Source organism: Cetorhinus maximus, chromosome 6 (assembly GCF_964194155.1).
Source record: "Cetorhinus maximus chromosome 6, sCetMax3.hap1.1, whole genome shotgun sequence".
Classification (NCBI taxonomy): Eukaryota; Metazoa; Chordata; class Chondrichthyes; order Lamniformes; family Cetorhinidae; genus Cetorhinus; species Cetorhinus maximus.
Genome location: NC_135884.1, coordinates 118694797 through 119839367, shown reverse-complemented (window position 1 = coordinate 119839367; position 1144571 = coordinate 118694797). Strand labels below are relative to the sequence as shown.

Below are 1144571 nucleotides of genomic sequence, written 5' to 3'. Positions count from 1 at the left end.
TCCCTCAGCAGACTTAGACAAGTAAATTAGGATGGAATAATGCCATTGGATATTTGGCTCTACATATCACATATCTGTTAACAATCCCAATTCACTCAAACTGTATCACAACCTAGTGTTTCATTGAGCAACCACTCTTCTGCAAGAACATATCACTGTCTCTAGCTACTATTATTTTTTCTATCTATTCTTGCCAGATCCTGACAAAGACCCAAGCCCCATTGGCAGTAGTGGAGGAAGAAACTGCAACAAGCGAATGCATTGTCAACTCATTCTTACATAGCAAGCACCAGATCAGGAACTGGCACCCAGTTACCAGTGCCTCAGAGGGGTCAACACTGGGTGATTCACTGAGCATAAGTGTGTTCTGACAAGGGAAGGAAGAGAGGATGGTTTAGAACATAGCTTATCAGAGGATGAGTTCATTTCTTAGCCCTGCTGTAAAGGGTAGAAGATGATGGCTTCTAGTACCAAAACTTCAAAAGGTGAATATTAGCTGTGCACTATGAACTGCCAGGGAGAGTGGATTCTCTGTCAAGGGAGCTGTGCAACATGTTGAACAGTGTCTAACACTCATGCATGATATTGAGTCACTGCAGTTATCATGGAGCCTATGGGCACCTCTATGCAGTGCGCAGTTAGACCCAGTAACCAGAGGCCATTAAAAACAGTGATAGTATTTCTCAGAGATGCTCATACTGACACCATGCAGGATGTGCGGTTTAACAATTCTACCTGTTCACTGAGCTTGAAGACTATCCGATAAGAGGGGCATTCTCACTGAGCCTAACCCTGTTCTCATTTGAGGTGTCCACATGCATACTTGCCAAGGTCCCCAATGTCAGCTTAGGCCCCGATAAAAACTGGGCCCAGTTGTTTCAGGTCTTCAACAGCTTAATCAGTAGGCCACTGGAGGCTGCCACAAAAGAAACATGGAATCTTATTTGTAATTTAGTTTCTCCAGAGTTAGGAAGAGCAGCAGGTATCTTCTTGGTGACACATAGATACTGTGGGTTGATGCAAACCTAGGCTCACCTGCACTCCAGCCCCTACTCTGTGTCACCTACCCCTATCCTATGACCTACTAGCAAGCCAGCTTGAAACTGGACCCAGCTGGCAATCCTAAGACCATAGCTGGCAAGCTGCAGTAGGATGGCACAATGGCACCCTCAGCTCACTAGTTTCATGCAAATGAGGATTGAGGTCCAATTCCAATCTGGCCAATTTTTGCGATTGTGCCATTTTGCACCGTGAACCATCACTACTTGAACTTCCTCCTCCAATGATCATTGGTAGACCTGCCTCACATTTTAATGGGCAGACCAATTGAAAGTACTGGGAAATGGTCAGATTATAAATTGTCCTGGCTTCCCAAATTTTGGATTACTTTTGCGTCTTCAGGTTCAGAGTTCTCATTTGATGCAAGTTCCTCATTTTCCAATGTAGGGTTAGATATTTTGGTTTCTGCATGGGGCTTTACCTTTGAACTATGGGCAGCATGAATACAATTCCCAAAACATATCAGGCAAGTACAGAGTTACCAGAATGAGATTGATCTCCCTGAGTATGCAGACTGTTTAAGAGGAAAATGGAACACAGGAGCTTCTCACTGGGCCACCAGAGGATTGATGTCCTATATCCAAAACATAACAGGCAAATCAGGCACCCTATACTACACCCTAACCTAACTTGGCTACCAAAAAACTGGGGTCATTACTGTTGTATATTTTATACCTTAGATCTATGAAGAGAGACTCCAGTTTCTATGAGCAGAATGTTACGCTCGGTGTACGGGCGTGCACCCGACACGCGTGAGTGCAAAATGATGTGCGATGACGTCTGGCGGGCGTCCCGACATCATCGCGCATCATCTCGCGATATTTCGTTCAGCGGGCGTGCGCCAGAGTCGGCAGCGCGCCCGCCGACAATTAAAAGGCCTATGAAGGCCATTAAGAAGCTAATTAAATTCAAATTTACGCTGCCCGTCCAACCTAACGGTTGGCGGGCAGGCGAAAAGGCCAAGCAGCCTTTACATTTTTTAGGAAACTGCATCCACGAGCGGGATGAGGTTTCCTAAAGCAAATAAACATCAAATAAAAATTTTTATTTTTGAATTAAAAACATATCCCACCTCATGCGACAGAGTCACATGAGGGGACATGTTTTATGACAATTTTTATTCCCTTTATTATTATTTTTAAACCATGCCTCAGGGAGATTGAAGCGCACTTTTGCGCACATGTGCGAAGATTGCACTAGGCCTGCTCGCCCTCTTCCCCCCCACCCACCACTCGCATTCTACACTGAGTGGGCCTTAATTGGCCCACCAGCGTGAAATCACGGTGAACACTACCACTACCTGTTCTCCCAACTAAATCCCAGAATGATGAGTGACAATGAGGGAGAACTTCCACACCGCTTTTGGCATAATTTCAGCACATAATCAGGGCAAGTGACTTCTTATGACAGCAAAATGGGACAAAAGCTCAGTTTGTTGACTTCCCAGCCTCTTCTTCACTGATTTTCCAGCCTCCTCTTCAAACTCCTCCAAATTTTCTTGTGTATTTTGGCCCTTTCTGCTGAGTCCCCAGTGACTTCATTTAAAAAAATTATAGTGAAGGGAAATGGCTTTTACTCTTGCAAAGCACTCAAGCTAAGTTAGGCTGAGAATTATAAGGTGCGGCTGTTTTTGCCAGGTTCAGCTAAGGTGGATGGAAATGAGAAGTTCCTGAGCCTGGTGAATATGGAGAGTTTCATTAGCAATTTCCTCAGCTGGGAATTACTTCTTGCTGCATTCTGCTTTACTATTCTGGCTATATAGACCTGAACCTGCCTCTCACCGCATCTGAGAGTGCAGGATTACCAGGGGGAGTTATCCCCAGCCCACAATGAGAGCTTCTCAGGAGCACATAATGGTATTCCCTATGGACATATCCTGTGTACACTAGTATAATTAAAGAAGAGAAACAGCGCAGGATAGGAAAATGGAGAGTCAGGCAGGCAGCATTTAAAGAAGATGCACCCCTTCTGGTATTATCACCCATTAGATTGCACAGGTAATATAGGTAATACAGGGAAACAAAGCAGCAGGTTAGCGTGTGGGGAGATGGATTCAACTTCATGGAAACTTATTAAAAAACTGAAAAGAAAGGAGAGCCCAGGAGAGGCTATTAAAGTCTCCAGAACACAAAATAAGACAGAGTGTTTGGAAAGGGCTAGGAATCTAACTTCAAGCACATCGGATAAAGGGACGACAATGAGAAAGGGGACGGGAAATACAGGACTGAAGGTGTTGTATCTGAATGCACGCAGTATACGAAATAAGGTAAAAGAGCTTGTGGCGCAGATTGAAATTGACAGCTATGATGTGGTGGGCATTACGGAGACATGGCTGCAAGGGGATAAGGACTGGAAGCTAAATATCCAAGGATATATATCCTATCGAAAAGATAGGCAGGTTGGCAGAGGGGGTGGGGTTGCTTTGTTAGTAAGAAATGAAATTAAATCGATAGCAAGAAATGATGTAGGGTCAGTTGATGTAGAATCTGTGTGGGTAGAGTTGAGGAACCGCAAAGGTAAAAAAACCATAATGGGAGTTATGTACAGGCCTCCGAACAGTTGTCAGGATGTGGGGCACAAGATACACCAGGAGATAGAAAAGGTGTGTAAGAAAGGCAAGGCTACAGTGATCATGGGGGATTTCACTATGCAGGTAGACTGGGAAAATCAGGTTGGTAGTGGATCCCAAGAAAAGGAATTTGTGGAATGTCTACGAGATGGTTTTTTGGAGCAGCTTGTGGTGGAGCTCACTAGGGAACAGGCAATTCTAGATTTAGTGATGTGTAATGAGGCAGTTGTGATAAGGGAGCTTAAGGTGAAGGAACCCTTAGGAGGAAGCGACCATAATATGATAGAATTTACCCGGCAATTTGAGAGGAAAAAGCTGGAATCAGATGTAACGGTATTACAGTTGAATAAAGGCAACTACAGAGGCATGAGGGAGGAGCTGGCCAGAATTGACTGGGAGATGAGCCTAGCAGGAAAGACAGTGGAACAGCAATGGCAGGAGTTTCTGGGAGTAATTTGGGAGGCACAGCAAATATTCATCCCTAGGAAGAAGAAGCAAACTAAAGGGAGGACAAGGCAACCATGGCTGACAAGGGAAGTCAGGGACAGCATAAAAGCTAAAGAGAAAACATACAATGCAGCGAAGAGCAGTGGGAAACCAGGGGATTGGGAAGCCTACAAAGACCAACAGAGAACAACGAAAAAAGAAATAAGGAGGGAGAAGATTAAATATGAGGGTAAACTAGCCAGTAATATAAAAGAAGATTGCAAGAGTTTTTTTAGATATATAAAGGGTAAGAGAGAGGCAAAAGTGGACATTGGGCTGCTGGAAAATGACGCTGGAGAAGTAGTAGTGGGGAACAAAGAAATGGCGGAGGAACTGAATAGATACTTTGCGTCTGTCTTCACAGTGGAAGACACGAGTAACATCCCCAAAGTTCAAGAGAGTCGGGGGGCAGAGGTGAGTATGGTGGCCATTACCAAGGAGAAGGTGCTAGGAAAACTGAAAGGTCTGAAGGTGGATAAATCACCTGGACCAGATGGATTACACCCCAGATTTCTGAAGGAGATAGCTGAAGAGATAGTGGAGGCGTTAGTGGTGATCTTTCAGGAATCACTGGAGTCAGGGAGGGTCCCAGAGGATTGGAAAATCACTAATGTAACCCCCCTGTTTAAGAAGGGAGTGAGGCAAAAGATGGGAAATTACAGGCCGATTAGCCTGACCTCGATTTTAGAGTCCATTATTAAGGTTGAGATTTCAGAATACTTGGAAGTGCATGGTAAAATAGGGCAAAGTCAGCATGGTTTCATCAAGGGGAGGTCATGCCTGATAAATCTGTTAGAATTCTTTGAGGAGGTGACGAGTAGGTTAGACAAAGGAGAGCCAATGGATGTTATCTACTTGGACTTCCAGAAGGCCTTTGACAAGGTGTCGCACAGGAGGCTGCTCAGTAAGATAAGAGCCCATGGTGTTAGAGGCAAGGTACTAGCATCGATAGAAGATTGGCTGTTTGGCAGGAGGCAGAGAATGGGGATAAGGGGGTCCTTCTCAGGATCCTTTTCAGGTCCTTTTCAGGCAGCCGGTGACTAGTGGAGTTCCGCAGGGGTCAGTGTTGGGACTACAACTTTTCACTTTATACATTAATGATCTAGATGAAGGAACTGAGTGCAACCTGGCTAAGTTTGCAGATGATACAAAGATAGGTGGAGGGACAGGTAGTATTGAGGAGGTGGGGAGGCTGCAGAAGGATTTGGACAGGTTAGGAGAATGGGTAAATAAGTGGCAGATGGAATACAACATGGGGAAGTGTGAGGTCATGCACTTTGGTAGGAAGAATAGAGGCATAGACTATTTTCTAAATGGGGAGAGAATTCAGAAATCTGGAGTGCAAAGGGACTTGGGAGTCCTAGTCCATGATTCTCTTAAGGTTAACTTGTAGGTTGACGCAGTAGTTAGGAAGGCAAATGCAATGTTGGCATTTATTTTGAGAGGACTAGAATATAAAAGCAGGGATGTGCTGCTGAGGCTTTATAAGGCTCTGGTCAGACCACATTTAGAATATTGTGAGCAATTTTGGGCCCCGTATCTCAGGAAGGATGTGCTGGCCCTGGAGAGGGTCCAGAGGAGGTTCACGAGAATGATCCCAGGAATGAACAGGCTTTTAACATATGAGGAACATTTGAGGACTCTGGGTCTATACTCAATGGAGTTTAGAAGGATGAGGGGGGATCTGATTGAAACTTACAGAATACTGAAAGGCCTGGATAGAGTGGACGTGGGGAAGATGTTTCCATTAATAGGAGAGACTAGGACCCGAGGGCACAGCCTCAGAATAAAGGGAAGACCTTTTAGAACAGAGATGAGGAGAAACTTCTTTAGCCAGAGAGTGGTGAATCTATGGAATTCATTGCCACAGAAGGCTGTGGAGGCCAGGTCATTGAGTGTATTTACAACCAAGATAGATAGATTCTTGATTGGTAAGGGAATCAAAGATTACGGGGAGAAGGCGGGAGAATGGGGTTGAGAAACTTATCAGCCATGATTGAATGGCGGAGCAGACTCGATGGGCCGAATGGCCTAATTTCTGCTCCTATGTCTTATGATCTTATTACCTGTGCAATAGGGTCTTATTGCAGAGATATTTTTGTGAGCTCCTCTAAAAGGGCAATAGGTCAGATCTCCCACCAACTGTTTGAGGGCCTGCAGAAATGGGAGTCTGTTCTTATCTGTGTCTGTGAAGATGGCCACCACACTCAACTTTTATGGCTTAGGATTATTTCAGGCAGACACTGGGATCTTGGTGATATCAGTAAGGCTCCAGTATGGCCATACATTCATCAGATTATCTTGGGAAACCAAGATAACTCAGCACATTTAGCATCAGAAAAGGGCAGTGGCGAGATAGGGAAATCGAGATTTTCAGGGTTACAGTTTCCAATCAATGGCATCCACGTTGCTTTGCGAGCTCCTACAGGAAACTCCCTCTGCTACTTATTCAGGGGTTTCTGTTCCCTGAATATACAGATGATGCATGACCAAATGTAGAGGCTTCTCTACATCAATGCTGGAAGCTGTCATAGTGCATTTATGCATCAAAATTTAACCTTCCCTGCAATAAGAAATAGGAGCATGAGTAGGCCATTCGGCCCATCGAGCCTGCTCCGTCATTTGATAAGATCATGGCTGATCTGATTGTGGCCTTAACTACACTTTCTGCCTGTCCCTCCCATAACCCTTAACTCTCTTGTTGATCAAAAATCTGTCTAACTCACCCTTGAATAGATTCAATGACCCAGCCTCTGCTACTGTTTGTGGAAGATAATTCCAAAGAGTAACAACCCTCTGAGAGAAGCAATTGCTCATCACTGTCACCTTAAATGGAAGACCCCTCACTTTTAAACTGCACCCCCAGTTCTATATTCCTCCATGAGACCAATCATCCTCCCATCTATAACATCAACCCTGTCAAGCCCCCTCAAAATCTTATGTTTCAATAAAATCACCTCTCATTCTTCTAAATTCCAATGAGTATAGGCCCTCTGTAGTTAAGAAAATCAGCTGCAAGATCTCAAGCATCTAACTTAAACTTCCCTGAGTCAGACTCTGGGCAGAGACCTGGACCTTGCTGGTATCTCACCCACCTCCCAATTAACGATGGTGGGCATGTTCCTGAGACTGCAGGCCCAATCATAGGGCAGGAGGGCGCTGCTACTACTGCTGCAGGATGATGACCTCCATCTTGAGGCACTCTCTGACAAGATTCGAATTTTTTTAAAAAGAAACTCTCGCCACCACTGCTAGGTGACCCCTGCAGACGCCCCGCAAATAGGCAGTTAATTATTCAAATTGACTACTCACGGCAGACGGGCCTCCTTGCTGAGGGCAAAACCTGGCAGATGCCTAGAGGTGGCTTGCCAGCAACTGGTCAGCGTGGTTGTGGTGGATCTTTGGTGCTGGGTGTGTGAAGCCTCCTGTTTTTACCTCCCCACAGGAGCAACATTGATCAAAAGCCGCAGCCGTGGTTGTCGGCCATCCTGTGGCAGGTTTTCCCCTCATAAAAGTGGCCTGGCCTGGCAGTTGCCGGTGAAGGCCCCCTTCAGAAAGATTGCCCGGGGGCAGGAACACATAGGACCACTGACCCAATTGCCAGGATATTTTGATTTTCTCCCAGTTCCCACCTTCAAACCCATCCCCGTGGTACCTGGAAGATCCCCCCTGCGTGCCTCAGTGAGAATTCTTCAGTCTGATTGGTTGAGGAGATACTAAGTTGACTGCCCTGTTCACACAGATCCCAGATCCCCGGTACAGTGTCCCATGCTGATTTGCATTTCTAATCACAGCGAGTTCCAGTGCAAAACCCCATGGAAAGTCTGTGGACAAGTTTAAGTTGAAGGAATTGCTGGTACTATTCATTCGCTATTGATCACAAATTCCGGTCTAACATCCCTTACCTACCTGATGCTCCCCCATCCTGCTGCTGCAATCTCCAGCTAGAGTTTGCTTCTTAAAGACTCTTCTGTGCCCGCAACAGATTAAAAAAGAATGCCTTGCATTTAAATAGCACCATTCACAGCCTCAGGGTGCCCCAAAGCACTTTACAGGCAATGAAGCACTTTAGAAATCTAATGTTGAAAATGTGATGGCCAATTTATGCACAGAAAACTCCCACAAATAGCAAAGTGATAATAATCTGGTTTTTTTATGGCATTTATGAGGGATAAATATCGGCAAGAACGCCAGGGAGAAAACCCTGCTCTTCTTGAAACTAGGTTACACCCCTTGGGAAGGCAGACAGGAGTTTTGTTTAACCTTTCATTCGAAAGCAGCACATCAGACTGAGCAGTACTCCCCAAGTACTGCAATGGAAAGTCAGCTTAGGTTCTCAAGGATTGGATTTTACCAAATGAGTTAACAGCCCTTCGCAGAGGTCATTTGTGGGTCACATGGTCACACATGCAGGTGGTCGGAATGCAACCAATTAGAGTCCAGCCAGCGGGCAGCCGTCCAATTACAGGTGGCGGGTGGGAGCCATGTTTAAAAACCAATCTGCAGCTTTCATACAGGCTGCACTCAGAGAGGGCAGAGCAGTGGGTACAACAGTGGAATGAGCCTGTGCAGGAACGGCTGGAATCAGAGAAATGCTGGCTCCATGTTTAAGCGCCACCTCTCTGGAGGTGCTCCTCAGCCGGTGACCGAACAGAGAGAGAGGTTCTGTTCCCAGTGAAGGGAGGAAGACGCCAGCTAGCCTCATGAAGAAGACAAAGCAGGACATGGTCAAGGAAGTCAGCAGTGGGGGATGGTCGCATGAACATGGGTGCAGTGCTGGAAGTGATTCAATGACCTTGTGAAGCCTGGCATGGTGAGAGGCATTTGTGATGGCAAAGTAACAGCCCTGTAAGCCTCACATGATGCTCCTGAGAGGCAAAGTGGCTGACCCATGCATAGGGAATGACCAATGAATGAGCACTGTGCACAGTGAGCCATAGAGATCATGGTCAGTCCGATTGCTGCAATGACAAGACTGAATAGTTATTTGCAACTGATATCCACATGACATGATTTTGGACATTTAAGTAACACAGACTGATAAGCACAGCTGGACCATGAGACAAGCGTGACTGTGGGTGGGATTTTCCGGTCCCACCAGCAATGGGAATTGTCATGGGTGGGACTGGACAACTTGGAGAGAAACCAAAAGTTGACTCTTGGCCGCTCTCCAAATGTTTCCGTCCTGTCCAAGACGATGGCAGCCACTGGCGGGACCGGAAAATCCTGGCCTGTGTGTTTCTGTCATTGCAGGAGAAGCAAGCTCATAATGAAGCAAGTGGAGATACATGGGAGTTGGTATGCCCTTCATTGCTCTAATAATGCAGATGGAGGGGGAAGCGATCGAGATTGGATGGTTTGCAGCAGGGTAGCCTATTGTAGAGGGTACGTCAGGTGTGGAGCCCACAGGGAATAACTAAAGCGATGATCGAGGCACCAAATCTGATGAGCATTAGCACAGGCATCTCTGTGGCCCTTGATGACCTCAGGAAGTTCCAGCTCAAGGTCAACAGGAAAATGTGCGTGGGTGCGGATGTAGTTAACAGCGCTCTTGTCTCTCCCGCAGGACCAGGAGTGGATGAGATGCTGCTGATGCCATCAGACCCACATGAGACATCAGAGAAGGAGGAGCCGTCATCTGATCAATCCAGCATAGATACTGTCATGTCAGTGGGCATTAACAGGCATTTAACATGGTTAGCGCCAGTTGGTGAGTACAGCACACACATGTATAGGAACCATGGAGACAGCGTTGGCCATTCCCCTTTAAAGTTTTGAGGATGGGCCCAGCAATTCTCAGCTTCCCACAGATGCTGAGTCCCCTGAGTTCTCATTGAAGTGGCAGATACTGGAACAGCAATGGGAAATGTTTTGATATCCGTCAGAGTGCCAAGAGGCTGTTCACTCCCATGGGCAGACGATGGAGAAATCCTTCAATGCCAAGGGCAGGATTTTCCTTTTGTTGGGTGGGCGTGGTGGGCGGGCCTGGGAGTGGCCGTGAAACAGACCGCCACCCGCGATTGGGCCCCGACCATGATTTCACACTCTGCACTGGCTGGGAAGGGTCGTGCAGGGGAGGGGGCCTGTCGGCTGCCGGGTCCAATGGTGACCTGGCGGCCGGTTTATCAGCAGACTAGGCAATCCCTGGAAGGCTGCCACGGAGGGTGTTCCCTGAGCCGGCACAATGGACCTGAGTGCAGCTGGACACGGCAGGCGGGAGGGCAGGTCGGGTTGGCACTTGGAAATTACGCCCGGTGGTCCTCCAACGTCGGGATGGCCCTTCAGGGCCTGGAGAGCGAATGCCTGCTGGTGAACCTAAAAGGGAGAAGAAGGACATGTCATTAGTTAAAGTCATCACGATGTCACTGTGCATCCCAGGTACCCTGGTGGGACAACAGGCTTCTCTGATGAGTGACTTGCGATCCTCTCGGAGGAGGTGGCAGCCAGGAGGGACACCCTTGTCCCCAGGGATGGGAGGAGGAGGAGGCCACCGCACCTCACCAAGAGGGCATGGGAGGAGATGGCAGCGCTGGTCTGCAGCCGTGATGTGATGCGGCGCTCCTGGGTGCAGTGACGGAAGCACTTCAATGACCTGCTGCGCTCAGGAAGGGTGAGTACCATGTTGGCATGGGTAGTATGCAGAAGTGTTAAGTTGTGGCTGTCCCCCTGTGAACCTCTGGCGTGCTAGAGTCTGAGTGCCAACTGTCAGTGACGCTGGAGCTGGCCAAGGAGGTGAACCATGGCTCCTTGGACTGAGTGCCTTGTAATCAATGCTCCTCTGTTCTATCAGGAGAAGACTGCCCACAACAATATAGAAAGGTTGCGGACTAGCGGAAACCCTGCTAGCCTCCTAGTCTTTTTTAGGTATGAGCAAGAAGCCCTGCAGCTTCATAGCCGGTATTCCCCATGTGCAAACAGGCGTGGAGAGGTGGGGGTGCCAGACGAAGGTAAGAGCGCAGTGCACAGAAGTGAGTGTTTCGGCTTGTGCAACCATTCTAGTGTAGTCTTTTCATTGATGTGAGCCTCTAACCTGGAGACCCTGTTGATCATTGGAAGACAATGGCACCATGATGCAGATCTCTGTTGTCTCACCAGGGTACCTGGGATGCACAGTGACAGTGTGATGACTTTAACTAATGACATGTCCTTCTTCTCCCTTTTAGGTTCACCAGCAGGCATTCGCTCTCCAGGCCCTGAAGGGTCACCCCGACGTTGGAGGACCGCTGGGCGTAATTTCCAGCTGCGTCACACCCGCTCTCTGAACCAGTGGAGATACCAGCACCTCAGTGGGCATTAGAGCGGCGATTAGTATATCGGTGTACATTGGTGTGGGCACTTCACAATCGCTTGAGGTGCAGGTGGAGGCGGAGAGTACCCAGGGTGCCGGCAGTCGGAGGACTGCTGGAGACCAGGACAATGCTCAGTCGAAGGCTGATGATGACCCTCTGGAGTCGTCGATTAAGTGGCACTGCTGGATGTCCAGTAAGATGTGCGGGAGGATCTCGTGGAGATCCATAAGGGTCTGCGTGCCATGGTCTCCGTGATGGAGGAGTCCATGCGAAGTGTGAGCACAGCATTGACTGTCATGGCCCAGCGCACTGCCTCCTCCATTCCTCACATTGGCGCATGAGCTGCCTGTCATCTCTGTGGGCTCCTCTCAGGGCGTTTTGGATGATGGCAGCAGCTCCTCCACTCCTCCGGTAGTGACTGTGGCATCTGATGAGGCTGCGGCAACTGTGGAGATGCCAGTCGTGGCACTGGCCGCTCCCTCCCAGGCGAGGCCAACACAGGCTCCACTGGCCAGAGGCCGATTGCCAAGGTCATCAAGGCTGACAAGACAGCAGAGTCAGCAGGCTGTCTCCAATGCTGCTGCCAGTGAGGGGGAGTACCAAGACATAGCACCTGCAAACGTAATTTAAAGGCAACATGAGCACAATAGGGACAGGTCAAGGGTAATTTTATGTTCATTTTTGTTAACTTTATGTATACTGATCCGATGTTGAATACCAGAAATATTTCTGTTAAGATTAATGAATTGTCAGAAAGACATAAATTGTGTTTTTATCTTCATGGCTTGAGTATGCTTCACCTTTTTATTTTATTGGTGCAGGGAACACCAGTATGTAATGCTAGATGTCGGTGGCTCTGAACTTTATTGCACAGGCACTGAGTGTTCTTTGTGTTCAAATGAAAGGGTCCTTTCAGACATCTGGGTTGGAGGAGGCAGCCCTGGCATGAGTTTGAAGCTGATTTTTTGTAACCTAGCTGAAGGAGTGTTGGATCAAGGTGTCCCTGGTGTCCCTGCCTTCCTGGAGGTTACCGAGGTCTGGCTCCACGCCCTCAGCGTTCTCCTCACCGTGCTCATCTTCAGACTCACTACTGGACTCATCATCTGTGGCCTGTGCAGCTGCCTCAAGATCCTCTTCCTCCAGTGGGTCCCCCCTTGCCAGTGCCAGATTGTGGAGAGTGCAGCATGTGACCACAATCAGTGACACCCGCTCTGGGGGGTATTGTAGTGGACCCCCTGAATGGTCCAGGCATCGGAAGCGCACCTTGAGAAGACCTATGGTTCTTTCTACCACCGCCCTTGTGGAGACATGGCTCGTATTGTAACCTGCTATAATGCCTCTGTTCTTGGGTTGCAGAGAGGCGTCATGAGCCACCTCTTCAATGGATAGCCCTTAACAGCCAGCAGCCACCCATCCAGTCGGGCTGGAGCACTGAAGAGCCTCGGCACCTGGGAGTGTCTGAGGATGTACCCATCATGGGAGCTGCCAGGGTAACTTGCAGAGACTTGCAGAATATGCATCCTATGGTCACACACTATCTGCACGTTTATGGAATGGAATCGCTTCCTGTTGATGAAGGAACCCGGCTGACCCGTTGGTGCCTTGATGACCACGTGTGCAGTCGATGGCACCTTGGACACGGGGGGACCCTACAATCGCCGCAAAGCCTCTGGGTCACTCAGCCTGGCTGGCCTCCTTCATAACAGTAAAGAATAAAGGTCAGTACCGCCTGAACAGAGTTTCTGTCATCAGCTTTACGCAACTATGCACAGCTGATTGGGAGACTCCACAAAGATCCCCCACTGAGCCCTGGAAAGAGCCAGAGGCATAAAAATTGAGGGCCACTGTGACCTTCAGAGCCACTGGCATGGGGTGTCCACCCACACAGTCAGAGCTGATCTCAGGCCCGATCATCTTGCAAATGGAGTTCACTTGTGAGACGGAGCCTCCTTCGGCATTGCACCTCAGACATATTGAGGTAGCTGCATCGCTGCCTGGCAGCAGGATAGTGGAGTCTTCTGCAGTCCCTTCCGCTTTGGACATCCTGTTGGCCCTGCGCCCCTTGTGCCTGTGCCTCTCCTCCCACAGGTCCCTCCCCTGGATGCTGCATGGGGTCGCCTGGCCTCCTCCCCCTTCTGCCCCTCTCTTCCTCCTCAGAAGAGGTGCCTCCACAATCCCCATTACCAGGGTAAGGGAAGGCTGTCTGATATCTGGAAGTGTTCACACGGTCTGAATCCTCAGGGGGCCTGGCAGACAGCAAGGAATCCTGAAATGAGGCCTGGAAATGCTAACAATGAAGCCCCGAATAGAGATGAAGCTGCCAAGTACCAATAAGCAACCAGCTGCAAACTATCTCCAAAACTCCTCACTGCTCACACTGGCAATGCTGCTGATCCTTTTTATCCCGCTCTTGGATGAAGTTTGTGAAAATGTTGGCTGGCCGCCTGCCAGTTTTCCCCGTGCAATGAGCTGGAAATCACAAGGGCAAGGAAAATTCGCATTCAATTGTGCTCTTAAGGGCCTTAAGTAGCCGCTTAATTAAAGGCGGGCGCTGCTCCGGCACCCACGCGTGCCTGCTGAGCGAAATATCACGCGAATACACAATGATGTCAGGTCGCTCACCCAATGTCATCGCGTACTATTTTACTCCCGTTCAGGTCGGGCACATGCCCGCCCATGGGACAAAAAATTCTGCTGCCTGAGTAATGCCATGTCTCTGGTGTGGCGTGCAGGGCCTCTTCCACTGAGTGGCAACCCTCATTGTGAGTCACCTGCAACAGACCACCCAGTGCATCCAGGAGGTTTGCACAAGCCTCCATGGGATACTCTCATTTATGAGCTGTGTTGAGTGATGGGTAGGCGAAATGGCCTAGAGACATGGGGACCTATTGTCAGGGGTTGTCCCACTCCAGGTAAGCAGGGGAGTGCAGCTGGGCCTTGAAAGAATGTAGGTCCCCATTTGTGAAGGCTATGGGACTCATCTCAAGGCACTCCTTACATTGATGGTAGAGCTTCGGCTCTTTTGATAGGAATGTGACTGCTGCATGTACTCCCGAGGTCCGAGGCTGCCCCTGCACATATGCAGGTAGCACATCCTGTGTTGGGCCCCTCTAGGGCTCAGCCATCCAGAGGCCATCCTTTGCAGGCACCTCATGCACGGGACCTGCAAAGACAGCAGCCTTCTCCCATCTCAGTTACAGCCACCAGGAAAGCAGAGGAGCAGCTGAAAACTTCACATAAGGGCACCTAGTAACACTTGGAGTGTCACTGTGTGATATGTGTTTGCTGGATGCCACTGTGACATTGCTTTGTGAACTTCAAAATTTGGTCAAATGCATCCTTTGACGGCTTGTCTATTTATTTCTACCCCAATGGGTCATTGCCAGATGATGGGGCATTGAGATGAAAGGTTTGAAATGGTGGATGCTGAATGTAGGCCAGTGGTGAGTGGAGGACCTGGAATGGTCTCATGACAAGGCCAGTAACCTGCTTAGGACATTTCATGAAAGGTTACCATGGCTACCACCCTATTTCCTGTTCACTGACGTTACAGGGAATCTCAAGAAAAGTGTGCATGGATGAGGGAGTCACATGTCTCGCTGGCACACATATCAATGGCCATGGCCATCAGTCTCATAAGTGCATAGCCATTGGCTGCCAGGTGCCAATGCCCATGCCCCTCATCTTCCTCAGGGTCGGAGGCAGACCTCTCAATGTGGTCATCCATCTCCAAGGCAATTACCGTGTTGGATAGGGTGCAGCATACCACCTCAATTCAGGTGACTTTGATGGGGCATGTTGGAGAGCTGCCCCGGATCTATCTAAGAATCATTCTGCATTTTTAGCAATCCAACTGCCTGTTTTCTGGTCACACTTGCAGTCACATGGCAGCAGTTGTAGGTCTCCTCTGTACCGGTGTTGAAGTTCCTAACTGGTATAAGCAGCCATATATTTATATCTCTTGTCACTCAGGACCCAGGCATGAAGGCATTCAGGTGGACTGAAGAATTGAGGCACTTGGGTTTACCTCATGATGACCCGTCACAGCAGCTTCCCGAGAATCTTGCACATGCTTAGAGGATTCTTTTCTTACACTTCTAAACTATAACTTGTACGTTAACCAGTTGACGAACTTGTTTTTAAAAAGTAGTTTGTTTTATGATAGATCTGTTATTTCTTTGTATTTACCGAAAGAAGCCTGATTAGAGCATTTTCTGGTGGTCACAGTCAATTTGAACAATGAGCATGTCAAACTCCTTCCTGCTAATTAATGTGTGTGGCTGATCTGAGGAAGCCTTAATAGGCACATACATGGGGTCTATAGCCCTTGGACTTCAGGAAATCCTGCCATGGCCTCGAATCCAATTTCCCTCTCCACCTGACTAGCCTAATTGGTGTGAAACCTGATGTATTGCCCTGCCCTCTGTACAAGGCATCTATCGCCTGCTTGATGCAGTGGTGAGCCACTGACTGAGAGATCCTAAAAATGTTTCCAGGTGATCCCTGAAACAAGCCTGATGAGAGTGCCATTCGCTGTCACCTTCAGTGCCACAGGCAATGGGTGTCGAGTGGGCAGCACTGCAGCAACTTGCCAAGGCTCCTTTGACATCACCTTCCAAACCCACACCTCTACCACCTCAAAGGACAAGGGCACCAGATGCATGGGAACACCACCACCTGCAAGCTCCCCTCCAAGCCACACACTATCCTCACTTGGAACTATATTCCTTTACTGTCGTTGGGTCAAAATCCCTGGAACTCCCTTCCTAACAGAACTGTGGCTCTACCTACATCACATGGACTGTAACAGTTCAAGAAGGCAGCTCATCACCACCGTCTCAAGGGCAACTAGGGATGGGCCATAACTGCTGGCCCAGCCAGTGATACCCACATCCCATGAATGAATAAAAACAATGTGGCCCAATTCCTCCTCCAGCATTCTGCATAGGTCAACGACAGCATGTTTTGTCAGATGCTGATGGCCTGACATCTCCATGCTAAACATTTGTATACTCTTTGAGGTAGATAACACTTTATTTGAACATTGGCCTGCCTTAGTACCCCCATGCACCCTCCCAGCGTGCCATCGCAGCGTCATGTCTCTGCTGCTGTCTCTCCCCATTTGATTGAAACTATTCTTTCACGGGATGTGGGCATTGTTGGCAAGGCCAGCATTTGTTACCCATCCATAATTGCACTTGAGAAGGTGGTGGTGAGCCGCCTTTTTGAATGCTGTAGTCCATCTGACATACATACACTCACAGTGCTGCTGGGAAGGGAGTTCCAGGATTTTGACCCAGCGACAGTGAAGGAATGGCGATATAGTTCCAAGTCAGCATGGTGTGTGGCTTGGAAGGGGACTTGCAGGTGGTGGTGTTCCCATATGTCTGCTGCCCTTGTCCTTCTAAATGAGTTGATGCAGTGCATCTTGTAGATGGTACACACTGCGGCCAATGTGCAGTGGTGGTGGTGGGAATGAATGTTTAAGGAAGTGAATGGGATGGCAATCCAGCAGGCTGCTTTGTCCTGGATGGTGTTGAGCTTCTTGAGTACTGTTGGAGCCACACTCATTCAGGCAAGTGGACAGTTTTGCCCATTCACTTGACTTATCATTTTCTCTTTGTAATGTTATGCTCCCATCTATACTGTTTACAATGCCAGCTATCTTGGTGTCATCAGTAAATGTGGATATGTTACTTTCTGCCTTATCCTCTAAGTTAATAAATATGACTAGTTGAGGCTTGACATAGAAACTTGCAGAACACCACTAGCCACAACTGCCAATTTGAACACTTCCTTACTCTCTGCCTCTTCTCGTCCAGCCAATTTCCTAACCAAGTCAATAATTTGCCTTCAATTCCATAAGCCTCAATTTTAACTAACAGTCTCTTATGAGAGACTTTAGCCAATACCTTCTGGAAGTTGATATAAATCACATCTATAGACATTCCCCTGACCACTACTTTAGTCACCTCTTCAAAAAAAATTAATCAGATCCGTTAGGCATGACCTCACCTTTACAAATCTATACTGTCTCTCTCTCTGATCAGGCGAAATCAGCACAATGTGCTCAGTCCCCCCAACATTAATTATCGACTTTAGTCATCAGCATCCTTCCATCTGTGAGAGATGACGGACATGCAGCAAATCAAATCCGTTGATGATGGGGTGGTTTCATATGGTGCACTTTTGCTGATGGTTAAAGGGACCAATCCATGAGAGGCAGATTCTGCCAAAAGTGTCACATTTTAAGTGGTTATCAGGTGTTGTTACAGGTTGTCGTTTTCGGTGTTGGTGACTGTTGCCAAGTCGCTGTAGCCACTGATCATCATGATGGCGCATGTTGGATGACCTGTGATGTTGCTATTTTCCTCTGTTGTCAGCTAATGCCTCCCAAATATGAGAATCAATGTTTAGGGCCTTCATGTCACACTTATAAGTATCCTTGAAGTGGAGCATTAAGCATCCTGACAGTGTGATTGCTGCCCTATAATTAATCCTGGAGGATCTATCAATTTCTGTATGTTTGAGGTTAATTTGAGTAGGGAGAACTTAATTCCAAGTCTTAAGGAAAACTGATAATACCAAAAAAGAACACATCCTATCAATTAAATACTGCAGACCGTCAAAATGGTCATTTGTCTATTATTTAGAAAACAAAGAAGTTCAAACTATTTTTAGTTCATTATCATTCTCGGTTGGAAAGGTCCTTCATTGTTTCAGAATATTTGGAAATAATGGACAAAATTTTACCATCATAGTCCCTGCCGCAACCACGGGATCATTTTCTGGTGTGGAACCCAACTCTTTGCATGGTACACCCAGCTGTTTATCATAGCAAACCAATTGACTTCTCACCTCTGGGCTCCCTGGTCAATTAGGGGAGTGGGATGGAATGACGCAGCCATTCTGTCAAAGGAACGATTTATGATTAAAGAGACCACGGCATGTATCAGAGAAACTCACCAGCACTTGGATTTTTCATGCTGCAGCAATCGGAATTGGGAGGAGAAGGAGGGCTGCCCCCTGGATCACTCATTCTGAGCTGGAGGTCCAGTGTGGGATCTGAGGGACTGCAGTGAGGTGAGCTCTAAAAAGCAGGGGTGGAAGAGGACAACCTCTCCAACCAAGCAGACATGGATGGAAGTGGCTGAGGAAGTCAGCAGCAGGTGTGTACTCCCTCTAATCTGGACACAGTGCAGCAAGAGGATCCAGGACCTCAGGAGGGCATGACAGGTGAGTGGCACAACACTTGTAGGTGCTAAGCCCAAGCATTCTCCTCACAGCACGCCTCAGGGGAACACACCTTATAGCCCCACTCATTTGCCTCCCTGCAGGCACCTCATATCCCCATCTGATAAGCAAACACTCAAATTCACCCTCAGGTCGTTGTCTTCTCGCACCCAACAGTCAACCTCCATTAATGTTGTCATTCACTTCACTCCAAACACTCACACCTCTCTGCTTTCTAACCTTTCAGGAGAAGACAGCACATAACTTGGTGAGAGGCAGAGACTGGGGTTGTGGGTGGCTCCAGTGACTGGCACCTTGTCAGCCATTGGCAATGCATGCCCGCCTGGCCCACTGGGAAGGAGGTCTTGTTCCAGGAGTTTGCAGATGTCAGCTGGGACTTGTCGTGAAAGCCTGAGACACTGGTGCTCAGTCATGTCAAAAGAGCTGACTCTCTGCCTGTAGGCCCCCTGTTGGGAGACTCGACTCCTTCCAGCTCGATCTCGTTGCCCATCCCCTCCTCCCTGTGGAAGGGCATGGGTTGAGGAGAAGGCAGCTGTTCTGCTGCTCATGTTGCTCCTGCTGTTGCTGGAGCAGTTGGTGTTGGTGTGGCCTCTGCTTTTGACACTCATCAGAGGTGGAAGGTGGAGCTGCATGAGCTGCTCCTATGCTGGCAGCAGGATTGTGCCACTGCAAGTGAATGAAATGGTAGATAGGTGAAGTACCTTCCAAGAAGTACAATCACCTGTGAAGCCGTGAAAGCACTCTTTGAGAGAAAAACGTGCTTTGAACAGCAGTCACTCAATGGCCATGGCTGGAGCTCTTCAGTGCAACTGATCAAAATCTTCCCAGCTTGTTAGTTTCACTGAAGAAGCTCTTAGTATGAACATATGAATTAGGGGCAGGAGCAGGCCACTCAGCCCCTCAAGCCTGCTCCACCATTCAATAAGATCTTGGTTGATTTGATTTTAACCTCATATTCCTGCCCACCCCCGATAGCCTTTCACCCCCTTGCTTATCAAGAATCTATCTACCTCTGCCTTTTGAGGAAGAGAATTCCTGCTGTGCATTCACATCAATGACCCTGGGAGTTGCCGTCAGGTCAAAAAACAGGTTTCCTGCTCTGCACTCACCTCAATGGTCCCGGGAGTTGCTGACAGGCCATAAAACAGGTTTTGGACTGGAAATTTCAGGATTCAGGGCTAACACACAACACAATTGGCTTCTGAATAATCTCAATACTTACAGAATTTTACTTAGCTGGTAGATCCAAGGAGGTTCCCTGCTTGCCTTCAATACCACCCTGGGGAAAGCCAGAAGAGGGTGGGATCACAATGGCAGCCTGACCTGATGTCAATTCCTGGGACCTTCCCACCCCGTTCACCCTGAAACCCCTTCCAATGAGTTGAAAAAACTTTATTCAATTTGTTTCACAAAACTGGATAAGATTTGTACTGCTCTAATGGTTGTAGTTTTAACAAGTTGTTGGCCCAAAATTGGATTATGCATGAATTAAGAAATAATCCGAGCTGCGCATGCCTAATGTGGCTGCTGGTAGGACCATACAATTCTGATTGGCCAGCCTCATTAACTTACCATCACAGATTATAGGCACAGTCATGATTCCAAATGTAGCAAACAGTTTTGTCAAGTGCTGAGAATACTGACCATTACATGAACAGTGTGCTCTATTGTCAGTCAGACATGAAGTTTGGAAAGGGGGGCCTCAAACAGACCTTATGCAAAAGCTAACACCCATTTGACCCTAGATGTCTATAAAGGAACCATAGTCACCATTCCTTTGCCAGTGACTTCACCCCTTCCTTGGACAATAACTCAGGCTCAGTCGGGTTTCAAACAACTCATTGCATGCATTCATCCTGACCTAATTTTTCATCACCAAAATCTTTATCCACACTTTTGTCACTTCTGTGTTAATTCTTCCAGTGACACTATTACTTCTCATTATCCAACATTCATAAACTCCAACTCATCCAAAGCTCTGCCGTTTCCACCCTGTCTCATGAAATCCTACCTGCCCATCACTTTAGAACTCACTGAGGTGTCTTCTACTAATTGAAGGTAAGCTTTTTTGCCTTCAACTTCAAATCTATGCATCATCAAGAGCCACCTGAACCTGTAACCTCCTACAGATTTTTATCCTTTTCTGATCCCTTAGATCCTCCAACTCTGGCTCTCTCTGCACTACACCTTGTCTTTACCCACTTTTAGTGGAATAGCATTCAGTTGTTCTGTCCAAATTTCTCAGGAACTCCGTCCCTAAACTCTTCCATCTCTACTTTTCTTAGCATCTTTAGAAATCTTCCAAAGCTCCTCTTTGTAGTTACGTTTCCAAACTCTCCCCCCACCACCACCCCCACCACGCCCCACCATGGATCAGTATGTATTCTTTGAATTTTTGCTTTCTGTAAAGCACTTTAGAATTTTTTTTCTAGATTAAATTGCTATATAATTGTAAGGTGTTCAAATTGTTCTCCTTCGGTTCTCACTCTTCCATTTCTTACTGTTTACACTCCCTCCCTTTAACTCTTGCTCTTTTTCACCCTCTTCCTTTGCCACTGAAATGAAACAGCAACAGGACACAGCTGCATAATTTTACTCTCCTGTTTCACCCAGAAAGTGCAAGGGATTATTGATAGCAACTCCTCTTCTGCCATCACCAGTTGCACTTTCTCCCTGCTGCACTGTAACTCATTTAATGCTACCACCTCAGGCTCCTTATCTATATCCTTTGAGATGTATATAGCTTTGCTGGTGCTTGCAATTGATGATGAGAGGGATATGGGGCATTTGTGGTGCTGTCTTGCCATGGTCCAGTTACATGCTGGTCAGCTGTTCAGTAAAACTGTAATGACAGAGAAATAACAAATTTTAGAAACTATCTACACCACATACCTTCAAACTGAATTTGCATTGCTACTAATTGTGTGGATGCAAATATCAATTTGGTAATGTGTGTAGAGTGGTATAGAAGACCTGGATGGCATTAACTCTGAACTTCGCTTTGTGTCTTTGGTTTCCATTATATGTAAAGATATCAAGAGTGGGTTCTAATATGAGATTTGAAAGCTTGTGAATTCCAAACCCTTTCCCAGTTCAGGTATGTTCTCTTATTTATTAACTTTGCTATAAACATTCAAGAAAAATTGGGATTACACAACATATAGCATAATTATATCTGCCCCTATTGTGCCAGGAACTGTGCTGAATATTCCGTATACCTTCTACATTTCCTAGACTCTCTATACATGTAAAGTGATCTCATTAAGTCAGCCCTACAATTTGACTGGCTGCCAATTACAAGACCTGGTGCAACAGCTACAATGGCAGGTGGCACTGGTACTGAGTGAAAACTCTCATTCACAGGATTGCAGACCAATGCTGAAACAACTTAATTGACACCACCAGGAAAGGTAAGGTAACACTATAATCCCGTTTTTTTGGCTAGCACATTCTTCATCCTCTTAAAGGAACATTTACCCAATTAACTTTTTGCATCACAATCTGGTTACAGGGATTCTAACTTGAAGTCTTGCCCATCTCCATCAATGGTAATTACTTATATTTACAACTCTAAAACCCCTTTCACCACCTATACAAGCTGATAACTTCACATCTCTTACTTCAGCTCTTTGGACCACATTGCACACACTCCCCAACATATAGGCTTCCCCTCATTTGTGCAAAATTGGTGCAATATATCCGTGAGTGGCAGGCAACTGGAGTGGGCATCCCCAACATAAACCACCTCATGTCCTATGATGAAAAGGCCATGGGATTCATGCAGAGACACTCTTCTGTAGTTTAAGGAGATGGTAAGGTAGGGGGCTATTACCAGTGCTAATTAGTGATTGAACATTGATGTTGTTATCCCGGCATCCCTGCAAAGCACCATTCAGACACAAGTTCCCACTGCCTGTGCATCTTTTTAGTTCCAAGGTGTTAATGCTCAGCCATTCTTGGCCTCTTCCCTCCTTTCTTTTTGATCCACCACACCAACAATGTTCACAAGAGAAGGAATATGATGACAAGGAGAAAGAACATTAATACCTCCTTGTGAACTATGATGATGATTAGGAAGGTGAGAAGTACAATGATGAAGCTGGAGTTGAAGAATATAAATTTGGATTCAAGTACACCCATGACTTCATGAAACAATCTCTCACTCATGTTCCTCAAGATATTTCCTCTTTTTTATTTCTCTTGGGCATTATTAAAGGATGCACTGTAGTGAATTTCCTTTTGTCTTATTGTATATTCTTTTCAAAGTGAGGCCCAAGCCACAGTGGCAGCTGAATTTCTTTCTTATCATTGTACATTGCTTGAAGTAGTCCTCTTACCTACAATCAGCCATCCGCTAGCAAGCTGGAGAAGGTGTTTACTGAATTTCGGGGAGAGGTATTAGGCGAAGCATGTTGTCAAGTTACAAGGAACAGATGGAGGAGGCAGGAGAGGAAAAGTACAGATCTGACCAAGTTTAAAGTCTATGTTGGTTCCATGATGGAGGGGGATTGGAATATGGCTGAGTCTGTCTTCAGATGTAGATTGATGCAGGACGATAAGACCTTCAATGTTCACTTTGAGAAGCATACAGCAGCTGTCTCAGAAATGCAAGATAGCACCTGGGACTTTACTGTGGTACTGAGGATGAATTTACTTAAACAGAATTCCATGGAATGAATGACATCTATATGGTCATCTAAGAGGAGCCTTAAAGCAAAAGGGACCAATTGCAGATGAATGTTCATTTATGAACATCGTGACTAACATCAAAATACTGGACTCCATCATTGCCAGACAGGAAGTGATGGAAAATCATTTTGCTATGTTTATTAATCCATTTGGAGCTGCACATGCTTATTTAGTCTAAGCTGGGTGGATTTAGGTATACATTTATCCTACATGCTTAAAACTATGCTTTTGTTGTATTTGTTCTCTACTGATGTTTTGTTGAATGCAGTAATCTCCCCAAACAAATTGTTTAAGTTACTTCCCCATTTCTTTGAAATTAGCCATTTTAAAGTTATATGTTCAGCTCCTGGTCTTTGGTATTTCAGAATCTTAGATCATTTTGTGGTCACACTCTCCCAAGGGTGCCATGACTTAATAATGTGTATGTTGTCTGGGTCATTTGTGAATACCAGGTCGAGATGAGCTTCCCAGATGCCCTGGATTATGAAGCAGGCCTGCAGTATATTTAACAACTCCCTGACTCTAAAGCGCTGGAGTTTTTGCAATTTATGCTAGCTTTATTGAAGTTGTCTGTTGGAATGAGCATGTTTCCTGCCATATTGCATTTGCCTCTTCTGTCGATGTCCAGGCCACGACCAGAATCATCTAAAACTCTCATTATAATACTTAAATAAGGCTCCTTAGCTTATTGTAGGACCCTTTTGTGATATTGGTTCACCCCAGTGCCTGATTTGCAACATGAGAAACTCAGCAGACCCTTCAGCTTCGCTATTTAAAGGGCTCATCCAATCCATACATGTTAGTCGCTTGTTTTTCGTTATGGGCTGTTGGCTAACTTCTGGGCATTTTATACCTAGTTTCAGCCTCCTACAATTGATTTCTAACCTGCTCCGAAGATTCTCCTGGTGCTGGATTGCTTTTCTCTGCCTCCATAACAGTTTACTGCTGTCACGGGTGGTCTGATTGGTCTGTATTTGGAATTGGAGGGAGAGGAATTGGTGGCAGGAAAGCAGCATGCCATCATCCTAAGAAAACACAGCAGATTCCTCTCTCACGGAGCAAATGCCACTCTCCCAGTACTCTCAGACTCTATGCGGGAACAAAGTACATGACTGATATGTGGCTCTGGAGGTCACTGTCAACACTGACCACCAGATGCAAAATAGTTGCTATCTGAGTTGCCATAACAACAGTGTGAGTTGTCTGGAGAAGATCCATGATAGCGGGCACCAATGTTATGCTCTTGTGCGATGTGCCAATGGCCACTCACTCTATATTAGGCAGAATGGTTTCCAGGCTCTGAGTAAATTCCTGTAACAAGTTGGAGCTGGATTCTTCCTTCCTCTGAGCCATTGCATCCAAGTTCACTGCCCAGTACACTTAGCATTTCCTAGTGTATGCCAATCACTCTTGTTCAGTAGCCTAGGTCCTCAAAGTCTGCATGAGACCCTTGCGCCAAAGCTAGTATCTGACTTTGCTCTCCAGCGAGCTGGCAGCCACAGTGTCCAATCCCCTTGCACCTTCTCTACCTTACCCTCTAGAGTACATGTGGTTCTGGTGCATGTGGAGCTGTTTGAGGATTGATGCAGCTGGAGGATGGACAGCCTCCTGTTCCTGAAGAGGCAGTGGTGTCTCCACATCTACATCACCTAAAGTGAAAGACATGGACAAGGGTTAGCTTTTAATGTGAAGGGAGGACAGAAAGAGAAGGGGATGGAGAAACAGCTGTACTTTGTCATTGTTTTGTGGGATAGAACGATGAGGCAACAAAGAGGATAATTCAACAAACCATGAGCAGCATCTTCTCCAACGTTGCATTCATCATGGCCGTGACTCTCACCCTGCCTCAGATGGTCAGCAGCATGTTTTCTACAACGGAGTTCAGGGTGCGCAGGCAGGCTTGTCTTCCTCCAGGCGCAGCTGTCACATATTGTGCAAGACTTTTCTCCTGCAAGAAACAGACTGTGCTCCTCTCCGCAGATACTGCCAGACCTGCTGAGTTTTTCCAGGTATTTTTGTTTTTGTTTTGGATTTCCAGCATCCACAGTTTTTTGCTTTTATCGAAATGTATTAATGTTGACCCTTGCAAGATGTTTGGAGAAAGTAACTCTCATGGTAAATAGTTTGTAAGTAGTGCATACACGCGAGATGAGAGTTAGACAGGATTGCAAAAATGGTGAGAATAAAACATGCAGAGTGTGTGAGCCTGAAGAGAAGTTGATGGATTGAAATGTGGTGCAATAATTGGAGGGTGAAGTGAAGTGGGGCAGGGAAGTATTATGAGTAATGAGGCTGGAGGTTTGAGTAGTGAATAAGAGAGCAGGATTGTTATCTTGATAATTCTGGTGAGGTCACTGAATGTTTTTCTACATTGCAACCATGTTCTGGAGGCTGATCTGTCAATGGCCACCTCTGCAACCTCTTCCCACTGGCAACAGACGTGTTGCCTAGAGCACTTTCTTACCAGCGGGTAACAGAATCTCCCTCCTGCCTGGACTTGTACCTCCAATTCTTGAAGAATTAAGTGGGAGCCCAATCCACAGGTCTTGCAGCCACTTCCTTCTTCAGGTGCCTTTTTTACTGTCTGCATCCAGACTGTTCCTTCCCTTTAAGAGGTGTCTCCTTCTTTTAAGTAATCAATTTCACCCGTCACCCCACTCAAACAGGCAGGCACAATCACTAACTAGCGCAGGTAGCACTGGCTGCATGCCTCAGTCATTATACTAGGCTGGTAGTCCCTACGACCACGTGAACAGCAGCACCCCAATCCAACATGCCTGATTTAGGGCACAATCAAAGTTTTGGGCCATCAAGCCTGATGGTCCCCAATTTCCCTGCTGCTACTTGTCTTGATTCAGCTATTTGCCATTTTAAATACAAGTGCAATGCTGGATGAATAGTAATTGGGAAAAAAAAGGCGGCAGCAGGGAACCAAAATAAAACAAAATACAAAGGGGTAAATGATCATGTCCAAACTCGTGAAATTGAGAGTGAGACCTGATGACCCCGATTTTAATCCCTGCCGCTTATCAGAAGGCATGGCAGTTAAAGTGAAGCCAGTTACTTAACCCCTCTGATCCCAATGCCTTCCCACCCTATCTCAATCCTAATCAGCTCCTTTGAACAGGTGTGTGGGATACCTGCAGGAAGGCAATGAGGTCCTACTCTAAGTGTGCAGGCCCTTACAATTAAGCCAAAGATCTGAGTCGGGGAAGAGTGATGGCTTCCCTGTCAAGCTATATCTGCCGGGCGCTGGATCGTGGACTGGAACAGGCCCAACAAAGCAAGCTTTCTTTGTAGGCCAGGAAAAGCAGGACAACAATATTGGGGTTTGCACACCAGATTGTGCAAGCAACGAAATAAAAGCAAAACACTGCGGATGCTGAAGATCTGAAATAAAAATCAGAAAGTGTTGGAAAAACCCAGCAGGTCTGGCAGCATCTGTGGAGAGAGGAACAGAGTTAATGTTTTGAGTCCAATACGTTTCGGTCCCGAAGAAGATTCATATTGGGCTCGAAACGTTAACTCTTTCTCTCTGCACAGATCCTGCCATACCAGCTGAGTTTTTCTATTCTTTCTGTTTTTATTTGTGCCAGCAATGATACTGGCGTAAGTTGAAGCAGCAGATACACAGTTGGAGATATATGCCCAACCTCCAGCCCAGCAAAGTAGCCATGCATCAGGGTCCTGTTAGGTTGTATTAATGATTTGATGTGTGAAAGATTGTCCTTGTCAGGGATTACAACTATAAATTTCAGCTTGACTGTGTGCAGCCTGGTAGCATATGAGGTCACATGAGATGCAATAAAAGATGTGTGGACTTTGCATAGCTGAGCAGGAAATGTGGAACTAGTTGGCAGGCAACACTTAATGACCTACAATCCTGGGCTAAAGACCTGATATACATTACTATTAAGTAGTCTTACCTCGCCTGATTCCTGAAAGTGTGCTACCTTCTCCTGCACTGGATATTGTTCATAGTTGTGCCTGGTACTATCTCCTGCCAAGCATGGCCCACTTGAGTCCTCTAGGAAGAGAGCACTGGAGATTCAAAAAGAATAGCTGTCCTTGGTCCCATCAGTCACATCATTTGCCAACCACCAAACAGGGTTCAAATGTTGCTCTGCTCCGACATTTACCAACTAGCTCTGTTTGTGTTTTCAAATTTATTTTGCCATAAGATTTTTTTTGTCTTAAACAGTTTGTTTAAAGGCTAATGTGTACAGTTTATATCTTAAAGCCTTTCTAAAAAGTAACAATATGTATTTCTTTATGTGGCTAAATCTATTTAAATTTCTCAGCTGCCCCCCAAGGGCTCCAATTTCACTTGAGGTTTCATGCTGCCTCCACACCTCCCCCAACCCCACTACCCACCCCTTGCTTTGGAGAACACATGCCCACATGTGAACATTTTGTTGGGTGTTTACCTATACAGGTCTTATTTTACAAAGTCACATTTGGATGAAAGTGTTGCCTATTGGCTTCCTCCTGGGAAATCATGGGAGCTGCCTACAGTTTCCTGATCTGTGCTCCCAGTGGGTGAGACTATGCTGCAGGAGTGCACGTTCATAAAATTGGCCTCATTATATAAATGACCTGACCTCGCAGAAGGGGTTTGCTATTTTTGGCAAGCAATGGGGTACAGCAATTCAGTCAACCTTAATGACCTACCGTATTAGCTGGAAGAAGTTGTATTCTTTTTTCCTACCCTCCCTCAGTGCTTATGATTCAGCCTCATGTAACAGCACAACACCATTTGGATATCAATCAGATATATCAATAGATTAACTTTGTTCAATGTTTACATTTAGTCTGAAATAGTCAGAAATCAGGAGCAAGTCCACAGCAACTATTAAGATCCGGCATTCCAGTTTATTTGGGTTTCAGCTTTTGGAGACTTGTTCCTGAAAATGGAAGCTTGAAGTTAAGACAAGACATCAAAACACAAACTATTTGAGGCTGGACTATAATAAGTGCTTGTTGAATTATTTTTTGTTACTTCTGTCCATTATACAAAACTCTGCACATAGGTAACTCATTCTTTTATATGGCATTGTCATTTATGCTACAGAATGATGATGGGCAGGTTGAAACAGTGATATATCTTTCACACAATGAAAGTGCTTTTTCTGCCTTCCTGAAAAAGAAAGGTAAGATTTACTATCATTTGGACATAAACACTTTAGTCTTCAAGAGAGACATCAGCTTGTTTCATCTGGAGCAGGGGTAAGATTTTCCATGATTTGGATATGCCCTACAATCTAAGTCTATCAGGCAATGGTTTCGCTAATGTGAGAAGCTTGCAGCCAAAAAAAACACCATTTAAATGTTGAGATTATAGGATAAATAGTGCTGTTTGACACTCCTATTTGCTGAAATGGATTCATGAACAATGCAAAGAATAAGTTAAAAACATTGACATTTTATCTTTAAAGGCTTGTCAAATGTTCAATTAATGATAAGTCTTACAACATGCCAAAGTCACACAGCTATATCAAATATGTATATCATACCCCAGCAAAGGTGAAGATTCCAATGTATCACTAGGCACTGGCTGATAGATCCATTCTGTGGCCAGTATTGAGGTATGGAACACACTAAGAGAGAAGTAGGTAAAAATAAGTTAGAAATTCACAACATTCACCTTGAAAGCAACTGGCTAGTAAGAGCAGATTATTTTATGTCCCCAGCAGAAAATTTAGGTCTTTAACTCTTTACTACACTTCCAATATCCAGCAGAAACACTTTAGAAGGCAGTTCAGTTTTCTGACTGGTCCCACCTCTTGTGCCCTCAGCTATCATGCACCTGCCAGAAGCAGTTATACAGTACCTTGCAGGGTAGAAGTAAAGCTTACAGGACTGTCTCAGATTAGTTTGAAGATCTGAGATAGTCAGGAGTCTGGGGCACTTGGGCAGCATTCATTCTGCAAAGGGGTTGATTCCTTCATCTTCCTTAAACTTCAACTGGATCTACCATCTCTGCCCCCAAGTGGTTGGCACGAGTTGCATTTAGTTGACCACTACCCACTCAATGGGTGACACCACCCCATTCCCCCCCGTGTTCATATAGCCTGAGCACCCGTTAGTTGCATTCAAATCGCCTGATGCTTTTTTAAATTTATGCGTTCATGGGATCTGGGCATTGCTGGCTAGGCCAGCATTTATTGCCCATCCCAAAATGCCCTTGAGCAGGCGGTGGTGAGCTGCCTTCTTGAACTGCTACAGTCCCTGTGGTGTAGGAACACCCATAGGATCCTAGGAAAGCCTATGAGGTTAGACGCTTCGGGGTCGCATCAGAATTCCAGCTCCACCATTGTTACGGCAACAAAGTGAAACTTGGATTTTCAAGATCATGTGTCAAAATAGTTTGATGTGGCTGCTATATAGGAACTGCTTTCAGTGTCAAAAATTAGCCAACCTTGATGAGGAAAGTCAAGAGTGCTGCTAATAGTCTGAGCACATAGTGCCTCGTGGGTAAATTAGGATTTTCTTATTTGATATTCAGCCATTTCCTACAACAAGTTGCACATTTCCAGAGCTGGATAAATGAATTTTGTAATATCATAAGCTTCTTGGGAAGCATAGAATGATTATTACAAATGCATTATTTTATGTTGCCACTAACAAAATTATATTCAAGAATTGAATGTTTAAATCATGCATTTTAGCTAACATAAAATGAATTTCAGCTTTTTTTTTATATAGAAATAATACTCAGACCCCATATTTCTTTTCCTGGATTTTGATTTAGCACTGCAGTAATATTTAGGTGGAATTGTTCTTTCTCATTGTATGCTGTTTGCTTTCCGGTCACTCAGCAGGCCTGCTCCAAACATCACTATCTTGTACACATCACTGATGCCATGTAGTCAGGACTGGCTGAACAGCAGTTTGTTTATTTGCTGGGGTGTAGTAAATATTAGAATAAAATAAAGAGTGCAGCTGTATCTCTGTTAGCTGTCTTTGTACCTCCTCAGCAGCTAAATGACAGCTCAAGTAAAGAGCAAAGGGTCCCTCCTTTGCCAAGTAAATTTAGCCTTGGGAAGGATGAACATCATATAACTCTTGAGCTGAGATTGTTGATGCCAGTCGATAAATCAGTCAGATTTTAATTATCAGACGCATGACAGGGAGCTGTGACAGGCTGCAGTCCACTGGAGAGCATTCCTTTAGAGGTTCTGTACAATGGAACAGTGCACTGAAGAAAACCAGGGACTCAAAACAAGCCCATAAGCATTGAACTGCTTTTAAACTTCAAGCCTTTTTTTAGCTTGGGATTTTAAACAGTCAGAGAAACTTTCAGAACTGCTTCTGAAACAAATAGCTTCAAAGAAGGCACGGTTCAAAGCTCGACAGGAACAGACAGAAATGAAAGATGAATTGCAAATATCACACAAAGGGTCTCTTCTTTATTCACTGTGTAAACATTCAGAAATGATGCAAATGAACAATCAGTTTCTCCAAATGCAAAGGGACACATGAGAAAGAGCTAATTTTACACCATTGACTCTTTAACCTTTTTGTATCAGTGGAATTAGCAGCTGATTAATCAGCCTTGATTAGCATTTATTCCAATCTGCAATGTGGGTGCATTGTGTTTTTCCAGAATTTAGCAGTTTATAATACATTAAACTGCCAGTCCGTCAAGATGACAGGGTCATAGCTTTTCTTTATGGACTTTGAAATTAATAATACAGTTACGTTCCAACATGCCCTCGCCACCACAGTGGAAGCTGCCTGTTTAATTGTAGAGGTGGCCTCTCATGGCCAAATGTTCTCGGTGTTTAGTAGGTTTGAAAATATGGCTGTTAGAAGAGAAACTGACAGATGGCTGACAAGGCATTTTCAGTCATAACACACCAGTAAAACTTTAGCTCGGAAGATTTAGCACTTTTGCATTCTGCTAAGGGAACTGCAGTCATGTGCCAATTTTATTTTTTAACTTCTAAACTGACGGTTTTGCAAGCTAATCATAAACAGGCTTTATTGATTATGATTTTAAAAATTGAATGTGCCAGTCTCATTAGGTGGAAGCATTTTTAACAAAGAGAAAAAATGCTGCACAGATAAACAAGCTGCTGGAGCGCCATGCACGCAGATACACGTCCATCAAGATTTAATGTGTTATCATGCACACACCATTACTGCAAGATTTTCCACTGTTTTGCCAAGTGTTCCTAAATAACAGTTTCATCATGAATCTGACAGCAGCCATAAAAATTTCTAAGCATTCCATATCAATGGTCCTCTTTGTCTGAAGTTATTAAAACATTAAATTTTTATTCTTCATTTGTATTCTGTTATGCAAAATAAGCTCTTTGATAAGATGTGTCTTCTTAATTGGGCCCTTGATGCTTCTTGGATCAGAGTTGTCAGATTAGCTGGAAAAGCAGCTTCACTATTGAGCCAACACTATGCCAAGAGACCAATAGCTTTGTAACAACGATATTAACTTAGTGGGGCCAAATGGAGGGCAGGATGAGGCTCAGGTGAGAGTTTGCATCTGTGCATGTGTTCTGCTCAAGCAGTTTTATTCTAGCATCAGCGCCAATGACGAAAATGGGTTTGTTTGTTGTTTAGTGTGCAGCTGTGGATTCAGCTACGTGGGACTTTCAGTGATTGAGTCTAAAAAATTAAACACTGCTCAAGTCAGCATGTCATTGAAATCTAACTGTTGGGCACTGCGTCATGTAACCTCCTTATGGCCACAAAACGGGATTTTAATTTGCAGCTGCCCTGACCTGTCTTTCCTCACAAACTCCATCCTGTCCTGGCATTGGCGCTGAGTGAGATTAGTGGGCTGATGTTTCACTTGTCATTGACCAGCCTCGATCGGCTACCAAGGCAGCTCAAGCATTAATTATAACCGTACCAACTGTTCTTGACAGAAAATAGTGGAGGACAATATTGTGCAGTAAACAGGGGTGTATTTAAAATATTTTAGAGCTCTTTTCTCCTTATGTCAGTGTGTCTCTGTGTGTGGCATCTGCAGGACTCACTTACAAATATCCTTTTATAGATTCAGTTTTAATGTTAACAGAACAAAATAGTTATCGTTTCATGTTAAAATACTGTAAAAATAAGTGAATGTTATTTACAGTGCTAGAAATAGACATCTGTCTAGTGGTACTCATCCTAACATACTGTAATCACATTTTATCCTTATTAGGTTTTTAAACCAGAGTAGCCCAGTGATATTGCACATTTCATTAATATTGACACCCTAAGAGGAGCAATAGAATGGGCAACTATTTGTGGGCCAGCCTTGGCAGCTCTGTAACTAGGGTTAACAATCTGTGTCATGTGATGTTTATTATCCATGAGGACATGTGACCTTGAGAGCAACAGAGTAGCATTTTTCTAACACTGGACTGGGGCCTCAGATGCCACTTACTGCATGGGTTTGCCCTCAGATCCACTGTAGCATTAGGAAAATCTGTGGACATCCTGGAAAAAGTGCCATAGATCCTGCTTCTCTGGGGCATCAGCAGTTCTCCTGCCCCAGCACATATACCTAGCACATTCTCTGAGTGGGTTTTAGAACCTGAAACACTGGAAGCAAGAGTGACCTTCTAAGCTGATCAGCACCAAAGATGCATATATTGTTTGCTTTTAACTGAACCCCAATGTTAGGTGGCCATTTGTGTAACTACAAGGAGCATATAGTCCTATGGCTGGATCACACCACAATATTTGGCAAGAGGCTTGAAATGGTGGAGTTGAAAGACTAAAGTAGAATAGTGAATGGAACCCCAAGGACAAAACTGAAAGAAAAAAATCTTTAAAATTAAAGCTATGGTGGCAGTTATTGAACATTTGCTGTACTAAAGATGTTGGCTTTTGACTGAAAAAGCATCACCAGGCGCAATTATGATTGGCTATTTAGCAGAGGAACTGGAAGTTTTTCCACTGGTATTTTTAGGCCTGCTTATTGTTTCTGTAGAGCTAATATAGTTTCTGTTTTGTTGCCAGGTAACATATAACCACTGTTCTAAATGGATTCCTGATTTTAATTCAGAATTCAAATGTTGTGCATTATAACCCAGGCATTGCAGTTGAAGTATTTCAGGCTGCTTTCAAACTTTAACAGTTGCAGGTTTTATCAACAGTACTTGTGGACATCTGTGGTTGCTGACCTCATAGCACTGTAATTTTGTAGTTGATTGCTTTTATTACTGTGAAAATTAAAATAAATAATTACATATTAAAATGTATGGCCATTTTCATTGTTAGTGAATTAGGCTATTTTGAATTTGTAATTAAAACAAGGTTGCACACTATGTTGAACATAAAATTTAGTTGACAAATTCATTAAAAATGAACAGTAATGACATTTTACTGCAATATTTTGAGTACTCTGTACTTATGAAGCCAAAACAATTTCACTCCTCGGTATTATTTCCTTATTGTAACCTGTTGGAATTTGGTAGACTAGCCTGAGGGCTTACTTTTCAAATAAATAGAATCGAGAGAAATGGGGTGCATTATGGAATTTATAATAACCCAACATTATACAGTCTCAAGTGCCATCAAAAGGTCATTCAAGGGACAGTACTGCTGTTTGACTCTGAATTAGCATAAAAACATGGACACAATTCTGCAAATGACTTACACGGGTACCATAGTCCATTCTGATAATATCACCATTGTCAGACTATATACCTGGATCTCATTCAAAGAAACAGTGTTAAAAGGAGACAAGTAATATAACTGCCATGCAGGCTACTTCCCTGCCAAAATATGTCAGTATGTGTCAGGCTCATCACTGTAATGATTCTGCGGGTAGGGTAAAATGAGACAATTATGCTAACTTCAGGTGAAAATTTAAACTACATCCAGCAGTATAGACTGCAAAAGTGAAAATGGTGCAATTTAAATATTCACGTCTTTGAATATTTTAGAGATTTATGAGTTAACACCAGGTACATTTTTCTGAATAGAATCCTCACATTTAGCCTGATTTATGTATATTTTTAATGAAGGTTTTCCCAGTGTTGGGTCAACTCGGGTAAAAATAGGATTTGGAAACCTTCAAAAAATATTTGTTGATCAGATTTTGTAGCTGGTAATAGCAGACATGAAGGTAATGTCATTGTGTGGAGCATTACATCTAGAACATGAGTTGAAACCATTGCAGTCAATTGAAAATGTGAAAAGAACTCTAAAAATATAAATCCAACTTAAAATTAATGACTTAAATAGCTATATTCACATTGTATTTTGCCCATATAGACCATGAGACATAGGAGCAGAAATTAGGCCAATCGGCCCATCGAGTCTGCTCCGCCATTCAATCATGGCTGATAAGTTTCTCAACCCCATTCTCCCGCCTTCTCCCCGTAACCTTTGATCCCCTTACCAATCAAGAACCTATCTATCTCGGTCTTAAATACATTCAATGACTTGGCCTCCACAGCCTTCTGTGGCAATGAATTCCATTGATTCATCACTCTCTGGCTAAAGAAGTTTCTCCTCATCTCTGTTCTAAAAGGTCTTCCCTTTACTCTGAGGCTGTGCCCTCGGGTCCTAGTCTCTCCTACTAACGGAAACATCTTCCCCACGTCCACTCTATCCAGGCCTTTCAGTATTCTGTAAGTTTCAATCAGATCCCCCCTCATCCTTCTAAACTCCATCGAGCATAGACCCAGAGTCCTCAAACGTTCCTCATATGTTAAGCCTTTCATTCCTGGGATCATTCTTGTGAACCTCCTCTGGACCCTCTCCAGGGCCAGCACATCCTTCCTGAGATATGGGGCCCAAAATTGCTCACAATATTCTAAATGTGGTCTGACCAGAGCCTTATAAAGCCTCAGCAGCACATCCCTGCTTTTATATTCTAGTCCTCTCGAAATAAATGCCAACCTTGCATTTACCTTCCTAACTACCGCGTAAACCTGCAAGTTAACCTTAAGAGAATCCTGGACTAGGACTCCCAAGTCCCTTTGCACTCCAGATTTCTGAATTCTTTCCGCATTTAGAAAATAGTCTATGCCTCTATTCTTCCTACCAAAGTGCATGACCTCACACTTCCCCACGTTGTATTCCATCTGCCACTTCTTTGCCCATTCTCCTAACATGCAGAGAAAGTTCCCTAAGACTGTCTGCTGAATTATGAATAACTCATTAGTATAGAAATGGCTATTGTCTCTAGTAATTTTGGCCCATTTCTGTAATGGTTTACATATTTTCAGTTTCCCTTCTGATTTGTTCCACTATTCTGTAAACACCTTGAACCACTAAATCTCCAGATTCAATAGCCTGCAGCAGTTCACACTTCAGCTCAATTGAAACTGAGCCAAAAGATGGGTGAAGGAGCATTGAAGGCAATATTCTCCACACACCAATACTCTCTCTGTCCATCCTGGGAAACCATGAAGTAGAGGAAAAGAACTAAAGTTGATCTGAATTGCATATCACCTAAGTCAGAACTGTATTGCTGATTAAACAGCGTGGCCTAGAAATTCATCCAGGCTGCATTGTTTTCTAGCTGCTAAATGGCCTCCTCAGCCTCCAATATAGTGGGCAGGTAAAGGTCAAAAGTTGGTCTGCAATGCCCACTCCTGAAACAGATGCTCATCTTTCCATATGCAAAGTAGGAATGGAGTGAGGCCCACACTGCAGGATTGGTTTTCCTTGAGGCAAATGTTGCCAGCTGTTTCAGAAATCCAGGTCCACATGTGGCCTCTGACACCCACATATAAAGAACATTGGCTGCTATCCCACTGATCATCACCACTACCATCCTTCACCATTTACCAGCACCCACCCCACTAACGCCCCCCCCCTGTTGATTGTAAGCTCTAACCTCAATCAGCCCTGGTCATCAACCACCCCCGCCCCTGCATTAACAAGCCTCCCCGATTGCTCCTCAAATTGTCACCTCCACAATTGTCACCACTCCTTGATCATCACTGCCCCCCCCCCACCCCACCAACCCATGCCCTGCCAATCACTGCTAATTCTTTTCTGCATGACCTTCCTACCACTCTCCACCTCCAGCCACTATTTCCTTTCTGACCCAATCATCTCACTTCATCACTCTGGACTGCTGCTGGTGTCACAAGAGCCCAAGCTTTGACCCTGCTACATTGGCCAGCTGCCTGCCTGAATGTATTGAGGCCTGAATCCCAATATCAGGCAGGCAATGGGCCACACCAGGGACTGAACCGTGCATCTATTTCTTGCACCCAAAATTGGGCCAATATTTGCAGACAATTGGCTAACGTATATTTGCTGCAGTATCTGTTTAAACACAGAAGCACAGTAGCTTACTTGCCTTTTTTTCTCCTCCACCACCCTTCATAGCAATGGCTTGTACAAACTAAACTGAAAAGTTATTATTGGAACTCTGTGACAACACAGTCCTTCTAGTTGGCTCAGTGTTCTCCCTACCAATACCTTTTGCTGCATATTCTGTGATAGATATATCCATTTCATTAGTTTCAGTAGATTCCAGTCGATAATTTGTGACAGATGCAGTCAGCTAGGTAATTAAGACTGGAAGAAATACAGAGCAGGGTGGGTGAGCTATGAGCACGTGGCTAAGAAAGATGGTGTAATGAACATCAATTTGAGCTATCAAACAGAAGCATCTGTGTTCCTTTTTTAACAGCAACGTTAATCACTGCAGCTTATCAGGGGGAAACAAGATCGAGAAGGATTAGGGGGCACTAGAATAGCTATTAAAAATTATATTCATTTTTGATTTTTCCAAGTATCCTTTAAAAGAAAAAGGGAACATTTCATTCTGATTCAAAAATACAAGTACATTAATAAAACTCCTTATACCAAATTGTACTCTCCAAGCCCAGTGCAATGATCTACCATATGCAAACACATTTGGTAAGAAATTACTGTTGGTGATGTTATCACACAAATGCTTAATGTTCTCTATCAAAGTCCTCTCTTTGCTATTTTAATAGAGGCATTAGCCAATTTATCTTAAATTGGTTAACATCTCCATTACAATATTCAATATTTGTACAATAGCATCACCATTTGCAGGCTACTGTGTCAATTTGTCTATGTATGTAGACAGCTCCAGCAAAGGCTCAGTGGGTAAATACCCTGTGTGATAGTGCACTGGGCCCTGTAGGTAAGGAAGATGCCAGATTTAGTTCTCAATCTGTCTGAGTTGCCTTTGTTCAGCTAAGCTGGCAGTAGGGATGTTGTGATTGTCATCACTGTCCCTGATTTACGGAGGACAAAGTTCAGCCAGGGCTTCATTATGTCACTGCTACCCAATGACCACCACGAGGAGTTTACTCTTAAAGCCAACAGCTTGTTCAATGCTCGCAGTCTGAGCTCATTCTTGAAGTGTGACTTTTTAGGTGAGTTATTGGTAGCCTGCAGATATCCATGAAACTTCACCACAGCTTACCTCACTGCCTGCAAGAGAGGGTGGGAGAACATTGGGGTTAAGAAAGGAGGTAAAAACATAAATGTTTTCCATATGGCCACATGATGGCTCACTGCTGACCATAAGAAATTTCAGGTTTAGGTTTGATGAAATTTATACCTTTTCTGGTGAAATCACATGAAGCAGATAGTACAATGGCACAGATGGTATAATGGAACCTGACATTGGAGCAGCAATTTGTGGCTGTGTGGAACAATAACATCTAAATCCAATTGTTGACCCCCCTGCTTTCTGCTGCAATGTTGTATAAAGCTGCTGAGTAAAGGGAAGCTTTTTCAGTTCAACGTGAAGGGCAAATTAGTTCATGAACCTTCAGCAACCAGCTCTTGCCCAGCTCCTTCTAGTTGGCTGCATGAGGTGCATGGCAGCAGGCCATTTAAACCCCCTCTGTGAACCACAGAAGGTGCATGAAGGCGCCAGATGGGGGAAAAAAACTCAGGGGTATACATAGGATGTGGACTTAGAAGATAATCATCTTGGCTCCAAGAATCAGGACTGCTTACAAATGTTTTGGATGTCATCGAGATATGTAAAAGAGAGAAATATGCCAGTGTATCCACTACATGCAAATATACTGACTGAGAGTTCAAGTTAGAAAAGAAGGTTGTGCAAAGTTGACAGTCAAAGTGTTCTAAGGCCTTTGACAAAAAAGGTAAAATGTGTCTGTGCAGTACATCCATGAATGTAAAAGATACGGCAAAAATCTGGAATTGAATTTACTTGCTTATGAGTTCTGTCACTTCATTATAAGTCTAGGCCCAAATATGGAGAATATAGATACCAAACAAGTTTTATATATGACTCCCTAGATATTCTGGTTTTATAAGGTCATGCATGCAAAAATTGCGTAGTATTAAATCAGAATGCTGTGTGCAAATTAGCTACAACCATAGATATTCATGGAGTGGTCGTGGTTTAATGTAATAGAATTCAGTCAGCCTTTTAGTAACATAAATAATGATCTTGATTGAATAAAACATTCTCTCTTCTAAATGTAGGTCATTATCACATGGAATCTCTTGAAACATTTTTGTAGAGGAAAAATAATGCATAACACTATTCACATTGCATTTAAATTACTGATGATTGGTGTCATTGAGTAATTTGCACCAGAACATTGGTGAAACAATCCCTAGTGTGAATACAATATCCACTTTAAGTATGGATGAAGAGTTAGCAAACCTGCCTTGGAATGAACTAGGGACATGTTCTGAATTGAACCTAAATAGACTTAACTTTTGGGGTGTGTGCGTGTGTGTGTGTTGGGTGGGGGTGGGGGGATGAGTGTGCAGTGGAGGGAAGGGCGGCTATCAATTAAGGTCTAATTTAGAGATTGAGAAATGAATAGGCAGCCACTATATAGGAACATAGAAACAAGAGTAGGCTATACATGCCCTTAAACATATTCCACCATTCAGTCAGATCATGACTGATACGTACCTTAACTCAATCCACTTGCTCACTTTTGACTTATAAACCTTGATGCCCTTACCTGACAAAAGTCTATCGATCTCACTCTTGAAAATTTCAATTGGCCCAGCGTTCTTCTGAGGTAGAGGGTTCCAGATTTCCACTAGGCCTTGTGTGAAGGAAAGTGTGTCCTGATTTCACTCCTCGATGGTATAGCTCTAATTTTAAAGTTGTGTGCCCTTGATCTTGGCTAGAGGAAATAGTTTCTCTGTATCGACCCTATCAAATATCTTCATAATTTTAAACACCTCAATTGGATTACATCTCAGCCTTGTAAACACCAGCCAAGTTTTTGCACATGTCCACAGGTCCAATTTTTTTTATTGGGAGTGAGAATCCTGATCCAAATTATAATCTTGAAAAGGACATAACTGTAAATGTCAATAAAATATTTCCCAAGTGATTGTATTGACTATGAAATATCAAGCAAACCAATAGACACACCACTCTTTTCTCTTTCTCCAAAATTAATAAATATTAGCTGCAAGCATGCTGGTGTCAGCTTTCTACATTACCCAGAATTTTAAATGCACTACTTTTTTGTAATATGAATAGATTCATGGTTATAAATCAATTCACAGATTAGAGTAGTAATTTTTCACAATATCCCATAATATAAAATATATTACAATGGTGAGATGTATACTACATAGCCTCTTATTTTCCTCCTTCAGTTGACATATTTACTTAGGCACCATTATTTTGTAATATTCTTCCAAATAACTGGATATAGCCAAATTGTCCCGAAATCACAATGCACCATTCTACTCTAGTCAGCCCATAACTAGTTATGGATAATCTGGGCAAAATAACAAATGCTTTGGTCATGTTTGCCTCATAGCTTTATGGTGTGTCATTTAAATGACTGTAATTGAATGCCTGGCTCTAAATTGTGGTTGTGCAATAATATTTTATAAAATGAGGTGACAGCATGAACAACAGAACAAATATGGAAAAATACATTCAGTAATGCCTACATCTGTAATAAAACTGTTTCACAAGAACTTTACTGAGTTTTTCATTTTTGACATGGAACCTTAATTGTGGTAATAATTTCTTAAAATAAAATGATTACCTAGAGTAGTATATCTTTGTACTAGTTTATCTATGTATAATTCTCCACTATGCTAATTCAAGTGTATGCCAAAGAATTTATGCCCTTATTCCTAAAAAGCAGCAACCTCCATCATCCAAAGATTTAGAAAAGCAATGTTTAACATTGTTTTTAAAGCCGTTTTCTTCAAAGTAACTACTTGTTAAAATGCTCAAAGTGCTATATTAGTCTATATTATAGTGGCTGTACTAGTTTTGACAATCCCTGTCCTTCTTTAGGGCAATCCCAACTTCAAGATTGGGGAATATTGAATTATTTATTTGACAGTATCCATTTTGCTTGCTTCAGTTATTTGAATTCCTCTTTACCTTTTGTAGTCTTTGGAGAAATATCATTTATTCTACTGCTACTGTAACCAGTTGAATAAAAAATATTACTTTTGGAGATTGTAACCTTTGAATGACATGTTTTGTACACCACATATAAAAAAATCATGGTTTAGAATTTATTCACAGTGTGCAGCTTACGCTATCAAGTTAAAATCAGCAAATACAGTATACACATCACAGGGCAGTGGTTCAGACTACAATTTTTATATCATCGAGTGGCTTGACCACATAACTCACCGGTGCAAGTGGATTATGTTATTTGGGGTCATGGGCAGTATAAAAGCCATAAACCATAAGCTGATTTGTATTCTGTTTATGTCACAGCTTTGCAGTTTTTCATTTTATTATGTTTGGATTTATTTGTAATATATAATCTCAATTCCGGTGTAGGGATTGCATAATTCAAATGGTAAAGAGTTAGGAGTGCACAATGAGTAGTATGTGGGTAAGGTTATCATGTTTTTTTATAATGATATAAAGGCACCAACCATAGACTCATAGACGTTTACAGCACAGAAGGAGGCCATCTGGCCCATTGTGTTCGCGCCGGTCAACGAAGATCTGACTACACTAATCCCCTTTTCCAATGCTCGGCCCATAGCCCTGGAGATTCAAGTGAAAATCTAAATACTTCTTAAATCACTCATAAGGAAATGTGTGAACATGTTGTGGATTTATTTATTAAGACTAGGCACATGTAAACAGATATACATGGACATAAAGCTTGAAGACATCAGCAGAGCTGTGTCTGTGTGCTCTGCTGAAAACAAAAATGAAACTAAAACTGGATCGCATGACACATTTCATTTCTAGTGATGTCATACTGCAATCCCTTAAAGGCAAAGCACAACATCTCCCTTTTTAAATATACTTTCCCCTTTCCAAAGAAGTATAACTATTTATAATTCATGCTCATGTTTAGTTAGCATTATATAAGTGTATAGAACATTTGAATCTATGAGTCTCTAAAGCATAGAGGTAATTTGCTGGTATGCCCAGATCTTGCATTGGTAACCTTGTCTGGAAGTTTCTTTAATTGTTCACAGTGATCTGTGGGATTGTCATTCTTGGATGTTGTTCCTGGTTGCGTTTGGGATCTTGTCCTCTTTGGACTAGGACCGCATGGTAGTTGAGGAGCGGGAATTTGTCCTTGGTTATGCCTCAGCCTTTGTGTGTAATGACTTCATAGGACCTTGGTTCTGAACAAATCCTTGTGAAGATTGCTTCATTCTTACATCCATCCTTGAGTAGCTCTTTGATGCTATACATTTTGGTCTTGTCTAGGAGATCTTTTTGGAATTCTTCCATGGGAGTGGAAGCATTCACCAACTCAACAATTCTGCCTGTTCATTCTATGTCTTAAAAATCACACTATGTATCCTTTTCTCTGCATCTGTTGACAAATTGGTCTATGGATTCTGTAGGCTGTTGTCGAAATGTCATGAACTCTAGACGATGAATACGAGTTTAACCTGATGTTGAATCTTTCAATGTAATCCGTATCGTTTGGGGAGGCTTTAGCTCTTCTGCTGCTAATCCTGATGTGTTCAACCTGTTTAGATTTTCTTTCCTAATTGCTAGTTAAATTTTTATGGCTTGCTTTTCTGGTTCAGACACACTTGAATTAAGAAACCATAGCTCTGCACGCTGTTTAAGCGTTTTGAACCTGGATAGTAGGTCAGCTGCATCCCAGTTCAAACTGGGGAATTTTGCAGACATTTTGACAATATCCCTTTGACCTTCCTTCTCCTATAGTACCTGGGATGAGTGTCGCTGAAGCTGCTTTTGCATGCTTTTCCAAAGCTCTGCCCACTTTGATCGTAACCTTCTCTGGTCCCATTTTTATGAAGGCCTTGGGCTGTTTCTGTTTGACTGTCCCACGCTCACTATCAATCCAACCCAAAACCAGGTGCTGCTCCTCTCGACTCACTGTCTTACTCACTGAACTGACAGGCTATGCTCTGCAATCTCACCACAGGGGATCTGTTTGCTTACCAGCTCTTTATTTGAGCACTATCCCAGCACTCTGTCTTCAAAGCTTTTCTGCACATTCAGCATGCTGCATCCTCAACACTCTCTGATGCTTCGATTCCGTTGCGGTCTGACCAAAACGTCAAGGGTCATCTCATGCCACGTAGCATGATCTAGGACTGTTCACCGTGTCAAGCCTGTACTGAATCTTGCTGCCAGGCTGAGCACCATGTCATTCAGAATACAGGCCAGGCAAGCATTACACACGGGCCAAAAGGGACATGCTTGGTGTGTGCATGGAGCCTGTGCAGCCCAGTCATGGCAGATAGTTACTGGATTTTCCAGTTGTATGGGGCAGGTTGGCACCAGAAATATGGCCACAGTAGCATGAAAACTCACTTAACCCGTGCAAAGTGTCCTCCCACTGACCCAGTAAATGCCAGCAAGGACAGCACTGGAGGGCACCTCTGTAATCACTGGAATCACAAACCATTGACATTTGGGACAATAGTTCAAAAATAAGTACTGTGATGCTGGATTCTCGCTTTGACAGATGAGTGTTCAGCAAGTAAAAAAAAAACGTTGGTTTACAGCCGAGGTTGATGTTGTCTCATGTGTACTGATAGACCAAGTCTCGATTTGAATAATCAACTGCAAATACTGCATATGACGTCAGTGTTGGAGGGATGTTTGGAGGAATAGGCTTTGCACCATGCTCGCTTGTCCTGAAGCTTGACTCTGTTCTCTTCAAATGTCGAAATCACTTGATGACAAAAACTTCTCCATTTGGGTCTGTCCAACGTTGTTTTTTTCCCATCTACTGGGATCCAGATTTCAAGGCCTGAGGTTGGCTTTCAGATTGTTTGTTTTCTTTTCTTTTTTATTCATTCATGGGATGTGGCATCACTGGCTAGGCCAACATTTATTGCCCATCCCTAATTGCCCTTGAGAAGGTAATGGTGAGCTACCTTCTTGGACCGCTGAGTCCAGGCAGTGTAGGTACATCTACAGTGCTGTTAGGAAGCGAGTGTTTATTTCTAAGTTTGGCATGTCTTGTGGTGCGGGTTCCCATGCTCAGCTGGCTACAGGGTACTACATTTAGTATGTAAAAATCCTCCATGTGAAACGTATGGCTGGCCCAGAAAAACTGAGCTCTGATGAGCATACTCCCAATGCCAGGTATGCAGCATTTTGCAAGAACCTCACTGTTGGGGATTTTGTCCTGCCACCTGATGTTACAAATAGATCTCAGGCAGCGAAGGTGGAATGCTTCTAGCTGTTTTGTGTGATGCCGGTAGGTTGTCCAAGTCTCACACACATAAAGACGTGATGTAAGAACCACTGCCTGGTAGACTTTGATCTTTGTTCTGAGAAAAACTCCATGTTCTTTCCAAAGTCTGTGTGGGCGGAACCTTCCCAGATTTGCACTAAGTGCAGTAGTGGGTGGGAAAAAGGACGTTTTACCCGCTGCCTATAATGGCAGCTTTTCACGATGTATCGTCCCAATCCTGCCTCATTAATCATGCATTCCCGAGAAACGTGCCGGGTTGCTGTCCTCTCATTTGCCTGCCCCACCATCACATCAGACCTTCAGTAAACTGGACACCATACTTAAAGGCCGCCCCTGCAAAGAACTAGCACTCTTCAAGGGATCGGAAACTGCTGTGAACTGATGGCTGCCAAACGCCCTGGAAAAGAGGACAGCCAACCAGTGCAGAAAGAGGATGAATGGTCTCATCCGTTCTGCCAGGATAAGTCACTCTTCTCATCACTGTCAACTCACGCACTCACAAACCCATCACACATCCACAGGGATCTCAAACCTCAAGGGGCAACAACACTAACTCTCACACACACCATCTTCATCAGGCTCATATCCTTTGGAGCTCGAGTCCTCATACCGCCTATGGCTCCGCTCACCACACAAACATTCCATGCAGTGCCATGTGTCCTGCTCACACTCTCTCCATCTGTTTTCATGCAGGAGAAGCTGGCTCACAACAGCAGGGAGGGCGGAGTAGCCCACATTAGGCCCTTCATTCACTTCGAGGAGTGTGCCATCATGCTGACTGGTGAGGACAATGGACCATGCCTGCGGTGATGCTGAAGTCAGCGGTGAACACCCATGTGAGGATCCTGCACACATCATCCCTCCTCAATGCAACTGTGAGTGCCCTCTCTCCTGATTTTGATTCTGCTGCCATGCACCAATTATCTCCACTTTGGTTCACACGGAGCTCTGCCAAGCGACCGACACCCTCAGCCGGCCAGCCCCTCAGCTCCATTCAGGTCATCACCAGCCAAGAGGACAGCTCCTCCACTGAAGAGCTGGAAATAAGCAGCCTGGAAGACCTGGCACAGCGCTTACCAACACCATCCACCAGCGCAGAGACACACACCTTGGTGGGACCTATATCTAGAGCAGGCTTGAGTTTGCAATCCGGTGGTCACCGCACGGACATGTGCCAGCAACAGGAGGCAGGTACAGCTTAGCTCTCCGGCACTCGGAGGACTACTGAGGAAGAAGCATCTGTGAGGTCTGAGTCAGGTGACGAGCCTCTGGATTCGGCCTTCCAACTCATTGTGGAGAGTCAAACAAAGGTGGGGAACATCACGCAGAGCTGTTGGAAGCCCGCAACAGAGTGGCACATGAGTCGGAGGAGTGCATCTGCCTGCTCTCTGAGGAAGTGGTTCCTAAATGTGCATGAATGGAATGCATGGGAAGGATGGTGGACGCCATTGAGACCGTGGTCCAGCAGAACATGGAGATGCGCACAGACCTGTACTCCATCACAGTAGCAATGGGTGAGTTTCTGCAGTGGCAATGCAAGAGGGTAATGGGACTCCCTTGACGTCCTTCCAGGTGCTCCATCCCCTCAAGGAGTCAGGCCGGGGCCCTGGGGCACCTGAAGGGAGGAGGAGCGGCAGATGGAAACCAATGGGCCATCCGCTCAGGAATCTCAGAGGCTGTCCTCTTCCTCTGAGTCCCTTTTGCCTGTGACACCTTCAATCTCATCCTCTCCCACTGCAGAGGGAGCAGACAAAGCAAACGGGGGCTGCCAAGGCCTCAGCTCTTCAGAGGGCCCATGCCGAAGTCATCAGAGGCAACAGGGCCAAGCGTTGCACAGGCTGTCTCCGATTGGTGTAGGGCTCCAGCATCTTCCGCTCCGTGGATGTCTGCGATGTGAACAAGGCCCTGATGGTAAGTCCTGACTTCTGCATGTCACACTTGTCAAGACGCGTTCTGCACCGGCATGTTTTCCTGCCAAGGTGGGTGGTAATTTTGACATGGGGGGACGAATCCGGTGAGCAGGGCTTATAATGATATGCAGATGTATTAAGATGATATTCCCACCGTGCGGCAGTGGGAAACATGGCCTGCCATTGACAGACGAAGCGGACAATCATAAACTGGTTTCATGACGTTGTGAAACCGATTTTTTGGCCTTCATGCCATATTGTCTGCACACGCCCACCATGAAGCCCAACATCAATGGGCACAGAAAATTTCACCCTGTGAGTGAGCCTGCCAAACACTGAGCTTGCTTTTTCCAGATCTTGGTTGATTTTCTCATCCAGCATCGTGTTATTGGAGAGGATATTCCCAAGATTGCAAAACTTCTGTACTGAATGGAAGGGTGTGTTGTTGTTAGTAACTGTGGGGTCTTGGCATACATGGCCAGGGGCGGATTGATACAAGATCTCCGTCTTCTCCAGACAGATTGTCAGGCCACAATGTTCTGAGGCTGCAAAGTGATCAACAAGCAGCTGAATGTCCTCCTGAGTATGTGCTGAGAGCGCATACTCTGCGAAGAAGAGTTCACTCAGTAGTTGTTCAGTAACCTTTGTGCAAGCCTTGAACCTTTACAAGTTGAAGAGGTTACCACCTGCCCTGAATTGAATGTGTATTCCTATGTCAAGATCTTTGACTGTGTAGTGGAGGACGGTGAGGATGTGTGTGGCACACAGAGCTGGAGACAATGCACAGCCTTGCTTGGTGCGTTGCTGACAGGAAAGGTATCTGATAATGTACCACTTTGCATTATGCTGGCCATCATGTCATTGTGAAACAAGTGAATGATCATTTTTTCAGGGCAGCTATATTTGGGGGAACCTTCCACAGACCTTCCTGGTTTACTGTATCAAAAGCCTTGGTCAGGTCAATAAACACCACATAGAGGCCTTCATTCTGTTCACAGACTTTTCTTGAGTTTGACATGCTGCAAAGATCATGTCCACTGTTCCCCATCCTGCATGGAAGCCACACTGGATTCTGAGTACACAAAGTCAATGAGGTGAGCGACAATCCAATTAAGAATAACCCTTGCAAGAATTTTTCCTGCTGTTGAAAGAAGTGATATTCCACAATGATTGTCACAGATGGACTTGCTCCCCTTCTGTTTGTAGAGCTGAGTTATGGAGGCATCCATGTAGTCTTGGGGCACAGTGCTCTCATTCCAGATCAGGCAGGAGAGACTAGTCAGTTTCCTAACCATGTGAGTCCCTCCATACTTGAATACTTCAGGTGGGATGTCATTAGTTCCTGGCAACTTGCCCATAGAAAGCTGCTTGGTGGCCTTCATGACTTTTGCATGAGAAGAACTGATAGCAGGCTGTTCCAGAGTGTGGTGCTGTGGAAGTGACTCAGTGGTACCATTGAACACATTGGATTGTTCGTTTAGGAGACTGCTGAAGTGCTCTGCCCAACAACTGAGAATCTAATACCTATTTGTTAGGAGCTGATTGCCATCTGCTGAGAGGTTGGGTGTCAAACCCTATTGCTTTTGGGGCCGAAGACTGATCGCAGAATACTAATTTTGAATTATGTGTTCTAATTTAGACTCAACAGCATTTAAACGTTACTATGTATATTCAACAGGTATACTAAGTATGTTTTAAGAGGCTTAGTACTGAATATAGCTATGAGGCAGTTCCACAGTATACCAGAGCTGATGTTCTGCAAGGTGTCTTGGTCATGAAGTTACAGTGGATAAACATATACAGTAGACTTAGTACCACTGCAATAAATTCAAACAGTTCCACTAGCAACAAAGAACACTTGCAAGTCATCTGCCAAGTGAAAACTAAACTTGGCAACACTACATAAGGCATTGTTTCCTATCAACTTGAGACAGGCAAGCATTTTTCTTTTCATCCCCAAACAAACACATTCTTGAAAGGTGAATATTCAGTGGTACTGATGGTGAGAGCCATCACAACAAGGGCAACTAGCTCTGTGTCAGCCTCTTTTTTTAAGACAAAGGCAGTCATTTGCAAAGACCCAACTCTCATTGACTGAATGAAGTTATTTAGTAAAACACATTAACCAGATAACTTGATAATGAGTGGATACAGCATTAATGATACATTTTATTTTAAAATAAATCATAAGCTGAGCACAAGATAAGAAAATAGGTGAATGTTTTCCTGCTGAATATGAGTGTAAAATCAGGTTTGCACTGCTGTCAAATAAATTGTGAAGCCAGTCACTGTGATAACTGGGGATCTCTTCCCTCCCTTCTGTCAATTGGGGGTCATGTGATGTGCTGAGGGGTCACCGACCAGTGGGCTGAAGTTGAACTTCTTAGATTTTTCACCTGTGTGCCAAACAAATTAGAAATCGGACAAACAGAGGTCCAACATTATTGAAAGTCAGAGGCTTTGTCTTAAAAGAATGGCCACAGTTGCCTGTATCTGAAGAATTGAGACCATTCCATTGAGACCAGACAGACGGAATTGAGTTGCCAAGGCGAGATTTTGTTGTGGGAGTCAAGAGTGGTGGTCCCACCACAAGACAGAGAGCCACTCTTAACAGAGCTCCATAGTGCACATCCAGGCATATCAAAAATGAAAATGCTTGCGCGAAGCTATGCATGGTGGCCCAGCAATGATGGAGATTTTGAAAACTTGGTCAAGCACTGTCTCCACTGTCAGCAAGAACAGAAGTTGCCTGTCCCGGCTCCCCTCCATCTGTGGGAGTACCCTGGTCGACCCTGGACTTGATTACATATTGATTACATAGGACCATTCTTGGGTACCATGTTCTTGTTAATTGTAGATGCACATTCCAAATAGTTGGATGTATTTGAAATCAAGTCAACAATGTCAAATGCAACCATCGAGAAGCTACATCACAGTTTCAGCATATGTGGCCTAACTGAAATTGTCGTTTCAGATAATGGTGTCGCTTTTACCAACACAGAGTTTTAGAAATTTATGGATCTGAATAGAAACCAACATATTAAAACAGTCCCTTACCATCCTTCATCGAATGGCCTAGCCATGAGGGCAGTACAAACTTTTAAGTCTGGTATGAAAAAGCTATCTGAAAGCACTCTGGAATCTTGACCGGTTTATTTTCAGTTATCATACAACGCTACATTTGACTATGGGTTCAATGCCGTTGGAGTTATTAATGAAATGCCATCTGCTTACATGTCTACATCTTGTGTTTCCAAACTTAGAGAAGAAGGTGGTGCAGAACCAGAGTAATCAGAAGTTTAACCATGCCATACACTGTAAATCTCACACTTTCAGTGCAGGTGACATGGCATACTTATGGAATTTCGGCAGTGGACCTTGTTGGGATCCTGGAGCCATTGTCTCAGAGACTGGTCCACTATCCTACCAAGTACAAGTGGGAGATAGAATACTCTGAAAGCACGTAGATCATATTCGTGCCAGAGAGACATTCCAACTGTGATTAATGTCGAACCGTCAATTCCTGAGGTATCTGATCGACCTAAAATAGACATGCAAAATGTCTTTGCAGATTTTGCTAAATCCTGAACTGCCACATTCCGATGATGTGTCTCATACTGTAGTTCCAGACCCTGTCGATCCTGTTCAGGAACCTCCAGTGTTAGAGTTACGCTGCTCCAGTCATATAAAAAGAGCACCTCAGAGACTTGATTTATATTCACCTGAAATTGTATATATGTTTATTGGATTGTTCAAATGTCTTCCTGTAAATAGAAATTGTAAAAAACTAAAGGGGGAGGGAATATGGTAACTGGGGGTATAGTCCCTCCCTTCTGTCAATCAGGGGTCACGCGATGTACTACAGGGGCTACGACCAGTGAGCTGATAGCATGAGCAATCTAGGGTGGGGGGGTGCGAAGCTTCAGAATCACAGAATTGTTCCGGCAGAGAAGTAGGCCATTCAGCCCATTGTGTCTGCATTGTCCCTCCAAATGAGCATCATGACTTAATGCCAACCTCCTGCTTATTCACCGTACCCTTGCACATTGTTTCTATTTAAATAGTCATCTAATGCCCTCTTGAATGCCTTGATTGAACCTGCCTCCACCACACTTCCAGGCAGTGCATTCCAGACTTGAACCACTCATTGTGTGAAAAAGTTTCTTCTAACATCACATTTGCTTCTTTTGCAAATCACTGTAAATCTGTGCCCCCTGGTTCTCGATTCCTTGACAAGTGGGAACAGTTTCTCCCTATCTACTCTATCCAGCCCACTCATGATTTTGAACATCTCTATCAAATCTCCTCTTAGCCTTCTCCTCTCCAAGGAGAACAGCCCTAGCCTCTCCAATCTAGCTTCCTAACTCAAGTTTCTCATCCCCGGAACCATTCTTGTAAACCTCTTCTGCAATCTCTCCAATGTGTTCACATCCTTCCTATAGTGTGGCGCCCAGAACTGTACACAATACTCCAGCTGAGGTCTAACTAGTGTCTTATGTAAGCTCAGCATAACCTCCCTGCTCAGCATAACCTTCCTCATGAGAGGCCTGGTCGAGCATGAAAACACCTGTAAATCTCTTTGTGATAAAGTGAACTGTTTTTTGATGAAACCTGTCTGCTCCATTGAGTCATCACAGTCGCCATTTCTATGTCAACGATGCTGGCACATAACAAAATGTCATGGAAAATGTAGAAATAGTGTTGTGAAATCTTTAAAAAGTCTACTTGGCCCAGAGGCTGGAGAGGTTGTAGAGATAGATACCAAATCTGAGACCCTGACATTTATGGGGAGGGGGAGAGGGAGTGGGTGGGGGTGGGGGCCAATTTTGTTGTAGGGAAATCCAAGAAATCCCTTGGATTCTGATGAATTTAATGGCAGTGCCTGGTTACCATTTTTGAAATCCATTTTTGAGCCTTACACAACGAGATTGAGAGCCAGGCTGGCTATCAGATGGGTAGGCCTGTGGCAGTAGGCCTGTAGCACCAGGCTGCAACCAGGTAGTGACAGCTCTGGGCTTGGGCCTGGGAACTTCAATGGGGGTTCAGAGAGAACAGTGCAGATAGGTAGAAGATCACAGAAGGTGCTGGAGTAATTGGGGCAGAAAGAGAAAAGGCCATGAAGGATGGATCGAGATATCGGGGAGGAGGGGATAAAATCATGGAGGGCATGAGGGGAGGCATGGTGGAGATTTCAGGCTGGGGAGGACATCCAGAGGGCCTTGAACCACAGGGGCAATGGGCAGCAGATTACTGTCAAGCAATGAAGATGAAATGTTACCCCACTGTAAGCACAATTTCAGCTCTGCCACAGATTTACTTTTTTTGTATTTTCAATGCTGGAAGAAAATTCAATTCCAGAAGAAACAAAAAAGACCTGAAATCATCCAATTCTGTTGGAAAGAAAAATAGAAAAAAACTTAAACCTAAAAGACCTCTTCAAATTACTGTCCTTTCTGAATTGTAGACAAAATGCAGTTTTGACACTGAGTAGCAAGGAAAGCCACTTTTTACATATAATTTAAATGAAACATTTACTGCCCAGTGCATATGGAGTGAAATAGATTAAATTCCAATTTTAGTTACAGTGTAAATCAGATGCAGTTGATATTGAGTATGGCTTGTGATATACAAAATACAATGTCGGGCCTGTAAATCAGCAAGTTCCTCAACGCTAAATACTGTTTTACAGCAGAGAACAAAGGTGAGATACTAATGGAACTATGCTTAAAGAACAAAGGCATTCCACGTGAACAGGATGTACAAAGTCTTAAAATATCCATATTTAACAAATGAAAATTAACACCCTCATTTAGTATTTTGGTGATCTAAGCCATTATGACTGTGCATGATCTAACTGTCTGATTTTGACTTACCTCTGTGAATGCAAAGTCCTTTGAACTTGTTTGATTTTTATTTCCAGTTTTTGCTAAACTTGATGTACTTTGTAAAGTTCTCACCAGATGTTTGCTATTTCACGTGAGGGTTAGTCAAAATGTGGGCAAGACAAAAATAGCATCTCAGTTTTAAAATGAGTTGACAAAGTCACATTTTAGAGGCAGGGAAAGGAGTAGGATTTGATGCACCACATTCCTGCATGGTAAGCATTCAATATGTGCTCACATGATTTTTTGACCCCATGCACCCCTCCCCCACCCCAAAAATGAAATCTTGCTTCAAGTCTTGAGTAGCTCAAAGCAACAAAAGGGTTATATCAAGACTATAAAATTCAGTTATAGCTATAAATAGCAAAACACCAGTATTCATAAGAAGCTGAATTTTGTGGCAAACGTTGAGGCAAAAAATGGGTCCCAAGCCCACAGCAGCCAGACTGACTTGGCAATTTTACCTCCTAATTGACCCATCCGTCAATTAAGGATGGCAAGCATGATGCTGCTGGCTCAGTCAAAAGGCCAGCACCTCGGAAGCCTCAGCAGCCCCACTGGGAGAGGTAGTTGCTGCTAAGGCAAGTTGGAGACCAAAATGGAATCACCTCCTGGTGAATAAATTAAAAATAAAAAAAAACTCAAGGTGGTTGAGAGCCAGAGGGAAAGTCCTATCAGGAAGATCTGTGGGACCCTGAGAGCTGCCTTCCCTGCCCACAGCCCTTTCTTTGGGTGAGGCAGCCTCTATCTCTGATGGCATCCCAGGCTATTGAGAGTGGCCACCTCCATGAAGCTAGCAACCTCCCCACATGCTGGGGAGTTGCCCCGTCATTAGCAAAATGCCAATGGCTCCATAAAATTGTCCTCAATAGGGCATTTAATTATAAATTAGCTGCCCACCTCCCTAGAAAATTCCCCAGTGGTCGGAGAGCCGTTCTGACTTGGCTCCTGTTATTTTAGCAGCCTCCTTGTCTCCCAGCCAGTCACCCTGGAACTGGTAAAATTCTGCCCATGGGTTCATATCCGCCTCTCATAGATGGGATGATGATCTTGCAGTGTCAAGGAACTGTAAGGGGAACCCTATGTTGTAATTAATATCACAGAATTTTAATGGCACAAAAGGAGGCCATTCGGCCCATCATGTCCGCACCGGCTCTCCAAATTAACATTATGACCTAGTGCCATTGCCCTGCCTTTTCCCCATACCCCTGCACATTGTTTCTATTCCAATAATCATCTAATGCCCTCTTGAATGCCTCGATTGAACCTGCCTCCACCACACTTCCAGGCAGTGCATTCCAGACCTGAACCACTCGTTGTGTGAAAAGGTTTTTTTCTCGCGTCACGTTTGCTTCTTTTGCAAATCACTTTAAATCTGTGCCCTCTCATTCTTGATCCTTTTACGAGTGGGAATAGCTTCTCCCTATCTACTCTGTCCAGCCCCCTCATGATTTTGAACATCTCTATCAAATCTCCTCTTAGCCTTCTTCTCTCCAAGGAGAACAGTCCCAACCTCTCCAATTTATCCTCATAGCTGAAGTTTCTTGTCGCAGGAACCATTCATGTAAACCTCTTCTGCACTCTCTCCAATGTGTTCACATCCTTCCTATAATGTGGTGCATAGAACTGTACACGATAGTCCAGCTGATGTCTAATGGGTGTCTTATATAATTTCAGCATAACCTCCCTGCTCTTGAACTCTGTGCCCCCAATAATAAAGCCCAGGATACTATATGCTTTATTAACTGCTCTCTCCACCTGTCCTGCCACCTTCAATGATCTATGCACATATACACCCAGGTCCTTCTGCTCCTGCTCCTTCAAAACATCACCCCTTATTTTATATTGTCCATCCATATTCTTCTGATCAAAATGTATCACCTTACCCTTGTCCACATTGAACTTCATCTGCCTTCTATCTGTCCACTTCGCCAACTTGTCTCTGTCCTTTTGAAGTTCTACACTGTTCTCCTCTCAGTTTACAATACTCCCAAGCTTCGTATCCTCTGCAAACTTTGAAATTGTCCCCTGCACACCAAAATCTAGATCACTAACATATATCAGGAAAAGCAAGGGCCCCAATACCGACCCCTGGGCAACTCCACTACAAACCTTCCTCCAGCCCAAAAAATGTCCATTGACCATTACTCTTGTTTCCTATCCCTCAGCCAATTTTGTATCCACATTGCTGCTATCCCTTTTATCCCATGAACAATAACTTTTCTCACAAGTCTGTTGTGTGGCACTGCCTTTTAAAAGTCGATGTACACCACATCAACAACATTGTCCTTTCCTCTGACCTCTTGAAAAAACTCCAGCAAGTTAGTTAAACACGATTTCCCCTTTAGAATTCCATGCTAGCTCTTCCTTATCAACTCATATTTTTCCATGTGATGACTAATTTTATCCCGAATAATTGTTTCTAGAGTTTTGCTCAGCACTGGTGAAACTGACTGGTCTGTAATTGCTGGGCTTATCCTTGCAACCTCTTTTGAAGAAGGGCGTAATGTTTGCAATTCTCCAGTCCTCTGGCACCTCTCCTGAGTTTAGGGGAGACTGAAAAATTGTGGCCAGGGTCCCTGCAATTTCTACTTTCACTTCCTGACCCTGCAATTTCCACTCTCACTTCCCACACTTAATAAATAAACCACTGCTATCAACTGAGGGCAAAGAAGTATGTCTGATTTGTGGATACAAATGAGAGAAGTTTCTTCCACAACCTTGGCTTGCCTAAACATGATTGCTCCATTTTGCAGCAATCTTATCTTTCCCTCTGGAGCGCACAAAGGCAAATACTTAGATCAAGGGGTTGATGATTTAGTATGGACTGGTAACATTTATTGAAATGCTACTGGAACTCAAAGTCCTGTATATTAATAGTCAATAACTTACACAATAGCATCTTCATGGTAGCTTCACTATGTATAGGCTCACATGGAACATAAGCAAATGGCCTGTTTCTGTGCTGTAAATTCTATATAATATATACACAGTGAATTGGTTGAGAAGGCATCAGTGGTAGGTATCAATGGATGACACAACACTTTGATTAAAAAGAACTCTCAAGCTATGATCTTGAAGAAGGTAAAGCAACAACTAGATGTTCATATTTTTCAGTTCTCCACTTCCTTTTGCCTTTTCTCAAGTTCGCTAGTTTCCTGTTCTCCCACCATCATTTTTTTTCTATATGTCACATGCATCACATGATGTGATCAAGGCTAAAAATTTAAGGCCGGTTTTTTGGAGCAGGGACCATGATTTGCAATCTACCTGTGTCAGATCTTGTTGAGGCAGGCAGCATGTAAATTTGGTACTGCCCCCTAATTAAGATGATTGTAGCATTGGCCCGTGCAGATCTTGTGCTGCCAGCTGCCAAAGAGCACAACAGGGGCCAGAGCAAGGTGTGCTGGTATCACATGGTGCAGCTCATCTGCTCCTCTTAAAGGAACTCTGCACCTCTTAAAGGAAGCTGTACTCAGTGGAAGGGAGCTGCTGCTGACTACCTCTACCAAAATTGACTGCAAGTAGGAGGTGCACCAGGGGGGACAGAGGGCTCCTAAATTTATAGATGCAGTGCTGGAGGTCTTGGTGGTGGAGGTTGACAGCAGGAGAGAGGTTATGGTGCTGCAGAGGCCAGAATGCCCTCCTGAAATACCCTCTGAGAGAAATGGGAGCATCTGGCCAGGGAGGTTAATGCCTGGAGTCTGGCCCCAATGACCTGGCAACAATAGCACAATTAAGCTCAATGCCCTCACGTAGGTGTCAAGGTCAGTGAAGGCATCTTCAGATCACATTTCTTACCCACCACGCAACCAATCTCCTATGCTGCTGAATGCACCACACTTCATCACTCAACAGTCAGCAATCACTAGCACTCATAACTCAGGTCTAATACTCCACCTCATCTTCACACACATTCCAATGATATCAGCCTTACGCCCACCTCTGGCTGCTTCCACATTCCTCCAGCTCCTTAGCTCTGGCAGGCACCCAGACACAGTGCAAAATAGTCACTGACATTCTGCTCTCTCTCTTGCAGGACAAGGTGGCCCATAACTGTAGGGAGCAGAGCAAAACCAGTGGGGGACAAAAAAGCCTGCATTTCCTGCATTCTATGGAGGAGATGGTTCTCTTCATTATGGAGCTGGCTGTGACAGGACCAGTGGCATCTAACATCATTGAGAACATTGAGGATGACAGTATGTGCCTGTCCTTTTAAACTTCCACCTTACCCTCAAGCTGCCACATGGCATGGTGAGCAAGCTGCTGATGGCAAGACTATGCACCACTTACTTCCCACCCACCTCCCTTTCCTCACACCAACCTTCCTCAACTTTTTCCTGCTTTTAGACAGCCAAGAACTGGTGCCTGCCCAGGCACAGCAGCCTCAGGAGGAGGATCAAGAGTAACACACACAACCATCATGGTTGCAAAGCTCAGAGGTCAAAGATACTTGCAGGCACATCTAGCAGTTTGTCATCCAACAGATTGCTAGGTTTGCTGAGATGCTTCCCCTTGGGTTGGGGGTGGGGGGTGGTGGGTGGAGGGGTTGGTGGCAGTGGCTCCATGGAGCATAAATCTGCTGTCCTCTCCCAAGTTGGCTGCTGCTGCCTTGTCAAAGTGGACTCTCAAGGTGCAGAGCTGCTTGAGGTGATCTGCAGACTCCCCCAGTGAAAGTCAGTAGCCTTCCACCCTGTTGTCACCCTTATGTGGACAAGTCATCAAATCCTCTGACCTCCATGTTAGGTGGGTGAGATGTGATGCAGCAATACTCCCGGCCAAATCTAACAACTCACCACAACACCTCCAAATACTCCACGGTACTTCCATAAACTTTCTAATAGCAGAAGTTATTCATGAGCACTTCACCTGAAGGTTGAATGACTGGCACTTTAAACAGCATCAGTGAAGCTTCACTCTGGCAGCTAAACACATGTTCAGCTTTGTGATAATCTGAGATGTAATAAACCTTTAAGAAACTGTGAGCAGATTGACCATGTGACTGTAAGACCCAATAGCTGTGTAGCATGGGCTAAACATCAGTCTGGAGTAGGGTCTGGCTGGAGAAGCACACATCATGTTAATGCTCCGTTGTTTTATAAGTAAATAGTATATGCTTCATTTCATACTGGTCTCTGCGTCAGCCGTATATTGTAATCACTCGCCTGCTGACAGAAAAGCGTGCAACCTGTTCGTGAGCAGAGCGACCCATAGTTGAAAGATAACAAATCTGGAATATGTGTATCAAATCAGCTGGAACAGCTGGTTAGTATCGCAACTTGGCCAGTTGGGAAGCCTCCAGTGCACACATGGCATGCCCATGCCAGTGCCCTTCCTGTCAGGGAGTGCCACATGGGCTGTGGTAGAAGCGGCCGGAAGAACTGTATGCCCCACATGAGGTGCCTTTGGCTTCTGTAGTGCTGGCTCTAGTGGTGTTACAGAGCCAAACTTCTCAGCCTTAATCTTTTAAGTCTTTATTTCTGTGCCTAAAAACCATTGCATTGTTCTAGGTTGCTAGCATGGCCAAAGCAATGTAGAGATATTGACCAGGATTTGTCACAACCAATTAAATAGACAGAATTACCTCACACTCACCACTGCCTTTGGCATTTAACCATGGCTGCTGGATTAAAAGACCACACTCACTGCTGACACTCTTTTCACACATCTAACTGCAGTTTGAACCTCGGCAAAGCTAGGCTGAATCCAAGCATAGGCATGATAGTAAAGCATGAAAAGGAACTACCAATTAAAGAAGAAACCAAACTGGATGGTTTTGTTGCTAATATAGCTAAATCTACACCACCCTGCCTGGATCCAGTCATTATAACTTTTATGTTTTAGGTTATCAGGTTCGCTCTGTCCAGCAAATGCGAGCTGCGCCCTTGATATTAACACATTAGTTGGTGTTTGAAACAATATAGGCAGAGAGACCAATTAACTGAACAAACACTGGTGGTTTATTGGAACTAAGAACAGAGCACTAACACAATGTGTGCTTCTTCAATCACCTCCAGCTCCAGGCTTCCAGCTACTCAAGTAGCTCCTGCTGTATAGCAAGTGGTTGATACAGTCACATGGTCAGTTAACTATATTCTCTTAAAGGTACATAGCACTCCACTTTACTACAATAACACGATATGCCAAAGTACACTACAAAGTCTTTGCTTTTGAAATTGCATGGCCTTGTGATTGAAAGTGAGTTATCTTATAAAGTGGGCAGTCTCCAGAACTACTATTCTTTAGTTTCATTACATCTAATATCTCACAATGTACATTAGCCTTGCTGCTTCTTATTTATAGAAATTGAACAATTTCTTATTTAAAAGATGGTTCCATCTAAAACCTTCTCCGGCTTCTCTATTATAATACAATCCCAAAACAGAATATTGACTCCTACTAAGAAGAGCTGCCAAAATTGGTTCACCTCTCTAACATAATCTGATAAGAACACATGTAATGGAACAATATTTCAACACATTTTTAAAAAATTCATTTACGGGATGCAGGCATCACTGGCCAGGTCAGCATTTATTGCCCATCCCTAATTGCCTTTAAGAAGGAGGTGGTGAGCTACCTTCTTGAACCGTTGCAGTCCCTGTGGTGTAGGTTTGCCCACAGTGCTGTTAGGGGGGGAGTCCCATGATTCTGACCCAGTGACAAGTGAAGGAATGGCGATATATTTCCAAGTCAGGATGGTGAGTGGCTTGGAGGGAAATTTCTAGGTGGTGGTGTCCCCATGTATCTGCTGCCTTTGTCCTTCTAGATGGTAGTGGTTGTGGGTTTGGAAGGTGCTGTCTAAAGAGCCTTGGTGAATTCCTGCAGTACATCATGTAGATGATACGCACTGCTGCTACTGTGCATCGGTGGTGGAGGGAGTGAATGTTTGTGCAAGGGGTGCCAATCAATCAGGCTGTTTTGTCCTGGATGGTGTCAGCTTCTTGAGTGTTGTTGGAGCTGCACTCATCCAGGCAAGTGGGGAGTATTCCCTCACACTCCTGACTTGTGCCTTGTCGGTGGTGCACACGCTTTGGGGAGTCAGGAGGTGAGTTACTCACCGCAGATTCCTAGCCTCTGACCTGTTCTTGTAGCCATAGTATTTATATGGCTAGTACAGTTCAGTTTCTGGCCACTGGTAACCCCCAGGATGTTGATAGTGGGGTGTTCAGGGATGGTAATGCCATTGAATGTCAAGGGGCGATGGTTAGGTTCACTGTTGTTGGAGATGGTCATTGCCTGGCACTTGTGTGGCGTAAATGTTACTTGCCACTTGTCAGCCCAAAGCCTGGATCTTGTCCGGGTCTCGCTGCATTTGGACATGGGCTGCTTCAGTATTTGAGGAGTCGTGAATGATGCTGAACACTGTGCAATCATCAGCGAACATCCCCACTTCTGACCTTATGATGGAAGGAAGGTCATCGATGAAGCAGCTGAAGACGGTTGGGCCTAGGGCACTATGCTGAGGAACTCCTGAAATGATGTCCTGGAGCTGAAACGATTGACCTCCAACAAACACAACTATCTTCCTTTGTACTAGGTATGACTCCAAGCAGTGGTGAGTTTTCCCCCTGATACCCTTTGATTCCAGTTTTGCTAGGGCTCCTTGATGCCACACCTGGTCAAATGCTGCCTTGATGTCATGGGCAGTCACTCTCACATCACCTCTGGAGTTCAGCTCTTTTGTCCATGTTTGAACCAAGACTGTAACGTGGTCAGAAGCTGAATGGCCCTGGTGGAACCCAAACTGAATGTCAGTGAGCAGGTTATTGCTAAGCAAAAGCACTGTTAATGACCCCATCCATCACTTTACTGATGATCAAGAGTAGACTGGTGGGCGGTAATTGGCTGGGTTGCATGTGTCCTGCTTTTTGTGCACTGGACATACCTGGCCAACTTTTCACATTGCCAGGTAGATGCCAGTGTTGTAGCTGCATTGGAACAACTTGGCTCGGGGCGCAGCAATTTCTGAAGCACAAGTCTTCAGTACCATTGCCAGGATATTGTCAGGGCCCATAGCCTTTGCAGTATCCAGTGCCTTCAGCCATTTCTTGATATCACGTGGAATGAATCGAATTGGCTAAAGATTAGCATCTGTGCTGTTGGAGACCTCAGGAGGAGGCCGAGTTGGATCATCCACTCGACATTTATGGCTGAAGATTGTTGCGAATGCTTCAGCCTTATCTTTTGCATTGATGTGCTGGACTCCTCCATCGTTGAGGATGGGGATATTTCTGTAGCCTCCTCCTCCAGTGAGTTGTTTAATTGTCCACCACCATTCACGACTGGATGTGGCAGGACTACAGAACTTAGATCTGATCCGTTGGTTGTGGGATCACTTAGCTCTGTCTATCACTTGCTGCATATGCTGTTTGGCGTGCAAGTAGCCCTGAGTTGTACCTTCACCAGATTGACACCTTATTTTTATGTATGCCTGGTGCTGCTCCTGGCATGCTCTCCTGCACTCTTCATTGAGCCAGTGTTGATCCCCTGGTAATGTGGTGATGGTAAAGCGGGGGATATGCCAGCCCATGAAGTTACAGGTTGTAGTTAAGTACAATTCTGCTACTGCTGTTGGCCCACAGTGCCTCATCGATGCCCAGAATTGAGTTGATCGATTTGTTCAAAACCTATCCCATTTAGCATGGTGATAGTGCTACACAACATGATGGGGGGTATCCTCAATGTGAAGGCAGGACTTTATCTCCACAAGGACTGTGTGGTGGTCACTCCTACTGATACTTTCATGGACAGATGCATCTGCAGCAGGCAGGATGGTGAGGATGAGGTCAAATGTGTTTTTCCCTCTTATTGGTTCCCTCACCACCTGCCGCAGACCCTACCTGGCAGCTATCTCCTTTGGGACTCGGCCCGCTTGGTCTGTGGTGGTGCTACCGAGCCACTCTTGGTGGTGGATATTGAAGCCCCCCCCCCAGACTACATTCTGCACCCTTGCCACCCTCCGTGCTTCCTCCATATGGTGTTCAACATGGAGCAGCATTGATTCACCAGCTGAGTGGGATTGAGGGCTGGGGTGAGGTACGTGTAATCCAGGACAAAGCAGACAATTTGATTGGCACCCCTTCCACAAACATTCACTTCCTCCACCACCGACGAACAGTGGCAGCAGTGTGTACCATCTATGAGATGCACTGGAGAAACTCACCAAGGCTCCTTAGGCAGCACCTTCCAAACCCACGACCTCTATCATCTAGAAGGACAAGGGCAGCAGATACATGGGAACACCAGCACTTGGAAGTTCCTCTCCAAGCCACTCACCATCCTATATATAAGAAATATATCACCGTTTCTTTATTGTTGGTGGGTCAAGATCCTGGAATTCCCTCCCTAACAGCACTGTGGGTATACCTACACCACAGGGACTGCAGCGGTTCGAGAAGGCAGCTCACCACCACCTTCTCAAGGGCAGTTAGGGATGTGCAATAAATGCTGGCCTAGCCAGCGACGCTCAGTGAAATGAATTTTAAAAAAACAGCAGGAGATTTCCTTGCCCAAGTTGAGACTTCATGGGGGCCAGGGTCAATGCCAGGGATTCCCAGCAGCTCCCTCCCAACTGTATACCACTGTGCCGCCACCTCTGCTGGGTCTGTCCTGCTGGTGGGACAGGCCATGCCCAGGGATGTTGATAGTGGCATCTGGGACATGATCTGTAGGTTATGATTCCATGAGCATGGCTATGTCAGGCTGTTGCTTGCCTAGTCTGTGAGACAGCACTCCCAATTTTGGCACTATCCCCCAGATGCTACTAAGGAGGGCTTTGCAGGGTCGACAGGGCTGGGTTTGACATTGTTGCTTCTAGTGCCTCGGTCGATGCTGGGTGGTTTCATCCCATCCGTCTGACTCCTGATACCAGAATGGACTTGCTCCTAAGTTGTTTGGCTGCACCATTAAGTTTCAAACATTAAAAAGCTTTCACACCCTTTGCATTACAGGATAGTATATTTGCTTTTTAGTCCTCATGGTAATGAAGATTTCCTTAACAGTTGTCCTAATAAATATGATGCTTTGCAGATTCATCTTTCTGCACTTTAAGAGGCTGATGTGCTACTTTACTATTTAGTTTCCTTCTTGTTAAGAAGCGCTAAAGGGTAGCCTTTATTTACATGGTACATGTAGTTTGAAAGTAAAGGCACCAACAGCTTGGTGGATACACTGACAGTGAAATTTATTTATGTAGGAATGATGAATTCAGGCCAAGTAACAGTTGATTGCTGGACTGTAACCAACTGAGTATTGGGTGAAGTCAGCTTCAGGCAAACTGCTGGTCGATAATCCTTTGTTCTTCAAGTGGCTGAATCATGCTGCTTTTAAGAGTTTTTTGTTTACTTCAAAAATCCAAGATTTAGCAAAACAAAGAATGTGCATGAGTCCGGGTATCTGCAAAATATTTCAATGGTGACTTTTAGTCCCCATTCGCTAATGATGGTTCACTAGGACATAGATCACACCAAAGGACATTTCCCTCTGGATAAAACTGAAATAAAGGAAGCAACCTTATTACAAAATTTCTCTCTCCTTCATTATTTATGATAGTACGAATAATGGTTCCCTCTCCTATGATCATTTTAACTCTATAATTCCAAGGCCTGTACTATACCAATTTTCTGGAGGAATTTAAGTGTCCAACTGACACTTGGTTGAGCTTGTTATATTCTAAAACTATAATTTGCTGAAAACTTATTCTGTTCAACTCTCTCTTGAAAACTAAGTGCAGGACCTGATAATGTTCCTGCCCTACAAATATATTTAATGGTAATGAGTTTGGAACTGTTGTATTATGTTTGCTGCCACCGCATATTGTATTATGGGTTCTTGAGATGTTTGGATGAGGAGTCCTTGAGACTTGCATGTTTAACATGAACTGTTTATTGGTAGTATTTAACTATTCACAGATCCCAGATTACAGACATGCATGGTTCTGCTCCGTGCAGGCCAGCTGCTTACTTCCAAGTGTTGTTTCTAGACTGCTCTCCCAGTCTATTACCATGTGACTCTATGCAACATACCATGGGCGGTGCTATTCTCCAGTCTCCTGTTAACCCTTGCTCTGCTGAGCACTTTTACATTACACTGCCGGGCAGGCACGCACTACGACAGGGACCAAATCAAACAGCCAGTAGTCAATGTATGCTTTACCCTTGAACCATTGTGATAAGTTGTCAAGTCTTGGCACTCTTAGTGAGGTATATGTCATGCAGTAAATTTTAATAATTTAGGGAGGTTACTCATTTTCCCTCTTCTTTTCAATGATGGCAAACCTCTGGTTCCTGTTTAATAATTAGCTTTCTGTGTTTTTAAGCCTATAGATGCCTTTACCAATTAGCAAAGCCTTGTCCTATCATTTGGAATGTTATAGCAGAACAAATCAGATGGTTAGATATCCTTCCTTCTTTGCTTCCCTTCACCCGGATGAGAAGTTATCAGTGAACTCAGGAGTCTGGCCTCTCAAGCATTTATGATGGAAAGTTTATTTCTTTGTTGCACATTTTATAATCAACCATAAAATGCAATAATGATGCAGATTAGATCTTAAACTGCATGGATAATCTGGTTATTACATTACAATACACTGTTCCTTTGTTCAATTGCTGTATACCATTGTTCCTTGTTATATTTTCTTCCATATCTTAAAATAAATTTATGTAAAAAAATTGAAGGCAGATTATTATCAATATGCTGTTGATTGCAAAACGCAAAAAGTGCAGCTAATTCATTGTGCTGTACAGCAGACGTTTACAGTTGTTATTGCAATCGCCTTGTAAATTACTAAAAGAAAGAGTTACATGTGCTTTATATTACTGTAGCATGTGAATTTTTTTCAAAACATTGTTAACCCATTTATATGTAGGCAGTTAGGGATTTGTCTCAGCTAAAACAACTATACCCCTCTTTGATATTGATTATGAAGTGAAACAGGGAGATATGCTGGTGAATCTCAGCATGGGGGAATCATATTATAGACTATAACTTCACACTAAGGAATAAAGCTCATTCTTGATGTATAAAATCCTTTCTAATAAATTAAAAATGTGACAGGTTTGCCTTTTTTTTTCCATTGCTCTGTTGCTAAGTTAGTTGTACATAACAGCATACTCCAATTTGTCACGGCAAACCCAGTGTCAATGCTACATTTGGGCCTAAAGTACCATCGACATGAAAAGCAGATGGATGGTTATTGGTGTGTTAAGGAAAACATGTAGTACATACAGTTTCATTATTGTTTGGTGCAGCTCGGATCTTGTGATCAGCAATTCAGAGCACATGATTCATCAACAAGACATTTTTAACCATGCAAGAGGAATGCTGTCTGATCCTTCAATCTTACTGACAGGTCAAACATGCTGATTAATAGTTAATCTTTATGATATGACTTTTTAATTTATTTTTATCCTTTACACTGCCTGGGAGAGCCACAAACATAAAGACCATGAGCTGCATCCTGCATGCGGCATCGATATGAGGCCACCAGTTAATATTTTTTAAAAATCTTAAATCTTTACTGGAATGTAATTGAGCCTAATCCAATTGTATAATACTTTTGTTTTTAAAGCAAGACAATTGGCCCTATTGTGCTTCCTTTTAAGGCATACAGCAACTCCAACTAATTTCTGTATGCTGAATATTTGGTTAATTGGTAAATACAACTGAGAAACTGAATCAGATCACTGAAATTGATTAAATTGCCCCAATGAGTAAAAAAAATATTTTTATTGTAGATGCAGGAATGTTGTTAGTTGAAAACATATTTTTTATTACTAATTTTGTTAAGCTGAGTACAACAGTTTATATTTTCATTCATATGTCAGTGGAGCTGAGCTCTGCTGACAATATCCTTGTCTCAGAGTTAGCAGGAAGTGATTTCAAGTTCCATTCTAAGATTTGGATACATGAGCCATGGTATCTTTGGATGATAATGTAAAATGGCTGGTATGGAATTGACAATACATTATACACCTCTCCTAATATTGGATTCCATTTGGAAATTGGATGGATGTATAATATTACCCAATTTACACTATCAGTCAAAGTCAAAATGATCCCCATAATATAAGCTGATTTCTTGGCGCAGTACTAAGCAAATGCTGCTTTGCCAGAGCTGCTATCCATCCGATACTTATTCTTAGTGGACCAATAAGGGTAACGCCGGGTTGTCATGGTGTTACTAGCAGAAAAACAGCTTTACAAGTGCCCCCTCATCTGAGAAGGTACCACTAATATATTAATTTAAATATAAGGTGTAATTAAACTAAAATAAATTTATAATACTCAATTATGATATTACCCATGCCAGTTAGGCAATCTATGCACTGCCACCAGTTGTGTAAGTTCTCCTGTTTCCTGGTGGACACAGCTTGTTCCCTTTCCAGGGGCAACCCAGTACAGACAGGACATTATGAAGAGAGGCTGCTAACCAGCCACGTAGTAAAATAAGGGCTATAGCCTCTCACACTCCATTTACACACAAAACACGGTTTCTTTACAAGTGGCTTGGTGTCTGTAAAGTAGCTTAAAATCATATTTGATGCCACTGCTCTATGCAACACTTTGCACCTCAGATCCCCATTGGTTCAGGGGAGAACATCTGTATAAATGAGTCCTCACCGAGATCCCCAGCAAGGGGACAGCAAGATATAATGCCAGGGCATGGCTGGACAAAAGACAAGATCGAGGACATGGAGAGCGTGTAGAAGCAGCCAATCTAGGAAAACCCTGTGCCTAGGATAGAATGACATGGAGGGAATTCACAAGAGACAGCTCAGATTGTGGGCTGGAGGTTTCTGAGTGAGGCTTCATGAGCCTGAGGCCAATGAGAAATTCTGCCCGATCAAGGGTGAGTTTGGGTGGGATCACTTCATGCACTTGAGCCTTATCTTTCAGATCAAGATTGCACCAAGGTCCCGTCTCCAAATTTAGTTGTATGTTAAAGAACCTATAGCACTAGATCAGAAGAGCAGAAGTGCATTGTGACTGATATTTCTTTCTTTGTCAACACTATTTTTAATGGAATAGTAGGTCATTGCTTCTTCTGGGATATTACTGTGTATAACAATTACACACTGAACAACATTACCAGCAGACTGTGATCCATAACTGCAAGTTCTTTCAATTTTGTAAACATCTGTAACAAATTTACTAAATAACATGCTTAATCCAATGTTAGTCTATCAAACCCAGTAATAATGTGAAAATGTTCTTTATGTATCAGTTTTACTATACTCTTAACTGAGGTACTAACATCTCACGTAAAAGTACCATTAAAATATGCTGCTTTAATGTGGCAAAGTTTCAGTAATGAATTGGAAACTACCTGACGACCGAGTACAATGATTCTATCAGAATTCTACATAAAACATAATATAAACACTATGGGGCCTAAAATGTGGCTAAAATATATGTTTTCTACAAATAGTAACTAAATTTATAGGGATTATTTCATTTTAGCAAAAAGACCACCCTGCAAAACATAAGGTGCTATTTGTAAAGTTAAATGAGTATATAGTTACAGCTTCCTTTTGTGATATTTGGGTAAATTCCACACATGAAAAAACAATGAGAAGTCCTGTGTTGTCAGCCGACAACCACACAATCAATTTTTTGCCTCCTCAATAATTTTCAGCTCTCAAACCCAATTTTTTAAAAGCATCCTGGATAGATTAATGTCTTTATTGCCTGGGTGTTAACCACTAGCTGGATATTGTGCAGAAAGGAAATGCTGGTGTGGTAGAATGACATGGCCCTTCCAAACCTTCCATTCATTTCAGTCAGGTTGGTTCTAGCGCTGCTGTGCAGATTTTCCTTACTGCTCTCCCGCCTGACCATATTTAATGTCTAGGTGTAGGTAAAGACAAAATTCTACCCCCTTGACTTCTCTATATTCTCACAAAAATGTAGCATTCATGTGTGTGATGGATTATTTCTTGTTAGTCACACTATGCATGGGGTTAAGACTAAGTATTGTTAGTCTGTTCATTGTAAGCAGGAAAAATCCATTAACAAAAGCATTTTGCCTCGGAGTTTCCTCTTGCTTTGTGCCCAAGTATCCAGACCTGTTTAAGTACATCCATTGAACCCTGCTTCCGATAAGAGTCCCCAGCCACAAAACTGACCACACACCCAGCACCACAATGCAAGTTATGGAATTATAGAATGGTTGCAGCACAGTAGGAGGCCATTTGGCCTGTCATGTCTGTGCTGGCCCTCTGTAGGAGCGATTGTCCTAGTGCTACTTCCTTTTCCCCCGTAGCTCTGGAAATTTTGCCTTTTCAGAAATTGATCAAATTTGTTTTTGAAAACCTCAATTGAACCTGTCTCCACCACACTGTCAGGAAGTGCATTCCAGATTCCGACCATTCACTGTGTGGGACAGCTTTTTCTCCAATTCTGCTTGTTTGTGGGGGTTCAGTATATTTCAAAACCTAAAGGAGGGCCAATCTCTACCTGCGTCACTGTTATTTTTAACGCTGGATGAATAGGAGGAAGGAGAGGTGAGCGAACTCTGGAAACTCGAGGCCCAAAGAGTCAAGTGCCACAGGTAAAGACCGCACCTCACTTGCAGGTACCCTGCCTTCAGTGTGCAGGCCTTGAATGAGTTATGAGGAGATGCCTGATGAGCTGCCTGTCTGAGGAGTCTACTATTCATTAATGGTGCTATCCGCCAACTGTCTGAATTCTACAAAAAAACTTATGCCTTGATCCACAAGCTGTAGGGCCATAATAGTGGGGATGAAGGTCACCAAGGCCTTAGGACAAAAACTTCTACAGGTGTGGATCATTCAAGGTATCCACTCCAGACCTGTACTGGATCAGCCAATGGGCAGTAAGGGACAGCGTTCCACAGGTGACTAATGCCCTGTTCTGTAAGGCTGGAAATGTCCCCGATGGAGTAAAGATGAAAGACACTGACCTTCTATTGTGTAGCTGGCTCCTCCAAGGTGCTTACAGCAATTAACAGGAGGCATGCAAAACTGAAGGCACCTCTTGAAAGAACTACATGAATAGAAAGGGTTTCCACTCCCTCTGTGTGCAAATTGTCCACAATGCCTTCTTCACATCCTGCACAATAATACACAACACGCAAGTATCTGTCGTGCTCGAGCATAATGGGACCCAGTCAATGTATGGTTGGATAAATGGTTGAAACACCTTGGGACTTTTACTATGTTATGAATGCTATATAAACGCAAGTGGTTGTTGCCAGTAGATGGCTTATTGGGCACAAGGCCTACCCTCCGGCTGCTGTAGTTTAAGGTACTGTTTCAGGTAACACAAATCAAGGACAAGGAGGAGAGGTACAATGAGGCACTTATGTTCATCAGGCAGGTTGATAAGAGAACATTTTAGCTCTGGATGGCTGATTCATGTGCCTGGAGAGGTCTGAGGGTCCATTACAGTATTTCCCAGAGAGAGAGAGAGAGAGTGGTTAGTATTGTGATGGTGCGCTGCACCCAGCTGGCACAAGTTCATGTATGTTGGTAGAAGGTCAGGGCCTGTGGTAATCTGATGTGTAATATATCTTTAAGAAGAATGTTATGATGCAAGATCACATGATCTTAGTAACCAATAGCAGAGTAGCGCGGGCTACCTCTGCAGTTAGTAGTCTCTAGTCAGTAGTTAGTAACAGCAGTAGTATAGAGACAGAGTTTGAAGTGATAGTACATGTTTAGTTGCTGCTGAGTATCTTTGTAAATAAACACAGAGTTTCTACCTATGAAGTGTCTGCTACTCAACTCTATCATTAGTATCAAATTGGCCATCCCTTACAACAAGCTTGTGAACAGGATCCAACAAACTGGTGACTAGGATCCAACAAACTGGCGACGAGGATTTAACAGACCTTGACATTCCAGCAGAGGAGCCGATTCAGATGGAAGGCACAGCCCTGCAGGATATGGAGCAGAGAGACGTGCTGTTTGCTCAGGAAGCAAGCATTTGGCAGGGTTGTCAGAGCCTGACTTGTGGTGCAGGTTATCACACAATGAGCCCCATTCCTTATTTAGCCCCTTGCCCCCAGGTGGTGAGCAGAAGAAAAGTCAAACACTGTTCGAATACTGTTCAAGTTCAAAGAGATTTATTAGAAGGCGTTTAAGTCTCCAAATTTCAGTGATAAGTGGAAAACATTAAAAAATGCAGGTCTTAAAATATAACCATGTACTAGTGCAAGCATTTACCTTATCAATTTGTAAGACTAAACAATGCAAACCTTTTAAAAGTTGTTCAAAAATTGTATTATATTTGAGCATTTCAAGATGAACAAGAGTAAGAAGGAGTAGTATTTGTGACTGGGCAGCAGCATGGTTTATAGGTAATAGATCATTTTTTAAAAATAAAAAGCTCAAGCGATTATACATGGCCCGTACGGAGGCTGGGGAACAGGTCCAGCACATCTGTGTAATCTCTATGCTGTAAACGGAAGCAGGCCAACCAATTCCACTGAGAAAAGATATGCTTGGTGAGAGTAGCACTTTGGATAAGTGCAATACTTATATTAAAAGATCGCTTTAAGGTTTAAAATTGCCATCTTGTTAATATATTTATAGAATTGTTGGGAAAAATGGCTGTGGCACTTCCACCATTCTTGATGTGGCATTTTCTAAATAAAAATATAGAGGAACTTACTGACAATGAGATTGGCAAACGGAGGGCTATATTTACACTCTAAATCAGCAGCCTCGCCATTGCAGGAAAATCCACGCCACTGTCTATTTAACCCAGAATCTCCTGCCCAAAATAATAGCTGTGATATCTCACTGGACAATTAGTAATTTCCTGCAATTGAAAGTTGATTGAAGTGTTTGGAACCAACCTATTGGTTAATCAATTTCAATCAACTCAGACTGGCTAAGTGATTGACATCTTACGGATCATGCTAGAGTAGTAGATTTGATTGACAGCTATATCTAAGGTGAAGATGTATGTCAGTGCCATCTGATTCTTTGTGGTCCCGCTGACAGACAGTCCTGGAATCAGAACCTCTGATTGTAGACTTATATGTCGCTGTCTGTGCTCCACTCACCAGTTAGCCTGATGTTATCAGGGGCACAAGTATACCCAAAGGACTCTTTGGTAGTCAGCAGCTACATAAGGAGCATTTATCTGTGTGCAACAATATGTGTTGGTTTAGTATTATACTGAACAGTCATACAGTAAGATTCATCTTTGTGGTATTTGACATTACAAGAGTAGTAAAAGTAGTGTAAATATGCTCTTCATACCGACACTATTCCTTTCTCTATTTTTTGTTCAATAGATTTATCTAGTAGTTAATAAACTAAACCATAGTATGCTAACATGTTATTCTTATGCTTGTCAGCAAGATTACATGGTGACGCATGGGGCTGAATTTTACGCGCCTGACCCGATCGGGTGTGAAATCTCACGAGATGACATCGGGCGAGCGTTCCAACATCATACCGTGCTTGCGCGATATTTTGGTCAGCGGGCACACGCAAAAGTTGGAAGCGTGCCTGCCGACAATTAAGAGGGCAATTAAGCCCATGATAACACAATTGTCTGTCATTTTACATAGCCCATCCAACCTTAAGTTGGCAGATGGATGAATTGGCCAGGCAGCCTTTGCATTTTTCAACAAACCTCATCCACGGGTGGGAATTCTGTGATGAAATAAAATATAAATAAATTTCTGTGGACAGCATTTTCATAAACTAAATTTCCAGGTGACTGAGTATGATGCATGGTCACTTTTTTCAGCTTTTGAAACCTTTATTTTTTGCTGTTTCAGGTTTTCAGCTCCCTGAGGCAGCTCTCTGCCTTCAGGAGCTTTCTGTCAGTGCTGGTCTGCGCCCGTGTTGACATCATCACCTGCCCTCTTCCCGTCCTCACCCTGGCAGCGCTGAGCTTTTCAGCGCGCGTTTCACGCTGGCTAGTCATTAATTGGCCAGCCAGCGCGAAATTGCGGTCGGAGGCTGATCGCAGTCCGTGGTCCGTTTCCCAGCCGATCCCAGGCCCGCCGATCGCACCCGCCTGCCCAGCTGAAAATTCAGGTCATGATGTGCCAAATAAGCCAAATTATAATAATACGGTTTCTTGTTTGATCCCCAGGTCTCAAAATGGTTACTCTAGGTATGCTGGACAAGTAAAAGTCTAGCATCTAGGGATTTAAGGTATGCTTATGGCAGTCAGCAACACTAAATCATAGGGAAATATCCTGCATAAAATCCTAAAGATATATATCCAGTATATTAAAAAAACTGTGTCTGTCAGTTGATTCCCTTACTTCTAGCATCCAGCTTGTCTCCATCAGTGCCCATTCCTTATTTCCCGTGTTATTGATACCACTATGGTTGGTTGTCTCTAAGCTCTCTACCATCTCCTCGTTTCTCTCCCTGACTTATACCCCCACTGTGTTGAAATCAAGAAGTATCCCATCTGGATTGTATTTCAACTTATTACCTGAGTGAAAAACTCAAACTGCTGATTGGTTGCAGTTTAGAGAAACTGCCTGATTTTCATTTCACTGCCAAATTGTTGGAAGTTCTATCTTTCAGATGAGAAAGAGGCTCCTCCTGCCAATCCACATGGTTGTAAAAGATCCCAAGGCACTACGGGAAGAAGAGCAGAGAGTTCTATTAGCAACCTGGCTAATATTCCTCTGTTGTACATCAGAATTTTTGACATAAGTTAAATTGAATTCACATAGAGTTAACATTGTTTCTAGTAAGACTGAGGGCTGATGAAGAAATGCTTGTCCTTCAATTCACCTTTGTCATTCCTATAATTTGAGTCATCTCCAAATTGAGGAACTGCTTACTGTGTCATGTTCAAAGTGACCACAAACCTTCACATGCCAAAATTTGCAAAAAATTTGGTTAGAAACTTTCAGATCTTTGAAGGCCATCATCCTGGCATTCTGCTATTTATTTCACATACTGGCAATTGTCCCATTATGACGTCAACTGCAATTCCTAAAAATTGTAATACATTAGTAAAATCAATTTGATAGGAGCATTACCCCATTTTATATACTTTTTTCTAACAATCAATAAGCTTATTTGAAACTTTTCAATGGTTACAGAATAGCTTATTTTTAAAAATCTGCACAGATAATATCTAAAAGATCATAGATGACCCAGTTCCCAAAGATTCATTTCTTCAAAAAGACTACCTGTTGTATGAAACCCAACGTGCAGTGGGCCTATTGTGTAAAGCTACCTTGAACATAGTTCTGGAACCATTATTAAATCTACTATATTAAATCAACTTTTTGTAAGTTTACTATTTGGCGTGACGTGGTTCTGACTCACTCTCATTATTATACCCTGCTCTATATGTGGTTTGTAAGCTACTGATTTATTTATATTGTTTGTTTATTTTAATCCAGAAGAAAATTTTATCACGTTAGATAAATTCTATTCCCGAAAACCCACAACTGGGCTGAATGCAGATGCATTCTCCAAGAATGGTCAGTTTTATGAGGAAAAGCTGGACAGGTTTGTATCCACTGGAGTTTAGAAGAGCAAGAGGCAACTTGATTGAAACATAAGATCTTGAGGGGACTTGACAGGGTGGATGAGGAGAGGATGTTTCCTCATGCAGGAGAATCTAGAACTCGGGGGTCAGTGTTTCAAAATAAGGGGTCATCCATTTAGGACAGAGATGAAGATTTTTTTTTCTCTCAGAAGGTTAGGAGACTTTAGAATTCTCTTCCTCAAAAGGTGGTTGAGGCAGGGTTCTTGAATATCTTTAAGGCAGAGGTAGATAGATTTTTGATAAGCAAGGGAGTGAAAGGTTATCGGGGGGTAGGCAGGGATGTGAAGTTGAGGTTAAAATCAGATCAACCATGATCTTACTGAATGGTGGAGCAGACTCAAGCGGCTAAGTGGCCTATTCCTGCTCCTAACGAGTACGTTTGTACAATTGGTCAAAGCTGGGCCAAAAATATGATGTTCAGTCAAATGTAGATTGACCTTGGATCACTTTTATTCATCATGATCTATCTTTTGACAAACAGGTGCATGTACAGATGCAGTAGGGCAATTTTATCCTACAGTGCAGCTTTTGGATGTTCTGCATTGTTGCGATGATATTTTCTTTGTATCATAAGGAATAGGCATTTCTAGCTGCCTCAAGGCTTCCGGTGGAAGCTTGAAAAGAGCCCTTTGAATATCTAGCATTTTAATCTTTGACTACAAATCTATGTACTGATATTTGTTTCCATGGTGGGAAAAGATGCCCAGTCTCTGCTTCCTAGAGGGATTTGTATCCAACTTTTTCCTATATTTTCTCTCTGCATTCATCTGCAGAATTGACAGAAAATATCCCTCTGAATACCTGCTGGTTGGTGGTTTTGGGTTTACAAAGCAGCTTATATTTTTGGTGAATCTCAGATGAAATGAGGACCGGGATTTTTCGGATGGTAGGGTTGCCCACCCTGCTACCTAAGAAGTCAGTAGGGAACGTATCCCTGTTTATACAGGATGCCCCTCAGCCAATTAATGCTTTAAGGAGAGTTAATTGTCTGGAGGCAGGACTTCTGACCCTCACTTGAGAGGAAGTCCCGCCCCAGGTAATTGAAGAGTATGCCATCACACACCGGACTTATGTTTTGTAGATGGTGGACAAGCTTTGGGGACTCAGGAATTGAGTTACTCTCTGCAGTATCCCCAGCCTCTGACCAGCTCTTGTAGCCACGTTATTTGTATGGCTAGTCCACTTCAGTTTCTGGTCATTGGTAACCCCCAGATGTTGATAGCGGGGGATTCAACGATGTAATGCCATTGAATATCAAGGAGAGATGGTTAGATTCTCTCTTGTTGGAGATGTGCACTTGTGTGGCACGAACATTACTTGCCACTTATCAGCCCAAGCCTGAATATTGTCCAGGTCTTGCTGCATATGGACATGGAGCACTCAGTATCTGTGGAGTCACAAATGTACTGGACATTGTGTAATCATCCATGAACATCTCCACTTCGGACCTTATGATGGAGGGAAGGTCATTGATGAAACAGCTGGAGGTGGTTGCCTAATACAGCTACCCTGAGGAGCTCCTGCAGCAATGTCCTGGGACTGAGACGATTGATCTCCAACCACACCCATCTTTCTTTCTGCTAGGTAAGACTCCAACCAGTGGAGTGTTTTCCCCCTGATTCCCATTGACTCCAGCTTTGCTAAGGCTCCTTGATGCCACACTCTACCAATTCCGACTTTGATAACATGGGCAGTCACTCTTACCTCACCTCTGGAGTTCAGCTCTTTTGTCCATGCTTTGACTAAGGCTGTAATGAGGTCAGGGGGCTGAGTGGTCCTGGTGGAACCCAAAATGAGTGTCAGTGAGCAGGCTGTTTCTGAGTAAGTGCCATTTGATAGCACTGTTGATGACACTTTCCATCACTTTGCTGATGATCGAGAGTAGACTAATAGACAGTAATTGGCCAGGTTGGATTTGTCCTGCTTTTTGTGTACAGGACATACCTGGGCAATTTTCCACATTTACGGGCAGGTGCCAGTGTTGTAGCTGTACTGGAACAGCTTGGCTAGGGGCATGGAAAGTTCTGGAGCACAAGCCTTTTGTACTATTGCTGGAATGTTGTCAGGGCCCATAGCTTTTGCAGAATCCAGTGCCTTCAGCCATTACTTGATATCACGTAGAATGAATTGAATTGGCTGAAGTCTGGCATCTGTGATGCTGGGGACCTCAGGTGGAGGCTAAGATGGATCATCCACTCAGCTGTATGTGTAATGCCTAAGTACAGGAACTTCACACTGATCAATGTAATTGAATGGGGAGCCAGACACCAAGATGTCATTTTAGCAAAGCTAGTAACAGAGTGGTGTATCTTAGACTTTTCACTTTTCATGTTTAATCACAAATCTACTCTTGCCTGATGTTGCTGTGCTATTTGCACATAAATAACGGCAAGTGCTATTAGTCGCCCCATTTTAATTTTTTGGCAGCAAATTTTGAGTCATTATGTATGAATGTTTCAATTGTCAGAGAAGCGGAAACAAGTATAAAACATTAGGGGATTATTAAAGCCAATATTAGGAATGCAAAAATGGAATTAGGAAAAATGGATAGGGGGATAATTGGAGGAGAAAAGGCTTTCTTCAGTTAGAATTCAAAACACAAATGAGTGCTGCCTAGATCCTTTAAAGAGTTTGCCAGGACAGGTTATGAAGATAAAAATACAGCTGCTGAGTTAACTAGATACTTTCAGCAGAATGGCAGGACCATTAGCAGGTTGGAAATACAGTGAAACCTCCACTGGGCTTTGCCATGGCTCTTTAACAACACCACAGCATTAGCATCCCGTTTTTGGGTGTCCTGACCAGAAAATCAGGGAAAGTGGGAGGACTGACACACTGAATCTGTCAATATTAAAGGGAATCTGGCATGTGTTACAATGGTTCAACTGGACATGGATTTTTTAGGCTGCAACAACCACTGAATGGAGAAGAGACCAAGGAAAGCTGAACTCTGGGGTCTCTCACTCTCACTCAGAGATATTCCAGTGGCATCTGAGAGACTGTAGTGATGTGAGCTATCAGGAGGATGGGAAGAAGAGGACAGTCTCTGCAACCAAGCAGGCATGGATGGAAATGCCTGAGGATGCTAACAGGAGAAGTGTGGTCCCTCCTACCTGGAGAGAGTACACCTAGAGGATACAGGACCTCAGGTGAGTGGCATAACACTTTAAGGTGGCAAGAACCACAATGGCATTCCCAGCATTTCTGCACAGCAAGCCTCAGGTCAACACATCTAACATTCTCCACTCATCCCTCTCCCTGCAAGCACCTTATTTGAACATCCTTAACTGACAGCTGCTTCATGGGTTCCCTGCTCACCTTCAAGCCTACCCAGGTGAAGCCTGGATGAGGGCAGGATGATGCCAGGATCCTGACCCAATGTCACTTTTAGTAAAGTTATCTCCTTCACACACCCAAACCTGCCTCCCCTTTGCCTCAGTTTTCACTTCTGATGATGACACTATGTACCCAGTCTTACAGGATGGAGTTAGAGCTAAAATTAATTCTTTAGAAGTTAACAGGTAAATGCTTCAGAAAATGTTAATGCACTTGCAATTGATAGTGCTGCAGACCTCAAAGCCATTTATGCCAGAGTGTTCAGGGATATAGGGCAGTGTGGACCACTGGCTCATATATTCAATAGCTCATTAACATCCAGGTAAGAAATCAAACCCAACGTAGACCTGTGTGTTTAACTTCTCTAGTTGAAAGGCCATTAGAAAATATTGATCAGGATGTGATAGATGGTCACTAAGAGAGATTGGCAATAGTTATTGATATCAAGCATGGTTTTAGGAAATATAGCTTCTATCTCAGTAACCTGACTGAGTTCTTTGAGGTAGTAACTGGAACGGTGGAACGAGATATTCCAGCTGATACTCACTCACTCACTTTTCCAGAACCACTTCATCCAATTCAGGGTTGCAGGGAGTCAAAGCCTATCCTGACAGGCAATAGTGCACCCAGGATGGGACGCCAGTCCATTACAAGGCACACACTCACATGCACACACATGGACACGCACACTGGGGGACAATTCCAGTTGATACTGAACACCTCAACGCCCGAAAAGCACTTAAAGATGTACCACACGTTTAGGAAACATAGGAATTGCTAGACAATCTATTTTGTCTTCTTTTCTAGAAAATTTTGAAATTTATGATCCTTTAGCACTGACTCCTCAATCAAAGGAAGTAGTCTTTTCTGATTTACTCAATCTAAATCCTTCAGTATTTTTAAACCCTCTATGAAATCTCCACTTAGTTATCTTCTGTTTCAGTGGAAAATTCCGAGAACCTAAAGTCGCACCTCATAACCATAATCTCTCACCCTTTGTGAGTCTATGTTGTATGCTCTCGTATGATTTAAATGTCCATTCCATAATGGGGTTCCCAAAACAGGACATAGTACTCCATCTATGGCTGAACTATTACCTTGTTCAGATGTATCATTACCTTATCATTTGTTCTTAAATTCTATCTCCTTATATGAAAACAAAACTGTGTTTGACCATTCTTCTGGTTTAATCTACACTCACAGAATCAGAATTAGAAAAATAATGATACCAAGCCAAGGAAGGAACAATTAGGAGGGGGTGATTAGAACTGTGGCCAAAGAGATAGAGATGTCAAGGAGGGTCTTCAAGAAGGAGAAGAAGGTACAGAGACAAAAAGGTATAGGGAAACAATTCCAGAGCTTAGAGCCAAGAGGGATGATACAAAGTCCATTAGGCAGTCAGTTCGATGTTTAATTTTCACTGTAATTAAGAAAATTCCAGAATTGTGCTATAGTGGCATTTACCACTCTAATGACAGAATATGATCACCATTGGCTATAAGGGAAATTCAACTCATTTGCTTTACGTATTTCTGTTCCATGTGTTAGAAAGAAGTTGTATAAATTGAATTAAATATGAATGTTGACTTAAAACACAATAAATCAATTCAGAGAGTAAACAACTGCCCTCTTAATATCTCTCCATAACTTATTTCATTGGAAGTTTTTATCTCTTTTTATTTATTGACTATATGCAGCGAGGGTTAATTATTTTATGAGACAAAAGGGATATAACAAGAATATATGACAAGCATCTGTTAGGTACCAGATGAATCCAACAGGCATATTTGACAGAATAAGGTCATTATGATGCATAAAGGCTGGAAAAATCTAGGTCATAAGTATACAACGAATGAAACCGAATTAGCAGAAGAGACCTGGGAATGATATTAAACATGTCACTTAACTATCAGGGTGGAATTTCTCCCTGGTTGAGCCCAAAACTGGGGGTGGAGGGAGTGGGGAGGTAGTGGGAGAAAAAGCTGGAAAAGTAAAGCAGTGAGACCAATGCTTGCTTCACTGCTTGACTGGGATCTCCCTTCCCTCCTTACCAGGCTGCTGTGGCATAAATCTTCCTTGGCTGCCATATGTAAATGATAGCAGTGTCCTGGGATTCCTCAGGTATTGGCAGGCTGCCCTTTGACAGCAAGATTGCCATTGGAGGCCCACCATGCATTTCTAATGAACCCCAACTAAGAAAATTGTGTTGGAGCTCACATGGACAAAGAGGAGCAGGGCAAAGGTTGCCCTGTTAAAACAATGCCCCTTAAAACAAGAATCCAGGCCAGAATATGTGGCAAAACAATTAAGAGGGCTATTAGAATGTTAGAATATCCAGCTGGAATAGTAGAGTTCAAGGCTACAGAAGTTATAATGGGCAGAATTTTGCGGCAGTGGGATTTTTACGTTCCTGCTGAAGTCAGTATGGCTCGTCGCATTTTATGGCCCCGCCCTTGCCATGACGGGACCGTAAAATTCCGGCCAATGTTTTACGTGCAACCAAAGTAAACATAAAGTAGTCTGCTCATTTTTAATCACCATGCGACAATATAAATATATGCGCATTGGAGGCAGTACAGAGAATAAGGCTGATTACATGCAAGTCAGTGAATAAGGAAATATTAGATAAAGTTAATAAAAACAGAAAATGCTGGAAAAACTCAGCAGCAGGTCTGGCAGCATCTATGGGGAGAGAAACAGAGTTAACGTTTCGAGTCCGTATGGCTCTTCTTCAGAGCTAAAGCTGAAGAGTCACATGGACTCAAAACATTAACTCTGTTTCTCTTCACAGATGATGCCAGGCCTGCTGAATTTTTTCAGTATTTTCTGTTTTTATTTTAGATTTCCAGCATCCGCAGTATTTTGCTTTTATATTAGATAAAGTTAATCTTTATGGTCTATATTACAGTATATTACAGGTTAAAAGGAGACCCCATCAAAATGCATTAAATATTGTAGATAAACGTAAACTCAGATCATTGCTCAGGAAGTTAGAATCAATGGTAATTATTATAAATGATGCCCATGATTTAATTATTACACACACTCTGTGTCTACATTTTTTCTCATTAGATCTTAAATATAAAGTTAATATTTAAAATATGATAGAAAATTGAACAGTAAGAGTTAAGTTGATTCACATTGTGAAATGACACCATGATGTCATTGAGTAGTGTGAGGTTATAAATACAACATTACAGCTGAAGTCAGTATTTTGATCTCCTATCATACCTCTTGCCACATGAGGAGATGAACAATGCAATGGTATAAATCAAAGCACTGCATTTAGAAGAATGCCAAGCAGCGATGTATAATCACTGACATAACGGTAGTTAATTTGATAACATATCACCACACTCAATAATATTTCATGAGTACCTTAATATATATTCCAACAAAAGGCAAATGTTGGTTGGGTGATCATGTGGTTTTCTAAAGAGGCACTGTCTTTATTTCATCAGTCAGCAGTTGGAGTGAGATCTGAACCAGACCTCGCTGAACTGCCTCGAATTGGGGTGCATTAGTCCCCATAAAGCTGAGCATCAATCTGAGGGGTTGACATGCATCTAATTTATGTGCAGCCTGGTAATAGTCTGGCAGTGAATTATATCTGGTTTCCTCTGATGTGCCTGCAGAGTTTTACCTGTCTAAAATTGTAGCAGTCGGGTTGCGATCTTGAGGTGCGAGGAGGGGAGGGAATTGCATGTGCTTAAAATGTCTGGTGGTGTGGTACTTTTGGAGGGAAGGAAAATTATACCCATCTTATTCCCTGGTAATGCTGGCTGCAATATATGCCTCATTTCTTTCTGATTTGGGGTTTTCTAAATAGTCAAAAGATTTAGCGAACAAAAGTTATTCATAAAATTGCGTTATTGAATTTTTGTACAGAATGTGAATATTGCTGAAAAGATTGCTGAAGCATCTTGTCTTGTACTCATGAGGACAAATGCAAGAATGCTAACTTTCAAACTATCACAAGAGTTTATACAACAGGAGAAAAGGGTGCTGACTGCTTGGCAAGTCGACTGATTGGCCGGGGTGTTGTCATGGAGAAAGCAATGGGGAACTATAGGCCCCAAGCTCCCAGGTACTTCAAAAAAGGCACAAGGCTCAGGCATATTCCTTTTGTTTGCAGAGAATGGGTCCCTGCATATATCACTTCCAGTCTGCATATGAATGTGTATCGCTTCCAGCAAGCATAAATAAGCCACATTATGACTGTCCTTGGCTTGCTGCATTGTTCCAGTGAAGCCCAACGCAAACTAGAGGAACAGCACCTCATCTTCCGACTAGGCACTTTACAGCCTTCCGGACTGAATATTGAATTCAACAACTTTAGATCTTAAACTCCCCCTCCCCCCATCCCCACCCCGTTTCCTCCCTTTTTTTTCAATAATTTATATAGATTTTTCTTTTCCCACCTATTTCCATTATTTTTAAATCTACAACTAATACCTTGTCAGTCTTTCCACCCCACCCCCACTAGAGCTGTACCTTGAGTGTCCTGCCATCCATTCTTAATTAGCACTTTTCTTAGATAATATCACCACCTTCAACACCTCTTTGATCCTTTTGTCTGTGACATCTTTTTATTATCTGCTCCTATCACTGCTTGCTTGTCCTTACAACCACCCCACCCTCAACTTCTCTCCCCCCGGCCCCCACCTTAAACCAGCTTATATTTCACCCCTCTCCTAACTATACTTCAGTTCTGTTGAAGGGTTATGTGGACTCGAAACGTCGACTCTTTTCTTCTCCACTGATGCTGTCAGATCTGCTGAGTTTTTCCAGGTAATTCTGTTTTTGTTTTGCACATTATGAACTAGGCTGATTACGTTAAATTGGTTAGATGTGATCTCATGATTGGGTAGCTCTTGCTAAACAATCCTGAGTGTGCTAATAGCTATACTAACAACCAAATTTAAAATAATCAGTTCAGCTCATCACATGACACATTTACACTTGCTAGAAGTGACATACGTTCATTCGCAGGGACTCGTTCTCTGAAAACAAAAGGAACATGTTCAAGCCATGCGTCTTTTTTGAATTACCCAGGAGCTTTGGAAGCCTATAGTTCCTTGTTGCTTTCTTCATGGCAATACCTCTGCCAATCAGAGTCGACTTGCCAACCAATCACCACCCCTCTCTCCTGTAGTGTAAATTGTTGTGATCATTTGAAATTTGGCATTCTTGCATTTGGCCTGATGAATGCAAGATGGAAAACTGTGACAATATGTTTCTCTTTTTAGCAATATTATTAAATTACTTACAACACTTCTTAATGTGAGGATATTCTGGTGAATCTCTTAAGTTGTAAAAACTAAATTGATTATATTTGCACAAACATTTGAAAAACATCCCACAGTATGAATTTTTACATACCTATGTAGAAAAATGTATTTCAAGGAGATCACTTTCAAAATATAAGTCCATGCACCTTTAACATAGTAAAATATCCAAGTTGCTTACATCTACTATCTGTATATGTATCATTGAAATGTATAATGAACACTTTGAGGCACATATGCATATTATAAAATGAGATTTCATAAGATTTATAATTAATATAAGGTAACTGAATAACAAATTTCAATGATGTAAACTTTAAAGTGTTTACCTCTGTTCTATAATTTTTACAAACCAAACTACCTATGACAAGAAATAGGACCAAGACTTTGTTATAAACCGGACATTGCCAATGTAAATTAGGTGTTAATTGTTGTTCTGAAGCAGGTTGTCACTGTGTTAACCTTAACCTGCTGTTGGGAGAACTGAAGACCTGAAGCTGCCTCATTTAAATATGCCAGATTGAGTATGCAGATTTCCCATTTAAAGGTCCTTCAGACACACGCTTTAGGAACAAGTATGCAGTATGGCTCTTGTTCCACTCTGTTTATTCTTAGTAAGGCCCCAGGTACCGAAAACCCCATCAAGAAAGAATTTAGTAGATAAGACTAATAAGATAGTCATTCAAAACACCTGGATGTAGTGCAGATGGAGCAATTGCTATCTCCAGTATTACCAATTAAATCCCGCCCTTCCATATGGTCAGCCTCGATGGCCTTGATTTTGAGTCCCTGTCTGCTCTAAAACAAACAGTGCAAGTCAACATGTTGCATATGCAGTTTTACACTGAGTACTTTGTGTTTCTGCTTATCTGTCAGTTTGCTCTCATTTTTGGAGAACATATGGTCAACTGCGGTAGTTTAGAAAGTCTTATAATGATAATAGAACTTGCCAAAACTGATGTGCCCCTTTCCATGGAAATAGTACATTATACCCAGTACAGCAGTTAGTAAAACAACATATTGTTGAGGTCATGATTCTTCCATCACATAGCTAGCAAGCCTTTGCTGGATATTGCCAATAAAATCAGAGGTAATTAAAATAAGTTCCACAATAGGAATGCTTTATTAGACACTTAAGGTGCACAATCATAAAAACAGTTGGTGATGCTTTGTGTTTCTTAATTATAATGTGGGGAACCATTTCTTCTGTCCCTATATGCAAGCAGTCTAAATCCTATAAGGCTCTGTGTATTTCTATGTTGTCATCCTGTGCTCCCTAAAGTTTCAGCTTTTAAGTCACCACTAGCTGTAGTGCTGTGTACCTTCTTGTTTCTGCTCAGGCTAATCAGTTCATACGGAGTCAATGCGTCTTCAAGTATCATGTGTGCTTGAGAAAATGTGCCATGTCACTTACATATTCTTCAGGTTTTATTCTTGGCAAAGTGCACAGTATAGAAATGCTGGTGCATTGCTTCTGTCTGTTCTCATTATTGGGTCTTTGTGTTTCTTTCTGCTTGTCCTTGTCTATTCCAACCATTCGATGAAACTATGCAGTACTGTCTTAAGACCTGCCCACCTGTCCTTTGTCTTCTGTATTAGGCAGAGCTAGTTAGTTGAAAGGAACTGAAAGCTAGTGGGTGTTGGATCTGCCTAGTGCAAGATATTCACCGCTAATTGCTAGTCCTAACAGGCACAATTAGCCACTACAAGCCCTCAGAGATGGCCCTGGGATTCTCTCAGGTAACAGCCGTCACTAGATAAAGGTTGAAATATGCTCCATTTATAGAGAGATTTGCAGACAAAGATATCACATCCTGCCAATTATACACTACTACTATGCACAGCATAACTTCCAAGATAAAGCAGTTTAGCAGGATATTTTCCCCTTTCGATTCTAACTTTTTAAAATCTTTTAATTAGTGTAAACCAGTGGACCTATCCTTATCATTTCCTCCCAGTTGAAATGAACATTCTGATAACAAAATATTTAGTAACTTGATAATAAATCATTTCATGATGTACAGATCACCAATATTTAATTCAGTTCTCATAAAAAGTGCATTCCCACATGAATCTCAAGTAAAGCTGCACAGTTTAAAAATATGTATTTAGTGATGTATCTATAGCAGAAAAGATTAATTATTGCCCACTATGAAAGATGTTGGGAAATTTGATTAAAAGGTATGACAGTAGATGAGCAAAGGTGAACACGTAAAGAAATATTTCATAATTCTTAATGAATTTATATTCTACTGAGAAATAAAAACTCCATGGGAAAAGAGATCCATCCATAGTTAACTAAAAAAGCTAAGGATAGTATTAGATTAAAAGAAGAGGTTTATCATGTTGCCAGGAGTAGTATTACATCATAGGATAGGGAGAGTTTTAGATAACTGCAAAAGATGACCAAAAATTTATAAGGGTGAAAATAAGGTGGGAATATTAGAGTAAACTAGCCTTAAATATAAAAAACAGCTTATAAGAACTTCTACAAGTATATAAAAAAGGAGGAACATAGTGAAAGTAAACTTGAGTCCCTGAGAGGCTGAGCCAGAAGAAATTATAATGGTGAATAATGAAATGGCAAAGATGTTAAACAAATATTTTATGTCTGTCTTCACAATAGAAGACACACAAATTCTAGAAATAGTGGGTAACCAAAGGCCTAATGAGAGTGAGGAACTTAAAATAATTAATGTTGGCAAAGAAAAAGTACTGGAAAAATTTATGAGACTGAAAGCCACCAAATCCCCTGAACCTGATGATCTACAGCTGAGGGTACTAAAGGAGGTGGTTGCAGAGATAACAGATGCACTGGTTGTGATCTTCCAAAATTGCCTGGATTATAAAATAGACTCTGTGAATTGGAAAGTAGCAAATGTACCACTGCTAATTGAGAATGGAGGGAGAGAGAAATATAAGATTCTGAGGAGGCTTGACAGGTTGGATGTTGAGAGGATGTTTCCCTTCATGGGAGAATCTAGGGTGCACAGTTTAAAATAAAGGGTCTCCTATTTAAGACTGAGATGAGGAGGAATTTCTTCTCTCTGAGCGTTATAGTCTTTAGAATCTTTTTCCACAGACAGCAGTGGAGGCTGGGTCTTTGAATATATTCAAGGCTGAGTTAGACAAATTATTGATCAACAAGGGAGTCAAGGGTTATGGGGCACAGGCAGAAAAGAGGAGTTAAGACCAAAGTCAGATCCACCATGACCTTATTGAATGGCAGAGAAGGCTTAAGTTGCAAAATGGTCTATTCCTGCTTCTATTTCTTATGATCTTATAAAAATGTAAAACTATAGGCCAGTTAGCTTGATATCGGTCGTGGGGAAATGCTAGAATCCATTACTTGGGAAATGTTACCAGGACACTTAGAAAATCTTAATATGATTAAGCAGAGTCAACATAATTTCGCGAAAGGGAAATTGTGTTTGATAAACCTATTAGAGTTTTTTGAGGATGTAACCAGCAGGAGAGATAAAGGGGAACTAGTGGATGTAACGTATTTGGATTTTCAGAAGGCCTTTGATAAGCTGCCACATGAAAGGTTATTGCACAAGATAAGGGCTCATGGGATTGGAGATAATATAGTAGTATGGATAGAGGATTGGTTAAAGCACAGAAAATAGGGAGTAGGAATAACATTTTCAGATTGGCAAACTGTATTTGGTGGGCTGCTGCAAAGACCAGTGCTTGGGTCTTTTTGATTTACAATTTATAATAATGATTTAAATAAAGGAACAAAATGTAATCTATCAAAGTTTGCTTATGATGCGAAGCTAGGTGGGAAAGTAAGGTGTGAGGAGGGAAACAAAGAGCCTGCGAAGGTACATCGATAATAAGTGAGTTGACAAGAAGGTGGCAGCTGGAATAGAATATGGGAAAATGTGAAGTTGTTCACTTTAATAGGAAGAATAGAAAAGCTGAATATTTTATAAATGATGTGAAACTATTAAATGCTGATGTCCATAGGGATTTGGTTGTCCTTGTACTTAAAACACAGAAAGTAAAGCAAACAATTAGGAAGGCATATGGTATGTTAACCTTTACTGCAAAGTGGGTTGGAATACAAGAATAAGGAAGTCTTGTTGCAACTGTACAGGGCTTGGATAAGACCACGCCTGTACCTTGTACAGTTTTGACCTCTATACCTAAGGAACAGCCTACTTGCCTTGGAGGGGGTGGCAATGGGGGAGAGGGGCGGTTGGGGGGAAGATGCAAGGAACGTTCATTAGATTGAATGCTGAGATGAGAGGGTTGTCTTATGAGGAGAGTTTGAGCACAATGGACTTATACTCTCTGGAATTTAGAAGAATGAAAGGAAATCTCATTGAATCATTTAAAATGCTGAGAGGGCATGGCAGGGGAAAGCTGACAGGCTGTTTCCCTTGGATGGAGAGTCTAGAGCTAGGGGACACCATCTCAGGATAAGGGGATGGTTATTTTGCACTAAGATGAAGAGAAATTTCTTCTGCCTGTTGTGAAGCTTTTGAGTTTACTAACCCAAAAGGTTATGGATGCTCAGCTGTTGAGTATATTGAAGACTGAAGTCAATAGATTTTTGTACTCTAAGAGAATCAGAGGCAGGAAAGTGGAGTTGAAGTCAGGGATCAGCCATGATCTTACTGAATAACAGGGAAACTATCTTTTGATCCTATTTCTTAAGTTTCATATGAAAGATAAACACCCTGAGTTGATTGGTCACCAACATGAGCACAATCTTCATTATGAGGTCACATATTTGAACCTTACTTTTGTGCTGGATTACATTTTTTTTTCTTTTAGTTGCTAATCACAGAACAATTAAAACATAGAAAATGCTGGAAAAACTCAGCAGGTCTAGCAGCATCTGTGGAGAGAGAAACAGAATTAATATGGATAGAAGGCCAACTAGGTGGGGACAAAGGAGAGACTGACAAAGATGTCATAAACTAAAGGACAACACTTTCTTGCCTTTGCCACTATCAGCACCTTTTTTTAGCCCTTACCATTACCATTAACACTCCCTTTGTCCTTTAGTTCATGACATCTTTGTCAATCTCTCCTTTGTCCTCACCTATCAATGGCCTTCTATCCAGCTTCACTTGCTCCACCCCCCTTAAGTAGTATAAATTTCATCACATTTCCACTTCTCTCCAGCTCTGAAGAAGAGTCATACAGACTCGAAACATTAACTCTGTTTCTCTCTCCACAAGTGCTGCTAGGCCTGCTGAGTTTTTCCAGCATTTTCTGTTTTTGTTGCAGATTTCCAGCATCCGCAGTACTTTGCTTTCAAATTACAATTAAAATATAGCGGGTGCCCTATTCATTCTCCATATTAAAGATACTAGGGCAAATAATGCAGTTTGTGCCTGTATACAACTTTGATCTCCATGTTCCAGATTGACAAGGAATGCTCCCTCTTTGCTTCTTCCACCCTATGCTGCTCCACATGGAGATTCTCAAGGAATCGGTCACACTTTGCTTATGTGCAAGTCCTCAAGCTCCACACTGGAAATTTCCAAATGTAGGGAGATGTATATAATTGGGATAAAGACTTGGGGGAAGATGTAGAGTAAAGGCTTAACATTAGGAGCACCTGATACTGATGTAACTGCTGATGTAACTATGATTATCACATAATTAAGTAACTGAGATCGGGTGGGAAGCAGGAGTACAATCTTATGTACAGTACTGAGATATACATAGATCTGTAAATAAACAAGAATGGTTTTCATGAATAACAGTCTACGGTAGCATTCTTAGGGTAGCAGACCCAAACACAAGATGAAACACCAAGGAATGGTCTCTTGCCATGAAATATCTGGAAACCATAATTGCAAAAAAGTATGAGTACAGCATAGATAGTAAAGAATTTGAGTTATACAGATTTATTTACTTATTCAAGGTAGATATTCCAAGTGTTGGGAATAAGGATACCCTAGATAGCTATGCAATGCACACATTTTTTGCATAATTACCAAAGGTCCATTATATGAGGACATGTTCAACAATTCCAGCTCCTATTTGCAGCATAACAACATGACCCAGCAGTCAACAATTTGCTGAAATCACCCAGTAATGCCTGCAGCCCCATTTCCTCCTTGTGGTGGGAAATCCTTTGATTGGCCCTCGAGCCACTGACTGCTGACATAGGACTACTCTTTGGGATGGCACTGGGAAGATTGGGGTTGTTAATGCCTAACTTCTTGTAACTGGTCCTTAACCTCTGATGTCAGGTTCAGTTGATCACTTGCAGTTTCATATTTGAACCACTGAAGTGTCGATTTCCTGTTAAGCTCCAATTCCTTTGCTTACTTGCATCACTTACATAGGGAATGCTGTAAAGTATGAAATATTTGAACATCCTTGCTTGTATTCACTTAATGTTGTAAGTTCAAACCTAGCTGTCAGCAGCAATGCTTTGACCAAGGATTGTTCTATGTTCACATTTTTGAAAGCAAGGCAAATTATTTCTGTAAATGATTTTGGCTCTAAGGATTGATAGGTAAAAATTCATATGCAGCCTGTGCACTGCTGGAATTGGGGGCAGGCTGAAATGTCAACTTGCCCTTTGGTCCCACCAAGACTCTGCCCTAAATTTCTGTTTTGCATGATTATTAAAAGATAAAAGTGTAACATTCTGCAATAGTCCAGCTAAATTACAGTACACTTCAAAAAAAATCAAAAATCAAAACTCCCTTGAGGCTTGCCCCAGATTCATCATAGTAAATAGATATTTTAAATCATCAGAGTTCAATCCTCCCTTCCAAAATTTCTAAATCCACCTCAGCTAAAAATTGCAATTCTGTACACTTTAGTTTCCCCCTGATAGAATATGGGTATTGCTGCAGTCTAAGTCATGCTGAGTTCATATCCTAATGCACTGTGTACTGAATACACACATGTAAAGCAATTGGGTTTCAGTATTCACAGAAAAGAAAAGGAAAAACTGAAATGCACAATAATCACACAATGTTAATGAGCAGCCTGAAACCGAATGCAATAAGAAGGAATGTAATTTATTCAGTTGCCTTGGTATTAGGCCTTATTCACTGCTGCTTTTCAGTTGTACATTGGTTTTTAAGTTGTCAGCTTTTTTTTGAAGCTGTTCATCAGCTTTTCCGAATCTTGTAAGTTGGTATGCATGTTGCTGTCAATTCTACTCCCACGTGTAATTTACGATAGTTAATAGAAAGTAAGCTGAAGTTATTCAAAGACACCACTGTAAAAGTGGAAATGAGACAACTGAACTTTGGGAGTGAAGGTAACTCTGTCAGCAAGTAGCAAAAAATAGTGACTATATAGAATGCAAGGAGAACTCCCTGTTTTAATGAAACCAGAGGTTTCCTGTGGTTAAATAATGTGAAATATTAAAACCTTTTTCTGTAAGCAGTGCAATAGCACTGCCTACATTAGAGGGCCTTAGAATTGCTTGGTCAGCAAAGGATGCAATGCATGGTGTCTTAATCTTCACTGTTCTTATAGAATCATATAACAAAGGAGGCCATTCAGCCCATCATGTCTGTACCAGCTCTTTCAAAAAGTAATCAATTAGTCCCATATCCCTGCTTGATCCCTATAACACTCCAAATTCTTATCCGTTTAAGCATTTATTCAAATCCCTTTTGAAATTTCCTATTGAATCTTCTTCCACTATCCTTTCAGGCAATACATCCCAAATCATAACAACTCACTACGTTTTTTTGTTTCTGGTTCCTTTACCAATCATCTTAAATCTCTGCCCTCTGGTTACCAACCCTACTGCCACTGGAAACAGATTTTCCTTATTTACTCTGTTAAAGCAATTCATGATTTGAACACCTCTATTAAATCTACTCTTTACCTTTTCTATTCTAAGGAGAACAACATAATTTTCTCTAGTCCATCTACATCCTTGAAGTCCCTCAGCCCTGGTACCATTCTAGTGAATCTCTTCTGCACCTTCTCCAAAGCCTTGACATCCCTCCTAAGGTGGAATGCCCAAAATTGAACACAAAACTCCAGCTGAGGCCTAACCAGGAATTTATCAATTTTAGTGCAACTTCCTTGCCTTTCTACTCTATTCTTCTATTACTAAAGCCAAGGATCCAAATGCTTTTTAACAGCCTTCTCAACTTCTCTTGCCACCTTCGAAGATTTGTATACATACCCACTCAGGCCTCTGTACTCCTGCAGCTGCTTTAAGATTGTATTACTTAGTTTATATTACCTCTCCTTATTCTTCCTACCAAAATGCATCAATTCACTGTCATATGTCTGCCCTTTTCACCAGCCTGTCTATTTCCTCCTGAAGTGACTAGAGATTGGAAAAGTTGGACTGTTCTCCTTGGTGAAGAGAAGATTAAGATGAGATTTGAAAGAGGTGTTCAAATTCATGATGGGTCTGGACAGAGTAGATAGACGGTTCCCATCGGCAGAAGGATTGAAAACCAGAGGACACTGATTTAAGGAGATTGGCAAAAGAAGCAACGGCAACTTGAGAAACAACTTTTTTTTGCAGCAAGTGGCTAGGATCTGTAATGCACTGCCTGAGAGAATGGTGGATGCAGATTCGATCAAGGCCTTTAAAAGAGAATTGGATAATTATCTGAACAGGAAAAAAAAATAAGGGCTATGGGGAAAAGGTGGGGGAATGGGGCTAGGTGAGCTGCTCTTTCAGAGAGCCATAACAGGACATAACAGCACAAATGACATCCTTCTATATTGTAACCATTCTATGATTTGATATTCCTTATCATTTATTACATTTGTGAGTTTTGTGTCATCTGCAAACTTGGGAGTTATGCCCTTTATACCAGGTCTGGTTCATTAATATATATCAAAAAGAGCTAATACCAAACCCTGGGGAAAACCACAGTATATTTCCTCCCAGTCTATTCACCATTGTTCTCTACTTTCTCTTCCTTAGCCTATTTTGTATTCACACTGCCACTATCCCTTTAATCACATTGACTTCAATTTTGCTAACAAGTCTGTTACGGGATACTTTGTCAAATGCCTTTTGCAAGTCCGTAAACACAACACCAGCCATACTAAAATGAAAATAAGATACTGTGGGTGCTGGAAATCTGAAACAAAAACAGAAAGTGCTGGAAGTACTCATCAGGTTTGGCAGCATCAGTGGAGAGAGAAACAGAGTCAATGTTTTAAGTTGAATATGACTCTTCTACAGAACCCAACCACCCCACCCTCATCGACTGTTTTTGTTATAGCTATAGTATCTATGATTCAATGAAGTTGAATGTTTTATATCTGTAAACTTGAAGCTGAGTTTGCAGACAGAAAAATATCTTAAAGTTTAACAGGAGATTGTGTTTTATTGTTGGCTAGAAGAATTTGTATTTGTGTATTGCAATATAAATAAGCTCAGACACAGGAACTGTTACAGCACAGAAACAGGGCACTAAGCTCATAAAATCTATAGTGACATGTTTTCACTACATTAGTACCTTACTTAATCCTATTCTCATGCTCATTTCCCATAACCTTTAATAGTCCACTTTTTCAAGCAACTGTCTAATTCCCTTTTCAAACAACTTGTGGATTTTGCACCAACAATAGTTTCTAGCAGTGACCACACTTTATAAAATAATTGCTGGCTGCAAAGGGTAATATAAAGCATTGTATATATACAGGCTCTTTCCTTCCTCTTGGTTGGCATGTTTTCAAGTGGAGGTAAGTACAGCACAAGGACTGTATTAGGAAATTATTTACCTGCTTATATATGATATTGGAAGGTGGTCTGGATAGTATGGAGATATTCACTGGTATATTCCACATGAGCGAGGTCATGGAGCACCAATCAACCCACTGCTGTCAGTTCTGAACATATAGCAATATTAGAGACATTCACTTCGGAGACCTGAATTATGCATTAGGAGCATGTCTTGAAAATGCTTCAGTTTGAGTAGAGATAACAAATAGCAAAGGTAAGAAGTCTCTTGTGAGAGTAGTTTAAAGGTTTCCTAACAGTAGAGTAGCTACACTATAGGACGGGGTATACAGGAATAAATAATGGAGGCTTGTGAGAAAGGTACAGTGATAATCATGGGTGATTTTGATCTACATATAAATTGGATGAATCACATTGGTAAAGGTAGCCTGGAAAATGATTTCATAGAGTGTTTTTGGGACTGTTTTTTTAGAGCAGCACATTCTAAAGCCAGCCAAAGAGCAGGCTGTCCTAGGTTTGGGGCAGGACTTTCCCATTGTCGGGTGGGCGCAGTGGGTGGGCTTGGGAGCGGCCGTGAAACCGACACCGCCCACGATCAGGCCTTGACCGTGATTTCACGCTGGTGGGCCAATTAAGGCCAACCCAGGATGAAATGCTGCTCCACACTGGCCGGGAAGTGCTGAACGGGGGCAAGGGCCTGTCGGCCACCGGGTCTAATGGCGATCCGGCAGCTGGTTTAAAAGTGGCCCAAGCAGCCCCAGAAAGGCTGCCAGGGAAGGATTTCTGTCTGCCGTTCTAACAATGGACTCGAGTGAAGCTCCAAACGCCAGGCAGGAGGGCAGGTCAGGTGGGCACTCGGCCCCCCCGCTTTTCTGATGAGTTCCTAACTGTCCTCCTGGAGGAGGTGGCAGCCAGGAGGGACACGCTTGTCCCCAGGGATGGGAGGAGGAGGCCACCGCACCTCACCAAGAGAGCATGGGAGGAGGTGGCAACCCAGGTGAGCAGCCATGAGGTGGTGCGGCGCACTTGGGTCCAGTGCTGGAAGCGCTTCAATGACCTGCTGTGCTCAGGAAGGACGAGTACCGTGTTGGCATGGGTCAGTGTGCAGAAGTGTTAAGGTGTTGCCATTCCCCCCGGACCTCTGGGATGCTAGAGTCTGAGTGCCAACTGTCAATCACGCTGGAGCTGGCCAAGTGGGTGAGCCCTGGCTGCTTGGACTGAGTGCCTTGTGGCTCGAGGGCCATGACTCAGATGTGCCCTGGGAGGTGTTCCTCAGCTGGGGTTGGCCAGGCTGCAATGGCGCTGCAGGTAGAGAATGGACTAATCAATGCTCCCCTGTTCTTTCAGAAGCCATAACCAATCAGAGAGGCCACGTACAGGCGGAGGCCCGCCCAACCTCCTGCTGCTTAGGATGCCCTCAATCTTGAGAGCTGGCATGCTCCCCCTGCAACCAGACATGGAGAGGCAAGGCAGCCAGATTAAGGTAAGAGCGCAGAGCAAAGAGGTGAGAGTTTCAGATTATGTAACCTTTCTAGTACAGTCTCTTCATCAATGTGAGCCTCGAACCTGGAGTCCCCATTGGTCATTGAAGGATGATGGCACCATGATGCAGATCTCCATTGTCTCACCAGGATGCCTGGCATGCACAGTGACAGTGTGATGACTGTAACTAATGACATGTCCTTCTTTTCCCTTTTAGGTTCGCCAGCAGGCGTCCGACCTACAGACCCCGAAGTGCCACACCTGACACTGGAGGACCACCGGGCGTCACTTTCACCTGTGTCACACCAGCTCTATGAAGCAGGCACCAGCGCAGGTACCAGCTCCTCGGTGTGCATTACAGTAGTGGCTTGTATCTCAGAGCACATTGGTGAGGGCACTTCACAGTCGCTTGAGGTGCAGGCAGAGGCAAAGAGTGCCCGGGACACCGGCAGTCAGAGGAAGGCTGAAAATGAGCCTCTGAAGTTGTCCGTTAGGCGGCAGATGCTGGATGTCCAGTGAGATGTGCGGGGGGATCCGATGGAGATCCATGAGCGTAAGCGTGCCATGGTCTCCATGATGGAGGAGTTCATGTTGACTGTCATGGGCAAGTGAACTGCCTCCTCCATTGAGAGTGTGGTGACTCATGGAGAGGCAGCTCCAGGGACTGAATGAGGGGTTCCTGGGGTGCCCAGACCTGCAAGCCCTCACACAGGCACTGACCTCAGGTAGTCAGTGTCAATGTGGGGGATGGATGAAGCATCCAGTGTCCTTGCTAGGTGCCCGTCAATTACTGATGTGCAGAGACGACCAGAGCGACCTCACGTTGGCACGTGAGCTGCCTGTTGTCTCTGAGGGCTCCTCTCTGGGTGCTCTGGATGATGGCAGCAGCTCATCTGCCACTCCGCCTTTGACCTTGGCATCTGATGAGGTTGTGACGACTGTGGGGAGATGCCAACCTTGACACTGGCCGCTCCCTCCCAGGCGGGGCCAGCACAAGCTCCACTGGCCAGAGGACGACCACCAAGGTCATCAAGGCCAACAAGACAGCAGAGTGAGCAGGTTGCCTCCAATGCTGGTGCCAGCGAGAGGGGAGGACCTAGAGGTAGCACTCGCAAACATAAGTTAAAGGCACCATGGGCACAAGAGGGACAGGTCACGGGTGATTTTATGTTCATATCTGTTTACTTTATCTATACTAGTCTGGGATTGAAGACCAGAAATGTTTATGTAAATAGTTTTGAAGTGTCACAAGGAGATAAAATTTGTTTTTGCCATCATGGCCTGCGAATGCTTTACCTTTTTAACTTATTGGTGCAGGATACACCAGTGGTAATGCTGGATGTAGATGGCTCTGAACTTTAGTGCACAGGCACTGAGTGTTCTTTGTGTTCAAATGAAAAGGTCCTTTCAGACATCTGGGATGGAGGAGGCAGCCCTGGCATGTGTTTGAAACTGATCTTTGGTAGCTTAGCTGAAGGAACGTTGGATCAAGGTACTCCTAGTGTCCCTGCCTCCCTGCAGGTTACTGAGGTCTCGCTCCATACCCTCAGCGTTCTCCTCACTGTCCTCATCTTTGGAATCACTACTGGACTCATCATCTGTGGCCTGTGCAGCTGTGTCAAGATCCTCTTCCACAAGTGGGTCCCCCCTTGCCAGTGCCAGATTGTGGAGAGCACAGCATGCACCCACTATCAGTTACACCTGGTCTGGGGGGAATTGTAGTGCTCCCCCTGAACAGTCCAAGCATCAGAAGCGCATATTGAGATGCCCTATGGTTCTCCCTACCACCGATCTTGTGGAGGTATGACTCATATTGTAATGTTGCTCTGCCTCTGTTCTTGGGTGGCGGAGAGGTGTCATGAGTCATGTTTTCAACGGGTAGCCCTTGTCACCCAGTAGCCATCCATCCAGTCAGGCTGGAGCACTGAAGAGCCTTGGCATCTGGGAGTGTCTGAGGAAGTAAGCATCATTGGAGCTGCCTGGGTACCTTGCACAGACTTGCAGAATCCGCATCTTGTGGTTACACACTATTTGCACGTTCATGGAGTGGAATCCCTTCCTGTTGACGAAGGCACCTGGCTGACCGTTGGCGTTTTGATGGCCACATGTGTGCAGTCGATGGCACCTTGGATGCGGGGGAACCCAGCAATCGCTGAAAAGCCTCTGGCTCGCTCAGCCTGGTTGACCTCTTCCGACAGTAAAGAATAAAGGTCAGTACCCGCCTGACCTGGTGAGCATCTGTCACCAGCTTGACACAAGTGTGGACAGCTGATTGGGAGACTCCACAAAGATCACCCATTGAGCCCTGGAAAGGGCCGGGGCATTGAAGTTGAGGGCCGCTGTGATCTTCAGAGCCACTGGCATGGGGTGTCTACCCACACAGCCAGAGCTAATCTCAGGCCCAATCACCTGACATATTGAGGTCACAGTTTCCCTTGAGAGACAGAGCCTCCTTCGGCATTGCACCTCAGACATATTGAGGTAGCTGCATCGCCACCTGTGAACCCTGGCAACAGGATAATGGCGTCTTCTGCGGCCCCTTCCACCTTGGACTTCCTGCTGGCCCTGCACCCCTTGTACCTGCGCCTCTCCTCCCACAGGTCCCTCCACTGGAAGCTGCATTGGGACACCTGGCCTCCTTCCCCTTCTGCCCCTCTCCTCCTCAGAGGAGAAGGTGCCACCAGCAGAGACCACAATCCCCATTACCAAGGTAAGGGAAAGTTGTCTGATACCTGGGAGTGTTGACACGGTCTGAATCCTTCGAGGGTCTTGCAAGCAGCAATGAGTCCTGAAATAAAGCCTGGAAATGCTAAGAATGAAGCCCCGAACAGAGAAACAGAGATAAAGCTGCCAAGTGCTAATAAGCAACCAGCTACAAACTATCTTCAAAACTCCTCACTACTCACACAGGCAATGCTGCTGACCCTTTTTAACCCGCTCTTGGATGAGGTTTGTGAAAAAGTTGGCTGGCTGTCTGCCCGTTTTCCCCTTGCAATGAGCTGGAAATCGCACGGGCAAGGAAAAATCGCATTCAATTGGACCCTTAGAGGCCTTAAGTGGCCACTTAATTAATGGCGGACGCCGCTCCGGCACCTGCGCATGCCAGCCGAGCAAAGTATCACGCAAGTGCATGATGACGCCGGGATGCTTGCCCCATGTCTTCGTGCACTACTTTAGGCCCGATTGGGTCGAACATGTGCCCACCCGCCGGACGTAAAATTCTGCCCCAGGTATTGTGGAATGAGTTAGGATGAATTAATAACCTTATAGTAAAGGCGCCCCTATGTAGCAGTGATCATTACATGATTGAATTTTGCATCAGTTTGAGGGAGAGAAGAATAGGCCTAAGACTAGTGTTTTAAACTTAAATAAAGGCCATTGTAAGAGTATGAAGACAGAGCAGGGAAATTACATTAAAGGATAGTAGAGTGGAAATGCAGTGGCAGACGTTTAAGGAGGTATTTCATAATACTCAGTAAAGATTAATTCCAGTCAGAAAGAAACACTCCAGGGGAAGGACACAAAATCCTTGGCGAGTTCTGTCAAATTGACAGAAAAGGGTAAAATTCCATGAAGATTAGTGGCAGGTCAGAAGATTGGACAAAATATAAAAAACAGCAAAGAATGACAAAAAATATATAAAGAGGGAGAAACTAGAGTATGATAGAAAGCTAGATGGGTGGTAAGAGTTTCTACAGGTATTTAAAAGAAAAAGAGTAACCAAAGCGAGTGTTTGTCCTCTAGAGAGTGAGTCTGGGGAATTAATAATGGAAAATAAGGAAATGGCGGATGCATTGAACAGATATTTTGCATCTCTCTTCACTATGGAAGACACAAATAATATCCCAGAAATAATTGTAGATTAAGAAGTGAAAAGGAAGGAGGAACTTGAAACAGTTACTATCACCAGGGAAAGAGTACTGAGAGAATTATTAGAGCTAAAGACTGACAAGTCTCCAGGTTCTGATGGATATCATCCTATGGCCTTAAAAGAAGTGGCTGCTGAGGTAGTATGTACAATGGTTTTAATCCCCCAAACTCCCTAGATTCTGGAAAGGACCCATCCGATTGGAAAATAGTGAATGTAACTCCTCTCGTCAAGAAAGGAGGGAGACAAAAAGCAGGAAAATACAGTCAACTTACCCTAACATCTGTCATAGGGAAAATGCTGGAATCTATTATTAAGGAGGTTATAGCAGGGCACTAGAAAATCTTAATGCAATCAGCTGAGTCAACATGGCTTTGTTAAAGTGAAATCACATTTAACTAATTTACTGGAGCTCTTTGAGGAAGTTACAAGCAACTTGGATAAAGGGGAACATTTGGATATGGTGTAGTTGGATTTCAGAAGACTTTTGACAGGGTGCCACATCAAAGGTTACTACACAAAATAAGACCCCATGGTGTAGAGAGTAACATATTATCATGGATAGAGAAGTAGGCATAAATGGGTCATTTTTTGGTTGCCAAGATGTAACAAGTGGGGTGCCACAGGAATCAGTTTTTTTTAATTCTTTCATAGGATGTGGGAGTCACTGGCAAGGCCAGCATTTGGACTGACTGGCTTGCTAGGCCATTTCAGAGGGCAGTCAAGAGCCAATCACGTTACTGTGGTCTGGATTCACATGTAGGCCAGACCAGGTAAGGACAGCAAATTTTCTTCCCTAAAGGAAATTCGTGAACCGGATGGGTTTTTAATAAGAATTGGTGATGGGTTCCATGGTTACCATTACTGAGACTAGCTCTATATTACAGATTTATTCAATTGAATTTAAATTCCACCAGCTGCTGTGGTGAGATTTGAACCCATGTCACTTGAGCATAAACCTGGGCCTCTGGATTACTAGTCCAGTGATATTATTGCCACATCAACATCTTCCCCTTAAAGGTAGCTATATCTTATAGACCTTATAGATTTCCAATCCATATCAATGACTTTCATGAATGTATGGTTGCTAAATTTGGTGATAATGAAAAGCTAGGTAGGAAATTAAGCCAGCAAAGAGATACAGATAGGTTAAGTGAATGGGAAAAATTTTGACAGATGGAGTCTAATGTGGGAAAATGTGAACTTGTCCACTTTGGCAGGAAGAATAAAAAAGCAGCATATTACTTAAATGGAGAGAGCACATGAACATACGAATCAGGAGCAGGAGTTGGCCACTCGGCACCTCGAGCCTGCTGTGCCATTCAATAAGATCATAGCTGATTTGATCGTAACCTCAACTCCACATTCCCGCCTACCCCTGATAATCTTTCATCCCTTGCCTCTCAAGAATTTATCTACCTCTGCCTTAAAAATATTCAAAGACTCTGCCCCACCTTTTCAGGAAGAGAGTTCCAAAGGCTCACAAACCTCTGAGAGGAAAAAATTCTCCTCATCTCTGTCCTAAATCGTCGATCCCTTAGTTTTAAACAGTGGCCTGTAGTTCTAGATTCTCCCACAAGAGGAAACATCCTTTCCACATCCACCCTGTCAAGACCCCTCAAGATCTTATATGTTTCAATCAAGTCACCTCTTACTCTTCTAAACTCCAGCGGATACAAGACTAGCCTGTCCCGCCTTTCTTCATAAGACAGCCCACCCATTTGTTTTATTATTCATTCACAGGATGTAGGCTTCACTGGCTGGGCCAGCATTTATTGCCCATCCCTCATTGCCCTTGAGAAGGTGGTGGTGAGCTGCCTTCTTGAACCGCTGCAGTCCATGTGGTGTAGGTACACCCACAGTACTGTTAGGAAGGGAGTTCCAGGATTTTGACACAGTGACGGTGAAGGAACGGCGATATATTTCCAAGTCAGGATGGTAAGTGACTTGGAGGGGAACTTCCAGGTGGTGGTGTTCCCATCTATCTGCTGCCCTTGTTCTTTTAGATGGTAGTGGTCGTGGGTTTGGAAACTGCTGTCGAAGGAGCCTTGGTGAATTCCTGCAGTGCACCTTGTAGATGGTACACACTGCTGCTACAGTGCGTCGGTGGTGGAGGGAGTGAATGTTTGTGGATGTGGTGCCAATCAAGCTTTGTCCTGGATGGTGTCAAGCTTCTTGAGTGTTGTGGGAACTGCACTCATCCAGGCAAGTGGGGAGTATTCAATCACACTCCTGACTTCTGCCTTGTAGATGGTGGACAGGCTTTAGGGAGTCAGGAGGTGAATTACTTGTTGCAGGATTCCTCGCCTCTGACCTGCTTTTATAGTAACAGTATTTATATGGCTAGCCCAGTTTAGCTTCTGGTCAATGGTTACTCCCAGGATCTTGATAGTGGGTGATTCAGTGATGATAATGCTATTGAACATCCAGGGGCGATGATTAGATTATTTTTTGTTGGAGATGGTCATTGCCTGACACTTGTGTAGCATGAATGTTACTTGCCATTTGTCAGCCCAAGCCTGGACATTGTCCAGGTCCTGCTGCATTTGGACATGGACTGCTTCAGTGTCTGAGGAGTTGTGAATGGTGCTGAACATTGTGCAATCATCAGTGAACATCCACACTTCTGACCTTATGATGGAAGGAAGGTCATTGATGAAGCAGCTGAAGATGGTTGGGCCGAGGACACTACCCTGGGGAACTCCTGCAGTAATGTCCTGGAGCTAAGATGATCGACCTCCAACAACAACAACCATCTTCCTTTGTGCTCAAACCAATTCCAGGTACTAGTCCAGTAAACCTTCTTCGAACTGCTTCCAATGCATTTAATCCTCCCTTAAAAAAGGAGATCAACACTGTACACAGTACTTCAGGTGTGGCCTCACCAATGTCCTGTACAACTGAAGCATAATCTCCTTACTTTTCTATTCAAGTCCCCTCGCAATAAACAATAACATTCTATTAGCTTTCCTAATTGCTTGCTGAGATTACAGAACTCTGTGGTACAGAGGGACATGCGTGCCCTGGTACATGAATCGCAAAACGTTAGAATGTAGGAACAGCAAGTGATTAGGAAGGTAAATTGAATGTTATCATTTATTGCAAGGGGAATGGAATATAAAAATACGGAAGTTTTGCTACAGTTTGCAGGGTACTGGTGATACCACATAGAGTACTGTGTACAGTTTTGGTCTCCTTGTTTAAGAGAGGACATAATTGCATTACAAGCAGTGCAGAGAAGGTTCACTCGGCTAATTCCTGAGATGAAGGGGTTGCTTTATGAGGAAAGTTTGGACAGGTCGGGCTTTTATCCATTGGAGTTTAGAAAAATGAGAGGTGATCGTATTGAAACATATAAGGTCCTAAGGGGACGTGACAGGGTGGATTTTGAAAGGATGTTTCTCCTGATGGGAGAGCCTAGAGCTAGGGGACACAATTTAAAAATGAGGTCTCCGTTTTAGGACGGAGATGAGTGAATTTTTTTCTCTTAGCGGATCGTTAGTGTGTGGAATCCCCTTCCCCAGAGAACAGTGGAGGCAGGTTCATTGAATATTTATAAGGCTGAGTTAGATTGATTATTGACTGAAAAGAGAGCCAAAGGGTAGGGTAGGGTAGACAGGAAAATAGAGGCCACAGTCAGATCAGCCAAGATCGTATTAAATGATAGAGCAAACTCAAGGGGCTGAATAGTCTATTCCTGCTCCTAATTCTTATGTTCATGTAGATAAAAGCAAAATACTGCAGATGCTGGAAATCTGAAATAAAAACAGAAAATGCTGGAAAAACTCAGCAGGTCTGGCAGCATCTTTGGAGAGGGGAACAGAGTTGACATTTCGAGTCCGTATGACTCTTATTCAGAGCTGTGAAGAGAAGGTTGAGAGGAGAATTGATAGAGGTGTTCAAAACCATGAGGAATCTGGACAGAGTAGATAGCGAAAAACTGTTCCCAGGGCGAAGAACCAGAGGAGACCAATTTAAGGAGATTAGCCAATGAAACAACAGCAACAGAAAAGCTTTTTTATACAGCGAGTGATTATGATCTCAAATGCGCTACCTGAGAATATGGTGGAGGCAGATTCAACCGTGGCTTTCAGAAGGGAATTGGATTAAGCACCCAAAGAGAAAAAAATATCCCAGGGTTACAGGGAGAGGGCGGGGGATTGGAACTAGGTGAACTGCTGTTGCAGAGTGTTGGCATGGGCGCAATGGGCTGAATTGCCTCCTTCTGTGCTGTAACCATTCTGCAAATTTCCAAAGTAAGTCATATTTTGTTTGAAAGCAGGTACAGGCAGACACGACACTGGAATCCAAAACCTCACAGATCAGCAGTGATTCATTCCACTAGTGCCAAGAGTCAGCTCATGTAAGAAGTTCTATTCCACCAAGCACATATGCTGCATGCCTCTGAATGCCCCTACAGAACCACAATCCTCTGACACTGATACATGTCCATCAGGGTTTGTTTTGGATACAATTAACTAGGCACTGTGTTCCCTGTAGCTTCACAGTTGGTTAATGAGTCATTGCCATTCCTCCCTTTAGACATAGCATTAGGCCAGCATACATGCCAACTGCAAGTGTTTCTCACTGAAAAGCAGCTTTTTGGGGTCCAGTCAGTCTGTATGTATTTACTGGCAAACTTAGTGCAGACTGGGCCTCTCTCTTATCAGTGTCTGGTTGCTATCACATTGGATCAAGTCCATTTCTCCTCTCAGCTCTCATTACTAATTAGAGAGATTGTAACATTTATGTACTGTAGGCAGGAACTATAGCAAGGACAGCAAAGAAGATAACCGTTTTGAAAATCTGCCACTTGTGCAATATTAACCATCTCGCTGATCTCTTCTTTTACACTGTGTGGACATGGGTTGTTATGCTCCCAGCATCATTTCATGATTTGTATGGGTATTTGTGCCTTTTCTCACCCTAGTCAACCTTTTGAAGCCCTTAGAATGTTTCTGGCACTATATTGCTATTCATGGGGTGGGGAAGGTGGGCATTGACTGCTAGAGCTGCCTTTCTCCATACTGCTTGGACTACCCTTTTCTGTGATTTGCTGTTGTTTGGTGCTAAAATGCCAAGGTGCACATTTCTCCTTGCCCCTTCCCTGCCAACGTTATTGCTGCATAAGCTTCTGAGAATCTTGGGTCTTTGGTCATGGCAACAAACCTCAACACCCACCCCCGCCCCCATCCCCACCCTCCAGTGTCACTCATCCTGCTAATAATCCATTCCTTGTGCCTCACACCACCTCTTTTCTATGCTTCTGAACCTGTAAACTGCAACTGCTTTTTAACTGCTGTAACTAAACCAGATTTTCTTCCCTTCCTCGAAGCTTTCAGCCAATTCGGAGAAGGATTTATACTTTAAACTCACTCTGTCTATTAAAGTAGCTCCACTCCCCACTCTTGCCACCCTCAACCGAAGGAAAATGCCATCAGTTGCCATAAGCAAGGTCATGTGAATGTGTGAAAGTTTAGCTCCACCATGTTTCTGATGAGCCCTGAACATTCAGATTGTTCAAGGCTTAGAAACACCATGGCATAGTGCTGGTTTATCAAGCACAAAATAACTGCTAAGCATCCAATATGGCAGGCAGGGGTGTGCGCACTCATGAGACAAAAGAAAGGTATTACAAACCACTTTGAATCAGGCTTTTCTATTGGCGTTCATGGCATTAGCCAGAAGCATTTAAAATAATAAATGAAATATTCAAACTAGGGCCCTATGCTTGTTATAGGATCTTTTTCTGATATTTGTCACCCCAGATATGGGCTTGCCATGTTATGTGGGAATGGTTGTATATGTGGTTATGTTACTGGACTAGTAATGGGGCAATTTGGACTAATGATCTGGAGGCATGAGTTCAAATCCCAACATAGTGGCTTGTGAATAGGATAAATAAAATTTCTTTGAAAAAAATTACATTTGAAATTGAATTTATTAAATAAATCTTGAATAAAAAGATAGTATGAAGGTCTGCAGTTGTTGGAAAAACCCAATTTGTTCACGAATGTCCTGTAGGGAAGAAGATCTCTCAGTGTTAGCCAGTTTGGACTTTATGTGACTCCAGACCCACATCAATGTGGTTTACTCTTTAATGGCCCTAATATCACTCAGGCAAATCACCTCCAGCTTCTGAAGGGCAATTAGGGTTAGGCAATAAATGCTGGCCTAGCCAGTTACTCCCACATCCTGTAACTCAAAAGTAACTCTTGCTGCTAAATGGCAGGAAGAGTGTTTCAGTGACACTAATTAAAGGATTCATCCTCTACTTTCAGCTTAATTGCTGATTTGTCATTGAAGCTGCTAGTTAACTTCTTTGTAGTTTTAGGCTTTCCCTCACTGCAAACCTAGATGGGATTCTGAGCCCCCACTGGGGCCAGGAATGGAGGTGGCCAGGGGTAAAATAGCCCTGACAGTTGGCAAACTGATTCCATCTCGCCTCTGAGCCATTTTTGCAGAGGCGGGATGGGAGGGAGTGACAGCACAGTTACCCATCCACATGCAGCTAAAAGTTGACACTGCTCATTTAAGAGCCTTTTAAGGGCAATTAAACGGCTTTTCCAGTCGGCCTCCAGGTTCTCATAGGTGGCGGGCCAGATTAGATGACTGGAGATGGCCTTCCGGCGGAGATTGGGACCAGCACTCCAGGCAGGTTTAGAGGCCCTCCCTTTCTGCCTGGGTGCAGGAGCAGCCACAGGCTGCCCTTTAGAGGGGTTCCCGTCCCATAGCAGTGATCTCCATTTCAAACTGCCCTCCCCCTTACTTACCTTCTGTTGCAGACGGCTACTCCTTTCAAGGTGAAGGCATCTGATTGACCCTCCACCCTTGAGGGCCTGTCCACCGTCCATAATTAGATAGCGCCCCACCCCAGGGTGTGTTTGGAAATGGTCCCAACTCCTGTTTCCTAACCGCAGAGGGAAAATCCTGTCCTTTGAATCTGACTCCTGGGGCTAAGCCTTTGGCTCGGCGAGCTGGTGCGGGGCCCGCTCACCAAGGTGTCAAATGACGTGTGGTGACGTCGGGCGTGCGCCCAGACGTCACGATGCGTCGTTCAGACTTTCAGTTCGGCAGGCACGCAGCCGACTCGGGTGCGCGCCCGCTGAACTGTCAAAGGCCTATTAAGGCCATTTAGCCCTCAATTAAAATAATTAACGGAGCTGCCCATCCAACCTTAAGGTTGGCGGGCAGGCAAAGAGCCCAGGCGGCCTTCGCATTTTTCATGGAACCTCATCCACGGGCGGGATGAGGTTTCATGAATGATTTTAAATTTTGACAAAAGTTTTTATTGAAATTAATGACAGTTTCACACGAGGGGACATGTCATAAACATTTTCTCGCCACTGTGTTAAACCTTTTGGACTTAAAACTAATCTCCCTGGGGAGATTTCTGTGGCGGACTTCCGACTCAGGCAACCCCCACCCGGCCCGCACAGGGAGCGCACAGCGCTTGCAGGTGCGCGTCACGCTGGGCGGGCCTTAATTGGCTCACCCACGTAAAATGGCGGTGTGGACCCGATCGGGGGCGCCAATCGGGTCCACGCCCACCTGCGCCTGTTCCCGCTCCACCCACCCAACAGACAGAAAATTCTGCCCCTGAGAAAATGCGACTGCCTTCAAACAGCTGGGTCAGCCGTTTCCTCCCTATCTGCACCCTGTGATAGTCTTGCAAAGTGAAATTTTAGCTCAGGTTTCCACCCAAATTCATTAATATATCGCCAAACCTGAATTCTGCTGTGAACCAGCACAATCAGGCATTTTTTTACATATTGCGTTAAGGAAAATTCCTTGATACTGTTAACACTGGTAACTAGGTACAGCTTTATCAATCCAACTGAAAATGGATTCGCCACAAAACATAAGGGCCTGGATTTTCACCAAGCCAGGGTGACTCGAGGGCACTTTAAAAATGGTGGTCGGGACCCGATTCTGGGATTCCCAACTCTGTTCCCAAGACATCCAATTTTCACCAGTGCCTTTTAAGGGTTCAGGCTGGTTCAGATCACGTGCCCGCACCATGCACTCCCAGCCTGGTCTTATCCATTGCAGGAATAGGCACGTCCTAGCCCTCTGCAGTTTTCATGGAGTCGGGCCAGGTTTTCAATGAGTACCATTTCACTGCATCTCAGAGGTGTCGTGAACATAATCTGCATGAGGGGACCTTTTGAAAGGTAAGTGCCAAAGGTCCTCCTCATGCCCCCATGCCAAGGTATGTTCCCCACCCATCCCCTGTGGGCCTTCATGTCCTCAATGTCAAGGTATGCCCCCATCCACTCAATATTGCCCCTCATGCCCTCATGCCAAGCTGTGGCACTTAAATCTTCATTCACCCACTAAACACAGTATAGAGTGTTTTCCCTGGTGCTCAGGTTTTTGGTACTCTAATGGATATTTAGGCTCTCAGCCAAGAATACATAGTGAGGCTTGGCTGAGAGCCCAGAAATCCATTAGCCTGTTGAAACACCTGAGCCCCAGAGAAAACATTACTTGATTCACAGTTCTGGGTCTTTGACCTGTGCTGTCAATTTTACAATGCTTATTTAGACAACAAAAGAGGCTTCAAGTGCTTGCAGTTCCAGCTATTGATACTTTAAAGGGTCCGGATGACTGGCTAAGAAAGTGGGAAGTTATCAATGGATGATGCTTTTTTAAAGCTTTTTTTACACATCCGACTATCACTATAGGGTTCATTGCTCCTATATAGTTTATGGTGGGTGAAAGGATATGCAAGTGCCATAGTTTGGCATGGAGGTCATGATGGTCATAGGGGTTATTTGGGAGTGCATAGTTTGGCATCGGGAGTAGGAGGGGCCATATGGCTATTTGAAGGACATGAGGTGGCATGGATGGGGCATGGGGAGTGTGTGAAGGGTGAGGGGGTCTGACAGGTGAGGGCTGAAGGACCTTTGTGTTTTTATTTTAACTGGAGTGAAGTCCCATAGCACCGAGGTGGGTATTTTAAACAGTCTGCCTCTTCATCCAGCAAAACCTGTGGCTGCCTCTGAGCTCTTCCCCATGTCGACTGGTCAGAGTCCAGCCCGCACCTGCCTCCCCACAAAGAATATCCAGTCCTTGTGGATACTTTCATCTGAGGTGGGTGGGCCAAGCAAGGAACTTTTCCAATTCCTGCTACTTGCCTTGAGTATTGCTGAAAGAAAGAGACATGTCTAAGCTTTTCATCTTGCACTCATCAGGACACTGGCAAAAATACCAATATAAGGGGGAAAACAACAACTTATACTGTACGTGAAGAGAGTGTTAATTGGCTGGCAAGTGGCATTGCCATGGAGAATGCACCAATAATTATGACTGAGAGTTAACTGCCAAGCGTTGTTTGAAATTTAAACCAGGCAGCTTGACCCTGATTGGTCAAGGCATTGCCCTGAGGAATGAGTCAACGAATGGCTGTCACTTATTTTGTTTAGCAGAAACAGATGCAATGTATGTACATGTTCTTTCTGTCTACAAAGAACAGGGTCCTGTATATTAATATATGTAGCCTCCAGTACATGCAAATGCACCACATTGTGAGCCCGACTGACAATCTTAAATTGGTTGTCAGTGTAATTCTTAGCACATTGAGGATTATTTAGCAAATGTCCAATCGCAGAATCACATCTAACACGTTTTGAGTTTTGCATCAAAGACAGCTAATCCATTAATAAAAACAAAAAACTACTGCGGATGCTGGAAATCCAAAACAAAAACAGAATTACCTGGAAAAACTCAGCAGGTCTGGCAGCATCGGTGGAGACGTTTTTTCTTCTCCACCGATGCTGCCAGACCTGCTGAGTTTTTCCAGGTAATTCTGTTTTTGTAATCCATTAATAGCTTCTTTGAGCTCTCAATCAAATTGTCGAACTTAGCATCCACTACTGAAGTAATTATAGGTTATGAAAATCAGCCAAGCATTAATAATGACATCAGGTTAGCCCTTGTGGTAATGTTAATAAACAACTATTGCAACTGCAGAAACATTTTTTTTCAACTCTCACTGACACAGGCAGCCTTTTTCAAAAACAATTTAAAGGGCTGGGGGTTTATATAACTTAAAGGCTTGAGTTTCCTTACCTCTCACTGACACAGGTTGTTTTTTATTTTTTAAAGGACTGAGGTTTTAAATAACTTCACATCATGACAGTTCTACAAACCGTATTTGCCCTTCAAAAGCAGTATGTTGAGGGAGCAACTAGGGAACAGGCTATTTTAGATCTAGTATTATGCAATGAAAAAGGACTAATTAATAAATAACCTTTAGCAGAGAGTGACCATAATATGAGAATTTTTCCATTAAGTTTGAAAATGATGTAGTTCAATACAAAACTAGGGTCTTAAATCTAAACAAAGGAAACTATGAAGGTATGAGGGACAAATTGGCTGTGGTGGATTGGAAAAAAACATTAAAAGTTAGACAGGAAATGGCTAGCATTTAAAGAATCAAAGCGTGCTTTACAACAAATATACATTCCTTTAAGGCACAAAAACCCAGTGAGTCAATTGTGCCTAACAAAGGAAGTTAAAGATTGTTATAATACAATTAGTATTCAGTGCATACATTTATTGTGAGCTGTACAGCCCAAGGGTACTATACCTTTCCCAGCCCCTCAGTGTATTATGGCAGAAAGGTCTTAGACAGCGACCTTTCCCCATTGCGCCTTTGCGGTGGCTGCCCCAAGCTTTACTGCGTCTCTCAGCACGTAGTCCTGGACCTTGGAATGTGCCAGTCTGCAACACTCGGTCGGGGACAACTCTGCACTGAAAGACCAACAAGACCAACAATTTCTCTTTAGTTCTGATGAAGAGTCATACGGACTCGAAACGTTAACTTTGTCTTCCTCTCCACAGATGCTGTCAGACCTGCTGAGTTTTTCCAGCAATTTTTGTTTTTGTTTCAGATTTCCAGCACCCACAGTATTTTGCTTTTAAGTTATACATTGTATTCAATCCAAGTAATAGGATTATAAAGCTGCCAAAAAATAGTAATTCTGAGGATTGGGAGCATAATAGGATTCAGCAAAGGAGGACCAAGGAACTGATAAAGGGAGGGAGAATAGAATATGAATGTAAATTAGCAAGATACATAAAATTGGACTGTAAAAGTTTCCATGGGAAAGTCAAAAGGAAAAGATTGGCAAAGCCAAAGATGGGTCCATTACAGGCAGAGACAGGAGAATTTATGATGGGGAATAGGGAAGTAGCAGAGAAGCTAAATAATTACTTTGTTCACGGAGAAAGATACAAGGTATGTCCCAGAAATAATCGAGTTCCAAGGGACTAGTGAGAATGAGGAATTGGAAGAAATTGGTATTAGTAAAAAAGTACTATTGGTGAAATTAAGGGGAATTAAAGTTGATAAATTCTCTGGACTCTATGATCTACATCCCAGGGTGTTGAAAGAGGTGGGGTTTTAGTGATAATGAATGCATTTCAAAATTCTATAGATTCTGGAATGGGGCCTGCAGATTGGAAGGTTGCAAATGTGACCCCACTATTTAAAAATGAGGGAGAGAGAAAACAGGGAACAAAAGACCTCTTAACTTGACGTCAGCAGAAGGGAAATCTATTATGAAGGATGTGATAACTAGTCACTTCGAAAATATTGATCTGATTGGGTTGTGTCAACATGGATTTATGAAATGGAAATCATGCTTGACAAACTTGTTGGAGCTTTTTGAGGATGTTAATAGCAGAATAGGTAAGAGGTAACCAGTGGATGTGTTGTATTTGGATTTTCAGAAGGCTTTCAATAAGGTCCGACACAGGAGGTTAGTAAACAAAATTAGAGCACATGGGAGAGGGGGTAATGTACTGGCATGGACTGAGGATTAGTTAATGGACAGAAAACGGAGAGTAGGAATAAACCAATCATTCTCAGGTTGGCAGGCGGTGACTACTGACGTACCACAGCGATCAGTGCTTGGGCCCCAGCCATTCACAATACATTTAAATGATTTGGATGAAGGAACCAAATGTAATGGCCCATAACTTCTGTGCTCCCCAGCATCGGATTTGTGGGGTACCCCAAAGATGCGCTGGGGAATCCCTCTGGCAAGTTCCCATGTATGGGTTTACACAGTAATTGCCCAAAAGTGCTAACTTCCTCTGGAGAATTGCGCTGCACTGGGAAACATCTGAAAATGCAATTTAAATCGTAAACTTCAGATGGTTCCGCTGGGGTTATAACAATAGTTATTCAGAAGAGGTTAGAAGAATTAAAACCTCTTCTAAATGCTGGGTAACTATTGTAAAGACCCAGATTGACTCCACGGGATTCCTCCCCCCACCACCGCCGACCTCCAACAACCCCACCTCAGCCCCTCACCAACTTTCCCACTCCCCTCCCCCGACCACGGGCTCCCACCAACCCTCTCTCCGGACCCCCCCAGCCCCCAAACACCGCCCCCCCGAACTCCAGACACCCCCAATCCCCCCAGAGCTCCAGACACCCCTCAACAATCCCTGACCCCCAGGCACCCCCAACCCCCCGACCTCCAGATACCCCAACCCCCCTGGCCTCCTGACACCCCTACCCTCCATCCTCCAGACACTCCCAACTCCTCCAGACCTCCAGACACCTTCAACCCACCCGACCTCCAGACACTTCCAACCTGCTCGAACTCCAAACACCCCCAACACGCACTCGACCTACGGATACCCCCAACCCCCCACCCCCGACCTCTGGGCATCCCCAACCCCACCCCGCCAGCCTCCAGACCCCCCCAATCGACCTCCAGACACCACTCCTGAACATCCAGACACTCCCAACCCCACTTGAACACCCCCAACCCTCCCTGAGCACCCCCAAACCATCCCAAATGCACCTCCCAACCGAATCCTACCTACCAACCTTAGATACTTACCTTTCCCTGGCCTGCCAATTTCCCTGGCCCTTTAAACTTCCCTGCTTTATGGTAGCTACTGCTGTAAAAAAAGTGGGTGTGGCCTCCTTGAGTATGCTGGATCTAGACTTCGCTGGGGCCTGCGAGGAATCTTTTGATACAGGCCCCGAGGAGCTCTGGTGAACAGAAGTGGCAACACAATTTCCAAGACCAGGTAAGTTTGCATTTATTTCTCCTAATTTCTATGTGCCAGCACTTTCTGACGCTAGACTGAAGTTATGGCCCAATGTTTCCAAGTTTGTTGATGATGCAAAACTAGGTGGGAATGTGTCTTGTGAGGGTAATGTAAAGAGGCTTCTAGGGGATTTGGACAGGCCTAGTGAAGGGGCAAGAACATGGCAGATGGAATATAATGTGGATAAGTGTGAGGTTATCCCCCTTTGTTTTGAGGGATGGAGGTGTGGGGTATTTCTTAAATGGTGAGAGGTTGGGGAATGTTAACGTCCAAAGGGACCTGGGTGTCCTTGTTCATAAATCACTGAGAGCTAACATGCATGTGCAGCAAACAATTAGGAAGGCAAATGGTATGCTGGCCTTTATCACAAGAGGAATTGAGTACACGAGTAGAGATATCTTGCTTCAATTGTATAGAACACTGATTAGACGGCATCTTGAGTTTTGTGTGCAGTTTGGTCCCGTTACCAAAGGAAGGACATACTTACCATAGAGGGAGTGCTGCAGAGTTTCACCAGACTAATTCCTGAGATGGCAGGACTGTCCTATGAGGAGATACTGAGGAGACTGGGCCTGTGTTGTGTAGAGTTTAGAAAAATGAATGATGATCATTGAAACTTTAGGGGCTGGACAGGGTAGCAGCAGGAAGGATGTTTTTCCCACTGGGGTATATGGAACCAGGGGACACAATCTCAGGATAAGGGGCAAGTCATTTAGGAAAGGTGAGGAGGAATTTTTTCACTCAGAGGGTAGTGAATCTTCGGAATTCTCTAACCCAGAGGGCTTTGGGGTCTCAGTCATTGAGTATATTCAACATAGAGATCGGTAGATTTCTAGATACTGATGACACCAAAGGATATGGGGATAGTGTGGCAAAATGGCATTGAGGTAAACGGTCAGCCATAATTTAGTTGAATGGCGGAGCAGGCTCAAGAGGCTGAATGGCCTACTCCCACCCCTATGTTCCTATTTACAACTATTCTAACAATTTGTAACTCCCACACTGCCAGTTAAGCCTTTCCCATGTTGAAAACAGGGTCTGTTTGAACTCAGCACTGAGTTCAAATGGCCCTGCTGAGTTTGGGTTCCCTGCCTCTGTGAATCAAACCCCGCTCCCTTTCCCCTACTGGTGAAAATGGGATCTGTCAGAAATGGGGATGGGACTTCTGCATCCGGGTGCCACCCAATTCCAGGCCTAAGTATTTAGTATATACCATACAGTCTATACCCAAGTATATACCTGTGAGTAAGCAGATTTTTTAAAATGGAAACTGACATTAAAAGAACCATACAGAATCATTTACTTGTTACATTGGTGTACAGTAGTGAATAAATTTAAAAATAAATACTTTTACAAATGCGCTTATTGGCCCTTGTGTCTGAAGAAAAAACTTAAGTTTAAGATCTTCCTCAAAGCCCCAGGAATGAGCACGTTGAGCAGAAAATCGCAATTCGATCTGGGGGTGTGGCCAGTATTGTGGGCAGGGCCTGCTTCTCGTGCAATGATTTTTAAACCAGTGTCATAGGTGGCATAAATTCAATTTGTGCTTAGCGTAAATTGTGCTTAAAATTCTTTGATCTTATGAGCTGATTTGGGTAACTTCAAGCAAATTGCACTGAAAAAAAAAGTGCATTTCCTGCCTGACATGCATGAATAATGGTTAAGTGAGTTAAACTTAAAATTCAAGATGCAAAGAAGAAATATACTGGTGTAGTTTCTGCATTTGCTTAGGTCCCAAATGTTTACACTGATTCTGCTGTTTTATGTTCATTGTAATTTCAGAGAATTTGGGAGAGTATTTGGAAATAACTTGATAACAGCAAACTGGGTGCAACATAGGGTGCTTTTCCAAGTCAAACGTTCAGATTATATCCAGGGAGGAAACTCCAGGCCTCATTCTACAGTCACGGTTGTTCTAACATGGTTATCTTTGGGACAATAGAAAGAGGAGGAACAGCAAGGAAGGCAGGAGAGAGCACGAGCAGCTCACAAAAGTGAGAGGTCTACCCACATTGGTTCTTCAGGGAGTACTACTCCTTCCTGAGGAGCCAATGACTCAGGTGCCTCCATTCCACAAAGCAGCCTATCACCAAGTGATGTCAGCTGCTGCAGCCACAACACATATACAGGGCATTGCCAGCAGCCTCTGGCCCTTAACTATTGTGCTGAAATCTCCTTTCTGTTTGCAGTGGTGACATCAGTGCAGTCCAACCCTCTTATCAGAGAGGTGTCCTGACTCACTGGGGATAGTGCGCTGTCATATCGAGCCCCACTGTTCTCCAAGCCGCAACAAATGTGAAAAGTTTGACCTAACCACCAGATTGCCCCAATCCTACCTAACTGTTTAATTTAGGTTAACAGAATATGAGCAGCAGGTTTGTAAACTTAATAAGTAAATAAGTGCTTATTGAACTTTAGCTCATGGCAAAAGAAAGAAATATGAACACACACACACACACACACAATGGATTTTAAGGGTGGGATAAAACAGCACCAATCCGGAGTAGAGGATTCAATGGGTTGATTTTGATCGATGCCTTCCAAATTCCTTTCAGTTCTTGTTGATGACACGAGGTGGTCTTCCAGCACTTTCAATATTTAGTTCACTGGTTGAGAACTTGCTTTTCATTGTCTCTAACAGTGGTTTTGCCCTTTTCCTTTTTACAGGGGTTTCCTCAGAGAGAGAACAGGTTATAGAGATATGAGGAAAAGTGATTTTAGATGTTTTCTCTTTGCAGGCCAAGAGCTTTCGGCTCCCCTGCTCTTCACACAAAATCCTTGGTCACCTGGCTCGGAGCCAATTAAAACGGCTGTTGTCAGGCAGCTCTCTTGGTCCAGGACTCCTTTCCAGCACCATCCTGTCTTTCATGGCACATTCTGTTCCAGGACTGCAACATTGTATATATCTCTCATCCTGTTCTAGTGGACATGTCTTTCAACCTGCAGCCATTGTAATTCTAATCCACAGTTCAACAGAAAATAAAAAAGATATGTTCTTTACCACAGTCCAACAGAAATAAAAAGATATGTTCCTTACAGAGGCCACCAAAAACTCTTCACATTAGAAGGAATATTCATATCTGCACTCTTACCCATGGTCCAAGATGCCTTTAACCGCATCCACATTACCTTGTAAACTCCCAATCATCAGCCTGGCATCTTTGTCAATAGAAAGGGATTTCTTTCCCTCAGTATCCAGCTAGTGCGTGACCACATCCAGTGCATCATGCCACTCTGAGCCTGATTTCTTGGCAGCAGTCATGACTAATTCATCATGCACCAGTCCTCTGTGCTGCCTTTATTCCAACCATGCTATCAGGTCACAGGCTTGCTACTGGGGGTCTGGATTTGTCATCATCTGCTGCACGCTATGTATCTTCACTATTTTGTGGGACCAACCTGGGCAGTAAAAAATACAACAGGAGGAAGAACAAGGGGAGATGATTGAGGAGGAGAAGGAAGAGGAGGAGCACAATTAGTCATTTTAAAGCTAACCAAGAACAGTTCACATGAACCATTTCTCCCATCCACAATATACTGACAGTTCCATATTTCCTAATAAAAACATTCTTACCACCATCATCCCAATGCAGTATAATCTTATGGGTCTCACCATCATTTAACTACAAATAGGAGCACCAGCACCAAATTCATAATTGAAAATAATTTACCTAACATTTCAATTCCATCTGTACCAAACATTCTACAGTAATAATTAAGAATCACTCTTGTGTCTGCTCTGTGCACTTGCCTACCTGTCCTGCTGCTCCTATGAGGTGTATCCACCATGGTTACCATTTGTGAAATAGAAGTCTGCTGAGCTTTCATTGAGGACACATCAGATAGCTGTGGCGGGTGACCCTGAGCAGCTCTGGGCCCTGAGTTCCTGACTGCAGATGGGAGCCGATCATTGTGCCAGTTCTTGAGAGGGATGAAGCCAATGCTGGTGCTTCTAGAGGAAGATTACCCTCTAATGAATGATGTTCTACAGGCTTCAGGAGCATCCCGGTGTGAACCTGAGCAATCCGGCCCTCATGGCTATGTGGCACTTATAAGGGTCCTGGAAGATTGGGTGGCGAAGGAGCAGACATGCTGTCATCCTAAGCAGGGCAGCAGGTAAGAAGGGAAAAACAGTATAAACTGGGAAATAAGAACACTGGTCTGAACTGGTCTTGTACACCTTAAAATGGAACACCAGCAAAAACTGGGAATTAAGTGTACTGATCTGAACTGCTTTTTCCCTTCTGGGTTACCTCTCCCATGGTGCCTCTGGGGACTGCACCTCATTACTTCGACAGTTCTTTGCAAAAACAGAATGTAGGAATGATGCAATGCTGTAGAGCGTCAGGTCAGCCTTGTCCCCCAGAAGCCAAGAGAACTTTCAGGGGAGAATGGAAATTGGTATGGAGGCTATCAAAGCTGTCTGCAGAGGCTCCATCATGGTGGACCTAGACAAAGATGGAATGCTAAGGGTCAGTATGGCAGTGAGAGGCTTGCTAGCTAGTCAAATAATTGACAGCACTATGCAGCTCCAGGCTGCCCCATTGTCTGAACATCTGATTGCTTGAGAAAAAAGACGAAGTAACAGGCAGACACCCTGCTGCTAGTACCCACCAGCCTCCCCATCACCAACACTCCTTTACGTTGCTTGTCCCTGAAGATGCCCCATGGTTTCTCCCTCCACCTCGGCAAGAGCCAGCATAGAACTCGTTTCTTGTCCTCTCACTGTTTTTGTAAGCCAGCTCCTACACAAAGAGAAGAAATGAGCTAGCAAATGATTATATAAAGGGCTGTGCAGATGTGTGAGGCGACAACAATTTACATTTATATAGCACCTTTAACATAGTAAAATATCCCAAGACACTTTGCAAGAGCATTAGCAAACAAAATTTGACACTGAACACATAAACAGATAACCTTCTGTAATGTACATTTTTCAATGTTACTATGACCAAAAACGATGCCAAAGAGGTGGGTTTTTCGGGTTTTCTTAAAAGGAAAAAGAGGTGTATTAACATTTAGGGAGGGAATTCTAAAACTTAGGCCCTCAAAAGTTGAAAGCACAACCAGGAGTGGTGAAGATATTAAAACAGGAATGTGAAAGAGGCCAGACTTGAAGGAGCACAGGGGAGGGTTGTAGGTCTGGAGGAGGTTACAGTTATCTTCATATAAGTACATATGCTGAGAGGGAGGATTGGCAAGTTGTGAGTGGGACAGGTAAGTCAGGATGTACAAGAAGGTTGTTCCAGTACAAAGTGTAAAAGCAATCAGCAGAGCAATTAAGCACTAGCAGTTGCTAGCAGGTAAATAGTAGACATAGTCTGTGCCTGTGTAAAGGCAGCAGCCAGGATTAGTGTTTGGTTGGAATGGGGATGCGATATAATAGAGTAATCTTGTGATAGGTGGAGAAGCACATGATACAAAGGAGAGAAGCATTTGGAGTTCTGGGGATGGGGGAGTGCTGGGCCCAAGTGTAATGCTGAGCAATAGAGATAGAAGGACCCTTGCTAATTCATGTTGTCTGGGTCAGGTTGATGATGCCCTCCTGGTAATGAACCCACATACTGGAGGTAATGATGTGAGCATTAATATTGTCAGTCCAGGCCTGCTGCAGCTTTCTGCTATCTGAAGGGAATATCACCTGTTCCACTTGTCCCTCTATTTCTGGATCCAAGAAGTGAGTTGCTCTTGCCTGATGTGCAAAAACTGCCTGACATAAATTTGAACTGAGTTTTATGACACCATACAAGAGATGCTTTAGCACTTTAAATGGCAGTGAATCCACCAGAAATCCCAGCGGGGCCCACCAGAAATCCCTACCTCCCTGAGGCCATGGGATGAAAACTGGATGGACTCTACAATGGGTGATTGGTCCCTTCTGCCAGGGGGTGAAAATGAGAATTTATCCCAGTGGATGTGAACACAGGCAAAAATACTATGGACTGAAGGAGCACTCCTTCAAAAATGTAGGCATGATAATTATCTTAAAATCTTAATTACTTTGGTTAAATTGTGAATTATAAATTTAAAATCTGAAATAATAAGACAGCAGAGAATAAGGTCTAAGCCTATTCATTTTATGCAATTGGTAACCAGTTCTTAAATGTTTTATCACATCAAAACATTTATACTGTTAAAACCATTTAAATGTCAAATATTCCATTTCCCAGGAAGTATAAGGTATAAAATTTTCAGTACGAGTACAAAAATATTTCAAGTTAAGCAGCCACTTGTGAACACCTGTCAAGCCGCAGTACTCTTATGTGTGTCCTTCATATCCTACAATGGTACTTACAGACAAAATGAATGTAGTAGATGTAGACAAAATGATGCTGTAACACACTTAAAGAAAGCTTTTATACCAGTGGCAATTCCCTCAGTATAACAGTAACACTGCAGGCATAAAATGAGTGAGTTGTAGTCTCCAACGTTTCCAAACCTCGGGTAGTGACATTCAGAGTTGGGAGATAAAGACAGCTTGATCGCTTCAGAGAAATGCCTTATGATATGTGCTGATATAATTACTTTGTCTTTATTGGCAATTTACTTTCTGCTTTTAGGGACATTTTAGAGCAAATGTAGTTTTCTTCCTTCAAAGAAACGTAGTGGTATTTCTTTTTTCCCTTGGGTTAAGGCAAAAATTGAGTTGCAGGATCATTAGATATGTGACATTGTTATAATATGCCTTATGTCATTGAAAACTTAGCATACCTTACTACTAAATGGAGACAGTCTTTCTACTGATTTTAGTATTTAGAAATGCTCACATTAATAGATCATGTTTATTGGATATTCATTGTAATAGTGTTACAGGATGCATTTCTCATTTTGGTTAAAATCTTTTAAGTGCTATGGCAGAATTCTCAAGATGACTGGCTGCCTTTAGAACAGGAATCATCAGCAGATCTGGAAATATTTTCATTTCACTGCAGCTTGCGTATGTCTGAGGCTCTGCACCAGAACGAGTGCCTTTGTCCTACTGAGGCAAGCTCATCCACCAGATAGTCGTCAGTGGCACTGTTGCATCACTGAAAACTGCAAAGAGCTGATTTGACAGAGATTATGCACCACATTAGAGACCAGGTTTAGTCAAGCCTGTTCCAAGGCAAATTAGGTGTTCGACTGAGTCTTAGTTCCATCAACTGATCACATTTTTACATCCTTTGATACTGAAATACTGTTTGAGAACTTCTTTATTTTAACAATTGTATGATCTTCAACAGTAGTGGCCTTTGACAAAAAAATGCCTGCTGTAACTTTGTTAAATAAGCATTTGGATATGGTGGCACAATTCCTGTTGTCCCTTTTGAGTGTGTTGAGGCTGAGAATATGCCAATATTGGAACAGCATTGGGTAGACAAGTAGGGAAATGTAAGGGGTAACCATCCAAAAAAATAATTTTGCTGAAAAGGGGGACATGTTGCCAGAGCTTTGCACCTTTCACGCAAAGACAAGAATGCCAAGTCTCAAACAATCACAACAATTTATACTAAAGGAGAAAAGTGTGCTGATTGGTTGGCAAGTTGACACTAATTGGCTGAGGCATTTCTATGAAGAAAGCAATGAGAAACTATAGGTGCCCAAAGCTCCTGGGTATTTCAAAAAAGAGGCAAGGCTTGAAAATATTCCTTTTGTTTGCAGAGAACGGGTCCCTGCATATGAATGTATGTCTCTTCTAGCAAGCGTAAATGAGCCATGTTATGGGCTCAATTGATTTTCTTCAACTGGTTGTTAGTGTAGCTATTAGCGCACTCAGGATTGTTCAGCAAGTGCTGCCCCATCATGGAATCACATTTAACAGTAGACGTTTTGTTTTGGATTTTGCAAGCGCGGTTTGGTTGAGTATGGTTTGTACTTACGAACAACTGCAGAAATATGCTGTTTGATTCAATTAGCCAATCACTGGGAAGTATGGCCTATGCATCAGCACTGAAATTCATACACAATGTTGCTCAGTTGTGTGATAGGCAGAATGTCTTTTTGGACTGAAGGCAGCATTCTGTTAGTGGAAAATACCACTCTACATGCTATCAGATTGGCCTGATTAGCAATCTTAAAATAGGGTCCTAGCCATTTTCTCACCTTGCAAGCTTGACTCAGAAATAGAGTTCATCAAGGGTATCCTGCACGACAATATAGCTATCCTGATTAGATCATTTTTCACTGTGTATTATGCAAACTCACAAATGGGCCAAGGCCATCACTTTCAGGCCTGGAAGGTTCCTGGTCTACCTCAAGTCACCCTGAAAAGCAAATTACCTCAAAAATTTGAATAGCAGATGAAGGAAGCCACTTCATGCTGCTACTATGCAGTGGTTGGGTCATTTCCCAATAACAGGGTGCTGCAGTCAATCCAAAAAGACATTCTACCTACCATACAATTGAGCAATGTTGTGTATGAACTTCAGTGCTGGGTCAATGCCTGGTATGTAAGCTGTACATCTCAGTGATTGGCTGATCAAATGAAACAGAATGTTCCTTCGGTTGTTCCTAATAGGCAGAGTACAGACCATACTCAACCAGAACACGCTTGCAAAATCCAAAACAAAATGTCTGATGTTAGATGTGATTCTGCAATTGGGCAGCACTTGCTGAACAATCCTGAGTGTGCTAATAGCTACACGAACAACCAATTTAAGATAATCAGTTGAACTTGTAACATGGCTCGATTCAGCTTGTTAGAAGTGACATATGTACATATGCAAGGACCTTTTCTCTGCAAACCAGGTTCAAGTCTTACACCTTTTTGAATTACTTGGGAACTTGGGGAGCCTATAGTCCCCACTTTGTTCTCAATGGCAATGTCTCAGCCAATCAGAATCAACCTGCCAACCAACCAGTACCCTTTTGTCCTGTAGTAGAAATTGTTGTGATCATTTGAAATTTGGCATTCTTTCATTTGTCCTGATGAGTGCAAGACAAAAAGCTTCAGCAACATGTTTCTCTTTTCAGCAATATTCAAGCTCTGTACCACCAAATAAAGAATTAAAAGAAAGGTTTAGAGATGAATGTTGACATTCAGAGAGTGCAAGAGTGAGAGCAGAGAGTTAAATATGCCCATGATAGTCAGGAGCAGACATAAGCAGACAGTGCAGCTGTATGAAGTTATTGAAATCATTGTTGAGGCACTCAGGCGCATAACTATCTTAATCCTCTCACACTTAGGAATTTTCCGGTGTGACCTTTTTGGTTCCTAGGATTTAGAGTTAACTCAGTGAGTCCACATATCCCTGCCAAGATTAAGACAATAAAAATTTTGAGAGTCTCTAATTGTAACAATCAGTATGAAAGCTGTACTTACAGTGAAGAAAAATTAAAAGCACAGTAATTGATTCTAAAATGTAGAGAAGGATGTGATCATACAAAGATTTCTGTTGCTTCTTTGAGCATTCATGCCTATCTTAAACTAGCAAAAGCTGAGCAACAGCTTCAAGAAACCAATAGAGCCCCCAACAATCTTGAAGATAGGTTTATAAACCTGAGTGGATAATTACATAAAATTTACAGCACAGAAACAGTTATGTGTTTATGCTCCACATGAGCCTCCTCCCACTCTAGTTACTTCATTTCGTCCCCTATCAATATAACTTCCATTCCTTTCTCCCTCAAGTAATTATCTGTATTCCCCTTAAATGCAACTGTGCTCTTTGCGTCAACTACTCCATGTGATAGTGAGTTGCACCTTTTCACCACTCTGAGTAAAGAGATCATAAGCTTCTTGTAAATTAAGTTTCAAGTATTCCCAACATTCATCACTTATATTGAAGGCAAAAAGAACAATGAGCATTTTGCAGCAGTGGCGCTTCTGAAAGAGGTGTATAGATGCCAAATGTTCACATTTTGTGTGGATGATCAGTGTTGCACCCAGGTCCAGGGCATCTCAGTTCAGGCTTCAAAATCACTGCTGCTCCTCCACTGAACATTTGGTCACCCTCCCCCTCGTTATTTGCCTCTCCAGTCTGGGAATAGCAAAGTCAATTGTAATTTCAGCTTTGCAGTAAAGAAGAAGAAGGAACCAATGCATTAAGACTGAGCAGCTTGGAAGAGTGGGGAATCGTGCAATCATATCAGATGGAGGCTATTTGGCCCATTATGCCTGTGCTGGCTTTTTGAAAAGCAAACAATACCAAACTGCTTTTACTGTGGGATAACTCATCATCGGCGCTTTGCAATCATCAGCATTTCTCCCATATGATGTTGTTCATAACTCATCTGGTGTCTGGACGCTGGTTGTGATATTTGGCTGCTATCTTGGCTTGTTCTTTTAAGGCCACTGCACATTAAAGGCAAATTCAGGTGATTCTTTTTCTTATAAAGAACTGAGGTTAATCAGAGGGCATTGTGCCTGCTCACAAATTTCAGGCTTCAGGTCGATGGCTGGCTGTTTTTCTAATTTCTAACAAAGCCTTCTGCTTCATTTTGTGATGTGCAATGTGTGATGAACATCTGTTCTGCTGAAGGGTCATGAGGACTCGAAACGTCAACTCTTTTCTTCTCCGTCGATGCTGCCAGACCTGCTGAGTTTTTCCAGGTAATTCTGTTTTTGTTATGCATTGCATAATGGTGGATAGGAGGAATTCCTGGTGGGATTCCCTGGAATTACACTGTAAACAAAATTACAGCAGATGAGCAGAAGAACCTCAGTGGAAATCTACTACCAAGATATATGTTAACATTGTTGGGAGGGAGTTGGTTGCAGAACAGCGTGTCTCAAAGAAGTCTCCATAGTCTTTTGTCGCTTAAAGTCTTTATTACCTACTAGAACTATTCACACATGTACTGTTAAGGGTAAAAGCTATGAGCTGTCTCCATGCTTGGGTCTTTACACATCTCTGCTGAACACCACACTGACCCTGGGTCTAGGTCATGTGCCCTCTTACATCTTTGTGTGGACGGTACCATACTCAGTCCCACGTTAACCCTATATATGCCAGACTCTTATACTACAAACATCACATGCACTCAAGCAGCTATTTTCCACATAGCAGTTTTACAATTGGCTCTGAGTAATGCAAACACACCCTAGAATATTGGTTTAAAATCACAGCAGTGTTGTAATTACTGCTTAGAGGTTGACCTAAATTAAAGGCTGGAGTTATTCTGTAGCAAAACAGGATCAGAATTCTGGAGCGTAATTGTTGACACTGCACAGGTTGATGCGAGATTCTGCTGTCACCGAACTGCTAGCAAACAGCTTGCTTTCCAGTGCATGATATGTTCCTGTTTATTCAAATTTAATTCAATTTGCAAATTTTGGGTTGTTATCTCAATGGCTGGATAATTTGTTAATTATTCAAAAAAGTCCTGAAGCGGGAATGTTGTTGAGATTGAGCAACAACTGACCACAGAAATGATGACTGAAGATCTGAAGATAAGGTGACCACTTAGTTACCGGTTCAATTATTTGCTTAAAATAGTTTGCCAAAATTTACCAATGCATCCACTTGTCTGATTCAAGATTGTTAAACTGCTTTAATTCAACAAGAAATGTCCCTTTTTGAATTCTGTGCTGTGATATATGTACATGTCAGTTTAAACCTAATAATGCAATAAAAGGATTCATTCCATATGGAGGGGCAGATCAGGCCATTTAGCGTGTGAAAGAGTTAATTTGCAACATTTTAATTTTGAGTAATTGTTTTAGTGTTAAGGAAGCTTGCAATACCTCTGTTAATAGTATGAGAATAATTTGAATTATTTGTAATTTATAGAAACTGCGATAATTTAATCTGAATTCATTCAATGTGCTTAATCAGTCATGGTTGTTTAATATATTTCCTCAACCTCTCACTGAACAAGAAGCTGTGACTGAATATCTAGCTATTTTTCCTTTCCTTTTAAAACAAAAACCTGTTGTTGTGGCATGCAGGACATTACATTCCACGAATGCTGGGAACATGCAACACTAAACGATGTGTTTAGAATTGGTGAATGAGGTTACCGTGATCATCAAATTCAGATTTTAAAGATTTTTCTTCCATTCGGTGTTTGATGAGAACTGAGCTTCTGACAGGTGAAGCAGAAAGTCATTTTTCAACTGAAATGCCAAGTAGCTGTACATCATTTATATTCTGTCAAAAATTAACCAATAAACATGTGAACGGTTCCTTGCAAAAGCACAGTATGTACTGTGCTGATTGAGCCTTTTTTGCGGAGGGCTGGGGTGGGGGTTGGGGAAGGGTTTATGCTTCTGTTTTGCAAAATGTAACTCATTAAGTTCTACATTTAGGTACCAACATTGCACCACGAAAAGAAGCATGACCAGGCCTGTCATTTACCTTTTTTGTAATGTTTCTAATAATGGGGAAGGGTAGCAGGGGGCTGTGCAGTTGGGTCTGGAGATACTTCGACAGTGGAGCCCCTCTACATCAAATGTACCAGGTTATACAAAAAAACTTAAAACCCAAACTCGATTTAGTAGGATTGAATGCAGCAGTATGATATCCACACTGTCAAAATTGCCCAGGCTTTAGGGTTGACATGTAAATGAGTTTTAACATGATTTTGTGTTGCGTATGCTGTGAGTCAGAGTTAAAGCTGAGAAACCAGCACTGGCCCCACAACTCAGTCGCAACACCAATGTCAGAGTAACATTGCCTTGAGATTATTTCCATTTCTATCATTAACCCTTTCAATTGTACCCCTCAATTTGGATAGTTATGCATTATGGATTCATACTGCTGGCGCCTTTACGGCTTCAAGAAGAAATCTTCATATTTCTCTGGATTGTATTGCAATCCAGGTTATTAAATCTAACCAAATTGAAATGCAGTGACTTTACAACTGCATCCACAATGTTGGGTATTGGGAATTCAGGTAGGTCTCCACTGGCGTCCTGATTGTGGTCTTTCTTTTGGAACCAGTTTGGTGACTTTCAAACAAACATTCACTGAAGAAACCCATGGATGCTGAAAATCTGGGGAAAGAAAATGTTCAGTTTACACAATGGGTTCAGAGAAACACATATCAGGTATAAACTTCAATGGAGTTCATTTGTATTCTGTTGAAGAACTATACCAATCACATTAACTGATCTTTCTCTTTCAACTGCTGATTAGTCTGCTGCATATTTCATATACTTTCTCTCTTTATTTCAAAGGCGTTCTGATTTGGATTCACTTATGTGGTGGACCAAGACCAAACTATCACTGGAAAATGTACAATCGGGAAATTATGTCACAGCGTCCTGGCACGCTCATGTAAACGTACTGCTTCATTGAGTTCTGCAGTGCTGGCAATCACTGCCTTGGTGCAAAGGTTTTGCTGCCCCCTCAGTCTGCCCCATCTGAGTGTAGTTTGGCATTTTCAAACAAGTCTATTGCTTCGCAGATCAATTGAAACGTAGGCTGAAGACAGCATGTAAACCCACTGAATTTCATTTTCAAAGAAACAATTTTATATGCTGAACTCCCCTCATTCAGGCAAAAGTACAAGATGTTACTAATGGAGATCATTGGTTTTTTTAAATCACGTGCAGCGCCACAAATTTAGTTCCTCAAAATGTATTTGAATGAATTGGCATTTCGAATCCCTCCAGTTATTTAAAAATAAACAGAAAAATAACTTTTTAGAAAAGGGTACTTGTGTTGTTTGGTTGTAGAAAATACCATTTCCCTTGCCGCATATATTGGTAATTAGAGAGGAACGGCATTGGTATTCTTTGGGATGATTCTATCCGACAACTCCATTAATGGGGTCAAGTCTTGAAAATAATTCAAGACAGACCTTTACTGAAATGTATAGGCTAGCCCTAAGCCACACCTTTCAATCATATAATTCTCATTTCAGACCTTGACATCCTAGTTCATGTTTGAAAAAAGTCTAAGTTCCATGTCAGTGGCTGACTGTGCAGCTGAATATCCGTCCTGCTTAAATCTGCTGGCAAATAGCTGGAGGTGACATAACCTTTCATGTAATACTGCTGTGTACATATACAAATAATTGAGGCTCTTGACCCTGTCGACGTACATACAACTGTAAGTACAAACCTGACATTTTGATACTAAGCGTAGCCTTTTCACTTGTTATTTTCTGTTTCAATAAACCATTGTGGATTATAAAATGAAAGAAGGAAACAGGACTGATTAATGCGGTCAAAGAAAGGTAGTTATGAGAAATCTAAGTTTTTTAGTGAATATTTTCAAAATGAAGTGTACTTTGAACAACTTAACAGATAAATCAAAAAATACACCCCAAAGTTGTAAGGCATCCATTTAACCTTAAAAAAACAGTTTTCTGTCCATACTGGACTCCTGGACTTAATATATATTTTTCAAATCATATTTTGCACAAAAGTAATGTAAAAAAAGGGAACATGAACATTTATCAATGCTAGTGGCTCATATTGAATAAACCCAAGTAAAAATCTCAAAGTGCTTTGAAAGCCCTCAAAAAGTTGCACTTAGAATAAACAAACAGCCTCTACTCACTTCATCTCCAACACAGCACATTCATGGAAAATAATTGCAATGATTTTTATGCAACAAGGTCATTTTGATCAGTCATTGAACCAACTGCTGTGAGCGTTACAGTCTCCTGAGTGGTTTTATCCACTCATGAAAACTGGTAAAAATCTTAAGCACGATTCATGGAAAAGGGGGTGAGTGGCCTTGTACATGTGCAAAATTGCTGCTGAAGGTCAGGAGCACACAATGCCCAGGTAAAATTGCAGCTGATGTGTGACTGTACAGGTCCTGAGTGATTGCCATACTGGCAGCTGCTCTAAGTGTGCTCCTCGTCACGCAGGAAACTACATGTTGAAGAGCATTAAGTATGGAAATGTTTCAAAATGTTCAGAAAAGGCTGACGCAGAGCAAGGTTACATTGAGATTGCCAGGCAGGGCACCAATATAGGAAAGAATAAGAATAACTATCACAGACCAGCATTCAGTTTTAGAGCTTCCTTGAATTTTTAAAGCTAGATGACCTGTATCCTTCTACAGAGACCAAAAACCAGACTATACATTTTGCACATTTCCATAAATGTATCAGCCTATATTCTGTGTTGCAGCATTTGGACACCTATGTTGATGCTGGTTTAATTCCATTTAGATTAGCATCTTATCAAATAATTTAAGCATTTAAAAATGAGATGCTTTTTACATTATTATTCACACTTTTCTGTTCACTTTTGGCTTTTCGACCATGAAATAATTTAACATTTGTCATTAAGTATAATGTAAGTAATAAGACGACCAAAAATTTTCTGGAATAATAACAATCGCTCCTCTTCAAAAGTACCACATTGTGTGTTAAGATGCTGTAGTGCAATAAGATACTAAATAATACAGGTATGATATTATAAGATTATTGCACAGTGATGACTCAGGATTCTGATTACTCATGACAAATGCGGTTGGATTCACAAGACCTACATGCCCAGAAAATGAGAAAATGTGGAAAATTCTGCTGAGTTATAGGGATCAATGTCAACAAATATTGGATTAACAAGTCATCATTGAATTGGCATGAGTTGGTTTGATTTGGTCTGAAATGTCTTTGCTCTAATCGTGGAGATAAGTGTTTTTAAGTGAGATTCTTCAAAAGCTACTTCTAGCCACACTGCCAAAACAGCTATTTTTAAATTTTACACATATTTGCCTAATCAAACCTTCTTTACTTAAATTAGATTAATTTTTCCCCTGCCTTAGCTGCTCCATATAATCACTCATATCAATCACTGTAAAGGTAACTTAAGTAATGCATTCTCTTAATGGTTTATTAAACAAATTAAATAATATTTAATTACTTATTGAGAGCAAACAAGTACATTCAATTAATTGCTATTTTAGCTACCTTTAATTTTAATAATTTGGTACCTCGGCCCAGCAGCAACTAAAAGAAAACTGAAATATCTAAATGCTGGTCTTATTGAATGAAAGACTGCGTGCATAGCCCAATTACAAGACCCTGTATCGAGAGACAAAGTCCAGAAATCTTCCAATTACTGTTAACTGGTCAGAAATGTGTCAAAAAACAAGTAGTCTTCCTCTGCATAGCGTCTTGGTCCCCTTTTCAACCCAATAATGACAACTCACTTGTTTACAGTCAGCAGAAAACATTCCTAAAGGTGTCCCAAATGTTTGTTAATTCAGGGGTTACCATTTCAGAAATACGTCTTTTCTCCAAACCTGAAAAAATGTTGCTTATATGTCAACTCTTGTGGAATTATGTTGAATTCAGTGCTTACAAACCAAGATATAAGAGAAAAGCTTTTGTTTGGTTCAATATCAGCCAATACACACCAAGCCAAGACAAGGTTTGTTGACCAAAACAGCATGGGTTGAAGTATTGTTTGTGTAATTCAATGCCATTCTGGAAATAAGCTTGACACTTTCTTCCCCAGTACAAATATTGGCTCCCTTTTGTTTCATGACTTAATGGAGCTCTACTACTTCTACATAACAATCTTCTGAATCTGATTTATTCAGTTGTTACAGAGTAAAACTTCACTGGCATTCTTAATTCACAAACAGAAGGACAAAAGCTCTGTTTCAATTCAAATTTCTTTCAAACCAAAAGAAAATACCTGCACCATATTAACAATTGTGATCGATTCCCTGTTAGAAAACAATGGGCACTGCACAAAGAATATAATTAGGGTTCTGTAAAACACTTAAGTGAATATTTTATATGTATATTTCTGTCAAGTGAATTGAAAATAAAATACAATTTTCTTTTACTTATATCCAATTGCATTTCTTCTTTTCATACACCAATGTTTAGCTGAAAATTGCTGCAATATCTTAAAATGTATTTTACTAGATTACAAATTTACTGCATCTATTGTGTAAATAGTCATTCTTCCTCACAGCCTATAGGACAGGAGTGAAAACGATTTTCAACATGCTACCAAAATAAAGCTTGTTAAAACTATGATAATAATATTACTTTATTATGTATGTCTTTTAATTGCATTTGGATGAAAACCAGTAAGGCCACTGTGATTTCAATCTGAATTCTTCTTTGGTAAATAATTTCAGCCACATAACTTCTGTTTGTCCCATTTGGATGAGGCTGCAGGTTATTTGCATACAGTTCTTGATGCGGAAAATAAATCTGGGAAAGGATTTGTTAATTTTTAAAACCAGATTTCAAGTTTCAATGATGTAGATTTTGAGTATTGCTGAAAAAAGAAATATGTTGTTGAAGCTTTTTGTCTTGCACATATCAGGAAAATAGCTCAAGAATACCAAATTGGAAAGGGAACAACAATTTATACTTCACTGACATAGATTTAGTAAATTATTCCTTAGAACTGCTGCTAACAAATATTCATCCTTGCTTTACATCATTGCAATACACACCTTCGTTGCATATCAGATATCTGCAATGGATAAACATATATTTAATTTTGCATTTGGGAAGTTGAAGGATGTTTAAATTGGAGTAAAATTAATCCACAAGATTAAAGTGTCTCTGTTAAGAGGGATAGGCTTTACAATGGAACACAATACACACCCATACCAGTGTCAGACTGCTAGGAATCAATCTCAACCTACCCCCTAATATCCAAATTTTCAGCGATCAGGCACATCGGGAAAACTTGTGGTTTGGCCTCCGATGAGCATGACATCAACAATGTGATCATGGCGCTCCCCCAGTGGGCCAGACAGGAGATTTGAATCACTCAGTTTCAGGCCTCATTAACATTTTGTGGGTGAGCCACTGGCACCAAATGGATGCTCCACTGTTGGTTTCTTGAACTGGAAAATAGGCTGATTATTCCACACTTCTGGCCTGCAAAGTAAGGGCTGTTGGGAGTGGGGGAAAGTAGATGTTGGGTGGGGCAGGAAGAGTCTGGCAGTGGGCTGAAAGATTGTTGTGGGGCCCAGAGGAACATTTTTACTCCTGTTAGTCCCACGAAAGTCTTTAAAAAAGCCTAAAAGCTTGACTTTTTGGAGAGGGCTGCAGCAATCCCTTTAAAGGCTTGCTAGTTAGGCCTCTCAAAAGCATGAAGAAAATGATGCTGGCATGCACCATGCAAAGTCTGTCCATTTTTTAGGATCCTCCAACATAGGTAGGACCCCAACTTATGAAACAAAACAGCTTCATGCATATTTTAGATGGGAGAAATGGAGGCCCATTTAAAAGCCTGCCTGAAAGTTGATTCAGGTGGGAAAATTGATGCACAATGTCCCGACCAGACTGTCAACTGCCAGTTGCTTGTTTTCAGGTGAGAAATGAGATGCCAGCAATTTAAATTCTCTCCCATGTCACACATGCATATGTACTAGAGTGAGTTGGTTGAAACCACTACGAAAATATAAATGCAAGGAATAACCTTTTACAGGAGCCACTCTTGGGGCAGACACCCGTCAGATTTAAACTTGCAGCTGTGACAGAAAATGACAATGCATGTAATCCAGGGGTATTTTGTCATTCTGCACATCGGCAGTACAATTGATGTTAAATAGACAAGCAAAATGCTCTTGAATATTCATTATATCAATTCAAAAATGTCTGAAGTAATATGCATTAGACCAGTTTAGATCAGTTCAAAATTAGAACTTGGAAATAGCTACTGGTCCCTATTATTTATTTGTATTATGAATATTGGTTATGTTAAATACTTTCTTACTTTGCTTCCCTCATTGGAAGATATATTTTAAAACAATAGTTTTTTTTAAAACATTTTACTTTACATTTAAAATGTTAAGCTTGAGACCCAAAATGTGAAATGTTCATTGTTTACAATGCCATAATTTCTTATTTTGTGTTAATAGTGCAGTATAGAATCACACAGCAACAACACTTAAAACTGGATTCTACCACTTTTAAAGATCTGTTGAAATCACTGACTTAGAAAAATCTTAAAGGGATGGAAGGTAAAAGGCATGATTGGAACCTTGTCTGCCCAGCAGAAACCAGAAACATGCAGATGAGACCCAGAAGTTAAGATTGCTCAAGCCTCATGTTGCCGAGGTCAAGAGGTTATGGCCGTGGTCCCCACCCACCCAATTCCCACTCTTTGAGTTAAAATCAGGCCTAGAGTGTTTAAGGTACACTGTCACTATACATCTAAACATCCTTGAAACCAAGCTGTTTTCAACAACTCTCAGACTTTAAATCACAAGACTACATGTGAAACATTTGTGAATGAGACCCAAACAAATAGCTTGAGATAGTGTAAATATGTTTAATAATTGTCCCCCTAGTTTTTAACCACTCAGTTAATATTAGCCATTCAAAACTAATTTTTGGCCCCTTCTTAGAAATTTAGAGGTTCTTAGGGTGGAATTTTATGGCCCTGTTGCAGCGGGGGTGGGGCCATAAAATGCAGTGACCCACTCAAAACTCCATTGACTTTGACGGGACCGTAAAATCCCATTGGTGTAAAATTCTGTCATTAGAGGCTCTAAGAAAATTTATTTTAGTTCACAAATGACATATAACCACTTTGGCTTTGGTGAAGTACTGCTAGATTATTGCATTAGCGTTGCACATTCCAGCATATCACAGACTTTAAGAGCAGAGGACCAAGGGTAGGGAATTAGAAACAAAACTAGAAACAAAAACTAAAAAGAATATTTAGCCAGAGAAATCTCCTTTCTTTAGGGCATTTTTGTGGGAGTCCTTAATGATACTACAGAAATACAATAAATGCAGGCATATTACATGTTAGGTAATGTGAATATTTAAAAGTACAGGATAAAAATAAATATCCATTTAGGTATGGCTTTTTCATTGGGATAAACATTTTTTGTTTTATTAATGGGTATTAGTCACATTTCTTATACAAGACATTGACTCATTTTATTTCTGTTGTACCTCCCGTGATTCCACTAACATTCTCTGAACGTGTCCAATGAATAAGCTGATGGTAAGCCCACTTGTAAGGCAAAGGCACTTCAGTAGTCTAGGAATGTTCTTAAAGATGCAAAGCTCCAGAATACAATGCCAAGCACTGAAAAGAGAAGGATAAAAGTCCAAGAGCACCTCAGCAAAACACTACAGAGAACTGTGCAGCAAATAATCAGAATCAAGGTGCACTGGAAGAGATTAGTTCTGATGTGTGTCTCGGGCACTAGAGGACAAGCAGGACCACAGCCAGACAAATTAAAGTATAGGTGAACTGAGTCTGAATACAATGTTTTGCATATAAAACTCTGGTGTGCATTTTGGTGAAAATGTTCAAGGCAATTTCTGCTTCCGACATAGTAGTGCCTTAATCATACGATAATTTCCGATAAAAATTGGTTTGCAATATTTGTTCTTTCCCATTATAAAACATCTCACAAACATCTGAAATGTGTTATTTACTAATGAACTATTTACAGCGTCAAGTCTGAAGCTTTTTTTAATTAATAGCCCCTGATAATTAAACCCAAATACTTTTCAGATTTCATAAAGATATTTATTTACATAATGGAGGAACTACTACATTCCAGTTCATCAACCTGTCCTCTTAGCTAGAGGATAAGAAAAGTCTCTGAAGAAGAGTCATACAGACCCGAAACGTTAACTCTGTCTGTCTCTCCACAGATGCTGTTTGACCTGCTGAGTTTCTCCAGCATTTTCTGTTCTTGTTTCAGATTTCCAGCATCCGCAGTATTTTGCTTTTATCCTCTTAGCTACTTTACCAAGTATATTCCCCATCTTTCATTAAGTTGAGACATACATTCCTTAACATTTTAGCAAGATCTATTTTTTTTAACTGTTTTAATGTGGATATCCTAATTGTGCAAGTGGCAGTTGTTTGAAATATTTTCCATTCCTACAATACACGCATCTTTGGGTTATCAATGAGAATGTGGAAAGTGTGCACAGAGGCCAATGTATTTTCCTCCGCTTCAGGTATGTTGCACTATAGCACAGCTCACGTAAAACATGAAAACAATATGTAGCAAGGAAGGGATGGAGGAAGTAGGAAATGGGACATATAGCATTGGAATTTGATGGAGTTGGGGAGACGCTGCGGAGGGGTGTAAATGGTGGTTGGGACCCTATTCTGGGCTTCCGGATCCCATTCCTGGAGTATCTGAATTTTAGGAGTGCCTATTGAGGGTGCGGGCTGGTTCAGGTTGTAAGCCCACACCCTGCACTCCTGACCTGGCTGACTCCGTTATCTGCAACCTTCATGGAGTCAGGCCAATTTTCAAGGAGTCGTGGTTCACGCCAGCTCAGAGGTATGTTCAGATGATCCTCCTCATCCTCCCATGACGAGGTATGCCCCCCACTCACCTCTTTTGGCCCCTCTTGCCTCTGAATGCCAAGGTATGCACCCCAAACAACCGTCTTATTGGCCTGAAGTAGAAAGAAGCTTTTTTTAAGGAAATGGAAAGTTATTAATGAATGACTTTTTTAAAGCTTTTTTTTACACACTCTATTGTCACTATAGGGTTCATTGGTTTTGTACTTTGGAGAGTGGGTGAATGGGCATGGAAGGGGCTTGGCATGGGAGGCATGAGGAACCGTAGGGTGTGGGTGGCATACCTTGGCTTGGGAAGCATAAGAGCCCATAGGGGGTGGGTGGAGGGCATGAGGTGGCATGGATGGGGCATTGCGAGTGTGTGGGGGTGAGGGGTTGTAAGGGGTGAGGGCTAGAGGGCCTTATTCTTTCATTAATACAGGGACGAAATCCCACAGCACCATGGAATTCCTTTTAAACAGCCCGCCTCGGCATTTGGCAGCTCCTGTGGCTGCCTCCAAATTATTTCCCGAGTTGCCTGGCCCAACTGCAGGTCGCAGCCTCTTCCCCCACCACGCAACCAACCCCACCCCCCCCACCCACCAACTCAACTCCCCCAGTGAAAATCCTATCTTTCCTGGAACTTTCTCCCAAGTCAGGTGGGCCGAGGCGGGAATTTCCCCAACTCCTGCTACTCTCCTCGAAGATGAAAATTCAGCCCATAATGAGAGAAGATTGGAATAGTGAAAGGAAGGAATAATATTTTGGAACAGGAATTGGTGTAGACAGTGGGTTAGTTGGCACAAGTACTACTGCTTCAGCTATTGAGGGCAGTTTGATGAGACTTACAGCAAATGGCTTTTCTCTGTGGTAAGAAATTTTTAAGATTATAGTGAAGTCTCTCAGGCTGAGTGTGTTTCAAGCCTCCACTCTTAATTAAAAGAGACCTGGACTGCACTTGTAGAACAGTTAGGTGGTCTTCAGCCACAAAGAAATAACAAAATAATTGATCTCTCTGAAGGTTAAGAACAGATATAGCCACTTCTTAAAATCCATATACTCTTAAGTATAGGTTAAAAAAGAAGCAAACAGGACTAGGATTAACATTGAGAGAGTTCACCAACCTTTCCAAAAGCCTTAACCTTGAGCTGTGATAGTGAAATTATTATACCTCAGTCAATGCCTTCTGGCAACTGAAGGAGAAAAGCACATTAACATTAATAAAAGCATACTGTATCTAGATTTATCTGATGTACTACAGAATAAGCAAAAGGAATATAATAATATTAAATGAGTACTACTTAACATACTGAAGCAGGCAAGGTTGTTGTGGCATTGAAGTAGAACAAAAATATAACATTTAATACATCAATGACATCCTTAACTTTTACTTCACATGAGTTCTCATGAATTGTCAATGCATTCAAGGAATTATTGAAAGAATAAGGAGTTAGTAATCTTTTTAATGTTCTTTTTTCTTTAGATAAGATGACTCAAGCTTAGGAAATATACTGAAAATTGTCTGTTATTTCAACAGTAGCATTAACTTAGTTAAACAGATTAATGCAAAACAAAGACTCAAAGTAATTCTATAGGAGCATATAAAGCATTTGTACATTAATATCCCACAGCATAAATTCTAGGTTTCTATGGGCAGAATTTTACATTCGGCGTGCGGGCGCGGGCCCGACATGCTGGAACGTAAAATGATGCACGATGACGTCGGGCGTGTGTCCCTGTGTCACCGTGCACCCTTGTGATATTTCGCTAGGCGGGCGCACTATGATGACGGAGGCACACCCATCATTAATTAACAGGCCAGTTAAGGCCCTTGAGGCACCAATTGTCTTTGATTTTACGCAGCCCGTGCGGTTTTCAGGGTGTTGCTCGGGTGCAACGGGCAGGCGGGTAGGCCACATTTTCAAAAACCTCATCCACAGGCGGGATAAGAGGGGTGAGTGAGCTCACTAATGTGAGTTGTTAGTACTTTAGCTTATAACTTACTGCTACTTGCTTGTGTGAACAGGACAACTTCATTTCGCTTCCGGGCTGCTTTGACAGAAATAACAGGTTTCAGTTCAGGACTCTGGAGGAGTCATAACACTTGGGACCTTCCAGGTATCAGACAGCCTTCCCTTACCCTGGGAATGGGGATTGTGGTCTCCACTGGAGGCACCTCCTCTGAGGAGGAAGAGAGGGCCAGAAGGGGGAGGAGGACAGGAATCCCTATTCAGCCTCCAGGGGAGCAACCTGTGGGAGGACAGGCACAAGGGGCGCAGGGCCAACAGGAAGTCCAAGGTGGAAGGGGCCGCAGAAGACGCCACTATCCTGCTGCCAGGGTTTACAGGCGGCGAAGCAGCTACCTCAATATGACTGAGGTGCATTGCCGAAGGAGGCTCCGACTCTCAAGGGAAACAGTGACCTCCATTTGATGGATGATTGGCCCTGAGATCAGCTCTAACTGTGTGGGTGGACATCCCATGCCAGTGGCGCTGAAGGTCACAGTGACCCTTAGTTTCTATGCCCTGGCTCTTTCCAGTGGTTGGTGGGTGATTTTTTTGGAGTCTCCCAATCAGCTGTCCACAGTTGTGTCAGGCGGGTGACAGATGCTCTGCTCAGGCTGCATTGACCTTCATTAACTACCGCACGGATGAGGTTAGCTAGGCAAAGTGAGCCAGAGGCTTCGCGGCCATTGCTGGGTTCCCCCGCAGCCAGGGTGCCATCGACTGCACACATGTGGCCATCAAGGCACCAGCAGGTGAGCCCGGTGCCTTCGTCAACAGGAAGGGCTTCCACTCCATGAACGTGCAGATAGTGTGTGACCACAGGATGCAGATTCTGCAAGTCTGTGCAAGGTACCCAGGCAGCTCCCATGATGCCTACATCCTTAGACACTCCCAGGTGCCGGGGTTCTTCAGTGCTCTAGCCTAGCTTGATGGATGGCTGCTGGGTGACAAGGGCTATCCCCTCAAAAGGTGGCTCATGATGCCTCTCTGTCACCCAAGAACAGAGACCGAGCAGCAGTACAATGGGAGCCACGCCTCCACAAGGGCGGTGGTAGAGAGGACCATCGGTCTTCTCAAGATGAGCTTCCGATGTCTGAACCGTTCAGAGGGCGCACTGTAATACCCCCTAATTCGAGTGTCACTGATAGTGGTCACATGCTGTGCTCTCCACAATCTGGTGCTAGAAAGGGGAGACACAGTGGAGGAAGAAGATGTTGATGCAGCTGCTCTGACAGCAGACGGAGATTCCAGTAGCGAGTCCAAGAACGAGCACGGTCAGGAGAACGCTGAGGGGATAGACGCAGACCCGGGCAACCTCCAGGGAGGCAGGGACACCTAGGAAGCTTTGGTCCAATGCTTCTTCAGCTAGCATACCAAAGATGAACTACCACCACATGCCAGGGCTACAGGCTCCATACTCGATATCTGACAGGAACATTTGCTTGGTGAACAACATACACTATGTGCCATTTCATAAAGCTCAATGACAAACAACTCACTCATAACATCATGGGTTACCCTTCACCTGCAGAACTAATGAAGCACCCAGAGGCTTGTTGAAAACAAACACATTTACTGGTGTGGTGCTTGGCATTCATAAATCAAATTAAATGTAAAGGTGTTCTCCGTCACAACAACTTATAAAGAACTTAAAAGTGAGGTTAAAAAATAACACCAGTGATAAGCCCATGTTGTGCCTAAGGTGATTTATGTTTCCATTTACGGGTGCTACATCTAGGCACTCCCCCATCGCTGGCACCGGCATTGGAGACAGCCTGCTCACTCTGCTGTCCTGTTGGCCTTGATGACCTTTACGGGCGTCCTCTGGCCCGTGGAGCCTGTGCTGGTCCCGCCTGGGATGGAGCAGCCAGTGGCACGGCTGGCATCTCCCCAGTCGCCGCAACCTCATTGGGTGCCACAGTCACTGGCAGAGGGGTGGAGGAGCTGCTGCCCTCATCTGGAGTGCCCTGAGAGGAGCCCACAGAGACGAGAGATGACAAACAGCTCGTGCGCCAATGTCAGGTCGCTTTGGACCTCCCTGTTCACCACTGATGGACGGGCACCTAGCTAGGACATTGGGTGCCCAATCCATCTTCCACACTGACAGTGACCACCTGAGGTCATTGCCAGTGTGAGGGCTTGCAGGTCCGAGCGCATCCCCAGGAAGCCCTGATTGATGTCCTGGAGGAGCTTCTCCATGAGAGTCGTCACTTTCTCCATGGGGGTCATTGCATTGTTCATGCCACTTTAGGACTCCTCAACAATGGAGACCATGGCATGCATTTCCTCATGTATCTCTGCCAGATCCTCCCACACACCCTGCTGGACTTCCAGCATCTGCTCTCACAGGGACGACTCCAAAGGCACATCATCAGCCACCGACTAAGCATGTTCCTGGTTCCCAGCAGTCCTCCGAATGTCAGCGCCCTGGGCACTCTCTGCCTCCACCTGCACCTCAAGCAAGTGCCCTTGCCGCTGTGCACCGAGATACTAGCCAATGACTTAATTCCCACTGAGGTGCTGGTATCTGCACCGGTGCCTGCCTGCAGGGTCCTGACTTCGAGGGTCTTCTGGTGAGCCTGAAAGGAAGGACAAGAGCATGTCATTAGTTGAAGTCATTACACTGTTACTGTGTATGCCTGGCACCTGGATTAGGGTGCCCTCGTCTTTCCATTATCAATGGGGATTCTATGTTCAAGGTTCACATCAATATACAGACAACAGTGGAACTGTTGTTATGACAGACATTCTGACCACAGTGCACTGCACTGTTACCTCCCTGTGGCACCCCAACCTCACCGCGGCCGGTTGATCGAGGTGCATGGCACCTCTCCAAATCCAGTGCCTCCTGCTCGTATCTGGTCAGGGTTAAAAGGCGGGGCGGTCATCTGCCAGTCCACTGCCTCTCAGCGTTATTGTGAGCTGCCTTCTCCTGAAAGGAGAGAGGAGCATCGATTAGTCCACCCTGTACCTGCATTGCCATTGCAGCCTGGCCAACCCCACTTGAGGAAAACCTTGCAGGGCTCAGCCGATTCATGACAATGGAGCCTCAATACACTCATTCCAAGCAGACAGGGCTCACCCTCTTGCCCAGATGCTGCCTCATTGACATTTGCCGCTCACACTCTAAGAACTCTGAGGTCCGACCTGGGGGAGGGGGTGGGGAGGGAGTGGGTGGGGGGGTGACGCTCCTAACTGCTTTGCTAAGTGACCCAAACCTACACAGTACTCACCCTTCCCGATCGCAGGAGATCATTGAAGCACTTACAGCTCTGCACCCATGTGCGCCTCACCACATCATAGGAGCTGACCCTGGATGCCACCTCCTCCTAAGCATGTTTGGTGAGGTCGGGTGGGGGGGGTGGGGAGCCTCCTCCTCCCGTCCCTTGGGTCAAGGATATCCCTGCGTGCTGCCACCTCCTCTAGGAGGGCAGTGAGATACTCGTCTGAAAACCCCAGGGCCGCCTTCCCTCCCACCGGCCAGTTCTGCGATGAAGTTCTGCATCGCTACGGGACTGCAAAGTCAATGGCAGCCTTTGCATGGCTGCCTGCGCCATTTTTGAATAGGCGGCCGAGTCGCCATTGGACCCGGACAACATTGAGTTCCCGCCCCCACCCGCCCCTTCACGTTTATCCCAGAGATGAGCATTGCGCTGGTCGGGCCTTAATTAGCCCGCCCCCGTAAAATGGCGGTGCACACCCGATTGCGGGTGGCAGTCAGGTTCCTGACTGCCCCCCCGCCTCGTCCCACCTGATGCAGGAAAAATTCTGCCCTATATCTTTCAGTTTGGAGAAGCGGATTCAATTCCGACTTTCATGCTCATCGCCAGGGAATGGGAACTACCTCATCGGGCAGAACTTTGCCCTTGGCGGGCGAGCTGGGTGGGGGGGGGGGGGGGGGGGTGGGGTGCGGTTGGGAAGCCGCCTGCAGTTGGGGCCGGACCACAATTTCACAATTAAGGCCTGTCCAGCATCAAACTCGGGTGGCAGTACTGCCTGTGTGTGGGAGGAGAGGAGAGCGAGCGGGGTGAGTGCAAACTTCGCGTGTGAGTGAATGCTCGAAAATCTTCCTGAGGCACAGAGCTGTCTCAGGGAGATGAAGCGTTTTTTAAAAAAAGAATAAAGATTTGAAAAATGTATTAAAAATGTCCCCTCATGTGACTCTGTCGTATGAGCAGGGACATGTTATTAATTAAATTTTCCAAAAAAAGTTTTCCAAAGAAATGTAAAGCCCGCTTGGCCTTTTCGCCTGCCCACCAACCGTAAGGTTGGATGGGCAGCAAAAAATTAAAGTTAATTAAGAGGCCTTAACAGGCCTTTTGATTGTCAGCTGACCGAACTATCGCGCGCCTGTGCGGTGACGCCAGCATGCTCAGCCAACGTCAACGTGCATCATTCACGCTCAAGTGGGTTGGGCGCACGCCCACCCACTGAGCTAAAAGTTTTGCCCATTGTGTTGTCTGAGTTATCTGTATTCCATATGTCACTGTGAGGAGATGAAGGGGAGAATTTTTCCTGTGGCGGGTGGGCTTGGCGGGTGCGGGTGGGAGGTCCCGCCCAGCATAACGCGCGGCCAGTAGCGCTCAACACTACCCGTGCGGGTGGGGGGTGGAGGGGGGAGAGTCGGGGCGCACAAAAGAGCACAGCAATCTCCCTGAGGCACGGAGCTACCTTGAGGAGATTGAATGGGTTACTAAACTTTTTAATGATTAAAGTAAAAATTTATTTAAACATGTCCCCTCATGAGCTGGGACATGTTTGTGAAGTTAAGAACATTTATTTATTTATTTTATAAAAGCTTCAGGAAACCTCATCCTGCCCGTGGATGAGGTTTCCTGGAAAACGCGAAGGCCGCTTGGGCTTTTTGCCTGCCCACCAACCTTAAGGTTGGACAGGCAGCATTGTTAACAAGTTTAATTACTTTTCTAATGGCCTTAATAGGCCGTTGACAGTTTGGCAGGCACACCGAACGAAATATCGAAATGATGCGCGATGACATCGGGACGCACACCCGACGTCATCGCCTGTCATTTTACTCGTCGGCGTGTCGGGCCCACCCCTGCACGCCAATGGCAATATTCTGCCTTATGAAAAAGGAGAAAAAGAAACATAAGAAATAAGTATCTTAAATTAGAATGTATAATTAAAAGAAGACAGAAATGATCAATAGCAAAGATACACAATGAATGGTAGGACCTTAGGAAGTACAGAGGATCAGAGGGACCTTGATGTACATGTCCATAGATCCCTGAAGGCAGCAGCACAAGTAGATAAGGTGGTCAAGAAGGCATATGGGATACTTGCCTTTATTAGTCGAGGCATAGAATATAAGAGCAGGGAGGTTATGTTGGAGCTGTATAAAATACTAGGTAGGTCACAGCTGGAGTACTGTGTGCAGTTCTGGTCAGCACACTATAGGAAGGATGTGATTGCATTGGAGAAGGTGCAGAGGAGATTCACCAGGATGTTAACTGGGCTGGAACATTTCAGCTATGAAGAGAGACTGGATAGGCTAGGGTTGTTTTCCTTAGAGCAGAGAAGGCTGAGGGGAAACTGATAGAGGTATACAAAATTATGAGGGGCATAAATAGAGTAGATAGGAAGAAACATTTCCCCTTAGTGGAGGTGTCAATAACCAGGGGGCATAGATTTAAGGTAAGGGGCAGGAGGTTTAGAGGGGATTTGAGGAAAAATGTTTTCACCCAGAGGGTGGTTGGAATCTGGAACATACTGCCAGAGGGGGTGGTAGAGGCAGGAACCCTCACAACATTTAATAAGTATTTAGATGAGCTCTTGAAATGCCATAGCATACAGAGCTACAGGTCAAGTGCTGGAAAATGGGATTAGGATAGATAGGTGCTTGATGGCCAGCACGGACACAATGGGCCGAATGGCTATATAACTCTCTGACTCTATATGGACATGGTTTAAACAGAGTTTTGTGAATGAGGAAAATCAAAAGTGGATGAATGAAGGGGAAAAAAAGCAAAATAACATCTGAAAGTATGAAAAGTAAGTGCTGACAAGCGGGAAAAGAAAAAGACTTGAAAATATGTGGGAAACTTAAGTGCTGAGGAAGGCTGAAGATTGACAGGATTAGACATGGTACAGAGTGGACTAGAGAAAAGAAGATAGACAGTTACACACTAGATTGGGTCTTTTAAATGACTGAAGTAGAAAATATCTCTGAATCTGTCCTTCTCCTACAACTTAAGAAAGTGATAAATTATCTGCATGACTGAGTGGAACAGGTCATTGTAACATCAAATCTAAAGTGAAGGCATAAAATTTCTAATGTATAAGAAAATCAGACTTTAATAGAACAATTACTTTCTGCACTTGCGCTATTTTCTTCGCCCCACTCCTCCATGATACCAGGTTGAATTCCAGGTCCTAATCCCACATCTGAGACTTGTCGCTCTTGTGACGTGATTTTTAAATGTAAATGGGTGAAATGGCAGAGATGATTTTGGTACAAAATTTGAGATGCCGAGCGCTTCCAGGGGGTGAGAGGTGCCTGCCTGGTGCCAGCAGCAAAGGCGTGCAGCAACCATGTTGGAGGCTCTCTCTACCTTGCCAGATAGAACAGGCAGTACCTGGCAAGGCCATGGAAGTGAAACAAAGCAGGCATTGGCACTGCACAACAAGGTAAGGACCAACGATCATGCCAGCAATAGTTGACCTCACAGTTTTGTTTCCAAGACAACTGCAGCGAAATTGATTTGGGCCCCCCGGCAAACCCATCAGGCAGCTATGCATTTACATGCACGAGACTGTTTAGGCTCACTGAAAAAAAGAGATTTGAAATTGGCATTCGGAAACAGACAGGCCCCTCAACAAGCCCCTTATGGAGCTTAAGGGGCCATTACTTGGCTGCGTGCACGTTCCCTGCTCTCTCTCCTCCACTGGCCCTTTCAAAATTCGAAACTGTACTGAAGGCATCAAGATCCCGAGACGACCTCCGGGACCATGCTTTTCAAAGCCCACCTGCACCAGATCTTGACCCTGCAACTCTTGGAAAATCCCAGCAATGTTGTCAGAAGCTGCAGTCAGCAGCGAGGTGTTCATGTTAGAAGTGTTTATCCAGAAGTTTATTTGTTCTGGTTAAAACAGACTGAGATGGTTAGAATCCTCTTATTCACAAAGGAAAGACACTTGACTATATTAGTAAGGAAATAATGTATCTAGAAAATAAGATGTGCCAAACTCCAAATTTTAATTGTATTACTCAATGAAGAGAAAGATTCCAGTTCACTGTCAGAAAACATTTTATTCAATGAACAATAAGCTACCGGTAACAATGAATTAAAGCCAATTCAATCTTTTAGCTCCCAGTAGCACTTGCAATACAGTAAACATACATATGGTACTGAATACTGTAGCATCAGTTGATGCTGAGCCATAAACCAGTCTCATAAATATATGTTCCAGTAGTACATTAGCATAGTGAGCTCATTTAAATTTTTAGTGCATTTTGATGAAATTACTGTATGCTACAACATAGTTTAAATGTAGTTCAACATAGTCGTACAGATGATAAGGCAATTATAACTCAAAAACTACCTACATTCTTAAAGTGCAGACACTACAATAATATTGGCAATTGAAAATGAGAATGGTCTGCATTTTCCCACAGAACCTGGTTTCCAAATGTCAGGTGCTCTCAAGGTGCTCAGTAATGAATTTGTCTAGATTCTGGAAAATTTCACTTGATAAGTGGTCTTTTCCTGAATTCAAGGGGACTCAGTTTACAACCCAAACTGCAGGTCAGTTTCTCTGACCTGGCGAGCATGTTGATTTTGGCCCTGATTTTGCTATGGCATTGACAGTGAAACCACCAGTGCCCACTTTCATTGCACCACTGAAGCTCACAACAACTTCAGAAGTTTGAAGATACACAGGATAATGTGGAAATCCAGAAGCTGCTGCCAGTGAGCCTGTGCTCCTCCGGAGGGTGGGCTGTCAGAGTCTCCAGAAAGTGCAATATCCCTTGCAATAATGATTTGGTACTCCCGCTCTTACCCTATTAGTCTCACTGTAAATCCCTTAAAAGTGTTACACCTTGTTAAATAAAGGCATAAATGGTTTTTTTAACAGTGTACTAACTTCATATTTACTGCTAAACACCCTCCCTGGCTTTGAAAAGCTAGTTTTATATTTGTGGAATGTCAAATTTCTCCACAATCATAAAAAATTCCATGGGGAGAATTTCCCCCCCTCCCCCGTTTGGGGGGATTGTGCGGGGGCAGGCGGCGACAGGCGCGGACTCGATTGGCATCCCCGATTGGGTCCACGCCGCCATTTTACGTGGGTGGGCCAATTAAGGCCCGCCCAGCGTGACGTGCGCCCGGAAGTGCTGAGCGCTCCCTGCGCGGGCGGGGTGGGGTGGGGGGGGCGGGTTTCCTGAGTCGGGGCACAGAGGTGCCTCAGGGAGACTAGTTTAAGTTTTAAAAATCTAAACAAAGAAAAGAAAAAAATTTAAGACATGTCCCTTCATGTGACAGTGTCACATGAGCTGGGACATGTCAATGAATTTTTATAAAAATTTTTATTCAATTTATGAACACTTCATGAAACCTCAACCCGCCCGTGGATGAGGTTCCATGAAAAATGCGAAGGCCGCCTGGGCTCTTCGCCTGCCCGTAAACCTTAAGGTTGGACGGGCAGCTCAGCTTATTTGTTTTTAAATGGCCTTAATAGGCCTTTGACAGCTCAGTGGGCTCGCAGCTGAGTTGGCTGTGTGCCTGCCGAACTGAAAATCTAAATGACGTGCGGTGATGTTGGGAGACACGCCCGACATCACCCCTCGTCATTTTACGCCTCGGCGAGCGGGGCAGGGCCAGAAATTCCAGTCCATGTCTTTAAATACATTTTTTTGAATGTTTATCTTTATTCTATTTTCTATTTTAATACATTCATACATTTATTTCACTATCTGAGAATTTAAATTCAAAGTGAAGGCTTTTAAGCACTTCTAACTTTCTGGTTTGATGTGTGTGAATACTTCAATTTGATTGGTTGTCTACCTGCTTACTGACATTGCTGATGCTGCATGCCAAAACGTCCCCTTGACTTGGTGACAAATTTAGACTGTTTGGGAGAAAAGAGAAATTCCTGTCATAGATGTTCTGATATTGTTTTAAGAGATAATGTGGCAATGAGCAGTAGTCAAGAGGTAAACTGTAACCAGCAGACATTGTTCAGATTGGCTTTCAATTTAGTTCGCAGCATGTAATGTGAAGGAGAGGTTGAAGCTGTACTTTCCTGTTGACAATAGTTGTTGAATCTTTACGGTAAATCTGTCTGCTAAGCAATCCTGTACTATATCATCAAATAAACCGAAATGATGTTTAGTTTGCCAATCCTGTGTGAGATTGGTAGTTTGTATTAAGCAAAAATAGAAATACAACAATACAGAGTGCTATATCTTTGTGGGCAGTTTTCTTCAAGGTCAGCGGTAAGTGCCCTTGCTTCACTGCTGACTGCAAAATCTAGGTCATTATTATACAAGTGACAGTATGAGCAGAATTTTTCCCTTGGCGGGGGTGCTTGGCGGGGGCAGGCGTGGCGGTTGGGAAGCTGACTGCCGCCCGTGACTGCCTCACTGTGATTTTACGATGGAGAGCCAATTAAGGCCCGCGCAGCGTGGAGCTTGAATGGCAGCGCTGAGCATTGCCTGTGTGGGCGGGGGGAGGAGGAGGGAGAGCAGGTCTAGCACGATCTTCGCACATGGGCGCGAAAGAGCGCTTCAATCTCCCTGAGGCATGGAGCTGCTTCAGGGAAATGAAGCGCTGTTCAAAAAAAAAGAAAGAAAATAAAAATGTCATAAAACATCTCCCCTCATGTGACTCTGTCACATGAGCTAGGACATGTCTTTAATTCAAAAATAAAATTTTTATTTGATGTTTAGTTGCTTTAGGAAACCTCCTTCTGCCTGTAGATGAGGTTTCCTAAATAGTGCAAAGGTCGCTTGGTCTTTTTGCCTGCCTGCCAACCGTTAGGTTGGATGGGCAGCATAAATTTGACTTTAATTATCTTCTTAATGGACTTAATAGGCCTTTTAAATGTTGGTGGGTGCGCAGCCGACTCTGGCGCGTGCCCACCAAGCGAAATATGAGACTGCACGCGCCCGCACGCTGAGCATAATATTCTGCACTATGTCACTTCTAAAGAACAAACTGAGCTTGCATTTGTGACCAATTAATTTACTAAATAAGTTGATTAAACCCAATATAGGACAGAATCAAAAAGGTGCCCGGTCCTCTGATTTCATTCCCAATATAATTAATATTAAGTACTAGTTTCACTACAGCAGGCTTCCCTGAAACATATGATTTTAAAATGAGGTTTTTCCCCAACCACAGTGAGTCTCCAAGAAGGTTTGGGAGAGCATCAAATTTCAGTCAATCTGTCATCAGATATTTATATTTATTGACTTTGACTAACCCATTATTCTGCACCAGAAGCCTCTGTGATTGGTCCAACATCCCTTTTTTAATATCAGCTGAGGTTATTCTATGTGAGATGAGGTATCTACTTCTTTGTTGAATTTAGATTTAATGTTGTTCAGTTTCTTTAAAACTGAAAGAAGTTCAGACTACTGATTCTCCTCCTCTGACTGTACAATCTTTAGAATGTTCAACTCCCCTGCACAACTCCCTACTCCCTCTGCCCCCACTTATCTGCTTGGCCATCTTTTCTGGTACAACAACACTGGGATTTTATAGTTGGGTTGTGGTAGAGAGACAGCCAGAAACATCGCACTTGAACACACTGTTGAGAGGAGAATAACAGCCATTGTATTTAAAGGTGATAGTGCAAGATATAATGCAAATTGTTAGGCATCTGTATAATAGTGTATGGTTTACTTGTGTGCTTTTTTAAAAGTTGTACAGCAAATCAAATATTGAAAACACAAGCACTTGGGATATATTTTTGTGCTAGAGTGGAGAGTTTAAGATCTGCACTGAGTTTAACTTGAGATTGGTTAACTCAACTTGTAATAGCAGTAGCAACATGCAAACTGTACTGCACTTCTGAAGATGGCTCTTCAAAAGCTTATTAACATGTTCACTGATCACATGTATCAACAGGCTGGATAATGTACCCTGGCTTCAGCAAGTCCCAATCCCTCTGTCTGGTCCTCTTTTATACTCTTATTGCATGATCAATTTTCTTGTCCATTGGTTAGAACTCCATCGGCATTTTTTTTCGTTTGATGCCCAACACATTCTTGTGGTGGTTTTTGTCGTCTGTCATGAATGCCACACTACAGTTTTTAAAAACCAGTCTCTGAACCTGTCTGCTTATTTTGAATTCCCCTATCCATTTTCAGCAGGATTGCCGAGAGATGAGGATTCATCTAAATTTCCAATCTGTTCTACAATGACAATTTTTGCCAATCTTATTTTAACATTTTAGATTAGTTTAAGATATGTACAAAAAGTAAAAATGGGAATACAATGCCAGACTGAAATCAATAAAAGATTAGAGTTGCACACAGAAAATGCATAATTGTTAGCACAGAAGAAGAAGAAATGAACTCAGGGGTTTATTAACTAGATCATTCTGTAATTGAATGAAACCAACCAGCTTTTAGTTGGAAAACCATAATTATTTTCCATAGTAAATAATATAGCATGCCTCCTGCCATTATTGTAAACCTGTGAAGTTAGGCAAACATCCTTTTATGTTCTTTAGGTAGGCACTGAGCAATGGTGGTTCTTTGAAGTGACAATTTACAAACTTTGTGGAGCATGCTGTGGGCTACATAAAAAACTGTAGCCTATAAATCTTTAATACTTTGCCTCCTGCATGCATGAACTCCTTTGAGCTCAGTTTAAACATTTTGTTTGTTACCCTGAATCCCTTTTGTCTACTCCTGTATCCATTCATAGTTTACATTCAAAGCCTAGGTACGGCAACTTTATGTACGTGATGCAACAAAAGGAATTGTTGTGTTAAGTCCACCATTTTTCCAAACTTTCTATACTTATGTTTTCATTTCTTACATAATACGCTTTTGCGGGTCTTAAGTAGGCTCTTGGCTGATTTAAAAAATATATATTTTTGCTTAATTTTCTCACCAATTTTCTTCTCTCTTAATGATACTGATTTCTGGCTGGACAAAAAGCATCACAAAATTTAGGAAGTGTTTAACTATTTTTTAAATTGTTCTGTCTTGTATATAGAACAGATGTGACTGTCTAATGAGGGATCAGTTTGCACTGGCTATATAAGTAGCCAAATAGACATAATGACTGCATCCCTTCTTTAAAATTAAAGACAGATAATAAATCTGTAGGATACATTTTTTAAGGCTTAAGCAAGAAGAAAATTTTATTCTTAAATTAAAACTAAAACAATATAATGTCTGTAGCAATTCAATAACACCATACCTCTACCAATAAGAAGATCAAGAATATTTCTATCCATTGTTTTATCTCTACCTTTTAGCCAATTTCGATCCCTTCCCCCCACCCCACCCCCACTACGGCTATCTGTACCTTGCTTGTCCTGCTTTCTACCCTTAATATCACCTATTATCACATTCCTTAGATAATATCACCACCTTTAACACCTCTTTGTCCTTTTGTCTATGGCATCTTTTGGTTATCTCCACCTATCACTGGCCCTCTATCCAGCTCTACCTGTCCCACTGCCTCCCCCGCCTTAAAACAGCTTATATTTCACCTCTTTTCTATTTTTCCTTAGTTCTGTTGAAGAGTCATATGGACTCAAAACATTAACTGTGTTCCTCTCTGTCAGACCTGCTGAGTTTTTTCCAGGTATTTTTGTTTTTGTTTTGGATTTCCAGCATCCGCTGTTTTTTGCTTTTATCTAAGAATATTACCACCTCTAAATTACCCACCAAGTTGCAGGCCATCATGATTTGCGCATATATCAGTGTTCCTTCAATATTGTTCGACAATAAGTATCCTGGAATTCCCTACCCAACAACATTGTGATTGGAAGAGCTGTCACCAAAAAGATTGCAGCAGTTCAAGGCAGTGACTCACCACCAACATCTTCATATGGCAACTAGGGATGGATAATAAATATTGCATTTTTAGCATCACCTACATCCTAAGAACATTTTGTTAAAGTTTGTGCACGTTAAGCTTAAAGGTCTGAATCAGATAAAACTAATACCTTGCAAGATTTATCTCCATCAATTCAAATATAGTTAACCACACACTCTTGAAACGACTCAATAGGTTTTCATTTTAGTCGTCCCGATGATTTTGTGTTCCACAATTTGGAGTTGTTGTAGGCCATAAGACATAGGAGCAGAAGTTAGGCCATTCGGCCCATTGAGTCTGCTACGCCATTCAATCATGGCTGATAAGTTTCTCAGCCCCATTCTCCCGCCTTCTCTCTGTAACCTTTGATCCCCTTATCAATCAAGAACCTATCTATCTCGGTCTTAAATACACTCAATGACCTGGCCTCCACAGCCTTCTGTGGCAATGAATTCCATAGATTCACCACTCTCTGGCTAAAGAAGTTTCTCCTCATCTCTGTTCTAAAAGGTATTCCCTTTACTAAAAGGTATTCCCTTTACTCTGAGGCTGTGCCCTCGGGTCCTAGTCTCTCCTACTAATGGAAACATCTTCCCCACGTCCACTCTATCCAGGCCTTTCAGTATTCTGTAAGCTTCAATCAGATCCCCCCTCATCCTTCTAAACTCCATCGAGTATAGACCCAGAGTCCTCAAACGTTCCTCATATGTTAAGCTTTTCATTCCTGGGATCGTTCTCGTGAACCTCCTCTGGACCCTCTCCAGGGCCAGAACATCCTTCCTGAGATACGGGGCCCAAAATTGCTCACAATATTCTAAATGTGGTCTGACCAGAGCCTTATAAATCCTCAGCAGTACATCCCTGCTTTTATATTCCAGTCCTCTCGAAATAAATGCCAACACTGCATTTGTATTCCTAACTACCGACTCAACCTGCAAGTTAACCTTAAGAGAATCCTGGACTAGGACTCCCAAGTCCCTTTGCACTCCAGATTTCTGAATTCTCTCCCCATTTAGAAAATAGTCTATGCCTCTATTCTTCCTACAAAAGTGCATGACCTCACACTTCCCCACGTTGTATTCCATCTGCCACTTCTTTGCCCATTTTACAAACCTGTCCAAATCCTTCTGCAGCCTCCCCGCCTCCTCAATACTACCTGTCCCTCCACCTATCTTTGTATCATTTGCAAACTTAGCCAGGATGTTCTCAGTTCCTTCATCTAGATCATTAATGTATAAAGTGAAAAGTTGTGGTCCCAACACTGACCCCTGCGGAACTCCACTAGTCACTGGCCGCCATCCTGAGAAGGACCCCCTTATCCCCACTCTCTGCCTCCTGCCAGACAGCCAATCTTCTATCCATGCTAGTTTCTTGCCTCTAACACCATGGGCTCTTATCTCACTGAGCAGCCTACTGTGCGGCACCTTGTCAAAGGCCTTCTGGAAGTCCAAGTAGATAACATCCATTGGCTCTCCTTTGTCTAACCTACTCGTTACCTCCTCAAAGAATTCTAACAGATTTGTCAGGCATGACCTCCCCTTGATGAAACCATGCTGACTTTGCCCTATTTTACCATGCACTTCCAAGTATTCTGAAATCTCATCCTTAATAATGGACTCTAAGATCTTACCAACGACCGACGTCAGGCTAATCGGCCTGTAATTTCCCGTCTTTTGCCTCACTCCCTTCTTAAACAGGGGGGTTACATTAGCGATTTTCCAGTCCTCTGGGACCCTCCCTGACTCCAGTGATTCCTGAAAGATCACCACTAACGCCTCCACTATCTCTTCAGCTATCTCCTTCAGAACTCTGGGGTGTAATTCATCTGGTCCAGGTGATTTATCCACCTTCAGACCTTTCAGTTTTCCTAGCACCTTCTCCTTGGTAATGGCCACCATACTCACCTCTGCCCCCCGACTGTCTTGAACTTTGGGGATGTTACTCGTGTCTTCCACCGTGAAGACTGACGCAAAGTACTTATTCAGTTCCTCCGCCATTTCTTTGTTCCCCACTACTACTTCTCCAGCGTCATTTTCCAGCGGCCCAATATCCACTTTTGCCTCTCTCTTACCCTTTATATATCAAAAAAACTCTTGCAATCTTCTTTTATATTACTGGCTAGTTTACCCTCATATTTAATCTTCTCCTTCCTTATTTCTTTTTTAGTTATCCTCTGTTGATCTTTGTAGGCTTCCCAATCCCTTGGTTTCCCACTGCTCTTCGCCGCATTGTATGCTTTCTCTTTAGCTTTTATGCTGTCTCTGACTTCCCTTGTCAGCCATGGTTGCCTTGTCCTCCCTTTAGTATGCTTCTTCTTCCTAGGGATGAATTTTTGCTGTGTCTCCCAAATTACTCCCAGAAACTCCTGCCATTGCTATTCCACTGTCTTTCCTGCTAGGCTCATCTCCCAATCAATTCTGGCCAGCTCCTCCCTCATGCCTTTGTAGTTGCCTTTATTCAACTGTAATACCATTACATCTGATTCCAGCTTTTTCCTCTCAAATTGCAGGGTAAATTCTATCATATTATGGTCACTTCCTCCTAAGGGTTCCTTCACCTTAAGCTCCCTTATCAAATCTGCCTCATTACACATCACTAAATCTAGAATTGCCTGTTCCCTAGTGGGCTCCACCACAAGCTGCTCCAAAAAACCATCTCGTAGACATTCCACAAATTCCTTTTCTTGGGATCCACTACCAACCTGATTTTCCCAGTCTACCTGCATATTGAAATCCCCCATGATCACTGTAACCTTGCCTTTCTTACACGCTTTTTCTATCTCCCGGTGTATCTTGTGCCCCACATCCTGACTACTGTTCGGAGGCCTGTACATAATTCCCATTATGGTTTTTTTTACCTTTGCAGTTCCTCAACTCTACCCACACAGATTCTACATCATCTGACCCTACATCATTTCTTGCTATCGATTTAATTTCATTTCTTACTAACAAAGCAACCCCACCCCCTCTGCCAACCTGCCTATCTTTTCGATAGGATGTATATCCTTGGATATTTAGCTCCCAGTCCTGATCCCCATAAGTTTAGACTCAGTTGGTTGCGTTAATTAATGGAGTCCAATTCATTATCACGTTGATTATTTTTCCTTCCCTCACCAAAGGGCAAAAGGCCAATTTTAGAAACACTACGTCAGATGAGATGAACTCAAAGAGTGGGGATTGAAAAGCTACATTCCATATGGCTGAATTAATCACTAGAGAAACTCATTGAGCTAAAAAGGGAGCTTCCTTTCAAAATGTTAAACAGCATTTTGCTTGAATAGCACAAGAGGTTCCTGTCATTGTTACATAGCATGGGAAAAAGAAATTGTCAATTATGAATTGTTTCAAGGTTCTTGCAGCCTGTACGGAGGAAGCGAGGACTTACCTGGGAGCCCGAGAAGCAGTGGATCTGAATGCAAACAGCCCGGAGTAGGAGCATATAAATTGGGGCTGAGGCTCAAGGCCTACACTGATCTGGGAGTCAGAGATGCACACCTGTCAGCTACTTGGATTGGCACATGCTGAGTTTGAAGGAAGAGTGACATCACAGCAAAGTTGTAGTTGATTGGCTGGTGAGTACCTACTGTAAAGGTCTGTGTACAACTAGCTAGATTAATTCACTCCTTTTCGGAGAGATGTGTAAATAACAGAATTATAGAAAATGTAAACGTTTTACATGACCCTTAGGCACCTACCTTACAGGCACAGGAGAAGGAGCTGATTGGTGAGCAAGGAAAGCAGAGTAATTCTACTTTCTAATCTCCAGTTTATAGTAAATAGTACAAAAGTAAGCTTAATGTATGGGAAGGCAGCTCAGCCATGTAGAATGTGCATCCTGTGGCATGTGGGGAGTTGTACTCACTTCAAGTAGCCTAGACGGACATGTGCAGGATGTGTCACCGGCTGCAGAAACTTGCGCTCCAGGTTTTGGAACTCAAGCGATGGCCGGAGTCACTATGGTGTATCAGTGAAGCTGAGGACTATGTGGATAGCATGTTTAAGGAGATGGTTACATCGCAGGCTAGGAGCATGCAGGCAGAGAGGGAATAAGTGACTGCCAGAGAGTCTAGGACTATCAGGCAGGTAAGGCAGGAGTCCCCTGAGTCCATCTCGCTCGCTAACAATTTCCATTTTGGATACTGGTGAGGGTGATGTTTTCTCAGAGGATTGTAGCAAGAGCTAAGTTTGTGGCACCCTGGGTGGCTCAGCTGCACAGGTAGGGTGGAAGAACAGTAGAAGAGCAATAGTGATAGGAGATTTAATAGTTAGGGGAACAGACAGGCATTTCTGCAGGTGTAGATATGGCTCCAGGATGGTGTGTTGCCTCCCTGGTGCCAGAGTCAAGAATGTCAAAGAGCAGCTGCAGGACATTCTTTTGGAAGAGGGTGAACAGCCAGAGGTTGTGGTCCAAATTGGAACCAATGACATAGGTAAGGAGAGGGATGAGGTCCTGAAAGAAAATTTTAGGGAGCTAGGAATAAGTTTGAAAAGCAGGACCTCTAAGGCAGTAATCTCAGGATTACTCCCATTGCCACATGATAGTGAGTGTATAAATTGGAGTATTGAATGAATGAACACATGATGTAGGAGGGAAGGTTTTAGATTTCTGGGGCATTGTGACCGGTTCTGGGGCAGGTGGGACCTGTACAAGAAGATGGGTTATGTCTTAGCAGGACCAGGACTAATGTTGCTGTGGTGAGATTTGCTAGTGCTGTTGGTGAGAGTGTCAACTAGCTTGCCAGGGGGGTGGGATCCTGAGAAGGAATTCAGACTGAGGAAAAGCAAAGCTGGTAATGGGAAGTAGAAATGCAGTAAATGAAAGTGAAAGGCAGCGGAAACAAATGCCAGCATCTAATAGAGTCAAATATGGAATAATGCTAAAACAGCAAAATTAGACACTGTATCTGAATGCATGCAGCATTCACAACAAATTAGGTGAATGGATGGCACAAATAGAAGTAAACTGGTATGATCTAATTGCCACTATGGAGACCTGATACAGGGTGACCAAGGCTAGAAACTGAATATTCAAGGATATTCGACATTTAGGAAGGGCAGGCGAAAAGGAAAAGGAGATGGTAGCACTGATAATAAGGGATGAGATCAGTACATTAGTGAGAGAGGATCTTAGATTGGAAGAACAAGATGTGGAATCTGTTTGGGTGGAGCTAAGAAATAGCAAGGGGCAGCAATCATTGGTAGGAGTTGTTTATAGGCCACCAAATGGTAGTGGTAATGTAGGGCATGGTATAATTCAGGAAGTTAGAGGGGCATATAACAAGGGTAATACAGTAATCATGGGTGACTTCAATCTACATTTAGACTGGGTAAATCCAATGAGTACAAATGCTGTGAAGGACAATTTCCTGGAATGTGTACGAGATGGTTTTCTAGAGCAGTATGTTGAGGAACCAACTAGAGAAGTAAAAGATTGTATTAGATCAAAGCAAGAGGCTTATAAAGTTGCCAAAAAAAACAGTAAGCCTGAGGATTGGGAGCATTTTAGAATTCAGCAAAGGAGGACCAAGAAACTGATAAGGAAGAGAGAATAGAATATGGATGTAATCTAGCAAGAAACATAAAAATGGACTGTAAAAGCTTCTATAGATATGTAAAAAGGAAAAGATTAGCAAAGACAAATGTGAGTCCATTACAGGCAGAGACAGGAGAATTTATAATAGGGAATAGGGAAATGGCAGAGAGGCTAAATAATTACTTTGTGTCTGTCTTCATGGAGGAAGATACAAAAACTTCCCAGAAATAATAGAGAATCAAGGGATTAGCCAGAATGAGGAACAGAAGAAAATTAGTCTTCATGAAAAAGTAATACTGGAGAAGTTAATGAGATTTAAAGTTGATAAATCCCCAGGACCTGATGATCTACACCTCAGAGTGTTGAAAGAGGTGGCAATAGAGATAATGAATACACTGGTGGTCATCTTTCAAAATTCTATAGATGTTGGAATGGGGCCTTAAGATTAGAAGGTAGCAGATGTATCCCCACTATTTAAGAAAGGATGGAGAGAGAAAACAAGGAACTAAAGACCTGTTAGCCTAACATCAGTAGTAGGAAAAACACTAGAATATTATAAAGGATGTGATAACTGGACACTTAGAAAATAATGATCTGATTGGGATTTATGAAAGGGAAATCATGTTTGATAAATCATTTGGAGTTATTTGAGGATGTTACTAGCAGAATAATGGAGCCAGTGGATGAGTTGTATTTGGATTTTCAGAAGGCTTTCAATAAAATCCCATACAGGAGATTAATAAACAAAATTGGAGCACATGGGATTAGGGGGTAATATGCTTGAATGGATTGAGGATTGGTTAACGAAAAGAAAACAGCGAGTAGGAATAAACAGGTCATTCACAGATTGGCAGACTGTGATGACTGGGGTACCACAAGGTTCCGCCAGGGCCACTCAACCCTGACCTCATTACAGCCTTGGTTCAAACATGGACAAAAAAGGTGAGGTGAGAGTGATTGCCCTCGACATCAAGGCCACATTTGACCAAATGTGACATAAAGGAGCCGGAGCAAAACTGGAGTCAAAGGGAATCAGAGAGAAAGCTCACCACTGGAGTCATACCTAGCACAAAGGAAGCTGGTTGTGGTTTTTGGGGGTCAGTCATCTGAGCTCCAGAACATCACTGCAGGAGTTCCTTGGGGTAGTGTCCTTGGCCCAACCATCCTCAGCTGCTTCATCAATGACCTTTCTTCCATCAGAAGGTCAGAAATGGGGATATTCTTCGATGATTGCACAATGTTCAGCACCATTTGCGACTCTTCAGATACTGAAGCAGTCCATGTCAAAATGCAGCAAGACCTGGGCAATATCCAGGCTTGGGCTGACAAGTGGCAAGTAACATCCATGCCATACAAGTGCCAGGCAATGACCATCTCCAACAGGAGAGAATCTAACCATTGCCCCTTGATGTTCAATGGCATTACCATTACTGAATCCCCCACTATCAACATCCTGGGATTTACCATTAACCAGAAACTGAACTGAACTAGCCATACAAATACTATTGGTACCAGAGCAGATCAGAAGCTAGGAATCTTGCGATGAGTAACTCATCTCCTGACTCCCCAAAGCCTGTCCACCATCTACAAGGCACAAGTCAGGAGCATGGTGGAATACTCCCCAGTTGCCTGGATGAGTGCAGATTCCACAATGCTCAAGAAGCTTGACACCATCCAGGACAAAGCAGCCCGCTTGATTGGCACCACATTCACAAACATTCACTCCCTCCACCACTGAAGCACAGTAGCAGCAGTGTGTACCATCTTAAGATGCACTGCAGGAACTCACCAAAGCTCCTTAGACAGCACCTTCCAAACCCATGACTGCTACCATCTAGAAGGACAAGGGCAGCAGATAGATGGGAACACCACCACTTGGAAGTTCCCCTCCAAGTCAGTCACCATCCTGACTTGGAAATATATCGCCATTCCTTCACTGTCGCTGGGTCAAAATCCTGGAACTCCCTCCCTAACAGCACTGTGGATGTACCTACATCACATGGACTGCAGCGGTTCAAGAAGGCAACTCACCACCACCTTCTCAAGGGCAATTAGGGATGGGCAATAAATGCTGACCCAGCCAATGAAGCCCACATCCTGTGAATGAATAAAAAGGAAAAAGGATCAGTATTTAGGCCCCAGCTGTTCACAATCTAAATCAATAATTTTGATATGGGGACCAAATGTAATATTTCCAAATTTGCTAGTGACACAAAACTAGGTGGGAATGTGTGTTGTGAAGATGATACAAAGAGGCTTCTTGGGGCTTTTAATAGGCTTAGTGAGTGGGCAAGAACATGGCAGCTGGAATATAATGTGGATAAGTGTGAGGTTATCCCCTTTGATAGGAGAAATGGAGGTGTGAAGTATTTCTTAAATTGTGAGAGGTTGGGAAATGTTGATGTCCAAAGGGACTTGGGTGTCTTTGTTCATAAGTCAGTGAAAGCTAACATGCAGGTGCAGCAAGCAAATAGGAAGGCAAAGGGCATGTTGGCAGTTATCACAAGAGAATTTGAGTACAGAAGTAAAGATGTCTTGCTTCAGTTGTATAGAACATTGGTTAGCCTGCTCTTGGAGCATTCCGTACAGTTTTGGTTCCCTTACCTAAGGAAGCATATACTTTCCATATAGGGAGTGCAGTGGAGGTTCACCAGACTAATTCCTGGGATTGTGGGACTGTACTATGAGGAGAGATTGAGGAGACTGTGCCTGTATTCTCTAGAGTTTAGAAGAATAAGAAGTGATCTCATTGAAACTTACAAATTCTTAAGGGACTAAGCAGGGTGGAGGCAGAAAGGATGCTTCCCCTGGTTGGTCTGGTGTTGTTGGGTTGTCTTGGCAAATGCTGGGTGTCTTACTCTAGTAAGAGATCATGGCTGGAGGCAAAGATCTTTCCCTAAAAATACTATTATTTACATAACTAACCATATAAAAGATTATAGAACTTCAGGATAGAGCTACAGCTCCTCTCTTAGGTTCTCCTCGCTCATCTCTCTCTGAGTGACATCATTATGATGTAGCTCCTTATGCACATGCTCAGCAGCTATTATTAGACTAGTGTTAGAGTTAACCCTTTACAATGGTGTAGACTGATAACTGAACAGAGCTATCTCAAAGTTCTCATTTTGTCTCAGTAAGTCTTTTATGGTATTTACCCCTTTTTCAGCCTTTCCTTTGGCCTGAGGGCACATCAGTGAACTTGTGATATGGACAAATCCATATGATGCTGCAAAGGATTGGAAACACTTGTTTGCCAATTGTGGCCCATTGTCAGAGACAACAATGTTCGGAATGCCATGTGTAGAAAACACCCTTTTCAGAGAGGTTATAACGGCTTCAGTGGTAAGGCCATGTAGTTTCTGCACTTCACAATAGTGAACCACAATAATAACCAACAATAATAACCCTTTGGATTCAAATTGGTCCATTCCAGGGTGTTCCCATGGCCTGGATGGGAAAGAGGAGGGCAGAAGTGGCTCTTTCTGCTCCTATCTGTGATTGATGCGGATGACGCTGTTGGAGACCATGCCTTTGATAGATCATGAAATACCTCCATATGGACTGTTGTGCTCTGGCCCAACACTTGGTAATACCAAGATGTACTTGGTGAACCTTCTGGGGAATTTCCAGGTGGAGAGCTTGTAGTATCACCTATTGCTCATTATAGACCAAGAGGTCATCTATGATGCTAATGTGGCAACGTTATTCAAAGTACTGCCTCATTCAAACATTCATGCAAACATTCTGTATCTTTCCTTGAGCTGCTCAAAATTCTTGCAACTTCTGCTCTGTTGCTGGCAAGTATTAAGTGCTTAAGGTTGTGAAGGCCTCGACTACCTCAATGAAAGTTTTATCTTCTTGTGCTTTGACTTCACCTATTTTAAGGATTAGGTTCAGACCTGTGCAAGTTTTTTCTGCTCAACAAAGAGATCCTTGATTCTGAATGACATGTAGTGTCTCAGAGATTTTTCTTTCTTCATATTTTAATGTTGCTTTCTTTTTACACATCCTACTGTCACCATAAGGTTCATCAGTTCTATGCAGTGCATAGTAGGCGAATGGGCATGGAAGTGCCATAGCTTGGCACGGGGGGCATGAGAGGCCATTGGGGATGTTTGGAGCATACCTTGGCATGGGGTATGAGGAGGACCTCTTGAACTTACTTTTCAAAATGTTTTCTCATACAGACTATGGTTCACAATATCTCTGAGGTGTCATGAACCATGACCCTTTGAAAATCTGGCCTGGCTTCATTAAAATTGCAGAGGAGTAGGACATGCCTATCTCCACAATGGAGCCAGCCAGGTTGGGAGTGCAGGATGCGGGCTTTTGATCTGAACTAGCCCACACCCTTAAAAGGCACTCCTGAAAATTGGAAACCCAGGGATTGGGGTTTGGAATCGGGCCACGGCTCCCATTATTAAAGGGCTCCAAAGCCATCCTGACTTAACGAAAATCCAGCCCATGGTCTCTCAGGGAATCAAGCTTTATGGGTAGTGGGCTCGAAAGTGGAGTTAAGGCCAATGATCAGCCATGATCATATTGAATAGAGGAGTAGGTGTGAGGTGCCGTAACACCTACTTCTGCTCTTATTTCTTATGCTCTTAACCCTAAGTCATGCCGCTATGAACTTGGCTTCCTTCAGCAGGCAGGTGCCCAAGATGTACACCTAGTTCTGGTGGTTTTCAACATTTGCAATGTTTCCCAGACTCCATAAGGCTGTTGCAACCTCTGGTGAACTTTTCCTGGCAATTTTGCTACCCAAGCATTTTTTTGCACCAGTATTTTTAACCAGTCGAAAAACCTTTAGCCATGAGAGCATAAAAAATAGGAGCAGGAGTAGGACATTTGGCCCCTCAAGCCCACTTCACCATTCAATAAGATCATGGCTGATCCAATCATGGCTTTACCTCCTCTTTCCTGCCTACCCCCCATAACCCTTGACTCCCTTGTAAATCGAAAACTGCCTAACTCAACTTTGAATATATTCAATGACACTGCCTCCGCTGCTCTCAGGGATAGTGAATTCCAAAGAGTAACAACCCTCTGAGACCATAAGTTCCTCCTCATCACTGTATTAAATGGGACACCCCTTATTTTGAAACTGTGTCCCCTAGTTCTAGATTCCTCCACAAGAGGAAACATCGTCTCAACATCAAACCTGCCAAGCTCCCTCAGAATCTTATGTTTCAATATGATCATCTCTCTTTCTCCTAAATTTCAATGAGCTTACGCCCAACCTGCTCAACCTTTCCTCATAAGGCAACTCCTTCATCCCAGGAATCAACCTATTGATCCTTCCCTCAACTGCCTTCAATGCAGTACCCTCCTTAAATAAGGAGACCAAACTGCAAGCAGTACTCTAGGTATGGTTTCACCAGTGCCCTGTACAGTTGCAGCAAGATTTCCCTACTTTTATATTCCATTCACCTTGCAATAAAGGCCAACATTCCATTTGTCTTCCTCATTATTTTGCTGTACCTGCATGCTAACTTTTCATGATTGTGTGCAAGGACTTTCAGATCCTTCCATACTGCAGCATTTTGCAGCCTCTCTCCATTTAAATAATATTCTGCTTTTCTACTCTTCCCACCAAAGTGAACAACCTCACGTTTTCCCACATTATACTGTTGCAACCACATGAGCAGGGGTAAAATATGACTCCCCTATCCTTCCACTCCAAATCTGTAACAGGGTTTTTGTGTGAATTTAGAGAAGATGAAGGTATCACTCACCACCTGTGCTTAACCATTTATGTTCTGATTGTAAGGAAACTAATCCGGCAGGCTTTCTTGAGTTTAAAACAAAAAAGGGTTAGTTTTCATTGAGTTAAAAATTCACCCAGATAAAGATATAAGAACATTTAAAAAGGTAAACCTGCGTCTGATCTTCGCAACACACACACCTACACACACATGCAGAATTACAAGCTATGCAGTAGGTAGTTATTTTCTTAGCCAAACTAAAGTTCAATACTGAAAGGTAAAAAAGTTCACTGTTTATGAAACATTGGCTGTGGCAAATTTTCCTCCACAGTGGTCTTAAGATTTCAGCAGTTGAAGCCCAAGTAAAACTCTATTTACTGGAAACAATTTAACTTCAAAATGTTACCCATCTTTTCCAGAAGCCGATAATTCTTGCACCTGAGGTTCCTGTCAATGGAAATTCACTATCTCTGAGCTGGATTTTTAACTGCAATAGAGTTAGAGCCTTAACTTGAAGGAGAAGGAAAGGAAGAGAATATTACTGCTCCACTGGCAGGTTTTTCCAGACTACTGTTTTAGCAGCCTGCATGCTGTATTAAGAAGGGATTTCAAAAAAAGCTGACTCCAGTCACATGACCTCTCACCCCATAATGATTTCAGAGGTTATTTGCTTAGCTAATACCTGAACCAACTGTGACTTTTGTTTCATGGCTGAGGTGATTAGATTCTGTAATGTCCCAGCCATTAACTCCTGACTATCCATTATCCATCTTGATGAGATAGGAAGAACAGTTTTCCTTGCATCTATTGCCCTAGTAGACTTTCAGTCTCCACTTGAGAAGTAGCCCTTTGGAATGCAAATCTGAGGTCCAGTGCTGTTTCCAGTAGTTCTTTTGAAGTAGTTCTTGACATCAGCAGGTATGAAATTCCATGATTCCATGGGTATGTCTGAATTGTAATTCACATTGGAACTTCCAGAAATTGGTCAACTTGCAATACCAGAGGTCAGGTGACTTGTGGCAGCCATTTTAAGTCAGTGGCCGGGATTTTCTGTGCCTGCTGGTGTTGGGCGTGTTCAATGGCATGAGTGGACAATATGGAGCGATCGTTTTCACAACGGCATGAAACCAGTTTGCAATCGTCCGCTCAGCCCATAGATGGCAGACTGTGTTCTCCACCATCGGAAGTCGGGAACCTCATTGTAATACATCAGCATTTCATTATTAGGCCTTCCTGCCAGAATTGACCCCCCACCACTGGATCGTCCGCCCACATTGGTGGGAAAACACGCCAGTGTAGAACATGTCTTGACAAGTGTGATGTGCAGAAGTTCGGACTTACCTGCCAGGGCCTTGCTCACATCATGGACATCCGAGAAGCAGTGGGGCCTGGCACACTGAGGAACGTTCGTCGCATGCTGGTATGATTCTCATGGGCGTGGCTTAGCTGCGAAGCAGCACACGGAAGTTGGATAGTCACACCGGATGATAGCCAAGGGCATGGGAGAGGAAGTTCTAGGATTGACTGGGAGAGGAAGAGGTGTCGGGGGGGAGTGGGGTGGGGTTGGGAGGGGGAAATGAAGGTGTCGGGGGAGGGAGAATGAGGGAGTGGGGTAACAGGAGAGAAGATGGCAACTGGGGAGGTAGATGTAAGGCGGTGTAAGGTGTAAGGGAAGGAGTAGGGAGAGGGGAAGGAGTGCGGAGAAGGGAGGGTGGGGGGGGGAGGAAAGGGTGTGGAGAGCGGAGGGTGTTCAGGGGAATGAAGGGGTGTGGAGATGGGAGGGAGTAAGCATAGTAGAAGAAGTAAGTGGAGGAAGGAGTCAGTAAGGGGTTAGGAGTAAGGTTGGAGGAAGAAGTGAGGTTGGAGGAAGAGGTAAGACTGGAGGAAGGAGTCGGGAGGGGGGAAGGACTAAGGCTGGTGAAAGAGGTAAGGGTGGCGGAACAGGTAAGAGTGGAGAAAGGAGTCAGGAATGGCGGAAGAACTAAGTTGAGAGGGATTGATTAGGGAAGAGGTGGGACGACTGGGGGGGGAAGGAGTTCCAGATGAGAAGGGGTTCTGGGGAGGAAGGGGTGCAAAGGGGGGAAGGATGCAAGGATGGGAAGGGGTGCGGAGAGGTGGATGTGCAGTGAACGTGCACGGGAGGGTTCGGCTAGGCCCATGTCTGCCTTCTGGGGATTGAATTGAGGGTGGACGTGGTATGGAGGAAGGATGAGAATGACTGAGGGCAGAGTGAGGCAGTAGGGTGGGCGGGTGAGTGTTCGACAGTAGCAATAGAACGGATGGCAAGGGTAGTTTGTGGGGACCCGGAGGCAGACGTGGACTCCGGGGGGGTGGGAAGGAGGATGTCAGGGATGTGAATGTAAATGGGGTGGGATTTTCAGGAAGGAAGGGAACGTGCTCGTTCACCTGGACATCCACGAAAGAAAAGGGTTGTGGCTGGTAGGTAACAAAAGGGAGGTGGAAGTTTTTGCCGGGGGTGTCAACTGTGATGGGGGTAAAGGAAATGGGCGACTGGGGGAGGGTAAAAGATGGGGGAGCTGATGATAAAGCAAATCCAGATCATGCTGTCCAAATTGAAAGTGAAACGACAGTCGTGGTGGGCGAGATCAGGTGCTGCATGGGAATGCGATCATTGCGTGGGCAGAAATGCAGGTCAGCTCAGAAAGACCACTGAAGGTCAACCCTAACAGGCAGCATTCAAAATACTCTGAACAAAGAGATGAGTGCGAAAGCTGAAGGATCCACGTGCATGTGAGAGTGCTTGCGCGAGGCTTGGAAAGGCCCTGCCACACACACCTTTACCTCAAGAATCACTCGTGGCCTGGCTGCTCCCTCTGCGGTGAAGAGGATGAGGTTGAGGGGGTCACAGGCAAAGGGAACTTGGAGAGAGAGGACAACCTCTGAGATTCCTCAGTGGATGACCCTGGGGTGTCCAGTGTTGCTCCTCCTCCCCTCAGGTGCCTTATGGCCCCACCTGACTCCTTGAGCGGATGGAGCACCTGGAGGGACATCAAGGTGCCCCGTTCCCCTCTCGAATTGCCACTGCAGGAACTCACCCACGGCTACCAGGATGGAGTGCAGGTCCATGTGCATCCCCGCGTGCCGCTGGACCAGGGTCTCCATGGCATCTGTCATCCTCCCCATGGAAACCTCCTTGCACACACATGTGGGCACCACCGTATCAGAGAGCAGGCAGACCCACTCCTCCGACTCGCATGCCACTCTGTTGAGGGCTTTCTACTCTGTTTATTGCCTTCTGCTGACTCTCCACAATGAGTCGGACCTCACAGATACCTCATCCCCAGCAGTCCTCTGAGTGCCGGGGAGCTTGGCTGAACCTGCCTCCTCCTGCTGAGGACACGTGTTTGTGCAGTGACTCCCAGATTGTGAACCTGAGCCTACTGTAGCTCTAGGTCCCATCAAGGTGCGTGTCTCTGTGCTGGTGGAGGGTGTGGGTAAGCGCTGTGACCAGTCTTCCTGGCTCATTATTTCCACCTCTTCATTGGAGGAGGCGTCCTCTTGACTGCAGATGAGGACATGGATGAAGCTGAGGGACTGGCTGGCTGAGGATGTCAGTCGCTTGGCAGAGCTCCCTGTGAACCAAAGTAGAGACCATTAGTGCATGGCAGATGAGTCAAAAACAGGAGAGAGAGCACTCGCAGTTGTTTTGAGGGAGGGGTGATGTGGCGCAGGATCCTCAGGTGGCTGTTCGCCGCCAACCTCAGCGTCGCCATAGGCAAAGTCCACATCTTCACCAGTCAGCACGATGGCACGCCCCTCAAAGTGAGTGAGAGGCCTAATGTGGGCCATTCCATCCAGGTCTGGGACATCTCCCTGCTGATGTGAGTCAGCCTCTCCTGCATGGGAACAGATGGAGAGAGTTTGAGCAGGACACATGGCACTACGCAGAATATTTGTATGGTGAGTGGAGCCATGGATGGGAGTGAGGATGTGAGCTCGAGAGGATATGAGCCTGATGGAGATGTGAGGGTGGGTGTGAGAGATAGTGGCGTTGTCCCTTGAGGTGTGAGACCCCTGTGGATGTGCGATGGGTTTGAGAATATGTGCATTGAGAGTGATGAGAAGAGTGACTTACCCTGGTGGAACGGATGAGACCATTCATCTTGTAGCAGCACTTGGTGGCTGGCCACTTTTGCAAGGTATTGGCTCTGACCACTGCTGCCACCGCCTGTCATGCTGGATTGGTGATGCTGCTGCCCGTCCTGTGGGCAGGCTGAGGGTAGAGGACAATGCAGCAGGCCTCCATGGTGTCCAAGTGGCATTCCAGTGACACGCCATTAAACCTGGGGGCTGCAGTCTTTTTGCCTTTTGTGGACATCTTCCCTGCAGTAGCCATGGGCTGGAAACACTGAGATGTGTGCGCGCGGCCGGACCTTAAATATGGCACCCGGTGTGATGAAGCGGCAAGGTGGTGGCATGGCAAGCGAATGAGAGTCCGCCCAGCAGGGAAATGGCGTGCTTCCCAGGAATGCATTAGTAATGTGGGTTTGGGACGATACAGCGTGAAAACCCACCATCACGGCCAGTGGGTAAAACACCGTTTTACACACCCACTACCGCACTTAGTGCAATTCTGGGATGATCCGTCCTGTGTCTTTCATTGCTTTTAAAAATTCCTTTCTGAGTAGTTCAATATATGTTTGATCAGCCAATTAAATTACAGATTGCTATCACTCATGCAGAAGTCACATCATCATGAAAATACTCCACCTGCCAAATTAGGGGGAGATAGTGGTATAGTGATAATGTCACTGGATGAGTAATCCAGAGGCCCAGGCTAATGCTCTGGAGGCATGGGTTTAAATCCCACCACAGCAGCTGGTGGAATTTGAATTCAATTAATGAAATCTGGAATGTAAAACTAGTCTTAGTAATGGTGACCATGAAACTATCAATGATTGGTATAAAAACCCATCTAGTTCATTAATGCCCTTTCCTGGTCTGACCTACATGTGACTCCAGATCCACAATGTGTGGTTGACTCTGAACATCCCCCTGAAATGGTCAAGCAAGCAATTCAGTTCAAGGGAAATTAGGGATGGGCAAAAAATGCTGGCCTTTCCAGTGATGCCCACACCCTGTAAAAGGAAAAAAGATCTTTCCCACTCATTAACCTATCTCTATCTCTTTGCGGAGGGCATCCTCCTCACAACTTGCTTTCCTACCTATATTTCTATCATCAGCAAATTTGGCTACAATACAGTCAATCCCTTCATCCAAGTCAATGATATGAATTGTAAATAGTTGAGGCCCCAGCCCTGATCCCTGTGACACCCTATTAGTTACAGGTTGCCAACCTGAAAATTACCCATTTATCCCAACTCTCTGTTTCCAGTTAGTTAGCCAATCCTCTCTGTATTATATATGCTCAGCACCATGAGCTCTTATCTTCTGTAGTAACCTTTTATGTGGTATCTCATCAAATGCCTTTTGGAACTCCAAATACATGACATCTACTGGTTCCTCTGTATCCACCCTGCTTGTTACATCCCCAAAGAGCTCTAATAAATTGGTCAAACATGATTTGCATTTCAGTAAACCATGTTGACTCTGTCTGATTGTGTTATAATTTTCTAAATGGCCTGCTATTATTTCTTGAATAATAAATTCCAGCATTATCCCAATGACAGATGTTAGGCTAACTGACCTAAAGTTTTCTCCTAGATCCTTTCTTGAATAGAGGTGTTACATTTGTGGTTTTCCAATCCACTGGGATCTTTCCGAAGGTAGGAAATTTTGGAAGATTACAGCCAATGCATCCACTATCTCCACAGCCACTTCTTTTAAGGCTCTAGGATGTAGGCCTTCAGTTTTTAGTTCCATTAGTTTACCTAGTACTTTTTCTTTAGTAATAATGGTTGTTTTAAGCTCCTCCCCCCATTTTTCCCCTTGATTTTCTACTATTCTTAGGACACTTTTTGTGTCTTCTGCTGTGAAGACAGATACAAAATATTGGTTCAAAGTCTCTGCCATTTCTTGTTTCCCATTGTTAATTCCCCAGTCTCATCCTCTATGCGGCCAATGTTTACTTTATCTACTCTCTTCCTATTTATATACTTGTTCTTACTGTCTGTTTTTATATTTCTTGCTACCACAACAGCAAAGTTTCTGCAACACCTTAGATAAATGCTAACTGAAATTCAATGGTGAGTCAAAGATTTGATAAACAGAGGTATTATGTAAAGTTGTATTATCAGAGGCACTGATATACCAGCATTGTAGTTGGCCATGGGGATCCAGGAAAATCATAAGAGGATGTGATGCCTAAAAGTGCTAAGATAGAGTCTTGAGATCCAGCAGTACTTTTGCACGAGTCCCAGTGTCCTGAAGTATTACAGAGAGAAGTTCTGGGAGCATGTCCATTTGCTTACAAATTTTGCCTGCCATTCTGGACCCAAGCACTTTACTTCTCTCTTCTTTTTATTTTCTCTTAACCACTCTCCTGCCACCCATTGCTTCCCTTTTTCATTTCTCTCCCTTTGGACACTTTGCCCCATGATCCCTACTCTAATCCAACACTGCCTCTCTGTCTTTCTACTATCCTACCGCTATTTCAGGCTTGTGTAAGCTCATGACGATCCTCTGTAGCTCTCTTGGCATTCGCCAAACAGTCCATTGAGGAACCCAATACTGCACCCTTACAACTGTCCTATCAACCTCTCTTGTTAATCTTCCAGCCCAGCTTACCTCGATAACCTCCTACCATCTCGCTCATTCCACCTACCACTGGCTCCTTGGAATTTGCCAGCAGATCAATCATTGTCTCTCTCCGATTTAGCTTTGTCATCAATGATCTTATTATAGATAATTGTATCGACATCCCAGCTTTGACTGAAGATTGGCCTATGGGAGGTGACAAATTTCCTCTCAACAAAGCCTTCCTGCCTGGTTACACTTTAACCACCTGCTGCATTCACACCACCGGTGGTCGTGATTGAGTCCTTATCGCCAAGTCCATTGTTGGTCTCTTCCTCTAGAAGTTTCCTTCTTCCTGTCTTCCACCTCCCTTTCTTGTCTCTTTCCTACCAATAAGCTTTGTTTTGTTCCAAAATTCCAAGGTATTAGGTGCAATTTTAATGAGGCAGCAAGCAAGAAGTTGCCGAGTAGAACGTTTGCACAGTTGTGCTGTGAGACTTAACCATATTGGCACCCAGGATTCAGTTGCATGCTACCAGTGAGTTGCAGATGTCAAGTGATACCCCACTATTGCTCGAGGGCTGTTGGAGACTCGTACCAGCCAATAGTTGTAGCGTGGTGGGGATCGGTAGTGGGTGTGAGGTGATCTGGGAAAGGAGACTTTGGTTGGGCTGGCAGCAAGCCAGAGTTCAATGTGGGCCACTGCTGCATCTCCTGGCGCAACTAAAAAAAAAAAATCAGCATTTCCTTGACCATTTTGTCTCTAGCATTCTCTTTAAGGACCGCTTTAAAAGCCACTCTTTGCCTAGTGCAAATGGGTGGAGTGTGCATAGTGTGCATTCCTTCCCATTTGTATCTCAAAATTGCAATTGCACATTACAGGACTCAAATTAACATCTTGCAAGTGGTATCCAATTGGAACAAGCAGTTGCTGTAGTTGCCTATCTCGGGACCTTGCCCAAGGTGGGACAACTAGCACTATTTCAAGGCGGTCATTACACCAGACCATTTTTAAGCTGCTACTGTCCTGTTTACCCCAGGTGGAATGAGTTGAAAGTGTAATCTTTTTTTTTAAAAATGGAATCATATTTAAACGAGAAAATATATTATCTGTTTCCCCATCTCTCCCTTGGTGGCTCTCTTATCCTCAGTCTTGTTGGTGTTAGAAATTAGACTCTCTGCCTCACAGTTAATTACCATTCATCTTTTCTGTCAGCAAAACATAGGGAAAGATAATTATTTGTCTTCAAAATTCAACTGTTGCTTTTCTGAAAATTGAAGTAACATTAAATGAATACTCTCCATTGCCTTTCCACTCTTTCTCTATAACCCCTCTTCTAGCTTATGCTTTTCTCCCTGTTTCTAACTTGGTTTAATAGATATTTTAAAATTGGAAAACAAAATTAGTCGATCAGAACACCTACGTTTTTCTCTCCCTTTGTTTCTCTGCAACACACACATACATGTACACAGAAAGTGGACCTACTTGCACACAATTTTGCAGGCACAAAAGAGGTAAAATGAGGCGTCAAGTTGACTGGATCCTACTTTACTCAAGGGATGCCTGAAAAATGTCCAATCTGAAATTAGATTGAGACATTTTCCAGAGCTTCTCAAGTCTACTTAGAATGACTGTCGGGTTCCTGAGATAGGTAAAATGAGGGGCGTAACACTTTTTTTTTGGGCCCCGAAGAAAAATGCGATTAGGATTGCAACAAGCTCCGGCCCACATGTTCTAATGACTTTCTGTCCAGGCATTAAAATTCCCCCTTGCATTTGGTGTGAGAAGATGTCCTGAACAGATTATTATTCTGGTACCTAGGCTAATATAGATTTGTAGTTCGATATTATTAAAGATGCATTACATTTTATCCATTCTACTGGCATCTCCGCAGCATGCAGTGATTCCCTCACTATAGTTGTCAGTGCCCCAGAGTTTTCCTCCCTTGTCTTCTTCAGTGCTCTGAGATAAGTACAATCTATCCTGGCAATTTATCAATTTAGGAACACTTTAGCCTATTTAGGATTTCCATATTATTTACATTGAGGCCATTGGGCAGAATCGTCCAGATTTGCGCTAAGTGCACTAGCAGGTGGGTAAAATGGCGTTTTACCCGCTAGCAGCAATGGTGGGTTTTCACGCCGCATCATCCCAAACCCACTACATTATTTATGCATTTCGGGGAAACACGCTACTTACATGGCAGGTGGGCTCTCATTCGCCCGCCTGTCATTATCCCGCCGCTGCATCACGCCAGACGCCATTTTAAAGCCCAGCCACAAGTACACATCTCAGTGCTTCCAACTCACCACTGATGCACAGAAGACATGGCCCTGAAACTGAAGAAGACTACTGCCCCCAGGTTCAGCAACACGTCCCTCAAGCACCTTTTGGATGACGCGGAGACCCATTGTGATGTCCTCTACCCAAGCTCTGGCTGCAGGATGGGCAACACCAGCACTAACCCAGCTTGGGAGGCAGTGGCAGTGGTGGTCAGCACCGATGCTCTTCAAAAGAGGACAGCCACCCAGTGCCGCAAAAGGATGAATGATCTCTTCCATCTGCCAGGGTAAGTCACTCTTCTCATCACTTTCAACTCACACACTCACAAACCCACCACACATCCACAGGGCCCTTACTCACTGCCGGTTCAAGGGACATCACCATTTACTCTCTCACACTTGCCATTGTCCTCATCCCATCCATGGGGCCACTTACCACCCACACAGGACAGGAATACTTCTCATCTTGCCTGGAAGGTGTCCTGCTTACACTTTCTCCATCTCTAATCATGCAGGACAAGCTGGCACACAAGAGGGAGAGGTCACAGACCGGTGGCGGAATGCCCAAAATCAAGATCCTCATGGACTTCGAAAACAGAGCCATCTAGCTGGTCGGTCATGATCTGGACTGGTCCTGTGCTGATGGTGAGGCTCTACCAAGTGAGGATCCAGCAGTGTAACATCCAACAGACAAACATTCTGTGAGTGATGTGACCTGTTTCACAGGCCACTGCCATGCACTAAGTATCTCTCCTTGCTTTTGCAGGCACACCTGCCAAGCAGACAACGGAATCCATGACCCAGGGCCTCCAATCAAGCCCCAAAGAAACCTCTGAAGAGGAATCTGGAGGTACCCTCCCTGAAGTCCCGTCACAGCACTCACCCACACCCTCCACCAGCGCAGAGAAACACACCTCGGTGGAACCTAGCTTCAGAATAGCCCTGGGATCACAATCTTGTGAGCACATTGCACCGTCTGACCCACAGCAGGTGGAGGCATGGTTTCTAGCACTCGGAGGACTGCTGGAGGCCAAAATTCGCTAAGTCCGAGTCAGATCATGAGCCTCTGAACTCAGTCATGTTACAGTTACTGGAGCTACAAAGGCAAACTCAGGAACATTAAGAAGGGATGTCCACTGCACTCCTCAGATTGCAAGGCACGATGGAGGAGTCCGTCCACCTTCAGTCTGAGGTGAAAGCGCCGGCATTGCAACGTACCGAAGTTAATACTGATAGGATGGCGGCTGCCATGGAAGCCTTGGTCCAGGACTTCGCTCCTGCACTGCTGTGTGTTCTCAACTCCATCGCTGATGCCATAGTTGGCCTCCAACATTGTGTATGTGAGAGGGGTGCTGGGCAGCTCACTCTCATTCTAGTTACCTCTGCTCCTCAAGGAGTCAGCCTGGGGTCCCTGGGGGGGAAGATTCAGGCGGGCTGACCCGATAATGATATGCTGATGTATTACAATTGGTTCCTGACATCTGGGAAACGTAGCCTGCCATCGGCGGGCTGAGCAGATGGTCACAAACTGGTTTCCTGCCATCGTAAAACCAATCGCGCCATATTGTTCGCTCGCGCCACCGATCAAGCCTGACGCCAACGGGCACGGAAAATTCCCCCCGTTGACTTGGTTAGCTCTGTTTGGTGAATGCATGTTATTCATGCCTCCCTGTGAGTACTTGGGGGAAATAAACATCATAATGCCAGTGAATCCTCAGCTGCACGCATCCTCAGATTTGATTATGCTTGCAAACTTCATGATTTTCATCTTTTCTGACTACCTTCTTACTGATATAATATCAACCTAATGTTGTTAGTTGTATTTAGTCGCTGTTGCTATATAGAACAGGATACTACTACTGTACCAAAGAGTGCAGAGGGATATAAGTGGAGGAGTTTTCAGGAATGAGGTGTGATTAGGCCATGGAGGGATTTGAAGACGAGGACAAGGATTTTAAACACTTTGTACTGGCGCACAGGGAGTCAATGTGGGAATGGTGATAACAGAAGTGGAACCCAGCACAAAACTGGATAGAGACAGCTGAATTTTGAAAAAGTAGGTGTTTATGGGAAATGGGAAATGGGAGGCTGGACATTAGAAAAATCAAGTATATGACAAGGGTATGGATAAGATAATGATATTTCAGTGGCAATGGAAGTGAAGATAGGGGCAGAGGTAAATGATTCTGGTAAGGTAGAAATAAATAGTCTTGGGATTGCTTAAGATATAGGGTTTGAAACTCAGTTTTGGGTGAAGTAGAGACATGGATTTGCATGACTTTGTTCAGCATGAGCCAATGGTCATGGAAAGAAATGGAGTCAGATGCAAGGGGTCAGAGTTTGGTGGGGGTTGAAAGGGTAGCGCAAGTGCCAGTTTGCTGGACGGTGCAATGTCACACGAGTTCTGCTGTGGAGGACTCAGATGAACACGTTGATCAGGCAGTGTACAGGAGAATTTTGATAGACATACGCAATGAAATTCTTGGTGCATTGGCAGGCAGTGTAGAAATGGTAACCAACTCCAAGAGAACACTTGTGGACCCAACCTTCATGCACAGTCTGAAGGCCGATGCCTCAGCTGTCATTGCAGCACAAGCAGATGCCTTGCAACATCAAAACGCTGTAGTGAAAGCTCAGACTGAAATCTTGCAAACTCCGCTTGTTGCTGTGCATGCTCAGACTGCTGCCATCATGGTTGTAGATATCCGTGTTCAAAGAGACTTGCAGGGATTTCACAGCAGTCCAGCAATCTATCCTCCAATAAATGTTTAGGGTCGCTGAGGCACCATTGTGGGGAGTGGCAGTGGCCCCATTGTGAATGAACCTGTTGCCCTCTTTCAGAATGACAGCATTTGTCCTCCCACCACTGCCTCTCCACTAGTATTGCTGCTGTTGCCTGTTAGCCACCAGCCCAGACTGTTGCCGTGATGGTGCAGCTCAAAGCCAGGCCTTCTAGTGCCAGAGCTTATTGAGGTTGTCCTGCAAGGCCATTTGCAATCTCCCTCATAGAAAGTTGGCAGCCTTCCACCAGCTTGCTGCAGCCACTGTGGTAGCACTGAGTAGGGGCACTAGGTCAGGCAAAGTCACACGGAGACAGACACTAAAGGAATGCACAAGGATGATTAGATATGTGAGTGGTTGGATGGTTTATTTTTTAAAGTTGTTTTGGAATGTTTATTTTACGATAAATTTTATTCAGCATTGTGACCAAGAGCCAGTAGAGAAGGTAAGTTGTATGGCTGTTGTTAATGGGGAATTGGGGCTTTATTCACTGCTATCACAAACTGGTGAGTTGAACATGGACAGCCGGGCCAGAAAGCAGGAGTATTGGTCGCCTTCTAACTTCTTTCCCCTCTTCTTCCTCCTCAGCTGCTTGGCATATACCTGGTGGTAAGGACCATGTCCTCGTGATGGTGAGACTGTGCAGGATGAAGTAGACCATGACAAATCATGACACATGCTCTGGTGAGTATTGCAGGACTCCTACAGAATGGTCCAAACAGCAGAAGTGTTTCTTAAGCACTCCAGTGAACTTGTTGATGATATTTTGTGTGGCACCACGACCCTCGTTTATATGCATGTAGGTGTGTGGGATTTGTGCATCAAAGTCATGAGCCAGCCAATCAGTGGCTAGCCCTTATACAGTAGCCACCTTCTCATAATGGCTCAGATACTGATGATACTACTGATGATAACCCACACTAGCTAGACATTGAGGAACAACCCTTTTGTGTACTGGCATAGCTCTGAATTTACATGAAGCATTTGCAAAGTTATTTGTGTGCAGCGGATGGTGCCCTGCATTATGAAGATGCCTGCTATCCCTGGAGAATTTTTGTGCACACTCTGCCTGCTTCTCTTTGCAAAGAGAGAATGTAATGTATTTCTTTGCAGAGGGAGCGTCAGCCACCTCCTTTACACAACAGCGGATGATAAACTTGCCCTGCTCTGAGAATGCAGGTCTTCTGCAACCTGTAACAGATTTCAGTGAGCACCTCTTTAGTGACATGTTGCAAACACTGTTCCTCACTTAGGTAGGAGAATTGCTCCATAAAGACCCTGGATAGATATGACCTCCTGCTGGGAGCCTTTATCCCCATCCTTCTTCTTTTGAGCAGTTTGTCCTCTGCCCTGTTGTCTCTGTTCATTGACCTTGTCATTTTACAGACCAAGTGGGATAGAAACTGCAGCACCCATGACTGGGAGCATTTGGTATGAGCAGAAGCCTTGAAATAAGAATTGATGCCTTCACCACTTACCACACTACTCCCTATAGATTTCACTAACTTTAAGTAGCAATACAAACCACCAAAACTTCTACTAACTCAGCAAAATCCAGTAGAAATCAATCAGGAACTAACCTGGAAGTAGTTGATGATCCCTTTAAATAATGCACATGTGGGCTCTTCCTATTGCTGAATGCATGTTCAGCTGTGAAAGGTTAAGAGAGGGAGTTTGCTGGACCATTGAGGTCAAAAATGGCAGCACTGATGTTATATCAGCATTATACACTGGCTGACATCACAATCTGCCTACTCTACAAACTTCCAGTGCATTCGCCCACACTAACAACCTAACTAAAATGGCATGTGGTTCTTCCCCCACTAGAAGTGTACAAACATGACACGGACATAATTTTAGACCTGTAATGGCACAGCCATTGGACATCATAGATACTACACATCCAAATTTGCAGTCTCATTTTCTATCCCCGGGGACCCATTAAAATGCTTTTTCTATCTGTAATAGGTCACCAAATGATTGTTTCATGGAGGACTGGGTCTTTTTCCAAATACATTTGTTCATGAGAATGGCCATCTCATTCCTAAGTGGTGTATCTTTAGTAGCTCTGTCCACATCTAGGCTGATAACTAATAGAGACCATTATAGCCTTTGCATGTGACTTTGCACTGAGGAGTATGTTCACCCATGGAACATTCTCAGCCTTTAAAAATGTCCTTTCAATTAATAAAATATGAAGGGTTTAAAAGTAAGTTTATTTTGGTGAAATTACCATATGATTGGTAACTGTTTTGTGACATGGCAGTTGTGCTAAAATATTAACCAAAAACCATTCAGGTTTCAAGTCTTCATTCCCAATTTCATCTCCAACCCATAAATTTGAACACTGCAATCAACAGACACATTCTTCTGGCTAAAGCCTGTTGCTACAATCAATTCATCTAGCCATCTAGTGTCTCTTATGACAATAATCTTAATTGTTACCATCTAGGTTTAAAATATTAAGGCCCTGAGCTTATGCTTTGGGTAGTAACATTCAAATGCCTGATGCATTAATCTAAACTTTCTCCCTGTGCTATTTTTGCGGAGGCGTTACCTATTTATTTTAAGCAGGTTAATGTAATTAACTTATGAGTTGTCATCTGTCAGAAAATAACTTTTGCTAGTTAGCCTCCAGAATCATTAATATTCAGTAAATGCTGTCTTGGCAGCAAGGCAATTGTCTTCTGATGTCAGACAGCACACAATGCAGCCTCCACTATCATGGACAAGCATTTTACCTTTTTTCAAGAATGTTAAATCCATGAGTATAATAAAATAAGTATTGATTTCAGTTCATGGGTCATAATATAAACTACTGCCCTTTGGGTCACACAAGTGACTTTCTCAGTTACATATGTAACCCTTGGGCCAGTGGTTTACTGTTATAGCCTTCAGCTGCAGTCAATATTTGACTATTGTGATATCAGAAATTAATGGTTACTCTTGTGACATCATTTCAAGAGCAATAGTTTATTCAATGAGGGGAAGGAGCCAGGAAGGACTCCAGGAAATAAAATAAAATGTGACAGACAGGAAGGTCCATCTAACTATCCTTGCGCCAAATAAGAATTATTTATATCAGTTTGGGACAGAAAGAAAATGGAGCCTCTACCAACACTATCCATAGTTCAACACTACAACATGTATGAAAAAGTACATGTTTCGACAGCACTTGGACTCCCTGAGTGACCTGTAACACCGTACCACTAAGGGGCACCTGCAGAACAGGCTGGGATAGATAAAAATCTGAACAACATGAAACTGCCTGAAAATTTATTTACATACTTCTGGCAATGACAGCATTCCATGGTACCTGCATACCATTACACTGTAAACAATCATTTGAGGAAATAAAGCTCACAACACAATGGGGGCAATTTTCAGTTTAGGTACAGGCATAAAACCAGTGATATTGACCCATTTAAGCATCTGCTACTTACTTAACTGGAAAAGAAAGTCAAGCAGGGCTGCTGATTTACAAACACCAGTTTTCAACCTATGTCCAATACCAAAATTACCTCCATACTTCAATTTACAATGACAGAGATAGAACTGTAAATTGTAAATTCAATCAGTAAAGACCATGGGGGCAGAATTTAGCTCTGTAGTGCCACTGCTGCTGGTGCTATGGAAACCCACAACATCAAAAATATTAGCCAGCCGGCTTCTGGCCACTTTTGGCCCAGCCCACACAAGGCATCCCAATCATAAGGATGCTGGAGTGGGCATGCCATGAGGGCACTGCAAGCATGCAATGGGTTGATAGTGATGTCAAACAGTCTCTAAGGTGACTTGCCACATGAACTGCTATTTCGTACCTTGCAATTCCTATTAAAACCCTTTCTTAATCACTCCCATCTCAACATGCATACGGCTGCAGAGAGACCCTTCCCCGCTCCTCCCCACTGACTCTATTTCAAGAGATCACCATGGGACTTCCAGGTGAGGCGCTTTTGACTTTCATCTGCTGCAGAGTGAGTGGGAGTACTGTGTTCAGTATTATCGGAGGGGTTTGGAAATATTTTTGGATGTGCCACTGGGCTTTGACAAGGAGGTCAAAGCAACTGGAAGGCCCGTCAGCAGAAAGCCTGCTTTCAGCAATAGGGGCAATAATTACAGTTCCTCTTGGGCTGCAGCATCATAGTGAGACGAAGTAGAGGCAGCAGAGAGGGGGAGCTATATGCAGAGAGAAGAGGAGAGCTCTCAGTAGAAGAGGTCTACTGTTACTCTCGTCCTTCATGGTGAGGTTGCACTGGCTGACCAGGCATCAGTTTTTGAGATCTGAAGGGAAAAATGCAGAAGGGGAGGATCGTTGTGAGGGAAGGGGAAAGGGGCAAAAAGCACATGATCCAGGTAACTCCTTCTGCAGGTAGCACTTGATGCCAGATAGTATGATGAGATTAAATTGGGATTTGAGAAGATGGATAAGGCAAGAACAGAACATCGTCCTGAAAATTCTCTGTGATGCCAAATGCAATGGCTTCTGACTGCCAGTTGTATAATGAAGTGAGCTATCTCTTCGAAAGGGCTCAGAAGATGCAAGTATCCTGGTTCCCAACCAGTTCTCTGCTGCTCCTTGTGGTTATGTATGACCTTGTCCTGCAAGAGGGAGGGAAGAATGTTAGTGAGTGTGGTGCAACCCATTTGGGTGATGTGCCTGCTATTGCTGAATAGTTGGAGGTATGTGGAAGCTGCTAGAGGTGGGTGTAAGGCTGACAGAATAGGTCAATGTGTGAGTGTGAGGTGAAGCATCTGAATGTGAGACCTGAGTCTTGATTGCTAAAGGTTGCTAATCTGGTGCATTGAACATTGTGAGAGGTTGGCGGTGTGTTGAATAGGCATTCACTGACCTTGGCCACACATGTGAAGTTGTTGAACTTTTGTGGCACTAATACCAGATCCTCAGGTCCAGACTTCCCTGTGGCCACTACTCTCATTCCCTTCTGAGGGCATGTCTTCAAGGCCTCGTAGCTCCTCTGCATACATCACGTCTCTCCTTCTTTCCACGTCCATCACTAAGGCCTCCAGTGACACATTCAAGCACTAGAGAGACTCTTTACCAGTCTTCTTCATTCTCTAAAAGCTTTCCTGGGAGTGTTCCTTCAGCAGCTGCTGCCACCTGAGTGCACCCCTCTTTAAGAGAGGCAGGTTGCCTTTAAGAAGTGCAGGCTAGCTTTGGATGTTAGATAATTATATTCAAAATTACTCTACCTTCATTGAATACTAGAAGAATAGGGAGCCTATTTCATGGGTTGTATAGCATTTACTTAATAAGAGATCACTAGGAGCAGATGATGTTGTTTCATAAACTTCTTAATTTCTTTGATGGCATTACAGAACAAATAGCTAATAGAATGTCCCATGATGAGGTGTAATTAGAATTTCAGAAAATTTTGGACAAAGTCCCATATGAAAAAGTTCTAAATAGTCTAAAATCCTGTGTGGATTATGGAACAGTATAAGAAATTGGATAAATGAATTAGAAACAGAGTAAAAACAGGCTGGGTGAAGTGTTGAGTGGAGAAAGATTGGTGCTTGGACTCTCATTGTTTCCAATCTAAATAAATGACCTGGAAGCTGAAATCAGATGGAAGTTTGTCAAATTTACTGCTCAGATTAAAGTAGAGAGAGCAATGGAGACAAATGATGCATTAACAGATTTGCAAGAGACTATAGATTAGTTTTATAAATGGTCCGACAATGGCAAATTAGAATTTAGTGCTGATAAATGTAAATTAATACATGTTGGTCAAATAATGCTGTATAGTGAGTGAAAATAATAGAGTTTGCATTATTTCAATATCCAGGCTATATATGGCAAAGCAATTGAATGCTGGGAGAAACATCAGAAAAGTTGACTACATTCTCCAAAAATTATGCTTGAGTTCTACAATACATTAATCAGGCCATTTAGAGTACTGTGGCCAATGCTGACCACACAACAAAAACATGCACATACATCAAAAGGGTTACAAAAAGGAGCAGCTGGACTAATCCCGTGTGTAAAGTGATGAATTATAAAAAAATATTATAACTACAAAAATCTACAGTGAAAGTGGTTAAAGAGGTATCTCATCAAAGCACATAAAACATTAAATGGAAAGATAACTGAAAGTCAGAATATTAGTTCAAAGTTATCCAAGAAAACAGGACCAGAGCACATAAATTAAAATTAGTGAAAACTAAATTTGAACAGATATTAGGAAGAATTCCTTTAATTAAAAGTGCTATTTCTTCTGAGCACTATATTTAGTGTACCTGTTAACGTGTTTGCATAAATTCCTGTCTATTTAAATGCAGCCATTAACCTGTTAAAGTAAATAGATTAACAACTATGTTAAAATTGCACAGACTGGGATTTACACAAATGCGTTAATGGGTGAGCCAAAAATAGCATATAGCAGAAAGTAAACCCAAAAGAGTCTAAAATATATGGTTTAAACTGCCGACCCAGACTCTGAGAAAACAGGCTGCTATAGTCAGTGGCAGTTAATTATGCCTGGGCCTTTAGGAATGGATGAAACAAATTGTCAGTGAGAGGGATGGACTATTGACTGTGGGTCTGCTTTATGTTGGGGGCTAGTGAAGCACATTGGTGTGTCAGATGGCTGCACTGCCTGGTATCAGCTGAAGCATGTCTGAATCAGCTAATCCTAGATATCCCTGGATCCCAAGTGAGTGGCTACAGGTGCTCTCACCACATCAAGCTCCTCCTCTTCTTCCTGTTGCTCCTTCCTTTCTCCAAAGATGCAGAGCAGAAATCACCAGTCCTTTTTGCAATGGAATGTTGTGAAAGGTATAGAGCACCATTATGATTCTGTGTACCCTGGCTGCTGCCTATGGAAGGATGCCCCCTGATCTGTCCAAGCACCTAAACTGCATCTTCGGCATCCCAATAAATTTCTCAGTGACACTTCTTGTGCTCATATGCCTTCAGTTGTAATGTTTTGTAACTTTCCTGGGCATCCTTGCCTCCAAGGAGCCATGCTGACTCTGCTTGGAGGTGACAATATCTGTGACAATATAAATAAAAACAGAAGAGTCTGGAAGAACACAGCAGACCTGGCTGCATCTGTGAAGAGAGAAACAGAGTTAATGCTTTGAGTCCACATGAGTCAGACAGGCTCAACACGTTAACTCTGGTTCTCTCCATACATGCTCAGCTCTGAAGAAGAGTCACACAGACTCAAAACTATTTCTCTCTTCATGGATGCTGCCAGATGTGCTGAGTTTTTCCAGCGTTTTCTTATATATTTCAGATTTCCGGCATCTGCAGTATTTTATTTTCATTTCTGCGGGAGACTTGACAGGTGCAGAATGAAGGCATCATGGCAGCTTACTGGGTATCTAGCACAGACATGCATGATGCACTTTTGATGGTGCAGACCAGTTGCACGTTGATGGAGGGGAATCATTTTCTGAATCTAGGTGATCTGAGGGTGCCTTGATTACCACGTGTGTACAACCTATGACTCCCTGTGTCTGTGGGAATCCATCCAATGCAGAAAATCTGAAGGCCATCTCATTCTGACCTCACTCATCAGTGGCAAAGTGGACTTAGCTGCCAACTCTTGCAAACATGACATTGGTCACCTGGGCGATGCACTTGTGAATCAGCGCAGAAAGTAGCAGATTGTGCAATTCTACAAATGCCTCCAGCAAATCCTTGGGAGGAGCCAACGGTGAAGAAATTCAGGGTGACGGTGACCTTGACCACCACTCGTTATGTGTGCCCACCTGGTCCACTTGGCGGGAGGTCTTCTTCCCAGAGACTGTGAACATCAGCAACACCTGATGGGAAAAATCTGAGCCACCTTAGGCATTGGTGCTCAGTCATATCCAGAAAGCTAATATCTACCATATAGCATGCATTGGGGATATCACTGCCTGTGAACTGGTGCTCTGTGATCATCATTTCTGTTCTGTGGAACGGCAGGGAGTGAAGGAGAAGGATGTTGGCCCTGCTGCTGCTGCTGTTGTTGGTGCTACACCTCTTGTTCCTCATCAGAGGTTTAAGGTAAAACTGCCTAAGTGGATCCCAAGCTGCTGCATAGGCTGACAGCGGGGAAGTGTAGATCAAAGGCTAAAACTCCAAAATAGCAGAAATGACCTCCATAATCATAGAATCGCTTCCAATGCATTGGACTCACACTCTCAGCACAAGTCATGTGAGCAAAAGCCTTTCACTTCAGCAAAGAAACAGCTGTCCTAATTGTTATGATCCCAGCTGCTTTTAATATTGGACAAGTCAAATCACACAGTGAAATCTGGCTTGATAGGTCATCACCTTTTTTTTAGAAAACTTGGAGGAAAGACGTGGAGGAGAGCTACTGAAGAAATTCACACGAGTTGGCTGATGGACTTTTAATACAAAGATTTTATGAAAACAAGAAAAGTAAACTATATTACACCAGACAAAAAGGTTGGAAAGATCTAAAAAAAAGACAAGAAGACAATTCAAATTCCCACTACTCCTTTAACCCAGCATTATGTTTACAGACTCATTAACCAGTGAAAAGCCACCACTAGATTGACACAAAGGGTTCTTGCTTGGGTCTGACACAGTTGCAAACAGTTTTCTTCTGGTGAATTCCTGAACATTCACTTGATGTCTCTCACCCAACTCGTATCTCTCCCCAAGACACCCAAAAAACGCACTCTAAACTCACTGTTTCTCCAACTGCAGAGCAAACAGATGAGTTTTCAAAACTCAGTTCTCCAGTAGCACCTCTGCTAAACTGATGACTTTACTGACTCCTATAACCGATTTTATAATTAACTACTGTCCTGCAAGTCTTATAGTTTTTCTTCTCAGAGAATTTAAAACTCCCTCTCTGCTCTCTCTGACACACACACACTCTCTCCCTCTCAACTCCAGTCTTTCTTTGTGTCTGTGTCCCTGGGCCACTGTCGCTAGGCAACAGTAAAGTTTTTTTCTACTTTGTGTTTTTCTCCCCACAATCACTAAACTTTTAATCCTTTTTAAACCATCTCTTTAACTGCAGGGGTTGTAAAACCTCATTAAAAATGTATACATACAAACAAACCCAAAAGACCTGACTTTCAGTCAGGATTCTGAAGTGCTATAACCTGCAAGGCTACGGACCTGCTTCTGGAAAGTGGGATTAAAATGAGCGGCCAGTTTCTTTTTTCTCTTTTTGGCCAGCGCAGACACAATGGGCTGAATGGCCTCTTTCTGCATCATAACTTTTCTATGGTTCTATAATTCACTGCCTGTGTTGGTGGTTGAGGCTGAAATGATCATTTCATTTAAAAGGTACCTGGATCTACATCTACATCTGAAGAGCCTATCCAGACTCCCAGACACCATGGGCAGAACTTTCCCCCCAGTTGGGGGGGAAGTTTAGGAGCAGGCACATGGAGGCGTGCCTCCAATCGGTGCCCCCAGTCAGGGGAGTGCCGCCATTTTATGTGGGCGGGCCAATTAAGGCCCACCCAGCGTGACATCTGCAAGGAAGCGCTATGCTGCACTCCTTGTGTGAACAGGGGGGATCCTTAAACCGAGAGTGTGCTCTTTGCACATGCACGTGAAAGAGCGCTCTCATCTCCTGAGGCTAAGTGCTGCCTCAGGGAGATCAGCACCAAATTTTAAAATGTTAACAATAGAAAAAAAAAATTCCCCTGACATGTCCCCTCATGTGACACTGTCACATGAGTTCGGACATGTCCATCACTTTCATTAACACTTTTATTAAAAACTTAAAAACCTACATGAAACCTCATCCCGCCCGTGGATGAGGTTTCATGCTTTTTCCAATGCCCGCCAGGGCTCCTGGCCTGCCCGCCAACCTTAAGGTTGGAAAGGCAGGTCCATTAATTACTTTAATTACTTTGTCAATGGCCTCAATTGGCCATTGACAGGTCGGCAGTCGCAGAGCTGATTCTGCTGAGCCCCCGCCCACGTGAAAATTGAAAAAGGAGGAGTGACGTCGGGAGTTCCACCCAATGTCATCCCGCATCATTTTACGTGTTGACAGGTGGGCCCCACCTCCCCGCTCGCCAACCGGGAAATCCTGGCCCATGGCTCACAAACAACCTAAAGAAACAAATCAATTTACCTTTCTTAACGCAAATATATATAATATATATGTGTGTGTGTATATATATATATATTCAACTTAAAATAATACATTGCTCATAACATTTTTCAATATTACAACGTTTTCTTACCTATCAATTATTCAGTGAGTTTCAGGAATCCGAGGAAATCCATGGGCTGAGAGTTAAAGGCTGAATCCGAGACAACAATAGTTAAAACTTCACTCAATTGCTTTATAACATATTGAAATGTCAGACTTGCCTGTCGGTCAGGGGGTCCCTGAACACTGACAAAGGCGTTCAAGTTAAATGCAGAAATCAATAAGTTCCTGCCAGCTGCCCGATAGGCTGGCACGTTTTGTTCTTTTGCCACCCGTGCAGACTCCTGCCCACCTTATGAGGCTAAAATACCCCTTTAAGTCTCAGCCGGAAGGAAATAAAAGCTCCTTCTGGAAATTGTCAACTCAATATTTATATGAGGAAAAAATGCTTGGAAAAATAACCAGTCTGGAATTCTGTCAACAACCCTCTGACCTTGAAAACAACAGCCCTGTTTCAATCTTTGAACACATGTTACCACCTCCCAAATCCATATCCATCTCTCCTGAAACTTCCTTCTTGAGTCTGTCCAATCAGATTCCACTCTGCCATAAGAACAACACAGTCCTGCTTTCTGTTCACCCCATGACCACTGGCCTTTTCTCTGGACGATGGAACCTTCTCTTTCTGCCTCTGTTATGACCCACCTCTTCGATAAAGGCTTTGATCACCCCGGCTAATATTTCCTTCTTAAACTGTGTGCCTATTTCTTTGATTATGCTTCTGTGGGGCACCTTGAGACATTTTTTTATATTACAAATGATCAGCTTCATTCATGTCTGGGATATACTAGATCATCTCCTCTAACTATCAGGCCACAAGCTAGCTGCTTTTGTCAACAGGAAGATATTCCACTCCATCAATGTTCACCTGAGGTGTGATCACCACAGAAGAATAGAGTAAGAGTGTGCCAGTTCCACTGGCAGCCACCACAACATCTTCATTCAGTGACAGTCATGAATCCTTTTTTTGGCAGAACCATCAGAAAATGGCTGCTAGGTTACAAGGAATATCCCTGTCCACCTGGCTGATGACAATACTCCACAGTCCCATCACACCTGAGCAACACAGATACAATAAGAACAATGAGACCACCATGAGGAAAACTTTCGAACCTTGTGTTGGCATTTTGAAGCAATTATTCAAATGCCGTGATCACTCTTGGAGTGGGGGTGGAGGGTCTCTGTAATATGATCCAAAAAAGATGCGATTCATTATTGTAATCTGTATAACCTGCACCCCTGTCTGCCACATGAGAGCATTTTTGCCCTCCTGGTGAGCTGTCAGCCATGCTCATTGCCACCAGTGTGTGCTGTTGGACTAGCACTGGGTGTTTCATAATGTGCACAGCCATGTAACCCACTCTCTAACCTAACTAAGCTGCCCAGCTGCCAAGCTCTACGCTGGAGTTTGGAGCAGTGTGTGTCAGTGCCACCCGAGAAGGATTCTCTACCTCTGAGCTACATTCTTTTGTGGGCTGCAGCTGCTGAGAAGAATCCTGAAAAAGAAAAGGGACAATAATAAACATAAGGCACTGAGAGGTTGCATGGTGACAGACGACAGGACCACAATTAACTATGGGCTGAATTTTATGGCTTCTCCCGCCGGCGGGATTTTACAGTCCTCCCGAAGTCAATGGGCTTTTGAGCAGCTTGCCGCATTTTACAGCCCCACCGCCGCTGCAACAGGACCGTAAAATTCTGTCCTATATGTTTTTCAGTGATTCATGAAGGGTACAATAATAGTCAGAGACTCTTGTCACAGAAGCCTCAAGCCTCACAAACTGCTATTCTGACAGTTCTGGAGAGGTTACTGAATTCCAGTGCTTGTGGTTCCAGTTCAGAGACATTCATGATATTGTTTGATCCTTCTCTGGTCTTACTGTTCTCCCTTGTATTGTAAGCTGACTTGCCCTGCAGAGAGAGAGAGAGAGAGAGAGAGAGGATGAGTTAATGTTTAGCAAAGGACAGTTTAGAGGTTTGGGGCTTCTGCCTGTTGTGCACATGCTGAGGTCAAAAATAATCATATAACGTCAGTAAGCAGGTACAGTAAATGATTAGGAAGGCAAATGGCATATTGGCATTTATTGCAAGGCGAATGGAATATGAAGGTGGGGATGCTTTACTACAGCTGTGCAGGGCCTTGGTGAGACTGCATCTGGAGTACTGCATACAGTTTTGGTTTCTTATTTGAAAAAAAATATAATTCCTTTCGAAGCAGTTCAGGGAACATTAACTCAAATCATTCTTGGGATGAAGGGCTTATCTTATGAAGAAAGGTTGAACAGGTTAGGTCTATACCCATTGGAGCTTAGAAGAATGAGAGATGATCTTATTGATACATTTATGATCTTGAGGGTACTGGATAGAGTGGATACCAGGAGGATGTTTCTCTTGTGGTGGAAACTAGAATTTGGGGACATAGTTTAAGAATAAGAGGTCTTCTCCCTTTTAAGACATAGATGAGGAGAGTTTTTTTTCTCAGAGGGCCATTAGAATGCGGAATTCTTTTCCCAGAGGTATTGCAGGCTGTGTTTTTTAATTTATTCAAAACTGAGTTAGATAGATTTTTGTTAGACAGGAGAGTCAAGGGTTATGGGGGGCAGACAGGAAAGTGGAGCTGAGACCACAACCAGGTCGGTCATGATATTATTGAATGGTGGAGCAGGCTCAAAGGGCCTGATGGCCTACTCCTGCTCCTAAGTGCTCTGTTCCTTTGAAAAGGACCAAAAGATGCAGAGATGTGGAATGGTAAGCAGGAATGGAGTGTGATGAGGAAGCAGTTTTGAGAAAAGTTGGTGATATGTAATATACCTTTAAGACAAGTATTGTAATGTAAGGTCACATGACCTTAATACCCAATAGCAGAGTAAGTGGGCTACCTCTATGTGAGAGAGTCTTGAGTTAGTCACTGATGAGTGAAGACAGAGTTTTATCTTATGAGCACACAAGTGTAGCTGCTGAGTTTAATTTGTAAATAAACAGCATGTGTTTATTCTAAGAACAATCTCCTGATGTTCTCGGTCTTTGTACTGACTCGGTCACCCTGAAACAAGCATGTAACCCGGATCCTTTAGACCCAACAAACCAAGCGCACTGGATCCAACAAACAGGTGACGAAAGTAAAAGCACGAAAAACCATGGAAAAAAATTAGATAAAAAGTGAGGAAAAATGAAGGAATTCAGAAGAACCGAAGTGGGTCGTACCTTGCACGGTAGTTGTAAGTAGAAGAAAATTTCTTTCGGAGCATCGAAGTAGTTCCCTTGGAGCATGCCGCAATTTGGAAGACTGCAGCCTTTCAATCCAGCCTCAGACAACTAGTCTCACTACGTTGAACGCCTCACATTCTTCTTCCAGGCAAACGACATTGCGGGGGAGAAGAAGAGGTGCGCGATCCTTCTGTCCACGTGTGGGAGTGAGACATATGGACTAATTTGGAATCTGTTGACGTCCAGTGCCCCAGACTCAAAAAGTTTTGATGATTTAGTGAACCTTGTAAACAATCATTACCAGCTCAAGTCATCGGTGACAATGCAATGGTTGAAATTTAACTGAAGGGTAGAATTATCCCCCCATTGAGGGTGTTGTGCGGGGGTGGACGTGGGCGGGCATGGACCCGATCGTCGCCCCCGATCGGGTCCGCACCGCCATTTTACATGGGCGGGCCAATTAAGGCCTGTCCAGCATGACGTGCACCCGAAAGTGCTGTGTGCTCCCTGTGCAGGTGGGGGTGTTCACTGAGCCGGGAGTGCGCTCTTTTGCGCATGCATGTGAAAGAGCGCAGAAATCTCCCTGAGGCATCTCTGTGCCTCAGGGAGATTAGTTTTAAGTTTTAACAGTTCAATAAAGTGTTGAAAAAATTTTTATGACATGTGAAACTGTCACATGAGCTGGGTAATGTGCATTAATTTCAATAACAAATATTGAGAAAATTTAAAATCATTCATGAAACCCCATCCCGCCCGTGGATGAGGTTCTATGAAAAATGTGAAGGCCGCCTGGGCTCTTTGCCTGCCCGCCAACCTTAAGGTTGGACGGGCAGCTCTGTTAATTATTTTAATTGTTAGTTAAATGGCCTTAATGGGCCTTTGACAGTTTAGCGGGTGCGCAGCCAAATTGGCTGCACACCCGCCGAACTGAAAATCTAAATGACGCGAGGTGACGTTGGGACACATGCCCAACCTCACCCCGCATCATTTTACACCTCGGTGAGCGGACCCAGCCCCTGCTCACCAAGCTGAAGATTCAGCCCCAAGAGTTAGAGCTGTGGGGGACACAGTCGCTTGTTTTGTGGCAAGTCTGAAGCAACTAACTGAATATTGTGAGTTTAGTACATCTATCGATGATATGCTTAGAGATAATTTGGTATGCAGTATAAACGAAAATGTGATTCAGAAGAGATTATTGGCTGAAATAAATCTAGATTTTCAAAAGGCATTGGAAATCGCTCTTGCAATGGAAGGTGCAGTGCGAGGCTCAGAAGCCATTCGAGGAGCGCAAAATGGTGCCGTCCTCCACGTTGGGCAGGGAGCCTCAACCAAAAGGAGTATGTAAGTGCAGAGCTTTCTTCAGAAGTAGGAAGCAGCCACTGCTAGCAGACAAATTAAAAGGGATAAGTTAGCAGCAAAAACAGGGCACAATAGTAACGGAGGTGGAAGCAGACTGCCCTGTAATGAAACACAATTTAAAAAGATCAAATGTTTTTTCTACCAACGAAATGGACACCTCATGAGACATTATAAAGATAGAATCAGGCAGACTTTCAGCCAAAGGCAAAAACTCAATGAGATAAACAATGTAGAAAAGCCTGAAGTAATAGATGCCGATATCTATTCACTATATAATTTAAAGGTAAGGAGAACGGAACCTATCTATTTAACCATGAGAGTGAATGAGAAGCCTCTCAGAATGGAGGTGGATACTGGTGCAGCCACTATGGTGATTGGTGAGCATACTTTTAAATACCTAAATCATGGAGGACCAAAGTTGAATTTCAAAGAAACTAATGAAAAATTAAAAACTTACACAGGAGAAGACATACAAGCCAAGGGCATATGTAAAGTCTCAGTACACTACGGAGGTCAAACTGTGAGATTACCCTTGATGGTAGTAGCAGGCAAGGGACCTAGTCTCCTTGGATGAAACTGGCTGAAAGAAATTAAATTGGAATGGACTGAAATCTTCCACCTGAGAACTAATGGGTTATCAGAGCTACTACAAAAATATGCCTCAGTTTTCAAAGAACTTGGAAAGATTGAGGGGCTGCAAGCAAAAAATTCATGTAGATCCAGAGGCAACACCAAGATTCATGAAGGCAAGATCAGTACCTTATGCAATGTGGGATAAGGGAGGCACCAGACTGGACAGATTAGAAAAACTGGGAGTGATACAACCAGTACAATTTTCAGAGTGGCAGCTCCAATTGTACCTATTCTCAAACCTGACCGAAGTGTTTGAATATGTGGGGATTACAAACTAACAGTCAATAAAGTTGCAAAATTGAATAGACACACCATACCTAAAATTGAAGATTTATATGCCAAACTGGCAGGTCAAAAGGCCTACACAAAGTTAGACATGTGTCATGCCTACCAGCAATCGGAATTAGAGAAGGCATCTGGAAGTCATCATAAATACACACAAGAAATTGAACCAATATGCCCATTTACCATTTGGTGTATCTTCTGCTTATGCCATGTTCCAAAGAACCATGAAAATTTTATTACAGGGATTGCCCTATGTTGTAGCTTATTTGGATGACATTCTAGGGACTGGGCTCATTGTAAAGGAACATTTGATGAACTTGGAAGAAGTTCTGAAACATTTTTCACAGGTTGGAGTGAGGTTGAAAAAGGAAAAGTGCACATTCCAGTCAAAAGAGGTAACTTACCTAGGTCACAAGGTAGATTCCCAAGGCCTACATCCAGTTGATGAAATTGTGAAAGCCATTAAAGAAGCCCCAGCACCAAAGAATACATCCAAACTGAAATCATTCTTGAGGATGATCAATTACTATGGATGTTTCTTGCCTAATTTGCTGATGGAACTGGCACCCCTGTATTACTTGCTCAAGGAAAACCCACAAGAAGAAACTTCCACAAAAGTGAAACAGCTGCTACAATCTTCTGCACGTCTTGTACATTTTGACCCAAAGAAAGACTTGACATTAACATGTGACGCATCACCTTATGGAATGCTTTCCCATTGAATGGATGATGGATCAGAATGACCTTTGGAATGTGTCGAGAATACTTAGTATTGCAGAGAAAAAGTACTCACAAATTGAAAAAGAAGGCCTGACAATCATTTTCGGTGATAAAAGTTTCATCAATATGTACATGGTCGCCATTTTACTATCATAATGGACCACAAGCCATTATTAGGGCAACTCGGTGAAGATATGGCTATACCCCCTATAGCCTCAGCAAGAGTACAAAGATGGGCATTGATCTTGGCAGCGTATGAGCATACTTTTATTCACACACCTGGAAGTCCAATTGCAAATGCTGGTGCACTCAGTCGTTTACCCTTGCAAGTAAAAGATGAGGATGTTCCAATTCCTCAGGAATTCATTTTGTTGTTAAACTTCCTGGACTCATCACCGATAAGTGCTAAACAAATTAAATATTGGACGAATCTAGACCCAGTCTTATCCAAAGTGAGGAATCAAGTTCTTTATTGTTGGTCACAAACACAAGAGTCTGAAGAAATGAAACCATATTTCCAGAGAAGATACAAGATAACCAGCCAAGAAGGTATTTTATTGTGGGGAGCTCGAGTGATTGTTCCTCCAAAAGGACAAAAGCCATTGTTATCTGAACTTCACACTGCACATCCCGGAATTTTCAAAATAAAGGCAATTGCACGTAACCATATGCAGAGGCTGGGGATGGATGGAGAAATAGAAAATTTGGTGAGAAGTTGTATGCAGTGTCAACAAGTGCAAAAATTACCTGCAACAGCTCTGTTAGACCCCTGGCAATGGCCAGGAAGGCCACGGGTACGAGTACACATCGACTAAGCAGGACCTTTAATGGGAACAATGTTTCTCTTTATCAAAGATGTTCATTCAAAATGGATGAATATATACGCAGTGAGGTCACCTGAATCTTCAGCGGCAATAGACAAACTACGACAAGCTTTGCTATAAATGGATTACCTGAAGTGCTAGAATCAGATAATGGGACAGTATTCACAAGTGCTGAATCTAACTGATTTACAAGCCTCAATAGTATTGTCCATGTGAAAACATCTCCAAACCATCCTTCTTCAAATGGACTCGCAGAGAGTGCAGTTCAGACATTCAAATCTGGTATGAAGAAATTATCTAGAGATTCAATAATGACTAAATTAGCACAATTTCTTTTCCATTATAGAACCACCCCTCATTCGACAACAGGTGTCACACCTGCAGAATTGTTGATGGAGTGTCGTCTCCAGTCGAGGCTGAGCCGAATCATGCCAAATTTGGAGGGGAAGGTAGAAAGAAGGCAGGAAAATCAGAAAATGGGGCATGATTGTCACAGTTGGGACAGAACGCTTAATGTAGGACAGAAGGTTTTTGTGAAAGATTTTAGAGAAGGACCAGTATGATTGTTCGGTGAAATAAGTGCTGTAACTGGACCTCGTTCCTACCACTTGAAAGTTGGAAATCAAATAATAAGGCGACATGTAGATCATGTACGAAATGGAGAAGCCATTTATCCAGAAGTGATTCCACCAGTATTCAAGAATCATTTCCTGTTGAAAATACTCAGGCAAGTACAAGTGTATTTGAAGGGCCAACTGTACCTGAAGGAGTCGAAGAAACAAATTTACAGGAACTTGCTGTAGAACCAGATGCTCAGCCGATTACAGTAAGGGAGACTCCTAATTAAACTTCAGGAGCTGTAGAGCTGAGACGTTCAACACGCATAAGGAAACCCACAGAGAGACTGACTTTGTAAATAATCAATCTGTGTAAATAGCTTGATATATTAAAAAGTTGTAAAATGATTTTTTTTCAGTAAAGGGGGAAGGATGTAGTAATCTGAGATGTAATATACCTTTAAGACAAGTATTGTAATGTAAGGTCACATGATCTTACTACCCAATAGCAGAGTAGCTACCTCTCTGTGAGAGAGCCTTGAATTAGTCACTGATGAGTGAAGACGGAGTTTTATGTTGTGAGCGCACAAGTGTAGCTGCGGAGTTTAGTTTGTAAATAAATAGCATGGGGAGAATTTTCTCCCTGTAGGAGGAGTTGGGCGGGAGTGGGCACGGGCGGGCGCGCAGCCGATCACTGCCCGCGATTGGCTGAGCGCTACCATTTTATGTGGACAGGCCAATTAAGGCCCGCCCAGCATGATGCACACCCGGAAGTGCTGAGCACTCCCTGTGCGGGCGGGGGGAGGAGGCTGAGTCGGCGAAAGAGCGCAGAAATCTCCCTGAGGCACAGAGCTGCCTCAGGAAGATTAGCTTAATTTTTAAAAATTTTAATAAAAAAAAATTTAAGATATGTCGCCTCATGTGACAGTGTCACATGAGCTGGGACATGTCAATGAATTATATAAAAAAATTTTATTAAACTTTAAAAACCTTCATGAAACCTCATCCCGCCCATGGATGAGGTTTCATGATAAATGCGAAGGCCACCTGGGCTCTTCAGCTCAGTTAATTATTTTAATTGATAGTAAATGGCCTTAATCAGCCTTTGACAGTTCGATGGGCTCGCAGCCAACTCCGGTGCGAGCCCACCGAACTGAAGATCTGAATGACGCGTGGTGACGTCGGGATGCACGCCCAACATCACCGCGCGTTATTTTATGCATCGGCAAGCGGGGCCCACCCCCGCACGCCGACCAGAAGATTCTGGCCCATGTGTTTATTCTAACAATGATCTCCTGATGTTCTCTGTACCAACTCGGTCACCCCAAAACAAGCATGCAACCCGGATCCTTTACCCCCTACAAACCAAGGGCACTGGATCCAGCAGTTGGTGATTCGGCAAAAGCTAACATGCTTGAAGAGAACGATGCTAAAAGGGAGTAATGCGAACAAGAGGCGGTATCGTGTGCCCTTGTACTGAAGAATGTGTTTGAGGGAGGGAATTACTGAGAGTTTGGGGGGAGGAGGGAAAGGACTTTGCCAAGTATTGTAGAGAGAGATGGAGGATTGAAGGGCTGTTCTCAGCCTTGTTACCCTTGAGAGATCATTGAAGTGCTTTTTGTACTGCATCCAAATCCTGGCCTGATATTCCCAGCACTCATAACCTCAGCAATCTCTCTCCCTGTCTGATAAATTTGTTGTTTGGGGATCCTCCTTCCAGTGGAAAGAGAACTTCCTCCTCCTCCTCACCCTGACCTCTCCCAGCAATGGAGCTATCAGAGGACCAGGGGCTTGCCCACACTTTATTTCTCACAATGAAATCTTCTATAAAGGAATCTATACTTCCTTTAAGAGGTGTATTTCTGCTTTATTGACCTATTGGAAATTGTGCTCCAGAAGTGGGCAGATACTCCAATCCTGTTTTCTGGGGAATTGGATGAGCTTTGAACTCACCTTGCTACACACCCACTCAAATGCCACACGGACTTAAAATTGGGGCCAGTATAACTGTGCACCTTTCTTAATAACCATCTTCCAAAATGACCTGTTCAAAGCTCGCAATGCATTTCTTTGTAGTGCAAGTCGGCCTTTCTTAGTCTCATTGAGTACTGTCAGACTTACATCGTTTTTTTTAATGTGTCACCTTCTTATTTTTTCGTGACGTTCTGCCTATCTACATTCATCGCTAATACTATTTAATATATATATTGTCGGATGGTTGGTCACTCAAGAAGGGGTATGTGCATATTTAACATGCTGGGGATACTTTCCAAATTTACACACTGTGGCCTGGGATGTGTTTTAAGTGAGCGTCAGAATAAATTGCTGTTAAAGCTTGCAGTTTCCAACAACCTACCTGTCAATTTCAGGTCAGTTTCATATATTCAGAATCATCCAAGCAGTGATCCCTGTGTACTCAGGCTGATTTAGAAGCTAGACTGTCACTAAATAGATTACTGCAATAAAATGTAAGTAACTTTTAACAGAACAATGATCAGGGTGAAATGAGTATAGAAATTTAACCAGGGGACAATGTGCTGTCATTTTGTTATACATTTCAATATCGGGCTATAAAAGGCACAGTGTTTGAGCACTGCAACCAGCTGTGATGTCTGGATGTAGCATTCTCATCCATTTAGATTTATTAAAGCATTGAAACCGATAGCTCCTGAAGAGGGTAAAAATTGCAGGAGACCACCTTCCCCTCGATGTGCAGAAATATTGTTGTTAGCAATTAAGATAAATGAATAAATAATTAAAGATACAAACATGTGAAGTGGTGCAGAACTAATCATTTAAACATGTTAACAGTTGTTAAATGCTAGAACTCTTGAATTATTAAAATCCTTTGTGCTTATTTGAAAGGCTAGAATTACCCAAAATATGACATTGTGAAAAGCATTGCAGAACAACGCCACAAAGGTTTAAAAATACAACAAAATTATATCTCATTTCCATAAAGTAATCTGAAAGATTGGAGCCTAGTAATCCGTTTACGTGCGTTTGAAAATTCAAGATATTTGCTCCTGATAACCCCCTAAGCAGTCACCCACCCCCCCTCCCCCCGCCCCCCTCCCCACCCCCCCGCTCCACCCCACCGCCCACCTCCCTGGATTCTGCTTGATCTATAGTGTGATCTGTCCCTGTTGGGAATTGACAGTCGCTTTCATTTTCTTATATATTTTTTCCTCTGCCAAGGTCACACTGGAGAGAGCCCTCGAAGTTCTCAGCATTCGTCCTCCTTCACCCTTCCACCAGCTCTTGGTCATGAATCATTCCGTCTTCAGATTGAACTCCTGATGCTTCGGTTCCAGAAAACAGCCCGACTTCCGCAATTTTTCTTCATTCTCACTAACAATTTGGTAATGAAATATTGATTTTTAGTTAGATTCAAATAGATGTTATTAAGTTTGCATTGATAAATCGTTCCTTTTTGCAGGCTGGAGGTACTTCAGTCAAATTCTAACTACGCATTCATACCTTGTGATGTATTAATTTGACATATTTGTCACACAGCTGCCCGAACAGAATGAGAGGAGGTTATGTGCTGTAAGTGTGGCTATTTCAGAAATGAGACATCATTTTAGGTGATTTATTTTTTAAGAATTTTAAGTTTGAACATGTTCGTCTTCCTGAAACCTATTCGCTCCCCTGTCTCTCCCTCAGAAAGAAAATCTACATGACATTAGCTACAATGGCAATGTTACAGGCTTTAGCTAAATCTCTTTACATATTCTGATTTGGGAGAATTGACCGCTACAGCTGATAACACTCACAAACTTTATTGGAATCCAGGAGATTGTTAAATAAGTTGACGGCCAGCCTGCTTCCCTGGGACTCATCATGGCTTGAAGACTTTTAAAAGGAAAGAAGCGACACCTTTATGGTTCATCCAGAAATAATTTGCAAACAGAAACTAGACAGTGAGCTGTGTGTACTAATATTCGCTTCAAGGTCATATCAGCATCGAAGCCTGTTGGCCACAGATAAAACAGTCAACACTCCCCCTGCCCAGCTGCCGACTCCCTAGGCCCAAACATTTCAAACTAGAAATTGCAGGTGTTGGTTATTTTTGTTGCGTTTAGCTGAAAACTGCAGTGCTTGGAATAATTGTTTTCCTTCAACTTTCTAATACAGCTATAATTTCTCAGACATACCCACGCTTTTGTTGCAACAGGTTAGATGACACTGATTGAGGTAGTGAAATGGGCAATAGTCTAAGAAACGACCCATTATTGAAATTTCTTATCCTGCTCTCTGAATTGGCCTCCTACTATTTTGATGACAAGTGCCTTTTTGGAGGGAGGGGAGAAAATGCTTGTTCTTCTGTAAGCCCTCCTCCAGACTGATAGGCCCAGATTCCATAAAGCTGCCTGCTGTCTTGTGTTGTGAAAAGAATCAGCTCTTCCTGGGAACGCCATTACTGTGTAATGAGGCATGCAGCAAAATATACCTTCAGCAGCACTTGATGAAGGCTCGCTGACACACCAGACCAGACTGAAATGTTTTTGTGTGTTCTTCCTTATTTTGTCCATCAATCATGTCATTAGTCAAAGCAGACAGCCTTGTCAGCTGGGCACAGATGCAGACTGGCAGCAGATCAGTGGACAGGTGTTAGAGCTTTCCCAAAACAACCTCTTGTCAAGGCCTTATATAAAGGGCTTAGTGCCAGTTAGAGACAAAGGGAGGGAAAAGTTGAGGTCATGAATGCAAGGGAGTACTCAAATCGTGACATTTTTAAGGTTGTTACAGCAATTTTACTTCAGTTGTTTTTAAAACCTGTTCACTCAAATCACTCAGCAGAATATGTTTCAATGGAAATGGAAAGAAAAACACTTAGCTGCATTTAAAGATCCAAATGCTTAACTGGAGTATACCAAACTATGTCGGTATGGAATAGTCACCCACTATAAAATGCCATGTTATGCAGTAACAAGCTTACCTTAGACTACCAGAAACTATTGTTCATTTATAGGTTTTTCCAAGAAATTTCATTCTGCTTTTCTTAAATGTCTTTGGGGTAGATCTTGGGCCAGGTTTTTGTGCAGGGATGGGAAAACATGAGTCAGGCCTTTTTGTGACTTCCAAAATGTGAGCTCGCCTCTGAACCCCCATTCCTGCCATATTTTTGTTTCTGAGAGATGTTGGGGGTGGGCGGGGAGGGGTCGGTATTTGCAAAATGCGATGCAGTGCTGGCCGGAGGAGTGTCGGTGTGGAGGCGGGCTGTCTAGAAAGCCTGCTTTGGTCCTCAGGTCCAAAGTCCATTTCCCAACATTATTCTTATGCCCCCTAAACATCCCCCCATGCTCCCTCTATGAACCCTCCATGCTCCATCATACCCTTCATGCCCCTTTATTCTCCATATGCCTGCTCATTCTGCTCATGCACCCTCCATGCCCCGTCATGCCTTCTTGCTGCCCCTCCATGTATTTCCCATAGCCACTCATCCAGTATCCATTATGGGCAGACCTCAGGATGTCTTTGAAATGGACACAGGAATACTTCTAAAAATCTAATAGAGCTGTCATTCAAATGTACTTCAAAATGAAAAAAATTCTCATTCATAAAAGCCATTCAAAAAAAAATTAAATCCACTCCAGTAGTCAATCTGTTATATAAACATTTATTTACTTACCACATCAAAGACAATATTTTAATAACCTCTTAAAACTGTCAATCAAAATGTGAATATAACCCCCTGCTGAGATAAATAGGTTTTGATAAGTAGCTTTTGAAATTCAGCCAAGCATTGATATTACCCCAGCTACCAAAACAAACCCAGAGAAATGGAAACAATGGAATCCATTGAAAGTGAAAACCAGATGGCCATTTTTTTCTAAGCTACACCACCTGTCAATCAAAGCAGGCCAGGAGCAATTGGCTGTTTTTTTTTCTCTCCAAGCGAAGGTTTCTTTTCAATCGAAATGGGCCCTGGGCATTTAAATTATTTCATACGGCTACACTAGAGATCCCATGCAGTGTTTTATTCATTTTTGAATGCATAAGATAACTTTTCCAAATAGGAAAAGTACTCAAATCACTGTAGTTAAAATACATCTACATTACAATACAGCATCTAATAGTGCCATTTAAAGTTGTCAAAACAATGAACACTTACCTGTCAGAATGTTCCAGACTTCTCAACAGCCTTCCCTCAGTGGTCACGAGCTCTGCAATGAGGCATGTTTATTTTTAGGGCTTCCAAAACCCACACAAGCATAAAACAATGGTTGGGAGGGAGGAGGCTGGGTGGGTGGTGGGGGGAGGGGGGGAGGGGGGGAGGGGGGGGTGGGGGGGTCGAAATTCAAATGTCCTATAGGGCTCAAAAGAGTGACACCAAGTTGTGTGTGGGGTCACAGCCCAAGGTCTTTCTAACCCATGAAAAGGCCAAGGGTCAGGAAAAGAGAGGAAATTAATTTATGCAATGGAAAAACTTCAAGATTTCATATTTCCTGATTCCATTGCTGCCTCCATTGGGAGATGAAAATCTGATCCCTTGACTTTGCATGATAATGCAAAATGGGTGATACCAAACTGGCAGCCTGTTTTACATCTTTCTCGATGTGTGGCTACATTGAATTTCCATTCAACACATTCCAATTTAATTATATCTGTTTGTTTTTTCCTATTTTTATCTTTATGCAGCTCAATAAAATTCTGATGCCACAAGGCTCATTAATATTATAATCACATTTAAATAATGCAAATAGTAAAAGAACATCTCTTTTGTATTAGTTTCACCCTTACTAAATGTAGGATTGTTCCCATGGCAGCCTCTCACCAAGATGTTCTCTACTCCTCTACTGAGGGTACAAAGTTAAGGAGCAAAATTCAGTTAAGTTTCATTACGGAGTTGCATCCTGATCCACAAGATTATCCAATATTTACTACAACCAGATGCATGAGGTTACACAGGCAAGGCAAATTTTCTCTTTATATAAATGACCGATGATGCAGTAGAACATGGCCCTGCCTTTTCTACCCATCCTGCCCAACTATTGCTGAAAAACTGGCTATTTTAAAGACAAAGATTGCACCTCAAGTCTTACTGCAGTATTTGATCATGGAAATGGGGCTATCACAACTGACCTGTACTCGCCACCATCCCCATATGTACTGTTTCCAGCAGGAGACTGGACAATGATTATAGCTGTTATATCTTTGGATTGCAGTTGGTTGTACAATAATTAAATGGCAGGCGCCTGCAGTGCTGGCATGAGCATCACTGAGCATAAAAACTCCATATGAATGGTAATCTGAATTGTTTATTTCCTGCTCCTGAGCCTGAGGCCTATTGTAATCCCATCACTATTGTTGTTGTATGAACTCCTGAGGCCTCTCACCTTGTGATAATGACCTGAAAATAGCACAGAAGAACTCACTATCCTATTCCTGCAATCACTGTAGCTTTCTCCATCCTGCTGAGATCCTCCGAATAGATGGTATGGGCAGCTGCCTGAAAAGGGTTCACAGCAGATTTAAGTATTGAAATCAGGACACTGGTGATTTTGGAGGACTGCACTGGGCGGTCTATGAATGTCAGCTCCTAACAGTTCCACTGGCAATCGAACCAAAGAGGCCAGCCAAAGATGGGTGTTGAATTATTTGGCGCCCTCCGGGGCCAATATTCAAAATGTGAGCTGCTGCCACCAGGAACCCCATGCTCCACAATCCCACCCCTGCAGCGTACCCCTAGCAGCCATCCCAGCCTGATTTCAAGGCCTTAATTCGCGAACCACACAGCTTGCCTGCCAAATTTAAATGAGCCTAAAGCTTCAAAATTATGGGGGTCTCTTCACCACCAGGATGCTTGGTAACTCAAAGGTCAAAATACTTCCTTGAGAGGATCCAGTTAGAGCTTTGTTTGTCCATCATGTTTACCCTATGGGAATAAGTACCTTTTGTGAGGAATAGCTTCTTTTAAAGAAAAGAATTGTAAAGAGACTCAAATCTCAGCAAAAACTGTCAAGATGTAGAGTGAATTCAAGGGTTTGATACTTAATTCGAAATGCATATTTACAAAGTTGGAAAACAAGTGTCCTAACCATTCTGTCATCAGGACATGAACAGTGTTAACCCTCAAGGGATCAACTATGTTTTCAGTTTGCAACAGTTACTCTCAAAAGGCACAAAAGCAAAATACTGCAGATGCTGGAAATGCGAACTAAAAACAAAAAAAAATGCTGGGAAAAAATCAGCAGGTCAGGCAGCATTTGTGGAGACAAACAGATTTATGTTTCAGATTGAATGACCCTTCATCAGAACTGAAAATTCTCAGAAGGTCACTGCTGATTCCAAAGCACCCTGCAGATTTGGGGGTTTGATGGATTCAAACATATAGAATATGCATTGGAATCAGTCAAATTCTCTAAAAGAAACAATTAGGATAGCTAATGAAGGCTTGTTTAAACTTAGGGCTCAGCTCATATTTAACAGCAATTACCTTCAAGGTGATCAGAGAGACTCATAGATGAGGCTTAGAGCAATTGCAGATTTCATAGCCTCCGACCTCTTAAGTAGCTGGAGTTGGATTACAGACATCAATGTTGTCAATGTGACCATAGTTTAAAATGAACTAGGTTAAGGCTGCACTCTGAAAAACTAAATTTGTATTTGGGGCAGAAATGGTGGTGCAGACCCTAATTATCAATATTCTAGCAAATTTAAAGACCTCAGTGTGATGTGCTTTCAAAAGTGATTATGCAGATAAAGAACAGAAACCAAAAAAGGAAGGAAAGAGAGATGGTTATGTTACAGAAATGAGATTGCACAACAGGTTAAAAACAGTAGAATGGGAAAAGAACTGATTGACAGGAGAGACTGAAGTGTGAAAGGTGCTCAGGTGTCCACAGGTCAGAGAATAGATTATAAATTAACTGTTGGCCAAGGATCTCACAATTAAACGAGGTGTGAACAGTATTCAGATGAAACTTCAGCTGCTGTAACCTTGTAAAATGAAGACACAAAATAAACTTTCTCACAACATAAAATGTGAATATTTTAGAAATGAATAAGAATTCTATCATTTTGGTATTTTAATTGTGTTAAAAAAAATTAATTACATATTGATCCACTACATTAGACTACTCACAATTTCTCATGTGTTTTGGTGGTACAAATTACTGTTATTTTTTTCCGCTTGCTTTATCACAGCCTTGTCCTTGAGCAACAGTACTGGTTATATTTAAAGACTACTCTTTAATAGCAACGGGATGGCCTTTAAACACCCTACTTTGTAATCTTGCAGCCATTTTTCTGTACATAAACACTGTGCATTTAAAACTCTGCTGCCCATCTGTCTTCATTTGAAGACTGGGTTAAAAAATAAAACTAATGATTGCTATCAGAGAGAAGATGAGCAGCGTCACCAGTGAAAAGTTGCGCTGCCACATTTTGCCAAGGCTAACATTTTTCACTAGGTGGAAAAAGGCTGTATATACTTGTAAACATTATTAAAAATAATAACTTAATGTTTCCTCTGTTTGACTTGCTGGCATTAGCTAGGTATTTCCAATTAGTGTTTCTTGAAAGCTTTTGTGGAGCTTGCACTTCATTTTGTTTAAAAAAATCCCCTAATGCTTTCTGCTTCTGTCGTCATTAATAGAGTGGAATGCTTCTTCTCAGGCGGTGAGGTGATATTTAAATACAATGTTCAGAATGCAACGAGGCTTTTAAAGCTTTGTTTAGCTTTGATTTAGTGTCATATTTACTCTTTTTAATATGATAGTGCCCTGTATTTTGCAATATACATATTCTGCATTAGTCCACATTTTGAATAATAATTATCGCTAAAAAGGTGCCTCCAGGAATAAAGTGGTGCGCTGCTATTCTGAAGCTTTGCTTCCAATCCAATGGTTGTAATTATCTGTTGAATTTAATTCCTATTGATTGCAAGCTCTGTTACTGGGACCAGGTTACCAGATGAAACTTCCCGCAGGTGAAACATTCTAATTTGGGAGAGGAGAAGCCTTGAAAAAAAATCCATCCCACTTGAAGTAAATGCCCCCAAAGCTATTAAATTATGGAGCGTTTTCATGATAAACAGGCATACTAAGCATCCTCCATTTTACATGTGTGTCGTGCGCTTCATCAGAGGACAGGAATCACATATGTGTAAGGAACAAACTGGAAAATCCTGACATTTCTCAATCTTGTTGGGACACTTCAGATACATGGCTTGCACCCTAAGCATCTCACATCTTTAAAATCCATCCTCCCTTTCTCATTGAAAGTTGCATGTTAGTTACTCAATTAAAGAACTGAATAATGCTAGGTCAATGGACTAAGAGGAGATTTGATAGAGGTAGGGTTGCCAACTTTGATTAAATATATTCCTGGATGTTTCAACATATGACTTGCCTCCACACTCCAGCTATTAGTTGGCCAACTCATCCATCCTTGTGACGCATCTTCCTCTCTACACCAATTGGAAGGCAAAAATACTATTACCCAATTGGATGATGATTGACTCTCAGCCAAACAGCCTTCTTTCCCACATTTTCAATATTTTTATATCTGGTAAAGAGAAATGTTCAAAGAAAATGACAAAAAAAAATCTTTTTTTAATGTCCTGACGATTTTTATCCAAAGTAGCACACAGCAGTGTCCTGGAGATTGATCTTCAATTCCTGGAGACTCCAGGCCAATCCTGAAGGGTTGACAACCCAGGAGATGTGTTCAAAATCAAGAAGAGTTTTGATAGAGTAAATGGAGAAATTGTTTCAGTGGCAGAAGAGTGGTAACCAGAGAATATAGCTTAAAGGTGAGACAGATTTAACAACCAGAGGAAAAAGATTTTTATGCAGTGAATTATTATCTGGATTGCACTGGCTGAAGCAGAGTCAACAGTAGCTTTCAAACACAAATTAGATAAATACTTGAAGGGAAAATATAAGCAGGCCTATGAGGACAGAGCAGAGAGTGGGCTTAATTGGATAGATCGAATACAGAGCCACCACCGGCATGATGAGCTGAATGGCCTCATTATGTGCTGTATGTGAAATATGAAATAAACTATGGGCTGAATTTTCCCACCATCGGGAGGGGGTTGTGCAGGCGGAAGCGAGTGCGAACCCAATCGGCGCCCCCGATCGGGTCCGTGCCACCATTTTATGTGGGCGGGCCAATTAAGGCCCACCCAGCGTGACGCTCGCCCAGAAGCGCTGAGCGCTCCCTGTGCGGGCGGGAGGCGGGGTGGGGGGGGCAGGGGGGTGGATTTCCCTGAGTCTGTGCCTGCGCCCTTTCACACGCACGCATGCGAAGGATCGCAGAAATCTCCCTGATGCACCTCTGTGCCTCAGGGAGATTTGCTTAAGTTTTAAACATCTGAATAAAGTAATTTAAAACTTTTAAAGCATGTCCCCTCATGTAACAGTGTCACATGAGCTGGGACAGGTCAATGAATCTTTAAAATATTTTTTATTGAATTTTTAAACATTTCATGAAACCTCATCCCGCCCGTGGATGAGGTTCCATGAAAAATGTGAAGGCCGCCTGGGCTCTAAGCCTGCCCACCAAGCTTAAGGTTGGACGGGCTGCTCATTTAATTATATCAATTAGTTTTTAACAGACCTTAATAGTCCTTTGACAGTTCGGCGGGCGTGCAGCCGACTCGGCTGCGTGCCCGCTGGACTGAAAATCTAAATGACATACGGTGATGTCGGGACGTCCGCCCAACATCACCGTACGTCATTTTAAGCGTCGGCGAGCGGGGGCGGGGCCCACTCGCCAACCGGAAAATTCTCCCCTATGTTATAGCGGCAGCATTTTGATACTCTCTTTCTATTTATAATGAGATGCTAGCTATGCAGATTTTCAAGTTCAGGAATGCGCTTGACTGGAGGTTGGGTAGTTCAAGGCAAATAAATACGTGCCCAAACTTTAGTGCATTGACTCTGTGCACATTTCCAAAATCAACATAATCATCAGAATGTGGCAGGGCTCCCAATGTCTTTGGGAACTGACGCTTTACTGGACAGAAAATGACACAGAATTGAATGAGTTGCAGCAATCTCACAGAGCAGATATTACAGTTTACTGGTTTGCAAGCTACCTAAACTTGTCCACATGCAGTTTAGAAAACCAGAAAATTTACGGTTTTCCATGTGGAGCCATTGAGTTACTTCTGCATGAATTGAGGCACTAGAGAAGGTCCTTATTGAAACAGGATTGCAGCTTCATTTACATGCAACTGTATACATTGAGTGTATTTAAGACCGAGATTGATAGGTTCTTGATTGGTAAGGTGATCAAAGGTTATGGGGAGAAGGCGGGAGAATGGGGTTGAGAGACTTATCAGCCATGATTGAATGGTGGAGCAGACTCGATGGGCCAAATGGCCTAATTTCTGCTCCTATGTCTTATGGTCTTATGGTCTAACTGCTGCCAAAAGGACAGGCAAGTTCTGGAACACTGAAGTCACAGTGCAATGAGTCCCCACCCTTTTTTTATATTCACATTTTATGTTCATAAACTGGGAGCAACTAATTGAAAATCTATCCTTTTGTGCCTCCAATTCACTTGGTTTCCTTTCTTTTTGGGTCTTGCACTCATAAAGCATCCCTCAAAACATTTAACATGCACAATTCAGGTACTTAATTCAAATGCACTAGTTTCTTCTGAGGCAGTCCTTCAGGATCAGGGATGACTTGCTTCAACTCTAATTTGATGGGTTCTGAGATGGCAATCGAGATCTCTGTTATTTATGAATAAATTGTATAGCAACCTCAGGTGAGTAACAGATATGCAGTTAAATCTGAATTTCCTTAAGTTCCTGTCTGGGGTGCAATGCTGTTGGCTTCATAAAAACAGCATTTTGCCCTTGTGTTTTTAAGACTTGCTAATCACCTATCAAACTCACCACAAAAACTTAAGTCTTGTCATTACAAGAAAGAGGTGGCTAATGAGGTAGTTGATGCGCTGGTATTAATTTTCCAAAATTCGCTAGATTCTGGAAAGGTTCCATCAGATTGGAAAGTAGCAAGTATAACCCCTCTATTCAAGAAGGGAGGGGAGCAGAAAACAGGAAACTATAGGCCAGTTATCTTGACATCTGCTGTGGGAAAGTTATTAGAATCGATCATTAAGGAGGCTATAGCTAGGCACTTAGAAGGGCTCAAAGCAATAGGGAAGAGTCAGCATGGCTTTGTGAAAGGAAAACCATATTCGACCAATTTACTGGAGTTTTTTGAAGCAGTAATATGCAGAGTGGATAAAGGGGAGCTTGTAGACGTACTGAACTTGGGTTTCTAGAAGGCATTTGATAAGGTGCCACATCAAAGATTATCACGGGAAATAAAAGTGCATGGTGTAGTGGGTAACATATTAACATGGATAGAAGATTGGCTGGCTGGCAGAAAGCAGAGAGTATGCATAAATGGGTCTTTTTCTGCTTGGCAGGATGTGATGAGTGGAGTCCCACAGGGGTCTGTAATAGGGCCTCAACCTTTTATGATTTACATCAATGACTTAGATGAGGGGAGTGAAGATATGGTAGCTAAATTTGCAGATGACACAAAGATAGGTAGGAAAGAATGTTGTGAAGAGGGCATGAGGAGGTTGCAGATGGATATAAATAAGTTGAGTGAGTGGGCAAAGATCTGGAAAATGGAGATTAATGTGGCAAAGTGTGAAGTTCTACACTTTGGCAGGAAGAGCAAAAAAGCAGAGTATTACTTAAATGGAGAACGGCTGCATAATTCTGAGGTGCAGAGGGATCTAGGTGTTCTAGTACATGAGTCACAAAAAGTTAATATGCAGGTACAGCAAGTAATTAAGAAGGCTAATGGAATGCTATCCTTTATTACGAGAGGGATTGAACATAAAAGTAAGGATAAAAACAAAAAACTACTGCGGATGCTGGAAATCCGAAACAAAAACAGAATTACCTGGAAAAACTCAGCAGGTCTGGCAGCATCGGTGGAGAAGAAAAGAGTAGACGTTTCGGGTCCAGATGACCCTTCAACAGAAGGTCATATGGACCCGAAACATCTACTCTTTTCTTCTCCACCGATGCTGCCAGACCTGCTGAGTTTTTCCAGGTAATTCTGTTTTTGTAAAAGTAAGGATGTTATGCTTCAGTTAAACAGGGCATTGATGAGACCGCACCTCAAATACTGTGTGCAGTTTTGGTCTCCTTATTTAAGGAGGGATGTATATGCATTGGAGGTGGTTCAAAGGAGGTTTATTAGACTGATAACTGGAATGAGTGGGTTGTCTTATGTGGAAAGGTTGGACAGACTGGGCTTATTTCCACTGGAGTTTAGAAGTGTGAGGGTGATTTGATTGAAGTATACAAGATCCTGAATGGCCTTGACAAGGTGGATGCTGAAAGGATGTTTCCTCTTGTGCGTGAGTCCAGAACTAGGGGGCACTGTTTTAAAATTAGGGGTCGCCCTTTTAGGACAGAGATCAAGAGAAACTTTTTCTCTCAGTGGGTTGTGCGACTTTGGAATTCTCTGCCTCAGAAGTGGTGGAGGTGGGGTCATTGAATATTTTTAAGGCAGAGGTAGATAGATTCTTGTTAGGCAAGGGAATCAAAGGTTATCAGGTTAGATGGGAATGTGGAAATCGAAACACAAGAAGATCAGCCATGATCTTATTGAATGGTGAAGCAGGCTCAGGGGGCCTGTTCCTATTCCTACTTCTTATGTTCTTATGTTCTTTTAAGTGCTAGTATCCTTTTAACCATAAGGCCATAAGACATAGGAGCAGAAATTAGGCCATTCGGCCCATCGAGTCTGCTCCGCCATTCAATCATGGCCGATAAGTTTCTCAACCCCATTCTCCCGCCTTCTCCCAGTAACTTTGATCCCCTTACCAATCAAGAACCTATCTATCTCAGTCTTAAATATACTCAATGACCTGGCCTCCACAGCCTTCTGGGGCAATGAATTCCATAGATTCACCACTCTCTGGCTAAAGAAGTTTCTCCTCATCTCTGTTCTAAAAGGTCTTCCCTTTACTCTGAGGCTGTGCCCTCAGGTCCTAGTCTCTCCTACTAATGGAAACATCTTCCCCATGTCCACTCTATCCAGGCCTTTCAGTATTCTGTAAGTTTCAATCAGATCCTCCCTCATCCTTCTAAACTCCATCGAGTATAGACCCAGAGTCCTCAAACGTTCCTCATTTCATTCCTGGGATTGTTCTCGTGATAATTATTATTATTATAATTATCATTAACAACATGATATGTGCTAATGACTGCCCATTAACCTCCCTGGCCTAAAAGGTGAGCAGTTTTAAACAGTGGAGTTTCATTTCTTCAGGTAGAGGATTGTTGTTGGAGATTTTTTAAATTCCAAATTTTAAAGTTTTACATTTTTTCTTACTTTTCCCTTCTGTCTCTTTTCCCGCCCTCTCTCTTATGCCAACCTTCCTTTCTCTCTCTCCATTTCTCTTTCTGTATCTGATTACACATTGAATTCACCCACTTATATCATCCTCCTTCCTCTGTTTATTTCCGAACCCCTGAACGTCATTTGTTAAGGAGATACACGAGGTGGAATTTAATGCCCCCCCCACTCCGTGGCAAGTTTAGAGGCGGAGGGGTATTGAATCGGATGCAGAAAACTCAAAAATCAAATTCAACAGTGGTCTTCTGGGGCTAGATGGGGGGGGCGCGGGGGATTTTCTCGTGCAATGGCACTCAGTGCCTGATTGAGGGACCCGCACTCTCCCACCCTTTCTTCCAGCCCCCTTCCCCCCAGCCAGTCACATCTTCACAGTGACTCCCATCTGCCCTCACTCACATGTGGCCTGGGTCCCTCAGCAATCCTGGTCCTCTGATGGATGCATTACCGATAGCAGCCACTATTCCCGGTGGCGCTGATTGGTAATGGAGAGCAGCCAGCCTCTGTTTTCAAAAATTCTGCCTCTTGCGTTCTAAGTCCTAGGGAAAGCCCGATGCTGGCCAGTTAAGTGCCTGGTGGGTACTGGATTCTGGTGGGCCTTCCCCAATGGAGGTGAAGCGGGGCACCCGTAGGTTCTCCAAATGGCAGGCAAGATCCCTGCCACCAAAATTAAATGCCCCCCAGAGTTGCTTGCCCTGTTCACACAGGACTGCTATCCGCTTGCATTTCCAGGAACTTTGTAGGCAAAAGTTTTTTGAGCTAATGGGCGTAGGGGTAAATGTAACTAACAACAAACACCATTAGATGCCCTACTACAGCAAATTCTGTTCCAATGTGTTTGTCATGTGGACTTTCAGACTACTCTATCACATTGTGATTGAAGCAGTGATTCCCAAGTTCTGCACAACCAGGCAGAATGATTGCACTTACACTCCTTTTAAAAAAAAAAATCAAATCTGTGCTTTATCTTCATCTTGCTAATCTGAAAAAGTAAAATAAGAACCCAAAATGAATTCCTAAGCTTATTTGTTTTACACTGCTAAATAAGAAGATTACAAACAGCTCTGTGCTTCCAAGAGCATGAGCACTCGCCTAACATGCTCCCCAAGCTGCCTACACACTGATATAGGCTGGATTCCCCTCTTTGGGGCATAGTGGCAGCAGAACTCAGCTTCTGCCCAACTGACTTTGTCTCAAATCCTTATCCTATTTTGGGTGGAATTGCAGAGTAATGTCCAGCCCATTATGCTGACCTATAATTACCAGAGAGTTACAAAATTACCCCCTATTCTGCTTAAAACATTGATGATAGAGAATCATATCAGTGAAGATGTGGTGCATTTTGTGCCCCAGCGACGCCTTTTCACCCCTTCTTTCAAATGGATTGATGAGATTCCCAATGCTGCTGAAGATCATTCAGCATCTGGCCAAAATCTCCTCAACCATGAAAATACAGGACTTCAGTATTAGTGAACATAACCTTTCTCATTGTTTTTTTACAGACGTTACACTCAAGTTTCCAATCAGTGCATGTGAATTGCTGGGAACTTTGTAGTGCTCCCACACGTTTCTATGATGTCTCTCTTTTTTTCTCTTGCTCTAAATCTAATCTCTCCCTTCTTAATCTTCCTTCTCTTTATTTCTCTTTTTGCACCTGATTTGGCATTGAATTCATCCGCTCTAATTTCTACTTCCTTTTCAGTACTTATGCTGTTAATTTCATCATCGTTCAATCTGATTGACTAAGGAGTCACACTATTTCTCACTCTGTTTTCCTCACTATGAGGCTACCAACTCACATTTTCAGCAACTTGCCACGTTAAAAAAATTTTTTTAAAACATAAACTTGCAAGGGCAAATCTAACTAACAGCAGACGTGGTTAGACACTCTGCCACAGTAAATTATGGCCCACTATTTAACCAATACTGACAGGTTATTAACCAAGCAGAAAATAAATAGTTTTGTGCGAGCATCTCTTCCTAGAGCACATCTTTAATAGCCGCACTATGCAAAGTATTGGATTTGCTAGGAAACAAGATAGTCTTTCTTCATTGCTCTGGGGATGCAACTTATAGATATGGGACTTATACACATCTGGTATGGAAACTAGGAAACAGCTGTTCCAGAGATTTTGTCATCACCTCTATGGTGTTAATTGGCAGGCATTTGCCTAATTCTGCAATTCACAATGAAGGTCTACCTCTATTATTTGGAGTAAAGGAAGCATTGTTACCTTGCAAAATCTTTGTGGCTAAACCCCAACACAAAAGATAAGCTTCTGCTGCATACCTATTAATGGCACCTGAATGCAATGCAATGTAGCTAAATACATCAAGAAAAACAGCCACTATCCTCTCAGTGGCATTCGCCTGTAAGCAGTAAAGAGATGATTGCTGTTTTGTATCCCAGGAATGTGGCTACATCAATGCAATTCTTAACATTTACATGAGAGAAATTCCACCCATCTATATTTATGGATATTGATATCAAGTGATAATAGTTTTCCACAAAATAGAGTTTCCTATGACATTCCATGTGTCATGTCAATCAGAAAGTGATAGCTAAATTTTGACACTTGCACAGTAATGTATTTTATGTTCTGCCTGGCTTATGTTATCAAGTACTGAAAATAACTTCAATTATACTACATTGAAATCCTGCACTGAAATCTACTCAGGAATAACAAAAAGTCTAAAAACAGCAAAATGTACTATTTTGTAAACACTAGCATCAAAGATCGAGAATTAAAGCTGAAGTGATGTGATTTACACTATCATTCATAAGCAGGCAAATGAAATCTCAGTGGCATCGGTCTATAAACTCAGCTGCTCAGTACCCATAAAACATAATTGGTCCATTAGGCCTCCAAATCGTCGGGCAGGACGTTTGCCACATTTCAGCCAGAAGTGTACTGCCTGCCATATTGGTGAAGGGAAGTAAAAGGCATCCAAGGCCATGCCTATGAAATACATGTTCGGCCACCTATCTGGAGATGCAGCAAGTTGTCTAACACCTGTTTCAGGTTCTCACCATTAGGTTGGTTTGCCCAGAGCCAACAGTATTTACACTCAGCAAAATGACGCCTTGGGCAGGTTTTTCCGGTCAGCGAGCATGGACAGGGCCCGCTCGCCAATGCGTAAAATGACGCGGGGACACATCAGGCCGAGTGCCATGTAGATTTTCAGTTTGGCGGGTGCGCAGTCGAATCGGCTGCGCGCCCGCCAAGGCGGGCAGGCCGGGAGCCCTGGCGGGCTTCAGAAAAAATATGAAACCTCATCCACCAGTGGGATGAGGTTTCATGAAGGTATTTAAATTTTTATTAAATGTTTAAATAAAAGTTATGGACATGCCCCAACTCATATGACAGTGTCACATGCGGGGACATGGCAGGGAAATTTTTTAATCACCTTCATTGAAAGCTTTAATTCTGAGCCGATCTCCCTGAGGCAGCACATTGCCTCAGGGGGATCTGTGCGCTCTTTCGTGCGCATGCATGAAAGAGCACACTCCCAGCTGAGGGAATCCCCCCCCCCCATCCGCACAGGGAGCGCATAGTGTTTCCTGGTGGACGTCACGCTGGGCGAGCCTTAATTGGCCCGCCCACGTAAAATGGCGGTGTGCCCACAACTGGGGGCACCAATCAGAAGCCCGCCCGCCTGTGCCCACGCCCGTGCCTGCTCCTGCACTTCCCTCCCAACGGGGGGAAAATGTTGCCCCTTGTGTTCGCCTACGATCTGAAAGGCAAGGTAAGATTTTGAAATGTACTTTTTAAAATTCTTTCACATGACGTGGGCTTCCCTGGCTAGGCCATCATTTGTTGCCCATTCCTAATTGCCCTAAAGTGGTGGTGAGCCGCCTTGTTGAACTGCTGTGGTCCATGTGGTGTAGGTACACCCATAGTGCTGTTAGGAAGGGAGTTTCAGGATTTTGACCCAGCGAAGGTGAAGGAACGGCAATATAGTTCCAAGTTAGGATGGTGAGTGGCTTGGAGGGGAACTTTCAGGTAGTGGTGTTCCCATCTATCTGCTGCCCTTGTCCTTCTAGGTGGTAGAGGTCATGGGTTTGGAAGGTTCTGTCGAGGGAACCTTGGTGAGTTGCTGCAGTGCATCCTGTAGATGGTACAAACTGCTGCCACGGTGCATCGGTGGTGGAGGGAGTGGATGTTTCAGTGGTGGATGGCATGTTGATCGAGTGGTCTGCATTGTCCTGGATGGTGTCGAGCTTCTTGAATTAACCTGAATGTGAACTTGGGATGAGACGTAGTGCATCACCAGACCTCACATTAAAAAGACATGGGATGCTGCCGGCTACTACCATCCTCTACTCCCCGCAACTTGGCATCCCATCTCCCCCTTCCTAATCACTGCTGCTTCCCTAGCCTTCAGTCTCTGATTACATTTAGACTCAAGTCTGACAAATTACCTCGCCCAACTTGTGTATCTGTGATCTTTCAGAAAATGAGAATTCAAAACTGGGTCAAATCTGACCCATTTCATCAGCTCCAAGTCTTGGCTTTGGCTTGCTATAAAAGGAAGGGATAGGTTTGGGGTTGGCAGAAGATTACATTGTCATGCGAATAGAACATGTTTTTCTGCTCCTCACTGTGCACTAGTCCTTATTAGGTTTACTTTAGTGCTTCTATTGCCAAACAGAATTTCCTGGCCCAGATTTTCTGCCCTTCCTCCACTATTTATCCAGTCTAGCTTTGGTGGGTGGAAAATGCAATGGAAATAATCTGTTCTGCAACCCTCCATATTTTTGTCCGTGCAATTTTCCACCAGAAATTGCAGGGAGTTCCACTGCATTTATCCATCTAACGCTTTCAATATGTGGCAAATCATACATAAGAATTGACAGGACAGAGGTGGCGACACAATAGTATCCATTCAAGAGGGAGTTGCTCCGCGAGTTCTCAACATTGACTCTGGACCCCATGAAGTCTCAGGGCATTGGGTCAAACGTGGGCAAGGAAACCTCCTGCCAGCATTTTTATTGCCCATCCCTAATTGCCCTTGAGACGGTGGGGGTGATCTGCCTTCTTGAACCACTGCAGTCCATGTGGTGTAAGCGCACCCACAGTTCTGCTAGGAAGGGTGTTCCAGGATTTTGGCCCAGCGACACTGAAGGAATGGTGACATAGTTCCAAGTCAGGATGGTTTGTGGCTTGGAGGGGAACTTGGTTGCCCCCTCCCTCCCTCCTGCTCCTCCTCTTCTTCCTCCTCCTCCTCCTCTTGTAGCTGCTCGCTATATAGCTGGTGGTTAAGGCTATGCCCTCATAATGACAAAACTGACCACAAGGAAGTGTGACATGCTCTGGCAAGTACTGCACAGTTCCTACAGAGTGGTCATTGCATCTGCAACATTGCTTGAACATCCCAATGGTCAGCTTGATGACTTTTCATGTGGCAGCATGGCTCTTTTATATGCATGCTGCCCACACGCATGTGAATTGTGTGCACCAGGTCATGAGCCAGCTGGTCAATAGGTAGCCATCATTATCCAATAGCCACCTTTTGGTTCCTTGTGGTGACTCAAATGTTGATAGTTGGTAGGACAAAGATGGAAAGGGGCTCACCTTTTTCTCCATCTCCTCCTTAGTGTATTTTTTCTGAAAAGTAGCCATTGCTTCATTTAAATATAATAATGTATTTAAATGAATTTTGGCACTATTTTCATCTGTAAAGACTGAGAACTTACTTTTTCTATTTAGAATGGGTCTAAACAAAAAGCTTCATGAGTAATGGTGCTTTGAAATGGTCCAAGTCTTTTAGCCATTATTTTTTTTGTTTTGCAGTACATTTTTAGTGCAGGCTGCTATTATTAATCTTTGCATTGCTGAGGATGATGGTGCAAAGAACATCATTTCTTCTGTTCAAAGAAAAAGGGAGAAATGCTAAATATTTCATCAGAATTTATCACCCATAACAAAATTGCAGGAATGCATGGTTTTGGAACACATGATTCCTTAGAATGTTAGCTGTAATAAAAAAACTAGCAGTCATTCCAATGCAGCTGTAACAATGATCCTTTAATGCTTTTAAAGCTGCCATCCAACTACTTAAATAATATAAACGCCCCAACATTTATTAATTTAGCTGTGGTGTGCACAAGTTCTGATGTAAATGGCCCAATACAGATCAAAAGATCCCATGTGCGCTGACTCCCTACTTGCATTTCTAATTTTCCTCATTAAAAATTGTTCAAAATAGAGTAATTTATTATTATCATATTATAGTGCTCGTGGGCTATGTAAGTCCTTGATATAACAAGGAGGAATATAGTTGAGATTTTCTACCAGTTTTTTTTTGTCTAGATCTGACTGACCCAACCCCTAGTGTCCCATTTGTTCAGACATTAGTCTACCCATTTCTTGCTCTTAGCACTAACATTCCTGCCTATCTTTACACTATCATTTAAGAGAACACTCTTTGAGGTTTATGTGATAGGACCCATCATCAGCTCCAACTGCTTCTTAGAGCGGAGCTTTAATTAATTTGAAATATGAGGACAGATCAGACAGATCAACACAATGATAATAAAACAATGGTATGAATTTTTCATTTAGATAAAGACAAAATAAAGTAAACCACCATCAGAGGTGAGAGATCTCTTCAAATATTTGAATTAAACTTTTTGACTATTTTGCAATAAAACAAACTAACACGGCACACTAGCAATAGCTTAAGAAGAATAGTCACAATTTAATTCTGCTTGTGAACTATTATACGGCATATAAAAATTCTTCCCTGCTCAGGCTACGGGCTAATATTGTAGTCAAACTGGGTGATTTAATTGAATACCAATTTGTACATTTAAAGAATAATCCATTGGTTTTAGGTAAGGATTCTTGTCACCTGCAATTTAAATTGCAGTTGGCCAGATCATAGTAGGAAGTCAGCGGGTAAAACTTGCCTGCCCCTCATTCTATTTGCCTTGTTTCTGCTGGGGATGGTTAAATTCTCCCTTTAAGTTTGTAAAACTAATAGAAAGGAAACAAATCAATCTATGATTCCAACCCTTCCTTTCTGCCCCATACTCATAGACAAGTCTCTGGCCCGACATATCATACTGAAGTTGGAAGTACAGATTTATGCTTGTCGAAATATTCCATAAACACACAGTCAATAATTTTTACTTTGGGAGCTGGGAGAAAACTGATGGTTGCAGATCAGCCACCCATTATACACCCGAACTGAAGTTCAGTGGGAAGGATAATCGGTTGGGGTGTATAATGAATGGCTAATTCACAACCATCAGTTTTCTGCTCTATTTGACTGCTTGCAGGATAGGCTTAAAATACATTTTTCTTGCTTTGTTGGCTTTTCTCATCCCTCCCTGTCTTGGAGATGACTCCAACCCAATATCCCACACAAAACATCTCTTCCTGAGGCTGGTTCTGTTATTTCAGAAGATTTTACTTTATCAATGAATTTACAAATTGCTATTGCTTTTGACAGGTGGTAAGTATTCAGTCAGAAAGTTTCCATTGTGGGCAAATAATCTCTGAGCTAAATGATAGTTTGGAGCACTTCAATTGGTCCAGGGATATTCTGCAAGCAGTATCATCTTGAATATGATTGGCAACCATGCTGCTGGATTCTTATACATCCCCCCAATTGTTTTGACAGTATTTCCTTTATTATGTATGGGTCTATTCCTGATACTGTATTTTTCTCTGCTCACCACTGGGTATTGGAGTGGAGACACATTTATCTGCACTGTATGGGTGACTGGCTATGTCTCTATGATGCAGGCTTGTCTCTGTTATAGCTTCCTAAAAACTCAATAAAATGTTATTTACAATCACAAAAAAAAAGAAATTGAACCTTGTAATTGCAGTTTTCAGAGACATTAGATTTAGAATTTTTATTGCATCTATTTTCTCTTTCACACTTACCTTACCTACAGCTGAAGTGCATGACAGCAATTCCACTAACTACATCAGTTGGTCTAGGCTGCTAATTAAAGTGACTTTACACCATTTGACTACTATTGATTCGGACTAGTTCAAACGTTTGTAAAAGGTCTCACTATGAAAACATATGAACTACATACAAGTTTACATAAAAGGAAATCATTTATAATGCAGAGATATAAGTTCATATTGATTTTCCAGCACACCATCTGAGTAAGTTGTTTTTGTTATGTAAATATTATCACAGCTATAGGTCTTTATTCCATTGCTGCTAAAACACTCGTTATAGAATCAAATCCGTTATGAAGTGGACTTTTTATGTGTCAGATATGACAAAACCGGATATTAGACAAGGTCAACTCTTGAATCTTGATTATGCATTTTCAATCCCTCGAGCTACGAGAAATTGATTCAAACACCTTGTTTAACTTGTTTTCTTACCCATTTGTGACAAGTAACAACATCTCACATCGAAGAACATGTCATTTTAATAAATTGCCAGTTAGGAAGTAGAAATTAAATAATTTAATAAATGAACTTAAAAAATGAGGAGTAAATAATGCCACCAGTGGTTTCTGTGGTTCTACTGATTATTCTGTCACACAAAGTGTAGTAGATCCCCAAGTGTGTTGTCATTAATCAACAGAACCAATCGGCTAACTAATTTAGGCAATATTCTTTACCACAGGACATGAATGTCAACAGAGACACATTAAAATAGCGTTAGATCAATACCAGACATCAGGTATCTGCCGTCTTCCGTATTGTGGGGTCTACCATTACTGCATTACATAGTCCTATAGGGTTAGTTAGCTTTTTACCGATTGGATCATATTATGTACCGTATAATGGTAGAATTTTTTTTCTAAGATCTATATTTTTGTTAAAGGGTTTGTACCAAAAATATTTTAAAGTGGGCCATTAGTGCTTGTTTCAAAATAATAACTTAACAAAATATTTTATTGAAGGTATCTGTCACAGTCAAACTAATGTATTCATGATTTCTGTGGAATCTTTATCAAATGTTTTGGCTCATTACAAACACTGCAATACAATTTATTAACTACATGTGAAGCTGTTGTACGTGTATGAGAAGAATGGTTTTCAAATACAGTATTTTAATTGTTTTTCTTTTCTGCCCTGCTGAAAGAAATTCACTGACAAAACAAGATAAGCACAAGTGCTGTTCCCTCTGGAGCCTCTTGTGGTGCTTGGCACTGCAGAAGAAAAGTTAGTGCAGCTGCAAACAGACTGGGAATACTCTCTAAGGTCATACTAGCTATTGTTCTTACTAACTCACAAAGACTGGTAAAGTACTTCTTCTTAGAGATATGCCTCAGTGAATCCCTTAACTAATATAATGCAGCTTTCTCCATGACCAGGGGAAACATTTAATGGGAGATGATTGTAATAGCAGAATTTGTAATAACAAAGCTCAACTGTGGCACTAAATAGACTGCTGCCCTCGGTTTCAGCTATCAAAATGATGGACCTTTCTGAATACGTCACTCCTAAATTTCAGATCCAATTTAGTAGTTTTATATTGTCTATAATGTTTGCTTCAGAAATGTAGCTCATATGGATTAGAAACACCTAATAAATATATTTTATTTTAACTCTAAAGCTACTTTTTTGATGAAAACACATGAACTGGATATAGTGAACGTAAAATAAATATGATGGATTGCTCCAATGTAAGTGGGGGTTTGGAAATGCTTAAATAGAAGTGTAGACTGGAAACGTCTATAGCTGGATCGAGGTTTCGAGAATGAATGGGAAGTGACTGCTAACGTGATTCAGACCTGGAATGTGAGAGTACCTCCATTAGGAAAATAACTTTTGTATCACAATCCTTAAGATGTAAACTAAAAGTGCAATTTGTAGTTGGAGTTGGATTTGAGATAAGAGCAAACATACTTGGAATGTGTATAATGAAAACCTGTAATGTGACTAGAAAAATTAAACTTGAACTGAATAGCTGAAGTGTGGCTGCTTTATGCCTCCTGTAATAAAATAATGCTGCAGAAAGAATGAGATTGGGAAAAAAACCTGCTCTAATTGAACAATTTTATGCCAACTTATCATTGTTCATCTTTTGCACAGTTTGGGTAACTGCATTTGAATTGGTCAATTCCTTTAAAAATTCATACTGTTCATAAACACAGGCATAAAGTGGCCTCTGTATATGTACAATACTCGACATTGGTGAATGGCTATCAGCTTTTCATGGCACCACACTAACAATGCTTTTTGTTTGCTTTTATATTTATCTGTGGGGCATGCAGGCTTTAACAGTCTTTTGAAGGGACGTATATTACCTGATATATTGGTATGCATTAGCTTTACCTAGCTTGACTTTAGTAGTAGTGTTAACAAGTAGATCCATTACATGGTTGTAGGGGGAACTTCTCCACCAGATCCCCAGAAGTATAAAATGTTCATGAGCTTATTTTGCCTAAACAGCAGTGATAATACTCCAAAATTAATTCATTGACTGTGAAAGCTTTGAGACATCCTGAAGACATGAAAGGTGCTTTATAAATACATTTTTTCTTCCTTTTTTACAGTACAGCAGGGAAATCATGCATATTGGGATCACATCATTAAATGTTTGGATATTTTAAACCAAATGGGAAGCTGAAGCATGAAGACAATCAGTTTCACTATTGTGCATCCTGTGAAACATGAATCATCTGATGCGAAACGCAAATTTAAACTGCCCAATCAAAGAGGAGCATAATTGCTACTGACAGGCTGGATATTTGAATCTGTTTGAGAAGTTCTCCCCTGCCACGTTAAACTTGCTATAAGGTGCAGCTGCTAACTAGCTGTATCATCGCTCAACAACAAAACTAATAAACCAAGGAGATTGAAGGCAGAGCTGGGCGAGTTGCAGAGTGGAAGCTTAAAAATTGGTGATAGTAAGAAGTTTTGGGGGCGGGGGGGCAGTTTCTCATGCCTGACTCAAAAAGAGTGCAGTCGCAGAACCGGAGGATACTAAGGATACTATCTATGTTAAATACCTAGGTAACTTAGATTCTTTGTATTTGGTTTCGCACTGATTCATGTTAATCTTGAGTAAATAATTTAACCTTTGGTTAACTTGCAAATAGAAAAATAGCAGCATAGTTTAGATCTAGTTAATAGCAATTATATTAATAATCACCTTATTCTAAGTTTCTAATTATAATGGGGAGTTAGCTGAGTCATCTAATCTTTAATTCCTATGCCATGTGGGACTTCAGGAAAATCAGCTTCCCTGATGCCCATTTTTACAGTAAGAGCTTCAAGCTCCTTGAATTCACACCAAAGGTTTCTGATCTTGAGGCGCTGGATTTACTGCAGGGTATATGGATGGCTGAATGCTTTCTGAATCACAGGCTGTAAGTGGTCATCCAAGAACAAGATAGTTCAGATTAACATGTGAGTCACCGCTTGGAAGGGTCGGAGAGGCAGAAAAATCCTTCAGGAATGTGGCACTCTCAAACCAATATTCAGCATTGTATCTCAGAGAAAGTGACAATGCCTCAAAGGAGTGGGGTCCTGCGCCTGGCACTGAGGCAACTGATGGCACAGGGGTACACAAAGTGTAGAAATGCAGCAGTAATTGGGAATTCAACAGCCAAGGGGACATAGAGACAGACAGTTCTGCTATTGTCGATGTGAGAACTATATGGCATGTTGCTTCTTTAGTCTCAGGGTAAGGGACATCACAGAGAGGGTGCAGAACCTTTCAGAAAGAGAACAGCCAGAAAATGAACTTCAAGATTTAATTCAGAAAGCTCGACGGTGAATGATATAACCGGAGACTAGTCTTTACACAGGGTCAAGCTTTTATTTACGGAGACACATATTACATATTGAGCGCTTTCAATCCCACAGCGACAGTTTCAGTCAGCTGCTGTATATATAATGCCCAACATCTAAATACAATTAAATACCCAAATATTATACAATTAATAGACCATGTCAGAGCGCCTTACAAACAGTAGAAGAAAGTTGAGGTCCTGAAGTCAGAGTTTAAAGATCTAGGGAGGAAAAAAGCAGGACCTCATAAGTAGTAATCTCTGGTTTACTCTAAATGCCATGGGCTAGTGTTCATAGAAAAAGAAGATAAGGCACATTAATGCACTTTTTAAAATTCATTCACGGGATGTGGGCTTCACTGGCCTGGCCAGCATTTATTGCCCATCCCTAGTTGCCCTTGAGAAGGTGGCGAGCTGCCTTCCTGAACCGCTACAGTCCATATGGTGTAGGTACACCCACAGTGCTGTTAGAAAGGGAGTGCCAGGATTTTTACTCAGTGACAGTGAAGGAATGGCGATATATTTCCAAGTCAGGATGGTGTGTGGCTTGGAAGAGGACTTCCAGGTGGTGGTGTTGCCATCCATCTGCTGCCCTTGTCCTTCTAGATGGTAGCGGTCATGGGTTTGGAAGGTGCTGTCGAAGGAGCCTTGGTGAATTCCTGCAATGCATCTTGTAGATGGTACACACTGCTGCTACTGTCCGTCGGTGGTGGAGGGAGTGAATGTTTGCGGATGTGGTGCCAATCAAGTAGCCTGCCTTGTCCTGGATGGTGTCAAGCTTCTTGAGTGTTGTGGGAGCTGCACTCATCCAGACAAGTGGGGAGTATTCCATCACACTCCTGACTTGTGCCATGTAGATGTTGGACATGCTTTGGGGAGTCAGGAGTTGAGTTACTTGTCTCTGGATTCCTAGCCTCTGACCTGCTCTTGTAGCCACAGTATTTATACAGTTAGTCCAGTTCAGTTTCTGGTCAATGTTAACCCCCAGGATGTTGATAGTGGGGGATTCAGTGATGGCAATGCCATTGAACAACAAGGGGCGATGGTTAGATTCTCTCTTGTTGGAAATGGTCATTGCTTGGCACTTTTGTGGCATAAATGTTACTTGCCACTTGTCAGCCCAAGTCTGGATATTGTCCAGGTCTTGTTGCATTTGGACATGGACTACTTCAGTATTTGAGGAGTTGTGAATGGTGTTGAACATTGTGCAATCATCAGCAAATATCCCCACACCTGACCTTATGATGGAAGGAAGGTCTTTGATGAAGCAGCTGAAGATGGTTAGGTATAGGACATTACCCTGAGGAACTCCTGCAGTGATGCCCTGGAGCTGAGATGACTGACCTCCAACAACCACAACCATCTTCCTTTGTGCTAGCTATGACTCCAACCAGTGCAGGGTTTTCCCCCTGATTTTCATTGATTCTAGTTTTGCCACGGCTCCTTGATGCCAAACTTGGTCAAATGTGGCCTTGATGTCAAGGGCAGTCACTCTCACCTCACCTCCAGAGTTCAGCTCTTTGTTCATGTTTGAACCAAGGGTGTACTGAGGTCAGGAGCTGAGTGGCCCTGGCGGAACCCAAACTGAGTTTCATTGAGCAGGTTGTCGCTAAGCAAGTGTTGCTTGATAGCACTGCTAATGACCCCTTCCATTACTTTAATGATGATCCAGACTAGACTTGATGGGGCGGTAATTGGCCGGGTTGGATTTGCCCTGCTTTACAGGACATACCTGGGCAATTTTCCACATAGCTGGGTAGATGCCAGTGTTGTAGCTGTACTGAACAGCTGGGCTAGGGGTGCAACAAGTTCTGGAGCACAAGTCTTCAGTACTGTTGCTGGAATATTGTCAGGGCTCATAGCCCTTGCACTATCCAGTACCTTCAGCCATTTCTTGATATTCAGTGGAGTGAATTAAATTGGCTGAAGACAGGCATCTGTGATGCTGGGGACCTCCGTAGGAGGTCGAGATGAATCACTTGGCACTTCTGGCTTATCTTTTACACTGATGTGCTAGGTTCCCCCATCATTGGGGATGGGGATATTTGTGGAGCCTCCTCCTCCAGTGAGTTGTTTAATTGTCCACCACCATTCATGACTGAATGTGGCAGGACTACAGAGCTGACCTGTTGGTTGAGGGATCACTTAGCTCTGTCTATCACTTGTTGCTTATGCTGTTTGGTATGCATGTCGTCCTGTGTTGCAGCTTCACCAGGTTGACACCTCATTTTTAGGTATGCCTGGTGCTGTTTCTGTCATGCCCTCTTGCACTTTTCATTTAGCCAGGGTTGATCGCCTGGCATGATGGTAATGGTAGAGTGGGGGATATGCCGAGCCATGAGGTTACAGATTGTGCTCAAGTACAATTCTGCTGCTGCTGATGGCCCACAGCGCCTCATGGATGCCCAGCCTTGAGTTGCCAGATTTGTTCAAAATCTATCAGCACGGTGGTAGTGCGAGACAACATGATGGAGGGTAAACTCAATGTGAAGGTGGGACTTGTCTCCACAATGATACCTACCGATCCTGTCATGGACAGATGCATCTACAGCAGGCAGGTTGGTGAGGATAAGGTCAAGTATGTTTTTCCCTCACTACCTGCTGCAGACCCAGTCTAGCAAGTTATGTCCTTTAAGGCTTGGCCAGTAGTGGTGCTACCGAGCCACTCTTGGTGGTGGACATTGAAGTCCCCCACCCAGAGTACATTCTGCACCCTTGTTACCCTCAGTGCTTCCTCCATGAGGAGGAGCGGTATGTGGTAATCAGCAGAAGGTTTCCTTGCCCATATTTGACCTGATACCATGAGACTTCATGGGGTCCTGAGTCGATGTTGAGGACTCCCAAGGCAACTCCCTCCTGACTGTATACCACTATGCTGCCACCTCTGCTGGGTCTACCCTGCCGGTGATAGTGGCATCTGTAAGGTATGATTCCGTGAGATGGTTCCATGAGGATGACTGGTCTGAGGCAGTTCTCCCAATTTTGACACTAACCTCCAGATATTAGTAAGGAGGACTTTGCAGGGTCGACAGGGCTGAGTTTTCCATTGTCATTTCCGGTTCCTAGGTCAATGCTGGGTGGTCCGTCTGTTTTCATTCTATTTTGAGGCTTTGTAGGCAATTAAAAGTCAACCCGAAGGGATTTTAATAACAATCAACAATGGTTTCATGGTCATCATTAGACTTTTAATTCCAGATTTTTATTGGATTCAAATTCCACCAGAGCATTACTCTGGGTCTCTGGATTACTAGTCCAGCGACGATACCACTACACCATCGCATCCCCCTCATGAAATATGAGCAGGCAGTAGAGCTTCTTCAGATTCCTGGGACATTGGGATCAGTCCTGTGATATGGGACTTTTTCAAGATAGACAGGTTGCACCTGGACAGAGCTGGGACCAACTATCCTTGCAGGCAGGTTGTGCTGTGGGGGAGGGTTAAATTAGTTTGAAAGTGGGTTGGGCACCAAGATATAGTATTAAAAATTAGGAACCAAGTGCTCAGAGGACTGGGAGGGACTCAGTTAGAAGTAATGCAGAATTAAGTGGGATCCTAGAAAATGCAAAGCGGTCTAAGGGTGGAATCGTCCCAGATTTACACTAAGTGAGGTAACGGGCAGGAAAAAGAACGTTTTACCCATCGGCCGCAATGGCAGCTTTTCACGCCGTATCATCCCAATCCCGCCTCATTAATCATGCATTCCTGGGAAACACACTGTTTCGATGGCGGGCAGGCTCTCATTTGCCTACCACACTGCCACCTCGGGTGCCATATTTAAAGTGCAGCGGCACGCACACCTCTCAGTGCTACCAGCCCAGTTCTGCAAAGAAGACATGGCCCCAAGAGGCAAGAAGACTGCAGCACCCCTCCCCCCCTCCCCCCGTTTAGTGTCACATCCCACGAGCGTTTTTTGACAACATGGAGACCCACGGTGATGTCACCAACCCCCACTCTGGCCACAGGAAGGGCAGCGACTTCACCAATCTGGTTTGGGGGGCAGTGACTGCGGTGGTCAGCACCAATGCCCTGCAAAGGAGGACAGCCACCCAGTGCCGAAAGAGGATGAATAATCTCCTCCGTTCTGCCAGGGTAAGTCACTCTTCTCATCACTCTCACCTCACACACTCACAGACCCATCACACACCCACATCTCACTGCTAGTTCGAGGGACATCACCATTCACTCTCTCACACACACCTTCATGGTCCTCATCCAGTCCATTGGACCACTCACGCCCACACATGCCAGGCATACTTATCATCTGGCCTGGCAGGCATCCTGCTTATACTCTTTCCATCTTTATTCATGCAGAACAAGCTGGCATGCAATAAGAGGGAGAGGTCGCAGACTAGTGGAGGAATGCCTGAAATCAAGGCCCTCATTGACTGAAAACAGAGCCATCCAGCTGGCCGGCAAGGACCTGGCCCGTTCCTGTCCTGCCGGTGAGATCAGCAGTGCTCTACTGAGTGAGGGTCCAGCGGTACAATATTCATCAGACAACCATGCTGTGAGTGATGTGCCCTGTTTCACAGGCCACTGCTGTACGCTAATTATCTCTCCTTGCTTTCGCAGGCACATCTGGGAAACAGATAAGGGAGTCCATGACCCAGGACCACAAAGAACATCAGAAGAGGAATCTGATGACACACCAATTGAAGACCCGTCACAGTGCTCACCCACACCCTCCCACTACTGCAGAGACACATACCTCGGTGGGACCTAGTTCTAGAGTGGCCTTGGGAATACAATGTGGTGAGCATACCGCACTGGCTGATCAACAACAGGTGGCGGCAGGGACTTCCCAGGTTTACGGCACTCGGAAGAGGCCAGAAACCGATGAATCTGAGTCAGATGACAAGCCTCTGTACTCGGCCATACCTCAGTTGCTGGAGCTGCAAAGGCAAGCTCGGGAACATCAGGAAGGGATGTCTGCTGCACTCCTCAGATTGCAAAGCACAATGGAGGAGTCCATCTGCCTTAAGTCCGAGATGATGGCGCCGGCAGGCCAACACACCGAGGTCAGCACTGGTAGAATGGTGGCCGCCATGGATACCTTGGTCCAGGACATCGGTCCTGCAATGCTAGTCTCCAGTTATACCATTCACATAGTAGGCCTCCAAAAGTGTCAACATGAGAGGGGTGTAGGGCAGCTCGATCTCACTCCAGCTTCCCTTTGTCCTCAAGGAGCCAGCCAGGGGCCCTCGGGCATCCATAGGGAGGAAGATCAGCAGGTGCACACTCTGGGGCCTTCCACCCAGGTGATTCCGGGAGTGTCTGGTCCATCCAAATCCCTTCTTCCTGTGACCCCAGCAGCGCCAGCTCCTCAGGCCGAGGGGGATGCCACTGCCACACAGCAGGACCCTGAAAGCAGACCAGGCAGCAGGTCCTAGTACTGAACCTGGGGGAACACCAATTTATATCCCCATCCAACCCATTCACCACAACTCTAGCCCTTAGTCGATTTTGTATCCATACTGTTCCTGCCCCTTTTATCCCATGGTCTTCAATTTTGCCTATGAGGTGGTATTTTATCAGATTCCCTTTGAAAGTCTATATACACATCACGTGCACTGCCCTGACCCTCCCTCCCTGTTACCTCATTAATTCAATCGAGTAGTCAAAACATCCTTCTTCCCTTAATCAACTGTAACTCAGAAAAAGCACAGTGAATGCATGGAGATTCCAGTTTAGTGGCTCTTTATTCCACTGGTACCAAACATATAAGTACACAAATGAAAAAGCTTATCTTAAAGAAACAAATTCCCTACAGTGGTCAACTATTGCTTGACTACTCCAAAAACCACCCAGAAATGTTGAGAACTCGACTCCTGAGCAAAAAGGGTGGAGAGTCCTGAGGTACTGAACCAAAAAAAAGGAAACTTCCATCCTTAAACAGCCTTCCGTTGTCTCTTTTTTGCCAGTTAAGGATTTGTGAATGTGAGGAATGACACCTCCATCAGCAATGGCTGCTTTGATTAAGGAATCCAACTTTTCAAGTTGCAAGCACAAGGGGTTAATGCGCTTTACCTTCAAATCTTTGGATGCATTTCCCGCAAGTTCCAGTACCTCACAATCAGATCCTCGAAAATGGTTGTGCAGTAAAGTAGCTGCTGGTGTAAAACTGCCATCTTTGTGCCCACCTGCCCATGGCTGGTGGTCCTGGACTACAGGTGCTGGTGGATCAGACTGACCGGGGACTGCAGCATGGCTCAATTTGAGCGGGGAGCCGCTTTTCGTCTTTGCCTTGCCGGAATATTTACTCATTTTACCACAAGCCTGTCAGGAACAACATCGCTTCATGTCCTTTCGGCCTCTCCCTGAGGCTCCTTCACCTCCAGCCCACGCTCCAGCCCGCGCGCCGGCCACTCTAGCCTGCCTTTTTGAGCCCACCCTAACCCTAGCCCTCACCCCAAAGGAACCCGAGGGAGCTCAGCACTCTGTGCTGCCACCTCAACTTACTGGCTGGGACCCAGCCGTCAGCCATCACAGCAACCATGGGGCCTGGCACCAGTTGGGGAGGCAGCACAACCTCCCCGCTAAACAATGAAGGGAGTATATTTTGAACCGTTCAATTTTCTAATTCCATTGACTTGTCCCGAAACTATGTGAAGTGCCTTGTGATAAAATGACTCAAAATTGAAAGCTTTTGAAAAATAATTTAGTCATAATGAAGTGAATATTTAAATATTAAACCAAGACTTATAAATATTAAGAAATATGATTTCTTGACTTTCAGCCGAACATTTAGAAAATTGCATTTGTATCGTTCTCTTTCCCACTCAGGGTTCACACAAGTAGGCATCTGTCCTGTGGCCTTTAAATAGTGAAAAAATAATAAATACTAGCTTGTTTATTCAACATATATTTATGAAAATTGTAGCAATTTCCCTTTTGGCATTTTAAATTTTTCAACATGTAAGGTAAATAAGCAGTTTTAATGGTGTAAATTACATTGCTGTTAAGCAACTCACATGTCAGACATCAGTTTCCAGAAATTAAGTTTAAGGTTCAGCAATTCAGCTCAGAATCACTTGATGTTTCTCACTGTTGCACATTGACCCATAATTTGCTGTAGCAGGGCTTCTAACGACATCTACTGTTATTTGGACTTGCCCTTTCCCAATTCTGCTTTTTAAAGTGCGAGCTAATAACCTGAGTGAACAGGGCAAGCAACCAATCAGATTGAAGGATTGGGAAATGACCAGCGCAAGGTCTGAATGGGAAGTGTAATTTAGAATGGTAAATTCAACGTCAGCTCAGGAACAGAAAGAGAAATTAAAAAAATCATAGAATCTCAGAACTGTTACGGTGCAGAAGAAGACCATTCAGCCCATCGTATCTGCACTGGCTCTCCAAATGAGCATCATGACTTATTGCCATTCTCCTGCCTATTCCCCGTAACCCTGCACATTCTTTCTATTTAAATAATTATCTAATACTCCCTGGAATGCCTCGATTAAACCTGCCTCCACCACATTTCCAGGCTGTGCATTCCAGACCCGAACCGCTCGCTGTATGAAAAAGTCTTATCTCACAGCACATTTGTTCTTTTGCAAATCACTTTAAATCTGTTCCCTCCCGTTCTCGATCCTTTTACGAGTGGGAACAGTTTGTCCCTATCTATTCTGTCCAGCCCCCTCATGATTTTGAACACCTCTATAAAATCTCCTCTTAGCCTTCACATCTCAAGGAGATCAGCCCCAACCTCTCCATTCTATCTTCATAACTGAAGTTTCTCATCCCTGGAACCATTCTCACAAACTTCTTCTGCACTCTCTCCAATACGTAATCATCCTTCCTAAAGTGTGGCACCCAGGACTGTACACAATACTCCAGCTGAGGTCTAGCTAGTGTCCTATACAAGTTCAGCGTAACCTCCTTGCTCTTGTACTCTATGCCCCTATTAACAAAGCCTAGGATACTGTATGCTTTATTAACTACTCTAGCCACCTGTCCTGCTACCTTTCATGATCGATGCACATATACACCCAGATCCCTCTGTTCCTGCACACTCTTTAGAGATGTACCCCTTTTTTATAGTTTCTCCATGTTCTTCCTACTAAAATGAATCACCTTACACTTCTCTGCATTGAACTTCATCTGCCACCTATCTGCCCACTCCACCAACCTGTCTATGACCCTTTGAAGTTTTACACTGTCGTCCTCACAGTTCACAATGCTTCCAAGTTTTGTATCAATTTACGAATTTTTAAATTGTCCCCTACACACCAAGATCTAGATCATTAATATATGTCAGGAAAAGTAAGGCTCCCAATACCAACCCCTGGGGAACTCCATTACAAAACTTCCTCCAGCCCGAAAAATATCCATTAAGCATTACTCACTGTTTCCTATTTCGCAGCCAATTTTGTATCCACGTTGCTACTGTCTCTTTTATTCCATGAACAATAACTTTTCTCCCAACTCTGTTGTGTGTCACTTATCGAATGCATTTTGGAAGTCCATGTACACCATATCAACAGCATTACCCTCATCAACCCTCTCTGTTACCTCTTCAAAAAACTCCAGCAAGTTAGTTAAGCACAATTTTCCCGTAAGAATCCATACTGCCTCTTCCCAGTCAACCCACATTTTTCCATGTGACTATTAAACCTATCCAGAATAATTGTTTCTAGGCGTTTCCCCACCACCAATGTTAAACTGACTGGTCTGTAATTGCTGGGCTTATCTTTACAATCTTTTTTGAACAAGCATGTAATGTTTGCAATTCTCCAGTCCTCTGGCACCTTCCCTGAGTCTAGGGAAGAATGAAAGATTATGGCCAGTGCCCTTGCAATTTCCACTTTCACTTTCTTCAATATCCTTGGATGCATCTCATCTGGTTCCAGTGCCTTATCAATTTTAAGTACCAGCAATTTATCAATTTTGAACCCTTCTAGTAACAGAGTTTCCTCCTATTTCACCATGGCCTGGATAGCATCTGCTTCCTTGGTAAAGACAAATGCAAAGTATTCATTTAACACCTCAGCCATGCCCCTTGCCTCCCTGTGTAAATCTCTTTTTTGGTCCTTAATTGGCCCAACTCCTCCTTTTACCACCCTTTTACTATTTACATACAAACATACGAACAAGGAGGACTAGGTCATTTAGCCCCTCAAGCCTGCTCCGCCGTTTAGAAAGATCATGGCTGATCTGACAGTAACCTGAAACCTGCATTCCACCTATTGCCAATAACCTATCACCCTCTTGCTTACCAATAATCTATCCACCTCTGCCATAAAAGTACTCAAAGACCCTATTTTCACCAACTTTTCAGGAAGAGAGTTCCAAACACTCAGGACCCTCGGAGTGAAAAAATTCCTCCTCATCTCCGTTTTAAATGGGTGACCCCTTATTTTTAAACAGTGGCCCCTAGTTCTAGAACCCCCCACAAAAGGAAACATCCTCTCCACATCCACCTGTCAAGTCCCCTCAGGACCTTATATGTTTCAACCAAGTCACTTCTTTATCTTCTAAACTCCAGCAGATACAAGTCTAGCCTGTCCAGCCTTTCCTTATAAGACAACCCACCTATCGCAGGTATTAGTCTGGTAAACCTTCTCCGAACTGCTTCCAGCACATTTATAACCTTCCTTAAATAAGGTAACTAATACTGTACACAGGACTCCAAATGTGGTCTCATCAATGCCCTGTACAACTGAAGCATAACCTCCCTACTTTTGTATTAAATTCCCCTCACAATAAATTATAACATTCTATTAGCTTTCCGAATTACTTGATGTACTTGCTAGTCTTTTGCGATTCATGCTTTAGGACACCCAGATCCCTCTGCACTTCAGAGTTCTGCAATCTCTCATCATTTAGATAATATGCTTCTTTTTTATTCTTCCTGCCAAAATGGACAATTTCACATTTTCCCACATTAAACTCTCCCTGCCAGATCTTTGCCCACTCGCTTAACCTATCTATATCTGTTTGTAGCTCCTTATGTCCTCTTCACAACTTACTTTCCTACCTACTTTGTGTCATCAGCAAATTTGGCAACCATCCCTTCAATCCCTTCATCCAAATCACTATATAAATTGTAAACAGTTGAGGTCCCACCACTGAACCCTGTGGCGTGCCGCGCATTACATCTTAACAGCCTGAAAAAGGCCCATTTATACCTACTCTCTGCTTCCTGTTTGCCAGCCAATCTTCTGCCCATGTCAATATGTTACCCCCTATAAGATGAGTTTTTATTTTCCACAATAACATTTGATATGGCACTTTATCAAATGCCTTCTGGAAATCTAAGTACAGTACATCCACCGGTTCCCCTTTATCCGCAGCACATGTTATTTCCTCAAAGAACTCCAATAAGTTGGTTAAACACAATTTTCCTTTCACAAAACTGTGTTGACTCTGCCTGATTACCTTGAACTTATATAAGTGCCCTGCTATAGCTTCTTTAATAATAGCTTCTAACATTTTCCCTACAACAGATGTTATGCTAACTAGCCTGTAGTTTCCCACTTCTTGTCTCCCTCCCTTTTGAATAATGGAGTTACATTTGCTATCTTCCAATCTAATGTGACCTTCCCCAAACTCAGGAGTTTTGGAAAATTAAAACCAATGCATCATCTGTCTCACTAGACACTTCTTTTAAAACCCAGGTGAAGCCCATCAGGACCCGGGCCCTTGTCAGCCCACAGCTCCAACAATTTACTCAGTACCACTTCTCTGATGACTGTAATGACTTCCTTCCTCACTCCCTGGTTTATAGCTGCTTGCATCCTCTATAGTGAAAACTGATGCATAATACCTGTTCAGTTCATCTGCCATCTCCTTGTTTTCCCTCACATCGGCATTGATCTCAGCTGGTGAGTGCCAGTGTGGGAGATGGTGTGGGCACCAACTTTCCCAGCTTGGTGCCCATCCATCCACGGTGAGCAGGGAGGTCTGAAGCGACCTCACGTTGGTGCAGCAGCTGCCTGTTGTCTCTACGGGCACCTCTCAGGGCGCTCTGGATGAGGGCGACAGCTCCTCCGCCCTTCTGCCAGTGATCGTAGCATCCAGTGAGGCTGCGACAACTGGGGAGATGCCAGCTGTGGAACTGGCACCTCCCTCCCAGGCGGGTCCAGCACAGGCTCCACGGGCCAGAGGACGACCGCCAAGGTCATCGAGGTCAACAGGACAGCAGAGTCAGCAGGTTGTCTCAGATGCCACTCTGAGCGATGGGGCAGCACCAAGACGTAGCACCCAGAAACTTAAACATCAGGCACCTTAGGCACACCATGGGTTTATCACTAGTGCTTTTGTGTTGGCCCGAGATGAGGAATTTATGATTTGCTTTGAATTGGAACACCCTTGTCATTTTGTTTCATTAAGTTTCTTTACCTGTGATATTAGATTCAAACATGTGACCATGGCTGAAGGTGTCTCTTTTCTTCTGCATATGTATGGTTTCCAAAAATGTTAGGAGTGCTTTGTGGGACATTCAGCTTTATTAACAAGGCCCTAACTGTTCCTAACCTGGAAGATTTGGCAATTAGGTATCGAGTATGGAGCCTACGGCCCAGGCTTGTCCTGGAGGTCCATCTGTGTTGGGCTAGCTGAAGGTTCGTTGGATTAAAGCCTCCTGGGTGTCCCTGCCTCCCTGCAGTATGCTGAGGTCAGCATCTACCCCCTCAGCATTTCCCTGTGCGTGCTCATCCTCGGACTCACTGCTGGACTCATCGTGTGCAGCTGCAGCCACTGCGTCGATGTCTTCATCATCCACTGCGTTCCCCCCTTTCCAGCACAAGATTGTGGAGAGTGCAGCATGCAACCACTATCACCGATACACGATCTGGGGGGTACTGGAGTGCGTACTGAGCGGTCCAGGCATCAGAAACGCATCTAGAGAAGACCGATGGTTCTCTCCACCACAGCCCTTGTGGAGGCATGGCTCCTATTGTACCGCTGCTCAGCTTCTGTTCTTGGAAAGCGGAGAGGCGTCATGGGCCACTGTCTGAGGGGATAGCCCTTGTCACCCAGCAGCCATCCATCAAGCCAGGCTGGAGTACTGAAGAGCCCTGGAACCTGGGAGTGTCTGAGGATGTAGGCGTCGTGGGAGCTGCCTGGGTACCTTGCACAGACTTGTAGAATCAGCATCCTGTGATCACACACTATCTGCACATTCATGGAGTGGAAGCCCTTCCTGTTGACGAAGGCACCGGGCTCACCTGCTGGCGCCTTGATGGCCACATGTGTGCAGTCTATTGCACCCTGGACGCGGGGGAAGGCAGCAATGGCTGAGAAGCCTCTGGCTCACTGTGTCTGACTTGCCTGGTCGCAGCGGAAGTGGATGAAGGTCAATGTATGCCTGAACAGAGCGTCTGTGACCTGCTTGACACAAGTATGGACAGCTGATGGGGAGACACCACAAAGATCACCCACCAACCACTGGAAGGAGCCAGAGGCATAGAAAATGAGGGCAGTTGTGACCTTTAGAGCCACTGGCATGGGATGTCCACCCACACAGTTAGGAGAGATCTCAGGCCCAATCATCTGACAGATAGAGTTGACTGTCTCCCTTGAGAGACGAAACCTCCTTCAACTCTGCACCTCAGACCTATTGAGGTAGCTGCTTCGCCGCCTGTATACCCTGGCAGCAGGATATTGGCATCTTCTGTGGCCCCTTCCACCTTGGTCTACCTCTTGGCCCTGTGCCCCATGTGCCTGCGCCTGTCCTCCCAAAGGTGGCTCCCCTGGAGGCTAAATGTGCACTCCTGGCCTCCTCCCCCTTCTAGCCCTCCATTCCTCCTCAGAGGAGGTGCCTCCAGTGGAGAGTTCAGCTCCCATTCCCAGGCTATGGGAAGGCTTCAAGAAACCTGCAGGCCCAAAAAAGATTCCTCACTGCTGAGTGTTGACCTGAGGGCTAAGAGTCCAGACAAAGCAGCTGGTATGTGTTTTGAAGTATTGTAGATCACACAGGCAAGTTTCAAAAACTTTGAAAATTCAATACTTGAGGGAGCACACCCGCGACCCCACTGAGCACTCTTATCCCAACCGTGGATGAGGTTTATACAAATGTGCCCTACCCGCCTGCCCGTTGCACCTGTGCGCCGACCCGAAGATTGCACGGGTGCTGAAAAATTGGCGTTGATTGGTGAGTCAAGGGCCTTAAGTGGCCTGTTAATTAATGGCAGGCGCGCAGCAGATATCATCGTGCACCTGCCCAATGAAATATTGCAATGGCGCGCTGTATCATCGGGACACTCGCCCAATGTCATCTCCACGTCATTTTATGCACAGACGTGCAGGGCCTGCCCCCACATGCCAATGGGAAAATTCTGCCCTATATCTTTGTTTTCCATTTTTCAAGCTAGAATACTAAAATAAGTTGTCTTCTGTTTATCCTTTTTCTGACTGCATTCAGTGACCCTTGTGCTACAGGCCAGGGTGATGAGTAACCTTATGGTGGTCACCTGGTATGGTCATCTGAAGATGAAGTTTGATCAATGGACATAACACTTGAAGGATGATAGATGGGAAGATGCGAAAGCAAATTGGATATTGTGAAGTCTGTATGGCCTTGCAGTGCCTGTGAGAAGAATTGACAAGAACTGAGACGTGTTTTAGGAAAGGGCTGTACCAGGCCTCAGAGGCTGGAATGGAGCCAGAAATTTTGTTTAGAGGGACATTGCTGCTCTGACTCGCTGCTGCAGCCATAGTGGAATAGTCCCCACTGAAGACTGGAGGAAGGGCCAGGAATGGAGGGACTGACTGTAGTGCCCACCTGTGCATTACTCAGTGACTTGGTGATGTATGTACTGAGGAGATGGTAACATATGTACCAATTTAGGGAGCTGTCATGGAACAGATTAAGTTGGGGTTATTCTTTGTGCTTTAGAAAAATCTGTCTTCTTCTTTTCATCTGATATATGTATATATAAAGTGCTTTCTCCTTTCAATAAAGTTATCTTTCTTTTTACTTATTTTTCTTTTTTATATATTAACATATTATCAATTGCAATAGTCATTATTATTATTAGTATTCAATAAAATTGCTGTATTAACACATTACTTGTCATAGTCACTCATTCCTGTTACGTCCTGAGTACAGCTCTGAACCAAAGTGAGACTCCGAAAGGGACTCTCAGTCCCATCCCTACACTCTCCATAATTTCCCTGTAGATTTGTTCCTCTATATCCTTCCCACTAGTTGCTAGAATATAGACTACACCGAGCAATATAATTGCACCCTTTTTGTTCCTTAGCTCTAGCCAAATTGACTCTGTCCTTGAACTCTCTGGGACATCCTCTTTCTCCAGCATTGCAATGCTCTCCTTAACCAATACCGCCACCCCTCCTCTTTTTCTTCCTGCCCTATCTTTCCTGAACACCTTGTACCCAAAAATATTTAACACCCAGTCCTGCCCTTCCTTGAGTCAGGTCTCTGTTATCGTCACAACATCCTAATTCCACATGGCAATCTGCGCCTGTAACTCCCCAATCTTATTTACTGTTCTCCGTGCATTCACATACATGCACAGTAACCCTGATTTAGACTTCATTACTTTCTTCCTTACTCCAACTCTGCCAATTAAGTTACTATTCTCTATTCCAGTGCTGTCTCTCCCAGTATTTTATGCACCTTGGTGTTACTCTCTAATATTCTCTCCTGGTTCCCACACCCTGCCAAGTTAGTTTAAAGCTCTCCTCAACAGCACTAGCAAAATGTCCTGCAAGGAATCCAGTCCCAGCTCTGTTCAGGTGAAACCCGTCCAGCATGTACAGGTGCCATCTCCCCCAGAGTCAGTCCCAGTGTCCCAGGAATCTAAAGCCCTTCCTCCTGCACCATTTTTCCAGCCACGCATGCATCTGCCTCACCCTCCTATTTCTGTACTCACTGGCATGTGGCACTGGGAGTAACCTGGAGATGACTACTTTTGAGGTGTTGCTTACTAATGTTCTACCCAGCTCCCTAAATTCTGTCTGCAGGACCACATCCCCGTTCCTACCTCAGTCATTTGTACCAATGTGGACCATGACCTCTGGCTGTTCAGCCTCCCCCAGAAGAATGTCCTACTGCCGCTTGGTGACATCCTTGACCCTGCCACCACGGAGGCAATAAACCATTCTGGAGTCACACCTAAGGCCGCAGAAACACCTGTCTGTTCCCCTAATTAATGAATCCCATATCACTATTGCTCTTCCTTTCTTCTTCCTCCCCTCCTGTACAGCCGAGCCACTCGTGGTGCCACAAACTTCGTTCTGACTGCACTTCTCTGAGCAACTAATGCCCATACCAGTATCCAAAATGGAAAACCGATTGGCAAATGGGACCCCAGTGGACTCCTGCACCACCTGCCTGCTTCTCTTGGGCTGCCTGGCAGTCACACGTTCCCTTCTGCCCTAACCTGTGGTGTGACAACATCTCTGAATGCACTATCCACATAGCTCTCAACCTCGTGGATGTAACACATTGATTCCAGCTGCTGCTTGAGCCCAGAAACCCTAAGTTCAAGTTTCTGCAGCTGACAGCACTTCCTGCATGTTTGGATGTCTAGGTTGCCAGTGGTTTCCATGACTTCCCACATATTACAAGGCATGCATTCCACACAACTGAGCTGCCATGTCATGTCTTAACTTTACTTCCCTTATGTTAGCTTTATTTTGCTTTGGTTTACATATATTACTTTATGTTACTGGACCTGACTTCCCCTTATTCCTAGTGCTTCTTACTCAAATCCAAGTAGTTACTTCTTTAAAAATAACACGCTTTTCTAATTCACAGCAGATCCTTACCAATCAGTGAACTTACAGTTTCCCTGTGTTATCACAGTTCGATTTTTTTTTCAAATTCAGCTCCGAAGGTGAGGTTTGCACCCAGGTCTGTTTCTTCCCAGTTGCTCCTGTTCCTGACTTAGAATAATTGCTGTGAATACCACACCTCTTTCCCCCGAACTCCCACGTGAGCCTAATTTGCTACTCACTCGATCCCCATCTCACTCTGGCAAAGTCGCCTGTCTCCTTGCGCGCCCCGCACTGACCATGCAGTTTGAAAAGTCTGTCTCTTTTATGGACCCTCTGATGAGTCACTAGCTTGTTTAGCTTCCTGCTACAGTAATTTACACCACTTGAAACAACTGCTTTCATGTGATTGACAGATAACTGCCACTCTATTTAACAAGCTAGCCTAAGATTGGATTAACAGAGAGAGAAAAGACAAAAATAAAATAAATTTTTAATTATAAACTTTACATTTTTAAAATCTCCAATAACAATTAAAGCCTGAAGGAATGGGACTTCATACTTTTAATACTTAATTTTCAATGTCAGAGAGGTTGACTGCCAGCAATTAGCACTAATCATATTGTTAAAAAGGTCATTAGACCTGAAAGGGTGCCTTAACTTTCTGTGGGGAGTTTAGTTCATGTCTTCTGCGCAAATACCGCAGTTTCATGGCGCTCAAAGCATTTCAACAATGGGGCAGGCAGTGAGATGCCACTTTCACAAAGATAAGCCTCTTGCACAGCAACTTTTTAATATCTGCATTTAACCAGAGGTCTGCCCTCACCTACAGTTGCTGCAGCAGTTGAGCATGAATAATGGAGAGCACCATTAGCCTCGCCATTATTTTAACAGCAAATTGTGGGCCATTGTTTTTTATTGCATTTTAAGTTACTATGAGCAGAATCATCCCAGAATTGCGCCATGTGCGGTAATGGGGGTGAAAAACGATGTTTCACTCAAAGTTGCAATGGCGGGTTTTCGCACTGTATCAGCTGCTTCCCGCCTCATTAATTATGCAGCCACAGGAAACACGCCATCTGGCTGGCAGTTACCTCACTGTTTCCTCACTCCAGGTGTCATATCTAAACTGCAGCCGCACACACAGTTCTCAATGCTTGCAGCCCAGAACTGCTCCCGTGAAGACATGGCCCTGAAAGCCAGGAAGTGTTCAGTCACCCGTCACTGGAATACCTTCTGGAGGCCCACCATGATGTTCTCTACCCCCACTCTGGCTGCATGAGGTCCAGCAATCTTACCACTCTGGCTTGGGAGGCGGTGACAGTGGTGGTCAGTGGCAACACTGCACATAAGAGGTTTGCCATCCAGTGCAGAAAGAGGATGAATGATTTCATCTGTGCTGCCAGGGTAAGACAGCCATCTCATCACTCTAAACTCACACACTCACAAGGCCATCACACATTCACTGGCATCTCACTCACAGCCAGCTCAGGAGACATCACCATTCATTCTCTCACACACACCCTCACATCTACATCTGGACTCATCTCCTCTGGAGACTACTTCTTCAGCCCTCACCATCTTGAGGCCACTTGCACAGATCAACTTGTGCCCCCCCCACCTCCCCCCACCCCCCCCCAACACACACCCTGGGATACGCTCCTTCCCCAGTCCAGCCCTCACCCCGCAGCCTTTTCCCTTGCCTAAAGCCACTTCTCCCCCTTCCCCAAGCAAGCCCCAGGCCTGCAGCCTTTGAAAAGCCACCCCCGGCTTATGGCTAGTCTGGCAGATAAAGACCTGCCCGTGAACCCCCTTAAAAGTGATGTGGTGCTGCCTGCAAAGCCTGGCACTAATGACTATGAGCGCTATCTGAAGCAAGGTAGGTAAACAAACCTCAAAGTCCTGAGCGAAGTGCAGCTCGTAAGGTGCACGTCACTATGTACAGTTGTGAAACACGTTAGCATGACCCAATGATCCAGCGTGGAGGGATGATTCCAGTGAGCAGGGCTTATAATGAGATGCTAAAGTATTGAAATTAGGTTCCTGACATGCGGCAGTGGGAATATGGCCCTCCTTTGACCAGTGGAATGGACAGTCGCAAACTGGTTTTACGGCGATGTGAAACCGGTTTTAGCGATCTCCCGATATTTTCTGCTCCCGCCTGCTATGATGCCCATCGCAAACGGGATTGGATGTTTCTGTCCTATGGGTTTGCTCTATATCACAAATAGCTTCTATTTTGACATTCAAACAGTTATATTGAAACATAAAGCTGTATTTTGACCATCTGTGAGATGTTTTCTATTTTCAGAAATCAGAATGATAATCCGTCTTTTTTTACTTTAATAACAACAAGCAGAAGTGACAGTTACTTTGGTTTTCAGCTAAGGAAAGTGGATCAAACCACTTTTCCTAACATGCACTATCAATCTGTACCAAAATATCTTATACACTTGCAATTTCTAATAATTCAGCAATAAATCATGAAGTAACAATCTTTCAGGTGAGCAGATCTCTTAATAGTCCTTCCAAATGTGTCATAACTGCCCATGATCTTGATCCATGAGCAGCTCCGGGTGAGGTATCTGATACTTTTTTCCTGGTTTATCACTCTCATCCCACTGCTTCTGTCCCCTCAGTGATATCAGAGTAAAATTTAACTTCAGCAGGGGTGAAAGATGGTGGTGGGTATTGATAATGTGGGCAGAGCATCAATTTCTTGTCATACACCTTGTCCGCTTCTGTTTTCTTTGAAGTCAAGTGGGCAAATCATTACCACCAGTTCTTATGTGCATGCCCGGTGCACTCTCTATTCAGTGATGTCCTAAAATGGCAGTATCCGATATCCATTAAAGGTTCCTACTGCCAAACTCAGGTAGGCACTCTGTCTAACAGAAGTTCCCAGCGAAAGATTTGATGGCAATAGTGACAGTGGGAGTGGGGGCATTACAGTCTCACTTCAGCAGGTGTGAGGCCTGAAAATCCTCCTCGGCTGTGAAGTTAGTAAATTTCTTATATTTTCTTCAGGTATCAATGATTTTTCATTGATAACTGTCTGCTCTCTGTAAGAACTTTAGAGGTAACTTTGCACCATGTTGCACCTATGTTTCTCAGTATAAATCTATGCAAGCACAATATTCATAATAATCAAGGGAACTCATGTGAGCTGGTTCTTTGCAGGGAGCTATGCAAATGCCCAGGAGAAGATTTCAGCAGATCGCAGAAGTGACGCAAATGATCAAGGAAGTTTACGTATTGTTTTACCGATTTACCAAGCTCCTTTCAGGCAGTTGGCACACACCAATTTCACCCCCAGAATTTTCTTGGAAAGTAAAGGCACACATTGTTCTTCTGCCTAAGTTACACCAAAATATCTCAGGAAATTCCCAGCTATAGAATCAATGGACAAGGTACATAAATAAGCAGGCAGAACAATGGCAAAATGAAATTTAATGTGAACAAACATAAAGAGCCAAATATAGAAACAGGGAATAAGAACGGATGACACAAGCACTTTTCCACTTGTGTTGGAATAGCTGTGGGGAGAGCTAAAAGAAAACCATGGCTACAAAATTTGGCTCTGTAGTTTTGCCGCTACAGGAACCCAGATTTGAAAAATTAATGGCACAAGGTCTGCCCCTGTCAGCTTGCAGTGTGGCTCACGCCAATTGGCTACTTAGGAAGGGCAATAGGCCATGCATCCCATGTGTGCACTGGAAGCATGCAGAATGGGCAGGTGGGGATATCTGTCAGCATCTAATTTCATTTGGTGCCCAATCTGCCCTTTTGGACCTTACCGGTCCAGTTAACACGTTCGCTTAAACAGACAACTGAATATACATTCAGACTGCCCCCTTAGCTATATGTAAAAAAGTCTCCATGCAACTTTCATGTGAGGTGCTTTTGCCTTTACTTTGCTGCTGCTGAGCTAGTGGAAGTATTGTGTACTGTGTTGTTGGATTATTGGAGTCATGGGGTGATGCTGGGCCTTTGAAAGGAGTTGAGTGGATTTTCAAGGCCTCTGAGCAGAAAATTTGCTCTTGGTCATGGTGGCTGTTCATTGCTAACCCTCCTGGAGCACGACAGGGAAATGGAGCACAGGCAGCAGAGAAAAGGAGCTGCTTACTGAGGGAGGAGGAGGAATGCTTGGAATAGAAGTTCACACAGATCTGCAGTCTTCAGCAAGCATTTCTTTATACCTCCACTTCAGCTAGGACCAGTGTTTATGATGGCCATGTTTCACCAAGGAGGTGGCCAAACTTTCTCACCTCCTCCAACCAGACCCTTAGCCACAAAGTAGGGTAAAGAAAGCACTGCCATTGGTCTTCCGGGTCACTGTGGCCCTCAATTTCTACACCTCAGGATTGTTCCAGGGGCAAGTTTGTGACATTGTGAACATTTCTCAGTATTGCTGCATCTGGGAGGTCATTGAGGCCCTGTACATGAAGAAAGGGGAATTCATAATCTTCTCTCTAAGCAGAGAGAAATAGGAAGAGAGGGTGTGTGGCTTTGCCGGGATGGCAGGATTCCCAATGCTGCAAGGAGCCATTGACTACACCCTCCTGGTCCTGTGGGTATCACATCTCAATGGCGAGAAGCGTAGGAACCACAAAGGGTATCGCTCCTAAAATGTGCAGTTATGTGCATCATGCATCATGTTGGTGAATGCCTACTACCCTGACAGCAATCACAAAGCTTTTATACTGAGCCAGTCAACCATGCTCACTGTCTTTGAGCCATGACATTGAACCATTAGGTAGTTAGTTACTTGGCAACAAGGGCTACCCTTGTGACTACTCTCCTCTGCCACCTACCCACACACGGGCAGTGGTCTTACAGTGAGAGACAAGCTGCAACTAGGAACATCTTGCAGCTGACCATCGATGTCCTCAAACAATGGTCCCAACACCTTAACCACTTGGGGAAACCCTACAGTATTCACTAGGCTGTTCTTGTGATGCGTGGTGTCTGCTGCATTCTTGACAACCTGCCAACCAAGAGGGCACATCACTTTCCACCAGGGCTTCGGTGACCATCTCAGGAAGAGAAAGAGGAGAAAGCATCCAAACATCATCGCTATATGGGCTGCCCGTGAGTATCTCATCAAACTCCGGTTCTCGTGTAAAAGTCCCCAGATCACCATTGTTCCACACTTCCTCACATAACCATCCCTTTGATACAGACCACCAGTGTCCCCTTGGCCAAAATTCTGAATTAAAAGACACCATAAACCAACAACCTAATCCAACAACATCTCCAGTAATACATACAAAATGGAAACTATTCACCCTTTTGTTTTCCCTAATTGCCTGACTTGCAGGTACCTTTGCCTGGCTTATAGCCCAGCATCTGCAACATGGTTGGAGATGGACTGTTGCTGACTTTGGCTGGAGGAGACTGCAGATGGCCTTGCAGGCTGCCCTCAAGTAGCACTGGGCCTTGATTGCTTACCTTTGGACTGTGCCAGCTCGACATGGACAGCAGCAGTCTGGGCTGACTGGCTGACAGGCAACAGCCAGGGCACTGGCAGAGTGGTGATGGCAGAAACACGAATACTGTCATCTTGAGAAGGGGGGGGCAGCAGGTTCGTGCCCCCAAGGATCCACTGTCGCTCTTCTCGGATGGTGCCTCAGTAATCTTACTAATCTGCTAGATCACAGATTACTGGGCAGCAATGAGAACTGTATGCTCCTTTGTGCACTGCTAAGCACAGCCGTGATGGCAAAAGTCTGAACCTCCACGACCCAGGTTGGGCCTGTATGGCAACATGCAGAGATCTGTGACCTCAGTCTGAGCTTCCATTGCAACACTCAGACATTAGGTGACTTCTACTTGTGCCACAGTGGAAACTGAGACTGTCTATTGGACACTGGGTACTCAAGTGCTGTCATGGAATTAGCCACCACCTTCATGCTGGAAAAACTGGGCTCCAAGTTCTGCTAAATGCCCTGTTCCAAAGAATTGGACTCCTCGCAGGTTTCTGTGGCATGCCTGTCAATGCAAAAAGCATCTCTGTGCATACCCATCAGCCTTTCCACGTATGCCATTCATCAAAGTCCTTATTTGAGTCCTCTGCAGCCAAATTTGTCTGCAACCTTGTCCTCTGGAGAGCTGGCACATGCACTATCCTTCCTCTTTGCTTAGCCACAGCCCACTCATGCCCAATAGCTCACCCTTTGCTGATCCTGCCTCTATGATACCTTTTAAAGTATACACTGTGCTAGATGGGGAGATGGTGGCATAGTGGTAATGTCACTGGACTAGTAATCCAGAGGCCCAGGTTAACACTCCATGAGTTCAAATCCCACCATGGCAGCTCGCAGAATTTAAATTCAGTTAGTAAACCTGGAGTTGAACACCAGCCTCAGTAATGGTGACCATGAAACTATCACTGATTGTTGTAAAAACCCATATGATTCACTGATGCCCTTTAGGGAAGGAACTTTGCTATCCTTTCCTGGTCTGGCCTACATGTGACTGCAGACTACAGCAATATGGTTGACTCTTAACTGTCCTGTGAAATAATCCAGCAAGCCACTCAGTTCAAGAGCAATTAGAGATGGGTAAAAAAATGCTGGAATGAGGAAAGTAGGATTAGGTGGGAAACAAGAGGTGCATGGTTATGTTACCTGCATCTTGTACTTCATATCAGATTGTGGGATGAGGGTGAAGTAGGATTTGAGAAGGAACATAACTGTCACCCTGACACTTTCTGCAATGGCCTCAGTGACTGCAATGCTAATAATTCACAGCAATGTTTCCTCCAAGGGACTGAGGACATGCAACTCTGCCTGCCCCCAGCTGCTTCTTGCTGCTCCTTCCTGTTATGTGCCGCCTTCTCCTGCAAGAGAGGGTAAGTGAGGGTAGCTGGATGATGTGCCTGTCAGAGCTGAATAGCTGGAAGTGTCTGGAAGATGTGAGTCTGAGGCTCGAGCTGATAAGTGTGTGAAGGTGAGGTGGAGTGTATGAATGTTAGGCATAAGCACTGATTGCTCAAGGTTGTTGACAGAGGTTTGGTACACTGAGCAGTGTGTGAGTTTGGTGGTGCAATGGATAGAAGTTGTCATTTGAAGATGCATACACTGACCTCGACTACTCTTTGATGCCATTGAATTTTTTTCTGGCACAGTAGCCAGGTCCTCCAGGTCAAATTCATTGCAGTGAGCTTCATGGCTACCTGCTCCCATTCCCATCAAATTGTATGTCTGGTCGGCCTCCTAGCCCCTGTGGATAGATAAGCTCTGTCCTCCTTTCCACCTCCATCCCACCTAATCCTACTTTCCTCATTCCAGCATTTTTTGCCCATCTCTAATTGCCCTTGAACTGAGTGGCTTGCTGGATTATTTCACAGGACAGTTAAGAGTCAACCATATTGCTGTGGTCTGCAGTCACATGTAGGCCAGACCAGGAAAGGATAGCAGAGTTCCTTCCCTAAAGGGCATCAGTGAATCATATGGGTTTTTACAACAATCAGTGATAGTTTCATGGTCACCATTACTGAAGCTGGCGTTCAACTCCAGGTTTACTAATTGAATTTAAATTCTGCGAGCTGCCATGGTGGGATTTGAACTCATGGAGTGTTAACCTGGGCCTCTGGATTACTAGTCCAGTGACATTACCACTATGCCTCCATCACCTCCTTTCCACCTCCAGTACTGTATCAGACACTCTTTCTTGTTGCTCCATTTCAAACCTTTCTTCCTGCTCATAAAGTCACTTGCAAACCTTGCTGAAGCCAGAATGCACCCCCCTTTAAGAGGTGGAGGCTGGCATTAATCTGTGCTGGCCTTGCATGAACCTGGGTCCCCTGCTGAGTGTGCAGCCTGTCAGCAGCGGTTTAGCACCGGGTTGCACATTTTATCATGGAGGCAAGCAGGCAGCATGAAATTTGTGTCCTGCCTGCAACACCTCCAGTGGTTATGGGTAATTGTACAGCAAGATGCCTGTGCCCTCAAACAGACATTATCCAATTTTTACCCTCAGGATTCTTTGTAGACTTGATGCCAGACATATCCAACTGAGACAGAGCAGCAATCAGTAGAGACAATAGGATGTTGAGTTACGTAGTCAAAACAATAGAAGATAAATCAGAGGGGGGAGTGATTCAACTTTATAACACTTTTGTCAGATTGCACCAGGAATGCTATCAGTTTTGACTGACAAGAAACAGGAGAGCTTTACAGACAAGATCCATGAGACTGATGCAACGTCAAGGGTCTGAGGCATTCATAATGAATGGAGATATTTGAGTTTTTTAGACCTGAAAGGAGATGAGAAAGAAACTAAAGAGAGGATGAACTCTCAGGATGGCACCTTAGGGAGATGCTTGGTTTGGTTGGCGAGTTAGACAAGAAAAGGAGCAGAGACAGCTAAGTAGCTGGCCTTTGTCTTGGTGACCGAAATCCATGAGTTTCCTATGCGTGCTGATAGAGATGAGGGTATGGGAGAAGAGGGGAAGAGTCCAAGGAGATCATTGGTAGTAGAGAAAAGGTTGTATTTGTCCTCCAGTTTGATGCTTGAGTAGCAGGCAGATTTGGCAGTGGATAATGAAGCCTGGGTAGAGCTTAAGGTGATTGAGTCAAATCTGATGATGGTCTAAGCCAATTATGCACCAAATATCCTGATGTCTGTGCTCTTTGGACCTGGTAGAGCAAAGGTGAGGCCATACCAGGGGAAATAACCAAGCTGGGAGATGATGAAGCATTAGCTGAAGATAAGACCATGAAAATGATTAGTTGAGCAAATAGACAACTGCAAACTAGGCAAATTCTAAACAGTTGGGAGTTTAAAAATTGGGATTAGAGGGTATTTTTTAACCCACAGAGTTGAGAATATATGCAATGCACCTGATTAAAGCAGCTAACACCGTGTAATATTTTTGAAAGAACTGGGAAAATATCTGGTTGGGAACAAGACTGAGGACTGTAAGGAATAAGTACAGATAAGCAGATCGAATTCTGTGTGGAACATTATTGTTTCTGAACTACTGGGACCTTAGAAATGTTATGCCAAGGACGACAACTGGTCATGGATAAATAACGCAAGTTCAAATAGATATTCTGAAGCTTTTTTTTGATTTACCTTTGGGAGGACAGAGATAAACATTATAGACCCTTTCCTCAGGAGATGAAATAGCTTGGGGAGAGTCTATGACAGTTAATTGTTCAAAATGTCATTCTTTGAGTTTTAACACACAGAGATCCAATGTACCCATGTGAAATAAATGTTGAACACTTATTGTCTTCTACTGGACAAAAACAGAAATGCTTTCTATCTTAAAATCCAATTTGGCTGCTGCTACTGAATAACATTGCTTTTGTGGCCAGGATGGCATTACTGAAGCAAGAGTCACAACGCGTTAAAAGGAACTTAAACAGCATAATTAACTGAGAGATGGGGAAAAACCGTTAACCTGTGGCCTTATCATGGACTGGCTTTACAATGAACTGGTGTTAGATTTTTGTAAGCATTTTCATTCATGGCTTCAGACAAACTGCAACCACCATTGCTTCAAGCAATGCTGCCTTTGTATAGAGATTTTTTTTATATACCATCTTTAATGCAAAATGAAGACACAGATTGAGTCATAATGTTGTAAACCCATTATTGCTTAGGGAAATTCAATGTATGGAAGGAAATAGATACTAATTGATGTCCTAGACTAAACTGTTGAATTTAGACAGACAATCAGAATAGATTTTGGATTTTATTTGCTTTTGTTATAGATTGCTGAAGTGCATATAACATTTCAGGGCAATTAGTTTTTCTCTACTTTTTAAAAGAAATTAACAGTGCTTCAAAGTGCGATTAAGATCAGTTTTTAATAGATGATTTCATTGAATATTTCTACATGGCTTTTTAGGAATTGCCTTCTGATCCCATTGTAATTAAAGCATGAGTTTATTGAGGTAAGATATTATTCTGCCAGCAGCTTCATAAAGCTGAAAAAAATAAGCTTGGATAAATGGACTTTGTTCTAGCTAAATAAAAGCTCCATTACACTTCAGGTACCTCTGGTGTACCTTGCACAAAGGTGGGGCACGTTAGACTGCTAATAGATTATGCCCTTGTCCACTTTTCTTCTCCCTCAAACTTGTAGATCAAGAAAAGTAGATTAATGTGCTGTATATTCTGATATACACTAACTTTTATTTTAAAAAGATATGTTTCATTGCATTGGAATCTCGGGGTCCAGTGCACAATTTCTCATGTTGCTCGTAATCAAACTGCAACCATTAGAATGGTTCCATTACCAGTCGGAAACAATGACAGGACCATTATTCAAACTTGCAGTAAACAAGGGGCAATCCATCTCAGCCTATGAGTGGATGTGTTTGGATGTTTATACAGCCAGGATTTGCATGCTGCACAAAGCAAGAATAAATGTGAGTGGCAGAGGTGCAAGGTTTTGGTCCACAACAAGTTCACACGTACACAACAGGCAAATCTGCAGTGTTCACATGGTTGCAGGAACAGACAGAGAAACCTGAATCAAATCAAACTGCCTGTCAACAGGCATGGGTCATTCAGTCCTCAATACTGAAGGTTATTTGCAGCTTTTGAAACAATTCCAGCCTTTCTTCTTAGAGAATGTAAAGTGATTTGCCCAACATTTTTAACAGAGAATGTATGAAGAAGAACAGCAAGCAAGTATAAAATCATGGAGTCTTGGGTGCTGGAGTGGGAGCAGAGGGTTTTAACTTGGAACAAAAACAAAAAATGCTGGAAAAACTCAGTAGGTCTGACCACATCTGTGGAGAGAAAGACAGAGTCAGCGTTTTGAGTCTGTATGACTCTTTTTTAGATCTAAAGGGAGGTAGAGATGTGGTGAAATATATACTGATTAAGGGGGGTGGAACCAGTGAAGATGGATAGGAAGCCAGCGATAGGTGGAGGCAAGGGAGAGATGGCAAAAGATGTCATAAACAAAAGGTCAAAGAGTTGTTAATGGTGGTTGTACTGGCTAAAGGAGGTGCTAATGGTAACATTAAGGAAGCAAAATATGATAATGGCTGGACCAAGGTAAGCACTCTGGAAAGTGACAGATGGCCCTAGTGGGGGTGGGGTAGGGGAAGAAAGATTGAAAATAAGCTAAAAGCTGGGGAGAAAACAATGAATGAGAATGGAAATAAATGTAAAAAATAATAATAATGAAAATAAGTGGGAAAAAAATTAATGAAATTTGAAAAACAAAAAGATAAATAAATAAAATAAAAATGAATATGGAAAAAAGGGGGATGAAAAGGGGGGATGGGGATGGAGGAGAGAGTTCATGGTCTGAAGTTGTTGAACTCAATGTTAACTCCGGAAGGCTGTGGAGTGCCTAATCGGAGTTTGCGTTGAGCTTCACTGGAACATTGCAGCAGGCCAAGGGCGGACATGTGGGCATGAGAGCAGGGTGGTGTGTTGAAATGGCAAGTGACAGGGAGGTCTGGGCCATGCCTGCGGACAGACTGAAGGTGTTCTGCAAAGCGGTCACCCAGTCTGCATTTGGTCTCTCCAATGTAGAGGAGGCCACATTGGGAGCAGCGAATGCAGTAGACCAAATTGAGGGAAGTGTTAGTGAAACGCTGCTTCACTTGAACGGAGTGTTTGGGCCCTTGGTCGGTGAAGAGAGGGGAGATAAAGGGGCAGGTGTAGCACTGTCTGCAAATACAAAACAATTGCCTTATCATGTTCTATATCTAATTTCATTTAAGGCTTACTCAACAGCATTGGATATATATCAGAGCTGATAAAATGGTTTACTCCGGCTATTTTACATGCAATCACCACTTTACTGATTTTAATGCATTATCATCCCCGAACCTGAAGTAAGTAGAACCTTCATATTCCTTAACCTTACTTCAGCCTTTACTACTTAGAGAACACAGGCAACACTTTAACCAATCCACTCCACGTACTGCAGACGTACACCCACTGTCTAACACAGAAAAACTGAATGAGTCCACAACTAGAACACCCATTACCAGACTAAAGTTTCTGGTGACCAGTACAATTCCTTCTGACTGATCAATATTGTCACTTTCCCCTTCTGAATCTTCCTTGTCATATGTCATTTCAAAAACCCTGTTATCCCGTTTCAGACAATTCATCATAATGATATTTCGAGTCATATCTGAAACACCTGCTGACCATTCCTCGCTTATTCCTGGGGTTCATTCTCCTGCCACATTTACCCAATTCATGTCATCTGTTAGAGCTACTAAAAGGGTCTCTATCCTCATTTATTTTGCTTGTGTTTCTTCTTTCGTATTGATGCTTGCGCCCCATAACTAAAATGTCTCAAAATGCTGCCAGCATTGAATCCTCCATCTTGTGTGTTACCGCTGAATGTTCCATTGGTGCCGTGAAAGTGGCTGAAATTTTTTTTAAAGCTTCAGGCATCTGTTCCAAAAGCATATCTCTTTCTGAGAATCTGACTCCAGTCAAGACCAGGAGACTCTAGCTCTGAAAATAATTCGCACCTGCTCCTGCTCCTGGTGGGAAGCATAAGTGCCAAGGCAATAACTTGCTTTTCCTTTGGTAAGGACATAATCCGTGTCCACATATCCATTTCATTCTTCCATTGGCCATAAGGTTCAGCTTCACAGGACAACGGTGGGAAATCATACCCTGATACTCTACACTTGGTTTCAGCCATTCTTCTCCAAAGTAACTCCAATCACAATCTTCTGTCTGAAAATAAGTCTTTAGGTGGAATTTTCTGCTCCCGGTGTGGCGGGTGTGTTTGGTGGCATGAGCAGAAGATAATGCGAGATGGCCCTTGTCACACTTTCCGACAACGTAATTCCAAGGCGCGATTGTCCCCTCCACCCATTAGTTGGCAAGCCGCATTTCCCACCTTGCAATGCCGGGAACTTAATTTTCATGCATTTCCAGCTCCTTACTATGCCTGCATGCCAGAATCATCCCCTTATGTCAAATTTAATTCCCACATCAGCGTGACTTCAGAACGGTGTGATTTATGACTGCCTTTAAAAGGCATGCACCTGCTAAGCTGAACTTCAAGGGGAGCTCGGTGGTGAGTGCGCACAACCTTGCACAGTGCTCGCGAGGATTGCCCATGGGACCAGAAGGAAGAGATGCCGCACATTTTGGGGGGGAGGTGGGTTGAGCACCGACAAGTTGCTTTTTACCAGCTGGCTTTCAGTGCAAAGCCCAGGCAAGAGCTCCAATGCGGGTGGGGCCAGGGGGTGCAGGACAAGCACAGATTGATGGAAGTACACAAGCACATGCCGGGGTGGATTGGGGGGTGGTGGTTGGTGGTGGTGATGGGGATGGGGTGGATGGGGGTTGTAGAATGAGGAAAGCAACTGGCCACACACTTGGAAAAACTTGTCAACAGTGAGCATTCTTCTGCAGCTGAGACCGTTCAGCAGCAGCTCCATTGACAGGCTTGGAGTCAGGCCCCTGAAGCATTTCTGCCCACTCAAGCAACACAAAAGCATGAAAGTGCCACCAAATGTACCCATTGGGCACAGACTGCAAGTTAATGTGAGTTTTAGGGGGCGGCAGAACAATTGGCCAACTAGGCAAGTTGCAGAATCCCCTTGCGAAAGGTGGTCATGGAGCAATCACTGGAGGAGGTGCTCAGATCCCCTTCCAATGTCTTTATTCAGTTTTGGACCAGTATCCCTCATGGCTCAAGCTAACAGCGCAGCCTTGCAGTATGGGTTAGAATAATGTCTGAGCTGAGAGCACAGCATGCAGTCAAGTGGCCGAAGCTGCCGTCAATTGGTCAAATGGAGTGGGGCGGAGGTGGGTGGGGCTTTGGGCAGCCATGAAGTGCACTACACACTGACCATCCAAGCAGTGGCCAGCACTCTCCGGCATGCATGAAGGGGCCTTGAGACGCAGCCGGAGTCAGAGATTTAACCAAGAGAGGTCCTTAGGACACATGCTAACCCTTGTGCCTCTTTCTTTGATACTGAAGGAGGAGAACATCAGGATCATGGAGCCTGGTGATCTAGCTATGTGCTTCATGGCTTACAGGGAGCAGAGAAAAAGGAGAAGATTGTGACAGAGGCGACTGGCTCAGCAAAGGGAAGAGCACCACCCTCAAGATGGAGGAGCAGCAGGGCCTCCTCTGGATGCAGCTGAAGATCCACAGTGTGCCATCACTCATAGGCACCTCTATAGGCCCAGGCTCTGTAGACAGTGCTTGTCATTCCTGCAGATGAGTGAGAACCAGTGTGGCTGAAAACTGTGCTTGTCTAGAGAAATGGTCACTCACATATGCCACCTGCTGCAGGAACTGACACCACAAGGACTTGGAAGCATCCACTGTCAGTGACAGTGAAAGTGACCACAGCACTCAATTTTTACACCAATGGCTCCTTTCAGGGATCCATAGATGACCTGTGTAGGATCTCACAAGCATGCACCCACAAGGGCATCCAGGAGGTCACGGACGCCATCTTCGCAAAGAGACAGAACTTTGTGCATTTTGACCGGGATTAGGCAAGCTAGGAAGCAAGAGCACTGGGACTTGCAGTGATCAGTAGGTTTCCACAGGTACAGGGTGCCATTGACTGCACTCACTGTCACAGAGGGGAGACTTCAGCCTGAGTGAGGCAGAGACCAAGTGAGTATATTTGGGAATTTGGTTCAAAGTGGGAATTTGGTGCACGGGGGAAAGAGATGCTTTAGGTAAGGTTTACTGCAAGAAGTAAAGTGTGCTGAGTGGGGAGTTCGGTGAAGGGTGGGGAGGAGGTGCTTTTCTTCTGCTCTTTTATTAGCCTCCAATATTTGATTTCCACTTTGGTGCAGCAGAAGGAGCAGGTAAACCAGTGACTGGTATTATTAATTTTATCAATATTGTAGGTACTGTATTGTTTTATCAGTATTGTAAAGTTTGCTGGCAGCGCCAAAACCTATTGAGAAGTATAAGCTTTATTAATTATAATTAATTAATTAACACATATTGGAGATGGCAGGGCAGGTGATGTGCTGCAATTGCAGGATGTGGGAGCTTCTGGACACCAGTGTGATCCAGGGCAAACACATTTGCAGTGTGTTTGCAGCTGCAGGAACTTCGGCTCTGAGTTATTGAGTTGGCAGCCAAGCTGCAGACACTGCAGCACATCAGGGAGAGGGAAAGTTACCTGGACACTTTATTCCAGGAGGTGGTCACACCCCTTAGGATAGAGTCTTCTGATTTGGTCAGTGGTCAGGGACAGGAGGGTGTGACTGCAAGTGAGGCAGTTAAGGGGACGCAGAGGGCAGAAGTGCAGGAGCCTCGGCCCTCAACAGGTTTGAGGTTTCTTCAGCTTGTTTGGATGAGAGTGGGGGCTTTAGAGTGGATGAGCTAACTGGCCATGGCACCGTGGTACAGGAAGCCAACGAAGCGTGGGGAGTTACAAAGAATGTAGTGGTAGTATGGGACAGTATAGTCAAAGGGATTGACACCGTTCTCTGAAACAAAGAGCGTGTGTCCAGATGGCTGTGTTGCCTGTCCTGTGCCAGGGTTTGGGACATCTGCTCAGGGCTGAAGAGGAACTTGCAATGGGAGGGGGAGGACCCATTGTCGTGACCCCTGTTGGTACCAATGACTTAGGCAGGATAAAGAAGGAGGTTCTGCATAGTCAGTCTGAGGAGCTTGGCACCAAATTAAGAAGCAGAACCTCTAAAGTCATAATTTTTAGATTATTACCTGAGCCACGTGCAAATTGGCATAGGACAAATCAGATTAGGGAGATGAATGCATGGCTCAAAGCCTAGTGTGCGAGAAGTGGGTTCCAATACCCAGTGTGGGAAAGTGGGTTCCAATACCTAGTGTGGGAAAGTGGGTTCCAATACCTAGTGTGGGACAGTGAGTTCCAATACCTAGTGTGGGAAAGTGGGTTCCAATACCTAGTGTGGGAAAGTGGGATCTGTACCGTTGGGACGGTATACCTGAACCATGCTGGGACCAGTGTTCTTGTGAGCCGCATAACTATAGAAGTAGAGAAAGTTTTAACCTAAGTAATGTGGGCACGGGTACACATTTGGGACGATGTGGTAAACCAAAGAGTAGAGACAAGGCAAAAGAGAAAATATTATTATGGGAAATGTAAAACAGACAGTGAGAGGAAGGGATGGGGAGTACAAATCTAACAGTAAATCGACAGATGAGACTAGAGGTTATAAAAAGAATAAAAGGATAAAACTAAAGGCTCTGTATCTGAATGCATGAAACATTCAAAACAAAACAGATGGACTGAGAGTGCACATAGCAATAAATAAGTACAATTTGATAGCCATTACAGAGACATGGCTGCAGGAAGACAGGATTGGGACCTGAATATTAAAGGGAATCAGGCAGTTAGCAAGGACAGGAAGTGAGGAAAAGCTGGAGGGGTGTCTCTATTGGTTAATGATGGTATGAACACAATAGAGATGGATGACCTAAACTCAGGAATCCAGGTGTTGGAAATGGTTCGGGTAGAGACTAGAAATGGTAAAGGGAAGAAGTCACTTGTGGGAGTTGTATACAGGCCCCCTAATAATCACCGCATGGTAGCATGGAGCATAAAGGAAGAAATAAAGGGAGCTTGTGAGAAAGGCATGGTGATAATCATGAGAGATTATAATCTGCGTATAGCCTGGAAAAGTCAGATTAGCAAAGGTAGCCTAGATGAGGAGCTCATAGAATGTTTCTGGGATAGTCTCTTAGAATAGCATGTTCTGGAGCCAACCGGAGAGCAGGCTATACTAGACCTGGGGCTGAATATTCCTCCCATCGGGAAGGGTTGTGCTGGGGCAGGCAGGAGCGTGCTGCCATTTTACGTAGGCATACCAATTAAGGCCTGCCTAGCGTGACGCTCGCCCAGAAGCACTGAGCGCTCCCTATGCGGGCCGGGGGGTGGGGGGGGGGGGGGGGTTCCCTGAGTCGGGCCTCTTGAGGCACCTCTGTGGGCCCCGCCCCCACTCACTGACCAGAAAATTCTCCCCCTGGTATTGTGTAATGAGATGGGATTAATTAAAGTGAAGGCGCCCCTAGGCAGCACGACTATAATATGCTTGAATTTTACATTCAGTTTGAGGGGGAGAGGAGTGGATTATTTTTCCAAAACTCCCTAGATTCGGGAAAGGTTCCATTAGATTGCAAGATAGCAAATGTAACTCCATATTTCAAAAAGGGAGAGAGACAGGAAGCGGGAAACTACAGGCTAGTTAGCTTAACATCTGTTGTAGGGAAAATATTAGAAGCTATTATTAAAGAAGCTATAGCAGGGCACCCGGATAAGTTCCAGGTAATCAGGCAGAGTCAACATGGTTTTGTGAAAGGGAAGTCATGTTTAACCAACTTTTTGGAGCTCCTTGGGGAAGTAACATGTGCTGTGGTTAAAGGGGAACTGGTGGATGTACTGTACTTAGACTTCCAGAAGGCACTTAATAAAGTGCCACATCAAAGGTTATTGCGGAAAATAAAACTCATGGTATAAGGGGTAACATATTGGCATGGATAGAAGATTGGCTGGCTGACAGGAAGCAGAGAATAGGCATAAATGGGTCTTTCTCAAGTTGGCAAGATGCAATGTTTGGTGCGCCACTGGGATCAGTGCTGGGGCCTCAACTGTTTACAATTTATATAAATGACTTGGATGAAGGGATGGATGGGATGGTTGCCAAATTTGCTGATGACACAAAGATAGGTAGGAAAGTAATTTGTGAAGAGGACATAAGGAGACTACTAAAAGTTATAGATAGGTTAAGTGAATGGGCAAAGATCCTGCAAATGGAGTATAATGTGGGAAAATGTGAAATTGTCCATTTTGGCAGGAAGAATAAAAGAGAGGCATATTATCTAAATGGTGAGAGATTGCAGAGCTCTGAGATACAGAAGGATCTGGGTGCCTTAGTGCATGAATCGCAAAAGGTTAGTATGTAGGTGCAGCGAGTAATTAGGAAAGCTAATAGAATGTTGTAATTTAGTGCAAGGGGGATTGAATACAAAAGTAAGGAGGTTATGCTTCAGTTATACAGAGCACTAGTGAGACCACATTTGGAGTAGTGTGTATAGTATTGGTCACCTTATTTAAGAAATGATGTAAATGTGTTGGGAGCAGTTCAGAGAAGGTTTATCAGACTAATACCTGGAATGGGTGAATTGTCTTATGAGGAAAGGTTAGACAGGTTAGGCTTGTATCCATTGGAGTTTAAAAGAGTAAGAGGCAACTTGATTGAAACATATAAGACCCTGAAGGGACTTGACAGGGTGGATGTGGAGAAGATGTTTCCTCTTGTGACAGAATGTAGAACAAGGGATCAAAGTTTAAAAATAAGAGGTCACCCATTTAAAACAGGGATGAGGTGAATTTTTTTCTCCCTGAGGGACATGAATCTTTGGAACTCTTGTCCTGAAAAGGTGGTGGAAGCAGAGTCTGAATATTTTTAAGGCAGAGGTGGATAGATTCTTGGTAAGCAAGGGGGTGATAGGTTATCGGGGGTAGGCGGGATTTGAAGTTACTATCAGGTCAGCCATGATCTTATTAAATGGAGGAGCAGGTTTGAGGAGCCGAATGGCCTACTCCTACTCCTTGTTTGTATTTTCATATGTACTTATGTGGCGCTTAGATCTCTATGGCAACAAGCAGTCCGGTACATCAATCGCAAGGGTTTCCACACATTGAATGTTCAGCTGGTCTGCGACCACAACAAATGCATCATGCAGGTCTGCGCATAATACCCCGGAAGTGTCCACAACTCCTACATCCTCTGCAGGTCTCAGATCCCTGACATCTTCCAGGGTCCACAGAGACTGCAGGGTTGGTTCCTCAGGAACAAGGACTACCCACAGAGGACTAGTAATGCCCGTGCGGTCACCTCAGACTGCAGCAGAGAGATAGTACAACAAGGCTCATGCTGCAACCCGAACTTTGGTGGAGCAAACAATAGGCATCTTGAAAATGAGCTTCTGGTGCCTCACCAGGTCTGGCGGAGCACTACAGTACAGTCCCCAGAGGGTGTGTCACATCATTGTAGCTTGCTGCATGCTACACAACCTGGGACTAGAGCAGGGGGAGGACCTAGCTGAGGAAGAGAAGGAAGAGCTGCATGTCTCTTTCGCTGAGGAGGACGTCAAAGGGGATGATGCTGATGAGGTCCTGGAAGACAGGGATACTGGCGATGAGGCCATCGCACTGGCCGGACAAGACCTGCGTGCTCGTGAGGCCATAATAGCTGCAAGATTTGTGGAGGAGGATGACGAGATGCAAGAGGGCACTCCTGACATCCTCACCTTGCATCTGCGAATGTCTGACACCTGTGAGGCTGATGGCAGCACACATACCCTCAGTGCTTAGGCTCATGTCATGGAGACACAGTGGAAGCTCTAATGCTCGCTCAATTCCAGGAGGATGGTGACGACATGCAGTGAAGACACTCCATAGATCTTCACATTGCCTCTGTGAATGCCTGACTCCTGTCTGGCTGAGGGCAGCTCGCTTGCGCTCTGTGATCAGGATCATATCACGGTGCAGCAGTGACACTTTAACAGCACCTAATCCTGTGGCAGCCTTCAGCACCTGTCCCCTTCAGGATCACACCATCACCAGACACAGATGCTGAAGAGATGGGAGGAGCCAGCCCCACCTCAAAGGTGTGCAGTGCAGACAAGGAAAATCACAGAACTCTGTGAAGGCTGCCCATGACACTCTGGCAGCAATGACAAACACCATCGAGGTGCAGGCATCACTGATGTGTCCAGTGAGTGTGAGGCCGGACCATCACGTTGCTCTGAAGGTTACACACTGCACAGGGAAGAGACCCTGGACTGAGACACCTGCCTTCATCTTGTGCAGGAACCAAAGTTTCACATCTGAGTGACACAAACACTGCTCATCATAACAAGGAGCCATAGACAAGGAAATGCTCTTGGGAGTTTATTTACAATTGTGAACATAATGTACAAGTGATTAACTCCATGCACATGCTGTGCAACAATATTTTCTTAACCTTCCTAACTCTGCCACTACGTCTTGGTGCTCTCCCACGTCCACAGTGGAGGTAGAGGCAGCCTGCTGACTGCGATGATCTTGGCAGGCGTCCTCTGGAGGGCCAAGACCTGGAGGGCCCCAGCCTGCTTTCGGGGTACTGCGCTGTGGCAGTGGTACCATCCTTGGCCTATGGGGCTGGAGCTTCGAGGGTCACAGGAATAGGGAAATCAGATCGGCCGGAAACTCCCGGAGTTACGTGAGCGGATGATCCAGGGTGTGCACCTGCTTGTCCTCCTCCCTATGTGTGCCCAAGGGCCCCTGGCTGACTCCTTGAGGAGAAGCGGCAGCTGGAATGAGCTTAGATGTCCCGCCCCCCTCTCTTGTTGACACTGATGGGTGCCAGCAAGTGCCTCAGTGATGGAGTGCAGCTCCTGCAGCCATGCAGGGCCAATGTCCTGGACCAAGGTCTCCATGGCGACCGCCATCCTACCAGCGTTGACCCCAGTGCATTGCAATGCCAGTGCTATCACCACAGACTGAAGGCAGATGGACTTCTCCATCGTACTTCACAATTTGAGGAGTGCAGCAGGAAGCCGTTCCTGATGTTCCCGAGCTTGTCTTTGCAGCTCCAGAAACTGAGGTAGAATCGAGTCCAGAGGCTCATCATCTGACTCGGTCTCAGCAGATTCCTGGCCTCCAGCTGTCCTCTGAGTGCTGGCACCCTTGGATTTCCCTGCCTCCGCCTGCTGTGGATCAGACTGTGCAGTGTGCACACCAGATTGTGAACCCGAAGCTAATCTAGAATTGGGTCCCACCGATGTGTGTATCTCTGCGCTGGCGGAGGGTGTGGGTGAGCGCTGTGATGGGTCTCCAATGTCGGTGTCTGCAGATTCTTATTCCAAGGTGTCCTCGGGGCTGGAATCGATGACCTGGCTCATGGCCGTCCTCGGGTGCTTCCTGGATGTGCCTGAGAGGGAAAAGAGAGATAAAAAGTGCATGGTCTGTGAAATAGCCTGTGAAACAGGAGACATCATTCACAGTATGGTTGTCTGATGGATGTTGCAGTGCAAGATCCTCACTTGGTTGATGCCACCGACCTCACTGTTTGTGCAGGAATGGTTTGTATCCTCAGTCTGCTGGATGGCTCTATTTTCAAAGGTCCTGAGGGCCATGACATTGGGCATTCCTTCACCAATCTGGGATGTCTCCCTCTTGTGGGCTAGCTTATCCTGCATGGAGAGAGATGGAGAGAGTGAAAACAAGAGGCCTGCCAAGCCAGAAGAGAAGGATACCTGGAATGTGTGGAGTGTGAGTGGAGCCATGGACTGCATGAGGACACAATGGGCCCGAGAGAGTTGGGCATTTGTGGGAGAGTGAGTGGTGATGTGCCTTGAGCTGGCAGTGAGTGTGAACACTGTGAATATGTGATGTGATGGGCTTGTGAGTGTGTGAGTTGAGAGTGATGAGAGTGACTTACCCTGGCAGAACGGAGGAGATAATTCATCCTCTTGCAGTACTGGGTGGCTGACCTCCGTTCGTAGGTGTTGGTGCTCACCACTGCTGCCACCACCTCCCATGCTGAATTGGTGAGCTTGGTGGCTGGTTTTCACCCAGAGCCAGAGTACAGGGGTTTGTGGCGGGCTTCCACTGTGTCCAGCAGCTACACCAGTGACATTTGGGCCTGCTGTCTTCTTTGCTTTCCATGCCATCTGTCACCCTGGAGCAGTCCTGGTCTGCAGACATGAAGTAGGTTGTGCTCTGGTGCTCTTTAAATACGGCGCCCAGAGCAAGGAAGTGCTGAGGTCATGGCGTGGCGGGCAAATCTGAGCCTGCACACCAGCAATCTGGAGTGTCTCCTGTGCATGCATTATTAATGATTAATATCAGGAAGCAGAGGTTATGGTGCAAAAGCCACCATTGCGGCCAGCAGGAGAAACATCTTTTTTCACATCAGCCATTGCACTTAGAGCAATTCAGGGAAAATTCCAGTCTTAGTTTCCAATCTTCACCTTTAGGCCAACCATTCTCTGCTACCAATGTTAGCAAAATACAAGATGGTTGGTGAAGTCATAGAGCCATAGAGTCATAAGAGGTCTACAGCACAGGAAAAGGCCCTTCAGCCCATCGAGTCTGCACCGGTGAAACGAGTATCTAACTATTCTAATCCCATTTTCCAGCACTAGGCCCATAGCCTTGCATGCCATGGCATTGCAAGTGCACATCCAAATACTTCTTAAATGTTATGAAATCAAAACCAAGACATAGAAGTTTTCATCACCAAGAGAATTTATTGACTTTGTTCAGTCTTCATACCTCTCCTCCAACCCCAGTGTCCCAACTGTCCCCTGTTTATATACGATCAAAGCACTTAATTAAACAATGCCCTTCACCAGTGTATCCTAACAATATAAAGAATATTATTAATATACTATGAATGTCACAAGCTGCAGATGGTGTAAACATGCACTTCTTGCTTTTTTCCTCCTCACATCCCCCACCTCCACCTCACCAAAATCTTACCCTTGTGACTTTTTCCTTGCAGATACCAAAGAATTGCAACCTGACCAGGCAGTGATGCAGGAGCAAGATGTGGAAGAGACTGATGATGAAGAATTGTCATAACTTTTTCTCACACTTGCAACTGCCAGCTCAGATACTGAAACAGTGCATTCTTTAGAGGGCAGCTTAGGGGCGGGATCTGCATATGTTGGGTTACAGTGCATGAGTGACCTGCAACTAGGGCAGGGAGAAAGTGCCAATGCAAGCTCAACTGAGGGCAAGTTTGCACATGGGTTCTGTTCCAGAAGACTCAGATGAGGACTTTGATGGTGTAGTGTACAGGAAAAGGCTGATGGGCATGCACACAAAAATGCTTTGTATATTGGCAGGCCTGCCAGAGAGTCCGCAGATACTGAAAAGGAACAAGGAGGAGTCTGGCACCAACCTTACACAAGGCTTTGCACAGAGCCTGCAGCCTATCCTTTCCAGTGAAGAAGTGGTGAGCAACTCCACCTGCACTTCTGTGGAAACAGCCATAATGCAGCATTTGATGGCCAATGTCTCAGTTTCCATTACAGCACAAGTAGAACCAAGCAGCATTTGAACACTGCAGTGGAAGTCCAGGCTGAGGTCATCCACATTTAGCTTGTTGTCATGAAAAGTGCAACTCACTGTCACGCATGCTCAGACTGCTGCCATGGTATTCCCAGGGCCTCCCAGAATCTCACAACAGCCTAGCTGTCCTCCAACACATAGCTAGGATGTCACTCTGGGTGAGTGACAATAGCTCTGTGCAGCATGAATCTGCTATCTTCTCTCGGGCTGAGAGCATTCCCCCTCCCCCCCACTCCCACTCTGCTGGTGCCCTTGCTGTTGTCTGTCAGCTAGCCAGCACAGATTCACTGCTACCCATGCCAAGTTGGTGCAGCCTGAAGTCAAGCCTCCGAGGTCCAGAGCTGCCTGAGGTCAATCTGCAGTTTGCCCCTCCATATGAAGTCAGCAACCTTCCACCAGCCATGCTACAGCCCCTGGGGTAGCACTGCATAGCAGCACTAGGTCAGACGAGTGCACATGGAGGGCATGAACAGAGTTGATTAGTTGATGTTTGTAGGGAATATTGGATGGTTTGATTGATTAAATTAATTTAGAATATTTGTTTAGTGATAGTTTTTATTCCAGCATTGCAGCCAAGGGGTTCTGTGATAGTCAGTATCAGAAGGAGGGTAAGGTGTGGGGCTGGTAGTGAACGGTGAACTGGGGCAAAGTTCACCAGTGCTGCAGTTGAATGAGCTGAACACAGACAGCCCAGCCAAAAAGGGATGTGTTTGGTCTTCCTCTCCCACCTCCTCCTCAGCTGCACGCTATATACCAGGCTGCATGGGCTATGTCCTCAGGATGGTAGCTTTAGCAGGGCACAGTAGACTACAACAAATCGTTACACATTCTATTGAGAACTGCAGGGCTCCTCCAGGGCAGTCCAGGCTGTATAAGTGTTGCTTAAACATGCTGATGGTCTGTTCAATGGCATGTCATGGGGCAGCCTGGCTCTCTTCCACATTATATGCATGCTGCCCACATGTGCATGGGTTGCATACCAGACCCATGAGCCAGGTGGTCACAGATACTCCTTGTCACCAAGTAGCTACCCTCCAGTTTCGTGTGGTGGCTTAAATACTGATGGTACAGCAGACTGCCAGAGAATAAAGTCATCATGGCTGCTGCCAGGATATAGGGCAGTGACATACAGGGTGTACTGAGTAATGTTGCATGCCAGCTGGATATTGAGGGAGGGGAATCCTTTGTGGTTATGATACATTTTAGAAGTTCTATGAAGTGCTCACGAAGCAATCTGTGTGCAGTCAGTCGCACCCTCGTTCCACCTGCTTTTCCCTGGAAAGAGAGAATGTAATATATTCCCATCTCTTTGCATACAGAGCATCAGTCAGCTTCCTTATACAACAGTGGACAGCATACTGCAAGATGTTAAAGATGTGCCCTGCTCATGCCTGATAAGAGATGAACATAAAGAAGTTCAAGGCCCCAGTCATCTTTACAGCCACTGGCAATGCCATCCTTGTCCTGCTCCAAGGCTGAAGATGTCCCTGCAACTTGTATCAAATTTCAATAAACTCTTACTTAATAAATTAGGCACATTGTACACACCATTCCTCACTGAGGTTGGGATAGGGGAAATGTGTCTTTAATACCCTTGGTAGATATGGCCTCCTACTGAGAGTACATCTTCCCCTCCTCCTCCTCCCTCTTTGAGCATCTTGTCCTCCTCTGTGTTGCTCTGCTCAATCCCTCTGTCATGCTTGCTGCAGGCTAAGGAGGGTTGAAACTACAGCATGCATGACTGGGAACAGGTAGTCGGTCAAACCTCTGAAATGAGAACCAAGACACACACCATGTGCCATGCCACTCCCTATAGATTTCACCAACTTTGAATAGCAATAATAAACCTCCAATCACTTCTACTAACTCAGCAACCTCCAGTAGAAATCAATAAAGATAATCTGAAAGTGGTTGATGATCCCATTAAATAGCGCTGTTGGAGGGTCATTCCTGTTGCTGAACACATGCTCATGTGTACAAGGTTAAGAGAGCCCAGAACAAAAAAAACAGTAAAAACTGGGAAATAAGGACACTGACCTGAACTGGTCTTGTATACCTTAAAAATGGAACTGGCAAATAAAAGTAATGGTCCAAACTGTTTGTTTTGCCTTCTAGGAGGGCATTAACTGGAACATTGAGGTTGAAAATGGCACCACTAGAGTCAAAGCAGTGCTGCATGCTGACTGGCACCATGGCCCGCCACTCTGCATATTTTCAGTGCACACTCCCAGGACCTGGGGTAAGAACCTATCCAAAATGACATCTGGTGTGGCCCACATCAGAAGTGTGCACAGAGCATGGGCGACATTTTGGACCCGAAATGGCCACTGTAGGCTGAATATACGGGCGCTTCACAACCGAGTTTTGCGGCCAGTGAATTCATTCTCAAGTTTGGTTCCATTCACAAAGGTACAGCAATCGATTGGAGGTTAGAAAACTGTAACGTTTTCATTCTTAGTATTATGTACTGAAACAAAAAAAGTGGTGACACAAAAGGAGACAAGGTTTATTTCATCATTTGCAGCCTTTATCTCTAGTTCTGGCAGCAGCACTTTAAAACGATCAATTGAAGAAGCGCAGTGACAGGTAGAAGTTCTGAAATCTCTGAACTGCTGTTGATCACTGTTTCGAAGCAATGTCACAGAACGTCGCACAGATACATTTTCCTTGGACCACAACACATCGACTAATTACAGTTGGTGACTGGATAGACACCTAGTTAAATTTATATTTTTCTTTATCGCTTACTTAACCCTGAATAACTAGCAAACAATGAATTCTTCTGCAGATAACTCATGTTAAACCCCATCTAAAGCAAGCAAAGCAACGTATCTAGATAAGGTCATTAAAGATTTGGTAAAAGAAATTATGCTGTCAAATTATAAACCAGAGAGCCTGATACTGAAAACGACTCAACATCTCTTCCAGTTTTGGTCAACACACTTTTCAATACGAGCTTCATTAGGCCTCTGTCCAAATGCTGAAGAGCTGCTGCCTGATTCAGATCACCAATTGGCAGTTCACCCACTGCTATTGTAACCATACTGAGAATAAGAATTGGAATGATTTGGTGAAAAACTTGAAACCTGTAAATTATAATTTTGTCTATACTCCTCAAACATGCTTCACTATTGGTCCCAGTAAGATTTACACAAATCCAAAATGACAAAGTTCACTTAAAAGGCGATGTGAAGGACCCCAATCCTGTGGTACTTTATTTTTAGCTGTCTATGCAATTGCTCCTTGCCCTCCAACCAACCCATTGGACATCAATCAAGATATAAATTTAGCACGTGAGGGACTTTTGATTTGAATTATCTGAATTTTGATGGAAGTTATTTCTGAATTCATCTAAAAATGTAACCTCACTAGTACATCCTCCTTCCTTGGGTGTGGTGATAGCATTCAGAAAGCTTCTACCACCCCACAGAAATCAAAATGGTACAGCTAATATATGAAGAACAATTCAATTTTGATTTCAACTGTGATCTGATTTAGAGACTGTCACGTAATAGGAGGTTTCAGGCTTGTTCAGCCAGAAATGTCTTTTCTGAAAACTCAGTTCATTGCCAATATTGACCACTAGAGTGAGCTTATGTTGGAACGTGACCTTCTGCAATGATTTTGATGGCAAGATGATAGGAAGGAATGGCTTTTGTCGCTGTATGTAGTGAAATTGTAATTATGTTCTTATTGAATACATTTACAATGTCGCTGCATCCAGTAACCAGAGCAATTTCTTCACCCATATCACAATTTAAAATTAGTTTAGAAATACAATGATACAGAAACTGGTAAAATGTATCCTGCAAGACACTTTAGTAAGACAAACTGCTTCTTCAAAAATGTCTGTAATATTTCAAAAGATTGTAAATGTTATGCTATAAAATGTTAAATTAGCCCCATTTTGCGATGCATACATACCCATTACATTCAATATGGTAGCTTAGGTGTCCAAAATATTAGCCTGAAAAATATTTACCTGTGTTTTTTATATGCCTCATATCAGTACATTGTTATTTTTATATGGTAGCAGCCTGCTTTATTAATTTCTACGGAAGCTTGTTCTGTTAATGATGCATTGAAGATCAGTATCTTGGTTTAAGTACGCCAAACATAAAGGGACACATTCTCATCCTTCCCTTTACAGCTGCTGAGTTGTAAATTGTTCAAGTTAATAACTCTAAACAGATGCCTAAAACAATGGAGGTGGTGGGCTAGGCTATTGACATTGTTCCTAAAAGCAATACTTGTAACAGAGTGAGATGATCTTTCCCTTAGAACACGTTGATATCCCAGGGTAACCATTCAAGTGCTGAGCCAGGGAAACAGACTGATCTCAAACCCAGTAATAGCAGAGCGAACTAGACTTCCACTTGTTATATTTTTTTGAAATTCCAAGAAGCTTTCTGTCTTTTGTCACAAGTTGGAAGCTTTATTAGGTTTTCCACACTGGTCTAGAATAGGGGACTATTTCCACTTTATAAATGGTGAGAAAATAACAACACACAACAGCAACATTAAAAATGTTGCCATTCTGCTTTCATAGTGTCCTGTAAGCAAATCTGTACGGAGGAAGAAACCTGGATTTTCCTATTCAATATGCGGATATTAAAAAAATCCATCTTAAAGTTTCTATTTCTGAACAGGAGACAGTGATGACCTTTGACCATCTATTGGTCTCTGATCATTTCACCACACGTTGCTTGCGTTTTCAGCATGCAATTATATTTTGACACTTTCAATTGTTTTGGAAAAATGCCAGCATGTTTCTGATCACTGTGTATAACAATGTGATAGGGCACTGTTCAGTGAATTCTAGTGAAATATTCAGCAAATTTGAATCATGGAATAAATAAGACAATGTAAAAAGAGAAACGCACCCACACTATAAAATTATATCAAAACCTTTCATATTTCGCAGAATTTGTTAGATTTTCTGTGATGGTAGATGGTTGGCAGCAAAGCAGGCTGCTGTAATTGAGCTAGGAGACAGCTGGGAAAGAGCATTGCAATAGGGGTGTGTTTTGCAATGCTAATGGCCTGGGATTTGTCTGCAACCATATAGTACAGAAATGCTTTTACAGGTTGTACTTTCTCCAAGCCAACTTTTACTTTCTTTACATTAGCAGCTGAAGTAACTCTGAATTAATGTGACTGAGGTGACAATCAATGCAGGACATCTTGGACCTCTGACAGGGGCATACATGGGCATGAATGTTACGTAACATGAGATGGAGCCATTCGAACCTTACATCTCCCCTTGATATCATTACTAATGGCAGAGAGTCCTGAGAATACCTTTTAAATGCTTACACTGACCACAGTCTGGTGTAAAGCCAGTTATGGAGACATGAATCCTAGTGGTGCTTTTTTATATTGGTTTTATGTTACTTTGGCAAGAATGACACCAGATTGAACCCAGATTCAATTCTATGATATAAATAAGGTAGACTCAGGTCCTTCCTGCCATTTACCCTGCAATCTGTGTAACCTCTATCTTTAACATTAATTGAACTCACATAGGTCTGAGAGTAACTCATTTGAGGTGTTTGTTGACACACCATCTGCAATAGTGAAATAAAATGTCAGAGATATAGCATTAAACATTTTGAATAAAGGATCTTAAGAGATTATTTGAATAAAAACAAGTCACAACTGCATCATCTTATACTCTGCAGTGGAAGGAGTTTAAAATGAGATGTTTTCAAATAATTCAGATCCAGTTACCACTAATGGATTATAAGATTTATGCAGCAGGATTAAACCTATGGTATATTTTAGGAAAATAGTTGTGTATTTTTCTGCTTCTGATGTCAGAATGTGCACTAGAATAAACCTGTAATTTTTGTCTACTGATGTCATTCATCCATCTTTTTAATTATAAGTACTGTCATTGTCTGCTCACCTGTGTAGTCTGCTCAGCCTGTATATTCTGCTTATTATGACAAACTATTCATACACTGCATCTCAGTAAAACCATCACATTTCATCAAAATAAGCCAGCCAAAGGCTGCAAATGCACTGTGCTACACCCACAACCACCCAGGATTATTCAATATGTAATTATGTTCATGTCATTAATTGCTATTACCCTCACAGACCGAACAGTCTGTTTTTTTCCAAGGAATTTTTGTTTCATCTGTTTATTTTTCAGCAATATTGATGAATTTTTGGATTTTTCCAAAGATGAGCAATGACCTTTTGAATATACAGTAAAGATCATTTACATATGTTGTTTACAGCACTTTAACACATCAGATGCTTGGGAATGTTGGCTGGTGCGATAAAAGAACTGGAAATGTACCAGGCTACTCACATTTTAAATGATTAAAAACAAACACAACAATCCTTGAGGAGTAAACACAAGAAAAGATTTTGTTAGCTTTTCTTTCTACTAAATTTATTTTTAAATTTTTATCAAAAATCCTGGATGATAAGATTGTTTAATGGGACTGGAAGTGGCCCATAGAGTACTAAAGGTAAGGCTACATATAATCCAGGAAATCAAGGCTTATAAACTATATCAGGGTCATGATTTAGAAGTGGATAGATTCTTAACTAAGCAGAGAAGCCTGTGTGTTCTGGGTCCCAGTGGAGTACAATCGATTAATCCCTCCTTATGACAAACATTAAGTGCAGCCAGTTGCGTTTACTCATGTTTTTTGCATCGTATTTTTCCGTGGGAGCTGTGAAGAGTGTGGCTGCTTCAGATACTTCTCCTCACCATGTCCTATCTTATCTGCAGGATATTGACAGGTCTGACAAGGCTTTGATTATCCAGTCAGCAGGAGTCTGAGGCTTGTCACTTACCGGGTGTGAGAAACCGGCTTTTGGCTGATGAAACAATTGAAAGGAGATGGGGCTGAACATGGGGACTGGGGGGGTCATCAGGGACCTGACAATAAAGCATCTTCCCAAAGGACAGGCTGGGACACCACCAGCCTGGCCCAGTCTCCATTACCTGCCTGATTAGAGACAGGCAGCAGGGAAATAGATTTGGCAGCGCAAAGCACAGACACTTACCTCAGTTTGATTGGTTAATGCAGTCTGAACATGTTTGTGCCATTTGTGATCTCTGGATCTGGGACGCTTACTACTCTTAATGAACATGCTTGTCAGGTAGGGTGAGGAGGAGTTTCTGTGGCGCTTGGGAAAGTACTGCTTGAAGATGAATGGTTGGTTAAGCTGCATGTGCATGTTTTTCAAGAGAGTCTGATGAGAAATGATGATAAAATTGATGTTAGCCCACAGAATAATGTTTTCCCAACCCCTCCCCAACCATATTTGTCCCTCCTTTACACATTTCTCCCTCTTCAGGGCCTCGAAGATAATGATGACATTGTGCAGAAAAATAGCTGCCTTCTCACATATTATCCATGACTTCCCACTGTTCCATCTGTCAGGCAACCACTCAAGTTAACAGCAGAATAAACACTTGGTTAAGTGTTAATCTAGTTCGCTTTAAAATTCTAAGATTATCTGAACTGATTTAACCCGCATATAATAATTGAAAATATTTAGGTGAACTCATTCAAAGACCAATTTCACATAAACATATCAGTGGAAATTAAAACCAAGCAGGTTCATGAGGTTGTTTTCAGTGTGATGCCAGCATCAGTGAATACTGAAATTCCCGTTTGATCAAGGGAAATCAATATCAAACTGCAATTGGACAACAGTGTTGTAAAACCCCACTATATTCATCGAGAATGTCAAATTGGAACTTTCATTCTGTTTGAATTTTTCAAATAAAATCTAATTACAGAAATGAACTTTAAAGCATGTTTTTATTCAAGGTTTTTTAACACACTAGGGACTGCTTTACTATTAGTCTTTATATTGCGCTGAAACAACTATTGTCAAACTAGAGCTTCAATATATGTATGTCTTTCACATATAGTTGCTATGTTTTAAGCACCACAGCTTGGGAGCGCTTCAAAAACTGATTTTGTCCTAATTTAGAGGGAATGGGAAAATTTCTTACATTTTTTGAGCTGATCAGCTGAGACCCTTACAAAAGAGGACATGCTAGAGGTGGTGGGAAGCGGTGCAATTCCTCTCCCCTCCCCTTTCCCTCGATAATGGATAGGTGCTGGGGTTGTGTCCACATGCAATAGGTGAGCACAAGGTTTGTCCCTAGTGGTGCTTACCATTACTGCCCCATGTTAATTAGGTACCTTCCCATTTGCCCTGTGGATCAGCATAACTGCTGGGATTGTGCCCCAAGGAACTTCAGGGATCTAGCGATAATAATGTATATATGGAAATCTTAATCATGAGCCATTAAATTGTTGGAAAACTTGACTCCTTTAAGTGAGCATCAAGTGAATATGAAGTAACCAAGTTCTGGATTGAGATTAAGTTCAACACAAAAATGTAACTTGGCCTTGAGACTTCAGATCACAACCAACAAAATGCACTAGAACAGATGTAAAACTAGAGGTATTTGTCCAATGTGACTTCATAGATTGTGTGACAGTTCCTCATGGATATACTGAATTGGCTTTATATCATTGTAGAATTGTAATAATGATGGATTGTTATCATGGTTCTGATTTGATAAATCACTTGGGAAAAATATCAATCTGTTTTTTGTTTATAGAACAACAGATAAGCAGACATGCACTATGGTTTTAGGGACCAAAGCCTGTATAACAAAAGGATCAGCTTATACACAAATACGTTTGGCCTTCTGACTTCTTTTTTCAAATTATCCTGTTGGTTTTCAAAAGATATAGTCGAGCAGCATCCTCAGACAGTGCCAGTGCACACTCGTACAGCTATTGAAAATCCTAGTGGAATAAGGTTAGACAATTATACACATGCTCGACATTTTGCACTTCAGGAAAGGGGCTGTCAGGGAAGGCCATGCAACATCCATGGAACTTCACCTTTGTTTGCAGTAGTTTCAGCAGAGAAAATAAAAAAAATCTCTAATTGACCGTTAATTAATTCCCTTGGCATTCATATCAGTGCATCTTGGCAACAGGTGTTCTATTTTGGAGTTTTGCATTATTTAAGAAGTGAAACAATGCCATAATGAATGCTTTATTTCACAATGTCATACCTATTAATAAAGATAGTTAAATATAAGGAGCAACTCCTTCACACCTGCCCTCACAAAATACTCAGTGGATTTTCAACTGTTTCTGACCAGCTTTGTGTCATGGTGCTTCCGAGTGATTCCTTCAGACAGAAATCCCATAAATCACTGCATTCAAAAATACACAGCTCTTTCAGGACAAGGTCAGACAGAAGAGATATGTTCCAGTTTCAATGGAAAACAAAATTCAAGAACTTCCACCCAAGAAGGCTGCTTGACAAGTGCATTTCAAGCCGGCTTGAAGTCTTGTCAGTGACCTCAGGATTGTGCTCTGATTGACAGCTAGCAGGTGGCAGATGAATGAAGTTGTCACAATGGCTGCTGATCAGCTCCGAGTGCATGTACAACGACAGAGACAGGGCAGCTGCCCAAGGTGATCTCTTGTTTTACAAGCAAAGCATTCAGGGCACCCACTGATACTTATGTAACTGGTTTATTAATGGAGTAACAGCTTTGTCAGATATGTTTAGAATCCATTTCAAACAAAAACAGCATCATTCTTTTGCAGTAATTTGCTGCTAATTACAAGTGGACTGCAAAATGTAAAGTATTCCTCAACATCTTTTAGTTTCATCCCTCCTTCAACTACACTTTTTATTTAAATTAGTAAATGCCCTAATTTTTCAGTGTACTGAAACATTCTGCTATGCAGAAAAATACAGCACACGTAAAAGTGTTTCAGCGTTCCTGACCAGCAGATTCTCACTTCAGTTGTAAATGACTAAAATAAAATAATTGATCATGAGAAATGGGTCTCTGAGTTTTTCCCTAAAGGGATGGAATGTAAAGAGTGAAGGAACTGTAAAGAATTATAGTACATTAACAGTCAAGTGTCCAGTAAATTATCAACAGCACTTCATTTAAATAATTGTTTAACTGTCATTCTGAACAAAATAGCAAAATAATTTACAAGAAGTGATCAATAAGGTTATATCAGATAGTGTTCTTGAATTCAGCAATACAACATGCTGTACATTATAGTTAAGGAAATGCTATGTAAGAATAAGAGGCAATCCCTGATCATTTAATTTCCCAATAACTAAATATTGATCATATTCAATTATTTCATAAATCTAATTATTGCACTGGTCTTTCTTTCATTTGCTTTTTCGTTTAATAACAAACCATTTTATTAGCTGTTTAAACCTGATGCAAAATGCATTATTTTTGTTGGTTTCTTTTTCATTGGCTAAAATGTTTATCTTTAATTATTGGCTCACCATTTAAATTTTAAGATGCATTTTTATTTTGGAGCAACAGAATCCTACTGCAGTCGCATAAGTTGCAAAATGTACAAAACATTTACATTGCTTTTCAGAAAAGAATGTCAAACACCACCCTAATACCAGTGATGAGATGCAAGCAGCACTTGCAGATGCTGTTCTAGTAATCGTAACATGTTGGTGTCATTGATTGTGGCTAATTTTTTGCAATGTAAGATTATTGGGCATTGTTGAGTGCACAGTGCCTGATTTTTTCTGCTTCCACAATGAAATTTATATTGTTATTAAAATTAATAGGTAGGTGGAAGATAGAGCTATTAACACAAACTTGGAGTACAGATTTTTGTGCAGATAATGCTAATATCATCTGAACCTCTTGAGTGTCTCAGTGCTTTCTGACTACCCCTTAGTGAGCTCTGATTGTACGTGTAATGGAACCAGCTTCTGATTTCCTAATGCAATCAATGGAAGTGAAAGTTACCAATGAGAGATCACATGCCTGAACAAACGATGCAGTCTGTTGTGTCTTTCTATGAAATGCCCAAAAGGATATTATTTTTACGTTTATAATGGCATCACATCCAAAAAAGTGCACCTGGGTTAAACAGTGCAACAAATAGATTTCTGTCTGAACTTAGTTATTCATACTTAAATGTTACTATTTGGATAACTCCTTTTTTTTTTCTAAATGATTATCAAGATTCACAAAAGTCCAGAAAAACCTTGGGGTGAAGTTATTGGCCGGTGTGTATTGTTCAAGTCTCTGATACAGTAACTGTATCAAAGGATGGTAAGTACAGTTAACGATATTACTGTACATTCAAAGTGCTTCAAATTCCTCTTTGCCATTTTTCAATTGCACCATTAAACTATTTGAAATAACCTTCTAATAAAATAACAAATGAGGAACTTGATATTGTTTGTTAAATGTTCATATGGTAACATGAACAACAGTAACTTCCAGACTACAAAGGTAAACGCTGCAAGGCCCAACACAATTGCCAGAACTTTGCATATGGCCAGCCCACATCAGAAATTGTAGATTTTCTGATATATGTTTATGGTATAAAAGGCCCAAGGCTTGGGAGAATTCACCCCATAATTTCAGCTACATTACAGCACACTTTAAACATTAATTCTCACAATCCTCACGAACTGCTAGCATTAGGATCCAAGATTAACGAAGTGTAAAATAACAACTATTTAGTTACCAGTCGGTGCTCAATATTTTTGCAGCCCTATGTATCAGAGTAAATTTGCACAGATTTATTTTCTTCAGGTATATCTATGAAAGTGGAAGCTTCACCTTTTGGATTCATTTAAAAAAAATGCATTTATAATTCTTGTCTATTTACCAGCCTCATTAGGAAGGAGATCTCGATTTTTTTGACTTTCCAAATGAATAGCCAGGTTCAAAGAGAGAAAGTGGAACATAAATTTAACACTAATGAAAACATCAATTAGAAGTGCAGTCCATCACTGTACAGCTGGGCTGGTCAAATCTGTTTTAATCCCCAGCACCTTTATCATGTTACCTAACCAGTAATATTTGGATGTTACCACTCAAACGTCAATGCTGTATTGACCCTGAGTGGTGTGATGTTGATTGACCCATTAGCTCCTCCACTCAGCTTGCTCTCCGATTGTAGACAAAACTTCCTTGTCTGTTTAAGATATTAGAGTATAATTGTGAGGACTATTAAAAGCACATATTAATTTGATAAATAGCATTGTAGAATGAAAACAGTGTAAGCCATATAGGGAATTCTCAGGAAAATATTAAGCATATATATTCTGGCAAAGGAGATCAGTTTTCATCTAAAGTATGGGGAAAGGAGTATGTCTTTTGTGCCTAACATTGACTCTATAGCAGACATATTAAACTGCTAAAGATGGTGTGATATGTTGCCTTTCAATGTCTTACATATTATGAACAATGGCTAAAATGTGCTGGCTTTGTGTAAGGAACACAGAGTGTTATTGGTATTCACTTTGTGAAGGGCGCTTACTGTGATCTTCGGTCACAACATGATAAATATCAACCAATATATTGCTTTGTGGCTACCAGATGCTGGCTGCTATCTTGATGCTTTAAAATGCATTACAATGGGGAAAAGGTCACACTTTCTGGTGTCAGCTGTTCAAAGTATGTATACAAAATAATACAGGGACTGATTTTATATCATTCGCACTGGGACTAAACTACATTCTCAGAGATACAGCGGTGCATTTTGCAGAAGAGCAAATATTTTTGCAGTGTTGCAAACATTTCTTGTAATGGTTGTAGAAAAAATATGCTTGGGCAATTTAAAGGGGTGACACACCAACAAATTCTGGGCATTTCGCCATAATCAGTGCAAACAGAGACATTTTATGCATATTGAGCTTACGTAGCTGTCAGTAATTGTGCTAATCCCCCCACAAAGAAAAAGACAGAAACTTCTGCCTAAAAAGGAGCATGAGTCCTTGAAGGTACCCACACAAACTTTCTACTGAAACATTCATTATTTCAGAGTGATATAATGAGGTTGGGCCCTTAGATTAGCAATGCAGTAGGCAGCCTCTCCTCTCCATGGAAATGGAAACTTCCTGTTGCTATTTCATCTAAACATTCATAAGGACATAAGAACTTAAAAAATAGGAACAGGAGTCATTTGGACGCTCAAGCTTGTCCCACCATTCAATAAGAGCATGGCTGATCTACCCCAGGCCTCAACTCCTTTTTCATGCCAGCTCCTCATAGCCCTCAACTCCCTGATATTTCAAAAATCTATCTACCTCCTCTTTAAATACTTCCAATGATCTAGCCTCCACAACTCTCTGAGGTAGAGAATTTCAGACATTCACTACCCTCTGAGAGAAGAAATTCCTTTGCATCTCAGTTTTAAATGAGTGTCCCCTTATTCTGTAACTATGTCCCCTAGTTTGAGATTCCCCCACTAGTGGAAACATCTTCTCAACATCTACCCTGTCAAGCCCCCTCAGAATCTTGTATGTTTCAATAAGATCACCCCTCATTCTTCTAAGCTCTATCCATTCTTGATAAGTCAACCCCTTCATCCCAGCAATCAGCCTAGTGAGTCACTTTTGAACTGCCTCCAGTGCCAATACAAATCGGTACATAGTACTCCAGGTGCAGCCTCACCAACACCATGTACAGTTGTAACAGGTCTTCCCTATTTTTAAACTCCAACCCCCTAGTAATACAGGCCAAAATTCCATTTGTCTTCTTCATTACTTGCTGCACCTACATGCTAAATTTTTGTGTTTCATGCACAAGAACACCCAGATCCCACTGTGCTGCACTTTTTTGGAATCTCTCTCCATTTAAATAATGGTCTTCCTTTTGTTTCTTCCTACCAAAGTGCATGACCTCACACTTTCCTATCTTAAACTCCATCTGCCCAGTTTTCGCCCACTCACTCAACCTATCTAAATGTCTTTGCAGATTCCTTATGTCCTCGTCAAAACATGCCCTCTCACCTATTTTTGTATCATCAGCAAATTTGGATACATTACACTCTGCCCCCTCCTCCAAGCCATTAATATAGATAGTAAAAAGTTGAGGCTCTAGGACTGATCCTTGTGGCACTCCACTAGTTACGTCTTTCCAATCTGAAAAAGACCCATTAATCCCGACTCTCTGCCTTCTGTGTGTTAACCAATCCTCAATCCATGCTAATACATTACTCCCAATACCGTGAGCTCCCATCTTGTGCAATAACCTTTTATGTGGCACCTTACCAAATGCCTTCTGGAAATCCAAATACACTACATCTACCAGTTCCCCTTTATCAACTCTGCTTGTTATGTACTCAAAGAAGTCTAACAAATTTGTCAAACATGATTTCCCTTTCACAAAACCATGTTGACTCTGTTTGATAGCATTAAGCTTTTGCAAATGTCCTGCTATTTCTTCCTTAATAATGGACCCTAGCATTTTCCCAACAGCAGATATTAGGCTGACTGGCCTATAGTTTGCTGCTTTTTGTCTCCCTCCCTCCTTGAACAGGGGCATCACATTAGCGGTTTTCTAATCCGCTAGAACCCTCCCAGAATCCAGTGAGTTCTGGGATATTTCGATCAATGTCTTCATTATCTCTGCAGCCACTTCCTTGAATGAATTCATACAAAGTATGATGTTAAAGTATATAAATATAACAAAAGAATGAAATTCAAACATTTCATTGCCAGAATTAGTCCCAAAACATGGAAACCTTGATTTTAGCACCTAACATTTTAAAACATATTGGAGCTCACTCAAATTAATTTCTATAACTTGGCAACTGTGCATGTGAAGCTGCCTGTCTCGAGTGGCACCCATTACTCAGCCTCAGCCAGGCTGCCACATATGGAATCTTCTGATGGTTTGTTCTTAAAGATCCTGGATTTTGGAATCCTGTTCAAGGTCATTGCCAATCGGGTTATGTCTGCTCTGGAGTTGGTTATCCACCCTGATTAAGTGTGCACTGTACCCAGCAGCAGGATCTCTGATAGCCTTGTGCTACTCAGGGAGATGATTGCCTATGTGTAGCTGGGCGTGGTGGTGGGTGTACCCCTGCCTCATCAGCTTGGACCAGGAGAAGGCGTTTGACAGAATATCGCATACCTTCAAAATGGACGTGCACTCCAAAATGTGATTTAGTGAGGGATTCTGCAATAGGGTCCAACTACACAAACATCAGCAGTGCAGTTTCAATCGATGAATGAGAATTGGAAAGCTTTCAGATCAAATCTGGAATCAGATGGGGCTGTCCCCTCACCCCCATCTTGGTCGTGTGTTGCATTGAACTTTCTGTCGAGTCTATCAGCAAGGATGCAGGCATAAGAATGGGTGACGATCACAGGCAGTAGACGTACTCAGGCCAAAGCCTCTCTGCACATGTACAATGTTCACCGTCTTGTGCTCGGATCCGCTGTCAGTGTGCAGATTGTTGAGCAACTGCAGCCAGTTTGAACTGGCCTAAGGAGCCAAAGTAAATTGCAGCAAGAGTGAGGTCATGTTCTCTGGGAATTGGGCCAACTGATCCTTTGTTCCCTTCACCGTCAGGTCTGACTACTTGAATGTGCTTGGGATATGGTTCAGAGCTGTCAAGGCATGTACCAAAAACTGGAAGGAGCATGTAGCCATGATAAAACAGAAGTATTGGGCATGTGGGAGCGACGCTCCCCCACCATTGTGAGGTGTGAGGTGCTCTTAGTGTTGCTGTACATGGTGCAGGTCTGGACCATACCCCAACCTGCACCATGGAGATCACCTAAGCCAACTTCTGCTTTGCCTGAAGATCAAAAATGGACTGTGTCTACAGGGGTATGATGTAAACATCTCTAGACAAAGGGGAAAAAAACATACCCAATGTCACCATCATCCAGATGCCCACCTTTATGTGTGGCTGCATCAAGCTGTGCATAAACCCTCGGTATGCAAACACCAGGTGTCACTTCATGCTGAGGTTCTACCTATCGCCAGTGTTGTGAAGGATGGGTCTGGCCATGTTGCCATGGAACGCTCTATTCAGTTGAACCATGCCATCCTTGAAGACCTGTGGAAAAGGAGTTGGGGAATCCTGTCAGATGGTTCCCTGAGCAGACTGTTGAAGTCATTTGGCGGAATGCCTCATTACCAGAATATTCAAACAAGCACCAAGACATAGTTTGGTTGATGGTGAGAAGGGCCTTCCATTCAGATCTTTCCTGCACATCCAGAATCTCACCCTCTCCACGTGTTACCCTTGAGGTGGCTGTGGTGGGGAAGAGACCATTGTCCACCTGCTTCAGGAATATGAACTAGCAAAGAAGTTCTGGAAAAAGATGCAGTGGTTTCTGTCGAGGTTCATCCCACACAGTTCCGTGACTCAGGATTCTGCGCTCTACGGGCTGTTTCTAGGGATGCACACTGAGGTAAGCATCAATTATGGCTGGAGAATCATCAATTCATGGGAAGACTCTCTTTGGTCTGCCTGAAACTTGTTAGCCTTCCAGTGCAAAGAGTTGTCCAGTGCTGAGTGTTGCAGACTGGCACATTCTAAGGTCCAGGACTACATGCTGAGGGATGCATGAAAGTTTGGGGCAGCTGCTGCAAAGTCACAATGGAGAAAGGTCCCCGTCAAACGCTCTTCAACCATAGTACAGCGATGGGTTAGAAACTGTGAAAAACCCCTCAGGCTATATGTTTGACATGTGATGAACATTGTAATTATTGACTGTAATTGTAGTTGTGAGTAACATGCGGCATTCAAAGAAATTGATTTTTTTTGCACGTTATGTAACGTCAACTTTGAACAGTCATGTAATGTACTTTAATAAATCTTAGAAAAAAAGTATATGTTTGTGAGAAAAAATTCCAGGATATTGGACTTGTTACTGGTTCTTACATGGTCATTGTCTGTTTTTAACAACACAGAATTCTCTGAATTGATCACTTTATACTGATTAAATTATGGGTCAAGTCTAGATTTCTTGCAATGATTTAGTGAAATCAGCTAATTTGGTTGTGGTTAGCTGAAGGTGAATCCTTGATCTTCGCCTGATTTACAGTTTTGGGTTTTCTATGTTGCTTTTTGTGTAATTCTACCATGGAATATTTTGAAAATAACTACTTGTGGTATACAATTCATGTCTATGGTATTAGCTGTTTTGAACCAGGGCCAGCTATCATCAGCTGATGCCTCTCAAGGGATTAGACCGAGTTGCCCTTTGGAGTTCAAGCAACTCATTGACTATCCTAAAACAGCCTCAACTGGGTGAAGAATGTAATTTTCTGTCAATCTCTGCACTAATATTCTATAAATAAAACAAAATATGGAATATATCTTAAAATATGACTAACTACTTGCTGATTTTTTTTTTTTGCTCCCCTGGTCCACATGTAGTGGTGTGCATGTGTACTGGGACTTCAGCTGGTTAATACATTCAGAAGATTATGGGGGTCAGTTAACTCAGTTGATTAGAGTGTGAAGCAGAAGAATGGAAACAGAGAGGGTTCAATTCCTTGTCCGGCTGCGGTGGTTGATGGAGGGCTGCCTCCTCACCTTGCACTGTGCTTGATGTGGAGTGGTGCCCACAAGTTATATAACCATTTGCCTCTCTCTAACAGAGAGAATGCCCATGGTTCCTCATAGACTATGGCTAATTATCCTTTTTTCAGAAGATCACAGACTGAGCGTAATTAAATAAGTTTTAGGGTGAAATGTGCAAAAAAAACATTTCACTTGCAATAAGCATTAAAGCTATTCCATTGAGGAAAACTATGAGTGGAACTAAAGCTAACAATGCATGAAGGGGTTATTAGGGCAGTTCTGTCAAGAGTATCAGCCCATAATGGCAATCAGCCAGATAAATTGATGGACAGCAATGAGGACTTAAAAAACTTGCTAATAATCAGCCATATAAATATTGAATTACTGCTAAGTATTATGATTTCCTTTTTGAACACAATTGAATAGCAGATGCATCCCTATATTTCTGTGAATATCAGATAGGTGAAGGTGTCTGCAGTGCTGTTACCTTCTTAATGAGAAGACCAGCAGAAAGATGAACATGATTTTACAGACATGGGCCCACAGGTGTGTATGAAACAAAGGGACAAAAAAATTAAACCCTTTTTCAAATAACACTGTCTATTGTTCTTGTGTGCATCTTTAAGAACTACTAGTACAGCATTTTGTGCTGAAGGTTTCAAGCGTAGACAAGCTACATGGCTCTACATTTTGTGTTCGTAGTATAAATAGGGCTGATATCCATAGAAATGGGGCACATTTCTTTAGGCTTGCTTTTTGATGACAATATTAAAATCAGTTAAGGGGCACTGCGTAGGTCACCAGTCATTTTGGCATTGCACTAACATTGTAGCCATAACTTCGATCTTAGATAAAGCATCCATAGCTGCATTGAGCTACATTTCCTTTAAACACACGTTCACCTTGAATTTCTCATTAGATCTGTGGTTGCTGCACTGAATAATTTTGTACCACTATCCTCCTTTTGTCTCTTAACTCATTCCTTCAGTGTAAAAAGAAACGCTGACCACCTATTCATGACCTTGATTAAAATTCAAGTTTGAAAAGGTGTGTGTTTGCTGTATCATCTATATCTTTCCTAAATTGAAATTATGCTATAACGCAAATGCCCGTAATATAAAAACCACTTGAAAAACAATGGTAATCCATGCACAGTAATTAGACCTTATATGTAGAAGTATTGTACTGATGAGTCTAACAGTTAAGTAATTAATTGTTGAATTTGCTCCTAAAAGGACGCAAATGCAGCGCAAAACCAGTTTTCAGCTCTCAAAGGATACAAATTGCTCCACAGTTAGGTTGTGCTGTCCAATTAGTGTCCTCATGTAAATTATAGATCTATACATACTAATTGGCTCTAAATCATGCACATTTTTATGCTACATAATTTCCTCTGTGAAAAGTGGTGAAAATAGTGGAGCCAGGAGAAACAATTGTGAGGTAATGCTTTTTGAGCCAAACATGGTCCTGATTGAGACAAGGCCCTCAAATGCTTATTCTTAAAAATTGGTATCATCTGTTTCAGTTTTTCCAGCTCCGTAAGTGTATAGGAACTTTGGAACAAGACCGGGATTTTTTGGTCCCACCAGCGGCGGGCATCGTCAGAGGACGGGAAAATTTGGAGAGTGGCCAAAAATCTTTGGCCGCTCTCCAGATTTTCCCGTCCCACCTGCAACAATGCCCACTGCTGGTGGGACTGTAAAATCCCGGCCCAAGGGTCTCAGGGAAATAATTCGACGGGAGGGATTTTCATGTGGCTGCTTCCATCAGGCAGATAAGAGTGGTCTAAGGCTCAACCAATTTTAATTTGAGCCTCATTGACATACCATTGGCAAAGATCGATACATTTGGAGTGGCTTGGCAATTGGAGAGGGCTGATAATATAGCATCTCTACCATACAGCCCAGCCAATTTAGATGGATTGGGGTATGGAGGGGAATCTTCAGGTAGATGTTCAATGGACTATTCCAATGTTCTTCTAGCTGACCTCCATCTTCCATAAACCTTAGCTCATCCAAACCTCTGATGCCCATACCAAGACCTGCTCACTCATTATCCTTGCTGACCTTGCTGTTCATTGGCCCCTATCTCCTCCAATTTAAAATCCTTATGCTTACATCCTTCCATGGCCTTGCCCTTCCTATCACGGTACATACAACCTTCAAAACTTCCCAAATGCTCCTCTGTTTGTCCAATTACAGCCTTCTGTGAATTCCCTCCATTTGACCAAACATTGGTGATTGAAATTTCTGCCCTAACCTCGTTAATTCCATTGCCCTCTCCACTTTTAAAACTCTGCTTCAAATCTATCTTTCTGCTGAAGCATTTGGTCACTACTCCTAATATCTTCTTCTTTGGCTTGGCATCCATTTATTTCTGATCATCACACTGAAGTACCTTGGGACATTTTTCCACATTTAAGGCACTTTATAAATTCAAGTTATTGTTCTTTTGGTTGTCCAACCTGAGGATGCATCTGCAATCAGCACTTGTACCACATGCTAATCATTGCTTATAAAGTCAACCACCAATTGCAGCAATGGAGTTTTACAGTGCCACGCGCGGGAATGAGGAATTCATGCAGTGATCAAGCAGCACAAAATGTCGGAAAACTAATAAGATAGAATGATAGCAAAGCAAACAAATATTATTTTTGCCTGGTGCCTGGGATGGATATTAGTTTGAGATGGGAAGGAAATGACAGGAGCAGGAGGGTGATGGTCAGGAAACCTGGATTGGCAGGTAGGCTGCTTGCTGGGAGAGAAGGGCAGCAATGTAAGGCTGCAGTTAGGTGAGCTGGGATGAGTGCAGGTAGGTCTAGTGGGGGTTGGGAGAGATTGTATGGTCAGATGCTTTTTTGGGGGTGGGGGTGCAGTTGGTGCTTGGGAAAGCAGTTGGTTGTCAGGATGTTCTAATTGTGAGGTGGGGTGGACAGGTCGCGGGGGAAATTTCTGGGTAGCTTGTTGGGCCCGGAGAAAGCACTACCAGTCCTTCTGGATGAAATGTTATAAAAACATTTACCTTAGCAATTCAGATCTTCTCACTTCCTTTCACCTGTTGGTTTTCCTACGGCCATGGAAACTTGGCCAATGGGTTAAAAATAGAAGTACCGTAAAAACAAATCCATATTAACATAATTAAAATTTGAACCCACCTTTTGTGGGCAGATTGATCTCGCAGCCCTTGAACCCCTCCCCTTTAAACCAGAACTGGCTGGTTCAAGGCCAGTTACATTTGTCTTTAAGTTTGTAGTTTTTTAATCTCCCACCGAAACCAAATCCACCCATTTTTGGGCTTAAAATTTCTCCCAATGTTCTTCTTAGCATGAAGTTGGTAGAATGTAATTGGAAGGATACTCAATCCTTTTTTTCAGGATTTGATTTGGTTTAAAGGCAGATTTCTGTCATTCGAGGCAAAATACTAGCAAAACTACATGGAGAAGTTATGTCACAGAAGCAGCAAGTGCTGAGGGGGATGCCCCGCATTTCAGTATTAGGATTTTTTATCTCAATGACAAAAACTCAAAACAAATCACTTATATTTATAAAATATGCCAAATCAGAAAATTCACAGGGTGGAATCAGCCCAGATTTGCACTAAGTGCGGTAGCGGGCTGGAAAGAGAACATTTTTCCCGCCGTATCGTCCCAATCCCGCCTCATTAATCATCCAATCCTCGGCCATTTCGCTGGCGGGCAGCCTCCGATTCGCCCACCACACTGTCACCTTGCCACTTCCTCACACTGGGCACCAGATTTAAACTGCAGCCGAGTGCACACCTCTCAGTGCTCCCAGCCCAGGACTGCTGCACAGAAGGGAAGGCCCCAAAAGGCAAGAAGACTGCAGCCCCCCAAATCAATGACACATCCCTGGGACAACTTCTGGACACAGTTGGAGCCCACTGCAATGTTCTCTGCCCCGACTCTGGCCACAGAAGGCTCACCAGTGTCACCACTCTGGCTTGGGAGGCGATGGCAGAGCTGGTCAGTGCCAACACTGCACAGAAGAGGTTCACCATCCAGTGCAGAAAGAGGATGAATGATCTCATCCATGCCACCAGGGTAAAGCAACCATCTCTTCACCCTAAACTCACACACTCACAAGGCCAACACACATTCATTTCACTCACTGCCAGCTCAAGGGACATCACCACTCATTCTCTAACACACACCCTCACATCTCCATCTGGACTCACCTTCTCTGGAGACTGCCTCTTCAGCCCTCGGCATCTTGAGGCCACTTGCACAGATCAGCATGTGTCTCCGCACACACCCTGGGATGCCCCCGACCCTTCTCCAGTACAGCCCTCGCCTTGCCTGAGGCTACTTTTCCCCCTGCCCCAAGCAAGCCACAGGCCTGCGGCCATTTAAAGACACCCCCGCCTTATGGCTGGTCTGGTAGGCAGAGACCTGCCCATGAGCCCCCGTAAAAGTGCTGTTGTGCTGCTGCTTCTGAAGCCTGGCGCTGATGACTGCGAGTGCTGCACAAAGCAAGGTAGGCAAACAAACCTCAAAGCCCTGAGTGAAGTGCAGCTCACCAAGTGCACGCTGCTTATGTTCAGTTGTGAAACACATCAGTGTGCAATCACGCCGATGTGCTTGGATGATCCAGCCTGGGGGGCTGATTCCAGTGAGCTGGGCTTATATCGATATGCAGATTTAGTACAATGGAATTCCCGACGTGCGGCGGCAGAAAAGGTGGCCCGCCATTGACGGGCAGAGCGGACAATTGCAAACGGGTTTCACGATACCTTGAAACCGATTTTTGGCTTCCCGCCATATTGTCTGCTTATGCCCGCCATGATGCCTGACGCCAGCAGGCGCAGAAAATTCCATCCATAGAATCACTATAGTGCAGGAGGGAATGCTTTGGTCCATCATGTCTGTTCCAGCACTTTGTAAGAGCTAATCAGCTAGTCTGACTCCCCTGCTTTTTCTCTGTAGCCCTGCAATTTTCTCCTCTGCTGATACTTATCCAATTCCCTTTTGAAAGCCATGATTGAATTTGCCTCTAGTACACTCTCAGCCAGTGCATTCCGGATCCTCACTATTCACTGCATTAAAAAATAGCCCTAAGGAAACAGCTCAAGAACAAAATATGAGTATTGCTGAAAAAAGAGACATTCTGTCAAAGTGTTTCACCTTGCACTCATCAGAACAGATTCGCAATAATACCAAATTCGAAGGGAACAAAAATTTATACTACATGATAAAAGAGTGCTGATTGGTTGGCAAAGGGTTCTGATTGATCGAGGTGTTGCCATGGAGAATGCATCATGTAATAGTTAACTGCCAAGTTTTTGTTTAAATTCAAACCAGGCAATCAACTATGATTGGTCAAGGCATTGCCAAGGGGAATGAAGCAGGGTATAGCTGTTTCCTAAGCTTTTGTTAGTTGAAAAAGGTGCAACGCATGAATATGTTCTTTTTGCCTACAGAGAACAGGGCCCTGTGTGTGAATCAATGTACCTTTTATCATGCGTAAGTGAGCCACACTGTGAGTCTCACTGATAATCTTAAATTGGTTGTCAGTGTAATTCTTAGCACAATTAGGATTGTTTAGCAAGTGTTTTCCAATCATAGAATCAATTTGATTTTGGACACTAAGTTCTGAATTTTGCAAGCAAGGTCTGATTGGGTACAGTCAGTTCTTTGCCTGTTGCAAACAACTGAAGGGACATGCTGTTTGATACGATGCCCCAGTCATTGGGATGTATGGTCTATATGCCTGGCATCACACTGGCACTGAAATTCATGTACCACATTACTCATTTGTGTGATCGGCAGAATGTCTTTTGGCTTAGTTGGGCAATCAGTTGATGGGGGTCAGATGAAGTATCATATGAACGGGTATAAATCACTGCACATTGGAATGGGCAAGTAAGCTACTCCATGAATAGTATTGTATTAGCTAAGTATGGAGTTGAAAGAGACCTAGGATCCATAACAGACTCAACAAATCCAACCAATACAGAGCAGCAATTAACAAAGCTGATGACATATTTAACCACATAGCCAAATCAGTAGACTGCCAGGCAGAGTGTGGTGTCTGGTTCTGGTCAGCAAGACATAAGGAACACATTCAAACATTGGAGGCAATTCAGAAAAGAGCTATGAAGCTGATCCTTGGTGCCAGACGTATAAAAAGACTGGAAATAACTTAGGCTTTTCAGCATGGAAAGGCAGTCACTGTCATGGTCTTACTGAGATATAAAAGAAAGTCAATGCAGGAAATTTCAAACTAAACTGTGAGATTAGAACAAGTGATACATGGGTTAAATTAGTAAAAGGCAAATTTAGGAACCAGCTCTTCTTCACACATTGAGTAATCAATACCAATAGATTGAATAGACTTCTGAATACAGTAGTGGAAGGGGAAAATGTGGAAACATTTAAGAAATTATTGGATGCTGCATTGGGCGGAGGGAGGGGGCACTCTAGCGTCTTTCTGGATTCATGAGCTAAGATATGCCGAATGATCTTCCTCATGCATTATAACCTTGTTATAAAGGAATGTTCGGGGCAGCATAAACTCCAGCAAAAAGTCCATTTACTGTTTTACAGCAATTCAAACTATAATTGTGCAAAAGCAAACAGCTATCTCAATAGTTCTTCAACACATTAAAATATATTGAATAATATGACCAATGTAATAGTAAGAAAGTGAACTGAAGCTGTGGCTGTTATTATATGGTGAAAACCTGCATTCTTAGAATAAGCTGAACTACTGCAACCCAATAGTTACATCAATATCGAGCTACTAACAGTCGTGCTAAATGCACAACTATGTCATGCCTTAACCAGCTCACTATACATTATTTCAGCATAAAGCATACTGAAGTATTCATTATGATCAGGACATCAGATCTTTCAGGTAGGAATATCAAGTATTCCAATAAAGCACTAAAAGAAAAAAAAGATGTGTCGGCCTTTTGTTACGTGCATAAAAAAATCTTACATTCCCTTTCTTTCATTCTACGTAAATGACTACTAGCAAACATAATTTTTTGTTAAGTGTATAGGTTTATGGTCCACACTCACCCTTCATGTAAAGGCAACTTGATGGTTCTTTGTTAGACTATGGCCACTGGAAATGATTTGCTTTAAGCTCTTTAAGCAACACAAAACTGGCATATCACTAAAAATATAAAACAGCATGTTGTCAAATTAATTATTTTTGTCCTACAGTGTTTTGTACCAGCTCTTATGTGAAAATTCCTGAAACATGTATAAAACTATTGTGGAGAATTATTTATACACTTAACAGGAGTGCACTACACCATGTAATTTTCAGACAACCTCCAGTAGAGATTGGTAATCACAACACTGCAAAATACTAAAGAGGGAAAATATAAGAAATTACTCGTAAAAATGTTGACAGTGATTTATTCCTGCAATTTAAAAAAAATCTGGAAGTGAAAAAAAGTGAGATCAAACTTCAGCCAACAATAAAAAGATGCTATCTGGAATGCAGGAAACAACATGAGTTGGGGTTTTGGTGTTGGTGATGTAGAATAGGGTTTACTGCCAGATTTCTGAGTAGTTCGTGTGTGATGGTACCAGCACCAACATGTTTCAATATTCTCCACTCCCATTGAACTGTTTGTGGGAGGCTAGCACAGAAGTGGACATGGTATGTAATGGACAGTAGAGTAGCAAGATACATCTGAATTTTCCTTTTTAGAGCTGAATTCTCTCATTTCTGCCTCATTTTATTAAAGCCCTTGCCATTAACAAATGTGACTAGAGCACACTGTTGTTGAGATGATATAGTGTGTTGCCGTACCTCTATGTGAAAATTGGGCTGTTAACCAAATTATCAAATATGTCAAGTAGTCCAACAGCATATCTGATACTTTTTGATAGAAATAATGATTGTATTTATATTCACTGCAATAATGACCTAAACATTATTTTGCTAGTGAAGCTAAGGTGGAGTTTTTAGCCCACCTGGCCCAGTGGATGAAGGAGACCTTAAAATGGAGACTTCACCCTTACCATTCTGTTCCCACTGGAATCTAAATGGCCACCGTTATTACTGAGGCCCTTGCTGGAATAAATGTATAAATGTCTGCAAATAAATCATGGGTTATTGCCTTTGGTCCCTACCTCAAATTATGTTCCTTTGCCACTGGCTCCATCTCACTTCCTGGTAACTCTCTGAGGCTGAAGTAGACTGTTTGCAACCTCAGTACCATATTAGACTCTGACTAGAGCTTACAACCACATATCCACACCATCACTAAGACCATCTATTTCCTCTGTAACATCACCTGACTTCGCCCCTGCCTCAGCTCAACTGCTATTGAAATCCTCATCCATGTCTTGGTTATCTCCAGGCCTGACTATTCTAACACACTGCTGGCCAGCCTCCCACATCCTGTCCTCAGTAAAATTGAGGTCATCCAAAATTTTGCTGCCATTTCTGAACTCACACCAAATGCTTGCTGATTTACATTGGCTCCTGATTGAATAAGACATCGATTTTAAAATCCTCATCCTTATTGTCAAATTCCTCCATGGCCTCACCCCTCCCTATCTCTGTAATCTCTTCCATCCCCACAACCCTCCAACATATCTATGCTCCTTTAATTCTGACTTTTTAAGCAACCCCAATTTTAATCACTCTACAATTGGTGGCCGTGCCTTCAGTTGTTTGGACCCAAGGTTCTGGAATTCCCTCCATAAACATCTCTGCCTCTATACCTCGCTTTCCCCCTTTAAAGATATTCCTTAAAACCTGCTTCTTACCAAGCTTTTGTTCACCTGTCCTAATATCTCCTTATGTGACTCGGTGTCAAATTTTGTTTTAAACTGGCTCTGTGAAGCACCTAGGATGTTTTGTTACATTAAGGGTGTTATATAAAAACTAATTGTTGTTGTTAAAATGACGATGGGCGGAATCTTCCCAGATTTGCATAAAGTGGGGTGACGGGTGGGAAAAAGGACATTTTACTCACCGGCCACATTGGTGGCTTTATTTCGTCCCATTCCCAGCATGTCCCGCCTCATTAATAATGAATTCCCAGGAAACACACCAGATCTCTGGCCTCTGATTTGCCCGGCCCACCATCACCTCAGGGCTTCAGTAATCTGGGCGCCACACTTAAAGGCTGCCTCTGCACAGAGCTAGCTCTCTCTAAGGCATTGGGAACTGCTAGAAAGTCATGGTTGCCAAAGGGATGAAACATGCTGCTCCCAAATTTAGTGACACCTCCCTCAGGTGCCTACTGAACACTGTGGAGGCCAGCCGTAATATCCTCTACTCGCACTCTGGGCGAAGATCAGCATGCAAGATCGCCAATCCAGCATGGGAGGGGGTGGCAGCGGTGGTCAGCGCCAATGCCGAGCAAAAGAGGACAGCCACCCAGTGCCAAAAGAGGATGAAATATCTCCTCTGTTCCACCAAGGTAAGTCACATTTCTCATCCCTGTCAACTCACAATCCCATCCACAGGGATCTCACTCACTGCCAGTTCAAGGGACATCACCATTCACTCTCTCACACGCACATTCAGCTGCCCTACGGATTGTGCCCTCATCCTGTTCATGGCACCGCTCACCACCCACACATGCCAGCCATGTCACCTGGCCTGGCAGGCATCCTGCTTACACACTCTCCAACTGTATTCATGCAGGACAAGGTGGCATACAACAAAAGGGAGAGGTCGCAGACCGTTGGAGGAATGCCTGACATCAAGGTCCTCACAGGCTTTGAAAATAGAGCCATCCAGCTGGCCAGCGACAACCTGGACTGTTCCTTTGCTGCCGGTAAGGCTGGCGCTGCTCTATCAAATGAGGATCCAGCAGTGCAACATCGATCAGGCAACCATGCTGTGAGTGAGTTCCCCGGTTCCACAGTCTCCTGCCATGCACTAATTATCTCTCCTCGTTTTCACAGGCACATCTGGGAAGCAGCCGAGGGGTTCCACAAGCCAGGTCTTCAACTCAAGCCCCGAAAACACCTTGGGAGAATAACCTGATGACACCCTAATTGAAGACCTATCACAGCGCTCATCCACACCCTCCACCAGAGCAGAGATGCAAACCTCTGTGGGACCTAGCTTTAGAGTAGCCTCGGGGTCACAGTCTGGTGAGCACATCACACTGTGTGATCCACAGCAGGCGGTAGCAGGGACTTCCCAGGTTTCTGGCACTCGGAAGATTGCCGGAGACCAGAAATTTGCTGAGTCAGAGTCAGATCAGGAGCCTCTGGACTCGGTCATACCTCAATTGCTGGAGCAGCAAAGGCAAGCTCGGGAGCATCAGGAAGGTATGTCCGCTGCACTCCTCAGATTGAAAGACATGATGCAGGAGTCTGCCCGCCTTCAGGCTGAGGTAATAACACTGGCATGCCAATGCACCGAGGTCAACACTGGTAGGATGGCGGATGCCATGGAAGCCTTGGTCCAGGACAACAGTCTGACGCCATAGTTGGCCTCCAATAATATCAACTTGAGAGGGGTATGGGACAGTTCAATCACACTCCAGCTTCCCCTTCTCCTCAAGGAGTCAGCCAGGGGCCGTTGGGCACCCATGGGGTGGAGTATCAGCAGATGCAGACCCCAGGACCATCCACCTAGGTGACTCCAGGAGTGTCTGGTCCTTCCGAATCCCCTCTTCCTGTGACCCCTGCAGCTCCAGCTCCACAGGAGGGTACCACTGCCACACAGCAGAACCCCAAAAGAAGGCCAGGGCTCACCAGACCTCGGCCCTCCAGAGGATGCCCGCCAAGGTCATCACAGACAGGGCATAGCAGTCAGCAGGTTGCCTCTACCTCTGCAATGGACATCGGGGGAGCACCGAAACATAGCGGCGGGTTTAGGAAGATTGAGAAGTTGTAGTTGCACAGCCTAGGCATGGGTATTAATCACTTGTACATAATGTTCCCGATTGTAAGTAAACTCCCAGGAATGTCTCCTTGCCTATGGCTCCTTGTTATGATGAGCAGTGTTCGTGTCATTCAGATGTGAAACCCTGATTCCAGCACAAGATAAAGGCAGGAGTCTCAGTCCAAGGCATCTTCCCTGTGTAATCTTCATACCAAAGTGATTGTCCAGCCTCATACTCACTGGGATATTGCTGATGTATGCACCTCAATGGTGCTTGTTATTGCTGCCAAAATGCCGTCGGCTGGCCTCACAGAACTCCATCATTCTCTCTGTGTGCTCTCAGCGCTTTTGAAGTGGGGCTGACAAAGGACCAGGTGCATTGAAAGTTTCACAGCTGCGTCTCCATGAAATGACCCTGATCACTGAGCACAAGTGGATTGCCCTCAGCCTGACAGGAGTCAGACATTCACAGAGGCAATGTGAAGATCTATGGAGTGTCTTCACTGCAAGTCGTCATCATCCCCATGGAATCTAGCGACTATTAGGGCCTCCACTGTGTCTCCATGACATGAGCCTGAGCACTGAGGGTATGTGCGCCGCCATCAGCCACACAAGAGTCAAACGCTCACTGATGCAAGGTGAGGATGTCAGGACTGTCCTCACTGCATCTCGTCATCATCCTCCGTGAATCTTGCGGCGATGAGGGCTTCCCAAGCGTGCCTGCCAAATCTGGCCAGTGCGATGGCTTCATTGCTGGCATCCTTGCCTTTGAGGACCTCATCACCATCATCCCCTTCAACATCCTCCTCATCAGAGGAGACGTGCAGCTTCTCCATCTCTCCCTCAGCCAGGTCCTCCCCTTTTGCAGCGCCAGGTTGTGAAGCATGCAGCAAGCATCAATGATGAACAACATCCTCTAGGGACTGTATTGCAGAGCTCCATCAGACCTGTTGAGACACCAGTACCTCATTTTCAAAATGCCTATCATTTGCTCTGTTCACAGTATGAGCCTTGTTATACCGTCGCTCTGCTGCAGGCTGAAGCCGCCACACAGTTGTCATCGGCCATGGCCTCTGTAGGCAGCCCTTGCCCCCGAGGAGCCAACCCTGCCGCTTCTCTGGACCCTGGAAGACGTCAGGTATCTGAGACCTGCTGAGGATGTAGGAGTCATGGATGCTCCCAGGGAACCGTGCGCAGACCTGCAGGATGTGTTTGTGGTGGTTGCAGACCAGCTAAACATTCAGCAAGTGGAAGCCCTTGCAGTTGATGTAGTTGACTGCTTGTTGCCATGGAAATCTAAGTGCCACGTGAGTGCAGGCAATGGTATCCTACACCTGTGGAAAACCAGAGATCTGCGCAAATCCCAGCGCTCTTGCTTCCTGGCGTTCCTGATCCCGGGCGAAATACACAAAGTTCTGTGCCTTTGTGAAGATGGCATCCGTGACCTCCTGGATACACTTGTTTGTGGAGGCTTGTGAGATCCTGCACAGGTCACCTGTGGAGCCCTGGAAGGAGCCACTGGTGTAAAAATTGAGCACCGCGGGTCACTTTCACGGTCACTGGCAGTGGATGCTCTCCATGTCCCCATGTGCCAAATCCTGCTGCAGTGCACATGAGACCGACCAGTTCCCCCACATATGCAGTTACTGGTTCTTGGTCATCTACAGGAATGACAGGCGCCGTCTATAGACCCTGAGTCCAGCGAGGCGCCTACAAGCAACGGCTTGCTGTGGATTTTCAGCTGTGTGCGCAGCAGGTCCTGCCACCCATTCATCTTGAGGGAGATACTCCTCCCTTTACCGAGCCAGGCGACTCTCCCGCTCTATTCTTCTTCTTCTCTGATCACTATAAGACATGGGACATACAGCTAGGTCACCAGGCGCCATGATCCTGATGTCTCCTCCTGCATGATCAAAGAGAGAGAGACACGTGGATTAGCATATGTGTCCTAAGAGCCTCTCTTGGCTTAAGTCTGAAGACTCCTATACACATGCAGGAGAGTGCTGGCCATCACTTGGATGGCCAGTGTGTAGTGCGCTCATTGGCTGTCCAAAACCCCACCCAACTCCGCCCCACTCCACTTGACTGATTGGCGGCAGCTTCGGCCATTGGACTGCATGCTGTGCCCTCAGCTCAGGCACAGGCATTCCACAACCTGCACTGCAAGGCTGCCCTGTTAGCTTGAACCATGAGGGGTACTGGTCCAAACCTTAATAAAGACATTGCAAAGGGCTCTGAGCACCTCCACCAGTGACTGCGCCATGGCCACCTTTTGCAAGGGGATTCTACAATTTGTCCAGTCAGCCAATTGCTCTACTGCCCCCTAAAATACAGATTAATTTGCAGTCTGTGCCCGAGGGGTGAAAAGTTCTGGAGCATTTGGTGGCACTTTCTGGCTTTTGCGTTGCTTGAGTGGACAGAAAAGCTTCAGAGGCCCGACTCCAAGCATGTTAATGGAGCTACTGCTAAACAGTCTCAGCTGCAGAAGAATGCTCACTTTTTCCAAGCTTTTCCAAGCGCGTAACCACTTCTCTCAGCACCCCCACTCCACCCCCACATGTGCTTGAGTCTTTCCTTCAGTTTCTCTGTTCTGCCTTGCTCATCACTGCCACCCACCCCTGTGTGGCCTGCATCCTTGTCCCAGCGCCACACTGAAAGCCAGCTGAGAAAATACGACTTGCCTGTGCCTCCGCAAATGCGCAGCGCCTCATCCTTGATGTCCTACGGGCAATGCTCCTGAGTGCTGTGCAAGGTTGTGTGCACTCACCTCCGAGTGCCCCTCGAAGTTCAGGTCTCCAGGTGCATGCCTTTTAAAAGTAGCTGTGAAGCACACTGTTCTGCAGTCACGCTGATGTGGGCGGCAAATTTGACGTGGGGCGATAATTCTGGTGAGCAGGGCTTAGAATTACATGCAAATATATTAAAATGACATTCCTGACGTCCGGCGATGGGATACGCGGCCTGCCATTGACGGGTGGGGTGAACGATCGCAAACTGGCTCCACGACGACATAAAACCGATTTTTGGCCTTCTCGCCATGTTGTCCCACCACTTCGCCCGCCATGAAGCTCGATACCAACAGGGCTGGAAAATAATGGCCGATGTTTTAACCCATGCCTGAGAATGTAGGAGCTGGGTTGACACTAATTAAACTCATTGGGTGTGAACGTGGGTTCAATAGCACCTGTTGTTTGGTGCTGTTTGGAGGCAAATGGCATCTGATGCATGTGCATACTCTTCTGACATGAATCATTCCATATGTCATATTGGTGAAGGCGTTAGTGCATGCAGCTGACATCTTCCAGAAGTATGCAGAGTTGGCAGATCATGACATCAAACATCATGTAATGTTGATTTGACACCAGCGCTGCCATTTTGGAGCTCAACACTTAAGATGACTTTCTCTTTTAATCTCGCTTGATTGAACACCTGTTCAGCGCAGCAGGAAATGTAGTATAAAGGATCCACAGATGGGATATGCTGATGTACAATGTAGATGCTGATGTACTGCTGACATAAGTTAGTCATGTGTTAGACTCAAGAGAGAGAGAGAAAGATAGAGAGGTTAGAATCATGCCTAGGTGCAATGTGCCTGCTCTGTAACCTGTTTAGATGTAGTACTAATAAACATATGTTAAATAGATACCATAGTTTGTCTTCAGTCTGTCTAAGAAACAAGCCCACGCCCAACTCCAAAGTGCAGGGACCAATCTCAGAACATGGTGGCAGTGATGGATACACGATGTAAGAAACACATCAATGTTATTGAAGGAACCTCAGGGTGAAGAAACCTTTGAAAGCAGCTTATAAAAAGTCGGCTGAAGAAGGAGGCACACTGGAGACAATTGCGTAGCTATGGGTGCCCAGGATGAAAATCTATCTGACTTTCTGCAGACCAAAGAGGGTCTTACTTTGGATCAAGGGGTCCTGTATGCAAGACAGGCCAAGCTTAGAGAATTTAATCAGGCTATAATTCGGAGCAATCCAAGGCTTCACATGACTCCGTAGATTGGGTAGGCCCACAGGCAGCCGCGCACCCATAAGAAAGCCTACCTAACTAGGCAAAAGAGTGGGAAGCCCCACGCCAGCAGACATTCTGAGATGTTTGTGTTGTGACACAAAAACCCAGTATAAACGCCAAGACTGCCCAACAAGGGGTGTGGAATATTACCTGTGTGGCCAAACAGGGCATTTCAGGTGTTTCTGCAAATCCAGTAATTTTTATCGGTCAAAGACCAGAAAGTACCTCTGAAACACATTCCTTCCAAGAAATGGAAAGTCACGGGAAAGACACAATCACAGAGTTCCTTGGCGGAGTAGATAGTCTTAATCCAGATTGCTGGTCAGTTACAGTCCGAGCTCAAGCCTTTGATGCTACTTTTTAAATTGATACTGGTGCTGCTGTCATTGTATTAGCAGATGACCTTGACTGGCTTCAGCCAATGAGGGAGCAACAAGTTCTTCAGAGTGACCTGAGTTCTTCTCTCCCAGCCCCTGAGGGTCCAAAGGTCAATTCTCTTCAGTCTTCTTTCTTGGATCAGTCATTCATTGAGTCTTCATTGCCCTTGCATTTCAGTCATGCAGCAACCTACACTCTGCTTCCCAGCAATGCTGACAGCAATGATGCTAAATTGATATCTTATTCTGCAGATGATGATATCTTACCAGATGCAGAAGAAATCCCTCATGTCTCCAAGATTTCTTCCACGAGGGCCAAGAATACTGAGGGAGATTGAATTCCCCAGCAATGTGACTTGGGGAGGGAAAGAGTAGGAGTTGGGGTTGAGTAGAATCGGCAGTTGTAAAAATGGAATTACAATAATACAATGTAAATAGTTAAAGACATAGTTGCATGTCATTGATAAAAAGTAGGATAGTATACTTGGGGGAGCTCTAGTATGAAGGCTTAAAAGATGGGATATGTTACTAGATGATGATGTCACACTGACAAGTCAATCTTGTATTAGACTCTCTCTCTCTCTCTCTCGACTAATAAACAAGTATTCAGCAGATACCAGAGTATGTCCACAATCTGTCTAAGAACCAAGCCCCATGCCGAGAGTCCAAGGTAGAAGGAAGGGCCCATCGTAGTACAGGAAGCACCAGCACTTTTTAGTGGAATGACCAAGTATTTATGAGTCAGTTGCTGGTTAATTTCTTCTGGCTGTTGGTATGGTTCTATGTGTGTTTGGCACTTTCCATAGTTGTTTCAAGTTGCAAGGGTCTACAGGGAGTGGTGTGGCAACTGCAGAAGGACTTTTTCCTGCCTTCAAACCAGTTACTCCCAGACACCAACACACTGATAGTCTTTGCCTTGGAATAACGTGTAAGTCGGAGAATGAGCAGAGGCCACACAGCTAGAGGGAAGGGCGGGAGAAGGAGGAGGAGTAAGAGAAAAAGGGGGAGGAAGAGAAGGAACAGGAAGGGAGGCAGCAATCTAGGCAACCCATTTGCCCAGGTTGTACGTGAAGAACTGCTTTGAGTGACACACAAGCAGCCAGAACACACAATTGCCCATTCACCAACAGTCCCACACTCCCTACTTTCCCTCAGTCACTGGCCATCATATCATTGTCTTGGCAGAAAAATAAAAGCCACCCCAAATAAACATTTCAGGCTAATTTTATAAACAAAATCATGCCATATTGAATTCAAACATACAGGCCTTTGTCTGTCTTAATGTTCCTGTGCCCTGGTCCACCAGTGGCTGCAGCATGCCTGGTGGAAGGCTGCTGAATTCCAGTGGAGACTGCAGACTGCCTTAGAAATTACAACCTCGAGCAGCTCTGGGGCTAGAAGGCCCAGCTTTGAACAGCTCAGACTGAGTGACATCAGTCTGGGGTCACTGGCTCACAGACAACTTCAAGGACACGAGCAGAGTGGCAATGGTGGGAGGACGAATGCAGTCATCTGAACATGGATAGCAAGTTGACAATCCATGAATCAATTGCCTCTCCCCTGAGGCAGATCCTCAGCAATCCTAGTAATGTGTTGAAGGCCAGTTTGCTACACTGCTGTGACATCCTGTAAGCTTAGATGCGCTGGTATTTGCAGTCACGATGGCAGCAATCTGAGCTTGCATTGTGGTAAGCTGACCCTGCATGACTTTCCTCTTAGCCCCCGCTGCATTTCAGATATCTGGAAGTTGCCTGTGTTGCAATGGAAGCTAAGACATTGGGTGAAATTTTCCGTGCCCTCTGACGTTGGGCGTCCTTGTGGGCGCGAGCGGGCAATATGGCAGGGAGGCCAAAAATCAGTTTCACAATGTCGTGAAACCAGTTTGCAATCGCCTGCTCCACCTACCAATGGCAGCCATGTTTCCTGCCACTGCACATCAAGATCTTCAGTGTAACACATCTGCATATCATTATAAGCCCAGAAGTCATCCCCCATGTTGGATTATCCGAGCACATCGGCGTGATTGCACGCTGATGCGTTTCACAACTGAACATACATGACGTGCACTTGGCAAGATGCACTTTGTTCAGGACTTTGCGATTTGTTTGCCTACCTTGCTTTGGGCAACACTCACAGTCATCAGCGCCAGGCTTCGGAGCAGCACCACATCACTTTTGGGGGGTCACGGGCAGGTCTCTACTTACGAGACCAACCGGGGGTGGCTTTTCAATGGCTGCAGAGCTAGGGCTTGCATGGTGAAGGGGGAGAAGTGGCCTCAGGTAAGGGAAGAGGCTGCAGGACAAGGGCTGTACTGGAGAAGGTGGGTATCACAGAGTGTGTGTGGGGACATATGTTGATCTGTGCAAGTTGCCTCAAGAAGGTGAGGACTAAGGCAGTCTCCAGAGAAGATGAGTCCAGATGGTGATGCGAGCATGCATATGAGAGAGTGAGTGGTGATGCCTTTTGAGCTGGCAGTGAGTGAGATGTCAGTGAATGTATGATGGCCTTGTGAGTGTGTGAGTTTAGAGTGATGAGATGGTTGCCTTACCCTATGGCAGCATGGATGAGATCATTTATCCTCTTTCTGCACTGGATGCGAGCCTCTTCTGTGCAGTGTTGGCATTGACCACCTCTGCCACCGCCTCCCAAGCCAGAGAGGTGACACTGTTGGGCCTCCTGTAGCCAGAGCGGGGTTAGAGGACATCGCAGCAGGCTCCAACGGTGTCCAGACAGCGTCCAAGGGATGCATAATTGAATCAGGGATCTTTAGTTCTTTAGTCTTCTTGTCTTTCAGGGCCATGTCTTCTATGCAGCAGTCCTGGGCTGGAAGCACTGAGACGTGTGCGCGCGGCTGCACTTTAAATATGGTGCCTGGTGTGAGGAAGTAGCGGGGTGACAGCATGGCTGGTGAATTGGATGCAAAACAGCATATTTCCCGGGAATGCATGATTAAGAGGCAGGATTGGGACGATATCGCGCTTAGTGCAAATCTGGGATGATTCCAACCATTGGCTATCAGATGTTGCATCATGGTCAGGTCCACAAATTTTCTCATGGAGTTGGCATCACTTCCAGCTGGAAAGGATGGGCTCCAAGCTCTGTGCAAAGCCGTGTGCCAAGTTGGTGCCAAACTCTTCCATGCTTCATGCCCCTTGCCAGTGACCACAGGCTTTCTGGCAGGCTTCCCAATGCCCCAAGCATTTAATTTGCATACCCATTAGCCTTATCTGTAGCCAACCCCATCAAAGTCCTCATTTGAAGCCTCCATAACAAAACCCGTGTGCAATCTAGACCCCTGGTGAGCTGGCAGATATACTTTCTTTGCCCCCGCTTCCCCTGCCCTGGCTACATGCCTGGTGTCTCTTCATGTGCAGATCCCGCCTCTATGATGTCCTCTAAATTATTTACAGTGTCAGTATCTGTTGGATCCTGGTCACCAGTTTGTTGGGACTTATGGATCCAGGTTGCAAGCTTGTTTTGGGATGGCTGAGTCGGCATAATAGACAGAGTATGTCAGCAGACACTTCTTAGGTGGAACACATTCTGTTTATTTACAAAGGTATTCAGCAGTTACACTTGTGTGCTTTCAATTAAACCCTGTCTCCACGCTACAGACTCTAACTACTGAGGTAGCCCATGCTACTCCTCTATTCGATACTAAGATCATGTGATCTTTCATTGTAACATTCTTGTTAAAAGTATATTACACATCAAATTACCACATCCCTCCCGCTTTACTCAAAAATACATTTTACAGTTACACTTACAATTTTCTCAAAATATCAAATTATTTGCACAGATAAGTAATTTACAAATTCAGTCTTTCCGGGGGGTTTCCTTGTGCATGTAGAATGTCTCAGCTCTACAGCTTCTGATGCTTTGTCAGGAACTTGCTTTTCTGGTTCTTCCTTCAGGTTCTTCGCTGGGCACCTGCAAATCTGTTTCCTCGACTCTTGCAGGTACAGCCGATCCTTCAGACACATCTGTAATCATTTGAGTTCTCTCAACAGGAAACATTGACTCAGTCGTGAACACTGCTGGAATCATTTTTTGGTGATTTTGTTTCTCTCCGCCTTATATGATCCACATGTCTCCGTATGACTCTGTCTTCCTCCTTCATGTGGTAAGAAAGAGGTCCAGTCACTGCACTTATTTCACCCGATAACCTTCTCCAAAATTCTTCACATATACCGTCTCTCCTACGCTAAACCTCTTGTTATGACTATGCCAGTCGTGTCTAGTTTTCTGGCTTCCCTGACTCCTTTCCACCTTCTCCCCCCAAAATTTGACATTATTAAACTCAATCTCGTCCTGAGACAACATTTCAACAATAATTCCGCAGGTGTGACACCTGTTGTTGTGTGAGGGGTGGTCCAATAACGATAAAGAAAGCATGTTAGCTTGGTCGCTATGGGATCTCCAGTTAATTTCTTCATGCCTGCCTTGAATGTTTGAACTGCCCTCTCAGCCAGCCCCATTTGAGAAAGGGTGGTATGGTGAAGTTTTTACATGAGTGACACCGTTGAGGCTGATAAACCATTGAAACTCAGCACTCATAAATGCCATGCCGCTATCAGCTACAACCGCTCCTGGTAGTCCATAAGGGGGAAAGGGGTTCCAATGTTCCAATGAGGGGAGGGGAAGGAGTTCCAAGGGAGGAAGAAGTCTGGAGGGGGGGGAGAATCCAGGTGAGTGTGCCAGGGAGTGGTGTGTGGTGTTGATGACTGGCTCCTGGGGGGCAAACTGAGGGTAGGTGTGGTAGGAGGGAATGGTGAGAATGACCGAGGGCAGAGTGAGGCAGTAGGGTGGGAGGGTGAGGATGCGACAGTATTGGTAGAAGGGACGGTGAGGGTGGTTGGTGGAGACTGGGAAGCAGACACAACGTTTGGGAGTGGGAGGGAGGAGGTCGGGGAGGTTAATGTGTTGGGATTTTCAGGAAGGTAGGGAACGTGCATGTTCACCTAGACATCCCCAAAAGAAAAGGGTTGTGGCTGGTCGGTGACGGTGGGGAGGTGGAAAGTGATGCTGGGGGGTTGGTGGTGATGGGAGAAAGGATGTGTGAGACTGGGGGAGGGGCAAGGATGGAGGACCTTAAGAAAAACTGTACCACTGTCATGCTTCTTAAATCAAACTGAAAGTTATAGTGAGTAAGAACAGGTGCTGCATGGGAGTGTGATCAGTGGATGGGTGCAGATACAGGGCAGCTCAGGTGGGCAGCTGAAAGCGAACTGAAAATGAACCTGCTCAGGGCATTGAGATGGGGGAAAGCTCTGCAGGCATGGGAGAGTACACACACACAGACACACACACACACACACACACACACACAGACACGCACACACACAGACACGCACACACACACACACACACACAGACACGCACACACACAGACACACAGACACACACACACACACTTCTCCCTCCAGGAACACTCATGGGCTGGCTACGTACAGCTGAACTGCTAGCTGGCAGGTGGGGGGATGCTGTGGGCTGATTCGTGCAGCCTGTAAATAAAGCTGAAACACACCATTACACAGCATTCAGTGATGGTGAATATATTTCCAGGTTGTGAAGTGACAAAATGTGTTCACTGTGCATCCAACTGTGATCAGAATTTTTTAACTTTTCTACACCTTAGGCTCCTAGGTGCTGCCCTGACATCCACAGCAGGAGTGGAGTCAGCTTGAGCAATGGTTGGCCCTGTTGCTCTGATGACATCATTGTGGGTCCTCTGGAGAGCCGAGGCCTTGAGGGTCCTGGCTTGCTTTGGCGGTCCTCCTGTGGGCCGGCTGCTCTCTCTGCAGTGACAAAGAACAAAGAACAAAGAAAAGTACAGCACAGGAACAGGCCCTTCGGCCCTCCAAGCCTGTGCCGATCATATTGCCCATGAGCTAAAACATTTTGCACTTCCAGGGTCCGTATCCCTCTATTCCCAACCTATTAATGTATTTGTCAAGCTGCCTCTTAAACACCACTATCGTACCTGCTTCCACCACCTCCTCTGGCAGCGAATTCCAAACACTCACTACCCTCTGCATAAAAAACTTGCCCCGCATATCTCCTCTATAGTTTTCTCCTCCCACCTTAAATCTATGTCCCCTAGTAATTGACTCTTCCACCCTGGGAAAAAGCTTCTGACTATCTACTCTGTCCATGCCACTCATAATTTTGTAAACTTCTATCAAGTCGCCCCTCAATCTCCGTCACTCTAGTGAGAACAATCCGAGTTTCTCCAACCTCTCCTCATAGCTTATAACCTCTAGACCAGGCAGCATCCTGGTAAACCTCCTCTGCATCCTCTCCAATGCCTCCATATCCTTCTGGTCATATAGCGACCAGAATTGCACACAATATTCCAAGTGTGGCCTAACCAAGGTTCTATACAGCTGCAGCATGACTTCCCAGCTTTTATACTCAATACCCCTGCCAATGAAGGTAAGCATGCCATATGCCTTCCTGACTACCTTATCCACCTGCGTTGCCACTTCCAGTGACCTGTGGACCTGTACACCCAGATCCCTCTACCTGTCAATGCACTTAAGGGTTCTGCCATTTACTGTATAATTCTTGCCTGTATTAGACCTTCCAAAATGCAATACCTCGCATTTGTCCAGATTAAACTCCATCTGCCTTTTCTCCGCCCAAGTCTCCAAATGATCTATATCCCGTTGTATCCTTTGATAATCCTCTTCACTATCTGCAACTCCTCCAACCTTAGTGTCATCTGCAAACTTACTAATTAGCCCAGTTACATTTTCCTCCAAATCATTTACGTATACTACAAACAGCAAAGGTCCCAGCACTGATCCCTGCGGAACTCCACTAATCACAGCTCTCCATTCAGAAAAGCACCCTTCCACTGCTACCCTCTGTCTTCTATGACCAAGCCAATTCTGTATCCATCTTGCCAGCTCACCTCTGATCCTGTGCGACTTTACCTTCTGTACCAGTCTGCCATGAGGGACCTTGTCAAAGGCCTTACTGAAATCCATGTAGATAACATCCACTGCACTTCCATCGTCGATCATCTTTGTCACTTCCTTGAAAAACTCGATCAAGTTAGTGAGACACGACCTCCCCTTCACAAAACCATGCTGCCTCTCACTAATATGCCCATTTGCTTCCAAATGGTAGTAAATCCTGTCACGAAGAATCTTCTCCAATAATTTCCCTACCACTGACGTAAGGCTCACCGGCCTGTAATTTCCTAGATTAATCCTGCTACCCTTCTTAAACAATGGAACAACACTGGCCATTCTCCAGTCCTCTGGGACCTCACCCGTAGCCAGTGAGGATACAAAGATTTCTGTCAAGGCCCCAGCAATCTCCTCCCTTGCCTCCCTCAGTACTCTGGCATAGATCCCATCTGGCCCTGGGGAATTATCCACCTTAATATTCTTCAAGGCGCCTAACACCTCTTTTTTGATCTCAACATGATCCAGGCTATCTACACACTCTTCCCTAGACAAATTGACCGCTAAGTCCTTCTCTTTGGTGAATACTGATGAGAAGTATTCATTTAGTATCTCTCCTATTTCTTCTGGCTCCACACACAGATTCCCACCTCTGTCCCTGAGTGGGCCTACCCTTTCCCTGGCTACCCTCTTGCTTTTTACATATGTATAAAAGGGCGAGGTTGAGGGGGTAACGGGCAAAGGGGATTTGGAGGGAGAGGGCAGCCTGAGATTCCTGAGTGATGAACCAGGGGTGTCCATTTGCCACTCCTCCTCCCTTCAGGTGCCCAAGGGCCCCAGTCTGGCTCCTTAAGGGGAAGGGGCACCTGGAGGAACATCAAGGTGCCCCGTTTCCCTAGCGCATTGCCACTGCAGGAACTCACCCATGGCTACAACGATGGAGTGCAGGTCTGCATGCATCTCCGCGTTCTACTGGACCAGGGTCTCCATGGTGTCCACATTCCTTCCCATGCAGATCTCAATATGTGCACATGTGGGCACCACTTCATTAGAGAGCAGGCAGACTCGCTTCTCTGACTTGCATGCCACTCTGTTGAGGGCTTCCAACAGCTCTGCATGATGTTCCCCTGCCTTCAGCTGACTCTCCAGGATGAGTTGGAAGGCCAAATCCAGAGGCTCATCACCTGACTCGGACCTCACAGATGCCTATTCCCCAGCAGTCCTCCGAGTGCCGGGGTGCTCAGTCTTTGCCCAGAGCAGGGTAGAGGACAATATGGCGGGCCTCCATGGCATCCAAAATGCACTTGAGGGACGCAACACTAAACCGTGGGAGCTGCAGTCTTCTTGCCTTTCGGGGCCATGTCTTCTATGCAGCAGCCCTGGTCTGGAAGCAGTTGTGTGCGCGGCTGAACTTTACATATGGCACCCAGCTTGAGGAAGTGGCGAGGTGATGGCGTGGTGGGCTAACAAGAGCCCACCCGCCATTGAAACAGCGTGTTTCCCAGGAATGCATGATTAGTGAGGTGGAATTGGGATTATACAGCGTAGAAAGTTGCGGCTGGCATGTAAAACACACTTTTTCCCACCCGCGACTACACTTAGCACAAATCTGGGATGATTCCACCCAGTGTGGAGCAAAGATACATATCAAGGTAAACTTACAACAGTAGCACTGATAAAATAGATAGGAAACACTACAATGGAGAGAAAGAGATCAATCCCTCATCTACCAGACTTTTTACCCAAATCTAAGCATGACCTAAATTTCCCAGCCACATAAAGATGATTTTTCACTCTTGGCTCAGTATTGTGGTCAGTTCCACCTTGAGAGTGTTAAAATTATTGAGGGGAAAACAAATGCTTGGAGCTCACATTTAATGAAAGTTTTACTTCAACATCTTGTTATTACTTAGGGTGATAACTTCTAACTAATTAATTGTTGACTGTGGATAGGGCTGGTATCTAAACATTGCTGTCCCTCCCTGTTGCAATCAGAGCATGTGCCATTCACTTCCAATGCTCCTGTATTAGGTTTTTTTGAAAGGCATAGGCAACACCTGAATGTGGGCTGTTCTGCTGTTCTGTTAGCATCACAACAAAGACAGACTGTAAGCAGGGAACATCTGAAACAGATACATAAACATTGACATTTACATGCAATTAGTGATTAGGTATTGTAGCCAGTGAATGCTTAGAAAGTCAACAAGACACTGCAAGGTCATGAATCCCCCAGTTATTCCTTTTAGTTGGTTGAGTCAGAAATTGTAGAATTCTCTAGTTAAATGTGATTTTATACAGGCTATTGGCCTGCAACCAGTAGTCTGTAGCCAGAGATAGTTAAAATATCCCCATTAGAGAAGGCAATGGTGCAGGGAACATTTAAAATGGAAAAATTGTTCAATTTATGATTAATTTATTCGGATTTTTAATCAGCTTTTTGACTATAGAAAAAGAAAAACAGCTGTAGGGATGTACCTACTAAAATAAAAGTGTCTTTTTCTTGAGTTATAGAGTTGGTATTAAAATTTAAAAATAGAGTGGCACAGTCTACAAAGTAAAATAAATAATTATGATGACAAAAAAGACTCATTTCACTAAAAATTGAATCATAGGTTTTACTTCTGCTGGTTTTTATATTCTCCATTGTTGAAGTACATAAGGCACGCCAAACTGTGAAAATTTTTAACAAGTATAAGTGAAGAAGCCTGGGTTCAGAGCTGCAGTTCGCTTTGGCTTGACCCAAACTGCTCTTAGCCCGCTGAGCCTGAACTCAGATCCAAATGATTAAAATTGCTGTCAGAGTCAAGCATACACGCAAATAGTGGCTGAATTCCAAGTTTTTTGTTACTTCTGATCTTGTTGAACTGTGAAAATTGGCACTTTATTTGAAATTCAAATCCAAGCATGGCCGAACTGAACCAGCCATGTTAAGATAATTTTTCACTCTTGGCTCAGCATTAAGATCAGTTTCACCTGTATTATGTTGGGGCTAACTGTTCCATAGGTGACTTCTAACATAGGACAATTTGGGTAAATGTAAAAGTACCAGAATAGCTATTTAATAAAATAATCCAGTAGTAAAGCATAGCCAATATATCTTACATAAACTTCTAATCACAAAGTACACATGAAACCATTAAGGTGTAGTTTTGTGAAACCGTGAAATGTGGTTTTACATAGATTTTAACAATTGTATAAGGGACATACCTTTTTATTTTTGTTGGATTGTTGTAAAGAACATATATTTTTATTTTCATATGGACTCGAAATGTTAACTTTGTTTTTGTCTCTCCACAGATGCTGTCAGACCTGCTGAGTTTTTTCCAGCATTTTCTGATTTTGTTTCATATTTCCAGCATCCACAGTGTTTTGCTTTTTATCTTTTTATTTTTTGTTGGACTATGAATTAAAATTACAATGGCTGCAGTTTGAAAGACATGTCCACTGGAACAAGATAAGAGATATATACAATGTTGCAGTACTGGAACAGAGTGTATCATGAAAGGCAGGATGGTGCCAGAAAGGAGTCCTGGAGCAAGGGAGCTGCCTGACAACTGCATTTTAATTGGCTCCTGACCACGTGACTAGGTTTTTGTGTGAGAGCAGTGCAGATGAATAGCTCCTAGATTGAAAGGAACAAGACCTAAAACCTCTTTCTCCTGTGTGTGGAAGATTCTAGTAATTCCACAATAATAGCTAGCTGGCTTTTTTCATCCTCATATCTCTATAACCTGCTTTGTCCCTGAAAACCCCTGTCAAGAGGCAAAAGGGGAAAATCACTGTTAGAGACATTGAAAGACAAGTTCTCAACTACTGAGCTAAATACTGAAAGTGCTGGAAGACCAACTCATGTCATCAACAAGAACTGAAAGGAATTTGGAAGACATCGATCAAAATCAACCCATTGAGACCTGTACTCTGGAATTGGTACTATTGAACTCTTTTATCCCTGTTAAAATCCATGTTTGTTTGTGTCTTATGCGTCTTGTGTGCATGTGCATAAAGATTTAAGAAGGGGTAGGGTTTAGGTTATGGAGTTAGAAATTAGTAGTTCATATTTATTTCTTTTGCCACTAGTTAACAACAGTTTGTTCAATAAACAGTTATTTACTAATTAAGTTTACAAACCTGATGCTCATATTCTGTTAATGTAAATTAAACAGTTGGGTAGAATTGGGGCAATCCAGTGGTTTGATCAAATTTTTTTCACATTTGTTGTGGCTCAGGTAACAGTGGGGCTTGATATTACTGTGCACTATCCCCAGTGAGCTGTGACAACTGCCATTCAAGGTATGCTTGCAAACATTGGATATTGACAAAATGTATAGTTATGGAAACATTGGGCTGGGGAGTTTGCTGAAAAAAGGAGTATAAATGTCGCGTGCCATTTAATGTGCAAATCAATCAGCATTTTCAGGTGCAGAAGAGATACCTCACAAATTGTGAATCACCAAAAGTTGCTGTCTAATATGCCAGCTCTCACATTAGCTCCCTTAAAATGGCATTTCATGCTTAATCTCCCAATTAGTTTCAAGAAGTTGCATATTAATTGTCCATTAAATTTGCCACATAAGTACTTGTTTAACAAAACAATAATTATTAATGACTTCCAATTAACCTCTTTAGCCCAGAAAGTGATCAAATACAAGTGTGGAGTCTCATTCCTTCAAGTAAAAAATAATTACTGGAGGTTTTTAAAAAGTCAAATTTTAATTTTTCCTGTCTTGTTTTCTCTCTCCTAATGTAATCTTTTTTTCTTTCCCTCTCTTTATTTCACATTCTATTGCTGATTTGAGATTGAATTCATTCATTCTAATTTATCCTCCTTCTCAGTTCTTCCATTTTTTAATTCTCAATCAATAAATTTAATTGGTTAAGGAGATACACTCCTGGTCCTGTTGTTTAGCAATGTTCCAGATGCCCTGTTTCTCTTGCTGTGCCACTATCATTTCACACTTCCAGCAAATTACAGGGCAAAACATTTTTCAGTTGAAGGATGCAGGAAAAAGTCTATCTAACTAAGTGCTCGGCTCCAACCAATTCCTGCCAATTATGTAGCTGTGATGAGGGGTTGCTGAAAACCAATACTGGAAGGTCAACTTCTTTACGTAAGAGTAATCTGTATTTTTAAAATGAATAAATATAACTCATGTTAAAATGTATCTGCATAACACTTGAAATGCAATGTCACCTTGTTAAATTTGGGCACATACCCTTAAATATTTTGACAATACGTTTTTTTAAAGTATTGAAGTGAAGGGATGACCACAAAAGAATGAATTAATATTTGGTGTTATTTTAAAAAATTATGATTGGATAATTGTTGTTTTGAAGGGAATTGAATTGCAGAAGCTACAATCTTGCACTTTGATTTCATTTTTATTCTATCAATAAATATTGCACCGTGTTTTCATTCAATTCTTTTGTTGTCTGGTGACTCTTTATTATTTAATGCTCATATGACAATAAATGGAACAGACTTACAGCCCTTACTTCTTTCCTTTCCATCAGGGTGTCTTCTGATCGACAATAACTTTCAAAGAACAGATGGACATGAAGAAGTATAGCCTGAATAAATGCTGGAATGCTAACATGAACTGAAGGATACGTTAGCCTTGATTTTCTGCTCGGATGAAATCCAGTGTAGAAATATGGCAGGGTGCAATTCTACACACTTGACCTGAGGCAGGTTAACCCCACCACAGTTTCCAGAATCAGTCTGATTTAAATAATGATGCCAAGGCCCCACATATATGAATGTTAGTCATTGGACGTTTGTCTTTTGGGGACAGCTTTGAAGAACTGGCAACTTAAAGCTTAAAAAGGAAACAGAGAGAAAAATGGTTTTGGAATCAGAAGTGCCATTTATTTAGCCAAGGAGAATTGTGTCCAATTCTGAGCATCACGCTTTAGGAATGACTTGAAAACTTTGGAGTAAGTACAGAAGAGATTTATTAGAATGGTTTCAAGGATGAGAAATGACAGTTACGTCGACAGCCTGGAGAAAGTGGGGTTGTTCTCCATAGAGCAGAAAAGGTTAAGAAGTGTTTAAAATCATGAAACATTTAGATAGAGTAAGTAAAAAGAAATTGTTTTCAATGCTGATGGGTCAAAACCAGAGGGTGCAGATTTAGGATGACTGGGAGAGGTGACATGTGGAAAAGCATTTTTATGCAATGAGGGGTTAGCATTTGGAATGGTGGTGGATACAGATTCAATAGTAGCCTTCAATTGGGAATTGTATATATACTCAAAAGAGAAAAAAGGATTTCAGGAATTTTGGGAAACAGCAGTGGAGTGGGATTAACTGGATTGCTCTACAAAAGAGCTGGCACAGAATACGTAGTCCACCTGGCCTCCTTCGGAAATGTACTATGATCCGATGAATGTCTATTGTCGATTCAAGTTCATTGATGAACAACAAGAGCAACAATTTGCATTTATAAAGCACATTGGATCTAGTAAAGCATCCCAAGTTGCTTGGAGTGTCTTAAAAGAGAAGAGAGATGTGAGAGCCAGAGTGTTTTAGGGGCATAATTTCAGAGTCTAGGGCCTAGGTAGCTGTAAGCAAAGCTGCCAATGGTGGAGCAAATAGGAGGTACACAAAAGCCAGAATTGGAGGAAGTTGTAGAGCTGGAGGTAACAGGAATAGGAAGTGATGAGGCCATGGAGGAATTTGAAAACAAGGATCAGAATTTTAACATTGAAGTGTTGCTAAACCAGAAGTCAATGTATGTCAGCGAGCACAGAGCTGATAGGTGAACATGACATTGTGTGAGGTAGAATACAAACAGCAGAGTTTTGGATGAGCTCAAGTGTATGGGGGATAGAAAAGCTCGGACAGGAAAGCATTGGAATAGTCAAGGCTAGAGGTAACAAAAGCATGGATGAGGGTTACAGTAGCAGATGAGCTGAGGCAGGGGTGGAGTTGGACAATGTTATGGAGGTGAAAGTAGAGGACCTCGGGGATTGCATGGATATGTGGCCAGAAGGTCATCTCTGAGTCAAATATAATATCAAGTTTGTAGATGGTCTGGTTCAGCCTCAGTTGTCAGGAAAAGATTGGAAATCAGTGGCCAGGGAAAAGAATTTGTATCAGGGGCCAGAGACAATGTCATGGTCTTTCCAATATTTAGTTGAAGAAAATTTCTGCTCTTCCAGTACTGAATGTCAGACAAGCACTTTGATAATTTAGCAAATGTGGAAGGTTTGAGCGAGGTGATGATGAGGTAGACCTTGGTGTCACTGGTGTACATGTGGAGACTGTGTTTCTCAATGGTGATGCCAAGGAGCAGCACATTGGTGATAAATAGAAAAGGAACCACAGATAGATCCTTGGAGGACTTTAGAGGTAATGGCGAGGGACCGAGAAAAGAAGCCATTGTATGTGATTCTCTGGCTATGACTGGACAGGTAAAAATGGAAGGATGTGAGTACAGTTCCACAAGATGACAGAGAGGCGCTGGAGGAGAATGATGTTGTCTACCACGTCAAAGGCTGCAGATGGGTCGAGAAGAATAAGGAGGGTTAGTTTACCATGGTCACACACTCACATGAGATGTTCTTTATTCTTTCATGGGGTGTCGGCATCATTGGCAAGGTCAGCATTTGTTACACATCCTTAATTGTCCTTGAACTGAGTCACTAGCTAGACCATTTCAGAGGGCAGTTAAGAGTCAACATTGTTATGTATCTGGAGACACATGTAGGCCAGACCAAGTAAGGATGGCAAATTTTCTTCGGTGAAGGGCATTAATGAACTAAATAGGTTTTTTAAACAACAAAAATATGATAGCTGTCATGGTCACCATACTGAAATTGGATTTATATTCCAGCAGCTGCCCTGGTGGGATTTGAGCCCACGTCCCCAGAGCCCATCTCCCCTACTGACTTTTCTGCCTTTCATAAGGGTCACTTCAATATAGTGGCAGGGACAAAACCTGTTGGAGCGATTCAAATATGGAGTTCTGGGAATGATGGGTGCAGATTTGGGAGGTGACAACATGTTCAAGGGCTTTAGAGAGGAAAGGGAATTTGGAGATGGGACAGTTCAGAAGCCAGGTGGGGAGGCACTGTTTGGCACAGAGTAATGTAAGTCTATAAGGAGAACTGCACAGCAACACTGGCAATGTTGACTAGAATATAGAGTGTAACCTTGATGGCCAAATATAAGGCAATTCAGTGACAAAAAAGTTTAATAACCATTTCAGGACAAACTAAGAGATGCTGATCACACCTCTCAAAGATTCTTGGCAGACCCTTAGCGTAACCTCTCCCTCACATTGCTTCAATTGTTTACCACCAATGCCCAGGAAGCTGTGTGCTGACCTTATAGCACATGCCTTCACATGCAAGTGTTCTTTCATTCACAACCTTACATATATTCACACAAATATGAAAACAGAAAATGTTGGAAATATTCAGCAGCCCTGGCAGCATCTGTGGAGAGAGAATCAGCATTAATATTTTAAGTCAATGACATTTCATTAGAAGTGAGCTGAAACGTTAACTCTGTTTTTCTCTCTCCACAGATGCTACCTGACCTGCTGAGCATTTCTAGTATCTTCTGTTTTTATTTCACATTTCCACACTATTTTGCATTTGTGATGTATTGAACCTAAATTGGTTGCTGCATCCACTGTTAACACCCCCAGTTATGGTCTTCCCAATGGAGAAAGATTTTACTGGAGCTCACTGCATGGCACCATTAGGTCTGGCTTCTGACAGATCAGGGGCCCTGTGGAGATAGTGCCCAGTACTAGTGTCATAGCAGCAATTGCTCGCTACATGTAATATCATTCCCTCTCAGGGTGGCATAATATGGGTCCAACTGCTAGCCTCTTCCAGTGCCTGCACGTGCAGCCAAAACCCCAGCACTGGCAACTCATGCCACTGTACAGAAGTTGCAGCCTGCAGTAAGCCCATCTTAGATTTAGGCGCCATGAAACAAGGGCCACCTTTGTTCTCAAATAACCCAGCTAGCACGCGTGTAACAGTCAGCTACCTGCTTCTGAGGTGGTACCTAGAGGAACCACTAGAAATTTTGGATATTACACAATAGTGCCAAGGGGAAGCACAGTGATAAGGAGTTTTTTCAATTCTTTGAGGGGATGTGGGCATCACTGACAAGGCCACAATTTGTTGCCCATCCCTAATTGCCCTTCAGAGCAGTTAAGAGTCAACCATATTGCTGTGGGTCTAGAGTCACATGTAGGCCAGGTCAGATAAGGATGGCAGATTTCCTTCCCTAAAGGACCTTCATGAGCCAGATGGGTTTTTAAAAACAATCAATGATAGTTGTCATGGTTACCATTAGGTTTACATTCCAGATCTTATTAATTGAATTTTAATTTTACCAGCTGCTATGGTGGGATTTGAACCCACATTCCCACAGCATCAGCTTGGGTTTCAGGATTACTATTCAATGATATTACCAGTATGTCACCCTCCACCTCTAAAGTACATATAAAGATATATGATATGGCCTGTGAATTAAATTATGGCGACAGCAAAGCTTTTGGCTGTGAGAATGGGCTCGGAATGCACTGGTGCCATTGCTACTGAAGGCCTGAAGTGAGAAAATGGTGAGTGCATCACTTCTGGTGCAGCCCACGTGGCACCTCATGCTGGGAAGGGCACTGGCACAGATGTGTCATGCCTGTGCCTGAAGCTTACGCAGTGGACAGATTATAATGCCGTACAGCTGTTCCAGCTGATTTGATGCACATTCTGGAAACTTGGATCGAGCAGGTCCAGTGAACCAGTGTGCTAATCACTCACAGCTGTGCAAGGGACCGTTCCCCCCAACCCCCCCCACAATGAGCACTATTTAAAGGGCCAGCAGTTCAACTTGCTGCTGAGGTGCTTTAAGAAGGGCAGAGGAGGTGAAGCTCTATGCAGAAAGAGTAGGAGGAAGTGGGCTCTCTAAAGAGGAGGTTTTCAGGGAAGACTTCTATCTCTACCTCGGCCAGGTGCAATGTCTGAGGCACCTGAGATTCACGAGGGAGGTGGTCATTGAACTATGTCACCTCCTTTTAACAGGAGCTGCAGCCGCAAAACAGCACAAGGAAAGTGCTGCCAGTGGCCACCAAGGTCATGGTTGCCCCATACATGCACGCAAACTGATCTTTCCAAATGAGAGCACGTGACATTGTGAAGATATCCACTTTGCCATCCATCACTGCATCCAAAAGGTGACAGAGGCTCTGCATGTGAGGAGACACAAGCTCATTGTTAAAGTGCATTGGAATTATGACATTTCTTAAAAGAAAGGTATTTTGGCAGATACCAAGGAGATAAGCAATTGCCTGCATGATCGTGTGCTGCTGGTCACATTGGCACCATAGATCATTTCCTATTAATATTCATCTGGGTACTTATGGGGGAAGCACAACAGACCACATGGGTGCCTTCAGTGACTTATTAGACCTTCAGGAATCCTGCCACGATAAAATTGCAGTGCTTTGTCAGGTTGGTATCAATTGACCACGCAGAATCTGATGCAGCTACTAGCTGTAGAGGACAATGCATCCATGGTTTGCTTCATCTATCTGTAAACAACCATTTGGCTAATAGATTTCCCAGTACCCGCTTTGGAATAACCCCTTGCATGGAAGTTAAGGATGGTGGTGATCTCCATACTATCATCATGGTGGATAGGGTGGAAGCGAGCAGCAGGTCTGCTCGAGTATATGTGAGTTAACATTGTAACAACTTGCTCTGCAAAACAAATGCCAGTAATAATAAAATTTAATCAGCATCTGTATCTAAATAAACTTATTCCTTTAAACTTGTAACTGCTTTCAAGATGCCTTGATCCCAGGTTTATACTGCATTGATTAATCTGCACTGTAAATAATGAGAAACCAGGTGCTATGATGTAATCACATTTTGACTGGCTTAATTACATGCATTCACCCATAAAATGGCCAGTCTCACCACCATCCATGGAAGAAAATCAAATGGGTAAAACATGGGTAAGTCGTGGATGTGATGTAACAGACCCCCACCCCATTTCCTTTTTGAAATATTATAAAGTGCTTTCTTCACTATAACTTCTAAAAGCCTGTAGTCTGTCTATGCAGCCCTTGGTCTTTTTGAAATATTTTAATGGAATCTCTCGTGTGCAAATAGTTCCTTTTCAATCTGTTCATGCTGAACCTCAGTATCTGTAATTTCTCTGCTTGACTGTCCAATCTAATCCATGCAAGTGCTGTGCAAAGGCCTATTTCTAAAACATTTATTTGCATGATGAATTTTTCTTGCAATTGCAGTATTTCAGCATCAGGTGAGTTATAACTAGCTGTTTGACTTAGTCAAGCACTTGGTCATGAATATGCAAAATATACCATTCTGCATCCTTAAATGACAGTTTCCTCATTAGCTCACATAGATCAACTTGCATGACACTCAAACTGCCCTGATCTATTTGGTTTTCAGACTATATGAACATGAGCTTAGAAGTTTAGTTTAGTTTTATTGAGATTTTAAGTTTTATCTTATGATCATAGCTCTGAACTTCCTCTAATGGTCAATAGTGGATTTGTCAATTGTGTCAACTTAACCAAGCACCAACATGTTATTGGAGATGATCTTTCCTCCAGGCAGTTGTTTCTCTATTTCTTGATGTTGGCTGTGCGATAATTTGTCTGTATGGGGTACATCGGAGCTCGCCCACAACCAGCCTGTTCTATCTGAAATGACCATAGATTCTGTGAGTTATTTTATATTTATATTATTTTATGTCACCTTTGCAGCATTTTAGCTGATTCAAGGTTGTCTTATACATTGCTAGAATGTGGTGCATCTCATCCATGGATACTTGTTCAGATCTTCTAAATAAGATGATGTCATTATTTGAGTGTCAGTTGGTAGCACTCTTGAATCTGAGTTGCAAGAACCTGTCCCATATCAGGACTTGAGCACAAATATCAAGGCGACACCCCAGTGCAGTACTGAAGGAATGTGGTGCTGTCTTTCAGGTGAAATGTTAGCCCGATGCCCATCTGTCCATTTGGATAGATATAAAAGATCCCATGGTGCTATTTTGAAGAAGAGCAAGGGAGTTATCCCTGGTCGATATTTATCCCTCAATCAACATTACACAAAAGAAAAGGTCATCTGGTCATTATCACATTGCTGTTAGTGGGAGTTTGCTGTGTGCAAATCAGCTGCTGCATTACAACACTTCAAAAGGACCTCATTGACTATAAAACACTTTAATTCATTTATAGGACGTGGGCATCGCTGGCTAGGGCAGCATTTAGTGCCCATCCCTAATTACCCTTCAGAAGGTGGTGGTGTGCTGCTTTCTTGAACCACTGCAGTCCATGTGGTGTAGGTACATTCACAGTGCTGTTAGGGAGGGAGTTCCAGGATTTTGACCCAACGACAGTGAAGGAACGGCGATATATTTCCAAGTCAGGATGGTGAGTGGCTCAGAGGGGAACTTCCAGGTGGTGGTGTTCCCATGTGTCTGCTGCCGCTGTCCTTCTACATGGGTTTGGAAGGTGCTGCTTATGGAGTCTTGGTGAGTTTCTGCAGTGCATCTTATAGATGTTTTACACTGTTGCCATTGTGCGTCGGTGGTGGAAGGAGCGAATGTTTGCGGAAGGAGTCCCAAGCTAGTGGGGTGCTTTGTTCTGGATGGTGTCAAGCTTCTTTAGTGTTGTTGGAGCTGCACTCATCCAGGCAAGCAGAGAGTATTCCATCAGATGGTGGACAGGCTTTGGAGAGTCAAGAGGTGAGTTACTTGCTGAGGATTTCTAGCCTCTGACCTGTTCTTGTAGCCACAGTATTTATGTGGCTAGTCCAGTTCACTTTCTAGTCAATGGTAATCCCCATGATGTTCATAGTGGGGGACTCAGCAATAGTAATGCCATTGAAAGTCAAGGGGTGATGGTTAGATTCTCTCTTATTGGAGATGGTCATTGCCTGGCACTTGTGTGGTGCGAATGTTACTTGCCACTTGACAGCCCAAGCCTGGATATTGTCCAGTTCTTGCTGCATTTGGACATGGACTGCTTCAGTATCTGAGGGGTCGCAAATGGTGCTGAACATTGTGCAATCATCAGCGAACATCCCCACTTCTGACCTTATGATGGAAGGAAGGTCATTGATGAAGCAGCTGAAGATGGTTGGGCCTAGAACACTACCCTGAGGAACTCCTGCAATGATGTCTTGGAACTGAGATAATTGACTTCCAACAACCACAACCATCTTCCTTTGTGCTAGGTATGTGAATGCAAATTACTCTTTCTCTTTTTATATTGGAGGCTGCGCTGCAAACTAACATGAACTGGTCTGTTGTCGATGTCGTTAGTGGTATCAATCTGATTGAAGTAGTAGTTAACGTCAATAACATCCATTTGCTCCACTCTGCAACAGAATTATTAGCTGAATAATTACTAGTTCTTTCTCACTATTAATATTTGCTATGGCATGAACCTTGACCTTCCTATGTTGCTTGGCCAATTGTGTGAGGCAGAATGATTGCAGATGGGATGATTTTGCTGCTGCCAGACAGGTGGAGTTGGGGCAGGCAGTTAAAGTCACTGCAGAGTACCTAGCTGCTCTGTTCCTGTTGCTTTCCCACCAGACACCATTTTAAACACATGGTTTATTTAGTCAACTGTGCTGCCCACCTGTGGCAAACAAAGGGCCTGTGAATTCATGCAAATTGAGATTCTCCGGTACAATTGGAACACCAATGTCATTGAGCTGTTTGAATTGCCTGGACAATTCCAAGCTTCTAGGCTGCTGCTATCTCAAGTTTTTTTTTTGGTTTTACTTAACCTCAGTACATGCTCTCTACTTATCATGGTTGTTGTTATTGACAGCTTCATTTGGATGAAAGAACAGTTGAAGGAAGAGGAACATCTGCCCTAGCAGCCAGTACAAACAGTAACTTGGCCCATTAGAAAAGAGCACATGATGAAAGTTTTGTTAGCAAACTTCTCCAACCTATTGCTACAGGACATGCTCCTCCTGACCTACAGGGAAACCTAGGGTAGAATTTTGCCTATGGCAAGTTTGGAAGCAGGGGGCATTTAATTTGACAAGAGAGTGGTGGATGGGGCCACCTTTCCACTCCAATCCTGATGAAGTCAGGGGCTGCTGGTACGAACCCAGCAGCAGGCGGAGGTCGCCAGGCAGGGAGCACAACAAGCAAACCCTGACATGTTTGTGAGTTCCCAGGCAGATCCCTCGTTCAAAGGCACTCACTAAAAGCCACCCTTCTGCCCTTGCTGTTAACCACCTCCCCCATGACCCCACTCCATGACACCCCTCCCATATCACTCACCTGTGTTTGGGTGCCTCAATCTGAGGCCTCGGGTGTCTGTAGTACTGGCAGCTGCCACCGTCTACCCAGTTGCATTGCTAAGCACAGAAAGCCTCTGATTGGCCAACAGCTCTCAGCAGGCGAGACTTCTGTCCCCCCACAATCCCCAGGGTCTATTTGGGTTTTGAAGTGCAATTACTGGCACATGTCCTACCTGGCTTGCCATAGTCATGAGACCTCTACCATGAGGGACTCCCTGCAGGCAGCCATGATGCATTTAGTTCAATAAAGACATTACATTACAAAATACAGTAGTCTTTGAGCTCGTAACATGGTGTCAGGAATGGAGCTGAGATTGAGTTTTGAAAACCTGGAAAAGCTGGAAAGATGCCACAGCTAAAAAAAACACAAAATTGGTCAAACCTGCAAATATCTGCTGAAAAAAGCCACTGACAAGGAAAAGCAAACACAAACTGAAGGCTGCAAGTAAAACACTGGGTGAGTCAAAATGGCTGCATATTTTCCACTGATCCTGTTGAAATAAAAGATGATATGTGGCAGAAATGGCAGTTTTACCACTTGCAGAAGTATGAGATTGCATTAGATTTAATTAACAAGCTGGAGCCAATTCAAGTAGCAACACTTTTAACACTGTTGGGGAGAGGCTGCTATAAATTGAATTTCACACTAAATTTATCTGATGAACAGAAAAAAACAGACAACAGAGATTTTGAAAGCCTTGAAGGCATGCTTTGAACCCCAAGTGAATATAATTTATGAACATTGATCAGCATGTGACTGCAGTAACACAGCTCGCAGAATCCAGTGAATCCGGGCAACTAAAAGATGATCTCATTAAAGTTAGAATTGTCTTAGGCATAAGAGACCCTGCAAGGAGAACGAGTCTACTGAGAGAGTAGGAACATACTCTCAAGAAAGCGATAGATCTGTACAGAAACGCGGAGGTTGTAAAATGTCAGCTAGAGCACATGTATGGCAAAACAGAACTGGAGTTACATCATTCTAGGTAAATTCCAGGTTGAAAGAGAACAACAATCACAGATAAAAGGCAGGATGCAAATATAGCAGACAACATCATACAAAGGAAAATAAGGATTGTCCAGCGTGGGGAAAGCAGTGTTTTAATGCAAGAAGCTGAATCATTTTGCACACAAGTGTGTGGCTAGAAAGAAGCAAAACAAGCCTGTACAGATGGCTACTGGAGAGATATCAGCCAGAGATTCAGGTGAATCACTATATGTCATAAGACAGGTTGGTTCCGTCAAGTCTATAGGTGATAAATGGTTTGTGACTATTAGAATGGTGACTGCAGAAGGAGAGCACCAAGTGAACAAGAAGCATCAGATAGACACTGGTGCTTCATGCAGCATCATGCTCTTCACAGACTTGTGCGAAGTGGCTCAACATGGCAATCCAAAATGAAACCCTCAAAAGTAAGACTGAGGCTATATGATGACACGATACTCATACTGAGAGGACAAATTAGTCTGGTAGCCCAGTGCAATGACAAGAATGGAGATCTGAAGTTCCAAATCATAGATGGGAGACAACAGCCGCTCATTTCAGCTGGATCAAGCCTAAAACTTGGATTGGTAACTCTAAACGTGCCAACAGAGATCTACAATGTGTTGCAGCACGCAACACCATTGACTGCCGAACAGATTCTAGAGGAGGACAAAGATATGTTTCTAGGGTTGGGATGTCTACCTGGAGAATATCATTTCAAAGTAGATGAGAGTGTAAGACCAATTCAGCATCTGCCAAGAAGAGTTCCCAGTGCCCTCAAGTCAAACCTAAAAAACAAGATAGAGCTGGAAAAAAGGGAGTAATCAAGAAAGTGACAACTCCTACAGACTGGATTAGCAGCATGGCAGCCGTGAAACAACCTGGAAAGCTGAGAGTATGCTTAGACCCAAAGGATCTAAATAAAGCACTGAAGAGACCTCACTACCCCATGCCAACCATCGAAGGAATTTTGCCACAACTGGCCAAAGCCAAACCCTAGATGTGAAGGATGGAGGGGAGGTAGTGGCATAGTGGTATTGCCACTGTCACTGCCTAGTAATCCAGAGACCCAGGGTAATGATTCTGAGGACCCTGGTTCAAATCCCACCATGGCAGATGGTGAAATGTGAATTCAATAAAAATCTGGAATTAAAAGTTTGATGATAACCATGAAACCATCGCTGATTGTTGGAAAAACCCATCTGGTTCCCTAATGCTATTTAGTAGAAGGAAATCTACTGTCCTTACCTGGTCTGGCCAACATATGACACCCCTGACCCATAGCAATGTGGTTCACGCTCAAATGCCAGTGATGCCCACATCCCATGAATGAATAAAAAGGATGGATGAAAGTAACAGCTTCCTAATTAAATTCTGGATGTCATTCTGGAGATACAGATGCCACTTGGCATTTCAGAGTATCAACACAGGGAGCATGAGATAGTCAGTGATCTCCTCATAGTGGATGATCTACTAGTCTGTGGATGTGGAGATGCAATGGAAGAAGCCATAATCAACAATGATCAGAATTTAATACAACTGCTAAAGAGAGCTCAACAGATGAACCTGAAACTGAACAAGAAAAAATTGCAACTGAAGATGCCTGAAGTCAAGTAGAAGTATTGACAGGAAAAGTCTTCGCCCAGATCCTGACAAGGTGAGAGCTGTAGCAGTGATGCAGCGACTATGAAAGCAGTGCAACGATTTGTGAACTATTTAGCAAAATTTTTGCCTAATTTGTCATTGGAGTGTGAATCATTATGCAAGCTCACTGCCAAGTGTGTACAGTGGTATTGAGGAACAGAATAATATGCAGTATTCACTAAAATCAAGCAACTAATGACGACAACACCAGTGCTGAAGTACTATGACGTCAATGATAAAGTCACCTTGCAGTGTGACGCCAGTGAGACAGGTCTTGGAGCAACCCTAATGCAGCAAGGACAACCAGACGCATTTGTATCCGGGGTATTAAGGCAAACTGAACAACACTACACTCAGATCGAGAAAGAGTGCCTGGGTATTGTTTTTGCTTGTGAGATTTTTCATCAATACCTGCTTGGGAGAGACAAAGCAACAGAGGAGTCTGATCACAAGCCACATCAAAGCATTTTTCTCAAACTGCTACTATCTGCTCCAAAGCATCTGCAAAGAATTTTATTTCAGTCACAGAGATATCATCTGGGCACAACATACAAGCAAGGGACACAGATGTACATTGCAGACATGCTTTTGAGAACCGCACTCCCTATGAAGAAATTTGAGGATGCTACAACAGAATGTGAAATTTTCCAGATTTAACGTGAAGCAGCAGCTCAACATGTTCTGGAAGTCATCAACCCAACAGAAATATTGAATCTGACAGACAAGCATCTTGTTCAAATCAACTCCAACAGAACTACCCAACAAGATGCAATGCTCCAAGTGCTGCAAGAAGCAGTGGTGAAAGGATGGCCTGAGAACATCAAGGACACAGCTGTGATCACGAGAGCTTATTGGGCATACTGAGATGAATTGACAGGCCAAGATGGCATCTTGTACAGGGGAAATAGAGTCAGCATCCCTAGGAGATGAGAGGAGAGATGCTGAAGCACATCCAAGCAAGCCATCAAGGAATTAAATCGAGCCTGAGGAAGGCAAGAAAAGTGCTCCACTGGCCAAATATGAACAATGAAATTAAAGACAACATAGGCCATTGCGGTGCTTGTAATGAGTACCAAGCTAAACAAGCGAGAAAGCCGTTGATGTCGTATGACACCCCAGACAGACCATGGATGAAGCTGGGAGTAGACCTCTTCACTATAGCAGGAACTGATTATCTTGTCACTGTAGACTGCTAGTCTGATTATTGGGAGTTAAACCAGCTGACTTCAACAATGACAGGAGAAATAGTAGAATGCCTGAAAGTATACTTCAGTGGGTACGACATTCCAGACACCGCGATGAGTGACAGTGGCCCTCAGTTCATGAGTGAAAAATTCAGTCGCTTCACAAAGGAGTGGGAAATTCAGCACTATCTATCACCTCTGCCCTATCCCCAGTCGAATGGAAAGGCTGAGCCAGCAGTGAAAATTGCCAAAGGAATTATCAAGAAATCAAGCAAATCTAGCACAGACGGACACAAGGCGAACCTCGAGTGGAGAAACACACCGACTGAAGGCATGGAAAGCAGTCCAGTCCAAAGACTGATGTCTTCTGCATCCAAACTACTCTTCCAATAGCAAAAAAGCAGCTGAAGCCAGAAGTAGTAACAGGCATGAGTAGAAAAAAATCAAGGTAAAATAGCAGAGAGCCAAATTTCATTTTGACAAGACTGCCAAGCCATTGCCAGATTTGAGCATTGGAGAGTCAGTCAGAGTACAAACCTCCAATGCTGTCCACAGGAGTCAGCCCAACTGGAAACTTGGGACAGATGTAGAGCAGTGTCACCTCGATCGTACACAGTGGGTGTGAATGACCAAATATACCAGGTGAACTGCAGGCATATACAAAGAAGTAGAGAAGCTGGTCCTTCACTGCAGTCGATCGATCAGGAAAATGCGATCTCACCAGCTGTACAGAGTACAGAACGACCACCGCTCCCAGAAGCCCACTAGTCCCCAACAACAGAAATGGAACAACAACAGTTACTATGGCAACACCAAGTGCCACGGGAACGACAATCTCTGGAGAAGAAACATTACCCAGACCAACAGCCAATGACAATGCATACACATGCCATGAAGAGACCGCCACAATTTAACAACTGTGTGCAATGCATGTGCAGCAACTGACTGGAATAACAAATGTTTGTTAATGCATGAGAACAGTTGTGGTAAAGTGGGTAATGTTTTTTCATTCAAGGGATGTGGGCATCACTGGCTAGGCCAGTATTTATTGCCCATCCCTAGTTGCCCTTGAGAAGGCGGTGGTGACTTCTTCTGCAGTCCATGTGGTGTAGGTATACCGACAGTGCTGTTAGGAAGGGAGTTTCAGGAATTTGACCCAGTGACAGTGAAGGAACGGTGATATATTTCCAAGTCATGATGGTGAGCGACTTGGATGGGAACTTCCAGATGGTGGTGTTCCCATATATCTGCTGCCCTTGTCCTTGTAGATGGTAGTAGTCGTGGGTTTGGAAGGCACTGTCTTAGGAGCCTTGATGAATTCCTGCAGTGCAGATTGTAGATGGTACACACTGCTGCTACTCTGCGTCGATGGGGGAGGGAGCGAATGTTTGTGGATGTGGTGCCAATCAAGCGATGTCAAGCTTCTTAAGTGTTGTGGGAGCTACACTCATCCAGGCAAGTGGGGTGTATTCCATCACACTCCTGACTTGTGCATTGTAGATGGTGGACAAGCTTTGGGGAGTGAGGAAGTGAGTTACTTGTCACAGGATTTCTAGCCTCTGACCTGCTCTTGTAGCCACAGTATTTATATGGCTAGTCCAATTCAGTTTCTGCCACCCTTGTCCTTCTAGATGGCAGTGGTCATGGATTTTGAAAGTGCTGCCTAAGGAGGCTTGGCAAGTTCCTGAAGTGCGTCTTATATATGGTACACACTGCTGCCACTGTGCGTCACTGGTGGGGGGAGTGAATGTTTGTGAATGTGGTGCCAATCAAATGAATTGCTTTGTCCTGGATAATGTCAAGCTTCTTGAGTGTTGTTGGAGCTGCACTAATCCAGGCACGTGGAAAGTATTCCATCACACTCCTGACTTGTGCCTTGTAGATGGTGGACAGGCTTTAGGAAGTTGGAGGTGAGTTACTCACCACAAGATTCCTAGCCTCTGGCCTGCTCTTATAGCCATCATATTTATATGGCTAGTCCAGTTCAGTTTCTAGTCAATGGTAACCCTCAGGATGTTGATAGTGGGGGATTCAGCGATGGTGATGCCATTGAACGTCAAGGGGCAATGTTTAGATTCTCTCTTGTTGGAGATGGTTCATTGCCTGTCACTTGGGTGGCATGAACGTTACTTGTCACTTGGCAGCCCAAGCCTGGACATTGTCCAGGCCTTGCATTTGGACATGGAATGCTTCCTATCTGAGGAGTCATGAATGGTGCTGAATATTGTGCAATCATCAGCAAACATCCCCAGTATTGACCTTGTGATGGAAAGAAGGTAATTGATGAACCAGCTGAAGATGGTTGGGCCTAGGACCCTACTCTGAGGAACTCCTGCAGTGATGTCCAGAAACTGAGATAATTGACCTCCAACAACCTCAACCATCTTCCTTTGTGCTAGGTCAGACTACAACCAGTGGAGAGTTATCCCCCTGATTCCCATTAACTCCAGTTTTGCTGGGCTCCTTGATGCCACACTTAATCAAATGCGGCCTTGATGTCAAGGGCAGTCACTCGTACCTCACATCTGGAGTTCAGGTCTTTTGTCCATGTTTGAAGCAAGGCTGTAATGAGGTCAGGTGCTGAGTGACCCTGGCGGAACACAAACTGAGTGTCAGCGAGCAGGTTATTGCTAAGCAAGTGCCACTTGATAGCACTGTTGATGACCCCTTCAATCACTTTACTGATGATCAAGAGTGGACTCATGGGATGGTAATTGGCTGGGTTGGACTTGTCCTGCTTCTTGTGTACAGGACACACCTGGGCAATTTTCCACATTGCCGGGTAGGTGTCAGTGTTGTAGCTGTACTGGAATAGCTTGGCTAGGGGTGCAGCAAGTTCTGGAGCACAAGTCTTCAATACTGTTACCAGAATATTGTCAGGGCCCATAGCCATTGAGTATCCAGTGCCCTTAACCATTTCTTGATATCATGTGGAGCAAATCTGAAGACTGGAATCTGTGATTGTTGCAAACTCTTCAGCCTTATCTTTTGCACTGATGTGCTGGGCTCCCCCATCATTGAGGATGGGGATATTTGTGGAGCCTCCTCCTCCAGTGAGTTGTTTAATTGTCCACCACCATTCATGACTGGATGTGGCAGGACTACAGCACTTAGAGCTGATCCATTGGTTGTGGAATTGTTTAGCTCTATCTATCACTTGCTGCTTATGCTGTTTGGCATGTATGTAGTCCTGTGTGGTAGCTTCACCAGGTTGACACTTCATTTTGATATGCCTGGTGCTGCTCCTGGCATGCCTTCCTGCACTCTTCATTGAACCAGGGCTGATCCCCTGGTAATGTGGTGGATGGTAGAGTGGGGTATATGCTGGGCCATGAAGTTACAGATTGTGGTTGTGTACAATTTTGCTGCTGCTGATGGCCCACAGCACCACTGGTTGCCAGTCTTGAATTGCTAGGTCTGTTCGAAATCTATTCCCTTTAGCATTGTGGTAGTGCCAAACAACACGATGGAGGCTATCCTCAATGTGAAGATGGGACTTTGTTTCCACAAGGACTGTGCGGTGGTCACTCCTATGACAGTGTCATGGACAGATGCATCTGTGACAGGCAGGTTGGTGAGGATGAGGTCAAGTATGTTTTTCCCTTTTGTTGGTTCCCTCACCACCTGCCGCAGACCCAGTCTGAGAGCTATGCCCTTAAGGACTCGGCCAGCTTGGTCTGTAGTAGTGCTACTGAGCCACCCTTGGTAATGGACACTGAAGACCCACCGCTAACCCACCCCCCCAGAGTACCTTCTGACCTTCTGCACCCTAGACACCCTCAGTGTTTACTCCAAGTGATGTTCAACATGGAGGAGCACTGATTCATGAGCTGAAGGTGGGCAGTACGTGGTAATCAGCAGGAGGTTTCCTTGCCCATGTTTGACCTGATGTCATGAGACTTCATGGGGTCTGGAGCCGATGTTGAGGGTTCCCAGTGCAACTCTCTCCTGACTGTATGCCACTGTGCCGCCACCTCTGCTTGGTCACTCCTGTCGATGGGACAGTGCATACCCAGGGATGGTGATGGTGGTGTTTGGGACATTGTAAGGTATGATTTTGTGAATATGACTATATCAGGCTGTTGCTTGGGTGACTCACAATTACACATATTAGTGCATGAATGTCATCTTTTGTTCATTATGAAAAGGGGGATTTTGGGTTTTGAAATGCAATCACTAATAATATCCTGCCTGGCTTGCCATAGTCATGTGACCTCTACTTTGAGGGACTGCCTGCAGGCAGCCATGGTACTTTCAGTTCAATAAAGATATTACACTAAGAAACAATGTAGTCTTTGAGTTTGTAACAGGGTCCTTGATCCCGGTAGAAGGCCTGCCTCTAGCCTGTTAAGTGCCTGAGTGGCACAAAATGCAATGTAGGGCTCTCACTGGCTTTTCAGCCTGGCAGCTGAGCCCCCGTCACCTCCACAAGATTCTGCACCTTTTTGTTTGGTTTACTGGCTACTACCTGAGCCTCTTCTGATCCAAAATCACCTTCAGGAAATGGTTGGCCTGACAGGGAAGCATTGCACCTCTGCTCAGGCTGAAGTAGAGAATTGAACCTTGATGATGCCATGGGGCCCCAATCTGCATAAAGAGGACCTCACCAATGTGGACCGGGTGTCCTGCTTGACTGCTTAATCGTGTAGATTAATATTCTGACCTATTGAGAAATGCAACAAGATTGAAGGAGGTAAGCCATTGCCCTCTTTATAACTACTCCACCACCCAGTATTCACCAAGTGAAGGAGTTAAAATCAGTGCCCATATTCCTGTATTCAGCCACTCCTCAAGTTCCTAGAACAAGATTCTCAACCCTATTTAAGGCAAAGCTGTGACCTTGATTGGCACTCCATTCACCGTGATAAACATTCACTGTGGCTGCAGTGTGTGCCATCTGCAAGATGCACTGCAGGAAGTCAACTAGGCTCCTTCAACAATACCTTCCAAACTTGCAACCTGTCCTATTTAAAAGGCCAAAGGGAGCTGGCACATGGGAACACCACAACCTACACGTGCACAGCACCTCCAAGTCACACACAATCCTGACTTGGAAATATATCGCCATTCTTTCACTGTGGCAGGGTCAAAATCCTGGAACTCCCTCCCTAACAGCACTGTGGGTGTACCTACACTAGATGATCTTCAAATAAGGAAGCGGCTCACTCAAGGGTGATTAGGGATTGGAAATAAATGCTGGCCTTGTCTGCAGTGTCCAAATCTTGAGGATAAATGAAGAAAGAAAATGCTAAAGATTGGCATTAAAGAAAATTTAAGAGCTGCATTTTCCAACAAGAACTTTTATTTACAACAGTCTTTGCTGACTTAAGGACCATACATACCTCTCATCACAAAAGTAGAAGTATTTTTTTGACCTATACACTAAATGATGCTGTTCTAGTAATCTATATTGAACCCAGTTGGTAGACACTTCAGTATACCAATTCACCTACAGTAGTCATCATCTAGGTATATGTATCATATTGTATGGTTCAGATGACAGACATTCTTATGAGCAGATTCTAACATCTGTCTTTCTGTATCTGTGCAACTTTGATAGGTTAAATATAACTTCTATCATACAGTGAGCACTGCAAAGGATTTGGGTCTAATCAATTGTACTTGAATCCAGACCAATGCTGCTTTATATCAATCTGTTAGGTACATAGGCCATGTCATTAATATATATATGGTTTCTATTGGGTTCCTACAACATGAAAACAAACCCATTACCGTATGCTCAAAACATTATCCTTATTTGCTATTTTTTTGATCAACTTCTCTGTGGAACAAAGAAAAGGGTAGCTGCTACAAGTCATCTGACCACAGGGCTGGCCCTTTAGTCCAGGAGCTATCTCCAGGAGTTTCAAGAACAAAATAATTATTTTCTCAGCTTCTGGAATTTAACACTTCATTGTGCCAACCCCTTGTAATCAACAAAAGCAGAGGAAGTGCAGACGAACTGGATCTCCCATCCTGAACAATCACAAAAGAAGGAGACCAAAACTTTTTATACTGGAAGAGATGCTAACAACCACCTCGTCTCTCTCCTTAGGAGGAACAATGGAATTCTGGCCAGAAACACAGGAACTGATTGTTCAGCTGTAATTAATTCTTAATAGGCCATGTCACATGACCCAAGCCTCTGGCCTTTTGAACAGTTTTAACATTACATTTTGGGTTTCACAGCCAGTCTGCTGTTTTGACATCCAACTGTCAACCACAAAGAAGCAGGATCCTCCAGACAGAACAACTTGTCCATCTAGAGTGACTGCTGGAAGATTTCGTAACACCACCTGCAAAACCAACTCAGTCTCTGTGTACCTACTTCATCTTGTGGTATCCGCTCCAACTGAAAAAGCAAATCCTACAACTCCTTCAGCCAGCTGACTTCAGAAATGCCAACATGAAAGAATCCCTCATTGGACTCTGACTTTGAACTCTGGATCTCACGTGAACCAATATTCATTTTCTATGATCCTTGTACTGTAAAACTGCTTTTCTCTCACTCACCGCTCTTTACTGTGTGCGTGGGTGTGTGTGTGCGCGCGCATGCAGAGTGGGACATGGCAAACACTCCTTTTGCGAGTTTTGAATGTGGAAAAATAAACTAATTTTCTGAGCTAATCCTAATTTGAGTTTGCTGTGGATTGTTAGTAAAATTGGATCACAAAAACTGAGGATTGGCAAAACATCCCCATTCTTTTAAAAGCTAATTCAAAACACCTTCTGCTTACAGAGAGGAAATCAGTGCAGTTTGACTGTCTCTCTGCTGTCTGTAACAGAAATTGGGAGCTCAGGTCCGGGAAAGATCCATTTGAACCAAAAGTTGACCAAACAAGAGAATGTGACAAAAAATTGACTAGAGTCCAAATCATAAGACACGAGCCAAATCTGATATAAAAGAACCAATTGGAACCCAAAAGGGAAATTCAGTGGCTGGAATGATTTTTAAAACACAAGAAATTACCACAGCAAATTCCTTTCCCCTAATACTAAGAAAATGGTAACTTTCAATGCATAGATGTAGGTAAAACAAGGAGACATAAACAGTGAAACATTAGCATCCCTAAGCACAAAACAACTGAAAGCTGTAGCTAGGGAGGTACAGTTAAAACTACCCAGTAAGGTGAAAAGGAGTGAACTGATCCAATTGCTGGCCCACTATTTAGAGCAGAAGAAATAGGAACAGGAGTAGTCCATTCGGCCCCTTGAGCCTGCTCCACCAATCAAGAAGATTATGGCTGATCTGTTTGTATTTTGAATGCCACATTCCCATCCACCCCTGATAACCTTTGACTCTTGCCTAACAAGAATCTAACTACCTCTGCCTTAAAAATATTCAATGCCCCCGCCTCCACCACCTTCTGAGGCAGAGAGTTCCAAAGTTGCACGACCCTCTCAGAGAAAAAAATTCTCCTCATCTCCGCCCTATAAGGGCAACCCCTAATTTTAAAACTGTGCCCCCTAGTTCTGGAGTCATCCATAAGAGGGAACATCTTTTCGACATCCACCTTGTCAAGGCTATTCAGGATCTTGGATTTTTATTTCTCTTTGCTCGATTCATTCCCAAATTTAAGGAGAATGATGTGGGATCCTTTTTCACCACTTTTGACAAAGTAGCAGGACAGCTAAAATGGCCATCAGATATCTAGACATTTTTAATTCAAGTGCAGCTGTCAGGGAGATACCAAAAGGCTTACTCCATGCTGACTCCTGATGTGTCCACTAATTATGAACACACCAAGGCTGCCATCCTCAGTGCCTATGGGTTAGTCCCGGAGACATATCGTCAGCAATTCCAGAATGCTCATAAGAAACCCACACAGACCTACATTGAGTTTAAATGGCTGAAACAAATTGTGTTCGACCAGCAGGTCTATTCTTTAAAATAGCACATACAAGGGATTGCGCAACTTGATGTTGTAGGACCAATTCAAAAGCTGCTTATCCTCCAACTTTTGGATGCACTTAGAGGAGCAGAGAATCCTCACAGCCAGGATGCAGCCGTCACAGCAGACAGCTATGACTTCACCCATAGGCTTGGAAACTCAGGCATACCCTTGTCAAAGCATCCCGTAGCCATTGGAAAGATAAGCAGGGCGACATAGATGGGAAAGGCCCTCCACCCAGAAAGGAAAATACAAATCACTCAGTCCTTAAAGTTGAAGGGATACATAAGCCTAGTCCCCAAGTCCTTCCTGAAGCCTAAGGCACTGATCAGTGGAGTGGAGGAGGATCCATGTTTGCCCCCTTCCATAGGGTCCACCTACAGTGTGACCTAGTGTCAGACCCAGTAACAGTAAGAATCATCCCCAAACTACCAATCTCAGGAATCGATATCCTCCTCCGAAATGATTTGGCTGGCAGCAAAGTATTAGCTCGCAAAAGAAAAGAGGCCAACAACAACCAGCAGGAATCTGCAGGAGTCCAAGGAGCTGAAAATGTTCAGAGACCCTAAAGGGTAAAATAGAACCCATAACAATTGGAAGAGAGCTTGTTCAATTTAACAAGGCCAAAGTTAGGCCAGTAGATATAATGGAGCTCCAGGAAGGAACAGTAGAATTTAAAACAGACCCACAGAATATCCCAGAAATTGGGTTGGCAGACACATCCATCCCAGAATTTAACAGGGACCAGAGAAGACCCACAGCAGGAAAACAAATAGTGAGGGAGGTGCCCTACTTAGTTGAAGAACCTGAGGGAAGGCAAATTATTAAAACAGGAAAGATAAAGGTAAAGAGTTGCCTGAAGTATGGCTGGTAGAAACCTTCTTTTCAGATTTAGATAGGGACAAAGGGAGTTCCCAAATAGACAAGCAGATAGTGAGTGAGTACAGCAGGAGCTGAACGACTACTTGAGGGCAGAATTGTTCCAGGGGACATGGAACAAGTTAGGGGAGCACCCATTGCCAAGCCAAAGGAACAAGCTAATGAGCCAATGATTGGTTTAGCCAATAGCTTTATGGCAAATTTAAATGGGGACCAGGGATTTTCCAAAATAGGTTCAGAAAGAGTGAGTGTGATGCCTCACTTAGATGAAAAGTAGCAAGAGAATACAACGGGAGATGACCATCCACCAGTAGTGTTCCAGAAGACATGGAACTGCTTAGGGGAAAACCCATTCCTAAGGGAAAAGAAGAGAGAAACAGTAAAAATGACTTTCAGGGAGACATAGGTGAAGCCCACATTGAAACCCCTATGATCCGACTGACCAAGAAAGAAATTCCAATGAGATTGGACCCCATATTCACCCATCTTAATGCAGAATCGTAAGGCAGCCTGACAGGCGGCCACTGCATTTAAAACAACCCTTAAAGACAAACCAGGCTACACCACTGTGGCTCTACCTGGTATGGAGGTAAGAAAGTCCCCTTCCATAAGGCCACATCGCTTTCATTCAGGCCCAGAAAAGCAGGCCCAGGATCAGGAGAGGATTACCCACATGTCACAGTAGTGACCAACCAATAGCGCCTAGCAGCAGGAACTGGAGCACCCAAGTTGTGCTCATGCCCAAGCTGGGTGCTAAGCCGGAATCCCTGAAGGAGGATTTAAGGTGGAAAACATTAAAAACCCTCACTCTTCTGGCAATCAGCTTGACAACAGTGCCTGGGTTTGACCAACTGAATTCACAAGGTACCAAGGTGGCAGGGAGAAGTTAAACTGGACAAGAGCAACTCAGCCCTACAATCAAAAGACTTTGCATTCACAGAGTGAGAAACCCAGAAGACCCCTGCAGATAGCCCAGAGCAGCTTGACTATTATTAAGCACCTGGATGCTAACCGCCTTATAAAGCCCCTAGATCTTGAAGACAATATATAATCAGGATTTGAAGAGGCACTGAGTACTGAAGCAATGTCTTTGCTTATGCCTGACCCAAAGGGAAAAGAGAAATTCAGAACGCTAGTAGTATTTCCCCAATAAAGACAGATTTTTCAATGTCCCCAGGTCAACCTAAACATTACCCACATTGGAAGAAAGGACAATGTCCTTGCTGATGCCCTATCCCAAGTTTAAACTTCACAAATGCAGCAGGGAATTAACATTGCCCCTGTTAGCTGTGTGCTTGACTTTCCAGTATGAACTAGAGAATGACCACATACCTCTACTTCTTGGTTTTCTTTTGCCAGGCCACATGAGAAAATAAAATGAAATAGAATTCATTTTTTTCCTCACGGGTGGGAGGATTGTCGGGTTCCTATGACATGAGAAGAAACCCAACACTGTATGTTCAAAACTTTATCCTTATTTGCTATTTTTTTAAATGTACTTTTTTGCTGAATAAAGAAAAGATGGCTGCTACAAGTCACCTGACCACAGGGCTGGCCCTTTGTCTGGGAGCTATCCCCGGGAGTATCAAGAACAAAAAAATATTTTCTCAGCTTCTGGAATTCTACACTTCATTATGCAAACCACTTGTAGTCAACAAAAGCAGAGGAAGTGCAGATGAACTGGCTCCCCCATCCTGAACCATCATAAAGAGGGAGACCGAAACTTGTGATACTGGAAGAGATGTAAACAACCATCTTGTCTCGCTCCTAAGGAGGGAAAGTGGAATTCTGGCCTGAAGCACAGAAACTGATTGTTAAGATGCAATTAACCATTAACGGGCTATGTCAAATGGCCTGAGCCTCTGGCCTTTTGGATAGTTTTAACATTACATCTTTGGGCCTCATATCCAGTCTGCTGTTTTGGCATCCAGCTGATGAGCCACAAAGAAGCAGGTTCCTCCAGGCAGAACACCATGCCCGTCTATTCTGACTCTGCTGGAAGATTTCGTACCATCACCTACAGAACCGATTCAATCTCTGCGTACCGATTTCATCTTGCAGTATCAGCCCCAATTGAAAGGCCTGCCCAGCGTGATGTCCGCCCGGAAGCGCTTTGCGGGCAGGGGGTGATTCCCTGAGCCGGGAGTGCGTTCTGATGCACATGTGTGCGAAAGAGCGCACAGATCTCCCTGAGGCAAAGTGCCGCCTCAGGGAGATCGGCTCAAGTTTGAAAACTTTATTAAAGGGAGAAAAAAATATTCCTGACATGTCCCCTCATGTGACACTGTCACATGAGCAGGGACATGTTAATTACTTTTATTTAAAAGATTTATACACATTTTAAATCCCTCATGAAACCTGATGCCGCCCGTGGATGAAATTTCATGTTTTTCTGAAGGTTGCCTGGGCTCTTCGCCTGCCCGTCAACCTTAAGGTTGGACGGGCAGGTCCATTAATTGGGGTAATTACTTTTTTAAAGGCCTTAAGTGGCCGTTGACAGTTCGGCGGGCCCGCAGCCAAGTCGGCTGTGCGCCCACCAAACTGAAAATCTAAATGACGCGTGGTGACATCGGGACACACGACCAACATCACCACGTGTCATTTACTCGTCGAGTGGGCCTTGCCCCCCCCCCCACTCGCCTACAGGAAAATGCTGCCCCAGGCCTCTGCCAGCTGACCTCAAGCAACTACATGAAAGAATCCCTCAATGGTCTCGGACTTGGACTCTGGAACTCACGCGAACTAAATTTCATTTTCTGTGATCCTTTTACTGTAAAGGTCCTCTTCTCTTAGCCCTCCCCCCTCCCTCCCACGTTATTTGGTGCCTGTGCGGAATGCGATGTGGCAAATAGTTCTTTCACAGGTTTTGAAAGTGGAAAAATGAACTAACCTGCTGAGTTAATCCTAACTTGAATTTGCTGTGGATTATTAGTAAAATTGGATCACAAAAACTGAGTGATTGGGAAAACACATCACTGCCTATTCTTTTAAAAACTAATTCAAAGAACAAAGAACAAAGAAAAGTACAGCACAGGAACAGGCCCTTCGGCCCTCCAAGCCTGTGCCGATCATATTGCCCGTGAACTAAAACATTTTGCACTTCCGGGGTCCTTATCCCTCTATTCCCATCCTATTCATGTATTTGTCAAGCTGTCTCTTAAACACCACTATCGTACCTGCTTCCACCACATCCTCTGGCAGCGAATTCCAGACACTCACTACCTTCTGCGTAAAAAAACTTGCCCCGCACATCTCCTCTATATTTTTCTCCTCCCACCTTAAATCTAAGTCCCCTAGTAATTGACTCTTCCACCCTGGGAAAAAGCTTCTGACTATCTACTCTGTCCATGCCACTCATAATTTTGTAAACTTCTATCAAGTCGCCCCTCAATCTCCGTCGCTCTAGTGAGAATCCGAGTTTCTCCAACCTCTCCTCATAGCTAATAACCTCCAGACCAGGCAGAATCCTGGTAAACCACCTCTGCACCCTCTCCAACACCTCCATAACCTTCTGCTAATGTGGCGACCAGAATTGCACACAATATTCCAAGTGTGGCCTAACCAAGGTTCTATACAGCTGCAGCATGACTTCCCAGCTTTAATACTCAATACCCCTGCCAATGAAGGTAAGCATGCCATATGCCTTCCTGACTACCTTATCCACCTGCGTTGCCACTTTCAGTGACCTGTGGACCTGTACACCCAGGTCCCTCTGCCCGTCGATGCACTTAAGGGTTCTGCCATTTACTGTGTAATTCCTGCCTGTATTAGACCTTCCAAAATGCATTACCTCGCATTTGTCCGGATTAAACTCCATCTGCCATTTCTCCGCCCAAGTCTCCAATCGATCTATATCCCGTTGTATCCTTTGACAATCCTCTTCACTATCTGCAACTCCTCCAACCTTAGTGTCGTCTGCAAACTTACTAATTAGCCCAGTTACATTTTCCTCCAAATCATTTATGTATACTACAAACAGCAAAGGTCCCAGCACTGATCCCTGCAGAACGCCATTAGTCACAGCTCTCCATTCAGAAAGCACCCTTCAAAACACCTTCCGCTTATGGACAGGTGGAAAGAGGAAATCAGAGTAGTTTGACTGTCTCTCTCCTGTCCATAACATTTCCAAAACCACATCTAAATGCCTTCTTCTAACTTGAGGTGAGCATGCTTAAAGCATGAGTCGTATGGGGCAGAATTTTCCATGACCATTGGCAGTGGGTACAATTAGGGGCGTGAGCAGACAATATGGCAAGAAAGCCAAAAATCAGTTTCATGACTTTGTGAAACCAGTTTGCAATCGTCCGCTCTGCCTGTCAATGACGAGCTGCGTTTCCCACCATTGGATGTCGGGAACTTCATTGTATTACATCTGCATATCATTATAAGCCCAGCTTGCCGGAATCACCACCCCAACCCCCCCCCCCACCCCCCCCCCCCCCACCCCCCCCCCCGCCCCACACTGGATCATCTGAGCTCACGCTGATGTGTTTCACAACAGCATATGTAAGGAATGCACCTGGCGAGCTGCACTTTGATGGGAGCTCAGTGGTGAGTGCACAGTAACATTTCGCAGCGCTCGCAAGGGTCGCCTATTGGACTTCAATGTTGAGGCACCGCGCATTCAAGTGAGGGCACAGGCAAGTCACTTTTTCCCAGCTCGCTGATAGTGCAGTGCCGGGCCAAGGGCTGCCCTGCATTTGAGGCAAGTTGGTGGGGGAGGATGTGAACATTATGCACAAGTGATTAACACTCGTGCCCAGGCTGTGCATTTACACATTCTTAACCTTCCTAACCTTGCCGCTATGTCTTGGTGCTCCCCCAACATCCACAGCACAGGTAGAGGAAGCCTGCTGACTGCTATGCCCTATCTATGATGACCTTGGTGGGCGTCCTCTAGAGGGGCGAGACCTAGTGGGCCCCGGCCTGCTTTCAGGGTCCTGCTATGTGGCAGTGGTCTGTGGAGCTGGAGCTGCTGAGGTTACAGGGAATGGGGATTTGGAAGGGCCGGACACTCCCGGAGTTACCTGGATGGATGGCCCTTGGGTTGGGACACCTGCTGATCCTCCTCCCTATGGGTGCCTGAGGGCCCCAGGCTGACTCCTTGAGGAGAAGCTGTAGCTGGAATGAGATCGAGCTGTCCTGCACCCCTCTCACATTGACACTGCTGGAGGCTAACTATATGGTCAGTGATGGAGTTCAGCCCACACAGCAGTGCAGGACTAATGTCCTGGGCCAAGGTCTCCATGGCAGGTGCTATCCTACCAGTGTTGACATCAGTGCGTTGGCATGCCGGCGCTATCACTTTATACTGAAGGCAGTTGGACTCCTCCATCATGCTTTGCAATCTGGGACGTGCAGCAAACATCCCTTCCAGATGTTCCCGAGCTTGCCTTTGCAGCTCCAGCAACTGTGACATGACCAAGTCCAGAGACTTGACACCTGACTTGGTCTCAGCAACGTTCTGGCCTCCAGAAGTCCTCCGTATGCCGGAAACCTGGGAAGCTGCTGCCTGCTGTGGATCAGGCATTGCGATGTGCTCACCAGATTTTCACCCGAGTCTACTGTAGACCCAGGTTCCACCGACAGGTCTTCAATGTGACGGGTCCTCAATGAAGGTGCCTTCAGATTCTTCTTCTGACGTGTCTTTGGGGTTTGGTTGGAGGCCCTGGGTCATGGACTCCATTGGCTGTTTCCCAGATGTGCCTGCAACAGCAAAGAGAGATCATTAGTGCATGGCAGTGGCCTGTGAAACAGGACACATCACTCACAGCATGGTTGTCTGATGGATGTTGGAATTTTGAATGATATATTTATACATAAGTGATAGTTCTGTGAATATTTAAAGCAGTCTGGCACAATTTCTTTCCTGAAGTCCATAAGACTTTTGTTATTCTTGATGATTATAGAAAATGTAGGCCCAGATTTTGTGGGCAGTGATAAAGTGATGGTGCTCACACTGACAGTGAAGAAAGCTGCCAACAAAGATCTAGCGAACATTGTGGCATGGGTTTCACCTTTCCCAACGTTAATTTTATTCCAGAGTCAACCACTGGGGATCTCTGGTATCCAGTAAGAGTGATATCATTACAAAGACTAAGCAGCCAATCACATTGCAGAATACTCACAGACAGCAAACATAGCAGTAAAAAACACTGATTTTTCTTTGATTTTTAATCATTTCACAGACAACAAAATAAAATTGGAACATACACATAGGATTGATGTAGAAACTGAAATATCTTAAACTTAAAAAGAATTGAAAAATCAATGGAATATTTTACCAGAGTGGAGAAATTTTCTAATATACAAATATAACGTTATATGGATCCTCATTTGCTAGAGCAGTGCTGACTCACAGTCAGCACAGGACCGGTCCAGATCTTTGCCGGCCAGCTGGATGACTCTACTTTAAAAGTCCATGTGGACCTTGATTTCAAGCATTCCTCCACGAGTCTGCGACCTCTCCCTCTTGTTGTGTGCCAGCTTGTCCTGCAAAAATACAGATGGAGAGAGTGTAAACAGGATGTCTGCCAGGCCAGTTGATAAGTATGCCTGGCATGTGTGGGTGGTGGGCGGTCCCATGGGTGAGATGAGGATAATGAAGGTTTGTGTGAGAGAGTGAATGGTCATGTTCCTTGAACTGGCAGTGAGTGAGGGCCCTGTGGATGTGTGACGAGTTTGTGAGTGTGTGAGGTGAGAGTGATGAGGAGAGTGACTTACCCTGGCAGAACGGAGCAGATCATACATCCTCTTTCAGCAGTGGGTGGCTGTCCTCTTTTGCAGGGCATAGGCACTGATGACTGCAGTCACTGCCTTCCAAGCTGGATTAGTGATGTTGCTGCTCATCCTGTGCCAGAGCGGGGTAGGGGACATCATGGTGAGCCTCCGCTGCGTCCAAAAGGCGCTCAAGGGACGCGTCACTAAACCAGGGGGGGGCTGCAGTCTTCTTGCCTTTTGGGGCCATGTCTTTTTTACAGTAGTCCTGGGCTGGAAGCACTGAGAGGTGTGCACATAACTGCACTTTAAATATGACACCCAGCATGATGAAGTGGCGAGGTGACGTTGTGGCAGGTGAATCGGAGGCTGCCCACCATCGGAACGGTGTGTTTCCCAAGAATGTATTATTAATGAGGTGGCCTAGGGATGATACAGCGTGAAAATCCGCCATTGCAACGAGTGGGTAAAACATTCTTTTCTCCACCCACTACCGCACCTACTGCAAATCTGGGACGATTCCGCCCATGGTCTCTAAAATATGAAGAAAAAAACAATTAGCTCCGATAGGAAGATTTGAAATTTTGGCCTGGATTTTGTGGTTGTAATGATAACGAAACTGCCAGCGTTCGACCTCATTACTATGTGAAACTGACAGCAATTTCTGGCGTCCATACATGTGCAATGAAATGGGAAATCCAGAAGTGATTCTCCACTCCTCCATAGGGTGCACAGTTGAAATCATCACAGATGGAAATCTTCTCAATCACTTGAATGATCTGAACTTTTATGCTGTTAGTCTTGCTATGAAAAGTCTCGAAAAAGTTGCAACTTGTTTCAGCAAGTATATCTGGGATTTTAACAGTGTATATAAGAAAGTACAACCTCGTTAGTCCTGAAAAACTAATGTTATATTTATAGAATATCAAATTTCTCCACTCTGATAAAATATTCCATTGATTTTTCAATTCTTTTTAAGTTTAAGATATTTCAGTTTCTACATCAATCCTAACTGTATGTTCCAATTTTATTTTGCTGTCTGTGAAATGATTAAAAATCAAAGAAAAATCAGTGTTTTTTACTGCCATGTTTGCTGTCTGTGAGTATTCTTCAATGTGATTGGCTGCTTAGTCTTTGTAATGATATCACTCTTACTGGATACCAGAGATCCCCAGTGGTTGACTCTGGAATAAAATTAACATTGGGAAAGATGAAACCCATGCCACAATGTTCGCTAGATCTTTGTTGGCAGCTTTCTTCACTGTCAGTGCGAGCACCATCACTTTATCACTGCCCACAAAATCTGGGCCTACATTTTCTATAATCATCAAGAATAACAATAGTCTTATGGTCTTCGTGAAAGAAATTGTGCCAGCCTGCTTTAAATATTCACAGAACTATCACTTATGTATAAATATATCATTCAAAATTCCATTTCAGCATGTTTATGGACCTACAGGTTTTTCAGGAAAAATTATGGTGATAATGAAGTTAATATTGTTTGGTAAAAATTCCATAGCACAAAATGCTTTTGCAGGGTATATAAATACATTAAAACACTAGGTGATAGTAAATAAAATATTTTTTACTTGCCTGATAAAAGTTTATGTTCGGGAGTTCTTTTCCACAATCAGCAGGTGTTCTTTGTCACCCGGAGAATTGGGCCATCAAGTTAAAGGCATAGAAGGCAGATTAGATAATCAAAATGAGAGAACCTCTTTAGGCATCATTTATAGTCAGTTAATGCTTTCACTTTCTGCTTTCCAACAGAGAAACTTCAAAAGTTAATGAAAAGGCCATATGTGATAACTGGAACTAAAAGAGAACTAGGGCAGGAACAAAGCATGAAGCAATAACCTAGAAAAAATCTAAATATCTAATAAAGACAATATAGTCTCAAAATAACGCCTCCTAAGATACAGATTTGGAGTGAGTAGCAGCTTCAAGGGAAAAGAAGAAAGCTAAACCTGGGAATACCTCTAAACATTAAATGCAATACAATTGTGGGTCTAAAATAATACAACTCATTCCCCTCCAGGCCCCCCGCCCCCATACAGCTGACCTGTTCCCAACTGGAGGGATGTCAAAATGGAGCTTAATGGATCAGAGGAATAAGCAATTCTTGTAATTTGTGAAGTCAAAATCAACTTTTTATTGGCCTATTTGTCCATCTGCTACTCTAATTTTAATTAGATGGTACAAAGCTGTATGCAGGACCAAAGCAACTGAAGTCAAAGTTTAAGACCTTAATAGTAATTTGGATAAGATGTATTGTAATGGCCAAATTACATATAGAATTACATATGGATAACACCATGGAAATAATGCATAAGGCCTAACCAGTCTGATATTGGTGGTTTTCCTTCAGATAAGAAACAGTCCTAAACTCAGGTGCTGCTTTATTCCCATATCCCATGGACCAAAGGCCAAGAAATTAAATGGCTGAGCTAATCAGGATGCCTTATTTTACATGTCTGTATCTATTGGATAGTGGGTTTTAACCCAGCAAGGGCCAGGACCATTTAAGAACTAAAGGCTACTGCTATGCAGAAGAACAACTCATTCAAAGTCATTTCATTAGAACAACTATTTTCTTGTAAGAAAAGCAAATAATTATCTAGATGACCTGGAAATACTATCATATGAAGATATAATGAAAAATTGATGAGCAGGAATAGATCAGCTGGTCCATCAAGCCTGCCCTCACTCATGATGGCCAGAACGTTCTTACTAAGTAATTCCTTCCTTCTCCATAACTGCTTCTCACCACTCAACCCTCCCACAGCCATGTAGCCTCCTGCTAATATCAAGTATATATGGTTTATTCTGCAGGCCCTGTGTTTGATTGGAACACAGAATCTACAACAACACCAGGGGTTCCCTGAAAATAAATCAAGAAGCAGTGATCATTCAGGCTGAAAGAAACTAGAAGCACCAAAGATACTGGAGATGTTTGTTGCTTTCCAAGACACCTAACTGACCCTGTAGCTAATTTGAAAGTCATTAGATGTAGAAAAATACAGCCCAAGTACTCAGAAACAGGTTCCAGAACTGCAGACAGCAGGAAACTAAAGTTTCAGTTGCAGAGCCAACTGCAGTTCAATGGCCTGAGCAGAGGAGCGACCCAGGAAATGTGCAGTATTGATATGCAACACCCACAAAGTATTTCAGAATATTCCCCTGATAGCAGCAAGGTTACCATTTTGAATGCTTACAGGCAATGCAAAGAAAACCCATGCATAAAAAATGAGAACTGACAGCAGCCAAAATGTAAGAATGCACTGAATAAGAAAAGAACCATCTCTTCTTCAACAGACAATGCTCAATTCACCCAATCAAGCAACCTTAATTAATCTCCTGAGGATAAATGATATTTCATCTGTCCTCAATGACCGCTACAAAATAATTGAACACAATTCTATAAGGTGGAATTTTAGCCATGTACCTGAAGCTGGTGTTGTGGTACAAACTTTACTCCAGGCTGAGTTACACCTGGGCAGCCTACAAATCCTCCCAGATCCATCCTAATTAATTATTTAGTGAGAGCTCTCACTGTGGAATACACCTTCAATTGGGAACTCACACAGTAAGGAACAGAACATTCTTTGGTGCCACTAGGTCAGGGGTTCCCAAAATATGATACGTACACCGCTTGGGCTACGCAAGACATTATAGTGGACCCTCCAGTGTGCCCCCACCACTCACACTCTTTCTCATACACTTCCTCGTTTATTTTCTCCCATTTCATTGCAACTTGTTGTAAATTGCATTAAATTAGGAGCTGCAGATTCCCAGTTACCCACAATAATGGCACTGTGGATAGTTAAATAGAAAGGTTTTCAGGGTTTGCTGGCAGCATGTGACCAGGTTTAAACTTTTTCCTAAGTTGGTCTGCCGCTTATTTTGTTAAGATAAGTTAAAATTAAAAGAAAGGATTGCAATTAAGGTCAATAGTGATCAAACATTACAGCTGGTGATGGAGGCAGGTTGCAAACATGCTAAACATGCTTGGGTTAATATGCTCAGCTTTTGCAACAAAACTTTTGCTTGTTGTTGTCCAAGATTTTTATTCATTTGTAGTGTCCTTCCCCCCGCCATCTCTCAAGGTGCTGGTTATGACTTTTACACTAACTTTTTTGGGGGAGGAATTCAAATTATTTGAAAACAGTCATTTACTTGAGAAAATCTTGATTTATTTTCACCAACTTTGCAGGCTGATTGATCCAGTGCCTTTGTAAAATTGTGATTTTTATTAAGTGTGCAATGATTCCAATTTAAACCTGAAACATGTAACTTGAATAAGAAACACAGCCTCAATTAAATGTGAAATATCTTAATTTAAAATGCTAATGCTTAGAGAAAACAAAGTTTTCAAAGCAACTGTGTGAACAATCCTGTTTTTAGATGTGGTTGATGTTAAGTACAATAGATTGCATTAAAAGTAATGCATCTGGAGGAAGAGTAAAGTTCATTTAAAAAGTGGATGTTTTGTAGCCTGTAGCAGTGACAAGACAAAATGACACCCAATGCTGAGTATTGTGTTTATTAAAATCAGTTGGCCGTTGGTTAAAAAAAAAATTCACATTCTTGTACTTTGCAGTATATAAAAATATTTCTTGGAAATGCCAAATAGGAACGAATGATCAAAAAAGAGTGGTGCCTTAATTAACATGGCTAGATTTAGATGAAACTAGCAGGAGAGGTCTGTTCTGTACTCAGTAAAATATAAACAGTTGGGTCTACTACTCCTCCATAAATTTTTCTGCAGTATCCATGCCACAGACTTGTCCTGAACATCTCAACTGACAACAGACTCAAGATTGCGTAACAACTAATGTTTTCTTTAAATTTTGTGTGTGTGGCCAGTTTTTCACTATGTGGTCCCTTTAAACTTTTGCACCGTCACAAAGGTGCTGTGTTTACCTGGATAAAGGCCTGCACGATACTTTCTAGGCTGCTGCACACTTGCGCATACAGCTTAGCAGAAACATTGGCCAGAGCTTTCTAGCCTCTCACACTGCGGCAGGTCCGGCGAGTCAATGGGCAGAATTTCACCCATGTCAGGCGGGCTCTGCGGGGGTGGGCGGGGGCGGTCGGGAAGCCGGCCGTCACCCGTGATCAGCACTGGACCGCGATTTCACGTTGGCGGGCTAATTGAGGCCCACCCAGCATGAAACGCGAGCAGCTGCACCTAGCGCTGCCTGTGCGGGCGGTGGGGTATGGGGAAGGAGTGCGAGCCGGGTAAGAGCGACCTTCGAATGAATGCGAGTGCGTGCTTCATAATCTCCCTGAGGCACAGAGCTGCCTCGGGGAGATGAAGAAGTATGACAAAAATAATTTAAAAATAAAAATGTAATGAAACATGCACCCTCGTGTGACCCTGTCACATGAGCAGGGACATGTTTTTAAATCAATTTTAAAACCTTTATTTTATTTTATCTTTATTTGCTTTTGGAAACCTCATCCCGCCAAGGCTTGAGCTCTGAAGAGGGGTCATATGGACTCAAAACGTTAACTCTGTTTCTCTCTCCACAGACGCTGTTAGACCGGCTGAGAGTTTCCAGCATTTTCTGTTTTTGGTTCACATTTCCAGCATCTGCAGTATTTTACTTTTATCTTAAGGTTTTGATACTATTTGCTACAATTTATCTGTGCGAAAGTAGAATTTTATCACTCACTGGAATGAAATCAAAGTGTTTTTTTGCAGAAAACAACTTACGACTCAATCACCTATCATTCCAAGCAATATGTGCATATGTTCAAACTAACTCACATTAATGGCGAATTGGACTATGGAGGCATTATGTAAGTTGTATCTGCGTACAATAATTTGCACATTTTGTACAAGGCTTGAGCATTAAACGAGTTAAATTATTAACTCTGTATGCTAGTTGGCATATGTGAGCAGCTGGGAGCTCTGGAGGAGTGACGCAATAAGTAAGGTTTGGGAACCTCTGCACTTGATAAAGGGCTACAGCTGCTGATTGAGTGGTTACAGCCAATTTAGTGTTTGATTTTGGAAAGAGAACATTTGTATACTACCAAAAGTGTCTGGCATGGAAAAAGAATAATGTGCAAGATGTATGACGAGAGACAACAAAAATGTAGAGGCAAGAAATAAGGGAGTAGATTTGTCTTCTTCAATGCTTGGTAGTGATCTGAGAGAACAGGTCACCTGCTCATCTTCTAACTTCTCAATTTCATTCTGTTAAGGCCAACAGCATGCAAATCAGGCAACTTCTATAAAGGGTAGACGATTTGTTTCCCAAAGGCTCTGACTAAGTGATGAAGCATCAGATCTGACCCATTCCCTCTCTCGCACTCCCAATTCATGGATGGTGACGTGGATGTGCTTTTGCATAAGGCGGGTAATAATATGTTGCACTCTTTGTCACCCCAGTCTCTGGACGTCCTCCCAGAGAAGAGCAGGGCAACATGCCTGTGTAGAAGATGACACACAATAAGAAAACAGAGGATCTGTCTATCCAACAGTACTAAATACCAGACAAGCAACCAAGGTATACATGTCACAGAGTGCTTGTAAACCCGCTGTACATTTCCTGGTGTAACTTGCAATGAGCTAAGATAATATTCCTCACTTTCATACACACTAACATTTACACTGCCCTTTTTTCTTTATGGTTGCTAATAGACTTGCTGTGTGTGCCCAGCACTTTGTGTTTGATTTCAGATTTGCAGATATTTTTTCTCTCTTTTTATCCTAACTCATTACTTGCCTCGCTCATTTTTGAAGGAATCAGTCAACATAGCATTAACTGCATTCCCTGGAAATCTTTTCCACGTATAGTGTGGAATGAAATCCTTCTAATCTCCAGTCTCACTTGAAGCTCATTAATTTCGGATTTATGTGTTTCGATCTTGGGCATAGGGGGCCATCAAAGGGAGTTATGACCATCTTGGAAAACCTGCAAACAAATTTAGTTATGAAGGAATAGCAAAGAGGGTTATGGCAGACTCTGTGATTAAAGATCAATAGTAGCTTAAGCCCATGCATATCATAGGCTTATGAAAATTTTGGGACGTTTGGGTTGCTTACTGAAATGAACCAAACCTGTGACCAACTCATTATTGTTTGTCGGAACTCACTGATCACAAATTAGCTACCATCTTTCCCTTCATTAGTACATTGAGTACACTTCAAAAGTATTTGTGAATTGTTTTGGGAATTTTGAAATCTGTTCTAGCAAATGAACCATTGTTAGCACCTCCGGGCTTCAACAAAGCATTTAAAGTAGCCATCGATGCTTGTGACCTTGGGTTAAGATCCCGCCACCCTAATCCAGGAGGATGAATCAGGCATAGAAAGACGGAAGGGGTCTTTCTCCAAGAAACTGAACAAACAGCGGAAACGCTATTCCACTGTGGGAGAAGAAGTCTTGGGATTATTACTAGCTCTCAAACACTTTGAGATGTATGCCCGAAATAGCTACGCAGAGACCACAGTCTACAGATCATAATCCATTGACCTTTGTGGGAAAATTCAAAACCAAAAATGTGAGACTATTTTGTTGGAGTTTGTTCCTCCAACCATATCACTTAAAAATTTGTGCATTTGAGGTTGTGAAAGATACCCTATAAATCTTTCTGTCAACCCAGAGGAACATCTGAAATGGAGCTCACATGAACATTGAAACCAAAGCTTATTCAGAAATATTCTTAGGTTCCATTCCTACTTATTTGAATACAGCCAGTTTATCTCCAGCATTGATGTCTTTCTTTCCCAACATTGACACCTCCAAATTTCCCCGAAGATCTATTTATGGAACCCTCCTCTTCCTGTCTAAAAACTGCCCTTTGGTGACTACATTGAAACCACAGCTTTCAGACATATGCTGGTGACACCCAGTTCTAGCTCTCCACCATTCTTCTGAACTCAGCTGACCTTTCGCTTAATTTCAGACTACTTGTACAATAACCAGTCTAGGGTGAACCACAACTTCTTCCAGCTCATTTGATTGTACAAAAACAGCAAAAGTCATTGTGCTTCATCCCCATTATGAACTTAATTTCCTGATCACTGACTCCACTTCCCTCCCCATTTGCTCTGTAAGGTTACCATTCATTAATTGCTGTTTTATTTCACCCTGAACTGACTCATAAATCTTTGCATCTATTCCATTACTAAAATCTCCAAGTCCAAAAAATGACTTTTTTCTGTTTCTACCTCTGTCCTGCCACCACCTATTGTACATGTCTTCATCACCTTCAGATGCAATTATTCCAATGCTTTCCTTTTTGGCTTACCATCTTCCCCCTTCCATATACTCCAGCTTATCCAAAGCTGTGCCACTTGTATCATGTCCCATGCTCAGAATCATAGAATTGTCACAGTGCAGGAGGAGGCCATTTGGCCACCGTGTCTACACCAGCTCTCTGAATGTGCAACTCACCTCGTGCCATTCCCCTGCCTTCTCTCCATAACCCTGCACATTCTTCCCTTTCAGGTAACAGTCTAATTCCCTTTTCAATGCTTCAATTGAACCTGCCTCCGCCACACTCTGAGGCAGTGCATTCGAATTCCTAACCACTCACTGTTTAAAAAAGTTTCTCCTCGTGTGGGTTTTGTTTCTTTTACTAACTATTTTAAATCTGTGCCATACAGATGTTAATTTCTGCTGGCTTATCTGTCCCATCCTCACTAACCTACAGAAGCTCCATCTCTCCCAGTCGATCATTTAAAACCCTTGTCCTTATCTATAAATTCCTTTTAACCTCAAGCCATCCAATTTCTGGATTCTTTGCCAGCTATGTATCCACTTCTGAATGCTCTATCCCTTTGATTCTGGTGTTCTGTGTAACACAATCGCCTTTTGCCTTACCTTTGGCGATAGGGTCCTCAGCTACCCTGATCTTAAAAACCAGGTTCCCTAACTCTCTCCACCTTTAGAGGCCTTCTCAAAACCCACCTCGTAAAAGATTTTGACCAAGCTTCCTAATCTCATTTTTATCCATTTTTTATACTTATTTGTGAAACTCCTTGATATTACATTATGTCAAAGGTGCTATATAAATGAAAGTTGTTGCTGTTGTTAGATGACAAGGGAGAATTGTTTTATTTGTTTACTATTTGTCTTTCAGGTGAAGAGTTAAATCAAAGCCCTGTCAGCTTTCTCAGGCTGTCCACTATCTACAAGGCACAAGTCAGGATTGTGATGGAATACTCTTCACTTGCCTCTTTGAGTGCAGCTCCAACAACACTCAAGAAGCTTGACACCATCCAGGAAAAAGCAGCCCGCTTGATTGACACCCCATCCACAAACATTCACTCCCTCCACCACTGACGCACAATGGCAACAGTGTGCACCATCTACAAGATGCGCTGCAGAAACTAACCAAGGCTCCTTAGGTAGCATCTTCTAAACCCACGACTGCTTTCATTTAGAAGGACAAGGGCAGCAGATAGATGGGAACACCACCAGCTGCAAATTCCCCTCCAAGCCACTCACCATCCTGACTTGGAAATATATCGCCGTTCCTTCACTGTGGCTGGGTCAAAATCCAGAACTCCCTCCCTAACAGCACTGTGAGTGTACCTACACCACATGGACCGCAGAAGTTCAAGAAAGCAGCTCACCAGCAACTTGTCAATGGCAAATCAGTGATGGGCAATAAATGGTGACCTAGCCACCGATGTTCACATACCCGTAAATGAATTTAAAAAGATGATCCCATGGTCCTATTCAAAGAAGAGCAGAAGAATTCTCTTCATGGCCTGGCCAATATTTATTCTTTAAACCAGGACCACTAAAATGGGTTAGAAGGTTATTTATCTCATTGCTGTTTGTGAGACCTATCCATGTGTAAATTGGCAGCCATGTTTCCTGACTTAACAACAGCGACTTTATTTGAGAAGGAGCTCATTGGGCTGAATTTGTGTTGGGCTGCGGAGGCAGGATAAGAGGCAGGAATGTGAGCAATTGTGCCCTACTGGCCACTTGCTGGTTTCTGCATCTGCTGTATTATATAGAAGCTTCTTTTTGAGGGAGTAATAGCTACCTGTCTGCCAGAGGTGGATAGCCATTAGGCCAATTAAGGGCAGTCTTCTCAAGCAGTCTGGAATTTTTTTTAGGTGGCAGTTGTCAACCACTCCCCACCCACCACCCCCCCACCCACCCCGCTTGCTGAGGCCAAAGGCCAGCCAATGAATGGAGGTGGCCTCTGGTAGGAGACCGAGGGGCTAGTTACCTCATTTAATTATTTAAGTTCCCCACCACCACCACCCCCCTCCCCACAGCCGCAATTGCTGGCGTGCCGTAGCTGAAGCATCAGGCCATCCTGAGAAGGGGCTCTCCCTCCACAATGCCAGACTGCCAGCTGTGGCCATGTTGCATTTTTAAACTTTCTAAAGTCTTCAAAGAGTGAGTCCATCTTGAAGTAACCTATTGTTTGCCCATTAACATCAGCAGTCCCTCTCCCAGTGGGGATGCTGACTGCACAAAGTTTCAGGCACTCTGGCTGTCCAGGCTGTGAAACCTACCCGCTGGCCTTATTTAGAGTCTCACCACCTGCGTTTCAGGGCTCCTGACCCACATTTCATCTCGATGGGGGGTTCAGGACTTGGAAATCCAGCCCATTGTTTCTGATATGCTTTGGGAAGTGCTCAGGTCATTAAAGGCATTTCATGAATGCAAGTTGTATTTATCTGTCCATATTAAGTGGCATAATAGTTGTAGAAAACTGTTACACTAGGTTGTCATACAGAACTAATTATGGCTGTTATTTAGTGTCTAACCATGCCTTAATGCATGATTTAACACTCTCTCTCCAACAGCTGCTAATTATTTCTAGAGTTTGACACAGTTACAATGTCTGAGAGGAAGAAGACCAGTATGGAAAATCTCATTGTTGGAATTATGCAGATACTTCTGGCGCAGGATGTGGGAGCATTGATGGCAGCACCCACCTTGTTGCTGCCACAGACATGGAGGCCCAAACAGCTAACACCTCTTGTGAGGCTAATCTTTTAGAAGACTAAGTTGAGAGAACAGCTGCCTGCTTCATTCATAATTCCTGTACACCTTGCCTCCATCCCTGTACCCCCCCTACACCCTGACCCCAAGACAATCTGCTGAATCTTCAAAATGGTCATAGCCCTTGAGCTTGAAAAGATCCTCTGAAAAGAAAAAGGGGGAAGATGAGACTTAGAACAGTAATCCTACTGTAAACTAATAGAGCCTTTTACACATGCACTGATGCCACGATACTTAAGTCATTATCCAGAGATTATAAAAGCCGCACTACTAAGGAAGAGCACTACAGAATGAGCTTCATGAGGATATTTCAAAGCTTCACAAGAATGAAACGTTTAGGACTTTAGATTCCTGAAATTAGGAGTTCATAAGTCCATTGCAATGCCAATATTGTAGTCATTCCGAGAAACATAAATGCAGCATCACAGACTGTGTGTATGAAGCCTCTACCTTTCTATCATATTATGAGTATGTCAGGAGGGATTGTAACCTTGTGAGAAAGAATTGTGACGGCTAGCTCTACCAATTTATTTATCATGTGACTCCTATGGGAGTTTATAAATCTTTGCAAAGCCTGAGGGACACCAGGCTTTTTTGTCCAGCTGCTCCCACCTTTGTTTGATAACATTAGGTATTTGATATATGTAGTAGGTAGGAAGACAACTTTGATCTTTGATTTTCTGACTTGACATATGTCCCCTCTAGAACATCCCTTGGGTTTAGATAGCTCAATACACAATAGGTGCCCAACCTCGCAATAACCGACTGAAATACTTAATTCTTTACAGAAAAACCAAATACATTCTGGGAATCATTTTCATAAAAAATCCCCTTCCTGTCACAGTCATCAATCCTGGAGGCTGACACAATTAGTCTGTGCTTCTTGTGCTCACCAGTTGCCCGAGAATCAAACCTGTGGATACATGTAATGCTTTGAACCCTAAATGGTATTATGATCAAATCAAAACTCTTTGCTGCCACCACCTTGTTGTGAATGAAGAGGAGAATGAGAAAGCTTACAGTCACAATGGCTGGGAATATCCATTATGGTTAAACTCTATTATAATTACTGTCCCTAAGACTAAAGCAAAAAGCAGCTTGAATCAGCACAAGCAAAAAGTAAGGAGACCTTACACCATTAATAGGAATATCTCTAGCCCTGTGACCTGATAACTAACAGGTTTACAGAGTAGGTTTACAGAGTAAATCCTGACTCTCACCACCAAAGCTAACTGGTAATGAATCTGCATTGCCTATGTTAGCTTTGTTCCACCCTAGCAATATCACCAGAGTTTCCTGAATACTGTTGAGTTCCTAGCCTTGTGATTGCAGTGATATTGGGCTTTTGTGACTCGCTCATATTTTAAATCTATTTTCTGACTCTTCAGTAACTCTACAGTTCCTGAAGGATCAGTGGTCATCTCCACTTCTCTTTGGTGACCTCTTTGAGGTGGTCGTGAGTTTTAAGGTGCATTCTCCTTGAGTGATACAATGCTTATCCAGTGTTCGAATGCTTTACGTTACAGAACCTTAAGCTACTTCCTTTAGCAGTATTTTTGCTGTAATAGAGGGAGTACATGTTGAACTGAGAATATAAATCACATGCACCAAGCCTTAGCTAGGCTGGTCCATCACCAAGAACAAATTGACTCTATGGCATAGCATATGTAAGGTTAGAATATGAAAAGAGCTGTTTCCAAATGTCCCTATGAATTCAAATGGTAAATTTCCTGGTCTATTTTACTAATGGGAACAACTAGTTTCCTGTCGAAGGTTTATGAATTCAAAACTTGTACAAATGTTCGATACATTTCCAGCTGATTTGTTAGAGAAACAAAAGCACTGACAGCACAGAGCAACATCATTGACTGTAGCTGTTGTCTGAGGGGATCTTAATTTCTGATGATGCAATTTAGCAGTGATTTTGATGCATTGGTCTGAATAGCCAAAAGTGATGGGCACCTGTGAACTGAGGAAAATAAATGATACCCGAATGTTAGATTCTGAATGTTCTGATTTGTTTGTCTTCCATGTTTATTAAACATGGCCCTAATTATTTTTGCTGCAAGCAGTGTGGTGTTTAATTGTTCTGTGTTTGGTTATGTGAGTCTGGTGACTGTTCTATGGTCACTGTGCTTGATCAGTTAAGCCTGGCTGTGGACTCAGGGAAAAGTAAACAAACTGTAGAAAGAGCTGGAAGCCTGAGCTGAAATATGGAGTAGACATTTTAAAGCATTGTATAAAACTCTTGTAAATAAAGATCCTGCACACATTTAACTTGTCAACCTGGTGTGTGTCATCTCCTCTTAGATCTGAGATATAAAATATATAACAAGCAGTTTGCATTATTAATGTTGCCCTGTATTTTGCTCTAACAATTGAAAGAGATATCCATTTCATAAAACAAGTGCTATTGATTAGAACGTTGAATTTCCATTAGCTTATTTTATTCACAATGCAAAATAATATTTGTGTTTTATACTGTAAACAGATGTGTTGAGCACAATTCCCAATAAGGGAAAGATTTGAAATCTGCTCAGATTTAATCAGCAAACACAAAATAAAAAGAAGAAATTCCAAATAAACAACTGCAATGTTACTTCCAACATAAATGATGCAAGACTATAACAATATATAGGTAATACGGTCAAGAACAAGAGGCAAAGATTTGTGAATCTTTAGTTCTGTGGCATTTCTTCATCCTGAAGCATGCCATCCCTTTCTATCGCATTTCCTCTTTGGGTATAACATATTAATGCACAGTATTATATTCACACCATAGTGTACACAAGGTACAGTACACGTGGTACAATATGGTAATCAGTGAGCTTCACTGAATGTCTTCAACCAAGGCTGACAATTTCAGTTAATGGTGGTGCCATGGTGCTTGTCCACCCTCCATAGTAGGTTTGGCAGCTAATCATTTGGACAGGATGTGGGAAAACGTAACCGTGGTATGGATGACTTCCATGGAGCTGGAATCATTCAGCTTTTCTTGAATGAAAGGGATAGCAAGCATTGAAGGAGGGCAATTCATGGTGGGAAATGCAAGGAAAAAGTTGCATATTTTCCCTCCCTCTTTTATGCTCCTTCTACAAAAGCCCTGATGGTATCCAGGAAGAAGGGCAGGAGACCTGTAACCTGGGCATTATCAATGCTGGCTTAATGTCAGTTGCAGCGACAGACCAAGAAAAATCCAGTCTCATCCTCTGACTTAATCTTTCCTTGCAGTGAAGAACCTCTCCATGTTGCCTTTCTTTGATCTCTGACTGAGTTTGGGAACTCTCAATATGAGGAATCTTGAAAGTGAAATTTTACATTAACCCACTACTGATTGTTAATTAATACCCTTACAGACTGAATTTCATATTATTTACGTGTGAGTTTCCTGGATTTACACCCAAGACATTGACACAGCACAGTCTGAAGTTGGCTGATGTCAACAGAATTAAGGTTTCTGGAGCTCAGTAATTCTCCTTGTCGAAACTTTTACTTTATGGATCCAAAGTGCTGCCAGCCTTAGTGCAGGCAAGATATTTTGGACTCTCATCCTGCTTGACCAGTTCAGAAGGACCAAGCAATTTGAATGACCTTCCAAATGGCCATACCCCTTTTCTGAAGAATAACAGAAAAGGAAAGAGAGAGGAAAGAGCGAATGAGAGTGAGGAGCCATGAAGGTAGACAGCTGGACAACAGTCCTTTTGCTGTTACCCCTATCAGTGGCACAACGTTTGCACTTGTTTTCATGCTCCAGTGTAAGCAGATGAGGCTCCGCAGGCAATTTGGTCAAACTATTCCCATTGGCGCAATTGCGGCAGAAACTGGCATAAATTTCAGCACAATATCTGTGCAAATGCAAACCAGGAAATTAGGAGCCATTGTTCGATGAATGTCGTGAACTGGGAAACTTGCATCAGAAATTGAAAAAAAATGTGTAGCTTGCAGAATTTTGACTGCTTCTGAATTGGAAAAACATACAACTTTGGCTTTCAAAGATACAAGGCTTTAGATATTCTGTAAATGCTTCCTAAGTCAAGACCCTAAGCAGAGTGAATCCTGCAGAATTACTAAGGCAAGTATACAAGATGTGAAGTGTTTAGAAGCACCATTATGAAATAAGAAGGCGAAATCTGCTCTTTCAGAGGTAGAGGTTTTATTGCGTAAAACACTGGATAAAACTGTACTGCTTCAAAGACATCTTGCTTCTAACAGCGGAAAGAAAACAGTCATCGCTGAAAAACAACTTTTATACTTCTATACCAGAATAAAGTTCTGTCAACTGATGTATAATAAATAATGACCAAGAATAAACTTTAAATACAAAGTCATCTACTTGTTACAAGCAAGGCAACAAAATCCTCTACTCTATTGATCTCAGATCTCCTCCAAGATAGGAACTCCTTCATTTAGGAATGTAGACAATATCATGACCAGTTTCACACACTACAGAAGTACAGAGAAATGTTGACATGTTTAGATTTGTGAAGCATGATGTTATTCAGAATCTGACAATGTATCACTGCTGCTGTCACTTATTTGTATTAGAAGTTACAAATGTTCTGGAAAGGTCTACGTCAGAGGGAAAAAAAAAGAGGGACAGTAGCACCTGACTAAATGGAATCAACGCACACGTCACAGAAAGGGAAATGTTTCCAGTGTCACAAACAGAATTATTGCCTGTCATCTGAAATGCTGAAAGACACAGAAGAATACTGAAAGATTTCAAAAGTGCAAGAATGGAATGTGTTTGCTAAGATACTGTAGGCGGCACACACTCACACATACACACGCACACGCACACACACGAAAGCAAGCGACTGACACAGTCACCAAACACAGTAGTGCAGTTAATATCCTAAAGCTTACTACAGTCGTTCAGAAATGTTTAATAACATCTCGATCCCTTACTGGGATCTTTAGAAACAGTTGCATTAAGTTTATCATCTGGGTTTAAGTAAGGCAGTGAGAACTATACTAGAAAACAATAAAACCAGCTTGCTATACGCCAGATAGGTCCAAGTTAGCGACCTCAATTAAACTGTGGCTTCAGTTGGTTGACTTCCTAGTAGCCAGCATATGCAAACCTTACTTCTCTCTTAGCCTGAGATTTTATCCTTATCTCAGGTTAGTACTAAGCTTTTTTTTCTTATTTACACAAATCATAGATTGCAGTTTCTGATTACTGTAAACTGCTTTAGGCAGAACAGAAGCTTTAAGGCCCTAGGATTTACTTTCTGCTCCCAGCCTACATGGAAAGATAGTGACTTTTCAAGTCTGACTTTTGTTTCAGAAGACACTAATACTCATCTACCATTGGAAGAAGAAGCACCAGTTTTGCTTTTGATGAAGGAAGTAAGATTCCAAAGGCTATAAGCTTACTTGATTTTAATTTCGGGCTGATTTTGTGTTGCTAAAAACCTTCATATATCATTTTTCTAGAATGTTATAATCACATCATTCATCACAAGCTTCTACTTCCTCAACGCTTCCTATATAATGATGAAATTAAACTCTGGAGATTCCGAATTGTACAAAAGCTAAAATTCATAAAAATACACCACAAGTTCCATTGTTTCTGTTTTACAAAAAAAAAACAAAGGAAAAAGACTGAACACTTTAACAGTATTTTTTTAATACATATGCAGGAAATTATGGATCATTGGGCTTCTTCATCATCTCTACTATTTAATAACGTTTCAGGAGAAACTCATGTTTTCTGTCCTTCACATTTACAAAAATTAGCAAATTGTTGCTCCTGGGGATTCTGTTCAAGTAAAAATCATGATGATCCTTTGCTACAAACATCCCACTTCCCACTAGTGCCCTCTACTGTCAGGCTTAACAGCTTTCGGTGCTCAGTAACACTCACCCCCACCCCTCGAAACCCCCCACTTGTCTATACTTTGATTATTGATAACCTACTTCTCCACAGAAGAAAACTCCTTTAAGTAAAGAAAAAAATGCTTTCTTCCCTCCACACTGCAAACTGATAACAAAAAAAGTAAATGGCTAACACGTTTGCATTGTGTCTCATTCTCTTCCATTGATGCATTTGGCTATGATTTGAAAAAAATGTGAAAATGTTACATCCCAACCCACTTTACTGTAGGTCACTACTGACCCTAGTTCATGGGCCGTCTAAGATTTCTTCTATAGTGCAGTTGCGACACCGCTTGAATTGATTTTTTCTGCAATGACAGCTCCAGTCAGACTGGCACCATGGCAGTCTACCAACACATCTCATTACTATGCTAAGCGAATGACAGCAGCTGGTGTCATGTTATAAAGGTGTTTTCAACACTGAAAACACAGCCCCAGATCTTCAAGGCAATGCTAAATCATTCAGATGGTATCATTTTTCTGTTAAGAGCATTATTTTTGGACAAAGACCACTTTAAACTTTTAAATGTCCTGCTTTTAAGTAACTGATGACCTCCTCCCACCTTTTAGACCCACTTTATCCTCCCACCTGTGATGTTTTGAAGTACTTGTTGCTAGGTAACAGTTTGGCAGCCATTTGGGAGGACTGGAAACTCCTGTTTTTATGTTCTATACTGTTGATCACAATACTGGGATGTTATTTTTATATAGTCCATAAGTTCTTTCCCTGGAATGCCATAAACATTTGCTCATTCTGAATGCATATCAAAAAAGCTCTGTAAAAATGTATATTGCAAGTATTTATATTGTTCCACTGCGTTACTCTTGGTCCTGACTGGTTTCCACTGGCAGTTCACATGAGCTCCCAGGTTTCACAACACTTGCTTCCTCTGAAATCCCAGGAGCTTCCGTTTCAACTCGTGAGCGCTTGAACCTGCGATCTGGGTACTGGCTGTTGTCAAAAGGCATGCGATGCACGCACATAACATGAGTCTTCAGGTTCCCCTTCTGAGAGGCACTGTATGGGCAGTATCTGCACTGGAAAGGCCTGTGACCTGTAATGCAGGGAAAGACAAGAGTCTAGTTATAGTTCTGTATTCCTTCTTTGGAAAGAAACCTTTCAAGTACAGCATAGTGTGGGGAAGCAATCAAATCCTATGAAGGTTTATAATACAAATGTTTTCAAATAAAAGTGAGCATCTTTTAAACCAACCATTTTTAATTTTGCATCCAGAAGAAAATAAATATATGGGAGCAAACTGCACTGTTGCTAGGCTTAGGGGAAACTGAAAAAGGCCTTTCACTCCCACATAAAACTCTGGCAATGTACCTCTTTTTAATTTTTCTCATCCTGATATTTTAGTATACAAATTTAGGAATTGTGGTCATAAGGGGAAAATATATCATTGTGAGGTTGTACAGGGGAAGAAGTAAAATGCTTTTACCTTTGTAAAATAAACTCTGGCTTGATACAGGTGCAGTCTGTCTGCTTTCACATTTCTATACTGCACTTGTAAATATTACACAAGTATTGCTTTTAACTAACATTTATCATTCAGCCTATTTCTCTAAGACTATAGTGCCAACAATTAGTCAGATCTGCGTTAATACCTGATAGGCTATCGAAATACATAGATGTCTTACATATATTGAGAACTAAACCGTTGTTCTGTAATATAACATTCAAAGTGAGAGTTATATGCGTTGGCAATATCCTATTTTTGTGGTCTGCACAGCCTGAATTTAACCTTTTGTCTTCTACATAAACAACATTCAGTAAAATCAATGGATTTGTAGTTAAAATGATGAATGTGAGGCCAAAGGGTGTGATGGCAACAAAGAGTTACATTTGCACAGCATTCATTTTTGATACTCTCTGATCACTGTCAAGTAAAGGATATTCTTTGCAGCACTTCACATTTAGATGGAGGCATTGACAGTAGCACAGCCCCTTTCCTTTTTATTGAGAAAATATTGCACAGGTAATTTTGCACATATACTTCAAAGAATACAGAATCATATTTATTGAACAATGCCCATATTAATAATATAAGATAGACTGCCCAATATTTGGAGAATGCCTATATTTCTATCTGAACACTTCAGACTCGTGATGGGAACAAGCAACACCATTCCATCTATAGATTCATCATTGTTGGCAGTCTCAGTCTGCAGCCTATTTTATGTCGATCACACTTTTTAATTGCATAAAAATTCAAAAAACTCCTTTTTAACTAAATAAAGAAAAAAGAAATACAAGTTAGGATTTTGAAGATGCTTTCCTTTAAGTCACAGTGATGTAGATCTGAGTGAAAGGCCCACTTTGAAATACAAAGTTGTCTTTCCGTTGCATTATTCTATAAGAGGCTGTGCAAAATGAAAGGTGTCAGACTTTGCTGTTTTTTTTTTGTGGCCTGATACTGAAGCCGTGGCTGAGAAATGACAGATGTCTGCAACCAGCTGCAATGAAGCATGGTAAAGTTTCAGTCTAATCCACTTACTCCACTGCAGTCATGTGAACCAAAACAAATGGGCAGCTCCTAACATTATACAAAACACTGCAGTCTACTGATAGTCTCTAATGTAACGTAGCTGATTCTCCATCTTCTCAAAATTCACAAGAAAACATTTGGCAAATCTTTTTGACTTACAGGTCATGTATTGGCAAAACAGTTTTTCTCCCCCGGCTAATCTTTTGTGTATGATTCCAAGAAAAAAAATTCTCCTCACATCAATGTGGAAAACTGGAACAAAACAACAAAAGGAATGCTCGTGTCATCTCTATTTTATACTCTGCAGAATAGGATCCTCCGAGCTCAGAATTGCTTTGAAATTCTGCGATCTAAGGAAATTCTCAATCATAAATGTCATTGAGAACTGAGCGGCCTTTTGTAATATGACCCCATAAAGCAGCCATCACAGTGCTTTGTTTTTACAACGCCTTCATTTTTTTTTGTCTGTGTGCGTGTGTCCTGCACAGTTTAAAAAATGGCAGTGGGTAAGTGAATTGTTTGGCTTATTTTTGAATGTGTTTGCTGTCCCTGCAGTACTCCAGTTTTTTTTTTCAATGTGCCATGTTCTGCCAGAGTTCAAGTTTCCCTCTTTTTACCCAAAATGCACTAGGTGGAGACAAACAGAACAGTGAAAGTGAATGAGCAAAGTATCACTTCCTGAGCAGCAAGCCCCCTCCACCCTGCGGCGTGTAGAGCAACAACCTTTTGAACCTTCCCTCCTCCAATCCTTGTAAGGGAAGAGTGAGGACATGAAGTCATATGGTTCTTTGTGCCAAGAGTTCAAACAGCTGTGAAACAGTGTTTCGGTACACATTCACAAAAAAAAAACTACACAGTGGATTTGGCCTGTGGCACAACTGAGTAAGATTTTGTTCCTTCAGGCTAAAACAACAAGAGTAGACAGAAAGAAATCTTAAGCTTTTCCCTAAAACTTACCGCAACAACCTTTGTGAAACCACATGACTGCCCTCACACAATTTCCCCTGTGTCTCTCAGGCTACTTTTGGCAGGAAGTCAGAATTACTGTTATATAAATTCCATCTGATGCCAGCACTACCATCTGTGAGTAAAGACTGTTCTACCTATGGCGGGCTGCAAAGCCGCTCTCTCCCAGAGATGAGTAAAAAAAAAAAATTTGATTAATTTGCAGAATGCTTGTGATTTGCTCATATATTATTATAACTGCTCATCAGCACATGACAAATTCCCAGCACTCTGCAAAGGAACCCATTCAGCTTCAGCAGATTTTCACCAGCACCTGACAGACTGCAGACCCACTAATGACTTTCAGCTGCTTACAAACAGTAATTCTATCTTCAGGATACATGGAAAAAACCATCGAGCAAAAATAAAGCAGCAGGGTTTAGTCTATTTTATATACTCAGCTATACATCAAACTGATTTAACCAGTTAAGCACTGGGGCATTTGACACACCTACACAAACGTTTCTTCCTTCACAACAATGGGTGGCGGGGGGGGGGGGGGGGGGGGGGGTGCTATGAGGGCGGGGGGTGGGGAAGGAACGGAACTGGCAACCTTTCCTTGTGCTCAGCCTTTGAAAGATATATTAACAATGCAGCTAATACTGTCAGCAGACATCTTGGTCAGTGAACAATGCATTTTTTTGCATGACATTTTCATAAAAAATTAATTTCAGGACACCACCCTCCTGTGTCGGAGGCACCTCCGAAGATGAAAGCGTTAACGCGCAATGCTTCGTTTCCTTAAAAGCAATGGCGTGTATTTAAAGGCACAACACAAGTCATTGTGTGAATTCTTGAAATTGAAATGAAAAATAATTCCTCTCCCTGAATATCAAACTGCCCTTTCAATAAAACAACAATGCGCAAAATGTGAAACTGCCTCGTTTGAGCCACACACAGCCTATTACCAATCTCCTTTAAAAAGTGTTATCGTGCAAATTAAACATTAAGTGGCAGATCTAATTTAAGCCTTTTCAAACTGATGAAAAGAATTTTTGCTTGATTGTTTGTAGCTGTTTAACTTTATCTTCTTCTGTGCAACATATAAACCTTGACACATGGCAGTGAATAGACCTTTTGTAATTGAACTGATTGATTGTGAGAACTTAGCACACTGTGTTTTCACTCAATATTATATGCCGTTCTGAAGAAGAAAAAACTGTAATCATTTTTTAAACTGGATCTTCATTATATTCCATATTTTATTTATACCTGCAACCACTAAATCATGCACGTCCATCCAGTCACTGAAGATTCTGCTATAAGAAATCAACAGCAGCCTTGTGGGCCCTGTGGATTCAATACATATAGCTTAGCTATCTCGAAGCTGAAGGGCTTATTTGTCTGCTTTAATTGAAATCACTCCATTCTCGAAAGTCAGTGGAGGACTTTGGGGGTGGGGTGGGGGGGGGAAGGCTGGGAGAGGCCACTCCAAATAAGTTCCATTAATCAAAAAGCAGAGTCTAATGTAACTAATATTTTACAATTAGAGAAGACAAGATGGAGCTAAAAGCCATCTATCTCTCTTACACCACATGATCATCGATTCATAATCAGAAGATTGAGAGTCACAAAAAGATGCATTTACAAAAGGGGGGCTGGTCTGTGCACAAGATAATGAACAGGATGAGAAACAGCGGCTCTGAAGGCTGAGTAAAGATGACACAGTGCTTCAATGGTGACAGATGACACGGAGATGAGTACTGATACCTGACAGACAGCGAGTGATGACTGCAGTCCTTTCCCACCATTATGATCCTCAATTATCTCAGTAGGGCAAAAAACAGAGGCTCAGCCGTCATCTCACTCACAGGCTGGAAGAATATGCAATTGTGCCAGGCTTCTTGTAAGGAACACTTTTTCACAATTTTATCAGAGCTATATTGGGTCTGTAGTTTTAATGTCAGTATTCATGATCGGTGCGAAGTAAAGTGGGTGCAGTGCTATGTATTCCTGCCCTAGCACACAGCTCGATTGCAGATGGGACTGTGTTTTTTTCTTACAGCACCATCTGCAGGTATAAAGGCTGCTATGCTCTGCTCCTTCAGATTACACTTGCCATTCAATATTGCACAGGAAACCATAGGCAGCCTCCTCTCACAGAATTTAATCTGCTGACTACATTTTAATGCAGAAAAGTAAAGGATCTGCTCAGCACTTTTAGGAGTGCATGAATAAAGCTGACTTTCTTGCTCATTCCTCTTTCTCGCTTACTCCTCCCACCCACATGAAAGACCGTTTACTTGAAAATATGAGATGACAGCACTTGACCTACCATCATTCCCCTTGAAGAGAGAATGGCGCTCTGAAGCTCTTGCCCCCAATAAGACACAAATGCTTGTGAAAATGTGAACAATTGTAAGCAGCAAAAACGTATCAATAACATTTTTTGGCATCTAAGAATGGAATTTCTGAGCTGCTGCACATGGTAAATGAGTTAACAGGCTCCAGAATGGTGCATGGGAAGAGTTAAGTTTTGAACATTTTAGCTCCTGGCTGTAGCTTGTCTTATTCCTGACTGTCATAATTTTTATGGCAGCAAATCACACTGTCAACAACAATAACTTGCATTTATATAGCACCTTCATAGTAAAATGTCCCAAGATGCTACAAGGGTGTCTTATCAAACAAAACCTGACACTGTGCCGCATAAGGAGATGTTAGAACAGGCAACAAAAAGCTTGGTCAAGGGGTAGGTTCTTAAGGAGCATCTCAAAGGAGGAAAGCAAGGTAGAGAGGTGGAGAGGTTTATGGATGGAATTCCAGAACTTAGAGCCTTGGCAGCTGAAGGTATGGCTGCCAATGGAGGAGCAATGAAAATCAGCATGCACAAGAGGCCAGGATTGGAGTAGCACAGAGATCTCATTGAGTTAAAGTGCTGGAGGTTATAAATATAGAGAGGGGCTAGACCATGGAGGGATTACTGAGCATTTTAAAATTGAGGCATTGCCAAACTGGAAATCAATGTGGGTCAGCGTGCACACGATGGGTAAATAGGATTTTGTGCTAGTTAAGAAAAGGGCAGCAGAGTTTCAGATGAGCTCAAGTTTATGTCGGGTGGAAAATGGGAGGTCAAACAGGAAAACATTTGAATAGTCAAGACTAGAGGTAGCAAAAGCATGGATGAGACTCCCACTAAAGGTAGGTGGGATTGTACTTAACATTCAGAGATCATGGCCTGATGATATCTTTGGCACTGTGATGAAATATTAACTTCATGTCAGTAGGATTCGTGTACTGTCTGCAGCCACAGAATTAGGGTCTGACTGGCTAATAAAGACCACTTTATGGTAACTTTTCAAAAAAAGTGCTTACTTTAGTACTGCTTGTGGGGCAGGAGCAGTCAGAGGGCTTCGCTCCAGTACTTGGCAAAGGATGATAATGCCTCCCTAGCCCCGGCCTCCCACCAATCACACTGGAACCCTCCACGTGATCCCTGATCACCTTTGAAGCCTGCTGGCTGCTGGGTTTCGAATGAGACTCTGGGAACTTCTTTTTAATTGAGGCCCTGTCGTTAAGATTGGCAGGATATCCATGTACACAATTGTCTGGATTTGCTGCCGCTACTGGACTCTTGCACCCTTACCGGACTCCCCACCCTCCCCCACTGTGAAACCCAAGACCACTGTCCTATAAGATCGGAAATGACATGCTCTGTAATGTATAATGTATTCTACAGGCAAGATCAAACTCTGTGTCCCTTTAAGGCCACAATGTCATTCTCAAGTAAACAGAATCTCAGGTCATCCGGAGTTAATTGTTGTTTGTTCTGGGAATTTTGCAAATTGAAATGAGCTTGTCAGTTTTGGGCTCCAAATGAGAAACGTGCAGCATTTTCAGATAGTTTTCCATCTGCAACAAAGTGTGAGGTCTGGGTATGCAGACAACACTTTTTAATATATTGTGTGTGCTTGGTTTTTTTATTAAAGCATAATGCAAGTGCATTGTCTTCTAATTCATTTTGGGCATTTGTCATTAGATGCAAAGCAATATATAAAACCGCTAGGAATTCACCCACAATAGATTCTGTTACAATCTGCACAACATGAATCTGAAAGTAAAGCACAGGTCAATAATTTCTTAATACCAATGTCTTTCTCTAGATATTGAGATCCACATTTACCCATAATTTTGTAAGGGATTTTCTGTGAGTCTTTTTTTAACACTATTAGTATCAAGCACAATGCTTTCTGATAGGAGTTGACACTAATGGAGTTAAAAAGACATTATTTTATGTCAGGGTACAAATGTAATGCGATGGAGCATGCCCTCAGATTCATCCATGGATGTTGAATGCACTATACAGTGCACTAATATACAAAAATACATAATAAAACATTTGCAACACATTTGCAGATAATTTTTGCTCTGACTTAAGATCGCAGTCGTCGTGTTTCACTGTGTAAGAGCTGACTTCCTTTATAAATGGTCTATAGGGCCACCTTGTGGGAGTGAAAGAATACAGCGCTATGAAAACTACTGCTGAATAATTGAGTAAAGAGACAAGTTCACCCAGGGGTCACCATCTGTAGGGTTAATACTGTTTACACAGTTGGAATAAGGTTCATCACATGCCTGGTACCGAATGTATATAATTTTCAGCTTAAACATTTAAAGTTCGTCAAATATGCCCCATTCTGCAGCTTCATGACATATAAAGGACTCTGCAGTTTAGCGAGGTTTTTATTAATCTACTTAAAATGGTCTATCCAATTAATTAGGATTAAGGGGACAAAAAGCAAAGCAGGTGCTAAGACATGAAGGCTGTCAGTCCATAGCGAGGGAACAATACAAGTAACAGAAGACAAGGTTTGAACAAAGGGCACGCATAACAAAAAACACAGTAGAATCAAAGACGGCTTACAATCAGAAAAGAAGCACAAAGGTAAGTAAAGAAAGTTAAAATAAATCAAAGCAAAAATTCTCAGAACCAGACAGTGGGAAAATGCTTAAGAATGAAGAGTTTTGTAAATGATAAGGTGAGTATCACTGGCTTTCAAATATCTGATTATATCTGATTATAAAGGACTCTGCAATTATTTTCCAACTTCTAATAATTCCATGATCAGAGCTTAACAGGATATCATCCACCTTGTTGCTCAATCTTTTGCATAGAAAAGATTTGCTATTGGGGTAATAGTAGCTGGGATAAGCACAAGAAGATTCCTGCAAAAGTAACAAGTTTTACATCATTCTATCTCATTCTTCCTCAATGACCTCAACACCTATATTGTCCTCTGTCATTCAGTCCAGTTCACTGTTATTTAATTCAGTATCATAAATTGGCAGCGCCCCATCCCAATCCATCTCTCCAGCAAACACTGGCTCAATAAGGTTTTTTCCAATGAGTTTCTGAGTCCTGTAGAACAGGATAGTCTCAGGATCCATCACTGTACTGTTACCTATCATAGAATAGAATCAAAGATTGGTGACAGCTCAGCAAGAGGGCATTTGGCCCGTTGAGCCCATGGTCAACTCTCTGCAAGACCCATTTAGTTAATGCCACTCTCTCACCCTTTCCTCATAACCCTACAATTTTCTTCCCTTCGGGCGCTTATCCAATTCCCTTTTGAAAGCCATGATTGATCATAACCAGGGTACAATATTTGACACTAAGACAAAAGCAAATTACTGCGGATGCTGGAAATCTGAAATAAAAACAGGATATGCTGGAAATACTCAACAGATCTGGCAGCGTCTGTGGAGAGTGAAACCAAGTTCCCTCCACAGATGCTGCCCAACTTACTCAGTATTTCCAGTGTCTTCTGTTTTCACTTGAGGACAATATTTGGCTTTGGTGCCACTGGGCTTATAGAACCATCAGAGGTTTATGATCACAGTCCAGTGACTTCTGCTGTAACTGCAAATGTCAAGACAGATGAGGGCAGGAAGTAACTTGTCTGTAATACCACCTTCAAACCTCAAGGGTGAACAGGGGCCATTTAAACTGAGGCTTGACAGGGCAACTTACAGCTATGGAACTAGACCCCACGGAAGAGGAGAGTAGAAAATTGCCAAGGAATAAAATGACACCTGGATGGGAGCCAATCACACATGCACCCAGAGAACAAGGTGCACAACCATTAAAATTTTATTGTTAAATTTACTCTTAACCTTATATTCAGTTTCTTGTGACGCATGTTTTACACCCACTTATACACCAAAAATTAGCATTCTTTACTCCACAGATCAAAGTTTCTGTAAATCATTCACAGAATAACAGATTGCTGAAAGTGAGTTGCAATTAATAGATTTTATAAGGTGCGTATCCTTTGTTTCAGAGTTTCCTGGTCAGCAGTACTGCAGAAGGCAACGGCAAACCACTGCAGACTTTGCCAAGCATAATCATGGACCAATCCAAAGAAAGTTCATGGGCACCAATGCCCCCTTAGGGCATGGAACCTGAAGGAGGAGGAAGATCCTTTGCTTCAATATGTGTTGTTGCTGTTAAAAGGGAAGAACAGTTTAGAGGGAGTACTTTTTGTTCAAAGTACTCTTCCTTTTTAAAGAAGAACATTGCAATGTTATGGTAAATTTCTTCGAATTTTAGAAAAATGATCATTGCCATTGAGTAGAAGAGGCCCTCCCCACAAGGGACTGTTCCATAACCGGTGGAGACATGCCTTCATACTATCCTAAAGTCACTTTGCACTGGCCCAATCCCAGGATACTATGGACAGGATATTGAGGTCAGCACGCGGGGGGGGGGGGGGAGGTGGGGGTTGGGGGGGGGGGGGGGGGGTGGGGGTGGGGTGGGGTGGGTGCTTGCCGACGCGTAAAATGACCCAGGATGATGTCAGGCGGAACTCCCCACGTCATCCCGCGTTATTTCAATTTTCAGGTCAGCGGGGGCTCAGCCGAATCAGCTGTGCGCCCGCTGACCTGTCAATGGCCAATTGAGGCCATTTAAAAAGAAATGAGTGGACCTGCCTGTCCAACCTTAAGGTTGGTGGGCAGGCTGGGAGCCCTGGCGGGCTTCAGAAAAAGCATGAAACCTCATCCACGGGTGGGCTAAGGTTTCATGTAGGTTTTCAAAAATTTAATAAAAGTTTACTTAAAAGTGATGGTGTCACATGAGGGGACATTTCAGGGAAATTTCATTTCTCTATGTGTAGCATTTTTAAATTTGGTGCCGATTTCCCTGAGGCAGCACTTAGCCTCAGGGAGATGAGTGCGCTCTTTCATGCACATGCATGAAAGAACGCACTGCTGACTTAGGGAATTCCCCCCCCCCCCAACTGCCGCCCACACAGGGAGCACATAGCGCTTCCTGGCAGACATCACGCTGGCCCACCCACATAAAATGGCAGCGCGCCCGATCAGAGGAGCACCCACACACGCCCGCTCCTGAATTTCCCCTCCAATGGGGGGAAAATTTTCCCTATATTGCAGGCTGGGGATGGAATCACAGAATCACAGAATGGTTACAGCACAGAAGGAAGCTATTCCATCTGTTGTGTCTTTGCTGGCTCTCTGAAGGAGAAATTCACCTTTTGCCGCTCCCCCACCTTCTCCTCGTAGCCCTACATATTCTTAATTTTCAGATAATGATCTAATTTCCTCTTGAATGTCTCAATTGAACCTGTCTCCACCACACTCTCAGGCAGAGCATTCCAGATCCTAAGCACTCGCTGCATGAAAAAGTATTTCCTCGTATCTCCATTACTTCTTTTGCCAACCACCTTCAGCTGCTTCATCAATGACCTTCCTTCCATCATAACATCAGAAGCAGGATGTTTGCTGATGATTGCACAATGTTCAGCACAATTCACGATTCCTCAGATACTGAGGCAGTCCATGTCCAAATGCAGCAAGACCTGGACAATATCCAGGCTTGGGCTGACAAGTGGTAAGTAAAATTCGCACCACACAAGTGCCAGGCAATGACCATCTCCAACAAGAGAGAATCCAACCATCGCCCCTTGATGTTCAATGGCATTACCATCACTGAATCCCCCACTATCAACATCCTGGGGGGTTACCATTGACCAGAAACTGAACTGGACTAGCCATATGAATACTATGGCTACAAGAGCAGGTCAAAGGCTAGAAATCCTGCGATGAATATCTCACCTCCTCACTCCCCAAGGCTGTCCACCATCTACAAGGCACAAGTCAGGAGTGTGATGGAATACTCCCCACTTGCCTAGATGAGTGCAGCTGCCACAACACTCAAGAAACTTGACACCATCCAGGACAAGGCAGCCTGCTTGATTGGCACTACATCCACAAACATTCACTCCCTCTATCAACGACACACAGTAGCAGCAGTGTGTACCATCTACAAGATGCACTGCAGGAATTCACCAAAGCTCCTTAGGCAGCACCTTCCAAACCCACAACCACTACCACCTAGAAGGACAAGGGCAGCAGATAGATGGGAACACCACCACCTGGAAGTTCCCCTCCAAGTCACTCACCATCCTGACTTGGAAATATATCACTGTTTCTTCACTGTCGCTGGGTCAAAATCTTGGAACTCCCTCCCTAACAGCACTCTGGATGTACCTACACCAGATGGGCTGCAACAGTTCAAGATGGTAGCTCACCACCACTTTCTCAAGGGCAACTAGGGATGGGCAATAAATGCTGGCCCAGCCAGTGACACCCACATCCCATGAATGATTTTTAAAAATGACCTTAAATCTGTGCCCTCTTGATCTCAATCATTCCACCAATGGAAACAGTTCTTCCCTATCTACCCTGTCCAGGCTCCTCATAATTCCTCTGACAAATATCCTGTCAACCTACATAACTGAAGTTCCTCATTCCTGGAACCATTATTGTGAATCTTGTAGGGCGGATGGGGGTTTCAGCCGCTGGCCTGAGAACCCATGAGACCCCCATGTCACCTCTTCTTGAGAAGGCCGGCCCCATGTTGTGCCAATCAGGCAATTAACAGGCCAGCAGCAGGGCGTACCCTGGGGTCAAGGACCCAGGGGCAGAAGTCCCGCCTGCCAAGAACTGTTGACCAATCAGAAGCCACCGGCTCTTCTGTACTCAGCTGTGCCACCTAAGAGGCAGTGGCTGTTGCTGGTACCACGCCACGTGAGGCCGCAGATCGAGGATGGACCTAGCAGGAGGGAGGGAGGTTGGGGGTTGTAAGAAGCGGGGTGTGGGGGCAGTGTGGGGAGGGGTTTTGGCAGCAAGGACACGGAGGTGGCTTTCAGAGGGCCACCCGTTCCCAATCCTGGGTCCCTCGATCAGGCACCGAGTGTCTTTGAATGTGGGACCCCTCCTCTGGGAGCCCGCAAGCAGACATGCCAAGGTTTGCTCGTCAGTCTCCCCACATGGCGAGCTCTTTGCCCGCCATTGGGTTATTACTAATTACTTGCCCACTTAAAGGCCTAAATTGGTGGAGGGGCATGTAAGCCATCATGGGCCTTCCCACCATGGATTTAACCAGCGTGGAGGCGAGAAGGTGCTTGGGCCCCACCCTCCATCGGACTCTCTGATTAAATGCCCTCCGCCAACAAACTCGCCACGGGGGAGGGCACAATATTTCACCCTGGGAATGTGGAATTCCCAGCTTGTAGTTCATTTCACACCAGGTGGTCCTGAGGCAGCCTTCATGCTCTCCCACCAAGAAGGGGGAACTGGAATAGAATTCCACAGCCACAACAAAATTGACTTTTTAAATAAACCAAGGCCTGAATTTTTAGCTCGGCGGCAGGAGCGATCGACAGGCCCGGGATCGGACGGGAAACGGACTGCCGACCACGATCAGCCCCAAGAGCAATTTCACGCTGGCTGGCCAATTAACAGCCACCAGCATGAACTGTGTGCTGAAAAGCTCAGCGCTACAGGAGTGGGGGTGGGAGGAGTGTGGGCGATTACGCGAACATGGGCGAGTGCTGAAAGAAAGCTCCCTGAAGGCAGAGAGCTGCCTCAGGGAGCTGCAGGCCCGAAAATGTTCCAATAAAGTTTTAAACAGCAGAAAAAAATGTCCAAACATCACAATCAGGCACCTGAAAATATAGATGATAAAAATGCTGCCCACAGATTTTTATTTTATTTCTTTACGGGAACCTCATCCCGCCCTTGAATGAGGTTTCATGAGATATGTAAAGGCCGCCTGGCCAATTTGCTCGTCTGCCAACCATAAGGTTGGATGGGTGATGAAAAATAGCAGACAACTGTGCCATTAATGGGCTTAATTGCCCTCTTAATTGTTGCGAAATATCATGCGAGTTCGCGATGACATCGGGACGCTTGCCCAACGTCATCTCGAGCGATTTCACACCCGATCAGGTCGGGTGCGCGCCCACCCAATCAACGTAAAATTCAGCCCAAAATTCTCTCCTGTGTAGAGACGGAGCACTGCCCCTTTAATTTCGCTTCCCTTCAGTGCTTTCCTCCTTCAAGCTGTAAACTGGTGCTTAGCAATTGTTCAGATAAAAGTGAGTCCATCAGTTTGATAATGGCGCCATGATATAAACAAGTGCAAAACAAAGAATCATGTGACAGGTACCAGGGCATTACCATATTATGAAATGTAGGGCTAGGCGCCACTAAACAGAGTAACAATTTTAATGGCAATAGGAATATGTTTCTAACTGGTACACATGCAGACCATTTTATAGCTGGCTATTTTCTAACGATAACAGAACTGTGGGAATACATGATGCCAGTTCTATTTTATTTTACCGTTTTTGTTGTTCTAGTTGTGAGTTTTTTTTCTGTTTTGGGGTTTATCTCTCAAATTTGATTCTTTCCTTACAGCTTCAATATGGACCTGGCATTTTTCATCAGCTGACAAATAGGAAAGGTTTTACGGGGAAAAAATATGGGGGGCCTAGGCAAATGCATGAAGAAAAGCATTTACTCATTAGTTATCTGATATGTTACCTGTATATTTATTATGTACTTTAAGCAGAACAGGCGTGGAGAATGGAGTATGTTATAGGGGAGCAACGAATTAAAGGAGTACCCTCACATTAAAACATCCCATTCACCGAGGAGCTATTTGTAGATTTTGATTTATTTTGTTTATACCTCTTGTTAGGAGCTCATTTGGCTACCTGACGACTGAGTAGGATATAGAACCTGATTTTAGGCCACTGTTAAGCTGACAGGAAGAAAAGATGTGTTGGAACATTCAACTATTTTTTCTTTCATCCTCCATCTGAGGAGGTTCCTCTCAAAATTGACCTGTGGCTTGTGCCTAGAACCAGGGCTGAGTGTACCAAAAATTCTGGAGAAAACTCATGGAGTGCCGTTACACAGGACACTGAAGTGCTGCATCAGTGCAGTCACATTCGACAGTTCAATCTTATTTTAAGGAATGTAACAGAGGCAAATGAGCAAACATGCAACCTTTATGGTCACAATAAATTGTAGGGATTAGGATACTCCATCAGATACCATTCTTCTTAAAGATAATTTATGATTTAATAATGTAAAGTTCAGACACAGCTGTCAGAGAACTGCTTTGGCAAATTAAGCCCATTTTTTTTTTTATTTTTAAAAAATTCATATCCAGGTCAATGTAACCTACATCTTTGGCTTGCTAAGAAAGGAAGAAAGAAGGGTGGAGTGTGAGGGGCAATCTAACTGGGCAAAACTCCGATAATGTTAAAATGATCACTGAAAGGCCTGAGTGGTAAAGTTTTATTAGCAGGCAAATTAGATGGCGTGATTTCAGACTGTGTACCCACACCAACTGGAAGGAGAATGGGTCTTCCTGTGAAGCAGTTACAAACATGTCCTTGCACTCAGATAAGAATTCAACCAAGGACTTTATACAGTAATACCTAGAGCTGACTGACCTAGTGGGTCCATAGGTTTATATGAATAATTAAAATTTGCTGCAGGGAATTATAGATTTTATGGTGAACTAATTACGAACAATAACCATTGGTTGTATTAATAGACTGTGATGTTCCATGTTTGTAATGCAAATTACATACTTTTTGTAATGCATATTATGTTTTAACTTTGCAGGGGATGAGTTCAGATAATTCAATCTCAGATGATTCTATCAAAAAGGTAGGACTTGTATGTGATTAAACAACACATTCCAACCACAGTCACCACGTGTCTTTGTATGCCATTTGAATAATTAAGCAGGATTACATGCAAATAAAAAACTGAGAGTACAAGGTTGTTACTAACTAATATTAAAGCAAAATACAGCGAATGCTGGAAATCTGAAATTAAACGCAAAAAATAATGGAAATGCTCAGCAGGTCTGGCAGCATTTGGGGAGGTCTGGCAGCATTTGGGGAGGGAGAAACAGAGTTAACGTTTCAGGTCGATGCCATTGAGCTCTGATGAACAGTCACTGAAAAATTGGGCTGGATTGTACAGGGTGCTGACCCTGGCTAAAAAGTTGGGGGAGACCCTCCCCTTGTCCTACAACATGCCAGGCTTCCTGCATGGTGTGGGCCTCCCCCTGGGCTGAGACCCTTAAATGACCATTAAGTGCCCACTTAAGGGCCTCAATAGGCCAAAGGGTGGGCGGGCCACCTGACACCTCCTCTCCCTCACCCCCATAAAATTTCAGACAGGTCAGGGGTGGTGGGGAGCATAAAATCCAGCTACCAACTTTGTTTCTCTTTCCACAAATGCAGCCTGACCTGCTGATTATTTCCAGCATTTTCAGTTTTCATTACGTCACACCAACTAATAAGGTATCCAGGTAAGCGGCTTGAGATGCACACAATTTTTTAGTGTCAGAAGAAGTACCAACAGACAATGTTATCGCATTAAAAGCTGAGTGCTAAACAAATAGCAACAAATACAAAATTAGGGACAGTACTGTCTTCCAAATACCTCTGTTAGGTTTGTATACAATGAGCAATCAATATGGTATTTCCACCACCGTCTCCAAGTATAATCACAGGATATTTTGTTGCAAGAACTCACTGAATACCATGGCTGCATTTTAACGCAGCCGTCTGTGAAACACTTGCCATCCAGTTCATTTACAACTTCTAGAGTTTAAATGGAATCCTTCTCAATTAGACGTGGTTACTAGTCTTATGCCAGGGCCTCTTATTTTCACCAAGTGTTTCTTTTACATGCAGGAGCTTCTTATGGAATAAGAGCAAAGTAGAATTAAAATCTCATTATTAAAATGAGTGGATTCTCTGGTCCTTTTAATCAGCTCTGAAATCAACTTTTACTAGGTTCAATTGTCCTGAAAACACCATCAAAACTAACTGTGCAAATACAAGATTACTTAAATCTGAACATAACACTGCCAATAATCAACAGGAATGGTAAGACGCCTTCAGTGCCCCAGGCAACAGGCATCTGGATAAGTTTTCCATCATAATTAATGATATCCTATTGCAAATGTTATATACAAAAATGACCTTATGTTGCATATTTTTAAAAATGGCATCAGTCAAGAAACCTTGTGCATTGATTCATAGATGCCAATCAAAATATTTGTTCCAAGGAAAGCTCATTTTCATAGTAGCAATGATATAAGGGATAGAGTGGAGGTGAATGTCTTAGCAATAGTTTTAGATAAGCATAAATAGCATATCAATTTAGCAAACCTCTGAATAGTTCATCATGTTGTGACTATTCACCACAAAAACAATGTTATTCTAAACACTGCAGTTGGAGGATCAGGGGAGTTGGCAACTAATTTTTTAAAAAAAAACATACTTATATATTTCCACCTCAGTAAATTTCTGCTTGCTGTCAACAGGCATTTGTAAAAGAAGACAGTGTAATAACACTGCTTCACCAGTGAATTGGACACTTTCCTGCAGAATTCATCATATGTAACTCACTTAGCTCACATTTCTAGTAAGGAACAAGCTGGTGCCATAAAAATTATGATAGCTACTAGCTACATCTAATTTCACCACTGTCACTGACTCAGTGCCCTTCATATGTAGCAAGAGAAAGGTGCCTTTTTATCTTATGGCTGCCCTCTGGTCACTGAAGGATTTACCATCATTTTAACAGCTATGATCTGCTAGCTACTCCTTCTTATACCAATTTATATTGTAACACAATTCCACCATAAATTTAAGCGAGTTTCTTTTAACTCATTCCCTGTTGACTACTATCCACGTTTTCTTCTTGGAAAGGTTCACATTGTCACTGATATGATCCAGATATGAAAACAAGCTCAAAGTTGATGGCTTACAACACAGTCAGAGACAACTGGTGAAGACATTTTGAGTGCCTGATAGTAATTCCTTAAAACCTTGGGTACGTGTTAAAGTTGAATTTAAATGAGTCCAGTTGGTTTGCATTAACAGAACAGGAAAAAAATTCTCTTTTGCAATCGTACATTAAATTATCCCAAATGATTTTTAATATATACATCATATGGGAAACTAGTGGATAGGTTTTTGGACTGAAATCTCTTGTTCAGCACCACAGTATCATATGTTGGGACAGACTGGATGCAAGAAATGGCCAAGGGTGATGTTCGCAGTTGCTCTCTGATATCTTTATTTGGGCTCCTGCCTTAAGCCCAATGCCCTGCACCTCACATAAAAATGAACTTATTCTGTAAATCAGCCACCATCAAAGTTGGTCGCTCAACCAGCGATTTCATTGTGAAAGTGTATTGCTCACTTCTCAGTTGGTTGTCAGGATTTGTTGGAACAGGGCTTCTCATGGCATGCCCCACAAGTTAGGTTCTTTCTGCATCTGTCAGCTTGAAATTTCTTTGTGTTGTAAATTGCTGGAAATGCAAGGTCAACGGGGCATTGATGAATGATAGCGCAACAGTCTATCTCCTTAACCAACGAGATTTATGGAAAGAGAGAGAAACAGGAGTGAAGAAAAAGGAAATAGGACAAATTAGAGTCAAACTAGGTACAGAAAGAGAAATAAAGAGAGGGAAAGAAAGGCTGGATTAAGAGTGAGAGAAAAAGAGATAGAAAGGAAACGCAAGAAAAATATTTAAATGCTAAAGACCTTGAAGAACAATTTATTTCCTGCAGGATTGAGACTTCACAGCTTCAATAGTTCTTTCTCCTAGGCTGGAAAATTTGAATGGTATTGCACGAACATAAATATCATCACTGGAATGTTGCTATGTTATTGTTAACAGGCCCCTGTTTTTGCAAGGCTAGCGACAGAGCAGCGCAAATCGTTCAGCAATATGTGGCGATTCATCACAACTCAGGGTGTGAATCGTGCTTGCCATAAAGTGCTGGGTTATTTATACACTAATAACAATGAGTGCATTAAACTTGCTGATATTTTGCAAGCAAATTCTGGGCCAAAAATGCAACAATGAAGCAATTCCTGTAACTGGAAACTATTTTGTAAATCATGTTAATTGTTATTTGTTTCCACTGGGCTACACTCTTGAGACCTGTCAATCCGATTATTTGTGTGACCTCATCAGTATATTTTAATGGTTTTAAGGTCTGCAAAATAAAATGATAGGAAGAGACAGTATTTTTGTCTGTCTATCAACTGGCTGACTCAATATTGATCATCTTGTGAATCTTGATGGCTCTAGATCTAAATCACAAGTCCATTAAGTTACTAAGACATTCAATTATGATGCCCAGGTCACATTCACATTAAAGTCATCAACTAACTGATGTACATCTTCTGATAATGCATTTGATACTGTAAAATTTACATTAAAGGTATTTTTGTAATGTATGTGGAGGTGTAGAATAAAATCCACAGAATATAGCTATTTATTTATATGTTATTAAGAGTAATTTGTTCAATGAATGGCTTGTGTGTATAAAATGCTTCTTATACACTGATTTTAACTGTCTCCAAAATTGGCTGGACTATATTACTGGTAGACTACAACAACAACAACTTGCATCTATATATAACCTTTACTGTAGTAAAACATCCCAAGGCACTTCAAATGAGAATTATCAAACAAAGTTTGACACAAAGTCACATAGGAGAATCTTGGGGGCTGTTGACCAAAAGCTTTGCCAGAGGCAGTTTTAAGAAGTGACTTAAAGGAGGAAAGAGAGAAAGAGAGGCAGGGAGGTTTAGGGAGAGAATTCCACAGTTTAGGCCTCAACAGCCAACAGCACATCAGCCAATGGTGGTGCAGTTAAAATGGGGATTGCTTAAGAGGCTAAAATTGGATGAGCGCAGCTATCTCGGAAGCTTATAAGGCTGGAGGAGATTACAGAGGTAGAGGGGGTCAAGGCCAAAGAGGGACTTGAAACGAATGATGAGACTTTTAAAATCTAGGTTTGCTAACCAGAAACCAATGTTGATCAGCGAGCACATGGATGATGGGTGAATGAGACTTGGTGCGAGTTAGAACGTGGACAGCAGAGTTTTTGATGACCAGATGTTTACGGAAGGTAGAACATGGAAGGCTGGCCAGAGGGAGCCTTTGAGGAAGTTTAGCCTGGTGAGCTAGGGAAGACAGCAAAGTGGCAGAGGCAGCTGTTCAGATGATCTCAATCTTAGTGACAAATGAGTTCATGAGCTCATCTCACTTATTATTGAAAGTGACAAATGAGTTCATGAGCTCATCTCACTTATTATTGAAAGTGAGGGTGGGGAGAGGGATTAAAGAAGATGGCGTGCACCAAAGAAAAGAAGACAGGGTTATTTTTGCATTCCAGGAAAACTTTGGGACACAGCAGTTTCAGCAGATGAGAGCAGGACCCAATTGTGTTTTATATGGTCCAGTCAGATCTGGCAATGAATGGCTAAACTGGTTGTCCACCATTATCCATTGAAGTCTCCACCACTTGGACTTAAGGGGTCAGAGCTGAGGGCCAGGGTGACGGCCAGGATGAGACAGTGTAATTATTTGAATGGAAACTAGGGCATCAAAGGTGGAGGGGAGGGTGTGATTGAGCAGATCAGCAGCTGCAGAAATATCGCAGTGCAGTGGGGGAGACATTTTCTACTGGTGGACACAGAAGCATAGGGAGGGGGTAGAGCAAAGTAGTTGGAGAGTGATACAAGGAAGAGATCAGAGAATGCTTTATTAGTGATCGACATGATGGGAGTAGGGAGATCACGTGAGATGGCAAGGTCAAGGGGATGGGCCTGAAAATGGGTTGTGGTTTTTATATGGAGAGAGAAATTAAGGGAGGATAGGAGGGCAGTGAACACAGAGCTTGATGAATTGACATGGAATCTGAGATCACCAAGGATGAGAAGTCACTCTGTGTAGTGGCTTCTGGAAGAAGCAGTGAAGATATTTCAATGAGGAATTATTTATGGTGATTGGGTGAGCAATAGAGACTTTTATATGAGAAGTGAGGGGAGAAGAGCAACTTGAGATGCTCAAAGGAGGAGAAAGTGCCAGGAATTGGGGGCAGACAAAGGTGTGACCTGGTAATAAAAACCACACTGCCACAGCAATGGTGTTGCCGAGGCAAGTGGTGGAAGGTATAATCAGGGAGGGGCGGAGGCTTCATCTATGGAGATGAATTCTATTGTCTATTCTATTTGTCTATTCTATGATCTATTCATCACCCTTCTGCCAGATTTCCATCAAGGCCGTGACGTTGACGAAATCATCCAAAATAAGCTAATGGACAACAAACTTATTCACAAGGGATTGGATATTTTGGAGGGAGATGTAGGGGTAGTTGATTCTGCTGGCAAAGTTCACAGGATCAGTACTTGGAGAGGTGTTGGCCGGGAAAGAGATTGGTAAAATTAGCCCCAGCACGCACCTTTGGACAGGAAACTCAGTGACAGAGTAGGATCAGGCAGTTGAGGGTTGTCGCTCATGAGGAAGCTGTGAGGAATGATTCGATGGGCCCTTCAGAGGATGGCAAGAGAGGCACAGTAGAATGCTCTAGGCTTATCTATGAGGGTGCCAAGCCTGGGATGGCAGCAAGAGAGTAGGAAAGTGAAGGAGTGCAGAAAGTTTGGGATAGAACTTTGGGAGGGCGGAGTGCCCAAGAGGGGAGAAATGAATGCAGGCATGAAAACAGGACAGAGAGGTTTATTTTATTGTGGTAGCATAAACAGAAATACTGTACTTTGTGTTAATCTGGCATAGTAATATCTCAACAGAAATATCAATGCGGAGCAGCAAAGAAATCCATATGTTATAATTCCATTAGCCATGGTGAGCATTGCACATGCATCTTTGCATGCTTCCACAACAACTATCATTTCTAATCTGTTTCTCAAGAACAAATATTTGGACTTATATAGTGTCTTGGCAGATTGAAACATCACCAAGTGTTTCACAAGAACAACAACAACTTGTATTTATATAACATCTTTAAAACAACTCAAGACACTGCACAAAAGAATTTGACGCCAAGCCACATAAGGAGAAATTAGGACAGATGTAGGTTTTAAGGAGGGTCCTAAAGGAGGAAAGCAAGATAGAGAAGTGGAGGGGTTTAGGGAGGGAATTCCAGAGCTTAGCACCAGGCAGCTGAAGGCCTGGCTGCCAGCGATTAAAATCAGGGATGCTCCAGAGGCCGGAGCTAGAGAGTGCATATGTCTTGGAGGGTTGTGTGGTTGGAGGAGATTACAGAGATACAGAGGGGAGAGGCCATGGAGGAATTTGAAAACAAGGATGAGAATTTCAAAATTGAAATGTTGCTTAATCAGGAGCCAGTGTAGGTCAGTAAACATGGGTGTGACAAGTGAACAGGACCTTGTATAAGTTAGGGCACAGCAATAGAATATTGGATGACCTCATGTTTACAGAGGGTAAATGTTGAAGGTTGGTCAGGCATTGGAATAGTCAAGTCTAGCCAAGGGCATGGGTGAGGGTTTCAGCAGCAGATGAGCCATGGCAGGGGCAGAGGTAGGTGATGCCATGCAGGTGGAAACTGTCTGTCTTAGTGATAGCGCAGATATATTGTGTGAAGCTCATCTCAGGGTCAAACATGAAATCAATGTTGTGAACAGTCTGATTCAGCCTGAGAAAGTTGGCAGGGAGAGGGATAGAGTCAGTAGCTAGGGAATGGAGATTGTGGTGGGCTCCAATGGCAATGGATTCAGTTTTCCCAATATTTAGTTCAAGGAAATTTCCATTCATCCAATAAAAGATGTCAGACAAGAAGATTTGGAAAGAGTAAGCTTTGAGAGAGGTGGTGGTGAGGTAGAGCCTCACCTGTGTACATGTGGAATCCAACATTTATTTTTCAGGTAATGTCACTGAGGGGCAGCATGTAGATGAGAAATAGGAAGGAGCAACAATAGATCCTTGGGGGACACCAGAGGTAACGATGCGGGAGCAGAAAGAAAAGCCATTGCAGGTGATTCTCTGACTATGATTACATAGATAGGAATGGAACTAGCTGAGTGCAGTCCCATCAGCTGGATGAGGGTGGAGGCATTGCAGTCAAGTTGAACAGGACAAGAAGAGATAATGTTGATTTGATACAGTCATATGGGATGTAACTTGTGACTTTGATGAGAGCAGTTTTGGTGCTGTAGTGGGGTGGAAATCTGATTCGGGGATTCAAATGAGATGAATGATGTCATCGGACTCTGATCTGCATATTGCTAAAGGCCGGATGTCCTTGCTATCTGCAATTCCAAACACCAGTTAGCCAGATCGAGGTGTGAAGGAGTAGGTAACTCCTGTCACAGTGCCTGATTTAGAGGGAGTTGGAATTGAGCCCTAAGTGTTAATAGGCTAATTCACCATAGAGGATTTCTTTCTAAATTCATTCTATCAAAGAATAGAGGACAAGTTCTTATTTTAATGTTAGAGGTCTAAGAGATAAAAGATAACATTTTAACACACAATTTTGGCCATCTGCACCAATGTGTTGATTGCTATGGGCAATTTAGAGCACCATGCTGTATGCTGGGACATTGGCATATTCTGGAATACAGCTCCCCAATCTCTGGCAGCATTCTTTTATCTTACTCCAAATGGCCATTCATTGTATGCGAGGCTAGCCAGTGAATCTTAACAGATTATTCAGCCAAGGGAACATCGTAGCCAAGTCTGAACTTGTCCTCGCCTATCGTCCACATGCTTAGATTTCCAGACTCAACAATGATTTCAACAACTTCAGGTCATAACCACTAATCCCATTTTCTTTTTTTGGACAGCAAGTATTTTTAATGATTCTGTTGCTGCTATTTACACCTCCTTTAGACCCATCTTTTGTTTCTTTACATGTTCTCGTAAAATGCCCTTTTGTCTTGCACCAACATCCTTTTTGACATTTAATGTCTCCTGCCTCCCACCCCATCACAGATCTTTACTTTTGTTCCTTCCTCCCCACCCTCCCCCTTTCCCCACCTTTCTTACAAGTTGTTTAATCTCTAATTTATCCCAGTTTTGCTGGAAGGTTACTCTCTCTCTCCACAGTGGTGCTTGACCTGCTGAATATTTCCAGCATTTTCTCTTTTTATTCCAGTAGAGGTCACTGGTTACTAATCATCAGCAGAAGCCTTGCTGATTCTCCCCCACCACTCTCAAATTCTAGCCCAGGGATGCTGAAGCCAATTGTCACTTTTGCTGCCAATATAAGACAGCTCAGGCTTATTTTTAAGGACAAGTTTGGGCCTTCACTGTCCTCACATGACACTCGGGTAAAACAGCATAATTTTCAGGAATAGCCTATTGCCCATGTAGTGCCTATTCTTTGGGTTGCACATTTGCATATCACTGTCCTTGTGCTGTGTATTGGTGACTCGCCAGAATAAAATGCAATCCATGATGTTTTGTTGTCCAAATATCAGACCTCACAGGTGTTATAAATGGCTAGAATTTGGATGGAAACTGGAACTTTGTGCACTCTCCCATGAGAGATGACCCTGAGAAATGTCATTAATCTTATCAGGATACAGCATTGAGAGATTTATTTTGCTTTAACTAACACAAATACTTTCCACTTACCATGCATTAACTGAAGTTATCATACTTGCATTTGAATTGGGCAAAACTGTTTTTCAGGAAAGTTTTGAAAACACAAATGTAGAGTTTATCCATTTCCCACATAGTTATTGTAGCTGACAGTTAAACAAATGTGCACTTGTGTTTTCACATATTGAGGACTAGATATCTCAATAAAATGGAGGATCATTTATCTCTGAGTACTCCATGTTCCTCTTGAAATATTCATAACATTGAACTATTTCAGGTAAGCTCTCTGTCAATTTTATGATGTATTACTATAAAAGACTGATGGACTAATCACAAGTTTATTTGGTGACAGCCTGAAAATCACTGTGAATGTTCCAATTGATAATTAAAAGTCCATCCTGGAGTATTTTCAGGAGTATAGGCTTGTTTACCTGACTGATATTCTCAATTTGATTGGCAGTGGGCTTGTGCTGACAAATTGGCAGAAAAGAGAGGTTTCTAGCCCCTGCATATTCTGACTTGATGTTGAAATGGTAATATTGCAGATCCAGGAATTGTAGGAAGAAAGAGCAATTCACACGGGATATTGGAGCTTCCTCCTCTAAAATGACGGGGCTAATGAGACTGGCAGGAGGTCAAATAAAGGATTAATCCTCTCTGCACCAACCATAGGACCTGGATCCAAAAGATGATGGCAGATCTAAAAAACAGGTGCTAAGATGAAGCTACAGAACCATTTTCTATGGCAAGTAGCTGCCTTAGTTATATATATCACAACGCGTTGCATGATAACCTATAATGTAGTTGCTGCTGCTGTAGTATAAGGGTCTGGCACATATTGGGTTAATGTGGGACTGAGTACAGTACCGCCCACACAGTGATGTAAGAGAACACATGACCCAGACCTAGGGGTCAGTTTACTGTTGAACAGAGCTGTGTGCACAAGCAAGCATGGAGACAGCTCCTCGCTTGATCCCTTTACTGTATTTATGTACATAGTTCTTGTAGTTCATAAATACATACAGTTAACCTACTTAAGACTATGAAGATTTCATTAAGACCTACTGAACAGTATCCAATGCTCTACAACAACTGCCAAATCCAAATAATTCAATACAACGTTATACTATGTAGTAACGGCAGGAGATAAACATCAATCCTTATTGAATCATTACCATTCACAGTCATACTACAACATGGCAGAAATACAAGCTGCAAATTACAATTGAATCTGTTGTCACATGGAAAGTTTAAAGGGCTTTACACAGGAAATCCTCTGCCATACCTAGCACTATGATATATGTTCACTTACTGCAATGCAGGATGAGCTGCAGCTTAAACATTTTTCTGTCATTGTATGTTCGCTACACTATATATGCTTCCAAAACTTTCTGTGTACAAGGCTACACCTCAACCTGCAGGACAAGAAGCACAAAATCATAGCAAATGCGACTGAATTAGAGGGTGACCCAGAAACAACAAATTCTTGACTTCCATTAAAAGACTATCCTGGACATAATTTGTCACAAGAGTGAAAGATGAAGAGAGGGCCTTCACCAACCTTAGTGTCAGTGCCGTCCTTATCTTATTAATCTTGTCCCCTTACACATTCACTGAACAACTTACTCACTAAAATAAGGCATATATTCAACCACAAAAACATCATACACAGTTATATCAAAGCTAAGGGCCATAAATACCAAACTCAATGCCATAACTACAAGATAGTCACCAATAAATCCAGCAGAGAGTTCAGGAGAAACGTATTTACTCAGAGATTGTTAAGAATGTGGAGCTTGCCACCACAGCCAGGATTTCTAGGTTGGTGACGAGTAAAATGACCCAGGATGACATCAACTGGAACTCCCAACATCACTCTGCCTCATTTCAATTTTCAGGTAGGCGGGGGCTCAGCCAAATCAGCTGTGCGCCCTCCGACCTGTCAATGACCAATTGAGACCAGTGACAAAGTAATTAAAGTAATTAATGGACCTGCCCGTCCAACCTTAAAGTTTGCAAGCAGGCCAGGAGCCCTGGCGGGCTTAAGAAAAAGCATGAAACCTCATCCACAAGCGGGATGAGGTTTCATGTAGGCTTTAACATTTTTAATAAAAGTGTAAATGAAAGTGATGGACATGTCCCAACTCATGTTACAGCGTCACATGAGGGGATATGTCAGGGAACTTTATCCCTTCTGTCCTTAAAATGTTTTCAGACAGGAGCCGATCTCCCTGAGGCAGCACTTAGCCTCAGGGAGATGAGTGCGCTCTTTTGCGCGCATGCACGGAAGAGCGCACTCTCGGCTCAGCGAATCCCTCCCGCCGCACAGGGAGTGCATGGCGCTTCTGGACGTCACGCTGGGCAGGCCTTAATTGGCCCGCCCACGTAAAATGGCGGCGTGCCCCTGATCAGGGGCGCCGATCGGAGGTGCGCCTCCGCGCGCCCACTCCTATACATCCCCCCCAATGGGGGGAAAATTCTGCCCCACAAGTAGTTAAGACAAATAGCAGAGATGCAGTTAAAGAGAAGCTAGATAAGGTGCATGAAGGAGAATGGAATTGAAGGATATGTTGCTTGAGTTAGATGAAGAGGGAAGGGAGGAAGTTTCTATGGAATATTACCTCAGAACGGACTAGTTGGGTCAAATAGCCTGTTTCTGTGCTATAAATTCTATGTAATTTATGTAATACGAGCAGTGCCTGAAGCCATTTTTTGATCCAGCTTCATGATATATGTTCCCTTTTCTTTTATTATATCATAGAAAAAAAAGCCTTTCAGCACCACTGATGTCCCAAAGAAAGCCAGCACCTTGCAGCACTATGTGTCATTCTCACCAACCTTTGCAAGCATTAGCAGCACAGCTGTACATACACTGGAGAATACGGATAGTGAACTTTTGGAGGTAGCACCAAGTGAGACAAAATGTACTGGTGAGGAGGAGCGAGATGGAAAGAAGGAAAAAGTTAAACATGTTCTCACACAGTGGTTTCTAAGAACATGCAATAATTTACAAGTTGCTGGAGAGACACAGAACAGTGAATCAGAAAAGTGTTTGAAAAGAAAAAAGCAAAGAGGCAGAAAATGGGCCTAGAGCTTTTGTTGAAACAAAGTACAGATCTGAGTGGTTGATGATAATAGGTATGATTTTATGTTAAGTGGTGCCAATGGAAGATGAGCAGGAACCTGCTTCAGAGAACAACTTAGATTCTTCCTCAGCCACAGGATGTATAGGTTCAGAACTGGTTCTACAAAAGAAGATTGGCTGTCAAAGTAACATGGTCTATAGTCTGAGTCTTTAAAATATCCTGCAAGGGTTTGGCTAAGGTTTTAAAGCAGTCCACATCTATCTAGTTATAGAGAAATAATTTTCTACACCGTAATTGCAGGAACATCTGCATTGAAGTCCTCAATGGTAAAGGTCTTGAGCTAAGCTGCATAGCTGCTATATAGTTCTTAATCTACAAAAATTCTCTTGTTTGACTACAATGTGCTGAGGCTGTCTAGGGAATGGCCTCAAAGCAAACCTTCAGAGACATTGTTGCTGCATGTTGATGCATTTAGAACAGTGAACATGCTGAAGAATGTTTAGCAGTAACTGCAGCAGGCATAGAAGATGCTACCATCTCTCAGGGTCATCCAACAACCGTGTAAGAAGTTTCAGGTTAGGGCTCAGACATTACACACAAGGCATCAGCACCAAAGGAAAACACTGCAGGAAAACACAGTAACATCAGTGGAACAAAACACATAGTAGATTCATAAATTGGGTGCCCTGAATTTGAACTTCATTCAATTTGTTGCTGGTTATGGAGAATAAGCTAGGATCATAACAAACAGCAGCTGTTGATAGTGTTAGATTCCACTTGGTGGGTTATAGGTGGATAGCAGGGTTCCTTAAAGAGATAACCCAGGTATTTAGCTGAACTCCTGGATTAATATGTGGCACAAAGAATTTGGTGCCTTTATGGACAGCAACTGGATCTTAATTGTAGTTGTCACTAGTGCTAACTTGAAGGAGCTAAAACTCTAAAAGTTTTAAGGCCATGAAGATCCTTAACAGCCACTGAAAATACTGTTTCTATATTAAGAGTTTGGCTGTAGGTCTCCTTACATTGCCACCGAAACTGAGCTTTTGGAGGCAGCAAACCACATGGACCACATGGACTGCAGTGGTTCAAGAAGGCAGCTCACCACCACCTTCAACAGGGCAATGAGGGACGGCATTAAATGCTGGCCCAGCCAGTGATGCCCACACCCTGTGAAAGAATAAATATCAGGTAGCCTGTAGATATCTTGGGTTGCAGGTGCACCCAGTCAACCTCTTGCACCCCCTGACACTACTAACCAGTTCATTAAAGCAAGTGACAGAGGAGAATAGAAAGCAACCTTCACAGTTATGAATCCCGAATTTGGCACTGTTATTGTTAGATTTCAAATGGGTATGATTAGTGTAATGCATGTGAGATTATTGAAGATTGAAATATTACTTTAGTGAGCAATAATGAGAAGATTTGAGTGGTCGATGTGCACAGATGGGAAACAGGTTGCTTGCTGAGAAACCCAGCAACAATTTTAAGGTTGGTGGGAAGTGAAAGCATGCATTATCTTGCTAAGTTGTTCCTCCCAAGCATACAACTGCTTTTGGCATAAACCATTACAGAATAGGCAATTTCCACTTGTTGACTAAGTTACTCTTTGAATTTTTTATTCTGGGAAACTGACTCACTGATATGAATAACTGTGCTTCAGATACTCAAACAATACTCTCTTTACATTAAACATATCAATTAGTTAAGAAAGGTTTAATGCTTTCAACAATCTTGGCCTGTGTGTAAAACAGATACCAGATCCCACTGCCGTTCACTCATACCTACTCTGAATGATCAGATCCTCTGTGCAGTTTTACACATGGGACCTTGCACTTTTCCAATTCAGAACACTCTGCATTACTGATAGACAATTGCTGTTAGCAATAGGATTTTAATGCTCTGTAATAAAGCGCTGAGTCCTAAATACATTCATTGACTCGAGTTGGACTTATGTTGTTGGCTACAGCTGTGGGATTGAAATCTGTGACATTGTGATAAGCTATATATGGCCAAGTGCTGGACTAAAATCTGTGACGATACACTGCAAGAAGGAAATAAACAGTAAAACTTGGAAATGACTGGTACGGTTCTGAACTGATGTTGTATACCTTAAAATGGAACTCCAGTTCAGACCAGTATCAGTCATTTCCAAGTTTTGCTGGTTTTTCCCTTCTGGGGAGGGAAAGAATTGTTCTGGTAACGACATTATAAACATGCTTTTTTTAATGTATTTAAGGTATTATACACAACGGTTAGTGAAATCTATGGCATCACTGCATATTTGTGAGTAATTACTGAGTGATTATTTTACAGAGGTTCATTGGACTAAAATTAATTCTGACCTATACAAGGTCCATTGCTTTCCACAGTAAAAATATTTGAATCATTTCAGAAGCATTTGGATATCCTGATGGGGGAACTTCTAGGATCCTTCCAAATGGATGAGCTAAGAGGGTAAAATAACCTCTCTCAACTGTATCTATTGTGTGTTCTTGTGAATTGCAAAATTTAGATAAAAATGCTCTGGCTGAAATATATACCTTTGTAATCACATAGATTCCACTTAATTTAGACACCAACATGGCAACAAACCAACTAAAACATAACAACTTCACCGTCTCATTATCAATGACAGCTATTCAGCAGTCACACTTTCACTAAATGGGCAAAACATACTTGCAGCCTAAATTTTAGGCCCAAGATTGTTTAACTGCCAGGCCGCATGTGCATGCTGCATGGCAGCTGCCCAACCAATGTGGGTAGATTGTGAATGTTGCCTAGCGGCTGGAGTGGAAGTTCAGGCAACCAGAGATCACCAGCCAGTACTAATAAGGTTCACTGGCAAACAGTAAACATGGGGCAGAAGCAATGGGAAAGTCTTTTGTGAGGGAATGTGTGGCAGGGGGAGCTGAAAGTCTGTTACTCCCAATTGAAAATGGGGCTGAATTTTCTCAGATGTTGAGAAGTCCCCTCATCAGGGCTGAAAGCAAGAACCAACCCTGAGCTGGTGGACGGCGGGACCCAGAGGCTGCAGTTTACTGGTAGTAAGAGATTACCGCCAGGATCACTGTTCAATTGAGGATGGAAACCCGCCTCCCAGATCTGCCGGTCAAATCAAAGGGACCAGCTGCTTAGCCTAGCGGTGTTGAGATTGCAATATGAAGGAGAGGATGTCTCAATAGTGCAGCACCCTTTAAGACAAAGGTAAGATTTGTTGAGCATGACTTGGGGGTTGGGGGGGGGAGGTGTGAGGTGTGCCTTAGCCATGGGGTAGCTGTTGAAGGCTGGTGGGGTGGGTGGAGCCCACCATGGGCCCTGGAGTAGTCATAAAGGAGGGTTCCATGACAGCCAACTGGCGGGCTGCCAGGATTCACCTCATGGTCTGCCCACATGGAGACCAGCTCTCCCAACATGGGCAAAATGTTGGTGGCAGCAGCATGGCCCTTTTTTGGGCACTTAAATGTCTCAATTGGTCACCTTGCGAAGTTGGCATCTGTGACCTCATGGATGCATTTGTGATATCCTACAGTGGAGCCCTGAAAGGAGCCACTGGCATAGTAATTGAGAGCTGCAGTCACTTTCATTGTCCCTGGGAGTGGATGCCCTCCATGTCCCCTTGGTGCCAAATCCTGCAATAGCTGGCATATGTGACTGACCAATTCTCTAGACATTAACAGTCTTTGGCGATACTGGTTCTTGGTCATCTGGGACCGATTAAGTCTCATGGTATTAGGTCAAACATGGGCAAGGAAACCTCCTGCTGATTACCACAACCAATGGATCAGATCTAAGCTCAGCAGTCCTACCACATCCAATCATGAATGGTGGTGGACAATTAAACAATTAACTTGAGGAGAAGGCTCCACAAATATCCCCATCCTCAATGATGGGGCAGCTCAGCACATCCGTGCAAAAGATAAGACTGAAGCATTTGCAACAATCTGCATCCAGAAGTGCCAAGTGGATGATCCAACTTGACCTCCTCCAGAGGTTCCCAGCATCACAGATGCCAGTCTTCAGCTAATTCGAAGGCACTGGATACTGCAAAGTCAATGGGCCCTGACAATATTCCAGCAATAGTACGGAAGACTTGTGCTCCCGAACTTGCTGCACCCTGAGCCCAGCTGTTTCAGTACAGCTATAACGCTGGGATCTACCTGGCTATGTGGAAAATTGCCCAGGTATGTCCTGTAGCAGGACAAATCCAACCTGGCCAATCATCAGAAGAGTAATGGAAGGGGCCATCAACAGTGCTATCAAGTGGTACTTTCTTAGCAATAACCTGCTCACTGATGCTCAGTTTGGGTTCCGCCAGGGTCACTCAGCTCCAGACCTCATTACAGCCTTGGAGGAATGTGATTTTCCCAGCACTGCCTGTCTAGCGCACCACTAAAATTAGGTTTTTTACCCTTTCTAAGGGTTGCTCACTAGTTCCACAATCTTTGCTTGGTTCTCCGACTCGAAGCTTATGATCGCTAGATCGGAGTTTTCTTCATGGGCCACCAGGTGCTGTGGCGCAGCCCTGAATGACTTGAACAGTTGACTTTCTGACTTTCTCTGCCTCCACTATGGAGCAACTTTGGAGTTCTTCAGCTGTGCCTAAGCAAGTTCTGCTATTTTGTGCCACTTTTCCAGGTCAGACTTGAATCTTCTTTAAAACTGACTTTTCAAGATTTTGGGATCCTTCACAACTGCCATCATGTTATATGGTGGTTGGACTCACCGAAGAATGATTGCTGAGACCTTGGTATGTCTGAACGATAACTGGCTTATTAGATATAACTGAACTATATACAGATATACATGACTAGGTATTACCCTGCTGAAGCTAGGAACATTCTCCCTCACAACTCTTGGTCTTGTGCCTCTTACATTATCGTCATGGGAGGTGCTACTTACACAATCCGCCACATTGACCCTTACAACCCTAATACTACACTTCACACCTTCAATGTATTTTGGTGATGAGGCAGACAACGCGATGCTGTTTTTATGAAGCTAATGACGGAGTGCTGCAGTTAAGACAGCAACTTTTGGATTTCTGCATTTAACCACATATCTTCCCTTCACCTGAAGTTCTCATTTAGAATGATAGCAAAATCTGGCCTGTTGTGTTTAATGTGTAATAATTATGGTTTGATGGCTTCAAACTTTAATTTTCAGAACACCAATGAGATAAAGAAGGACTTAAAGAAGGACAATAATATATGTTCCATGCTTCCCCCAGGCTCCAATTATTCATAAACAGAATTACCTGGAAAAACTCAGCAGGTCTGGCAGCATCGGTGGAGAAGAGAAGAATTGACGTTTCGAGTCCAATGACCCTTCAACAGAACTGTTCTGTTGAAGGGTCATTGGACTCGAAACGTCAACTCTTCTCTTCTCCACCGATGCTGCCAGACCTGCTGAGTTTTTCCAGGTAATTCTGTTTTTGTTTTTGTTTTGGATTTCCAGCATCCGCAGTAGTTTTTTGTTTTTATCCAATTATTCATGCTGATTACCACTTGTTTACCCTGGTTTTGTTGTTCTGGTGTATGTTAATGAGATTCTCGGGAGATTCCATTGTAAATTGCCGTTGACAAAGTCAGCATAAAGACCGGTGTTAATTTCAGAGTAATCCTGGAATGAATTGGATTGAAGACATTACTGTTGAACTGATCAAAGACCAGTTGTAATGATTTGAAGTTGATTGACGTAGTTTGAGGGATGTTGATTCAGTTACCAAAACAACAATGAGCAGCTTGCCTTACAAAACTGCTATTACCCACTCCAGGAGACAGGTCAGACTGTGCTGTGTTATTACAACCTTTGTCCATAATGGATTCAAACCAATTAGTTTCATTTAGAAAATGCTTATTTTAAATTAGTCCAACAGACAGGATCAGAATGCAATGGTCTCAATAATGCTTGAAGACTTCATTGGGTCAACCATATTAATAGTATTGAGTAACCAAGAAAATCACATAATTTCTATAGAAGGAAGGTAGTGTGGCTGAATTCATAATACTTACAAAAATAAATGGATGTAAGCTCTACAGATGGAGAAATGTAACCTGGTAAATTAGTGTGACATTGAGCTGTGTTTCTCAGCTCCAAAAATCTCCATGTATTCCATATTTGTAAAATATGTCACTTGAAAAGTGTTTTCGATAATGTTAGAGGTTGATTAGGTCTTTTCGTAATGAGGTATTTTTATTTTTCTGTAACAGCAATGTATTTTGCAACTGGCAATTAATCACACTTTTAAATGCAATTTATCATATGATAACTACGAAACATGTAAAGTGGTGATAAAATTTAACAGGAATTTGCAACTTGGTTGCTCTTTGATTGTTAATGCTTTTAATTACATTAACTGGACAAGTGATATAAATACTGTAGCTACAAAAGCAGGTCAGGGGCTGGGAATTCTGCGACAAGTAACTCACTCCCTGACTCCCCAATACCTGTCCACCATCTACAAGACATGAGTCAGGAGTGTGATGGAACACTTTCTACTTGCCCGGATGAGTGCAGCTCCAACAATACTCAAGAAGCTCGACACCATCTAAGATAAAGCAGCCCGCTTGATTAACACCCCATCCAACACCTTCAACATCCACTCCCTCCACCACCGACACACAGTGGCAGCAGTGTGTACCATCTACAAGAAGCACTGCACCAAGACTCCTTTGACAGCACTTTCCAAACTGGCAACCTCTACCACTAAGAAGAACAAGGTGCACAAGAACACCGCCAACTGCAAGTTCGCCTCCAAATCACTCACCATCCTGAGTTGGAATATATCTCCATTCCTTCACTGTTACTGGGTCAAAATCCTGGACACTCCTGCCTAACAGCACTGTGGGTGTACCGAAAGGAGATGGGCTGCAGCGGTTCAAGAAGGCAGCTCACCACCACCTTCTCAAGGTCAATTAGGGATCAGCAATAAATGTTGGCTTTTTCAGTGATGCTCACACCCCAAGAACAAATAAAAATTATTAATATTTTATGATCCATTCTGGTGAGAAATTGCATCATGCTGTTTTTATAGTATTTTTAAACTGTTAATGACTTGGAATGTGCTTGGTTAAAAAAGCTGCTGACTTGTGTTTTTTTAGTTCAATCTGTACAAGTTTAAAGTTTTAATTCTGAAATTTGTAAGTGTTATTAAATATATGCCCATTTTTTCAGTTACTAAATCGTGAACACGTTTTGTATAATGGTGTGGAATATTACTAACAGGAACAGAATATTCAGATTATTGCTTAGCGAATGAAACTTTGCGATATTCAATATTAAAATATAGGCCTTTCTCTGTCACTCGCTGTTTCCTGAACAACTTTTTGGAATTGTACAACTCAATATTCAAATTATGCTGCACTATTTGACCACTAGGTGTCTTACTAATACATAGTGAATTTTTTTCAAACAAACATGCTGCCAATAGAACATTTTTCCAGTGTATTTTGTTTTAAAGTCTAACTAATATCCTTCCCCAAAGCAAACCTAATGGAAATTATAGCCAATATTTACCACTATTAACATGAAAGATATATGGTGGTTTGCGCAATGTCTATTGCTTGTAGTCTGAATCCTGGCAGGCGATACTGCTCCCAAAACTGTTTCCCAGACATGGGTTAAATTTTACTAGCTTAGTCTGAACATCACAAGAGGCAAACACTCCCTGAAAGTGCTCCACAACTGTAACACTACTTTGCTAATTCATCACTTGTTTGAATGGTTTAAGGATTATTTAAAAATTGTAAAATCCAAGTGGACAAAAATAACTGGATTATAGTCTAGTCATGAAGGCAAACATTAACATCAAACTGACTCATGTAGGTGTGGCAATGCCAGTGCTCAAGATAACCTCGTTATTTCAGGGAAGTATTCATGGAGGAATGGTGTCCTAAGCTTCCTTAAAGCAGAGCCATTTTTCACTGTGAATATGAGAAACAAAAAATATGCTCAAACTATTTTTGAGCATCCTGTGAAGGATTTGAAAAGCTGCTGTAGTTTAAAGGTGTTTGGGCAGACCAAGGGTTATTGTGGGACTGGAGAACAATACTACCCATGGTATGATGTACAGAGTCAAATGATGGTAGAGTCTGGAACCAGCACCCAGTACCTTGGATATGTATATAGTTATGGGTTATCAATAAATGGTTTATGTTCAACCATACAAGCCTCTAGATCTCTTAGTGAGATACCAAACAACCTTAAAACATGGTGGCAGTTAAGAATGAATCCCAAAGTCCTGAAAGTATGATAAACTAAAGAAACTGAAGCCTGACTTGAGCGAAGTGCACTCAAATTGAAGACACAGTTGGAAATCGCCTAAAGAGAAGCTACATTGCAGAGATGGAGGGCATGTGGAAGTCCATTGCCAGACCTGATTGAAGGCAGAGTCAGGAAGAACACAAAAGGCTGAGCAAAATTTTAAGAAGGAAAAAAGGTCTGAAAAGCAGCAGAAGAAGCCACTGCGCAGATGAAAGGCTAGACCTGATCAAATGCAGAGGCTGAATCATAGGGCCTGACCAGATCACAAAAGGCTGAGCAAAATTCAAAAGAGGGTAAAAGGCTGAATGGCTGCAGATGAAAAGAAGAACCTGGGTAAATGCAGAGTCGAGACCTGGCCAAATCACAAGAAGGATGAGCAAAATGCGGTAAAACAGTTGAGATTACCTTTTAAAATAGGCAGCTATCAGGATCAGCAGCAGTAGCATTCCAGAGTGCAGCTGCAAGAAAGCTACAGTGATGGGTCCACAGCCGGCACCACAACATGTGGGGGCCGTGCTCGACTGAATGAGAAAAAAGGCTTAATATTGAAGGCAGAGCTAAAAAAAACACCTTTCAGTATATTGTCTTTGAGTTAAAAATCCACTAGATGTCCCAGGCATCTTGTTTTAAAGATTTCCTGAAGAGAGAATAAGTAAAAAAAAAACCAGCCCTGTTAGCGCAGCGGGAGCCTGCCGAAACCACAAGTGTGGGAAGAACAAAGAGAAAAAAAACTTCAAGATGGTTCCACAGCTGCCGAATAAAAAAAAAATAAAGAGGTGCCCACCTGCTATGAAAAATGGTCATGCATAGTAAATTAAAACTACCAGGCCAATTTAGGCTAAAGCAATGGCCAAACCAGACCTAAACTTCGACATCTTGGAGAGGAACATTTTTAGATAACAGGATCACATTAGGATTAAGCAAGAAATCAGGAAAAATACAAGTTCATACGTTCTTATATTTGTTTGGTGTATTTGAGGATGAAGTAATCCAAAGACAAGGTATAGATGAATTCTCAATCACTTTTGGTGAGATATTAAAAGCCTTTGGCAAATATTTTATCTCCAAATTGTGGAGAGCACAGACTTAAAAAAATGTCTAGGACACCCTCAAATGAAGCACCAAAGGGACAAGGAAACCCCAGGCTGAGGGAGACAGAAGATCCCAGAGTGAGGGAGACAGGAGACCCCAGGCCAAGGAAGACAATATCTAAGTAAACTACAAGATGGTCACAGACCATCTCAGTGCAATGAGCTGCACAAGCCAAAGTGTTTAGTGCAGAAGAAAGAAGAGGCCGACAAGCAGCCGGAAGTCTTAAAAATAGGTTTTTGAACATGCTGACACATTACCTAAACTGCAACAGCCAGTGGCAGTGTGAAGCGAGCAGATGGCTGCGAATGAAGGAAAGCTATCAGAGGTAACACAAAAGAAACAACACCTGCAAAAAGAAAATGAAGCTATTCCACTCGAAAATGTTCTTAGCAAAGCTGAGTTAGGATATCTCACCCAGAAGCACAGCTAGGCATAACAGCGGGCAGAAAAGGTGCTCAAAGAAGTCACTGCCCTGACCCTTTCAATAATCAACTTGTGGCCTGGTATAAATATGAGGAGTTAAAAGAGATGTTGAATACTTCTTCAGAAAAAGCTGCATTGGAACTATCAATAGTGACAAAGCAATGCACTGAAGTGTAGCATGAGCTGGTAAGAGGTCAACAAGAAAATAAACAATTGAAAGAACAGCTGACTGTCCTTCCTGATCAAATGCAAATGGAGTACATTACCCTTCATGAAGAAATGAAGACTGTCTTGAATAGCAGAATGGACGAACAGCAGAAGAAACTCAAGGAGACTCTGTTGAATCACAAGAAAATTCAAGATGAAGCAACTGAGCTTTGCAAAGAAAAGGAAAGCCTGTTGAATGACCTTCACATGCTACAAGGATCCCTCAGGTCAAAGTTTGTTCCTCTGGAACACTACAAACAGAAACAAAATGAATTTAACGTCACTGAACAAGCTGAAGAACTAGTTGAATGAGAAGACTCAGCAATGTTCAATATTCCAGGAGGAAGCCAAGAGGTACAAGAAAGAGACTGAAGGGCTAAAGAACCAGCTGAATGGAAAACTGGAGGCATTGAAAGGAAAAACTGTAGAACTTTCCAAGCTGCGAGCGGACAATGAAGTGATGGATAGCACGATTACAGAACTGAAACAAGTCGAGACCTGGCCGGAGGCAGATCTGGCCAACAGTGAAACCAAAATGAAGGACAAGGACAAAGTTTTGTAACAGACAGAGAAAGAAAAGACAGAAATAAGACTGGAAAATAGAAATCTGATGCTGAAGCTCAGGGAACTAGAAGGAAAAACACTGATGTCTCAAACTTACTGAGAACCATTGAGTTGTTGAAAAATGACATGGTTGAAATGAAAAGCAAGAGTCTAGCATGTCAAGAAGATGTTGAACAGTTGCAAGAAAAAGTACAAGTTCTCAAAAAGGAATGTGAGGAGTCTCAGAAACATCTAGCAGATGCCAATTTAAAAATGTGAGCTTGAAGGATAGCACACAGGAATTAGGCACTGCTAAGGAAAAACTGTTCAGTGTAGAGACCCAACTTTCATCTATGAAAGATGAGTTTGCTAATGACAAATTAGAACTGGATGAACTTCAAGCGCAGAATTTTTCAGTCAGTATGCGGGGTTGGGCCTGACACGCCAACGCGTAAAGTAATGCGTGAGGACGTTGGGCATGTGTCCTGACATCATTGCGCTGTGTTGCGATGTTTCGGTCGGCAGGCACACACTGGAGTTGGCTACATGCCCGTCGATATGTAAACGGCCTATTAAGGCCATTAAGGATTTAATTAAGGTTATTATAAACTCTGCCTGTCCAACCTTAAAGTTGGCGGGCAGGCGAAAAGGCCAAGTGGCCTTCGCATTTTTTAGGAAACCTCATCCATGAGCGGGATAAGGCTTCCTAAAGCTTTTATTAAATCATTTTTAAAAATTTCATTAATATTAAAACATGTCCCAACTCATGTGACACGGTCACATGGGGAAGAATTTTCCCCCCGTTGGGGGGGGGTGGGAAGCGGGCGCGTGCCAGAGGCGGTTCAGGAGCGGGCGCGTGCAGGCATGCCTCTGATCGGCGCCCCCGATTGGGTCCGTGCCACCATTTTACGTGGGTGGGCCAATTAAGGCCCACCCAGCGTGACGTCCACCAGGAAGTGCTATGCGCTCCCTGTGCGGGTGGGGGGGAGTCCCTCAGCCGAGAGTACGCTCTTTCGTGCACGTGCGCGAAAGAGCGCACTCATCTCCCTGAGGCTAAGTGCTGCCTCAGGGAGATCGGCACCAAATTTAAAAATGGTGCAAGTAGAAAAATAAAATTTCCCTGACATGTCCCCTCATGTGACACTGTCACATCCATTGGGACACGTCAATCACTTTTAATCAAACCTTTATTAAATTTTTAAAATCCCTCTTGAAACTTCATCCTGCCCATGGATGAGGTTTTGTGCTTTTTCTGAAGCCCGCCAAGGCTCCCTTAAGGTTGGACGGGTAGGTCCATTAATTATTTTAATTCATTTTTAAATGGCCTCAATTGGCTGTTGACAGGTCAGTGGGCACACAGCTGATTCAGCTGAGCCCCCGCTGACTTGAATATTGAAATGAGGCGGGGTGACGTCAGGAGTTCCACCCGATGTCATCCCGCGTCATTTCACACGTCAGCGAGAGGGCCCCGCCACCCCGCTCGCCGACCTAAAGATCCTGGCCATAAGGGGACATGTTTAAATCAATTTATAAACCTTTTATTTAATTTTTTGAACATCAATTCAATCTCCCAGAGGCGGCTCTGTGCCTCAGGGAGATTGAAGCGCTCTTTCATGCACATGCGCGAAAGAGCGCTGGCCCCAACTCTCCCTCCTCCCCCCACCCACACAGGTAACGCTGAGCACTACCAGCTGCGTATTACGCTGGGCGGGCCTTAATTGGCCCACCTGCGTAAAATGGCGGCGCGGAGCCGATTGCAGGCGGCGATCGACTCCACGCTGGCCCCTGCCCGCTCCCACCGAGCCCATCCGCCATATGAAAAATCCTACCCCAAGTATCAGAGGTATCTATTAGGGATCGTGAAAAATGCCTGTAACAGGAAAAGGAATTGCTGATGAGCCAGAAAAGTTGGTTGAATGTAGAATTAACATCCAAAACTGATGAAATTCTTGAACTCTGATCCAATCTGAAGAACATGTTCCATTTTTCAACCGTCAATGTCCAGCAAGGTCATGGCAGACCCCACGGAAAAAGAAAATCCAAGTCCACTCAAGGGATGAACAGAGATAACATTCCCTTCGGAAAGAATGGAACAAATCCACGGTGTCCAAACAAAGCGGATGGGTTGTCGATAAAGAGAAACGCAACTCGAAGGAGTGCAAAAAGCGAATCAAATGGAGATAACCAAGTACCGGAAAAACAAAGTACTACAGTTTCCACACCAAATCAACAAAGTCCACCCGAAGAAACAGACTACCATTCCTGCAAATGTGACAAGAACGAGATCTGGAAGAATTGTCAAGTCTCCTGGCCGCCTGAATTTATAAAGTCAGAGACATTTGCTGGGGGGCAAAGGTGGGGAAGGAGTAGCAAGTAACAATTGTATTGTAAATATATTTGGGTAAGGACTTGGGGGAGGTGTAGTATAAGCGTGTTTGAGCAGACTAAGGGTTAATATGAGATTGGAGAACAGTACCACCCAAGGTATGCTGTAGAGACGTCGCATGATGGTAGATTGTGTGCCGCTGAGTCTTGAAGGAGCCAGCATAGAGACAGCATCCATGCAGGGCTGTACCTTGGATATGTATATAGTTATGAGTTATCAATAAATGATTTATGTTCAACCATACAAACCTCTAGACCTCCGAGTGAGGCACCAAACAACCTTATAACAGCTGCCACTATGAAAAGAAAGTGACTTGCTTCAGTCTAATATTCTTGGCCTTTTACTTGTGTGATATTTACAGAATGGAATTTCAAGTATTTTTATTGAAAAAGATTTGAAATGCTAATTCATCTCTTATTTTGTCAAGAAAAACTGAAGGCTTCTAGAAAAGAAGCAACAACTTTGTAATCTTTCACTGTGGGAAGTAACTTTATGCCCTTAGCATGATATCTCTTCATTCTGGCTATGTGTGTAACTCTGAAGCTGAAATATGATAGTTTTTAAGAATATTTTTATAACAGCAACAGTAGAACAGCTACTTATAAATATTTTAAGGGGAAATACAATAATTAATGGCAGTATAATTATTAGTGAGATTTATCGTAGTTATAAATAGTTTCTTCCTTGTTAATCTGAAGTGGTATTCAGTATATTAGAATTCCTTAGCTTTCTGTTAAAACACACCAGATACTGCATAAATTCCCAAGGCTCCAAATAGATCCAAAAGCGACCTTGTTTGAAAATTGGTGGCATGAGTCTCAAAAGCCAGTGTGGATTCATTTTACCTGTACACTTTAACAGATATCAAACTATTATGTGAGAATTCTTCATTAAGACGATAGCAAAAGAGCAGAGAATCACCAGGCTTGATTAAACCAAAAGGAAACTTTCTAAAATGCAAAGTTTTTTAAAGAAATTGGAATTTTGTAAATGAATTCAACCAAAGTTGGGTTTCTTATTCAATCTGTGTTCACCCAGAACAAACTCCAGTTTAAAGAAATCTCATTGAAGTGAACATACATTATTAAATCCTTGATTTATCCCATCACTGTGCAGTGCATACATACTTACAAGTGGTGTATCCATAATTTATGCTACATGCATGAATAGAACTGTTGAGATGTCTTAAACAATTTCTCACTTAGGTTTTAAATAGAATTTAAACAGGTTTACATATGGTTATGTATATTTACCCCCACTCTTTCCACTTCTGCCTCTCCCATCAGCACAGCCCAGAGGAGACCATGAACTGTAGACATCCCCATGTTTGCCTGACAGGAGCTACATTTCCCAAGAGAGGACTCTGCATGGTTTGCTCCTCCATTCCAAGAGCTGGAAGGGACAATTTGAACTTAACCCATCGGGAAAAAGACATGATAGGGTGAGTCGGTGGTTTTACACTGTGTCTACTGTTAATCCTCACTAAGTACTGGACAATGTGTAAAACAGATGTTCCACCTGATCCTGCAACTTAGATTAAAATTACCCCCAAATTTTTTTTCCCCTACACCATGCTCCATTGAGCTATCCAAGTCCCAGCAAGAGGGCACCCAGTAACAACTAACAGAGCTGAACAACGAGTGGAAGGATTTTCCCTCCGGGTACAGCAAACAGAGGTGGGGACTGTTTCCGGGTGTTGAACGCCTCCCTGGGGAAAAATAGTCACTCACTGTGATTTTCATGGGGGCATCCTCTTAATTGCCCTGGAGACAGGTTAACGATTAAAGATGGTGGGCAGGCACTTGAATTTGGAGGGCCAATCAGACACCTCCCAGCTTGAAAGGAGCAGCAGGTTGCGATGGAAGGTACCTAAGAGAGAGGGCGCTTCAAGATGGAGGAACCCTCTTTCCAAATTCTAAATTTTAAAAAAATGGCCAAAACTGGGGGAGGGGGGGAGGAGAACCTTCCAGAGGGTGGTCTGTGGCTCCTCCTGCACCCAGGCAGGCAGGGAGGGGCACTAAGCCTGCTTGGAGCGCTGGGCTCCCAGTCTGCCACCGGGAGGCCGTCTCATTGCCCCCCCCATCTGGCCCCTGATGCCTGTGGGAACCTGGAGTCCTGCTGGAAAATCCTAGTCAGCCTCCTTTAATTGGTCATAAGTGGCTCTTAATGAGCCTGATCAGCCATCCTGTCTCCGCAAAAATGGCCTGGAGGCAGGATGGAGCTGGGGAACTGGGGCCAAAAATCCAGCCCTAGGTGTTAAATTTACAGTTTCATTCTGCTGCTGCTAAAACTGCTATTCTTTCCACTGTTTGAATGGCCAAGTTATCCAAGCTGTTCTTTTAGTTTATAATGAATAAATCCTATTCAATTTCTGTATCACACTTGAGATAATCACCTGGTCCTAGCCCTTTGTACTGAGGGGATTCTCCCATCATTCTTATTGGGTTGTTAATGAGTAGTAAACCTCTGCCAGACACTGTTCAATGTCTCCTTTAAAAGCCTTCACTCATTATTTTTCCAGTCCTTTCCCACAGCCTGTATACCCCTGTCATGACAGCTTAAATATAACACAGTATTAACATTAGGAAATGGCATTCGATTTCTATTTGATCTCATAATACGTGCTGCTGAAATGATAATTACTGCAAGCTGTAAAAAAAAACAAAAATACATTTCAATCACCATAAGGTATTATCTCAGCTGATGAATTCTGAACCAAAAGATACATTTAAAATAGCCCCATCTGCTCGCAACAACAGTTCGCAATTCTTTTCAGCTGACATAATCCAGATTGATTCGTTCAGCAGATAAAATTCAGGCCACTTCTGCCCTTTATAGAAGGAACATAATACCAGCCTTTATTCAGTAACAATGTAACATAATGGGATCGGAATGTGCAAAATGACTGGTTCTTAAATTACTGTGACACACAAGGGCCCAAGACAAGCTGTGGTTTAATGTAAAAAATCATTAGACATAAATTACTAAAGCGCTGTAGCATTAACAAGGTCAAGCCAAGGCTGTTTATGATGTTTTTCAGATGAAAACTATTTGCCCATATCTCCAGCTCTATGTTTTTTTTTACAGAAAATGCAGGGCTTCAAATAAACAAGATACTGTTACTCACAATGGCTGACATTATAGTATAAGCTCTGTCTAAGAGCTAAACAACTGGGTCATGTTATGTATGGAGATCAGTCAGCAGAACATGTTTTTTGGTAATGTTTTTATCTAGATGGAGTATCCTGATTTAATAGCCCCCTGATATAGGCTCTGACATGACATTTCACTTATAAGATGCTTTAGTGATGCACATTTCATGTTGGGCTTCACAGAAAAAATGACAACCACTGTTGTCCAGTGACAAAACCACATGACAGTAAAGTGTCACAGACAGGGAGTGCAGATGTATTATCGTTCTCCTATTTAGACAGAAATGACATCCTCCCATATCTCAAGGGACAATGTCACATACTAGCTAACCTTATTGTGCCAGCTGTACAGTCAACAATATTGACATCATCAACCATTTTCTTGTAAATCTGTAGCCTACACATTTGAGTGTATAGAAATTAATTTCAAATGCCCCAAATTTGTTTAGAACACACGTGACTTTTGAACATATCGGTGAAGGGAAAAAAAATCAAAAACACATTTCTCAGCTTTCCAGAACAAAATATCATTATGATTATTTTAAGCCATATAACTATTGAAAAGTGATCAATACTGATGAAAAACACTACTCTTCAATTGTTTGATTCCTGCATTAACGTACTTTTAAATGTGAAATCTACAATAACGATGCAATATCCAAAAGGAGTTGTCCCATTTCATTTTATATTTTAAATACATTTAGATAAAACATGGAAGACGCTTTTGTAGAAAACCATTAATTACTGGCAGAGTTCACAGCCTTCTTGCAGGGCTTAAATTCAATTTTATGTAATTGTTTTAAAAATACAAATTTTTCAATGGTAATGTTGTGCAATTTTTTTCAACAGTAATGCTATTTGTCCCTCTGGAGTTTCCGTGTGATACTTTAACATTAGTCATGATAAACATCCCCTAGCAATTAACAACCTTGAATTTAGTCATTGTTTGACACAGTTATTATTTCCCATTGAGGCAGATCTGGTTGGTCATCTTACTGCACCAATGTAACAGTCTTCATGGAAATGTCATGTTAGTTTTATCAGAGAACTCACATTTGTCAAGTCACAGCCAGTGTCTGTGAAATGGCAGCTTTCTTTCACTGGGCTTTTCTACTCTCATGTATGATTTTGGTAAGATCAGTGTTTTGGGACATTAGGAACAGAAATCACCTCTTAATCACTGCACTGCAACATCAAAATCTATTGATTTTTTTTGTGACTGAAGACTAATTACAATATCTTGCTGCAATTACATCAGAGATAAAGCAGCCCAGAATCCTCCTATTATCTGCATGCATGTACAATATAATAGCGATAAACTACATTTTTCAGCACTTAATTACTACTCTTCCTATTAGATACATTGTTGGTTCTCAGGGATCATTGCTTCCCATGCTCAGATAAAGTTATTGCTTATGAATTCCAATAAAGGAACTGTAAATTCATTCAGTTTCCAGGTTTGGCCTTGAAGGACACAATAAAAAAAAGCTTGTTAAATGGCTGAGAACTCTAAACACATTAATGGATGAAATGGCGCCTGCTCTGCAAAAATGAATTGAATAAAAAACATGTCATCTTGCCTTCTTAAGGGACGCTGAATAGAGCCCTTGTATCTAATTACCCATACTGCTGTGTGTATCATTTCCAGAGTATGAAAAGGAATCATTTTGGGTGACACACACCGAATACCTTGACTTACATGAATACATTTTACTTTTGGATGATCAAGATTCTGCACCTTGTTGGCTCCAGACCTCTCAAATTTACTTTTATTTTGTCCTACTGGTAAACGGAATATCATACTCTTATAGCATCTGTAAAGAGGGGACAATCCTATATATTTCTTTCATGTGCACAATTCTCATTTCCAACCAAACATAAGCCATTTTAAAATGTCTATTCCTGTTTGCCTAACAAATATTAAATAATAACTAATAGTTTTTCTTTGTGAACAAAATCACATCAGCTCCAGTTTTAAATGTCATAAAATCTCACCCTCCAAGGGGAGAGAAAAGCACCGGCTACTTGTGTATCATAGAATGTGCTTATGATATTCCTGCACATAGCTACCCTATATGCTTTAATTGGCACATCACTTGGTATGACAGAGATGTTCCCATATAATGCAGAACTCAACTTACCATTAAAAACCCAAATACCTGAGGATGGTTTTTTCTAACAATTTCAAACATAGCACATTTCACTGGTTGAGTTGAAGTTGAGTTCCACAGCTTTGCACCACCAGTGGGACCTGACATGCAGTCCTGTAACATTTCTTTTTTTATTTACTCATTCATGGGATGTAAGTGCCAGTGGCAAAATCAACATTTATTGCCCCTGAAAAGGGGATGGTGAGCTGCCTTCTTGAACCGCTGCAGTCCATGTGGTGTAGGTACACCCACAGTGCTGTTAGGGAGGGAGTTCCAAGATTTTGACACAGCAACAGTGAAGGAACAGTGATATAGTTCCAAGTCAGGATGGTGTGAAAGATAGGAAACATAGGGCAGGGGGTAGATGGCTGTATTGGTTAAGGAGAACATTGCAGTGCTGGAGAAAGAGGGTGTCCCAGAGGTTCAAGGACAGAATCAATTTGGCTAGAACTAAGGAACAAAAAGGATGCAATTGCATTGCTCAGTGTAGTCTATAGGCCTCCAGCTAGAGGGAAGGGTGGAGAGAAACAAATCTGCTGGGAAATTACGGAGAGGTGCAAACAGCTAGAATTCTTATCATGGTGGGCGGGTGGGCCCCACCGGCTTGGCAGTGGGCGGGCAGCTGAACTCCGCCGCCGAAATGGGGCCCGCCGCCATTTTGAGTGGGCGGGCCAATTAAGGCCCATCCAGCGGCCTGCCCGACAGGAAGCACTATGCGCTTCCTGTGCGGGGAGTGGAGGGATTCCCCATCTGTCAAAGTGTGCTCTTTCAAGCATGCACGCGAAAGAGTGCACTGCTCCCTTAGACAAAGTGCTGTCTCAGGGATATTACTGAAAGTGTAAAAAACATTAAAAGTAGAAAAATATGAAAATTATTAACATGTCCCCCTCATGTGACAATGTCACACGAGATGGGACATTTTAATAAAAAGGACATAAACTTTATTAAACTTTTTAAAAACGGACATGAAACCTCATCCCGCCGGTGGATAAGGTTTCATGTATTATCAGGAGCCCGCTGGGACTCCTGGCCTGCCCGCCAGCATTAAGGTTGGACGGGCAGGGTCTTTAATGATCTTAATTAGCTTGTCAATGGCCTCAATTGGCCATTGACAGGTCGGCAGGTGGACAGCTGCTTTCGCTGTCCGTCCGCCTTCCTCAATATTTAAATGGACCGGGATGATGTCGGTCATCCCGCGTCATTTTCCCATTGGCAAGCAGGCCCCCAAATCGCTGACGGGAAAATTCTAGCCTATGGAGCAGTTATAATGGGGACTTTAATTATCCAAAACAGACTAGGATAGTGATAGTGCAAAGGGCAGAGAGAGAAAAGAGTTCCTAGAGTATGTTCAGGAGAATATTCTACAGCCGTATATGTCATAATTTCCTATACCCCTTATTGAACTAGGGTTAATCCACTGGCTAGATGGTAATGGCAGAGTGAGGGATATGCCAGGCCATTAATTTACAGATTGTCATTGAATACAATTCTGCTGCTTTTGATGGCCCACAGCACCTTACTGATGCCCAGTTGATGTCCCTTGATTTTCCATCCATCAGTTATTCCTCATCTGAATTTACCATCATAATCATCTATTCCCTTCTCCCTCAAGTGCTTGTCTAGCTCCCCCTTAACAGCATCTAAACTATTCACTTCAATCACTCCCTGTGGTAGTGAATTCCACTCTGAGTAAAAAAGTTTCTTCTGAATTCCAATAGCAGACTGAATAGCCTGTTTCTGTACTGTTTATCCAATCTACTCCTATGTCTATTAATGGGTGGAAAAATCACAGACCATAGAGTTATGAATTTCCATTAAACTGCCCACTGCTTATGAATCCTCCACTAGTGGTGGGAGGCCTCAGAAAATCTTACCCTCTGTCCTGACCTAGAATAAGAAATATCACTAGTAACAACTGCAGGATTGTAATTTATTTTTCTGTTTTTATCTGCTGTTTGTGATTTACTTCATTTTATGTTTCCACTGACAGCTACTTACAGTATTCTACTAGTAACTGCAGTTTAAATAGCTCGACATTATTTCAGCATAAATAGCAGAGCTCAAAGAGAAGGCAAACATATTTTTTTTTAAAATAGCAAGAAACTGCAGACACAAATAGAATCACACATCTTCCAGTGGACATTCCCACATCAAGTCATGGCCCCATGCTGCAGTTTATCTTTCCAGTGTTAGTACGGTGAAGAATGTGGCGCTGTTTACTTTTGAGATCATCGCACATACAATAACTATGATTCACTGTATTATGATGTTTCCGGCCAAACCTTTTTAACTTGAGAGTCCATTATGAAAAATTCATTTTGTACCTAATCTCTAACCTTCCTCACTTGCACATGCACCAGATGGTGTTGTGTTGCACTTTGGAAGGTAATAAATATAGAATAACACACTGAGAACAAATGATAACTGTGATCCTTTCAAGCATATGAAAGACCCATAATTCATGGACCTGCAGGGGCAAGCAAATTATGAAGATCCCTGACAATGTATGAAGGAACCTATAAAGCTAACACACTTTCAGTCGGTTTCTGCTTAGAATACGAGTATTTTTATGGGATGAAATGACAACAGAAAGGGAAGTCTAAGTGGATGTACAACAGAGAGTTGATCTGATCCTGCCACTTTCCTGCCCAATGCTGAAGACCAAAATCTACCCTATGTCTCTAAGCATAACTGAAAGTAGGAGGTTTGGGCATGTTCTCCAGACCTGATGCACCTGAGTTCTAACAACAGAATTCAAATAACAACCACACTTAAGGCAAAGCCACTTCACCAGAAAATACCCCATGGCCTATCAATCTTGCTCAGTCTAGTGAACAGATACGATAGGTAGCTTCCATCTTTTATTATCCATTGATTTACTCACATCTTAAACCACAACCCTGGCCATCATCATTTTGCCCAGATTTAAGTGTAAAATGTTCTAGTTCTTTCTCGCAGAAAACATAGGAGTCAAAATCTTTTTCAATACTGTAACAGTGGTGCGTCAGAGAAGAGGTGAAAATTATAACAGATGCTAACAGAATTGAAACTAACAATAAGCAAGGTAGTTCATATTTTGAATGATTATTTTTCCAAATATTCACAAGAGAAGACATGCCTTCCACAGACAGATCAACAAAATAAAATCCATGACTTTGAAATAACTGAGATAGAAGTCCGAGACAGGTTAAAATGAGCTTAAAGCAAATAAGTCCCTGGGGATAGATGGTATTTATCTTAGAGTGCTAAAAGAAACTAGGGAGAAGATTTATGAAGCAGTGACAGCCATCATTGACAGTTTCATTTTGGAAAAAATGGACAATGTGGTGCCTGTGTTCAATAAGAGGATTTATCAGCCTTGGGCAACTGCAGGTCCACTGGTCTGACTTGCATTATAATAAGAAGTTTGATCATCAGGAATATCTGTATAATAATATCATGATAAACAGTAGCCAACATGGATTCAGAAAGGGAAGATCATGTTTGAGTAACCTCCTTGACTACTTTGAGGGAATAATATGTTAAAAATACAAATGTTATAAGATTGTTATGTTTTGAGATTGTCTCTTTAATTTAAGCTGAAATGGAAGATGAAAGGTGTCATGCGTCCTGATCTGAATTCTGCCCGACAACAAGGCCTGGTTGTTTGGCTTGTTAAAGATTAAAGTGGTGGTGGGTTGGTGGGCAGGGGGGGGGGGGGGGGTGGGGGGGGCTCATGTCATCTTGCTGAGAAGAAGGTGTCAGATGTCCATTCACAGCTGCAGAAAGTGGCAAGAGCATCTGTACTGACTGTGGGTAGACTGTTAGTCTTCGGGTCTTATGGGAGGGTATTATGAATGTTAGGTCTTATAAATGGTTATAATTTAAACTGTCTATTTAATGCCAAACTAGAATGGAGTTGGGGGTCTAGAAGATAGCTAATCGGCACTTCTACCTGGATACAAGGCCCATGTGATTCACATTTCAATGGAGATAAGTTTTGGGAAGGGAAGAATCCATAGCAAGCCATTGTAGTATTGAATTACAGGGTTTCCTAAGATATTTCTGAAACTCACAGACACAAGTCAGTCTGCAAGAATCTGAGAGAGAGCAGGAAAATAGAGGCAGCCAGTCCTGCAACTGAAGCAGAAAAAATGCTCACTCTATCGTTCACCACACAGAATGGGGGTGGGAGCTAGCACTCACATCGAAACGACCAAGTTTGTGAGAATTTAAATGACGGTGCAAGATTCACCTAGGAATCTCCAGGGAAAGTCAGTCCTGGGGTTAGAAGTTGCCCAATTGGGAAAATGAAATGGAGATAGGCCACGGGGAGCAAAGAGTAGCTTGGAATTGTTCAGGGAGAATAAGGAGTCCACTTAACGGACAGAGTGAAGTATAACTGTGACGTAGGGTTATTGGTTATTTAAAAGTCACATGGGGGATCTTTCTATAGTTTAAAGTATAAATTGCCTACAAAATAGTGTTTATTAATGTTGGTTTTAGTTTGTTTGTTACAGTAAAACTTAAAATCTTGGTGCGTGATACAGTCAGTCACTGGAAATTGAAATATATTTTTAAAAGTTATCAGTCTCCATGGGGATCATGACATGTGCTAAGTGGACTGTGAAATGCTCTCTGGCAGGGAGTACATAAAATTCCAAAAAATCATTTGACAAAGTTCCACATGAAAGCCTGTTGTCAAGCACAAAATGAGAATTCATGATGAATCCTGGGAATGGATATGGAATTCTGTATGGATAGAAAATAATTTTGTACTTGTTAGATGACTTATGTTGGGGATAGTATTGAATTATGTGAACACTGGGTGTGGTATTGGGAACAATTACAGTTTATAATTTAAACAAATGACTTAGGGCTGGATTTTCACTACCAAGGTGAGTAGCTCAAGTCAGACAATTTCCCGACTCGACAGACCTGCCTTGGATTAAAGTGCCCCATTACTCTGGGGAGGTGGGGAAGGGCTAGGGTCAGTCCTGTTGACCCTGGTAGAAAATCCTGGGTAGCCATGAAGGATGGGTGAGTGCTTTGGAGGACTGGTTAGAAGGCCTGGTGAACAGTCATGTGGACTCGAAACGTTAACTGTATTCCTCTCCACAGATGCTGTCAGACCTGCTGAGTTTTTTCAGGTATTTTTGTTTTTGTTTTGGATTTCCAGCATCCGCAGTTTTTTGCTTTTATTTTGGTTGGAAGGCCTGCCTCAGTTCTCTGAGACTTTGTTCTAGTTGTTTTGGAGGCTGTTAGGCCCTCTGGACATCAACAGTCACATCCCCTCACAGAACCCACACACCTCCAAGCCACTTCCATGTCAACTCGTGCCCCTATGCACCTCCCATTTCTCCTCATACCACCCTAATGCACCTCATTAGCCACTCACCCAGTGTCCACCATAGGCAGACCTCAGCGCCCATGTGGAGATGAGAAAAAAAAACTTCTAAGAATTGAATACAGTTCTCACTCATGTACATTTGACAGTGAAAAAATTGCTCATTCATGAAACGAATTAAAAGCCTTTAAATCTCCTCAAGTGGTTAATCTGTTAAAAAAAAATTCTATTCGGACCCCACATCAAAGACAGCCAATCCTTTAATAGCATCTTTAAGCTGTCAATCAAACTGTGAACTCAGAACCAAATGATGGGATAACTGAAGCTTTTGAAACTCAGCCAAGCATTCATAATGACATAATAATAATAATAATAATAATAATAATAATAATAATAATAATAATAATAATAGAACTTGGGGAATGTCAACAATGAAGTCCACTGAAACTGCACGAACTGATGGCAATGTTTTTGTCCAACCTACACCAGATGATCTGTCAATTAAAACAATCCAACAGAGGGGTGTTTTTTGTGCTCACTGACAGCTTCAGACTGTTTTCTTCATATTTAAAGTACAAGAGATTTTTAAAAAAGCTTCAGATCATCACAGTTAAACAGGTCATATCCACCCTTCAAGAACGTTTATGTCTGCTCCATCAATTCATGACACCCACATTGAGGGTTAAGGCCCTCGGACCAGCCAAAATGGGATTGTTTGAACTCAGAGCTAAGTCCAAATGGTCCTGCTGATTTGTGGTACCCTTCTGTGCGAGACATGCCCCACACCCTTTCCCATCAGCAAAAACTGGATCTGTTGGAAATGGGGGCACGAATTCCATACCTGGGTCCCGTCTGCAATTTTTAAAGGGCATGGAGTCATGCCGACTCTGCAAACATCTGGCCCTTAGAATCAAACTCAATGGTTAGGTGGGCTAATAATACAAACCTGGGAGCTCAGTGGGATTGAAGGAAATAACTCAGAAGCTACGAATTAAAATTGACAAACTAAGATCAGCAGATCAATGGCCGATGAAATTGAATCCAGAAAATTGCAAAGCACTGCATATAGGATAGAGAAATAAGCAACATATTCAGATGTGACACATAAACGGCGCAATTGTTGCTATTTTTCGTTGCCTTATGGTTGGCAGATGGGCGAATCTGCCTGGCGGCCTTTACATTTTTCATGAAACCTCGTCCAAGGGCAGGATGAGGTTTCCGTAATGAAATATAATAAAAATAAAATTCTGTGGGCAAAATTTTTATCATCTATATTTTCAGATGCCTGATTGTGATGCTCGGACTATTTTCCTTGCTTTTTAAAACTTTATCAGAAGAGTTTCGGGTCTGCAGCTCCCTGAGCAGCTCTCTGCCTTCAGGGAGCTTTCTCTCCATCTCGCCCGTACTCACGTTGGCATCATCGCCCACCCTCCTCCCACCCCCACACCGGCAGCACTGAGCTTTTCAGCATGTGCTTCATGCTGGCTGGCCGTTAATTGGCCAGCCAGCATGAAATCGCGGTTGGGGGCCGATCACGGCCAATCCCGGGCCTGCCGATTGTTCCCACCCGCAGATCTAAAAATTCAGGCCATATATTTTGCGTATGATTTAGGGGAAATAGGTGCATGCAGAATTAAATGGGGCTGAAAGAGAGTAGGGAGGTGTAGATGGTGATGGATTGAGACCATAAGAATAGAGAAGCCACTGTTGCAAAAATGTCTAATTTCATGATTCATGTTTTAGGAGTGTAACTTTTAACTTGGGGATTGAATTGTTAGACATAAGATGAATGAAAACCCCTGGTGAGAATCTGGTAAAGGACCTGACTAATGGCCATTCAAAGAGTGGCTTGCGCTTATTTAAGAAGGTCTGAGTTGGAAATGGGAAAACGTTAAACAATAGGTGGCTGCTTTCTGAGTCTTTTTGGACACGGGATGTATACAGTTATCATAAGGAGCTTAAATCATTCATATGGTTTCCCAGAACAAAGGGAAGATTTGGGGAATTATAGATAACTAATTTGAATCTCTATCTGGGACATTTCAGGTGCGTTACCTTGGTGCCATGGGAATAGATTGCAGGGAGAAATATTTTTGTAGTTTTGTGTTTATCTGTGTGTTTTCTCACAGAAGTTGCAGTTGAAGCCTGGGAGCAACTTTGAGAAGCAGAGAAAGAAATCTTCCAGGAGAGAACGAGAAGCAAAGGGCTATCAAAAACCAAGGGTGTTTACTTATTTTGGAGTCACTGAGCAAGAAAGTAGTGAGAACCATCCTTGAGCTAGGGTTTTCACAATTATAAGGTGCTCCAGGAGAGCTGGAGGGTTGCCTAGCTGGATGCTAATGGAAGGTCCCAAGAAATCTCATACTTCAGAGAATAGCAGGAACATTGAGGAGAATCAAAGTGAATTCCTGAGAGCTTTGGCACACCTTGGTTTGGTCCCAGGAGAAGTAAAGGAACCCTCAAGATCCTGTAAAGTATAGGGGAACTTTAGTGTGAAAATAAAGTAGAATGGGGAGTGTCCCATTGAAATTTTCAAGCTTTTTAAAAAACTATTCTACGGTAAATCTTTTTGTTTAAAATGTGAAACCTTGTGGTGTAATTCTTTCAATTAGTAACTGGAAGTTTAAATTTCTCTTTAAAATTTACTGGTCTCTCTTGAGATCATAACACCAAGGAGATGGTGAGGTTGATGGGATAATCATGAATTTGGGTAGGAGAGTTTGTAGGAAGGGAGAGATTTAAATAGAGTAGAAGGGTGGCAAATTCAGACAAAATGATAAAGATAGCTAAGATGGAGTTTGAAATGACTGAAGATAATGTCAGTCACCTGGTGCAGAAGATGAGGGACGAAAGGGCAGAGGTACTTTGAGAAGGATGAAAGCCTTATCGCCACATCATTGGGCAGTGCCAAGGAAAGACTATCTGAATAGGCAGATTTTAATCCCTGAAAAATTTCACATTTGGCAAGGAGACACACCACTCAAGTGTCAGCGTAGATTACATACTCACCTTCTGAAGTTTGAACTTTGAACACACAAATTCCTGTCCTGGGGCAAAATTAACACTAGCTGAGTCAAACTGATGCAGTATTAAAGTATCATATAAAAGTGCTTGATAAATTTCTACAATCACATATCGTGACCACAAACCTTAATCTCCATGCCCTCTAAGGACTCATTTAAGGAAAATGTGTTGAACTTTTTTAAAGTTAATGTGACCATCGACTGGCATTCAATGTGCACCTCCTATGAAAGCGCCCCAGTGGAAGACTATGGAGGGAAGCTTTACCAAATACCAAGTAAGTACCAAGTATGAGTGGTAGATTTTCTGACAGTAGTTCAAAGTGAAGTACAGATTTTGAACCTTTTAAGCCCCAATTATAACTTAACCTGGAGTGGATCGGGTTAGATGCCTATCTTACTCCTCCCCCATTCTTATAATCCATTGGTTGAGTTAAAATTGTAGTTTTAAAATATTAACTATGTATAGTAGGTTAAAGGCTTATATTTGTAGATATAGGCCAGAATTTTCCCGTCAGCGATTTGGGGGCGGGGCCCGCTCGCCGACGGGAAAATGACGCGGGATGACGTCGGGAGGAACCCCCAACGTCATTCCGGTCCATTTAAATATTGAGGGAGGCGGGCGGACAGCGAAATCAGCTGTCCGCCCGCCGACCTGTCAATGGTCAATTAAGGCCATTGACAGATTAATTAAGATAATTAAAGACCCTGCCCATCCAACCTTAAGGCTGGCGGGCAGGCCAGGAGCCCCAGCGGGCTCCTGATAGTACATGAAACCTCATCCACTGGCGGGATGAGGTTTCATGTCCGTTTTTAAAAAGTTTAATAAAGTTTATGTCCTTTTTATTAACATGTCCCATCTCGTGTGACATTGTCACATGAGGGGGACATGTTAATAATTTTCATATTTTCCTACTTTTAATGTTTTTTACACTGTCAGTAATCTCCCTGAGACAGCACTTAGTCTCAGGGAGCAGTGCGCTCTTCCGCCAAGTTGGTGGGGCCCGCCCGCCCATCAAGGTAAGAATTCTGGCCCTAGGATATATCACAAAGACCCAATTTAGGCCAGGAGTTCAACTATTCATGATTAATAAGTGATTTTTCCAATACCTGTTTAAGGCTCTACCTCACAAGTGAATTAAATAAAGGACTTTTAGTTATATGCACTTTATTGCACCAGTGAAGAGAACCTAGCAATTAACAAATGATAAAATTCTTGTCATAGGACAAAAAAAATAAATCAAACATTTTTAAAATCCTGGATATGATACCATTGGCTGGCAGTTGTCCATATTTCTGCACTGAAAGTATTTTTTAAAATTCCCACACTTCCTTCAAAGATGGTTAAGCACTACTGTCAGTAAGGCATGATGCAGCCAGATCTGAAAATAATATTTAAAGATGTGGGGAAGGGGATGGAAATTTGAATTATTAAAACTTTCTCCTCTTCCTAACTCTTTGATAGGACATATAATCTCATTGCCAGGTTTGTTCGTGACTCTGGACGAAACAGCTCCAGACAGGCATTTAAATAATCTAATCTATCAGTAATAATCAAGGGAGGAAAATGAACCTAACGGCAGATAGATTGACTAAGCTGCTACTGCATGCTGATGAAAAAAGTCCAGACTAGAGCTGAGAGTATTATATTGGCCATCTTCACTGGTACAGTTAAAAAAAAACCTCAAACTAAAATGTCATCAAGTTTGTTTGAATCATGTGGTGACTTTGGAATTTGGTGACTAACATTTTTCCATGTGCATATTGAGTAGAATCATTGGGTGAAGTTATTGCTTTTTTGGATGGCTCTGTGTTGAGCAGGAAGCCCTAGTTTAGGCTAATTGTGTAAGATGAAATAGAAATGCTGAGATTTAACTACCTCTATATTCCATTCACCTTTTTGAAACTTTTTCGTAATGTTTAGTCATTTGTGTACTTTCCAAATATACTATAAAATGGAATGTTCATGTCAATTTTAAAATCTTCACTTTGGTGCAGGTAAAGCCTACAAAATAACTTTTAAGAAATATTGACATGGACTGAAATCATGTAGGCGTTTCCCTGATGTAAGAACATATATGAAAGAAACATCATGTCCCTATCAGGATTGTTTAACTCTTGAAAGGCTAGGAACAGTTTGTCTTGTGTAAAGAGGTCTGGAACTAAAATATTGGCCAATCTGAAACCTTCTATTGCAGTAAATGTAGGTTGCAAATTCCATCTCTGTAGCATTGTGAAGAGACCTGGTGCTGTTTTGCTGGGACACACTGTGCCATCAGCTGCTTTTGGAATGGACCATATGGCACGCCCTTTTGGGAAGTGCCTGAAGTCTGTGAAGGAGCATCATCCTGATGTCACACGGCTCAAGTGGTTAATGCGACGCCAGAATATCTAATTTGGATCGCATAGGACCAGGCCACAAATTTATGTATCAGCTTGCAAATAACAGCTGCTAGGCTACAAAATGGGCCCTGCACCAGTGTTCCTTAAAGTGTCAGGCATCCAAATTGCATGTAAGGTAACTTTTGAGAAGTTTTACTATTCCAAAGTCCCTGAAAGTATTGTGAATTGTTTTGGTGGTGCTGTGGTGAGTTCCTTGTTTTGACAGGAGCCGGACTCCTCCATGTTCCTTGACAGTGACTGGAGGCTGTCTGGCAGGCCTGTACCTCAGTTTGCATCAGCACTCCCTTGTCAGCTGCTCCATCAAGGTCTTCATCTGAGGCTTCTGCTGCAGTACTCAGCTGCATCCTCTCCCTCCGGTGAGTTGGCAAACAAACCATCCTCTCCCCCTAGCCTGGCTGCAGACCACTTGTGACCTGGATGACTCATCATGTGCTGATTCCAACTCTATTCTTGCCTCCATGATAGTTGCAGTGCCAGCATGTGGCCTGTTGGCTGCAAATGTCAGATCGCATGACAGGGCTCCTCACTAGTGTTGTGCTGCTGCTCTCTCCCTGCTGTGGCTGAAAGCAGAAAATCAGAAAAGGGAAGGTTGGTGTGAGGGAAGGGTGTGGGTGGGTAGGAAGCAAGAGGTCCATGAACAAACCATCAGCAGCTTCATGTCACGTGAGGGTGAACTGGGAGTTGAGAAGGGACATAGGGCAAGAACATGCCATCATCCTCAAAATTCTCATTGATGTCAGATGCCATGGGTTCTTTTGCAGCCAGCATCATGATGCTGAGTGCCATCTCCTCCATAGTGCTCAGGAGACACAGATATCCTTGACCCTGCCATCTACTGAGTAACACCTTGTCCTGCAAGAGAGGGAGAGCGAGCAGAATGTTAGTGATGGTGTAGTAGTGCATTTAAGTGATGTGTCTACCATAACTGGAAGTATGTGGAGGCAACAAGGTGAGGGTATGAAGCTGGCAATATGCATGCTGTGCGAAGTTAAGTGGGGTATCTGGATGCCCAAAGTACCAGGAACTGTTGCTGGGTGAGTGATGGTGCATTGAGCACTGTGAGAGGCTGGTGGTATGGTGGGTAGGAGATGTCATGTGAAGATGAATTCACTGACCTTGGTCACTCGCTTGAGGTCATTAGACTGCTTGTGGACTGCTTAGACTGCTGCCAGATCCTTGGGCCCAGAATCCAGGAGTTGACTTCCTTGGGCATTTGCTCCCACTCCCTGCAAAGGATGGTCCTTGAGGGCCTTCTGCCCTCGCGCCTCATCCTGCCACAGAAATACAACATCTCTCCTTCTGCCCACCTCAACCACTATCGCCTCCAGTGCCTCATCCATCATCCTGGAACCCTCTCTCTGCTTTGGTGTTCATTTTCCATGTTTAAATTCCAGCAACATTATTCTGTGCAGATTCCCTTTAAAAGGGCCAGATTCCTTTAAGAACAGACTGCTTGACTGCACCATGTGTTCTCAGTTCAACTATGTTTGGCACCCTGCTGAGCACAAAGGCAGCCAGCAACATAAAGAGAGGTAGTTAGCAGCAAGGAAGATGCTCGGTCTCACACTACAATCATGCTAATAAGGTGGTTGCACCAAATTTGCCCACCTCCAATGGAGTGTGTGTGTGTGTGCGTGCGTGTGTGTATTGTTGTGTGATGGGAACACTTCCAGAATGGAGACAGTATTATGTTGACGTAGCTTGTGGCGCTCAGCAAATCAGTCTGAAGTATGAACGTTTAACATGTTGTGACCATCTTTTGCCATAGCTCAACAAGGTCTATTTTCCAAAAGACATTTGGTCACAATGGGAAAATGGAGATTTTGATGGAATGGATGAAATTAAAGGCTTTTGAAGAACTCTTATTCAGCTTTATAGGAATTCTTTTAGTTTAATGTGTTTTCTTCTGGGGCAGGATGGAAGTAAGATTAGTTTTGTTGAGATGTTCTGACTTTGTGGAAGGCATTGATTGCGCTATAACATTGATTACACTTTGGAAATATTTCACTGACTGTAAAACACTTTGGATTGTCCTGAGGTCATGAAAGGCACAATATAAATGCAAGTCTTTCTTTTATATAGATACAATTTTTTTTTCCTTTTTATCTATTGAAATTATGTGCAGTGCATCAAGGAAGATGTTAAGGACTCTTTAAGACTGTGGCAACCTGAATACAAAATTGGCTGAGTGACAGGAAACAGAGAGAGTTGTTTCTGGATGTTTTTCAGGCTGGAAGAAGGTGTGGGAAGGAGGTCCTCAGGTGTCAATGTTGCGATCCTTGCTTTTCCTGATATATATATTAATGACCTGGACCTTAGTTTACAGGGCACAATTTCAAAGTTTGCAGATGATATGAAACTTGGAAGTATTGTGAACTGTGACAACGATGGTGTAGGACTTCAAAAGGACATAGACAAGTTGGTGGAATGGGTGGACAGGTGACAGATGAAGTTCAATGTGGAGAAATGTGAAGTACATCATTTTGGTAGGAAGAACATGGAAAGACCATATAAATATATAAAACAATATAAAACAAAGGGTACAATTCTAAAATGAGTGCAGGAGCAGAGGGAGCTGGGTGTGTATGTGCATAAGTCATTGAAGGTGGCAGAATAGGTTGCGAGCGCGATTAATAAAGCATACATTACCCTAGGCTTTATCAATAGAAGCATAAAGTACAAGAACAAGGAGGTTATGCTGAGCTTATATAAGATACTAGTTCAAGCTCAGCTGGAGTATTGCGTCCAGATCTGGGCACCACACTTTAGGAAGGATGAGCAGGCATTGGAGAGAGTGCAGGAAAGATTCACGAGAATGGTCTCAGGCATGAGGAACCTCAGTTATGAAGATAGATTGGAGAAATTGGGACTGTTTTCCTTGGAGAAGAGAAGGCTGAGAGGAGATTTGTTAGAGGTATTCAAAATCTTGAGGGGTCTGGACAGAGTAGATAGAGAGGAACTGTTCCCACTCGTGAAAGGATCGAGAATGAGAGAGCACAGGTTTAAAATAATTGGCAAAAGTGATATGACAAAATACATCTTCATGCAGCGAGTGGTGAAGGCTATACACTGCCTGAGAGTCTGGTGGAGGCAGGTTCAACTGAAGCATTCAAAAGGGAATTAGACTGTTTCCTGAAAAGGAAGAATGTGCAGGATTACAGGGAAAAGGCGGGAAAATGGCACTAAGTGAATTGCCCATTCGGAGAGCTGGTGCAGACACAATGGGCTGAATGCCTTCTTTCTGCACTGTAACAATTCTGTGATTCTATGAGGAAAAAGACAACTGAACCATATATAGAACCCAGCCTATTTTTTTTTTAAAGGGAAAGTCTAAATGAACTTTTTAATCAAGTGCCATTTTTAGGATTTATTTAGTTATTAGCAGACCTGTTGAGTGGGAATCATTACTATAATGATTACCTTCTGACCTTTTAAGATTAATATGGTAGCTGAGGTAACAATGATTATTGGAGCTCAGAAGAACGAGATGAAAAATGGAATGAGACCATGGTCCATATAGCTCTGCCCCTCATCACATTTATTGAAAAACTGGTGTTCAGGTTGGTGCTTGAACTGGGGACCTAATTTCCTGTCGAACCAGCAGATTAGCTGTTTTGTGGTTTGAGAGATTCTTGCACAACATTGCTACAACACCACTGTTTAATGTTGAGTCAGGGAGGTTAAATCAGGACATTTGAGAAATAGAAACAGGCCATGATTGTAGTGGTAAAGACTGCAGGGAAGAATGTTACAGGAGGCAGTGTTCAGTGAGAGAATTAAGGGATACAGAGAAACATACATCTTTCCTTTGCCGAACATGCATAACAAGGAAGATACAGATTTATTTGGTGTTCCTATGTTGACAGCAATTACTGTTAATTTTTCAGGTTTTGACTTTCTTTGCTCATGCATGAGTTACAAAGGGTGACTAATCCTTTGGCCTGGTATGGTCTCCTTCTGTAAAGATCAATGATTCGTTTCTTTCTCGTTAATTGTGATCAAAGCAGGAGTGTCTGAGCAAATTGTACATACAACAGGAGAATGGTCTGTGAAAGAAAGAAATGATAGAGAAAATAAATTGCATTTATCAAGATCTTAAGATGTCTCAAAGTGCTTCACATTCAATGAATTACTTTTTGAAGTGCACTCCAGTTGATGACAAATTTTAATTGGGGAGCTAAAACAGTTGATAGGATGTTGATTTGCATATTAAAGGCATCTACTGCCTGTTTCAGGTAAGTACCCTGGACACTCAATAGACACCAACTTACAATTTGGCAATTGAAGCACAGGGTAAATCGGGCTAGAGATATCATGGCCCCAAACTCATCTCTCTAAGTGATCATTATTTGCTTCAAAAATGGATGTAACAAGGTCCAGTTTCTCCCTTCACATTCTGAGCATTGTTAAGGTTCTCAAATTGTGTTTGCAACTTTTACACTGTAACCCCAAATCAAATATATTAGCCAAAATATTATTCAAAGTAGGCGTCTCTTTGGAGGAGAAACCAGGCCACACCATAAATCAGTGTCGAATGAAGCTAAGGCATGCTCTGATACCTTAATCTGATTAATTAATGAAGAACAAAGTTATACATCAATACATAAATATTAACATTCTCAGAGTAGTGGGAGCACCTTTGCAAATATCTACAGCAAGATACAGAGAATGTGTATTGCCTTCTTTAATATTCAATGTCATAAATACATCATAACATTTACTATGATTTTAAGCAATAAAAAAGACATCTATCTTCTATAAATACCAAGAAATGCAGCAATTTAAGGATAAAGGTACTCCTGTTTATGGATTAAAGCTGCTATGGTACTTCTTGAGATGATCAAGTACTTGATGGGGAATACATATTCGATAGTGCACAGACAGCAGCATCTTTAATCTTCATCAAGCAAAAAAAGTATGCAGATAACAGTTTGTGACATGCTTTGGTGATTATTGTGTTACTCGCTCACACGCTTGAGGATATTCAGCTGCTAACCAACTGCATTGCAAAATGGCATATCCCTTTGTCCTTACAACCAACTTAAAAAAAAACTGTAGTCATGGTCCAGCCCAAACCTGGTCACGCAGTCACAGCCCCTGTGATTATGATCATGAGCGTACCATTTAAGGTTACGGATCTATTCTGCTGCCTCAGTGGTGCTCCTTTGCACAATGCCACAATCGACAACAATGTCACTCACTAATCAGGCAAAGTTAGATCTGCCGATTGACCATTTCACCTACACTGTTTATGACATATCGTTGGCATCAAGTGACAGGACAGGATGGTTAATATATGGTGGGTTATAATCTAGTCCATTTTTTGGGGAGTCCCAGATCAGGCGCACATCTCAGATGATTCCTCTCAACTTTAGATTGAGAAAGAGAGATTCCAAAGATGTTAAATGAGTCTGAAAGATTGATAGATCTCTCCCCAAAGGAATGAAGCCTGCTGACTGTATTATTGTCCTTCAGATAGCCTCTTTTATAAGTTTCAGCCAAATTATAATATCCTAGGTATTATTAGGATCCAGGTATAAGTTTGCAGTATTGTATCCCACCCCTGCTAACCCCCCAACCCCACCAAATGGGGTATGGAGTCCGTTTCATGAGTTATTGATACAGAGGATTATGTGAGACAATATGATTTCTCAACTATATAGATGTTTATTAAAGAACCAAACTTGCAATTGGGGTGAAAACAGTCGATCAGAGCATTAATTAGGTTTGAGGAAAAAGGAGAAAATACAACCTTATTTCCAATGCAGAATCTAGTTTTTAAATTCAATTATTGTTACAGTAAAATATTTTTAAATGGAGTACCCATCAATTATTAAAGTCACATTTATCTTAATCCCTGAGTGAGGATTACAGTGTTAGCGAGATGATTCTGTCCCAGTGAAGGAGAGAATCATCATTGCCTTACCATAGTGGCCTTAACTTTACTTTGAGAAATGCTCAAGCGAGTTAAGCAAATCCCAAAATCAGATGTATGTTCTCAATGCTTATAGGGCAGAATTTTCTGCCTGTCCGGCTGGCAGGGAGCCGATCCCCGCTGGAGAAGCGGGCTCTGTCACCATTTTACGTGGGTGGACCAATTAAGGCTCGCCCAGCGTGACATCTGGCAGGAAGTGCTGTGCGGGCAGGGGTGGGATTCCCCAAAAGCGAGAGTGCGCTCTTTTGCGCATGTGCACGAAAGAGCGCACATCTCCCTGAGGCAAAGTGCAGTCTCAGGGAGATCGCTTACACTTCTAAAAATATAAAAATAGAAAAAAAAATTCCCTAACATGTCCCCCTCATGTGACAATGTCACATGAGGTGGGACATGTTCATAATTTCCATAATAAGTTTAATAAACTTTTTAAAACCCTGCATGAAACCTCATCCCGCCAGTGGATGAGGTTTCATGTTTTATCAATTTGCCGCTGGGGCTCCTGGCCGACCCGCCAACCTTAAGGTTGGACGGGGCAGGTCCTTTAATTGTATAATTGATCCAGTCAATGGCCTCAATTGGCCATTGACAGGTCGGCGGGCGCACAGCTGATTTGGCTGTGCCCCCGCCTTCCTGAAAATTAACATGGGGCGGGGTGATGTCGGGGATTCTGCCCAACGTCATCCCACGTCATCTTCGCATCGGCGAGCGGGCCCCACCCCCTGCTCATCAACGGCAAAATTCTGCCCAAAGTGTCTTGTGCTGCATAACTAATTTCTTATGTATAGGGGTGGTATTTTGATAAGTAGTTATGTACAGACATTTTATGTTCCAAATATGGTTTTGGTCACTGTTAATTTCCAAGTAAAGATATCCCTCAGTGATTCTAAGAAAGTTTATATAACTCTTATTTTCCACAAAATGGTCTTGGCCTCATCAATTTTAGGAAAGCCAAGCTGTGAGTACTGTGGAACTCAATGTTTTCATTAGTCATGTGTCTGTGTATTAAGATTGTAATATAGTTCAAGGGTTTGGGAAGCTTGTAAAAATTCCAGTTGACTGTGGTCTAAGATTGTCAGTGTGAACTCATCAAATACTACAGTATGGTGCCCTTCCTGACAGGAAAAGCAAAATAAAAGTTACTCTGCAAATTTTCCCTTTTTAAAAAAATGAACACATTTCAATTTTTTAAGCTTTTAGAACTCTTTTAACCTTATAACTCCTAATTATAGCTGAATGTCCTTACATGGATTCCTTCACAAATACCGACTTCCTTAAAGTGCTGCATTTTAACTGGAATTGAGGCTATGGTCAAGAAGAGTTGTTACGTTGGTCTGGATTTTACCACAGGTTTTGGAAGTCCAATGTTGCGGGAAAAGTGGGTGCTGAGGCCAAACTTTCTGGGAGCAGGACTGGCTCAAACACAGGTTGCCCCCTAATTAACTGCCCGCAGGTCCACTGTCCTCTTAAGGATGGTAGGCAGTTCTTGATGCTGTTGGCCCAATCACAGAGCTAGCAGCTCTGAAGCCTCCGAAATGCCACTGGGAGAGGTGGTCACTGCTGAAACAGGCAGGACACCTCAGGATAAAAGCAAAATACCGCGGATGCTGGAAATATGAAACAAAAACAGAAAATGCTGGAAAAACTCAGCAGGTTTAACAGCATCTGTGGAGAGAAAGACAGAGTTAATGTTTCGAGTCCGTATGACTCTTCTTCAGAGCCCTCAGGAACTGGGCCAGGTAAGCTTAAAAAAAAAAGGAAAAACTCAGGAGGCTGATGGTTGAAAGGGGGCCCCCACCGGAGAAATCATTAGAGCCGAGGAGGTGCTTTTCCCTGCTCGCAGCCCCCACTTTGGGCCATGGATCCTCTAGCTGCATTCTCACCCTCTGGGTTGCCACAGGGAGCTTGGCTTCATTAAGGTGATAGAACCCCCCCCACCGCCCCCCCACCCCCCCCTTCCAAATGCAGCAGGGGGTCACCACGCCATTGGCAAAATACTAGTGGCGTCGTAAAATGGCCCTTAATTGGGCCTTTTATTATGCAAATCAGCTGCCCACCTCCTTGCTGTGGGCAGCCGTTCTGCACCCAGTCCTGACAGCAGGACCGTGTCAGGGAGCTGTCCCGAAGTGGCTGGCTGCCGTTTTACTGCTCCCACCACCTGCTTCCCAGTCCGCCACTAGCGGGCTAGTAAAATTCTGCCTGTAAGTTTGGACATGTCCATCACAGGAATGATTCTAAAATTTCCAAAGCTGTCACCTGCAACAAGTTGTAGTCCAGACATCACAACAAGGGTGGGCAGCTGAAACACTTTAATGACATGCTGAAGACCATATTGAAACCTACCAGTCTTAATGTCAATGCTTGGTAAGACATAGCCACCAACCGAGGACGGTGAAGACAGCATGTCTGCAAGGCCACTTCGAATTGAGGTTGTGCTTGCAACTCCAGGATCAAGTTGACTCAGTGTCGGAGCGGACCAGAATCCACCAGGCTCTGACCACCTCAGGATACGCGACTGACACCCACAGCTCTCCTGTTGCATTGAAATGAGGCTCAATGTGGAATCTGGCTTGGGCCCTAGGCTGGCAGGAACCAACACATCATGCAATTCTTTTGTCTACACGCTGTCCATTTTGGGTATAAGAGTAATTTCTACACTGATTCCTTCTCTGCTACAGACTCCCTCAGGCATCAGCCATAGGCGGTATTGACTGTACCCAGGATGGATGTCCTAGGCCTTGCCACAAAAACCACTACAAAAAATACTTTGGATTGAATTTCAAATTTGGCACTACGTTGGACTTGCTTATAATTACTCCCCTCACAGATTATTTAGTTCTTTAATGGAATTGTTTGCAGACAGAGCCAAATCAAAGTGTTTTGCCTTGTCCTTAAAATTCACTTTTATGGCTACCTAATTTGGTAATGGAATATGCCACAGGATAAGCTCATTGAGCAGTGTGTTGAAACATTTTTCTCAAGCTCAGTAAGGCCAGCTGTGATGGTACAGAGTTGAATTGTTATCCTATGAAGAAAAAGGAAGAACAATATCGCCCCAGGTTGCAGCCATTCACAAAGCAGCGCTAGGAGATGCTTGAAAACAGGTCACCGCCTTCTTGATTTGGAAACATTTAGTGGCACAGGAAGACCTCAAAAGTAGAAACAAAGTTATAGAAAATATATACCAACAATCATCTACTTCAGGAATGACAACAAATAAAGGAATCCAAAACTGAAAATCCCCCAAAAATTTGGCAAATGCCTTTCGATGACAATGTTCTTTGAAGTGCCTCCTGTCTCTCCTTTTCTCTATTTGTAAACACACAATCGAAAGGGAGAGATTTAATTTAAGGATCAAAAGGAATCGTTTAAGAAAAGGAGTGAATTTGTCCTATTTTGGTGCAGCTCAGTACGATAGACTCAGAACTCTGGCTATCGACACCTAGGATTAGGACTTACTTCTATATCATTGTTCTTTTTATAAAATACATAAGTTATATTGTTTTGGGGGTCTGCAATTGTGAGAAACCCCCTTCCACAACCATAATGTCCTCTGGGCTACATTTTCAGTCATTATCCACCTCCTGGAGAAGTTGCCCCTCCAGAGTCAAGCCCACGCAGCTAGCAGCAATCTTAAAAATCATAAAAACTTACCTGGACTTCTCTCTCTCTCTCTCTCCACCTTCAGATCGGCAGCTCCCACCTCTGCTGGCGTGATCTGTGAATGTTGGCCCCCTGGCACATGAGCCTGCCATCCCTGATTGAATGGCAGGCCTGTTCCCTGGCCTTTAATTGGCTTCCCATTTCAAAATAGCGCTGGGTCCATCTATAACTAGCCAGAACTAGCCAGTTTTCCAACCCCTGGATAAAAATTCAGCTCAACATTTCAGATTGATGACCTTTCATCAGATTTATGTTGACTTGATCTCAAATTCCTTTCAATTCTAAAACATGGACCTGTTTGGTAAGGAAGTAGAAGTCTGCATACTCCTTTATGCAGTGTCTTGGAGATTATGTTGAAATTACGGAAAATAAGGGCTCTTTATATGACTGACAATCTGTAAATATTCAAGGTTGCACGGCAACCTTTTATCTGGTCATTGAATACTGCAGTTAACTCTTCAAAAATGTATTAATATTAATCATCACATTTAAATAAAAAAAGGAAACTCTTGCAAATTAGAATTTTTAAAACTATGAACGCAATTGAGTCCATCTAGCAAGCATAAAATCCATCTCATCTAACCATTCAGATCATCATTTTTGTCAACAGTTGAAACAATTGAGAGAGATGCCAGGGCATGATAGAGGGGAGAAGCAGCTGAGACTGAACAGGGAAAATGTCAAGAGATGTCACAAAATCAGCGAGGAGAAAGTAGAGTGGAGCACATGGAACTGAGTGCAAAGAATGAGGAGAGGAAAGGTTGCGATACCTCATTAGCCCTGTACAGGTGTGTGCACCGTGCTGCTTTTACTCTGACATCCTTTGCTGATCCCACCACAGTGCTACATGTCAGATTCCAGACTCATCTCCTTTACAAAGTTATAACAATGAAAGAACAACAAAATAACATAATTTAAGCTGCAGTATTTCCTTACCATGGCAATTATTTGAAACTATCACACAGCCAAACCAGGAAAAACTTAGAATGGAATCATATGGAACCTTAGCTAAAATATAAACCTAGAAGTTCCCGTCGCGATATCAGCAGACAAATGCTTAACATGAGATGCCTCTGTTCACTTTGTTCACAAAAGCATTAACCCATAAATCAGTTAATGTCTGCAATAAAATATTGTACGAAGAAATACTATATGAATGCATTAAGCATCTCCAACAGTAATTCCAGATTACAATACTCTTTCACATTTCACTTGAGCAAGGAATTAAATATTTCAGGAGCAATTTGCTCAGCAGTCCATTAGGTGGTGCTGTTACTGTTTGGGACCAGTTCCACAGAACAATAAAAAAATCTTAATTTGCTGAAAGGTTATTGTGATATGTATGTAAAATGGTGCCTGTTCAGATTTGGTAATGAAGCAAGGTGCTTTTCTACACTTAAGTCATGCTTTTAAATGAATCCTATTTCAATTTAACAGCGAGATCTAAAAACAATTTCTGGTCAGTTCAAGATCTCTTGATTCAAAACATTTCACTGTTAAGAAAATTACCACAATTTAAAAAAAAAATCTGTGTTCTCAATATGGATTTCAAACCTAAGAGATAGGATCCATTTCCAGCATGTGATCCATTTCTTAGCTTGCTGTTTACGATGACTGTTCTTAAAGCATATCATTTTACATATTATACACAGCTAATTCTGTAAAAATATTACTGAGGCACAGCTGTTGGTATCCTGCTCTTAACAGCCATATGATTTAATTAGAGCATGGCATATCAGATGGTCTAAATGCTTTATGCATTAGACTAGTTTTACTAACCTGCATGGTTGTTCTGTTCTCTTGTATTAAAGCTTTGTGTTTGCAGCAAAACAAGTTCCAAAAAGTAACGCATCAAGGGGGAAAATAAATTGCATCTCAAACAAAAAAAACAAACTGTAACTTCAGAAAGGTTCCAGGTTCCACACATGATCTTGTTTCTGAGTTCACTGATCTCAACTGCAACAGCAGAAAAGTTGTGACAATGGGCTTCAGCATCCCAGGGTGGGGTGATGATCATAGCAGCGAGGGGCTTCTGCTCTTGCCTGCTTTCCTATGACCTCTGCTGGCAAGTGATTGGGTAAGGACAGAGAGACTTGGCCATGCTAGGTCGTCTGGGTTAGAGCAGCTTGCTGACACTCACCGTCTGGGCTCATATGCAAAGAATCAACAATTGCACAAGGTAGCTGATCTGCCTACCCTATCAAATATAAAGGTGTGTCATCACCTTCAGGAGAGCAGAGATAGAGGGAAAAAAATCAGTGGGAAATTGGAACAGAGGGATGTTAAATAAACAATGCAGCCGCATGGAGCTGGTGTTTTAATGTTATAAATATTTTGCCCTGTAATTAGTTTTATTTTAAAAACTTCTCATACCAATAGAGCAATGATATCTTAAAGGCCATGGGAAATAGTTTTAATAACACAATTTTCATTGTGATGCAGCAATGTGACAGCAGGAGCACACAGTTCCAGTGTAGAGGTGGGGTACAGGCTCAATCCCCAGAACACCACAGATTCAACATTTTCAATTGTGATGGTTCATGAGAACAATGAGCACCTGTGAGGTAGTTCAGCACGTGGGGCGAGTCAACAGATCTCTTCAACCCCCACCCCTGCCCTACCTCTCAACATCAACCCCCTAGCCTGTTCTCATACACACACAAACACACACCTCCTTGAGGTTGCCATGAGCAGCGCTGGTGAGGCACTGGAAGCAGATTGTCTACCTGTGCTTTGCTGTAGCTGGCCCAAAAAGACTTGGGCGAAGGCTCAGGGAGAAAAATAAAAGAGAATTTAACTTTAATAACAATAATCGTAAATGCTCACAGTTACCATGCAGTTTGCAAATTGTGGAAACTGTCACCACATGTCGATTTGCTTTGATAATACTGCGAAGCGGCTGGGTCCCTTTGCTTTTTCAGTTAATAATTCAGGCCAATCACTAAAGCAGAAATCAATGACTGATTCTGCAACACAGTTCAATGTTAATGCTAATTTGTGAATTTTTAAAACTGGGAAAGAGATACACGATATATATTTATCAAGGGTACATTCTTTGCCCTGGTTACACCCTTAAATAGTCACAAACAACAGAGCAGCTGTTTCCAAATCTTATAATTAAACAAAAAGTTATAAGACAGAAATTCAGCTTTTTTTCGGCCACCAGTGATTTTCACTAACAAAGCCATCAAATTATTTCCATGTAGAAAATTTGTTGGTTTACTCTAACAAATGATTTCTGGTATGTTTCTTCTGATCACTATGTCACTGTGGCTATTTCGTCACTAGCTCTGGTGAAGTAAGGTACAATTTCCAGTATGACTGCCATTTACTCAGTTTCATTATTGTGTGCTCAGGAACTGACACTAAACACTCCAGTACTGTGACAAAAGAACCAGATCTTGCTTTGAACTCATGGCATCCCTGCATTTAAGCACAGAATCCTATTGCTCTTGCTATCACCTTGAGTGTTCAAAGCAGCATGCAATCTCAGAAAACTATTACCAAAGATCTACCTGCATTTTTGGACAAAAGCAAAATCAATTGTACACCTCAAACACTTAGAGGTATGGTGGCATAGTGATTATGCTTCCAGATTACTAATCCAGAGGCCTGGACTAATGATCCAGATACACAAGTTCAAATCCCACCATGGCAGTTGGGGAATTTAAATTCAATTAATTAAATAAAATCTGGACTAAAAAGCTGTTATTAGTATTGGTGACTATCAGACTACCAGATTGTTGTAAAAAATCATCTTCACTAATGTTTTTCCTTTCCATTCCTTTAGCAAAGGAAATCTGCCATTCTTATTCAGTCTGATCTATATGTGACTCCAGATCTACAGCAATGTGACTGTATTTGAGAAGGTGGCTTGGCAATGCCTTCTCAAGGGCAGTAAGAAATGAACAGTAAATGCTGGCCTTGCCAGCGACATCCACATGCCGTGAATTAAAAAAAAGGCACAAATGCTGCCCTATATATCACAGAGCACACAATATCAAGTTATGATTAAAGCCCTCTGCTGAAAAATAAGATTTAACTCTCACACTGGACTCTTACTAGTTAGAAATGAAATGAGACTCTGGAGTAATTGTGCTGGGTGCTCGTTTTTTCACTAACCATTTTTGTAATTCAAGTATGAAAACAAGTGAACTGGTAGGCTGCAAAGAGTGCAGATCACATATAGTCAAAGTTCAAGTAGGTACAGTGGGCTCCTGTGCCTAAAGCACTGATACAGCTCCTTCCATAGGCTCATTGTTAGCTTAAGCCCAATCTTGTATTACCTTAAATCCTATATAAATACTGCCATTATAATTTTAATCAACAGGATATTGGCATGGTCAGGCTTTGCTGACAGGGTGTATTTGGGGTGACAACCTTTGGGAAATGATATTACATGTAGCGAGCATGTGTTTCTTTCATAGTATGCTTTTGTTATTATTTTTAGAAATAAAATGGTTAACGAATTAATGTCAGGAAATAATGAGAAAGAAGGCGTCTGCAGTGTTTGAATTTTGTGCAGCATGATTTGTTTTTCATGATACCACGCCTGGTGTGAAAGCAAATTCATCAATGCTAAAACTTCACTACACCTTTGGATCATTGTTATGATTCGATTACACTTACATCGACATAATGACGGGATTTGCATGTGGCAAAATTCAGAAGAAGGTCTTCATATGCCAGCATTTACTGGTGACAAAAGAACAAGCACAAAATGCACAAAGTGCTGTGCTGTTATTGTAATTTTTAGCACGGCTGTCAACAAACACAATACGAAGCTTTGACAACGCGTTATCTAATTGTGATTTGTTTCAAGTAACGACAAACATCTTCTGAAAATCTGTCAAGTTTCAAAAAGTTGCTGACTTTTTTCATATTGAGTCTAATTAATATTAGCATAATAAAAATAATTGTGGTGAGAGCATTTGTCTTCAGTTTTGCCCAATATGTAAAGAAGATGCAAAAATAAAAATTGCAATTATTGTATAAGATTTTCTTCTAAATGGAAGAGATAGGAATCAAGTTATCTTCTCAGCTGAAATGCTTACACTGGCAATGTCTCCTGTAGTTAAAGTTCAGAATCAGACCCTAAGAAAGAGAAATCAATTGCCTGGTAACAACTGTGGTACCTATTTCCTTAGACCAAACTGATTTTTTGCACAAATATAATTTTGCAAACAATCAAAAGTGGTCCAATCACATCCATTGATCCTGCACTGATCAATAACAATAATTGATATTTACATACGTTTACATTAAAGCAGTACAGCTAATTGTAAGATATCTTTCAGCTGGACTCATAGTGCAAACAAATCCAGGTTCCAAGAAGCAATGACACGACAGGCCCATGACAATGTGGGTCTATGATCTGTTGTTAGGATAAGAAAGTGTGTATTAGTTATGTAAATGCAGGGAACCAGACCTGCATGTTTGCTCTCTGTGGGTCACTGTGTAAAAGCAGGTCTGAGCAAGTCTAAGACACCAGCTGTTCAGCTGAGTATAAAAGCAGAAGACAGGTACTTGGAGGTTGCTCTCCTAAAACAAAATATAAAGAATGTGCTTTAATGACATGATCTTCAGCACAGAAACCTGTTAATAAAACTTCTTGTCCTTTTAAATTAGGTAAAAGTTTACTTAGAGGCTGTGCCTGAAAGTTAAGCCCCATACCAGGAATAGCATTAACATGTGTGCTTTGGAAGAACAGTATTCTGATATTTTACAAGCAACCTATTAACAAATTTGGAATCTTTTGTAACATGACTGGGGCTAGTTAGTGGCTGATTAATAGAACAGACTACCAGACCAAAGGTTGTAAGTTCACTGGTGCACTGCACTTATACAATGCGGGATCATAAACATTGTTTTTGTACTGGAGAACTGTTTCCTGAAAATTGATCCTGCATTGATTCCTGGTCCTCTGATGCACAGCCCATCCTGTTTAAATTGCAGGACAGTTTCTGCAACAGTTAGATCGGCTTTTGAATTATTTTGTCCGGTGCCAATGCTATCCCAATAATTCTTAAAATAAAGCATGCACAAAGAACCTGAAAAATCAAGGCCCCAATTTTAACATGACCTGCCTGGTGGAAACAGTGCGGGTAAGTTGCTAAAATCAATATTTGCAGTTTTCCAAATCAAAGGCACAATTCCTCAATCAAGAGAGCTTTGGAAAATTATGACTAACGCATCTGCAATTAGCTCACCTATTTCTTTCATGTCCTGGGCCATGAGGGTCATGGAGGTTTATCTATTTTAAATTTCATTATGTTCTCATTACCATATTTTAAAAGCTTATATTAAATCAAAAAGGAATACCAAAGTGCATAGAATATTGGGAAAGATAAATAGCATGAGAGTAGGAAATAAAGTTATTAGGTGGGTTCAGAGTACCGGACAAATTAATAAAGCCTAAATCAGGGTTACAGGGCATGTATATGAATGCATCAAGTGTGGTCAATAAGATTTTTGAGTTACCGGTACAGATTGCCATGTGGAAATATGAAGGGCAGGCCTGGGGATTAAATATTAACAGATACAAGGTGCACAGGATAAATAGGAAAGGAAGAAAATGGGGAGGGGCGGTGGTATTGATTAAGGAGACCATTGCAGTACTGGAGAGAGACAATGTCCTCGACGGGTCAAAGACAATCTATCTGGATAGAGCTAGGGAACAAAAATGCTGCAATTATATCGCTCAGCATAGCCAAGAGGCCACCAACTAGTAGGGAAGATGTCGAAGAACAAACTTGCAAGGAAATTACAGAGAAATGCAAGAATTATAGAGTAGTTATAATGAAGACTTTAAGTATCTAAATATGGACTGGGATAGTAGTGGTGTAAATGGCAGAAAGGGCCAAGAATTCCTAGCGTGTTCAGGAAAATTTTCTACAGCAGTATGTTTCCAGTCCAACAAGAAAGGAGGCACTGCTAGACCTTGTCCTTGGGATTAAAGTGAGCCAAGCGGATCAACTGTCAGTCGGAGTACATTCAGGGGACAGTGATCATTGTACCATAAGGTTTAGGTTGGCTATGGAAAAGGATAAAGAACAATCCAGAGTAAGAATAACTAGTTAGGGGAAAGCCAACTTCAGTGGGGTAAGAATGGGCCTGGGCCAGATAAATTGGAGTCAAATATTGGCAGAAAAAAATGGTAACTGAACAAAGGGCTACCTTTAAATAAGAGATAGTTCAGGCACAATCAAGGTATATTCCCACAAATGCAGAACTTCCTGGATGATGAGAGAGATAGAGATAAGGTAAAGAAGAAAAAGTGTGTTAATGACAGGTGTCAGGTGGATAATACAACTGACAACTAGGCTGAAAATAGAAGGTTCAGAGCTAAATCAAAAAAAAAATAAGCAAAGCAAAGAGAGAGTATGAAAAGAGTCTGGCAGCTAACATAAAAGGGAATCCCAAAGTCTTCTATAGCCACATAAATAGCAAAATGGTAGTACAAGGAGAAGTGGGGCTGATTAGGGACCGAGAATAGAAATTGCAAAGGCACTGGCCACAATTTTCCAGTCTTTCTTAGATTCAGGGGCAGTGCCAGAATACTGGAGAATTGCAAATGTTAAACCCTTGTTCAATAAAGGGTGTAAAGATAAGCTCAGCAACTACAAACCAGTCAGTTTAACTTTGGTGGTGGGGAAACAGGTCACCAAGTGGGTCATCAATGTCTTTCTTGCCAGCGCAAAACTTTGTGATGGTTGTCAATGGCCAGAATGAGAGAACTGTGGATTTGAATCAGCCTTTGGGTTTCCTTGTGCCTAGGGCACAATAGACTACACTCATATAACTGTCAGGATACCAGAGAACAAGCAAGCATCATATCTGAACGGGAAGTCCACTCAATTAAAGTTTAACAGGTGCATGACCATAACTGAGCGTTAACACAAGTCTGCAATAGTTTTGCTGGGAACTGCCAAACTGCCTTAATTCTGCAACACTCACTTTTCCATCCATCCAGAAACATCAAAGAATGGCTGCTAGAGGACAAGGTTATTGTGAGCTCCCTGCATCGCTATCACATTTTAACATCACCGGTATAAGAAGAACCAAGGGACTACCAGTAACATTATAAAGCCTACCATTGGCATTTTGAAGCAAACATCAGGCACCTTGAACGCTCCAAAGGATCCCCACAGTATGGGCCAGGCAACGTGGGACACATTATTGTAGTTTTCTGCCTTCAATGCCTTCTGCATTGCAAACAATGGGAGCTTGTCAGAAATGTATAGAAATAATCATTGGGGATTTTAATCTACATATAGTCTGGAAAAAATCAGATGGGCAAAGCTAGCGCAGATGAGAAATTCTTAGAATGTTTTTGGGATAGTTTCTTGGAACAGCACGTACTGGAGCCAACCAGAGAGCAGGTTATACTAGACCTGGTATTGAGCAACGAGATAGGATTAATTGATAACCTTTTCATGAAGGCACCCCTAGGTAGCAGCGATCATAACATGATTGAATTTTACATTCATTTTGAGGAAGAAGCGAGTGTGTCCAAGGCTAGTATTTTAAACTTAAATAAGGGCAGTTGTGAGGGCATGAAAGCAGAGCTAGCTAAAGTGAATGGCAAATGAGGTTGAAGGATAGGTCAATGGAGGTTCAGTGGCAGACATTTAAAGGGATATTTCAGAATACACAGAATATATACATTCCAATGAGAAAGAAAAATTCCAAGGTGAGGGCCACCATCCGTGGTTAACTAAAAAAGTTAAAGACAGCATCAAACTTAAAGAAAAAGCATATAATTGTGCAAAGACTGTGGTAGGTCAGAAGACTGGAAAGAATATAAAAAACACCAAAGAATGGCAAAAAAATTAATAAGGAAGAAAAAATTAGAGTAAGATTGAAAGCTAGCTAATAATATAAAGATGGATAGTAAGAGTTTCTATCGCTATTTAAATAAGAAAAGAGTTAACAAAGTGAGCGTCGGTCCTGTAGAGAGCGTGTCTGGGGAATAGATAATGGAAAGTAGGGAAACGGCAGATGAATTAAACAGGTATTTTGCTTCAGTCTTCACTATAGAGAACACAAGTAACATCCCATAAAAAACTATAAATCAGGCAATGGAAGGGAGGGAGGAACTCGGGAAAATTACAATCACCAGGGAAGTGGTATTGAGCAAATCGTTTAGGCTGTGGGCTGACAAATCCCCAGGTCCGGATGGATTTCACCCTAAGGTCTTCAAAGAAGTGACTAGTGAGATATTTGATGCACTGGTTTTAATTTTCCAAAATTCCCCAGATATGGGGAAGGTTCCATTAGATTGGAAAATAGCAAACTTAACTCCTTTATTCAAAAAGGGAGGGAGGCAGAAAGCAGGAAACTACAGGCCAATTAGCATAACATCTGTCATAGGGAAAATGTTAGAAGCTATTAGTAAAGATGTTACGGCAGGGCACTTAGAAAAATTCAAGACAATCAAGCAGAGTCAACATGGTTTTGTGAAAGGGAAATCATGGGCAGGATTTTATGCATCAGCGAGTGGGGGCGGGGCCCGCTCGCCGACACGTGAAATGACGCACGGTGACATCGGGGCATTTCCCGACGTCACTGCGCCACATTTAAGTTTTCAGGAAGGCGGGAGTGTAGCGAAATCAGCTGTGTGCCCGCCGACCTATCAATGGCCAATTGAGGCCATTGACAGAGGCAATTAAGTAATTAAAGAATGTGCCCATACAACCTTAAGGTTGGTGAGCAGGCTAGGAGCCCCGGCGCGAACTAGAAAAAGCATGAAACCTCATCTACGGGCGGGATGAGGTTTCACATAGCTTTTAAAAAATTTTAATACAGTTTTTGTAAAAATTATGGACATGTCCCAACTCATATAACATTGTTACATGAGGGGAAATTTTATTTTTCTATTTTTAGGTTTTTGACATTTACAGCCGATCTCCCTGAGGCTGCACTTAGCCTCAGGGAGATGAGTGTGCTCTTTCATGCGCATGCGCGAAAGAGCGCACTCTCAATTTTGGGATTCCCCCCTGTCCGCACAGGGAGTGCATAGCGCCTCTGTGTAGACGTCACACTGGGCAGGCCTTAATTGGCCCGCCCACAAAAAATGGTGCCGTGCCCCCAAATGGGGGCGCCGATTGGAAGCGCGCCTGTGTGTGCCCGCCATTAAACTTCCCCCCAAATGGGGGGAAAATTCAGCCCCATGTTTAACCAATTTATTGGAGTTCTTTAAAGGAGTCACATGTGCTGCGGATAAAGGGGAACTGGTGGATGTACTGTACTTAGATTTCCAGAAGGCATTTGATAAAGTACCACATCAAAAGGGGTAACATACTGCCATGGATAGAAGATTGGCTAGCTGACAGGAAGCAGAGACTTGGCATAAATGGGTAATTATCTGGTTGTCAGGGTGTGATGAGTGGTGTGCCACAGGGATCAGTGCTGGTGCCTCAACCTTTTACAAATTATATAAATGACTTGGATGAAGGGAGCAAAGGGGTGGTTGCTAAATTTGCTGACGACACAATGATAGGTAAGAAAATAAATTGTGAAGAGGATGTAAGGAGCCTTCAAAGTGACATGGATAGGTTAAGTGAGTGGGCAAAGATTTGGCAAATGGAGTATGATGTGGGAAAATGTGAAATTTTTCATTTTGACGGGAAGAATAAAAAAGAAGCATTATCTAAGTGGTTAGAGATTGCAGAGCTCTGAGATTCAGAGGGATCTGGGTGTCCTAGTGCATGAATCACAAAAGGCTAGTATGCAGGTACAGCAGGTAATTAGGAAAGCTAATAGAATGTTATCATTTATTGCGTGGGGAATTGATTACAAAAGTAGGGAGCTTCTGTTATGCTTCTGTTGTGCAGAGCACTATTGAGACCACATTTGGAGTATTGTGTACAGTAATGGTCTCCTTATTTAAGGAAAGATGTAGATGTGTTCGAATTTAGAAGAGTAAGAGGCGGCTTGATTGAAACTTTTAAGACCCTGAGGGGTCTTGACAGGGTGGATGTTTCCTCTTGTGGGAGAATCTAGAACTAGGGGTCACTTTAAAAATAAGGGGACGCTCATTTAAGACAGATGAGGGGAAATGTTTTCTCTCAGAGGACAGTGAGTCTTTGAAACTCTCTTCCTCAATAGGTGGTGGAAGCAGAGTCTGAATATTTTTAAGGCAGAGCTAGATAGATTCTTGATTAACAAGGGGGTGAAAGGTTATTGGGGGTAGGCAGGAATGTGGGGTTGAGGTTACAATCAGATCAGCCATGATCTTATTGAATAGCGGAGCAGTCTTGAGGGGCTGAGTGCCTTACTCCTGCTCCTAATTCACATGTATGTTTGTATGTAAAGAGGATCGGATTTGGAGGAGGCACAGAAATGTGAAGAATATCTTCAGAAGAGGAAGAATCGGATAAGGGCAACAGATAACCACACAAAAAATTGGATGCACAATTTATTGCAGTGAGAGAACCAACATTGCAGTGGATAGAACAACATTTTTAGTGTCTTCCTTAATCTCCTTACCTAAAAGTCAGAAAAAGACCCTCAGCATGAACAGTCCTTGTTACTCTTTCACTGCTTGCTTGATACTGTATTAAAGAAGATTGAATCCATTCAGCTAACCTCCATGTTAATGCTGTCCTGACGACACAGACTAAGAAGCTGTAATCTAAACTAACTATAGACCAAAGGTCTAAATATGATAAAGATATTGATTTTAATTCCAAACACAACATTGCAGTGAATTAATCTGTCATCCAAATGATCAACCCATTGGGATTTTAAAAAAATGTTTACCAACTCTACTACTCTTACTGGGATTTTCCCCTAGTGGTTTTGGCTGAACTAATGGAAGGCCTGCTGCTACTCATGTATGGATCCCTGAGATGTTCATGGATCGAGTTCCCCAACCCAGAAGGAACTCAGCTGCAGACCTCAGCACTTTAGCTGCTGCTGAGATGATCGGGTCCGGTTGGCTGTACAGTACTGATTGGTATCAGATGAGGGGATTCTGAAGGAGTAGGCATACGAATATCTTCAGAAAGAGCAACATGTGCTGCACCACTGACACTCTCGTGGGGTTCAATGCTTCCACGTATCTGTGGGAGATCAGATTGCAGAAGACAAGAGCTCTGCTGTTGTCCATTTTCTATCCAAATTGGATATTATTGTCAATCCAGGGTGGTTCACAAGTTTAAGCCCAGGGTCGACATGGCAGCCATTCACCCTACCAGCAAAGTTGCAAAGGCCACATTTTCTTAGGTTGATTGCAGAGTGCTGATGTTGGGAAATTGCGCCACACAAGTGGAAAACTCCTTAGTAGGCCTTCCAATACCACATACAAGTGCTTGCGTGCAGCAAGCAGCTTTCTTCTTATTTTTGGGTCCCATTATGTGCATATCCTTGGTCTTCTCAGCAAAGATGGGAGAGAGCTTTGCTGGTGATCTATTTCTCAGACTGTTTCTGCTGCTGTTCATGAGCGTTGGGTATTTAACAATGTGCAGAACCCCTCTCCTCACTCTCTAATACAGCTGGGGCCTCAATCTCTGGGATTGCTTGGGATTGAAGGAGTACTTGACAGTGCCTCCTATGCTGAGGTGTCTTCATCAGTGGGGTACTGGCTGTTCAAAAGGATCTGGTGGAAACAGAAATTGAATATGAGATAGGAAGTCACTGAGGTGCTGGATAGTAATAGACAACAGGCATCATAATGCAACTTGAAGCTGTGTGCTTGTGTGTTTCTTAGAGGTCACCATGGGTATGAATAATAGTCAGAGACCCTGATCACAGGAGCTCCCAACCTTGAAATATCCTATCCTGTCAGCTTGTGCTAAGCTACGGATCTCGAGCTCCTGCTGCTCCAGCTCCAACAGCATCGTGATGTTTGGTGTTCCTCCCCTGGTCTTACTCCTCTCCCTGTTGTTATGTGCTGTCTCATTCTATAGAGAGAGAACAGGATAGTGAATGTTTCCTACAAAAAAGAGTGCAGATGTCTGGCTTTCTGCTCAATGTGCAGAAATTGAGGGTGTAAGGAAGCAAAAGGCAATTAGGATGTGGAGGTGCTGAATTGAAAGCAGGTGCATGGAGTGAGTAGTTTGGAAGGAACTGTAAGAGAAGTTGGTGATTGTTCAGTGGCTGGTGCCTTGAAGGTCTGGTGGAGCACTGCAATACACTCCCCAGAGGGTGTAGCGCATCACTGCAGCTTGCTCCCCGCTACACAACCTGGCGCTGCAACTGAGGGAGGACTTGGTTGAGGAAATGGAAGAGCTGTACGTCTCCTCCATTGAGGAGGATGTCCGAAGGGGATGATGGTGATGAGGTCCTCGAAGGCAAGGATGTCGGCGATGAGGCCATTGCACTGGCCAGACGGGGCAGGCGCGCTCAGGAGGCCCTGGTAGCCGCAAGATTCGTGGACGATGATGACGTAATGCAAGAGGACAGTCCTGACATCCTCACCTTGCATCAGTGAACTTTTGACTCCTGTGTGGCTGAGGACAGCGCACATACCCTTAGTGCTCAAGCTCATATCATGGAGAATAGCGGAGGCCCTAATAGTCGCTAGATTCCAGGAGGATGATGATGACATGCAGTGAGGACACTCCATAGATCTTCACATAGTCTCTGTGAATGTCTGACTCCTGTCTGGCTGAGGGCAGCTCACTTGTGCTCTGTGATCAGGGTCATATCATGGAGAAGCTGCTGTGAAACTTTAAATGCATCTGATCCTATGGCAGCCTTCAGCACCTGACCACTTCAGGAGCACAGCGTCACTGGTCACAGATGCTGAAGAGATGGGAGGCCAGCCCCACCTCAAAGGTGCTGAGAGCACACAGAGAGAATGACGGAACTCTGTGACCCTGCCCACGACACTCTGGCAGCAATGACAAGCACCACCGAGGTGCAGGCATCACTAATGTGTCCTGGGTGTGTGCAGCTGGACCATCACTTTGGTCTGAAGGTTACACACTGCACAGGGAAGAGGCCCTGGACTGAGACACCTGCCTTTATCTTGTGCAGGAACCAAGGTTTCACATCTGAGTGACAAAAACACTGCTCATCATAACAAGGAGACATAGGCAGGGAGACATTCTTGGGAGTTTATTTACAATAGTGAACAATATGTACAAATGATTAACACCCATGCCCAGGCTGTGCAACTACATCTTCTTAACCTCCCGAACCCTGCCACCACGTGCTGGTGCTCCCACAACATCCACAGTGGAGGTGGAGGCAGCCTGCTGACTGTGACACCCTGTCTGTGATGACTTTAGCGTGCATTCTCTGGAGGGCCAAGATCTAGAGGGCTCGACCTATTTAGGGTGCCCTGCTGTGGGCCAGCTGCCCCCTCCTTGGCCTGTGAAGCTGGAGCTGTGGGGGGTCACAGGAAAAAGGAGTTGGATCGTCTCAACATTCCCGGAGTCACCTGGGTGGATGGCCCCGGGGTGTCGAGCTGCTGGTCCTCCTCCCTATGGGTGCCTGAGGGCCTCTGGCTGACTCTGTGAGGAGAAGGGGAAGCTGGAGTGAGATCGAGCTGCCCTACACCCCCCTCACGTTGATACTGTTGGAACTCAAGTATGGCATCAACGATGGAGTTCAGCCTGCACAGTACTGCAGGACCAATGTCCTGGACCAAGGTCTCCATGGTGGCCAGTGTTGACCCCAGTGCTTCGGCATGCCAGAGCTATCACCTTGGACTACATGCGGACGGAGTCCTCTATCATCCCTTGCAATCTGAGGAGTGCGCCAGACATCCCTTCCTGATGTTCCCGTGATTGTCTTTGCAGCTCCACCAACTGATTGAGGACCGAGTCCAGCGGCTCATCACCTGATTCAGACTCAGCAAATTCCTTGTCTCCAGCAGTCCTCAGAGTGCCAGTGACCAAGGATGTCCCTGCCTCCGCCTGCTGTGGAACAGATTGTGTGCTGTACTCACCAGATTGTGATCCCAAGGTTGCTCTACATCTAGGTCCCACCGAGGTGTGTCTTGCTGCGCTGGTGGAGGGTGTAGGTGGAGCGCCGTGATGGGTCTTCAACCGTGCTGCCCTCAGTGTCCTCATCCGTGGTGCTCTCAGTGCTGGAGTCAAGGTCAAGGTTGCCTGAGAGCGACGTGTCAGATGTGCCTAGGACAGAAAGTGGACATTACTAGTGCTTGGCAGTGCATAGAATGCAGAACAGTGGACTCAGAGTAGCGTTGAGAGAGGGATGATGTGGTTCACCGCCGACCTCACCGTGGCCACAGGAATGATCCATGTCCTCTCCAGTTAGCTCCAACGTGCAATTGTCGAACGGAATGAGGACCTTGATGTTCAGCCCTCCACCCCCGATCTGGATCCTCTCCCATTGATTGTGTGCGATCTTGTCCTGCATAAAGACAGATGGAGAGAGTGTGAACAAGGCGCATGCCAGACCAAATGAGAAGGATGGCAGGTGTGCGTGTGTGCTGAGTGGAGCCATGAACAGGTGAGAAGATAAGGCCAGATGGAGATGTGAGGGTGTGTGTGAGAGAGTGAGTGGTGATGCCCCTTGAGCCGGCAGTGAATGAGATGCCAGTGAATATGTGATGGGCGTGTGTGGGGGTGGGTTGAGCTTGATGAGATGGTTGACTTACCCTGGCGGCACAGATGAGGTCATTCATCTGCTTTCTGCACCGGATGGCCGACCTCTTGTGTGCAGCATTGGCACTGACCACCTTTGCCACCGCCTCCCAAACTGGAGTGGTGAGACTGATGGGCCTTCTGCAGTCAGAGCGGGATGTAGAGGATATCATGGCAGGCCTCCCTGGTGTTCAGAAGGTGTTCCAGATGTGTTACTGAATTCGGGTGCTGTAATCTTCCTGGCTTTTGGGGCCATGACTTCACCAGAGCAATCCTGAGCTGCAAGCATTGAGAACTGTTCGTGTGGCTGCGGTTTAAGTATGGTGCCCGGTGTGAGGAAGCGGCAAGGTAACGGAGTGGCGGGCAAATCGGAGGCCGGCTGCCAGCGATTTAGCCTGTTTCCCATGACAGCATAATTTATGGGGTGGGAAGGGTACAATACAGTGCGAAAACCCGCCATCGTGGCTGGCAGGACAAATGTCTTCTTTCACATCCACTACCGCGTTTAGGGCAAATTTGGGACGATTCTGCCCAGTATCTATTCCCTCACAAGCACAAAAGGGCCACATTGGACCAAATAGCCTCCCACCATGCTGAAATGTCTATGACAAGTTGAAATTTATAATCAGTTAAATTATATCCAGTAAAAGCAATTGTACTTTTCTTCTTGATTCACCCTGAACTGGTACAGTAACATTAAATGACCTCGTTATAGACCACAGGTCTTGCTAGAAATAATCAATGCTCTTTGCCCCCAACTGATAGATAAGATCAGCATGTGCCCTAAGGTCTTCATAGGGACGTTATAAAGCAAAATTTAGCACCAAAGCATTTCAGGAGATATTAGGGCTGATGGCCAAAAGTTAGGTCCAAGAGGTGGATCTTAAGCAGCATCTTAAAGGAGGAAAGAGAAGTAGAGAAGCAAAGAGGTGTAGGGAGAAAATTCCAGAACTTAGGAACTCGGCAGCTGAAGGTAAGGCAGCCAATAGTGGAGTGATTAAAATTGAGGAGACAAAAGAGGCCAGTATTAGAGGAGCATAAATACCTTAGAATATTGCGAGGTGAGAGAAGATTACAGAGATAAGGTGGGGAGAGATGATAGAGGGATTTGAAAATAAGAGTGCAAAGTCTAAAATCAAGGTGTTGCTTAACTGGCAGCCAATATAGATCAGTGAGCATGGGGGTAATGGGTGGATACAGGACTTAATACAAGTTAGGACATGGGCAGCAGATTTTGGATGAACTCAAATATATGGAAGTTTGGGAATGAGAGGTTGGCCAGGAGTGCATTGGAGTAATCGAGTCTAGATGAAACAAAGGAATGGAGCAGATGAGCTGAGGCAGGGGCAGAGTCAGGCAATGTTATGGAGATGGTAATAGAAGATCTGAGTGATGGTGCAGATATGTAGTTGAAAGCTGATTTCAGGGTTAGATAAAACACCAAGGAAGAAAGCAAAGAAAGAAAGGAACCAAGGTTGCGTACGGTCAACCTCATCCAGTTTCAAGGGCGAGAGCCGGAGTCGATGGCTAGGAAACAGGAAATTGTAGAGGAAATTCCTGCTCATCCTTTACTGCATGTCAGACAACCAACCTGCAACAGTGGAGAGGGTTGAAAGATGTGATGGGGAGGTACATCTGGGTGTCATCAACGTACATGTGGAAACTGATACTGTGTTTTCGGATAATGCCATAAAGGAGCAGCATGTAGATAAGAAATAGAAGGGGACCGAGTATAGATCTATAGATCCATGGTGGTCACCAGAGGTAATGGCCAGGAGTGGGAAGAGAAGCTATCACGGGTGATTCTTCAGCTGCCATTGGATAAGTAATACATATAAGGAGGAATTTAATGCCCTCCCCCAAAGCATGTTTACAGGTGGGGGGAGCATTTAATCAGGTGGGAGGGTGGCAGGTGGGGATCCCATTGCCTTCCCGCCTCTGCCCCGAATAAGTCCTGGCAAGGAAGGCTTGTGAATGGCCCTCTCGCCCCACCATCCATTGAGGCCTTTAAGAGGGCAGTGTGGGCAGTTAATGCCTATTTAAGGGCCTCATCCCACCACCACTGATTTTCAACCAGCTGCAGGCGGGCAACTCACCAGGCGGGAAGCTCAAGAAGTAAACCCGGTTGAGTTTGCTTGCGGATTACCAGGGAGGAGGTCCCTCATTATCAGACACTTAGTGCCTGGTCGAGGGAACTGAAGTGGGAAGGGGGGCCTGCTCAGGGCCACTCCCCACACTTACTGCTGACCCTATCCTCTCTCCTTCCCCACGACCCCGATCCTGCGCTCACTCACATGTGGCCTGGGGACCCTTGGCCCTCCAGAGCCTCTGTTGGTGCATTATCGGCAGCAGCCACCACTTCCACTGGCACTGCCTGCAATGCCCAGCTGCTGGCCCCTGACTGCCCAGCAGTTCTCGGGGGCAAGGTTTCTTCCCCCAGGGTTCCTTGATTTCAGGGAAGGCCCGCCACTGTCCACTTAAGTGCCTGATTGGCATTTAATTCGGAGGGGCCTTTCCGAAAGGAGGTGATGTGGGGCTCTCACCAGCTCTCCAGCTGGCGGGTAAAACCCCTGTCAACTGCATTAAGTTACCCCTCATAGTGTGATGCAATGTGAGTGAATAAGTAAAGGAAGATCTTTTTGACAAAGCTTCAGAAGTAACGCCAGGTAACAGTAACAAGCTATTGATTTTCTTTTCATTGTTGGTGTATTGTGGCTAAGGGATCAAGCAGGCCTAACACGGTCATGCTGTATCTTTATCCAGACCAAAATAAAAATGTGTGTTTTAGGGAATAACATCTCTATAACATGTCATTTAAAATGTTTATATTCATGTCAATGGTATGCAATTTTAAACTGGCATGAATTTCCCAGTGACTGGGATGAACTTCCTTCAGGAAACGTTGCGAAATATTTTTGTAAATGGATGTTGTCAGTATGCAAACGTAACATCTGTTTATTTTGTACATCACCAAGAAATTTAGTTAGGGAGTTTTTCTTATGGTGATTATTAAGGTGATGTTTAACTATGATTTAATTATTGAATATAGTAGATTAACCATGTCTGAAGTAATAAATGTTCACCCCTTAGCTCTTCCACTCCGCTTGACTCAGTTTCCTATGTTTAAAATATAATGTGTCCAAAAAAGTGCCCATCATAAATTGTCAACATAAGATCTTTAAAATGGTGTTGGCTTAAAACCTATCCGAATCATTGTGAAATGATGCTGAAAGTATCACTAGAGGAGAAATTAAACTTACAGCCATCCATTTATGCCTGAAAATGGGTGTTAAAGCTCTGAATTTTGTGCAATTGCCTCAGACCCATATTGGCTCGCTAACTTTTGGCTGTCCGGGAATGTAGGTGTTAGGCTCTTTATATATGTAAATTAGGATCCTTCTGAGTGTAGGAGCTCAACTGTGAAATTCAGCTACAGCTGGGTGAAGCTGATGGAATGCAGATATTCAGAGGCCTAATGAGCAATTCTTCAAGGGATCAATGGACACCACCCAAAAAGACCTGAAGGCTGTCAGAAATTGGTGCTCCTTATGGGCCCAGAATAAAATTCTGGCACAATGCCAACATGCTCAACATGATCCCTTTCTGGATCGCCTCCCCCACCCCCACAATGGGATAGCTGTCTGATTTTACCACTCTTGATGGCAAACAGGGTACATGTTTGGCATTAGGCACCGGCAGCTCATTTATGGCATTTAAATAAGGCCCAATCCCAAATTTGGCTCAGGCCACAGGTCATCATGAACCGGTGGCACTGGGCAGTTGCTGCACTGCCCTCTCGTCTTTTTTTGGCCGAGTCGAATTTCTCCAGCCACCGATTGTTAGTTAAGTAGTAAGCAAAACTATGGCTCTTATTTGCTGAGAAGAAATGAAGAAACCAATCATATTGAGATCCAGCTGTTCTTCTGATGCACGTCCCACATCCTGGTGAGCACTGTTTGCATGGCCAAGTGGTCTAATTTTATATCTTTATTTAGTGCAGAAACAGTGCAGGTCAGTCAAGCCGCAATCACAGATGAAGACGTTTATTCCATAATCACCCATACTCCATAGCACAACTGACGATAACCAAGCATTTTCAATGCTTCATGTGCAAACAATGTTAAAATCTAAATACTGTCAGCAAGTACTAAGTTGTCAGAATTGTGCTGAAGCAAACTATTAGGCTGATGTGCAATGTTCTTTTATGACTTTGTTAGAAAATTATTGTATTACACTCAAGCAACTCTTGTATGCAGTATATAAATGTCTGCTTTAAATAAAAGTAGAATAAATCATCCTTCATTGTGTAACATTATTTTGACACAATGTGCTGCTAGAGATGAGACTGACTTCACAATAGAAAACAGGGCTGTGATTAAAGTGTTTTCTTAGTACAAAATGATATTTCCCAGCTTGTGCACACATTATACACTAATTTATATAGTATCTAATGTCACAGTACAGGAACTAACCTCCAAACAGCTAGGTTTGGAACGACCTCGTAGAGGTTTAATAAGCTGTTTTGATTCTCCAACTTAATCAACTACTCTATTTACAATGAGCTTTAGAGTGCATGTGTGTTTTAATAGCAATAAATTTAAACTATCAGAATTGACTGTGGAAACAATTGGTTAAACACTACATGAGTTGTCAGTCTTTTTGTTATGAATGGTATATTTCACTTTGAATTAAATAAGGTTAAAAACAGCAAATATTTTTGAAATTTGCCAGGGCTAAACTGCCAGGTGAGTTAATTGAATGCTTAGGTGGAAAAGAACATGTAATAACATTTTCTGTAACGAAATTTGCCAGGACTAAACCGCCAGGTGAGTTAATTGAATGCTTAGGTGGAAAAGAACATGTAATAACATTTTCTGTAATGGAATAAATATACTCTATTACATTACAGTTAAACACTACAAGTAATTGAGAAAATAGTCACTTAAAAGTCTGATTGTAACTTTTTTCAATCATAGCTTTATTCGGCTGAATTAGAAGCAAAGAACCACAGAGACATTACATTGATTGGATAGCAGTGTCTGTTGACTATAGTTTATAGGAAATTTTGCATTATGGCTCGTGTTAAAAATCATCTTACAAACTCTTACAAAGATCCATTGCCTAATGCTTAATATAGTTAATAGGGGAAAACAAAAATCACACAATGAGATTGATTCACTGGGATACAATTGATTCACTAATAGCTCCAGGAATAACCAAATGCCACTTTATATTGTACCCCTAATTTTAGTGTTGTCTTTGTAGCAATCTAACAAGGAGCAGGGGAGAGTTGAGTATCCACTTGGAGAAGGCAGAACTGATAAACACATACTGTAGCACATGAATGGAACTATACAAAATGGCCTTGGATAGACTGAGGATGTGATTGATCGCTGCTCATTTAAAGAGCTACTATTGGGCATCTTTCGGTTATTTATACATGAATGGCATTGCAATTACCTTTTACCTTATGAACTTATTTTTGACGTGGTTTGCATTCAATGTGCTTTTAGTACAATCATATGTTTACAGACTGCAACAATGTTGGCTTACTCACTTATACTGTACACTTAATGTTGATTTAAGACCTAAGTAGAGACCACATCACCACCCAAGTGCGATTACTGAAATGCAGAAACCTGAATACTGTTCCTGAAAAGTGTGTTTCATTTATTAAATAAGGAAATGAGACATTTTGGTAATTTTCACGTTATTAATTAAGGAAGAAATGCTGGCCAGGACAATGTTCTGCTCTTCTTTGAATAATGCTATGGGATTTTTTTGCATCCACACAAGCCACTGGAACAGGTAGACGGCACTTTAGTTTAAAGTCTAACAGCACCTCTGATAGTATCGTGTTCTTTCACTGTTATATGATATGCCAGCCTAGATTACATGCTCATGTCCCAGCGTGAAGTTTGAACACAATCTTCTGATTAGAGCTGTGTGTGTTACCAATTGAGCCAAGCTGACGTTTGATATAAAAGGCACAAACTGGGATGAAGGCTGAGTTATTGCATTTGACATGTATGAGGTCAGTATTGCTGGTGCTTTGGCTATTTTTTAATATCATATATTTTTTAAATACAATAATTTTAACTGGCACAAAGTGGCAGCAGTATGTACCATCTACAAGATGCACTGCAGAAACTCGCCAACCTTTCTTCAACAGCACCTTCCACACCTGCGACCTCAGCCACCAAGAAGGACAAGGGCAGCAGATGCATTGGAACACCACTACCTGCAAGGTCCCCTCCAAGCCAATCATCATACTGACTTGGAAGTATATCATCGTTCCTTCACTGTCGCTGTGTCAAAATTCTGGAACTCTACTATTCGGGGCCTCAACTATTTACTATCCATATTAATGACATGGATATAGGGACAGAGTGTATTGTAGCCAAATTTTCTGATGATGCAAAGATATGTAGGAAAGCAAATTGTAAGGAGGATACAAAGAGTCTGCAAAGGAATATAGATAGGTTAAGTGAGTGGACAAAAATTTGGTAGATGGAGTATAATGTGGGAAAACGTGAGGTTGTCTAAACTTTGGTGGGAAGAATAGAAAATCAGAATATTATTTAAATAAAGACAGACTGCAGAGGGATCCGAGTGTCCTGATACATGAATCACAAAAAGTTAGTATGCAGGTAAAGCAAATAATTAGGAAGGCAAATTGAATGTTGGCCTTCATTGCAAGGGGGATGGAGTATAAAAGTAGCAAAGTCTTGCTACAATTGCATAGGGGGTTGGTAGACCACACTGAGGGTACTACATGCCATTTTGTCTCCTTATTTAAGGAGGGATATACTTGCATTGGAGGCAGTTCAGAAAAGGTTCACTGTGTTGATTCTTGAGGTGAATGAGCTGCATTATGAGAAAAGATTGAGCAGGTTGGGCCTATATTCATTGGAGTTTAGAAGAATGAGAGGTAATATTATTGAACCAGTTAAGATTTTGAGGGGGCTTGACAGGGTAGGTGTTGAAAGAGTGTTAGCTTTCATGGGGCAATCTAGAATGAGGGGGCACAGTTTCAAAATAAGGGGTCTCCCATTTAACCTGGAGATGAGGGGGAATTTCTTCTCTCGGAGAATCATTAATCTTTAGAATTCTCTACCTCGGCGAGCAGTAGATGCAGGGTCATTGAATAGATTCAAAGCTGAGTTAGACAAATTGTTAATAAGGGAGTCAAGGTTATGGGGGACAAGCATGAAAGTGGAGTTAAGGCCACACATCACATCAGCCATGATTATATTGAATGGTGGAGTAGGGTTGAGGGGCCAAATGCTCCTGTTTCTATTTCTTATGTTCCATGTCCTCCCTTCTTTGCAGAACTATGGGTGTGCCTACACCAGGGGAATTGCAGCAATTCAAGAAGGCGGCTTATCACCACCTTCTCAAGAGCAATTAGGGATAGGCAACAAATACTAGCCTTGCCAGCGATGCATTTATCAGTTCATAGCCAATAAACACTGAACAGTGAACACTGAACACTAAACAGCCGATAAACACTGAAGCAGCAACAGTAGATCAATTCTTCAAAATGTATTAATTGTATTAAGCAAGGGACAGTGAAGCTGGACAGTGCATTTTTGGAAAAATCTTGTCCAATGTGATATTTAATTTACTATACACTACAAATGAATGTTTAACTTAAGTAAGAAACGCAGGGACATTCTTTCATCCATCTTGCTCACTCATCTCCTTTACATTTGTTTACCTTCTTGTTGCTTGTTTGCTCTATATCTCTTTCTTCTTTGGTCTTTATATTAGCATGCTGCTTTCCAAACTGATAGATAAAACAGTTCCACACTTGTAATCTAATTTTCATTCACTGTTGCCCTTGTCTGAGAAGTCATAGAAAAAAGTGACCTTTGAATCACCACTGGACCCATAAAGCACAATAAGTGCCATTGTCCTGTCAAAAATTGAAGATGTTTTACATCATTACAAAATTTAATGTTCCAACTTTTCAAATGTAGTACTTTTCAAAGGCCACATTCCAATTGAAGCTCATTAAATTCAGGCTCAAGTTTCCTGTGGTGGGGACGAGAAAGAGTTTCTCATGCTTTGGAAGTAATATGAATCACTCTTTTAAAACAGATATGGTTACATACTAGATTTGAAAGGTACAGTAACTGCTGAGCTCTTACAAGCTGCAACACTGAGGCTTTTGTGCTTATAAATCTAATAATTGCTTCTTGAACCATTGCACTTTAGTCACACTACATTCTATTTACTTATGAATAAATCAACTTTTTAAATAAAATTGTTGTTTGAAAGTTCAAAGGTTAGCTTATATGGTAATTGCCAGCATAAAGCTTCTCAGAATTAATATCAGAATTGAGAACATTATGGAGTTTGGCTACTGTCACCAGCAAATTATTAATAATCTTAAGTTTTTAAAAACAGCACTCTTCTCCAAGTATGTAGGTTGAAAGATGATGAAATTTAACATTTGATCATTGAAATAAAGGCCCAACTAGGCCAATGGATGCAAATATATCTTAACTGTGCTTAGTAGATGATTTGTTAAAAACAAAGTTGATTTTATTGCTGAAACAGAGCTAACATGGGTTAAGGTTATATTTTCCACATCATCTATTAGTGGATAAAAAGTATTGCTATAGTTTTAATAACTGATTTTGTGGACAAACATAAATGGCCAGCCTGAGTCTCTGTAATGGGCTCTTTTGCATATTTATTTTGTGATGAAAGTAAGTCAAGTGAAACTCTCTGACTCTTGTATAAGCTTATATGTATCTCTGTAGCTGTGAAAAGAGGTCAGAAAATATATCTGATAGGATGTGCAGTGTCAGGCTATTAGCACAAAACCACTAATTACCCATCATTCATTGTCAAATATTTTTAATACATTATTCAATTTTAACCTACATATCATGCTAATTTTCGACAATTTTATAAAAGCAACTTGTTCGGGTTTTATTACCCTATAAACACATGTGAGACATGTTGGGGGAGAAATTCAACTTACCTTCACCTGTTTTTTAGGCATAAAATGGTTTCTGGGTCTGCACATTTTAGGTGGCCATGTTGCACACCCGAGCTAGCCTGGAAGCAAGTGAGTTGCGACAATGAAAGCCGATACCTTATCAATATCCAGGATGCCCACCTGAAACTGATGCTAGGTGCCTTACATTCGCAAACTGGAGTCCTAACTTGTAGGACTCCAAAGCACAATTGAAATACAAATAAGTGGAACTTACACTGTGCTAAAGGCAACAGGTCCTAAACAGTCAAACCAGTGGACCTTAAAGGGACCGCTGGAAGCGGCTCAAGAAATGGACAGAAAACTTTTTAAAAGCTACGTTTCTGGGCAACCAGTAGCAGCAGCAGTGCTTACAGGATTCTTCCTGCTAGCTGGAGCTTATCAGAATTCATCAGCCCCTGAGCAGCAGGCGAATTGGATTGGGACATCCAATTGGTGCCCACGGCTCACTTGTATCATTCAGTGAGGCCTGATGTGGTATTTGGTTTTGGGTTTTGTGCAGCTCATTTCATACTGGAAAACACGCAAGTTGAACTTCTCCCCTGTTGTTCTTTAAAGCCATATTCTCTCTGTAAGTGAACACAGGGAAAAAATAAACAGCTGCTAATGCTTGTTATGCTGTACAAATGAACAAATACGAATTCTATTGTAAAATACTCCTTTACAAACTTAAAGTAATGACAAATAAAGTTACCAGGCACTGTCTACAGCTTGAGAAAGATCTAGGCAAGATGCTTTCCAGTTTAATCAGCTGTCCCAGACTGGTACTGATATACACTCAGTCAAGGAAATGGGTGGCAACATATCTTAGATCCTTCCAAATAGATTTATAGGTTGCTAATCACACAGTTTAACAAGCACATAATGGAGGAAGTACAATGATTAAAAATGGGAATAAATTACAAAAATGTACTGCACCGACAAATGCCAAGAATTTAACAGAAATCTGGAGAAAAATATGGCTTTGATTTCCATACACTTTATAGATTAAGTTTATAAGGTAGGAAGCTCTGATTTTATATTATGAAGGCTTTCCACTTACTCATCGTAGGTTATTGTGAATAGAAGTTAGCTCAATCAAACACATATACAGTAACTGGTTTCAAGATTTAAAATTCCAAGAAACAGATGCTGGTTCAGTTTTAATAGCAGTTACCAAAATTATTAAGAAAGAAATGTATCACTTGAACAGGCTATCAATCAACGTGTACCATACAGACCAAAGGAAAAGTCATTGTCCGTGGCTGTGCAAGGTACATAACAGGAAGCAGGTGTTTGGCTTGTAAAACTGCAGGCTGATATATTCCACGATGCTAACAAGGGGTTCAGAGACCCTGATTGTGTTTTTTGAAGAGAATTACTTTTGCCCAATATTCTTGAACTTTAGCACAAGAATAGAGACTTAACTTGCAATAAAAAATTTACAACTTTTCAACTTTATAGTGGCAGGTATTCTGCTATAGTTATAAGGCATTACCAGCAACTGTGTTCTGTCCTTTTAAATTCACAAAACGTCTATTCTTGTACATAGAGATCACACCAGTGCTGCACCAGTTGTGCACCTGTTCGTAGAGCACAGCCTATATTGTAAGCACCATGTTACCACTGCATTCAATTAGAACATTGATGTATGCACTACACTACACACAGCAGTAAGCAGCCTTGAATATCACAGGGCTTAATGGATGATGTGATGGATAAACTTATAATACTCCACTTTGTTTTGTTGATATGAGTTATTCAGGTGCAGGGACAACCCCAGGATTTTACAGCTTCATGGTTTGATAAGAAATATATTTTTATTTTACATTGGAAGGTTTAAGGTTCTAACTTGGAATGCAAGTGTTATAAGTATAATTTAAAAAAGGCCTGGAATTTGTGGGATTTTTGGTGAACTGTCAGAGTTCACACCTCAAAGTCTGACCATAACATCAGAATTTAGCACACTTGTGAACGTGAAAATCCTGAAGTTGCAGTCTGTCATTCACTGATCCAATATAGGCTGCTCTGTGGACCCCTCAGCTTCCACAGGCAGCAATCAGTGAAATCAAGTGATCTGGTGAGAACTTCCCGTATTCCGCTCTAATACTGCTGTTAGAAACCCTATAAAAAGTTAAGTATTGTCCAATGAGGTGCAACTGTTTTTTAACATTGATTTGAGTAATAACTACCGCTGAACAACGATCTGACCCTGAAAAAATGGTGGAATGTTGTTAAATGTCTCCATTATGATTATTTACTAGAGTTTTTAAACTAATTTTTTAAAAGTCTGTTCATGATATTTCAGCTACCATTTTAACCCCAATTTTTATTTCATGCTCTGTAAAATGTTTGAAAAGTGGATTCATTATTAGTACTTTTCATTTCCTAACTGGCTGTCTGTGAAAATTCTTTAATGAGATTGGCTGCTTGGACAGCTTGATGACATCACTGCAGCTCCATGTTCAGAACCCCCATTAAACAACACTACAATCAACTGCACATCAAGGCAGAGGTATTGTTCTTGTCACACAGTTTGCTAGATCTCTCAGCATAGCTTTCTTCGAGGTCAGCAGCCTTCGCTGCTTTGCTATTGACTGCAAATTACATGCCATTGTTATCTTACTGATAACAGGCACTGTCAAAACTTCACTTTTGCACTCGCCATTTAATAAACAGACTGTATTGTTGATATTTACTTTTATTACTCAATTTTCATTTTCCTACTGAGTCACAAAGCTCTTTGCAGTGATTTGCTTGCTTCCTAGTTTCTAAATTTAAAAACTGTCATTACAGGAGCTGCATCCTGTCCAGGCGCCCAGGAAATTGTTCAGCAGAGGGACAAACAAGGAGAAAATTTGTATGAATAGATAAGTGTACTACTGCAGTGTTTTTCCAGCATCCCAGTGGGACAGTAGGTTCCTGTGACACTGCAATTTTTAAATTGCCAGTCAAATATCTCGGATCAGAGGTCAAAATACCCTCAAATAGAGAAGAGTGATAAAGCATCCACAACACTTACCATCATATAATTGCAGACTAAATTACAATTGAAACTCCTACATTTACAACAAAATTATATTGCATCCCATAATTGTATAATTGCAATACTCACCATTTAGATGTCAAATGTGGAATTTAGATGGAGGTAAAAGCATAGTTCAAGTGGGCTGCAAATTCAGTTCCATGTTTGACACCTAAACAATAAGCACCCTCGGTAGCAACTGTGGCTGAAAACAAAATGATCTTGGTGAGAATTTCCTAGCCACTTTCTGAGCTAGTCCAGCAGTAACTAAAGTCTGGTGGATTTTGTCTGCAATTGAATCAAAGTAAATTCCTCAATAACTTAAAGAAACTCTCCAGGCGCTGCCTGTTCCATAATTTTATGTTAAGACTTCAGAATCAGTAAATTGCAAATTTCGGGTGTTCTGAGCCCAGACCCCGAATTAACTTGAATGTTCAGTATCTACTAATATCCAGCACATGATGCATATCCTTCAATACTTTGTTTCAATGAACCATGTTAAAAATGCCTGCTTGTGTCATCAGCTTCTTTCAAATTAAAAATAACATTAGAAGTACAGTGCTGTTTCATTTTTATTTTTGAGGCTTATTTTAAGCTTGCAAAGACAAGTTTGGATAAGGGAAGTTATACAGCTATCTTATTTATAGAAACATTCGGTTTTCCCATCAAAGCATCCATTCTCTCTTGAGTAATTCCAGATTGTTTGATTCCATCAGATTACTTGGAAAGCTAAACTTGTATTCACCATTATGTGAAAAAGTGCTTCCTGACATTGTTCTTAAACTTGGCTTTACTGGTGAATACTAAAGTTTTCTTCTAAACATTGCCTTATCATAACGCTCTCCATTAATTGGTGCCCAAACCTTTAAATGTGATTTAGGCAAAACTTTCCTCCCCCACATTAGGCTTATCTGAATCTGCCATTAGGTCTGTGTATAGTTATGCAAATGAGGTGAAATTTAAAAATCAGCCTTATTTGTATTTTATTTTTAATGTGGGATTTGCCTCAGAATTTAACTGTTTAGTATTGACTTAGACCCAAAGTAGAGATCGGTCCTAGTAAGAATTGAGTCTACTATCATTCTCATATTTCTTTCAGCTTCTGTCCTAGCTGGTTTTACACCACAATTGTCCCCATTTCCACACCTGCCCCCCTTAAAAGCGTAACACCTGGGGCAGAATTTTAAGGACACCCTGCTGGCGGGTCCATGCCAGGGACCCTTAAAATTGACTGCTGGCCTTCCTGCCACCCATCGTCCCCGCCCTAGTTGAGGCCCTTAAGGCGGGGTGGAAGCCCAGCAGGTTACCCTGTTCGGGCCTTGAGTGGGATAGATGGGGGGGGGGTGGTGGCACCTCCCTCACTGGCCCCCTTTCCAGATCAGGCACTCACCCCCGCCCCCCCCACCCTCTCCTGGGTGCTCCCTCGTTTCCTGGCCCCTGCCATCAGGATCTACACACCCCAATCCCTGGGCTCAATTTATTCTTAAAGATTAAATCTATTATTTTGCTAGTTTCTACTACAAAACTAATGTTATTATACTGAATTCTAAGGGGCAGCACCATACTCGAAAGTTGGTTTTGTAATGTCACAGTATCATCGGTAAGCAACTTCACTGACACAAATGCTCCCAGAGTGAAATGCATGGGAAGTTGTATTAATGTGTTCACAAAATCTCTTTGCGGATGTCAAGGGAGATAAATGTTCTTCAGAAAGTTTCCTGTCTTCTCTATAGTATTGTGGGGTTTTGCTTTTAAATCTGTTATAATTTCGGATAACTGCACTCTAACTATAGCTTCAATAGAATAGATTGTGAGTAGATTGAATAACTTTTCCATGCACATTGCCGTAACGTACATACAGTTTGTGTAAAATGGGGTGGCTGATCTGATCCCAGCAGTTTGCCATCCGAAAGGTTAAGCTAAAATCAAGTCCAATGAGTTTGCCTTTAAGTACTAAAATAAGAGAACTTCTGCATTGCTTGAAATACAGGACAACCCACTTTCCTGAAACCTATTAGCCCTATCTTAGCCCTCATTCATGAAAAAGCTACAAAATCATAGGATGCTCTAAAGGAATCCAAAACCCTGTTTTGGGGGAAAGGGAACCACAACAGTGGTTTCAAATAAAGCTCATGTAACAAACTTAACAAAATATTGATTGTAATCACATGGGATGCCTTTATTAGAGAGAACCAAAATCATATTACATTAGGAGTTGAGATATAAATGATTAAATTATGATGTGAGATGCTGAATGCTGTTTTACTAGATTTAATAGAAATGTAAGTTTAGTCATGTGCTTATGTTTTATTATCCATATGTTTAATCTTACTGAACATCCCTTTATTCAAAATAAACTAGAACCATGTTGTGTTGTTCAAAGAACTAGCACTCAAAATGTTAAATTTTGCTGAATGATTTACATCTGGATTTAGTTTTCAAGTTAGCTATTGACAACACAATGATTTTGAATTTCAAAGTGAATTCAGATATTAATCCATATGCCTGACCAGATACACTACTGATGACTTTATCACCAGCTTTCGCAAAATGCTGCTCTTGAGTCGGTAACAGCATAAGAAAATCCAGATTGTATATGTATTAAAAAAAACTGCAAATGTTCAAAATCTGAAGTAAAAACAAAACCTGCTAGGAATGTACAGCAGGTCTCTCAATTCAAGTTCTAAAGAAGGATCTACACCCAAAATGTTAACCTATCTTTTCTCTTTACAGGTGCTGGTGGACTTGCTGTGGTAATGTTTTTGCTTGTTTCATGACATAGAACCTAAACCGAAATTCTTTTGATTACCATAACCTTTTACTGTTGAAATTATGATAACATCTAAAAGAGGTGCACCAGCCAGGAAAATGTATTTGTCCTTATTATTAGAACTTGTTTACTCTTCAGTGAGATAATGTGTGGCTCTGTTGATGAAGAACACTTCATATGATAGAAACAAACATTACCACACCCCACCTGTTTACTCACATAGATACATTATATAGCATTTTAGTTAGCAATAAATGGATATGTATATCTATAATCTATCTTACAGTAACAATTGGGTCAGTATTACAGTTCTACAAAAGAAATGCTCCTCATGTTGGCTACAAGAGAAAATGGTGCAGTATTTCAGAAGTTACAAATAAATCTTAGTTACTGGTGATGATAAACCAAATTGCTTTGTCTCCTGTGGACCTTTTGGTAATTTAAACCACTGACGGCTGAAATTTCATTACACCAAAGTTACAGGGCTTGTATATCTATGACTTCTCTCTGACTAATGCAGCCACCATGTGCTTTAAATTATACTAATTACCCTAAAGAACCTGTTAAACAGCGAATCTGAGTGTTCCATTTATTAAGATGAGGAAGAAGTTTCCTTTCCTGTTGCATCCTTGCCAATACATATGCTCTCACAGAATAAAAATACAGGGCTTCAATATAAAACAATCGATCTTAAAAGGGGCAGCACCATCTAAATTACCTGCTCAACTCCAAACAAACAATGACAAAAGTGATACAGAAATAACTTCAAGCAATTTGAATAGTAGTAAGGATTGCAGTGATGCAGCACAAATTAGGTTAATGAAGAAGGGTCTTTAATTCATGACCATCTAGTCAATTGCCTACTTGTTCAATGCTGCATTTTATTGAACTGGATCACTGTGTATCCTTAAAGCAAGTTATGGTTTACTCAATAGCCAACATACAGCTCTATAATTATCCAGGGGTTTCCTCAGTAAATTAGACCCAGTTGCCTGCCAGACATTCTCCATTCTTGTGAGGCAGTTCCACTTTCCAGGATGTCCGTACCTTTATTTTTCCATTCAGTTTTCTGTGTGTATTTAAATGGGACAGATGTAAACCACTGGAAACCCAGTCTTTGTCATTTTGTAAGGAGATGCAAGTAATTTCCATTTGAAATCCTTGCAAAAAAACACTCAAATATTCACAGCATTCCTTATTGTCTATACTTGCCATGGTTGTGATTGGATTCTCAAAACTTTCTAAAAGTGTATCATGATATTACAATGGATTTTAATCTATATTTAGAAAAAAGGAATTAGGTACTACAGTTTATGGTTTTAATGTGATTATATTCACACCCACTGCAGGATCCTGAATCATACTATCATAAGTGAATCTCCTAGCTAAAGCCCATGCATGCTTTTTAATCAACACTGGGAATCTTTAAAGTTTCTGTTTCCCTTCAGCACAGTAACCATTCCATGTACTAGCATTAGAACGTGAAATAAATTTGTTCATAAGTATTCATGAGTTAGATCCTAAATCTGGTAGTTCTGACAAAGCAGGAAGTTTGGAAAGGGATCATACTGGAACACTGTTCAGCACCAATATCAACTATCATTCTCACACTATTTGATCACAAATACTATCACTAATGTGCATGAGGTGGGCAGGAAGAGAGGGATTTGACTAAAGTGGTCTATAGCCTGAATCAGACACTAATCAAGATATCAAGCTGTTGAAGTAATTGTCTCAAAAGTAGTACAGCTCTGTGCTCCAGGTAGGTTTGACCCATCCTGTTCTGAAGCCCTGGACTGAACCTGTAAATACATACTTCCTGACAACATACTTCCTAAACAATTGTCACTAGCAGAAGTCTAGTTAAAACATCTATTGTGAAGAGAGAATAGCAAAACCTAAATTACAGAAAGATATTCAAAGACACGGTGACCAATATGGACAAGGGACTCAAAAAAACTTAAGGCAAGCTGCAGAAGCCACCTTTTTCAAACATAAGCCTGAATTTTTGCACAGATGGAGAGACTCTCGGTCTGCATGAAAATGTCGGCAGAGGCCCAAGTCCAGAAGCCCGCCTGAATCCAGCCTCTTCCATTTGCACCGGTGGGGGGGGGGGCGGAGGGCTGGAATAGGTGGAGGGTTGTAAATCACACATCCATGGTTGCCAGAGGCAGATACCCATATAAATCAGCAGCTGCCTCCACTCATGTGTGATTTTGGTGACATAGGCATCTGAAACCCGAAGTGTGCAGATTAGACCTGGTAGGAGCAGGTGTGAACCTTGTGAATTTTTTTGGAAATCCAAGGCACCCCTTTGGAGAGGTAAGGTACCCTGTGGAAATGGTCTCAGGACACCTTTGAGAGAGGTAAGGTACCCTTTGAGGTAGGCCAGGTGCCCTTTGGGATTGTTAAAATTAGAAATGATTGTGTGTAAAAAGTGCATACATTTGTTGGGACTGTCAAACTGTCAAAGAAATTTCAAAGCTGTCAAAGAACTGTCAAGTTGTCAACGAGCTACCAATACTGTCAAAAACCTGTCAAAACTCATTGGAATTGTCAAAGCTGTCAAGGGATGTATCTCTACTGGCCTTTGAATTTTAAAAAAAGAGCATGTGTGGACTTTTTTAAAAAATCAGTGCCCGCTATTTAACTCTGTCTGTTGACATAAGTCTGAGAGTTATCATTATTGAATTTGTACTGCATTACTGATTTACAACCTAACATTATCACATTGGGGTGATAGTTAAGTGAACAGTTTGATTGACAGCTCCAAGTGGTTATAGAATAGAAATGTTTGTTTACATAAGAGATTAGTTAAAGGAATTTCAATGCAATGATTTGTTTTTATCAGAGCGCTAAGTTGGTATGGGGGGGTATGAGGGGCTGTGGCAGGTAGGTAGTGGGGCATGGGTTGGAATAGGGAGGATGAGTGGCCATGGGGCTTGGGTAAAGGGACATCGGTTTGCATATGGGATATGAGCGGCCATGGGGTGGGTAGAGGGGCACAGGGTGTTGTAGGGGACATGAGGCATAGTTCGGCATGGATGGGACATGGGGAATGTGTGGGGGGTTGGGGGTGAGGAGTGAGGGCTGGAGAACTGTTTTTTGTTTTAGTAATTTTTTTAATACCTTCAACAAAGTGCCCGAGCACCAAGGCAGGCCTTCCAGCCAGCCCAGCCCTGCATCTGGCAACCTCTGCACTCATTCCAGGGGTGGTGGGCCCGACTTCGAATCCAGCCCTCATCCCCGGAATGAAAATCCAACCTTCCAGGCCTCCTTTTCCTGGGTTGGGTTGGCGGAACCAGGAAATATCCCATCTCTCCTCTCCCGATCCGGAGCAAAAATCCGGGCCATAGTGTTTATTGGGTTAATTAAAACAGGTAAATTATTGGATTGTTCGCCATTTAATTCCTAATTAAACATATTCAATTGAGCTAAAAGCAAAGTACTGTGGATGCTGGAAATCTGAAACATAAACAGAAAATGCTGGAAAAACTCAGCTGGTCTAACAGCATCTGTGGAGAGAAAAACAGAGTAAAACAGCTCTGAAGAAGAGTCATACAGACTATATTTTTCTCTTCACAGATGCTGTTAGATCTGCTGAGTTTTTCCAGCATTTTTGTTTATATTCAGTTGAGCATTTGAAATAAACCTAATTTTTCTTGGAAGTATGCAATGCAGGCATTTAGTAACAAAACACCTAATTTATTATATTTATCATTTGATGATATTCTCTGCTTGCATACGTTAAATACATCTTTTTCAAGTATCAATGTGGTGAAGTCTGAAGTGGATCATGGGCAAAACATATTAGTCATTAAATTGTGTTCAGATTCTGATAAGGTCAATTCTCACTCAAAATCTAGTCAAGTTTAAAATGATCAAATCAAGATTAATTTAATTGATCACACCAAGATTAATTGGGTGATTAAAGACTAAATATTAGAACTGCCTTCTTTACAGAGGAAAATATATAAACAGCAATTTAATAGATCAATATGATAGTTATTTCTTCTGTAACATTAATAAAATAAATTCAAGGTTTACTTATTTGTACACTGTACAAAATTCAAACATTTTCACGAAGATGGAACAAACTGGGAAGTTTAGAACTAGTTCTCAATTAATCCTATAGAAGGGAAATTCAAGTTTGGGAGTTTAAGGGGCACTATATTATGAAATGTGCATCTTCTAGGCTTCTGTGTAGTTTAAAACAGAGTTTTTCAGTGCGCCCTATTGCCTTATCATTTTTGGTAAATGATTTTAATGCTACAGCTCTTACCTGTATGTGACCTCAAATGGGTCCTAAGGTGGCTGGGCTGGTTAAAGACTTTACCACATTCCTTGCATGGAAACTCAATGTGTTTGCCTTGTGTCTTCCCCAAACCTAGGCATTCATATATTGTGAAAAAATTTACAGTTAGCAGCCTTGCAGAAGAAAGAGTCATCAGTGAAAGTAAACAAGACCAGACAGAAAACCCAATGCAGTTATTGATGTCTACATTCTCAACATCAAAGCCTCAAACTGTTATCTCATTTATGAAGTAGCTTGTTTGGCCCTTGGACATCAGAGGTGCATTCCAAAACACTACTACTACATCAGTCACTTCCCAGTGCAACATGCAAATATTATATTTTAGTCTCCATGACACTGGAATTTGCTTCAAGCAATGTTTTTTTCCTGAATTTTAAACACTACCTCATCAACAGCAGCAAATGCACACTAAATAAAAACATAATCCATAGCTTTGTGCCTCTACTCCTGTTCTTTAGATCTGCACACATTTGACCTATTATACCCACTGCAACAGACCACTGTAGTTAAGGAGCACCTTAATATACTTGAGCATATTAATGAATTTCATGTACAACGCCCTTCATATCATCACTTAGTCGACCAACCAATAATAGATTTAGGTACCATTGGCACTATCCATAATAAAATAATTTATGGAAAGCCAAAAGTAAAAATGGAAACTTGCCTGCTAGATTCCTTCAACCTCATTACTGGGTTAGAACTAAAAATCTGAACATAACGTATTTACAACTACCTTCACAATAACAAAGATTATACAATTGTTTACATTTTGTAGATGTAATGTAAATTCTGAATTGGAAGGAATTATATTAAATTGATTGTGTTGCACTATCCGTAGCCTTGCTACTCAAAATGTACACACATTTTTGGATAACAAAATGACTGAACCAAACATAGGTATTGCATGTTCTAAACATTTGCTGTCATTATAATCTCGATTAAAATAAACAAGTGGCCATGTGCTGGTGATAATGAAGATTAGCTGTCAATGAGAGTTCACTGCCACTTTTCACCTGCAATTTGTATATGTACTGTGAATATAAAATACTCCAAAAATAACTTTACATTTACTGCGTCACCATTTCAGCATTCAAGGTTAAATTTAACACATTGGCTGCTGTCATATCCCTGATGCTAGTCTTAGAACGGTATTAGACTGGCATGTGTATAGTGTGATGCAGAGACAATAGATCCAAATTACACCAACAGATACAATTCAAACTATAATAATAAGAAGATTGCCATGAAGGTCTGCTGCATATCCATGCTTAGATTTTTGCTTGCAGTTTCACTCCTTGATGACTAACTGATTGCATTCTGAGTACTGGTGGAAGCAGTGCTCCCTCATAACATCAAAAAGAGTCCAAAATAAGTTTGTAAGTGTACCAGAACATGCAGCAAACTTCCTGCAGGTAATTAAAACATGGCTTTCCAACACCTTACAGCTCTACCTTCTGGTGTGAATCCATACTGTGTGAGACTCATTATCTCACACAGTAAAATATATTCCAAAGTGGAAGAAAGATGGTAAGGGGGGGAAAAAACATCCATGGCTAAGCAAGGAATTTAAAGATAACATAAAGACAAAACGTATGGCATACCAAATTGCAAAGGTCAGTGGCAGGCTGGAAGATTGGGAAACTTTTAAAGATCAACAAAGGGTTACTAAAAAAAGTAATAAAAAGAGCAAAGGTAAATTATGAAAGAAAACTAGCACAAAATGTAAAAACTGATAGCAAAAGCTTCTACAAGTGTATAAAAGGAAAGAGAGTAGCTAAAGTGAATGTTGGTCCCTTGGAGGATGAGACTGGGGAGTTAATAGTGGGGAATGCAGAAATGACAGAGATGCTTAATCAATATTTTGCCTTAGTTTTCACAGTGAAGGACACTAGTACGACCCCAATAGTAGTAGGTGATGCAGAGGGTATAGAGAAGGAAGAACTTAGAACAATCACCATCACTAGAGAAAAAGTACTGAGCAAACTATTGGGATTAAAGGGTGACAAGTCCCCAGGACCAGATGGCCTATACCCCAGGGTCTTAAAGGAAGTTTCAGCAGAGATAGCGGATGCTATAATATTCCAAAATTCCCTGGATTCTGGAAAGGTTCCAGTGGATTGGAAAAATGCTAATATAATGCCCTTGTTCAAAAAGGGGGGGAAGGCAGAAAGTAGGGAACTATAGACCGGTTAGTTTAATGTCTGTCATTGGGAAATTGTTGGAATCTATTATTAAGGAGGTAGTAATGGGGCATTAGGAAAGTCAAAATGCAATCCATCAGAGTCAGCATGGTTTTATGAAGAGTAAGTCATGTTTGACTAATTTGCTAGAGTTCTTTGAAGATGTGATAAGCAAAGTGGATAATGGGGGTCCTGTAGATGTAGTATATCTGGACTTCCAGAAGGCCTTTGATAAGGTGCCACACAAAAGATTAATACACAAGATAAGATCACACAGAGTTAAGGGTAATATATTAGCTTGAATAGAGGATTGGCTAACCAACAGAAAGCAGAGAGTCGGGATAAATGGGTCTTTTTCTGGATGGCAAGCTGTAACTGGTGGGGTGCCACAGGGTTCGGTCCTTGGGCCCCAACTATTTACAATCTATATTAATGACTTGGATTCAGGGATAGAAGGTACTACAGCTAAATTTGCAGATGACACCAAAATAGGTGGGAAAGTAAGTTGCAATGAAGAAATAAGAAATTTACAAATGGATATGGACAGGCTAGATGAATGGGCCAAAATTTGGCAGATGGAATTTAACGTGGATAAGTGTCAAGTTATCCATTTTGGTTGGAAGGATAAAAAGGCGACTTATTATTTAAATGGAGAGAAACTTCAGAATGCTTCAGTGCAGAGAGATTTGGGTGTCCTCGTGCATGAATCGCTGAAAGCTAGTTTGCAGGTACAGCAGGTAATAAGGAAGGTAAATGGAATTTTGGCATTTATTGTTAAAGGAATAGAGTATAAAAATAGGGAAGTGTTGTTGCAACTGTACAAGGCATTGGTGAGACCGCACCTGGAGTATTGTGTACAGTTTTGGACCCCTTACTTGAGGAAGGATGTAGTTGCATTGGAGGCAGTTCAGAAGAGGTTCACTAGATTGATTCCAGAGATGCGGGGCTTGTCTTATGAGGAGAGATTGAGCAGTTTAGGCCCATATTCGCTAGAGTTTAGAAGGATGCGAGGAGATCTAATTGAAGTATATAAGATGCTAAAGGGGATAGAAAAAGTAGATGTGGAGCGGATGTTTCCCCTTGTGAGGCATTCTATAATGAGAGGTCATAGTTTTAGGCTAAGGGGTACTAGATTTAAATCAGAGATGAGGAGGAATTACTTTTCTCAAAGAGTCGTGAACCTGTGGAATTCAGTACCTCAGAGTGCAGTGGATGCCGGGACGCTGAATAAATTTAAGGAGGAGATAGACAGATTTTTAATTAGTAACGGGTTGAAAGGTTATGAGGAGAGGGCTGGAAATTGGGTTTGAGGCCGAAATGAGATCAGCCATGATCGTATTAAATGGCGGGGCAGGCTTGAGGGGCTGAATTGCCTACTCCTGCTTATTCTTATTGTTCTTATGTACAAATAATGGAGTGGAGAAGGTGGAAAAAGATGCATCTCCTCTAATTTTATTGACGTGCATTTTGTTTCCCTCTCTCCTCACTTCAAATCCCAGATTTGCCTCTGAAGCTCTCCCCTTCCCACTCTTAAAACGTGATTACCTTCCAGGAAGTGCTGCAGGGTCTGTTAGCCAACATAATAAGAACATTGGAACAGGAGTAGGCCATTCCACCTCTCAAGTTCTGCCTTTTAATTAGATTATGGCTGCTCTGTAGCTCAACTCTATTTACTTGCCTTTGTTCCATATCTACTGATACGCACAAATCAATATCGATTACCAGCAGAAGTAGCCTCACAACTCTTGCTTCGTTGTGCTTGCAAGTCTAAGAGATGGCTTGACTTCTGAGTTATTGTCAATATTTGTCTAACTGTACATGAATTTTTGTCTATATGTACAATGAGGCTAATATAAAAGCAATATAAATTCTTGAAGATGTCACGAAAATTTGGGAATTTCAATTACAGCACATTTTTCTAACTGACATATTCAACTGCACTAATTCAATTTCTTCAGTACAAGGACCAAAAACAAACTTACTTTTTATTACTGTACACTGGCTATCATTAGTTCTTTCAAAGGTATGTAAAGTACATATTACTGTAAGATAGACAATAGATTATTTACCTTATTTACCTTAGTGAAGGAGTCATAAGAAAGGTTCACAATATGAGAAACTAGGATATAACAGATTGAATGCATAAAAGACTGAAAGTAAAATGCAACTTATAGGGTAAAAGGCTCTGCTTCCCATGTGTTATTTCACTTTTGGGAGCAGCGGCCAGACAGTCATGTGCAGAGGTGAATGCATCCAACTCAATTCTTCCCAATTTTCTCATCATTAAAATGAATGACCAGAAAATTGTGAGCCTTGCAAGTCAGGCACACTAACATGTCCTCATTCCTGTAATCTGAGTTCTCGACTCTGCACCAGAAGCAGAGTCTATTAAAATTTAGCCCAATTTTATAAAAAGTAGAAGACTTTTTAGGAGCAGGAAAAGATAATTGGTTCAAGAAGCCTGTCATTTTTGATTGACCACAGCCTGCCTACTCAACATATCCCACAATTTCTCCTCTCTCCAGGAACACATGTAAGTTGTCTTCAAACCTAATCACCTCTTGTGGTAGTTTATCCACAGGAAACTCTGTTTGACTTCCCTTGTTACTCTTAAATTTTATCTTGTAATCGCTGATATTATTCTGTACTTATGGATCAATGGAATTTTGTAAACAGCAAAGCCCCTTTATAAATACTGTAAAACTGAAGAAAGATTTATCTGATGAAAGATTTATTAACCTGAAACATTAACGCTATTTCTCTCCACACAGATGCTGCCTGACATGCTGAGTATTTCCAGCATTTTAATTTTTATTCCAGGTTTCCAGCCTCTGCAGTATTTTGATTTAACATTCCGGTGAAAGTGTTTTATGTCTCCATGTCATCACAGAAGTCAAGTTACATCGGAGATCATGGTATAACAGGAAATCTACAAAGGTTCAGTCAATATCATAATGTGAGAAAAAATACTCCACCATTTAACTTTATTTAATATGGCACTATGTACTTTCATCTCAATTCTTTGATCATTCTTGTTATTTGCTTTATCACAAATTTACCCCGAATCCATGCACAATAATCTTACATAGTTCATGGGCATGTCTTTAAAAGATAAATCAAATAAAATCATACACGTATGTATAAACTATGTCAAACTGGATAGAAGGTTGTAACACAATCATAGAATTCTGATGATTAAAATGAGTAAAGTGTCACACTGTACATTATGTCTATAATTCTTTCTCGGGCATGTTTCTTACATGCAATTAATGCATATGTACAAATTACATGGTGAAATGCACCTTTCCTTTTCATCTGTCCTTTTCCCACATGCTTTTATTTTCATGCATCCTCTTTCAGGGCATGATTATCTTTAAAGTTTCCACTTCTCTGTTTTCAAATTAGCCAGTCCAGTATTTGATCAAGCTGAATTTGAATTTCTCAAATGTAAAACAGAGTCCAAAAGACTGTTTTAAAAAACGTAATAGGCCTTTTTCTCTAGTTATGTCAGTGTCTCATGATGCGGATACATTAATTTAATCTTTCCAATCAGCAACAAAATGAATGTCAAAACTCAAGACATGAGGCAGGATTTTTCAGTCGGTGTGTGGGGGCGGGCCTGACACGCCGAAGTGTAAAATGACGCGTGATGATGTCGGGCATGCGTCCTGACGTCATTGCGCTGTCTAGCGATGTTTCGTTCGGCGGGCGTGCGCCAGAGTCAGCTGCACACCTGCCGATATATAAATGGCCTATTAAGGAAGTCATTAATGTAATTGTTGCCCATCCAACCTTAAGGTTGGCGGCCAGGCAAAAAGGCCAATTGGCCATTACGTTTTTTAGGAAACCTCATCCACAAGCAGGATGAGGTTACCTAAAGCTTTTATTAAATAAATAAAAAAATGTTCATAAATATGAAAACATGTCCCATCTCAGGAGGGGACTTGTTTGATTAATTTTTTTTCTCCATTTATTTAATTATTTCAATATCGATTCAATAGCCCTGAGCTCCGTGCCTCAGGGAGATGAAGTGCTCTTTCGCGTGCATGCACGAAACAGCACTGGCCCCAACTCTCCCTCCTCCCCCCGCCCGCACAGGTAGCGCTGAGTGCTACGGTTCACGTATTATTCTGGGTGGGCCTTAATTGGCCTGCCCACATAAAATGGCAGCACGGAGCCGATCGCGGGCGGCGATCAGCTCCATGACCGCCCTTGCTCACTCCCGCCAATCGTGCCCGCCGCCGGAAAAATTCAGGCCACGATCCCACCCTATCAGGTTTTGAACTTGGCAAAAGTTGGGAACACTAAGCGCCTTGACCATTGGTAAGCAAGAAATACCCTTCCTCTAGAATGAGACTTTTTTTTTCCCAGCCCAAAATGCTATATTGTCGTGAGGTATATACTCATACAATAAACTAATCAAAAAATGTTCATATGATTGATGGATTAATGTGACAGCAAGGCAGGTATTGGTACAAATTTAAATAGCACTAAAATAATGGACACATTGAACTGATGCTATCTTGGTTTTATCAGGGTAACTCTTTTGAGCAACAATGATTGTGTATATGGGCCTGACTTTACAAACTTAGAATTGGCTGGGCAGCTGAAACACAAGAACAAGAATTAAGTTCATTTGTTCTGCCTATTTTGAGTTTAGCAGGGCAGTGCATGTCAAGACCATTACTACAATTCAGTGAAGCTTTCCAGGAGAAATAAAGAAACCATTTTTGCTGTTTTATGGAACAATTGGCTGTTTAGAAAGTGTCACCTCCTTTCCTTGTGGTCAACTGCATAAGATCATTACCACTTCATTAATCAGTTATGATAATCGCAATTGAACTCTACTGTCCAAAATTTAGGATGCACTTTAGTCATTGGCTAATTATTCAGATATAATTAAATTTATGCCCAAAACTGCAGTCAAAGTACACGTGTATACAACAAAAGTATAATAATGAATGAAATAAATAAGAAAGGCCTGCATTCATGTTGTGCTTATCACACCTTTCAAAGTATATCACATGCAATGAATTACATTGAAATGCAGTGACTGTTGTTATGTAAGCAAGATCCAAGCAATTCAAATTTCTTCAACAGTACCTCCCAAACCCGTGACCTCTACCATCTGGAAGGAACGGACAGCAAGTGTATGGGAACACCGCCACCTTCATATTCGCCTCCAAGTCACACACCATCCTGACTTCAAAACGTATTGTTGTTTCTTCATTGTCAGTGGGCCAAAATTGCTGGAACTCCCTCTGTAACAGCACTCAGTAGTCCCTTCACCACATAGACTGCAACTGTTCAAATAGGCGGCTCATCAGCACCTTATCCAGGGCAATCAGGAATGGGCAATAAATGCTGACATTGTCAGTGACTCCCACATCCCATGAATGAATTAAAAAAAAACAATACCTTTATCACAGCAAAGTGAACACTTTCTTCCTGAAAATTATGAGATGTGCAGTATGTAAGAAACACCCAAGAAATGGATACCAGTCTGAAAAACATTTTGATCTCCAGTGTATACGTAAATCATTAGAAAAAAAACTCTATAACATTTATTGTACAAGCATTTTTCCATTTGTTGCAAGTTCTCTTCTAGGTCTGTAGACTTTGTACATTATACAAATAGAATTGCATTCAGGAGTTGACAGATATTTAATTGGATTGTGCAGTTAGGTTGGTAGTAATGTCGGACTAGTGCTGCTATAGGTACAGCATTTACTAGCAGTGAGTTTGTTCTGGTGAAACAGGCGTCACAACTAAAGACCGACTGAAAGGCTACAGAGTCCATAACTAAACAGCTGGATAGTCATTTAGTTGCTCAGTAGAAAGTAATACAGATGCTTGAACTGTATCGATATCTATCTGTCAAATGAAGTATGTCTAGTGTCTTTTGCACTTCCATGGGCAACTCTCACAATAATCAAGCCTCCACCCCGTTCTTCTGAAACTAATAAAACCTCTTAAGCAATTAAATTTCTACGGTGAATATCCATAATCATTGATCTAAAAGTGAATGGCTTCAATTTGACATGAACACTTGAGAAAAGGGAAGATTTGAGATTAGCAAAATACACAGTGCAACAATATTGTGACTTTATGCTGAAATTTGTAAAGCCATGCCTCTGAAAGGGATTTCACTGGCCAGTGTGTTCATTGCATTTTAAAACTTGGATTTATTTGACACCCACCTGATAAGTCTGATCTCTTAGTGCTGCTGCTGCTGATTGAACTACCATTGAAAGCTGCCATGTTGTCTGTGCTGTAAGCTCTCAGAACAGAGAGCATGTTCATCTGCTGGTCCAGAAGCTGATGGTCATGGACATGCTCCTGGTTGACCAGTCCTGGTGGAATATCGTGAGTTGGCAGAAGATTCAAATTGTGCCAAGGTCCACCTTGAGGTTTACCCATGGAACTCAGAAGATTCTCTGATCCTTGTGAAAGAGCTGCACTTTGAATTGGATCTTCCTCATCAGAACTTTCTTCATCAGAGGTTAACGGTTGGTTTATGTCCGCTAATGCATCTTGATCATCTACATCTTGATCATTTACAGACCCTGTTTCATCACTGCCTGGTTGACCTACTTCACCAGAAGGACTCATGCTTGTAGCTCCTGATGAAACAAGGTTCAACGTATTTTCAGGTGGGCATTTCAATTCAGATTCATGAGTTGTACTCAAAATAGGTGTTCCTGGACCACCGACATTTGAATATTTGTTGAATTGTTTGTAAAAGTCTGTCACTAGAGAGCTCAGGCTAGAGTCCATGGGATTAACAAAAGGCTTCTTGTGATCTCCCAAAGAATCACTAGACTGGCCTGGTTGTAATATCTTATCTGTGGAGGAATCAGCCTTGTCAAGTGGTTTTGCAGCTATCATATCTTTCTTAGTAACAACAGGAGACACCGGCAAACAGGTTTTTTTTGCAACAGATGAAGGCTCCCCTTGAAGATCATTTCCATTACCAGCAAATCCTAAAAGGTTCTCTTTTCGTTTTGATTTTCCCAAGTGATTTGCTTGAAGGTGAAGAACCATTAATTCCATGGATGAAGTTGTGAAGGAACAGAATAGACACCCGTGCCAAGTAATGTTATCCTGAATGGTAATGGTTGCACCAGGGATTGAGGCAGAATCATGTGACAGAGGTCTCACAGACAAATCCAGTGGTTCATATTGGGATTTTTCTGCAGTTGATCTAGATTTGACAATTGCCTTTTCTTCAGATGGCTGACCTTCAGCCCTTCCTTCACAATCTTCAGAGGCTGCATTCTTTGTGTGTTTCTCAAGTGCTGATTTTGAGTTAGACTGCTTTATACTTGTGGTTTCACTATAAACTCTTTCCATCATTTCTTTTTCTTTCTCCAAAGATCTCAGTCCAAAAGTGTCAATAAAGGCTTGCAAAGATCCTTGAAAATTGACTCCATTTCCAGCCAGGCTCTGGAAAGCTCTGCTCAGATCAGAAAGACTTGGGGTTTCCTCACTACATACCTCAGAAGTAGTTTTCAGACTTTCAGATTGATGCTCCGGTGTGACACCAGCTCCAAGTACATGGCGTTCTGCAGGCGAAATCACTCCTACAGGCCATTGCTGAGGAGCCAAGCCACTCCTGAGGTCAGTTCCTGGCATGCTTTTTGTTACTCCCCTCAGTATTTCTGGCCTCATAAACACCTGGTTTTTATTTGCTGCCTCTTCAGAATGCTCTTGGTGTGTGTGAGACTGCCCCAGCAGAGGACTTGTTCCATTCTGCCGCTCCCGGTGGTGGCGTTCTAAATGATATTTCAGGGATGCTGATTGGGTTCCAGCATAGTCGCAGTGAGGACACTTGTACGGCTTTTCCCCTAAACAATTGAAAGAAAGTAGTAAGCTTTTGTTTTTACACACAAATATTCCACTGCAGTTTGGGTTAAGAACAAGAAACTGATTTCTTTAGTGTGATGAAGGAAGAAAACACATGGTTAAAAAGGCATAAATGAGTTTGAACATATCAAATCATTTCAAAGCCTTAAACTTTATAGCATTCTATAAAATATTGAAATGAATGATTTAAGGCTTACAATGTAGTAAATCATGGATATAATTAGCAAATGACATGCTGCACAAGCAATTTATCATTATTTGTGAAACAGCATTCAAGAATTAATTTAACAATTTTCAGAAAATAGCACAGGTTCAAAAAATACTTCTGTGGTTCAAAGTGCATTCAATGCATAGTGTAAATAAAACATTTTTAAACATGCAGAATGGTTTCTGCACATTTGTATCCATTTGCATTTAAATATGAAGATTTGCATCTGCACTGGTTCGAAAACTGTTTAAAAGGGAACAATAAAAGGAGTATTATGCTATGTTCATGTAACAGGGATTTTTAAGATAATATTCACCTCATAAGTTATCTGGCTTATACATATATTTCCATAATTTCACTGATTTGAAGGAATATAGATTTCACTCATGTATTATGATAATAGTCATTTTGTACCTGTGCTTGTTACCAGATTTTTCAGCAAAACTTTTTTCCTCCATTTCCTTAACACATTACAGCATTCCTTAAAACAGAATATTATGGATGAAGAGGATGTGGAATATAACCATTGCATTCCATCTATTACACCCTAATCAACTTTGTCAATGAGTTTCTGTTGTAGTTCCAATCTCTTGTAAATCAGAAACAGAGCAAAATGGGTTGAATAGTCTGTAATTAAACATATCCTTTCATGTTCTCTAATCTGAAGCAATGGAGGTATAAAAGGTGCTGCCCTAGATTGAATGAGCTCAATAAGAAACAATCTGAATTTCAAACTCTTCCTCCACTAATTAGTCTACAATATAACTCATTTGTTTAAGCATAATCAATGTATATTTTTACACATGGCTTAATTTGAGAAAGTGCTCCAGATATAAAACATATAGGGCAGGATTTTCGGGTCATTGCTTGGGCCCGGGAACGGCTGAGAAACCGTCCGCTGCCTGCAATTGGCCCCCGGCTGTGATTTCACACTGGCTGGCCAATTAACGGCCAATTAACAGGCGAAAGATGTGCTGAGAAGCTCAGCGCTGCTGGGGTGGGGGCGGGAGGAGTGCAAACACAAAAGTCTGTGCAGGCGCGGAGGGGCGCGTGCTGAAAGCTCCTTGAAGGCAGGGAGCTGCCTCAGGGAGCTGAACAATTTTGAAATCAAAAATAAATATTTTTAAAATCTGAAAAAAATGTCCCCACATGGGATAATAACTTACAATAACATGAGCATAATAAAAATTCTGCCCCAAAATTTATATTTATCTTTTATCTAATTATGAAAACCTCATCCCGCCTGCGGACGAGGTTTGCTAAAAGATCAAAAGGCCGCCTGGCTGATTTGCCCACCCGTCAACCGTAAGGTTGGACGGACAACGAAAAATATGTGTAAATTAATTGATTAAGGGCCATATTAGGCCTCTTAATTGTTGTCGGGCGCACTGCTGACTCTCGCACGCGCCCGCTGACCGAAATATCGTGTGAGTGCGTGATGATATCGGGACGCTTGCCTAACATCGTTGCGCACTATTTTACGCCCGATCGGGTTGGTCATGCGCCCGCCTGTGGGATGTAAAATCCTGCCCATAAAGTTGGTCAGAATTTTTACAATGGCCGACAAAGTCGCTTCCCGATTTTTAAAATAGTTTTATCTTGCTAGTCAAGGCTGCCAGATAAAGCCGTTCAAAGTTTTGTCTAGAGATGCGCCACTGCTATATGGTAGGTGGGTCATGCACATGCATTATGCACCAGAAGTGAATTTTGCACAATATTGGTAAAGGTAGATAAAGAGGCGTCCAGGTCCTGCAGTTGAAAGAGATGTTAGGACCTTTGCATATGCATATTGTGGGAGTAAAATTTGGCTGCCCTGAACACAGTTGGCATGGGAAATGTGGTGGACATTTGGCTGATCTTAAAAAGGCCACTGGAAGCTCCCACAACAAAGGTAAAAATACCTACCTGAATGTGGAGCCAATGCTCTATTACCAGTTCAACAACAATAAAAACCTATATTTATATGGCGTCTTTAACGTAGTAAAGCACCCCTAGCTATTTACAGGAGAATTATAGGGCTGAGTCTTCCGGTCGGCATGTGGGGGTGGGCCCGACATGCCGACGTGTAAAATGATGCGTGATGACATTGGGTGTGCATCCCAATGTCATCGTGCGCCATCACGGTATTTTGTTCGGCAGGTGTGCAGCCGGAGTCGGCTGTGCGCCCGCCGAAATTTCAATGGCTAATTAAGGCCATAAAGAAAGTAATTAAACTAGTTAAGAACGCTAACCGTCCAACCTTAAGGTTGGCGGGCAGCCAAAAAGCCCAAGCGGCCTTCGCCTTTTTCAGGAAACCTTATCCACAGGCGGGATGAGGTTTCCTGAAACTTTTATAAAATCAATAAATTAATTTTCCCACCTTAATGGTGGTGTGCAGCCGATCGCGGGCGACGATCGGCTCTATGCCCACCCCTGCCTGCTCCCGCCCAGCCCACCCGCCATAGGAAAAATCTAGGCCATAAAGCAGAACCACATAAGGAATATTAAAGGCAGATGGCTAAAAGCTTAGTCAAAGAGGTAGTTTTTAAAGTGGGTGTTAAAGGAAGAAAGAGCGGTAGAGAGACAAAGAGGTTTAGGGAGAGAATTTCAGAGCTTAAGACCTAGGCAGTAGAAGGCATGGCCATCTATGGTGGCATAATTAAAATCGGGGGTGCTCATTCGGCCAGAATTAGATAAACACAGATAACTTGGAGGATAAAAGCAAAATATTGCAGATGCTGGGAATCAGAAATAAAAACAAAAATTGCTGGAATAACTCAGCAGGTCTGACAGCATCTGTAGAGTGAAAGACAGAGTTAACATTTTGAGTCTGTATGACTCTTCTTCAGAACTAAAGAGAAGTAGAAATGTGGTGAAATATACACTGTTAAAGGGGGTGGGACAGGTGAAGCTGGATAGAAGGCCAGTGATAGGTGGAGGCAAAGGAGAGATTGCAAAATATGTCAGAAACAAAAGGTTGAAGGGGTGTTGATGGTGGTGATACTGACTAAAGGAGGTGCTAATGGTGACATTAAGAGTAGAAAGCAAGATGAGCAAGTGACAGGTGAAGGTCTTGGAGGGTCGTGGGGCTGGAGGAGGTTACAGAGATAGGGAGGAGAGAGGCCATGGAGGGATTTGAAAATAAGAATGCAACCTTTAAAATCAAGGTGTTGCTCGATCGGGAGGTCAGTGAGTACAGAGGTGATTGGTGAATGGGACTTGATATGAGGAAGGACACAGTGTTACAGGCCAATCATGACAAACTTGCTGCTGATAACAAGAAAGGAAAAACTGATCAGTCTAGAGAATCAATTTTCACGCACAAAAGATGAGTTTGCTAATGAGAAAGGAGAACTGGTAAGAACACTGGAGTGTCGGTCACATATGAACATAACATAAGAACATAAGAAATAGGAGCAGAACTCCTCTTTCGTGCAAGCTCCTCATAGCCCTCAACTCCCCAATATTTCAACAATCTATCTACATCCTCTTTAAATACTTCCAGTGATCTAGCTTCCACAACTCTCTGAGGTAGAGAATTCCAGACATTCACGACCCTATGAGAGAAGAAATCCCCTCAGAATCTTGTACGTTTCAGTAAGATCACCCCTCATTCTTCTAAACTCTAATGAATAAAGGCCTAACCTGTTTGGCCGTTCTTGATAAGTCAATCTCTTCATCCCAAGAATCGCCGAGTGAATCTCTTTTGAACTGTCTCCAATGCTAGTATATCCTTTCTTAAATACAGGGAGCAAAATTGTACACAGTGTTCCAGATGCGGCCTCACCCTGTCCAATTGTACCAAGACTTCCCCATTTTTAAACTCCAACCCCCTAACAATACAGGCCAAAATTCTATTTGCCTTCTTAATTGCTTGCTGCACCTGCATGCTAACTTTTTGTGTTTCATGCACAAGAACATCCAGATTCCTCTGGGCTGCACTTTTTTTGGAGTCTCTCGCCATTTAAATAATAGTCTGCCTTTTGATTCTCCCTACGAAAGTGCATGGCCTCACACTTTCCTACATTAAACTCCATCTGCCCAGTTTTTGCCCACTCACTCACCTATCTATTTCCACTTGCAGATTCCTTATGCCCTCATCACAACATGCCTTCCTGCCTATTTTTGTATCATCAGCAAATTTGGAAATATTACACTCTGCCCCCTCCTCCAAGTCATTAATATAGTTAGTAAATAATTGAGGCCCTAGGACTGATCCTTGTGGCACTCCACTAGTTACGTCTTTCCAACCTGAAAAAGACCCATTAATCCCAACTCTCTGTCTTCTGTGTGTTAACCAATCCTCAAACCATGCTAATATATTACCCCAATACCATGAGCTCCTATCTTGCGCAATAACTTTTTATGTGGCACCTTATCGAATGCCTTCTAGAAATCCAAATACACTACATCTACCGGTTCCCCTTTATCAACTCTGCTCATTATATCCTCAAAGAACTCTAGCACATTTGTCAAACATGATTTCCCTTTCGCAAAACCATGTTGACTCTGTTTGATTGCGTTAAGTTTTTCTAAATGTCCTGCTATTTCTTCCTTAACAATGGACTCCAGCATTTTCCCAACGACAGATGTTAGGATGACTGGCCTATAGTTTGCTGCTTTTTGTCTCCCTCTCTTCTTGAATAGGGGCATCACACCAGCGGTTTTCCAATCCGCTGGAACCCTCCCGGAATCCAGTGAGTTCTGGAATATTTCGACCGATGCCTCCACTATCTCTGCAGCCACTTCCTTTAAAACCCTTGGATGCAGGCCATTAGGTCCTGGCGACTTGTTTGCCTTTAGTCCCATTAGTTTGTCAAATACTTTGCCCCTCATGATAGAGACGGTTACAGGATCTTTCCTCCCATTAGCTTCTTGCTTATCTGATATATTTGAGATGTTTAGTGTGTCCTCCACCATGAAGACCGATGCAAAAAATTGGTTTTAAATTATCCGCCTTTTCCCTGTTCCCCGTTATCAATTCTCCAGTCACTACCTCCAAGGGTCTCACACTCACTTTAACCACTCTCTTTCTTTTTATATACCTGTAGAAGCTCTTGCTGTTTGTTTTTATATTTCTTGCCAATTTACTTTCTTAATCAATTTTCTCCCTCTTTATTAGCCTTTTAGTCATCCGCTGCTGGTTCCTAAAAAATGTCCAATTCTCTAGCTTTCTCATCGAGTCCTTTTTGACCGGGATAAATTTTTGCTGAGCATTATGAAACATCTGCTTAAATGTCTGTCACTGCTCATCCACTGACATTTCCTTTAATTTATTTTCCCAGCCCACATTAGACAACTCTTTCTTCATACCTTTGTAATTGCCCTTATTTAAGTTAAGGACACTGGTTTGAGACCTGAGTTGCTCACCCTCAAACTGAATTTGAAATTCTACTATGTTGTGATCGCTACCCCCTAGAAGATCCTTAACTACGATATAACTTATTAATTCCACCTCATTACACATTACAAGATCTAAAATAGCCTGTTCCCGGGTAGGTTCTGCAACATATGGCTCTAAGTAACAATCCCTGATGTACTCTACAAATTTGTTTTACATGTTACCCCTGTCAATCTGATTTGTCCAGTCAATGTACAGATTAAAATCACCCATGACAATAATAGCACCCTTCTTACATGCCTCCATTATTTCCCGATTTACACTTTGTCCTACAGTGAGGCAACTCTTCGGGGGCCTATAGACGACGCTCACCCGTGACTTCTTCCCCTTGCTGTTCCTTATTTCCACCCAAACTGATTCCACATCATGATCTATTGCACCTATATCACTACTTCCCACCATACTGATACCTTCCTTCATTAACAATGCAACCCCACCTCCTTTTCCTTTGTGCCCTTTTTTCCAGAATGTTGAATACCCTTGAATATTGAGTTCCCAGTCTTGGTCACCCTGCAACCATGTCTCTGTAATAGCTATCAAGTCGCATCCATTTATTTCTATTTGTGCTGTCAATTCATCTATCTTGTTACAAATGCTGCGAGCATTCAGATAAAGAACCTTAAGCTTTGACTTTTTACCATTATTGCTCATTCTGTTTCTAATTTCTGCTGCACTCTTCTGCTTATATTTTCTGCCCTTCCTGTCACACTTTGATTATCATTCACCTCTTCACTACCCTGCACCTCTGCTCTCTCATTTCTTTTTGATTTTTTAAACTCCCCTTCAATTGAATCCTCCCCCCAACTAATTAGTTTAAAGTTCTATCTACAACCCTAGTTATATGATTAGTCAGGACACTGGTCCCAGCATGGTTCAAATGAAGCCCGTCCCAATGATACAGCTCTCTCCTTCCCCAGTACTGGTGCCAGTGCCCCATGAATCAGAACCCATTTCTCCCACACCAATCTTTGAGCCACGCATTTACCTCTCTAATCTTATTTACCCTATGCCAATTTGCAAGTAGCTCACATAGTAATCCAGAGATTATTACCTTAGTGGCTCTGCTTTTTTATTTAGCCCCGAGCTGCTCGTAGTCCCTCAGAAAAACCTCTTTCCTAGTCATATCTATGTCGTTGGTACCTACGTGGACCAGGACAACAGGACCCTTCCCCTCCCACTCCAAGTTCCTCTCCAGCCCTGAAGAGATGTCCTTAACCTTGGCACTAGGTAGGCAATACAGCCATCTGGACTCTTTGCCTTTGCTGCAGAGAACAGTATCTATTCCCCTAACTATGCTATCCCCTATTATTACTACGTTTCTCTTTTCTCCCCCAACTTGAATGGTGCTCTGTACCACGGTGTACTCCCTGCAGTCTGTGCCCTTGTCCACACTGGGACCAAGAACCTTGTACCTATTGGACAAGGCTGAAGCTCCTTCAAAGGTAAATTTTGGATCCCCATACCTGCCTCAATCACAGTCACACCCTCCTGCCCCTGGCCACAGTCCAAATTTGATGTAATTAATCTAAGGGGTGTGACTGTCTCCTGAAACACAGTGTCCTGGTAACTCTCCCCCGCCCTGGTGTGTCGCAGTGTCCGCAGCTCAGACTCCAGCTCATCAACTATGAGCCGAATTTCCTCAAGCAGCCAACACTTGCTGCAGATGTGATCACCGTGGATCGCACTGGCGTCCACCAGCGCCCACATGCTACAGCTGCAACACATTACTTGCCCAGCCATCTCTATTCTATTTAATTAATTAATTCGGATGTTAAATATTTTGACAATGAATTTCTTAGCTGTACTCTTCAGCTGTAATAATGTGTCCCGATTTAAACCACTTGGCCAATCAAAAGGGGCATGGAAGAGATACCCACCAATCACTTACCTGTTTTCCTTTGAAAACAGGAAGTAGAACACTGGGATGAGGACTTGAAACGTCTAAGTGATAAACTTGTAGCAGCAAATTCAACAGAGATAGATCTTCAATTAAAACTTGGGTGAGCTTCAAGTATCAGAAGTCTCTATTAAATAATGGCCCGTAACTTAGTCCAGCATCGGATTTGGGGGATACCCGAAAGATGCACTGGGGAATCCCTCTGGGGGCCTTGGGCCCCCAAACCACCAACCCCGCGACCTCGGACCTCCCAGACCTCAGAATCCCCACCTCGACCTCAGAGCCATCGCCCCCCCACAATGTTATTTTCAAGACCAGGTAAGTAGGTATCAATTTCTTCTCATTTCTGTGGGTCAGCACTTTCCAACACTAGTCAGAGCTTCTGGCCCATTGTGAAAAATGCCTTGAACAGGAAAAGGAATTGCTGATGACTCAGAACAGTTAGTTGGATGTCAAATTAAAACCAAGACTGATAAACTGTTGGAACTGCATCGTGAAAAAAGCAGTGAAATTCTTGAACTCCGAGGCGATCTGGAGAACAAAAAGAATGAAATGTGCAGTATGGAAGAGGATATCCCGATTTTAAAAGCAAGTGAGAAAAATTTTAAGGAACAGGTTGAGGGTCGAACGAGTGAATTGAAAAAGTCTAAGGAGCAATCAGCAACCATGGAAGAAAATTCCAAAATGAACGGAATACCCATGTGAAGTGTTAAGCTTGTATGAAGGTTCTACAGATGACTCTGAAACAAACGGCGGAATCATCCCAGATTTGCACATAGCGCTGTAACGGGCAGGAGAAAGGGCATTTTTACCTGCCGGCCGCAATGGCAGCTTTTCACGCCGTATCATCCCAATCCCACCTCATTAATGAGAAACCATGGTGGGCAGGCTTTCATTTGCCAGCTATGCCATCACCTTGCCACTTCATCACACCGGGCGCCATGTTTAAAGTGCAGCCACACGAATACCTCTCAGTGCTTCCAGCCCAGGACTGCTGCAAAGAAGACTAGGCCCCAAAAGGCAAGAAGACAGCAGTCCCCCACACACCCGGTCTAATGATGCGTCCCTCGAGCGCTTTTTGGACACAGTGGAGGCCTGCCATGATGTCCCCTACCCCTGTTCTGGCCGCAGGAGGGGCAGCAACATCACTAATCCAGCATGGGAGGCAGTGGCAGCAGTGGTCAATGCCAATGCCCAACAAAGGAGGACAGCCACCCAGTGCTGAAAAAGGACAAGCTATCTCCTCCATTCCACCAGGGTAAGTCACTCTTCTCATCACTCTCAACTCACAAACTCATCAGACATCCACAGGGATCTCACTCACTGCCAGTTCAAGATACAGCACCATTCGCTCTCTTGCAAACACGTTCATTGTCTTCATCCCATCCATGGGACCACTCACCACCTGCACACGCCAAGCATACTTATCATCTGACCTGGCAAGTACCCAGCTTACACTCTCTCCATCTCTATTCATGCAGGACAAGCTGGCACATAACCAAAGGGAGACTGGTGGAAGAATGCCTGAAATCAAGGTCCTAACAAACTTGGTAAACAAGAGCCATCCAGCTGGCCAGCGATAATCTGGACTGGTCCTGTGCTGACAGTGAGGTCGGGGATGCTCAACCAAGTGAGGGTCCAGCAGTGCAACATCCATCAGACAACCATGCTGTGAGTGATGTGTCCTGTTCCGCAGTCACCTGCCATGCACTAGTTATCTCTCCTTGCTTTTGCAGGCACATTTGCCAAACAGCCGAGGGAGTCCACAACCCAGGGCCTCCAAACAAGCACCGAAGAAACCTCTGAAGAGGATTCCGAAGGCACCATCATTGAAATCCCGTCACAGCGCTCACCCGCACCCTCCACCAGCGCAGAGACACACACCTCAGTGGGCCCTAGCTTCAGAGTAGCCTCAGGATCACAATCTGGTGAGCAGACCACACTGTCTGATCCACAGCAGGCAGTGGCAGGGACTTCCCAGATCTCCGGCACTTGCAGGATTGCTGGAGGCCAGAAATCTGCTGAGTCTAAGTCAGAAGACAAGCCTCTGGACTTGGTCATACCTCAGTTGCTGGAGCTGCAAAGGCAATCTTGGGAACATCAGGAAGGGATGTCCGCTGCACTCCTCAGATTGCAAGGCACGATGGAGGAGTCCGTCCGCCTTCAGGCTAAGGTGATAGCACCAGCATGTCAATGCACCGAGGTCAACACTGGTAGGATGGTGGGCGCCATGGAGACCTTGGTCCAGGAGAGCGGTTATGCACTGCTGTGTGGGCTGAACTTCATCACGAACGCCATAGTTGGCCTCCAACAATGTGTAAACGAGAGGGTGTGGAGCAGCTCAATCTCACTCCAACTACCCTTTCTCCTGAAGGAGTCAGCCTGGGGCCTCCAGGCACCCATAGGGAGGGGGATCCACAGGTGCACACCCCAGGGCCATCCGGGAGTATCCGGGAGTATCCGGACCATCCGAATTCCTATACCTGTGACCCCACCAGCCACAGCTCTACAGGCAAAGGAGGATGCACTTCCACACAGCAGGACCCTGAAATCAAGCCAGTGCCCTCCAGATCTCGGCCTTCCAGAGGATGCCCACCAAGATCATCACAGACAGGGCGTAGCAGTCAGAGGGCTGCCTCCACCTCCACTGTGGATGTTGGGGGAGTACCAAGATGTAGCAACAGGGTTAGGAAGGTTAAGAAGGTGTAGTTGTACAGCCTGGGCACAGGTGTTAATCACTTGTACATAATGTTCACTATTGTAAATGGACTCCCAAAAATGTCTCCCTGCCTATGGCTTCTTGCTCTGATGAGCAGTGTTCGTGTCACTCAGATGTGAAACCTTGGTTCCTGCACAAGATAAAGGCAGGTGTCTCAGTCCAGGGCCTCTTCCCTGTGCTTTGTGCAGCCTTGAGAGCAAAGTGATGGTCCAGCCTCACACCATTACTGATGCCTGTACCTCAGCGGTGCTTGTCATTGTTGCCAGAATGTCGTGGGCAGACGTCACAGAGTTCCGTCATTCTCTCTGTGCTCTCAGCACCTTTAAGGTGGGGCTGGCCTCCCATCTTTTCAGCACCTGTGTCCAGTGTCGCTGTGCTCCTGAAGAGCTCAGGTGCTGAAGGCTCACAAAAGATCAGGTGCATTTAAAGTTTCACAGCTGCGTCTCCATGATATGTCCCTGATCACAGAGCGCAAGCGAGCTGCCCTCAGCCAGGCGGGAGTCAGACATTCTCAGAGGCTATGTGGCAATCTATGGAGTGTCCTCACTGCATGTCATCATCATCCTCCTGGAGTCAAGTGACCTCCGTTGCGTCTCCATGACAGGAGCCTTATCACAGAGGGCATGTGTGCTGCCATCAGTCAGACCTGAGTCAAACGTTTACAGATGCAATGTGAGGATCTATGGTGTCTCCTCACAGCATGTTGTCATAACCCTCCACAAATCTAGCATCTATGAGGGCCTCCCGAGCGCGTCTGCCTCGTTTGGCCAGTGTGATGGCCTCTTTGCTGGCATTGTCGCCTTCAAGAACCTCCTCATCCTCATCCCCATTGACGTCCTCCTCATCGGAGGAGACCTCCAACTCCTCCATCTCCTCCTCAGCCAGCTCCTCTCCCCGTTGCAGCGCCAGGTTGTAAAGGGCGCAGCAAGCGACAACGATGCGTGACACCCTCTGTGGACTATATTGCAGGGCTCCATCAGATGGGTCCAGGTGCTGGAACCTCATTTTCAACATCCCGATGGTTTGCTCCACCAAGGTGCAAGTTGCAGCATGAGCCTCGCTACATCTTAGGTCTGCTGCAGTCTAACGTTGCCGCACAGGTGTCATCAGCCACATCTTCTGTGGATAGCTCTTGTCCCCAAGGAGCCATCCCTGCAGCCTCTGTGGCCCTGGAAGACGTCAGGGATCTGAGACCAAGTGAGAAAGTAGGAGCTGTGAACACTCCCTGGAAACCGTGTGCAGACCTGCAGGTTGGGTTTGTGGTGTTCACACCCCAGCTGCACACTCAGCAAGTGGAAGCCCTTGTCATTGACACAGTTGATCACGTGTTGTGACTGAGATCTGAGCGCCATGTGAGTGCAGTCGATGACACCCTGCACCTGTCAGAAACCTGAGATCTGGGCAAATCCCAGCGCTCTTGCATCCTGGCTTTCCTGGTTCTGGGCAAAATGCACAAAGCTGTGTGCCTTCATGCAGATGGCGTCCGTGACCTCATGGGTGCATTTGTGCTTGTGATATCCCACAGAGGTCAGCTGTGGAGTCCTGAAAGGAGCCACTGGCCTAAAAATTGAGCATGCGGTCACTTTCATGGCCATGGCCAGTGGATGCCCCCCATGTCCCCGTGGCACCAAATCCTGCAGCAGCTGGCAGATGTGGCCGACCAGGTCCCTAGACATACGCCGTTTTTGGCGACACTGGTTCTTGGTCATCTGCAGGAATAAAAGGTGGCGTCTATAGGCTCTGGGTCTAGCTAGGCACTGAACAGCGATGGCTCACTATGGCTCATCAGCGGCATGTGCGGGAGCTCCAGCCGCCCCTTCTTCCTGAGGGTGCTGTTCTCCCCCTGCCCAGCTAGCCGCCTCCATCACTCTCTTCTCCTTTGTCTCTGCTCTCTGTAAGGCACAAGGCACATAGCTAGGTCACTAGGCTCCATTCTCCTGATGTACCCCTCCTGCAGAATGAAATAGAGAGATGCGAATTAGCTTGAGTGTTCTAAGAACCTCTCTTATTCAAGCCCGAAGGCCCCATAACACATCCCGCATCACGGAAAGTGCAGGCCACCAGTTAGATGGCCAGAGTTTAGTGCTCTGCATGGCTGCCAGAAGCCTCACCCACCTCCGCCACACTCCACCTGATCGATTGGTGGCAGCTTTGCCCACTGGACTGCATGCTGTGCTCTCTGCTCAGACACAGGCATTCTCCTAACCCACACTGCAAGGCTGTACCATTAAGCTTGAACCATGGGGGAGGCTGGTCCAAACTGGGAACTGACATTGCAATGGGCTGTGAGCACCTATACCAGAGACTGCTCCACGGTCAGCTTTAGCAAGGAGATTGTATAACTTGCCTAGTCATACAATTGTTCTGCAGTCCACTGAAACGTTCATTACTTTGCAGTCTGTGCCCAAGGGGTGAAAAGCTTTGGAGCACTTGGTGGCAGTTTCATGTCTCCGTGTGATTTGAGTGGGCGGAGAAGCTAGAGGCCCGACTCCACGCATGTCAATATGCACGCCTTATATATGCTGTTGTGAAACACATCAGCATGCAGTCAGGCCGACGTGCTCAGATGACCCAATGGGGAGCATTAGTCCAGTGAGCTGGGCTTATGATATGCACATGTATTACAATGAGGTTCCCGGCGTCCGAAGGTGGGAAACGCGGCCCGCCATTGACGGGCAGAGCGGACAATTGCAAACTGGTTTCATGGCGTCGTGAAACTGATTTTTGGCCTTCTCGTCATATTGTCCGCCAAACACATCCGATGCCAACGGGCACATAAAATTCCACCCAAAGACAACTGAACTCACCAGAGCAGTTGCTAAGTTGAATGAAAAGATTAATAAGTTTAGAAAAGAATCGGGAAACAAGAGAGTAAACAAATATTTGGATGAAATTGTGAAAGAATTGCAAATGAAGGTTCCATTTTTCAAGCAGCAATGAGAAGAATATGAACATGTGCAGAAGGCTGTAGCATGTCTCTTGGATAAGCTAGAAAATGACTTGAGTACAGAGAGGAAACTCCCTTGGTGCACATTTATTCATCTGGCGTTGATCAAAATAATGAAACAACAAAATCTGTTCTGAAGGAAGTGAGTGAAGAAGATCATTTTGAAGCTAGTTGTCAATCAGATATACACGGTTTCTGTAGCAAACTGAAGGCATGTTTCCATTAACACAGGTGTAACAAAAAACCCAAGTTCTTCTGTGCTGCAGTTGGGAAACCTATGCAAAATATAATGTGACAAATAGACATCCATATGAGAAGAGGGGAAGAGCACCAGAGTATTGGTTTGCAGTCACACCAGCAAGGTTGAAAACCCTTGTATAAAATAGAGATACAAGCTGGTCAAGATGTTTCTGAAAAAAACTTTAATGTATCTTCACTACCTTTGGTTGACTATGAAAGGATTTGGGGAAAACAGATGTAATTGTTGATGTTCTGTTCAGAGTTTAAAGAAAGAGTATCGGAGAAATGCAGCTTCTGAGTTATGATTTTTCTTATTCATTCATGAGATGCGAGCGTCGCTGGCTAGGGCAGCATTTATTGCCCATCCCTGATTGCCCTTGAGAAGGTGGTGATGAGCTGCCTTCTTGAACTGAAGGGAGTTCCAGGATTTTGACCCGGTGACAGTGAAGGAATAGCAATACATTTCCAAGTTAGGATGGTGAGTGGCTTGGAGGGGAACTTCCAGGTGGTGGTATTCCCATATGTTTGCTGCCCTTGTCCTTCTAGATGGCAGTGGTGGTGGGTTTGGAAGGTGCTGTCTAAGGAGCCTTGGTGCATCTTGTAGATGGTACACAATGCTGTCACTATGCATCAGTGGTGAAGGGAGTAAGTGTTTGTGGATCTGGTGCCAATCAAGCGGGGTGCTTTGTCCTGGATGGTGTCGAGCTTCTTGAGTGTTGTTGGAACTGCACTCACCCAGGCAAGTGGAGAGTATTCCATCACACTCCTGACTTGCTCCTTGTAGATGGTGGACAGGCTTTGGGGAGTCAGGAGTTGAGTTGCTCATTGCAGGATTCCCAGCCTCTGACTTGCTCTTGTAGCCACAGTATTTATGTGGCTACTCCAGCTCAGTTTCTGGTCAATGGTAACCCCCAGGATGTTGATAACGGGGGATTCAGTGATGGTAATGCCATTGACTATCAAGGGGAGATGGTTAGATTCTTTCTTGTTGGAGTTGGTCATAGCCTCGGACTTGTTTGGTGCAAATGTTACCTGCCATTTGTCAGCCCAAGCCTGGATATCGTCCAGGTCTTGCTGCATTTGAACATTATGTAATTCAATGTTAGTTGAATCCTACTAATCCTACTTGTTACCTGTAGTAGTGTTGGTTTTAGTTAAGCCTTGGTACCTTTATAATATGGTATGTGTAATTGTGGAACAAAATGAAACATTTATTTGTACATATGTAATAAGCTATTTTTTTTAGAAGTTTATGATGTTAAGTACTTCTTGTAAAAAAATTGTAAACTATTGTAAAGAAACCTTCACTATGATAAAGCTTTCTTTCTTCCAAAGTAAGAAAACGTGTTATGAAAGCCAGCTCACCTTTTCGTCGAGAGCAGAAGTCGGGAATTCTAAGTCCTGACAAACCTTGAAGTTTCTGCACATGCGTGGGCTGGGAGCAGGCAGCACATGCACAATTCAGCATTTTAAGTTCTTTGGGCCGAGGACGGGTCCAGTGTGCCTGCGCAAAAAGGAGAAAAAGGTGCAAAAATCCAGATCATGTGACCCAGAGAGTTGCATCATTGCAAAGAAGAGTCCCATACAAGGGACAGGGAGAAGTCTCACAGGGACAGGGCACAGGGAGAGGTATCAAAAGAAGAGTCCCAAAGAGGGGACAGGGACAGGAAAATGTCCCAGTTAAGCTAAAAAGAGGAGCAGAGTAGGAAGCTACAACAGGAAGAGGGGCTTCAGTTAGCAGACATTAAGTGAAGAGGGTTTTGGGGAAGTCCTGGTTATCGGAGAGGGCCCAGGGGAAGCCTTGGCAATTGAAGTGGGCAGCAGAAGATTGGCAACTCCATGCTGCAGGACGTTGGGGCAAAGGCACCTCCCTTGGAGCAATAGTGTTCTGCACGGCATGGCTGAAGAGCTGAAGTTGTCGGAATCGGTGTTTGAGTATAGATTCAGGAATCAGGGGAACAGAATTTCGGAAGACAAGATTCAAACCCTGTGAGGTGGGTCGAAGTGATGGCGTCCGAGTTGGAGCAACCTTTGGAGAGAATTCCAAGGCAAGATCTTCAAAGGTGAAGACTGGAATCACTCATGAGAGAGACAGAGTTTCAACAAAATTGGTTGACTCGCAGCATTACTGATGCCTAGATGGGTTGTGGAGAAATTTATGGAATTTGTCTTAATCGCCTCTGCCATTCATTATATAGAGTGGTGTGTTGGTCCACTGTTTGTCTGTTAATTCATATGTACCTCATATTAACCCTCAATTTTAGAGTATAAGATAGATATTGTAAATAGTTTTATCTTTCTGACCTTGTATAGTAAAGTTTATTTTTTGTTCAAGAGCTGTGGAATCTTGTAGCTTAATTCTCTTAACAAGTGTCTTAAATCTCAAACTTTGTCTACTTTGAACAAAAGTTATTGGTCCTAAACCAGATCTTACCAAAATAATTTGGGAGTCTGGTCTAGGATCATAACAGCAGCCAGTACAGTTTTGGATGACCTTACGTTTACAGCGGATAGAATATGGTGGCCAACCATTAATGCACTGGAATAGTCAAGTATAAAGGTAACAAAGACATGGATGAAGGTTTCAGCAGAAAATGAATTAAGGCAGTACTCTTCATGCCCCATCTGCCACTCCTCCTCATCAATTGCTTTCTCCTCTCCCATTTATCAATTCCCTCCCGATTGCTTTCTCACATCTCTCATCACTTACTAGGAAATTGAAATCCTCTTCACTGAGGAGTTGTCTGGGAATGCCCAGAAAGTGTCTGGAAATTTCTGGTCTCATTTAAATCAGACCTGGAACCCCATATTGGGTCTGGTCAGGCCAACCTATTCCAGCACCTGAATTGGTTGCAATGTATTTCCATATGGAATTACTGCCCAGTCTTGATTTTGCTAGTTGTCTGAATGGTATGGAGGGAACTGAGTTACACACAGTAGAAAGATCACAGGTTTGCTGCCAAGTCTGTGCTCAGTTCACAAATTCCAACTGGAGGGGCAGTAGGGAAGCTACAATTGGTTTCAGGATCGCTGTGCTTAAACTGAAAAAAAAGCTAGGATTGCTTTCTGATGAGTCCTACTGTAAAGTGCATGCATGCAGGCTTTGAATGACGTCAGGATCATGGCCCTATAATTGAATGTCCATCAACTCTCACTAATGTGCTCACACATGATGACATGTTACTTGGGTTTAGGTAGTGGAGGGCAGCTGGCATTTATTGAATATTATTTCAGCAAAAAAAATAAATAAAACCAACTCTGGTAACATAGGGGTAAGGGTATTTGTTGGTGTTGGAAATAGCTGAAGTCATGCTCTCATCAGAACAGGATTCCAGCCATTCACTGATTGGCAACTGGGAACAGGTTTAAAATGCATACTTCTACAAATGGGTTCCATGATGAAATGAAGGCTAAGTTCGAAAAGATGAAGTCACTGCTGGAATGGCAAATGTAATTCTGGTGTAATTTGGCCAGTACCTAATTTTGATTGAGTGTAAATTGAAGCTTGCACACAATCAAAACTGTGGCCTAAATTTTGTCCAGTTTATGGAATCAAACTACTGTGCTGTCTGCAATGTCTACAAGCCAAGCTGGTCCTTATTATAAAAAGCATTATAATTATTCCAGCATCAATTTGAGACCCATGCCACATTTCTACCAATGAAACTTGCCATTAACACAGCTACATTCTGATGTTTGTGTGGAGTACCTGATCATCCTTCGTTGACATAATCGAAAATACAACTTAATCAGATTCAAGCTAAACAAAATAGTCTGCATCTGTGCAGGGTGACTGCACTAAGTACAATAACTGACATTCACAGCATGCCAGATACAGCCTCATATCATCCATAAGTCCAGGGTCATACGACATAGCTATATGACCTTGTGCTGGTTATCGTTTTTTTCTTAAATGCCTGTTTTATTAGTAATGAATGAAGCATACACAAGAATGCTTTATTCATGATGAACAAAGAGGGCATTGAATAACTTATTCAATGGGTGGCTCTCCATTTTCCATTATGCAACCTTGGATTAATATCTGCATACATGTGTGAGGTGTCTGCTGGTTATTAATCTTCCAGCAGGTAATAGTAAAAAAATGAATTCTGCTTTTTGAATAATTCTATATCTTTAAGTACCTGAATAATTTATGCTGCAAAATTAAGATAAGAATTATTAAAGGTTGAATAATAAATATCAAATTCAAACTTTTAAAAAGTAACAATTTGGAAACTTTTTATTGTTTGCTTTCAAAATCTTTAAACTGTCTTTCGGAATGAAGATGAATACATGAACCACTGAAATAGTTAATGCCTGGTTAACTATTTTATTTTATTTGTACCCGGTATTCTGCTGAACTCTCATAATTAAACCTTCATTATTCAAAATGGCACATGGTACAGTGAGAAATATTCTGAAGAGGTCAAAGGTCACCCAATAGGACTAACTGACCTCATTTCAATATTGCAATGAAGCGTGGACTTGCATTACAGGAAAAATTGAAAAGTGTTATGGTTTATCCTGGTTATTTAAAATGTTATCCTTGATATACGTCATGCTGTTTCAAGGCATCAGGTAAATGATTTCTATCTGATCAAAATTTTTAAATTAGTCTCAGTGCTTTAGAAAATGTTTTTCAACACAGATTGCCCATTACCAGAGTTACTCGCTTGTGATAAATGGATTGATTTTATAGGCAACAGAGTAACCTTTATCTTCAAGCTATGATGTGTGATTTTTGATTTAAAATAATTTTAATAAACTACAAGCTCCTTTGTTATAATTTTATATTAATGTGTACGTATTACATATCATCTGATAATAAAGCACTAATACTTTAAAATGTTGAGCTTTATTCACTTAGAAAGGCTGAAATAAATATTCTTCACGGGAAAGCTACAGTGCATTAATATAAATTGTCCACATGATTCCCCTAAGCCTATATGCTGTAAATATGAAGACTATTGCACAGCTGCTTATTGCTAAACAGTGCCTTGTCTAGAAGGGGACAATCTGTGTTTCTAATTGCTGTCATTGAAGCCTAGATTCATTTTGTGACTTTCCCATTAAAATGTGAGCATTAATTTGTATAATGAAATATCACCCACTGCGGTATTCATTAGCCATGCCCTACTGTATACTTCACATTGTTAGCTAGCCAGAAACTGTAGCTAATTTTGCTAATGGACATCTCCCTACTAAGTCTTTGCTGGAAAATTAATATGGTAACATTACCTCTTTAACTTTTTGGGAATTTAAATTCAGTTAATTCCTTTTTGCCAGATTTGCTATAAGCTATTAATCTGGAGATAAATTCTGTCGTGACACTATTTAGGAAGCAATGGTTGTAGATTGGATGGGCTGGTAGCACGGGCGTAAGAACACCTGCCTCCTGACCAGATGGTCACAAGTTTAGGTCCCAGGTGCCACCTATTATTTGAGCTCAAGTTTTACCAGTCCTTGGCCAGGCTGCTGAATTGAATCCATCAACGTAGTGGGATACCATATCTCATGGGCAGGAGTAACTGGTATAATTGGCCCTCCCTGATGCAAATATACTGCCTCTCTGCCAGTCCCAGAGGAGTATTACTGAAAACTGTCAACCAAAAGTGTCCATACAGCAGTGAGCAGTACGCATAGAAGATCTATGGATGTACGGGGTTTAAAAATAGGGCTATAGAAAATTATAAATCAATGTATGTAGGTCTTACTGAGGGAAAACATGATTAATTGTGTATTAATTGCCAAGGGAGAAATTCAATTGAGCTGCACATGGTTAATAACCTAACTCTAATTTTGCTGGCATCCTTTTTTCCCTTTCATAGCTTGTACCAATTTTCTCTCATTTGTGTGTTCCTCTATCCCACGAAAATATTGATTTGTGACATGCCCTGTGTAACACTAGCCTTAGTCCAGGGGCCATGCTAGTTGCTATATTCTAACATACTGACAGGTCCCAAAAAGGCAGCTCCATTTATTGTGCTAATTTAGAACAATTCTTCAAGGCAAGCTATTCTCTTCGTGTTTAGTTACAAAATTCTGAGCTTCTCAAACTTACAAAAGTCCAAAAGGTGAATGAATTTCTTAGTTGATCACATACATAGACTAGTCTAACCAGGCAAGATTAATTTAGATAAACATGGTAACACATTATTTCTTAATATCACTTTAGGTAATTTCCTGATATATTATCAGAGGATGTAATGCCAGTTCAAAATTAGTTATCTGACAATCGTCTACCATTAAATGTCAAAAAAACTAATGTTATAACCTTGGTAGTAAGTTCTCAGATTGTGGTAATTGTGAGATGAGAGTGACTGCCCTTGACATCAAGGCCGCATCTGACCGAGTGTGGCATCAAGGAGCCCTAACAAAACTAGAGTCAATGGGAACCAGGGGAAAACTCTCCTCTGGCTGAAGCCATACCTAGTACAAAGGAAGATGGTTGTGGTTGTTGGAGGTCAGTCATCTCAGCTCCAGGACATCACAGCAGGAGTTCCTCAGGGTAGTGTCCTCGGCTCAACCATCTTCAGTGGCTTCATCAATGATCTTCCTTCCATCATAATATCAGAAGTGAGGATGTTCGCTGATGATTGCACAATGTTCAGCACCATTTGAGCATCCTCAGATACTGAAGCAGTCCATTTCCAAATGCAGCAAGACCTGGACAATATCCAGGCTTGGGCTAACAAGTGGCAAATAACATTCGCACCACGCAAGTGCCAGGCAATGACCATCTCCAACAAGAGAGAATCTAACCATTGTCCTTTGACATTCAATGGCATTACCATCGCTGAATCCCCCACTATCGACATCCTGGGGGTTACCACTGACCAGAAACTGAACTGGACTAGCCATATAAATACTGTGGCTACAAGAGCAGGTCAGGGGCTAGGAACCCTGTGACAAATAACTCACCTCCTAACTCCCCAAAGCCTGTCCACCATCTACAAGTCAGGAGTGTGATGGAATACTCCCCACTTGCCTAGATGAGTGCAGCTCCCACAACACTGATGAAGCTTGACACCGTCCAGGACAAAGCAGCCCACTTGATTGGCACCACATCCACAAACATTCACTCCTACTACCGATGCACAGTAGCAGCAGTGTGTACCATCTACAAAGTGCACTGCAGGAATTCACCAAGGCTCCTTAGACAGCACCTTCCAAACCCATGACCACTACCATCTAGAAGGCCAAGGGCAGCAGATAGATGGGAACACCACCAACTGGAAGTTCCCCTCCAAGTCACTCACCATCTTGGCTTGGAAACATATCACCGTTCCTTCACTGGTGCTGGGTCAAAGTTCTGGAGCTCCTTCACTAACAGCATTGTGGGTGTATCTACACCACATGGACCGCAGCGGTTCAAGAAGGCAGCTCGCCACCACCTTCTCAAGGGCAATTAGGGATGGGCAATAAATGCTGGCCCAGCCAATGAAGCCCAATCCCGTGAATGAAATTTTTTTTTAAAATACGCATTAAAGGATACTGGTGGAATGCCTTTCTAATACTAAACCTTTGAAAATTCACCTGGATGGAACTTTTATGTTCAGATCTCCTATGACTGTAGCAAAGTAGATCAGCACTGTGGGAGAAGTACAGTCCATGTGAAGCATCTACATCTTTGTGTATTCCATAGATTTCATGTTTATTAAGTTTATAACGTTACAGGATAATATTTAAAGAAAGGATACTCCACAAAGCCCAGGAGACAGACATTTTATCCTATTGGAAAATAATCTGATGTGCTGTGCTGACATTAGATAGGAAACGATCTGTTCATAGCAAAACTCTGCTCGCACAGCACTAAAAAGATAAAAACAGCTCCTGATTGGTTTAGAAACACAGAAACATAGGATGGAATCATCATAGATTTGCAGTTAAGCGCAGTAGTGAGCGGGAAAAAGGATGTTTTACCCACCGATCACAATGATGGTTTTTCACGCTGTTTTGTCCTATTCATGGCGCAAGGCCTCATTAATAATTCATTTCCAGGAAAAGTGCTGGGTTGCTGGTGGGGTGGCCTCTGATGAAGTGGTGGCCACATGTGCATGTATGGACAGCTCCATGGGAAGGATGGCAGACACCATGGAGACCCTGTTCCCACAGAACGCGGAGATGCGCGCAGAGCTGCACTCCATTGCGGTAGGCATGGGTGAGTTCCTGCAGTGGCAATGCAAGAGGAAAATGAGGCATCTCGACATTCCTCCAGGTGCTCCTTTCCCTCAAGGAGTCAGGCCAGGGCCCTCGGGTACCAGAAGGACCAAGAAGCGGCGGCTAGACACCCCTGGGTCATCACTCAGGAATCTCAGAGACTGTCCTCTCCCTCCGAGTCCTCTTTGCCTGTGGCCCCCCTCAACCTTGTTCTCCATCACCGCAGAGGGAGCAGCTGGCCCACAAGAGGGCAGCCAAAGCAAGCCAGGGCCCTCAAGGCCTCGACTCTCCAGAGGACCCATGCCAAAGTCATCAGAGGCAACAGGGCCAACCATTGCACAGGCTGTCTCCAACCCTGCTGTGGATGTCAGGGCAGCACCTAGAAGATGTGGTAGGCCTAGAAAAGTTAAGAATTTCTGATCACAAGTGGCTACATGGGTGAACACATTTTGTCACTTCATAAGCTGAAAATATGTTCACTTTCACTGAGTAATGTGTAATGGTGTCTTTCAGCTTCATTTACAGGCTTCACCAGTCCTCCCCCTGCATCCCCTCCACCACTAGCAGTTTAGCTGCACGCAGCCGCACCACCAGTGATTCTGGAGGGAGAAGTATGTGTGTGGCAGGGCCTTTTGGAGCACTCTCCAATGTATGTAGACACTTCTTCCATCACACTCATATCACTGTCCTGAGCATTTTCACTGTTGCGTGCTAGGGTTCTCTTTCAGTTGTCCATCTGAGCTGACCTGTATCTCCGCCCACCCACTGATTGCACTCCATGCAGCACATGTGCCTGTCCAACATGAGGCTCCGCTCACTTTTGACTTCAGAAGCATGGTCGTTGTCAGGTTTGCTTGCAGCTCCCCGTCCTTTCCCCTCCCCCAGTCACCCATGTCCTTTCCCCCATCACAGTTGATCCCACTGGGTTCATCTTCCACCTCCCCACCGTCACCTACCAACCCGAACCCTTTTCTTTTTAGGGTGCCCAGGTGAACGTTGTTTTGACTGGGATGGGAGGAGTGCACGAATTATCTCCGTAGGCCGTACCATTAATTTAAATGTTTAATTTTCACACCGAAATGGCCAATCGTGTGCCTTTAGCTCTAATGCCCAGAAGAAAAGAGACTGTGACCAGGTTTCTTGAAAAAACTCAGAATGATTAATTTATTTTAAAGCAAAACTTATTTTAACAAGTTGCAAGTACTGGTCAACACACAATTGTAATCGGGAAGCATAACTATCTATCTCTTCCTGAAGGACTCCCCCAGCACACACACACACGCACATACACAGACTAACAAAGGACAAACAGACAGAGTCTCTTTGCAGAGATGGGCTTTGGGGGATGGGCATTATAAAATAAAGGATAAAGTCTGCAGGGTCTCGATGATGTCGACCTGTAGTTGTCTCATGTAAAGACAGGCCGCTGGTCCCAGTGGATGCCTCGATATTCTCACCACTGGTTTCGGCTTTGCCGGTCCAAATGCAGAATAGCTACAGGTTGATTGCCACACACAATTTTAGGCAAGGTAGAGAGAGAGCGAGGAAGCTAGTCAAGAATACCTTCTTTCCTCAGCTTATTCTCCAACAAGACTGCCTTCAAAGCAATCAGGTTCACAACTCAAGTTTTTTTCCCTCTCTCCCATGTGACTGCCTTTTTTGTCTCCCAGTTTTCCTTTAAGTAAAGTGCTTTGCAGTTCCAATAAACAACTCCTTCTCAGATACCGTACAGATCAGGCGATTTCTTGGAAGACGCTTGCTTGTTTACAGTTCCAAGGTGAACTTATGACCTTTTAAAAAAACTCCCAGGTTAGCATCCAGGTGGCCAGATCATGCCAGGTCCTTCAATTTTGTAAAAGAAAACTTGAGCCTTGAGAGGTATGATTCTAACAATGTGTATGTTCCTGAGAATCCTACCCCCATCCACATTGACCTCCCCGACCTCCTTCCCCCACCCGGGTCTGTGTCTGCCTTCAATTCCCCACCAGCAATCCTCACCTTCCTTCTACCGCTACCGTTGCACCCTCACCCTCCCACCCTACTGGCTCACTCTTCCCTCTCTCATACTCACCATTCCTTCCTACCATGTCCACCCTCAGTTTGCTTCCCAGGAGGCAGTGATCAACTCTGCAGACCTCTCCCTTACACATTCACCTGGACATCCCCCATTACTCCTTCCTCCACTCTTACTCCCCCCTCCACTCTTTCTCCCTCCTCACCTTACTCACCCCTCCCCCCGGACTCCTTACTCCCCTTGGACTCCTTCCCCCCTCCCAACTCCTTCCTCCCCACCCCGGACACCTTCCCCCCTCTGGATTCCTTCCTCCCCATGAACTCCTTCCCCTTTCTGAACTCCGCTTCCCCCCCTCCAAATTCCTTCCTCTACCCAGACTCCTTCCCCCCTCCGGACTCCTCCCTCCCTCTGAACTCCCTCCCTTACATCTTCCTCCACCCTTACACCTACCTCCCCAGTTACCACATTCTCCCCGTTACACCCTCCTCCCACCGTACTCCCTCCCCACCAACCTCATTCCCCCTCAACACTTTCATTCCCCCCTCCCAGCTTCACCCCCCTGCCCCCCTTGTTCCCCACCTCCAAAACTCATTCTCCCCCCACCCCTCCCTCACCCCCTCTGGTACACCTTCCTCTCCCACTCACAGTTCCCATCTATCTGCTGCCCTTGGCCTTCTAGATGGTAGTGGTCGTGGGTTTGGAAGGTGCTGTCTAAGGAGCCATTTGCTCTTTATTTGTTTATAAGCCAACTTTGAGTTTTCTTCAATTTCACTTTCTAATATTTTTCATGCCCTCTCTTTGCTTTGACTTTCCTTTTTAATTTCACCCGTGCACTTTGTATACTCCTTTTGGTTTTCTGCTGTATTGAACTCACAGGTCTGAATTTTCATAAAGACAGAGAGCCTCTCCATCAATACACAAATGGCGGTGGAGGCGGGGATCTGGAAGTCCCATGCCCGAACACAACACCTGCCATTTTCACAGGGGAGGTGGGAATAGGGGCACTTTCTTGGTTGCACATCCATGGTTCACGGAGGCAGCTGCACATGTTAAAGTGACCTGATTTTCGCTGAAAAGTGCAAAGTGAAAAATATGACTTGTGCACTGAAAACCTGGTTGGAGAAGGTCTAAATCAAGAGTTCTTTAGAGAGGTAAGATACCATTTTGGATATGGTCCCTGGACCTTTTTGGGGAGGTCAGGTGCCCTTTGGAAGAGATAAGGTTCCCTTTGAGATTGTTAAAAGTAGACATACATGTGAAAGTTCATAAACTCATCGGAACAGTCAAGCTCATTGGAACTGTCAAGAGAACTGTCAAAAGGAACTGTCAACAGAGCTTTCTTAGGGAGCTGTGAAGCTGTCAAGGCATTTAAACTCCTGACCCTTAAATATTTTTTAAAAATCTGTTGTGTTAAAAAATCAGTGCTTGCTATGTCACTCTGTCTGTTAATATAAACCTGAGTGTTATAATTACAGGATTAATGCTGCATGACTGATTTCACAACCTTTCATTATCACAGTGGGGTGGCATGACAGTTCTCAGCTTTATGGACAGTTCCAAGTGGTTATAAACTCTTTGAAATGGGGCTATTAATTCCAATGCTTATTATAATAAGGGATTGAAGTAAGTTAAACGTAGTGAATGGGCTGTCAATGAAAGTGATTTTTAAAAAAATATTGAATTCATCAACAGACACTTAAGAAATTTATTTGATCACAGCATGGGTCCTAAGGTCTGCCCACGGTGGATACTGGGTGAATTGGTATGGTTGGTTTAAGGGAAAAAGGTGGGGGGTGGGGGGCATTGGTTGGCATGAGTTGGCTCTAAGCTTGCATAGGGGCTATAATGGGCTGTGTGTGGGCAGAAGGGCATAGGTTGGCATGGAGGGTATAAGAAGCCATGGGGGATAGATGGGGAGCATGAGGTGGCGTGGGTAGGCATGGGAAGGGCATGGAAATAGTGAATGGGGGTGAGGGAATGCAAGGGGCGAGGGCTGGAGGGCTGTTTATGCTTTTTTTTTTCATTTGCTCTGGCCTTCCACCCAGCCCACCTCCGCACCCAGCAGCCTCCACACTGTTGCTGAGGTCGTCCAGCACGGCTTCCATAAACCCAGCCCCCCGGAATGAAAATCCGACTCTGCACTCTAGATCCGGGAGCCAAAATTCAGGCCTTACTATCTGACATAAGGCGTTCTTTTTGGTCTTATTCTACCCTGTATTCTCCTTGACATCCAGTAGATCTAGCTATAGAGATCCCACCCTTTATCTCTGTGGGAACATATTTGGGTTGATACTCTCCACCTCCGCCTTGAATGTCTCTCACTGCTCTGACTCTGATTTACATTCAAGTAGTTGTTTCTAGTCCATTTTTGCCAAATCATATCTCAGCTTAGTAAAAATTGATCTTTCCCCAATTTAGAGTATTTACTTTCAGTCCATTTTTGTCCCTTTCTTCAGTAATTTTAAATCTAACTGAATTATGATCGCTACCACAAAAACACTCTCCCACTGATGCCCCTTCATCTGCCCAGATTCATTCCTTAAATTTAAAGCCCAGAACTGCCCATTCTCTTGGTAGTTTGCAAAATGATCATCAACTTGTAATTAAATGTGCTCATGGAAATTCCAAATTTGGGGCAATGGCGAAAGATGCATATCAACGCCCAGAATTTCAAAGAATTTTCGTAAACTTGATCAGTGAATGGAGAAATTTAATACAGGGAAATATAAGGTTAATAAAACGGAAGTTGACGTGGCTTGTGCAGAAGGGAGTGTACTTGAAGTATGTATTGATGCTATATTGTAATGCGGATATTTTTTATCACAGTGATGCACCATTGGGAGCTGTCCTGCAAAGGTAGTTGACCCTTACATTGACCAGCATTGTATAATGTTGCCATGCATTACAGTACTTTTCCAATTGTCAAAAGTGCCATAATGCATTAAAAATGTAAAAGAAACAGCCCTGTCAGCCTCTGCCATCATGTTTTGTGCAGTGACTTCAAACAACTGACAGTTCTGGCTGTTAAAAAAACGCCCTAGCCTGAATTTCACGCTCCCCTGCTACTGGGTTTTCAGGCAGGGGAGGAACGTGAAATAGAAGGAACAGGATTCCCTCTGGGTGCCCACCTGCCCCGACCTCACAGCAATTTTACGCTTGGGCAGGCAAGGCCTTGGACAGGCCACCCACCCTTGCCCCAAATATCAGCCATTTAAGTGCCATTTTCCGCCCAGCCTCAATTTTTAGGCTAGCAGGAGGATTTCCTGAGTGTGGAGGAAGCCAGGAAATGATTGGGCTTAGGCCTTAGCCGGAAGGTCTATTGGCTGTTGGACTTCCCTATCCACCTTCCCCCCACCCCGGGCCTCTCCCCGAACAATCCAATTGCCCACTTGACCCCCCCCCCCTTTTCCCCTCCTTCCCACCCCCCCACCCCCCAGGCCATCCCTACCCTGCCCACCCTGGGACTCTAAAAACTTACCTTTCTATCCAGTCCCGGGACTCAGGCTCTGTCATCTTCATGCGCTTCCTCTTTTGTTCATTGCAGGGATTAGAGAGCTGCCAGCCAATCAGATTGGACAGCAGCTCTCTAAGGTGGACTTCCTCCTAAGTGAGGGGTGGAAGTCATGCCTGCAGCTAATTCACGCTCTTTCAAGTGTGAAATGGCTGCAGGGCAGGCAGAGTCAGAAGGGTGTGTTCCCCACCAACTCTTCAGATAGCAGGATGGGAAGCCCCCCCATCCAAAATATCTTGGTCTCTGTTTTTGAAAGTTTAAAAAAAAAACTGCCTGCACCTGTTCCCCTCTGTTGGCCAACAGGCACAATGCTTTGAAATGAAAATGTGGCACTATGGGCTAGATTTTCATGGAGCCAGGGAGTCTCCGTGGAAGTGTGAAAATGGCAGCCAGGACCTAATTCTTGGATTCTCGACCCCATCCCCAGGGTTTCTGATTTTCACCAGTGCTGTTTAAGGGTGCAGGCTGGTTCAGGTTGTGGACCCGCACCCTGCATTCCCCACCTGGCTGGTTCCATTGTGGAAATTGGAATGACCTAGTCCTCTGCAATTTTCATGGAGTCGGGCCAGCTTTTAAAGGACCCATTGTTCACAGCACCTCAGAAATGTTGTGAACCATAGTCTGGATGAGAGAACCTTTTGAAATATAAGTTCAAACATCTTACCCATGCCTCCCATACCAAGCTATGCACCTCCACCCACCCCCAATGGCTTCTTGTACCCCCCCCATGCCAAGCTATGGCACTTCCATGACCATTCACCCAGTATACACTCAGCATAGAATCAATAAACTCTATAGTGACAAAGGGATGTGTTAAAAAAGCTTTAAAAAACAGTCATTCATTCATAATAAACCTTTTTACTGTAGTCCAATAAAATTGTCAATCATCCGGACCTTTAAAGTATCAATTGCAGAAACTGCAAGCACTTGAAACCTTTTTATCTTGTGTAAATTAACATGGTGAAATTGACAGAATAGGTCAGACAGCAAGAGCTGTCAATCAAGCAATGTCTTCCATAGAGCACAGCTGTTTAGCAGTCTAATGGATGTTTCAGCTCTTATACCTTTGTCTGCACAGGTCACCTCCTCCTCTGACATCCCTGTAAGAATGCGGCAACACTCTCTGACAAATATACCAAAATACCTCCAAAGCACCCCTGAGTATTTTCAGACACTTTCCAGTAGAAGAGGTTCCATAAATATTATCTACCTGCAATCAAGGTGTCTGGCCCTTTGATTAATGCTACTACAGGCTCATCTTGTTGCTGCATGTTTTGCATTTTAAACAGTAGACAATGCAGGCTGTGGTATCCTGGCATCACATCAGCAGGTTAAATTGTCTGACATCAAGATAGTGCCATTTTCACATCTTTGAATGCACGCAGGATCGTTCTGCTTATGCCTATATCAATGATGGACACCACAAACGTGGGCCATGCAGGTAGCAGCCTGCCCCAAAGAATGGTGGCAACTCTGCATAGTACTACATCCCATTGAAATTCTCACCCTACATATGTCTCAGTGAGGATTCTTCAGTCTATTTGAAGAGCCTCACTGTTTCTTGCCCTGCTCACGGACACCCCAAATACGCTGTAGAGGGCACTGTGCTGGATCAGGTGCCGGATTAGAGCAAGTCTCCACTCTAAAGCCTACAAAAACTTTGTGGCCAGCTGTTAGCAAGGTGAATGGCAACCATCATCCTTCCACCACTGACTGCAAAATATGAGGTCAATGTTTTTGGTGGAATTCTCAATTAATTATAATGGCAAAAATCATTGTCTTACAATCAGAGGGAAAGCTGTAGTGAGGGCTTGTTGCTTCCCAGTGAAAGTGAGGGAATATTAAAGAGTCAGTTGAGCTGTGCTTTTACACATGTCTCATTAGTAACCACCTATAAAGTACCATTAACACAGACCTAGGAGCAAATCACCTTTGCATTCTCATAAATCAAAATGGTGCTTATGTGTGAGAAGATAAAAGGTGACAAGATGCACGCTTAAAACAAAGGGGAACAGAAAACACGAACGTCTTCTTATTAAAATGTACAACAAACTAAAATGCATCATCGCTGTTTGAAATAATTCATTAATTTGTTCCTAATTTTTAATCTTGCAACCTACTTATGACAATCTTGTAAATCAATCCAAGTTCAGCATCCTTTGGGGATCGTTTAAAATGAACAGAACATTGACCCAAAATGTACAGACTGATCATGACAAACAGGTGGTTGTAGTGGCAAAGTCACCTCTAATAAATTGTCCTTCTTCTTAATATCAATTGTTACTCAATTTTGTAATATTTTCTATATTGACTAATATAGAATAATGTGAAATTGTTACAAATATTTTACATTTCCTTAGAGAATTAGTATAGCAAATTGGTCCGTAACCAATAGAACCGGCTTAGAAAGAGGTCAAGGGAAGAATTTTCCCATTAGCAAGCAGGGGTGGGGCCCGCTCGCCGACACATAAAATGACACATGGTGGCGTCGGGCAGGCATCCCGGTGTCACCACGCGTCATTTAGATTGTCAGTTCGGCGGTCACGCAGCCGGGTCAGCTGCGCACCTGCCGAACTGTCAAAGGCCTATTAAGGCCATTAGCAAAGTAACTAAAGCTGTTAAGAATGCTGCCCGTCCAACTTTATGGGCGGGATGAGGTTTTATGAAGGGTTTATAAATTTAAAAAAAAATTTTGAAAAAATTAATGGAAATGTCCCAGCTCATGTGACAGCTTCACATGAGGGGACATGTCCTTAAATTTTTTTTTTACCTTTATTACATTTTTCACAACTTAAACTAATGATTTCTGCACTCTTTCACACGCATGCGTGAAAGAGCGCAGGCCCTGACTCAGGGAATCTCCCCCGCCCGCACAGCATTTCCGGGTGCACGTCACGCTGGGCGGGCCTTAATTGGCCTGCCCACAGAAAATGGCGGCGCACACCCGATCGGGGGCGCACGCGCTCCCGCCCGCCCCCACACAAGCGCCCCCCCCCTTGACAGGCAGGGGGGAATTCAGCCCCAAGTTATTATTGTCTACACATTATTGAGATACTCCCAAACTGTTTAATGCTTGACACTATTGTATAATTGAGAGCACTGAACATAAGAATATAGGAAATAAGAGCAGAAGTAGTCTATACGGTCCCTTGATCTTACTCCACCATTCAATAAGATCACGGCTGATCTTGTACCTCAACTCCACTTTTTCGCTGTATCCCCATATCCTTTGATTCCCTTAGTGCCCAAATATCTATCATCTCAGTCATGAATATATTCAACAACTAAGCATCCTCCACTTTCTGAGGAAGAGAATTCAAAAGATTCATAATCCTTTAAGCAAAAACATTTCTCCTCATCTCAGTCCTAAATGGTTGACCCCTTATCCTGAGATTACGCATCCCAATTCTAGACTCTGAAGCTAGGAGAAACAGCCTCTTAGCATTTACCCTATCAAACCCTCTAAGAATTTTAGACATTTCAAAAAGATCACCTCTCATTCTTCTAAACTCAAGAATTCTACTCAATCTGTTCTCATAGGATAGCCCTCTCATCCCAGGAATCAATCTATTGAACCTTCACTACAGCCTGTCTAAGGCAAATATATCTTTCCTTAGGTAAGGAGACCAAAAGTGGGCACAGTGCTGTGGATTCACCAAAGCCTTATGCAACTGAGCAAGACTTTGTTACTCTTCTACTGTAACCCTTTGTAATTGGCACTGCAGTGGACCAATTCCTGTATTTGAGCTTTAATTGAGGCCAGACTAATAGACTAGAATGTTTTTTTATTGGTTGTGAAACTAATTTGACATGAATTTGTACAATCCCAATCCCGTTTATTGTGAGGGTGAATCCACAATAGAAAATGGGCCACCATTTTTCCATTAGACTGACCATTTCACTTTGACATGTCACAGGGATGGCTAGGATTGGGAAAACAGAAATACCACATTCATACAGAGAGAAAGCTCTTGATACATTGGTATTAAGCAGTGCTTAAATCGCTCTGAATTTTAATAATTTATTCGCATGCACAATTGATTTAATCTACGAGATTCACAGGAACAGAAAAGTAAAAAAATCACTTCCTATCTCCCCTCTACCTCCAAGAATTACAGCCATTGAAACAAATTCAATAAATCAATAATAAGGTGATTAGATTAGGGTGCATGTTTCAAAAGTACACTGTGTGACATTATCATACCCTGCTTGTATTAATATCAAAATGGGCAATTTCATTGGAAATATTAACCATGAAAATAAAGCCTTGCAGTTATATAGCACATTGCAAGACCTCAAGATACCACAAAGTGCTTTTCATCCAATAAAGTAGTTTTTTAAGTGAAGTCACAGCTGAAATGTAGGAAATGTGACAGCCAATTTGTGCACATAAAGCTCCCACAAGCATCAATGTGATAATGACCAGATAATCTGTTTTAGTGATGTTGGTTGAGAAATAAATATTGGGTAGGATCCCAGAAACAACTTCTCTGCTGTTCCTGTAATCATGCCATGAGATCTTTTATGTTCACCTTGGAGAGTAGGCAAGGCCTTGCTTTAATGTCCCATCTGAAAAATAGCACCTCAGAGAATGTGCATCACTCCCTCAACACTGAACTGGAGTGTCCAAACCTTGATTCTTGTGCTCAAGGCTCTCAAGTGGGACTTGAGCCCACAACCTTCTGACTTAAAGGTGAAGAACCAGATTCTTGATTCTTCACACCTAATCTGAGAGGTCAGCACAGTACGTGCAAGCAAATTTGATATTACTAATAGTGTAGCTCCGGAAAATGGAGCTTACCCTAGATTCATTTTCTCTCCTAGTTCATGCTGGAAAACACTCTCATGTCAGAAAGATATAATAATGTTATTATATTGTAAAATAGTGGTATCTGTGTCTGTATGCGCGTGCACTTGTGTGTGTGTGTGTGTGTATGTGTGCGCGTGACTTAATTAGATTAAAGGCAGCTGGTCTGAAGGCTTTGATGTATTAGAAGAGAAGCTAGGTTTGAAATGTTAAGTAGGTAAACGTGGGGCAAGTTTAGAATGTAAGGTGTAAAAGAACATTTGCATTTTTAAATAAACCAGACTAGATTGTTTGCAAAGGAGGGGTGAAATGTGTCACCTAGCCAGGTGAAGTTCAGAAACAGTGTGTTTATTTTTCCCAAAGATTACTGGTAAAATTGGTACTATGATAAATTTTTATGATCAGGGTGGTAAAGTCCATAGTGAAACAATGGAAATTTGCATTCAAAGGGGAAAATATGTATAAAGGAATGGAGGCTGTGTGTTGAGGTAGGCATTTTAAGATCTAACAAGTGTGAAGTGCGGGGTCCACTTGCCGAGGCGTAATATGACGCAGGATGACGTCGGGCGTGCGTCTCGATGTCACGCCGCGTCATTCGGACTTTAAGTTCGGCAGGCATGCACCCGAGTCGGCTGCGCACCTGCTGAACTGTCAAAGGCCTATTAAGGCCATTTAACTCTCAATTAAAATAATTAATGGAGCTGCCCGTCCAACCTTAAGGTTGGCAGGCAGGCAAAGAGCCCAGGCGGCCTTCACATTTTTCATGGAACCTCATCCACGGGCGGAATGAGGTTTCATGAATGATTTTAAATTTTGACAAAAATTTTTATTGAAATTAATGCACGTGTCCCAGCTCATGTGACAGCTTCACATGAGGGGCCATGTCATAAAAATTTTCTCGCCACTTTATTAAACATTTTGAACTTACAATTAATCTCCCTGAAGCACCTCTGTGCCTTAGGGAGATTTCGGCGCTCTTTCGCGCGCTTGTGCAAAAGAGCGCACTGCCAACTCAGGCAACCCCCACCCTGCCCGTACAGGGAGCGCACAGAGCTTCCAGGTATGCATCACTCTGGGCGGGCCTTAGTTGGCCCGCCCACATAAAATGGTGGCACAGACCCGATCGGGGGCGCCAATCGGGTCCGCGCCCATCCATGCCCGCTCCCACACCGCCTGCCTGACAGGCAGAAAATTCTGCCCTATGTGTCTTACTGATGCCTTAACGGAGGTGTGACTGGGAGTCAGATTAATTCAGGGATTTAGAAGTTATTATAGTAGTCATTTGTAGACATATGTATGTGCTTAAAATCATTTCTCTTATTAATAAATGTTGAATCTAGTTTTGTTAAAAACCTATAAGGCTCGGTGGTCTGATACTACTGAATTCAAAGCCAGCATCTCGAAACATACAAATTGCAAAAAATAGTTGTGGCAGTTGTCTCAAGTTTCCTTCTGGGATTTGAACAACTCAGCATGTACCATCAGCTGTGCCATAACATAGCTGGGGGCTCTTTGCGGGATATATTTGAAATTCCTTGATTGGGCTGCAGTTGGTGAATCTTAAGGTTATGAGTACAAGAAGCACTTTGAATTCAGGAGTTGGTGTGAGGATTTTTTTGAAGTGGTAAGACTGCAATATGGCTTTGGCATTTGCTCAGACATGTCTGGGAGTTGAAGTTATAACTTTGGCTGGTTTACAAAAGGTAACTAAAGTTAAGTTAATGGAATTGGCGGATAAACTACAAATGGGGTTACTTGCAGGGGCTAAGAAAGCAGACATAATTGAAGGTATAGCACAGCATTTAAAGTTGGAAGTGATACCTGACACTAGTAAGCTACAATTGGAAGCAGTGAGACTTCAGTTAGAAATGAAGATGCTTGAATTTGAACAAGCAAATGAACTGAGAAAACTTGAATTGGAGGCAAGTGAAAAGGAAAAAGAATTGGAAATTTAAAAAAAACTGGAACTAGAGGCAGCAGAAAAAGAAAGGGAAAAGGAGAGATTATTTCAAAAAGAAATGGAAGTGTGAAAACTTGACCTCCAGAGGGAAAAGCTGGCAATGGAAGAGAGAATGAAGGAAAGAGACAGACAGTATCGGCTTAAAAAGCTGGATTTTAAAAAGGAGACATCAGGTGCTGAGGAAAGTTCTGATGATGAAAAAACCATTAAACTAAAACCCAGTGGGGAGATGTTTAAATTTGTACAAGCTCTTCCAAAGTTTGAGGAAAGAGATGTGAAAGCATTCTTTATTTCATTTGAGAAGATAGCTAAACAAATGAAATGGCCACAGGAAAACTGGACATTGTTGTTACAATCCAGGTTGGTGGATGGAGCACATGAGGTTTATGCTTCACTGTCAGAAGAAATGTTGGTGAACTATGATGTGGTTTAAAAAAAGGCTATTTCGAGTGCATATGAGTTGGTTCCTGAGGCATACAGGCAGACATTTAGAAATATGAGTAAACAGCCTGGGCAAACTTATATTGAGTTTGAAAGAGTAAAACAAATTTTGATGGGCATTAAATATAGATGCAACATATGCAGCTCTTGAGAGAAGTAATTCTTTTGGAAGAATTTAAAGATTCAATTCCTTTGGTAGTGAGAATTCATGCAGAGGAACAGCGAGTTCAAATGGTAAGACAAGCAACAGAGATAGCAGATGATTATGAGTCAGTTCATAGAACTAATTTTTTTTTTCGTCACCCTTTCAGATCAGAAAAGGATTGAAAGTGGGAAGGTGAAAGTAAGGTGGATAGTCAGGGAAAAGAAGGAGTAGATGGAAATTCGTAGGAAGTTTTTTCTCAGAATAAAAAGGAAGGTGCTGAGGGTGGAAGTGACATTTGAAAATTGAGGTGTTTTCATTGTAATAAACTTGGACATACAAAATCAGTGTTCTGGAAATTGCAGGGAAAACCTGTTGAAATTATAGGGGTGCAAAAAAGTTCTGGAAGTAAAGGTACTGTGGGTTCTGAGGTTCAGCCACAGGAAAAACCAGTGGATTGTGGACATGTAAAACAGGGAGAATCAGTGGCAGGTAAAGAAGTGGGAATGTGTTCACAATTTAACCAAGAAAATTCAGAGAAACAGGTTGCAGAAATGTTTAAAGATTTTGTGTGTGAAGGGAGGTCGTGTTTAACGAACCTTGTAGAGTTTTTCGAGGAGGTTACCAAGAAAGTAGATGAAGGAAAGCCTGTGGATGTTGTCTACATGGACTTTAGTAAGGCCTTTGACAAGGTCCCACATGGGAGGTTAGTTCAGAAGGTTCAGACACTTGGTATCCATGGAGAGGTTGTAAACTGGATTCGAAATTGGCTGTGTGGGAGAAGACAGAGAGTGGTAGTGGATGATTGCTTCTCAGACTGGAGGTCTGTGATTAGTGGTGTGCCTCAGGGATCTGTATTGGGACCATTGTTGTTTGTTGTCTATATCAATGATTTGGATGATAATGTGGTGAATTGGATCAGCAAGTTTGCTGATGACACTAAGATTGGAGGTGTTGTGGACAGCGAGGAAGGCTTTCAAAGCTTGCAGAGAGATCTGGACCAACTGGAAAAATGGGCCAGAAAATGGCAGGTGGAATTTAATGCGGAAAAGTGTGAGGTGTTACATTTTGGAAGGTCAAACCAAGGTAGGGCATACACAGTAAATGGTAGGGCACTGAGGAGTGCGGAGGAACAAAGGGATCTGGGAGTTCAGATACATAATTCCCTGAAAGTGGCGTCACAGGTAGACAAGGTTGTAAAGAAAGCTTTTGGCATACTGGCCTTCATAAATCAAAGTATTGCGTATAGGAGTTGGGATGTTATGGTGAGGTTGTATAAGACATTGGTGAGGCCAACTTTGGAGTATTGTGTGCAGTTCTGGTCGCCTAACTACAGGAAGGATATCAGTAAGATTGAGAGAGTGCAGAGAAGATTTACTAGGATGTTGCTGGGTCTTAAGGAGTTGAGTTACAGGGAAAGATTAAACAGGTTAGGACTTTATTCCTTGGAGCATAGAAGAATGAGGGGAGATATGATAGAAGTTTACAAAATTATGAGGGGTATAGACAGAGTAAATGCGAGTAGGCTCTTTCCACTTAGATTAGGAGAAATAAACACGAGAGGACATGGCTTTAGGGTGAAAGGGGAAAGGTTTAGGGGGAACATTAGGGGGAACTTCTTCACTCAGAGAGTGGTGAGAGTGTGGAACGAGCTATCATCTGACGTGGTAAATGCGGGCTCACTCTTAAGCTTTAAGAATAAATTAGATAGATACATGGATGGGAGAGGTCTGGAGGGTTATGGGACTAGGTGCAGGTCAATGGGACTAGTGGAATAATATTTCGGCACAGACTAGAAGGGCCGAATGGCCTGTTTTCTGTGCTGTAGTGTTCTATGGTTCCAAGGGAAAATCTTTCTATGTGTTATAGAGTGGAGTAGGTAAAGATGTTAAAATTTTAAGAGACACAGGGGCTAATCAATCCTTAATGTTGAGGGATAGTGGCATTTGTTGTTCAGAGGGAGTATTTAAGGAACAGGCGATGATAAGTGAGGTTCATGGAGATGCTAAATCTATTCCATTGTGGAAGGTAAATTTAAAGAGTGAGTGGAAAATAGGTGAGGTGATTGTTGGAGTAGTGGAAAAATTGCCCATTGCAGGGGTTCAATTTATTCTGGGTAATTATATAGCTGGATCACAGATGTTGGTGATGCCTATGGTAGTTGAGCAGCCTGTAGAAGTGCTTTCAACAGAAGGGCTGCAGAGAGAGCATCCTGGATTGTTTCCAGATTGTGTGAAAACGAGATCACAGGTTCATAGGTTGAAACAAGAAGAACAGGAAGTTCAAAGGCAGGGAGAAGGTGTGGAAATCCAATTAGCTGACATTGTGTTTGATAGGATTTTTCAGGAAGAAAGACTGGAAGGCAATCCAGCTGAAGTGTTTAACTTAAGAAGGTTATTGGAGTTACAGAAAAAAGATTTGCAAATAAAACCATTATATCAGACAGCTTACTCAGAAACAGAGGCAAAATGTAGTCCAGAATGTTATTACCTTAAGGGCAATGTTTTAATGAGAAAATGGAGGCCTTATCATGCTTTAGCAAATGAAAGCTGGAGGGAGGTGCATCAGATTGTACTGCCATTTGGATATAGAAATGAGATTCTGAGGATAGCTCTTGAAATTCCAATGGAGGGACATTTAGGTATTATAAAGGCACAGGTGAAGATACAAAAACATTTTTTTGGGCCTGAATTGCATAGGGATGTAGCCAAATTCTGTAGAACATGTCACACATGTCAGGTGATAGGGAAACCACAAGAAGTGATTAAGCCATAACCTTTAATTCCAATTCCAGCATTTTAAGAACCTTTTAATAGGGTCATGGTTGATTGTGAAGGACCCCTCCCTAAGATGAAAAGTGGAAATCTGTACTTACTGACAATAATGGATGTGTCTACCAGGTTTCCTGAAGCAATACCTTTGAGAAATATTACAACAAAGAAAATTGTGGAAGAGTTAACTAAAATTTTTACAAGATATGGTTTACATAAAGAAGTACAATCAGATCAGGGTTCAAATTTCATGTCACAGCTGTTTGAGGAAGCAATGAACAGTTTGGGAATAAAACATTTGAAGTCAACAGCTTATCATCCTGAGTCACAAGGGGCTTTGGAAAGATGACACCAAACTATAAAAACCATGATGGAGGCCTATAGTCAGGATTATCCACAGGATTGGGATGGGGAATTCATTCTTGTTATTTGCTATTGGGGACGCTCTTAATGCACCGACTGGTTTTGTTCCTTTTGAAATAGTTTGTGGTCATGTGGTAAGGGGACACTGAAATTGATTCATGAGAAATTGGTGGGTCAAAATTCAGAAACTGCTCTCCTGGGTTATGTATCAAATTTCAGAGAGAGATTGGACAGAGCATGTGAGTTGGCTAGGGAACATTTGAAGACATCATAGCAAGACAGGAAAGCTACAGCTTATAGTTTTGTTGCCATGTAGAAGATTTTAGTTCTGTTACTAGTACTTGGTGATTCATTAAAGGCAAGGTTTGGTGGGCCTTGTACGATTGAAAAGAAGCTGAATGAAGTGAATTATTTAATAAATACTCCAGATAGAAGAAAGAAGCAGAAGGTGTGTCATGTTAATATGCTTAAAAAGTACTTTGACAGGGAAGAGGACCAAAAGGAGGTGTTAGTGACGGTAGATAATGAGAAGGAGGTGGAAATACAGGATTCTGAAATTGATTTTCCTCTAATCAAATTGGATAATGAGGGGGTACTTTAAAATTTAAATGCAATATTGAGTTACCTTCCAGACAAGTGTCAAAGTGATTGGGAAGCACTATTGTGGTCACACAAAGATATTTGTGGAAATAAGCTGGGAATTTAGCTATACATGATGTGTCTGTAGAAGTTTCATCTTCGCTAAGGCAACATCCTTATAGATTAAATCTGGTAAAGTTATCACAAGTACAGAAAGAAATCAAACTCATGCTTCAAAATGATATCATTGAGTCTAGTTGCAGTAACTGGAGTTTGCCTATTGCGCTGGTACCCAAACCGGATGGAACATAAAGACTGTGTGTGGACTATTGAAAGGCGAATGCGGTGACAAAAGGGGATTCATATCCAATATCATGGCTGGAAGATTGTATTGAGAAAGTGGGACAATCAAAGTTTATCACAAAGATTGACTTGCTAAAAGGATATTGGCAAGTACTGTTATCGGAGAGAGCAAAGGAGATATTGGAAACAAAAACAAAAATTGCTGGAAAAACTCAGCAAGTCTGACAGCATCTGTGGAAAGGAAGACAGCGTTAACGTTTTGAATCCATATGACTCTTCATCAGAACTAACTAGGAATAAGGAATGTGGTGAAATATAAGTCGTTTAAGGGGTGTCAGACAGGTGGAGCTGGATGGAGGGCCAGTGATAGGCGGAGACAAAGGACAGATTGCCAAAGATGTCATAAACAAAAAGACAAAGGGGTGTTTACAGTGGTGATATTAGCTAAAGGATGTGCTAATGGTGATATTAAGGGTGGAAAGCAGGATGAGCAAGTGACAGATGGCCCTAGTGGGGGTGGGGTGGGGGGAAGGGATCAAAATAGGCTAAGCAGGAAAGGATATTAGAAAGTAATATCAGGATGCATGGAATGCTGGGAGAGGCAGATAGCACTAAAATAGAGAACAGTAAGTTAATAGATGGAGTCAAAGTAAGGGAGCAAGTAATGAAGTCTAAATCAGGGTTACACTGCATGTATGTGAATGCACGGAGTATAGTTAATAAAATTGGGGAGTTACAGGCACAGATTGCCTTGTGGGATTATGATGTTGTGGCAATAATGGAGACCTGGCTTAAGGAAGGGCAGATCTGGGTGTTAAATATTCCTGGTTACAAGGTGTTCAGAAAAGATAGGGAAGGGAAAAAAGGAGGAGGGGTGGCGTTTTTGCTTAAGGAGAGTATTACAGTACTGGAGAAAGAGGATGTGTCAGAGGATTCAAGGACAGAATCAATTTGGCTAGAGCCAAGGAATAAGAAGGATGCAATTACATTGCTTGGTGTAATGTATAGACCACCAGCTAGTGGGAAGGATACAGAGGAACAAATCTGTAAGGAAACTACAATGAGATGTAAATATGGTAGAGTAATTATAGTGGAGGTGTTTCATTACCTGTATATAGACTGGGATAGTGGTAGTGTAAGGGGCAGTGAGGGGCAAGCATTCTTAGATTGTGTTCAGGAGAATTTCCGACAGCAGCATGTGCCCAATCCAACAAGAAAGGAGGCACTGCTGGACCTGGTTCTTGGGAATGAGGTGGGCCAAGTAGATCAAGTGACAGTAGGGGAACTTTTAGGGGACAGTAATTATTGTATCATAAGGTGTAGGATGATGGTGGAAAATGATATTGGTCAATCCAGAGTAAGAATAATCAACTGCCAAAGAGTGGACTTCAATGGGGCAAAAACAGAGCTGGGCTGGATAGACTGGAACCAAAGGTTGGCGGGAAAATCAGTAGCTGAACAATGGGCTACCTTCAAAGAGGAGATGGTTTGGCCACAGTCAAGGTATGTTCCCTCAACAGGGAAGGGTAGGCCAAACAAATCCAGAGCCTCCTGGATGACAAAGGGGATAGAAATTAAGTTAAAGAAGAAAAAGTGTGCTTACTACAGGTGGAAGATAGCAAATACAATTGAGAACCAAGCTGAATACAGAATGTTCAGAAGGGACGTGAAAAAGCAAATATGAGAAGCAAAGAGGGATTATGAAAAAAGACTGGCAGCTAACACAAAAGAAAATCTCAAAGTATTCTATAAACACATCAATAATAAAAGGGCGGTAAAAGGAGGAGTCGGGCCGATTCGGGGCCAAAAAGGGGATTTACACAGAGGCCAGAATCTTCTGGTCGGCGTGTGGGGGTGGGCCTTGCTCGCCGATGCGTAAAATGACACACAGTGACGTTGGGTGTGCGTCCCAACGTCACTGCGAGGCATTCAGATCTTCAGTTCAGCGGGCACACACCAGAGTTGGCTGCGCGCCCGCCGAACTGTCAAAGGTCTATTAAGGCCATTTAAATTCCAGTTAAAATACTTAACTGAGCTGCCCGTCCAACCTTAAGGTGAAGAGCCCAGGCAGCCTTCACATTTATTATGAAACCTCATCCACGGGCGGGGTGAGGTTTCATGAAGGCTTTTAAACCATAATAAAAAATTTTAATAAAATTCATAGACATGACAGAGGAAAAATCTCAGTCACTAGAAGGGTTTAAAATTGATAAGGAGGAGGTATTGGATAAGCTGTCGGTACTTAAAGTTAATAAGGCACCGGGACTGAATGAGGTGCATTCAAGAATATTGAAGGAAGTGAGAGTGGAAATTGCAGAGGCACTGACAATAATCTTTCAATGTTCCCTTGATTCGGGGGAGGTGCCAGAGGACTGGAGAATTGCAAACATTACGCCCTTGTTCAAAAAATTTGTAAAGTTCTGCCCTGCAATTACAGACTAGTCAGTTTAACTTCGGTGGTGGGGAAACTTCTAGAAATAATTATTCGGGATAGAATTAATAGTCACATGGAAAAATATGGATTGATTTGGAAGAGGCAGCATGGATTTGTTAAAGGAAAATCATGTCTAACTAACTTGCTGGGTTTTTTTGAAGAGGTGACAGAGATGGTTGATGAGGGCAAGGCCATTGACGTCGTGTATATGGATTTCCAAAAGGCATTCAATACAGTGCCACACAGACTTGTTAGGAAAGTTATTGGTCATGGAGTAAAAGGGACAGTAGCAATGTGGATACAAAATTGGCGGAAGGATAGGAAACAGAGAGCAATGCTTAATGGGTATTTTTTGGGCTAGAAGAAGGTTTGTCGTGGAGTTCCCCAGGGGTCGGTATTGGGATCCTTGCTTTTCCTGATCTATATTAATGATCTAGATTTTGGTGTGCAGGGGACAATTTCAAAGTTTGCAGATGACTCAAAACTTGGGAGAATTGTAAACTGTGAGGAGGACAGTGTAGAACTTCGAAAGGACATTGACACATTGGTGGAGTGGGCAGATAGGTGGCAGATGAAGTTTAATGCAGAGAAGTGTGAGGTGATACACTTTGGTACAAAGAACATGGAGAGACAGTATAAAATAAAGGATACTATTCTAAAGGGTGTGCAGGAGCAGAGAGACCTGGGTGTGTATGTACATAAGTCATTAAAGGTGGCGGGACAAGTGGAGAGAGCTGTTTCTAAAGCATACAGTATTTTAGGCTTCATTAATAGGAGCATAGAGGACAAGAGCAGGGAGGTTATGGTGAACTTGTATAAGACACTGGTTATCCCTCAGCTGGAGTACTATGTACAGTTCTGGGTGCCACACTATAGGAAGGATGTGAACGCATTGGAAAGAGTGCAGAATAGGTTTATGAGAATGGTTCCAGGGATGAGACACTTCAAATATGAGGAAAGATTGGAGAAGTTGGGACTGTTTTCCTTGGAGAGGAGAAGGCAAAGAGGAGACTTGATATTGATAGCAGTTTTCAAAATTATGAGGACTGGACAGAATAGGTAGGGAGAAACTGTTCCCACTCGTAAATGGATCGAGAACCAGAGGGCACAGTTTTAAAGTGTTTTGCAAAAGAAGCAAATGCGAGATGAGAAGAAACTTTTTCACACAGTGAGTAGTTAGGGTTTGGAATGCATTGCCTGGAACTGTGTTGGAGGCAGGTTCAACTGAGGCATTCAAAAGGGCATTGGATGACTATTTAAATAGAAACAATGTGCAGGGTTACAGGCAAAAGGCAGGAGATTGGCACTAAATTAAAATGCTCAGAGAGCTGGTGCAGACATGATGGGCCGAATAGCCTCCTTCTACACTGTAACAATTCTGTGATTCTATGAATTGTATTACCCCCTGGGCTATTCTTATTCAAATTTACCTTTATAGCCAGAAACAGCACTACAGAACAATGAAGTGCTCAATCCCGAGGAAGGAAAAATGCTTTTGGTTTTTTTCATAGAAATGCCAGCTAATTACATTTGCGGGAACCAGGATTAGTAAGGAAGCCTATGAGGAGCAATGGGGGAGCCAACTAGCAAAACTGCGATGAAAATGATTCCAGCACTAGCAGCAGTTAGGTTTTCATGAGCAGACTAGTGCTTGCCTACTACACCACTGACCAATAGAACTTTGTTTACACTTTAACGTCAGCTGGTATTTGTGTCCTCCCAGAAAACAGGCTCTTCAGTTTGGCTAGGAGTCAGGTGCATCAAAGGAAGTGCTTTGGCAGGGGGAGAGAAAATCAGAAAGTGAACAGCGCTCACCCCCAGCTCTGCACTGGTTTACCCTGGTTGAATTAGTGAAGATGACTTACTGTTATCATCAGAGACTGGTAAACACAGCTTGGCAAATTACAAAAGGAAGCCAATATAGATAAACCTTAAATTTACTTCAAATATTTTAGAGAGAGATCTCTGTAAATCTTTTGATTTCAAATCTTTCTTTTGATTCATGGGGACAGGGCAGGTGGGCCAATTGAACATCTTTTATTTTTAATCTTATATTATAATATCATTAGCTTTGTTTATGCTGCAGTACCATAATCCAGACTCAGTATTCAAATCCACTGGGTAGATTGAGCAGAGCTGTCCTGTTTGTAATTCCAAGCTGTTACACAATTACATTTATAAAGATATATTTAAATGTGTTTGGTCCTGTGCAAAATACTTTCAGCATATCCACACATCGTTTTTAATTTAACATTGTTTTGTCTTTGGTGAGGGTTTTTTTTTTATGAAGGCAGTGAAAAGTGCTGGAGATCACAAGAAGCAGGATATACCAGATGGTGCAGTGCAGGGAGCCAGTTGCCAATAGTAGGATAGAGCATGTTAGCTTGTGTGGGGAGATTTGTTTCTGAATATAAGTTTATACTAACAAGTGACTGCACACATCTCAGTTGGCATTAATTTGAAACTTAAGCTAAAATGGGTCTCAGTTTATTCTGCCATTAAACCAACAGAAAAAAAATAATTGCAAATTAATAGCAGATGAATTATATTTAACTGCGGGATGAACCCAATTGCTATCAGATAAATGTCAGTAAAAAGCTGTAGTTTTAATGTAAAAGTTGGAACCTGGATCAATGCTGTACAGACATAGCTCAGCAACAAAAGTGGGAAAATACCTGCTGTTCAGACAGATTATTATGGATTTCAGTCCCACAAGGTGCCTGACCCTCCATCTAGCTTATCCCTGCTGAGAATGAGTTTCAACTGCTCACACAAGCTGGACAGATCTGCTTATCATGGAGTGGTATCACCAGTGGTCTTGGGAAGACCCACACTCACAGACCTCTTCAAGTGATTCCATTTATACAGAACCTCTTCTTTCAATGGGTTCATAAAGAAGTCCAATCTGAATAGCAGTGCTGATTTTGTGAAATTTCTAGTCCAAGATTACACTGACTACTATTGTGGAATTGCTATCTTTGCTGTTCCTTTCTTGCCAAAAATTCTAGATGAACTCCACTACAATATTCTCTGTCCCTCAGCTAACAGATGGAGTAGGACTGAGGCTGGTGCCTGCTCACAAGGACAGACAAAGCACCAATATAAGAAAAACAGACCAGATACCAAATGTCAAAAATGTCAATAAGGACAGATGGGAAAAAAAGGTTTTAAAGCTGAAATGAAGATTCTGTGAACGTTTAAGAAAGTTGGAGTGATATCAAGGGCAGATTTGAGATTGAAATGTGAAATGCTCCAATAGTTGGATGAATTCATCCAGTGAATCAATGTGCCACATACATCAGAAAAGCCCAGGTGGGATCCTTGGTCTATGTTGGATTATGTGATCTCAGCCAGATTGTAGCAGGAGTAACTTCAGCACCCAATGTAAGGGAGGGTAACTTTGATCAGGATTCCTGCTTCTGACTGCTGTTCAGTGAGCCCTGATGGGAGATGTGCAGATTAGATGAGGTTAATATCAGGATTAGCTATCATGCTCCGTGGGCAAATAGCGTGCTGACAACACCTGTCAAGCCTCATGCATTAATAATAACATTTCTATTGATATGCAGAGGTGCTTTATTGTATCAAAACAACTGAAGATGTTTCACATAATAAGTTATTTTTTGAGAACAGTGGCTGCTGTTTTGTAGGCAAAACATTCTATGCCAGCACCATGCCACAAACAACAAGACATGAATGAACAGTTAATATTATTTTGGTGGTTTTGGCTGATGGAGTGTTGGTCAGGTGATTCCCTGAACTTGTTCAAACAGTGCCATGTGACCTTTAGCATCCAGCTAAACAACCAGATAGGACCTCAGTTCAACAACTTACTTCAAGGGCAGCCTCTCCAGTAATGTTGCATTCCCTCACCACTGGACTGGAATGTTTAGCTTAGGTGTGCTGATCCAGCTGCGGGACTTGAACCCACAAACTTCTGAACCAGGGATAACACTGTTACTATCAGGGCCAAGTTGTCAAAGTAGCCAAGAGGCCAAGATTCAGAAGGTGATCAGCATCCATGGAATCCCATCTAAACAATGTGTCAGTCCCTTCAGATGAAGAGAATAGGAGAGAAAATAGATGGAAAATAAGATAATACAGCATGAAACAAAGTGAGCACGAACAAAGGAGTGAAAGTGGCTAGGACAACAAGCAAAGAAATCAAATACATGGAAGAAAGTTACTTCAAAATAATAAAATAGGAGAGAATAAAAATAAACACTAAAATGCTAAAGTTAAAAGGATGAAAATGAAATATTGAAGGTTGAAGGTTGTAGTGCAGCTCATGAACCTCACTAACAAAACACTATGTTACTCTGGAGCATGACAACACTGGAAATTTAATGATAGGTCTTACCCAGTGTCCCCTATAGCTGGTGTCAGCACTACCATTTCCTTTATTAACCGTGCTGGTTGTATTTCATTTTGGGAATTTTTCCTGATATATTTCTTGGTATTTCCAGTTTGTTGGTTCATGAATTGAATATTGGGAAGAGGATTCTGTACGATGGTGAGAGGATATGATCTGGGGTGTGGTGGCGGTGGGGGTGGGAACGTTTAGGAAATAAAAAAATTACTGAGTGAACTACATAGATCAGTCTTTCACATCCCCAAGTGCTTTGCAGGTTGGAAGTATAGTCAGTGTTGTTTTATAAACAAATGTGGCTGCCAATATGTGCACAATAAGATCCCATGTCCAGCAAATTACCAGTTACTCTCTTATGATGGTTTGGTGAAAGATAAAAGAAAAAGAAAATAAATTCTTAATGAAACACAAAGCATGCCACCCTAAAGAATCAGGGAGGCTATAAAATTAATATGTTAATTATTCTGCTAATAGAGCTAATGTATGAGAGCCCACTTAAGATCAAGTTTGATAAAACTACATTTTTAAAAATTTAACAGCCCACCACATAAAAATGGCTATGCATAATACTAATTACATCTTCTATTCTCTCTCCTTGTAGATGCTTAATGATTACACATGAAATTTTTAACCCTCTTCATAAAGTGCTCCTTCACTACCACTACTACCTACCTTGCTGACCTGTGTTATAAATGTACCAAAATGCTGCTTTTCTAAAGCCCCAAGTCACATCCAGCAGCAGAGAATCAGCACCACATGAACTATTTTCTTCCTGCAATTAATATTAACATATCTTTTCAGTTCATTTCTTTTCCTTTCGGCAAATTGAAATTGATCTCAGGACTGCTCCACTCCACTAAACACTTTCTGATATTGAACTAAAACCAGGGAAATTAAATATAGAGATAGAGAGGGTGGGGGAAAGAGAGAGAGAGAGAGAGTGAGAGTCCCTATCTCATGTAAGAGCATACACATACTTCATACTTCCTATCTGCATCTCTTCTGCCAGTTGGTTAGTACTGTGAATCTTTGGGAGTCTAAGAGGACTTGGAAATTTCAATCCCTTCATCAGCTTCTTAGATTCATTCATGTCACAGCTCAATAATTTAGTTGTTAATTGTGTCTAAACATTATTTTTTCTCTCTTGTAAGCATTGTTAAGTAAATTGTATAAGTCCGTAATTAGCCTTTGCTGATGTTAAGGCTGATGTTAATGGATTCCTTTGTCCACTATTTTAGCAGATGTATTAACCATTTTTTTAAAGTGAGTTAATATCTGATTTTAACTAGTGAAGGGAGATTGTCACACTTTAAACATTGTCAGCAGGTATTGTCAATAATATTTTCTAGGATATAATTTTGTTAAGGTTCCAGTCACCTTTTTGACATAATATACATTTCATTCATAAAACATTACGCAAGATTTTATTTATTTGGTAACGCTGGTAATGACACAAACAAAATGTTGGTGGCAAAAAGAAAATTCAAAGTTAATTGCAAGTTAAATGCCTCCAGGTTACGCATTGTACGACAAATGGACAACACTTCTGCAGACTGGCTGGAGTTTAATTGAAACTACAGTTTGCTTCTGCATGTCATATGCAAAGCATCATGTTTCAAAACCTAGCAGTTCCTAGATTTATTAGCAAAGCATTGGGGTCCTATATAGAGAGACAGGGTTCAAATCCCAGCTTTCACTGCCATTTGAACTAAGCTTATTCTCTTTGGGCAAGTGTCACTTTTCTTGGCTTGCACACTAGTGTAAACACCTCATAAAAGCTGATTTTGCTGTTTTATCTGGCAGTAATCGTGCCAACATTGAGTGGAGTTGCTGGCAAATGTTAAGAAGTCCACAGTTCTGGTTCCTCTGCCAATGGAGATAGGAGGCAGGAATTGCTGAGGTAAAATTAATTTTACAACATCAAGCCCTATATTCTTCTGGGTGGATATAGAGCTTCAGCACTTGTTGAGGTAATATAGGGTGTCCCAACATTTTTTACAATTAGAGCACTAAGGCCTTTATTTAAATATTTAAATTTGCCATCTGCAATGTTCAAAGTGTTTAATGCCTGAAAAAATTAATACCAGCAGCAGCAGAGCACTAATAGAAGGACATCTGGCCCTGTAATAAAAATCAGTCTCTCTGTTATCAGCCGCTCAGTTATCATTATTTGACACGGCTGGGATCCTGAAGACTCCAGCCATTTGCAGGAAAGGCTATTCAAAATTAAATAAAAATGAAGTTGGCTGAGGACAGCTTCGAGTAGTCCTGAATGCTACACTTGTCCTGTAAAAATCTGCAATAGGTAGTGATTACTGCTGACCGACTCCTAATAATAAAAACATAGGGTGGAATTTTAAGGCCCTGTTACGGAGGAGATGAGGGTGTAAAATGCAGCAAAAGTCCATTGACTTCAGAGGGACTGGGAAAGCAGTAAAAGTCCGCCTATAGGGCTGGATTTAATGCAGCACGTCACAGCGGGAAACATGGTGGATGAATCTGCTTAATAAGACATAAGACCATAAGGCATAGGAGCAGAAATTAGGCATTATTTAATTAATTAATCGTGGGAGAGGCCCCATGTCATTCTCCTGGTAGTGGCAAAACCTCCCCAATTAAGTCGGAGGGCAGAAGGGGCTGATATGGGATTCCTGGCCACCAGCAGTGGGGTGTCAATTCGCTCATTAATGAACCAATTGACATCCTGAGCACATCACAATTTAGTGATTAAATGGGAGATGCACAGTTTTTCTGCACTTCCCAAAGGCTGCCCAGCAAACTCTGTTAGGTTTGCCAGCGACCTCCCGGGAGGGTCCCTCATAGTCAGACGCTCTGTGTCCAATTGAGGGACCTTTCACCAGGAAGTGGGTGTGGAGGCGATCGCTAAAAGCCGCCCACCTGCCCTTGTACCTGACAATCTGACATCCCTGACACCCCAACAACTCCCGCCCACAACTCCTATCCTGCTCTCACTCACCTTTGGTCTGGGGTCCCACAATGATCCTGGACCTCTGGTGGGTGCATTGCCACCGGTGGTCATGCTTTCCCAGTGGGGGTGAAAGTCACCAACACCCTCAACTCCTTTGTCTCTGAATCTTTCCAGGTCAAGACTTTCTTTCTTCCTTCCTTTCTCAGTACAGAGCTGTGCTCAAATTGGCTGTTACATGGCCTACATCATACCAGTGACTACACTTCAAAAAAGTACTCTATTGATTGTAAAGCACTTTGGGATGTCTTGAAGCTGTGAAAGATGCTATAGAAATGCAAGGCCTTTTTTCTTTCATTCACACCCTGAGATGGAATCACATTTGGACAGCACTGACACCACTCTTTCGGCTCCTTATTTTCTAACCTTAACGGTTCCCACCACGCCCACAATGCCAGGCCCTTGTCTCCCAATCCTCCATGCTCCTGACTCCACCCTCTGTCCTCCATGGATTCCTCTTCCACTCCTTCATGCACCTGCTCCATACCTCCCCCATCACCACTCATGCTTGCTAGTCCTGAGCCTCCATGCAAGCTGCCATTCTCCTTCTCCCCTCCCTTATGCTGCAGAGTTCAAAAGGAAAACCGCTGATCTCAGACACAATTGCACAAAGCTGGCTGTGGCACTGCCACCTTTAAACGAATGTGAACTGGGTGCCATGAGATTCTCATGCACCGCTGACTTTAACTTGAGGGCGGGATGTGATTTAAAAAGTTTTACCCTAATGAATATTCATGGATGCAAATATATCACAACTGGGAACCTGCCACAGGATGGCGTGATGCCTGATATGCCACACCATACAGCTGACTTAATCTTTGCATCTTAACCCGCCATCAGGAAGTTGAAATTTTGGCTCCCACCTAAGTCAGTCACACTGCATGCCACGATTTCCGTGCTTGCAGGCTCCATAAAATCCCCTCCCCCAAATACATCGATTTGACATTATTTGCAGCTAAGTAGCAAATCCTAACAATTCAAGAAACAAAGATTGGTGCTTTTTCACAATACAGGTGAAGGAGCTACGATCTTCTAAAATATGGGCCTGAATGTTTAGAATGGTGGGGGCTCAGCCCCCACTCCTGTTATCCAAAGAGTCAGTGGGGAACACATCCCCACTGACCCTGGCTGCCCCACAGCCATTTTACACTCAAATTAGCTTGGTTGGCAGTAGGCGACACTTCCACCCCTCACTCGGGAGAAAGTCCCGCCTTGAAGAATTGCCGGCTAATCTGATTGGCTGACAATTCTCCAGTCCCTTGAGCAACAGCACTGCAGTGGTTGTAAGAGGAACTGCATGGAGCTGCCCAAGACTAAGTCCCAGGAACCAGCGGCCCAGGTAAGTGTCAGGGGTCCCAGGGTGGGGAGGGTAGGAAAGGCCTTGTGGGCGAGGGGGACAATCGGGATTGGAGGAGGATAGGCCGGGGGGTGCGGGTGGTGGTATGGTGGGGGAGGGTCCGGAATGCAACCCCAGTCAAATGTGGGCCTCTAATGAAGGCGGCAGCCCCCCCATGCCTTCCCACCCATGAGGGAATCTGTTCCTGCAATTTCATGCACCCTATTTCCCCGCAGCCTAAAAGCTCACGGGAGGTTGGTGAGTGCAAAATTCTGGCCATGGTGATAAAGTGCCATCACTGGCAGGGAAATGTAATTACAGTGGAATAAGTTTACATGGACAGTTTCCGTTATAATGACAAACCAAGGAGTTTATCATGGAATGAAGTTGGCAGAAAGTGTAATACATAGATTTTAATATATTATGGATGTATATCAATGGATAGATTTTTTTTGGAAGCCTTGTTCCATTTCAAATCAAATTTAAGTCTGACACAATTTGTAATTGTATGTGGAAAATAGAAAGATGTTTTTTGGTGACAGGTGCCACAGCCAATTTTGATCACAAGGTTCGGACCTTTCTCTCTCCACAATTGCTGCCAGACCTGCTGAGTGTTCACACATTTTATTTTTTTACTTAAAGACCAAGTATTCCATTTGCCTAATCAATGGTGATATAGACGCAAAACAATTGCATTTGTTACATAACTTACTGAAACTTACTCTCCGATGGAATGCTGGGACTCCATATTGCTCTGCACATCATAATTATTGAATTTGAGCCCCCAAAACTTAGAGTGATATAATGCCACTAGCTTGATGGTCACCTTTTAGAGGTTGGTCACTACCATTGGCTAACCTAATGATTGTTAACGATAGCGATCTATATGTTAGATTTGATGGATACATTAGCTACCTGGCAAAGATTTAAATGTTGACCCTGCCAATATCAATGATTGTCAATGCTTATATCAGCACAAGAAACAGGTATCATAAATGTAATTTAAAAGTTATCTATATGGAGTTTCAAAAATGTACACACACCTGTATGTATTCGCAGGTGAACTTTCAGATGATGGGATGTTCTGAACGATTTCCCGCAGTAAGGGCAATCCCTCGTGGCTGATCCGGGGACTCGATCTCTCAGTAAAGAAGGCTGTTGTATTCCTGCAGGCCTCCCCACTTCCTCTCCTATATCTACAATGCACACAAATTAGCACCATCATTACAACAGACGTTAGAGGTTTCTCCACTGATTTTGCTAACGCAACACAAAGTGAATCTTGTCAATAGTGCATCTTTCTGTTGCACATTGGAAGCTGACAGAATGCTGACAACTCGCATGTTTGCTTATTTTTTCACCAATTTTTTTAGTTTCTCCCATCATCATCTTTTAGCAGCAGATGGCATATTTCATTTAAATGAATAATAGAAAAAATGGAAACAGCTGCATCAGCAGCATGCCTGATTCAGTGTATTATTCAGGCTTCATACAGAGCTGCACTGGGAAGCTGTGCAGGGTACTGCTGAGAGCAAAAGTGGAAAGTAAAACAACAGTTGCTAAATGATCATCTTATTGGAAACTATATTAAATGGTCTCCCCTCACCCAAACATTTCTCTGTTTTCACGTGTTGTGCCGACATAAATTTTTAATGTTTAGCTTGTGCATTTTAGCTCCCATTTGATCTTCTCCAACCAAAAGCAAGCACAGTTCAAAGGTAGAAGAAACTGCCCAATGCCTACATTTTTGAGTCAGTGTAAACACTGTATTGATCAGTACTTTTCAAAATTAGAAATGATCTAACATGGAAGTAAGATCATTGAGAAAAATGCCCTCAGTAGGTAGGCGCAATAAAACACCTTGAAGGGTTCTCTAAATTACACATGAAAAAAATAAGAAAAACTCAAGCATCGGAAAAGAGCATGCAGACCACTAAAGTTTGCTCCTCCAGTACTTACCTTATCCAGCTAGACTGTGAATGCCCCTAATGACTTTGATTTTTATACATTACATGGAAGATCATTCTAAATGTTTTAGCGCTGTTTGAATTCAGAGTTTTTTGTTCTCAATATGACTTAAATTTCTCATTTATTCATTTCAATTTACATCCTCTAGTGCGACCAGCCTGACTTACCTTGAAGTAATATTCTGGGTTCACCTTACTAGACCTGTTAATAATTTATATACTTCTTGGGATCTAAGTTTAGGATATTTTAATGAGCCTTTCGCCCTGGGTTCCCAGTAAGCAGACGTTGTGTTCTCTACAATCTAGAAGCTACAGCTTCTCAGATTCTGCCCCTAAATAGATCTTGTACCCTTAGGGCTTACACCAACCTTAAATTGCTGATGACCTCAAGATCACTGCTTCACTTGATGTGTTGTTTTGAAAAACGAAAGTATCAGCGCACCATCATCAAGGTAATATCAGGCTCCGAATTGAGCTACTAGTCTTATTTCCAATGACAAAAGCAATCACTAGATAGCATAACTGGTACACAATTACTGCACTAAGCTTCCAAGCTTTTTGAACCTCCAGGGCAGGGTCTTTAGGCGGGCATGCGGGTGTGATCGGCAGGCCCAGGAGCGGCTGGGGGACAGACCGCCAACCGCGATCGGCCACCCAACCGTGATTTCACGCTGGCTGGCCAATTAACGACAAGCCAGTGTGAAGTGCCGCTGAAATGCTCAGCACTGCCAGGCTGGGGGGCGGGAGGAGGGCAGTTGCTGACATAAGCGTGGGCATGGGCGTGGGCAAGCGCTGATTGAACGCTCCCTGAAGGCAGAGAGCTGCCTCAGGGAGCTGAAGACTTCAAAACCAATAAATAAAGTTTTTGAAATCCGGGAAAAAACGCCCATGCTTCAACTGAACATGTACACGATGAAAATTCTGTCCATACATTTTTATTGTTTTTAAATTTAATAGCAGAAACCTCATCCCGCCCTTGGATGAGGTTTCATCAAAAATGCAAATCTGCCTGGCAGATTCATCATCCGCCAACTGTAAGGTTGGACGGACCACGATAAATCAGGGACAATTGGAACATTAACAACTTTAATTGCCTTCTTAATGGTCGGCGGGCGCGCTTCCAACACGTGTACGCCCAACAACAGAAATATCACGCTCGCCCGACATCATCTCACATGATTTCAAGTCCAATCGGGTCAGGTGCGTGCCCGCATGCCAACCGAAAAATTCTGCCCCTAGTCTTTCCCACTGGTGTCTTTTTGTCTTTTTTTGCCTCCAGTCCAATGGTGGTCAGTGTGGGGGGGAGCTGGGGGGTGCGGCATTGGGTGGTCAGTGGGGGTGGTCAGTGGGGGGGTGCTTTGTTGGGGAGGATGGTTAAGGGGAGGGGAGGGCAGTCGGGGGGGCTCCCATTGAGTTCATGAGGATAGTTAGGGGGATCCCAAGGGAGGTCGGTGGAGTGGGGGGAGTCCCATGAGGGGGTCGGGGTGAGTAGTTGAGGGGTGTGGGTGGTTGGTGGCGGGGGTGGGGCATAGTCCCGGGGGGTCCTATAGCAAGCTGGGGGAGTGGGAGGAGTCCCGTGGGGGTTTGGGGAATAGCCTGGGGAGTTTTTTGAAGAGGTAGCAGAGATGGCTGATGAAGGCAAGGCCATTGATGAGTCTATATGGACTTCCAAAAGGCGTTCGATATGATGCCACACAATAGACTTGTGAGGAAAGTTATAGGTCATGAAATAAAAGGGACAGTAGTAAAGTGGATACAAAATTGGCTGAGGGATAGGAAACAGAGAGTAATGCTTAATGGGAATTTTTCAGGCTGGAAGAAGGTTTGTAGTGGAGTTCCCCAGGGGTTTCTATTGGGACCCTTGCTTTTCCTGATACATAAGATCTAGATCCTGGTGTGCAGGGGGCGATTTCAAATTTTGCGGATGACACAAAACTTGGGAGAATTGTAAACTGTGAAGAGGACAGGGTAGAACTTCAAAAGGACATTGACACATTGGTGGAGTCAGCAGATAGGTGGCAGATGAAGTTCAATGCGGAGAAGTGTGAGGTGATAAACTTTAGAGAGACCGTATAAAATAAAGGATACTATTCTAAAGGGTGTGCAAGAGCAGAGAGACATGGGTGCATATGTACATAAGTCATTAAAGGTGGCAGGACAGGTAGAGAGAGCTTTCTAAAGCATACAGTATTCTAGGCTTCATTAATAGGGTCATAGAGCACAAGAGGAGGGAGGTTATGATGAACTTATATAAGACACTGGTTAGACCTCAGCTGGAGTATTGTTTACAGTTCTGGGCACCACACTACAGGAAGGATGTGAACACACTGGAGAGAGAACAGAAGAGGTTTACGAGAATGGTTCCAAAGATGAGACACTTCAAACATGAGGAAAGATTGGGAAGATTGGAGAAGATGGAACTGTTTTCCTTGGAGGGGAGAAGGCTAAGAGGAGACTTGAAAGAAGTTTTCAAAATCAAGAGGGGCCTGGACAGAGTAGATAGGGAGAAACTGTTCCCACTCATAAATGGATCGAGAACCAGAGGGCACAGTTTTAAAGTGTTTTGCAAAAGAAGCAAATGCTAGGTGAGAAGAAACTTTTCCACACAGCGAGTAGGTAGGGTTTGGAATGCGTTGCCTGGATGTGTGGTGGAGGCAGGTTCAATTGAGGCATTCAAGAGGGCATTGGATGATTATTTAAATAGAAACAATGTGCAGGGTTACAGGGAAAAGACAGGAGATGGGCACTAAGTTAAAAAGCTCAGAGAACTAGTGCAGACATGATGGGCCAAATGGCCTCCTTCTACACTGTAACAATTCTGTGACTCTGTGATATTCGGGAGGGTGTTGGAATTTAGCAGGTGGTCCGTGGGGAGTGGGGGGAGTCCCGTGGGGGATCAGGGGGGTGTCAGTACTATAGTTACCCACAAGTTTAAAATGGCTTTAACTATTCCAACATTTCCTGTGTAACTATTACTGTAACACAGTCAGAATCGTCCAAAGTTTGCAATTTATATCGTACTTTTTGATGGTTCCATTGCAGAGCAATGGCCCAACAGAAGCTGAAACTTTCTGGGCAATTGCTGTGCAATCGTTACCCGGGGATTTCCCGCAGGGAGGTTCCCCAGCGGATCTTTGAGGTACCTCGATTTACAGCACCCCGGAGCTCGGAAGTTAGAGGCCATTCAGTAATGTTATCACTGTGAATTGTTAAAATCGTCCCCTGCCTATATTACTCTCCACCTGCAAAGTTAGCAAGCTTATATTTGGTTCTGTATATTCGAAATAGCAGAGGTTCAAACACCAGTCCCTGCAGGACTCCCACAGTCTTATGCAACACCTCTCATTTGTTTTCTATTTTTTACCGATTTACCGATTACCAATGGTTTTTACTTTATTGAAACTCTTTAATCTGGGATCCCTTGTCAGAGCCTTTCTAAAAGTCTTAGGACAGAATTTTCCTCTCACCAGGTGGGCATACGCCTGACCCGAATGAGCGTAAAATGACACGCGATATTTCTGTCGGCGGGCGCGCGCTTGAGTCAGCAGCACCTGCCGACAATTAAAAGGCCTATTAAGGCCATTAATAATCCAATTGAATTAAATTTCTGGCGGCCAAGTGTGCTTTGCATTTTTTGCAGTACTTCATCCACAGGCGGGGTGAGTTTTCGATCCATCATTGAAAAGAAATTTAAATTTTCATATTAATTTCTAACATGTCCCTGCTCACGTGACAGAGTCACATGAGGGGACATGTTTGTAACATCTTAAAATGCTTTATTTTTAATTTTTTGTATCTTCATCTCCTTGAGGCAGCTCTGTGCCTCAGGGGCCTGTTGCTGTACGCGAGCATGCGCGAACTTTCACACTCGCCCACCCCCACACAGGCAGCGCTGAAGCACATGTTTCACGCTGGGGGGCCTTAATTGGTGGTCCGGCCCCGATTGCGGGCGACGGTCGGCTTCCCCACCGCTCCCGCCCTACCCCGTCGAGGCCATCTGACAAGGGCAAAATTCTGCCCTTAATAAAATATATTGTAGGGAGTTCCACAACATGCCTTATTTGTAGCATCATTGAATAAGTGAAGGTTAGTCAAAGAAGCTTTTCTAAATCCATGCTTGCTGTTTCTTATTAACCCATCTAGATTCTCCTCCTTAGATTGGTTTCCATTATTTTATCAGTTAGAGATGTTACACTAGTAATTCTATAGTTGTCTGAACCAAATGTGTCCTCCTTTGTGTCAAAACACAATCAGTGATTGATAGCACCACTATAGGCATTCTGATTTCCATCCAGGAATTCCAGTACATATGTTCTGCTATATGAGTAGAACTTACTTGAAGAGACCCAGGGTAAAATCTAGTTTATTGATAATTAAGCAGCATCACTTATTTTATAACTGCTCCTAGAGAATAGGGGGAAATTGATTCAGACTGATCCCTTAGATATGATAATCACACAAAATTTCTCCAATTAAAGTGTCTCGGCTTTGGGAGAACTGGGTTTGATTCTGAATTCATCTGTTTGTTGTGGCATAATTATTCATCCCACTCATTAACTATTAGCATTTTGCCTGCAACCCTACTCTGAAAATTGTACTTTTGTTTCTGCTGTTTTTATAACAATGGACTCTTTGTATGGGTTTATGTCTGTCAATTTATTCAATAATTATTCTAAAAATGCTTCAATTTGATTAGATTAAAATTTTCATTTACAAAAAAAGGAGTTGCAAAATCACTGTAGGAACATGTCACAATCATTTCTCAAAGACAGTTCGGCATCTCTGTCCAGAACTTCAAATGTAAGAAGCAGGAGTATCAACTTGTGCAGCAGAGGGAGCTCTTTTGAAGCCAGGAAGAAGCAGCAGCAACATGGTCCCCTTTCATCTTTGCTTATTAATAGCTAACCATCAGACCGATTTGGGCGCACATGATTGCTGCAACCCTTTTCAAACATTCTTTCTTTTAGAAGCATCCTTTACTTGGGTCTTGACCATGCAATTTGTTCCAACATTTGTACAACTGCATTTTATTCTATATAAATAGAAAAAGCATGGAGACCACCAAGAATGTCCCTGATGGAAATACTCTCTTTGTGGGAGGGAGAAATGACTATGCTGAAAAATCCCTGCGGGGAAACAAAGAGGGTTTGGAGAAAAGCAGAATGTTTGACAATTCGAAGTAATGTGCTCTTTTAGAGAATCACAAGTGGCCCCAATCATGGAATGAAGGGCCCAGGTTTCTATCTGAGTTTCAGTTTTAGTCAGCTCAGTAAATAAAATAGGAGAAGTGAGAGATTCCCTCCAAAAGAGAAATGGTCTGAGGTAAAGTTTTCAAAACAGAAAAAGAATTGAACAGAGGTAAAATGCTCCCTCTAGAACAGTTCAATGGAGATGAAGTGCTCCCTATAGAGAAGAATTTAAACAGAAGTTAAGTGCTCAGCCTAGAGATAGCATTGAGTAGAGATGAGACACTGTTCATAGAGAAGAGTTTGTGGAAGTAAAGTGCTCCTTCTGGACAAGGAGAAGGTAAAAGGTTCCCTCTGGAGAAGAATGGAAAGTCGATTTGAGTTGCTCATGTGAATCTTGTGGTAGTCAATTACAAAGTTACATTGTGGCCTGCCCAATTGGGTAGAGATGGGTGCAAGTTACAGAGAACAATGAAGGATGACCCAGCAAATAATTAACAGGACTCATCACTTCACCATCTCCAGTACACAATGCAACCTCTAAACTAATGCATTGTGCAATAATACTAATACTTACAGTATCGATATGGTAAATTCTTGATACTTGAATTCTGATAATGCATTAAATTGCATGACATTAATAAAATTTGCAAAAAACATTCGTTCTTACCCAATGAGGACATTACAACCCTTGGAAAAACACAAGTTCTGCATGCCTAATTTACAGGTAGCTAACTGCTGGATCCTAAAGCACTGCTTGTATTTATAATCAAGGTGTGAAGGGGAATGGAGCTCCATGCGTTTTTCTAGCAACAGAACATAAGAAATAGGATCTGAAGTAAACCATTTGATCCTTCAAGCCTGCTCCGCCATTCAGTAAGATCATGGTTGATCTTCTAATATCCCTTGGTTCCCTTAGTACCTAAAGATCTATTGATTTCTGATTTGAATATACTCAATGACTAAACATGCACAGCCCTCTGCACTAGAAAATTCCAAAGATTCACAACCCTTTTCAGTAAAGAATTTCTCCTCATCTTGGCCTGAAATGGCATGCCTCTTATTCTGAGATGGTGATCCCAAGTTTCAGTTTCTCCAGCCAGTGGGAACATCCTCCCAGCATCTGGCCTGTCAAGCCCCTGAAGAATTTTATATGTTTCAAAGAGGTCACCTCTCATTCTTCTAAACTTTAGGCAATCTAGGCCTTGTCAACTCAATGGGCAGAATTTTGCCCTTGGTGGGCATGCGGGCCCCACCGGCTCGGGGGCAGGCGGAGAGCCAACCGCCGCCGCCGAAACAGGGCCCGCCGCCATTTTGAGTGGGCGGGCCTAATTGGCCCGCCCAGTGGCCTTCCTGTGCGGGGGGGGAGGGAATCCCCAGCTGTCAAAGTGCACTGCTCCCTGAAACTAAGTGCTATATCAGGGAGATTAGTGACAGTGCACAAAAGTTAAAAAATAGAAAAATAAAAATATTATTAACATGTCCCCCTCATGTGACAATGTCACACGAGATGGGACATGTTAATAAAAACGACATAAACTTTATAAAAACGGACATGAAACCTCATCCCGCCAGTGGATGAGGTTTCATGTATAATCAGGAGCCCACTGGGACTCCTGGCCTGCCCGCCAGCCTTAAGGTTGGACGGGTAGGGTCTTTAATGATCTTAATTAGCCCATCAATGGCCTCAATTGGCCATTGACAGGTCGGCGGGCGGACAGCTGATTTCGCTGTCTGCCCGCCTTCCTAAAAATTTAAAGGGACCGGGATGACATCGGGGGTTCCTCCCAACGTCATTCCGCGTCATTTTCCCGTCGGCGAGCAGGCCCCGCCCCCAAATCACTGACAGGAAAATTCTGGACAATAACTCTTCAGAGGAAAATCATCTCAGGAATCAATCCTTTTTTTATATCCATTCGTGGCATGTGGGTGTCGCTGGCTAGGCCAGCATTTATTGCCCATCCTTAATTGCCCCTTGAGAAGGTGGTGGTTAGTTTCCTTCTTGAACCGCTGCAGTTCATGTGGTGTAGGTACATCCACAGTGCTGTTAGGGAGGGAGTTCTACCATTTTGACCCAGCGATAGTGAAAGAATGATGACATATTTCAAAGTCATGTGCGTGGCTTGGAGGGGAACTTCCAGGTGGTGGTGTTCCTATGGGTATGCTTCCCTTGTCCTTCCAGTCATGGGTTTGGAAAGTGCTGTCTGAAGAGTCTTGGTGAGTTCCTGCAGTGCATCATGTAAATGGTACACCTTGCTGCTACTGTGCATCGGTGATGGAGGGAGTGAATGTTTGTGGATGGGTTGCCAATCAAGTGGCTGCTTTGTCCTGGATGGTGTCGATCTTCTTGAATGTTGTTGGAGCTGCACTCATCCAGGAAAGTGGAGAGCATTCCATCACACTCCTGACTTGTGTCTTGTAGATGGTGGACAGGATTTGGGGAGTCAGGAGGTGAGTTACTCGTCACAGGATTCCTAGCCTCTGACCTGCTCTTGTAGTCACAGTATTTATATGGCTAGTCCAGTTCAGTTTCTGGTCAGAGGTAACCCCCAGGATGCTGACATTGGGGGATCCAGCGATGGTAATGCCATTGAATGCCAAGGGGTGATAGTTAGATTCTCTATTGTTGGAGATGGTCATTGCCGGGCACTTGTGTGGCGCGAATGTCACTTGCCACTTGTCAGCCTAAGCCTGGATACTGTCCAGGTCTTGCTGCATTTGGACATGGACTGCTTCAGTATCTGAGGAGTCATGAATGGTGCTGAACATTGTGCAATCATCAGCAAACATCCCCACTTCTGACCTTATGATGGAAGGAAGGTCATTGATGAAATCGCTGAAGATGTTTGGGCCTAGGATACTACCCTGAGGAACTCCTGCAGTGATGTCCTGGGGCTGAGATGATTGACCTCCAACAACAACCATCTTCCTATGTGCTCAGTATGACCGCAACCAGTGGACAGTCTTCCCCCTGATTCCCATTGACTCCAGCTTTGTTAGGGTGCCTTGATGCCACACTCAGTCAAATGCTTCCTTGATGTCAAGGGCAGTCACTCTCACCTCACCTCTGGAGTTTAGCTGTTTTGTCCATGTTTGAACCAAGGCTGTAATGAGATCAGAAGCTGAGTGACCCTGGTGGAACCCAAACTGAGCATCAGTGAGCAGGTCATTGCTAAGCAAGTGCCGCTTGATAGCACTGTTGAAGACATCACTTTACTGATGATTGAGAGGAGCCTGATGGGGTGGTAACTGGCTGGGTTGGATTTGTCCTGTTTTTTGTATGCTGGGCAATTTTCCACATAGCCGGGTAGTTGTCAGTGTTGTAGCTGCACTGGAACAGCTTGGCGAAGGGTGCAGCACATTCTGGAGCACAAGTCTTCAGTACTATTGCTGGAATATTGTCAGGGTCCATAGGCTTTGCAGTATTCATTGCCTTCAGCCATTTTTTGATATCACGTGGATTGAATCGAATTGGCTGAAGACTGGCACCTGTGATACTGGGGACCTCCGGAGGAGACCGAGATGGATCATCCACTCAGCACTTCTGGCTGAAGATTGTTGCAAATGCTTCAGACTTATCTTTGCACCGATGTGCTGGGCTCCTCCATTGAGGATGGGGATATTTGTGGAGCCTCCTCCTCCAGTGAGTTGTTTAATTGTCCACCACCATTCACGGCTGGATATAGCAGGACTGCAGAGCTTAGATCCGATCCGTTGTTTGTGGAATCACTTAGCTCTGCCTATCACTTGCTGTTTATGCTGTTTGGCATACAAGTAGTCCTGTGTTTTAGCTTCACCAGGTTGACACCTCATTTTTAGGTATGCCTGGTGCTCCTGACCTGCCCTCCTGAGCCAGGGTTGAACCAGGGTTGATCCCCTGGCTTAACAGTAATGGTAGAGTGGGGGACATTCCGGGCCATGAAGTTACAAATTGTGGTTGGGTCCAATCTGCTGCTGCTGATGGCCCACAGAGCCTCATGGGTGGCCAGCCTTGAGTTGCTAGATCTGTTCGAAATCTATCCCATTTAGCACGGTGGTAGTGCCACGCAACACGATGGAGGGTATCTTCAATGTGAAGGCGGGACTTTGTCTTCACAATGATTGTGCGGTGGTCACTCCCACTGATACTGTCATGGACGGATGTATCTGCGGCAGGCAGGTTAGTTAGGATGAGGTCAAGCACGTTTTTCCCTCTTGTTGGTTCCCTCAACACCTGCTGCAGACCTGGTCTAGCAGTTATTTCATTTTGAACTCAGCCAGCCTCTGTCAGTTGTGGAGTTACTGAGCCACTCTTGGTGGTGAACATTGAAGTCCCCCAGCCAGAGTACATTCTGTACCCTTGCCACCCTCAGTGCTTCTTCCAAAATGGTGGAGCATTGATTCATCAGCGGGGAGGGGGCATGGTAATCAGTAGGAGGTCTACTTGCCCATGTTTGACCTGATGTCATGAGACTTCATGGGGTCTAGACTTAATGTTGAAGACTCCCAGGGCAACTCCCTCCCGACTGTATACCACTGTGCCGCCATCTTTTCTAGGTCTGTCCTGCTGGTGGGACAGGACATACCCAGGTATGGTGATGGTGGTGTCTGGGACATTATCTGTAAGGTATGATTCCTGAGTATTACTATGTCAGGCTGTTGCTTGACTAGTCTGTGGGACAGTTTTCCCAATTTTGGTACTAGCCCCCAGATGTTAGTAAGGAGGACTTTGCAGGGTCAACATGGCTGAGTTTGCTGTTTGTTTTCCAGTACCTAGGTCAATGTCGGATGATCCGTCCAGCTTCATTCCTTACAGAATTTCTCGCAATGTTGTTTGGCCAGGAATATGGTCTGAGGATTATATTTTCTGAGGACCTCTGGTTCAGAGATACAAGTGAAGGTTAGATTGGTGTGGGGAAGCCAAGGGTGCTCATCCCATTGGTCGAGCTGCAAAAATTGAGTTGTAAGTCGTGAGTTGAGTTGATTCAGGTGCACATACTTGGGCTAAATGTTGCAAAGCTACCTGCAAAAGCGGTATTAAAATAGAGGTGCATCACCGAGCACTTTTTACTTGCCAAGGGTTAGCATTTGTCACAGGACACTTGCTGGAAGGCATTTGTCAGGACATAAAATTAGTAGGGTACTTGCCAAGAAGTAAACATTTGTGTCAGACATTGCCAATTGATGGGTAATTGTCACAGGTTTAGGGGTTGCAGTAAGAAGCCAGTATTAGACTCAGTTAGTGGCTAAAATAGCTGTCATAAGGCTGGGGATTGCTGTAAAAATCCAGTAGTTGAGATCAGTGGACCCAGTATAGACAGGATTGCCAAGGCTCTTAAAAGAGAGAGAGAGAGAGAGGAGAAAAGAGAAGAGAGCAAAGAGGAGAGAAATAGGAGCAAGAGTAGGCCATTTGGCCCCTCAAGCCTGCCCCGTCAATAAGATCATGGCTGATCTGCCCAGGCCTGAACTCCTCTTTTGTGCCAGCTTCTCATAACCCTCATAGCCAATAGTGAAGAGGAGCGGAGAGGAGATGAGGGGAGAGGAGAGGAGAAGAGAGGAGGGGAGAGGGGAGGAGAGGAGAGGAGAGACAGTGCCCTTAGCGGGTAGCTGTGAAGAGTGTAGCTTCAGCAGTTAGGGTAGACTGGGAAATTGTGGGCTGGAAAAGGATCTGCTCAAGGTGAATTCTTTAACTTACATAAAAATCCCTTTAAAGCTTTGAGTTAAGTTGGCTAAGCTAAAATCTTGAAGGATGTCATTGGTCAAGGGACCAGGTTCAAGGAACCAAGAAGAGAAGACCCGAGAAGTCCCAGGATCCATGGGAAAGACAGACCAACACACATTGAACTTGTGTATCATGCCATGCCTTGACTAGTGAAATGGTCAGCATCAGTCTTTATTGTTCAATAAACCTTGTTAGTTTGCATTGTAAATTATTGATTGTCCTTTTTACCAATGTGGCTATCCCTTGACAATAATTTTCTTGCTCTGGGCTTTAATATAGATTCCAAATCCCTACAATACCTTTTCAGCCTTTTTGTTTTCTCCTTACAGTTTACATCCCCATCCATTTATTCCTACACTCTGCTTCCTGTCTGGTAATAAATCCTCAATCTATGCGAATGCATTACCCCAATTCCATGAGCCCTAATTTTGTGCAATAACCTCTTGTCTAGCATCTCACTGAATGCTTTATGAAAATCTAAATACACTTTTTCCATTGCTTCCCCCTTATCCTGCTAGTTACATTCTCACAAAACTAACAGATTTGTCAACGCAATTTTCCTTTCATAAATTCATGTTGACTCTGCCAATTCACATCAGAATAAGTGCCCTGCTGCCACATCCCTAATGATAATTCTAGCATTTTGTCTACTACTGTTGTCAGGCTAACCGGCCTGTAGTTTCCTGTTTTCCCTCTTCCTCCTTTCTTGTGTAGTGGGGTTATATTTGCTACCTTTGAATTCACAGGGGCTGTTCTAGAATATATGGAATTCTGGAAAATTAAAACCAACGCATCCACTATCTGTGTAGCCACCTCTTTTAAAACCTGTACTATATGCCCCTATTTATAAAGCCCAGGATCCCTATGCCTTATTAAGTTCTTTCTCAACCTGTCCTGCCAGCTTCAACAATTTATGCACAGAAGCCCAGGTCCCTCTACTCCTGCTACTTTAAAACTATCTTTGTGTCTTTCACCATGAAGACAGATACAAAACATTTGTTTAATGCCTCTGCCATTGCCCTATACCCCATTATAATTTTCCTGTCTCAGTCTCTGAGGGACCCACTTTTACTTTCACTAATCTCTTCCTTTTTACATACCTGTAGAAGCTTTCATAATCTGTTTTAACACCTCTTGCTAGTTTGTACTTGTATTCTCTTTTCTCTTTCACGATCATTCTTTGCTGAATTCTAATATCTTCCCACTCTCAGGCTTACTATTCTTTTGCCAACGTTGCAAGCCTCTTCCTTTAATCTAATACTATCTCTAACTTTTCCTCTTAGCCACAGTTGGATCACTTTTCCTGTGGTGAACAACGAAAGGGAAAATAAGTAGCAAATAAAGAAAAGCAGTCAATAATGGGAAGTGTAAAGAAATATCACTCATCACTGATTGATAGAATGCTTCTGCTCTTTGAAGAAAAATAACAATTTTCGGCCCAAAATTAACTAAAAGCTTGTGCCAAGCCAATGGCGCAAGTGTGGCAAACTGCTGACTTTTGGCACAAAATGTTGAGCAAATTTGCTTATGCTGTTTTTCACCACAATCAAACTTCCTTGATCTTTTATGCCGATGTTGTAAAACCCCACACAACCCTCTGCTACTCATTAACATAGCTCCACCTCCATGCAAAAGTAGAGCTCATGCAAATTTCCTGCATTTATCTCAGTTCTGATTGGGCTGCAAAATTTACACCTAGAGGTTTTGGAGCATAGAACCCAAAGCCAGATTTCTAATGTTTTACGATGATTTTTCTTCAGCGTTTTATTTGATTTCTCCTCAATGAGACCCAAAATATATTTTTGCATCTTTAAAAAAACTTCCACAATTGTGTTTTCTTAAACCTAATTTGCCAAATGTGCATAAATTATACTTTCATTGCTTCAAACTCTAATTTTTGTGCTAAAAGGTGGAATAGGGCATAAATGCAGCACTTTCTCGAGTCGCCATTGTTTACGTTGATTCCTATTTGTCTTACATGGGTTTTTATCTTCTATCAGATGCCAATGAGATTCTGAGGAAATGTTGACATAACTGGAAGGTTGGTATACATCTTGACGTAACTTGCTGTTATGTCATTTCAGAAAATTTCAGGCTGAAATTTCCAGTTTGAGTATCACTGCTCATTTTGAGTGTTTATACTTAAAACATTACATTGTTCAGAAGTAATATTAAAACATGATGCAGTGAGGTAAGAGTTTTAATATCCCAACAATGAATAGAATAAATATATTACCTTGCTAACTCTGCTTTCCTGCCCTCTTGCCCATGCCATGTTGCAAATGTATGAGGTGTATACTGTACCAACGGCCTGTAGGCTACTGCCTCAGCTGAAGAATTGCAAATTTGATTCCTCAGTTGTTGAAATGGTCAATATGTCATAGACAATGTATAAAACAAAGAAAAACAAATCTGAGGTAGACCTGTGTTTATGTAATCTTTTCTCACATTCCTATTTTTGAACATGACTTGCACCATTTTGGTGCCTTGTAATATTTTTCAGTGCACATTACACATAATCAATCGACAGTCACAGCAATAACACTACTCCTTTGTTTTATTTCTGGAAGAATAAAAGGTGCCATCTAAAACAGCCAGCGGTTTCTTCTCATCTATTAGCTGGCAAAAATAAATTTCCCTGATGAACAGTGAGATGGGTCACGTCTTTATCTCCTGCCAGCTGGCAGATCCAGGCTTTTAATATGGCTGTTCCAATTATTGTAAATGTCATTTTGTACCTTATAACTACAAATATTGACAGTTTATTGCACAATGCATGTTTGTCAGATGAAGGTCACATCATACACAATGCACTATCTTTTCTTAAAGTACATCTGACTGAAAGCAAAAAGACACAATGTTTAAATGCATTGTGTGGCATTTTATCATCAATTTTAATCCTTTTAAAAAAAAATAAGTAACAGAATGCATCTTTCACATTTAAGCTATTGGGTGGATCAATTTTTAACTCGTGATTCTTGCTTTTACAATCACACTATTATTGTCAGCAGAATCTGTAGCACAGAGCAGAAGAAAATTAAAATGCACCCAGGTGGAAGTCACAACTGGTATTTTTATGTAAAGGCTCAAATGGATAATGTTAATAGAAATTATGTGATGAAAAAGAAATCTCCAACTATCACCTGTTATTTTAAAATATATTGAGAGTCCTTTTTGAGGCACAACAGTAAAATCACTGGGGTGATATGAAAAGAAAAAGGAAACACAGTGTCACTGAGTTCTTTCCAAATAAGTACTCTTGTTTTTAAAAAAAAAATAATCTTCTTCTTAACCAAAGCTGATCATATGGGAACGTCACCTTTCTTCGGCATAAATTGGTACAGAGAGCAAATTGATCTTAAGTAGCATTTTTGTTGAGTCTCATAATCTATATAAAAAAAAAGTGTGGTAAATTTTCAAAGCTATGTTGCTTTACTTGATTGATAATGATCGGTCAGCACTCCAGCAGCCCATGAGTTTAATAATATTCCAGTTACTGTAAATTTTGCACACATTGTTGCAGTGTCCTCTTTCAATTGTGTCTTCATTTCTTCAGCTCTGGTTTTGAATCTTTGGAATTTTTACACTTTTGCCGATTGTCAAAAGATTAACATTGAAAGGCAGATCGTTTTCATGACTGACCTTTTCTCTAGCAAGACTTTTTTCAATGTTGATATAAATTCCAAATCTTTTCTATAATGAGGAAAGAAATCTCAGATATACAACATTTTGCTCAGCCATATATCATGTTTTGAAGCTTCCAATACACTAATTTGGAGGTGCAGATCAAACAGACAGACAGTCGTGCTATATGTCTGACAGGGTCAGAATTATATCATCATGTAATTCAACTCAGTGCAAGGTGTATCAGTGTTATATTCCCCATATCTTCTACCTTCAACATAATCCATAGAATCACAATGCTATACTCTCCTCATCCTAACAATTCATAATGTAAAAATGCTAAACTCTCTTCAGCCTGCACCACAATCTACTGTGCAACAAAGTTATATGCTCCATATCCTACACAATCCATAGTGTGACAATGTTATACTCTCCTCATTCTACATAATCCACTGTGTGACAATACCTGCCTCATCCCACATAATCCATAGTGTAGCGATGCTATGCTCCCCCATCATACACAATCCATAGTGTACTCTCTGAGTACTCACTGTACTCTCGTTTGCAACACAATCCACTGAGTAACAATGCTATTCTCTCCACAAGTGCAAAATCCCTACACTCTCCTAACCCTACACAATCCATTACAAAATTATGCTATACTCCCCAGGTCCTAAATAATCCGTAGTGTAACAATAATATATTCTCCTTGTCCTATACCACAACCACAGTGTAGCAATGTCATGCTCTCCTTATTCTACACAAATCTAAAATAACCAATACCATACTTGTCTTTTACACCACGTGTAATAATGATATACTGTCTTTATCTTACATAATCCATACTGTAAAAGTGTTATACTCTTCTTATTCTACACAATCCATACTGTAAGAAGGCTATACTCTCATCTACACCACAATCCATTTTGTAAATATGCTGTAGCCTCCTTATCCTATACCACAATCCATAGAGTAACAATGCTATACTCATTGAATTCTAACCAATCCATAATGTAGCAATGCTATACTCTACACATCCTCCAAAATTCATTGTGTAACAATGCTACACCGTCCTTATCTTACACAATCCATAGTGTAACAATGCTATACTTGCCTTAGCCTACATCACAAGCCATATGCTTTCCTGTCTGCATCCTGCACCTTAATCCATAGTGTAACAATGCTATACATTCCAAATCCTACACAATCCATAGTGTAGTATTTTCAGAATAAAAAGGGAATTCTTTGTATAATCAAAACTAACACATAGAAGAATAGATGATCATGCTGTCCTGCACTCCCTCCCTCCAAGTAATATGCTTGCACCCCAGCTAAAAGTTCAGTAAACGCATTGGAATTTCACAAAGTGCGCCACAGTAGATTCAACTACACAAGGATTCATCTCCAAGGGTCAGAATATTCTACATTATTTGGGCTTCAACAGTGCTACATCAGCATTGTCCATCCATCATCCATAAAAAATGTTAGTTACATATTATTATTATTGAAGAAAGGACTCAGTTTATTTGCTTTCTGCCTTTCTAACCCACATCAGCAAATTACATTCTTGGCACTCATGTACACTAATATGCAAATAGTGATACTTTGTTGAAATAATTAGGTGCCTATTTGTGCATCTTCACAAATGACTATCACCATTAAAATGTTTTAGATTTGTACTCCACCATTTCCCAGACAATAAGTAGCTCATAATAAGAACACTCAATAGCTCAGGCAGCATCTGTGGAGACAGAAACAAAGTTAGCATTTCAGGTTGATGATGACCATTCATTAACCTGAACCATTTTCTCACTTCACAGAGGCTGCCTGAACTACTAAGTGTTTATCATAATTTTCTGTTTTTATTTGAGATTTCCAGCATCCATAGTATTTTCCTTTTGTGTTAGCGAGCTGCTTTTATTGTGTGAGGCAGACAGCAAGCGGCACATTTCAAGTGCACTGTGTAGGGCGGAATATGCAGTACAGATGAGTTGTCTGCGCAATGGAACAGGACGCGAAAAAAACACCATCAAAGATTCCACAGCTTATTTTACTTTACACTTCTTACTGAATGGCTACAGGAACATCACCCCCTAATTCCATGATCCGTGACTAAGATAAAGTGGAGAATAAAAGGGATAACTTCCAAAAGTGCAACATTTATGTTTTAATCAATAACCTGATAAGTAATGTCTTTTGAAAAATCAACCTCTAAGAATATCAATCACTTTATAACAGAAAAGAACAAAAGCTTACTGCGACATTACCAATTTAAGTGCAAGTTCAGAGCAGTGACAACAACGTAGACAGAGGTGCACTAGGATCTACAGAGAAATGCACTCTTCTTTCAAAACTAGTGGCGTCATAAAATGAAATCAGTCGGAAGCTTAGCAAGCCCAAGAATCATAGGATAGGAGCGCTTAAGATAACTACTGAATGTACATGCGATATACTGAACAGCTTAGCTCACTGGATTCTCCAACCAATTCAGGAACACAATTTAAATGAGCAAACTTGAGGCTTTCACAGGGAACATGATTCATTGAAGGCTGCCCTGCTCTGTGTGACCAGTTCTGCAGCTTATGCTCCCAGAATGTGTCCTTGCACTCTCAAAGTGCACCACTTACTAATTGACTGTATAATGTGTGGAGATCAACATCTCATGTATAAGGGATGGGGTTGTGAGATATTAAATGCCACTGCAACAGCTCTAAATAACTTTGAAAGTGCTTTACTGTGGATATAACATAATGCACTTTATGGTAAAATAGGAACAGCCAGCTAAAGAGAATTTTAATCAACTTAAGCCTCCGTTTACTGTTTTAAAACATAACGAATCGTAGGATCATAGAATGGTTACAGCACAGAAGACCATTCAGCCCATCGTGTCTCTGCCGACTCTCTGCAAGAGCAACCCAACTAGTCCATTTCCCCGTCTTTTCCCTGTAGTCCTGCAAATTTTATCTATTCAGATAATTATCCAATTCCCTTTTGAAAGCCATGATTGAATGTACATTCAACACACTCTCAGGCAGTACATTCCAGATCCTAACCACTCGATGCATAAAATAGTTTTTCCTTATATAGCCTCTGGTTCTTTTTGCCATTCACCTTAAATTGCTGTCCTCTGATTCGCGATCCTTCCGCCAATGGGAACAGTTTCTCTCTATCTAATCTGTCCAGACCCATCATGATTTTGAACACCTCTATAAAATCTCTTCTCAACCTTCCCTTCTCTAAGGAAAACAATCCCACCTTCCCCAAACTATCAACATAATTGAAGTTCTTCAACCCCGAAACAATTCTCATAAATCTTTTCTGCATCCTCTTTTAAAGCCTTCACATCCTTCCTAAATAATGCTGCGCAGAATTGGACACAACGCTCCAATTGAGGTCATTGTTTTATAAAGATTCACCATAACTTCATTGCTTTTGTGCTTATGCCTCTATTTACAAAGCCCAAGATCCCATATTAACTGCTTTTTAAGCCTGATTTAAGCACATACATTTGCAGGGGGAGAATTTTCTCTCCGTTGGGGGAATTGGACGGGAGTGGGCGTGGGCAGGCACACAGCCAATCGCCGCCCGCGATCGGCTGCGTGCCGCTATTTTACATGGGCAGGCCAATTAAGGCCTGCCCAGCATGACGTGCACCCGGAAGCGTTGCACGCTCCCTGTGCGGGCAGGAGGAGTAGGCTGAGTCGGGGCCTGCGCTCTTTCACACACGCGCGCGAAAGAGCACAGAAATCTCTGAGGCACAGAGGTGCCTCAGGGAGATTAGTTTGCTTTTTAAAAATTTCAAATAAAGCAAAAAAAGAATTTTAAGATGTGTCCCTTCAAGTGACAGTGTCACATGAGCTGGGACATGTCAATGAATTTTATTAAAAATTTTAATTAAACTTTAAAAACCTTCATGAAACCTCATCCCGCCCGTGGATGAGATTTCATGATAAATGCGAAGGCCGCCTGGGCTCTTCGCCTGCCCGCCAACCTTGAGGTTGGACGGGCAGCTCAGTTAATTATTTTAATTGCTATTTAAATGGCCTTAATAGGCCTTTGACATTTCGGCAGGCGTGCAGCCAACTCCGGTGCGCGCTCGCCGAACTGAGGACCTGAATGCCGTGCGTCCCAACGGCACCACGTGTCATTTTATGTGTCGGCGAATGGGGCTGGCCCCCACTCACTGACCCGAAGATTCTGGCCCAGGTCTCTCTGTCCCTGCACCCACTTTAGAATTGTATCCATTATTTTATATTGCTTCTCTTCGTTCTTCCTACCAAATGTATCACTTCAAACTTATCTGCATTAAATTTCATCTGCCGGGAGTCAGCCCATTCCATCAGTCTGTCCATGTCCTCTTGAAGTCAATCACTATCCTCCTCATAGTTCACAATACTCCATGTTTCATGTCATCTGCAAATTTTGATGTGCAGGGCACAATTTCAAAGTCAAAGTCATTAATATAGATCAAGAAAAGCAGTGGTTCTAATACCATTGACTGGAGAACCCCATGGTATACCTTCTCCAGCCTGCAAAACAACAGTTCACCGCTACTCTGCATTTCCTGTCACTCAGCCAACTTCATATCCATGCTGCCACTGTCATTTTTATTCCATGAGCTTTAACTTTGCTGACAACCCTATTATATGGCATTTTATCAGACGCCTTTTGGAAGCCCATGGACAGCATGTCAATCCTCTCTGTTACCTCATCAAAAACTTCAATCAAATTAGTTAAAGACAATTTGCCTTCAACAAATTCATGTTGGCTTTCCTTAACTAATCCACATTCATTCAAGTGACTATTAATTTTGTTTCTAAAAGTATTCCTACCACCAAAGTTAAACTGATTGGTCTATAATTGCAGGGCTTATCCTTACACCCGTTTCTGAACAAAGGCATAACATTTGCAATTCTCCGGTGCTGTAGCAACAGCCTTGTATTTAAGGAGGATTGGAAGTTTGTGGTCAGTGCCTCTGCAATTTCCACCTTTACTTCCCCCAGTATCCTTGGATACATCCTTGTCCACTATGACTTTGGTAGATCTTCTTCCTTGATAAAGACAGATGCAAAGTACTCACACAGTACCTCTGCCATACCCTCATGCAAATCGCCTATTGGGTCCCTAATTAGCCAACTCCTTTTACCACTCCTTTACTATTTATATGTCCAGAGAAGATTTTTGCATTCTCACTTATATTTGTTGCCAGTCTCTTCTCATGCTCTCGTTTTGTCTCTCTTACTTCTTTTTTCACTTTCCCTCTGAACTTTCGATATTCTGATTGGTTCTTACTTGTGTTATCCAACTGACATCTGTCACATGTGTCAACATCTTATTAATTACGCTAATGTTTAATGTCAATTACATTGTTAAACAGGTGATGGGTTTGGAACATCTATAAATGGGGATAGCTGGGACATTGGTGTGTGAGTAGTATTGACTGTGAACCAAGTCAATAAATTCTCTCCAGCAAAGAAAGCCACTGTGTCTTAGTTTCAACTTCACCAACCAGCATGGATCCAGTTAACAATATGCACCCTTTTTTGACTTCACCTTATTCTCTGTTTCTTTCTTCATATAGGAGCCCTGTCTTTGTTTGTTCCATCTTTCACCTCATGGGAATATAGCTTGGCTATACCCTACCTATCTCCCCTTTAAAGACTGCACATTGTTCCATTACAGGTTTGCCTTCCAATCTTTGATTCTAATTTACATGGACCAGCCCTGTTCTCACCCCACTGAAATTGGTCCTCCCCAAATTAGATACTTTTACTGTGGATTGCTCCTTGTACTTCTCTATAGCTAACTGTCCCCTGTATGTTTCCCTACTGATACTTGATCTACTTGACCCACCTCATCCCCATAACCAGATCCAACAATGACTCCTTCCTCATTGGGCCAGCAGCATATTGATGTAGAAGATTCTCCTGAATACACTTCAGAAACTCTTTCCCCTCTCTGCTCTTTACAGTATTACTATCTCAGTCTATATTAGGATAATTAAAGTCCTCCATTATTACTATAGTTATATACAAACATACAAATTAGGAACTGTCTTTTGAGGAAGAGAGTTCCAAAGACTCACAGCCCTCTGAGAGAAAAAAATTCTCCTAATCCCTGTCATAAATGGGCGACCCCTTATTTTTAAACAGTGATCCCTAGTTCTAGATTCTCCCACAAGAGGAAACATCCTTTCCATATCTACCCTGTCAAGACCCCTCAGGATCTTATATCTTTCAATAAAGTCACCTCTTATTCTCCTAAACTCCAGTGGATACAAGCTTAGCCTATCTAACCATTCTTCAGAAGACAACCCGCCCATTCCAGGTATTAGTCTAGCAAACCTTCTCTGAACTGTTTCCAATACAATGCTTCCTTAAATAAGGAGGCCAGTACTGTACACAGTACTCTAGGTGTGGTCTCACCAATGCCCTGTATAACTGAAGCATAACCTCCCTACTTTTGTATTCAATTTCCCACACAATAAATAACATTCTCTTTGCTTTCCTAATTACTTGCTATACCTGCATACTAACCTTTTGCGATTCATGCACTAGGACACCCAGATCCCTCTTCATCTTGGAGCTCTGCAATCTTTCACTATTTAGATAATATGCTTCTTTTTTATTTTTCCTTCCAAAATGGACAATTTTACATTTTTCCACATTATACTCCATTTGCCAGATCCTTGCCCACTCACTTAAACTATTTATATCCCTTTGTAGCCTCCTTATGTCCTCTTCACAACTTACTTTTATGTAGTTTCCTTGCAAATATGTTCCTCTACATGTTTTCCTTTAGTTCATGGTCTGTAGAATATGCCTGGTACTGTAATGGTAGCTCTAACTAAATAGATTCTGTGCTTGATCCCTCCAGGACACCCTCTCTCTCCAGCACTGTAATATTTTCCTTAATTAATACTGCTACCCCTCCTCCTTTCTCTCCTTTCCTATCTTTCTTGAACACATTGTATCCAGTCCTGCCTTTTTTTGAGCCAGCTCTCTGTTTTAGTGATGATATCATATTCCTACTTGACTACCAGTGTCTGCAGTTTGCCAACATTATGTACCGCATTCTATGCATTCACAAACAAGCACTGTAAACGTAATTTAGAGCTGATTACATTCCCTCTTACCCTGACCGTACCTTACTAATTCTGACTCTAGTATTATCTGCCTTTCCTAATTCTTTGTGCAACTTGTTTTTGCTCCCTAATGTTACATCATGGGGCTTAAGTTCGATATTGCTCAAATACAGGTTTGGGGATTGCAGTACGTGGTTAACCTGTGCCCATTCACTGTGATACAGGCAACATGTTAAATTGGTGCTGCCTGCCGTTTCAGACAATTGTCTCATGCGGCCAGCACGATCCACGCTGTTCATTGGCTATATACACATCAGCAGAAGAGTCTGTGGTAACGCTACTTAAAGGTTGCAAGAAGTGGTGGGAGTTTTCAAAAAGTGAACCTGGGTTGTGATGCTTTACGGAATGGTTTAACATGTGAGAGAGCATGCAGCAAGGTTTTCTGAGGATGCACTGGAGGCCTTAATACAAGATAGAGAGAGAAGGAAAGACGTCCTGTATCTGCAACTGGAAAACAGGCCCTGCAGACAGATATTTCGGAGGCAATAGGAAGAAATAGTGACAGAGTCTTGCTCCAAGAACATGGATATAGATCAGGAGGAAGTTTAGCAATCGGACATGAGTTCTCAAGGTTAGTGAGTTTGTCTTTAAGTAGCATATGCTGCCAATATCATCACTGCTCAACTCACTACGCCCCATCACCCTTGTACCAAGACTTTCTATCAATTAGTGCCAAACCCTTCAATTCATACACTTTATCTCACACATGGCACCATTACCAGCTTCACACTCAAAACATACTGGCAGCTATTCAACCATGGCAGCCACATCACCCAAACATATTGCAGTGCACTTACTGACTTGCTTTCCTCTTTTCCAAAGAAAAAAGAGGTGCATAACTGGCAACGGAAGCAAAGAACTGGAGGAAGATGAGCCTATCTGCATGTCTTAAACCCCATGTTGGAGACTGTGCGGGTCATGATGGAAAGAGGCATTGCTGAAGCCGTGGCCACTGGCATGGCTGAAGCACTGATGATGAAGGAATCTACCTACCTAATCCTCCTCCTCTCAACACACTTCTCCCTCATCCCATAACCTCTTCAGACCTACAAGCTGCAGATGGTATAAACACACGCTTCTCTACTTCCTCCTCTCCCATAGTCACAGCACAATCCTTGATCATTTTTCATTTCAAGAAACAGAACTCACACAATCTTACGATCTCAGCCACCAGCTCAGTGATTTACACTGTGCGTATTTTACAGGCTAGGATAGAAGAAGGATCTGCATGTGGTGAGAAACCAGGCACAAATCCACAGGAGGCAGGGCAGAGGGAAAGGATAGTGCAGGTGCCACAGGACAATGTTGTATTCTAATTCTACTGCAGGGAAGTCAAATGAGGACCTCTATGGCTCAGGCTACAGAAGATTTCCTTATACTTTCAATTTAGTATACTGTATTCCTGCTCATGACATAATCTCTTCTACACTAGGGAGACCAAATGCTTTGCAGGACACCTTTGTTTAGTCCACATGCATGACTCCAAGCATCTGGTCACCTACCACTTTAATTCTCCACCCCACTCTGACTCTGAGCTTTCTGTCCTCAGCCTCCTACTGTAGTTCAGTGAAATTTAATGACAGCTCAAGGATAGCACCTCATCTTTCAATTGGTCACGTTACAACCTTCTGGACTCAACATTGAGTTCAATACTTTCAGATCGTAACTTCTGCCTCTACTGTTTTATTTGCTTTGTTTTAGGCAGCAGCTCTTGGTAATGATTCTGCTTGTCTTAATCAAACCTTCTCTAGTCACATTGTTTGTTTCTTTACTTGTCCCATTATCATCTTCTGCCTTGCACCATTATTCCTTTTGTCATTTATTCTCTCCTGCCTCTACAGTTAAAAGCAGTGGGAGACAGCAAGAGTTAAAGCGAGCATTTTGGAAAAGAGAACAAAAGTTGTGTAATATCAGGGGAAAGCGCGTGAATGATTGATTGGAGAGTATTTATTTTTTCTCTCTCCAAATTTAAGCACTAAGTTGAACTAGAGCTTGGAAATTAAAAATTTCAATCAGAGTTTTAAAAAGAGCGGGAGCTGAGTGCCAGAGCTTTGCAGGAATGGGCTGGCTAGGAAGCGAAGTGATGTCATAGGACAAGGAGTCATGTGGGGTGAGTTTTCTAGTAAGCTTTTAATTTAATCTAAATTAAGCAAATATAAGGTAAGGCTAAACTGCTTAATTAATTAGTACAGATACTAAAAACTGAAGCCAATTTTATACTTCATCACATAATTAGAATGAGTGCTCAATCAATCAGATTAGAGAATAAAGTTATAATTAAATAACAAGGAATAGTAAAACTGAAGAGTTCTGAATTTTTTCAATATATTAAATTCTAAGGTTTTTAGATATTAAGAGTTAAGTAAAACATTTAGAGTGTAGGGAGTTTAGGGAGCTAGGAAGGAGACTAGTAAGGAAGACCTCAAAGGTAGTAATCTCTGGATTACTCCTGATACCACGTGCAAGTGAAATAGAAATAGGAGGATAGAGCAGGTGAATCCATGGCTGGAGAGATGGTGCAGAAGGAAGGGCTTTAGATTCCTAGAACATCGGGAAGAGTTCTGGGAGAGATGGGACCTCTATAAGCCAGGTAGGTGCACCTGGGACCAATTTCCTTGCAGGGCTGTTTGCTAATGCTATTGGGGAAGGTTTAAATTAACTTGTCAGGGGTGTGAGAACCAGGAGGAACATCAAGATGTTAAACTTCAAAAGGATATAGACAGTTTGGTGTAATGCGAGAACATGTAGCAGATAAAATTTAATGCAGAGAAATGTGAAGTAATTCATTTTGGTATGAAGATTGGGAAGAGGCAATATAAAATAAAGGGTACAATTCTAAATAGGATGCAAGCACAGAGGGACTTGGAGGTATAAGTGCACAAACCATTGAGATTGGCAGGGTAGTTTGAGAAAGCAGTTAAAAAAAACACACGGGATCCTGGGCTTTGTAAATAGGGGCATAGAACACAAAAGCAAGGAACTTATATAGATAAATCTGTATAAAACGCTGGTTCAGCCTCAGTTGAAGTATTGTGTTTAGTTCTGGGCACTTCACTTCAGGAAGTATGCAAAGGTTTTAGAGAGAGTGCAGAAAAGATTTCACAAGAACCTTTCCAGGTATGAGAAACTTCAGTTACATTGATTGATTGGAGAAGCTGGAGCCATTTTCCTTGGAGAAGTAAAGGTTGAGAGGCGATTTGATAGGGGTATTCAACATCATGAGGGGCCTGGACAGAGTAGATAGGGAAAAAATTTACCATTGGTGGAGGATTGAAAACATGAGGGCACAGATCGAAGGTGATTGGCAAAAGAACCAAAGGCAACATTAAGAAAAATTATTTTCTGCAATGTGTGTTTAGGATCTGGAATGCATTGCCTGAGAATGTGGTGGAGCCAGATACAATCATGGCTTTCAAAAGAGAATTGGATCATTACCCAAAGTCAAAAAACTTGCAGGGCTATGGGGAAAAGGCGGAGGAGTGGCACTAGGTGAATTGCTCTCGCAGAGAGCCGGTACAGACACAATGGGCCAAATGGCCTCCTTCTGTGCTGCAGCCATTCTATAATTCTTTTTCTGGGACAGACCTTCTTCCCTTTTGTTCTTTTCGCCCCTCTCTCCTTTCACTATCTTGCTTAAAAACTGTTACATCTCCAAGTACTCCCGGTTCTGATGAAGGGTCATCGGACTGAAACATTAACTCTGTTTCTCTTCTCACAGATGTTGTCGAACTGCTGAGTACTCTAGGCAGTTTCTGTTTTTGACACAGAAAACAGACTGATGGGTGTACGCAACCAAATATTTGCTGCACTGGAAAGACTGCAAGAAAGCCCATGTTCGCTGTTTAAGGAGCATGGGGGAAGTCCAAATCCAATTTGGCACATGGTTTTGCGCAGAGATTCAAGCCCATCCTTTCCAGCATAGAACAGATTGTCCACTTCCATGAGAGCACCGATGAAACCCATCATGCTGCAGGATCAGTTAACCCATGTTATAACTTACACTGCAGCAAAAGAAAGCTCCCATGAAATGTTTTGAGCATTGCAGTGGAAACTCTGATTGCTGCCTTGCAAGCTCAGCCCGCAGTTATCATGGCTCTGGATACCTCTGTTCAAAGGGGTTTCCAGAGACTCACAGCAGTCCATCAATCTAATCTCCAACAAATCAGGAGGATTGCTTTGGTGCAGTCCTGAGGGAGTGGCAGTGGCTCCATGGAATATTCCTCTCAGGGTGACAGAATACCTGCCCCCACCCCTGCCACTCCCCCAGTGACCTTGCAGTTGCCTGACAGCCAGCCAGCCCAGACTGCTGCTGCCCATGCCAAGATGGTGCAGTCTGATGTCACACCATCTAATCCCAGAGCTGCTCGAGATCAACTTTCAAGGCCACCTGCAGTCTCCGCAACTGAAGGTCAGCAGCCTTCCTACACCTATGCTGCAGCCACTATGGGAAGCACCTCGTTGGGGCACTAGGACAGGCAAAGCCACATAGAAGACAGGTATTAAGGGAATGCACAAATGGCATTATGTAATAATTGAATTAAGATTCGATTGGAATGTGCATTTTCGGCTAGCTTTTATTTTAGTCTGATAATGAATGAGATGGTGATAAGAGATTGAAGAAAGGTAAGGAGTGCGAGACTATTATTGAATGGGGAAGTGTATTGAGGTTACTGGTATTGCTCAGGGACACTTTGATCACATAGAGCCTGGGCAGAAAGGGGCTGTGTACGTTGTAGTCTCCATTCCTGTTCCTCCACTTCTTGTTGTACTTTCCCCTCTTCCACTTACTCCTCCTCTTCTTCCCCTCATGCTCATGCTCCTCAGCTGCTCACCTGTTACATAGTGGCCAGGGCTGTTTCCTCATAATGGCTGGGTTTTGCAGCATAGAACATGCAGTATAACACCACAAATCTTGATAACTGCTCAGCAGTGGAAGGATTGCTTGAGGATGCTGTTGGCATGCTCTATGTTTCTTGTGACAGCATGGCTCCCACTGTAGACGCACTGTGCACATGTGTGTGTGTTCCAGACTGAAATCTTCAGCCATGTCATGAGTATAGAGCTCTTGTTGTCCAGTAGCTAGCTTTTGACTTAATACACTCGGCATAGAGGACTGTTACAGGATAATGCACTGCCCAATGTTGCACAGCTTCATGAAACCGGCCAAGCTCACATGAGGTGCATGAGAAACAATGGCCGGGATTTTCTGGCCCTGCTGTGGTGGGACCCACCGTGGAGGTGCAGCAGGCTAGACAAAAGTCCACTGACTTTCAGCTAGACCGGAAGATCCCGGCACCAGGCAGGGCTGGAAAATCCCGGCCAATGTGTGTGCACTTTGCACCATGAAAAAGTCTGCAATCTCTCAAGAACCTTGTGCTTTCCCTGCTTATCTATGGCAAGAGGGAAAGAAAATAAACTTTTGCTCTCTACATAGAGAGACTCTGTGGCATACTTTATGCATCAGTGCATGGCAAATGGTAAGATTTTCCTATATCTCTAGCAGTCATCTTGAAGGAGACAAGATACAGATACATTAAAAGCCAGGGTCACCTTGACAGCCACAGGCAATAATGTCCGTGCCTAGCTTTGAGGTTGCAGTTGTGACTGCAACAGTTGGCAGACTTCAGTCACAGTTTCTTTTCTGAAGAAAAGACACTTCATGCCTTGGTCCTCGCTGAAGTTGTGGTGAGAGAATTGCTCCTTGAAGATCCTCGGCTGATATGGTCTCCTACTGAGAGCCCTTCCCCCCGCCTTCTTTTCCCTCTTCCAGAAGCTTGAACTGCCCAAGTCTCCCTTCATTCTGCCATTAACATTCAATTCCATGAGAAAACCCTACCAGGCAACCAAAGTCTAGAAGCATCTGGTTTCAGCACAATCTTTTAAATAAGAAACAAAAGCTAGACCACTCCTATTCAAACTTTAGGCAAGCACAGGGAAGCTCCACAAACAATTGCACTAGCAGCTATAAGAAATAATCTAGCAACTAAACTGTAAGTAGTTCATGGCCCCTTTAAGTAGCACTTTCGAGCAGGGGATTCCTTCATTCTTTTCAGCTTTATGGGTTTAAGACAGGGTGTTGGCTGGACTATGCAGTTGGAAAATGGGACACTATTTTTTTGGATAAATATACTTTATTCATAAAATATCTGAAACAATATTACAAAACATTTCAAAATGGCAATTACAAAAGTGCAATCATATTCAAGTTTTCCACATAGATCATGAGGTGTTTCAATACAATCAATGAATGTCAAATCAGCATTGCACATTTATTCACATCATGATCTGTGGGCTTTAGGTGTCATTAGGCGTGTGTGCGTAAACCCCTTTACCAAGATGGTGTCCTGTGCACTTCCCATTGGAAGAGTGGGCATGCATCTCGGACCTCATTTTTGAGCATCAGAAGTTTGCATAACACCTATAAAATGGGGTACGAGACAACTAAATTTAGCCTGCTATGAGTTTTAACAGCAATATTCAAATAGCTTTGCCAAAAGTTTTGAAAATGCAGCCCTCTTAATAGCATGTGGTGCTATGGTAATGGTGGGTCCATAAGTAGATTCACTGAATAGAAATTCAAGAAACAAAGTTAAATGTGAATTGCTGCTTAAAGTTATGGACACTGTACACATGAAAAGTCAGAGGAAGGATTTACAGAAATTATAAATTTATTTGTTGATTCATAACTGAGTATCTCCAGGAGGATCAACGCACAATCAAGGGAAGTATATCACATATTTACTGTTATTCGGTGACAAACAGCTTACAACAGGATTATTTATTTTCCTTCCTGATTTTACACAAATGATCAACAACCTACAAAGCCTTGCTGATTTTCCCGACCTTATATGCTGGCCTTTTTCAACAGCCATATGTCATCACATCGCTATCAGCTGTTCGGGGCTATCTTTGAGGTCCAGCCCATGATCCTGGTCCAAACTGCTGCTGTTAGTAACTTGTCTCTGGTGACATGTTCTACAGCAATACTTATTTCAATGTGAACAAACTATTTGGCAGCACAGAGGACACTGAATTGAAGTGTCTGTGATAACTGCTACTTGCTAATAAGTAACAGTAAACCAACATTTTCATTTTTTTTAACGTGCATATTTCAAATTATACAAAGCAACCTACTGTGTGAGATTTGTGATCTACTGTCAAAAGTGCTGTGTGACTTTGGTTATTTAAACAAATTGCCAAATAACAATAAATTGTAACCATATTAGATATATTACCTTTTATATGTTGATTATCAACTGTGGATTGTTGCTCAATAAATTTGGAATGATTATGTCACAAGTATTAATCCTTTACTGTGGACATTATCACTTATTGGTTAAGAAGTGCATTTCCAATTAACATATGTAAAAATAGTTGGACAAACGAAGGTTAAAACTGCACCCACAAATTCCACACAAAGGCCTAGGAATTAGCCTTCACTGCATAAAACCTAAGGATCCAATATGACGGACAATTTGCAGGTGCTCATTCTACAATGGAAGTGCTGTGCCGACATATTAATTAAGGCTGCTTAGTAGACTTTCAGAACACACGCCTGAAATTGGACTTAGGTTTATTGCCTAAGCAAACCACAGTCAGCTGTGGCTCAGTTCATAGCACCCTCGCCTTTGAATCAGAGGGTTGTGAGTTCATGTCCCACTCCTGGAAACCAAGAACTGTGATTGTACTCGAAAGAGTTGCAATCTGTGACTGTTGATAACTCGAAAGAGTTTCAGGATCTTTGTGGAAAGCAAAACACAGCAAACCACAGGCCTACAGCTTATCTTGTGGCCCCCTTTCCCAAACTAGACTTCAAACGATCACAGCTTGATTTGGTCAGTTTCTCCTGACACTCATCAGCCAAACCAGACAATCCTGAAAGGAATCATTGAAGGCTGCCACTTGAAAGGAAAGTTTAAAGTCTTTTACTTATCATATTGAGTTGGGAGGAGCAGGAGTGGTCACTTTCTGTTCTTGTAAAGATCATTTAGATGTTTTTGATGTCTTTATATCTCGTCATGGAGCAATACCACCCATTCTACCATCCTACATGTATGCATGGCTCTTGCCACAAAGTCAACTTAGTTTTGAGAATTTTGTTCCTCATTTAATCAAACGGTATTTTCAAAACCTGGCAATAAAATTCCCCAGGTTTCTGTGCTATCATTCATGTTTGAGATCATTCACACCTCCCAGGTTATGCCACCAACATGCCACTACCATTCATGTAATTGTGTGGGAGAGAGCAGTTTATAAGTGGGAGGCGATAACTAAGAATCTATAGCACAAAATGATTGGAGAGAAAAGCCCTCTCTGGGAACTGTAAATCCTGTAACCAGTTAGTTCTGCAAATGTGCAGGTGTGACTATTGAGGTTGTGAGAGTATGTTACACTGGACATGTGAGTTAGACGCATGTCACTATCCGTGTGCCTGGTCAGATTGCACAATCACTGAGTTTCTTGTGTAAAATGAAAAGATTTCACGGTCAACAAATTACCCTCCTCCTCTGCTCAGCCCTGAGGTAAACAAAGTTTTGATTTGATTGAAGATTTTGAGAGTAAGAGAAAAAGATGCAGTAGATTTCAGGATTTATTTGCATTGATCACCTTTCTACAGGTTTAATAAATATTGTGGCCTTCATTCTTTAGTGTCCCAAACTAGGCTTTAGTCCAGCATTTAGCATGCCAGGAGGTAGAGACCCAATGACCAAAGTAACTCCATCAGGCAACTGAGAGTGGGTAAAGCAGTTGCCTTGATCATAGGCATTTGTTAAAGCTTTATTTTGACTTGTACATTGCTATTCCCTAAGTTGTTTGCCAGCTTTTCCAAGGGCAGAATTTTTAGGTTGGTGTGCGGGCGTGCACCCACCTGGATCGGACGCAAAATAAGACCATAAGACATAGGAGCAGAAATTAGGCCATTCGGCCCATCGAGTCTGCCCCGCCATTTAATCATGGCTGATAAGTTTCTCAACCCCATTCTCCCGCCTTCTCCCCGTAACCTTTGATCCCCTTACCAATCAAGAACCTATCTATCTCGGTCTTAAATACACTCAATGACCTGGCCTCCAAAGCCTTCTGTGGCAATGAATTCCATAGATTCACCACTCTCTGGCTAAAGAAGTTTCTCCTCATCTCTGTTCTAAAAGGTCTTCCCTTTACTCTGAGGCGGTGCCCTCGGGTCCTAGTCTCTCCTACTAATGGAAACATCTTCCCCACGTCCACTCTATCCAGGCCTTTCAGTATTCTGTAAGTTTCAATCAGATCCCCCCCCATCCTTCTAAACTCCATCAAGTATAGACCCAGAGTCCTCAAACGTTCCTCATATGTTAAACCTTTCATTCCTGGGATCGTTCTCGTGAACCTCCTCTGGACCCTCTCCAGGGCCAGCACATCCTTCCTGAGATACGGGGCCCAAAATTGCTCACAATATTCTAAATGTGGTCTGACCAGAGCCTTAGAAAGCCTCAGCAGCACATCCCTGCTTTTATATTCTAGTCCTCTCGAAATAAATGCTAACATTGCATTTGCCTTCCTAACTACTGACTCAACCTGCAAGTTAACCTTAAGAGAATCCTGGACTAGGACTCCCAAGTCCCTTTGCACTCCAGATTTCTGAATTCTCTCCCCATTTAGAAAATAGTCTATGCCTCTATTCCTCCTACCAAAGTGCGTGACCTCACACCTCTCCACATTGTATTCCATCTGCCACTTCTTTGCCCATTCTCCTAACCTGTCCAAATCCTTCTGCAGCCTCCCTGCCTCCTCAATACTACCTGTCCCTCCATCTTTCTTTGTATCATCTGCACATGTGATGATATCAGACGAGCGTCCCGACGTCATCCCGCACTCGCAAGCACACGCGAGTGTCGGAAGCACACCTACTGACAAGAGAACAATTAAAGTTGTTAAGGTTCCAATTGTCCCTGATTTTTCGTGATCTGTGCAACCTTACGGTTGGCGGATGGGCAAATCTGCCAGGTGGACTTTGCATTTTTGATGTAACCTCACCCAAGGGCAGGATGAGGTTTCTGTTATTAAATTAAAAAATTAAAAATATGTGGGCAAAATTTCCATCATGTATATGTTCAGGTGACTGACTCTGACACATGGACATTTTTTCCTCTGGATTTTAAAATCTCCATTTAATTGTTTTGAATACTTCAGCTCCCTGAGGCGGCTCTCTGCCTTCAGGGCGCTTTCATTCAGCACTCACCCACGCCCGCGGTTATATCACCAGCCCTCCTCCCATTCCCACCCCGGCAGCTCTGAGCATTTTAGCGCTCGCTTCACGCTGGCTGGCCGTTAATTGGCCAGTCAGCGTGAAATCGCAGTGGGGTCCGATCGCAGGCGGCAGTCCGTTCACCGGCCGTTCCCAGGCCCGCTGATCGCGCCTGCATGCCAACCTAAAAATCCTGCCCCAAGTTTTACAGGTTGACATGTATGATAAATAAGAAAAAAATGAAATTCTTCAAGCACATTTTACCCTTTGCAAAACCACGCTGACTGTCCCTAATTAGCTCATGCCTCTCTAAGTGCCCCCTTTCATCCTACATTATGAAAATCTACCTGTAATTAAAGTAAGGCTAATTAGTCTGTAATTTCCTGCTTATCCTTTTTCCTTTTTTTGAACAGGTAGTAACATTTGCCTTTAGCACAATTCTTGGATTTTTGGAAAAATATGGTTAGTGCCTGTACTCTGAACCTCCCTCAAAAATCTTGTAATATATCCTATCTGGGTTTGGTGATTCTTCGATTTATAGGCCTGAATTTTTCGGATGGTGGGGCCTCGCTTCCCACCACCCGAAGAGTCAACGGGCCCCGCAGCCATTTCACACTTGAATGGGAAGGTGGTGGCGTAGTGGTATTGTCATTGGACTGGTAATCCAGAGATCCAGCTTAATGCTCTGGGGACCCGGGTTTGAATCCCACCACAGCAGATGGTGGAATTTGAATCCATTAAAAATCTGGAATTAAAAGTCTAATGATAACCATGAAACCATTATCGACTGTCATAAAAACCCATCTGGTTCACTAATGTCCTTTAGGGAAGAAAACCTGCCATCCTCACCTGGTCTGACCCATATGTGACTCCAGATCTGCAGCAATGTGGTTGACACTTAATGCCCTCTGAAAAGGCCTAGCGAGCTGCTCAGTTGTATCAAAATGCTAAATTGTCAATAAAAAGGAATGAAACTTGACGGACCACCCGACATCAACCGAGGCACCAGAAATGACAATGGCAAACTATCGACCCTGCAAAGTCCTCCTTACTAACATCTGGGGGCTTGTGCCAAAATTGTCTCACAGACTAGTCAAGAAACAGCCTGACATAGTCATACTCATGGAATCTTACCTTACAAATCATGGGCTGCATCCACCAGCCTGACGCCACCCTGCGTCATTTAGGTTTTCAGTTTGGTGGGCAGGCAGCTGAATTGTCATAGGCCTATTAAGGCCATTTAAAACATAATTTAAATGATTAATGGACCTGCCTGTCTAACATTAAGGTTTGGCGGGCAGGCGAAGAGCCCAGGCGGCCTTCAGAAAAAATATGAAACTTCATCCACGGGTGGGATGAGGTTTCATGAGGATATTAAAATTTATATAAAATGTTTACATTAAAGAAATTGACATGTCACAGCTCATGTGACAATGCCACATGAGGGGACATGTCAGGAATATTTCTTTCTGCCTTTGATGAAATTTTGAATCTTGAGCCGATCTCCCTGAGGCAGCACTTTGCCTCAGGGAGATCTGTGCACTCTTTCGCATGCGAATTGGCCCGCCCACGTAAAATGGCGCCGTGCCCCTGATTGGGGGTGCCAATCGGATACCCGCCGGCTCACGCCCGCTCCCTCACAACCCCCCCCGACAGAGGGAAAATGCTGCCCCATGTCGCAGACACCACCATCACCAGCCCTGGGTATGTCCTGCCCCACCAGCAGGACAGGCTCAGCAGAGGTAGTGGCACAGTGGTATACAGTCAGGAGGGAGTTGCCCTGGGAGTCCTCAGCATCATCTTCGGCCCCCATGAAGTCTCATGGATTCAGGTCAAACATGAGCAAGGAAACATCCTGTTGATTACCAGGTACTGCCGCCCCCCCCACCCCCTCAGCTGATGAATCAGTGGCACAGGCACAGAATGAACTCTGGGTGGGGGACTTGAAAGTCCATCACCAAGAATGGCTTGTTAGCACCACCATAAACTGAGCTGTCCAAGTCCAAAAGGACATAGCTGCTTGACTGGGTCTGTGGCAGGAGGTGACAGAACCAACAAGAGGGAAAAACATATTTGACCTCATCCTCACCAATCTGCCTGCCGCAGGTGCATCTGTCCATGAGAGTATCGGTAGGAGTGATCCTGTGGAGACAAAGTCCCGTCTTTCATTGAGGAAACCTTCCATCGTGTTGTGTGGCACTACCACCGTACTGAGTGGGATGGATTTTGAACAGATCTAGCAACTCAAGACTGGGCAAACATGAGGCTCTGTGGGCCATCAGCAGCAGCAGAATTGTACTCAACCACAATCTGTAACCTCATGGCCTGGCATATCCCTCACTCTAGCATTAACACCAAATCAAGGTTTCAACCCCAGTTCAATGAAGAGTGCAGGAGGGCATACCGGGAGCGGCACCAGAACACCTAAAAATGAGGTGTCAACCTGCAGAAGCTATAAAACAGGACTATTTGCATGCCAAACAGCATAAGCAGCAAGTGATAGACAGAGCTAAGTGATCCCACAACCAATGGGTCAGATCTAAGCTCTGCAGTCCTGCCACATGCAGTCGTGAATGGTTGTGGACAATTAAACAATTCACTGGAGGAGGAGGCTCCACAAATATACCCACCCTCAATGATGCTACAACACTGGAATTTATTCAGCGATTTGGAAAATTGCCCAGGTGTGTCCTGTACAAAAAGCAAGACAAATCCAACCCAGCCAATTATCGCAACATCAGTCTACTCTCGATCATCAGTAAAGTGATGGAGGGGTGTTCAACAGTGCTATCAAGCAGCACTTGCTTAAAAGTAACCTGCTCACTGACGCCCAGTTTGGGTTCTGCCAAGGTCACTCAGCTTCTGACCTCATTACAGCCTTGGTTCAAACATGGATAAAAAAGCTGAACTCCAGAGATGAGGTGAGAGTGACTGCCCTCGACATCAAGGCAGCATTTGACCAAGTGTGGCATCAAGGAGCCCCAGCAAGACTGGAATCAATGGGAATCAGGGGGAAACTCTCCACTGATTGGGGTCATACCGAGCACAAAGGAAGATGGCTGCGGTTGTTGGAGGTCAATCATCTCAGTCCCTGGACATCACTGCAGGAGTTCCTCAGGATAGTGTCCTAGGCCCAACCATCTTCAGCTGCTTCATCATTGACCTTCCTTCCATCGTAAGGTCAGAAGTGGAGATGTTCACTGATGATTACACAATGTTCAGCACCATTTGTGACTCCTCAGATACAGAAGCAATTCCAGGTCCAAATACAGCAAGACCAGGACAATATCCAGGTTTAGGCTGACAAGTAGCAAGTAACATTCATGCCACACAAGTGCCAGGCAATGACCATCTCCAACAAGAAAGAATCTAATCATCACCCCTTGATATTCAATGGCATTACCATCGCTGAATCCCCCACTATCAACATCCTGGGGGCTACCATTGACCTGAAACTGAACTGGACTAACCATAAAAATACTATGGCTACAAGAGCAGGTCAGAGGCTGGGAATCCTGCGGCAAGTAACTCACCTCCTGACTCCCCAAGGCATGTCCACTATCTACAAGGCACAAGTCAGGAGTGTGATGGAATACTCTCCACTATCTAGATGAGTACAGCTTAAGAAACTTGACACCATCCAGGACAAAGCAGCCTGCTTCATTGGCATCGCATCCACAAACATTCACTCCCTCCTCCACCGACGCACAGTAGCAGCAGTGTGTACCATCTACAATATGCACGGCAGAAATTCACCAAGGCTCCTTAGGCAGCACCTTCCAAACCCATGACCACTACCATGTAGAAGGACAAGGGCAGCAGATAGACGGGAACACCACCACCTGAAAGTTCCCCTCCAAGCCACCCACCATCCTGACTTTGAAATATATCACCGTTCCTTCACTGTCACTCTCCAGTTCCTGCAGTGACAAGAGCTGCATTGGACTGGTGAGGAAGTGCAGGAGGATCACTGGAACTAAGTCCAGGCACTGGAGGCCCAGGTAAGTTCAAAGGGGCCCAGGGTGAGGAGGATAGAGAAGGCCTTGGGGGGGAGGGGAGGGGAGGGGAGGGGAGGGGAGGGGGGGGAGGGAGGGGGGGGTTGCAAAGTGGGAGATCAGGGTCTTGGGAGTGAGTCCAGGTGGGGGTGGAGGAAGGAGGTTGGGATGGCACTGGACCTTAAAGGGGGGGTGGTTGGGGGAACACCCGACTTCAGAAGGACGCTTCTGATGGTGGCAACCCCACCATATGGAGGATGGGAAACCTGAGTACTGCAACAATGTCTATAACACAGTAACTAATTAAAGTGGGAGATCTATTTTTTGAGAGCAGGGCATATATCTGAAGGAACGGCGAGCTCAGGGATGTCAGCCGGAAGGACTTCCAGATACCCCAATGGATTACTGACTGAAGGAAGGGCCAGAAAATCCAACTTTTGCAGGAAGTCCAATAAGAGTGCCTTTCAAACCATGTAGGAGATTGTTGAAGCAATCAGTGCCACCTTCAGCAACCCAAGAATTGTCACATGGTACATGATGAGATTAAATGAGCTCACAAGAGTTCGCAAGTTAAGTCAAGGCACTGTTCTCCCTGAATATTCAGTACCGATGATAGATGATTCACTCATCTCTTTAATTCTTGTGCTCTTTCTCTATCAAAAGTTGGTTGTCGGAGAAACTCAAATGGAAATCTCTGAAAACAGTCAAGATGGCTGAAAACTACTCTGCCTGCTCATATTAATAGCAATGTAGGCTTTTTTCAGTCTTAAGGAAGAATTAGCTTAAAGAGTGAAAGCACCTGCATGTTACATAGAATGCACTTCTCATCAATGGAGGAAAATAAATGTCCATGCCATTCAAATTAGTTAAAATTGTGTTTCCTCTCTAGAAAGGAAAATGATGCATATAACCAGCACAGAAGAAAATTCACTGGTGTGTTGGGAGTGCAGGGGAGGGAAGGTAGGGGCAGGATGGGGTGGGAGTGTGGAAACACCATGACTTAAAAACCCTGAACTTAAGAGAATGCTCTGCAGAAAATAGACAAACAGGTTGGACAGACTTTTGGAGATAGTGAGGTTGGAAACAAGGTGGCAAAAGAAGGTTGGTAAAAGCTGAGAAAGAGTCATCATGTCACCTCAATCTATTTTCTGAAAGTATTACAATGCCATTACAGTGGAGCTTGGATTTTCAAGGGGAAGCAATACTTGTGCAAGGAACAAGTTAAACAAGCTTTTCTGTTTTTGACATTATAGTGTGTGTTTTGGAAGAAGAGAACTCAGCATTTCTTCTCCAAATTCCCTCGAGATTTTGAAATATACCCTATCAGTTCCCCCTCTGTTGTCCTTTAGTTTAACTAACTTCTCTAATGCTCATTCACTTATTATCAAATCACTCATTTCACTTTTAACTAGTTCAAGGTTTTCATCCTCCCCCCAATATATTTCTCCTTTGCATACATTGAAGCCAAGTATTTTGATCTCTGCCATATGGTAGTATTTCCTTAACTAAGATCAGGTAACTCAGCACAGTCCAGCAATTGTCCCTGGGTCCTCCTGGTCTGTATGGTTTATATAACACAAAGTGATCAGAGTTAGCCACTGTCCTAGCTGAGCTGTTCCAGTGCAACACTGACAATGGCATCTGCTTGACAATATGATAGATTGCCAGGCTTGCCCTAGCCACAAAAAAAGAGCACAAGTCTAAACACATCAATTTCTGCCAATTTCCACACTATCAGCCTCCTCCTAATTATCATGAAAGTTATGGAAGAGATCATCAGCAGCTACAACAACACTCAACATCAAGATGAGAGCCATTTGTGCCTGCCACTGCACCCGATAGCCAACAGTTTAATCACTGATGCACTGTAGCTGCACCATGACCTAATGACTACAATGCAAAAACTCACCACAATTGTTTCAACAGTGCTATCTTCTCTGCAAACTCTACCAAGCAATACTGTTGTATCACAACCACTACGTTTCCATCCTGACTTGGCCATATATTGTTTTGCACTTCCTGTTATTTGGTAAATATCCTCAAAGTTCCTACCTTACACCATCACAAAGGCTGCACTATTCCAAGGAGAAGGCCCATCACCACCAACCAGTGATCAACCTTGTCAACATTGACCACATCTCGAGACCAAATAAAAAGGAGCCATGTCAGATACATTTTTGCATTTTGCAGTTGAGACACCTAGACTTCAGGCAAAACATGAAGGCAGCCAATGGAAGGGTCCACATGGAGTGCATCAGAGATGGGAGGCTGAAAGGGAAGACTACAAATCAGGAACAAATGTTGTGGCCAAAATGGGAGAGGCCAGTAAAACTTATGGGAAAGTGATATTCAAGAATATAGGAGATCACAAGTGAGAGGTCATCTGGCTCAGTGGGAGAACACACATGGAGGGACCGTGGACCATGGACACTATCAATGAGGGGATTCAATTATGAAAAATATATTCAGAAAGGACAGTTACATATGTTAAAAATTCTTACCTTTCGTTGAGTCAGTTGGATGCTGTAAAGAAATAGAAAGAAATCTACAAACTGTAAAAAAAAATCAGAAAATGAAAGCTAAGATTTGGCTCTTCACTGCAATTAGAAATATGCTGTATGCGTAAAAAAAGGTTGGCTTTAGAGAGGGAGAGCAAACCATGCTGAGAAATTTGAAATGTAAAAATTCTGAGGTATTGGCTTAATGTCACAAGAGTATGTGTGATTAATAAAAAATGATTACATTCAAGCTTCTGCTGATAAAATTATCAGAATTGCAGAGCTGAATAATAATGCAAGACTGGAGCTTGTTTGGTTATCTCATTATGGTTGGATTTGGAGTACCAGATCCATATCTATTTGCTCTGACTCCTCTGGAATGTAGAAATTGTGCAGTTCACTTTCTCACCCACAGTTGTAGACAGCTTCTTCTTCACAAAGGGATATTTTTTCTTTTGCTTTTAGGTCATTCCACCTGGTGCCATTACCCTTCCCCTCCTTTTGCATTTTAATTGTTTGTTCAGATGGTGTTCTCTGTCTACCCTTCTAACAAGAGGTTAGACTTGTTTTTGTGCAGTACCAAATAATTTGTCTTTATGTGGCACTTCTGTCACAATAAACTCCAGCTCTTCCTCATTAAAATGAATCTTCCTTCACTTTGACCCTTCACTGGCTGTATTGCCGTTGCCCTCCTACATTATGACTGATATTTTAAGAGCTTCAGTGCCAACTCCACCCCTCTCAGTGCCACTTGTTTTATTGGAACCATGCACCACCCCAGGTACTGGAATGTAAAAATGTGTCATAGAGTGTGTCAAAAGTGCACTGGTACATAAATGTGCGCTTTGCAAACTCATATGTAGCAAAATAAAAATGCATTTTTTGTAAAAAGCAGAATACAGCCATGATGATGAATGGATCCAGCACAGTCTCATATATCTGGTGCTATGGCTGCAAGCAGTTCTGAGCAGTGAGCATCAGTAACCCAGTGCAACAAATACACATCTTTCCAAATTTCAGATCTCAGAACTTGAGGACTAATAAACAAATATTGCAGTGGGCCTGGTTAGTCACAGTCAATACAGCAGGCTCCTAGAATTACATTGCATCATTGCACTACTGATTTATGGTATTCAAAAGTTGATTTTCCTTTTATGGTTTCTTGAAATATTAGGCTGAGCAGGCTTGGCCCTCAGTGGGGGGAGTGGGTCCATGCGTCGCTGGGAAGATGCTGGTGGTATGCCCGACCAGCACACAAATGGACAATTAATGATGCAGATTGGCTATCTGCTGCATAGCCTCTGCAGGTGCTGACCAGCCTTATATGCCGCGAATCATATGCCTGATAACTGAATATGCTGTTTAATAATATGGCAACTCAAAAACAGGTCCAAACTGTATCTCAGTACTTATGGAAACAATATCATAAAATCACTATCCAGCACCATGTTCTTACAGAGAAGAAATAATTGCACAGCTCACTATGTGTAATGATATTGAAAATGCGTTCAAAAAGAATTGGGTAAATTTTCAACTTGCTACCCATTGTAGAAACTGCCCAATTTACACTTCCATTGAAATCAAATAACGGGCATCAAAATTACAAGACCAATTTTACACCCAAGAAGCAATTTGAAATTGTACCCCGATAGGTTTACAATTTCACTACAGGTAGCAACCATAAAAATGCTTCTCTCCATCAACGGATGACTCCCGGCATAGACCTGTTATCTCATATGCACCTAATGGGCACATTTGCAGTCTGTAGACTGACAATGTGGCTGATGAACAACATTATTTTCCCCTCAGTTACAGAGGGAAATACTCACTACCTTTAAAGCACAGAAATTGCATGTAGCTCCTTTATGCCAATACAATGATTATAAAAATACGGCTTTTTGAAATCGAGTTATATTCATTCACCAATTCAGCATTTTACATTGCTTCAAGTAATCAAACAGGCTGTGCAACAGTATTAATGTCACAATAAAATGTCATCAATGGTTATCACTACATATATGACTTTTCTTCTATTCAAGAAAACAAAGAAAACTGAATTGACATAGCACCTTACCCTTGGGGCATCTCAAGGCACTTTGAATTCAATGAATTACTATTTTAAACACAGATACTGTTGTTACAGAGTTATGCAGAAGCTAATTTGTGCTTAACTGATTCGACACCTCATTTAAAAGGCAGCATCTCCAACGATGCTGCACTCTGTCAGTATTATGGTCAAGGGTCAAACTCCATTATGTGCTCAACACACAAGAATACAAGAAATAGGAGTAGGAGTAGACATTATGGCCCATTGAGGCTGCTGTGCCAGTCAATACAATGATGGCTGATCATGGGCTTCAATTCCATTTATCCATCTATCCTAGCCTTAAATGTATTCAACAAAAGAGCATCCATAACCCTCTGGGGTAGAGAATTCCAAAGACTCACAACCCTTTGGGCGGGATCATCCCAGATTTACACTAAGTGCGGTAGCGGGTAGGAAAAAGAACGTTTTACCCATCAGCCGCAATGGTGGCTTTTCACACCATATCGTCCCAATCCTATCTCATTAATCATGCATTCCTGGGAAATACACCATTTCGCTGGTGCACAGCTTCTGATTCGACCACCACGCTGTCACCTCGCTGCCTCCTCACACCGAACGCCAGATGTAAAGTGAAGCTGTGCGCACACCTCTCAGTGCTTCCAGCCCAGGATTGCTGCACAGAAGACATGGCCCCGAAAGCCAAGAAGACTGCAGCCCCCCGATTCAGTGACACATCCTTGGGATGCTGTCTGAACACCGTTGGAGCCTGCGGCGATGTCCTCTACCCCTGCTCTGGCCGCAGGAGGCCCAACAGTGTCACCACTCCAGCCTGGGAGGCAGTGGCAGAGGTGGTCAATGCCAATGCTGCACAGAAGAGGTTGGCCATCCAGTGCAGAAAGAGGATGAATTATCTCATCTGTGCCGCCAGGGTAAGACAACCATCTCATCACTCTCAACTCACAGCCTCAGAAGCCTATCATACATTTACTGGCATCTCACTCACTGCCAGCTCAAGAGGCATCACACTCACTCTCTCACACACACCCTCACATCTCCCTCTGGACTCCTCTCCTCTAGAGACTGCCTCCTTAGCCCTCGGCCTCTTGAGGCTACTTGCACAGATCAACATGTGTCCCCACACATACTCTGCAATACCAACCCCCCATGGCCTTCCCCAGTACAATACAGCCCTAGGCCTGCAGCCTATTCCCTTGCCTGAGGCCTCTTATTCCCCTTCCCCAAGCAAGCCATAGCCCTGCAGCCATTGAAAAGCCACCCCTGTTTCACAGCAGGTCTCTTAAGTAGACACCTGCCCATGAGCCCCCCTAAAAGTGATGCTGAGCTGCCTGCGAAGCCTGGCGCTGATGACCGCGAGTGCTGCCCAAAGTACGGTAGGCAAACAAGCCTCAAAGTCCCAAGGGGAGTGCAGCTTGCCAAATCCACGTCACTTATGTTCAGTTGTGTAGCCAACATGCCAGGATGATCTAGCGTAGGGGGATGACTCCGGTGAACAGGGCTTATAATGATATGCAGATGTATTAAAATGAAGTTCCCGACATCCAGCGGCGGGAAATGCAGCCCACCACTGACGGGCACAGCGGATGATTGCAAACTGGTTTCACGATGTCGCGAAACAGATTTTTAGCCTTCCCACCATATTGTCTGCTCACACCTGCAATGATGCCCGATGCCAATGGGCATGGAAAATTCCACCCTTTGAGTGAAATCATTTCTCCTCATCTCAGTCCTAAATGATCTGCTCCTTATCCTGAGATTATGCCTCCGCTTTTTAGAATAATTGACCAGTAGACACAAATGTCTCAGCATTTACCCTGTCAAGCCCCTTCAGAATTTTGTAGGTTTCAATGAGATCGCTTCTCATTCTCCTAAACTCCAGAGAATATAGGCCCAATTTACTCAGCCTCTCATCATTGGCCAACCCTCTTATCCAGGGACCAATTTAGTGAACCTTCGCTGTACCGCCTCCAATGCAGATATATCTTTTCTTAAATGTGGAGACGAAAGCTGCACACAGTATTCCAGGTGTGGTCTCACTAAAGCTCTGTACAATTGTAGCATGACTTCTTTATCCTTGTATTCCAATCCCCTTGTAATAAAGGCCAACATGCCATTCGCCCTCCTAAATGCTTGCTGTACCAGCATGCTAACTTTCTATGAGCACACTCAAGTCTCTTTGAACGTCAACACTTACAAATTTCACACTATTAAAAAATATTCTACTTTTCCATTTTAGCGACCAATGTTAGTAACTTCACACTTCCCCATTTTATACTCCATCTATCATTTTGTTGCTCACTCACTTAACCTGCCTATATCTCTTTGCAGCCCATGTTTATCCTCCCCACAGTTCACCTTTCCACCTAGTTTTGTATCATCAGCAAACTTAGATACATTACACTGTCTCTTCATCTAAGCCATTAATATAGATTGTAAACAGCCAAGGCCCCAGCACTGATCCTTGCGGCACTCCATTATACACTGCCTGCCAGCTTGAAAAGGTCCCATTTATGCCCACTGTCTGTTTTCTATTCCTTTACCAATCTTCTATCAATGCTAATCTATTACCTACAACTCCATGTACCCTTATCTTGTCTATTAACATTTGTGTGGCACCTTATCGAATGCCTTTTGGAAATCCAGGTATACTACATCTACTGGTTCCCGTTTATCTATCCTACTAGTTACATCCTCAAAAAATTCCAATAAATTTGTCAAACAGGATTTCCCTTTGGTAAAGCCATATTGACTTGTCCTAATCATACTATGCTTTTCTAAGTGCATTGCTCAAATGCTGAACTGTGGCTTGAACCTAAAAACCTCCCATTCAAGAGGAAAGAACGAGACAAAGTGAACAAAGTTGACACATGATCTAAACCTCTCTCTTTACTTCTGCCCACTTCAAGTGGTTTCAGGACAGAGACCAATGGAAGTTGTAGCAAAAGCCCATTCTACTGGCTCCCTGATGTCTGCAGCATTTCTGAGATTTTACATCAGAAATTATATCAGATGTTCACAAGACCTTTATGGGTGAAGGAGATCATTTATTAGGCCCATGTTAATACATTCATTCAGAACAACCCATACGCTCCCCCCATTTCTGCATTGAATTGTTTCTTAAATTATTCTGGGGTTTTCACTTCCACCACTCTGCCTGGAAGGTTCATTCCAAGTGTTGAGTAATTTCTGAGTAAAGAAGAACTTCCTAATCTCGGTCCTAAAGTACTCTTTTATAGATCTATTTATACTAGCAATCTGGATTAAGCTTTTACTTACCATTCACTATCTTTTATTATTTCTATAAGATCATCTCTTGGACACCTTCTTTCCAGGCTGAAAAACCCATGTTTCTCCAATCTTTCCACCTAGTTGAAACACTCACACTAGGGTTGACGCTTCTGGCTCTTCTTTGCAATGTCGCTAGTACTTCAATGTCCCCCTAGCTTCTTGGTGACCAGAGTATTGTGTGGTTTGTTTACTACCTCCCCTGACCTGTGTTGTACTGTTTTGACTATGTAATTTTTTGAGTCAACCAAATACAGCATTCTATTGGCATTGCTAATTGCCACTATGCATTGGCTGGATATACTGATCATTAAGTCCACCAAGACTCCTGAGTGTTTCAATTTCATCTTTAGCTATTTCAACATCATTCATAAAGTATGTATTGTATGACACATTTACAGATTTTGTTTAGCCAATGTATAGTTTCTAAGCAATCTGCTTCAATTCCACTTGCCTTGGTATTTTGGTATAACTGCAAATTTGAATATGGCTGCTGATAGTTATGCAGGCGATTACAAATTACAACATGACAGCCTTCTGTATCATATCCTTGCTGACACATCAATGCAGTACTGAGGGCGTGTCAAGTTGCTAGAAATTCTAGTTTCCAAATGAGGCATTATTGGCTTGAGGTCCGGAAAGATACTTTTTAATTGTAAATTCTTCCTATCTTTGAAACTTTAATTCCTGGCATCTAGCATTGATCAGGAGTGGGAAAATAGATACAAAATGAAAAGGGTTATGTTGCAATTGATCAGAGTGTGCAATATAGGTTATATATGAAGTATATTTTGAAAGAAGTTCTCTTTATTCAGCTTTACCGACTAGTGCTGTTTCCCTGCCTGCCAAGGAGCGAGCTCCCAAAGGAGAGCGATAGGAGCATTAACAGTGTGCTCTGTATATTATAATGACAGAAATTAAAGAAGAAGATGCAGGTATCCTGGCTCTGGTACTTGTGTTCATGGAACTCCCTTTGTTTCTTTAAAGTGACACAATTTGAGTTGCTCTGGATGGTGTGCCAGTCAAAAAAGTGGGGCTGAACTTCAGACGGCCAAGGTTTCTCCACTGAACAGCAATTCATGCAGCGAACATTCCAGCCTTTTGCAAAAAAAAATGCAGAAGATTTGTTCTGGGCCATTTCCTCAGGTCAACCCACTAATCCCAGGGTAGGCCCTGACTCTAATTTCATCAGACAGACATGCCAGATGCACCAATACCACTCTCCACTTTATGTAAATGCCCTGGTCTCAGGAATTCTGACAGGGGTAGGGATATCTGGGCCAACGGGTGGAAGTCACTAACAATATAATATTGGAGAGAGGCAGCTGATGTAGTTTTAGTATTACTGGTAGGATGGTTCAGGGCCATTGGATCAGCAGGGGTGGTTGTTGGGATTATTGGCATATAAAGAGGGGGCCTTTGATATGTGCGAGTGGGAAGGGATGATGGTGTACCGCAGAATCTTCATACAGATCTTGGAATATAGGAATCACAGAATGGTGGTAAATGGGTGTGAAATGATTAGGAGGAGAATGCCAGGTAATAGTAAAAGTAAGGAGGTTGCAGGTTATTTCTGGGAAGAATAGAGTAGCTGTGTTTGTGCTTGTGACCTGGGAACTGGCTGTAAGTTCTTTAAAGTGCTTACTGTAGTTATAATCTCAGTAAAAGCATAATAGGCATTTTAAAGAACTTAAAACTGGTTCCAAGGATGCAGTAATAGCAAAGACCCCTGAGACAGGTCGTTACTGGGGAACAAAGGGTTAGGTGTCTCAGGGCAGAGTTGGTGGGAATGATAAGTGACAGGTTAAAGAGCGGCAGAAATCCACATAGTAATCCACATAAATAAAGGGAGCAGCAAGCGGGCAGAATGGAGGGACAGTGTTGTTCATGAAGTGGTTATGGGAGGAAGTGAAGGAGAAGAAATGTCATAAACCCATATTAACTTTCCTCCCACCCGAGCAGTTTCAGAACAGGATTTCCCTAACATAGTGCTGGGAAATCTTAGTTCAAAGTGCATACTGTGTTTATGTAGTAATTGCTGGCTTCACTTGGTAATTACAGTATAAGTAATGCTTTAAATAACAGATACCCCCAGCTCAGTGCTGGGAAAAACCACAAGGGAATCCTACCCTGCAGGTAGAAAAACCACAATCTCAGCTATGAGCACAACCAGACTTTGCATTGTTTAAGCACTTTCACTGTAACAGCAAATTCACACAGAAAGTTGAAACAACATCTGAAAGCTCATTTCCAGTGGTTTTTGCACTGCCGGGCCAGTGGAGAGGATCAGGCAGTCAATTGGTGTTGGACGGGGCATTGCACAGGGGCCAGAAAGGGGGAAAGTGTGGTTCAGGCCCCAGAGATGACTGGAAGTACAGGATCATTAATGGCACCCCATACCCCATTCTTTGACAGTAGCTTATCAGGATTCAGTAAAGTTTCTGTCCCTTCTGGTGAACTCCTGCTGTAGTTATCACAAGCATATGCTGGATTAGCCATGGATTATCAGGGGAATACTTATGGGTTTAAAATTCTGCAATTATTTAAAATTTATGAATTCCTAAGTTCATGTTAATAATAACAACTCCCTGTGTTGACCTGTCAGGCTGTAATTACACATTCCAGCATTAGTACTGGAGAGGGATAGTGTATTTACAGTGGGACCCATTTACAGAGGTAGTTTCTGTTTTAAGTGTGGACACAGGAATTTATGATGGAGAAGTTGAAAGGAAGTGCACACAGTCATAAAAGATTTAGTCTATCACTAATTCATCTCTCCTAATGTTACACACACTAAGTTGGAGAATATGGTTTTATGGTTTATCAGCTTTGGCTCAGTAGCAGCAATCTCACTTTTGAGGAGGTTCTAGTCCCACTTGAGACACGGGCGCAAATCTAGGCTGGCACCTCACAGCAATATTGGGGGTGTATTGGACTGCTGGAGGTGCTGTGCTTTGGCTGAGGCATTGATTGAACTGATACTTCATCTGCTTAAAATATCTCATGGCACTATTCAAAAAAAAAAGCAGTGGTCTCCTCCCCAGTGTCCTAGCCAATATTTATCCCTCAACAAACATCGCAAACAGATTATCTATCATTATCTTACTGCTGTTTGTGGGAGTTTGCTGTGGGTAAATTGGTTTTCACATTTCTTACATTTACAACAGAGACTACACATCAAAAATGCTTAATTGATTGCAAAGTGCTTTGGGATGTCCTGATGTCATGAAAGGCAATGATCAATGCAAGTTCCTTCCATCTTTTACCTCCATCAGTTTCTGTGTTTCAATTCTCTTTTTCAGTCTCCCTCTTTCTTTCTTGATGTGCTTTTATTTCTCTCTCCTTCTGCTTCTCTAAGGGCATCAGTCTTGGCTCAGTGGTAAATTTCTTGCCTCCAAGTCAAAATATTTTGGGTCAAGGCTCACTCCAGAGACTTAAATGCATGATTTACATTTCAGTGCACTATTTAGGGAATGTTGCAATGCTGGAGATGTTGGTCACAAAACTAGGCTTGGTGCCCATTGTTTGGGGACCAACATGATGGCCAATGCATGTGTGCATATTCTGCCATGAATTGCACTGGATGCCATATTGGTGAAGGCATTAGGGCTCACACAGCTAATATCCACTGGAAGTATGTAGAGTAGGCAGATCATGAAGCGAATCAATGTGCAACACTGACTTGATGCCACGCTCCCATTTTGGAGCTTGACACTCCAACAGATACCCTCACTTAATTAATCCCGCATGGCTGAACACACATTAAGCAGCAGAAGTTACGACTCTCACCACCCCAACCACCCCCCGCATCCAATACACACACACACACCACCACTTAGATGGATTATTATCTATTTTCAGGCATATTGCTGATTGATTTCTTACGGCTGTTGGTACAATTTTGGTACAAGTGGTTGGTGCTTTCAAGTAACAAAAGTCCGCAGGGAGTGGAGTGGCAGGTGCTGAAAGACTTTGTCCTGACTTCAAGGCTCCTACAGAACAGAGTTGCTATCAGACATTGGTGCACTTGAAGGCCTTGCCTTTGGAATACAGCATGACTCAGAGAATGAGCAGAGACCACAAACAAGCTGCTTGAAGAGGGACGAGCATGAGGAACAGGAAGGGAGGTGGCAACATAGACAGTCCCTTTCTGCATGGGCTGTAGAGTTGCCAACTGTGATTAAATGTATTCCTGGAGGTTTCGTCACATGACGTGCCCCATGGTCCAGCCATTATTCAGTTGACACATCTAACCTTGTGACACACTGCCTTCCTACGCCAACTGGAAAGCAAAAAGATTCATTACCCAATTGGATGAAGCTTGACTTTCAGCCAGGCAGCCTTTCTTTTCCCATTTTCAATATTTTATATCTGGTAAAGAGAAATGTTCAAAGAAAAAGACAAAAAAAATATTTTTTTTAATGTCCTGATGATTGTTCTCTTGGGTTGCACCTGACAGCACCCTGGAAGTTGATCTTCAATTCCAGGAGACACCAGGCAAATCATAAAGGGTTGGCATCCCTGCCAGGCAGTATGTGAAGAACTAGATCTTCCTGAAACTGTAGCCCAGATATCCCATTCACCAATGTAACGCTCCTTAGCTTCTTCCCTCTGTCACTGACCATTACTTGTTGTGATCACAACGCCAAAAATAAAACCTTCCACAAATATTCCAAACCAAATCTATAAATGATACCATGCCATATTACATACAAAGTAATCACTTCATGCATTCCCTTAGTGCCTGTCTTCCATGTACTTTGCCTGTTCTGCACAATGCTTCCCCAGTATCTGCAGTATGGCTGGTGGAAGGTTGTTGACTTTCAGTAGAGCAGACTGCAGATGGCTTCGTAGGATGACCTTGAAAAACTCTAGGTCTAGAAGACCCAGCTTCATACAACATCATCTTGGTGTGTCCGACAGCAGTCTGAGCTGGCAGGCAAGCTGACTGACGAGCAACAGCAAGGGCACTGGTGGAGTGACTGGATTAGGAGCATGGATGCTGTCCTCAGAGAGAGGACAACAGCTCAATACTCCATGGGGCCACTGTCACTTCCCCTAGTGAACCAAATGGTCTTTTATAATGATCGAAAATGGTTTCATGGTCATCTTTAGACTTTTAATTCCAGATTTTTATTGAATTCAAATTCCACTATCTGCCATGGTGGGATTCAAACCCTGATCCCCCGACCATTACCCTGGGTCTCTGGATTACTAGTCCAGTGACAATACCACTGCACCATCGCCTCCATTAACTAAATATTCAGAAGACTGAAATAATTGGTGCCTGCCAGAAATTCCGTTCCCTAACCACTGACTCCATCACTGTCCCTGGCAACTGTGTGAGGCTGAACCAGTCTTTTCATAATCTTTGGGCAGAATCGTCCCAGATTTACACAAAGTATGGTAACAGGCACTATAAAGAACGTTTTACCCATCGGCCACATTGGCAGCTTTTCTCACCGTATCGTCCCATTCCTAGCATGTCCCACCTCACCAATAATACATTCACAGCAAACACACCAGATCGCTGGAAGGCAGGCTCAGATTTGCCCACCACGCCATGAACTCAGCACTTCCTCACTCCGGGCGCTATATTTATAGCACAGCCTACTTCATGTTTACAGACCAGGACTGCTCCAGGTGATAGATGGCCCCGAAAGCAAAGAAGACGGCAGTCCTCAAATTTAGTGATGCCTCTCTAGGGAAACTGCTGGATGCAGTGGAAGGCCACTGCGATGTCCTCTACCCTCACTCTGGCCAAGGAGGACCGCCAAAGTCACCAATCCGGCCTGGAAGGCGGTGGCAGTGGTGATCAGCGCCACCGGAGCACAGAGGAGGTTTGCCATCCAGTGCAGGAAGAGAATGAATGCTCTCATCCATTCCGCCAGGGTAAGTCAACCACATCATCACTCTCATCTCACACACTCACAAACCCATCACACATCCACAGGGATCTCACACCTCAAGGGACAACACCACTAACTCTCACACACACCCTCATATCCCCATCAGGCTCATATCCTCTGGAACTCACATCCTCATCCTGTCCATGGCTCTGATCCCCACACAAACATTCCACGCAGTGCCATGTGTCCTCCTCACACTCTCTCCAACTGTTTTCATGCAGGAGAAGCTGGCTCACAACAGCAGGGAGAGGTTTCAGACCAGGGGTGGAGTGGCCCATATTAGGTCCCTCACTCACTTTGAGGAGCGTGCCATCGTGCTGGCTGGTGAGAACGTGGACTGTGCCTGTGGTGATGGTGGGGTCGGCGGTGGGGTCATGAGGATCCTGCACCACTTCATCCCTCTCTCAACACAACTGTGAGTGCTCTGCTTCCTGCTTTTGACTCTGCTGCCATGCACTACTTATCTCTACTTTGGTTCACAGGGAGCTCTGCTAAGCGACCAATGCCCTCAACCAGCCAGTCCCTCAGCTCCATCCACGTTCTCACCCCCAACCAAGAGGACACCCACTTCATTGAAAATCTGGAAATAAGTAGCCTGGAAGACCCATCATAGCGCTTACACACATCCTCCACCAACGCAGAGACGTACACCTCGATGGGACCTAGATCAAGAGCAGGCTTGGGATCACAATCTGGTGGTCACCGCAGGGACACGTGTCCGCAGCAGGAGGAGGCAGCTTCAGCCAAGCTCCCCGGCACTCAGAAGACTGCTGGGGAAGAGGCATCTGTGAGGTCCGAGTCAGATGACAAGCCTCTGGATTCGGCCTTCCAACTCATCCTGGAGACTCAGCAGAAGGCAGGGGAACCTCACACGAAGCTGTTGGAAGCCCTCAACAGAGTGGCATGCGAGTCGACATCCCTCCAGGTGCTCAAGGAGTCAGGCCAGGGCTCTGGGAACCCAAAGGGAGGAGGAGCGGCAGCTGGACACCCCTGGGTCATGCACTCAGGAATCTCAGAGGCTATGCTCTCCCTCCAAGTCCCCTTTGACTGTGACCCCTTCAATCTCATCCTCTATCACTGCAGAGGAAGCAGCTGGCCCACAGGGAGGCAGCCAAAGCAAGCCGGAACCCTCAAGGCCTCGGTTCTCCAGAGGATACATGCCGAAGTCATCAGGGACAGCAGGGCCAACCATTGCACAGGTTGTCTCCACCCCTGCTGTGGATGTCAGGGCAGTACAGAGGAGAATTGGTAGGCCTAGAAAAGTTAAGAAATTCTGATCACAAGTAATTGCACAGGTGAACACATTTTGTCACATTATAATCTGAAAACATTTTCACTTTCACTGAATGTGTAACGTTGTCTTTCAGATTCATTTACAGGCTTTGTGAGTCCTCCCACTTCATCCCTCCATCACCATCTCCACCACCACCACCCCCCCTCACAACTAGCAGTTCAGCTGCAAGCAACCAGACCACGAGTGATTCTGGAGAGAGAAGTGGCAGGGCCTTCCCACGGCTTCATGGGAGCACTCTCCCACTCAGGGGAGCCTTCCCCCATCACACTCACCTCAATCTCCCAAGTATTTTCAATGCTGTCTGCTGGGGTTCTCTTTCAGTTGTCCATCTGAGCTGACTCCGCCCACCAACTGATCACACTCCCATGCAGCACCTGTGCCTGTCCCACATGAGGCTCCGCCCACTTTCGATTTGGACAACCATGGTAGTCATTAAGTTTCTGATCAGCTCCCCTGTCCTTTCCCCTTCCCCAGTCATCCATGTCCTCTCCCCCATCACTGCTGATCCCCCCAGCATCACCTTCGACCTCCCCACAGTCAGTGACCAACCAGAACCCTTTTATTTCCAGGATGTCCAGGTGAATGTGCACGTTCCCTATCTTCCCAAGAATCCCCGCCCCATCCACATTGACCTCTCCTCCTTCCCACACCCAGGATCCATGTCTGCCTCAGATTCCCCACCAACCACCCCCGTCGTCCCTTCTACCGCTACTGTCGCACCCTCAACCTCCCACTCTTCCGGCTCACTCTGCCTTCTCTCATACCGTTCACTCCTACCAAGCCCACCCTCAGTTTCCTCCCCAGGAGGCAGTCATTGACTCCACAGACCCTTCCCTTGCACATTCCCCGCCCCTTACTCTTTCCAGACTCCTTCCTCCCCTGGACTCCTTCCCTCCTCCAAACTCCTTCCCTCACACCTTCCTCCCCCTTACACCTACCTCCCCACTTGCCGCATTCTCCTCCCATTACAGCCACCTCCCCTCGTACTTCCTCCTCCCCTCCCCAAATCTCTCAGCCCCCAGTACACCTTCCTCTCCCAGTCAAACCTACACCTTCCTCTCCCAACTACCCCGGCACACCTTTCCCTCCCACTCACAGCTGGACCTTCCTCTCCCCCCGCTGATCATCCGTAATACCCCATGGCCAAGAAGGTGGTGTTCCGAAGCAGACCCGAGACATCAATGGAGACCTCCCACCTTGTGTGAGCTGCTTTGCGGCAGAACCACATCCATAAGAATCCACCCAGCATGCGATACATGTGTTCCTCCAGGGTCCGGTAGCTGTAAGGCTCCAGCATCTTCTGCTCCTCAGATGTCCACGATCTGAGCAAGGCCCTAACGGTAAATCCTGACTTCGGCATGTCACACTTGTTCAGATGTGTTCTGGGCCAGCGTGTTTTCCCGCCGGGGTAATGGTAAATCTGGCATGGAGGGGTCGATGCCAGTCTGGTCTTACTTTGCATCCCATTAGCAGGATACAAATCGGGTTCACGCCAGCCTCCAGCGGGATTGGTGTTCCGACATGGCAGACACCATCGGATGATACAGCTGTGCTTTCATGCCAGCGGAAACAGGTTTTTGACCTTTTCGCCATCATGTCGTTCCCCCCCCACCTGTCCACCATGATGCCCGATGTCGATGGGGCCAGAAAAATCTGGCCTTGGTGTCATATTGGATCCAAAGATAAGCTTCTAACTACATATCCGTGCCATCACTAAAAACGCCTATTTACACCTCCATAACATCACCTGACTCTTCCCCTGTTTCAGCTCCTCCGTTGTTGAGACTCTCATCAATGCATTGGCTGTCTGCAGGCTTGATTTTTCCAATGTACACCTGGCTGATCTCCCACGGTCTACCCCACACAAACTTGACATCATCCAAAACTCTGCTCCCATGTCCTAACTTGCACTAAGTTCTGCTTACCCATCACCACCGCGCTCGCTGACCTATACTGGCACCGGATTACGCATGGCCACAATTTTAAAATTCTCATCCTGATTTTTAAATCCCTCAATGGCTTTGGTCCTCCCCGTATCTGTAATCTCTTCCACCTCCACAACTCTCAAGGTGCCTGTGCTCCTCCAATTCAGGCATCTTGTTCCCCCCTGATTTTAATAGCTTCACCATTGGCATCTGTGCCTTCAACTGCCAAGGTCCTCAGTCCTGGAATTCCTTCCCTATATCTCTCTGCCTCTCATCCTCTCTCACCTCTTTCAAGATACTTCTTAAAACTTACTTCTCTGAACAAGCTTTTGATCATCTGCCTCATTATCTCCATGTGAAGCTTGGTGTCAAATTTAGTTTGATACTACTCCTGTGAAATGCCTTGGAACTTTATAGTAAGTTAAAAGTGCTATACAAATACCAGTTGTTGTTATGTGAAAACTGGCATCTGTAACTATGAAGCCAACAGTCCGAGCGTGCAGGGCAGCATGCTGATCATACACGGCCTCAGCCTGAACTTCCATGACAGCACGCAGCATTTTGGCGGAAGCTGCTTTTGCTGCAACAGAGGATGAGACATTGGTTATCAGATGCTGCAACATAGTTGGGTCCACAATTGTGATAATGGTTACCACTTCCATGCTGAAAAGGATGGGCTCTTAGCTCTGCACATAGCCCTGTGCTTGCAGCTGTGCTAAGTGTGTGAGGGTGAGATGAAGCATATGAATTGTTAGGTTGAATCCTGACTTATAGAGACTATTGGTTGGTGAGTGATGGGGATGTGGTGAATTGAGCAGTGTCTAAGGTTAGTGGTGCATTTGAAGGTGCATTCACTGACCTTGACCATCCCTGTGAGGTGACTAAGTGTCTTGTGAACTGTATTTAGGTCTGTGAGGCTTGTCTTTTGGCATTGACCTCCAAAGCTATCTGTTCCCATTGTCTTTTGGGCATATGTAGAAGGGCCTTCTGGCTCCCTGCACATACAGGACATCTCTCCTACTTTCCACCTCATCCACTAAGAGCGCCAATGCAACGTACAGAAACCTTGGCACCCCTCTCTCCCATGTTGTCCAATTCTTCAATGTTTTCTGAGTCAGATTCACTGCATGACAACCAACAACTGCTCCAGCTACAATTGCAGCTTCCCTTTTACAAGTGCAGGCTAGCTTCAGCAGTACAGCTGGCTTTCAATCATGCTGGGGAGTTATGATTTTGGGTCCTCTGCTGATATTTACAGCCAATGAACAGCACTGTTAGCACTGGCTGCATACAGCAATCACTTGACTGAGAAACTGGCATACTACCTGCATTTTAATCACTGGGCATAGGTTAATCGTGCATAGCGGTCCCCACACCCATTTTTGGGGCTATGCAATTTAACCCCATTGTCTATTGGATGAGACAAGACCTATTCTGCTTTCTGAGATGGACATTTGTTTAGCTTCTCACTTCCAATTGGCATCTATAAAACATATACCTCCTGTAACACCTCTTCTGCACAAAGGATGCAGTACATTGCTTTCATTTATACATGCCCAGTTGGAATTTCAGATTTAACCCAGTCATTCGTAAAGTATGCTACACTTCAAATATAGTATTTCCCCATTCAAAAAGTTACAACAATGTACCTCAATGTATTTTCAACTAGGCCACAGATATCTCCACTATTGCAACCACCAACATACTCAAAAAAAAAAATCAGAGCATATGTTGTTATGTGAGAAAGACAGCTACAGCTGTTTTACTACCTGACAGGTCCCACATTGTCACCGGTGCTTGGCCTCATGGCTTGGACAAAGATTGTCGAATCTCTTCCAGCCAGATTAGATACAGTGTTAACTATCTCAATGATTTCAACCAACCCAACCTTCTGGTTGGAAACCAGTGGTCCAAGTGCTGGCTAAAACCCTCCTTCAAACATCATTGGCTGCAATTCCATCAGATGAAAATGTTATTATTTAAAACCAAAGAAAAGGTATTGATTTTTATTGGGTTCAGAGGCTGTATTTTTAACAAATGACATCTATGCAGTATTTATTGAATTTACTTCAGACATTTTATATAGTTCAATTTTTTGTATCAATTTAATTAAAGAAATGAATGGGCGACTATTAAAATACCTTTGAAAATTAGTTATTCAAAGGGACTACATGAAGGTTTCTTTTTTTAAAACAGACGGAATCAAGCTGACCTAGATTTCCATTGTTAGTTATAAATCTAAGTGAAGCAGTAACTTTCTGCTGGACAAACTAAGCAGATTTGCACTTCAGAAAAACAGAAACTTGAATTTCAAAGAAAAAAGAAAAAGAACATAACTCAAATTTCACTGAAGTCAAACAAGCCATCTGGGAAACAAGATAAACATCAATCGACTTGCCTGTCTGAGATATCACTGCAGTGCCACTTATGGCTCAATAGCCTCACAAAAAGCCCCCTGTCACTTGGAGGGGAAAAAAAAAACATTATAAGTTGTTTATGTTTAAAGTCTGAAACAGATGATTTTAGTCAATGCTAAAATTGGTGACAATGGTAATGGTTTTTACTCTGGCTAAAGCATGTGCTCCTCACAATGCTTCTTGAAATTGTATCTATACACTATATGCAGGAAGGAAACAATGAAACCTTCAATCAGCCCCACCCTTTTTGAATTAATTGCAAAAGAGCAGCAGCTCTTTTCCAGTGGCGCCCCTGCAATAATGTGTTGCTGCTAAATCGTTTTGTGGTTTTAATGCTGTGATTTAAAAAGCATTCCATTATTCTGATGTTTGCACATGAACTGCCAACCACTGGTAACATGTTCAAGCTTTTGTACACATAGAATATGGGAAAAAACAAAAAAAAATGCTAAAAATGATGACATCATTCTAAATGAGTAAGCTCTCAGAAATGCACCCTGAGGGGTTTTATTTCCTTACTCCAGAGCAACATAACACCATCCGGCTGATGTGCTGTTCTCCTGCTTTTGGAATGAAGCCATCTTTGTGAACACTTGGTTCATGCAAGTTAATCAATTTGAGGTTTAGTTACACTGCTGAGGCTGGCATTCTGTAAATTGGTAGAAAGTACTTCGAACTTGTAAAACATATTAACCAAATAGCTATTACCTTTAAACATTAGCATGTTATAGCACCTTGCTACCTGATAAAAAATACTTAACAAAATCTCAGAAACATGTTCTTCAGCAGTTGATTTATTATGTGGAACTCTAATGTAGCCCATGTACAGATGCTGGTAGCTGCACTTTTCAAATGGTTTACACAAGGGATCTTTAGCCCTCAGTGGTATCACAGCAACCAATGCATCCCAAAGAAAACATTTGATTTTTTTTTAAACACAGCATTACACACTACACTGTGGCAGGATCTTTTCTGACCCGTTATGGCAAAACAGTTTAATGTCCAATATTTGGAAGATGAAATGCATGTAAAGTATATTACATATAAGGCTTCAGAGTAAACAGGAGCACCAGATGTTCTTTGATGTTAATAATGGCATTTATTATTAATATTAATTAGACTGCATTCAGAAATACATTTGGGCCATTTCCAAGTCAATTAACCAAAACGGCATTCGGGAGATAGTCTGAGCGACATTTTAAGGCAGGTGTTCTGCAGTCCCTAAAAAGACAATTTTGTAGATTTAGAAATCGCAGTCATTGCTAACGGTATAGTTTGGTTAGTTAAGTGTTATGTTTGAACCCAGAAATGTAAACATTTATTCATATTTTATGCTTAAGACGATTAAATCTTCTTTGTTTTATATTTTCAGCAGAGGCAGTACCATACTCTGGCACATTAACAAGCTGTACAATTATTTATCAACAACATGCTTTGGATGGTATATTTATGCTACAGTGCACTTTTCACTGCTGAAAATTAATGAACATGCCTCTCACACAACACACAAGCACCTGAGCTGCCAGAGAGATAATCCGAATTCATTTTTAATACTATACGCTTGGGTGACATCATTTTAGTTCTGATTTTAAACAACCTGGTTTTAAGCCATTGATCGCAGAAACTGGTATTGACAAATTACAAAAAGAAATCTTTTTCACAGGTGTTTTCAATATGTTCTTTCTGCAAAAATGTATATTTTGAAGCTAAATTTATATCTGCAAAGATACAGCTTTCCTAAAAAAATTCAGTCTTTGTTTGGGAAGCTTAACATTTTCAGAATGTGTTCTAATTATCCCAGAGTCAAATGATACATAAAAGGCCTCTTCTGATAGGCAATTCATCGATTTCTCCTGCCAGTTTATCCAATATTTGCAGAGCTGCAGGGAAGAAACTAAGTAACTGATGATAAATATAAGCATACTGAAATAATAGTCAGATTTCGAGTAAATGTACAGCCAATATGTTTCTACACAAGGACAAAAATGTTGTTGCATTAAAATCATTACAGACAATATAAGTAACTAGTACGTAAAACAAATAGTGATCTATTGTGACTTCTGTTGCAGCTGGTTAGCAGAGTATCTTTGGTCACTGCCCTTCACTCTTTCCTCCCTGATTTAAATCTTCCCTTTGAGTGAACATAAAAATTAATGATCTCAAATGACGCTTGGTATTGGTAAGCGGAATGATTTCTGCCAGTTTTAACAGATAAACACAAACAGAGGCACTAAATGTCTCCAGTTTTAATGGTCTTAACCCCAAGAAGAACACAGGAGTGACCTAGAGTGAGGAGGTATCTCTCTTGGTGCAAAGTAAACCTGATGAAAAAAATAATCCATTATGAATGCTCACGAGGTTGACTATTTAATTTGACAGCAAAAACTTGCCAGTAATACAGTAAACTTTTCCTTGTACCCAATCACCAGTTTTAATTGAACATTTAGACAATTTTTTTTAAATACCTCAATTAGACCAATTTTAATCAGTGCTGATCTAGTTTATCCTTATTATAAATTCTTTACTTCTGCTTCAACAGCTTTTTTAACTCTCTAAGTAACACAAGCACATTTATTAACAGTACGGCTTTCCAAGAATGGAAACCTGGTTGTACTCTAGCAGCAGTGTTTTGAAGTGTGCATTCAGTATTTCTACAGATGTACAAGAGTACTGTGCCAGGAAGAAGTAGGACAGAAGCTTGTTCACGTGATTCATTAGACAAGTGCCCAATCACAGCCACGTTGATTCAGGAACCACCAAACAGAGACAGGAACTCTTTGCAAGGTGTGTATATAAAAAAAAAGAGTTATGATACATCGCTCAAACACTTTCCTACACCAGGATGCAAAGGATCGCTGCCACAAGTATAAGAGCAGATGGCCCTGCTAACCATTTCCATCCTGTTATGACTGAAGCAGAAAGGAGAATCTTTTCTATATTAAAAATTATTTTTTTGGCTCCTGTAAACACTATACTTAGAACAAATCTGATCTTTGGGATTCTATATCCACAAATGTATATGAACAGGATGAACACAAAAGTGGTGTGTTTCCAAGAAAAAGCACACAAATGCATATAATTTCCCTCCTTTGCATATCTATTTTTCACTCCTCCCTACTGTATTACTTAGCAAATAGAATGAATTACTCTGAGTTATAAATTTCTCACGCCAGTGTAACTATTCCTCAATACCAACTAATGGAAGGTATGTTTTGCCATTCAAATTGAGCCTATTTTAATAGGAATCATGTAAATTATACTAGAGTTGCTGGGGCTTGGATGGTCAAGGCCTTAATACAGCTATGGAAGGGAGAAAATGTTTGAGACGATACAATCTTCAGAACACCTGTGTCCTCAAAAGATCAGGGGTTGGTTTTGATCTCCCAGTGGCAGATGAGAACAAAGCCATTCCCAGAGAAGTCAGCTGGGAATCCACTCCAATATCTGGGTCCGCTGATTTTTGGGTCACCCCTAATAAGTGAGGAAGGTGCTTGCCATAGTGGAAACAGCTGCAAATCCGTAAAGGCCTGCAGCAGTTTAAAAGGGGAGATAATTTTTTTTTGAGGTTAAAGCAGGGAAGTAACTGTAGAGCTTCTGGAAGAAGTCTGGAGGCGGGAAGAGTTGTAACAGAGTTCCAGGGTTTTCAAATTCGGCTGTGAAGATGCTGATGGAGCATTAGAAAAGAGGAGCGCTTCTTCACTTTCAGACAGTCAGTGGATTCCAAGTCAAATTGATGAATAGGCCCAGTAAGTGGTGGCGCAACATCCGAATGCAATAAGCACGTCTCCAGCGCATGACTACAGTGTAGAAAGAAATTTGATGATCTTACCAGAAGTATCTAGAGAACAACAACAACTTATATTTATACGGTGCTTTGAATGTAATAAAACATCCCAAGATGCTCTACAGCAGCGGAATAAAACAAAATTTGACCCCCAGCCACATAAGAGGAAATTAGGTCAGATAACCAAAAGCTTTGTCAAGGGAGCAGTTTTTAAGGACAGCCTTAAAGGAGGAAAGCAAGGTAGAGAGGTGGAGACTGTGGGGAGGGAATTCCAGAACTTGGGGTGAAGGCAACTGAAGGCATGGCCACCAATGATGGAGCAATTAAAATCAAGGATGCATAAGAGGAGGAGCACAGATACCTTGGAGGGTTGTGGGGCTGGAGGAGATTACAGGGATCGGGAGGAGCAAGACCATGGAGGGATTTGAAAACAATTATGAGAATTTTGAAACCAAGACATTGCTTGACTGGGAGCCAATGTATGCCGGTCAGTAGACGGGTGATCAGGGAACAGGCCATGGGCCGAGATTTTCCGTTCCCGTTCGCAGTGGAGATCATGGCAGGTGGGAGTGGAAAATATCATGAGAAGGCCAAAGAAAACTGGTTTTACATCGTTGTAAAACCAGTTCACGATTGTGCACTGCAGCTGTCAATGGTGGGCTGCATTTCCCGCCATGGCACATTGGGAATATCATTTCAATATATTTGCATCTTATTATAAGAACCCCTCGCCGGAATCACCCCCCACACTGGATCAACAGGGCACGTTGGCGTGCAATCAGACCGATGTGTTTCACAACGGTATACAAGTGACATGCAGCTGGTACCTGCACTTTGCTCGTGACTCCAAGGTTCGTCTGCCTAGCTTACACCGTGCAGTGCTCGTGGTAATCAGCATCAGGCTTCGCAGGCAGCACCATATTGCTCTCAGTGGTGTATCAGAGGCAAGTCTCTACTTGCCAGACCAGCAGTAAGGCTTTTAGTGGACTGCAAGGTTAAGGCTGCAGTGGTGAAGGGGGGGAAAGCTGGCCTGAGGCATGGGAAGGGGCTGTAGGGCAAGGGCTGTGCTGGGGGGTATGATTGGGGAAGGTTGCACTCAGACACGTGACTGTGGGGAGAGTGCAGGGGGGGTTAGTGTCCTCAGTGCCAGGATGGGGCGAGAGTATGTTACAGAAATGACATAAGCTACTTGGGGCCAGAATGGAGGGAGCGCTGAGGGAAGGAGCACTTCAGTTGACATTGTTGAGCTTGCAAAGACTGCCTAGGGAGAGGGAGGGCATGTCATTCCAGCCTCTGTCGTGCCCAGCATGTTGTGTGCAGGGCATTGCCTTGGTCCATGCAGTTTCGGGCATCATAATGGGCCGCAGATGGCACATTCAGTGGGGGGAGGCATCTGCAGCCTACAGCTGGGCAATGGCCAGACCTGGCTCTTGCGAACTCTAAAATTCTCAAACACCATGAAGCCCTCAAGGTCACGAGTCACTGCTAATAAAGAGCAGACTTCAGCTTCAATACATCCTCACTCCTATCCTACTGCTCCCCTCAACATTGTTTAAAGCTACGATGTGCACTTCCAGAGCATGCTCAAAGGCTCTGTTGACCCTGCCAAATATCACCATTTGCAATTAGCATCACTTGTCCCGCCGAGTGTTGAGGTGCTGGGACGCACAGCGCTGCATCCCAACATTGTGATGAGAGCCTTGTGGCCACAATCCAGACAATTACAGTTTAAGAAACGCTCAAGGCTGTAGGTTCGAGCATCAGGGCAATAATGTGGCTGAGAGGGGCAGAGCTTCGGCACCTTGAGGTGGCAAAGTCCTCCCAACAACAACACAGCTCATCACAGAAAGGAGCCTACACAAAGGAGAGGTGAAATGGGTGCGACTCTATTTACATTAAATACATGCTGTGAACACCTGTGCCACCGTTTTGCTCCTAAATCTTTGTAACTTTCCTAACCCTACTACTATATCTTGGTGCTTCCCCGACAGAGGAGGTGGAGGCAGCCTGCTGACCGTTACACCCTGTTGCCTGTGATGGCCTTGGCGGGCATCCTCTGGAGGGCCGAGACCTGAAGGCCCCTGGCCTGCTGTGGGTAACCTGCTGTGGGGCAGGTGCACCTTCCTCAGCCTGTGAAGCTGGGATTGGGATCAGCCAGGCAGTCGTGGAGCCATCTGACAGGGTGGCCCTGGGGTATCCAGCTGCTGGTCCTCCTCCCTATGGGTGCTCGAGGGCCACAGCTGACTCCTTGAGCAGAAGGGGCAGCTGGAGTGAGATCGATGTGCCCCACCCAGCTCTCATGTAGCCACTGACTGATGCCACCAATGGCTACAATGATGGAGTGCTACTCCTGCAGCAGTGCAGGACCAATGTCCTGGGCCATGGTGGCCACCATCCTACCAGCGTTGGCCTCAGTGCATTGGCATGTTTGGGCTATCACCTCAGACTGAAGGCAGACGAGCTCCTCCATTGTCCATTTCAACCTGAGGAATTCAGCTGACTTCCTTTCCTGATGCTCTCATGATTTTCACTGCAGCTCCAGCAACTGGTATGGGATCGAGTCCGGAGCTCATCATCTGACTCGGACTCAGCAGGATCGTGGCCTCCAGCAGTCCTCCAAGTGCTGGTGAACGTGGATGTCCTTCCACCACCTGCTGTGGACCCGATTTTGTGCTGTGCTCATCAGATTGTGACCTTTAGAACTAGGTCCCACCAAGGTGTGCTTCTCTGTGATGCTGCAGGTTGTGGGTATGCGCTGTGATGGGTCTTATATGGTGCTCTCCTGTGGTTCATCATCTGAGGCATCTTTGGGGCTGGAGCTGAGGGCTTGGCTTGTGGGTGCCCTTGGGCGCTTTCCAGAGGTGCTTATGAAAGAAAGGAGAGGTAATTAGTGCATGGCAGGTGACTCGAAAACAGGCCAAAGCACTCACAGTAAGGCTGTCTGAGAGATGGGCTGGTGCAGGATCTTTACTTGGGTGTGCGCTGCCCACCTCACCATCGGCACAGACATGGACCACATCCTCTTCGGCTAGCTCAATGGCTCGATTCTTGTAGGGAGTATGGACCTTGCTTTCGGCCACTCCGGTCTGACCTCTCCCTTCAATTGTGTGCGAGCTTGTCCTGCATAAAGACAGATGGCGAGTGTGAACAGGATGCACCACAGGGCAGATGATAAGAATGCCTGGCATGTGTGGGTGGTGATTGGAGACATGGATGGAATAAGGACACAAACTGCAGAGGATATGAGGCCAGATGGATATGTGAAGATGTGTGTGAGCGTGAGTGGTGATGTCCCTTGAGCTGGCAGTGAATATGTGATGGGCTGAGAGTGTTGAGATGATTGACTTACCCTGGCAGCATGGGTGAGATCTTTCATCCTCTTTCTGCACCGTGTGGTTGACCTCTTCTGTGTCGTGTTGGCACTGACCATCTCTGCCGCCACCTGCCAAGCTACAGTGGTGAGGTTGATGGACCTACTTCAGCCATCATGTGGGTAGAGGGCATCGCAGTGGGCCTGAACTGTGTCCAGCAGGCATTTCAGTGAGGCATCACTGAATTTCAGAGCAGAATGCTTCTTCCCTTTGGGAATAAAAAAGATGTAAAGACGTGACATTTAAATATGTCATCTGAAATGAGGAAGCGGTGAGCTCATGGCGGGGTGGGTGAATGGGTGACGGCCCACCCATGATCCAGCGTGTTTCCCATGTGTGCATAACTAATGCGGAGGGAAGTGGAAGATACAGCGCAGAAACCCGCCATTGCGGCCGGCGGATAGAACACCGTATTTCATGCCTGCTGCCACACTCAGTACAATTAGGGAAAAATCCTACCTTTGGTGTGAGCCTTGATGAATTCCTGCAGTGCATTGGTGGTGGAGAGAGTGGATGTTTGTGGATGTGGTGCCAATCAAGCAGGCTGCTTTGTCGTGGATGGTGTCAAGCTTGAGCGTTGTTGGAGCTGCACTCATCCAGGCAAGTGGGGAGTATTCCATCACACTCCTGACTTGTGTCTTATAGATGGTGGACAGGTTTTGGGGAGTCAGGAGGTGAGTTACTTGTTGCACAATTCCTAGCCTCTGACCTGCTGTTGTGGCCACAGTATTTATATGGCTAGTCCAGTTCAGTTTCTGGTCAATGGTAAGCCCCAGGATGTTGACAGTGGGGGATTCAGTGATGCCATTGAACAGCAAGGAGCTGTTCTCTTTTGGAGATGGTCATTGCCTGTATGGCACACATATTCCTTGCCACTTGTCAGCCCAAGCTTTGGACATGGACTGCTTCAGTATCTGAGGAGTCATGAATGATGTGCATTGTGCAATCATCAGCAAACGTCCCCACTTCTGACAGGAGGAAGGTCACTGACGAAGCAACTACCCTGAGGAACTCCTGCAGTGATGTCCTCAAACTGAGATGAGAAACACAACTGCAATTTTGCTAGGGCTCCTTGATGTCACACTCAGTCAAATGCAGCCTTGATGTCAAGGGCAATCACTCTCACCTCAATTCAACAGTTTAGCTCTTTTGTGCATATTTGAACCAGGGCTGTAATGAGGTCAGGAGCTGGGTAGCCCTGAGTAGCCAGAACCCAAACTGGGCGTCAGTGTCCTTTTTTGAGGCTTTGTAGCGATATAACTGAATGGCTTGCTAGGCCATTTCAGAGGGCATTTACACATGATGGCAGATTTTCCCTTCCCTAAAGGGCACTAATGATGGGTTTTTACAACAATTGGTCATTCAGATTTTTATTGAGTTCAAATTCCACCATCTGCCGTGGCAGGGTTTGAACCCTGGTCCCCAGACATTACTCTGGGTCTTTCAATTACTAGTCTAGTGACAATACCACTACACCATCATCTCCCCCTAATATTGCCATAGCTACCCATAAGTAAGCATCAAAGACCTTTCTGTTTGCACTCACACTTGCAAAAGCTGCTCCTGCCCACTTTTCTCACAGCAGCTAAAACTCAACAGGACAGAGACAACTAGCATAGGACGAGGTTCTGGCACTGCAAATAGAGATGGTGGGCTGGAGGACTGGCACAGAATTTGATAACCTGCTCCCTTCCACTTCTCTTGCTACTTAACTCTTTCAGTCGTGCACACATACTGAACTCTTGAACATGACAAACAAGTTGTTGCAGTCAGCAACTGTACCCTCTCCGGATGAACTAAGCTGCTAATGGTCACCAATCATCATTAACATTTTGCAAACCATATAGCAACCCTCCTCCCCCACTGTGTTGCAACCACTGAGAGAAGACCTCAAAGAAGCTCTAGTGTAGGTAAAAGAACACTTTAGATTGTCAGTAGGATTCACTCCACAGTGAGAAATTATCAGAAATAAAAATAGAAAACGATGGAAATACTCATCAGGTCAGGCAGCATCTGTGAAGAGAAAAACAGGGTTAACTTTTCAAGTTGATGACCTTTAATCAGAACTGAGGAAAATCAGAAATGTAATAGGCTTTGAGCAAGTGAAAGGGGGGAGGGAGGAAGAAAAAAGGGAAGTTCTGTGGAGGGAGGGGGGCAGAAGAGATTTAATGACAAAAAGGTTTCATGGTGCAAAAGCCATGTCTAGAGGAAGCGTGAATATAAGGAAAGCAGCTGTACAAATGCAAAGTAAAAGGAATAAGAAAGAAACAAGAGATCACCGTCCAAGGCCTCAAATATTCCTTTCAAGTGAAACAGCAATTTTTACTAGTATTTCTTTCAATTTTGTATTTTGTATTCGCTGCTCACAATGTGGTCTCCTCTACATTAGGGAGGCCAAACACAGACTGGGTGACCACTTTGCGGGAAGCCTCAGTTCAGTCCACAAGCAGGACCGTGAACTTCCTGTCATTTTCATTTCAATTCTCCACCTTGCTCCCACTCTAACCTCTTTGTCCTTGGCCTGCTACAGTGTTCAAATGAAGTTCAACGCAAACTCGAGGAACAGCACCTCATCTATCAACTTAGCAAGTTACAGCCTTCTAGACTCGACACTGAATTTGACAATTTTAGACCATAACCTCTGCCCCCATTTTGTTCTGTGTTTTTTTGTTGGTTCAGTTTTTTTCTCTTCTTGTTTCTTAATCCCTTTACATTACATTTGGAAGACTGCTACCCTGCCATTCGCATCTCATCTAGGCACATATTTTGCTTCTTTACTTGTCCCATTAGCACTCCCTTTGGATTTTCACTGTGAAACCTTTTGTTGTTTAATCTCGCCTGCCCTTCGCTTTTGTTCTTCTTTCCTCCCTCCTGCATTTCATTGGCACATAACCGATTGCATTTATAACTTTCTTCAGTTCTAATTAAAAGTTACTGACCTGAAACATTAACACTGCTTCTCTCTCCACAGATGCTGTTTCACCTGCTGAGTATTTCAGAATTTTCTGCTTTTATTTCAAATTTACAGCATCTGCAGTATTTCACTTTTATATTTGTTGAGGAATTAACAGGCCTTTGGAGTGGATGGGTAGACAATATAAAAGCAACTGCCAGAAGAGCAAGCTAAGACCTGCACAATATACCCCTGGTCATTATACACTCGTTGTACATTAATATGTTAGAAATCTTTGCCATATTTGAAGATGGTTATGTTATTTGCAGAAGCCCATAGATTGATGTCATGGCAGTGGATGATGCTCTGGACTTGGGGAAATCCTGAAATCTGTAGGAATTTCAAAGCATTATCCTGCTGCTTCTTAATGGGGAAAATGATGAATGTGGTTGCTCCAGCAAACAAGGCCCAATTTTGCAGATACCCCTTTGGCAGATTAAAGGAGCAGGAGACCAAGAAATTTGGAGCGACAGTGGCCTTGGCTGCACCAGGCAATGCTTTGCTAGTTACAGTAGGATATGCACAACTTTGTCACTGCCTCTCTGATAATCAAAGTCATTTTTTACACTTCACCTTGGAGTACGACAGGTGTATTGTTCTAGGCCTATAAAATATATTGGGAGGATAATGATTTCTCCAAGCATGGCTCTTTATATTGGTTCTCTCTCCAGCTACAAGTTTGTTTACTCCTTCCTCCTGCTCCTTCTCTTCTGAGGGATTCCTAGAAATTCCTCATCAAGAAGCAATTACAATGCTGAAGATCCAATGGCAGTTCTGCACCTACAATAGTGACTACAAATAAGTTATTTAAGTCAGAAGTCCACAAGCTACTTTAAGAACAATGTCTCGGAAACACCACATAGCTTTTCCGGAGAACAGCTGAGGATCTCTTTAAATAGTGTTTGAAATGACCTGTTCAAGTCTTGTACCACCAATGGTTGGTGAATAGGAGTAGAATGTGGCATTAAGCAGGCAGAAAAGGTTGTAAAATAGCATCAGCAGTGTTATGATGTCACTTGACCCCGGTTTGAATATATACACAAAGCTCCTGTCTGCTTCAGATGGGACCCACAGCCAACAGGAATTCTGTTCCCCCCCCACCAGAAATTCAGGCAAGTTTAAAAACCAGCAATAACTGGGTGGGAAAAAAACAACAGTTTTATTTTCTACCTGCTATTGTTCCATTTTTGAATACAAACAGGCTAATAAGGAGACCAAAAATCATGTCCCATCCATCTGATTCCCAGTGCCACCTCTACTGTTGAGATTAAGCTTTATCAATTTGTGGACTGATTGACAGATGGAAATTCTCAGCAAGACATGCCGTTTTGTACGGATGGAAACCATTAACATCATCAACAGCTCCAGTGAACTAATTGATGAGTGACACAGATAAAGGTTGTTGTGAAAATTACAAGGAAAGCTATTCTAATCCTCCCATCTGAGGGGGCTGCCTACCTTTTCATGTCTCTTGTGGAAGAACAAAAGGGAGAAATCAGGTGCAAGAAACACCTGCAAAGTTGAAGTTAATATTTTTTTTCTTATCTGCTCAATATTAGGACCCATTTGGTAAACTTTGTAGACAACTCACAATAAAAAAACATATATTGATAAAATTGTTCTCACAGCGAATTATGTGATCTGAATTTGTATAGAAGCAGCACAATACCAAAAATTACAGATGAGACAAGAATAAGGTGCTGGATTAACTGTAGAGTTAACCTCAAGAGGCACAGACAAATTAAGTAAATTGGGTAGGTAGGTGTCAAATGACATTTAATGCAGATAGATATGTGGCAAAAATTTTCTGAAGGAAGAAAAGTTTAAACCAATGGTTATGCTCTAAAAGGAATAGAGTAGAGAGAACTGAGAGTTCAGAACACAATTTGTTTAAAAAAGTGGGAGAACAAGTTTGATATTGGATCCTTGGTTTTATATTTCAAAAGCAGAGACATAATCATAAACTTATACTAATTATTTTTTAGGCTACCATTAAAATATTGCATCCAGTTTTAGACAATCTCTTTTAGACGAGATGTCAAGGTTGCAGGGTGCAGAAGAAGCTCACTAAAGGGATACCAGAGGTGAAATACTTTATTTGTGAGGACAGACTAGAAAATGTGGGGTTTAATTTTAGTAGAGCAGAGAAGTTAAAGAGGACATCTGTTAGAGGTTTTTAAACTCAAGAGAGAATTTATTATGTTAAATAGTGGGGAAATATTATTTCCACTGGTTGTTGAGATGATAATTAAAGGCATACACTTAAGATCATCACCAAAAGGAGAATTTTTTTCTTTTTTTTTTAAACAGAGGGTTACTAGAATCTGAAATACACTAACAGAAATTGGTGGAGCATAATTCTTAAGGGATCTTAAAATGAAGAAAGAGTTGAAATACAACAACTTTAAATGGAAAAGTTTACAGAAATGGAACTAAATGAATTGTTGCTTTAGTGTGATGAGCCAAATGGAGTTTCTCTGCTGTAAAATCCTATGATGTGATCTTTTAAACTTGTGGAAAGACAAAAGCACAGGGATTGAACTGCCACTATGTACTGATCCATTATTTAATTGACGTACAACTGTAAAGTAAATGAAATTATGCAAATTAAGCCATGACCATACAACTTTCCATTATAAATTATAAAATCTCATTGTAGATGAACAGATCGGTGCTAAATTAAAGCTTTAGTAGGTAATATTTATTGGTCGCAATAAAAGCATCTATCTAGCATAGACACGAACTACAAGTTGAACGCAAGCCAGCTGTCTCTGATTCTGTTAATTAATCTGCCGTTTAGAGTGAAGAAACAGCTGTACAGGTCTCAAGGATGACACGCCAAAGGGACAGAGATGTTGGGCATGTGATACCAAGCGCACTTCAATGTAAAACAAACTGTACTGACACACTATACAAAAAACACTCCCTTTCTTCTCCAAAGTCATTGAACATGTTGTTGCCTCCCAAATCTTTGCCAATCTCTCCCACAATTCTATGTGACCGATTGTAGTAAACTAACCCTTTTTTTATCCTTCTTGGCCTGTTCACAGCCTTTGAACATGGTTGACAATACCATTATCCTCCTCCAGCACCACTCCTCCATTATGTGAGTAGGACTGCTCTTGTCTGGTTCCGTTCTTACCTACCCAGTCATAAACAGAACATCTCCTACATTGACTTCTCTTCCACCCATCCTATGCTGCTGCTTCTGGAATTCCTCAAGGACCTATCTTTTGACCATTCATATTTCTCATCAACATGCTGTCTCTCACCGCCATTAACCAAATACTGTCAGATTTCATGTGTACATTGCCAACACTAGCTATACCTCACCACCATCTCTCTTAACTGATCCAATGCATTTGATTTGCCAGGAAGGCATGGTGGCATAGTGGTAATGTCTGCGGACTAGTAATCCAGAGGCCCAGCCTAATGATTTGTGACCCACAGGCTCAAACCCCACCACAGCTGTTGGTGGAATTTAAATTCAATTAATAATTTTGGAATTGAAAGCTAATCTTAGTAATAGTGATCATGAAACTATCGACTGTTGTAAAAATCCATTTGGTTCATTAATGTCCTTAAGAGAAGGAAATCTGACATTTTTACCTGGCCTGGCCTACATGTGACTCCAGATCTGTAGTAATGTGGTTGACTGTCCTCTGAAATAGTCCAGCAAACGACTCAGTTCAAAAGCACTTAGAGATAAAGTCCATGAAAGAATAAATAATAAAAAAAGCTGCTTGTCTGACAATCAATTGGATAAGCAGAGATTCTTTCCAATTAAATATTGGGAAGACCAAGGCCACTATCTTTGGTCCCCACCACAAATGCAGTGTCCACGCAATTGATTCCATCTCTCTCCTTGGTTGTCTAAGACTAAAGCAAGCTGCTCACAACTTTGACATATTATCTCATGCTGAACTGAGCATCTGACCCCATACCTATCTCCATCCCTGCCTCAGCCCATCTGCTGCAAAAATTCTCATCCATGTTTCTGCTACCTCCAGACTCAACTATTCCAATTCTAGCTGGCAGTCCTCCTCCTGTCCTCCATAAAAATGAACTGATATGGGAGTCACTACTAGCAACAAGTCCTGTTCACCAATCACCCCATGCCCTTTGACCTAAATTGCCACCTGATTCAGCAATGTCTCAATGTTTAAATTCTCATCCTTGTATTCAAATCCTGACATGACCTTGTCCCTTCCCAATCTCCATAAGCCCTTTCCGCCCTAAACCCTGAGAATTCCAAGTCCATCCAATTCTCGTTTGCTGCACATTCCTGATTTTTTTCATCTCTCCATTTGTGGCCACACCTTCAGCTGTCTAAGGCCTCCTTATCTCTCTCTGTCTTCCTTTAACATGAGCCTTTAAACTTACATCTTTGATCAAGCTTCTGGTCACATTAAGTAACTTGTGTCAAATTTTGTCTGATATTGATTCTGTGAAGCATCAAAGGATGTTTTATTACATTAAAGGCAGTATATAAATGTGAGTTGTTGTTATTAAAGGACACTGTCTTTATCAGCAGGGTTGGCAAGGAGTCATGAATTATTTTCATGATGATGTCAGGTCCAAGTGGTGTAATCATATTTATGTAATGCAACAATACAAATTGTCATAATTTTCATCATCTTACCAAGTGTTCATAGCATCAAAATAGTTTTGCCACTGACTTCAAAATAAAAGCAATCCTGATTGAGATTGCTGACTTGGTCACGTTAATAGTATTTTTTTTCCAGTGTACGTTTAGTCCATATTTTATGCTAAAGATTTTAGTCAAAAATTAGTCGCAAAGTGATATATGTTTGAAACGATTAAACAGATCAATTCAAAACAACTTATTCAAGCCAGTTAGTCAATATCATGCACTAAAGTCTGCTGGTTTTATAACATCGTAAGCAATCTATGGGATCTCCACAAATAACTATTAGTTTAAACTATCGTTCCAATATCCTTCAGGTTTAAATGCCTGGTTTACAGGAAAGTGAAGCTATGACCGCACATAATCACTCTAATTACTTCTAGCAGAACTTTTCCCATGGTTATAAGAGAGTAACATTTTAAATTGCCAGCTATATATTGTAATCATGAGTCTAGCATAAAATCTAACATTTAAAAGCAGGAAATAATTTTTAAAAAGCATTTTCTTAAATGATAAAACACAAAATTATGGAAACAAAATTCAGAGAAAAGCTAGTTTTCTTCTTATTAAGATAGACAGATTTTTGAACTTTAAGGGAGTCAATGATGACAAGGAATTGAACAGGCAGGGAGTTGGAGTAGAGGCCAAGATCAAATTAGCCGTCATCTTTTTAAATGACAGAACAGTTTTGAGACCGACTCCTATTTCTCATGCTCACATACCCCAATTCTGGACACCAAGATAGCCATTGACCAGTGATGGCAAAATTACGGGAACTTCCATCCAACTATGACATCTTCAAGCATTCAGAAAGAATATTTTAAATGATGATTGCTAATGATTTAAATTATACTTTAATGCACACAATAGTTAAAACCTTGTTGTAGTTTCAAGTGTTCCAACAGCAAGACCGGAAGTGTGCAGGACTTCTGCTTGGAGCAGAAGCAAGCTGTTATAAAGTATCTTGGTGTCTCACTAAGAGGTCTGGTGGCTTGTGTGGTTGAACATAAACTATTTATTGGTTTATTGTTAATACACAACTATATACATACCTCCAAGGTATAGTCCTAGTTAGGTAATGTCTTCATGCCAACTTCTCTAACGCTCTCTCTACCCTCCTGTGACCCTCTACATCATAATGTGGAAGGTACTGTTTCCCCAGCCCCACATTAATACTTACTAACCCAAAACATCCTTATACTACACCTCCCTCAAGTGTTACCCAAACAGATTTACAATATAATATCTCCGTGCTACCCCTTTTCCCCCAAGTCTCTAACTTTACAAATTCAGATGGCCTGGAGGCTTTAGGATTCTTCCAGATCTCATTCTCTTACCATTTGGAGGAGTGGTAGTCTCAATTACTTTGGGCTGACTTTGTTGGTTCCGAGTTGAAATTGCAGTACTTGGTATTTCAAATACTTGGATTTCAACACCTGGTTCACTTCTTGCACTCTTTAGTGCTATGTTTTTCTTTGGCAACAATCTGTTTTTTTGATCGAGTACCATGGGCTTATCCTGTTCCTTCCAGAGGGAATGCTCACTCTGTTCATTCATTGAGTGGGCTCGGACTTCATTTTTCTGTGGGGTCCTCAATGTTCCTCCTGGAAGTTGACATTTAATTTCCAGTTGTTTCGCAATTTTAACCAAACATTTGTTTACTCTCTTATTTTCCAAATGTTTTTGAAGCTGATTACTGTTTTCATTTAGCTCAGCAACTACTCTGGTGTCTTTAGAACATAAGAACATAAGAACTAGGAGCAGGTGTAGGCAATTCAGCCCCTCCAGCCTGTGCCACCATTCAATATGACGATGGCTGATCTCATTTCAGCCTCAACTCCAATTTCCTGCCCTCTCCCCATAACCTTTCAACCTATTACTAATTAAAAATCTGTCTATCTCCTCCTTAAATTTATTCAGCGTCCCGGCATCCACTGCACTCTGAGGTAGTGAATTCCACAGATTCACGACCCTTTGAGAAAAGTAATTCCTCCTCATCTCTGATTTAAATCTACCACCCCTTAGCCTAAAACTATGGCCTCTCATTCTAGAATGCCCCACAAGGGGAAACATCTGCTCCACATTTACTTTGTCTATCCCCTTTAGCATCTTATATACCTGAATTAGATCTCCTCTCATCTTCTAAACTCTAGCGAGTATAGGCCTAAACTACTCAATCTCTCCTCATAAGACAGAGTTTCAGAATTATCTGCAGAACCCTTATACAAGCTTAACAACTTCACCTGGGCATTCAGTTCGGTTCAGAGTCTTTCTTTCATGGTTACTGACTGCTCCTTAGACTCTTTCAATTCACTCGTTAGATCCTCGATCTGTTTCTTAGAATTTGCCTTACCCGTTTTGAACGGCTGGATTTGCTCTTCCATATTGCACAACACATCTTTCATGTTCTTCAGATTGGATCAAAGTTCAAGAATTTTGTCGCTCTTTTCACAATGACGTTCCAACATTTCATTAGCTTTGGTTGTTAGTTCTGCATTCAACCAATTGTTCTGATTCATCAGCAATTCCTTTTCCTGTTCCAGGCATTTTTCATGATACTTAACAGAGATTTCTAATACTTGAATTTCATCAAGTTCTAATTTTTCATGAACAAATTCATCTTCTTTACATGAAATTTGGGTCTCCACTCCGAACAGTTTCTCTTTAGCAGAGCCTAATCCCTCTGTGCTATCCTACAAGCTCACATTTTTAATTCTACTTCTGCTAGATATTTCTGAGACTCTTCGCAGTCCTTTGTGAGAACTTTTACTTTCTCTTGCAATTGTTCAAAATTTTTTGACATTCTAGGTTCTTGATTTTCATTTCAGCCATGTCGTTTTTCAACAACTCAATGGTTCTCGGTACAATCCAGTGCTTTTTCTCCTGGTTCCCTGAGCTTCAGCATCAGATTTACATTTTCCAATGTTATTTCTGACTTTTCTTTCTCCGCCTGCAGCAAGGCTTTGCCCTTGTCCTTCCTTTTGGTTTCACTGTTGGTCAGATCTGCCTCCAGTGGAGTCTTAACTTGTTTCAGTTCTGTAATTGTGCTACTTATGGCTTCAGTATCCACTCACAGCTTGGAAAACTCTATGTCTTTTCCTTTCAATGCCTCCTCTTTTTCATTGATCTGGTTCTTCAGCCTAACAATATCCATGTTCATCTCTTTCAGTTGGGTATGCTGCAAAAGTGGTAGAGAACTCTTTCTCTGACTGTCGAATTACAGCTGCAAGTTTTCTACTTTTTGTTGCTCCTGTCCACAAGAATCCTTCATTTTTTCCTTTTCGCCCTGCAGTCTTTCACTTTGCAATTCAACCTCTGCATACTTCCTCATCACTTTTTCCACATACTCATCCTTTTCACATGTAGCATCACAAGCTTGCTTTCCATTTCTCCATATATACCATTGGAAATGTGACGTCTTTCCAAGCTTTCTTCCTAATATCTAATAATTTTTTTCATCTCTCCAATCTCTTTCATGTACCTCTTGGCCTCTTCTTGGAATATTGAACATTGCTGAGTCTTCTCTGGTTCTTCAGTTCTTTAGGAGTGACACTAAATTCATTTTGCTCCTCTTCGTAATCTTCCAGAGGAACAAACTTTGACCTGAGGGATCCAGAAGTGTGTGAAGGTCCTTCAACAGGTTTTCCTTTGCTTTGCAAAATTCAATTGCTGCATCTTGAGTTTTCTTGCAATTCAACAGAGTCTCTTCAAGTTTCTTCTGCTATTAGTCCATTCTGCTGTTTAAGACAGTCTTCATTTCTTCAAGCTGCTAAGGGGTTATGTACTCCTGTTACATTTGATCTTGAAGGACAATTAACTGTTTCTTCAACTGTTCATTTTCTTGTTGACCTCTTGCCAACACATGCTGTGCTTCAGTGAATTGCTTTGTCTCTACTGATAGCTCCAATGCAGCTCTGTCTGAAGTAGTATTCAACATCTTTTTTAACTCCTCATGTTTATTCAGGGCCACATATTGATTCTTCAAAAAGTCTTTCAGGGCAGCAACTTCTTTGAGTACCTTTTCTGCCTGCTGTTGTGCTTGGCTGTATTTCCGGTTGAGATCTTCCAACTCAGCTTTGATACAAGCATTTTGCTGTGGAATAGCTTCATTTTCTTTTCGTAGGTTTTGTTGCTTTTGCATTACATCAGATAGCTTTCCTTAATTCACAGCCATCTGCTCGCTCCATACTGCCACCTGGTCTTGCGGTTTGAGTGCTGTGTTAGCATTTTCAAAAAGCTCTATTTTAAAGCCTTTCAGTTGCTTCACAGCCTCTTCTTTCCTCTGCAATAAACTCTTTGGTTGGTGCACTTCATTGCGCTGACATGGGCCTTAAATTTCACACTCCCCCACTGGTGGGTTTTTAGGTACGGAGGGGCGGGGGGGGAAGAGAATGAATTTGCATGGATGGGATTTCCTCTGGGTTCCCACCCGCCCTGAAATTGCGTGATTTTATGCTGGCGCAGGTGAGGCCTTGAATGGGAAACCTGCCCTTGCCCCAGTTGAGGCCATTAATTTCTTTTATTTTATTTATTCATGGGATGTGGGCGTTGCTGGTGGTGAGCTGCCTTCTTGCCTTTTTGAACCGCTGCGGTCCATGTGGTACAGGTGCACCCACAGTGCTGTTAGGGAGGGAGTTCTAGGATTTTGACCAGTGATAGTGAAGGAATGACGATATATTTCCAAGTCAGGAAGCTGAGTGGCTTGGAACTTCCAAGTGGTGGTGCTCCCATCTATCTGCTGCCCTTGTCCTTCAAGACAGTAGCGGTCGTGGGTTTGGAAGGTCCAAGGAGGCTTGGTGAATTCCTGCAGTGCACCTTGTAGATGGTACACACTGCTGCCACTGTGCATCAGTGGTGGAGGGAGTGGGTGTTTGTGGATGTGGTACCAATCAAGTGAGCTGCTTTGTCTTTAATGGTGTCGAGCCTCTTGAGTGTTGTTGGACCTGTACTCATCTAGGCAAGTGGAGAGTATTCCATCAAACTCATGACTTGTGCCTCGTAAATCGTGGGCAGGCTTTGGGGAGTCAGGAGGTGAATTACTCACCACAGAGTTCCTAGCTTCTGAACTCCTCTTGTGGCTACAATATTTATACGGCTAGTCCAGTTCAGTTTCTGGTCAATGGTAACCCGCAGGATATTGATACTGGGGGTTTCAGCAATGGTAATGCCATTGAATGTCAAGGGGCGATGGTTAGATTGTCTCTTGTTGGAGATGGTCATTGCCTTGTACTTGTGTTGTGCGAATGTTACTTGCCACTTGTCAGCCCAAGCCTGGATATTGTCCAGGTCCTGCTGCATTTGGACATGGACTGCTTCAGTACCTGAGGAGTCGCGAATGGTGCTGAACATTGTACAATCATCAGCGAACTCCCCACTTCTAACCTTATGATGGAAGGAAGGTCATTGATGAAGCACTGAAGATGTTTGGGCCTAGGACACTGCCCTGAGGAACTCCTGCAGTAATGTCTTGGAGCTGAGAAGGCTGACCTCCAACCACATCTTCCTTTGTGTTAGGTATGACTCCAACCAGTGGAGAATTTGCCCCTGATTCCCATTGGCTCCAGTTTTGCTAGGTCTTCTTGATGCCACACTTAGTCAAATGCTGCCTTGGTGTCAAAGGCAATCACTCTCACCTCACCTCTGGAGTTCAGCTCTTTTGTTCATGTTTGAATCAAGGCTGTAACGAGGTCAGGAGCTGAGTGGCCCTGGCAGAACCAAAACTTAGCGCTAGTGAGCAGGTTATTGATAAGCAAGTGCCGCTTGATAGCATTGTTGATGACCCCTTCCATCATTTTACTGATGATCGAGAGTAGAATGATGAGGCGGTCATTGTCCAGGTTGGATTCGTCCTGCTTTTTGTGTACAGGACATACCTGGACAATTTTCCATGGCCTGAACCTTCTGGTCGGCATACGGGGTTGGGCCCTGCTCGCGTGCATCCCGACGTCACCGTGCGTCATTCAGATCTTCAGTTCGGCAGGCGCACACCGGAGTCGGCTGCGCGCCAGCTGAACTATCAAAGGCCTATTAAGACCATTTAAGCAGCAGTTAAAAGGATTAACAGAGCTGCCCATCCAACCTTAAGGTTGGCGGGCAGGCGAAGAGCCCAGGCCGCCTTTGTATTTATCATGAAACCTCATCCATGGGCGGGATGAGGTCTCATGTAGGATTTATAAATCAAATACATTTTTAAATTAAAATTCATTGACATGTCTGAAATGAAGTGACATGAGGTGACATGTTTGAAATTTTTTTATTTATTTAAATTTTTCATGATGAAATTAAACTCCCCCGAGGTAGCTCCATGCCTCAGGGAGATTCCCGCGAATGAGCACAGCCTCCTCCACTTGCCTGCACAGGGAGTGCTCGGTGCTTATGGTTGCGCGTCACGCTGGGCGGGCCTTAATTGGCCCGCCCACGTAAAATGGCAACACGCAGCCGATCGCGGGCAGTGATCGGCTGCGCGCCCACTCGTGCCAACTCCCACTCAGACCCCCCCCCCCCAATGGGGAGAAAATTCTCCCCCATATTGCTGGGTAGATGCCACTATTGTAACTATATTGGAACAGCTTAGTTGGGGCGCGGCAAGCTTTGGAGCACAAACTTCAGTACTATTGCTAGAATATTTTCAGGGCCATAGCCTTTACTCTATTCAGTACCTTCAGCCATTTCTTGATATCAGGTGGAGTGAATCGAATTGGCTGAATACTGGTATCTGTGATGCTGGGGACCTCCAGAGGAGGCCGAGATGGATCATCCACTAATCACTGCTGGCTGAAGTTTGTTGCAAATGCTTCAGCTTTATCTTTTGCACTGATGTGCTGGATATTTGTGGATTTTCCTCCTCCAGTGAGTTGTTCAATCGTCCACCACCATTCATGACTGGATGTGACAGGACTGCAGAGCTTAGATCTGGTCCGTTAGCTGTGAGCTTAGCTCTGTCTATCACTTGCTGCTTATGCTGTTTGGAATGCAAGTAGTCCTGTGTGGTAGCTTCACCAGGTTGACACCTCATTTTTAGGTATGCCTGGTGCTGCTCCTTGCATGCCCTCCTGCTCTCTTTGTTGAACCAGGGTTGATCCCTTGGCTTGGTTGTAATGGTAGAGTGGGGAATATGCCAGGTCATGAGGTTATAGATTCTGGTTGAGTACAATTCTGCTGCTGCTGATGGCCCACAGTGCCTCGTGGTTGCCCAGTCTTGAGTTGCTATATCTGTCCAAAATCTATCCCATTTAGCAGAACACGATGGATGGTATCCTAAATGTGGAGACAGGGCTTCGTTTCCACAAGGCCTGTGTGGTGGTCAGTCCTACTGATACTATCATAGACAGATACATCTGCGTCAGGCAGGTTGGTGGGGATGAGGTCAAGTATGTTTTTTTCTCTTATTGGTTCCCTCAACCTGCCGCAGACCCAGTCAAGCAGCTATGTCCTTTAGGACTCGGCCAGCTCAGTCTGTATTGGTGTTACCGAGCCACTTTTGGTGATGGACATTTAAGCCCCCCAACCAGACTATATTCTGTACCCTTTCCGCCCTCAGGGTTTCCTCCAAGTGGAGGAAGTGCTGATTCATCATCTGATGGAGGGGCAGTATGTGGTAATCAGCAGGCCGTTTCCTTGCCCATGTTTGACCTGACACCATGAGACTTCATGGGGCCCGGAGTCAATGTTGAGGACTCCCAGGGCAACTCCCGCCTGACTGTATACCACTGTGCCACCACCTCTGCTGAACTTGCCCTGCCGGTGGGACAGGACAGACCCAAGGATGGTGATGGTGGTGTCTGGGACATTTTCTGTAAGGTGTGATTCTGTGAGTCTGACTATGTTAGGCTGTTGCTTGACTAGTCTATGAGACAGCTCTCCCAATTTTGGCACAAGCCCCCAGATGTTAGTCAGGAGGACCTTGCCGGGTTGACAGGGCTGAGTTTGCCATTGCTGTTTCTGGTGCCTAAGTTGATGCCGAGTGGTCCATCCGGTTTCATTCCTTTTAGACTTTGTAGCGGATTGCTACAACTGAGTGTCTTGCTCGGCCACTCAGAGGGCATTTAAGAGTCAACCAAATTGTAGGCTAGGCCGGGTAAGGACGACAGATTTCCTTCCCTAAAGGACATTGGTGAACCAGATGGGTTTTTATGACAATCGACAATGGTTTCAAGCTCATTATTAGACTTATAATTCCAGATTTTTATTGAATTTAAATTTCACCATTTGCCATGGTGGGATTCAAACCCAGGTCCCCAGAATATTAGCCTGGGTCTCTGGGTTACCAGACCAGCAACAATATCACTATGCCAGCACCGACCCCAAATAATGGCCTCTTGAGGGCTGTTTCCTGCCCAGCCTCAATTTTTAGGCTGGTGGGATCATTGTACATCTGTGGGGGAAACTGAAAATAAAGCAAGTTCGACTCGGGCGGAAGGGGTGGAGTGCCTCCATCGGAAGCCCCCTTCCGACTCGGGGCGCCCTCCCTTTAAGGCCCAGTGACCTCTGGACCTCCCTCCCTCCCCACAACCTGGCCTTTCCCCGAGACCCTAATCACTCCCTTCCCCACCCCCCAGGTCTTCCCTACCCACCTAGGAACCCTTCACACTCACCTTGTCCTCTGGTTCCCGGGACTTAATCTGAGACTAGTTGGGGCAGTTCCTCTTGTGTCCACTGCAGCACTGTCGTTGCAGGGACTTCAGAGCAGCCGGCAGCTCTCTAAGGTGGGACTTCCTCCCAAGTGAAGGGCAGAAGTCACGCCTGCTGCCAATCAATGCTCATTGGAATGTAAATTGGCTGCGATGCTGTCTGAGTTGGCAGGGATGTGTTCCTCACTGACTCTTTGGAAGGAGGGAGGCGAGCTCCAGCTAACCAAAAAATTCAGGCCATGGTCTGCGACCATCTTGCGTCTCGCTTGGGTATTGTTTCCCTCACCCTGGCGTCTCCTTGCCCTTGTGGAACTGTGTTGGGGTGTTCTCAACCTTTTTGCTTAAGGTCTGTGCTCTCCACAACTTCAAGTTCAAAAAATACTTGTCAAAGGCTTTTAATATTTCTCCAAATGTGGTTGCGGACTCATGTATGGCCTTGTCTTATGATTACATTTTCAGCAATTTCACCAAATAAGTACAAGAATGGATTAACTTGCACTTCCTCTGACCTCCTCTGCACTTCTCTAAAGATTGGAGAAGATGGGACTGTTTTCCTTGGAGAGGAGAAGGCTAAGAGGAGACTTGATAGAAGTTTTCAAAATCATGAGGTATCTGGACAGAGTAGATAGGGAGAAACTGTTCCTGCTTGTAAACGTATTGAGAACCAGAGGGCACAGTTCTAAAGTGTTTTGCAAAAAAAGTAAATGCGAGGTGAGAAAAAACTTTTCCACACAGCGAGTAGTTAGGGTTTGGAATGCATTGCCTGGAAATGTGGTGGAGGCAGGTTCAATTGAGGCATTCAAGAGGGCATTAGCTGATTATTTAAATAGAAACAATGTGCAGGGTTACGGGGAAAGGCAGGAGATTGGCAAAAAGTTAAAATGCTCAGAGAGCCGGTGCAGACACAATGGGCCAAATGGCCTCCTTCTACATTGTAACAATTCTGTGATTCTATGATTCTTACTTAATCCCGATGTACTCCAGTGTTCTAAAATTTTCTTCTCCATGTTGCCCAATTTTGCGTCTCATTTGGCTCTTGCATGAGCTCAAATTGGTCTGGTAGTTTTGATTTACTATTCATGGCTGTTTTTATTGACAGGGGAGTACGGTTTTAAATTTCTTTTTTCAAGGTAGCGCTGCAGTAACCACTTTCTCTCTTCCTGCACTTGTTGGGTTTTGGCAGGCTACCAGTGAAGTCTCAGAACCATCTTTAGAACTTTGGGATTGTGTAGGAAACATTTTAAACTAATAGTTTTGGCCAGCAATTTGCTTCTCCGAGCTTGGGAAATCAATCTGAAGGCGATTTTTTTTTTTTTTTACTCTGCCTTGTGTTTTAAATTTTTCTTTCATTCATTCAAGCTCTGCTGCCACGTGGTATGATGCTGACTCCAGACCCAGCTGTAGCGTTCTTCCCATTGTGCACATTGAACAGTCAGCATGCTCTAATCTGAAATAAAAACAGCAAATGCTGGAAAAACTCAGCAGGTCTGGCAACATCTGTGGAGAGAGAACCGGGGTGAACGTTTCAAGTTACGCTCTGAAGAAGAGTCATACGGTCTTGAAATGTTAACTCTGTTTCGCTCTCCAGAGATGCTGTCAGACCTGTTAAGTTTTTCAAGCATTTCCTGTTTATATTTCAGATTTTCAGCATCCGCAAGTGCTTTACTTTAATGGGTATGCTCTGCCTGATTAGTGCCCTGATTATTTTAAAAAGATTAGTTCAGCCTTAAAGTGAATTTTTCTCACTCTTTTTGTGATTTAGCTAGGTCCTTTGACTCTGCGTTTGATCAGGTCTAGCAATGGCCTTTACATGCTCTGGCGGAGTCCTTCTAAGCTGCACAGTGGATCTTTCTTCTGCCCTTCAGCCTCCACCTGTATTGGAGCTTTTTTTAAGCAATCTCCAGCTGTGTCTTCAAAGTATGTGCACTTTGCTCAGGCCAGGCTGCAGTTACTTTCTTTTTCATGCCTTGGAATTTCAGAATCTTTCACCAGCTTGGGGATTTTGGGGACCTTCACTTGCTGCCACCATGTTGTAAGGTTGTTTGCTGCCTCACTTAGAGGCATGGAGGCTTGTGTGGTTGAACATAAACTGTTTATTGTTAACACACAACTATATAGATATCTCCAAGGTATAGCCCTAACTAGGTACAATCTTTATGCCAACTTCTCTCAGACTTTCTCTACAGAGTCTATCCTCATGTGACTCACTACATCATAGTGTGAGCGATACTGTTTCACCTGTCTCACATTAACTGTTACTAACCCAAACACCCTTATACTACACTGGCCATGTGCAATCATGCAGCGGCCAGCCAATTAGATATTCAGGGACGAAGTGCCCGGCCAATTGTGCAGCCAGGGCGGACAGAAGGCCAATAACCACACCATTATATCACAGGGTGGAAAAGGCATACACGCCCTGCAATCCAGAAGACTCACTCTGGCTGTGTGAGCGGACCTTTAGAAAGTAAAACTGCTGTTGTAAACTGCTGATCTGAGACCCTCCCCAACCTCACTCCCATCCCACCCCTTACTGCTGCAATGACCTGCTGATCTAATTCCTCCCTTGAAATCTGCAACTACTGCTGCAACCACCTACTCTTTTTGAGTACCGCCTCAGCACAGAGACCAAATGGCCACATGGTTTTGTGATGCCCTGTGCAGGTGGCACCCATAAGGGCATCAAACAATGTAAATGTGCGAGTGGAGAGGTATACCAGGCAGGAGTTTGGATGCTCGGTCTCCACACCAGAAGGAAGATGTAGACTAATGTGAGACAGCCAGTTCATGCTGTGAAAATTGTGCCAGTTGCTGGAGAGTGCATGTTTGGAACATATGCGAGGGAGGTGGCATTAGCTGGCATAGGCATGCATGTTCTTAAAGGGGTTTGCTGTCCATTGAGATGATACTCAATCCTTCTGTCTGCCAGAAACAACAAACAAACAGAAATACGAATACAAACTAGGAGCAGGAGTGGGCCATTCAGCCCTTCGAGCCTCTCCACCATTTTATAAGATCATGACTGATCTGATTGTCAACTCACAGAATCAGACAGTGCAGAAGAGGCCCTTCGGCCCATCGAGTCTGCACCGACACATGAGAAAGGCCTACCTACCTAATCCCATTTACCAGCACTTGGCCCGTAGCCTTGAATGTTATGACGTGCCAAGTGCTCATCCAGGTACTTTTTAAAGGATGTGAGGCAACCCACCTCCACCACCCTCCCAGGCAGCGCATTCCAGACCGTCATCACTCTCTGGGTAAAAAGGTTTTTCCTCACATCCCCCCCTAAACCTCCTGCCCCTCACCTTGAACTTATGTCCGCTTGTGACTGACCCTTCAACTAAGGGGAACAGCTGCTCCCTATCCACCCTGTCCATGCCCCTCATAATCTTGTACACCTTGATCAGGTCGCCCCTCAGTCTTCTCTGCTCCAATGAAAACAACCCAAGTCTATTCAACCTCTCTTCATAACTTAAATGTTTCATCCCAGGCAACATCCTGCTGAATCTCCTCTTCACCCCCTCCAGTGCAATCACATCCTTCCTACAATGTGGCGAATAGAACTGCACACAGTACTCCAGCTGTGGCCTCACCAAGGTTCGATACAACTCCAACATGACCTCCCTACTTTTGTAATCTATGCCTCGACTGATAAAGGCAAGTGTCCCATATGCCTTGTCAATTAAGTATCTACCTAACTCAGCCTTAAAAATATTCAATGATTCTGCCTCCACTGCTCTCCAGGGAAGACAATTCCACAGGCTAACAACTCTCAGAGAAAAAACTTCTCCTCATCTCTGTCTTAAATGGGAGACCCATTGTTTTTAAACAATATGCAAAATAGCACATGATGTCAGGGAGCGCTCGAAGACTGGTGGCTATGTCCACGCCCTCTGCAGATCGTCTCCTGCAGAGGAAAAGGCGGTTGACCTGGCCGGGGAGCTGGGTGGACATTCAGTTGCAGACAGCGAGGTTGGAGTGTCAAGACAATAGAATGAGGTAGTCTCCAACCTGGTGTTGAGAACTGGGCATACAGGAGACATGTGAGACACTGCACTGGGAAAAGGGATTGTGTATTACCTTGAGCTAATCTTTCACATTCTCCACTACAGGTCCTTGCAGTCAGGAGACACATCGCCCACAGTCTGCTGTAAGCCAGAACTCCACCCAAGCGGAATGGCATGGAACACGCAGAAGATGCACCATTACATCATTCCCCTGCACCGTCTGCCAGTGCAGAGACAATCACCTTGGTGGGAATAGATTTACGATTAGGCTCGGGGTCACAATCTGGTGAACACATAACAGACACATCAAAGCAGTGATGGAGGGTGTGACAGCCGAGGTCCCTCATAGTTGGAGACCAGGCACCTGCTGAGCCTCATGCTGATGACGCGCCTCTGACAACAACCACAAGAAATCGGCTGGAGATTCAGAGACAGGCAGGGAACATCCGGCAGGGATGCCAGAGGATATAGACAGCCTTAAGCGAATGGTGGGGAAGTCCATCCAAGCCGTGAGTTCTGTCATGGCTCCGGCATGTGAGCACATGGCTTTCTCCCTGAAAATGGTGGTGACCGCCATGGAGAGCCAGGTCCAGAGGAACACTCAGTACCTGCTGGATATGCACCCTTATCTTCATTCCATCATTCTGACCATAGGCTCTATACAGCTATGGTTAGACGAGAGGGGGAACAGGCATCTGGACCACCCTCCAGGAATCAGGGAGATGCCATTGTTCACACACAGGGGGCAGGAGTGCCAGCAAGCCTCCCTGGTGGAGTCATCTCAGAGAACTCCAAGGGTGAGTTGAGAGGCATTCCCTAATTCATGGAATTTAAATCTTTTCAATTAATTGGTCACAAATTAGTAATTGGCTAGTGTGCCAAATTTACATATTGAAGCCAATTGATACACTGCTGCCACGTATTGTTTAATGGGCTCACCAATTCTCTGGGATTTTTGATGGAATGTATATCATTCAATCATCACATTTTTCTTTGGCCCAAAGCATTTTTCAAGAGCATTTACCACTGTATCAAATGTAAATACATCTTCTGTGAGCTGCTCGAATATTCACCAGCCTTCTGCTCTGAGACAATGTACAAGCATCACTTTTGTATAGATTGCTGCTATATCTGAACTGTCCACCCCTATAGTGAGTAAATAGGTCTTGAACCCTGACATACATTAGCCCACAACATGGGAGGATCTCCCAGCGATGAAAGAAGTGGTGCTGGAACTGATTAAGTTAAACTTTTCTCAACCACCCTTGTTGCCAATTTTGTTATTTATTCAGACTTACTGTATATCATATATGTATGATTTATCTCAGAGCAATGCAGAGATGATACTAGTTGTAAACCCAAACAGGTTTATTTACAGTACTTTAAAATATCTCAGAACTCTCAGGAGTTTGTGCACACACTTGGTTTCAAATCAGGTCTTCTCTAGACACCATAGGCTCCCCACAGGATTAGGCAATCAAGTAATCACATAGATCACACAATCAAACACAGATCAATCAAACCATTGAACACTACACTCAACACCCCCTCTCTGTCACTTTTGACATTTCCTCTATCACCCTCATCACTCCATAGCGCTGCCTTCTGTGACCCTCAAGCCACCCAGCATCACCCTTGATCAACTATCAGCCTTGAGCTAACCGTACCCCTCCCAGCTCCCTCGACCTGCCATTCGCCCGCGATCTGCCCATCACCCTCAACCTGCCAACATCATTCTCAACCCTCCCTCTCTTGACCTACCCTCGGTTACCCTCAACTCTCCCAACCTTATTGTTGATCTGTATTCAATCACCCTTGACATCCCCTCTATCATGCTTGAGCTGCCTTTTAAGTGATTAATCTTCCCTTTGCCATCCAACTTCCTCCCTCTGTTCTTCCTGACCTTCTTAGAACTGCCACAACCCACCCTCCCTCCCACCAATAGCCATGCCCCAACCTGCCTGGACAGCCACCAACCAAATGCAATGCATCAATGCCTCCTCTCCTCTGGTCCGACTAAGTGGCCCATACAAAAAAAGCAGGTCCTAATCACTCCAAATCCACCAAGAAGACTACCTCGCTTGCTGCACACCATCTTTAACCAATTGTGAATCTGTTTCCCGTTTGCTGCTGACTTAATTGCAAAGGTAGAACTGGTGACCATGTGTTATAATGAGTATTCATGACTTGCTAATGAATTAAGAATAGGCTCCCACTGCTTGCCATCGGGAAACCCAAACCGCCTTTAATCCACCGCCAACTTAATTCCCAACTTCCATCACACCGTCGGGAAGCTGACATTTTGCCCCCACGCAATTGAGTGGCCCTGCCCACCTCGTTTTCTGCTCCCGGGAGCTTCACTAGATTCCACCCAATGTATATTTTAATAGAACTAGCACTCTATGGTATCAGAATGCACTCAGTCCTTTTATGTACATATATGATTTTCCAATTATAATATTAGAGTGTGCTGGAGACAGTCAGTCACAGTTATGGAATGAAAACTCAAGGCTCAAAAAGATTTTTGCAATGTTTACTGCGGTAAATAAATAAGCATTGCATGCAAATCTGATCTAAACTGATTTTGTTTTAATTATAGAAGCGATAAACATAAGATACTTATTAGCTGTACAACTTTAATGGACCATTTCTTCATAACTAGCTCTCAGACAGTAATATTACTCGCATGCATAGTGATTTTTGAAAAGAATCTCAAGTATAATTCAGGAGTCTATACTTAGTGAAATAATTCCTAAATTTATAACAAAACATAAACACAAATTATGGAGCATGCCTTACATATGCAGGAATGCGACTACTTTGGGTACAGTAGCATAGTAGTTATGTTACTAGTAATCTAGAGGCATAGACTATTGAATGGGAGACAAGACTTCAAATCCGATCATGGCAACTGGAATTTAAATTCAGTTAATTAAATCAATCTGGAATAAAAAAATATTAGTAATAGTGACCATGAATCTATCAGATTGTTGCAAAACCCCTTCAGGTTAACTAATGTCTTTTAGTGAAGGAAATCTTCCTGGCCTGGCCTAAATGTGACCCCAGATCCACAGAAATGTGGTTAACTCTTAACTGCCTTCTGTTGTAAGGCACAATCACCATGTTAAATGGGATAGATTCAGAAAAGGCCTGGCAGCTCAAAACATGGAATCTAGGAGGCAATGTGACCCTCTAACAGCAACAGAGTTGTTTTCAAACTTGATTTGTAATCTCATGGGCCAGCATATCCCTCAATCTCCCATCTACATCAAGCCAGGGTCCAACCCTGGTTCAATGAGGTGTTATGAATACAAAGGCTGTCTCCATTATTTAGGGTAAAATAGAGTGGTGAAGGGGTCATATGACCTGCCCCAAATTCAGCCCAACAACAAGCTTGGGTGACTTTGTTGCTATGGGGATGAGTGCGGCCCAGGTTGACTTAACTGGGAAGAAGATGCAACACCTGTTGACATTGTAAGAGCAGCTGTGCTGACTGTAGGCAGACTGTTAGTATTCAAGAGCAGAATTTTCTGGATGTTGGGCAGGTGGTTCAGGGGTGGGGGTGGGCGTGGGCAGGTGCAGACCCGATTGCCGCCCGCAATTGGGTCTGCGCCGCCATTTTACATGGGTGGGCCAATTAAGGCCTGCCCAGCGTGAATCGCAGCTCCCAAGGACAGCGGGAGTGGGTGGGCGGCGGCGGGACTGCAATGACTGCCGGGTCCAATGGCAACTCGGAGGACTGTTTAAAAAGTTTCTGCAGCCTTTCAAAGGCTGTAAATCATGGCCAGTGGAAGGGCTCCCCAGAGCGTTGCTGGTGAGCAGGCCAGGCAGGAGGGCATTGTGCCCATTGTTTTTCTGATGATTGCCTTGCTGCCCTCCTCAAGGAGGTGGCAGCACGGTGGGAGGTCCGGGTACCCCAGGACGGGAGGAGGAGGCCTCCCCACATGACAAACATGCCTGGGAGGAGGTGGTGGAGATTGGGAGCTCTCACGAAGTGGTGCGAAACGTTTGGGTCCAGTGTCGCAAGCGTATCAATGAGCTGTTGCGCTCAGGAAGGGTAAGTACCATGTTAGCATTGGTCACTTAACCCAGCAGCTAGGCCTTCCCCCCTGGCGTCTTGAGTGTAGTGACTGCATTGAATCATTGACAGCATGTGTCTTACGCAGGGTGGGCCAGCAGATATTACCAATGCTGAGGTCACCCTGAGAGGGTGGTGAAGAGATGGGTTCTGCACCCGCAGCATGTGGTACACTGAGACCCACATTACTGTTTAGGGGGGAAACTGGAGGAGCTGAACCTAGGCGCAGCGCTGGAACTCCAGGACAAAGTCAGGGTGATAACATGCTCGAAGGGGAGCTTTAAGGTGGCGTGGCAATGATTGATCTGCTGTCCTCTGCACTCCACATGCTTGCGCCTCCTTGCTATGGACCATGTGGTGCCTAATGTAATGTAGGCAGCATTTGGCCAACGGTGTTGTGGGGGGAACAGGCCTAGCATCTTTGAGAGTGTGTTCGGTAGCAGCGGGGTGAGGAGGCACTGGAGCCCTGCAATGTCCCATTCTGGTTGGGGTGGGCCGGCCATGAAGAGAATCCAGGTACAAGTAGCACTGATCAATGCCACTCTCTCCTTTTCAGGAGGTGAATGCACATAATGCCGCCGAGTGGGTGAACTGGGGGTGGGCCGGTCCAGGTGGTGATTCTCAACTGCTTCGAGCAGGAGGCCCTAGATTTGGAGAGGCGCCATGCGCTTAGGTCAAGGGTGTCGGTGAGGCTGGGGTGCCAAGGGCAGGTATGTTTGCCCAGCAGTGAGGTCAGCATTGTTCTCCCAGCAGCCATGGCAGTGCTGAATGTTCAGTGATTGAAGTTTGCAACATGGCTTGACCATTGCTTATGGATGGATGAGCGCATAATGATCCAGGGGACAGGGATGCACATTGACATTTTCTCCACGTTAACTGATCCAATGTCCTAGTTCTTCCTTTCAGCATCAGCGGAGCAGGGCCGGGAGGAGGAGCAGCAGAGGCCCCCTCTCACACCTGAGGGCCCTGAAGTCACGGACTCACCAGCGTCACACCATCTCTGCCAGGCAGGCACCAGTGCAGATATTAGCACCTCAGTGGGAATTAAAACATCGGCTAATGTCGCAGGGCACAGCGGTGAGGGCGCTTCATAGTCGCTGGAGGAGCTGGCAGAGACAGAGAGTGCCCATGGCGCCAGCAGTCGGAGGACTGCAGGGGACCAGGCACATGCTCAGTCAGTGGCTGATGATGTGCCTCTGGAGTCATCTGCGATGCAGCAAATGCAAGAAATGGGGCCGGGTGTGCAGGAGCATCTGATGGAGATACATGAGGCTGTGCTTGGCTTGGTGTCGGTGGTGGAGGAGTCTACATAGACTATCGCCGATGCAATGAGCCTCGTGGCCGAGCGCCATGCATCTTCCATGGAGAAAGTGGTGACCGTCGTGGAGAGGCTCCTCCAGGAGACCAATCAGGGCTTCATGGGGATGCGCTCGGACCAGCAAGCCCTCACATCGGCATTGACCTCAGCTGGTCAGTGCCAGTGTGGGAGATGGTCTGGGCACCAAGTTGCCCATCCACGGTGAGCAGGGAGGTCTGAATCAACCTCACGTCGGTGCAGTAGCTGCCTGTCATCTCTGCAGGCTCCTCTCAGGGCACTCTGGATGAGGGTGGCAGCTCCTCCACCCCTCTGCCAGTAAGCGTTGCATCCGGTGAGGCTGCTAAAACTGGGGAGATGCCAGCTGTGGAACTGGCAGATCCCTCCCAGGCGGGGCCAGCACAGGCTTCACGGGCCAGAGGATAATCGCCAAGGTCATCGAGGCCAACAGGACAGCAGAGACAGCAGGCTGGCTCAGATGCCACTCCCAGCGAGAGGGCAGCACCAAGATGTAGCACTGGGAAATGTAAACATAAGGCACCTTAGGCACATCACAAGTTTATCACAGGTGCCTTTGTGTTAGGCTGCAATGAGGTCTTTATAAATTGGTGTGATTTTTAACATCTTTGTCATTATGTTTTCTTAAGTTCCTTTGATTGTAATAAAAAATTCAGATATTTCACCATGGCTGAGGGTGTCTATTTTCTTCTGCAGGTGGATAGTTTCCAATAATGTTATGTCTGTGGGACATTCAGCTTTATTAACAAGGCCCTTAGTTAATGTTCCTATCCAGGCAGATTTTGCACTTAGGTGCCAGGGTTTACAGGCGGCGAAACCTGCAGGCCAGGTTTGTCTTGGTGTGGTGTTCTAGCTGAAGGCTCGTTGCATTAAAGCCTCCCGGGTGTTCCTGCGTCCCTGGAGTATGCCCGGGTCAGTGTCTACCCCCTCAGCATTTCCCTGTGCTTGCTCATCCTCGGACTCACTGCTGGACTTATCATGTGCAGCCACAGCCACTGCGTCTACATCTTCATCGTCCACAGCATCGCCCCTTTCCAGCGTAAGATTGTGGAGAGTGCAGCATGCAACCACTATCTCCGACACACGATCTGGGGGGTACTAGAGTGCGCCCCCTGAGCGGTCCAGGCATTGGAAGCGCATCTTGAGAAGACCAATGGCTCTCTCCGCCACAGCCCTTGTGGAGGTGTGGCTCCTATTGTAGCGCTACTCAGCTTCTGTTCTTGGATGGCGGAGAGGCGTCATGAACCACCTTCTGAGGGGATAGCCCTTGTCACACAGCAGCCATCCATCAAGCTGGGCTGGAGCACTGAAAAGCCCCGGCACCCGGGCGTGTCTGAGGATGTAGGTGTCATGGGAGCTGCCTGGGTACCTTGCACAGACTTGTAGAATCAGCATCCTGTGATCACACACTATCTGCACGTTCATGGAGTGGAAGCCCTTCCTGTTGACAAAGGCACCGGGCTCATTTGCTGGCGCCTTGATGGCCACATGTGTGCAGTCAATTGCACCCTGGACACGGGGGAAGCCAGCAATAGCCGCAAAGCCCTTGGCTCGTCGTGTCTGGCTTGCCTGGTCCCAACGGTAGTGGATGAAGGTCAATGCACACCTGAACAGAGCGCCTGTCACCCGCTTGACACAAGTGTGGACAGCTGATTGGGAGACACCGCAAAGATCACCCACCAACCCCTGGAAGGAGCCAGAGGCATAGAAGTTGAGGGCAGCTGTGACCTTTAGAGCCAGTGGCATGGGGTGTCCATCCATACAGTTAGGAGAGATCTCAGGCCCAATCATCTGACAGATATAGTTGACTGTCTCCCTTGAGAGACGGAGCCTCCTTCAACACTGCACCTTAGACATATTGAGGTAGCTGCTTCGCCGCCTGTAAGTCCTGGCAGCAGGATAGTGGCGTCTTCTGCGGCCCCTTCCACCTTGGACTACCTCTTAGTCGTGCATCCCTTATGCTTGCGCCTGTCCTTCCAAAGGTGGCTCCCCTGGAGGCTAAATGTGCACTTCAGCCTTCTAGCCCTACCTTCCTCCTCAGAGGAAGTGCCTCCAGTGGAGAGTTTAACTCCCATTCTCAGGCTAAGGGAAGGCTTCCTGAAACCTGCAGGCCCAAAAATGATTCCTCACTGCAGAGTGCTGACCAGAAGGTTAGGAGTCCTGTCCAAGCAGCTGGTATGCATTTTGAAGTATTGCAGATCACACAGGCAAGTATCAGTAACTTTACAAAAACAGTATTTGACAGAGCACACTCGCGACCCCACTGAGCACTCTTATCCCGCCCGTGGATGAGGTTTATACAAATGTGTCTTACCCGCCTGCCCGCTGCGCCCGTGCACCGACCCGAAGATTGCACGGGCACCGAAAAGTCGCCACCGATTGGCGCCTCAAGGACCTTAAGTGACCTGTTAATTAATGGCGGGCGCACATTAGATATCATTGCTCGCCCGCCAACAAAATATTGGGATGGCGCGCAGCGACGTTGGGATGCTCGCCTGATGTCACCGTGCATCATTTTACATGCAGGCGTATGCGCCCCACTCCCGTACGCCAACGGGAAAATCTTGGCCCAAGTCTTACAGGCAGGCATTATGAATGCGAGGCTTTATAAATGCTTATACTTGAAACTGCCTGTTTAGTTCCAAGATAAAATGGAGTTTAGGGTCCAGAAGATAGCTAATTAGCATTTCTACTTAGATATAAGGCCTATGTGATTCACATTGTCATGGAGATGAGTTTTGGGAAGGGAAAAATGAATAGAAAGCCTTGTAGTAATTGGATTGCCAGTTTTATAAGACATCCCTGAACTCTCAGGTACAAGTCAGTCTGCAGCCATCTGAGACACAGAGAGCAGCCAGTCCTGCACCTGAAACAGAGAAAATTCTGACTCTATTGGTCACCATGCAGGTGGAAGCTTGCGCTCAGGTTGAAGAGACCAAATTTGTGAGAATTTAAAGGAAGCTGAAAGATTTGCATAGTTTGAGCTAGAAGGAAGAAATCTCCAGTGTAACCCTCACAGTGGAAGTCAGTTTGGGGATTAGAAGTTGTCCAGCTCTGAAAGGAAAAAGGAAGCAAGCCATTGGGAGTTGAGAATAACTTTGGACTGGTTCCTGGAGAATCAAGGGACAGAGTGTACAAACCTAAGCGTGCACCAGCAGATAAGGCTAGGGGTTACAAAAAAGTAAATAAAAAGACAGAACTAAAATCGCTGTTATCTGAATGCACATAGCATTCATAACAAAACTGATGAATTAGCAGCACAAATAGAAATAATTATGAATGATCTGATAGCCATTACAGCACCATGGCTGCAGGATGACAAAGACTGGGGGCTGGATATACATGACATTTACGAAGGACAGGAAGCTAAGAAAAGGTGGAGGGGTAGCTCTGTTAATTAAGGGTGGTATTGGTATAATAGGGAGAGATAATCTTAGTTCTGGAGATGAAGATGTAGAATCAGTTTGAGTAGAGATGAGCAATAGTAAAGGTAAGAAGTCACTTGTGGGAGTAGTTTATTGGCCCCCTAATAGCAATCACACTAGGATGTGGTATACAGGGAGAAATAATGAGGGTTTGTGAGAAAAGTACAGCCATATCTTGGGTGATTTTAATCTACTTATAGACTGGACAAATCAGATTGGCAAACATAGCCTGAATGTTGTGTTCATAGTGTTTTGGGGAGAGTTTCTTAGAGCAGCAGGTTTTAGCACCAACCAAAGAGCAGGCTATACTAGATCTGGTAATGTGCAATAAGACAGGATGAATTAATGACCTAATAGTGAAGATGCTCCTAAGGGATCATAATATGACTGAATTTCACTTTCAGTTTGAGAGATAGAGGAGTGGATCTAAGACTAATGCTTTAAACTTAAATAAGGCAATTATGAGGGCATGAGGACAGAGCTGACTAAAGTGAACTGGGAATTCAGGTTCAGGGATAGGTGAGTAGAGATGCAGCAGTAGACATTTAAGAAGATATTTCAGAATATTCAGAAAAGATACATTCCAGTGAGAAAGAAAGATTCTAAGGGAAGGATACACAATTCATGACTAACTAAAGAAGTTAAAGATAGAAACAAAGAAAAAGCGTATAATTCCACAAAGATGAGTGGAAGGTCAGAAGATTGGGCAGAATAGAAAGAACAGCAAAGTATGACTATAAGATTAATAAGGGGAGAGAAATTGAAGTACAAGAGAAAGCTGGCTAGAAATAGAAATTCAGATAGTAAGAGTTTCTACAGATATTTTAAAAGGGAAAAAGTAAAGTGAGTGTGAGTCCTCTAAAGAGTCAGAATGGGGGATTAGTAATAGAAAATAAGGAAATGGCAGATTAATTAAACAGATATTTTGCATCTGTCTTCACGGTACAGGATACAAATAACATCCCAAAAATAATTGTGTATCAGGAGGTGAAAGGGAAGGAAGAACTTAAAACAATTACAATCACCAGGGAAAGGGTACTGAGAAAATTATTAGTGCTAAAAGCTGACAAGTCTCCAGGTCCTGACGGACTTCACTCTAGGATCTTAAAATAAGTGGCTGCTGAGATAGTAGATGCATTGGTTTTAATTTTCCAAAATTTCCTAGATTCTGGAAAGGTCCATCAGATTGGAAAATAGCGAATGTGGCTCCTCTGTTTAAGAAAGGGAGAAGGAGACAGAAAGCAAAAAATTAGAGGCCAGTCAAACTAACATCTGTTATAAGGAAATTGCTGGAACCTATTATTAAGGAGGTTATAGCAGGGCACTTAGAAAATCTCAATGTAATCAAACAGAATCAACATGGTTTTGTGAAAGGGAAATCATGTTTGACTAATTTATTGAAGTTCTTTGAAGAAGTAACAAGCAATATGAATAAAGGAGAACCTGTGTATAGATGTGCTTAGATTTCCAGAAGGCATTTAACAAGGTGCCAATTCAAAGGTTATTATCCAAAATAAGAGCTCGTGGTGTAGGTGGTAACATATTAGCATGGATAGAGAATTGGTTAACTAACAGGAAACGGAGAGTAGGGATAAATGGGTCTTTTTTGGCAAGATGTGATGAGTGGAGTTCCACAAGGATCAGTGCTGGGGCCTCAACTACTTACAATTTATATCAATGACTTGTGTGAAGGGACTGAATGTATGTTGCTAAATTTAGTGATGACACGAAGATAGGTAGGCAAGTTTGTGAAGTGGACATGAAGAGACTGCAAAGGGACATTGACAGATTAAGTGAGTGGGCAAAAATTTGGCAGATGGCAAACTTAATTGGATGAATTGCATAAATACTGTGGCTACAAGGGCAGGTCAGATGCTGGGAATTCTGCGGCAACTAATTCACCTCTCAACTCTCCAAAACCTTTCCACCATTGACAAGACGCAAATCAGGAATACTCTCCACTTCCCTGGATGGGTGCAACTCCAACAACACTCAGGAAGCTCAACACCATCCAGGATAAAGCTACCTGCTTGATCAGCACCCCTTCCAGCACCTTAAACATTCAATGTGAGCCATCTACAAGATGCCCTGCAGCAACTCGCCAAGGCTCCACCACAGCAGCTTGTAAAGCTGCAACCTCTACCATCTAAAAGAGCAAGGACAGCAGCAAATGAGAAAAAACACCACATCCAAGTTCCCCTCCAAGTCACACACCATTCTGACTGGAAATGAATCGTCATTTCTTCATCATTGCTGGGTCAAAATCCTATAGCTTTCTACCCAACAGCACTGTGGGACTGCAGTGGTTCAAGAAAGAGACACCAACAGCATCTGAAGGGCAATTCAGACAACAAACATTGACCTTGCTTGATGTCATAGGGAATTGTTGACGTGCAAGAAAAACAGCATTGCAGCAAGAGCAATTAGTATTGATAGCTTTGCTGCTCCTTTTCAATTTGCAGATTTAAATAAAATATTTAAGTGAAAGAGATACTCTAAATGGATAACTAATGCTAATGGTTTGCAACTCACCAATGGCTGCACCATATCCATTTGTTTATCTAGCCATTTGCTAAATACTAAATAGTATAGTAATGGTTATTTAGGAAATTGGGGTCTAACAGCTCTGGACGCTGTTAATTCAACAATGATCATTTTAACTGTACAATAATGATACCCAATTGCATGGCATATGGACAATTTTTGCTCCCCTCCCTCGCTCCACATTATCAGAACAGCTGGATCTCTAATAACTAGGGAGGAAGCATGAAGAGGTTAGTAGATAAAATCAACCAGTGGTGCTTTGCTTCTGCTTTTATGTGATGCAAATTTCCTGGAAAAGAGCCTGAACTACCATACACTTCCAGTATCTTTTAAGATATTTGTCCAGATCAAAGAACCCCAACTTTGAACAGTCATGGAATATACCAGTTTTGGACTAAAAGAAAATTACATTTGTAAATTAAAAAAAAAAACTTGGGCATGATTCATTAGTACTTCTCCAAGCTTCAGTTAAGTTAGTCATGTATGGTTAAAGAAAACTGATTTAACAGTGAAGTGAAATTTGATCCCAAAGTTATTTTGAAGGACTTATTTGCTATCCCGCTGGTAAACAGTCATAAACAGCAGTTTTGTCCTCGTCAGGAGAGACAGGGGACTGACGAAACAGATATGAAAACTAAATGATACAATGATAGACAGTAAAACTCGGAATCCAGCAATACTTGCAAATAATGTAACACACAGGAAACTAAAACTTTCCTTAAAGTATTGTAGACAATGCCTTTTATTGGGTCAGTCAGATCCCTTCAATTATACTGGCCGGAAGGGTTTTTCAGTTTCTTGCCAAATGATGGGGCCAGGGCACTTTGAGGGTTGCTGTGATTCAATACCATCTAGTTTCTCCAATAAAGTGCATCATACAGCAGTTTGAAGTATTTTCCTGGAAACATTAATATTGATATCTGTGTAAGTGACACGCCATTAACATCAGAATATGCATGATGTGACCGAGATTGATGTAACTCTGACGTGTGGAGACAGCTTTACTTTGCTGTAAGGCTTGGTAACACCTCACAGTTTGAGATCCAATTTCCTACAAAACTGGTACAGCACTCTACAGACACAATCTATATTGGTAAAATCCAGCATGAACGTATCATTTTATGCCTAAAATTGGTTTGTTTACTGCTGGTTGGTCTAAATAAGGTGCCAAATAAGGTCATCCCCTTGGGATATTCTTGCTAACATTGTTGGGAAAAGATCTATTTAAATGTTACCTCATACTCAGAAATAAAAACGTAAAGGAAACATCATACCTCACTTCACAACAAAAACAAAAATTGCTGGAAAAACTCAGCAGGTCTGACAGCATCTGTGGAGAGAAAGACAGAGTTAACGTTTTGAGTCCGTATGACTCTTCTTCAGAACTTTTGCTTTTAGCATACCTTACTTGCCCTTCAAGAAATAGTGTTTCATATAATGATTGTACATTTAAGTTTTATAATCTGCTCTGCTATACTCTATCATGAGGGAAAATTACAAAACTGCAACAGCAAGTTTGCCACTGCTAAGCCTATGAGACTAAGATGAACCTAGTACTGACTGTTCTTATAATTTACCCAAGTGTGTACATACCAGTAATAAAAGAATCCCATTTCAGGGACTGCCACTGATGACATTGATTGGCATTTAATTGGCACCATGCCTTCAGTAACCCTCTCAACGACGATTTTGCTTTATTAATATACAAATCATTTTTAAAAGTTTCTTAAGGAGAGCATGGTTGTTCTGAGCTTACATGCACCATATGAGGCAAAACTGCTATATTCATATATCTGCTTATTTCACTCTTTTGAATTGCGTTATTTAAAATACAACTATCAAAAAAGCAACTGAAAATTGAAACATTAACAACCTTGGATTTGAATTACATTCTCAACTGACATTCAAAGAAAATAAGTGGGATTAACCAGAACTCAACCAATATACAAAATTGAGTATTTCACTAAAGGACAATAGTAGGGTAGGGAGAGGGGGAAAACATTACGTTTCCCTCAAACATTTTCTAGGTAAAATTCGCAAAGGCTGTGAAGAACTCTAACCTGATAACCAACCTGTTGGCTTAAGGGAGAAACAGGATAAGTAGGTGCAACAATGGATAAATAATTAGGAAACAGATGAACAAGTAAAACAAATCAAAACTTTTCATCAGCATTATGTTAGTTCCTTCATTTACCTTACCAGTATATCATTAAATGCTGGCACTGCACATCCAATGCCAATTTATCCACATATACAAGGTAAAAGTAATGCCCTGTTGCAAAAGGGTAATGGCAGAGTTAAATGTTTAAATAGTTCAATAACATAGGCTCAAATGTCACTCCATGTAATGAAGACTGATACCCTGGAGAGATCAAAAATTGGTCATTGAGCTTCAAGCCCAGCTAGGATCACCAAAGTGTCATGTGGCAAAGGCTGTGATCTTTAACTTATACATGTGATCAGTCTCTGCTGAAGTATAACCCTTCCCAACTTCACAGTTTAAGAACAGGTAAAAGTCAACTACCCTAGAAGTCATCTTGCACATCACTAACTAAAGCTTATACAGGCTGACACAACTAGTAAAATCAACAGCATTTAATGATGTCCAAATATTTTATCTATCAGCCTCGAGAATCTTTGGAAATTTGAAGCACTTACATAGTCTGCAGAGAGATCATTGACAGTCAATGTCAGGGGTACTCTTTCCTACCTTGATGGTATTCTTGATTTAAAGGGATTACTTGGCTTTACAAGTAACTTCATCATATTTAATTATTAAGTACAAGGTAAGTTGGGGCCGGGGTGGGGGGAGGAATAAGTTGGACATCCCCGGAAAACTGGCATGGGACTTGGGATGCTTGTTACCTTCTTCCCGTTCAATGTAATATAAGCAGCACATCATCTTCATGCTACCTGCTCTTTACTACTTTAGTGTGCGGCCAACATGAACCACACCATTGAGTGGCTGCACAGCTCAGCAGGGGCCCCAAAATCAAGAACATCTAACAATAGTTAAAGCTAGTCTACACTACTTAAAAAGGGAGGTGCAGTGTGGCTCGAGCAGATGGTTGAAGTCCTTGAACAAGTCACTCTGATGTGGACAAGACTGAATAATGGCACAACACGGGAAAGAGTTTACTCCAATGTTCTTACCAACTACATTTGAGGCTTTGGTGAAGGAGGTGCAGAGGAATAGAGAAGTACTGTATCCACAGGGGCCAAGAGGCAGTGGGACCAGATAGCTGTTGCAGTCAATGCCAGGAGTCAAACCCCGAGGACCTGGATGCAGCACATGCGTAAACTTCATGCATCCAATGTCCTCATATGAGTCGTTAAGGTCAGTGAATTCATCTTCAAATGCCATATCCCACCAACTAAATCACTAGCTTCAGGCTCTCCTCAATTCACACCCCCGCTTCCCATCATACACTTACAACAATTTGATCTCCTACCTAACATTCATAGCTACGTCTCATTCTGACATGCTTGTCAATGCTACCAGCCTCCCACCCATATATCACAGTTTGCACATGCTGCTAACTATCCAATAATGATAAACACATCATACTGGCACATTTCCCTCCCTTGCAGGGCAAGATGGCACATAACTGGAGGCAGCAGGTGCTAACTGGTGAGGGACAAGCATAACTACATGTCTTTACCCCTAGAGGAGACAGTGCTTGCCATCACTGGAGTGCCCATTGCTGAGGCCATGGTCAGCAGCAGGACAGAAACCATATAAAATGACAGTGTCCTCGTACCTAATCCATCTTCTCACATCCTACTTCCTCTCATCCCACAATTTTACCTGATTTACAAGCTGCAGATGATCTAAGCGTGCACCTTTTGCTTCCCTCCCACCCATCACAACCTTATTTCTGTGCCTTCTTCCTTTTATGCATTCAAGAACTACAACCTAAGCAGGCAGTAAAGTATAGAACACTGATGTCAAGTTTTATTCGCTTATTAGCTTTTATTCACAGAAATACACAGTACATATCATACACTTCCCTGAACACAGTCTGCTGTCAGCCTTTATTTATGTATATATGAGCACAGGTTAGCCCCAATTAATACCCTCCACCTGAATACAATTGACACCCAAATGAAATACAATTAACAGGCCGAGATAGAAGAGCAACAGATGTAAGAGCAACAGGACATTGATGATGAAAATACACTGTCACTCAGTTTAACACTTGCAATACCAGTTCAGATACTGGCACTGTATTAACTTAGATGATAACATAGAGGCAGGTTCTGCATGTGGTGAGAGACCAGGTATGAGTGGCCATAGCCACGGCAGGGAGCAAGACTTGTGCAGGTGTTAGCTTACACGTGTTCTGCTGCAGAGGATTCAGCGAGTACTACAATGAGGCAGATAACAGAAAGAAACTGATCTATATGCATAATAAAATACTTGGTGCATGCCTGCCAGAAAGCCCATGTTCAATGTCAAGGAGCAAAGAGGAGGCTGGTGCTAACCTTAAACAGGGCTTTGTGCCAAACCTAGAGCCCATTTCCATCATGGAAGTAGAGGCCAACTCTATCAACACTTGTAGACTCAGCCATGATGCAATGGTCGATGGCTCAACTTCCATTGGAGCAGAAGGAGAAACCAATGTCTGGGTGTTGCAATGGAAGCTCAGGCTTCATTCAAGCATTACTGCCACACATGCGTAGGCTGCTGCCATTGTGGTTGTAGATACCGGTGCTCAAAGGAGCTTGTAAGGTGTCATAGCTGTCCACCAATCTGTTCACCAACACATTACTAGAATTAGTTATGGAGAAAGATTGGATAGACTGGGGTGATTTCTTAGGGATAGAAGAGGCTGAGGGGAGATTTAATTGAAGTGTATAACATTGTGATGGACTGAGATAGAGTGAATAGGAAGGACCTATTTCCCTTAGCAGAGAGATCAATAACCAGGAGACATTGCACTAAAGTAATTGGTACAAGGATTAGGGAGAAGTTGAGGAGATTCTTTTTCATCCAGAGGGTGGTGAGTGTCTGGAACTCACTGCCTGGAAAGGCGGTAAAGACTGAAAACCTCACTGCATCTAAAGAGCATTTGAATATGCACTTGGAATGTTGTAATCTGCAAGGCTACAGACCAAGAGCTTGAAAGTGGGATTAGGCTGGACAGCACTTATCTGCCCCAGCTGACATAAACCGGTGGTCCAAATGGCCTTCTTTTGTGCCGTAAATTTCTCTGATTGTATTATTGCTGAGACATCACCCTGGATGAGTGTCAGCGGCTCTGTGGAGCATGAAGCTACTGTCCTCTCCTAGGGTGACAGGATTCATCCTCACACCACTGCCACTCAGGCAACAGCAAGGATATTGCCAGCCAGCCAGCCAACCCAGACTGCTACCACCAATGGCAGGCAACAGCAAGTGTTCTAGCCCAGAGCTGGATGAATTGTCCTACAAGGCCACCTGCAATCTTCTCCAGTGAAATCTTTCCACCAGCCATGCTGCAGCCACTGGCATTACATTGGAGCATTAAGGCAGGTAAAGACAAATGGAGGATAGGCATTACATGAATGCTCTGGGTGATTATGTCTGTATGCAATATGCAAGTTCTGATTCATAAATATGATTTGGAATGTTTATTTTGTGTTGGCTTTTATTTTTGGTTTGTGGCCAAGCAGACACTGTGATGGTCAGTGACAAATGCAAGGTGAGGTGTTAGACTGTTGGCGAATGGGGAATTGGGATTGCGTTTACTGGTATCACACTTAAACAAATTCTTCATGGAAAGCCCAGCTGTAGGTCTGGAGTCATAATGTAGGCCAACCTGGGTTAGAAGCCAGAAGCGTAAAAGTTCATTGCTGAAGTCACCTTCACAGCCAATGGCAATGTCGTCCTTGCCCTGTTCTGAGGTTGCAGTTGTGGCTGCAACTCAGACATCTGAAGCTCAGACATCTCACACATTGTTCCTCACTGGAGGTTCAGCTAAGAGAATTGCTCCATTTGCACCATGGTTAGATCTGGCCTCCTGCTGAGAAAATGTTCCTCCTTTTCCTCCTCCTTTTTCCAGGAGTTTGCCCTGTTCTGTGTGGCCTCTGCTCATTCTCTAAGGCATGCTTAATTGGAAAGGGCAAGTCTGCCATGACAAGCAACTGGTTTAATGCAGAAGCCTTGAAACCAGGATAAAGTCCTTCAGCGTCTGCCATACTCCTCTCTGTAGGCTTTAGCAACTTTAAAGAACTTTGGAAAGTATGTAACGCTTGCAAAATCATAGCAGCAGCCAGTAGAAATCAAAAAACAATTAAGTAGTTGATAATTCTTTTAAATAGCAGTAATATGTGTGTGTGTGTGTGTGTGTGTATGTGTGTGTTTATGTGGGGGAGGGGGGTGCTCAACATGTATTCAGCTGTGCTCATTTAAGAGAGAGTGTTAACTGGATCATTGAACTCCAAAATTGCAGCACTGGCGTCAAATCAGTGTGACACATTGATGACATCATGATCTGTCCATTCTGCATACTTCCAACTGAAACAATTTCCGCAGAGACCAATAACTTTTAAGGAGAAATTCAAACTTCCAGTTAATCGCTGAAAGAAAGACAAATCAAGATTTCACCTTTTAAAATTTTTACTGTAATAAATCACTAAAAACACTACTGACTAAACACTATTTTCTTCTTGTAGGCAACTTATACTTTAACTACAGAGAGGCACATTCCCCTTTTTATACTTATCACCCATCGCATTCTCCATGGAGTTACAATCCTTATAGCATGCAGCCAACAGTTGCCCCCAGCTTTCATTAGGCTCCTTTGTCCCCCTTCGAGTGACCATCTCCAGGCATTTTCCTCAGTTTTCGGAGAGTTCCTTAAATCCAGCAGTAAAGCTTGTTCCAATGATTCTTCACCCCCTGGCCATGCCAGGATGAATCTCATGGAAGCTTGAGATGCCTGCAGGATGCACCTCTTAGACTAGAGGCCATCTCCCTCCCTTCTGTGGTAGCTCACAAACCTTTCCTGCAGCTGACCCACACAGAAACTCTGTGGTCTGCCTGTGATATCCATTGTTTGGTCAGGAAGCTTGTAACCTGATCTTAAAAATGGCTTCCTCTGCCCTCTTCCCCATGGCATGAAACACATTCACTATCACGGCTTGCTTATCTCCACAATCACCACACCCTCAACTTCTCTCCCCCCCCCCCCCCCCCCCCACCCCCAGCCCCCCCACCCCCCCCACCTTAAACCAGCTTATATTTCTCCTTTCTCCTAACTATGCTTCAGTTCTGCCAAAGGGCCGTGAAGGCTCGAAACATTAACTGATTTCTTCTCCACCGATGCTGCCAGACCTGCTGAGTTTTTCCAGGTAATTCTGTTCTTGTTTTTTCATCTTGCATACAGGTAGAAATGGTCATTAGCTATCCTTGATCACAACTCCGCTTCCTCTTAGAATTAAATGGATAGTTTACAGTACAACTGATAACAACACCACCTTTCTGGGACTTTGGGTGACTCAAGAGTCTACCCATTGTAAACTCAGAGACTGCTAACATTGTCTCCAAGTGTAAATATTTTGCACCTTCTTCTCAGTAAAACAGCCTAAGCCTTCCTTTAATCTCTAACAATCAAATCAAACCACCCAGGCTTACTGTCAGGCAGACTTCAGAATAGGTCACATGGCCCCCCTTCCTTTACTTTAAATTTAAAGATACAGTTAAGGTTTCAGGTTGATGACCTATCATCATAACCAGTTCTGATGAAACATTGCCTCTGTCTCTCTCCACAGATGTTGCCTGACCTGAGTTTTTCTAGCATTTTTCTTTGTACTTCAGATTTCTAGCATCTACAGTATTTTATTTTTGTGTTGTTGTAAGGCAGCATAGGGGTTATGTTCCCTAGTAATTTAGAAGAATGGGCTAATGATCCAGTATCTGTGAGCAAAATCCTGCCATAGCAGCTGGGGAATCCAAATTGAATTAATTAAATAAAACCTACAATTTAAAAAAGCAACTATCGTTAATGTTGACCATAAAATTGACAGATTGTTGTAAAAGCCCCGTTTGGCTCACTAATGCCCTTTGGGGAAGGAAATCTGCTGTCCTTACCCAGTCTGGATGCATTGTGGCTCCAGACCCACAACAATGTTTTTGATTCTTAACTATCCTCTGAAATGGGCTAGCAAGCAACTCAATTGTATCTAAGAAGGTAACTCCACATCACCTTCTCAAGGGATGGGCAATAAAAGCTGCTGTTACCAGCAACAGCCGCATCCAATGAATAAAAAAAAGTCTTAAGTTGTTGAAACTGAAAATACCAGCAGGGGGAGAACTTGAGTTAATACATAGTTTATTATATATAGACCCACTTAAATCCTGAATCTGGTCCAGCATTTTCTCGTTTAAGAGCTTTATAAAATCTCACAAATAAATATTAATGCTGAATTGAAAAAATGTTTCAGACTCGCACAACATTCCATGTGCATTAACTGTTTACTGTATTGGTCATTTGCACAAATATATTCTTGATCCTTATGCTAAACAGAATCACATTTCTTGAGGTTGATGACAGGATATTTATTACAAATCACAAGGTGGTAACTATTTCCATTAAAGCCATTTTGCAAAGCTTTTGGCACAAGAATGTTGACCACTTTCAGTAGCTGCAATGACCTTTTAACAAAGCTAGTGATTTGCTACATTATGGAACAGTGTTCTGAGTCCCTGCCAGGTTATTAGATAGGCTTGCACCCACATCAACTTCATTGTAAGCACTTTCCCCAAATGCTTAGTTGCGTACAACTCTTAGCACTGCAAAATAGCATCAGCTTCTGTAAATCTTTTGAAAACATGAGCAGCCTCAGTGTACAGAGCAGCAGTGTTGAGAAGCCACATATGGCGTTCAGCTAAAACTGCTGAACCCTGTAGAGCTGTAATATAAAGTGCATCAATGCTGTTTAGTTGCCAGCTCTCTATTATTATATACATTTGGCTATTTATACTTTACATCTGTTCCCTTCATTTTATCAAAATTACAAATATTTCTCACAGTTGTCTCAATGCAGAAGAAAGGAAACACATAAATTAGAAAAATTAGATTAGTAAAATTGAATTTACTTGCAGATCTCATGAGAGAATAAGGTTTTGAACTAAAACTAAAATATGAGGGGAAGAGTTGTTTCAGATTGATCGTTGTGGTTCCAATTTGCATCCTATTTTTGCATTTTTTCATGCAGACAATTCATACTTCTGCTTTTTCGGAGACTTATTCACAACGCGTCCCAATAACCTAAAGAAGTTCTTCAGGGAAAAGGGTCAGACACTGGAACTTAACCCAGAAAACATGTTTCTTTAAAATCTTTCAATTACATCTCATTTGTTGTCTCCCATAACATGGTAGTAACTTTCATCTTTAGTTTAGCTAGCAACCACCTCCTTCTTCCCAACCCCCTGTTGCTACATGCAGTCCTAGAGTTTAGCATGAAGTTTAGATGCAGCAGCTCTGAGCAGCTGGGCTCAGCTACAAGGGAATGATAATGACCTCAGAAATCTGCTGTTAGTTTGACAACAATAGGGCACTCAGTAGAGTGGAAAATTGTGTTCGCTGGCTAGCTCTGCTCAGTTACTAATTGACATTGCCAAATATTTTAAGAACAATTGGAATGTAGAAGCAAAAAAAGAGATCTTAATCCTCATAGTTTGCAATTTTATTTTTGTCAAATTTTTCTCCGTTCAGTACTAGATGACTATCACAAGCTTGAAACAATTTTTTTTCCAGATCATATCTGCCCTCTGTCAATGCAATGATGCCCAGTACAAATTTTTTTTGTGTGTCCTGTCAATGGGGGTCCACATAAGTAAGGGCGGAAGCACAGAGCTAGGGTGTGACTGTAACCCAACAGACTGATTCGATGTCTATAAAGATTGTGAAGCAGCTGACCAAATACTCTGTGCAAATATCAATACTGTAGAAACCAAACAAAAGGCAAGCTGAAATTAAACTAATGATTACATTTAATCTCAGCTCAATTTGCAAGGGCTTTCACCAATGCACAGGCATTCCATGTGTTGAGTACGGTTGTGGTGTGGTATAACTGGGCCTGCCGATGGAAATGGCCTCAATTATGCAACACAGCAAAGTTCAGAGGAAAATTGAATTCTTTAAAACATATTTTAGTTAATCATTACAATATTTATTGCGATTGTAATGACTCTGCAATTTTTAAATTATTCCGGCTCGTACAAAACAGGTTAGATTAGGAAACTCTTTCCACAAGTGTATGATTTTTACACATTTTGACCAGCGTATGTTCCAATTTTTTGAGTACAATGATACCGGTTTAAATGTAGCGCATTACTGATAGGATATTGATCTATTGGTAATATTTCCCCTCTCTTCTAAATCTGTGAATTTTGAACCTTCACATTGCTCTCGAAAGAGTACAGTTCTAAACTAAAGGCTTCTAAATGAATGTTAACAAGAAACTATTTTCTGTGATATATTCATGAATTATGCTTGGCTTACAATGATCAAAACATGTATTTCAGAGAAATTATATATTTTGTGAGGACAAAACTTTGGGAGTGTACACCTTGAACCAGAATCGAAGATCCATTAAAGCTGCAGTTATTCCTGACACCTGTGCAATCAATGCCAGAACTATGCTTTTCATGGCCTGTGCAGTTTCATTAAGTTTGCATTTAGATATAAGCAGAAATCCAGGATAACTGCTGTCATAAAGCAATTAGGGACCAATTTTAAATGGCTCAAAACCTATTCACTTACAAAAGGCGCTTAGTACATAGAAATGTACAAATTAGGAGCACGAGTAGGTCATTCGGCCCCTCAAGCCTGTTTCACCATTCAATAAGATCACGGCTGATCTGATTGTGCCCTCTACTCCACATTCCATCTGCCCCAATAACCTTTGAATTACCATAACCTATGATTACAATATAATCATTTTGTCAAAACTATTGGAGTTTATTCTCCACCCCGAAAATCTGAACAATTGTATGGTTATAAGTCAGAAGCAATCCCATTCTCACAACACTTAAACACCAGTGAATGTTTATAAATACCTAACTAGGTAGAAGGAGAGTATAAAAGCAAAAGAAAAAAGCAAAATACTGCAGATGCTGGAAATCTGAAACAAAAGCAGAAAATGCTAGAAAAACTCAGCAGGTCTAACATCATCTGTGGAGAGAAAAACAGTTAACGTTTCGAGTCCGTATGACTCTGAAGAAGTTTCATATGGACTCGAAATGTTAACTCTGTTTTACTCTCCACAGATGTTGTTAGACCTGCTGAGTTCTTCCAGCATTTTCTGTTTTTGTTTGAAAAGGAGAGTATATGTGCAGTATATATGGTAATTTGGAAAACAATGATGTAAACTATATCAATGAATCTGATCCATCTGTTTTGGAAGTGTAATTGCTTCCCTTCTTTTCAAACCCCTTTATCTCTCTGCTCAGCATGTCACCCCATTTCCCATTTATACAATCTTCTCACTCCATTGTTTCTCCTCTGTTTCACTCACTCCATTTACCCTCTCTCAGTATTTCTCACCCTGTTCATTTCCCTTCTTTTCAACAATTCCCACTCCATTTACTGCCATTCTACTTGTGTTCTCAGTATGACCTATGACCAGTCTAACTGCCTCCACTCTCCATAAATTCCTCTCTATTCACCCCCTTATTGTCTCCTGCACTTAATTATTACCTCACTCGCAGTATTTTCAATTTCATTCATTACCTTTGTTCTCAGTATCGCTCTATTATTTCTTTGCCCATACTTTCTGACACTTCACTCATCTTCTAATTACTTTATTTAAATTACCTTTCACTTCCGTCACTCTCTCCATGCTTTAACTTTCAGTCTCTTCCATTCCATTTACCCTTTCTCTGGCTCTGGTCTCAGTAAATTCTACTCCTATTCACTCTGTTATTGCCCTGTTGCTCTCAGAGCCCTTACTCCATTCCCCTGCTCACCAACATACTCTATATTCTGTCTTATTCACGTTGTCACAGCCTTTTCTCTCGGTATATTGCACTATTAATCCTTTTCAGTGTCTGTGCTCCCTGTATCTTTAACTGCCTTTCCCTCTCCAGCTGCCATTCCAGTTTTCTAGCATTAGAATAAGCTGACTGCTATTTAGTGTTTGTTCATGTATGATATGAACAATAGATGCCGTCTTGAACGAGGGGCCAACCAGTGGGTGTGATGGTCACTTACCCCTGGTGTGATATTATGGTTCTGTATGATTTGAGAGAGGACTTTGAAGATATTTATTGAAAGGTACAAAGGATGCTTGTCCCAATTATTGATTTATATCAGGACCTAGAGAGTTCTGTTGAAGCCCAACTTTAACTTTTGATCAAATGTATGGAAATGCACTCAGAAGGCCAAAGGCTAGTTTGTTTCATCTCTGTTTAGTGGCATGAAAGTTGACTCAGGGTAAACTTGTTGGATACAAAACAAGTGCCGAAATATTCCTCTTTCATAATTCAGAGTAACTAGGCATTGAATGATCTCCTTGAACAGGTTCAAGTGCCAAATTTTGAGATGGATTTGTAATGGTATTTGTTTAGAGATAAACTATACAGGTGGAAGGCTTGGCCTTGCATGGCTTGTCTCTCAACACCTCAACCTGCAGGGCAGACACATGCCTTTGTCAAAACTTCTTACCTAAGGTACAAAATTAAGCAGTTGGCAAGGAGTAAACCTGGTATGTAGAACTGTTCTTAGAGATTCTGGTGGCTAACATGTTGAAAGCTGCTTTGATGGGTTTTCTCACCATGCAGAAGATGTAACTCTGTCAAATCGCTATTCAGGAAGTTCTAAATCTTAGGAGTACAGTTAGTGTAAGAAGGTTCCTAAAGACTGAGGATGTGAATATGCACTTATATATTATGAGCTCAGTGCACACTGCTGCCAACATCGGCTGTCCCCCGATTTGAGGATGACGCCTACTCAGGGTCACAAGTTTCTGCCATGGATTTTCATATGACTAAACAGGCCAATTCTCAGCTTGCAGTTCTTTGAGCACATGAGGCACGATGTTCCATGAGGTAGTGGGATTGGGAGTGCAGGATTTGCCTCCTTTTCTTTCCTTCTCTGTCACCGCATTGCCTCATCAGTCGAACGTTGCGACTCAAAGCATGATGCAGCTTGATGGACAAGTTGCCGTCATTCTGAATGACTGGAAGCAACTTCTTCCAGCCATTAAGATAAATGGTGCCATGTTTCAAGGAGAGCTTCAGGGTGTCTTTGAAGTGTTTTCTTTGTCCTCCCCTGAAACATTGGCCATTTTAAAGTTGAGAGAACAGGACCTTGTGGGGAAAGTGGTTTTTGGCCATCTGGACATAGTGTCCAGGCCATTGAAAGCGATTTTGTAAGAATTTTGTCTGAATGCTTGTGGATCTGGCTTCATGTAGAACACTAGTGTTTGTTCGACAGTCCTCGCATTGAATCCAGAGGATGTGAATGAGGCGTTGCTGATGGAATTTCTCTAGTGCTCTTATGTATCGTTGATACATAATCCAAGTCTCACTGCAGCGCAGAAGTGTGGTGATGCCAAATGCTCTGTGCACTGGAACTTTTGTTGACTTGTAGAGGTTTTTGTTGTCAAATATCACTGCCGTAGTTTGTAGAAAACTGAACTGGCATAGATCTGGTGCTGGATCTACTGTAGCTCCACATCTCCAAATGGTGAAACTGCCAGGGTATATGTGTGTCCATGTTGTGGGTCTGAAGATGGTGGTGCTGCACTCACGCATTTCATGGTATATTTTGTTGCTCATCAAGTTACTCAGGAGGAGTTCCTAATACCTGCTATCCCACACCTCTGCATCTGAGTTGTCAAATGACCAACTGGTAGCTATCCTCTTTGGTGGGGAGGGGAAGAGATAAGCAAAGTCTTTTTTTTTGAATCATTTGCAGGATTTCCCAACCTCCCTCTGCTGATTTTTCTGTGGAATTGGCACAGCTGTAAGTGGGAACAGGGTTAGAGATGCATTCCAGCCATTGGCACACCTGTCCAAATATGGGCAGCCATATATTGTAAGCAGCTGAGGGAAATGCTTATTCTGTTGTATTTCCATCATTGCATCATGGCACTACTGGGCAGTGAGATGGTGCACAGTGGGGAGGGGAGGTGTGATGGAGGGGACAGGAGGGAAAGTACTTAAGCACTTTTGAGAAATATTTTAAACATTTTCTGCCAACTCAGAATGCTGACACCACTACACTGTGGCAGGGCTCCAGGGCTCGTTGCTGTTACACTTTGTTTCCACTCTGGCTGCATTCCTTGATGAAAAATGGGAAACCTACCAACAATATGTTAATGACCTTGAGGCTGAAGGATCAATGACATCAGAGGCACAACTCTGTGGTGGGTGCGAGTACCACCGCATTGGAAATGTGTCCAAAATTTGCAAAAGGGGAAGAGCTAAGCCAAATTGTCTCCAACGTGACACAACTATGACTGAGCAACAGTGGCTTATGATGCAAGTGGTTCCAAGGTATTCCACCGGTCTGTTAATATCTGACCAGCCAAACTGATTCGTTGATGGGATCCTGGGTCCTCAACTGGGGCTATCATGTTATAGTCTAATTTCCAATTTGTGCTTTCATCTATCTAGACTCCAATCCAGGGGTATAGCTTCACAGAATTCTTCTTTTAAACCTAGGACATTATTTTAACCCCATATAACTCATCAGAGAGGCCACATTTAGAACACTCCAGTTTTGAATATTCTCCCTTCAGAAAGACAATCAATCAGTAGTGAGAGTACAGTTAAAAGATCAACAAGCATGACTCTGGGGCTCAAAAGAGATTTTTAAATGTAGCTAACACAATTGTTTGCATTGTAAAAAAATAAAGTATGGTTCAGATCTTTATAATGCTGAAAAGAATAAATAATACACATATAAAGAAGGGGTGCAACTTAAACTGTGACTGTATAAAAGGATACAAGTATAAAATTGGTTAGCCCTAAGTGAAGCTAGAGATTAGAAGGTTTGTTTTCCCCCTTGAAAGAAATAGATGGTGTGAAGTAAACTCCTATCAAAGCCAGTTAAAGTTGTATCCATCAGTTCCTTTAAAAGGATGTTGAATGGATACCTGGTTGAAGGCAGGACTGAAGGTCAAAAGCAATAGGCCAGACATGAATAGTTAAATGCCATATGGCTCTGCCAGGACCATGGAAACTGGTTCTGTGGAATGCAATTAGTCCATCTGAATAGAGTTGATTGTATTCTTAGATTGATATCCTAGAGTTTTTATTCGTTTACATTCATGACTCAAAGAAAAATTCCAGAGTCTTATCTTCACCGAGATTTTACTGGACGCTATCGACAGAATTCATAGTTGATAATTATTTAATAAGTTTGCTCTGATAAAGTTCTATAAGTGTTTGTTTCCTGATTCTTCGTCAGGAGCGAGGTATCTTAAATGGCATAAATGTACGTTAGAAAATGATGACCTCTCACTTAGAAAATCTACCTTATTTTTTGTGACTAGCCTACCCAACCTTTAATTTTAAACTTTTGAGGGGTTTTTTTCTGGGTGAAGGGGATGCAATGGAAAAATTTGGAAGTTTACATTGTTTTCTAAATGCACTAGAGATTAGACAATGCTGCATCAAACCACTAGAGCATCAATTTTAGTGCTGTGATTGACCATCACAGTGTTGTAAACCCTATTTATAATTTAGTCACTCACTTGTTCAGAATGTTGTTTTCAATGATATTCTCCATCTCTCTATAATCATTATAGTTTGTGCTGGTGTGGCTGGCTTTCATTACAATTTCAAAATCTGTTTGAAGTCTATTTAAAGCTTAATTTAATATGAATGAATTTTAAACTGCTTGTGAAGATCAACAAACAATGGAGTACTGGATTAAATGGCACTAATCTGAAAGAAGGTGTATGTATATTCAGAGTTTGCTACAGCGACACATCCTCACCTTGTTCATCACTGCTTTAAGCACTCTGCCCCTTCTATTTCTTATTCTTTATATGATAGTTTATAGTCCTTTTAAAAAATATTTATTTCAACTATTATTTTAAATAGAGATGGTAACATGGCCCAACTCTGTGACATCTAATTTTTTCAGGAGCAAGTTATTAGAATATTAAATAAAGGCCATAATTATAGTTTCAAACTGCTTAAGAAGAATAGAGACTGAATATTTGGAGTAAGATCATTAAATTATACAATGGTCACAGCACAATGGAAGGCCGTTTGGCCCCTCTGTCAGCTCCCTGCTTGAGCAACTCAGCTAGTCCCAATATTCCGCCCTTTCCACATAGACCTGCAATTGCTTTCTCTTCACATAATTATCCAAATCCCTTGTGAAAGCCAGGATTAAATCTGCCTCCACCAGTCACTCGGTGCATTCCAGATCCTAACCGCTTGCTGTGTAAAAAAGTTTTTCCTCATTTTGTCTTTAGTTCTATTGCCATTCACCTTAAATTGGTATTCTTTGGTACTTGGCCCATCCGCCAATGTAAACAGCTTCTCCCTATCTGCTATGTTTAAACCCCTCATGATTTTGAACATCCCTATTAAATCTCCTCCCAAACTTCTCAGATAGCCCCAGCTTTTCCAATGTATCCGCGTAACTGAAGTCTCTCATGCCTGGAACCATAATTATAAATCTTTTCTGCACCTTCCCAAATGCTTTCACATTCTTCATAAAGTATAATGCCCAGAACTGGATGCAATACTCCAGTTGATGCCAGAGCAGTGTTTTATAAAGGTTTACCATAACTTCCTTGCTTTTGTGCTCTATGCCGCTATTTATAAAGCCCAGAATCCCATTTGTCTTATTAACTGCTTTCTCAGCCTGTCCTACCACCTTCAATGATTCATGCACATACAACCCCAGGCCCCCAGTCTACTCCTGCACCCCTGCATTCTGATGAATGGGCTCTAATATGAGGTGAATAAATAAGAAATTAGTATTTTCTAGTTATATATATATGGGAAATAGAGGAGGTACGTGATGAAAACAATTATTTATTTTCAGGATGTTAGTGATACTGGAAAGTCACATTTTTTGCCCATTTTCAGTTTCTTTGAGGACTTTACAGGTCAGGCACGTGATGAGTCAGTAAACCGGTGGGTTTTTATGATAAACAGGCAGCTTTCTGATCATTTTCTGGCTCTAACCAACAAATGATCAGACTTATTGATTTCAATCCACAACTTGCCATAACAATACCACTCGGTTACCCCACCGTAGGCCAAAGGGCAATAGGGTTTTGAAAGCAGGAAAGAAAGTGACAAGAGAAAGATGCTGCAACAAAGAATTTCAGAGTGTGGTGGCATAGATGCTGAATGGACTACCACTTAGGGTGGTGTCAGAGGAAAAGAGAGACATAAAGCTAGCTTGAGTGGGTTACTGATGTAAGGTGAGGGCATGGTGTTGCGAATATCTAGTTCATGAATCATATGCTTTAGAATATAACTTTTAGCTTTAGGAATTAAAATTTTAACTGTAGAGAAATTTGTGGCATAGTTCTGTCGGTTGATTGCTGGGTGTTTGGATTTCTCTTTAAATGTTAACAGTCCCTAACAGGATTGTAACAGAATTGGGGCCTTGTCCAGGATTTCAAATCCACCGACTGATATGGGTACGCTGGGATATTGGCTAAAGTTTCAGGTAACAAGATTTCATGGTGAAGTTTACTGTATTCATTGAGAAGCAGAAAGGCTTTGTCAATTGCTAAGACTTTTCTGGAGAGGAAAGATTTATCCCTGAATGTTTTGCAATAGTTAACAAAGGTGAGGTTAAAAGCAATAGCAGAAATAATTGAGGGGTTGATTCAACATTGAAATCTTCAGGATGCAATTTTAAATTTGCCTCTCCTAGAGAAGAACCTTGAACATTTAAGTCTGGGAAATGAACTTAAAAATGAAGAAACTACAAACATGGCAGACAGTGAGGTTCAGAGGTAAAACCAGGACACACTGCTTTGAAAATTGAATTTGGAAATTCACATGCGAACACAATGGGAAATCTCCTTTTGCAGGCAAAATTTGAATTATAACTGTTGTATGAAAACTTTCTGAAAACACCATAAGAAGTAATACGTCTCAAGTGAACTAGAATTCTTGGACATGGATTCAGCTGTTATAAAAATGGATTTGTGAATTTAATTGGACAATGGGGATGATAATTGTGTGTGTTACATGTGGCATGATAGCTGTTAAGATGTATAACATTTTGTAAGTTGTAATATTTTAAATGATATAAATGAAAACACATCATATTGGTGAGATATTTTCATTTTCTTCCTGAGGGAGGTGTTGCAAATACTTAGTTCTTAATTTATATGTTTTAGAATAATTTTTTTAATTTTAGGAATCATAGTTTTAACTTTTGATAAATGGGGACATCTGGTTGAGAAACTTGTAAACACAACTCTGATATAAATGCAACTCAAGCAAATTTGGGTTTATTACACTTGAAAAGTGGCCTGGGATAATCTTACAAGGTCAGAGTTGGTAGTGAAAAAAATAACTTAACGGGTGACCCATGTTTGGACCTCTTGGTGGAGCAAGGGAGACCGGAGAGAGGGCAATTACATCCGTTAGAGATATAAATTATATATATATGGGTTGCAGAATCGAAGAGTTGTGTTGAAGGTAAAAAATGTTTATATTATTGTTTGAGACCATCTCAAAGCATGGCACATTATCATAGAGATGGGCTGTGGGGGGCGGGGAAGCATGGCACATTATCATAGAGATGGGCTGTGGGTGGGGGGTGGGCGGCTGGTAGAAGTGTTTTGTTTAAGTTATCTGGGTGTTTACTCAGAAAGCAGGCACTGAGTTGGCAGAGCCAGAGGAAATAAATGTTAGCAGGTCTGCATCTTAAGCAGAGAAACTATTAACTTTCTTGTTTGTGGAATGTGGGTGAGGCTTGAGCTCAGCTTGGAATTTGTGATGGGAAAAGAAGCTGGAAGATTTGCCTAGCTCAAAGCTAGAGGGTTCTCACATAGCCTGATGGTAGAAGACAGTTTGCAGTTAGCTTGGAAGCAATCAGCTTGGTCATGCAGCTTGGAACAGGTAACGTGAAACCATCTGCCACAAGTTGGGAATCAGCTGTGGGATCAGCAACTGTACAGAAGCTGTGGGAGCATAGAGGGTCATTAGGAACCAGGGATGTCCCTGATGTTTAAATCCCTGAGCAAGGATGTAGTGAAGCCTAAGTTTGAGCTGAGAAGTCCACAGCTGTGATGTTTTGGAGAGAATTTGGTGGATCACTTAGCCAAACGCTAAAGGAAGGATCCCTATGAAATTTCATTTCTCGGAGAATAGCTGGAACACTGAGGAGAAATCAAAGTAACTTCTGGAGGGCTGTGGCATACCTTTAGGTTGGCCCGAGGAAAAGTGAGTGAACCTTCAAAATTTCTTGTAATGCGTAAGAGAACTCTTGGAGGTGAAGTAAAAAGTAGAACTCAGTTCATGAAATAGGTAATTATAAATGATAGTGTTAGTTAATAGTGCTTGCATTGTTAAATTCTTATATATAATGAAGTTGGTTTTTGTTTAAAAATGTGGAATCTAGTGAAATAATTCTGTCAGTTGATTACTGGGTGTTCAGATTTCTCTTTAAATGTTAACAGTCCCTAACAGGGTCACAACAATGGAAGAATTTGAAATATAAGGTGAGGTTCTTCAAGTCTATTTTGCTATGGCATTGTGGAGACTGATGAGGTCAGGAGTGGTCGGGATGCAGACTTTGGTGCAGTGAAGTCACGTGCTTTTCAGGCATTTCAGGTGAGTTGTAAGACAGACTTTTATGCAGAGGTGGTGGCCCCACACTCCCGGGTGAAAAGTCAGGAGTGAGCCTGTCTCCACTTTGCCAGGTCATCCCACAGCGATTTAACAGCTGTTGGGCTGTTACTTAGCTCAGGTTGAGTCTCCTGCCCCCATCGCAGAGGAAGTCTCAATGCAAAAGCTGCTGGCCAATCAAATGGCCAGTTCAAGCACTGTCAGAGAGCAATGGCCACTGCTGAGACTACAGGCAGTCCCACCATGCCTCCAACTCCAGATAAGTCAAAGGTTTGGGGTCTCAGTGAGGGGAGGTAATGGAGGTTGGGGGCCAGCCCAAGAGGTCAGGGGAGAGGGGGGGGGATTACCTGTTCTGGGAGTGGCCAAGTAGGTGTAGGGAGGCCCCAAAGGTGGTTCCCCCACCTCTTGTCTGACATCAGCCTGCGCAGCTAAATCTGCCAAACTTTACACATGTCAAGGGCCTCCCCATGCTGTCAGTAAAATACCAGCGGTGGCAGGGATGAGGCCCTTAAGTGGTCATTATTTGGTATTTGGATTTTCATTTAATAAAGTTCCACATATAGGTTGTTACACAAAATTAAGGTTCATGGGATTGGGTATACAAGAAGGATTGTGGTTGGTTACTGGACAGAAAACAGAGAGTAGGAATAAATGGGTCATTTTTGGGTTGACAGGCTGTAAGTAGTCAGGTTCTGAGGATCAGTGCTTGGGCCTCAGTATTTACAATCTGTGTCGATGACTTAGATAAGGGGATCGAGTGTAATGTATCCAAGTTTGTTGATGATGCAAAGTTGTGTTCAGACAATAAGCTGAGTATAGAAGGCAAAGAGGCTGCAAAGGAATATAGACAGGTTGAGTGAGTGGGCTAGAACATGACAGATGGAATATAATGTGGAAATGTGTGGTTATCCGTGTTGGTAGGAAAAATAAAAAAAGCAGAATATTTTTTGGATGGTGAGAGACTGACAAATGTTAGTATTCATAGGGGCCTGTGTATCCTTGTGCACAAAGCGCAGGAAGTTAACAAGTAAGTACAGCAAGCAATTAGGAAGTCTATATGTGCTGTAGCCTTTAGTATAAAGAGATTGGAGTATATGAGTAAAGATGTTTTAATGCAATTATACAGGGCCTTGATAAGACCACACCTGTTGCATTGTGTACAGTTTTAGTCTCCTTATCTAAGGGAGGATAGACTTTATCTAAATGGAGTGCAACGACGATTCACTAAACTGATTCCCGGGATGACGGTATTGTCCTATGAGGAAAGGCTGAGTAGGCTAGTCCCATATTCCATGGAGTTTAGAAGAATGAAAAGTGATCACATTGAAACATAAAAGTGTAGAAAATCACCTTGGACAGTGGCACAAAACAGTTGGAATCGATCAGCCAACCATTATAGCAGGGTCTGACATTTAATTCCATTTGCCTCAATTGAACAGAAAGATCAGGCGCTATATATAACAGGTGGGCCGATCTACCCATTTTGTGTCACTGCCCAAGATGAATAAAATTCTTAAGGGGCTTGACAGGGTTGATGCCAGAATGATGCTGCTCCTGGCTGAAGCCTCTGGAACTAGGGATCACTGTCTCAGAATAAGGCATTGGCCATTTAGGGCTGAGATGAGGAGGAATTTCTTCACTCAGAAGGCAATGAAACTTTGGAAGTCTCTTCCCCATAGAGCTGTGGATGTTCAGTCATGGAGTATATTCAAGACTTAGGGCGGGATTTTCCAGCCCCGCCCGCCACCGGGACTTTCCAGTCTTGCCAAAAGTCAGTGTTGGTTTTCGCCACGGCAGGGCTGGAAAATCCCAGCCTAAGATTGATGTTTTTATACTAAGGTAGGGGACATGGAGGTAGTGCAGGAAGGTGGATTTGAGGTAGGTGATCAGCCATGGTCATGTTGAATGGCAGAAAATATTTCAAGGGTTGAATGGTCTGCTCCTTTTGCTATTTCTTGTGCACTTATGTAGAAGAAAAGAAGAGGTGTAAGAATACATTTTTGATAATGGGTCAGGTATGTCAGCTGAAATGGAGTTTAGCTCTGCACTCTGGCCCTCGCCTGAAGTGACAGCTGAGGTTGTTGTAGTCACAGCTATTGTAGCCCAACTTTATGTGTGGTTGACTGTAGCACATATTTTAAAATATTTTAAGTTAAATAAAAGCAAATCAGGTGTCACTTTCTGTACACAGTGTTCCCACAATGTTAAATAGTATTGGCTTTTAAAAGCAAGGGAATTATTTTTCATCAAGGTTGGCGAAGAACAAAGTTGTCCTTAAATAAATTTATTTTTAGTTAGTGTGGCACAACAGAACATGATATCTATAGTCAACATAAACAAAATAGTCAGTTTTCTGTATTTTTATTAATAATAGTTCAGAACTGCATGGCCCACCTTTACATTGCTTGAAGAGTATAATTGATATGTACTAAGGATAACATATTAATGAATCATGATAATTGTGACTACTTTACATAGGCAAAGCAGGTTAATTAAAAACTGTTCTTTTGCCTATAACTCTGAAAGCACAATCCTATCTTTATCAAATTTGGAACATACGAATATTATTGGAATCTGGATAAAATACTGATGATGCATACTAATTAGGCACAATTTCCATATTAAATTCATTAATTAGAAAATAGACTTTCTCTTGCAACTTGAAAACTGCAAGTACTATCGTTATGCTATAAAAGATAATGTTTTAATTAGTTATACTAATTAAATTGAATTTACATATGTAAATTGTGTTAATTAAGAAACTATTTTCCTGATGTCTGAAAAACTGCAGTTTGTGTCTCCATAAAATTTTAGACATTATAAGGATACTGAAATATTTAACATCATGAAATTATGCCATATCTTAATGTCAGGCCTTACAATTCGTTATCATGTCTGAATATTTACTTGTGCTACCTGTTGTATACTTTGAGTTTCCTGCTTTTGAAAGGTTATTTTTTGTAAAAGGTTTGCCCTATTTCATAACAAAGTCAGTGTGGAAAGGTTTCTAAGTATAGAAATTTGATATGACGTGCAACAAACATGAAATACCCTTCTCACTATCAGCCCTAGGTTTCTTGATGAGAGCTGTGATAAGCAGTCAAGCAGTTGGAGACTTGGGGACAAATTTGAATAGTCCCCAAAAATGACATGGGAATCACAATAAGTGACCATCCCATGCCTGTTATTTCCAACGCAGGCAGCACATAAAATTCATGCTGCCTGCTCATTTAAATAGTTGTATTTATCATCCTCCGCCATTTCCGCCAACTCCAGCATGATGCCACCACCAAACACATCTTCCCTTCACCCCCCTTGACAGCATTCCGTAGGGATCGTTCCCTCCGGGACACCCTGGTCCACTCCTCCATCACCCCCTACTCCTCAACCCCCACTTATGGCACCTCCCCATGCCCACGCAGAAGATGCAACACCTGCCCCTTCACTTCCTCTCTCCTCACCGTCCAAGGGCCCAAACACTCCTTTCAAGTGAAGCAGCATTTCACTTGCATTTCCCCTAACTTAGTCTACTGCATTCGTTGCTCCCAATGCGGTCTCCTCTACATTGGAGAGACCAAACGCAAACTGGGCGACCGTTTTGCGGAACACCTGCGGTCTGTCCGCAAGAAAGACCCAAACCTCCCTGTCGCTTACCATTTTAACACTCCACCCTGTTCTCTTGCCCACATGTCTGTCCTTGGCTTGCTGCATTGTTCCAGTGAAGCCCAACGCAAACTGGAGGAACAGCACCTCATCTTCCGACTAGGCACTTTACAGCCTTCTGGGCTGAATATTGAATTCAACAACTTTAGATCTTAAACTCCCCCTCCCCCCATCCCCACCCCGTTTCTTTCCCCCCCCCACCCGCCTTTTTTTTCAATAATTTATATAGATTCTTCTTTCCCCACCTATTTCCATTATTTTTAAATCTAAAACTAAAACCTTTAGTCTTTCCACCCCACCCCCACTAGAGCTGTACTTTGAATATCCTGTCTTGCATTCTTAATTAGCACTTTTCTCAGACAAAGACCACCACCTTCAACACCTCTTTGACCCTTTTGTCTCTGACATCTTTTGATTATCTGCTCACACCACACCCTCAATGTGTCTCTTCCCCCCCACCCACCTTAAACCAATTTATATTTCTCCCTTGTTGAAACTATGCTTCAGTTCTGCTGAAGGGCCATGAGGGCTCGAAACGTTGACTGATTTCTTCTCCACCGATGCTGCCAGACTTGCTGAGTTTTTCCAGGTAATTCTGTTTTTATTTTGTTTTGGATTTCCAGCATCCGCAGTAGCTTTTAGCTTTTTGTTTTTAAATAGTTGTATTACCACTTCAATTGATATGATGAGTGGCTACAGGCTTCAGCAGGGGATACAAGTTCCTGCAAGGCGAGCAGCACTTAAAGCCAGCCTGCACTCCTGAAAAAAGAGTTGTAGTCTGGCTGCAGCAGGTGCTGGAAGTGGCTGGGGAAGAATGTCTAATCTGCAAGAAGAGCAGCTATTGGACGAATGAAAGACAGCATGCTCCAATGCTCTCAGACACTGCACTGGAAGCCTTTGTGCAGGAGCTGCAAAGAAAGAGGGATGTCTTCTATCTAAAGGGGACCAGATGCCAGATTTCAGTTAGCATCTCTTTAGGGAAGCAAAGCTATGTGAAATACTGTTCCTTGCAGAGGTTGAGATAGGAGAATTGCTCCCTGAAGACCCTAGACAGATATGGCCTCCTGCTGTGAATCAACTCCCCCGCTTTCCCCTCCTCCCTCTTCCAGCAGTTTGTCCTCCTCTGTGTCACCTCTGTTCATTCTCCCAGTCATGCTGCAGGCCAAGGGGGAGATGCAAACTACAGCACTCATGTCTGTGTAGAATCCCTGAAATCAAGACAAAGTCCTTCAGCAGCTGTCACACCACTTCCTGTAGACTTCAGTAACTTTAAACAACAGTACAAACTGCCAAATACTTCTACAAACTCAGCAACTGTCAATAGAAATAAATCCACAACTAACCTGAAAATAGTTGATGATCCCTTTAATTTCACTGACTGGGGTGCTTCATGCTAAATGCATGTTCAACTGTGCAAGACTAAGAGATGGTGTAAACTGGCACATTGAGGTCCAAAATGGCACAGTTGGTATCTAATCAATGTTACATATTGACCGATGTCTTGATCTATCTGCATACATTTGGTGCATGCTCCTTGTACCCATGCTCATGCCCTACCCAAGTGCATTATCTGGTGTGAGACGCATCAGAAATGTCTATGCACCCTGCAACTGCTATTTTGGAACCAAATATGGGCTTAACACAACCGAGCTTGGTGGCATAAGACCACAAGCATGAGGTAAAAGTAATGAGATGGAGACATGCTTTGCCAATTTAAACCCTACCCTCCACCCTCCAACCCAGTGGATGGTGACCTTTTAAAGCAACCAAAGTTAGTTACCCATTCTTAAGGCACTAGGAACCAACTGATCACGATTTTAAGTTGTTCAACTGAGCAGGTGACAAGTACACCCTTCAAAAGCCAGTGGTGCTAGTGCATGTGCCTGGATATCAAGAAGAAAACCCTCCACTGTTTGGAGTCATATCGATCACAAAGAAGGATGGTTGTGGTTGTTGGATCATCTCAGCTTCAAAACGCTACTGTAGGAGTTCCTCAGGGTAGTGCCCGAGGCCCAAGCATCTTCAGCTGCTTCCCTTCTTCATAAGGTCAGAAGTGGGGATGTTCACTGAAGATTGCACACTGTTCAGTGCTGTTCACGACTCTTCAGATACTGAAGTAGTCCATGCCCACATACACAAAGACTTGGACAACGTTCAGGTTGGGACTGATAAGTGGCAAGTAACACTTATGCCACATCAGTGCCAGATAATAACCATCTCCCAACAAGATAGAATCTAATCATTGCTCCTGGATGTTCTCCGACATTACCATTGCTGAATCCCCCACCATCAGCATCTTGGGGATTACTATTGACCAGAAACTGAACTGGACCAGCCATATAAATACTATGGCTACAAGGATAGGTCAGGTGCTGGGAATTCTGCGATGAGTAACTCACGTCATAACTCCCCAAATTGTGTTCACAATTTACAAGGCACAAGTTAGGAGCGTGGTAGACTTCTCTCCGCATGTCTGGATGACTGCAGCTCCAACAACATTCAATAAGTTTGACACCATCCAGGATAAAGCTGCCTCCTTGAATGGCACCCTATTCACCACCTTAACCATTCACTTCCTTCACTGCCAGCACACAGTGGCAGCAGTGTATTCCACCTACAAGGACTGGTCAAGCCTCCTTTGATTGCAGCTTTCAAACCTCTACCACCTAGACAGACAAGGGGAGCAGGTGCATGGGGCCACCAACTGTAAGTGTCCCTCTAAGCCACACATCACCCTGACATGGGACTATATCGTCATTCCTTCACTGTCACTGTGTCAAAATCCTACAACTCCCTAACAGCAGTCTGGGTGTATCTACAATACATGTACTGCAGCAGTTCAAGAAGATGGCGCACCACCACCTTCTCAAGGGCAATTAGGGCTGGGCAACAATTGTGACCTAGCTAGCGATGTGCTCGTCCCAGTAACAAGTAAAAGATGAAACATGCACCTTGGATCTCAATGCCATCATCAGAACCAGACTGTAATTTTAACTTGACATTTGAGTGGGAAGCAGTAGGAATAGACCATCAGTCCAAGCCAATGGTGGAGGACCAATAAGCTAAAATATTGATTTTTCTTCTCCTTTCCTTCTGGGATCGAGGGGAGCAGGAGCCTCACTTGCCCCAGATATCCCCCAGCCCCCCAACTGCCCCATTGTGGAAGCCTCACAGATCAGCTCCTGCAGCTGATCCCTCTCCTTGCCTAGTGACCCCCTCCCCCCCAAAATTTGCACCACTTCTTGTTGAATGGATGGGAAATCAGTTGGTGTGATTTAAATGAGGCATAATGATTAAAATACAGTGGGGCCTAGATTTTTGCCAAGATGAAGAGCCTCTCTGTCGTGGTGAAAATGGTGGACAAGCCCAGAAATCCTAAGTCCCTGGACACATGCACTTCGTATTTCCGTAGGGATGAGGTTGGAGTCGGGCCAGGGTTCATGTAGCTGGCCATTTAAATCACCTGCTGTCTCCACTGAAGTGGGATTTTGGTAGGCCAGGAGAGTGCAGATTAGACGAGGTAAAAGGAGGTCTGAACTCAGATTCATTTGGATAGCCAGGGTACCCTTTTGGAGAGGTAATGTACCTGGTCCTGGGTTACGGTTGGGAGAGGTATGACACCCTTTTGGACAGGTAAGGCACCTTTGGGATTGTTAAAAGTAAACATGATTATGCATAAAAAGTGTATAAACTCATTGGAACTGTCAAACTGTCAAAGAACTTTCAAAAGATATGAGGTGAGTTGGCATGGAAAAGGTAAAAGCAAAGGATAGTAGATGGAGGCATGTGTTGGCATAATTTGGCACTAAGTTGGCATTGGGGCTTCAAAGGGCCATGGACAGTTGAAGGGCATGAAGATATGAGGGGCCATGGGGGTAGGTAGCAGGGCATGGGTTGGCATAGGGGTTATGAGACACCATGGGGTGGGTGGGGGCAGGGGCTGTCATAGGTTAGCATGAATGGGAATGGGGAGTGAGGAGTGAGTGAGGGGTGAGAGCTGGAGGGCTGTCTTTTGTTTCAATCTTTTTTTTAATTTAACCAAGTGCCAAAGCACAGAGGCAGGCCTTCCTCCCAGTCTGCCTCCTCACTTGGCAGTGTGACTTCGAATCCAGCCCACTCCCCGGAATGAAAGTCAGAATTGCAGGCGGCCATTTTTAAAGGTTGGGTTTGCAGAGCCAGGGACTCTCCCACCTCTGTGCACCTGACCCAGGAGCGACAATCTGAGCCCAGAATACATTTCTAGAGCAGCAGGCGAGCTTCTACATCACACTTCTGCTTATCCATAGAAAACTGTCCCAGAGTCAAACTCAGGATCTGAGAGATCCCAGGAGGAAGGCAGACAAAATGGAAGAATCAGGTTAGTGCTCTGGAGGAACGAGAGTTAGCCTGCCAAGAGATAGAAACAGGCCTCGTTCCTTTGCTGGAAACCTCAAACTAGCTGAGAAATAACCCACAGCTCTCAGATTACCTGAAGTGACAACTTTTTCTTCTTCGCCAGGTAGCACCCTCGATTATTCAAGGGTCACCGAACCACAGCTTATACAGTGATTTGACTACCGAGCAGGGTGAGGAGGCAGAACCCAAGTCTACCTCAGCCAGAATGGGGATTGAACCCTGCACTGTTAGCATTATTCTGAACCACACAATAGCCACCTAGCTGACTGAGCTAACTGACCCCCAAACTGACAACTACCTCCCTTAAAAAAAAAACATTATTGCTGTGAAGCACTTTAAAAAGATTTTACTAAGTGTTCAGTTTATCATAAAGCAAAATAAGAGTCTTTGGTCCAAATATTAGAGTAGCCAGTAGTATGGTGCAACTCAGGTTTCTATGTTTGTTAAAGGCCTGATTTCTTTCAAAGCTTGACATGGGCCTCAGGGCAAGCTTCTTCAAAAGCAATTTGTTATGTTTCTCGTATTGTAATGTAAAATTAAATCTTGAACTGAATATTTCTATTATTTTAAAAATGAATTAAACCGCTTAACAATAACTCAAGTCATAAAAGCTATATGAACTGTAAAGCGGCAATGACGTTTTCACTCCATACAGACTTCACTTGAACATTAAGAAAATCAAAGTCCTGACTTGTAAAGTTAAGAGAAAGCATAGAAGTGGCCTGAATGAATTATCAGGCCTTGATGCAATAAATTATATCTACGTCTTAGAATCACCAAACTGATCAGCATTATGACATGGGTGTTATTCCAAATATCAGAAGATTTAACAGCCCTTCACCTTTTAAATACAATTATATTATCCATCACTATAACCTTCTTACAAAAAAATACATGTTTGCTGTGACAGATGAAATATCATTGGAAGCATACCCAGGCTTTTGCTACCTAAGAGTGTGTATTTTAATTAGCATTCATTCAGTGTTAGCAAGCTATTCAACCATGAAGGGTAACATTACGTAAAATTATATTGCATAGAAATTATAACAAGGAAACAGGCTTTCAACCCTACCAGTTCATGTTTCAAGCAGTAGTTCTAATCCCATGTGCCAACTGCTTTGCAAAAGAAGTTCTTGTGCCACAGTAGGTAGAGCCCCTGCCTCTGAGACAGAAGCTCCAAGTTCAAGTCCCACTTTAGGACTTGTTGGCTACGGAAGGAGTGTTCATGAAAAGGTTCAATGGGTTGACAATCAGCCTACTAATCTTTCAAACACTTCCCCACTATTCCCTAAAGGGGGGGAAAAACTCTGTGTGAAGATATGAAACAAGTAAACAAACTCTTTTCCTATACATATCCTTTTATTCCTCTTTCCATCAAGTGCCTGATCATGAGCCTCGTTATATTCCTGCTTAACATTCACACATGTACCTTGCAGGAATAATTAGCAAGCAGGAGTGGAAATTTTGACTGTTCCTCCTTCTAAGCATCACATTACACCACTCACCCCATTAACCCTTAGCTCAAAGGCCCCAACCATTACCCATTTGAGATCAACAAATCCTGTATCAATCCTGGGACCTTTAACATCAATATCATGCAGTCCAGATTGAGCAATAAGCATTTTTGAATTAAAAAGTAACTAAAATACTTAATTAATACAATGATTATTTAAATTGATATGTCACTTACAATTTCGATGCCTGTGGAATTCCAGATTTTTATTTTACTTCGACCCATATGAAATGCCTTATTTGAATATTGCTGAGAAAAGAGACATGTTGTCGAAGCTTTTCATCTTGCATTCATCAGAACAGTTTGGAAGAATATCAATTGTAAAGGGAATTTATACTGCATGAGAAGAGAGTGCTGATTGGTTGACAAGTGGACTCTGATCGGTGGAGGCTTTACCATGAGGAATGCACCAGGGAACAATTAACTGCCAAGCTTTTGTACAAATTCAAACCAGGCAGGTCAACTCTGGTTGATCAAGGCATTGCCATGGGGAGTGAACCAGGGAATGGCTGAGCCCCAAGCTTTTATTTAGTTGAAAAAGGCACAATGTGTGGACATGCTCCTTCTGTCTGCAAAGGGCCCTGCATGTGAATATATGTAGCTTCTAGCACGTGTAAGTGAGCCACACTGCGAGCCCAAATGATAATCTTAAATTGGTTGTCGGTGTAATTCTTAGCACAATCAGGATTGTTTAGCAAGTGTTGTCCAATCGCGGAATTGCATCTAACGTTTGGCACTATGGCCGGAATTTTCCAGCCCCGTTGGTGTTGGGCATCATGGCGGGTGCAGGGAAGGACCATATGGCGAGAAGGCCAAAGATCAGTTTCACACCATCATGAAACCAGTTTGCGATCATTCGCTCCACCCACAATAGCGGGCTGCCTTTCCCCCAGACACACGTCAGGAGCCTAATTTCAATACTTTAGCATTTCGTTATAAGCCCGACTCGCCGGAATAATCCCCCCACGCTGGATCATCCGGTTACGCCAATGTGTTTCACAACTGTACATAAGTGACATGCACTTGATGAGCTGCATTTCGCTCAGGACCTTGAGGTTTGTTTGCCCATCTTGGTTCAGGCAGCACTCGCAGTCATCAGCGCCAGGCTTCGCAAGCAGCACTGCGTCACTTTTAGTGGGTCTCACAGGCAGGTCTCTACCTACCAGGCCAGCCATAAGTTGGGGGTGGCTTTTCAACAGTTGAAGGGTTAGGGCTCGGTTGGGGAAGGGGAGAAGTGGCCTCAGGCAAGGAAAGGGGCTGAAGGTCGAGAGCTGAACTGGGGAACAGGGGTATCCCAGGGTGTGTGTGGGGGCACATGTTGATCTGTGAAAGTGGCCTCCAGATGGTGAGGGGTGAGGAGGCAGTCTCCAGAGGAGATGAGGCCAGATGGAGATGTGAGGTTGTGTGTGAGAGAGTGAGTGGTGATGTCCCTTGAGCTGGCAGTGAGTGAGATGCCAGTGAATGTGCGATGGCCTTGTGAGTTTAGAGTGATAAGATGGTGGCCTTACTCAGGCAGCACGGATGAGATCATTCATCTGTTTTGTGCGCTGGATGGCCAACATCTTGTGTGCAGAATTGGCACTGCCCACCCCTGCCACTGCCTCCCAAGGTGGAGTGGTGAGGCTGACGGGCCTCCTGCTGCCAGAGAAGGGGTAGAGGACATCACAGTGGCCTCCATGGTGTCCAGAAGGCACCCCAGGGATGCATCACTGAATCGGGGGGCTGCACTCTTCTTGGCTTCTGAGGTCACACCTTCACCAGAGCAGTCCTGGGCTGCAAGCATTGAGAAGTTCCCATGCAGCTGCATTTTAAATATGGCACCCTGCGTGAGGAAGCAGTGAGGTAAAGGCATGGCAGGTAAATTGGAGGCTGCCCGCCAGCAAGATGGCATGTTTCCTGCGGCAGCAAAATGAACGAGGCGGGAATGGAACGATATGACGCGAAAACCCACCATTGCGGCCAGCTGGTAAACTGACTTTTTCCCACCCGCTACCACACTTTGTGCAAATCTGGGACAATTCCACCCTATGTTTTGAGTTTTGCAAGCAAGGGGCTGCTGGATACGGCCAGCACTTTGCCTACTGCAAACAGCCAAAGGGACATGCTATTTGATACCATCTGCTGCCAGTCATTGGAATGTACGGCCTACTTACCTGGCATCACACTGGCACTGAAATTTATATACCATATTACTTATTTGAGTGACAGGCAGAACATCTTTTTGGCTTGAGGACAGCATCCTGTTAGTAGAGAATGCCACTCTTGTTGCTACTGCATAGCAGCAACGTGAAACAGCTAGCTTCACCTGATGCTCAAAGTTTGAGACAGAGTAATCCTGAGCCAGTAAGTGGAATTGAGCCAGAGTGGAATTGAGCCAGTTAGTAAAATTGAGCCAGAGTAATCTGAGCACTTTTCAGGACCGAAAGTGATGGCCTTAGGCCCATTCAAGAGTTTGCACAATATACCAGCAAGCACTGATCTGATCAGGCTAGTCATTACCTGCAGGATGGCTTTGATGCGGCCTATTTCAGTATCAAGCTTGTACGGTGAGCAATTGGCTCAGGCCCTATTTACGAAGTTGCCAATTAGACCAATGTTATAGTGCGTAGAGCTGTATGAATCCCAACACTTATTTTGACCAGTTAAAGTAGGCTTGTGATAGATTGTAGTAGAGAACCCACTGGCAGATTTCTCAACTAGCATATCAAGGAAAGGGAGCTCATTTGACTGCTCCATTTCAAAGGTGAATTTAAAGCCCATTAAGGTGTGTAAGAAAATTCTTACATGCAGCTGCAGATTCAAATATAGCAAACATATCATCTACGCATCAAAAATATGTATGGAGTAGGAGGTTAGGTGACTTTCCATCGAAGACGCTTTTCTCCTGGAAACCGACAAAATTGTTAGCGAGAGCTGGGCCTGCTGAAGATCCCATGGCAACGCCATTTATTTGGACATACATGGTGTCATTGAAACTGTACTCAACTGCACGAGTTGCTGAGTTCATAAAATCAATGAATGCAAATTCAGACAATGGCAGTGTATCTAGATCGCCATGATATCATGATGCAGTGCAAATATCTATGGCTTCTATAAGCAGTACATTGGTGAATAAGCTAGCAATGTTGAGCGAGCACATGGACACAGCATTGCTATTGATAAACAACTCCTGTATGTGAAGGAATCCTTCACCGTGTCTGTGGAAAACTTGCTCAAAACTGGTTGTAGCAACTCGACCAACTATTTGGCCAATTCATGTTGTGCAAGAGCAGTCATAGGTAAGATAGGGTGTAATGGGACATAATTTTGAGTCTTGGGCAGCCCATACATACGCTGACGCAATGAGCTGTGAGGATGAATCCTATCATATATACCACCTGGCAGCTCGTTACTCTTGCACAAGTCCAACAAGTGTCTTTGTAACTTGCTTTCGAGCAGGGCTGTCCAGTCATGCTTAGTGGCAGGTCCAATCATATGAATTTGGACCCCTCATTAAGAATGGCACACATTTTGTTGATATAGTCATAGTTGTTAAGGACTGCTATTCCAGACCCTTTGTCAGGTTTAAAGGTATGTGAGTCTGGGTTGGCCTTGAGGCCTCACGATGCTCCCAGTCATTCGTGTTGCATGTGAAGATTAGCCAAGTTGTTTAGAATCCAACAATATGTGTGTATTAGGTCAGCTAGGCATGCTTTCAAGGATTCAGCATCTTCAGTGGATGCTAGTTTGTGGCGGGATAGCTGAGAGTAGAGGAGTTTGAATTCATCAAATACCTCTTCTCATTTGATGTGGGACGAAGGCACACCAAAATTGAAGCCAAGCGCAAGAACAAATGCCTTGCTTTCAGAGAGTACATGGTCAGAGAGATTTGCTACATTTGGTGGTGTTTATTAAGGCAATATAGTGGCATATACAGATCAAATCGAAAAATAAAAGAAACTTGCGCACCTCAGACCAAGCACTGTGTAGGGCAGAGTGTAAATTAGTAACCCTACTACCAACAACAGCAGAAACAAAAACAGAAAATGCTGGAAAAACTCAGCAGGTCGAACAGCATCTGTGGAGAGAAAAACAGAGTTAATGTTTAATCCTACTATCAACCTGTTCAATCTCCTCTTGCATAAATACTCACTCAATCATGGGACCGTGTCTCACTCTAACATTATCAATATGCTTGTAAACGAACTGGCACAACCTTAGGTCTAATACACCTTCTGAGAAATTCTATCGATAGCTTACCTGTTCTTAACTTACCTGTGAGTTGAATTATTTTGTTGATATCCTGAATTTGGTCTTTGTTTTACCTCTGTCTCAGGTATACAAATAGAACCAATGGATTCTCTATTATGGTCTGCCACAAGCTTACTTTCACTGGCCAATATATGCATTGGGATTCCTACAGTTCCACGCACTATAAGATTGCCCTTATCGGCAACCTCGTAAATAGGGCCCACGCCATTTGCTCACCATGCATGGTTGATGCTGAAGCAGGGCACATCAAAGCCATCCTGCAGGATAATGATCACATCATTATTCGCTGTATATCATGTAAACTCATGAATGGGCCTAAGGACGCCACTTTCAGTCCTGAAAAGTACCCATTCTACCTCAGATTATCCGGGAAGGGTAAGGTGTCTCAAAATTTGAGTAACAGGTGAAGCTTGCCGTTTTACGCTGCTGCTGTGCAGTAGCAACACAAGTGGCATTCTCCACTAACAGGATTCTGCCATCAAGTCAAACAGACGTTCTGCCTATCACACAAATAAGTAATATGGTATACAGATTTCAGTACCGGTGCCAGGTATGTAGGCCATACATCCCAATGACTGGTGGATCATATCAAATAGCATGTCCCTTTGGCTGTTCGTAACAGTAAGAGTACTGACTGTACCCAACCAGCACGTCCTTGCAAAACTGAAAACATAGTGTCCAACAATAGATGCGGTTCTATGATTGGACAACATTTACTAAACAACACATTGCACCTTTTTGAACTAAACAAAAACTTGGGGGACAGCCATTCCCTTGTTCATTCCCCATGGCAATGTCTTGACTAGTCAGAGTCGACCTGCCTGGTTTGAGTTTGAACAAAAGCTTAGCAGTTAACTGTTCCCTGGTGCATTCTCCATGGCAATGCCTCTAGCCAATCAGAGTCAATTTACCAACTAATCAGTGCTCCCTTTTCACGCCGTATAAATTTTGTTCTCTTTACAATTGGTATTCTTGTGAACTATCCTGATGAGTGCAAAGCGAAAAGCTTCAACAGCATGTCTCTTTTTGTTTCCAGCAATACTCCAATTCTGTACTACCAAATGACTAAATGCCTTATTTTTCCATTTCTCACAGGTCATTGTTACAAGAACTACTGAAAAGTTGCAGCACAAATGTTCTCTTGTTTATAGGTGTCATTTCACATGCTCATTGATCCATGCATCTTTTCCACCTACATAACAAATGGTTGGCTCCTGCACTGTTCCTGTATGTCACATTCACAAATCTTAGTCATGACTATTTTATTACAACATTAACCCTATTTCTGTTCAATCAAGGCCATGTATTTAAAGGGTACTTGGCTCTGAATCCACAACACAAAGCATCACATTAGATAACAATTGCTTTTCTTTGTGTTGATTGCATTCTTCCATCTTATTAGCCCTGATCTTTAATGTCAATGTCATAAAAAATGTTTTAAAGTCACTTCAATTTTGTTGAACTGTATAAGCTAACCATCAGAACACAACAGAGCTATCAAACACGTAAGGGCACAGTCTATGTTGAAAGGTAAAACAATAAAAGGTAACATGCTAACAGAGTTGAAGAACTGATGTATTTACTCAGTGGATTCATTGGAAAGTTCACTTAATAACAACAAAAACCACTGGCCATAAATTTGGTCATGCATCTAACATTTCTGAGGTATGCACACAATGTAGATGAAGTCACCTGCTGTGGCATCCGAGCTTGGGGTGAGCACTCCCTTCCCCGTTCTCCTAGGTACAGACTTCTTTTTGGATTTAAACTATTTATTACATATATTCTCATCACATTTTGCTAATATTGCTTCTAAAATGCATTCATAAAGCATTTCAATTATTTCTTAATTTAGTGTGCTGCTGAAGTACTACACATTCAGACAGTTGTAACAGTAATCATTTTTGTTCATAATGACTCAAGCACATGCACCTTACTATCTTTAATCCTTTGAAGCTGCAGTGTTGCTTACTGGCCATTTAAACATTTTATTGGAAGGATCTAGAACAAGGAAGTCAGCTTCCAATAACAATGGAACCTTTTTGGATTTCTCTCTTACAGTTTTGCAAGGAAATGTAATGACATCAATGCTTTGTGATGATCTCATGATCTCAGCTCATCACAATACATCACATTAAAATTGTTTATAAGCGAAAACAGGTAATAGAAAACTCAGGCTTTTTCTTGTTAATTCTAAAGGTTTTGTTAAATACTTAACCTATAAGAAACCCAAATTAAACTTTACTTTTGTTAGAAGCTACAGCATAAATGAATGACTATTTAAACAAAATGTGAAATTAGGCAAATGCTTTAGTAGACTGCACTTTGATCAGTGACATTTTACACTATGAGCATTTTGTTAATGGAAGACTCAGAAAGGCAACGATTCACATAAAAGATTTTCATTCTGAACCACAAACCAACATTAATCCTACCAACTATGTTTGATAGAAGATACTCCATGTCATTTAGTATTGTTTATTCATTTGCTGTGCTACACTTTTCTTTTAGTTAGCACTTCAAAACTGAGTTACAAGTAATAAGTTGCAAATTGGACCACTACCCAGGAACTAGCCAGCATTTTTCATGGGTATTTAAACAACAGCATTAAGTACTGTAGGCATCTTTGGAATGCGCAGTCTGGATTTTACTGTTCTAACAATTTCTTTGTCAAGATTTTTCTTTAAACTGGTAATATATTAATCCAACTAGAAAAACATTGTATAGGGATTGTGTACCAGTTTAACAAAGAACTGAACAAAAGTGATGAATTCAGCTCATGTATCTTGTTACCTTACCATTACCTCCTCTTTGTTCATGCAGTGTTTTCTTTATTTTGTGATCAGAGCAATCTTTAAGTCCTAATTAGGTCTCCTGGGTTGGAATGACATTTTTTTTTGGCTAGAAATTTTCAATAAAATATTCTCAATGAGACCTGCTGCTTCTACATACCACCACCAATGCTGCCATTAATGGAATTATTCCTATCAATGGCACTATAGTTATCACTTGGAATAGAATGCTGACATGGGGGTGACAGAAAACTTATCTGTAGTTACATATTTTACCCCAAAATCCAAATAGGCAAAGTGATTTGTGTCACTATTCAAGAGACATAAACAGAAGAGCAACAGGCAGGATTACCATAAGAGGCAGCAAGCAAGGGGAATTGGCAGGACTTGTTACATCACAGAGAGCAATACCACCTACTAGTCAATTGCAGAATGACATGGATTGTGAATGTAGAGAATTCCACAAAGCAGACCATCCCCGACCATCCCCTGCACTATGCCACCCTTCAACAGTGAAAATAGAAGCATGGTAGAGAAATGGAGTAATTGGAGAAAATGTGGAAAAGCAAATACTTCAATTGGAATACTGGGGGTAAAATTGGCCCTTGACCAGAGCACAGAATGAGGGAAAGCGAATCAGTAGCTTGCCTTACATCTTACCTGGCTTTCTTGTCCATGAAGTTAACGAAAAAGACATCATGCATGGTGACAGGCGGACCATTTGCTATTATCCCTTTTGTGCTTTCGCTGAAGACCAATTTTACCTCCAGTAACATTGATTTCATAATGCAAAGGATAGTTTGTCCAGATGTTCAACTTTGCCAGAACACTGTGGCACAAGGCATGACAAATACTGAAATGTTTCCATATCTTCTTTTCCACCACAATTACAAGCCTCTTCATTCATGATTGTACATGACTTATTTGGTAAAGAAAACACAACATAAAAATAACATGCAGTTAACTGAAAAGCTGCAATATATTCACCAAAATGTTCACCCCGATAGGTCCCTGTCAGACTCTATGTATTCCTGTTTCTCGCAGCATATAGACATACTTCTGATTTGGTTTAGTTCCTGATTTAGATCATTATTTTGAGTTAAGGAAAATATATCTGCCAATTAAATTGTCATATTTTTTTCACTGTAATCTGAATATTTATTGAATTAAAGAAAATATACCTAAAATCTATATTATGAATTATAAATGTTGCCTGTCGTAAATATACAAGAATCCAATATCTCTGAAACCAAATAGAAATCTGAACATTTATTGTACTCAAGAGAAACGCATACACATCTCATAACGTTCTTCAAGAAATTCAGCTCCCAACCTTGCAAGATAATTGGCGATCAGTGTATTTATTTTAAATTGCAAGAGAAAGGACATGGAAGAAGAAAGCAGAATAATCAAGGGAGACAATTCACTTGCATGGTGGGCCCAGGCAAGTGAAGAAGTGTTCAAATCAATTTTAAAATGTCTGTGTCCACTGACAGTGTGCCAGTGGTTGGAAATTTTTTATAAATATAATAGCTTTGTCAGTGGGAAAATGTTAAGCTTTAGGCTTTCTGGACAAACTTTTAGTCACAACTGTCCAGTGACAACAATAGGTAAAAAAATTTCCAAGCTTGATAATTATGAGGAATATAAAATGTCCTATGAAAACCATAAGGGGAAAAAGCATACTCATGTTACCTGAAGATGAAGGAGAAGATGGGTTTGGACTATCTTCTTGTGTACTTCCTGTCACGGAGAAGCCACCTGCAGTTGTGTTATCCTCAGTTATATTAGATGATCCAGGTGTAGTTGACCTGCTAACTGACTGGGAATCTTGGTCACTTCCAGATCCACGTCGTTCATCCAAAACAGCTTGGACACCTTCATCTCCAGGCTTCCTACCCTTCTTATGAACTCTGGAATGGACAACAACTTGATGATAGGTTCGAAATACTCTGCCGCAGTCTGGGCATTCAGTTGGCTTTTCTTTCATTGTTCCATGATTCTGTCCTAATCCAGAAATTTTATATTCCAGACCTTGATTCATTCCTTGTGCCATAAATTCCCTGCTTCCCATTAAATCATCTTTACCCGAAACGTCACTCAGGTTACTTCTTTTAGTGCCATCTAGTTTCTGCTTTGATTTATCTCCAGCCACAGAAACAAATTCTCCTTTCTTCTTGTCAAAGTTGACACCTGCATTGGTCAGATTTTCTTCCTGACCAGGGTGCAGGTGCTTTTTTGGCAGCACAGCCTGCTCCATTGCCATTCCTCTTGTCACCAGCTGCCAGGCCTGGTAGCTGTTTACGGGATCAAACTCTGCCACACGGGCTACTGCCTGCAAACGCTCCATGCAGCTGGCCTTTAAAGGAGGTGCCAAGGTCAGACATCCCAGTAAGGAACGTTTCTCTCCTTCCACTACACCACGGGTTGTGCTACTCACGGGCACTAATAGCTTCCCAAGCATTTCTTTTTCCTTCCGCGCAATTTCTGCTTTATTATAATGGAGCTGGCTTTGTTCATTTAAGCTCAATTTATCAGGCGATAAAAATCCACTCTGCAAACAAGATACATACGCTGAATAGACATTGGAGTGGGAATCTTGCACCATATTATTTAAAGTCACAGGCACCTCTGGGTCACTTTGAGATGTGTTCTTTACAGCTAATTTGTTAAGATGCACCTTCATGTGGTTTTTGAGAAACCAGGGCTCCTTGAATCGTCGTCCGCAAATCTGACAGCTATGTTCAAAAGAATCCTTGTGCTTTCGCATGTGACCTTTCAGGAACCAGGCCTGGCTGAAGATCTGACCACAGACTTCACAGCGGAATTCATTGCTGGGTTGCTCTCCATTTCCACTCGACCCTTGACCAGGCACTGATTCAGCAGTTATATGTGCTTTCTCCACATGACTGATCAAATCTTCCTCCTGAGAGGCAGCAAATTCACAAAGGGTGCACTTGTAAGGTTTGTGCAGTATTCGAATATGACGGTCCAGCTCCTCACGTTTCTTAAACTTCCCCTTGCAAAAGGTGCACCTGAATCCCACAATAGCAGCTGTTGGTTCTTCCTGTGCACCTGTAGGCTTGGGAGTACAGATTGTATTAGAAATGTCAGAACTACTCTGACTGGCTGGTAAAGGCAAGCTCGTAGAGCTAACAACAGCCTGATGCTGCTTCCCATCAGCTCTTGGCTGGCCTAAGCCGCTTTTCATCTGTTTATCCCTCAAGATGGCCCTTTCTTCCAGCTCATGTAGAAGCCTATTTTCTTCTCTGACCCGTCCACGACCTTTCCCAAGATTGCCAAGTTTGTGAGTGCGGAGATGGATCTTCAAGTTACCTTTCTGAGCTGCCCTGTGATCACAGTAAGGACATTTGAATGGTTTTTCTCCAGTGTGAGTACGCATATGGAGTGACAAAATGCTGTTAAACCGAAAGCGCTTACCACAAATGGGGCACGGGTACTTTCTGGATTTTTTTGCATCATCTTCTGTGCCATTCATCTGTGAAATTATGCCAAGGTTCTGTCCATTTAAGAAGTGCTGTAAGTCAACTCTCCCATTCAGACTCAAGTTAGTGTCAATGTCTGTATTTAGCTGATTTGCCAGCATGGTCATTTGGTTGTTGATTGGCTGGTTAGCCACAGGCATGTGATGCTTTTCCTCCAGTGAAATTGCTGCTTTCTCCTCAGGGGTTTGTCTGGTCTGGAGTTCTGGAAAGGCATGTCCCAGTTGTGTTGTCAACTGATGCAGCTTCTGCGTTATTGGATACTGGCCATTTAGTACTGGTTTGTTGAGCTGGACATCAGCTTCAGGCACTGCTGAAGATACACCAAGGCACAAACTTGCTTCCTCCATTCCTAATATCGAAAACAAAAGGTTTTTGTTAAATAATTACAGCAACTTAACATAACACAGAAACAATGTTACTGCACAAAATTGCATTTTTATTTCAAAATACAATAATAATAAAACTTCGATCTAATATTTTCCTGACTTCACAGCTCCATTTCTGGATTCTAACAATATAGAACAATGAACAACTTTCCTACTAATTTTGCAAAACATAGACAAATCAGCCTGACCTTAATTTCAAACCATCAAACAAAAAATCTTCAATTACGCTTTTGTAAATTCGAGTTTAACATTTGATTCACTCCTCACTATTCTCTTGATTATTAACATTTGCAATTTTGAATAATCGATGAGCCACACTGAATTGTTCCCTATGCCTGTATCTACTTTATCCAATTTTGCACCTTCATAATGCTTAGCTGAAACAGTCTGAGACTTTTCCGCTTTAATATGTCTGCACCTTAATGTTATGTTCTTTTCAAAGACATGCAATACCATTTTATATGCACAATATTGAAATGAGAAATGGCTGAATCGTTTGTGTTTCATTTAGAACAATTACATTTCTACAATGAAGTTAGGTTTCTGACTAAAAATTAAAGGTGCTTTTGGTTTGGTTAACTAATGTCTTTCAAAGCTGACTATTTTGCTGTTTTATTATTGGCTGCTGTAACACATGATTGTACTGTAATTATAAAAAGCCATGAGTATTTGAAACCAAGCTTCAAAAATAGATCTTAAATTTAAGAAGTTCAAATATCTAGACTAAGATCATGAATGTTTAATAATGCACAAGCATTTTACTTTATATGTTACACATAGTTTTCCAGATTTCAAGGCATTGGCAAAATCATTTAGAACACCCACACTTCTTTTGAAATGGAGCACCTCATCATTTGGATGATATAATACATCTCAGTTACATATGCAGGGACACAACTGGCTGCCACACAGAAAGTGAAAAGACCACTGTGCATCTTACACTTCTACCATTTTCTGCTGTTTCAATATTGTCAGCCAGATCACTTTCGGCTGAAATATTTGTTCTTGCCCCACTTTGGCAGTAATATCAAAATTCCACAGGACTGTTGAACATGACCAAGTCCTTACACATCCCTGCTCTGAACAGTTTGATCCACTTTAAAAAAAGATTCAGAACATATTAAAGGCTGCAAGTATTATTATTGCGCTAGACAACTGATATTATGATAAACCTCTGTTCGGGGTCATTAAGCAGCTGAAAACATTTCAGCAAAAATAGACCAAGGATTTAAGCTTGCATATTAGCCCAGAGGGTTGGGATACTGAACAAGGGCATTTTATTTTCTGTCTGCTAAAATCAACATTGTGGATGTTTTGATGTTTAAAATAACAGTGAACCACAAATATGCAGCATCTCTATGAAGTTTATTCTGTTGCTCAATATATAGCTTTAAATAAGGTTCAAAGTGTTATGATTTAATTGGTTATGGTCTATGCATTAAAGAATGCTGAAGCTATAGTAGGCAATCCTAGCTTGAAACAAAAAAAAAATCAAGTGACTGAAATGTTAAGTTTAATACAGTTGTGTGTTGTGCATTAATCCGGCTACAGCTCCTGCTTCAGATCAAATCCCACATAGTTAGCATACTATTCTGTGGATACAATATTGTTCCAACAAAAAAATCTACATGAATTTAATATTAAAAATCGGCGCCCTCCCACACCTCATAGCCCCATTCCTCCATGCAGTTGGGGAGATGGACATATGGGTTGCAAGCATTAGCACAGTTCTGTCATGTTGCCAGCGTAATGCAAGGGTACTAAGATGTGATGAACAGTGTCAGTTTTCTCACTTAGTGGCCTGGCTAGGAACTGATAAAACTTACCACATATGCTGGTTACTGGGTTTCAGTGTCAGCAACAATTGGAGCATGAACTTATGAAAGCAGCAATGAGCATCTAGCTTTCTTAGTTGACCATCCAATATATATTTCCCTCATCATACAGTAAAATGCAGTGGCTTGAAATAAATTTCTGAAATGCTATTTTTAATAGTATTATTTGGAATTTTCCAAACCATATGGAAAAATTTAGTAATGTAAATAGATGACCAGCATTCACCATTTCAGATGTAACCTTATCCTGGTTTTAAAAAGTGCTGAGTAAAAAGTTCAGAAACACAAACTTATACGCACATCTTATGTTTAAAATACTGTTACATTAAATGAGAACCATTTTTCAGAAAACATTTGCAAGTAGACCCTGAAAGACTGCAATTTAAACTGTGCAGCATAAGATTTGTACAGACTCTAGCAATAAAGATTGATTATCTATTTTTTCATTATAATGTTATCTGTTATGAATTTGTGATTAGAGATTACAGTAATATATTACGGCAAATCATACATGACAGTTTACCCCTTGAGAACTGAAGCACTTTTTAAGTTTCTTTTTTCTCCTATGGTTTTATAAAGTTTGCCTTTTCTCCCAGCTTTTCCCTTTTACTGAATGTATCAACTTTTTGCTGATTCTACAGAGGTTGATAACCTTCAGTGCCTCGTCCTAGTGAGCCTTATTAATTTGGCAGAAAGTTATTCAACCATGGCCAAGGGAAAGAGAGAGGGGTAGCAGGACCTGGGTGATGTCGGACTGGATTTTCGCTCAGTTGGAACAAATTTTTAAAATTCATTCTCGGGATGTGGACTTTGCTGGCTGGGCCAGCATTTATTGCCCATCCCTAGATGCCCTTGAGAAGGTGGTGGTGAGCTGCCTTCTTGAACCGCTGCAGTCCATGTGGTGTAGGTACACTCACAGTGCTGTTAGGGAGGGGGTTCCAGGATTTTGACCCAGCTATATTAAAGGAACGGTGATATATTTCCAATTCAGGATGGGAGGGGGACCGTCTAGGTCGTGGTGTTCCCATCTATCTGCTGCCCTTGTCCTTCTAGATGGTAGTGGTCATGGTTTAGAAGGTGCTGTCGAAGGAGCCTTGGTGAATTCCTACAGTGCATCTTGTAGATGGTACACACTGCTGCTGTTGTGCGTCAGTGGTGGAGGGAGTGAATGTTTGTGGATGTGGTGCCAATCAAGCAGACTGCTTTCTCCTGGATGGTGTCAAGCTTCTTGAGTATTGTGGGAGCTGCACTAATCCAGGCAAGTGGGGAGTATTCCATCACACTCCTGACTTGTGCCTTGTAGATGGTGGGCAGGTTGTGGGGAGTCAGGAGGTGAGTTACTCGTCGCACAATTCCTAGCCTCTGACCTTCTCTTGTAGCCACAGTATTCATATGGCTAGTCCAGTTCAGTTTCTGGTTAATGATGACCCCGAGGGTGTTGATAGTGGGGGATTCAGTGGTGGTAATGTCATTGAACATCAAGGGGCGTTGGTTGGATTTTCTCTTGTTGGAGATGGTCATTGCCTGGCACTTGTTTGGCGTGAATGTTACTTACCACTTGTCCACCCAAAGATATTGTCCAGGTCTTGTTGCATTTGGACACGGACTGCTTCAGAATCTGAGGAGTCGCAAATGTTGCTGAACATTGTGCAATCATCAGCAAACATCCCCACTTCTGACCTTATGGTGGGAGGAAGGTCGTTGATGAAGCAGCTGAAGGTGGTTGGGCCAAGGACATTACCCTGAGGGACTCCTGCAGTGATGTCCTGGAGCTGAGATGACTGACCTCCAACAACCACAACCATCTTCCTTTGTGCTTGGTATGACTTCAACCAGCAGAGAATTTTCCCCTTGATTCCCTTTGACTCCAGTTTTGCTCGGGCTCCTTGATGCCACACTCGGTCAAATGCTGCCTTGGTGTCAAAGGCAGTCACTCTCACCTCACCTCGGGAGTTCAGTTCTTTTGTCCATGTTCGAACCAAGGTTGTAATGAGGTCAGGAACTGAGTGGCCCTGGTGGAACCCAAACTGACCGTCAGTGAGCAGGTTATTGCTAAGCAAGGGCTGCTTGATAGCACTGTTGATGACCCCTTCCATTATTTTACTAATGATGGAGAATAGACCGATGGGGCGGTAATTGGCTGGGTTGGATGTGTCCTGCGTTTTGTGTACAGGACATACCTGGGCAATTTTCCACACAGCCGGGTAGATGCCAGTGCTGTAGCTGTACTGGAACAGCTTGGCTAGGGGCGTGGCAAGTTCTGGAGCACATGTCTTCAGTACTATTGCCGGAATATTGTCAGGGCCCTTAGCCTTTGCACTATCCAATGCCTTCAGCCGTTTCTTGATATCACATGGAGTGAATCGAATTGGCTGAAGACTGGCATCTATGATGCTGGGAACATCTGGAGGAGGCCGAGATCCACTTGGCACTTCTGGCTGAAGATTGTAGCAAATGCTTCAGCCTTATCTTTTGCACTGATGTGCTGGGCTGCTCCATCATTGCGGATGGGGATATTTGTGGTGCCTCTTCCCCCAGTGAGTTGTTCAATTGTCCATCACTATTCACAACTGGGTGTGTCAGGATTGCAGATCTAATCCATTGGTTGTGGGATCACTTAGCTCTGTCTATCACTTGCTGCTTATACTGTTTGGCATGCAAGTAGCCCTGTGTTATAGCGTCACCAGACTACCTCATTTTTAGGTATGCCTGGTGCTGCTCCTGGCATGCCCTCCTGCACTCTTCATTGAACCAGGGTGAGAAGCTTGGCAGAGCTTTAAAAATCATGGGTGGGACTGGGATTTGGAAGTCCCAACCCCATTTCCGGCAGTCATCATTTTTGCTGGCAGGAAAGAGAGTTGAACACATGCGAAACCCAAATCTGCTGGTCCATTTGAAAATAGTGCAGAGTTTATCTAGGCCAATTTGCGCTCCTCCAATGGCCTAAACCTGCAAAATGTAACCCATGACCATAAATGGAGGCATAAACACATCTGAAACCTCATCTAAGGTGTGTCTGTTTTGTATGGAACTGTGCAAACTAACAGCTTAAACACTAAAGCCTTACTTCTGACATTGGGCTTGGTGGCTGACCTCAAAGAAGGTGGCAGGATGACTGTGAAGGAGGAAGGGCAGATCCATATGGCTCCTCTGGATTTCTCTCTGCTTTGCGCAGCGAAGGGATGACAGGACAGACTACTAGGCTCGCTGGAAAAAGAGTGTGTAGTTCAGGAAGGAAGCTTAAAGAAGTGGGCACATACGGGCAATAGAGGCAAGGCAGCAACAGCAGCCAAGGTACACAGGCATGATGTGACAGAGCCACTAGAAAGTGCAGCAAGAAGGAGGGGGAGGAGATATTAATCTGAGCAAAGGATGTGCTGTAGCAGAATAATTTTCCTTGACATGACTGAGATGCAGTGCAGGCAAAGGCTGCGAATAACAGGAGAAATGGTTAGAGACATCTCTGCCATGGTGGAGGAAGACCTCGTGTCTCGATAAACTGGTCCCCATGTCCTGCCTGTTGCAGTCAAGGTCATCGTGGCCTTCAACTTCTATGCAGCCAGCTCCTTCCAAGGTTTTGCCACAAGCATCTGTGATATCTCTCAATCAGCCTCCCACCAGTGCATCATGTCCATCACCAATGCACTCTTTGCTTTGGTTGGGGAACACATCAACTTCCCCACAGATTTGGCATTGCAGACGTAGGGGGAAATAGGGTTCACCTCCATAGCTGGTGCCCATAAGTTCAAGAAGTGATAGATTGTACCCACATCTTTATCAGAGCATCATTCCAGGAGCTGGAGTGATTCATAAACAGAAAATCGTTCCATTCCATTGACATGCTTGCTGTCTGCAACCACACTAGGCCTTCCTGCGCCTATGTGCAACTTTCCCCTGGCAGCTGCCATAACTTTTTCATTCTGAGGCAGTCACACCTGTCACAACTTTTCCAGCCTATCCCCAGGCCTGTGCTTGTTTTCCGGAGTGCAAAGGATACCCTTAAGGAAGCAGCTGCCGACTCTCTCCATAGCCGACCAGAGAGTGAGCTCAATGTCGCTACAACACCAGCCACCTACAGATGAAGACTGTCATGAAGCAGGCTATTGGGTTGTTAGAGATGCAGTTCAGAACCCTTGACCACTCAACAGCAGCACTCCAGTAACAGCTTGCAAGGGTGTCAAGATAGTGGTGGCCTGCTGTATGCTGCATGGCATGACATAGCGAAAGGGCATTCATATGGAGGGGCCAGAGGCTGATGAAGGAGCCTTCTCGTTAGATAAGGTGGAGGAGGAGGAAGGCGAGGAGGACCCCGTCACCTCAAAGAGAGATGCCACTGAGGAAGAGGGTGGCAAAAGGAGACATCCTGTGGGGCAAGCCCAGGTACTCACGTCTGGAAACATACAGGAGGGCATTGTCGCAGGGACCTCTCAATTCAGAGGCGGTTCTCCTAGGCAGCCCTGAGCACATTCAGCACCAAGTGCCTGGCAAGCTGTTGCCAGATGTGTCCAACAACATTAGCACTGCACATCTTCCAGGAGATGCCCATTTCCAACAAGGGAGAATGTTAACAGCTGCCCTTGACATTCGCTGGCATCACAATGGTTGAATTCCGTACCATCAGCGCCCTGAGTTCACCAGTGTTCAGGGATTGATATTAAGATACCCCGTGACAGAGGAGCCTGCAAGTGTTTGTCAGAGGCTGGCAATTACCGAAGCAACTTCACCTCGTGCCTAGCGAAAGCTTATCCACCATGTCAAGAGTGCACATGAGCAGTGTGAGGTGAGTCTCAGTACATGCAGATATGAGTGCTGAGCCAACGGAAATGGAGCAACTCTACACTGTGCAGGACAAAGCCGCACATATCATCGCCACACCATCCAGCTCTCTGAGTTTCACCCCGACCACCTGCACACAGTGTCATCAGTGTGCGACATACACAACATGCAGTGCAGCAACTCACCGAGCCTCCTTGTCAGCCCATAGCCTCTACCCAAAGGACAAGGGCATTGTTCACATGGGAGCTCCCACACATGCAATCTTCACTCAAAGACACATATAATCCTGACCTGTGACAGAACCACTGTGTGTTCACTGAGGCAGAGTTGCAGTCGTGTCACTGCCTTCATCACATCATTATGGATAGACCTACACCATGTGGACTGCCATTTCTCATGAGGTTTGATCAGCACAATGTCTACTTTTTAGAGCACATGTAACTCAAGGCCAGACTGCCTTCAGAGCCCTTAGCCCGCAACCTACCCTTCATGCTCCACCACATACCAACTTCCCAATATGCTCCATTCACCTTCTTCATGTACTAAGACCATCACCCTCACCACTCAGGCCATGCTTGAATGTACTTCTAACATCACCTTTGGCACCTGCTATGGGCAATTTGCCTTTGGCGATACTGGACTTTCTCCTCGATTGCATGAATTGCCCTCAGACGGCCGGGCCATCTCTTGGTATTATGAGCCTTCTTCTCCTGCAAGTACAAATACAGAGGGATATAAGGCCATTCTATCCTGCATCCAGAAACAAGCCTCATCAGTGTGGTGGTGGTCATATTGGGCATTCACATGTCACCGCGTGAATATTTGGACATACATGAGTGTCATGTTAGAGGGCAAGTACATGCCAAGTGTGTCCTAGCTGATGTGTTAGACAGCTGACACCCATCACAGCGGCAACAGTGTGTTTCTACCAAACAACCCACCTTGCCTGAATGCAGCTGGTTGTGGAAGCACTTGTGGCACTGGATCCAAGATCGATGAAATTCCCTTGTTGCACTTGCTATGGCAGCAATTTCTTGCCATGCCCTCTTCATGACCGTGGTAGGGTTCCTTCCTCCTGCTGTATACAGTGTATCCCTCCAGCTTTGAATCTCCTGTACCAGGAGCTGCAAGTGCTGGTCACAGAACTGGGTGCCGTGCCTTGTTGGGTTTCTAATGTGCTACCCCTCTGCAACATTCTGCTCCCATGACAATGAAGAATGCACATCAGTAAGTAAAGTTTCTCGTTTCATGTGGTGCTACACATAACCAGTGTCCGTACACATGCTGGGACCTGAATATTGAGTTGAGCACAGACTAATGTTGCTGGGAGTGCAGCATGAATGTTGGGTGGGCTTGCCTTAGGTGTGAGCACACCAACAGCGCATGGTGTGTCCCCGAGCAGACATGCCCTTGCTGGCCTGCTCTGAGTCACACTTGTCTACGATGACAGTGTGTGGCTTTAAGAGATATAGGCAGGGCACATTTGGGTGCACCTGGATATATGAGAAGTGAAAGAGTAAGTGGTAAGGCTAAGGATCTGCATGCAGAGTACACAGGACAGCCCCTGAGACACAATGCTTATGTGCAGAGCATCAGGACTTGCTGGGGCTGCCAAGATGCAGCCATCTGCATGGCTGGGTGTTGTAAAGCTTTTCTAACAGCGAATGACTGATGTGTGGTCATTCCTTACACAAATTCAACAAGCAGCATTAAAATCTATAGATTCCAATGGAAGGTCCTTGATGGACCACCTCTTGCAGCATTAATAACCATTTGGTCAACATATACAGTTTCTACTCACAAGACTGCTTTCTGAAATCTCCTCCCACGAACCTTGATCAGCTCTGCAGCTTCCTCCCACTTGGCATGGCAGCCAGAGTGGCCCTTTATATTGGGTAAGAGACGTGAACAGCCCTCCCCCTGATTGGGACCTGGCTCTGCCTTCTGAGGCCCTCCTGGGTCAGTGGGTCTGACTCTATTCCATCCCCGCCTCCCCAGACTGAAAATCGTAGCTGAAAAACAAACCACCCTTCCACTTTCCAGCATTTGGTCCGTAGCCCTGTAGGTTCCAGCATTTGAGATGCATTTCCAGACACCTTTTAAATGAGTTGAGGGTTTCTGCCTCTGCCGGCCTTTCAGGCAGTGAGTTCCAGACTCCCACAACCCTCTGGGTGAAAACAAAATCCTTATCTCCCCCCTAATCATTTCACCAATCACTTTAAACCTATGCCCCCGAGTCACTGACACACTCTTGCCTCCAACAGAGGTCACTGGATATTAATCAAGAAAGGGAATTCTGGCATATATTCCCCTCCCTTGCCTAGAGTAAGGACACATGCCAATTTTAGCACCTCTACTGTCCCCTTACGAGACTCACCATAGAACAGGGGCTTGAAGCTGGGACTTTCATAGTTTGGAACGCCCAGCTCCTCATTGAATAAAGACTGCTACATTTCTCAGAAAACTATCTTCCATCAAAATTAGCGTTTGAAAATAATATTCTTCTGAATTGTAATACTGAATTTCATAAAATGTAGCAATGGAAAATTCACAGAAATTTGAATACTGAACGTATACATTATATTTCTGCACCTTAAGCTCTATTTTGAGAGTGATTAATTACTGATGGAGAACACCACAGACCACCTGAGTTTGAATCCTGGGTCTGTTTCTTTTTCTAACCAAGTAACCTCTATAGACCTCTATGTAAAATCTCTACAGATTTTAAACCAAACCACTGCACAGAAATCCTAGCGATGGCAGCGCATTGCATCTCAGGTGCAGTAATCAAACTTTGCCTTGTAATAAGAACCTCCTGTTGGTTTAGACAAAGTTGCATTGTCTGTGACCATAGAGTGTTCCAGACTGCAGACTGTCTCACCTTCTTGGCTGAAGGAAGACATTGTGGGGATTAGAAAATAAAAGAGAGTTGCATTTATATAGTGCTTAAATGACCATCTAACGTCTCAAAGCATGTTACAGCCACTGAAGTACTTTTGAAGTATAGTCACTTCTATGATGTAGGAAACAACCAAAGTGAACAAAAGTAATGGTAGAAATGATATTTTTAGTTTTATGAAAAGCTGAAACATCTTGTTCTTCTGTTTTGACAAGTGTAGTTCTATGTTTAACGGTACCTCACCACTATATTTTACAGAACAAAATCTGTTTTTTAGGGCCTATGTTGTAATTCTAATGACTATTTTTTATATAATTTCCAAATTACATGTAAAAACATGTACATCAAACAACATTTCTTAGCTAGTTTTCTTCCTTTGTGCCAAATTTTCTCCCATTCTTCCTCCTCATTTTCTAAAGTTAGTGACATGTTGGACATGGCAGCCCTCTGGTACCATCTTTGCTAATTTCCATACATCATGGCAATGAGTGCTAGGAAGCTACTCACCCCTCACAGCCACGACACAAGCCTGCCTTTTCCAATACCACACTTTGGCATTTTTTAGTAGGCGTTGCTGAGCAGCACCCAGGCAAGAGCATCATGACTGATTTTCCCTTTTCCAACTCTCAAGATCCTGAAACCATTGTTAGTGGGTCCACCATTGTCCCGATTGATCAGTACTGATCACAGGTTGAACCTTGCACTTTCACCCTCTGTTTAGCTAGTGCCACATCATTCACCACAGGGAACATTTTAAATTCCAATTTTTAAAAAAACTTCCGTAAATATTTAAATATTATTCATCAATTATTAGTTAACCAATACCACTAAACACAGTAGGTTATAAATATGTCATAAAATAAAAGCAGCTAATTAGAAAACTCACACTATGATAACTGTTGTGAAATCCATTAACATTCATATTTGAAATGAGATGGCCTATTTAGTTCAATTAAAATACCAAAATTTGTTAAAAAATTCTATGAAAAAAACAGTGCAATTTTGGCATTAGAGAAGCATGTCTAGAAATGAAAGAACATCTACAAATCCCAAATACCTCTTTGGATATAGGTTTAATTAAACTGCTGTCTTCTTTTTCACTGCCCATTGAAGTATCATATTTTGTAGCGATTGGCTGATACTGTCAAATCCACTTATATCCAATTCAGAACTGACCAATGTCCTTTTATATGCAGGTTTAAATGTCTTGAATTGCTCTTGTTCATTTCAATCGCATTCAAGTTACTTTATTATAAGTCTATGCAAATTACAGGGAAAATAAAATTAATGTATAATCACAGAGTAGCCTCCATTTAAATGCAAGTCAGATAATATCAATGAAACGTAGAGGTTCTGGGTTAAGAATACAGCAGAAGAATGCATTATTCTTGTCTTGACTGCTGATCCTGGACGTGAAGAGTCAACTCTTATTTTACAACAAGTCTCTACTTCAAAGATGATTTTATAGAACAGGTGCAGGCCTCAAACCAATTGTTTATCCTCACACATTTAAGCTTTCCTCATGGTGGAACTTTTTTCTCACACATTATCATCACACAGCAACATAAGAAGATGTGTTTAAAAAAAAGCGTCAATCACTTCATGAAAGTTGATGCATGGGAGACACGCTTGAGGAAGCCAGAAAAACAGACATAGCCCATCCAATCAGAAATTAATTCTAAATGATGAAAGAGCTCATGTGCCCGTGACACAAAGAGTAAAATCTCCAATATTAAAATATACCACAATTAAAGCTGAAAAATAGATTACACGCCAGGCTTTCAAACTAGCATGTCTGACTGATCTGAAGATATGCAATATACCATTAAAATAGAAAAATGGGATTCAGTAGTTCAACAAATGCAAGAAATGGATCAAATTTTGTTAACATGGAGTGACATAGACACCACAGCAAATAATAACTACTTCTAAGCAGTAACGTAATTCAGCTTCTGACATGGAAGTGTACTATGGAAAACAGCAAAGTACTCTACCAGACACCATGCCAGAGTCCTCACAACTATCACAGCACATAACAGACACCCGCGATTCCCCAAACAAAAGATTTAAGTTAGTGACAGATGGCAACGTAGACAACTTTAATCTTGCCAACCAATGCAAAAATACCCAAAAGAAAACCAAAATTTCTGATCATCTTCATCTGATAGGACAAAAAAAACACTACCAGTTTATTCAGCAGACCAGGTGAGCATAATTCTTACATAACATTTTCCTCTCAGTAAAATGAACATGGTGTGACAAAATGTGAGACCACAACACTACATTCCATTTCACAAAGCACTGACAGACACCTCTGATCCCACATTATTAATACACAGTGGGCACAGACCTTCACTTTTCAAAAAAAAAGTTTCATTGAATCAAAACAGAAGATTAAAACAAATGAGGAAGGAAGGTGTAAACCCTGTTGAAAATCCCATAGTCAGAAGGACAGACAAACTATGTGATAGATGACAGTTCAGACATTATAATTCAAAAATAAACTTACTAGCACAAATACCATATTATACTCTGGTATGTGAAGTGTAGAACTTCACAGCCTCAAGTGGAGATTGGGACATAGCTTTAAATAGTAAAGAAAATAGACACAAATTCCTGGCGTACACAGTAGAATTATGGATGAAATATGGAACAGCAGAAATCCAAAGGATATACATATAATAAATTACAAGCATCTGCAGCTGAAATTAAACTAGAGTCTCAGTAACTGATACAGATATTACATGCTCATGGGAACAAAAACACAACAGGACACAATATTCCTTCCTGCTTCAGTATAAACGTAGAGGTCTAAACCTGGGTAGCATTGGTTTAAACACAATCATTGGGCTCTGTAAAATCAGCAATGCGACAAATAATCATGGTAACAACAATGAGAATAAACTCTGAAGTACAGCCCAAGAAGAAAGATACCAAAGAACTCGGGTTGCAAGCACTTTATGAAAAACTAAATGAGGCTGAAATCCTTACAACCAGCATTACACAGATTACTGGGCCCAAATTCCTAGCGAACAATAAATTCAGGCCACAAATGAAACAATCCACTCGTACTGAAAATATAAAGAATGGGTTAGTATTCTGGGAGGAAAAGATCCAATGGGCCTTCTTCAACGAAACCTGCCTGTAACCTTTTGAATAAAGCATCCTTATCTTCTGGTTTTTTACTCATCAAAACACAGCACATCAGCCAAAAGCAACTATTAAAATTTAACAGCTGCTTTTAAGTTTCCAGTGGGAGTTGTGTGGGTTAAGGCCGAGGAAGACGTCAAACCATCCAACCCTTCACAGCTTGACATCCAAAAGATTTTAACACCTGGGCCTCACCCACATAGACCCCACCAGTCTCCCGCTAGCTGACTGGCAGAAGAGAGAAACAAAAGGCAGGCACATGGGACCCAAACGAATGGTCCCTGGCAATCAGGTAAGTGATTGGGAGGTGGTGTTGAGTGGCATTGCAGTCAGGGAGGGCAGGGAAGGCCAAAGTTTCCATGTGCACTCTGGTTCCTCCTGACCCACAAGGAAACAAAAGAGTTAAATTAATTTATTGTCCGGGGCCTCTTCTGGCTCCACCACCTCTTGTGCCAGGCTGGCCTGGTGAGGAAACTGCTTTAGCTTCACCACACAAGCCTCCAGTTATCATTGTAGTCTGACCTTAGCAACAGCATCAGAGCCCAATGTACATATTTAAAGGGGGACCTCACTGATATCCGACAGGTGATCCTCTTGCATGTTCAAAAGGGTAGTTAAGATTACAAACTGGTGGATTAGGGCGGGTACATTATACTCGCTCTTTTAACTATGCTCTCATCTGGTTTCTGCAAGTCAGCGAGGGTGAAAATCGGCCATCAAATTTTTATAGAATAAAATAGCAGAACAAAAAATAACTGTCGGTACAAATAGTTTTTATTTCTTACTTCTGGAACTGAACTTTTGTCAGGGTTCAGCGACATGTTTCAGTGCATGAATGGCCACACATAGGCCCAAATTTTGGCCATTACAGAGAGCCTCTCTGTCATGGCAAAAATCCCGGAAATGGCCAAAATTTTTAGTCCTGCCCCCAAACTCGGCATTTTCCATCAAGCGAGGGCTGGGGTTCACAGCTGGCCATTTAAATTACCAGCTGCCTCCACTGAAATGGGATTTTGGAAGCAATGGATTGTGGAATCTGGAGTGTGCAGATTAGAACAGTAACAGGAGGTTTGAACTTGGTGGATGTTTTTGGATAATCAGGATACCCCTTTCAAGAGGTAAGGTACCCCTTTGGATCACAGGACATTTTTGGGAGAGGTAATACCCCATTTGGGAGAGGTAAGGCATCCTTTGGGACTGTTAAAGTGAACATGATTGTGCACTTTTTACACACAAAATCATTGGAACTATCCAGCTGTCGAAGAGCTGTCCAGCTATCAGGGAACTGTCCAACCATCAAGGAATAGTCCAGCTGGCAAAGAACTGTTAAAGAACTGTCCAGCTGTCAAGGAACTGTCCAGATGTCAAGGAACCATTAAGGAGCTGTCCAGCTGTCAAAGAACTGTCCAGCTGACAAGGACCTGTTAAAGAGCTGTCCAGCTGTCATAAAGCTGTTAAGGAGCTATCCTGCTGTCAATGAACTGTCCAGCTGTCAAGGAACTGTCCAGCTGTCAAGGAACTGTCTAACTCTCAAGGAACTGTTAAAGGACTACCCAGCTGTCAAGGAACAGTTAAGGCGCTGCCCAGTCCATCTGTCCATCTGTCAAGGAACTATCAAGGAACTGTTCAGTTGTCAAGGAACTTTTGAGGAGCTGTCCAACTGTCAAGGCTGTTAAACATATTCAGGAAGTATTAAACCTGTCAAAGCTTTCTCAGCAGTGTCAAATCTGTAATGGAATTGTCCACTGATATTAGGAGACTTGGCATGGAGGAGGTAAGGGAAAAGGGTGGTGGGTGGGGTGGCATAGGTTGGCATGTATTGGCATAGGGTGTATGAGGGCAATGGGTGTGGGTAGGGGCATGGGTTGGCATGGATGTGGCATAGGGAGTGAATGGGAGTGAGGGTGGTGAGGGGTGAGAACTGGAGGGATTTAAAAAAAAAATTATTTGAACTCATTGTTGGGGCACAGAGGCAGGCCTTGTGCCCAGCCCACCTCCGCACCTGGAAGTCTGTGCATTCATTCATTCTGGGATCACCTGCCCTGAATCCTGTTTCCTCTGGCCATTTTGCAGGCGGGAAATGCCTAGACCAGGATTTTCGCTTCCAAATTGGAAGCGCAACAACGGGACATTTATTAGCTCTGACAACCTGACCCGGGGAAAAGATGCCCAACAGGCCAGATATTCGTTCTGGGGAGGGGGGTGGTGGAGGGGTGCAGGCTGGGTTAGAAATCCAGCCCGCCGCCCCCGGAATGAGTGTGTAGGCTGCTGGGTGTGGAGGCAGGCTATCCCATGCCCTATCCATGCCCCCACCCACACCCCATGGCCCCTCATAACTCCTATGTCACCCTCTGCCCCTCTATCCAACACCCATGGCCCTTCAGACCCCTAGGTCATTGTATGCCTCTCTACCCAACCCCCATGGCCCACATACATCCTATGTCACCCTATGCCCCTCTACCACCCCCTATTGCCCCTCATACCCCATATGCTGACCCATGCCCCCACATATCCCATGGCCCTTTATTGCCTCTATGCCAACTTAGTGCCAACTCTCACCAGCCCATGCCCTCCATCCACCACCCTTTGCCCTTATCTCCTTCATGGCAACTCAATCGGTGTTTGTCATGGACAAACCTCAGGAGCTATGCTGACCTGTCCATTGATGATATCACTATATAAAAAAAACATTGATAAAAAAGGAACATTCAAAACAATGAAATTCCTTCAACTAATCTCTTATGAAAACAAAGATTTCTATTCTAAAGCCACTTGGAGCTGTCAATCAAACTTGCTTATTTAACAGCCACCCCACTGTGATAATGTTAGGTTATAAAATCAGTCATGCAGCTTAAATCCTATAATGATAACCCTCAGGCTGATGTCAACAAACAGGGTGAAATAGCAAGCATTGAGTTCATTAAACGCCACACATTTTTTTAAAATTTAAAACCCAACAGAGTTAAATCCCTTGACAGCTTTGGCAGTTGCAAGTTTTGACAGTTTCAATGAGTTTTAACAGTTCTTTGACAGCTTGGACAGTTCTAATGAATTTATGCACTTTTTACGCACAATCATATCTAAGTTAAGAATCCCAAAGGGCACCTGACCTCTCGCAAAGGGTGATTTACCTTTCCCAAAGTTGTCCCAGGACCATATCCAAAGGGGTACCTTACCTTGCCAAGAGGGTACTCTAATTTTCCAAACAAATCCACAAGGTTCAGACCTGAGCCTGGATTTTCACCATGGCGGAGGGCCTCTCTGTCATTGCAAAAATGCAAGAAATGGCTGAAATTTCTAAATCACGCCCCTGAACCCAGAATTTCATATGTTCACAGGGGCAGGACTGGAATCGGGCCGAGGTTCACGCATGTGTGAATTGTGGAGGCAGCTGATTTAAAGCACCAGCTGCCTCTACTGAAGTAGGATTTTGGCAGAACAGGAGTGTGGAATCCAGAGTGTGCAGATTAGAACAGGTAGGAGGAGGTCTGAAGTTGGTGGATGTGTTTGGATAGCCAGGGTACCCCTTTGGAGAGGTAAGGTACCTTTTTGTATAGGATCCCAGGATACATTTAGAAGAGGTAAGGTATCCTTTTGGGTTATTAAAAGTGAACATGATTATGCACTTTTTATGTACAAAATCATTGGAACTGTCAAGCTGTCAAAAAGCTGTCCAGCTGTCAAGGAACTGTCAAACTGTTAAGGAACTGTTAAGCAGCTGTCCAGCTGTCAAGGAACTGTCTAGCTATCAAGGAACTATTAAAGAGCTGTCCAGTTGTCAAAAAACTGTTAAAGGATTGCCCAGCTAACAAACCTGTCAAAGATATCCAGGAAGTATCAACACTGTGAAAGAACTGTCCAAGGATGCTCAATGAGTTGGCATGGAGGGGTAAGGGAAAAGTGTGCTGGGTGTGGGGCATGGGTTGGCATGAGTTCGCATTATGTTGGCATATGGGCATGAGGAAATGGGGTGGATAAAGGGGCATTAAGTTGATATAGGGGGTAAGGGGGGCCCTGGAGGTGGGTAGAGGGGAGCTAAGTTGACATAGCATTATGAGGCCATGGGGTTGGGTAAGGATACATGGGTTGCCATAGTGAGTATGGGGGCCATGGGGGCCGGTGGGAGGCATAGGTTGACATGGATGGAGCACAGGGAGTGTATGGGGGTTGAGGGGTGAGGACTGGAGGAATATTTTTTGATCTATTATTATTTTTTATTTAAACACAGTGCTGGATCACAGAGACAGGCCTTGTGTCCAGCCCTCCTCCACATCTGGCAGTCTATGCATTCGTTCCATGGTCATTTGCTCTGATTTCAGTCTTCTTCCCCTGACTGAAAATCCGTCTTGTGGATGGACATTTTTAAGGGTCGGGTTCGCCAAGCCGAGTAATCTACCGACTCAGCAAACCTGACCCATGGACTAAAATCTGGGCCCTGCTCTTACCTGGTAAAATCAGCACACTATAGGCTTCAGACACCTACTGCACCAAAATCACACATGAGTGGAGGCGGCTGCTGATTTATATGGGCTGCTGCCTCCGTGAACCAGGAATGTGCTGTTTAGAACCTGTCCCCATTCCCTTCCACCCAATGAAAATGGCGGAGGTCAGGTTGAGGGGCAGGACTTCAGGATTTGGGCCTCTGCTGGCATTTTCACGCAGACGGAGAGCCTGTCCATAAGACGTAGGAGCAGATGTAGGCCATTCGGCCCATCAAGTCTGCTCCGCCATTCAATGAGATCATGGCTGATCTGATAATCGTCAACTCCATTTTCCTGCCTTTTCCCCATAACCCTTGATTCCCTTACTGATTAAAAATCTGTCTATCTCAGCCTTGAATATACTTAACGACCCAGCCTATAGAGGCCTCTGCGGTAAAGAGTTCCACAGATTCACTACGTTTTGAGAGAAGAAATTCCTCCTCATCTTTATCTTAAATGGGCGACCCTTTACTCTGGGATTATGCCCTCTGGTCTTAGACTCTCCCACAAGGAGAAACGACATCTCAGCATCCACACAATCAAGCCCCTAAGAGCCTTATATGTTTCAACAAGGTTGCCTCTCATTCTTCTAAACTCCATTGAGTACAGGCACAACCCACTCAACCTCTCCTCATAAGAAAATCCTTCCATACCCAGGATTAACCTAGTGAACCTTCTCCGGACTGCCTCCAATGTCTTTCCTTAGGTAAGGGGACCAAAACTGTTCACAGTACTCTAGGTGTGGTCTAACTAGTTAGTGCCTTGTATAGTTTTAGCAAGACTTTCCTATTTTTATACTCCATTCCCTTTAAAATAAAGGTCAATATTCCATTTGCCTTCCTTCTTATCTGCTGAACTTGTATGCTAGCTTTTTGTGATTCATGCACAAGGACCCCCAAATCCCTCTGGGGCTGCAGCTTTCTGCAGTCTTTCTCCATTAAATAACATTCAGCTCCTCTATTCTTCCTGCCAATGTGCATAGCCTCACATCTTCCCACATTATATTCCATTTGCTAAGTTTTTGCCCACTCACTTAACCTGTCTATATCCCACTGTATACTCCTTGTGTCATCCTCACCACTTGCCTTCCCACCTATGTTTGAGTCATCTGCAAACTTGGCGATAGTACATTCACTTCCCTCATCTAAGTTATTAATATATATTGTAAATAATTGTGGCCCCAGCATTGACCCGTGTGGTATTCCACTAGTCACAGGTTGCCATCCTGGAAATGCCATCCGTATCCCAACTCTCTGTCTTTTATTAGTTAGCCAATCCTCAATCCATGCTAATATGCTACCCCCAACACCATGGGTTTTTTTTATCTTATTAAGTAGGCTTATGTGCAGTACCTTATCATGATACCATGATACTTGGTTGGATCCACAACATATTATTCTAGGAAACTGTCCCAAATACACGCTATGAATTCTTGCTCATGGCTACCTCTGCCAATTTGATTTTCCCAATCTACATGAAGATTAAAGTCACCAATGATTAATGTACTGCCTTTTTTACATGCCCTCATTATCTCCTGATTTGTTCTCTGTCCTACAGTATAGCTGTCAGGGGGCCTATAGACTACTCCCACTGGTGTCTTCTTCCCCATGTTATTTCTTACCTCCACCTATATGGATTCTACATCTTCCAATCCAAGATCATTCCTTGCTACCATACTTATTCCATCTCGTACTAACAAAGCTACCCCACCACCCTTTCCTTCCTGCCTGTCCTTTCAAAAAGTCTCATACCCCTGAATATTTAGATCCCAGCTTTGATCTCCTTGTAACCATGTCTCCATAATGGCTATAAGATCATACCCATTAACCTCTATTTGTGCTGTGAATTCATTTATTTTGATCTGAATACTACGTGCTTTTAGGTAAAGGGCCATTAATTTTACCATTCTTTCCCCCTTTGACCCTATTTGCTGTTATTTTTTTTATGTTTGTACGCCCTGTCCCTTCTTGTCACTCTCTGGGTATCATTACCTAAATAGCTCCCCTGCAATGCTGTCATATCCTTTTGCATTGTAAGCCTATTTATCCCCTCTCCAGAACCCTCCCCCGCCACCTCTATTTAGTTTAAAGCCCTCTCTATCGCTCTAGTTATTCAATTCACCAGGACACTGGTCCCAGCAGAGACGGGTGTGTGCTTCGCACATTAGGGCCTTAATTTTCACACAGATGGTCTCAGTCTGTGTGAAATTCAGGCCCTAGGACATTCAGCTTCCACTGAGGTTGGGTTGCTCAATTTAAATGGAGGACGAAGATTGGATTTCCTCCCACACACCATTTTCATCTGGTGGTGCGGGGTTTGGGAAACCCATTAAAACCATGTCAGTTTTGACAGTTCATGCAAAAAATGGAAATCCCGCTGAGTCTGGACCAGCCTTGTGTATTTGTTCACATGAATTACAGTGTTTTTCCAATGGAAAGTCCCGTATCACCTCCTTTGTAGAAGGCCCATCATATTATGTAGCCAGCAGTAGGTCTTCCCCAGGATCAAGGACACCTGGGGCAGAAATCCCACTCCTGAGAGTTACTGGCTAATGGGAGGCTGGCAGCTCTTCACTGCAAGCAACGCCACTGGGGAAGTGATGGTAGCTGCCAGCAATGTGTCCACCAGAGGTCCAGGATAAGCAAGGGACTACAAGCCACAGATGTCTGAGGGTGGAATGGGGGTCACAGGGTGGGGGCTGTGAGAGAGAGGGAGTCGGAAAAAAGGGCCTGGGGTGGCTCTCGGCAGTGCCCTCCTCCCCTTCCAATGCCGGGTCTCTTGATCAGGTATTGAGTGCCTGACAATGAGGGGCACTACCTGCCATGTGAGCCTATAAGCAAACACACCAGTGTTTGCTTTTCGGGCTTCTGTGTGGCGACTGCTGCACTCACCCACCATACCTGCCACAGCAGGATGGGGTTCTTAACTGGGTTGTCCACAAGCCTTCCTGCCCCCGACTTAATCGGGGTCCCCCCTTGTACCCTCCTGCATGAATAAATGACCCCCATCTCCAAACTCGCTTTGGAGGAGGGCATTCATTTCTGCCTGTTAACTCATTTCCCTCCACAGATGCTATCTGACCTGCCAGAGTATTTCCAGCATTTTCTGTTTTAATTTATTTCAAGATTGAACTTAGGAAACATTTCTTTACAAAAAAGCTGGTAAAAGTTTGGAAGTCGCTTCTGCAAATGGCAATTGATGCTAATTCTAAAACTGAGATAGCTAGTTTTTTGTTAACCAAAGGTATCAAGGGATATGGGGCAAAGGCAGGTATACGGAATTGGGTTGCAGGTTAGCCATGATCTTATTGCATGGCAAATCAGCTGTGAGGGACTGAATGGCTTACTCCAGTCTCTATGTTCCAATGCACTTGAAAGTGGGACTAAGCTATCGGGTTTAATTTTAAAACAAATAAAAATAACATCTTTTTGTATTTTTGTGTTACATGCATATGGATTTTTGAAAGGTCATGTTTAACAAATCTTATTGAATGTTTTTAAGAATTAACAGAAAAAGACAAGGGCAACACTGTAGCTATGATACCATGATCTTCCCAAAGTCCTTTGTTAAAATGCCTCATCAGACACTGATAAAATGGGTTCATGCGTGTGAATTCAGGGGCCAGGTGATGGAATAGATTGAAAGGTGAAAAAAACATGAAAACAGAGGGTAATAGTTAAGGGGCATTTTTCAAACTGGCAAGGAGTGAGAAGTGGTGCTAGGAATCTATGCTAGGATCAATGTTGTTTACTATATACATAAATGATGTGGCCTCAGAAATTACAGGTAAGGAGCTGGGTTTTCAGTTGCCAGTGGGGGCAGGCATGGATGCGTGCGTGATTTGAAAGGTGCGCTCCCCGAGGGTGACACTGGATCCCATTGATTCTGGGAGTGTTTGCAAATTCCAAAGGCTCTGCCGGGGAGGGGAGGGAAAGTGAAACCCAATTAATGGTCTCTTAAGCAGCTTGTTAAGGACTTGTCCGGAACGGAATGTGATTTACAATCCTCTTGCTGGATGAAGCCGAACAATCTGGTTCATAATTGTCGAGGTCACTGCAGGGCAAAAGATGACGTGTTTCCATCAGTGCTCTTTTTGTGAAATATGAGGAGTCAACTAGTGTCCAGTCAAGCATTGTACCTCGACTTGGCGTCCATGGCCACTTTGCACCACCTCTATCCACCTGGGCCTTTCATGAGCTGCCTCTTTTCCACAGCAAGGCAGCCCCCAACATGGCTGCTGCCTGCCTTTGCTGCTGGTGCAGGACAGGATGCTCCCGCCTCCTGGAGGGGCTCAGTGCCTCCAATTGGGTGCTGAGTTCATCTCCTGCCCAATCAGCCCATTTACTTTCAGGAACAGGGTCGGGAACCTGACACTCAGATGAATTCTGTCCCGAATTCATCTGGGTGTCAGGTTCCCGACCCACCTTTGAAAATCCAACCCATAGCGTCAGAATCTGCAGGTGATACCAAATTTGGGAGGATAGCTGATAATGTGGAAGACAGCATCAAAATGGAGAAGACACTAATAGATTTGTAGAGTGGGTGGATAAAAATTTAAATTCAATATGGCAAAGTGTCAGGTCGTTCATTTTGGTACAAGGAATAAAAAGGTTGCTTATTCCTTAGAAAGCAAGGAACTAAATACATTGGAGGAACAAAGGGATCTGGGAAATATAAATTCCTAAAAGTGGCAACAAGTTGATAGGGTTTTATTTCTGGACGAATAGAATACAAAAGCAAGGAAGTAATGTTAAATTTATATAGAATCTTGCTCAGACCATAGGACATAAACATTTGTGGTTGTATCCAGGAGGCATAAATATAAGACATCCATAAAACAGATCAAATCAGGAATTTTGAATGAATTTCTTTACACGGAGAGTGCTGAGAAGGTGGAACTTGGTACCACATGGAGTGATTGAAGCAGATTGCACTGACGCATTTAAGGGAAGGCTTGATGCACACATGAAGGACAAGGGAATAGAGCCAAACAGGGAAAGGGTGGGAACAGGTAATTAGAGTTGGAGGAAGCTCATGTGGAATATAAACACCAGCATAGACCAGTTGAGCCAAATGGTGTTATAGATTGTGTGTTATAGATTCTATGCAATAAACATGTCAGGAAGCAGTGACATACAGAAAATGTATCACTCATTTTACAATCAACATAACTTGTTCACACCTACAATGCCTGTGAATGGTGCAGTCGGCACCACCTGGTGATTTATTTTTCATAAACCATTTGGCCCTGACATGTATCTCCTATATCAGATGTTGATAGAATACTGTAGCATTTAGATGGGGTTACATTACATCAAACTGGTGTCAGCCTGGTTCATATCCTAAGGATACGAAAGAAAGAACTTGCATTTATATGACACCCTATCACAATCTCAGGAAGCCCCAAAGCACGTTACAGTCAATTAACTACTTTCAATATGTAGTCATTGTTGTAATGTTGGAAACACTACAGCCAACTTGTGCATAGCGTGCTTCCACAAACAGTAATGTGATAATAATAAATAACCTGTTTTAGAGATTTTATAAAGAAATATGTGTTAGCCAGGGCAGCTGGGAAAACTCACCTGCTATTCTTTAAATGTGCTACATGATCCAGCTGGGGCCCAGTGTAAAGAAACATCAAAAATTCAGCAACTCTGACACTGTAGCATTCCCTCAGTACCACCCTGAAGTGTCAGCCCTGATTATGTGCAATCTACAACCTTCGGACTTCAAGGTGAGAGCACTCCAACTGAGCCATAACTGATACAATTTATATTTGTATGCAAATGTTTTTCCCTGCATACACAGGGATTACAATTTTTAAATATTTGTTCCAACTGACATTTGAAGTAAAGTTTTAAATTATTATTATGTTCACTAATTGAACAGGTTGATTTTACATTTTGCTTCAAACAAAGGGCAGGATTTTCCCCTCATTGCATTAAATGCGGCAGCATGCGTGAAAAAAGGGTGTTCTACCCACTGGCTGCAATGGCGGGTTTTTATGGCATGTCATCCGCTTCCAGTTGTATTAATTATGCACGCACAGGAAACACGCCAGGTTGCAGGCAGGTGGCCTCTGATTCGCCCGCCCAACTGTGAGTTCACCGCTTCCTCATTCCGGGCACCATATTTAACCGACACCCATGCACAACTTTTGTATTGTCTGCAGCCCAGGACTGCTCCGTGAAAGACATGGCTCCCAAAGGGAAGCGGCATGTTGCTCCGAAATTCAGTAACGCCTTACTGGAATGTCTGCTGGATGCAGTCTAGTCCCGCCACAATGCCATCTCCCACTGTAATGGCTGAAGGAGGTCCACCACACTCACCACCCTGGCTTGGCAGGCGGTGGCAGTGGTGGTCAGTGCCAAGCAGCACAGAAGAGGTCAGCCACCCATGCAGAAAGAGAATGAATGATCTCATCTGTGTCACCAGGTTAAGTCAACCATCTCATCACTCTCAGCTCACACACTCACCAGCCCATCACGCATTCACTGACATCTCACACACTGCCAGCTCAAGGGACATCACCACTCAGTCTCTCACACGCACCTTCACATCTCCATTTGGCTTCATCTCCTCTGCAGTTCGCTCCTCATTCCATCCATGGCTCCACTCACCACCCACACACGGCAGGCATCCATATCATCTGCCCTAGCATGTGTCCTGCTCACACTCTCCATCTGTCTTTATCCAGGACAAGCTCACACACAATTGAAGGGAGAGGTCTCAGACTGAGGTGTGGAGTGGCCAAAAGCAAGATCCTCACTCCCTACATGAATCAAACCACTAAGCTGGCCAGAGAGATCATGGACCATGCCTGCGCCAATGGTTAGGTGGGCAGCGCACACCCAAATGAGGGTCCCGCACCAGCTCATCCCTCAGACAAACATACAGCGAGTGCTTTGTCCTGTTTTCTAGTTACCTGCCAGGCACTGATTATCTATCCTTTCTTTCAGGCATCCACAAGCCAGGCCCCCAGTTCCAGCCCCGATGACGCCTCGGATGAGGAACCAGAGAGAAGAGTACCATATAAGGCCCATCACAGCACGCACCCACACCCTCCAGCATCACAGAGAAACACACCTTGGTGGGGCATAATTCTAGGGCAGCCTCAGGGTCACAATCTTGTGAGCACAGTGCACAATCTGATCCACAACAGGTGGAGGCAGGGACATCCGAGGTTGCCGGCACCTGGAAGACTCCTGGAGGCCAGGATCCTGCAGAGTCTGAGTCAGATGATGAGCCTCCGGACTCAGTCCCAAATGAGTTGGTGGAGCTGCAGCGACAATCAGGAAGGGATGTCAGCTGCATTCCTCAGATTGCTATGGACGATCGAGGAGTCATCCATGTTCAGTCTAAGGTGATAGTGCCGGCATGCCAACACACCAGGGCCAACACTGATAGAATGGCAGCCACCATGGAGACATTGGTGCAGGACATCAGTCCGGCACTATTGCAAGAGCAGCAATCCATTCTTCTAGCCATTGGTGGCATCCATCAGTGGCTATGCAAGAGGGGGCAGGGTACCTAGATCTTACTCCAGCTGACCCTTCTCCTCAAGGAATCAGCCAGGGGCTGTCGGGCACCCATAGGGAGGAGGACCAGCAGCTGGACACACTGGGCCTGCCCATCCAGACGACTCCGCGACTGTCGGCCAATCCCAGTGGTCCCATCACCTCCAGCTTCACAGGCCGAGGACGGTGCATCTGCCTTGCAGCAGGACACCCATAGTAGGCCGGGGCCCTCCAGGTCTCAGCCTCCAGAGGATGCCTGCCAAGGCCATCAGAGGCAACAGGACGTAGCAGTCAGCAGGCTGCCTCCACCTTCGCTGTGGATGTTGGGAAAACACCAAGATGTAGCGGTAGGATTAGGAAAGTCAAAAAGATTCAGGAGCACAATGGTGGCATGGGCATTCACAACATGTATATAATGTTCACAAATGTAAATAGAATCTCACCCATTTCACACCACCTCTTGTGTATGCCTGCTTTTTATGATGAGCTGTGTTGCTGTCAATACGCTGTGATACCATGGGCCCTCCCCCCACTTATCGCAGGTGTTGCTATCATGGGCCTCTTGTCTATGTAGTGTGCTTCCATATCACCACAGCGTGTGGCCCTTTTCCAGATCATTCTTGACATCAGTGATGTCTCAATCTTAATGTTAAGTGTGCTTGTGGAATGAATCTCATTCACATGCTTTGCAAGGTCATGTCATCTTTATTCATGGCTGTCTAAGGTTGAGGCAGAGGTGTTCTCCTATCTCGTCTACATCCTTGAAAGGTAAAGGTGTAATGTACAAGGAGAGATGTGTTAACGCATGGACAAGGGTCATATATCGTGTAATTCCATGTGCTCTCTGTCTCCTGGCAGGGTTTTCATGCTTTAAATCCAGACTCAGAGCTTATGTGTGGTGCTGCCTGTAAACCGTTTCCAACTTTCTGAGTGTACATCTGCTAAGCTCACCAATAAGTGGGAACACCTGCCACCTCAAGGTGCGGAAGCTTTACCCCTCACAGCCACATTATTGCCCTGGCGCTTGACCCTACAATCTTCAGCGTTTCTCAACCTGTAATTGTCTGGATTGTGGCCACAAGGCTCTCATCACAATGTTGGGATGCAGCGCTGTGCGTCCCACCACCTCAACACTTGGCGGGACAAGTGATGCTAATTGCAAATAGTGATTTCTGGTGGTCAGTTGAGCCTTTGCGCATGCTCTGTAAGCGCACATTGTAGCTTTAGACAATGTTGAGGGGAGAAATGGGATAGAAGCGAGAATGTATTGAAGCTGAAGTCTGCTCTTAATTAGCAACGGTTCATCACCTAGAGGGTTTCATGGTGTCTGAGCATTTTGGAGTTTGCAAGGGCCAGGGCTGGCCAGGAGGGCACAATGTGTGTCTTAAAGAGGAGGCCTTTTAATATCTGGTACGCAAGTGATTGAACGTCACCATCCTCAGGTGGTCCACATGCATAGTAAGCCGAGGATAAAAGCAGGCCAGCATCCCTAACTGAGAGTGCCGGATGTTAATGTGATAGAGAAGAAGATGGCACAGAGGATTGAGTCATCTCCGATTAGATGTACACCTGTGGAATGTCCTTGGCTGCCTTTGCCCCAGTGTCACCTATCAGTTTCACCATCGACGTCACACAGAATGCGTTGTCCCGTTGCTGGAGATGGATCTTCTTGAGGAGCTTTGTCAGATTGAAGGCAAACTGTAATGAGTCCGCTGAGGATAATGGAACAGCTCCTGGTTCTTGTAAGCTGCCGCTGTGACTGGGGTGCTGGAGAGACGCTTGAAGAGGCAGCATCTTCTGACGTCTGATGCCGCAACTCCCTCCTCCATTTAACACCTCATCTCAGCAAGGGCACATGTCCCAAGGCTTCATCATCCTTCAAAGGATCAGAACAACATGAACTTCATGTGTAACTATTCACTCTCACATTGAAGTGCATGGTTGAAATGAGAGGAATAGCAATGCTGGTGTTCATGTAGGCCCATAATGAAGGGGGTTGTCCAAGTGGGTATTCACTGCAACTTGTCATCCTCCTCGTGGAAGCTGGTGGCAATGAGGGCCTTACGTGCATTCTTGCTTTGTCTGGCCCATGCTATGGCCTCTTCCCCTGCAGCCTCAGCTTCCTTGAGCTCAACACCATCATCCCACTCAATGTCCTGTTCATCGGAGGAGACGTGCAACTCCTCCATGTTGCTATCTGACACGTCTTCCTCCCCTTTTCAGCACCAGATTGTGTAGCATGCAGCAAGCCACAGGGTTCCATAAGACCCTCTGGGGAGTGTACTGGAGTGCTCCCCCAGATATCCCCAAGCATCGGAATCACATCTTTAGGGTTCCTACTATGGTGTGCTTCATCAATGCTCGGCAAGCGGCATGAGCCTCGTTGTACCTTCTCTCTGCAGGCGTCCGAGGCTGCCGCATGGGCACATCAATCATGTCCTTTGCGGGTACCCTTTATCACCGAGGAGCCAGCCCTGTTTGGTCCTTGAGAGGTGTCTGGGATCTGCAATCTACTTAAGATGAATGAGTCGTGAATGCTTCCTGGGTATCTGGCGCAAACCTGCATGATAAGTTACTTAGGGTCACAAACCAGCTGTACACTGAGTGAGTGGTGGCCTTTCCGGTTTATGTATTGCAGTGCCTGTTGCCAGGGAGCCTTTATAGCCACATGAATGTAGTCGATGACACCCTGCACCTGTGGGAGTCCTGCAATCTCAGCAAAGCCCAGTGCTCTGGCGTCCTTGATCTCTGTAGAAGTTGATGTGATTTTAGGCTTGGCAAAAAGGGTGTCTGTGAATTCATGAATTTGTACATGGACGCTTCAGAGGTCCCACAGAGGTCCCCAGTGGAGCCCTGGAAGGAGCCGCTGGCATAGAAGTTCACAGCGGCCTTTACTTTCAGAGCCACTGGCAATGGATGCCCTGCCAGTCCCTGTGGCGCCAACTCCTGGATAATGTGGCAAATGAGCATGATGTTATGTCAACACCCTGCACACAACATGCTGCGCACGACTGAGACTGGAATGACATGCCCTCCCCCTCCCTGGACAGTCTTTGCAAGCTCAACAATCTAAACTGAAGTGCTTCTTCACTCAGCACTCCTCCCAGTCTGGCCCCAAGTAGTTTATGTCATCCTGTAACATAGTCTCTTCCATCCTGGCACTGAGGACGCTAATCCCCCGCACCCTCCCCACAGTCATCTGTCTGAGTGCAACCTTCCCCAATCATACCCCCAAGTACAGCCTTTGCCCTGCAGTCCCTTCCTATGCCTGAGGCCAGTTCCCCCTTTCCCCACTTTCCCTTTTTCCCTAACCATCTCACTCATTAAAAGCCACCCCTGCCTTACCGTTGGTCTGGTAGGTAGAGACTTGCCTCTGACAGCCCCCTGAAAGCGATGTGGTGCTGCCTGCTAAGCCTGGCACTGATTACTGTGGGCGCTGCACGATGTAAGGTAGGTGAATGAACCTCGAAGTCATGAGAGAAGTGCAGGTCGCCAGGTGCATGTCACTTATATACCGTTGTGAAATACGTCATTCTATTTGCAGGCTGATGTGCCTGAATGATCCTGTGTGGTGGGATGATTCCGGCAAGGAGTCCTTATAATAAGATGCAAGTATATTGAAATGATGTTCCCAATGTGTTGCAGTGGGACACACGACCTGCCATTGAAGGCTGCAGCACAAAATTGCGAACTGGTTTCACAACGCCATAAAACCGATTTCAGGCCTTCTCATGACTTTTTCTGCTCTTGCCCACCAAGACGCCTGCCGTGAACGGGAACAGAAAATCTCTGCCAATGTCCAGCATCTAAGGCCTGTGGTACACTCTGGGCCTGCTTTTCATCTTGGAGGTGGGAGTTGGGAGTTGGGGGATTTGCCGATGCACAATCCTGCCTTCTAACTGGCAGTGGCTGCCCACGTGATCTTCATAGTGTTGAGTTGGGGATGGGCTGGAGTCAGGGCCGCTGCCTCCCATGCACAATCAGCAGCAGGAACAGTGTCAGGTACAGAAGCATGTCCATCCTGTCTTAGAACTGATAAAAGGCCCACCTCCGGCACCATGTTGGTGCCACAAGAATTGGAGGAAGTCTTTGGAGGAACTGATCAGGAACACCGGGACAGTTGGCTGAACTTTGGCCTGTGAGTACTTACTGTCGCGAATAATGTCATTGCTGGCTAATAACTTGTTGCCCCTGTGAAAGTTGGTCCACTATGAAGTTACCACTGGACAAGTCTGATCCCAGGGTGGAACCAAACCTGATAGATCCTAACTTCTATTTGTTTGTTTAGATAAGTGGAGGGTCTACTGAACAGAGCCACAGAGCTAATGAGCTTTTAGCAAAAGCATAAAACATTTATTAAACAAGGAAACATGAATTATATTACAATGCTCCATCACCCACAATCATACCTTTACAGATATATATAGATTTGTAAGAATAACACAAGTTACAAAAACTATCTTATACTCTAATGTTCACAGTAAGTACAGTCCATGTAAACCAATTGGCAATCTATGGTCAGACACATCACACTCTGAAACCAAGTGACAGATGTCACCCCAAACAGATACTATGGATCTCTCCTCAACTCCCCCCAGATGCTTGTCACATTGTGAGCCAACCAGTCTCACTGAACTCCGTCTTTCACATGAGGGATTCCAATCTCCACTTTCCAAGAACTCGCCTTGGAGCCTTCTTCCAAACCTATGCTTTCTCTCAGACACTTTCCCCAACGGTTTACCTCCAGGGTTTCGAACTCTCTTTCCGATGTTCCTCTCCCCTGGGTCACCACATGCTTTCATGCTTTCTTCCACACACTCTCTCTCACCTACTCAGCTATCAACACTGCTTTACATGCCCAGACATTCAATTGCCTCTTTGGACCTTTTGACTTCTCACAAGCCTCTATATCACTTTGACTCTGCTTCCTGCACTTTGGAGCTTTAAGCTTGAAGCTTGAAGCCTTTCTCTGCCTTTCTCTTAACTTCACTTAACAAGACCTTTTCCAGGTTTCTGTGCTTCCTTTGACTAGAAGGCCTGCTTGGGACTTTCTCCTGTTCCATTCCCCTGGATTCTTGCAGACCTTCTTCTTTAGCTTGGGGCTGGTTATCTGTCCCTTTTGCTCCAGTCTCTCCCTGGCAGCTACTTTCAACCAACTTTAGCTTGGAACTGGCTATCCAGGCCTACTAGGCTGCCTCTGCCCAGCAACTGTCTTCAAAACTGAACTCAAAAACTGCTGTTTCCAGTTTATTCTGTGTGCATCTGTAGGAGGGATCTGCCTCTCTAGACCCCTGTTGCTAGGCAACAGCCCAGTTTTTCTACTCTTGTGTTTGCTTAACTTATCTCACAGTCGTAAACACTCATCTGAAATGCAGGCACCTTTTAAAGTGAAACTAAAACACAACTTGACCTTTTCGCAACACTCAGATACAGAAATACAAATCAAACTTAAATGTTAAAGCTAAAACTCATTCCTAACACCCACAAATATCAATATAACTTATTTAAACTATGTCTATTTCCTAACAGAAGGAACCCTCAGTGAACTCCCAATCCATTGCATGATCTTCTGCCTGTGAAGACTCAGCTCTGAGGAATCTGCTAGTCCAGCCTTTCTCTGCACTGCCCTGCAAGTGACTGCTTTCTGCCAAGTGACATGCAGCAGGTCAGAGCACATCTAAAGAAGTGCGCACAGCAGCCCAGGTTAGGGGCAGCTCCTCACATGCAGACCTCAACTTTTCAGCCCCTCACTATTATTCCTAAAACCTCAACAGAAGCCAAACACTGAGCAATCCCCCGCCTAGGAATAGTCAAGGGGGATTTACAATGAAACACACCCTGCCGTGGCATGGGGCCCCCAAACGACAGGGGGACCCCAAAATGATGAGTGAGTGGTGAAGCGCAGAGTTGCTGCGACTCTGCAATGAAGTCTGGTCCTGGGTCTACTGAGATTCTCCGGAGAATATCAGCATCATATGCACAGGCGCTGGATATGGGGTGTTCAAAGCCCCGAGTGTCACACAGCTCCCAGTGTGTAAAACAGACCTCAGTGTGTCACGCCGCCTTGTATTAGAATGATCAGCTCTTGCAATACTCTCACACTGACTCTATTTCATGGAGAAACAGTGACCCTTGCAAAAGCTCCTTTCAATGCCCAGAACGAGAACCTGCAGTGGGATTTTATCCCTGTGAACAAAACTGCGAAAATAAAATAGCTCAACTCCCCAACCCTAATTTCAATAAATAATGCACAGCAATTTCTTTAAAAGAAATTAACATCTCTGAGTAAGTCTGCAAATAACGATACCCTCAAAATTCTCAGCAAACAAATTCTTTGTTTTAAACAAAGGTCTGAATCTCAGAATAGAGCCAGTACTATACTGAGCACAGGATCTCTCTGTATGTCTCTCTCTAGACCCTCATTACGCATCTCTGAGAGGTCCTGAGCACTCAAATGCAATCACTCCATGTTAAGAGACCCAGTTCCTTGCTTGTCCCTACAACCACCCCACCACCCCCCCCCACAACTTCTCTCCCCCCACCTTAAACCAGCTTATATTTCACCCCTCTCCTAATATTACTCAGTTCTGTTGAAGGGTCATGAGGACTCGAAACGTCAACTCTTTTCTCTCCGCCGATGCTGCCAGACCTGCTGAGTTTTTCCAGGTAATTCTGTTTTTGACCCAGTTCCATTCCCTCCCTCCCTCTGTCCCTTTAAGGCCCATCATTATCCAGTCCCTGGAACCTGTTGTTGAACGATAGTCCGAATTGGAAGGCGGAATATTCCTGGGATTGTTATTTGGGAAAGAGAGCACCTTGAAGGAGGAAGAGGAGATTAATTGGGATTTAATTGAGAGCAGGGGAATTCCAATTTCAACCCATTGACCAAATGGTACCGAACCAAAATAGTGCATATTTAGGGCAGAATATCGTAGTTGACCAATAGCAAAATAAAAGCAATATTTTTTGCAAGATGTGAATGTGATGATGAATGAAAGTGTTGAAGGTGTGGACAGTGTTTGTAAGTCCTCATGATTTTCATGCTGTTAAGGAAAGCGCCCAAAACACATCCCAGCAATCCCAAGCACAGGATGGTGAGGATGGATTGTTACATTTTCCCTTTTGCATCGGCAAGCTAGGCTGACTCATTCTCCCCACCGACTCGGCACTTACTCCTTAATGCTGCTTTGGATAGAGGAGGATTAGCTTCGCTGCCAGCATGTCCCAGCGCAGAGAGAACAACAAATTCCTTTTTCCGGAAGGTGGAGCTTGTTCAGCTAGCGCAGCATCAGCAGCAACAATCTCAGGTGGAGCTGAGTGATCCCTCTGGCCCCAGCTCAGAGTAGCTCCAGCTCAGAGTGGTCCCAGCTCGGAGTGGTCCCAGCTCAGAGTGGTCCCAGCTCAGAGTGGTCCCAGCTCGGAGTGGGCCTGCTCACTGTTGTAGCTTTTAACTGGCATATCGTGATCAGGTGCTCCCAACTGTGAGACATGTGCAACATGACTTGATTATAAATTTACTCAGAGAAGTATCATTCCCCCAGCAACTGGAAAAGAGGGGCCCCAGGGATTAAAGACAGTTATTTTACTATATATTTGCCATGAGAGAGTGTGTGCTGAGTTCAGGATTGTAAAATCAGTGAAGACTGGAACACTGTGATTATGAAACTGAGATTATATGGTAGTGTACAGAAGTAGACTGTGAAAAAGCCAGTGAAATAACCAATGCCCCATGTCCAGGGGGGTGTGGAGTCCAAAAATGAAGCTGAGCACAGTGCCCCGCTAAATCTGTAAATCTGCCACTATTCCTCGCATTACCTCATGCCAAGGCATGCGTGCACCTCAAGGAGCTTTGGCCCCTTTGACCATTTCGGCATGCCACCTGGCAATCGTACAGCAATGGCAAGGCCACCAAGTCTATTCACAGCAAACCCATCACTGGTAATCAGACCACTAAACACCATCCTCTCACTCTCATGTCATCATGCCAAGTTAATAATGTACCAAATACATGGACAACACATAAACTGACCCCATGTCACTCATTTACTCCAATGCCAGGATGGCTGAAACAAAAAGCAGGCAGGTGAGCCGGGCCTCGCCAGGTCCACACTTCAATGACCATGACCTTGACATCCTGGTCCAGGAGATTAGCAACAACAGGATATGCCCCATCATCACCAAGTGGGTTTGGATACAGATCACACTGGTGGTCAGCACCTCAGGGGAGCACTGGTGATCCTGGGCTCAATGCTACAAGCAGCACAGTGGCCTGCTGAAGTCTGTCATGGTGAGTGAGACTTCCAGCTACTTGGCGTTCCCACCTTGGATTGCAGCATGCAACGTTTTCATGTCCAGTAAAAACTTGTCATATTCATAGCTTTTAAATAACGAACTTCATTCAGCGTGGAATCTTTTGAACTGACTTTTTCTTTTAAAAAGTGGACAATATGCTTCAAAGATGGCCACCAAAGGTCAGATGACCTTTTCTGTCTAATCCAGAACTGATTCACTGTCTCGCCAGGACAAAAAAGTGCATTCCAGGCTAAAAGGTGTTAATTATACACATCCTGAAGACCATCAGTAAGCCTTCCTAAATTGAGAATGTATTTTTGAAAGAAAGAAAGTAACTGCCCATCAAGGTGAATATCTGAAATCAATGGAACAGTAATCCAGAAACAATAAAGCAGGATGTAGTAGTTTGGTAGAACAGTCAAGGATTTCATTTTGCACTCATCACGACAATTCGCAAGAATGCCAAATTTGGTATTTACATTTGGCATTCTTGTGAATTGTCCTGATGAATGCAAGACAAAAAGCTTTGACAACATGCCTTTTTTCAGCAAAGCAGTTTATGGCCCATCAGTCTAAGGACACCACCATATTTAGTAAAGAAACCACATTTGTGAGAAGTCACATGGTGGGTCAGCCATGTTTGTCCCTTTTAATTTTTAAATGCTATCTACAGAAAGGGAGACAAAGGGAAAAGGCAATAATATCTATACCTGAGAAGGATGTGAAAGCTACAACATCAAATGCTTTCTATGCCTGTTCCATTTCAGATCCACCAAAACAGTAAACTGACCTCCTGTTCACTACAAGAAACTGACTGTCTGGTCTGCATAAAGTCCAGCACTTTGGGAAAGTCCTGCAAATAACTTTGACAAGTGACTTTGGCTGCTGAATTCATCTAAACTGCACTTCAAGAGTGAAGATGACCTTTCATCAGGCCTTCTCCAAAACAAGATAGAGAGTCTAAAGCACAGGGGCACAGTCTCAGGATTAGGGGCCAATCATTTAGGACTGAGATGAGGAGAAATTACTTCACTCAAAGGATTTTGAATCTTTGTAATTCTCTACTCCAGAGTGTATGCTCCTTTGTTGGATACATTTAAGGCTGGGATAGACAGATTTTTGGTCTTTCACTGAATTAAGGTGCATGGGGGTTGGCAGAAAGTGAGTTGAAGTGCAAGACCAGCCATGATCGCATTGAATGACAGAGGAGGCTCAACTGGCCATGTGGTCTACTCCTGCTCCTATTTCTTGTTTTCTTGTGTAAGACAACCATGTGAATTATGAACTATAATTTTTTACATGATTTGTAAAAGTGCACTATTCTCTTCAACTGTACCATCCTTGAGTGTGTTTGTGAGTGAGGCTCTGTGAGTGAGTACCATAGCATTAGACTCCAGGATGAGCGCATGAACAAACAATCATCTTCCTTTGTTTAAACCCACAAAAAGCTTGCTGCTGGTTATTCAAATCATCCATGCACTCAGGGGTTAAAAAAAAATACACACACACATCTTCCTCTCAAAAAAATCACTGATTATAGACAGTTGGGAAGGGGGTTTCAGCAGTTTCCTATCACCCTGTAAGAAACATGCAAAACATCTGGGGGAACAGGGCACATGCTGCTCCTTAATCTTGGAGAAGAGTATGTACAGGTCATTGACACAATGAATGCCTAGTGCAAGTGGATGAGGCTACAAATAGGAGATGCTGTTTCCAATCATGTGTAGGGAATTCCCTTCTACATGCAACACAGAACCACCTCACCTCCCTATCCCTATCCAATGCTGAGGTCAATACACGCCATTAAGGAAAGAGCAATGGGTATCTCTAGGCCCCATTGAAAGAATGTATGGGTGACAGTGAATGGGTGATGGTGAATCCCCCATTCCAGGTGCACAGGGTCATGAAAGAAGCATTCTCTGGAACAGTATGGTGGTGGCTGTTATGATGGTGGACCTTGGTGAAAGATTGTGTTTTCTGGTAGAGGCAGCAGGGTGGGTTGGATGGTGGAAGGTGGCACTGAGTCTGTAAGGAAAGCCTAGTCTGATTACATACCGAACATTGGGAGTAGTGTACAGAAAAATCAGTGAGGAATGGTGAGGGTCTCCATACCTTCCTCTCATAAGCTTTTCTTGTGTCTCACAGGTCCCAGCATTGCAGTCCCAACCCTGGGAGCAGAGCAGTGCCTCGGATAACAAGAGGAGTGGAACTTGTCCAAGGGGCAGTGTAACACCAATAAAACTCGCCAGGCGTCAGAATCCATCCACGTGCCTGGGGATGGGGTAGAAGAACTGTGGTAACCTTGACTCATGGAGTATAAGTGTATCGTGGCAGCTTCCTGGAAAACATGCACACTCGTGCAGGAAGTTCTTCCTATGGTTACACACCAGCTGGACATTTATGGAATAATATCCTTTCCTGTTGATAAAGCTTCCTAGCCTTTTCAAAGGCGCCTTCATGGTTACATTAGTGCAGTTCATGATGCCCTGGGGGAACCTAGCTACATATGCAAAACCCTTAGTCCTCTGTGGTTTGTGAAGCCCCATTCATTGGGAAGCCGATGAAGTCAGCCACCCTTGTGAAGAGGGGATCCGTGACAGCATAGATACAGCAGCGAGCAGCCGACTGGAATATCCCCACAGGCCAACTGAAGAGCCCTGAAAAGGTGAAGAAGTTGAAGTCCTTGGTGACCATTTGCACTACCAGCAGGGTCTGTCAATGGGTGATTCAAAGAGTCAAGTCATCGTTCAGGAGGGCACAGAGGTCAGTCACTATCTCCCTGGATAGACAACATCTCCTCCTGCCTGAATGGCCTGCAGCTGTGAGGGAGCTGCACCATGTCCAGTGACAGGTTTACTTTTTTGAAGGATAGATTACTCAAGGTTAGCTGAATGGACTGATGCCATGTTGGTGGCAGAATTTTTCCCCAAGCTTTGTATGTTCAGGGACCACACCCCTACCTCCTCCCTCCACCCTGGTGCAAATTCAAGACCTTCCCTGGGGCTTTTCAGGCCAAGGTGTTGCAAAAGTTTCCTTACTTGCACCATTTTCAAAGCTTTCCTGCATTACCAAGGGGCCTCCTGCTATGTTCCTGACTAGACTGCACTGACATAGTTTATACAGGCTTCCAAACCCCACGTGATTCCTTCAGCAGTCTTCACTGTAGCTTGCCCAACATCCCTCGCTGTGCATGTCAGGTCATGACCTTCCCCTTTCTCAGCCTGGGAAATGGGGCAGGAATTCCAGATGTGGGTTCCTCCCGCCCCTTTTTTTTGCCTGCCCTATACGAGTTGGTCTCACGTCAGGACGAGAAAGTCTGGCTTTCTGTCTTGGAATATGCCATTTATCAAATGGTATTCCAGTTGATTCCTCTTTCAATAAGTTCAGCACATTATTGAGAATTTAAGGCCGATCAAACTCATATTACCATTGCAGAATGGAAATGTCATCTTGTAATTGGAAAGGAAAAACATGGTAAAGTGACCAGAACTTGCAGTTAGATTAAAAAAAAGATATTTTCATTTATACATCTTCTCATGTAGTGACTTAGCTTTTAGAGTGCAGTTATTGTTGTTATGTGGGCAAACATTGCAGTCTTCTGCACCACTAATGTATTCCAAATAGTAACGAAATGAAAGATTGTCTAATCCACTTTTTGTTGGTATTTGTTGAGGGGTAATGTTGGACTGAAAACCAGGTGTTCTACCAGCAGAGTCCAAGGATCTGTCCACGCAACAGGCAAAGGGTGCCAAGGTATAACAGTTCATCTGATGGATGGCACCTCTGAAATTGCAGCTCTCCCTCAACACTGCACTGCAGCTCCAGTCTAATATATGTGTTCAAGGTCTGGTATGGGGCTTTAACCCTCAAATCTGTGATCCATTGATGAGAGGGCCATGAACTAAGCCAGTTATAAAACTAGCGTGTGCATAATTAGAAGCTACTGCTTTTTGCCCACAGCACATACTGCTTATGCATTGCTAATAAGAAGCTGTAACCTATATAATCCTTATAAAAGTAGCAGAGGGTGTTATAGAAGTGTTTAAAAAGTGTTTACAAGCTTAACCATTAAAACCACTTTTCTGTCCAGAAACTATTTCATACATGAATCTTTTGCATTAAAAATTGTGAAGGGCTTGAATCAACACTAATGCTCTAGAACTGTGATCACAAACTGAGTTGTCGATAGGTGATTTACATTTTTCATGGCAGTCAGACAATATTTTAGGGAGCTAGATATGTGCCTGCTGTTATTAACATTCAACAAGGAAATGCTTGTTCATTGCCAAAACACTACAACAGAGAACACAAATGTGGAAAAAAAACGAGCTTCACCTCCTTTCAAATTTCACTAGTTACACTTGTGGTATTGTCTACTGCAACTTTACTGAGTCTGCAGCTTTTAAGACACATGCATAGTGCCAGTTTTATATCTTAAAAAAGCAGTATTAGAAAAATCCACAAATTAAATCTCCCTATTTACTGCATGTTCATCGATAAATATGGTAATCAAAGAGAGGGGAAAACAATACAAACCAAACTATAATTTTTCACAAATGGCAAAAATAGTGATTGACAGCACAGGCCACGCATGCATAATGCATCTTATCCACTTTTGCAGATTGCCTTGTTACCAGTAATGGGAATAGTATGTCATAAACCATTTTTGAAGCTGAAGTAAGAATTCTGTGAGACAATAAAATAGTCGAGTAACCTTGACACCAAATATTTCAATGCAATTTTTAACATATTTGGATCTTTTTTTTTGGCAGAAAAGGTAAATATTCTCCAGTATTCAGTTAAAATGCAATTAATCTATTACATAACACAATTTTAAAAATTGGCATTTGCATACAGTGTCACAACCTACAAATCACAACCATACACTTCATATGAGACAACATCTTATTTCATCAAGGGTCCTTTTTGCCATCAGGCATGCATGCCAGCAATATCATTTCACAGTCTCAATAATCAGCTTATTTATTATATTGCTGCATTTCAGTCCACACCATGATTATCTCAAAATGTATCCTTTACTGGGCAATATTTTGATGTAATCATCTCATGCACAGGTGAATCTATTGTTTTGCAATGGTTATTTAAAATGTAGGTGCCCATCCCATTTGGGTTATTACTGTCCAGTACTAACATCACAGTAACAGCCATATTTTGATGTAACAAGGTTCTCTAATTCACCTTAAAAAGGAAATTCCTCCACCAGTCCAATCTTAGCCTGTAACAAGAATTGTGATTATTTGTCAATGTTTCTGTTTTATTTCTTGCCTATTTACATGCATTTTTGAATATTTCTGTTTCAATAGTGGATGTTAATAGAATCACCAAGAGAATTGAAATGGAAGTATTACTGAGCCCTGCCATGTGAAGAATTTGAACCAACTTTCAATGTTGTGATAGTTCTGATACTATAAAATATGTTGATTTTCATTCTAAATTCTTAAAATTACACACACGAAATTAAGTATGGAAGAAATATTACTTTGACAGACTTTTGGATCTATCCATTTTCAAAACAGCAACAATATTTTACTTGTTTTAATCAACTTGTAGGTTGGTCCTTGTGGTATATGTGTATGTGTATGTGCATGGGGTAGAAGAAATGGGTCATTGACAAACGCACACATTGGCTGGCTTGAGACTCCTGTAAACAATGGATACATCTCTGGTGATTTTAATTATACGGAGAGAATGCAAACGCATCAATCTAGAGTCAAATTCCAATGAAGTCAAATTGTGTTTGATTAACCATTGTTTGTTGAAGTTGTTTACATTTATGGATTCCTTTGTCTCTGGTCTGTCACTGTAGGAAATATTTTCAAGTGGGGTGGCTTCTGATTAATTATGAAGTATACCTTTTATCTTCTATTGTAATAGCTTGGAGATCAGAGAATAAAGAATCATATAACTAGGCTGGTACCTGATGTTCATTAGTTTTTCCAGTTTACTGTGCTGCCACATAGGATGGTTACTAAAAGGAGCTCCATGTGGCTCATTTTGCAAGTAAATTAAGCACTTTGTTGTGAATTTAAGCTCAATATTTACTTAATAAAAATGATAAAGCAACAGAGGTTTTGTTATTTTGGAGCATAGTTATAAAATTGACCTGGTTAGGAGATTGATTAGGAGCTAAAGACAAAAAGTAGAAACAATGGACATGTACTCAAATTGGAAGCAATTGGCTCATGGTGCCCCACAAGCATCAGTGCTGAGGCTGCAACTATTCATTATATTTATTAATGACATAGATAACACAATAGAGAGCCATATATCCAAGTTTGCCGATAACACAAAGGTAGGTGGCAATAGTAAGTAATGTGGATGGGAGTATGAAATTACAAAGGGACATTGGTAGATTAAGGGAGTGGGCAGAACTGTGGCAGATGGGTTCCAGTGCGAGTACATGTGGAGCCAAGTATTTTGGACCAGAAAGGATGGGTACAAGAAAAAGATGGAGAGCCAGGAAATATTGAGACCCAAAGAGATGTAGGTGTTCATGTACACAGATCATTAAAATGTAGTACTAAGGGATAAAAAAGTAATCAAAGTAGGATGTTTACCTTCATGTCTGCAGGGCTAGAATTTAAAGAGGAGTAAGTTTTGTTACAGATATACAAAATCCTGGCCAGACCATATCTGGAGTACTGTGTAGAGTTCTGGGCACCCACCTTGGAAAGGATATATGTCCTTGGAAGGGGTAGAGTGCAGATTCAGCAGAATGTTACCAGGGCTACAAGGGTTAAATTATGAGTAGAAATTTTAAAAACTAGGCTTGTATTCCCTGGAAGTTTGACGGTTAAGGGGTGATTTGTTAAGGTTATTAGTGTTTTGAAAGGAATTGATAAGATAGAGAGAAAGAAACATTTCCCACTGGTGTGAGAATGAGAGCCAGACCATTCCGGAGAGAAGTGAGGAAACTCTTCTTCAGACAGAGGACAGTAGAAGTGTGAAACTTTCACCTACAGAAATCAATAGATGCTAGCATTATTCATATTTTTAAATCTGAGATCTATAGTCTTTTGCTATCATGGATGGTAAAGGATTTATAGAGCCAAAGCGGGTAAACGGAGTTAGAATAGAGATCAGCCATGATCTCATTGAATGGGGAGCAGATTTGAGGGGCTGAATGGCCTACTCCTATGAATGCAGGGATCATTTAAAATCCAATGTGTGCTGTGCCCTCTGACATTGCTCCTTCTGCGGTTATATGTTGGACAGGGAGCTATCAGGCACCCTGCCCGCCCTTGGGCCAATTGAAGGCTTTAAGTGTCTAATTGATGACCACTTAAGGGTCTCATCCCACCACTAATATTTTACCTACAGAGGAGTGAAGGGGGGGCCATGTGGGAAACCCAGCAGCTTTAGCTGCGCAGGCTGGTGTCAGGCAAGGTATGGGGGGGATGCTCCATTATGGGTCTCTGGGCCCATCGGTGGCTCCTCCCCGATCCCCCCAAGGTCATGCCTTCCCTTTACCCTCCACCCTGGCCTCTCAAACCAGGCCACCCATCCCCTCATTTTCCTCGCTGGGACCTGCCAGCCCAGCCCCCGCAAGACCCCAGGCTTACCTCTGAGAATGGGCTCCTCTTCATCAGGACTAGCTGTAGTCTTAGCAGTGGCCACTGTTCCTGCTGGCGCTGCTGAGATTAGAGAGCTGCCAGTTGTCCAATTGGCCGGCAGCTCTCTGAGGCGGGAGTTCCTCCCCAGATATGGGTGGAAGTCCCACCTCCAGCTACTTAATGCTGCTCCCAGCATTAAATGGCTGTGGGGTAGCCGTTGGGAGTGGGAGCAGGCTCCCCTGACTCTTTAGCTGGAGGGAGGGGCCAGGATGGCCCTCTTTTTTTATTTGTGTGGCTGGGGAAGCAGTTATAGTCTAATGCCAAGCTTAATAAACCATTCAAACTTCTGCTGATACAGTGTGAATGATTGTGATGCCACCAGGAATGGATCTCTCATGGCAGAAGTTCAGTATATGGATGAAGGTCTGGCTTAGATGGCCATGGTCACAAGTTGAGCTTTTCCTCATGTTCCAGGTGGAGCAAGCAGCCACATCTTCCCTGGCCGGTCCTTATGCAGTGGTCCAGATTTTCCAAGGCAGATTGAAACCTGGGGCTTCACCACTCAGATCAGTTAGCTGGTTGCAGTTGGTGATGTTTTCAGCCAACCAGGAGGTGCGCCACTGAAAGGTGAGGCTGACGTTAGTTTGTAGGTGTGGGGTGTGCTTCAGTAGGGCCTTACAGGGTTTCAGGTGAATGCATGGGTTTTGTTTTGAGGCCCTGTGTCAATGGGAGTGCTTTATTAGCTGTCAGCTGGTGGTGTTCTTTGAGGAGGATGATTTCCCTGCAAACATCAGGAAGTTCAGTTTGTGCTAGTATCGGAAGCCACTGAAGTTGTTTTAGTATCAAAACACTGAGCACTGAGCCAGAACCTGCTTTGGCAGAATAACAACAAGGCTAATGGCACTCATCATTATTTATGCGTAAATGGTACAGGAACTTCAGCAAGAGAGCAAATGTGTGGTTAAATGCGAATATTCAAAAGTTGCTATCTGAGTTGTATCGTTCCATGATTAGCTCCGTGAAAATGGCATTTTGCTGTCTGCCTCACCAATGGGCTAGTTGGAATGTCATAAAGTTGTTACATTTGCATAGTAGATGTGAACTAAAGAGACTGCAATTATCTAGGACTAGCAATTAGTAGTGTAACAACATAATAATAGTTAATTACTACCAATCAATCTCTCTGGAATGGAGAATTAATTATTTCAAGTGTGGAGTCTCATTCCTTCAGTTTTTGAATTTTTCAGGGAAATTTTTAAAAATGTCAAATTTTAAATTTAAAATAAAAATCTTACTTTTTGTTTCTGTCTCATTTTACTGAAAGTGGCGTCACAGGTAGACAAGTTTGTAAAGAAAGCTTTTGGCATACTGGCCTTCATAAATCAAAGTATTGAGTATAGGAGTTGGGATGTTATGGTGAGGTTGTATAAGACATTGGTGAGGCCAACTTTGGAGTATTGTGTGCAGTTCTGGTCACCTAACTACAGGAAAGATATCAGTAAGATTGAGAGAGTGCAGAGAAGATTTACTAGGATGTTGCCGGGTCTTAAGGAGTTGAGTTACAGGGAAAGATTAAACAGGTTAGGACTTTATTCCTTGGAGTGTAGAAGAATGAGGGGAGATATGATAGAAGTTTACAAAATTATGAGGGGTATAGACAGAGTAAATGCGAGTAGGCTCTTTCCACTTAGATTAGGAGAAATAAACACGAGAGGACATGGCTTTAGGGTGAAAGGGGAAAGGTTTAGGGGGAACATTAGGGGGAACTTCTTCACTCAGAGAGTGGTGAGAGTGTGGAACGAGCTACCATCTGACGTGGTAAATGCGGGCTCACTCTTAAGTTTTAAGAATAAATTAGATAGATACATGGATGGGAGAGGTCTGGAGGGTTATGGACTAGGTGCAGGTCAATGGGACTAGCAGAATAATATTTCGGCACAGACTAGAAGGGCCGAATTGCCTGTTTACTGTGCTGTAGTGTTCTATGGTTCTACTCTGACTCTTAATCCAACCTTTCTTTCCCTCTCTATTTCTCTTTCTGTGCCTAACTTGACATTGAATTCACCCACTCTAATTCACCCTCCTTCTCAGTCCTTCTGCTGTTTATTTCCTGATCACTAAATCTCACTAGTTAAGGATATGCTTGCCCTACTCACTTCGTTTACTCCAATGTTACCAACTCACACTTTCAGCAACGTAGTGGGAAAAACAGTTTTGAACTGAAGGGTGCAGGGGCAAGTCAACAACACGGGCAGAATTTACATCCCGCAGGAGGGCACACGCCTGACCCGATTGGGCATAAAATAGCGTGCGACGATGTCAGGTGAGCGTCCCGACATCATCACGCACTTGTGTGATATTTTGGTCGGTGGGCGTGCGTGAGAGTTGGCAGCATGCCCGCCAACAATTAAAAGGCCTATTAAGGCCATTACAGTTTCAATTAGCAGTGATTTTTCGCTGCCCATCCAATGTTATGGTTGGCGGGTGGCGAATTAGGTAGGCGGCCTTTGGATTTTTGAGGAAACCTCATCCAAGGGCGGGATGAGGTTTCCAATATCGGTTTAAAAAATAAAAACGTTTGGGCAGAATTTTAATAATCTATGTGTTTAGGTGAGTGAGTCCGAGCGTGGATATTTTTTTCTGCATTTTTACATCCTTATTTATTGTTTTAAAATTCTTCAGCTCCCTAAGGCAGCTCTCTGCCTTCAGGGAGCTTTCATTGTGCACTCCCCATGCCCGCACTGACGTCAGCACTCGCCCACCTCCCGCCCCACCCTTGCAGCGCTGAGCCTTTCAGTGCACCTTTCACGCTGGCTGGCCATTAATTGGCCAGCCGGTGTGAAGTCGTGGTCAGGGGCTGAAGGCAGGCGGCGGGCCATTTTCTAACTGCTTCCGGGCCCACCCACTGCGCCTGCCTGATGACCTGAAAATCCTGCCCCAGAATTGGTTAATTGCACAGTTACAGCAAAATCTAGCCCAATTATATTTGTTATGCTTATCTGCTGATTTATTGATTCTCTTGTAATTTTGCTTCTGAATAAAGATAAATGAGCAGCTTTTAACCAGATCTATATGGTCTGACAATGTGATATTTTCCATATGTTCAGAGAGAACCATATACTGAGTGGGGCAATCGTTTTCAGTATAACCGTAACTATAGAAGGATACATCATTCAATCTGCAGTAACACTACCCTAAATATTTCATGTCTAAGGTTAATTCAATTCATAGGAAGTGTGGGCTTGCCAATGGAAACTAAGAGTACAAATAAAGAGCATTGGCAAGTAATTATAATGCTTACTTCAAATCAATATTTAACCACTGAAATTGGTATTAGTGCAAAAAATTGGAATTTATGTTGCTAAATATTGTAGCAACTCTAAACTTCACTCATTAAGAGGCATACCAATGCCGTGTCAAAACATCCATACTTGAAGTGGTACATTGAGAAGAAATGTGCCTCTAGCACTTCAGAAAATATATAGGTGTCTATAATTCTATTCATTCTTGAAATGAATTCCAATTTTGCAAGCAAAGAGAACCATGACTTGACAATTTTTTCTTTAATTATTCTGATAATGTTACATTATGGTTAATCTTATTTTCACAAACAAATCTTCACTGGCAACAGAGTTAACACTGTATACAATAATTTAAAGTTTCCCTTGAATGTTCTTATAGCAAATCCATTTCTATCATTAGAAGTTTCCCAACGAAGCACTGCCTCTCATTCATTCGTAACAAGTGACCCAGCTGCCAGTTTTGACAGAGAAGTTTCTGTGAATGCCAGTACATATAGGATGAAAAGATAATTGAAAAATGACAAAAGACAAATGTCAATCAACATATATTCACACTTAGTTTTGTCCTGGAATTGCAGAAATAGACAGGTAATAAGCATACAACTAAATTGCAGAAATTACAAACCATCTGTGAGACCTAGGATAAGTCATCCACTAAAGCAAAAAAAAAGCAAACCATTTAGTCTTATTAGCCCAAATGAGCTTTAGATCTATAAATGTGCAGTGAATTTTAATAACAATCATGATATCCATATTATACATATTTCACAGAAGACAGCACCTTCTTTTAGGTCCACTGACAGTGTTTAACAATATGTTATTGATAGAATTTGAGGAGACTGTCATCAAGCAGCTCAGCTTTCAGCTCATCCCTGAAGATCAGGATAAGGAGAAAGGTGGGTTTTCATCCCGTAATTCTTACACAGTTGAGTACCTCTGCAGAACAAACTCATACAGATGCCAGGATGATTTGGATAAGAGGCATACAGGTTCAGAGAGTGTAACAGGCTCACAAGGCTAAGAGGAGATCTCACACATTCAGAAAAAAAATCTATAATGAGGTACTAATGTGTATAAATAGTCTGTTGTCAACCAGCCTCATAATCCGTGCCTGTGCCTAGGAGTGAATTAACAAGATGATGCATTTACTACAGCATTTGCAATAGCAAACGAATTTAAAGATTGCTTAGTGGATGCACCTTACTTGGTCAAAAATCTCAGAGAGATTTGATCTTCCTATCTTGGGTATCATGATTGTATTACATTGTTTCAGATCTTCAAAGGTTAAAATCCATGAACCTGACTTCCATGTGACCTAAAACAAGTCATTCAAGAGGAAAGTAAAAAATAATTGCTGTTTTCTCTTTCTCTGCTGTATTGGTATAACGATTGTGCATAACAGATTGAACAAAGTGCTGTTGTGACAGGTGGTAGAACTCAGCTAGTAAGCACAGAGACAGGGTTCAATTTAGTTTGGTGAATCCTTTAATTGTAGTGTGGCTAATTAGAGAAGATTCTTTACACTCAAAAGTGTTTACACTCACTAGTATGAATACATGAATGATTAAATGGTGCCTTTAAAGGCTTGGAACTACAGCAACAACAAAAAGTTATTTTGCTGATATAACAATATATATTCCAGTTTTATACAGTACAATTCACATTTATAAGAATCCACAAGTCCTTTGGGGAAATAAATGTAGAGCTAATTAGAAGAGAAAACCACACCTTTTCTAGCGTTTATATTGGGAATTTTTCAGCTATCATAAAAGGCCAACAGTAAAATAAAATAATTTACCAACCTCATCTCTTGCTACATATCCATTTTGTAATTTAACTGAACTCATGTATTACAGCCATTCGCTTGGCTAACCTACTGTATTATACTTAATCTGACCAATTAAGAAGAGAATATAACCGTATGGCTAAAGTTTTATATATCTGAAAACAATTTATTTGATTTACAGTTATCACTAGCTATTCAGAACATCTACAGTCATTTATTGTGCATTAAACTTTCTTACTTTGGGCAAGAAATATATTCACATGACAAGCCTCAAATATTAAAAACAACATTGTTGTAATGTTTTAGTTTCACTGTTTACATATAACGATAAATGGCTTTGAAAGAATGTTGTTATAGTGACTTGATAAGTACAGCAAGAGACACTAGGGCACGGAATAGGAGAGTCAAAGTTGAAGTTTCAGTCTCCGTTGACATTCCAACTAAACCTTTCCCAGGAGGGAGCAGTTTGTTAATTTCAGTCAAGTTATCAGTGCAAAGCAGAGAAAAAAAATCTACTTGGGAATATCCTCGTCGCACTGTTGAAGTACAACTCCAAAGATTAGCATTGATAGTGCCCATGAACAGCATCATAAGGCTGTTATATGCTACTTTCACAACAAAGAATACAGGCTAACATAAAGGAGGCAAACAATAGGAGGAAATTAAGAAAGGAAAATGATAAAGTTTTTTTTACAACTAATTTGAAAATTATTATGGAAAATAGAAGATTGGTTTTCTTGTATTTTCTTCTCACCCTTTAAAATTTATTCATTCTTCATTTTTGTTCATTTTCTTTACCCTTTTGTCTATAGACAAAAGAATGGATAAAGTGGATACCAAGTTTTTTGATGACAATATCATTGCTTTTTCATATCAGCCAACAATCAGGGCTGGGCACATTTCAAAAACTCAAGTCCATCAACAGACATGGAGAGATTGGTTATTATCAGATGTCCATTCAGTTCCCCACCCAAGCACTGGTACAATTTGGCCTCCTAATGGATTATCTTTTGTATAATGTTCCTAAACGGTTCGTTCTTTGATACATAGTGCCAATAGGGCAGTGGTGGGCTTTTTGATGCACTATTCCTTTTGGCTGCCAATTCTTCAACCGGTTGCATCTAATTTAATGTCCTTCCCCCCACTCTTTTCCCAATCCCATTGTAATTTTTTAAGAACCAGTTTAGATAATGGTAGCATTCACTTTGGCGTCAGAAATGATGATAGCTTCAGTGCAGCTTTGAGAATTGCTGCATTGTCAAAGGAGCTGTCTTTTGGTTGAGATATTAGCCCAAGCCCCTGTCTCGCAATTTAGGTGGTCATAGAAGATTCGAGATTTTAAAAGAAATGCAGTGAGTTTTCCTGGTGTGAATTATAGACTGAAAATTATGCATGATGTGCAGTTGGATTTCAACGTATTCATTCCAGCAGATCTTCGACGGTAGCATAGGCCAGGATTTTCCCGTCAGCGAGCAGGGGGGGCGAGGCCAGCTCGCCAACGCGTAAAATGATGCGCGGTGGCGTTGGGCGGAACTCCCAACGTCACCGCGCCCCATTTAAAATTTTCAGGTAGGCAGGGTCTCAGCAAAATCAGTTGTGTGCCCGCCAACCTGTCAATGGCCAATTGAGGCCATTGACAGAGTCATTTAAGTAATTAATGGACTTGCTCACCCAACCTTAAGGTTGGCAGGCAGGCCAGGAGGTCTGGCGGGCTTCAGATAAAGCATTGGAACCTCATCCACGGGCGGGATGAGGCTTCATGTAGGTTTTAAAAAATTTTAATTAAAAGTGTTTTTAGAAATTATGGACATGTCCCAACACATGTGACAGTGTCACATGAGGGGACATGTCAGGGGATTTTTTTTTCTGTTTTTAATATTTTTGACAGTAGAGCCGATCTCCAAGGCAGCACTTAGCCTCAGGGAGATGAGTGCGCTCTCTCGTCCGCATGTGTGAAAGAGCGCACTCTCAGGTTTAGGGATTCCCCCCACTGCCCGCACAGGGAGTGCATAGCGCTTTCATGCGGAGGTCACACTGGGTGGGCCTCAATTAGCCCGCTCACGTAAAATGGGGGCACGCCCCCGATCAGGGGTGCCGATCGGAGGCGCGCCTATGCGTGCCCGCTCTTCAACTTCCCCCCTGATGGGGAGGGAAATCCTGACCATAAAATCAAAAAAACCACTAAAAAATGCATTTATTTAATTTGCCACTGCCATGTCAACTTTCTACTGAGTTGCTAGGACATTCAACTTTTACAAAGAATTATGTAAAAAGGGTTCAGACCTTAAACTAAATATTACAGATGTAGCATGAAAGGCAAGAATAAATGCAACAACTTTCTTCTCCCAGTGGGGAAGTTGTACATAAAGGCATTACGAGTTGAGAATCGATGCTGCAGTGTAATAGCAATAATTCCTGCGCACTTTCTGAGAACAACACCACATTGGGAGGGCTACATTTAATCTTTCATACTCTTCCATATTATAGGTGATATAGTGATGCATTGCAGTACCTTTACAGATAAGAGAAGATCCAAGACATGACTTGGAGAAATAGTGTTATGTTAAAGGTATTTGTGCATTTGCCTTTTTGATTTTAATTAAGTATGGAAAGTCAACAAAAATAGGTTTGGTCTGCCTACCAGATTGGATAGCCATTCTTTCTTGAGGTTGCAGTTCAATATCACTGCTACTTACAAGCATAAAGTGCCTGACAGTGTTGATTTGCATCTTTTACTGGTGCTGCTCATGGGACAGCAGGGTGGCATATTTTTGCAGGGACCATTTTTCACATGGGGGCTTTTCCAATTTCAGTCCTGTCATCACAGGAAGCAACAAGCAGATACCAGATTCTACCCCATAGGAACAGTGAGAATGGCCAGAAGCCCCAAGCCACTCTCATGCACAATACACCTCTTTAGTAACCGTGGTTATAATGCAGCATTGGCAGAGCCAGTCATCTGCTCATCTAGGCAAAGTAAATTTGTACGGCAAAGAGACCAAAAAGAAAAATGTTGGTGCTTATCAACACAATGCACTACCATATAAAATGCAAACTATTCCCTATTGTCATTGTGCAGGCACTGACAATATTGATGAAATTATTTTTTTCCCTGTAGCGGTTATGAAGCCTGAACTTGAAGCTGGGACTTAAGCCCAAGCCCTGTGAATGGGAATCCAGTGATCCATCATTAGTGTTATATTCCTTCCCTTTCAGAAGACACCCTTGATAAATATTCAAAATCACTAATAATTTTATGTATAAGTAGTTGGCAGAAATGAAAGGATGCTAAAAATGATTTGTGCCATTCGTACTATTCGTTAGAAAGTAACACAGATTCGATGAACCATTGAACTCACAACTATTAATACTGTATATCTATCAATATTATTTTATTATGTAATTAAACATCAACCGTTTGGCTTTGAACAGTTTAAAAAATACGTAAAGCAACAGGTTTAATACAGAATAAATTTATGAATCTATACATCAAAAATACTAACAATGTAATTTAACGTGTTAAATAGTCTCTTCAAAACTCATAAAATTTACCTAGCTAATACAGGTAATTAATTATTCATCAACAAGGCTGGGCTACCAGTAAAAGTCATCACAGCACTGTAGAAAATTGTGACTGAGAATAGGGTACTGTATAATGCTGAGAACTGTTTATGCCGTATGGCTTTTATTCTATAGTAGAAAAACAACAAAGGTAGATCTGGACTAATGAATAACATTCTGATGACAAATGAGAATTCTTCACCTCAAAGCTGTATTTAAAGATTTTGGCAAGTTTACCAGTTTGTACCAAAGCATATAGCAGTCTAACAAGGTAGATTTATGACCCCCGGACAATACCAAAAGATATGAGATTTTCTACCGTCTCTACAAGCTACTGCCAACCCCGAACTTGTACATAGATCATCATTAAAGTCTGGCATATCTTTTCCTCAACATCTGATTTAGTTAACAATGTACTGCTATTTGCATGCCGATTTTTCAGGCCTTTCTCTACAGCTGCTCCTCAGGCTCTGTCACTGTAATATGATAGCAAGAGTCAGTAAATGTAATCTTTGTCAAGACCAGGTGTGCTCTTGACTTTTTCTGTTTCATTCCAAGCAATTTTTCTCTCACTAGCTTCATAAGGTTCCATTATAGTCACATCTGGAGTGAACATTCCTTTTAATTATTGGCTAAATTTGCTGTGAATCAACCAAAAATTGTCATCAAAGAAGGGTGCACTGCAATTTTCTGTCTTTATCAAGCCTAAATGTCAACAGGGTATACAGTTGCATAATTCAAGCCCCAGTCACACCATTTTTGCTGATTTCAATAAATCATCTATAGTTCTAAACTAGGGGCTCTGTATATAACAGACAGCTGTTGGGATTGCAATTACTCAATGGTGTTATGCCAATTTAAATTGTGACGCATGTTGATTTTGAAACATGACAGACAAGAGAAAAGGGAAAGTGAAGTAAGGAAGGGGGAACTAGAGGCAGCTACGAATTAAAAAAACATCTAAAAAAAAAATAAGATCTGGAAGAAACGGCAACGGATGAAAAGAAAGGTCAGAATAAGTAATGATAGATAATTTTCAAACGGACAAAGCAAGGAATTGTATATTTTCAGTGGTGTGATCATTACAAAATTTTGATTAACATACCATTGTGATGAGAGCTGTTTTAAGGACCTCATTGTTCTACTGAATCAGAAGCTCAGCTGCCTTTGTTTAAGTCACTTGTGCTAAAGGCAGCACAGGTTTTCACTCCACAAACATCATCTCTGTACATATTGATATTTAAGAACAAAGAGATGGCAGATTGTCATCTGTATGTCAGTTTCAAATTGCAGAATTTTTGAGCAGTTCAGGTTGATATTTAGGGATAAATTCATAGCCACATTCAGGCATTGCTTGCTTTCTGACATAATGGATAGATGCAGATGGTAGGCAAATGCAGAACTATAATGACATTATCCTGACAACAACGTTATGAAATTTAGATTGGTCAGTTAATGGAAGCCTTTACTGAGATCAATAAATATTCTAACAGCTTCTTGTAGGAAAATGGTATTTTTTTAAACTCAATAGACCATGACTTTTGAGTAATAAGAGTACACAAACCTGCATAAATGGCCACAATTACTGCAAAAAAACTATGTAGGAATAATGCAATAAATATTATGAATAGGATATTTTGTTTCGGTTCAAATCTTTTATATCTATCTTTGAAAAAATACTGTCCGTTTTGATATACCAAACAGAATGCAACCAAGATGTTCTTTTAGTGCTTTGGGACTAAAACATTAGAAATTCCTTTGGCAACAACTTTCCAAGCCCATTCGTGCTCATTGAGATACAAATCCCTTTTCACCTCTCCCCCACTCAGCAACCCTTATTACTTAAATCAGCAGTGGTGTTGCCACAGTGTGTTAGCATTCCAGCACAGTTCAAATCCATTGTCTTTAAGGCGACAGCGTTGAAGATATTTGTCAGCCTGTGAGACATCGCAACACATATAAGTAATACCATGTGAGAATCACAAGACAAACATGCCAATTTGCATGCATTTAGTTCTTAAGGGAAGTGAGAGAGTTCTCATACTCAAGGTAAAACTTGACAAAGGAATGAATACTGAACAAAGCCAGCCTGCTGAGTACCCATCAAGCTTTCATATGGCTTTGAATACACATGACAATCCCCAACTAACATGCTTACGTCAACACAGAATTTTTAATAAATTTTGTGACTGGGTAGTTGTTTTGAAATAATAAAGCAGCTTCTTTAATTTAAGGCATTGATAGAAAAGTCAGAACCTAAAGCAAACTGGAGGACAGGCTTTACAGAAACCATAAAAAATGATTTTTTTAAGCTAACATAAACGTCAAAAAACAAAAATAAAGTACTAAAGCAAAAGCAGGGCTATACCCAGTCATGCAATGAGTTCTTAAATAATTAGCATTTAACTCTTTCCTGGCATTTATCCTGTTCAGTATGCCACATTTATATCTGTTTAACATTGCAGTATTTTGTTCCATCAACCCAAAAAAGAAATAACATAAAATGAAATCAAATATTAGAAATGACAGCCTATGTAAGTGCTGTGAGTAACTTCTGGTCGCGGAGGGAGGGAATTGCAGGCAAGTTGTCAGGCACTATCTGTCAGAGTGAATTAGAAACAATCAACAGAGACTGAAAGGGAAGGTGATTGTTATTAAGGAGCAGGGCTGTGAGCAAGCTACCCAGATGTGGTCATGCATATAAAGGACAGGAAACAGCAGTTTAATTCAGGAAGCACTGGTGAACAGGGCAGCACAAAGGATAAAAGTCTTTTGTCACTAATAAGCTGGAAGTTACTTTGATAACAGCAGGGTTAGTCATGAATAAAGCAGATCTTTCACTAATATGCAGCATTCAAATCATAGGAATATAGTCAAGAAAAGGAATTCTCTATGGAAAAAAGAGCTTGTATCTTGACATACAATACTGGTTCTATGTGTGCTCATAATATAAAGCAAAAAAGCTGATGCATTCATAACCTATACAAAATCTTACATTATTCAAACATTTTTAAAGGCTTTGCAAACTCTGTTTAAATGAAATGGTGAGTGGCATAACACTTTCAGTTGCCAAGCCCCACACTCTGATTTTCCCAGCATTCTCCAGCACAACACACCTCAGGTCAATACACCTTATAGCTGCACTCATTCTTCTATCTCGCATTCCCAACTGAATAATCAAAACTCATACCCACACTCATCTTATTGCCCTCTCACACCCATGCCTCACAGTAAACCCCCCCAAACCTCCCCACCACCATGGTATCCTTTCCTCCTCTGCACAAATGCCATCACAAACACGTTCACCCTCTCGGTTTTCTCTCCTTGCAGGAGAAGAGAGCGGACAACTTGGTGAGGGACAGAGACCCGAGGGGGTGGTGGCGGGGCTAGCCTTGGGGGCTGGCCCTCCAGTGACAGGCACCTTGTCAGCTACTGACAATGCATGCCCGCTTACTTCACTAGAAAGGAGGTTTTGTTCTAGGAAGATCTTATTGCCCACTTAAGACCTCATTACACCACGGCTGGCTTTAATCCAGCAGCGGGCAGGGCATGTCATGCAGGAAGCACGAAAGCAAACCCTTGTGAGGTTGCTTGCGAGCTCCCGAGTGGCAGTGTTGCCAGCTGTGATTAAATGTATTTCTGGATGTTTCATCACATGACTTGTCCCCACACTCCAGCCATTAGATGACCAACACATCCATTCTTGTAATGTACAGCCTTCCTACACCAATTGGAAAGCAAAAAGTCCCAAAATTACCCATTTGGATGATGCTTGACTCTATTTTCAATATTTTTATATCTGGTAAAGAGAAATGTTAAAAATTCCCTATGATTTGTCTCCAGGGTTGCACACAGCAGTGTCCCAGAGATTGATTTTCAATTCTTGGAAACCCCGAGCCATTGCTGGAGAGTTGGCAACTCTACCAGTTTAGGGGGGGTCCCTCATTCAAAAGCACTCAGTGTCTGATTGATGGATCTGGCATTAGGAAGTGGGAACCCGCTAAAAGTCACCTGCTGTCCTTGCTGCTGATCCCCCTGCCCACCTCCCCTCCTCCATTACCCCTAAATTGCGACTCGCCTCAGGCTTGGGATCCAGTGATGATACTGAGCCTCGGGTGGGTATGGTACTGGCAGCAACACCACCTCCATGGTGGCACTGCTGTTCAATAGAGCTGCTGGCCTTTGATTGGTGGCAGCTCTCAGCGGGTGGGACCTCCGTCCCCGGGGTCCTCTGGCCTGTCAATGTCTGAATGGCTGAAGATGCGCCGGGCCTTCCCAAAAAGTGGTGATGTGGAGCTCTCATTAGCTCTCCAGTTGACAGCCGAGACCCCCATTGCCACCACAGGATTCCACCCTAGGTTTATACAGTAGGACTGGAAGCTTAAATGTTAAATGCAGACTTTATCAATATTTCAAAGAAATTTTAAAATATTGTCCTGCTAGAATAGTTTAAACAAACAAATGAGCTGTCCTAAAGGACAGAGAGGATACTGTGTTCAATTATTCAGACTGTCTTTTTATTTGCTACAAATAATGGAGCCTTTTCAACATGTTCACAATAAACCACAATAAATCCATACTTTAATCATAGTTCACTCTGATAAACATAGTACGATATGTTTCACAGCAACCAGAGCGTTGCGAAAGAAGACTTATTTTTAACCAGACTGCTTTCATCTGAAAGTCACCTTTGCAATGTTACTAATTGATTCCAAAATTGGAACTTGCTTTTGAGTGGTTCTTAAGTAACATGGTTTTACCTAAAATAACCTTTAGCACACAGGACACTACAATATTACCAAAGAAAAACATTTGCTTTGGTTATATTTAAAGGGCCCAAGTGACATAAAACTGATGAAAGCAGATTTACATATATAGGGCCCTGCTGACAGAAAAGTAAAAAGACCATCATAGAATGACAGCACTCTTATGTTGATGCTGCTTCTTCAACACGAGTTATCTAAACCTTGAAATTATGCTATATAAAGACTATTGTAAGAATGCTTAAAACATTTGTATTAACTTTCTTTGCCCACAATTCAGCAGAGATTAAATATTTTAACTAATTTAAAATAAACAAACTGGAATTTCATTAAGTAGCAGCCTGGGAACTTAATATGAACATGTTAAACATTCATAAACAAATCTTTGTGCAGTGTAATTTCAGGCCTACATTTTAGGCTGCACGGGAGGACCGCCCATCATAGATCATATGATAATGCAGTGATGCTATTCACATCAAAATATCACTGTGTGATGCATTATCAAGTGAACAATCTATAAATAGGATCAGCTTGCACTTTACTGCAGCTGGGTCCACAATACACCAGCGTGAAGCATTGGGATTGTGGTGGTTTTGCTTGTACCAGTGCCACACAGTTATGCACCTTTGGGACCAGATTTCGGCAGATGTCAGCACAGCACTGGTCCCAAAGCATAGTCTATGTGAGGTGTTATTAGTTAATTGTCATTCATCTCACGAAGCAAATCCTAGGCATTAAAAGTCTGCACTACCAAACTAAGGACATTTAATATTCAGTGTGTGTTGTTGATTGCAGGCATGAAGCACTGTAGTTAGTGGTGCACTGAAAATAAGTGGGGAGGAAGCTTTGAAGATCAGATGGTATTAGTGATGCATCTTTTTGTGGGTCTCGCTAACAGCTAGCCATTCAGGGAACAGATTCTCTCCTTTTTACCAATGAAATTGGAGCTCTTTTACTTCCAGTGAAGCTTGACTGTAGTGCTGGCAACAGCTAAAGCAAACTAGAGAATGGTACATGGACATTACGTGTCTCCATTTGTGCACCGCACTCCTGGGATCCATCCAGGCAATGTATAAGTGTCCTAAGATGACAGGTCAGCTTCTTCTCCTCACCTTTAAAGGACTGGCCATTAACACATTCTGTGGCTTTTGTTGTGTGACATTGGGTCAGTAACGGGTGAGTAATGAATCATGCTTGTAGACAGGAGGTTGCAAGGTCACCTTTAGATCACTGGAGTGCACTGTAGTGACATAAAAATATTTATGAAGGAAACTTTTTTATCAAGTTTAGTGCTGCAGAAATGACTAGAATATACCTTGCTCCTAAATAAAAGTAATTCCTATCAGACTTATTCTTAAGTGGAATAACCTGTAACTTTATTCCCTTATGGTTGCAGTTTACAAATATGTGAACCTTTCAAGTCACTGATGGTAATTTGATCAGGTTAATAATGGCATTTTTATTTGGAATACTCCTGGCCCTTAGAGAGCCAGACTCCCTGCGGATTCCAAATATAATCTAATAATAAATACTACTTCAATTGGACAGTTATATTCTTTTCAGAAAAAGGAAAAATAATGACCCCTGACAGTTTCTTGAAAGAACATTGTGACAAAGGGACAAACTTTGTTATTTATTCCCATTTTATTTATAATGGTTTGCAATGTATCAGGGAATCTTCTTAATTGCAATAGAATACATTGGAAAAAACGTTGCTTGGATCCAGTGGCACATATTACAAAAATGACTTACGTGACGTTGTATTGACCGGTGCTGTGTTTATACTGGAACCTGGACCTGGTGGTGTAAACTGAGCTCAGAGCTCATATTTGTAATGTTTGATGTATCGCATTCATTCTGTTTAAACTGTTTCCTTACAGTGGGGTGGCTTTATAGACACTTTTTAAAATGTAGAGTTTAAGCATGTATAAAAGTATACTGCCATAAACATCAGTATTCTTCATGTGATTGCATCAGCAAAATGTTTATAGAGCTTAGAACGTTGTGGCCACTGGGAGGATTGATTCAACAGTGACCCTACCTACAGTTTGTACTGATTTGAAACAAAATCAGCAGGAGACTCAACCCTGAGGTGGTTCAATTTAGAACTGGCATTGATTGGCACGTAGCTGCCTGATTTACATTGTCAAGCAGATGTTAGATTTCATTCTGTACCATGTTGGACCAACCTTTAACCAGCATGAGCAACATAGAAGCCTGGCCCAAGATGCTCCGTGCATGTGGGTATGTGCAAAAAGCTTGACAATCTATAATAGTAATAATCAGTCTTGTCTGTTCCAGCTGTGTTGATTGGTTAGTTTAAGGAACACACCAGCTTCTGAGTTTATTTGGTGGGCAGTGCCTGGCGCATGCAGAGGCACATGGAGCACTGGAGCGTGTAATAGCATGGCAGTGGTGGCAGCAGGATGGGTGGGGTTGGTGGAGAACAAAAACAGCAGAAGGAAAGGGGAGCCCAACAACAAAGTTACCCTGGCTGGAGAGAGAATGTTTCCATGTGGGACGGGATGGAATTGATGGGAGAAATGAGTGGCAAGAGCAGGATTGGAATGGCATTGGGAGGATGGAAGAAATGGGATGGGAATGGCATGGGGGGGGCGCAGATGAGATGATGGAATTGGTTAAGTGTGGCAAAATGGCGGAGATTATTATTTTTTATTACTTATTCTTCAAAAGCTAAAAATGAAGATTTGCTAGATTTGAATGACAAAGTTTTAGAAAAGCTGTCAGGTAAATTGAAAGAATAAATCAGCATTAATTCTATAGGCAAAGAAGATAATAACAGCCCATACCCACCAGAGTTTCCACACAGTCTAACTCCAAAGGGCATGACACTGCACAAGGAAGGAAGAGTTTTAATGTTGCTATGAAATTTGAATCTTAAACAAGGACTGTCATGGAACAAGATTGGTAGTTAGGAAGCTGTTTTTTTTAATGATAGTTGCTGAAATTATAACAAACAGATTTCATGGAAATAGTGTTTATTCCTCGAATAATATTGAGTCCATCAGACGTATGCCTACTTTTCAACTCAGAAGAAAATAGTTCCCAATTAGACTCTCATATCCTACAACTATAAACAAGTCACAAGGCCAGACACTTGACAAAATCTGTATTTATATTCCTAGGCCTGTTTTTTACACATGGGCAGCTTTATGTAGCTTTTTCCAGTGTGAGATGTTTTGATTGTGTTAATGTCCTTGGTGAAAGAATAACTAGAAATCCTGTATTTAAAGAAGTACTGTTGCAATAAAGATAGTAATTTGACTGCAAATGCTAGTGGGTCTCTGCTAGTTGCTTTACTAAAAGTAATTAAACTGCTTATTAGTGGTGAAAAATATGGGGCTGATTTTAATTCTGTGTAACAGCATGCATTTTGAATTAGTTAAAATCTCAGTATGTTTTTGTTAGACCAACTGCTCAGATGAAAGTGCAGATTCAGTCCTGAGAGGGTTAAAAATGCAACCGTATGAGGCAGACTACAGTATACATTTGCCATGCAAAGACAAATTCTATTCAATGTAAAACAGAACACCAGCGCAACAGATGTCCATCAACAAATGCTGGTCACTTAGTTCAAATTGCCAAAAAAACATTTGGGTTGGTTAAATTGCCAGCTAGTGAGGACATCGGTTAGCAGACTTCTGCAAAAGAAGCAAAAGCAGTAGCACATGCAGCATGGCTTTGAGTTCCAGCATTGGTTCACGGCTGTCAGAAAACTCGCCAGCAGCAATTGTTTGCAAGCCAAAATTGGGAAAGAAGTTCAATCCTGACGAAAATGTCACCAAGGTTGACATAATGGCAAAAGAAAGCAGCTTCCCAGAAATGGTAGCTAAAATTCAGCTAATTGGCTTGCATTTTCACAATGCTTTATGCTACACAATCCCAAAATATTTTGACAATAATTGCTGAAAGTATTTTTTTCAAGTTTCAGATATTCATTTGCAGTGATCAATCTCCTAACTAGAGGCGGGTAAGTGTCACATTAGAAGCCAGAAAGTTTTTTTTATATAAAAGGAATTTTCAGAATAAGATCACGGCCAAAATGATTGTTGTTAATTACTGGGATGAGTAATTGCGATTTTAAAAAAAATGATCGCAGCTGTGTTCCAGAATTCAGCCTCAGGACTTTTTCTTTTATCGAAGATGTATGTGTAAGTTGGCAATGGCAAATATGAATACTTGCCCAGGATGTTTTTGTTATCCAAGGTTCTGCATTAAATTTTGTAATCTAGTTATCCATACGAAGTACTTACCCACAGATATCTTTAACTTCTACCAAAAAACATTACAAAAGCTTAATACTGTAAATGTAATATCGCATAACTCTCTTTAGGCACATTAAATCTGAAGGGAAACAAACTCATTTTCTACATGTTCAGCCACATGCATCACCCACCCAACCGTTAACATTACAACTGCAGGAAGGAAAATGTATTTACCTCGTGTTTGGGACATGTAATGAAGACTTGACATTTGATTAGTGAGACGTGGGGATTTTAATCACCATTGTCATATGCAAGGAATTTGAAATTTTACATTACTTTTTTCCAATGATCCTAGCCCTAATAATGCTCCTAGACAAATATCTATCACAGTGCACCGGACATATAACCTTTTTATTTATAAACAATCTTGCTGACAATAATAATTCCAAAACAAAATGTACAGAACCATGTTTTAAATTGTTACACAAGTGTAATAGCATGTTTTACCGAAAGTATGTGTACCTTAATTTACACAACCGATTTGTCGATTTGGATTATTTGTGCACCCATTGGAGTCCCCTTCTCCAGGCAAGTACTGAACAGTATACCTGAATGAAACTCAACTGAAGCTTGAGGAGCAGGCACCTCATCTTCCAGTCAGGCACTATTTTACAGACTTCCAGGCTCAACATTGAGTTCAACACATTGTTTTTCCTCAATGTAATATTAGATAAAAAATAAACTGAAGTACAAAATCAAAGAACCTATACAGCTAATGGGTAGGTTGTAGTATTTTTGAAATGGTTAAAATGCTGCTATTCTTGGAAACTGAAAGTGTTGCTGCTCTACTCCAAAAGGTTAAAGTAGCATTTATTACTGTAGTATATAATGTCCTCAGATGTCTAAGTCTCCATTTGATGTGAAAGTTTGTCTGCAGTGACTAGATGAAGAACCTTCTTATCGATGCTGAGATGAATGTGGACAGATCTTTTCTTTTGTGTGCACTACAATGAAAAACAGATGCTTGCTGATTTAGGGTGTGCAGGTGGTGACAGAAACTCCATCGGTGCAGTGTGCATGCTGTTAGACAACGAACAGCTGTTTCCCTGCTCTAGTATCAGGTCCAAGTATAAGTCATGTTCTAGTACAAGCTCCCTGCCACAGAATGGTAAAATATCAAATAGAGGAGTTAACAAGTATTGCTCTCATATCGGGCAGCATCTCTTCTTCATTTTTAAAATCGATTTCCCAAAACTTAAACAGCTTGCCCTAGAGAAATGGCTGTCCATTAACAGATGTACCACTATCAAATTCCAAATAATTTTTACAAGAAAAAGGAAATTGTAAATCAGGATGCAATGTATTTATTCTGCAACACATTTTAATATACTTGTGTAAAAGGCCAAAAGAAATGGCATTCAAGTTTAAGTACTAACGTGGACACCGCAATCCAAGAGCAACAGTGTACTGGACCCTGGTGACTCAGACTTGAATTCGAGTAATGATTTAGTGAACAAATGGGTTCTCCTGGGAGCAAACTGTTCTTTTTGGTCAGGTTGCTTGGGAAAAGGAGAAAAATGCGGAAGGAAGGAGTCCTTTCTTACTCAGCTCTAGAGTTTCTCTTGTGTGCATTAACAGGATTTATGGAACAATCTTCAGGCCGAACCATCCAAATTGAAGATGAGAGGGGGATGGAAGCAATTGGGAAGGAGGGAATTGAAATCAAAGAAAAAAATTCTCCAGGGTATGAAATCCTGTCAGAATCTTGTTGTCTGGTATGAACATCTATATGACATATACCTGCCGTTACATAATTTTATTTGTAATCTGAAGACTGGGTAAACAGATCACATCTCCAATACCAGGGGGTTCAGTTTTAATCAGTGCTCAGCTGCATTAACTTGGCACAACTCATTCAGTTTTAATGGAATACATCAACTTCTTTCTTCAATGTGAAGCTCTTGCTGCCCCTCAACCCACTTCTGTTTGAACAGGGGCAAGCAGCCAAGTCTGATCCAATCTGGACCCACTTGGTTATGAGATGACACTTTGAATGTACCACATAATTTATTAAGCTGAGAAAAGAAGTCTGAAAATGTTGGTTACCTAACTTTTGCTATAGTACAGAATTGGCTATTTCTCTATTTAAAATATAGGCCTGATTTACATTGTGAAGCATTTCACTTAATTGTCAATTCTTTTTCAGTTTTTACAAAACTGGAATTATCATTGCAATTCAAACATTTGCAACTAAAGATGTAAAAGGGAACGTTGGGATTTCTTTTACCAACAGTTTCAGAGTTTTCAACAAAAGTTCAATTGCAAAATTTAGCTTTACTTCAAAATTGTTTTGCAATTTGTGGATGAAGGGTGTGATCTTTGCAGAATTCTATAACATGCTACTCTTTTTAAGGAACTACCTAAAGTTTCTGAAATTCTGTGATACTGTGGTAAATCAAACAGATTCCATATATCCCAATATCCCGATAGCTTTATGGGCAGGATTTTCCGGCCCTGCCTGCCGCTGGAATCATCCAGTCCTGCTGAAAGTCAATGGGCTCTTGGCCGGGCTGCGAAGTCTCCTGTGGCAGGTCCCACCACGACCGGGCTGGAAAATCCCGGCCTATGACTTTGTATTGGTTACAATCGGTGCTCCGCTCATGTCACGATCATTCAGAAATCTTGCCACCAAAGGGAGGATTTAGCATCAGGGACAAACTGCAAGTAAATATATTGAGAAGCAATAGCTAGGCACAAGGTGCTGCACCTGTATCCCCAATGCTGACTCCAGTATCCCCACCCCACCTTCCCCTAGCCAAAGAAAAACAGTCAATTGAAAATGTCACCCTTTTGCTTAGAATATAATTTCTTCTTTTGTTCATTTTCTAGGACACTGAACTAGATTGCTGCAACCTCAGCATTCTATCTGATTCTGAGCTGAACTTCCAATTCTCCCTCACAAAGAATACCCATTTGTATCACTGTAACATTGCCCAGCTCCACCCTAGCCACAGCCCATTAGCTTTCAGAACTCTTATCTATGCATTTATCACCTTCAGCATTAACTAATCCAATGACATCCTGGCCGACCTCTTAATCCTTCGCCCTCCAAAACCCTACTCCCCTTACCTTATCCTGCACCAGGTTCCCCTTATTCATCACTCGTATGTGCTGGCTCTACACTGGTTCATGGCCTCCCAAATACATCACGTTTAACATTCTCATTCTTGTGTTCAAACTCTTCATGGTCTTTCTCCCTATCTTTGTTACCTGTTCCAATCCTACAACCATCCAAGAATCCTGGGCACCTCCAACCCTGGCCTCTTGCGAACTCCCCAAACCCTGTTCCTTTCGCCCACTATTGCCAGCACTACCTTCAGTGGCCCACCACTTAAGATCTTAAAGATCCCTCCAATAACTTCATTGCCTCTTCTTCACTCCTTAAAATCTAGTCCTTTGACCAAGCTTTTAGTCATCTCTCCTAATATCTTCTTCTTTGGCCAATTCTTGTCTGACTGTATCTCTGTGAAGCACCTTAGGACATTTTCTTTATTAAAGGAACTATCTAAATGAAAGTTGTTAGTGTTGTTGTTATTGTTTATTAATTTGGATGGATTTGGAGTAGATAAGTATAACATTTTTTAAAAATAATTTTCTTATGGTGTTGATGGCAGATGAAAACTGTTTTGAGTAGCTTGTGAGTTGCATAGAATTGTATTTAACACTTTCAGGATTCATAGGAAATGTTTCTCATAATTCCTGCAAGAGAAAGAAAAGAACTACAACTTGAAGTCAAAAGATATTATACATCCCAAAACTGCAGTACACTGTAAAATTACACAAAAAGCAAATATAAGGCAATTAGGCTTTTGAATAATGGGGACATTTGAATAGAAAATATCTCACTTACCTCTACTCTAAAGTGACAGCTATATTCATATGGGCTAACTCAACATTGGTTAACAGTTAGCATCTGCGTGAAATAAATCCTCTCTCTTATCCTGTGGCTCACTAAATAAAATGGATCAGGTTTCATTGCCACACTATCTTCATTATGGCACCAGGCTTTGTACGGTTGGAACACTCACACACGCACACACACACAAACACACACACACACACACACACACACGTGTGTGTAGAGATAAGTACAAAAGTCTTACCTTAGCAAATGAACTGCATACTTGTTTTAGGACTGGCTGGCTGGTTGGAAAACACCAGTGAGTTCAATAGCTGAGCTTTGCACTGAAAGATTGTTGAGAGGGTGTTCCACTTCCCTATCATAAAAAGAAAAATACATAAAGATATGATGTAAAGTGAACTGCAACAAATTCTCCAAATCACAGCTATATTCAGAGGTCAAGGAAATTCAGCTGAAAAGGTTAAAGATGAAATAAAATCTAGCAAGTGAGAATGAAAATCTATCCTAAAGCAAGGCCACTGGTGACGTGTTCTAGACAAGAAGCTAAATACTGCATAGCACTGGGATCTTTCATTTTCATCAAATCAATAAAAGCTTATATTTATCAGGATTCCAGGCAGCTGCCATTTCTGACAACCTCCACTTTATTTCCCACTTCTCGTGTTAAATCAGGCCAAAGACTATTAAAGAAGCAACCTTCTATGCTACTTACACCTGAAGAGACAATTCCATTAAAAGCTTTTGTTTTTTATGTTGTAGAAACAGAGTCTGTTATCGTTATATTAGCAGGAGCTGCTAAACCTCTTTGTTCTTCTACCCATGTTGCAGCCCAATGCCACCCAAAAACTAGCAAGGGGATTTGCGGACAAAAGTGAAAGTACTTTGCTTTTGCTTTTCCAGTCATACTCTAGTAAAAAGGAAAAGCTTGCTGCTAAAACAGTGGCCATTCTAATCATCTGTACAACAATATTTGCTATCAGGCATTCTAAATAGATTATCAGCAGTCCATCTGTGTCATTATTGATTTATAAGGCTTTAAGCTGCTTTCGAATGGAAGCTTTCCCACTAAGGGGCTTCTTGTACAAATCAGAGCCACACTCGGATATAGCAGTCTTTACCCAAGCTGAAAAAAGATTGTACTTGAAACACGAGCATGCAGACCACAAATTCAGATGCCATTTATTCCTATTCTTTTCCCAATGATAATCAAAGTGGATGCACAAGTCATCTACATCCAAGTTATTTACATAAATATGTTACTAGTGTATAAAACAGGCATCATTAACATATGAATACCATATGCAAATGATAAAGGCAGAGCAGATGTTAGTGCATGTAATTGACCTATATGTGAATTGCTTCTGAACCCCATACTGTATTAATACTCCACACAGTAACTAGATATAGCCTAAAAAGTGCATCTCTGAAACACTACACTAGAAATGAACCTGACAGGGTCCCAGAGATGTTAAAACAAGGTCACTGTCACCACTGTATTTCGCTGTCATCTGCATTCTGTTTCTTATAGATGACATCATCATGTGGCTGTGTAAATCGATAACTTAATAGCATTTGGAAAATGCTGCAGTCTGGAGCAGGTTATAAAGAATGCCCCAGTTTTATTCCTTTTGTAGCTAAAATGTCATATGTCTTAAACTCAGGTTCCTGCATGAATGCACAGTGAAAAACAGATGCCATTTTTTACTCTCAGGCTTTATTTTTCACTTCTTCTCTGAATAACATTAAATTGTAGTAAATAGCCTTTTGTCAAGAGGCCTGGGACCACCCTGTATATGATAATGCATTAGTGACCAGCTTTCCAGCTCCTGAACAGAAACATTCACAGACTTAAGGGACAGATACGAAGCAGTATTGTGTACAACCGGTGAACAACTGCAGCACATACTAATAGAAGTGCACATAATAAATGATTGTGTTGGGGTCTAACAAGGGTCTAATAGGCAGTCCATTCTGTGAAAGGGTCAGCTTTACATCTGTGATACAAAACAAAATTACAATATGTGCTACCATTGTATTTTTCACATTAATAAAAAAATCCATGCATTTCAACTTATTTTCTCATGTCAGAATGTCCAAATTCTCTGATAAATCATGTTAAGTTTTATGACACCCACTATTCAGAGCATGGTTTGCCACTGTATTCAGGGGCTTTAAGACGTTTTACCATAAATTAATTGAGGACTGACCAATCTCTAAGCATAATTTTAAACCACCATCACCACACCGCACCCGCCCCCTCCCCCCCCCTGCCCCCCCATTTCCCTTTCTTCTTAGTAATTCAAGCATCTTCCTCACCTGCATTCTAAAATTAACAAGATCGATTGCAGTCATGGATTAGGATTCGAGGTAGAAATCTATTAAAGTATTAATGCTCCTGGTTGGGTAAGCTTCATATATTTCAAATGCAATCCATTCTGTTTTACCCATGAACAATAAATCAACGAACACACTCAGAAAATTAAAATATGAAGTATATCTGGCTTTAGCAAATTTTCCATGTTTCTATAGTGATGTTTGTTTCTATGGTTCTGTTAGTCATTCAATCTGTATTGATTAATACAGTATTGTGCTGTAATATCCTTCAAGAATGCAACTAACATCTTCAGTAACTTCATGTGGTGTCTGTTTTCAACAGTGAAAGCCACAGCGCTGTCTAGCAGCTACAACGCTAGCTCTTGGGGCTCTCAACTAAGAGACCCCAGCTTGAATCTTAGTCTCAATTGATAATTCTGAGGGTCAGTACTGTTTAAGTTCACTCTCTCACAATTCCTAAATGCACCCATTCCTTAGATGCACCCATCACAGAATTTTTAAAGGGAGAGAGAGCAAATTGGCCTGTGGCCTTTTTCTGTATGGTTCAAACATGGCTCCTGGATTATGTCCATACAGAACTGGCACTTATCTGTGGAAATGGTCCATAGGCTACAACATTTCACCAAGCTTTCCTTGCCAATGTTAGAGATAACAGAGGGAGTGGACAAAAGCAGGGGAAAAGTATAAACTGAAGTGCGCAAAATAAAGGCACAACAGTTTGTCAAGCAGTTAGATTAGAATAGAGTAACTACATTTCAAACATGAATAAATATTTATCATATGCCAATCTGTTTCTTATGGTATGTCTATAAAAACTGCAGAATGATGGCGCATTCAGTTTACATTCCTATTCTTGTGGATCCATAGACATAGATCATTAAAATGCCATGAACAGGCACAGGAAACAATCAAAACAGCAAATGGAATGCTGATCTTTATATCTAGAGGACTAGAATACAAGGGTGAAGAAGTTATGCTTCAGCTATATAAAGCCCCAGTTAAGCCACACCTATTAGCAGTTCTGGGCATCACATCTTAGGAAGGATATATTGACCTTGGAGGGAGTGCAGGGTAGATAAACAAGAATGATACCTGGGTTCCAAGGGTTAAGTCATGAGGAGAAATTACACAAATTAGGGTTATATTCCCTGGTACTTAGAAGGTTAGGGGATGATTAAATTGAAGTTTTCAATATATTATGAACAGATGGGGATACTAAGACTAGGGGCTTACTTACTTAGCCCTAAATTTTTGTAATGACATAAAAGCTCTCTGTCATTACTAAAATGATGGTGGAAGCACCGATCTGGAAGTCCCACCCCTGAACATGGCATCTTCTATTTTCACAGGGGTTGGAATGGGGGGCTGTGGGTTCTAAGTTGCACATCCATGGTTCATGGAGGCAACCTCACATGTTAAAGTGCAGCTGTCTCAGGCTGATCTGTTTTTTGCTAGTGGGATGATCAAAACACGACTTGTGCACTTTAGACATGGTAGGAAAAGGTCTAAAGCTGCCAAAGTTGTTTGGAGAGGTAAGGTACCCTTTTGGTTATGGTCCCAGGATCCCTTTGGGAAAGGTAAGCTGCCCTTTGGGAAAGCAAGGTGCCCTTTGGGATTGTTAAAATTAGACATGAATGTGCATAAAATGTGCATAAACTCATTGGAACTGTCAAGGGATCTGTCAAAATGAACTGTCAACAGAGCCATCAAAGTAAGCTGTCAAGGAATTTAAAACTCCTGCCCTTCAGATATTTGAAAAAAAAACTGTTAGCAGTGTTAAAGAAAATTAGTGCTTGCTATTTCACTCTGTCTGTTGACATAAACCTGAGGGCTGTAATTACAAGATTAGTGATACATGACTGATTGTGCAACTTTTCATCATTACAATGGGGTGCCTGTCAGTCCACAATTTGACTGACAACTCCAAGTGGTTATAAACTCTTTGAAGTGGGACTATGAATTCCAATGCATGTTTGAATATGGAATTAAAGGAAGCTAAATGTATTAAATGTGTTTTATCAATGAATGTTTTTTAATAGTAAATTCATCATTAGACACTTAAGAACTTTATTTAATCTCAGCATGGGTTCTGAGGTCTGCCCATGCGTTGGCATGGTAGCTGTAAGGACAAAGGGTAGTGTGTGGGGATATGGGTTGGCATGAAATGTCGATACATTAGCATGGAGGTTATAAAGGGTTATAGGGTAGTCAGAGGGGCATAGGTTGGCATGGAGGGCATGAAGGGCCATGGGAGTGGATAGATGAGCATAGGTTGGCATGGAGAGTATGGGGACTATAGGGTTAGCATGGAGGGGTGTTGAGAGTATCTGGGGTGAGAGGGATGAGGGCTTTATTGTTTTCTTTCATGGCTTCGACAAAGTGGTGGGCACCAAGGCACGCCTTCTGCCCAGCCCGGCTCCACGCCTGGCAGCCTTCATATTGTTTCCCGGGTCGCCTGCCACGACTCCCATAAAACCCTCCCCTCTCTCTGGAACGAAAATCCGAAGTTCTGGGGAACCTTTTCCCGGTTCGAGTTTGCAGAGCCAGGAATTATCCCGACTCTGCGCTCCTGACCCAGGAACAAAAATTTAGGCCTTAGACATAGCTCCTCCGGTCTCATGTGGGAAAAGTGGGCAGCAAGACATCGCCACCAGCCCTGTCTATCATAATCCTTTTTGCTCCATCCCAGGTGGCCTCCCACTCTTGGAGGTCCTCCTTAAATGTACTTCACCAGATCATTTAGAAGTGAAATTAGGAAACACTTCTACACAGAAAGGGTAATAAATCTCTCTTCGATAAAATGATAATTCATGCAAGGTCACTTGTAAATTTCTGATCTGTGATTGATAGATTTTTGTTGTGCTAAGTTGTTAAGGGATATATCTGGAGTTAGATCACAGATCAACCATGATCTCATTGAATAGTGAAACAGGCTCAAGGTGCTAAATGGTCTATTCCTGTTCCAATGTTGCTGTGAAGACTGATTAAGTCTTTTGGTGTTTTTAACTTTTTTTGCCAGTCCAATTTTGCCCTCTTACTGTTCTGCTGTGGGGTAGAATTCTTTCCCATATTTGTGAACTACAAGCTTGTTTCTATCCATTCCGTGCACATCTAGTGCTGTCTAGAGTAACTAATGTATTTGCTCTATAGACATTAAACAAAGCTAATGTAATGAGATGACATGTCTGATTTACACAAGGTCCATTGCTCCAGTATAGTGGTTCGGAAAGTTTTTCAGCAGAGAATACTTAAAATTTAATTCCTGCTGTTTGTGATTAGTGCCATGGGATCTTGAGCAGGCCTGGCAAAGGGTTACCATCCTCAGTGAAGGGCACCGCAGTTCTGAAATCACATGACATAACTGTTGCTCTTAGATGTCACTTCCTCCCTTGAGCCTCCTCCTATGTATCACAAGATTAGTAGATACTTGAGATGGAATCTGATACATGGCTGCCTAAAATGCACTTACATAAAATTAAATATTTCTATTGTTGAGCAAAATAGTTCCAAGTATGAAAGAAAACCTTCAGTTGTTGCCTTCACATTATCTGTAATCCTTTGCATAATACTTTAGCACTGTGAAGCTCAACTGCAATAATCACATAAACAGCATTAAATAATTAGAAAATAACCATTTTGTTTTGTTCATGATTAAGGAAAATAATTTAACTCGGAAGCATTGAAGGAACAACTTTATTGTCAGTGAAGTAAAAGCTGCATCTCACTGTTTGCGTAATATTCTTCCTCTGTTAAGAGAAGGTTTACTAGACTAACGCAAGGAATGGGCAGGTTGTCTTATGAGGAAAGGCTGGACAGGTTTGGCTTGTATCCACTGGAATTTAGGAGTAAGAGGCGACTTAATTGAAATGTTTAAGATCCTGAGGGGTCTTGGCAGGGTGGATGTGGAGAGGATGTTTCCTCTTGTGGAAGAATCTAGACTAGGGGTCACTGTTTAAAAATAAGGGGTCACTCATTTAAGACAGAGATGAGGGGAATTTTTTTTCTCTCAGAGCGTTGTGAGTCTTTGGAACTCTCTTCCTCAAAAGGCAATGGAAGCAGAGTCTTTGAATATTTTAAGGCAGAGCTAGGTAGATTCTTGATTAACAAGGGGGTGAAAGGTTATCGGGGGTAGGCAGGAATGTGGGGTTGAGGTTTCATTCAGATCAGCCATGGTCTTATTGGATGGCAAAGCGGACTCGAGAGGCCGAGTGGCCTACTCCTGCTCCGAAGTTGTATGTTTGTATATTAAGTGTGGGGATTCAATGTAACTATATAATTAGTTAATTTATTTTGCTGTATTTTAATGCATGCTTCCCGATATATATACAGATTAATTTTTTCAGCCAATAGTGTGGTACAGTATGTGGCCCAGAATTTCACTCCCAGGGTGGGGGCCCAGCTTTAGAAGTGGTTTTGATTTTCGTTCTGGGGAGGTGGGCTGTATTAGAAGTTGGGTCCGCCAACCCGGACTGAATGTAGAGGCTGCCGGACGCAGAGGCAGGCTGGTTGAAAAGCCTGTCTCTGTGCTTTGCTACTTTGTTGAATTAAATTTTAAAAAAAGATTGAAACAAAAACAACCGTCCAGCTCTCACCCCTCACCACCCCCCCCCAACCCCCCACATGCTCCCCATGCTCCATCCATGCCAACCTATGCCACCTCATGCCCCCAACCCACCATGGCCCTACATATTCCCATGGCAACCCATGCCCCTCCACCCACCCCCATGGACCCTCATGCCCCCATACATCCCAAATCCCCGTGGACCTTTATAGCTCCTTGCCAGCATAGTGCAAGCTCATGCCAAACCATGCTGCCCACCCACCACCCTTTGCCCTTACCTCTCCATTCCAACACATCTAGTGTACACTGACAGCTCTTTGACAGCTTTGGCAGTTCTTTGCCAGTTTGACAGCGTTGACAGTTCTTTGGCAGCTTGACAGTTCCTTGACAGCTTAACAGTCTTTGACAGGTTTGATAGATCTTTGATAGCTTGACAGTTCTTTGCCAGTTTGACAGCGTTGACAGTTCTTTGGCAACTTGACAGTTCTTTGACAGCTTAACAGTCTTTGACAGGTTTGATAGATCTTTGATAGCTTGACAGTTCTCTGACAGTTTTGAAAGTTCCAATGAGCTCGAAAAGAGTTTATGCACATTTTATGCACAATCATGTTTACTTCTAACAATCCCAAGAGATGCCTTACCTCTCCCAAAGGTGTGCCAGATTCAAAGGAGTACCATACCTCTCCAAAGAGGTAGGTTACCAAACAAATCCATCAGGCTGAATTTTCTGTTTGACGGGCAGGTGGCCTCGGCTCAATCTCCGGCGGGCGGGGAGCCGATCCCTGCCGGCGAAACGGGCCACACCGCCATTTTGCACAGGCAGGCCAATTAAGGCCCGCCCAGTGCGTCTCAGACTCCCGTGTTCAGCGGGAAATTCAAACCTGCGGCAGGTGTGTTCAGGCCACAGGTTCCAATAGGGAACCGGCAGTCTGTATAAAGAAAGGCCAGGCAGCCTCCTTTAGGCTGTTCACCATGGCCAGCGACCGGGCTCCAGAGGAAGTGAGCCAGAGGAGGAGGAGGGGGGCAGGCTGCAGGGTAGGCCAGCAGAGGGCCAATGTGCCCCTCGGTTCTCCAATGCCTGCCTTGCTGCCCTCCTGGAAAAAGTGTCAAATCATCGGGAGGTGTTTTCTGGAAGGGTGAGTACCATGTCGGCCTTGGCCATTTTACCCAGCAGGTAGCCTTAGCCTCTGAGCAGCCCCCCCCCCCACCCCCGCCACACCCACATCTTAGTGTCGTTACTGCATTAGGCATTTGGCGAATGCTGAGTGGGTAAACGGGTACTGACCATGCTTACATCAGCCTTAGTGGTTGAGGAGAAGATGGGTTCTCCCCGCAGCATATGTTGGTGTTTGTCGCATTTGAATGGTCTGGGGGTAACCTGCAGGGGAGGCAGCTAGACACATACTGAGAACTCCAACACATGTCTTATTGATGATGATGAGATGGTGGAAGGGGAGCCTCAAGATGTCGTGGCCAAGAGCCATCTGCTGACCTCAGCACCACACCTAGTTGCGCCTCCTTGCCATGGGTGCTAAGACCCGTGTGTTATTCAAAGTGATAGACACCGAATGTGTCCAAGGTGGCCGTTGGGGGAGGGGGTTGTGAGCAGCCGTACTATCTTCTGGGGACTGATCACCAGTAGTGTGGACAGGAGCCGCCGGAGGCCTCAGATGGTCCGCTGTGGTTGAGGTATGGTGTGCGCGTGCAGAGTACATGAGCGATCAGCCCCAATAAATGCTCTTCTCTGTTCTGCAGGCAAAAGCAGAGAACAATAGCTGGGAGCGTTTGCAGACTGGTGGTGGGCACACCGTGCTGCAGCACCTCACCACCTATGAGGAGCAGGCCATAGAGCTGGGGAGGAGGCAGGCGGCCAGGTCGGCAGGTGTCGATGAGGCTGGGGTGCAGCGGCCAGGTATTTGAGGGCCACAGTCCCATCCACTCTGTCTCCCCACCATCCAAAGCATTGATGATTGCTGCAATCGTTAATGCAGCAACACTGCTCATTCACAGACTGATACAGTCACATGTGTGGGTCATACACAAACGTCCCTCAGCCCCTTGAGAATGCGCGTCTCTAGCACCTTCCAAAGTCGCCTTATCCCATTTGTGACCACGATCCCCATGGCCTAACATGCCATGGCATCGCTGCTGCACATCCAAAGACTTATTGCATCTTAGGAGGGCTTGTACCTCCACCACCCTTTCAGCCAGTGCGTCCCACATTACTCTGTCCAAAAGGTCCTCAGCACCTCACCTGTCAACCACGTTAAACTCAACTTAAATAAATGCCACCATGTTAGTCATCCCTGCCCCAAGGGGAAATGTTACCTTCTGTCCACCCGGTCTATGCCCCTCCTAACGGTATGAATGTCAATAATGTGACCTGTCAATTTCCTGTGATCCACGGCAAATGTCGCAAGTGTTTGCAATGTTTCCCCATCACTGCAACTCTCCAGGCCAGCATGCATCCAGGTCAGGAACCTCTGCACTCTCCCCACTCCAATGCCATCCCTCCCATGAAGTGCAGGTCACAACTGAATGCAGAAGTGTAGATGTGGCCTCGACAGCGTTTTCTGCACTTGCAACATGACCTCCCTTTTCCTACATTCTATTCCTTGGCTAATAAAGGCAAGTTTAGCTTTGACCTTGTTAAACGCCATCTCCTCCAGCAATTGTGAAGTGCCCTCTCCACTGTGCTCCGGGACACTAGCCAATGTCATAATCCCCACCAATGTGGTAGTCGCTGCGCTGGTGCCTGGCTCGCTGAAAGGATGTGATGCAAGTTGTTCCTGTTCCTGTTCTGCTACCTTAAAGGGTCTGCCCAGCAAGGTCCCTGTAATCGTCATGACTTCCCACGGTCCTACCATTTCTCCTGTATTCCCGTACCTTGTTTGTCTTGCCCAAGTGCTTAACTGAACACTTATCCACATAACATTCCATGTGGCATTCCTTAGGCCATCTGACCAGCCTGTCTGTTTGCGCGTATAAGGTTTGGGCCTCCTCTTGACGATGTACCACCCACCAATGTTCGTCTCCTTAGGTTCTTGAAGGTTGAGTACATTATGAGCCCGGGGGGGAAAGGGATGAATGGCGTTACTAACTGAACACTAACTGATGCACTGTCCTTGTTGTTAATTTCAGCATCACCACCGCATGGCCGCCAGGAATAAGTCCAGAGCCCCCCTTCCACACCTAAGGGCCAAGACTTGCAACCTGCATCACATCCTTTCAGTGAGCCAGGCACCAGCGCAGCGACTACCACATCGGTGGGGATTATGACGTCGGCTAGTGTCCCAGGGCACAATGGAGAGGGCACTTCACAATCGCTGCAGGAGATGGCACGGACAGAGAGTGCCGATGGCGCCACAGCCAGAGGACTGCAGGGGACCAGGCACATGCTGAGTCGGGCAGTGATGATGTGCCTCTGGAGATGTCAGCCATGCAGCAGCAGCAGGACAAGCGGCAGGAATCACGTTTGCATCTGGCAGGGTTGCATGAGGGTGTGCTTCAGTTGGTCTCTGTGGTGGAGGAATCCAGGCAGAGTGTCAGTGATGGCATGAACCTCAGGACAGAGTTTCAGGCTTCCTCCACTGAGAGATTGGCGACTCTCATGGAGAGGGGCTTCGATCGGATTGAGACTCTTCTGATTGGGTTACGCTCTGACCTGCAAGCCCTCACAGCGCTAATGGCCACAGGTGGTCATTCGCAATGTGGGAGATGTTCTGGGCACCAAGTGTCGCAGCTCGGTGCCCATCCATCTGCGGTGAGCGGGGAGGTCCAATGTGACCCCACGTCGGTGCAGCAGCTGCTCATCGTCTCTGCGGGCTCCTCTCAGGGTGCTCCAGATGAGGTCAGCGCCCCTCTGCCAGTGACCGTTGCATCCGTTGAGGCTGCGACAACTGGGGAGGTGCCAGTTCTGGAATTGGCCGCTCCCTCCCAGGCGGGGCCAGCACAGGCTCCACGGGCCAGAGGACGGCCGCCAAGGTCATCGAGGCCAACAGGTCAGCAGAGTCAGCAGGCTCTCTCACAAGCCACTCCGAGCAATGGGGCAGCACCAAGATGTAGCACCCACAAACGTAAGCATAAGCCATGTTAGGCACTCCACGGGTTTGTCACTGGTGATTTTGTGTTGGCCCTAGATTAGGGAATGTTTCATTACCTGCGTCAGAGTGACGTTTGTGGTTTATTTTGGTGGGAATAAAGTCCACTTTTCTGACCATGGCTGAGGGTGTTTCCTTTGTGCTGCATTTGTATGTTTCACAGACATATCATGAGTGTTTGAGTGGACATTGATGTTTCTGTACGAAGCCCTTAGTTGCAGCTGATGAGGTGGAAGATGTAGCATCTAAGTGCCATGTGTGGAAGTGCCAGGCAATGCTGGTCCTGCAGATCCATGTGTGTGGAGCTAGCTGAAGGTTCGTTGGATTAAAGTGTCCCGGGTGTCCCTGCCTCCTTGGTGTAGTAGTGGGTCGGCGTGCTGCCCCTCATCATTGCCCTGTGCTTCCTCATCCCCTGAGCCACTGCTGGATTCATCACGTGCAGCCTCATCCAGGGCGTCAAGGTCTTCATCGTCAACTGCATCCCCCCTTTCCAACGCAAGATTGTGCAGAGCGCAGCATGCTACCCCTATCACAGAGACCCGATCTGGGGGGTACTGGAGTGCGCCCCCTGAGCGGTCCAAGCAACTGAAGCGCATCTTAAGAAGACCGATGGTTCTCTCCACCACAGCCCTTGTGGAGGCGTGGCTCCTATTGTAGCGCTGCTCAGCTTCTGTTCTTGGATGGCGGATAGGCGTCATGAGACACCTTCTGAGGGGATAGCCCTTGTCACCCAGCAGCCATCCATCCAGCCGAGCCGGAGCACTGAAGAGCCCTGGCACCTGGGAGTGTCTGAGGATGTAGGCGTTGTGGGAGCTGCCTGGGTACCTTGCACAGACTTGTAGAATCAGCATCCTGTGATCACACACTATCTGCATGTTCATGGAGTGGAAGCCCTTCCTGTTGACAAAGGCACTGGGCTCACCTGCTGGCCACATGTGTGCAGTCTATTGCACCCTGGATGCGGGGGAAGCCAGAAATGGCCGCGAAGCCTCTGGTTCGCTGTGTCTGGCTTGCCTGGTCCCAATGGTAGTGGATGAAGGTCACTGCATGTCTGAACAGAGAGTCTGTAACCTGCTTGACACAAGTGTGGACAGCTGATTGGGAGACGCTGCAAAGGTCACCCACCGAGCCCTGGAAGGAGCCAGATGCATAGAAGTGGAGGGCAACTGTGACCTTCAGAGCTGCTGGCATGGGGTGTCCACCCACACAGTTAGGGGAGATCTCAGGGCCAATCATCTGACAGATATAGTTGACTGACCCCTTGACAGTCGGAGCTTCCTTTGGTACTGCACCTCAGTCATAATGAGGTAGCTGCTTCGCCGCCTGTATACCCTGGCAGCAGGATAGTGGCATCTTCTGTGGCCCCTTCCACCTTGGACAACCTCTTGGCCCTGTGCCCCTTGTGCCTGCGCTTGGCCTCCCAAAGATGGCTCCCCTGGAGGCTGATTGTCCAGTCCTGGCCTCCACCTTATTCTATCCCTCCCTTCCTCCTCAGGGGAGCTGCCTCCAGTGGAGATGTCAGAACCCATACCCAGGCTAAATGGAGGCCTCCGGAAAGCTGCAGGCCCGATGAAGATTCCTGACTGCAGAGTGCTGAGCTGAAACTTCAAAGTACAGAGAAAGCTATTGGAAATCGATCTGAACTACTAACAATCACACAGGCAAGTTTAAAACACTTTCTGCAATAAATACTTCAGATAAAACATTAACAACCCCTCTGAGCCCACATATCCCGCCCGTGGACGAGGTTTGTTAAAAAATCAGTTACCCGCCTGACCGTTGGGCCCTTGTGCCGAGGCGAAAATCGCACGGGCTCCTCAAAATCGGGACGCTCGCCCGACGTCAGCGCGCGACATTTTAAGCGCTGACGTGCAGGCTCCGCCACCCACACGTCAGCCATAAAATTCTGCCCATCAAGTTCGGACCAGCTCTCACCTGGTCAAATCTGCATAGTCTGGATTTCACACGCCTGGCCTACCAAAATCTCACTTCAGTGGAGGGAGTTGGTGATTTAAATGGATAGCTGCCTGCATAAACCATGCATGCATGAACTCCGGCCCAACTTTAGTCCCACCCTTGTGAAAATAAGAAGTGCAGGAATTAGGATTTCCAAGGTCGTCCGCTATTTTTATCACGACAGAGAGACTCTCCATCATGATGAAAATCTGGGCTCATATCTACATGGTCACCGCCAAAGATTTGGTCAATCCACCAGGTGTCATGTTTGAATCATAGCCAATGTCCCTGGTCAACTTGCCCTCCCTCTCCTTGAGAAATCTGTGGTAAGGTGACTCTAACAGCTGAGATATGTTTCCTAGGAAACATTGCCACATTATGTAGTGGACTTTCTAGTTTTGGGGAAGATTCTTCAATTTGTTTGACAGTGGCGGATATCTTAGCCACTAGAAACATACCTAAGGCCATAAAATCATATGGAAAAGTCCAGCAGAAGTGTTAGTATGGCAAAAGTGACATCCTCACACCCTCTCACTCCCCACCAAGAAAGGTATTAAAACTGTCTCATACAGTTCCCTTTGAAAGGGGATCACTGTGTGATAATTGCTTAAAAAAAATTATTTGAGTATCTCAGCCTCAATCTTAACCTGGACGCTTAGGTGAGATCCAGTCTGATCCCAGTGAGTCAGTACCCTTGGTATGACTAGGCATACCTCCACCCTCCATGTGCCGGATTCAACTGAGGTCCCAGGATGTGCGAAGTTTGAGCACTGACCCACTACAATAATGATTATGTTTAGGGTGGATGATCATGAAAAGTTCTGTGAAAGACCGGGATATCCGTGTCCCAGCCTAGTCTTGCCCTCTGGTATAATCTTGTCAAATTTAAGGGGGGAGTATACCGGAAGAGGTCAGTTGAATTGTAAAATTAGTTATTTTCAAAATTGTTGGATAGCCAAAGTATGAGTCACAACACAAAATACTGGAAATACAGTTCCAAAGAAGATTCATATTGGACTCAAAACATTAACTCTGTTTCTCTCTCCACAGATGCTGCCAGATCTGCTGAGTTTTCCCAGCACTTTCTGTTTTTATTATTGGAAATTGTTTAGCTGGTCCATGATAAAATATTTAACATGATGAAATATTAAACTGTCCTTTTTTATTCAACATTTAATTACAGCATCTGAAGGGTCTTTTTCATTTTATCTCCACTGCACAAGATGATAATGTCATGAGTTCACCATATCAATAGTTACATCACAAGAAAATAACAGTAATGGACATGAACACTGAGCTTAGGTTTGTATGATAATTCTTTACCGGAAGTACAAAAATAGAATATAGATTAATATATTTATTGTAAATGCAACATAAGTTGTTCTGAACTTCATGCTGGAACAGGTACTTAAATAGCGCTGAGAATATGGAACCTGCTATCACAGTGAGTTGTTGAAGCAAATATTTTAGATATATTTAAGGGGGGCATAGACAAGCATTTGAGGGAAGAGGGGATAGAGGGTTATGGTGCTAAATTTAGATGAGGAAAGCTGGAAGGAGGCTTGAATTGTACATAAACCGGCATGGACTGGTTGGGCCAATTGGCCTGTTTCTGTGCCATACATCTAATGTAATCCTATGTAAACATTTCGTCCCTCGGGCTCCATCACAGAACTTCTTGTGTAACCTGCTTCAGATTTTCATCACCTCCGGCAGAACTTTTAGTTCGGCGTGCGAGTCCACACCCAACCCCATTGGATGCGAAATCGCGTGAGATATTTCGGTTGGCGGACGCACACAAAAGTCAGAAGTGCGCCTGCTGACAATTAAGAGGCCAATTAGTGTAAAGCTGCAATTGTCTGCAAATTTTCGTGGTAAATCCAACCTTACGGTTGGCGGACGGACGAATTGGCCAGACGGACTTTTCATTTTTCATGAAAGGGCGGGATGAGCTTTCCTTTATTAAATAAAAAAAAATAAAATGTACGGACAGAATTTTCATCATTTATATGTTCCAGTGACTTGATTGTGATGCATGGACATATTTTTCTGGATTTAAAAACTTTGTTTATTGGTTTTAAAGTCTTCAGCTCCCTGAGGCACCTCTCTGCCTTCAGGAAGCTTTTATTCAGCGCTTACCCTCACCAGCGCTTACGTCAGCAACTGCCCTCCTCCTGCCACCACCCTGGCAGCGCTGAGTGCTCACGATTCACACTGGCTGGCCGATAATTGGCCAGCCAGCGTGAAATCGCATTCGGGGTCCGATCGCAGGCGGCGATCTGTTCCTCATGATTGCGCCCACAGGCCAACCTAAAAATCCTGCCCCTTGTGTCTGTTCACTGTCTCAAACTGGTTCCTTTCAGCACGATACCTCAATAGTATTTTATGATAAATGCTGTATGGTCTACCCCTAATAATTCAAAGTCACTTCTTGTGCTAAATAAATGGGAATTTGCAAGAAGTTGAATTTGGCAATTTAAATAAAACTGCAAGGTGGAAATTTAGTGCAAACATTTGAATTATCAGATAATTTTATTTAAGCAACTCTGAATTAAGAATATTCTAAATAACCTTTCACCAGGCTGATTCATGTTATCCTCCATCCTGAATAGAGATACATAAAGCCAATTCAGTTTGATCTGAATCCAAACAGATTCTTAAATTGCTGTGTCTTTCTTCAAAATTCCTGGATCAAAGTTTATACTTTCTATATGGAGAGCCAAAACCTCAGTGTGCATTATTGTCACAAAAGGTTTTCTTCAATAGGGTAAACAAAATGAATATGCTTTTAGCACTGCCGAAAACAAAGTTTTCTTGTAAATTGTGGAGCCGACCGACAAATAAGACTTGACATGGCTGAAGTTTACAATGACAGAAACCATGGCCAGAACGTGCTCGAGAAACAGCATCTCATCTTTCAACTGAACACCTTACAGCCTTCCAGGCTTAGCACTGAGTTCAACAATTTCAGACTCCAATTTTCCTCTCATTTTGTTTCCTTTCGTTCCAGGTTTCAGTTTATACCCCTTTTCCTCCAGTTTTTGTTTTCAGACAACAGCTATTCATCATTCTGCCATTCACACCTCATCTAGACACAACTTTTGTTTCTTTGCTTGTTCCATTACCACTCCCTTTGGCCTTGCACCGTGAACACTTCTGTCATTTAATTTCTCCTGTCTTTCACCCTATCACAGGCTTCCCATTTTGCTCTCCTCCACCACCCCCCCCTTTCACTTACTTCAAACCTATTGCATTCCTAACTTCTCCCCAGCGCTGATGAAAGGTAATTGACCTGAAATGGTAACTCTGTTTCTCTCTCCACAGATGCTGCCTGCCCTCTTGAGTATTTCCATCACTTTCTGTTGCTATTTCGGAATGTGGTTACTTTGTAACCATCTGGAAAATATTTCCTCTTTTACTGAGGTCCATGCGAGCATTGCAGGACACTGCTTAAATATATTTATGGGAAGAAGATCCAAGCACAGTTTCCTTGAGTGCCATTTTAAAGTTGACAGCCTTCAATGTCAGACAACTGAGCAACAGGTCTCCCAAGCAATCTTCAGATAAAATGGTGATCATGCCAGACCAATTCTATACAAAATTGGCTCCCGTCTGAGTCTGCAGTGTTTGTGGAAGTGTCCCTCATTTGCAAGAGAGGAGGCACGATTTTAGGGATATGTTTGATGCCCACTGCTTCATGCACCTGGAAGCTTGGACACCCACCCACCTGCGGAGATCGGGGCGGGGTGGGGGGGGGGGTGTTGTGAGGTGGGAAGTTGCCCGATTACAGTAGTGGAGGTGGAACAATTCAGTGCTGTAATGGGGATTAGGCTATGATATTTTTTCTGGATGAATGAACTAAAATGGACCAGGTAGCCATTGTCTGCTATGATTATTTTGTGTGTATTAATGGATTTGGCTGTAGAAGATGAAAAACTAGCCATATTAAGAACTGCATCTTTTGTAGAATATTTAGCAGTTAAGCAGGTAGGATTTTAAGTAACCGAACTGCAGTGGACTTTGGGCTGAAGGAGGTAATGCTGAAAAGTCTTCATTAGCCTCCTTATCAAAGGAACTGAAAAAGGTATCCATGTTTTAATCAGGCACAGTTTCATACAAAGTCCTATCAAATATGAGTTGAATCCAAAGTGGAGAATTGAATTACTGCATCAGCAGAAAATCAAGAAGACTGCAGTTCCCAATTTCATGGGAACATGTCTTTGACACTTTGGCCAGTTCAAATAAAAGTAAGAATCCAGAATAGACAGAATGCTAATGTTTCCAACATGAAAGGCAGCAAGACCTGGGCAACATCCAGACTCAAGCTGATAAGTGACAAGTAACATTTGTGCCACATATGTGCCAAACAATGGCCATTCCTAACAAGTGAAGGTCTAACCACCTGCCCTTGACAGTCAATGTAACATCCTGGGAACCACCCTTGACCAGACACTTAACTGGGGTCCAGCCAGATGAATATAGTAGCTACTAAAGCATATTAGGCACTGACTATTTTGCAGGGAGTGGCTCACCTCCTGATTCCCCAAAACCTCCTCAGCACCTATAAAGCACAGGTCAGGAATATGATAGAATATCTACTTGCCGAGATGTGTGAAGCTGCAAGAACACTTAAAAAGCGCAACACTACCCTGGTCAAATCAGAGAACTTGATTGGTATTTTAATCACTAGCCTAAGCATCCAATCTCTCCATCATCAGTGTACCATAGTTGCAGTGTGTACAGGATGAACTGCAGCAACTCAAGGCTTCTTCAGCAGCACCTCTCGAACCCACAACCTCCACCAATTGAAGGACAAGGGCAATAGATGCATAGGAACAATATCACCTCCAAGCTCCCTTCCAAGTCATACACCATATGTCTTGGGTACATTGCCTTTCACTCAACATCACTTGGTCAAAATCCTGGAACTTTTTGCCTAGAAGCAGGTAAAGAAGCACCTTCAGAACCTGATCCACAGCAGTTCAAGAACACACACCAGCATCATCAAAGAACAACTGGGATCATCAATAAATATTGGCTTTGCAGTGATGTCCATATCCTGAGGCTGAATTTTACAGAAGATCGTGACGAAGCATAGTCAGAGTCTTAGTTAAGTGCTTTGGCGTCTCAGGCAACATTGCTGACTTTCATCTGATTGTGAAAATAAAGCAAGGTTTTCTTTCCACTGCCTCCCAGTATAAAGATGAATAAAAAATAAACCAGTTGATAAATACTACAGAAGGAATAGTTGATGTTATCTCCTGGTTCTGCTAAAAAAAGATCTTAAACTAAGGCAGATTACATACAAGTTCTCGTGCTTATGTGTGCTTTGATAACATGGGATGTCAAAAATAGTCACTAGCCTTTTTCTGAAGAGGTTCCAAATACATACCCACTAATATTTTGGGTCCCAGTCAGTATATACTAACGCAAATCAGTGCGTGCTGGGCCCTTCCCTCTCAGTGCCATTTCTACTTAAGCTCAGTTGCTAAGGTATTGGTCCAGGTAAATTCATCACATGATGAAATTCTGATTTCAGCTCTGTAGAGGTTAAACTAGAAAGTTTCCTAGTGGTTCAATGATAAATGCCAAATATATAGCTATTTGTAAAGGCATTCAGATCAAATAACTGGATTTCCTAATGCAGTCTCTAACCAGAGCATTGGGAAAGGGGAGCATCCAAAGAAACAGCCCTGTATGAAAGCAAAGTCACTGTTGCATTGTGAAAACAACTTTCTTTTGTCTCTCCTTCTGGGGCATGCCATCTTTCTTATTAGACAGGTTCAATCCCACCTAATGACACTGAGCTAAAAATAGGTGCAAAGAAGGGAATTTCCATCTATGTTCCTGAGCAAAAAGTATTCCCTCAACTGCTCTCCTTTTAATTAAATAGCACTACTTTCAAATAACTCACTATTCTTTATTCTCTGCCTTTAGCCAAGAGCACTGGGAGCAGTAGGCCAGGTAATGGACACTCAGTTGTTGAGTCTATTGACTGAGATTGATAGATTTTGGGGCACTACAGCAATCAAGGGATGGGGGTAGGTAGAGATAGTGGAATTGGTGTGGAAGTCCAGCCATGATTTCACTGAGTGGTGGACTGGGCGCAAGGGGTTGCATGGTCTCCTCCTGTTCTTAGTTCTTATGTTTTAAGATGATGCACAGGCTGCTGTTTGCAGATATCAATGTGACTGCTGGAGCCTCACAACAGGAAAATAGTGGGGTCAAAAATCCTATCTGCAGTATTTACTTCTGCCCTACCAATCTGAAGAAAACCAGTTAACATGCATTTTGAAAGATCATAATAAGACCATAAGTAGTGGGCCATTCGGCCCATCTAGTCTGCTGCACCATTCATTGAGATTATAGCTGATCTGATAATCCTCAACTCCACTTTCCGGCCTTTTCCCCATAACCCTTGATTCCCTGATTGATTAAAAACCTGTCTCTCTCAGCTTTGAATATACTTAACGATCCAACCTCTACAGCCCTCTGCGGTAAAGAATTCCACAGATTCACTACCCTCTGAAAGAGGAAATTCCTCCTCATCTCTGTCTTAAATGGGCGCCCCCTTACTCAGCGATTATACCATCTGGTCCTAGACTCTCCCACAAGGAGAAACATCCTCTCAGCATCTACCCTGTCAAGTCCTGAGGTTTCCTTCAATAATAGAAGGCAGAACATAAGAGTTAGTAAGTAGCAATGTAAAGTGTTTACTCCAGTACTTACATCTTGTTCACTGGCGACAGCCCTAGGAGGATTGCCTGACTGTCCAACACTTGATTTGGCCAATTATGCCAGTTGTACTGGTCCCATAGTATTTTGAATATTACTATCAATCTTCTCTAAAAATATAAGAATGTTTAATGCTGCAAAAGCTCCAAGGTGCTAGTCGTGATTTGTGATCTCACATTTAAAGAATGCAGTAAGCATAAACATGTGGGTAAACTGGATCATCTGTTTGTTAGTTTGTTGTTACCATCTATTATACCTGTGTTAGCATCTATGTTGACAGCTCCATTTTCATAGCTGAAGTGGAATGGGTGCCTCACAACCAACTTCTGCTTTGAAGCAATGCCAGATTTTTTAGTTTCTTTCCCCTTGATCACAGTAACCTGAGGAGTGTGGCTGTAGGGAATCTGACTTAGTAAGTGGAAAATTAGAATTTTGGATGTTTAGCAACTTGTGGTGAAGAAAGTTAATGTCTATGCTAATTCCACATTTCCAGTAAGTTGGTTTCATGCCAGTAAAAATTACATATTGACAAACATATAAACAGCTCCATATGTAGACAATATCCAAAAGCCAGATCGTAACCTTAAAAAGTGACCCCGAAAAGCCACATTTTTTTCTTTTAAAGTGCAACCTGAATGTGAAGTAAAATAACATTATGCGCAAACTTTTTTATTCATTCATGGAATGTGGGCTTCGCTGGCTGGGCCAGCATTTGTTACCCATCCCTAATTGCCCTTGAGAAGATGGCGGTGAGCTGCCTTCTTGAACCACTGCTGTCCATGTGCTGTAGGTACACCCACAGTGCTGTTAGGGAGGGAGTGCCAGCGACAGTGAAGGAACGGCGATATATTTCTGAGTCAGGATGGTGAGTGACTTGGAGGGGAACTTCCAGGTGGCGGTGTTCCCATCTATCTGCTGCCCTTGTCCTTCTAGGTGGTAGTGGTCATGGGTTTGGAAGGTGCTGTCTAAGGAAGCTTGGTTAGTTCCTGCAGTGCATCTTGTAGGTAGTACACTGCTGCTACCATGCGTTGATGTGGAAGGAGTGAATGTTTGTGGATGGGGCACCAATCAATTGGGCTTCTTTGTCCTGGATGGTGTCAAGCTTCTTCAGTGTTGTTGGAGCTGCACTCATCTAGGCAAGAGGAGGGTATTCCATCACACTCCTGACTTGTGCACTGTAGATGGTGGACAGGCTTTGGGGAGTGATGGGGTGAGTTACTCGCTGCAGGATTCCTAGCCTCTGACCTGCTCTTGTAGCCACAGTATTTATATGGCTAGTCCAGTTCAGTTTCTGCTCAATGGTAACCCCCAGATTGTTGATAGTGGGGGATTCAGCGATGGTAATGCCATTAAATATCAAGGGGTGATGGTTAGATACTCTCTTGTTGGAGATGGTTATTACCTGACACTTTTGTGGCACAAATATTACTTGCCACATGTCAGCCCAAGCCTGAAAGTTGTCCAGGTCTTGATGCATTTGGACAAGGACTGTTCAGTATCTGAGGAGTCACGAATGGTGCTGAACATTGTGCAATTTTCAGGGAACATCCCCACTTCTGACCTTATGATGAAAGGAAGGTCATTGATGAAGCAGATGAAGATTGTTGGGCCAAGGACACTACCCTGAGGAACTGCTGAAATGATGCCCTAGGATTGAGATGATTGACCTCCAACAACCAAATCATCTTCCTTTGTGCTAGGTATGACTCCAACCAGCAGAGAGTTTTCCCCCTGATTCCCATTGACTTCAGCTTTGCTAGGGCCCCTTTGGCCACACTCGGTCAAATCCTGCCTTGATGTCAAGGGCAGTCACTCTCACCTCACCTTGGGAGTTCAGCTCTTTTGTCCATGTTTGAACCAAGGCTGTAATGAGGTCAGGAGTTGAGTGATCCTGGTGGAGCCCAAACTGAGCATCAGTGAGCAGGTTATTGCTAAGCAAGTCCCGCTAGATAGCACTGTTGATGACTCTTTCTATCCACCCCTTCCATTGAGAGTAGACTGATAGGACGATAATTGGCCATGTGGGATATGTACTGCATTTTGTGTGCAGAACCTGGCCGGGCAATTTTCCACATAGCCGGGTAGATGCCAGTGTTGTAGCTGTGCTGGAACAGCTTGGCTAGTGGCGTGGCAAATTCTGGAGCACAAGTCTTCAGTACTATTGCCGGAATATTGTCAAGGCCCAACGCCTTTGCAGTATCTAGTGCCTTCAACCGATATCACATGGAGTGAATCAAATTGACTGAAATCTGGCATCTGTGATGCTGGGGACCTCTGGAGGAGGTGGAGATGGACCATCCACTCAGCACTTTTGGCTGAAGATTCTTGCAAATGCTTCAGCCTTATTTTTTGCACTGATGTGCTGGGCTCCTCCATCATTGAAGATGGGGATATTTGTGGAGCCCCCTCCTTCAGTGAGTTGTTTAATTGTCCACCACCATTCACAACTGGATGTGACAGGACTGCAGAACTTAGAGCTGATCTGTTTGGTTGTGGGATCACTTAGCTTTTCATCACTTGCTGCTTATGCTGTTTGGCACACAAGTAGTCCTGTGTTGTGGCTTCACCAGGTTCACGCCTCATTTTTAGGTATGCCTGGTGCTGCTCCTGGTATGCCCTCCTGCACTCCTCATTGAACCAGGTTTGATCCCCTGGTTTGGTGGTAATGGTAGACTGGGGATTATGCCAGGCTATGAGGTTACAGATTGTGGTTGAGTACAATTCTGCTGCTGCTGATGGCCCACAGAGTCTCTTGGATGCCCAGTCTAAAACTATTCCGTTTAGCACAGTGGTAGTGCATCACAACACAATGGATGGTATCCTCAATGTGAAGGTGGGACTTCGTCTCCACAGTGGCTGTGTGGTGGTCACTCCTACTGATACTATCATGGACAGATGCAACTGCGACAGGCAGGTTGGTGAGGATGAGGTCAAGTATGTTTTTCCCTCTTGTTGGTTCCCTTACCACCTGCAGCAGACCCGCAGTCTAGCAGCCATGTCCTTTAGGACTCGGCAGCTCAGGCAATATAGCTGCTATTGAGCCACTGTTGGTGATAGACATTGAAGTCCCCCACCTAGAGTGCAATAAATGCCCTTACCACCCTCAGTGCTTCTTCGAAGTGGTGTTCAACATGGGGGAGTATTGATTCATCAACTGAGGGGGTGCGGTATGTGGTATTCAGCAGGAGGTTTCCTTGTCCATGTTTGACCTGATTCCTTTAGACTTCAAAAGGTCCAGAGTCAATGTTGAGGACTCCCAAAGCAACTCCCTCCCAACTGTATATCACTGTGCCACCACCTCTGCTGTGTCTTGTGGGACAGGACATAACCAGAGATGGTGGTGGTGATGGTGATGTCTGGGACATTATCTGTAATGTATGATTCTGCGAGTATGACTATGTCAGGTTGTTGCTCGACTAGTCCGTGAGACAGCTATCTCAGTTTTAGCTCAAGCCCCCACATTTTAGTAAGGAGGGCTTTGCGGGGTCGACAGGGCTGAGTCGCCATTATCGTTTCTGGTGCCTAAGTCAATGCCGAGTGTTCCTTCCGGTTCCATTGCTTATAGGCTTTGTAGTGGTTTGCTTAGCCATTCAAGAGTCAACCAAATTGCTATTGGTCTAGCGTCACTTGTAGGCCAGACCAGAAAAGGTGAGCAGACAACAGCACTGCACCACCGCCTACCCCTAAAGGGGACTCAAATGGACATAAAGGAAAATAACACCAGTAACAAACTAAAATCCAGGAATAAAGCAGCATGTGGCAGAAATAATGTAGTCCTGAGAAAAGGAGGCAGGTCTTTTTCAGGAAAAGCTACTTTGAGGTTTCAGGACATGCATTGGTGAAGTCGCACCCACGGACGTTCCCTCAGAAGAAAAGGCAGAAAAAGTGAAAGCAGAATTTGACATCAGGAATTGCAGCTGCTGTCTTGGGGTCTTAACATAATTATGTAACCTGCCTTCTGTATGTTCTGGATGCTGGATTTAGCCCCAAGAGATATAAAATGCTTGCAGATTTAGGAAACAGAAAAAATGATTTTGAAGCATTTTTACAATGTTTGAAAGGACAGTTTATGTGACATCAACAAAGCACAATTCCATCCAATCCAAAGTAAACAAGATAAGTTCACTTTTTTATATATATATATGTCCTTAATGTCAAGAAAAAGTTTATTTTAAGCAACATCTTTAAATAGGAAGGAAATGGCACCCGGTTTACTGGCACTGTGTACAACTTACCCTGCTCTGTGATACTGCTGAAAGTGACAGTTTGCATTAAATGACGTTTTGCTAAATTAAGGTTTGATCACTCAAAAAACTTTTTCATTTCCATTGCTATTCCATTACAACTATTGTTTTATTAGCAAATATATCTGTTTCATCAATGAGCTCATACAGTATTGAATAAAAAGTCAGTTTTGCACCTCACAAAACATAATGCTGTAAAGTTCAAAGGTTGAGGCTGTCATCTTTTGATTAAGAAAAGGAAATGATTTCACTAAACAGCAATTCACTCTTGTGTTGTTTTGTTTTAACTGACTTTGTAGTTTCCAGTGAACTGGACATATTTATTGAAGCACATAAGTTACTTCATAGTTACTAACATCATGCTAATCTTAACAAAATATCTTCTTTCCTGCCAATAGTCTAAATGTCATAAACTATAAAATACCCTTAACATCATCTATTTTGTAAACATCTCCACTGCAAGTCTTTAAATGCAAACAGTGAGATGCATTAGGCTGTTTTTAAACCATTTGTAAAATGACTTATAAAGGACTGAACAAAATATGTAGAAGCTTCCATCTGTTACATAATTTTCCATTGTAGTCCTGTGCATGCCAGTTTACTGAACCATGGCTTGCTAAAGAGACTACTGGGTCACAGATTGAAAAACAAAGACCAAGCTTTTAATGACTGCATTTTTCTCAAGCACCCCTGACATAAAAATAACTGCACAAATACAAAACTGATGTGAATAGTTAGAACCAGAAATAAAAAAAGCAAATCTTCTCAAAAGACAGAAAAGGGCAAGTTCTCTCATATTAAAGGAAGAGAGGATTGGCATTTCTTGCTTAGGCTGCACAATTACCCATAGTACAGTAAATATTCTGTATAGTTTTATGTAACTTCTAAAAATTGTTCAATACAACTTCACTTTCTTCCTGAGGATGCCTGTTACTTCTTATATTCACCAAGGCCCAGAGTGTTCTCCATATTTGCAACTGGATAGACCTGTATTTTGGCCACAAACAAATAATGTGGTTTAAAAGATTGTGAAATTTTGGATGTGAGTTACGTACATAACTACAGGACGCCCAAGTGTCCTCAATCTTTTATGTCTGACCGTACCTCCGGTCCACAAAACAGTCCATGCCCATAACTCTTCAATGTGAGTACTTTCGATTGTACTTGTTCAGGGGTCTCTCAACTTTGTGAACAGATTTTCAGGCGCGGCATTTTTCTGATCTTTTATTTGCAGATTTTTTTAAGTTTTTTTAAAATTCATCTTCACTGAGACTTGCTCTGCATTTTCTCTTATTCAATACATTTCTAAGATAAATATGTCACATTAAAAATATAAAAAGCTTACTTGATTTCAGTCTCTTAAACATGCTGCGCTGACCTGCATGAATTATGATTAAGCGTGTTGAAATTAAAGTTACAAGGCTCAAAGAAGAAATATTGTGTGGATTTGTTGTTTAATTGAACCCTGGTTATTTCTGCTGATTTCTGCTGAAAAATTCCCATTTATGCACACATTAAATCTGGGCTATTTCTAATGACTGGCAATATGCTTAGGCAGAATTTGATCTCAGAAATATGGGTGCCACATTTTAGGATCTAACTTCTGGGCTGTATCCAAGGGAAAGCTCCAGGTCTACATGCAAGGAGTCTAGTGAATAACGCAGATGAGCCGAGGGCACATATATACAGTTGGAAGTATGATATCATAACTATTACTGAAACGTGGCTTAAAGAAGTGCAGCAGTGGCAGCTCAGCATTCCTGGTTACAGGGTTTTCAGATTAGATAAAGAGGGGGACATAAAAGGAGGAATGGGTGCAATATTGGTTAAGGAAACAGCTGTGAGGAGGAAGGGGCATCAAATGAAGCCAAATGGGTTGAACGTAGGAGCAAAAAAGGGGCAATCACCCTGTTAGGAGTATACTATAGACTCCCAAACAATCACAAGGAGATAGAAGGGCAAATGTGTAGGTAAATGGCTAAGAAGTGCAGAAACAAAAGGGCAGTGATTGTAGAGGATTTCAAATACCCTAATATTAACTGGGGTAAATTCAATATGAAAGGTATAGAAGGCGCAGAGTTCTTAAAATGCATTCCAGGGAACTTTTTGAGCCAGTATGTAGCAAGCCCAACAAGAGAAGGGGCAATTCTAGATTTAGGACAGAATTTAATAACCCCCCGGAGGCAAGTTTGGAGGCAGGGTGGCATCTAGTCAAACAAGAGGGTGCAATGTGGAGACCCCACTGCCTTCTCGCCTCTGCCTTATTAGGTCCAGGGCAGGAAGGCTCAAGGACAGCCTTCCCACCCAGGCACCAATTGAGACCCTCGAGTGGGCCTTAACCCATCGTCACTGGTATTCAGCCAGCAGCAGGCAGGGGAGTTGTCATGAAAAGCAAACCCTGTCATGTTTGCTTTCAGGCTTTGGTAAGGCTGATGTGCAATGGAGAGCTGCCGGTATCTGAGTGGGTGGGAATTCTGCCCCTTATGTTTCTGTTCCTTAGTCTCAGGGAAGACCCACCACTGGCCAGTTAAGTGTCTGATGGGAACTTAATGCAGCAGTCCTTCCCCAATGGGGGCGACACTGGACTCCTGCCGATTCTCCAGCCAGTAGGCAATACCCCCAATACCAACACTAACACTGTCCTTAGTTTTAGGGAACGAATCTGGGCAGGTGGAAGGAGTATCAGTGGGAGAGCATTTTAGTGGTAGAGATCATGGGTGGGATTTTCCAACAATTACTGTGGCAGGTGGGACCAGAAAATCCTGTCCCATAGTACATTTAGATTTAGAATGATAATTGAAAAGAAAAAAATATAGACCAAGAGTATAAGTTTTAAATTGAGGAAAGGCCCATTTTACTAAGCTGAGATGTGATTTGGCAAAAGTGGGCTAGAATCAGCTACTTGAAGGTTAATCAATGTCAAAGCCTTGGGAGGCATTCAGGAGGAGCTAAAGAAACTCAGGACAAATATGTTCCCACGAAGAAAAAGGGTGTCAAAGGGTGTACGGAATAGGATAAGGGAAAAAAGAAAGCTCATGTCCCAAAAGCTCAGTACTGCAGAAAGCCTGGGAGAGTATAGAAAGTGCAAAGGTGAAATTAAAAAAGAAATTAGGAAAGCAAAGAGAAGGTGTAAAAAAAATTGGCCAGTAAAATCAAGGAAAACCACAAAGATGTTTTCTATATACATAAAGAGCATGAGGAAAGAGAAGGGCCAATCAGAGCTCATAAAGGTAATGGGTGGAATTTTACGGCTCCGTAGCGACAGAAGCAGGGCTGAAAAATGTGGCAAGCGGTTCAAAAAGTCCACCAGCGGGACCGGAAGATCCCATTGGCGGGAGGGGCTGTAAAATGCCACCCAATGTCTGTGAAAGCAGAAGAGGTGGGCACGGTTCTTAATGAATATTTTGCACCTGTTATCACAAAAGAGGGTGACGAAGCAGGCATTGCGAGTAAGGTGGAGGAGTGCGAAATATTAGATGGAATAAACATAGCGAGGGAGGAAATATTCAGGCGTTTAGCATCCTTGAAATAGATAAATCACTAGGCTCAGATGAAATGTATCTCAGGCTGGTAAGGAAACAAGGGAAGAAATAACAGATGCTCTGACCATCATTTTTAGAGTAACTGGAGGACATTCTGCTTTGTTTAAAAAGGGGGGAGGGATAGCTCACGTAATTACAGGCAAGTCAACATTACCCTGATGGTGTGAAAATTATTGGAAAAAAATCTGAGAGGCAGGATAAATCATCTTTTAGGGAGGCGCGGATTAATCAAGCACAGCCAGCATGGATTTGTTTATAGGTTCTGAGTGAACAACTTGATTAAATTTTGTGAGGAGATAACAAGGAGGGTCAATGAAGGTAGTGTGTTTGATGTGGTCCATATGGATTTTAGCAAGGCCTGACAAGGTTCCATATGGCAGACTGGTCAGAAAAATTAAACACTCATGGAATCGAAGGTGAGATGGATCCAAAATCGGCCCAGAGGCAGGAAGCAAAGGGTTATCGTCAACGGATGCTTTTGTGACGGGAAGGTTGTTTCCAGTGGGGTTCCGCAGGGGTCATTGTGGAGTCCCCTGCTGTTTGTGGTATATTTCAATGATTTAGACTTAAGTTTAGGGGCATGATAAAGAAGGTTGCAGATGCTATGAAAATTAGCTGTGTGGTTGATAGTGGGGAAGAAAGCAATAGGCTGCAGGAGGGTATCAGGGAACTGGTCAGATGGCCTGGAAAGCAGCAAATGGAATTCAATCTGGAGAAGTGTGAGGTAATGCATTTTGGAAGGTCAAACAAAGCAATGGAATATACAATAAATGGTAGGATTCAGAGAAGTGTAGAGGAGCAGATGGACCTTGGAGTGCATATCCTCAGACCCAGTAGAACCCCACGTCATTTTTATCCTGGAGGCTCGATGAAATTTCTAGGTAAGCAAGCACTTATCTGGATAATCTTGGGCTACCTGGTAGGGCAGGAATCCTGGCCCCAAGAGCTGCCAGCCACTCAGTAGCCAACAGCTCTTCAGTACCAGCAGCGCCACCAGGAGCTGTGACCGCTGCCAGTAATACACTGGGATCTTCACCAAGGATCATCACTGGGTCCCTGGAGAGAGGTAAGTAGGATTTGCTGGTGAGTGGGGGAAGGGGGTCTGGATGGAAGGGCAGGGGGTAGCTCTCAGCAGGTTCCCTCCCCGCTTCCCAATGCTGGGTCTCTCAATCGGGCTCTGTGTCTATGAATATGGGACCCTCCCTACAACCACCCCCACTACCCCCCCCCCCCCCCCCCGCCCCCCCCCCCCCCCCCCCACCCTCCCTGGGTGGGCACCAACAAACCTGACAGGGTTTACTGGGTAGCTTCCTGGAGGGATGGGAGACCCATGCGAGTCTCATAATCCCTAAACCACCATTAAATCCCAGTGGACTCAGGAATAATTGCTTTTAAATAGCTCATTTAACAAGCCTACTTGCTTTCTCACCGATAGCATGTGGCTTTCCTGTGTCGGCCCCTTTCCAACAGGACAGTTTCCCTTTGCCGGGAGTTGGACACATGGGGCAGAATTTTGCCATCGTTGGGCGGGCAGGCCTGACCCAGTCGCGGGCGGGCGTGTAGCTGATCGCCGCCAGCGATCGGAACCGCACCGCCATTTTATGTGGGCGGGCCTTAATTGGCGTGACATCCGCCAGGAAGCGCTATGCGCTCCCTGTGCGGGCGGGGGGAAATCCCTAAAATCGAGAGTACGCTCTTTCGCGCATGCACACGAAAGAGCGCATTCATCTCCCTAAGGCTAAGTGCAGCCTCAGGGAGATTGGCGCTACGTGTAAAAAAGATAAAAGTAGAAAAATAAAATTTCCCTTACATGTCCCTTCATGTGACAATGTCACATGAGTTTGGACATGTCAATAATTTTTACACAATCTTTATTAAAAAATTTTAAAGCTTACATGAAACCTCATCCCGCCCATGGATGAGGTTTCATGTTTTCTCTATTTGCCGCCGGGGCTCCTGGCCGACCCGCCAACCTTAAGGTTGGACGGGCAGGTCCTTTAATTGCTTTATTGATCCTATCAATGGCCTCAAGTGGCCATTGACAGGTCGGCGGGCCCACAGCTGATTTTGTTGCTTCCCCGCCTTCCTGAAAATTTAAATGGGGCGCGGTGACATCAGGGGTTCTGCCCGACGTCATCCCACATCATTTTACGTGCCGGCGAGCGGACCCCGCCCCCCCGCTCGCCGACGGTAAAATTCTGCCCATGGTCTCCAGTGGGATTCTCCAAGCCCCCCGCCACCCTGTTTGCTCCAGAGGCTCCACCCTGTTTCCAGAGCAAACATTCTTTTAACATTGCAATTTAGTCATGTGTCTGAATAATATCACTTCTGTCTCTCTAATTAGATTGCTGGTCTCAAAGCTGATTTTAAGATATATCCAACACATATTCAACAAAATAAAAATTTGTCTAATATCAGAAGATAATAATGAGGAGGAGCAGGGTCTTTAGGCCCATCTTAGCTCACCCACCAAGAAAATATGCAATTTCCTAATCACCAACTATTTTTCAAAACTTTGTTTTTGCTGCCCCTACCAAATTCCAAATGTCCATTCCAAATGTTAATCACACTCTGGAAGAAGATGTACTTCTTGCCGCCAGTTCTAAATTTGTCTTTCAACAATTTGACCTGTGGTCCCTTGTTCTAAATCTTCACAGCTTAACTTGTAGTAGTAGTATAATGAATGATTTGCAGACTGTTATAGTACTGGTGTTGGGCAGGTTATTACAGTACAGTTATACCCTGTGGAGTTTAAATATATAAATATATATATATATATATATATATATATATATACTCTAATGGGATTCCCACTGCCCACTGTGTTATCTTTTTTTAAGATGGAAGAACACAAGTTCCTTCAGCTTTTTCTCACAACTCAGCCTTCTGACAGTAAGAATCTCACAGCTCCTTTCTGCAATACCTCCAGTGCTTTCATGCCACCTTTGTATCTCAGTAACCACAACTGGGCACGATACTTTAGATGTAATCTGATCCAAGGTGATATAATAGCGGAAGGATGGATACCAGCAAAAAATCCACTTCCTGGTTTCTTTTCTTAACTATGAATAATAAGCTTGGTAATAATCTTTAACAGTATTCATTAAAATATAATTACACAGTGAAGCTAAAATAATTAACTTTCTTTGAATCACATCGCAAGGACACTAAACAGCAATAATACATAATTCAAAAAAAATGAGGAACCACTTTATCCAACAGCAAAATCTAAATAGGAAGGAGCTCATTCCTATCTGGAGGATAACATTTAAATGAATGGGAAACATTACACCTAACTTTGAGTAAGCTACCTTGCTTCTTTGAAACATAGAAACACAGAAACTAGGAGCAGTAGGCCATTCGACCCTTCGAGCCTGCTCCGCCATTCAATATGATCATGGCTGACCCTTTATCTCAACGCTTTCTTTCCATACCCCTTGATGCCCCTAATATCCAAAAATGTATCAATTTCTTTCTTGAATATCCTCAGTGACCTGGCCTCCACAGCCTTCAGTGGGAGAGAATTCCACAGGTTGACCACCCTCTGACTGAAGAAATGTTTCCTTATCTCTGTCCTAAGTGGCCTGCCCCATATCCTGAAACTGTGGCCCCTGGTTCTAGACTCTCCAACCAGGGGGAACACCCTCCCTGCATCTGGTCTGTCTAGCCCTGTTAGAATTTTATATGTTTCAATCAGATCCCCTCTCGTTCTTCTAAACTCTAGTGAATACAGGCCCAGTTGAACCAATCTCTCCTCATACAACAGTCCTGCTATCCCCGGTATCAGCCTAGTGAACCTTCGCTGCATTCCCTCTATGGCAAATATATCCTTTCTTAGGTAGCGAGACCAAAACTGCACACAATACTCCAGGTGTGATCTCACCAAGGCCTGGTATAACTTCAGTAAGACATCCCTATTTCTGAACTCAAATCCTCTTGCAATGAAGGCCAACATAATGTTTGCCTTCCTACTTGTTTGCTGCACCTGCCTATTCACTTTCATTGACTGGTGTACAAGGACACTCAGATCCCTTTGTACATCTACATTTACCAATATACTCTGCCTTTCTGTTTCTCACACCAAAACGTATAACTTCACATTTATCCACACACACTTGTCTAAATCGCCCTGAAGCCTCCTTGTGTCCTCCTCACAACTCACAACCCAGCCCAGTTCTGTGTTGCCAACAAACTTGGAAATATTGCATTTAGTTCCCTTATCCAAGTCATTTATATATATCATGAATAGCTGGGGTCCAAGCACTGAACCTTGCAGTGCACCACTAGTCACCACCTGCCACCCAGAAAAAGACCCAATTATTCCCACTCTCTGTTTCCAGTCTGTTAACCAATTCTCAACCCATGCCAGCATATTACCCCCAATCTCATGCGCTTTAATTTTCTCCACTAGCCTCTTATGTGGAGCCTTATCAAAAGCCTTCTTGAAATCCAAATACACCACATCCACTGGTTCTCCCTTATCTATTCTACTAGTTACATCCTCAAAAAACTCCAGTAGATTAGTTAAGCATGATTTCCCTTTCATAAACCCATGCTGACTTTGTCTAATCCCATTAATGCTTTCCAAGTGTTCTGTTACCACAACTTTTATAACAGACTCTAGCATTTTGCCCATTACTGATGTTAGGCTAACTGGTCTGTAATTCTCTGTTTTTTCTCTCCTTCCCTTTTTAAATAGTGGGGTTACATTTGCCACCCTCCAATTTGTAGGAACTGCTCCAGAGTCTATAGAATTTTGGAATGCATCCAATATTCCAAGGCCACTTCCTTTAGTACTCTGGGATGTAGATTATCAGGCCCTGGGGATTTTTCAGCCTTTAAACTTTAATTTCTCTGGCGCCATTTTTTTACTAATACTGATTTTCTTCAATTCCTCTCTCTCACTAGACCCTTGGCTCCCTAACATTTTTGGGAAATTATTTGTGTCCTCTTTTGTGAAAACAGAATAAAATATATGTTCAATTCTTCTGCCATTTCTTAGTTCCCCATTATAATTTCCCCTGTTTCTGGCTGTAAGGGACCTACATTTGTCTTCGCTAATCTTTTTCTCTTCACATAATTATAGAAGCTTTTACAGTCAGTTTTTATGTTCCTTGCAAGTTTACTCTCATACTCCATTTTCTCCTTCTTGATCAAGCTTTTCGTCCACTTTTGCTGAATTCTAAACTACTCCCAATCCTCACGCTTGCTGCTTTTTCTGGCAATTTTATATGTCTCCTCTTTGGATCTAATACTATCCCTAGTTTCTTTTGTAAGCCATGCTTGAACCACTTTCCTGTTTTATTTTTGTGCCAGACAGAAATGAATAATTGTTGTAATTCATGCATATGTTCCTTAAATATTAGCCATTGCCTATCCACCGTCAACTCTTTTAGTAAGGTTCCTAATCCATCATTGCCAACATGGGCCTCATATCCTTGTAGATTCCTTCATTTAGATTCAGGACCCTATTTTTGGATTCAACTTCTCCACTCTCCATCCTAATGAACAATTCTATCGTTTTATGGTCGCTCTTCCCCAAGGGCAACAAGATTGTTAATTAATCCTTTCTCATTGCACAATACCCAGTCTATGATAGCCTGCTCTCTAGTTGGTTCCTCAACATATTGGTCTAAAAAAAACAGCACGTGCACACTCCAGGAAACCCTCCTCCACAGTATTATTGCTAGTTTGTCCAATCTATATGTAGATTAAAGTCACCCATGATTACAGTTGTACCCTTATTGCATGCATCTCTAATTTCCTGCTTAATGCCTTCCCTTACATCTCCATTACTGTTTGGGGGCCTCTAGACAACCCCTACCAACATTTTCTGCTCCTTGGTGTTTCTTATCTCCACCCAAACCGATTCCACATCATGATTTCATGATTTTCCGACCGATATCCTTCCTCACTATTGCATTGATTTCCTCCTTTACTAATAATGCTACTCCATCACCTTTCCCTATTTGTCTGTCCTTCCTAAACATTGAATACCCCTGGATATTCAGTTCCCATCCTTGGTCACCCTGCAGCCATGTCTCCGTAATTGCAACTATATCATAATGATTTATATCTATTTACGGTGTTAATTCATCTACCTTATTGCAAATGCTTCACGCATTAAGATACAATGCCTTTAGACCTGTCTTTTTAACCTTGTTAGTCATCTTAGCTTTATTTTGCACTATGACCCCATTTATTTTTCGCCCTTGTTTTTTCTGCCTTCCACTTTTGCATCTTACTTTCCTGTCTTTTGTTTCTATCCCTGTTTCCCCCTCCTCTGTCTCCCTGCTGAGGTTCCCATCCGCATTTAAACCCCACCCCCCCGGCCTTCTTAATTCTATATCCTCATTTCTCATAAAATGGTACCTCCTAATGAGAAAGAAGTACATTTGTTTTCAGATTCGAGACAGAGGCTGACACAGCCCTGCTAAACTACGTGTCTCTCTCTGTAGCCTATTCAAAATATTACATGTAATCTCTTAAGCCATGTGGAATCCTGAAGCCATCTCAGGCAGGAATTTTGGGAGTAGGCTGAATATTCCTCAATTTTCATGTCAGATAAATTTGTGGCCCCAGTGACTAATGTATCCAACTTCCTCACCATTCTTGCCAGTACCGGGGCCAGGAAACAGCACCTTGCTCACACCATAGATCTGAAAAAACAATCCAGCAATTTGAGTAGTAGCAAATTAGTATGTCATTATAGAATACTAAAGCTAGGAGAAGGGTCAAACTTGAAGAACAAACTTAAAGGTCTGTCCATGAGTGGTGCTTCCGTATTTCTAGTGAGGATTAAAATACGGATAAAATTCGGAGATATCCGAAGATCACAGATGCAAACCTCCCCTATGTGTAACATAAAATTCCTGCCTAGTGTCCCTCCAAATGTTATAAAATTATAGTAACTTAATTCTCCTGTTGACCCTGCTTGGTAAAGTTAGGGGAAGGTGTCTCTGGATGAAAGAGGAGACACACTCCAGACAACCTAAACAGGATGAGGGCAAGACTTCCGCCCCTTAGTGGAAGGAGGTCCTCACCTAGAGAGCTGCCAGCCAATCTCATTGGCCAGCGGCTCTTGCAGTCCCAGCAGCACCAGAAGAGTAGTGGGCGCTGCTGGGACTGCAAGGAGGCCCACCCAGAAAAAAAACAGAACAGTAAAAACTGAGAAATACGAATACTAGTCTGAACTGGTCTTGTATACCTTAAAATGGAACATCAGTAAAAACTGGGAAATAAGAGTACTGGTCCAAACTGTTTTTTTCCTTCTGGGCAGGGAGACCAAAGCTGGACATGAGAGACAGGTAAATCCCATGCTTTTAGGGCGGAGAGGGATTGGGCCCAGGTGGGGAAGCACAAAAGGGAAGGTAACATTTTTGGGGCGGGGGTGGGTGTCCAAATGTACACAGAGCACCCCCCCGAATGATGTGCCCCACCTTCCTTCCTGCCTTTTCACCAAAGTTGTAAACAAAAACGGCTCTCCCACTCTCGCCCGCCTGCCACTGCCCAGCACCTTACAGCAGTGGAAGTGGACTGAGGAGCATAAGTTGGCAATTTAGCCACTTAAAGCCCTCAATAGGCCTAAGGGTGGGCAGGCTATGGATGCCTTACCCAGCACCACCCCTGCCCCATATTAAGGGGACCAGGTCAGGGTTGTGCAGGAAGGCAGTGAGTTAACCTGACATATTTTAGCTGCCTTCCTGCCAAAAAAATGCCCGCAGGGTTTGGGGGGTAGTGCCTTAAAAGCCCTGCCCATGGTTTTGATAGTCACTGAGGAACACATAAAATACTAAGTGTTCCTCCTTACCTTGCCTGTGGTTTCCCTGAGAACTAGGAAGATGACAAAGACAAATTTCCACTTCCAGTGCACAAAGAGTCTATTAAGTCACAAAAATCTGATTTTAACACATGAACCAGTTTGTCTATGCATTTACGAAATAGGACCCATTTCTGGGCAAGTCCTTCCTGAAATATGATGCTGGTCAGCTTCTAAGACACCTTGCATCTGGTAGCTGAATGACACTGCTAGGATCTAGGTCTGCTAAAGTGTTCTTACATATGTCCCATTATGATACTGTCTGCCATAAAGCGATTTGACTAGTCGCAAGCCTGAGGTTGGAACTGCTGAATAGTTGGTTAGATTATTTTTAAATCCATTGCAGTAATGTCCGATTTTGTCAACAGATTTTACTGTACCTAGCAAAGATGGTCCTGATTATTAGCGCTACAATTTCAAGGTGATACCTGGATCTAATTATGATGCAATGGAATGAGCAGGGGGCAGAGGTTACACCTAGACCTGAGGTGAGTTACACAAACCCACTGTTAGCCAAGTATGCAAGTCACTGACCTCATAAAAATTACTTGGGTATGTCAAGGGAGAAGCAACTTTGCCATGTGTGGTTCATCAGGGAAACATTTCTGTAGGTCAGTACAAGACAGACTGCTCAATATGCCAGAAGTTGAAGGAGCACCTGCAGTGTAATGCATGTGCACTACTTGCATGTGAACCTGTCAGTAAATGATTATACATCATGCAGCTAGATTTGTTTTATAAGGACTTTGATGTATTTTGCTTTTGGATGTTGTGAATGTGGTAAGGCTTTTAATTGTAGCTTGAAAAGAGTCCCCTCCTAAGGTACAAATAGGCACAAGATGAATTAGAACGGCTTTAGATTGTGTGAGGGCTTGACAAGGGTAGGCACTAAACCTTTAATAGGTTAACAGGCAACATTTTACGGGATGCAACCTTGGGCCATCTACTGCAACATATTTATACACCACCTTTAATATAGAAAACATCCCACAGGCACTCAAAACATGAGACTGCTGGACTGCCTCATTTGAAAATTCTTTAAGGCATGTCATTCACTTGTTTGTCTACTTGGAGGTGCTGCAGATAGTCTACATGGCCTGGTCACCGCCCACTGCCTGAAGTGGTGCACTTCTGTCCTCTGGGAAGTGATAAACAGTGCACCTCTCCTCAGACCCACCTCTTGTTGCTCTATGCCCATTTTTCCAGCATTCAGACTGTCCACTGAGTGCCTTACTATTCTATCACTTGCTCACAGAACCGGGCTTCATATTGAGTCTGATTTAATTTAAATTTGGCTTGTCACTTCTCCCCTCTAAATATCATTTCAGTCTTTAGAAAAGTTCAAAATGAATTTAAAATGAATTTTAAATATTGGACTTTCTAAACGCTGCAGCAACAGCTGCCCTCATATGCAGACATTTACCTTAAAGTCCACACATCACCTTAAGCTTGACACCCTAGGCTGATTCTCCATATGTTGTTCCATTATGCTGAGTCTGCACAACATGAAAACAGCATATACAGCTAAGAATAAACATTATAGTGTTTTGATAAATTTGGGGCAGTCAGCTCACTGCCTTGCCAGCTATCCTTGCACGAACAACAATGAGGAAAAGCCTAAACTTAATCTGAAGTGGAAAATCAGACATTTAATTGGCATCCTCATTCAGAGAGGTCGTAAGGATGCTTGTTGCCAAGAGTGAAAACATATTGCACTGTTCTACTAGTGGGTGCCCTCCTGAGGATGTAGGTAAGACATATGTTTGGGCAGAGTGAAAGCAGCCTTATTTTGCATCTATCCAAAGTCATACCTGATCAGGAAATACTTACCCGTAATACTGAATGACAACAACAGATTTAACAATTGTCAAATACTGAATTTTTTCACCCTAATCACCATATAAATGCACCCAAAAATTCTACAGATTTAAAGAGAAATGCAATATATTCACTGTTTCCATACCAATCCAAATCATCGGATTCATCATGGCCAATAGTTACAAGTGTACTGGTAGAAGTATAACATGGCTATACATTTATATCAGGGGTAGAAATCAGTTCTGTGGCTGCTCAACCTGGTCTCTTCCATGATACCATGACAACTAATCATCTAAAGAATGTCAGAGTGGATTGAAGATGAATTCCTCAAGACCATGGATTAAAAACAAATGTAATCCTCTTCAGAGAAAACAATCTTTCTTTTTCCAGGAAATAATTTAAGTATTGCTGAATCTGATGTGACAAGAAAAAAACAATGTTTTGAATTTTTCCAAAACACCCTTTCTGACAAATACTGAAATGCAGTGCCACCAAAGTCCTGGACCCTGAAGAAGCGCATTTTGGCCAAAGCATTAAAATTAAGATTTTAGCTTCAGAATTGTCCTTGGCTGCAGTTGCTCCCCTATCAAAAGATCCCCAAACGGTAGCTACACTATAGGACAGAGTATACATCAAGAAATAATCAGGGCTTGTAAGAAAGCAGCTGCAATAATTGTGACAGGTTTTAATCTTTGTATAGATTAGACAAATCAAATTGTTAAAGGTAGCTTTGAGGACGAGTTCATAGAGTATATTGGGGACAGTTTCTTCTAACAATACTTTTTGGAACCAACCAAGGAACACACTATTTTAGGCCTGGTAATGTGTTATGCGATATGATTAATTAATTATCTCAATATAAAGAATTCTGTGGGCAAGAGTGATCATACCATGATAGAGTTTCACATTCAGTTTGAGGGCGAGAAACTTGGGTTCGAAAATAGTGCCTTAAACTTAAATAAAGGCAATTGCAAAGGAATGAAGACAAAGTAGGTTACAGTGGTCTGGGAAACAAGATTAAAAGGTAAGACAGCAGATAAGCAGTGGCAGACATTTAAAGAGATATTTCATAGCTCTAAACAAAGATATATTCTATTGAGAAAGAAAGAGGATGCACTATCCATGGTTAAATAAGAATAGTATCAAATAAAAAGAAAAGGCGTACAATGCTGTGAAAATTAATGGGAGGCCAAAAGATTGAGAACATTTTAGAAACTAGCAACAGATGACTAAAAGAATAATGAAGAGGAAGAAATTAGAAGATGAGTGTAAGCTAGCAAGAAATATAAAAACAGACAGTAAGAGCTTATACAAGTAAATAAAAAGGAAGAGAATAGCTAAAGTAAACACTGGTTCATAGAGACTGGGGAAGTAATAATGGGAAACAAGGAAATTACAAAAAACTTGAACCAGTATTTTGTATCTGTCTTCATAGTAGAAGGCAGAAAAAGTGTCCCAAGAGTAGTAGAAAATCAAGGGGCAAAAAGGAACGGGCAATGTAAAACAATCACTATCCTGAGACAAAAAGTGCACAGGTCAGAATTTACAGCGGGCATTTAGGTGTGGTGGGTGGCGGGCAACGTGACATTGTAGTGACAGAATTCCTTCCAGGTTCCCGCCCTTCCCAACCTCGCAGCAATTTTAAGCTGGGGTGGGCAAGGCCGCAGATAAGAAGTTTGCATCTTGCCCCAGTTGAGGCCCTTACGTGGTCAATTAATGGTCACTTAAGAGCCGTTTCCCGCCCAGCCTTAATTTTTAGGCTGTCGAGTGGGTTGAAGCTCCATGGGGGAGGCCCAAAAATAAAGAAAGTTAGATCTCGGGTGGGAAGTGGGGATGGAGGCCTCCATTAGAAGTTTCCTCCTGACTAGGAGGCACCCTCTCCTTAAAGCCAGGTGACGTCAGGACCTCCCCCTAACTCCCACACCCCGGCTTATCCCCGAGACCCCAATTGTACCCCCTCATGATCCCCCAGGCCTTCCCGATGCTCTATAACCTTGGGTCCCTGACACTTACCTGAGCCTCCAGTTCCCGAGACTTAGGGCAGGATCCTCTACCTGTCAGGCGGGCCAGTCGGGAGCGGAGCTGATCGCTGCCTGTGATTGGCTGCGCACTGCCATTTTACGTGGTGGGCCAATTAAGGCCCGCCCAGCGTGATTCGCACCCAGTAGCGCTCAGCACTACCTGTGCAGGCGGGGGGGGAGGGAGAGTTGGGGCCTGCGCTTTTTCACACGTGTGCAGGAAAGAGCACAGAAATCTCCCTGAGGCACGGAGCTGCCTCAGGCAGATTGAGTTCATTTTGAAACTTCAAAATAAAGCAAGTTAAAAATCATTTGCACATGTCCCCTCATGTGACAACACATGAGCTGGGAGATGTTTATGAAATGTTTATAAAAATATTTATTAACTTAACAAACCCTTCATGAAACTTCATCCCGCCTGTGGATGAGGTTTCATGAAAAATGCAAAGGTCACCCAGGCTCTTCGCCTGCCCGCCAACCTTGAGGTTGGACAGGAAGCCCTGTCAATTTGGTTAATTGGTTTATTAATGGCCTTAACAGGCCTTTGACAGTTCGGCAGGCGCGCAACTGACTCCAGTGCTCGCCTCTCGAACGAAAGATCGGAATGACGTGCAACAATGTCGGAAGTCCTGCCTACTCCCAATCAACACTCATTAGAGCGTAAAATGGCTGTGTGGCAGCCGGAGTCAGTCGCTATCCCACCATCCTAAAAATTCAGGCCTAGGTAAACCAATGGGACTGTGGGCTGGACTTGATGGCCTACATCCTATGTCTTAAAAGAGTGGCTGCAGAGATTTTAGATGGATTAGTTGCAATCTTCCAAAATTCCCATTCTGGAATAGTCCCAGCAGATTGGAAAACTGCAAATATAATGCCCCTATTCAAGAAAGGAGGGAGACAGAAAGCAGAAAACTATAGGCCAGTAAGCCTAATGTTTGTCATTGGGAAAATACTAGAATCCAACATTAAGGGGGTAATAGCAGCACATTTAGAAAATCAATACAATCAAGCAGACTCAACATGGTTTTATAAAAGGGGAATCGTGTTTACAAATTTATTAGAGCTCGTTGAGCATGTAGCAAATAGGGTGGATAAAGGGAAACTAGTAGATGTAGTGTATTTGGATTTCCAAAAGGCATTCAGTAAGGTGTCACATAAAAGGTTACGGCAGAAGATAAGAGCTCATGGTGTTGGCAATGAAATAGCAGCATGGATTAAGGACAGGCTCACTAACAGGATACAGGAAGTTAGATTAAATGGGTTATTTTCAGGTTAGCAAACAGTAAATACTGAGCTGCCGGAGGGATCAGTGCTGGGCTTCAAATATTTACAGTCTATATTAATGACTTGGATGAAGGGACTGACTGTACAGTAGCCAAATTTGTGGATGGTACAAAAATAGGTAGGAAAGGGAGTTGTGAGAAGGATACAAAAAGTCTGCAAAGGGAGAGAGATGGGTTAAGTTAATGGGGAAAAAAATGGCAGATATGAGGTTGTCCACTTTGGCGGGAAGAATAGAAAATCAGATTATTTAAATGGAGAGAGATTGCACAATGAAAATGGCTGTAAAAGAATGGAGATATATGTGGACCTGCCAGTTGTCTTGTACTTAACTATGAAAGCAGTCGCTGCTTCAGCCAGTCTTAACTTGATCAGCTCTTCGAGTAATTGGAGCTTCTTTTTCTTCAACCTTCTGGCAGAATTCACCAACTGCAGTCATGATCTAATGATAACTGTTGCTTTTTAATTTTTTTTATTCACTCACAGAAAGTGAGTAACACTAACAAGTCCAGCATTTATTGTCCATTCCTAATGTCCCTTAATGAGTGGCTTGTTAGGGTAGTTCAGAGGGCAATTAAGTGTCAACCACATTTCTGTGGGTCTGGAGTCACAAACAGGTTAAACCAGGCAAGGAGGCAGATTTCCTTCTTTAAGGAGTTTAGGAACCAAATTAATTTTTACAACATTCTGGTCATCATTATTAGTACTGGCTTTCTATTCCAGATTTATTTTGTTAACTGAATTTAAATTTCCTAGCTGCCACATTGCGATTTGAACCCATCTCTCCAGATCATTAATCAAGGCCTCGACAAGACCAGTAACATAGCCATTATGCCACCATTAGGAAAGATCTTCCTGCAATTGAATCAGAACTCGAAACTTAACTGAATAAATAATTCTCAAATGCGCAGGCTGAAAATAAATATAGAATTACTAACAGAAAACTTTCTCCCGTACCTGTGGGAATGTAAATTTGACTGGAGTAATGGCAGAAGAAAGATGTGAGGGTGCTCTATGGAAGATGCAGAATGAGGGAATTACATCCCTTGTGATTTCACCCATTAACTTGCTGAACTTATTCATAATACCTTGATGATGATGAATGAAATAGAATTTTTTTTTTAACAAAAGTGGAAGATTCACTTAGTTTATCATCTTAGTAATTAACATGTTTTCTTCTGCCAACAAGCAACTAAACATTTCAAAATATACCACAAAATATTGAAATTGCATTTAAAATGTCATTAAGGATCCCAAACTCTCTTGAATGAAATTATATTAAATGCATGCCTTAATGTTATAAATGTAACAGAGCTCATTGCTAAAGGTTAATGTTTGGAAAGGGTATTTTAGCAAAACTTTTTACTATAAATAGTATTATGCAATCTCTTCAAATAAGCCTCTCAAAGTACAATAAATGGATAAAAGATCGATCATTCAAGCATTCATCCTGAAGCAGTCCTATTCACATTACTTTCATGCCATGAGATGTGCCAATCAGAGATGGAACAGTAAGATGTAAAGTTGATGTCATTTCTGTATGCCAGTGCTGTGCAGTATTAGTCTTGATTAGAATTTCAGCAACACAGTTGGTCTTTACTTTTTACATCAAATCATAGAATTATACAGCACAGAAGGAGGCCATTCGGCCATTGTGTCTGTGCTGACTCTTTCAAAAAAAGTCCCACTCCCCTGCCCTTTCCTCATAGCCCCTGCTATTTTATTTTTTGCTTAAAGTATTTATCCAAGGCCCTTTTCAAAATGTTATCAAATCTGCTTCCATCAACCATTCAGACAGTGCTTTCCAGACAATAATAACTCACTGTGTAAAAAAGTTCCTCTGTAGCTTGCCTCTGGTTCTTTGAGCAATTACTTTAAACCTGTGTCCCCTTGCTACTGACTTTTTTACCTCTGGAAAATTTCTCCTTATTTACTCTTATTACATACACTTGTCAATTCCATATAAATATGACATTGCAAGTCAAAATCATAATATTTTTACCAAAGTGTTCTTTTGTTTCATTTCCTTGTTTCACCTTTTAAAACATATTTTCCCTTCTTTTGGGTGCCCAATTGAGACCATGGGCAAGCAGATTGTACCCAAGCTTCTGCAAACATCAGTCTTGTGCCAGCTGTTCAGGGGTTCTGGTGTGTGGTATGGACACAGGTAACACAAATGCCAATCTTCTTCTGTCCCAATGGAGGATTGCTTAGTCTGCCTTCAGCTACTCCCAGCTGGGAACTAAGACCAGAAACTCACCATCGGCAAAAACTTGAATAAAATCACATCAATGAACCATGCCACAATGCTGTTTCATGAACACTATACAAGCATATCAGACAATGCTAGCTAGAAAAGCATAACCAGTGGAGACCAAACAACAAGTCCCAGCAGCAAGCATGAGATCTATTTCCACACATGTACTGAAATCATCCAACTCAATTCCATGCAGAATTTTACGTCGGTGGGATTTTATGGTCCCGCCAAAGTTAATGGTCTTTTGAGTGGCTCACCATATTTTATGGCCCAGCCCCTGCTGCGACAGAGCCGTAAGTTTCTGCCCCATGACTACCTCTGTATTGTCTGACATTAGGCTGTGAATTAGCTGAACTTTCTCCAACTGAAAACAGGAAAACAGAGTCGTCTTATTCAGTTCCTGTCAAAAGCTCCATATCCATTGCTCTTGACTCTATTCTGCAATCCAGTTCTGCACTCAGGCTGAACTAGATGATGTTCAAACTTCATGTCTGGTTTGACCATAAGCAGAGTTTCGCCATATCCTATTCATTACTAAAACCACTTACTTCCACCTCAGCAACATTGCCCAACATTTTTGTTCATAATGACACTATGCCAATTGCCATCTTTCTTAGCTCCATCCCGCATAAACTTCCCTTTGTTCAAAATTCCCCATTCTTGACCTGTTCAGGTTGTTTATTACTCCCGTATTGTCAATATTTACTGACTTCCCATCACTAAACCCATCAAACTATCTATGGCCTTTCCCTTGCCACCTGCACAAATGCCTCCAGTCCTACATCCTAGTCTATTTTCTATAATCCTGTGACTTTGGCCTCCTGTGCACTTTACCCCTTTCGGTAGCATACAGCTTTGCTTAGACACTCCTTCTCTCTCTGCTATCCATGATAACATCTCATACAAAGAATCTGCGTATAGCGCTTGGAACTGAGACCTAGGCCACTGAGTAACAAGAGAGGACAGGCAAAGGCATGTGGAAGGTAACTGCTGTAACCTTTACCTGCAGCAGAGTAAGTGAGGGCCAGTTCAAAGCATGATTTTCATCCAAGCACAGAATTACAAGGTGTCAGTATAATTCACTCTCATTGTATAAAAGTTCTAGTTCAAGCATGACATTTTAGTACAATTATTATGTATTTATCAGGATTCAATTATAACTGAAATGCTCTGCCAGAATCCATTTTACAATTATAGTAGATTGGAGCCATATTTCCCTTTGTGTATTACTGGGAAAGGAGCCGTGAGTTAGCAGGTGAACAAAACTGGCAGGTCAGAAAAACTGACATTTCCTCTGTTTTCACTGATTCTTGGAGGCCAGCTTCCATGTTAAAATATGTCAATAAATAAATGAGAAAAATATGTACAATTACTTGCAAAGGGGAATGGGAAGACGTATGGTACAAATAATAAACTGACCTGAGCTCCAAATTAGACCCATGCCATTAAAGAAAAGCAATTTTAAAAAATATCCATGGAGCACATCCTGAAGTAAATAGCCCAGCTGAACTTTCAGCCCAACAGCGTAGGCACTGTAACTACTGGGAAATATCTCATAGTACAGCCAGAGCTAAATGATAGCCCAACAGCAGAGAGCATAGGAAGTACATAACTCACAGAATAACATACTATGGAGAACAGACCTACTGCAATTCAGTAACTGGGCCTATTGAAGTAGCTGAGCAAGGAATGGAGATGAGGAAGAGAGAGATCTGAGAGTTATGGATACACAAATCATTAAAAATAGTGATCCAGGTTAACAAGGCCATAAATAAATCCCACAAAACACTGGAGTTAATTTCTAGAGGGATGGAAAGCAGAGAAGTTATGTTAAACTCATATGGAACCTTGTTTAGATCACACTTGGAGTACTGTACACAATTCTGGTTCCCCATATTGTAAACAATATATAGAAGCAGTGGAGAAGGTGCAAAAAATATTTACTAGATTAATACCAAAACTGAGAGGTTATACCTCTCAGGAAAGATTGAATAGGTACGAGTGCTTTTCTCCATAAAGAGAAGATTGAGGGGTCACTTGATAGAGGTCTTATGATTATGACAGATTATTATTAAGATTGTGAAAGAGTTTGCTGGAATGGACATGGAGAAGACATTTCCACGTGTAGTTGAGATTAGAACTAGAGGCCATGAATCTAATAGGTAATTTGAGGGAAATTTCTTTATTCAGAGAGTGATTGGAATGTGGAACTCAGTGCCACAAAGAGTTAGCTGAGGTGAATGACATAGATGCATTTAAGGAGAAGCTAGAAAAGTGCATGAGGAAGAAAGGAATAGCAGGATATGCTGATAGAGTTAACTGGAAAAGGATGGAAGGAGGCTCATTTGGAGTATGACTACCAGCATGGACCTGCTGGGCTGAATGGCCTGTTTCAGTACTGTAAATATGACATAACATCTCAGAAAGAAAAGTGTAAAATAGTTGTCAACTTTTATCTCTCATTGCCATCCAAGCTGCACAGGATATGGTGAAAAGTTAGATCATACTAAAATTAGGGAAAAACTAAAACTCAATTAGCCAATGTCCTTTAACACTTTTGAACAGTGCTTAAAAACTTCTGGGTCTGAATTTCACGCTTCCCTGCCTGCTGGTTTTTAGGCCAGGGAGGGGGAGAGGAGTGTGAAATTGAAGGAATGGTGTTCCCTCTTGGTTCCTGCCTGCGCCCAACCTCGCAGCAATTTTATGCTGGGGCTGGCAAGGCCTCAGAAGGGATGCCCACCCTTGCCCCAAATGAGGCCCTTAAGTGGCCAATTAATGGCTATTTAAAGGCTGTTTCCCGCCCAGCCTCAATTTTTCAGCTGGCGGCAGGATTTACCTGGAATGGGGAAGCCCAAAAATGAACGGGCTTAGGCCTCGGACACCTGAAGCCCCCCCGTTTAAGGTCTGGTGGCTTCTGGACTTCCCTCACCATCCTCCCCCTAACACCCCGATAGTCCACTTCCTACCCTCCCTGCCCTGGGACCCTCAAAACCTACCTTGTCTTCCAGTCCCGGGACTTAGGCTCTGGCACGTTAAAGCACTTCCTCTTCTGCCCACTGCAGTTCCTGTTACTGTAGTGACCAGAGAGTTGCCAGCCAGTCAGATTGGCTGGCAGCTCTCTAAGGCAGGACTTCGCCTGAGTGAGGGGTGGAAGTCCTGCCTACAACCAACTGGTGCTTATTCAAGCATGAAAAGGCTGCGGGGCAGTCAGAGTTGGCAGGGATGTGTTCCCTGCCAATTCTTCGGATAGCGGGAAGGGAAACCCCACTAGCCAAAATATTCAGGAGTGACTGATTCGGCATAGTATAAATTTTAATAGCATGCGGCGCAATATTATCATGAACAGAGGTCTGTTGAATGAGGACCAGAAGTAATCCATGGAAAATCAGGAGGAGGATAGTATGCAAGAGCTACTGGCAAACGAAAACCAGCTACAAACAGGAAACCTGGTACAGAAGGGGAACTCAATGCAACAGGTTTCTCAGGAACACTGCAACTGGGCACAATTACTTTCCATTGACCATATCAAGAATCACAGAACAACAAGTTGCATCACATTTTTAGTTTTTCCTAGGAAATGCATATATTCCTTTTGTTTTACTTCTGAAAAAAATGACATTTGTTTTACAATAAAACAATAACAAGGTATATTGTGAACACAGGGACATAAGAAATAAGAGTTGGAATAGGCCATTTGGCCCTTTGAGGCCGGTCCGCCATTCAGCAAGATCATGGCTGATCTCCTACATCAACTCCACCTTGTTGCACAGTGAACCAAGTTTGTTTAGTATGTTTCACAGCAGGTGGTGAATATCTATAATGTGGTTTTTTCTTGTACTTTGTGGCTTTTGGACTTTGGCCTGGTAGAAACATTGGGCAGAAAGTCAATTTTACGGAGGTGCAAAGCAAAGGGTAACTGACTGGCTACCCATTACGTAACCCACCCAATTTTCCTCTTCAGTGACTTCACCAGGAAGGAAGATCAGGCAGGGTTTAGAACGGATGGCTGATCAGCTACCGCCTGTTTTATGTCTCTGCTGAAATTGAATTACACCCCCATTAAATCAAAGTCACATCTGTTTGACCAAGCGAATGATAGAGAAAAAAGGAACTTGCGCTTAAAAGGTCATTTTCACATCCTCAAGACTGCCTATCTCCACCTCTGTAACTTCGCCTGACTCCACCCAACCTCAGCTCATCAACTGCCGAAACCCTCATCCATGGCTTTGTTACCTCTAGACTCGGCTATTCCAAAGCCGGCCTCCCATGTTCTACCCTCTGTAAACTTGAGCTCACCCAAAATGCTGCTGCCTATGTCCTAACTCGCACCGAGTCCCCCTCACTGGCCTACATTTTTTCTCAGTCCAGCAAAATCTCAATTTTAAAATTCTCATCCTTGTTTTCAAATCCATACATGGTCTTGCCCCTCCCCATCTCTGAAACCTCCTCTAGGCCCACAGTCCTCTGCTCATCCAATCCTGGCCAATTGAGTATACCCCATTTTAATCACTCCATCATTAGTTACCAAGGCCCTAAGTTCTGGAATTTCTTTCCCAGCTATCTCCAACTCTCTACCTCTCTTTCCTCCTTTAAGATGCTCCTTAAAGCTTACCTCTTAGGCCAAGCAAATTTCTCCTAATTTATTTTATAACAAGTTTCGTTTTATAACACTTCTGTGAAGCACCTTGAGAAGTTTTATTACAGTAAAGGTGAGACATAATTAGAAGTCTTTGTTGCTCTAATGTTCCAAAGCCTGGTCAAATTTTGTGTTTTTGTTGTATGTAAAACCTGGGGTAGGGTTTGAAATCGATGGAAGCAAATTCAGGCAGTTTCTGCAAACACTGGCTGATTTATAACGCCGGTTCACATTCAGGGGTAAGTTGAAAATCTCAACATAGTGATTTGAGCCATGAAGCTGCTTTCCCACAGTTCATTATCTTTTCCACCATGACGTTTACACCATGTTTTGATTTATTTGATATGTTGAACTGCATGACATCCCTTTTTAAAACATGAACATTTCTCTACATGAAAACCCTGTGTCAGTCCACACATGTATAATAACTAAAATTCACTGCCTATATCTATGCCCCTCAGTGCCAGATTAAAACTGTGGACTTTACTCTTGACTATTCCTTCATTTCTTAGTGTAAGTACTGCATTTCTTGGTCCCAATATTTAATTGAAGGCGAGTGGGGAGGTGGGGCAGGATTTTCAGACACAAATCCTGGAAGTAAGGATTTCTTGCATATCCTGCAGAAATTAACCACAGGAGATCTTATCAATTTTTTCAACAGGTTTGCCACAAATAAGCAGCCAGACTGACTGGCTGGCCGCCTGATGGGGGAAACAGCTGGGGAACAGTAGTCAGTTAAGTCTGGCATGACAGGCTGGGTGGGTGGTCAGACATCATTTGGGTCAGACATTGTGAGGAGGTTGGAAATTGTGGAGGGAACATTGCAGGATATCGTGGGAGCCAGTTGGAGGTGGTTGGGGGGAGACCGACATTGTGGGCAGGGGCAGGCATCATGACGGGAGAATCGGACATAGGCTAGCACATTGCAGGGGTTTGGAAAATTAAGGAGTCAGGCATTGTTGCATTGTGGGCGAGTCAGACATTGTGGGGGTGCAGACAGGTTAGACATCGTGGGAGTAGAGGTGAGTCAGACATTCGGAGTGGGAGGTGAGTCAGACATCGCAAGGTCAGGGCGCGGGTGAGTTAGAGATCGCTGGGGAATGAGACGTCCTGGGGTTGAGAGGAGTCAGGGATTATGGGGAATGGGGGAGTGAGACATCACGGGGACAAGTCAGATATTGCGGAGTCCAGGGGTGAGTCAGACATCGTGGGGGCGGGTCGGGCATCATAGGGCGGAAGTGAGTCAGAGATCATGGGGGTGGGGGTGAGTCAGATATTGAGGAAATGGGGGTGAATCAGAAATTGTGGGGTGAGTCAGATATCGCAGGGTGGGGGCAAGTCAGAGGTCACAGGGGAGGCAGCAAATCAGACATCACGGAGGTGAGTCAGACATCGTGGGGTAATGGGTGAGTCAGATATCATGGGGTAATGGGTGCATCAGATATCGTGGGGTAATGGGCAAGTCAGACATCGCAGGGTAATGGGTGAGTCAGATATCGTGGGGTAATGGGTGAGTCAGATATCATGGGGTAATGGGTGAGTCAGATTTCATGGGGTAATGGGTGAGTCAGATATCGTGGGGTAATGGGTGAGTCAGATATCGTGGGGTAATGGGTGAGTCAGATATCGCGGGGTAATGGGTGAGTCAGATATCATGGGGTAATGGGTGAGTCAGATATCGTGGGGTAATGGGTGAGTCAGATATCGTGGGGTGATGGACATCGGCTGATCGCATGGGTCATATTGTGTGGAGATTGGCTTGTTGGACCTGGGGGAAACAATCCTGTTGCTCACAAACAGTGCAATATCAAGCAGTGCTTATCTCAGGGAGCCAGCCAACGTCACCTCCTTTCACCTGGCAGCATTCCTGAGACCCGAGGAAACCTAGGTCACCAGAGGTTAAAACTATAAATGCAATTGAAATAAGAGGCATCATCAACCTCCCCTCCCTCCCCCCACACACACACCCCCAACCCGAAGAAGGAAAAACATAGCAAAAACCTGGAAATAAGAGTACTAGTCCAAACTGGTCTTGTATACCTTAAAATGGAACACCGGTAAAAACTGGGAAATAAGAGTATTGGTCCGAACTGTTTTTTCCCTTTTGGGTCACCACCCTCCCTCCGCATCCCCCCCCCCCCCCCCCCCCCCCCCCACCCCCACCCTCCCCACCGCCACCCCTGAAAAGGCTTCAGTGACTGACCCGCCTGCTCAGGGTGGTTTGGTCTCCTGCCCCTCAACTTACACTAAAACTGGAATTGGGCATGTTGGGCTCAGGTTTAAGGAATTAAAAATTTTTGTTTCCCCACCCTCCCCAACCCACCCATTCTTTGGTGGTTAAAAATCCCCCGTTTGTGTGAATGGACAGCAGCTATCATTCTTTACTTCCTCCACAAATGCATCCTTCATCTGCATAACAAGAGAGGTTGATCTGTAACCAGTTAATTCATTAATTTCCCTGTGTAAGAACTATATTTTAAATTTCACAATTATCATCAGCCTGTAATGGGACCGTGCATTCTTCCGCCTCAGCTTAATGTTCTCTTTCAAGCCATAGTACATCTGCCAGACCTTTTCACAAGTCTTCATAGTCATGGAGTTTGAGTTGACCTGCACTATGGCAGATTTACCAGGCTCTTTCCCGCCACAGTAAACTTTTGCCCCTGCGCAAATGGCTCATTCTGTTTTTTTTTCCAAAAATGTCAGTAAGATTTCCAACAGCTGGCCAGGGAAACAAACTTCCAGAACATTTTGTGGCATTACTATGATAGAATATTGTACACACCAAGCCTGCATTAATAACTTGTTCATCCGCTATGCCACTGATTGTGGATTTGCTATCTGGCAAGTGTGAAAACAGCATTATCACAAGTGCATCATAATTGGCCAGTTTTCAGTCATTTCTGCTAATGAATATGTGTTACATGAAATCACACACAGCAAGGTTACTCTCACCCTCTTTTGTTGAGTGGCTAGCAAAATCGATGCAAAAAGGGCATTTAACACTTTTCTCAAACAAAGAGGAAAATATTGGCTTTTTTAAAGATGTCTAGTATAAAATTATGTATCATTATTATCCACTAAAATCAATATGTCGAGAACTTTTTGTACTTTAAGACCACATTTCTCAAAAAATGTGCTCAAAGGCCCTGAGTTGCCTAAGCATCAGGGCCCCCTTCTTGGTATTGTTAGTATTGTCCAAAGAAAAGGATGAAACCAATACTGTTTGGTACCAGCTCCGCTGCAGGAGTTGATCTAAAGCTGCGCGATAAATGACAGATTATGGCCTACGGGACCTCACTCGGGATTTTCTGTCAGGGTTTAATCCCTTAGCCGTCTTCTCTCCTAAGACACCCAAAAGCCAGTGAGGCTATTTACCCATAGCTTGGGGTCTAGTTCAAGGGCACCAGGGAGTAACCACACACCGGCTGGCCTATATGCCATGCATCTTGGGGCCAGACCTCCTCCAAGTCCCCTATAGTTTAGCCTGGCTATATTGGCAAAATGTTATTCACTTTTCCACAAATGTCTAAAATACAAATGAATCCCCTGACATCCTGCAGTGTAGGAGCTTTCGCGAAGATGGGCTGAGGACATCACAATAATAAGATCTGTCAGGCAAATAAATGTGATGGATAACTGTAACAGACATAAAATAATACAGGATTTTCAAAGTCAGTAACTTACATGCGCAATGTACCAGCACAACGTTTACTTCTTCCTCAAACAGCGGCAAATGGCACTGGAGAAAATTCTATGGATTGAATTTGTATTTTACAACTTAAGCCTTCAAAGGTTGTAATTTCTCTCACAAATATGTTTAACATTCTTTACAATTTAGTAACAAAAAATTTTCCACAAAGTTAATGGTGAACATTATGAACAAAGATGCTATGAAATTTGAGTATTATTCCTTGAGAAATTCCCACCTAACAGTACGGCTTAGCTTTGTGGGAAAAAAACAACTCACCCCATAATAGAAGTTCTGTGGTAACTTTCAATCCCCAGCAACTGACACATGAAATTCTTTTGATTTCTTAAAAGAAGCATAGCTCAGTGGCTCGGTGGTTAATGTTCACCTCATGCTATGTGGTTACAGATTTAAGTCCCTTCAGGGGCTTAGTGCTGCCTAGGATCTTATGTGTGATTAGTGCACATTATTATTAAATCTGCTAGTTTGATCATTACGAATTGCATAATAATGTTTTTGTGTCTTGTCACAGAAATATCACAATACACCCTTTTAATGAATGAATGAATGAAATTCAAAGTGTTTCAACCATTAAAAAATAAATACATCAAACTCTTATGAAACAACAGTTTAACATTATTTTTAATGTAATACAACTAGACCTGCCTCCCAAGTACTTTTTCTCACTCGTCCCATTTAATCTCATCCTATGGGACATCCCCTTTATAATGAATCTCATTAAAACCTCCAAAACTCAACTCCCGAGGAATGTGTTATAGTGACAGCATGGTGGTTCATTTTGACATTTGGCCTTACAATAATTTTTGAAATTAATAGGTTTTCTTTCTTTCCGACCTATTCCTCATGCTAGAACAGATTGTCCATTACAACTTATTGAAAATGAAAGGAACCAGTTGATGGCCAACCCATTTTCCCTGTAAACTGTTACAATTTTGTGCAATTATCCAAAGTTAAACATGGCACCATTTTCAGAAAGAATTTGACATCTGCCCGCAAAAGAGTGAACCATAATTCTCCCCAAAGTGTGCATTAAATAAAATGGAGTTGATTTCTATAAACCAGCTTACTGTGGCTAAAGGCTGATGATATGTCTGTTTTCTTCTATGCCATTATCTGAATACTTGAACTCTGGATAACAATGACTTCATACAGAATGAGAAGTGCGAGGCTTTAATTGTATGTATTTAGTCACGCAAACAGAAGCAATGGCCTGAGAATGGCTAGTTAGCCAATGACATCATCGAGCTTCCTGGGCTTTAGAAATGGCTCAGTGGAGCTATTGCAAATTTGCACTGATATTAGTTTGAGTTAGGTTGTAAATCCCAGATTTAGGTCAAACAGCAGAGCTAGGACTTGTCTCCAAACATTCCTTCCGTCTTCTAGCTGCTACTCGCAGCCAAGTACATACAGAGAAAAGGAGAAAAGAAAAGGAAAACATCAGGAGACAGGGTGGTTTATGCAGAAATCCTCTCTGTCAATCAATTCACTATGTCTGCATGAAACTGATGATCGCATCATCATGTTAGTTTGCCTGACTTGCTTAGCACAAAGAAGGTGGGAAAATTTTCTCAAGCAGGGATGTTAGCACTTGAAAAATCAATCACCATCTGTGCTCATTTTCTGAAGAGAAGAAAAACAACCTCTGTTTAAAAATACACCAGAATAAATATCTCTTAATGTTTGGAAATAAACTACAAGGTCATGGAGTACATGGCAATTACAAAAGAACAAACAGCGGCTGCTTTTAGTGACTTCATTATTTAATATCACATCTAAATGTATGTCTCTGCACTACAGTCATACTCCCATAAATAGATATTGAAGCCACCTACAGAGCACCAGCATGTGCAAGGGTTACAAAAAAAAGTTGTGGGAAGAGCTACACCACATTACTCTGTAAAACATGTGACGGTAAGGCCCTCTGTACTGTACAGCACTAAAACGTTTCTGCTGCCGTGCTGCTTCTTTTCAGTAGCACAGCTGTGTGAAAAGTGCCAGCAAAAAGTGTGCTGAGGCAGCAGAACCATTAAATACTCCACAAACAGTTATCGGAGCCCCTTCCCAATAACTGGCCACTTGCACAGCATGACTACTCAACCAAACGAGTTTCGGGGTCTCAAAAGGACAGCAAAAAAAAAAATTGATAGCGATTAAAGTTAACTTGGTTACAATTATGTTTCCTTTTTCATTGAGTTTTACCCACACAGGGCAACAGTGTATTCAAATACTTCGAAAATGTAAGACCCCACACTTCAGCTAAAGAAAACGTGGCAAAACAGCCCTAAAAAAATAACCACTTTGTTGGTCGCTCATTAAAATCTATCACATTTTTGGCTGGTTATCACAATAAAGTTATTAGGTTTATTTGTCAGAGTGTGAAAATAAAATTTAAGCCAAGCTACAGTAGCTTTATCTTTGAATATGCTTCAGAGGCTGAGAACTTTATGGTTTCCTGACACAGCAAACCTCAATTTGACAGTAGAAACCTTTCATCAAACTTGAAGGACAGCTTTTATTTGGAAAACAAAACTTTGTACATCAATCACTTAAAATCACCCGCCATGCTGTAGTTATAAGGTATAACAAACAGAATCAATCAACCTGCAACACTTTTAAACAGATAAATTGTACCGCTAGCCTATAACTGGGCTGCTGTGCAAAAAGATGACTATAGTATGTTATACAGTCAGCAAGTACAAGTATGTTACTTCTCTATAAGCATATCAAAAATATACACTTCTCTGTTACATTGCATTTTAACCCTCTTATACCTTCTACAATATTTCCCACCATTAGCTATGGATGTACTAACTAAAGCACTGAAAACTATGGAACCACATTTAAAGTGACAAAACTTAATAGGTGAACCCAAAAGGTGAGCCACATTTCATAGGCAAGATGGAGCTCTATCAGGATGAGGCATCCCCTTGCTCTCTCTCGGTTCAGCCTAACTTTCACCAATCTCCCTGGTTCCCAGTCGATTTGCACCACTACCAAGACAGAGCCCACTAGTGCATGGAGGACAATCTGGCAGGGACCCTGCTGCAGCAGCAAAAAGGGCCAGCTCCGGCATTCAAAGGACAAGACGACTCTAAAGGTCAGGGTACGTGTCCACCAAAGTCCCTGGTTAGGACTGGAAACTTCAGTTAGCACGTGCTGGGTCCAAAATGGAGTGCAAGGAGGCTAGTACAAAGCACTCTCCTGCTACAGGAGGATGTTAGGGCCAGTACTGCTGCTTTCCAGAACCTACTGTCACTGTCATCTTCCCCATTGTGGCCTCAGGAAGTAGCAGTTTGGCAGACAAACAGGAAGCTTCCAGAATGAAACGAACATTTCTATCAGCATTTGTTTTCTTTATTCAAATGTTAGAAATCTGAAAACGGAAAATGCTGGAAATACTCGGCAGGTCGGGCAGCATCTGCGGAGAAAGAAACAGGGTTAATGGGCAGAATTTAATACCATCCCCCAAAGTGAATTTGGATTGGGGCATCTAATCAGGCTAGAGGATGCAGGGTGGAGACCCCGTTGCCTTCCCATCTCAGCCTGATTAAGTCCGGGGCAGGAAGGCCAGTGGAGAGCCTTCCTGCCTTGATGCTAATTGAGGCCTTTAAGTGGGCAATTAATGTCCACTAAAGGGCCTCATCCCACTGCGGCTGGTAACCAATCAAGGTAGAGGCCACTTGGGAAACTCAAAAAGCAGGTTTCTGGTTTGGGTTGGTTGCTCAGGGTGGGTTGCTCGTTGTCAGGCACTCAATGCCTGATCAGAGGACCAGGCATTGGGAAAGGGGTGTGGAGGAGGGGGGGGTGTGGAGGAGGGGGGGGTGTGGAGGAGGGGGGGTGGGGGGATGGTGTTGAGAGGTACATCTCTGCACTTTCTTCTGACCCTTCCATCCCTCCAACCAGCAAGCTCCTTCTCCCTGCAACCCTCACCCCACCCTCACTCACCTATCGCCTGGGGTCCCTTGCTGATCCTGGGCCTCTGATGGGTGCATTGCTAGCAGCTATCAACACTTCTGTAGTAGTGCTGCCTGCAATGGAGAGCTGCCAACCTCTGATTGACTGGCAGCTCCCTGTGGGCAGGATGTCTGCCTCTAAGGGTCCTTCATCCTGGGAAAGGCCTGCTGCTGGCCAGTTAAGTAAGGCACTTAATACGTTGAGCCTTCCCCAAAGAAAGTGACAAAGAGCTATTGCCAGCTCTCCAGTCAGCAGGCAAGACCCCCATCACCTGAATTAAATTCCACTCAATGTTTCAGGTCAATGTTTCAGGTTGATGGCCTTAAAGGTTTTCTTCAAGTGCATAATCTTCATATGCGAGCCCCTGTCAATAGCAGTTTGAGGTTTAGGCATTTAAAATGGTGAATATCACACCAAAAGAGGTCCTCCTAGTCTCCTTGCCGCACATCCCCCAGGGCTACAAGTCATAAATAACTTCAGTTGAGGTGTGAGTGGCTCAAAAATAATTGCACCACAAATTTCAACAATATTCCCCAGAGCCCCAATATTTGTCCAAAAATGTGTGAAATCCATCCCAAGGTGGCCTCAGCACAGAGAGCTATGGTTCCTCATCGATTTTAGCTTTGTGTTCTCACCTTCCAGCTCTCCTTGATCCTCCTGGTTTACTGTCATGTGATCTATTTTGCGAGCACTTGTATTATGCCATTGTCAAGTGGCACGCACGTTGATCACTTTTTCCTGGAAACATCCACACGATATTGAGACAATCACAACTGAGTTGGGCTGGTCATGCACCCAGAATGCATGACACTCGCTCACCAAAGTGAATCTTCTATGACAATTTGAGTCTGGGGTGTGCTCTCGTGGTAGTCAAAGGAAGCGCTACAAAGATACTCTGAAGGCTTCACTTAGGAGTTTTGATATCAAATTTGAATCCTAGGAGGAGGTCGCACTGGATCGCTGCACCTGGCACAATCAAATAAAAAACGTGGCTTCCTTTGAAAACAAGCGCATAACAGAGACAGAGAAAAAAGTGCAGAGGAAATCCTGAGCCAGCAACTTGAGCAAAACTCAAAACGATTGTAGTATCCTCTCCTATTTTCAGCAGAACCTTCTGTACACAGGTCCGCCTTATCAGTCATCCATGTATCCACCGGAACCCTACCAAACACCCTAGATGATGAACATGGTCACCTTCACCAAGAAGAATGAACAAGAGGAAGAACACAGAGTGACAATCTTCAGAGATAGAGATAGATAAATTCAACTCAAGGTTGTCCATGTTGCGTTTGAAAAACAGGTGGTCAGACGATGAAATTGGGAGGGGCCTCGGTCACCCCATTGATCACCAAGGCCTGCATGATGCCAAATACATGGAAACACGAATTTCCATGTGTTATAAAACAGATGAATTTCTCCTTTTTTCAGGCCTGTTACTCTCAAATTATTTGTCACTTTTATATTTTTAAGACAATTATATTTTCAATGTTACACTATCATGTTGACTGGCACCCTGCTACAAACGGTTATCAGTTTTCAAAGTGCCGTGGTTGTCTAATCACAGATAAACACGTGATCAAGCAACCAAACACAATACAGAGCCTCAAGCACAGCTTTTAAGCATCTAATGACCTACAGTAAATAGGATGTGCAGTTAAGGGCAAATCTATTTACCAAACAAAGTAATAACCCATGAGATTGTGCATTAAGGAGTTCCACACATCATAACAGTGACTACACTTCAAATGGCTCTGAAGCACTTTGGGACATCCTGAAGCTGTAAATGGAAATTTCATTCTATTCTTCTGTTTAAGACAAGATGACCAAACAATTATTTCTGAAATACAGTTATTCCAGAATATTTCAAGGCCAATTCTGAAGGTAATGATCATTGGAATAATTGTTTTAATGGTGGTTTCACTCTTTGAATCAGTGAAGTAAAGTGGTGCAGATAAAAAAAAACTTACTGTAGCACCAGTTTCATAGTGTTAGGGGTAAACAACTAACACTGCTGATAAGTGAAAACATTCTAACACTCGCTTCCCCCCCCTCCCCCTCCCACCCCCCCACCCACCAATCCACATGTTGGCTACAAAAGGGAGATCTCATTGGCACAAATAGCTGCCATCAAAATTAAATTCCAAACACAACACAAGAACTGTAAATAGACTATTTATATTCTTGCAGCTGATCTCACTGTAACTTCTTTATGATGGATAATATCTAGTAAATCATACTAGATTTTTCTTATCTTAAAGCATGTACAACAATTTTTCCATGGCTGGATTTGTAAAGTGTTTCCCATGTTTGCCTACATAATAAGAGCGACTGCATATCAAGCCAAGTCATTGTACATGACATCCTCCAAGTCTGAGTCCATTTCTCCCACAACTCGGTATTTAAATTTCTCCAATCAGATTTTTACATCAGCAAAATGATCTAAACCAAAGTCACAAATCTCTGTTACATTGACTAAGGTGCATTATCCCACCTCTTCCTCTTCAACCTCCTTTAACTTAGTGAACCACACCACCCTTAACGTTATCCAGCATGATGGGACTTCCCTCACTTGGCTCATCTTCCTGTTCCCTTGGCATGAGTTCCAGGATCTCCTGTGGAGCCAGCTTTGGCCCCTCCTTTCCTCCTCTGTACGCTGCCCCTTGGAAACATCATCAAAAGAACTGGGGTTTGATTTTTCAACCTCCATTGGTGCCAGGTACAGAGGCAGACAGGCGTTATAGATAGGTCCTGGATCCATCCCACTCCCACTCCATTTTCCTGGAGACAAGATGGGACCAACAGGGCTACCGAACAGCATGTGGCGAGTGAACAATTAAACCAATTGAAGCCTATTCAGGCCTGTTAATGGAGGCAACTGGGATTTTCCAGTCAGCGTTCAGGTGCCAGAAGCTTCGGGGGACAGTTTTAGTTGTCACAAGGCAGCCTCAGGCAGCAGGCCATGGGTCCTGCACTCCAAGCAAGCCTGGAATTCCCGCCTGCCTACCTGTGTTCTGCAGTAGCTGCAGGCCACCCTGGGAAGGGGGTTCGCAGATGGCTGACAACTTTGCCACTGTTTCAAACTCAAACTGAACTTACGAGCTCGTAACACAAAGGCCACTTATTTGCATCTATAACGCTTTCACTCCTACCTCAGTCTATCTGTTGCACAAACTTTCATCCATGGCTTTGTAACCTAAAAATTTGACTTCTTCAATGGCCTCCATGTCAGCCACTCATCTTTCACCCTTCGTGAACTTCAGCTTCAGCTTATCAGCTCATCATAGATCTGCTGCCCATACCCTATCCCACAGTAAGTCACACTCACCATAACCACTGTACTCACTGATCTACATTGGCTCCTAATCCCCTCAGGTTTAAAATAGTAATCCTTATGTTTAACTCCCCAAATACTCTGAACCTCTCATTCTGGTCTATGCTTCCCTCTTCACCATACCCTTGGCAGCTGGTGACCTTAGCAGCAAAGGCCCAACTCTCTGGACTTCCTGACCTGAAATCCTCTAAATCTCCAACTCCCATTCCTCCTTTAAAATCTGCTTGAAACACACCTCTTTGCCCAAACTTTTGTTCACCTCTCCGAACATTTCCTTATTTGGCTCAGTATCCATTTCTTTGATTACTTCTCTATGAAATGCTTTGGGAATTCATTTTATATTAAAGACACATTATAGGCGCAAATTTTTGTTTATATGTGAAGTATTTGGATATTTCTGAGAGATGCGATAAGATACTATATAAATAAAAGTTCTAACTTGCTAATGATGGAAGATATCCAAACAATTATGTCAGAATCTAAATTTATGCTGAAGCATATCTGATTTGATCTGCACAATAAGTTGTTCACAGTAAAAATTGTGTGAGTCTGATAACCAGGTAAACTTATAAACAATTGCTAACTTGCTATACATCAAACATTTTGTAACATTCTTTATGTTATGGAGTGTGTTCATCTACAAACATTTACCATGGTTACTAACCACCATAGGGTTAATTTTATTAGTAACAGTTCATAACAATCAACATTGTTTTTCTCAATGACCTTGAAAATACTTTCTCACATTTTTAATTAGGATTCTATTCCAAGGTTTTCAGTTCCACTTTGATTCAGTTTTCTAAATTGCAGAGCTCTTTTTCAGTTAGTTAACTAAAATGTGTAATCAGTTTTCACAATTATTACTAGGAGGTGGTGGTGTAGTAGTATTGTCACTGGTCTAGTATTCTAGGGAGCTAGTGTAATACTCTGGGGACCTGGGTTTGAATCCCACCATGGCAGATGGTGAAATTTAAATTCATTATAAGTCTGATGATGACTATGAAACCATTACTGATTGTCAGAAAAACCCATCTGGTTCACTAGTGTCCTTTAGGGAAGGAAATCTGCTGTCCTTACCTCGTCTGGCCTACATGTGACTCCAGACCCACACTCTGAACAAGGGCATTTAGGGATGGGTAATAAATGCTGGCCTAGCCAGCAGTGCCCACATCCCATAAGCGAATAAAAAACAACTTTGTTAAAATGCTTTGAATTCCTAACCAAAATACCAAGATACCATTGTCCTGACATTCTAGCCTTAATCCTAAATTCAGCAAAGTGTTTTTTACTATTCAGCTGTCATTTTTGTTTTCTATTTAACACAGGCCTTTAATTGGAAACATACAATCAATTCCCCCAACAAAAAGCCTCTCACTATAGCGCAAAATCTCCCAAAATATAACTCACCGCCACAGCAAAATTCCCCCTTAAAATAAAGTAATGGCCCCTCACTATGATACTAGATACCCCTAATTAGCTCCTCATTCATTGTTAAAACCATGGTGGAAAACATTCGGCCTCTGGTGAATCAGTGAAGCCTTCCCAGCCGCACAAGGCCTCAGGAAAGCCCTAGCTGGACCCACAGTTCTAGGAGAGCAGCTCCGTGGATTGTTGGTGTTCTGGAAGAAAAATCCTCCCTCCACCACTCCAAAGAGTGTCTCCCAGGGCCGATCCAACGCTGCACTCCTCAGGACTCCCACGCTCAGGCCTAACACCTTGCCAGGCCCCAGCTTCCACCCATGAAAAACCCCACTTAAGAGTGGCCCTCTCTCCTGCTCACCAACCCTCCGGCTGGCCACCTCCCCTGCCAACTCTCTCTCGCACACCGCCTCTCTCCCACTCCCACTTCTCTCCCCAACCCTCCCACTCAGCCTCTCTCCCACTCGCTGACACTTCCACTCGCTGACTCATTCCCACTCACGGTCTCTCTTCCACTTGCTGCTTCCCTCCCCTAAATTCCCAACCTTCTCACTTGCCAATTCTCTCCTGCTCACTGCCTCTCTCAGAAAGATGCACCCTCAAAGGTTTCACTGTTCCAAACACGATGGCCCGCCACGCATCAACATCTCTTGCACAAGTTTTGATGCCAAATCCCAGCACTTTGCACTGTCACTAGAACAATTGTTTGCAATGAGCAAAGTACTGACCATACTCCACCAGCTCAAAATGTGGTTTGCTATTGCTTGCTAGAAGCTTTATATATTCATACGCAGGGACCTGTCCTCGACAGGTAAAAGGAACATGTTCACACGTTGCACCATTTTTGAATTAAACTAAAGCATGGGGTTCGATAGTTTCTGAGTACATTCCCCATGGCAACACCTCAACCAATCAGAGTTGACTTGCCAACCAACAGCACCCTTTGCTCGAGCAATATAAATTGTTGCTGCCTCTGAAATTTGGCATTCTTGCTTCTGTCCTGATGAGTGAAAAACGAAAGGTTTTGACAGCGTGTCCCTTTTTTTCAGAAATACTCAAGTTCTGTACTGCCAGGGACCAAGTGATTATCCTATCAATTGCCACACCTTTGTGGCTTTCTCCTTTGCTGCTGGGAAGTAGGCTCTATTCCACAGGAGATGTGTGAGGCAAAAATGATCAAGGCAACAGAAGAGACTGCAACAACTGCATCTCTCTCCTTTGCATCACGGGGAACTCTTTGCTAGGGTCATACTTGGAAGACTCCATCTACTTTCAGGCCGAGTGCACCCAGAGGTACAGTGCCGTTTCCGTGCTGGCAGGTCTACTGTGGGCATGATCTTCTATATAAACCGGCTACAAGAAAAGTGTAGGGAACAGGATATATACATCTTTACCTTACTTTTGCAGATCTCACTAAGTAATTTGATACCGTGAGCAGAGGATGACTCTACAAGATTTTGGAAAAATTGGCTGTCTAGGAAGCTCCACAGTCTCATCCACTCCTTCCTTGAGAACATGCACTGCACTGTACAGTGTGATAGTTTCCCTTCTGACAGTTTTGGAGTGAAGAATGGAGTGAAACAGGGCTGTGCTAATACCCACTCTGTTTAGCATCTTTTTCTCCATGATCCTAACTTTCACCTTCCCTGTAGATTTTGAAGGGATTTATCGGTATATCTGGTCAGATGGCAAGTTCCACAATCTGTCTGGATTGAAAGCAAAGTCAAAAGTACATCGGCCTGAATGTTACCTTTTGCAGGCGCGCACCCGATCGGGTCGGTTAGCCAATTAACGGCCAGCCAGCGTGAAACGCATGCTGAAAAGCTCAGTGCTGCAGGGGTGGGGGGCGGGAAGAGGACAGACGATGACATTTCCGCGGGCGCGGGTGAGCCCTGAAAATGCTCAAATAGGGATTTTAAAAGCTGCAATTTTACTTTATTTAATAACAGAAATTTCATCCTGCCCTTGGATGAGGTTTGATGAAAAATGCAAAGGCTGCCTGGCCGCTTCGCCTGTCCGCCAACCATAAGGTTGGAAGGGCCATGAAAAATCAGAGACAGTTGCGCTACCAATGGGCTTAATTGCCCTCTTAATTGTCGGCGGGCATGCTTCCCGACTTTTGCGCGCCCCCTGAGCGCAATATCGTACGAGTGCATGATGACATCGGGACACTCGCCCAACATCTTCTCGCACGATTTTTCACACAATCAAGTCGGGTGCGCGCCCGCCCGCAGGGCATAAAATTCTGCCCATAGTGTCCTGATCAGAGAACTCCCCTATGCTGATGCTGCACCATTCGCCCACACAGAAACTCAACTACAAAAACTCATTGACTGTCACTCCCATGCCAGTAACTTGTTCCCTGACTGTAAGCATCAAGAAAACAGTGGTCATTGGGCAAAGAGTTCCATCTCCACCCCTGATCACAATAAATAACATCCCGCTGGAAGCGCTTAGCAAATTCCAGTGGCATCGTAGTAATATCACTTGACTAGTAATCTAGAGACTCAAGCTAATGCTCTGGGGGCCTGGGTTCGAATCCCACCTGGTGGAATTTTAATTCAGTCAATAAATCTGGAATATAAAGCTAGTGTAAGTAATGGTGACCATGAAGCTATCATTGATTGTTGTAACAACCCATCTGGTTCATTAATGCTCTATAGGGAAGGAAACCTGGTCTACATGTGACTGCAAATCTATAACAATGTGGCTGACTCTTAACTGCCCTCTGAAATGGCCCAGTTCAAGGGCGATATAGGATGGGCAACAAATGCTGGCCTTGCCAGTGACACCCACATCCCATGAAAGAGGAAAAAAATCATCTCAGGTCCACAGTGGCAAACAATCTGTTCTTTGATACATGCACAGGGAAAGCAGCATGAAATAACACCCAGATGCTCAGGACCAAGCTGATGGTTTGTAATGCACCTTGCTGTATGGCTGTTAAACATGGACGATTTAGAGCTATCAAGAAAAGAAGCTCAACAATTTCCATCTTTGCGGTCTGTGGTGCAATATGGGTATGTCCTGGCAGGACAAAACCACGAACACGGCAGCCCTCTCAAAGGCAGAGCTCCCAAGTTTGTTAGCACTCATCAAATAGAGACAGCTTCATTGGCTCGGGCACGTCCACAGGGTGAAAACAGTCACATACTTAAGGACTTTCTGCATGGTGAGGTAGCCAGAGCCAGACAACCAGTAAGACGCCCATAGCGCCACTTCAAGGATGGTTGCAAGCACGACATGAAGGCCCAAAATGTCAATTATTGCACCTGGGAATCACAGGCTGATGACAGAGGAAAATGGCGACGCCTCCTGTGGGCTGGCATAGCCCGCCATGATGACCAGTGTCTACAGGGGCTTGGCAGCAGATGCAAATGCCGAAAACAACAACCCACAACAACACTCGGTAGCTGCATGCACAACCTTTGTGGCTGAACCTGTTCCTCAAGGATTGGCCTCCTTGGCTATCAGCAAAAGTACATCATATGAAGACACCCCACCTGAAATGGATTGTTTGCTGTGTGTCCATCATCTTTTGTCGATGGAAGGATGCTGACAATGACAATTTAACTGGAATCATTAAATAAAGGGCAAGGGTAATTCAAGGGTCAAAATGGCTATTTTCTGATTCAGCAGTCACTACTAGTTGGGTTTCATGGCAAAATATATCATTGATTGGCTAATGAGATGGCAAAGAATAAAAGGGATGGTGTCTCAATTGTTGGCAATTTTTACAGTGCTTTGCCACCAAGCAGAAAATGACAGTTCAGGTACTAAAGATACTTTCCTCAGCACAAACACCAACTCGGAAATTCTAACGTGAGCAAATAAAAATATTTCTCTGATTAAACTGGCAAAAGACAATAAGTGGAATTTTCCATGCCTGTTGGCGGTGGGTGTGTTTGGCGGCGTAAGTGGACAATATGGCGAGGAGACCAAAAATTGGTTTCACAACGTTGAGAAACCCGTTTGCAATCACCCGCTCGGCCCGACAATGGCGGGCTGCATTTCCCGCCCTCAGACTTCGAGAACTTCATTGTAATACGTCTGCATATCATTATAAGCCTAGCTCACCGGAATCATCCCCCCACGCTGGATCATTCGGGCATGTTGGCATGATAGCACATCAACGTGTTTCATAACTGTACATAAACGACGTGCGCCTGGTGAGCTGCAGTTTGCTTGAGATTTCGAGGTTTGTTTGCCTACCTTACTTCGGGCAGCACTCGCAGTCATCAGCGTCAGGCTTCACAGACTGCACCACATCACTTTTAGGGGGGCTTACAGGCAGGTCTCTACCTACCAGATCAGCCATAAGGCAGGGGTGGCTTTTCAACAGCTGCAGGGCAAGGGCTTGCTTGGGGAAGGGGGAGAAATGGCCTCAGGCAAGGGAAGAGGCTGCAGGGCGAGGGCTGTACTGGGGAAGTGGGGTATCCCAGAGTGTGTGTGGGGGCACATGTTGATCTGTGCAAGTGACCTCAAGATGGTGAGGGCTGAGGGGGCAGTCTCCAAAGGAGGTGAGGCCAGATGGAGATGTGAGGGTGTGTGAGAGAGTGAGTGGTGATGTCCCTTGAGCTGGCAGTGAGTGAGGTGCCAGTGAATGTGTGAGGGGCTTGAGTGTGTGAGTTTAGAGTGATAAGATGGTTGCCATACCCTGGCAGCATGGATGAGATAATTCATCCTCTTTCTGCATTGGTTGGTCGACCACTTCTGTGCAGCAATGGCACTGACCACCGCTGCCATTGCCTACGAAGCCGGAGTGGTGAGATTGCTGGACCTCCTGCGGCCAGGGCGAGGTTAGAAGACATCACTGCGGGCCTCCATGCATCCAAAAGGCATTCCAGGGATGCGTGTAACTAAATTGGGAGGCTGCAGTCTTCTTGCCACTCGGGGTTATATCTTCTATGCAGCAGTCCTGGGCTGGGAGCACTGAGAGGTATGTGGGCGGCTGCATTTTAAATATGGTGCCCAGGGAAGCGGCAAAGTAACGGAGTCACAGGCAAATGAGAGCCTGCTCGCCATTGAAATGGCGTGTTTCCTGGGAATGCATGATTAATGAGGCAGGATTGGGACAATACGGTGTGAAAAGCTGCCATTGCGGTTGGCAGGTAAAATGTTTTTTTTTCCCGCCTGTTACCACACTTAGTGCCAATCTGGGATGATTCCTACGTTTTCCATATGAACTGATTAAGAATGGCAAACTTGCACAATGTGACTGAACATTCTAGATACTGTAACAGTTACACCAAGGAAAATGAACACTCAAGCATTTGGAATCTTTCTTTATAGTTTGAAATAGAATTGAAAACTGCCACAAAACACTGGAGAAATGGGTTTATTAGTAGTATTAATAATAACAGTTGCATTTTTATAGTGCATTTCCACAAGGGAACGTTTCAAAATACTCCACACAAAACTGTATTACTTTGAAAATTCAGTGACAAACCTGCAACATCCTATAATCAGTAAAGGGATGATTGACCAATCCATCCAGTTACTTTTGCTTAAAGAGACAGAAAAACATTACAGGTAAATATCCATTTGTACTTTCCAAGAAAAATGCATAATAGTGCATTTACCTTTGTTACATCCTGTTGATAAATAGAAAATACAAAGTGCAAGACTGCAATTATTGGGCCTGAAAATCTATGACCGTTCTGATTCAATCCACTGTAAGCTTGGCAGGAATATCTGCAAGCTCGCGGACCTGGACCTGGATAAACCGAGCCTTAAATCAGGAATTCAATGATGGACTAATAAGGGTGGAGCATCTGCCTGCTCCTATTAATTCCGGCTGAGCAACACCTAGAAGTAGAGATTCAAGAAGTCCAGAGTTCCTGCACCTGGTCTTCCGGTGGGAGCCTAGCGTAGCATCCATGGCTCTGCAACTTGTGTCACCACAGATACCCTGGCAGGATTGGACCTCACCCTATGTTCTAGGCTGAAGTAAAGCCCTTGAACCCTGAAAGGTGAGAAGGCAATTTTTCTAACATTTAAAAACAGCCATTTTGCAAAGGGGGCCATGGGGACATCTCATATTAGTTTCTACATCTGTGTCCGCAATTGCCACCATAATTTTGTTCACGACTGGAATATATTGAGATAAATATTATGTGCGTGCCGCTAGCCCTGAAGCTTTATTGTACTGGGATTTTGAGAACGTGTGCATGCAGGGATTGATTTACTCAATTCTCAGCTATATGATTTTCTTCCCATTAAAATGAATGAAATTGGCTGACAGGTTGGTAACTGTAATGATCCATCCCAATCCCTAGATTTTAACTTTCTTCCCAATTCCTGTATGAACCCTGCAGCTAATCGTTTTTCGTTCATCACAGCCTATGCCAATCCTTTCTAGACCTGGCGCACTTCCAGCATAGATCACTGGATTGTGATTCGAACAGGAATCCTGGATGATTTAATTCCTCAAGCGTGGGTTGGTGAAGCCATTTGGAGAGGTCCAACACAGAAATGTAGGCAATCCTGAGATGTTCCTGATCTGTCTGGCTCGGGGACCACACTATGTGCTGTACCTGCCCACCACCACCTTGGATTTTTTACTTCTTAAAATATTAGTGATAAGAAAATGTTGGCATTAATTTATGAATATTAATTAATTAAATCAAGCGTTATCATGGAAAGCAATTAGACAGCTCCTAAGGTCGTCTAAATTGCTGAGTGACACCATCAATAAGACAATGAGCAGAATCAGCCCAGCTTTGCACTAAATGCAGTAGCAGGCGGAGAAAAAGACGTTTTACCTACCGGCTGCAATGCCGGGTTTCTGCGTCATATCATCCTGCTCCCGGCGCATCCCACCTCATTAATAATGCATTCACGGGAAACACGCTGGATTGCTGGCGGGCGGGCATGGATTTGCCCAACACACCGTGACCTCAGCGCTTCCTCGCTCTGCGTGCCATATTTAATGTACACCGAAACGCACGCCTACTTCATGTCTCCAGACCAGGTCTGCTCCAGGTGACAGTAAGCAAAGAACAGCAAATTTAGTGGTGCCTGCCTGGGACGCCTGCTGGACGCAGTTGAAGGCCACTGCAATGTCCTCAACCCCCTTCTGGCCACAGAAGGTTCACCAGAGTCACCAATCCGGCCCGTGAGGCGGTGACAGCGGCAGTCAGTGCCACCGGAGCACAGAGGAGGTCAGCCATCCAATGCAGGAAGAGAATACCCTCAATCATATTGCGTGGCACTACCACTGTGCTAAATGGGATAGATTTCAAACAGATCCAGCAACCCAGGACTGGGCATCCGTTGTGGGCCATCAGCAGCAGCAGAATTGTATTCAGCCACAATCTGTAACCCAATAGTCCAGCATATCCCCCACTCTAACATTACCACCAAACCAAGGGACCAATCCTGGTTCAATGAAGAGTGCAGGAGGGCATGCTAGGAGCAGCACTAGGCATACTTAAGAAGGAGGCATCAACCTGGTGAAGCTATAACACAGGGCTACTTGCATACCAAGTAGCATAAGCAGCAAGTGATGGACAGAGCTAAGCTCTTCCACAGCCAACGGATCAGATCTAAGCACTGCGGTTCTGCCACATCCAGTCGGGAATGGTGGTGGACAATTAAACAACTCACTTATCTCAAATATCCCCATTCTCAATGATAGAGGAGCCCAGAACATCAGCACAAAGGTTAAGGCTGAAACATTCACAACAATCTTCAGCCAGAAGGGCTGATCCATCTCGGCCTCCTCCAGAAGTCCCAAGCAACACAGATACCGGTCTTCAGCCAATTTGATTCACTCCATGTGATACCAAGAAACAAATGAAGGCACTGGATACTGCAAAGGTTATGGGACCTGACAATATTCCAGCAATAGCACTGAAGACTTGTGCTCCAGAACTTGCTGCACCACCAGCCAAGCTGTTCCATTACAGCTACAACACTGGCATCTACCCGGCTATGTAGAAAATTGTCCAGATGTGTCCTGTATACAAAAAGCAGGACAAATCCAACCTGGCCAATTACCGCCCTATTAAGTTACTCTCGGTCATCAGTAAAATGTCATCAACAGTGCTATTAGATGGCACTTGCTTAGCAATAACCTGTTCATTGACACTCAGTTTGGGTTCCGCCAGGGCCACTCAGCTCCTGATCTCATTACAGCCTTGGTTCAAACATGGACAAAAGAGCTGAACTCCAGAAGTGAGGTGAGAGTGATTGCCCTTGACATCAAAGCAACATTTGACTGAGTGTGGCATCAAGGAGCCCTAGCAAAACTGGAGTCAATGGAATCCAAGGGAAAACTTTCCACTGGTTGGAGTCATACCTAGCACAAAAGAAGAGGGTTGTGGCTGCTGGATGTCAATCATCTCAGTTCCAGAATATCATTGCAGGAGTTCCTCAAGGTAGTGCCCTTGGCCCAACCATCTTCAGCTGCTTCATTAATGATCTTCCTTCCATTGTAAGGTCAAAAGTGGGGATGTTCCATGATGATTGTACAATGTTCAGCACCATTTGTGACTCTTCAGGTAGTGAAGCAGTACATGTCCAAATACAGCAAGACCTGGACAATATCTAGGCTTGGGCTGACAAGTGGCAAGTGACATTTGCACCACAAAGTGCCAGGTAATGACCATCTCCAACAAGGGAGAATCTAACCATCACCCCTTGACAATCAATGGTATTACTATCGCTGAGTCCCTCACTATCAACACCCTGAGGGTTACTATTGACCTGAAACTGAACTGGACAAGCCATATAAACACTGTGGCTACAAGAGCAGGTCTGAGGCTAGGAATCCTGTGGCGAGTAACTCACTTCCTGACTCCCCAAAGCCTGTCCACCACCTACAAGGCACAGTTCAGGACTGTGATGGAATACTCTCTTATTGCCTGGATGAGTGCAGCTCCAACAACACTCAGAAAGCTTGACATCATTCAGGACAAAGCAGCCCGCTTGATTGGCACCCCTTCCACAAACATTCACTCCCTCCACCACCGACGCACAGTGGCAGCAGTGTGTACCATCTACAAGATGCATTGCAGAAACTCACCAAGGCTCCTTAGGCAGCACCTTCCAAACCCATGACCGCCACCATCTAGAAGGACAAGGGCAGCAGATACATGGGAACACCACCACCTGGAAGTTCCCCAACAAGCTACTTACCATCCTGATTTGGAAATATATCACCGTTTCTTCACTGTCGCTGGGTCAAAATCCTGGAACTCACTCCCTAACAGCACTGTAGGTGTACCTCTCCGACAGGGACTGTAGTGGTTCAAGAAGGCAGCTCACAACCACCCTCTCAAGGGCAATTAGGGATGGGCAATAAATGCCAGCCTTGCCAGCAAAGGCCACATCCCATAAATGAATAAAAAGAAATGTGCAGTTCACATAGGCAGATGGCCATTTAAATCATCAGCTGCCTCCACTGAAATCATATTTTTGTATTCCAGGATTTTGAAACCCAAACTGTGTGTTTTAGATACGGTAAGAGCAGGTCTGAACTTTGTGGATTTGTTTGGATAGCTTCTGGAGAGGTATGGTAACCCTTTGGATATGGTCCCAGGACACCTTTCAGGGAGGTCAGGTGCCCTTTGGGGGAGATAAGCTACCTTTGGAATTGTTAAAAGTAGGCATAAATGTTTGTAAAAAGTGCATAAGCTCATTAACTGTCAAGCTCATTGGTACTGTCAACAGACTTGTCAAAATCAACTGTCTAAGCTGTCAGAAGCAACTGTCAAGATGACCTGTCAAAAGTGTAAAGAAAACCTGTTAAAAGGACCCATCAAGAAGACCTGTCAAAAGGAGCTGTTAAGAAGACCTGCCAAAGGTGTCAAGAAGAACTGTCAAAAGCACTTGTCAGAGGGAGCTGTCAAGCTGTTAAGGCACTTAAAAGTCCTGTCCTTTAAATCTTTGAAAAAATGCCCGGAGTGCTAAAAAAAATCATTGCATGCTATTTCACTCCCTTCAACTTGAGAATTGAATGTACTGTTGGTACAACTAGACAGTATGCATGTATAGTTTACCAAGGGTCTGATCATACTAAAGAAGACACTGCCACAAAATGGGGACCAAGATATCTGAGCATTTGATCTTGAAAGGATTTTAGTTTCAATAGTTGATCTAAGCCAGACAGCGATAGAGAACATTAGAGCACTGTTAGGTTGCACATCTATAATTCTCCATTTGAAGAGGTTTTAGTCTTGGTAGCAGTGACATAAAGAGGAGCTGAGCAGAGGACAGGCAGCTCATTTCAGGAAGTATTGGATAATTGGACAACAGGTTATTTTGAAAGTTTGTAGTGCACACTTTAGCAGCTGCCTCAACAACAACATTGAAGGAATCCTGGGAGCATATGGTCTGCACGCCCTCTTCGCTAAGAGAACAAAATGAGTATTTAAAACAGGGAACATATTGATCTGAAATGAATTCCTCTGTGATAGTAAAATGTTTATGACTTGAACCCTACCTAACTTCAGACACATCATCTGGATAAAGCTTCTTTATGTACAAATGAATAAATCACTCAAGCGGGACTAATTTCCTTAAGTCCAGAATACTGGACAACAGATCAGAAAGAAAAAAATACATTCCACGCTCAGAAGAGTATTTTTCTGGAAACTATCCTCCCATCGCAGATACTTTAGCATGATGTCATGTCATATCTGTAACAAAACCACAGACTGAAAATTTTCCCACTGGATCCAAATATTTCACACACTTTTATTTATTTAACACCACGCATATAGTTTTAAAGTATTTGCCAGCCCAGATTCCAATTTTAATTAATCAGGTCTAATATAACAGATATCAATCAAAATGCAGAGTTTGTTTTAAAACTTTAATTAACAACTGGTGGGCACACCATTTGTTCACACATCTTAAAGAAAGATTATTCAGGGCAGTGTTTGCATGTTTGCCACACATTCTAACAGCTCAGTAACAAATTTTTATCAGCTTACCCCATTCTTCAGAGCGCAGACCACATAATAGTTCAAAGTGTCAATTTATAATAGAAGTGCTGCATTCTGTACAATCTATCGGATAATGCAAAATGAATCCTATGACAAACAGATTTCTGACACTAGTTCCATGACTTTCTGCTTTATGTCACTTGAGACACAACACAGTGGAAGGAACAATCAACATCAGAAGATGATTGTATGGCCTTCTTTGCTTATGATTTGAACTCAAACAATGACGGAAGAATTTTTGTTGTAAACATACCATGATTTATTGAAGATCAACATTCAAATATATTATTCATAACCTCCCTGTCCCCACTCCCCTCTCTTAAAATCTCACCGTTTCCTATTAAAGTCCTAACAACTTCTTATTAAAAGCCCACTTCTCCCACTTATTGACACCCCCTTCTTCCTCCTTTCAAAGTCCTTAACCCCCAGCTCTTATTAAAGATCCACTCCCCACCTCTGTTTAAAGATCCACTCCCCGCCTCTTATTAAAGCACCATTATTCCTCCTCTGATTAAAGTTCCATTTCCCTTACTCTTATTAAAGGCCTACTCGCTGTGCTCTTATTAAACACTGCTCCACCTGTTCTTTTTGAAGTTCTATTCCTCAGCCCAGCTGGCTCCAACTATCATTTGTTACTTCTTGTATAGAAACTCCATTGCTGTGGAATGAGAAAAATAGAAAGACACATGAACAGGCAGAATGAAAAAGAAGTATGAGCATTGCCTGGAGAAGATTGGGGCTGCAATCTCAAATGAAAAAAGTAAAAAGAGGAGAAAAGGGAAAGCAAAATGTAAAAGGAGAAAGAAACAGACTAAGGCAAAGGAGGAGAAAAATACTAGAGTGAAAGAAGATAGAAATGGAAAAAAGAAATAGAAAAGTAAAAATTAGAAGAAGTGAAGAAAGAAAGGGAGATAAATTATTGTAGACTTATTACCAGCAGGATCCTTATCTAGAGTGGCATGAAACACTATGAGTTCTTAATTGTGTTCAGTCCAAAAATGTTTGAGAATTATTGAATCAGATTGTTTTCATTAAATGTACATTCTAGAATAACAATTGGCTTGACCAAGGTTTGAACAAAGGCAGGTGGGTGGGGCATGCATGTGGGCCTCAAAGGTTTCCACTATAATTTTATCTGTGGTTGTGCTTTCAGCCTAAGCAGGATGGCAAGGGGAGCAAAAACTTTCCTCTTGTCAAAGGCTGGGATTGCAGCTGCAGTCATGGGCACCCTGACCATGATGGAGATTGGCAGAGTGACGGCAGTACAGGCTGTTAGCTAATGGAGAGTTTGAGGTGGACCAGAGGCCTGTTGACAGCATTAGATATATAGATAATGCCACCTTTGTTTAAAATTCATTCATGGGGTGTGGGCATCGCTGGCTAGGCTGGAATTTATTGCCCATCCCTAACTGGCCTTGAGAAAGTGGTGGTGAGCTGCCTTCTTGAACCACTGCAGACCATGTGCTGTAGGTACACCCACAGTGCTGTTAGGGAGTGAGTTCCAGGATTTTGATCCAGCGACAGTGAAGGATATATTTCCAAGTCAGGATGGCATGTGACTTGGAGGGGAACTTGCAGGTGGTGGTGTTCACATGTATCTGCTGCCCTTGTCCTTCTAGGTGGTAGTGGATGTGGGTTTGAAAGGTGCTATCTAAGGAGCCTTGGTGAGTTCCTGCAGTGTAAGTTCTGGATGGTACACATTGCTGCCACAGTGTATTGGTGGTGGAGGGACTAAATGTTTGCAGACAGGGTGCCAATCAAGCGGGCTGCTCCGTCCTAGATGGTGTCAAGCTTCTTGAGTGCTATGGGAGCTGCACTCTTCCAGGCAAGTGGGGAGTATTCCATCACACTCCTGACTTGTACCATGTAGATGCTGGACAGGCAATGGGGAGTCAGGAGGTGAGTTACTCACTGCAGGGTTCCTAGCCTCTGACCTGCCCTTATAGCCACAGTATTTATATGGCTAGTCCACTTCAGTTTCTGGTCAATTGTAACCCCCAGGATATTAATAATGGGGAATTCAATGATCATAATGCCATTGAATGTCAGGGGGCAATGGTTAGATCCTCTTTTGTTGGAGATGGTTATTGCCTGGCACTTGGGCACTTGTGTGGCATGAATGTTACTTACCACTTAGCCCAAGCCTGGGTATTGTCCAGGTCTCGCTGTATTTGGACATGGATTGCTTCAGTATCTGAGGAATCTCGAATGGTGTTGAACATTGTGCAATCATCAGGGAACATCCACAATTTGACCTTATGATGGAAGGAAGGTCATTGATGAAGTAGCTGAAGATCATTGGGTCTAGGACACTACCCTGAGGAACTCCTGCAGTGATGTCCTGGAACTGAGATGATTGACCTCCAACAACCACAACCATCTTCCTTTGTGCTAGATATGACCCAACTGGTAGGGAGTTTTCCCCCTGATTCCCACTAACTCCAGTTTTGCTAGTGCTCCATGGTGCCACACTCTGTCAAATGCTGCCTTGATGTCAAGGGCAGTCGCTTTTACCTCACCTCTAGAGTTCAGCTCTTTGGTCCATGTTTGAACCAAGGCTGTAATGAGGTCAGGAGCTGACTGACCCTGACAGAACTCAAACTGAGTGTCAATGAGCAGGTTCTCGCTGTGTAAGTGCCACTTGATAGCACTGTTGATGACCCCTTCCATTACTTTACTGATGATCGAGAGTAGACTGATGGGTGGTAACTGGCTGGGTTGGATTTTTCCTCCTTTTTGATTACAGGGAAAACCTGGGCAATTTTCCACATTGGCGGGTAGATGCCAGTGTTGTAGCTTTACTGGAATTTGGCTCGGGGGCAAATTACCAGAGATACTGAAAGGGTCATTTGCACTCCGTTTATGGTGAGTCTTGACCACTTGGAGAATGCATCAGAAATTCTGCACAAGTTTTTTGACTATTCTATTGCTCCAAAGTTATTCTGCATGGAACTGGGAATGAAAAAAGAAATGATAGCAGAAGCAGGACAGCACAGGGACAGAGCTCCTAGACATTGTGCTATAATGTGGTGAAAGAATGTGGTGGGAACATGCACTCATATTTTAGACTCCCCCAAAAGTGAGATACCAACCTCTGCTATGTTGACTGGGACAGCAAGCAGTTTCTCATGAGGTGAGCTAGCAGCATTGGCATTGGTGACTGGTGGCCCCATGACAACAATGCATATCGTATAAATAAAAATTATGAGTAAAAAAAATTAATATTTGAAAAAAGATAAGGAGGGGTGACTTTTATGTTAACCAGCTTGAGTTCTAGATATTAGTTACAAAAACTAACTTTGCAGTGTGAATTCTGTCAATGAATGATGAGAAATTGAAAAAAAGCAAGCATTGGCTTAGCTCCCTTGAATGCTCAGTTGGTAAAGGTATTCTGTGACTGTGCCATACAGACCAGAAGCTTCCAAGTTTGCTTGCCAATCTGTGCTGAATTAGTTGATCTCAGCAAGGGTGGCAGAAGGAGCACTGCAATTGGGCTCATTACTCCCTCTTACTGGATTCTGTTACCTTGCTGAGGCACTTAAGCTAATGCTTTCTCTTAGACAACTTGCTTTGCCTTTTTTCCTCTTCTGAAGGCATTGATGGCCAATCAGGTAATGTTCTAGGAGTTCTGGACGCTAGGCAGTACCTAGCCTAGATGGCTAATCTCCATGTGTGAGCTCTGTGTGTATTGGCAAGCTATTTGACTAGAGAGGGTATCACAGTTAATCCCAATCTTGAATTTACCTGATATTTACCCACACAGTCTCCAGCAGAGGTCAGTTAATACCTGTCATGGGATCTATAAATGATTTTGGCATCTCCAATACATGTGCATTGTGGTCTAATGCAGGCCTCCTACTGACTCCCTACTTGAGGTCAGGTAACACAGACTGGGATTCAAATCTGAAGCCTTCGGGTCTTTACTGATCGAGTAATTGAGGGAATTAAGTAAATGCTGTTCATCAAAATCTGTGGCCTGAATTTTTCAGATGACGGGGTTTCCCATGAGCGTCAATTAGCTGCAGGTGAGACTTCCACCTCACTCAGGAGGAAGACCCGTCTCAGAGAGCTGCCAACCAATCTGATTGACTGGCAGCCCTCTCATCCCTGCAGCGACAAGAGCTGCAGTGGGCAGAAGATAAAGTGCTTCAACGTGCCAGAGCCTAAGTCCCGGGACCGGACAGCAAGTTAAGTCTTGGGAGGGGTGGGTAAGGAAGGCCTGGGGGGGGGGAGGGGGGGTGGTAAGTGGGCGATTGGGTTGTTGGGGGAGAGGCCAAGGGGGTGAGGGAGATCCAGTAGCCACTGGACCTTAAGTCAGAAGGGGCTTCTGATGGAGGCGCCCCCCCACCCACCACCCTTCCCACCTGAGGCCTAAGCATGTTCATCTTTGGGCTTCCCCCCACGCCAGATAAACCCTCCTGCAAGCTTAAAAATTGAGGTTGGGTGGGAATTAAGTGACCAATAATTTGCCACTTAGGGGCCTCAGTTGGGGCAAGGGTGGGCTTCCCATCTGAGGCCTTGCCTGACCCAGCGTAAAATTGCTGCAAGGTCAGGGTGGGCAGGAGCCCAGAGGGAATCCCATCCTTTCAATTTCAAGCTCCCTTCCCCCCACCAGGCCCCTGCCTAAAAACCTGCTGGCAGGGGAGTATGAAATTCAGGCCTATGTCAGAATTCACAACTGCAAAGTTGGGCTGTGAAGCAGACACTAGAATACCTGGCATGACTACTAATGACAAGAACAGCAGTCTTACAATTAAAGTCTTTTCAATATGGAAAACAAAGACTGAGAAAGGCCATTCAACTCATCCAGCCAGCCTGTTTTGCACCCCCTATTCCAGGTATAAAAATCTACTGTTAATGCATGTTTTTTTTTCCCCTCAGGAAACTCGCACCTTGTACAGAAAACTCATCTCTTGCTCATGGGAGTTGCCAAGTATAACCAAAAACTGAAGAAAAAGTGATGAGAGACAGTATCAATGTGCTTTACAAAGCATATGAATGAAATTGTCATATGATGGGTGACATGACATGCTCTTAAAGGAATAGGCAATGTGAAATCATCCCCCCCCCGCCCCACCCTCCCCACTCCCCACCAACCACCATGATCTAAACTGGCTTTAGAATATTCCATGCAATGAAGAGAATTAATGAAGAAAAAATGCACTTCCTTTTGTTCAAACAGACATTTTGAAGAATCTGTGGGAATGTTTCACAGCCTTTAATTGTGGAAATCCAGATGACAGGGTTGGTATGCTAACAATAAGGAATGGTACATTTTTGGTTTTATCCATAATCAGAGGGAACAAAAAGTTGGCCCAAAAGTTGTTTCTTGCAATGCACAATGAAATGGTCGCATCAATAAATTATTTTAAATTTAGAAAACTGTTAATACAACCTGGTGTCTCTTTTTTGGAACGAATAAAATCATCCAGTCCACCATTTCCAAATGTCATAAGAAACTATTAGGACATATTTGTGAAATTTGAATAGGTTGTTGGAGCACATTTAGCTAAAGCTGTTACAGAGATACAGTACTGTAGTATTATTAGATCCCATTAATCATCACTCTGCTAAAGGCACTGACAACAACTATGAAAAGGAATTTTACAGTATATAAATGATGTGTTCTCTTTCATACCTATTGTGTGATACAAAGGAATTCTAGGCATGATGGCAAGAATAATGCCAAAGACTTCAGTTTTAATTAATATTTACAAAAACCAAGGACTACAATCTAAAATATTACACAATACTGACTGCAATAGCAGTGAACTATTATACCATTACAGAGGTGTTATAATATTTGAAGCCAAAAGCAGAAGGTTCAGCTGGCATCCAAAAAGACAAGGAAATCCTTGTGCTGGCTTCTTATAACCAGCAGTAAGGCCAGGACATTTTATTTTTATTATTTATTCAGTAAAGTTCAACTTTGTCCTCAGTTTGTTATGCCCCTTTTATATAGATACCATCCTCCATCAGAAGGTGAATCAGTGCTGATTACTGGCATCTCTGAGAACGCAGCTCAACCTGCCAAGATGTGTATGTCAGAGTACAGAAAGGAACCTCAGTCACTCATGATGTCAGGCCTAGACAGGCAAAACTTGTTCCCAGCAGGAAATCTTTAGTACAAGTGTCAGTGTTTGTTGGTGTAGCAAATGCATATTGTGATGGTATTATCAGTTATACAATTCACCCAGCTAAAGGGGTCCTTTAATACACCCTATTTCTATTATTCTTCTAGTTGGGTGCCAGAAGCTCTTAAACACAACATTACATTATGTGTTTATCCTAGATTTACATCAAATTTGACTTATTTGAATAATATTAACTTAGTTGAAGAACATGTTGTTGCAACTTCCTTTTGGATTTTACCAGTTGACTGCATTACTACGATGGCTGATCGACAGAGCTGTGTCAGTGTAGTAAATGAATATTGTGATGATATCATGAACCATACAACACATGACATTAAAAAGGTCTTGTAATATAGTCCAATTGAAAGCAGGATAGATTCCATAGCACTACAAAAATAGAAAGCAATTTTAAATCTCCAATATTTGTAAGGAGGATTGGGCCAGACCACAACAGCGAGAGTGCCTCACACCTGATGGCCAGGTTCTTACCTGCAATGGAGAGGGAGCGTCGCTCCTACATGCCTAGTTTCCTTTCCATCATTGCCACTCGTTCCTTCCAGTTTCTAACGCATGTCCCGGTCCCTCCGAACCATATCCCCAGCACCTTCACCTGACGGTGAAGGGGACAAAGGATTGGTCAGCCCAGTTCCCAAAGAACATGGCTTCGCTCTTGCCATGCTATACCTTGGCTCCCGAGGCCAGATCAAACTGGTCGCAGATGTGGATCAGTCTGTGCACCGACAGCAGATCCGAGCAGAAGATGGCGACATCATCCATGTACAGGGAGGCTTTGACCTGAGTGCCTCCACTGCCTGGGATCATCACTCCTCTTATGCCCGGATCCTTCCTGATGGACTCAGCAAAGGGTTCTATGCAACACACAAACAGGACAGGGGAGAGAGGGCCTGACTCCAGATTTAATTGGAAAGCTTTCTGATTCCCACCCATTGATTGAGACTGCGGTACTGATGTTAGTGTAGAGCAGTTGGATCCAGTTGCGGATTCCCTCCCCGAACACCATTTTGGAGAGCACATCCACCATGTAGGTGTGCGATATTCTGTCCAAGGCCTTCTCCTGGTCCAGGCTGATGTGGCAGGTGTCCACACCCCTGTCCTGCACATAAACAATCGTATCCCTGAGTAGCGCGAGGCTGTCAGAGATCTTCCTGCCGGGTACAGCACAGGTCTGGTCATGGTAGATCACCAACTCCAGAGTAGACTTGACCCGATTGGTGATGACCTTGGACAGAATCTTATCTTTCACATTCAACAGTGAAATGGGTCGCCAATTTCTAATTTCCTCCCGTTCCCCCTTCTGCTTGTAGATGAGGGTGATAATGCCTTTTCTCATGGATCCTGACATGCTGCTAGCCAGAGCATACTCTCATACACTTCTAGCAGGTCTGGGCCAATCAAGTCCCACAGCGCCGAATACAACTCAGCCGGTAAGCCGTCACTTCTGGGAGCTTTACTCTTCTCAAAGGACACAAGGGCCTTAGTCAGCTCGTCAGGAGTTAGCAATTTGTCCAGACTCTCACGTGTTCCTGTCGTCTAAGACCTCCGTGATAGAGAACAGGAAGTACTAGGAGGCTGTGCTGTCTGTGGGCTTCATGTCATACAATGTGGCATAAAAGGATTTGCTGATCCTCAAAATGTCGGACTGTGATGACTTTATTGAGTCATCTTCTTCTTTCAGGCTGCTGATCACAGAACTCTCTCTGTGTACCTTTTGGAAGAAGAAATGTGAGCACATCTCATCCTGCTCCACGGAGTGGACTCTGGACCAGAAAATGATCTTGGAGGCCTCCGAGGCAAAGAGTGAGGCTTGCTAGCTCTTCACTCCTTTGAGTTCCTCCTTGACATTGACTCCCATCGACTGCAGCCGGAGCAGGTTCTGCATGTTTTTCTGGAGTCAGGACATTTCCCTCTGTTCCTTTCTAGCTTTCTGGGCACCTTTGAGGATGAAAAACCTCTTGATGTTCTCCTTGATCACTTCCCACCAGTGTGTCAGGGACTCAAAGAGGGGTTTCACGGTTCTCCAACCTTTGTAATCCCTCTTGAGTTCCTCAATGTTCTCTGGGGTCAGCAGTTGCACGTTCAGCTTCCATATCCCTTTGCCAACCCTCTGGTCTTCCTGTAAGTGACAGTCAGCCAGCAGGAGGCAGTGGTCAGAGAAAAACACCGGCTTGACATCGGTGGATCTGACTGTGAATGCACCCACAATCACCCGAGCCATCTTTCGCTTTATCTGGAGGTCGAAAATGAATCGTGTTCACAGGGATGCGATGTGCAAACCCCTAGGTAAAGGGGGAAAAAATGAGCTGAACATCGCCCTCATCCTGATGGCCACCTTTGTGTGTGGCTGCATCAAGCTGTGCTTAGACCCTCGGTACGCAAACACCAAGTGTTACTACGTGCTGAGGTTCTACCTGTCCGCGGTGTTGTGAAGGATGGGTCTGGCCACACTGCAGCAGAATGTTCCAAGTAGTTGGACCATGCCGTACCACCTGTCCCTCATGGAAAAGTTTATGCAGAGAAACACCTTTGACCACAAGTCCATCAGGCAGTGGTTGGCAAGTAATGTCCTAGAGGCCCTGCGAGAAAAGGAGATGGTGGATCCTGTCGGATGGTTCCCTGAGCAGCCTGTCAAAGTCATTTGGCAGAATGCCTCATCACCAGAACTTTCCAACAAGCACCAAGATATAGCTTGGCTGGTGGTGAGAAAGGCCCTCCATGTCAGATCCTTCCTATACACCAGGGGTCTCACCCCCTCTGCACGCTGCCCTCGAGGTGGCTGTGGTGGGGAAGAGATCATTGCTCAACTCCTTGTGGAATGTGCCTTTGCAAAGAAGGTCTGGAGAGAGATGCAGTGGTTTTTGTAGAGGTTCATCCCGAGCAGTTCTGTGACACAGGACTCTGTGCTCTACAGGCTGTTCCCAGGGACGCACACCTAGACAAACATCAAATGCTGCTGGAGGATCATCAACTCGGTGAAAGGCTCTCTTTGGTCTGCCCAAAACTTGTTGGTCTTCCAGTGCAAAGAGTTGTCCCCGACCAAGTGTTGCAGACTGGCACATTCCAAGGTCCAGGACTACGTGCTGAGGGACGCACTAAAGCTTGGGGCAGCCGCCGCAAAGGCTCAATGGGGAAAGGTCGCTGTCTAAGACCTTTCTGCCATAGTGCACCGAGGGGCTGGGAATTGTATAGACCCCTCGGGCTGTATGACTCACAATGAATGTATGTAGTGAATACTAAACGTATTATAATTGTATTGAAGCACCTCAGAGTGCAACATGATGTATATCGTTAACTCCAATCCCATTGCACTGTCTGGCTGTCTGTAATGACCATATTGAGATGACTGTAATATTCATTGATTGTATTGAAGCACCTCGTGATCCATGTGTAAAAGTTGAAGATGATTGCACTTTTTCTGATGGCCATTTAGAAATGTTTTGCAATGTTCTTTCAGATATTTATGAATAAAGTATATTTCTCCAAAACAAAAAAAATGTGTAAGGAGGATTCAATGACTTGGGAAGATCCAAACAGGTCATCAGTTGAACTCAACTCAGTGGAGGCCAGGAAAGATGACAGCTCCTCCTTCTCACAACAGCATTTATATTTTTCTTAGGAGTGGCTCTATTTCCAGAAACATTAAGAAAGCAGACATATTTAGGTGGATCTCGGTACTTCTGTAGGCAGCAGTGAACTTTATTTACTTTACAGCACTGCAGGCTAACATCAGTAGCAGTAAAGTAAATGGGACGTTAAAATTGAGTGACAATCCCCAGGATTGGCCATTTCGATGTCCGCTGCTTCGCTTTTCTTTTTTTGATATTCACAAGGAAGTAGTTTATATGTAGTCCAATGCTCAGATGTGCGTTGCCTCCCAAATCCATGCCCAGCTTTTCTGCAATTCCACATCTGACTTCTCCAATCACGTTTCCACACCTACCATGGCGCTGACACAGCCTGAATCAAAGTCACAGATGGCATCCTCTGTGACTGTAACTGTGGTGTGCTATCCTTTTTCTTCACTTGTTTGAAATCTTTCAGAGGGTTGGTCACACCAACCTCTTCCAATGCCTCTCCTCAGTTGCCCAGCTGGGCGGGGCTGCCTCATTCCACTCTGACCTATCCAACCGCTGTGACAGATCTCCTGCAATGGTTCCTCTTCATGCTCTCCACACAGTTATGCCTGACATTCCCCAAGGATCTACCCTTAGCCCTTTCCTTTGTGTGCTTTCCTCAGCAATATCATCTGAACACTAAATTCCAGATTCCACATTTATGCTGACAACACCCAACTTTATCTCTTCGCCACCTCGTTTTACCACCCCCCCCACCCCCGCTGCCTGTGTTGTCTGTATGCTTGTCCAACATCCACTTATAGATGAGCTGACTTTCCTCCAATTAACCACTAAGAAGACCAAAGTCATTGCCTTCAATTCTCGTTGCAAATTCCTTTCTGTTGAAACCATTTCTATCTTCTGTCCTGGCCGCCATCTCAGGTTGATCCGGACTGTTCGCAAGCTTGGTGTTCTATTTGACCCTGAACTAAACTTCTGGCCCCATGTCCTCTTCATCTCAAAGACTGTATACTTCCGCCTCCATAATATTGCTCATCTCTGCCACTACCTCAGCCTATCTGTTGCTGAAAACCACATCCACACATTTGTTACTTTGAGACTCAACTATTCCAATGTTGTCCTAGTCAGTCTCCTGTCAACTACACTCCATAAACTTGGAAGCATCTAAAACTCTGCTGCCTGTGTCCTAACTTGAACCACCCATCAGCCCTGTGCTTGTAGACTTACACTGGCCCCTGGGTCACCAATGCCTTGATTTTAAAATTCTCATTTCTGTGTTCCAAATGCTCCATTGCCTCACCTCTACCTATTTCTGTCACCATCTCACACCCTATAACTCTTTGGGAACTCTGTGTTGCCTGAAATCTGGCATATTGTGCACTTTCATTTTGTTTGCTCGACAATTAGTCACCCATTCCCAATATCATCTTCTTTGGCTTGGCGACAACTTTTGTCTGATTATGCTCCATGAAGCGCCTTGGGACGTTTTTCTACATTATAGGTGCTACATAAATGCAAGTTGTTGTTAGAAACTAATTTTGTTTGCTCCTCCACACTCACACAGTTTGAAAACTTCTTAGCTTTCTAAAAAATTGAAGGCGCATATAACACAAGTTGTAATCACTTAATAAGTAACAACTAATACTGTTTTGGTTTCAACTTGATATGAATTATCAACTGATCAGTTTTTGAATTTACCACTCACAATAGGAGAGAAACACAAATATGAGGATGCAGTGGCACAGTGGTGCAGTGATATTGTCACTGGACTAGTATTCCAGGGACCCAGGATAATGCTCTGGGGTTTGAATCCCATCGTGGCAGATGGTGAAATTTGAATTCAATAAAAATCTGGAATTAAACCATTGCTGATTACTGGTTCCTTACCTGGCCTGGCCTACATGTGTCTCCAGACCCACAGCAATGTGGTTGACTCTTAAATGCTCTCTGAACAAGGACAATTAGAGATGGGCAATGCTGGCCTAGCCAGTGATGCCCACTTCCCATGAATGAATAAAAAAACTCCCCTTTTTAGAGAATACAATGCTTAATTGTTTTCAATAGTCCTGTGTTTGATTATGTGAGTCTGTTTACCATTGATGCTCACTGTGCTTGATTAGTTAAGCCTGGGTGTGGACTCAGAGAAAAGTAAACACAAAAGTAAACTGTCGAAGTTGCTGCAAGCATGGAGCAAACATTTTAAAGCACTGTGAATAAAACCTGTTACACACGTAGAAACTAATGTCATCTCTGCATAGTTCCAAGATATAAAATATGCAACAGCAATGATGGCAATAGGGTTCACACACCTGCCAGTTCATATCATTTTAAGTACAATACCAACAACATATCAGATTTGTTAATTAAGCATAATTTCTAATTCCCTGTAAAAAAGAATTTGAAAGCTCTATTGTTTTTGATTAATATCCAATCTTTAAATGGCATAATTCTTTAGCACAACTCCAGGTAAAAGCTTTGTTGTTGTGTGAAATGTACATGCAAAAGGTCACAACTTGAACATTGCAATTTAAAAAATGAAAGCAGTAGGTTCTCATAATTCATCCAAAAATTTTAAATACATTTATCGAGGTGTGAAGAAAGCATTGGAAAAACTTAAGCCATGGTGGAACTGGCTTCAAAACACTGTAATACCAGCATCAATGGTGCACTGTGCCCCTCCCAATTCCATGTGTCGTGTCTCATAGAGTATGTTATTTCACTACTTCTAATCTCACAACACTAATTCAAATTAAAAAAAATAAAATGCAGAGAATTAATCATGAAAAAGATAGCATTCACTGCATGAGGCATATTGATGTATCTCTTAAAGTTATTCAAAATAAGTTCATCTGCATGTCCTTAGTGCTCTACATTACATTTAAGCACTTTTTCTGCTCTTGCTTACCCAAACAATGGACTTTGCAAATAACAGAACACCAAGGAGTCGTTAGGGCTCTCTCTTCATTACCTTGAAAAAAACAATCATTAGACACCAGAGTACATACGTAATTAGAAAATCACTTCCTTTGCAATCCAGGCTAAGTACTTTACATACTGTAATTACAGGGACAAAATCAATTTTTAATCATTTCACTGATTGGGCTCATCAGCTCTGTGGGAAAATTGTATCCTGCTTGTTGTGCAAAAGCAACATCTGGGAAAAAACAATTACCCTTTGTTTTCTACTACACCACTTTAAAGCTTCTTATTTATAAAAATCTGAGGGCAAAAGACTGAAACTGATTCTTCTAGAGGACATTATGTCCTTGATTATTTGTGGAACCGCTCAATGCATTTTTGTGAAGCTATTTCTTTTTTGTACTGTTTTATCATTACTTTTTGGAATTAATTATAGTGCATTATGCCTACCAGTGATGTTTTGTCATAAGACAAAAATAAGTTTGATTGCTTGCATTCAGTTGTCTGCTCATTCCAAAGCTGAAGTACTTAATTCATTGCAACCCACACACACTGTAAGAGCTCATCTTGCTAATAATGGATAATCTATTGTGTTGTTTGGGACCTTTGAGAAAAATTAATGATTTATGCAATGTAAAGAAATACCAATAAACTAGTCTGTCTACTGAATGCAATCAGGAGTAGATGGAGTTGGCAAGGCTTAACTAAACATTCTGTCCCTTTATTTGAAATCTTACCTCATTTACATTGCAGTAATAATTAGTGTTGCAAAAGCTGACTTCACTGTGAATTGATTATGAAGCGAAGTATCACTGCATAAGGTAGTATCTACAGATGAATGCACACTTATCATTCTCTTTAAATAGTCTGGCATACTTTTGCTAACATTAGTAAAGCACAAATAAATAAATAAGAACTATTTGCCATTGTAACCTTTTTTGCCTTACCATGCGTTATTCTGTCCAAAATAAATCCAAATTGAATAGAAATTAGTTGTTTTGGAAAGTGCAAAGGGCTAATATTCTTTATCATGCCTCTTTTGACATTTAAAAAAAATACCATTGACAACAAACTATCCGGTCAAACAGCACAGCACAAGGCAGGAAGGAGAAAAAGTCAGAGAGGGCTCCACCATTCATTTCAATACTCATTCACCAACTGGTTGCCGAATCCTAAGCATACAGCACAGGAGATAGATTCAGGGTAAACAGTACAACAACAATACAAAATGTATTCATACACCAACTTGAACCTAACAAAATGTCCCAAGGCACCTCACAGAAATGTAATCAGATAAAAATTGACACCAAGCTAAAGACTGAGATATTAAGGTGGGTTACTAAAAGTGTGATCAAAGAGCTAATTGCCTCTTAGAGGAAAAGAGAGAGGTATACAGGTGGAGAGGTTTAAGGAGGGAATTCCAGAACTAAGGGGCTTCAATTGTTGAAGGCACAGCCATCAATGGGAAAGCTCACGATGCCAAGAGTTGGATAAATGCAGAGTTCTCAGGGGTTGTAGGGCTGGAGGAAATTACGGAGAGGGGCAGAGCCATAGATGGGGCGTAATGTGAGAATGAGAATTTAAAATTTGAGACATTGGTATACTGGGAGTCAATGTAGGTCAGTGAGCCCAGGGGTTGGAAGAGCAGCACTTGGTGCAAGTTAAGAATGGAGAAGGTAGGAATGGGCAAGGCCATAACGAGGTTTGAATAAGTTATTTACAGTTCTTAGCTATAAATTCTATATTGATTGTTCATTTGTATTCCGCAGCTCAGAAATGCCAATTGCTCAGAATTTGACTGAAACGAAGGCCAGAATAAAAACAGCTCAAAAAGACAAGGGGCCAGATTGAGTGCAACCCACTGCTGTGTGCTAGGTGGCGGCTAAGCCCGCATAATTGTTCAGGAGGTCAGACACCCCATTCCCACTGGTGGGAAAACTGACCCCCATTAAGTCGGCAGCAGGGATGGGATGATGGGGGGAACCTGCCTGCTGGTTAATTAGGCTCACAATTGAGCCACTTAAAGGTTATTATACCTGAGCCCACCAGAAGTTAGTTATGACTCAGGGATTCTCCTGGACTCGCATGGGTTTCCCATGCCCCTGAAGACCACCCAACAAACCCTGTTGGGTGTGATAGCAGCCTGCCAGAGGATCCCTCTTTCATAAGCACGATGAAAGGAAGAGAGATGCCCACTGAAAGTCAAACCCTTCCTTTGCATGTGACCCTCTCTCCCCCTCGACGGTGTCCACCTCCCAGCAACCCCCAATCTGCCCCACTCACCTCTCTCCGGGGATCCCAAAATGTCCTCTGATGAAGGCAATGGAGAGCAATTGGCATGATATACCAGCAGCTCTTGGCTGGCGGGATTTCCGCCACTGGGGTCCTAAGTCCCAGGGAAGGCCTGACCCTGGCCAGTTAAGTGCTTAAATGGCGCTTAATTTGTTCAGGCACCCCCTCCCCCCTCCGACAAAGCGACATGGGTTTCCCACTGGCTTTCCAACCAGTGGGCAGGGCCTGCGTCGGGAACATTAAAGTTAGCTCAAGGTAAACCTGAAAGCAGTGATTATATGATTGGGTTTAAACCTGTCCTGGAGATTAAAGGAGGTCAGAAAGACTGAGAAAGGAGTTCCAAATTTCTCAGGTAATCAATGTGTAACAAGAGACTGTGCAACAAGCATTGATTCCAACACCCCAGATTCCAGAAGAAGGGAAAGTGTACAATGTTGTGTGCCTAGAGTTTACAACGAACAAGAGAAGAAAGTTCACGGCTATAGTAGCATTGATAAAATTAGGATAAGGTTAGGGGCTAGAGGTGGCAGAGGGATCACCGATCACTGGGCCAAGTTTTTCCTTGAATATTGTTTGGATATGCATGAAAAATGTTGGAAGAAAAATTTATGACCATAATGTAATTTTGCTTTTTGATGTATAGTGATTGCCTTGAAATGGTCCATGTTCATATTTATTTATTTACATTAATATGATAACGTATTTGCCCTAGGCACCTTTAATTATACTAAACAATGACTTTATGCAAGCGATCAAGCAGTAATCTAATTGCTACTTCTAATGTTACTGTTTAAAACTAACAAAATCATTGCATGTGAAAGTGGCAAGCCAGTGTAAAATTATCCAGCACCACTGCTTTATAATTTGCATTCAACTATTTGTAAACAGCACACAATAACTCAAGGGAAAAACGGAATTGAAAGCCCATAACCCTTCTGGCCCGCTCCCACCATAATTCTTGTAGGAGTGTTACAGAGATTAGACACCACCCCGAAATTATGTTAGGCCCTGACCTTATGAGTTTCAGTGAACCATATGAGGGGTGGAGTCTCTTCCCAACCTTTACAAAGCCAGCAACATAGAGGGGGTAGGGCTGGGGGGAGCAGACTTTCACCACGAGGAAGAGTCATACGGGCCCGAAACGTTAACTCGGTTTCTCTCTCCACAGATGCTGCCAGATCTGCTGAGTTTTTCTGGCATTTTCTGTTTTTATTTCACCACAAGGAGCTTCTGTATCCCAGCCTCACAGGAACTCAGCAAATCCTTGCTAAATTACAGTTGCCAGATGGTACATGTGGGCTCCACCTGGGGGTCCAGGTAAGCATTGTGGCTGAGATCCTGCAAGAAAAATAGGTTGGTTTTTTAAAAAATATTTAATTGTAGCTCCTTCATAAGGGGGCCATTGGGATGAGAACACGAGAAAGGTACAAGTTCATCAGTGATATTGCACACATTTGTAAAGGGCAGGTCATATTTGACTAATTTTTGATGTAATTACCAAATGTATGGACAAAAGAAATGCAGTAGATGTTTTATATTTGGGTTTCCTGAAAGCCTTAGTAATGTGAAACTGATTAGTGTAAAGATTAAGACCTATTAGGAAAACTTAAATGTCATCATGGATAGATGGACAGATGAAGGTTAAAAAGCACTTTGTAGAAATAAGTGATTTTTTTCCTGGATTGACAAGCCCCAGTATTAGGACCACTCTTCCATAAATAACTATAATTGAATTCAACATCAGAATAGAAGAAATAAAATCACAAAGTGTTGACATTGGACTTAGATGCAGTGCTCTAAGAAGTTCAATGACATCACTTGAATGGTGAAAGTCAGGAAACACCTCTCCAAATGCCATATCCTACCAACTTGGACACTCCTCAATTCATTGCTCACCTACCAATAATCTCAATCATTCAAGGCTTATACCTGACATTCATATGCTCCACTGCATCCTTAAACACTTAGCACTGCTGCAAGCCTCACACCCACTGGATGGACCCAGCATCGACCTAAGCACCAGAAATGACAATGGCAATCGCAGCCCTGTTGACCCTGCAAAGTCCTCCTTACCAATATCCGGAGGCTAGAGCCAAAATTGGGAGAGCTGTCTCACAGACTAGTCAAGCAACAGCCTGACATAGTCACCCTCATGGAATCATACCTTACAGATAATGTCCCAGACAACGCCATCACCATCTCTGGGTATGTCCTGTCCCACCGGCAGGACTGACCCAGCAGAGGTGGTGGCACACTGGTATACAGTCGGTGGGGAGTTGCCCTGGGAGTCCTCAACATTGACTCCAGACCCCATGAAGTCTCATGGCATCTGATCAAAAATGGGCAAGGAAACCTCCTGCTGATTACCACGTGCTGCCCTCCCTCAGCTGATGAATCAGTTGAACATCACTTAGAGGATGCACTGAGGATGGCAAAGATGCAGAATGTACTCTGGGTGGGGGACTTCAATGTCCATCATCAAGAGTGGCTTGGTAGCACCATGACTGACCGAGCTGACTGAGTCCTAAATGACAAAGCTGCTAGACTGCATCTGTGGCAGGTGGTGAGGGAACCAACAAGAGGGAAAAACATACTTGACCTCATCCTCACCAACCTGCTTGCTGGAGATTCATCTGTACATGACAATATTGGTCGGAGTGACCACCGCACAGCCCTTGTGGAGACGAAGTCCCTGCCTTCACATTGAAGATACCCTCCATTGTGTTATGTGGCATGACCACCATGCTAAATGGGATAGATTTCGAACAGATCAAGCAACACAAGACTGGGTATCCATGAGGCGCTGTGGGCCATCAGCAACAGCAGAATTGTACTCGAACACAATCTGTAACCTCATGGCCCGGCATATCCCCCACTCTACCATTACCATCATGCCAGGCAATCAACCCTGGTTCAATGAAGAGTGCAGGAGGGCATGCCAGGAGCAGCACCAGACATAACTAAAAATGAGGTGTCAACCTTGTGAAGCTATAACACAGGACTACTTGCGTGCCAAACAGCATAAGCAGCAAGTGATAGACAGAGCTAAGCGATCCCACAACCAACGGATCAGATCTAAGCTCTGCAGTCCTGCCACATCCAGTTGTGAATGGTGGTGGACAATTGAACAACTCACTGGAGGAGGAAGCTCCACAAATATCCCCATCCTCAACGATGGAGGAGCTCAGCACATCAGTGCAACAGATAAGGCTGTAGCATTTGCAACAATCTTTAGCCAGAAGTGCCGAGTGGATGATCCATCTTGACCTCCTCCGGAGGACCCAGCAACACAGATGCCAGCCTTCAGCCAATTCGATTCACTCCATGTGATATCAAGAAATGGCTGAAAGCACTGGATACTGCAAAGGCTATGGGCCCTGACAACATTCCGGCAATAGTACTGAAGACTTGTGCTCCAGAACTTGCCATGCCCCTAGCCAAGCTGTTCCAATACAGCTACAACATTGGCATCTATCCAGCTATGTGGAAAATTGTCCAGGTATGTCCTGTACACAAAAAGCAGGACAAATCCAACTTGGCCAATGACCAGCCCATCAGTCTACTCTCGGTCATCAGTGAAGTAATGGAGGGACTCATCAACAGTGCTGTCAAGTGGCACTTGCTTAACAATAACCTGCTCACTGATACCCGGTTTGGGTTCCATCAGGGCCACTCAGCCCCTGACCTCATTACAGCCTTGGTTCAAACATGGACAAAAGAGCTGAACTCCTGAGGTGAAGTGAGAGTGACTACCCTTGACATCAAAGCAGCATTTGACCCAGCGTGGCATCAAGGAGCCCTAGCAAACCTGGAGTCAATGGGAATCGGGGAAAAACTCTCCACTGGTTGGAGTAGTACCTAGCACAAAGGAAGATGGTTGTGGTTGTTGGAGGTCAGTCATCTCAGCTCCAGGACGTCACTGCAGGAGTTCCTAAAGGTAGTGTCCTAGGTCCAACTGCTTCAGCTGCTTCATCAATGACCTTCCATCCATCATAAGGTCAGAAGTGGGGATGATGATTGCACAATGCCCAGCACCATTTATGACTCCTCAGATACTGAAGCAGTCCATGTACAAATGCAGCAACATCTGGAAAATATCCAGGCTTGGGCTGATAAGTGGCAAGTAACATTCGTGCCACACATGCATCAGGCAATGACCATCTCCAACAAGAGATGGCATTACCATCACTGAAACCCCCACTATCAACATCCTGAGGGTTACCATTGACCAGAAACTGAACTGGACTAGCCATATAAATACTGTGGCTACAAGAGCAGGTCAGAGGATAGGAATCATGCGCAAGTAACTCAACTCCTGACCCTCCAAATCCTGTCCACCATCTACAAGGCACAAGTCAGGAGTGTGATGGAATACTCTCCACTCACCTGGATGAGTGCAGCTCCCACAGCACTCAAGAAGCTTGACACCATTTCGGACAAAGCAGTCTGCTTGATTGGCACCACATCCACAAACATTCACTCCCTCCACCATCGACGCACAGTAGCAGCAGTGTGTACCATCTACAAGATGCACTGCAGAAATTCACCAAAGCCCCTTCGACAGCACCTTCCAAACCCACAGCCACTACCATCTAGAAGGACAAGGGCAGCAGATAAATGGGAACACCACCACTTGGAAGCTCTCCACCAAGTCACTCACCATCCTGACTTGGAAATATGTCGCCATTCCTTCAATTTCGCTGGTCAAGATCCTGGAACTCCCTTTCTAACAGCACTGTGGATATTCCTAGACCGCAGGGTCTGCACGGGTTCAAAAAGACAGCTCACCACCACCTTCTCAAGAGCAACCAGAGATGGGAAATAAATGCTGGCCCAGCCAGCGAAGCCCACATCCTGAAAATGAATTTTTAAAAAATCATCTCACAGTTTGCAATATTGCCAGCTTTTCAACAACAATAGCTCCGGCTGGGTGAAACCTAACAACACCCCACTTCCCAGGAGCCAGAAAGTTGTGATGCAAAGTGTAGCCTGTGGGAGCAAATGGGTGCCCTGTCGGTTCAGGTACCCACCAATGGGTTCCTGCAATAGGGTAACATACTGAGAGTTCATCTGCAGAGGTCAGCATGCCTGATATGAGCTATTCTAATTGTTAATTCATAAAGTTTACACCCATATTCAAATAACCCTGCATATGAGCTCAGACTCTAGTTTTCATTCTAAATTTGTGCCCCTTGTTATTAATGCAACAGCTACTCAAAACAAACTTTCATTATTTGACCCTCCAATCATTCAGAATTTTGGATGCTTCTCACAGGTTCTCACTTAGCATTCTCAGCTGGAGTGAATGAAGCCTACTTTTTCAAGTCTCTCATCACTTTCTACAATGAGAACCAAAACTGCATATTTTCTGTGGCTGCATCACTGTACTGTACAGATTCAGCATTCTTTCTTTGCCTTGGTATTTGCTGCTCGATATTTAAAGACCATCTATTTGTTAGAGCCATTTCTATTTTCAAACCTACTTTGGAAAATCAGTGTAGTTGCATCCCACGATGAATTCATTCCAATGTATTGAGAATTTTATCATTTAAGGCATATTTCAATTTTCTTTTCTTTGAAATCTACAACTTTGCATTCATCAACATTGGTTATCTGGTTTTGTCCTACAATAACCTTTTGCATGATCCTTCAGTTTGCCATGGCTCCTAATTTGTCATCGTCAACATTTTGTGATTTTATTTTTTCTATGCTGATGTTGAGTTCAATTATAGTTATTTAAGGAAGAGTGGTCCTAATACTGGGGCTCATCACTTGTCAATCCAGGAAAAAGTCATTTATTTCTACATGGTGCTTTTTAACATTCATCTGTCCATCTATCCATGCTGACATTTCAGCTTTACTACAATAGGTCTTAATCTTTACAACTAATCTGTTTCACATTACTAAGGCTTTCAGAAAATCCAAATATATCACATCTACTGCATTTCTTTTGTCCATATATTTGGTAATTACATCAAAGAACTCCTCAATTAAATTACTCAAACATGTCGTGCCCTTTATAAATCAGTGCATTGTCACTGATGAGCTTGCAGTTTTGTAGTGTTCTCAGATGCAATCAAATTATAATGGTCTCCAACAATCCTATTATTACCAATGGAAGTCTAACTTGTCCATAGTCATCTGGCTTATTCTTTACAACCTTTTTCAAAAGGGTGTAACTCTTGTTATCCTCCAGTCCATTGGTGCAATTCTTTTTTCTAAAGAATTTTGAATACCTATAGTTAATGTATCTGTTATTCATCACTATTCTCCTTCAGTATTCTGGAATGTTGGCCATCTGAACCTGGTGACTTATCAATTTTAACTTTCTTAATCCTGTTACTGTTGCTTGCAGTTAAAATTAGGTTTATTAGTTTTTCCACCATAATTACCTCTGGTACTCCCCATGCCCTTCCTTCAGCCATCTCTATAATTAGAGAGTCAAAATATTTGTTAAGCATCTTTGTAGTACAAGCTTTTTAATGCTAATATTTTTGTCATGGCTTTGTGTTATTTCCTTCCTGCCTTAGATCATCATTGGGGCTAAATTCGAGAGCCCCCAAAAGCAGATGCAGGGATGGTGACACTCAGTGAACCTATTCCCATTGATTACCATGCAGCAGCTCACCAATGTCATGCTGCCTGGTCATTTAGTGATTTCAGCATCCAGCCAATATTAAACATGCTGTTGATTTGTTCAATGCATCAACAGGTAGCCAATATTGTGAATGGTAAGCATCACTTTAGACTAGCATACACTGCTTAAAGCTAACCTGACCCTTTGAAAGGTGAAGTGCATTGCAGCTGGAGCAAGGGCAGATAGGAAGTAAATCTGACCTGGGAAACAGTGAAGGATGGCACAGCATAGCAGAGAGCAGGCTCCATGGTGTTCCAATAGTGCACTGGAGGCCTTGGTGGAGGAGGTGGAAAGCTGGAGAAATGTTCAGTATCCACAGGGGGCCAGGAGGCCCTCCTGGTACATGATCAAAGGGCAGGGGGATCAGATAGCCATTGAGGTCTGGGGCTGCATTTTAGATGCCCCCGCTTGATGTGTTTCTGGAGGGGGGCACATAATATAGGATGGGTGCCCACCCCACCACCTTCCCACTCACCCCCAAGCTCACTCCCATACAGGGGGTGGGTGGGTGCCGAAATCGGCAGCTCGCCCGCCATATTCAAATAGGTAATCAGGGGTCAATTAGGCTTCTTACCAAGCCAATTAACTCCGATAATATGCTGCCCACGCCATAAAACATTTGGCATGGGCAGCTGGGTGGGAGTGGGCAGCCTGGTTTTTTTAAATGCAACCTTCAAAGGGCAGGAAGGAAGGGCCGATCTTCAGGGGCTGCCCTCTGCGGATCAGTTAGCAGCCCCCCTAAGATCGAATCCTCCTTTCTTCCCAACCCCGCCACAGCCTTAAACACAACCCCCCAATCCCCTCCCTGACCTGCCAAAAACCTCCCGGCCCAAGACCCCGTACTCACTGGTTCCGTGCACCCCTGTGGCTTCTTACACCTTTCTTGCAGTCCCGGCAGTGGCCATTAACACACTCTTGATGCTGCCAGGACTGATGGAGCTGCTGGCCAATCAGATTGACTGGCAGCTCCAACAGGTGAACCTTCCTCCCCAGTGAGAGGTGGAAGTCCCACTTGGCCCCTATTAAGATTGCCCGCAGTGCATTGTGGCTGCGGGGCAGGCTGGCATGTAAAGAGTCAGCTCCACGTTGACTTTTCTTCTGTGGAGGGGGCGGTGAGCCATCCATCCCCCCACCCCCACCCCCATTTTATTCTGCCCCTCATTGCAGTACTCCAACAAGTTCAATGAAATCACTTGAATGTTCAAGATCAGGGAGCGCTTCTTCAAATGCCATGTGCTAACAACTGTACCACCAGCCGTGGACACTCCACAATTCATCACTCACCTATCAATAATCTCAATCATCAAGGCTCATTCCTGACATTCATATGATCCACTACACCCTCAAACACTGAGCGCTGCTGTAACTTCACACCCACATCTCAGTTTGCAACACCGCCAACTATTCGACAATGATAGCCACAGTACCCAAAGATTAGAGCGAGCTCACTGACACAGTTTTCTTCCTTTGATGAAACAGGAACTAACTGGAAGAGTTCAGGCACATCTCCCCTAACCCCCATACAGGACCTAGTGCTGGCCATTATTGGGATGACCATGGCCAGTGACAGATCTAGCCATTGAAGATGAGGGAATCCTCATACCTAATCCTCATTCTTTATTCCCACATCCCTCTCATTCCACATACTCTTCTGACTTACATGCTGCAGATGGTGTAAATGTACATCTCTCACATTTCCTCCAGTCCCTGCACGACAACTCTATCCTTGTGCCTTTCTCTATTCAGATACCCAAGAAGTGGCAGCTAGTAGTGAAGGATCAACAAGACGACAGAAATGATGAAGATATACTGGCTCTCAAAGTCATACTCACAATCACCACCTCAGATACTGACGCTGTGTGTAACTTAAAGGATGGGAGAGAGGTGGTACCACTCTGCGCTGAGATGCTGGGCATGAGATGCCAGCAGCCAGGGCAGGAGGCAAGGACTGCACAGATGACGGTTCACTGGAGAGCACAATCTCACATTTATTCCGCTGTAGAAGACTCAGATGAGCACTTCAATGGGCAGCGTACAGAAGAGTGCTGATGGGTATATACAACAAAGTATTTGGTGCATTGAGAAGTTTGCCAGAGAGCCTGTGATTGTGGAACTTGCAGAATTCCAGCACCGACTTGGCACATGGCATTTCACTGAGTTTGGAGCCCATCCTTTCCCACATGTAAGTTGCAGCCAACTCTTTTAGCATGCTTGTGGGCCCAACCATGATTCAGCTTCTGATGGTCATATTGCAATTTCCATTGGAATGCAGCAGCAGGCTCCCAATGTCTGATTGTTGCAGTAGAAGCTCAGGCTGCTGCCATCTGGCTGTGGATTACAGTGTGCTAAGGGACTTGCAGAGTCTTACAGAAGAACTTTAGCAATCTGTTCTCCAACATATTACCAGGATTGCTGAGCCACTGCCCAGGGGAGTTTTTTTTATTCTTTCATGGAATGTGGGCATCACTGGCAAGGCCAGCATTTGTTCCCCATTCCTAATTGCCCTTGAACTGAGTGGCTTGCTAGGCCATTTCAGAGGGCAGTTCAGAGTCAACCACATTGCTGTGGGTCTGGAGCCACATGTAGACCAGACCAGATAAGGGTGGCAGATGCCTTCCCTAAAGGGCATTAGAGAACCAGATGGGTTTTTACAACAATCAATGATAGTTTCATGGTCACTATTACTGAGACTAGCTTTCAATTCCAGATTTAATTAATTGAATTCAAATTCCAACAGGTGGCATGGGGGGATTTGAACCAATGTCCCCAGAGCATGATGTTGCAAATAATTCTAAGTCCAGCCTGAAAAGAACCAGGCATATAAAAATTCATCACTACAGTCACTTTCACAGCTACTGACAATGGGGTACTTGCCCTGCTCTAAGATTGCAGGTGTGGCTGTAGCAGGTAGACTTTAGCGAAGGTGTTTTTCCTGAAGCACAGACATCTCACACATTGGTCCTCGCTGGGGTTAAGGTATGAGATTTTCTCCCAGAGGCGGATATGACGTCCTGCTGAGGGTCCTTACCCCTCCTCCTTCTAGCCTCTTGTCCTGCTCTGTGTGACCTCTGTTCATTCTTTCAGTCATGCTGTTTTCCAAGGATTTTATTTCATTGAACTTCTTCTCTGAACTCTAAAATATTATGCTGCATCTTTACTATTAGTAAACTATCTGAGCTGCTGATTGAGCAAGGCTATGAGGATACAACTGGGGTGAAATTGGTCTTAGGCAATTCTGCAACTTGGGCAGTATAGGGAAATGCTGCTAATGTGCCAAGGAAACCCACTTAATTTTCTGTCCATTTAAAATAATGCACAGAATATCAGGAAGATTCCCTTACCAGCAGGCACTCCACCATTCCAGATTTTCTATATTCGCTGGATGCCTGGGTGATCCAATGCAGTCAGCTACAGGAACAAGAAAATCTGTTTCAATCTTGGGGCAGGGTTTTTATGATAGGTTCACCAACGAAGGAGGATCAGAGTGAAACTTATGTTTGCTGCCCGAGTCTGCCATGGTACCGACCCATTTTCCTGGTCAAGCTCATGGAGGGATGCCCACCACCAGGAGTGAGGAATATGTTTTTGGCGCTGCAGCAAAACACCTAGTGCAACATTAAAGAGAAGCATTAATTAAGGTACAGGTGGGGGTGGGTGGAGGAGTTGGAAAAGCCTGCAGATTTGTAAACATGTTTAATGTTGGGCTCAGGGTGAGGTAAAGCCTAACAATGGAAATGTTTTGGGGCAGAGGAGAGGGAGAGGTGCCCATTATTGGACCCTTTCCCTCCAAATGGAACAGTGGGTGTTCCGCTCTGTTTCAAAGATAACAGTCATCACTCTCCTGGTAGTCCCTGGAATTGGTGGTGCCAATGATAGATGGGTGTGAAATCAGAGTATTCCAAGGCCTACATTTCCTGATGTCATTATGGAGTGATATTGTAGAGGAAAATCCACCCTGTAGTTTGAGTGAAATTTTAAGGAATGTATTTAATGTATTTCCTACTGAATGTATTTCCTACTGAAATGTTACAGTTTAAAGTCTAAATTATTTGTAATTAAGATATAAGCTATTCATATAAGAACTCATAAACTATGTATTAACATAATTCAGCACTGTGGTCATGTTACTTCACTGCAAAGACCCACTACAATTGTCATTTTCATTTTCTACATCTGTGTAATTGAGACTGATAACATCCTTAATATCTCAGCAATAGCAATGAAATTTGGTGAACTACTAGTTTAATTCAAGTGCAAGTCCATTGTGAGGCTTTACTCTGCGGCTCCTTTGTGCAATTAAAAATAAATTTACTTCATCTTCCATCTTTTTCTATATTCTAGCTGAGTTTCTTTTAGGATGTTCTGTTTACTATGTTTGCCAATTCTTCACATTTTCCTATTTAATTATCTGTCATGTTCACTCTACAATTTGATTTTCTTTTTCAATCTAGTTCTGTGCTTTTCTGTTTTTTTAACAGTCTTCCCTTGTTCCTCATTTTTGTCAATCGCTTAATTTATTGTAAGTCTCTAACATATTCTTCATTGTTTCTCTTATGAGTTTTCTCTTTCTTTCCCTCTGGTTTTTCCTTTTCTGTCTCCCAAGTCTGGTAATTCTGTCCTCTGAAATTTTACCGTATCTCCATGATTAGAAGACCTTGGGTCAGTTCACCATCACAACTGTTATTGGAACATCCGGCAATAGCTCTTTGGTACAACTATACTGCTACAATATACAGTATGCTACATTTCCCTTTAATACACAGTGAAATAAGACACAATGGGGTGATATTCTGACTTGTGACCATTACATCAATTTAGACAGTTATGCAACAGTAAGTGCAGGCAGGAATGTGCAAATTCTGATCCATAGCAACTTAAATCACCACTGGCAGTAAGTTAAAAGGTCCAATCAGGCTTTAGTTAGAATGATCCAAATTTACTGCCTCAGTGAGCAGGAATGGGATGTCTGAAATGTACTAATGAACGTGACATCATGTAGCAGTGGGAGATGAAACAAAGTGAAGACTAAAGTGCAAACTGACCATATTTTATACAGGCTGAACTGCTTATTTTGGTGACTCCACCAGCTTCAAAAGGGGAAAAGCAGGCATGATCTATGTTATCGTATGCACAGCATGCTATTCCTCTGTGACATGCTTTGGAACAATTTCCATAGTATGCAAACGCAAGTTGTTGTTGAATATAGTGAACAAAATATTGAAAACTCCACAGAACTGCCATAAGACTAATAACCTAAAATGGATGGTGAGGGGGAGGTGAAATAAAATGAATTCCAAACCATCAAGAAACCACCAAAGGCCAAAAATCCATTTAGACCCCAAAATTGGGCATTTCCTCCAAGGGAGAGTATTATGTCATCAAACCTAAGTCAGGTTGGTAAGTGTGATAAATCAGGGTGATTTCTGCGTGCTCAGACAGAAACCAGGTGGGCGTGCAATTAAAATCCCCCATGGGACTCACTTATTGAGGTGCCACACTGATCCTGCAGGTGGTGATTTTAATCTGCTCTTAGGTAAGAGAGACTCCTTTAAGTAGGCAGATCTAACCACTATTTTAACTGTGGTCCTAAAAGCAGTTGTGGCTTTCCTAGTAGTCGGGTGTACCTACTGGGAAAAGGGGTCAGGGCCAGAAGAGATCAGTGGATTTTCTCATGTTTCACTGGTGCAGTCTGAGGGAGCTGGACTGCTCCCCTGGGCCTCACACAAAAAAAAATGTCTAGGTCGCCCCTGCCCTGGGTTTCCCTGGGGTCATGTCACTAGATGACGAACTTGCATCTAATCACATCCCTTCAGAATAATGTATTACTATGATTTGATGCAAAAAAGGATTCATTGCAAACATTATACAAGGCATTATGTAGGACAGACCCATAGGTATTAGTGCATGATCCCTCCATAATGCACACTCATTTCATTTTGCACATTCTGATGCATATTAATAAAAATAAATTCAATTTAACACCTTTAATCTGCCGTCTTTATATTAAGTCCTGGACCAGGTTGAACTTATAACACAGTGAGAACACACTGCATAATGATTTGGAAATTGCCATCCACTTCAATTGGTCTTCTTAGTTCACCAAGATAAAATGATTTACTGCCATGTTAAACCTCGGCTGGAATTTGGAGAACCGCGTTAATACTGCTGAAAGAAGCCTTACAGTCTACATTGTAATTTTCCAGATGGCAGTAAGCTGCTTCAAAAATTACGAACAGTTGAAGTTCCATTCCCTTTATTACAGTTTAAATAATAGTACAATTACGCTATAGTTCAAATCATGCAATTTGACAGGAGAAGTCTGTAATCTAGGGCCATCTACCATGACTTCCAATAACAGCAAGAAAAAATCTCAGAGTTCAGATGATGTTAATAAACCATACAACTTTGCTTCTTAGTTTACCTCTTCTCGAACTCATAATGCATGGCTGCCTTGTGGCACATTGCAACCTGTGTGCTACATATTTAACATAGATACAGAATGTTACTCTATTTTAATTATGGTACAAATTGACAGCTACCAGAATTAACATAGAACAATGCTGCTAATCTACAGAGATCAGAAATCTGAACAGAGGTGATTGTTTTAGAAAAGAGTAGATCCTATTGGCATAAGGTAATATCAGCTACAATAGCTTATTTTGTAGAATATGTTACATGTGTATATATAAAATGCATTAACATTTTAGTGAATTTCAAATCCAATCTGGCCAATAACCACCCCCACCCCCCACCCCCACACAATCAGTTTTATCACAATCATCAGCAAAGCGATGGAAGGTGGTGCTGACAGTACCACCAAGCAACAATTCCTCACCAATAGCCTGCTCTCTGATGCTCAGTTTGGGTTCTGCCAGGACCACTCAGGTCCAGGCCTCATTGGAAACTTAGTCCAAAAAATGGACAAAAGATCTGAATTCCAGAGGTGAGGTGAAAGTGACTGCCTTTGACATCAAGGCAGCATGTAAATTGGTGTGACGTCAAGAAGTCCTAGTAAAACTGAAGCCAATGGGAATCAGGCGAAAACTCCCCAAGAGCTGGAATCATACCAAGCACAAAGGAAGATGTTTGTAGTTGTCAGAGGTCAGTCATCTCGACCTCATGATTTTGCTGCAGGGGTTCCTTAGGGAAGAATCTTAGGCCCAACCACCATCAGCTGCTTCTTCAATGACCCTCCATCCATCATTGGGCCAAAAGTGGGGATCTTCTTTGATGATTGCACAGTGTTCGGCAAAATTCATAACTCCTCAGATACTGAAACAGTCCATGCTCACATGTGGCATGACCTGGACAACATTCAGGCTTGGATCAATGCGCACCACACAAATTCTAAGTAATGACCATCTCTAAAAAGAGGGAATTGAACCATCCAACAGCATTACCTTTGCTGAATCCCCCACCATTCGTGTCTCATCTCCTGAGTCCCCAAAGACTGTCCACCATATACAAGCCAGGATAATGAAAGCAAAATACTGTGGATGCTGGAAATCTGAAATAAAAACAGAAAATGCTGGAAAAGCTCAACAGGTCTGGCAGCATCTGTGGAGAGAGAAAGAGAATCAATGTTTCGAGGCGGTATGATTCTTCGTCAGAGCTAATGAGAGGTAGAAATGTGATGGATTTAATACTGTTTAAGAGGGGGTGGAGCAAAATAGGAGGTCAGGGATAGGTGAGAGTTCAGGAGAGATTTGACAAAGATGTCATGGGCACAAGACAAAAGGAGTGTTAATGATAGACCTTTTTGCTACCTCCAAATGCACCTCTTTAGTCTTTAACACTACCATTAAAAATCCCTTTTTCTTGTGTCCATGACGTCTTTGTCAAATCTCTCCTGAGCTCCCACCTATTCCTGACCTTCTATTTTGCTCACCTGCTCCACCCCCTCTTAAAGAGTATAAAATCCATCACATTTCTACCTCTCTTCAGCTCTGAAGAAGCCATACGGACTTCAAACATTAACTCTGCTTCTCTCTCCACAGATGCTGCTGAGTTTTTCCAGCATTTTCTGTTTTTATCCATGTAATGACTTGATGTACCAGACAGGTTTCTACTTGAAACAGATAACTTTATTATAGAGAGCTTTTCAGAAGCTACAGAACCAGGTCCTCGACTAGAAAGCCAGGTCCACCAGATTACCCGCGCTTAGGGCTCATTCGTTGGAGTCTACAAGAACAATCACATGACCCCTGACAGGCAGTAGGAAAAGGCTATACCTTCAATCGCTACATTTCCTCCCCCTTTAGTTTTTTTTACATTTCCTATTTACAAAGAACAGGTCAGGTGATTAAGGATGAAGTCTCTGAGGTGGTTTCCTTATTTGATTAGAGCGGCGTAGCTCACCCACTTCTCCCACTGGATCGACATGATCAGGAACTGCCCCATCAGGTTCATCATTAGAAAGTGGCAGTTCAAGGTTTGGCAACTCTACAGAGACATCGGGTATGTTCTATTCTATTCTAAGTTGATTTGTCACCTCAAAGATTAATGATTCGATGTTAATCAAAGGCAGAATAGCTGGTTGTTGGAATGCCTCTCTACTCCTAAAATAATCCACATGCTTTCAAACAATTCGGTCTTCCCCTTGCACTTGGAAGGACAAGGGACCAGTTTCTGAGACAATTTTACCAGGAATACAACAAGGTCCACTTCCAAAATTCCGCAGGATAACTGTATCTCCTACAGTAGATCTTCAGGTTTGCTATGAATATTGTGATTTTTGATTACTCTGATTCTTCTCTACCTTTCCTTCTAGGTTTGGAAACACCAGACTTAACCTTGTGTGTAGGCGGCGTTTCATGAATAACTCAGATGGTGTTGAACCCGTATTTGAATAAAGTGCCGTACGATAATTGAGAAGAAAGTGGGAAAGTCGAGTTTCTAGAGTACCTTCCGATAACCACTTCATTCCTGAATTGAAAGTTTTCACAGCTCTTTCAGCTAACCCGTTTGATGATGGATGATATGGTGCTGTTTTAATATGTCTCATTCCATTTAAATTCATGAATATCTGAAATTCTGTACCAGTACAGTAACATTATCTGAAATGATGACGTCCGGTGGGCCATGTATACTAAAACATTGAAGCAGCTTTTCAATAGTTGCACTCGATGTTGGTGATCTGATTTCATACACATGCATCCACTTAGAATGCACATCTATGATCAATAAAAACATGGTACCTAAAAATGGTCCTACATAATCAATATATAGTCTAACCCAGGGTCGACCAGGCTACTCTCACGGATGCAGTGGAACTGAAACAGGCAACTTCTGTTGTTGCTGACAGTGGAGACAGTGCTTGACCATGCTTTCAATGTCACTGTCTATGTCTAGCCACCAGACATAGCTTCCTGCAAGCATTTTCATCTTTGATATGCCTGGATGCACACTGTGAAGCTCTATCAAGAGTGGTTATTTTTCTTGCAAAGGGACAACAACTCTTGATCCCCACAACAAGATTCCATCTTGACAATTTAACTCTGTTCTACGAGCATGGAATTTTCTCATCTCTTCAGACACTGGTGAATTTGAGCACCCTTGCAATACAAAGTCTCGGGCTTTCAACAAAACTGGATCTCTGTTCATCCAATTCCTTATTTGCTTCGCATACACAGGCAGAGTTCAAGAAATTCAGCACAAGCACAACTTGTTGTGGCACTGGAGCATGTGCAATGCTATCTGGTAACGGGAGACGACTGAATGCGTCCGCATTTGCAATATGCAAGCCAGGACAGTGCATAAACGTATATTCATACACAAATAATATCCAATCCCAACGTTAAATTCTTGCTGAGGTTATTGGTGGAATGGCTTTATCCTCACTGAATAAACCCATTAATGGTTTATGGTCCGACACCATGGTGAAATGTCATCCATGTAAGTACTGGAGGAATTTCTTCACTCCGAATATCACAGATAAACCTTCCTTTTCTAATTGGGAATAATCCTTCTCGGCTGCAGAACGAATCCTGGAGACATAGTCGATTAGTCTTTCGGAACCATTTTCCATTGTGTGTGATAACACAGCTCCCACACCATAAGGAGGCGCATGAAAGGTTAATATTAATTCTTTTGATGGGTCATAATATACCAATAAACATGATGTATGTAAGAGCTTCTTAACTCTCACAAAGGCTTCTTTTTGTTGCGAATTCCATGACCAACATTGATTCTTTTTTAACAATAAGTGTAATGGTGCTAACACTGACAAGTTTGGTAAGAAGTGGTTATAATAGTTCATAATGCCCAAAAAGATTTGAGTTCAATTACATTGGATGGAGAGGGTGCATCTTTGATTGCCCTAACTTTCTCTTCTCCAGATACAAACCCAAGGCATCCACCCAATGACCCAGGTAAGTAACTTCAGGTGCTTGGAATGTACATTTTGCTTTCTTTAATCATACACCAGCTTCCAAGAATCTTCTTAACACCACTTTCAGGCTAGCCAAATGTTCAGTTTCAGTTGACCCTGTGGTCAGAACATCATCCAAGTATACTACAACTCGGGGAAGTCCTTGCAAAAGACTCTCCATTGTCCTTTGGAAGATTGCACATGCAGATGATACTCCAAAGGATAGGCGAGTACATTAATACAGACCCTTGTGCATGTTGATGGTTACATGCCCTCTAGACATGCTATCCAGCTCTAGCTGTTAGTATGCATGGCTTATGTCCAGTTTGATATAAGATTTGCCTCCAGCTAGCTTAGTATATAAGTTGTCTATCCTCGGGATAGGATATGTATCTAGTTTAGCTGCCTTGCTCACGGTCAATTTATAGTCCCCAAAAATGTGTATAGTTTGATCAGGTTTCACCACAGGGACTATGGACGCTGACCATTCCGAACATTGAGCAGTTTGGATGATGCCCAGCTTTTCTAACTGGCACAGTTCTACATCCACCATCTCCTTCAGGGCATAAGGCACAGGTCTGGCCTTAAAGAAAGGGGGTGTCGCCTGAGAATCCACACATATTTTTGCTTGCAAGCCTTTTAACTTCCCTAATTCATCACGACATACACTGTCGTATTTCCTCAGCCGTTCAGAGCTCCTCCTGTTCTCAAGCAAAATATTTCAGACCAGTTGAGCTTAATTTTTTGTACCCAGTCTCGGCCCAGGAGACTAGGTCCTTTACCTGTCATTATGACACTGGAAGCTGGGCTGTCTATTGCCTATAGGACATAGGTATTGTGGAGATGCCCTTTGCCTCCATGCATTCTCCAGCGTATGTCTCCAATTGAGCCATGGTTCACTCCAGATTCAGTGGCTGGGTACCTTCATTTAGGTATTTAAATGTGTGCTCTCCCACCGCTATAGTTGAGGCTCCCATTTCTACCTTCCCATTCCCTTGAATTGTGACGGTTATAAGTTCAGTTATTACTGCTTTGACATGGACAGGGAATAGATATCAGTAACGGTAGCTTCAAGTTCTGTTATATTACCCACTTCAATCATTTTGGTCCGCTGCTTTTGGGCTGTTTCAATTTTGCCCTGCATTGCTTTATTACATGACCTTTTTTATAGCAGTAATGGCCTTCTGCCCCCTTGAATCTGCAGGTGTCTGGTACGTGGTTACCCCCACATCTGGAACAGATTAACTTCGGAGTTGCTGCTGAAATGCTCCACTAGGCCTTTTGGTTTTTCTAGCAGCAGAGACAGTCTCTCACTTTGCTGCTGGGTCTCTGGCTTTCAAGCCACACCTGGCGGTAGGATCCCAACCCACATGAAGAACAGCATCATGTTGCACATTCTGTAAACGGCGCTGAATGGCATCGTCGTGAACTCCACAAACTAATCAGTCCCGCCACATGCCATTGAGTATGATTCTGAAGTTGCAGTGCTCAGTCAACTGCTTCAACTTCGCTATATAGGTTGCGATGGACTCCCCAGGGGCCCTTACTCTGGAGTTAAACTTAACCCTCTGAATTTTATGGATGGCTTCGGCTGAAAATGCATCTTCACGAGGTCTACCAATTCATTAAAAGATTTATAATTGGGTACGTTCGGGGCCGTCAAGCTGCAGATGAAATTACATGTCTTGCTACCACATACGTTCAAAAGGATTGCTTTCTGCTTCATCTCCACGGTAATTTCGTTCGCCACAAAATAAAAACCAAGGCACTCTACATGCTGGCTCTAGTCTTCGATTCTGCTGAAAAATGGCATGACTGGTGAGTATACCTTTCCTTTCTCTTGAGAACTGATGTACTCACATTCACAAGGCGTGGTGCAGCGTCGGAGATATTTTACCCTCGTCGCCAAATGTAATGACTTGATGTACCAGACAGGTTTCTACTTGAAACAGATAACTTTATTACAGAGAGCTTTTCTGAAGCTACATGCTCAAACTAGGTCTTCGACTAGAAAGCCACGCCCCCACCCCCAGATTACTTGCACTTAAGAAGAACAATAATCATGTGACCTCTGATAGGCAGTAGGAAAAGGCTATACCTTCAATCATTACAATCTACAAGCCAGGAGTGTGATGGAATACTCCCCACTTACCTGGATAAGTGCAGCTTCAACAACAGTTAAGCATTTGACACCATCCAGAACAACACAGTACGCTTGATTGGTACCTCATCCACCATCTTAAACATTCACTTCCTTCACCACCAGCACACAGTGGCACCAGTGCATACAATATATAAGATACACTGCAGCAACCCGCCAATGGTCATTCAACGGCACCTTTCAAACCCCCACCCTCTGCCACCTAGAAGAATAATGGCAGAAAATAAATGGGAACACCACCACGTGCAAGTTCCCCTCCAGGTCACACACCATCCTGACCTGGAAATATATTGTCATTCCTTCACTGTCACTGGGTCCAAATACTGGAACTCCCTTCCTAACAACACTATGGGTGTACCATAATCACAGGGACCACAGTGGCTCAAGAAGGGCTTACCACCAACTTCTCAAGGGCAATTAGGGATGGGCAGTAAATGCTGGCCTTGGCAGTACCACCCACATTCCATGAACAGATAAAAAAAATTGAAAGGACTGTCAAATTTGGCCAGGAGCAACTGACACTTAAAGTATGAATGATCTGATGAGGAATGGCACATCAAAAAAAATCCTCAAGTTGAAAGTTCATACCTAAAACTTAAAATCAGTATCACGAGAAGACATGTGGTTAGAAGACAGTAGTGAGCATTACAATTTAAGTATCACATTGTTAAAGGAACAGACTGAATTATCAGCTGTTGCATTCTGCCATTTCTCCAGAACTGTGATATGTGAAGCAGAGCTCTATCTCCCTCCAGCTTCTGCTGCTTATTTAAACATACCGATATTGTTTTCAAATGGCAATTTTCCTTGCTGGTTTGAAATTTAAATTGTTGTGCAAAGTATCCTTTTAATTGCAGCTATCAGCATCTCACAAAGCAAACTGGAGCGATGCAGCACTAGTCTGGGTGAATGGACTAAACTGAATTTGACCTTGACTAGTTCTGCATACTTCACCTAAATTTACTTTCGTAAAATCTATAATGAAGAAATCTTTCAATCCTTTAATCATATAAACAAGCTGACTGAAATCGTAGCCAATACAGTAAAACACAGAAAACAGGCGGAGAGAATTCCAAATCTGAGAATAGGCAAAATAAAACACGGTTTAAAAAATGACTATACTTACACTGACAATCTGTTACACCCTGGACAAACAATTTGGAGAAATATTACTGCAATTGTGACAGAATGGCAGGGGGAGGCAGTGGCATAGTGGTATTGGTATTGGCACTGGACTAGTATTCCAGAGACCCAGGGTAATTCTCTGGGGATTATGGGTTCGAATCCCACCATGGCAGATGGTAAAATTTGAGTCCAATAAAAATCTGAAACTAAAAGCTGATGATGATCATGCATCCATTGTTGATTGTCATAAAAACCCATCTCCTTCACCAATATCTATTAAGGAAGGAAATCTGCCATCCTTATCTGCTCTGGCCTATGTGTGACTCCAGACCTACAGCAATGTGGCTGATTCTTAAATGCCCCCTGAACAAAGGCAATTATGGATGGGCAATAAATGCTAGCCAGTGACACCCACATCCAATGAATAAAAGAAGATGTTATAAAGCAAATAGTCTGATACAAATATTGCAAGAACTTGAGGCTGTGTGGATGTAATGGTTTAGAACCTTATTCTTATGCATATGAGGGGAAAAAAGAAATTGGTTTGGGGAAAGTTTCAACCCAGTTTCTATGAGACTGCTCATAATTTAGCCACAAATTTAGCAGCCTTAGCTTAAGGTGTCACAATAATCTTTGATGGAAAGATTCTGCCTGGTGATTGGGTTACAGTTCAGGACAGAAATGAGAGAATTTGTCTTGCTTAGCAACCATGCCATACCTCTCTGGGAAGATTTGCTTAATGTAGATTCTAAAACTGTGAAAGGTCTTCCATTCCCTTCACCTACTAAGAGAAAACATGGAAAGAAGCAAGAGCTTCAAGAGTTGCCTGTTCCAAACATCTCTCCAGAAACAGAAAAGATAGTGGCTATAATGATATGAATATTTATCCAATGTCTTGCTTTGGCCTGGAAAACATCTGTCTGCTATAGTTTAAAATCACATACAATTCTTCAGCTTGCCCATTTCTCATTAAAGGACTGGGCCTGTTGCCTTATTTCAACCACAGATGAGCCACCACATTTGGACAAGATTGCAACTGGGTCAATAGATTGGGTTGAGTTAAATTTTAAGGATATAAATAGGAGAGAGAATGGAGAAGACAGAAGGGAAAAATAAAATTTGGAAAAAAAGAAATGCAACAAGCAGAGATTTTATTTCATTTAAATTTCAGTGTTTATTTTTGTGTCTTTAACATCACAGTTATTGGATTCAAGCTGAAGAAATAGTTTGCTTTTGGGAACAAAGCCATCTCATTTAGTGTCTCAAACAAGGAACACATTACCCTTTGTGACATTATTCGTTTTGCAACAATAAATGTATGATATCAACAAGATATTGATTGCAATTAGCTTAACTTGTTTGGCACACCAAACATGGTGCCTTTGTTCCCGAAAGCAAACTTATTTTTCCAGCTAGGTTCCCTTAAATCTATATGCGGAATCACTAATGCAAGCGGCGTTTTTAAATAATGATCTGCAAAAGCAGCAGGCTTCAGCAGTCAGATGATGTAAATAGATAACTTACCTACCTGTCACATGACCTCCCATCACTCTAACAGATCTAAATATATTGCCACAATCTTTATGAATAATGAGTGCACCTGTTTACAGTGTCACCTCTGTTTTCGCACTGTCTCCTTCAGCTACATTTTACTTCTGATGCAAATTTTTTGACAGCCAGCATCAATTTGGAATCACAATACATGGAGCATGATTGTTCTTTTGAGCGTTTTTATTTTTCTCTATCAGGACAATTAAATGGTGCTAAAATAATTGGAAAATTGGGCCAGGAGAATTGTTATTTTGGACAAAATGCAGATTATATGCTCTCCAAATCAATGTTTAGAAAGCATTTCATTCATGCACCAAATGTACCTTCACATCACGCGTATCCATCCTTGGCTATGAAATACAAGAATTCCCTGCAGCATTTTTTTTTTTGTTTTGCCTGGTTTTTTCCCACCAAATTTCTCCACTCTTGTTTGAAGGTGCAGGCTCATGCTGGAATAGACTTCCAAAGGTGGAGGGAGTCCAGCAGTACCCCAACCAGGGGATATTGTTCATGTTTAGCCTGTACAGTCAATATTGGCAGGCTATTCTACCACGCAGCAACAATACTAATTTGGATCTTATCCTTATCCGTCATGTACACACAGTGTGTGACACTAAATACCATGGCTGAGTTTTTTTTTCCCCTTTCTATTCCAGGGGCACAGAGACCAATTTTAACACTCTAACTGCTACTCCAGTTGAATTAGCTAACTCAACACAGACCAGTGATCGGATCAGGGGCTTTCCTGTTCTGAATGGTTCAATTCAATGCTGCATAGTACACTAACCAATTCAGGGAGCTTATTTCACTTTGTCTGATTCTAAACAAGATTGTATATCTTCTATAAATTCAACATGTGAGAGCAACACTAATGTTTTGCCTCTTTGCCTTGGGGGGAATATATGTCATGTCTCAAATAATCATAATATGCCTATTTCTCAATTCCCCTTTTGAAGGTGCACATGCTGGGTTTTCACAAGGGCAGGCACCCTTCAGTACCTCACCCAAGTGGGAATTCTTCCTAGGGTAAATTCACCAATTCCACCGTTTGAACAGGGACCACACTTGAAGCAAATACAGGTCAGAGACAAGGCTACAACATTGAAGGGGCGATTCTCCAATTAACACTCCCTTTGAGTGTGACTTCTCACATGGAGTGAAGGACTGATGAATGTACCCTTGTAAATCCAAATAGTGAATGCTGGGAGGTTATTTTGTCATGGCAGCACATAATTTCTTGATTTGAAACTTTGCTTTTGAAGATTTGTTATAAACATCTTAAAGGATCGCACAGCTTTCTATTTAAGATAGGGAACATTTAAGTAAAACCATCAACACAGCAACTGCTCATCATGGCCGATAAAGCTGACAAGCTTCATTCTTATCAGTTCCAGCTTCACTAGAATAAACCACATTCCCAGAAAGTGTTTTGTCTCCTATTTTGGCCACTCACTGGTGTAAAACAAAATCCTTACATTCCACTCCTCGCATAACGAGCAGCGTTGTTTAAAAAAAAATTGGGGCCATGTTTATTGCATTTTTCTTCAATACTTGCAAGATAGCAACTGGTACTACAATGATATGTGTTATAAAATGTGTTATTGAAAGTGTGTGTGGGAAAGGCTTGTGATTTTACAGCTAAAAACCTATTCCGTTACACTGAGGGGGTTGTATTTAAAAAGAAAACAAATCTGCAACGGTACCGCACATTCTCATGTAGCCCAATCATTAAGTAACTCTGCACAATTTATTTCTTTAAAATAGCACTATAAAACAATAATTTTAACAAGGAAACATGATATGGCACTTTTGTGGTAGATACAAATCAATGTATTAGACCTCTTGTTGTGCAATAGTACAATTTCTATAGGTTGGCTGACCAGGTTGTAGAAGGTTAATGACGCTGACATGCCTGAAACATTCAGAACAACTTGTTTTTTCCTTCAAAGTGTTTGAGTGGTATTTTACACAAAGACTGAGACATGCAGAAAAGAGATGTTCTGCGGCTGTGGATTATATCTGAAATACAGCTTTCATAACCTGTAATCTCTAACCGCTATAAAAGAAACAGAACAAAGCACAAGGCAATAGAAAGCAATCAGCAAATGTGAGAAAAGTGTTCAGGGAACAGAAGAACAATAATGGAACAAGCAGATCAGTGGGATTGTGAGAGGTGCTTCCCTCTGCTTGGTGTCAGTATGTAACTTCCTTACATTTACTCAGCTGGTTACAAGTGAGAGCAGCTCACTGCACAAATCCAGACAGATGCAGGTCTCAGTGCAGGCCACCCTTTGTGCTTGCTAGGGAATTCCAATCACCACTGCTATTTCTACAGTATGCCAAAAGAAACAGACACAAAAAGCTTTCCTTGCCTTAAGTCACTTTCTAAATTGGCTCCCAGGAGCTTTCCCTTACCTTGTTCTGTAAAGCAGTCGATTATGTATGATTTTTTTCTCATTGTTTAACGTACACACTATAACCTGAGCAATATCCGTGCCCCAGTAGTTTTTCTCCCAGATTGGAGTGCCAATGTGTTGTGTGTCAATGTGTTATCTGCTTGCAGTGCCAAAGATATGAATGGCAGCAGTGCCAATGATAAGGGTGGCAGCAATGGCTCTGATTTGAATTCACCAAGCACACGTGCAATAAGTTATATCATCTCTCCATGCTGAGTTGGATATCTCAGACAAAGATATCTCACTTGGAACAAAAAATTATGAAAACTGGAAAATGGACCTTTGACTCTTTAGTCATTCAGGGAATTAGCAGAGGGAATTTAAAAAATCAGTACTTTAAAATACTAGAGGATTAATGTTATCCCCATTTACCCCTTATATTTCCCATGAAAGCTACTAATTCTCACCTTGAGGTGACCTATTTCACAGCTGCTATCAAATACACCACAGTGATCAGCCTACTGAAGGTAGGTTTGTGGCAAGTTGAACCTGTTAAGTTTAGTCTTACCTTCCTACCTCTAAAGTGTGCCAACTACCGTATGGCACTCCATTTAGCAGAGTGATGACAAATCAATATAATTCATTACTGTGGAAGTACAGGCAAGAAAACTATAGAGGTCAGTACAGAGAATGGCATGATCTTATCCCAAGATAATAAGCCAAACAGGAAAGTTGCCATGTTGGCATTAGTCAAAGTAATTCCTTTGAGAACAATTAGGTCCTTCTCCGACTGTAAGTGTGATCAGTACTTCTCAAACCAATGGAAAGTTGTCTATCCACCTTGTTTTCACTTAAAACTAGCAGCAGAAAAACTATACATATGACATATCTTGTTACTTGACACTGTTGAACACAGCCTCCTTCTCCAATGTCTCTTCATGGTCATCTAGCTAAGTGGGACTTGCCTGATTTCACTTTTATCTATTTCATCGTAACCAGAGAATCACCTGCAGTGGCTTCATTTCCCTCTCCCACAACATTATCTCTGGTGTTCTACAGGATCTATTTTTGTCCTGCTTCTACTTCTACTTTAGCTGCTGCCCCTCAGTGACATCATCAAGAACATAGCTCCAGTTTCCAAATGTACATTGACGACACCCAGCTCCACCTCACCACCACTGCTCTCAACTCCTCCACTAGCTTTAAATTATCAAACTGTTTGTCCCACATCCAGTAGTGGAGGAACAGAAATTTCCCCCAATTAAATACTGAGGAGACCAAAGCCATTGTTTTTGGTCTTCCTTAAAACTCAGTCCCCTAGCTACCAATTCCATTCCTCTCCCTGGCAACTGTCTGAGGCTGAACTTGATGTCATATTTGACCCTGAGATGAGCTCCAATCACATATCCATGCCATCATTAAGGCCACTTATTTCTATATCCATAACATTGCCAACTCTGCCTCCACCTGCCTCCACCTTACCTTATCTGTACTGAAATCCTCATATATGCCTTTGTTGCCTCCAGGCTTTAACCTTTCAATGCGCTCCTAGCCAGCATCCCATGTTCTATTCTCCATAAGCTTGAGGTCATCGAAAACTCTGTTGCCCATGGTCTTACTCCCACGAAGCCCTGTCTCTCTATGGCCCCTCTACTCACTGATTTATAATGGCTCCCAGTTAAGCAATTCCTCAATTTAAAAATTCTCATCCTTGTTTTCAAATTCCTCCATGGCCTCACTTCTCTCTATCTCTCTAGTCGTACAACACTCCAAAGTATCTGCACTACTCTAATTTTGGTCTCTTGAGCATCCCAGATTGTAATTGCTCCACCAATGGTGGCCATGCCTTCAGTTGACAAGGCCCTGAGCTCTGGAATTCCCTCACTAAACTTCTCCGTTTCTCTATTCATGATCCTCCTTTAAGACACTTCTTAAAACCTACCTCTTTGACCAAGCTTTTGATCATCTGCCCTTATACCTCATGTGGCTCACTATCAAATTTTGCATTATAATGTTTCAGGGAAGCACCCGACGAATTTTATTACATTAAAGGTGCTATGTAAGTACACGTCACTTTTGTTACTGTTTGTACTTACCATTCTAAGTGCTGACCATTAGAATTATCTTCTTTAAGCAGTATTTGGACATAAACTTGGGATCATTGTTTGGGTGGCCTGTGTTCCACTGTGATATTGAATGGTTGATCTAATGTTATAGTGATATTGTAACACTGTATTAAAGTCGGGTGGAGAGCGGGATTATTTTCATGAAAGGATGAAAACAGGTGCTAAATGAATGCAACAAGCCAATTTGCAAGTCTGGTTTTAGCACACAATTTTGGTCATAATTGTTGAGCGACATAATTTGAATTTGCCTGCAAGCATTAAAACAGACACATAATCGCTGATTAAGAAGATATTTTTGGGGAGCTGTATATGTGGGCTCCTTGAACCCATTTCCACTGAAGATGTGTGCTGCAAGTTCTGCGTGTGTAATGCCCATGCTATTTTAGTTGCAACAGATGGCATCTGCAGCAGCGCGCAAATTTCTGGCGTGAGTTGTGCAAGACGCCATTTTGTTGAGAGCATTAGCAAACATGTAGTGAGCATTCCAGATGTATCAGGGTATTCAGATGATGACCATCAATTAGTGTGCAACTGCCATGTAACAGTACTAATTTGGAGCTCAATGCTCTAGTTAATGCCCTCTCTTAATCATGCATGGCTGAATGGGTGTCAATACTTAATTGCCCTTAGGGATGGGCAATAAATGCTAGCCGAGCCAGTGATGCCCACACCGCATGAATGAATAATTTTTAAAAATTTCTCCCTGAACATCCTGGGTGGATATGGCCTCCTGATGAAAGCCTTCCTCCCTCTCTTCCTGCCTCTTCCAGCTGCTCACCTTGCTCTGTACTGCTTTTGATTATTTTCCCAGCCATGCTATTTTTGAAGGTGATTGCCTACTTGTGTACTCATGTCTTGGAGCAACCAATTTGTGCAGAAGTTTTGAAACCAGCAAGAAGTCCTCCAGCAAGAAGTCAAATCGCTCTCTGTAGACTTTAGCAACTTTAAAGAGCTCTAGAAAGTACAAAATACTTCTACAATCATAGTAACAGCCAGCAGAAATCAATAAGTAACTAACCTGAAAGTAATTAATGATCCCTTTAAATAGCATTGTTTGGGGGGTCCATCCTGCAGCTGATGTGCATTCGGCCATGCATGATTAAGAGAGGGCATTAGCTGGGGCATTGAGCTCCAAAATGGCAGTACTGTAGCACAGCAGTTGCACACTGATTGATGGTCATCATCTGAATGTCCTGATACATCCAGAAAATGCTCACTACACGTATGCTAATGCCCTCAACAAAATGGCATCTTGCAAGACTCACAACAAAGAAATTCACCTACCTGAACCTCATTGAGAAATAATGTGTCAGATATTTGCACTTCAATAAGGACCTGATGTAGTCACAACTGAAACCTCACGGCAGAGCATTGCCAGTGGCTGTGAAGTTGACCGTGGCCATGAGCTTTTACGCGTCAGGCTCCTTCCAGGATGGAGATATTGGCAATATCTTGCCATCAACTATTGCATTAGGGAGATCATTGGCATTCTATCTTCAAAAGGAATACATTTCATTCCCTCTTACCAGGGAGAAGCAGGCAGAGCAAGCATGCAGTTTTGAGAGGATTGTGGGCTTCCCCAACGTGTAGGGTGCCATTGAATGCATGTACTTCGCTTTGCAGGTGCCACATGTCAAATTTGTGATGTACCACAACTGAAAAGGATTCCACTCCATCAACAGCCAGCTGGTGTGCAACCATATTGTTCATTATACAGGCTTGGGCTGACAAGTGGCAAGTAACATTCGTGCCACACAATTTCCAGGCAACGACCATCTCCAACAAAAGAGAATCTAACCATTACCCCTTGACATTCATTAGCATTACCATTGCTGAATCCCCCGCTATCAACATCCTGCAGGTTACCATTGACCAGAAAGTGAACTGGACCAGTGATATAAATATTGTGGCTACAAAAACTGAGGATCCTGCAGAGTAGCTCACCTCCTGACTCCCCAAACCCTGTCCACCATCTGCAAGGCACAACTCAGGAGTGTGATGGAATACTCTCCGCTTGCCTGGATGAATGCAGCTCCAGCAACACTCAAGAAGCTTGAACCCATCTAGGACAAAGCAGCCCACTTGATTGGTACCCCATCTACCACCTTAAAACATTCACTCTCTTTACACCGATGCACAGTAGCAGCAGTGTGTACCATCTACTAGATGCACTGCAGTAACTCACCATGGCTCCTTTAACAGCATCTTCCAAACCCACAACCTCTACCACCTAGAAAGACAAGGGCAGCAAATGCATGGGAACATCACCACCTGCAAGTTCCCCTCCAAGGCACACACCATCCTGACTTGGAACTATATCGCCATTCTTCATTGTCTCTGGGTCAAAATTCTGGAACTCCCTCCCTAAAAGCACTGTGATTGTACCTACATCACATGTACTGCAGCAGTTTAAGATGAAGGTTCACCACCAACTTCTCAAGAGTAATTAGGGATGGGCAACAAATACTGACCTAGACAACAATGCCCACATCCTGCAAAAGAATAAATTTAAAGATATATGCAGTGAATCAAATAGATCAATGCACAATATCCTGACAGCCGTGATCATGCCTTCATTCTGTGGTTGTTCACAGTGCCAACTGCATTTGATCCGCTGTGATAAACCAACGGGTATACTGGGAGATGAGGGCTATCTATTGAACACATGACTGATGACTCCAGTGCACAAGCCACACACACGTGCACAGCATGCATACAATGAAAGTTGTGCTGCCACACAAAATGTGATAGTGCAGACCAAAGATGTGCTGAAATGATGCTTCAGTTGCTTGGACCGAGCTCTGGAGAAGCTCTGCAGTAGTCAGTAAAGTGGGTGTCAGACTGCATGCTGCACAACCTCGCTATCATGAGGGCACAGCCACTGCCACCAGTTATATGGCGAACAGCTAAGGAGCAGGAGAAGAGAAGAGGAGAAGAAGCAAGACACAGAAGAGGAAAAGGAAGGGAGGAGGCAATCTGGGCAACCCGTATCTGACTGGGTTGTCCATGAACAACTCCTCATACTATCATACCAGTAAACAGCACCCCAATTCCCCATTCACCAACAATCCCACATCTCACCTTCCCTCTGTCATTGACCGTCACAGCGCCTGCTTGGCCACGATGGAAAAATAAAACCCAAGACAAAATAAACATTTCAAACAAAATTTATAAATCAAAGCATGCCATATTGCATACAAACATAAACTATTTACCCTCGTCAGTATCTGAGCTGGTGGCTGTAATTATTAGGTCAAGTGATGGTGTTTCTTCATCATCAATATCTACCTGACATTCCACCTCTTGCTCTCCCATCCTTGTCTGATCAGACTCAGTCCTTCGGTCTCCAAATGGAGAAAGGCACAAGGGTAGAGTTATGGTGAGGGGGTGTGGGAGCTGGGAGGAAGAAAATATTGTATGCTTACACAATCTGCAGCCTGTAAGCAAGAAGAGATTGTGGGATGAGAGTGAATTGAGATGTGAGAAGAAAGATTAGATATAAGGATAATATCATCTTCCATGTTTTCAGGCCCACCGCTGACCATGGCTTCAATATGCTCCAGTGATGGCAAGCATAATCCTTTCCCATCCCTGTCCCCTGATGGTTAGGGCCTAATGCATCCAGTTCTGCATCACCTTGTCCTGCAAGATAGAGGGAAGTGCATCAGTGTGTGCCGTGCAATCTGTTTGGTGATGTGGGCATCATGGTTGAATAGCTTGCAGTTTATGCAAACTGCGAGGTATGGGTGTGAGACTTTCAGCAGCACTATGCTTTGAGGATGAGGTGAAGCTATGAATGCTGGGTATTGATCATGATTGATAGAGATTGTTGGTTGCTGAGTGATATGGGTGTCTCAGAGGCTAATGGTGCATTTGGTGGGATATGGCATTTGAAGATTCATTCACTGACCTTGACCACTCCTGTCATTGAACTTCTTGCAGCACTGCATCCAGGTCCTCAGGGCTTGACTTCTAGCATTGAGGACCACAGCTAGCTGGTCCAACTGCCTTCTAAGAATTTTCCTGAAGGACCTCCAGGCCCTGTAGATAGAGCCTCTCCTCTGCACCTCCTTGATCAAAGACTCCAGTGCAGCATTGGAAAAACTCAGAGCCCGCTCTCTCTCATATTGCATCATTACTGAACGTTTCCCAGGTCATAAATATTTAGAGAATGAATTCCAGCATCACCTCTAACCACGATGCACCCTCCCACCCCCCTTTAAGAGATGCAGGCTGGCTTTATTTATGAGAGGTTAGCTTTAACGGATGCTAACCTCTCACTATTTTGGCTCCCCTGCTGAGGTATGCAGCCGCTCAAAGGCATGCTTAGCACTGGCTGCATGCTACAATCGTGTTAATTAGGTGATGTTACAAAGTGGGTATGCTGCCTGCATCAGAAGCTGCAGGCGTGGACCAATCCTGCATCGCAATCCCCATGCCTATTTTCAGGGCTATCGAATTTTGCTTCTATAGAAAGCACTGGCTGACACACAGTGGCAGATTTCAGCATGGCTCAGAGGCTGAGGAAAAGGATGCACAGGTTTCCTGAGCACTTGTAGTGCTTTGTTAAGCTTGAGGCTCTCAGTATTTAATATTTTGTCAATGCTTGGTGTAAGTTAGTGTGTAATAAGAAAACCTTAAAACAGGCTAATGATCATTACTTATAAATAAATGTAAATAGTTCCTAGAAACTAGGAACTTATAACTTATAAATCAACAATTTAAACTAGTTAAACTAATTTGTTTTATGAAGACTAAAAATAAAGCAGCTGAATTCATTACACAAAGCTTACCTGTATAAAACAAGGTTAGTTAGAGATGGCAGTGCCGGAGGTGTGTCGTGCCTCCAGCATGTGGGAGTTTGTGAACAGCAGCAAGATTCCAGGCAACCACATCTGCAGTAATTGTCTGCAACTTAAGGAGCTTTGGCTCAGAGTTGTTGAGCTGCCGTCCAAAGTGCAGACATTGCAATGGATCAAGGAGGGAGGGAATTACCTGGACATTTTGATCCAGGAGGCAGTCACACCCCAGAAGTTGGGTCGCGGTTCAGATTTAGTTAGTGGTCCTGGACAGAAGGATATAACTGTGACTCAAATTGTGATTCAAGGTTGTACTCAATAGATTATTGGATACGAAGGCAATAAAGAGGCACAGGGACAGGGTGGGAAGGTGGAGTTTATGTAAAAGTTCAGTCATGATCTTATGGAATGGTAGAGCTGGCTCTGGAGACCATGTGTCCCGCATCTGTTTCTTGTGTTTTTATGTTCTCAGCTATGACAGTCGATGTTGTGGTGGAGGAGGTCTAGCGGAGGAAGGATATCCTGTAACCACAAGTGGAAGGAGGCCACCTCGTCCCTCCCCTCCACCCCATCCCTCTCTTTTGCAGCAATTGGTGCTGCTCTGTGTGACCTTCTGCCCCCTTCCATTTCTGCCTGCAGCCCAAGGGCCCACTAGCTGGATGCCCATGTCCAAGCACTCCCTTTCTCCTAGTGACTCCCATAAGGTGTCCAATAAAATAGTCCTCAGAGAACTTCTGGAATAAATGTTGATAAAGTGTTGGTGAAACCTTGACTAAGTATCCCCAAAGTCTCCTGATGTGTTTCAAAAGTCCTCCAAACCTCCACACCTCCAGTATTAGTCGACAATAAAAGGAGTGCTTCGAGGAGTGCTCAAAATTCTTAGCAATAACTTGTTTACTCCCAATCAGCTGGTCAGTGCGAGGGCAGAGTGTTAGGCCAAGAGTTATCCACCAAAATGTCATACAGGTTCCTTACTGAGCATTAGCAGGCAATTTATGTAGCATTCAGCCCATTAACCATCCCCCCTGTAACCATTCCTAGCACCAGCTTCAACTCCTTTACCAAGATGGTATCTTGCGCTATTATCATGCTAAACTGACGTTTCAACTCAAGATCCCCAGCTTAGCAATCTTGAATGCTCGTTATCATTTGAAGGAGCTGTCAGAAATCACACTCCGCTTTTTCAACAACCTCAAGTAGTTTCATTTTGTACCAGTAATATTTCATAATCATCTCTTGTTGAACAATGGATTATTTGCTTTTATATATCCCAGAGGATGAATCGACATTTGCACCTTTTGTCAATTTTAGCCACAGAATTTTTTTAATTCTTTCACAAGATGTGGGCATCGTTGCCTAGGCCAGCATTTGTTGCCCATCCCTAATTTCCCTTGAGAAGGAATTTTTAAAAATGTTTAATATTTTAGTTCAGGTTAACACTGATGGTACAGTGAAGAGCACCTTGAGGTAACTTTTCTGTTTGGTTTGTTTTTGTGTTTGTGGACTTTGTCCAAGTCGACAATGTTCAGTGTCATGCTGAGGCTAATGAACTGGTGATTGAGTTGGCAAATTGTGGGTGAACATCTCTATCTATGTGGACTGTCTGATACTTTAATATAGACTATTAATGCAACATTGCTGTTTGACCTACACGCATTTATTGTGTGACCCATACAGCAACAAGAAATTCCCAGTACTAAATATCACAACTCGAAGACTAGCAATCAGTGACCAAGGGGCCAGTTAGGATTTGAAACTTATTGCCATCCAGCAAAGATTTTGCCTTACCCAGCCCAGTTCACACCCAGAAAGTGATGTTGGTGTTGTGAAATATAACCTAGACATTACTTTAACCTCTACGTGTCAAAAACAATATTTTTTGTTGCAAAACATGGGAGCGGAGACACAGATTTTTGCATAAAGACACTTGCACTTGCAATCATCCTTTCTAATTCATATTCCATCTTTGTTCATTAATCATTTTTAAAATTAGTGATCCATTTCTTCCACTCTGCCATCTGTACTCAGTGTTGTAACAAACATGACACCTTCCTGCATAATAAAATCTGACAACTATGAAGTTGCATTTCTAAATAGCTTCCCATACACAGTGTATATGCATTTCCAGAACAGATGCTGTTACCAGAATTTAAAAAAGGACATTATTTCAGCCAAGTTCTTTCTTTACTTACATATCTGTATGAGGGAGATTTTCATCAAAGTGGCTCCTTATTTCACACTGTGGTAATTACAAAATTTGCTGTAAATCCATTCCAGCTATCACTGGTAGCTTTGCCCACAACTTCCTCACAGCAAGAATGGAGGCATTAAGTTAACCTTATTTCTCATCGCCACTCCTTTTTCATTTCTGCTTATATAACTATATTCTGACAGATTTAATTTAAGGTTATCAGCAGAACTGAATTACAGAATGCTGATGGGGATATAGGCCAGGCCTCTCTGGACTGATTAGCATCATTTAAGAAAGCATTCAGTTGCTGGGCTGATCATCTCAAGAGACTCCAAGATGGGTGGCCTTTTAGCTTTAGGAGTCACCATTAAACAGACTGATTTGAGTTCAATGTGCATGAAAAAGAGCTTAATAAGGACTCACGATTGTAGGTAGTTAAGTCTCAGTTCTTTCTTCCTGTCTTAAAATAATCTTCTAGCATTACTGTTCAAATAAACTATTCAAATTTAGCAAAAGTTGAAAAGTGCACCTTTTTAACTGTGCAATTTCTGAAAGCTGGATTAACATAAAGCATTTAAAGATCATAAACTAAGTTTATTTAGTGTCACATTTAATTGATTTAAAAAGCAATCACCTATGGAATTATAGAATTGCAAGAATAGCTGTTCTTTAAATCCATGTAGGACAAGTCAGTGAGGTATTAAAAGTTTAAAAGAAAAACGGTTTAAGTTGGTCAGCTGCTAGCCACATGGTAGCAATAAGTATAACAGAGCAGATTGAAGCCACAATTATTTCAGCTTTACTCACCTCCTGATCTTGGTTTTATCAGCAAAACATTCCCTGATTGGTAGACAATATGAGATGGAAGAAATAACGAAGAAACGCAAAGACTGACAGCCACCAAACACAATATTGTGAAAGGGAAATGCGCAGATCTCAACCTTGACCCTGAACTTTTACTATCTTTTAACATTAAACATTCACCCTGCCTTCCAAAAGATAAATGTGCCTTTTTGATGACAGCCAATGTTATTTGAGGATTAAAATAGTACTCTCACAGCCCTCAACATTAAAGTCTTCCGCATTTACAAAATTACAAACAGATGCAACTCAAGTACCTGCAAATAATCTGCCAAGAACAATTTCAAAAGGGAGATTTCAAAATATGTGGAAGTCATTAGGACGTGTATTATTTTTGCAGTGAATAGGCGCCATGAGTGTCTGAAGAAGCAGATGGATACAACTTTTTTCTTTAAACCATGAATGACAAATTAGTTTAACGGGAATATTGTTTTTTTTCTCAGTGGGCCAAAAATGATTGGGGCCCTGCTCTGGTGTTGGTATTGTGGGAGAACAAGACTCCCTGCTGCCTGTGGAAGAGAATGTGCTCCTCATATCTAGACAGGCCAGGCGGCCTTTACCTTTGTAGGCCACCTTGACAACCTGATGGGAAAATGTGGTGGCACACTGCCACTCTGAGGAGGCCAAAGAGTAAATTACTCCTCAAAGAGAAACCAAACCCTGAATTCTACGGTAATAATCTTCTGGGCTTGAGTTGGTAGTACATTTACCATTAAGTCAAAAGCCTGTGGGTTCAAAAACCATTCCAGAGGCTTGAAAACATAACTCAAGGCTGGCATTTTTGTTTAGTACTGAAGCAGTACTGTACAAATAGAGGTGCCGTCTTTCAGGTGAAATGTTAAACTGAGGCCCTGCTTGCCCTCTTGAGTAGGCATTAAAGTTCCCATAGCAAAGAGCTTTCCTGTGTCCTAGCCAATATTCATTCAACATCTAAAACAGATGATCTTGTCAATCATTTCATTGCTGATTGTGGGAGTTTGTTGTGCACAAATTAGCTGTTATGTTTCTTATATTACAACCTTGGGTGGAATTGTCTGGTCCCATTGGCGGGCAGGGGGTGACAATATGGCGAGAAGACCAAAAATCAGTTTCACACCATCATGAAAACAGTTTGCGATCGTCCGCTCCACCCATCAATGGCGGGCTGGGTTTCCTGCCACTGCACGTCAGGAACCTAACTACAATATTTACCTCATTACAAGCTCTGCTCACCGGAATTATTCCCCCACCTCAAATTTACTGCCCACATTGGCATGACTTCAGAGCAGCGTGCTTCACGACTGCCTTTAAAAGGTGTGCACCTGGCAACCAGAACTTCAATGGGAACTCGGAGACGAGTGTAAGCATCGCCCGTAGGACATCAAGAAAGAGGCATTCAGGGTGGGCACAGGCAAGTCGCTTCTTCCCAACTGGCTTTCAGTGCTGTGTTGGGGCAAGGGCTTCAGCGCGGGTCAGGCTGGGTGGGGGGGGGGAGCAAGTACACAAGCACATGCTGGGGGTGGGAGGATGCGGGTGGTGGGGGAAGGGGGGGTGAGGGAAGTGGTCACGCGCTTGGAAAAGCTTGTCAAAAGTGAGCATTCTCCCACAGCTGAGACCGTTCAGCAGCAGCTCCATTAACATGCTTCTGAAGCTTTTCTGCCCACTCAAGCAATGCAAAAACATGAATTTGCCACCAAATGCTCCAGAACTTTTCACCCCTCGGGCGCAGACTGCAAATTAATGTGCATTTTAGGGGGCAGCAGAACAATTGGCCGACTGGGCAAGTTGTAGAATCCCCTTGCAAAAGGTGGCCATGGTGCAGTCACTGATGCAGGTGCTCAGAGTTCCTTGCAATGTCTTTATTAAGGTTTGGACCAGTATCCCTCATGGTTCAAGCTAACAGCGCAGCCTTGCAGTGTAGGTTAGGAGAATGTCTGTGCCTGAGCTGAGGGCACAGCATGCAGTCCAATAGACGAAGCTGCCGCCAATCAGTCAAGGGGAGTGGACAGAGGTGGGTGGGGTTTCAGACAGCCAATGAGCACACTACACACTGGCCATGCAAGTGGTGGCCAGCACTCTCCTGCATGTGTAAAGAAGCCTTCAAACTTAACCCTAGAGAGGTTCTTAGGACACATTTTCTAACCCACGCATCTCTCTTTGATCCTGCAGGAGGAGAACATCTGGACCATAGAGCCTGGTGATTTAGCAGTATGCCTCATGGTTTACAGGGAGCAGAGAAGAAGAAGAAGAGAGTGGCGGAGGCACCTGGCTTGGCAAAGGGAGGAGCACCTCCTTCAAGGTGAAGGGGTGGCAGGGCCTGCTGTGCATGCAGCTGAAGATCCACTGGGAACCGTTGCTCGTAAGCGCCTCACTAGCCTCAGGGTCTATAGGCCGTGCCTGTCATTCCTGCAGGTGACGGAGAATGTGTGGCCGAAGTCTGCACATGGCAGGTAACTGGTCAGTCACATATGCCACTTGCTGCAGTATTTGATGCTACGGGGACATAGAGGGCATCCACTGCCAGAGGCCGTGAAAGTGACCGTGGCACTCAATTTTTAAACCAGTGGCCCTTCCATGGCTCCACAGGTGACCTGTGCAGGATCTCACAAGCCTCCATGCACAAGTGTACCCAGGAGGTCACAGACGCCATCTTCACAGAGGCACAGAGCTTTGTGCATTTTGATCGGGATCAGGAAAGCCAGAAAGCGAGAGTGCTGGAGTTTGCACAGATCTCAGGTTTTCCATGGGTGCAGGGTACAATCAAGTGCACTCACGTGGAGCTCAGATCTCCGTGGCAACAAGCAGTCAACTATGTCAACCGCAAGGGCTTCCACTCGCTGAATGTTCAGCTGCTGTGTGACCACCACAAACACATCCTACAGGTCTGCGCACAATTCCCAGGAAGCGACAACGACTCCTATACCTATAGCAGGTCTTGGACCCCCAAAATCTTCCAGGGTCCAGAGGGGCTGCAGGGTTGGCTAGTGGGGGACAAGGGCTACCCAGAGAGGATGTGTGGTGGCCTCAGACTGCAGCAGAGCAACGGTATAATGAGGCTCATGCCGTGACCCAGACTTGCTCCCAGATGGAGCAAACGATAGACATTTTGAAAAAGAGGTTCTGGTGCCTCGAAAGGTCCGGTGGAGCACTGCAATACAGTTCCCAGAGGGTGTCGTGCATCATCATTGCTTGCTGCGCACTACACAACCTAGCACTGCAACAGGGGGAGGAGCTGGCTGAGGAGGAGAAGGAAAAGTTGTACGTCTCCTCCGGTGAGAAGGATGTCAAAGAGGATGACAGCGATTTGGTCCTCAAAGGCAAGGATGCTGGCGATCGGCCGGACATTCCCAGAGTTACCTGGGCGGATGGCCCCAGGCTGTTGAATGGCTGGATCACCTCCCTCTCCTGCCCTTGGCTGACTCCTTGAGGAGAAGGAGAAGCTGAAACGAGATCAAGCTGCAACCCTCTCACCTTGACACTGTTGAAGGCCAACCATGGCATCAGCGATGGGTTCAGCCTGCGCAGCAGTGCAGGATCAATGTCCTGGACCAAGGTCTCCATGGCAGCTGCCATCCTACCAGTGTTTCCTCCCTTTGGCAGCCATGACTTTCCAGCAGCTAGAGAGTGCTAGCTCTGTGCAGGAGCATCCTTTAAATATGGAAGTTACTGAAGGCCTGAAGTGATGGCGGGGCGGGTGAATCAGAGGCTGCCATGCCAGCAATCCAGGATGTTTCCCATGAATGCATTAATAATGAGGTAGGACACGCTGGGAAGGGAAAGATACATTGCTACCGGTGGGTAAAATGACTTTTCCATGACCGCTACAGCACTTAGTACAAATCTGGTACGATTCTGCCCATTGGCTCAACTTGTCAAGTCCTTCATCATTCTTTGGAACATTCTGAGGTTGTGGAAGGTGCTATATAAATGCAAGCTCTTAATTTTCTTCCTTAGGAAGGCCCAAAACAGAGCGCATCTCTATACTCACTCCAGCGAGGCTTCTGTTGGGTCTAAGCAGAACATATTAGCCAGAATTCCAAGAGTAGTTCCAGGAAGCCTCCAAACGTGCACTTAAAGTTTGTTTAGGCACAAAGGAGGGGCGAAAGCTGTGCCCAAATCACCCCAATTGAAGTTAGATTGGAGCATTCTAACCAATCGGAGTTCTGCCCCAAACTCATGCCCACTCCTGGGCCAACCATCCAAGTTGTGTCCCCTCCTATCCTATGAGCTTCCAGTGTTTTCAAATTCATATTGCTGCTGAAGGTATCTTTTTAACAAATCATGTCATTCTTGTAATAATTTTCTTTCTAAAATAGATAAGTGAAAAGGAAAACCATCCATTCACAGTCACTTAGAGCTTTTGCTGAAGTGTTGGTGCACATATCATTTAGAACTCAAATACTGATCATAAAGCTTTCAGAAGTTACAGATAATTAACATGACCTTGGCCATTATGTATGAAAGAAATAGGAGCTGCATTACAGGTAGCTGGGGATACAGAGAACTCCCCATTACTAATCAACTACTTATACCTTACTAACCCGTTCACTGACTTGTTCACATTGTTATAATTATGAGGTTTCTCAGATTGTCATGCTTTGTGATTGTCTTTAACTTAAGGTAAAAATGAAGGGGGTCATGTGACATGTTCTGAAGTCGGTCTGACAGTGCGCCTGGGTGCTTTGATTGTTAGGGATTAAAGGGGGCCCCAGATCATTTTACTGGGAAGAAGGTGCAAGATGTTTACGCTTGGAAACATTGGCAAAAGCCTGCATGCTAACAGTGGATAGACAGTGAGTCTCCGCCATCTCAGAAAAGTGTTGAGAATGTCAAGTTGTAAACACTTGTGCTTTAAAATATTCATTTACTGCCAAGATAAAACAGATTTGGGATCTCACGGATAGCGAATCAGCATCTCTATCTGGATACAATGCCCATGTGATTTCCATTGCCTTGGAGATGGGCACGTGAGGGGAGGGTGTCTAAGATATTCCTGAAAACTCACAGACACAGCTAATCTGCTAGGCTCTGGGAAAGGGGGAACACCAAAGGCAGCAGGATGCTACGGTTCACCAGCAGGAATGCAGGTGGGAGCTCGTACGCTGATTGAAAAGATCAAATTCTGAGGCCAGAAAATACGTCGAGTTTGTGTTAGAGGAAGAATCTCTGGGGGTAAGCTCTCACAGTGAAAGGCAGTTCTGAGATTAAAAGTTCCTAGGCTGAGAAAGGAAAAGAACAGAAGTAAAGCCTTGGGAGCTAAGAATCACTTCGGAATGGTTCCGCGAAAATTGAATGTCTACTTAAAGAACAGAGTAAAATATATCTGTGAAGAATGCTTTTGTTTGTGCGAAAAGAAAAAGGGGAATATTCTGGTTGTGGTTTGAATTATAAGTTGCCTACAAAGATGGTGTTTAGTTAATGGTGCTTTTAGTGTTTTGCTACAGTAAAAGCCTTAAAACATGAAATCTTGTGGTGTCATCCTTTCAGCTATTAACTGGAAGTTTGAATTTCTTTTTAAAAGTTATCAGTCTCTATGAAGATGGTAACAAAGTATATATCTATCTCATTTAAACAAACTTCTTTCAAATTATAAAAATACCCATTTTTAAAACCAACACATCTTACAGAAATGCAAAAGTCTACCAAAGAGTAGGCAAGACACATTATATTTAATACAGGGCGATCGTCATCAAGACACTATGCATAATAAGTACAACTGATAGGTAAAGATTCTATTGCTTACCAATAAAAATTTTTAAGGGAGTATTTTTGCAAACGTTTCCTGCTCATCTCACCCAGGGGAGAATCTTCGGCTTAGCGAGCAGGGGCGGGGTCCGCTCGCTGAGGCGTAAAATGATGTGGGGTGACGTCGGGCATGCATCCCAACATCATCGTGCATCATTTAGGTTTTCAGTTCAGCGGACGCGCAGCCGACTCGGCTGTCAAAAGCCTATTAAGGCCATTTAACTAACGTTTAAAATAATTAACGAAGCTGTCCAACTTTAAAGTTGGCGGGCAGGTGAAGAGCCCCCCCAGGCGGCCTTCACATTTTTCATGGGACCTCATCCAAGGGCGGGATGAGGTTTCATGAATGATTTTAAATTTTCTCAAAAATTTTTATTGAAATTAATGCACATGTCCCAGCTCATCTGACAGTTTCACATGAGGGGACATATAAAAAAATTTTCAACACTTTATTGAACTGTTAAAACTTAAAACTAATCTCCCTGAGGCACATGTGTGAAAGAGCGCACTTCTGACTCTGGGAACCCCACCCGGAACCCCACCCACCACCCCCCTCCCGCTCGCACAGAGAATGCACAGCGCTCCTGGACATGCATCACGCGGAGCGGGCCTTAATTGGCCCGCCCACGTAAAATGGCGGCATGGACCCGATCGCAGGCGCCGATCAGGTCCGCGCCTGCCTGCACCCGCACAAACGCCCCCCTCCCCCGACGGGGGGAAAATTCTACCCCTAATTTCCTCAACAACATAAAGTTCAATGTCAAATGCCATCAGCAGCATTTTTAGGTTGGCGTGCGGGCGTGTGTCCGACCCGATCAGGCGCAAAATCGCGTGAGATGACATTGGGCGAGCGCCCCGAAGTCATCCTGCGCTCATGCGATATTTCTGTCAGCTGGCACGTGCCACCGACAATGAAGAGGCCAATTAGCGTAATTAAAGTTGCTATTGTCTCTGATTTTTTGTAGTCCATCCAACCTTACGGTTGGCGGACGGGCGAATCAGCCAGGCAGATTTTGCATTTTTCATGAAACCTCATCCAAGAGTGGGATGAGGTTCCCGTTATTAAATTTTTAAAAAAATCTATGAACAACATTTTTATCATGTACATGTTCAGGTGACTGATTGTGATGCATGGACATTTTTAAAAACCATATTTAATTGTTTTGAAGTCTTCATCTCCCTGAGGCAGCTCTCTGCCTTCACGGAGTTTTCATTCAGCGCTCACCCGGGCCTGCGCACACATCAGTGCTCTTCCTGCCCCCACCACGGCCGTGCTGAGCATTTTAATGGCCATTAATTGGCCATTAAACTGACACCCCCCCTCTTGTCAATCCTCATGCACTACCTGGCTTATATTTATTTTTAAAACCTGGCAAGCAAAATGATTTACGTATTGAAGGTACACTCTCATTAAATTGGTACTTAAAAATTCAACTCTATTGGCCTCAAACTGATGGAAGACCAGTGTAGAAATTAGAGGCTGAGGCCAGGGGAAGATTGAGGCCCTTAGCAGATGCTGGCTGATAATCAGGATCTTTACCGGAGGAGTGATCGGAGGCTGGGGTCATGTGGAGATTGGGGGTCTGCTATAGAGAGGAGATTGGAGGCCAGAGAAAAATCAGAAAATTGGTCAGGATTGGGGGTAAAGAGATCAAATTGGCCTGGTGAGGGGATGTCAAAAAGGATCAGGTGGAGGTATCCAATTGCAGGGGATGGGCAAAGCAGGTAAACTGGATCCAGCAGGTAAGTGGAAAGACATCTACCCATCAGCAGTCTTATCTTGCATTAACTGCTGAATTTCCAGGGGCCCAGGAAACCCAGCTGGCCAAGGTTAAATTTAAACTGGTGGTAATTCTGATCCATGCAGCCCAATTATAATATTTAAATGACCAACACATCTCCTGAGAGCTGGTTGCTTTCCCAGCCCCAGACTGGGTACGGATTCAGATTTTCACATCCCAACCAACCCAAAGGCATCTGTTTTGGCAGCTAAAATTTCCCCCATTTATCCTGTCCAATGGAACTAACTTGTTGAAACAGAATCACAGAATTATTGCGGTGTAGAGGGAGGCCATTCGGCCCATCATGTCTGCACTGGCTCTCTAAGCATTTTAACTTAGTGCCAATCTCCTGCCTTTTCCCCATAACCCTGCACGTTGTTTCTATTTAAATGATCATCCTATGCCCTCTTGAATGCTTCAATTGAACCTGCCTCCACCACACATCCAGGCAGTGCATTCCAAACCCTAACTACTCGCTGTGTGAAAAAGTCTTCTTTCACCTCACATTTGCTTCTTTTGCAAAACACTTGAAAACTGTGCCCTCTGGTTCTCGATCTGTTTACAAGCAGGAACAGTTTCTCCCTATCTACTCTGTCCAGATACCTCATGATTTTGAAAACTTCTAACAAGTCTCCTCTTAGCCTTCTCCTCTCCAAGGAAAAATGCCACATCTTCTCTAATCTTTCCTCATAACTCAAGTGTCTCATCCCTGGAAACATTCTCGTAAACCTCCTCAGCACTCTCTCCAATGCGTTCACATAGTGTGGCGCCCACAACTGTACACAATATTCCAGCTGAGGTCTAACCAGTGTCTTATATAAGTTCATCATAATCTCCCTGCTCTTGTACTCTATGCCCCTATTAATGAAGCCTAGAATACTGTGTGCTTTAGAAACAGCTCTCTCTACCTGTCCTGCCATCTTTAATGACTTATGTACATATACACCCAGGTCTCTCTGCTCCTGTACACCCTTTAGAATAGTATCCTTTATTTTATATTGTCTCTCCAAAGTGTATCACCTCACACTTCTCCGCATTGAACTTCATCTGCCACCTATCTGCCCACTCCACCAATGTGTTAATGTCCTTTTGAAGCTCTACACTGTCCTCCTCACAGTTTATAATTCTCCCAAGTTTTGTGTTGTCTGCAAACTTTGAAATTGTCCCCTGCACACCAAGATCTAGATCATTTATATATATCAGAAAAAGCAAGGGTCCCAATACCGACCCCTGGGGCACTCCACTACAAACCTTTTTCCAGCCCAAAAAATACCCATTAACCATTATTCTCTGTTTCCTATCCCTCAGCCAATTTTGTATCCACGTTGCTGCTATCCCTTTTATTCCATGACCTGTAACTTTCCTCACAAGTCTGTTGTGTGGCACTATATTGAACACCTTTTGGAAGTCCATAATAAACATCAACGGCCTTGCCCTCATCAACCATTTCTGTCACCTCTTCAAAATCCTCCAGCAAGTTAGTTAGACACGGTTTTCCTTTAACAAATCCATGCTGACTCTTCTGAATCAATCCATGTGACTCGTCGTTCTATTAATTCTATCCTGAATAATTGTTTCTCGAAGTTTCCCCACCACTGAAGTTAAACTGACTGGTCTGTAATTGCAGGGCAGATCTTTACAACCTTTTTTAAACAAGGACGTAATATTTGCAATTCTCCAGTCCTCTGGCACCTCCCCCTAATCCAGGGAACATTAAAAGACTATTGCCAGTGCCTCTGCAATTTCCATTCTCATTTCCTTCAATACTCTTGGTTGCATTTCATCTGGTTCCGGTGCCTTATCAACTTAAAGTACTGAAATCCTATCCAATACCTCCTCCTTATCAATTTTAAACCCTTCTAGTGACTGAATTTCCTCCTCTGTCACCATGGCCTGGGCAGCTTCTGCCTCATAGGTAAAGTCAGATGCAAAGTATTCATTTAACACCTCAGCCATGCCTCTTGCCTCTATTTGTGAATTCCCTTTTTGGCCCCGAATCAGCCCTATTCCTCCTTTTACCACCCTTTTATTATTGATGTGCTCATAGAATACTTTGTGATTTCCTTTTACGTTAGCTGCCAGTCTTTTTTCATAATCGCTCTTTGCTTCTTGTATTTGTATTTTCACGTCCCTTCTGAACCTTTTGTATTCGGCTTGGTTCTCAATAGTATTTGCTACTTGACACCTGTCGTCAGTATACTTTTTCTTCTTTAACTTAATTTCTATCTCCTTCATCATCCAGGGAGCTCTGGATTTGTTAGGCTTACCCTTCCCTGTTGAGGGAACATACCTTGACTGTGGCCAAACCATCTCCTCTTTGAAGGTAGCCCAATGTTCAGCTACTGTTTTCCCACCAACCTTTGGCTCCAGTCTATTTGGCCCAGCTCCATTCTTGCCCCATTGAAGTCCGCTCTCTGCCAGTAGGTTATTCTTACCTTGGATTGACCAATGTCATTTTCCACCGTCATCCTAAACCTTATGATACAATGATCACTGTCCCCTAAATGTTCCCCCACTGTCACTTGATCTACTTGGCCCACCTCATTCCCATGAACTAGGTCTAGCAGAAATATTTAAATTTTAAAACTACTACAATTAAATCCCTCTTGCATTTGCCTGAGCATTGAGGAAGAGGCTGGGCTGTGTGCCTGGCAAGGCTGTGAGAGATCTCTTTGTATTTTGAAGTTTGCGCATTCCAGGCTGAAAGAAGAGGTGAAGAAGAACCCACAGCCCTCAGACTGAGCAGCTGAAGCCATGTTTTGAGGCTGGAGCAAGAAGGGAACAGAGTTTAACAGAACCCAGGGATGGCCTTCAAGGGATTAAGGGGAAGTGGAGGTGGAACAGTTACATCAAGTATGTGAGGGAAGGAACAGATCTCGGACTACAGGATAGGAATTCCAGGGAGAGAAATGCAGCAAAAAGCCTTGCAAAGGCTCAGACATCTCTAGTTCAGCATGTTATAAGAATTGCAGGTAAACCCCTCTGCCACTTTATTTGTAGGAGCATAATCCATTCATCTCAGATTTCTCAAATTTGAAGCAACTGTTATCAAAAGCTTTGCTCTTATCCTGAGTCAGGATGAGGAGTGTTCTACAAGCTGCATCTGAAAACTTTTTTATGGTAATGTGACTGGACAGAAATTTCAGGGCGAGGGGGAGAATGCCTTTGTCCAGAGGCCCCAGCCTATTTGGAAGCCTTGAAAATACTCACTATGTTGGAACAGAACTGCATAAAACTGCTTGATTAAATTCACTGAAGAATAATTTATTTTGATACGATTTGCTTTATTATTAATCTGTTGCATAAGCATTCAATGAGCCTATTCAAGCATTTGACTATATGTTTGCCTTTAAGTGGATCAGGGAAGATTCTGTTGGGGTTACAGAGTGGCCCTGAATGTTCCAGGTTCCCAAAATCTCTTAATCCTAATCCGGTTTTGTACACTATAATAGGTAAATAATGAAAGTAAAAAGTAACCAATTATAAAAGAACAAAACATAGATACTTAACCAATGAGGAAGGCAAAAAGATATTTAACCATTGAGGAACAAATCCTAAAGATGTTCAAGTGCAACATTTGTTAGTATTCAGCCAAATAATAAAATAACGCAGATTCTACTTCACATAAAGTAATGGAGATAGTTAAATTACAATCTCTGGCCACGCATTTTTAAGCACCTTTACTATAGTAAAGCATCCCAAAGCATGTCTCAGGAACAGTATCAAACAACATTGACACTGAAAAATGTTAAAATTAAATGTTAATTTTTTGTTACGAGTGGAATAATTCTATGTTCCACTGTTGCTTATTCTTCATTTGGTTTCAACCACACATTAAATAAAGCTGTACGATTAGTAAACAAGGGCAGTAAATGGTTTCCTCGCATTAATGGCTACATGGGATCAGGCTTTCGATTACGAATGTAGTGAATAAAAATGTTATGTTGCCTGAAGGGTCAAGATTTCTGCTCAGATTTTTTTAAAAAGCGAGTTCCAGGGCTGAAGATGTAAGGTGCAGAACAAGAAAAGGCTATCCAGTACTTAGAGCTATACTTTCCATCAGACCTTGACCAATTTGTACTGTGGTGTACTCTTCAACAACAACATGAACAACTTGTATTTATATAGCACCTTTAACATAGTAAAACTACCCAAGGTGCTTCACAGGAGTGTTGTAAAACAAAATTGGAGACCGTGCTCTTGCTGATTTACTTAATCTCCTGAGGTTGGTGAATATCAATGGATAAAACTTCCAGAGATGATAAAACTCTGAAGTGTTAATAAAGCATACAGGAACCTGGGCTTTAAAAATAGGGGCATAGGATACAAAAGCAAGAAAGTTATGATAAATCTGTATAAAACGCTAGTTTGGCCACAACTGGAGCATTGCATCCAGTTCTGGGCACAACACTTTAGGAAGAATGTCACGGCATTAGAGAGGGTGCAGAAAAAATTCATGAGAATGGTTCCAGAGACAAGGGACCTCCGTTACATAGAGAGATTGGAGAAGCTATGGCTGTTTTCCTTAGAGAAGAGAAGGTAGAGCCGAGATTTGGTAGAGGTATACAAAATCATGAGGGGTCTAGGCAGAGTAGATAGGGAGTTCCCATTGATGGAAAAAATCAAGAACTGGAAGTCACCAACTTAAGATGGTTAGAAAAGAAACAATGGCAACATGAGTAAAAACCTTTTTATGCAGCGAGTGGTTAGGATCAGGAATGCACTACCTGAGAGTGTGATGAAGGCAGGGTTAATTGAGGCATTCAAAAGAGAACTAGACCATTACCCAACGAGGAAAGCTTTGCAGAGTTACTGGGAAAAGACAGGGGCGTGCCACTCAGTGAATTGCTCTTGTAGAGAGGCAGTACAGACATGATGGGACAAATGGCTTCCTTCTGTGCTATAACTATTTTATGATTCTATGATTATAATTATTTAACTAACATCATGTCAATTACTTTTGATGGGGTTCTACATTACTTACCACTCTGTTGAAAAAATAAAGTTCTGATCCCTAATCACACTTGAATTTCTGATTTTGCACTTTTATCCTGTGATCAGTTTTATAGGAAGAGGAAAGGTTGGGGGAGTAAATTCACAACATATTATTTTAACCATATATATTATTCATTTCAAAAAATCTGAAGGAATTGGGCAAGAATCTACAATCATTTTGAGAATTACAAGTGCCCTGAAGGGTACTTGCAGGGTGAGCACTTATGAGGCAAATAGTGTCAAACATTGGTGATGGTGTTAGTGCACACATAGTGAACGTCCACTGGAATTATGTAGAGCAGGCAGATCATGATGTCAATCAGCATGCAATGCTGTTTTGATGACAGCGCTGCATTTTGGAGCTTACTGCTGAACTAATGCCCACTCTTAACATTGCACAGCTGAACATGTAATCAGCAGCAGGAAAAGATCCCACCCCCCAATGTCCACTAACCCACAGTGTTAGTCACAAGGATCATTAACTACTTACAGATTGGTTGCTAGTTGATTTAGTCTGGTTGTTGCTTGGATTCTACAAGTGTTTGGTGCTTTCAACAGTATTTTCAAGTTGCAAAAGTCTACAGAGAGCATGGGTGCACAAGCAGCCATTCCCCTTGGAATGCAGCATGTCTTGGAGAATGAGCAAAGGATCACAGTTTCATAGGAGGAGGACCAGCTGCTGGAAGAGGGAGGAGGAGGACTGGGTAAAAGGCTGTCAACAGGAGGCTATATCCATCAGGGTGTGGGGGGAGCAATTCTCCTACCTGAATCACAGCAAGCAAAGTGTGAGGCATCTGTGCTTCAGTAAGGATGTCTTCCCTGCAGCTATGTGCTGCAGCAACAACTGCAAACTCATAGCTGGACTGCAACCACATTGCCAGTGGTTGTGAACATGACAATGGTGATGAACTTTTATGCATCAGGCTCCTTCTAGGCTAGGGCTAGAGATATTTGCAACATCTTGCAGCTTGCCGTCCACTCCTGCATGAGGGAGGTCACTGAGGCTTTCTATTGAAAGAAAGCTAATTACATTTCATTCTCCCTTGCCAGAGAGAAGCAGGCAGAGTGAGCACACGGCTTCAAGAAGACTGTAAGCTTCTACATGGTGCAGCATGCCATTAACTATATGCGCATCATTTTACAGGTGCCACATGTCAACTCTGAGTTGTTCCACAACCAAAAGGGATTCTATTCCCTCAATGTCCAGCTGCTATATGGCTATACACATTGTATCATGAAGATCAATGTCTGGATCCTGGCAGCAGTAATTTTGCCTTCATTCTGCGGCAACCCAGGAAACCAAAGGGTGGCTACTAGCAACTAAGGGCTATCCACTGATCACATGGGTTTTGACTCTAGTGCACAAGCCATGCCATCGTGCACAGCCTGCAAACAATAAATAACACGCTGCCACACAAAATGTGATGGAGCAGACCACTGACCTGCTTCCATTACCTACACTATTCTGGTGGAGACCTGCAGTACTCAGAATGGGTGTCAAGCTTTGTGGTACTCTGCTGCATGTTGCACAATATCACTATCATGAGGGGCAAGCTCTTGCATAGTGAACAGCTGAGGAGCACAAGGAGGAGGAAGAGGAGAAATGGAGGACGCAACATAGCCAACCCCTGCCTACCCATGCTGTTCTTGAAACACAAATTCCCCAGTAACAGTCTCAATCCTTAATTTTCCTTTGTCACTGACCATCACAGTGAACACTTCGCCAGAATACAAACATAAAGGCCACTACAAAGTAAATAGTCCAAACCAAAGTTAGAAATGAAATAATGTCATAATGCGCATAAAAGTCATCTTTGTGCATTCCTTACTCACTGGTTCACATGTGCCTTTGCCTATCCAGAGTGCTAACCTTAGTGGCTATAGCAAGGCTGGTGGAAGGTTGTTGACCTTCACTGGGGGAGACTGCAGATTGCCTTGTAGGATGACCTTGGGAAGCTCTGGGCCTTGAAGGCCTGACTTCAGGCTGCACTATCTCAGCATGAGTGGCAGCAGTCTGGGCTGGCTGGTTGATTTACAGGCAACAACAAGGGCACTGGCAAAGTGGCAGGGATGGTGTCACCCTGAGACAGGACAGCAGGCCCGTGCTCCACTGAGCCACTGTCATTTCCCTGGGGCAGTGCATTAGCAATCCTAGTAATCTACTGGAGGCCAGATTGCTGGACAGCTGTGAAACCCTGCAAACCCCTTTGAGCACTGTAATCCACAGCCATGATGCCAGCAGCCTGAGCTTTCATGGCAGCACTCAGACATTGGGTGGCTGCTGCGTGTACTGCAATGGAAGTTGAGATATCAACCATCAGGCGCTGCATTATAGTTGGGTCCACAAGTGTGTGAATGGAGTTAGCCACCATTTCCACAGTCCAAGCTTTGTGAAAAGCTGTGTGCCAATTTGGGGTGGAATTCGCTATGCTCTTTGACAATGAACACAGACTTTCTGCACCAAGCATTTCATTGTGCATACCATCAGTCCTGGTCAGTAGCCTGTCCCATCAAAGTCCTCAGCTGAGCCCTCTGCAGTAGAAGTCAGGTGTAACCCTCCAGCAAGCTGGCACTTGCGTTACCCTTGCCGTGGCTGAGGGCCACTCATGCCCGGTGTATCACTACATGCAGATATCACCTCTATTCTACACTCTAAATTATGCATAGTGTCAGTTTCTAAACTGGTGGTTGTGAACGTGAAATCAAGTGACAGTGCATCTTCATTGTCACTGCCTTCTTGCTGTTCCTCCACTGCCTGGCCAGGTTGCACTTCTTGGATTTCTGAAAGGAGAAAGGCACAAGGATAAAGTTTGGTAGGAGGAGGGCTTTAAAGTCAGAGGTGCATGCATACACCACCCGCAACTTGTAAATCAGAAGACAGTGCACAATGAGGATGAGGTAAGATGTTACAAGAAGGATTAGACATAAGGATATCATAATCTTTAATGATTTTAGCCCCATTGCTTACAGCTGCAGCAGTGGCCATCCCAATAACGGCCAGCACAATCTCTTCCATGAGAATTAGGACATGCAGGCATGCCTCATGGCCCGCCTGGTTTGCTCCTGTTGCCTCCAAGTATGTGCTGCCTGAATTACAATCAACAGGCATGAGTTTATCACTGACAGTGACCCCCAAGGGTGTCAAATGTAGTCCCCATCATCTCCTAATTACACTTAAATCTCTTTGTTTTAATGTCTTAACTGTCCTCCTGATGAACAACTTGCCATGTTAAGTCCCTGCCCAAACTTGAAGTTGCATTATGACATATATCACAGAGACTGCTTGTATTTATTCCAGAATCATCTTGTTCAATTATATTGAACTGAGTCCTTCTGTCCAACTTGTGGCACAATCAGATGCCAAGCCAGGAGAAAAGTTTTGGCTGAGTTATTAACCTTTCCCAGCTCTGGAATCCCTGGATGAGCTGCTGCCAATCAAATGTAGGCCATGTTCCCATTCCCACAACTCTCCCTCGCCATAGACCCGAAGAATATAATAAATTACAATGCCCATGAGCCTGAGGGAAGAACTGAAAGGAGAGACCTCTTGCAGAGGGAAGGTACACAGCTAAAACAAAGTTATCTCCTATCAGATAGAAGTATCTTTTTTTAACCTGTCAAATTAAATTACCTGCTTATTTTAAAAGAATTTAAAGTCCCTTTTCCCAAATCTAAATTGAATCAGACAAAATAATCAATATCTGTTTAGAGAATAGAGAAGGAAGATCGAGTGAGAACAGGATCAATTCGGGATGCAATGCCCTCATATCATTCACCAGTGCTCACTGTCTAACTCACTCATGAGAAACATGCACTTGTTAAAGGTGCTGGGGAGCTGCTAACACCTCTGTATGAGTCACAGCCTTTAGGAGACGAAAGAAGAATTAGGAAATGGATGGGAATGAGGGAGGGAACGGATGTTAAGGAAGAGAGGAAAGGATGGAAGGGAAAGGCAGATAAATGACGATGTGGGCCACACCAGCAACAGTTATACTACAGCTCATCCAAAGTAAAACCAAAGGCCATCTGTTGGAGGTAATCATCTCTTGCCTTTTTGACACTGGCACTGCCACATTAAAAATCTCAGCATGACATTGATGATAAAGGTACATTGCGCTTGATTTGGTCACAATTTGCATGGAAATCACTTCGAACCCAACAACAGAGATATCTGTGGGTTAGATTTCAGGTTGTAAGCTAGTGGTACAGCGCATATAAATAAATAAGGAAAAAGTACATTTTGGTAGGTGAAAGCTGACTTAAGAGGAAGATAGTTTTAAAAACAGCAAACACTTTGGAATGGTAGAAAATAAATACTGAATGCTGTGATTGGAATTTAAAAGTTAGGAGCAGTTTTCACATTCTGTCCTGAGTTTAGTCCAATAGTCGGACAATCTAAGACAAAAGTGGTTGTAAGAGTAAATTTTCAGTTTTTAATCGATTTTTCCTAATTTTTATGGCTCCCTAAACTTGATTCAAAATGTTTGGGTTCAGGTCAAACCCACTCTTACCATAGTTAGAATGAATGTGCCACATCTACTTCACTTCTCTTACATGGCTGTTGTGGCTGTCAGATTGCACAATATAATTCGTGCTTAATTTATATCAGTTTACATCTGCTCTTTGTCATTTGGGTAAGCTGATTTTCATCATTCCTTCTTGTTTTTTTTTTAATTTATTCACGGGATGTGGGCTTTGCTGGCTGGGCCAGCATTTATTTCCCACCCCTAGTTGCCCTTGAGAAGGTGGTGGTGAGCCACCTTCTTGATCTGCTACAGTCTATGTGGTGTAGGTACACCCACAGTGCTGTTAGGAAAGGAGTTCCAGGATTTTGACCAAGCGACAGTGTAGGAACAGCGATGTATTTCCAAGTCAACATGGTGAGAGACTTGGAGGGGATCTTCCAGGTGGTGGTGTTCCTATCTGCTGCCCTTGTCCTTGATGATAGTGGTTGTGGGTTTGGAAGAAGCTGTCTAAGGAGCCTTGGTGAATTCCTGCAGTGCATCTTGTAGATGGTACACACTGCTGCTACTATGTGTAGTGGTGGAGGGAGTAAATGTTTGTAGATGTGGTGCCAATCAAGCGGGCTGCTTTTTCCTGGATAGTGTCAAGCTTCTTGAGTGTTGTGGCAGCTGCACTCATCCAGGCAAGTAGGGAGTATTCCATCTTTGTATGTTGCACCTTGTAGATGGTGGACAGGCCTTGGGGAGTCAGGAAGTGAGTTACTCATCGCACAATTCCTAGCCTCTGACCTGCTCTTGTACACACCGTATTTATATGGCTAGTCCAGTTCAGTTTCTGGTCAATGGTAACTCCCAGGATATTGATGGTAAGGGATTCAGTGATGGTAAAGCCATTGAACATCAAGGGGCGATGGTTAGATTCTCTCTTGTTGAAGATGGTCATTGCCTGGCACTTGTGTGGCGCGAATGTTACTTGCCACTTGTCAGCCCAAGCCAGGATATTATCCAGGTCTTGCTACATTTGGACATGGACTGCTTCAGTATCTGAGGAGTTTCAAATGGTGCTGAACATTGTGCAATTATCAGCGAACATCCCTACCCTGACCTTATGATGGAAGGAAGGTCATTGATGAAGCAGCTGAAGATAGTTGGGCCAAGGACACTACCCTGAGGAACTCCTGCAGTGATGTCTTGGAGCTGAGATGACTGACCTCCAACAACCACAACCACCTTCCTTTGTGCTAGGTATGATTCTAGCCAGTGGAGAGTTTTCCCCCTGATTCCCATTGACTCCAGTTTTGCCAGGGCTCTTTGATGCTACACCCGGTCAAATGCAGCCTTGATGTCAAGGGCAGTCACTCTTACCTCACCTCAGGAGTTCAGCTCTTTTGTTCATGTATGAGCCAAGGCTGTAATGACGTGAGGAGCTGAGTGGCCCTGGTGGAACCCAAACTGGGTGTCAGTGAACAGGTTATTGTGAAGCAAATGCCGCTTGACAGCACTGTTGGTGACTCCTTCCATTACTTTACTGATGACCGAGAGTAGACTGATGGGCCGGTAATTGTCCGGGTTGGATTTTTCCTGCATTTTGTGTGCAGGACATACCTGGGCAATTTTCCACATAGCTGGGTAGATGCCAGTGTTGTCGCTCTACTGGAACAGCTTGGCTAAGGGCATGGCAAGTTCTGGAGCAAAAGTCTTCAACACTATTGCCATAATATTGTCAGGGCCCATAGCCTTTACACTATCAAGTGCCTTCAGCCGTTTCTTGATATCACGTGGAGTGAATTGAATTGGCTGAAGGCTGGCATCTGTGATGTTGAGGACCTCTGGAGGAGGCCGAGATGGATCATCCACTCGACACTTCTGGCTGAAGTTTGTAGCAAATGCTTCAGCCTTATTTTTTGCACTGATGTGCTGAGCTCCTCCATCATTGAGGATGGGGAAATTCATGAAGGCTCTTTTTCCAGTGAGTTGTTTAATTGTCCACCAGTATTCATGACTGGATGTGGCAGGACTGCAGAGCTTAGATCTGATCCGTTGGTTGTGGGATCGCTTAGCCCTGTCTATCACTTGCTGCTTATGTTGTTTGGCACACAAGTAGTCCTGTGTTATAGCTTCACCAGGTTCACACTCATTATTAGGTATGCCTGGTGCTGCTCCTGGCATGCCCTCCTGCACTCTTCATTGAACCAGGGTTGATTGCCTGGCTTGATGGTAATGGCAGAGTGGGGGATGTGCCGGGCCATGAGGTTACAGATTGGATGCCCAGTCTTGCGTTGCTTGATCTGCTAGAAACCTATCCCATTTAGCACAGTGGTAGTGCCACACAACACGATGGAGGGTATCCTCAATGTGAGGTCGGGATTTCATCTCCACAAGGACTGTGCGGTGATCATTCCCACTGATACTGTCATGGACAGATGCATTTGCGGCAGGCAGGTTGGTAAGAATGAGGTCAAGTATGTTTTCCCCTCTTGTTGGTTCCCTCACCACCTGCCACAGACCCAGTCTAGCAGCTTTTTCCTTTAGGACACAGCCAGCTCGGTCTGTAATAGTGATACCGAGCCAATCTAGGTGATGTACGTTGAAGTCCCCCACCCAGAGTACATTCTGCGTCTTTGCCATCCTCAGTTCTTCCTCCAGGTGGTCTTCAACATTGAGCAGCACTGATTCATCAGCTGGGGGAGGGTGGTATTTGGTAATCCACAGGACATTTCCTTGCCCATGTTTGACGTGATGTCATGAGACTTCATGGAGTCCGTTGTCAATGTTGAGGACTTCCTCCCGACTGTATATCACTGTGCCGCCACCTCTCCGGGGTCTGTACTTCTGGTGGGACAGGACATACCCGGAGATGGTGATGGTGGTTTCTGGGACTTTATCTGTCACGTATGATTCTGTGAGGATGACTATGTTAGGCTGTTGCTTGACTAGTCTGTGAGACAGCTCTCCCACCTTTGGCACTAGCCCCCAGATGTTAGTAAGGAGGACTTTGCAGGGTCAACAGGGCTGAGTTTGCTGTTGTCGTTTCCAGTGTCTAAGTCAATGCCAGGTGGTCCGTCCAGTTTCATTCCTTTTTTGAGACTTTCTAACAGTAGTCCATTTCAGAGGACATTTAAGAGTTATATGTGGACCAGACCAGGTATAGACAGTGGGTTGGTCCATATGGGATCTGTAGAAGTTGGATGGGTTACATCTGAACAGGAAGGGAGCCAACATCCTCGCAGGAAGGTTTGCTAATTCTGATGGGGCGGATTTAAACTAAATTGACAACGGGATGGGATCCTGAAAAGTAGTTCAGAGGGGAAAGAAGCTGAGATGGAATTAGAAGTTAAAACGCTAGTAAGTGAGTCTGGAAGGCAGAGGAGACATAGACTAGATATGAAAGAAGTGAGTTTAGCAAGGCTAAAAGAAATATATTTTAATGCAAGGAGACTGAGGAATAAGACGGATGAGCTGAGGGCACAGATAGGCATGTGGGAGTATGATATCATAGCTATGGCCGAGACCTGGTTAAAAGGACAGGATTAGCAGCTCAACATTCCTGGTTATAAGGTATTCAGACAAGATAGAGAGGGGGATAGATGAGGAGGGGGGAATCAAGGAATCAAATATAGAAGTGAGGAGTGATGGTACCTTGGAAGGATCATCAAATAGGGCCATATGGGCAGTTGTAAAAAACACATAAGGGGCAAACACGTTGTTGGGTGTGTACTACAGACCCCCAGACAGTCATGGAAAGAGAGGGGATCAAATATGTAATCAAATTTCAGAGAAGTGTAAGAATAATAGGGTAGCAATAGTAGGGGATTTTAATTACCCAAATATTAACTGGGATAGTTTAGTGCGCAAGGTAGGGAGGGAGCAAACTTCTTAAGTTTCATCCAGGGGAACTTTTTTAGCCAGCACGTAGAAAGCCCAACAAGGGAGGGGGCAGTTCTGGACCTATTATTCAGAAATGAGACCGGGCAGGTGGAAGGCATATCAGTTGGAGAGCATTTAGGAGATAGTGACCACAATTCAGTTAGATTTAGGATAGTAATGGAAAAGGATAAGGTTGGACTGGGAATAAAAGTTCTAAACTGGGGAAAGGCTAACTATACTAAGATGAGATATGATTTGGCCCAAGTGGATTGGGAGCAGCTACTTGCAGATAAAACTGTGTCAGAGCAGTGGGAGACATTCAAGGAGCAAATTGCAAGGGTACAAGGCAAATATATTCCTGAAAAGACAAAGGGAGAAGTCCGGAGAACCCTGGAAATCAAGGGACATAAAGGTTAGGATTAAGAAAAAAAGAGAAGCCAATGGCAGATGCCAAGGGCTGAATATGGCAGAGTCCCTAGAGGAGTATAGAAAGTGCAGGAGGGAGCTTGAAAATGAAATTAGGAAAGCTAAAAGAGTGCATGAGAAAACATTGGTGGGTAGAATAAAGGAAATCCCAAAGGGTTTTTTTAAATATATAAAGAGCAAGAGAATAACTAGGGAAAGAGTAGGGCCAATTAGGGACCTTAGAGGTAAATTGTATGTTGATGTATGTGGGTACAGTCCTCAACGAATACTTTGCATTAGTCTTCCCGATGGAAAAGGATGACACAGGCATAGACATCAGGGTGGAGGACTGTGGAATATTAGAGGAAATTAACATAGAGAGAGACATGTACTAGCAGGTTTAGCGGCCTTAAAATTGGATAAATCTGCAGGCCCGAATGAGATGTATCCCAGGCAAGGGAAGAGATATCAGAGGCCCTGACAGTAATTTTCAAATCCTTTCTGGCCACAGGTGAGGTGCCAGAGGACTGGAGGACTGCGGACATTATCCCATTATTAAAAAAGGGAGGAAGGGATAAACCAGGAAATTACAGACCAGTCAATCTAACCTCGGTGGTGGGGAAGTTACTAGAAATAATTCTGAGAGACAGAATATATCTGCACTTGGAGAGGCACGGATTAAGCAAGGATAGTCAGCATGGATTTGTTAAGGGAAGGCCGTGTTTGACAAATTTGATTGAATTTTTTGAGGAAGTATCCAGGAGTGTTGATGAGGGTGCTGCATTTGATGTGGCCTATATGGACTTTGGCAAGGCTTTTGATAAGGTCCCTCATCACAAACTGGTCAAGAAAGTAAGAGGCCATGGGCTGGAAAATGGGATTAGTGTAGTTAGATCTTTGTTGACTGGCACAGACACAATGGGCCAAATGGCCTCCTTCTGTGCTGTACATGTCTATGAGTCTATTTCCTTCCCATTAAATGGGTTTTTACAACAACATCATCACACTTTTAATTCCAGATTTTTATTGAATTAAAGTTCCACCATCAGCCATGGTGGGATTTGAACGCAGGTCCCTACAACATTACCCTGGATTGCTGATCCAGCAGCAATACCATTACACCATCACCTCCCCCTTACATTATTGGAAATGAGTTATGAATTCAATTTGCCACTGATTTGGCCAAATAATTAGAAAAAACACTTCAATCAAAATATCTGGATGGAATACAGATGTCCAAAAGAAACAAACCCTTATAGGGAACAAGGGGAATTGATAGGGAAATAAAGAGAAACTATTTCTGCTGTTTGGGAAAACCCAGGAGAGGAGACTTAGGCCAGAATTTTCCAGCCCCGTTGGCATTGAGCATCATGGCGGGCGGCGGGGCTCAACATGGTGAGAAGGCCAAAAATTGGTTTCATGCCATCGTGAAACCAGTTTGCGATCGGCCTCTCCACCCATCAATGGCGGGCCATGTTTCCCACCACCACGTCAGGCACCTAATTTCAATACTTTAGCGACTCATTACAAGCCCTGCTCGCCAGAATCCTATCCCCATGCTGGATCATCTGGGCACGTTGGCATGTAATCACGCTGACGTGTTTCACAACTGTACATAAGCGGCATGCACCCGGTGAGCTGCACTTTACTCGGGACTTTGTGATTTGTTTGCCAACCTTGCTTCGGACAACACTCACAGTCATCAGCACCAGGCTTCACAGGCAGCACCACATCACTTGAAGGGGGCTCATGGGCAGGTCGCTACCTACCAGGCCAGCAGTAAGGCAGGGGTGGCTTTTCCATGGCTGCAGGGCTAGGGCTTGCTTGGGGAAAGGGTAGAAATGGCCTCAGGCAAGGGAAGAGGCTGCAGGGCGAGGGCTGTACTGGGGAAGGAGGGTAACCCAGGGTTTGCGTGATGGCACATGTTGATCTGTGCAAGTGACCTCAAGATGGTGAGGGCTGAGGAGATGAGGCCAGGTGGAGATGTGAGGGTGTGTGTGAGAGAGTGAGTGGTGATATGCCTCGAGCTGGCAGTGAGTGAGATGCCAGTGAATGTGTGAAGACCTTGTGAGTGTGTGAGTTTAGAGTGATGAGATAGATGCCTTATCCTGGGGGCACAGATGAGATCATTCATCCATTTTCTACACTAGATGGTCAACCTCTTGTGTAAGTATTGGCACAGGCCACCTCTGCCACCGCCCCCAAGCTGGAGTGCTGAGACTGATGGGCCTCCTGCGGCCAGAGTGGGGTTAGAGGACATCGGGGGCTGGCCTCCACGGTGTCCAGAAGGCACCCCAGGGATGCATCACTGAATCGGGGAGGGGGGGGATGCACTCTGCTTGGCTTTGCGGGCTATGTTTTCATTGAGGCAGTCCTGGGCTGTAGCATTGAGAAATGTGCGTTCGGCTGCAGTTTAAATATGGCATCCTGCGTGAGGAAACGTTGAGGTATCGGCGTGGCGAGCAAATCAGAGGCTGCCCGCCGGCGAGACCACATGTTTCCTGTGGCTGCATAATTAATGAGCTGGGAATGAGACGACACGGCAGGAAAACCTGCCATTGCAGCCAGTGGGTAGAACAACTTTTTCCCGCCCACTACCTCACTTTGTACCAATCTGGGACGATTTCGCCCATAGGGTGGAATTTCACATGGGGGTGGCACCACCCCCTCCACACCCCAGGGCTTAAAAGTCAGGGGCATGCCCTCCTCCGCATGGCTGGGAAACCCCTAGCTGACTTTATGGCCCTCAGCCTGTTAATTGGCTCAGGCAGAGACTTCAACCCCCATCTGGGAGGAAAGTCTACCTCCCAGGGCTAGCAGCCAATCAAATGGCTGACAGTTCTCTGGTCCCAGCAGCCTTCACCGAGAGCGGTGGCGACTCCTGAGACTACAGACCATTCCCAACGGCGATTGTCGCTGGACCCGGATGAGAAGGCTTCAAGGGATGGGGAGGAGTTATGATGGGGCAGGCTTGTAGGGGTTAGGATCTGGAGGCCAGGAGGGGAACACACCGGGTTTGGTACTACCCAGGAGGTGGGCCTTTGTTGGGCACAGGGTGTCTGAACAGGAGGGATACCCAGCCCGCAACAAAGCTGCCAGGATTCACCTGGCTGCCTCACCAGATAGGCACTCCAGCGGCTGATAACGTATCATCAGCAGCCGAAAGAGCCATTGATTGGCCACTAAAGGACCTCAATTGGGCCAAGGGCTGGCAAGCCATCCAACGCCTCACACGATGCTGATATTTAGGAGACAGGCACAACATCCCGTCATACCACCCCATTTTACGTCCACCTCCCAGCACACAGCTGGGGGTGTGGGGAGAGGTGTGGCAGGGGGAGGCTAAAATTCCACCCATAGCCTAAATATTAGAGTTATATCTTCCAGGAATGAAGTAGGGAAACACCTCCACATGCAAAGAGCCGGAGAAGTTTGTAATTCTCTTCTGCAAATGGGAGTCAATGCATCAAATGTTAATTTTAAATCTGAGTTTGATATATTATTGTTAACCAAAGTCATTAAGGGATATCGGGTAAAGCCGGGTATAGAGAGTTAGGTCACAGATCAACAATGTTCTCATTGAAGGGAACTGGTTCATGGGGCTGAATAGCCTACTCCTGACACTTTGTTCCTAGTTTATCCATATTTTCATTCTAGTCAATGACAATGTTCGAAATTATTTCAAATATCTCAAATGCTTTGGTGGGTAATGACACTACCTGGTATAGCAAAGAGCTACATAGGCAAGAAGGTCCAGATATGATGCTCAGTTGTAGCTACGACAATGTTAAGGTGCTACAATTGACCTCAGTGCCTTGGGATTTGGGATTAATGAGGGGGAAAACAGTCATTCAAAATTTCCACTGCTCATAGCTATCCATAGGCTTCTGCTGAAAAGTCCATCAAAGGGAGTTTTAACCTGCGAGGATGGCAGGTTTCTGTGCAGGCACAGGTTGAAAGACACTGAACAGCCAGCCTGTTGGGAAGCCAGCAATAACCCACCAACTCGTACTTTTAACATGAGTGTATTCATTAGTATATGGGAAACCCCTGTGGAACAGGCAGGTCTGAGATTTAAAAATCTTAAATTGCAATTAAGTGCAGTTTAACCCTGGATTCTGTGTTTAGCTCTGTGTGCAAGGGTTTCCCAGGCTTTCTGGAACTCACCAGGTAAAACAAGGCAAGAGGACAAAGGAGATTGACAGGGCTGAGCAATTGACAGGCAAGAAAGATTTTAAATGCTGAGATATGACAGCTGTTTCCATGTCTAAGTGAAAGATGTTTGATCACAGGCCTTGCTCTGAGACTGCATGTTACAGGGGGAGGTGGTGGCATAGTGGTATTGTCACTGAACTTGTATTCCAGATAGACCCTGGGTAATTCTCTGGGCTACCTGGGTTTGAATCCCACCATGGCATTGGTGAGATTTGAATTCAAGAAAGAAAGAAATAAATCTGAAATTAAAAATCTGATGATGACCATGAAGCCATTGCTAACTGTCATAAAAAACCCATCTAGTTCACTAATGTTGTGTAGGAGAGGAAATCTGCTGGTCTGACCTACATGTGACTCCAGGTGCACAGCAATGTGGTTGACTTTTAAATGCCCTCTGAACAAGGGCAATTAGGGATGGGCAATAAATGCTGGCCCTGCCAGTGATGCTCACATCCAATGAATTAATAAAAAAATACTACTTTGCAGGTCAGTTCTGCTACCATGTGGATTTTTGCCTTTGATCCACGCTTACAGCAGCATGGAAGCAGTGTATGCAGCTCAATCTTGACTCTCTGATGAGGAACAAGAGGAGCAACAATAATAACACCAGCAGCAGCAGGAGCACCAGTCGCCCTCTCTCCAACCACCTGCTGCTATACAGTTCAGAGGTGATCACAGACTCCAGCTTGCATGAGGCAGTACCCCAATACAGTATAGGCAGAGAGTTAGCTTTCTGGACATGTATCAGCACCTCAGGAGACTCAGACTTTTCCCTCAGGCGATTGCTGACAGTTGCAGCCTTCAGCAAGAAGACCTCCTGCCAAGTGGACAAGGTGAGCATGCATGACCTGTGGCCATCAAGGTCACCACCACCCTGAATTTCCTCATCTCCTGCTGCTTTCAGGGGTCTGCTGGAAATATTTGTCAAATCTTACAATCTGTTGCCCACAATTGCATCTTCCAGGTGACCAATGTCATGTTTTTCGGGACTGGCACTTTTACACACTGCTATGGATGAGATCAGTCAGAATGAGAGGACCCTGGGATTTGCTGCTGTGGCTACATTCCCACTGGTCTAGGCAGACATAGCTGGAACACATGTGGGAATCAAGGTTCTCTCAGATCATCAACTGAAAGAGATTTCACTCCAATGTTCAGCTGGTCTGCAATCACCAAAAGTTCATCATGCTTGTCTGTGCAAGATATGCTGCAAGTTACCATGATGTCTTCATCCTGCACCAGCCAAGCCTTCTATAGATAATTTCACCTCCAAGCAGGATCAGCCAATGGTGTCTTAGAGGCAAAGGCAATCCTCTAAGGACATGGTTGATGACACTTGTGAGGAGCTCAACCACTGATGCCCAGGAAAGGTGTAACCAAAGACACAGGAGCACAAGAGTGGCCACTGAGCATGCCAATGTGATGCTGAAGATGCGATTCAGGTGCCTAGACAGATTTGGAGTCACCCTTCAGTATGCAGCAGCAAGGGTTTCCAAAATGCTAATGGAACATAGCGCAGCAGAAAGTACTGGAATTGCAGCAGAAAGAAGGTGATGACCACTCCGCATCTTCAGAGGAGGAGGAGGAGGAGGAGGAAGAGGATAGGCAGCAGGAGGAGGAGCCTGTAGTGGCACCTGCAGCCACTCACTTAGTTGCAAGGGATACCTGTGGAGGATTGATTCAGACACTCGTCAGCTCATCTGAGACAGTCTGGCCATCTGGCACATCAGTTCTGAATCCTGTGTGCTCCCACTGCACAGTTCACAGCACAGAGCAATCCCACAATCAACAAATCATCCCTCTCACACACAAACATTTCTCCTCTTTAACTCTTGTCCTACTATTCTTCACAAGGCTAAAAGCCACTTGGCAGGCAGCAGGCAAAAACAGGGAGGATGGAATAATGCAGCTTTGAAATAATGTTTATGGCTCAAAAACATTAAATAGGAATGTGACAATTTAACACTGTTAAGCATCCAAGTGAATACCCTTGTGCAACTGCAAATCCTTTCTTTTCCTTTTCCTATTACTCCTATGTGGTGCTACCCCTGTGGCTTCAGTAGAGTTAGTGGCAGGATATTGTATCCCTGCTCTGACAGCTCCAACGTCCACTGAGTTTTTCAAGGAGTCAGGAGTGGAAACACTTTGAGCAGAGTCCCCACTTAAGAACATAAGAAATAGGAGCTGGAGTAGGCCATTTTGCCCTTCAAGCCTGACCATGGCTGGTCTTCTACCTCAACTCCACTTTGGCGCACTTTCCTTAGGGTAGAGAAATAACCTTTCTCCATTTTCCCTCTCATGGCCCACTGCACCTCCCTTCTAGCTAAGAGCTGGAACGCACTTTGCTGCACTTGAGTGAGGCACTAAGACAAGATTTTCCTCCATCTTGCTTAAGGTGGCAGTCTGAGTGTGCAGGTTACAGGTCAGGCCAGCATGCACTCGATTGACTGCCCTGTCTGATGTTCCATATGGGTGGCAATTCTTTCCATGGATGTGGACATCAGCACAAAGGCCTACGACATCATGGCACTCATTCTAGAGACAGGACTCCTGCAATCTCATACCAATCATGGGCAGTGCCCCTGGAAAGGCTGACAAAATCTCACACATTTTCTGCTTCTACTCGAAAATTGTCCTCTTCATATGCAGCACCCCCACACTTCCATAGTTCATCATTTACGTCCAGCTGAGCAGGGAGTGTCAACCACCCTTCAATGAACTCTCCACGGCTGTCCCCATCTCCAATGCCTTCTCCTGCTCACTTGTGGTGTGTGAGATAGCATGTGACAGCCTAGCTGTCTCCCTCAGTGTGCCACCAACGTGTATGGGTCTGTGCTGTGGAGGGTGTGCATAAGTCAGGTAAGAGAGCACCTTCAGGCTGAGCGACCGACCTCCTCTGAGGGGTTTTCATCCTCCTCCAGCACCGCCTCCTGTGGGAACCTTGTATGCCCTGCGGGAGATGCAGAACATGTTTTAGAACTGACAAGATGAAAGGTTCCAGCTTATCATTGTGCAGATCAGCATACTTCAGTGGCTGCTGACATCACATCTACATGAGTGTTGTACGCCATGTAGCTGTATTTAATTCTGTAATTGATGGCTGGGAGACCCCTATTTCTCTATCACCAATGGTCAGGCCTGTGGAGACCTGACTTAACACCATGGCTTTCTCCTCCGCAGCTGTCAAGGCGGAGATGATTGAGGGCTACCCCGAGTTCTCTGCCTGGTCGCTGCTGTTCCGTATTCTCTTCTCCTGCACAAACAGAAAGAAGAGACCTATAAGTGTGAGAAGTGAAATATTTTGAGAGGATGCATAGACAACATTTGTGGAGGGTCACTGTGAGGGATGGGTGTGACACTGTAATAAGATGAAGTTGAGTGACAGTGGCTAGTCAGATGGGGATGTGAGGAGGTGCTGAGAGAGAGGCGGGTGGGTACAACAGCAAGGTTTGTTGGTTTGACGAGCAATGTGCAGGAGAAGGCTGGTAAAGGCAGAGTGAGGGGGGGTTGTATTTGAATGTGCCAAGCCACTCACTTTTCTAGCCCTGATCAGGTCATTAAACCTCTAGTGACACTGTACCCAGGCGAGAGGAACACACACCTGCAGTTGGCCTCCTCAGCCACTCCCAGCTACGCCTTCTTGTTTTCTGAAGCTCTCTTCTTCCTCCAATTTGCCGGGAATAGAAACTCCCTTTGACCCCTTAAAGCCCAGAGCATGATATCCAGGGGCACATCAAGTGTGGTGCTTGCCTTCATATGTTGAGACTCCATCTGTGAAGTTCCTGACCCTGTGATGACACTTTGACAATATGTTCATTCTGACGCTCACAGGGTCCCTTTAAATATTGAAGCTAAACCAGTCTAATGCAGATCATCACCATGCCGGCCCATTCCAATCGAGGGTAAGTTTAAAAGTCCAAGTGCAGCAAAGCCTGAACAATATCCAGCCTTGGGCTGACAAGTGGCAAGTAACATTTGCCCCACACAAGTGCCAGGCAATGACCATTTGCAACAAGAGACAATCTAACCATTGTCCCTTGTCATTCAGTGGCATTACCATCGCTGAATCCCTCACTATCAACATCCTGGGGGTTACCATTGACCAGAAACTGAACTGGAGTAGCTATGTAAATACTGTGGCTACAAGAGCAGGTCTGAGGCTAGGAATTCTGTGGCAAGTAACTCACCTCCTGACTCCCCAAAGCATGTCCACCATCTACAAGGCACAAGTCAGGAGTGTGGTGGAATACTCTCCACTTGCCTGGATGAGTGCAGCTCACTTAAGAAGCTTGACACCGTCCAGGACAAAGCATCCCAAATACCACCTTAAACATTCACTCCCTCCACCACCAACGAGCAGGAGCATCAGTGTGTACCATCTACAAGCTGCACTGCAGAAATCACCAAGGCTCCTTAGGCAGCACCTTCCAAACCCACGACCACTACCAACTAGAAGAACAAGGGCAGCAGATACATGGGAACACCACCACCTGGAAGTTCCCCTCCAAACCACTCACCTTGGAAATATGTTTGTTTACCGTTGCTGGGTTAAAATCCTGGAACACCCTCCCTACCAACCATGTGGGTGTACCTGCAGCACTTGGACTGCAGCAGTTCATGGAGGAAGCTCACCACCACCTTCTTAAGGGCAATTGGGGATGGGCAATAAATGCTGGCCTAACCAGTGAAGCCCATATCCTGTGAATGAATAAAAATAAATAAAGCACATGTAGCTGAAACTTCCGGGTTTCTGATGAGCTTCCAGCCTCCCCACTGCGCGTGGGTCTGACAGTTAAAATTCAGCCCCATGTATTTGGATGTTGGCTGAGAACAAGATTGGATAAAGCTCTGTTGCTCATTTGGGACACATGAAGAATACCACACATGTGAGATAATGTATGAAAATTGAGGAGCAAATATTTTTTTAAATGGATACAAAAGCATTTTCAAGATGGTAATGACTGCAACCGGTGATTTGTAACAGATTTTACAACCACGCCGTAGGGTGTCTCCACCCCTCCACCCCCCACCCCCCCTCCCCCCTCCCCCAGCGGATGCTGCGAGCTATTTAAATCTCCATTCAGTTTGGCAGGACCATAATATCCCGCCGGGCAGGCGAGGCCGTAAAACCCAGGCCATGGAATTTAATCTAGAAGATGTTGCTTTTGAATGTGATAAAAAGTTTTAAACTGCAGAATGGTCTTCCCTGCTACCTCTCAAGAGTAAATGCATCACATGGCTAGTACAAACCCATAATGGGCCAAGAGGTTGCTGCATTTGATTGCTGGCCTGTGCTGAGTTAGCTAACCCCTGCTGCAGTGGCAATAAGGGTGTTACGATTGCTCTTGATGTGTTTGAGTTATGAAGGTGGCGGATCAAGATTACTATTCCTCGCTTCCATTCAAGGACCTCTCCTGGACCTGCATGTCGGTAAACATGTACTGGAGACAGTGACAAGCCTAGTTGTTGTCATGGGCCCCACTGTCAAATGGCATTCACATTTTAGACTCATGCACGTGGATTGGCTGCTTAAGGCGAGGTGCCAGAAATGATCGGTCGGAATAGATGCCATGACGCGGCACCATTTTGCGAAGGGGATGACAAAAGGGAAAACTAGTGGGCAAAATATAAACAGCAAAAAAGATTTAAATTGCAGATCCGCCAGAACTTTTAAGTAGCACAGTCAGATCCACTTCAGTGAACAGAAATCAAAAATGCAAAATCTGTCACTGTTTGCACACACTGTATTCATTGCTACTAATGGAATAATTTTAGTTGCAAATTCTTTATTTTCCAGATTATGCATTTTGCCATGTTTACAGCCCAAATCACACGCAGTCACCTTCTGTGTAACATGCTGCATGACTTCTGTTATTTGTACAATTTGCCAAATTACAGCAACTTAAAAGAAATTAACTGCATGAAACAGTGTTTTGGAAAATTTTCCATTCCAATTAAAAGTAGGCAAATAAATGTGCAACAGAAAATTATTAACATATCACTGTGAATTCCTGATAAGCTAATAAAATGTCGTGACAAACAGGTTCTTCACTCAACAGGAATTGACTGTATATCATTTGGAATGTAAGATTTTGCATAATGTTACTTTGCAAATAGATATTCTTATCAGACCATCTGCTTAAGATAGGCTGCGTTTCTGCTGTGGCATAATATTTCTCAATATGAATTCATGGAATGCAGGCTTTTGACAATTTCTTTCAACCACTCATAAGCATTCTTTCCTGTTTCATTCTAGTTGGCAGAAGAACGTATTATCAGTTGAGTGGTACACTACATGTACCCTCCTGTTAAAAGTCGACAGATGGGTAATGATAACTTCAAAACAGAGCATTTGAAGCACTGGGGAGGAGACAGTGAGCACTTGACCTTTCAATGTTTACTCAAGGGGGAATGACATTGGTGCATATACTTTATAAAGACAGGGATTAAAGAAATGTATATTTCTCGACAACCAAAATGCTATACCACTTAAATGTACACCATTTTAGATCGTCAACTTTTCTGCTACAGTGGTGTATATTTATATTTAACAAAAACCTTTTCATATCTGTAAAGCTGAGGTTGTGTTAGAACTGGATTCCTGTCTTCTATTGCAAAGAAGTGGGTAGTCTGGGATTTCAAAAATGATTGAAATCTCAAAAGTGAAAGCAATCAGGCAGAATCAGTGTGGTGACTGGATTTAATCCCAAATACAATAAAAATAACAAGATGGCCCTGGCTTTGGTGCTATGGGAACAGGAGGGCTGCCAGTATGCTTCGCTGGTCAGCTACCCAAAAGTTAAGATCAAATCCTCCAAAAGTGCCTCAAATTAACCAGAATGCATTGGTTTTAGGTAAACTTTGATAAATGTCTGAGGCTCAATCCCTCAGATACATCAATTGTCTGTCATTAATATTTGTATTTTCTCCTTCAGACATTCAAGTATTGTTTATCTTCCTCCAATACAAATGAAGGGAATATTGTGCATACCTGAATCTTCAATCACTAAGTCCACGTAACCACTGACTTTCATGCCTTACTAGGCCATTGTCAAGTTGTTAGCTTTCTGAGTGGTTTGTCAATTTTCTTGAAACTGCTGGTCAGTTTTGATTAATTTTCTAGGTTAGCGTGTATAATATTATAGCATTTATTGTGCAAGTGACTTAATAATCTTTCAATTGCAAAAGCAGCAAGATGGTCCTCGTGTTCATACCTCCTGAGTTAATTAAGATCCGGCAATCTTAAATTAAATTCTGATTCCTTCCGTTAAAGGGTAGATTATGCAAGTATAATATTGTTGCACGATATGACATTTTTAAAATAATCAACACAGACCATGCTGACATGTCCCTTGACTCTGGAACATACAGTCAGAATTGACATCAAACTATCACTTCTTATACCAGTTTCTGCTTCATCCCTAAGCCACGTGTGGTAGTTCAGATAATGAGTCCCAGTTCACAAGTAATAGTTGTTCCTTTAGGGCATAAGGAGGTAAACCATCATTTCCTTAGATATTGTTTAATGGCGACTGATACAAACATATTTAATTTTCTATCAGTTGCCTGTGGCTAGCTACAATTCTGCTCAGTAGCCTGAGGGGACTACGTTCCACAATTATAATTGCAAAATCTGATTACAATAAGCCAGACTCCGATTTCGGTTTAGTGTGATTATTATCTTTGTGACTTCCTTTGCATGAACCCTTTTAACTAACTATTACAGTGTAACAAATCATTACATTATGTAAAAACAAAATTACTTATGTTTTTAGTTTTGTTCTTTTGAAAACAAATGTTTTCCTTTCAAATGTATTGCTTCCTGTTTGAACTGATATGGGACGACCAATATGCTCGTTATATATACCCAAGTCATTTAGCTGTTGCTAGAGATAAAATTTAGAACACATTGTACAAAAATGTGCAACACTCGGAAAAAATAAAAAAAAAAGCCACTGCAGCTTGCATCCCACTGGGTTTTCCTGGTTGGTCTGAGGCAGACAGGACAGGAAATGTACTTGAGGAAATGCTTGGCCCATACAAGGGCTGGTGCATACAAATTAAATGTGAGAAGAACTGTTTGCGACATGTTTTCCGCCATTTGCCCTGCTTGTACACTGGACAACTAGAGCCTCCCAATGGGTCTGGCATCCAGCAGTTCAAATGTCAAAAGAGGGGTCCCCAACAGTTTTCCAGAAACAGGTCTGCACAATTGCTCTCAAGTCATTACTGCACAGGCCCAGGGGCAGCGTCAAAAATTTTGCCCAAACTCTGAATTTTAAAGTTTGCTCTTACCTCCCTCTCCTCAGCCCTCCAAAGCCTGCCACAGTAGTTTTGTGGGTTTTTTGTAGGTTTCCCTGGGTGCGTCTCTCTGGACCCCCTATCATTCCTCCCTGGATGGGATTGCCAACTGTGATTACGGACAGAATTTTACGCTCGGCGTATGGGTGCGCGCCCAACATGTGCCTGAGTGTAAAATGACGTGCGATGATGTTGGGCATGCGTCCTGATGTCATCGCGCACTCGTGCGATATTTCATTTGGCGGGCACGCACCAGAGTCAGTTGCATGCCCACCGATAATTAAAAGGCCTATTAAGGGTATTAACAAGCTAATTAAATTCAAATTTACGCTGCCTGTCCAGCCTTACAGATGGCGGGTGGGTGAAAAGGTCAAGCAGCCTTTACACTTTTTAGGAAACCTCATCCACGAGCAGGATGAGGTTTCCTAAAGCAAATAAACATTAAATTAAAACTTTATTTTGGAATTAAAAACATGTCCCATCTCATGTGACAGAGTCAGAGTTGCATGTGACAGAGACAGAGTCACAAGAGGGGACATGTTTTTTTTTTAAATTTTTACTGTCTTTATTAATTTTTTTAAAAAGCGCTTCAATCTCCCTGAGGCAGCTCTGTGCCTCAGAGAGATTGAAGCGCTCTTCAGTGCACATGCGCGAACTGCGCGCCAGGCCTGCTCACCCTCCTCCCCCCGCCCGCACAGGCAGCGCTGAGCACTGCCGCTCGCGATCTACGCAGGGCGGGCCTTAATTGGCCCGCCCTGCGTGAAATCGCGGTGTGGAGCCGATCGCGGGCGGCAGTCAGCCTCCTGACCGCCGCCGCCCACTCCCACCGAGCCCACCCAACGAGGGAAAAATTCTGGCCTACATGCATTCCTGGAGGTTTCATCACATGACTTGCCCCCACGTTCCCCAATTAGATGATGGTTGACTGTCAGCCAAACAGCCTTTTTTCCCCCCCGTTTTTAATATTTTTACATCTGGTAAAGAAAAATGTTCAAAGAGAATGACAAAAAAAAGCCTTTTTAATGGCCCGATGATTTTTCTCTAGAATTGCACACTGCAGTGTCCTGGATATTGATCTTCAATTCATGGAGGTTCCAGGCCAATCCTGGAGGGTTGCAATCCTATCCCTGGACCAAAAGGTTAACCGAGGACAGCAGGTCACTGCCAAGCCCCACCGAAATCCCACCCATACCCGTCATCAGATAGCCTAGGCCATGATTTTTAAGGAGGTCCACAGTAGTGAATTCTGTTTAATTCAGCAGTTTGACGGATTGGAAGGTAGCATTTTAGAGAAAATATTAAAAGTACTGAAGGGATAGTAATGTAAGAGTATACTCTGTACATGTTTACAGGTAAGGTTGGTTATGAAGATATGAATGCTAACATTGTTGTTTGTATACCCCAGCAGAAGTATTTCCACCCTAGTGCTAAAATTCTCCTCTATTCAATAGTGTATTGTGATGGCAGTTGAATATTTCAAAGCTGGTTACTTTAAACAAACTGCTGACGTGATCTGTCACAAATGCCGGGGAAGTCCTCGTGTGTTTTCATTGATACTGTCACCCTTCCTCACTTTACATTTTTATGCAAAACCATGAGATACTGCGCGGCGATATCATGCCTTCTGAGAACCAAATTCCTACTCCTAAATGCAGCTTATTTAGGTTTAACAGGCCACAAACATGTATGTTATTGATGGGGAATATTCAGCTACAGTGGGTATTGGATCGAGCTTCTGTTATACACCCAGCTTGATTTTTCAATGAGAAGAAAATCAGGCAGGATGTACAATAGGTGGCTGATCCATCAGCGCCCACTTTGCACGATGCTAAAGTTGGACTTCATTCCCATTGCTCCTACCTCTCCCCAAAAGGTAGAAGATTAAACCCTAGTGTCACTGGAAAAGAGAAGATAGAACAGATAACTTTTTTTATACAGACTCCAAACTAAACTCTGGCCTGACTTACAGCCAGACATACTTTTTTAAAGCACTTAACCTGAGGAAAGTGACAACTGCACCTACAGTGTCCCACACAATAGGCACAAGAAAAAAATGTCTGTTGGAAAAGAAACTTGGCTGTAAAGGATAAGAAAATAGTTGACCTCTGCCCCCAAGAAATAATTGTACAATTATAACCTGCAGGATACCGGCTTAAAACAGAAGCAAATTGAAAGAACAAAACATTCTTGTTACTAAGTAGTAAGAAAGTTTCTTGATTATAATTCCTGGCTAACAGGGTTGAACAAACAAAATGTTTTAAAAAGGATAAAGTTCAAATCTTCCAAAGAAACTAAGGGTGACCTAAAGGGTATCAAGCACATGTATATTATAAAAATGGAGAGCATTACAAGGCTATAATTGCATTGAGGGCTTCAGGTGACACCATGGACAATCACATGATTGTGACTTGAACCCCTAAGATTAGATTCAGCTTTGAAATCAATCCCACCTCTCTGGTATTTATTTATATATTTTCCACACCCCCACTAACACTAACCCCCCACTCTGCCCCAGCCCCAGCTGAGGGCAATGAGTCTTGCCGGGGCATGGTTCGTTGGTGTTTGGCACTATCCAGCTCCTCACCCAAGAGGTCATTCTTCCTAGGCAGCATGTGTGGGATTTTACAGCCCCATCAGTGCGGGGCAGTAAAATGTGGCAAGCCATTCAAAAGTTCATTGACTTCAGCGGGACCGGACAATGCTGCCGGCGGTAGGAGCCATAAAATTTCACACTATGTTTTGGCAAATTATATAATATTATCAGGTCATCACAACTCAATCCACCCTTGTTCTCAGCTGATACCCACATGTACAGATTTTTCAACAGGAGGGTCACTGGACGGTCATCTGGAGCAGAAGGCCTTGCCATTTTGCCCTTCCCCAACCCAACAGTGAAGTAAAGAAGCTGTAAACATATTCCTTGTTGACAGTTTAAGAGTGTTGCATTTCTCACATTGGTACAAAAATACACCTCCTTCATTGGTAAGTAGAATAAAAAGGGTTAACACACACTGAGGTCATCTGTATTTTTTGTTCTACACACCATTTAAGTTAGGACATTTTAATCATTTGGCTTTATGAGGTAAAGTGGCAGTCATGCAACACAATATTTGTTCATTTAAGAGGTAATGGATGTTTCAATTTTGCAAAAGTTAAAAGCATTATATAAGAAAATGACCCAGTATATGCTGTATAAAAAGCATTAAATACATATGATGGAGATGAACAGTGAGCACTATTACTTCATTTAGCTGAGTTGAAGTGCATTAGACAGCCGTCCACAATTGAGGAGTTCAGATGACTTTGAAACTAGAAGACTTCAGTTCAAACAATTTAAGTATCTGAAGCTCAGATTTGTGTTATTGTGTCCATTGCCTGTAACACACCTGTTTATTACTTTAGGTTATTTCATCAAAACCTAAATTGCTAAATCTTCTTCTACTAGTTTTCTGTGCTCTTTACCATGTGTTCAGCTTCAAATTGGCATCAACCAATATAGCAAGAAGATGGAACAGTTCTTCTTTTGCAATAAGTTACTGAAATAATTATTATTTTGTACATTTTTTAGCCAGGTAGAAGATGATGTAGGTAAATGTTTTCATCTAGCTTACTGGAAGTAGAGCAGCCAGTAACTCTGACAAAGTGCCTGTACTGTCAGGAGGATGAATGCTTTTCCTGGATAGCATATTAATCCTCCTGTCATTTCCATCATGCTATGACAAGTGATCTTATTTTCTTCTCTGTAGCCTTGCAGAAAAGCGTTAAAATGTAAAAACTGCCGAACCAGCATGGTGAATATGGTGTGGATATTAATTTGTCAAATGCATGCTGATGCCTGTGTTTTACTGTAAAGTTGAAAATATAATCTCTCATTAAAACACCAATTTCAGTATTGGATATTTGTATAACACATTTATTAATAACGGTGTCGCTCTCATACTTTGAAAGGCCAAAGTGTGAGGGCTAAAAGCTCCCTTGGTGCCTGTGATTTAACCTTGTTTCTTTTTCTTCCCCACCAATGGTTAACAAATATATATATATATATATATATATCAATGCAAGTAAAGATTTATAAACGCATGGTTATGCATTGAACTCCTTTGACAGAATTCTGGTCAAGTACAGTGGGTAAATACACAGCATGGTGTGCTACTGGGACACACAAAGAAGATCTCAGGTTCACGTTGTGGTCTGTGCTGAGTTAGCTGATCATAGCCTTTGGAGAATCACCTTTGGAGAGCTGCAAACAACTTCTGTGTCTGAGGGCTACAGTGGAATAATATTGGTTGCTTCTACTCATGCCAAATTGTATTTTTGTGGGCATATGCAAGGACAGGATTGGGATAGGTAGTGCAAACCTAGATCTCCATTGTCAAATAGTCCAGCCAAAACGATCACCATTTCACATGTCACCAACTATGGAATTGAGCTTCAAATGGGTCACCACCACCTTCTAGACAGAAGGAAACATGCTGAAGAAAACTAAATTAAAACTTGTAAATTAGCACATCACTGAGAGAGGACATACTCAAAGGCATCATTAAATCAAATAGAACAATTCATTAAAATCAAGCAGTCATTGTGGAACTAAAAGATATGAATGGAAAATTGGCATCAAGGCCGTAAAACATTATGGGATGTCCAGTGCTCATGAAAGACACCGTATAAATGCAAGTATTTCTTATTTTTAATAGGAAATGTTTATTCTTTCACAGAGTAGATTGTGAATTTTAAGTTTGCTTTGGAGCGGGGGACTTTCAATGGCTTAAAACCAGCTTTAAGTCAAAAGTTCAGAATATAATTATGGATTAAAATTTTATGTGTCAAACTCAGAAGGGATTCTACCCAGGGGTAAAGTTGTAGGCAGTCTCTCATTGGAAACAAATAGCCCTTCACGCAACAGTAAATGTTTCAGGTGCCCTCTATGCCAAGCTGGTGCAGTAACAGTTATATTATTGATTTTAAAAAATCATAAATGTCCCAACTAATCCAGAAACCATTGCAGTATCAGTCATGCTAGGATGTTTAAAATGTTGCATGTGACGTTTTACCTGCAGTTATTCACCTCCCTCACATGATTGAATAGGTTAGGACAGATCCAATAATGTAAATTGTACATAGCATATTGGAATGAGCAATTCATAAGCTAAATAGTATTTTCTTTGTTTTCACTTTATGGCTTTAATCTAAAAAGCGTTTTTCAACATATTAGCTGGTGTAAAAAATTATTGACTACAATGTCCACTGAATATCAGGGGATATAGGTTGTGTAAACATTTGACTAGATTGCTCATAAGGCATCATTTTCCGATTCAATTTAACCACCAAGATTTATATTAGCATTTATGAACCAGCATGATAACAATATCACAATTTGTTGATCCATTCAAAAAATACAAAAAAAAAACTACAGATATCATTCTTACAGTTTTGTACATTTCTGTAGTTTTGCTGTATGTAAGCCATTAGCATACCCCAAAAAGGCAGTGCTCAAAGTGTTAAGGACAAGCTGGCATATTTGTCTTGGATTTTTAAATTATGTTTAAACAATTCCACGCATCCATGCATGCGAATAACATCTTTAACATTTTATTGTGTTTATTCATTTTAGAAAGCCTTCGAAGTTCCAAAGCAGAGTCAGAAAACAATTTTAGGCAGTAAATGAGTGATTAAAAACAGATTCGGAGCTGCATGACAAGTGGGTGGCAAACAGAACTGTTATCATAGTTGCAAAACCAGTTGAATATATTTAACTCCTCCAAGTATCTCTTCAGGCCTCTTGACATTATAGGCAAAAAGAATCTTCAGATTGATTTTCTTTACTTCTCAAATCCTATTAATATCTTTAAGATGCTTAACTGCAAACAATTTTAAAGGCATTGTGATGTTCTGCAACCAGAAATTCCATAATATAAATTTTCTTCCTCAACATAAAACTATCAAGGCCAACCATGACTTTGTATTTTATAAGTAAACATCACATACAGTATTTATGTTGCATAAAACACTTCTTTAAATTATATTTTTCAATCTAAAACAGATTTTAAGGTAACAGTCTTCAATGATCTTGTCTTCGTAAAAACGCATAGTTGCAACTTGATTAAATAAGCGATAACACAAGCTAAAATGTTTCCCAATGTTTCCTTTGTAATTAGAACTGAGTAAAATATTACAACTGGCTCCAATTTACTCAAAGAATTTAACTTCCACCTCAAACATTGCAAAATGATTCCAATGGGGTACACTTAAAGTTTGTAAACTGGACATCGTTGCTTAAATTTCTATGAATTTGAGGAACCAACTGAGGGAGTTTTGCATTTTATCCTATTGTTGAAGCTGTAGCACAGTCCAACAAAGTGGTTCTGTCACAACACAACTAACGCTTATTGAAATGTCATCTTCCCCACCTTCGCCCATTTCCATTCAAAGGTGGAACACTGTTGCTGTGTAATGCTCCATTTTGTGGCTGAACCACAGGAAACAACCAGAATTATTGGGGATGGATCTTTGTGAGAGAAGGCAAACTTAGGTGAAAAGTAACAATTTAACCAAATTGAACCTAAAAGAGCATTTACTGGTTGACTCCAGTTTCTCACCCACATATAAAACATATTGCACTGTGTACAATTACTATTACTTACTTTAATTATTTTCTATGTCTGATTTTGAATTTATACAAGTTATAATGTATTTCAGAAGAATGTTATGGTGTCTGTATACTCAATTGTTTTGCTATTTTCTCTTATTCAGTGGTGACTACTACTTTATTCATTACAAACATAAATGTTATGAAGGATAGGGCTGGTTAGCACAGTTGGTTATAGTGTGAGCATGCCAATGGCATGGGTTCAGTCCCTGTACTGGCTGTGGTAGTTCTTGGTGCCTGCTTCTTCTACTTGACCCATTGTGATGTCATGGCATCATAGAACCATTATTAGCAATCCTCAGGCATGTTACATGATGAGAGCAAGGAAAATTATATAGCTCAATTACACAGCACATTGATGTATTACTACTTAGCACTGAACAAAGACTAGATATTTAATTCCCCACCACATCCCTGTCTCCGCTCACCACCCCAACCACCCCTTCCCGGCACCATGGTTTCTCCACCTTGAGCAACCTATCTGGAAGCAACAGCCAAGAGGTCAAACACTCCATCGCAGAGTGGAAGCAAACACTAATCATAAAGTCCATGATGCCCACATGTGCCTCAGGCAGATCACAGATGAAAGAGTATGGCCAGAGAACAGGGAAGAGGTCACCTCCCTGAGGTATTGTTAGTTGCATGGAGCATGAATATTACAGCAGAAGGAAATAAAAATGTGTGCAACAAGACTTTGGTATGTATTGAACTCAATAAGGCTGAAGGGGTGAGCTTTTAGCAAAGAAGATGATTTGTGTTTGAAGCAATATCCCAATCACGCATGGAATATGATTACATTTGAAACAAGAATGGAAGCTGGGTGGCACAATTCTTTGTATACTGGGACTTGGATTTGAGAATTGAGTCCAGACTAATAGAATGAAAGTCTCCCCTCTCCAATGTAGGAAATCTGTGCAGAATGAGTTGAGCAGACTTAACTGGCTCCTGGTGGGCAAATGATGACAGCACAATTGTGCCACAATTTGGTACCATTTGATACTAAACTACCAAATCCATTCAGAAAGACCATATGGCTGATGCCAGAATTGGATATGTCAATGGGGAGCAATATGTGTTGCGCTCCACAGCTTCATATATTTTTAAAATTTGTATAGCCAGTGTGAGTGTAGCACATCAAATTATGCAGCCTCAGTCACAGCATCAGGATATTCTGGGCACACACAATTGAGCATTCCAATTTCCTCTGAATCTTGGGCTGCTGCTGTGCATGTACAGGCACACACGTGCATTGAGTCACACATCATATAGGTGTCTGTACATGCACCATTATGTTCAGAGTTACAGAGGAAGCCAAGCTATGAAACGTATGCACTAAGTATAATCCAGCCACACATACATTGGGCAGAATTTTCTGGCTGGCGGGTGGGTGGAGCAGGAGTAGGCATGGGCAGCGATCGGGTCCGCACTGCCATTTTACGCGGGCAGGCCAATTAAGGCCCGCCCAGCGCGAATTGCGGCTCCGAAGGACAGCGGGAGGGGGCGGGTGGCAGCGGGCCTGTTTTAAAATGTTGCTGCAGCCTTTCCAAGGCTGACAAACATGGCTACTGGAAGGGCTCCCCAGAGCGCTGCTGCTGAGCAGGCCAGGCAGGAGGGTAGGGCGGGGGGAGGCACGGTGCCCACCATTTTTCGAACAATTGCCTTGCTGCCCCCCTCAAGGAGGTGGCAGCATGGTGGGAAGTCCTGATACCCCAGGACGGGAGGAGGAGGCCCCCCTCCATGACTAAATGTGCCTGGGAGGACGTGGCGGAGGTGGTGAGCTCCCGCGACGTGGTGCGGCGCACATGGATCCAGTGCCACAAGCGCTTCAATGACCTTTTGCGCTCGGGAAGGGTGAGTACCATGTTGGCATTGGTCACTTAACCCAGCAGGTAGACTTTCCCCCCTGGCGTCTGAGTGTAGTGACTAAATTGAATCATTGAGAGCATGTGTCCTTTGCTGGGTGGGCCAGCAGATATTGCCCATGCCGAGGTCACCCTGAGAGGGTGGTGAAGAGATGGGTTCTGCGTCCACAGCATGTTGTACACTGAGACCCACATTACTGTTTTGTGGGCAACCTGGAGGAGCTGCACCTAGGCGCAGCGCTGGAACTCCAGGACATGTCAAAGTCAGGGTGATGACATGCTGGGAGCTTCAAGGTGGTGTGGTACCGATCAATCTGCTGCCCTCTGCGCTCCATGTGCTTGCACCTCCTTGCTATGGAAGGATATACCGTGTGGTGCCAAATGTGATGTAGGCAGCTTGTGGCCAAGGGGGTGGGTGGTGGGGAGCAGGCCTAGCATCTTTGTGTGAGTGTTCGGCAGCAGCGGGGTGAGGAGGCACTGGAGCCCTGCGATGTCCCACTCTGGTTGGGGTGGGCCGTCCACGAAGAGAGTCCAGGTACAAGTTGCACTAAACAATGCTCTTCTCTCCTTTTCAGGAGAAGAATGCACATAATGCCGCCGAGCGGGTGAGGACTGGCGGAGGGCCGGCCCAGGTGGCAATGCTTAGCCGGTTCGAGCAGGAGGCCCTAGATCTGGAGAGGCTACTCTCGTGGAGAGGCTCCTCCAGGAGACCAATCAGGGCTCCGTGGGATGCGCTCGGACCAGTAAGCCCTCACATCGGCATTGACCTCAACTGGTCAGTGCCAGTGTGGGAGATGGTCTGGGCACCAAGTTTCCCAGCTCAGTGCCCATCCATCCACGATGAGCAGGGAGGTCCGAACCAGCCTCACGTCGGTGCAGCAGCTGCCTGTCGTCTCTGCGGGCTCCTCTCAGGGCGCTCCGGATGAGAGCGGCAGCTCCTCCGCCCCTCTCCCAGTGACCGTTGCATCCGATGAGGCTGCGACGACTGGGGAGATGCCAGCTGTAGAACTGGCAGCTCCCTCCCACGCGGGGCTAGCACAGGCTCCACGGGCCAGAGGACGACCACCAAGGTCATCAAGGCCAACAGGACAACAGAGTGAGCAGGCTGTCTCAGACACTAGTTCCAGCAAGGGGGCAGCACCAAGGCGTAACACCCGAAAGCATAAACATAAGGCACCTTAGGCACATCACGGGTTTATCACTGGTGTTTTTCTGTTGGCCTGCAGTGAGGTCTTTATGAGTTGGTGTGATGTTTAACACCTTTGTCATTTTGTTCTCTTCAGTTCCTTTTGTTACACCATTAAATTCAGACATGTCACCATGGCCGAGGGTGCCTCTTTTCCTCTGCAGGTGGATGGTTACCAATAATGTTAGGAGTGCTTTGTGGTACATTCAACTTTATTGACTAGGCTCTTAGTTAATGTTCCTATCCAGGCAGATTTTGCACTCAGGTATCAAATATGGAGCCTGCAGCCCAGGCTTGTCCTGGAGGTCCGTATGTGGTGTGCTAACCGAACGGTTCATTGGATTAAAGCCTCCCGGGTGTTCCTGCCTCCCTGCACTATGCCTGGGTCAACATCTACCCCCTCAGCATTTCCCTGTGTGTGCTCATCCTTGGACTCACTGCTGGACTCATCGTGTGCAGCCACAGCCACTGAGTCTACATCTTCTTCGTCCACATCGTCTCCCCTTTCCAGTGCTAGATTGTGGAGAGCGCAGCATGCAACCACTATCAGCGACCCACAATCTGGGGGGTACTGGAGTGCACCCCCTGAACGGTCCAGGCATCGAAGTGCATTTTGTGAAGACCGATGGCTCTCTCCACCACAGCCCTTGTGGAGGCATGGCTCCTATTGTAGCGCTGCTCAGCTTCTGTTCTTGGATGGCGGAGAGGCATCATGAGCCACCTTCTGAGGGGATAGCCCTTGTCACCCAGCAGCCATCCATCCAGCCGGGCTGGAGCACTGAAGAGCCCCGGCACCTGGGAGTGTCTGAGGATGTAGGCGTCGTGGGAGCTGCCGGGGTCCCTTGCACAGACTTGTAGAATCAGCATCCTGTGATCACACACTATCTGCACGTTCATGGAGTGGAAGCCCTTCCTGTTGACGAAGGCACTGGCCTCACCCGCTGGCGCCTTGAATGGCCACATGTTTGCAGTCTATTGCACCCTGGACGCGGGGGAAGCCAGCAATGGCCGCGAAGCCTCTGGCTCGCTGTGCCTGGCTTACCTGGTCCCAACAGTAGTGGATGAAGGTCAATGCACGTCTGAACAGAGCGTCTGTGACCTGCTTGACACAAGTGTGAACAGCTGATTGGGAGACACTGCAAAGATCACCCACCGAGCCCTGGAGGGAGCCAGAGGCATAGAAGTTGAATGCAGCTGTGAACTTTAGAGACACTGGCATGGGGAGTCCACCCACACAGTTAGCGGAGATCTCAGGCCAAATCATCTGACAGAGATAGTTGACTGTCTCCCTTGAGAGACGGAGCCTCCTTCGGCACTGCACCTCACATATATTGAGGTAGCTGCTTCGCCGCCTGTATACCCTGGCAGCAGAATAGTGGTGTGTTCTGCGGCCCCTTCCGCCTTCGACATCCTGTTGGCCCTGCGCCCCTTGTGCCTGCGCCTGTCCTCCCAAAGGTGGCTGCCCTGGAGGCTGAATGTGCTCTCCTGGCCTCCTCCAACTTCTAGCTCTCCCCTCCTCTAGTGGAGAGTTCAACTCCCATTCCCAGCCTAAGGGAAGGCTTCTCGAAACCTGCAGGCCCAAAAACGATTCTTCACTGCAGAGTGCTGACCTGAAGGTTGTGAGTCCAGCAGCTGGTATGCATTTTGAAGTGTTGCAGATCACATAGGCAAGTATCAGTAACTTTGCAAATTAAATATTTGACAGAGCAACCCCACTGACTCCTCTTATCCCGCCCGTGGATGAGGTTTATAGAAATGTCTCTTACCCGCCTGCCCGTTGCACCCGTACGATGACCCAAAGATCACACGGGCGCCGACAAATCGCTATCAATTGGCGCCTCAAGGGCCTTAAGTGGCCCATTAATTAATGGCGGGTGCACATCGGATATTATCGCGTGCCTGCCCAACGAAATATGGATGCTTGCCCAACATCACTGCGCGCCATTTTACGCATCAGTGTGCGGGTCCCTCCCCCGCACGCCAACGGGAAAATTCTGCCCATTAAGTTCACTTCACACTGCAAGGAGTTGCTTTTGAAATTTTCATCTTTGTTTTCAAAATCCTCACAGCCTCGCCCCAAGCCGGGTTGGTGACACTGCTACCCATCCTGCGAGTCTCCACTGCATCCAGCAGTCGCTCGAGTGACCCATCATTGAAGTGGGGGGGGCTGCAGTTTTTTTGCCTTTGCTGGCCATGTCTCCCGGACAGCGGTGGTGAGCTGGTGGTGATGAGCGCTTTGCTGGTAGCTGCCTTTTAAAGATGGCGGCCAGCGTCATGCCAACAGCGCGGTGATGGTGAACAGGCGAATGAGAGCCCAGCTGCTATGGAAGTAGCATGTTTCCCGGGAATGCATGAATAATGAGGCAGGCTCGGGAAGCCACAGCATGAAAACCCGCCATTTCCGTCGGCAGGTAGGACTCCATTTTACCCGCCTGCCACCTGGGGAAAATCCGCCCATACTGAAGTTTAGAAACAGTGTATTTATTTTTTCCAAAGATTACTGGCAAAACTTAATGCTATGAGAGACCTTTATTATCAGAAAGGTAAATTCCAAAGGCATAGTCAAACAATGGGAATTTTCATTCAAAGGGGAAAATATGTATAAAGGAGCGAAGGCTGTGTGTAAGGGTATAGGCATTTTTAAGATCTAACAAATCTGATGAGGCTTCAGAACCTATACCTCAACTGCTGTTTTCAAAGAACTGAAGTTAAGAAAACTCACTTTGAATTCGACTGGTTCAGGGTATCGTTTGTTACCTCACCTGCGTCTTTTACAATCTATGGACAGAATGTTATCCTTGGCGGGGGTGCTCGGCAGAAGCGGTCAGGGGCGGTTGGGAAGCCGACCACCGCCTGCGATCGGCAGCGCACCGCGATTTTATGCAGGCGGACCAATTAAGGCCCACCCAGCATGAGACGCTGCCTTAGAATGAGCGCGAAGGGGCAGGCGGGGGCAGGGACAGGGGCTTAACGGTCCAATGGCGACCCGACAGCCGATTCAAATGCAGTCTCGGTAGCCCCTGGAAGGCTGCCACCGACGGACATGCAAGTCCTGTGCATGGATACCGTTGCGGGTGGACACGGCAGGCGGGAGGGGCAGGTCGGCAGCGCAATCGGACCCCCGTTCCTCAGATGGCTGCCTCACTGCCTTCCTGGAGGAGGTGGCAGCGAGGAGAGAAACACTTATCCCCAGGGACAGGAGGAGGCCCCCCCCACAACTCACCCAAAAGGCCTGGGAGGAGGTGACATCCAGGATCAGCAGCCACGATGTGGTGAGGGCCACATGGGTGCAGTGCCGGAAGTGCTTTAACAATTTCCTGCGATCGGGAAGGATGAGTACCGTGTTGGCATGGGTCACTTTGCAGAACAGGTAAGAGCTGCCAATCCCCCTGTGGGCCTCAGGAGTGTTAGAGTGTGAGTGGCAAATGTCAATGAGGCAGGCTCTGGCCAAAAGGGTGAGCCCTGGCTGCTTGGACTGAGTACCTTGTGGCTCCAGGGTCACAAATAGGCTGAGCCCTGCGAGATGTTCCTCAGTGGGGTTGGTCAGGCTGCAATGGGGCTGCAGGTAGAGAGTGGACTAATCAATGCTCCTCTATCCTTCCAGGAGAAAACATCCTATAACAATGCTGAGAGGTCACAGAATGGTGAGGGACCCCCCACATCTCCTAATCCTCAGTCGATATGAGCAGGAGGCCATGGAGCTGGAGAGGCACCATGCACCTCCGTTAAGCGGTCGTGGTGAGGTTGGGGCCAGAAGGAGGTAAGAGTGCAGTGCACTGAGGTGAGAATGTGGCTTTTTGCAACCATTCCAGTGTAGACTCTATATTGATGTGAGCCTCGAACCTGGAATCCCCATTGATAATGGAAAGACGAGTGCACCATGATGCAGATCTCTGTCTCATCAGGGTTCCAGGCATACACACTGAGTCTAATGACTTAAACTAATGACATGTCCTTCTTCTCCCCTTTAGGCTCACCAGCAGCCCCTCGTTCTAAGGAGCCTGAAGCCCCACCCCTGACCCCTGAGGACCACCATGCTGAGCATACAGCTGCGTCACACCCTCTCTGTCAAGCAGGCACCAGCGCAGATGGCAGTACCTTGGTGGGCATAAGATCGCCGTCTAGTATCTCAGTGCACATTGGTGAGGGCACTTTACACTCACTTGAGGTGCAGGCGGAGGCAGAGAGTGCCCAGGGTGCTGGTAGTCGGAGGACTGCTGGGGATCAGGATGATGCTCAGTTGATCACTGATGATGGGCCTCTGGAGTTGTCCCTGAGGCAGCAGACGCTGGATGTGTAGCAGGGTGTGCGGGTGGATCTGGCGGAGATACATAAGGGAATGCGTGCCATGGTCTCCGTTGTGGAGGAGTCCATGTGGAGCATAAGCACTGCATTGACCCTCATGGCCGAGCACACTGCCTCCTCCATTGAGAGAATGGCAACTCTCATGGGGAGGCTCCTCCAGGGACTCAATCAGGGGTACCTGGGGATGTGCTCGGACTGCAAGTACTCACTCCGGCAGCTGGTCACTGTCAGTGTGGAAGATGGATGGGGCGCCCAGTATCCCAACTAGGTGCCCATCCATCTATGGTGAACGGGGAGGTCCAGAGCGACCTGACATTGGCGCACGAACTGCCTGTCTTTTCTGCGGGCTCCTCTCAGGGCGCTCCGGATGACGGCAGCAGCTCCTCTGCCCCTCTGTCAGTGACTGTAGCATCTGATGAGGCTGCAGTGACTGGGGAGATGCCAGTCGTGGCACTGGCCACTCCCTCCCAGGCAGGGCCAGCACAGGCTCCACGGGCCAGAGGACACCCGCCACGGTCTTCAAGGCCAACAGGACAGCAGGGTGAGCAGGCTGCCTCCAATGCTGGTGCCAGCGAGGGGGGAGCACCTAGATGTAGCACCCGCAAGCAAAAACTTAAAGCACCTTAAACACAACACGGGCTTATCACTGGTGATATTTTTTCCCCCCATTTTTCTGTTATTTTTTTAATGGTGTGATGTAAACCGGTCATGTTAATTTTTGCAATGTTTGTCAGTCAGCAGTAAATGAGATTTTTTTTTGCAACTAGCACCTGAATGCTTCATTTGCTCTGTAGGTGCAGGGTAAGCCATGATGTTATGATGGACGTGTGACTCCTTAAACTTTATTGCACTGCTGCATAATGTATGTTGTTGATCAAGGAACTGGTTCTGTCAGGGATCGAATATGGAGCCTGCAGCCCTGGCATGTGGTGGCGGCTCTTATTTGGTTGGTTAGCTGAAGGAGCGTTGGATCAAAGCTTCCTGGGTGTCCCTGCCTCCCTGGAGGTTACCCAGGTCTGCGCCTACACACTCAGCGTTCTACTGACCGTACTCGTCCTTGGACTCACTACTGGACTCATCGTCTGTTGCCTGTGCAGCTGCGTCAAGATCTTCTTCCTCCACTGGGTCCTCCCTTGCCAGTGCTAGATTGTGTAGAGTGCAGCATGCAACCACAATCAGTGACACACGATCCGGGAGGTATTGCACTGCACCACTGAACAGTCCAGGCATCAGAAGCGCATCTTGAGAAGACCGATGGTTCTCTCTATCGCCGCCCTTGTGAAGGCGTGGCTCCTGTTGTACTGCTGCTCGACCTCTGTTCTTGGGTGACAGAGAGGCTTCATGAGTCATCTTTTGAGCAGATAGCCCTTGTCACCCAGCAGTCATCCATCCAGTCAGGTTGGAGCACTGAAGAGCCCCGGCACCTGGGAGTGTCTCAGGATGTAAGCGTCATGGGAGCTGCCTGGGTACCTTACACAGACTTGTAGAATCAGCATCCTGTGGTCACACACTATCTGCACGTTCATGGAATGGAATCCCTTCCTGTTTACGAAGGCACCGGGCTCACCCGCTGGCGCCTTGATGGCCACATGTGTACAGTCTATAGCACCCTGGACGCGGGGGAAGCCAGCAATGGCTGCAAAGCCTCTGGCTTGCTGTGTCTGGCTGGCCTCGTCTGTACGATAATGAATGAAAGTCAGTGCACACCTGAACAGAGCTTCTGTCACCAGTTTAACAGAACTGTAGACAGCTGATTGGGACACTCCACAAAGATTCCCCACTGAGCCCTGGAAAGAACCGGAGGCATAGATGTTTAGGACCACCGTGACCTTTAGAGCCAATGGCATGAGGTGTCCACCCACACAGTCAGAGCTGATCTCAGCGATGATCTTCTGACATATTGAGGTCACTGTCTCCCTGAGAGACGGGGCCTCCTTCGGCATTGCACCTCGGACATATTGAGGTAACTGCATAGCCGCCTGTAAACCCTGGCAGCAGGATACTGGCGTCTTCCTTGGCCCCTTCCACCTTGGCCTTCCTGTTGGCCCTGTGCCCCTTTTGCCTGCGCCTCTCCTCCCACAGGTCACTTCCGTGGAAGCTGAATAAGAACACCTGGCCTCCTCCCACTTCTGGCCCTCTCTTCCTCCTCAGAGGAGGTGCCGCCAGCAGAGACCATAATCGCAATTACCAGGGTAAGGGAAGGCTGTCTGATACCTGGAAGGCCCCACATGCTGTGAATCCTCCAGGAGCCTGGAAGACAACACTAAGTCCTGAACTGAAGCTTCTAAATGCTGTGGATGCAGCGCTGAAGTGAAATGAAGCTGTCCTGTTCACAGAAGCAAGCAAAACTACTCACTAATCACTTTGACAAGACCACTGACCCCTCTTATCCCGCCCATGGATGAGGTTTTGCAAATTGTGGCCTATCCGCCTGCCCATTTTGCCCATGTGACAGCCTGAAAATTATACAGGATACGTAAACTTGGAGACAATTGGTCTCTCAAGGGCCTTATCTGGCCACTTAATGAATGGCAGGCACGTCTCCATCTTCATCGTGCGCCTGCCTAGTGAAATATCGTGAGAGTGCGCATTGACATTGGGACGCTCATCCGATGCCAACGTGCTTTATTTCATGTGGGGCATGCTGGGCATACGCTCACACATCAAGGGTAAAATTCTTCCCTATGTGTGTTACTGTTGCCTTAACAGAAGTGTAACTGGGAGTCAGATTAAGTAGGGGATTTAGGGGTTATCATAGTAGTAATTTGTACATCTATGTATGTGTTTAAAATCATTTCTCTTATTAATAAATGTTTAATCTAGTTTTGTAAAAACCTATAGGACTTGGTGGTCTTATTACTACTGAATTCAAGGCACGCATCTCGAAATTTATACGAATTGCAAAACAAGTTGTGGTAGTTGTTTCATGTTTCCCTTTGGGATTTGAACAACTCAGCATTTATCACTGGCTGTCCCATAACATAGTTGGGGCTCATTTGGGAATATATTTAAAATTCCTTGCTTGCTTTGGGGTTGGTGAATCTTAAGGTTATGAGTACAAGAAGCACTTTGAATTCAGGAGTTGGTGCGAGTTTTTTTTTTAAGTGGTGAGACTGCAATATGGCTTTGGCAGTTGCTCAGACTTGTCTAGGAGTTGAAGTTATAACTATGGCTCGTTTACAAAAGGTAACTAAAGGTAAGTTAATGGAATTGGCGGATAAATTACAACTGGGGTTACCTGCAGGGGCGAAGAAAGCAGATATTATTGAAGGCATAGCACAGCATTTAAAGTTGAAATTGATACCTGACACTAGTGAGTCCCAGCTGGAGATAGTGAGGCTTCAGTTAGAAATGTAGAGGCTTGAAGTTGAACAAGCAAAGGAACTGAGCAAACTTGAGTTGGAGGCAAACGAAAAGGAAAAAGAATTGGAAATGAAAAAAACTGGAACTAGAGGCAGCAGAAAAAGGAAGAACATTTCAAAGGGAACAGGCAGAAAAGTAGGAGAGAGAAATAAAACAAGAAAGGGAATTAGAAATGGCAAAGTTAGAAAAGAAGGAAAGAGAAAAAGAGAGAGAATTCCAGCTTAAATTGCAGGGCAGTTAAAGAAGTGATGCCAGTAGGTGAGGAAGGACTTATTTCCAGATCAGAACCCAGTAGGGACATGTTTAAATTTGTACAAGCTCTTCCAAATTTTGAGGAAAGAAATGTTGAAGCATTCTTTATTTCATTTGAGAAGATAGCTAAACAGATTAAGTGGCCACAGAAAAACTGGACAATGTTGTGACAATCCAGGTGGGTGGGTAGAACACATGAGGTTTATGCTTCACTGTCAGAAGAAATGTCGGTGAACTACGAGGTGGTAAAATAGGCTATCTTGAGAGCATATGAATTGGTTCCTGAAGCATACTGGCAAAAATTTAGGAATATGAGAAAACAACCTGGAAAAACTTATGTTGAGTTTGAAAGAGTAAAACAAAGTAATTTTGACCAGTGGATACAGGCATTAAAGATAGAGACAACATATGCAGTTCTTAGAGAGGTAATTCTTTTGGAAGAATTTAAAGATTCAATTCCTTCAGTAGTGTAAAAGCATGTGGAGGAACAGAGGATTGAAACGGTAAGACAAACAGCAGAGATAGCTGATGATTATGAGTTAGTTCATAGAGCCAAACCTTTTTTCGTCACCCTTTTAGATCAGAAAAGGATAGAAAGTGGGAAGGTGAAAGGAAAGTGGGTAGTTAGGGAAGAGAAGGGGTAGGTGGAAATTCACAGGAAGTTTTTTCTCAGAATAAAAAGGAAGGTGCTGAGGGTAGAAGTGACATTCCAAAATTGAGGTGTTTTCATTTATAAAGTTGGACATGCAAAATCTGTGTGTTGGAAATTGCAGGGAAAACCTGTTGGAATTATAGGGGTGCAGAAAAGTTCTGGAAGTAAAAGTACTGGGGGTTCTGAGGTTCAGCCACAGGAAAAAAAAACAGTGCTTTGTGTACAGGTAAAACATGGAGAAATACTGATAGGTAAAGAAGTGGGAATGTGTTCACAACTTACCCAAGAGAATTCTAAGGAATAGGATACATAAATGTTTAGAGATTTTGTGTGTGAATGGAAAGTCTTTCCACATGTATAGGGTGGAGTAAGTAAAGATGTTAAAATTTTAAGAGACACAGGGGCTAATCAATCCTTAATGTTGTGGGATAGTGACATTTGTTGTTCAGAGGGAGTATTGCAGGAATAGGTGATAATAAGTGGGGTTCATGGAGATGCTAAATATATTCCATTGTGGAAGGTAAATTTAAGGAGTAAGTGGAAAACAGGTGAGGTGATTATTGGAGTAGTGGAAAAATTGCCCATTGTAGGGGTTCAATTTATCCTGGATAATGATATAGCTGGATCACAAATGTGGGTGATGCCTATGGTAGTTGAGCAGCCTGTATAAGTGTTTTCACAGAAGTGTTGCAGATAGAACATCCTGGATTGTTCCCAGGTTGTGTGATAACAAGGTCACAAGTTCATAGGCTGAAACAAGAAGAACAGGAAGTTCAAAGGCAGGGAGAAGGTGTGGAAATCCAATTGGCTGACATTGTATTTGATAGGATTGTTCAGGAAGAAATACTAGAGGACAATTCAGTTGAAGTGTTTAATTCAAGGAGGTTAGTGGAGTTACAGAAAAATGATTGCAAATAAAATGTTTATATCAGACACCTTACTCAGAAACAGAGGCAAAATGTATTCCAGAATGTTATTACCTCATGGGTAATATTTTAATGAGAAAATGGAGGCTTTATCATGCTTCAGCAAATGAAAGCTGGTGGGAGGTGCATCAGATTGTACTACCATTTGGATATAGAAATGAGATTCTGAGAATAGCTCATGAAATTCCAATGGAGGGACATTTAGGAATTAGAAAGACAAAAGGCAAAGATATAAAAGCATTCTTATTGGCCTGAATTGCATAGGGATGTAGTCAAATTCTGTAGAACATGTCATATATATCAGGTGATAGGGAAACCACAAGCAGTGATTAAGCCTGCACCTTTAATTCCAATTCCAGCATTTGAAAAACCTTGTATTAGGGTCATGATTGATTGTGTAGGACCCCTCCCTAAGACTAAAAGTAGAAATCAGTACTTACTGACAATAATGGATGTGTCTACCAGGTTTCCTGAAGCAATACCTTTGAGAAATATTACAACAAAGAAACTTATGGAAGAGTTAACTAAATATTTTATAAGATATGGTTTACCTAAAGAAATCCAATCAGATCAGGTTTCAAATTTCATGTCACAGTTGTTTAAGGAGGTAATGAACAGTTTGGGAATAAAACAGTTGAAGTCAACAGCTTATCATCCTGAGTCACAAGGGGCTTTGGAAAGATAGCATCAAACTCTAAAAACTATGATGAGAGCGTGTAGTCAGGATTATCCACAAGATTGGGCTTTGGGAATTCCATTCTTGCTGTTTGCTATTAGGGACGCTCCTAATGCATCAACTGGTTTTAGTCCTTTTGAAATAGTTTATGGTCATGAGGTAAGGGGACCACTAAAGTTAATTCATGAGAAATTGATGGGTCAAAATTCAGAAACTACTCTCCTGGATTATGTATCAAATGTCAGAGAAAGATTGAACAAAGCATGTGAGTTGGCTAGGGAACATTTAAAGATATCACAGCAAATGATGAAAATGAAAGCAGACAGGAAAGCTACAGTTCGTAGTTTTGTTGCTGGGAAGACAGTGCTAGTTCTGTTACCAGTACTGGGCAATTCATTAAAGGCAAGATTTAGTGGGACTTACAAGATTGAAAAGATGCTGAGTGAAGTAAATTATTTAATAAACAATCCAGATAGAAGAAATAAGCAAAGGGTGTGTCATGTAAATATGCTTAAAAAGTACATTGACAGGGAAGAGAACCAAAAATAAGTGTGAGTGGTAGTAGATAATGAGAAAGAAGTAGAAATGCAGGATTCTGAAATTGATTTTCCACTAATTAAATTAGATAATGAGGGGTTACTTGAAAATTTTAAATGCAATATTGAGTTACCTTCCAGACAAGTGTCAAAATGATTTGGAAACGCTATTGCATTCACACAAAGGTATTTGTGGCAATAAGCTGAGGAGGACGAATTTAGCTACATATGATGTGTCCATAGAAGTTTCATCTTCACTAAGGCAGCATCCTTATAGATTAAATCCGGCAAAGTTATCACAAGTGCAGAAAGAAATAGAACTCAAGCTTCAAAGTGATATCATTGAGTTTAATTGCAGTAACTGGAGTTCGCTTATTGTGCTGGTACTGAAACCAGATGGAACACAAAGACTGTGTGTGGACTATCAAAAGGTGAATGGGGTGATAAAAGCAAATTCATATCCTATGCCACAGTTGGAATATTGTATTGAGAAAGTGGGACAATCAAAATTTATCACAAAGATTGACTTACTAAAAGGATATTGGCAAGTACTGTTATCAGAGAGAACAAACGGGATATTGTCTTCTGTGATGCCAGATGGACTATATCAGTTTAAAGTTATGCCATTTGGTATGAAAAATGCACCTACAACATTTCCAAAACTGACAAACCAAGTAATTGCAGGGCTGAGTAATTGTGCTGTTTATACTGACGACTTGATAGTTTGCAGTCCTACGTGGAAGGAGCATTTATAACATCCAGAAGAATTAGTTACTCAATTACAAGGAGCTAATTTGGTGATGAACTTGGCTAAAAGTGAATTTGCAAAAGCACAAGTTACGTATCTAGGCTATACCATTGGACATGGTAAGGTGGGTTCAAGAGATGTGAAAGTCAAGGCTATCGTGGATTTCCCCATGCCTACAACAAAACAAGAAGTTTTGAGATTTCTGGGCATGAGTGGGTTTTATTCAAAATTTCTACCAAATTTTAGCAGTGTGGATGCTCCACTGACTGAACTATTAAAAAAGAATAAGAAGTTTCAACAGACACTGGAGTCCTTTGGAGTGGACATTTGACAGTTTGAAAACTGTATTAACTACGATACCAGTTTTGGCAGGACCCAATTACGCCAAGCAATTTAAGTTGGCCATTGACGCAAGTCATATAGGCATTGGGGCCATACTGTTACAAGAAGATGATACTGGAATTGAAAGACCGATAGGGTTTTTTTCACGGAAGTTGAATGTACAACAGAAAAGATAGTCAACAATCAAAAAGGAGACTTTGGGTTTGGTATTAGCATTGCAGCATTTTGAGATTTATGTTGCAAACAATTTGTCAGAAACAATCGTTTATACAGACCACAATCGTTTAAAGTTTCTGGACAAATCTTGAGACAGAAGTACAAGGCTATTCAGATGGAGTTTATTACTGCAACCATTTAATCTACAGATTATACATGTAGCAGGACGAGAAAATCTGATTGCAGATGTATTATCAAGAGTTTGAAGCTTAAAGGGAAAATTGGACATTTAAAACCTGGACACTGAACTGAAATGATTTCTGTTGATACAAAGGATTTGTATATATATGTATTGTTATGTTTATGCATGCATCTGGTAATGTAATAGTGTAAGTATATAGTTAAGTATATGATATAGTATAAGATGGGTTAATAAAAATGAAGCCATCTATTTAACTTATGACGTTCATTTTTTAATAAGGAGGAGGATGTCAGGAAGAGATAATAATTCTCATAATGTTATTGGAATTTATTGTAAAATAGTGGTATCTGTGTCTGAATATGTCTGTGTGTGTGTGTGTAAGACTTAATTGGATTAAAAGCAGCTGGTCTGAAAGCTTTGAGGTAAACACGGGGGAAGTTTAGAATGTAAGGTGTAAAACTACATTTGCATTTTTAAATAAACCAGACTAGATTATTTTCAAAGGAGGGGTGAAATGTGTCACCTAGCCAGGTGAAGTTTAGAAACAGTGTATTTATTTTTTCCAAAGATTACTGGCAAAACTTAATGCTATGAGAGACCTTTAATTATCAGAAAGGTAAAGTCCAAAGGCACAGTGAAACAATGGGAATTTGTTTCAAAGGGGGAAATATATATAAAAAGGAGCGAAGGCTGTGTGTAAGGGTAGGCATTTCTAAGATCTAACAATTCTGAAAATCCTTCAGCATCTATGCCTCAAGCTGCTGTTTTCAAAGAACTGAAATTAAGAAAACTCAGTTTGAATTCGACTGGTTCAGGGTATTGTGTATCATCTTGCCAGCGTCTTTTAAAATCTATGTGTCTTACTGTTGCCTTAACAAAAGTGTAACTGGGAGTCAGATTAAGTAGGGGATTTAGGAGTTATCATTGTAGTAATTTGTAGAGCTATGTATGTGTTTCTCTTATTAATAAATGTTTAATCTAGTTTTGTAAAAACCTATAGGACTTGGTGGTCTTATTACCACTGAATTCAAGGCATGCATCTTGAAATTTATACAAATTGCAAAACAAGTTTTGGCAGTTGTTTCAAGCTTCCCTTTGGGATTTGAATAACTCAGCATTTACCATCAGCTGTGCCACAATACTACTCCAGTTCAGTTTCTGGTCAATGGTAACCCACAGGATGTTGATAGTGGGAGAATCAGTGATGGTAATGCCATTGAATGTCAAGGGTGATGGTTACATTGTCTCTTGTTGGAGATGGTCATTGCCTGGCACCTGTGTGGCATGAATGTTACTTGTCACTTGTCAGCCCAAGCCTGGATGTTGTCCAGGTCTTGCTGCATTTGGACATGGGCTGCTTCAGTATCTGAGGAGTTGCAAATGGTGCAGAACATTGTGCAATCATCAGCGAACACCCTCACTTCTGACCTTACGATGGAAGGAAGGTCATTGATGAAGCAGCTGAAGATGGTTGGGCCAAGGACACTACCCTGAGGAACTCCTGCAGAGATGTCCTGGAGCTGAGATAACTGATCTCCAACAACCACAACCATCTTCCTTTGTGCTAGATATGACTCCAACCAGAAGAGAGCTTACCCCCTGATTTCCATTGACTCCAGTTTTTCTAGGGTTCCTTGATGCCACACTCAATCAAGTGCTGCCTTGATGTCAAGGGCAGTCACTCCCACCTCACCTCACCTCTGGAGTTCAGCTCTTTTGTCCATGATTGAGCCAAGGCTGTAATGAGGTCAGGAACTGAGTGGCCCTGCAACCTAAGCTCTGGAACTCCTTCCACAAATTTCTCACTTCTCTGCCTCTTTGTCCTCCTTTAAGACGCTCCTTAAAACCTACCTCTTTGCCCAAGCTCCTGGCTTAATATTCCCTCATGTGACTCTGTGTCAAATTTTTCTTGATAATCTATCCTGAGAAGTACCTTGGAATACTTTAATAAATTAAAGTCTAGATGCAAATACAAGTCATTGTTTTCAGGCTTATATTCATGTTGATGTCCATCATGACATTATAATTTACACTGGATCCTACAGCTTTTTGTCAACTCTCTTTGACAAGTGCTGTTACTCTAACCTGTAACCATTTATTTGGGTGGGTCTTGATGGTGGCTGGGTCAGCAAATAATGTTCCCTCCAACTTCTGTTTGCTGTGCATGACCAGCTTGTTTCACTGTGTGGTCCCTTTAAGATTGCCGAGTGGCCTCTCATACATGCACCTTAAAGGGAATGTTGGTTGTACGTGGCCTGTTTGTTCCTGTACAGTATATTCCCCACTGTTGTGTAGAGGAAACATTACAGGCAAAGTCAAGCAACATTCAGCTGCTCCATACTACAATTTTTGTTTGCTGCTGCCACTGGGTGCCCAAAACAGGAAAGTGTTCCAATTCTCAAAATAGCATTGCTTAGTTGGAGAAGCACACAAATTGACTGAAAAATCTGAATAAAAGCACCCCTTACTCACTGATGGTGACTAAAACAGGTATTGCCTCAGTATGGAAAGTCATTAAGGTGGACAATTAGGTCTGCAATATATAGAAAAGTTTACATGAATTTTGATTGAGTTTTGTCCTGATAAAATTTGGTACATTTGTAGCAATTATGCCAGTGATAATCTTTCGCTGTGACTATGGTTACCTACTGGTTACTTTGAGTAGCTGTTCACTGCTGTCTGCCAAGATACTACTAATTGAAAAAAATAAACAGAATCTAACTCACTCACAAACTGCACATTTTGTACAATATAAATACAAGGGGGGAAATGAATAGCAAGTAACACTAATAGAGTTAAAGAAGTAGAATGGGAGGTAGCTCAAGTGGAGTAAAAACACCGACACATACCAATTGGGCTGTATGGTCTGTTTCTGTCCTGGACATTCTATGTAATCTACATAATGTGCAACACGGGTGAAAGTTCAAGGCTCTAATTTCATCCCAAGCTTTAGACAACTGTTATAAATGAGAAAATGCATTTAGAATGTTGTCACAGTGATCAGGAGAATTCTTACCCCATCATCTAAATGGATGAGGAATAACCACTGATACATCCAACAATAAATTCATCAATACCCACCCTTGGGAAATGCTTACCTATAGTTATTATTGGAAGTTATAACGATACAATTTCTAATGAAATCCTATCAGTGAAACAAGTTAAAAATGATACACATTTAAATATTTAGCATCTGCCAACACTTTAGTGTTGTACTGAGATGCCATCTTTTGAGTAAGATTTAAGACAAAGGTCCCTTCTGCCTGGTTAGGTGGGCATTAAGGATCACATTACACAATTAGAAGAAGAGTAGAGAAGTCTCAGGGTCTTGGATAACAGACCACCCTCAAACATCACTGCCACAAGTAAACTACCAGGTCACTCATTCGTTTGCTGTTTTTTAAGATCTTACTATGTACAAATTGGCTATTGCATTTTCCTTCATAACTATAATACGGGAAGGAGATGAACACCCCGAGTCTCATTGCCAAGGGCTAGCTGAAGCCAAGCACCAACTGTGAAAGGAGCGCACGGCAACCCGGGCACCCCATTCACCCATTCCCCCCTACTACCATCTGTCCCACCTGTGACAGAGACTGTAAGTTGTGCATTGGACTCTTCAGTCACTTGAGAACTCATTTTTAGTGTGGTAGCAAGTCATTCTCGACCCAAGGGACTGCCTAAGAGACTGCCTAAGAGTAAGATCATAAGAAATAGGAGCAGGATTAGGCCATTCAGCCCATCAAGCTTAATCTGTCATTCAATATGCTCAAAGCTGATCTGATTGTGGCCTTAACTCCATTTTTCTTCTTGTCCCCCATAACCCTCTACTCCTTTGTCAGACAAGAATTCTCACTCAGCTTTGAATACATTTAATGACCCAGCCTTCACTGCTCTCTAGGGAAGAGAATTCCATAGACTAACAAACTTCTGAGAGAAGAAATTCCACCTCACCTCTGTCTTAAATAGGAGACCCCTTATTTTTAAACTGTGCACTTCAAAAGCAATCCTTTGATTGCCATGTGCTTTTGCCATATCTTGAGTTCATGTAAGACACAATATAAATGCAAATTCTTTCTTCCTTGAAAAAGTAAAAAGACCACATAATCTAATGCCTCTAATTTTGAAATATCTCTTGTGATAACAGATCTTAAAATTAGTGAATGCTACAGAATATGTTACCCTCTAATAACTCCACCTATAGATTATAAATCTTATTTCTAAAAGCTACCAAGAATTCAGCAAGATAACCTATCTAAGATTTACTGAAATTAGAGTTTCTTCATCAATAGCTGCAAGTGGCAAGTTGTCTTTGTGAAAGTTGAGATTTCTTCACTAGCATAATTTCCATGACAAGTACATCAGTATCACATCTTCTGACAATTGCAAAGTATCATAACTCTTGATGTGTATATCAGCAACCCAACTCCTGACAGGTATGGCATTATCACATCATCAGTCAAGTATACTAATATCATACTTCTGACAGGTATACTGGACTCCTGATAGTATGCTGCTAATACATTTCCTGACAAGTACACCAGAATCACATCATCTGACAGATAAATGCTTATCATATCACCTGATAGGCAATAGTAATGTTACAGCTCCTGACAAATATACCAGTATCACATCTCTTGACAAGCATGCTACTATGTAACCTTCCAAAAAATATAGCAGTATCAGATTTCCTGACATGTATACCAGTATCAGATCTCCCAACCAGTACACCAGTATCACATCCCTATGGAAATAAGTTGCCTGAAGAATCTAAATGATTGCCAGGGAATGTTGTTAGAGCTTAGTTTGGAATAGGTTTCTGTTATTATACAAAAATGATAAATGGAGAAAGTACAACAAAGAGTGGGTTTTGCTGTGCAAGGCGCTTATGATAAACATTTGCTAATGGAAGTCGTTTGAGAAAACAGGTGATAAATTATCGGTTTTGCTCCTTAATATGTTAGGCTACCCTCACATATTTTAATGCTCTATTATTATGAAGATGGGTGAATTGACATTTCCAACAACAAGTTTCCGGAACATATGGACACAACATTCAGGGGTGTGACTAATAGCCCAGTAAAGTTACATGAACACAACATGGGTCAGGGCTGTGCAAATTCTTTATCATCAACACAGCATGAGTTAACCATGAATTCAAAACCCATTCACTGTTCACATAAATCTTCTCTTTCAGGGACAATAATTGATTTTTTGATGAAACAAAAGATTTAAAAAGTGATTTCAATGAATTGTGGTAACAATACTAACTGCACAAAAGAGAAAGCATTCATTTACAATTAGCTCAGCAGACTTATTGAACAGCCCCAAAGTCAAATGGAAGCAATTTTACCTATTTTATGTATTGCTGCTTAGTGTTTTTAAATTATTCATAACCATATTTCATACAAAAAATTATTGCATTTTAGCAGTAAATAAAAATAAAAGCAACATCAACAATATATAACAATTATGTATCTCAGAATACTTAATGGAGAATTATTGACCTTTGATTAATTTCAATGTTTATTCTCCCAATAGTGAGAAGCCTAAAATCCAACTATTGTTATTCTGGAGGTATTTTTTTTATTATTACTTTGATTTATTAACATATTTATACAGGTTAATCCAATTACCCAAGAAGGCCAGTCTAACATTGTTTTGTGGTCTCAAGATAATTAAAAACAACAAATGCATATGAGGCCATCTAAAAAGAGAATGCACAGCCAATATAAATTCTGTAACAGATTATAATGAACCTGTAATGAACCTACTAATTCTCTCCCGTATTCAAATTATGTCCACTAAAACTGTTACACACTTTAAAAAACTGTAATTGTTCACTCACGATTGCTATGATTATCATTCCTAACCATTTGCTTCAAATATTCTATCTTTTGTAGGCCACTTACCAAATTGTAGCTACTCTCAGGCAGGAATGAAGATGATCTGGATGCTGGTTTTTCCTTCAATAGAATTGATGCCACTTTTTGGATGATCCAGAAACTGATAAAATGCATGTGTGCAAACTGAATTATGCCAGATTTTTTCTCTACCCAACACGGAGAGTTTTGTTAACATGTAGGTCTTCAGCTAATATCCCAGCTATGAACAGTTGACACTCACTCTGCTAAGGTAAGTGGGATTCATAACACATGGTCCAGATACTAAACCTGCAACATTCCAGATTGGAATCTTCAAACATTTGAACTGCTGACCTTCTAAAATCTGTATTCATATTCATAGATACATACATTAATGCATTTCTCATATCAACATCACTTCATTGTATGTAAACACATACAAACACTCCATATTCGCTTTACTGACTTAGATCATACACTGCTTAGCTGAAATAAAGCAAACATTTATGGTAACATCTGTAAGGAGATGTAAACATTTTACTCCACCATATATACTTGCTTTGTATACATCTTAGGAGCTGGGAGGTGTATTTCTCCTTTAAGCAAATGCCTTGAACCAGAGCTTGTGCACAGTTCTGAAGTTCAAGACCACAAAGTTCAACAGGACCCAAAAACAGACATGAGGAACACGATGCGTGATTAATTTGCCTGTTGCTTTTGATGAAGGCAGCAGATAAACTTTGCACTGCCTACTCATTTAAATGATTGTGGCATGCAACCAGTGCTAAGTGTGCTGTTGAGTAGCCAGACACCTATGCAGGGGACGCAAAATCACAAGAGGCTAGAGCGAGTGCAAGCTAGCTCAAAAAGGGAAGGCGAATTCTGGCTGGAATGGGTTCTAAACATCATTGTAAAATCACACCTGGGAATGATACAAGAATCAGATAACATGGCAGAGAGCAAGCACCATGATTTTCCAATGCTCATTGGAGGCCTTGGTCGAGGAGATGCAAGAGGAGAGATGTCATCCAGGCCATGGGCCGGGAGGCTCTCCGGACAAACTCGCTTCCTCCTCTTGTCGCAATCTCTTCTGATTTATAAGCTGCAGCTACAATCTCCCCTTACTACAACCCTGATTTTGTGCCTTTCTCCCTTCAGATACCTGGCTAAGCAGCGGTGAAAGAAGAAGGAGGTGGAAGAGCAAGAAAACAGTGATGATGAAGAAACATCATCATTCACTCTCATAACCACAGCCAGCAGATACTGACACTGCACATATTTGAGAATATCGCCTAGGGGCAGGATCTGCACATGGTGAGACATTAGGCATGAGTGGGCAGCTGCCAGAGCAGGGACAAGAGTAGAAGGGTGAGATTGCACAAGAGTTCTGCTGCAGAGAACTCAGAAGAGGACTTTGATGGGGTAGTATATAAATAGAGGCTGAAGGGTATGCACAATTAAATGTTTGGCACATTGGCAGGCCTGGCAAAAAGCTTGCACTCAATGTCAAGAAGGGTGGAGGAGTCCAGCTCCAACATGCCACAGAGCATGGAGCCTACCCACTCCAGCATGGAAATGGTGGCTAATTCCATGAGAACACTTGCAGACCCCTCCGTAAAGCATGCCTAATGGCCAATGTCTCAGCTTCCATTGAAGCACAAGCAGAAGTCACACAACATCTGGGTGCTGCAGTGGAAGCTCAGGCTGAAGTCATGCAAGTTCAGCTTGCTGCCACACAAACTCGGGACGCAACCATCATAGCTGCAGATACCAGTATTCAAAGAGACTTGCAGGGTATCACAACAGTCCAGCGATCTGTCATCCAACATATTAGTACAATTGTTGAGGCACCGCCCCCATTGATGTGGCACCGTAGACCATGACCTTGCTGTCTTCTTTCAGAATGAGAGCATCGATCCTATGACAGCACTCATCCTCCCACCACCGTCATTTTGTGAGTACGCTTGCCATTGCCTGTCAGTCAGCCAGTCCAGGCTGCAGCACTTATGCCAAGGTGGTGCAGTCTGAAGCAGGGCCGTCTGAGGTCGGAACTGCTCAAGATCATCCTACGAGGCCATCTGCAGTCTTCCTTTCTGAAAGTCAGCAGACTTCCAGCAGCCATGCTGCAGCCACTGGGTGACGCTGAGTTGTTGCTCTAGAACAGGCAAAGGAACATGGAAGACAGGCGCTATGGGTTTGCACAAGCGTGATCAGTTGATTCCTGTGTGCAGTAAGGCAGTGTTTGATTTATAATTTGGCTTGACACATGTCATGGTGCCTTTTATTTCAGCATTAGTCAAGAGGCCACTGTGAGAGTCAGCAACAGAGGGAAGATAAGGTGAGGGGCTGTTGGTGTATGGGTAATTGAGGCTGTGTTCACTGGTCAAAGGAGTTGATCACAAACAGCTCAGCCAGAAAGATTGCCTCCTCCCTCCCTTCCTCCTCTCAGCTGGTTGCTATGCAGCTGGTTGCAAGGGCTGCTTCCTCATGATGGCAAGGTTATGCAGCATGCAGCAGACCGCGCCAAACCTTGACATGCACTCTGCTGAGTACTGCAGGGCTCTTCCAGAGTGGCTCAGGTATTAGAAGTGTTTCTTAAATCCTCCATTGATCTGTTTGATCACATTTTGCATGGCAGCATGGCTTTTGTTATATGCGTGCTGCCCATGTGTGAATGGCTTGTGCATCAGAGCCATGAATCATGTCATCAGCAATATCTCCTTACTAGTAGCCACCCACTAGTTTGATGTGGCGGCTTAAATACAACTGGTACAACAGACTGCTGCAGAATGAAGGCATCATGAATGCTTTCAGGACACTGAGCATTGACCTGCATAATCTGCTGCATTTGGTGGTACATCAGCTGGGCATCAAGGGAGCAGAATCCCTTCTGGATCATTATGGGAGCATAATGGCACCCATAGTGCTGAAGAAACAGGTGCTAAGCATCTGAGTTTTGCAGTTCTTGACTTTAAAGTAAAGCTTCATGTTCCACACACGCAATTTGGTTGTGAAGTTTTAAAAGCAGATGCTGTCAAAAGCTTTAGACAGGGCAATTTTTACAATCCATTGAAATATTTGCTAAATCCAAATCTGCAGCATTTGAAGTGATATTCTTTTCCAGTGCATGTGTCAAAAGTGGCAAGCAGCACAAACAAGACTCAATATTCAGCAAGGCATCAGTTCTCTCACACTAGTGTAGTTTGATGAAACTTGGCAAACTAACCCTGGAATAGCAAAGTGGCCTGGCAATATTTAAGTCTAGACATTCATTTCACTAACGTGCTCACGGATTTAAGTCCTGCTGGAAGCTGATACTACGCTCTGCCAGCTGTGCTTACATTGTATGTTTTATGGTAAAAACTCTTCAACTGCTCAAGACTGAAAATTCAGCATATTTGGCAGTGGTGTCACTTGTGTTTAAATCCAGGGTCATTGACCTCTGAATAATGACCAGAGATGCAGCCTCTTCAACAATGTAATTGCTTTTCTTCAATTTGCAGATGACAATCAGACTTCAAATGAGGGTCGCACATCAGGATTAGCATACGTGAGAGAAAGAGGACCTTGTCTCCCTCTTCTTAACCCAATTTTGAGACCTCATAAAGCATTCTACCCAAAATGCACATTTGACGTGCATTTAATCTTTTTTTTTTCCTCCCTCAAGACCTCGGGAAGATGGAGCATTGGGACGGGAAGGAGGAATAGCAGTGAAAGTAAGGATTACAAAAGTGAGGACAAAGCTCAAGCCCACATCAGCCAATAAGTCTAAGGGGCATGTCACTGAATATTAAACATCACACCCAACTCTTTTTTGCCAGCTATTCCAGGACAAGAAATCCTGTTAACAAGCACAAGTATTACAGATGACCACACCAATTGCATTGAAGATTTTACAATAAATGCATAAATGCTAAAAATGGCATCAGCCATCTCACCGTGGTTGAATTGTGCGTCTTTCCAGCCAATCATAGAACAGTTCTGACAGCGATCATGCCAAGATTCAAATCCCAGAACTTCCCACAACTTGATGGCGGTACGTCATAGCAAGCAATCTGCAATGGAAGAAAAATGGTAGAAAGTAGAGAGAAAAATGTATCAAAATAAACGCTATTGTTAATTCAATAGTTCAGTTCACTGACCAGGAACAATATTGTGCAAAATTGAACCAGTAGTAATTTCGCCAATGAAAATGCACAGATTTTATTGAATTAATTATTTCATTATAAATATATTGGTTATCACAGTATCACAGATAATTGCAGCGTAATTTGGCAGGTGATAAAAAAAATCTCGTCCTCAGTACACATCGAAAATCACGGAATGCTGCTTGCACCATTCGCTCTCAATGAAAGTTTGTAGGTTCAAACCCAGTCCAAGACTTGAGCACCTAATCTAACTGACACTTCACTGCAATACTAAGCAAGTGCAGTATTGTTGATGGTGCTGCCTTCTGTCTGTATAGCTGGATGTAGAAGATGCTCTTCAACTATGTGAAGAAGAACACGGAAATTTCCTGGTTTCATGGTAAACATCCATCCCTCAACCAAAAACAAAGTAACTGATCTGCCACCTCATTTGCAGTTTGTGGGATCTTGCTGTGCACAAATTGATTACCGCAATCATCCACAAAACAGGGAATGCACTTCAGAAGTAATTCACTGGGTGTGAAGTATGTTTGGATGTTTCGAGGGTGTAATAAGGTACCAATGTAAAAACAAGCTCTTTCTTGACATCCTAAAAGGTTTTGTTTTGTAGGCCACCGTTTATTTTAATTGCATTTCATGTATTCCAAAAACACACTTATTCATACTTTGCAAGAATTCAAAGCTGAAATTTTGTAAAATGGATAATACATGAGTGGCCAAGATAATCAACAAGTGCCTAAATTTGCATTGAATTTTTTGCAGCTTAAGGGTTGCAATTCTAGTTGTACTTGCTGCTAAATTGACATACTTTTATGTCCCTATGTGTAGAATTTAGTACAACCCGCCAAAATGTGTTTCATGGCGGGAAGGGCTATAGAAGCGGGTGGGAGCAGGCAAGGAGGAATCCTGACGGCAGAAACTGATGGGCAAATTAAACAGCTAGCGGGAAGTCTGCGAGGCGGCATAACTGCATTAGCGTGGAAGGAAGCCAATTTAAATAAGTAAGAAGGCTATTAACATTCATTTGCATGCTATTGAATGGTATTGCACATGCTTTTGGGTTAAGCGAGTGGCAAATGGGCCATCAGATCCCTAACAAGTGAAAGCTGGTAGTGTTGAAGGGGGAGGTGAAAGGCCAGCCGTTTCACTGCTGCCTTCCATTGGAGGGTGGAAGGAGTTCGTAATGTTGTTGCGTGAGCACAGATCAGAGGGGGAAGGCCTGATGCAACAGCCTGAGGGACACAGATCAGAGAGAGAGGGGCTGACGGAACAGTCTGAGGTGCATAGATCAGAGGGAGAGGGGCTGACGGAACAGTCTGAGGTGCATAGATCAGAGGGGGAAGGGCTGATGGAAAAGTCTGAGGAACATAGATCAGAGAGAGAGGGGCTGACGGAACAGTCTGATGTGCATAGATCAGAGGGAGAGGGGCTGACGGAACAGTCTGAGGTGCATAGATCAGAGGGGGAAGGGCTGATGGAAAAGTTTGAGGAACATAGATCAGAGAGAGAGGATCTGACGGAACAGTCTGATGTGCATAGATCAGAGGGGGAAGGCCTGATGGAAAAGTTTGAGGAACATAGATCAGAGGGAGAGGGTCTGATGGAACAGTCTGAGGTGCATAGATCAGAGGGGGAAGGCCTGATGGAAAAGCCTGAGGAACATAGATCAGAGGGGGAAGGCCTGATGGAACAGTCTGAGGAACATAGATCAGAGGGAGAGGGGCTGATGGAACAGTCTGAGGTGCATAGATCAGAGGGGGAAGGCCTGATGGAACAGTCTGAGGAACATAGATCAGAGGGAGAGGGGCTGATGGAACAGCCTGAGGAACATAGATCAGAGGGAGAGGGGCTGATGGAACAGTCTGAGGTGCATAGATCAGAGGGGGAAGGCCTGATGGAACAGCCTGAGGAACATAGATCAGAGGGAGAGGGGCTGATGGAACAGTCTGAGGTGCATAGATCAGAGGGGGAGGGGCTGATGGAACAGTCTGAGGTCCATAGATCAGAGGGGGAAGGCCTGATGGAACAGTCTGAGGAACATAGATCAGAGGGAGAGGGGCTGATGGAACAGTCTGAGGAACATAGATCAGAGAGAGAGGGGCTGATGGAACAGTCTGCGGGACGGAAATCAGAGGGGGAAGGCCTGATGAAAAAGCCTGATGAACAAGATCAGGGGCAGAGAGGCTCATGGAACAGTCCGAGGAGCATAGATCAGAGGGCGAGGAGCTTATGAAACAGTCTGAGGGGCACAGATCAGGGGAGGGCCTGATGCAACAGTCTGAGGGACACAGGTCAGGGGAGTGCCTGATTGAACAGTCTGAGGGGCAAATGTTGAGGGGAGGGCCTGATACAACAGTCTGAGGGACACAGGTCTGGGGAGTGCCTGATTGAACAGTCTGAGGGGCAAAAGTTGAGGGGAGGGCCTGATGCAACAGTCTGAGGGACAAAGATCCGGGGGAGGGCTGATGCAAGAGTCTGAGGAGCATATGTCAGAGGGGGAGGGCTTGATGGAACAGTCTGAGGGGCATAGAATAGAACATCAAATCCAGGAGTATCAGCCAGGGACATCTTTTGTCAACTTAACCTCAGCACAGCATAACTTCTTTGACATTGGAGCCTGGGTTGTGAGAAAAGTATGACACCATAAAACTGATCCAAGAGCAGCGCAACTTTGCACTATAGAATATAATCACCCATCACTTTTTTTTTATTAAGCATAATCTTACAACACCCTGATATGCAGAAAGATTAATTCCTATGAAGTATATGGCCGAGCCTTCATCAGTTTATAATGGCGACCACAATGTTAGATGAGTGAGCGGAGCAGAGCTGAAGGAGGCGTCTGCAGGTACCTGAGGCGCCATTATCATTGAGAAGGGCCTGCTCCACCCCCCACCTACCCACATAATTGGATGAGCCCCGTGCATCACTTTCCCTAATTGGCCAGTCACTGTGTGATTGCAGTCAGCCCTCCCTGTTCTGCCTGTTCAGGAATCCTGCTGACTTCTGCATCCACCAGTGGGACCTACTCCTGGACTACATTTTGCCCTGTAGTCCCTTGGGATATTTTGTCCTTTCCATTACAAGCCATTGTCTTTCATCCGTTAATGGTATTTCATCTCCATTTCATCCCAGGCTGAAACAGACCCCTCACAACCGCAACATCCTATTTGACCCTGATCTGTGCTTCCAACCTCTTTTGCCCACCATCACAAAGATCACTATCATCTGTACCATTGCCATCTCCAGCCCTGTCTCATCTGCAACACCTGCACTTTTGTTACCCTGAAACTCAACTATTCCAATGTTCTCCTGGCTGGCCTCCCATTTTCCATCCTCCAAAGCTGGAGTTTATCCAAAACTCTGCTGCACATATCCTAACACACAAGAAGTTCCGGTTGTCAATTACCCCTGTGCTTGCTGACCTATATTAGCGTCCGATCCGCCAATGCTTTGATTTTACATTGCTCATCCGCATATGCAGATCCCTCCAGGGCTGTACCCCTCTATGTAACTTCCTCTGCACTGCAACCCACTAAGAGCTCTGCAATCCTCCAAGCCTGATCTCTTGTGTTTCAGTCACTGCTTTCACCCTATCACAGGTGGCATACCTTCGGCTGTATGAGTCCTAAGCTCTGAAATTCCCTCCCTAAACCTCTCTCTCTCTCTCTTCTTTCAAGACCCTCTTTAAACCTACCTCTTTAGGTAAACTTTAAGCCACCCATCTTAATACCTCCATCTTTGATTTGGTGCCAATTTCTGTCTGATTACACTCCCTTTAAGTATCTTGGGACCTTTTCTTATGTTAATGATGCTATACAAATGCAAGTTGTTGTTGAAGTTGTCCATACTTATTCTCTGAAGCAGAGATGAAAATGCACTATAGAAAAGTTTAGCATATTCTGATCAGCATGGGAATAATTACGACATTTTAACTGATCGTATCTTGGCTTTGCACTATGTTTGTGTCACCAACTTCTGAACCAAATCGTCAGTCAACAGCAACAAAGTAAATTTGTTATAGCTAACCTCTGAGAACATCTGGGGACTTTACCAAATGCAGCAAAAGTCGCTATGACTTACATATGTTTTTGATCAAATTATTTGATAATAGTACGGTTTCACCTGTGCCAAGCAGCATGGGTAAGAATCTTGTTGGAAGAGACTGATTCTACAATGGAGCCATTATTTTCCTTTAGTTCTATATTGGAGAGAAACAAAGTTCAAGTTTACTCCATTTCCACTGTACCAAAGTGGAATAGATAGATTCAGTAGAATTGAATAGAATAGATCTCACACAAAAGTCACATCTGGCTCTTTATCAAGTGTCATTGGTCTTATAAAGGATCAGAAAAGAACCCAAACTTCTCCTACACAATAGCCTATATATAAGCACCCTGCTTCTGCTTAAAGCAAGGAGGAAACATTTTACTGATCTACATCAAGTAGAAACAGTGAACCAGCTGAGGGGAAAATTTTCATAAATAATGAAAGACTGAACCTAACAAGAAGGCTAACAAAGGATGGAATCAAGTGTGTTCAACTTGAATGAATAATATGAGTATAAAAAGGGACAGCAATCAAATGAAATTATTTGAAAAGCTGAATTAGCATGGATGAAGGCACGGGTTTTGTCCCTGGAAAAAATTTAAATCAGCACTAACCTTATCTCATGTTTACTGTTATCCAGTATTTTATCCCCTTCCATCCCTTTCCAACACCACCCCCTTCCCACCGGCCTCATGCTATGCTGTTTCAGGTGAAAGGGTTGGCATGCAAGAACTTTTGCATGTTTTCTCCTAATATTGAACACTATCAGCTATCATAAAAGGCTAGCCTGTAGAGTTGGAAAATTCTCTGCATTAATGCTTCCTACCTCCCAACCTCCACAATCTACCTAAGAACCTATAAAATGCATTTCATTTAGGAAAAAGATACAATTGGCAACCAAGTCCGGAATTCCAGGCAAAGGACTGAATGATAATATATCAGTATTAGTATTAATGCCAACTGCATTTATTATGCATAAAGCAATAGTAGGTTCTAAATGTAGATGGAACAGTAGAAGGTTAAACTCACATACAGAAAGTGAGTGCATGACTTATCTGTACAGGAAGTTGCTGAACATTGTACTTGTTGCTGAAATGGAGGTGATCTCATATATCACAATTGGTAAAATCCTATACTTTATAGGTCTCTACCTTTAGTGGAATAAATACAACATTTAGCAACTTCCTATCGAGTCTCTTTTTTCAGCAAAGTTTGGGTTTTAATTTCATATATCTTCTCAAAAATGTGAAACTTATCTTTAACAATGGAATTTTACTCTGTCACAATCATAATTTTATATACTCTTTCTTTGTGATTTTATTGGAATAACTTCCATTTCTAGTACCAAACACCTTCAGGTCTGAAAGTTCTAATTTATTTTGCCTAACAATGTACATCAATGTTATTGTCAGAAGAGTAACTCATATTTGACCAGCATTCTACCAGACCCTAGCCATAGTCAATCAGTGCCACATTCTGGACAGTTTGGTGCTGGGGCCCTATGTCCACTAGAAAATGGATGGTGATTTCTCAAACTCATTTTACATAGATATTTTACAAGACAGGAAAGGCTTTCATGCTATCAGCTTAAGTTGGATTGCAACGCAAGCCCAGCAGGCCAGTGGTCATTATATAGTCCACTGCATCATCCAATTCACCCCCCACCCTCCGGTCAGAATACTATCAAGAAGTGGCATGATAATCATGGTAACAGTCAGCATGATGGTACTGAATTGTTACAGAATGTCAGCCATGTATCAAGCTTTTGCTCATTTTCCCCAATATCTTCTGTGACTTGGTGTCTAATTTCGCTTTTTCAAGTTCCTGTGAAGTGCCTTGGGATATTTTATTACCTTAATGGCACTATATAAATATAATTTGTTGTTCATTTTATTGTAGAGAATGCATGCTTTGTTTGTACAACTATCACCACAGAATGCTCAGCGGCAATTATTAGTTGTGAGTTGCTACAATTACTGCTGGCACTCATTGTTGCCAACCACAGAATTGATGGAATTTGTGCAATTGCCTTGACCTCATACATTATTTCTAGTTATGCTATACATGTTGTAATGCTCATAGCGAAAATTAATCACATGGTGGTAATGTTGAAGATATAGATTGTAGAATATAAATCATGAAATATTCTAGGAGACACATCCCAAAGATTACTTTTCTGGTGAAATGTCAAGATAAGGCAGCATGCTTAATTTATGGTGAAGTTCATCCCCACATTGAAGGAATAAATTTGGAGTATTATTATGAAAGCCCATATAAGGTAGCAGATTGAGTTGTTAGGCAATTTTCCAAAGGGCATAATAGCTAGAAATGACACTCATTACAAATTGATGAGCTGCATGTGAAAGAATGAACAGATGACCATAGAAATCTTCACAACTTCTGCAATTGGAATTGTTGTCAATAAAGTGGTGTGCACTCCAAGTTGAAATCACTACTACTATGTTTTCTCTCTCCTGTCGATACTGTACTTGATAGCCAAACCAACAGTCAATTCACCATCTGGGAAAAGCCTGAGTGTGAATGTAAGCGAGAAGGCCAAGTGGTCACAATAGACCAGTAAGTTATGTGCAGATGCAATAAGTGCTGCACTGTTATTGCAGAGCAAATCAATCAATATCTCTAATAATAATTGTTCGGCTGTCACAAATTTTGAAATGTATGCTTTCTTTTTAGATCTAAGGTTCTTTAGGACATCGCATCTGAGAGATTGTTAACCGGGAGACTTTAATCCATCATTTCAACACATTTAGATGGCAAATGGCTGGCTTCAAAGAGGTCCATGTGTACTTTATGTGTTGATGGATATTCCCAAGCAAATTGTTTAACCATTAATTCACTTTGTTGGATATACTGCTAACATGAAACATGGCATTGTTAACATCACACAAATGTCATTTTGTTGGTGCTACATGTTTAAAAAATGACTGGCTGGAATATATGCAAGGCACCAGTAAAATCCTCCAAATCATTCAATATCATGACCTTATAGGTATGAGTGAGTGCAAATTTTTCCCTCTTCATGCACTTCCAAGGAAATCAGTGGGCAAACCAGAATCTTGCTGCACTCCAATGCTGAAATTCTGACAGTTGGACTGATAAGAGTGATTTGAGTATTTCGTGTAAAACTGCCTACCAAAAGGATACAGCTCAAAGTATAAACCTGATTCTGAAAGTGACATGAACTATTTACTCATGCCATTTCAGCGCTTAGGGCTCATGTCTGTTTAATTCCTGCAGCCTGTTATATCAGCTGAAAAAGGATGATGAGAACACTTGATCTTCTGACAATGTGCATCAAGTAATTTTTTTCCTCTTTAATGTGAGCGGTTTTTTTTTTAAATTCACCTTACCAGCTGTTTAGAGCCTGTAGATGTTCTGGTTTGCAGTTAGTATTTTACCACTCCAAAATGAGGTAACATGGCATATGAAGCTGTTTACTCCAGTAGTAGAGTATTGTAAGTGTGATAGCGTCATGCCCTGGGTCAATGTAAATCTGCAAGAACAGATTACACAAACAGCCCTGGCTCTAGAGCTACGGTGGCCAAGCCTGCTCCCGGGACTGTAAGAACAGGACATGGTACAAAAGTACTTGAAACTGCAACAGGGTGAATGGAATATTTTGCAATGACCTGTTCTGAGGAGGGTGTAACAAAATGCAAATGTCCTAATCAACGATATGGGGAAGAAAACACCAAGACTGAAACAAGAATTTTATATTATCTGTATCCGTAATTATTTCAGATACTATTTAACAGTAGCAGCCCGCAATGATGAAATACTCTCAAAATGTTCTAGTGATCGATGCCAATAACTTTGAAGTTATTGAATTCTATCCAATGCGACTGGTCCATAACCACCATCAATAGCACTTGGTAATCAGCGGATTATCTCTTCTCTCGCCTCCAGTCCCCCACACACACGCGCGCAAAGTACAACCCCATCCAGCATTTCACCCCTGAAATGTCTAAGAATTGAGGGAACTCGGTTAATTCCTTCCATTGGCCCAGGCAGCCTGCTTACAGTGTGCTCTATGGCACAAATTAACAAAGACGAACCTCTCACAAAGTTTCTCATACTTACTAGCCGCCCGATTTTACTATGATGTGTTAAGAGATATAAAACTGAGCACGCAATGCCACAAATTTAACATTGCAATGACCCTTGCACGAAGTAGTGAATTGTTTGAAAGGTCCGTTAAAATCTTAGTTACATTCAAAATATCAATTAACCCCTAAAAGGACGGTTTGCTTACAATGAATTTCAAGCCAGCCACTCAATATAACAATTGATATAACCTTGTGCACGGATTTTAATAGTGACATGTTGAATGTAACAGGACGCATTACCGCGCCAAACAATGTTTGATGTTAAAATTGCAATATACTGTGCAATAAGCACCCAGTATTGTGATCATGTACGAAATCGTTTTTTTTAATCGACGCTACGAGCAAACTCTGTCCACGGAAATGATTTTTTTTATTATTATGCGATATGGCTCAAGAACATGCCCGAAATGGGTAGAAAACACAAGGCTAAACACACTACGCAGCAAATCGCCAAGAATACCGTAACTTTGCACCACAGCTTCTTTCTAGTTTCTTATCGGGTTTAATGAGTTAGGCTAGGCTAAAGGGTGATCCCGAAGGTCATAACGGAAATAAATCTACATTTCTTTCAGCCAGAGATGTGCCACCTTTCCAAAGGTAACCTTCTTGACCGGTGAATCATGCCTTCAGTAGTTCTTTATTTCCCCCATCCAGGAGAAAAATCGAGCAAGAGAGAGAGAGAGAAAGCGAGCGATTGTTCCAGCGATCAAGCTCCCCTCTCTGGTCAAGAGATGCTAATTCACAGGGTTTGAGTCTGTCTGGCGGTGCAATGCTATCATTATCAGGCAAATCAGCCAGGCGTTTAATGGTGGAATCAGGAGACATTTGCACTCCCAGGATCACCATGACATCATATGTGAAACAGCCAAGCATTAGCGCTTGTCAACTGAAGAGGTCTTAACCACTCGACTGATGTCTTGGAAATGGATGTGCACTTCTCTCCCACAGTCCGGAGCAACCACCAGACGCTGGCTAACTTTTCAAGAGAGCGAAAAAAAAAGATGCAGAGACACCATCAATCCACCTCGCCCACCCCCTCCTAGAAAGAAACTGAAACTCCTCGGCGATTTCGTCTCTTTGGTTACACAAAGTAACATTCAGCTCGGGATCAAAGCGCGATAGAAACTCTATGCTTGTTTTATTATGGGCGCGTTATAAACAGAGGAAATTGAGAAAGTGGTGCGTGAACCAAAGCGAGATTTGGGGGGGGGGGGGGGGGGTGCGGGGGGAAATGATCTTTGCATAATTAAAGGCGTGGGGCGTTAAACTGCTGCGCGGTCAAAAAAAGCTGCAGTCTGTAGTCTATTGTGACACGGTGGCTGTAAACACTGAAGGCTGAACTGGCAAAGTGTTAGCAAATGAGGTTTCCCCCCCCTTTCCCCTCCCCAACTGACAGCGCTTCTGTTCAAGGCTTCTCTCTGTCTCCCTACCTCTCTCTGAAATTCCAGCACACTGCCTCACCTGTAAGCAGGCAGGCGGGAAGTTATGAAAGTCGACAGAAAACCTAAAATCCCTCAGGCTAAAAAAAAATCCTGCTATTGTACTTTAATAACCCATGACACCGGCCTCGCAAACGTAAAAGGCTTGGCTCAAACACTTCTCGGCTCTTGGAACACATGCCGCTGAGGTTCCACTGCAGGTCCTCGGTTATATTGTAAATGGTGGGGAGGAGGGGGGTGGGGAGGAGGGGGGCGGGGGGGGGGGTGAAAGTTTTGTACATAAGATGCTTTACCTTCACAATCATGCACGGCCCCCTCCGTATGACTTCGCCTTTGGGCACGACAAGTTTCGTAAGATGTAATGTAAGAGGCTAAAGAGATGAATGTTAATACGATGATGTACATTATGCTTCAACACAATACTGCACGGGGGGGGTTGGGGGGAGATTTACAATACGACGTCAGCGTTACGTTTCAAGCCATGTCTCTTGAAATTAATTAAAACCGTTTGCAGGCGACCCCACGGCGGCGATCAGCCCGGAGAAATCGAAGCCCTTTCCCCTTATGCCTGGGAGCAGTTTGCATATGTGTGTGTGTGTGTGTGTGCATATATGTTGTGCTTTGAAAGGGTGGCGACTGAGACTTTGCGAAGGGCCCCCGGGGGGGTCACAGGGCGCGATCGCTGTTGAAATTCCGTGCACTCTATCATGCGCATTTGTACAGAAGTAGCAACCACCGAGCTGACAAATCACGTATACACCCGCCACTATCCCACACACAACAGTCAAAGCCTCACCAAGAACAGTTAAACAATACGGCGAGTGCCGCTACATCCTCCCACCGACTTATAGCTCCCAGCCTCGGCAACTACTTAGAGGGGAAGAAAACGATCCGTTTTGTTTGCACTTGTTTAAAGACAGAAATATCAAAGAGAGAGAGAGAGAGAGGGAACGGTTGTCAGTGTTAGTGTGGAGTGCAGCTTGGCACTCCTTAATGGACACAGTGATGTGTGGAATAGATGCATTTATTCCGATTATTGTTCCAGTATTTGTGTTGGTCATGTTGGGTGCACGGCTGCAACAGATGGGGGGTGTTGAAAAGTGACCGTTAACCTTTTTTGTCATCGTCCCATGCTCAAAGCAGAGTCTTTCCGAAAACTACTTGCCATTAAATGACTTTTGTGCCAGGACACTTCGGTCATTGCAAACCCTACTCACTTGACTTTTAAAATGAAATGTAACACTACCGGCCGGAATTGTGTTGGCCTAGGGATTAACATATATAAGAAAAATGATATATCCCCCACCCCCCACCACACACACACATTCACACGTTAGAAAGAATTGTTGTAAGTATGAACAGGTGTTTTTTTTTGTTGGTACGACCTGTCTTCTCCCCCACGATAATGCATTTGGTGGTTCTCTTGTAAAATGCTTCCGATCTCATTAGGACATTTCAAACATCTCTAAGTGCCAGGACGTCGCTCGGAGGCTGGTGCGTGGCTCCGAGTCAAAAGTGAGGGTCGATCGGAGTACAAAATGGCAGGTCGCGCAGGCAGTTGCCTGTCTCAAGTTTTGACACATGCCCCGCACTTGGGGCAACCTTGATCTGATTTGGGCAGAGTCGAAAGTCAGGTGCGCGGAGGTTCAGATCCCTGGGCACCGGCAGCAGGAAGCGGTGGGCAAGTGGGGGCGAAGGGATTTCATGCGAGCGGTTCAACAAAGTTAAGTGGATAAAAAAAAATTGGCCAAAAGTTTGGCCAAGTGCCATTTTGCATTGTGAATAACTCTGGAATGTTCACTATTTAAATCGGCTGTTCGTTTCCGAACTGGATTAATTCATTCCCACTGTGTTATTAAGACAGCATTTTTTTTTGTTGTTTAAAATTAAAACGGATAATTTCCATACGCAAGTTCTACAGCGCCATTCAATGGCTTCTCGGCTGCTTTTATTATTTTCTGCTTTTTCCCCTGACAGCCCTGCATATGCAAACGTCACTGGCATGGATATTTAATTATACTGTATTTTTTAATCACGGTGGAAAAGTAGGCCCCGTTGCGCTGCATACAAAGAAACAAAAAAAATAGTACAAACTGACTTTAAATCTCCGCAAATCGCGCACAGGGTCCCCCCCAAATCTCGACAGGATCCGGCGCATCCTTCCTCCTTACCTTAATGTTAAAAGCAAAGCGTTGGAGAAACTCCTGCACGTAAATGAAGCGTTGTAAAAGATTGTGTTCAATGAATAATGAAGCATGTCCACATGATTGACTTGATCATTTTCTTGCACTGAGGGGGAAATAGTGGCACAGCGTGTCACGTTTGTCCTTTAAAGATTGCTCTGCTAACTCTATCGCGCACATCCCAAGAAAGAGTCTTTTATTTAATCTGCCCCTTTCGGGATAAACGCGCTCATTGATACTGATCACAGAACATCACAAGACATTCCCATCTTTTAGCTTTGACTCCCCCTATCTGGTAGGTGAAATGCATTGTACCATTAAAAAGCACTCCATTGTCGTCTTGGCATAATTCACAGCAACTAGATAGGTCTTGCGGCATTTAGCTTTGATGAGCCAAAGCTCAGCCCTTGATATAATAACATACAAAGAATGTTCTATAGTCTACCATGTTTTCCCGACGTAGCGGCTGCAAATATTAACACGGAACAAGGCTGCTGTTGACCTTGAGCTCCTGTAAACACACTTATTTAAATCTAGGTCCTATCATTCTGCCTATACCCACTCTGATTGTCAGACTTGTTATTCAGACATAACACATCTTCCTTTTGACTACCTCTCTGCCAGCGGCAGCTGTACCATTTTCGCTGGATAGAAATTGATCTTTTTTTTTTACAAACTAGTGTCTTACCTTAAAAAAAACACTATGAAAGTATTTTCTCGTCAAGATTCTGAGGTTAAATCCTCATGGACAGTGGGTCACAAGCATCAGTCACAGCTCCGGCGCTTAGGAGAAGTAATCAGCGATAAAATGACGTTGATCTCCACTGTAACCTTGTCGCGTATTTAATGTAAATAAGCCAGTTCTTTTCCCTATCGGTTGCGTATAAACATAAGTGTCTTCAGCCAGAGCTTTAGAAGGCTGGAAACTAACATTATATACGGACCGTATACTGGAGCAACATTTCAAAAATGAAAAATATTTCAAGTGAACATCAAAATATAATTTTCTTAATTAATCACGTAGCTACCAAGGAAATTAGCATACGGTAATTAAACTTCGAGGGGGAAAAACGTCATGGTGGGCTGTGTGCGGTAACAATCCTGGTTCATTTGGAAAGGTCCATCTCGATTTTTCTACCAGTAAACTTCTGGAATAAACTTAAGACTCAGTTAATTGCTGGTTTACTTTCTTTCAGTGCCTTTTAGAGGTGAACGATATGGAAGAAGTGATACAAACGGCAGATTTCCCGCAGTCTGGACGGGTTTTGTTTCTATAGCACTGAATGTAATAGCAAAAGGCTGAATAATGCAATTATGGATTCAGTGTCCCTTAGTTGACAAAAAAAAAGCTGGTGCCTCAATAGAGGCTTTGTTGTGGGATTATATAATGATTGTGCTGTAATTATGGGAAAACGTTTAGTAATAAAAAAAAGTATCAAAATACTCGAATGGGCATCTTGTTGTAAAGCGTGTGCTTGAATGTAACATTGGTAACATGCTAAGAACAAACACGCATGATTTTGAAGGCTTGACAATGAATAAAGGCTCGTCTGATGCGCATGATTAAAGTCAACAGACAGATCATTCAAGATGTCGAATTGCACCGTGTCATTCAGCCTTCTTGCAGGTAAACCTGTTCCCATCTTTGAATGGCTCATACAAATTAAAATCTGGAAGCAATTGCATTGTGTGTGCGTGTTACATCCCATAAGCATACACTTTCATAAACCCCGCTGACATAAGCAAAATTAAAGGGAAACTAAAAAAAAAGAACTATGCCAACAGAAATTATATTTGTCAAACTTCTTCATATTTTGTGAGGCATAAAAGCGCTGAAATGGGAGTTCTTAACTCCGAACATAAATGTCTACCCCAGTAACTACTTCATCTTTTTTGGAAGTTGCCAGTGTTGAAGTGAGCATTGTTTATGGATTTGCTGATTTACAGTGTTCAACAAAACCTTGATCGCTATTGAATCAAATGCAGACTTCCAAGGTCAGGGACAACCTGTAAAAGCTCATGTACGGCCATTACACAAAAAGTTGATTCCCAACTTATGCGAGGGGATAAAAACAATCCAAGGCGGGGGGGGGGGGGGGGGGGGGGGAGTGGAAATAAAGTCAATATTCACACATAGCACGTGGACTGTTACAACCCATATCTTCCCACGTACTCCAAGTTCACATTTTGCAGAGGTGTCCGCTTCAAGAATATAACTTCCCTTTAAAAATGCTCAGGCACTAGGACAATCAGCACAGACATCACATCAATAATAACACCACTTCAATTAGAATGATAACAAAACGTGCGGGAGGACCAATGCGGCATTCTTTATTCCAATTCTTCATGGCTCCACCGATTATTTTCTGTTTTCTTTTGAACCTGTTATTGTAAGTCAAGTTGCACCATGACGATTCTTTATCAGTGACAGCATCGACAAAGAAAGTGGGATGGGAAAGCAGGTCCAAAGGAAGTTGCCATATGGACAAGGGTAAAGGCATTTTGAACAATACAAGGAATATATACAGCTCATTATATGGAATAATAAATGGCGATCTAACTTTTTTTCAGAAGTTACTTTTCAAAATTAACTGGCACACGTGTGGTTAACTGTGACCAAAACTAGGCTCGCATCTCTTAAACCAGTAAAATGAAAAACAAACCTCAATTTTTAATTCAACAGTGATAATGGATAGCGCAGAGTGAGAAGAATTTAAATTGGTAATTTAAAATAATGCAGGTCTGGGAAACGCGGGAACCATAAATCACACTTGCCATATTTTACAAATAAAATATTTAAAAAGTGCCAAGTGTGAGGGAAAGAGTTCGTGAGGAAAAGAGTTCCTCGCGTTTCCAGGTCAGGAGATGCGGATCGACCTCAAACACAATATTAATGTTAAATCCGAAGTTTTTTTTTAAAAATAACTTTAGCCCATGCTAAGTGGTATGTAAAAAGGCAAACTCTGATGCTTTAAAATACTTGCAGTCAAATGAAACTTTGGTTAAAAGGGTTACTCTGTGACATTGCAACTCAATAAATTTCCAATTCTACCCATCTCAAGTTTTGCCCTAATTTCTCATGGAGATACAATTACACAAACGTTAAACTGACTCTTACCATGATATGCGCTCACTAAAGAACTTCGGATTTGTAAATAGTTGAGTTTCAGCCTCCAAGATTATGAAAAATCTAACCTTTTTATAGATATTGCATTTAATGCCAGGTGTTTTTCCAGTCCACCAACGTGCTGCATGGTCAACAGATGTTCGTTTAATAACCACTGCAACCATGCAGAAATGCTGGTCAGCTGCGCACCAGTAATAGTTGCGATCACTACCTCTTCACTTCACAGAGCGAACTCTCTCAGCCCCTCCCGGAATGTGAAGCACTCTCTACGTCACCACTAACTGAACCTTAAGTCATTTACGGAATTATTAAATTGCAAACATACATGTGTGATGTCACGAATAGCGTTACAGGTTTTAGCATGTCAAATCTTCACACTCAGCTTGTTCTATTATCCTTTAGCAATGTCTTTACATGTTTTGATGCAATGCACCCAATCAGGTTGACGCAATTGTACACCAGGAATATGGACACAATGGTTTTGCGTCCGGTGCAAGACTATTCGTTAGAGGTGATTTAATACTTCCAGTGCAGCATTACCCCACAACTGGTTGAAGATGCACTGCTTAATGTAACTGTATATGTTTGTGAAGGGAACAAGCACCAATTCAAATTATAACTTTTGTAACTTTTGTGGTCAGAGCGCGCGGGAGCTATAAATGAGCAGGACACTGTCCATTGTATGCACCTATCAAATACCCCAATTGAGACAAATGCATTTTGAGTGCATGGTGGCCCATCAGATACAAGATATACTGCACTGAATTTCTGTTGCATTTCTTTAAAAACGCACAGGCGCACATTTGTTGATGAGCTGCATGTATCTTCCATGCAAAGCAGGTTTGAGTTTACAGAGAAACCAGTAGATTCTTTCGGATCAAATAGACCAAATGTTCTAAGAATACTTTAGTTAACTGCCATGAGCTCTTCGCATCCTCTGAGATAGCGTTCTCAGTTAACTCTCGCAGTTATACCACTTTCTGTGCACTTAAAAACAGTTGTTAAACAGGAAGCAAAGAACGTTAAATCCTAAAACAAGGGCAATAAAAACAGAGCATGTTTGAAATACAGCTAACTGTTTCTCTTCCCCACAGATGCTGCCAGACCTGCTGAGTATTTTCATCCTTTTCCGTTTTTATTTGAAACTTTAATCCTCCTGCTTTAATGCTCTGGAGAGCTGATTGCCAGTCTGATTCCTGAATTGTACACTGTGACTTTTATGTCATCATGAAGCAGAAATGCATCATTGCAAAAGGAGCAGTCTTTGTTCCAAAATTGCACTCCAGCCAATTTGACATTAAATTAGAGGCAACGTTGAGCTATTGTGGCTTTTTACCTCTACGAAATGGATTAAGACAGACCAAACAGATTTGTACGCAGACGGTAGAGGTTTTCATCCTATTAGTCTCAACGGTGAAAAGTCAATGGTTGCAACCAGTCTCCCCATCAACCAATCTGAATGAAACATTTCTGACAAAGGGCATGGTTGTAGCAGCAAAGAGGGTGATTATCCCTTTATCTCATCAGTATTCTAAGGAGACAGCAAACAATAAAAGTTACAGCAATCGGGAATTTGCTTAATTAAGACTGAGTTTGAGTGAGCATTTCATAGTGCAACATGTGTGTGCACCGGCATGCAAGTTGTGTGCTTAAGTGCATGTGCAGGGGATTTTGGAAAATGTGATTGACAACCTTTATTAGAATGGTACAAACAGTATAATTAGTTGCTGTCTGTTCACACTACATAATAAATGGTGCTAAGCGATAGTGTAACTGCAATATTAGGTAGGTAATGTTCAGGATCACTTGTAATGGCATGCTTTATGTTGATTAGGCATGGTTTTCATATCACACTATAGGCACTCCTATAATTCCTGTTTAAAGCAACTGATCTGAAATAAACCATTTAACAGAAGTAGTGTGAGGCCACTTTGAGGAAGTAATGCCAAATCTAGCACTGAAGCAAAGCATTTCTGAAGTGTAAATAGAAAGTCCCATCGAGACCTGGATCCCAATCATACTGCCAATGAGAAAAACATTGCCCTAGAGGTTTTGAACCTAAACTGCAGATCCCTAACCATAGCGTAAACATGGCCTTTAGGAATTTGGGTTCCAAGTCTTTTTTTTCCCTATTGTGGCCATGGCATCCTAACATCCTGCTGTCATGACACCAGAATATCATTGGGAAAAAGAAGCAAGTTTCAGAACATTATAAGCTATAAAAGTTACCTTCATAGGAAATAAGTGAATTTGATTCCTCAAATCTGTAGCAAATTCAAGCGGTTTGCAGTTTTCTGTTTGTTGTACACACTGTAAAACAATTTTGCATTTATACCAATATGTACCCGATCTACAGCTGCAATATTGTCTTTGACTGGTCTGTTGTCTATTGACACTGGTACCACTTTCAATAATTGTTATATATTGCATATCTCAAGGCCCAAAATATGCTCACTTGAGTGCACAGCTGGCAATGTAAGTATATATATTCAGATATACACATTTGTGCAACAGGCAAAAGGTGCATGTTTTTAAACTTTAAAATGAATGTGTAGGAAGCTTTCAAGAGATACCTAGGATTAATGTTGGTAAAACATCATCACGGAAGTCAACTATTTACTAATTTTATTCTGACTGTTGTGCATGAGCTGTGTTCAAGTATGTATGTAGAGCTCTGCTTTGCCTGAGCAGATAATGATGCTAGCAGAGCAATGTAACATTGCACTGCCCACTCACACTTCTCTGAGCAGGTCAACCTGATACCTACAGTAAAAGTCTTCAATTACAGTAGACTTTTCACAGATAGTATCTCAGCTGCAGATAATAACATTGTACAGCATTTTCCTATTATATTACATCAAAATCCAAGACATTTATACAAATCAATGAATTAAATAAATTAGTGATCTTCATTAAAATAAATGGGCTGACAGACTAACATTGCAATCCTACAGGGAAAGGAACATTTGCATTTCTGTATAGTTTCTTATTTCTAAAGACATGTAAGGCAAACAGCAGAAAATAACAAAAATATTTAAATTTTGTATTTACATATGGTTAGCATTTCTTCCTTTAAAATTTTTGTGTTCATCCTCAACCATGACTTTCACCATTACTGGTTTGCTGAAGACAACATGCTGAATATTATAACCCAATAATGTTTATGTCACCTTTCCACTGCCCGGTCAGATTAGAAGGGATTACTTTGGTACTGATTAGATCAGGAGAGTAGCTTGAAATAAAGTATTGGACTGCATTTGTACTCCCACTTTTAATGTTGAATGCACATTTATACAAAAGTGGCAGAAGAACTTCAGGGACAGGTATCGATCTAAAACCAAATGGATTGGGTGCCTCACAGATTGGTTTATTGGGTTTAACACCGAGTGGTGAATTTGAACCACATTTAAAACAAAGCAGTCAGACAATCCAGAAGATCTCCCTCTGGCCCTTTACAAACTTACTCCAGCGTCTATTTAACGAAGAACATCCCAAATGTTAAAAGCATGGTAATTGGGCAAAAGTACCACTACACATGCAGGAACAGTATAATTCACAGCAAGTGGCTACTGCTGTATGACACAGGTTTGTCCAGCTGTGCATCTCACTCTTCAGAATAGTAGTTTAGTGTAACTATCATCAAAATTAACAGATGAGAATAAACATAAGGGCCAAAATCATATAAAAGTAAACTGCTGATGTACATAAATGTGCACAATTAGATAGATTATGCTTTCTTAGAAATTAATGAGAAAAATCTAATCTTTGATTTCTTATGCAATTAAGCAAGTTATGTGAGTAAGTATCAGATAATAAAGTGGGAGGTAAAATGCAATATAAACTGTTCAAAAGTAATAACATAAGAACATAAAAGAGGGAAAACCATTTGGCCCTTTGAACCTACTCTTCTATTCAATATGTTCATGGCTGATATTCTAACTCAAGTCCACTATCCTGCACTATTCCCATATTTCTTGATTCACGCAGTGTCCAAAAATTTATACGTTTGTGCCTTGAAGATACTCAAGAACTAAACATTCACAGCCCTCTCCAGGGTTTAGAATGTCAAAAATTCACAAGTGTTTGATTGAATAAATTTTTCCTCATCTGAGTCCTAAATGGCCGATCTCTTATTCTTAGTTCTATGCCTCTAGCCAAGGGAAATATCCTCCCGTCCATAACATCCCTAACCTGCTAAGGGAACAACAACTTTTAAACTCGAATTTAAAGAAAGTTACCATTCTGCTTCTTGGACGTGATAAACAGCTATTAAACCCTGTAATGAACGTTACCATAGCATGGTTTCCAGCTGTCATTTTCGGTCTCTTAACAGCACACGGTCTTTGCAGTACAGTTCTGAGGATGTTACAAATTCTACTTCTATTTCAGAGTTTAAGTTGGCATATCACATGAGTCATAAAGCACATTACAAGGCTTTAATTCAATCAAGGGGTTTGTTTCACTGATGTTCACAAACATATGCATTGTAATTTTTGTCATTTATAACAACAGAAATGCCTCTGAATGAATTACAAACTCATAACTCCTTAGATTGTCTACTGCAGTATCTATATATTTATTACCTGATTGCATTTTTAACAGTCAGTAAAGATTATATCCAACCAGTATAGCAAGCATGACTACCATAGTGGGGATCTTTCATTGAACAACCTTACATTCATTTCCTACTGTTTCTCATTATAGAAAGTAAGATCTTGCTGCAACAGTCTGCAGATTTGCAGCCACTCCAAGCAGTACTATGCACTTACTGAAGTTGATAATGTCATGCTGTTGAGCAGGATGACATTGTAATGTAAAACAATGAACATTAAACAATGCATGTGTTTTGTCCTCTTATTGCACCCAAATGATTGAGATTAAATTTGTACTCAGCAATTTGTGAGAGTAAACACAGATCTTGGGTTCAGCTATGGGTTTAATTTCCTGTAAGACATATATGCAGTGCACATTTACATTAATGGGCTGACTTTAAGTAGGTTAGTATTCTATAATTGATACCAACACAAAATACACAAGGTCATCCTCTGCCTCCTGAGTCCATGGTTCCTCCCTGATGTGTTGACAGCCACCATTTTGATTAAGAACAGTTCAAAACTGTCTATTAAAGTTTTCTTCAGGATGTATTCCAAAAACTGCCAGCTATTACATATGGTGCATATATACAAGAAAGAGTCCATAAGCATACACTAGTAAACTATATACTTATAAAAGTAACTCCAAATGTGCAACTTATTAAAACTGTTTAGTATATACAACTTACCCCCCCCTATACAATTTATCCAACAATGGTCTACGTGAACATTCAATTAAATACATTTGCATTGGTAAACAATCCCATTCTTTGTAACTAGAAAAAGGAAAGCTCTTTGTTTTTAATCACATAATTAATGACTAGGACTGGATGTCCCAATCTTGTGTCACTGTCTTGGTATTTTGCCTGAGGACATAAGGATGCAGATATTCAGGTACCAAATTATAAAAGCAATATGAATCAAAATTAATCTTTAAAATTTCTATCTATTTGCAAATTTAGAATTTGGTTAGAACAATATACAGTAATAGAAAGAACAACCATAAATTAAAATGTTACAATTGTGGTTGTAAAGTTTTACAATTTGTTTTGTTACTGATTCATTGCCTGATCCCTGGCAACAGCACCATACATAAAATAAGGCAAAAAGGAAAATCACTTCAAAGATAATGCATTATTCAGTGATTAACATTGTCTAATGCATACCAGTGTGAACAACTTTATTCAAATTATTTTAACAAATCTTAATGATTTTTTAAAAATACTTTATCAAGCTGAATTCCCAGGTATTTATCAGGGTTCTCCTTTCCACATGACTGTTAACTGTCCTCATTCTAAATTTGGTTTAATTGACATTTTCATTTTTGTAGTGGCTCAACCAGCACTGCCTGCAAATTTTACACATCTAGTTAAATGATTTGTATTCAGTCACAAGATAAAGAAGACAAATACACTAAGTTTATCTGAAACCAGTTGACAGAAGCTGGAAATGATCATTATTATCTACATGTTATTATGTTATCTGTAGCATAATATTACTGATAATAAATAAACATAATAAAAATAATAACTAATTTAGTGTAGACCTGACTATATTTCAACATTCAGTTCTTCTAGGTAGCCAAAATACCCACAAGTTTTATAATTTCCTTCCATTTGATAGTTATCACTGAAACTAATTTATAAATTAGTAAGACTGAATGAATATTAACTGTTACACAGAAAGATAAGACTGATAATGGCATTGTTTTTGTACAGGCTAAGAGAACAGTACCCCAAAAATATCCTCAATCTTAACGTTGAGACATACTGTTGCCACGTGGCGTACTTTCAGTGTAAAGAACTATTTCAGTATTTGCGGTAAACACGCCTACCTGTTGCATGATTTGCTTACTTTAAATTCGCTCTTCACAGTCTGGTGGAGTTTCACGTTTTAAGTAAAGTTACTAAATAACAACGAGTTGACACCAACGTTGGGCTTTGTCACTAAGCGCCTCCACTGACTCAGTTGGCAATGGTGTCTGATTCGGTCCTAAATGCTTATCAGCAATCATCAGTCATTTTGAAAATCAGTCCTGGCCAAGTGCTGTCATGGGATAGTGGTAATACAGTAATTCACTCAAGGGGTTTCTGATGTTATAATAAATCGCAAGAGCGAAAGAAAAGCCGTTTATGCAGCCACCAGAACGCCTAAGATCTAATTACAATTGTTCAACTTTATTTTCTGTAGAAGTTTACTGCTTTATATCCGACGTGGTGCCCTTGTATGACCCCAAACCTCTTCTGGCTGCATCCATTCCTACAAATAGCTATAATAGAGTTAAAATTATAATTAGTCATATCAAAGTATCTCCATTTCCTGAGAAAGTGAGGACAGAGTGGATTGGTTTAAAATATTTTGAAATTATACTATTCACCTTGATTAGATGAATAATTATGTCAATGGAGTGAACATTCTCGCGCGATAACAGTTCTTTCAAGAATTCAGAACGATTACCACCACATGACTGAAAGAGTGTGTAAAGTTAACCATATATAGTTGCATTAAATATTCTTTCAGTAACTAGTTTTTGGCACCATAATAATTTGATTCCAACATAAAAGGATTACATTATTTATACAATGAATACTGCCGATTGTTTTAAACTGATCCATCTATGACTTTCACCGTTTCCTCAAGTTACACGCGCGAGGGTCAAATTAAATTAAATGGATTGGTTAAGACTAACGTACGTTTGACGTATTCGTCCAACCCAACTCTGGACAACTAAGACCGATCACTTCAGGTACTTATGAAATGCAGCATTCTGATAAAACACTATTATAAACGAAAAGACTATTGTGCCAATGCTGCCAACGACCGCAACTGAATGGCAATGAAATAACCCGAAGACAAGTAAGTGATGTGTTGTCAACTCGTTATATTCTATCAAACCATTTAGATTTAGCTGCACAGAGCTAAGTCCAGTTAGAAAGAGCAAGATGCCACTTAACTATATAAACGAGTTGTCCTACTAATGAGTGAGTGACTGTATGAATCCTAGAGAAATGAAAGGACCTCGAATCTAGCTGCCGGTGAGTGGTCAGGTGCATTTCCTAACAATGAAGCCAACGTTGAAGAAACTTGTTTGCTGTTAGAGTGTACGGAACTGGACATCCCAACGAGCAAAACTCAAGGAAATGTTTGGAATCGAAGTACTACAATGGGGAGAGGAATCATGTAGGCTTTATCCAATCAAGATGAAGTTCAAATGATTCAGCGTGATACCTATCAATACATTCGTACGAAAAGACATTGTGTTTTCATAAATTATTGTGTTTATAATTTGAATATATGCGCTATACTTTCTTGTTTTCAGTTTTCTCTCCTGAAGGCATTGATTTATTTTTAGAGTGAAGTTCTAGTCACCTGCCCTCCCGTTATTACCGCAGCAAGTGTGAGTCCTAACTATCAAGGGGTTATTCCATCCCAGGAGGGCAGTACCGGGACACCTCCTAGTGCACCCACACCCTGTAATTTCTAGCACAGGTCATTGGATAACAAGCAGAAAGGAGAGCCAGATGTGCTTTCTCTGCCTAGCCCAGAGGTGCTGAGGCCAACTCCCCGCCCGCTCTCTGCTTTTCAGTTGCGAAATGCATCACAGTTTCCATGAGCAAAACACTTTTACCTAGATGTAATTACAGGCTTCTTCCACCTAAAGCTTCTACAAAGTACCAGGGTTCCAAAGAACCTCTCAAGCTCCACATATTTATGAGCATTTTTAAAACGTTGCTACATTGTACAGATAATTGGGAAACATGTAATTAGGAATCTGTAATATTGCTGAAAAAGGAGACATGTTGTTGAAGCTTTTCATCTTGCACTCATCAGGACAAAGACAAGAATGCCAAGTTTCAAACCATCACTACAATTTATACTACATGAGAAAAGGGTGCTGACTGGCAAGCTGACTCTGATTGAGGTTTTGCCATGGAGAAAGCAAGGAGGAACTATTGGCTCCCCAAGCTCCCAAAGTAATTCAGAAAAGGCACACGGCTTGAACATACTCCTTTTGTTTGTGGATGAATGTATGTCACTTCAGCAAGCGCAAATGAGCCACATTACAAGCTTGACTGATTATCTTAAATTGGTTGTTTTGTAGCTATGAGCACACTCAGGATTATTCAGCAAGTGCTGCCCAATTACAGAATCATATCAGTAGACATTTTGTTTTCAGTTTTTCAAGCACAGGCTGGTTGAGTACAGTCTGTACTCTGCCTACCATAAACAACCGAGGGGACACGATTCCTATTGCTTTCTCCATGGCAACAACTTGGCCAAACATAGTCAACTTTCAGCAACATTCAAGTTTTGTACTATCAAGCGATTGAATCTGTATATATCCTGGATATATTTTATTCTGCCATAATGAACTATGTATAGCTTTTGAAAGTTTGCAGTATCCTTGAGGTCATAATCACTCAGAAGAAAACATTACAATTTGTCTTTCTCCAATCGACTCCCTTCCCATTGAAATCCATCTGCCATAGTTTTGTTGAATTAGTCTGTCTGTGTTCCTTTGTAACTTCCTGCTCCCAATCTACACAAATAACTGAGTCTCCTAATTTCTTGTCATCAGTAAACTTGGATGTACAACTCTCTGTTTGTTCATTCAAGTCATTAACATATAAGATGAAAAGCTGAGAGCTCAGTACAGATCCTGAGAGAACACCATTCTTTTTGAATGCTGTTAGTCAGAACATATTCCTTTTATCCCTAAATTCTGTCTCTCACCTTTCAGCCAATTACCAACCTATTCCACTAGGGTACTGCCAATTCTGTGTGCTCTAATTCTTACTAATAATTTGCTGTGCAGAACCTTACAAAATGTCTTCTGGAAGTTCATACAAATGAATGTATTGATAGCTATCATGCTGAATCATTTGAACTCCATGCTGATTGAGTAAAATAGTACATGATTTCACTTCCCATTGTCCAACTTTGATTCCAAATATTTCTTTGACATTTGCTCATTGGGATGGCCAGTTCCATACACTTCTATGGAAAACAAGTTGCTTAGATGTTGACTTCATTATTTGGAAATGCTACTTTCCTATTGATCATTCTAGTGATATCAAAAACAAATTAACTAGATTAGTCATGTTGCCTTATCCTTCACAAATCCATGCTTCTCCACAACTGATGTTAAACTGACAATACTGTGGTTACTTGGTTTCTCCCTTCTTTCCTTTTTAAATAATGGAGTCACATTTTACAATTTACAAGTCCAAAGAACAATTAATAAATGTAGAAAGTTTGGGAAAATTGTGGCTAATTCATCCGCAATTTCCTCTACTATTTTGTTCAAGTCCATCAGATACTGGAGAATTTTCTACCTTAGGCCCCATTATTTTCTCCATTACTATTTTATTCCTCATATTAAATCCACTAACTTCCTCACTTTGGCTTTTTATGTTTATTGTACTGCTGCTCATCCTCTACTATGAAAATGGATTTGAACCATTTATTTAATAAACTTGCCTTTACATTACTGGCCATGAATAATCTCATCTTAATGTATCTTTAATGCAACCACATTCTCCTTTACCATTTTCTTAATAGATTTATCAAATCTAATACTGCTAGCTTTAACATTGCTTGCAATCTTTTCATAACCCTTTTTAGCACCTCTTGATACTTTCTCTTATATCATTCGTTGATCATTGTTTCTTACCTTTGGAGATTTTTTAAATTTATTTTTTCATGAGACGTGGGTGACACTGGTAAGGCTAGCATTTGTTGCTCCTCCCTAATTGCCCTTGAACTGAGTGGCTTGCTAGACCATTTCAGTGGGAAGTTAAGAGCCAACCACATTGCCGTGGGTCTGGAGTCACATGTAGGCCAGACCAGGTAAGGACGGCAGATTTCTCTTCCTAAAGGACATTAGTGAACCAATTGGCTTTTTACGACAACATCAATGAAAGCTGACATGGCCACCATTACTGAGGCCAGCTTTCAATTCCAGATTTCTTTTAATTAATTGAATTTAAATTCCATCAGCCGCTATGGTGGTATTTGAATCAATTTCCCCAGGGCATTAGCCTGGGCCATCAAGATTACAAGGCCAGTAACACTACCATTACATCACTGTTGCCCCAATAAGGGTTTTGCGTCAAAATATCAAAATGTTCAGCAGCCTTTGTGACTGGACTTCCAAGAATGGCTGGTATGGGAAATGGAACAACCATTTTAATGTAGCAGGATAAAAGCAAACTACTGTGGATGCTGGAAATCTAGAACAAAAACAGAAGTACCTGGAAAAACTCAGCAGGTCTCACAGCATCTGCGGAGAGGGATATAGTTAACGTTTTGAGTCCGAAGGACCCTGCATCAGAACTAAGGAAAAATAGAAAAGAGGTGAAATATAAGCTGGTTTAAAGGGGGGTGGGACAAGTAGAGCTGGATAGAGGACCAGTGATAGGTGGAGATTGCCAAAAGTTGTCACAGACAAAAGGTCAAAGAGGTGTTGACGGTGGTGATATTAGCTAAGAAATGTGCTAATGGAGACATTAAGGGTAGAAAGCAGGACAAGCAAGGGACAGATAGCCCTAGTGGGGGTGGGGTGGGGTGGGGGGAGGAGGATCGATATAGGCTAAAAGGTAGAGATAAAACAATGGATGGAAATACATTTAAAAATAATGGAAATAGGTGGGAAAAGAAAAATATATATAAATTATTGGAAAGGGGGGGATCAGAAAGGGAGTGGGAATGGAGGAGAGAGTTCATGATCTGAAGTTGTTGAACTCAATGTTAAGTCTGGAAGGCTGTAAAGTGCCTAGTCGGAAGTTGAGGTGCTGTTCCTTCAGTTTAAGTTGAGCTTCACTGGAACATTGCAGCAGGCCAAGGACGGACATGTGGGCATGAGAGCAGGGCGGAGTGTTGAAATGGAAAGCGACAGGGAGGTCTGGGTCATGCTTGCGGATAGACCGAAGCTGTTCCGCAAAGCAGTCACCCAGTCTGCGTTTGGTCTCTTCAATGTAGAGGAAACCGCATTGGGAGCAGCGAATGCAGCAGACTAAATTGAGGGAAGTGCAAGTGAAATGCTGCTTCACTTGAAAGGAGTGTTTGGGCACCTTGGACGGTGAGGAGGGGGGGAAGTAAAGGGGCAGGTGTTGCACCTTCTGCGGTTGCATGGGAAGGTGCCGTGGGAGGGGGTTGAGGTGTAGGGGGTGATGGAGGAGTAGACCAGGGTGTCCCGGAGGGAATGACCCCTGCGAAATGCCACCAGGGGAGTGAAGGGAAGATGTGTTTGGTGGTGGCATCATGCTGGAGTTGGCGGAAATGGCGGTGGATGATCTTTTGAATGCGGAGGCTGGTGGGGTGATAAGTGAGGACAAGGGGGACCCTATCATGTTTCTGGGAGGGAGAGAAAGGTGTGAAGGCGGATGCGTGGGAGATGGGCCGGACACGGTTGAGGGCCCTGTCAACCACCGTGGGTGGAAAACCTCGTTTAAGGAAGAAGGAAGACAGGTCAGAAGAACTGTTTTTGAAAGTGGCATCATCAGAACAGATGCAATGGAGGCGAAGGAACTGGGAGAATGGGAGTCTTTACAGGAAGCGGGGTTTGAGGAGCTGTAGTCAAGGTAGCTGTGGGAGTCGGTAGGCTTGTAATGGATATTGGTGGACAGTCTATCACCAGAAATTCAGACTGAGAGGTCAAGGAAGGGAAGGGAAGTGTCAGTGATGGACCACGTGAAAATGATGGAGGGGTGGAAATGGAAAGCAAAATTAATAAATTTTTCCAGATTCAGACGAGAACATGAAGCTGCACCGAAGCAATCATCGATGTACCAGAGAAAGAGTTGTGGGAGGGGGCCGGAGTAGGACTGGAACAAGGAATGTTCCACATACCCCATAAAGAGACAGGCATAACTGGGGCCCATGCAGGTACCCATAGCTACACCTTTTATTTGGAGGAAGTGAGACGAGTTTAAGGAGATATTGTTCAGTGAGAGAACAAGTTCAGCCAGACGGAGGAGAGTAGTGGTGGATGGGGATTGTTCGGGCCTCTGTTCGAGGAAGAAGCAGAGAGCCTTCAGACCATCTTGGTGGGGGATGGTGGTGTAGAGGGATTGGACGTCCATGGTGAAGTGGAGTCGGTTGGGGCCAGGGAACTGAAAATTGTTGATATGATGTAGGGTGTGAGAGGAATCGCGGATGTAGGTGGGAAGAGACTGACAAGGGGAGAGAGAATGGAGTCAAGAGAGCAAGAAACGAGTTCCGTGGGGCAGGAACAGGCTGACATGATCGGTCTGCCGGGACAGTCCTGTTTGTGGATTTTGGGTAGGAGGTAGAAGTGGGCCATCCGAGGTTGGGAGACTCTGAGGTTGGAAGCTGTGGAGGGAAGATCTCCAGAGGAGATGAGGTCAGCCATGGACATCCAATGCCTCTACGCCTCCATCCCCTACCAGGATGGTCCTCGAACAGAGGCCCGAACTATCCCCATCCACCACTACTCTACTCTGTCTGGCTGAACTTGTTCTCACACTGAACAATTTCTCCTTTAACTCATCTCACTTCCTCCAAATAAAAGGTGTGGATATGGGTACTCGCATAGGCCCCAGTTATGCCTGTCTCTTTATGGGGTATGTGGAACATTCCTTGTTCCAGTCCTACTCAGGCCCCCTCCCATAACTGTTTCTCTGGTACATCGATGATTGCTTCGGTGCTGCTTCATGCCCTCGTCTGAATCTGGAAAAATTTATTAATTTTGCTTCCCATTTCCACCCCTCCATCATTTTCACGTGGTCCATCACTGACACTTCCCTTCCCTTCCTTGACCTCTCAGTCTCAATTTCTGGTGATAGACTGTCTGCCAATATTCATTACAAGCCTACCGACTCCCACAGCTACCTCGACTACAGCTCCTCACACCCCGCTTCCTGTAAGGACTCCATCCCATTCTCTCAGTTCCTTCGCCTTCGTTGCATCCATTCTGAGGATGCCACTTTCAAAAACAGTTCCTCTGACCTGTTTTCCTTCTTCCTTAACCGAGGTTTTCCACCCACGGTGGTTGACAGGGCCCTCAACCGTGTCCGGCCCATCTCCCGCGCATCTGCCCTCGCAGCTTCCTCTCCCTCCCAGAACCATGACAGGGTCCCCCTTGTCCTCACTTATCACCCCACCAGCCTCCGCATTCAAAGGATCATCCTCCGCCATTTCCGCCAACTCCAGCATGGTGCCACCACCAAACATATCTTCCCTTCACCCCCCCTGGTGGCATTTCGCAGGGATCATTCCCTCTGGGACACCCTGGTCCACTCCTCCATTACCCCCTACACCTCAACCCCCTCCCACGGCATCTTCCCATGCAACCGCAGAAGGTGCAACACCTGCCCCTTTACTTCCCCCCCTCCTCACAGCCCAAGGGCCCAAACAAGCCTTTCAAGTGAAGCAGCATTTCACTTGCACTTCCCTCAATTTAGTCTCCTGCATTTGTGGTTTCCTGTACAATGAAGAGACCAAACGCAGACTGGGTGACCGCTTTGCAGAACACCTTCGGTCTGTCCGCAAGCATGACCCAGTTCTCCCTGTCGCTTGTCATTTCAACACACCACCCTGCTCTCATGCCCACATGTCAGTCCTTGGCCTGCTGCAATGTTCCAGTGAAGCTCAACGCAAACTGGAGGAACGGCACCTCATCTTCCGACTAGGCACTTTACAGCCTTCCGGACTGAACATTGAGTTCAACAACTTTGGATCATGAACTCTCTCCTCCATCCCCACCCCCTTTTCGATACCCCCTTTTCCAATAATTTATATAGATTTTTCTTTTCCCACCTATTTCCATTATTTTTAAATGTATTTCCATCCATTGTTTTATCTCTACCTTTTTAGCCTATTTCGATCCTCCCCACCCCATCCCCACTAGGGCTATCTGTCCTTTTGCTCGTCCTGTTTTCTACCCTTAATGTCCCCATTAGCACATTTCTTAGCTAATGCCACCACCATCAACACTTCTTTGTTATTTTGTCTATGAAATCTTTTGGTTATCTCCACCTATCACTAGCCCTCTATCCAGCTCTACTTGTCCCAACCCCCCTACCCCCACCTCCCCCCCACCTTAAACCAGCTTATATTTCACCTCTTTTCTATTTTTCCTTAGTTCTGTTGAAGAGACATACAGACACGAAACATTAACTGTATTCCTCTCCGCAGATGCTGTCAGACCTGCTGAGTTTTTCCAGGTATTTTTGTTTTTGTTGTTAATGTGGCAGAAGTGCTCTTCTGATGTTAGAATTAGGACAGATTGCTAGAGACAGTGTTCATAAAAGTTCTAGCTTGCATAAGTTAATGTTATAGCAGCTTAGAGTGTTTCATTCCAACAAGAGCAAAAACCATGGGTATTTTCATTTTTCAGTGTATACCTCTTTTAATAAATACAAAATTATGCAATATATAAACGGACTTTTGAATGCATTTCTTTACAGTACTGTTACAACAGTATATTCATTTTCATAATATTATTGTGATTTATTGTAAAAGTAGGTTAATACTGTGGTTTGGATAGTTTCTATGGGCCGGATTTTACCATCGGTGAGCGGGGGCGGGGCCCGCTCGCCGACATGTAAAATGACGTGCAGTGACGTCGGGCGGAACTCCCGACATCACCGTGCCCCACTTAAATTTTCAGGAAGGCAGGGGTGCAGCAAAATCAGCTGTGCACCCGCCGACCTGTCAATGGCCAGTTGAGGCCATTGACAGAGCAATTAAAGTAATTAATGGACCTGCCCGTCCAACCTTTTGGTTGGCGGGCAGGCCAAGAGCCCCGGCGGGAATTAGAAAAAACATGAAACCTCATCTACGGGCAGGAGGAGGTTTCATGTAGGGTTTTTAATTTCCAAAAAAACTTTATTAAAATTCTATGATCATGTCCCAACTCATGTGACATTGTAAGGGAAATGTTATTTTTCTATTTTGAACTTCTTCACATTTAGAGCAGATCTCCCTGAGGCTGCACTTAGCCTCAGGGAGATGAGTGCACTCCTTCGTGTGCATGCGCGAAAGAGTGCACTCTCGATTTTAGGAATCCCCACCCGCACAGGGAGCGCGTAGGTCTTAATTGGCCTGCCCACATAAAATGGCGCCACACCCATCAACTTCCCCCCCCCGCCATGAGGGGAAAATTCAAATGTTTGTGTGTGTGTGTGTGTTGTGTGATTTAATTGAATTGAAGACATCTGATCTGGAGATTTGGAAATATCAAAAGAAGTTAGGTACAGATCGGTTTGAAATGCTAAATAATTAAACACGGCTGAGGTCTTAGGATGTAAGGTGTGAGGAGAATTTGCATTTTTAGATAAATTGGGGCCGTTTGAATTTCAAAGAGATAGTCGGATGTTTACATCTAGTCAATAAGCTAGGCCAAGTAGTGTGTTTATTTTTCCCAAAGGTTACTGACAATATTAGCACCATGAAAAGTTTTATATTATGGGAAAGTACATTTTCAAAGACCTATGGGACAATTGAATTTACAGAGTGAAATGAGGGAAAACATTATATAAGGGAGAATGAGCAGCTATGTTGGGAGAGGCTCTGTGACATCTCGCAGAAGCTGGTGAAACAGCCTCGGAAACGCCTCCAGCCATGTCTGCACGAGTCTGCAGCAACCCGCCCTAAAAGGTGATAACTGTGCTGGCCTGTCTTTCTAATTTTAAAATCTATTTTGGAATGTTTCTTACAAGGGGGTGTATTTGGGAGTCAGGTTAGGCACAAATTTGAATATTTACTATAGTATTAAGTAACTGGAATCTTGTGTACATGTTTGACATTTTTTTTGTTAATAAATATTTTATTTTAAAACTTTAAAGCTCTAAAGGTCTTAGTGGACCCATTACTTCTAATTCAGTGCTCATTCTTCTTGTAATAAGCACAAATTGCAAAATAGTTGTGTCCATGGAACCAAATTTCCCTCGTGTATTTGGGTCTGCCTGGCACACATCACCTGCCGTGTCAGAACAAACTGGGGGCTCTTTGCAGAATATTTGAATCATAAGGGGCAGGATTTTGCCCTTGGTGGGGATGCTGAGTGGGGGCCGGATGGGGGCAGTCGGGAAGCTGACCGTCACCCGCGATCGGCTCCGCACCGTGATATCACGCAGGCGAGCTAATTAAGGCCCACCCTGCCTGGATCATGAGTGGCAGCGCTGACCACTGCTGGTGCAGGCAGGGGGGAGGAGGACGAGCGGGCCTCTCGCACAGTTCACGCATGTACAAGAAAGAGCACTTCAATCTCCCTGAGGCATGGAGCTGCCTCAGGGAGATTGAAGTGCTGTTTAAAAAAATTAATGAAGGCAGTAAAAATTTAATAAAACGTGTCACCATGAGATGGGACAAAGATTTTAATTCTAAAATAAAGTTTTTATTTAATGTTTATTTGTTTTAGGAAATCTCATCCCGCTCATGGTTGAGGTTTCCTAAAACGTGTAAAGGCCGCTTGGCCTTTTCGCCCGCCCGCCAACCGTAAGGTTGGATGGGCAGCATAGATTTGAATTTAATTAGATTGTTAATGGCCTTAATAGGCCTTTTAGTTATTGGCGGGTGTGCAGCCGACTCTGGCGCATGCCCGCCGAACGAAATATCGCGCGAGTGCGCGATGATGTCGGCATGCACACTCAACATCATCGTGCGTAATTTTACGCTCAGGCATGCGCCCGCACGTTGAGCGTAATATTCCGCCCAAGTACAAGAAGCGCTTTGAATTCAGGTGTGGTGTGAGGAATTTTAAAAGTGGTGAGACTGGAAATATGGATTATCCATTGCTAAAACTTTTTTTGGAAGTAGAAGATATAACTCTGATTGGGTTATAACAAGTGTCTAAGGGCAAGTTAACAGAGTTGGCAGATAAGTTGCAGTTGAGGCTACCCGCAGCGGCAAAGGAAGCAGACATAACATAGCATTTGAAGTTGGAAGTGACACCTGACACTAGTTAGTCACAGCTGGAGGACGTAGAACTTCAGTTACAAATGAAGACGCTTGAATTTAAACAAGGAATGGAAATGGAAGTCTTGAACTAGAGGCAACAGAGAAAGAAATGGAAAAAGAGAGAGTATTTCGAAGAGAAAATAGAAATGAGAAAATTTGACCTCCAGAGTGAGAAGTTAGCAAATAAGGAGAGGGTGAAGGAAAGAGAAAGAGAGTACCAACTTAAAAGGCTGGACTTTAAAAAAGACACCTCAGATGCTGAGAAAGGTTCTGATGATGAAAAAACCTTCAATCTAAAACCCAGTGGGGAGATGTTTAAATTTGCGCAAGCTCTTCCAAAGTTTGAAGAAAGGGGTGTTGGGGTGTTCTTCATTCCATTTGAGAAGATAGCTAAACAGATGAAATGGCCACAAGAAAACTGGACATTTCTTTTACAGTCTAGGTTAGTGGGCAGAGCTCAAGAAGCTTATGCCTCACTGTCAAAGGAAGTGCCGGTGGAATATGATGCAGGAAAAAAGCTATTTTAAGTGCATATGAGTTGGTTACTGAGGAGTACAGGCAGAAATTTAGGAATAGAAGGAAACAGCCTGATCAAACTTATATTGAGTTTGAGAGAGTAAAACAACGTAATTTTGACCAATGGATATGGGCATTACAGGTAGCGACAACAAATGCACCTCTTAGAGAAATAATTCTTTTGGAAGAATTTAAAGATTCAATTCATTCATTAGGGAGAACTCATGTGGAGGAACAGAGGGTTAAAACAGTAAGACAAGTAGCAGAGATAGCTGATGATTATAACTTACTTCGTAGATCTAAACCTTTTTTTTGTCACCCTTTTCAATCAGAGATGGTTAGAAGTTGGGAAGCTGAAAGGAAGGTAGGTAGTTAGGGAAGTGAAGGAGTAGGTGGAAATTCCTAGGAAGTGTTTTCTCAGACTGAAAAGAAAGGTGCTGAGGGTAGAAGTGATGCTCAAAAATTGAGGCGTTTTCTTTTGTAAGAAAATTGGGCACACAAAGTTAATGTGCTGGAAATGAAGGGAAAATCTGTTACAATTATGGAATGCAGAAAAGTTTTGGAAGTAAAAGTACTGTGGGTACTGTAAAGTATTGTGGAAAAACCAGTGGTTTGTGTACAGGTAAAACAGGAAGAATCAGTGATAGGTAAAGAAGTGGGAATATGTTCACAATTTACCCAAGGGAGTTCTGAGGAGCAGGCTGCAGAAATGTTTAAATATTTTGTTTGTGGAGGGGAAGTCTTTCCATGTATACAGGGTGAAGCTGGTAAAGACATAAAAATTTTAAGAGACATAGGGGCTAGTCAATCCTTAATGTTATGGGACAGTGATATTAGTTGTTCAGAGGAGGTATTGCAGGAACAGGTGATAATAAGTGGGGTTCATAGAGATGCTAAACCTTTTCCAATGTGGAAGCTAAATTTAAAGACTATGTGAAAAACAGATGAGGTGATTGTTGGAATAGTGGAAAAATTGCCCATTGCATGGGTTCAGTTTATTTTAGGTAATGATATAACTAGGTCACAAATGTGGGTGATGTCTATGGTAGCTGAGCAGCCTGTAGAGATGCTTTCAACATAAGTGTTGCAGAAAGAACATCCTGGAATGTCTCCGGGTTGTGTAGTAACAAGATCACAGGCTCATAGGTTTAAGCAGGAAGACGAGGAAGGTAAAAGGCAGGGAAAAGTTGTTGAAGTTCAATTAGATGAGACTGTCTTTGATAAGATTGTTAAGGAAGAAAGAATGAAAGAGAATGCAGCTGAAGTGTTTAGCTCAAGGGGCCTGGTAGAGGTACAGCAAAAAGATCCACAAATAAAACAGTTAAATCAGACAGCTTACCCAGAGGCAGAGTGTATTCCAAAATGTTATTACCTTAAGGGTAATGTTTTAATGAGAAAGTAGTGACCATATCAGGTTTCAGCAGCTGAAAAATGGAAGGAAGTGCATCAGACTGTTATACCATCTGGATATAGAAATGAGATACTGAAAATGGCTCATGAAATTCCAATAGGGGGACATTTAAGAATTAGAAAGACACAGACAAAAATACAAAAACATTTTTATTGGTCTGGATTGCATTGAGATGTAGTCAAACTTTGTAGAACATGTCACACATGTGAGGTGATAGGGAAACCACAAGCAGTGATTAAGGCGGCACATTTAATTACAATTTAAGCATCTGACGAACCTTTTACTAGAGTCATGATTGATTGTATAGGGCTCATTCCTCAGACTAAATGTGGAAATCAGCTCTTGCTGACAATAATGGATGTATCTACCAGGTTTCCTGAAGTAATATATTTGAGAAATATTACAGCAAAGAGAATTGTAGAAGAGTTAACTAAATTTTACCAGAAGAAATACAGTCAGATCAGGGTTCGAATTTCATGTCACAGCTTTTTAAGGAAGTAATGAACAATATGGGGATAAAGCAGTTTAAGTCAACAGCTTACCACCCTGAATCACAAGGGGTTTGAAAAGATGGCATCAAACTTTAAAAAACATGATAAGGGTGTATAGTCAGTACTATCCACAGGATTGGGATGGGGAATTCCATTCTTGTTACTTGCTATTAGGGATGATCCTGATGCATCGACTGGATTTAGTCCTTTTGAATTAGTCTATGGTCATGAGGCAAGGGGACCATTAAAGTTAATTCATGAGAAATTGGCAGGTCAAAATTCAGAAATTACTCTCCTGGATTATGTATCAAACACCAGAGAAAGATTGAACAGAGCATGTGAGTTAGCTGGAGTAACATTTAAGGATATCACAGCAAGTGATGAAAGCGAAGGCAGATAGGAGAGCCACAGCTTGTAGTTTTGTTACTGGGGGAAAACTGTTAGGTTTGTTACCAGTACTGGGTGACTCATTAATGGCAATGTTTAGTGGGCCTTACAGGATTGAAAAGAAACTGAATGAAGTAAATTATTTAAAGTGAATTTGGAGAAGTTATTGCAGTCACACAAAAAGCTATTTGTGGGAATAAACTGGGGAGGACAAATTTAGCTACACATGATGAGAGTGTAGAAGATTCATCTTCAATAAGGCAACATCCTTATAGATTAAATCCAGCAAAGTTAGCACAAGTACAGAAACAAATTGAATTTATGCTTCAAAATGACATAATTGAGTCTAGTTGCAGTAATTGGAGTTTGCCTATTTTGATGGTACTGAAACCGGATGGAAAACAAAGACTGTGTGTGGACTATTGAAAGGTGAATGCAATGACAGAAGTGGATTCATATCATATACCATGGTTGGAAGATTACATTGAGAAAGTGGGACAATCAAAGTTTATCACAAAGATTGACTTGCTGACAAGGTTTTGGCAAGTACCGTTATTTGAGAGAGGAAAGGAGATATCGGCTTTTGTGACACCAGATGGACTATATCAGTTTAAAGTTATGCCATTTGGTTTGAAAAAATGCACCAGCAACATTTCAAAGACTGACAAACAAAGTAATTGCAGGACTCAGCAATTTTGCTGTTTATATTGACGATTTGAGAATTTTCAGTCAAATGTGGGAGGAGCATTTACAACATCTGGAAGAATTATTTGATTAACTACAAGAAGCTAATTTGGTGATGAACTTGGCTATAAGTGAATCTGCAAAAGCGCAAGTTACATATCTAGGCCATACCATTGGACATGGTAAGGTGGCTCCGAGAGATGTGAAAGGCAAAGCTATCGTGGGTTTCCTTGTGCCAGAACAAAATGAGAAGTTTTGAGATATCTGGGCATGAGTGGATTTTACCAGAAATTTGTACCAAATTTTAATGGTGTGGTTGCTCTATTGACTAAACTATTAAAAAAGAACAAGAAGTTTCAATGGACACAGGAGTGTCAGAAGTCATTTGACAGTTTAAAGACTGTATTAACTACACCAGTTTTGGCAGTGCCCATTTAAGTTGGCCATTGATGCAAGTGATGTAGGCATTGGGGCTGTACTGTTGCAAGAGGATGAAACTGGAATTGAGAAACCGATAGGGAAGTTGAATGTACAACAGAGAAAACATTCAATGATTGAAATGTTAGCGTTGCAGAATTTCGAGGCTTATGTTGCGAACAATTCACTAGAAACAATTGTTTGTACAAACCATAATCCTTTAAAATTTCTGGATGGATTTTGAGATCGAAGTGCTAAGTTTTTCAGATGGAGTTTATTACTGCAACCATTTAATCTACAGATTATACATGTGGCTGGATGAGAAAATCTAATTGCAGATGTATTGGCGAGAGTTTAAAGCTCAAAGGAAAACTGGACATTTAGAACCTGGACATTGGACTGAAATGGCTTCTGATGATATAGATGATTTGTATATATAGTTATGTTAATGCATGCACTTGGTAATGTAATGGTTTGAGTAAATAGATATGTATAGTAACTAGTGTAAGATTGGTTGAGAAAATGAAGCCATCTTTTAAAATTATGACGGTTTATTTTTCTGTAGGAAGGGGGTGTTATGAAAGTATAATAATTTTCATAACATTATTGTGATTTATTGTAAAAGTAGGTTAATAGTGAGGTTTGGATAGTTTCCATGTGTGTGGGGGTTGGAGGGATGGTTTAATTGAATTCGAGACTACTGGTCTGGAGGTTTGGGAGTATCAAAAGAAGTTAGGTAGAGAGAGGCTTGAAATGCTAAATATATAAACATAGCTGAAGTCTTAGAGTGTAAGATGTGAGGAGAGTTTGCATTTTTAGATAAATTGGGGCAGTTTGAATTTCAAAGAGATCGTAAGATGTTTACACCTAGCTGCCCAAGCTAGGCCAAGTAGTGTGTTTATTTTTCCCAAAGGTTACTGACAATATTAGCATCATGAAAAGTTTTATATTATGGGAAAGTACATTTTCAAAGACATATGGGACAATTGAATTTACCGATTAAAAAGAAAGAAATGTAGATAAGGGAGAATGAGCGGCTATGTTGGGAGAGGCTCTGTGCCATCTCGCAGAAGCTGGTGAAATAGCCTCAGAAATGCCTCCAGCCATGTCTGCATGAGTCTGCTGCATCCAGCCCTTAAAGGCGATAACTGTGCTGGCCTGATTTTCTAACTTTAAAATCTATTTTGGACTGTTGCCTTACAAGGGGGTGTATTTGGGAGTCAGGTTAGGCACGAATTTTAGTATTTACTATAGTATTAAGTAACTTAAATCTTATGTATGTGTTTGACATGTTTTCTTTTGTCAATAAATATTTTATTTTAAAACTTTAAAATTCTAAAGGTCTTGTTAGACTCATTACAACTCATTTCAGTACTCAGTCTTCTTGTAACAGATAAAAGGGCAAAACAGTTGTGACTATAGAACCAAGTTTCCCTTGTGGAGTTGGGTCCACCTGCCTCCTATCACCTGCTGCATCTGTTATAGCATAGCCAATGGTAAATGCTGAGTTGTTCGAACTACAGAGGGAAACTTGAGACAACTGCCACAACTATTTTTGCAATTTGTATGTTTTAAGATGCGGGCTTTGAATTCAGTAGTAATAAGACCAGTGAGTCTTATAGAGTTTTATAAAACTAGATTAAATTTTTATTAATAAGAGAAATGATTTTAAGCACATACATATGTCTACAAATTACTACTATAATAACTTCTAAATCCCCTAATTAATTTGACTCCCAGTTACACCTCCATTAAGGCAACAGTAAGACACGCAGATTTTAAAAGACTCAGGCAAAGAAACACGATACCCTGAACAATGCAATTCAAAGTGAGTTTCCTTAACTTCAGCTCTTTGTTGGCAGCAGCTTGTGGCATAGATTTTCACATTTGTTAGATCTTAAAATGCCTGCCTTTACACACAACCTCCTCTCCTTTTATACATATTTTCCCCTTTGAATGCAAACTCCCATTGCTTCACTATGTCTTTGGACTTTATCTCCCTGATCATAAAAATATATCATAGTACCAATTTCACCAGTAATCTTTGGGGAAAATAAACACACTATTTCTGAACTTTACCTTTCACCCCTCCTTTGAAAACAATCTAACCTGGTTTATTTAAAAATGCAAATGTTCTCTTACACCTTATTACACCTTACATTCTAAACTTCCCCCTGTTTACCTACTTAACATTTCAAACCTAGCTTATCTTCTAATACATCAAAGCCTTCAGACCAGCTGCCTTTAATCCAATTAAGTCTCTCTCTCTCTCTTTCTCTCTCTCTCTCTCTCACACACACACATATAGACACAGGTACCACTATTTTACAATAAATTTCAATAACATTATTATATCTTCCTTACTGCGGCATAACAGTTATATCAAAACAAGGTCCATGGGTACTACAACACGCTCATTCATTACTTTGAAGATTACATGATTAGGGTATCTGAAAATGGTAACGCTTTCTTTCTTTGAATTTTCATAAAATATTTATTCTGATGAAGAGGAAATATAACATTAATATTATTTACTTATATAACATGGTTTCCTGTAATTCAAAGATGACACTTCCTTTGAGTTTTTCTCTTGCCTCAGAGGCATGATTTCTGCTTAGCGATTTCCCACAGCAGTGCAGCTGAAGTTGAGAGCATGGAGGAACTGTTACATCCAGGCAGTTCGAGCATCCGGCACCAACACACTACTAGGAAAGAGGTTCATATAGAATTTTTTAACGTACTGTCATGCCCAGTAATGGCATGTTATATTCCTAACTTTTAAGATACGAACTTTATTCAATGTGGATTCTGAAATGAACCTTTTTTTTTTAAATGAACAATGTACTGCCGTCAAGATGGCCACCAAAGGTCAACTGACCTGGCTTGTGTATTCAGAGACTGATTCACTGTCTAACAGAGACAAACCCAGAAGGAAAAAACAGTAAAACTAGGAAATAAGAATACTGGTCCAAACTGGTCTTGCATACCTTAGAATGGAACAACAGTAAAACTGGGATATAAGAGTACTAGTCTGAACTGTTTTTCCTTCTGGGAAAGGATATATTCCAGATGAAAAGATGTTGCCCACACATATCCTGAGACCATCAAAAGACATTGCTAAATCTAATGGGTATTTTTTGAAACAAAGAAGATGATTATCTTAACCCCCTCAGGTTGAATCTCTTCAAAGGGGGTGAGGTGGCATAGTGGTAATGACACTGGGCTAGTTAATCCAGAGGCCAAGGCTAATGCTCTGGGGACATGGGTTCAAATGGCAGCTGGTGGAATTTAAATTCAATTAATCAATATGGAATTGAAAGCTAGTCTCAGTAATGATGACCAGGAAGCTCTCATCAATTGTTGTACAAACCCCTCTGGTTCACTAATCTCCCATATTCAATTTAATTCCCTTTAGGGAAGGAAATCTGCCCTCCTCACCCAGTCTGTGGCCCCAGACCCACAGCATTGTGGTTGACTCTTAAATGATTTCAGAAATGGCCTAGCAAGCCATTCAGCTAATGGTGATTAGGGATGGGCAACAAATGCTGGCCTTGCCAGCGATGTCCACATCCCATGAAAGAATAAAACAAAATTCAGCAACAGGATGTGGCTAATCAACCCAAAACCACTACCATAATTGAAAAAAGAACTGCAATTTTTTTTCATTCATTCGTGGGATGTGGGCTTTGCTGGCTAAGCCAGCATTTATTGCCTATCCTTAATTGCCCTTGAGAAGGTTGTGGTGAGTTGCCTTTTGAACCACTGCAGTCCCTGTGGTGTAGGTACATCCACAGTGCTGTTAGGGAGGGAGTTCCAGGATTTTGACCCAGCGACAGTGAAGGAACGGCGATATATTTCCAAGTCAGGATGGTGAGTGGCTTAGAAGGGAACTTCCAGGTGGTGGTGTCCCCATGTATCTGCTGCCCTTGTCCTCCTAGATGGTAGCAGTCGTGGGTTTGGAAGGTGCTGTCTAAGGAGGCTTGGTGAATTCCTGCAGTGTATCTTGTAGATGGTACACAATGCTGCTACGATGCATCAGTGGTGGAGGGAATGAATGTTTGTGAATGGGGTGCCAATCAAGTTATCTGCTTTATCCTGCACTCATCCAGGCAAATGGAGAGTATCCCATCACACTCCTGACTTGTGCTTTGTAAATGGTGGACAGGCTTTGGGGACTCAGGAGGTGAGTTACTAACCGCAGGATTCCCAACCTCTGACCTGCTCTTGTAGCCACAGTACTTATATGGCTAGTCCAGTTCAGTTTCTGGTTAAAGGTAACCCACAGGATGTTGATAATGGGGGATTCAGCAATGATAATGCCACTGAATGTCAAGGGACAATGGTTAGATTCTCTGTTGTTGGAGATAGTCATTGCCTGGCACCTGTGTGGCACAAATGTTTCTTGCCATTTATCAGCCCAAGCCTTGATATTGTCTGGGTCTTCGTGCATTTGGACATGAATTGCTTCTAGACAGTCACATGTCAAAGCAGCCATATGTGTCCGTTTGTAATCTTTAAACACTGACTGCAAAAAGTAAGACATAGCAGCAGCAGAAAGGACTGCTATGCCTTAGGAACCGGAAGCTGTAACAATGTAAAATCGCCAAGCTTGTTCCTTTTCAGGTCCACGAATACAGCAAGTTGACCTCCTGGTAACGAGACTACAAGAAACTAACTTTGTAACCTGCTAAAAGTCTGTCCCTTTGAGAGAATGCTGAAATAACTTTGGCTGTTGAATTCATGTAAATTATCCTTAAGGAGTGAAGTTTTTTTTATCAGGCCCACAATGCATATTTTCCAGAACGGGACAATCACATGAATTATGAACTGTTCCTTTTGTTTATAAATTGTAAAATGTATTATTCTCTTCAAAGGCACTTTCCTTGAGTGTGTTTGTGTCTGTGTGACTGTGTGAGTGAGTGCAGTAGTGTTAGATTTTGGAGTGAGTGCTGATAAACAATCAACTTTCTTTATTTAAACCCATGAAAAACTTACTGCTGGTTATTCAAATATTTCACACACTCAGGGGTTAAAACACACACAAATACACACTTTCCTCTCAAAAACTTACTGATTACGGACCATTGGGGAAGGCATAGACATTCAAGCAGTTCTCTCTCACCCTGCCTCTAAGAGTTCAATGCCATAAAATCATGGTGATAGTTATTTCATCATTAACGATATCTACTGCTATGCTGCACAATTAGTTTCTTTCAGCATTATTTAACAAGTAGCATGCAAAAGCACAGAGACGCGTAACTTATAAACTTTCAGATGTTTCTGCACCATGTTAGCTAGTCTGCATGTGAATATAACAAGCACCTTTAGGGCTGCCAAGAAATCTACAAGTCCTTGAAGCAAAGAAAACAAACTGTCCTGTGTTTTTAGGAAATCTTTTTCTTATGTATAAATGCACAAAACTTTCCATACCATAAGAATTGACACTATTTGCGAAATAACCAATGATGTACATAAACATGAATCATCCCAGTATTGCACTAAGTATGGTAGTGGGCGTGAAAAACAACATTTTACCCATCAGCTGAAATAGCGGATCTTTGCACCGTATTGGCCGCCTTCCGTTGAGTCCCGCCTCATTAATAATGCATTCACGGGAAGCACGCCAGGTCGCTGGCGGGCGGGCTTGGATTTCCTTGCCACACAATGACCTCAGCACTTCCTTGCTACTGGCGCCATATTTAGAGTGCACCAGAGCATGGCCTACTTCATATCTTCAGACCAGGAATACTCCAGGTGACAGATGGCCCTGAAAGCAAAGGTGAAGCCAGCCCTCAAATTTAGTGATGCCTCTCTGGGGCACCTGTTGGGTGTAGTGGAAGGATGCCAGGAGCAGCTCTATCCCCACTCTGGTCACAGGAGGTCCACCAGAGTCACCAATCCAACCTGGGAGGTGATGGTAGCGGTGGTCAACACCAAGAGAACACAAAGAAGGTCAGCCATCCAGTGCAGGAAGAGGATGAATGGTCTCATCCGTTCCGCCAAATTAAGTCAATCACCTCATCACTCTCAACACACACTCCCAAACCCATCACACATCCACAGGGATATTACACCTCAAGGGACAACACCACTAACTCTCACACACACCCTCACATCTCCATCAGGCTCATATCCTCTGGAGCTCGTGTCCTCAACTCACCCATGGTTCCGCTCACCACACAAACATTCCACACATCCTTAGCATCTGCTGTGGCATGGGTCCTGCACACTCTCTCCATCTGTTTTCATGCAGGAGAAGCTGCTTCCAATGCATTTATATCCTTCCTTAAATAAGGTGACCAATACTGTACACAGTACTGCAGATGTGCTCTCACTAGTGCTCTGTATAGCTGAAGCATCACCTCCCTACTTTTGTATTTAATTCCCCTTGATATAAATGATAACACTCTATTAGCTTTCCTAATTACTTGCTGTACCTGCATTCTAGCCTTTTGTGATTCATGCACTAGGACACCCAGATCCCTCTGCACCTCAGAGCTCTGCAATCTCTCACCATTTAGACAATATGCTTCTCTTTTATTCTTCCTGCCAAAATGGACAATTTCACATTTTCGCACATTAAACTCTATCTGCCAGATCCTTGCCCACTCGCTTAACCTATCGATATCAGCTCGTAGCTCCTTATGTCCTCTTCACGACTTACTTTCTTACTTATCTTTGTGTCATCAGCAAATTTGGAAATCATCCCTTCAATCCCTTCATCCAAGTCATTTATATAAATTGTAAACAGTTGAGGTCCCAGCACTGATCCCTGTGGCACACCACTCATTACATCTTGTCAACCTGAGAAAGACCCATTTATGCCGACTCTCTGCTTCCTGTTAGCCAGCCAATCTTCTATCCAATGCAATACCCACTTCACCATAAGCTTTTATTTTCCACAATAACCTTTGATGTGGCACTTTATCAAATGCTTTCTGGAAATCTAAGCACTGAACATCTACCAGTTCCCCTTTATCCACAGCACACGTTATCTCCAATAAGTTGGTTAAATACTCCCATGCAGCACCTATGACTGTCCAACACAAGGCTACGATCACTTTTGATTTCAACAGCCATGGTAGTCATTAAGTTTTTGATTAGCACCCCCATCCTTTCCCCTCCCCCCATCACCCACATCCTTTCCTTTTTCACAGTCCAACCCCTGGCATCACCTTCAACATCCCCACCGTTACGTTATAGCCTGAATCCTTCTCCTTCACAAATGTCCAGGTGAACATGCATGTCCCTACCTTCCTGAAAATCCCACCTCCATCCACATTGACCTCCCCAACCTCCTCTTTCCCAACCAAGAGTTTATGTTTTCCTCTGTGTCCCTACCAGCCACCCTCGCTGCTCCTTCTACCGGTACCAGCGCATCCTCACCCTCCCACCCTACCACTCCCTCTGCCCCCCTCACACTCACCATTCCATCTTACCATGCCCAACCTGAGTTTGCTCCCCAGGAGGCAGTCATTGACTCCACAGAATCCTCCTGTGCACATTCACCTGGACATTTCACACCCCCCCAACACCTTCCTCCACCCTTACTCCCTCCTCCCCAGGACACCTTCACCCTCCCCCCCCACTCCAAATTCCCTCCTCCTGCCGGACCCTTCCCCACTCTAAGCTTCCTCCTCCCCCCAGGACACCTTTCTTACTCTGAACCTCCTTGTTCCCTGGACGCCATCTCTTCCCCAACCTCTGAATTCCCTTCCCCCCTTGGGCACATTCCCCCCTCCGAACTCCCCCCTTACACCTTGCTGCCCTCTACACCCACTTCCCCACTTGCACCATTCTCCTCCATTATACCCTCCTCCCCATAGTCCTTCCTCCCCCCCTCCCCCGTATTTCTTCCTCCACCATCTACTCTCCTTCCCTCTCCCAACCTCCCCTCCCAACCTCACCCCCCACTGACACCTTCAACCCCCCCACTCCCAACCACACCCCGCCTTTTCTAAAACCTTCTCCCGCCCCCGTCCCCGCCCCAACCTCAACCACCCCCCCAGTACATCTTCCTCTCCCACTCACAATTAGACCTTCCTCCCCCACCCCCACTTCGCCAATCATCTGTACCAGCCTAAGACGAAGTCGGTGAATTTCTGAAGCAGGTCCGAAGCGTCAGCAGAGACCATGGAAGATGGTGTGGCCCCATGGCGAAGTCCGTGAAGCTCCAAAGCCTCAGTGAAGGCAATGTTGCTGTGTGGAAACCTCCCACCTTCTGAGAGCTGCTTTGCGGCGGACCCATATTGCATGACGATCCACCCAGCACGCGATGCACATGTTCCTGAAGGGTCCAGTAGCTGTAAGCCTCCAGCATCATCATCTCCTCGGATGTCCATGACCTGAGCAAGGCCCTAAAGGGAAGCCCCGAGTTCGGCACGTCGTGCTTGTCCAGCCATGTTCTGGGCTGGCGTGTTTTCCTGCCAGTGTAATGGTAAATTGGGCATGGGGGGGGGTCGATTCCAGTTGGGCCTTACTTTGCATCCCGCCAGCAGGATTCACAATCCGCCATGGTGGACACCATCGGATGATTCCGCTGTGATTTCACACTCGCATGAAACTGATTTTTGCCCTCCCCCGCTGAATTGTCCCCCACCAGCTGTGATGCCCGTGGACGATTCCAGTCGAAGTGTTAGATATAGAGAAGATTTGCTTCATTGCCAGACAAATGTTCCTTTACCCTTTTGTGGAGATGGAAGTGCGTTTGCAAAACAATAAATAACCCTATGTGTCACTTTTTGCCTTGCCAAAGATTAAAAGAAACAACATCTTCGGCTGCTCATATATATGCCATCCATGGAATTCAAATGGTGATCAAAAGCACTATTTCACTGTACTATTGTAAGTATTGTCACTAAGTGAAATGATGTCACAGATCCCAGTCCAACTGGAAAACTATTTTTTTCCTTTACCTATTAGAAGGCATAGAATGGTCATGTTGTATGGCATGCCTATGCAATCCTTCCATCTAAAGTCATAACTCAACTATGTAACTACAACACATGTAATGAAGTCTTTTTAAGTAACATCTAATTTTCCACAGATATTATTTTGCAGGTACAATATAAAGGATTAGCAGAATTTTGGGATTATACCAAGTTATTTAAGGAATATGAGGTAACTAATTAGATGGCAAACAATAATCACTAAGTTCATATTGTGTTCAAGGATTACAATAATTTTAGCATAGTTGTAGGAAAAAAATTCTCTTGCAATAGCATGAATGCTATTTCCAATGCAAACAATACCAAAGCTATGTTTGCACTAGGGAGCAAAAGTTTTATTTTCACTCCCAGCGCCAGCTGCAATTATTAATTATGTGTAAAGGAACTGACCTCACAATCTCAGAGTATTTGCAATGTGATACCAGTTATTTTGAAACTTTGCAGTGGGGGAAAATTGGAATGTAGGTCAAACAACCTTCCCCCCTTTTTTCTGTGCATACATTTATTATAGAGAAGCTTAAGCACTCAGTCACTATTCTCTTCAGAGCCTACCTGTACCCCTCCTTCCACCTGCTGCATAGTGAGTTTTCTTACGAATGAATTTGCAAAGCTGTACAATAAGATATTGTGGAAGAAGCAGATTTACTTCAGTATGCCTGTCATATCCTCCACTGTATCCTTCTGGTGGTATGTGCCTCATATTTTCTTTCAGCTATTGCTCATGGATTTCAGAGTGGATCATGAACCATGGCTCAAGTGACTTTACTTGGTCACCTAAGTTTCATCATTCCAAGTGCTCCACAAAATAATGGTAGCATTGTGAATGCTGTAGGATGCATGCATCTTGGCAATTTCTGGTGCATATTGAAACTACTTAAATGATGTGGCACAGATGGTCACATATAACCAGTAAGTTTATTGATTGGAATCCTTCCCTTTCACAAAACGTATGTACATGTTATTGCATTGGCGAATGAAGCTCATATGGCTACATGGGAATCATCAATGAGGCTTGTGCTTTTGGGAATCAAGCCACCCCAGAAAAGGTCAACAGCCCTTTCCTGCTGCTGGATCCTTTCAGATCAAAAAATGATCGGCATTCAGCTAACCTGATGCATGCAGCAGTGATTGAAGATTGGCTGATCTGGGAAACATTCCCTGAGGCTGCATGATTGGACTCAGTTGCATCAAAGTTCAAAGTGGTGGTGACTTTTGTGGCAGTAGGAACAGCTTTCCTTGCCCAAGCAAGTTTTGCAGATGAGACTGCAGGATTAAACAAAGCCCTGAGACTGATGCTAGGGAAGTGCTTTCCTTGGGAGATTTCCCACTTACCCATCATAATTTCAATAGAAGAGCTGCAGAAACCATGGAAAAATGGCATAAACAGAGTTTATACGGGGTTTCTGGGGATCTTCCACTGAAGCAATGACAGGCAAGTGGGAGAAGCCTCAGGGGAATTGTGGTAAAGTGGAGTACCATGCACCTTTAAGAGAATGCAAGTGGACTAACCATGTGACAGTGCTGACCAAACAATATACAGTGCGGGCTACTGGCTAACTGTAAGTCTAGAGCTGCATGTAGTTGTGGGAGCGCACAAGCATTTAGTGCTCTGCCCTCTGTTGCAATAAACAATTACAGTTTGTTCTTATGTCGGTCTCTCTCCATTATTGATAGCAAGCGTCAACTAACAAGTGTACATGGAGGCGTGCACTTCGAGTTCACTTGACTAGTAAACTCATAGACTCAAGATATAAAACTGGTGATGAGGGAAATTGCAAAATTGTAAGACGCCTAAATGAGAATCCACAAGATGGGTGAGCAAAAGTTTAGAAAGAGAACCTGCACTTATGTTGTGAAATAGGTGGCAATCAAAGCAAAAAGCAGTGCTACAGCTTTAAATTTTAAAAAAAACGAGAAAAGAAAAAAACCTGCAGAATTGCGATCATGGGGATTCTGCTAAAACTCGAAAAGAGCACGAAACGCAGCACAGAAAAGCCGACAGCTGCAATGGCGGAGCTAAAAAACAGTGACTGCTCTTAAAGCGGCAATGCATTTAAAGGGGTACATACAAGAAAATTGACTATGGACAGAAAATTATAAGAGACCTCAGAGAGAGGGCAATCCTGCGGAAGGCAAAACACAGCTTGATCGATGGCAGTCAAGAAAGCCACGGTAAGCCAAACACCTGAATTCGTCATTAACTGGGAAGCCCATCGGAAGCGCAGCCCGCTTGCAGTCATTCATGATGCCGCAGTTTGGGGGTGTTGATCCATGCGACTCCATTTCAAAAGACTGGTCTCAGTATGTCAAACACCTAGCGTTCCTTTTTACTGCTAACAACATTGCGGGGGAGGAGAAGAGGGCGATTCTTTTGTCCACATGCGGGAGCAAAACATATGGGCTGATCCACATGGGTTGCCTCATTTCGACAACGGGACCGCTTTCACCAGTGGGGCGTTCCACAGGTTCACGACCCTTAATGACATTACCCATATCAAAACCTCACCCTACCACTCAGCTGAGCAGGCAGTCCATACCTTTTAAATCCGGGATGAAAAAAATGGAAGGGGATTCCATCAGCATAAGGTTGCCCTGGTTCTTGTTCACATTCCAGACCACACCACATACAAATATCGGCATTGCCCCTGTGGAATTACTAATGAGGAGATGTCTCCGCACCCGCCTGACCCTTATCCGGATGAATTTAGAAGGGAGGATGGAGAAAAGACAAGAGGTGCAGAAGACCAGGCACGATGGTCATGGTCACGAAAGAACTTTCACAGTGGGAGATGTGGTCCTCGTGAAGAACTTTGGAGATGGGCCCAACTGGCTGTTGGGTGAGGTGAGTGCAGTAACTAGACCCATTTCCTATAATGTATCGGTAACCTGCCGAATAATTAGATGACACACGGATCATCTCCGCAAAAGAACGCCAGCCCCAGAAGAAGAAATGCAGCCTTCATCTACGCTTGAGTCTGTTGCGCATGCAGAGGACAGGTCACACGATTTGGAAGTACAGATGGGGCCTGTGGGACCCGAGGGGGTTGGGGAGACAAACCTGCCAATTTCCACTGAGGAATCTAGTGGACAACTGCCCCCTGAAAAGGAGGTCTCGGAAAAACCAGCTGAGGTTGTTGAACTGCGGCGCTCAACACGTCTAAGAAAGCCTCCTGAGAGACTTGATTTGTAAATAGTTATTACTGTAAATAGTTCACATGTTATTAAGTTTGTCAACTGTATTTTTTAAGTAAAGGAGGAGGGATGTGGTAAAGTGGAGTATCATGCACCCTTAAAAGAATGCAAGTGGACTAACCATGTGACAGTACTGACTAATCCATGTACAGTGCGGGCTACTGCTTAACTGTAAGTCTAGAGCTGGAGGTGGTTGTGGGAGCGCACAAGGATTTAGTGCTCTGCCCTCTGTTGCAATAAACAATCACAATTTGTCCTTATTCGGTCTCTCTCCATTATTGATATCAAGCATCAACTAACAAGTGTACATGGAGGTGTGCAATTAAAGTTTACTTGACTAGTGAACTCATAGACTCAAGACATAAAAGCAATTCACCACCCAATCGAGAGATAGGTCTTGGAAGCAATTCTCCTCACTCATGCTCAACTGGCTGTGGCAGAGTAATGGTTGTTGGTCCAGACTGGGACAGATGCATATTATTTTCTTCCTCTTCTCCTGAAGGCAAAAGGAGTTCCCAGGAGACTGTCAAACTACCAATGGGCACATTTAACTAAAAAGTTTATGACCTCATAATTGTGGGGGGGATAAAAAGTCATTAAATCATGGTGGTGAGTTAAAATGATGAGAAAATGGGTTGTAGTAAACCTGAGGCAGCAGAGGACTCTGCCACCAAGGGTGAAGTGATGAGAGAAACACTGCACAGAAGAATTGAGACTATAGTCTGAATTTGCAGAAAGGGATTATAAGGATGAAAGAGGTTGCAATAATAGAAAGCACTGGGCAATACCGCAACCAACGGATCAGATCAAAGCTCTGCAGTCCTACCTCACCCAGTCATGAATGCTGGTGGACAATTAAACAACTAACCAGAGGAGGAGACTCCACAAGTATCCCCATCCTCATTGATAGGAGAGTCCAGCATTTCAGCATAAAAGACAAGGCTGAAGCAATTGCAATCATCTTCAGCCAGAAACGTTGAGTGGATGATCCAACCCAGCCTCATCTTATGGTCCCTAGCATTAAAGATGCCAATCCTCAGTCCATTCATTCACTCCATATGATGGGCGGAATCGTCTGTACCTGCTGGTGTCGGCCGTGCGAGTGGACAATAGGGCGAGAAAGCAAGAAATCGGTTTCACAACGTCATGAAACCAGTTTGCAATCGTCTGCTCAGCCCGGCAATGGCAGGCCATGTTTCCCACCATCAGACACCGAGAACCTCATTGTCTGCATATCATTATAAGCCCAGCCCACCAGAATAATCCGCCCATCACGTTGACGTGTTTCACAACAGCATATGTAAGGCGTGAACTTGGCAGGCTGCACTTTGAGGGTAACTCAGAGGTGAGAACACCGTAATGCTGCGCAGCACTCGCCCGGGGTCACCTGTTGGACTTCAAGGTTGAGGTGCGTTAGAGGCATGGAGGGCAAGGGCTGCCCTGCGGTTGAGGCGACTTGTGGTTGGGGCAAGGGCTGCCCTGTGGTTGAAGGTAGCGCACAAACACGTGCAGGGTGGAGGGGGACAGAAGTAGCCACGCATTAGGGAAACCTTGTATAAAGTGACCATTCCTCTGCAGGTGAAACAATTCGGACACAACCACATTGGCACGTGTGGAGTTGGGTCTCAAGCTTATCTGCCCAATCAAGCAATGCAGAGGGATGCAAGTGCCAGCAAGAGCACCAGAGTTTTTCGCCCATTGGGCACAGACTGCCAACGAATCAGCATTTTAGTGGACTGCAGAACAGTTGGATGACTGGGCACATTGTACAATCTCCTTGCTAAAGCTGGCCATGGAGCAGTCACAGTTGGAGACGTTCACAGCCCCTTGAAATGTCATCATCCCGGTTTACACCAGCTTCCTCCATGGTTCAAACTAACAGTGCAGCCTTGCAGTGCGGGTTAGGAGAATGCCTGCACCTGAGCTGAGAGCACAGCATGCAGTCCAATGGGCAAGGCTGCTGCCAATCGGTCAGGTGGGGTGAGGCGGAGGTGGGTAAGGTCTCGGGCAGCCCTGCAGCGCACTAAACTCTGGAAATCCAAGTGGTGGCCAGCATTCTCTGGGATGCATGAAGGGGCCTTCAGACTTAACTAAGAGAGGTTCTTAGTATACCCAAACTAACTCACGTGTCTCTCTCTTTCATCCTGCAGGAGGAGTACATCAGGATTATGGAAACTGGTGAACTAGCTGTATGCCACATGACGTGCAGAGAGTAGAGATGATGGAGAAGAGAGTGACGGAAGCGCCTAGGTGTGCAGAGGGAGCCGCAGCACCCTCAAGAAGAAAGGCAGCTGCACCTCCCACGCAAACCACTGAAGAGCCACAGAAAGCCATCGCTGGTCTGCGCTTAAGTAGACCCAGGATCTCTAGATGCCGCCTTTCATTCCTGCAGATCAGTGGGAACCAGTTTCGCCAAAGACTGCGCATGTCTAGGGAACTGGTTGGTCACATCTGCCAGCTACTGCAGGATTTGGCGCCACGGGGACATGGAGGGCATCCACTGCCAGTGGCTGTGAAAGTGACCACGGCGCCCAATTTCTACATCAGTGGCTCCTTTCAGGACTCCACAGGTGGCCTCTGTGGGATATCACAAGCCTCCACCCACAAGTGCATCCATGAGGTATTGGATGCCATCTTCATGAGGGCACACAGCATTATGCATCTCACCCAAGACCAAGAGAGCCAGGATGCAAGAGCGATTGGATTTGCCCAGGTCTCGGGCTTCCCATTGGTGCAGGGTGCGATCGACTGCACCCACGTGGTGCTCAGATCTCTGTCGCAACAAGGAGTCAACTATGTCAACCGCAAGGGCTTCCATTCTCTGAAGTGCAGCTGGTGTGTGACCACCATAAACGCATCCTGCAGGTCTGCGCACAGTTTTCAGGTTTGTCCATGGCTCCTACATTCTCAGTTGGTCACAGATCACTGATGTATTCCAGGGTCCACAGAGGCTGCAGGGATGGCTCCTAGGGGCAGAGGCCGTGGCTGATGACACATGTGCGGCGGCCTCAGGCTGCAGCAGAGTGAAGGTAAAACGTGGCTCATGCTGCAACTCACAACTTGGTGGAGCAAACCATCTGGATGCTGAAAATGAGGTTTCAGTGCCTGCACCAGTCTGGTGGAACCCTGCAATATAGTCCACAGAAGGTGTCATGCATCGTTGTTGCCTGCTGCGCCCTTTACAACCTGGCCCTGCAACGGGGAGAGGAGCTGGCTGAGGAGGAGATGTAGGAGCTGGAGGTCTCCTCCTGATAAGGAGGACGTCGATGGTGATGAGGGTGAGGAGGTCCTCGAAGGCAACGATGATGGCGTTAAAGCTCTCGCACTGGCCAGATGAGGCAGGTGCGCTTGGGAGGCCCTCATAGCTGCTAGATTTATGGAGGATGATGACAACATACAGTGAGGAGACACCATAAGATCCTCACATTGCACCTATGAATGTTTGACTCCAGTCTGGTTATGGCAGCGCACATACCCTCTGTGATAATGTTCTTGTCATGGAGATGCAATGGAGGCCCTAATTGTCGCACGATTGCAGGAGGATGATGACGACATGCAGTGAGGACACTCCTTTGCATAGCCTCTGAGAATGTTTGACTCCTGTCTGGTTGAGGGCAGCTCACTTGTGCTCTGTGATCAGGGTCATATCATAGAGATGCAGCCATGAAACTTTAAATGCATCTGATCCATTCCGCCTTCAGCACCTGAGCCCTTCAGGAGCACAGCGTCACTGGTCACAGATGCTGGTGTGATGAGGGCTAGACCCACCTTAGAAGGTGCTGAGAGCACACAGAGAGAATGACGGAACTCTGTGGCACCTGCCCACGATGCTCTGGCATCAATGACAAGAACTGTCAAGGTGCAGCCATCACTAATGGGTCCAGGGAGTGTGAGGCTGGACCATCACTTTGGTCTGAAGGCTGCACAGAGCACAGGGAAGAGGCCCTGGACTGAGACCACCTGCCTTTACCTTATGCAGAAACGTTTCACATCTGAGTGACAAGAACACTGCTCATCAGAAAAAGGAACCATAGACAGGGAGGCATTGTTGGGAGTTTATTTACAATAGTGAATATTATGTACAAGTGATCAACACTTGTGCCCAGGCTGCGCAACTACATCTTCTTAGGATCACATTTTGGTTTAATGTTTGTAAGTTTCCTTTAAACTTTGTCCTTGATTTTACAGCTGACCTGACTTAGGGGCTGTGCTTAATTTCTCCCTTGTTATTGTTAATTTAGTTAATTGTTTTGACTCGAAAAGAGTTACATCTTCTTAGCGTCGGCCTCAGTGCACACCGGCACCATTCGTGGCCCAGCCACCTTCGTTACCAGCATGGCTGTCATCAGCTCAAAAGAGTTACATCTTCATAACCTTCCTAACCCTGCTGCTCCCCAGACATCCACAGCAGAGGTGGAGGCAGCCTTCTGACTGCTGCACCCTGTCTGTGATGGCCTTGACAGGTATCCTCTGGAGGACCGAGACCCAGAGGGCACCGGCCTACATTTGGGGTCCTGCTGTGTAGCAATGACACCCTCCTCAGCCTGTAGAGCTGCTGAGGTCACAGGAAGAGGGGATTCGGATGGGCTGGACACTCCCGCAGTCACCTGGATGGATGGCCCTTGGGTTGGGACACTTTCTGATCCTCCTCCCTATGGGTGCCTAAGGCCCCTTGGCTGACTACTTGAGGAGAAGGGGTAGCTGGAGTGCGATCGAGCTGCTTTGCACCCCTCTCGCATACACACTGGTGGATGCCAACTAAGGCGCTGGCAATGGAGTTCAGTCCACACAGCAGTTCAGGAACAATGTTCTGGGCCAAGATCTCCATGGCAGCCGCCATACTACCGGTGTTGACCTCAGTGCATTGGCATTCCGGCGCTATCACCTCAGCCTGAAGACGGATGGACTCCTCCATCATGCCTTGCAATCTGAGGAGTGCAGCAGACATCCCTTCCTCATGTTCCCGTGCTTGCCTTTGCAGCTCCAGTAACCCTGACATGACTGAGTCCAAAGGCTTATCATCTGACTCAGACTCAGCAAATGTCTGGCCTCCAGCAGCCCTTTGAGTGCCGGACACCTGGGAAGTGCCTGTCATTGCCTGCTGTGGATCAGAAAGGGCGATATGCTCACCAGCTTGTGATCCTGAGGCAACTCTAAAGCTAGGTCCCGGTGGGATATATGTCTCTGCGCTGGTGGAGGGTGTGGGTGAGGCTGTGATGGGGCTTCAGGGAGGGTTTCAGCTGATTCCTCTTCTGAGCTTCCCTCGGGTCTTGATTGGAGACCCTGGGTCGTGGACTCTCTCGGCTGTTTCCCAGATGTGCCTGCGAAAGCAAGGGGAGATAATTAGTGTACGGCAGTGACCTGTGAAACAGGACACATCACTCACAGCATGGTTGTCTGATGGATGTTACACCGCTGGATCCTCACTTGGTAGAGCAGCGCCAACCTCACTGTCAGCACAGAAACAGTCCAGATGCACCCTGGCCAACTGCATGGCTCTGTTTTCAATGTCTTTGAGGACCTTGATTTCTCCGGTCTACACCGGTCTGTGACCTCTCCCTCCTGTTGTGTGCTAGCTTGTCCTGCATGAAAAAAGATGGAGAGAGTATAAGTAGGACGCCTGCCAGGCCAAATGATAAGTGTGCCTGGCATGGGTGGGTGGTGAGTGGTCCCATGGACAGGTGAGGACCATGAAGGTGTGTGTGAGAGAATGAATGGTGATGTCCTTTGCACTGGCAGTGAGTGAGAGCCCAGTGGATGCGTGATGAGCTTGTGAGTGTGTGAGTTGAGAGTGATGAGAATAGTGACTCACCCTGGCGGAAAAGAGGAGATCATTCATTCTTTATCGGCGTAGGATGGCTGTCTTCTTTTGTAGGCCATTGGCACTGACCACCACTACCTCTGGGGGCTGCAGTCTTCTTGCCCTTCAGGGCCATGTCTTCCGTGCAGTAGTTGTGGGCTGGAAGCACTGCGAGGTGTGCCACAGCTGCACTTTAAATATGGCGCCCGCGTGAAGAAGCGACGGGGCGATGGTGTGGCGAGCTAATGACAGCCCGCCCATCATGGAAATGGCGTGTTTCCCTGAAATGCATAATTAATGTGGCGGGTTTGGGACGATACGGCATGAAAAGCTGTATCTTAACGTACTTAGTGCAAATCTGGGACGATTCCACCAGATATCAAGAAACAGCTGAAGGCATTGGATATAACTAAGGCTATGAGCCCTGACAACATCCCAGCAGTAGTACTGAAGATTTGTACTCCAGAACAAGCTGCATCCCTGGCCAAGCTGTTGCAGTACAGCCACAACAGTAGCATCTTCCTGACAATGTGAAAAATTGGCCAGGAATGTCCTGTCCACAAAAAGCAAAACAAATCCAATCCAGCCAATTACTGCCTATCAGTGCACTCTCAATCATCAGTAAAGTGATGGAAAATATCATCGATAGTGCTACCAAGTGGCACTTATTCAGCAATAAGCTGCTCACCAATGCTCAGTTTGGGTTCTGCCAGGGACATTTAACGCCTGACCTCATTATAGCCTGGTCCAAACATGGGCAAAAGAGCTAAATTCCAGTGGTGAAGTGAGAGTGAATGCCTTTGATATCAGTGCAGCATCTGGCCAAATGTGCATCAAGAAACTGTAGCAAGACTGAAGTCAATGGGAATCAGGGATAATACACTCCACTGGTTGAACTCATACCCAGCACAAAGGTTGTGGTTGTTAGAGGACAATCAACTCAATAACAGTTCGAGCTGCAGGAGTTCCTCGGGGGAATGTCCTCAGCCCAACCATTTTTAGCTACTTCAATGATTGTTACGTACCCACACCACATGGCCTGCAGTGGTTCAAGAAGGTAGCTCACCACCACCTTCTTAAGGGCAATTTAGGGATGGACAATGAATGTTGGCCTAGCCAGTGACGCCCACATCCCCAATGTGAATGATTGATGAAAGCAAATGTTTCAATAGTAATCGAAGTGAGGTAGAGAAAAGGTTAAAAATGCTGCAGAGATAGAAGTAAACAGTTTTAGTGATGGTTAGAATTCGGGTCTTGTAATCCAATCCTGGGATAAATGAAACCCAAGATTTCACTGGGTCTGAGTGAGGGGTGAAGGATGTAATCAGTGACAGGAGAGTGGAGTTTATGGTTCAGGCAAAAACAATGGCTTTGCTCTTGCCAGTGTTTAGTTGGAGGAAATCCACAGCTTTATTGTCAGTCAGGCAATCTGACAACACAGAGGGGGCAAAATTCTAAATTTTAACTTTTAAATTGGTCGGCAAAAATGGTTGATGGTAAGTCAGCACCCATTTTACAGCTTGCCTGATTTTCTTTTCCATTGCAGTTGAAGTTGAAATATTGTAAAATGGCTGTCAGTTCACTATCACTCTACAAAGAAAGTTAAAATAACCCCAGAATGATTTAAGGAATGGGAAAATAAGGAAGGGAAAAGGGAAGTATGCAAGTTTTTTTTGCAGCCATGATAAAAATTGCCTAGTATTATGGTTGCTGGTGGCGTTGGGTGAGGGTGGGGTGGTATTGAGGTAATCATTATTACCACAGGCATAGAATTAAGTGTTCCTAATAACCCACTGAGACCATCATTTTTAATGTTGACTGACTGCAAGGACAATCGCTGTACTTTCCCAACTACCTGCAGCTAGCTAGGTCCTATTTGCTGGACATCATGTGGCTTTCAGAATTTGGCCAAGAAACAGAATGATGAGGAATAGAAGTAAGTGAGTTCAGTACTATTAAATAAATTAAAAGCTTTTGAAGTAAAGAAATACTCAGCACTAGCCAGCATGCTGGTTTATGAATGTACTCCAAATAGAACATTCACTATTCACTGTGCATTGAATAAAATAGAAACTGTGAGTGTCTACCAGCAATACGTAAATGCTCCAGGCCTCAGAACATGGAATAGGATCAGAAACACTTACGTGAGGTGTTCTGCCGAAAATCCAGCTCCAGGATACCCGTCCTGGAATTTCTGGGCCCTGCAATTGTCAGAGGAATGAAATTATTCCATGGCATTTTAAAAAAAGGTGCTCAACTCTGTTAAGATGGGACAATGAAAACATTTAAGGTGTGGATGTTTATGTTTACACTCTATTTATGTTTGTGACATTTTCTGCATTCCTTGGTTAGATTACTTCCATAAGTGCACTATAATTTACATATACCAGCAAATCTCCAGTGTGGTTGCTCTGCATGAGTCAGGAAATGCAGTTTTATAAGGTGTGATGGGTAAAACAAGAGGATGTAATTGTGACATATATGGGAAGTTCACACTGTACTCAAAACTTTTAATATATGGACCCATGACATTACACGCAGAAAATTGGAGAAAATGGTTACCTTTCTCTGATGTCTTCCTGTTGTGGTTTCTTTCTGTCTCGCCTCATCTACTGGTGTCTTTCTCTTTGTACCCCCTCTGCTCCTTTACTCTCCTTCCCTGTCATCTTCTGCTTCTTTCTTTTCAGGTGCCTGGTGGTTTGATTTGGCATGATGTGATAGGGAAAGAAGTCATCAATAACTGTAGGCTGCATTTGGGGGGAAATGTGACCCTTAACAGCTTCCTTCCCATTCTTTCCCCCAGTCACTTATGCCTCCCTCTATCTGACAGGCACAGGAAATGGGACTCTTTTCCTCACAGGTATATATAATTAGTATTGACCATTTTTGTCAACCAAACACAAGGACATGATTAGTCATCTTCAAAATTCAGCTGGTGTGTTTTATTTTAAATTAAAATAACAGTCAATGAAGTAAATTACATAGGAATAAAAATTGGTCATGGCCCATTTTCAGATCTGACCCAGGAACCAAGGCTGACCCTCAATTGCCAAGCATCCAGAGGCAGGTTAATCCATGTAGGTTAGTTTATGGTCTTCTGATAATCAGCTGCTCCATAAATATCACAATCATAATCATTTCATGGAAATGGCATTTCTTACAGAGCAAAATTAAGTTACAAAGTGCAATATAAAAAATAATAGCTACCTTGGAAATGTTTCAAAGTTATAATAATTCTTCTGGGACTTATGTGGCAGTCTTAAACCACTTAGGCTTTAGTTTCATGATTTCTGATGTTATCTGAATTCCTCAATCAGATTGCTGCTTTCTTGTTAGTCAAAGGAATCTATTCGTCTCTAACCATGGCCCTACTGACATTTCTTTTTGCCCCAAGTCCTGATGTAAGAAAATGAGCACTCAGAACAATGTTCGAACAGTTTGAAGTGTACACTTGTGTGGTTAAGGCTTTCCATACCCGTAACACAGATAACTTTTCAGGATTATCCTTGTATTCTACACTTACCCATGGTCACAATGAGAATGCTATAGATGGTTATGTTCTATAATATATTCAGAATGCTAAACTCTGGTAAACTTACCGGGTTTACATTCACTATTGCACTTTACACAAAAGGACTATTAAGGCAGCTATTTCAAACTTATCCTATTATACCTGTTCACAATAATGTTTACTACGAAATCATAATAACACATTCAAGCAGCATATCAGCATCATTGCAAATCCTTCACCACCTGTTCTATAAATAGCAAGGGTGGTTTCATAGGGTTTTATTTATTTGTAGGTATGGGATAATTGAGACAATAGGCCTTTAAAAGTTCTGAGCTTTAATTTAAATTGTAGTCCCTGGTGTTTTCAAAACGTGGTCTTGTTTATTCTTTTCCGAAAACATAATTGTCAAGGTACAAGTACCGTTATAACTCAGAAGCTGCTGATCTGCATTTCTGATGGGTAAAATGACCTTTTGTAATGTCACATTTTACAGGGTTTTCTTTCACATTTTGACAATTTGTCATAAAATGAACTTTGTTTTTGCTTTAATGTTTTCCGGTGCAAATATGTTAAACACATTTTTGCTCAATAAGACATGGGATGTCAATGTTAAAGAATGCAAAGTTTTCCAAATTCTCATTTCATTACACTGAAAAGAACCTCCAGGTCAACTATGATATGCATCCTGAATGCCAGAGTCCTGTTTTACTGCTCTAAAAACTATCTCAACAGTGCACTCTGTCGCATCATGGTGGGATTTCTTTCCTCAAGTCTGGACTCTGAGAGCTATGGCTAGTGAATTGGTGAGGAATATGGAATTCAATTCTTCATCTGAACCCTTCATCAGAAATTTGGCAAGCTGTCATTTGTGGAAAGTCTTCCACAGATTTGAACTCAATTTGAATCTTCAGAAGTGAAAAGGTAATGATCATGGTTAATAGCATAATTCAGCAGTCCCATCTAGCAACAACTGTACACATATTTATGATAAATTTGGTACAAGGGACAGGCAATCATTTGGAACCAACTGTTGTGGAAAAGTCCATACTTTTCATAGTTACCTTTGCCTGTAGGTGGTGCTGTGCTGTCACACCTTCCATGTCACAAAACAACACCCTTACTTAAGTACAGTGCAAATGAGTGTCCTGAAAGTTCAATCGTAAGATAGCATGAGACATGCAGACCAGGAAGTTTCCAGGTTCATTCGTTGGTTTCCTATGAGTTTGTTAGCAGTAAAGGAGTTGAAACATGCCAAGGACAGGAAAAATCAACCACATTTCCTCTCTTGTTTGTAATTTAGTGACCTTGTGGTAACAATGTGAGTATGTGGCTGCCTGCTGGGGACTGGATTGGACTTGCCTATGAGATCATTCAGTCAAATAACATGCCAACACTTAATTAAGTTGAAACTTTCAATGTCAGAGAGGGCATAAAATGGGCAGTAGCGAAGTGGTTGTTCATAATACACCCTGTCTGATTTCCACACCCATTGCAGTCAAAATGGACAGTCAGGGAGCGTGTATAACATGTGGCCAATCCATTATAACCTGTCTTATACACCACTGAAGCTGAAAGTTCCACCCATAATGTCTTTACCCAAGTGGCTTTTCATCATGTATGAACAAAGTGATGGAGAGTTGACAGTGCCTGTTGTACTGTACATCAATGTTAATCAAAAACATCAAGGTAGGAGAGGAGAAACTGGGAACAAAAGGGATGTAGGTCAGTTATTGAAATTGTACAACTTTATATAAACAATAATAGTGCTGAAGGTCTATTTTACCTGTGAAATACATTTAATTATCTTTTAAAAATTAGCCCTATTTTAAAAATGGAAATCTCTTCCAATTCATTTCAATAAATCATGGCTAGCAATATCTTTGTTCTGCTTCCTGCTCTGGCACTCATCAAAGGCTGTCACCATCTGACATCAGTCAAGCAATAATACAGAAAACTATATTCTCCCACATACCAGGTCTTCCAGTCTCTGGGTTGTCAGAGGCTAGGGGTGGAATTTTCTGTGCCTGCGTGTTTGGTGGCATGAGTGTACAATATGGGAGAAGGCCAGAAATTCGTTTCACGAAGTCGTGAAACTAGTTTGCGATCATCCATTCAGCCTGTCAATGACGGGCCTCATTCCCCACCATCGGACGTCGGGAACCTTATTGTAATATATCTGCACATCATTATCAGGCCAGCCCGCCATAATCATCCCCCTCTGCTGGATCATCTGCCCATGTTGGCATGATTGCACACTGGTGCAGAACACGTCTTGACAAGTGTGACATACAGAAGTCAGGACTTACTGCCAGGGCCTTGCTCACATCACAGACATCCGAGGAGCAGGACAGCAACGGCACTGGACAAAAGTCCATGGCATGCTGAGTGGATTCTCATGGACATGGCTGTGCTGCGAAGCAGCTCCCAGAGGGTGGAAAGTCACCATTGAGGGTCTGCTCACGATGGATGATGGCTGAGTGGGTGGAGAGGAAGATCCAGCTGTGTTTGGGAGAGGAAGATGTACCGGGGGTTTGGGGTAGCAGCGGTGGTGGGGGGGGGGGGGGGGGGGGTTGTTGGGAGAGGAAGGTCTAGGATCAACTGGGAGAATGGGTTGAGGTTGGGAGGGGGGAATGAAGGTGCCAGGATGGGTTGTGGTTGGGAGGGGCAGAATGAAGGTATCAGGGGAGGAGAAGGTTGGGAGTGGGGAGGGATTACGGCGGGGAGGAGGGAGTAACAGGGGAGTAGACAACAGCATGGGGAAGTAGGTGTAAGGGGAGTGGAAGGTGTAAGGGAAAGAGTTTGGAGGGGGGAAGCAGTGTGGAGAGGGGTTGGAGGGGGGAGTGCGAGGAGGGGAGAGAATAAGGTTAAAGGAAGAAGTAAGTGTTTCCGAAGGAGTCAGGGAGGGGGAAGGAGTAATGCTGGAGGAAGAAGTAAGGCTAGAGGAAAGAGTCGGAGGGGGGAGGGGGTGGAAGGAGTTCCAAGGGGGGAAGGGGCCCAGAAGGGGGGATGTCGAGGTGACGTGTAAGGGAGGGCTCTGATGAGTCCATGACTGCTTCCTGGGGAACAAACTGAGGTTGGGCGTGGAACAAGGAAATGGTGAGAATGACCGAGGGCAGAGAAGAAGTAGAGTGGGAGGGTAAGGGTTCACTGGTAGTGGTAGAAGGGATGGTGAGGGTGGTTGGTGGGGTATCGGAGGCGGACACAGACCCTCGGGGTGGGAAGGAGGAGGTTGTGGTGGTGAAAGTGGATGGGGGTGGGATTTTTGGGAAAGAAGGGAACTTACATATTGCCTTGGACGTCCTCGAATGAAAAGGGTTGTGGCTGGGTAGGTCATGCAGGAAAGGTGGGAGGAGATGCCTGGGGAGTCAGCAGTGATGGGGGAAAGGAATTGGGTGACTGGGAGAGGGGGAAGGATGGGGGAGCACATGACAAACTGAATCAAGACCGTGCTGTCCAAATCAAAAATGAAACAACAGTCGTTGTGGGTGAGATCAGGTGCTGTATGGGAATGTAGTCGGTGGGTGGGCAGAGATGCAGGTCAGCTCAGATGGATAATTGAAAGCGAATCCCAACGGGCAGCATTGAAAATGCTCAGGACATTGTGGTAAGTATGAGGCGTGACGGATCCGTGTGTGTGGGAGAGTGCTTGCACAAGGCCTCGAAAGGCCCTGCCGCACATACACTTCCCCTCTAGAATCAGTCGTGGACCAGCTGCTCCCTCTGTGGTGACAGAGGATGAGGTTGAGAGGCTTACAGGCAAAGGGGACTCGGAGGGAGAGGACAGACTCTGAGATTCCTGAGTGGATGACTCAGGGGTGTCCAGCTGCTGCTTCTCCTCCCTTCGAGTGCCCGGGTGCTCCGGCCTGACCCCTTGAGGGGAAAGAGCACCTGGAGGGACATCGAGGTGCCCCACTTCCCTCTCACGTTGCCACTGCAGGAACTAACCCATGGGTCCCATGACGGAGTACAAGTCTGCATACATCTCCGCATTCTGCTGGGCAAGGATCTCCATGGCGTCCACCATCCTCCCCATGGAGACTTCCATATGCGCACATGTGGGCACCACTTCATCAGGGAACATGCGGACACATTCCCTTGATACGTATGCCACTCTTTTGCGGGCTTCCAGCAGCTCTGCGTGATGTTCCCACCCTTTCTGCTGACACTCCAGGATGAGTTGGAAGGCCAAACCCAGAGTCTTGTCATCTGACTCGGACCTCACAGATGCCTCTTCCTCAGCAGTCCACTGAGTGCTGGAGAGCTCGGCTGAACCAGCCTCCTCATTCTGCAGGCACATGTCCATGCTGTGACCATCAGATTGTGAACCCAAGCCTGCTCTAGATCTAGGTCCCATCAAGGTGTATGTCTCTGAGTTGGTGGAGGGTGTGGCTAAGCGCTGTGATGGGTCTTCCAGGCTGCTTATTTCCAGCTCTTGGATAGAGGAGGTGTCCCCTTGGCTGGAGTTGAGGACATGGATGGAGTTGAGAGATTGGCTGGCTGAGGGCGTCCGTTGTTTGGCAGAGCTCCCTGTGAACCAAGATAGTGATAATAGTGAATGACAGCACAGTCAAAAGCAGGAGAGAGAGCACTCACGGTTATGTTGAGAGAGGTATGATGTGGTGTAGGATCCTCACGAGGGTGTCCGCCGTTGACCTCACTATCACAGGCATAGTCCATGGTCTCACTTGTCAGCACGATGGCACGCTCCTCAAAGTGAGAGAGAGGCCTAATGTGGGCCACTCCACCCACGGTCTGGGACCTCTCCCTGCTGTTGTGAGCCAGCTTCTCCTGCAGGAAAACAGATGGAGAGAGTGTGAGCAGGACACATGGCACAGCATGGAATGTTTTTGCGGTGAGCGGAGCCATGGCCATGGACAGGATGAGGACGCGAGCTCGAGAGGATATGAGCCTGATGGAGATGTGAGGGTGTGTGTGGGAGTCAGTGGTAATCAGTGGTGTTGTCTCTTGAGGTGTGAGATCCCTGTGGATGTGGGATGGATTCGTGAGTGCGTGAGTTGAGAGTGAGTTACCTTGGTGGAACGGATGAGACCATTAATCGTGTTGTGGCACTGGGTGGCTGTCCTCTTTTGCAGGGCATGATACTGGCCACCACTGCCACTGCCTCCCATGTTAGATTTGTGATGCTGCTGCCCATCCTACAGCTGGAGTTGGAATAGAGGACATCATGGCGGGCCTCCACTGTATCCAAAAGGCACTTGAGGGATGCGTCACCAAAGCGGGGGCCTGCAGACTTTTTGCCTTTCAAGGCCATCCTGTCTTCCGTGCGGCAGTCTTGGGCTGGAAGCACTGAGAGATGTGCATGACTGCACTTTAAATGTGGCGCCTGGCCTGATGAAACAGCGAGGTGATAGTGTGGTAGGTGCATGAGACCCTGTCCGCCATGAGAACGGTGCGTTTCCCGGGAATGCATAATTAATGCAGCGGGTTTGGGATGATATGGTGCGGGAAGCCACCGTTGTGGCTGCAGGTAAAATGAAGTTTTATCTGCCTGTTACCACACTTGGTGCAAACCTGAGATGATTCTGCCCTAAATGTATGACCCAAGATGCACTTTGGGACCCCATGGAAGACCCAATGCACTGACATCTGTGGGAATTGCCAGGGAAGTTTGAACTTCTGATGCGCAATTCCCCTGTTCCCTGACACGCTCCACAAAAGTCTCCAACTCCAAGTTAGTCTCCAAGTTAGAGTCTGAGAGATTGAACAGTTCTACAGTACTTACCTGAATAGTTATCCAGGAAATGTTAGACAGAAAAATCTTAGTCTAAATCCTGGATGACTGACTACAGAACAGAGACCTCAATCACTCATACTGACCAACCCCCACCCCAACTACCACCTGACCCACTCACCAACCAACCACCTCACCCACCTGCCACCCTACTCACTTGCCACCCTACCCAGCTGCCAATCTACCCAACTGCCACTTTACACACCTACCACCTCACCCACCTGCCACCCTACTCACCTATCTTCTACCCTACCCATCTACCTCCTTACCCACCTGCCACCCTATCCACCTGCCACCTCAACCATCCGCCACCCTACCCCTGCCACTTCACCCACCTGCCACCTCACCTACCTGCCACCCTATCCGCCTGCCTCCTCACCGACCTTCATCCTACCATCTGCCACCCTACCCAGCGACCACCCTATCCACCTATCACCCATCCATCTGCCAGTCTATCCACCCACCTGCCACCCTCCCACCTACCATCTGCCACCCTACCCACCAGCCGGCCTACCTACCTGCCCACCTACCATCTCATCCACATGCCACTCTATTCCTCTACCACCCTACCCACCTACCACCCTACCCACTTACTACCTCACTCACCTGCCACCCTTCCCACCTATCTACCACTCTATTCACCTGCCACCCTACCCGCTTACCTCACCCACCCTAACACATTACTCATTCACTCATTCATTCGCTCATAGACCCATTCATCCATTCACTTAATCTAACATTCACACTGGACCTTTAAACTTACGTTACGGCAGCTAGTGCCGTAATAAGCGGATGTGCCCTCTCTTCCCCCCGATGCAACAGCGCTGTGATGGAGCTCTCCAAGGCTTGCTGCACTCCACATCTCTGGAAAAGCTGGGCTTGGAAGATCCGGCAAGAAATGTGGAGCAGCATCAGAGCAGGGAAAATTTTGAGCAGAGCAGCAATCCCACAATGATTGTCACTTCACGCAAGATCCAGGCCAATAGTTGTTGCACAATCAGGTTTCACATTTCAGTTGAAGTACATCAAGAATCATAGTGAACGAATCAGCTTTATGCTGGTTGGAGTAAGTTTGCACATAACATAAGATCTCCCAACAGAACTCTGGCCAATAAAAGAAATACCAGTACAGTGTCAGAACCATAAACCATTATTAACAAAATCTTATAATCAGAATTAATTAACTGTGAGAGTTAGTTACGAATTAAAGAACATAAAGGGATATGAAGAAAATTTAATTTGATAATTTTTTACTCTCACATACAGATTTTTTTTTATTCTTTCATGGAATATTGGCATTGCTGACCAGACCAACATTTATTGCTCATCCCTAATTGCCCTTGAGAAGGTGGTGGTGAGCTGCCTTCTTGAATCTCTGCAGTCCATGTGGTATAGGTACACCCACAGTGCTGTTATGGAGAGAGTTCCAGGATCTTGACCCAGCGCCAGTGAAGGAACGGCAATATATTTCCAAGTCAGGATGGTGAGTGGCTTGGAGGGTAACTTCCAGGTGTCGGTGTTCTGTTGCCCTTGTCCTTCTAGATGGTGGATCGTAGGTTTGGAAAGTGCTGTTGGAGGAGCCTTGGTGAGTTGCTGCAGGGCAACTTGAATTTGGTACACACTGATGCCACTGTGTGTCAGTGGTGGAGGGAGTGAATGTTTTAAGGTGGTGGATGGAGTGACAGTCTAGCGGGTTGCTTTGTCCTGGATTGTGATAAAATCTATTAATTTATAGATTGCCATTTGCAGGAACACTGAAAGAAACATCACCAGGCAACTTGTCCTTGTTGGAAATTGCTCACTACTTCGCCATAATATGAATTGCAAAAAACCTATGCAAAAATAATATCAAACAGACCATAGAGTGCTAAATTACAGTGAAATAATTGATGTGAATTTGTTTCACTTGTGAGGCTGATTAGTTTTGTAACTCTGAAATGACCAGTATCAATGATTTTGTCCCTTCTTGTTTGACTTGAAGGAGCTAATTTCTTCATGTGGCACTGCCTGCAACGATTGGCACTCACAGAGAGTATTAGTCGGATAATTGTGGTCCACCATCCCACATTTTCAATGCAGTCAAATTAACTGACAGAACATCCTGTGTCTTCTGCACCATTTAATGCACATCCTTCCCCACCCCTCCCCAACCTCTGAGCTCCACTGTTCATAAACTTCAACTTATCCAAAACTCTGCTGCCCTCGTCTTGTCCCATTCTACAGCCTCTCATTCATCAGCCTATCCTTACTGATCTCTAGTGGCTCTCTTTACCCCCAGCACATTGAATTCAAAATCATCGACCTTTCATGGTCCTTCACCCTATTTCTGCAGCATCTTCCACTGTTACATCCTGACCCACAATCTTTCATCCCCTGATTCTAGACTCCTCTGCATGCCTCCTTCCTGTGCCTCCAGCAACATTTACATTTATATTAAAAATCCTGTACAAAAATGATCTTTATTGCTTAGGGTTTTGACCCAATCTTTTCAAGTATTTTGGTTATAAAGATTTTTTAGTGGTCTTGTTTAGCTAATGCTGGAGCCATTGGAGATATTCAGCCTGTCCAACTGATAGTCCAATGAAATTAATAGTTCAGCCGTGGACTAAATACAGTGCAATGAGAATGCAATGGAAACATTTTCAAATTCGTCCACCAACTGCCTGTTTTAGCAACATCAGGCCACAGCTGGGTAACATAATATGATTGCTTTTGAACCTTATCTGATTGGGATTTCAATATTCTGCTTCTGAATTAAGAAGTAAGGATCCTACCTGTGTTTCACCAATTCTAGAAGTGTATTCTCTTGCATTAATCAGTGCTTTAACCTCATTGCCATGCATTTAGAACTGTACCGGGGCCACTTTTTTGTCTTTTCAAATTCAGTTGAATTAAGAGAGCCACAGCTAATTGACCCATGATGAATTTTTTCTGCCCCAAAAGCCCTTTGATCAGCACCTACCACAACTTCAAAAGTTGTCCTGTCTGATTTCCAAAGGGTAACTTGGTGACAAGTCATAATCATTAATGTCTCACTTGTGTGAGATGAACCAAAATTCCAAAGTCTATACAGGAAGGGGAGACAATGTTACCTACCAATGTATCCTATCTAGATAAAGATGTCTTTTTATACATTACCTGAATGACAGCAGGTGTTTACCCTCACTCCTAAAGCACCAATGCATGGTGAGTAGATCGAGGGGCTGGTTGGAAACAGGGGCCAAGGAAATAGGTGATTGAACAAGAAGGACCTGCATTTCTGTAGCACCTTACATGAAGTTCCAAAAGGGTTTACATCCAATGAAGTATTTTTGAAGTGTAGCCACTGTTGTAATGTAGGAAATGTGATAGCCAATTTGAGCACAGAAACTCCCACAAACAGCAATGTGAAAATGACCAGACAATCCATTTTTGTGGTATTGATTGAGGAACAAACATTGGCCAGGTCATTGGATATAACTCTCCAGTTCTTCTTCAAAATAGTGCCATGGGATCTTTAAGAGAGAGCAGGTGGGGCCTTGGTTTAATATCTCATCTGAAAGACAGCACCTTCCTCAGTACTACATTGGGGTGTAGCCTTGATTAAATAAAAACAGAAAATGCTGGAAAAACTTAGCAGGTCTGACAGCATCTGCGGAGAGAGAAACAGAGTTAACGTTTCAAGTCCGTACGATTCTTCTTCAGAGCTTGATTATTGTGTTCAAGCCCTAGAGTGTGATTTCAACACACAACTTTTTGCCTCAGAGGTGAGAGGGCTACCAACTGAGCCATGGCTGACACACAGCCAAGAGTAAGAAAATAGAACATGGCTAGATGCAAAAATGAAAATACGTTTCTAGTTCAAGTCAGAGAAACAGCATCACAGCACTCTTGGAATTTAGGATATGACACAGGGAACACATGTAGAGTTGGGGCGAACTGGGCGCAATGGTCATTTTATATGTAAATAAAACCATTTTTCTGTGTCCACTTATGTGCATTTTGGCTGCTGCTCCAGAACAAAGTTTCCCCTCATCTTCTTATCATCTGCCTCACCTACTGCCTGTCACTCTCTCTTTTTTTCTCCAATCACCTATTTTCTTGGAACCTGTTTATCAATCAGTCCATGGGCTCCTAGTATTGATCCACTATGCATTTTTCTTCAAAATACCCATTGCTTTGTAAGTAAGACTCTTATGATCCATGTTAATGAGTCAGTTGATATTTTGGATCTTACCAAATCTTGACTGACAGATGATGACTCTCCCTCTTCTCTATGCCACCCTATTTGATTATTAATTTTACCATATCACTTACCATAACTATGGTAGTGGTGACACGAGTCCCATTTTGACCTGCCCCCTTATTCGATGGTCAACTTCTCCTCCTTAGAGAACCTCGCTCGGCAAAACTTCTCTCTCATTTCTCCTTCAAGATCTTTCTTGTCTGTTGCTCTTCAAGTATTGGGAATCTCCTTGTCTTCCGTCTATCTCTTCACTAAATGGGGTTGATTTTCACCGTCTCCACCTGGCATTAAAGAGGTGGCAAGGGCCATAAAACAGCAGTGTAGCCAGCTTCATGTTGAAAGGGGCGACAATCGTGTGACAAATTAATGATACAAATAGACATGTGACATTTGGCAAATGGGTTTGATCTGGTAGTCATTACTGAGATGTGATTGCAGAGTGACCAAGGTTAGGAAATGAAGGGTACTTTAATTTTATAAAATATGCACAAAATGCATCTGATAATGAAGTATAAGATAAAGATGAGAAAGGATCTTAGCCCAGGAAGTTATTAAGTAGAATAAGTATGGATGGAGCTAGGAAATAACAGAAGATAGAAAACATTGGTAGGAGTAATTTATAAGCCCCCCCCCTCAACAATGGTTATAGTGTTGGGCAGGGTATAAATCAGGAGAAGCATGCAACAAGGCTACTGCAATAATTCTGACAGACTTTAATCTATATTTAGATTGGGTAAATCAAATTGGCATATGTGATCTGGAAGACAAGTTGATGAGCTTGCATTTGAGAGCAATATGTTGAGGAGCCAACAAGAAGGCTGAGAGGAGATTGATAGAGATATTCAAAATCATGAGGGGGCTGGACAGTGTAGATACGGAGAAGCTATTCCCACTCGTAAAAGGATCAAGAACGAGAGGGCACAGATTTAAAGTGAATTGCAAAAGAAGCAAGTGTGATGTGAGAAAAAACTTTTTCACACAATGATGGTTGGGTCATAGAAGACAGAGGGTAGCAGTGGAAGGGTGCTTTCTGAATGGAGAGCTGTGACTAGTGGTGTTCCACAGGGATCAGTGCTGGGACCTTTGCTGTTTGTAGTATACATAAATGATTTGGAGGAAAATGTAACTGGCTAATTAGTAAGTTTGCAGATGACACTAAGGTTGGAGGAGTTGCAGATAGTGAAGAGGATTATCAAAGGATACAATGGGATATAGATCAGTTGGAGACTTGGGCGGAGAAATGGCAGGTGGAGTTTAATCTGGACAAATGCGAGGTAATGCATTTTGGAAGGTCTAATACAGGCAGGAATTATACAGCAAATGGCAGAATCCTTAAGTGCATCGATGGGCAGAGGGATCTGGGTGTACAGGTCCACAGGTCACTGAAAGTGGCAACGCAGGTGGATAAGGTAGTCAGGAAGGCATATGGCATGCTTGCCTTCATCGGCAGAGGTATTGAGTATAAAAGCTGGGTAGTCATGCTGCAGCTGTATAGAACCTTGGTTAGGCCACATTTGGAATATTGCGTGTAATTTTGGTCGCCACATTACCAGAAGGATATGGTGCAGAGGAGGTTTACCAGGATTCTGCCTGGTCTGGAGGTTATTAGCTATGAGGAGAGGTTGGAGAAACTCGGATTGTTCTCACTTGAGCGACGGAGATTGAGGGGTGACTTGATAGAAGTTTACAAAATTATGAGTGGCATGGACAGAGTAGATAGTCAGAAGCTTTTTCCCAGGGTGGAAGAGTCAATTACTAGGGGACATAGATTTAAGGGGAGAGGGGAAAACTTTAGAGGAGATGTGCGGGGCAAGTTTTTTATGCAGAGGGTAGTGAGTGTCAGGAATTCGCTGCCAGAGGAGGTGGTGGAAGCAGTTATGATAGTGGTGTTTAAGAGGCAGCTTGACAAATACATGAATAGGATGGGAATAGAGGGATACGGACCCCGGAAGTGCAAAATGTTTTAGTTTGACAGGCAATATGATCGGCACAGGCCTGTTCCTGTGCTGTACTTTTCTTTGTTTGAGTGGTTTGGGTCTGGAATGCACTGCCTGGCAGTGTGGTAGAGGCAGGCTCAATCGAGGCATTCAAGAGGGCATTAGATGATTATTTGAATAGAAACAATGTGCAAGGCTATGGGGAAAAGGCAGGGCACTGGCATTAGGTCATAATGCTCATTTGGAGAGCCAGTGCAGACATGATGGACCGATTGGCCTCCTTCTGCACCATTAAGATTCTGTGGGACAGGCTAATTTAAATCTAATATTTGTTAAATCTGAAATTAGAGTCTTAAATTTAAACAAAGCCAATTGCAGAGGCATGATGGGCAAATTAGCTAAGGTAACTTCGGAAATTAGATTAAAAGATATGATCATAGTTAAGTATTGGTGAACATTGAGAAATATTTCATAATTCTCATTTAATAAATGTTCCCTTAAGGAATAAAAACTCTACACGAAAAGTGGTCCAACCATGGCTAACTACAGAAGTTAAGGATAGTATTAGATTAAAAGAAGAGGCTTACAACATGGCGAAAAAGAGTAGTATTCCTCAGGATTTGGAGGGTTTTAGAAAGCAAAGGGTAACCAATATATTGATCAAGAGGGAGAAAATAAAATGAGAATATATGATCAAGAAATGTAAAAACTAGATCATAAGAACTTCTACATATAAAAAGGAAGAGATTAGTGAAAGTCAATGTGTGTCTTTTATAGGCAGAAACAGAAGAAATTATAATGGGGAATAAGGAAATAGCAGAGACATTAAACATTTTTTAGACCTGTTGCCACTGTAGAAGACACAAAAAACATCCTGGAAGTAGTGGAAAATGAACTGTCTAATCAGAGGGAGAAACTTAAAGGAAATTAAGATTACTATAGGGGAAGTACTGGAGAAATCAATGGGACTAAAAGCCAACAAATCCCTTGGTCTACATCCTAGGGTTTTATAAGAAGTAGCTGAGGAGATGGTGGTTGCTATGGTTTTGATCTTCCAGAATTCCTTAGATTCTAGAACCATCTCTATGGATTGGAGTGCAGCAAACAGAACCCCACTATTCAAGAAAGGAGGTAGAGATAAAATGGGGAACTGCATGTCAGTTAGCATCAGTAGCAGGAAAAATATCAGAATCTATCATTAGTTATGTGGTAACAGGACACTGAGAAAATCACACCCACAGCACCGTGGGTGTACCTAAACCACACGGACTGTTGCAGTTCAAGAAGGTAGCTCACCATCATCTTGTCAAGGGCAATTAGGGATGGGCAATAAATGCTGGCCTAGCCAGTGATGCCCACATCCCATAAATGAATAAAAAATATTAATAATATGATTAGGGAGAGTCAACACAGTTTTATGAGGGAAATCCCATTTGAAAAATTTATTAGAGTTTTTTGAGGGTGTAACTAGCAGGATAGGTAAAAAGGGAAAACTAATAGAAGTAGTAAATTTGAATTTTTAAAAAGCATTCAGTAAGGTGTTAAACAAGATTAGGGCTCATGGGATTGGGGGCCATATATTAGCAAAAATAAGGAACAGAAACAGAGATTAGGAATAAAAAGACTAAGATTGATAGATTTTTGGACACCAAAAAAAAAGGGATATAGGGATGGATTTTAAAATTGGAGTTGAGGAAGAAAAATCAGTCATGATCATATTGAATGGTGCAGCAGGCTCAAGAGACCATCTGGCCTGCACCTATTTCTTATGCTCTTACTCTGAAACAAAATACTGTGGATGCTGGAAATCTGAAATACACACTGAAACTGATGGAAACACTCAGTCAGCCAGGCGGAATCTGTGGAGAGAGAAACAAATAAACAGGGGTAAAATTGGATATATCATGAAAACTGGTGTGATGGTCACAATGTGCAATTAGCCTAAACCCATTCCTTCTGGTGCTGGCATCATGCAAAATTTGTGCTGCTTGCTCAGTTACAATTGCTGCATGCAGCCAGTGCTAAGAGTGCTGTTGAATGGCTGCACTCCTGAACAGAGGGTGCAAAATCATAAGGAGCTAACACGAATTCAAGCCAGCCTGTGGTACTTCAAATTAATCTCTTAAGGGGCCGGGCTGATGCTGTGATGGTCAGTAACAGGGGAAAGGCAGGGTGTGAGACTGTTGTTGATGGGAAGTTGGGGTTGTATTTGCTGGAGCCACGGTTGGATAGGCCAATCACAGATAGATCAATGAGTGGCCTCCTTTCCTCCACCTCCACTTTGTCCTCCGCTTGCTCAGCTGCTTCATGTACACCAGGTGGCAAGGGCTGTGCCCTGAGGAGGGCGAGGTTGTGCAGTTTGAAGCACTGAATCATGACCTATGCTCTGGAGAGTACTGCAGGGTTCCTCCAGAGTAGTCAAGGCAAGAGAATTATCTAATGACCAAAATGGTCTACTCAATGATCTTTTGTGTGGCAGCATGACTCGTGTTACATACATTCTGCATATATGTGCATAGGTTGTGCACTGGGTTCATGAGTCTGGAGGTCAGTGGATAGACCTTATTACCCTTTGGTTCCTCATGGTGCTTAAATGCTGATGGTACAGTGGACTGATGCAGAATTAAGACATTATGACTGCTGCCCGGATGCTAGGCACTGGAGGCAGGTGGCGAACGAAGTCAGTTCCCCAGGTCTGGACATAAAGGCCTGGCAGCAGTGCCACAAGTTATGAAGGAGAAAGAAAGAAAGATTTAGGTAGTACCTAGTGCCTTGCACAACTTCACAGCCAAGTAAGTACTTTTGAAGTGTTGTCACTGATGTAACGTAGGAAGTGTGGCAGCCATTTTGCTGACTGATAATCTGGTTATGTGATGTTGATTGATGGATAATTATTGGCCAGGGCACCAGAGAGAACTCACCAGCTCTTCTTCAAAATAATGGCATGGGTCCTTTTATGTCCATCTGAGGGGCCTGATGGGACCTAGGTTTAATGTCGCATCCAAAGGTTTACATCTCTGACAGTGCAGCACTCCCTCAGTACTGCACTGGGTTGTCATCTGAGACTTTGTGCTTAGAACTCTGGACTGTGATTTAAACCCACGTTCTTCTGGCTTCAGTTGATCCTAATAATGAAAATCATTCTAGGGAATAAGCTGCACAAATCAGTAATGGACCATTCAGTATCTGTGAAAAAATTCTTCTGCTCATTTTAATAGCCACAAAAGGAGGAAGGTGCCAGAGCACATACCATGTTTCAAAGAGGTTTAAGTATAGTATCTTGTTAATTATGTCTTGGAAGAAAGTAAGGCTATTTTTGGTTGACACAGACATGTGATAACCCTGGCACAGAATTGTGAAGGTCGGAGAGAAAATGCCCTTAAAATAATTGCAGTCTCCCACATGAAAAGGAATGGAGGAAGACTGTCAGAAGTATCTGAGCAGTGTGAAAAGACAGCCAGGGAGCTGAACTCCAGTCACAAGACAGTGGTACATACTGCACCTCCACTTTGCTCTTAGTGGAATATAAGATTACTGAGCATGATGAGAGAAAGAGAAAGGGGTCGGTTCAAGCAATCTTAAAGATTTAGCTTATATGAGAAAGGTATCTCTGCATTTTCTAACTTTTGCAAAGTATTGCATTATAAGGCTGGATTTACCCGGCTTGAAGGAGGTTGGTGGGGAGGGGTGGGGCTGGGTGGTTGGGAATGGGGAGGGTAGAATTGGGATAGCTTCCTGATGCAATCCTGCCGCAGGGCAACTTCCCTCAAGGTGGTTGGGAACAGGGTCAGCTGCCCTTCCCACAGAGGTTGGCAGCCAATTAGTCCTGTAAGGCCCCACTTAGGAGCCATTTTGCAATGGTGCCAGTATTTTACTGACATCAGAGTGGCCCCTCAGCATGTGCAGAGGCCATTAGCTCACTTGAGGCGGTGTCCCTATGGCAGGCCGGGAGAGCCACTGGCTCCAATGGCCCATGTCCCAATGGCTGGGCATGCTGTTCACTGATGAGATGGAGCAATACTGGCATGGACTGGTGTCCATGGGTGGCACAAAGGTTCTCTGATGCCTCCCTTGAGATCTTAACCAAGGCAGTGGGCAGACAGGAGAGAGGTATTGAACAGGACATTACGGATGGCCTGATTTCCCGCTCCACCACTGAAAAAAGTCAGCAAGGAATGCATCCCCTCTGATGTTGGCAGCCCCGCAGCCATTTAACGGCCTAGGTCTGCAACTGATCCCTGGAGCGACAGATGCATAAAAATTCATGGTGTTGGTCACCTTGATGGCTCCAGCAAGAGGACTTCCATGGTGGCCATGAGACATCAGATCATTGTGGACCAGAGTGCAGATGTCCGAAACCAGGTAGGCACAGTCTCCTACGGCACTGACGCTCTGTCATTTGCAGTTAGCTGACTCTTGGCAATACTCCTGATTCTTGGTAGCGCCATCTTCCCCTTGCAGCCCCTTACTGTACTCTTCTGATCTCCTCCCGACAAGAAGGACTCGTCTGCTGAAGCTCCTCCTTGCTATTCTGTCCAACGTAAGGGTAGCCTGCTCCCATCTCAACTCTCTCAGCTGGCGCTTGTTGGTTCACAAAGGCTCCATCTGCCAACCTCCCCTGCTGCTCAAGTGATGCCTCTCAGTGATGCCCCTCACTGCTCACAAGTGCAAGCATTGCAGCTGGTTTTGAGCAGCTGAGCATTATTCTTTGCCTCTTAAATACATTGACCAGTGCATCCATTAGCACGTATTGCTCCCTGCTGTGTTGACGACAGACTACACCCTGACGTGCCCTGGGCGTTGCACTTTCTCCAGGCCTGCCGATTGAAAATTTAAAACAGCCCCTCTGAAGCCTCTTAATGAGCTCATCACAGAGCTCAATGGCCACTTAATTGGACGTGTGCAAGTTTCCAGCTGCCCCATCCCACCCTCCCTTTGAAAATCACGCCATGGAAAGGCAGTGGTATCGTCACTGGGCTAATACTCCAAATACCCAGGGTAATGCTCTGGGGACCCGGGGTCGAATTTGAATTCAATAAAAAATCTGGAATTAAAAGTCTAATGATGACCATGAAATCATTGTTGATTGTCGTAAAAAACCCATCTGGTTCACTAATATCCTTCAGGGAAGGAAATCTGCTGTCCTTACCTGGTCTGGCCTACATTTGACTCCAGGCCTACAGCAATGTGGTTGACTCCTAACTGCCCTCTGAAATGGCCTAGCAAGCCATTCAGTTCTCACGGAAAATTAGGGATGGGCAATAAATGCTGGTCTAGCCAGCAATGCCCATATCCCATTAACGAATTAAAAAAAAGTTCCAGAGGCTTCATGATCCAGTGACACCTTCCAGGAACGTGATTTTCAACGGAAGCCCATGCCCAAGCTCATCCCTCAGGCAGTTGTAAATTCAGCCTCATGTTTCCTTCATGTAAATGTGATTAAGTAACATAGGCAGATGCAGTTGTCCCTGACAGGACTGACCTTGGAAAATTATGCCGATGCGATGACACTTAGAGTCCCTTGGTAGAGTTTGTCCCTGACTACCCCAGGTTCACCAAAACAAAATCGGCAGAGCAGAGATGAAAAGGAAAGGCCAAGTTGTCAAAGGTTAAAAGGCTAAAAGTAGGAGACTTTATTTAAGTAATTTTGGTCTTAAAACTTTGCTTTCAGTATTACCATTTACTGTTAGTGGTATCTTTCAGTAAATCTAAACCCATGTGAACTTTACAATTGTTGCTTGTGTTTACATACCACACCATACAGCCTGGTGCCAGAGTGGATCGTTTTCATATGTTCTAACTTTCAAATCATACATAGCACTTCCTGTACACATCATGTACTTTCATCTTAGAACTTAAGCCAAATACAGATTTTTTTAAAATTCTAAGATAAACACTGCTTACACACAGTCTTTAATGCTGTTATTCTGAAATAAAACCTAAATGAATGCAACCGGAGAGCAATTGAGCTGCATTTACAAAAACATGTGCTCAAAGTCCATTTTCTCATCCATCTTCAGAGTCAATTAACCCTTTGAGAACTGCAGTTACAGATATCAGTGTCAAACTTTATTTAAGAGGAGCATCATATATTGACTTAATTAGAGAGACTTAAACAGCCCAATGCTCAATCAAGATGCTTAGGTGACATCATAAATATCAAGGATGAGGCTAAGGTGGTTTTGAAAACATCTAATGCCATCAGTTCCATTAAATGTTTGTGAAATCCTGTCCCAACAAGACAGTTCTACATGTATCAGAATGCTAAATATGAGTTCTCAGGTAAAAGGCCGTTGTGCAAGCACACTTGGGTCAATAGCGTGGGCATAGGCTGAAACAAATTTTGGAATCGAAGCTCCACACTTACATGGGCTCCCTGCACATAGGACACATGTATCTTGAGTTAGGCCTACGATCGACCAATTGCACAATCTGATCAGATGACAGCTTTTAAATGGGTTAGCTCGTGTTTCTACTCTGTCAAAGGCAACAGTCATTCTCGGAAAGTACGGCTGGGAGTAGGAAGCAACATGAGCAAAACTGACTCATTTAAAAAAAGCAGGTTGGTCCATCTCCCAGCAAAAGCAGTAGTTCAAGCTGGTCTCCCAGGATGAAGATTTTCACATTCACCCTTCACTATTACACAGATTTACTGAAGCAACATATCACCTGGCCAGCATGGCTAACAATATTGTTTTGCTGTCATTGAAAGAAGCAGCACTCCGATATATAATGGCTGGCTATTCAGTCCCCTTCACCAAAGCACATATGAAGATTTGTGTGTGACCTGCTCAAAATGGAAGTGCGTAAATCCACCCAAATTTCTGGGTTCAGGTAATTAGCATGAGATCAGAAAGCAGAAGGAGGACATCTACCTACTAGACTTCATCTTGCTGGCACATTTGCGTAATTAAAAGGTTTAAATTATCAAATTGTACTTTACATAAGGGCTAGTGATGAAAAGCCTTAATTTCTATGTATTATTGGGATGGTTTATGAATATTGGGATATGTTATTAAGAAAGTCTTAAAGCTGGCATCTCTTTAAGTGCTAAATAGTGTGATGTAGCTTTAAAAAGAACATAGGTGTCCTTTGGGTATGAACTGAAATTATAACTAGAACACATTCACATATTTGGGCTCCAGTGAGTCTATCTTAGCAATAAAGAGAAGCTAAAGCTACAATGCAGATTGGCCAGGAAGGTGGCCTGTGAACGAGATGTTCCAAGGCTTCTGGTCAAAGATACAAATTAAGATTAGATTGTTGTGGTGTTGCTAGGAGCACTCTTCCCATTGGTCAAGAGTTGTAAATATTACTTCAGACATTGTTAGTTGTGCTGACCCAGGTGCACATACTTGGGTCAAATGTTGCAAAGCTACCTGCAAAAAGGGTATAAAAATAGGGGTACATCACTGAGGTCTTTGCACTTGCCAAGGGTTAGCATTTTTTCACAGGACACTTGCTGGGGGGATGGGGGGACGGCATTTGTCATGAGAGAGAGTTAGGAGTAGGGCACTTGCTGGGAGAGCACTTGCCAGGTGTAGAGTACTTGCTAGGAAATTTGCATTTTCATAGGACATTGCCAGTTGACAGGTATTTGTCACAGGCTAGGGGAGTTGCCATAAGAACCTACTTTTAGGCTTAGTTTGTAACTAAAGTAACTGTCACAGGGCTGAGGATTGCAGTAAGAATCCAGTATTAGAGATCAGTAGATCCAGTAGAGACAAAGTTGCCAGGGCTAAAGCAATTACCTTAAGAAAGAGTGAATGGAAAACGTATACTCACATAGCTACCGAGGAATTGTTCAGTCAAAGTCTAGCTAGAGAGAATTAGTAGTACCACACAGTCTTAGTCATTTTGGGAAAGCCACAGGACGGAATTTTCTGTGCCCGATGGCATCAGGCATGTTCAGCGGCGTGAGTGGACAAATATGGCAAGAAGGCCAAAAATCAGTTTCACAACATCGTGAAACAAGTTTGCAATCGTCCGCTCCGCCAGTCAATGGCGGGCCACATTTCCCACCTTCGGACGTTGGGAACCTCATTGTAATATATCTGCATATCATTATAAACCCAGCCCACTGGAATCATCCCCACATACTGGATAATCTGAGCACGTTGGTGTGAAAACGTTGGAGGTGAGTGCACAGTAACATTGCGCAGCACTTGCAAGGTCGCCTGCTGGACTTCAGGGTTGAGACGTGTTGTGGTGGGGTTGGGGGGCGCGGTCAAGGGCTGTCCGACAGTTGAGGCAAGTTAGTGGGGGGCAAGGGCTGCCTTGTAATTGAAATGAGAGTTGGGTGGCGGGGGGACAAGGGCTACCCTGCAGTTGAAGACAACTTTGTGGGGGTGGGGAGCGGTGCAAGGGCTGCCCTGCAGTTGAGGCGATTTGGCAAGGGGGGCAAGGGCTGCACTGTGGTTGATGGTGTTGCACAAGCATATGCGGGTTGGTGGGGGAGGGAATGGGCCACACATTAGGGAAATCTTGTATAAAGTGTCCATTCCTCTGCAGCTGAGACAGTTCAGACGCAGCCACATTGATATGATTGGAATTGGGCAGTAGCTTATCTTTCCACTCAAGCAACGCAGAGGCATGAAATTGCCACCAAATGCTCCAAAGCTTTTCACCCCTCAGGCACAGACAGCAAACTAATGAGCATTTTAGTGGACTGCAGAACAATGGGACAACTGCACACGTTGTACAATCTCCTTGCTAAAGCTGGCCATGGAGCAGTCACTGGTGGAGGCTCACAGCCCCTTGCAATGTCAGTATCTTGGTTTGGACCAGTGTCCCCCATGGTTCATGCTGACAGTGCAGCCTTGCAGTGTGGGTTAGGAGAATGCCTGTGCCTGAGCTGAGAGCACACCATGCAGTCCAGTGGGCAAAACTGTGACCAATCAGTCAGGTGGAGTGGGGCGGAGGAGAGGGAGGTTTCAGGCACCACTGCAGTGCACTAAGCTCTGGCTGTCCAAGTGGTGGCCAATACTCTTTGGCATGCATTAAGGGGCCTTCAGACTTAACCAAGAGAGGTTCTTAGAACACCCAAACTAACCCACGTGTTTCTCTCCTTCATCCTGCAGGAGGAGTACGTTGGAAGCATGGAGCCTGGTGAACTATCTGTATGCCATAAGGCATACGGAGAGTGGAGACAAAGGAGGACAGAGCGACAGAGGCAGCTGACTGTGCAGAGGGAGGAGCAGTACCCTCAGGAAGAGGCTGGGGCTCTCGCACATGCCACTGAAAAGCCACAGTGAGCCATCACTGTTCGGAGCCTAGCTAGACCCAGGGTCTATAGGCGCGGCCTTTCATTTCTGCAGATGACTCAGAACCAGTGTCACCGAAGACTGGGCATGTTGGTCACATCTGCGAGCTGCTGCAGGATTTGGCATCAAGGCGACAGAGAAGGAATCCACTGCCTGTGACCATGAAAGTGACTGCGGTGCTCGATTTTTACACCAGTGGCTCCTTCCAGGGCTCCACAGGTGGCCTCTGTGGGATATCACAAGCCTCCACCCACAAATGCACCCATGAGTTCACAGATGCCATCTTCATGAGGGCACACAACTTTGTGCATTTCGCCTGGACCAGGAAACCAGGATGCAAAGGCGATTGGATTTTCCCAGATCTCAGGTTTCCCACAGGTGCAGGATGCCATTGACTGCGCTTGCATGGCACTCAGATCTCCGTCACAACAAGCGGTCAACTACATCTACCACAGATCCCTGACGCCTTCCAGGGTCCACAAAGGCTGCAGGGATGGTTTCTCAAGGATAAGGGCTAAGATGAGGCTGATGACACCCGTGCGGCAGCCTCAGACTGCAGCAGAGCGACGGTATAATGAGGCTCATGCTGCAACTTGCAACTTGGTGGAGCAAACTATTGGGATGCTGAAAATGAGGTTCCGGTGCCTGGACCGGTCTGGTGGAGCCCTGCAATATAGTCCACAGAGGGTGTCATGCACTGTTGTCGCCTTCTGCGTCCTTTACAACCTGGCACTGCAATAGTGAGGGGAGCTGGCTAAGGAGGAGATTCAGGAGCTGCATGTGTCCTCCGATGAGGACGCGTCGACGGGAATGAGGGTGAGGAGGTGACGATGGCGGCGATGAGGCCATTGCACTGGCCAGATGAGGCAGGTGTGCTCAGGAGGCCCTCATAGCTGCTAGATTTGTGGAGGATGATGACAACAAGCAGTGAGGACACTTTGTAGATCTTCACACAGCCTCTGCGAATGTCTGACTCCTGTCTGGCCGAGAGCAGCTCGCTTGCGCTCTGTAATCAGGGGGGTCACATCATAGAGATGCAGCCGTGAACCTTTAAATGCACCTGACCCTTTGTCAGCCTTCAGCATCTGTCCCCTTCAGGAGCACAGCATCACCGATCACAGATGCTGATACGGTGGGGTCCAGCCCCACCTTAAATGTGCTGACAGCACACAGAGAGAGTGACAGAACTCTGTGCCACCTGCCCATGACATTCTGGCAGCAATGATAAGCACCATCAAGGTGCAGGCATCAGTAATGTGTCCAGTGAATGTGAAGCCAGACCCATCACTTTGGTCTGAAGGTTGCACAAAGCACAGGAAAGAGGCGCTGGACAGAAACATCTGCTTTTATCTTGTGCAGGAACCAAGGTTTCACATCTGAGTGACACAAACACTGCTGATCAGAACAAGGAGCCATAGGCTGAGAGACATTCTTGGGAGTTTATCTACAATAGCGAACATTGTGTATAAGTGATTCACACCCGTGCCCAGGCTGTGCATCTACATCTTAGCCTTCATAACCCTGCCACTTCATCTTCGTGCTCCTCGGTCATCCACAGTGAAGGTGGAGGCAGCCTACCGACTGCTATGCTCTGTCTGTGATGACCTTGGTGGGCATCCCCTGGAAGGCCGAGGCCTGGATGGCCCCGGCCTGCTTCCAGTGTCCTGCTGTGTGGCAGTGGCCCCCTCCTCGGCCTGTGGAGCTGAAGCTGCTGGGGTCATAGGAAAAGGGAATTCTGATGGCCTAGACACTCGCGGAGTCACCTGGATGGGTGACCCTGAGAGGTGCACCTGCTGATCCTCCTCGTAATGGGTGCCCAAGGGTCCCTGGCTGATGTTTTGAGGACAAGGGTTAGCTGAGTGGGATTGAGCTGCCCTGCACCCCTCTCGCATACATACTGTTGGAAGCCAACTATGGTGTCAGCAATGGAGTTCAGCCCACACAGCAGTGCATGAACGATGTCCTGGACCAAGGTTTCTACGGCAGCCACCGTCCTACCAGTGTTGACCTCGGTGCGTTGGCAAGCCAGTGCTATCATCTCACCCCAAAGGTGTACGGACTCTTCCATCATGCCTTGCAATCTGAGAAGTGCAGCAGACATTCCTTCCTGATGTTCCCGAGCTTGGCTTTGCAGCTCTGGCAACTGAGGTATGACCAAGTCCAGAGGCTCGTCACCTGACTTGGACTCAGCATATTTCTGGCCTCCAGCAGTTCTCTGAGTGCTGGAAACCTGGGAAGTCCCCGCCACTGCCTACTGTGGATCAGACAGTGTGATGTGCTCACCAGATTGTGATCTCAAGGCTATTCTAAAACTAGGTCCCACCAAGAAGTGTGTGTCCGAGCTGTTGGAGGGTGTAGGCAAGCGCTGTGGCAAGCCTTCAATGAGGGTGCCTTCAGATTCCTCTCCAAACGTTTCTTCAGGGCGTGATTGGTGGCCCTAGGTCACAGACTCCGTCGGCTGCTTCCCAGGTGTGCCTGCGAAAGTAAGAAGAGATAGCATGGCAGTGGCCTGTGAAAGAGGGCACATTACTCACTGCATGGTTGTCTGGTGAATGTTACACTGCTAGATCCTCACTTGGTGGAGCACAGCCAACCTCACCGTCAGCACAGGAATGGTCCAGATCCTTGCCGGCCAGCTGGATGGCTCTACTCTCCATGAGGACCTTGATTTCAGACATTCCTCCACCAGTCTGCAATCTCTCCCTTTTGTTGTGTGTCAGCTTGTCCTGCATGAATAGAGATGGATACAGTGTAAGCAGGATGCCTGCCAGGCCAGATGATAAGTATGCCTGGCCTGTGGGGGTGGTGAGTGGTCCCATGGATGGGATGAGGACAATGAAGGTGTGTGTGAGAGAGTGAATGGCGATGTCCCTTGAACTGGCAGTGAGTGAGGTCCCTGTGGATGTGCGATGGGTTTGTGAGTGTGTGAGTTGAGAGTGGTGAGAATAGTGACTTACCCTGGTGGAACAGAGGAGATCAATTCATCCTCTTTCAGCACTGGGTGGCTGTCCTCTTTTGTAGGGCATTGGTGCTGACCACCACTGCCACCACCTCCCATGCTGGATTGGCGATGTTGCTGACCTTCCTGTGTGGCCAGAGCAGGGGTAGAGGACATCAGGGTGGGCCTCCACTCAGTTCAAAAGGCACTCGAGGGATGCTTCACTAAACCAGGCTGCTGCAGTTTTCTTGCCTCTCGGGACCATGTCTCCTTTGTAGCAGTCCTGGGCTAGAAGCATTGAGACGTGTGTGCATGGCTGCACTTTAAATATGCCGCCCGGCGTGAAGGGGCGAAGTGATGGTGTGGTGAGCAAATGAAAGCCTGCCCACCATCGAAACAGCATTTCCTGGGAATGCATTATTAATGATGTGGGATTGGGACAATATGGCATGTAAAGCCACCATTGTGGCCGATGGGTAAAACATCATTTTCTCCACCTGCTACCGCACTTATTGCAAATCTGGGACGATTCCGCCCAAAGTCTTTTTAAAAAAATTATTTCCACCAGAGAGAAAGAGACAGGGAGAGAGAGAGAGAAAGAGAAGACACTCAGAAGGCAGCTGTGAAGAGCAGTTTAGCTGGACTGGAAGCTGTGGGTTGGAAAAGGATCCACTAAAGTTGAAGCATTAAATCTGCAAAGACTATTTATGTGCAGGATAATGTAAATATTGTACTAAATAGAGTCAGTTACTTGGCAGGAGATGTAGTATAAAGCATTAATGTTAAATAAGTAAATAGACAGTCTACATCATCGGTGACCTAAGATCACATGACAACAGAGTCTGTGGGTCTGTGTGAAACCTTGTGCTAAGCTTCATCCTGCATATAGTTAGAATTATGTTTAATAAAAGGTAATGTTTACCAACAGCCTTGCCTTCAGCGGTCTCTATCTATCCTAAACAAGGACAATCTAAGCTAAGACCCACAACGATGATAACAGAGTATGCATATTGCAGTTAAGTTGGTTAAGCTAAAATCTCAAAGGATCTCCTGAGGCAAGAGACCAGGTTCAAGGAACCAAGAAGAGAAGACCCCAGAAGTCCTGGGATGCATAGGAAAGACAAATCAACACACATTGAACTTGTGTATCATGCCATGCCTCGACTAATGAAACGTTAAATATCAACCTTTATTGTCCAACAAATCTTGTCAGTTTGCATTCTAGATTAGCGATTATTCTTTTTGCCAATGATTCCGCAACAAGAATTTCCTTACTCTGGGGTTTAGTATAGAGTCCAAATCCCTACACACCCATGCATTCATGCACTCATTCACCTAATGGGGAGGGAAATCCTGGAACTCTGTTCCTAACAGCACTGTGTGTACCTTCACCACAGCGACTGTAGAGGTTCAAGAAGGCAGTTCACCACCACCTTCACAAGGTCAGTTAGGGATGAACAATAAATGCTGGCCTTGCCAGTACTGCCCACATTCTGTCAACAAGTAAAATAATAGTTGCAGTGCTGTAAGCCTTAAAGGCCTAAAGCTTAAAGGGAAAAGATATTCTTCCATCTTCACCTAGGGCAGGTTCTTCCGGTCAGAGAGCGGGGGTGGGGCCCACTCACCGACATGTAAAATGATGCGGGATGACGTTGGGCAGAAATCCCAACATCACCCCGCGTCATTTCCATTTTCAGGTCGGCGGGGTCACAGCCGAATCAGCTGTGCGCCCGCCGACCTGTCAACGGCCTATTGAGGCCTTTTAAAAAGTACTTAACGTAATTAATGGACCTGCCCGTCCAACCTTAGGGTTGGTGGGCAGGCCGGGAGCCTTGACGGGCTTCAGAAAAATAATGAAACCTCATCCATGCGTGGGATGAGGTTTCATGAGGGTTCTTAAATATTTAATAAGTGTTTCACTAAATTGATGGACATGTCCCAACTCATGTGACAGTGTCACATGAAGGGACATGTCAGGGAAATTTTGTTTTTCTCTCTTTAACATTTTTAAATTTGGAGCCGATCTCCCTGAGGCAGCACTTAGCCTCAGGGAGATCTGTGCGTTCTTTCACGCATGTGCGCGAAAAAGCGCACTCCCGGCTAAGGGAAATCCCCCCCCCCCCCCCCCCCCCCACCACTCCACCAGGCACAGGGAGCACATAGCACTTCCTGGCAGACATCACACTGGGCGGCCCGTAAAATGGCGGTGCGCCCCCGATCGGGAGCGCTGATTGGAGGCGCGCCTGCCCACGTCGGCTCCTGCATTTCTCCCTCCAACAGGGGTAAAATTTTTTCCCTAGAAAATTTCAATTTGCAACACTTAAAGACGGCAAGTGGAATCAGTGGACGCAGCACCGTTCCCCATTTTGATGATGAGTTTACAGACAATGCCACAGAGGATGCAAATAAGGAAGGAAATTGTTTATCAAATGCTCCTCCTGGATCTACGAGAATTGTCCCCTCCACCCATTCTTCTCCCATTCTCCACTTTGGCTAAGTAGCTGGTCTTTTCCACTAACTTTGTATCTGTTTCAGACCAAAATCAAATTTCAATATCGCGGGCCTCTCCACTACCCCAAGAGATCAGTTAACTCCGCAAAGACAAAGAAATGAAACAGGGATCTTCCAGTTTGTATGGCTCAGTTATACACTACCTTTACCACATTAGCTAACAGGGCAGCTACAAGTGCCTTGCTGAGGAAAAAGCACTGCAATTTTTTTTTTAATTCGAAAGTAATTGGTGAATTATTATTCAACACACGAACAAACATTTCACCCTAATGGTGCTAGATCCTGTTCAATTTAACAGGAATTGGTTCTACTTGGGTCAAGACTGGTGATTTTTTAAAATATTGGTGCTCTGACTATTTGGATGATGATTAGTAGTGTTTAACTATTTGTTCCTCCTGGTCAAAAACAGAATTACCTGGAAAAACTCAGCAAGTCTGGCAGCATCGGTGGAGAAGAAATCGGTTGACGTTTCGAGTCCTCATGACCCTTCGTTCTGCCGAAGGGTCGTGAGGACTCGAAACGTCAACCGATTTCTTCTCCACCGATGCTGCCAGACCTGCTGAGTTTTTCCAGGTAATTCTGTTTTTGTTTTGGATTTCCAGCATCCGCAGTAGCTTTTAGCTTTTTGTTCCTCCTGGTAATTGTTCAGAGATTTGCAATGCGTTAAAATATACTTGTTAATAGTTGTACCTTTTGCTGTAACCGTGTGTTAGCTCACAGCAAAGAGGATAAGGGGAGGTGACTAGCTTGTCAGATAATGTAGATGGCTTTCAAGAGGATTGACATTGATATGCCAACTGACCTTATTCAAGATGAGTTCAAAAACTTGACAAAAGCTGTTAAGGCTCAGTGTGTATTAAAGCCTGAAGACACATATCACCCCGACGAGTAATGTCACACAGGAGGGAAATATTTAATTTCCAAAACAACTGGGTTTCGTGTTTCATTGTTTTGTTACTAGATAGATAAGGCATGTTCACTCAAACAATTTTCATTGTAGTATTGCAACAAAGCAAAATAAAGAACTCTATGTTGCATGGTAAGTGAAATTTTCTTACTACAGTTGTAGATTCTAAACCAATGGCTTTTACTTGTGATGGTTATTTTCTGACTAGGACCTTCTTTTTGTCTGCTAAGATCTCATTACACATCAACTGTCATTTACACGCATGCAAACATTACAGTATGGCAATGATTGCAGCTTTTCAACTCCCTTACTTAATGTAAAAAGTCAAATCAACCACACTACTCTGGTGCTCCTCATCACCATAGCAACATACAATTGACAGCACTGTAATAATCAACATAGTAGTCTAAATATCTTACAATTTTTCTATATTTTTGTATGCATTTTGTTTTACCTATCTACAAAACATGGTATAAACTGATGGGATGCCATGATTTATCAAAAATCTAGGAGTTCGGCCCACTTAACTTATAAGGCCGACAACTCAGACCTTGCATTAAAGGTGCTTATTGTCATAGGCCATCAAGTCATAAGTTGTCATTCAAATTTCCAGAGAAAGTAATTGATTTATGATCAATTGGTACCTTTAAAAAGGAACCAGATTGGTATTTGTTAAGATGAAGGATTAAGGGTTATATAGCAATTTGGTGCAGAATACCCGCATTTCCCAAGGCATCAACATAATGGCCTTGTGGGACTTACATCCACTGGGGCATTCTGACAACATAACCAATCAGTTCAAAAGGTGAGTCTGAAAGGATGAGATCAAATTTGGTGAAGGGCCTTCCTAATGCAACCTTATCTTGGTAGTTTGGTAGGATTGCAAGGAATATGACAGTATGTTGTCTTATTCAATTTTCTTCTGTAGTTTTGTGGACACCAATTAATTTCTAATGTTTACTTTTTTAATATAAGCATCACTATAACTGTAAATATGAGCTGTGACTTAAAATCTATGAAGAACCTGGACAAAGAATATGGGATCTTAAGTGGAAAGAGAAACTAGAGATTGATCTGAATAAAATTAAAGGAATATTATGCTGACTATCAAAAGAATCAAATATAGCATGTGTGAGATCAATTGGGGGAGGGGGGGGGCTGGTGGGGAACTGCAGGAGAGGCCATATAGCTTCTACCTTGAATCATTATCAGGTTCTATAAGCTGATAAAGAAGCTTATGTAGCTATAGTAAATATGACAGAGGACAGGCAGTTCTACTGTGAATTTTCAATAAATATAATTTTGCAGGAATCAAGATGTGCCACTATTCAGTCTATTCAAAATTATGTTGTAGAACTGTAACAGTTTGTCACTAATTTCATCATAATTAAACCTACTGCAGTGTATCAGTAACATTAGACATACATGATACCTGTATATGTTAATATATTTTCATATGTTCAAGAAAGAAAAGAGGTGATAATGGGACTTTAAACTATAATGACAACCTCATTCAATCCGTTATGCTTTTCTGTACATTGTCCATTAATCTTCCTCCATTATTCCATTTTCCAATTTTATAATGGCCTCCAATTGGTACGATTCTTTGATTTCTACTTGATACCTACAGCAAAAAGTGTTTAAAAATGAATTAAATTACAAAATTTGCTTTTACTATTCATTTTTAATATATATCAATATTTAAACCTCCCCCACCAAGTTTAGCCATATATTATTTTAATAACTTAATGATAACAAGAGTGGATATGGGAAGCAAGATTAATTTACAATGAAATACTTTTAAAATTTCATCAATGCAAGTCCACAGAAATCTAGTATCTTTCTAAATATAATAGTGAGAATAAATAATGATTTTTACAGGTAATAAAATTGTATGTAATTAAATTTTGACAGCAGCTATTCTATACAGAAATGTAATATTCTGAGTATGACACATTTATTTTACATTTGGCTGAATTACCTTGAATTAACATTTGAAGTGATCAAATATTCAAGAGAAATCAGCTGATTTTTTTTATTTAAGTTGTAATAAAATATAGTAATATGTGTATGAATAAGCATAGGGCTTAAAAGGATTTTATTTCAGAAAGGATTCTAGGCTGCTTTCTGTGTAACAACAAAATTAAATGTTTTGATGTGTTGGGCAGCATACAATTAATTGTCATGTAGCAACTTTGTAGAATCTTACAAATGCAGTAAAGACATGTAAATTTGATGCCAGGATTTATTAACAAATCTTTTCATAGTTAAACTTACACGTTATCCTTTTTACATTGAAGCTGATTAACTATGGCTTCTAATGAAGGTGCTCCAAATGGTTCAATATTCCTGTTAATAAATCCATTCCACAATGCGATATTCAGCAGTACAGGCTAGGGTTCCATGTTTGACTTTGCTTTGTGCTGAATTACCTACTTCAGCTCAGCACAACTGAGATTCAACAATTGGATTCAGTGGCCCTGACTTACAGGGGGGAAAAGTAAGTCAGGATTCCCATACCTGATCGTTACCCCGTGATCCCTAATAGAATGTGTACTTGTGTGAACATCAGGTAAGGTCAGGTTTTGGCTTAACTTCAATGCCACTGATGGAGTAAGCTCTTCTAATGAGGGTTTTGGAAGCTTGCTAATGTGTTGTAGGAAAATATGAAGTTTTCTCCTATTGTGTTGCAAAATGACAAAAGTGTCATTGACACAAGGTTTAGGACTAGCTGATATTATTTTATTTTTTCATGGGACATGGGTGTCACTGGCTGGGCCAACATTTATCGCCCACCCCTAATTGCCCTTAGGTCATTTTAGAGTCAACCACATTGCTTTGGGTCTAGAGTCACATATAGGCCAGCAGGCTTCCTTCCCTAAAGGACATCAGTGAATGAGATGGGTTTTTCCCTAACAACTAACATTAATTCCAGATTTTTCATTGAATCATATTTCACCATCTGCCACAGTGGGATTTGAAACCAGGTCCCCAGAGCATTACTCTGGGTACCTGTAGTACAATTCCAGTGACAATACCACTACACCACCACCTCCCCTGTTGGTGATTGCAACATGATCGAACTGCTGCTTGTTCAAACTCTCATTACCATCAGTGACAAAAACCATTCATGAGAAGAAGTTTGCCATATTAAGTCTACACTTCAACTCAATGGATTCTTTTCACACAAGATGAACACATGCCCACCAGTTACTCACTCTATAACAACTACTTCCACTAAGACAAGAGTCAACCTCCCATACATCACTTCTACCTCACACTACAGATTACAACATATACTCAAAGTCAGTGGACTTAGAAGTGAGACACAAGTCATCTAAGAAGCTCCACTCCATTCTTCATACCTACAAAGACAATAAACCAGAAATTTACAGCATACCATGCAATTGTGGATTCGTCTACATTGGGGAAACAGGCAGCAGCCACTAGACTCAAGGAACATCAAACTTACTTCAAACACAGTATCACAAGGCTCTACCCCTTTATTTTTGAAAATATGATTTTTCAACTTTCAACTGACTGGAAATTTTGCAGTCTGAACTCAGACAGAGCAAACTGCTTAAAAATGCAGGGCCACATTCCAAAGTTAAGGTGAGAAACAAACATATTACCCTCAGGGGAGTGTGAAGAGAGAGATATTTCCTATAATCCAGACACCCATCAAAACTCGTAACTGTCGAAGGAAGAGACATTAAAAATGCAAACTACTGGATATTGAAACAATGGCTGCCACAGACAGACACACCCAAAACCTCTTGGAAATATACAATGAGTGAAGTATTTGGAGGCAAGGCTGCACAGTCACTTAGACCAAATTGCAAGTGACACAGGCAGTGTCAAGAAAGTCTTCAACAGCGGAAATTGGCTGAAGGCAGCTTTCTCTCTTTGGAATAAGCATGTCACCCATTTCAAGAAGCCAACTCTACCACAAACCTACCAGTGAACTGAGATCGTGTAATAATTACAACATCTTCTATATCTGACCAGCTAACCCAAATCAGCCGCAGCATTTAAAATCTACAAATCAAGGACAATCAAAGGACACTTAACGGCATTTTTTTTAACCTTTTTTATTGGACTCTAATTCTGCTTATTTCTGATACCTGTGTGTGTGTGTGTGTGTGTGTGTTTGGACCCGAATGATTGCATGAGGGCTGAATGCTTGACATCACATTTTTATTATTTTTCTTGGGTTTAGTTGCCATTAAATTTGCTCTTTCTTTGATTCCAGAAAACTCTCTTTGATTGGTTCCTTATTGCTCACAGCTTAAATAGTTAAATACATTCTGATTCGGAAAAGGCATATCCTCGTGAAAAAGAAACATAAATCCTTGTTGTGACCAACCGAGGAGGGGCCAGTTCATCCCTTCTCACCTGGTTGTAACAATAGTGAATGGGACATGTCAGCTATTGTCAAACAAGCTCTACTTAATAACCACCACATCCAATGGTCCAACTCTAAACTCATCTCATCCATCACACGCAGTCGACCAATGAGCAGCAAGAATGTTAACATGTACTGACCAATTGGCTGTAAGAATGTTAACATGAATAAATCTATTACAAACACAATAGCCCGACCAATCAGCAATAACATCCCATCCATGGTCCTATCCTCCATTATATATATCTACCTCTTTCACCTGTTCCTGTCATTTTTCAGGATGACTGTCAGAAACGTTGAGGCCTATGAGTTCTTCCAAGGGACTCTTTTAAGATAGCAATTGCTCTTTTCAGAGCAAAGCTTTACAGTAAATTTGTACTCTCACCATGAAAACCTTCAAACAACTTTTAACATATATTAATTGACAACCTGCCTGTCCTGTATGGAGCCTAATGCACTGAAGTGAAGTGAGGGGCCATTGGATAGAAGCCGGATTTTTGACGCACTTGCTTTTTTGACAGTTTTTGCCCTAACCCATGCACAGCACCATGCACTCCTCCATGTAAAACTACCCTGCTTCTCCACGGTTTTATTTTTCTGTTGATTCTTTGTGCTATTAATGGCTTTTGTTGGCCTGTGCTTGTGGCACAATGCTAAATGTGAATTTTGCACTACAGTGCTGCTTGCTCCACTTTACAGCACCTGTCATCTTTAGATGCAAAAATCATACCCGGAGGGGACACAATAATAGTATGCAGAATGAAAGTTTTTGGTCTTAACAAGTGTGATTATTTAACATGCAAACAGTCCTAAACAGATTTACAATCTCGCGCTTAGTACCCAGGGATGATTGAGAGATTATGGAAAAATTGTCATGGCGTCCAGCGAGTATCAATATAGAAAATAGCACCAAAACTTTAATCGGTTCAAATCACTTTCTGCTCCTCAAAATGGGAGAAGCTTTCAAATTTGGGTCCAAAATGGGCAAGAAGTGTGCGAGATAACTATTGATCACCCGATGACAACCGGCTCAGTTATCCTTTTTCAGGTTGGTGCCTCATTAACATTTAATGGGTAAGCTGTTAGCACAAGTCACTGATAATTGGATATCTTGCTCTTTGTGGGGGCAGAGAAATTTTTGGCAGGCCTGGCATCAGTTAGTAGTGACTTGTAACCCTTAAAAGGTGGCCGTTGTGACACTTGACTGAAGATTTCCTATGTACCACAAGGCATAAAAACGTCAACTGGAGAGCACTCGGATTTTAGAATAAATCCTGGAGGCTCTAGTGAGAAGGTAATATTCCATTTTACTTCAAATGAGAGAAATATGCCTCATCAACTCAGCCAGGTTCACATGGTCTGAGGTGGCCAACAGTGCAAATGCCAGAAATATGCCCCTTGGATCTGGAAGCAGTGTAACAAGGAGCTTGATGACCTGACCTGAGCTGCCAAAGTGTCACTCCCATTCAGTCTTGTTATTGTCAGCACAGCCCTGCCACCACTTTAGTGTAATAGCATCAGTGAAATTGTTGACCTCCCTGTTTCACAATCCTCTCATCCAAACATTACAGCACCATTCAATAGCTTCCTTTTACTGACACTCAGCAACCCTGCCACGACCCTCACTATTAATATCTTCTCTTGTATGCACTTGATGTTTTGTCATGATACCAGATAATCTATTCTATTCTCTCACACAGACATACAGAATTCTTCGGCATGCCATGCACTAACACACATCAGTTCCTCTTGCAGAGCAAAGTACCATACAATGCCAGGGAGAGAACTTGTACTTTGATCTGATGTCATCTGCCTAAGAGACAGAGACGTGATAGATAGTCTGCATCGAGGATGAGCCAGAGTTGCTTCTGAGGGCAGGGCAGGGGGCAATGTGCCACAGCATACTTGGCCCTATAGCCACCCATTTCCCCTTCCTTCAATTTGCATCAGAATCTAGCGCTTCACTGAGCAACCACTCGTTTTTTCAACAATATAAGGTTGCCTATTAACCATTTTCTCTATTCACTGTTTCCAGGTCCTGATAAAGTCCCAGACTCATTGGCAGTAGGGGAGGAACAATCTGCAAGCGAAGATGCACCATCACTCAGTCTTATCTTTCAAGTGCCAGCTCAGAAATTTGCACCCTGCTACCTTTAAATAGCGACTTAGAGGGCAGAAGTGGATTGTCAAGATGCAACTGACTGATGGGTGAGCTCAGATTCTATCCTTGTTGTAGACAATAGACATGATGACTTTACAGGTCCCAATTTTCAAAAGACAAGTATCAGCTGCAAAATACGAATTGTCATGTGTAGTGGACTGCCTATCAGGGAACAAGACCATATGTTGGAATGGTTAAGGTGTCTACTTCCAACTTGTGTGTGGCATTTATGTATGGCATAGAGTCACTACAGTATACCAGGGATTGTATGATCACCTCAGTGCAGACTGCAGTTAGGCCCATGACCCAGGAATCTTTGACACCAGTGTTAGCATTTCTCAGGGATCACATACAGAGGCAATGCAGGCTTGGGCTCCTCGATTTCCTGCAACTTGCTGAGCTTGAAAAATTGAGAACATGTCTATTTTGAATCCTTAAATCAAATTAGTACATGGGACTGTCACTTAACAATTCTACCCTTTCAGATACATTCAACTTTAACCTTTGTTTACAATTTTATCACCAATTCTCTCCTGATTCTATATAATTCATGTTCATTCTACTAATAGTTTTTAAAATCAATTTTTTTCAGACGAAACCAGAATTAGCTACTTTAACCTCTCCTTACAAGCAAACGTTCTTTTAAACCTTTCCAATATTTCTGTTGCTTTTCCTAAGCCTGGTAACAAGAGCTGGGCACAACAGAGTTTTTTGTAATGGAAAATCAGAGGCTCTGGGCCCATAATTTCTTGACCTGAGCTCTCTGTGACACTGCTTTCTAATATGATTGCTCAAGAAATAAACGCAAATACCCTAACTGTAATGTCAGCAATGTTTCTGAACATTGATATAATTTTCCATATTAGAAGCATTGCATCTGTACGCACATCCTGTTGCGTAACACTTCTGTTATTGTCATTTTTTGTCACAGTCATATTTGTATCATTACATTTTTACCATTAAACATTTTGATGAGCTCAAGGTAAAACATCAAGAAACCAGAATTAAAAAGATAGGGAATGAATAGAACAAAAGTTAGGAAAGAGGCTAAAAAAACTACAAGTGAGAAATACTATGAACTTATAACAATAACCAGTTAGGAGAACCTTTGGATCAAAGGAAGGAGAAAGTGAACAAATTGAATCGCTAAAGATGCTTTAGAAATATATTTCCACTTACCAATGTTCTTCTCAATAACTGAAATTTCTGATGTATACATTAAGATTTAAACAAAACAAAAATATCAGATATATATTTCACAATAACATTAACACATTTTTGATGTATTTAATACCTGTGATAAACATTTTACTTCAAGGCTTCAGCCAACTGTTCATTTTTCCCTAGGATAGTTGAAGAGAACAGTTACCAATCATGCGTGTGCATCCTGAGCTTCTGCTATTTGCACAATATCTCTGCATCATCAGCAGACTGAGTCAAGTAAAAGGGATCTTGCTTTACCTTCTGAAAAATGTTGAGTTTATTTGCTTTTTGCAAAGAACTTTGAAAAAGATGCTCAGAGCCCTCTTTTAAACAATTTTCATATTTAAGAGTACTAATAGTTGCTTATTTCCTTTCATGCACTGTTAAATGTTTGCCTGTACATGACAGCTACAGCAAGTCACTACCTTTTTCATTATTGTTCCAAATTCAGTTAAAAAGTGTCCTTCTTTGAGGAAGACAATAAACTATTTTTCTGGCTTAAAGGTAAACATTTTTGCACAAAAGCTTGGAGTTTGTATAAACAGTAAGTTTTTGAGGATTTCATTTTGGTTTGTAGAAATTTATTAAAGATGGTGCAAGTTGGAAAATGCAATAATAATGGACTGAGTAATATAAGGCAGGAACCAGCTGGTGATGGGTAAGGCGGCATCAAGGAAGGAGAATAATAGCCAAAAAGCTTCTAGGAAGAAGGATGACAGATGGCTTCAAAAGAATCCAAGGGCACTATAGACTATAAACACTCCCCTTTAAACACCAAGACCATCCCCCTACCATATATCAGATCCAACTTCCCTCTTCGTGCTCCTGAACCCCTACTCTTAGTTCTCCTGTATGTTGAGATCTCCCAGTTTTCCATCCCCAATCAAAAAATCCTGGGGGTCCTTCCTAAAACCCAGAAACCCCACATCCACCCTAATGCGCCCAGCCCCCAACACCTCCCAACACTCATGGAACTCAGGGCTTCCTGAAACATGCTGCTGGACCCTGTGATCACAGTTCAATACTGCCAGTCCCTGAATCTCTTTCCAGTGTTCCCCCAATGCTGGTAATGACTGATATGATATTCTTATAAACCCTCTTACTTACTGTGAACAATGCATGGGATTTGAATCTAGTTTTGCACTCTATAACGTTCTATTTCTATTTGCAACTCTGCCAAGCTCATGGCAATTGTAAAATTCTGTCAATTATTACAGCCAAATCCTTTTCAGTAAACAGTAACCTTTTTATTGTATAATTACATATGGAATTTTTCTCACTATTATGTGGTGCTTTATATACTCAGTGTTATTCACCATTCATATGCAAACTGCCAAGTACATATTTTTGAATAACGTGGAATGTTTTCCTCCATTGCTGTTACATTAGCAAACAATACAACATCAGAGTATTGTGTCATGACCACGGATCGTAGCCCTGAATTACTTACGGACATATTGAACATTTAATTAGGACCTGTGTTTTTTTAAAAAGTAGCTGCTGGCTGGGACTGTAAAGTAACTACTTGCTGGAAAATTCCTATGTGGATTACACTTGACTAACTAGTCCAGAGAGAATGGAATGTCGCACCGAAAAAGATGTCGAAGCCTACTTCAGACAGAGACACTTCAAAAGAAGAGATGCAATGCAAAAACTGAACTGTAATCTCATGTGGTTGCAGAGATAATGGAGGCTGATTAGCATCTCACCAGAAACCATCTCCTGTTGAGCTATATCCCAAACTGTGGACATGATCTAAGTGAAAGAAAGCAGCTTCTGGGCAAAACACATGTTTGTTTTTTTTCCTTCCAGGAATACACAAGAAAAGGGGTTAAAAAGCCAACTGCAAGTGCTAGTCTGTTGTTCTAGTGTGTGCTGTGTCATTGTGTGCTGTGCAGATCACAGCCGAAGAACGTCAAACAGGCATCCCTGTGCTTGCAGGTAAAAGTCTCTCTCTGTTTGCTGAATGCAAGTCACAAATCAGCAAAGCCACAGTCGAAAAGGAAATGGGACAACTCCTTTCAGCTAACCTGCAGAATCAAGGATCTCCTAACCAACTGCTCAACTGTCAAAGTCAGCTCTACTGGAATCATTCAACTTAGCAGCTGCAATGTTTCACCATCTACTCCTCATGGACAAGCCAAAGACTGATTCATATAGCTTTTTTAACTTTTATTTCTGGACTCACTTCTCATTTCTCATCTGTGGGTATATATGTTGCATTTTTATTATTTTTTCTCACATTTTAGTAACTAATAAACTCACACTTTCTTTAACACAAGAAAGCCTGGTTAAATTGACTACTTCTAAAACATAAGGCAGGATTTTCGGTGCCTGCTGGCGTCAGGCGTGATTCGTGGCGTGAGCGGACAATACAGGCGGAATCATCCCAGATTTGCACTAAGTGCAGTAGTGGGCGCATAAAACGACGTTTTGCCCGCCAGCTGCAATGGCGGGTTTGCACGCCATACCTGCCCAAACCCATCATATTATTTATGCACTCCAGGGAAACACATTGTTTCCATGGTGGATGGGCTCTCATTTGCCTGCCTGCCACCACCCCGCTGCTGCATCACGCTGGGCGCCATATTTAATGACCAGCCGCACGCACACATCTCAGTGCTTCCCGACCACCAGTGCTGCACAGAAGATATGGCCCTGAAACTGAAGAAGACTGCAGCCCCCAAATTCAGTGATGCATCCCACAAGCGACTTTTGGATGCCGTGGAGGCCCATTGTGAGGCCCTTTACACCCCCCCCCCCCCCGCCCCCACCGCCCTGGCTGCAGGATAGGTAGCAACATCAGTAATCTGGCTTGGGAGGCGGTGGCAGCGGTGGTCAGCGCCAATGCCCTTCAAAAGAGGACAGCCACCCAGTGCCACAAGAGGATGAATGATCTCCTCCGCTCCACCAGAGTGAGTCGCTCTTCTCATCACTCTCAACTCACACACTCACAAACCCATTGCACATCCGCAAGGCCCTCACTCACTGCAGGTTCAAGGGACATCACCATTCACTCTCTCACACTCACCGTCATTGTCCTCATCCCATCCTTGGGACCACTCTCCACCCACACAGGCCAGGAATACTTATCATCTGGTCTGACAGGGGTCCTGCTTACATTTTCTCCATCTCTATCCATTCAGGACAAGCTGGCACACAACAAGAGAGAGAGGTCGCAGACCGGTAGCAGAATGTCCGAAAATCAAGGTCTTCATGGACTTTGAAAACAGAGCCATCCAGCTGGCAAGTGAAGATCTGGACTGTTCCTGTGCTGACAGTGAGGTCGGCGCTGCTCTACCAATTGAGGATCCAGCAGCGCAACATCCATCAGACAACCATGCCGTGAGTGATGTGTCCTATTTCACAGGCCACTGCCACACACTAATTATCTCTCCTTGCTTTCGCAGGCACATCTGCCAAACAGCCGACGGAGTCCACTACCCAAGGCCTCCAATCAAGCCCCGTGGAAACCTCTGCAAAGGAATCAGGAGGCACCCTCCCTGAAATTCCGTCTCAGCGCTCAGCCACACCCTCCACCAGCGCAGAGAGACACACCTCGGTGAAACCTGGCTTTAGAATAGCCCCCGGATCACAAACTGGTGAGCACATTGCAGCGTCTGATCCACAGCCAGTGGAGGCAGGAACTTCCCAGGTTGCTGCCACTTGGAGGATTGCTGGTGGCCAGAACTTTGCTGAGTCCAAGTAAGATGCCGAACCCCTGGACTCGGTCATGTCACAGTTGCAGGAGCTGCAAAGGCAGGCTCAGGAACATCAGGAAGGGATGTCCACTGCACTCCTCAGATTGCAAGGCACGATGGAGGAGTCCATCCGCCTTCACTCTGAGGTTATAGCGCCGGCATTCTAATGCTCCGAGGTCAACACTGGCAGGATGATGGCCGTTATGGAGACCTTGGTCCAGGACTTCACTGCTGCACTGCTGCGCGGGCTCAACTCCATTGCTGATGCCATAGTTGGCTTCCAACAGTGTATACGTGAGTGGGGTGCCGGGCAGCTCGACCTCACTCCAGCTGCCCCTGCTCCTCAAGGAGTCAGCCAGGGGCCCTCAGGCACCCATAGGGAGGAGGATCAGCAGGTGCACACTCCGGGCCCGCCAGTCCAAGTGAACTCAGCCCTCCAGAGGACGCCCGCCAACGTCATCACTGACAGGGCGTCGCAGACAGCAGGCTGCCTCCACCTCCTCTCTGGATGTCCAGTAAGCACAGCCTGGGCACGGGTGTTAAACACTTGTACATATTGTTCACTTTTGTCAATAAACTCCCAAGAATGTCGCCCTGCCTATGGTTCCTTGTTCTGATGAGCAGTGTTCTTGTCACTCAGATGTGAAACTTTTCTGCACAAGATAAAGGCAGGTATCTAAGTCCAGGGCCTCTTCCCTGTGCTCTGTGCAGCCTTCAGGCCATGGTGATGGTCCAGCCTCACACTCCCTGGAAACATTACTGATGCCTGCCCCTCAGCAGTGCTGGTCATTGCTGCCAGAATGTAGTGGGCAGGTGCCACAGAGCTCTCTCATTCTCTCCGTGCACTCTCAGCACCTTTAAGGAGGGGCTGGCCCCCATCAGACCAGCATCTGCGACCAGTGTTGCTGTGCACCAGCTCCTGAAGGGCTGAGGTGCTGAAGGCAGACAAAGGATTAGATGCTTCTAAAGTTTCATGGCTGTGTCTCCATGATGTGACCCTGATCACAGAGCACAAGAGATCTGCCCTCAGCCAGACAGGAGTCAGACATTCTCAGAGGCTGCGTGAAGATTTATGCAGTTTCCTCACTGCATGTTGTCACCATCCTCCTGCGATTGAGCGACTATTAGGGCCTCCACTGCATCTCCATGGCAGGAGCATTTTCACATAGGATATTCGCGCTGCCATAAGCCAGATTGGAGTCAAACGTTCACAGATGCAATGTGAGGATCTATGGGGTCACTTCACTGCGTGTTGTCATCATCCTCCACAAATCTGGCAGATATAAGGGACTCCTGTGCCCCTGCCTCCTCTAACCAGTGCGAAGGCCTCATCCCCATCATCATCGCCTCCAAGGACTTCCTCCCCCTCATCCCTGTCAGCGTCCTCCTCATCAGAGGAGACGTGCAGCTCCTCCATCTCCTCCTCAGACAGCATGTCTCCCCATTCCAGCGCCAGATTGTAAAGGGCACGGCAGACGACGATGCGTGACACCCTCTGTGGTCTATATTGCAGGGCTCCACCAGACCAGTCCAGGCACCAGAAACTCATCTTCAGCATCCCAATGGTCTGCTCCACCAAGTTGCGAGCTGCTGCATGGGTCTCATTATACCTTCTCTCTGATGCAGTCTGAGGCCACCGCATGGGTGTCATCAGCCATGGCCTCTGTGGGTAGCCCTTGACCCCAAGGAGCCAACCCTACAGCTTCTGTGGACCTTGGAAGACTCCAGGGGTCTGTGACCGATGGAGGATGTGGACATCGTACACACCCCTGGGAACCATGCACACGCCTGCAGGATGCGTATCTGGTGGCCACACACCAGCTGCACATTCAGCGAATGGAACACCTTGTGGTTGATATAGTTCACCGTGTGTTGTGACAGAGATCTGAGTGCCACATGAGTGCAGTCAATTGCACCCTGCACCTGTGGGAAATCTGAGATCTGAGCAAATCCAATGGCCCTTGCATACTGGCTTTCCTGATCCCGGGTGAAATGCACAAAGTTGTGTGTCCTCGCAAAGATGGCATCCGTGACCTCATGGATGCATTTGTGGGTGGAAGCTTGTGAGATCCCACAGAGATCATCTGTGGAGCCCTGAAAGGAGCCACTGTCGTAGAAATTGAGTTCCCCAGTCACTTTAACAGCCACTGGCAGTGGGTGCCCTCCATGCCCCCATGGCGCCAAATCCTGCAGTAGCTGGCAGCTGTGACCGACCAGTTCCCTAGACACGTGCAGTCTTCGGCAACACTGGTTTTCAGTCATCTACAGGAATGAAAGACGGTATCCATAGACCCTGGGTGTTGCTAGGCGCCAGCCTGGTGATGGCTCACTGTGGCTCTTGGGTGGTGTGTGGGGAGGCCCCAGCTGCTCCTTCTTCCTGAGGCTGCAGCTCCTGCCTCTGCACAGCCAGAAGCATCAGTTGCTCTCCCTTCTGTCGTCTTTGCGCTCTGTAGGCCATCAGGCATACAGTTAATTCACCAGGCTCCATGATCCTGATGTACTCTTCCTGCAGCATTAGGAGTGGGGGGTAGGGTGGGCAAGAGAAACGGCCACACATTAGAGAAACCTGTATAAAGAGACCATTCCTCTGCAACTGAGACAGGTCAGGCACAGCCACATTGATATGATTGGAGTCGGGCTCCTAGCTTATCTGCCTACTCAAGCAACATAGAGGCATCACAGTGAAACCAAGTGCTCCATAAGTTCGCCGCCCTTCCCCCTGCCAATCCCATCACACAGACTGCAAATTCATGAGCACTTTACTGGCCTGCGGAACAGTTGGACTGCACATGTTGCACAATCTCCTTGTTAAAGCTGGCCATGTAGCATCATTGCTGGAGGTGCTCACAGCCCCTTGCAATGTCAGCATCCCGGTTTGGACCAGCCTCCCCCATGGTTCAAGCTAACAGTGCAGCCTTGCAGTGAATTAATCTTAAGGCCTCCAAGTGGGGGCCAGCACTCTCCAGGAAGTGTTAAGGGGCCGTCATACTTATCCAGGATAGGTTCTTAGTACGCCCATGCTAAGCACATGTCTCTGTCTTTCATCCTGCAGGAGGAGTACATCAGGATCATGGCGCCTGGTGAACTAGCTGTATGCCTGACGGCCTACAGAGCGTGAAGACAGAGCGACTGAGGCTCCTGGCTGCGCAGAGGCAGGAGCTACAACCTCAGGAAGAAATGGCACATGGGGCTCCCCCACACGCCACCCAAGAGCCATAGCAAGACGTTGCAGGCTGGTGCCTAGTGACACCCAGGGTCTATAGACACTGCTTTTCATTCCTAGAGATGACCAAGAACCAGTGTCGCCAAAGACTGCTCATGTCTAAGGAACTGGTTGGTCACATCTGCCAGCTACTGCAGGATTTGGTGCCACGGAGACATGGAGGGCATCCACTGCCAGTGGCTGTGAAAGTGACCATGGCGCTCAATTTCTACACCAGTGGCTCCTTTCAGGGCTCCACAGGTGAACTCTGTGGGATCTCATAAGCCTCCACTCACAAACGCATCCATGAGTTCATGGATGCCATCTTTGCGAAGGCACACAACTTTGTGCACTCCGCCCGGGACCAGGACAGCCAGGATGCAAGAGCGATTGGATTCACTCAGACCTCGGGTTTACTACAGGTGCAATCGACTGCACTCATGTGGTTCTCAGATCTCTGTCACAACACACCGTGGACTACATCAACTGCAAGGGCTCCATTCACTGTATGTGCAGCTGGTATGCGACCACCAGAAATGCATTCTGCAGGTGTGCGCACAATTTCCAGGAGTGTACACAATGCCTACATCCTTAGTCAGTCACATATCCCTGGAGTCTTCCAGGGTCCACAGAAGGTGCAGGGATGGCTCCTCATAGACAAGGGCGGAGGCCGTGGCTGATGACCCCCGTGCAGCAGCCTCAGACAGCAGCAGAGCAACGCTATAATGAGACTCATGCAGCAGCTCACAACTTGGTGGAGCAGACCATCGGGATGCTGAAGATGCGGTTCCAGTGTCTGGACCGGTCTGGTGGACCCCTGCAATACAGTCTGCAGAGGGTGTCACGCATCATCATCGTCCTCTGCGCCCTTTACAACCTGACGCTGCAACGTGGAGAGGACCTGGCTTAGGAGATGGAGGAGCTGCACATTTCCTCCGATGAGGAGGACGCCGACGGGGATGAAAGTGGGGGGGAGTTCCTTGAAGGTGACGATGATGCGATGAGGTCCTCACACTGGCAGGTGCACTCAGGAGGCCCTCATAGCTACTGGATTTGTGGAGGATGATGATGACATGCAGTGAGGTGACCCCATATTTCCTCACACCGTGTTTGTGAACGTTTGAATCCAGTCTGGCTTATTACAGCGTCATTACCCTCATTGAGAATGCTCCTGTCATGGAGATGCAGTGGAGGCCCTAATAGTCGCTTGATCGCAGGAGGGTTTGATGATGACATGCAGTGAGGATGCTCTATAAATCTTCACATTGCCACGGTCAATGTCTGAATCTTGTCTGCTTAGTGCGACGCCCTGTCTGTGATGACCTTGGCAGGCGTCGTCTGGGGGGCCTGGCCTGCTTCAGGACCTTGCTGTGTGGCAGTAGCACCTTCCTTGGCCTGTGGAGCTGGAGCCACTGAGGTCACAGGAAGAGGGGGGTCGGATGGGTCGGACACTCTCGGAGTCACCTGGATGGATGGGCCTGGAGTGTGTTCTTGCTAATCCTCCTCCTTATGAGTGCACGGGGGCCCCAGGCTGACTCCTTGAGGAGCAAGGGTACACCTCTCGCATTCACACTGTTGGAGGCCAACTATGGCATCAGCAATGGAGTTGAGCCCATGCAGCAGTGCAGGAGCAAAGTCCTGGACCAAGGTCTCCGTGGCGGCTGCCATCCTACCAGTGTTGACCCCAGTGCATTGGCATGCTGGTGCTATCACCTCAGACTGAAGATGGGCAGAATCCTCCATCGTGCTTTGCAATCTGAGGAGTGCAGTGGACATCCCTTCCTGTTGTTCCCTAGCTTTCCTTTGCAGCTCCAGCAACTGCGACATAATCGAGTCCAGAGGCTCATCATCTTACTTGTACACAGCAAAGTTCTGGCCTTCAGAAGTCTTCTGAGTGCTAGAAACCTGGAAAGTTCCTGCCTCCACCTGCTGTAATCAGACGGGGCAATGTGCTCAGCAGACTGGTGGAGGATGTGTGTGAGCGCTGTGACAGGACTTCAGAGAGGGTGCCTTCAGATTCCTCTTCTGAGATTTCCTCGGAGCTTGATTGGAGGCCCTTGGTCATGGACTCTGTCGGCTGTTTGGCAGATGGCCTGCAAAAGCAACGAGAGATAATTAGTACATGGCAGTGGCCTGTGAAACAGGACACAACTCTCATAGCATTGTTGTCTGATGGTGTTGCAGTGCTGGACCCTCACTTGGTAGAGCATCACCAACCTCACCGTCAGCACAGGAACAATCCCGGTCATTGCCGGCCAGCTGGATTGCTCAGTTTTCAAAGTCTGTGAGGACCTTGATTTTGGGCATTCTGCCACTGGTTTGGGATCTCTCTCTCTTGTTGTGTGCCAGCTTGTCCTGCATGAGTAGAGTTGGATACAGTGTAAGCAAGATGCCTGCCAGGCCAGATGATAAGTATTCCTGGCCTGTATGGGTGGTGAGTGGTCCCATGGACGGGGTGAGGACAATGACAGTGAGTGTGAGAGAGTGAATAGTGATGTCCCTTGAACCGGCAGTGAATGAGGGCCCTGTGGATGTGTGATGGGTTTGTGAGTGTGTGAGTTGAGAGTGATGAGAAGAGTGACTTACCCTGGTGGAACGAAGGTGATCATTCATCTTCTTGCGACACTGGTTGGCTGTCCTCTTTTGAAGGGCAATGGCACTGACCACCGCTGCCACCGTCTCCCATGCTGGGTCAGTGCTGGTGCTGCCAATCCTTTGGCCAGAGCGGGGGGTAGAGAACATCTCGGTGGGCCTCCATGGTATCCAAAAGGCACTTGAGAGACACATCGCTGAATCTGGGGACTGCAGCCTTCTTCAGTTTCAGGGCCATGTCTTCCGAGCAGCAGTGGTGGTCTGGAAGCACTGAGATGTGTGCTTGCGGCTGGACTTTAAATATGGTGCACGGCGTGAGGCAGCGGCGGGGTGATGGCAGGCAGGCAAATGAGAGCCCACCCGCCATGGAAATGGCGTGTTTCCCGGGAATGCGTAAATAATGTGGCGAGTCTAGGATGATATGAGGTGCAAACACGCCATCGCAGCCAAGTCTGGGACGATTCCATCGATAAATACAGTTGGACTGGGAAAAGGTATCCATGAGAGAAGGGATCCTTTTTAAATTAACCTTGTTGCGAGCAACCGAGAGGGTTGAATAAAGAAAGGGAGTCAGTTCATTCCTCCTCACCTGGGAGCAAAACAATTTGGGGTCTCGTCCAGGATCATAACAAATTGGGGGACTTTGCCCAGGGACCAGTGGTAACAATTGCTGACCCTGATTTTTTAACTAAATCTTATATTCTCACAATCCATTGTGTAATTCATAAATGAAACCATTCTCTATATAACATTCTCAGATAATATTAATAAATAAATTATCCATGAACAGCGGACTTATTCTTGAAAGACCATGTTCACTAGTTGTCATTGATACCCTCGCTAAGTTACTTACCATTTAACCAGTTTTGTTATGCCATTTTAAATGTATTCACCAATTCTCTGAGCCTTCCTTTCAGACATGAACATGTCCTGATATTCACTGCATTACTTTCATTTGCTAAACCTGTTACATCTTTACTGAATTCCGATACATTAGTTAGCTTTGGTCTGCCTTTGATAAATCTGCATTTGTTTAGAATAATGGGAACAGATTTTGCTGAAGCAGGACATCTCTCAGCATATCCCTATTTTTTTTTGATGTTTTAAAAATTTCAGCCCAAAAAGTTGCTGAAAGTGCAACCTTTTTAATAACACAGAGAGCAACAGGGCTTCTGGGACTCTGATGAACAATGAGGTAAATTGTATCTCCTTAACCAATGAGATTAAAAGATTAAGAAATAAACAGTGGCAGGACTGCAAAAAGAGGTTGAGTGGGGTGGGTGAATTCAATGTCAAATCAGGTACAGAAGGAGGAAAATAGGGGAAGAAAGATTGGATTAAGAGAGAAGAATAAAAGAGACATAAAGGAAACTTAAGACAAAGTTTAATCTAAAATTTGACATTTTTAAAATTTCCTTAAAAAAAATCACAAGGTGAAGGAATGTGAATCCACACTTTTAATTGTTCACTTTCTGTGCAAGAAAGGTTGATTGGCAGTGATCAACAATTATTATGTTGTTAAAATGTTACTTACACTGATAGTTACAAGACTTACATTCCTGTGGCAAGTTCAATGGGCAATTAATGTCCAAATGCAGCAATTTCATGAAAATCAGGGGGAGGTTAAATGTAAATTACTTTTTTCACAAAGCAAATGGTGAAGTGGCACAATTTGTGGTGATCTACAATTCAGAGGTATGTCTTTCTCACTACAATTTGTGTATTAATGACAGTGTGCACCGTATACACACCATCATTTTTTCAGCAAATTCTGACCCCTTAGTTTTACTCTCACTGGATGCTTTTAAATATTTTGCCTTGGAATAGATTCCAATAATTTTAATATTATAGATATCACACTAAAAGACCTTTACTTCCCCAGATAATATTTGACTTTTTTAGAAATTGTAACCATATTAATTATTTTCTAAGCTTCTGGTTTCCCTCTTGCATTCAATGAGTTTCACAAAATTTCTATTGCAGGACCCTATATTTCTACCCTGGCTTCTTCTGAGTATTTTCAAAATGCTCAATTCTGTTTTTGTTAATCATTGCAAATACATTGTTCGCATTGGTGCATATAATGTCTCTAGCTAACTGTTTATGGGCTAATTATATCATTCTGACAATGCACTGGCTCAGATCAGCACCCTCTTAATTTTTATGTATGATATACATCTCCTTTATACATTGTCCAGAATATCTCTAGCAGTGTTGCTTAATGTCTTTTATATATATATATATATATATACGTATAAAATATTATATTATATTGCAATGTATCTGTCCAAGATCTTTCCCATTGCCTTAACATCAGCTCTCCTGAAATATAGTCGAGTTGTTTTGGCCCTATCAGAATGTCACATCAAATCAAACGATTAATAATAATCAAATACTTCCCAGCTTTCATAATTTTAGGCTCCTTGTTAGGTATTAGACCAAGTATAATCTCTTCATTGTTCCTTAAGTTTGAACTTTCCTTTTTCTTTTCATTATTATATAGGGTAGTTAAAGACACCCACCTTTGTACTAATTCCATTTCAATAAATTTATCCATAATTAGTATCCCTCCATTTCTCAATTCATTTCATATTTCTTAAAACTATGTTTCATCTCTCCCAAACAAGATACTTTATGCTCGCAATCCTTAAACCGACCACTACAGCATGATTATCTGGCCATTTATCGTGTTGCTGTATGTGGAATCATGGAGTATGTAAATTGGCTACCACCATTTGTACATGACAACAGTGGCTATACTTCATTGGCTGTGGTTTGGGATATCCTGAGCTCATGAAAGGCCCTACACAAATGCAAGTCTACTTTCTTTTTACTCTTCTGTCCTCCTTTTCTCCTGCTTGAAACTCCTTTAAATAGGTCCATGGCTACCTTCTGTGATAAATCAAGCTCAACCTCAGTGATCTCTTCCTGAAATCTTCTTGGCCTGTGTGGATTATTTGCTTGCTGGGAGAATCAATGGGCTGGACTTTGCTCAAAGCAGTAAATAAGCTTTTCCAAATGTTCTTTTCACTTGCATATGCCCACAGACTTTCTATGGGATTTTACACTGTAATGTACTGAAATTAATTGTAGCCAGTGCATCACTTGAAATGGCTTCACTTCCTGCTCCCATACTGTTACTCTAGTGTTCCCCCAAGGTTTATCTGTTGCCCCCTCCTATTTCTCATCCCTAAGCAATGCCTTCTTGACATTATTTGAAACAAAGCATTCGTTTGTACATAGACACAAACGACACTCAGCTCTACCTCACTACCATCACTCTAACTCCTCCACTGCAAACATTATCAGATTGCTTATCCGATATACAATACTGAATGAGCAGAAATGTTCTCCAATTAAATATTTCAGGAAAAACATCAAAGTCCAAAGTAATTGGGTGGGATTTTTACAGAGCCGGGAAGACTCAGTGAGTCTTTAAAAGTGGCAAGCGGGAACTAGATCCAGAAATCCCACCCCCACTTACGACAGATCCCATTTTTGCTGGTAGGGGAAAGGGAGCGGGATGTGACTCAAACATGAGGGAAAATCAAACTCAGCAGAGCCATTTGCACTTGGTGATGATTTCAAGCAAATCCCATTTTTGCTGTAGCAAGGGCCTTAACCCATATGTGATAGTCACAAATTTATGGAGGCGACCCAAAGGCTAATAAAGTGTGGATAAAGTCTGTAGAACTGTCAATCTGTTAAGTTGTTTAAACAGCCCTTTAAAAGTTAAGAGCCTGCCTGTGAAAGTTGAAAAATCTGTTCTAGCAATGACAATAGTGTTTTTTTTTACCCCAAGGGCTATCATTATTAATGCTTGACTGCTTTCACAACATACAATTATCCCTGCAGGGGGTTGTAGGTTCACAGTTTTACTGACAGTTCAAAGAGGTTTTTAAAGGATTAGCTGTCTTTGTGGGGTTATGAATACAAGTTTTTTTTTATTTTTGCAAGGGATTAAGTATTTGAGTGGCTTTTAAAGTTTTGAATGGACTTTCATGAATGGGAGCTTTTTTTTATCATAGTAAAGGCTATAGTAGATATTTAGATCTTTATTTTATTTCATCTCAACATGGCTGCTGAGGTCTGCCCATGGTGTATACTGGGGTAGTTGGCATCGAGGGTGTAAGGACAAAGATGGTGGGTGGGATGGCTTGCGTCGGAATGAGTTGGCATTAAATTGGCATGGGAGCGAGATGGGGCCATGGGGTGGATGGGTGGCATAGGTTGGCATTAAGTTGGCATGGTAATGTAAAAGATCATGGGGTGAGGTCATGAATTGCATGAGCTGGCATGGATGAGGCATGAGGAGGGGGTGGGCAGTGATGGGCTGTGAGGGATGAGGGCATGAAGGCCTAATATTTAACCAAACAACTGAGACAAAATCCGAGAGAAATGATACAGGCTATTTAAATGGCCCGCCTCAGAATTCAGCAGCACCTGAAACCACCTGCAATCTGCATCCTGGGGTGAGGGCCTTACTCCATCGAGTGCCCGCAACCCCTGGAACAAAAATTTGGCATGACGGGGCACTTTTTACAAGATAGGTGCGATGAGCCGGGAAATTTCTCGATTCATGCTGCCCATCTCAGAACCGAAAACCCAGCCCATTATATTCAATCCCCACTAGAAAATCTGTTCTATAGCCACTGACTCCATCCCTCCACTTGGCAACTGTCTGAAGCTGAGCAGGCCTTGGTGGTCATATTTAGCCCTGAAACAAGCTTCCAACCACATACTGCACCATCACTAAGACTACCTTGTTTCCATCCCTGTAACATTGCCTGACTCTGTCTCTGCCTCAGCTCATCTGTTGCTGAAACCATCATCCATGCCTTTGTTACCTCTGGACTTGATTATTCCAGTGCAATCCTGGCCAGCCTCCCACATTCTACCCTCCATAAACTTGAGGTCATCTAAAATTCTGCTGCCTTTGTCCATACTTAGAACAAATCCCTGTCACTTATCATCCCAGTGCTTGCTGACCTATATTGGTTCCTGGTCAAGCAACACCTTGCTTTTAAAATTCTTGTCCTTGTTTCAAATCTGCCCAAACACCCCCGGTCTGTCAGATCTTGCACCCATTTTAAAATTGTACTGTTTGGCTTGTATTTTCTCTCCTCATTCTTCCTACAAAATGTATCCCTTCACTTTTCTGCATGGAACTCCATCCGCCATGTGTCTGTCCAGTCCACCAGCCTATCTATACTCTGTTGAAGTCTCTTACCATTATCTTCACTATTAACTACATTTCCAAGCTTCATGTCCTGTGCAGATTTCAAAATTGTGCCTGGTACCTTCAAGTTGAAGTCATTAAACTATATCAAAAGCAGCAGTGGCCCTGGTACTGACCTTGGCGAATTCTAATACAAAAGAAGGGCCATTTATCACATCTCCGTTTTCTACCACTCAGCTAATTGTGTATCCATGCTGCTATGGCCCCTTTTAGCCCATAGGATTCTATTTTGCTAACAGGCTTAATATGTGATACTTTATCAAACACCTTTTGAAAGTCCATATGCACAACTTCAATTGCACTGCCCTCATCCACTCTCTCTGTTACCTCATTAAAAAACTCAATCAAGTTAGTCAAACACAATTATCCCATAAAAAAATTGAGCTGGCTCTCCTTTTTTAGTCTATGCTTTCCCCAGTGGCAGTTAATTTTCTCCTAGGTTATTGTTACCAAAACTTTCCACACCATGATGTTAAACTGACTGGCTTGTAACTCCCCCATTTATTCTTTTTCTTCAAATTATTGAACAAGGGTCTAACATTTGCATTCCTTCAGTCCTCTGGAACCTCCCCTGTATCAAAGGAGGATTCGAAGAATTTGGAGAGCACCCCAGCCCTTACTTCCTTCAGCAACCTAGGATACATCCCATCTAGACCAGGTGTCATATCCACTTTAAGCACTGTCAGCCTTTCCAGTATCCCTTCTTTCATCTATTTTTTTCTCCTCAAGTATCCTGGATTACCTCCTCAATTACTGGGTCCTGCTTCTTAGCAATCACTGATGCAAAGTATTCATTCAGTACCTCACCATGCCTTCTCCCCCACCCATGGATTTCAATTTTGATCCCTAATCAGCCTCACCACACCCTTTTACTGCTAATGCGTCAATAGAATACCATTAAATCCCCTTTTATGATAGCTGCCAATCTATTCTTGTCCTGTCTCTTTACCCCTCTTATTTCCTTTTTTAATTATTTTCTGTATTTTTTGATATTCCGCCTGATTCTCTCTTGTATCACCAAGCTGAAACCTGTCATACATTTTTTTCTGCTTCATTCTAACGTAGTAATCTGATATGTAATATACCTTTAAGACAAATGTTGTAATGTAAGATCACATGCTCTTGATATCCAATAGCAGAGTAGCACTGGCTACCTGTGTCGTCAGTAGTCTTGAGTTAGAGTCTGAAGAGTAAAGACAGGGTTTTGCGTTTTAAGCACACAAGTGTAGCTGCTGAGTTCCTTTTGTAAATAAACATAATGTGTTTCTTCTAAGAACGGTCTACTGATCTTCTCTGTCTTGGTACCAACTCAGTCACCCTGGAACAAGCGCGTAACCCGGACCCTTTCGCCCCAACAAACCAGAGCAGTGGATCCAACAAACTGGTGATGAGAGTAAAAAACAATAAAAGACATGAAAGGATGAGGTAAAAAGCAAGGAAGAACGAAGGAAATCAGAAGGACTGAAATCGGGCTGAACCTTGCACGATAGTTATGAGTAAAGAAATATTTCCTTCCTGATCGTCAAAGCAATCCCCTCAGAGCATGCTGCAATTTGGAAGAGTTGAGCCTTTCAATCCAACCTCGGATGACTGGTCTCATTATGCTGCGCGCCTCACGTTCTTCTTCCAGGCGAACGACAGCGTGGGGGAGAAGAAGAAGCGCGCAATCCTCTTATCCATGTGTAGGGGTAAGACATATGGATTAGTTCGAAATTTGTTGGCACCCAGTGCTCCAGATTCTAAAAGCTTTGATGACTTAGTGAATCTCAATAAGAATCATTACTAGCCCAAGCTGTTGGTGATGATGCCAAGGTTCAAAGTTAACTCAAGGAATAGAGATGAGGGGGAGACAGTGCTTGTTATGTGGCAAGTCTGAAACAATTAACTGAACATTGCAAGTTTGGTACATCGATTAATGATATGCTTAGAGATCATTTGGTGTGCGGTATAAATTAAATTGCAATTCAGAAGAGACTACTGCTTGAAACAAATTTAGAATTTCAGAAGGCATTGGAAATCGCTCTGGCAATGGAAGGTGCAGTGCGAGACTCAAAAGCCATACGGGGAGCGCAAAATAACACCATCGTCCACGTTGGACGGGGATCCTCAGCCAAAAAGAGCGTGAAAATGCAAAGTGGGAAGCAGCCACCACTAGCAGACAAATTAAAAGAGATAACTTAGCAGCAAAAACATGGCATAATGGTAACAGAGGTGGAAGCAGACAACCTTGTAATGAATCACAGTTTAAAAAGATCAAATGTTTTTTCTGTCATCGAAATGGACACCTTATGAGACATTGTAAAAATAAAATCAGGCAGACTTTCAGACAAAAGCAAAAACCCAATGAGATTAACAGGGTTGAAAAGCCTGAAAAAAATAGATTCAGATATTTATTCATTATATAATTTAAAAGTAGGAAGAACAGAACCTATCTATGTAATCATGAGAATGAATGAGAGGCCTATCAGAATGGAGGTGGATACTGGAGCAGCCACTACGGTGATAGGGGAGCATACTTTTAAATACCTGAATCATGGGGAACATAAACTAAATTTGGAAGAAACTGATGCCAAATTGAAAACTTACGTGGGAGAAGATATACAAGCCAAGGGTATATGTAAAGTCATAGTACACTACGGAGGTCAAACAGTGAAATTACTCTTGTTGGTGATACCAGGCGAGGGACCTAGTCTCCTTGGATGAAACTGGCCGAAAGAAATTCTTCCAACTGAGAACTAATGGATTATCAGAGCTACAACAAAGATATGCCTCAGTTTTCAGGGACCAACTTGGAAAGATTGAGGGGCTGCAAGCAAAAATTCATGTAGATCCGGAGGCAACACCAAGATTCATGAATGCAAGACCAGTACCTTATGCAATGTGGGAAAAGGTAGACGCCGAACTGGACAGATTAGAAAAACTGGGAGTGATGCATCTAGTGCAGTTTTCAGAGTGGGCAGCACCAATTGTACCTGTTCTCAAACCTGACCGAAGCATTCAAATTTGTGGGGACTACAAATTAACAGTCAATAAAGTAGCTCAGATAAAAGCAAAAAACTGCGGATGCTGGAAGTCCAAAACAAAAACAAAAATACCTGGAAAAACTCAGCAGGTCTGGCAGCATCTGCAGAGAGGAGCACAGTTAATGTTTCAAGTCCGATTGACCCTTCAATAGAACTAAGTAAAAATAGAAGAGAGGTGAAATATAAGCTGGTTTAAGGGGGGGTTTAAAAAAGTAGCTCAGTTGGACAAACACTCCATACCAAAAATTGAAGACTTGTACGCTAAACTGGCAGGTGGAACTGCTTACACGCAGCTTGATATGAGTCGTGCTTATCAACAATTGGAATTAGGGAAGGCCTCCCAGAAGTTTGTCACCATTAATACACACAAAGGGTTGAATCAATACACCTGTTTACCTTTTGGTGTATCTTCAGCTTGCGCCATATTCCAAAGAACCATGGAAAGTTTACTTCAGGGACTGCTCCATGTTGTAGTTTATTTGGATGACATTTTCATGACTGAACTCACCGAAAGGAACATTTGAAGAACTTGGAAAAAGTTTTGGAACATTTTTTGCGGTTGGAGTGCAATTGAAAAAAGAAAAGTGCACATTCCAAGTGAAAGAGGTAACTTGCCTAGGTCACAAGGTAGATTCGCAAGGCCTACAATCAGTTAAGGAAAAAGTGAAAGCCATTAGAGAAGCACAAGCACTAAAGAATACATCCAAAATGAAATCATTCTTGGGGATGATCAATTACTATGGACGCTTCTTGCCTAATTTGTCAACAGAACTGGCACCCCTGTAATACTTGCTCAAGAAAAACCAGTGTTGGTCTTGGCAAACACCATAGGAAGAAGCTTTCACACAAGCGAAACAGTTGTTACAATCATCTACATTTCTAGTACATTTTGACCCAGAAAAGGAGTTGAAATTAACATGTGATGCATCTCCCTATGGAACAGGAGCAGTGCTTTCCCATCACAGAATTGTTATGGTGTAGAAGGAGGCCATTTGGCCCGTCTGCACTGGCTCTCTGAGCATTTTAACTTAGTGCCAATCTCCTGTCTTTTCCCTGTAACCCTGCACATTGTTTCTATTTAGGTAATCATCCAATGTCCTTGAATGGACGATGGATCAGAACAACCTATAGGATATGTATTGAGAACACTCAATACAGCAAAAAAAGGGTGCTCTCAAATATAAAAAGAGGGCCCGCCAATCATCTTTAGTGTTAAGAAGTTTCACCAATATCTACACAGTCGTCATTTTACTATCATATTAGACCACAAGCCATTATTGGGATTGTTCAGCGAAGTTAAGGCTATACCCCCTATAGCATCAGCAAGAGTACAAAGATGGGCATTGATCTTGGCAGCGTATGAGTATATGTTCATCCATAGACCCAGAAGTCAAATTGCAAATGCAGATGCACCCAGTCATTTGCCCATGCAAGTAAAAGATGAGGATACTCCAATTCCTCAAGAATTCGTTTTATTGTTCAACTTCCTGGATTCATCACCAATATGTGCTAGACAGATTAAAGATTGGATAAATCAAAACCCAGTCTTATCCAAAGTGCGAGGTCAAGTTCTTCATGGTTGGTCACAAGAACAAGAATCTGATTAAATGAAACCATATTTCCAGAGAAGATACGAAGGTATCAGCCTGGAAGGTATCTTATTGTGGGGATCATGATTGATTGTTCCTCCCAAAAGGACAAAGCCATGGTGGCCTGAACTTCACAGTGCTCGTCCCAGAATTTCCAGAATGAAGGCAATAGCTCGCAGCTATCTATGGTGGCCTGGGATGGATGGAGAAATAGAAAGCTTAGTGAGAAGTTGTATGCAGTGTCAGCAAGTACAATAATTACCTTCAACAGCTCTGTTATGCCCCTGGGAGTAGCCAAGAAGGCCCTGAGTGTGAGTACACATCAACTATGTGGGACCTTTCATGGGAATAATGTTCTTACTTATTGTCAATGCACACTCAAAATGGATGGACATATATGAAGTGAGGTAGCCGACACCTTATGCTACAATAGACAAGCTACAACAAAGTTTCACAATCAACGGAATACCTGAAGTGGTCGTATCAAACAATGGAACAGTATTTACAAGTGCTGAGTTTCACCAATTTATCAGCCTCAACAGTAATACTCATGTGAAAACTTCACCATTCCACCCTTCCTCAAATGGACAGGCCAAGAGAGCAGTTCAGATGTTCAAATCTGGTATGAAAATATTGTCTGGAGATTCTATAGTGACTAAATTAGCACGCTTTCTTTTCCCTTATAGAACCACCGCTCATATGACAACAGGTGTCACACCTGCGGAGTTGTTGGTGAAGCACCATCTCCAATCGAGACTGAACCTAATTATGCCAAACTTGGTGGGGGGAGTGGGGGGGAAGTGGAAAGGAGTCAGGGAAGTCAGAAAATTGGACATGACTGTCACAGTTGTGACAGGACATTTAAGTAGGAGAGAACATATTTGTGAAGGATTTTAGAGAAGGACCAACATGGTTGTTTGATTAAATAAATGCAGTAACGGGACCTCTTTCCTACCACGTGAAAGTGGAAGATCAAGTCATATGGAGACATATGGATCATATAAGAGGAGAAATAAAATACCCAGAAATGATTCCACCAGTGTTCATGACTGAATCAACGTCTCCTGTCAAAGGAACTCAACTGAGTACAGATGTGTCTGAAGGGCAGACTGTACCTGAAAGAGTCGAAGAAACAGATTTGCAGGTACCTACTGAAGAACCAGATGCTCAGACAACTACAGTGAGGGAGGTTCCGGATCACACATCAGAAGCTGTAGAGCTGAGACATTCTACACACATAAGGAAACCCCCAGAAAGACTGACTTTGTAAATTATTTATCTGTGTGAATAATTTGATATTTTGAGAAAAATTGTAAAATATATTTCTGAGTAAAGGGGGAGGGATGTAGTAATCTGAAGTGTAATATTTCTTTAAGACAAATATTGTAATGTAAGATCACATGATTTTGGTTACCAATAGCAGAGTAACACGGGCTACCTCTGTAGTCAGTAGTCTTGAGTTAGAGTCTGGAGAGTAAAGACAAAGTTTTGAGTTTTAAGCTCACAAGTGTAGCTGCTGAGCTCCTTTTGTAAATAAACAGAATGTGTTTCTTCGAAGAACCATCTACTGATCTTCTTTGTCTTGTTACTAACTCAGTTGCTCTGGAACAAGTGTGAAACCTGGATCATTTAGCTCCAAAAAACCAGGGCACTGAATCCAATACCTACTCAGTAACTCTTTTTATACAGGGAGCTCTGGCTTGGTTGCCATCACTGTTGCCCTTCTGGATAAGGACCAACACTGTACACAAACCATCTTAATTTTTACCTACACCAGATCCTTCTTCAATTTGCTGAAATTAACATTCTTATGTGAGCCCTCAGGTCCCTAGACATGCGCAGTCATCAGCGACATTGGTTCTCAGTCATCTGCAGGAATGGCAGATGGTGTCTACAGACCCTGGGTGTCGCTAGGTGCTGACCAGCCATGGCTCACCATCACTCCTGGGCAGCGTGTGCAAGAGCCTCTGTTGCCCCTTCTTCATGAGGTTGCTGCTCCTGCCTTTGTGCGGCCAGGTGCCTCAGTCACTCTCTCCTCCATCTTCTACAGTCTCTGTAAGCCATCAGGCATAAAGCTAGGTTACCAGGATCCATGATCCTGACGTGGTCCTCATGCAGCATGAAAGAGAGAGAGAGACATGGTTATCATGGCTGTACTTAGCACCTTCCCTGACCCTGTGTGACCGCCCCTTAACGTTTCTCGGAGAGTGCTTGTCACTCCTCGGACGGTCAGAGATGAATGCGCTGCATGGCTGCCTTATCAACCTGCGACATGGGGGTCACTGGTCCAAACCAGGATGCTGAGATTGCAAGGGGCTGTGAGCACCTCCAGCAGTGACTGCTACATGGCCAGTGTTGGCGAGGAGATTGTACAACGTGTGCAGTCCAACTACTCCACCAATAAAGTGGTGGCGGACTCGAAGTCTGTGCCAGGAGTGTGGGGTAAGGTATGGAGCGCCTGGTGCCCTCGCGTTGCTTGCATGGGTGGGCAGGCTAGGAGCCTGACCCCAATCATATCACTGTGGCTACGCCTGATTTCTCTCAGTTGCAGAGACATGGTCAGTTTATACAGGTGTCCCTAATGTGTGGCCACTTCCCTCACTTACCTTGCCCCCGACCTCGATTGCCTGTGAACAGGATGCAGCACCAGGTCCAGCACCACTTGTCCTCCCCAACACCACCCACTGACAACAGTCACCTGCGAGGCTGGCCAGCACTTACCCCCGCCCGGCGCCCTTGAAGCCTGTAAACAACAGGCCAGTTGTGGAGAACGCTGCTGCTCACTCACCTCAGTTCCCCCAAAGTGAAGGCCGCCAAGTGGACATCATCATCATGCTGTTGTGAAACATGTCGGCGTGCTTTCCCAGCAATGTGAATGGACAATACGGCGGGGTTCCAAGAGTCTGGCGGGATGGCCTTTTAATTATATGCTAACGTATTACAATTAGCTCCCCGTTGACTGATGGCAGGAAACGCAGCCCACTGTCAGCAGGCTGAGCCGATGATCGCGACCTGCCTTCACGCCGTCGTGAAGCAGGTTGCGCCATATTTTCCATGCACACCACCTATCACACCCACCACCAGCGGGCTCGGAAAATTCTGCCCATAGCTAAAGTACAAAAATTCCGCTAGTAGTTAATATGATGTATTAAGGCATTCGGTCAGGGAAACAGACTACAAGAGTGCTTAAGGGGGAAGAATTATGCTGGTCATTTTGTGTAGAAATATCCTAAATATTAATTAAAAATTAATTATTAAATATTTATATTTATGCATCTAGCTGAGGGAGTGCATTTCTTTTCATAGGTAACAAGCCTAGTTGTAGATTGATGGAGACTGCCCGTGTGCTGATGATACTTGGTTGGCAGGGGTACAGAATGTACTCGAAGTCAGGGGCTTCAATGTCCATCACCAAGAGGGGCTCAGTAGCTCCACTACTGACCGAGTTGACCAAGTGTTTTTCTTCACTTAGAAAACTTCCCAAAGCTACTTGAAAATCAAGAAGTGAAAGGGCGGGAGGAACTCAAAACAATCGATGTTACCAGGGAAAATGTACTGGGAAAAACGATGGACCTAAAGATTGACAAGTCAAGGACCTGAATGCCTGCATCCTAGGATCTTAAAAGTAGCGTCTTCAAAGATAGCAGAGGTATTGGTAATAATCTTCCAAAATTCATTAGATTCTGGAAGGGTCCCAGTGGATTGCAAAATAGTAAATGTAACACCTTTATTCAAAAAAGGAGGGAGACAGAAAGCAGGAAACTATAGATAGGCTAGTTAGCCTAACATCTGTCATAAGAAAAATTCTAGAATCCATTATTAAGGAGATTATGGCAGGATACTTAGAAAATCATAATGTGATCAGGCAGAGTCAACATGGTTTTGTGAAAGGGAAATTGAGATAGAGTTAGAAATAGAGTTCTTCTAGGAAGTAACAAGTCAGGTGGATAAAGAGGAACCTGTAGATGTGGTATACTTGGATTTCCAAAAGGCATTTGATAAGGTGTGACATCAAAGGTTACTACACAAAATAAGAGCATGGTTTAGGGGGTAATATATTAGCATGGATAGAGAATTGGTGAGCTAACATGAAGCAGAGAATAGGGATAAACAAGTCTTTTTTCAGATTGGCAAGCTGTAACTAATGGAGTGCCACAGGAATCAGTGATGGACCTCAACTATTTGCAATCTATATCAATGACTATATCAATGGATGAAGGGACCAAATGTGTGGGAGCCAAATTTGCTGAATGCACCATGATAGGTAGGAAAGTAAGTTGTGAAGAGGAGGTAAAGAGTCTACAAAGGGATTGTTACGGACAGCAGAGAGACAGGCAAACTATACCTATTTCCTCTTACCACCTGACTGTAAGCAGACGGTGTTTTGAATTATTTTTGAAGTATGCAGTGGCATGGTTTCCCAATCCCTCGGTTTGTGTGATCCAATTTACTAATAATCCACAGCAACTCGCATTATGATTAACTCAGAACATTTTAGTTTATTTCACATTCAAAAAAACCGGTGGGGGGAGGAGTATCTACACATTTCCACTCCGCTACACACACAGAGACACACACACGCACACACACAGTAAAGGGGGGGTGATAAGATAGAGAAAAAAGGAGTTTTACAGTACAAGAACCACAGAAACGGATATTAGTTCACCTGTTTTCCAAAGTCCAGAGTCCAGAGAGTGTTTCCTTCATGGCAGGGTTCAGTTCCGATGAGTTTCTGGCTGGCGATATCAATACAAAAATCCTTGAAATAAATGATCCTGTAGCTTGATGGGCTTTCTGTGCTTAGACCACTTGGCAGGCATTGAGCAGAGACTTTTAAAATCAAGCAGGCTTCATGGAGTACATTGCTTATTCAGCCAGGCTGCTGGAGTCCTTTCCAGTTGATGTTAAAACAGCAGTCTGAAGATTTCTCAGTTCTCAAGGCGTATAGAGATTTGAAAATGGTCACTCGAGTCACGTGACCTTCTTTCTCCACAATCACTTCAAAAGGGATGTTTATCCAGTGCCTGGAACTGGCTTTGATTTCAGGACTGATAATGTCCCATTCATTAGTTGTTGAAAGAGTTACCATTCATATTGAATGTCTGGTGTTGGGAAGCTATTGTCTAGGCAGACCCACTGACTTCTGCTAGCAAGGTGAGCTTATCAGATGCAAGTGATGTCCCTTTGTTTCCCTTTTGAAATGGGCCTGGACATTCCCAGGTGTGAGATGAGTCATAACGAGTTTCATTGTGTGAGCTTCCGGGTTTTGTGATTTCAATGAGGTGCGAGATTCCATAGCTAAGGGAAGAATTCTTTTGTTCTTGTAACTCCAGGCCAACACTGTGGTCACGTGACTCGTAGCAGCCATTTATTTGGTTCAGCAGAAAGTCCATTTTTAAGAACAGTAATAAGGATAAAGTTCTGGATATCTTTTCATGTCCCAGGGACCCAACAGGAGGTTAAGTGAGTGGGCAAAAAATTGGCAGAAGGAGTATATTTGGGAAAATCATTCAAGTGAGCAATGTGGTATATGAATTTCAGCGCCAGTGTGATGTTAGGTATGTAAGCCATACATCCCAAAGATTGGTGGATCATATAAAACAGCATATTCCAAACAGCCGCTGTTCACAATGGGCAGGGTACAGATCATATCCAACCAGCTCGTGCTTGCAAAACTCAAAACACAGTGTCCAACATTAGATGTGATTCCATGATTGGACAGCACTTGCTAAATAATCCTCAATGTGCTAAGAATTACGTCGGCAACCAATTTAAGATTGTCAGTTGGGCTCGGTGTGGTGCATTTGCATGTGCTCGAAGCGACGTATATTAATACACAGGGCCCTGTTCTTTGCAGACAGGAAAAACATGTACAAACATTGCCTCTGTTTCAGCTAAACAAAATAAGTGAAAGCCATTCACTGACTCATTCCTCAGGCCGATGCATTGACTAATCAGTGTCAAATTGCCTGGTTTAAATTCCAAACAATGCTTGGCAGTTAATCGTCAGTCACCTTCAGTGGTGCATTCTCCATGGAAATGCCACTTGACAACCAATCAACACTCTCTTCACATACAGTATAAATTTTTGTTCCCCCCCCACCTAATATTGGTATTCTTGCAAGTGGAGTTTAGAAGGATGAGGGGGGATCTGATTGAAACTTAGAATACTGAAAGGCCTGGATAGAGTGGACGTGGGGAAGATGTTTCCATTAGTAGGAGAGACTAGGACCCGAGGGCACAGCCTCAGAGTAAAGGGAAGACCTTTTAGAACAGAGATGAGGAGAAACTTCTTTAGCCAGAGAGTGGTGAATCCATGGAATTGATTGCCACAGAGGGCTGTGGAGGCCAGGTCATTGAGTGTATTTAAGACCGAGATAGATAGATCAAGAATAGAGTTCTTGATTGGTAAGGGGATCAAAGGTTACGGGGAGAAGGCGGGAGAATGGGGTTGAGAAACTTATCAGCCATGATTGAATGGCGGAGCAGACTCGATGGGCCAAATGGCCTAATTTCTGCTCCTATGTCTTATGGTCTTATGGTAAGTGTTCTGACGAGTGCAAGATGAAAAATTTAGACATGTCTCTTTTTTCAGCAATTGGGAAAATGTGAAATTGTTCACTTTGGCAGGAAGAATAGAAAACTAGTATACTGCTTAAATGGAGAGAGATTGCAGAAGTCAGTCATACAGGGGGATCTGGGTGTCCTGGTACATGAATCACAAAAAGTTGGTATGCTGGGTGATTAAGTGATTAAGAAGGTTAATGCAATGTTGGCATTTATTGCATGGGGAACGAAATATAAAAGTAGGGAAGTTTTACTGCAGCTTTACAGGCCTTGATGAGACCACATCTGGAATACTTTGTACAGCTTTGGTCTCCATATATGATAAAGGGTAAAATTGCATTAGAAGCAGTTCAGAGAAGGTTTGCTCAACTCATTCCTGGGATGAAGGGCTTATGAAGAAAGGTTGAACAGTTTGAGCCTATACCTATTGGAGTTTAGAAGAATGAGAGGTGATCTTATTGAAATATTTAAGCTCCTGAGGGGACTTGATAAGGTGGATACTGAGATGATGTTTCCTCTTGTGGGAGAGACTAGAACTAGGGGACATTGTTTAAAAATAAGAGATCTCCCTTTTAAGATGTAGATGATTTTTTTTCTCTCAGAGGGTTGTTAGTCTGTGGTATTCTCTTCCCCAAAAAGCAGTGAAGACTGGGTCATTGAATTTATTCAAGGCTGAGTTAGATAGATTTTTGATAGACAAGTGAGTCAAGGGTTATGGAGGGGCAGGCAGGAAAATGGAGTGAAACGACAATCAGATCAGCCATGATCTTATTAAATGGCGCAGCAGTCTTGAAGGGCTGAATGGACAACTCCTGCTGCTAAGTCCTATGTTCCTAGTTCTGAATGACATATCTGCCAGACCGGGCCTGTGACAGGTAGTGAGGGAACCAACAAGAGGTGAAAACCGACTTGACCTTGTCCTCACCAATCTACCTATTACAGATGCATCTGTCCATGACAGTATTGGTAGGAGTGACAACTGTACAGTCCTTGTGGAGACAAAGTCCTGTCTTCACGCTGAGCATACCCTCCATCATGTTGTGTGGCACTACCACCGTGCTAAATGGAATAGATTCAAAATAGATCTAGCAGCTCAAAACTGGACATCCAGCAGCAGCAGAATTCTATTCAACCACAACCTGTAGCCTCATGTCTGTTAAATCTCGTACAGACAATTCATGAAGGAGGAGACCAAATGTCAGATTTCTGAAGAAGATTCATAATGGACTTGAAACGTCAACATCGTTTCTCTCTCCACAGATGCTGCCAGACCTGATGAGTTTTTAGAGCACTTTCTGTGTATAGCCCAGAAGTCAATCTTTATTCGGTTTTCGATTTACACGCATTTATACGATTTATAACGGTACAACTCACCACCAGTGTCAGTAAGTGTCTCTTCATATTTATTTGATTAATCAATTAAACAAAGGAACAAATAAACAAATCGACCCCCTAAAGAAGCGCTATCAGGTTATTGTAACAAAAATAGATTCCATGAAAAGAAATTTATCAGATTAAATTAAAATTGTGTTTTGGGGTGATGATGCATTCCAGCCCCTGCAGTGCCTACTGGTCGCAGAAGGCTTCTAGCATATTAGTGGACACTGCATGCTAGACACATGGGTGTAGATGCAACCACGGAAGAGAGACAGGTAATTGAGTTGAACAACCCCCTCATCCACCCGAAAATGTCTCTTTATGCTCTTTTGACATACAATAATCAAGTTAACAAGTTAACTAATTAACAACCCCTTAAAGGGATACTGTAGCTAAAATGAAAACTACAAAGGAAAAATTATCAAATTAAAATGTTGTTACTGGGGCTAATGATGTACTCCAACCCCTGTGACACACACTGATTGGCCTCCAGTGTGCTGGTGGACACCACGTGCTCCGTCTCCAGGGACACCCGGGTGTGGGCGTAACCACAGAACAAGGGCAGGCAGGGTCAAACAATCCCCTCAATCGCCTGAAAGTATCTCTTTATACTCTTTTGAGTAACAACTAAACAAATAAACTAATTAACTAATTGACATTAAAGGGGAACTGAAACAAAACTAAATCTTTAAAGGAAACTTATCAAAATAAAATTGAAATAATATCCGAGGGGGCCTGTTGCACTCCATCCCCGGCAGCGCCCATCGGTCGCCGACAGCCTCAAGTGTACCAGTGGACACTGCATGCTCACTCTCCAGGGACACATGGGCTTTGATAAAAGAGAGGCAGGCAATCAGGCCATATAACTCCCTCTAATTTACTCTAAGAGTCTCTACAAGTAATTATCCAGTAAGTGCCCTCCACCTGTATGCACTTAACCTTAACTTATACAGTTAACAATGGCCCTCACTCTATCAATGCCATCAAGCTAGGGATTTACCCTGGTTCAATGAGGAGTGCAAGAGGGCATGCCAGGAGCAGTACGGGGCATACCTAAAAATGAGGTGTCAACATGGTGAAGCTACAACACAGGACTACATCCACGCCAAGCAGCAAGCGATAGACACCTCAAAAGGAGCGCGAGAGAAGCCGGGAGTTGAAAAGGGGCGCGAGAGGAGCCGGGAGTTGAAAGGAGCATAAGAGGAGCCGGGAGTTGAAAGGAGCTGGGAAAGCAGGGGTGACTGAGGGAGTTTGGTGAGGAGGGAGGAGGTACTCCCTTCCTTTTCTATCTTTCTTGAGAAAGAAGAGCAGCAGCTTTGTAAGTAGGACCTGGTGAGTAAATTAGAAAAGTGTAATATTTTTAAACAAGTAGCTATACTTGGATTTAACTGAGAAGTGCCAGGAATAAGGGAATTTTAGCACCAATATAATAAAGCAATATAAATAATCCAAAGTAGTTTAAGTTAATGTACGGGAAGTAAAGTTAAGACATTTAGCAATTATGGTTTTATTTAGTGTGTAATGTACCTTTAAGAATAATATTTGTTAAGGAAGATCACATGATCTGTAGTAACCAAAGGCGAGTAGTGTGTGCTACCTCAGCAGTCAGTGTAGAGAGAGAGTTGGAGTTGAAAGCATACGTGTAGGTGCTCCTGAGTATATTGTAAATAAACTTAAAGTTTCCATCCAAGAAGTGTCTGCTGAACAACTCAATTAGTAATAGTACAACTTGGCCACCCTATAAAAAACTGGCAAAGAGGATAAAAAAGGATTGAATAGAAGAAATCAAATTAAAAAGAAATTGCAGTGACCTTGCCCAGTGATTGTAAGTAGCAAGCTCCGTTAGAATTGAAGAAGTTATCCTCTCTCAAAATGCCACAATTTGGGAGAATTGATCCTTTTGAACCAGCCACAGACGATTGGTCTCATTTCATAGAACGCCTCACGTTCTTTTCTCAAGCGAGTGTGATTACAGGAGAAGAGAAGAGGCAAACGATCCTCTTGAGTACTTGTGGGAGCAAAACCTACAGTCTGATTCAAAGTTTGATGGCACCCAAAACCCCAGATTCGAAGAATTTCGATGAATTGGTTGACCTCGTGAAGGGTCATTTTAAACCCAAGCCCTCAGTCATGATGCAGAAGTTCCAGTTCAATTCGTGAAATAGAGCCCCGGGCGAGACAATTGCATGCTAAATGGCAAATTTGAAGCAGCCAGCGGAACATTGTGAGTTCGATACGATTCTGAACGACATGCTCAGAGATCATTTAGTGTGTGGTGTGAAAGAGGACTCTATTCAGAAAAGATTATTGTCCAAAGTGAATCTGGATTTCAAGAAAGTACTAGAGATAACGTTGGCCATGGGAAGTGCAGTAAGAGATTCAAAAGCAATACAGGGTATGCAAAATGGTGCTGTCCTCCACATTGGGCAGGAAACTTTAGCCTGAAAGCAGCAAGAAAAAATGAGACTCAACCAAGAAGCAGGAAACAGTCTCTGCTAGCCGAAGGATAAAGAAAAATAACTTAGCAGCGAAATCAAAGAATAATTTTAACAGAGGTGGAAATGATTAATCGTTTAGTGATTGGCAGTTTTTAAAAAAACAAATGCTACTATTGTCACAGAAATGGACATATGATGAGGCAGTGCAAGGGAAGATTCAAGCAGGCTTGTAAACAAAAGAAGAAGCCCAATAAAATCTACAATGTAGAAGAGTCTGAAACAACAAATTCAGATACTTACTCATTGTTTAATCTGAAAGTTGGAAAGACAGAACCAATTTTCATCACAGTGAAAGTAAATGGCAAACCTGTTAGAATGGAAGTAGACACGGGAGCTTCCACCACTGTAATTGGGGAACATACCTTCAGATATTTGAATAATGGTGAATATCAATTAAGTTTAGAAGACACAGCCGCTAAGCTGAAAACATATACAGGTGAAGACATTCAATTAAGAGGCATAAGCAGAATAACTGTCCATTATAGAATACAATCGGCAAAGCTACCAGTGTTAGTATTGAGAGGCAGAGGGCCAAGCTTTCTAGGGCAAAATTAGTTAAGGGAAAGCAACCTTGATTGGCCACTGGGATTCCAAAAGGAAGCTGGAAGCGTTCCTGTTTTGAAAAAGGAGTGTGTAAGGACTCAACAACCTGGAGAAATGCAGGCTGTCTTAAACCAAAACCTGGAAGAACAGCAGAAGGAACTCGAGGAGACCCTGCTTGATGACAGAGTTTGAGATGAGGTGAGCAACCTCCGAAGGGAAAAAGAAAACTTGTTGAGAGACCTTCACACACTACAAGATTCCCTCAGGTCAAAGTTTGTACCTCTGGAAAAGTATGAAGGGAAACAGAAAGAATTCAGCACCTCTCTGAACAAACTGAAGGATGAGTTGGCAGAGAAGACACAACAATGTTCAATTTTCCAGGAGGCAGCAAACAAATACAAAAAAGAGACAGAAGAGCTGAAGAATCAGCTAAATGAAGCCAAAGAGGCTTTGGAAGCAAAAGTCGCAGAATTTCCCAAGAAGCAGACAGATAATGAAATTTTGGGCGACTCAGCCATTAATCCCAGACAAGTTCAGCTTGCATCTGAGAGAAATCTGGCCAACAGTGAAGTCAAAAAGAAAGCCGAGATTAAAGTCTGTGCTAGAAAGAAAAGTGCACGTTTCAATTGAGGGAGGCAGTCTATTAAGGTCTCTGGGTAGATTCACAGGGCCTCCACCCATTTGAGGAGAAAGTGAGAGCCATAAAAGAGGCACCTGCGCCAAAAAACGCCTCAGAGCTCAAATCATTCCCAGAAATGATCAAATATTATGGACGGTTCTTACCCAATTTATCTACAGTGCTGGGCCCCTGCATTCTCTATTCAAAAAGAACCAACGTTGGTCTTGGGAGGCACCTCAGAAAGAAGCTTTCATAAAGGTGAAACAATTGATGCACTCGTCCAACCTATTAGTGCATTATGACCAGACGAAAAGAATTGGTGCTGACATGTGACGCATCTCCCTACAGAGTGGGAGCAGCGCTCTCTTATCAGATGGACGGCACGGAACAGCCAACAGGTCACGTATCAAGAATGCTCACCACAGCAGAAAAGGGATACTTGCAGGTAGAAAAAGAAGGCCTGTCCATCATCTTTGCTGTCAAGAAATTTCACCAGCATGTACACAGGTACCATTTTACAATCGTTTCAGACCACAAACCATTGCTAGGATTGTTTAGTGAGGACAAGGCTATATCACCCATAGTCTCAGCAAGAATACAACGATGGGCCTTAATTCTGGCAGCATACCAGTACAGTTTCGTACATAGGCCTGGCAATCAAATCGCAAATGCCAATTCCCTTAGTCGTTTGCCTTTACAAGAAAATGATTAGGAAGTCCCAGTTCCGCAGGAACTTGTTTTATTGTTAAATTACTTAGATTCCTCACTGGCCTGTGCTCAACAGATGAGAGACTGGACAAGTCGGGACCCAGTTCTATCTCAAGTACTAGATCAAGTGCTACATGGTTGGCCAGAGGAGCCCGTATCTGATGAAATGAAACCATACTTCAACAGAAGACATGAAATAGCCAGCCAAGCTGGCATCTTATTGTGGGGAGCACGAGTGCAGTCAGAGCCAAGTTTGTGGCACCACGAGTGGCTTCGCTGTACAGGAGTTGAGGAAGAAGAAAGAGAGAGCAATAATAATAGGGGATTCATTAGTTAAGGGAGCAGACAGGCATTTTTGTGGCCATAGATGTGACTCCAGGACGTTACGTTGCCTCACTGGTGCCAGGATTAAGGATGTAACAGAGTGGCTGCAGCTCATTCTTCTGGGGGACAGTGAACAGCCAGAGGTCATGGTCCACATTGGTCCAATGACTTAAGTAGGAAGGGGATTGTGGTCCTACCGACAGAATTTAGGGAGCTAAGGTAGAAAATTAGCAAGCAGGACCTCAAATGTGGTAATCTCCGAATTACTCCCAGTTCACGGTGCCAGTGAGTACAGAAATAGGAGGGTAAGGCAGATGAATGCATGGCTGGAACAATGGTGCAGGAGAGAGAGCTTTAGATTCCTGGGACACTGGGGCTGGCTCTGGGGGAGATGGCACCAGTACAACCAGACGGATTGCACCTGAACAGAGCTGGGACAGAGTTCCTTGCGGGGCGTTTTACTAGTGCTGTTGGGAAGCTTTAAACTAACTCATCAGTGGTGTGGGAACCAAGAGAAAATATTAGAGAGGAATACCAGGGTGCACAAAATACTGGGAGGGACAGATAGCACTAGTGTAGAGAATAGTAAGTTAATAGGTAAAGTCGCGGTAAGGGAAAAAGTAACAAAATCTATATCAGGGTTACTGTGCATGTATGTGAATGCAAGGAGCATAGTAAATAAGATTGGGGAGTTAAAGGTACAGATTACCATGTGGAAATATGATGTTGTGGCAATAACAGAGACCTTGCTCAAGGAAGGGCAGAACTGGGCGGTTAACATTCCCGGGTACAAGGTGTTCCGAAAAGATAGAAAAGGAAGGAAAGGAGGAGGGGTGGTGGTATTGGTTAAGGAGAGCATTGCAGTGCTGGAGAAAGAGGATGTCCCAGAGGATTCAAGGACAGTATCAATTTGGCTAGAGCTATTGAACAAAAAGTGTGCAATTATATTGCTCGGTGTAGCCTATAAACCGCCAACTAGTAAGAAGGACAAATCTGCAGGGAAATTACAGAGAGAAGCAAGCATTATAGAGTAGCTATAATGGGTGACTTTAATGACCCGAATGTAGACTGAGACAGTGGCATTGTAAAGGGCCGAGAGGGACAAAAGTCCCTAGATTGTGATCAGGAGAATTTTCTACAGCAGTATGTGTCTAATCCAACAAGAAAAGACACACTGTTGGACCTGGTTCTTGGAAATGAGGTGGGCCAAGTAGATCAAGTATCAATGGGGGAACATTTAGGAGACAGTGATCATTGTATTGTATGTTTTAGGATGATGATAGAAAAGGACGATAGGCAATCCAGAGTAAGGATAATTAACTGGACGAAAGCCAACTTCAATGGGGCAAGAACGGAACTGGACCAGGTAGACTGGAACAATGCCTTCAAAAAAAAAGAATTGGTTTGGGCACAGTCAAGGTATATTCCATCAAAAGGGAAAGGTAGGGCAAACAAATCCAGAGCTCCCTGGATGAAAAAGGAGGTAGAAATTAAGATAAAGAAGAAAAAGTGCGCTTATGACAGGGGTCAGGGAGAAAATACAATTGAGAACCAAGAGGAATACAGAAGGTTCAGAGGGAAGGTGAAAAAGCATATTAGAGAAGCGAAGGGGGATTATAAGAAAAGACTGGCAACCAACATAAAGGGAATCCCAAAGTCTTCTATAGGCATATAAATACTAAAAGGCTGGTAAAAGGAAGAGTACAGCCAATTAGGGACATAAAAGGGAATTTACACATGAACGAAGGGGCCATAGCTGAGGTATTAAATGAATACTTTGCATCTGTCTTTATCAAGGAGGTAGATGCTACCCAGGCCATGGCGACAGACAAGGAAACTCTGTCACTAAAAGGGTTCAAAATTGATAAGAAGGAAGTGTTGAATAGATTGTCAGCACTTAAAGTTGACAAGGCACTGGGACTGGATGAGATGCATCCAAGGATATTGAAGGAAGTGAGAGTAGAAATTGCAGGGGCACTGGCCATAATCTTTCAGTCTTTCCTGACTCAGGGGTGGTGTCAGAGGACTGGAGAATTGCAAACATTACGCCCTTGTCCAAAAGAGGTTGTAAGGATAAGCCCAGCAATTACAGACCAGTCAGTTTAACTTCAGTGGTGGGAAAGATTCTAGAAACAATTATTTGGGATAGATTTGGTAGTCACATGGAAAAATATGGGTTGATTTGGAAGAGACAGCATAGATTTCTAAAGGGGAAATCGTGATTAACTAGCTTGGTGGAGTTTTTTGAAGAGGTAACAGAAAAGGTCGATGAGGGTAATGCTGTTGATGTGGTGTATATGGACTTTCAAAAGGCATTTGATACAATGCCACACAACAAACTTGTGAGAAAAGTTATTGCTCATGGAGTAAAAGGGACAGTAGCAACGTGGATACAAAATTGGCTGAAAAATAGGAAGCAGAGAGTAATGGTCAATGGAAATTTTTTCAGTCTGGAGGAAGGTTTGTAGTGGAGTTCCCCAGGGGTCAGTATTGGGACCCTTGCTTTTCCTGCTATATTTTAATGATCTAGATGGTGTGCAGGAGACAATTTCAAAGTTTGCAGATGATACGAAGCTTGGGAATGTTGTGAACTGCAAGGAGGATGGTGTGGAACTTCAAGAGGGCATAGACAAGTCGGTGGAGTGGGCAGACAGTTGGCAGATGGAGTTCAATGTGGAGAAGTGTGAGGTGATGCATTTTGGTAGGAAGAACATGGACAGACAATATAAAATAAGGGGTGAAATTTTGAAGGGGATTCAGGAGCAGAAGGACCTGGGTGTATATGTGCATAGATCACTGAAGGTGGCAGGACAGTTGGAGAGAGCAATTAATGAAGCATATAGTATCCTGGGCTTTATTAATAGGGGCATAGGGTACAAGAGCAGGGAGGTTATGCTGAATTTATATAAGACACTCGTTAGGCCTCAGCTGGAGTGTTGTGTACAGCTCTGGGCGCCACATTATAGGAAAGATGTGAACACATTGAAGAGAGTACAGAAGAGGTTTACAAGAATGGTTCCAGGGATGAGAAACCCCAGCTTTAAGGATAGATTGGAGAGGTTGGGACTGTTCTCCTTGGAGGGAATAAGGTTAAGAGGAGATTTGATACAGATATTCAAAATCATGAGGGGGCTGAACAGAATAGATAGGGAGAAGCTGTTCCTGCTCGTAAAAAGATCAAGAATGAAAGGGCACAGATTTAAAGTGATTTGCAAAAGAAGCAAATGTGATGTGAGAAAGAACTTTTCATACAACAAGTGTTTTGAGTCCGGAATGCACTGCCTGGAAGTGCAGTGGAGGCAAATCAATCAAGGCATTCAAGAGGGCATTAGATGATTATTTGAATAGAAACAATAGGCAGGGACACAGGGAAAAGGCAGGGCAATGGCACTAGACCATAATGCTCATTTGGAGAGCTGGTGCGGACACGATGGGCTGAATGGCCTCCTTCTTTGCTGTTAAAATTCAGTGGCAGAGCTAAGCATTCCCACAGCCAACAGATCAGATCAACGTTCTGCAATCCTGCCAACACCGTTGTGAATGGTGAAGGGCAATTAAACAACTAACAGGAGGAGGAGGCTTCACAAATATCACTTCCCTCAATGATAGGGGAGCCCAGCACATCAATGTAAAAGACATGGCCTAAGCATTTGAAACCACCTTCAGCCAGAAGTGCTGAGTGGATGATCCATCTCTGCCTCCTCCTGAAATCCCAGAGTCATGGATGCAGGTCTTCAGCCAACTCAAATTATTCCATGTGATACCAAGAAACAGCTGAAGGCACCAGGTATGGTGAAGACTATGGGCTCTGATAACATTCCAGTAGTAGTATTGAAGACTAATGCTCCAGTACTAGTCATACCCCACTTGCCTGGATGAGTGCAGCTCCAACAACACTCAAGAAGGTTGATGTCATCCATCACATTAAACATTCACTCCCTCCACTACCCATGCACAGTGGCAGCTGTGTGTTCCATATCCAAGATGCACTGCAGCAACTCATCAAGCGCCCTTCCACACATAGCACCTTCCAAACTCATTACCTCTACCACCAAACAGCCTCTTCTCTCTGTTGACCACATAAAACTGCCATCTCTCAGTGATTTGTAGGGAGGCCTGTATTCTAATCTTAAAAATGGCTCCCTCTGCTCTCTTCCCCATTGTAACACATTAACATTGTAACACATTAACCTGACGCTCGCCCGATGTCATTTCATGTGTCAATTCACACGCAAGTGGGTCAGGCGCGCACCCGCCCGCCGAGGTAAAAATAAGGGCCGCAGATGCATGAAAACACCACCACCTGCAAGTTCCCCTCCAAGCTACACACCATCCGAACTTTGAACTATATCACCGTTCTTTCACTGTCACTGGGTCAAAATTGTGGAATTCCCTCCCCAACAACACAGTAGGTGTACCTGCATCAGATGAGCTGCAGTTGTTCAAGAAGGCATTTCACCACCACCCATTCTCAATGGCAATTAGGGATCGGCAACGAATGCTGGCCTAACCAGCAATGCCCACCTCCCATGAAAGAATTTTTAAAAAGCAGTTGGGGTGCTGAAGATGTGTTTTAAGTGTCTGGACTTCAGCTTGTACCAGCCCAGGTATCCAGTGTGATATTGGCCTGTGGTGCCTTACTCAATATATTGCAGCAGTGAAGTTTAGAGCTGCAGAAAGAAGAAGGTGCTGAGTGCAAAGTTTCTTCCAAGGGGGTGAAACAGGAGCAGGAGGAGGAGGAATGTGGTGCGTTGAGGGCACCAGCAGTGGCACACATTGCAGCGCAAGATGGCCTAAGTCTGGCATGCCCCAGTTAGGCTGAACCTGTGCACTTATCTGGCAGCCAAATTCTGAATCCTCATGGCCTCCCAATCCACAAGCACAAAGCAATCCCACAATCAACAAAGTAGCCCTGTCACCGACATTTTCATGCTTATCTCTTTTCCTACCGTCCATCACAATGAGAAGGTCACCTACTAGGCAGCAGGCAAAATTGGGTCAAGTGGGAAAAAGGAACAAACATTGGTACAATTGTGAGGTTATTATATTTTGGCACTGTGGCTTTAAATTTAGGATAAATGGAGGGGATCATGTGATATGTTCTGCAGTCTGCCTGACAGTAAGCCTGGGTTGTTTAATTGTTAGAGATTAAAGGAAGGCTTAGACTGTTCTACTGGGAAGAAGGTGCAAGGACTTTACACTTGGAGATAATGACAACAGTCTCTGGGCAGAATTTTCACCTCGGCGGGCGGGTGCGCGCCTGACCCGTTTGCACATGAAATGACATCGGGTGAGCGTCAGGTTAATGTGTTACAATGTTAATGTGTTACAATGGGGAAGAGAGCAGAGGGAGCCATTTTTATGATTAGATTACAGGCCTCCCTACAAATCACTGAGAGATGGCAGTTTTATGTGGACAGCAGAGAGAAGAGGCTGTTTGGTTTTGCGGGCTACCACAGTCAGATGTGCAAGGGTTTCTAGTTGAAGAGGTGCATACTGCAGCCACCTAACAATTCAGGGAGATTCATCCTGGCATGACCAGGCAGAAGAAGAATCATTGGAATATGCTTTACTGCTACTGGTGGATCTAAGGAACTCTCTGCAAACTGAGGAAAGTGCGCGGGACGGTCAGTCAAAGTTACTACTCGGCAAAACAGGTAAATGAGAACCTATTGAAAACTAGGAGCAACTGTGAACTGTTTGCTAAAAGGACTGTAATTCAGTGGAGACTGTGATGGGTGACAAGTATAAAAGGGAAATGTTCTTCCCTGTAGTTTAAAGTATAAGTTGCCGAGAAAAAGAAAATAGTGTTTAGTCAATAGTATGTTTAGTGATTTGTTATAGTAAAAGTTTTAAATGTGTAATCTTGTTGTGCCATTCTTTCAGCTGTCAGTCAACTAGAAGCTTGAATCCCTTTTTAAAAGTTATAGGCTTCTACAGAGGTTGTAAAACAAATAATTTTAATCATGCAGAAAAAATAAACAGAAACTAAATAATCTATCATTGTATTGAACACCAATGTGCTGCATACCCTTGAGCAACCACAAATCTTTACTCTTCCTTTTTTTACTACTCCAATGTGGTGTAAACCTCTGTAGCTTTAGCAGAAGTAGAGACAGGCTGTTCATAAACCTGTTTTGGCTTCTCATTTGCCCTTAGTACATGTCCTCTGGATTTTGGAGGCAGTGAGGGCCATGCTATGCAGGGGCACACTTGGCCACTGAGACACAAGTCTGCATGTGAGGCACTGACTGGGGTGAGGGGGAGGCAATGGCAGAGCAGAGGAAATGTTTTGAGCAGAGTGACCATTTCCATGGCCCCTTGCTTCACCTCCTTTCTCATGGCCCAGCCGTACTTCCCTGCTAGCAATAAGCTGCAGTGCACTTTGCTGCACATTAGTGATCTTCTGAATAGTGAAGGCCAGCTTTTCATCAATCCTGTTTAAGGTGGCATTTTAAATGTGCATGCAAATGGGGAGGCCAGCATGCACTCATTTGATTGCTGTGTTTGATGGTCTACCTGGGTGGTCACATTTTCCATGGGAGTAGACATAATCACGAAGGCCTGCGTCATCATAGTGCTCATTTTGAGATGGATTCCTCTAATCCCTCTCCAATTGTGCACGATACATCCAACTGAGCAGAGCTTGGAATGTGCTGCACCCTAGCACAGAGACTCTGCAATGCTGTTCCTGTCTCCAACACATGCTCCTGCTCATTTGTGATGTATGAGACAGCACGTGAAAATCCAACTACCTGTCTGGGTAGCTTCACAGACGTATGTGTACCTCAGTTGGTGGTAGTGTGCATGAGTGCTGTGACAGTGCATTTCAGAGTGAGTGACCTTCTCTGAGGAGTATTCATCCTCCTCCTGAACCACCTCCTGCGGGACCCCTGATGGGCCTCTAGGAAATGAAAGACATGATTTAAAACCATCAAGATAAGAAGGTGTTACATTATCATCGTGCACAGGATCATATTTGACTTGCTGCTAACACTGAGTCAACATGACTGAGTGTTGTGTGTCATGTGGCTGCGTGATATTTCATTCTGTCACCAGGTAGTTGGGAGATCTCCAAGTCTGCACCTCCGATGGCCAGAGATGCTGAGACTTTGCTTGTATCCAGCACTTCCTCCTCTGCAGCTGCCCATACAGAGATGGCTGGAGGGCCATTTTCAGTGTCTGCCATTCCTGGGTGTTCTGTGCTCTCTTCTGCAAGGACAGATGTAGAAAACCCATGTGTGAGAGTAATGGAATATATTGAGTGGATGAATGGACAACATTTGTGGCGGTTCACTGTGAGGGATAAGTGTGGCATTGCATTAAGATGAGGGTGAGTGTCAGTGGTGGTTAGTCAGATGAAGGTATGAGGAGGTAAATGGACATAGACGGATGGGTGTGCCCGCAAGGTAAGCTGATATGAGGAATGGTGTGGAGCAATGAACTTAGTAAGACAAAAGCGAGGGTGGTTGATGTTAGATGTACTTGAATGTGCCATGCCACTCACCCTTCCAGCTCTGAGCAGGTCATTAAACCTCTTCTGGCACTGTATCCAGGAGCATGTCACCAAACTCCTGCTGCTCCTTAACAATTTCCAACTACGCCTTCTTGTTCTCTGAGACAGGGTTCTTTCTCCTGATGGCAGGGAACAGAAACTCCCTGTGTGCCCTTGCAGCTTGCATTAACAGTTCTAGGGTGGCATCAGTGAAGTGAGGTACTAAATTGTAACATTGCGAGTCCATTGTTGCAGTTGTGTTGTCTTTGGAAACACCCGGACAATCCCTCAAGTTTCACCTTAGCAGGGTTCCTATAAATGTTTCAGCTGAAGTTGACTCATGCAGATCAACGTCATGCCTACTCGTGCTAAATGGCCAGGAAACAGAAAAGTCAGATGCAAATGCAATGGTTGCATTAAAAGGCCGCTGACAAATGTGCTGCTAGGTTCCCAGCTCACACTGCCAGTGGGTCGAAACGTTAAAATCTGGCTTGTTAGTTCTAGTTATTGTTCTGAGCTTAAGAATTTTGGCTTGAATATGAGATACAGCAATGCTGAAATAGCACACTCTCAAAGTTCATGACTTATGGTGATCCCATCATTTAAACCGCAGACTGCTAAATATGGCATCCAAAGCGAAAAATTTGCATACTGTGTTAACCCCCTCAAAAATTTAAATGTCTGTGAGAACTGACTGCAAAATTAGGAATGGGCAGGTATTGTGTCATACTTTAAGATTCAATGATTTAATTTGATATTATTCTCGTGTCTAAATGTAAGCATTCACCTTCTCAATAGGCGTCCAAAATTGCCAGACTGTCATATTTCATTGTGATAATACTGCAGGACGTACAAGATTAGTTTTTTGTCTTTTAAAAAAAACGAACACAAAGTAATAATTTTCTACAAATCCAATATTCTCTAAAATTATATTATAAAGTATCTATTATATCTTTAAGCATTCCCATTTCCCATTTCTGCCCTTTTCAGAAGCTAAATTATGTGCATTAGTACATAAATGAGCTAATGCCTGCCTGTATTTAGAAGACTACATGCCATGAATATATTCCCTGCGTCAAGTAGTAATTGGTAATTACAATGGTCATTTAGGCAATCACTGTCTCTGGTAGATTCATGTCATTCTTAAAAATAACTAGCTCTTAACCTTTGACAGAATTCTTCAGAAACTGTTCATCATCGCCCACACTTTGATTAATTCACATGCACACAAACCTGTATCAATATTACAGGCAGTTTCAAATTTGTTAACCACAGCAATTTACCACACTCATCAAAACAATTTAATATCAGGTATGGTTGTTGTACAAATCTCATTAATTTTATTTTATAAAATGATTGAGCACATTGTATAAATTATTTCAAAACACACAACAAAGGGCATTTTTAGACAAAGTTTGCAAGTTTGGTCCTGTTAATTTGATACATGCGGGCTATAATGAATAGTATGGTTTGAGGCAACTATCTGTGAGAGGCGACAGACAAACATGACATCTTTTCAAATTATCTGCCTGAGTTAATGAAATTTTGATGACATACCTCAAGCCATAGCTCTGTAAAATAACCATAAAGGTAAAAAGTAGAAGGTACGAGAGATCGAAAAGATTCCTTCAGACATTAACCTCAGATAAATCTCATCTCATTTATAAACCTAATAACAGTGAAAGTATATAACTATCCATCTTAGAAGTAAAAGGCTTTGATTAATCCACGTTTTATTTGTGCATTTTAATACACAAATGGACCTTAAAATATGAAAGTAGTTTTCATAATTCCTTATTTTTGTATAATTAGTTGTCCACTGGCACTGTATCTCTAAGTGTGACAGTATCTCAGCAGCAAATTAATATGCAACCTCAGAAGGTCTTAAACTAGAAATAAATTGTAACATCAGTGGGTAAAACAACTTCTAATCCTTCTCTGAATGCCATCTATTTACGACTAATCTTACAGATAAGATAAATAAATTTCTGAATGCATTATGTGCAGTTTATGTTCAAAATGGAAATGATTTTGATATTTATTTCAATGTTTGGTGTTTACATTGCGGTACAAAGGTAAACTTTCATACTAACTCCTTAACTCACTGATGAATTGAGCAGACTCTTGGAGATAACCATTTATATTTATTTCATAGTTTTCATATGGAAGGTGTCACGAATGTGTAGTTGTGATATTATAGATTTTGGGAAAAAAGCTAATCTTTCTTTTAAATGGACACAAGAAGCCTTAAAGATGGCTGCCAAAGATCACCTGATCTTTTACAACTGCTATGTTGTCAAGTTTCTAGAAGCCTCCAAGTGGATTGCAATTAGACAAATCCAGACATGTGAAGATATCTGAAATTCAATGCACATTTCCACAAGGGAAAATGGAAGACTCATTGACAATGGCTTCCTGGGGGTGTGAATAACTCTTTCCTATCTCACCAAACCTGGGAGAATAGGAACCGTTCAAGTTAATGGCTGAGACATTTAAAAGGTTAAAAACAAAAACAGAATTACCTGGAAAAACTCAGCAGGTCTGGCAGCATCGGCGGAGAAGAAAAGAGTCGACGTTTCGAGTTCTCATGACCCTTCGGCAGAACTGAATAAAGTTAGGAGAGGGGTGAAATATAAGCTGGTTTAAGGTTGGGGGGTGGTGGGGGAGTGGGGTGGGGAGAGAGAAGTTGGGGGTGGGGGGTGGTTGTAGGGACAAGCAAGCAGTGATAGGAGCAGATAATCAAAAGATGTCACAGACAAAAGGTACAAAGAGGTGTTAAAGGTGGTGATATTATCTAAGAAAATGAACTAATTAAGAATGGATGGTAGGACACTCAAGGTACAGCTCTAGTGGGCGTGGGGTGGAAAGACTGACAACAGGGTATTACAGTTATAGATTTAAAAATAATAGAAATAGGTGGGAAAAGAAAAATCTATATAAATTATTGGAAAAAACAAAAGGGAGGGGGAAGAAACGGGAAGGGGGTGGGGATGGGGGAGGGAGTTTAAGATCTAAAGTTGTTGAATTCAATATTCAGCCCAGAAGGCTGTAAAGTGCCTGGTCGGAAGATGAGGTGCTGTTCGTCCAGTTTGCGTTGGGCTTCACTGGAACAATGCAGCAAGCCAAGGACAGACATGTGGGCAAGAGAGCAGGGTGGCGTGTTAAAATGGCAAGCGACAGGGAGGTTTAGGTCTTTCTTGCGGACAGACCGCAGGTGTTCTGCAAAGTGGTCGCCCAGTTTGCGTTGGTCTCTCCAATGTAGAGGAGACCGCATTGGGAGCAACGAATGCAGTAGACTAAGTTAGGGGAAATGCAAGTGAAATGCTGCTTCACTTGAAAGGAGTGTTTGGGCCCTTGGACGGTGAGGAGAGAGGAAGTGAAGGGGCAGGTGTTGCATCTTCTGCGTGGGCATGGGAAGGTGCCATAGGTGGGGGTTGAGGAGTAGGGGGTGATGGAGGAGTGGACCATGGTGTCCCGGAGGGAACGATCCCTACGGAATGCCGCCGGGGGGGCGGGGGGTGAAGGGAAGATGTGTTTGGTGGTGGCATCATGCTGGAGTTGGTGGAAATGGCGGAGGATGATCCTTTGAATGCGGAGGCTGGTGGGGTGATAAGTGAGGACAAGGGGGGCCCTATCATGTTCCTGGGAGGGAGGAGAAGGCGTGAGGGTGGATGCGCGGGAGATGGGCCGGACACGGTTGAGGGCCCTGTCAACGACCGTGGGTGGAAAACCTCGGTTAAGGAAGAAGGAGGACATGTCAGAGGAACTGTTTTTGAAGGTAGCATCATCAGAACAGATGCGTCGGAGGCGAAGGAACTGAGAATGGGATGGAGTCCTTACAGGAAGCGGGGTGTGAGGAGCTGTAGTCGAGGTAGCTGTGGGAGCCGGTAGGCTTGTAATGGATATTGGTGGACAGTCTATCATCAGAAATTGAGACAGAGAGGTCAAGGAAGGGAAGGGCAGTGTCAGAGATGGACCATGTGAAAGGTTAATCACCTTGGCTAAAAAAGACAATGAATGGGACTATGCCCCCCAGACCGGGGCTAACGCAATACCTAATATGGAAGCATAATTCGACAATTTGGGATAGCAGCCATTTTATGTTTTTGGATTGTAAAAGGAGGCTCTAAGAAGCCATTTTCTGTGGCTGAGTGAGAGACAATAGCAGCACACAGCTCTCAGCTGAAAGAGCCATGAACCACATGTGAGACATGGGGCTCCTTGCCATTGAAAGTGACAGAGTAAGGCATCCAGAAAAGCATCCCTGGGCTGCTGAGAAGAAACAGGGCAATCTTCAAATGTCAGTATTTGCAGTCTCCAAGAAGGAAAGGAGCCTTTACTTTCTCCCAGCATCTGCACTACCTATTGGTCCCACCTACAAAATAACTTTCTGACTCTTCAACTTCGCAAGCCATCGCAGCTGCTAAAATGAACTTCAAGTTTCAATCCCTTCACTTCGGAAAGAAGGAATTCAAGCAACAAGCCCACAACAGTATCTCACAGAGGCTGATTTGAAATCTCAACTTCAAGTATCTTTTCTCCTTTATCTGCATTTTAATCTTTGTATCTGTACTTTAGTTCATAACTTTATCACTTTTACTTATTGGGCAGAATTTTCTGCCTGTCGGGCGGATGGGCCTGACCCAATCTCCGGCGGGCGAGGAGCCAATCCCCACCGGAGAAGCGAGCCCTGCCGCCATTTTACATGGGTGGGCGAATTAAGGCCCGCCCAGCATGACATCCGGTGGGAAGCGCTATGCACTTCTTGTGCGAGCAGGGGGGATTCCCCAAAAACGAGAGTGTGCTCTTTCGCACATGCGCACAAAAGAATGCACATCTCCCTGAGGCTAAGTGCTGCCTCAGGGAGATCGCTGACACTTTTAAAAAGATTAAAAATAGAAATCTAAAAAAATCCTTAACATGTCCCCCTCATGTGACAATGTCACATAAGATGGGACATGTTCATAAATTACAGTAAAACCTTATTAAACTGTTTAAATCCCTCATGAAACCTCATCCCGCCGATGGATGAGATTTCATGTTTTCTCTATTTGCCGCCGGGGCTCCTGGCCTGCCCGCCAACCTTAAGGTCCTTAATTGTTTAAATGATCCTGTCAATGGCCTCAATTGGCCATTGACAGGTCGGCGGGCCCGCAGCTGATTTGGCTGTGCCCCCGCCTTCCTGAAAATTTAAATGGGGCGGGGTGACATCGGGGGTTCCGCCCAACGTCATCCCGCGTCATTTTACGCGTCAGCGAGCGGGCCCCGCCCCCTGCTCACCGACGGCAAAATTCTGTCCAGTAACTTTCAGCAGTAATTTCATAACAAACTAACCTTGATCTTGCTTAAGAATAAAGCTTGACTGCTGGGTTATTTTTGAATTGAATCACTCGCAAATTAAAAGAAGTCTACACGCAAACATAGACACATTCTGAGCTCATGGACCACTTTGAGGAAACTTTTAAGTGGTTGTGACAATGATTTTTTTAAATTTTGATTGCCAGTCACATCTAACCCAGAGTAATAGGCTAGTTATGTGACCTAGTAATGAGTACCAAAGCAACTAATACATAACCTCGATAGTTAATTTAAGAAGCAATTAAAATGTAACCCAATAACTCATAAATTTTGATGAGTTCAGTTGAGAATTATCAACAGAATAATCTATAGAGAATAATGGCATGTGAAATTTTTTTCACTTAATGCCATGAGTGCTATATTTAGTTCTGCACTCTCAGTCTGTAGGTGTTTAGAATCTCCACAGAGACCGATAACTTTTAAAGAAGTTTGAACTTTCTGTTAATAGCTGAAAAAATGACTCAAGATTTCACATTTTAAGACTTTTACTGTAACAAAATACTAAAACACTATTGACGAAACACTACCTTTGTAGGCAATTTATACTTTAGCTCACAAAACATTCCTCATTTTCTTTTAACACAACTGCAAACACACTTCACAGATATGCTTTACACTGCCCTTTAATAAATATTCAATTCTCCCAGAACCAGTCCAAGGTGATTCTTACTTCCCAGGTGTTTACTTCTGTTCTTTTCCTTTCTCAACCTGGGAGCTTTTAATCTCAGAACTGTATTTCACAGTGAGGTTTTTTTTCCCCGGAGATTTTTCGTTTAGCACAGGCTAGACGAATCTTCCAGCCTCATTTTAACTCCTCGTGAATTTGATCTTTTCGATCAAAGCACGAACTCCCACCCACATTCCTGCATGGTGAACCACAGCATCTTGCATACTACAGCTGCTCTCCCTCTCTCAATCCTGGCAGAACAGATTAATATTGTCGGTGGGTTTTCAGGGATACTTTAGACCCTTCCCCTCTCAAAGCTCATCTCAATGACAATGTAAATCACGTAGATTTTGTTTCCAGGTAGAATTACTGATTAGCTATCCTTGAGACCCCAACTCTCTTTTAACTTGGAAATAAATGGACAGTTTAAAGCACAGCTGTTTACAATCTGACATTCTCAGCACTTTTCTGGGACTTTGAAGACTCTCAGCGTATATAATGTTAACACACAGGCTGCTGCCATTGTATGCAAGTGTAAACACCTTGCACCTTCTTCCTAGTAAAACAATCTGGGCCGCCTTTAATCTCTAGCAACCAAATAACCAAGCTTTGCTGTCAGGCAGACTTCAGAACACTGACCCAAACTACAACAATTTTATAGAGCTCATAATTGTAACAGGGCTTTAATGGGGGCATGGCATCTGACTTGCGGTTTAATCCTTAACCCTTAGAGCTGACTAGTAAGTCAACAGCTCTGACTGGTCAATCAGTGTCTGTGGTTGGCAGGCTGGCTAGATAGCTAGCTGTATTTCATAGTTGCTATGTAGGGTCAGTTAAGTGAGTACACTTTAGCAATTTTATTTTGTTTTATTCAGTCAAGATTTCACTGGACTATATTTTTAAAGACAAAAGCTTTTCCCTATTGTTCTTGCAGATCCACCACCCTTAAAAGTTTGATTTGCTTCTATCGTACCTTTTCCACCTTTCCTCATGCTCGGTGATGGGCAATGTTTTTCACTTTATATCAGTTTACCCCTGGAAGAACTCTACACCCAGCTCTGTATTGTATGATTTCTTCATTCTTCCTTAATTTAGAGTATCAAAAGTGATTTACAAATGAACATTCCTGGTCGACGTGATGCCTACACAGACATGGATCATATTACCTCCAGCTTGCAGCCACATATCCACTGCTTCCTAGAATAACGCTATGGCCAGAATTTTCCGGCTGGCATGCAGGGGCCATTGCGACATTTCGGTGGGCGGGCGCGCGATGTTCTCGGATGTGCACCCACCATTAATTATTCACGTACTTAAGGCCCTTGAGGCAGCAATTGACTGCAATTTTTCGGGCGCCGTGCGATCTTCAGGACATCGCACGGGCACAACGAGCAGGCAGGTCGGAGACATTTGTGTAAACCTCATCTATGGGCAGGATAAGAGGGGTGAGTGGGGTCATGAGTGTTATCTGTCAGATATTTAATTGTGAAAGTTACTGATACTTGCCTGTGTGAGCAGGAATACTTGAAAGCTCATACCAGCTGCTTGGATGGGAGTAACAGCCTTCAGGTCAGGACTCTACAGTAAAGATTATTTTTGGAGCCTGCAGCTTTCAGGAAGCCTTCCCTTAGCCTGGGAACGGGAGTTGTGCTCTCCACTGGAGGCACCTCCTCTGAGGAGGAAGGGACGGCCAGAAGGGGGAGGAGGCCAGGAGTGCACATTCAGCCTCCAGGGGAGCCACCTTTGGGAGTACAAGCGCAGGCACAAGGGGCACAGGGCCAACAGGAACTCCAAGGCAGAAGGGACCACAGAAGATGCCACTATCCTGCTGCCAGGGTTTACAGGCGGTGAAGCAGCTACCTCAATATGTCTGAGGTGCAGTGCTGAAAAGACTCCGTCTCTCAAGGGAGAAAGTCACCTCCATCTGTCAGAGATCTCCGCTAACTGTGTGGGTGGGCACTCCATGCCAGTGGCTCTAAAGGTCACAGCTGCCCTCAACTTCTATGCCTCTGGCTCTTTCCAGGGGTCGGTGGGTGATCTTTATGGTGTCTCCCAGTCAGCTGTCCACACTTGTATCAAGCAGGTGACAGATGCTCTGTTCAGGCATGCATTGGCTTTCATCCACTATCGCTGGGATGAGGCCAGCCGGACAGAGCGAGCCGGAGGCTTTGCAGCGATTACTGGCTTCCCCCGTGTCCAGGGTACAACAGACTGCACACATGTGGCCATCAAGGCGCCAGCGGGTGGTTCCAGTACCTTCGTCAACAGGAAGGGCTTCCACTCCATGAACGTGCAGATAGTGTGTGATCACAGGATGCTGATTCTACAAGTCTGTGCAAGGTACCCAGGCAGCTCCCATGACGCTTACATCCTCAGACACTCCCAGGTGCCGGGGCTCTTCAGTGCCCCGGCTTGGCTGGATGGTTGGCTGCTGGGTGACAAGGGCTATCCCCTCAAAAGGTGGCTCATGATGCCTCTCCGCCATCCAAGAACAGAAGCTGAGCAGTGGTACAATAGGAGCCACACCTCCACAAGGGCTGTGGCTGAGAGATGCAGAGATGACAGGCAGCTGCTGCGCCGACATGAGGTTGCTTCGGACCTCCCTGCTCACCATAGATGGATGGGCACCAAGCTACGATACTTGGTGCCCAAACCATCAACCACAGTCAATAACCAGCTGAGGGCAATGCCGCTGTGAGGGCTTGCAGGTCCGAGTGTATCCCCAGGAGGCCCTGATTGTTCCCCTGGAGGAGCCTCACCATGAGAGTCGCCACTCTCTCCATGGAGGAAGTATATCGCTTGGCTATGGGGCTCATTGCATCGGTGATGCTCCCTGTGGACTCCTCCAGCACGGAGACCAAGCCAAGCATTGCCTCATGTACCTCCGCCAGATCCTCCCGCATACCCTGCTGCACTTCCAGCGTTTGCTGCCTCACGGACGACTCCAAAGGCACATCATCAGCCAGCGACTGAGTATGTGCCTGGTCCCCTGCAGTCCTCTGACTGCCAGCGGCCTGGGTACTCTCTGTCTCTGCCCGCACCTCAAGCAAGTGTGAAGTGCCCTCACAGCTGTGCCCCGTGGCACTAGCCAATGATCTAATTCCCACCGAGGCGCTAGTATCTGCGATGGTGCCTGCCTGGCAGGGATGGTGTGACGCTGGTGAGTGGATTTCCTCTGGGACCTCAGGTGTGAGATGTGGCCCCTCTGCCTCCTCCTCCTGGCCCTGCTCCGGTGATGCTGAAAGGAAGAACAAGGACATTTGATTAGTTACAGTGCAGACAATGTCAACTTGCATGCTGCTCCCCCAGATCATTATGCGCTCGTCCTTCCATAATCAGTGGTCAACCCATGTTGCTAACTTCAATCACTGAGCATTCAGCAGTGCCATGGCTTTTGGGGCACACATGATGACCTCAGTGCTTGGCAAACATACCTCCCTGTGGCACCCCAGCCTCACCGCCACCAGTGGACCTGGGGGCATGGCGCCTCTCCAGATCCATGGCCTGCTGCTCAAAAGGCGTCTGGATCGCCAACTGGGCCTGGCCTCCGGCAGTCTGCATCCATTCTGTGCAATTGTACGCAGTCTTCTCCTGAAAAGGTGAGAAGAGCATTTATTAGTCCAGCCTGTACCTGGATTCCCATCGCATCCCTGCCACCCCAACCAGAGTGGGACATTGCAGGCCTCCGGTGCTTCGTCACCCCGTAGCTGCCGCACACTCACACAAAGAGGCCAGGGCTGACCCCCAGCATTGCCCAAATGCTGCCTCCTTCACATGTGGCACCACAAGGTGTCACTTTGTTAAGCAAGGAGGCACAGGCACATGGGGCTCAAAGACCAGCAGATGGATTAGTGCCAACTGGAAGCTCCCCTCCCAGCATGTTAGCACCCTGTCTTTGACTTGCTTCGGAGTTCCAGCACTCTGCCTAGGTGCAGGCCCTTGACTTTCACCCCTATTCTATACACTGGGTGTCAGTGTCACACATGCTGCGGGTGCAGAACCCATCTTAGCTCAGCCCTCTCAGGGTGAACTAGGCATGGGCAATCTCTGCTGGCCCACCCAGCGAGGGAAACATGCCATGAGGGATTCAATGCCATTGCTGTACTCAGAGTTTTGGAGGAGGGGGGGAGGGCGACGGCTGCATTAAGTAACCTCAGCCAACGTGGTACTCACCCTTCCCGAGCGCAGGAGGTCATGGAATCTTTTACGGCATGGGACCCATGTGCGTCGCACCATATCATGGGAGCTCACACTCTCAGCCACCTCCTCCCACCACGTTTGGTCAGATGGGGAAGCCTCTTCCTCCCGTCCCTCGGAATCAGGACCTCCAGCCGTGCTGCCACCTCCTCCAGGAGGGCAGCTGGGCACTCATCTGAGAAACGAGGGGCACACTGCCCGGTTGGCCTACTCTCCGGCCTGGCTCTGCCTCGCTGTCCTACCCTCCAGACTTGCATGATGCACAGTAGCCCTCTGCTGTGCTGGTCTCCCGGCCATTGTAAGCAGCCTTGCAAAGGCTGCCAGGCCTTCAGTTAAACAGGCTGCAGTGTTGCCATTGGACCCAGCAGTCTGTGCACGGCTGCCGCTGCCCGCTCCCACTATCCTCGGAAATCAAGAAATATGCTGGGTGGGCCTTAATTGGCCTGCCTGTGTAAAATGGCAGCACAGGCCCAATCGCGGGCGGTGATTGGGTCCACGTCCGTATGCGTCCAGTCCCACTCGGCCCCGACGTGGGGAAAATTCTTCCCTATAATTGATCTTAACTCAGAAGAATGAGATCAGATGGTTCAATACAATGAATATAAAACATTGGGATGCATTTCCAGTTGAAGAAAGAAAAAAAAATAAACTAGCATCAATGGGAGATCTTGATAAATCTTGGATTTAAAATGTTCCATATTTTTTAACAATTATTTTGTAATGTAACAGTGCATGCAAGGTTTTTTCTTGAAGAAAGAACTTGTAAAAATAATAGCTTCAGGTTCAGTTCCAGTTTATTAATATTTAACAGAAATATGCAATCACTTATAAAATGTAAAATGTTTTTTGCTGTTGAGAATTCAAAATCATAGAATGCAGTTTATTTTCCTAAAATTTGTTCTGAAGTTATTGGACAAGGAATTGAGTAAGGTCGCACTGCTTCTGCACACTTTGGAGGCCTATTGCAGATACATGTATGCATGTTTCACCACTGGCTGCGCCCTGCATGATCCACGTGACATCTACTGAATTAGAACGCACGCAGGTACACCCCTTGCATCTCCCGATGACTTTGAATAGATGCTATCATGACATAAGTAAAGCAAATATGCTGGTGACGTTAGGATCCCAAATTTGGTTAACCCATGTGTGGACAGCGTCTTCATTATTCATCTATGGAGAGAGAAACAGAGTTAACGTTTTGATCCAATATGAAGCTTTTTCGGCCAGTTCCAAAGAAGACTCGAAACGGTAACTCTGTTTCCCTCTCCACAGATGCTGCCTCACTGGCTGAGTTTTTATTTCAGATCTTCAGCGTCCACAGTATTTTGCTTTTAACTTAATTATTCATGCCTGAAACAAGCATTATGAAACAATTGGGTCCTGTTCTGGCGTTATATAAAGGGTCACTCAACAATTTATAGATGAGGTGTTTTTGACTTACTTTTTCAAAGGCAAATTTTGTGGAAGTACTGTGTTGAACTGCTGGAGCTACTTTGAGATATTTGCTGCAGACAGTAAGGGATGAAAGATCAGTGCCTGCCGTATGTGTAAGGTCAGTTGTTGCAGGATCATTTGGTCTCAAACATGACACTGACTTGGAGGGGAGGACGCAGCAAGGGGAATACTGTATTCACTGCTCACAATGTGGTCTCTTCTATATTGGGGAGACAAAACACAGATTGGGTGACAACTTTGAAGAACACCTCTGCTCAGTCCGCATGCAAAACCCTGAGCTCCCAGTGGCCTGTCATTTTAATTCTCCACCTTGCTCTGATGCTGATATCTCTTTCCTTGGCCTGCTGCTCTGTTCCAGTGGAGCTCAAGGTAAGTTTGAGGTACAGCACTTCATCTTTCGATTAGGCACTTTACAGCCTTCTGGACTCAACATTGTGTTCAACAACTTCAGATCATAAACTCTGACCTCCATTTTGTTTCCTTTACTTTGCATGCTTCAGTTTTTCTTTTATTTTCGCTTTCAGACAGCATCTCACCTGCTCTATAGACACATCTTTTGTTTCTTTGTTTCTCTTCTTGCCCCATTTACCATTCCCTTTTGCCATCTAACCAATTCTTCTGTCATTCAATCTCTTCTGTCTTCCAACCTATCACAGGCCTTCTTTTGCCCTTATCCCAGCCACCCCTTGCTCAAAACCTATTACATCTTTAACTTTGCCCAGTTCTGATGAAAGGTCATTGATCTGAAACATTGGCCAGGGATTTTTGGATAGCATGGTTTCCTGCCATCTAAAGAGTCAGCGGCGAACACATTCCGACCGATAATGGCTGCCCCGCAGCCGTTTAATGCGCCAGCGAGCATTGCTTCTGCCCCTCAGTCAGACTGAAGGTCAGCGGCCCTCTAGTCTCAGCAGTGCCAGGAGCTGCATGGACCAAACTGGAACTGCAGGCAGTCTCCAGAATCTAAGTCCTGGGAGTCCAGGACCAGAGAAGTATGAGGGTCTCAGGGTGGGGAGGTGAGGCGAGGCCTGGGGGTTGGGCAGAGGGGTGGCGGGGGTGTTGGTGGAAAGTCAAAGTGGGGAGGGAGCACCTGGAGGAGCCAGGCCTTTAGGGAAGGGGGGGGCACGATGTTGAAAGGCTATTGAGAGAGATGCCCCGCCCCCTTCCCGCTCAATGCCTGAGCAGGGTCACTTTTCAGGCTTCCCCCTGCCCCTGAACTCCTCCCGCCAGCCTGAAAATTGAGGCTGGGCAGGGAAGGCTCTTAAGTGGTCATTAATTGGCCACTTATGGTGCACAATTGGGCCAAGGGTGGGCAGGATGACTTATGCCTCGCCCAACCCACTGGAAAATTGTGGAGAGGTCGGGGCAGGCAGAAGCCCAATGCAAAGGCCATCCGAGGAATTTTATGGACCCTCCCTGCCTACAAACCCACCCATGGGGGAATCTAAAATACTGCCCTTTAACTCTGTTTCTCTCCACAGATGCTGCCTGACCTGCTGAGTATTTCCAACATTTTCTGTTTTTATCCAAACCTATTCAACCCTTCCTCACAGCTAAAATTCTTAATTCCTGGCAACAGCCTAGTGAATCTTCTCTCTACCGTCTCTGGTGCGATCACATCCTTCCTGTAATGCAGGAACCGGAATTGTACACAGTACTTTAACTGCTGCCTAACTAGCATCTTATACAGTTCTGGCGTAGCCTCTGTGCTCTTACATATAATATGCCTTGGCAAATAAAGAAAAGTATCCCCTATACCTTACAAATCACTTTATCTACCTGTCCTGCTATCTAGGGACATGCGTTCCAAGGTCCCTCTGTTCCTGTACACACCTCAGTATCCTACCATTTATTGTGGGCCCCCTTGTCTTGATTGCCTTCCTCAAATGCAATACCTCATACTTCTCCAGATTGAAATACACTTGCCAAGTTTCTGCCTACCTAACCATATCTTCCTTCCTCAGTATCAACCACATGACCAATCTTTGTATCATCTGTAAAGTTCATAATCACGCCTTACATTTAATTCTAAATCATTAATATATATCATGAAAAGGAAAGAAATTGGTACTGAGCCCTGCAGAATCCTTCTAGAAACAGCCTTCCAGTCAAAAAAACACCCCTTATCCTTTGCTTCCTGACACTGAGCTAATTTTCGATCCAAGTTGTTGCTTTCTAGTAGATCCCATGAGCTTTTAATTTTCTAACTAGTCTGGCATGTCGTACCTTGTCAAATGCGTTACTAAAATCCACGTGAGAAACATACTATCATTGACCCTCTTTGTTACCTTCTCAAATAATTCAATCAAGTTAGTCAGAGATGATCTTCCCTTAACAAATCCATGCTGACTGTCCTCGAATAATCTGTGCCTCTCTAAATGGCACAAGTGGATAGTTTTGAGGCAAGTTTGGGTCATGCTTCAGAGATTTTGTATTTTAACTTCTGGAGCGACCCCCAACCCACTTGTTTTTGGGGAAATAAGATTCAGCTCAATATTTTCCAGCCTTTTAAAAAAAAATTTTTTTAATTGCCTGCATCAGAAGCTGATAATTGTTATCTCTTCAGCTTACAGATTCCAGATGAGGTGGGTGAGAAAGGAAAAAGTCAAAATAAATTAGCTCAATGCTATTCACTTCTGTCACTGGTGCTGTGATTCTTCAATGCTTTCACATTTATTCAGCTCTAATAGCAGGTTTGACTTGGAGTAAAACACTTCAATACTGATTTTAATTCGAAGTGTGAAGTGGGACTATGGGCTGGGAGGGGAGTGAGTTAGGCTTAAGACCTAAGCAATTTAACTGATGTACCTCATTTGTATTTTACTAATAGGCTGCCCACTGATTACGATGCAAATCTGGCAAGCCACTCACATGATATATATAATTTTCAATATAACTTGCAAAGTCTATTTAAAGGAAGGGTTCCTCTCTTTTATTGAGATTGCATCCTTCCCTTTGGCTTCTGTTTGCAGACGTTTGGGCACGAGAGATGAGTTGAAGGGCTGCTTCCTTTTTTTCTGATATCACCCTGGAGGTACCAATGGGGGCAGCGAGCCAGGGCAAGAAGGGAGGTTCCCCATGAACCAGAGGAGCATTCTGAAGGTGACCACAAAGCCATCCTGATTGGAGGTATCAGACAAGGTCAATGCCAACATCATCACCCCTTGGATAAAAGCAAAAAACGGCAGATGCTGGAAATCCAAAACAAAAACAAAAATACCTGGAAAAACTCAGCAGGTCTGACAGCATCTGCGGAGAGGAGCACAGTTAACGTTTCGAGTCCGTATGACTCTTCAACAGAACTAAGGAAAAATAGAAAGGTGAAATATAAGCTGGTTTAAGGGGGGATGGGACAGGTAGAGCTGGATAGAGGGCCAGTGATGTACCTCTTTTATCTATGGCATCTTTTAGTTATCTCCACCTATCACTGGCCCTCTATCCAGCTCTACCTGCCCCACCTCCCCCCCCTTAAACCAGCTTATATTTCACCTCTTTTCTATTTTTCCTTAGTTCTGTTGAAGAGTCATACGGACTCGAAATGTTAACTGTGTTCCTCTCCGCAGATGCTGTCAGACCTGCTGAGTTTTTCCAGGTATTTTTGTTTTTGTTTTATCATCACCCCTTGGACCTGGCTTCAATGTATGAAAAGGTTCAATGACCTCACAAGAGTAGCTCATCAGCTTTTATCTCTCAACATTCCCTGACAAATGTATCTGCCTCACCCGTGTAAACCAGGCAGATGGGCACTTAAATCACCCAGGTGACCTGCCTGCCAGAAAGCCACAAGGAGCTCACCATTTCAAATTTTAGCCTGCTTTACTGAGGAGCCAATAAAAACATCCACCCAAAACCAGGAGGCTCCTCTTTATATAAGCATGTCATATCCTCATGATGTCATTGAGACTTGATTGCAATTTTAACCAATGATTGTTTGAGTGGGGAAGATGCTATAGCTTTCTGACCAGTGAAGACAATAGGAAAAGGAACCAGGCCCAGATGCAGCCCAAACAGATGTTTGATTTTAAACTTTCCTTGTTGAGCCAGAAGGAAACTTAGGTCTCCCTGGCCACCAACTGTCCCCACCTGACAACCCCCTGCCTTGCCAGCAGACGGCCTCAATGCTCAATGGGTGAGATGTCACATGGCAGGATTTCAATGAGGCCTGGTGTTAAAATAGCTCAGCCTCACCTCCGGTGTAGCAGGTGAATTTACAACTCACCTTGTTACCCATCTGTCCTAGACCTACCCAGGAGATATTATCAAGATCACAGACTTCAAGCAGAGGTTACAGTGATCAGAAACTTCAACCAGCTTTCCTCTCTGCAATCCAGCATAGACAGCTTTCAGCCGTCATGGCCCTCAACTCTAGAAGTCTTTTCCTAAGTTGCTTTGTCTCTCTCTCTCTCTCTCTCTTGGCCTTCAAAAGCCTCCTAAAATTTATATCCTCTGACTGAGTCTTTGGTCAACTCCACTAATTCTTGCCTTAATTCATGCTCCACCATGTATATTTGTTAAGGTCCTCAGGACATTTCATCCTGCTAAAAACACTATATAAGTGCAAGATGTTGTAAACCAAAAGGATATGGATTTAAAATGTCAGATCATCATAAACATATTTTATTATTATTTACAGAAGTGCTTCCTTTTTTTTGTTGTTTTCAGACACACCACCATATTGTCCTTTTTATGCAATGTACACTATAAGGTCACACAGCAGAGATTTATGGGCCTGGCCTGCAAAGAACCTTTAGTATCTTTCCCCCATTATTCATGAAAAGACACATTACTTGGAAAAAGACAATATGGCACTGTCTTAGTGAACTGACAAGAAAAACATGGTTACAATGAGCAATCAATTTAAAAAATGCTTCTGATGAATAACAGATTCATATGAATAACAGATTCATATGACCTTTAATTGACCATTGCAAATATTTTCACTGAATCCATAACATCATTTTTTGATTACCACCTGCTTGTAAGAACCACTTTTGTTTGGTCTGAATTAGTGTTTTCTGCATCTTAGCACTGCTTGGCTCACAGCTGCAGCACCACAGTTCCCATCAATAATAATGGCCTCTGAAACAGTCAACAGCTTTAGAGACTCTCTTTCTTCATTGCTACAGATTTAACATTTATTTGTTTGTCATATTATATGACCCTATAGCCTTTTATATTAAAAAGAAACACTAAAATTCACTTAAATTTATTTCCCAGATCTTTGGAGGACCATACCATAATGAATGAACCAATGCAGCAGCTGATATTTGAATAGTGGCAGAATGATGCATTGTTTTCCAGTATCAATATGCAATGCCACTATTCAATACAATGATTTACTTTTATATATGACAGAATCACCCTGAGGATTACATTACATAATAATGAAAGCAGATTGTCCAATGCATAGAGATATATATAATTCATATACAGATTTTTAAAAATATAAAATGTGAAGATTGGCCAAAATCAATTTAAAGCATTTGTACAGCATTTTGTGAAAGTCAGATACACCTACATTGTATCTGAGGTTTTGTGACCTCCATTACAAGGACCTTCTTCCTGCATGATGTGATCTACGCCATAAATCTACACATAGATCAATTATCCATAGTATATTAAAACTTCTTATACAGACAACTCCTGTTATATATATATATATATATATTTCAAACGGTTGAAATAAAATACAATAGCATAAGAGATTACTTTTCTTATGTACGTTTTCAATGCAAATGAACAGTAATATGTGATTAAGTAAATATTTTAATGCTGAGTTTGTCTTGCTGTACATTAAATGGAACCATGCCATTAACTTTAACAGCATCATTCAATTACTTTTCTTATTTATGTTACAGATTAAGAAATTTGGTTTAAAAAGACAGATAATGCAGTTTCAATGACATATTGCCCAATTGCACATTCATATTAGTGTTTCATTTTATTGTTCATACTAAATTGATTTCTTTGCATTAGTTTTGCTTCTTCCCCTGTAACCAAGACACAAATGGACATTGTTAAGTATAATACATTTCTCAAAATGCTGTTTGTGTTTATTGGTGTTACCAAAGTCTAAGGGAAACACTGGAAAACTTTGTCATGTTGAATCTTAATTCCCTTTTTTCAAACCCATATAATCTGTATTTAACAATTATCAAGTAATCAAAAAATTAGCTAACATTATATGTTAGCATGGGGACAAGGTGCCTGCTATTCCACAATGCAATGAAAATCTCTTATATGCGAATGATTGGGATTTGGAATTTTTTCATGTAATTTGAATTTGCATATGGCATATATGAAATTCATTTAGAGGCTAACCATGTAAAAACATAATTTGGTGTAATGTTTTATTTAAAGCTGTATATCTTACCTAATTCTTATAGACAGTTATGTTGCAAGCATTTCATAAGAGTTGTGGTGCGTTTCATATCATCACAGCACAGAACATGCTGTATAGCACTGCCAATTTAAAATCACAGCAACATTTGGATTAGCAGTTGGTATAGTCTTGCACTATTGGTGATGTACTCTGGCTGCAGCATAATTGCAGTTAAAGCAGAACTTTTTGTTTTACTTTCATCTTTTACAGCTTTAAGAGGAGTTGTTAGTGTTCAGCTGAACTGCCTTTCCATTACTGTTTTTATCCTATCCACCATATTAAACATTCACTCTCTCCACCACTTGTGCAGCATGGCTGCCACGTGCACCATTTATAAGATGCATTGTAGTAACTCATTTCTTCAACTGCACCATCCAAGCCTGCAACTTCTACCTAAGGGGATGAGGGTGATGAGATCCTCGAAGGCGAGGATGCTGGCAATGAGGCCATCGCACTGGCCAGACGTGGCCCTCATAGCCGCAAGATTCGTGGAGGATGGTGACAAGCTGCAGTGAGGACAGTCCTGACATCCTCACCTTGCATCTGTGAACGTTTGACTCCTGTGTGGCTGATGGCAGCGCACATACCCTCAGTGCTCAGGCTCATGTCATGGAGACACAGTGGAGGCCCTAATAGTCGCTAGATTCCAGGAAGATGATGATGGCATGCAGTGAGGACACTCCATAGATCCTCACATTGCCTCTGCGATTGTCTGACTCCTGTCTGGCTGAAGACCGCTCACTTGCATTCTGCGATCAGGGTCGTATCATGGTAATGCAGCCATGAAACTTTAAGAGCACCTAATCCTTTGGCAGCCTTCAGCACCTGTCCCCTCCAGGACTACACCGTCACTGGTCACAGATAGTGAAGAGTTGGGGAGCCAGCCCCACCTTAAAGGTGCTGAGAGCACACAGGGAGAATGACGGAACTCTGTGACACCTGCCTACAACATTCTGGCAGCAATGACAAGCACCATCGAGGTGCAGGCATCACTGATGTGTCCAGTGAGTGTGAAACCGGACCATCACTTTGCTCTGCAGTTTACACACGGGACAGGGAAGAGGCCCTGGACTGAGACACCTGCCTTTATCTTGTGCAGGAACCAAAGTTTCACATCTGAGTGACATGAACAGTGTTCATCATAACAAGGAGCCATAGACAAGGAGACATTCTTGGGAGTTTATTTACAATAGTGAACATTATGTACAAGTGATTAATACCCATGCCCAGGTTGGGCAACTACATCTTCTTAACCTTCCTAACCCTGCCACTACATCTTCGTGGTCCCTGGACACCCACAGTGGAGGTGGAGGCAGCCTGATGACTACTACACCCTGTCTGTGATGACCTTGGGGGGGCATCCTCTGGAGGGCCGAGATCTGGAGGGCCCTGGGCCGCTTTGGGTATCCTGCTGTAGGGCAGCTGAACTATCCTTGGCATAAGGACCTGGAGATGATGGGGTCACAGGAAGAGGGGATTTGGATCAGCTGGACTTTCCCAGAGTCGCCTGGGTGTTGAGCTGCTGGTCCTCCATCCTATGGGTGTCCAACAGCCCCTGGCTGATTCCTTGAGGAAAAGGTGTAGCTGGAGTGAGATCGAGCTGCCCCGCACCCCTCTCATGTTGACACTGTTGGAGGCCAACTATGGCATCAGTGATGGAGTTCTGCTTGCACAGCTGTGCAGAACCAATGCCCTGGACCAAAGTCTCCATGGTGGCCTCCATCATGTCAGTGTTGTCTTCGGTACATCGCTATGCCAAGACTATCATCTCAGACTGAAGGTGGACGGACTCCTCCAGCTCCAGCAACTAGTTGAGGACCAAGTCCAGAGGCTCATCTGACTCAGACTCAGCAAATTCCTTGCCTCCAGCTGTCCGCCAAGTGCCTGGTACCTTGGATGTCCCTACCTCCGCCTGCTGTGGAACAGATTGTGTGCTGTGCTCACCAGATTGTGATCCTAAGGCTGCTCTACATCTAGGTACCACTGAGGTGTGTGTTGCTGCGCTGGTGGAGGGTGTTGGTGAGCACTATGATGGGTCTTCATTGATACTGCCCTCAGGGTCCTCATCCAAGGTGCTCTTGGCGCTGGAGTCGGGATCAAGGTTACCTGAGGGCAACACGGCAGGGGGATAATCCGTTGCAGGATCCTCACATGGATGCTCGCTGCCGACCTCAACGTAACCCAGGAACAGTCCTTCCAGCCGGCTCCAACACATGACTCTCAAATGGAATGAGGACCTTGTTGTCTGGCACTCCACTCCCGGTCTGGGACCTCTCCCATTGATTGTGCGTGATCTTGTCCTGCATAAAGAAAGATGGAGAGGGTGTGAGCAAGGCACATACCAGGCTAAATGAGAAGGATGCTAAGAAGAGCCATGGACAGGATGAGGAGGCTATCTCCAGAGGAGATCAGGCCAGATGGAGATGTGAGGGTGTGTGTGAGAGAGTGAATGGTGATGTCCCTTGAGCTGGTAGTGAGTGAGATGCCAGTGAATGTTTGATGGGCTAGTGAGTGGGTGAGTTAAGAGTTATGAAATAGTTGACTTACCCTGGCGGCACAGATGAGAGAGACTGATGCGCCTCCTACAGCCTGAGTGGGGGTAGAGGACACCGCAAAGGGCCTCCTCAGTGTCCAAAAGTCATCCCAGGGATGCGTCACTGAATCTTCTTGGCTTTTGGGGCCATGTCTTCACTGGAGCAGTCCTGGGCTGCAAGCATTGAAAGCGCAGCTGCAGTTTAAATATAGAGCCCGGAATGTGGAAGCAGCAAGGTAACAGCATGGTGGGCAAATCGGAGGCTGCCCGCCAACGAGATAGTGTGTTTCCCGGATTGCATAATTTATGATGCAGGAAGGGGATGATATGGTGTGAAAACCCATCATTGTGTCCAACGAGTAAAACGTCATTCTTCACACCTCCTACTAAACTTAGTACAATTCTGGGACGAATCCGCCCAATGTCTCTGGTGCCACATCGGAGAGACTGAGAACCTCTCTCTGGCCTGATGCTCCATTGTTCTGGTTTCATCCTGCTGAGAAAATCCGTCCCATCCACTTCCAGCCCCTGCTGCAGCCAGAATGCACCAGCCCTTACGAATTGCAAGCTTGCTTTAGTTGATGTTACGCTCATAAGAATGTAAGAAATAGGAAACAGGTGTAAGCCACATGGCCCTTTTGAGCCTGCTCCACCATCTAGTAAGATCATGGTTGAACCTTGCCCTCAATTCCACTTTCCCATCCTATCCCCATATCCCGTGATTCCCTAAAAGTCCTAAAACCTATTGATCAAATGAGCATCAATTCCCTTTGGGTAGAGAATTGCAAAGTTTCACAAACCCCTGAGTGAAGAAATTACTCCTCAACCCATAATGAAATTGTCACCCAACCCCTACACCCTGAGAATATACCCCCGAGTTAGAGACTCTCCAGCCAAAAGAAATGGTCTATCACCACCTACCCTCTCAAACCCTGGCAGAATCTTTTATATTTCAATGAGATCACCCCTTATTCTTCTGAACTCCAGAAAGTATAGGCCCCTTCTACTCAATCTCTCCTCATAGGACAACTCTCCAATCCCAGGAACCAATCCAGTTAATTTTCATTGCACCACCTCCAATACAATTAAAACGTTCCTTAAATACGGAGACCAAATCTGTACAAAGGTGTCATCTCACCAAATCCCTGTAACAATTGCAATAAGGCGTCATTACTCTTGTATGCCAACCCATTTGCAATAAAGGCCAACATACCATTTGTTTTCCCAGTTGCTTGCTCTGTCTGCACGTTATCTTTTTATGATTCTTGTAAAAGAAGACCCAATTCACTCTGAACACCAGCCTTTCATAGCATTTCATCATTTTTTTAAAAAATCAGTTTTTCTATCCCTGGTGCTTGCAATGGCTGAGCTGAAGTAGCCACTTGCCGCGGATGTGATATCTGGGATCACAATGTTCTCCACATACACCATCTGCACCGCTATCCCTATATAGTCCTGTTTTAATTATTTGATTCTTCAGTCTATGTATTTAACCAACCTAGTTTATAGTTTAAGTCTTTTAACTAATTCTTTGATTGATTTTAAGTTCTAAGCAGATAAAATATTTATCTGGAACACAACCGCTACAAGTATTAGAGGCAAAAAGCAACACCTCCTTCCGCCTCTGTACTGTATTTCCACTTGCACTAAATTCCCTACTTGTACACTGTGTATATATTGCACTCTGTCTGATACCACCCTGTGAGTCAGCAAATATTGTTTTCTTTTATACACCTCTTTGAAGCACAGCCAAGTTACTGGCTCAGTCTCCTTCAGCTTGCAGCCAATAGAATTAAATATCCAGTGCTGAGTATAACAGGCAGCCAATCCAATACCACCCGCTTTGTACCATGACCTGAGATAAATTTCCACCAAAGCTTTCTGGCCCCCTCTCGCTCTGGTAACACTGCTGACCATTCACCCATTCTGCCATTCAACCTCTCCCATGCACTCAACAAACCTGGTACTCCATAATTAATGTGTCTTCCTACACAACTGCCTGCTGCTCTGCATATTGGAAGCATATAGATCATCCTATTGTGCAATGCATAGATCCTAGCTAAGTAATTCTACTGAAATAGAATATTTCTTGTGTAATACAGAATGTAGGGAAAGTCTTTTTGATTGTAAGCATGAAAACATGTTGGCAATATTTGCAGCGAGTCCGAAGGTATGGTCAAATGTTTCATAACATCCCTTTCCTCTCCAAGTCCTTGAACATGTTGTCCCTCCCAAATCCATGCCCAGCTTTCCTGGAACTCCATGTTTGAATCCCTCCAATGTGGTTTCTGCCCCTGTCACAGTACCAAAACAGCTCTTATCAAAGTCACAAATGACATCCTATGTGACTGTGACAAAGATAAACTTTCTCTTCTCATCCGTCTTGATTTGTCTGCAGCCTTTGACATCTGGCTGACTACAACATCCTCCTCTAACACCTCTCCGTCGGCATCTTGCTCATTTGGTTCCATTTTTAACTATACAATTATAACCAGGGTGTCACTTGCAATGGCTTCTCTTTCTGCTCCTGCCTTGTTACCTCTGGTGTCACCCAAGGATCAATCCTTGACCCCGTCCTATTTCTCATTTACATGCTGCCCCTTGGCAACATCATCCAAAAGCAGAAAAATAGGTTTCACCTGTACACAGATGACACCCAGCTCTATCTCACCATCACCTCCCTCGATCCCTCCACTATTGCTTAAGTTATCAGACTGCTGATCCAAAATCCAGAACTGGATGAGCAGAAATTTCCACCAATCAAATATTGGAAAAACTGAAACAATTGTTTTCAGTATCCACTCCAAATTCCATTCCCTAGCTGCAGAATCCACCCCTCTCCCTGACAACAGTCTGCTTACAACCATGGTGTCACATTTGACCCTGAGATGAGTTTATGAACATATATTCACATCATCACTAACCAACTTTTTCCATCTCTGTAACATCACCAGACTTTGCTCCTGTCTCAGCTCATTTGCTGATGAAACCCTCTTTTATGCCTTTGTTACCTCTAAACTTGACTATTCCAATACACTCCTGACTGGCTTCCCACATTCAACCCTCCATAAACTTGAGGTCACCCAAAGCTCTGCTGCCCATATCATAACTCACACCAAGTCCAGTTCCCCTATCACCCCTGTGCTCACTGACCTAGATTGGTTCCCAGTCAAGCAATGTCTTGTTTTTAAAATTCTCACCCGTTTTCAAGTTCCTTCATGATCTCCCGCCTTTTGATCTCTGTAACCTCCTCTAGCTCCACAACCCTCTGACATATCTGTGCTTATCTAATCCTGGGTTCTTGGGCATCCCTGATTTTAATCGCTCCACATTGGTGGTTGTGTCTTCAGTTGCCTAGGCTCTAAGCTCTGGATTTCCCTACCCACACACCTCTGCCTCTCTACCTCACTTCCCTCTTTTAAGGAAGTCCTTGAAACCTACCTTTTAGGCCAAGCTTTGGTCATCTGACCTAATATCTCCTAATTGGCGTATCTTATTTTATAATGTTCCTGGAAAGTGCCTTGGGATTTTTTTTAAACTTTAGAGATGTTATATAAATATAAATTGTTTTAAGAAATTTCAATGAGCAGTGTCCCTTTAACTAAATACTTCCAACTTTATAAATGGATTCTGGAAAACAATAGCACACTCTCAAGGGTGGCTGGAAAAGTCAGAGTCCCAGATTTAGGACTTTTGGTGCCATCCAGCCCTAACTCTGTCATTTACATGTGGCTAACACTGGCAGGCTGGACACTTCTTCACAATGAAGCTTCTACTGGGCACTTTTCCAATGAAGCCCAAGATTGACCCTAAAGAAATTCCTGTCCCCCTAAAAGTGCAAGTCCAAATTTACGCCAAAGCCTGGAATTTAAGGGTCTAATTTCTCTGTCAGAATTATATCTGTGTCATCTATTGTTACAGTATTGGAAACATTTTGCAGGAAAATAATGCAAAAACAAGCATGTTACAAAACAGTAACACATGGGAGGGTGGAGATCATATTCACATGAGACAAATTATTTATTGAAATCATCTAGGCCAGAAGTTTTGTACGTCAGCTAGGTAGCACGTGATATTCAAGCTTTATCTTACTGCTGATAGAGAAGAATATCATGACTCCAAAATCTTGCAAAGAGTCATCATCCTATTCTTGTGAATAATAAGAATTATTGATGTGAAGCATTAATATTAATTCTCATTCATTATCAACAGAAATAGATTAATTAGTGTGAAATGCTTATTTATATTTCACTAGTGAGGACAAACATTTAAGTGATTAAGTTACAAATAAATTGCATATGTGTGTAATCCAAATATGAACAGATGTTCCACACTTTGTCACAATAGATTTAATTTGTTCTATGTGAAATAAACTGGGCAATCCAGCCCAGTTGCCCGCCTGAAATCTCACCACAAGAAATATATGACAGGCTCATTCTACATTAGATAATGACAATCTGTCCCGGTCCTTAACTGAATAGAAATACAAGCCCCAAAAATCCAAGTGGGCACATTCCAGCATAAGTGGCAGAATGCGGCCTCGGGACCTGGATGACTGACCTCACTAAAGCTCACATGGTCGGGTGAAGTCTGCTAATTAGTATGAAACTGTGGTGAGTGCTTATGCCAGTAATAATGCATCAAGGGACCCACACAGTAAAGAAGCTGGAAACTCCATCTGAAGAATGGACATGGGTGCTGGAGGCCACACCTGCTTCCCTCATCCCACCGCGGTGTTGCCATGGTGAGTACATGTAAAACAATTTAAAATAAAAAAATTGAGGTCCGCCTGAGGGTCCTAAGCAAGATCCTGATCTGAACCTCTAGGGACGAGGGACTCAAGTTCATCAGTTGATTGTCCAGTACACTTCTGAGAGGCCCGAGTTGCATTTACTCTCACATTCAGTGTCCATAACCTTTTCTACATCACTGGCCTTGTAAGAATCTTCATGCCTTACAAGGCTGAGCATAACTTCTAAAGAAAGTCTGGGGTAGACATATTCATGAGGACTCCAAAGGGAGGTACAGTGGAAATTTGGCAGAGGACCATGGGTCTTATGGGGTTAACATTGTGGAAGTTGGTGGCTGCGTATTAAGGGCATGAGATGAAATTTTATTTGGCAGTGGCTTTTGGGTGGGTGGTAGCTGAGGTGAGCTGCAAACCTGCTTGATGTCATCACTGTGAAGCCAGGTTGACTTTAAATGATTGACTACATTTACATCTGATTGGTGGACTGCTACCTGATCACAAGAATTCCAATTGGCCTTGGACATCTGGATAAGACGTCAGTTGACTCGGGTGCAGGTGCAAGCTGAGCCAGCGTCTTACAGGCAACAGTCGAGGTACTGAGCAACTGGAATCACATCACTGGTCCCATAATGTACGGAAAAGTCAAGCCTAATCTTCTTTCAAAATATATGTCAGGAAAATGTTACTTTATTTCTATGTAATCTCCCTATCATACACTGAATGATGAATGGTGCTGTAAGGGTAATGTTATGTGACCTATTAGGTATAGCAGGAGTCAAGAGTGACATGAGAGACCCATTGCAATGTGCCCAAATTTCCCCTGAAGAAGTGTGTGCCGTTAATATTTATCAGAACGCTACCAGATTCTAACATCCCTTCCCCATTCCAACAACACACCACTGCCCCCTTCCTAGTTCTCCAATGAACCATAACTACCTTTTAGTACTCACACAATCAATAATCCTCTTCCCAGTTCTTCCAGACACTCAGAACCCCCACTTCCACAATTATCACACATCTCAATGCTCTATTCCCAAGCCACAGGAACTATCTCCTAACACTTGGTGCCCCCAGCTCTTAATACTTTTAGTGTTAGCTCTTGCCACTTGTTTACATGTTTACAGCAGCCGGTTCTGTGGTCTATTGAAAAGGAACATAGCGTTGACTTCAAGGATTGACAATAATTTCCATTTACACAGCACCTTTAACGTGGAAAAACGTCACTAAACTTTCACAGCAGCACAAAGAAAACAGAAGCTAAGAAAAAGGAAATATCAGGAAACATGACTAAAAGCTTGGCCAAAGGAGTGGGTTTAAAGAAGGGTCTTAAATTGGAAAAGGGAGGTAGAAAGGGAAAAGTGTTTTGAGAGCAGAGAATGTGGCTTTGGCACTAAAGCTTATGGGTGGAAGATGGGAGATCAGCAGCAGAGTATAGGGATAGTTAAATCTGGAAATGGCAATGACGTGGATAGTGTATTCTGTAATCGATGCGTTGAGGTAGGGGAGGAGTTGGGTAATGCTATGTAATTGGAGTACGTAGTCATTCTGTTGGAGAGGATATGAGATCAGGAACTTAGCTTGGGGTCACACAGGACACTGAGATTGCCAACCTTCTGGTCAAGTCTGAGACAGTAGTTAGGGAGATGGTTAGGTGTAGAGGTTGCAGCAAAGGCCAAATATGATGGTTTCTGTCTTCCTAATGCTTAGGTGATATAAGATATAATACATCCAAGATTGAATGTCAAATTTGCAGTCTGATGGCACTGAAGCACAGTAATGAAAGGTTGAGAGAAATGTGGAGAAGTGTCATCAGCATTTATCAAGCTTTGTGTACTTACTGGGAGATTGGTATTTTTGAACCCTGGAGCTCAGAATGGCTGCAGCACACAGCCACTAAGTTTATCTTAACAGTCCTTGGAATTACCTTGAGTAACAATGTAGGCTTACAGGATGAATACCTAAATGATGTGATAATCTGTCTAAACTCGAGGACTTTCAGCCCTCTGCATCCTCTTGTCATACTCTGAAGAAAGCATGACAAACACATTGAGGGCTAAGTATTAATTTGGAAGCAGAGGGTATGGCTTTGGGAGTGAGTGGGAAGTTAAAACCAGTGAAATGACAGTGTATCTGGAAGCTAGCTCCAACCTGCGGACTTCCACATTTAACTGCAACATATTAGACTGCGTGTGTCTTGTCTCCCTTGGGAGAGACAAGTTGTCAATTTCAATATGTTAATCAGTCAATTACAGTGATATGGTAATATCAATTACAGTAACACTGTGGTGGGGAAACTTCTAGAAACAATTATTCGGGATAGAATTAATAGTCACATGGAAAAATGTGGATTGATTCGGAAAAGGCAGCATGGATTTGTTAAAGGAAAATCGTGTCTAACTAACTTGCTGGTGTTTTTTGAAGAGGTAACAGAGATGGTTGATGAGGGCAAGGCCGTTGACGTGGTGTATGTGGACTTCCAAAAGGCATTCGATACAATGCCACACAACAGACTTGTGAGGAAAGTTATAAGTCATGGAATAAAAGGGACAGTAGCAATGTGGATACAAAATTGGCTGAGGGAAAGGGAACAGAGAGTAATGGTTATTTTTTGGGCTGGAAGAAGGTTTGTTGTGGAATTCCCCAGGGGTCGGTATTGGGACTCTTGCTTTTCCTAATATATAAATGATCTAGGATCTTGATGTTCAGGGGGCAATTTCAAAGTTTGCAGATGACACAAAACTTGGGAGAATTGTAAACTGTGAGGAAAACAGGGTAGAACTTCAAAAGGACATTGACACATTGGTGGAGTGGGCAGATAGGTGGCAGATGAAGTTCAATGCGGAGAAGTGTGAGGTGATACACTTTGGTACAAAGATCATTGGAGGGAAAGTATAAAATAAAAGATACTATTCTAAAGGGTGTGCAGGAGCAGAGAGACGTGGGTGTATATGTACATAAGTCATTAAAGGTGTCAGGACAGGTGGAGAGAGCTGCTTCTAAAGCATACAGTATTCTAGGCTTCATTAATAGGGGTATAGAGTACAAGAGCAGGAAGGTTATGCTGAATTTATATAAGACACTGGTTAGATCTCACCTGGAGTATTATGTACAGTTCTGGGCACCACACTACAGGAAGGATGTGAACGCATTGGAAAGAGTGCAGAAGAAGTTTACGAGAATGGTTCCAGGGATGAGATATTTCAGTTAGGAAGAAAGATTGGAGAAGTTGGGACTGTTTTCCTTGGAGAGAAGAAGGCTAACAGGAGACTTGATAAAAGTTTTCAAAATCATGAGGGGCCTGGACAGAGTAGATAGGGAGAAACTGTTCCCGCTCATAAACAGATCAAGAACCAGAGGGCACAGTTTTAAAGTGTTTTGCAAAAGAAGCAAATGTGAGGTGCGAATTTTTTTTTTCACACAGCGAGTAGTTAGGGTTTGGAATGCACTGCCTGGATGTGTGGTGGAGGCAGGTTCAATTGAGGCATTCAAGAGGGCATTGGATGATTATTTAAGCAGAAACAATGTGCTGTGTTATGGGGAAAAGGCAGGAGGTTGGCACTAAGTTAAAATGCTCAGAGAGCCAGTGCAGACACGATGGGCCAAATGGCCTCCTTCTACATTGTAACAATTCTGGCAGTGTATTCTAACCCCTAACTATTCGCTGTGTGAATAAGTTTTTTCTCACCTCGCATTTGCTTCTTTTGCAGGGGGGGGCGGTCGGAGGTGGGGGGAGGGGAGTATTGTGAGGCCTTACTCTGCCGTACCTCGCACCGCCCCTTTAAGCTTTGTTCATGATTGTGCTGAGGGATTACTTTACAAACTTTGGAAATTTGATCTACATTTTGGAGCTCTGATCTATCAGATCAGCATCGGTGCCACTTATGCTATGTTATATTGGACTTTAGGTGAGGACCAAGGTGACCAGCATCAGTGACAGCCCACAGCTCACAGCTCACAGATCAAAACCCCCTACAAGAGAAGAGGGATCGGCAGGGAGGTGCAGCTCTCAGGAAGCTATATCAGCCAGACAGAAGGCTGGATTTTACAACCCCTTGCTGGGCATGTTTCGCTGGGGGAGGGGTGGGGGCATGCAAAATACCTCCCCGCCTACCCCGCGCCATCCCCCATAACTTAGTAGGTGAGCGTGCGCCAAAACCAGAAGCTCTCGAGGATGGGACTTCTTCCCACTGAGGGGCGGAAGTCCAACTCTCAGCATGTTTCGCTCGCCCGCAGAGCATTACGGTTGTGAGGCGGCCTCCTTTCAGATGTTTAAGCTGCTGTCTGACTCTTGCAATGGGGATGCGAGCAACATGCCCTCCAACCTCCACCATGAAATCCAGCCCAGAGTGTATAGGCAAAAGATAAGCTTGCTTGATATGTTTGAACACCAATCTCTCAGGAGAGTCAGTCTGCTGGAACAAGACCTATAGGGCCTTGTGGTCGTGCTTTATCAGTGGCTGTCAAAGTTAACACCGTCCACCCGTCCACAACTCCTTTGCCTCTGCATCCTTCCAGGGCTCTGCTGGACATTTCAGGATCTTGCAGTCAGCAGCCCACAAGCACACTGCTGGTTCAATCACATGCAGGAAACCCGGAAATGGTACAGTAATACAATGGCTGGTTTAAAAAGTCACTGACAGACAAGGTGCACTGACCTCCAGGTTTCCTGCATGCGACTGAACCAGCAGTCACACTCCCCAGCACTTAACATGTCACAAACTTAATATCCAGAACCCAGTGTCTCTCAAATATTGAAATGGCTCTTTGACAATCCATGCAAGGTTTTAAAGGGAGGGACTTCCACATTCATAGAAAATAAGATATTTTTAGAGGATTTGTAATGTTAAAGAAAGAGAAAACAAAATTATCGAGGAAATTAATGGCAAAAGCTTCACAGGCAAATGATTGTTTAAGGAAGCCACAGTTGGGAGCACATTTGGTAGTGCATGTATATGATGTAGGAGAATGGTTCGTAGTCACAGCATCACACGGAGGAGTTTTTAACCCCTAAAAACAGGTGGGTTTGGATCGGGTGAAGCATAAAAATGACTAACCCAGGAGGTAGGTTAGTCATTTAAATATTATAATGAGGCTGCATATCTCAGAATTAATCGTCATTTAAAATTTAACCATTCTTCAGCCGGGTTTCCCGATCCTTGGGAAATCCAACAGCTGAAGAGAAAATAGGACTGCTGGATTCAGGGATTATGCGCCTTTCCACTTAACCGTTGGATTCAGTTTACCTGTTTTACTCACTGCCCATGATCAAACAGATCCCAGCCATTATTATCTTGATTTCCCCTCCTCCCTGGTTCTTCTGATCTCTCCCCTGAACTCTTCAATCTCCCCCCCTCCCAAGGCCTCCGATCTCCCCCACCACTATTGATCTTCCTGAGGTCCTTTTAATCAGCCCCAGCATCAACCCTTCCATCTCCCCCTTCCAAAGACCTCTAATCTTCCCCACCATTGACTATATCATTCTCCCTGAGTTCAGGATCTCTCCCTCTCTCCTCTCCACTCCCCAGCTGCTGCCGGGTAATGAAGGCCTGTTCATGCAACAGTCAGCCAGCCTCTCAACCTGGCTGGCCCTGTCTGGGAAATCAAGGCAAAAAGTTTTAATCAGGTCTTGCTGTTAAATTCAGCAGAATAGAGTGGAAACCCATTTTTCCACATTTCCCGTCCTCAAAACAGCATTCCCTGACCCAACCCCTCCCCCCAACACACCCCCCTCCCCGCCCCTACCACCATTACTTCCCTGCCACAGAGCTAATATTAGGGCCATAAATGTCAGAGATGTTCCAAAGAGCTTAGTGTTACCATTCCCACATTTTTCCTTCTCTGGTAACCTAGGCTTATCCAAGAGGTACATTGACATAGTGAATGAAGAGGAATGCAAGTCAGAGATCCTGATACATATTTTTATCCAAATGTTGGGATGACATTTCATCAAATAATAACCAATGGGCAACCTTTATGATAAGATGCACAACCCAAAAGATACCTACGTTATCAAAAATCTCACCACTATATCCCCATTGCTATAAATCAATCTTTCTTAAACCTGACACAATGGATGTGTTGCTTGAGATTCCTGCATCTGTTTTTTATGAGAAAGGAGCAATAGCTAGGCTGGATCTAATCTATTTTTTGCAGCACATATATATTTGTCACATTTTGTTGACTATGGATGGGATTTTCCAGTTCCACCCGCCACTGGGATTGTCCAGCCCCTCCGAAAGCCAATGGGCTTTTGGCTGGGTTGCCGAATCTCCCACGGCCGGAAAATCTCGGCCTATGTGCATCCATAAATGTTTAACTCGAGCTATATTCATATTACCATTGAAAGTTCCCTCATTGAGCACTTTTGGTCTTCGGTATATTGCCTATTATTCCCAAGAAACATTTATCTTAATATGCTATACAAAATAAGTTAATTTTAATTAATTTTAATTAATGTGAAATTTAATTAAATTAATAAGAAGCCTGAATCATTGAATAGCATGTCATCAACAACTTAAAGATATCCTGTGGAGCCTTGAAAACCTTTGCTCCTTTCAAAGTATACATGGGATTTGTACTTAATCATTTACTGTGACCTTTTCATTCAAAGTTTGTACTGAATGCACCTACACAAGCAGCAATATCATCTGAATTCTCACTGAATTGATGTGCAGCCTATATTACCAAAGGATGTAAAGTAGGTATAGGATTGAAAGGTTTATGTATGGATATTCAGTATGTGATTCAACAGCAGGCTTGTGGGCCACTCAAGGCAGTACAAGTTACAGGAGACAAATCTAGCTGATTTGATGAGTAAGTGCTTATCTCTAAGTATTCAGTGGACACTGGTTAAACACATTCAATCCTAGCTAAATTGTAACCTACTGTTGAAAATTCCAATATCCATTCCCAATTTAGTCCTATTCAAGAGGAATTTTGACTCAACAAAGCATATTTCTTGGCAGATTCTTGATGTATTTATCAGAAATCAATTGCATGCTAGTATTACAAATATTGACTGCAGTTGAGCGATGGAGCAAACTATTGACCTGAGGATTATTAAAGTTACTGAAAGTGAATTAGTAGAGCGGAGATGGTAGTTTAATGTACATCTTGTAAACTGGAGTCAGTATTTGTTTGCTTATATCTTATGTGAGGGAATTGAAATTGTTGGGTTCATGGGCTTTCCAGGCAGAGGCCAAGGCTTACAACTCCCGGCATGCCCAGGAGTTCTGGCACAAGGGCAGGCAGCGCCAAAGGACAGGCCTTGTATGAGCAAGGACAGCCTACTTGGAGAGGGCATGAAAACCCGACCACGGGACCAGGGTTCTATGGCCCAAAATGAGCCCATGTGACAGGTATGTCAGGAGCAGAAGAAGAGGAGGGTCAGCTCCCTGCAGCTGGAGTGCTGCCATTAGCTCCATGCTGCTTGGCTGGAGCCCAGGGAAGCCTAGGTGCAGTATTTGTTCAGTGCAGCTGAAAGTTGGGGCTCAAGGAAGCCCAGGAGTGGTATTATCTCGGTGTAGCTGGAAAGTTTGGAGATTGGAGGAAGCACAGAAGCAGTTGTTGGCAGCAGTGTGGCTGAGAGGCTGGGACCATGCCTGTGTTTAGACACTGGAGTTTAGCCTTACCAACATAAGGGTATGCCGTCTTGGTAGTAGGTCAGCTCATCTGGAAAAGAAGACTAGGAAGGCTGGACTTCGGACCAGATTTGAGAGAGATCTGGAATAGTTTGCATTTTAGGTGAAGATTATATCCCTGAAACTAGGTTGGACTAGAGCTGTTATTGGCTGAGGACTGTTATTGGCTGACTAACTCTTTGAAACAGAGGAATTGAAATTCCTTGTGTAGAAGACAGTTTTAAAGAATTTTTGTGGCCCACAGTGATGACTGACATCTGGGTGGATTACTGAGAAATTCAGGGGGACTATCTTGGTTGGGTCTGCCATGTGCAGTTTATGGTGTGTTTGACCAGTTTTCCTGCTAATTCATGTTTACCTCATTTTAGGTCTGGATGTTAGACTATGGACAGAATTTTCTGCCTGTCACCATTTTACATGGGCGGGCCAATTAAGGCTAACCCTAACCCTAACCCTAACCCCATCAACCCTCCCTCTGCAACCTCCTCTCTCTCTGCCCCCATCACCCCTTCCTCCGCACTCTCCTCTTTCTCTGCCCCCTTTATTTTGAAAGTGTGCACCCGAAAGCGCTGTGCACTCCCTGTGCAGGGGTGGGGTGGGGGTTGCCTGAGCCAGGAATGCGCTCTTTCGTGCATGTGCGCAAAAGAGCGCAGAAATCTCCTCAGGGAGATTAGTTTTAAGTCCAAAAAGTGTAATAAAGTGTTGAAAACATTTTTATGACACGTCCCCTCATGTGAAACTGTTACATGAGCTGGGACATGAGCATTACCTTTAATAAAATTTTTTCTGAAAATTTTAAATCATTCATGAAACCTCATCCCGCCTGTGGATGAGGTTCCATGAAAAATGCAAAGGCCGCCTGGGCTCTTCGCCTGCCCAGCAACCTTAAGGTTGGACGGGCAGCTCAGCTGATTGCCTTAATTGGTTTTTAACAGGCTTTAATAGGCCTTTGACAGTTCAGTGGGCGCGCAGCTGAGTCGGCTGCATGCCTGCCGAACTGAAAATCTAAATGACGCGCAGTGACTTCTGTATGTTTGAAACTGGCATCTTGTGGCTTTATTCACTAAGTAAGTGACTGTGGTTTCAAATTTTGTCTACTTTAAACAAAAAGTTACTGGTTCCTAGCCGGATTGTAACACTTGGAACAAAATTGCCTGGAATTTCTGGTGGCAAGATGGGGGTGGGATTTCTCTAGTGGAATAATGGCAGAGCTCCCAAAGAAATGGCATAACTGGCTAAAAACTGTTATTTACAGCATTTATCCTGGGGTTCTACCAGTCTCCTGCCTGGCACATAGAAAATTTCCCCATTCCCCTTCTTTATGTTTGAACTAACTTTCCTGCTGAATGAATAAATGGAGCTCGCAAACATATCTAGTTTCCTTCCATATTAAATTGACATCAAAGTATGCACAGATTCCAGATTGTATATAAGGAATGGATTGACACATTTGTGAGTGGTAATGCAATGTTCCAATATGGCCATGCAATTGTTTTGAGTATGTCAAAAATGGATTTCACAGAAGTGATCTGTTTAAATATTAATGATGTAGTTAGATTTTCAATTGTCATGATATTGCACCTTCTCTTGACTCCTGATAAATATTTGAAGGGTAGACATTTTTCCAGCTGGCTAATATATTAATGTGTGTTTTCTCACACCAAGTTTTGTATAGATGCACCCAAAATGCAGTTAATCAGGTCATAGCATCAAGAGTATAATCCTGGTCCGCTTTGCAATTGCATTCCAATAATCAGTTGGATTACAAAAATGAAGGTGCTGATGATGTTTCCACAGAATATTCACATAAATGTTGTCTCTTCAAACTATTTGTTCTATTATATAGTGAAATATTCAATTCATCCTACACCTCACCAATTGTTTAAATGGAAATAATTTTAAAAGGAGTTGTTACTATTGTATGAAAGGCAGAAAAGGGCAGCCATTGGCTGGAATTATAGAACTTGGAATTAGACAATAGGAAGGCTGTCAAGGCCATGGATGCAGAGGAGATGCATTCAGATGATGCCAGGAATTAGAGGCTTTAGTTTTGAGGAGGAAGCAGTAAAACTGAACTCTTCATTAGAATAAAGAAGGTTATGACAAAATCTGACGGAGTTGATTAAAATTCTGAGAGGTTTTGATAAGATAGGATAAATTGTCTCCATAATCAATGAGTCAGTAACTAGAGGAAAAAAAACTAAGATAATCATCTAAAGAACAAAAAAGAAGTTAGGAGAAATTTTTTTTTATGTGGAATGCATTGTCAAATTCAGTAATAAAAGCAGAATTTATAAAATGGCTGAATTTTTTTACATTAAGAATTTAAAGAGTACTGGGGATGGGACGACAGGGATAGTCCTTTAAACATTTGGTGGCGATTTGATGGGCTTGAACAGCCTTCTCCAAGCTCCAAATTTCAAAAAATTTATATTCTTGGGATGTGGGCATCAATAGCAAGGCCACCATTTATTATCCATGCCTTGATGTCCTTGAGATGGTACGTAGTAAAATATGATTCTAACAGAACATCACCATTGGGATTTAACTGGTCAGAGTTCTACATAAAATGTAATTCCAGCAAATAGCATGTCCATTATCAGCTTAATTTGTGTACTGTATATTAAACTAAATTTCACACTATAATGTATTTTAAAATTGGTCGATCTGATTTAATATACATAAAATGGCAACACATCAACCATTAGGACAATGGCTTTTAAAGTGATGAGGTTACTTATAGATCCATGTGTGGAAAGACTCATAAAGTAAACTCGCAAAATTTCAAATGAAATCAATTCATAGGCTCTTCTATAGATATTTAACATAGAGACAGCTTGCCATTTTGTGTTTGGTGTGGGAAGGGTACCTATATATATTTTCCATTGTTTTCCACCCATTAAAGTTTGCAAGAGCAGCTCAGGCTGGCTCACTCACAAAAGATCCCACCCAATAGGTAAATAAATACCTAGCCTATGCTCCATAGTCAATACCTCACCTGCTATTACTTTGGTGCTCGAACCTATAAGGGAACCATGCCAGTACAGAGCTGCACAATACCTACAAATGGTATGTGCGAGAATGATTCCTTTACAGCTCTAATGCCAAAAATACTAATGCAGACTTGGAAAACTCTACCAAACCACGCAATATTTCCTCAGAATAACATTTTGATCAATTAAAGATTGTAATCTTGACTCAAAAAAATGTTCCCAAAAAATATTGCCATGAGCCTCAGCAAGCAAACGCTGAGAAAACAAAACCTATAGCTGGATACTTTGATGGTAAGTGTATCATATCCACAAGTTAACATTATGAGTTATACAATTTTCTGCCCCCTTTTCACATGGAACATAATTTACTCATTAAAATTTGTTTTGCTCAATATCTTATAAAGTATATAAACATTCTATGTATAGAACTGTGCAAGAGGTCAGAATATATTTGAAGGGCACCTACTGAAACTGAACAGTGATGATGTTTAATTGCTATATTGGCCAGATTGAAGCTTCCATGCAGAGACTAAATACTATAAAACAAGCATTTCAGTTCATTATCAAAGGTGCTGAGACTAGGGAAAATAAAAGCCAACTGTAGCTATGCAAATAGTTGAACCCTTGCTTTTTTACAGAATGATTCGCAATAAAAATGCTAATGCATCCATAGGGGAATTTCATAACATGGACACACATAAAAATAATTTATTTAATGAAACACATCATTTAATTTAGCTTTTGTTCTGCTGGATTATTCTAAAAATACATAAATAATTTTGAGGAAGATTTTTTTAAAGTACCAAATGTATTTTGATCATAAATTAAATTTTCATTATCGCATTAGCTGAATTTCATAAATTGTGAAATTTACACATTTCTTACAAATGTTAGAAATTACACAATGCAAATGTATGTGGTCTGCAGAAGAAATATCCTGCAGCTGTTTTAATTAGTGATTAAAAGGATGTTAATCAGCTGTTTAGCTTTTCCCAGCCTGAAATATTTATGCAGTGATTAGAATTTATGCTATTCAGCTTTATGCAACAAGAAGCTCCTCCCAAACAGAATGTCCTTGAAGGTGTAAGTTGAATTTGTGTGTCCTTAGGATTCATTCATTACAAGACTCAAGGGTCGCTGCCAACAGGAAGTACATTTTGTGTTTTTAATGTGGTTTTCGACCAGCATCAATCATTCTGTGCAATTAAGCAATTCTCTCACATATCTGCTGCGACAAACTCCAGGATACAAAATACACTGACAGCTGTCTTAAATAGGCTGACACAAATTAGGTAGCGAGGGCACAGGCCTAAATATCGTCATTGTAAGGATATCTGCCATTTATTCTAGACACATCTGCCTGATTTATTGAATCCTTTGAAGCCTAGAGTAATCTTCATGATGCCAACAAGCATAACCTAGGTGAGTGTGTGTTTTTTAAAACTATATATTTCCTTTACAATACTAATGCAGATAAATATACTTTTATCTTGGGGATATATTATTTTATAGCGCTCTTTGTTATATCAAGGTTCATTATCAGCCAAATAATTTTAAATGATTCAATAAATAAGAGAAAAAAAACTAAACGACGATGGCCAAAGTTTACAGGCAGAGATCATATCCATTTATTTAAAAATGATTGTAACATAATAGTATCTGAAGCAGAATGACTCAACACACAGATCACTAGTTCAAATCTTAGCCTCAACTGGCATAGTAACCCATTTAGCCTCACTGGGTGATTCTCACTTACTGTCAATGGAGTTATTAGACAGAACATTCTTTAACAGGAGAAGATTCTACCTGGTTGGGGGAGGAAAAGCAAAGATTTGCTACAAGCAGCCCTGACTCACTGAGGTGCATCTCCTATTGACTTATCCTTGAGAGCATGAGTGGCACTGATCATATTCAAGTCTGTGTCTCAGATTGTTCTGCCCTTTCTACTGAACCAAGAAATATGGTAGCAGCAGGCAGCATAGATAGCCTCAAAAAATATATATAGCTTCTTTTAATTTGATACAAAAGGTTGCCACATAAATGTAAAGTCATGACTTTAAAGACATTTAGTGAAAGTTAGACAAGACAATTTAGCAACCTTGTTTATCCAATAAGATGTGCTAACAAAAGATATGCTGGCATTATTGATTTATGACTGTATTTGTTTAATAATTAATCAGCAAATGAACAGGTTACTATTATAATATTTTGAAATCATATGTACACATCAAATGTAAAGGATAAAATAGAGGTTGTACATTGCTAAACTTTAATGTTATTTTAATCTTAAATGTAATTCAATATTTTTTAGATTCTTCACCTGCAGATATAAATGTATATTCTTAAAAAAATAAATCAAGGAAACTGAAATGAATGTACTCTTCTATCATAAATTTGCGATGGAAATCAAGCTTGTTCTGCATGGAAAGGCCATTTGCTATCGGTAATATTGACAATACTTTTTAAATTTCATCTAGTTTTGTTTGCATTCTGTGTTAGATGTTTAAACACATAAGGAATGGCAATGAACCAATATAGATCTCCAGTACTTCTTAAGACTGCTGAACATATGAATTTATCACAAAAATGATTGAAATTCATTGGCAGTGCTGTGTCTTTTCCATTAAGGCTTGTTATCAGACAATGACAATAAACTAAATTCTGTCCAAGGCTGTCTATATACTGCCTTTTGACAAAGAATGTAGATTATGTCAAGGAGGTTTTAGGGAATGATGTTTGTATTTGCCAAAAAGCCACATCTGTATTGGAAATAGACCCACAGGAGTAATGTCAAAACTTGTCCTTTGCTTTATTTTAACCATTATTAGTTGTTTCTTCTTACTGTTTTATTAGGGAATCCTTTAAGATAAAAGCTTTGATCCTTGGAAAGTGAAAGATTGTCTGAGCTATGGAATAGCCATTTCTTACGAGCATGGCTCTATTACTTGCCAACTACAGTGACAGGATATAACGGAAATGTGCCATGTCCTGATAACGACCTGATTACATTGCACACAGATAATGTCATTTTACGCCTCATGGACTGAACTTTACTTCCCATTTAAAATTTATTTGTTTTAGTTGTTTACTAAAAGTTATAACCTAGTATCCCAGGAATAAACTGTTCAACCCCTTTGACAGTGCAATCTACTTCCTCTGATTGTATACGACAAACAAACAAAATCACATCAAATCAAAAAAATGTAACGTTTTGAGCTAACTAATTAACTTCTTTTAACAATGGATATTCCAGGCCAAATGTAGATCAATTCAGATGACATAACATGTATGAGATAAAGGTCATATTGAAACTTTGTACTTCTATTATATTTTGTGCTATGAACTCACATTTGTTTCAAATTTCCAACAGAACAAAAGCAATGGGTCAACTGCAAATAATGTTGACTGATTTATTTTAATGGTAGGTCTATGTGGAAACTCCCACTGTTTGGCTTTGGTAAAGCCTAGAACTGTAAAGGTGTAAATTTACATCAGCTTAGTAGAAATGACTAATGGAAATCTCTTGTTGATTTTAACGAGAAATCAAAGCACAGCACATGTATTGGGCAGGTAATGTAATACATGCCAGCTCATGAACTGAGACTAGGCAGCCCTCAGTGGGAGGTTGGAGGGGAAATAACATTCATTTCAGGTCATGCTGACCCAAGCAGACTGCAGTCTGTTTGCATTTGAAAGTCTAATTAGAGCCTGAGAATATTTTGTATTTTCTTGTCATCTGTGTGTTTGTGAAACCATGGAATGAACTGCCCAGTAGCTGTAGCTGCAGAAGGATGCTGCATTTTTTGTTACAACCTCCATATAGACTAATAACTTTCAAAATGAAATTCAAACTTCCAGTTATCAGCTGAAAGGATAACACAACAAGATTTCACGTTTCAAGACTTTACTGTAACAAAAGACTAAGAGCACCAAGACTAAACACTACCTTGGTAGTCAACTTATACTGTAAACTACAGAACAGAACATTCCACTTTTTCTTTTAGCACAATCAATAACACACTTCACAGGTATACTTTACACTTTCCTTTAAGTAAACATTTAGTTCTCCCAGAACCAGTCCAAGGTGATTCTTAACTCCTAAGAATTTACTTACGCGATTTTCCTTTTTCAGCCTGGGAACTTTTAATCACAGAGCTGTCTTTCACAGTGAAGTTTTTTTTTTCCCCAGAGATTCTTCTTCTAATGCAGGCTAGTCAAATCTTCCGGCCTTGCTTTAACTCATAAATTTGGTCTTATCAATCCAAGCACAAACTCCCACCTGCATTCCTGCATGATGAACCACTGTGTCTTGCTACCTATAGCTGCTCTCCCTCTCCCAGATCCTTGCAGACAGCCTGTGTCTGTGACTTCTCAGGTAAATATTAGAAACCCTTCCCCTCTCATATCCCACATCCATAGTAACATGAATCACATGGGCCTTTTATTCAGGTAGAAATGCTGATTCTTGAGAGCCCAACTCTCTTTTATCTTGTAAGGAAATGAATGGTTTAAAGTACAACTGTTTACAACCCAACATTCTCAACACTTTTCTGGGGTTTTGGAGACTCTCAGTCTATCACTGTTAGCACACAGGCTGCTGCAATTGTCTCCAAGTTTAAACACCTTGCACCTTCTTCCCAGTAAAACAATATGGGCCCGCTTTAATCTCTCACACTAAAACCAGCCAGGCTTTCTGTCAGACAGACTTCAGAACAGGTCACATTGCCTTCATTTTCCAGCCCCATCGCGGGCGGGACCCGTTGTAGGTGAGACGGCACCCCAACCAGAAGTCCATTGACTTGCAGCGGAACTGGAAGGTCCTGGTAGCAGGCGGGTGCAGAAAATCCCTCCTACAGTCCCAAAACATAACAATCTTATAAACCGCATAATTGTAACTTCTTAAACAGAACTTGTTAACTCAAATATGATCCCTTGGTCATCATTTGAACATGCCAATTTCTCTTGTCCAGGTTTTCTTAGTGTTCAGTCAACTTTCAATTGAAACAGTACAGAAGCATGGAAGAGAGAATTATCCTTCTGCTCACTGATCATGGAGGGATATTGATGGTGACTAGTGGTCATGTCCCAGCCATGTCCTGTTATTTCAGCTGAAGGAAGAAGAATGACACTGTAGGGCAGAAAGGGGAAATTCAATGATGGGGATTCATGTGTTACTCAGAAGAGCATAATCACAACTTCACTTCTATAATCAAATGGTGATCAGACTATATTTGTTGTTAGGAACTGGCTTCACTGTTGATTATACATGTAGGCTATAATCTTTTGTCTTTTACTTTATATAATTTAACAAATATTGCCAGACAATGTTTCGTTTTTGTGAATACATCAGCAGACATCAGTCATGGCTGTGTGATGGCAGAAGGGAAGCAGTATATCCTTTTATTGCTCTCTAAGGTCACTCACTTAAAACTATTGCCCTCTGGACACGGGTTATCAGGCAATGGAGAAAACTATTTTTAAGCATGTTTCTACTTTTCAGGTAGTCAAATCGAGATTCTAGCCTTAGGGTGTAATAATACCAAATGATGCTAATTAGAAAGGGGATTTTGTAATGTACTAGTGGTTATGGATTGATATGTGTGGGGATTTGTGACCACAGGAGGTATGAGTGCAAGCAAAGTCCTCCAGCAAAGTGATTGATGTCTAAATTTTTCCCTTCTTTAAAGGGAATAATGAATGTTTCTTTTTAGCATTTATATTGTAGGACCCAAAGCCATTTGCAGAGCAACCAAGATAAAATGATAATGTACTAAATTAGGGCCATAGCATAATTTGTAATACAGTGGAAACAAAATTTGAGATTACGCATCTGATTGTGTGATCAAAGTAACAATATCTAAGTTGGAAATATATTAATAAATACACAAGTTAACCTTCATGGGTTTTCTGTTCCATCTCCCTCTCTCTCTCTCTCTCTCTCCCTCATTCATTCCCCCTCCCTCACTAGCTTCTCATCTTTGTGTCTTCTCATTTTTTTTGAGTGAGTCAGTCCAAACAACAAATTTGTCACAGACTCAATCAATACTAATTCATGATCAATGCATCAGGAAGAGTGCTTCAACAGTGCAGGAAAGGACATCCACCAAGTTTCCTTTCTCAAATAACACCAAATGGCAAAACCTGCCCTTCAGTGGAGTTGCTCAGACATGTGGATTCAAGCATGCCTATCCCAGTTAGGAAAACAACACTCTAACAATGTAGTTAACATTTCTGGGGACCGTCAGTGATATTCCACCCATTTTTAAAATTCACTCACGGGATGTGGGCTTCACTGGCTAGGCCAACATTTATTGCCCATTCCTAGTTGCCCTTGAGAAGGTGGTGGTGAGCTGCCTTCTGGAGCAGCTGCAGTCCATGTGCTGTAGGTACATGCACAGTGCTGTTAGGAAGGGAGTTCCAGGATTTTGACCCAGCGACAGTGAAGGAACAGCAATATATTATCAAGTCAGGATGGTGAGTGGCTTGGAGGGGAACTTCCAGGTGGTGGTGTTCCCATGTGTCTGTTGCCCTTTTCCTTCTAGATAGTAGTGGTCATGGGTTTGGAAGGTGCTGTCTAAGGAGCCTTGGTGAATTCCTGCAGTGCACCTTGTAGATGGTACACACTGCTGTACTGTGCATCGTTGGAGGGAGTGAACATTTGTGGATGTGGTGCCAATCAAGCAGGCTGTTTGTCCTGGATGGTGTCAAGCTTCTTGAGCGTTATGGGAGCTGCAATCATCCAGGCAAGTGGGGAGTATTCCATCACACTCCTGACTTGTGCCTTGTAGATGGTGGACAGACTTTGAAGAGTCAGGAGGTGAGTTAATCATCGCAGGATTCCAAGCCTCTGGCCTGCTCTTGTAGCCACAGTTTATATGTGGCTAGTCCAGTTCAGTTTCTGGTCAATGGTAAGCCCCCAGGATGTTGATAGTGGGGGATTCAGTGATCGTTACGCCCCAGTCAAGGGGCAATGGTTAGATTCTCTCTTGTTGGAGATGGTCATTGCCCGGCACTTGTGTGGTGCAAATGTTACTTGCCACTTGTCAGCCCAAACTTGGATATTGTCCAGGCCTTGCTGCATTTGGACATGGACTTCTTCAGTACCTGAGGAGTCGCAAATGGTGCTGAAAATTGTGCAATCATCAGCGAACATCCCCATTCCTGACCTTATGGTGGAAGGAAGGTCATTGCCATGAGACTTCAAGGGGTCCGAGTCGATGTTGAGTACTCAACTCCCTCCCAACTGTATATTACTGTGCTGCCACCTCTGCTGGGTCTGTTCTGCTGGTGGTACAGGACATACCCAGGGATGGTGATGTTGGTGTCTGGGACATTATTTGTAAGATATATGGCAGAATTTTTTGCTTGGCGGGCGGGGGCGTGCCCGACCTGCTCGAGCATGAAATAACGTGCAATGATGTCGGCCAAGTGAGCTGACATCAACACGCACTCTCACGATATTTCACAAGCCGGGCCCACGATGGAGACGGAGACTCACCTACCATTAAATAAGAGGCCAGTTAAGGCCCTTGACATACCAATTGTCTCTGAGATTAGGTAGCCTGTGCGATTTTTCAGCCGTCGCATGTGCAAAATGGGCAGGCGGGCAGGCCACAATTCACAAAAGCTCATCCACAGGGGAGATAAGAAGCGTCAGTGGCATTGTCAATGTGAGTAGTGAGGAGTTTTGGATATAACTTGCTGCTGGTTGCTTCTGTGAACTGGATAGCTTCATCTTGTTTCAGAGCTTCATTCTGAGCATTTTAAGGCTCCATTTCAGGATCCATTGTTGCCTTCCAGGCCCCCGGAGGATTCAGAATGTATGGGCCCTTCCAGGTATCAGACAGCCTTCTATAACCCTGATAATGAGGATTGTGGTCTCCGCTGGTGACGCCTCCTCTGAGGAGGAAGAGAGGGGCAGAAAGGAGAGGAGGCCACAGGTCCCAATGCAGCTTCCAGGGGACCGACCTGTGGGAGGAGAGGTGCAGGCACAAGGGGGGCAGGGCCAACAGGGAGGGGCCGTAGAAGATGCCACTATCCTGCTGCCAGGGTTTACAGGCGGCGATGCAGATACCTCAATATGTCTGAGGTGCAATGCCGAAGGAGGCTCCGTCTCTCAAGGGAGACCATGACCTCCATTTGTCAGATGATCGGGCCTGAAATCAGCTCTGACTGTGTGGGTGGACATCCCATGCCAGTGACTCTGAACGTCACAATGCCCTCAACTTCTATGCCTCTGGCTTTTTCCAGGCCTCGATGGGGGATCTTTGCGGAGTGTCCCAATCAGCTGTCCACAGTTGTGTCAAACTGGTGACAGAAGCTCTGTTCAGGTGTGCATTGACTTTCATTCATTACCGTACAATGAGGCCAGCCAGACACAGCAAGCCAGAGGCTTTGCAGCCATTGCTGGGTTCCCCCGCATCCAGGGTGCTATAGACTGCACCCATGTGGCCATCAAGGCGCCAGCAGGTGAGCCCGGTACCTTCGTCAACAGGAAGGGCTTCCACTCCATGAACGTGCAGATAGTGTGTGACAATAGGATGCATATTCTGCAAGTCTGTGCAAAGTAGCCAGGCAGCTCCCATGACAGGTACATCCTGAGATACTCCCAGGTGTCGAGGCTCTTCAGTGCTCCAGCCCGGCTGGATGGTTGGCTGCTGGGTGACAAGGGCTATCCCCTCAGAAGGTGGCTCATGACGCCTCTCCGCCATCCGAGAACAGAGGCCGGGCAGCATACAACAGGAGCCATGTCTCCACAAGGGCGGTGGTAGAGAGAACCAGAGGTATTCTCAAGATGCGCTTCCGATGCCTGGACCGTTCAGGGAACGCATTGCAATACCCCCCAGAGCATGTGTTATTGACAGTGGTTGCATGCTGCGCTCTCCATAATCTGGCACTAGCAAGGGGGCCCCCAGTGGAGGAAGAAGATCTTGACGCAGCTGCACAGACAACAGATGATGAGCCCAACAGTGAGTCAGAGGACAAGCATGGTGAGGAGAACGCCGAGTGCGTAGACGCTGACCTGGGGAACCTCCAGGATGGCAGGGACACCCGGGACGCTTTTCTCCAACGCTCCTTCAGCTAGCCGACCAAATAAGAGCCACCACCACATGCCAGGGCTGCTTGCTCCATACTCGATCCCTGACAGGACCAGTTCCTTGGCCAGCAACACAAACTCTGTGCATGTGCAATAAAGTCTCAGGAGACACACGTCCATCGTTACACAATGGCCTACCCTGTACCTACACAATAAATGAAGCCTACAGAGGCCAACATCACAAAATAACATCTCATTTAATTATGAATGTGAAGCATAGCTGAAATAAACATTAACCAGTGTTTTTAATCACACCATGAAAAAATGTAAAGCAAAATGGGGGACAAAATATCACCCATGAGAAGGCCATCTTGTGCTTAAGGTGCTTTACATTTACGTTTGCGGGTGCTACATCTAGGTGCTCCTGCCTCGCTGGCGTCGGCATTGGAGTCAGCCTGCTGACTTTGCTGTCTTGTTAGCCTTGCTGACCTTGGGCGACGGTTGTCCTCTGGTCTGTGGAGCCTGTGCTGGCCCTGTCTGGGAGGGAGCAGCCAGTGCCACGACTGGCATCTCCCCAGTCACCGCAGCCTCATCAGATGCCACGGTCACTGGCAGAGGGGCGGAGGAGCTGCTGCCGTCATCCGGAGCACCCTGAGAGGAGCCCACAGAGATGACAGGCAGCTCGTGTGCCAACGTAAGGTCGCATGGGACTTCCCTGCTCATCATTGAAGAATGGGCACCTAGCAGGGATACTGGGTGCCCAATCCATCTCACACACTGACACTGACCAGCTGAGGTCATTGCCGATGTGTGGGCTTGCAGGTCCGAGTGCAACCCCAGGGATCCTTGATTCTGTTTCTGGAGCAGCCTCTCCATGAGAGTCGCCACTCTCTCCATTGAGGAGGCATTGCGCTCGGCCTTGAGGGTCAATGCAGTGGTCATACGCCTCAGGGACACCTCCATAATGGAGACCATGGCATGCATTCCCTCATGTATCTCTGCCAGATCCTCCCACACACCCCACTGGACTTCCAGCATGTGCCACCTAATGGCCGACTCCAGAGGCCCATCATCAGCCATCGACTGAGCATTATCTTGGTCCCCAGTAGTCCTCCGATTGCCGGCGCCCTGGGCACTCTCTGCCTCCGCTTGCACCTCAAGCAAGTGTGAAGTACCCTCACCAATGTGCACTGAGATACTAGATGGCGATCTTATGCCCACCGAGGTGCTGCTATCTATGCTGGTGCCTGCTTGACAGAGAGGGTGACATGGCGCATGCTCAGCATGCTGGTCCTCTGGGGTCAGGGGTGGGGCTTCAGAGTCCTCATTGTGACCGCCTGCTGGTGAGCCTAAAAGGGAGAAGAAAGACATGTCATTAGTTTAAGTCATGACACTGTCACTGCGCATGCCAGGCACCCTGGTGAGACAGAGATATGCATCATGCTGCCATCGTCTTTCAATTATCAATGGGATTCCAGTTTTGAGACTCACATCGATGTAGAGAGTACACTTGAATTGTTGCAATAACCGACATTCTCACCTCTGTGCACTGCACTCTTACCTTCGCCTGGCACCCTAACCTCACCGCGGCTGGTTGACTGAGGTAAATGGTGCCTCTCAAGCTCCAGGGCCTCCTGCTGATACCAAAAAGGCCTGGGAGGAGGTGGCACCCAGGGTCAGCAGCCACAACGTGGTGAGGTGCACATGGGTGCAGTGCCGGAAGCGCTTCAACGATCTGCTGTGATCGGGAAGGGTGAGTACCGTGTTGGCATGGGTCGCTTTACAGGACTAGGAGATGCGGGGATCCCCCGCCAGTCCGCGACCTCTCAATATTGTTATGGGATATCTTCTCCTGAAAGGCTAGAGGAGCATTGATTAGTCCACTCTCTGCCTGCAGTGCCATTGCACCATGGCCAACCCCACCTGAGGAACACATTGCAGGGCTCAGCTGATTCGTGGCCCTGGTGCCATAGAAGCCATGGCTCACCCCCTTGGCCAGCTCCTGCCTCATTGACATTTGCCACTCACACTCTAACACCTCTGAGGTCCACCTGGGGGATGGCCAGCTCTTAACTGTTCTGCAAAGTGACCCATGCCAACACGGTACTCACCCTTCCTGATTGCAGCAGATCGTCGAAGCGCTTCCGGCACTGCAACCATGTGCGCCTCACCACGTTGTGGCTGCTGACCCTGGGTGCCACCTCCTCCCAGGGCTTTTTGGTAAGGTGTGGGGGCCTCCTCCTTCTGTCTCTGGGGACAATGGTTTCCCTCTTGGCTGCCACCTCCTCCACGAGGGCTGCGAGGCACTCATCCAAGAAACGCGGGGCCGACTGCCCCACCGTGTCCAACCGCAAGAGGGTCCATGCATCCTTCAGCCTTCCAGGGGCTGACTGGGCCAGTTTTGAATCGGCCACGAGGCCGCCATTGGACCCGGCGGACATCATGCCCCGCCCGCCCCTTCTGACGGATTCCGCGGCCACCTTTCACCCTGGGTGGGCCTTAATTGGCCCGCCAGGGTGAAATCGCGGTGTGCTGCTGATCGTGGATGACGGTTGGCTTCCCAACCACCCCAGCCGAGCCCGCAAGCCAAGGGCAAATTTCTGCCCATGATTCCGTGAGGGTGACTATGTCAGGCTGTTGCTTGACTAGCCTGTGAGACAGCTCTCCCAATTTTGGCACTAGCCCCCAGCATTTTTGGAGGACTTTGCAGTGTTAACAGGGTTGAGTTCGCCGTTGTCGTTTTCAGTGCCTGGGTCGATGCCGGGTGGTCCTTCCGGTTTCATTCCTCTTTTGAGGCTTTGTAGCGGTTTGATACAACTGAGTGGCTAGGCCATTTCAGAGGTCATGTGGGAGTCAACCACATTGCTATGGGTCTGGAGTTACATATAGGCCAGGCAAGGATGGCAGATTTCCTTCCCTAAAGGAGCATTAGTTAACCAGATGGGCTTTTACAACAATCGGCATTGGTTTCATGGTCATCATTAGACTTTAGTTCCAGATTTTTATTGAATTCAAACTCCACCATCTGCCATGGTTGGATTCGAACCCAGGTCCTCAGAGCATTACCCTGGGTCTCTGGATTATTAGTCCAACAACAATACCACTACGCCATCGCCTCCCCTTGGGCTGGATGTTTCATGTTTATTAGCTGCCATACTTGTGATTTGTTAATGGCAATGCCAAGACACATATAGCCCTGTGACAGGGAAGAGTGCAAAATAAAGGTTTGACAACAACTTGCAGTACCTTTTACTTTACTGCAAAATAAAGCCTCATATCCATAACACTGGACACAAATATCAAAAATAAAGTAGAAAAGGAGGAAACATATGACCAATAATGCATTGTATAAATTCTTCACAGTTTTGTTACGGCATTTGAGATTGTGACTGAGAGCCAGGTTTTCACCATGGAGGCGAGACGCTCCAGTCGAGAAATCTGCCAACTTGGCAAGCCCATCTCCAGTGAAATGACCCCCTCATGCATGATTTTTGTTTGGGGATGGGGGGCATGATTCAGTCAGGCCTGCTGCCTCCAGAGGCAGTTTGGAGGCTGCCACAGAGCCTGGCGAGTGCCATGGCGGGCTGGTTAGAAGGTCTGTATCAGTTCTCAGAGACTTTGGTCCAGTTTTATACAAAGTTCTTCAGCCCTCGCCCTCACAACTCAACCCCCCCCACCCACCCTCATACTCACCATGCCACTTCTTGCCCCCTATACTCCCATGCCTGTCCCCAAGCCACCTCTTATCCCCATCCCACCTCCACGCCATTTCATGCACCCAAGTCATTTCCATGTCCCCTAATGCCCCCATGCCATCTCATACCAACTCTTTAGCCACTCATCCAGTATCCACCATGGGCAGATCTCAGGAACCAAGTGGAGATGAAAATATTGAACATCTGACTATCTATGAGAGCTATCACTCACACACAGTTGATACTGAAGAATCTTATTCATGAAACCCATTCAAAGCTTTTAAGTCCACTCAAGTGGTCAATCTGTTATAAAAAAACAATCAAACTTTGATTCATTAAAGACAGCTAATCCTTTAATAGTCCCTTAAAACTGTCAGTGAAAATATGAACTTAACCCCTCCCCACCCCCTCACCCCCCACGGGGGGCCCACTGAGGTAAATGGTTTTGGAGCTTTTGAAACTTAGCCAAGCATTCATAACGGGCTCAGGTGAAATAACTTCCCTTGGGAAATGTCAACAATGAAGTCTACTAAAACTGCAGGATCAAGTAGGGTTTTTTTCCTAAGTTACAAAGATGGCCTGTCAATAGAGGTTGATTTTTTTACTCTGACAGCTGCAGCCTGTTTTTTTTTTCATTTTCAAAGGGCTGGGATTTAAAAAACTTCAGATCATGACAATTAAACAGATTCCATCCGTTCTTCAAGAGCATTCACACCTCCTTCATACGTTTGTGACCCCCACACTGTGGGTTGAGGCCCTTAAGACAAAAATGTGTTCTACCTGAACTCAGCACTAATTTCAGATTGCCCTGCTGAGTTCAGGTTTCCCATCTGTGTGATTCTTGCCCTTTGCTGACAAAAATGGGATTTGTCAGAAATGGGAAAGGGATTTCCACTTCCGGGTACCACCCACCATTTTGAAAGGCCTACAGAATCAGCCTGACTTTTTGAAAACCTGGCCCTGAGTCTTTGAGTGAAAACAACACAATCAAACACAAGTAGACTGTTCCATAGTAATGATGCATTCAAAATATATGATAGCCAAATAAACTTAAGATTTAAGGAAATATCAAGGTCCACAAGCTTGACATAACTTAAGAGCTAAAATACAATATATTTCAAGTTCATTTCTGGTAAATATTCCTAATGAGATGTACAGTATATATTATTTACATTGTTTTGCAGTAATTAGAAAAGACAGCACTTAAAAAAAACATACACTCCTATTCGTTTTCATTTCACTAACAAATTTATGCATTTTAGTAGTAACATGTCACTTTCTTTTTTACATTTGAGGGTAATCGCAATTTCCCCATAGGTTCTATGCTTAAATTATGAGGGAAGATAAAGTTTATATTTTAAAAATAAGAAAATAGTTCTAGGAGAATCTGTTATCTTTTAGCCTTTCAGCACGTTTATGTAAAAACATAGTTACCATGTTAAATCATCAAACTAAGGAGAGAAATTTTAAAAGCACTTAATATCTGTAAAAAAAAATCAATTTTTTTTACCAAATAAAATCCAAAACTTCACAGAACACTAGCAGTATTTCCATTGTGTGATCATAAAAATGATATTGTCACTTTAAAACACATTTAAAGATATACTTTGTTATGCGTGAACCTCCAAAAAGGATATTTTATAACTGTGTCACTGACTAACTTTAGTGGCATGTTTTGCAAAGGTGAACTTGTGGGTCCACTAAATATGAGAGATGGGGAGTCAAACAGCTGTTGTTTTGCTGAACCTTTATTTCACAATACAATAACATCTTGCCTATTAACTTGTGCCATGATGAGAAAGACAACAAATGTATCCAATTTTTATCAATAATTCCTTAATGCTGACGAGTTTTGGGTTTAATAGACATATAGGCAGGACAGGTCAATGCAGAGAGTAATTATCATTAACAGATTTTATTGGATTTTGGAGAAAATAACTCCTACTGCATTTGTTCAATTTTTGTCTTTTGCAAACAGCCACCATTTTCTACCATAAAATATAATGATCCATTTTAGTTTTGACATGTATTTTATATATGTGTAAAAATGTGTGTGACATCTTACATAAATACACACATTTTAATTCTGCTGAAGAAATGCATTTTGTATTCTTTCATGTAAAATGTCATTCTGTTCTGCATTCCGTCCACACATAATTCATTTTCTAATGGAAATATTTATTTTGTAAATCAAATATGTACTATGCACAGAATGCAAAGCACAAACTACATTATGTTAATGAAATGGAAGAGATATGAAATGCATATTTCATGGACAAAACAAAAACCTTAGCACACATGCTTTTCTTGATAGCATCTTTAAACAAAATCTCATTTGGTGGGTAACATATTGCAGCGGCAAGCAGTACCTTATTAAAATAGTTTCCTTTAAGATTGCTGCATAGTATATAGAGGACTGTAAATAACCTCTGAGGAGGAGGAAACAGTAATGAAACACTGTATTATCTGAAGCTTGGCACTTATGTCAGCAGAAATTAGTAGTATTTGGTTATTGGGAAAGGGTGTACAAAAACAGGCAAAAGACTGTCAATGATTGCATACTTTTATAGACAAAGCAGGCAGCTGACTAAGGCAAAGATGATATGGATAATAGTTATAGTCAGGAAATTGTGCTGACCTTACAATAACTACAAAAGACAATGCTTTTACATTGCACCTTGGTTACATTTAATGAATAATATATTCTGGAGGCGTTGTTTGCCTGATCGCCATGCTAATGAAACTGTATGTAGGTGTCTTTTACCCTACCATCTGACAAATAAGACAGCTTATGGGTAGGTCTAAGATGACTTCTGTATGCATATAGGCCAATCGAGCAGCTTCACTTTACTTCTCATACCAAGCTTACAGTGTATCATGAACCAATTGGGATTATGTAGGAAAAACATTTTCAGAAAACCTATTACTTCATCTGAAATACATTTGAGTTAACTGTCTTAATTTCCTTAGAATTACTATTAAAATAGTGAAAGGCCAGGTCCATTTCCAACATTTGTGTGTAATAAAACCCCAATACACACATTCCATTTACAAGATATTGCTCAGCAAATATTTTATTAAAAGAAGCAAAGTAGCCCAGTACCCTCAAGCAATTGAGTTCTTTTAGTGACAAGCAGGTCAAGTGTTTGAAGCCCTGAGATGCCTATCACTCAGAGCTGCCTATTTTAGACTGGTGAGTATTGTCAGTTTTCAGGCAGGCTGAGGTGACTCTTGTACTAAGGTAAACCAAAGCTTACATTGCTTGACCTAAATGCATGTCTCCTGTCAGTTGGTCTCAAAGTCACACAAATGTTGACCATGGGACCATTTGTGGCTAAGTTTTTTAGTTCCCCAACTGAAGGAGGATTGTGTAGTGTTAAAGATCCCCAATCAAAGAAAACTATTTTTTTTAAAAACACAACACACCACACACCTACCAGTTGATTCCAACTGCTGTAACTAAATTATTTTCATTGTGTTAATCTCATTCCATGCTATCCTACCCATTGTGTTAAATCTTCTTAGAACTTCAAGAAAAGCAAGCCACAATACCAAATAAAGCTTATATCACACCTAAAATATACACTTAAAAATCTCCTAAACTGAGGCCATTCAGTTTTATTTTCACTTTTGCTTTCAGCAGAGCACACACATACACACACACACACACACAGAGCTCTGCAGGTCTGATGTCTTCAAGCTTTATATTCATGCATATCTGTTCTCATGTGCCTTGTCTCAATAAATGAACCTACAACGTGTTCACCCAATCCCTTGTGAATGATTGGTATCTTTATATCATTATAAAAACATGACACTGATCACCTTTAACCATGGTTACAACCTTCCAACAGTCTACAGTTTCTTCCCTAGACCTCAGCCATCACTAGTTGCATCTTAATAAGACCCACCTTATGCTCCCATGACCTTCTCTGATTCAGGTCCTCATCACCCAATAACTTTGTTTTGGTCAACGCCAAATTGCTTTCTCTACTCAGTTTCCCCCCTTTACTCCTTCAAATCTGCTGTAATCACTGTGTTCTTAAAATTGACCCCCTTAATACTTTGTGTTTCTGCAACTTTTCCAGGTAAAGTTCTGGAAAATGTCATTGTCATCCAATTTGTCCACATCAATCTATCTACTGTAGACATGTCTGTCCACAATTCCAAAGGCAGGAGTCTCATCAGAGTGAGGAATTTCTCCATCTTGCAGTGTGACTCTAATACCATGCAACGGGCACAGACTAAGAATTGTCAAAGGGCTGCTTTGTTCTAAATGGTGTCAAGCTTCTTGAGTGCCATTGGAGATGCACTCATCCAGGCAAGTGGAGAGTATTCCATCATGCTCCTGATTTGTTTCTTATTGGTAACAGAGAGGCTTTTGGGGAGTTGGAAGGTGAGTTACTCGCCACAGGATACCCAGTCTATGAACTGTCCATAGACTTTGCTGTATCTACTGCATTCCAGTGTTTCCTGATATCACATGGTGTGAATCAAATTGGCTGAAGACTAACATCTGTGATACTGGGGGCCTCAGAAGGAGGAGAAGATAAACGACCCACTTGGCACAATTGGCTGAAGATGCTTGCAAATCTTTCAGACTTTCCTTTTGCACTTAGGCGCTGGACTCAGCGTCATTGAGGATGGAGGTGTTCATGGAGCTTCCTCCTGTCATTAGTTGTTTAACTGCCCTCCAACATTCATTACTGGATATGGCAGGACAGCAGAATTTTGTTCTGATCTGTTGGCTGTGGGATCACTTGGCTCTGTCTTTGGCATGTTGCATCCACTGTTTAGCATGTATATATAATCCTGTGTTCTAGCTTCACCAGGTTGGTGCCTTATTTTCAGGTATGCCTGATGCTGCTCCTGACATGTTTTCCATGTTCAGCATTGTACCAGTGTTGATCTCCTAGCTTGATGGGCATGGTGCAGTGTGCAATAAGCCGGGCTATGAGATTACACATTGTAGTGAAAGACAATTCTGCTGCTGCTGATGACTCACAGCATCTAATGGATGTCCGGTTTTGAACTGCTAAATGTTTTCTGAACTTATCGCACCATAGTATGCCGGTAGTGCCACACAAGATAATTGGAGGATATCCGCAGCGCAGGATGGGATTTCATCACCACAAGAGCTATATGGTGGTCACTCATACTAATACTGTAATGGATAGATGCATTCGACAGATAGATTGGTGATGATGAGGTCAAGTATGTGTTTCCCTCAGGTTAGTTCTCTCACTACTTGCCGCAGGTCCAAGCTGGTAGCTGTGTCCTTCAGGACTTGACCAGCTTGGTCAGTGGCAGTTCTGCCAAATTACCCTTCATGATGGATATTGAAGTCCCTCTTCCAGGGTACGTTCCATGCACTTGCTACCTTTAGTGCTTCCTCCAAGTGGTGTTCAACATGGAAGATTACTGATTCATCAGCTGAGGGAAAGTAGCTGGTGTTAATCAACAAGGTGGTTCCTTGTCCATGTTTAACCTGATGCCATGAAAGTCCCTACAGTCTGTAGTCGAGGACTCACAGGGCCACTCCCTCCCAACCGTATATCACTGTGCCGCGGTCTCTGGCGGGTCTGTGCAATTTGTGGAACAGAAGATATTCAAGGATGGTAATGGAGGCTTCTCACACATTGACTTATAGGTATGTTATTTATTATCCATCCTCAACATCTTTGCAGCATTTGACAAGATTGACCAAGCCATCTTCTTGCATAATGTAAATAAGTAGCATTACCCTCACGTTCCCATGACCCAATGACTCAGAACATCTCCTACAAAGGCTTTCTCTCCAGTGCATATAGGATCAATCTTTGCCCCATTCTTTTCTACAACTATATTTTGCACCTTGGCAACATCATTTATATGCCTGGGGTTAGTTTTCATACATATGTTAATAATATCTATTATTTCCTTTCCACCACTACCCTTGATTCCACAACTGTCTAAATGTTTACCGACTATCTGTTTGACATCAACATTCTGCAATACAACATTAGGGGGAGAATTTTCTCCCCATTGGGTGGGCTGGGCGGGAGCCAATTAAGGCCCACCCAATGTGACGCACACCCGGAAGCGCTGAGCACTCCCTGTGCGGGCGGGTGGAGGAGGGAGAATCAGGGCTTGCACTCTTTTGTGCATCCACGCGAAAGAGCGCAGAAATCTCCCAGAGGCACAGAGCTGCCTCAGGGAGATTACTTTGATTTAGAAAAATTGAAATAAAGAACCAAAAAAATTATTCCGACATGTCCCCTCATGTGACAATGTCACATGAGCTGGGACATGTCAATGAATTTTAATAAAATTTTTTATTAAACTTATACAACCTTCATGAAACCTCATCCCGCTCATGGGTGAGGTTCCATGAAAAATGCAAAGGCCGCCTGGGCTCTCCGCCTGCCCGCCAACCTTAAGGTTGGACGGGCAGCCCTGTTAATTGTTACAATTGGTTTTTAAATGGCCTTAATAGACCTTTGACAGTTCGAAGGGCGCGCAGCCGACTCTGGTGTGCGTGCAGTGACGTTGGGACGCATGCCTGACGTCACCGTGCGTCATTTTACACTCCCACATGCCGATCAGAAGATTCAGGCCTAGGAAAACCAAAATCATCTTTTATGCACCACCTGTGCCTTAGCCTCTGATCCCATCACCTTCCTGATACCCACTCAAGTCCAGCCTGATAGTGTATAACCTCAAAATCTTGCTTGACATTGAGCTGAACCTCAGACTCCACTCCATCTTCAAGGCCAGATACTGTAGTGTAGTGTTTATGTTAGAACTAGGAATCCAGAGACCTGGAGTAATAATCCAGATAATGTAAATTTAAATCTCACCAAAACTGTTTGCGAATTTGAATTCAGTTATAAAAACCTCGAAATAAAAAGCTGGTATCAGCAATAAAGGTGACCATGAAGCTGTCAGATTGGTGTAAAAACCAAATTAGTTCATTAATGTCCTTGAGGGAAGGAAACCTATTGTCCTTACCAATTCTTGCCTTGATTTTAGTTCCACACAAACATGACTCTTAATTGCCTTCTGGAATGGCCTAGCACACTACTAAAAGTTTATCAAAAGCCAGTATGAAGAATAATATCTTCACAATATGGACTCCAATGACTCAAATAAAAGATCCACCACCACCATCATCAGCAACCAGCAGTGGACAATAACTGTCAACCTTACCAATAATGCCCACCCTCCTCATTGACCTCCTTACTGCCACCCAATATAAACTACAATTAAGCAAGGACTCCAAAATCCACATCCTGTGTCCAATCAAACCCTATTCATTTATCACTCATCCTTCCTAAGCTCTACTGGTTCCCCATCTCTCAGTACATGTATTTGAAAATACTCACCTTTATCTCCAAATCCTCAGTGGTCTTGTTCCACACTGCCTCTCCAACTCTGCTTCTAACTTGCATCCTCCACTTTTTGAATTGTCAACTACTGAGATTTCTCTGCTCCCTCTGCCTTGCTATTCCTAATAGATCATTTATATATCACACAACCACTCTCTGAACTCTCTCCCTAAATCCTATCACCTTGTTACATCTCTCAGCACCTCTATAAACCTATTTCTTGATCTACCTTCAGCCACCTTACCTGATTCTGCCAAGGCCCAACATCAAACTGGAATATACTTTTTGCCATTAGGCTACAATGAAGGCACTAAATAAATACAAGTTGGTATACATGTGCCATGGAGGTGTTACGCTGTAACTAATAAAGAACTTGTGTGGCAAAAGACTTCAATATACAAAAACTGTCTAAAAAGGAAGATTATCAAGAAAAGAATATCACACCTTAAAATTATTCAATAATTGATTAACTAGCTTTGCTCATTCACCATTTTTTTAAAGGTAGCACTGCTTCGCTGATCCAGTAGATTGTGTGATAAGGAGGGAAGTAAATGCTACACTAGTATGCACTATTGTCTAATCAGGACAGGCTCAATGGATCTGATGGTCTTAGTTTGCCCATTTCTGTATGTATATTAAATTTTGAAAAGGCTAACAGCTTTTCCAATTTGTACTATTTTTCTTGGGAAATTTTTCTCTTTTCTCACATTGAAGGATGTCAGTGCTGGAGAATGGAAAACCTTGGCACAAAGGTCAAGTATCTACAAATGTGGTATAGTATGGACAGATACAGAATAAAATTCCTTTTACTGGTCAACCTTAGCCATAGATGACCCATGTAAGTATTTCTATTTCTGGTTATCCTGAGAAGCTTCATGGCATCGTCAATTTACGCTGAATTGGGGCAGTTTTGTGTACAGTATAATATCTGAAATCAAGACAATGCAAATTCATTTCACCTATGATCCTAACAATTGGCAGAGACAGGAAGCTTTGTTATTACCCTAGTTGTATTTGAACCCAGGTCCCAGAGGTTAAAAAAAGGCAGGATGTGAAGCACTGTGCTACCCAATGTCATTATAGTTTAATTTTATAAAAATGTATTTACATGATTTCTGCAATGGCTCAGCTAAATGATACAGACCAGGAGATTGAAGATTTATTCCTTGGTTTGTGCGAAATTTGGCACTGCAGTTGACCTCAATACCCCTTGGTTAGGAAGGGAAAAATCTGTCATGATTCCAGCTTCTAATTGTTAAACCCCATTGGAAGAATGCATGTACAGATCTCAGCTCATGATTCCCTTGACAATCAAGAAGCTGCTCATATTTCAAAGTACATGAATGATGGTCACTTGGTGTCTGTGGGACAAGGACAGGAGGGAAGGGAAGAAAATTTGTAGGAAAAATATATGTAATTCCCATTAAACAGAAGGTTTTTGCATGCTAAGTCACTATATAAAACTCAACTTATCCTTCTTCTAAAAAAAATATATGAAATGAATAATCTCTTTATTTTATGCTGCCAAACAATTTGAATATGCAAATAGTTTAAAAAAACATAGAAAATTTGCATGAAATATTTGGAACAGATATGATACAATGCAATTTATTTGAATTATTGTGTGGTACCCCTGTTTGACAAGTACAAATTTGGTAGATAAAAAAAAATGAAGAAAAGCTGATTCCTGGATAGGAATTATATAGGACAAACATAGAGTATAAAAAAAAGGTAATTTTAATTTTGGCAGAACCATAAAAACAAAACAATTCTTACATTTAAGATAAAAATACACAGAGTGGAGCTGAATAGTTTGCAGGTGCTGTAATGCTTACTGCTGAAGGTTTGTTGACTATCATTCCATTAAAGTTTGTTACTTCTTAGCAAGATTCCCATATTTCTCGCCAAATGATCTCTTCAATTGCTATTCTTCAAATTTATTTAATATTTTCACTGAATGGCCTACATTGTTCCAGGTTCAGGGACACCTTGAACATTCTTCAAAGCATATTGGAGGGGGAGGGGTAGTATCCTGCCAGCATGATCCATCTTGGGAACAACCTCATAGGGAAGAGTAGGCAAGAGGTTCCATTTGGAGAGTAGCAGGGACTAGGAGCTAAATTACAGAACAGGACCTCAACAGTTGTAATCACTAGATTATTACCTGAGCAATGTGAAAATTGGTGTACGGGCAAGCAGGTCACGGAGGTGAAGATGTGGCTGGAGGGGTGGTGTAGGAAAGGGAGATTCCATTTCATGGGACATGGCTTCAGTATTGGGACAGGAAGGAACTGTACCATTAGGATGGACTCCACCTAAATTGGTCCAGGACCAGGATCCTAGCAGAAAGGATAAATGGGGCAGTCAAAATAATTTCAAGCTAGTAAATGGGGCGTGGGGGTGTGAGGGGTGGGTGGTGCAAGGGGGAAGGATGTGTGCTCAGGCAGAAATGGGTAGCATAAATAATAGTTGGAAAATAAGCAAAAGGGAAAAGAGTAGAGTAACAGTCAGAAACTGTGCTCTAGGCACTATGGGTAGAGGAAAAACTAAAAGATGTGAAGTAATTAAACCAAGACAGAGAAATAAAAAATGTATGAATAAAACATTAATGCAGAAGGACAGGTTAGGGTGTGTGATCCAAATAAGCAGTTTTTATATAAATGCACAGAATATAAGGACAAAATTAAATGAATTGCTGGTCAAAATTCATGGTCAAAATGACATGCTAGCCATTACTGAGACAGCTGCAAGATTATAAGGTTATAAGGTCTGCAGGCAAGATAGGAAAAATGGGCGAGGGAGTGGTATGGCATTAGTGACTAAGGATGAAATCATTTCAATGATGAGAGGTAAGCTGACAGTAAAGACTTTGTGGGTAGAATTAAGAAATAGAAAAGGAATTAAGACTGTAGTCGGAGTTGTACAAAGTTCCCCTAGGAGCAGCTGTGAAGGGGTAGAATGTATAAATGTAGGAAATAGACAAACATGTTGTAGTTTTAAAGAGGGATTTTAATTGGCATAAAGATTGCGATAAGCAGACTAGCTCATACCAGAAAAGTAGTGAATTTCTTGAGTATGTTCAGAATAGTTTTCTGCAATAATATGTTATTGAACCAACAAGAGGGCATATTAGATTTAGTAATGAATTTGAGACAGATATAGTTAACAGCATAAAGGTGCTCGAACATTTATCCAATAGCAATCACAATATGATCAAGTTCAACATAATGTTTGAAAGAGAGAAATGTGAAGGAGCTAATAAGGTTCCAGATCTATATGAGGCTGACTTCAATGTGATGAGGCTGTCCACAGTAAACTGGGCAAATCTGTTATTGGGGTAAATTGACAGAAAATCAGTGAGAAGTGTTCTAAAATAGGTAAATGTAATACAGAATCAGTTTTTACTCCAAAGTAGTAAGAGCCCTACTTGCTAAAGACAGCCATGCTTGAGTAAAGAGGTCAGAAACAGCATAAAACTAGAATAAAATGTATACGGAAATAGAAAAAATAGCAGTGTCTGGTGAATGGGGGAGATTTTTAAAAAAAGCAAAAAAAAAATTACACAACAGATAGTACAAGCTACAAAAAAGGGGAATTGCAAGGGATATCAAAATAACACAAAAAATGTTTACAATTATATTAGGAAAGAGAGGATGGTCAGGAGCAATGCAGGCCCATTGGAAGCTAGTAACATGTCATGAATATGATATTGTCATTGAAAATAAGGAGATGCTGGACATGGTGAATAATTACTTTGTGTCAATATTTACAATAGAGGAAGATGAATTCAAGCTGGACATCCCAAGGAAATAATCCGTAATTATTAATGTAAGAAAAACAAGGGGCAGAATCTTACGCCAGCGGGATTTCACGGTCCCGCCGCAGTCAATGGAGTTTCGAATGGCTCGCCGCATTTTATAGCCCCGTTCCCGCCGCAACTCGGCCACAGAATTACAGCCAACATAAGAAAAATAACAGTAATGAAGAAAATAATGGCACTAAAGAATGACCAACTCCAAGACATGACAGTCTGGGAAATGTTCCTCTAGACTGGAAAATTTTGTCTGTCACTTTGATATTGAAGAAACGTGAGGGGGGAAACCAGGGGATTAGGGGCCAATTGGCCTAACATCTGTTCTCAGGAATCTCCTAGGGCAGGATTTTCCCGTTGGCGAGTGGGGGTGGGGCCCGCTTGCCAACTCGTAAAATTACACGCGGTGATGTTGGGTGGGCGGGCGGGATGAAGTTTCATGTAGGTTTTTAAAAATTTAATTAAAGTTTTTAAAAAAGTTATGGATATGTCCCAACTCATGTGACAGTGTCACATGAGGGGACATGTCAGGAACTTTTTTAATTCTATTTTTAATAATTTGTACAGTAGAGGTGATCGCCCTGAGGCAGCACTTAGCCTCAGGGAGATGAGTGTGCTCTTTTGTGCGCATGCGCAAAAGAGCGCACTCTCAGGTTTAGAGATCCCCCCCACCCCGCCGGCACAGGGAGCGCATAGCGCTTCCATGCGGACGTCACGCTGGGCGGGCCTTAATTGGCCCACCCACATAAAATGGCTGCACGCCCCCAATTGGGGGCACCAATTGGAGGCGTGCCTCCGCACACCCACACTTCAACTTCCCCCCCGACGGGGGGAAAATCCTGCCCCTAAAGTCTATAATCAAGGATAGAGTGACGGAACACCTTAACATTTTCAGCTGACCAGATGGAGCCAACATGGGCTTGTAAAGAGTAGGTCAGGTCTGACAAACCTGATTGAATGTTGCAAAGAGTTGACTAAAGTCGTGGGCAGGACAATGTCAATGGATGTTATTATATGGACTTACAGAAGGTAAGGTTATTACAGGTAAAGATATTTTAAAGTCATTTATCATAATGATTTAGGTAATGCTCTGGGAACCAGGATTCGAATCCCACCACGGCAGATGGTGAAATTTGAATTCAATAAAAAAAATCTCGAAATAAAAGTCTAATGATGACTATGAAACCATTGCCGATTGTTGTAAAAACCTATTTGGTTCACTAATGTTCTTTAGGGAAGGAAATCTGCTGTCCTTACCTGGTCTGGCCTACATATGACTCCAGATCCACAGCAATGTGGTTGACTCTTAAATGCCCCATGAAATGGCCTAGCAAGTCATTCAGTTGTCGAGGGCAATTAGGTATGGGCAATAAGTGCTGGTCTAGTCAGCGATGCCCCCACCATCTCGTGAACAAATAAAAAAAAGAATAGGAAACTGTTAGCTCAATTTGAAGCTCATAGAATTGAAGACATGGTTAGGAAATTGGTTGAGTGACATAGTCGGGATGCTGGCCAGGTACTCCAATTGGCAATTTGTGACTAGTGGTGGCTCAATCTCAAGGATCTGTATTGGGTCCTCAACTATTCACCATTTTTCGTAATGACTTAGATAATGGGATAGAAAACCACATATCTCAGTTTCAATGACACAAAGATTGATGTGTAGATGGATGGAAGTATAAAATTTAAAAGTGATATTAATAGATTAAACTGAGACAAATGGGTTTCAATGTAGATAAATGTGAGGTCATCCACTTTGGACCAGAAAAAAATAGAACAGAGGACATTCAAAATGGTGAAAAGCTTGAAAGGGTGGAAGTCCAATAGGTAATGTTTGCAGAAGTTGGTATAAAAATAACAAAGCACATTTATTCTGTATTAAAGAAGATCAATTTGTTTTTGTAAAGACAATTCACATTAAGGATACCATCCATTGTGTTGTGTGGTACTACCACCGTGCTAAATGTGATAGATTCTGAACATATCTAGCAACTCAAAAGTGAGGATCCATGAGGCGCTGTGGGCCATCAGAAGCAGCAGAATTGCACTCAACACAAACTGTGACTCCATGACCTGGCATATCCCCCACTCTACCGTTACCACCGAGCCAGGGAAGCACCTCTGGTTCAATGCAGAATGTAGGAGGGCATGCCAGGAGCAACACCAGGCATACCTAAAAATGAGGTGTCAACTTGGTGAAGCTACAACACAGGACTGCTTGTGCGCCAAACAGCGTAAGCAGCATGCAATAGACAGAGTTAAGTGACCCCACAACCAATGGATCAGATCTAAGCTCTGCAGTCCTGCCACATCCAGTCATGAATGGTGGTTGATAATTAAACAACTCACTGGAGGAGGAGGCTCCACAAATATCCCCATCCCCAATGATGGGGGAGCCCAGCACACCAGTGCAAAAGATAAGTCTGAAGCATTTGCAACAACCTTCAACCAGAAGTGCCAAATGGATGGTCCATCTCGGCCTCCTCTGGAGTCCCCAGCGTCACAGATGCCAGACTTCAGCCAATATGGTTGACTCCACATGATATCAAGAAAGGAGGCACTGGATACTGAAAAGGGTATGGGCTCTGACAATATTCTGGCAATAGTACTGAAGCCTTGTGCTTCAGAACTTGCTGCACCCCCTGGCCAAGCTGTCCCAGTTCAGCTACAACATGGGCATCTACCTGGCTTTTTGGGAAATTGCCTAGCAATGTCCTGTATGCAAAAAGGAGGACAAATACAACCCAGCCTATTACCGCCCCATCAGTCTACTCTCGATCATCAGTAAAGAGATGGAAGGAGTCATCAACAGTGCTATCTTGCAGCACTTGCTTAGTGATGCTCACTGATGCTCAGTTTGGTTTCCGCCAGGGTCAGTCAGCACCTGACCTCATTACAGCCTTGGTCCAAACATGGACACAAGAGCTGAACTCCAGAGGTGAGGTGAGAGTGACTGCCCTTGACATCAAGGCAGCATTTGACAGAGTGTGGCATCAAGGAATCCTTGCAAAACTGCAGTCGATAGGAGCCGGGGAAAAAACTCTCCAATGGTTGGAGTCATACCTAGTACAAAGGAATATGGTTATGGTTGTTGGAGGTCAACTATCTCAGTTCCAAGACATCACTGCAGGACTTCCTCAGGGTAGTATCCTAGGCCCAACCATCTTCAGCTGCTTCATCAATGTCCTTCCTTCCATCATAAGGTCAGAAGTGGGGATGTTCGCTGATGATTGCATAATGTTCAGTACCATTCATGACTCCTCAGATGCTGAAGCAGTCCATGTCCAAATACAGCATGACCTGGACAATATCCAGGCTTGGGCTGACAAGTGGCAAGTAACATTCAGGACACACAAGTGCCAGGCAATGACCTTCTTCAAAAAGACAGAATCTAACCATTGCCCCTTGACATTCAATGGCATTACCATCACTGAATCCCCCACTTTCAACATATTGGGGGTTACCAGAAACTAAGCTGGACTAGCCACATAAATACCATGACTACAAGAGCAGGTCAGAAGCTAGGAATCCTGTGGCGAGTAATTCACCTCCAGATTCCCCAAAGCTTGTCCACTATCTAGAAGGCACAAGTCGGGAGTGTGATGGAATACTCTCCACTTGCCTGGATGAGTGAGGCTCTAACAACACTCAAGAAGCTCAACACCAAACAGGACAAAGCAGTCCGCCTGATTGGCACCACATCCACAAACGTTCACTCCCTCCACCGCCGACGCACAGTGGCAGGAGTGTATACCATCTACAAGATGCACTGCAGGAACTCACCAAGGCTCCTTAGGCAGCACCTTCCAAACCCATGACCGCTACCATTGAGAAGAACACTGCCTGGAAGTTCCTCTCAAAGCCACTCACCATCCAGACTTGGAAATATATCACCGTTCCTTCACTGTCATGGGGTCAAAATCCTGGAACTCCCTCAGAGGACAACGAATCGTGCGCCTCCTCAGCCCACTGTCTGCATCTACAGCAAATGCATCAGAGACTGCCATGCCAGAGTGGGGCTCCTGAGGCACACCAGGCAATGTTTAACACAGAGTTGGCCACCAACACACAACAAACCATCATCTCTTGAGGTAGAAGGCTGTCAAAGCAATACATCCAAGACAGCAGACCCTACACCACATGGGCTTCATCAGTTCAAGAAGGCAGCTCACCACCACCTTCTCAAGGGCAATTAGGGATGGACAATAAATGTTGGCCTAGCCAGTGACCCCCTCATCCCATGAATGAATAAAAAAAATAATCTGACAATAGGATGATCATTTATTTATCTCCTACAATAACTCTGTAAGGTCCTTCACTGTATGTAAATGCAAATTTCATGAAGTATCCCAAAACACACCAAACCCCAAGAAATTATGTTAATTTTACTTTTTACTATAACTCTTTTTAAAAAGAGAATGTTTTGGCCATAGGGAGCTTACATTACCACATGTGTGTTTTTGTGTGTTTTAGTATATTTACCTCAACACCGGGCATAAAATATATTTAATATTTTTCCTTTATATAATGTGGGCAGGTTCAATGGACAAGTTAGTCTTTTCCGGTCCTTTCTTCTATGTATGTTTATATGTCATTTAGGCTTTCCTATGTCCCAAACTTCCCTGTCTTAATTTTTTTTAAGTATTCTTTTATGGAATGTGGGCTTCGCTGGCTGAGCCAGCATTTTATTGCCCATCCCAAGTTGCCTTTGAGAAGGTGGTGGTGAGCTACCTTCTTGAACCACTGCAGTCCATGTGGTGTAGGTACACCCACAGTGCTGTTAGGAAGGGAGCTCCATGATTTTAACCCAGTGACAGTGAAGGAACAGTGATACATTTCCAAGTCAGGATGGTAAGTGGCTTGGAAGGGAACTTCCAGGTGGTGGTGTTCCCATCTTTCTGCTGCCCTTGTCCTTCTAGATGGCAGTGGTCATGGGTTTGGAAGGTGCTGTTTAAGAAGCCTTGGTGTATCCCTGCAGTGCACCTTGTAGATGGTACACACTGCTGCTACTGTGTGTCAGTGGTAGAGGGAGTGAATGTTTGTGGATGTGGTGCCAATCAAGTGGGCTGTTTGTCCTGGACGGTGTCAAGCTTATTGAGTGTTGTTGGAGCTGCACTCATCCAAGCAAATGGGGAGTATTCCAACACACTCCTGACTTGAACCATGTAGATGATGGACAGGCTTTGGGGAGTCAGGAGGTGAGTTACTCATCACAGGATTCCTAGCCACTGACCTGCCCTTGAAGCCATAGTATCTATATGGCTAGTCCAGTTCAGTTTAGAGTAAAAAGTGAAATTGACATCGTTTCTTGGGTTATGGCATGTTGTGCGCTACTTTTCATGGAGTTTGCATTTACATCCTTCAAAGTACTTTGAAGAGCCTTATGGAATTAACATGAGGAATTTGGGGACTTACAGGGTCATGGTGCTTTTTGTGGTACAAAATTTTGGGATGGGCAAAAATGGTGAGTCAATAGTCTGGATGATCAATGAATGAATGCAGAATTTGTATATTGCACGCCTTTTTGGGATGCTGATATGTGCACTGGGAAGTTGAAACCTAATGTTCCCTTCAGATGGTGAGTGGAGGGAGAAGAGAGTCAGTGGTTATGTGCGGCAGAGGAATGTGGTGGGTCTGCAGAAGGACACCTGCATTTCAAGGCTTTTGCCTAGTTTCATGTGCTGCATGCATATCATTAGCAAATGTTGCAGATTTACTCTGTTTATGTTAGTTGTGGGGTTGTTGTGCTCCATTACATCAGTGGGATCCACCTCTTGCCACTAAAAGCAAGAACTGGGAGAATCTGCATGTGACAGGTAAGTCTTCTTCTGTTGGGAGCAAGCCAAATAGGCACTCAGCAATGTACAAAAGCACGGTATATCACGTTACGATAATTTTCTAGAACTTTCCTGCCAGAAAGCATACATATACCCTGTGCAATTCCTCAAGTAGATACAACTGAGATAGACAACTCACCATGTCAGAAAATATATGCATCTGATCATTCCAGCATACAATGCATTAGAACACCAATGTGTGACACTTACTCCAATGCCTGTGCACAATGTACTTCATACATTCCAAAAGAGTGTTTGTACCTTGTGATGTTCATAAAAGAGCTTTAATACCACATGCTGTCATCGCTGAAGTGTTAGCAGGTTTATTTTGTAGTACTTAGTGTGATTTGCAGTCTTGGATGTATTGCTTTGACAGTCCTCCACATCATGAAATGATGGTTTGTTGTGAGTTGATGGTCAACACTATGTTAAACATCGGCTGGTGTGGCTCAGAAGCCCCACTCTGGGATGGCAGTCTCTGCTGCATTTGCTGTAGATGCAGACAGTGGGCTGAGAAGGTGCACGATTTGCTAACCTCTGTTTGTCTCTGGGCCCTCTTCTCTGCCAGCTGAGCTTTCCATTTCTGCCTGTCCCTTCTAATGTCCCTCAAAAGAATCAGGCTCCAAAGGAGACAACTGTCAGCAGCTGTCTCCCAGATATCTGTGTTATATCCCACTCATATCCCACTTGCAGATGTCCTCGTAGTAGAGGTATGGATGTCTAGCAAGTCATGACTCAGTGGCCAGATCACCGTACAGAAGGTGTTTGGGTATAAGGCTGTCATCAATCTGATGAATGTGGTTGAGCCAGTGCAGATGTCATTGGCTTAGCAATGAGTATATGCTAATGAAATTAGGGTGTTCCAGCTCCTCTTGAGTTAGTAACCTTGTCATGCCAGAAGATGCTGAGGATACATCTGAGACAGCAAAGTTGGAAATTATTTCTCCTGCCTAGCATATGTTGTCCAGGTCTCATGACTGTAGAGGGGTGCACTGAGGATGCAGGCTTAGTAGACTCGCAGTTTGGTGTTCTCAGTTAGGTTTCACTTGTTTCACACACTCACTTGCTCAGCTTAGCCAGAACAGCTGCAATTTTTGCAATGTTTGTGTTGATTTCAGCATCAAGTGACAGATTTCTGCTGCCCTTGTCCTTCTAGATGGTAGTGGTCATGGGTTTGGAAGGTGCTGTCTAAGGAGCCTTGTTGGATTCCTGCAGTGCATCTTGTAGACGGTACACACAGCTGCTACTGTGCGTTGGTGGTGGAGGGAGTGAATGTTTGTGGATGTGGTGCTAATCAAATGGGCTGCTTTGTCCTGGATGGTGTCAGGCTTCTTGAGTGTTGTGGGAGCTGCATTCATCCAGGCAATGGGGAGTATTCCATCACACTCCTGACTTGTGCCTTGTAGATAGAGGACAGGCTTTGGGGAGTAAAGAGGTGAGTTACTCGTCGCATGATTTCTAGCCTCTGACCTGCTCTTGTAGCCACAGTATTTATATGGCTAGTCCAGTTCAGTTTCTGGTCAATGGTAACCCCCCAGGATGTTGATAGTGGGGATTCAGTGATGGTAATGTCATTGAACATCAAGGGACGATGGTTGGATTCTGTCTTGTTGGAGATGGTCATTACTTGGCACTTGTGTGGCGCGAATGTTTCTTGCCACTTGTCAGCCCAAGCCTGGATATTGTCCAGGTCTTGCTTCTCACTTCTCACCTGATTGTCACAACCATGACATTTGTTTTCCTGATGCTGATGTTCAAACCAAACTCTTTACAAGTGTGCAAGAGTCTGTCCATTTGCACTGAGGGTGTTCCTTGGTATGGAATGCTGATTTTTTTAATACTCGTTCATGGGATGTGGTTGGCGCTGGCTAGGCCAGCATTTATTGCCCATCCCTAATTGCCCTTGTTTAGAGGGCATTTAAGGGTCAACCACATTGCTGTGGGTCTGGAGTCACATGTAGGCCAGACCAGGTAAGGACAGCAGATTTCCTTCCCTAAAGGACATTAATGAACCAGATGGGCTTTTACGACAATCGACTATGGTTTCAAAGCCAGATTTTTATTGAATTCAAATTCCACTATCTGTCATGGCGGGATTGGCGTAGAGCAACTCTGATGAGGACTTGGCGCACTTTAGTCTTGGATCTCAGGTGAGTAATGCTGAACAGCTTTCCATCAGTTCTGTTGTGTAAGTAAACAACCTCTGTAGATGACCTGAAAGCAAATAACAGCAACAAAGAGAATATGCCAAAGAATGTCAGTGCCAGAACACAACCATTATTGACCCCACTACAGATCTCAAAGGGTTCTGGTGTTGCCCTGTCATAGCTGACCTTACCCATCATGTTGCATGGAAAGAGGAGATCACACTAAGCGGCTTTAGGGGGCAACCAATTTTCTTCAGCAGTTTAAATAGAACACCCCTTCTCACATGGTTGAATGTCTTGGATCAATGAAGGCAATATATAGTGGCCTCCTTTGTTTACAACATTTCTCTTGCAGCTGACAGACTGAGAAGGTCATGTCAATTGTAGAGCTTCCAATGCTGAAACCACAGTGGGATTCAGGATAGATGAGTGCAGCCAAAATCTGAAGTCTGCCAAGGGCAACATGGGCAAATCTTTTTCCCATGATGCTGAGCAGGGAGATGCCTCGATTGTTGCAATTGCTATGGCCATGCTTGTTCTTGCACAGGGTCACAATCCTAGCATCACGCATATCCTGAGGCACTGCCCCCTCCCTCCAGCAGAGAAGTTTGTGCAGATACTGCAGGGGTTCCAGCTTCCTGTGCTTAATGAGTTTAAGTGGTATAACATCACCACCTGGAGCTTTGCCCATGACAATCAAGTCAATAGCTCCTCCACTATGGGTTCGATATCCAGCTCTACCATGACAGGCAGGCTCTCTATGGTGCCTACAGCTTCTTCAGTGACCATGTTCTCCCTAGACTACAATTCAAGGTAATATTCCACTCATCTCTTCAACTGTTTATTTCAGTTGGTGATGACCTCCCCTGCCTTTGTTTACAATGGAGCTGTTTTCTTTACTGGGAAAAAGAATAAAGTTGTGAAGCTGGTAAAGCTTTGCTGTCATGAACCATCTTGGCAGTGAGTTGATTTGCCTTCCTGAGGGTACTAATAATCATCTGATCATGCTTAAATTCTCCCTGCACAGCAAGAGAAAAGCAGTTCTCATCAGTGAGTACGTCCCTGCCATAATCAACCCTGATGAAGTCAAAGATCAATTCTGTGATAACTTGAATGCTACTGTGTCAAAGTTAGACAAGCTAATCATTCTTGGTGACTTCAATGCAGTTAGTGCAGATCACTAGGCGTGGGAAGGCACCATCGGGCAAAACAGAGTTGGCAGCAGTAACATCAATGGTCTTGTGTTGCTGAGGATGTGTGGTGAGCATGAGCTCCTCATCACCAACACAGTTTTCCACCTAGCCCTTAATCACAATAGGACATCTTGGATGCAACCCTGTTCTACGCATTGGCATCTCACCGATTCTGTCATCACCAGACAGGGGCACAGGCAGGATGTGCATGTAACAAAAGCCATGTGCGACGCTGACTGCTGGACTGACCACTGCCTTATCATTTCAAAACTAAACATCAATATCTATCCCCCCTAGATGCCTGCAGAGGATGAAGGTCCAGAGAGGTGGAGTTTCAGTGAGTTGGCTCATGATGTGACAAGCTTCTGGGTAAGTTGCTGAGAAATCCATAGAATCTGCTTTGGTTGCGTCTGTCATTTACTTTGGAGTGTGGCGTGTCTGTCCACAGTTCGCCAGTTGGTTCACCTGTACTGCATACTTACCTGTAGGGGGAGGTGGTGTGTGTCAGTTTCACCTCTGACTTCTGAGCGGTTCAAATCGCTCCCACTCCCTGGGTTCTAGGCCTTGGACTTATTTGGGGGTTGTGACAAAGTGCAGCAGACAACTGGTTTTGGTGCAAGAAAAACTGAGTTTATTGAAGTCACAAATGAACTTATAACATTAGGATTACACTGAGATTATACAGATTTGCAAAGTACACTTAGTTAAGAATGGGGAACCCATGGCATAACGAAGGAAAAATCACGCTACTAATCCCCTTACCCTTGTCCCACCCCCAAAACCTAACTAAATTGAACTAGGAGAGGTCAGGGATCATGCTCACCAACCCAGGGTTCCTTGACAATTCAAAATTCAGCCAGGTAAGCCGGTTGCAGTTTTGGGGTACGCTCTTTGTGTCCTCTGGGACCTACCGTCCCCACGCAGTCCTGGTCTGTGGAATCTGCAAAGGTTCTTCAGTTGAGTGGAGGACGCGGTTGTGGGTGGTCACTCTTCATGGAGGTCTGCGGTTGCGGCCTTGTTGTCTTCGGTTGAGCCTGCCACCCCTTGCCCCTCGCCGTGATGTTGCCTGCGGGCCTGCAAACCTCCAGATCTTCTTGCTTAAACTCTGTTTCAACCGCTCCCAACTGCTCACTGCCCTGTATCAGCTTTCAAAACTGCTTACCCTTCTGCTAGCTGGTTTCTCTCTCTGTGTCAGCTTTCAAAACTGCAACCCTTCTGCTAGCTGGTTTCTCCCTCTCTCTCCTTCGTAACTGACTGCCCAGTTATACTGTCTTTCGAATTTCTTATCGGAATCCAAATCAAGGTTAGTTCTTTGTTTGACTTTGGTGGGCTTCCCCCGGTGATTGATGTCTCGTTGTTTTTAATGGGCTTGCATGATGTTTATCATTGTCTTCCTGCCTAGTAACTAGTTTTGAACTGAAAGCCATTGTATGTGTGGAGTATTGATGGGTTCGCATAATTGAATTGATGGTGTCTTCCTGCCTTAGTAGTTAGTAACGATTATTTATGCAAGAGTTTGATGGGCTTCAGTTTCGTGTGAGGTGAAGTCTTTCTCTGGGTTGATTGTATTAAAGAGAAGAATGCATATTCTGTCTCCTCTCGTTGTCTGGTTTCAGGCAAAACAATCCACACTGTACTCAATAAGCCCAGGCATGTGCAGCCCCAGGCCTTCATGGGCCCTGCCTCCTGTCTGCAGGGTTTTACACTTAACTCAGCAGTTTAAAAGTCCAAAAGTCATATCCTTGTTGATGATATGAAAAATGTGGGAATTTTGAGAACCCTTCAACCCTGAATATTAGAGTATAAGATAGATACGGTCAATTGTTTTATCTTTCTGTATTTGTATGTGTCTATAAAGTGATAGCTGGGATGAAGGAATAGTGACTACTTGAATCATTTTCTTGTGTTTGTATTGAGAATCTTTCCAACCATTTTGTCTGGAATAATATAGTTCATTTTTCTTGTTTAATAAATATTTTATTCTTTGTGTTAGAAGTTCATCAGCAAACTCCTATGAATTTGTTCCATAACTTACCTCTGCTATTTCTAAAAAAAATAAAAGTTAAGATCTATCAAGCCAGGTTCCATTCTGGGATCTGACTTGTCCAGTATTAAGATCAACTGGGATCGTAACAAAGTGTGGGTTCGTCCGGGATTGAACAAAGTGAGGGCACCTGCGAGATCAAAAAGCCTTGAATTTTGGTGGGATCTGTGAATCCTTAAAGAAACGAGTACATGGAAATACTGGGCATAGGAATGGGGTATGTTGTGATGTATATTACACCAGTTGGAACTCAAAAATGGCTTTCACTGTTGCTAAGGCTTTTCTGGGAGTTGAAGATGTAACAGTAGATTATTTGAAATCCTTGACTAAGGCTAAACTGAGCGAGTTGGCAGATAAATTGAAGGTAGAAATAGAAGTAGGATCTCATAAAGATGATATGATTAATTACCCAGCATTTAGAATTAAAAGGAGAGTAACCTGAAATTGGTGCCTCACAGCTAGAGTTAGCTAAAATTCAGTTAAGAATGAAAGAAATAGTGATAGAAAGAGATGGAGAAAAGTAGAAAATTGAGCTTGAAAAAGAAATTGAAATGAAAAAGACTTGAGCTGTCAAAAGAGTAAAATAAAAAAGAAATGGAAATGTGAAAGCTTGAACTTGAGTTTCAAAGAGAGAAAGAAATCAGACAACATGACTTGGCTAGAGAAAAGCTTTGAATAAAGGAAGAAAGAGGAGATAGTAGTTAAGATGATGATTCTGATTCCACTGAGGAGTTTGATTTAAATAAAAGTCTTCGTTCAGTGCCTGAATTTACAGAGGATGGAGTTGAAAGATATTTCACCTCACTTGCAAAGATAGCTGTGAAGTAGAAGTGGCCAAAAGATGCTCAGATCTTAGTGTTACAAAGTGTCCTGACAGGTACAGCGATGGATGTGTACAGTTGTCTGTCAGAAGAGCAATCTGCAGACTATGAAGAGGTTAACAGGGCAATAATCAATACTTATGAGCTTGTCCATGAAGCTTACCAATTAAAGGTTAGGACCATAGGAAAAAAATCTAATCAGCCATTTGTAGAATTCACTAGGGAAAAAGAAATGCTGTGGTCTCAGTGGCTTTGATCACTGAAGCTAGAGAAAAATTTTGAAAATGTGAGGGAAATCATGATTATGGAAGAATTCAGCAATAGCATTCCAGTAACTATTAAGGTTTATTTAGATGAATGTCAAGTAGCAAAGATCTGAGAAACAGCATTGATACCTATGATGTCTCACACAGACAGTTATATGTGGGGAAATGGTCACATGGCAATCGACAGGGAAACTAGAGGAACAAGAAAGAGTCTAGCTTTATGGAGAAGGCAGAAGATGTTCCAGTAAAGAAAAATGATAGTGTAGAGAATAAAAGGGGTTGAAAATAAACCAGTATGCTTTTATTGCCATAAGACAGGACATCTCAAAAGCCATTGCTAGAAGCTGAACGGTAGACTGATGATAGTAATAGGAACACTTAAGGAATCCTCAGACAAGATTGCACCAGAAAACAAGGTGGGTATTAAAACTGTAACAGTGGTACAGGTGAAATGAGTTCCCTCAGGATCTACTAGAAAGGGGCATATGGCTCAGGATAATCAAGAGAATTCTTTCTCAACTACTGCTAAAGGGAGTCAGACTATTGGAGGTTCTGGATGTTTTATCTTAAAAGGAGAAGTGTCCCCTTACAAAAAAACAAGTAAACAAATTAATATTTTGAGAGATTAGCCATTGATGGTGGCTCATGATGCAAGTTGTGTTCCAGATAGTTTGATGAAGGAAAAGGTATTAATAGGAGCTACTCGAGAAGTTTATAAACCCGTTGCTTTATGTAAAGTCAACTTACGAAATGACTTTGTAAACAGAATTGTTGCAGTGGCAGCTGTTCCTCGTTCATCTATTGAAATGGTAGATTTTATTCTGGGCAATGATTTGGCTAGATGAGACTGTAACATGGTGATGACTGTATTGCAGCAGGTGTTTGATCATCTGATCTTACCAAACTCCAAAAAATTACCGTGCCAAACACGAGAAGCTTATTGCCAATAAGTGATTGAAGGAAAAACTGATCAGTGTGGAGAACCAACTCTCACACACAAAAGATGAGTTTGCTAATGAAAAACAAGAATTGGTGAGAACAATTGAGCATCAGCCACAGGAAGTAGAACACTTGACTGAGGACTTGACATGTCTAAATGATAACCTTGTAGAAGTAAACTAAACAAAGGTAAATCTTCAGTTAAAACTTAATGAACTTAAAGCATCAGAAGTCTCTATGAAGTATCATGAAAAACAGGAAACAGAAAAAGGAATTGCTTGTGAATCAGAACAGTTGTTTGAATGCAGAATTAAAAACCAAGACTGATGCTCTGTTAGAACTTCGTCATGAAAACAGCAATGGGATTCTTGAACTCCGATACGATTTGGAGAACCAAAAGAATGAGATGTATGGTATGGAAGAGCAGAATTTAAAAGCAGATAGGGAAAACTTTAAGAAACAGATTGAGGGTCTACTGAGTGAATTGAAGAGGTCTAAAGAGCAGTCAGTAACCATGGAAGAAAGAGTCTGAAATGAACTGAATGTCCATACAAAGTTGTTAACCTTGTTTAAGGGTTCCACAAATGATCCTGGATCAAAGACAACTAAAATCACCATAGCTGCTGAACTAAATGAAAAGATAAACAGGCTTGGGAAAGAATTGGAAAAGAAGAGAATAAGCAAATACTTGGATAAACTTTTGAAAGAAGCTGAAATAAAAGTTCAATTTTTGAAATGTCAACAGGAAGAAAATGAATGTGTGCAGAAGACTGTGGAACATTTCATGGATAAACGAGAAAATGACTTGAGTAAAGAGAGGAAAAGACCTTCAATGTAAGTTTATTCATCTGGTGCTGATCAAAATGATGAAGAGAGAAAATCTATTATGGAAGAAATGAGTGAGGAAGATAATTTTGAAGTTGGTTGCCAATCAGACTTACACGGTGTCCGTTGCAAATGTAAAGGACCCATTGAAGGCAAGTTTCCATTAGCAGAGGAGAAAAGTTAGAAAAATCCAATGTTCTTCTGTATTGAAGTTGAGAAACCTAGGCACAAGACATTTGTATCACATAATATGACTGACGTACATCCCTATTTGAAGAGGGGAAGACCACCAGACTATTGGTTTGCAGTCACACCAGCAAGGTTGAAACGGTATTACAAAATACAAATAGAAGCTGGTCAATATGTTGCTAAAGAAAACTTTAATATATCTTCACGACCTTTGGTACACCTTGAAAAAATTATGGCCAGAAGCCATATAATTGTTGGTGTTCTATTCAAAGTTTAAAGGAAGGGCATAGAAGAAACGTAAAAGTTGAGTTGTGATAATTTTATGCTGTTTAAATTCTGCTAATCATACTTATTACATGTTTTGACTTTTGTTTTGGTTAAACCTTTATCTGTGTACAATATGACATGTAGTTGTGAAACAAAATTGAAAGGTGATCTGTATAATATGTGAGAAGCTATTTGTTAGAAATTTGTAATGTTGAGTTCTTGTAAAGAAAGTTGTAAAGCCATTGTAAAGAAACCTTCACTGTAGTGAAGCTTTTTTCCTTCTGAGGGAAATTGTGTTAGGAAACCTAAAAATACTTACCTGAATTGAGAGTTTGGAATTTGGGAACTACAGTTCAGGAGTTCCTCGGGGTAGTGTCATCGGCCCAATCATCTTCAGCTGCTTCATCAATGACCTTCCTTTCATCATAAGGTCAGACTTAGGGATGTTTGCTGATGATTGCACAATATTCAGCACCATTCACGACTCCTCAGAGAGTGAGGCAGGCCATGTCCAAATGCAGCAAGACCTGGACATCATCCAGGTTTGGGCTGACAAGAGGCAAGTAACATTTATGGTACACAAGTGCCAGGCAATAACCACCTCCAAAAAGACAGAATCTAACCATCGCCCTTTGACATTCAATGGCATTACCATCGCTGAATCCCCACTATCAACATCCTGGGGGTTACCATTGACCAGAAACTGAACTGGAATAGCCACATAAATACTGTGGCTACAAGAGCAGGTCAGAGTCTGGGAATCCTGCGGCAAGTAACTCACCTCCTGACTCCCCAAAACCTGTCCACCATCTACAAGGCACAAGTCAGGAGTGTGATGGAATACTCTCCACTTGCCTCCAACAACACTCAAGAAGCTCAGCACCATCCAGCACAAAGCAGCCCGCTTGATTGGCACCCCTTCCACAAACATTCACTCCCTCCACCACCGACGCACAGTGGCAGCAGTGTGCTCCATCTACAAGATGCACTGCAGCAATTCACCAAGGCTTCTTAGACAGTACCTTCCAAACCCACAACCACTGCCATCTAGAAGGACAAGGGCAGCAGATACATGGGAACACCACCACCTGGAAGTTCCCCTCCAAGACACTCACCATCCTAACTTGGAAATATATCACCATTCCTTCACTGTCACTGGGTCAAAATCCTGGAACTCCCTCTCTAACAGCACTATGGGTGTTCCTACACCACATGGACTACAACGGTTCAAGAAGGCAACTCACCACCACCTGCTCAAGGGAAATTAGGGATGGGAATTAATGTTGGCCTAGCCAGCGATGCTCACATCCCATAAATTAATGTTTTTAATTACCTTGAATATTAGTGTATAAGATAGGTATGATAAATTGTTTTATCTTTCCAAATTTGTGTGTGTCTGTAAAGAGATAGCTGGGATGAAGGGATAGTGAATATTTCAATCTTTTTTTGTTTTTGTACTGAGATCTTTCCAGCCTTTTTGTCTGGTGTAGTATAGTTCATTTTACTTGTTTAATAAACATTTTATTCTTTGTGTGAAAAGCTCATCAATAGACTCCTGTGAATTAGTTCAGGAACCTACCTCCACCGTTTCTAAAAAAAAGTTAGGATTTATCAAGCCAGGTTCCACTCTGGGATCTGACTTGTCCTATATTAACATCAGCTGCGATCGTAACACTCTACAGGATTTACCTCAAGGACAATTCATCATTATCCAAGCACGATGCCTACTGAAACATCCACAGGCCCGATCCCACGGAAGCTTAAGAGGGAAGCAAGACACTTGGGTGAATCAGAAAACAGATGAACTTCAGTCGTGGACCACAAAGACTGAAAGAGATTCTTTGATGCTGTAAAATCTGTCCACAGGCCCCAGCCTGCTGGTTCATCACCAATTCTTGGTGCCAACAGGTCAACACTGCTCACAGAAAATGCCCAAATTCTAAAAAGATTGGCAGAACAATTTAACTACATTTTCCACCAGCCTTCATTCATCAGTAACAAAGCAATCAAAAGGCTGCCAGAGGTTGCCATCAATTGCTGTCTTGGAGACTCTCCCACACTGTTAGAAATGACAAATGCAATCAAACTCCTGTCTAGCAGCAAAACTCCAGGATCTGGTGCTGCCCCAGCTGAGGCCTACAAGGCTGGAGGTCAATGCCTGGTTAAGAAGCTCACTGAACTCTTTCAGTCTACATGGAACAAAGGAACATCTCACAAGAATACAAAATACCTCCACTGTCCATCTGTACAAGCAGAAAAGAACTCGCTAATCTTGCGACAATGATAGAGGAATCCCACTCCTCTCCATCGCTGGCAAAACCTTTTCCAGAATCCTTCTGAACCACTTAGTGCAACATCTCCAGCAGAGTCTGCTGCCAGTGAGTCTGTGTGGTTTCAGGAAAGATTGAGGAACCACTGATATGGTGGTGGTTGCAGTTAGACAGTTCCAGGAGAAATGCCAGGAACAGAACATGGGTCTCTACACCACTTTTGTTGACCTGGTCAAGGCCTTTTACAATCAGCTATGAGGGCCTTTGGAAGGTAATGGAGAAATTCAGCTGCTCTGAGAAATTCATCACAATAGTTTAACAGTTCCATAATGGCAAGCCTCCATGTGTCCTGAATAATGGTGAATCTTCTGGCATGTGCCCAGTCACTAACAAATTTAAACAGGGCTGCTTGCTCGCACCAACTCTCTTCAGCATGTTTTTTTCCACCATGCTCTCCAAAGCCCTCCATGATGAGGACCCTGGCATGGCAATCAGATATCCCATGACAGGGAGCTACTCAATCTGAGATGACTCCAGGCAAAGAACAAGATCTCCAAGGACATCCTTCATGATTTCCTGTTTGCTGATGACTGTGCTCTAGCTGCCAGTTTAGAGCTGGATGTGTTATGTAGCATGGACTTGTCTCCAATACATGTGACAACTTCAGCCTTACGATCAGCATAAGAAACCGAAGTAATGTGCCAGTCTGCACCAGGGAAGCCCTACCTCGAGGGCAAGGTTTCAGTCCATGACAAAAGCCTCTCAACAGTGGTATGTTCACTTATCTCAGCAGCACACTCTCTCAAGCTGTCTATTTCGTTGTGTTATGAGGTTTAAAAGATTATTATATTTTGGGACTGCGGCTTTAAATTTAGGATAAATGAAGGGGATCACATAATCTGTTCTGCAATCTGCCTGAGAGTAAGCCTAGGTGGTTTGATTGTTAGAGATCAAACTTGGACCCAATGGCAGCAGTTTCTGAGTTTACAGTGAGTAGTTTCTGAGTCTCCCAAAGTCCCAAAAAGGTGTTGAAGGTACAAGGTTGTAAACAGTTATGCTATAAATGGTCCATTTATTCCTAAGAAGAAAGGGAGTTCAGGTCAAGAATTGCTAATTAGCATTTCTATCTGGATGCAACATTAGTTTTTCACATTGCCATAGCGAGAGGGCAGAGGAAGCTGTATTTGAGATCAGGGGGTGAACTTTCGCCCCGTCGGTGGGTGGGGGGGGGTTGTGTGGGAGCAGGTGCGAGCATGTGGGTTCCCGATCGGCTCCCCCACTTGGGGGCGCGCCGCCATTTTACGTGGGCGGGCCAATTAAGGCCTGCCCAGCATGACGTGCGCCAGGAAGCGCTATGCGCTCCCTGTGCGGGCAGGGGGGGATTCCCTGAGCCAGGAGTGCGCTCTTTCACACATGCGCGCAAAAGAGCTCACAGATCTCCCTGAGGCAAAGTGCTGCCTCAGGGAGATTGGCTCAGGTGTCAAATATTGAATAAAGATGATAAAAAAATGATTGACATGTCCCCTCATGTGACACTGTCACATGAGCTGGGACATGTCAATTTCTTTTATTTAGACATTTCATACAAATTTTAATACTCTCTTGAAACCTCATCCCGCCCGTGGATGAGGTTTCATGTTTTTTCTGAAGGCCGCCTGGGCTCTTTGCCTGCCCGTCAACCTTAAGGTTGGATGGGCAGGTCCATTAATCAGTTTAATTACTTTTTTAATGGCCTTAATAGACCTTTGACAGTTTGGCAGGCATGCATCATTCAATCTAAATGATGCGGGGTGACATTGGGACGCATGCCCGACGTCACCACGCATCATTTTACACGTCAGCGAGCGGGCCCCGGCCCCCACTCGCTGACTGGAAGATGCAGCCCCAGGTTACAAGCTTCCCTACAAATCAGTGAGTATCACAGGCAGAAAGACAGAACAGGTTCTCCATGATCAGCAGAGACAAAAAGGCTGCTTGACTTTGCGAGCTACCACACCCAGGTGCAGTAGAGAGGCGGTCTCTACTTGAAGAGACACATCCTGCAGCCTTCTAAGGATTCAAGGAGGTTTGTACTGGGATGGCCGGGGGCACAGAGGGGAGGGGGGCGGTGCGCAGTGGGGGGGTTGCAGGGGTGCAGGGGAGAAGAATCATTAGAACAGGCTTTACTGCTGGTGGTGGATTTAAAAACTCTCCAAAAGCTGAGGAAAGTGCCTCGAGACAGCCACTCTAAGTTACTGTCAGCAAAAGGGGGACAGAGGAGGTCATTGGAAGCTTGGAGCAACTATGGATTGTTTGATAAAAGTCCAAACAATATTGATGATGAGAAACATGCAAGAATTGTCAGAGCGAGTATAGCCTTCAGCAGTCTTCGAACATCAGTCTGGGAATGAGGAGGAGTAAGTCAGCCTACCAAACTGAAAGTCCATAGATCTATAACCCTGTCCACTCTGCTCCACGCATGAGAGGCTGAGGGTGGAATTTTCCATGCCCGCTGGCATCAAGTGTCATGGCGAGCATGAGTGGATAATATGGCAGGAAGTGCAAAAATTGGTTTCACACCATTGTGAAACCAGCTTGCAATCATCCTTTCCACCCGTCAATGGTGGGCCATGTTTCCCACTGCTGCACATCAGGAACTTCACTGTAATACATCTGCCTATCGTTATAAGGCCAGCCCGCCGGAATGATCCCCCTACCCTGGATCATCCGAGCACGTACATGTTTCACAACTGAACATAAGTGCTGTGAACCCGGCAAGCTGCATTTCGCTCAAGACTTCAAGGCTTTTTTGCTTGAGTCTGTGGTGTGCTTTCATGACAGTCAAAGGAAGCACTACAGGGACACTCTGAAGGCTTCACTTAGACGTTTTGATATCGACTTGAGTCCTGGGAGAAGATCGCCCAGGATTGCTGGACTTGGTGCAACCAAATAAAAAAAGGGTGCAGCCTCCTTTGTCTGTGGTGTCCTGTCCTATTTGCAGGGGAACCTTCCAAGAGCAGATCGCCCTTAGCAGTCATCTGCGTACCGAATCACAACCGCACTAAACACCCAGATGATGACCATGGTCACCTTTGTCTCAAACGATAAACAGGATTTCTTTGCTGATGCACCTGTTGCCTTTTTGATCCCATTATATATGCCCCTAGAATTCCCTGTGTCAGAGGATATCTGGATATTCTGGCAAATTTGTAACCAATAGTCATTAGTGCAGCATCTTCCCTTCAAGCAGACCTTAGTGCGTTCAGAATCTTCTTGCTTGGATCTCATAATTAATGAGAGTGGATTGCTTGACTTCAATGTCAAGTTCCATTACAGTGTTACTATCCTAGAACCAGTCAGCATTTTTCACTCCAGCTTCCCATATGTTGGTCTGAATATATCTAAGAACGAAATAGAAAGAATTCTAGACTCTAAAGGCATAAAAGGGTATGGGGAGAGCGCAGGAGTATGGCATTGACATAGAGGATCAGACATGATCATATTGAATGGCAGAGCAGGCTCGAATGACCTACTCCTGCTTCTATTTTCTATGTTTCTATGAATGCATTACTGCAAATGGTGTCTCACAGTACATTACATTTTGTTTCTACATTCTGTGGGAATGCAGGCAAGTGCCTGTTCAATCGAGTCAAGGAATTGCCGGCTCTTATCTGGGCAGGCAGTGTGGCTGACGTGGATACAAGGACGGCATTTCTGCTTTGAACTAAAAAACATCCTAACCCTGGTGCACACCAATGAGTATTCTGTTTTTCAGTCAGCGCTGTGGTAGCTGCATGTGTTGAGAATGATGTTGAGAGGGTCACACCTGGTGACGATCAGGTTCAGCTGGTGTCTCCAGGACACCTTGTGGCATAGTTTGTTCTGAAAGAAAGAGTTACTTACACAGAGCTCATAGTAGCAGCAAAGCTCAAGGAGTCTTTGTCCATTCTCATTTATCTTTCCCAAGCCATGGTCCTGAATTTTTCCCTCGTTGAGCGCGCGTTCGGCGGGCCCGGGAGCAGTCAAGAAACGGGCCCCTGACCCCAATTTCACGCTGGCTGGCCAATTAATGCTTGAAAAGCTCAGCGCTGCCGGGGTGGGGCGGGAAGAAGGCGGGCGACGACATTACCGTGGGCACGGGTCAGTACTTCCACTGAGCTCCCTGAAGGCAGACAGCTGCCTCAGGGAGCTGCAGACCTCCAAATAATAAAATAAAGCACAAAAAAAAGCTGCAAAAAAAGTCCATGCAGCACAATCAAACACCTGAAAGCTTTCCTCATAAAAATGCTGTTCCTAGATATTTCTTTTTATTTTATTTCCTAACGGAGATTTCATTGCGCCCTTGGATGAGGTTTCATCAATAATGTGAAGGCCGCCTGGCCAGTTGGCCTGTCCGCCAGCTGTAAGGTTAGACAGACCACGAAAAATCACTGACAATTGCGCCTTTAATGGGCTTAATTGTCGACGGGCGTGCTTTTGACTCTCACCGCGCCCACCGAGTGAAATATTGCCCGAGTGCACGATGACTTCGGAACGCTCGCCTGGCATCATCTCGCACGATTTTACGCCCGTTCAAGTTGGGCGCGCGCCTATCCACAGAACGTAAAATTCTGCTCATGATGTCCAAGGAGGTGGGGCTATGCCTTATTTTTGTTTTATTCTTTCATGGGATGTGGGCGTCACTCGCAAGACCATCATTTATTGCTCATCCCTAAATATCCTTGAGAAGGTGCTGGTGGACAGTTTTCTTGAACAGCTGCAGTCCACCTGGTCTAGGTACACACACACAGTAATGTTGGAACAGGAGTTCCAGGATTTTGACCCAGCGACCATGAAGGAGCAGTGACATAGTTCCAGATTGGGAATGGCGTGTGGTTTAGAGGGGAACTTATGGTGGTGGTGTTCCCATGCATCTGCCACCCTTGTCCTTCAAGGTGGTAAAGGTCATGGTTTGGAATGTGCTGTTGAAGGAGCTTTGGCAAGTTGCTATGGTGCATTTTGTAGATGGTACAGACTGCTGTCACTGTGTGTCGGTGGTGGAGGAAGTGAATGTTTACTTTGGTGGCTGGGGTGCCAATCAAATGGGCTGCTTTGTTCTTGATTGTGTTGAGCTTCGAGTGTTCATTGGAGCTGCATTCATCCAAGAAATTGGAGAATATTCAACCACACTCCTGACTTTTGCATTCTAGATGGTGGACAGCTTTGCGGAGGTGAGATACTCACAGCAGAAGTCCCAGGTTCTGACTTGTTATTGCAGCCATCATATTTATATGTCTAGTCCAATTCAGTTGTTGGTCAATAGCAACCCCCAGGATGTTGATAGTGGGGGATTTAGCGATGGTAATGTTATTGGATGTCAAGGGGCAATGGTTAGATTCTCTCTTGTCGGAGATGGTCATTGCCTGGCATTTGTGTGACACAAGTGTTACATGCCACTTAACAGCCCAAGCCTGAATATTGTCCAGGTCTTGCTGCATATGGGCACGGACTGCTTCAGTACCTGAGGAGTCACAAATGGTGCTGAACATTGCGCAATCATCCTCAAATATCCCCACTTCTGACCTTATAAAGGAAGGAAGGGCATTGATGAAGCAACTGCACGTGGTTTGGCCTTGGACACCACCCTGAGGAACTCCTGCAGCACGGTCCAGGGCTGAGATGTTTTGCCTCCAACAACCACAACCATCTTCCTTTGTGCTAGGTATAACTCCAACCAGTGGTGAGTTTTCCCACTGATTTCCATTAACTTCAATTTTGCTTGGGCTCCTTGATGCCACAATTGGTCAAATGCTGCCTTGATGTCAAGGGCAATCACTCTGACCACACATTTGGAGTTCATCTCTTTTTTCCATGTTTGTAACAAGGTTGTAATGAGGTCAGAAGCCGAGTGGTCCTGGCAGAACCCAAGCACTGGTGAGTAGGTTAATGTTGTGTAAGTGGCACTTAATAACACCGTTAATGACATCTTCCATCACTTTGCTGATGATCAAGGGTACATTGATGGGGTGGTAATTGGTCGTACTGGATTTGTCCTGCTTTTTGTGGATAGGAGATACCCGGGCAATTTTTCCCATTGTCAAGTAGATGTCAGTTTTGTAGCTGTGCTGAAATAACTTGGCTAGGGACGTGGCTAGTTCTGGAGCACAAGTTTTCAGTGCTACTGCTGGGATGTTGTCAGGGCCCATAGCCTTTGCAGTATCTGCTGCCTTCAGCCATTTCTTGATGTCACATGGAGTGAATTGAATTGACTGAAGAATAGCTGGGAGGATGAGGCCAAGATGGATCATCCAACCATGGTCTGTGCCCATTACTATGTAGAAATCCCTCAGTCGGTAAAAATGTTCTGACTTAGGGATTCTGCTGATAGCAATGTTAAGCTCCTGATAGAACTGGTTTGTCACCCCTGTGGTGCAGCACAGCAGTGAGGCATACATACTCATGAGGTTAACTGGCCCTGTTTGAGTTGAGAGACAGGTGGAGAGAACACGTTCTGAACCATTTGCGGGCTGTTCTATCATCAAGAGCAGCATGTTCCTTACAGCGAAGCCCACACCATGCTCACGCATTCCCTCTGAACTCCTCCCCTGCCAGATGAACGTGTTAGGTTTTTCCTTCAGTGATCCCCTTTGGTGAGCCTGGCCCCTTGTAGGGAAACAATGTTCAGCCTATCAAGTGTCATGTTGATCACAGCTGTTTTGTATGCATTATCGATCAGCTGCAAGTCCTCTGTCAGTCCCATGCCCATGAGCCTGACATTCCGCCTTACCAATCAAAGAGTTGGCATCTTCTTTCATTTGTTCCTTTTGTTTAGCTGATATGATGGATTCCATCCACTTGTTGAGTAGAGATTCTAAGCTTCAAGCACCGACTGAAGCAAATGGACTGTGGCGGATCAGCACCTTACTAATCAGGGGCTGCCCAACATGAGGCTGCCATTGGCTGACCTGTGGGACATGATGGTCCCTCACATCATTGGAGGCAACCTGTAGTGCCCGTTCTCTACACCACTCGGGTTAGACTTATCACTCATAACTGCTGTCTCCCATGTTGTGTTGATGCTCGGCAGTGAAACTGGAATGTCCTCTCCAAGGTGCAAGCCTGGGCAATAATTATGGAGACCCTGGTTTTCCCAAACATCAGGGTCCCGCTCCCAACCTCCCCAGTTGGATCCAATGAAATACAAAGCAGTTGGCACCGGCTTGGTTGTAGGAGTTGCCGGCAAGATTAATATTTAGACATCAGTCTACCTTTGGGTTCCACTCCAGATTTTTTGTCAGGGTTAACTCCCTTAGCCTTCAACTCGCCCGAGGTATCCAGAAGGCTGTGGAGCTATTCTCCCATAGCTGGGAGTTTGGATGGTGAATGCCAGGGTGTGATCACATGCCGGTGGGCCTGCACACTGCATTCCTGGGAGCCAAGTATCCTCTGAGTACCTCAGACATTTTAGCCTGGGGCTTCAAGGGACTCGCAGTGTTGCTACGAGAAGTCGCAGGTGAGGACTTGCTGATGGAGAGGCTTTGTACTGATGGGGAGAGACTTACACATTTGGCTTTCCTTTTCACATTGCTGCTAGCCAGCAGGATAAGCAGCAAATGAGAAGCATGCTAACACGTAAACAGAAGGAAGCATGCCAATTCTCTTCACTCACACAACTAGACACCTCACATTGAGTTGCTGGACATACTTGGTTGCATATTGCAAATAAATAATAGGTGTAATTATGGAGAAAACTAAGCAACAGTAGAAAGAAGGGTATAAAACTTTGATTCTATTCTTCTACTATCTTCCAAAAACTTTATTCAAACTATGAGATTCTGAATTGCTTGAATTACCAAATAAAGTAATTAACCAGAGATATTCCAGACACACTAGTGACACCACATGGCCGTCCTTTGTAAAGCAAATGCAAAAATTGGAAACAAAATTAATTGTCGATGTTTGTGATAGACTTACATAGTTCCAAGGTAGATATGCAGGTCAAGACTTCTAAAAACTGCATCATTGATCAATCACAGAAGAATACTGGTTGCTGTAGAAAAATAAATTATTGTTCATATTTTCATGCCAGATCTCTTGGCGGTGAGGGTATTAGACTGGGAGAATTTTGAAGTTCTCTGGTACTTTGAAAGAAAGAAATAATTTAATTTACAGGATTTACTGAATAACAGTGAGAAATAATTTCAATTGAATGTTCTAATGACTGTTTTGCAATGTGTTCCCTGGTACTGAAATGAAGCTGTTTATAATAATAGCCAATGTTCCTCATGCTTACAATCATTGAAAGTTTAGTATTCCAACAAAAACTGTACTTTGGCTAAATTCAATGTACTTAGCATAATTAGTCACCTTGTCCTTGCTTGTGTGTCTTGTTTGTAGTCTAGACATAATCTAGAACATCTTAATACAACATCCTAACAATACCAACACAATTTTACGATAAGGTGAGCATGAAAAGTCAGAAAACAGCCTCGTGCAACTGTAGAATATTTGCCTCAAAGCTTTAAAAGTGCTAGATGACCTTTGAATTAAAAACATGCATATATGTCACATTAATGTATTAGATGTCCAAAAATTTTAAACACATTTGCTTTTCATGCTTGGATGAGGGAAACAGTCAAATTGTTGAGATGACCCAAAAATGCTATTTTGTGTCCAACACCCCTTCAGATTTCCATTAAGCCAATATAAAATTATGGCAGTATGAATTTTAATAAGTTCAGTAATATTTGTTCCTGCTTTGTATCAATTAACCAAATAGACAAAATAGCATCTCGGTTGTAGCACTGAAGACTTGTGCTACAGAACTAGTCACACCCTCAGCCAAGCTGTTCCAGTGCAGCTACACACAAGCAGCTACCCGACAATGTGGAAAATTGCACAGGTAGGTCTGTCCACAAAATGCAGGACATATCCACTCTGGTCAATTTCTGCCCCGTCAGTCTATTCTCGGTCATTAACTAAGTACCGGAAGGTGTCATCAACAGTGCTGTCAAGTGGCACTTACTCAGTACAACCTGCTCACCTCCCCCTCCCCCCATCCCCACCCCGTTTCTTTCACCCCCCCCCGCTTTTTTTTTTCAATAATTTATATAGATTCTTCTTTCCCCACCTATTTCCATTATTTTTAAATCTAAAACTAAAACCTTTAGTCTTTCCACCCCACCCCCACTAGAGCTGTACTTTGAATATCCTGTCTTCCATTCTTAATTAGCACTTTTCGCAGACAAATACCACCACCTTCAACACCTCTTTGACCCTTTTGTCTGTGACATCTTTTGATTATCTGCTCATCTCCACAATCACCACACCACACCCTCAATGTGTCTCTCCACCCCCCCACCAACCCCACCCCCCCACCCCCCCGCCCCCCACCCACCTTAAACCAATTTATATTTCTCCCTTCTTCTAACTATGCTCCAGTTCTGCCGAAGGGCCATGAAGGCTCGAAACGTTAACTGATTTCTTCTCCGCCGATGCTGCCAGACTTGCTGAGTTTTTCCAGGTAATTCTGTTTTTGTTTTGGATTTCCAGCATCCGCAGTAGCTTTTAGCTTTTTGTTTTTATCACCAGAGCTCAGTTTGGTTCCACGAAGGCCACTCAGCTCCACACCTCATTTGGCCTTAGTCCAAACATAATCAAAAGCGCTGAATTCAAGGTGAGGTGAGACTGACTGCCCTGGACATCAAGGCAGCATTTGACCAAGTGTAACATCAAGGTGCCAGAGTAAAATTGAGGTCAATGGAGATCAGGGGGAAAACTCTCCACTGGTTGGAGCCACATCTAGCGCAAAAGAAAAGGGTTATGATTATTAGAGGTCAATCACCTCAGCCCATGGACACCATTGCACAGGTTCCTCAATGTAGTGGCCTCGGCCCAATCATCTTCAGCTGCTTGATCAACCACCTTACCGCCATAATAAAGTCAGAAGCGGGGATGTTCATTGGTGATTGCACAGTGTTCAGTACCATTTACAATCCCTCAGATATGGAAGCAGTCTGTGCCTCTAGGCAGCAAGACCTGGACAATATTTGCAGGCTTGGACTGATAAGTGGTAAGTGGCATTCGTTCATGTCACACAAGTGCCAGGCAATGACCATCCACAGCAAGAGAGAATCTAACCATCTGCCCCTGAAATTCAATGCCATTACCATACTGAATTCTCCACTATCAACATCCGAACGAGGGCAATTAGGGATGGGCAATAAATGCCGGCCTAGCCAGCGATGCCCATATCCCATTAATGAATAAAAAAAAAGAAACATAACTTGACCAGCCATATAAATACTGTGGCAACAAGAACAGGTTAGGGGACAGGGAACTCTGCAGTGAGCAACTCACCTCTGGACTCCCCAGAAGCCTGTCCATCAACTACAAGGCATAAGTCAATAGCGTGATGGAATGCTCTTCAGTTGTCTGGATGAGTACAGCTCCATCAATCCTCAAGAAGTTTAGCAACGTCCAATATGAAGCAGCCCAACTGATCGAAACCCCATCCACCACCTTAAACATTCACTCCACCACAAATGGCAACCACGTGTATCATCTACAAGATGCACTGCAGCAACTTGCCAAGGCTTCTTCAACAGCACCTTCCAAACCCATGACCTCTATCACCTAGAAGGACAAAGGCAGCAGACACATGGGAACACCGCCAACTGAAAGTTCCCCCACAGTCACTCACTTTCCTGACTTGCAAATATATCGCTGTGCCTTCGCTGCCATTGGGTCAAAAGCCTGGAACTCCCACCCTAAAGCACTCTGGATGTACCTACATTATATGGACTGCAGTGGTTTAACAAGACAGCTCAGCACCATCTTCTCAAGGGCAATTAGGGATGGGCAATAAATGCTCATCTTGCCTGCAACGTTTACTTTCCAAGAACAAATAAAATGGGACCAAGATGTTGGCACTCATGTCAGCACACAAAAAAATAAAATACAGCCTTTTTTCTTTGCAATAATCCAATTAATATTTCCCAGAATCACAGAACTGTTACAGCATAGAAGGAAGCCATTCAGCCCATCATCTATGCACCAACTCTCTGAATGAAAAATTCACCTAGAGTGATTCCCTTGCCTTCTCCCCATAGCCCTGTACATTCTTCATTTTCAGACAACTGCCTAATTTTCTTTTGAATGCCTCGATAGAACCTGCCTCACCACATACTCAGACAGGGCATTCCAGATCCTAACCACTCACTGCGTGGAAAGGTTTTTCCTCATGTCGTCATTGCTTCTTTTGTTAATTACCTAGATCTGTGCCCGCTCACCCCCAATCCTTTCACTAGTGGAAACAGGGTTTCTCTGTCTACTCTGTCCAGGTTCCTCATGATTTTGAATACCTCTGTCAAATCTCCTCTCAGCCTTCTCTCCTCCAAGGAAAACAGTTCCAACTTCCCCAATCTATCTTCATCCCTGGAACCATTCTCATGAATCTTTCCTGCACTCTCTCTAATGCCTTCACATCTTCCCTAAAATGCGGTGCCCAGAACTGGATGTAATACTCCAGTTGAGGCCGAACCAGTGTTCTATACAAGTGTAACATAATCTCCTTGCTCTTGTACTCAGGTATAAAAAGCCTGCTGCTTTTTTCAAGCTAGTTTGATATTTGAAAGCTTCAGTCAAAAATAGTATTTACTCTAACATATTATCCCAGGCATTCAATTCAAGCTACAAAAGCTGAATTTTTCCTTACTCAAAACCAGATAGATTAAGTTCATTTTTGCCAGCTATGATTCACAGACACAGTTTGATCATCACAAATTCAGACTATATTATAATACATGACCTATTATAAAGATGAGTAATCTCCTTCTGCCTCATGCAACTGATAGTGAATGAAAGATGTAAAATACTTTGCTTGAATGAAACCAAAGCTCAGTTAAAGAAAAGCCTTTTTAATGCAACACAGGGGATATTAAATATACATTAAAATCAGAAATTATCTTATCTTTCTGTAACTGTACAGTATGTGCTATTTATTTTTTTTTAAATTACCAAACAGACTGACCTCTAATATATTAAGAAATGTATACAGGTTCTAAGATTAACACCTTACTATTTGTCTTTAGGTATTGAATGAAGGTCAATTTGGGATGTGATTGTTTGGCATAGCAGCAGTGAGTTATGCCATCAAGAAAGGTATTTAACCCCATGCTTTTACTCTTATGGGAGCCTGCAGGAATCTGCACTCTTTTAACAGTTCTGCATTGAAGAGGATTCAATCATTCTAGTGAATTAAGGACCAGCCAGCAATTTAGTGGTAAAAGAATCTCAAAGAGGTTATAGAATTGTATATAAAATGTTTAACTCGTGGGTGTAAATGCTTGTGTGGGTGAATCAATTATTCGAGGACTCTGTAGTCATAACATTTACTATATGTCATTTTCAGGTATAAAAAGCCTGCCGCTTTTTTCAAGCTAGTTTGGTCTCTGAAAGCTGAGGTCAAAAATAGTATTTATTCTAACGTATAATCCCAGGTATTCAATTCAAGCTGCAAAAGCTGAATTTTTCCTTACTCAAAACCAGATATTAAGTTCACTTTTGCCAGCTATGATTCCCAGATATGGTTTGATCATCACAAATTCAGACTATATTATAATACACGACCTATTATAAAGATGAGTAATCTCATTCTGCCTCATGCAACTGATAGTGAATGAAAGATGTAAAATACTTTGCTTGAATGAAATCAAAACTCTGTTAAAGAAAAACCTTTTTAATGTAACACAGGGGATATTAAATATACATTAGAATCAGGAATTATCTTATCCTTCTGAAACTGTAATGCAAAAAATAGACTAAAACCCATATTAAACTTAGTCACTCAGAAGATATAGCAGCCATATAATAGCAGCATTGTGTGCCCTGATAGGCTGAAGTACGTTATGCATGACTAACCCATCTCTCTGTTTTTTATTCATTCTATTCACTTTACACCTTTGATATTTTAAGTAGTTTTCTCTACTCAGTAAAGATAAGTAAATGTGATATCAAGTAATTCCAAAAGTTTTAAAGGCCTACTGAGGAACTGCAGTCAAAAGATTTTTTTTTATAATTCTTGGAAAGAAATATCATAGCAAAAGCAAATCAAAAGGATATTTGTCTTTCTTTTATTTAAGGCATAGAAAATCTCAATTCTAGTTACAGGAAGTGAAATTTGTTGTATCTTTACATTATTCATTTGGCAACACTAAGAAAACAAGGATCCCATCAGGGTCCTGGTGTTGTTAATAGAAACGTTTAGTAAATTGGAGTTTAAAATAAATAATAATTAACACAGCCTTGATATTTTTAGTGACATTTATAGGATTGTATCGTTGAACTTCCTAATGATACTCCTGGGATTCTTGATCTCACACCAGACATTTACTCTGGTGACAGTCATTTGATATAGCAAGTAACCACATCCTTTTACAAGTCTAGTTTTACAAATATAGGAAACACCCATTTCTTCCTTTTCTGAATGAGTTTGCTATATTGGTGATTCAATCTAGAAAAAATTCTAATTTTGACAGTTTTTGTATCTATGTATAGTGTGAATGGATACTTTTAATAGATTGATTTAATTTAAAATGTGAATGTTTAAAGGAAAGCATGTGAAAATGGGAAATATAAAGGCATGACTTTGCTAAAATCAATGTATGTATATTGCAGTTTTAATTTTGGTATTTTTAGCTTCTAGCATTGATTTTCTTATTTCTGCTTTCAAGCTGAAGAATCCAACTTGATACATGAAAGACATCTTAACAGCTTCATTGCACTTTCAATGTTTCCCATTTACACAATAATGTTCTCATGTTTATAAATCGGGATTAACTATCAGGACAAAGTTTAACTAGAAAAAAAGAACAAATAATATATGTTGTAACAATATTTTATAAATTTGCAATATAATTAAAATTGTCAGCGTAAAGAACTGAAATGAAATGAACAGACATGGCATCTGCCATTAAAAGCAATGAAATGTGAAACTCATAAATTTATTTACAAGATAATGAATAACTAAGTTACTAATTGTCCAAACTATTTTGTACTGATCTGCCTATCCTGTGATGTTTTTGCCTGGAGATTGTGTTTGTGTTGGTGACACATGTCAAGTGCTGGAGAATGAAATATGTCCCACTGTTGTCATCCATTATTGTGCCCACCCAGCACAATCATAAGAAGAATCAGATACAAATTAAAGGTCCCTCTAGTCCACCAGCAGAGGAAGAACTGCTTTTCTAGCTCTACATATTTGCAAAAACATTGGGGTAAATCTTAAACTTTCCATCCAGGCATAAAACTGGCATTGTGGGTCAGCACCAATCGTAGGAATAATCTAATCTTAATTTCCATTTAGATTAATTGGGCAGTTTCTATAATAGGCAGCTGATCAGCAGTCAGTTTTATGTGGAAAATCTACCTCATCTTTTTGGATCGATTGATAACATTGCTACGCATAATGATCAGACCAATGCTTTCTCTGGTGTACCTTAATCCCAACCTCTATAAGGAACCATGATGGTTTTGTTTCTCATTTCTTACATTAGCCATCATTTAGCTTCTTTCAATGTGGTAACTGACTTCGGTAGCCTAGTGTTTTGGTATTTCAGAGGCTGTGAGTTCAAATCTTACCATGGCAAGTTGGGAAACTGAATTCATTAAAACCTGGTGATTTGTAGGCTGGCATTAGATAAAATATCAGTGAAATCTGCCAAAATGTTGTAAAAATCTAAATGCTTCACTACTGTCCTTTTGTTGACTATAGCCACCTCTATACAGTCTGGCTTACATATTACTCCAGTGTCAAACTGTATAGCATACTGTCAATTATCTTGGGGTAACTCAGGATGGATAGTAAACATGTCCTCAACCACATCCTGAGAACAGCTATAAAAAGTATCAATTTACAGTCAGTTTTGTGCTGTAATATCAAATCCACCAATAACTGGCAGAGGCCAGCCAAGTACATCTCATATCACACTCTTACAACTGCCAGAGCCATCCCATCAACTGGGCTGGCTTTGGCACAAGGTCCCACAGATAAAAGGTGAAGTAAACATCAGTGTGCTGTTTCTCCATGTGTTTCTCTGTGATTAGATCCAGACAGCAGAATGGATAGAGGCCTGGGAGGACCATTAAGAGTGGACGAAAGTTGAGGAATAATTGGAGGACGATGTACCTTTAATAAAAGCAGATTGTTTGGAATAACATTTTATATATTTTCTCCAGAGCTAAAATTGTTCCCTGTACCCTGATCAAGCCACAGCAATACCCATTATGTGACCTGGTTTTGATTTAAAATAAAAAACAAAAAAGATAATGGTTCTGGTGACATGACCTAGAGTGAAACAATATCAGGTTGGAATGTGAGCAGTACAAAAACTAATATATGATTGCTTTCAAATTTAATTTAGCAAGCTTCCACTTTCATATCTCAAAAGCTAAATTTGATTACTTTTTTGTTTGCTTCAGCTACCTTTTTGAAACAAATCTTGACTTCTGAAGAAAATACTGTGCAATTTCAAACTTGAGGTCTATGCTTAATAGTTGTGGTAATCTGAGAGAAAGGACTGGGTAAATTAGTTTGTCATACTATAATATTTAAAAGTTTAGGTGATGGGATTTTAACCTCTAGCTTCAATTTCATTGTTTTTCTTTGGTACCAGGTTAAAGAATCCTACTCAATGCCTCAAAGACATTTCATTAGCTTCATTGCTTCCCTGTGGACAGCCAACCTTTACTCAATATCACCTACAGATTGTGAACTTAGCTAACTGGGAAATTAGCATGTGTTCCACTATTCTGTGGTGCCATCCATTTATGTTCAGGCAGCTGCATAACATGGTATTAGGCCCTAATAAAATAGAGTACATTTGCTGCATTAGCAGTCTGTGTAGTTTGCAATAAAATAACTGGTCCAGTGCCATGACCTTGCGAAAAGAAAGAATAACTTTCCTTGTCTTAAGAAATTACACAGGAAAATCTGAAACCGATGGGCGGTATTACCAGAATATACAATTTGAAACACTAAAACTCACTGACAGGAAAGCTTGGAAAAGGGGAACCCCCACTCCATTCCTCAGAAGTGATTGTGAAAGTAGTTTGGGGTAAGCTCCAAAGCACACTGAGTGCATTTGCACAGTGTTCCCAACCAGCTTGTGTTTCGCTGTAATTTGTGACATCAAAGTGTCACAGTTTTCCAATGCTGATCTGTTATTCTCCATTGAGATATTAGATTTGAAGATTTTTGCTGTTTACCATCTTAATGGATGGTAAACCTTCAGGTTGAATTGAGTAGTTGCAACTTTAAGAATGAGATAAACTAAAAACCTATTTGAGGTGTAAACAGATGCAAAAAAAATGACCCCAGGATGTTCCAATATCAGACAGAAACACAGATTAATGTCATCTCTCTTAGGTTTTAAAATGTTATCACACTAACATCTGACCAAATAACCTACATTCAACAGCATAGATTACAAGTCTGAAATGTAAAAAAACAAACACCCTAATTTTGTTAATAAGGGAGTATCAGAGTGGTGGAATCCAAATCAAAGAATCCCAACTTCTACTAACATTTGCTTTGAGGACCTCTCAATGTGAGTTTGTTAGTCTCATCTGGTCATCTGCAGGAGGGAAGGAAAATTGGTGAGAGGGACTTTCACACATTTCAAAGGTTATTCATAAGTTAAATCATAAGATACATGTATGTTTGGAGAAATCTATAGGTTGGGCCATCCCACACTCTGTTTGTGGAGAGTCATAAAAATGTGTTCACTTTGAAGGAAAAGGTTAATGCATTCATTTTGCATAAGCTCTGGCACATAATTTTCTGTAGCAGAAAAGAAAACAACACTCTTGATTTGTAAAAATTTGATACTATTAGTGCTGTACATTGTAATTGTGAAAAAAAACAAGTAAAGAATACCTAATCCAAAAACTGAATTCTGATTGTCAAAGTCATTAAGAGTTCTTTATCCAAATACACAATATTTCCTAATTATTCATATGTTGATGATCAGCACAATAAATAATTGTCATTCTTGCATCTTACCATTTTTTGCACATTAATAACTATTTTGAGAAGAGATTATTTTGTACAATGGTGTTTTATTTGAGATTCAGTTAAAGCATGATTGATTAAACGAGGCACATATTACAAATCTGATTCATGGCATATGCAATGGCACAGTTCAATGCATTGTGCCACACAGTGGAAATGTATGGGTTTGCAGCCATAATCTCTAAACAGTGAGTTTTCAATCTCAGAGGTACAGTGTGGAGGAGAAGCATTTGCACACAGAGAAAATCAGTTTATGGGAAATCATGGGTAATTCTTGTGTATTTCCTAGCAACCAGTTACGGAGGAAGAGAAGCCTAGGAGTACATTGACTGCCTGCTTCTCAAACTGAGAAATGCTCAATTTTAAATGGCATAGCATTTTCTGTTAAGTAGACTATTTCTAGAATTTGGCTATAGAATCCTTTTATTAGAATTCAGCTGTATAAAGAAAAAAGAAAGACTTACATTTATATAGCACCTTTTCACAACCATCAGATGTCCCAAAACACTTATTTGCCAATGAAGTACTGAGGGATAAATATTGACCAGGACACTGGGGATAACCCCCCTGCTCTTCTTCAAAATAGTGCCATGGGATCTTTTAAACCTGCGTGGACAGTTTAACTTCTCAGCTGAAAGATGGCACCTCTGACAGTGCAGCACTCCCTCAGCTCAAAAAGTTGTACAACAGGTGATTCCACATGTTAATTTATACACTACAATATAATTAGAATGTGCCGGTATAGCATACTAAGCAAAGGTCAAGTCACTTTTTAAAATCATATTCTAAAAATCCACTTACTAGATCTGCAAGTCTCTCTCTGAAAAGGTCAGTTGGAAGATTGTATTTGGTTAACTGCTGCTGGATCAACTCTCTGCTGCCATGAGGTTCAGGTTGGCTTACCTGCAAACAGCAAATAAAAGGTAGGTGCATACGGCCTACATAGCTAAGTGAATTTTACAGTGTGGAAGCTCAGTGAAGTGGAGGTGGTTTGTGCAGTCAAACAGTCATCATTGTCCATCACGGTGCACAGTTATGTGCATCTAATCTAGGGTCATGAGAGCAAATAAATCTGGATCAGTGTATCATCAATATTTAGCACCTTTAACAAGAGACAGCACCAACCTGGTTGCACTTAGAATAAGTCCACTTTAAGGGGCCAATGTTAATGTAGCTTAACAGACCTGCAAAAATGTGTTTACTGACTTCATAAGCATTTAAACACAAAGCCAAGTGTACACAAATATTTAGACTGCAGCAATAATTTCAACCATTAACAGTCATGGCAATATTCTCACGAAAGGTTTAATTTAGTTGTTGATTTTGAAAAATTTCTAGAACATTGGTGTGCAATTTTTCAGACCAGAGCCACATCAAGGAGTCATACAATGCTTTGAAAACACTAAATTAAAAATTAGGAAATTGAGTAGATAATGAGCAAGCAAAATCATGGCTGCTTTCTTCAAGATTCTATTGCCTTCAATTGACTACTAGAATGCACTCTGTCATGCTGTGCACCTAATTTCACCCTCTGTCAATAACGTGAAAAAAATTGCAAAAATGCACATTCTTTGGCCTTTCATTTCAGATTGGAGGTGTGAAGTAAAACACTGATTGGTGATGCCAAAATACACTTTTATGCCAGCCTTAGCCTTTCATGCTAGAGTGCACGGTATGATGTTGTCACTAACCTCAAGCCTGCTGTAGCAGCAGGGCAACAAACCTCAGAATACAATTGTTACATTTTACATGGGTACAGTCAAGAAGAGCATCAATGAGGCAAGAAAGGTTGCCTAGGAAACGACTCAGACTAGATAATTATTACAGTACTACATTCACATATCATGCCTAGACTAGAAATGGACATTGAATTGTGTCACTGACTGGTATCTGTCGGTGTTGCAGTTACCCACTGCTGCCACCTAGCAGCAGAAGGCATAGCCTGCAGCATTTTTTTTTAAATCATCGCAAATTAATAATTTTAAACAGAAATCTGTGTAAAAGGTTGCTGAATTGATTTTAACATATTGGTAGCTTTTAATATGGGAAAAATAGGATCACCCACAGTTTTCGCAATGTGTTCCATTTACAGAATGCAAAATTACCACAAACTACATAAGTGAAATATGAACCTTGTTACACCTCTGAGATGTGATGTTGCCATGGGACACATTGCATAGTGTGACATTTCTTATTATACATAACTGAGGATTTATTTGACTAGTTTCCATCCTCTTTTTTTCTGGGGTAAATATCATGGCTGACAGATATGGATAAGCCCCCATAATTGAATTATATGACTTGATATAAAGTAATACTGTGCTACACGGTGGCAGACCTTGGAAGGCTAGTACCAGTTCCTTGGATGACTTTCTTGAGGCAATTACAAATATGGAAAGATTGTCATCCAACTTGAAAAATATGTAATGTCAAAGGATGACCGTTTTATAAAAGAATTGTAAATATTGAAAAAGAACCATTCTTAATTTCCGTTTTTAGGCTGAAATTCACAGGATGAGGGAGTCACTAGCATTTATCATCCATCCCTAGTTTCTCCTGATGGGCCATCTTTTGAATCCACTGCAATATATGTGGTGAAGACACTCCCATACTGCTGCTAGGTAGTGAGTACCAGGATTTTGACCCAGTGACAATGAAGGAATGGTGAGAATTGCCTAAGTCAGAATGCTGTGGAACTTGGAAGTGATGCTGCTCACAAGCGCCCTTCTAGTTGATGGAGGTCACAGGTGTAGGAGCTGCTGCAGTGCTGCAGATAGTGAATACTACAGCTACAGTGCAGCGCTGGTGGAGGGAATGAATGTTTAACCCAGCGGATGAGGTGCTACTCAAGTGGATTGCTTTATCCTGGGTAATGTTGAGCTTCCTGATTGTTGCTGGAGCTGCAACCATCTAGGCAGTTGGAGAGTATTCCATTCAACTCTTGACTTGTGTTTAGTAGGTGATAGAGAGGCCTTGAGAGTCCCTCACCACATAATACCCAGCCTCTGAACTTCTGCAGAAGCCACCGTATTTTTGTGAATGTCCACTTCAGTATTTGATCAATGGTGACCCCCATTTGCAGATAAATGTTGAAAGCGTGAGAGGGAGAAGATATCAATTAATTGCCCGTGCTTAAAAGGCTTCTTTAAGGCGTGTTTGACATAAGTTTCAGTGTATGATGTGACATTTGTATTAGGAAATATCCCTGATCATAATCTCCCACCCCTAAGTCAAACAGCTTCCAACATTGTCAGCAAAGAGGGCTATCATGACTGAGATCCTTCAACCCACAATTTAGATATTCCCATTGTCAAGAAGGGTAGTCTGTGGCAGACTACTGGTTCATTCTTTGTTTAGAATTGGTTTACTGGTGGCAGCTGTGGTTCAGTTGGTAGCACTCTTGCCTCTGAACCAGAAATCAGGCTTAAGTCCTAATGCAGGATTTGAGCACTAAAATCAAGATTGACATTCCAGTGCAGTAGTGAAGCAACTCTGGACTCTCAGTGGTACTGTCTTTCGGATGAGAGGTTAAACTGAAACCCAGGTTGCCCTTTTAGATGGACATAAATATCCCATTGCAATATTTTGAAAAGCAGGGGAGTTTATCTCTGGTGTCCTGGCCAATATTTACCTCTCAATCAATGTCACAAAACAGATTATCTGGTCTTTAACACACTGTTGTTTGTGGGACCTTGCTGTGCGTATTGGTTGTTACATTTCCTATTTTACAACAGTGACTACACTTCAAAAGTAATTAATTGGCTATGAAATGTTTTGAGATGATAAGTGATTTATCTTGTTTTGATTACCCCCCCACTCCCACTGCTTGCTTGAAGTAATCATAATAAGCAAACTCTAACTTAATCTGAAGAATAAGGGCAAACTCAGTAAAGTTTGAAATTTCAAACAAAAACAAAAAATGCTGGAAAAACTCAGCAAGTCTGACAGCATCTGTGGAGAGAAAGACAGAGTTAATGTTTTGAGTCTGTATGACTTCTTCAGAGCTAAAGAGAAGCAGAGCACTTTAGCTCTGAAGAAGAGCCATGCGGACTTGAAATGTTAATTCTGTCTTTCTCTCCAAAGATGCTGTCAGACTTGCTGAGTTTTTCCAGCATTTTTTGTTTTTGTCTCAGGTTTCCAGCATCTGCAGTATTTTGTCTTTATCTTAAAGTTTGAAATTTCCCCTGCATATATTTGAATGCAAGTCTTTGTCATTTTGCTACCTATTATACAGAAAGTGGATAACTCAGTCAGCAGTGAGATATTCATTACCATTCTGCATTAAGCCCAGATTCTTTTCCATAGAGGTAATGGCTCTGATTGGGTTCCTATATAAGAGCATGTCTCTCTGTATTCAGGTAGGAGATATTTGGTTAATTTTGATAGCTTGATATCATGGGTACCTAACTGAACGGTTTGTTAAGCCATATCAGAGGACAGTTAAGAGTCAGCCACATTGTTATGGGTCATATACTGGGTAAGGACGGCAGATTTTCTTTCCTAAATAACACAAGAACATAAAAAATAAGAGCAGCGGTAGGTCTTATGGCCCCTCAAGGCTGCTCCAGCATAAACCATGGCTGATCTTTTACCTCAGCTCCACTTTCCTGCCCTATCTGTATGTTCCTTGATATTCAAGATCCCCACCCTGGATATTCTCACTGACTGAGCGTCCACAGCTCTCTGGGGAAGAAAATTCCAAATATTCACAGAAGAAATTCCCCTTCATCTCACTCCTAAATGGCCAATCCCTTATCTTAAGACAATGAGCCCTAGTTTTAGATGCTCCAGTGTAAGCAGCGTGCAATAGACAGAGCTAAGCGATCGCACAACCAACGGACCAGATCTAAGTTCTGCAGTCCTGCCACATCCAGTTGTGAATGGTGGACAATTAAATGCCTCACTGGAGGAGGAGGAGGCTCCACAAATATCTCCATTCTCAATGATGGGGGAAGTCCAGCACATCAGTCCAAAGGATAAGGCTGAAGCATTTGCCACAATCTTCAGCCAGAAGTGCTGAGTGGGTGATCCATCTCGGCCATCTCCGGAGGTCTCCAGCATCATAGATGCCAGTCTTCAGCCAATTCAATTCACTCCACATGGTATCAAGAACAACTGAAGGCACTGGATTCTGTAAAGGCTATGGGCCCTTACAATATTCCGGCAATAGTACTGAAGACATGTGCTCCAGAACTTGCCACACCCCTAGCCAAGCTGTTCCAATACAGCTACAACACTGGCATCTACCTGGCAATGTGGAAAATTGCCCAGGTGTGTCCTGTCCACAAAAAACAGGACAAATCCACTTCGGCCAATTACCGCCCTATCAGTCTACTCTCAATCATCAGTAAAGTGATGGAAGGAGTCATCAACAGTGCAATCAAGCAGCACATGCTTAGAAATAACCTGCTCACGGACGCTCAGTTTGGGTTCCGCCAGGCCATTCAGGTCCTGACCTCATTACAGCCTTGGTCCAAATATGGACACAAGAGCTGAACTCCTGAGGTGAGGTGAGATTGACTGCCCTTGACATTAAGGCAGCATTTGACTGAATGTGGCATCAAGGAGCCATAACAAAACTGGAATAAATGGGAATCAGGGGGAAAACTCTTTGTTGGTTGGTGTCATACCCAGCTCAAAGGAAGTTGGTTGTGGTTGTTGGAAGTCAGTCATCTCAGCTCCAGGACATCATTGCAGGAGTTCCTCAGGGTAGTATCCTCAACTCAATCATCTTTAGCTGCTTCATCAATGACCTTCCTTCCATCATAAGGTCAGAAGTGGGGATGTTCGCTGGTGATTGCACAATGTTCAGCAACATTCATGACTCCTCAGATACTGAAGCAGTCCATGTCCAAATGCTGCAAGACTGGACAATATCCAGGCTTGGGCTGATAATGTGCAAGTAACATTTGCCCCACACAAGTGTCAGGCAATGACCACCTCTAACAAGAGGGAATATAACCATCACCCCTTGACATTCAATGGCATTACCATCACTGAATCCCCCACTATCAACATCCTTTGACCAGAAACTGAACTGGACTAGCCGTGTAAATACTGTGGCTGCAAGAGCAGGTCAGAGGCTAGGAATCCTGTGGTAAGTAACTCACCTCCTGGCTCCCCAAAGCCTGTCCACCATCTACAAGGCACAAATCAGGAGTGTGATGGAATACTTTCCACTTGCCTGGATGAGTGCAGCTCCAACAACACTCAAGAAACTCAACACCATCCAGGACAAAGCAACCCGCTTGATTAGCACTCCATCCACAAACATTCACTTCCTCCACACCAATGCAAAGTGGCAGCAGTGTGTACCATCTACAAGATGCACTGCAAGAATTCACCAAGGCTCACCGTTCCTTCACTGACGCTGGGCCAAAATCCTAGAACTCCCTCCCTAACAGCACTGTGGGTATATGTACGCCACAGGGACTGCAGCGGTTCAAGAAGGCAGCTCGCCACCACCTGCTCAAGAGCAATTTGGGGTTGGGCAATAAATGCTGGCCTAGCCAGCGATGGCCACATCCCATGAATGAATTAAAAATAAGGCCCATCCTTACATAGAATCACATTGCATATATAGCATAGAGAAAAGCCATTCAGCTCACCCAGTCCATGCAGGTATTTATGTTCCACTTGAACCTCCTCTCATCCTTCTCATTCAACTCTATCAGCATAACTCTCAATTCCCTTCTTCCTCTTATGCTTAAAGAGTCATTGAGAACAGTGAAACAGAGCTATCCCATTCTGATCACCCTTAAACGCTCCCTGTGGTAGCCAATTTCACATTCCCAGCACTCTCTGGCTGACAAAGTTTCTTCTGAATTCTCTATTTGATTTCTTGGTGGCAATTTTATATTGATGGCTTCTAATTTTGCTCTTCCATATCGGTGGAACATTCTCCCTGAATCTACTTACTCCATCAAAATCTTTTATAATTTTAAAGACCTCTATCAGGTCACCAATCATCCTTCTCTTCAAGGCAAAAGTGATCCATAATTCATCGTTTCTACTCAACCTCTTCTCATAGGACATCCCAATCATCCCAGGACTCAACCAAATGAACATTTTTGCTCCCTGTCTAAGGCAAGTTTATCCTTCCTTAGGCCTGGAGAGCAAAATTGTGCACAGTACCCTCAGTGTGGTCTCACCAAAGACCTATTATATAATTGCAGCAAGGCTCCCTTGCACTCACATTGCAGCCCTCTTCCAATAAAGGCAAACACACCACTTGCCTCCCTAATTGCTTGGTCTCCTTGCACGCTAAGTGTGGAAGAGAATGTGATGAGGTAATGGTGCATATGGGAATCTTTCTGGTAAGTTTTTCTAAATCAATTTAGATTAGTCATCAGGCTCTGACTTAGAACTTTAAAACTGTGAGCTATTTAAGAAGCCTAGTTAACAGAAAATGCCTGGCGGTGGCAGTTATCTGTCAAACAACTGAAAGTGAATAGGTGCTAATCACGGTAGCAGGAAGCTGATTTTGGGTGAAGCATCAGCTCACTATAAAAGTAGGTAGGTTTTGCTGTCACACGGAGTGCGATGAGGTACGAGTGCTAACTTGGGAATTTGTTGCAGGTGGGAATTTGGTGCAGAGGGGGAAGGAGGTGCTGATTTTTATACATTTTTTTCAGTCTCCAGAAGGTGTTCAAGGTTTTAATAAGGTGAGCAGGTAGGTGATTGGTGAGTTTTTTAAGATTTTGGGTGGAATTTTCCATGCCCGCTGGTGTCAGACGTGCTCGGCAGAGTGAGTGGACAATATGGTGAGAAGGCCAGAAGTCGGTTTCACAACATTGTGAAACCAGTTTACAATCGTCCACCCAGCCCATCGATGGTGGGCCATGTATCCCACCATTGGACGTCAGGAACCTCACTGTAATACATCTGCATATCATTATAAGGCCAGCCCGCCGGAATCATCCCCCATCACTGGGTCGTCTGCCCACGTCAGCGTGATTGCACACCAACATGTTTCACAAAAGCATATATGTATAAGGCGTGCACTTAGTGGGCTGCACTTTGATGAGAACTCATAGGTGAGTGCACAATAATATTGCGCAGCGCTCGCCCGGGTTGCCTGTTGGACTTTAAGATTGAGGTGTGTTTTTTGGCGGGAGTGAGGGGGCGGAGCGAAGGGCTGCCCTGTGGTTGGGGCGTGTTGGAGGCGTGGGGGCATGGGCTGCCTTGTGGTTGAAGGTAGCGCACAAGCATGTGTGGGTCTGAGGGGAGGGAAGCGGCCACACATTAGGGAAACCTTGTTTAAAGTGACCATTCCTCTGCAGCTGCGACAGTTTAGGTGCAGCCACATTGATATGACTGGAGTCGGGCCTCTAGCTTATCTATCCAGTCAAGCAACACAGAGGCATCAAAGTGCCACCAAGTGCTCCAGAGCTTTTCAACCCTCGGGCACAGCCTACAAACTAATGAGCGTTTTAGTGGACTGCAGAACAGTTGGGTGACTGGGCACATTGTACAATCTCCTTGCTAAAGCTGGCCATGGAGCAGTCACTGGTGGAGATGCTCACAGCCCTTTGCAATGTCAGTATTCCGGTTTACACCAACCTCCCCCGTGGTTCAAGCTAACAGTGCAGCCTTGCAGTGCAGGTTAGGAGAATGCCTGCGCCTGAGCTGAGAGCACAGCATGCAGTCCAATGGGCAAGGCTGCTGCCAAGTGGTCAGGTGGAGTGGGGTGGAGGTGGGTGGGGTTTCGGGCAGCCATGCAACGCACTAAATTCTGGCCATCCAAGTGGTGGCCAGCACTCCCTGGGATGCATTGAGGGGCCTTCAAACTTAACCAAGAGAGGTTCTTAGAACACCCAGGCTAACCCATGTAGATCTCTCTTTCATCCTGCAGGAGGAGTACATCAAGAGCATGAACTAGCTGTCTGCCTCATGGTGTGCAGAGAGCGAAGACGACAGAGAGCAGCGGGGATGCCTGGCTGTGCAGAGGGAGAAGCAGCACCCTAGGGAAGAAGGGGCTATTAGGGCTCCTGCACACACCGCTGAAGAGTCACAGAGAGCCATCGCTGGTCGGCGCCTAGCTAGACCCAGTGTCTATGGATACCGCCTTTCATTCCTGCAGATGACCAAGAACCAATGTCACTGAAGACAGCACATGTCTAGGGAACTGGTCAGTCACATCTGCGAGCTACTACAGGATTTGGCACCATGGGTCATGGAGGGCGTCCACTGCCAGTGGCCATGAAAGTGACCATAGTGCTCAATTTTTACACCAGTGGCTCCTTTCAGGGCCCCACGGGTGAGCTCTGTGGGATCTCACAAGCCTCCACCCACAAATCCATCCATGAGATCACGGCTGCCATTTTCGCGAAGGCATAGAACTTTGTGCATTTCGCCTGGGACCAGGAGAGCCAGGATGCAAGTACGATTGGATTTGCCCAGATTTTGAGTTTCCCACAGGTGCAGGGTACCATTGACTGCACTCATGTGGCGCTCAGATCTGCGTCACAACAAGGGGTCAACTATATCAACCAGCAAGGGCTCCCATTCGCTGAATGTGCAGCTGGTGTGCGACAACCACAAACGCATCCTGCAGGCCTGCGCACCGTTTCCAGGGAGTGTCCATGACTCCTACATTCTCAGTCAGTCACAGATCCCTGACGTCTTCCATGGTCCACAGAAGCTGCAGGGATGGCTCCTAAGGGACAAGGGCTACCCACAGAGGCCATGGCTGATGACATCCGTGCGGTGGCCTCAGACTGCAGCAGCGTGAAGGTATAATGAGGCTCATGCAGCAGCTCGCAACTTGGTGGAACAGGCCATCGGGATGCTGAAGATGCGGTTCTGGTGCCTGGACCAGTCTGGTGGAGCCCTGCAATACAGTCCACAGAGGGTGTCACACATCGTCGTCGCCTGTTTCTTCCTTTACAACCTGGCGCTGCAACAGGGAGAGGAGCTGGCTGAGGAGGAGATGGAGGAGCTGGAGGTCTCCTCTGATAAGGAGGACGCTGACAGTGATAAGAACATAAGAAATGGGAACAGGAATAGACCATTCGGCCCCTCAAGCCTGATTCACCATTCAATAAGATCATGGCTGATTTTCTTGTGTTTCGATTTCCACATTCCCACCTAACCCCGATAACCTTTGATTCCCTTGCCTAACAAGGATCCATCGACCTCTGCCTTAAAAATATTCAATGACCCCGCCTCCACCACAAAGTCGCACAACCCTCTGACAGAAAAAAATTCTCCTCATCTCGTCCTAAAAGGGCAACCCCTAATTTTAAAACCGTGCCCCCTAGTTCTGGACTCACCCACAAGAGGAAACATCCTTTTGAGATCCAACTTGGTAAGGCCGTTCAGAATCTTGTATACTTCAGTCAAATACCCCTCACTCTTCTAAGCTCCAATGGAAACAAGCCCAGTCTGTCCAACATTTCCTTGAGGAGGTCCTTGAAGGCGATGATGACGGCAATGAGGCACTTGCACTGGCCAGACAAGGCAGGCACGCTTGGAAGGCCCTCATAGCTGCTTGATTCGTGGATAATGATGACAACACACAGTGAGGAGGCACCATAGATCCTGACATTGAATCTTTGAACATTTGACTCCAGTCTGGCTCATGGCAGCACACATACCCTCTGTGAGAATGCTCCTGTCAAGGAGAAGCAGTGGAGGCCCTAATAGTCACTCAATTGCTGGAGGATGATGAAGACATGAAGTGAGGACACTCCATAGATCTTCACATAGCCTCCGAGAATGTCTGGCCCCTGCCTGGCCCCTCACTTGCACTCTGTGGTCAGGGTCATATCGTAGAGATGCTGCTATGAAACTTTAAAAGCATCTGATCCTTTGTTCGCCTTCAGCACCTGACCCCTTCAGAAACACAGGGTCACTGGTCACAGATGCTGAAGAGATGGGGACCAGCCCCACCTAAAGGTGCTGAGAGCACACAGGGAGAATGACGGAACTCTGTGACACCTGCCCATGACATTCTGGCAGCAATGACAAGCACCATCGGGGTGCAGGCATCACTAATGTGCCCAGGGAGTGTAAAACCGGACCATCACTGTGGTCTGAAGGCTGCACAAAGCACAGGGAAGAGGCCCTGGACTGAAATATCTATCTTTATCTAGTGCAGAAAGGTTTCACATTTGACTGACATGACCACTGCTCATCAGAACAAGGAGCCACAGGCAGGGAGACATTGTTGAGAGTTTATTTAAAATAGTGAACATTATGTACAAGTGATTAATACCCATGCCCAGGCTGTGTAACTAAACCTTCTTAACCTTCCTAACCCTGCTGCTACTCCTTGGTGCTCCCCAGACATCCACAGCAGAGGTAGAGGCAGCCTGTTGACTGCTATGCGCTGTCTAATGACCTTAGTGGGTGTCCTCTGGTGGGCTGAGACCTGGAGGGCCATGGCCTGCTTTCAGGGTCCTGCTGTGTGGCAGTGGCACACTCCTCGGCCTGTTAAACTGGAGCTGCTGGGGTCACAGGAAGAGATGATTTGGATGGCCCGGACACTCCCGGAGTCACCTGGATGGATGGCCCTGGGGTTTGCAACTGCTATGAGTGCCCAAGGGCTCCTGGCTGACTCCTTGAAGGAGAAGTGGAAACTGGAGTGAGATCGAGCTGCCCTGCACCCCTCTCGCGTACACACTGTTGCAGGCCAACTGTGTCATCAGCAATGGAGCTCAGCCCACGCAATAGTGCAAGAGTGAAGCCCTGGACCAAGGCCTCCATGGCGACTACCATCCTACCAGTGTTGACCTCGGTGCATTGCAATGCTGGCACTATCACCTCAGCCAGAAGGTGGACGGACTCCTCCACCGTATCTTGCAATCTGAGGAGTGCAACAGACATCCCTTCCTGATGTTCCCGAGCTTGCCTTTGCATCTCCAGCAATTGAGACATGACTGAGTCCAGAGGCTCGTCATCTGACTCGGACTCAGCAAATGTCAAGCCTCCAGCAGTCCTCCAAGTGCTCGGGGCCTGGGAAAGCCCTGCCAACGCCTGCTGTGGATCAGACAGTGCAATGTGCTCACCAGATTGTGATCCCGAGGCTACTCTAAAGCTATGTCCCACCAAGGTGTGTATCCCTGTGCAGGTGGAGGGTGTGGGTGAGCGCTGTGATGGGTCTTCAATGAGGGTGCCTTCAGATTCCTCTTCAGAGGTTTCTTCGGGACTTGAGTTGAGGACCTGTGCTGTTTTCCAGATGTGCCTGCGAAAGCACATTAGTTCATGGCAGTGGCCTGTGAAACAGGACACATCACTCACAGCATGGTTGCCTGATGGATGTTGTACTGCTGGATCCTCACTTGGTAGAGCACCGCCGACCTCACTGTCAGTGCAGGAATGGTCCAGATTCTTGCCGGCCAGCTGCATTACTCTGTTGAGAACAGTGACTTACCCTGGCGGCACAGATGAAATCATTCATCCTCTTTCTGCACTGGGTGGCTGTCCTCTTTTGCAGAGCGTTGGTGCTGACCACCACTGCCACCTCCTCCCAAGCCTGATTGGTGATGCCGCACCCCTCCTGCGGCCAGAACAGGGGTAGAGGACATCACGGTGGGCCTCTATGGTGTCCAAAAGTCGCTCAAGGGATGAGTCACTAATTCAGAGCCTGCAGTCTTTTTGTCATTCGGGGCCATCCTGTCTTCTGTGCAGCAGTCCTGGGCTGGAAGCACTGAGAGATGTGTGCGCGGCTGCACTTTAAATATGGAGCCCGGCGTGATGAAGCAGCGAGGTGATGGCGTGGTGGATGAATGAGTATCTGTGCACCATCAAAACAGTGTGTTTCCCAGGAATGCATAATATTAGTGCGGCGGGTTTGAGATGATACAGCGTGAGAAGCCGCCACTTCAGCTGGCGGGTAAAATTCGTCTTACCCAACCACTGCCGCACTTCGTCAAATCTGGGACAATTCCGCCCTTTATCCCTCTAACCCCTAGGCAGTAGTTCAAACTGGTACTGGGGAGATATAAATAAGTATTCAATAAATTTATAGTTTAACTAGTTAAAATACTTGGTATAACTGCAGACAATAGTTGAGTGATATTCCTAAACTTGAAATTTAATTAGCTAAATTAAACACAATAAAGATGGTAAGGTAGGTGATGAGTTGCAGTCATAGCATGTGGAAACTGGTGGATACTAGTGTGATCCACAGCAGCCACATGTATCTGCAGCTTGAGGAACTTCGTCTCCAGGTTGATGAACAGGAGGTCGAGCTTCAGATAATATGATGAATCTAGGAGGGTGAAAGTTATCTGGACACTTTGTTCCCTTAGGCTAGGTACTTCAGATTTGGTTTGTGGTCAGGCACAGGAGGTTGCCACTACAAGTGAGGCAGGTGTGGGAATCCAGATGGTAGCAGTGGAGGAGGTGCAGCCCTTGAAATTATCCAACAGGTTCGAGGATCTTGCAACTAGTGTAGATGAGAGCAGGCACAGCAGGGAAGATGATCAAACTGACTGTGGCACTGTGGTGCAGGGAGCCATTCAAGTTAGGGGAGTAAAAAGGCATATGATTGTAGTAGAGGACAGTACAGTTCAGGGGATAGCTACGGTTCTCTGCAAATGAAAGTGTGAGTCCTAAAAGCTGTGTTTCCTGCCTTGTGCCTGGGTTAAATACATTTCCTCAAGGCTAGAGATGAACTTGCAGTGAGAGGGAAAGTATCCAGTTGTTGTTTCCATGTGGATACCAACATCATAGGTAGGACTAAGAAGGAGGCTCTGTTGAGGGAGTATGAGCAGCTAGGGACTAAATTAAAATGCAGAACCACAAAAGTAATAAGCTCTGGATTACTACCTGCTCCACAAGAAAATTGGCATAGGGCAAATAAAATTAGAGATTTGAATGTGTGGCTCAAAGATTGGTGTGAAAGAAATGGGTTTCAATTCATGGGCTAATGGTACTAGTACTGGCGAAAGAGGAAGCTGTACTTTTAAGACAGCCTTCACCTGAATTGTGATGAAACCAGTGTACTGAAGAATCATATAACTAAGCCTTTAGAGACAGCTTAAAACTAAATAGCACGTGGGGGGTGGAGGGAATTGTGGGGAGGGTTCATGTGAGCGGAAATTTGGGACGTTAAAGAGAACGGACAAGGCAATAGTGCAGTGCAGTGATGCAGGTAATGATAATCAGAATGTGACAGGAAGGGACAGAGCATACAAACATAAGAGTATACCTGCAAATAAGGTGACAGTATGGAAAAAAAGGAAAATGGCAGAATTAAAGACTCTTTATTCAAATGCACGCAGCATTCATAACAAGATGGATAAATTGATAGCAGAAATACAATAAATGAGTGTGATATGATAGCCATTACAGAGACACGGTTGCAAAGTTTACCCTGCTGGAACCTGAATATTCCAGGGTACTTGACATTCCAGAAGGACAGAAAGAAAGGAGAAGGAGGTGGGGTGGCTCGGTTAATCAAGGATGAGATCAGTGCAGTAGTGAGAAATGATCTTGGTTTGGAGGTTTAAAGTACATAATCAGTTTGGGTGGAGATAAGAAATAGCAAAGTAAAGAATTCAGTGGTGGGAATGGTTTATAGACTGCCTGACAATAGGGCAGGGTATAAATCATTGGGGCTTGTAAGAATATTATTCGTGGGAGATTTTAAACTTCATATAGATTGGATGAATCACCTGGGTAATAGTGGCCTGGAGGATGAGTTCATAGTGTGTATTCAAGACAGTTTCTTAGAACAATACATTCTGGAACCAATCAGCAAACAGGCTGTTTTAGATCTGGTTATGTGTAATGAGACAGGATTAATTAGTGACCTCATAGTAATGGATCCTATAGGTAAGAGTGATCACAAATGATGGAATTTCATGTTCAGGTTGAGGGTGAAAAATTTGGGTCTGAAACTAGTGTCTTAAACTTAAATAAAGGCAATTACCAGGGTATGAAGACAGAGTTGGCTAAAGTGGACTGGGGAAATAGGTTAAAAGGAAAGATGGTAGAGAAGCAGTGGCAGACATTTAAGGAGATATTCATAACTCTCATTGAAGATATATTCCATTGAGAAAGAATGACAACTAGAGAAGGATGCACCATCCATAGCTAACTAAGGAAGTTAAGCATCATATCAAATTAAAAGTAAAGATATACAATGTGACAAAGATTAGTTATAGGCCAGAAGATTGGGAAAATTTTAGAAATCAGTAAAGGATGACTAAAAAAATAAAAGAGGGAGAAATTGGAGGATGAGACAAAACTGGCAAGAAATATAAAAACAGAGAATGAAAGCTTCTTCAAGTATATATAAAAAAAGAAATTAGCTAAAGTAAGCACTGATCCCTTAGAGGGTGAGACTTGAGAATTAATAATGGGAAACAAGGAAATGGCAGAGACTTGAACAAGTATTTTGTATCTGTCTTCACAGTAGAAGACACAGAAAGCATCTCAAGAATAGTAGAAAAACATAGGCAAAAAAGAGGGTGGAATGTAAAACAATCACGATCACTAGAGAAAAACTACCAACAAAACTAAGGTGCCTAAAGGCTGACAAGTCCCTTGGACCTGATGGCCCGCATCCTAAGGTCTTAAAAGTAGTGGCTGCCGAGATAGTGGATACATGGGTTCTAATCTTCCAAAATTCCCTAGATCCTGTAAAGGTCCCAAGGGATTGGAAATCAGTAAATGTAACACCACTATTCAAGAAAGGAAGGAGACAAAAAGCGGGAAACCATAAGCCAGTTAGTCTAACAACTGTCATTGGGAAGATGCTAGAATCCATTGTGAAGAAGCTAGAGGCAGGACATTTAGAAAATCATAATACAATCAGGCTGAGTCCACATGGCTTTGTGAAAGGGAAATCATGTTTAGGCAAGTTTATTAGAATTCTTTGAGGATGTAACAAGCAGGGTGGATAAGGGGAACCAGTAGTGTGTTTGGATTTCCAAAAGGCATTCAATAATGTGCTATATTACTGCACAAGAGCTCATGGTGTTGGGGGTTTAATATCAGCATGGATATAAGATTGGCTAAATAACAGGAAACAGAGTTTCGAAGATGGGGGAAGAATGAATGAAGCATGTAAGATTCTGAGGGGCCTTGGCAGGGTAGGTGCTAGGAGAATGCTTGCTTTCGTGGGGCAATCCTGAACTACGGGTTGCAGTTTAAAAGTAGGGGGTCTCCTCCCATTTAAGATGGAGATGAGGAGGAATTTCTTCACTTAGAAAGTCATTAGTCATTGGAGTTCTCTTCCACAGAGAACAGTGGAGGCTGGGTCATTGTGTAACTCAACTTTGAATATATTCAGATTTTTGACTGAAGGGAGTCAAGGGTTACAGGAGACAGGCAAGAAAGTGAAGCTAAAACCACAATCATATCAGCCATAATCTTTATCGTATGGCAAAGCAGGCTAGGTGGGATGAATGGTCTACTCTTTCTCCCATTTCTTATGATCCTATTGTTATGGACAGGCAGGTTGTTAATTTAAACAGCCCTTATTTCTCCTCTCACCACGCGTCCATAAACAGAAAGGTGTTTTGGATTTTGATTTCCCCCTTTATAAGTGGCGGTGTATTTTCCCAACCCCTCCGTTTTGGTGTGATCCAATTTCTCTTAACAACTCCAGAGCAAACTTGAGATGGGGTAAACTCAGAGGGGTAGTTTATTCGCACACACTCAAACATGAGAGGAGGGGTCACAATGTAACATCCTTTTTCACAAATACAATAAAAGAATGGGGTAATAGAGAAAGATAAGGGGTTTATAGGGCAAAAACCACAGAATAAAGAATTATTGTTTCACCTGAGTCCAGAATCAAAGTCCAATCATGTACTCTTTTACAGAGTCAGTAGGTTGAAGACCAATGCTGGATAAATTTTCCAGCACAGATGACTTTCACGATGGGATACACACATAGAGATGAATTAGTCTTGTGGGTGCTGGTACAGAAGTTCTGTTAGAAACTAGTGTAGATGGGGGCCAGGCATTTAAACCTAGACAGAGCTCTGGTTCTGAGCGGCTGCTTGCTAGATGGCAGATAGCAGATGGCTTTACAGCTCCACAAGGCAACATTACATGTTCCATCAGCTCGTAGAGGTGGGGTGGGGGGAATCATGTGACTCCCACCTCTCCACTTTTGCTTGGAGAAATGTATATTCCTTAGTCTGGATTCTTGAGATTGGTAACCTTTCAACCATTAAAGATTTAAAAAGAGGTTTCAGAGTCCTTTGTCCTACCAGACTAGTAGTCTCTGTTGGCCAGGACTGGCCTCAGAAATGTAAATGGCCTTTGGACAATTCCCTTAGAATTTGGTCTCTACAGTCACTGGGTTGTTAGCGTCTCTTCAGAGATAATAAGGTGGTAGCCGATCTGAATGCAAGAAAGTTCCTTTTGTTTGATTCATAGCCAGCTATGGCTTCAGTCATTTTAAAGCCTCTGTCTAGTTTTGTAAAAATGTTATATGATGATATATATATATTATAAAAATATACAGTGAGGTCTTAGACGCCTGACACTATGATCTAACGTTCTGAGATTCATGTATGAGAACTCCGAAATCCATTTGTATACCAAAATGTACCAGTCTCACCTTTCAAAATGATATCCTGCTTTTCTTTTTTTTCCTAACTCAGTGGATAATATCACATTTCCCCACATTATATGCTATTATATAATATAATATATAATATATTATATGCTTGACCACTCGCATAACCTGTCTACATCCCTTTACAGATTCTTTGCCTCTTCTTCACAGCTTATTTTCCCACCTAAATTTGTATTATTAAACTTGGATATATTGATCTCTTCATCTAAGTGATTGATATAGATTGTAAATAGCTGAAGCCCAAACACTGATCCTTGCAGTACCCAACTACTTACACAGTGCCAATCAGAAAATGGTCTATTTATTTCTACTCTTTGTTTTCAGTCTGTTCATCAATCCTCAATCCATGTCAATCTATGACCCCTCTGCCCCCAATCCTATGTGCCCTAATCCTGTGTAACAACCTTTTATGTGGCACCTTTTCAAATAACTTTTGAAAATCCAAATACACTGCATCTACTGTTTCCCCTTTATCTATCCTCTAGTTAGGCCTCAAAAAAAACTTTGTCAAGCACTATTTTCCTTTCATAAAATAGTGTTTAATCCGCCAATAACATTATGACTTTCAAAGTGACATGTTCCTAGGTCCCCAATAATAGATTCTGGCATTTTCCCCACTACTTTTGGCAGGCCAACTGGTCTGTAGTTCCATTTTCTCTCTTCCTACTTTCTTGAATAGCTGAGTTATATTTGCTACCTTCCAAACCACTGGAACTATTCCAGAATTCCCTTGATTCTAGATCAAAACCAATGCATCCACTATCTCTGCAACTACCTCTTTTAAAACCCTAAGAGGTAGGCTACAATGTCCAAGAAATTGTTGATTTTTAATCCCTTTAATTATTCCAGTACTTTTTCATCACTAATATTATTTTAATTCCTCACTCTGATTGGACCTTTGATTCTCCACTACTTCTGATGAAGTATGTTATTTATGTCTCCCACTATGAAGGCATAAAAATATTTGATTGCCCACTCTGCCATTTTTTATTCTTCATTATAATTTACCCTGCCTCTGCCCTAAGGGACCCACATTTACTTTCATTAATCTTTTCACATACTTATTGAAGCTCTTACAATCAGTTTGCATATTTATTTCTGGTACTATTTTCTCCCTCTATAAATTTCTTGGTCACCTTTTGCTGATTTTTGAAACCTTCTCAGTTCTCAGGCTTACTACTGTTTTTGGAAATGATCAAGAGAGACTTACAACATCCTGAACTTCTCTAGTTAGCCAAGAATGGACCACATTTCCTATGGAGTTTTTAGTCCTCAAGGGAAAATATTCCAAGTTAATTGAAAAAGTATATATCATTAGCATATAATTAATTGAATTAGGAGAAGGAAACTTAAAAAGGAACCTGAGAGTAACAAAATACTCATCACCAACTATTCTTAGACAATGTGCAGATGAGAACCAGAACCAACCAGAGTGCAGAACACAAAGTGGGAATTTAACTTCCTCTTCCAGTGGGAACTGGTGAAGCGAAGCAGATCAATTTCTGGCTCTATTCTCACCCTGCTGCGATTTCAAATGTCGCTGCCTTTTTCAGCAATCAATTCAGGCTAGTGCTTTGTGCCCTTTAAGTACATTGGCCTCCTATACCATACATGGGACACTGACAACATTTTAACATTTGCTCAGTGAAAGATGGTTGGTGGGGTAATGTTAAACTTTCTTTGTGTAGCCAGGAGGAACATGAATGTCCCTCAATGCCTGAGAAGGAAAGATTAGGCCCCTGCTGGCCTGGGCTCTCCCCTTGTGATCCATGAAGTTCTGCCAAAACCATTCTCCACCCCCCAACCCCAACCTTACCATGAGTTAAAAGTGGCAGGCTACACAATCATCATTGCACTCATTTTGGGTAGGCATCTGGCCAGTGGAATGTAAATGAGTCTGGCTACTAGCACTGCCAACTGGAAGTGAAAATTTCCCCTCAAGGCTCCAGAGGTAATGCTAAGCTTGTTTAATGCTTTGTGAGGCCACACTTGGGAGAACTATGTGCAAATTTAGTAACCATGGTGCAATAAAGGGTAGCAAATTAGGTTTTAAAAATGGTTATAAGGGAGGGGTTATGCATAGCTTCTCAGTGTTGTTGAAAGGGTAGCCATGGCCCACAAGATTGTGTTCTGGAACCATTTCCGTTCACTCTGTATATCAATTATATCGAGTGACATCCAAATTTGCTGTATTAAATGAACAATAAAAGGGGCAGTGGTTGAGGGGCCTAGAATGAGGGGACATGCAAATACGATTAATTGTAAGGGATTTAGGACAGAGTAGGAGGAACATCATTATTGAGAGGCTGTGTAACACACTACCGGAATTAGTGAGCAAAACAAAGACCATTTCAACATTTAACAATAGGTTAGAGAAGTGGTTGAAAGGCATGGACTTAAGAGACATTTGAACAAGACAAGCGTATGGATTTAGGACTACTCCTCATACTTAACCATGAACTGTTGACTTATGTGAGGAAGAGGAACCACCAGCAGTTATCATGGGACATTGTTCCAAAAGAATATCACGATGGATGAAGCTTACGGCCAAAAAAGCAACTAGCCAAGCAGTTTTGCTTACTGCATTGATAGAAAGTGGAAGGGTTTCACCAAATCTTCATATTTTTCATTCTAAGCCCACTAAATTGGTTTCTAAGTTTAAACACTGAGCTATCCAGCCAAGTAGCAGCACACAAAAAAGCATTGCCTCTTGCTTTCAGTTTATCAGATCTCTGCAAATTGTAACTTTTCCTGCAGCTTCTTCACAGAACTTCCCTTTAATGATGCAAACAAGTTAGGAATATAGACTAAGTCATGTTGTTATATACAATCTAACTTGTCTTAATGCAAGAGATTAATCTTATATCTTTGTATAATTTCTTCCAGGTTGATGATTTTCTCCAAAGTTTGGTGACACCACAACAGATTTACGTACCTTCACTAGCAGTTATCCTGGAACATCATTCAACAAGGAAACATGTTGCCTACTGTTGAAGCACTCGAAATTTATCTATGGCAACTTCAACATTGATATGATTTCCAATTAAAACTGATTGCTAACTTATATGTTAAATAATCTTTTGGTTTGCTACTTTCATGCACAAAGAAATATTGTTATTTTAAATGCATGCCCAAAGCTATGATACAATCTTATTGCATTGTTTGTCTATTGCTAATTCTCAGTAGATTGTGATCCTCTACAAGGTATTTTAAAATAGATCAGTGCTGATTTAAATGACAGCTTATTTTCACAGTACAATACAGGTTCAATTTTTTTAAATCATTCATATGATATGGGCACCATTGGCAAGGCCAGGTTTTATTGCTTATCTCTAATTGCCCTCAAGAAGGTGGTGGTGAGCTTCCTTCTTTTACCACTGCGGTCCATGCGGTGAAGGTACTGCAGTGCTATAAGGTAGGTATTTCTAGGATTTTGACCCAGTGATGATAAAGGATTGGCGATTATATTTCCAAGTCAGGATGGTGTGAGACTTGGGAGGTGAATTTGTGATGCAAGCCATGTGCCCACTACCCTTGCTTTTCTCGGAAAATGGTTGTCGCAGGTTTGGGAGGTGTTGGCAAAGAAGCCTTGGCAAGTTACTGCAGTGCAAGTTGTAGATGACACATACTGTGGCTACAGTATGTTGGTGCTGAAGGGAATGAATCTTTCAGGTGGTAAACGGGGTGCAGGCTCCTTTGATCTGGATGATGTTGAACATCTTGAGTGTTGTGGGACCTGCACTCATCCAGACAAGTAGACAATATTCCATCACATTCCCAATTTATATTTTGTAGAGGGTGGAAAGGCTTCAAGTCAGAAAGTGATATACATGCAGAATACCCAGTCTCTGATCTGCTCTTGTAGTCACTGTACTTATCTGGTAGTTCATTGTATATAAATTGTTAATCTACATAATGGACATTATTGTGTGGGTCACTTCAGCTGTGATGAAGGTTCCCATTCAAAATTATAATAGTCTTTTTGAGAAACTTGATTGACCTGTTACGTGTTTCCAGCACTTTCTGTTTTCCATCAGATTTTCAACACCACTTTCCTTCTCATTTTGAGATAATTTTTGGCTTTACTGTTTGGACAATAATCTGGAAGAACACGTCACCTACACTTTATAAAATTCACCCAATTTTCATTCCAACGCAGGGATTCTGATGAATGAGGGGCCCAATCTTGAGAAAGGAGGTAAGCTTGGGGTGAAAGAACTCCTGACCCACAGTGCTGCAAGGGAACTTGCCCAGAGTTGTAGTGCAGCCGGAGCGCCATCAGGCACCTCCTAACCAGGGCCTGGGAGAGGGGGGTACAGACGGTTCCAAACACCAGGGCCAGGGCGGCTAGGGGGGCTCAAGCTCCATGTTTTAAATAGAGTTCTCATCATCCACGCTGAGCAGCCAGAGCTTAGGATCTGACAGACTGGCTTTAAAAAATAATTGGAATTTTCAAGCTGTGTTCTGATTTTTTGAAGCCAGTCTGTTAGTCCAATTTCACTTAGAGCTGCGCTGCTGCTGGGGAGGTTAGGGAGTGGAGGTGGCGGTGTTGAGGGAGGGGGTGGAGGTTGGAGGTGGAGGCTGGGGCAGCTTGTTGGAGGGAGGGGTGAGAAAGAGATTGGTGGCAATGGGGGCACTAATATTTTTCACTTAAAAAGCATAGTTTTACTGACTTTTGGGGATTCAAATGATCAATACATAAGGAAACAACGTAATAGTAGAAATAAAAACAAAAAATGCTGGATCGATTCAGCAGGCCTGGCAGCATCTGTGGAGTGAGAAACAGAGTTAACGTTTGAAGGCTGTATGACTCTTCTTCAGAGCTAAAGAGAAGTGGAAATACGATGGATTTCATACTGTTTTAGAGGGGATGGAGCAGGTGAAACAAGATCGGAGGTCAGGGATAGATGGGAGCTATGGAGAGATTGACAAAAATGTCATGGACACGAGACTGTTAATGTTAATGGTAGTGGTAAAGATTAAAGAAGTTACTGATAGTGGCAGGTTAAAGACAAAATACTGCGAATGCTGGAAATCTGAAACAAAAACAAAAACTGCTGGAAAAACACAGCAGGTCTGACAGCATCTGTGGAGACAAAGACAGGGTTAACATTTCGAGTCCGTATGACTTCTTCAGAGCTAAAGAGAAGTAAAAATGTGGTGAAATTTATACTGATTAAGAGGGGGTGGAGCAGGTGAAGTTGGATAGAAGGTCAGCGATGGGTGGAGGCAAAGGAGAGATTGCCAAAGGTGTCATAAACAAAAGTTCAAAGGGGTGTTGATGGTGGTGGTACTGGCTAAAGGGGATGCTGATGGTGACATTAAGGATAGAAAGCAGAATGTGATAATAGCTGGACAAGGGTAAGCACTCTGGAAAGAACAACATGAGCCAGTGACAGATGGCCCGAGTGGGGGTGGGGTCAGGGGAGGAAAGATCAAAAATAGGCTAAAAGGTGGGGATAAAACAATGAATAAAAATGAAAATAAATTTTAAAAATAATAATAATAAAAATAAGTGGGAAAAAAATAAAAAATAAAAATGAATATTGAAAAAAGGGGATAAAAGAGGGGTGAGGATGGAGGAGAGAGTTTATGGTCTGAAGTTGTTGAACTCAGTGTTAAATCTGACAGGCTGTAAAGTGCCTAGTCGGAAGATGAGGTGCTGTTCCTCCAGTTTGTGTTGAGCTTCGTTAGAACATTGCAGCAGGCCAAGGATGGACGTGTGGGCATGAGAGCAGGGTGGTGTGTTGAAATGGCAAGTAACAGGAAGGTCTGGGTCATGCTTGTGGACAGACCAAAGGTGTTCCGCAAAGGGGTCACCAAGTCTGCATATGGTCTCTCCAATGTAGAGGAGACCGCATTGGGATCAGCGAATGCAGTAGACCAAATTGAGGGAAGTGCTAGTGAAACACTGCTTCACTTGAAAGAAGTGTTTGGGCCCTTGCACGCAGGAGAGTGGAGGTAAAGGGGGTGATGGAGGAGTGGACCAGAGTGTCCTGGAGGGACCCATCTCCAGCGCCTCTGCCCTCACACCATTCTTTCCCTCCCAGAACCATGATAGGGTCCCCCTTGTCCTCACTTTTCACCCCACTAGCCTCCACATTCAAAGGATCATCCTCCGCCATTTCTGCCAACTCCAGCATGATGCCACCACTAAACACACCTTCCTTTCACCCACCCTGTCGGCATTCTGTAGGGACCATTCCCTCTGGGACACTCCGGAACTTCCCTCAATTTGGTCTACTGCATTCACTGCTCCCAATGCGATCTCCTCAAATTTGAGAGACCAAACGCAGATTGGGTGACCACTTTGCGAATGCCTTCAGTCTGTCCGCAAGCATGACCCAGACCTTCCTATCGCTTGCCATTTCAACATACCATCCTGCTCTCATGCCCACATGTCCGTCCTTGGCCTGCTGCAATGTTCCAGTGAAGCTCAACGCAAACTGAAGGAACAGCACCTCATCTTCCGATTAGGCACTTTACAGCCTTCCAGACTTAACATTGAGCTCAACAACTTCAGACCATGAACTCCCCCCTCCATCCTCACCCCTTTTTTATCCCCTTTTTTCAATATTCGTTTTTATTTTTTTCCACTTACTTTTATTATTTTTCAAAAATTTATTTTCATTTTTATTCATTGTTTTATCCCCACCTTTTAGCCTATTTTCAATCTATTTTTCCCACCTCCACCCTCACCCCACCCCCACAAGGGCCATCTGTCACTTGTTCATGTTGTTCTTCCCTGAGTGCGGCTATTATCACATTCTGCTTTCTATCCTTAATGTCACCATCAGCACCTCCTTTAGTCAGTACCACCACCATTTAACACCCATTTGATGTTTTGTTTATGACATCTTTGGCAATCTCTCCTTTGCCTTCACCTATCACTGTCCTTCTATTCAGCTTCGCCTGCTCCACCCCCCTTAAACAGTATAAATTTCACCACATTTTTACTTCTCTTTAGCTCTGAAGAAGGGTCATATGGACTCAAAATGTTAACTCTGTCTTTCTCTCCGCAGATACTGATAGTGGCAGAATGTGTCAATAGCAGAACAAAGGTGAGCACTCTGTGTAAACACAACATAGAAACAAGTGACAGATGGCCCTGTGGGGGTTTGGGGAGAAAGGATAAAAAAGAATTAATAAATAAAAATAAATAATAAAAATGAAAATGAATGAAAATGAAAATGAAAATTGAAATAAAAATTTTAAAATTGGATTTAAAAAGGAGTAGAAACAGAGGCGAGAGCTCACGGTCTGAAGTTGTTGAACTCAGTGTTAAGTCCGGAAGGCTGTAAGTTGCCTAATCAGAAGATGAGGTGCTGTTCCTCCAGTTTGCATTGGGCTTCACTGGAACATTGCAGCAGGCCAAGGATTGACATATGGGCATGAGAGCAGGATGGTGTGCTGAAATGGCAAGCAACGGGAAGGTCTGGGTCATGCTTGCGGACTGAGTGAAGGTGTTCTGTAAAGCAGCTACCCAGCATGCATTTCGTCTCCCCAATGTAGAGGATACTGCATTGGGAGCAGCGAATACAGTAGACCAATTGAAGGAGGTGCAAGCAAAACACTGCCTCTACACTGGGTAGACTAAACGCAAACTGGGTGATCAATTTGCGGGACACCTTCGCTCTGACACTGACTCATCTCTATTCCTTTATTAATCCAATTTCTTTCTTAATTTCAATTATAATTTTATTTATTTTCATTTATTTATTTATGTATTCTTGTTTATTAATTCATTTTTAAAATCCTTTTTCCCTAACCACTCCCCCTCCCCCCCATAAGGCCATCTGTCACTTGTTTCTATGTTGTGCTTTCACATAGCGTTCATCCTTGCTCTGCTATTAACATAGTCTGCCACTATCAGTGCCTTCCATTAACTCTCCCTTTGTCTTGTGTCTATGACATCTTTGCCAATCTCTCCTTAGCTCCCACCTATCCCTGACCACCTCCTATCTTGCTTCGCCTGCTCCAACGCCTCTTAAACAGTATAAAGTCCATCACATTTCTACTTCTCTTTAGCTCTGAAGAAGAGTCATACAGACTTGAAATGTTAACTGTTCTCTCTCCACAGATGCTGCCAGGCCTGCTGAGCTTTTCCAGCACTTTTTGTTTTTATTTCAGATTCCCAGCATCTGCAGTATTTTGCTTTTATCAGCTGAGTAGTAGATTTAGAAATGATATGGCCAACACATTTTCTTAGAGCTTCAGCACCTCAAAATTTGGCACTACACCCCTGCACTTGCCTATACCCCAAAGCTGCCCACATCTCCTTAAGAGTTGCCGGCATAAACCTGTAAAGTAGGTTAAATGTGTCTCCCAACCTCATTTTAATATTTAAATGATCAACTTGCCTCCAGAGAGCGGGTTGACTGCATGCCTCTGATAAATATGGTGTTTGCAGATTGGGGTCAGGTTTGAGATTTAAAATTTTTTAACATCTCAGACCCAAACCCACATTTTTTTTGAGGGTTAGAATTAACCCCATAATATTTCATGTTACATTAACTTCCATTCTGTAATTTTTGTATTATGTTCATAGCGACATTTGGATCTAGAAACTTTTGGTATAGATCCCATAGAAGGTTAATTGGCATATTATACCAATGTCATTAGCTGCTTCTTTTGGCCTGAGATTTGTCTGGCTTGCTAGACAGCTCTGAACCCTTTTAGTCCTGTGGGAGGCTAAGCTAAGCTAATAAAAAAAAATCTTCAGTTGTTTTTGGAGGTTATCTCAGTGGTTAAAGTAACTGAACTGGTGTTTTGGTATGGAAAATTGACATTTAATGTAGATTTAACAGTCAAACTTTCACAGTTATGCGGCATTAGAAAAATAATTACTTTGTTCCTAATCCAGTATCTTACAATACACAGCGGGGGAAGGAAAAATATTAACATAATCCCTGCCTGGCAGGAACACAGTGGCGAAGAGGGTTGGGGAAGGGGGTGGGGAGCTGTTTTTGAGGACAGTGGGGGAACGGGGGGCAGTGGAAGAGGTGCTTTTAAAAATGCAGCATTTAGCCATATTGTCCAATAGAATTCCAATGGCCATCATTTTCTCACTGCTGTCAGATAGCTGAGATGCCTGATGTAAGCTGTTGGGGTGGCTCCGTTCGGTAGCTCTGCATGGGTGGCTCCATAAATCCATGCAAATTGTGGTCCCATTACATCAATGGGCATCTAAATATATTCTAACCCAGGCCTGGTGAGGAAGCTGCTATAGCTCTCCAGCCAGCTGAAAATAGGTTGGAAACTGTCATGAAGAGAATTGGCACTCCAAGCTAAGTGGGAATCTTTCCTTTGTGATCAGGAGAAGCATTAGTGCACATGGGAAGTCAGAGGCTCCTGCCCTTCCCAAAGTGCCCTTCCCTAATTTTCAGGTTGCCCAATCTTCCACTCTCATCCAATGGTTAGCTGTAGCTTGTGCATGTTTTGAGGATGCAGAAGAGTCCCAGGTCTCAAACTTAGGCCTGAAGATGCATTTTGCCTGATTGATATCAACTGGAATTAAAATTGACCATAAACCAAAGACATTTGGATCAGGAAGCCTGCCATCATGTACATCTTAGTCAACATCACAATCTTGTCCTGTTAAATGATCTGAAAAGGAGAATTACACTTTCAATAAATGACCAATAATTACACCCAAATTACACCCCTTTTCTCTCAAATAAATTCCTATTGTATATTCCACAATCCACTTTATTTTTAAGTTCAGGGATGGTAGCATAGTGGTAATGTTACTAAAGCATTAATCCAGCAGGCCAGACTAATAATCTGCAGATGAGTTCAAATCCCACCATGGCAGCTGGGGACATTTAAATTCATTAATAAATATGGAAATAAAATGTTAGTGTCATTAATGACTGTGAAACAACCAGGTTGTCATAAACCCATTTATAATTTTATTCATTTACAGGATGTGGGTGTCACTGGCTAGGCCAGCATTTATTGTCCATCCCTAATTGCCATTGAGAAGGCGATGGTGAGCTGCTTTCTTGAACTGCGGCTGTCCATGTGGTGTAGGTACACCCACTGTGCTGTTAGGGAGTTCCAGGGTTTTAACCCAGCGACAGTGAAGGATCGGCGATATATTTCCAAGTCAGGATGGTGAGTGTCTTGGAGGGGAGCTTCCAGGCGGTGGTGTTCCCATGTATCTTCTGTCGTTGTCCTTCTAGATGATAGCAGTCGTGGGTTTGGAAGGTGCTGCCTAAGGAATTTCTGCAGCGTATCTTGTACATAGTGTACACTGCTACCACTGTGCGTCAGTGGTGGAGCGAGTGAACGTTTGTGGATGTGGTGCCAATCAAGCAGGCGGCTTAGTTCTGGGTGGTGTCAAGCTTCCTGAATGTTGTTGGAGCTGCACTCATACACACAAGTGGAGAGTATTCTATCACATTCCTGACTTGTGCCTTGTATATGGTGGACAGGCTTTGGGGAGTCCGGAGGTGAGTTACTTGCTGCAGGATTCCTAGCCTTTGACCTGCTCTTGTACCCACAGTATTTATATGGTTACTTCAGTCCAGTTTCTGGTCAACGGTAACCCTCAGGATATTGATAGTGGGGGATTCAGCAATGGTAATATCTTTGAATGTCAAAGGGTGATGGTTAGATTCTCCTTTGTTGGAGATGGTCATTGCCTGGCACATGTGTGGCATGAATGTTACCTGCCACTTGTCAGCCCAAGCCTGGATATTGTCCAGGTCTTGCTGCATTTGGACATGGACTGCTCCAGTTTCTGAGGGTTTGCAAATGGTGCTGAACATTGTGCAGTTATCAGCGAACATCCCCACTTCTGACCTTATGATGGAAGGAAGGTCATTGATGAATGATTGGGCCTGGGGCACTACCCTGAGGAACTCCTGCAGTAATATCCTGGAACTGAGATGATTGACGTCCAACATCCACAACCATCTTCCTACGTGCCAGGTATGACTCCAACCAATGGAGAGTTTTCCCCCTGATTCCCATTGACTCCAGTTTTGCTAGGGCTCCTTAATGCCACACTTGGTCAAATGCTGCCTTGATGGCAAGGGCAGTCACTCTCACCTCACCTCTGGAGTTCACTAATGCTCTTCAGGGGAGGAATCTGTTGTCCTGACCCAGATCAGTGTGGTTGGCACTTATCTTCCCTCTGAAATGTCCAAGCAAGCCACTTAGTTGTATAACCTCGCTACAGAAAACTTGATGGACCACTCTGTATCAACCTAGGCACTGGAAACAACAAAGGCATACCCTGTCCAGTCGGTCCTGCAAAGTCCTCCATACTAACAGCTGGGGACTTGTGCCAAAATTGGGAGAGCTGTACCAAAGACTAGACAGGCAACAGCCTGACAGTCATAATCACCAAGTAATACCTTACAGCCAATGTCCCAGACTCCTCTATTACCATCTCTGTATATCTCCTCTCCTACTGGCACAAGCACACTTGTTTATGTATGGGATAGTGTGACCCTGGGAGTTCTCAACATTGATTCTAGACTCCATGAGGTCTAATGGCATCAGGTCAAAGGTCAAGGAAATCTCCTGTTGATTACCACTTACTGCCCACCCTCAGTTGATGAATCAGTGGTCCTCCATGTTGAACACCACTTGGAAGAATCACTGATGATAGACAGGGTACAGAAAACCAAGAGTGACTCAGTAGCACCGCTGCTGATGGAGTTGGCCATGTCATGAAGGACTTCTCTGCCAGATAGGGTTTACAGCAGGTCGAGAGAGAACCAACATGAGGGAAAAACCTATTGACCTCGCCCCCACCAATCTGTCACAAATGCATGTGTCAATGACAGTATTGTTAGGAGTGACCACCACAATGTCCCTAAGGAGACAAAATCCTCTTCACATTGAGGATGCCCTTCATCATGGTGTGTGGCAGTACCACTGTGCTAAATATGATTAATTTCAAACAGGTCTAACAGATCAAAACAGCTCTGAAGTCCTGCCACATCCAGTCATGAATGTTCATGGACAAACAACAACCAACTGGAGGAGACTCCACAAAAATCCCCATCCTCAATGACGAAGGAGCCCAACATGTCAGCACAAAAGACAAAGCTGATACATTTACAATCATCTTCAGAAGTGTCTAGTGGATGATCCAGCTCAGCTTCTTGCTGAGGTCCCCATCATAGGCGTCAGTCGTCAGGCAATTCGATTCACTCCATGTAGCAAGAAATGTCTGAAGGCACTGAATGCAGCAATGTCTATGGGGCATGCCAACATCCCAGCTGTAGAACTGAATACTTCAGTACACGTGATCTAGAGCTAGCTCTGCCCTTATCCATACTGTTCCAGTACAGCTACATCACTGGCATCTACCCAAGAATATGGAAAATTGCCCAGATATGGCCTGTCCACAAAAAGCAGGGCAAATCCAACCCAGCCAATTACCTCCCATCAATCTACTTTCAAAGTGCTGAAGGGTACAACTGACATTGCTATCAAGTGGCACTTACACAGCAATAACCCATTCACCAATACTCAGTTTCAGTTTCACCAGGGACACTCAGCTGCTGACTCCATTACATCCTTGTTCCAAACATGGACAGAAAAACAGGATTCTAGAGGGGAGGTGAAAGTAACTGTCCTTGACATCAAGGCAGCATTTGACCGAGTGTGGCATAAAAGAGCCTGAGCAAAATTGAAGTTTATGGGAATCGGGGGAAAACGCCTAGACTCATCCATTTTCAACTGTTTCATCAATGACCTTCCCTCCAAGATAAGATCAGAAATGGGGACCTTCACTGATGATTACACTGAATTCAGTACCATTTGCAACTCCTCAGATATAGAATAAGGCCATGCCCTCATACAGCAAGACCTGGCCAACATTCAGGCTTGGGCTGACAACTGGCATGCAACATTCATGCCACACAAGTACCAGGCAATGACCATTTCCAAAAACAGAAAACCTAATCATCTTCTCATGACATTTAGTCACATTCCCATTGCCGAATCCCCCCACCATCAACATCCTGGGGATCACCATTTACCAGAAACTCGGTTGCACCAGCCATATAAATACTGTGGCTACAAAAACACACCAGTGGCTGGAAATTCTTTGGTAAGTAACTCACTCCCTAACTCCCCAAAGCCTGTCCACCATTTGCTGAAAGAATTTCAATTACCATACCAGAGCTGTCAAGGTAGGAATATTGCTTACTCTCTGCACCCACCTCCAACCTCTCTACTCTCAATAATCCCCTCCCCCACTTCCCTTCACTCTCCTACAATCACTGCATGACACCTCACTCTACCTCTATTTCCTTAAACTCGCCATTATTCCAACTCTCACCACTCTACAACTCGTCTCAAACACTGCATACCAACTACTTTACCATGACAGGGCAATTCTCTAAACACCTCACTAGGTTGTAACTAACACATTCCCTTTCTTGCAGCTGATAGTCATTGGATAGGAGGCACTTAATAGAAGAAAATGTGCCGGTCCTCATGGGTAGGTGAGTGTCATGGCTGTGCTGGAAGAGACTTAATACGTTAACCATCAAGTAAATGATTAAAACCTAGAGGTAGATTTAAAAACCCAAAAGAATCCAGGATTTCTACTCTGGGTTTCTTCACACCCTTATCCTCCTTTATTTGCTTATTTCTATCTCATGTACATATTCTGCACAACAAAGTGCAGCTGTTTTCTACCAGCCATTCATTTCTTTGCTCTCTCCACTTTAAAGAGAACCCTGCTCTCTCCCTTTCAATTCAGGTGCTGAACATGTGGAGGCATCTCTGCCACTTCAGGAAGAGGAGTCTTCAATCTGATCCTAGTAAGCACCAGCTCAGAGACTGGCACCAGATGTACTTAAAAAGGTTAGGCAACAAGCGGGGCCTTCTCATTGTGAATCGCTGGTCACAAGTGTGCAGGAGCTAGGGCATCAAAGGTGGAAAAAAATCAGATATCGGCTGCAAAGACTCGGATGCTGCCCAAGACCCCAGGCTACAAAGGCTGCTGAGCACATAACAGGAAATGTTAAGTGCATTGGGCAGCTTGTTGTGAGTTTGCACACAATAACTCAGAACATGACAGTATTCAGCTTCAACTTATATCATGGGTCCAATCTCATCAATATGAAGTGAGTGGTCAGCTCTATGAACATGGCAGTGACACCCACCATACTGAAGCCTCTGCTGGAAGCTTTCACGGTAGCTCACACTTGTTGCTCAGACAGCTGCCATTTTGGTGGTAAACACTAGTGTTAAGGGGGTCTTCTAAAGTGCTATATCACTTTTGCACTGTGCTCTCACACAGACCTATCAGAGTATGAGACACAGTTGCAGAAGTGACCTTGGCTCCCTTCATTAGGCACCTGTGTCCTCTCTCAAGACACTTGCTAGTATTGTTCGCACTATGGTAGGTTAACTTTTGGTAGCTTTAAAGATTTCATGACTAGATAATCTAGATGAAGAGAAAGTAATTAGAAGCAGCCAATGCAGATTTTATGGTCAACAAACCTGATAGTGTTCTAAAGAAGGTACACAGATATAGTAAATAGGGAAAATACAGCAGAGGTGGTATACATGAACTTTCAAAGCATTTATATATCTTTAATGTAGAAAAGTGAGTTTTAAGTCTTAAAAGGGTGAGTGTGTTGGAGGGGTAGAGATGTTTAATGATGGAATTCCAAAGTGCGAGGCCTAGATGACTGAGGACATAAGGGGCAAATTGAGGTGGAAGGGGGCAAAGAGACAGATACACAAGAGGCCACGGTCAGAGAAACAGGGATCTTGGTGGGGGTTAAGGAAAGGCAACAGCTGAGTATGGTCAATGATCTAACTGGAGGAAATTGCATCCAAGATTAGATGTCAGAAAATAAGTCTCAACGCAGATGCAGAGGAGTGCTGGAGAAAGGTGGTGTAGAAATCAAGCTGGGTATCAAGTGCACATGTGAAATCTGGCCTGTAGCTGCCCATGATAGCAGGAAGATGTAGCATATGGATGATGATGACAGGATGATAGTGGGCTCCCAAAATAGATTCACCTAACTCAAAAGGTATGAAGATGGGAAGAGAAGCCATTGCTGGAGATACTCTGGCTTTAATTGAATGGGCACAAGTCAAATTTAGTGAATGCAGTCCCACAGAGCTGGAGAACCATTTGAGGAAGATAATGTGGTCATTTGCAAAGGCTGCAGAGTGGTCAAAGACAATTAATAAGCCATGTTTTGGCTTTGT

The 1144571-nt window shown here is 43.2% G+C and overlaps 1 protein-coding gene and 1 long non-coding RNA gene across 8 annotated transcripts; one reads left to right on the top strand and one right to left on the bottom strand.

Moving 5' to 3' along the window:
* Nucleotides 1-339831: 339831 nt before the first annotated feature.
* znf536 (zinc finger protein 536) lies at nucleotides 339832-898862 on the bottom strand. Of its 7 annotated transcripts, XM_078544382.1 has the most exons (8): nucleotides 898026-898862; nucleotides 897326-897443; nucleotides 885329-885445; nucleotides 700342-700455; nucleotides 635817-637976; nucleotides 502769-502921; nucleotides 450493-452139; nucleotides 339832-342635 (listed from the first exon to the last, which is right to left on the bottom strand). In XM_078544382.1, the coding sequence occupies exons 5-8, from the start codon at nucleotides 637972-637974 to the stop codon at nucleotides 342400-342402; spliced, it is 4194 nt and encodes a 1397-aa protein (XP_078400508.1). In that variant the 5' UTR covers nucleotides 637975-637976; nucleotides 700342-700455; nucleotides 885329-885445; nucleotides 897326-897443; nucleotides 898026-898862; the 3' UTR covers nucleotides 339832-342399. The 7 variants fall into 7 exon arrangements, with proteins under 7 accessions (XP_078400508.1, XP_078400510.1, XP_078400507.1 ...); XM_078544384.1 differs by lacking the exon at nucleotides 897326-897443; XM_078544381.1 differs by lacking the exon at nucleotides 898026-898862 and having other exon boundaries at nucleotides 897326-898003.
* On the top strand, nucleotides 692975-699923 carry LOC144682077 (uncharacterized). The gene is made up of 3 exons (XR_013576928.1): nucleotides 692975-693128; nucleotides 697817-697953; nucleotides 699068-699923. It is a non-coding gene; the product is annotated as an uncharacterized LOC144682077 (long non-coding RNA).
* Nucleotides 898863-1144571: the final 245709 nt, after the last annotated feature.

What these genes read in the sequence shown, in the direction of transcription:
- znf536 (XM_078544382.1), bottom strand. Translation starts at nt 637,974, where the DNA reads ATGGAGGAAGCAAGTTTGTGCCTTGGTGTATCTTCAGCAGTGCCTGAA. An exon ending in ATCTTCTCCTTCATCTTCAG is followed by an intron (nt 502,922 to 635,816) that starts GTAACATGAGTA and finishes TGTGCATTGTAG; the next exon opens with ATATAGGAGAGGAAGTGGGG. An exon ending in TAAGAGATCAGACTTATCAG is followed by an intron (nt 342,636 to 450,492) that starts GTGGGTGTCAAA and finishes CCTGCATTACAG; the next exon opens with GTCACAGGCCTTTCCAGTGC.